The 1,002,500-nt window shown below is 39.6% G+C and overlaps 34 protein-coding genes across 66 annotated transcripts; 14 read left to right on the forward strand and 20 right to left on the reverse strand.

Annotated features, from left to right (window-relative positions):
- Positions 1–70,182: 70,182 nt before the first annotated feature.
- fbxl17 (F-box and leucine-rich repeat protein 17) lies at positions 70,183–329,403 on the reverse strand. Its single transcript, XM_059336420.1, has 11 exons — positions 329,245–329,403; positions 326,901–327,409; positions 324,985–325,365; positions 324,732–324,854; positions 324,213–324,470; positions 323,890–324,021; positions 242,437–242,544; positions 229,396–229,526; positions 146,897–146,973; positions 91,898–92,040; positions 70,183–72,694 (listed from the first exon to the last, which is right to left on the reverse strand). Exons 2-11 carry the CDS (start codon positions 327,387–327,389, stop codon positions 72,557–72,559), a joined length of 1,980 nt encoding a protein of 659 aa, XP_059192403.1. The 5' UTR covers positions 327,390–327,409; positions 329,245–329,403; the 3' UTR covers positions 70,183–72,556.
- Positions 329,404–330,692: 1,289 nt separating this feature from the next.
- Positions 330,693–332,744, forward strand: prxl2c (peroxiredoxin like 2C). The gene is made up of 6 exons (XM_059337361.1): positions 330,693–330,907; positions 331,234–331,302; positions 331,927–331,980; positions 332,064–332,169; positions 332,254–332,388; positions 332,539–332,744. Exons 1-6 carry the CDS (start codon positions 330,725–330,727, stop codon positions 332,667–332,669), a joined length of 678 nt encoding a protein of 225 aa, XP_059193344.1. The 5' UTR covers positions 330,693–330,724; the 3' UTR covers positions 332,670–332,744.
- A 1,408-nt stretch (positions 332,745–334,152) lies between these two features.
- On the forward strand, positions 334,153–348,217 carry cdc14b (cell division cycle 14B). Of its 7 annotated transcripts, none has more exons than XM_059336624.1 (15): positions 334,154–334,420; positions 335,569–335,659; positions 336,331–336,406; positions 336,935–337,027; positions 337,114–337,190; positions 337,755–337,821; positions 337,906–338,056; positions 338,148–338,378; positions 338,546–338,684; positions 339,375–339,540; positions 339,690–339,787; positions 344,713–344,760; positions 344,852–344,953; positions 345,688–345,856; positions 347,433–348,217. In XM_059336624.1, the coding sequence occupies exons 1-15, from the start codon at positions 334,312–334,314 to the stop codon at positions 347,445–347,447; spliced, it is 1,632 nt and encodes a 543-aa protein (XP_059192607.1). In that variant the 5' UTR covers positions 334,154–334,311; the 3' UTR covers positions 347,448–348,217. The 7 variants fall into 7 exon arrangements, 6 of the variants coding, with proteins under 6 accessions (XP_059192611.1, XP_059192607.1, XP_059192606.1 ...); XM_059336623.1 differs by having other exon boundaries at positions 334,156–334,420; positions 344,849–344,953; XM_059336627.1 differs by lacking the exon at positions 345,688–345,856 and adding an exon at positions 347,207–347,272 and having other exon boundaries at positions 334,161–334,420.
- Positions 348,218–348,679: 462 nt separating this feature from the next.
- Positions 348,680–352,138, reverse strand: LOC131974354 (intracellular hyaluronan-binding protein 4-like). The gene is made up of 9 exons (XM_059336629.1): positions 352,016–352,138; positions 351,698–351,926; positions 350,932–351,076; positions 350,670–350,816; positions 350,509–350,580; positions 350,342–350,422; positions 349,405–349,579; positions 349,019–349,210; positions 348,680–348,950 (listed from the first exon to the last, which is right to left on the reverse strand). The coding sequence occupies exons 1-9, from the start codon at positions 352,121–352,123 to the stop codon at positions 348,885–348,887; spliced, it is 1,215 nt and encodes a 404-aa protein (XP_059192612.1). The 5' UTR covers positions 352,124–352,138; the 3' UTR covers positions 348,680–348,884.
- Positions 352,139–354,050: 1,912 nt separating this feature from the next.
- znf367 (zinc finger protein 367) lies at positions 354,051–358,727 on the forward strand. Its single transcript, XM_059337701.1, has 5 exons — positions 354,051–355,256; positions 356,131–356,281; positions 356,951–357,070; positions 357,415–357,553; positions 357,669–358,727. Exons 1-5 carry the CDS (start codon positions 354,978–354,980, stop codon positions 357,925–357,927), a joined length of 948 nt encoding a protein of 315 aa, XP_059193684.1. The 5' UTR covers positions 354,051–354,977; the 3' UTR covers positions 357,928–358,727.
- A 592-nt stretch (positions 358,728–359,319) lies between these two features.
- On the reverse strand, positions 359,320–366,546 carry slc35d2 (solute carrier family 35 member D2). The gene is made up of 12 exons (XM_059337700.1): positions 366,332–366,546; positions 364,529–364,562; positions 364,057–364,143; positions 363,895–363,962; positions 363,731–363,802; positions 363,570–363,638; positions 363,367–363,469; positions 362,175–362,267; positions 362,008–362,075; positions 361,799–361,877; positions 361,393–361,475; positions 359,320–360,283 (listed from the first exon to the last, which is right to left on the reverse strand). Exons 1-12 carry the CDS (start codon positions 366,457–366,459, stop codon positions 360,157–360,159), a joined length of 1,011 nt encoding a protein of 336 aa, XP_059193683.1. The 5' UTR covers positions 366,460–366,546; the 3' UTR covers positions 359,320–360,156.
- Positions 366,547–371,897: 5,351 nt separating this feature from the next.
- On the reverse strand, positions 371,898–373,453 carry ccl27b (chemokine (C-C motif) ligand 27b). The gene is made up of 3 exons (XM_059336732.1): positions 373,017–373,453; positions 372,131–372,248; positions 371,898–372,006 (listed from the first exon to the last, which is right to left on the reverse strand). The coding sequence occupies exons 1-3, from the start codon at positions 373,078–373,080 to the stop codon at positions 371,898–371,900; spliced, it is 291 nt and encodes a 96-aa protein (XP_059192715.1). The 5' UTR covers positions 373,081–373,453.
- Positions 373,454–377,624: 4,171 nt separating this feature from the next.
- Positions 377,625–379,054, reverse strand: avp (arginine vasopressin). Its single transcript, XM_059337124.1, has 3 exons — positions 378,895–379,054; positions 377,988–378,192; positions 377,625–377,883 (listed from the first exon to the last, which is right to left on the reverse strand). The coding sequence occupies exons 1-3, from the start codon at positions 379,012–379,014 to the stop codon at positions 377,747–377,749; spliced, it is 462 nt and encodes a 153-aa protein (XP_059193107.1). The 5' UTR covers positions 379,015–379,054; the 3' UTR covers positions 377,625–377,746.
- A 3,213-nt stretch (positions 379,055–382,267) lies between these two features.
- Positions 382,268–391,475, reverse strand: ubox5 (U-box domain containing 5). 2 transcript variants are annotated; one of them, XM_059338029.1, is made up of 7 exons: positions 391,390–391,475; positions 389,497–389,560; positions 387,874–387,975; positions 386,820–387,562; positions 386,078–386,685; positions 385,800–385,985; positions 382,268–384,823 (listed from the first exon to the last, which is right to left on the reverse strand). In XM_059338029.1, exons 2-7 carry the CDS (start codon positions 389,548–389,550, stop codon positions 384,609–384,611), a joined length of 1,908 nt encoding a protein of 635 aa, XP_059194012.1. In that variant the 5' UTR covers positions 389,551–389,560; positions 391,390–391,475; the 3' UTR covers positions 382,268–384,608. The 2 variants fall into 2 exon arrangements, with proteins under 2 accessions (XP_059194012.1, XP_059194013.1); XM_059338030.1 differs by having other exon boundaries at positions 391,336–391,475.
- A 3,484-nt stretch (positions 391,476–394,959) lies between these two features.
- On the reverse strand, positions 394,960–408,771 carry lzts3b (leucine zipper, putative tumor suppressor family member 3b). Of its 5 annotated transcripts, none has more exons than XM_059337778.1 (8): positions 408,607–408,771; positions 403,889–404,738; positions 402,730–403,200; positions 401,602–401,769; positions 401,248–401,376; positions 399,761–399,952; positions 399,296–399,526; positions 394,960–398,143 (listed from the first exon to the last, which is right to left on the reverse strand). In XM_059337778.1, exons 2-8 carry the CDS (start codon positions 404,699–404,701, stop codon positions 397,058–397,060), a joined length of 3,090 nt encoding a protein of 1,029 aa, XP_059193761.1. In that variant the 5' UTR covers positions 404,702–404,738; positions 408,607–408,771; the 3' UTR covers positions 394,960–397,057. The 5 variants fall into 5 exon arrangements, with proteins under 5 accessions (XP_059193761.1, XP_059193759.1, XP_059193760.1 ...); XM_059337776.1 differs by having other exon boundaries at positions 403,889–404,863; XM_059337777.1 differs by having other exon boundaries at positions 408,565–408,771.
- A 9,715-nt stretch (positions 408,772–418,486) lies between these two features.
- sprb (sepiapterin reductase b) lies at positions 418,487–423,920 on the forward strand. Of its 2 annotated transcripts, XM_059337553.1 has the most exons (4): positions 418,487–418,585; positions 418,664–418,892; positions 421,778–422,065; positions 422,488–423,920. In XM_059337553.1, the coding sequence occupies exons 1-4, from the start codon at positions 418,487–418,489 to the stop codon at positions 422,640–422,642; spliced, it is 771 nt and encodes a 256-aa protein (XP_059193536.1). In that variant the 3' UTR covers positions 422,643–423,920. The 2 variants fall into 2 exon arrangements, 1 of the variants encoding a protein (XP_059193536.1); XR_009394687.1 differs by lacking the exons at positions 418,487–418,585; positions 418,664–418,892; positions 422,488–423,920 and adding an exon at positions 420,191–420,519 and having other exon boundaries at positions 421,778–421,909.
- Positions 423,921–424,739: 819 nt separating this feature from the next.
- On the forward strand, positions 424,740–431,103 carry smyd1b (SET and MYND domain containing 1b). Of its 2 annotated transcripts, XM_059337591.1 has the most exons (10): positions 424,740–424,861; positions 425,586–425,762; positions 426,434–426,647; positions 427,363–427,493; positions 427,622–427,660; positions 429,282–429,477; positions 430,169–430,261; positions 430,348–430,511; positions 430,592–430,760; positions 430,909–431,103. In XM_059337591.1, exons 1-10 carry the CDS (start codon positions 424,740–424,742, stop codon positions 431,071–431,073), a joined length of 1,470 nt encoding a protein of 489 aa, XP_059193574.1. In that variant the 3' UTR covers positions 431,074–431,103. The 2 variants fall into 2 exon arrangements, with proteins under 2 accessions (XP_059193574.1, XP_059193573.1); XM_059337590.1 differs by lacking the exon at positions 427,622–427,660.
- A 1,199-nt stretch (positions 431,104–432,302) lies between these two features.
- LOC131974871 (fatty acid-binding protein, liver-type-like) lies at positions 432,303–434,179 on the reverse strand. Of its 2 annotated transcripts, XM_059337365.1 has the most exons (5): positions 433,972–434,179; positions 433,121–433,252; positions 432,727–432,899; positions 432,485–432,577; positions 432,303–432,389 (listed from the first exon to the last, which is right to left on the reverse strand). In XM_059337365.1, the coding sequence occupies exons 2-5, from the start codon at positions 433,185–433,187 to the stop codon at positions 432,339–432,341; spliced, it is 384 nt and encodes a 127-aa protein (XP_059193348.1). In that variant the 5' UTR covers positions 433,188–433,252; positions 433,972–434,179; the 3' UTR covers positions 432,303–432,338. The 2 variants fall into 2 exon arrangements, with proteins under 2 accessions (XP_059193348.1, XP_059193347.1); XM_059337364.1 differs by lacking the exon at positions 433,972–434,179 and having other exon boundaries at positions 433,121–433,271.
- A 2,992-nt stretch (positions 434,180–437,171) lies between these two features.
- Positions 437,172–439,827, reverse strand: LOC131975193 (isotocin-neurophysin IT 1-like). Its single transcript, XM_059337784.1, has 4 exons — positions 439,272–439,827; positions 439,051–439,181; positions 438,322–438,526; positions 437,172–437,551 (listed from the first exon to the last, which is right to left on the reverse strand). The coding sequence occupies exons 2-4, from the start codon at positions 439,168–439,170 to the stop codon at positions 437,406–437,408; spliced, it is 471 nt and encodes a 156-aa protein (XP_059193767.1). The 5' UTR covers positions 439,171–439,181; positions 439,272–439,827; the 3' UTR covers positions 437,172–437,405.
- A 2,765-nt stretch (positions 439,828–442,592) lies between these two features.
- Positions 442,593–452,185, forward strand: znf366 (zinc finger protein 366). Of its 2 annotated transcripts, none has more exons than XM_059337781.1 (7): positions 442,593–442,709; positions 445,614–446,645; positions 446,730–446,897; positions 447,832–447,982; positions 448,576–448,767; positions 450,570–450,744; positions 450,830–452,185. In XM_059337781.1, exons 2-7 carry the CDS (start codon positions 445,624–445,626, stop codon positions 451,510–451,512), a joined length of 2,391 nt encoding a protein of 796 aa, XP_059193764.1. In that variant the 5' UTR covers positions 442,593–442,709; positions 445,614–445,623; the 3' UTR covers positions 451,513–452,185. The 2 variants fall into 2 exon arrangements, with proteins under 2 accessions (XP_059193764.1, XP_059193765.1); XM_059337782.1 differs by having other exon boundaries at positions 442,628–442,709; positions 445,617–446,645.
- Positions 452,186–456,490: 4,305 nt separating this feature from the next.
- mrps27 (mitochondrial ribosomal protein S27) lies at positions 456,491–465,984 on the forward strand. Its single transcript, XM_059337198.1, has 11 exons — positions 456,491–456,573; positions 457,548–457,625; positions 459,476–459,546; positions 459,686–459,744; positions 460,857–460,971; positions 461,526–461,604; positions 462,708–462,823; positions 463,062–463,164; positions 463,247–463,389; positions 465,124–465,285; positions 465,524–465,984. Exons 1-11 carry the CDS (start codon positions 456,501–456,503, stop codon positions 465,770–465,772), a joined length of 1,248 nt encoding a protein of 415 aa, XP_059193181.1. The 5' UTR covers positions 456,491–456,500; the 3' UTR covers positions 465,773–465,984.
- Positions 465,985–477,105: 11,121 nt separating this feature from the next.
- On the forward strand, positions 477,106–481,063 carry ptger4a (prostaglandin E receptor 4 (subtype EP4) a). The gene is made up of 2 exons (XM_059338214.1): positions 477,106–478,189; positions 478,683–481,063. The coding sequence occupies exons 1-2, from the start codon at positions 477,392–477,394 to the stop codon at positions 479,244–479,246; spliced, it is 1,362 nt and encodes a 453-aa protein (XP_059194197.1). The 5' UTR covers positions 477,106–477,391; the 3' UTR covers positions 479,247–481,063.
- An 18,670-nt stretch (positions 481,064–499,733) lies between these two features.
- Positions 499,734–522,214, forward strand: loxhd1b (lipoxygenase homology PLAT domains 1b). Its single transcript, XM_059337345.1, has 43 exons — positions 499,734–500,418; positions 500,912–501,026; positions 501,218–501,229; positions 501,507–501,587; positions 501,793–501,977; positions 502,236–502,334; positions 502,419–502,567; positions 504,075–504,198; positions 504,637–504,746; positions 505,410–505,550; positions 505,638–505,773; positions 506,550–506,710; positions 506,793–506,879; positions 507,308–507,443; positions 507,534–507,688; positions 508,561–508,721; positions 508,836–508,912; positions 509,019–509,215; positions 509,833–510,025; positions 510,400–510,560; positions 511,150–511,471; positions 511,953–512,104; positions 513,169–513,302; positions 513,413–513,555; positions 513,742–513,846; positions 513,953–514,081; positions 514,164–514,328; positions 515,098–515,279; positions 515,359–515,475; positions 515,641–515,803; positions 516,155–516,309; positions 516,390–516,599; positions 516,718–516,844; positions 517,513–517,721; positions 517,979–518,164; positions 518,276–518,403; positions 518,579–518,696; positions 519,434–519,611; positions 519,790–519,975; positions 520,313–520,483; positions 520,624–520,756; positions 521,037–521,192; positions 521,264–522,214. The coding sequence occupies exons 1-43, from the start codon at positions 499,734–499,736 to the stop codon at positions 521,742–521,744; spliced, it is 7,215 nt and encodes a 2,404-aa protein (XP_059193328.1). The 3' UTR covers positions 521,745–522,214.
- Positions 522,215–523,394: 1,180 nt separating this feature from the next.
- ark2cb (arkadia (RNF111) C-terminal like ring finger ubiquitin ligase 2Cb) lies at positions 523,395–536,300 on the reverse strand. 2 transcript variants are annotated; one of them, XM_059337350.1, is made up of 8 exons: positions 535,930–536,300; positions 531,925–532,258; positions 531,373–531,501; positions 529,971–530,100; positions 529,683–529,787; positions 529,196–529,291; positions 528,530–528,633; positions 523,395–526,050 (listed from the first exon to the last, which is right to left on the reverse strand). In XM_059337350.1, exons 1-8 carry the CDS (start codon positions 535,988–535,990, stop codon positions 525,933–525,935), a joined length of 1,077 nt encoding a protein of 358 aa, XP_059193333.1. In that variant the 5' UTR covers positions 535,991–536,300; the 3' UTR covers positions 523,395–525,932. The 2 variants fall into 2 exon arrangements, with proteins under 2 accessions (XP_059193333.1, XP_059193332.1); XM_059337349.1 differs by having other exon boundaries at positions 531,373–531,504.
- A 2,360-nt stretch (positions 536,301–538,660) lies between these two features.
- Positions 538,661–543,165, forward strand: LOC131974859 (ATP synthase subunit alpha, mitochondrial). The gene is made up of 11 exons (XM_059337347.1): positions 538,661–538,794; positions 539,258–539,333; positions 539,779–539,948; positions 540,233–540,406; positions 540,721–540,887; positions 541,027–541,327; positions 541,445–541,669; positions 541,772–541,879; positions 542,039–542,183; positions 542,290–542,440; positions 542,539–543,165. Exons 1-11 carry the CDS (start codon positions 538,735–538,737, stop codon positions 542,615–542,617), a joined length of 1,656 nt encoding a protein of 551 aa, XP_059193330.1. The 5' UTR covers positions 538,661–538,734; the 3' UTR covers positions 542,618–543,165.
- Positions 543,166–546,662: 3,497 nt separating this feature from the next.
- Positions 546,663–551,936, reverse strand: LOC131974863 (phospholipid phosphatase 1-like). The gene is made up of 6 exons (XM_059337353.1): positions 551,486–551,936; positions 549,331–549,482; positions 548,961–549,241; positions 548,326–548,383; positions 547,841–548,017; positions 546,663–547,603 (listed from the first exon to the last, which is right to left on the reverse strand). Exons 1-6 carry the CDS (start codon positions 551,541–551,543, stop codon positions 547,478–547,480), a joined length of 852 nt encoding a protein of 283 aa, XP_059193336.1. The 5' UTR covers positions 551,544–551,936; the 3' UTR covers positions 546,663–547,477.
- A 2,807-nt stretch (positions 551,937–554,743) lies between these two features.
- On the reverse strand, positions 554,744–565,677 carry LOC131974860 (chondroitin sulfate N-acetylgalactosaminyltransferase 1-like). Its single transcript, XM_059337348.1, has 11 exons — positions 565,611–565,677; positions 564,751–564,860; positions 563,036–563,644; positions 562,833–562,933; positions 562,529–562,707; positions 561,614–561,830; positions 561,253–561,354; positions 559,776–559,957; positions 557,512–557,606; positions 557,339–557,420; positions 554,744–555,318 (listed from the first exon to the last, which is right to left on the reverse strand). Exons 3-11 carry the CDS (start codon positions 563,396–563,398, stop codon positions 555,035–555,037), a joined length of 1,605 nt encoding a protein of 534 aa, XP_059193331.1. The 5' UTR covers positions 563,399–563,644; positions 564,751–564,860; positions 565,611–565,677; the 3' UTR covers positions 554,744–555,034.
- Positions 565,678–569,080: 3,403 nt separating this feature from the next.
- On the reverse strand, positions 569,081–590,725 carry rnf122 (ring finger protein 122). 2 transcript variants are annotated; one of them, XM_059337357.1, is made up of 6 exons: positions 590,362–590,725; positions 582,238–582,394; positions 574,983–575,028; positions 574,854–574,895; positions 574,664–574,743; positions 569,081–570,879 (listed from the first exon to the last, which is right to left on the reverse strand). In XM_059337357.1, exons 1-6 carry the CDS (start codon positions 590,384–590,386, stop codon positions 570,765–570,767), a joined length of 465 nt encoding a protein of 154 aa, XP_059193340.1. In that variant the 5' UTR covers positions 590,387–590,725; the 3' UTR covers positions 569,081–570,764. The 2 variants fall into 2 exon arrangements, with proteins under 2 accessions (XP_059193340.1, XP_059193339.1); XM_059337356.1 differs by having other exon boundaries at positions 574,664–574,746.
- A 1,675-nt stretch (positions 590,726–592,400) lies between these two features.
- LOC131974862 (gamma-glutamyl hydrolase) lies at positions 592,401–597,909 on the reverse strand. Of its 2 annotated transcripts, XM_059337352.1 has the most exons (10): positions 597,702–597,909; positions 596,574–596,629; positions 596,374–596,488; positions 595,792–595,842; positions 595,623–595,707; positions 594,566–594,704; positions 594,232–594,338; positions 593,621–593,714; positions 593,390–593,527; positions 592,401–592,634 (listed from the first exon to the last, which is right to left on the reverse strand). In XM_059337352.1, exons 2-10 carry the CDS (start codon positions 596,620–596,622, stop codon positions 592,516–592,518), a joined length of 897 nt encoding a protein of 298 aa, XP_059193335.1. In that variant the 5' UTR covers positions 596,623–596,629; positions 597,702–597,909; the 3' UTR covers positions 592,401–592,515. The 2 variants fall into 2 exon arrangements, with proteins under 2 accessions (XP_059193335.1, XP_059193334.1); XM_059337351.1 differs by lacking the exon at positions 597,702–597,909 and having other exon boundaries at positions 596,574–597,686.
- A 1,249-nt stretch (positions 597,910–599,158) lies between these two features.
- nmrk1 (nicotinamide riboside kinase 1) lies at positions 599,159–604,695 on the reverse strand. Its single transcript, XM_059337355.1, has 8 exons — positions 604,536–604,695; positions 602,915–603,005; positions 602,783–602,831; positions 601,974–602,142; positions 600,690–600,761; positions 600,401–600,507; positions 600,193–600,276; positions 599,159–599,706 (listed from the first exon to the last, which is right to left on the reverse strand). The coding sequence occupies exons 1-8, from the start codon at positions 604,562–604,564 to the stop codon at positions 599,696–599,698; spliced, it is 612 nt and encodes a 203-aa protein (XP_059193338.1). The 5' UTR covers positions 604,565–604,695; the 3' UTR covers positions 599,159–599,695.
- Positions 604,696–606,245: 1,550 nt separating this feature from the next.
- On the forward strand, positions 606,246–616,411 carry ostf1 (osteoclast stimulating factor 1). 2 transcript variants are annotated; one of them, XM_059337887.1, is made up of 10 exons: positions 606,246–606,388; positions 610,338–610,384; positions 610,962–611,012; positions 611,812–611,875; positions 612,006–612,059; positions 612,215–612,322; positions 612,634–612,683; positions 613,715–613,793; positions 614,077–614,175; positions 615,243–616,411. In XM_059337887.1, the coding sequence occupies exons 1-10, from the start codon at positions 606,355–606,357 to the stop codon at positions 615,299–615,301; spliced, it is 645 nt and encodes a 214-aa protein (XP_059193870.1). In that variant the 5' UTR covers positions 606,246–606,354; the 3' UTR covers positions 615,302–616,411. The 2 variants fall into 2 exon arrangements, with proteins under 2 accessions (XP_059193870.1, XP_059193869.1); XM_059337886.1 differs by lacking the exon at positions 606,246–606,388 and adding an exon at positions 606,473–606,817.
- A 511-nt stretch (positions 616,412–616,922) lies between these two features.
- On the reverse strand, positions 616,923–636,740 carry mapkapk5 (MAPK activated protein kinase 5). The gene is made up of 14 exons (XM_059336959.1): positions 635,758–636,740; positions 633,612–633,685; positions 629,333–629,408; positions 627,372–627,469; positions 627,180–627,288; positions 626,719–626,808; positions 624,670–624,765; positions 624,453–624,533; positions 624,163–624,350; positions 623,940–624,060; positions 623,706–623,836; positions 622,783–622,898; positions 622,275–622,379; positions 616,923–621,140 (listed from the first exon to the last, which is right to left on the reverse strand). Exons 1-14 carry the CDS (start codon positions 635,791–635,793, stop codon positions 621,046–621,048), a joined length of 1,416 nt encoding a protein of 471 aa, XP_059192942.1. The 5' UTR covers positions 635,794–636,740; the 3' UTR covers positions 616,923–621,045.
- A 1,542-nt stretch (positions 636,741–638,282) lies between these two features.
- On the forward strand, positions 638,283–663,055 carry atxn2 (ataxin 2). 12 transcript variants are annotated; one of them, XR_009394641.1, is made up of 27 exons: positions 638,284–639,098; positions 640,638–640,668; positions 641,062–641,121; positions 641,559–641,630; positions 642,946–643,096; positions 644,189–644,203; positions 646,497–646,621; positions 646,771–646,862; positions 647,549–647,737; positions 648,949–649,121; positions 649,435–649,683; positions 652,006–652,191; positions 652,424–652,600; positions 652,781–652,888; positions 652,985–653,055; positions 653,175–653,539; positions 654,097–654,160; positions 654,269–654,415; positions 655,113–655,130; positions 655,774–655,846; positions 656,326–656,519; positions 658,835–658,961; positions 659,046–659,252; positions 659,331–659,542; positions 660,822–660,999; positions 661,896–662,010; positions 662,383–663,055. XR_009394641.1 is itself a non-coding variant. In XM_059336385.1 (26 exons), exons 1-26 carry the CDS (start codon positions 638,989–638,991, stop codon positions 662,409–662,411), a joined length of 3,384 nt encoding a protein of 1,127 aa, XP_059192368.1. In that variant the 5' UTR covers positions 638,283–638,988; the 3' UTR covers positions 662,412–663,055. The 12 variants fall into 12 exon arrangements, 11 of the variants coding, with proteins under 11 accessions (XP_059192368.1, XP_059192360.1, XP_059192359.1 ...); XM_059336385.1 differs by lacking the exon at positions 661,896–662,010 and having other exon boundaries at positions 638,283–639,098; positions 653,214–653,539; XM_059336377.1 differs by lacking the exon at positions 661,896–662,010 and having other exon boundaries at positions 638,288–639,098; positions 655,774–655,840.
- Positions 663,056–663,394: 339 nt separating this feature from the next.
- On the reverse strand, positions 663,395–715,938 carry sh2b3 (SH2B adaptor protein 3). The gene is made up of 8 exons (XM_059336388.1): positions 715,614–715,938; positions 698,715–699,923; positions 674,629–674,730; positions 673,701–673,789; positions 670,230–670,321; positions 668,676–668,890; positions 668,187–668,364; positions 663,395–667,300 (listed from the first exon to the last, which is right to left on the reverse strand). The coding sequence occupies exons 2-8, from the start codon at positions 699,894–699,896 to the stop codon at positions 666,936–666,938; spliced, it is 2,223 nt and encodes a 740-aa protein (XP_059192371.1). The 5' UTR covers positions 699,897–699,923; positions 715,614–715,938; the 3' UTR covers positions 663,395–666,935.
- Positions 715,939–718,698: 2,760 nt separating this feature from the next.
- Positions 718,699–722,994, reverse strand: pheta1 (PH domain containing endocytic trafficking adaptor 1). 2 transcript variants are annotated; one of them, XM_059337879.1, is made up of 3 exons: positions 722,879–722,994; positions 722,289–722,399; positions 718,699–721,513 (listed from the first exon to the last, which is right to left on the reverse strand). In XM_059337879.1, exon 3 carries the CDS (start codon positions 721,471–721,473, stop codon positions 720,580–720,582), a length of 894 nt encoding a protein of 297 aa, XP_059193862.1. In that variant the 5' UTR covers positions 721,474–721,513; positions 722,289–722,399; positions 722,879–722,994; the 3' UTR covers positions 718,699–720,579. The 2 variants fall into 2 exon arrangements, with proteins under 2 accessions (XP_059193862.1, XP_059193863.1); XM_059337880.1 differs by lacking the exon at positions 722,879–722,994 and having other exon boundaries at positions 722,289–722,828.
- A 2,829-nt stretch (positions 722,995–725,823) lies between these two features.
- Positions 725,824–738,131, reverse strand: prr16 (proline rich 16). The gene is made up of 3 exons (XM_059338166.1): positions 737,350–738,131; positions 732,508–733,587; positions 725,824–727,580 (listed from the first exon to the last, which is right to left on the reverse strand). The coding sequence occupies exons 1-2, from the start codon at positions 737,482–737,484 to the stop codon at positions 732,718–732,720; spliced, it is 1,005 nt and encodes a 334-aa protein (XP_059194149.1). The 5' UTR covers positions 737,485–738,131; the 3' UTR covers positions 725,824–727,580; positions 732,508–732,717.
- Positions 738,132–739,615: 1,484 nt separating this feature from the next.
- On the forward strand, positions 739,616–779,806 carry hsd17b4 (hydroxysteroid (17-beta) dehydrogenase 4). The gene is made up of 25 exons (XM_059337613.1): positions 739,616–739,751; positions 740,272–740,325; positions 741,384–741,491; positions 743,146–743,205; positions 743,322–743,343; positions 743,542–743,588; positions 744,363–744,447; positions 747,527–747,714; positions 750,057–750,148; positions 750,341–750,365; positions 750,505–750,633; positions 761,736–761,839; positions 769,106–769,218; positions 769,422–769,545; positions 769,748–769,799; positions 770,920–770,991; positions 772,351–772,454; positions 772,550–772,615; positions 772,999–773,068; positions 773,208–773,314; positions 774,384–774,470; positions 774,607–774,693; positions 774,878–775,016; positions 776,411–776,538; positions 779,145–779,806. The coding sequence occupies exons 1-25, from the start codon at positions 739,700–739,702 to the stop codon at positions 779,232–779,234; spliced, it is 2,205 nt and encodes a 734-aa protein (XP_059193596.1). The 5' UTR covers positions 739,616–739,699; the 3' UTR covers positions 779,235–779,806.
- Positions 779,807–779,973: 167 nt separating this feature from the next.
- Positions 779,974–843,454, reverse strand: LOC131975077 (dmX-like protein 1). The gene is made up of 51 exons (XM_059337612.1): positions 843,091–843,454; positions 840,957–841,189; positions 839,106–839,231; positions 835,383–835,460; positions 833,996–834,074; positions 833,735–833,879; positions 833,365–833,431; positions 832,560–832,744; positions 831,800–832,004; positions 825,112–825,292; positions 823,893–824,069; positions 823,476–823,717; positions 821,840–822,557; positions 821,184–821,305; positions 820,763–820,852; positions 819,916–820,018; positions 819,656–819,775; positions 819,132–819,350; positions 817,064–818,298; positions 816,633–816,891; positions 815,663–815,796; positions 815,115–815,301; positions 814,873–814,983; positions 813,394–813,563; positions 812,711–812,808; positions 812,410–812,575; positions 811,088–811,216; positions 810,800–810,938; positions 808,941–809,737; positions 808,460–808,558; positions 807,205–807,372; positions 804,835–805,026; positions 804,360–804,436; positions 802,065–802,186; positions 801,146–801,403; positions 800,481–800,686; positions 799,186–799,334; positions 798,864–798,949; positions 798,540–798,741; positions 797,381–797,498; positions 796,915–796,977; positions 794,555–794,641; positions 793,186–793,304; positions 792,562–792,712; positions 789,708–789,768; positions 789,099–789,226; positions 788,465–788,542; positions 787,014–787,105; positions 786,760–786,812; positions 785,923–786,140; positions 779,974–783,749 (listed from the first exon to the last, which is right to left on the reverse strand). The coding sequence occupies exons 2-51, from the start codon at positions 841,041–841,043 to the stop codon at positions 783,513–783,515; spliced, it is 9,333 nt and encodes a 3,110-aa protein (XP_059193595.1). The 5' UTR covers positions 841,044–841,189; positions 843,091–843,454; the 3' UTR covers positions 779,974–783,512.
- A 19,839-nt stretch (positions 843,455–863,293) lies between these two features.
- Positions 863,294–985,370, forward strand: sema6a (sema domain, transmembrane domain (TM), and cytoplasmic domain, (semaphorin) 6A). Of its 2 annotated transcripts, XM_059336338.1 has the most exons (19): positions 863,294–863,633; positions 912,928–913,090; positions 913,898–914,015; positions 926,977–927,037; positions 928,381–928,443; positions 929,071–929,172; positions 937,703–937,793; positions 939,850–939,969; positions 940,476–940,564; positions 943,163–943,380; positions 945,694–945,825; positions 948,684–948,839; positions 951,886–952,059; positions 953,786–953,926; positions 954,041–954,118; positions 959,497–959,555; positions 960,394–960,414; positions 965,227–965,406; positions 980,016–985,370. In XM_059336338.1, the coding sequence occupies exons 2-19, from the start codon at positions 912,991–912,993 to the stop codon at positions 981,176–981,178; spliced, it is 3,066 nt and encodes a 1,021-aa protein (XP_059192321.1). In that variant the 5' UTR covers positions 863,294–863,633; positions 912,928–912,990; the 3' UTR covers positions 981,179–985,370. The 2 variants fall into 2 exon arrangements, with proteins under 2 accessions (XP_059192321.1, XP_059192322.1); XM_059336339.1 differs by lacking the exon at positions 965,227–965,406.
- The last annotated feature ends 17,130 nt before the right edge of the window (positions 985,371–1,002,500 follow it).

Genomic DNA, 1,002,500 nt, shown 5'->3' on the forward strand with positions numbered 1-1,002,500 from the left:
TGCTCTCAGTGAACCTACCCCGAATAAATAAAAGTGAAAGAAGGACTCTCAAAAGGCTCGACTGTTCCTTTTTGCAGCTTCCTTCACTCCACACTCTTGTCGAAATATGGTCACTTCTTTTTTTTTTAAAGATTTTTTTTTTGGCATTTTTGCTTTTTTTTATTGAAAGTGATAGATAGAAAGGAGGAGACAGAGGGGAGGACATGCGGCAAAGGGACTTCAGGCCGGAATCAGCCTTAATGGTACGCGCTCTACCAGTGTGAGCCACCGGGACGCCCCAGAAATATGGTCACTTCTGACTCCAAAAATACAAGATGGTGATGGCCAAAATGCTAAAGTTTAAAGCTGTTACCATCCTCTAGGAGAAAATACGTTGCCCACAACACAATTGAGGATGCAGCTTTGCTGTAACGGAACTTTTGACGAGACAGGGTTGAGCAGATCGAGCAGTGTACCAGAGATCTTTGTAATGATCTATTCAGACAGTGTAGCACCACATCTTATTGATATACAGCTCACACATCCATAAATATGATGCTCTCTCACAAGCCCAGGCAACGGGATAGTTGTCAGTTAGAATTACTGAGAGCGTTGTGCCCTGTAACCCCATTCACACTATCATATGCTTCAAACTGTGAACACAGATTACGATGGGTTACGTATGAGGAGAAAATAGGATTTCAACTCCTCAGAGGAAAGATAGGAAATTTTCATGGCCACTTGAGAGGATAATAATCATATTTCTCCTTCATGTAAGGGGAGACGGTCTCCACAAGGAGTTAAAAAGTTTGACAACCCATATAATGCCACATCCTACACCTGAAACCCCACATTCATCAGCCAGTCAAAATGCAAGTGTAGCATTCCAAACGTCAGTGTCTGCATCCTGTATATTCATAAACTTGACACAAACCTTTCTCATTACATCTGAGCTCATCGAGAACATTACCTCCCTTCTCCGTCTCGCTCCCTCACTCGCTCTTAATTCTCCACCGCCTCCCTCTTTAGGATGCATATTAGATTAAAGATTTTATTGTCACACTCAATGCACTTAGAGCGTTGGCAAACTAAATCACAGGGAGACAGCATGTCATAGAAGAGACACCTTGGGTTGACTAAGTCATGACGAGCCAGCACAAATCGATGAGAGGGACTAATCGGATGTATCTGCTGGGACGGGCCCTGCCCTGAATCCAAATGATGGACACCAGATGGGGACTGATGTTGCCATTAGTACACCATCAGTGCAGTAGACAGAGCGATGTAAGGACAAGGGCTTCCTATTCAATGAGGAATCAGGTTTTCAATACGGACAGCCAAGGTCCTTCTATTCAGAGAGGGAAGGCAGGAGCCTACAGTGGTGAAAGCTTGCCTGAGAGAACAACAGGAAGAGATGAAGAGATAGTTTGTGTGTGTATTTGATCTTGTTTGGTTATACTTATGAGGACCAAGTGTCCTTACCAGGACAGGAAGATGAGAAGATTTTGCCAATCCTCAAATGACTTAAATGCTTTTTATCTAAAGAACAAAATAAATCCAATCCCATGTGACTGTGAAGACAATGATTCATATGAGCGTTTTTCGATCCACCCTCTCTTAGATTAAGGTTTGGTTACATTAAAGCAACTGAAACTACTTGGATAAAGTTTGGGGAAAAACACGGTCATAGTTCCAAGAAACAAACAGTGACTGCTTGTAGGAGACAGCAGGCAAATTGCGGTCACAAGTGTCGAAGTTAGACAAACAACAAACAATCAATGCTGCAACTATTCTGGTCAGTATGGACAACATTAAAATTCAGTTAAATCTGTTCATCTGTTAAAGTTGGGTATGCAGGGGTGAGGAGTACAATTATGGTTTAAAGCAGGGGTGGTCAACCTGTGGCTCCAGAGCCTCATGTGGCTCTTTAGGACGCCTGCAGGGGCTCCCCATGGCTGAGACAAAAAAAATTATATATATATTTTTCCATTACATTTTTCATTTATCAATGGTGTAGACCAAAAACTATTTGTATTCTTCAATTGTAAAATTGTATAGACTTTTTACAGCATATAAAAAAAGTTTTGACATTTAAGTCAACTAAAATGTGCTTCACAGCTTACGAAAGTCTCCGGCCCGGCACCTTAACCTTTAAGTTTTGCCAACTTTGAGTTTAGTTTTGAGTTCCCCTAGATAGACTAGTTTTCAAAATCATATTAATATATGCTAAATATGACTATTAACAATGTCGGTAGGCTAATTTAGACTTAATAGGCTGTTTAATTTTTTTTTGGCCAACAGTGGCTCTTTAGTTAGTAAAGGTTACCCACCCCTGGTTTAAAGGTTAAAGGAATAATTAGAACATTTGAGAAATATGCTCATTTGAGATCTTGCCAAGAATTCAGTGAGAGAGTTTATCAATAGATATGGTACCATTGTCATTGTTCTGATGGCCCAACAGTTGGAAAAATGTCCTATTGGACCAACATCCCATTAATCTGATAGCTGGTATCCTGAAAACAAAAACTCACTGAAGAGCCATTGCTCCAAAACCACAGACTCTCCCTCAAGGTTTCCCCTTAATATATCAGTGTATTTTCATGTTAAGTGATTTAAACCCAAACCATGATAGAAGAATATTGGACCTTTTGGAGTGTTTTTTGTTTTCAGAATAACCTTCAGTTGGACAAATCTGAAAAAAGCTCACCTGGCTCTGTGCAAAGGTAACAAATTATATAATATTTACTGTACCGACATTAGAGTGGTATCTATCATCTAACTCTCTGCAAGATGGTGATTAAATGTATTTTCAAAAATGTCTATTTTTTAGGAGTTTCCTCCCTCAATCCCCAAAGCCTTCATTAAAGGAATATTTATTAGATGTCCTCACAGGTAAAGTACAGAACAAGACTGCATGTGTGCAATGTATGTGGGAGACCTCTATGTACATGCATACCACACATCTGTGTATTTAAGATCAATCATATATGCCTCAGAGAGAGTTTTGCTTTTAAAGTCTTGAGCCTTATCTTGCATCACAAAGTAAATATTCCAAAAAGCAGTTTTGCTTTCTTGGATGAATGAAAATGTCCACACAGGCATGTTTCTCCAGGGCTTTAGGACATACCAACAGCTGATAAAGAATTAATAAGAAACATTCTTCATTCTTCAGCTGGACGTTATCGGCCGACGCTGGTGTGAAAACAGTTGTTTTATGTCCTGACCTACACCCAGTTTTTCAGCAGCCCTACAGTAATGCTGTCTGCTTTTTCTCTCCCATTCCGTCCACAGTTAAATGAAAGAAGGCTCACACACACACACACAGGCAAAAACCACAAACAGCCCTCTGCCCCAGTAGTATAAATGTTTATTTGCCCTGCAACAAAGCGGTTTGTTTCTTAATGTCTATGTGTGATGCATTATGTTGTGCGATATTTTATCACGCCGCTCTCTAACGACATCAGCTCCAGCTGTGTGCTGTGTGTGTTCCCAAGTTCACAGAGAAACAAGTATATCACTCTGTGCGTGTGCACATGCAGCAGCACACACACACACACCCATGTTTGTGTACTTGTGTGCACTCCTCTGTGCGTGTGTGGCTTACAATTTAAAGGTTATATTACCTACAACTGTATTGAGTTACTTTTTCTTGTTGTTGTTTTAAACCAAACTCTTTCCATTTATTACCCTTAAGTGTATTACTTCCAGCGGGCAAATGCAGGGTTAATGATAAAGAGAGCATTGCATGGTGACATTTTATCCTTAGATCTAATTCAGAGAAGTCTAACTTATCCTCATTACAGGGACCTGTAGAGGAGCAAATGACAAATCACAGTATGCGATAATAAAGGTGACACTGTGAAAATCCCTTGGCTGGGATCCATCTCATCATTATGAGAGCATTATGAATGGATGTAATAAAAGTGAATTAAGACAGGACACCTCTGATATAGATATTATGAGCACATTGTCCCTTCCCTAATGTGAACGGTGCTTCAGCAGGTTCCTGCAATAAGAGCCTCAATTTTGGAGAGGCGATCCTCAACTCTGAGTAATACTTACATACAATCACAACCAAAAAGCTGGGAGGAGAGAGGGTGGGCAACTATCGAGTCCTCTTTTGTACTCTAGCTGCTCTTTCATTATAGCAATGAATGTAAAAAAGCCTTTGATATCCCTGGCTTCAGTGTGCAACGCCACAGCCATTCAGCTGCACGGGGCCTCACGTCTCTCTTTGAAGTCCCAGGAAGAAATTGATGTTTCACTGTCCCTTTATGACTCTTCTGTCGAAAAGGAAATATAGATTCATAGGCCCAGGACAAAGCTAATAGCCAGATTTGTTCAAAGCAAAGGCACAGAATAATAGTGCCGTGTGTCAGTTCAAGCCAAAGAACATTAATCTCTTATTAATACCAGTTGATTCTCTTTTCAAACTGTACTTTCTCCGCTTCTGTCTTCCCTTCGCTCTCATCCTCTGGTGGGTGTTGCTCTGTGGAAAAGGCCACCATTGAAGAGCTCAGCTATACATCATTGATGAGCGTACAATAGCATTAGTGTATGCTTAGCCTGCTAATTCTCACTGCCATTATGGAAAGTTTTCTAATCGGGTCATTTGTAATTCCGCACATAAAAGGATAAGCTGAGATCTGAGCTTGCAAGAGGGCTTATGACGCTGATCAAATTAAGATCATTTTCTCCCAATAGGAATACCTGATAATGAGAAATACAATTGCCACAGAGAGTATCACTGACAGGGTATTGACAAAGAGATTTACCCTGTGGTATTTATGAGTGTGTATTTGTTATGCACATTGCATATGCAGGAGTGCTTCCAGCTTCAGGGCCATACATTTTCATATACAGTGCCATTTCTTTCCAGAAGTGTTATTACATACATCAAACTTCATCAAAAATAATGTAATCTGATGGGTATTTAGTGAATCTTGGCCCCATTGTGTCAGTCATACATTCCTGACTGTGTGTATGAATGTGAGAATGTTTCATATCTCACTGACGCCACAGTAATCCTCCCTCTTCAGATATCACTCAGTCCCTGAGATAGACCATTTCCCTCTCGTGTTCTTAATTTGCCTTTTTTAGTGGAAGGAATGAAGGACGCATAAGAGCTCAGGGTAAACTTGCATCTGATTTTCCACACATGCTCGCGCAAAGTCATTACACGGAGCTCAGATTGTTGTTAGGATGTTTGTGTGCGTCTCAACACATGTAGAAGAAGACACATTCTCACATGCATAATCATAGACACAGAGATGTGAAAATACAGCCTCTGGAAATTACGGGGTGGAAACCTTCAGTTTATCGTCAGAGAAAATTGTTTAGTGTAATCACATGAAGGGAAAGCTAGAAACCACATAATTTGGTGCAGAATAATGAAGACACAACATTATGAGAAAATGTGACTCAATTCAGCTCACATACTTTATCTGACATATACAAACACATTGCTGTGACTTATGACTTTGGGAGCAATGCCCATCACACCTGTGTTGTGATGTCATCAATTTTCTCCTCAGTTCTTTGTGAAATATGATGTCATCATTCAGCGCCCTGTCCGATGATACGATCCAGGGAAATGTGAGGTCACTCCAGTTTTCCCCAAATGTAACATCAATCACAATGACTTCCAGAGAACCAAAGTGCAATCCAAGGCAGGGCTCTGTTCAGAGTGGATCAACACATGGATCAGGAAAATAATGTCACTGCCATTTTGATTTAATCATAGCTTTGGCCTTATATTACAGCAGTGTGACACTTTAATTACAATGATTAGTACCAGTGGAACATACGTACAGTATTTGTTGTGCTCAAACACAGCATCTCACACATTTGCTGGAAACATCTGTTCAAAATGTGAAGAATTTAAGTGTCAGTCTACCAGACTGCAAAAAAAACATCCCTTTGATTCTGTGTGCCCAGTAATGAGCATCAAGGACAAAGTCTCTAAAAAAACATTTTGCTGGTGAATTCTTTAAGTTTCATTTTTTGAAGTAGTTGTCAACACAAACACATTTGTATTCACCTCCACCGGATTCAGGCGGCAGCAGAAATCCCAGTGGCATATACACAGGCTGTTCTCGTCCACTGCTCGTTATTTGACCTATGAAAGGTAATGCACTATAATTCTGAATATAACTAACATAATCATGAGCCAGGGGGCACATCTTTTTATGACCCATATTGATGTCTGTTTTTAGGTGTCAACCTCTGACATATGGTAGTATAAAGAGGGACAAAGTCCGCAAAGGGTGAATGGAAAGGTAAAAAGAGGGCTTAGGACTTACACTCTAGAGACTGCTGGTCATGTCTCCTGTAAATCCAAAGGTCAACATTATTATTTTATGTTATGTATGCAAGTTAACTTGTAAGTTAACCTCACAATTGATGTCTCGCTCTCTATCACCTACTACATATAACTATCTGTCATGTATGGAAGTAGTTATTTCAACCCAACCATTATCCCTTTTTCTAAACTTAACCAATTATTTTTGGTGCCTAAATTTAACCAACTAGTCCTGTTTAACAAAGTTGAACATGTGTAAAACTGTGAATGGTTACATTTGAAACTGCGACCATGCAGATGTTAAATAAAACACAACTACTCTCCTAAGATTAAGAAAAAAGAACAGGGTTAGGGCTTAAAAAACACTACTTCCACACATAACTTCAAAAACAGAACACAAACCTGCTCACCTGACAACCGACCTATCTGACCTACAAAATTTCATGTGATACCTATACATTTGAATGAATCATTTTTGGTAGAAAATAATACCAAGTATTCATGAGGACAGCCTGGTACAGTATATATCTTAGAACTAATAAAATCAAAGGTATCGTGCATGGTTAGATACTTCTAGAGGCAAGTGAGATCATATGTTTTTGGTGAACCAAGCCTCTAAGGCATACATTTGATTTGGGATAGCTGACAGTTACAGAATTTTGCACAAGATTCACTCCCAAAAGGGAGTAAAGCACATAAAACAGCAATCGCATTACAAAACCCAACCATCCCTGTGTGATAAGTATCACTATTACACATCCACCCACCCGACTCTCACACCTGCTGGCCAGCGGGCCAGTAGAACACAGAGCCGCCCTCTGAACCGACATGTTTGACTAATACCAACTTGTCAGCACTATGTATCCCTGCAGCTCAGGATATTGGAGCAATTACCTTCATACAGCACCCCCTAGGAGCGCAGGGGTCGTTGGAGCCCAATTCATCTGCAGGACCCAGTCAAACAGACCTAACAGCGCCAACGCTGACTTGTTAGGGAACAAGGAGCCTGTCATAATTAGCAGTGACATTTGCTGACAGAGAGGCCAAGCAGGCCTGGCCTCCACTGAGATGTTTTAGCATAGAGAAAGAGGGAGAGAGAGATCTATCAGATAGAGAGAGGTCTTTCACCCGCCTCTCAAATGGATGCTGTTGCCTAAGGGGCCATTGTGCCAATCAGCAACTTTCCAACCAAATCATTTGCATCATAAACAGTCTCTCATGATGTGCTGTGAATTAATTTGTTGTTCAGTTAAACACTGGTGTGAGGGAAAAGTTTGAAGCGTTTTTTAATAAAAAATAATTCACATTCATGTTATAATTACAAGGTTTTAGACAGTTTTGTAAAAGCCTAGTGAGGGAGCCAAATATACAGCCCGCATCCTACTTCCCAAAGTCTTAGTTTAAAAATAACTGTTGATTGTCTATTTCATTTAAATCCCACACCACCAAAAAAAAGAGTAGGTTGTCTTTTTTTTTTTTTTAACCTTAAAGCGTAGTTAAAAAAAGACACCCTTGAAATGGCCATTTGTATATCAAGAGTTACAATACTGCAAGAGTTTTGTGAGAGTTGGAAAAGGATGTTCTTGACATATTTTCACCATTATCAGAACCTGGCCTCCATTTAGCCTCCTTCTATTCAATAAGGGTACATAACATTTAGAGTAAGCCAATAGGAATGTACCCGAATCTAAATATGTTATTGTGGAAAGCAAAGATAATTTGATCGAAATAGATATTGTTTTGGCATGTCTGTGCATCAACCATTTTATTTCTTGAAATTATAAAAGTATGAGGATGTTGAAAATTTTGTCTTTGTTTTTCATGCAATGCATAATGAATATTAGATTTCAGTATAAACCACCACGCCCACTTCCAGTCTGTACAGAAATTTATATGTAGGCCGATAATTCTGTTGGTTGAACGAATACAGATAAGGAGAGATCGAATGAGGTCTCTGTACACCTCTAATATCAGCTGTCATTGTCATTCCCAACTGGTCACTCTGAAGGAGCAGTCCCGTCACTGATGCGGCCAGCGGCACACACACACACACACACACACACACATATTCCACATCGTTCCCCGTTCCCCTCTGCTCTTCACCAAACGGACATTATAAAGCTCAAATCCCCTTTCCCTTCACTGTACAATAGCGCTGCCAAGGGTGCACACTTGGCAGTTCTAAAAAAAAGACATAGACAAACATGTTAAACTTACCGGGTGTGCGCCCGCTCCTACTTACCTGTCCGTTTCCGGCAGAGAAACAGGGCGTCAGAAACGGCGTCATTATATAGTAAAATGACGCCAATTTATTATTCCTAGGGAGAGGAGCTACCTCTATATAATAGGCAGCCAGAGCCCTGATCTGTATAGAGTGGTTTTGTTAGAGAGGAGGTAACTGATTTGTGATTTGAGAAAAACTTTGATTATTGTGCAAAGAGTTATTGAAGAACTCATCTTTGTTCTATTTTTGTTTTGTTTTGGTACTTGTATATATATAGCATTTTTTGCGTCATTTATTTTGTTTTATTTGTTTATTATTTTTTGGGGGTTGTACATATTGGCACTGTTTGCACCTGGAGAGGAGGAGAATAAAAATTCAGAACATTCATTTCCCGACTAAGCCTGGATTTTTGTATTTTGATGAGGTTGATAGTAGAACCCCGCGACAGTCACATAAGGACGCTGACGGACGATTCTTGCTGTCCCTCGTCAACAACAAAGAACAGAGAAGCTCAGATTACAGCACACATGGATGGAGCTTGACTTCATTCTCTGGTCACAGAGTAAATTCTGTATTCATTTACCACTTTATAAATCCCTGAAAGCAACTGTACAGCAACTTTAAGGATTTACTACGTCTTCAGCCATTTTCAGAGTTTCCATTCACCGTGTGGGATTGCAAGAAAAATACTCTTTTCAAAAATTCAAGGTAACACACAGCAAGTACTTTTTTAAGGCCAAACTATTCCTTCCTAAAAGCCATTATTCAAGTGTTCCTGCAGCTGGCAACTCAAGCGACTGTTATCAACACTTGAGGTGCCTGTTAATTGTCAACCCCCAGGGGAAGAGGCATGATGATACCCCTCTCTGTTTTAAATCTTTACCTTTCTCCCCTGCCTCATCAAACATCACCATCTCCATGGGTGGACCAGTATGAGAGCAGTGTGTAAGTGGAAGCTCAGTGGTGTCTGACTGATAATGCACTGTTGAGTGTGTTGGTATTGTTAGCCTTGTGTTTCTCTGCAAGGGACCCATTCATACCACCAGAAACACCAGGGAGAGACAGATGAGAGTAGAAGAAAAGCACAGGAGATTGCTAAAGCAAGCAGGAGCAGGAGGAGAGATTTGGTTTGCATCACCATTTTCCCTGCAAAATACAGCATGCATATGAAGGATAACATGGCGTCCATAAAAACACATCTGGTGTCCATCAGAACGTTTTTTCCTTAGGTCAGGAGGCCACAGGATATTTAAAATTTCCATCAAAGAATCCAGATGACAAGGTAATGTCTTGGACAGGGACATGTGCTCATTAAATTACTTGTATTACTCTTGTCTCTTGTGATCCAGAAGAAAAATGACAGTAATCATTTTTAAAACCATGAAACATAACATTGTCACAGTCCAGATGATACATTTCCTGTTTCATGTAGTCTACAAGTTCATGCAGGAGAAAATAGTGAACATTTTTGTATCCCACCGTGTTTGCCTCAAGGCAGAACTGTAACATGCATTACACTAAATATATGTTGAGTAAAGGAGCTTACCATCACCTGCATCTCTGGCATGTGTCATGTCTGAGCAGCACTGAAACAAAAAAGATCACCCTTCATGTCAATCACTCTCACATCTTAAGGAAATTCAGGTGATGAAAGGAGACGGATGAAGCTTCTTCAAAGATAAATGAACATAAGCGTGTCATGATTCGCTCCCCGTCTGCCACCCATGAAGTATGCTCACTTTCTCACCTGTAGCAATATCTCAACGGCCTCTCTCTCTTTCTTACTGCCTCTCTCTCTCACTTCCTTGCCCCAGGCGGGACATGGGACCACCTGCCACTGGTGAGGCAGGAACACAGGCAGCAATGACAGCTCTCCTATGGATTTGTACACTACTGCAGGCCTTGAGGCCCTGCGGTGAAAGGGAGAGGGAGAGAGAGTGGAAGAGCAAGAGAAACGAGGTTGGAGTGAAAGAGAGAGAGACCGTTTAACTGCCTAACCCAGCGAATGAGCCAATTAATTATGCAAATCACACAATGACTTTTTAACATTTGGGACAGAGATACAAGCGGCGTAGTAATTGGTAATTTACTGCAACATATATGATGCAGTAATGGGGCCACTATTCACTTCAGTTCTGCCACATATCCATGTGCATCAATTGCTGCTGTTACAATAAACCCTGAAGAACTTTTTGCAGCATTTCTTTCATTGGCAGTGTTGCTGACATGACATTAAAGACAGCATCCTCACCAGACAGAAGAATGACAGCATAAATCATTTAGTCCATCAATGGCTTCAATCATTTAAAATGCCTTCACTTAACATTTCTCTGAGATGTGACATGTTGTAGCTCAGAGACTGTTGTCTCTGAGAAGAGAAAGAAGGGGAGAGGTCAACTAAGACTGTTTGCATCAGCGTTGTTCCACAGTACATGAGTTCCACTCATAGACTGAAGTAGAAGTGGACAAATGTCACTGTGACGTCTTGTGGACTACTGTTTTAAAGCCTCAAGTTTGGCATTATGGCCATCTTGGTTTTCTGGTACCAGAAGTAAGACACACAGTGTGCTATGGTAGCAACTTGTCAATTACGAGGTAGCACGTCTAAAAGCATACCATTCCTTATACTCTATTTTACTCTAAATAGGACCATAATTACAATTCTGCAATGTAATTTAGCAGACGCTTTTATCTAAAGCAACGTACAAATGAACTTACAAAATGAACATCATGCTGTATTGAAGAAGACTAGAAACTAATTATTGAGTCCATAAACTCGATAGTAAAATGTTTACTGAGATAATAAATCAAGTGAGAAGTGGGGTCATTTTCTTATGGACATCTATGCAATCAGACTTCTTTTTGCAACCAGTGGAGATGCCCCCGGCTGGTTGCTAGAAAGAACGCAGGTTTAAGGCACTTCTGGATAGGCTTCACTTTTCAGGCCCTGATGTTGCTGCTTGGTTACACTTCGGCCTCACAGCAGATTGGTGATTGAGAAATGTTTGTAAAAATCACATTGTTCAGCTTCCGGTTGATCTGAAATTCATGAACCAAACCTTGTGGTTTTTAGGTTCAGTTTATGCTTTTCTTCGTTGTTATCAGCTTTAGCTATCCTAGCCTTTCTATTGTTTATCAATGGCTTTACAGCAGTGTTGGAGCAGTTTCTGCAGCTGCTTCACATTAAAAGGCTTCCAGTTTGCAGCATTTATTGTGAATAATTTGCAGAACTTATTCCTCAATAAAATTGGACTTGCAAAACAAGAAGTGAACATATTTGGAGTGATAAAAGAACATATTTTACCGCCCTGCCCTGTTGAAAACCCTGCACAATGTGCCAGCATGGCCTGAATGGTTGCAGTTCCACTTGGCTTAGCTCTGCAGTAGTATCCCCATCCCAATCAAAAAACAGCATTTGTCACTGAACCTAAGCCAAACACAGAGATCAGAAAACACTCATATGAATCATCACTTGTAGCATACACATTTTGTAAGACATAAACAAACAATTTTTAGATTCTGTTGATAGAAAACGCTCACATGGGTCATTTAGGAAGCAACGAGAAGCGACCTGTGTTATCATTTAATTTAAATGACTTGTTTTACATATAAATACAGTCACAATATTGCTGTCATGACACATTTTATTAAAACACATACATTTTCATTATTGCTTAGCTCTAAACCCCAGCTTCGATATTACCACTATCCGTTACAATTGGTTATTGGTTGTTTTACACATTGTCAGCCCTTCTCTTGCTATTCCCTGGCCCATTTAGACAGATTGCAGACTGACAAACCTGAAAGAGATTTATCGCCTGTTCCATTACAGACTTGACACAGGATATATTTCAGATAGGCTCTCTGTGCCTGTGAAACAATAGCACATCAGACACGCCACGTCTAATGTTGTTTTTTCTGGTATTAACTGGAATCAGCTGGGGATTTTCCTCCTGGTGCTCTGAGGGTCCTGCAATCCTTGTGCGGCGACTGTTCAGTTCACAAGTGCTTGCTGCACAGGAATGTGTGTGTGTGTGTGTGTGTGTGTGTGTGTTAGCGTGCATGTGGGTATACTCTCTTTGAGGGTCTACCATGTAGGCATGACAGCACTAGCAAGATAAAGGGGATAAGAAAATGGAGAGAGACAGAGAATGAGGCAATATATATGGAAGATATGGACAAAGCTTGATTCTGAGACAAGATATCCCCTTTGAAAGTCTCCGATCATAAATTAAACATATGCATCTTAATAACACTGCATGGGAAAAAGAACACCACCCTGAATGGGATCTCTGGTACTTTCTGCAGTCATGGTGAATCAGGCACCTGCTTCCTACAAGTACAGAATGCATGAACACCTCAACAAGAGCTGCATCCGCATCTCCAGCTGATGGATGAATAGGAGAGGACAGATTGAGGAGAGTTTGACGTCCAGGGGGGCGTGAAGGGGTAGAGCAGTCATTGTTTTGGCAGGCCAACAAACAATGGTGAAATGTTAGACAATGAAGGGTCATTAAAGTGGAAAAACAAGAAGCCTTGGATGTGATCTAAGTCCTTAAAATGCCTTGAAATACAGTTTTTTTCCCCTAAAACCACAGGGAACAAACAAACAATTACATTTCCACAACCTGCTAAATTCCCTAACACCCATAAATTGCATAACATGCAAAAATGCAAGTGTCCTTATTTTTGAAGATTTTTTCGGGTTGCAAGCACAGATGGATTATTGAATGGGCATACCAGGAACAGGCCCAAGGGCCCAAAGTTTGAGGGCCCCCTGCCCTTTACCTGCAAAATGTGACTTGAGAAGACACATACTGACCACAAAGAGACACAAAAAGCCGAAAAAAGATTACAAAGAGGCATAAAACAATTGCAAGGTGAAACAAAATAACACTGAACAGCAAAACGACACAAAATGACCAAAAAGAGACAGAAACTACCACAAAATAACACAAAATGATTGCAGAGACGCCAAAACACACAAAGATGCAATCAACTTCAACAAAAAAAAAGAGGAAAAACACATCACAAAGTCTGTGTATTTAGCTCTTTAGGAAAGATTTTGGGGTATTTTGAATGTCTTTGTCAAGGGGTCCATTGTCTCATAATGTGTCCATGCTTATGAGCATAATCATCCTACACTTAAGAGATGGATTGCTGCGTTGTATTTTTCTCTTCTTTTCTTCCTACACAAGTATCTGTGCACCTGTTGTGGTATGTATGCACGTCAGAGGAATACATTGTTTGTGTGTACACAGAGCAGCTAGTGCACAAGCTGCAGGAGCAGACAGATCGGAGCTCTCTGCACAGTGGTGCCAGAGGCAAACCATTAATTAAGCAAAGAGATAGAAATTGACCCAGCTGGTGGTACAACTTATACACATGAAATACTCAGAGCGCACACCCACATACAATCTGCACACACACACAACCACAGAGAGAGAGAGAGACACATGTATTTACATATGCTCATCCCCCTCTAAAAAAATGCACAAATGTTAACATGAGTAAACAGCAAATGCATGCACATAGACAGAGAAAATCTACATTGATGAGTCTGTAGGCGAGCAATTAGTTAGTGAGCAACGGAACACTTTGACGAGTTTTCGAGTTTTTCTGAGTGTGAATGTTTAGCTGACATTATAACAGCTCCTCCCCCCCTCCGTTCCAGAATCGAACGTGCTGTTAAAATATATGTGCATGGTTGCATAGACAGGCCCACATGTATGGAGCTAACGATTGGTTGTGAAAAGAGAGGAGACTTTTATGGCTTGGCTGTGGGGCTCCCAGGGAGCCACTGGGGCTTTGGTTTATCTCTGACTTTACATCTTTGTCCCATTCATCAAGTCAAAGACTGATAGTGAAAAGCTTTACTCACATACACATAGGCTGCTCTGCCACATTTCCTACATTCACCTACCTACATCACACACACACACACACACACACACACACACACACACACACACACACACACACACAGTCATACCGAGGAAAAGAAGTTAAATCAGGTTGTTTAGATTGGCTGTCTCAGAGTAAATCCTCCGTTCTGGACCCTATGGAGTGAGGTCATGGAAGACCAGTCAATATGGATTAAGGCAAATTGCTGGGTTGTCTATGGGAGGAGAGAGAGGAGAGGAGAGGAGAGGAGAGCTTCAGTGGGAGAGTCCTGCAGCATAAATACTCCTCTCAGAGCAACATATCTATGCAGTATTTAGAGTTTTGATTATGCATTTGATGCCTTAAAGTGGACCTGGGGCCAAACACACACCATACTTATAACAACAGATGAGCAAAAAAACAACAACACTTTGTCAGTTCACACTTCACAAGAGCTAGCTCAAAGTTCAGTTCACACAGATGAAAATGAACCAACTCAACTCACACATAGTTCACAATTTCCAATGTTTAGCTAAATTTGTTATGTTTTGTTTATGGTAATGTCAAAGCAAAAAAGCTTTAACTCGATAAGTAGTTTAAAATTCATTGGCAATGTGGCTGACATTCTGACTTGTTTATCAGACCCAGCGGGCACAATTTGCATAAAAATGTGAGAATTCTTCAGATGGAATCTGTACTGATTTGTTTATAAAACTCCTTCAAATAGTCATATGAAGTGGCTCCAGCTGTACTGGTGTTTTGGTTTAAAGAGTAACCGTGTTAACTGGTGACTCAGCGTTGTGGTTGCTCCTAGTGCCTACAGCACGCACACATAACAGTAAGTGTCCTTGTAAAAGCCTTCTTTTTTACTTTAATCATTTATAAATGCATACTATGTGTGACATACATAATCTGTGTTTATTATCAACAACAAACATTTATGACAGTTACTACAAACAATGACGGATGCTTTTGAGAGTCACCAGTGAAAACGGTCACTCTTGTTGAACACTGTTTCCCTGGCATGCCAGGTACTTTAAATCCTGCCATAAAACAGAGTATGAGCATTGTAACACGTTCATAAGGAGCAAACTACGGTGGCCCTGAAGTGCAAAACACACCAGCAATTCACACAACACACCAGCAATTCACACAACGTGCCAGCATTTCACCAAAACGCGCCAGCATTTCACCAAAAACACACCAGCAATTCATCAAACCGGAAAGGGTAGGTACATATTGGACACTGATCCTCCTCCTGATTGGTTCCTGCCGTCATTCATTTCTCCATAGTGAAACCAGTCGCCCATGTAGTGCGCCCGTATTGTGATATTTATGGTAAATTCATTGAGCCGGTCCAGAGCGAGCTGACATGAAGGATAAACACTTTACTGTCATTCTTTTTCACTTTGCAGTATAAAACTTTTACCTGCAGAGAGGAGATGAAGTGTTAACTTTACATGGACACTCCACGTGATATAATCAAATTGCGCCGCGCCGAAAATGTATTTGTTGTGTGTTGTGGTGAAATGCTGGCGCGTTTTGGTGAAATGCTGGCACGTTGTGGCGAATTGCTGGCGTGTTGTGTGAATTGCTGGCGTGTTGTGTGAATTGCTGCCGTGTTGTGGCGAATTGCTGCCGTGTTGTGTGAATTGCTGGTGTGTTTTGCACTTCAGGGCCACCGTAGCAAACTGATCAGAATGTTCAGTTCACCATTCACAAACAACCCTTAATAACACCTGCGCCCACACAGACACTACCAACAAGTCCACATATACATGCACAATTACACTGCCATTATAAACAAAATCCACATAGTCACTAGTGCTCACACACAAAGACAGACAGACAGACACACACACACACACACATTCCTTCTGTTTCTTATTATCTGGGCATCATGAGATGTTTTACGGGTGACATTTCCAAAGATCTGTCACTCTCAACTCTTTCAACTGCCCTTCTGGAATGTGGAGCATTAAATATATAAAAAAAACTGTGCCCCTGCTGTCTTTGCTTCACACGTTCACAAAGCTCCATAATGGTAATTACTCTTCACATCATGATTAGAACATATGCAGCCAGTGAATGGCCAACAGATGTGGCCTGATAATCCTGTGATTTTGGGATGAAGATAATTCAAACCTAGCCTTGAATACACAATCACCCTCCTTTTGAGAATTTCTGTGTTTTCACTGTCCCGTTGTGGCATTTGCAGACGTGATGTATGGGTTCGGTTCGGTTTTTTTATCGAGAAAAGATGCACCCAAGTGTTTATTTGCACGTTTGATTAAAGGATTCAAGTAGCCCTGATGCCGCTTAGATTTCAAAATAACATACTTATACAATTTTCTCACACAAACATCCTTGGAGTTTCAAGAGGCAGTGAGAATGTAATCTGCCTGACCTTATCTTGTCCACATCTGTCTGCTCATTTTGCCCATTTATCCAAGTATCTACGAGTGCTGATCTAGCCTGTTTGTCTTGGCCAGTGCTGCCATGTACAGTTATTTCCTTATGTTTCCTGTTATTGCTGTAGTTTTCCCATCTCCCTTATCCAGATTTAACCCGCAGAACATTCAGATTGCATTTATACAGGGCTGGAAAATGAAAAGTTTACCCAGTGTGACCCACATGTTTTCCACATTTAGTCAATGACAAGAAATAAATGAGACAGTGCCAGACATGATGCAAGATAGAGAGATACACAGTCAAATGAATGAAGAGATCAGCAATTAATTAAATACATGAAAAGATGAAATGCATGTTTTTGTCACAGGTTGTCAGTGCAGGTGGGCAGGTTGCCTCCCTCATTGACAGAAGATGGATCAAATTTCTCTCTCTGAATCCTAACCTGGACAATTAAAGGATCAAATGCTAAACCGGTCCTCTATCAGCATGTGACGTGCCACAATCCTCAGGAAGGGCCTTGGGCTCCATGGAGTAATATCCATTACCCATCAAGCACCATGGCAGCCCTGGGCTGCCCATCACAAATGAAACCATCTGCCTCCTCCATCTGCACTCATTTTGTTCATTATTCTTGGTCCAAAAACAATCCTTCCCTCCATCTTCTACCTCATGCTCCACAACTCTTTACACACTACCTTTTGCAATTACTCTCAGTGCTTATTTAAAGACATGTTTGCATATTTATTAAGGGTGTGTTTTGGTAAGAATGTGCCATACGTACTATGATACAGTTGTGATTCAGTATATTGTAATATCACATGCATAAAATCTGAAGAGAAAAGTTCACTTTAATATTCAAACCAAACAGGATATGAATTAACAATTATCACAGCCCCTGTAACATCTGACTTCATAGCACTCCTTTTTGTGCAGTCTTTCTTCTACAAATCTTTGCAGGTAAATTATTAAAGTTTTTACATATAAATGTATGTGATTACATTCAAGCCCTTGCCAAACAGGTTCACACAAAGCTGATTTAGCCTTTAGCTGCGAGGAGAAGCTTTCTGTATTCCTCAGTAAACTACAGTTGTGCTGTCTGGTGTCTGTGGAGACATTCCCAGAAAAAACAAAAACATTCCAAATGTGTCCACGATTATTTATTTTGCACTGAATGTGAATGTAATGACATCAGCTGACAGGAGTGAAAGTGGGCACAAGCTGTGTTGCATTTTTCAATGTGAAACCAGGACTGCAATGTATGTAAAAGTTGCCCACTCTAGCTTTAATTAAAAATGATTGTCTTTTTTGGCATCCCGGTGGCTCACACTGGTAGAGCGCGTACCATTAAGGCTGGGTCCTTCCTGCGGCGGACCAGGGTTCGAATCCGGGTGCAATCCTGAGGTCGCATGTCCTCCCCTCTGTCTCCCCCTTTCTATCTATCACTTTCAATAAAGCAAAAATGCACAAAAAAAAATAAAAATTATTGTCTTTCACTAAGTGTACTCTGGGGTATAAGCCTCGCCCAAGATGATGGTGATTGGCTTAAAGAAATTCAAATGAAGCATTTCTTCCCCTATAGAATGATAATGTTGGCAGCAAGACCATGAAGATAGATCTGGCTATGCAAGACAATTTAAAAAACAATGCAACATTTTTAACAATTAATACAGTCACAAAACACAATATCACAATACACAAGTGTGTTGATATTTTCTCGCATCCCTAATATCTATACACAATCATTTTGTCCTTGTGTCTTTTGATGTTGTCCCCCTTAAATCCTATCACCTTTCCTCATTCTGGTATTTATGTGTGGTCATTCATAAAGTGAATTCCCTGTGTCAGGCCCAACTGTACGTGTGACTAAGAGTGTGTGTTTGTGTGTGTGTGTGGCTTAAAGTCTTGTGTCTTTCAACATCTTAATAAAGATGGAGATTGCATCGCATCGCAACTTATTAATCAGCCATCCCTGCTGCATCACTCAGCACGTCTGCATGTGAACTTGTGTGTCTCCATATATTAAACTTCATAAAGCTCAGCCTCTTATCTGATTAAGTGATTAACATCTGTTTAAGCAGTAAGTAGCCTTAGGTGGTTCACATTCATTAATACGGGCATGTTGAGAATACTATACAGCGTGTTTTCTTGCCTCCGATCAGCCTTCAATTTTTTTTATTAGTTCATTATTTATTTATTCAGCATTATTTTATCAAAATTAAACAAAGGATTATAAAGCCACCTATGAGTGAGAGCCTACTTCAAACACCAGCCTTGACACCTCACCAGTGTTTTGGTTTTATATCTGCTGAACTCATCAGTAGTTAGGATGTGATGAGTGTAGTACTGGGTAACCACCAATGTCTTCATTCTTGATTAGCTGGATGTTTCAGATGTCCACACTGGTAGTGTTTGTGGTGGCAGCGTGATTTAGATTTACGAGCATGGCGCCCTCCTGACACACTCAAGATTAATCTCTTAAGTCTCATTAGATTAACCTGAAAGAAAATATATTTATTCACTTTCAATTAAGCTGAGTCGGAGGAGGAGGAGGCGCGTGGACACGTTGATGATATACTTCAACATCTGGGAAAGGGGTGGAGCTGTCATATGTCCTAATTAACCAGTTGGTCAGTAAAATGATTGAAGATATTGGCTCATAGGAATTTAATGGGAGTGTTTGAGGAATTTCAGGCCGGGAATGTTCATGTACAGATCGTCAAGATATTAAATGATTAATTCTGGGGAAGCTGGATGAATATTGACCCTTTTGAGATCTATGACAGGACTCGCCTTCAGAGAAAACAAACTCAGGTCATATCCACTTCCTTCCTTCCCTACCTCCTCCCCTCCCTCTCTACACCCTCATTTATTTTTATACCTCTTTAATTCCTTCGTTACCCCCTCCTTTCCTTTCTCTTATCCTTCTCTTCCCCTCTTAAAGGTGCAATGTGTGAGATATGGCCAGTTTATTTTAATTTATAACATTCATAAAATGAACTAATAACATCTACAGAATGTCAAGAAGTAACAGTTTTGGCGTGATATCACTTATATACTGAAATTAGCATGTCAACCAGCTAGCCCCAACCAGTCCTGTCTTGTAATACCACTAGTACCTCAGGAGGTGATAGTGAGTCACTGTAGCACCAAGACAGCCGTTAGTCAAACATGAGAAAATTAAGAAGTCGAGCTGCCCTGAGCGCTTGTCAATCATGATGATGTTAAAGCCTCTAGTTAGTGTCACAGTAAACACAAAGATGGCTGAAGCTCTTAGAGACAGTTTCACCATCCCAACCATCAGCTTTCGGCAAGAAATCATGTTTGGCAGCAAAGAAAAGATGTGATATAAAAGTAAAGAGATGAGGTTTGATGCTGAACTCACAACTTTTCTTTTCATCTGGTCAGTAACATCTCTGGCAATTTAGTGAAACGTATCTTTATTCAACTAATGACAACAAAACTGTATTGAAAAATGTCCCAAATGACGTTGATATATGGTTTTCATTTGGCTGCTACTGGTCTTATTTTTAAAAATAAACTCCTTTACACAGACTGATCTGTGTTGATGATAACACAGGCCTTGTTTATTTTCCAACAAATTCATTCTTCATACATCATTCCAGATGAAAGCTGTTATCATGGCACAGCATGGTACAATAAAACACTTATTTGAAATGGGCTAAACCTGCAAAATGCTCATGCTTGGACCAAACGTTGGAAATGACTGAGTATGAGTATAAATTACCAGGGTGTGTTGTTCTGTGTGAACGTGTGAGTTTGGAGGAAAACTTTGGAGATATACAGCTGGAGTGGAGCTGGAAGAGTGTGAGATGCAGGAGTTTTACAGCCCGGGGCATTGACTGGGGGAGTGTTTTATTAAACTTAACGAGAGAAGGCCGCGCCCCTTCCACTGCCCATGCCCGAGCTTAAGTGCTTGTTACCCCGTTACTCTGCAGATGTGTAAATCTCCCTCCCTCTCTTTCTCACTCTCTGGCTCTCTCTTGGACACACTCTGATGAAAACAGGACAGAGGAGTGTCCAATAAAATCTCTTGTCTGTGTTGAGAAGAGTGTTCTGGGATTCACAGGACATTTGTGTCTTCTGTTAGGTTTATGACAGCAGCATGTCCAGCTTTAAACACCTCAGACGTCACACACACACACACACACACACACACACACACTCACACACACACACACACACACACGCACACCAAATTGCTGCGATTGACTCCCCTGACCTCTTTATGTCAAACTTGACATGTAAAAGTTGCCATCCAATTTGCGAGCGTGCGAGGAGACGAAATAAAGAAAAGGAGTAAAAGGGCAAAGATTGTATAAACTGGTTGTAAAAATGACCCTATATATGTCAGAGTGAGATGTGCTTTCAGCCTCCTTATCTGGGTTTACAAGTTGTCTAAGTTGTCTGTGCCTCCGTGTGGTATTAGGAGGAGGAGGAAGACGACGTGAGAGACTGTAAGAGAGGGAGCGAGATGAGAAATCAATAAGGCAGAAAATGAGATCATAAAAAATGATAAAGGACAAAGAGTAATGTGTCTCTTGCCATTGGTGCATATTGCTCTTTCGCACTAATACCGGCATATTAACTTGTTGATGAATAATGACAGTCAGCTGTGGGACTTGAGGAGATTTTTGATGTAAGACAATTGACGCTGTTCAACTGCCAGGTTATCTAAATTTTAGATTTTAGAAACCGTGCCAGTGGACCACAGCTAAGAGTGGTTTTATGGAAAATATTAATGTGCACTCGTACCTGAAGTATTATAGCTGAAGCCAAAAAAGATTGAGCAGCGATACTGTACCACAAAGTAGTTCTCTTGCTGTGGTGGCTGAGCCAGCACATCAGTTTATCATTGTGGTAATATTCTCAGCCTTGTATCAACAGCACTGCTCCTGCAGCACTTGTTGTTCAGCCACCTTAAAAGCAGACAATTAAGCACATAACAGAAGGAATAAGTTAAACTAGTTAAACATGGTTTCTTTTGTTATTAACAGAGTACAGTTTAGGCTATAAAAGCAAATTATGTTGCATTCTACATTGTATATAATGTTCATAAGTTTTTAATTTATCTTTGTCTTAATTGTTAATATTTTTTATATGTCTACTTGTTTATACTGTTAATTGTTAATACTTTATATTTTTTACTTGTGTATTTGCTAATACCTCTTATATTTCTAGTTTATACTGCTGTTTGCTATTTATTGTTTTTATTTTGCTATCAACTTTGCTGCTGTAAATTGAAATTTCCCCATTGGGGGACTAATAAAAGAATTCTTAATTCTTAATTCAGTGCAATCATGAAAGTACCTGAGGCTATCTTAAATTCCAGGTGCAGCATGTGGGGCATAAAGCACAGCTCACACTCTGTCCAGATTCATAAAGTGAAAATATGTGTAATAATAAAACTGTGGTCTATGAGAAACACAATGACTGATATATAAAACCAAAAGAAGGAAAAGAAGAAAAAGGAGGGAAATAACCAGAAGTAGCTGAAGGAGAAGACCAGACAGACTAGCCTGAGTTATTGCTGTTGATTCAGGGTGAAAAGCTGTCTGGATAGTCAATCTTACGGTGTTAAGGTCCTCTATGATGAGAAGTTCACAAACCACCATGGGTTTTTTTGGAAAGCCTTAGAGGGGCCTACACAGCCTGACAGGGCAACTTTGGGGAAAATAAAGTCCCATAGGCAGTAGCATTTCTGAAAACAAACTTGGATTTTCAAGTTTGGGAGCCTTGACCAAGAAAACTATATATTTTTTAATTATCGTTTGACATTAACTGAAGAAGAAAGGGTACAGGAAATAAGGGGAGAGAGGAAAGATGACATGCAACAAATGTCCCTAGACACGCTGTGGGCCATGGCTGGAGCCTTAACCCCAGGAGCACTGAGGCGCCACAAAAAATGATATATCTTGCACCGTGAGTTGGCAATACTTTTTGTAAAATAACCTTTTAATACCTGTGCTGGTGACAGTCGGCCAGCCATTGACAACATTTAACATTAATGTCTAATAGGATACAATTATGAAGTAATTAAACTTTAAACCCTAAAGGTCAAAGGTCAATATCACAGTGACATCATAATATTCTGCAAAAGACCCTTTTGCCATTATTCAAGGGCATAACTAAAGAACAGAAGAGGAGACATTTGGTCGAATACTGAACCAACATCCATATTTAAAACATTGCATACTGTCATGGCTACATATAGGTCTGGACAGACATGGGTCCAAACTGAAACTTGACTGGTTGGCGGAGGCAAGCAACCATGATGCACTAATTCTAGTTTTGTGAAAACGTGGATGGACATTTGGCAAGCTTAAGGTGTCAATCAAATATTTCAGGGATTTTTTGAATTACTGTAACATAATTTCCTGACTGATAAATGCCAAAACGCCTTATGTCATTTATTTATAAAGAGTAAAAAAATAGGACATTAAAACAGTATATATATTATACTGTGAAAAGGTAACAATGTGTCCGCCAACATGTTTCTTTTCATTGATTTTTAAGGTACACCTGAGCAAGGACTGGGGAACACTGTGTGCCCCTGTCCCTCAGTTCAGGAGCATTGATTTACACTCTCAGCTTGTCTGCTGGGATTGGTCCAGAGTGGAGCAACACCAAGCATGGTGTGAACTGAAAAACACTAAAGAGGGCAGAGTACCGTGACATGTTGATGGTGACGCCAGCATGCCTGCAGAGGAAAGAAACTTTTTATTTTTTAAAGGAGACACAAAGCAGTTTATTGTGTGGGTATGTTTTGAACCGTTATGGTGTCTTTTATATTTTTATTTTCTATTCCAATCTCTCATCCTTACATGTTTGGGGATCCTCTGCAGTTGAGGAATTGGCACAGGCTAGTGTGAAGAAGAGACCTCTCTTCACCTTCCCAGTCAGCATCCACACACTCCAGCTGGGACTGCTTGCATGCTCTATAGGAGCTCTCTTTCACACTTGTTCTCTCTCCCTATCATTCTATTATATTTGTGTGAATGTTTGTGCATTAATTACTGCTTTTTTGTGTTGCATGCACTCATATGTATGTGTGGATGTCTTGCCAGGTTTTGGTAAGCAGATATATATGATATGTATGAGGAAAAAACATGAAACATAGGAAAATAAAAGAAAAATAGAGACAGTGGGAGGCAGAACGGGGTCAGATGGAAAAGAAGTCCTGTCTTTAGTGAGAAACCTACCAGACAGAAGAAAGGAAAGAGGTCAGGCATTTTACCTCCCTGCTCTTTGCTTCCACTATAACTTTGAGAAAGGGCAAAAAAAAGAAGAACAAGGAGGAGATGGAATGAAAAACAAGAACGAGAGCCCCTGGAAAAATGTGATGGAAAAAGAGGAGATGGGGAAAGTCGAAAGCACCCTGATGGAATAATAAAAAAAACAGATTGTGAAATACAATATAAGAAAGAGGGTTCGTTTTTTGAAGCCCGATAAGATCAGATATGTGTATATGGGAGATGGGTGAAGAGAAATTATGAAGAAATGGAAAGAAAAAAAGGAATGAAGAAGGGTGGGAAGTGCAGAAGTCAGCAGGGTGGAGTATAAATACAGCAAGGATTATAAAGTCACCCTGTTCTGCTTTCTGCTCACCATCTCTTGTGACAGAACACAGAAAGAGGCTTACTACTGAGTTATGCATTGCAAACAGGGTGTGTGTGTGTGTGTGTGTGTGTGTGTGTGTGTGTGTCTGTGTGTGTGTGTGTGTGTGTCTGTGTGTGTGTGTGTGCCCGTGGCCATTAATAACATCTTTAAAGGATCCAGTCAGGCACCGCCTTGTCCTCTGTGCCCTGTCCCAGGCTGCATACCACTGACTTCATAGGCTCCCAGTCTATTTATCCAGCCAAGCAGAAAGATAACAAATGGACATTAATGCCATCTTTTTTCTCTCTGTTTCACACTCATATCCACAGACATACCCACACATACACTCACACTGTCCCGCTCCACTATAGCTCAGTCGGTAATGGCAGCCTGGCCAGCATCCAAAATTTGATTTCACTTATCAAAATAAATGATAAAACACCATAACAGTCGATAACAAGCTATTGAGACGCTATTTCACATCAGCAAGTTGGTGGCTGTCTAAAATGTCTGGATGAATGACTCTCCATCAGACCTTTTAAACACTCACCGGCCCAACTGAACGACGTCGTAACAAATAGCCGCCTGAGCTGAGACGCCACTCAGGTTTATTTAGAAGATATTGATTTTATGCCACAGCAGAAGAAATATCACTGCCTTACAGTAAATATCATAAGCATGTATTCAGATGTGAACTAAACAACAATAAATATTTTTAAAATTCAACTAAGCTGATGTAGCAATCAGGCTGCTGAGTGCAATGAACATAGCCAAGCTGTATTCAGATATTCTATTGGTTTAAAAGCACGTTGTTACATGCCAGTAATATTTACAAAGCAGTCACATGCTCCTGTCAGTTATAACGGAAGTGGTTTATATCTGTAAGGGGCACAAAGAGGGAGAAAGACAGAAATTGGTTTGTTAAAGGGGTTTCTTTTTAACCTGAGAGGTACAGTATGACAAGATGAGAGTTTCAGATAGATGCCACTTAAATTAGTAGCCTACGGGAAGTACTTTTTTCAGCCAAACTTGATTAGGGAGCAGGTTTAAGTCTAAGCCAGACTTCATTTCCTAATTTCCCTTAGCATTAAAGCATCCATTAAACCAAATACAATGAAACTTTATGACTGTAACTTCCACCCTGATGTGGTTTGAAGTGGACTGCCAGGCTGCAGTTCTGGCTTTTTAGATTAACATTCTTGTTGGAGGGGTTTTTGGGGTCATAATATGCTCACCAAATATCAAAAACTAGTCAGTGTGTATTTCTGCATTTGTCATATGACTACACAGACCGCAAAAATTGCAAGTTATTTCAGTGAAACTAATCTAATCTGGAACATGAAGTCATACATGATGAAATAAGACTTTGGTTGATAAGTACCACATTTTATCATCCTTCTTCATTAAATACTTTGGAATAATGAAAAAAATAGAGATAAACTCTTGTTCACAAAGGAATGGATTGAAACCTTAAACTTGGACGTTTTTGTTAGTTTTTTTTTAGGGATGTAAAGAATTTTAATTTGGGAATTCCCAATTACCTAACTCTTCTGGAGGAATTTTTTTGGAATACTTGAGCATCTGGTCCGGAAAAATATTACTGTCATCTCCAAACAAAAATGCACAACATATCAAGTAGTGAATTTTCAATAATTATGGTATGCATTGAAGTAGCTGCTGGGAAAAAAGCATGGAAAACACCAGAATATCCAGAATTACAAGCAAACACCACAATAAAAATGGCTTTGAACTTTTTCTTAACATAATGAATACAGAAACAAGTATAAGGAATCAGTTTGGGATCCTTTTTGAAATGATATCACGCTGACTGATAACCCTGTCATATGAACATCGTCCACTGAGAGTGATTGATATAATCATATCTAGCATGGATATTCTTGCTTTTATCAGTATGTCCCTTATACTTTTGTTTTGTATTTCTAAGTGTTATAATGTGAAACAAAGTACTTGCACATATACTGTTGAGTGCTATGAAATTTGAAGAAGAAATGATGTCAAGAATTGTTCACTAGTATTATTGCACAAAATTAGATGTCTGTTGTACAAAACCTTGCAGGATGAATGCATAATAGAGGAGTTCTTCTGTCCATTAGCTAAAAGCAACAACTTTGTGCTCTCTGCATTGAGGAAAACCACAGGGTGAAACTGTTGGACACCATAATTTGTTCTTTGAGATAAAAGAATAACAGCTTTAAATGGTTTGAGTCGCTTGGATTCCTACAAATTCTTTAACTGCACAAAACCTGCTTGTCAAAAAGCAGCAGGTACTAAATGTTTTAAAAAATCACAAGCTGACAAGGTGATCAGCAGTAGAGTGACATCAGTGCACCTTGCAGAGGAAAACCTCCACCCTACGCAATGAATACACATCTTAGTGATTATTACAGTTCCTGAATTATAAGTCAAGGTCAAAAGGGTTTTTCATATGATACTAAGAGTTTAAAGCAGCTTTATGTTCAGTATTGTGGAGAATTGTATTCTCCTTTTGTTAACAGCACCCCAGAGCCCAAGAGACAGGGATCAATGCTACAGAGACACCTCTCTGCATTTATGGCCCTTATGACTGATGCTCTCAGTCAATAGCCCATACTATCAATGATGAGGATAGCTAATCAGAGAGAGTGCATTGACAAGGCTATTTTCTCTAGTCAATAAAAATATCATTGATTGGCATAAGTAGCATTACTTCCTGTCCTGTCCTGTTAGCCGTGGACGCATGCTGTGTGTGTGTCTGAGAGACGGATCCATACTGCAGTTAGACCTGTGAGAAGGCCGCACACATCTGCTGCTTTCCTCACCATGTTGATTTGTATCAAAATCTCAATGGCCTCCACTCTTGTGAGAACAATACAATGAATGGATGAATGTCTGTGAGCTGAAGCAAAAAAATAACGATTGTAACCTACTGACCCCTTAAAGTTAACCTCAGCCGTGACCTCTGACCCTGATTTAAGATCAAACAGATAGTGTATTTAGTTATTAGCACTCGTGACACTGACATACCCTATCTGTCATAACCTTTAGTTACTGACCTCCAGAGGCCTCAGGGGTCCTAAAAGTGTGACTAGGGGACCAAAAGTGGTATAAAGGAACAGTTCAGCCCAATAGCTGCGTTTGAAATAGAAAGTAGTTTTAAAAATAAGTTGCATTTTACTTTCACGCCTTTAAAACTAGCCAGATCAAGATCTTTACGTAATAAGACGGTGCTGCTCATGGAAACACTTCCACATTTGGATACAGGGGCCGCCAAAATAAAAGTTTCTTGTAGTTTCTTGAACATTTTAGGATGCAAACTCTGACTGACTGAACTACAGGAGATGTTTGCTCTGTGTTTGGTTTTTGGGTCACCCTATTGGGATTTTAGAGCGACTTTGGGAGTGATAATCAACAATCAAGTTGTCCTTTAGGGGTCAAACATTTTATTAAAGAAGTTGGAGACTGAAATCGATGGGATGTGTCCACGGAAGGCCCCATAAAAAGTTAGCCAACCATTTGGGACCTGATTTCATCTCTGTCGGCGTCAACCTCTCACGGACTCAGACAGGTTAAAAAAGTATGACACGTCAGTAATAGAACTGTCTCAGAATCAACTGCAGGAAACCCACTTAGGTATCTTGACGGTTGTTCCACCCTCACAATTCCAAACTAACCCTGAGGGATAACACTTGCCAATCAGAAACAATAGATTGGTCACAGTCCTTCAGAAATGTTTCTTTACCTCTTTCCCTCCTCTTCCTCTCCTCCCTGTGGGTGGACGACAATACATTATAAGTGTAAGATTTTACTTTACACGAGTCTTTTCAAGTGATAGCTGTTAGCTCTCCTCTTCAATGATGGTCTCCTTTAGAAAAGAGTGTCACATTGAAATATTGTCATTTTGACGCCCTAGAATGAACTGTTTCATCTCCTTGTCAATCACATCTATTTTCTATTCCCAATGTGCTGTCTTTTATTTAGTAAAATACATATCCTAAAGCATTCTTTCTTTCAAAGAAAAATGTTAAATATAAAGTATAAATATATCTCCCTTCATTTTCTCTTGGTAATTATCATCCACAGAAATTTATTCATCACTTTCTCTGTTTGTGAGGCGTGATGTTTATTCATCCGTCTGTGCTTCCATCATGCACACAGAATCATCACAGGACATGTATTAAATATGTCAATCACACCATGACTCAGACAGTAAAAAAAAAAAAATCATGTGCAAACACACACACACACACACACACACACACACACACACACAGAACACACCACGTCAAATCTTCTACTCACAGTGCACATCTTAGGGGTTTGCAGGAAGCACCAGGCATCATGTGCATATCCAATATCCCTGCCTCAACACTGATGTTTGTTCCTCTCTTTTTTTCTTCTGCTGCATCAATGAAGAAAGAGAACGTGCGTGAGGGGAATTTGCCAGTGATATTGTCTCGAGGTGGGGGCAGGACAACACTCACCTCCAGTCACCTCATATGCACTGTTTATTCTGGTCAGGATTCAATGCTGATGGGAAGTGGAAGTCGATTTTACATTTCAAGGTGTAAGAGAAAATTCAGCCAACTGAGATGCAAAAATACCATCACTCTTCCGATACTCTATCTGTGGCTGTCTGTGTGCGTCCCAAGTGTGCACACTCATGTATTTATGTGTTAGTGCAGAATATATGCATGCGTGTGTGTGTGTCTGATCATTTGTTTTTGGTTTGTAGTGGTTGCTAGCAGGACTACAAGTGCAGGCTTGCTGTGTATGTCCATGTGTGTTCAGGTGTCCAGCATCCCTGGGCTGCCTCCATAGGGAAATCTCCTCTACCCCTCACTGTCTGCTTGGACACGGTGTATCTGTGTTCGGACTGTCGCTCCCGGTCGGGGCTCTGTGCCCCGATGTACTCGTCATGCAGCTTTAGTTTACCTCTCTTCTCCTCCCCTACCGCTCTCTCTCTTTCACTGTTCCTCTCTGAGTCCCACAGCAGCCAAACACACACACACACACACACACACACACACTCACACAGCTCACAGAGGTATACAAGCACCAGAGCATTCATGCGCATATTCACATTGAAGTACATGCACATGCATTACTCATTCAGTTGCACTCAGGGATATATGATTGACAATATCTCAGACAAGCAGTACCTGCCAGAGGTGGGGCAAAGTTATGAGTCAGTCTCTACTCAAGTCCCAAGTCAGGCTCATATTAATAAAGAGTAGGTTTAAGTGCTAAAGAAGTCATAATGTATTCACTAGGGATGTGCGGGATTAGTCGACTGGTTGTTTAAACACAGCTACCCTCACAAATAGGCACAAGACAGTAAAATGTATTATTAAAATTATTATTATTTCATTCTATGTGCATGTTTAAATGATTCAGGCTGTCTCAGCTGTTGCTGCAGAGAGCAGCCGCTCCTCCTGCAGAAGCATCTAACTAAAATCGGAGACTCAAATGTTAAGTCACTACTGAAAAGCCAATCATAAGTCGTAAAAGAAACCTAAAACCTCCAGCACAATGTGGATTTGTCAGTACAGAGAGATTTGCACGAGGCAAGCTTGATGGAAACACACACAAAAAAAATAATTAAACACTCTCTTGGTGGTCGAGGTGGTTTTTGTCTTTTTCGAAAAATAGTTAATGTGCTAAACAAGAGATGGAAACACTTTTTGCAAATAAGGAGTTCTGACGGAGCGAACATTTAACTCACATGACTGATCAGCTGTTTCCGCTCTCCCAGCCAAGACGAGCTGATATGAAAGAACAATTATAAGTTGCCCAATTAAATCTAATTCCTGAAGACATATTTTCTCTCATGGGTGGCCAAAGTTGTCTGATCAGCAACCCCCTTTTAATTATATTTTCTGTCTTGCTCAATCTCTTCTTCTCCTACTGTTTACTGCGGATTAGCCTACAGCAATACATTACACCGCCATCTTCTGACGAAAGTACGTTTATGCAGCTTTGTTTATTCACTCTAAACCAGTTGATGGAACGACCATAATTCGCATTTTCTTTAAGGAGACATTTCAAAATTCTGCTTCAAAATTCGATTCGACTTTAATGGAAACACAGCTAGTGAGGGAAGAATAGTAGATGTGTTTCCAGCCCCTTTGGATAGTTTTTTCTTTATGTTTTATGTAGGAAAACCATGTTAAAGATAATATTAGTCATAGCAGAGTATTTTTACTTAACACCACATATCAGATTTGTGAAGCACATTACTAACTGAGCAACTGGAGCCAATGTGGCAGAGCTAACAGTGGGTACATTGATTTTTTTTTTATTGAAAATGTGATGAATGATTTGAAATGGCTTATGATAAAAAATTTCGGATAATGTTTAACATCACAGTTTAAATTGTGCTCAATGTTGACTGTTTTCTGAGTGACTAGTCACCTAGTCTAAGTTCAAGCATCAGGGAAATTAGTCGTCCAGAACATCCCCGTCTTCACCATAGTTTTGAAAATGACATGGTAAATGAAACCTCTGCCATACTAGATTTAACTGCAGCACCTTTAATGAAGAGGATAATTGAAATCTTGAAAGGTATTACCTTCTTTTCTGACATCTACACGTGTAAATGCCTGTCTTCGGAGATGCCATTACCTCAGGCTCAATAACACAACTGTCAAATACACTAGAACGGATCACCAGTTCCTGCAATTGTATAGATCTGTTTTCATAAATACCACAGGGATTAAACCAAACAGAAAAATGTGAGTAAAGACAAATATAATAAAACACGATTTTGATGAGGTTTCTAGAGACTGCATGCACTGAAGTTTCCTGACAGTTGCTTTTATAGTGCTGGCGCTGGCGTAGGTAATATTGTGATCAAATTAAGACATCGGGATTTTCCCTTTGGATGATGGCAAGCTTGGCGAACTATACTCAAGTGTATTTGACAATTGTGTTATTTAGCCTGGGACTGGGGTGTTTTTCTAGGCAGATGTTTCTCAGAGATACCTATCAACGCGGTAATATCCTCTGAGGCATAAATGCATGAACAGATGTCTAGTATAGTGTATCAAGTAGGCACACTGTGCTCGAGCATAATGTTGAAAAACTCTAAGTCACACACACAGCTTGTCACATGCATAAAACTCCCCTCTTTTCCTTCCCTACATGATTTGAGAGTATATGTGGTGCCATGGGAGGTCAATGTACTTTTATTGTGTATAGCCTGCTCTTTCTCACTCTCAAAATACCACATATTTGCGATTCTTTTCACCACATGATGTCTGAAAATGTGAACATAGCCCTTTAAACATCCAGCTTTCTTGCATCGCATTTTTGCAGTTTGAGCTTCTCGAGGAAGTAAGTTATTGTTGTCGTGCTACAGTATGATGTGTCAGTTTAAGATAATGAAAAGGGAAATGATTAATGTTACGTATTCGCTGTCCATATGCTCACCATTTGGATTTATTTAGACATTAAGCTCATTTCAAAATGCCTTAGAGGCTCTCTGGAAATGTCATTTGGATGTAATATCTTCCACATCAGCAATAAAGATTTATAAGCAACACCAGTGATGTGGATTTAAACCTACACAAACTTCAGAAACTAGTTTATCATGAGATCTGTCTAGACATTAGACACCAGGTGTGTCCTTGTGATCCATTTTCCCAATCCATCCTGCCACAACCTTGTTCCCCGACAAAGAGTTAGAAACACGAGCGGGACAGATTGAGAAGTTGCACTCCAGCTCTCTCTTTCCTCATTTGCAGCCTTGAAAAACAGCGGTTAACACGGAAATGGAACCAAAGCAGCGTTTCATTCCGCCCGTTCCTATCCTTTAGGCAGTGATTGAATTTTCCTGTTGCCTGCACAAAGCCAGTCCCCACAGGAGCATTGGCATAAATGCTGTTGGAAGCCTGCCTGTTAATCCGCTAAGGGGAAGCATGTGATGAGATGTATCATGTTCGTCATGCCCGTCGCATCAGACACACACAGACACTTGCACGTCTGTCCGTTCAGTGGAGGAGGGCCGGGTATGGATAATGCCCATGATAGTGGAGAGAACGCATCAGCTGACCTGTGGGAAATAAACAGCACTCTGTAGTTAGTCAGACCTGCATCTGACACCAATCTCTCTCTGTTTGGAGGAGTAGCTTGAATGGCTTCTTTCTCAGTATGTTTTCTATCTACTGTATGTGGGTAGGCATGATACATGAGAGATGGAGGATGCTAAGATAGAAAAAGGGCGGAGAGGCAGAGAGGCTGTGTGGCGCTGCAGGGAGAAAGGCAGCATGACTTTGACCCCCAGATAGAGACAGCTGGTGGCAGTTAAATACTATAAAGTCATATTCCTGCCTGCTTTCTCAGTGAATACACTGTCTGCATTTAGTGTAGTAGCAGAGAACGCTTATAGAGCCTGGAGATACTGCTGACAAGCGCACTGTCTCCGTTAGATATTTCACATTCCTCTGAAAGGGGCTAGATAAGTTTCTCTGGAGATCAGGACGCTGATCAAACTATAAAGGTTTAACAGACTGTGTGCCGGTGCACCTATGTGTGTATGTATGTGTGCATCATGTGTGCCATTCCTCACGTTACACAGCAGCTCTTTGATGTGATTGATGCGACTGGATTTGATCCACTCTTTCATCAACATCAAATAAATAGGCAAAGAAAAATTCAGCGGAGCAATGGCACAAAGGGACTTAGATAGGTGTTGTTTACTGAGTGTGTACAAGTGTGCTCACGGTCGGTGTTAGTCACTATACTGTGTAAGCACACAGCCTAGTGCTCTGCTATGTTAATGCTGTCTAAGATATACAGTAAGAGGCTGTGAAAATGCAGCGTTATGCAACACTGTTCGCTTACATACATTTGCATCATGGCTTTGTAGGAAATCTAAAGTTTTTAACAACATTAGGAAATGTTTATTGAATTGATCTGTTAACTGCTGTTAAATCAGTGTGCTTCATTGTTTTTCTGCAACATCTGCTTCTGACAAATAAGTTAAATTAAAAAAGAATTCTGGTTTGTTTAGGCAAATTTTAAAGAGGCCGTTCCACCCCCAATTCAAAAACATATTTTCCCTCTTACCTGTAGTGCTATTTATCAGTCTAGATTGTTTTGAAGAGAGTTGACAAGTGCTGAAGATATCAGCCATAGATATGTCTGCCTTCTCTCAAATATAATGGAGCTAGATGGCACTTTGCTTTGGTTGCTCAAAGCACCAAAAAATACATTTGAAAAACTCAATAGCAATGTTTCTTTCCAAAAAATCATGACCTGGTTACTCAAGATAATCCACACACCTTGTTGTCAGCAGGTTTATTTTTTTAACAGTGCTAGAAAGAAAATAGTTCCAACATGAAACAACAGAGTCTGTGGATTATCTTGAGTAACCAGGTCATGATTTTTGGAAAGAAACATCGCTGTTGAGTTTTTCAAATGTAATTTGTTGGCACTTTGAGCACCACAACTGCAATATGCTTCCATTATATTGGAGAGAAGGCAGACATCTCTAAGGCCACTGTTTCCGTCACTCTGTTACTCACACCAAACTATCCAGATTGATAAACAGCACTGCTGGTAAGAGATAAAATATGTATTTATTATTCAACCAAAACCAACAATCTAAACAAGCCTAAACCCATAACAAAGTCCTGCGCTTTGTATGCCAAAACCTCTTCCCCATACAGTATAAGGATGGGTATAAGGTCACACACCTCTGACTGTCCAAAAAAAATATTGCCAAATGTGATCCAAGAAGCAATCACATATCTCTTATATATATTTGGCAAATCAAATTATTAGTACATACTGTGTAGGAGATATGGTTACATTAAAGCCACAGATACACACCGAGAGAATATTAAAGAAAACATAGCAGCTTGAATTCTACACAGACCATAAAAAAAACATTGGGTCTTACACATTTCCTCAATTTACAATGTGTTTTCCATGCTCTCACTTGATCCCTGGATCATCAAGTATGCCTCAGCTCCGGGCAGTCCTGGTGTAGTGACTGTCTCATTGTTCTGCACAAATAAGTCTTTTAAACATGCTGACCCCTGAGAGGATTAACATTTCTGCATTGCATGACACAGTCACACCCCACTGTTTACCAAATGTCTCGAGTCTGACATAGTCCCTCATTCCAGCAGTTTAACACTAAAACTGCCATCTGAACAAGCCGATATGTACATGTGAAGTGTTTTCATGCCATTTGAATCATTATTTCCATACAAGGTCTCATATCTTGTGCAATGCAAGATGCACTCACCTCTGTGTGAACATAAGCCTGTTGACATAAATTTCACTGAGGGCCATACAGTAGCTTTCAGGTCCTCTTGTATATGTGTTGGAGGAAATAACCTCTGCCAGTGTTATTAGGCAGCCTGTGTGTTTGCTCCTACTAGAATAAACACTATGGCTCCTTTGATAAACCATGAAGCCTTCATTTCACTTTGTATATCTGGGCTCCAGCCGAAACTCATCCGCAAGAAATTTGCTGTGCCGTTCTCAGGGAGATTGGTTTGGCTGTGTTGCTTTTTGAAAGGACTGGGGCTAAACACTGGGTCTGCATGTTAAATGCCAGCGCTGTTTCCTCCAGGGAGGTCTCTTAGCTCTTAATCGGCATTTTGTTTCGAATTTCAATTTACTGGAAAAAAGCGTTATTCTTTTGAAAAATATGAACAGAGACAGAGTCAGGTCCCTGCTGGCCCCCAGCCACTCTCGCAGTGCAACCACTGGCCCCGGGGTCACAAACACGTGGTGTGTTTGTGATACACGTGGCTGTACGTGGGTGCATGTACGTGCCCGAGAGCTCTCCGCGGGTTGGAGTATACGTTCCCAGCATTAAAACAAAAAGGAGAAGCACTTAACTTGGACCTCTGTTCAGCTGAGCTCAGACATATCCTCATGGTTTAATGACTCACAGTAAGTGTTGCACTTAGAACTATTCAATGCTTATATTAATTAATTTAAATAAAAAACTAAAGTGAAATAATGGCGTATGAATGCATATGTCTGGTGTCTGGTGAGTGTTTGAACTTTCTGTAAGTATATGAATGTGTAAACGTGCGTATGTGTGTGTTTATTAACCTTTTGCCCCTGTCTCTGCCTTATGTCTCTTATGTCCCAGGAGCCCGACATTGGCCCACTTCACACACATATGCACTGACATCATAGGACAAGTCGCCCAATACACACACACCCACAAGCAACAGCGAAGCAGAAGTGAAGCCTGCAAAGAGAGAAAGTGACAGATTAAAGCAGTAAATTGAAAATGTTAAATGTTGCTTGAAGATTAAGCAATAATTTAGTTGTAATAAACAAAAAATAATTAAGCTGTGTTGTGAAATATTTGGCCTCTGGGCAACCTGTGTAATTATGGAGTTAAGAAAATGTTCCATCATCTGCACATTTTCAGCTGTTTGGAGAAGAGACAAAGACTCTTTTGAACAATAACAATCACTGGCCTTTCAGAAGTTTTCAATTTGTACTTTCCAAATACACATCTGTACGCATACTATACTCACTTGGTCACTCTGCTCTCATAGTGTAGCTGCATGTGTGTGTGTGTGTGTGTGTGTGTGTCTGTACGCATGCTTCCTCACAGGTATACATGAGTGGGTGTGTGCTCCAAAATAAAACAGTCCCAGAATACAAGTTTGCTGGAAGCGGAGCAATCAAGGAGAGAAACAATACAAACAGATGGAGCCATCTCACCCAACAACAACACACACACACACACACACACACCAACCACACACAGATGTCCGTAGTTTCAAAGGTTGCTATCAAAGCATCTACTGGCACCACGCTCCCCCATTAACAAGGCAGATGGTCTTAAACGGTTTTGTTTGTTAGACTGACAAACACCCACAGACAAACTGTAACACATCTGAACACCCACACACATTTGCACCAGGTATTGTAGCTTAGTATCCATATGCTGCACTTCCTCTCCAGTGAAAGGGAGCAGTGTCACCTCTCTGGAAGAGACTGTTTTTCTAATTAAAGGGAGAGCCTGTTTCCATCTAACTGCAACAGAAAACCTGATGAAAACTATCTGCTACGCCCGGCCAACTTCTAGGAACAACTAAAGAGCAAGTATGGGATGTACGCCTGCAACATTTATCTTTTGTGCAAATCAAAGTGATGCACACTTCTACTTCTTTTCCATAAATTAAAGTGTAAAGGGACAAAGAGTATGTGGAAACTATTCTATAACAAAGGCAACAAAGACCAGCTTGAGCAGTTTTTAGTGAGAATGTTATGTAGCCAGTTTTTCTCTTTTACAACATAAAGGATGCTCACTGTGGTCTATATTATCTAGCACTCTACTAGATACTATATACGACAAGATCAATGCCCGACAAGTCCAAATAATGTATCATGTTTCAGGTCTGGTTCTAGGATGGTTTTTCGATTTTGGGTGACTTCAAGATTAATAAAATACATTTTTAGGAGGAGGAACTGCTCTCTGTGTCTCTGCGACTGGGCAAAGTGACACATATGGGTAATACTGGGGTAAAATCATCAGTGTACATCAGAACAATGTGTCCTCTTGCATGTGTCGAGTTGCTCCGTGAGGAAGAGTCAGCAAGCCGGAGAGACGGGCACCTCAGGCATTAGGCATGTCTATTGTAACTGTAAAATATAATGTCAGGTTGAGTTTGTTTCAGTTCCGCTGTACAGCTGGACTCTGTTAAAAATATAGATTTCAATCTCATGAGATCTCATCCTGGTTAAGTAGAGGTCAAAAACAACAACAAAAAAAAGAAAGAAATGTGGCAGTACCGGTTGAGCTCATTGTGGTAGGATGTGAAAGCTGCAGTGGCTCTGGCTTCCCCCTAATGCCCAATCCCCATGCGCATATTGGACACTTCTGCAGTAGGCAATTTAAGTCCAATACCAGTATTCAGTGTCGAATGAGTGTGCCCTTTATTGAGCTAGGCAGAAAGTATAGCTGTGGAGGTGGTGGCTGACTTTATAGACTAAAGTTTGTAGGCCAAGTCCCAGATTGTATATTCCTGATTCCTCTTCCAGACATACATGACATGTAGCAAGATGAGACATCCTTCCTTCAGAGCTGTCATTCCAAAGAAACAATTAAACGGGTGCATCTATATGAGCTGTTGATTGCCACGTTTCTTTTATACTGTTTGTAGTTGTAACTGATTCATTTGCACATTATTTTGACAAAATCTTCTATTCATAAATCCACATTCTTCTTCTGCCACATTCTGTTGCTTTCCCCTATGAATGTACAAACAACAAAGCTGTTAATACATATAAGCATTAGCTTTACAAGATCTTTATTTAACTTTTTTTTTTCCTTTGTTGTGGCAATCTCAATACACAAGGGGTTTAAACTTGATGTTGAAGAAAATATAAAGGATAAGCCAGTGTATCCATGCTTTAGCTCCTCCAGAAAGCCTCCCTGCTCCTCAAGATGCGTTTTAAAAATTTGAACGATGTTCAAAATGGAGCGCTGAAACTGATTTATGGGTCACAAGTCAGTCAGAATCAAGGATCGATGACAGACTTCTGGATTCCAAAATGAAATTGGAATGATGAATTGGACAAATTGGGATATTGTGTAATCTGAAATCCTTTCCAATAGTTGTTGATTCTGCATTGGAATCAACTATGCCCAACTGGTTTTGAAAAGGAATCCACTGTTGGAACAATTTATACTGGAGGCTATTAAAATAGCTTAGAATACATCTGAGTTCTCTGAGAAAGCAGCATTCAAAGAGAAAAATAGAGTGAAACCTCAGGGTGTATTAGACCAGTCAAAAAGCAGGATTCAAGGTCCTCCTCCGCTTGTAAATATGCTGCACTGATACAGGCCAGATAAAAAGGATGCGAGCCCAGTGCGTGTTATAAAATGGCCTTCAAGTGGATTTCAATAACAATATCATTATTATAGAAGTGACAACAGCACAGCACAATGACAGTATGAAGAGTATGCATAATTTCCCCCATAATGACCCTTCTGTCGTTATAGGTGTTATTAGAAAAACTCTCTGTGGGATTCTGATGGCACGCCACTCTTGATCCTTATTGATATTCTGTGCCATGTGCTTAAGAGGTGAAGGAAAACTTTGGAGCTGCAGTTTGTCAAAGAGCACATGAACCTTGGACCATAAGGTCAGGTCAATGTGTGCCAAACTCTCCAGCAGACAGGTTTGTTTGTGTGCTTGGGAGAGTCAAGCACCGCTCGCATTCTGATCGAGAGCTCGCCTACTCTATTTCTCTCTCACGCTCAGTTGCTCTCTATAGCTCTCTATGTGTCCCTGTAGCAGTCAGGTGGAGTGGAGTAAAGGGGGGAGGCAGGCTGGGAGGGGAGAGAGTGGCGTAAGGCGAAGAAAGGGGGGGGGGGGGGGTGTTGGCTGAAGTTGGGGAGGTTTCAATCAGTGAGCTTGGCAGTGGCTCCTCAGCAATGGAATGCCAGGTCACTGCTCTACTCTTTGTTCTGGGAAGTTTCTGTCCTAGCTGGAGCTCTGCTGAACTCACTGGACTACTATCAGATGGCAGAGTCAACCCTGTTGGTATGGTAGAGGAGAATAAAGGGAGCGAGAGACAGAGAAGGAGGGAAACAGGCAACTATTCAACTGAAGGGCCAAGCAGGTCTTGCCAGGCTCGGGACTCAGTTCGGATATTTATAACAAGTGACTGAAAACACCACTGATTTACTGAAATCCCCTGCCCAGTCTGACAAGTCAATTCTGTTGGAAACAGAGTGTAAACAAACAGAGTCATAGAAATGCTATAAAAAAAAAAATGCTCACAGCATCTGCAAAACATCCACTTCAATGTATTGCTTTTGACTCCCAATGCGCGATTAACAGTGTTATAGTTATTTTTATGTACTTGAAAGCGGTATGAAGGATGTTGTACTTCCTGGAATGGAAAAAAAATGCTGTCAGTGTAAGTGATGTGGAGGTCAAGTTCTGTATCTGGCAAAGCAAATCAGTTGTATATAAATGCATTTTGTAGGAGATAAGAGCTCCCGAGACATAGTCTATGTTCCTCATCAATTAATACATTTCGGGAAATCATTTTTTTATTTGTCACATGAAATCGAACAGGGTACAATCTCAGTATAATGCAGTCGCTTCAGTTCCTTCAATTTGTGCATTACTTGGGCAGAGATGTTCTCCTTCAGGACACCTCTAACTTTTTTCTTGTTAATGTCCTCTGCTCTGTCAGACTGACACCAAGTGGCAACCTCTGGGCCTGAAAAGTGTACAAATATGGAAGTGCCTTAAACCTGCATTCTTTATAATGTCCAACAGGGGGAGACTCTACTGGTTGCAAAAATAGGTACGATTGTATGAAAGTCTATGAGAAAATAACCTTACTTCTCACTTGATTTATTACCTCAGTATACATTTTCCTGATTAGTTTATTGTCTCTTACAAAACAGCATGATGTTCATTTTGTGAATGATGAGCCCATTTAGAGTTAAATAGACATAGCATGGTTTCGGGCTACCTTGTGATTCCCTATCATGGTGCACTTTGTGTTTTCATCTCGGAACCCTGATCCCTTCAGTGTATTTTCAGTTCATGAAAGTAAATTGTAACATCCCATAAATAACTTAAACATTTGGCATCTACTGAACACAGCAGTTACTCAGGTTAGAGAATCCAACAGCAACATATTGATGACAAAGATGACATAATTCAAAGGCTTCATCAGTAAGTCATGTGTGAGAATTACATTAGGGACATGAAACTTGCAAAGTGATACAGTGGCAAAAGTATAAGCAGAAAGTCACAATGCAACACAGCTTTCACAGCATTTTTGAGAAGTCGAAGGGTTCAGATGTGATCTTTAAAGAAGACAGAAGTCAGTAAAGACTGGCAACTAACTAGCCTATTAGTTCACTTTTGCAAGCCTGCTGACCACACAGCTAAAATTTCTCTTACAAGTTAAAGGAGACACGACTTCCAGCAGAATAAGCTATTTCATCGCACCTGTGGCTGATCTAGTGATGGATTCACAGTCGGAGTCGGAGATTTTAATGAGTCAGTCATGTCATCGTCAAGCTAAATAACTTCATCTTGTGTGTGCCTGTGTGTGTATGTGTGTGTGTGTGTGTGTGTGTGTGTGTGTGTGTGTGGGAAGGCCACCACTGGCGGTGTGGCAAATAATGAGCTCGTCCTGAGCAGGCTGCTCTCAGCCTTGTGTGTGGAAACCAGACGAGACAGCCTCTACAGCGAGGACCTGGCTCTGTTAAAGCAAAGTGAACTCCATAACCCCTCAACCTAACGGCTGGCTAAGATTGTCAAGTAAAACCATGAGTCAAGAGACAGAAGGAGGAGATGACATGAGAGACAAAGAGAGGGAGGGAAAGTGATGAAGAGGGGAGAGGAGGTAGAGAGTTTTAGAAGACAAAAGAAACAGAGATGAGTGAAACCACAGATGGAAGAGAAGCAGAAAATAAATGGCAGAAGACAGACAAATGGCTGGAGAAGCTTAGAGGAAATAGGGAGAGTAAGACAGAAAAGGAGTGAATAAGAGAGCGATAAGGGAGACAGAAGAGACTAGAGACACAGTACACACACACACACCAGCCTGGGCGCCAAACCATCTAAATTGAGTGCAAATAAAGAACTGCAGCAGTGTTTGGCAACCTTCCAATTGCCATGCAGGAAGTGTAAAGACGGGATGATTGAGTAGTTTTTGGACTAACAACATTCTGCCTTCAGATGAGCCGAACCCTCATCCTTCATCCCCCCAAGACAGTCAGTTATTGGAGCTGTTATGAGCGATGATGTTAATTATGTATCTGACTATTTTTACACCAAGAAACAAGGGCAGATCGGATCATTACTGGGGCTCTGGTTGCAGACAGGTTGGCAGGTAGATGGTGTGATTTGAAAGTAGAGCAGACAGATGGGCCAGTGAGGCTGTGATTACCAGAGGATGAGAGATGATTGCAGCAGAGAGAGCCACCGTCATTAATCAAACAATGGTCGATACGTTGCACCGTGGCAGTGGCCTTGATGCATAGGCAATATTTTGAGACTAAACACTGCAGATACAAGAGTTAGAAACAATCACCAACATTTTTCACAAACCATGAACTGAAAGCAGAGGTATGTCTCATAGTAAACTTTAAGAAGGCTGTGATTATTTTAATGTTTTCTATAATTAAAAGTCAACCACTGCCACCTTAGAATTAGATTTCAGCTAAAGGGGAATTCCTCCATCTTCTATTTAAGTAGAGACAAAAAAAGGAGAAGAGGTAGTCCCCTTTTATCTTTAAAGTCCCTGTGAAACTGAAGATAGAGCGTCTTTAGCGTCTCTACTGTGATGTATTTCTCAGTGAAACAGAATATTTGAGCAGTGTGCAGTTACAAAAGGGATTTAAATGAAATCCTTCACATTTGATTGAAAGTAGGCGGGCTCAGAGTTTAGCACTATACGGAGCTTCAGAGGACTGTTGGTTCCGTCACCTGTTGTTGGAGCAGGACGAGGATAAGAGAGAGACGAAGGGAAATCTTTGTGGACTTTCACCAAGCTCCACATCACTGCAGTGTGGGCAACCCACTTACGTTAACCCTCCGTGTCAACAGTGGACCAGAGCATTATGCTGAACTCTCACTTGTGAACTTTCACTCCCACTATGTACACCATGAGAGTTCAGTATGAATACACAAACTGTGACAGCCCTAGTATTTAGTGTGTTTCATAATTCTTAATGCTTCACGGATCCATAGTAGGGACAAGCTTTGTGTTGCCAGGTTGAGAAAACTCTATTTGGATGATGTATAACCTCCTCTCGTGTAAGTTGCTTGTCCTTCCAGCTATCCCTTTAACTTTACAGTAAGTCCTCTCCAATCAATGTTTTAAACAACTTACCTAAAACAACTTTCTAAGATGTTTGCATTGACGACGATTAACTTTGGAAAAACATAGCACATCAATACAACATCTACACATCGATATCCACTGGTTTTCTGAGTCGGGTAAAAGCAATTATGTCAATAATTACATTTTTCCACTCTCCTCTCTTTTAGTTTTGTGAACTGTAAACATATTTCAAAAGATTTCATCTGTCTTGATTTTGCTCTTTAAGCTTGCTCATTTATCTTTGCAGATCCTGTGTTTATATAAGGTTAGGATGTGTAATCAAACATTTATTTAAGCTTGTTTGTGTTAAATGCTCATCTTTGGATGGTGAACTATTGGTTGACAAACCATGAATAATGAACTAAACAACAAAGAGAGACCTACCTGAAACCCAAAAGTAAAAAAACCTACAAATTGAGAAAAGCCTATACAGAAGCTGCAAAGAAAATATAACAAAAATAAGATTAGTCCCACCAGAGAGAGACAGATTTATTTCCAGTACTAGTGTACTTCAGAAAATAAGCCCAGAGCTGCTAAATGTCCTTCCTTTTTTTAGAAACAATCAAAAAAAGATGAGTTGCATTTCAAGTTAACATCCACAATGTGGATTTAATTTGCACACACACCAATCAACATACTAAACACTGAATATCAGAAGTCAGACCAGCTTTTTACAGCCAACAAAAGAAAGTGGTAGTTTTACAATAGAAACATAGTTCAACTCTTCCACAGACACTTTGACCAATCATCCAAGCATAATGTTTTGGTCATTGATTTGTTGATTGTAGTTGAGATTAGAGAGATGGGAGATTTGTGGTGTAACGGATGGACTTGTTTGTGTGTGTTCGTGCAGCCCTGACCCTGCCTGGCAAATAAAGCCCAGCGTGCTCATGCTGGAAACAAAAACTCTCTCTCTTTCTCTCTCTCTCTCTCTCTCTCTCTCTCTCTGTCTCTCTCTCTCTCTCTCTCTCTCTCTCTCTCTCACACACACACACACACACACACACAAAAAAAAGCATGTGTGCACTCTCACATGTACACACACACGAGACCGCAGACTGTCTGCAAGGTCAAACCGGTGGATCAGCAGCATCCCTACTCCCCTCATCCTTTTCTCCATCGTTCCCCTTCCCTCTCTCTGCTTCTGTCTGAGCGTGTCACCTTTCTGCCCTCATCCTCTCCTCCCTCCCGTCACTTTCTCTCCTCCATCTCCATGTGTCAGTGCTCCAGGTCCCTTCCTCCCATATCACTTTTCTCTTCCCCTCCCTTCCTCTTCCCTTCATCCTCTCCTGGTGGGTCAACTCCTGACCTCTCGGCTTGACCTTTTGCTCCTACTCTCCTGTTCTTCCCAGTTACACCAGCTGCCAATCTAGTTCACCCATAGCAGTTCTGCTGGAAAAGACCTTTGCCGAAATCCAAATATAACAAAAGTTGAGCCCCCCAAATTCCAAACATTTCTATTTTTTTGAATACAAAACATCTGTTATATTAAGGGTTCAAAATGGGCTACTACTCCTTTTTTCTTTTCTTTTTAATTTTTTAACTTTTAATAAGCTGTCAGATCTCTTTAAAGTACGACTCAAGTAATCTCAGAAGTTTTAAATGTCTCCTTTTTTCTATTAAACAATTTTTAAAGAATATTTGCAGAATTCAAGGTTAATATCTGGTGTTTCTTCAGGTTGCACAGTGACAGAACAGTGTTAAATTGGAAAAGCAGACCAAAGATTTAGATCTAATTTAGGTTGTGAAAATGAAGACCTAAAACTTGTTTACAGGGACATTGGAACATCACTGTCTGCAGCCTTGACTTAAGTTGAAAACAAGTTGCATGTCACACAATTCATGCCGGGGATAGAAGTAAAAACATTCACATTGACCCAGTAAAATACTGGGGCAATAAAAGCAGTCAGACCTTGAACAGGCCTGTTAACGACAATTAGGCTTAGAAAGTCAATGAAGAGGATAAAATGAGCATTTTAATAATTTTATAGACTTGGGAAGATCCCAAGACATTCCTGAGGCCGACTGGATGTAATCAGATCCCACTTTCTTTTCAGATCAAATGCATCTGATCAGGATGAGCCTCTGATGAGGCTTGTGATCCGTCTGAAAGCAAACATCGCCATTAAAGAATAATAAAAACTGATTAGTAGACTTGCTCTGAAATGCTGTTTTTGCCACTTCTGCTTAAGTCTAATTTTTCCAAGAATGCCATCTGTGGGTGTATAGTACTATATGACACGCCCCCTAAACAGTTACATTTTGGTTAGGTTTGGGCATCAAAACTACTTATTTCGATCAAGGCACACACTAGTTGGTTAAAGTTAGGAATAAAAACAACTTGGTTAGGAAAAGATTGTAGTAGTGGATTGTAGTAGTGGATTTTAAAAAAGTACATTATATTGGAAGTTATCCCAGTGGGTGTGCTGTGTAGGAAAGTGGCTGTCTTTTAGCTCCCGAAGCTGCCACTTGGTTATACCTTTTACCTGCAAAAATGACAGGCCAGCGAGTCCAAAATGGGGAAGATATTCTTATTAGCTGTGGTGCAGCATCCACTTTTATTTAACCTCCTCTGTCGGAGTATAAACTGCTCCAGGAAGAAATGGTATTGTCCCATTAGCAGTCAACGTAACAAGCTTGCTAAGTGACAGTTAGCAGGCTATTAACAGTATCAAGCTTGTTGGCACAGATAGCTTTCCTCCCCCTCCTCAATTAAACTATTTAATTAATAATTAAAATGATGTACAATCAGACCAAAAAGCCAGCAGGAGTTAATGGCACAGTACAGAGAAAATAGGAAGAAGCTGGGGGAGCCATTGTGCCTGACTAGCTGTAGCATGATCTTGGCTTGCTAGCATATTTTAACTTTGAGCTAGCTCTAACCAATCTATCTAACCAACTTGCAGTAAGGAAAGTTACAATATACCAACTCATAACTACTACACCACTATGTATGTGAACTTCTAGAATACTTTGCAAAGGCGAGCATATGACTTTTACTGTGCTACTTTCTTTATGATGATGTCTCAAAAGACAGTTGGTATCACCTGACTCTGACTCTTCCCTGCCCGAAAGGTGAGATTCCTCATCCCAAAGGTATCTCTGTAGCCAGGGTCAGCCTGCAGTCTGCTTCCTTTACATATGCCTATCTTTGTGGATTCTTTGTGGTTTCTTTGTGGATGGTGGACCCACATGGCAGCTGCATTCGGTTTTTGTGAGCTGTTTCTGGACCTGTATCTCATGTGACTTCACTTGGGACTACAAGGCTTGTATTGAATTCTTTGAGATTCGACTTGAACTTACTTCCAAAGACTTAACTCTGTAAATAAGCCGTCTGCTTTATATTGCTGAAATATCACATCTACGCCTTTTTGTTCCTGTTAGCTTCACCTTTCTTTCCCAGCTGCAGCACATATTTGTCTATCTGAATGTTTTCCACATAGACCTCAGAACCCCTCTTATCCTCCCAGTCCAGCCTGGCCCAGACCTGGCCAACTTATCACCCAGGCCAACCCATCTTCTCTCCATTACACCACAAACAAATTGGTCTGTTACACCTCTGTCTGGGCCCAGATTGCATTTCTCTTCTCATCCCTCACTGCCTAAACAGCCTTTCTTCTTCACTGTGACATTTTCAGCTCCCTTCGTCCACGCTTTCACTGGCCTCCTCGGTCAGACACCTACTCTCTCTTCATGTGTGCCCTCGCTGCTTAACTGCCTTTACTTGTCAAGATTGAATCACATTTCTCTTTAGCTCCCTTACATACACTAACACATACACACATCACATCTCCAGAGTGCATGTAAAATATCTACCCACACAAAACTAAGAATAAGATTGGTATTCATGCATGGGCAGCTAGAGACACACCACACCCAGGGATTAAACTATCAATTTTCAGCTTTTTGTAACACACATCCACCATTTCAGGCACTTTTTTATCCAAACCATCCTCAGCAAAAACAAAAAACAACCACATGGTTCCTCTGTGCACGCAGCTCATTACGACACATACTAACAAATGAGGAAATAAAGTGACATGGTGTAAAAATGGGGGAGGTCAGACAGGACTTTGACCCAGGAGATTCCTATATGTATCCCGTGTTAAACCAAAAATAAACATACAAAACATTAGCCTATAATGCTACATTTTTGTATTCTGTAGGTAACGTTACAGAAACCATGGTCTTTTCCTAAACCTAAGCAATTAGTTCCATTTCACAACATTAACCACATGTTTAAAACTGCAACCGTTTGACGCTAAATAAAATGGTCATATATGTCATTGCACACAATCTTTTCTGCCGTTTAGCTATAAAGCATGTTGGAAAGTGCCTTTTTATGCATTTCTGTTTGTGTTTCAATTAAAACCGAAAATTAACACGTTCAAAAACGTGATTTTCACTCAGATCAATAAGTTTAATAATGCTGTAATGCCAAATTCCTACCTTGCCGATGTTATGTAACTCAAAAATAGCAATAGCTCCTCTTTTTAGGTAGGAGGAGTGAAAAAAATAGGACACCAGATGCCAACACCTATCTACAAAGTAGCTACAAAAATCATAGTGTAAACATGAACATTTGTGGTATTACTGGGAATTATGTGCTTAACTTATTCTTGGCAGAAGTCCTGTCTTCTCATCACCGTGAGCTTGCCAAGCAACTAGCAGAGACTCAAGGAAGTGACTGCACCTGGCGAAGAAATTGTCCAGCACATGACCCAATGTAAAACCACACCACCACACCAAACCACACCGCCATTGAAAAGTACCACACCTGAAGCACAGACTTTCTTTGCCCTAGGCTCAAATTTAAAACCTAATTCCTGTGATGAAAACAAAAGTGATGTTCCTGAGTTTCTAAAAAGGTCCTGATTTTCTGCAAAAGTTCCTCCAGTGAAAAGCACTTTTAATACACAGTAGCCTATACTGTATATTTGTACATATATATATAACTGCTGTCCTTGCATTTGTGTAGGCTACTGGACACTTGGGCCTTTAGTTTACACTGCCTGAAATGACCTGAAAGCTTTTTCCACTTGTATTCCCTCTGAGATTCCAACCAGGCTCAGGTCACATGTGAGGTCTTGTCAGTGAGTTAAAGTCTTAACTGTAGCTTTGGTGTTTCTTCCAATACTCTCCACTGAGTAAAATGATTTAACCACAGGACACTATCGGTTTTCACTGCAGGCAGAGACGCAGTATGACAGAAACTCTCCACCACTTACCAACATATATCAAACCACACACCCACAGAAACACTCATGATGTACTCATATACCCACAAACACATGCTTTACTCCCTCCCCTGAGTTTGATGACCATCATATTGAGCAATGCAATGGAGATTTTTTCTTGTTGACTCAAATCTGTCAATACAGCCTTTTAATCAAACAGTCTTTCTCACCCTTTTACTCTCCCTGCCTCCCACACATTCTCCCAAAACAAACATATCGACTGGGATTTCAGGGAAGGAAAAGAGCGGAAGAACAAGTACAAATTTTCAGTGTGGTGCCAGGTGATGAAAGACTGACAGACATGTACAGTCAATCCAAGGTGTGCTGAGCATTGGATCCGGCCTGGTGCTGTGAGGCTGCATTAATGATCCAGCCCGAGCAAGGTCTACGCTTCATGTCTCCATATTTCTGTGTGCACCCGCATCTATGTACATCGATGATGACTGTTCAATCACAGAGGTGAGCACAAAATTGTGCTCACCTCTCATCTCAGAGGAGAGACAGAGAGCCACTGTGAGCACACATGTAACGGGCAGACTGATAGAGGGTTACAAGGGTTAATACAATATGGGACTGAGAGTTGTAGCTTGGTATGGGATGAATGCAAATGTTTCATCTCAAAAAGTCCTTGAGGTATATCTGATCAAAAAACAGCAAACAGATATGTATAAGTACTGAGCTCCTTACCTCTATGAAGTCATAAGACTGCCTGAATAAAATAGTACCTGGAATGAACACGTTGCTTTGTATCATGAAAGAATATGGATACATTTTCCCAGATTAGCATAGAAATTGGCACAAAAATCAGTCTGGGTCACAAGACATAAAAAGACCTTTTTTTAATAAATGTGGTTCCCAAGAGCAAAATCTGAGAAGAACAGTGGGGCCTGAAGTGATCTCCATTTTTCATCAGTGCACCATTCAAGCTGACCATAAAAAGCTCACAGTGGAAATCTGCAGGCCTTGCCAGGATCCTGCCCGCCTCGCAACACCACACAAAGAAGAGACACAGTGATGTTTCCGTATGGAGCGTGGCCATGGAGCTGCAAGATAATCAACCCCATGGCTGCCTGTGCAAGCTTGTGACTCCTTTTCCACAGCCAATGAAAGCAGGAAGTCACCACTTATCTTTGAATGCCATCGTCATGAGATACTTGTCGAGTCAGGTTTATTTAAATAGTCAAAAATCACAACTTTGTCCCAGAGGGTTGTGCAATCAGGAACAATCTTCTTTTCATACTCCCTACATTAAAAATAAGTTTATAAAACAAACCTTTCTCACAGACGAGATTGACCTGCAATAGGTCTCAAATGAACAGACAAGAATTTTAAATATAGAGAAGCAGAAATATATAAAGTATAAGAGCTACAAGTACTGGAAAAATATATATAATAAGAGCATCTATATGCTGCTCACATGCTTTTTTTCCACTGAAATAAGTAATTTCATCTGTCTTGTCTGATATAGTACATGGCTAATATACATTTATTAGAGTGACAATAAGAAATTATTCACCAAGCACACACCAGGTACCAGGACTGTGACTTGGTATTTATAAAGATAATCTAGTGGGAAACCCAGGTTAAGTAAAGGTCCTCGTTCTTTATTCATCATTTCCATTTCCTTTTGTGTTCAGGAAAAGGTTTTGAGGAGAAGTGGAGAAGCTCACACACTCTTTATCTCTGAGATGAAGGTACACTCCTCCACAGGAGCCGGCATACATCTGCGCAGTGATGCACGCCACACATTTCACTGATAAAGTTCCCAAGAAAAGCAACTGACACTGTGAAATTTAACAGTCACACTCTTTTTGGAATGATCCGTGTGATACTCAGCTATGACTACAACTTAATGTGTAGAAATCAACAGATTTTTAGGTGTTACATTTGTATGAAAAGCATGCAGTGTCAAGATATTTAATGTAATTAATCCTTCAGAACTCGGGTCAGAGGTCAGGATAGGGTTGTTGGAAACAAAAACTTTGAGCGACATCAACTTTTTGTCACCTGATAACAGCTGAGTGTCAGCAAATCACTATGCAAGGATAGTGCAGTGGTAGATGCTTTAAATCAATTATTCATTGTTTTGTATTGGGAATTTAATTTGACATTTTGAGAAATTGATACCACTTTCATTTCTTTGTGGCAAATATGGAGCTTCACCTTCTCTGTAACAAATTGCTGTAAGAAAACAGCCAAATTGTGACAGGAACATTCTGTTTTCCATTAAAAACGTATTATACTGTAGAAAACAATGCATTCTGGGCAATATTTGTAGGTAGTTTGCCGTTTCCCGTAAAATACTGTAATATACCATAAAAAGCATTGCATTCTGGGAGTTATGGTAGAATCAACAGCGGTGAGGCTGAGAAAATACGGAAAGCTACTGTATTTCTAGAGGAGACATTCAGCCAACTCTGGTCTTTCCTTTCTTGGAGCATCCATTTTAATTGTGCATTTCTTGAGCAAATCACAGGGTAAGTTGAACTATGTTTTATTAGTTAGATGATGTTTGCAGTATCAATATTTTACTATCAAATCAAGGATATACAGGATTGTACTGTAATTCAGTATGTGGTTTTATCAAAGTAGCATACTGTAAAGTAAAGGTAACAGTAAAGGAACTGTAAAATTAACAGTAAAATACTGGCAACCCTGCTGCCAGTATTTTACTGTTAATTTACAAGACAATTGTTGATAGTGTTGATTCTGGTTAGCTGGCCAAGAAATAGTCAGGCAAATAACCCTATGTAAAACCACAATTTTTACAACTGCTCTTTTGTACAGATTAAACAAACGAGTAATAGCTTGTCGATTAGTGAGCTGTAGAGGTGCTGGTAGGCAGATTTACTTCTTTTGGACAAAGCCAGGCTAGCCCTTTATGCTAAGCTAAACCAGCCGTCTGCTGGCTGGAGCTTTATATTTACTGTATAGACATAATACTGGTGAAATAAGTTCATGCTGTTTACCCACCATTAGCAAACTTTGCTATGTTCTGGAGTTGCAGTAGAACTTAAGTTAAAGCTTGCATTTATAGTCTCTTTTAGTGTCTTCACGGCTCTGTGTGGGTTTGTACTTGTTCTGGCTCAGTGGGTGTGTTTTGTGCTACTTTGTTAGTCTGTCACTGAGCAGTGGCTCTGCAGCTCAGTGGGTGTGTACTCATGAATGACTCGTTCCTCGGCTGAGGGATTGCACGCCGAACTAGAGTCTGAACAAGAGTTGCGCTGAAGAAGAAGAGTCTGGAGCAGCAGAAGTTAACCTGGCTGTCCTGAACAACTGCACATGTACTGGACAGAAGCAGGATTTTGGATTCACTCCTGCTTTTGAATCAAATGAACTCATTGCTCTTTAACAGATGTTCAAAAAGAACTACACCTCACCACGGTGATGCTGGCATAAAATCTATTAGTTCAAATCTTTAGTTCCCTTAAAGCCAAACTGTATACTTTAAATGTAATATGTAATGAGATTGAATATGTTTGTTTAAATCATGGGATAAACGAGTACACAACCTCACCTGCTATTGAGATGAAAGATCATTGTTGTGTAATATGTCCTTTTTTAAATCTGTGTGTGAGCCACATACCATACAGCCCCTATACACTAGCATATCCACAGCACGTAACCACATTCTTCCACTCTGACCACAAAAACTGTCTCTCCTCAAGAAGGGCAAAATACTGCACATGAAAAGAGAAAAGAAAGGCCGAGGGCACTGCTTCAGTTTAGCTTCATCGTGACTTTTCTGACCACTTGTAGAGCCACTACAGCTGTAAAAGATTTTTCTATTACCTTGCCATAATTCAAATTCGACTAAACTGGTTTATATGTTTAAACATTCTGGTATTTGAAACAGGGTATCTATGGCGACTATGTGGTTGGTGCATTGGGAACATATTTTTATTACTGGCAAGCAATTACATGTGGATTGTTTGTACCACTATAACGCTATTTGACATTATTGGCGTTTCTTTTGAACTGAAATAAACACCCACAAGCTTTCAGGGATTAAAGGGCACCAGCTGTTGGCACCAGCTGATAATTTGTGCCGAGTATTGAATTACTAAGGGAGTTGGTACTCCATCTATCATAAATCACTGGGGAGAAGATGAATAAACACAACGGGAGATATATGTTGTTTATGTATTAGTGCGGCACATTAGAATAGAAATCTATGAAACAACCTGCAATCATATCAAAAATAATTAGCACAGCAGGAGGAAAGTATTGGAGATACAATACTCACTTCACCTACCTCCCCACCTGTCTGGATAGATGCCATAACCAAATCACATCTCAGTTATAAGTGAAATGGGAACAGTTAAACTTCTACACCTAAATCTCAGAGGAGCTCCGATGCAAACAAAACTTTAATAATTAGATCAGTCTGTGCACTGTTAATTGCTTCATTATGTTGTCCCACTAGATTCAAGCAGTAATGTGTCATCTTTATGAATGACAAGGAAAAACACAGACATGATGTATGTGCCTTCAGATCATCACACTACATATACAGTATTCCCAGGTCTTCTGAGAATTTATTTCCCTCATGCTGGTGTGAAGCAGCACTTAAGCATTGTCTGAGTGCTACTCAACATGTCTTCACTCCTAATATTTAACTGCTGATTAGTGTCTCTAAGTTGTGTGTTTGTGCAAGTGTTCATATTTGAGTATATGCATATGCAATGCAAGCTTTCCACAGTGTACTTTTTTTTGCATACAGCGTGACTATAGTTGATGGGAAAAGCTATTGGATTGGAAACAGAGGGAGAATGTGTTTGCTAAAATGAGTGGAGACTGTAAAAACATGATCCGCACCATTTAGTGTACTGTAAACGTAAAGTGGTTTTGCTCAACAAGATGCCAATTACTTCTCCTCTATTAAAGAAAAACAAGACTGAGTAAAAACAACTTCAGACACTTGAACTGTAACAATGATTATGGGTTTAGTTGTTTGTTTGGGAGTGATCCACTTCCAATTTCTGATGACCTCTAGCGGGTTCCTTTGAGTTTGAGTTTGAATGCACTAGCTTCTGCCAAATGCAATGTAATCTAAAGGCTTCACTGGCTTGTTAGAACCAACTTTTGGTGAATACAACTATAAGAATGTTTCAGTCAATCAAACTTTATTCATATTGCACCTTTCATACAGGTTTGTGCTTCACGGATGATTGACAAGCCGAATATTAAGATGAAACAAATGCAGCCTGTAGAGTAAAAACAACAGAAGAGACAAAAACAATTTAACAATTTAACAGTTTGAGACCAATGCACGCCAGACAATAAAAATTATAAAGATGTAATAAAATAGATTTAAATGCTATAATAACAGTGATAGCAGTAAAACAGAGTGAGATGAAAAATAGATTAAAGAACTTAATAAAAAAGATTAAAAGACAAAACAACAAAATTGACTATAAAATAGATTTAAAAGCGAAGATAGTAATAATAATAAAATAGTTAAATAGGAGCGAGACTATAACTAGATAAAACAGTTAAAGAGAAGAAAACAGACATAAAATTGACGAGGAAAAGATATGGAATAATATTAAGGGACAGTTCAGCCCAAGATCAATAATACATATTTTTTTCTCTTACCTCTAGTGCTATTAATGAATCTAGATGGCTTTGGTGTGAGTTGCAGAGTGTTGGAGATAATGTAGAGAAGTCTGCCTTCTCTTAATATGTTGTATAATGGAACTAGATGGCATTTAGCTCATATCACAGCACAAAAACCATAAAACAAATACATTTGAAAAGCTGTGCAGCAATGTCTCATTCCAGAATTCATGACCTGGTTATTCAAGATAATCCACAGACTGCATACGTCTCTACAGACGATATCCGCAACACTCAGGAACTCATAGCGAAACAATCTAGACAGGCAATAGAAAAAAAATTATTTTTGATTTTGGAATGAACCGTCTCTTTAGTTTAGTTTAGTTTAGTTTAGTTTAGTTTTACTCATAGATCTACCCCTACTGCTGATATTGTTTATGCCTGAGACTATTTTCTTTTGGCAATATCCATCTAATGTGTTTTTACTATCTTATTTTCCATACAGGAAAATTTTCACAACAGGAAATGATGAATGCATAGATACAGATAGAGAGGACAAAATGTTTGATGATAAAGATATTTGATTAGAATGAAGAGCATTTCATTTTCCCAGCTCATGGTTTGTTTGGTAATGCTGTAAACTGTTCTTCATCTGTTGCATTCCTGTTCAGGCTTGTTTGCTGCCCCTTGACAGCAAAATGTGTAATTTCGAACTGAACTCTGGAGCCAAATCATGTAGAAATCTTACGTATTATAACTTCAACATCCTACGATGATGACGGAGACTCGATTTACATAATTCTTGCATCACAAAACCTGGTTATACCGCTCAGTGTTTGCTATACTTGGAGCTTAAGTGTCCGCAAAAATGTCAAACATTTTCCATGCATGCTTTCCTGTACCACAGTAGTTTGCCTATTCCGAAAATATATAAATTCCATGTGCGTTTCTATGTGGGGTCAGAAACCAGACCTTGCAGGTTGTAGCCGCCCGGAGAGTGAAACCTCCACTTTCACATTTCAAACCCTCATTCTGACAGCGCTACCTACTGCTCGCTCTATAAGATGATGGTGATAGTAAAGATGAACATGATGATAGCGAGAGCGATGGAGGCACTGGTGGTGGTGATGAACGTGATGATGATCATGATGTGCTATTTCTGCCAATGACAGCGTTGAGTCTCTCACAGGTAAGAAGAGGCGCAGCAGACATACCGGCTGTATCAGGCTGACGGTAGGGGTCCAGGGCCGGCAGCAGCAGGATAGGTGAAATCACATTAAGTGGAATGAATGTGATTGGGCCCCAGGCTTGTCATCAACACACAGGCCTCCAACTGTTTCTGGATTACATCGTGAAGGGCAGCGAAGAAGGATCCAAAAATTGCAAGCAATTTACTGGAGGGTGTTTGGAGGTAAGTGTGTATACCGACTTGTGTATATTCGAATTTAACACTGAGAGTTTCTCTAGTGTGAAGTTTGAACAATGAAATAGACATATGTCAGGCCTCTTAAAGAAGAAGCAGGGCAGAAAAGCATCACTTGTAAACTGTAGGAGCGCTTGTTTTTTGCCACCACCAAAGAACACTTTGAGCCCCGGCTCAACTACTTACACTGTCAAACAGCCTCTTAAGTGTCACCCTGTCACGTAACAACACATGCACTCTGGTGGATGTCTCTATCTCTCCGTGTCACTTTGGTTCTGACAGCTTCTCTTTAGACTCTTATTCTGTGGATGGAACCACTTTTCTGATCCATCAATCCTCCAAGAAGACGCAAGAAGAGGAGAAGGAGAGGAGAGACGACGACGAAGAGAAGTAAGAGTGTAGTGGATGGAGACGAGAGCAGACTTGTGTCTCTCTGATTAAAATAGCACGTTTTGGAACGACACGCCATGCTGGTTGTGAAGCGGCGTGGGCATGTGAAGGCCCTGGTCGATAGCACTCCACCGCAGCGGAATATGAAAAGTATTGATCTGCTTTTTACCTCGGACAGCTTTGAGCACAACGCCTGTGATGTTTCTGTAGCCAACCTTCAAAGTCAATACACTTTTCTCTACATCACTCTGACTTGTAAAGAGAAGGAAAAGAGAGAAAAAGAGATTCCTGTCATATCAGACATAGAGCTGTGTTTTCCTTTGAGCTTTTTGGTGGAGAGGTCAGGCTGGGTGTTGTGTTTATTACCTCATGGATATGATGCACTGCGAGGGGAGGGATAAGGGTGATGAGGGTTTAGGTCAGATGGAGAAAGGTTAGAACCAGAGAGAGGCAGTTTGTGGCAGGGAGGGACAAAAGCCGGAGTTGGAAAGATGAGGGCCGGCCAAGGTTGCGACCTCATGTCTTTCACACATGTACACATGAGGGTCACTTTCCATGTTTATGAATTAGCCAGACAAACAAAATGTTTTTCCCCTCTCTCTTTGAAACTCAGACAGAGGCAAAAAAAAAAAGAGAGACACTTTCAAATAAGCAGCTGTAAGCCTTCAGACTGTGGAAAATCAATGGAATCAAGAAGAACTGACAGACACATTTAAGGGCACAGATCTCGTGTAAGAGAATCCTCCTCCACAGAGAGCCCTCAACACACTCGGGACAATCCTCTCTGTTAAAGCTTGCTGATCCCTGATCAGAGTAGGGGGAGGTCTGCAGGGAGTAATACAGAGAGACAGACAACCAGAAAGCACCGGAATACCAGATCGTGGCGCAGCCCCTGAGATCACACAGAGCTGCTCCGCTCAGGAAAAAACACAGACAGACACAGAAGGAAATCGAAGTAAAGGGGCTTTTCCTGGTTGAGCCTTTTTTGTGGAAATTTGCATTGTTCTCATGCACTGCACATTCCCAAACATCATCCACCAATATCTACCAGTGTTTTTCTTAAATTTGTTCTTAAGAAAAGTCTATGTTGCACTGTGGTCATGCTCAAATGTACAGACCTTCTGGATAAGAATCCATGAGTATATCACAGAGATCGCAGGGGTGGATTATGAGCTTTCTCCTGTTGTATATACTCGGAAATCCTAAACCTACTGACCTTTTGAAACCTCTCACAACTTGGACTCAGACAATTCAGTATTATGGTTGGTAAACAGAGAATAATACGAAAAAGGAAAGCTGTAGAAGGCCCATCATCCCAGCAATGGACCTCACAGTTGGGTAAGGTTGGGCTGGGTAAAAGCTTTTGAGAGAATATCCTACAGTCTAATTGAGGCGATAGATAAGTATAATAATAAAGGGTTTCACTCAGTACAAGGGAACCAGTGAGCATACTTACTGTAGTTACGGGGGAGTGAGTTCATAAGTAATGGGGCTCATAAAATAAAAGGGCATGTTTACACTAATTTGTTGTTATATTATGTTATGTGAATTTGTAAGCAAATAGAGACACGTTGTCATATGAAGCCCCCGAAAGACTGGATTGCAGTAGGGTTCAGCTGAAGTATCTATGTGGACACTGTTTAGGCTCTGCTTCTAAAGGACACCGAGTAGATATTTAGAAGTGGTACAGCGTAATGAATCCCATTGTCCTATGAAGGTAAAAGCACAGACTTGTTGATCATAATCCTAAAACAAAGTCTGAAGAGGGTAGAGCATCCAACTCTAAAGGTAAAAAAAAAAAAAACTTCAATTGTTCTGAAGTGAAGGCATTTCTGCAGAAAGAACACCAAACTAGCAGTCATATTTAGTAGCGGGTTGCACGTCAGTAGTGGGGCTTGATCAGTCACTAATTACTGCATGGCATGGTTCCAAATGAACACAACTGATGTGAACTCAAGAGTCTGCATAGTGGTTGTTTCATTTAAAAGACCATATTGCTCTGTAAAATAACTAAAGAAATTATTTTAAAATATTAGAAATGATAAAAATGTGTATTTTAAATCCTATAATATAAAACTTTATAATTGACAAAACATGTCAGCACTCAAATATGCATGGACATTATCTTTAGTGTGTGTAGATTCTGTTAAATCCTAAACAAAAAACAATGGTGAACAAGGAAATATTTTCTTAAGAACTATTGGTGAAGATGTGTGGGGAAGATTGAAGTCTATGTGGGGATATGGGTATGAAGCTGCAGACACTACCTTTAATACAAAGTCTCTCAGCACGATTATCTCTCCTGGTCAGCGCCATCAGGTCTATTCAAGCGTCTGGGTGAGATGGTGGGAAAACAGAAAGAGACCATGATTAGAATCGAGTGAGTAAACGCGCCGAGGTGGCTGAGAATTGGACACATCTGCTGTGATCAGACGAGAGGTGTGGCTCTGCGGACCTCTAAGTAGCTGGATTAACCACTGGCCACGGGGCTATTGATGTTATTGAGCTGACAGGCTGATGAATGGAGTCCTTCCGCAAGGTGTATGAGTCTGCTGCTGTTGCTGGTTAGCGTGTTCACAGGCCAGACGTGTTAGAGAATATAGAACTGCCAGCAATTAATTTTGAAAGCAAAGATTTTTGTTAGGCAGCCTTTGATTATGTATGGGAGAGTCAAAATTTGCATGATTAACAGGAAACGTGCCCCGAGGCCACATACCTCAGCTACCCTTGGTTAGCAGCAAACAATCCATGTTAAAAAGGTTAACCTGGCGTCTGCTGCCAGATGTATGTTTGTCAATGTGGACATTTTTGTTATCACCATCAATTATGAGCAGGGTTGGGAAATTATGGAATGCAAGTAACAAGCTTCTGTGTTTGAAGTAAAACATTTTTGAATAACTACTGTTTAAATTGGCGGTATTGGTGGTATTCTGAATACAGGTACGGTCTTGAAAATGTATTTTTCATAAAAAGTGTGTAACCTTTTTGTTTGTTTGCTTGTTGTTAATATGTTTTTGGCATGAAAATAGACCCAGACTAATGAGCTCAGCAAGACAGTTTTGAGGTATTCCAAAAGTAATCCAAAGTATTAGAATATGATACTAAATTTGATTAATCAAATGGAATATATCATAAATGACATTTCATACCATGTATGCATTGATATGCATTGATATAAAGGAATACATTCTCAAACCAGTCCTCTATGAGTAAATGATTGATGTGGACAATCAAAATACATTGCCTTGTTACATTTGAAGTGCTCAGTATCAACTAATGGAACAATACAGTTGTTTCAAAGTCATCTCTTCATGCTGAGAGGCTGCTTGGCTTTGTGCAGCATCACTAATCTGTGCAAGTAAAAGCTCAACAAAGTGAGAGAAAATATGTTCTGCCTTTATTTAAATGTCCCATTCTGCAGACCTGACTCTCCGTTTTGACTGAGAGACAATTAGACAGTCAAAGATTCACTCCAATTACTTCCTTCATCTAATGTGCCGAGTTAATTTTCTTCTGTTAGTACAATACGTAGTCATTTGGGGAAGCCTATAGTGAATTAAGTATCCAGCAGGCATTTTTTTTTTTTTTTAAGAGTAGCTTAAATGGTACAACTAGCCTAGGAAGTCATTTCACAGTCGCTTAGAGTAATTATTATAGCATAATGTTTATATCAGTCATCAGCGTTTTGCTGTGTAATACATAAATTGGAATATTTTGAGTGACTGTGTTTAATTGCCCTACTTTCGGTTTCTGATTACAGGACGCTGCTGCTACACCTGGAGAGGGAAAAAAAACAAAGATAATTTTCCTCAGCTTACACTTTCTGGCTGTCTTTCACTTCCTTGTACTTGTCTGCTGTACAATGGGTACCCACACTCCCATTCCCATGTTGACACACATGCATGTATGTAAACATGCTCTCCCGCTGATTAAGCACACAAAGTCAACGAGCAACAGGTGTCATTTTTTTAATTTCTAATATTTGCATGGTTGCAGATGTTCCTCAGGGTGTTGTTCAGCTAATAAAAGGTCAGGAGGATTACTCATATTGGCCTCCCCATTCCTCCTCTGACAGGGAAAGACTGAGCTCTTCCAATGAACTGCAAATCACTTCCCATTCAGACAAGCTGTCATCCCGACCACAGCTGACCCGGATCCTCCCGTTTACAGAAAGCAAATCTCGATCATCTGCATGACACAGTCTTAACAGACCACACCTGTCTCCACTTTGATATACAGGCTTGAAGAGAAATGAAAGCCCAACACCAGCTCTGGAAACACAGACACTTGAGGATGAGCCAGAGAGATGAAAGATGGAGACAAGATCCAGAGGGGGAAAAAAAGACCTAGTGAACAACAGTGGGGTGAGTTCATCCTATTTTATGGAAATAATCTGTTATTGTTCATCAAGAAAGCACAGAGCAAACATTCCAGGGAAACATTAACTTGGCTCCTAAACAAAGCCATCAGGCCAATCAGATACAGGTGATATTTCAATGACTGTAGCCTCAGCTCTTATTTCTTCCTTACCTTGACTTGACCTGATGTGGCGAAGCTCATCCGTGTTGGCTGAGGCAGATTTGGAAGAAGCTGCTTTCTGTTGATTTATGTTTTATAACTCTTTTACACATTAAGGGGAAATTCAAACATGTTTCACTGTGACTAAAAAGTGACATGTCTACATACAATCATAAATTTGATTATTTAAGTGTCAATCAACAAGTTTTTTTCTTGCTTGATTATTTAATGAAGTGGCAATAGAGTAATGACACATTCAGCATTTAGATTGTTTCCATATAAGGCACGCTTTTACTATGCAATTCTGACTGCCACTGGGTAAAGCAAGTGCTTATTGGCTCAGTTGGTAGAGCGGGTAGCCCCCCCAACCGAAGGGTTATATATATTCACAATAAAAGCCTTAATTAAACAAAATACATCAGGACTAAAAGAAATTGCTTAAAGTCAGCTATCATTGGAGAGCTGAAGTGGCAAACAATGGAATCATAGCACTGGGTGTCAAATTGGGATTCTTATGGTTGTTTCTTGTTTTGGACCAATGCAATCCATCCCAAGTATTCAGATACAGACGCACACAGCGGTCCATTGCTTCCAGTTTGGACATGTCGGGGACGGTGTGTCACTTTCTGCTAGCCACATGCATAGTGGCTTTCAAAATAAAGTTCAATGCTCAGGAGACAGTGAACTATAGGCAACTGTGACTAAGTTTAGGGTAAAAGAACAAGACCCATCCACCACCTGTTCTGGGCCGACCTTCACACTTTCTTATATTTTATCATCAATCATTTACTCTAGGTGCCTAATATTGCCACAGATGGTCTTACATTACAGTCAAAGGAAGGCCAGGGGCTGCTAGCAACAGCAATGATGTTAAAGCTAAACCAGGAGCTACAAGAAAGCCAGGACCAGCTAATATTACTTACTAGTCCAGGGGTGCTAAACTGATCCATGGAAGGGACATGTGGCTGTAGGTTTTTGTTCCAATTAAGCAAAAGCACACCTGACACAACAAGTCAACTGAGTGAGGACAGTTCAGGTGATTGAATGAGTTGAGTCCAGGTGGCAACCTCCAGGTCTGAGCAGTGAGGCAAACCAGGAAGTGCCTTAATCTGCAGACAACTTTTCACTTGATTTATTACCTCAGAATTTTTGGGGGACAACACTATGGTCTCTAGTTGGCTAACAAGGCAAGCCGTCATCGGGAGAGAAGCAGAGCAATGTGTATCCACGGCACTGTGTCAATAAAGTTTATAAAATATATAAAAGGACATTTAGTGGTTTGGTTTCATAACTTTGACCCCTTCACACTGTATTTTAAATTAATGACAGTTTATTTGACCATTTTGTCCATTAAAAAAGTTATTTTTCAGCGTTTGGTTGGACTAATAGACACTCCAAGGAGTCGCTGTTCATTTTTCTGAGGTAAGTAACATAGATTTTGTTTATATTTTTTGCTAGCCAAAACTAACATCCCATTTAATGCTACAGTTAATGCTAACATGAATTAGCAGTGACTTTGCTCAGTCAGGTTGAGGTGAGGTGTAGAGAGGCATGTTGTCAGAGTTGTCATATCCCTCTCGCTCCTCCACAGTCCAAATACGGTCTGCTCCCAGTTTTTGGAAACAAGATGGCGACACAAGATGGCAATGAGTGTAACGATGAACTCGATGCCACAAACGAGCAGTCCACAAACCAATGGGTGACGTCACAGTCACTACGTCTATTATTTATACAGTCTAGGGTTGAATCAGGTGTGCTGCTGCTTGCGTGGAGGAAGACATGCAGCCACATGGTCCTTTTATAGATCAGTTTAACACCCCTGCACTGGTCCAACAGCAAGAAGACTGGTGCTGCTCCTCGCCAGCACCCTCCCCTGCCCCAGTCCTCACAACCTCTTCCTTCTCATGGTCCAAAAGAAACAAACATCTATGTTTCTTCACGGAAATTTGGAAACCAATGCAGTGTGTCCTGTGTTGTTGGTAGTTGCAAATGGAAAGCATCCCCTTGTCTCTGCGACAGCAGTTCCAACAATAATACCTCTTGGAAACACTAGGCGGGGCTGGGGGAAGATGAAAAGTTGTCTGTTTCCACTTTAAAATGATTTGTTGAAAAAGTTGTATTATTGCAAAAAAAAAAAAAAAAAACATTTTGGAAAAGTTTGGCTTATTAATGTTACAATCTCTTACTAAAGTTTGTCACTTTACACTATAAAAAAGCAGAAGATAAATTTTATGGAAGTTTTATGTTGCAGCCAGGGATTATGGTTTCCCACATTTCCCCAAATAAAACATAATTAACTAGATTTACGCATTCCTTGCTGTAATTGTTCATCAAGTAAGGTGTCACTTTAGAAATTGGAATCAAAGTCTCTGCAGGCTCTGCATTAGCCTTTTTTTTTTGTTTTCTTTTAATCTAGGCAACAGCACCGACTTGGCACGATGCTGACCTCTCGTCTAAAATAGATTGCTCACAAAAAAATGGAATTTTACAAAAATAAGAATGACAGACAACAAAGGAGAAAAGGCATTCACAGAGCACAGGAAAACTGTTCCCAAAGTATGTCCCTTCCTTTTGTGTCCTTTTATCTTCCCTTTCATTACAAACAGCAGGATCTTTAAAAAAAACTCTGAGAATAGCTGTGAGGAGACAAGTTGTCAGTGTGTTAACCGCAGATATTAATTTCCTGAATAGGGGCTTTACATGTTGTTTGTAGGGTTACAATGGTGGGAGTTGGACAGGCAGACAAGACTTCTGGTCACGTACTCCTATAGGCATGGACACTGGTGCACACACACATTATACACTTGCAGCTTGGCATTGGGGCTGGTGCCAGCGTATTGTTCAACATGTTTAGTTTTTGAGATATGAATCCTGTCTCCTTTTGATGAAGTCATTTCTGTCTGTAACTGAACAACATCACTCAAGAGCAACAAAAGAAAGTTGGCGAGGTGTGCATGGTGGTCACGTAGCTGAATGTAGCCACAGTGTTGACATGTAGACATTTAGCTAATTACTCTGAGGACAAGGAGCCAAATACAATGAGTCTGCAGTTATGACATTGGTATTGAGCACGGTGCATTCAGGGAGTGCAACAGAAAACTTGGAAGCTTACTTAAAATAAGCTTTCCTCTGTCAAACTATTGCTGCTGCAACCGTGAGGGTAGCTCAGAGAATTGGGCTTTTCACTGGAAGGCTGTTTCCTCAAATCCCTGAGCTGGGAACATGAGGGCAGAGGAAAAGAAAAAGCCAGCACATTCCCAAGTAACTTTTGTGGAAGTGACCCTGAGCAAGGCAATTAACACCCGGCTGGTCAAGTAGAAACACTCAGTGAACAACAGTGGGGAAACCTTGGCTCCCAGAGGTGCAAATGTGTGTAACTGAATGTGGGTGAAGCAGGGCGTTTCTGTAAAGCAGCCTAGTGCGCTCGGTCAAACTAGCCTGAGTAAATAGAGGTAAATAAATAAATAAAGCATGTTTTTTCACAGCCCAGCCACAGCAGAGGAAGCACTGTCATGCTGGTTTGAAAAAGATCCCCGAACACTGTCTAAAGAGCACAGCGGGGAACGTTGCCTTGGCCCACATCCTGTGCAAATTCACCCCATTTCGGTTTATTCAAAACACAATATTCTCATTACGCTCAGTTGGCTCACTGCACTGTCATTTCATCTGGCTTTCCGCACACCAGCACATTAGCCCCTTTGGTCTAGTAATGTTCAGAACATAACCCATAAAGAACCATTGTAATGTGTCTCTGCCTCATTATTGCCAGGTCAGTGTATGGAGCAACACGGGAGAATAGGGTGCCTCGTATGGCTTGTTAATTCAACACCTCTCTCATTCAGAACAGCATTTGTACAGCTGGCCTTTTGAAGGGAGTTCAAACTATATACTCCTACACATGCAGACACATAGATATGCAGTGACACTACACACACACACGCATAGACACACACAGACACACACACACACACACACACACACACACACACACACACACACACACACACACACACACACACAGACACACAAGTCCTAGTCCCTGCTCTGACATCACTCCACACCACCGGTTCCTGCCCAACCTTCAGCCCCCACCTTGGGAAATCACCCAGAGCCTGTCCAGCCACCAGGGCGTGAAATACACACCCCTGGAAAGCAACCGAGGTGGGTGGAGGGACCGGGCGGTTGGGGTGGTGAGGGGCCAAGAGGTGGCGAGTAGCAAGTGTGAGATTTGGAGATGGAAAATGAGGGGAGAATTCAGTGAGGGAAATGCAAAGAAGAATGTGTGTGTGTGTGACTGTTCTGGAGGGAGAGGAGGGAGGTGTTGATTGGAAGGTTTGGGCGGCAAGAGATGGAATTGAAGAAGGATTAAATGGACACTAGGTTTCAGGAGGAGGAGGGGGAGGAAGGAGGGGCTGCTTTGAACAGAGGTCTGGAGCTGCACTCTTGGCCTTGAGACTGGGGCTCCGTCACGCCTCAGGTCTCTGCGAGCCACTTGGGCCTGGTGCTCCAGAGGGGAGTCGGCCCAACCTTTGTTACAGTGGAGGAGTGGGGAGTGACAAGGCATACCGGCATGTCTGACATGTCAGAGCAGTTGGCTGGGAGACCCTGAATCTGGTCGGGTCTGACGCTGGCCATCTGTAGCTTTAGAACAGGGCTGAACTGTTTTAATTGATGAGAAACGCCCCGGGGAGGATGTGAGATCGTGCTTCAAGTGGAAAACAAAGAACGGTCGGTGAATCAGGCGTTGATTAAATGTGCACCGAGTTATTTCAGCGAGCAAACAAGACCAGCGTATCCTTGGAGGAACCCTAATGGTAGCTAAATCAAAGAGAGAGGGTATTTTTTTCAGCTGAAAGACAAATAGAAATATGCATGATCAGATTTGAGCATTGCTCAAGTCCCCAGTTGGATGTATTCATCCTTATTCCGTTCTCTCAAAGAGCTCCCTTTAATGTCACCCAGCGAAGGGAAGTGATGAAATGGAGCAATTATGTATCCATTTGTGCTATTCAGGTGAAACCAGGTGTAAAATTTCCAATCTGTGCACCTGCTGTATCTTTAATTCATTGTGCTTTCTCACCAGTGTTGCCTGTTAGATAGTAATATCCAAAATATGGACAAAATATTACAGGCAATAAATCTATTTAGCATTATCATATTGCTTCGAGAGGAAAGGATTGTTTTCCCTGTGTAGGTTTATCACAAAAATTGCAATAGAGAAGTTATGATAGCCAAACAATAACAAATCTTATAGTAGAAGCATTACAGGATTCCTGAGTTGTGCTGTAATAAGAGGAAGAACGCATTGCAATAAAACAAAATTGTCCTTCATCAAGAAGCAACATGCTTAATTTGATATCCAGACATTTAGGAATATGAGAAAGAAGACAATTGAGCATTCTCGTCCTGAATGTGGAGAATTACGCTCTTTGGTGAAAACAGATAGCCAAGTCATCTCCCGTCGGGCTGCAGATTAATTTTCATTTTCCAAACAGTTTGTGCATATAAATATTCATGAACCACCTTGAAAAGCGATGGGCGACTTTATAAGGCGGTCAGCAGAGAAACCAACAAACCCCCCCCCCACCCCCTCCCTTCTCTGCAGCTGTGCTGATGATGGGGGGGTTAGTTCATGATGAAAGACTCTCACTATCCACGACCTTTCCAGTCTAAAACAAAGATTTGCACAATTAACTACTTTTAAATGTCATCCAACTGCCAAATCTGCATATCAACGCCAAGCCTTGCATAGAAATTAGGATGTTTGTAGAGGAATCATTTTTCTCCCTTTTCCCATCCCAATGCCACCAAATGGGGTTCTTTCTCATTTTAGCCAGGAAGAAAATGTAAATGTCAACATATCTTGTGTGGAGATCCTTCTGTTGCTAATTAACCTTTGGCGTTTAGAAGCTAGACTGAGCTCTGCCTAAACACCGCAATTAACTCCAGCTTGAAAGACAGAGAGACAACATCTACATGGAGCTAAGGAATGGGGGGAATCACAGTGACTTCATTATCCTTGCCGACACACATACTCCACACACCTCACTTTTCTGAGGGTACTCATTGGTTGATATTTTCCCCAGGCGGCAGGAATGAGACTATTGGGAGGATGTCAGAATTTTGGTGGATTAACAAATCTCATTTCTTTTTATCTTCATGAGGTTGGACAGGGAAGCTGGTTTAGTTGTAGCCCCTGGTGAGAGGCAAACCATTATAGAGGAATTCATACCCATAAATCTTCATACATCAAGCTGAGGACTGCCAGGGTCTATCATGTTCAAGTTCAATTTTCAGATGCAGTGACTGGGAGAAAAATTTGTCCTCCTCTAACCGACTTGGACTGTCTAAAACAAGCAAGCAAGCCAGTGTAATTCAAATACTCTCTTCTGGGTCTCGTCGGGGCCTAAACTGCACAGGCTCCTCTGGAGTCATGAATAGCAACACTGAGCTCGCTCCTGCTGCTCAAAGGCAGTGTCAGTTACAAAGTCAACCCATTAACATCTTCACTACTCAACGCTACGCTCTCTCAAAACTGCAGAATCAACACGAGTCAATACGCAGGCAGAATACCACAGGTAGCAGGGCAAAATACCTCTCTACTCCCCTGGGAGCGGGGTGAGAACAGTATATGATGATGGACAGGAAATATTTTTCTTTTATATGTTGATAAATATTGAAGTTCTTGGAGCACTCAGGCCAGATGCAGACAAATGATTGACACAATTTCCAAGGGACAGGAAGAATCTGGGCTTGAAGAGGGCAGGGGTGAAGCTGAGGGAATGCTGGGATGTGCCAGAGTAAAGTTGATTCAGTGTAGGATGAATAGGATGAAGGGAAGCCTTAGAAGAGTAGACCCTCCGCAGTCAGTCAGTGGGAGCAAGTCAGAAAAAGAAGTAGACTCTGGAGGTATCCGAGGCACAGATGATCAACCAAGGTTACGCAAAAGACTTTAAGTGACATGTTTTTTCATGAATGGGTTTGTATGATTTCTTATAAAACATTTGCAGCGCGATTGGCTACAACATATGACAAGGACAAGTGCTGTAAGTATGTCTATGGTTTGGAAAAAAGAAACGGGATGGACTTAAAACACTGCTTCCGGACATAAGTTGCAACAAACGAACAAACTCTGGTCTCCTGGTCTAAAGTGTTAGGTTTGATTGAGCTGTTTGGTCGAGTAGATCTCGTCAGACCTACTTGGCTTTTAACTTTACATTACTGTCAGTGGAACTCTTACCTTGCATCACAGCTGGAGTCTTGGATTATAAGATCCGAAATCCATCTTGCCAGGCTCCAAGTAATGTCTTTGAGGCGCACAGCCTGAAGTTTGGCCAATCAGTGTCCTTTGTGACGACACGGAGAGATGACTGTTCATTCTCAACAACGATGGCCGCTCCTAAAGAGGTTAGAGTAAATGCTGCAACAGCATCAGATATATCAGGACTGGAGAGCATTTCATTATCAAAAGAAAAGCAGGGAATAGCACTGGAGGCTTTTATTCCTCTACCAAGTGGTTTAATCTCGGACGGTGTGTGGCGGTGATAGACAGATCGTTCATCCAATCACCTGCCAGGTATTTTTATGAAAGAATTTTTACTTTTTCAAACAGTTTACAATGACGGCTTCTCTAACAAACCATCTAGCAGCATCAGGTGATATGAATCACTTCAAACTGATGATGAGGACAGCCTGGGACAAGACATGACTTGGTATGAAATGAAATGATGCTCCTGAACTAGTAATAGGGGCTGCAGTGTATCAGATGGCCACCACAACAGATATGATCAAACCTCATCATTGGAGCCACCATTGGCTAGATCAGCAAGTTACTGCATGCAGTTTTTACTGACAAGCATCCACATCTTGTTCTGAAGCATTACGAGCACAAAGGCTCCGACATACTCAGTTCTTGAAAGCACAAAGAATGGTGGACTGCCATGTTTATAAAACACAGCCTTTCTTGTGGGGCAGTTCAAAGGAGCCCCTACCTTTTCAGTCGAGGACATCCGTCAATGTCAGCTATGATTAGGTCTTGAAAAATACTAATTTCTTGGGAAGACTAGACTAACGTCCTTGCAGGTCCGACATGACAAATGTCCTGTATGGTCAGCGTCAATTCTTATCAGCACCTCATTAAAAATGTAATGACCACATGAATATTTACCAAGTTTAATTACTGCTCTCTATTGCTATTCTGGGTTGCCCTGCACACTCTCTTCCTTTCCAGGGGGCAGTCTCTCTTCCAAGTGCTGGACGAACGCCTCCTTCCACCTTGATGAATATTGCAGGAGTCTGAGGAGTGCGAGCCATCGATGGAATCCACCTCAATCAGCAGGAGAATCGATGGCATACACTCACATTTGCAAAGGCGCTAATTGGCGGCAGTAAAATTCAGCAAGCTGCATAATTTACCCGAGAGAGAAATGGGAGCGGAGTGCAGGGGAGATCAGCTCATTTGTAGCAGAGATATTAAAAAACCCTGTCATTCTGAAATCAGAAGGCCTTCAACAAATGCAGAGGAGACCAAGCCAAAGGCCAAATTATTAATGTTTCTGCTTGTCAGGGCCAATGAAGTACAAGCTATTGAAGTAGGTTTTTCTTGCTGGAGAAAAACTCTCCACCGAAGGTCTTTTGACCCTCACTGTATATAAATACCTGACCCTTCTCTCTCTACTGATGATATGCTGACATACAGTCATAAACAAACACTAAGCACATGAGAAAAATCGATGCAACTGCACTTCCACATGAGAAACATTAGTAAATGTTTGCTTCCATTACAGTGAAAAGACTGAAAAGAGTGGTGAAAGAGGGGATGGTGAGCAAGGCCGCAACTGCCCTCACAACAATAATTGCACCTTTCTCACCCAGTTTATCTGATAAGAGGGTGCAGAGGAAATGAGATCAGAAGTGAGCGCAGAGAGGAAGGGGGAGTTAGAAAGTGTGGCAGGGGACATTTGTTTCATGTCTTACCTCCTCCTTTTTATAACCCAATGTGTCCCGCCTGCATCTACACTGTCACTATCTCATAAAGGCAACATGCCAATAATATTTTTAAGAAAGAGAATCTTCAAAGAATTGTTGCAATTTTCATATTTTTTCCTGTGCAAATATGGTATTTTAGTCACACAAACAGCAGCTCTTTCAGAAAATATTGAAAATCTTAAGTGATACCCAACTTTACCACAGTTGTTTTGTATGCAGCTTTAATGTTTTTATCCATCTGTTGTGTTTTTTCACAGTTAAAGGCGGCTGACACAATATAATGCACACCTGTGAAATCCATTGCAATCACACAATAGCCCATTCCTGCAGAAAAAAAGAATGGTTTGTGATGATTATAGTTAAAGAAGGTTTCAAAGACGTATTGGGGAAAAAATAGATCAGAAAAAAAAAGTTAAATTACAGCCTTAAAACAATACATTTCTGACAATGCATGAACATTTTTAAATTAGAAGGTCACAAATGAAGAAATTGTTACTAGGCGACTATAACTGGTTATAGGAGATTGCACAGGTTGTTGTGTTCATTTCCAGCACAATGTATGACAATTTTATTAACTATAAGATCTTCTCACTTATTCTTTGCAAGTCATACATACTGTATATAAAGGTTTTTACAGACTGTCCTCACCCAAAAAATGTCGGTATGCAAGCAACACATTACAACTATACACTGTTTAAGACTGTAATTTGATTATGGTTTTTTTTATTTTTTAGTTTGGTCCATATCCCATCTGCTAACATAGAGGGGGAAGTATCCATAAATGAACTACAAATTAACTTACTCTAAATATTTTATAACAAAAGCACATTAACAAATATATACATATGTGGAAATTATTACAAAATGAGGAGTAGATACACCTCTTCATGGGCACCATTAGTTGGTCAGGGTTAGGGTCGTCCACTCCTCCCTTTATCCAACACTGTCCCTGTCTCCATAAATTTCTTGTGCCATGCACGAATTAAAAGATGTGACGGTGATCTCTTCCATACTTAATTCTGTAGTTTTGCTGAGTCTGCGTATTTGATTTTGTTTCAACAAACCATGATACACATTGTGTGCCTGCTCTTGAGGAGTAGCCATTTCTTTTAGGGGTTCATTTACCACTAACTATTCCATCAATAGGGTACCTGAAATACAGAAATGCAATGTGATTAAAAACGTTCATAACCACTGAGTACATACAACAAATATGATTAAGATATCTCATCAATTGCCTTTGTAATCATTTTTTAAAATTGTAAAGAGACTTTATGGACACCCTGTTTATATGTTTCCCTGATGTATTCATGCCTATGTCTGGATAGAAAATAAAGCTGAAACTTTTTGATATAAACAGAGCCATCATGCTTTTATTAAGATTACAGAAAACTACTTTAGCTGTGACTCAAGTGAATTACGCCTCTTGTTGACACAAATTGTGTTGACAACTCAAAGAATGTATTTGGGAGGAACCAACCTTTGCATCCTGTTTGATGCTATCTCCCGTGTTTGATCGCCAGACATGAAAATAGGCACTTGAAAGGGACAATATTGTCAAAGAGTGGGGACATATTGAGTGACAGCTTTTTAGCTCTTTGAGGCCTTTGCCGTCTTGCTGGGCAGCAAACAGATGTCTCCCTACTTTGTTTCAGATGTGAAGCTCCTGTGATTGTGACAATAGTTCTGACCTTGACATCACAAGTGTACCTTAATGGAAACGCAGGTTTTTGTCGTGTCACGGTGCTCAACAGAAAAGACATTATAAATGCATGGGAATCTGTGGAAAACATCTTTATTTCTACCAATACAGAGACTTGGGTATGTCATACTTGCGCATTCCAAGGCCTTTGGTTGTGATGGAAAACATGCTGGTATCCTCATTTGCATTTTACCTGAGCAAACAGATGCAATCTGTGTTGAATTTAGATTTCACCAAGTCGACTATTATAGCCACTGTGGTCTTTGTGCTGAAATTCAATTGATTTAATAAAAAGTCTGGAAAACATGCAAGAAAAAAAAATGTTCGAACAGTCCAGAGATTATGTAAAATGAGCGGAAAAGTATTCCTCTGTCATTTTGAATATTCTTCTCCTGCTTCAATTCCACCCATACAAAAGGAAAAGAGAAAAAAAGCTTGAAGTAGTGTTTTATTCATCTTTATGTAAATCCAGTCATTTACGGTTGCCTTAACAAATCAGGAATCAAGTGTGTCAACATCTAGCAGAGAAGAAAGTGCATATGGGGATTACAAAAGAACAGAAACAGAACAAAAACAGGCAGAGGGAGAAACTCTCCGTCGGTTAAAGTCTACAAATCCTGACAAGGGTAAAATGAAGGTGTTTTTAATTGTCTGAAATCTCTATATGCTGTAGAAAGTTTACAGTTCTGCTCAAACCCTAAGCTCAGTAAGCTATTGTTCATGTCTGAGTGACAGTGTGTGGAGGCTGAGCCCAGAGCTGGTTCACACCATAGAAAAATACCCTGGTTATTTGCATTTTCAACTGTACACTACTGAGTTTCTATAGAATAGATGAAAAACGATCAACTCTCTCCTAACAACTTCCACTGGCCCTGGTTATAGGCGCAGGCCAGTTTCTTCTTTACATCCTACACCACTAAGAAAGATAAATCCCTCATTTCATTGCTACATAGCTAATGTTACAAGTATATGCTCAAAACCAATATTAGGCTAAGTAAATCCCACACAGTATTTATTTATATGTATATATCAGATCAATAAATGGGAATATGGTATCATATAAACTCAGATAAACATTTGTTCAGTAAATTCTGGGTCGATTCTAGGTCGCTAATTGGATGGCAATTACCTACTAACCACTTAAGGCAACGTTTCCTCTTACCTGTCATCACGGTGGTTGTGGTTAATATTCTGATAACATGACCCAGGGTTTTTAAGTAAAGGCAACTTCTATTTCAAGCACTGTTTGATTTCATCCTGTTCTCAAGGTGAAGCTCAGTCCACCCTAAATCTATAGCATGGCATCAAAAACAGCATTGTTCCCAAGTCATACAGATGCTCCTTTCAGCATCAGATCATCTGTAGATACTATCTCTGCCGCTGAAAAAAATAAGATGAGGATCTCAATGTAAACATGCAGGTGTTGAGAAATAATCAATGCTGTTTTCGTTTCCATGAATTTGCCAGGGGTTTCAATCTTTCTTCTGTACCATGACAATGTGCATATTAAGTCACAGCAAAGAGCTCTGTCCTTCAAATGGAGCCTCATCAAACATCTCAGCAAGTATGAGTCCACAAATGCCTTTAACACTGTACTGGACATCCACAAAAAGAAAAAAAAAACTTCTAATTGGACAAAATAAACATCACAGTTTTCTCAAAATGCCTCAAGTGAGGTTGAAGCCCTGGCAGCTCAGTTGTCCTCCGGTCTGAAGTTGTGGGATGGCGTCTCCGGACCTCCAAGTCTTTGCTGTGTCTTGTGCAATCTCGCTGCAGCAGTTGAGTTCAGTTTGAATGATGTAAACACAGCCAAGGTCAGACATGGGCGCAGTTCTCTGGAACGCCGGGGCGACAAACCTTTTTTGTCCGACCATCCCTGAAAGTTACTTTGAATCTTTTTCAAGTCTTCAAGACCAGACCGCCCTGCCTCCTTCTCCTCGTGCGTCTTTACCTCTGCTCCATCCAAGGTGATACAGATGGCTTTAAGGTACGAGGCTTAATACTCTATCAGCTGAGTAACTGTCACTTAAATAATACTTGTTGGTGCACTGTTCTGCACCAAAACAAACCAGTCACCCAAGGTTCTGGTCAAAGAAAGTACGCTATATTGTTGGATGTGATTTGTCTTATTGACACTGATGATGAAGACGATTCAGTCAAGCTGTTAATTATAACCTATTATTGGTAGAAATATGACATCTTACTTAACTTTAAAATACCAGGAGGTCAATATTTCACTTAAATGATTAAAATGGGAGATTTGCTTCAAATGAAACTCTTGATGGACTGGACCTTTGTGAGTGTGTAGCTACATGTTTACATGCATGTTTGAACTGTGGATGAGAGCCAAACATGACTCAGCTGCAGATATTGTGTATGTGTGTCTGTACACAAAAAGGGCCTCTCTGTAGCTATGTGTGTCTGTATGTGTAGGTGTATGTGTGTATGTGTGTGTGTGTGTGACCCAACGGTACAGTAGCTACGAAGTGTTCGATGTATTGGGGCTCCAGCCCATTTGATAAGCTCTCTCCAGGGTTCTCTTGCAATCTTGCATCACCGTGCTGAAAACAATGTGAGGGTACTGGACCACCAGCCTCTCCACCGTCTCCTCGTTCACCTGCAAAACACACATATTTGATCAGATTCACCCACTGACCTGTATATATAAAGATGGATGACATGACCCAAAAGTGAAGCCAAAACATCGCAATCGCCCCCTGGTGGCTGGCTGCAGTATAGGTCATAAGTCCATCCCCCTCCATGGAAGTGGATGAGACATCTGCCAAGCTAAAAACTCAAAGGAGATCTCAAATATATTTTTCAATTATTTGATTTCCTGAGATTTTGTCCACAACAAATGGCCATCATCAAGGTGTTTAAACTCTCCATTAACTTAAGCCCTTTTAGGACACAAAGCGGAAAGTTTAAATATATTTACACTTCCAGGATGACTGAGGAAACTATACCTGCTAAACAAGACGCTGATATATAGTGGAATAAACTTTAGGTTATTTTTGCAAGGTTCAGAATTAACAGTCAAGCACAAATTAGTGTATGTGTTTTTTTTGTCATGTTAACTCACTTCTGATATGTTTTTCTTGTTTGATTACAGTATGAGCCGCTTAAAGTCTGTTTTAAAACAATAGTCTGTTGCCTATTTATATACTGAAAGAGGTTTCCTTGCTGTAATTACTCTTCTTTTTTGAATGCAGGACAAAATGTGTGAAAAAAATTCAAAAAAGTTAATCAAATCAAAGTGGAAGTTACTGTGTGAAGTTACTGTTGCTTTACTACATAGTTTGATCAATTACATCCATTATCCAGCCCTACAGTAATCCACTTGTGCCTACAACTGAAATTTGAAATTTCCTCTGATGTAAATGTTTTCTTGGTTTGCAGAAGCACAAATCTGAACTAATCTTCAAATCAGCCTAACTGTTTGGCTGCTCATATAATTGTTAAGTCTTTAGGTACTTAGGAAAACAATCATTTCTCTACATTTTGTTTGATTTTTGGATAAAGCAGTAGTTCTATGCACCAAAAGACGTATTATGGTATTATAGGAAAACAGTTTCTCAGGAACTACATCACAACTATTTGGTATCTATGGACTAACAACCAGCTGAATATGAAATATAAGCAAACATATGCAGAGTAAACATTTCAAATGGGAGACATTCAACAAAGACAATGAGTTTTTGTCCTGATTTAATTGACTTTGAATAATTCTTCCTGTGATCTAGTTGTACTGTAAGAAACTTGCTTAAAGTATGTCTGTCGAAGAGGCTTCAGACCAATCAGAACCAATGTTTTTTCTCACATCATACTAAATATAGTTGTTGAACATATTATGATTCAACCAATCGAGCACTTTATTTCAAAAGTATTCAAGAGTCGTTCCATCAGTATCATAGCAGATTTCCAGGGAGTCCTGAGTAGATGTATTAAAAAGAGGCAATCAGCTTAAAAACCAAATAAATGTTACAGAAACATTGCTTTGAGTCTAATAAATACAGATTTTTAAATGACTTCATTTAAAAAATCTGTCGAGCGTCTCTGCATCGCCCCATGATGCCTTATCAAGATAATCAGAAACACAGATTGAACTGTTAGTGCCCGGTCAAAATGCCAGTGGACTAATATGAGGGAAAGCTAATTTCTTACACACACACACACACACACACACACACACACACACACACAAACACACGCACACACACGCACACACACACACACACACACACAAAGTGGACTACGACGATGGGTTTAGCACCGGAGGACAGCTGAGCTCACGAGGCTAATGAGGCCTTCATGTTCTCAGAGGACTAGAAAGACAAGCAGTTAATAGCCACTCCCGCACTTCTTTGCCAGTCTTACACTCTGTCAGACCGTCACCCAGAGCCAAGAGTGAGAAAGCCTGAGAATCTGACAAAGAGCAGAGGCAGAGCAACCCTGGAGACCTTGAGGGGTTAACCGCAACCCACCCAGAACCAACCCCCGCCCACCCGTGAGCATGACACTTTCCAGGGGAAATGATGTATAAACACTCACACACATGTTGAGCACACAGTCATCCGTTGTTGCCAAAGCAGTGACAAAGTGTTTCACAGTTTCCCCCGAGCTCATTGCCCGAGAGCTCTTTGGATTTTGTGTTTTCTGGAAGAAAAGCCTCGCTTGGTAAGAGTTCCCTGGCTCTTGCTAAGGTTATGATGTGCTTTGGTTGTCTTTTTCCATCTAATTCCTTCTTTCTCTTCATTTAGCCCACTAACTTAAGTGCCGGGTATCAGCAGTTACCTGTCATGTTAAGAAATAGAGAAAACAAATGGACAGACAGAGTCAGGATAAAACCAGCAGAATCAGTGAGAAATAAGTGTGCTTGAGTGAACAGACCAGCGATATTTCTGGGGTCACAGAAAAAAGATGGAAACAGCACGGCACAAATGTATTCAAGAAGACTAAAAAGCAACAACAACCTCTCCTGTGATTGCCAAGTAAGAAAAAGCGAGCTGGAGTTCGGGTGCTTGAAGCCAACACACAGAGGCTTAACAGACTCTTTCAGGATACCGTCGATACAGGAAAAATAAAATAAATCCAAGACCACAGGGTCAAAAAGTCTCCTATTTTCATCTCTTTTTCTGATCAGACGCTGCGAGAAAAAATCTTGAGAATGTGTGCCAAAAACAGACCTTCCTTAGTTCTTGTTCCAGTCAGTGTTCAAGAGAAAGACAACAGAGACTGGCAGAAGCTGTTAGATTCAAACAGTACTCTGACATCTCAGCTGCTGAAGGTGCTTTAAATCTGTGGGTATAGTGGAAATGACCCGTTAGCAAAGCTGATGCATTTAATGCATTGAAACAGTGTAGCAGGATATTACGAGATAATGTGAGTATTTCAACTGCCAACATTTCCCCGTTGTACTGCAAATATCCAAATCAACAAGTGAACTGACCATATTGCCAAAAAACAGGAGCCTTTTCTGGTATTTGATGCTGAAAGTTTATTCACACAGGGCATGAAAGGGAATCTAACAATCAAAGAACTCCTGCAGAGTTCTGAATCCCTGAGCCTTTTCATGAAATCTACATGATTTCATGAGATTCACTGGCTGGGGCAAAAGTAACCCGTTGGGTGTATTTTACGAATACAATAACTGCATTTCCATCCACCTGTTTTTGTTCAAATCAGTGGAAAATTGTGGAAATTCAGAAAAAAGTCTGTGCAATGGAAAACTATGGCAAATGTACCATATGACTTATGCTTCTATTGAAAAGATGAAACATCAGAACAGTTTGAAGTGATGAGAAGTTTAAAACTTTCCTGATTACATGCAACAAACCTAAAGTCATTAGGTTCAACCCTAATTCATATTTTCCTTGTTTGAGATTCATCTCTTTGTGTCTCTTTCTTTTGCAGTGGTTTAATGGCAAATGACTAAAGAACTGCCAGCAACACCAAATTATCATATCATAGTTTCCTATTAAGCTTCCATCTCCGATAGTCGATGGAAACGCGTAGTAATTGGCTTTTGTTTTTTGCAGATTTTATTAGAATTCTCCTTAAATTTGCATGGAATTTGGATGGAAACCTGACTGATAACAAGAGCCTCTAACTTGTAGGTAACATCATTTTGTTGTTCGTGGCTACATTTGCTGCTTCTCAATGGAGGCTGAGACTGAGATGGGATCTTTTGGGCCGTAAATTCTGTTATTTTAACGGTTCATGCACATTGTTTTTTATACTCATATTTGGCAAAAGCAACACATCAGGTCACTTTTCATAATAGACAGTGGTTCTGAGAAGCAAGGATCAATGAAGTCACTGCTTTCCCTATTTTGGTATTTGACCCAGGTGTTTTGCAAAACACTGTCTAGAATCATGAATGCCGAGCTTGTCATTGACTGGTCTGTCGACTCTTGGAACCTTTTCAACACATTTAGCAACTGGCTCCAAATAGTGATCATTAGCTATTATGTGACTTTGAATCACCCTGACACCTGGGATTTCTTTGATTTTTGTGACATTTAATGCCTTTTTATTAGTTTGCCGTAGTGGAGGGATGACAGGAAATGTAGGAGGCCTGGACAGGTTTCAATCTGGGACATTCAACCACAGGGGCCCCACATCTGTTTTGTTTTGTATTTTTATTTGCCCCAGACTAACACCTGTAGTTTGCCTCCAAAAATGGCTACAGGTTGCCATCACAACGGAACACAGCAGGAGCTGAAGAGCTGCTTAACTGAGGCCTCCACTGCTGCCACCAGAGAGACAAGTTAAGTTTGTTATGACATATGGCTGAGCCTCATTAGCAGATACAATGACAAACCCCTGATTGCCTTCATAACATATTATGCTATATTCTTGAAAAGAGAATGAAACATCCCCCAGCTCGTTAATCAGGGCTTAATTACAATTAAAACAGATCTAAAGAATAGACCTGTCAAACTGATGGGAGGCCATAACATTCATTAATGCTAATTTACTGCAGCTTCACTTGCTGAGCAAACACGGCACAAACAGAATGGCTCCCAATCAAAACGCTGAATCATTTCCTAATTGCTGGTTGCAGCGACGCTAAATGTTTGAGTTTCAACAAGATCAGTTTGATGGAAAATATGAAAAGAATAACTGTTGTGCTGACCTTGTTGATAATACTGTATGTGCAGAAAAACACTTGCACTTGGTGTTTTTTAAGTTTGAAATGTAATTACTGATACATGCAACAGGCATCAAATGATTGGAATTCAAACATCTTATTAGTTTAGATGTAAAAGCCAATCAAGATTGAAAAAAAAAAAAAGATTTTTTACTATCAATCAAATCCAAGCTTGTACACATTTCCAAACAACACAGAAACTCCCTATACCTGGTTTGATTAATTGGCATCTTTGAATGACATATTCAGATGTTCATTTTAAAAAGATTTTATTGCCGTTGGGCAGAAAATCTTGTTGACAGAAAATCAGTTGACAGAGGCATTTATACATCACAGCGTCCATTAACTCGCCTCCACTGAGTTACTGTAAATCTTTTCAGGCCTAAAAAACTCCAGCCTTCCGTGAAAAAGAAACCCTCTCTGAGCAAGTTCCCAGAGTTCACAGCTACAATCCTTCCTCCAGAACAAGGCTTTGTGGCCTTTGCATGGCTCTGTGGTATGTTGAATGAGACCTGATGACATCACCACACCTGCTTGGTATTTGCGGCTCCGAGCTGATGTTAGACATGAAGGTCAGAGCGAAAGCTGCGGGTAACTGGCTGGCAGAGAGGGGAGTCCTCTGGTTACAGCAGTTGTGCCACTGACTTCTTGAAAAACGGTGACTCAGCTGGTTTTTCCTCGAGTGAAATTTTGTGTTGCCGGGCAAAATCATGCTTAATGATATTTTGTTGCTAGGCAGCATACACTTAAAAATGTTTGCCGGGACCTCTGGTGTCAGGAATGTTTTTTTTTTTTTTTTTGTCTTTTACCCCATGCAGTCTTCATCCAGTGTACTGTATTGTGCAACCCCTCCTTCCAACCTGCTGCCAAGTCTGTAGGAGAGCCATATGATAGAGCAGATCGCTATTCACTGATGATTCTAATCTTTGAGAAGCATCTGGGAGCGCAGCCACAGCTATCTGGAGCGAGGCCTATACTTATGATATTTTCCCCCATTTTAACTTCAAAGATGCTGCCCTGTAGATCTAAGTGCGGTGTAATGCATGCTGACGGGTAATGTGCCGTTGTCAGGGTTTACAAGGGTGCGAGAGAGGGATGAGAGGAAAACAAAAAGATGCATGTCTGATATGCTGCTCAGAAAAAAAAAAGCGCCTTTTATTTGAACATGCTGTATAGTAAACGCGAAGACTTTAGAGGGCCGTGCGTGTGAGTGAGTGGCTGCTGACAACCGCTCCTCTGCTTTCACATGTGACGGCTGACGGTAAGCGACCTCTGCTCCCTCTTGGAGTGCTCTCTTTCTTTACAGTGAGCTCTTTTTTCGTTAAGTCTGATCCTCTGATGCAAATGCACTCTATCACCACGTAAAATATACATTTACCGCAGGCGCAGGGGCCTTCCCCTAGTAAGCAGCGCAGTAAAACACGTCGTAAAGATGACTAATGCTGCAGCAGTTCACATCTCAGTGGGAAAAAGAAGAACAGGGTCGTAAATCGATAATCAGATACACAAACACGAAGATGCATATCATATTAGACCGGCGTGGTGAGAACACCCTCTGAGTGCTCCTCGCAATCAAGGGAGGGAAATGGAATAAAGAGAGAGGGAGAGTTTGGGAAATACAAGGCAAAAAAAAAAGAAAAAAAATATGGCCTCCGCTTCTTCTGAATATATCAAACCCACTAAGCGCTGTATTGTATGAAGCCAAAATGACCCTGAAAAAAGAAAGAAACTTCAGAACTGAATCTAAATGCATGAAAATAATTGAAAACAAAGATATGTTCAGAGGGCCTATTTGTGTGATTTTTTTCTTTTATTTCCTCTGTGTTTTCATTAAATTCAGCACAGGTCTGCAGGGTTCTTTTTTCCTTCTTTCCCCACATTTTCTTTAGCCATGTGGCAGCCATTGCGAGTCCCAGGCCCATAAAGAGAGACAAATACCCCCTGTTCCCTGTCTGCTCCTATATAGAGAGTGTATCAGTCAACCAGTAAATACATTTGGGGTAAATGTTTAAAAAGCCCGTTTAGGCAGCCGAAGAATGCAGTGCATCAGGTCTTAGTAAAAGGCAGCTTAAACAAGTCTGGATTTAAACAAGCCAGATTTATAGCCTTCTTTAAACTGCTCAGAGGAAAAGCCCCAGTTGTAAAGTTTCTAAACGAGTGACTGGACAACTGAAAGATAGTTCTCCGTCTTCAATAGGAGTCAGAGGAAGGAGGGCGAGAGGAATGAATGGGAAAGAAAGAAAAGAAAGCAGAGGATTTCAGAAGTGTAGGGAAAGAAAAGAGGTCGCCTCAAACTTATTCTGAAGGATTCAATACTTCTAAATGAACTATCGATGCATTGGCTTGGAAGCTTAAGGAATAGACTGCTCTTTACTGAGGAAAGCCTGAGCTCAAACATTTTGATTTTGTCTCAGAAAGCCAAGCGACCCTCACAGAAATCTGCGGTGCATGGCTCTGAATGTGCTTTTAAAAACCAGGTCAGGCACCGCTTGCGACAACTGAGGTCTGGTCCCGCTCACACACCCTCATCTCTGCACAATATCAGACAGCAGCAAAACTGAAAAGCAGGGTGTCAGTGCATATACACACATACACACATACACACACACACACACACACACACAAGGAGGAATGGGGGCTCAACTGAACAGGGTCAGAGAAAGAGGTTCTGGAGGCCAGGTTTGTAAACCCTACACTCCATCACGCGTGACAAAGGTAACTAAAGGAATGTGTACACGGCTCAGCCCAATCCCTCTTTCTACGCTGGCCTTCTTATCTCTGCAGACTGGAGGAAAACATTCCATAACTCAAGAGGCTTTCTACAATTTATTTGTCCATCTCAGTAAAACACTATCACAGCTACATCTATTAGGTAGAACTGAAAAAAAAACTAATTAAAATGGGAGATGCAGTGGTGACCTGGTGAACCAACAACTCAAAACAGTCCATTTCTTTTGCATTTAACACTTCAAATTAAGTGTTATAAAAGAAAAACATGCCAAACAAGAGCATGAAATGATGCTTTAATTATCTGGAGTGAAGAAAAACAAAGAATATGGCTGCAACCATAATAAACTTTTTTCTCACAAAAAAGATACAGTATAAATTAAATATATATATGTATATATATATATATATATATATATATATATATATGTACATATATATATATATATATATATATATATAGAGAGAGAGAGAGAGAGAGAGAGAGAATGAAAGGTGGAGACAGAGGGAAGACATGCAGCAAAGGGACAAGGACTCAGCCTTAGTGGTATGTGCTCTACCAGTGAGCCACCAGTATGTTTTATGATTATCATATCATAGATTCATCTTTTTACTATTTATGTCCATCCAATACAAAAAACGACAAGGTGCTTTAAGATAGAGGTCCTCACATGTTTGCTAGTTTTTGGTTCACAAGTGAAAGACTCAGATCAATCTGGATCAAGATCAAACAGGTGGTCAGCCCTGAGAGACACAAGTTACATTAGAAGACACATGGTACAGCACACATATTTTTAACATCTCAAATCTTTTTTTCAGTGTTTAATACATCTAGTTTGCATGTGAATATATACAGGTGCCACAGTGCATTAAAAAAGCATAAAAACAGAGCTTGTTCATAAATAAACTTCCTGGAGGAGGATCCTGCCTGACAAGTCTATGCAGATCCAGGCTTAGCCCTAATGTTTATGTTTACTTGCACCGCTCTGTTGGTCCAAAATTGCGTCCACAGCTTGGCAGCGCCCCAGAAAATAGTGCAATTCCACTGCTAAATATATTGACTGTAGATGAATTCACCAATGTATGTAAAACATCTAATTGGACTTCTCTTTAGCTCTGATCATGTGGTACATCATTATCACGGGAGGACAATTATGTGGATCTGTAAAGTGGTCGATTTAAATTTTTAGGCTGGGTCCAATTATGTCTGGGTCTATTCGGGGCATGCTCTAACTGTCCTGAAGTCCATTTCAGATGGTTTTCTTCATGATTTATGTGTTAATTATCATTCATATAATATACATTTGATTTAATCAATTTGGGTCTGTTTCGGATTAGGTCCAGACTTTCAGTCCAGTGAGGACCTCTACTCTCAGGTCTTTCACCATACGCAATGAATCTGCCAAACAGATAACACATTTGTAGTAAAAAAGAAACAGCTTAAGATTTTTTCAAAGATATAAACTTTTGATCATTAAAAACACACAAAGAAACCAGGAGAAAGAAAGAGACAGAGGTGCCGAGACAAACCCAGAGAGACAGACAGAGATAGGGACAGAGATGCTGAGGTCATGTTCCTACAACAGGGACTAAATGAGGTCATATATTGTTGTCAGTGAGGGGAGCACAATAAGATAATAACAGACCTGTTGAATGCCCTGTAAACTAAGGCCACTTCTTCACAATGCAGTGCGCACACACACAGACACACATGCACATGCACACGCACACGCACACGCACACGCACACGCACACGCACACGCACACACACAAACACACACACACACACACACACACACACACACACACACACACACACACACACACACACACACACACACACACACACACACACACACACACACACACACCTCGAGAAACTATAAGAACAAATTCCAGAGCGGCTTACTGGAGGTCAGACACAAGCAGAATTCCTTAAAGATAATCACAACAGAGCTACTGTGTTTAATTTTTTTTTTTTACCCTGCACGACTCCCTTGTTCTTCAGAATAAATAAGGAATGAGGACAGCTTGACCCCGTCCTTTTCAAAGAACACCATGATACAAAATTCATAGTGACTCTTCAGAGCGAAGAGAGCGAGGATTAGATTTGTGGAGTGGTCAGAGTTCCACACGAGGCAGCACCCTCATCTGTAAGCCCAACGTGTGGACACCACCTACTGCAGAGTGATTGTTATGAATCGTGGGTTAATTCTGAGTAATCATATGAGATCACTGCAATTAAAGCCAAGATCTTTTGTATTTAAAAGCTCAAAGAAAGACACAGTGTTCACAGATTTCAGCCTTTTGTTCTATTTCGCTGTCAGTACAAGCACAAATCTTGACAGCATGATAAATCTGTATGTCTTTGTTTTTGGATTTTTTTGCTCTCGGGTGAAAATTGTTCTGTTTCTCAAATGTTCACTGAGCAGCCACAGGTCAGAGGAACACTATTTCTGGCAAAACACTTCCTCTGTTAAACTCATTCAAAGCTTCCATTAGCGTCTCTGTTTCCAATAGATTATTAAGCTGCACATCAATCAGAGGCTTGATCGATCCCCCCAAAAAAATTCCCAAACTGGTCCTGGATGTATAAAGATTGTACAGACACAACATTGAGTGAGAGCAGGGCTACATTGTCATTAGCATTAAATAGTTAATTCATCATCAGCACAGTCAGACACTGAGCCTGCAGGCTAAAATTGGGATGTGACCTCCTGCTGTCTCTCTGAATGTCTGCGAGAAGGAAAAAAATGTATCGAGCCAGACGTAGTTATTGCCCAAAAACATATCAGGACCGGCAAGTCTGAGTATCCAGGCCACACTGAGTCGTGTCTACTGTCTGTCCATGACTCCATGAGATTATGTTGACCTCCGTTGTGATGAATAAACAGCAATGGATGAGGGAGGAAGAAGAGGAGGAGGGGGAGAAAAAGGTAGACAAGACAGGGGGGGAAACTTGAATGAACTAATTGAATGAACAAAAGATGTGAGCCGCATCCAAAACTCAAACAACCTTGGCTGTCTTTGCTTAGAGGAGGGTGAGGGAGGGAGAGACAAAAAGAGGGAATTGGGGTAAAAATACAGCGAGGACAAGGTGAGAAAGAAACAGGTGGGGTCAGGTTTTTGTGTGTGATTTCTTTCTTGAAGGACAATTGTGAGATTCCCTTCAGATACTCAGTGAACTCTGTCGATGTCTCACTTTATTTCACCCCCTCTCCTTCACTGTCCCTTGCTCCTGCCCTTTAGAAACGAGATGAAGGGATGATCAGGAGGCGGCTTCAGTTAAGACCGCCAATCAATACAGCTCTTCTGTGTGGGATGAGGCTCCAAGATTACACTGAAAATCACAAATAGCAAATGACTCTTTCAAACTACTTTCTCGACTTTGAACATTCAAGTCGGACCAAAGCCGGGAAAATAGGAAACAAGAGAACCTGCCCGTCTTACACTTGATGTCGGTGCACGGAGCATCTTTCAGCTAATTCCCCTTCGCTTTACGACCCTTTAAACTATGAATCCCCGCTGTTCACAATAACAACACTCATCAAAGAAAGTTTCACCCAACTCCCAAACTCTCATTTCCTAAACGAGAGTTAAAATGCCTCCTAACTCTTCGCCATACTTCATCTTTGTTTTCCACACTCCAAACCTCCAGGCCCTGAACAATTAGGCCCTTGTTTATGTCTGCAAATTGCTGTGCCGTGCCTATCTGTGTATAGTCCCCGGCAGCTGGATGCACCAGTGGAACGACTATATTGATTGGGATGTCTGATCTTTTAACAAGGTCTGTCTGGTTGCTCTATCTGGGGGTGCAGCGGCGCTCATACCTGTTCCCCAATCGCCGCTCCACCTCAGTTCAGGTAATGGGTGCACACTTCAAAACTGCTTACACAAAACACTTTTTTTGAGGGGCCATTTGTAAAAGGAGTACCTAGCACTCATTCTATTAGTTTGTAATTCTACTTTTATTTCCTCCCGGTTTCTGCCATTCGTTAAATCCTCCACCACTCATTTGACTTTCCTTCTCCTCCTTCATCTGCTCCATTACTATGATAACTCTCCAGCAGCTGTCCCTAAAGGGGCAAGTAGCAGTCAGTGTCATTATTTTCCTAGTTCGGCTTCGTGCTGACTGGGTGAGTTTGCTTCCCTCTCTGTTTCACAAACCTGGACTGCCCATTTGTTTTCACTCTAATGAAGTAGTGGAAACGAACCAAGGTGGGGGGGAGGAGAGGAGAGGAGAGGAGAGGAGAGGAGAGGAGAGGAGAGGAGAGGAGAGGAGAGGAGAGGAGAGGAGAGGAGAGGAGAGAGGAAAAGGAGATGGGAGTCAATGAGATATAAGTGTAGTCAAGGGAGGAGATATAAAAGGAGGGGGGAGGAGAGGTAAAGGTAAGAGGGAGGGGTTCAAAAGATGTAAGAGGAGTCAAGGGGAGAGGAGAGGAGAGGAGAGGAGAGGAGAGGAGAGGAGAGGAGAGGACAGGAGAGGAGAGGAGAGGGACAAGAGAAGACAGAAGGAGAGGGATTGGACAGGAGAAGAAAGAGGATGAGAGAGAAAAAGAGGTACATTTGAACAAGCTGTGAAAATGCTCCCAAAGAAAACATTCCACTGAGGCTGAAAAAGATCAAAATCCCTCAAAGTGATACATCAACAGAGAATGACAGCTCTGAACGTTCACAGTGGCCAGGAGGGCCCATTATAGAAAACAGCAACTTAACACATATAGGAGACGTATGAAAACAGTGTCAAGATAAGGAATGAGTTACACTGTACCCTGCTTTTCTGCACAAATCAATAAAGCTTACAGCTGGATTCCTGTCCCTGCGTCTGGACACTTGTTTTAACTCTGTGGTTAGCCAAAAAAAGCTATAAATGTTACAACATTAGCATTTGTGCAAGTTTGGCATGTTTATGTGCGTTTGTGTTTCAGCGTCTCCGTGTCTGCCCAGTCCAACAAGCAGAATGTTGTTACTACATCGCTATAATTTTGGTTGAAAATTACCTCAGACGCAGTGAATTTCACCACTCGAATGCACAGCATGTATTAATGCATAATATTTCATTGTGTTTGTGGAAGTGTAGAAAGATGAATCCCTCTCACGGAGAGGACCAAACATTTAACAGTAGACTCGCCAGGGAGCCGGGTTTCTCAGTGACACACGCACTGACATACGAGGCGCTGCAGAGCAAAAAAAGGATCTGTTTTTCTGAGAGCTGAGGCACTTTTTCCTCAAGTCTTTTAGCGGAATACTTCAAAAGAATGGCGCAGAGTCATAGCAGAAAAAGGATGAAATGAATTGATTTGATTATTTTAGGGTGAGCGTGGATCAATCGCATTCTTTCCCCTCGTCAGAGCCGGGTCGTTCGGCCCTGAGGGCAGAGGGGTGTAATCAATGGAGGCAGGCGGAGCATGCCATTTGCTCAGGCCTGGAGGGGTTCTGATTTCAATGCTCCATTATGAGCCGCATTAACAGCAAATAACATAAATTCTTGTCGGAGAACACACACTGTTACACACAGTATTTGGGCACGTATAAACACAGAGAGACACAAAGGAAATCCTTCAGACAGAAAAGAAAAAAAGTCAGTGGGACAGACGCACACATTCCATCCTGTTATATACGTATATCTCCAGCAGCTACTGAAAGGACAGTCTAAATAAGAAAAATATTCTGACAATCAAAAAAACTTCACTCAGATCTGTGTTTGTGCTAAGTCTGTGTTTGTACAGAGTTTTAAAAAATTCTTCATATCAGTCCAAATGGCAGTGGACACAGGATTGAGGCAGGCTGGCAGCAGAATGTATACAGTACGGAAGCACGTTTGTATAAACTGTGACGGAGGAAATCGATCCTTCACACTGCTCCACATGAGGAGAGCCAGATGGATCCTGTTAACAGTTCTTAAATGAATTCTACACTTTCTAAGTCCTGTGACATTCAGGGAAGCTGTTACATTAAAATTCCCAGCGTTTTGACAATTCCAAACAAATTTACACAGGGAGAGCTGCGCTGCTGAGAGCGAGAGCTGACTGGGTTGTCCGCACTGTGTGTCAAGGTTATCACAAGACTGTATTTGTCTAAGACTGACGGGACCCAGTCTGAAACCTAATCCCACATCAGTTAGTGTGGGAGGAAGCTTTCGGGGGGGGAGAAGGAAAAAAGTGAGGGAGGGGGAAAGGAAGAAATGGAGAGAAACTTAAACCATGATTTATTTTAAATAGCCAAATGTAGGCTGCAGGAGTTACCTGAACATCTGTAAGGCAGACGGGCTCAGGCTGGCCCTAATGCTGATGAGGCTACGACTGGCTGAAGAGGACGTCTGGTTCTTATGCTGCATTTCCACTGCGTGGTACAACATGGTTCTACTCAACTCCACTCGCTTTTTAGGCTTTCCATTAGCACAAGATGTGGATAGTAGCTGGTATTATTGTTGGAAGCAGCTCGATTGAGGTTCAAAAAGAGCTGAGCCGAGACGAGAAGGTGAACTTAAAACACTTTGTCAAAGAGATCCTTTACTACTGAGACACTGGACATCATGAACAAACACGACATTTTGAACCAGCCAACACTATATAATAACCAGTAATAATTAAAGGCAAACTAATAGTTAATCAAAAGTTTAGTTAATAATTAGTTAACCATGAAAAAACAATAATAATAATAATAATAATTATTATTATTATTATTATTATTATTATAATCAAATAATAAAAATAATTATACATAGTCTCCCATAAAGTTGGAATACATTTTTTTTTTACCTCTTTCCATGAAATTACTGTGATTTATTCTTGACACAGAAAGTGTATATCTTCTCAAAACTTTATTAATCTTATCAATCAATTTCTTCCAAACATATCACAATGAAAATTAAACAACAATTAACAGAGGATTGTGTCTGAAAACAACTTTATGGGCCACTGTGTATTTGCAATTTGATATTTCAACAGATTATTGATGCACACATTAAAATATTTAAAATTCTAAAATGTTATAAAGCAATAACTGATGATTATATTACCTTGTTAAATGGCTAATAAATACTTTGTTAAGCATCTAAAAATATTAACATTGATATTGGTGCAAAATTAAAAATCATTATTTTATAGCAGCAATAAAATATTTAACAGGGGCAAATTATTGTAACTTGTTACTTTTAAAAACACTTTATAATCTCAAACTAATTACCATAAACATTTGTTCAAATCAAGTTTTTAGATGACTTACAAAAAAGTATTAGTCACTGACTGTATTAATTATTTAGATAATGTTTGCAGTGGAAAATAAAAAGAGAAAGAACTGGTACCAAAAAAAAGCGTTGAGTTGAGTTGAGTTGAGGCATACCATGCAGTGGAAACACGACATTACTGTGATATTGTCACTAGCCAGTATTTTCCTCCTCTGTGTATGTGTGTGTGTGTGTGTGTGTACTAAATTAAACATAACAACATAAACAACAAATTAAACATACACAACCTTAACTGAAACCGAGCAAAGACCTTGTAGGGGAAACATTATCTTTGGAATATTTGCAATATGTCCAGAACACTGTCAACGTGGCTCTCCAGAGGACTGACTACTTGCCGAAGCAGACCACTGTGTGAAAGTGTATATAACAATTTATTTTCGCAATGCAAACATTCACAGTTGGTACGCAAAGCGAAAATATTTCATGTTGGGGCCACCGTCAGTCCCTTAGTCACAGTGTAAAGGCTTGGACAGTTGTTGGTTGATGGGTAAATATTGACATGATTCCTCAAGTGTGTACATCCTGGGGCTGAGCTACACAAATAGAGGTTATTAAGGGTCAAGCTAAGAGCGTGAGACCAATTAATGAAAATGCCATCAAAATATAGAAAAACTATTCTACAGTCAAGTATTGCTTCTCCTTGTCCTAAGTTTTTATTACAGAATGTAATCTTTATTAGCTACTGAACAACTGCAGAGCAGTGAAGAAACACTTCACTGAGGAAGTGCCGCTGACCTTATATGTACTGGTCATTCATTCTGTCAACACGAGGCTGAAGAAAGAAAGAGACAAACGGACGCATGGAGAAAGCTACGCCTTATCTTATTTGAAACAATGGAGAATTTAATAAAATGAGGCATGAAGAAAAAAAATTCAAATGGATTTGTCAACATAGAGAAGAGGCGCTGTGGCTGAGAGAAATCTAAAGTTAAGTAATTTGCACAAGACTTTCATTATGTGGGAACCTTGTGGAATTGAGAGTTATCCCGCAGCTTCTGGGTTTTCCCAGAACTGCATTAAGTGCAGAGATGAGATTAGTTTGCCCTGAGATTGAATTGGACATGCCTCCGGATTTTACTGCTGTGATACACAAATAAAGCATGATACAACATTGCTACAGGCTGAAATGTCAAGTCAAAGCAGAAAAAAAAATCCAGACCAATTGAATGTGCTGCCCGCACTAAAAACAATTCTGCAAAGTACTTTAAAATATTGATTTGATTCATTTAAGAGACACGGCATGTAACGCAGATTACAACCACCGTGAAACCTTTCAAATTTGTCACCGAGAAAAAAGCACTTATAATTGGTGCAGAAATGACTGTGAAGCCATTTAAAAAAAAAAAACGCAATGTAGTGTGTAATTTGATCAGAATCCTGAAGTCACTTGATTTCCACAAGCAACGTGAAGCAGCAGCGTGGCCAAGGAGTTCAAACGCAGGTCAGTAACAGAAAAGTCACACTCTCAAATGGAAATGCCAATAATGACCCTGTCAAAGTGACCTTGATAAAGATGAAGCAGCGAGATGTTTTGGAGAAGAGCGTCAAATGCCTAATTGTGACATCGGTAGAATTCTAATTAGAGAATAAAGCCAGAGAGAAAACAGCAGCACCGATCTTCAGTCGAGGCGGCTGAAGAATCTCAGGAGGAGAGGGGCTGTGAAGGATTGAGGGAGGAGGCAGAGCGTGGTCACTGATGCCCCTGGGCTGACTTGTAGATAACCACAAATCTCTGCCTTTCACCTTTTTACCTCTTTAACTTGCTCTGTAGCGCTCATTTTTCGCCGTGACCTCAGTAATAACAACCTATTTCTGTTTATTTGTTTCCCTCTGAGCGAACTTCGTATTACCCCCATTCCTCTCTCCTGAAACCTGACTTCATCTACTGTAACTCCCCTTCACACTGAACATAATGAACAACAACAACATCAACAAAGAAAGTAGATGCCGTGGGCCGGTCTTTTTCCCACATGGCCCTGACCACCAGTACTCACCAGTAGTCCAGGCTCATTTGCAATGCTAAACACAGTGTTATGACTGGAAAGACTAAAAAACAGAGGAATATGTGATGGGGGCGGGGGCAAGCATGCCATAAATTAATTATGTGATTCAGAACTGGTACCTGACCTTGGAAACTGTCAAACTCTTCTCTCTGTTCGATTCACACTCCATTACAACTCTAATAGCACCAATTACAGCTTTATTTAGCTGTGTCACCCCCAAATTCCCCCTTCAGAGCACAGGGAGAATAATTATTTATCTTTCCATCCTCCGGGCTAAATTATGAGTATGAATATCACATCTGAAGAGAGAGATGGAAAGATAAATAAGGGCAGAGGGATGGCTGAATTTGTTCATTGCGAAGGCCAGAGCGTGGAAGCATACGGTGGAGAAGAGGAATTGTTATTCCAGTAAAGATGTGGGTCATTCCAGAACAGACTTTTATTAGCATGGCTGTAGATATCGATTGTTGGGTCATTGAGTCGGTGAGGCAGGAGGAAACTAAATGAAAATGGAATCTAAGTGATCACCTGCTATGTAATGCAGTTACTCTTTATTACTCCTAGATAAATATGATAGATACACATTCATGTCTGTAATAATGTGAATTGAGTACGCTGCTTCATCACTGAGACCTTACACATGGGGTCACTGTCAGACCCTCATATGTTTTAATTTCATTACAGCATAAATAGATAAATATGATACACCGATGTTCTTGTCGTGCTTAACGATCTCCAGGCAGGGATTTTTATCAGAAAAATCCATAAGGTCAACCTTGAGGCCGCGACACGCAGATATCACTGATTTTATAATGTAGAAATAAAAATGATGAGTTCCCAACCTGGTGAAAGGCCTCGACTATAAGTCAAAATCCCTCCTCCCTCCGCTTCCTCCCTGCCAACTTCCACTTGCACTTTTTACTGCACAGCAGGGGCTTTTAAATTTGTTCAGCCCAAAACCCAAATGTAAAATTCACCCTCAATCTGAAAATGAAAGGCTCATTAAAACACACTGTTACACTCGCCATATGGAGAGCTACCAGCAGTGGGATTATGGCCTGTGCTGTACAGTACAAGACACCAGGCTGTAATACCAATGCAGAATGAAGTTTCAGGGTTAATGCAGCTCTTCACTTTCTCTTCCTTGTCTGCCCTCATCCCACTCATGTCAGACTGAATGATCCCACACTAAGTGGATGCATCTGTGTGGTAGGATCTCCACTGAACCAATTGGAGAGGTGGGTGGAGTTGTTTCCATGGCATTACAACTAAATGTGCTCCCATCAGGTTGGTGATTGGACGGGTAAGAGGGCCAGATGAGAGTTTAAGGGTGAGTTTGGAAAGATCATCCCTTAGACCAAGAGGCAAGTAGGCTTGAGAGGGGTCATTATGTCACTTTACTTCTGTTAACACCCAACCAGCTGATCACATGGACACACTGGGTGCAGCAGGCTTTGCTACACCACACGCTCTCCTCTGGATACTTTTTATTGGCCAGTTGCCCAAGCCTGGGTCTGTTGAGGGTTCAGGTGTATGTGTTTGATTATGTCTCTGTGTTTGTGAGTTTAGTAGAGCTCAACAATAGATTTATACCATAATATGACAGAATCATCATTTCTATCATACATTTTTATGTATCATTTATATCAAATTAACTACCTCTTTAAAGCTACTGAAACGGGGGCTAAATAATACACCAAAGCCCTGAGAGGCAAGGTGAAAAAAAGTTTTGGAGGGTTATGTTGGCCCAAACCTACATGTATCTCTATGCACAAGATATTATCTACTATGAATGTGATTTTATCTCCTATCTAGGATATAACTTAATTGTGCCTTTCCTCTCATGAGATATTAGGATAGGCTTAATTAGGTTATTTTGAGAGTGAGAAAGTCGTGCAGAACGATTAAGTGCAGTGATGAGACTACCGATGAGATAAATTTTGGGTTTTAGCCAGCATTTCTACCGGATGGTTGGCTGTCTTAGGTATATTGACAATATGGGGGTTTCTCAGCAGTCTCCAGAGCAGAAGTGCTCGCCATTCAGTTCCCAAAAAATGCAATTCTTGCAGAAATATCCAAAATGTCAAAAGTTTTTGGTATCAAATAACAAGGTTTTTCTATGGTGTCCCTCAAGGTCTTGGTGTTTTAATGTGGTATTCATAAATAATAACATTCAGATGATGTAAACAACTTCTAAATGGCATCTTGACCTTCTATCTACCCCTGATCACCCCCTGCCCCCCACCCTTTCACATAAAGGAGGCAGAATATCAGGGACTTCTGTATCTGGGTGTATCCGTCAATGTCAGAATGACTGAGCAATACTAGATTTAAAATAATTTTTCAACATGACTAATAACAGATTAATAACAGATGTTGTTATTTGAATATCATAAAAAATTGCATCATTGCCCAGTTCTACAGCAACAGGTGTGCAATCAAAAATGTGCACAGGCATGCATACACACACCCACATACACGTTAAGCACATTCAGAGCATGAGAAGAGGGTTGCTTCGATGATGATTATCAGTTATTCTTCTTATGCAAATTTCCTCAAATATCTTGCAGTATACATTACAAAAATTAGATTTTTTTGGATCCAGAAGCATCTTGTGAAAGCACACCACCCATGAAGTGGAGAATACTCTACAGGAACAGACAGACATTATGGGCTGGGTCTTGTTACCTTGTCACATCTCATGAGGCCCAGGTAGCGGAGGGACTTGCTGCTCTGAGCGATCTGAGTGGCTCCCTGGTCTGTGATGTCCTTACACCAGCCGGCATCCACTGTCTCTATGGTGCTGCTGTACTGGCCAATGGCTATCAGAGCTGTGGACACAGGAGGAAGACAGAGAGGAGGAAGAGGAAGGAGGGAGAGAAACAAGGAAAAGGTGTTAGTCTGACAACCTTTCTCATGCAAATGTGGCAGCGCCGGCCTCCCAAGGAGACGCGCTGAAATTCAAGATGAAACCGGGGCAAGGCATCTGGCCAGCTGTGACACATAATTCCAATGTTTGCACAACACCTTGAAAATACACACACACGCATGCTGAGACACACATATATTCACACACAAATCTTGCACACACCCATGTTTGTTCAGACTGCTGCAGGATTCATCCATTAGAGCGCTGGCATGAGTCACAGCACTGAAAGGCAATGACACCGTGCCAGGGTAAAGTGTGACTCTGTGCCAGTGTATGATTTCATTCTGCTTGTGTGTGTATGTGTGTGTTTCGTGTGTGTGTGTCTGTGTGTCTACTGCTGCCAGGGCAAAAACATGGTGCCAGGGTAAAGAGTATCCACCGAAACAAATATCTGTCAGTGTCTGGGGGCTTTGTTACACCTCGGAGCATGTGTGCATACATACCTTCACACACAAAAACACACACCATATCTCACCCGTATTGCTCTTGTGAAACTGTCTTCATTTATTTTTCAGCAGAGCACAAATTAAAATGTGCAGCTGACAAACAAGATGAGGTTAAATCTCCTGTAATCTGTCTTAAATAAAGACATACTCTTACTCGTTGCATTAACACACAAACACACACAGACACAACAATCTTCCTCATCAATCTTTGACCCGTCAATCGTTGGGCAGATGGAGGAGACCTGTGCTCCACCGGTCAATTGATAGTGCTGCTCAGTGATCGATAGGCAGGGCCTGGGCTTTGTTCTCCCCTCTCTCACAACCATTGCTAATGAGAGTGGGAAGGGAGGAGGTTGAGCGAGGGATGAGAGAAAGATGAAAGGAGGAGGGGAAAGGCAGAGAAAGCCTTTGACAGCACCTTCAAATAGTTACTTAGCCCTGATGTTGTTTTTTCATTTGCAGAAATCCATTTCACTTCAAACTTTTTCACAAACAAGCTAAGGACTCAAACGTCTCCGCTTCAACAAGGAGGAGAAAAATGTGTCTTTACAATCTATCTTTCATGTTGAATCTCTTTTCTCTCTCGTTTCACTTAATATGAATTTAATGTAATTTTACTATTATTCTATTAATAAGCTTACTGTGGTTACCTAGGTCACTAATTTTTGATATGGATAAGTGGACATTTCCATTTGAAAAAACCTAGAAAAGAACATAGCTGGAGTCAGGCTCTAAATAACATGCTGTCAGCAGATTGCTGATGTCACTGCACAGTGGGTAAGCTTCGTTGTCCAACAGTGTCTATGTGTGTGTGTGTGTGTGTGTGTGTGTGTGTGTGTGTGTACACATGTATATGAGGGTGAACTTACACTGTGAAGCGGGAGCTTGCTCCCACAGGAGAAGGGAAATGAATAATCTTATGCTTTTTGAATCAACTGCATGTACTTAACCCTCTTTCCTTCTGACCAGCTGGAGCCATGTAATGGAGTCCCTTCCACACACACACACACACACACACACACACACACACACACACACACACACACACACACACACACACACACACACACACACACACACACACACACACACACACACACACACACACACACACACACACACACACACACACACACACACACACACGTATATAAGAACCATCTTGTGTACAGTATGCAACATATGTAATATATAGCTTTGGGCACTTTGAGTACTCCACATGTGGTTCCCTTTGTGCTCCAGCATGCTCTTGAATGCCATGCATAATGGCACATTATGACTGAACAGGCAGTTACATGGCTTTGAAGCTACACAGTGTTTCATGTGAAACGGCACCATGGGGAAGAAGCTCCAATGGGCCAGATGGGTGAACGGCACACGGAGTATCCATGTTCTTTTGGTGACCTGGAGAAGTATTTTAAAAATGGCGACACTTGTGTTTCTGTGTGTGTGTGTGTGAGTCAGGAAAAACATCAAGTAGGTGAACGGCTCCCCATCCTGTTCCCCTTGTCACGTCCAATCACATGATCCTAAACTCGATTACCTGGGCTCAGACCTTTCGTCTGATGTTTAAGACACACATATTGCTGCTGTTAAAACCTCCTCGCAAAGGAGTTTTCTAAAGCAACAGGGAGATCAAATAAAAGAAGAGAGCTTCACAGTTAACCAAACCCAACAACAGAACTCCCTCTACTTCCTCTTCACCAACTCCAAGTCCCTGTTTCTTCCACTTCAGCGTTGCTTCTTTCAACCTGACAAAGTGAGAGGATCGAAGCAGACAGGTGCCTACCACGGTGAATGTATAAGAAGTGGGAGTGAATACATTGTCCATGCATTTCCCTGATTACTGTGCTGCACTCAACTAAGCACACACCGACTCACTCTAAATGACTAAATAACAGGCTCCAGACTTTATAAAGAAAACATGTGGCAGTTTGAGATAGCTGCAGGGAGAAGGAGAAGAGCAAATAACCCTAAACATCATTTTGTCATGCTCTCAAGTTGGTCAACTGGAGAGTCCGATAATGCCTTTGTCAGAACGAGCCAAGTGTTAGGCTATTTAGACTTGTTTAGTACTCTATCAACAAGTTCATCTGGATGCCATTACTGCCTAATATCCCTGTGTGCTCTGCTTTACTCCCTCTTCCTTTGATCCTCTATCAGGAGACTGTAAACTCAAACTACTCCTGGTGGCAAATGGAAATCGTTGGCTACTTTTGCAAAGGAGAAGAGCTTTCAGGGAAACCTTTTAACTACAGTCAGACAGTTTTGTTTGCCTTGTCAAAGACAGAGAGTGCAGCTGGAGCTCAGTGCCTTTGTTTTGGAAGAGCGAGAATATAAATGCACATAGAAAAATGTGTGAAGAGGTGTTTTATTTATGATAAAAAAGTCTATAATTGTGCTTTAATTTGCATTTTGGGAAAGCAAAATGGTGCTGTACTCTTCTCATTATGAAATACTGAAACTTTAAGTAAAAATGACTGGTACAACAGTGCATTTTTACATAATAATAATAATATAATTTTTTTTATAAAGCCCTTTTCAGTGTACTCAAATATGCTTTACAGTTAAAATAAATGTCATTATGAAGAAATTACATGCACTTCTCCTCAATTTTCTTTTTAGAAATTTAAAGTAGTCTATTTGAGACTATAAAAAAGCAAGATATCACAGGACAAAAAAAAACTTTAATTTTGTGGAAAACATATAGATAGAGATCTCTTCCATATTTTCTCGATGCCTTTGGAAGGTGAATATCTAGTCCATGATATTTTGTCATACAGACAACCCTGGTTGGGGCATTGTTAAAAACATAAAAAACAGAATGCATGATTTGCAAATCCTTTGTAAACTGCATTCATTTGACAACAGTTCAAAGAGAAGATATCTAATGCTCAAACTGAGAAACTTTTGTTTTAGGCTCTGAAATGAATGAATCAGTTTTTATACAGCGTCCCAATTATTCTAAAATCTGAGTTGTACATAATGTGCAAATTCCCTGGAAGACAATCTCTAATTTGCTTTAACTAGTGCAGTGCCCGTAGGAAGTATGTATTCGTATAGTGGGAGATGCAACATAAGAAGTGAATAAAGCTAAATCTTCGCTTAGCATGCTAATCGCGAATGACAGAATTTGCATATTACAACTACAACGTCTGCAACTCCATAAAACACTTACTTTTCATAAGGTACGCACACCATCCAGCACATACACAATAAACTTTGATATTTGCTGGAAACTATTAGAATATTATTGGAAAATCGAACCTTGTAGCGCACTTTAAAACTCTGAAAGAGAGGTAGGCTAAATAGACTTAGAGATGAGATGAGTCAGAAATCCAGAGTGAATTGTGTTACTGACCAGGTGTAAGCCTATCACACAATGAGGCGGAGCTCCCTTAAAAGGCGCCTGATCAGAAACAGTGCAATTATATCAATAATGATGATATTTTGAAAAATGAATTAAAAAATCTTCAAAATCGAGGATGCACACCTTCAGGCCATGCGCAAGCCACATACGAAATCTTAGGTCAGTCTGACTAGCGGTCAGCGAGATATGCCCTAGACACACACACACACACACAAACACACACACACACTTTTAATATTAATAAATAAAAGGACATTTCTCAATTTGCTTCTAACATAGCTATTAATTGACAATTACATTGTGTGACATTTAAAAAAAATAATAAATATAGAGTTTTCAAAAACTTTTGAATGGCAGTGTATAAAGGACCATAGGAGCAGGAAATTGTCTTTCCTGACTGATAATGATTTTCTGTCTAAGAAATAGATGAAGCGATATGCAAGAGAAGTTAAGGTGAAAAAGAGGTGGAAGAGTCAGGAGAAGAGAGGGGAAAATCCCATTCTGGCAGCAGGAGCTGTGACTGAGTGGTGACTACACACTCACAGACGGTAATGAGGACACACTCTGCTGCCCTGCCTGAAAATGGCTTTAGGATCTGGCTCTCCCTCTCTCTCTGTGTGTGTGTGTGTGTGTGTGTGTGTGTGTGTGTGTCTATACACTCCCTCTTTAGTGTGAAAAGAAGCAGGGAGAGACAGAGATTGACCTTAAATCCTGGATATCATTCATTTTCACCATGGCACATTTCACCTGTCTTTTGCCAAATCTGTCATTTGGGGATAAGACCATGTCATCATATGAGAAACACATTTAAAACCAACTGCTAGAGTTTATTTAAGCACCTCCTGGGACTTGGACCATCTATGTTCTTGTCAATCAATCACCAAACCATAAATCAATTAAATGATCAATACAAACTGTGTCATGGATCATTTAGGGCCTTTAGGAATGGACTATGTGTGTCAAAGCCAGAGCCTGCAACCGCTCATAGCAGCATGCCTTGCGATTCTTTCATTAGGACCAAAAATATTAGAGTTTAATTGCAACGGGCTGCTCATAGCTTTCAGTTGAGTACCAAGGTGACAAATGCCAGAAAAGATGTATAACTGAGTAAAACCCTAAATCTTTGGTGTTCCATTAACTTCCACATTATCTTCAGGCAGAGATTCATAACCTATTACCTTCCCATATCAGGCAAAAGCTGTTATCAAACACCATAAATAGCGGATTTATCCAAACATAGGAGCGGCTCTAGGCTAAGGTAACCGCACTCCTAACAGTGGGGTCAGGAGTTGGTCAATCCTGTGATGACCGCAACGTGAGAAGAAACCTTCCTTAATCAGCTTATTCTCCTATCTCTGTATCTGACCTCAGAGCTTCAGGGGTTAAGCATCTTTTACAGGCTTATTAGATATTCACTTATTACATTCTCCTAAATGATGGTGTGCCATTACTGCTATCTTATTGCTCTGAAGCCATCCCCATGCCTGTCTGCTGTAACCCTATACACCATATTTTAGCCGCTGATGAAGACAGAATGCGTACAAAAGAAGTGATGGTATATGGTTAAGATTTACTGTGGTGAATGTGTGCACAGTGTGTGTGTATGAATATGGCAGCAGGGACAACACAAAAAAAGGCTTATTATGGCTGATGTATTCCAGAGAGCACAACTGTCATATCTAATGTGAAAGACATTCACTCGGTTCTTTGTGTTGCGTTTAAAAACTTGGCCTCAGCTTTGCCCTCTCCACTGTGCTGCTGTTTGCCCAAAACCAAAAGAAACCCCCTTTTCAATTCTCATCCTATTAAGTTGTGGTAGTAACAAAGGATGCAAAAGCAATTTTTTGAGCTTATATTACAATCCATATTTTTTCCTTCTACTTTAGCAAAGACACTCTTGCCAGTACTGACATGCATTTTTTTGCAAGAAGGAGGTCAAGTTGGTTTCAATTCTGCTGTATCTTGTAAGATTCCTGAAAAGTAAAGTTACATAAATGCCAACAGAGGTGCTGGGCTTGAAAATACACCTTTGATAAACAGGTGTTTATACATATATTGATATATACATGTATATATTATATATATATTAGGGCCGGGACTTTAATGTGTTAATTAAGATGAATTAATTACACAAAAATTGACGCATTTTAATCACACTTATTTTTGCACTGCGGAACGTTTCTCACTGGATGAGTTTCAGGCGAACCGATTATACTGGAGCACCAACTAGCGTTCATGAGTTCAGACAACAACAAACCACAGTGAACATGAACGAAGAAGCTGATGAGAGCGCTTTGGTTGGCCCCGTGGATGGGAAATTTAGTTACAAAAATCAAACAGATGGAAACGTCGATAAGAGCATGGTTGTGTGCAAGCTATGCAACAAGGAATTCACTGCAGCACATCGAGCCTCAAGTGTCACCTCAATGCAAAACATATAGCAGCTATCGGCTAGTGTGGTAGCTTGCGTGGATTGTGTTTTACTTAAAAAAAACAAAGTATTCTAGTTTACAGAAGGTCTACCTACCTATAGACTACCTGAATTTCTGAAATGTACTATATTTATATGCTATTGCTACACTTAATGACAAAAATTGCACTGGTCTGTTGGACTTGAACAAAAATAAACAATATTTTTGTCGCTTAAGCTTATGTATTCAGTCATTATTCAATGGTATGCTAAAAATCCATGTGAAAAAAATTACTTGTCACTGTTCTCAGGTCAAATATTTATATGTGATTAAAATGCATTGAATATATATATATATATATATATATTTATATATATATATATATATATATATTTTGATATATCTTGATGGGCCTTGAGGACACCATATAGGACACCCAAAAGGTCAGAGGTCTAAGGGAGCCAAAGTTTAACCTCATTTTGCTTTATTTATCATCCTTCTCGACAGGCTAGAATGACAATGGATGAGTTAGGTCTTATAGTTTCATTTGATAGCAGTATCCTCAATAGATTTAAAATGGAGCCCACTACAGCCTCTTACTGACAGTAATGTCGCCCCATGGGTCTCAGGAGATTAGAATTTTCTATCCTTTTATTTTGTCCATAAAATTTCTCCCAACTGACTTTCACTCATAAAAAGTACATGCAGAGTCTAGGATTTTTTCCATATCACCCACTCCTAACTTCCTAAATTTAATTTCTGGGGATAAAACTTAACGATTTTGTTTGTGTTTCCTTTTGTTTTGTGTGTAACATGACTATTATTTGTGTACTGGTTGTCAGCATGAACAGAAATGGAAACTGCTCCATGTAAACATACATGAATGGGCACACATACACACACACCAAACAAGTGTGTAAAACCTGTGTCAGGAGACCTCAATGAGCAACATGTGGACGTCACTTAACTCCTTTGATGCCTGTCTGACCTGGCCAAGTGTCTGCCTCACCGTATGATTGATTAACACACCACGCTCACCTTCAAAGTACTCCACCAAACTGACTGGGGTCAAATAGAGTACCAGAACTAATGCTGTAAACAACATACCAAATAAAGCATTTTAAACACACACACACACACAGAAGAAAGAGGGACTGTTGAGAGCTTAGAATCGACAAATTAAAAACTGTGAGAACTAGAGGGAACTGGAGAAGGCACGCAGACAGTCCCTCAATTTAGAGGACAAACAATCTGCTGGGCTGTGGACATGAACATGAACTTGATGTGACAAAAGCTGAGCTGTATCTTCCAAGCCAGATGAAAATATTCAGATATAAAGAAAGAAAAAGGGAAAAGGGAATTGGAAAGAGAAAATGAGAGAGGCAGAGGTTTTGCGAGGTGACGTTCTTTGCCCTGACATTTTGGGCAAACGCAATCAAAGGCCAGGGGAACTGAAATGAGCCAGGCTCCGCAGAGACACAGGAGAGAGGAGGAACAGATTGAGTGCGACACAAGAAGGAGGGAGAGCACTTTATGGTGGGACATGCTCGATCTGGGAAATTAATTAGCCAGAGGGCAGGGAGAAGGCAATGTGCCTTGTGTGTGTGTGTGTGTGTGTGTGTGTGTGAACGCTGAGGGCATGGGCATTTTCCCAATCAGCCTCTGATCTGATGTAAACCAGCTGACACATACCATTTTGTGGCAGTGTGTGCTTGTATGGTTTTATGTTCTTTTTTGGTACGTGTGTGTGTGTGTGTCAGAAAGACAGAGAGAGAAAGAAACAGAAGCAATCAGCAGACCCTGAAATGTTTAAGTGGTGAGGTAGAGACAGTACAACAAAAAAGTGGCTCTGATGTTTTATGGTGGTCTAGCATCTGAAAATAATACACTTGCACACACACAGACACACACACACAGGGACTGTTTTTGTGGTTGATGTGCGATAACCTTGTGGAGGGGATGTGAAGTTTGGAGAGGAAGATTGGAAAGGTGAGTGAGTGGCAGCAAGAGGGAGAGATAGAGAGGAAGAGTGATGGGCAAGGACAGATAGACAGAGTGAAGGGGTGATAAGGAGAGATGGAGCTATCACAGAGGTGACCTACAACAGGCTTTCCTTCACCACGGAGAACAAGCACTCGTCACCCATTCACGCACACATGCACAGGTCAACGGGACACTTAACAGGTCGGCATTATTCATCAGGACTCAATTAGGTTGAACACACGTTGGGCGAAGCTAAAAGCAGTACATTTTGTTCATTTAAAATGGAATTTAATGAGCACTTTTCAAGAACAGGAAACACTCACAATTCAAATACTCGGATTATGTGAAGTAGGTTTGTATTAAGTACAGTCAGTGTATTATCGACAGCAGAAAATGCAATGAGCACACCCCCAGATTGGAGAAGCAGGCAGGAAGTCAGGTAGGAAGCTATGCAATGTGCTGCTTAAAAATTGTCCACCTTAAAAAAACTACCTCACTTTAAGCGTAGGCTATATTTAGAATATTTTCAGCTTTACATTGCTGTCAGACAGCTCCGTTTAAGTTAATGCAGGGGAAGTGAAGCCGTTTCTACGCTCTTTTCAACATCACCAGACTCCATTGACAAGAACAGTAGTTTTACCTTGCAGAAGACAGATGTTACTGGTCTACTGCTGCTTGTTTGTGTGATCTTTTGACTTGAATCTGAACTAACAAATTAAACAATTCAGGTAAATCACTGACTATAGGTTAGTACCTCATACAAGCCAACTTAAAAAAAATCTGAACTATTATCTAAAATCTATATTATTATTATCACATATAATAAGAAACCTTGTATCTGTCCATATTGAACGATTCTACGCATCTCGTTTTGCATCCAGTGCCATGTGACGACCCCTCCTGTGTCTCCACTCTGCCTGGCTCGCTTGTGTTTCCTCCTCCGCTTGCAGGAAGTGGGCTGGCAGAGTGCAGGTTATTAGTGAGCAGGCTCACCTAGGCAGATGAGCTGTCCAGCCTATAAAGCTGGCCAAGTTAGTCAGCACTGCTCATTATTTCGCAGTTTCCCCAATATCCCCTGCTTTGACTGCTTTATTTTGTCTTTTCCTTTAGAAGCATCTTCTCCCACATCATTGATATCGCTGGTGGTTGTCACATCTCATTTATTTGGTTTGCAGATGACTAAGCAATGAACTTTCTCTTTCTTTGGCCTCTAGCTTTTTGTACACTCTTCCTGTAAGACAGTGAGCCAGTTCATGACAGCCACCGTCCAGTGCCAATGCAGGAAGCATCATGCTCCATGTGTAGAGGAGAGGAAGAAAAGGGTGTGTATGCAGACAAACAATAATGGTTTGTGTGTTTATTGACTGTTGTCGCTGAACATAATCTGGGGTTTTGTGGCCCTGATATTTTTACCACAATGTATTGTGTGGTGATGTTTCAGGATGTTTTGTAACTTTGTGCTGTTATACCCTCTGTCATTAATTCTCTGAATCTCAAAATGTAACACACAACAAAAGGGAGCCTTTTCAGTACAGGAACAACATTTTTGGAACTAAGATTGGATAATTATATTTCTTCCCCACTGTCAACAGCTGGGTTTTTGAGATTTTTTTTACTCCTGTTTGATTTTGAAGGTTTTCTTCCTCCGTTCCAACACTTCCTCTCACACACTTGAAGTATTTTTGTGCATAGTTCAGTTTGTGATGTGGATTAATTTTTGCAGTCTTGTCATTTGCTGATAGAGTTTTGGGAGGAATTGGAAGTGACTTTGATTGATCTAAAATATCTCCCTGCTAATGAAAATGCAGCAGAATTGTGGTCATGTAAGAAGGAAATTGCATGGAGTAAAAATCTTGATTTTTATATAATTAACCAGGCAGCCCTGGTTTATGGGTCTATAAATACAGATATGTTCTTATAATAGGGTCTGTTGTAAATATACTCACAGGTCTGTTGTATTTCTGTGTTTGTGTGTATTGTTATGTGCTTAATCTATGTGGAAATAGTGTGTTTTATATCTTCACCCTTCTTCTTCAAAGACAACATCAACAAGGAGGAAATAGACGCACACACACACACACACACACACACACACACTGAGGTTCCCATTGCCATCAGCAGTAAAAGCAGGATATTAAGCTCTATTTCAAACCAACAGCACCTCTGCTCCTATGCACCTCTCCTTTGAGGATATTAATCCTCCCCACCTTTTCTCCCTCTCTCCGTCTCTTTCTCCATCACTCTCACTCTCTCTCTTTCTCCACTTTGGTTTGTGTACAACAGGGAAACCGCTCTCCAATTCTGACATCACAGACAGAGGGGCATAAAGCTTAACAACTTTCAATTTGAAATGAGAAGGTGAGAGAGGAGCGGAAAGGAAGTGAAGAAGACGAAAATGAAGACTGACAGCATCCTGGTCGCTGAGCTGCATGTTGCATGCGTCTGACTGGAATTAACGTAGCGTAGCAATAGTTATGGCTTTGGTTATGGATTACTGCTAATCCTTTAGCATAGGGAGCAGGTCTTAAAGGTAATTACACGCTACTATTGGATCCAGAGCCCAGAAATGGGCCTCTCTTACATCACGCTTATTAAGATCCAGAAGAAAACTGGCTGCTCTTACATACTGCTTAGACAGAGTACAGGTTAACACACCGTGGCGTTCTCTGCCAATCTTAATACTATTTAAACCTGTCTGGAAGGTAAAAGAGCATTGTTGCAGAGATCTCATCTGTTCTTTTAGTTTGTTGATGGAAAGAGGAAAGGAATGGCTTAAGGTTACAAAAAACTCTTTGTTTGTTTCTGTAATCACTGGGACTAGGAATTAATTTAGTCATCATCAAAAAGCTAAAGAGTGAGATGTTCAGCCGCACAGGGTAATTAGCTAATTAGCAGCACCACTTAGTTCTCTTAGTTCGATTACCAACATTGAAAGGAAGATGGACAGGATGATGAACACACTGGAGGGTTTTCTTAAGGCCATGCCCTCACTTTTTTTATTCACCCCTTCCTTCTCAAACTACCCCTCTGACTCTTGTCTGCCGACAAGTCTGTTCCTATGCCTTATCTCCAGTCTTTAACAGTCCACTCTGTCCGCTTTAACCCACCGGGAATCATTAACCAGACACACACTTCCCCTTCCCCTACCCCTAACAAAACCCTCCAAATTGTCATGACCATAAGCCAGTGTGTGCTAGTGTGTGTGGTTTGATCTGTGTGTGTGAATTAGCGGCTACGTAGCCCCTGAAACAACCCTAAAACAAATGACCCATTACCAGTTAGTTGCACAACAATTAGGTTAGTAGACCGTTAATAGCAGGCAGGCCCGCCCAAGGAAGGCCTTGAGTTATGGCCCTTTCTCCCCTGAACCCTAAAACCAATAAGACTAGCAACGGACAATCTAACCTCGACACTGCAGTTAAAGTGTTGTAATGTCACTGTCAAAGGAAATTAACAAAACAGAACCAACATGCCATTTACATTTATATACTCTTCTATAAGTGTACAGTAAGTTCTGGGATCAACTCTATTCTCAACTTAAAAATCTTAAAGTGCATATAATATGTGTATAAAACTCACTTTTTCAGTGCTGGTGCACATACATTTGGCCTTCCAACCCGCAAAACGATGAAATAATACATCCAGTTATTTGTTTGTGAGCTGCCTAGATGAGCCCGCTCCTAAACCTAAAATACAAGTATGAAACTGAAATTGAATCTCCCCTTTGGGAGTAACTTTAACTTTTGGGAGTAAATTTGACCACCCAAAGCCAAATATAAAGCTGTTAAAAAAGTCAAGAAGTTTACAAACCCTCATTTTTTAGCCTGAAACAGTACATCATTAATAATAATACTAACATAATTACTGTATTTACTGTAATTACCTACTTGCATCCCATCAGCGTTAATTGATTGTTTTGTAATTTAAAGTGTGCAGTGCCTTTGGTTTGGCATAAGGGGAGCCATAGTGTTTCCTGAGTGGGCAAAATGACATGTGACCAGCAGGAAAAAAATGAGGTCAGCTGCATACAGGTAAAAATAGATGATCTGCATTGAAAAAATTAAAGATGATTTAAAAAGAGTTTAGTTACCTTGATATATGAACCGGTATACCACAGAAAGAGAAAAGTCAAAAATCTCACCTCAGAAAAGTATATAAGAGAAGGAAACAACAACAGAGTTGCATAATGCTTAAAAAGATTTTTAAGAAGGCAAAATTCAATTTGTGTCTGAAAAACTCCAGCATGCTGTTTCCTTCTCTGTTTGTCCCAGTTTGGTCTCTTTTATATGAACTTCTAATGGCTCATGAGTCTGTAACAGCACTCCGTCAGGTCTCACCAAAAGCTCTTTAGCAAAGTTTAAAGCTCTCGTGATGTTTTCTGATCGATACCTGGCCATAACTCAAATCACACGTCAAGTGCCATTACTGTATGCACCGCACACTATCAGACAAAGTGCACCGGCGCACACGCACAAACACACACACACATGTACATTTTCATGAGCTTAGACAGTGTTTTTGATCAATACCTGGCTATAGATCAAACACCTTTTTTCAGTTTATGGCTAACCTTTCCCAAGGCTCATTTCAGACGCACACAGAGTAACTCATGTCTTACTTCAGACTGCTGCTTTGACTGCGTCTATGAAATTGATAAGTGCTCTTAAATGCAAAATGACAGTTTAAGAACCTTGTTTTTGTGCCGCGGCGTAGTCAGAATGTCTCATAAAAACACAAAGCACTTTTCTCCAGGAGGTAACTTCATAGTCAGTGCCAGACAGAGAAATATAAAATGTGCAGCTGAAGACTTGAAACTGCGTGAGTTCATCTTTAAAGGATAATTTGTCCAAATGTAACAAGGGGAGCAGTGTGCTGGGAAAATATATCCCCCCTGATATTTTTCATTATGTAGAATTCAAGAAATAGATGAGTTTGTTTGGCCACTAATATTTCATCTACCTAAATATTACTGTTGTTGATTTTTGTCCTGAATGTTTTAGGACCCCACTGACAACTGCAACATGAGTACTTTAATTTAGCCTAAATACAATCAGCCGGGAATCTTATTGAGGAAAACTTTTTTTACAAAGAAATCATCATGCGGTGAAAAATAACATTTTGTTTTTCATATATCATCTTAAAGCCTGCTTTAGCAAACAGTCAAGGCTTTCTCAAATATAATATTGGATACGGTATTGCGTGCCTGAATTGTAGACCTGAATACAAAGTTTCCTTAAAGTTGTGATTTTCTCATCACCTATTCCTTTCCTTTTTCTCTCTCTTTGCTCATCAGCTCTTCTCACTGCCCCTTTCTCTCATCCTGTCACCCCCGCCTCCTCTTTTCCTTCCTGCTTCTTTCTAATGTTTGCTTGACCCTCATCATCTTCCCCATCCCCCCCTTTCCGTCTTTATCCTCCTCTCTAAAGGATGTTCCTGCGTTCAGGGTCACTGTCACCCCCTCAGTAGCCCTGTTGACCTTTAACCTCTTTACAACTGAGGTCAACGCCTGTCGCCATGGTGCTGTGGGAGGCCATCCATATATGTGGGTATAGTGTACAATTCAAACAAGCACATACACATAATTTATAATGTCAGAGGCATGCCACGTTGACCTTTTATATTCACTTTAATCTTCCGCTCAGGTTACGAGCCAGGACAGACAACAGTCAGAGTGTCACACAAACCTCCCCCACTGTTCCTTCAACATCTTTTACTCATTCTTTTATCCTACCTCCCTCCATGAACGATTCATTCTTGTCCTTCCTCCTCCCTTACTCTGCGTCTCACTGTGGTCTAAACAGGTCTCTTTCTCTTTCAATGTTTGTGCCTCTTTGACTTTCATCTGCAGGCTATTGGGTTACACAGCCACAATACAAAGACATCCCACAATGACAATTATCCTGTGTAGCAATGACTGTAAACTGTGCCTGGAACCAAAGAAGAACATTTATGAAAACATCCCTTCCTGCTGATATGAAGAGCTCAGTTGCAGCATTAAGCAAAGAGGCCCATTTCTGTTTTTTTTTTTTTTCAGTTTTCCTCATAGTTAACAACCTTAATTTCAAATAACCTGAACATGTGTTGTTTTTCTCTTACTCCTAAGGGTAATGTTTGGATGCAATTTTCTAATATATACACGTGGAACCTCAGAAAGGAATTAGCACAAATTGTGGAGCTGTGCAAGTCAGTCCCCATCACAAACACACATGAACCTCCACTTTTAACTTTTGTTGGTGTTTGTCTGTTTGTTTGTCTGTTTGTCCGCAGGGTTACAGAAAAACTACCGACCCAATTTTCATGAAACTTGGTTGAAAAGGTGTAGTATGGGCCAAGTAGGAACCTGTTCAACTTAGGAGCAGATGTGGATCACCAACCTGACCCTATCAGAGGGTTTGTTACACAGGACCATCTGAGAAGACATCATTGGAAACTGTTTGGTAATAATACTGGTGTCATTATACTGGTGTGATTGTTTGCATCCAAATGGTTCAATTGAGCATTTATAAAGTGCTTTAGAGGAGAATATTGAGATATATATTATATCAAAATTGTATATCATGATATAGGCTAAAAATGTCAAAATAAAATGCATAGGCCATATCAACCACATACAGCTTAAAGGTCTTGAACACATTGAAGTAGGGAGAAGGACTATCCAACTGGAGAAATGGGACCATCTGAGGAGCACACGAATGCACCATTAGGCCTTGGTGGAATTATTCGCTCTCCAAGTGCCATTCTGGCTGAACAAGCAATTTGTAAGCAAAATGCTTTTCGGGTTATAAAGTATAATGACAGTTTAATAAAATCATCCCCCAGGTGGGTCATCTGTTTTGGTTTTAAACTCATTTTTGCGTAGTCTGTGTGACGCCATCTGACAGCAGAAATATGCTTCGATTTTAATCACCGCAGCTGGCTACAGATGCTATTTAACGCCCTAACTTTCCCACTCAAAATATTTTTTATATCAGACATTTTTTGGTTGTTGTGCAGTATATGATTGTGTGCTGGGAGAGCACATTAGTGCTGTGGTTTAACAGGTCCAGTGTGTATACTGACAGAGAGCTCACAGCTGTTGCGCTGCTTTCGCTACATGGCTTGGTTGGACAAGGTGTTCCTCTTGAGTGTGTCATTATGTGCACTTCTTACAGTGTGTGTGCAAAGTGTATTTGTGTGTGTTTGTCCCTACTTACTTTTGAGGGGTGTCTGTCTGTGTTTGCACTTGGCTCTGAGTGTATGCATGTGTTTCCAGAGGGAGTGGGTGAACCTGGGGAGGCCAAACACTCAATGGGCAAATGATACAAGTCCTGCACTCCTCCTCCATAAATTACCAGCTCATTACAGTAATGCAGCCCATTTAGCATAGGAAGAGGGGGAGGAAAAGAGGGAGATGTAAGAAAAGATAGCAAAAAAGTGTTTGGGTTTAGCAGGATTCATATGGGGGGCAGCAGATAAAGAATAAATGTAAAAAAAAGGAAAATGAGGTGAGGACGGGGAAAGATAGAGGGTGAGGCAAGGCAGGGAAATAAGGAGGGAGGAAGTAGGAGGTGAAGGAGGCAAGAGAGAAAAACAGGAGGGGAGGAGGAAGACAAGAGGGTTTGCTGTGATGTGTTTAAGGAGCTTTTCAATCTCAACAGAAGTGCTTTTCATTAGGTTAAAATCTATCATCTATGCTGCTGCAGGAAAAAAACAACAATGGGGAAATATTAATATAGATAGTGGCTACAGTAGGAGACAGAGATATAGACCCAGACGGAGTGAGAGAGCGGAGGAGAGAGAGGGTTGAGGGGAGAGAGAGACAGAGAGAGAGAGAGAGAGAGAGAGAGAGAGAGAGAGAGAGAGAGAGAGAATGGGATGAGATGTAACAGTTGTAATTGAATAGTGAACTAGAGAGGGCCTGAGTGCAAGCACTGATTAATACAATTCAAATTGATTGTCTCCTAGTAGCTGTGAGAACATCTCATTCTGACTTTCATATTTGAATGTTCAGCATGTTCTCTGTGTGCATGAGTGCGTGTAAGTGTGTGTGTGTGTGTGTGTGAGTGTGTAAAATAGAGCAGTTTTGAGGGGTAGGGAGATAGAGAGTGCCCTCTAGTGCTTGCTGCCTCTTTTACCCCACCTTTATATGGTGATATTGGCTTGTTTTGTGTTCTTTGTCATGGTTGAGGCAAGTCTCTCCTGTCCTTTATATTATCCTCAGTGCCTATGTACACATCCCCTGTAACATTGCCGGTTACATCCTCCTTTTAGGCAAAGCCATGTGCTGCTTTTTATTTTTGTCCAGTGTAAAAAAGAAATCTTCCACTGACTTGGAAATTACCAACACTACATATCGTATCACAGGAACCATGAAATCTTAGGTTTATTATAATCCTTATTGTCAGATAACTATTTTATATTTGTTTTGTTTTTATAGAGCAGCTGTTAATTTCTTGTTCTTTTTCTTCTCTTTTCTAATTTTTAGGGGTAGATAAAAGGTCAAAGGTTGTCGCTGTAGAGTTTCAAGAAACTTATTATCTAAGGGCTCCAATTGTGAGGTCAAGTTTTAAAAAATGGTCTCACTACAATGAGTTGCTTCATTGGGGACAGAACATCATACCGGATGATTAAAATTGGGCTTATTGAATCCACAGGAGTCTCAGATTTCCAGTCATACTCAATTGATGCAACTCAAAGACAATTTAGGGACTACAGTATGCAAAAATACTCAAATACAGTAAGTGAGAATAACACATTTGAACTGCAGAAAAAGGACTGCATGCTTTTTGCTTCAAACTGCATGGAGTTAACATAAAGTGGGCATGTCTGCAAAGGGGAGACTCCTGGGTGCCCATTAGCCCATTTTCATTCAGATATCTTGAGGTCAGAGGTCAAAAGACCTCATTGAAAATACCCATGCCAGTTTACTCCATTGACAAAATGTAGCTTAATTTCAGAATGTTTTTATATCACGTCATGTTCGGCACCAATGGATTCCTTTGGTCTTATATATTAATATGATACCAGGATCTACTTTAAAACTGAGCCAGCTACTGTCTCTGAAAGAGTGGGCCTGCCACTGGACTGTCGGATTGTTAAGGGGTTAATTTCAGACTGCAATCAACAAAAATTTGGAGTTCTTAAGAATCAGAGACTTAAAACGGCGGGGTAAAATCCTACAGTAAATGTAGACAGTAAATGGGTCTTGCATTTACACCATTTTCCTTGGAACTTTATCTCTCTGTCTATTTCTCCATATAAATTAGAAAGATAGCGCCGGAGAAGCAGTACACAATCATATAGATGAGAGTGAAGATGGCTGAGGGGGGAGAGTCGAATTCCATTTGCACCTCAGGAGTAACAGAGAAGGATTTATAGTCAGGGTGTGAAACAATCATTCACGTTAGCGAGTCAGGCCCTGCGTTCAATTAGCAATAGCTTGTGTCTCACACTAATTCCCTCCGCCTGTGAGCCAGAAAATCCAGTCAGTATTGTGAACACAGAGAGCTCAAGCTTTTCAACTAGGACCCCCCACAATTCATTGCTGTTCTACCTGCTTGCCAACAGCGGGCAGCCACTTAGATGTCTACACTTTTAAGAAACTATATTAATTCTGCCAAGTGAGATATACCCTGTCAAAATACTTACGGAAAAAAAAAAAAATTCGTGGAAAGGGTGAAAAGAATCGCAGAAATATAGTAAAATAAGCTGTTTAAAGAATGAGAAAGACAGAAAAAGAGAAAGAAATGAACCTCTAAAATCTCTGACAATGGCTTTTCTGTGGAAAGAAAAGTTTCTGCCTCCTCTGCACCTCTGTCTCCCTCTGTCTGTCAGTCTGTCTTCTTATCAATCACCGGTCCCAAATCTCTTTCTCCGTTACGTTTAAAAGGGTTGTTATGGATTTTTTAAAACTATGTACTTTAATGTCTTATTGTTCTCATCATATTAAAAATCTATGCATTGATGATGGACTGTAAATTATAAAAATGACTCACCCTTGTCTTCCTTGTTTTATTACCTTTAAAAACAGGCAGGCGATTCAGGCTGACGTGACCAGGTAAGTGCACTTCATCACGATGTTTGGGCTATTTAATTAATTGGTTTAGCCTAAAGAACCCTGGGGATCTTGGCCATCAGGTGACCAGTTAAGTGCCCTCTAATTTCATTCAATTTCATACAAGTTTTTTCTTTCTTTCTTCATTTGAGAAAATTATTTTACTTTTAATTGTCTAAAAAAAAAATCAGGTTGCCTCTGGGACTTTGCAAACTAGGTTAGTCCTGAGATATCCATATCTTAATTATCAGATGCATTATAAAAAGAGATGAAATGATCCTCACTTTACCTGAGAGATTTAGGCCCATTAGTTCCCTCTTACATAAAATCTGCTTACATGTTCTGTGTACATCTACTCCTCTCCTTTGTTTACCGATTTTCAATCAATGTCTTTGAATGTGGGAGTGAAGCTCAAATTAACCGAGAAGAGACTCACATTTACTCCTTTTTCCTCTCCTGCTTTAGTCCCTTTCTTTCTCTCTCTCTCTCACACACACACACACAAACTACTTACTCTTTCTCATCACAGAAAAGATGCAATTATGCTCTCATTTATAAACCGAGGGAAGGGCCAGGTGGAGAAAAAAGGACCAAGAGGCCGGGGTGCAATTACTGTATTTTATATCCACTTCAGACAAGAGGTGTGGACAAAGCAGTCTGTCGTGCCGGACAACAGGAACATATTTCTCTAATGGGCGTGCTACACTTCAGAATGTAGTACGCACTTTATTGCCATCCTGATGGAAAGCACTTCCTGCTTCTCGTTTGAAAATAGCAATTATCATTATAGTCGTGTACTGAATCAGAAAAAAAACTCAACCTTTGCAAAATGCTAAAATATATAATAATCCAAAAAAATCCACACATTACCTCTTTTTACCTCCAAAAAAGAACCCCATAGACATCAGCTACATGTCAAATATATGACAACATTTGGAGGTTAGGTGTCAAGTATGTACAAACTGTGAGAGTGTGCAAAGGTATTGATCCAGGCAGCTGATCAAACCCTTCATTTATTATGGAGAAACAGCGGAGAGGCAAAGGTTCCATACACATGAATGATTTAGAGACCGCCCTAGAGTATATGTGTAAAATGTGTGTGTGTGTGTGTGTGTGTGTGTGTGTGTGTGTGTGTGCCTGTAGAACAAAGAAACAAAGGAAGAAGGAAACAGCTACCTACGCAACTCAGTCCAGGAACTAACTGAGAAACTTGAACAACCTGCAAAAAACAAGACAAACTGTATGCACCCACACATGTACACACCAACCTTTAAAACCAAATGCAAAAAGGGTCTTTGAGCTCATTGCCACTGCTCCATTCAGTCTTTCATACTGAACTCTCTCAGCTTTTGTATAAAGCTTAACTGGTAATAGAACAAGCTAAATGTGGTCAAACAGCACACCATTGGATTTGATGGTCTAACCCCCAAACATTTTGTAAATTATAAAAAAGATAAATATTATACTTAATGAATACAACCTTGCTCTCTGTGTGTAAGCCCCTAAACCCGAACAACTCTTACCCTCCAATTAACTACCCTTAACTCTAGTGAGTCCTGAAGCTCAGAAAAGAAAAAAAAAAAAGCCCAGCTAATGTAATGTGTACTCTGGACCAGTCGACAATGTTGGATGGACTGCTGTTCAATAGAACATAATGGCCAATTATCCTGCATGGACGCTAATGGCCCACATTAACTGGCTGGAATATGGGGGTGGGAATTGGGTTATTTAGTAAAACAATGTTTTCTACCCATCCGGAGTTGCGTTGCACAGAGGCAGTTTGGGGGGAATTGGTACACTGCAGCCTGCTCAGGTGAGGTTGAATCATTCATCAAACTGTAGTTGCAGACATTTAAAAGACCAAGGTCTGCTCACATTTTGCAGCATCATGCCTCAGAGCCCCAACATGCAGCAGAGAAAACCTGGTGCAGTTCCGCAACATGCTGAAATCTTGTACAACCACTTTGCTGTACTTTCGAGAGGTATGTCTATACTTATACCCAAGTTACTGTTTAAGGTTTTTCTTCCATGCTACAGACTAAGGGAGGGAATATGTAAGAATATAACGAGACTTTTGACATATTGGTGTTGTTACTGGGGGGATGATTTTATTTGAAATCAACTGAAAATTCAAAATAAATTCTCAAGTGAAGTATTATTGCAAAAAAGACTGCCAGTAAATTTTATGTGACTGCGTCAACCTTATCCCTTTTCAAACTAAACAAATGCATATTCACTCACATTTTTTGCTTCACCGATCAGTCAGTAACCTTGATCAAGACCAGATAGCTTGACTAGAGCTTACCTTGACTGTGTTAGCCCCTTTTATGTTTCATATGCAATAGACTGACACGTGTAAAAACCATCCTGCATTAGCACAAAGCAAACACTGCATTAGGAGCCTGAAAATAAGTCTAAAAGCTTGCATATTGTATGAGTCGTGTCAAGCTTATTTTTCCACAGGTGACTATTAAACCCAAAATGCCTTTTCTCATTTGAATTTATGTTTTGCTCCTTCAGGATATCACAGTGTGCAGGTAGGGAGCATTGAGTTCTTCCAAATGAATATGATGTAAGGTACTGTAATGTTGAGACATTAAAGGCATAGTTTATATTTCTTGATGTGGGGTTGTATGAGGTACTTCTTCATAGTCACTGTATTATGATTATGAGAAAAAGCACCTCATACAACCCCACTTAAAAAAATCTGAACTATCCCTTTAACTTCCTGCAATATCTTAACAAAAGTGCCTGAAGTGCTGCTTTGCCAATGAAAAGATAATAAAAGCAGACTTTCTTTTTTCAGAAAAAAACCCCAATATATATAAAAAAGAATGTTAATAGCATGCAACTGGGCTTCTCTTTTAATTACTGAATTGATTAAGAATTGTGAATAAAGCACAAGTCATTTCTATCTCAATCATGTTTTTCACCCTGTGCTTGAAACATTTTGATAGAAGCAGCATAAATGTCAAAACAAAGCTGTTATATATTCTTTCGTTTACGCCTCCTCCCACATATTGTATCTACATACACACTCTCACAGATGATACCTGCTCACGTGTAAACACAAACAAGCTGATACCACCTACACACACACACCTACTGTAGAACCTATTCACCCTCGGCATCTCCCTTCACAATCACCTCCAGTGCAATTAATCAAACCTTGTTCTTTTTCCTTCTCGAGTTAAACCTGTCACACTTACCTTTCACTCTTTCATCATCCCTTGCTTCTTAAAGAGCCACGTGGCGGACAATATGAGCCCTGCGGGGGCGGCGATATGACACAACGTCGACAGAAAGTAGCGGCCGTGGTTTAAATCATACTGACGCGTAGATTTATCACTGTTTAACTTGTCCAAAGTGTCTCCTCTAGTTGGTGCAGATCTGACTGTGTGAGCTGGTTGGCTTTCCTCAGGGAGGACCCAAAGTCCCAGCAAGGCTCAGTTCTGTTCTGTTCTGTTCAGTGCAGTCACTGCCACAACATATACCTACAGAGAGCTAGTTCACTTCCCAAAGGGTCATTTCCACTGTCAACACTTTTCTACATCCACAATCCATAACATCATTAAAATATTCAGAGAATCTGGAGAAATCTCTGCATGAAATGGGCCCAAGCTCATCTGAGATGGACTGATTAAAAAACAATGTGCTGTGATCTGACCAGGCCACATTTACAATTATTATTGGAAACCATGAACGTGGTGTTCTCAGGGCTGAAGAAGAAAACAACCATCCAGAGTTTTAGCAGCACAAAGTTCAAAAGCCAGCACGTGATGGTATGGGGGTGTGTTAGTGCCCATACCATGGGTAACCTGCACTTCTATGAAGGCACCATTCATGCTGAAATGTGCACGCAGGTGCAATATATGCTACCATCCGGACAACATCTTTTCCAGGGATATCCCTGCTGATTCCACCTAGACAATGCCAAGCAACGCGTTGCATGTGTTACAACAGACTAGCATGCCCGCAGTCCAGACCTCTACCTCTACCACTGAAAATGTGAGGCACATTATCAAACACAAAATACAACAACAGAGACCCTGGACTGCTGAGCAGCTAAAGTTCTGTATTAACCCAGTTTAAGTTTTTCTGGAAATTCAACAGAAGTGTCAACGCTTCTACTAAATAATATATTTTTCAGCCTCTGTAGCAGATAGAAATGAAATTCTAAAAGTATTTGAGAGCTTATACAAGTTCTACAAAACGACGTATCCGCTTTCCAGGCTTTAATGTGTTAAAGCAAGAATGGGAAAGAATTTTGCTTTCATAATTTCCTAAACACTTATTGTGGTGTTGTAAAAAAGAAAAGGTGATGTAACACAGTGGTAAACATGCCTATGTCTCACATTTTTTCGGAACATGTTGGAGGTATCCAATTTAGAGTGAGTGTATATTTATAATAAAGAATAAAGTATGTCAGTTTAAACACTACATATATTATCTTTGTGAATTGAATATTTGATCATGATCACAGTCCAGCTTCTTTGGAATCTGGTTGTATTTGTAAAAACTTGATATATAATATTTGGTGGAAAATACTTTGTACCCACTTTAACTAAGACTAAATGTGATAAATTTGAGTAAATAGGGCGTTTACAAGTTATTAATGGTGGGGAAGTGAGCAGGCAGAGAAAAACGTACACTCGTCCTTTGGGGGACTGTCCAGAAGCAATCTGGGAAATGTAAAGAATCAATGACGTAAACACAGGTAGACAAGTAAGTTTTAAATAAGTGGATACGACAAAATGGAAAATTCCAACACTTTATCATTAAATAACTGCTGGAATGCACCTATCATCTCAGACTCGTGACACAGAACAGTGTAACAGAACCCAAAACATTCCTTTACGTTATTCTTGTCAATTGTAATTTCGAAAATATGTCATCTTTATCAGGTCAAGAGTAAAAAAAAAGCTACATTTTGGTTGTGACATCAATGTCATTTTTAACATGTTTATACAGTCCCAAATACAATAAAAAGTTGGCCAGAAAATTCACTATAACTCAGTTACAAACTGTTCATAGTTTAGCTCTCCTGTTTTATCTTAATACTGTCGAATATATTGCGTCTATAACGACCTGCTGCACTTCTGTCTTTTATGCTTCAGTTTGTCACCTCAAAGAGATCCAGATACCATAGCTGTTGGTCCCTTGATAATCATGCATAATTCATCAAGAATGCAGAGCACCTCCTGCAAACACACACAGCACATTTACTGTACATGTGAGTTCACATACACACATGTATAAGTGCCCCCACGCTGCAGTCTGATTGTGCATGATGGATGTGATGGTAAACAGAATCTGTAGACCACTGTGGAATAAATGGTGGCAGGAAAGAAAGCAGGAAAAGAATAATAAAACAAAAGTATGTATATCTGGCTGTGATGAGGGACAAAACACAGGACTGACACCAAGTGATGATGGATACAGTTTATGTAAGAATATGTGGTATACATATTTAAGTTAGGCAGCACTTGATTGAGAAGATTGATCAATGGGATGTGAATTGAGAAACATTTATTGATACTAGTGCTATTATTAATTCTGCTATGTGTCCGATTCTTTATCTAGTCTCTTATTGACTTCTTATCAGTTTTCTGTTGGGCAAAATATATACCTACACAAGTTTTTGGCAACAATGCATTTGTTTTATTATCCAGTCTGAACACAGTGTAGCTAAAATAAAAGAATATTTGTTTACCATTCATTTCCTTTAGGTTTTTATAGTCAAGTAAGAAAATCTAGAAACCAATCCAAGGGAGCAGTGGCACTCAAGCTAAGAGTGTCAAATGCAATACATTCCTGGTATGTAAGCACATGTTGCATAGAAATATTTTTTAGTTTATTGTTGGTTTTTCATGTTGAAAACATGTCATAATTTCTAAAAGGAATCAAAAAGCTTGGAGGCTTTTGATTCCCATTGGATTGGACAATTTTTAACCAGTTCTGTATTCCCATCCCTATTGATAAAGTGCAAAATAATACATTTAGAATTGTAGATCCTGAAATGTTCCTCACTGGTTAACTGGTTCTTAATCTTCCACTTTCCCCGGGGCTCGCTCAATCAATGTAAATTTCAAAATGTGGGAACCCTGAAAAGCATTTATTCTCACAATTTTAAAGTTTTTTTTAAGATACTGCTTGTAACCCAGGGAGAAAATGATTTGTGGTGCCCTCCCTGCCTTTCAGCAATCAATGCAATTGTGAAACTACCAGATCAAAGTGGAGACATGCATCATTCTATCATGTTTAATCAAAATCCAGTAAGTGGTGTCTGAGATATTGCAAGTGACAGATGAATACACAAACAACCAGATGGAGACCAATTCTCAATTCAAGACAGAAAGGACCATTTGCCCACAGATACAGAGAGAAATGTGCAAAGGCACAGTGAACCTTACAGCAGCGAGTGAACAATTCAGAGATGGAAGGCTGCACTGAAGGGAGGGGGGAGAAAGTAAGCAGCCTTGTTGCACGAGGCGACAGGGGGTCTGTCTTTAGATGGATGGGTCCCAGCTATTGATAAGGTCAGACCTCATTTGCGCCAGACCTTTTACATTTTGCGAAATGTTGGCCTAGCCATTGGACTGTCAGGAGCAATTCGTCCCCGTGAAAAATGGACTGGCTCATTGAAAACTGTGACTCCATCGTAAAAGCATGAGGCCCTGGCGCTGTGCTGCTACTGTAACTCGTCATATAAAAACTCTCCCAGCCCGGACTCTGCCTATTTCCAGTCTCCACTCTGCTGCTGTCGACAATCTGCCTAACTCCCCCTCCCCATCATAGCAATATTGTCTTGATGTCAGCATTTTCTAGCCCCTATTTTCCCCAACATCACAGGCTGTCATTCTGGTTTTTATTTTTTTTTTAAATCTATTCTCTGGTGCATCCCACCAGTTTTTTCTTTCAACTTATCCCCCCTATCTATTCCTGTCTTTCTGTTCTCTGATCACAACACAGAAAAGGTGTGAAAATCCCAAATAACAGTAAAAACACAAGTATACAAAATGGGCCTCTCAAGAAAAAAATCCACAGGGCTAATTTAATTAACCTGACAATCAGGCTTTCACAGCAAGTATGACTCAAGCTGACCGTTGACTATGTCATGGTCAAGGTCAAGCAAGGCACCTGATGTGTAGCTGTGGGTATTTATGTGTGACAGAGTGGCAAACCTGCCTCTTGTGAAATCTGTCTCATAATGTAAGTAGGGGTAGCATATTAACCTAGCAGGAGCAAAAGAACAAGGGGAAGAAAAAAAAATGGCGTGCAATCAGAGAAGTGGCGTGTATGGTCAAAGAGATGGCATCAGCTCACTCGTCATTTAACCCTTATTGACCCAAAGACGCCCATCATTCCTGTGTTAAACTAAGGTCAGCTACCACCATCAATGAAGTAATGCACTTGCAAAACGCCCCACGCCTCAGGTAGACATGTACCACAGTGTTGTTACAGTGTGTATTTTACAGTATGCGCACCTGTATTTCACACGTTTTAATAAGATTAACATCACCTCATTATTCTTGCAGGTTTTCCAATTTTACAACTTAAGGCAACTATGAAAAGGGGGCTTTACTTTTAAGCAATTTTCCAATCTATTTCTTCCACAGAGCTTGTGTGGCCTGTATGACAAAGCTATGCCAAAGTGGTAATTCATTTACTTGTGGAGGGAAACATTCAAGGCCCATTAATTTATGCAGTAGATGCTTATACCAGCGTAAAGCACATTTCCGAGACTGTCCAGCACACATTTCAGATGAGCACTGCATCTAATTTGTTTAAAAACCAGCCGATCCATGTCAGCTTTTAATGTAAAATACAACCACTTTTGATTAAATTGGACTTTGTGCATCACAAACAACCCCATATATCAAAGAGTAAAGGAATTCACTTTATTTCACTTTTTTTCATCCGTTTATCATTAAAGTACATAAAAAGCTGACCCCTCCTACTCCTTTGAACAAGGACATATAACTCGAGTCCAGAGGACTGTAACTCCCTACACTAAGACACCAATCTGGCAAAGCTCCAAGGCACAGTAAAAACAGCATCCATAAAATAATGCTACCATCAGTGTTTCAGATATGCAATCCAATTGCATCTCATCAGCCCACTGGTCACTTCCATAAAAGAGTGCTGTCTGCACAATTTCCTGAGTTCGGGGGTTTATTCAGCGGCATTTCTGAAGGGTTTAAGACACAACAGATCAACTGGCTTCACAGAAGAAAATCCACCAGAGACGCTGTGCACAGAGCATCCACTCCCTAACAAGGTGAGTAAGGGGCTGGTCTGGCTTTTGAGTAGAGGGCATTTCAACCATATCCACCTTAATCACATATGTACTTTCAGCTCCAATATGCCCATTTAAAAAAATATGCTGCAGCAGCACAGAGCGGTAACAGTACATTGTCACAGATCAAAGCAGCAGTGGCCAACTGAAGGTAATGAGAGGGCTGTATGTTAAAAAACACAAGGCGATGTAATGAGTTCTACAAACAGATGAAAACGCTAAGGGCACCAGTGTTGTCTTTGATGCTGTATAGAAGAAGGTGTCTTGCCAGGTAGAAGAAAGTAAGTCCTGTAATCCCATCCACCATAGGCTGCAGACAGCTAGCATGACTGAGGCTGATACAGACCTCGGGCTAATAGACATAACAGGCCAGATTGGTGTGTCTGCACAGTCTGGCCTCCCCATGTTTACATTGGACCTCAGTCACCATTAGTCATTAGGGGCGCGAGGAAGAACCAAATGGAGCGAGACGGCACTGTCATGGATCTGTGCAAACATCACATATACACGTAAAAATATATTTCTTTGTCACAATCTCATTCTTGACAAGAGCCACAACACAAAAATAAAGCCTCAGTGTTGACACTCAGGGTTGTGCTGTGAGGTATAAATCACCAGCACAGCAGTATGAGGCACAGGATTACACCCAGTTAAACAAACCACTGTGTGTTTGTTGTAGCTAACTGAGGCAAAGTTTTATCGCCATGCTATGGTAGTAACTGCAAGCCAAATAAAGTACCTGGTTGGGCAAGAAAAAAGAAAGAGGCCTTATCATACAGAGGGCCAGCTAACCCCTCTGGTTTAACACTCTGCCTCAACTCTACACATTGGCACTTAGCTCACATATTTTTATGAAAACTGTAAATGAACACAAGAGTGATGGAAAGAAAAAAAATCTATTAAATCCCTAAAAAACTGCTGCCATCTACGCAACCGCATACAGTTGTTCTTCCTGGCACCGTGTGAAGTTAATCGAGCATGAAAATGGGGGAGACAGCCATGGAGCAAATTCCAGCAATGTAAGCTTTCCATGTCAAATCATATTATTGCAAACTGCATTCTGCCAATTTTAATGTCAAATTATACATTTTCTATCATGATGATCCTTAAGCAACTCGAGCTGAATTCAAGCAGTACAATCAAGTTTTAATTCAAGTTCGAGTTCAAAATGGTCTGAGAGAAGTTCAATAACTATAAAAAGGTTGCCTGAAGACTCAAATTAGCAGGCAGCAAGATTGTGGGTACGACACAGTGAGATTCCTCTGTGCTTTCTGCACTGTTTCCTGTGGGCATGATCTGTTCCCGGCATCATAAACTTGCAGTGCACGTATCCTATCCTTGATTCTGACTGGCCATGATGATAATATTGTCTTCTGCCGCATCTCCCTTTCCAGGCTAATAGCCTGCTAGCTCTAGCTTAGGTGACTGGTCGACCCTGACTGCTGCCATATCAGGCAGAGACCTCTGAGCTGAAATCAATAGCGGGTGCTGAGGATAGAGCTTGTTTGTCACCCTGTCCCTGGTCTGTCAATCACCATACTTCATGTCCTCCATCTACTGCAGCCACATTACCTGTTGGCTGTTGGGATGTCCATGACAGAGCCCTTGGAAAGACAAAACATCAGATAATTTTCGATTAGGATGTTGCTGATTGCAGAGATCCATTAGCTCAAATGTTTGTCAGGAAATGCAGGTATATGGAACGTTGGTAGAGTAGGGTAGTCATTTGCAATATCCATTTATGCTTACACTGTGACATTTATTCATTAAAAAATAGTATTTTGGACTACCAAAATTGAACATAGTGTACATAGAAAAAACACAAATTAATGAGCTGTTGTTAAATGGGAACGTTATCCAGCTGTTAATGAATTTAGGTCAGTTATACATTTCTAAACCAGTAGACTATTGTGAGTGAAAACAAAGGCTGATCCCTTTGACCTTACTCATAATCTGAGGTATCACTTTACTTAATCTCTATCATAAAATATCTGCATATGAATGCAGAGTCTGTAGGCAATGAGACAAGATTTTGGTATCAGAAGCTTTCTCATTTAAATACATACATAGTATTGACCATATGGTTATTTACTGTAACTAGAGTTCTATGAGTACAGACTTAGCCACTAAACAGGGTTCTATAGGATTAGCAAAATAATAATAATTTAATATTCCGATATAGATGTATTGGCCATATATATATATATATATATATATATATATATATATGCTTTCAATGTGTCTCTTAAGAACATGGTTAATTAATATTCATATCGGAAACATATATGCCAATACCGATACATCACTGATATATCTCTAAATAGCCTAAAATCGGCTGATCAATTTATCAGTCTGGCTTTACCGGCAATCACAGTGATCCTAGTTAACCGTAAAGGGGCTGCCTTTATTAAAGGGCAAGGATCATTCCACTTTTCATCGACAATGCATGAATCATTATAGGGTTCTCTGTGTGATCATTATGTAACACACACATGTAACAAAGGACAGAGCTGGTCTCTATCACAACACACAACACCCACAGATGGTGCTTACAGGAGCTGGGTGAAACTCACCAACCTTTCCCAGCATGCATAACCAGCATTCTTACCAGAGAGAAATATTTGATTGTAAAAATGCAAAAGCAAAAAATATAGATTCAATGCCTTTATAGTGTGCTTTCACAAAGTAGTGCCCTTTTTTCTTCTATCTAAAACTCCCCTCTTTGTACTGAAATTGGTCAGTTGTTCATGAGAAGTGGGTTAAGTTAATATATTTCATGTAAAGGGAACAACAAGTGTAGCATCTCTCTGTAAAATTGATGTTAATTTGAAGCGTTATCAGGTGGTTGCACAAAAAAAGTCAGCAGGCTCTTCAAAAAAGTTGCTGGTACTAAGAGGTATTTGGAAGTGGCTGCAGGCACTTTGAAAGAATTGATAAAAGCTAAATAAAAAAATAAAAAAATAAATAAAAAAAGACACTGCCCAACAGCTTTAACAGCTTATTTGAAAGGGTGTCAAGAACCACCAGCAACTCTACTTATCACTGGATGCTGGCACCTCACTCCCTGTAGGAAATGCTTCAGCAGAGTGGTTGAAAACCAATCTCTCCTTGAACCCAACATTAGAACAGATTTCTGGCACATGGCAATTGATAGTAGAATGTGACAGACTCCTCTTTCATAGAGGCTGAACAAAAGAGAGCACAGATCCAATGGAATCAACTCTTCTCTCCTTCTGGAACCACTGAAACCCCTCTGTAGGCCGTACTGCATTCACTTGACTGGTATTAACTCCATGGGAGACTTTTCTTGATGCACCTGCCAGTCCCTCTAAGGGTCCAAGCCTTAAGGAGCTGCCCCGGGTACAGCACTGCACCTATGACACAGTTCACTTGGGAAAAATCTCCTTGATATTTGGAGATTGATCGAGGAAGCCAGTAGGAGCTGAGTCCACTGTGAGTTTCACACTGGAGGGCAAAATGTGGAGTGAAAAAGAGAATATTCTCTTTTGTGAGTTGTGGAGGTCAACCCAGCCTTAAAAACACACTCTGTGAATCTTAGGTTGTATTCAGAAAAGTAAGAAAATTCTCAAATTCTTAAACACAAAAATATTGCAATGTACAAACTGTGACAAACAACAAAATGGACATTATATGGACACAATATGTAATGTACAAGAGGCAACCTCTGGATGCGGAAATGCCTCAAACCTGCATTCTTTGTAATGGGCAACAGGGGGCGACTGCACTGGTTGCAAAAAGAAGTCAGATTGTGTGAAAGTCAATAAGAAAATTACCCTACTGATCACTTGGTTTATTACCTCAATAAACTGAATTGAAGTCTTTTTCAATATGGCATGAAATGCAGCAGAAATATGGTCCCATTTTCTAATGAAAAAGGGATAAAGCAGGGTATGCTTAGGGGTGGGAATACCCTGTGACTGGCGGGTCCCTTTCACAGTGCAATGCGTCTTCAAATTTTGAAACTGTCATGTGTGTTTCCAACCAATAAAAGTAAATTGTAACATTTCGGATGGCTGAAAATGTCTTTTTCATTGTTCTGTTGTACTTGAAGACACTTCAAGGAGTCAGATGTTCATCTTGAATAACAGCCAGGACTAGCATTAGCTCATAACACGGTGTCCTTCTAGCTCCCGATGCATTCTGTTCATGCACTGGTTCCAAAAAACCAAGATGGCGACCACCAAAATGCCAAAAATAAAGTAATCTACAAACACATGGGTGACGTCACAGTTGCTACATCCACTTCCTTTATACAGTCTATAGTAAGATAGATGGAAATTAAAGCACTGACCATGTGTATGAGAGTGTTCAATCACTAGAAATTCTTCTCCTTTTCTGTTTTGTATGTTTATGAAACAAATTAACTGTTGGAATAAGTCAACTTTTTCCTCTTGTATCAAATCACACCCACTCATGTATGTCCATTGACTTTTCTATGCTGCCTCCTTTAGGAGCAGCCGGGGACCAAAAGGCCTAACATGATTTGTTGAGATGAGTGGGATGAGTAGTAAAACATACAGCGTCTCATTAGAGGGCAAAACATTTGTGAACTCAAGCTGGGATGTCAGGTCAGTTGATAATTTTACAAGTGAGTGCCTGGCTCTGACAGAATATTTGTGACCTTAAAATATCTGGTGTTTTAGCGGATTTAATTTTATATATATCTCACACACACAGCTGCTTTTAACCATCTTAATCATAACCCTTAACCCCTGCCGTTACATAACGGGGGCGTTAGGCTGTCATAAACATTTTATGAATTTGTACAAAAGTTTTATGGATCAGCGCCTTGAAGACGGAAAACTGTGAGAACTGTGGCAAGTATTCGTTAAAATGTGACCGTGGATACTCCCAACACTGAATCATCCGAGTCATTTCAGTGTTTGTGTTTCTATCGCAGAGCACATGTGCAAACACTCAAACGACATGCACGCTCATGCATACACACACAAACACACACAACTTGCCATGCTGCCTTTACTCAGAGCATATGGTGGATATTTAATATATTTTCCAAATGTCAGCGAAGCCTGTTCACAAGTGTCACCACCAAATCCCTGTTGGGATTTAAAAAATAAAAAAAGCAGAGTGAGCCAAATGAAACCAAATGCAGAGCTCACTTTCGACCCCACCATTTGGAGGAGAATATTAAGGGAAACAAGTCTGCAAGAGAAAAGAAAAACGTATGAGGAAATATTGATGAATCAAGGAGAGCCTTTAAGGGTTTTTCCTTATTGCTTGGTACTTCACCCCCCATACACACACACACACACACACACACGCATATGCATGCATATAACATGAACATTCCATTCATTAAAGCTGCAATTTCTCCAGTCACAAGAAACATTTCAATAAAGTCTCTTAATTAACATGCACACCGATTAGAATGTCATGTTTCAGAATGTGCAGCAATCTGTCTTCCTGTCACTCTCTCCCTGACACACTCAAACACAGGCACACACACAAGCCTCCCAGCCAGTGACTTAATGGCTTTTTTCACCTGCACTTAGCAATGGACTATGGTCTGTGAATAATAAGTGGGAAGAAAGAGTAAAAACAGGAGAAGGGGGAGATAGAGTGGGTGTGAGAGCCAGAAAGAGATGTATTTCATGGTTTGACTGTCAATGTAAATGCCATATTCTATTGAGCACTTCATATTTCTGCCCTTATTTCCCTTAATTCTACTTTATTGATGCATGTACTAGGGGTATTATTCTGGAAACAGCAAGGACTATATTAATGGATGTTGTCTGCATAGGCCTACTTTATAATTGACTGAATAGGGGGGAAAAATGGAGGCAGACTCTGAAAAGTACATTAGAACCTTTTTGACTTAACAATAGAGACACAAACTCAATCAACTTTCAATGCATTCTCTAGATACAAGATGCAGCCGGCTTCACTCCCCTCCAATACAACATAATGGCTTTTTCTCTGGCTACATTTAAGGGTGTTGAGAAAAGAAACGCTGTGTGCATTTGTATTTTGTGCATATGTATGTATACAATCATTGTATTAGCCAGAAGCCAAGGCCACTCAGATACATCTGATTGTACTCAGAGGAGTGGAGAAATAGGTGTCGATAAAATGCGTCTCATGCCACAATGGAGGCGCGTTTGCTGCATTCCAATGGGGCTGCTTTGTTGAGCACCTGCGGCACGGCGCAGTCATACAGAGTGGAGAGGCACTCAAAATAATCAGCGGGCTCCTGGGTCTCACATACACAATCATTAGAGACAAAGGAGGAAAATACACATGCACAATTACAGCTAAGGAATTAGCTTCATTCTCATAAGTGCTAGAAATACACTGCATCTTTTGTGTGGGTTGAGTGAATGTACAGGCAGCCATGGTCATGTATGTCTCTTAAATGCTCCACATGACAGTGGTTTCAGACTAGAGCTACAATTTCCATCCCATAAACCGTGTTGAGACTGCTGTTGGGGAAAGAAATCGACAATGTCATAGCCTATAACCAAACAATAAACAGAAAAACACAGAGCCAATGTTTACCTGAGATCCCCAGGGCAGGTCTATTGGCATTCGGCAGGATCCCAACTGCCATTTCGGTGAGCTTATAGCTCTGTAAGTCTGTGAATCTGTGTGGGTGTGTGTTTATGTAAAATCTCCCATGAGGTATAATGCAGACTAATAAGAAGTAATAAAGCTAATGTTGACCTTGTAATAGCTGGTTTCCTGCCAACCGGTGGGCCTGAAAGGCTGTCTTTGTGTGATACAAGGTGCTATTTAGGCAGATCACTTGAAGGGTTAACTAAACCAAAACCAAAGAAGACCTTTGTGTATCAAAGCAGTCAGGCATGGCTTTGAAATTAAACACACAAACACAAAATTATTAAAATGACATGTTTAACTGACTGAATCTGGTATGTGGAGTTTTTGTACGAAAGTTTTTTTAAACCTGTTCCTATGAGTGTCTATGTTATCATATCATCATCTGATTTTATTTTATTGTAAATATTACATCATCTGACTTAATACTGAAAAATATAAAGCCATGCACTTATTATAAATTATGGGTGGTATAGACAAATTTGATTCGAGTCGATTCTGTTGTTTAGGTTGGAAAACTTGTTGGTATATTCATACACACAGTATGAGAAAAATTATGTTCTTTTGGTGTATTAAAGCATGTAAGCATGTTCGTAGAAAACCACTATACAAGTATGCCACTAAACCAACACAGAGTACAGTCATGCAAGGTATGAATGCATTTGCAGACATATTTTGGATGAAGCTTGTTGGCTGACCAACTTGTTATGCACGTTAATATATTGTGTTTTAGGTCAAGCAAGGATTTCACTAGTTAGTCTTGCAACAAAACAGGGAAATGGAAATGAGGAAAATGAGCAGTTAATGTCTATAATGTCAGGGGGCAGTTGGTGTGTCACCTGTTTTAACAGCTGAAAGTGGGCATATTGGTCATATTGTTGTGTTACAAAAACACCATCTGCACATATTGAGGACACTTGTATCATTGGCTTACCATACTTAATCACTTTATTTAGCCACTTATGGCCAAGTATGGACAAAAGCAGGCACATAATGATCCATTCTTAGGTGTGAATGGCAACATCTCCTTGGAGCTTGGAGACTTGCACAGCAGAACCAGTGGGTTCAGACAAAATCAACTCTCTAACAAGACAAAAAGTCAGTAAATCATTCAGTGTTGAATACTAGCACGTACTATCAGTAAAGGCATTCGAAGAATGGTCAGATGCTACGCAAAACAATAAGATTATTAGCATCAAATAAAGCTTTGCTGTTTCTACTGGAGGCTGCAGGATAATGAAGCAGAAAAGCAAGGTCGAGCAGTGCTGTGATTTTTCGCTAAAGGTTACACGCCTCTACGGGACAATACAGCAGATGAATATTCTATCTGCAGAGGTAGGCAGCCTTGAAGCAGTGAACTCCAGCAGCAGAGATGTTCAAACACTCTTCATTGTTTGCTCTCTCGAGCTCACCTTTTCATGCTTCATCTGATTCCAGCCTGGTGTCTCTGTGGGCCCAACGCCACAGAGCCTAACCATGAGCTTTGAATGGCCTTGAAAGCCAAATGGAAAAGGGTTGGATTTACATAGCCCCTTCGCACCCCCCACACCGCACTCCTCGTTGAAAAAAACTTGTGGCTGAAGGTTTTGCAAAACAAATCCACTTTTGGATACTTAGTCTTATATAATACATAGTGTGCATGTGCTTTAATTAGTTCTATGTCACTTTTTAAAGACTTTAGACACCAGCCTTTAGAGAATGAACCTGCATGTTTTTTTTAATTCACCTGTGGATAGTATAGTGATAAGTGGAAGCAGCAAAATATACACTACTCACAATAAGTTTGGGATATTGTGAGGTCCTCAGTGGATTTCATACTTAAGGTGTTTGTGTCACTTCAGTGATTTTAGGGATAGGGAGGCAATTGTATTAGGGTGATAGACACAGCTCATTTTGTGTTTTCCACGTAATGGTCTCACTGTGTACAGTGCGCCTTACATATTGGGCTAATACCAAAAAATAGAAAAAGACAACCCTTTTCAATATGGCATCAATTTCAACATTCTGGGGGTATAAAAAGCTGGCATTGTCAGTAAATCATTCCCAGTTCATCATTCAAGCAGCCATGAACACACGACGTCACTTAACGGATGAGCAGCGCCACCTGGCCATAGCGCGCCTTCAGGTTGGTAGCAGGCAGTCAGATGTTGCTCGTGAACTCGGTGTGTCTCAAAGTGTCATCAGCAGACTTGCAGCAAGACACCGAACTACTGGCAGTGTTCGTGACAGAGCCAGGAGTGGAGCCCCACGAGTGATGGACCGCAATGATGACCAGTACCTCAGGACCTATGCACTCAGACACCGTTTTGCAACTGCCACACACCTGCAGGCCCGTTTACAAGAAGTGAGGGGTACTAGGGTTTCCAGACAAACCATTCGCAACCGACTTCACCGCTTTGGCTTGAATGCCAGACGACCGTTGCAGGTGACTCCACTGACACCAGGACACCGCCGTGCCCGTTTGCAGTGGGCACGAGACCATGTGACCTGGACAATGCAGCAGTGGTCTACCGTCCTGTTCACTGATGAGTGTCGAGTCACCTTGCACAGAAACGATGGTCGTCGGCGTTGCTAGAGAAGGCAAGGTGAGCGATACGCCGAGGTCAACATGGTCCCCAGGGTTCGCTTTGGTGGAGGAGGTGCAACAGTCTGGGCAGGCATCACCAGTCAGCGCAAAACCGATTTGGTGATTGTAGATGGCTCAGTCACTGCACGTTCTTACCTCAGAGACATCATAGAACCCATCATCATCCCCCAATTCCACCAGCACACCCCCAACTTTCTGTTCATGGATGACAATGCTCCACCACATCGTGCCAGAATCGTCACAGCTCGACTTCAGGAAGTCGGAGCGCCTCATATGGTTTGGCCAGCAATGTCCCCTGACCTGAACCCCATAGAGCACGTCTGGGACCAGCTGAAGCAGCGACTGGATGCTCGTACCCCACAACCACGTGACCTGGCAGAACTGCGTGTAGCACTTGTGGAGGAGTGGAAAGCATTGCCTCAGAACACCATCATGAGGCTAGTTAGGAGCATGAGACATCGCTGTCAGGCTGTCATTGCGGCAAATGGTGGAAACACCCGCTACTGACTTTGTCAATTTTGGCTATTTGGGGCTACCTTTGTTATTGTTTAAATTGTTTGGGTAATAAATATTGCAGTAATGAAAATTGTGCTTCTTCTCATTCATTAATAGTAATATCAAAGGGAACTATAAGTTATTTCATTAAAATTCAGACCAAATAGGAAATGCACTCATGTATCCCTAACTTATTGTGAGTAGTGTATGTACTATAAATGGCAGTTTTATGTCATGTTTTCAGTTAAATGTATTTTTTTGTCTGTTGGTCAGCAGGATTAAAGAAAAACTTGATTTTCATGAAACTTGTTTGAAGGGTGTAGCATTGGACAAGTAAAAACCCATTACATTTTGAAGCTGATCTGAATCCTGGTGTACTGAATCCCTTTTGTTAACATTCCTTATATGGCATGGCCTTGGTGGAGGCCGACACTCTCCGAATGCCCTTCTAGTTTACCATTTACTGTATTACTTCAGTAAATCTTATTAATGTCAAAATCCCTGTCGGAAGTACAAGATAACACTCACACATTCACACACCAGCACATACACAGAAAACAGCATCAGAAATCTTCACAAGCGTCTCTGTTATGGTCTACAGTTCTAAAGTTTATATCACCCAATGAGATGAGACATTCCAGCTAAAAAATGTGTTGTGATTTATTCCATTCACGCTAATCAAAAGTCCTTTTAGTGGTTTTATTCTACGGGGTTGGTGATGTGTTTGAGAGAGAACACGTTTATTAATCCCACTATAGTAGCCTAGAGTCATCTAAGACTTGTAGTGTAGGCCTACAGGTGGCCTGTGCAATATAAAATATCGTAATATAGTAATATCATAATATGGCATAAGTGTGGTAATTTCCTGGTTCTAAAGGCTGTATTGCATTAAAGTGATGACATGTTCTGAACTTTACAGACTTTTTTTTTTTGGCTTTATTGACTTAAGTCAATATCTTCGCAATATCGATTTTGAGGCATTTGATCAAAAATATTGTGATAATTCATTTTCTGCATATCGCCCAGCCCAGCCTAAAGAGTATTTGTCCCAGTTTCACATGCTAGAGGAAGACATCAACAACAAAAATGGATCCAGAAATGCAAAGTAGTGTTTTGAATACACCAACACAAGGACAAGAATGTGCAAGCACCTGTTTATCCCAACATAAGGCTGCTGCTCTCAGCAACTGTTCACTGGACTGAGGCAGAGAGATCTAAAGGCATACATGTGTCCTATACAAAAGAATGAGATCGTCCTACAGCTGTATAACTGACCTTAAGCGTGTCAGTACCACTAGTTATTGAACTTGACCTAGCACTGTAAAATCTGTTTCTCTCTGTGCCCTCCTTTCTTTCCACATACTCTTGTGTTGCAAACATTAACAATAAGCATATAAAACCACAAACACACACAAGCAAACACACTCGAGGATGACACTCAGACACATGAACAAAAACACAAACAGGCCTTCCAAGTGTCTCTTTCCTGCGTCTGGGTGTCGGGCATATAATTGAGGGCTTACAAAGTGCTCCCCTTCTGCTAAGCCTCGCTATCTATCAGGCCACACACTGCTCTCACAAACTGTCCTCCACTGGTACATATCTGATTAGGGCTCCTCTGTAAATGAAGCTTTACAGGACATACTGATAGCAGAAGGAGAGAGGAGAGAAGGAGGAGAGGGAAAAGACAGATTACAATATGTAAAGAGGATACAGGGCATGGACTGACTTGAGTAAGAAACAAGAACACAGAAGTGTGGGACGAGTGGAGAAACATTTGTGGGAATGTGATACTGCGATGAGGCAGAGTGAACATTAAAAAAAAGTCACATAAAAAAGGGACATTTCTCCTTTGACATCGATTGAGCATCAATCTCTTGAAAATGTGGTCACTTGACATTTTTTATGATTGACGAGTTGGCATCATTGACTTTAAAAATGACTCCCACCATTCATAATTGAACAAATAATGTTTCACAGTCATTTCAAAATGGCCTTGGCTAATCACAACATCTAGACAGCTCCTTAATACGGATTCTTGCAAGTACAGTCAGCATATTGAAGGGGACATATGCAGCAATATTTCATTCTTATAGAGCATTTTAAAATTTCAATTAACTTTGAATAAATCCACATAGTTAATCATCTATTTGATATCACCCCCCGGGAGTTTAATTAATCACTTTTGACCCGTTTTTTCATTCATTAACCTGAAGCTCGTGAGCCAGGGCTACTCAACTCGTAGCCTTAAGTCATTTCACATAGTCCCTTTGATTTGTTTTGGGCAAGTAATTGAAAGCAATATTAATTTATTCTATAAAATTGTAATTGCCTCAAGGTACAAGTTGTTGTTTTCAAAGTTAATAAGAAGTAGATTTTATAACATGCAGTAACACTTTAAGTTGTTAATTAAGGTAAAGGTTAAGTTAATGTTAAGGTCCTCTTATTACACATTAGCTAGTTGCTTATTAGGACGCACATTAGTAGCACATTTATCAGTCATTATAAAGAAGTTATTAATGCCTTATTGTGCAAGACTATAGTCTATAACTATTAGGCCATCAACCAGAGTTTTCCCTCATCACCTCCTAATTACTGGTTGTCGACAGTAAGTAAGAAGGTTGTTGTACATGAATTAAGATTTTAATATGCTTGACTATATTAAAGTGTTACTAAGGGAGTATGCCTATTCTTGCAGTACCATAACCTTATAAGGCACATTCAGAGCATATTTTCGTAATTCGTGTACAACTTGTCTTCCTTTCTTACTAATAATAAGCAATATTAGGAGGTTATTGAGGTAAAGTCTATAGTCTTAATGGACAATACTTGAAGGACATGGTCCTGCAGACAGGCATTAATATCTGTTTTATAGTGCCTAATAAAGAGCCAATATGCTAGTAAAAGGCATGCTAATAAGCAAGTAGTTAAATTTTAATACGTGTACCTTAATATAAAGTGTTACTGCAGGTTCTAAAATATATCGCCATGTAGCTATGAGAACAACAACTTGTTCTTTTTTGGGGGGGAAAGGTCTCAAGGCACTGACATTTTTCCAGAATAAATTAAAATTGCTTTTGATTACTTGCCAGACGAAATCAAACGGACTATTTGAAATGACTTAAGACTAGCAGTTGAGTAGCCCTGGCTCATGAGTTCAGGTTAATGAATCAATGCAGAATAAGGTAATAACGAGTGCTTAATAACAACTTATAAAGAGCTAATATGCTCTTAATATGCATGCTAACAAACAACTAGTTATGGTGAATATGTGTACCTTAATATAAAGTGATACTGAACTTGTGATAAAAGGTAGCTAGCTTTCCAACAAAAACAAAGTCCTGTTTGGCAGTTAAAGACTATATAGACTACATAAAGACCAATTATGACGCTGCATTTAGGAGCCAAACTTCAAACAATTATTGTTAATCTCACTATATGTTTGTATAATGAGCTTCAATCATAAATAACTCTCCTTACTTCTCTTACTAAAGAGAGGTACGGGTTGGAGGTGGGGGAGACAATCTCACTGCCAATCACACAATCCCATGCAGATCCTCTACATTATACAAAACAGACACATGCTGAATGAAGCACATGTGCTATGTTGCACTAAATCACGGCTGTGCCAAGACAGCAACCCCCCGCTGCCTTTTATGTCTAAAGAGCAGTGATTTACACATGCCTTTTATCATATAATTACACTGTACATACACACAAACACACACACTGAGTATAATGGCAGGAGTTTGCTCTGTGTTGTATCAGTGCTATTGATCAAATGATGAGGGGGAATAGCCAGCACCCTGTGTGACATTGTGGCTATCTGCCAGAGCTGCTGCTGAAACATATTTAAGAGTCATAAGCTGAGCCATTTAAACATGGCCGATGCGTTATGTATTATAGCCATTCCCTGTCATCTGGATGATGTACAGTACTTTTGTCAAACAGCAGGGAAAGACATCATACGGACAAAGGGAGGGGAAAGAAAATGAGAGTGAAGGAGTCAAAGAAAGTGACTTGAGGAGCCAATAAAAAGTGAGGAGTGAGAAAAGAAGATGAAAGAGAATATTAAGAAACCAAATGAAAAGTGACCTTAAAGTACAAATAGATTTTGCATTTAGATACTCCAGTAGCCGTCCTGTAAGCAGAGGAATCCTACAGAGATAAAGACGGGGATGTTCTCTTGGACAGCAGCCACCGAGGTGGACTAAACCATGGCAACGATAGGAGGTAAATGACAGGTCAGAGGTCACAGCCAGCAGGAGGAAATGACATCAGCAGGAAGTATGAATAAACAGTGGGGTACAATCATCCAATACAAGCACTGACCTTGCAAGGGATTAGCAGCAGCATTATCTCGCAAATATACAGATGTAGAAAAATGGGTGAGGGGGTGACCTTCCAAAGAGAAAGTTTGTTTTTTCAAGTTTTATCTTTAACTGAAATGTGGACACATGATCTAATATGATATTGCTATTCACCAAGCAGATTAATATTTAGTTATAAATTTTAAATTCATTTGTTCAAGCTGGGGAAAAAAGTTTAATTTGATCTCTCTTTTGCAAGTGATGGCAAGTCCTTGATTAAAAAGAGTTTATTTTAAGCTACATATATAATTTATCTTTTTAATGAAAACACTAGATATCTCTGCAGCACCGAAAATAAAGTCCAAACTGATAATTCTTCACATGCTGTTTACAGTGGTTGTAAATTAAAATTCTGTGCATATCTTACATATTGTACCTTTATGTTCAAGTAGTAACATGCACAGTGCTTCGGAGATTACAAGTAAAAGGCAAGGCCAAGCTTTAAAAAATAAAGCATTTCTTAAGCCTCATCAGTAACAACAGAAATTTCAATTGAAGAGCATGCCCTACAGCAAGCCAGCCCCTGGCATTATAGCACTATTACAGGCTGCATCTGCTTTGTGTCTTTTTTAAAAATCTATAACAACAGTATTTTACTAAAATAGCTGCAGCTGATATTTAGTTTGTTGGTGGGCAGCTTCTTTTGTAATACTAACCACCGGTGTGGAATTACTCAAGTTAAAGTCCTGTATTAAAACCTTGCTTTAGTAAAATACTCATTATGCAGGGTGGCCCCACTCAGATTGTTATATATATATTCCAAATATATTGTTGTATTATTATTATTACTGATGCATTCATGTAAGCAGCATTTTAATTTTCTTTAGGTAGGGCTCATTTTAACTACTTATTATATTGTGAAGAGGTTTAATTTAAAAACATGTCTAATCACTTTATATTGATCATGTTTTTATGTTAAATATCGGCCTGAAAAGTCTCTAAAGCTGTGGAGTAAGATGTATAAAGTTATATATAAAATGGAAATCAAGTAGAGTACAAGTACCTCAAAAAGGGACATGAGTAAATGTACTTAGTTACATTCCACCACTGCTAACCACCAAGGCAGAAAAAACAAAAATACCAGATATCAGTATAATACTAAAGTACTATCATCACTTCGACTAGGCTATTATCAGCCTTTGTGGCTTAATTGATTATTTTGTTACAGTGTGCTTAACTGTTCTTCTGTTGGTAAGTCTGTAGTCACAAACACATAAAAAAAATATTTTTCCAGCCATTTTCTCCTTTTTATGCAGTGGAGATAATTTAGTCTTGTTTATTGCAGTAGTAGTACATTATTAATTTGTTGCATCCAGGTAATATGGTGTAGTTGTCTAACAATGTTTATGTAAAATAGGATATTTACCTTGAGATCTTGTAGAAAAGCCTCACAAGGCTTATATATATATTATCTTTGTTGGAATAAACTTTCCCAGACTTTGCAAAAATGCAGAAAAAAATCACAAAAATATTAAATCAAAGCAATAATGTTAAGCAGACAAAAGTAGAAGAAACTAATAAAAGGAGACTAGCAGCAGCAGCGGTGGCAATAAAGGAGCAAAAGGATGGAAAAGAAATAAAGAGCTCTTATGTACAGTAAGTGGGCATCTCCCTAAAGGGCCGCGCTAAACATTATCAGAGTGAGCTAACTATAGAACCCACAGCAGGGTGCTTCAACTATTAAACACTCCCAAATCTGGTCCCCAACACACATCAACACCCACGTAACCTGCAGGACAGCTCCATTCACACCTGAGAGAGATGAGCAGGAGGAGGAAGATGAGGAGAGAGGGACAGAGTAAGAGAGCAAGAGAGAGGAAGGGAAATAAAAATGAGATAACCGTGGAAAGAAAGAGGAGCCTCCGAGTCATTACAGCAGTACTGAGCATTTTACACCTGTCCACGGGCTGTATCAGTGCTACTCCGAGGCAGCGGCACTTGCCTCTAGAGAAATACTTGTCATATCTAGACACACACAGACATGCACACAATGGAACTAATAAGAAAAATAAGAAAATGCAATGTCTCACTTCTATAAACAAAAAACCTTACAGCAAGCAATAACAGGGCCATCTTCTACAACTTACACAGCTTGGTGTTATTGAGTCCCACAGGCACACTTAAAGCACGCTGTTATTAGGAACTACATGGGTGAGATGACGGTGAGAGAGGGAGAGAAAGAGGAGGAGACAGAGGGAAGAGAGAGGGAACAAATGGAGCATTTATATCAAAGCCTCATAAACACACATGGGGCCTCTTGTTGCTAAAGCTACCTCTATCTAGAACAGAAACATTATTGTCATCCGGCAGCTCATAGATACATGATTACAGCCTTTGTGCACACACACACACAAACACATACATCTGTGTACACAGAGACAGACATTTACATATAAATCTGTATATAAACACATACACCCTAGTCATTTCAATCCGTCTTCCCCATAGACTTAAGCCTGAAATAGCAGCAGCTTAAGCATTTTTTTTCCCTAAAAGTTACGGCAAAATGTTGAAATTTGATAGAGTGAGTGAAGGAAGATATTAGCATGAGCTCAAGTGCATCTATAATATGTGCCTGTGTGCGATTGTGTTTGCGTCTGTGTGTGTAAATGCAAACGGGGGCTTGCCTGGTTGTAATCCCTGAAGCAAGAGTTTGTGTGTGTTTGTGTGTGTTTGTGTGTGTGTGTGTGTGTGTGTGGGTAAGAAAGAGAGAGAGTTAGTGTATGAGTGTGTTTGTGTGCGACCAGTAAGACGGTAGACAGCGTAAGCCCCAGCCTTCACAGCTTAAGCCCCCCTCACTTTTCTCCCCCATAAGGCAAACAGTGGATAGACCACAGGGCTTAGCCGGAGAAAGAGGAGGAGAGGACAATATATGGAAACTAATTCAATTTCAGCCTCTTTGCGCTGTTCCCCCCAATCTGCAAATACCACCACATGGCTGATGTAAGGAAATGGAAATCTCGCCTTATAACGGCACACTATGAGGAATCTGTAGATTGGAACCCTATGGAAGAGTACTTATACACTTGAGCAGCAGTCATCCAGTTAAACGCCTTCCCCCTGCGGAGGTTCAAGTCCAGCCGTTCGAGCTGTTTCTGCTCCCTCCTTACCTGTCACCCTCTCAATTTTCCTGTATATCATCTAATGAACTTTCCAAACTCGCAAATGGTGGGAAAACGGTCATTCCTTTTATTCTCTACAGAAAGGCTGCTTTACACTTTCCATGACTAGAGCCAAAGGCAAACTTTTTTTTTTTTTTTTACATTCTTTACTTACTTTATGGTTTCACTTGTTGCATTAGATAAAGTAGTTTAAATAGAAATTTCATTTTAACACAAATTTGCAACAAAAAAAAAAGAAAGAGTTTTATGTTTGTGTGGTGGTTACTTGCATTTACTTAAATTTGGCTGATGAGATTCGAGCATTATGCAATTATTTTGATGAAAAGTGAGAAATTTGACACTTTTCTCTGTTTTATATCATTGCATTTAAATGTCTTTTTGTTTTGGACTGTTGGTTTGACAAAACAAATTTTTTTGAGTTTGATCATTATCATATTTTTGATACAAATAATGAATTTAGAGGAGAAAAATTCACTATTTACTGATACAGTGATTTTTTTTGAGCTAGGATGAAATAAGACCTTTTCTATGTTGATTGTGCACAGATTTCGCAACAATTTGACTATGCAAAGGTAATTAGAAGGCTGCTAATAAATAAATAAATAAATACAAATATTAAACAATATAAATGTATCATACGTGATACAATTACATAAATACAATGTATTACATTATCAACTACAAAAGAACAGAAGAAAGAAAATATAAAAATAAAGAACAAAAAGGTACTCAAAACTATGTTCAGTATAAGTTATTTACTTACCATTTAAATACAAAAAAATAAAAACAAAAATAGAATAAGTAGCTCAATAAATGTAAGTGTATGTTCAGTATCAGTAAATTGCTGACCATTCAAATAAACTGGAAATAAAAAAAAAATAGCTATATGACACCATTTTTAAAATCACCACAATCATCTTAAAGTTCTTTAAAATAAAGGCTTTGATATCAGCGCATATTGGAAAACATATACACTGATACCAATAGATAGCAATATGTCTGTGATATTGATCATCTCTACAAGACATCTCAAGACATTATTCATTCACTAGATAACAATTTGATCAATCAAAAAAACAATAAATAAACAAATTAATAGTTGTTTCCCTTGATGACATACAGATGAAATTCCAGCCCCCTCAGCTTCCAGCATCCAGGTGGTCTTTCAGGAGTACTGTAGTCCAGCTCTGAGCTTGGTGAAATGCTGCTTGTTTTCCCCGTGGCTCAGGTACTCTCATTGATTTGCAGAGATAATAACCCACTTTATGAGTCTCTGCCCTCGCCATGTCCAGTAGCACTCGGCAACATATGTTACTCTCTCCCACTGTCTCTCCTTCCCCTCAAGGAGAAAACACACAGCTTATGAATTTTCCTAGTAGATGTCATTTCTGTGTACTGCTGCTCCATTGGTTTTTAGGGTCTTGCCGTGATATGGGAAAGGGTCATGGGGGTTGGCCTCTGGGCTTGGCTTCCTCCGGTTTCATTGTTTTACGCATAATGGGATAGATGTCAGGAGGATTGCACCTGGGCAGTTCTCCTGTCAACTTGTGTTGTGATGGTTACACTCTTTAAGTTAAGTTACCAGGCGAATAAAAAAGATTTACGAGATGCTGGTAATATCTCTTTCCAGGGTACATGTCTTTTTTTAAACGTTTCTCAATGAATTTGTAAAGAAATGTAATACAAATAGTTATATGAATTGCTTTAAACATACTTACAGATACAGTCATGGAAAAAATATTAGAACACCCTTGTTGTCTTACTTTATTGTTCATTTTAACGCCTGGTACAACTAAAGGTACATTTGTTTGGACAAATATAATAACAACAAAAATAGCTCAGACGAGTTTAATTTAAGAGCTGATATCTAGCCATTTTCCATGGTTTTCTTGATCATAACCAAACTCATTATCAAGAAAACCATGGAAAATGGCTAGATATCAGCTCTTAAATTAAACTTGTACTGTAGGATAAAGCTACAAGCTATTTTTGTTGTTATCTTTATATTTGTCCAAACAAATGTACCTTTAGTTGTACCAGGCATTAAAAGTGTACAAGAAATTAAAGAAAAAAAGGGTGGTCTTATAATTTTTTCCACAACTGTATATATTATAGTTGTTAAATTATATTTCCTGAATATTCCCACATAATAAGAGCAGCAGCAGGATTTTTTAGCAAGTCCCTAAGCTGGATTCAAACAAACATAATAGGCTTAAGTAAACTGTCTCTGCCACTTGCTAACACCAAGTTAAAAAGAAAACCGGTCTGTCAGACCCTCGGGTTTAAAGACACTATTGTACACTATGAGCATTAACAAACCCATACTAAACCAAGAAACTCACTCAACACAAACATATACACACACACACACACACACACACACACACACATCTGCACTCAGTGGCGATACAGACAGACAAAGATTGTCTATTGACTTGCTCCCCTTTTGCAGCCCACATAAATCTGCTCTACCGCTCTGCGCATTTTAATCGACTGCTTTAAGAGTTACATTATTTACCTACTGAATGCCAGACAGAGAGGAGCAAACAAGCTATTACACTATCTAAGTTTACATCACATTATGTTTCACAGCACTTAGACTGTAGGTGGTGAATAACTGCTTAGTAAACAAACAAGATGGAGGGAAAGCACACAAACGCTCAAAGAGAAATAGAGACTTGAAAAAGAGAGAAGATAGAAGATGAGGTACGAGAACAGCCGGCAGCCTTTTACATCGTTACCATATCGCCATGAGGTTTGATCATGCCACATGTAAATACAATTTCTAATCCTCTCATTCTTTACTGCCGCGACTCCAATATTGTGTGACATTTTAAAAATGGCATCATGCGACGCAGCAATGGTTTGCAAGATGCTGATATCATGCTGAATGGTTTGAAATGAACATCAATCCCACATATAGTGCAGAATAATAAAAAGTGAATACTGGCTTAAGGTTAAAAGCTATCACAGTAACTCTTGAGCCTTGAGTATACCCTAACGGCCATCATATGAGAGCATAACAACCAGAAGTCACTTTCATAGTTCGTAAGATAGTTACCGTGCTGTTTTAGTTGCTTTTATGCTAAGTAACCTCCACTTGTAAAAAAGCATGATGATACTCTGGAGAGTGAGCGTGTATCAAAATTTCCCCGGTGGCAAGAGAGCGCCGTTAAAGTACACAAAAGCTCACACAAAGGCGTGTAAACAAGCACAGAGTCACACAAATACACATCAGTACAGACGCACACATGCAGCCATACTTCATTCTTGAGGTTCCGCTCAAGGCGGCAGGGAAACCCCATCTATCAACGTTCTGTACATTTAGAGTAAAGCGCCTCAGATGAAAGCAAGAGCTGAAAGATGAATGAAAAGAGGGATGAGAGGGGAAAAGAGAGGAGGAAGGGGTTTTGGTGTTGAAACAGGGTTTATAGCAGGGAAAAAAGAGGAAAATGTAGATGCATGTTAATTATGTGAGAGCTATGGGGGGGTAACCAAATAAGAGAATAAGACACTAAAAATTGAATGACAACAATAATCTCACAAGCTGACAGATCTGTAAATACAGATGGACATAACAATGAAATGCACAATCTGAGTAGCTCAGTCCTTCTTATACAACGATGCAACACAATCACAACAGTCTGGAAGATGGGCTGTCGTTGTCAACATTTCTTATTAGGTGCAATAGTAGGAGAAGGAAGTATTTTTCCCACTTTTAATTCTCATGAATTAATGTTCCACAACATAGAACCACAAGAGGAACATAGATGATTTAACGCCGCTATAGGAGTACGTTACGGCTATTTGTTCTAATTATTTTAGCTTTGTGCCTATTTTTTCAGTTTGTTTGGTATGGTGGATGGCTCCAATTATTAAATGTAGCAAATTCAAAATATTTTAAAGTTGCACAGAATCTGAAAGTAAACTTATTTAAACTGCTGAATCAAGCGCAACCTCCGGGAATGAAAAGTTAAGTCAATGAGAAAGTGCCTTAGACCTGTATTCTTTTTGATGGACAACAGGGGGCAAAAAAGTCAGATTGTAGTCTATGAGAAAATGACCCTACTTTTCACTTGATTCATTACCTCAGTATACATTTTCTTAAAGAGTTTATGGTCTCAATTGCTAGTTTCAAGTCTTTTCCAATACAACATGATGTTCATTTACTAAATGATGGTCCCATTTACAGTAACAAAGGTAATAAAGCAGAGTGTGCTTTTTAAGTGGGTTATCATGTGATTGACAGGGCACTACTATGATGCAATATGTGTTTTTGTTTTCAGAGTTAATTGTAATTGTTCGTCTAAAAACCTTGTTTAGCGTCCGGTCTACCAAAAACACACTCTGAGAAGTCAGCCATTTTTTTAACCTAGCTAATCAAGCTAGCTAGCATTAGTGCTACCTGAAAACTTAGCTCCATCCTTTCATCCAAATAGGGTCACCTCTGGCTGGCTGGTGACAGCAAAAATGCTGTACTCAACACTTTAAAACTGTATTTCACAAACCACTTGCTGATATTACAGTGATTATGTCCACTTCTTTTATACAGTCTATTTTCCCCATATATTATTACACTTACACTCACAGTTAGCAGCACACACAACAGCATTTTGTTTGTAGCACTCATATTCTGTTTTGATGACTGAGCCGAGGGATTTAATGCCCATCTAAGACTTGAAAGTGCTCAAAATGCCAGTCACCCAGCACAGCATATGCAATAAATGAATAGGACTTTGACTTCCATCAGTCTGGAAGCCTGAAATAATTCCTCCCACTCCGCAACTCTATAGCAGATCTGCTTGAAGTCCTCTAAAAGCAGACCAAAGCTGCTTCTTTTCTTCCCTCTCACTCATACACAGTCTCCCACAGGTGTCTCACTCGATCTTGTATTCACACTGATGTACACAGGAGGCCATGACTGACAAGGTAAGGGATCGTAGGGAGGCGTGCGGGTGAAAGAGAAGAATTACCATATGTAAAGAACGGAGGTGCTAAGGTCTCCCTTTCTGTCTCTGGATAAAGCAGGTGGGCTACAAGGGACAGGATAAGCACAGGTAGATGTACACACTAACAGTGCAGACCATAGACTGGATATAAATACCGACGCACATATGGACAAAAGTGAATTCTAAACACTTAAGAACAAAAAAGGTGAGAGGAGTCATGAAGGTATCACTGTCTATCCAGGTGTGTTGAAGATACAGCACGGACCTTCGCCTGTGTTTGGGTCGCTCAGTGAGGATGACAGCGGTGTTGTATAGATCTGATTAGCACTGGGAGCGAGGCTGAGTAGGGTTTCTCATCAGGATCAGCTTTCAAACCAATGTTATACTGGTACTTTTTATTCTGAAGAGGAGATAGGCAAACCGAGAGCTGTATCCCAATGGGAATAAGGAACTTTCAGGTAACTGTCACATTCTGGTGAGTCACTGCATGGCATCCTCTCACGTAGTGAAACAGGAAACAATATATATTGTTTTTAACTGCTATTTTCCCCATCAATACTTCTATAATATTATCTCAAACTATTTCAACCTCATGAGATTTGGCAAGTTGTTTTTCTTTACTTTGACTTTTTAAAGAGAGATAAGCAAACCACTCGAGAGTTTTACAAAAATAAACAACACGATGTTTCTATATCCGAAATGTCTCCAACTCAGACTTTCACCACTTTTACTGCTGTAAAAGGATATTTAAATATATAATTAGTGAATGTGTTGGGAAGTGTCTGGAAGTGGCAGTGATAAGTGGGCACTCTGTAGATTAGGGGTTCTTACACAAAGGGTCAGGACTTGAAATTGTTCAAAGGCCTGCAGCTGGATGGTCCCAATTTGGAAAGATGAGCTGTATTATCTAAATAACCTTGGGTTCCAGGGTAATGCTAAATGTATTCCATATGGATTCTTTGTTTTTGGAGAACTACAGAGTACTCCAGGTGTCTGATTGGATTAGGGAGGATACTTCATACGCTGTTTCTGGGTACACTTTGCCGCACTTATGAGGAGTCAATTGCTTTAAAAATAATTATAACTCTATAATTAATCATATATCAATACAATTAAATGTTATTGTGTTAATAACAACAACAATAACTATAGTAATAAGAATAATAAACTTTTATTTGATATAACACCTTTCACAAAATAAAATGCAGCTCATTTTTTGCAGCTCAAAATAAAATCAATAACTCGGGTATTAAAAACAGGAGAAATCGGAGCAATAACAATAAGAAAATCCTAAATAAATAAATTCAAGTAAACACTTAAAAATATATTAAAACCATAAAACAAGTTTGTGAGATCTAAAATATAAAATATAAACAAAATAAAATAAAATAAATTAAATATAACATAAAATAATTGCAATGATGTTTGAAAAAGATGAAAATATTAACATTTTATAATAGCAATAATAATAATAATAACAATAATACTAATACTAATAATTATTATTACTAAAAAATTACTGTTTGCTCACTTTAATAGAAATATTTTTTTAATAATAGCAACTTGCTTGTACCTTCAGCCCTTCAATAATCCGCCTTTATAGTTGGTCTTGATTTATGGGTAAATATTACAGTGTTGATACACATGTGTGCAAATGAACCTGTGTGTGTAGGTGTTAAAAGCTTTTGAAAATGTCAGAGACAACAACAACAAAAGTGCCTGAAAAGTTATAAAACAAAATGTGTACAAACAGATGAGTAAGCACCATTTAAAAGGAGTGTGGAATGAAGGACAGAAGAAATGTAGCAAGGATGCTTTTAACAACATCTTTTAGCAGTGTGACCATTATTCATCAACAGTCATTACTTAGGTGTGTCAAAATTAAATGCATGTCTCATGAAACATGTGACTCAAAGAATCCAGGTGTCTGATAAGTATCCGTGCTGCCTTGAACACAACAGAGATGTTATTCAAGCTAATTAGTTTTCATGTTCTGTAATGAAAGGGAGGAAGTTTTTTTTTCCTCACAGCACTAATAGGGCTTTCAGTAAGATCATTACGCCAAAAAAGCTCCATCCTCGCTTTTTCCATTTGTTTCCTCCTCTTCACAAAATAATCTCCACAACCATCTGCGCTGGGAGTAAAATTACATGTTGCCCAGCTCTCTCTTTCTGTCATCTAAACCTTTCTTAATGTCTCTCTGTCTGTCTGTCCGTCCTTAAAGCTCCTATACAATCACACAGGAAACGAAAGCCGGGAGGAAAAAACAGAACACTCAAACGTAAGAGGCTTGTGGACATCTCAAATGCACTCAGAGAGGCCATTAATAAAAATAATTAGCGCAGGAGATGGGCGGAAAAAAACGGAGGCCGACTTGGCTGATGTAAAATCTCATTTCTGTTATTTAATTTATCTGAAGACCGAAGCAGGAAATCCACCAATCATTTTGTTAGTGCACAGAGCTTCTACAACAGGCATCTCTATCCTGGACATACACACACACACACACATACACATAAATACGCACAGATCCCATCATCAGCCAAAAGGGGGCCGGAGGGGTCATTAGTGAAGGAAGAAGATCAGATATCACCAATTCATCTTGGTCAAAATGATTAGAGAGACACACACAGGGAGAGGGATATATACAGGGGTGGTTGTGTGCATTCCTGGTTTAATGTACTATTGTGATCTTGGAGTCATTAATCAAACACCACTGGACACACGCCCACGTAACGTTTCACACACACTCACACGCAGTTGAGGTTCAGGTTCAGAGAGGTCAAGGTGATTATTGTCACTGTAACTCACAGAAGTCGGCAGCAAATTGCAGCTCGTCATTTGACCCTACACTTTGTGGCAACACATGTGGCATAACCGGACAATTAGTGCCAGACATTAAAAACCTTTTTTTCCAGAGTGGTTGTCACTTCTTAGTAAAACTACGACAGGATGGGCAAAAAAATGGCAGCATACAGAGGAATAAAAAGATGAGGGGTAATCGAGCGCCATCAGAAAAGTAGCCACAAGTTGGAGCTGTAAATTGCTAACTGTCTAATGATGTCACTTAAAGGGACAGTTCATCCCAGATTTAAAAATGCATTTTTATTTTGTCTTTCTTGTAGTTGAATTCGTCAATCTAGATTGTTCTGGTGTGAGTAACCAAGTGTTGGAGATCTCGGGAGTAGAGATTTCTGCCTTCTCTCTCCGAAACTAAATGGCACTCAGTTTATGGTGCTCAAAGTGTGAACAAAAGCACTTTAAAAACTCAAAAGCAATGTCTTTTTCCTTTTCTTTATCCTTCATTTAGAAACTATTTTCTTTCTACCAAACAAAACTGCCCAACTGCATCACCACACAGACAGATGTGTGCCTTTACCATTTACTTGAGAACCACAAGCAAAGTGCCATCTAGTTCCATTATATTCAATATAAGGCAGACTCCAATACTAATGTGAATATCTAAGCTGTTAAATAAACTACAGGTCAAAGGAAAAATTTGTATTTTTGACTTAGGGGTGACCTGTCTCTTGAAGTAGGCAGCATTGACATGACATCTGACCGAGGTGACATTACACCTTAATGACTTTTAAATTTGGCTAAACTTATGATAAAGACTCGTAAAATCAAAAAACATTGGTTTGCCACATATAAATAAAGTAGTTTTAATGTACAATCAGGGTACCTTGGATGCTTCTGAAATTGCCAAGCAACACAGTGTAATTCCATCAAGAATAAGACAGTCTTTTTTTCTTTCTGACTCAGCTACTTGCCCTTACCTTGAAGAGCACCTAATTTTCTAATTCATCATCACCAATTTTTATTCTTCACTTCTTTAACAGTTGCTTACTGCATACGTGGGTATGCCACAACAGATTGTTTCAGGCATCCACCAGAGTACTTCTAGCTAATTAAGAGCATGCACATTAGAGACTTCCTCTGGCCCAGCCAGCTAACTTCCTGTTGGCTCCCAGTTTGAAGACATTTAAACCATTACCTCACTGAAAAAAGCAATTGAGACAACTGCAACAGTTCTCTATGGATATGAATGCACATGTGTTCAAGTCTGCATCACACATTGGCTCCTGTATGGAAATGGTATAATGCAGCATCACACGGGTCGAGTTCATCTGTACATCCCAACATCACATAAAACGTCTCAATGAGCTTTACGGCCCCAGACAAAAACAGCTCCCGACACAGCCTAAGCTCTCAAGAAAACACCAAGAGACTAATAAGCAGAAGGCTTGTTTGTCTCTTATCTCAGGAATCCCTTTGTGCAGCTTTCAATAGGCTTATCATTCAGACAACAGCAAGTTAAAAAACAAACAACTGAAGCAATATTATCCTACACAAAAAGTAGGTTTAAAGCCTCACTATCAAAAACACATACTTTCTTCAGTTCAAAAGAAAAATAAACTCATCTGAAGTTGCCATATTAGGAGGAGTCTACAGTTTATTTGAAACAAATTAAGCATACCTTAAAAATCAAACTCAGCAAACATCTTCGTACTGAGCACAGTTGGCATTTTTATTTGCAAAGATAATAAGAAATAAAATAATGCCAAAAATAAACTTCGGATTGTGTTATATTGAGCATCTCTTAAAAAGCCCAAAGCAGTCGTTGGCTACACAGCTGGTAGCTTTCATTTGCGGAACTCCCAGGGTACACACATACACAAACAAACACACAGAATGGCTTTGCAACAGCTAGAGAAAAACACTGCCACACAAGGAATCAAATAATTCATGCAAGCAGTGTTAGTCAGCATTGCAACTCCTGATGCTTCAGTACTGAAGTACTCCAACTGTGCATTGTAGTGTAGCTGATAAAAGACTCAAATATTCTGCAAAACATATGGCAGAGTGGAATCAAGCAGAGGAGGGAGGTAAGTGTAAACAAAATAAAAAGGGGAGATGAAGCTGGAGGGATATAAAGGCTGCCTGTCTGTATGCTGGGTAGGAAAACAGCATGTATGTCGCCTGTCAGACAATACAAATACATCTAATCCACAAACACAAGCAAACGCATAGAAGTCCTGCCAGGAGCAGTCATCACATACGTCACATACTGTGCTCTGAAACAATGCTTCTTTTGAAGCCACAATATTTAACTTCTCACATATGAATTCACAAAGGCAGCTGTCACCAACTTGTCTGTTTTAACAAGATAATATGTAACAGTTTTGCATTTAAATGACAACTAGGCGTATTTTATAGCCTATATACATTTGCTGAGTTGTGTACTCAAAAGTTTCCACATTTTTAGAATATATCTCAGTTGTTTCTAAGTATGTTTTAACAAATGGAAGGATTTTAGTCATCGGACATCTTGATCTTATGTTATCAGTGAAACAAGCTGAGCAAACATTAGCAGTAGCTCAGCTCGTAGCCCCTCTGCCAACATGCCAAACTGCAATGGAGAAATACTGTTTTTTTTTAAGGTGAAGCTGTTTTCTTATTGGTTTTAATCATCTGGTTCATTTGTTTTGGAGAGGAGGATACCTCTACAGATAAAGTCAGCCCTAAGTAAAAACCTTCTGAACTTTTGGATCTTACGTTATCAGAGAAACCAACTGAGGAAACTTTAGCAGCAGCCTCACTGCCAATATGCCAAACTGCGTTGGAGAAATACTGATTTTTAAAGTCAAATTGTTTAATTCAGTGTTTTTACTGGTTTGAATCATCTGATCCATTTGTTTTGAAGAGGAGGCGATCTCTTTGAACAATTTGGCTGCTGGTGAAAACCTCCTGAACAATGAACACTGACTAACTGGGAAAAGAGACCCCTAGTGGCACAAAATGATGTATTGCATGTTTAAGCCGCCTGAGAGTTGCTGCTGTCTTGGTTGAGTTTAAAAAATGTCTTCTTGAAGTTAGACTATCATCAATGAACTGCACTAAAGAGATCTGGCGAACATTACTTTATTCTGTGTGAAACTTTTCAATAATATTTTTACTGTTTGTAGGTCTCATAAGGGGGCGAGTCGTAAAATCAAATGAGTCCTGAATCATGGTAGTGACTGTGGGTAATAATGGTTATGATAATAAAGTTGGAGGTTGACTGCAACAAAGGGACAGTGATTGAAAGTATCCTACCGTGGTCTGTGATTTTACAAGACACAAGATAGAGCTCCTTCAGACTTCTCCCCTCCTTGGCGATGATTTCCACACACCTACAGAGAGACACAGAGAAAGAACAAATGTTTAAAGTGTCACCCGAGGCATCTTTGTTCCGTATATTGCGTTTTGCTTTTTGCTTGAAGGCAATTTTGACCCGCCTCACAAAACAATGAAATGCATGCACAAATACACAGCGGCTTTATTTCTCTGAAACTCCCTCTGCTGCACACACACACACAGGATTACTCCACAGTAAAGGTTAAACAGTACAGCTGCAGGGTCAGAACTGTTCACATATTCTGCTTCTTTTAACACATACATTAATAATTAAACACCTGATCTGATTAGAGAAGCGTGCACCAACACTGTGTGATGCGTGTGTGTTTTTGTGCGCACACACACATATATAGGGAGCTTGCTTACTTCAAAGAGGGATATCTGCATTCAGCCCGGTGCTTGCGCCCAAAGGACCTACAGAGTGTGTGTGTGTGTGTGTGTGTGTGTGTGTGTGTGTATGGGAGAGTGAGAGAGTATACACCAGGGAGGGCCAAGGGGAAGATCAGAGTATCTGTATCAAATAATTCTCTTTAAATGCCTCTAATGAGAGGAGTGTGTGCAACAACTAGATTTTGATCAACGCATTTGACCTATTAACCTTCAGGAGAAAATGTTTTGATCTTTATGCTGGTGTTCTATCATGAATATTTATGAGACAAAAAAGACACACACACACACACACACACACACACACACACACACACACACTGTACAGCTCTTGCTTTAATGTGAAAGCAGAGGCGGGGAAAAAAGTGATGTCGAGCTGTCTTCTATCATTGAGCTTCATGTCAAAGTGAAACAGAACAATATTGTGTACTTTGCTTATACTCACGTAACTGACAACTGAGGTTATTCTGAAATGCATTGCCCATATTCACTTGCAATTCACTGGTTTATCTCACTGTAGGCCAAGAGTGATGCAGGAGGAAATGTTGAGAGCATTTGAGCTTTTCCTGTTTGTTTGTTTTTTTATGCCACATCCTCACTATCTAGCAAACAGGAGTAGAAATATGATGCAAATCAACAGAGTTCAATACAGTGAAATTTCCTCTCAAACATAGCATGCTTTGTAAGCTTGCATGTTTTTTGCTCTAGGATTCATTTGACATGACACAATCTGTGCATGTCTCTTGATGTGTGACATATCACACCGCAGGATCAAAAAGGAAAAGATGCCAGTGAGAGAAAAGTTAAAATGTGTGTCTTATTTGTGAAATCCTTATTTGTGAGTGAAGCCAAAGCTGTTAAAATGTGCACTGGCCTGTCTGCTTTAGTTCACTGGGCTGCATCTTCATATTTCACCTTTTCTATTAAATTTCTGTTGTGGCAGACCTGAGAGCCTCTCCATGTTATCAGGCTGTTCTTTTCCTACCTTTTCATTGTCCTCCCACCTCTCCCTGTTTATTTCTCTCTCTCTTTCTCTCTCTCCATCAGGCCCTTCTTCCTTCTTTTTCTATCTCCCACTCTTTCTCTCTCTCTGTGATGTGAATAAGAAAAACTCTGTTGAAAAATAGAAAAAAAAAACCTGTAGCAACTGGTCATCCCTGACCGAACGTCGTGCTGTGGCCCAGCCTTGGATTAAATTCAGTTAAGCCAGCAGGATCACAATATCATGCCGTGTGTCTCGGGGCGATGGCATTACAGCTGCTAATGAATGAATGCACTGGGAAGAGTTGGTGAGGAAACAGATAAAAAGAGAGCAGCGATTCAGGGATGCGGCCACGGAGGCCGAGGCGGAGTGCATCCTCTGGGAGCTTGTTACACCGTGCCCCGGTCCCCAGTGTCACAGCAAAAGCAATTAGATCAGACATCAATGAATGAGGGAGGGAGTGAGGAGAGATGGAAAGCGAGGAAACAGAGTGAGTGGAAATCTCTATACAGTAGCTGGAAGTTGAATGGAGACAAAGAGGGAACATCTTGGGAGACTAAGAGCTAAGGAAACAAGGGGCAAAGAGAAGAAGAAGGAGTTAGAGGCCATTAATAAGGGGGAATGAGAGGAGCGAGGAGACAGCAGAGAAGACGAGGCAGGCCAGAGCAGAGGTGTGGGTTGTGACGGCTAAGGCATGGATCACGCTACATGAAAGGCCTTCAAGAAGCAACAAGCTCCCACCCACCTCCACTCAAACCCCCATAGGGTTCAGCTGACATGAATTAGTGATCCGCTCGCTTTCAATAATGTACAGAGCCTGTGACAAAAGCCACAGCTGGACACGGTGTGCATACTGAACGTTTAGATAGAGGCGATGCTACAGGAGATAATGTCGAGAGGAGGTCATTAGGATGCAGAGTGGAGAGCAAGTCAACAGTGTGGCAGGGTGATTGAGCTGGAGAAGCTGCTGGTGGTGCTGAGGAAGGAGGAATGAGCAGTGAAAGGTAGGATGAAGGGAAGAATGAGGGAATGCATTACAGATTTAACCCTCTGTACCTCGAGCAGTTTCAATTTTACACTTTTGATATATTCTACTCACTGTGGCCTCATTTTTCACTGCAATATACAAGTCCTGCACCTCTATGGAAACGGCACATCATGGCTCAAAAAAGGGAGAACTCATTTATGTATGTTTTTGTAGTATTAAAAAAGCAATAAATCATAAAATAAAAATGTTTAAGGTACCTTTCTTTGCTAATTTGTTTTACAAAAAGTAGAATAAAATGGATGCAATATATAAATTGTTTTTTCAAGTGTTTAAAAGTATTACCAATATTTGAAAATAAATGGGAGCTCTATATGATATAATTCCATATATTGAATTATTTACATTTTACAATCTCTACGCTTGTACTCTCCCCTCTGCTCCTCAGTCTGAGTTTTGCCAAATCTTTGTCACATGATTGTTAGTGTCAATTCATTGCTTCCAAGCTGCATTAAAGAGTGCAGAATTTGTTGGTTTTTAAAGGGTCTGGTTAGTGCAAATGGTTTATTTTTGGCAACATTTTTATTTTTATGAAATATTACAATTTCAAGCTTCAATTTGGTTACTTGTGCTGGAAGCGTTTGTCGCACATGATTCTTTCCAGGACTGTTAAATGTGAAAATTCTGTGATCCTTTCTGTTTTGACATTTTCTGGCTATGATAATTGGCATAATTTTGGCAACTTTTAAAAAGAAAAAGTGTCATTAAAAACCCACCAGTGGGTTGTGGGGTTCAGAGGTTTAAGAGAATGTGTAAAAGAAGAAAACTTTTATTCAAGAGGAAGGAGGAAAGGGAAAAAGTAGGGATGATGCAGCTGATGTAGGCATGAGGGATGAGGATTAGGAAAAGACGGCAGGAGGAGGAAGTAATGAAGTGACAAAGAGAATGTGGAGGATCATGATGATGGTCGGGCTGCAGTGTGAGAAAGAAAAACAAAGAGGAGAATTGATAGACTGGAAGATGTGTCAGCAGAGATTCAGGAAACAGCGAGAAAAAGAAGTGTAGTGAGGAGAGGATAAGTGGAGGAGGAGATGAGGAGGCAGACACTACAAGATGACAAAAATGAAGGGTACATTGAGGGGAAGGTTAATTAGGATGATTTTTAACTATAACAGAAAAATGAGCAATACAAAGGAGTGCAGGAAGATGAGGAGGAAATGATGATGACAAGTGAATAAGGCAAGCAAGTTGTCTGCACTGCCACAGAGGGCAGAATATGCTCCTATAAATATTATAGATGCATTAAAAAGTCCAGAAAAAAAGCATTTTGTTATAGTTATGTTACTATCTAATATGCAGCTCAAGGCCACTTTTTCCAATAAAATTACAATAAAACAGTCTCCATGACAACTAAGAGACTGCATGTTTAAGCGATTAGTGTAACCAGCAGGCAGGAGGGGAGGAGGGGGAGCATCAGGGGTCAGAGTGTGTTTGGGTCACTGTCAGCGCGCTGTCGGCACAAACAGCTAGAGGTAAATAATCAAACTGTCACTCCTCTCTATCTCATTCTTACAGTCTCATACAAACAAATCAAACTTTGGTTTGATGCTTGGCATTCCCAGGCTTTGGGGGAATTTCTCTTCCTTAAACACAAAGTCATACACATATTTTCTATCTAAATTGAATTACTGGAGCCACACAACCGGACCTTGAGGACTTTGCCTAACCCTAAAACATCTTTTATATTTAATTTTGTTTTCTTGCCAGCCTAATGCTGCCTGCCAAAGAATTTAGCCTTTGTTCGACTCCACTCTGAAGAGGCTGAATTGTAGTAAAAAAATAAGAGTTTTTCCTAAATGATATAGCGCTTCTTCGACCCGAAGGAGAGAAAAGTTTTTTTACTTTATAACCGATGTAACATTTTGTACTTGCAGATGAAGCTATATATATATATATATATATATATATTTATACATTTAATTTTTTGTCTTTTAATTCCATGAAGAGAAAAAAAAACAGTCATGCTGATACGTAATTGCTCTTCCCTTGGAGTTTTTAGGAAGAAAACTCAATTACTTTGTGTGGAAACCATGGTAACTATATCAGCACTAATTAATCTTGTGATTAACAAAAAGCATTTTCCAGGGTCATTTCATGTAAATGAGGCCAGAAGGTATGACAAGCTAAGTAGTGGAGATCATGGTCGAAATGCCACTGAAAGAGGAGCCTAGGTGTTTTTTAAACATCCATTTTTATTTCCCAGAATTAATTATAATCCCAGAATTTGCTCTTGGAACATATTTGCCTCAACCTCTGCTCCATACAATGTATTAGTTTACTAAAAGTGATTTTGTTTTTTAGAAACTACCGTGGTCCCATTGCTACTCATTCCTTAAAAGCTGAACAGAGGTCATCTAATTAAAATGCTATTTATGTGCACTGAATAGCATCATTGTACAGAGTTCTTCTTTTCTTTTTTTTCCGAGAAGCTTTTGAATAATATAAGAGAGAGTGTAGACTTGCATTATCAGAGGGATTGAATCACATCAGTGCTATACTGAAGGTTAGGAAAATAGACTTTCCAGCCAAGGCCATGGCAGTGATAGTTTTCTCTTCACCTTTGTCCCTATAGAAAGCAGTTAGTGAGACATGAACACCAACTAGCAAAGCCATTTCTGTATTTTGTACTTTTACAGTCTTGACCAGTGTTTGAAAGAAGAAAAAAAAAACAGGATTAGCTCTTAGAAAATCAAATCATCGACCAACCAGCAGAATACTCTCTGAGCTCTATATACTGGACCTAAAGCTCCCCTATAGGACAACTGGCCTTTGACTGTATTCTGTGTGTGTGTGTGTGTGTGTGTGTGTTTTGTTGTACAACAAGAGGTTAAAGCTTGACAAAGCCTAGTGATCATCCCTTAATCCAAGCTCACCGTTTGATCAACCGTGATCTCTATATGAGCTTGTCATCAATGTTGTACAAGTTCACTCTACACAAGAGCTAGCAAAGTTTAGTTCACACGGACTGAAATTAAATACTTTGTATTTGTCGTCCATTAAAAAAAGATCAGTCGAATCCTTAAATTCGATTTCAGATTTGTTGCCAATGTGCTTGACATTCGGCTTGGAACGGAGTCGTTTTTCCAGAACAGATGTTGTGTCAAAGTCTGTCCCACGGGTCAAATAGTATCTCCCTCCTGTTTAATGATGTATGGATAGGGATAAGGTTTGGTTCAGATTTAGGAAGAGGACAATACATATCAACGGGGAAACAGTTCAGTATGCAGGGTGCTGTGAATTCTGTTGTGCGCAAATGTATGAAAAAAAAAAAAAAAAGTATGTTTCTGTTTCAAACGGATTAATTTTTTATCAAAATCATGAGCATGTTCATTCACAACTGATGGTCATACTTTAAATTTACTTTAAAATTTTGTACATTTTCACTTGAAAATGTTATTTAAGATTAATATTGTGCACTCTATACTCATTTTAGCTCTTTTCTTTTTTTATTTTTTTACTGACATAATTTTATTCAAATTAAAACATTAAATTAACACAGTCAAGTCATGCAGTAATAATGTCTTAAGTAAAGTCAGGGCATGAGTCTGAGTCAAAGTCAGTCATGTTCTGTCTGGTCAAGTTGCAAGTTATACAAACAGTGACTAGAGTCTACTCAAGTCCACGTCACAATGACTCAAGTCCACGTCTCTGCTTCCGACTGCCTTCCCGATCACTGTTCACACACAGCAAACTGGAACGAGTCTAAAGCGAGACAAAGACATGTGGGACAGGAAAGGAGGGACAAAGGCAGTGAGAGACAGCCTTGTGTTTGTGTGTGTCAATATGCAGAGTGTGTTGTTTGTGCTTGTGTGAATGCGTGCATGTGTTTCTCAGAGGTGAGGCTAATCTTCTTTTATGCAGCACAGCCAGAGGTATCCAAGCAGACAGACAGCACCAGGAAGAATAGTAACAATACTTGAGAGAAACAGAGGTCCATATTTATCACAAAGACTGCAGACAGTCTTCCAGCCAAACAACATGTGTAGCGCTTCTCTTTAGCTCGCCGATCACAATGGAGCAGGAACAAAGAGGCTGCTGGGAGAATGGCTGAAGGTAGGTACACTAGCACGGTGCTGACCAACACAAGGCCTCGTCTCATCCCGCTCCTCACACGGACCACAATTACACGGCTGTCGAGCCACACAAAGGGAGCAGGGAAATAGAAATGGATGATTTTCGAGTGAAGAGGGCGAAAAAGAAAGAAAGTAAGCATGAAATGTATAAAGAAAAGCAGTTGAAGGTCTAGGGAGAGGTTGAAAACATAAAAGGAGGAGGAGGAGGAGGCAGCAGCGGTGACAGACGAGGCTTCAGACTTCCATGGCTGTCTTTAGACTTAATGAAATGGAAGGGCGGAGCAGCAAAGAGGAGGAGAGCAAGGCAAGACGGGGGTTTATACTTCTGAGGAGAACGCTCTTGCAAAATGATTCTTGCTGTAAATTTTCTTTATATCACCCATAAATCCATACGCAAGTGTAAGGAAGCATGGTTCTGCTTCCTCAGGCGATGTGCAACATTGAGTTTCTGGAATCCTCTGGACAAAAAAACTTTAAGACTTTTTTCATTGGGCTAATATAAATAGATATAAAAATATCCAATACCTCAAAAGAGCCCTTCAGTAAGCAAATACTTCAACAACAATCTTAAAATGGAGCAATACGAGTTTTATTGAATGAGAGGGAACATGTTCATTGCTTTTGAAATCGCTGACCCTCGGATAATACGTGTTGACTTGGACTATTGTTCTATTGCTGGTTTTGGGTACAATTAAAATTGCGTTCTCAATTAAATACCAGCAAAGTACAGAAGCCCTGAGTGGCAAAGTGAGAAAAACAAATACAACTGGTTGAAATTGTTTTCTATTCTGGTGTTTATGACTTACGAACAGGTGGAGAAAAAAAGGTTTTGCCAGGAAAATCTTTCTGAGTACGTAATTTGAAAAATCCATTTTAATTAGCATTTAACTGCATATTGAAAGTTCTAGCCAAAAGAAAAAATGACAGTAATGATACATTACTTTCTAACACACAATATAATCTCTATTTAGAACACGGTGTAGTGGTGCACTTCGGAGTCTTGTGGCCAAAAAAATGATTACTATACTTGTTGTCCTTACAAAAAAATTAACCAAATCAATTTTTTTTCCATCCTGTTTTATCCTGGCAAAACATTTCCCCAACCTGTTTCAGAAATTTAATAACTTAAAAGATAACTTTGTCAAAACTTATGCTGCCTGTTCTTAAGTCATAAAAAGGAGACAAAACAATTTAAAAAGGTTTTCTCTCCTTTTAATGACTTAGAAAGTATCTTTTTTATTACTTAAGAAGTCATAAAAAAGGAGAGAACTCAGAAATGAATCACCATTTATTTTATTTATTTTACTTGGCTCTCGGGCTTTCGTAGTGAAACAATCTTTCAGAAGGAGGAAAAACTTCAACAAAAGAGAAAATTGACGCTTAGATCTATCACAATATTTTTAATAACTTTTAACTTTTTAAATTTTGTCATTGCTTCAGGAAACAAGTTACTTAAACTTAAACTTGTTGCCTTGCATATGCAACACCAACAGCTTTCATTGTCTTTATATGACATACATCTTAAGATGGGTTGACTGTAAAATGAGGAATAAAATGATGAAACAACCTACTAACAATAGACCCCTGGGAACACTTACACGTTAGAAAAAGCTCCCACTCAGTACTGTAGCTTGTTAAAGTTAACTGTGACCCTGTGAGTTCATCCCATATTTGGTTATTGTCATGACAAAACAAAAGACTTATAAATCCAGAAGCCAGAAGGCTTTCAGATAAACTTTTTATCCCTATCTGTATGAGTGTGTGTGTGTGTGTGTGTGTGTGTGTAGGTTCCAGTCGTCTGAATCAGGGTCTGCTTCAGCAATTAGGGCCTGGATGATTTCCCAGGCTAGCCTGCTGTACCCACCGCTCAAATGAGAATCACATTCCTATTGTGTTCCACCACCGTTAATCATGTTTTCAAACGACTCTGCAAAACGGCGGGGCATTCCAGCAGCTTGTCATCAGCCTGCTCAAAAATGTGCCGATGGGGTCATAACTGGAGCCATAAATGCCCATCATCCTTGGCTTTCCTGTCCAACCTGTGCTTCATTTTTTTCTTTTTTTGTTTGTCTGGGGAAGGAGAGGCGAGCACAGAATGAGCACACTTTTCAGGTCAACACAGCCAACGGAAAGCAGAAACACTAAAGTCCTTATATGAGCTGCTGTCTCCTCTCGTCCTCAGTGACGGCTGAGTTCTTTAAATGCTTGAAGCTTTTGCTCCAGCTGTAGGTATACAGTAATAGCAGAGTGAAGCACTTGTAGTGCTCCACAAATGGCAAAAGTTTCAATATAGAGTTCTACTCTGAGCAAATGGCCATAAAGCAGTTTTACAGGTATACATTAAATCATGCAGAGTTCAAAAGCGCATAACATTTCTGGAGATATTTAGATCTATATTCACCTGTAAAGTCCTGGCTGTTAATACCTGCAGCTCCAGCCAACAATCTCACCATCTCCAAAAACAAGCTTTCCTCACAAACTAGCTGATTTGTCCATCAAAAAAACAGGGGGAAAAGCCAACTAAGCACTTTGTGAGGTTAAGTGGCAGTTATTCACTTTAAGCTCATCCAAATGGACAGCCTGTTGCCTTGCCAACGCTCACGGGCCTCCGTGATGCACATGCACAAACAGCATTTTCAAGCGGCTCCTCGGTTGCCAGAGGAAAACAAACTGGCCTGACATCGCTCACACGTGGATCTCTGATAGCTCTTCACTCTGCATCTGCGTCTCCATCCCCAGTTGCACCTTAGCGGTTTCCCCGGAGGACATGCAAGTGAGATCCCGACCTGTAAATGAACAACTGGGTTGTGTAAAGCAATGCCATGGCCTCTATCTGCCTCCACACTCAGCCATATAACACAATAAATAACTCAGGAGAGGATGAGCACTGCCCCGTGGCAGATGGCGATAACACTTACAGGCTCAGGTCTGGGTTGACACAGTGGTGTTTGTGCCTGTGTGACTCTGTGTGTGTGTGTGTGTGTGTGTGTGTGTGTGTGTGTGTGTGTTTGTGTGTGTGTGTCTGTCTGTGCAGAGAAAGTTGGTGGAGCTCTGCCCATGTGAGACAAACAGTTAGGGCAGAGATGGTTGCCCATGATAGATGTCACTGCAGGGAATAAAAAAGTGGACGCATCTGCTTTTTTGTGTCTCTCTTATTTCAGAAGCATGCAGTGAGGCAGAGCATTGAAAATACTCAGCACACTGTATATGTGTTTCATTATGGCAGCCACAGCCTAAAATAGGCTTGTGTGTTTTGATTTAGCAGAAAATTCACACTTTATTTTTGATTCTCAAGAATCATGGGGTAAAAAAACTAATTAATAGTTTATGCAACTATCATCTCATCCCTGTTCCAAGTTCAGCTCAGCTATTTTCGCACAAGGGCAGTATATCATTTTCCAAAAGCGCTGGGAGAAGGCCAGGATGCTACTAAGATTTTTGCCATTGGCCTGATAGCCAAACTTACTAGTCCAAGCTGCCTCACAGTCAGGAACACAGCCTCTGATTTGGTGGAAAGACACAAGCTAACCCAAGGCATCATGGACAGCTAGGGGACAGCTAACAACATTCGTGGGACAGTGACACAATGATCAAATTCTGTGTCAGTGTCATTTATTATTGTGGCTTATTTTAAAATGTCTCCAGATGACAGTTCAAGTCTGGATTACAAAGCTTCTGAACGGGAAATGATTGTTGGAACAGCACAACGGTTAGCTTCAGGTCCAAAAAAAAAAGTCTCTTACATGCAACATACAGAGATTTTAATGTTTTTATATTATTTGTATACAAAATCATTACCTTCTTTACCGTTTACCGTTCTGTTCAACACTTGCACATATCAGCTAGAAAAGTTCTAATTCAGCGATACAATACACACTGTACAGATAACTTTACATTAAAATGTTTAATCTTCAAAAAATCTTAAATAGTTAAATAAATATGCAAAAGTATTACATCATTTACAGCATTTTCAGTACAGCATTTTGATCCCAAAATATATTTGTCAAACAGGTGAAAACACGTGCCAGTGCAGAACAAACATCTCAACCTTTTTTCTGATGAAAATCAACTTAATCAAGGATTTTCTTTTGTTTTAAGATTCATTGTTTGCATTTACCTTTCATAGAAAGTGACAGTAATAATTCAGACTGGAACAATGAGTTTTCTGATTGAGACATTGCTTTGGCAAACAGATTTGAACCTGAAACTGTTTAAAATATTCCCATTTACTGGTAGTCTTTTTGAACTTTTTTAAAGAATAAAAGTTTTCTTTTTCATGACTCAATTATTAACAGAAAGAATTTCATAAGATGTATTTTGTTGTTTGTTTTAGAAACAGGCCTCTATTTCTCTGAAAATCCTGTCAAAAACACACTACAGCATTTCATTATGAATGGGACTTTGCAGAGCAGATAATACAACCAATAACCAGCAGCTAATAACAGAACCTTGTTTCAGGCACTAAAGAAAACAGCCAGTCTGACTGCGATAAATTGAGGTGAGCGTGGCCCTCAGGGCTGCATATCGTAACTCTTCTGCTCCATGTCCACACGCAGTGAGAGGTGAACTATCACGATGTTTACCAATAGGCCTGACACAGTGGCACACGGTAACACACAGTGTACACCCTCCGCCCACTCAGCCATGGCTAATTGCTCTGCACTTTGATTACCGCCATCTATTTTAATGAGAGCTTACCGACGCATTCGCTCCTGCTTGCTTTCTCTGTCAAACACACATGCACAAACAACGGCACACACATGCAGGAGTGAGTTCATGCCAATTGCATATGCATAAACACACACACACACAGAAAAAAGAGGAGAACAATACTGTGTGCCATGTTTGTCCCGGTGGCAGGAAATTGCAGGGTGTTCATTAGGCTAATGGATATGAAGAGGAAGGGAGAAGGGGGATGAAGATAGAACGGGGGAGGACAAGATGAGAGGGTGGGAGGCCACTGAATTATACCACAACAAATCCCGTACAATGGCCCAACAAGTCATATTGCAGAGTGTAATTTTCTTGCTGCTATGATAGAGAGAGGATTGCTTCAATTACACAGACTGGCTTTAATTACGTTGAATTTGCCTCATAAGTCGGCTCCTGTTGAGAGCGAATGAGCTGTGGCGTTTTTGGTGCTGCTGCTCGCTGCTCCTACAGCTCGGCTGGGTGGACTCAGCTTCATTAGGATCACTGGTGTACCAGCACACACACCAGGATGACAAAGACTAATCAATGGACTCACACTGTTCTAAAGACTCGGGGAGAGTAGAGACAGCAGATACCCAACTGGACAGTGTTGCTGATCGATGGGGGAAATGTGTGCTTTCCACTGTGGCTTCTGTCATCCTTTTATTTTCCTTTTGTAGCTTCTGTCACTTTGTACAGTCTTTTCCTCAAAAGTTGCAATACTTTATTTTTTTCTCCTGAGAGTCAAACGACATGAGTAGACTGCACTACGACAGCCCCTTTGCTAAAAGTGCGCTTCAAAAGAAACCACATGAGCAGCACGTACATGAAGAGAAAGCAAAAGAGACCAGAAGAGGAGGAAAAAAACACACAGGAAAAAGAGGAGGAGTGTGAAAGGAAAGAGAGCATTAAAGGGATGGAGCGCGACAACCGCACTACAACCACAGCTATGCTGGATCACATCGTCACACTCTGTCTCATCACTTTACGAGACGTTAGGTCGTCCATGAAACTAGTTCAACATGTCCAGTATAACAATCATCAGTACCACACACACATGAATGCACATACAAAGTTGGAAAATGTTGTTCCGGGAAAACAGAACTCCAAATATTGCCAAGATGAGGTCACAGCGCCGAGCGGTAAGTCAAAAGGTGAAAATATGAGCTCATAGTCAGATTGGCCATCAGGAGCACCAGGAGTTTTCCCAGCTTGACAAATGGGGCCGATGCAACGCAAAATATATTTAAATAAATAAGCCCAGCCCCCAGTTAAATAAAAATAACCAAGTGCTGTGTGGCTGACTGGCCCAGGCGAGTGCGGTTAGGTATTACATCTGTCAGCCTCTCCTTCCCAGCCCATTACTTTTGGTCCAGTCCATTCTAACTTTACCTGGGCCAGCCTCTTTGTGGTGACATCTAGAAAAATAGTGGAGTGGAGCGACATGGACAAACAAAAAGAGGAAAAAAGCTGAGACAGAAGAGGTTGAAGTCCCTTGATGCAATCAAAATGTTTAAAAACTAGAATGACTCTCTGAGAGCGCCAAACTCTGCCAAGGCCAATGGTGCATTCACATGCTCCTCGTATGAGCCCATTTTCTGAGCTGGGAAGTCGTTCTGACGTTGGTGTGTTTCATGAGCTTTATGTGGATATATGGAAACAACATGTACACTACAAAGAAGATGTATCACATTTTTTGTGTTAAAAGGTGGTTTCCAGCATTTGTATGACAACTTAGAGGAAGAGAAACAGATTAGGTGAGCCATTAAATAGTATCTTTAAATTCTATCTATTAAATAATTAAATATGCCCCATCTCACAATGTTAGCAAAAGTGAAAATGATTTTGTGCAACTGTTTTGGATCCACTCCAAAATATATTGTATTGTCCTTGGTCAATTCTACACCATCCCATTTAGTTTCATGAAAATCAGGCCAGTAGTTTTTTCTGTATTCCATCAGACAGAAAGCAAAAAATAATAAAAAATATATATTGATATTTCACTGGTCTCATGGTTCCAGGGATTCTTGCAACTGCTACTCATACCATAGTGCCACAAAGTGCTCCTTCTTGCCTCCTCCTAAAAACATCTTGTTCCTCTTTTCCCTCTATTTTATGAAAGCTATTGTTAGACATATTGTCCAGTAATCTTGTTTACATAAAGTGTGGCATGGGTTGTGTGGGTGGTGTTGTATTGCTGGGGGGGTTCTGGTGGGCCGGTCTGAGGCAAAAAGTCCAGGGCCATTTTTCATTCCCAGCCCGTCCCTGTATGTGTGTGTATCCGAGGTTTCAAATTTCACTTCACATGTAATAAAAATGTAAAACTTTACAGCTTGAATGAACCTGGCAGCAATCACCCCCGACTCTTGACCTCTGACCAGATGTCTGGATATGCCAGACCATGACCCCTGTTAGCCACTGTCTCCATAGCAACATGAGCAAGGGGAGCATTTGAACATTTGAATAACCTTAAATAGTGGCATACTCTAACAAAGTACTACTCCACAAAATTCTAGGGTACAAATGTATTTCCTATACCTAATACCTTCTCCCAGTGGATATTATCACTGATTGCTGCTTGATTCACAGCACATAATGCCTTCCTGTTCCCTTGGTGGTGATTTTATATTATTAAGTATCACACCTTACCAATACAACACACGTGGCGCACTACAAATAAAACCCCCACATGAAAAATAAATAATCTGCAGTATGGGCAGAGGGTTTCAACATATACTGTAGAACTAGCTGCTAATCCAATTGTTCCCTCCGTGGGGACAGGAAAGAGAAAAGATCCTAATGAAAAACTGGTGGCTAAATAACCATGATGGTAATAACAGTGGGATCGTCTCTCGGTGCAGGCGTTTGACTCTGGTGACACACAGCCATTAGGTATTCATGAAAACAGATGTTGCTTGGCTCGCCAGCTCATTGGCCCAAACACATCGCGAAAAAGCCAGAATCCTAAATGAATTCCCCGACAGAACGCGCTGTTTGATCCCGTGCCAAGAAAAGTGACGAGATTTTCATGCTATAGGAGAGGGGGGGACAAGATGAGATGTGGGGTAAGAAAGAAAGGGGGAGAAGAAGAAGAAGAAGAAGAAGAAGAAGAAGAAGAAGAAGAAGAAGAAGAAGAAGAAGAGTGGTTTATCCCCCTTGAAGTTGCTGTCTTCTCTCATAATGCCTCTTCATCACCAAACCTCATCTCTTTCTCCTCATGTCCAAAGATGCCATCTATAGCATGGGCTGAAGAAACAAAATCCTATTAGCTTGACAGCAAAGTGAATTTGTTGAAGCAGTCTCATCCAGGCGACGCTCCAGTGGCTTATCACTGGCTAAGCAGACAGAGCTTAGGCAAGAGGAGGACAGAGGAGAATGGGTGAGGAGACAGAGAGAGGAGGGGTCCAGGGGAGTTTAGGTGCTTTATATACAGAAGTGTATAAGTAGTGCTGTATAAATAGGGCTCATTATCATCTCCTTTATCCCCTCATGTCCCCCCAGAATATCTGCAAATGTAGCATATTTCTCCTTTAAAAAAAAAAAAATTTGTGTCACAAAAACTAAATTCACACTTTTCTATGCTGTTTATAATTATTATTTATGTTTAATGCATTCCCCTTTACTTAGATTTTGGTGCATAATCAGCAGAACTTTTGTACTTTTCCACCATTTTTCTCTTCGCTCTGAAGACAGAAAAACTTTCTAATGGGGGCATACAAACTGGGTAATAATAGTGGGAAACTAATCGCAACAAACATTTTCCGCTTTTGTAAGCTATTTTCTAAAATTTTGTGTATTCTATATAACCCCATACGGTATTTGTATTGCTGTTACCCAATAAGCTTTATTGTTATTGTTTGTGCTCTGTGCGTTTGTGTGATTCAATAAGCTGCCAGATGGGACAAATACTATTTTGCACAGTGACAATAAAGTTATATTCTCATGTACTGTTTAGTCGTGGTTCCAAATCTTTTATTTCAGATGTTTCAACAGAATCTAGACATTTAGCCATTTTTGCCATTTAGCCATAAGTTTTAGTTAGAAAATTCAAAAGCATATTCATTTTTTTTACTTGATAACATATTATGTTCACATTGCAGCTAACTTAATATATGGATATACAGGATATAGAGTATACCTAGGTGTACTTTAGGGTGCCCCTGGTGGGGAATCACTGCTGTAAAGGAACTGTACAAATCATAAATAATTATATAACTCCTCACTTTTACTTTAAAGATTACATTTAAACACTACTGTTGGGTTTAAAAACTTTTGTCTCTGGTTTTGTGTGTGTCCATCTTTGTCTTTCTAAAAATACTGAATGTCGATGAGCTGTTCATTCACCTGAAAACATGAGGAAGAGGATGTAGTTCAAGAGGATAGGGAAGCCATTGTTCTCTTTCTTTTCTAAAACTATTGATATAACAGTCATCATCTTTACAAAGATCTTCTATTTAGTGTGCTGGAGAATTGACCACGACTGGCGGTTTGGAGAGGCAGAGGCAGGAAGACAGAGCAGAAGAACAGGCTTTAATAGACAGTGTTGTTGATGGATGTGATTATAGCCTCTTCATGCCGCCCATCCATTCGCTATAGATTCCAGATGATAACAGTCCTTGGGACCCTCTCTTTCTTCCTCTCCTCTGCCTCGCAATGTTTTGTGCTTTTCAGCCTGTCTTCCTCTCCTGTCTTTCAGCCCTTTCTGTTTCTGTTTATCCTGTTTTTCTCTCTCTCTGGCCTTGTTCTTTCTCTCTTCTCTTTAAACTATGTGCACTTTCTTTGATTCCCTCCCTCCCTCCCCGCAACACCACCTTCTTCTCACAATCACTTCCCCTCTACCCTCCTAATGTGCTTCACAGGGAGCCAACAAACCACATCACATATCTGAGACCCCCCCTCTTCTCCTCCCCAAACAACCCTTCTTCTATCACTACTATCTTTTTCTCTTTACCACTGCCTCTCATCCTTTCATGGTCATCATCCCAGCGCGCTCCCTTACAGTTTACGACAGTGTTCACATTTCCAAAGAAAAATACCCCCCGATGGGTGGTACGTGTTTGCCTCGAAACACATTAGCAGTGTCGAGCAAAACGCTATGACAAATGACAGGAGACTAACAGTGGGGATCCTGCTGGCCATTCAGCCAGCCAGCAGAAGCACTGGAGTGCGCTCTGCCACAACACTGAGGCTCAAAGTGAAACCAATCCTCCAACGCCATACAATATCTGCCTTAATCTTACTCAAGCTCCGCTCATTACACACTCAGCATGGGCCGGAGACAGGCAACACGGGGTGCTATGCGGCTGGGATTTGTACACCAACTGTGTGTGTGTGTGTGTAGACGCAACGATGTGGTATCGCTGCAAGACGAAGCCGCAGTTAAAGGGTGTGTAATACGCCATGACACTGTACGCAGATCAAGTAGATTTATAGTGCGAATCAGCCCCTCCTGTAAGAGACAAAACCGTAGAGAATGTTAATTTCCACCGCCATAAACAACCATAATAAGCATCACACTGACATGCGAGCATGTTTGCATGCCTGCGTAACAATCAGCATGCTGGGAGTCTGCGTACATGACACGCCGAGGCCTGCGTGGATGTGTAAGTATGTGCTTCACCATATGTCTGTGAACATATATGTGCACAAGAAAGCGCTTGTGCACATGGTTCCTCATTACCACAGTACAAAAGAACTCGCCTCCATACTGCACGGTGAGGTCATCCAGAGTGAATTCAGACAATCCTAATTGTGCAGGGTGATAATGCAGCCACATAAAGACGAACATATTTCAAGCAGTAATAATGCTCTCTGTAATCCAACAACTTTTCAGCACCCTCCAGTATCCAGCTAACATTCAAGGACGAGGGGGGAGAGAAAGGGCAGTAACAAAGGCTGGAGGGCTGATCTGAAAAACAGAAGCAAAAAATCTGAATAAAAAAGAAGTTTTGAACACATACTAATGGGCAAGCGAAAATCACTTCCTTGCATACATTATGCTTAAATATCCATGTGCACACACATTCACATACAGAAAGTCGACCCACAGCAGCAGACTGCAGGGTTGGAGTGGTACGGCTCCCAGTCTGCCAGTTTAGTTTTATGTCTCGGCTTTGACACAAATCCACACAGCATGGGAGCTCAATCCACCACCTGAGGTGTGTGTTTTTGTATATGTGTGTGTCTGTATATGTGAGGGTATGAATGTCCAATCCACCACCTGTTTGTTAGCAGAGAAAGCCAAACTCCATTCGCTTCCAAAGAGTGCACTTGGATGACTGTGCAAAGTATTTTCATGTGTGTGTGTGTGTGTGTGTGTGTGTGTGTGTGTGTGTGTGTGTGTGTTGTGAGTGTGTACCTTACAGTGTGCGATCCATTCTGTTTTCCACATGAAGCTGTTCCTCATTAATCAATTTATGGAGGGACAGCTATATGAGCCGGGGCTCTCTTCCACTCCCTCACAATAAAACCTCACTGGGCTTCTTTTCTTCTCCAGCTCACATAACCCACCTTCTGGCCAGATCAGGTCATACACAGTAACAAGAAAACCACAATGAGGATCACTGGCCTGGGCCAAACACATGCTATGATTATTCAATTTTTCAGCTGAACTCCTGTGGGTTTATATATTGTATACACTTTCAAGATATTGTTTTTATTGAAATGTTATGATCATAATTCCCTTGCCAAAATCTCTTTTAAAGCAAAGTTTGTGTAAGTGACCTCATGTCTGCATTGTTATAATCATATTTTGAAGCCAAAATTGTATAATTTATGGTCTTTTTTTTCCCACAATTCTCAAATATTAAGTTTTCATGACACTGTTGAATCCCAGCAGGAGTGAGGTATAATGGCTGCGAAGTAAAACAGGTGGTCAAAAATAAAAGCGAAAAAGAAAATGTATTTTAAAAAATTATGCAGTGACACCTCTCTGACAGCCGTGGGCCAATCTGTTGGACCACATGTCCTATAACCTAAACTTTTCTCATTTCTCACGAGCCCCACAGAGAGGACACGACAAATGCAGCAGAACAATGTTTTATCTCATCTGACATCCCGACAGCAAGGAAATAAACAGAAGCTGACAGCCAATCAGATCGCCCATCTGCTGGTCTGCCTCACAGTGGTTGGATAGCCCGACAAGTAGTGAAGGAATAATTTCTGTGAGGGACACACCCCAGAGATGGTAAGTGGGGGAGAAGAAGAGGGGGGTGAGGTAAAGAGAGAAGAGAAAGGGCATATGGGAGAGAGTGGAGTGGGCAGCCACATGGCAACTCCAGGCTATTTGATTGGTGGAGGCATGCAGGCAGCCAGGCAGGAAGACCAGGAAATGTAATTCAGGGAGGCTGTCTGAATATGACATCTCTGGGAGCTATTCAATCTGCAGCCAAACCCTCAAGTGGCGCCTCGCCTGGCATGGTGGCAGGGAGGTTACAACTGTGAGCTCACTGCCTGTCAACCTCACTACACCCTCTGCGGAGAAAAAGATATGATGGCAAGAGAGGAGAGGAGAGGAGAGGAGAGGAGAGGAGAGGAGAGGAGAGGAGAGGAGAGGAGAAGAGAAGAGAGGAGAGGAGAGGAGAGGAGAGGAGAGGAGAGGAGAGGAGAGGAGAGGAGAGGAGAGGAAGGGCAGCAGAAATACTAGAATGAAGAGGAATAATATATTTATATACTGACAATGTAAAGAAAAAAGGTGCAGCCAAGAATAAACAAGATTTAAATGGAGTGGGTGAACGTCTGAAAGGAAAGAAAGAGTGAATGCCAAGAGACGGAGGCACAATGGGACTCTGAAGCTCAGGAGAATGAATGGGAGAAAGACTGAGGAAGGAAAGGCGGAGTGAGTGAGAAAGTGATCCAGGCGCCGGCTGTGATTCTTCTCTGTCAAGCATGGCTCATAGAGAGTAGTGATAATTGACAACAGTGGCTGACGTTCTACCCCGGACCACTCTATTCATTACAAAACCAAACAATCTACCTCCCCCCAACCCCTCAACACTATGCCTTAAGAAGTACATTAAGCACTGCACAGCTATGAAGTGGATCTAATACAGGGAGCCTCAGAGCCGTGTGGAGCGACAAGATTAGGCAATGTGCTTTCGGTCAAAGGTATAGCAATGTCCATGCAAACTATTTATCATATTTACTTCCATTTGTAAAAATGCATATGGAATTAAGTAGTTTTAAACTGCATTCAGCACAAACTTTGAGGGAAAAGTGCTACATTTTTAGATTCAAGACACCAAGTCTAAGATGATTTAACAGCCAAATAAATGGATATATGAATTCATTAATAAATGGAAATGAATGAGAAAAATAAAAAGGAATGAAGGGAAAGCGGGATGGAGTCCCATGTGAAAATAAAAGTAAACAATGTGTTTTAAACATAATGGAAAGTCAGTACCTCACGTTTTTACCCAGCTATGTCACGGCCTTTAGTCACGCCACCCTCGGAACAACATCCGGTATTAACGTACATGTATTTACTGTTTAAACTCTTTTATAACGCCTTAGCAGGAAATCTTTGCCCTAAACCTAGATGAGTGGTTTTGTAGCCTAAATTCAATGGTACTGCAGCCTTTTTTTACAACCGCGAACCGTACGTGCAAGTATAATGATGTGTGTGCTATTTTTAGATTTTAGATTTTAGATTTTTAGATCTATTTTTCCAAACCACGAAACATTCATATGGGTCATTTTGACAAACACTCACAGGGGTCATTATGGGTGGATTGGAGATCTTGTTACACATAACAGGGTGAGCCACAACAGCTAGTGCTGCCATTGAATCTGAGGATTAATATTTTTTTTTTTTTAAATGAATTCAATTAAAATTCAAATCAACTGTGTTTGCTTAATTGACATATCTGTCAGCCTATCACTCTTATGCTTTTGACATCACCCTCAGTTCAACCCAGGCTCAACCCTGTTCCCCAAATATGGAGTTTCCTGCTCCAAACAAAGACGGTGAAAGCAAACAACCCAAGTCAAGTCTTCAAATTGTCTCTTGATAAAAATTGGGGTGACCTCAGAGACACAAACACCCTTCAACATAGAAATCAAGAACATTTCTGAACACACGTACATCTTCTGAACATGGGATGACGTTCTCTCGTGTTTCAACGGAGCGCACCTGGACCATAGAAGAATGACATCATGGGAGGAAATGAGTGAGCGTCTGTGGGAGCTAATAGTTCAGATGCTGCCATTCAGCTCAACTCCCTGTCATTTACATCCATTCAGTTTCTCTGCTGTCTTTCCTGCTGGTTTTCTGGGTTTAATAGCAGTTCCTGAAGAATCTTATCAGTCAAGTTATGACTTCACTGTCTAGTCCTTGCCAGTCAGCTGCATTCAACGCCCTGAGATAGTCGATGACAGCTCACTATTGGATACAGCTCCAAAAATCTTTTATCCAGGCTATTCATTCATACTTGCATACAGATAGAGAAATTCAGAGAAACACAAAGACACACAAACAGAATCACTCACCCCTCCCTCCTTCCTACATAGACAGACTCATCTAGCATTTCATCCCAAAGAGACTGTACACATTCAAACAAACAGAGGGGACGGTTATTGTCCGAATGCAATTATCTTGTACTGTCCATCTCCTTGACTGCTGTGGGACAAAGGGCCCTCTGTTGATGAGGCTAGCAGCGTGTGAATAGGAGGTTAGACATCCTTGGCCTTTTCCATGGCTGTGGACATTCAATCTGCCATCCACACATCCCAGTGGATCTGATAACACACAACAAACCCCAGAGAGAGCGGGAGAGAAAAAGCCAGACGCTAATGGCTTGAGTATTGTGTGTAAATCCTCTCTTATCTGCCTGCTCTTTGTGTTAAGAGACTGGTCAAGGGCAGTGGAGAAGAATAAACTCTATTACCGCAATGTTGTCTGCCAGCGTTCACCTCAACGTAAACAGTTTGGAGTAGGCCATGACCATGCGAAGGAAAGCACACGTTACACACCATGAAATTTCATAAACTAAACACGCAAACACTCCTACACACACACACATGCACAATGATTGCTATCCAGACTGATGCCAGAAAAGGCTGACCTGGCATTAGACTGGAGCTAATTATTCTCAGCCTCTCAGATTCTCCCACTGGAGTTGTCTCTCACATAAGCACACACAGGCTCTCACACACACACACACACACACACACATGCACACTAATTGTTGCGCTGACTCTCTCTTTAGCACTGTCTTGTCTGCGTCTCGTGGCGACAGAACAGTGAGAGGGAGAAAATTAGTGGAAAGGTAAAAAGAGCAAGGATGGGAGAAAAAGAAAAGACATGGTGGATTATCCCCCTAATCCCCCCGTCCCATTATAGGGGGGATAATACAGAAAGTACAGTAGAAACCTGCTTTCTTTTTCTTCCTCTATGTCTCTCTCTCTCCCCTTCCTCTGGTTCCCTTTTTTTCACATCCCTAGCTCTGTTGGAGACATTTCTTTCTGGCATGATTTTTACTCCTGCTTTTTATTCTGTTTTGTTTTGACTAATTAATCTACCTCATGAATATCACAAGCTGTACTAATTTTCTATACTTTTTGGAGGATCATTTCATACATTAAGGGTAGTAGACAATAGAGAGAAGGCATGAAAAGAGGGAGCATGCAACAAATGTCCTCAGCTGGATGCCAATTTACTCTTATATTCCTGTTATTGTTTGTGTCAAATATTCCATTATCACTGCTCTCTGTATGTAGTTTATCTCACTTTTATAAGTGCTTTGTAATTTTGGGATATGATGAACTTTGACTTGAATTTTTACTCAGGCTTTTTAATCGTGTTTTGTTTTTAATATTTTAATGTACCCAGTGGATATCACAAGCGACACTAATGTTATTACAAGACTTTTGTGCATTTTCCAATACATTTTGGGGTCATTTCAGACCTTTTAGATAGTCGATAGTAGAGCGAAGGCATGAAAAGAGAAGTTAGTCAACCGATGTCTCTGGCTGGACACTTTGAATTATTTTTAATTAAAATGTTACTTCGATTTAGTTTTCAAATGCTTTTATTTCACTATTTTCCACAATGAAATAATTGACTTTTTGACCACACAGAGAACAGCACTTTGCCTACAATACATGGCTTTGAAGCGTCATTCCTGTCAGAAAGACTAACGTTCAGCCTTTTGCCTTTTTTGGGATAACTCGCTGCGGGCTCTTCAACACAAACACGTCAGGATGTTGAGACTGTTGTGGCACCGGTGTCTTTCTTTGAAAAACAAAAATGAATATTTAATCATTACTTATGAATCAGGAAAATGAGGAGGTGAGCACTGATGGAGGTAATAACAACCAACATAATAAACACTTTGCTATTCTAATGAGATCTCCACTCTTCTCTCTTTAATGCACAGTCACATGCACAATCTCTCCAGTTCTGCCTCTGTACACAACCCTGTACAAAGCATAAACAGGGTACATATTAATGTTAAGTGTTTATTTGTAAGCAATGTAAGAATTGTGTGTATATTGATGCTCTGTCGTTGTGAATGTTCTCTGTACTGGCCCACAGATGTAGATAATCCAGTAGTAACAGGATAAATGGTAAATATGCTAAACTAATTACGATAGTAATTTGTTCTGCAGTCTCCTGCATCAGAGCTCAGAGCAGGGCAACCATACATTCATCCATCACAGCAATCACTGCCATATTGTATGTATGAATCAATTCTAAATGTCAGGCAGCAGATTATACAGGCCAGAAAGCAGTTACCACTAATTTGTGAATAACCTCCAACTCTGGCTGTGCAGAACTTAAAGAGAGCACTGTTTACATGAAATGAATGCAAATGAAGAGAAGTCTGAGAGGTCTCCCTAAAGCCGGGCTCTACTACTAGAGCTTTAAAATTTTTACATATTTGAAATCTGGTTGCATCACACACATAAGGAGAAACCTTATATATGATCTTCCCTCTAATCTCAAAAAGATTTAAAAGCAATAGTGCGTCACAAATGGCAGGATATTATTAAAGAGCCAGTGAAACAGAACAGAACCTCATCTGTTGTCTGATCAGAGGACAGCAGAGAGCCAGCGGCCTGGAGCTCCCCGCTCACCCATCGGAGTCAGCCAAAAGCCTCCCTGAAATAGACCTCAGCCACACTGTTTTGGAAGTGAAAATGTTGGTTCCATACTGTAACGCCAGATTCTATCAACACAAACATCTCCTCTGAACTCTCTCTGTATTTCTCTGTCAGCTACTACGATCCACAAATGGTAAAGTTTAGTTTTATATGACCAGTGTGGCTAGCTAGTCACCCAAAGTCCCTTTAGATTGGACTCATTTTTATTTTAAGTGTCATCAGAGAGTCGTCAAAAATGTTCTAACCATTTCACTTGGTTTTACAGGAAGAGGAACGACTGATACTGATACTGACTTTTTAAACATATATTTAGCATTTATTAAGATAAATAAACAATCAACAGTAATAAAAAAACTTGTATTGTTCCTTTCACAGGGACTTACGATTATCATGAGTGAGCTATGCATCACCTCATGCAATTTCGGTGAAAAGCAGATGTAAACAAAACAGAGACAGACATGGTGCAACAAGAAAAAACAAAAGCAGAGGAATAAATGGGTTTATGAGAAAATGGTCAGGGAGACACGATCAACAGGGGTTTGTCTATTCTTTAGTGAAGGTGAGATTATAACTCTCAACATCGAATGCTAGCTAAGGTTAGCCTCAAGGGCTAGAATGTTTACTATTGCTTGGCAACAGTGTCACTTGCTCTGGCTTCTACCTCTCATTAACTACTTTGGTCCCAGTTGGAAAGTATTGATGTATTTATCCAGATTTTAACTCCTCAATATATCACACTTTTTTCTCCTCTGATTGTCAGGAGAGGTGAATCTGGGATAAATCAGCCCAAAATCTCCTGTAGCCTGAGCCGGGCTTAAATGAGGACATCTGTACTATAGTGTCTAAAACACAAAGGGAGGAAAGAGGTCTGCAGCAGCAGCAACAATGGCCTGAGAGCTGAGACTTGGTGGAGTTGAGTGTCACCTTTGAGAAAGGTTCCAAAGATGTGAGCTGTCACAGGCTGGCAGTCTGGCTGTCTTCTTATTAAGCTGACAACACAACGCTGGAGCCTGGGCCCTCTTAGGTGCCTTCTCCTGGGAAAAGGACTTTCAGTGATGGAGTCACTGCTCCTCACTTGTGCACAGTGAAAATATAAAAAGAAAGGATGCTCCTCAGTCATTTAGAAAAGCCTGGTGGTCCAGATGTCAACAATAGACAACTGTAGGGAAAATACAAAAAATGTATATACGCTTGTGCAGCATGTGGGAGGAGGTGTGGGATGTAACGAGTTTGTATACAAGCTGTTATAAAAAATGACAGCTGGGAGTTTGGATCCCGTCATTGGTGGATACACCCCCTTTTTTTGCACGTTGAATACACACAAACACACACTGCAGCCTCTGCAAGTGTACTTCCCTGACTGCATACTTCTGTCAATACCACTTGTCTTTCAAGGAGTGAGTGAACTGTCTGAGTAGAGGAGAGGAGTGTGATGGAGGTCGTTCACACCTCTGTGTGTGTATATGTGTGTCTGTGCATGTGTTTGCATACACCTTACACTCAGCTAGGGTGGACAGATGTCCTCCCATGTGAGATGCGTGTGACAGGTATGGTAATGTGTGAATTAATGTCACTCGACCACACCTCGCAGTGTGTAGCACGTAGTCTCGTCTCGAGGACATGATCCCACTTCCAACTAGCACTGCTGTAATTCACTCCATCTCCTCCTTTCAATCACTCATTCCACTATCTGCCCATCAGTAAGTCATCTTCAGGTTCTCTCCCTGTTCTTATCGGAATCTTATCATCAGACTCTGGGACACTTTAATTGACAAGCACAAGGAAGGAGAAGGGAACTTTCCTTGTGAACAACTGATGCAGAAATGTTGGTCAATTAAGGATAACTAAAAAAAAAGGTGCACTAAAAGCAATAAAACGAATAGTATTCTTTATTTGGATCCCAATTAACTTCCACAAAGTGGTTCTTAGTCCTCCTGTGGTCCACATAAGTAGTAACAACACATATTGCCATAATAAATTCATTCGATATGCTCCGTATTTGAGATACACTAAATAATTTCCTTTCCATCCTGCAGTCTCTCCATCTTCAGGTGCCCACTTCTCTCTGAATGATAATCAGATACAAATGTAGGGCAGGAAAAATGAATGCTCGGCCACTATAAGCTCTTTGATATTCACCTGTGAGCGCCGTGTGAGGGAGAGGTTTATTAGATGGAGAGAAAAAAAGAGAGAGGAGAATCCAATAAGCACTCGCTGAGGTCCAAACAGGGAGCTCCTGCTCTCTACATACCTCTTTCTGTCTTTCAATCTCTCCACCTCTAACAAAGTCTTTCCTCACCCCGCCGCTGAGCGCAGTCTACCTCAAAAAGCTCCCGGAAGCACATTAATTTGCATTCTTTCACCCTCTCTTTCGCCGTCCATCCATCCATCCATCCATCCATCTGTCTGTCTGTCTATCCATTTTTTAAAAAAAAGCAGCTCAGCCTCTCCCTCCATCTGTCAATCACTGCTCATTACTCGCCCCGATTTCCATTCCTTCGGATTCATATTTGTGACCATCCATCCATCTTCTTCAATAAACACAACAGAAAGTGCAGCATGTAAGAATATATGAATTCTGTAGTGTTGAAAGTGGCAGAACTTTTTTTTTACATACATTAACTAACTGTGAATGACTGTTTGACTGTGCAGCCAAAGGCAAAAACATTACATTTTATACTCGAGAATGTTGCTGCAGTTTCTGCAGTAACTAAAGTGGATTTTTCTTTGATTGACTTGGCATTAAGTAAGTGATTGATACAGATAAATGAATCGGGAGGGAGAATCTCACCTCAGCACTTTTATAGCTTGTATGTATGCAATCTATATACATTTCTGCAAAAGACTGCCAGTTTAACCTTGTATAGTAAATGCACACACTCACACAGATACGTAATCTCAAGTTTCTATAGCGAGGGGAATTAGTCTAAACAGACAAATAGCTGTTTATTCTCAGCTTTATCTGCAAACTAATCCAGACAAACAAAAAAGCGTCTAACATCCCGCTACCTGTGGCGACTTGATCTGATAAAAGTCCCCGCCAAAAAGATTCCCCTTTGTGCAAAACCAACTCATCATCTCCAAATGTGAACAATGTATCTTTCCCTGAAAACTAATTTCCCTGTGAAAATGGGGTTTTAAGTCTTTTGAGGCTCCTTTTAGATTCTAATAAACTAATTCCAAGGCCGATGCCGAGAGAGGCTTATTTCAATTTCACAAGGCTTTGTTCGAATTTGTTTTACATTATGCTGCTGGTGGGCAGGGAGGGAGGAAGTGGGCTGGCGGTGCAGGGATGTTGGGCAATGTTTTGTTTTAATGCATTCAGGTATCTTGTTTTGTTGTTTGCACTCCTCACACCATAAAAGAAAAAAGGAAAATGATATGTACAAACTCAGTCTAGTTTATCCTTTCCCCATCTTTCGGTCTCTGCTGATCTGTTATACAGACAAACACTGGGATACTTCCTCCAGACAAAAATAAATAGTGTATATTAAAATAATAAAAGCTGTGCTTTAAGAAATGCCTATAAACACTAGTGGAAAGAAGCCTGGGAGCACATGTACCACTGACTTTCTATAAAATCACACTTTTTGCCGCACATTACAGCAAAGTAAATCTCCATAAACCCCAGTGATTATTCTCACTATTTTCCAGTCGGCCTGAATAAGCCAGGCAGCCTCATACCAACTGTTGTGAGTCCCTAACAAACAAACACACACTTGTGCACACAGGGAGTGAAAGTCTGAAAAGTTGATCCTTCTCTGTTTGTTGTGAGTCGACAATAACAGCTATCGAGATGGATTTCGTCACATGAAAACAACAAATAAACAATGTGAATGAGTAAAGTTGCAGGCACAACAACAACAAGCTCCCGAGGGGGAACGCAGCGCATGCAAAACTGTGGTTAAGATACAGGGTGCAGAGCAGTATAATAGTAATTGCAGTCACTAATGACTATAATAACATACCTTAACACTGGGCTGCTCAACTCTGGGCTGCCTCTGTTGATTGCAATCATTGTTAATTGCACGTGTTTGAGCAAATTAAGAACAGTAGCAATTTCAACTGTTGCTGCTCTGACTACGGCCGTTTTTTACTGCAGAAAGTTTATCTACGCCTAAATATTTTTCATCATAAAACTTTTGTGCAAAATATAATTATGACAACACACAAAAGGCAGCATTTAGAATACTCAGGAATAATCAATAACTTTAAAAAGAAATCAGCATCATTGCAGCAGCTCGTCCTTCACAGGCCTTCCTCAAACATACAGATTGTGTGTGTGTCTGTGTGTTCACATTAACAGCACTGCCTCGGGCTAACTTAGGCTGCAGCAGCCATTAGTTTCAGATTATCTCTCCCGGGGCAGAATATTGTGTCCACATGGAGCGTATGTACAGCAAAACCAATAAAATTTCCAAAGAGGACTTTTACCTTATGTGAATAATCATGCATGCTCACACACAGATAGAGTGCATACCTGTGGGAGACATGCAGATACTTCCCCAACAACATAATTACATGCATGCAGGGGTGAGTTGGGTCAGCCAATATGTGCAGATATGCACAGAGGAAAAGCAATAAAACCAATACAGTGATGTATTATACATTCAAAGACATACACACATGTTGTACTGGATAATGGGAAGCAATGGGGATGCTTGATTATTTCGTCATGCATTCTGACTTTAATACATAAACAAGCATGCTTTATACACGAGGCAACACTGGACCACTGTGTCCTCTCAGGAGGAATAACTTGAACAAACTTTCAAGTTAAGTTGCAGTGATTTGGAGTTCGACTCCTATTCTCCTGTTAATACTTTATCCATTATATAGCTGCCCTTCTGTGTTCTGATCTGCCCCCTTCTCTGCCCTGCACGGGCCAATCATAACTGTTTATTTAATACTGGATCAGTTTGATATGATGACTGATGTCCAGCGCAATTCATGAAATTCAGATTTTACTAGCTTATCAAATATGAATCAAGATTCTGTTTCTGCATTGCCTATTGCCTGAGTGATTTTTTTTCAAAAACACATTTTAATGTATTGTTTAACTGTAATTAGGGTCGCCGGTTCGAATCCCAGGGCTGACATGTCAAGGACCGAAGTGCCCTTTAGCAAGGCACTTAACCCCCACCCACGCAGCTCCCCGGAGCGCAGTAATATGCAGCCCACTGCTCCTTGCATGGTGTGTTCACTTGTGTGTAAAAAAAGACAGGTTAAATGCAGAGGTTGGATTTCCCCATTGTGGGATTAATAAAGTAATTATTAAAATAAATAAATAATAAATATTTAATTTGAGAAAGTTTGTGACCAGGCTGATTTATTTTTTTCTGCTTGAAAATGAGCCAATCACTACCCCAACTGACAAGTACCGATTGTTGCATCACATGTTTCATTCCTCTGATTGGTTGTTAGTCTCTTCAGGGGCATTTTGGTGTCTTTGGTCATTTTGGTCTCCGCCTTGTTAGAAAACTAAACTGAACTGGTAGGTTCCAGACTAATGCGCATTTGCAAATTATTCCTGCGATGGGTATAGCAACTACAGTCCTATCAATCTATCATTTCATGGCTAAGATCCTGCCGATGCACATTGACCATTTCTTACTGCTTCACATTAAAAACATTCCATCACAAACCATTTAAAGGGTTTTATTGTGAAAGTGTTGCAGTAAGTGCTGTGTTTGTCATCAAGGGTTGTCACCTTGGTCTACCGGGTAAGAGACTGATGATTGACTTCTTTCAAGGCTTTTTTGGCAGCAGCAGAAGGGTTAAGAAAAAAAAATACTTCTTATCCTGTGAAAAAAACACTTCGGCATGGCAATGTTGTCCTAACCATAACTGCAATCTTGTAACATTTCTTAAGCTTTTTCACTGAGCAATCATCCATTATTTTTAGCAGGTGCTAGGTGGGAATGACGTACACAAATAGATTTTTTTTTTAATACCCTCACACTGCTATCTTGTTCCCAGTCTTCCTCACTTTTCCTTTAAGCCACAACAGCAGCAATGGGCAGTGTGCACTCTGACAGGCCTTGTCAGCAGACAGAGTTGGGCGGGTTGAACAGATGCATGCATATAAAACATCACCCCTTGCCAACCCCTGGCACGATGGAACCCACTGAGCTAGCTAGACGCTGAGGTAACATGTCATTGCGCGTAAACTGAAGCTGTTGACATGCCTCCAGTTGGCTTGTACTTCTGTGAAATACAACCCCTAAAGTTACACAGGCATATTTGAGTCATGATATAACAGCTTTCCTTCACTTTTACTACATGCTTTTTCTGTAACATTTAGGATCTTAATGCCCCATTAAGTTTCCCCATAACCAGTTTTTAAGGCAATAGAAACTATTTTGCATGTGCTATAGGACAAGGCTGCTACTGTAACAGAAAAGTGTTATTCTAAACCGCTAAATACTGTATACTGTGTGAACATACGGTAGCAACAACTAGAATGGCACTTGGAGAATGTAGACATCTGCTGAGGCCAACAGTGCATTCACAGACTCCTTGGTCCCATTTCCAGAGTTGGGAAGTCATATTTTAGTTGTTATTTTCTGTCTAATTGTATTGCTTAAAGCTTTAAAAGAAACACAGTGATAACTATTTCCATTATTTGGGGGACGATGATAAGCAAAGGAAACGGATCAGCCAATAATTATGAATGGAGAACTAATTTTTCCAATTATTCTGGTTCAACATTAAAAAAAGCACAATGCTCTATCTCAAAGTTAACAAAGGTGAAAAGCAATTTGTGTATTGATTCAGATCTTCTCCGACGTATAATATGTTCTTAGTTGGCCCATTTAACACCCTTCAACCAAGTTTCATAATAATAGGGCCAGTAATCCTGCTGACAGACAGACAAACAACAAAACCTCCTTCATAAAGCATCTCCAAACATCATTTAAATGTATTTTTTAAATTCTCTACAATTTGTCCTCGGCTTTTTTATCGACTACAGACTGAAGTCTGAAGACTGTTCTCATGTAATTCTGACACTTCTTACAAAAATATGAGTGTCAGTATTTGTATTTTAGTTTATTGTCTAGTTGTATTTTTTATTGCTTAAAGCTTTTTAAAAACACAGTGATAACCGTTTCCATTATTTGTGTGACAATGAAAAGCAGAAGAAACAGATCAGCCAAGAAGTAATTTTTCCAATTATTCTGATACAACATGAAGAAAAAAAGTTTGTGTATGTGCCTCTTGATTCGGATCTGCTCTAAAATTTCATGTGTACTTACTTGGCCCATTTAACACCCTTGGACCAAGTTCCATAATAATCAGGCCAGTAGTTTTTCTATCATCCTGCTGACAGACAGACAAACAACACGACCTCCCTGGCGAGGGTAATAATGCATCTCAACACATCATTTAAATTTAACTTTTTTTACCAACCACACACTGAAGTTGCGTCCTGTCTTTCAACAAGAACTCATTTAATTCTGACACTTCTTACATAAACACGAGTGTCACTTCATTCAAAAGAAAGTCATTACCTACTGAAATAACAATTTCCAATTAAGCAAACATCTCACTTACTACGGCAAGTCTTCAGTGATTGTCACTTTGCTAAAGAAGCACCTTAAAACCAAAACTAGGGATGTGGATTCCTCATTTATTATCTCAAATTTGCAATTGTTTTTATAGCAATATAACAGCTTTTACTTAGAATGAATTGTATAAAAATGATGCATTATCTGAAAGAATCTGCAAGCTTAGCCTTATCCAATTTGTATGACGATGCAGCAGTTATAAATGAAGCACAAATTAGCAGGACTCAGGTGGTAATTAAGACTCTTTGAAGGTCTCTTTGTGTTTAAAACCAAACTTACTTATTATTCCTTTTGAGGGAAAAGGGTTTGGTCAATCCCTGACCACCATCATCTAAATGTGTGTGCGTGGATGTGTACGCACGCTGACTGAAATTCTCAAGGGATTGAATCCTGAACCCCACCTGCTGCACACATGTAGTTTGCACGCACAGACACACACTGCCAGCAGCCATTTCACCATGCTGCTGAATGTCATTAATTCTCATGCCACATCTCCTTAGGTGAGAAGCTGGTGACAGAAGCAACCTGAAACGTTCTTTTTCTCTCTCTTTTTGCATCGGCGTCTGCCTCTCTCTCTCTCCCTCTCTCTTCCTCCGTTCCCTCTACCTCAATCCATATTCAGCAGAGCCAGGCATGTGGAATAGGGAGAGAAGGAGGATTGGGAGTGGAAGGTTGTGACGGGGAGGAGGGCAGGTTTGGTGTGGGTTGATTGTAAATTCAGCACCAGCTCTTCTTGTTGCGCGGGAATGACCCATCATTTCACACTGGGCCAAATGGCATGAATTCATAAATATAAATAACAGCAGCAAATTCATCTTTTCAGAATGCTGTACAGAGGCACAGACAGGGCCATATTAGAATAAAGATGCCTTCTCTCTCACTATCTCTCCATCCTCTTATTATTACCCACCACACACACCTTTTTGCCTTCTTTATCAACTTCCGCATTCTCTGTGCTCCTTCTCGCTCACTTCCCTTTAACTCTATCACCATCTGCTTTTCTTTTGTTCTTTTGCAACCTTCACCTATTTACTATGACTCAGAGTCGTACAGTTTGTGGGAAGGGTAGGAAGGCAGACGTTACTTTACTGCCTTCTCTGGTCAGTCTGAAACATTATGGGTAATATTTTATTAATTCCATACATTTTTTCTATACTTGAGCTGCTGCTTGTATGATTTTTTGCCAATTCTGTGTAGGTTTGAGGGTGAAAAGCGAGTCCACTCGAGTGACTTGCCAGGTCGAGCTGTGAGAAGAAGCAAAAGAGTGGGTTGAGATTGGCCCTGGAACGCTGACAGTTGGATTGATAAGCAGCTTGGCTTTCCCTCTGCAAAACCAACGCATGCATTTGCCTTTTGCACGGTTCTTCAGTCCTTTTTTGCTGTAAATTTCCATCTTTTCTACTCTCTTGATTGCTAAATTCTGTGCCTTTTTTTTCCTCTTGGCAGCAGTCACACAAAGACACGCGCACAATCAAAAGTGTCGTTACGTGGTTGTATTCACACACATAAAGGCACACAAAGCATTAGAGCAAGGGGAGATACAACTGATTAGTCAAACTGCCACCTCTCCACACCACCAACGCTAATGGTTGCCACGGTAGTCAGAGATAAATATGGCCAATCAGAGACAATCACCGGGCGGGCTGAAGAGGCAGGTGAACTAATGACAAGGACGGAACGGAACGATGAGATTCTCTCACAGAGCCTGACAGTCATTTGGCAGGAGTGAAAACAAGTGTTTTTCACACGCATCAGGTGGGAGCAAATGACACCCACAGCCTCTCTCTCTTATTCGCTCCTCTATCTGGCTCACCGTCTCTTGCCGTCTCTCCAACTCCATTTACCACTTTTCTCCAATAGAAACTCAAACTGATGGAGATGAGATCAAATAAATGTAAATACAGGTAAAGTAGAGACAAGAATAGCGCAGCAGCACTCGCTCAACTGACGTTTAATGGTTGGGTGAACCTGCAGAGATTACAGCAGAATATAGTTTGCTACTGAGAAAGACTGTCTATTGATTTAGCAGAGCTATTTCACAGAAAATAATAAACTGAATTGGTACCAAATTTTTAGGCACTAAAAATGCCTGATGAAAGTTTAAAAGCCTGTTTGGATATTTGAGATTAATTAATGTATATTATCCATTATTCATTTTTAACATTTATTGTGAAAAAAATGTCTTTAAAAATAGATAGATAGATAGATAGATAGATAGATAGATAGATAGATAGATAGATAGATAGATAGATAGATAGATAGATAGATAGATAGATAGATAGATAGATAGATAGATAGATAGATAGATAGATAGATAGATAGATAGATAGATAGATAGATAGATAGATAGATAGATAGATAGAGTATGTACAGATACATACAGACAGACATACAGATATGTCTTTTTGAAATACATAAAATTGATTTTAGAAATCCGACGATTAAGTGATAATCAAAGTTTAGGATTTGATTTCAAAAAGTCCTTAATGTAATATTTAGAAAGAGTTTAACACTCAAAACGCAGCTCCTCTGCTTCATCACGACTGTGTGGGTGTGGTCTGATCAGATTTGAATGCACTGGCCCGGCAATGTGATCAAACAACCCAACAACTGTCATCACATTTGCTTCAAATATTGCTAAATCCATTCACGGATGTATGAGACATCCTCTTTTTTCCAACTGTCCACTTCAAACCAATCAGGAGAGAAAAGAAATTTAAATTCAGAAATCTCTCAAGTGAAATCACCACAATTGTAACTTGGCAGAAAAGTGCATGTTTCTCACCAGTCAGAAAGTAACTGATTGTGTGTGTGTGTGTGTGTGTGTGTGTGTGTGTGTGTGTGTGTGTGTGTGTTTCCTTTCCTTTAAAAGTAAATGTATTCACTTTGCTGCTCTACAACTGCTTTTTTTATCTGCCAGTGGGCAACACCATGTATCTGTGACATGGCTTTATTGTATCATTTAGGGTCTAATGGGCAATGTCCACTGTGAAAGGGGCCCTTTCAACACTGCATATGATCCATCAGCACATCACTAAGGCCAACGCATGCCCCATAAACCCTCTGTTGAGTGAATTCACAATGGGGAAAAAAAAGAGCACAAGCGAAGAAGAAAATGCACTTAAGGGCACTTAATCACAGATGTGGCTTGTTGGTCTAAATCAGAAATGAATGTGGACACGCTGGAACTGCATGGGACCGCGGAAGTACCAGCACTTTGTGGAGAGCAAAGAGGCATGTAGCCATTAATGATGAACACCAGACAGTTACTGTTCTTCCTTTTCTTCTAGATTTAGAGCTTCAAGCATTTCTTCAAATAATAATGGTTCAGAAAAAGGTCTTACCTGGGAGAACAGGGTTCACCCACCATAGAAGACTTCAGCCGAGGGCAGTGGCTGAGATCTTAACTCTCTCAGCCGCATGTGACCTTTCTCTTTTATGTTTTCTTTTTTTTTCTTTTTCGCTCTCCCCCTCTCTTACCCTCTATTTTCCCTGAATTCATGTTTTTTCTTCCTCCAGACTCTTGCTGCTATAGGCTTTTATGGAAAATGAGCACACTGCTGCATATCAAACAAAGGTCAGTATGTGTTAGTGGAGTCCACGTGTGTGTGTATGGACAATGAAGTCATGTCAAACCACAGAGAAAGGTCAGAATGACATGTGTTATAGTAATCAGGTATGTCTTCCTGTGTGCTTTCACTATAAACTAATGACTGCATCAGCTATCAGAGCTCATTCACAGGATCAATACTGCCAGTCATCGAGGCACGAGCAGAAACATACTCTCACACATCACAAAACTAGCCAAACAAGACTCTGTTGGATAGTAGTGTGTTCTACAAGCCACTGGTAACATTTTACATGATAGTCTCTTGTGATTATTTATGTCTTTTGGCTGTCATTTGGCTAAAAAGTAAACAAATATATTCATATTCTCCATCTTCACATATTACTTCCTGTTGTTTGGTTTCATGGGTCGTCATTTTGTAGGTGTAACTACCTCTGATGACTTTGCAAAATCACATTACAGCCGAGGAATATGAGGACATTTTGCAGAATTAAGCACACTCAGTGGTGTTAACTCCATTTCCTCATGATGCTTCCCTGATAGTTACACTCCCATCCTGCATACACTGCTAAACTAATTTAGGTGTTGTCATTAACACAAATCACTTGATTTTAACCTCAGTGAGACTTTATGGGAATCTCTGAAGCGTCAAATGCAACTCAGATTCATACCCTCCCCTCCATCCCTCAAAGAGATGGAAGAAATGTATCAATGTATACAAATAATGCTACAATGTAATTTAAGATTATAAAGATTATCAGTGATATGAGTGACATTGATTCTTTGACTGCCAGTAGGATAACGGAAAAATTACTTACTAAAATTACTGGCTTTTCAAGGTTCATGGTTTAATGAAAAACCTATTAAATGTTGGAGTGGAAGCCATATCATGGCACAGATGTGGTCCTTGAATAATCAGAAAAATTAGTTTCCAACTGGGAAAATTCACATGAACGCCCCCTCAAGTCGGAACAAAGGTCTGTGCTCTCTGAATGACTGTCCTGAGTTTCTGTTCATTGAATCACTCACACACACACACACACACACACACACACACACACGCACGCACGCACGCACACACGCACACACGCACTTGGAAAATAATAAAGACACACACACACACGCACACACACTTGGAAAATAATAACGATTCACTCATTTTGCACTGCTACACAGTGTTTTATTCCAACTTCAATAAAGGACCTCATACAAGAAACAGTCCCTCACTTTAAAGCTGAAGGCAACCTGCTGGCACCAAAGCCATAAGGTTACCTTGAAGGAAAGAAAAGCTTTATTTTTAAAGCCAAGGGTCCACTGCTGACACCTGCGTTCCTTTTGATGGAGCCAAGAAAAAATGCTTTTATTGAAACATTAAAAAAAGTTGAAAAGGACGTGTGAGCTGAACTAGCATTCAAGACCAATGTCAGCGTATCCATGTGTTTATTTTGTGAAAAGAAATAGAAAAAAAGAATTCAACCTGCATCTCTACCTGGACCGGCGGCAACCTCCTGGTCTGAATTCCAACTACGGTTGCAAAAGAAGTCTGGTCCTATCTATCTCTATTGAGACTACTTCTTATTGATTTATTACCTCAGAAAAAAATCTCTCTTTACATTACGGTCTTAATTGCTAGTTTCAAGTCTGACAATGTGATGGTAATTGTGTAAATAATGGTCCCATTTAGAAGAAAATAGATGATAAAGAAGCTTGTGATTTGGGGCATGGCTGCCTTTGATTGACATGTCAGATAACAAGCAAAACAAAAGAATGCATATCTGCAATGCGTAAATCTAAATAACTGTGACCCCAATTGCTGTATTGTTCATTTAAAAATGTCTTGTTCAGTGTTCGGTTGTACTAAAAGACTCTCCAAGGAGACAGCTGTTTTTTCAAGTACGTAAGGTACATTTTGTTTTAGCATTAACAGTTTATTTTAAGTCACACCCGTCCTTGCGCCTCCCCAGTCCAAAAGATCTCTCTCAGTTTCAAAAAACACAGACGGCGACAGACGTAAAGTAAGAACTCCATGCTTCATACGGGCAGTCCACAAACCAATGGGTGACGCCACGACGACTAGGTCCTTTATTCATATACAGTCTATGGGAAGGAAAAAGCAGAAATGTACAAACAGACACAAACTGAGGAAACCAGACACACATCCCAGAGACCTATACTTGCTCCTCCTGTTATAACTAAAAACCATGAAACTAGATTCATATTTTACCATAAAGTAAATGACAGAAACTAAATTAAACCAGCCTGATGCGCTGTGGCCTGTGCTCATCTACTACCTATTTGATTGCTGCTGTTCCTCTCCGGCTTCGGTCGAAGTGTCACTTGGTTCTTCAGAGTTATTCAATATCGTATATTTCTACACCTGTAGGCTCTTATTAGCCTTTATCACATTATACCCTGCCTCTACCTGCCCCATGTGAGGGGAGTGAAAAAAGAACTGTGAGAATGATAATTGATAACCCCCCAGGGCTGATAGAGCAGGTGGCTGATGAAGCTGTGCAAGTGTGTGAATGTGGTTTCATCATCCTGCAGATCGAAACAAATGCAGGTGCCGAGCAGTGTGAGGATGGTGTGTTTGATTGTAAGGAGTTGTGATGTAGTTCATAAGATTTTGGTGAAGTAGGTTATTGCACACATTATGACAACAGTCCCATCTGAATGACTGAATTACGGGTGGGCGATATGGCCGAAATGTATCATGGTATCACGGTAATAGTATGTATTAGATAGAGTAATTGTTCTTTAAATTAAATTAAGAAGTGGTCTAACCCTCTGGAGTCGCCGATTACACCAGTGTGATCAAATCACATGACTTCTTTATGAAGTCGCAGCATGAAAACAAAGCAATGTCGTCAACTTCCTACAACGCTTGAAACTCCCCTGTGTGGAGTTTGCATGTTCTCCCCGTGTAAGCATGGGTTTTCACCGAGTGCTCCAGCTTCCTCCCACAGTCCAAAAGCACGCACTTAGGTTTAATTGGTGACTCTAAAATTGCTCGTGTCTACATGTCAGCCCTGCGATAGTCTGGCCTTCTCAGTAGCAGCCCCCAGACTCTGGAACTGCCTCCCCCTCCACATCCATGCAGCGCAGTCCCTAAATGTCTTTAAATCTCACTTAAAAACCCACCTCTTTTCTCTTGCCTACAATAAAAAAAAATTGTTTTTTTTTTGTTTTTGTTTTGTTTATTTTAGTTTCTTTTTTACCTTTGTCAATTCTGTATTTTATTGCACTTTTTGCACTTTTATGTGAAGCACTTTGGTGCGGCTCAGCCGTCTGTAAATGCGCTATATAAATAAATTTGCCTTTGACTTTGGCGACCTGTCCAGGGACCCTGCCTCTCGCCCAATGTCAGCTGGGATCAGCTTCAGCCCCCGGCAACCCGAGTGGGGATAATCGGTTAAGTATAATGTATGAATGAATGAACTAGAACCTAATTTTTCCTCTGATATGTTATATTTGCAACCTGTGTTCACATATGCAATTCAAATCTGATTTCATGGTTTATTGATTTATTGCTTATTTTTTGGGTTCAAAATGTTGATCCAGTAAGAAAAAGTGAAAATGTAATAAACAAGCCATATAGATGAGGTTGAGCTTAAAAAAACACGTGCTACCAACACGGCAAAAGTATTAAAAAAACTACCAAACAAACCCAAGGCTTCAAAGGGTTAAAACAACCATACGGTTCTTTTTTCTTGTTGCTTTACAAAACTAGTTTCAATATTCTATGCAATTGTTCATCCATTATTTCTATATTCTATATGATTTCAGTCCCTATTAACATTGTGATATTGATTTAAACTGCCCAGCCTTCCATTAAAGTTAAATAAACTCTCTCTCATCCTGCCCAGCCTACTTTTAACTTCCGACGCCTCCACTCTCCTGTCCTCTCCATCACTTTATCCACCCTCTCCGTTCTCTTTTACCACTTCCCTCTGTGGCAGCATGATGGAGTGGGGATGTCTATGGAGAGGTATGACAGTTGGATCGTTGGCTGTCACACAGACTGATGTCCATCTCCACCCGCTCAGACAATTCTGACAGCTTAACAATGAACGTCTCAATGTCCAAACACCGGGCGTGCCAACATGCATACATGCACACATACACAATTGCAACACGGTGATGGAGAGCGATAAGATAGGAAAACAGGCAGTCATGCATGAGCAAACACAAACATAAATACTCTGCTACACAGACAGATTAGTCTTGTGAATTTATTCTGGTGGTAAACATGATGTGTGCAGGTTTTTTGAGGTAAACAAAGATTTCTTTCAACACTTAGATATATTGTTTCTTAAGAACACACCAACTGGCAAAACACTTAAAACAAATCTCCTAAAGTTGAGTAAAAAATTTAGAGAAATGCCCCCACTACCTCAGTTTGACTTATAATAAAGTTTGATATAAAATAAAACTGGGCTTCACAACTGACAATCTACTGTCTCAAAAAGCTCTCGGTGTTTTCACACAGAGAACACGGTTTTCACTCCAACATGCCACAGACTCAATAAGCGTACTGTGAGGCCATCAGCCATTTTATTGTAGTCTTTCAGTTTTTCAGTACGCAGTTGTGAAAAAAGTAGCTCAAAAAACAATCTCTTAAGGTCCACATAGTACAGAGTGGACAATTCATTTTTTCAAGGGGCCACATGAGATACTGCCAAGGTTGCGGAGGGCCGGACTAATAATCTGAACTTAATTCTGCTCAATATTAATTTCATCGCTTTATAAAATAAGGTAAATTAAATGGTTTTGAGCTGCTACTGCATGTTATGATAAGACTATGTGGAGTAAGTCAAATATAGCAGTTAAAAATAGAAAAAACTCCAATCGTTATCTCACTTTCCATGTATTTTAAACACAACATACATTCAAACCACAGAAACAAAATAGAGCATGTATGTTATGCAGTAAACCTGCAATTTATTAACTCTATGCAAAAAGCAATGAGTGTTTTTAACAAGGTAACTCAGTGTTTTTGTGGAAAGCAATTCTGTGTGTATGCATGCACGCACATACGTAAATTGCCTTCAAAATAAAAGCACTGCAGTTATATTGATTTCTAATTTCCGAGTAACCTCATGCGGGATGAACAGGGACAGCCAACGGGCCGGATGTGGCCCACAGGACGCCCAATGCCCAGATCTGACATAGTAGCTGCTCTGGAGCTTTCTCTTGTACCTTCCTCAACAGATAGAATTTGTCATTGTATAATTTTAGTTTATACAGGTTTCACATTTCCATTTCCTAGCACTTTATGTAAAAGTGACCCCCAAAAATCAAAACACTAGATGGAAACAGCATAATGCAAGCAGTTTATGTAGGAATTATCTTTGTTTTAGTATAGCTCCTACATGAAACTGCTCACAGCAAGGACTGTGGAGTTACCAGAGTGTGATTTCTGTAAAGAGACATTGCTGTTGTGCTTTAAGCACCAGCAGCAAAGAGCTCACTTGTTACATTATTTTCAAGAGAAGGCAGACATCTCTACAGACATCTCTCTATAATCTTGATGGATAAATAGCACTGCAGGCAACAGAGAAGATCTGTATTTTTTATTTGGGGGTAAACTACATCTTTAAGCAAACTCCATCGGCAGAGGAAGATCAAGTGATTCATCAAAAGCTCCAGAATAGCACTTAAATGGACTTTGTAGTGAGATTAGCTCATCTCAGCTGTGTTATTTGTGAGATATTAAGTTCACCTTTTGGAAACCAAGCTTCAGAAATTAGTAGAAACATGTTGTTAACAAACCAAAACACTCATTATAATAATATACAGGCAGAACAATGCAGATAAAAGGTAAGGACACAAATTCACACGTTCTGTAAATGTACGGTGTTGTTTCAGTCCTGAAATGGTGTATTCTTTAACAGGACAGGTATCTGCCGGGGTGTTTTTTTCTCATTCACAGTGTTTACAGTTGGACAGGGGTTTGGTAGCCTTCCTACCAGCTCAGCTTCTTCAATAATAGATGCCTATAAGACGTTACTGCTCTATCTCCGGCAAGGGGGCTGTGAGCCAGTGGTGGAGATGGCTTGTGGAGGGTTATTCATAGATTGCGCGCACACGTGCACACACACACACACACACATATGCATGCATGCACGCACTCCCCATTTCACCCATGCAATCCTGCTCTCTTCTCCCAGCTGCCCTATTAAACTGAAGAATCTCGGGAAGTGAAATGAAACTAGTAAATCTCGACTGCTTTTATGATTGACTCGATATGATTTGTATTATAATTTGGACACAGTGCTCCTTCTCCCTCTCTCCTGCTGCCTCCCACCAACGCACTCCCTATCCCCTCCTCACTCCTTTCATTACTTAGATTGGCTGTTGTGAAATAGGCCATAGGGTCTTCACAACACGCATATATGTCCAAATCTATACACACATATGCACACAAAGTCCCACGCATGCAAAGATACGCACAATACACAGCATCTATTACCTCCCCATCCCTTGTTGGGCAAGCAAACTGCAGGCGATAGAAGGTGGACAGCTCTTAACTGTTTAGAGGACCAGGGGAGAAAGAATAAGTGAAATGTGGAGATGAGATGAACAGTTATAGAGGAAAACTGAGATCTGACAATCCAATCAGACCCCTCCTCAGACCGAATGGGCTGAGCCGATAAATAAATGTATGAGAAAGCCAAGAGAGATAACCAATGGGCATAAGGACCTCAGAGAGACGAGGAGAATCATTATATCGACTAAGTGATGGACTAACTGACAGACTGACTGACAGACTGAGGGAGTGAATGTCTGAATGGACCCTTTGAAATGCAGGCGGTTTGAAGTAAGAAGTCTCGGGGTCTTTGGCCGTCTGAGTCTGAACAGACAAAAGGCAGGAGAGGGCAGCTTATTCGACTACAGGCCCTTTAGCCTTCTGTGGCTTCATCAAAAGAAATGATAACTGCATCTCTGACTTCCTCGCTGCTTGGCTGATGTGTCCTTGGGCGACACTTTTTCTTACTGCTCTCCCTCTGTTTGTGAGTGCATCTGTTGAAAAAAATGAAGGCCAAGTCGTAAGTGGCGGCCGGGCCTTTCTACTTCACACTCAGATCAGGGGCCTAAACACCTGCAGTATCCTCTCTCTGAAATTACATTTTTTTTCCCTTTTACACTTTGCCAATGAGAACTCAAAACTGGCCTTATCTTCAGAACAGCAGAGAGCAGGCTTTACCCTCAGTAGCCTTCTGAACCATACTTTGAAGATCGTATTTAATGTACAGACAGTTTACACAATCCGTGCTGTGAGTGACTCTATATGCTCTGAGACTTGAGTATTGTGATTCGTTGAAAAAGGAGTCCGTCCTTGTCACGGTCATCACAAGTTACAATCTAGCTCCCTCACCCATCCTCGTCCTGCCGTCTTTTCAGGTTCTAACAGCTCTATCTTTACCAGTACAGCAAAAAATAATCTTAAAAAAGTAAAATCCCATCTCTCAGGCCCCTCTCTGCAGCGAGAACCGGCTCTGGCCAGGCTTCTGACACAGCCACAGAAGGGCCTGCAGCCACACATCTGTCTACAAAGCCAAATGAGTCACAGAAGCCTGGGCCCAGTTACCTGCTGGGGCCCCATGTCCGTCCCAGTCGCTGACCATGGGAACACACATGTACATACTTCCACACAAGGACACAGGCAGAGTGACAAATACACACCTGCTACCCTGAACACTGACACACACTTTGGTTCTTTCTGCTTTTTCAGTCTCCTGTGGATGGCAAGCGTTCTTTCAACATCCTTTCCTGCCAATATCAGCTCTTTTTAACAGAGTAGGAGCAAATCATTCAGTCTATATTCTGTGGTGAGAGGCCAAAGCAAACTGGGCCTGTGGAGGCAATGGAATAGGAGCTGCTGGCTTGAGGAGAGGAGAGGAGAGGAGAGGAGAGGAGAGGAGAGGAGAGGAGAGGAGAGGAGAGGAGAGGAGAGGAGAGGGAGTGGCACAGGAAGCACATTAACTCTATCTGTATGGTAATGCTATTACCTCCCATCTGATCAGCATGGTCCCCTCCACACTCACTGGCTACCTCCTAGCTTTCATTAGCAACATGAATTATGGATCTGCCCTGGCATCAAAATGCTAAGCATTATGCCATTTGTGATGCAGTTTTCTACATTCTTCCCTGTCTTTCTTCGCCGTCTCTCTCCTATCTTCCTCCACTTCACTCTCCCGGTCTTCTCCAGAGCTGCCACAGACTGCGATTACTGCAGAACTATTAGGGGCTGTGCTGAACAAATTTCCATACCATCATATGCCCCTTGAGATACTGATGAGTGAAGAATTTGCTGATTTTGTATGTGCACACAAACACACACACACACACAGACACAGACACACAGACACACAGACACACACACACACACACACACACACACACACACACACACACACATCATGGAAAACAAAGATTCTCAGCTGCAAGATGTGACAAGTGCCAAAACCTGTCAGGATGAAGCTGGAGTAGAGGGATGAATGAACAAAATAAGGGAATTCTATAGACAGAAATCGTGAAAAAAGAGCGAGTAAATGCGTGGAGACAAGAAAAGAGATATGGATTAAAGGAAAGAAAAGAGGGAGGAAAGATTGAGCTTGCCTGTTATGCTACTAGAAGTGAAACCACATCAATATGGCCGGTGCGGAGCAGGTTTTTAGAGGATACATCAGTGGACTGAAACTGGACACTGTGTAATAACAGCTCACTAAAAACATTACAGCCCCTCATAAAGAGCCCAAACTCGCTTTAATAGCTGCTGAGATGTTTCCTTTGGCCTAACTCGGGGGAAAGGGGACCCATCAGAACAGACAGGAAAAGAGCGGGTTTGTGTGTGTGCACTAATACAGGTCAACGGATCTGTCTTCAGCCAGATGATCCGTAGGACTTTTCTTTAAAAACCCCAAACCAAGTTCATGTGTCCATCCAGCCGTTCTTTCGTTAACGGAGTCACAAATAGCCCAGCTGCGGTCGGGTGAATGACATCAACCTCTCATTGGCTGTTTTACGAGCTCCTCTGACCAGCGTGAGAAACCATGGTACTGTAACCTCACCGAGGTACAGCCCAAAGACCCGGCTGAAAGTGCACAAACACACACACACAACAGGGAGGAGATACACTGAATGTAAATGTGCACACACAAATGCAAACACTATGGAACAGCACCGGCCCAGACCGCACATACTTTCCCATGCTGATGGTGGAGTTACTGGAGTTTTACAAGCTGAGCTTCTCCTCCTCGCCGCATTTCTGGGTAAAACACAAGATCTTTTTTGGAAACACACACCAAAGCAGTCTTTTAACTGATGATTCAGATTGTTATGGTTGGAATGTGAACACACAGAGCAAACACACATCACAGAGAACTTTAGCTCTCGCCCAATGTGTCTTTTCTCCCCCTTGCAAACTCATAAAACATCAGATTACAAGGTCAATCAGAAGGCAAAAGAATACCCAGACACAGGAGCAAACTGTATGAAAGACGGACAAAAGGTGTGCCCAGAGTGAATGTGAAGCAAATTTTTGAGGCAGTGACTCACCCAAATTCAAGAAAAGATACATCCATGTAAATTGAATGAGTTTCAAGAATTTCTGCTCATGTTGTCTGACTCATGAACAACAGAAACAAGAGGAAAATAACAGAAAGATGTGGAGTTTCTGGTAAGTTTTGAAATCAGACTGACTCTGAGCTGTAGAGCACATGCATAAAGGCCAGATTATGACGTAAGGCCAACAGAAATGTTAAGCTCACGTGATAGGATGGTCCAGGCTAGACTAAGAGAGGCACAGAAGTGAAAAAGAAAGATTGAAGACGAGGATGGTCCTGAACTAAATTTGTGCATATAATCACAATGTATAATTTCATCATTCAGATTTTTTTAACTGGGGTTTGGAGTCCTTTTCTGTGCCAGCAATCTTGTCTGCCTCTCCAAACTGGGGGTGTGCTGACCACCATCTACTGTAGGTAATACACTGACACTGTATATATGTATTTTGCATGAGTAACAATACCTGAATCAAAATTAGTCCGCAGCATCTCGAAAACAGGGAATGTAGAGATGCTTTTCTATGTTGTGATGGCAGCTTGAAAGGCTGCATCAACTGCAGAGCAGCTTTTCATACCATATATTTCATTTTTTAATATTAAACAAGGACTGAACTTTAATATACTGACGCCTCACAGCAAGAGGGTCCAATTCGGCCTGTGGCTCTTCTGTGTGGAGTTTGCATGTCCCCCTCGTGTCAGGATGGGTTTTCTCCAGATCCTTACAGTCCAAAGACATGCAGATAAGGTTTAATTGGTGACTCTAAATTACCCATAGGAGTGAATGAAAGCCTATCTGTCTATGTGTCAGCCTTGTGATAGTCTGGTGACCTGTCCAGGGTGTTCCCCACCTCTCGCTCAATGTCAGCTGGGATGGGCTCAAACCCCTGCGACCCAAGTTCAGATAAGCAGTTAAGGACTTAAGGAATGAATAAATTAATGAATTATTATTATAATTAACTATTTATTTTTTTATTTACTTTCTATCAATATATCACAAAATCACACTGAAACATCAGTAAATACCAGCAGTTCTAATGTGTAATGCAAGAGGTTGCTCTGAGAATTAACTGCTGAAATCCTTACAATTATCCAGACAGCCGCACTGGAAGACTGTTATCGACACCACTAATCTAAAACTACAGAGTGGCAGAGAGGAGAGGGCAAACAGATAGAAGAAGATTTTGAAAGTTCAGGCGGACAATCCTCTATCTTACCTTTAAAATCCACTTTGCGAACCGCTCCACACTGCACAACCCTCATCTCTTTAGATTCCGTTGCAACCATCAGTGCTCAGCCCTTAGATCACTCCTGATGCCATTTTAACCATCACTTTTTACAAGGGTCACTTTGTGTGAAGGAGAAGGGAGTCGAGACAATTGAGTGAATTGAGGTAACCTGAGGTGAGGCTGAGCGTCACAAACATCAACACTAAAAAAGGAGTGGGGCTGTAACATTTTTTGCTGTTTCAAATGACACAAAACAGTCTGGTTGCCTCAAAGTTACTTAATTTACACGACTTTATGTTTATATGACGACTCTGCACATATAACATAAAGCTGTGTTCACACAGCAAGTGACAAAGCACATTTTTTTTCAGTGTTTATAGTATCTATAGTATCTAACGTATATTTTTAAACAACTGATGTATAATAGTACCATATTTTAAATACACAATGGCTAGCTTTTGTACTGCATTATTTAGCTATGTTAGCTGATGCAAGCTAGCTTTCTTTGTAATGCGTTGCAGACAGGGATGCAAAGGGACAATGAAATGTGATGCTGTCATCTGATGATCAATGTTGGCAGACATACACAAGGCCAACACTAGGTCAATGAGCGATTCTTCAACGACAACTCTGCACTGATATAACTGGCTGCACTTGGTTGTTTTGTCACATTGTGACTAGAAGTGTGACACAGCATGAGAGGGTAAAAGACTTTATAAAAATTAAACCAACACGGAAGGGCCAAAAGCTGCAGTTCTTTGAATGCTCCAGCTCCAAAAGCCAGTCCCCATAGACGCCCATGTGAAAATGATCAACATTACAGCAGTTATATCTTGTTAATCTGGTACCAGGCTCCATAGCCAATTTCCCCATTCATGACTGTACAGGGTTTTTTTTATATATATATGACTCATCAATTTAAGTTATATGTAGATCTACAGTTATGCATAAATAAGGGTGTGGCCACTTTGCATGCCATCTACACTGAGCTTCACAAATTCTGAGTCAGCGTCCATGTTTTGTAAGGGGTTGCATTGCAGTTTGGGTGATATCTGGGTTTCCCTTCACTTTCTCTGAGGGTGTGCTGCAGTGAACTTGACCTGCATAATTTATAGACTGTACCAACGCATCATGATGTGGCTCCGTTTTGATGGGGATTCCCTGAGGGCTGACAGGACAGAAACTGCCTGAATGGAATCCTGTCTCAAAGGAGAAGTTAGAGAGAGCATAAGGGAAATCATGAGTGAGAGAAGGACAGGAAGAGACCTTACGCCTACCCTCTGCGTCATCATCCCTCCTCTTCTTTACTCCCAGTGGAGTTGGCTAAAATACAGACAGGGATATGGGCTCTTTTTTCCCCTTCATCTTTTGATAATCCTATCTTTTTTTGTGTTTGATGTTCCTCGCTATGCTCACTGAACAAATCCCCTGTCCCTGCCCCCCTAATCGCATTACCTCCCAAGGTGGAGTGCACTCTGGGTAACTGGACCTCACCAGTGCCAGCACACTACCCCACTACGACCCAGTACTGACTGCCAGCAAAACATACATGCACATAGTCACACACTTAACACCCCCTAAGACACATACAAACAAATATTGGCACAAACGCTAAAAAAAACAAAAAACAGTAAAAAAGACGCCAACTTGCCTCTTGCCAGAGCAACTGACTAATACTGTGATGGCACAGGGAGGGCAGCCACAGTGGGTTTAGGCTACACACTGGCAACAGTAGCAGCATCACACCTGACTATAGCTGCATATGACCTAACTATCTTGAGTGAGCCAAAACAGTCCAGATCTAGGAACAGAAACATTGATTGCACTGTGTCTTACAGTTACTACACACTACACATTAAAAAAGCAAAACCAGAGGATGAAAGAAAAGAAAAAAAAGAGAAAAGAAGAGGCAGAGTGAGAGGAAAAAGGAAAGGATATTAAGCCAAAGCTGGAAAAGCTGTTCATGTGGAGCCAATAAACATAAGCGAGGTATTAAATATGAACCCTATCAGATCAAAGAGAAAGAAGCATGTAAAACAAAAAAAAAGAGAAAGTGTTCCTCTTTCTGTAGCAACACCAAAATGTTTCTTAAATATATTTTAGAGCAAAACTTCCCTGTTTGCTATGCATTGTGGCAGACATATTTAAATATCTTGTTGTGCAAAACGCCAGAAAACACCTAAATGATCAAAGCGGATGTGAGCGCAGTTTTGAGGGAAATAAATGGTAATGGACCTGCACTTATACAGTGCTTTTCTAGTCGCTTTTGCGACCACTCAAAGCGCTTTACACTACAGAATGCGCTCATTCATCCTTTCACACACACATTCATACTGGTGGCAGAGGCTACCCTAAACGGTGCCACCTGCCACCATTGGGAATTCATTCACACACCGATGAACACAGCATCGGGAGCAATTTGGGGTTCAGTATCTTGCTCAAGGATACTTCGACATTTAGGCTGCGACGGTCAGGGATCGAACCACCAACCCTTCGGTTGGGGGGCAACCCACTCTACCAACTGAACCTGCCTAACGTAAATAAAGCAGGGGAAATAATGTGTGGAACAGGAATGACTGGTTTTCTTACCTGGATTTGATGAAGCAACATCAGCAGAAACATGAAAAAGAAAGAGAGAGAAAGAGGTTGGTTAATGTTCATACACACTGGGTAATATAAATATTCATAGGTGCACATGCTGGGTGGATGTGTGTTTCCAGCCTCCCTGCCTGACTGCCTGTCCATTGGGAATCTTTGTTCCATGTTGCCTTGTGTAAAGATGACCAAGATTTGAAGTCTATATCAAAGTTGGGGATTCACAATCAGACTCCTAAGTAAAGTAAAACAAAGCAATAGCCACATGAGAGTAATATTCTCAGAAGATTGTGTGCAGTGCACACACTCTTTCTTACAAGTGAGTGTTTATTTCCAGTAGGCACCGCTTTGTGTGTTGATGCATTTAGGTACAGTCCCTCACAAGAGAAAATGTAGTTTGGAGCTTAATATTGATAACAGAGAAGGCTGATTAAAGGCAAACCGAATAATCCAATAATGTGCATAATAATGAGACAATACAAAAAAAGAAAAAAAAGATTAAGCCTGTTTTCAATCAAACAGCGTTTAAGGTAAGCTGTGCAGGATTATGTCAAAATACATCTCAATCATTAAAGAAGCTGTTACTTTAGAAAAAAGTGAATTTTACATCTAAGTTTTCCGTCTGTTTTTACTTGCCTGGAATCATATGTTTGTTGACTGACTAAACAAACGAAGAAAACTGGGTCATTGTAGCAGCAAAAATTAAAGAGACAGTTAACCTAAAAATACATATTTTTCCTCTTACCTGTAGTTCGATTTATAAGTCTAGATTGTTTTGGTGCGAGTTGCAAAGTGTTTGCCTTCTCTCAAATATAATGGAACTGGAGCAGTCTAGATTGATAAATAGCACTACAGTTAAGAGCAAAATCATTTATTTTTGTTATTGAGGTGAACTGTCTTTAATGTTGAGAAAAGTCCCAAAAGTACACTCGACTGTTGACGCTGTGTAATGTTATTCTTCTTTCTAAAGTAATTTGAATGTGTTATCCTGACTAATTTCACAAGAACATATTAATGAGAAACTCTTACAGGTACAGTGAACTGAAAGGTTGGGAGATAAACAACTAATTAGAAGAGGTTCGGAGTGTCACCCTAATTGATGTTTGGTGAAGACGAAGCCACCACCTCTCTACTCTTCAAAACATTTTGAAACCAAAACATGTTGACGGCCGATGTGACCTGCGAGACCAGTTAAAATCAAAAACTTCTCACCAGCACAGAGGTTGATGAACAACGGGGACAAGGTGCAAGATGTCAAAACTATAAACAACAATCATGCCGGTGACAGCTACTGGAGGGTACGAGGCGTGGAAACTACTGATGCTCACAAGCAGGCGAGGAACACATTCGCACAGCCAGATGGAGGCGAGCACATGCTCACTGACACACTCACACACACACATGCAAACACACAACAACTCTCTGTTGGCTTTCAAAACAAAGGTATTAATCATCATTACACACATACACACAAACGCAGAACATGGGTGGGCCGGCGGTTGGTGCGCCTGCGGGACTCGTCAAAGAGACACACTGACACCTCGGTGCAGCCTTTACTGCTGCTGTCATAGCAACCAAGGTCAAGTGGTCCAAAGCTGTGCGTGCTCATGTGTGCGCGTGCACAAGAAGGAATTGTAACATGCTCCCAGAAGAACTGGTAGGAAATAATGAGCTAGTCGCTGTCAGGATGGGAGCAGGAAGACAACACACAATCCCTGAGCTGTGCTGCACCGCACTACCTGTCCACACCTACAAGCAGCCACGCCGAAAATATTTCACCAGACAAGACTGTGTTGGGCAACAATTAAGCCTCCGAATAATGTTCGACAACCGGAGTCCTCAACTTGAGGGTTACTGCTGCTGCCATAGATTTCAAAAACACAACATTTGGAATAAATTCAGGGCCTATGACACCTGTGGAGCAAAGAAATAATAAATATACGGCAGAGAATTTCTGAGGCAGTCCCCAGTCAAAGAAGGCCACCAGGGTACTGAATCATCTTGTCTCATGATCAATTTAGTTAGTAGATGAAAGCCTCACAACAACACCCACACTCATTAAATATATAGATCATATGCTGTGTGCGATAGCATCACAGCATTTTGTCCCCTGGAGATTAAGGTTTTATTTCATTTTATTTCATAAGTGTAATAATTTTTATGTTAGCGGGGGCGGCTATGTTTCAGGCGAGCTGGCCGGGCTACCTTAGCTATTAAACACTGTGGGAAACTCTGTGTACAGTCATAATACAGTTTACACAGTAGTGCATTGATACAGCAGGGGGTGCTTGGTTTTATTGATGTTTTTTGGTGGGGGTGATTTTTTAATCAGCAGGCCTATCAATCTAAATGCATCTGCAACCATCTCATAATGATTAAATGTTTGCAAATTAAAAGCCTTTATCAGGGATTTGGCAGTAAAGAGATTAAAGGAAATTAGTGCTGGGCCAAAATCCTCTATCCCAATATAGGTCATTTAATATCTAGATCATGATATAGCGTTTTTTTTTATTAAATTACCAAATAGTTTTTATGAAATAACTGCATCGCAAAGTCTATTTTTGCATACTCCTGTGTAAACTAAATATAATAAATATTTTCTTATTTGCTTTTAGTGCAAAAAGAATACAGCTGTTCCATGTTAGCAAAATAGCAACTCTATGTTTTACTCCAGATTTAGAATTATATAAATATTGCTATAACAGTTTGGCAGCCTGTTTTTCAACACTACAATAGGTACATTATAGAAAAATATTCACAACAGGCATTTTTATTTTGTTTTCACAATATATATCTTTATATCTTACCTTACCCAGCAGCTAGACTCGCGCTATATGGTATGCTTTTCGAAAAACATACCATTGTTAATAATTTTATCAAAGTTACCACGAACAGCTGGTAAAATACACAAAATGTTCATACATGTAAAAATGGGTTATTCAAAATGTAAACTGAAACTCCATCTCTAGTATAAACATTTTTATGGGTCAAAAAACAATCTTATTCCCAAACTTACATCGATTGAGCAAAACAGGAGGCAAAACTCAAAGGCTCCTGGATACTTGTTTATCTTTTCTGTCAACATACACACACTCACTCCTGATTTGCATTTGTATAGATCACAGCATGGGCATTTAAAGGTGAAATCCTCACCTGGCCTTAGGAGCTAGGGGTGACTTTCTAACTTTAGACTGCAAGACTACGGCAATTCCTGGCAGTTATCAGTGCTGACTGAAACTTCCAGTTGACTGGGTGTTCCACAGCAATTTACAGGGACGATAACTGCAGCAAATCCAACTTTTCATGCAGTGTTCTAGTCTTTGCGACCACTCAAAGCTCTTTAACACTACAGAGAGCGCTGATTCACCCATTCAGACACACACACATTCATACTAGTGGCCGAGGCTACCCTACACGGTGCCACCTGCCACCATTTAACCAGCGACCTTCTGATCAGTGGGGTACCGCTCTACCATCTGAGCTACAGCCACCCCTATATCACAAGATCATATAAGAATTGCAGGAACACATATCACACAAATCTATTTTATCAGACTTTGAGTAATGCATTTGTGTCTGCACCACCAGCAGTTCAAACAATCGTATGTGACGTCACAAAGAGGCGACTGTTCGTCCAAAACAAAAATGGCGGCTCTCAAAGAGGTTAGCATAGATACTGCAATAGCATCGGTTATATAAGAAGAGGAGAGCATTTTATCCACTGGGAGAAGAGCAAAGAACAACATTGAAAGTATTTCTCAATGGAAAATATGTTTTTGCTCTTCCCAGACTCGTCTCGGCAGCCTGTGATAGACGTGAGTGACAGATAGTTCAATGACCCGCCAGGTATTTTCCAAACAGTTTCCAGTTTCCTTCTCAAATGGGCCTGTGTAACAAACCATCTGTTGCATCAGGTTACGTCATATCGCCCAGCCCTAAAGGAAATGACAGGAAATAGGAAAGAGAAATGTGGAATGGCGTGCAACAGAAGATCAGCAGGGCAACCCCATTCTATCACACATTGGAATCTTAAACGACCTATGCCTGTCAGAAACCAGTTGACCTTCACATCCTTTAGTCTTCTCCATACTTAAATTGTACTACAAGGCAGGAGAAGCACAAACCAAGTGAAATTCACATTGAACACCACGCTAACCTTCCACTTAAGAACACCCCTTGACAAAGAGAAACCGATGCAGACACCCTTCATGCACAGACTAAACACAATGTCAATGATGACTTTGTGTAGAGGATTTGAAGAGGGAGCTTTTGAAGTGCAACTCAGTTGTTTGAAGTTCAACACTCTCTTCCATCTAGTCCAATTTATTCTTGTTTCAGTCACTGAAGCATCAATATCCTGACTCCAAACACAGTGGCTGTCAGATCTGTTATAATCTTCAGTGGAGTGGTGTCACTCCTAACACAATCTGTCACAATCCACTGAAGAGGCGCAAAAGTACTAAACAATATTTCTTTATTCTCATTCATGATTAAAACCGTGAGCAAAAGACCGACATTACAAGCACAGTCTGTATACAGGCTGGGATCTAGGGTACAAATATGTTCTGTTAGAATGAATAATGACTTTAAAAAACTTTGAAAAGCTCACAAAACATGTGCACACAAGTCACATACTTGCACATTCTCACATACAGATACCCAGCACTCACACGCACAAAACCACAATAATGCCTAACCAGATACACTGCACTGACACAAATTCATAACAGCACATATACACAGAAGTACACACTTAGTGTCTGTTCCTGAGAGCTGAGTCACTGATCTGCAGCCAGTGGCTTTGATCCCGCTGGCTGCACATTGGCTCAGCATCCTTTTGTAGTTCAACAAATCTCCAATGTCTGGCAAAATAATATGAAATGACTCAACAAATTTTTCCCCAAAAACATAACAAGCAACATAAGCTATCTACATATAGTACTGTGCAAAAGTTTACGGCAGGTGTGCATAAATGCGTAGAAGAAATGATGCTGGTTTGAAGGCAAAGGATGGTCACACCAAATATTGATTTGGAATTTAGATTTTTCTTCTGTTCACTCACTTTGAATTTCTTTTTTCTTTTTTTGAAAGCATTCTTAATTTATAGCATTTTTCCACACAGGTTTATCCAGTTGCACCCCTGGTTTCAATTTCAGACCCACTCTTCCTCTAAATGTATTTTCTTCCACTACGTCACATCTCCTTTTCACTTCTTTGCTGATGACACCCAGTTTTATCTTTAGTGTTCACTTTTGATTAAAATTGGTTAAATATGTTATCTGATCTTGGCTTTTTAAAACTGTCAACCAGACATTTAACACAACAAATTACCTTTAAAAGAAAACCACTCGGTGACCTTACCTTTGGAATCACGGCAAGAAACATTTGGACTGCCTGTGTCTTATATCTTTTTATATTTGCGTTGTGTTTATCATGATTAGCATATTTTTAAAGATATCATAATTTAATATGAGTGTATTACTCCTTGTAAGATGCTTTTTATCCACTTTTAAAGGTGCTACAAAAATAATGTATATTTATTTTATTAGTTTAAAATGGTATTATACATGCAATTAACATGCACTTACTATATATAGTCAAATTAAAACTGTATTCTGTAATTTTTCATGCTGGGCAGGTGTAATAATAACATTAATATACATGAAAAGTTATTACAGATACATGTTTTGTGTTTGGTAACACAGGACACCATTGTGCTTACATTGTACACTAGTATAAGGGCCTGAATATAAAGGCTCAAAGCTGAAGGAAGTGTTGCAGAAAACTGCTTTTATCGCGACAGTGATCATCTCTTAATACTGGTGTTAATACCTGACAAAAACGAGCACCTCCTGTTGACCTCTCTCTCTGATCTCCTCCCATCTTTGTTATACTTGTTAATGTTAATTCCCTCCACCTCTCCATCTCTCTCTTGCTTTACCTCTCCATCTTCCTCTTCTCTGTCTGCATTACTCATCCAATGCCCCTGTCTCTCTTTCCCTGGTGTGTTAATTGCAGGAACTGGAGACAAATCTGACCTTTTCAGTGTAATCATCCCTTTGGCTCCATTAGATCTACACCCCGGGCCCAATCACCTGCACACACACACTCTCAAGCACACCTCAATAAAACAGCGCACACACCACCAGAGGTTAATCACAGAGTGAAAGCAGCTATATCCAGGGACGTGATAATCATCCATTCCCTCTGGATACGCTAGCTGTCTCCTCAGTGCCCTGCAAAGGCCTTCAGAGCTACCCAAGCAGACTGGAGAAATATCCCGTCAGTGGTCACACTGTAGATACTTCTTTTACCACTTCACAGTGGTTTGGCATTGCACATGGGTCATAAAGAAAATTCAACACATGGAAAGCACTGCTTACTGTGAATTACAATGACCAGCAGTGTTTATTTTTAGATGATAAAATCTGTTACATTTGCACTCTTATTGTGCCTGTTGGCAGATATTGGTATGTACTTAGCTGCTAAGCTGCACTTTTAAGCAAAGATGGAAAATGCTGATACACTGCCACTGTGCAACAAACCCTAGAAGGGCTTCCTTAGGACAGCAATGAAGGAGTGTCAATGAAATATCAGCTAGAAGACAGTAAGAATCCTATTTCTTTTTCTATTTGAACTCTGTATTCCTGCACAATAGTAGATAAACTAATATTATTAGTAGTACAACATTTGCAGAATTAGATTTCAGTGGTAGCTGCATAGGATTGTTTCTGAGTCATGTGGTCTGTCACACTCTCCGCCCCTAGGAGACTCCGCCAGGACGAAAGTGGACCACAGCTCCAGAGGCGGACCTTAGGGTTGCAGCTGTAGCATTTGAATCTGGATTCAGCCAGAGCAAACCCCAGTTCGGGGATCTGATCCTGGACTGCCTCCTTCCCACTGCAGATCAGCAAACTCTAACTTAAGGTCCATCTCCTGAGCTGCCATCTGCTCTCCTGCCAGCGTAGTCTCCTAGCAGCAGCGAGTGAAGCAGAGGGACCACAGGGGCCGCTAGGTAGCTAATTCGGTCTGATAAACACAGATAGTGAGATCGGACATGGTGGGGCTAAACAATTCAGTTTTCAGCACATAGCTATATACTGAAATAAAATTTTAGCCTTTTTAATCTGTAAATGACTGTAAATGTAAATGTAAATGATGGAAAATCACTATGTGGTGGTTCATCTTGATGTGGACAGGCTGCAACAAATACATCTGAAAAATTACTTCATTCAAATTGAGGATTATGTTCATTATGTTTTATCTTTTTAGGGTCATGATGTCATAAAATATAATGACAGACAATCATAGCTTCGTTAAAAAAAACCTGAATAGAAAAATTTTCTTTCACTGAAAAAAAAGACATTTAGTACAGCCCTTGCTGCCTTGATTTCTAAATCTGTCAGAAGTTGCTTCCTTGAAGAAGAAAAGCTACCTGGCCTGGAGAGAGAGCAAGAACAGAGGGACAGATTGAGCTAAGAGGAGAAAAGGACGAGCTTGTCTCCTGACATGCCAGAGGACGACTGGTGACATGGACAATATTAGTCTTCCACTCACATTACCTCACACTAACAGTGATTAGATTTACAGCAGACACTGATAAACACATGCACCTTCTCACCAGAAAGCAAACAGGCATTCACATTCCTGCACCAACACACACCATCTGAAAACAGGCAAGGAACGCACAATGACCGACACACTCTCACACACATATCCCATCAATTAGGAAAGAGCCATCCAGTGATCAGTAAAAGCTGACTTCCAGCTATTAGTTGAGACAGCGTGTTACAGATTGTAGCTGCTCCTCTGCCTTAACCTCAACCTTTCTTTTTTCATTCTGTCTTTTTTAAGAGGGGGCAGAATAATTAATTACTGGTATCATTCCAATAAAGCCATTAGCAGTCACTACATTTGTTCATTTTCTCCCTCTCTCTCTCCCTCTCTCTCTCTCTCTCTCTCTCCCTCCGTCCCTCCCTGTCTGTGATAGATGAACGTGCTTGAAAGCAGCTGTAATGCTGGATAGCTTTTAGGCAAAAAAGAAAGAAAGAGAAAAACATTCGAGCACTCCAAATTGAAAATAAAAACAGGCCTTCCACAATAAAGTAGAACAGGGATATGAAAAACATCAACAGCACGTCACCCACTGGAGTCCTTCTATGCCCTCAATCTCTGAATGTGGCTGTAATCAACGATACCTATTTTGAATTTCCTGTTTCCTATTTGAAGCAATGTTAGGCCATAACATAAGCAGGCATACTCGAAAACATGTTTAAATAAGAATGAATGAATAGGTGCATCACGGTTACACACCAAAATAACCATTCATAATATTAAGAAAAGATTGTCTCACCGTAAACTAAATATATGTAATGAGCACAGTTTTAATGATTTAATGAGGAAAAAAGGTACTATAACAAATAATGGTTGGCAAGCTGCTGCATCTTAATCAGCCACTTTCATGAAAAACTATAAGAAGAAAATACAGTTCTGGCTTTTCTTGGTAGAAGAGTGGTTAAATTTCATACCACATAACCACAACACCCCTAATTCAATGCTGGCCAGGGACCCTTATTGCATGTCGACCCCTCTCTCTTTCTCTCTCTCTGTCTAATTCTCAGTTGTTGGTATCTAATACAAATGCCACAAACACAATTTAAAATGAATACACAGTTCTTGTTTTCCCTAAGTTTATCTTTTTGTTCAGTTCTTCCCAAAGCAGAAGATGGACAAACAACTGTTTTGATCCACTTAAGCACAAAAACGGTTTAAATTTTCCTTTAGTCAGAAGATTAAAAAGTCTGCTTAATACAGTGAAACACAGTCTCTCTTTCTGTTGGTTTCTCATAGTTGAACATATTGATTTTGTTGACTCAAAGTATTAATATCAAGGGTGCAGCTATACAATCTGTTCAGGGCAGAAGCCTGATCAATTAAGTCCTCATTTATTATTCACGTCCTGTTAATTTCCCCATGCTATGGAGGGCAGCCCTATTATGAAGTTACATTATGAAATGTATATAAAGAGAATGGCAGAGAAGAAAATGGCAGGAATCCTATGTAAAGTATAGACAGAGCTCCCATCCTTAAGAGTTTAAAAACATAATATTCTGATATATTCTAAATCCCTTGTGCTGCAAATAATGACAAAACCACTGCACCTGTGTGCTGTAAAATGTGGGAGAAAACAAAGCTACATCTATATGCTGATTCTTCATTTTCTCCCTGTTCTCACTTTCCCTGAGGACGTTGTGTGATAGCGTACGCTCCATAATGGCCCAGTGCGGTGCAGCTTTTAGGGGTAAATTGATGTCAGTGACATCGTTGTAAGTTTGCATAAAACCGTGGGAAGAAGAGCAGAAGAAAAAGTTTTGCTGCCGGGTTTGAGAGCAAATTGACAGCAGCCTGCGCTATCTAGCGCTTTTCAGATCCTCAAACCCATGCTAACCTTTCTGTAATCACAGTCCAGCATGCTGGATATAGCTTTGAAGCAGCCCACACGACCAGCTCCAGGCTGGGAACAAACCACGCCGTGAGCTCATGCCTCTACAAAGTAGCAGAACTTTTTTAAACACGATGGGGGAAAAAAACATCTATCAATTTCTGACATAAATTGATATGTACAATATCTTCCTGAAACAATTTAAATTAATTTAAAATATTTTTTTTCCTATGTTACTGATTATTGGTTAAACACATACAATTATGCAAATTAACAGCAACTCAGCGTGAATGAAATGAGTTTGGATTAGAGCTTTGCCCATTCTTTTTATGTTGCAGGATGAAAAGCGACAGATGAAAAGTGCCACACAGCCAACAAAATTAATGAAGCACCTTGACTCGTTGCAGAAATGCATGGTTTCCTAAGTTTAGGGTCAGCCAAACCACTTACAGCGCAGCAGGGTGCAACGTCAAACTGTGATGCAACATCTGTCAAATTCCAGATTCTGGTGCAGATGGGTGGTTGACTATAATCATGGGAGCCGTTCTGCTGCTTAGCGACGATGCACGTTTTAAAAAACATCTGAAGTAAAGATTTATTATGGATCATGTGAAAGGACGTCACTGTAGTTCATGCTGAATCTCTTGGGGTTCTTTCTCATCTGACTGAAGTTGACTTAATGATGGATTCAGTGATTTCATTCTGGATTAACTGAACAAGTTTTGCTCCCATGTTTTCTTGGGTCTAAGGTTAATCGTCAGCCAACATTTAACCAGTGACCACGCTAGGGAGTGGGACAGCAATGACGACAGATGATACGGCAGGATTTAATCTGAAACCGATCAACTTGGGACTTGCACAGGAGGAGGCAACAGCTTGAGTTTGTTAACACTCATCCAAACTGGGAGACGACTCCCCAGTTTTCAGCTCAAACCAGATACATTTGTCAACGTTTGGACGCGGGTGATCTTTTCATTAAGAGAAGATCTGTGCCCTGACATTTACAACACCCGTTAAAATGAAGATGTATTACATATTTCACAAGGTGGCCAAAAAGGCATCCATCTCTCTGCCTTACAATCTCTCTCCCTCGCTCATGAAATGTTGTGCAGTTAGTGGCTTATTAATTTAAAGTCGACTGCATCAGCCTATCCTAGGTGAATATGCTAATCAACAATTTTGAGGCCTGATGAAGTATTTTATGAGATGCTGTAAAAGTATTTTTGGGAAATTCACTGTCAGGTTCAATTGCTCAAAGTGACTATCCAAGGAGAACCATATCTCACCCAGTATATTAAAGAGGAAGTGGCTGATTAAAGAGGCAGATTTCAGGCACCATACTGTTGTTACAACTGAGTTATCAGTAACAGGGTTTTTATCAAATGTACAACCTGGGTATTACATAGCAGGACTGCAACAACTAATTGGTTATAAAAATAGTTGGCAACACATTTGATAATCGACAGGTGGGTCTATGTTATGATTCAGGGCATCATACTAGAGTGTCTCTCTGACCTAATTTGTGCTAATTAGCGTTAGCTAAATATATCGTATCCGACAGATTTGTGTTGCCACTTACGGACAAACACACAATAACAGTTCAATTTAAAAAAAGAGAGAATGGAGAGAAATACCTTCTGTCTGTTTTCTCTCCAATTTGTGATGCAGCATTGTAGCCAAGTCCCTTATAAAACTGTTTTAAAGCTAACGCTCCTGTTGAAGCCATTTTAAAGCAATAATATACAATAAATAAATACAAACAGAAAGTCCCTTACATTTGTATTTAAATTAACCTGTAATTGTGCACTTGTTTGTAAAAACAGACACGCTGGTGCTCATTAGCTAAAATCACATCAGAGAGACACTAGATTGAAATTTAATGTTTTAATTATAGAGGCCTTGTGGATACTGCCCTTTGACATCAGTTATTATAACCAAAAAAACAATGTATTGACTTACAAGCAGCTGTGAATATTTATAAAAGCATCATACAAGAGGATGAGGATTTTTTTTTTAAATAAAATGCTAGAAATAATATAATTTTTCTTTTTTTCTTTTTTCTTTTGATGGTTAACATTCACTCAATTTTAAATCTGCACTCAATATTTTGTCCAGCTGTTGTGTCAGATTCTAAACAGCTGTTGTTGTCAGAACATTGCCAAGAGGGCACACCCCTCCCCGCCTGTTATGGTCATTTCTTTTTCACTGTTTAAGTGTTTTAGACAAATAACAGAGCTGATGGACCACACTGGTATGTACCCTGACATTAGTTAGAGCGCAGAGTCAAACAGGATGAAACCACTTTTATTTTGCCCAACTCTAAAAAGTTTGATTTTACATGCAAACCATAACTAACCTCTGACCTCCCTCAATGACTTAACATGACAAGTCTAAATAAATGGCTCTGATATAGAATATGCACTGTTCCTTTACTATGCTAAATATCAAAACTACCTTATGGTAATGTAGCTGGAAGAGCAGAGAGAGACCAAGCATCTAACAAGCCTCACTGTCATGCCTCTCTCCTGAGGACTCAACATGTCATCCAAAACCCATGAATCTTTAAATCTAACAGACAAGTTGGTGATAAACGAGTGAGGACTGAGACGGATATGAGACTGGAAAGAAGAAAAAAGTGTACCTCACTCTGTCTGTCTCTTTGTAAGACTTATCCTCCAGCCCAAGCCATTCTTAATACTCCTTACCTCCACGCCGTCAGCATTTATTCCTCTATGAAAGGCTCTGATCGAAGAGTGATTTGCATGATTGCATTTTCCATACCTTGCATTAATAGTGCAGTACGGATGAATAGCTAATGGCCTATCACGTTTAAGTAGCGATCTCAACCAGCCATCACATTACAGCTCCTTCAATCTGCTAATGAAACAGGTCTCTCTCTCATTCACTTTCTGACTCTCTAAATCCCTCTTTCTAAATAGATGCCTGGTCCAAGCAAGTCAGGAAGATACCTTAAAACCTAAAATAAAACATAACACGTGAGTGAGAAAGTGTGTCTGTGTATGCAAATAAGTCTATTAATGATGAAAGCACTGGGTGAGTAGCCTCAAGCAGTCTCCAATATGGAATATGAATAAAAGCATAGTGCAGGTAAACTATGTATAATGTAAGCAACAGCTTTTTGTAATTTGGAAAAACATCCCAGCTCCACCAAAGTTCACTATTCAAAATAAGTCACATACAATCAAAATGTAGTTTTTAGCAGGTTTATCAATTAATCGATCAATAAAAAATGAAATATGCAACAATTTTGATAATTGTTTCATTGTTAAAAACATTTTTTAATCAAGTTTTTCAAGTGAGAATGTGCTGCTTTTTCTGATCTTAAATTAATGTTAATTGCTCAATTTACTGTAATTTAGTAATCTTTGGGTTTTTGACTATTGATTGGACAAAACTAGACATTAAAAGGGAACTACTTCTAGCCACTTTTTTTTTACTATGTCTGACATTTCAAAGACCAACGGGTTAATTAAGAAAATATTCAGCAGATTAATGAAAATAATAATTACTTGAGATACTTTAAATGAGCTCATTTACTCTAAAAAGGCTCTTAATGACACACCAGGTGTTTCGTACCATGATTACGAATTTGTTTCTCTCACAGAAAAGTTGAGCAGGTTGTTTGACGGTGTGCGTATTTACAAGTGTGTGTGTGTGTGTGTGTGTGTGTGTGTGTGTGTGTGTGTTTGTGTGTGTGTGTGTGTGTGTGTGTGTGTGTGTGTGTGTGTGTGTGTGTGTGTGTGTGTGTGTGTGTGTGTGTGTGTGTGTGTGTGTGTGTTCAGTAAATGCTTGAACTGTTTTCCCATTTGGCTAAGCAGAGTCCAAACCCTCATACCACAAGGTCATCGACGCCACACTCTATTCATATTTTTACTCTCTCTGGGTTATGGCAAGCTCTTCCGCCCCCTCCTCCCCCCCACCCACTCCACCACAACCACCTTTTTACTGCCTCCCGCCAGGCCGAATTTCCGTAATCTTCTGAATCTGCTGCCAATAGATTTCCCACCAGAGTGCACGCTCTTCTTGAAGATCCAGAGGATCAAAAAGGGAGATACCCTCAGCACCAATGTGGATACATACACATATTACCACACGGTTGTGCCTTCAAACTAAAATACGCCTGCAAAATTCACACTTACTGTACATATAATTGTGCACACACCCTGCATACACACACTGGCTAAGCTCTAGAGACCTCTTTTAATAGTGTTTGGCTTCTAGGGGATCTGACAGGACCTTGGAGCAGAGGAGAGTTTAAATAGTGATTGCTTTGACGAAAGGAAAGATGACGCCAGAGACGGAGGGAAGGATGGAGAGAGGGAAGAAGAAAGGGGGAGAGAGGGAGGGAAGAAAATAAAATATGGATCCAGTAAACGGAGGAGGCTGAATGGAGCGAGGGACGAAAAACTGAAAAAAAAAGTAAGTCAGGGGGTGAGAATGTATAAGCCTGAGCAAATAGTTATTACCAGTCTCTGAAGGGCGGCGGCGTGAGCTGAATAGACTGGGACTTGGAAACCACTGTTACCGGTGGTGATAGGGGACCGCTTCACAGCCCTGCAATCTGACAAAGGCTTAGTAGGTAATGGAAGGAGACCTCCGACAGCAAGAAACATAGGAGTTTTAGCACGCTATAAGAGCCGAGCATCAGATAAGTCCAAACCCTCTTCAGGGCCAACAAAGCAAACATTTAAACGTCACAGATGTTTATCACTCATGATTTGTCAAATGTCGACTAAAGTGAGACTAATGTGAACACCTGAAACTACAGCCGCAAGCAGTGAGTGTGGAATATTCATGTAAAAACTGATTTGTGAGTGTTTAAAGAGTAGAAAGGTTCAGGCTCTTTAGAAAAGCAAGCAAAGGTGCTGCTCCATCCTTTGCTAAAACACTAAATATCTCCCAGCTGCAGGATGCTGTCTTGTCACTGACCTTGTGATTTGCCCTCTCCATGACAAGGCACAATTAAAAAGACAGATTTATCCTGAAGTCAGTGGGTCAGCTAATGTTAACCTAAACAGGGACCATGCTGGATCCTAAAACTAACTGCAGAGGATACATGTAAAGTTTACCCACAGCAGAGAAGTTGGCCTGGAGCTGATCTGTGCAAAAAAAAACCTCAAATATGACAGGCATGTAAGAAAACAAGAAAATAAATGCATACATACGTCCACCAAAGAATAAATGCAGGCATACATATTACATTCACGGTACACAGTTTTTCTTTTGGTTTTGTTCATGTGCTCAGAGGAGGAGGGGATTTCCAAGTTGCAATGGAGTTGTGACTGAAATAAAATTAGAAAGTTAAAGTTTCCAGGAGGAAGGCAGATTTTCCAGAGTTCCTGGGGGTGTCTGGAGAGTGTTTATGCATCGTTCTGCTCCAGCTGAACATTAAATTTTAGGTTCATATTTTGACGGCCTGATCAAAAGAGACAGGCCATATGTCAAGGCTTGGGCAGGTTAGCGTTGACTGAGAGGAGGGAGATGAGTGTGTGTGGGTGTGTGTCTGCATTTGTGTCCTTAGCTGGTGAGGTCATGTGCTGAGTGTTAACTTTACATGCACATTTGCAAAAATTCTACACAGAGATCAGTTGTACTGACATGTATTTATCAGATCATATTCTGATCCAGCAAACAGCAGCACAGTGTCGGGAAGGGTACTTTTGAAATATAACAGGCTAAAGATTATTACAATCCTGATTCCAAAAAACTTGGGAAGCTGTCAAATGCAGAATGTATATATAAATAAATAAAAGTTAATCGGTTTTTGTTCAGTTTTCAACTGAATATATGTCACAAAGGATTAGCAAATGATAACATTATGTTATATTTAAGTTTTAGACAATGTCCTAACTACGTCGGTATCAGGACTGTAGAAGGGATGCAACTATTTTATATTTATATTTTAAATTATACTATTTTATTACTGATTTTTGCATTTTCAGCTTTATGAGAAAGTGACAGAGAGAATGGGAGGGGGAGACAGAGTAGTGCTGCAAATGGACCTCGGGCCGGATTCTAACCCAGGTCTGCCGCAGCAATGACTCAGTTTTAAACTGTGCAATGAAAATATAATATATAATATAAACATTTACTCAACTTTTATTCAGTATATAGTGGAGTTTTTCTTTAAGATTTCAGAGGGAAAAATATTGCTGAATTTCCAGCACTGACAGCCGATCTAAATGCCCACTGCAAGTGACCAGACTAGTGAAGAGATTCGCTTCCATTCCCTGTGTATTGAATGTGACTAGTTTGTTGTACAGTGCATGCTACGAAACCTGGCAACCGAGCTAAACAAATTGGCAGATGCAACTTCAAGCAAACTGGTCACGCACATTGGGCATGCACCATCATGTTGCATGTTTGCAGCAGTGCAAATTCAAAGAACACAACCAATCAAAAACAAAGCTTACAATTTGAAATGAATGGAGCTTGGACATAGGGACTGCTCGAATGTGTCCCATCGGCTCTGCTGACCCACGTTGCCAAAAGAAAGCATTCTTTATTGACGCAACACCATTACAGGCAACTAGTCACTACCCAACAGTGGTTGTAGTGACAAATATACTGGCAAAGACATTCTTAAGTTTAAATAGTACAACCTGAATAAGAAAATCACTGTTTGAAACTAGCTCGAAGCGTCGAAGAAGTTATCGTAGCTGGGACATAACTTATTAAGGGATTTGGAAATAGCTGCAGTAACACAACTCCTTAGTGGAGAAGTTGCAAGCAAGCAGCTGGCATGTGCAGGTTTTCCAGAGGCTATACACACACACACACACACACACACACACACAAGTACATGCATACCAAAACAAAGACAAGGAATAACAATCAGCACAGTATTTGTCCCCAGGAGCTTCTAATGCAAACCAGGTGAGCAACAATAGCAGTTAATAACTCCAATTTACTTTGTTATTCAAGTCCCATCACAGAGCACTGTTTAAAATACCAATTTGAAATAGCGAATCAGCCACGCAGCAAAAACGTTTATCCCTTGAGACTAATACACACACAAATAACCCACCAAACAAATTCAAGCAGACACACGGTCCCCTCTATCCATTTAGCATGCTGCGATACCCACAATTTCTTTTCTTCTTCTTTGGTAGAAAATGGCCTTCCTCTATTTCTCGCGCACTCAAAACCCTGGGTAATTTTCTTAATCTAGGCGTGATTCTGAACATTTGCATAAAAATGTTCACTTTTGAGGCTCCCCTAACAGAACACAGCTCTAATACGCAATTACTCTCCTCAATAGTGGCGGCTAATTACAGAGGTGTCAGACAAACAGGTAGCAGAACAGAGAGGGGGCCTTCGACACAATGGCTGAGGTGCTAGTCCGCCACATGGGACGGAGTGGCTCAATGGAAAGCAGTAAATTCATTTAGGCTGGCTTCATTAAACTCTGTTCCTTGGGCCCTGCATCATGCTCTCCCCTTTGCTCTCCCTGCTCTCATTTGTGGGGCAGCGGATGTGCTGTGGGTACGAAGAAGGGGATCACACAAATGAGTGCAACGCAGAGGGAATGGGGGAACGCTATAGGGAGGACAGGAGGGAAGAACAGGAGAGCTGGAGGGAGCGCAGCAATGAGAATCGGGGAAGTGAGGGAAGGAAGTAAGGAAGGACGGAAGGAAGGGAAAGGATGGTATCAATAAAGCAGCACAGCAATACAAAAAAAGAACAGAGCAATATAACAGAAAGTGCTGCTGGGATGCAACAAGGGCATGAGGACATGTGCTCATTTGATGATAAAGAAATAAGGCATAAAAGGATGAGCATATAAAAGAATCATTTTGAATATGGCTTTTGTTTTATTCATCTGACCCAGTCTTCCAAAAGCCACAGAGAGCAGAGGAAGAGAAAATTACAGCTTTGGTCCTCAAACGCAGGCCAAATGCCAGGTCTCCAGCATGGTGAAACAAGGGCAGCCGAGCCCCGTGGTCTCTTTACCATTTAGATTATACCGGCAACTTTCTGACCCCACAGTATGGATAACGGTAATAAGCCACACACCCCGCCGCGTACCACCTGTAAGCCAAACATATTCACAAACAACAAGCTCAAATCCTGACCACAAAAAGTGTCCGCAAGCACAACTCGCTCGAAAAGAGAAACTCCTCGCATGAACTTTCCACTTCTGCATAGCTTTGTCAGACTCCATCCAACACCACTGGCTTTCATATGCACCATTTCATTCCCAATTTAATAGAGCGCTTGCTGGGAGGACAATTAATGTCTGTTGTAAAACGGACATTGAGAAGAGGTATGCCATCCCATGAAAGGAAAGAATTCACAATTCTGAATGTAATTTGCAGGCTTGGAGGTGAAAGACTTGTGCTCCCTCAGTGAGGGAACATGGAGCCCTAAAGGCCACGCATTTCCACAGTGGAAGTGTCACCATCCTCAGTCCACCGCTTTGGTTCCTGGCCAACGGAGCACTTCATGAGAACATTTCTGTGCGATTACATTACCTGCTCGCTCGGTCGACATTCTGATTCTGAGTGACTCAATTCACTTTTTATATGGGAGCCATACATCCGGCTGCAGGGTGAACACACGGAGCACGCTGTTCAGGCCTCTCTCTGGGGAGGAGAGCCAGCGGGGCTGCATGGGTGAGTGTCACACACATATGCGCTTAAGCAAACAATGCATAGTGGTCGCACACATCAAAGGCAAGTGAATACAAGTATGCAGACATAGATATCCACTAAGGTTTGGCCACAGACCAAAGTATCCTTGCAGAACGACATGCACTGATGCTTTTTTGGACAGTGGAGTGAAACTGTGCAGGACTGACAGAGGCTGTATTAAATTTTCAATAAAAAAATAAATATATCTTGATTCTGTTCGAGCAAACAAGAAAGGTCTTGTCAAAAAAGTCAGAAAATCGGAAGAAACATGACCTTTTCCTCTCCTAACAAACAGAAAGTCAGAAAACCATGTTGGAATTTCTCCCTTTTGTCTCATGAAACAGATAAATCAAACATAAAAATGACGCTAAGCACAGATCTCTGCTCAATATTCCACTCAGCAGAAATTTAACCTTCAGAGTGGAATTAATATGAAAAAAACATCAACCCACCAGAACTAGGGAATTGGATAAAAGCTTAAAAATGAGATCAACTCTCAAAACAAAGACATAAAATAAGATCAGAGGGAAAATCAGATGAGAGAAGATCACTCTAACAGAGACCTTTTGGAAGATGCACAGTCTCCTGTACATACATTTTGCATCACTGCACAAAATCAAATGCCATGTTTTTAAATCATGTTCTCTACTGGCTTTCTCTCCTATCTCCCTGTCTGGTAATAGGCTAAAGTAATAATCATTTCCCAGCTTGACAGAACAGAGGGTAAGCCTACACGCAGAAAGAAGATATATTATAGGAAAAACGTATTTGGTCAAAATTGGAGCAATAATTTTTCTGTCAAGGGTCAACAATTTGGTTAACATGGATTTCAGCTAAATTTCAGTGTCAGTGCTCATGACTCATTTTGGGAGATAATAGTGCTTCAAGGTCTGTGTCTAATGTGGTTCCACAGCTGTGTAACGCAGGGTCTCCCATATAATGATTACATTTGGATGTTCCACAAGGTAATTTAAACATTGCTGAGATCCATTTCAGTTCAGGGTTTAGTGCAATACTGTAATCTGCCACTCAAAAGAGGTGCTTCACATCAATCCAGTTTACAATGCACAAATAATTCACCTAGAAGGGTGTTTAATAGCCTTAACGAATATCGTCATTCATAACGTTTAAGTGAAAATTCTTATGTTGCATAGCTTTTTTTATTGCATGTCTATTTAATCTGTTTAATCTAGAGTCCGACAGATATATATCGGTTGACAGATATTATCAGACGATTTTTGACCCATCAAAGGCATTTCAGTATTGGTGTATATGCTGTCCGATATGTGCCGTTATGAAAACTTTTTTTACACACTATATAATACAGAAAACATTGCTTGACTTGTTTCAGAAATGGTGTTAGCTATTAAGTTATTAATTCTTTTTTGTATAGTCAGCAATTAACACTGAACAGTAATGATGTTTCTTTATCTATTTCATTCCTATTTATTCTTTATTTTCTCAGTTATCATTCATAGAATTGACTGACAATGTAATACATGTTTGTATAACAAGGTTTAATACTATTTCATAAAGTTTTATGTTTCAGTAGCTCTCTGGGTACATTTGCATAGTGGTGAAAAATCAGTGCACAATCCACATAAAAAGATCTATTTTGATTCCAGCTCAAACAATTACTTTATCAGCCCCCATATCAGTTATTGATTATTTTTCTCCCTCTACAATCAGTATCTGCATCTGTCTCAAAAATCCTATATCAGTCAGGCTCGAGTTTAATCCTGCTATTTCTGCACAGTTGCAGATAAAACTTTGTCTACAGTTATATTAATAATAAGGACAAACACAATTATAATATTATACTATTAGTAAAATTAGAGTACAGTGGTGGCTGATTGTTTCTGACATGTATGATCCAAACATTTCCACTAACTCCGTAGATTCCAAAAATGTATCAAAGTTATTGAAAAAAGAAAAATGGAATCACATATTTAAAACATTTACACATTTGTTGGCTTTCAGCATTTTGAAACAGATATCTGACTGCAGTGACAGTCAGAAACCTGTTTGCTCTCCTGATTGTGGCACAAAAAAGGAAGCACGCACCATCCGTCAGCAATCTAACAGCACCATAAATTACATTTACCAATTTAATTCAGATGAATCACTTTGCTCAGATAGACCTTTTTCAGAGCAGACATTCTGACATGTCGCAGTAATAAAAGTTATGTTATTCAATAACATAAATGACGGTTGTGTTCCACTTAGTGGAGGCCCTGGTATCGTGCATGCTGGCTCATTGGACTAGCTTACTGGGACACTTAATGGAATTGAGCCATTGTTAATTTGATCAATGTCACCTGTTGTTTACCTACCAAAAAGCACTGTAAACCCGAATGTTCAAAATAATTAATTGGAATAAGTAATGTAAACTTAAAATGTTCTAAAAAGTTGTACTTACTTAAAAACATTGAGTGCCAGTAACTATTTCCTTCTTTCTGAGTTTATCAAACTTGTAATTTTTGATTAATATTAACTTCTTTGCATTTTATGTAACTGAGACTTGAAGTAATTAACCCAAGGTTACTTAAAACTATGTGGATTAAACATGAATTTATATCTTATTTTGAAAGAACAAATAAATAAAATTAAGAATAAGTCAATAGATTTGTATTGTTATTATACAGCTAATATACTGTGAGTGTGTATGTATGAATTATCACCCCCACACACACGCACATATGTACAGGTTTATTTAAAAAATATATATTTTTTATGTTACAAGGTTGGCTAGTTAATATAAATTACACTTATTTATACAGTCTATGAAATTACAGCTACAAAAAAAACCCGGAAGTGCCCACATATTTTATTTTGTAGTATTTGCGTGCACTTCCTGTTCAGCCAGCAGACCGGAGCCGAGGAGAAGAGCGGGAGACTAATGACCGGAGTACGTTAACGGGGAGTTCTTCACCTTTCAGTTGTGAATGTAAGTAGTCAACATAAAACTTGCTTGAATGTTTGTTTCAGGAGGTTCAATGTGTTTTTAAAACGGAAAAAGTAAATCACCTCGACATTTAAAAACGGTCGACCGTTAGGTTAGCAAGCTAACATGCAAAGTCATCCCACCAGTTAGCTGTATAAGCTACATGGCTAGGCAAATGTATTCGTAAAAAAAATGTGATGCCCAACGTGCAGTAGTGGAAAGTAAGACTGCTCATAATGAAATCTCGAAGTCTGTGTTGGAGCTGTGTGAGTGTTGTGAGTGAAAGCAGAAGCTAAGTCTAGCACCACTTGTGCTAAATGCTAGGGCTGCGTAGCATGCTAAGCGGCGCAACACGATGTTAATTTACCAGCTACACGAGTCGCTGCGTGCCAGCTGTGGAGATTTTGAGGAGATTTCAAGAAGGAAATTTCGAAAATGGGCAAGTTAAAACATGTCACTTAAACTATTAGCAGAATATGCCCCCTTTTACAAGTGTATTGTGCATTTAAATCGTTTTAACTGCACATTTATTTGATTTATTTTAACATTCAAACACTAACATGATTGCAATCCTGCGTCACATGTCAGCTCTGCTTCAGTAAGAGACTTGAGACTTGATGAGACTAATTTTAAAACATATTGGACTCGTTTTCAACACAGTTTAATGTAGGTTGTGCATGTTGAAGGGCAGCTCCACTGCCCGCGTGAGCCACGTGGCTCCTCAAGTTTTTGTGTGCTGGAGTGTTTTTGTGGCACTTGGCGCTGTTACATGGCCCTCCAATATGTAAAAACTACATGAAACTATGTTGAAAATGACTCCTATATGTTTTAAAATGATTAAAACAAGTCCCTCACTGTAGCAGAGCTGATACGTGACGCAGGGTTGTGATTGTTGAAATAAATCAGATAAATGTGTACATTCAAAAATATGTACATCACACATGTAGATGGGGACTTATTTTGTTAATAGTTTAAGTGACACATGCTTTAACTTGCCCGTTTTTTAAATATCCTACTTGAAATCTCTAAATCGGACTTACCTAACGCCCTAGCGTAAGGCTAGCTGATAGTTTTTTTCTGAGAGTTATATTAGCTGGTTAAAGAAACTGTATTTATTTTTTTGTAATTGCTAGGATGAGAATTTATGAATGTTACCACCCCAACTTTACCTAACTTTGACTTATTTGTGTAATGCTATATAAAATGTTGCAAATTTGATAGTCTAACAGGCATCTTACATGTCTACTTTGTTTTAACCAATGTTGGTGTATTTTGTTGTTCTCTTTTAGTATGAGGAATATGAGTGCAGTTTTCGATAGTTCTGATGGAGGTTTAAATTTCATGACAGGTGTCCTGTAAAATAATATTTTTTCTGTTTGTTCGCAGGTTGTTGCAGCAAACATGGCTTGGCACTGTAAGTTGTTCAGCTTCTTTTACCACTCGATCATATTTATTTAAACACTGCAGACTGCAACACAGCCACTTTTCAAAAATTAGCCCACTCCCATGCCTCCATGATGATTGCATGTGCACATTTCAGACACTATTGTGATGTCCTGCCCACCGGAGAAGGAGCTACTGGACCTCTGGCCTGCTCTTCATATGCAATCTGAGGTAATGTGGATCACCTCTTACATCTGTTTTTATCTTGTATGTCACATTGTGTGTAGTGTTGCCTAATTTCATTCATCAGCAAATTAATAATTGCTGTTACTGTACTGTCCTTTCCTCGATGCAGGTGTATGCAGAGTTCCAACACATAATGAACCAGAACCTTCCTGACACTTTCTACGTCCAGCTTGATCGCCACACTCCTCGTTTGATGGCTTCATTGACACAGAAAGCTTCCAAAACTGGAAAGACTGCAGATGCGTTGGCTGCCATTTTCAAAGTCCATGATACACAGGTGATTATACATTTCACAGTTAAAGTCTTTGTGTAATGTTGGGAGTTTAATGCTTGAATTCCACAATTGTAACTAGTAGTTAGTCAAGATTGTTTGGCATTGGGTTTGATTAGTAAACTTGTCACTGCATTTACACTGTTTTAATCTTCTTAGGAATTGCATGATGTCCACACTCTGTCACTTTCTCAGCAAACGAGAGCACAAAGCAGAAGAATAAACAGGAGTTTTTCCGACTTTTGTATTTATTGTGACTTATATGACAATTAACTAATCAAAATTGCCGCAGCCATAGGTTCAGTAAATGTGAATAATATATGATCTCCCTTTCATTTTTTAAAGGATGAACTGGATGAGCCAGACCTGAGGGATGCACCAGTCGTCGTCCTTACAACCGTCAGTGATGATGTCACTAGTCCTGTTCACTACCAGCCACTGCAAATCTCTGTCATCTTAGAGGGTGAGGTGATCGTCGATCTCCCCAGGCTTGCTGATGCCTTCCTGGTAGTGTTCGGCCTAATCTACGCACTACATCTCAGCTATCCCAAGGGACTGACCAACACGTTTGAGTTCACACAGAAAATCTTACTTGGTCTTGATGACTCTAAATTGTCACCCAAGCTGCAGACTCTCAAAAATGAACTGTTGTTATAAGTGTAAGTCAAGATCCAAAAAGGACTGGTGGACTCCTGGTAATGTTGTATTAACAGTTTATAAGCTATTTGTGACAAAGATATTTTCTTAATGTATTTTTAGCTGGAGTTTTAATATTTTCTATTACATGGTTCATCTTAAAGCAGTGTTTCCCAACCCTGGTCCTGGGAACATCTTGCCCTGCATGTTTTAGATATTTCCCTCTTCCAACACACCTGATTTCAAATGAATGGTTTGTTCTCAGGCTGCAGAGCATGTTAACAAACGGATCATTTGAATCAGGTGTGCTGGAAGAGGAAAATAAAACATGCAGGGCATAGGGTCCCCATCACTGTCTGAAGTAGACTTGTTAATTGTTATTTTATTTATTTATTTATTTGTTTTTTTTATTTCATATTTTGTATATTTTCTAAATAGAACAAATATTGACTTATAATTTGATGATTTTGTTTTGTCTGAATTTTAAGTCAAGAATACTTATTATTATTAAGGCAATCAGTTGCCACAAATATTTTAAGTTTGGGATAAATTATTTTGAGTCTTAACAAGTCTATGTTTTTGAGTTATGGGTAATTAAAAGATGGAAAGAAGCAACTAATAAATATTAAGTTTATTGAACATAAAATCCTGAGTTTTCATACTTGAAATGATTAAGTTCTCTTTAGTTATTGCAATGAGAAAGATGACTGAATATTATGAGTAGCAGAAACTGAAAATGTTTGAGTTGGTTTAATTGATAAATTTAATTGAATTATAATTAAAAAGTATATTTAACATAAACTCCAAATATTTGAGCTCTGATTTACTCAAATGTTTGAGTTAATGAACTCAAAAAAATTGTGGCAACTGATTGCCTCACTTTTTTTGAGTTCTGCTTACTTATTCGGGTTTACAGTGAGGGTCAAAATGTCTGCTGTGAAAAAGGTAATTTCAAGGATTAAAAAAATGTTTTCGGGTGATGAAGTCCTAAAATAAGATGACAGAAAGGTGAGCCTTCATTCAAAAACCTGAATAGAAGCTTGAAATAAAGAACTAAAAAAAGACATTCAGTACAAAACCCTCAGTCTTAAGTAAAAAATAAAATATAAATAAGGACTGATATTTGACATCCTCCGCATTTAATTTCTGCTCTTATTAGAGGTATTATGTGGAAATCAGTCTTTTTTGTAACACATTACAAGCCACAATGACCCTCACCAAAGAACGGTTAGTGCTGCAAGTCTTTAGTCACTAAAAGAGGGTGATTAGAGTCAAAGATTCCTTAAAGCCACTTTAAATTCTGCAGCTGTTTAGCTGTCGCACAGCGTAACACAAATCAAAGCTTATGACTTCCAGAAATGAGAGCAATCCAATCAAACTTAAACCCCTGGAGCAGCAGGCTGGTCTGGCGAGCAGGGGGACTCGAGCCCTTCTGAACTATACAGCAACAGCAAATAAATAAGCTTATTAATGACAAATTTTGGTTATTCTATGCCACATATTTCCATTAGTTAATGGTTTGACATACACATGGAGTCGCAGGATGCTGCTGGCCTTGGATCTGTGCCCAAATACAACAGCAGCTCTCACGCTGCTGTAGCCTATAAGCTCCAGCTGCTTGCCTTCATTGTGTCTCTGCGCCGCGCCACAAATGTTCCTCCATCTCCGATACTTATCAAGGCACTGGAGTTTGACGCTGCCATTACTCAAAATTAATAACCACGGCAGCATGTTTATCATAGCACACTTTCACACCCAACCTGCCAGAAATAATCACCTCTGTGGCTGTGTGCGTGACAGAGAGCGGGAGAGAAAGAAAGTACGAGAGAGACAGAGGAAGAAACGCAGAAAGACGACTGGAGGTGAGATGAAGTGTGAAAAAGAGACAGAACCAAAGAGAATAAGTGCCTGAGATGAACGACATAACTGAGAGAGAAATGAAGAGAAAATCTGCTACATGCATACGTGCGCATCTGCCGTACCTAATCACTCTGCCTCCATTACACCTCGTTGGTTTTCCCCGCACCTTTTCCTACCATCATGTCTGACAACAGGGCAACACTGGCTCTCCTTGTGTATTCACTCTGCTAAGCAGGACTCTAATCTCAGTTGACAGCCAATCTGCTCCAACAACACAGGCCTGAGTAAATAAAAAAGGCATAGGATTCTAATTTATAAAATCATGGGAGTGCAGTGCAGGGGCCAGTGCTCCCCACTGGACAAAGAGGAAAAAAGGAAGTATAAAATTACTAAAGTTGCATATCCTTGTGCTGTAAGTGTGAAGAGCAGAGAAAGAGAAGTGACAAGGACAGGGGAAGGCCTCTCAGCACCTCTCCTCAAATCTAGAGAGACAGGTGGTAGAGAAACACGACAAGGACAAATGTCTGTCGGTCGCTGGTTCGGCTCCGCTGACATTTTCCATGGCATTTAGAAAACATCCAACAAAACCAAAAGAAAAAGAAGAGGGGGGACCTAAAAATAGCTGGCTGGAGGAAACCCATGTGCAGTGAAGTTATACAATAGATGTAGACACTTCAAATGACCTCTTATCTGAGGGATTTTCTCACTTTCCCACAGTCTCAGGCTTTCTTTCACACAGACGAACTTTTATGGCTGAACTCGGCAGCTACTGAGGTCAGCGAGAGAATACGTAGCCAGCAGAAACCACAACTTTGTCCTTTTTACTTATTTCCAGTCGAAACAGTCAGCTGACGGCGGGCCCTATTCACGCCAGAGGTTTAAGTAGGTTAAAAGCAGAGAAAGAAACAAAGTTCCTTTTGAACCACAGGCTCTTTTCCAAGGACTATATTTATCAAACTGTGACAATGACGGATCGATGGTAAAAAATTCTCGTTAAGAATGAAAGTTTTTTTATTATATGCCATTGCACATAAGTCTCAGTGCATGGAGGTAACTGGCAACCAGCAATTTCGGTGTATTTTTGTATACTAAAGAACTAATATCTTGTCTCATCACAAATTTACTATAATTTCATCCCTTTCACATAAATAAAACTAAACCATTTAAATAGTATAGGCAGAATAATGAGACTGTCCTCCGGCCCGAAAAAAACGGCCCTGAATGTCGTAAATACAAGCAGCTTACTCGACTCATTTTTTCAGCCTGTTCTCTCGTCAAAAACGCTAATAGGTCGTGTGTACAGGCATCAAAAAACGAGCTATGTCTCCGTATTTTACCATCCGCTGTAATGTTTGTGCCATCTTGCTGATGTAGTAGTGATTGACAGCCAAGCAAAGTTTAAAAACGGCGGATTCCCACATTTGGTTGGAGGTAGGGGTGGTGGGTGGGTCAAACAAGCAGAGGACTTTCATCTAGGAGAGCAGGGTTTGCGTCCTGTGTGAAAACAAAAGTAAACCATTTTTAACTTAAGTTATGTTGTTAATGTCGTTAGTTACGTGAATCACCTTTTTGAACGTAACTTGTGTTTTTTTACGGAACTGTTACGTTAGCAGCAGTCACCGTGAGTTACAGTGACCCTTGTAACTACTTCACTTCCGGCATTTACAACATTTATTTACTGTCTTTACTGTACTGTCTTTTATAAAGTTTACCAGGAAGTTTTGTCCTAAACCGAAGGTCAGAGCTTTCACAACATAAATACACAGAAACTGCAGCCTTTTTTTACAACCGCGGACCGAACATGTGTGCATTCATGTTGGAGAACTCTAGTGGCCATGGGAGTCAGGTGAAAAAGTATACAGACCACATAAGGAGGCGATCAGAGTGGATCATGGGTCAGGGGTGTTTGTGTGAAACCAAAAGTCAATGCTGAGTTGCTGTAACTTAATATAACTACGTAACTATGTACATCACATTCTACGTTACGTGCATAACTATGCCACATACTTAAACAGTAACAAATGTATATGCCTTAACCCAAACCATGATTTTTTGGTAAGCCTTCAAAACTGTGACCATTTTGTAACGCGTAATTTAGATTTCAAAACCACCAAACAGGTTTAGGGCAAAGAACTTCCTGGGAAGACGTTGTTAAAGTTTATAACAATAAATACATTTTAATTGTGTTTTAACTGAGTTTTAATTGTCTTATGTTCCCCTATCTTATTTCTTTCTTTTTATCTTCTGTAAAGCACTTTGTGATTTTATCCGTGACTTACTTACTGACTGACTGACTTACTGACTTACTTACTTAAATAAAAGTTTGTAAATGCTGGAAGTGAAGTTATTATGAGGGTGACATGAGCAACGGGAGTTACATGAAACATAAGCTAAGATACAACACAAACTAACACAAACCCTGTTCTCCTGGATGAAAGTCTGCCGTTTGTTGGCATTTGTTAGCATTTAAGCATGATGACGTGTTGATCTCCTGCCACCAGTAGGGAGCACTAATTTAGGAGACGCTCCTGTGGGTCATTTTCAAGAGTTGGAACTAACAATCTATGTATATTCTTGTAGAGAAACATATTTCAGTGTGAAGATGTAAGGCATTTTCAAAAGAATGAACAATGGGGCTGGGTAAAATCCCCCTGCCTGATTGGCGATACATTTCTGAGCATACACATAATAGTTTCATTTTGAAGGGCAACCCCTTGACTTTGCTGTAAGAAGGAGCAAATCACTTGGTAAATGTTCCAAAGTCTTTACTTTTATCAAAGTCTTTTCTTTCTTTTACTCCTAAGTTGTCTCTTTAAACTATTCTTTAGCGTAACACCCAGAACTTTGATAAATAGAAGCCGTGGTCACCTTCACTGTGGCCAAACAAAGTATAGAGCGACTACCTGTCATTTGACACGCCGTTGATCATACTGATGTATCATGCACTCATTCGATTTCGGGGTTTAACACTTCTCCAGGCACTGCAGGATCTGCCAGCTGGCTGCAACAGAGGCTATTTGGAATGAGCTTCTATTGCAAACGCCTCCAAATCCACAAGCCTTACAGATTTAGAGAAGGTGTGTTTCTGAGAGAATGCTTCTCCAATTATTTCCTGCTTTATAAGCTCCTGAAAGTCAGCGAGGGCCCCTGGTCATCCCTCATCTAGTCCGATTTCTGCGGGCGAGGGGACAAAAATGTAGAACAGCCAATTTGGGCTGTGATTTGTGACACTCACAAGTGATGGAGATATGCAGAGAATGTTGGCCCGAAGAAAAAAGCAAAGAAGAAAAAAGGGAGGAATATTGATTCCCCTGTTTAAATTAAGCTGTCGGAAAGACTGAGAGATGAAGAAAGAAAGGGAGAGAAAGAAAGAGAGGGAAAGAACAGCAGGGCTTTTTGGGAAATGCCCAACTTCCAACAATACAGAGCTCATAAAAGAAATGACTCACTTACTCCATGCAACTGCTTTCAGCAAAGACGACAGGCCAACTGACCAGAGGTTGCACACAAACACACACATGCATAGAGACGGGGGACACTCATAAATCTGCTTGTCAACACAGGCCGTTTGTCCAACAGCACGGTTAATGTTAGCAGAATAGATGCTGATTCTTTGCTTTGACAAAAACCACTGAGGAGGCTTCACCGCAAACTTTATTGCAACACACTCACATTTGCACAAACAGAAGCATGAAAATTCAAGTTTAATCTCCCCTTTTTTTGGCAGAAGAAGTACAATATGATTTTTTTTTTTTAAAAGCTAATTACACAAATATCAAATTATATCATAAAGTCTCCACTGGAGAAAACAAGTCTCGATAGAAAATAATCTGCACACAGACACAACAAAAAACATACACACAATGTTACACAAATAATCACAAATACACTTTGCATGCAACACAAAAGCTCCCTGGAGTTTTTGCAAGATAAAAAAACAGACACCAAGCATGAAAAAAATGAAAGAAAACCATTTAACTTTGACACTGTGTTCTCAACTTGGTTCTAAAAAAGTGAGCGCCACCATTTGCTCAGCCGTTCCACTTTGATCATGACTCGCTCCCCATTTTCAAACGCTGTGACATTTGAAAAACACAATCCCACATTGGTCTCCAATCACCGCTGGAAGAGGATACAGAGAAATAACAGGGCCAAAACTGGCCACCTGCAGCACATCACATCCCGTCTCCACAAGAAATGATGGTGAACAAAAAATAGGCGTCCTACTGTCACAATCTGCCTGTCGGACTGTGACGATGGGAAGTCCATATTTGGCCGTCATTTCTCTCATTTTTTTCTTACACTGAGATGCTGTTTCAGCCATTACTGGGGAAGATAAGGAGAGCCAGAGGACACGTTGTTTATTTTTTTATTTTCCTTAAAGATGAGAGACAAGAAGGAAGAAAAAGAGTAGAAGGGAAGGAAAAATGACTGAAGTGCTTTACCTCCCACGGAGCTCTATCTCTCCAATTGCCCCTTGTAGGGGAACAAATTGATCCTGGAAATAAGGGGTCATTTCCTCTGCCTGTTTACCTGTTCACAGCACACTGTCATCAGTTTGAAACACGCACACGAAAGCTGACCCAGCTGTGCCCTCGCAGAGTTAATGTGAGGGAGGGTTGAGTCATTCTGGTCTTCACTGTGACAACGTGTGTGTGTGTGTGTGTGTGTGTGTGTGTGTGTGTGTGTGTGTGTGTGTGTGTGTGTGACCCCAGCGACCTCTGACTCTTTGAACTTTGAGCCAAATAAACCATTTCAACCTCACAGAGATACACCGAGAGTCTCTCTGCAGCCAAAAACCATAATCAATAAAATCTTGCTTTCAAACAGCCCATCAGACTCTTCAGAAGACTTGCTGGAGTGTTTATACTGGTGTGTGTGTTTATGTCAGTTGAAAACTAATATTTAGATTTTATCAATTCTGATTCGGAATTGTTCATTGATTCGGGTTCTTATAGAATCATGGTCCGAATAATAGTGATATTACTGGAGTACGAAAATAATGTGCAAAAAAAGGCTTAAAAACAACACTGAAATTCCAAGGGACACACAAACACCTCATGCTTGAAACATCCCCTTCATCTGTAGCCTGAACCTGTCTTTAAATCTTACCTCTTCAACCCAGACTCTCCCTTTCACTCTATCACAAGCAAATAAGGTTTTTCCAATATGGGAGTATGGTCACGTCGAGCCATGTCGTGAAAAGCAACGAGCAGGCAGGCCCGGGATTTACACTTTTATCTTTTTTTGACAGCCGATATGGTCATTAATACTCCAGAATGCATGCCATATAGACTAATATATAAAACCATATAATACATTTTAACAGCAATAAAACTCCAAAAACACAAACGCTACAATCCAATTTCTAGCTTTCAACAGATATCTTATTATAAGAAGTCAGCAGATTTAACTCTTCATAGACTTGTGATATGAGCAGATAGGCTACTGTACAACAATAAAATAAAACAAACATAGCCTTGCTATTGTTAATTAAAAAAAGACATCAGCCTACATTAAATGTATGTCTCTTCTCTTTGCAAGCCTGTCATATTAAATCACTTGAAAAAAAGTGCAATGAATGCGTTCTAGAACATCAGATAATATGCAGGTCTGTCTAAATTTGTCAAATTCAAGTTTATTTGCACCCAGAGGTTTCTGCTTGGTGCAAAATTGAAGCCATCCGAGCACTTTGCACAATTTGAATTCTCTCTAACCATGTCACCTTCTCCTCAGTGAGGCAGCTTCTCAGTGCTGTTTTTATCCTGGTCTGGGGCGAGAATCCATGCTCTGCTGGCACACTAGACACAGGAAATGTGCTGGCAATCTTTCCCAAAGGACGTTTTGGCCATGGATAATTTAATCTGCCGGACAACTACATGTGACACCAGCAAAAAGCTGACACATGCCAGCATTAACATTGGCACAGTGAGGTACGTTGGCACATCTTGACTGGCTTCTCTCGCAGTAAGAGGTGTTGCTCACCTTGATCACATCCCATGAGGGGGAAAGCTGATCCAATCAAAGTGATGCATTTACTTTCTGTGTTGGTGTAAATTATGGATATAATAAGACAGCTGTATTATTCCAACATTCATCCACGGTGTAAACAACAGCAATCAGCACGGAGCTCTTGCTACTTGTTGTTCTTTTAATCATTTTTTCATATTGACAAACTGAAGCTTCTGTCTCTCATCTCTTGTATATCACATATCACATTTTTAAGCCAATCTGTGACAACATGGCTCTGCACAGGAAGGGGGGGTTGTGCTAGCATGACCACAGACACATGCTGCAGCGACCCCCTGCTGCGAGGCTGGAGCTTGTATAAAAACACATCATCGCAGCTCAGCTTGGCACAGTGCGGCTAAAGCGGCGCGGCCTTGAGCGCATGGAAACCTCTAAAACGCACACACACCTCCCTGACGTTGTGACGACCACCCAGCCAGTCTCTGCCTTTAAAGAAACTCCTCTCCTCCTCTCTGCCCCGAGCTGTGTGACTGTAAAGTGTAACAATAAAGCAGCTTATGACTGGAGGCTTTTATTTGCTCTGAGTCCTTGAGCAGCAGTCAGCTTGTACACAATACACACACACACACACACACACACACACACACACACAAACACATAAAAACACACACACACACACACACACACACACACACACACACACACAAACACAAACACAGGTCTGCAGGTCCAGGAGGTAGGGCAGAGAAAATGGCCCTGCATTACTCCTGCTGGATTTTTTAAAACTCCTCCTCTAGGGGGGTGGAACAGTGCAGCATCAGAGCAGCAAGCATGTTTATGGCTGCCCACCTCAACCTTTCACTCCCCGACAGCCTCTGCTTCATGCATCAGCCAACAACACACCAACTGCATGCCGCCACACACACAACATCCGAAGCTTTATCTCCAAACTCACTCACACAAACACACGCACACACCATTTTAAATTCCAATATTCCCACAGGTGATCCAGACAAATCCAGTCAGTCAGACACACATACACCTCCAGCCCCTGAACCAATGCAGTAAATATCATTATGGAATCAATGCAGCCTTGAATCAATCCAGGCTGTGCGTGTGTGTGTGTGTGTGTGTGTGACTGTGATAAAGGGAAGAAGTTGATAACACCATGTGCTCCTGTGAGGATTTCACCAAACTCCATGTTTTTTGATTGAAAGGAGGCGGGCAAGGTATTACCATAACCTTCCTACCACATGTCTGCTCTTAACTCTATAATGCAAGAATAATTTCACACATGCACACACACACATTCACACATTCACACACACACACACACACACACACATACATTCATTGTTGCTATGCACCTTGGTAAATTCAATATTGTGTTCACACTCCTAAGCCAGAGTGGGAGTACAGTCGGTACAGAAGCCACAGCCTTAGCTGTAAATCAATAGATTAAATAGAAACGTATGAATAAAACACAAGATAATAAATAAAAGAGGAGATGCTTTACTCTTGCCATCATATTCTGTACTGGTTCTCTCCCATTTGAGAGAGAAATGGGGGAAATATATAAAGTAGTGAGCAGCAAGAAAGATGACCAGGGAGACAGAAACCAAGAAAAAATAAGTTATTGTTGTCCTTTCTGCTTCTGTTTTTAATTCTGTTCATCCTTCCCCGGGCAAGAGCTTACATTAGGAGTGTATCTGTTTAAGTGTAAACATGTGTCTTTCTGTAAATGTCAGTACAAAAACATCTGATGACCTTGAATTAAGAGGCAGTTGTGTCGAACAAGAATAGAGTTTGATCATTCGGGAAGCTTATTTAATTATCTTGAATGTGGCTGTGCGACAAATGTTGTTGTGTCAGTGTGCATGGTTTGTGTGTAAAGCTGTTGAAATCCTTAATCGACTAATAGATTAGATGATGTAATTGAAAAATCATTCAAACTGGTTCTCTATATCCCCCAACAGACAAAAGGCACCCTGTGGAGTTTTCCTGTGAGCAAACAAAAGTTCTGTTTATATTCTCTGTTTCTCTCCAAAATAAAGTCTGAACATCCTTGAAGCCTAAATATGCTGCATTTCCTTTCTTCTAAAGCTTTTGCAAAGCCAATATTTCTAATATTTTGCAACCTCCATTGTTTACATCGATGTTTACATTAGCTAGCAGTGTTCTTCTTCCCTGCCTTTGATGGTGTATTTCTTCGGGTGTTGCTGCTACCACTTGTCATCTATGCAAATTTGCAGAACATACAAGACAAGGACCCCCTAAAAAAAGCATGAGTAAACCCCATGCGGAAGTGCCTAAAACCTGCATTCTTTCAAATGTCCAGCAGGGGACAACACCAATGATTGCAAAAAGAAGTCAAACATTATCTAAGTTCTGACTTGACAGTAAGCATTCACATAATGAGATTATGTTCACAATCCATAGTTTCAAGTCTTATTAAGTGCTTATTGCATTAAGTGCTTATTTTGTAAATGTTGACCACATTCAGAGTAAAGCAGGGTGTGCTTTAGGGCGGGGCTACTACAGATGAATTTGACCCTTTTCACAGTGTGTTTTCGCTTTAAATTTAACTGGAACATTTTGGTCTCTTAAAAATGTCTTGTTTAGCGTTCAGTTGGTCTTGAAGACACAAAGGAGTCAGCTCTTCATTTTGAATAACTATTGTCCTTTGATAAATAAACTGGCTAGCTAGCACTAGTGTTGGCTGATGACATATCGTAATCCTCAATTCCAATCTGTTTTTTGCGCATGCACTGGTGGCAAATGGAAACCAATATGATGACAGCCACTCAAATACTTCAAAGAAGTTACGCAGAAGGATCTCAAAATCTAGTGCTTACTAAAGACAAAGGCATATTTCTGAATATTATTGTGATGCCAGAGGAGCAACTATTACTTTTCATTAATCAATAGCTGCTCCCCATGAAAACATCACAAAAAATGAGTAATCAATGAAAGATTTCATTGCCAACTTAGACCCTAAAGAGCCATTAGTCAAATGATTAACTGAGATGTGGCCCCACGAGCCACTGGATCTATTTAAAATACTGGCAAAAACATTAGTATTGGATTTATTATAATACCACTGTTGAATGATAAAACTAGGAACTTCTACCACCTGTCCCAAGATTTCCTAAATGTTTTCCATATACAATGACTTTTTTGTGTCTCGTTACTTGACTTGACATACCTGTCGTTGATGCTCCAGTTGAGACAGAGGTTGAGGGAACTGAGGTTGCGACATTTCCTCACGACCTCCATTACCGTCTCATTGTTAAGCTCCGAGATGTGCCGCAGGTCCAGGACACTCAGGTTTCGTAGCTACACAAGAGGCAACACACAAAAACATTTGAATTTAACAATTTATAATTCACACAAATAGCTAGCTAAATAGCTAAAACAATGTATGAACTAATATAAAATAAACCCTCTCAAATATCCCACATGCAAAGACCCCGCCCTCTGCCTGTATTTTGTCTTTACTTCTTATCGCTGTTGTGTGGATATGTGCAGAGGTGTGGTTCTGTTTATTTGTGCTTTAGAACGTAACAGCCCTCAAATAAACAGAAAATAACGTTCTATTTCAGCTTTGTTCTCACTTAAGCCACTCCCTCTCTTCATTCACTGTCTATAGCTTGCTCGACGTCTTCTATTTCAATCTTTAGTTGAGCCACGAAGCAGGGGACAACTTTGAATGCCGTGTGTTTACAGACACAATCAACAAAGTAAGATATTATACCTTTAATAGTCAAATTAGTGCAAAGCAGTACATTCTCCATTTTGGTTTCTGATTTTTTTTGTCTCCAGGGGGAACACAGGACAAGTGATTTACAGAGCAGATCTGTTATAGCAGAGAAAGAAATGCAATTTAATTTCAGTTGGACTTTACAACAAAGTAAAATCCAGCACTCACACGTTATCTCTTTCACACAAACAGATAGGAAACACAATTTCCTGTCTGTTCATGAAGGAACCAGCAGTTGATTTGTTACTATGAGCAGTGCAAAAAAGGGAAGCAACAGGAAGAGAAATTTTGGTGTATGGTATACAAGTCTGCTGAGTTACATAGATGCTTTTGATGTATTGCCAAGAAATGACAAAAACACCTCTCTCTGCACATAGTAAACATGTAAACTGCCACATGTAGTGAAAAAAAGCATAAATGCAGAATAAACCTAACAAGGCAGATAAATGATACAAAATTGCTTGCTGTTACTGTTTATCATTCTGTGCCTGCATGCCTGGTGTGAGGGGTTATGAGCCAATACGAGCATTCACTTTCCCTCTTCCTTTCATGTCTCCGACTTTCAATAATCCCTCTTTCCGATCTGAATACTTTATAAGAGGGGGGTTTTAGATTAATCCTCCAGTCAGAATCTGTACTTCCTGACACACTCTTAGAAACCCACACTGACACACTGTTCAACAAGCGTTACTGCTCGTTGACATTACCAAAGGCTTTTCAAGCCACAGCACAGGTGTATTTTCTCTGATACATACTCAGAACTATTTAAGGCACAGGTGCATGCACACAAATATGCACTCACACTCACACACCAGGGATGCAAGATAATAGAGGTATGATATTCGGCCAGCCGCAAGGGAGGCAGGGAGGTAAATGTCAGGGCCGAGGCTAAAGAGAAAACAAGCTTACAGTTGGTGTTAAGATCACTGAGCACTATTGTCGGCTCCATAGGCATGACATATACCTACCAGCATGAAGACACATGGGGGGAATGGATAAGGACCAGGGCTCGCAGGGTGAAGTGAGCACACATGTAAACACTCTTCCCTGTCCCCACATACTGAGATTCAAAACAGAGTCGCTCACCGACTGCAAACAAACAGCGGTGAGTGTGTGATGCTGCACTGCGCTGAAGGTAATAAAAAAGGCTTTCAAAACCTTTACCACCGTCTAGCTGCTCCATTTGTCTCCCTGTTCTTATGTAGCCTGTGGCTTTTTTTGTCACTCCTCAGGAGAAAATTGGATCCACACTTCTAGTGATAAAAGGTCTGCTTAGGCATGAAATAAACATGAAACAGATTTTGTTTGTGGCATATCCGCACCTATACTGTGGAGACACGCTTAGATATACTAATGAAATAAACATTAAACAGCCTGTTTGTGAAAAGACGGGTCAAGAATGCAACAGTGATTGTCAGGGACAGCTAAACTGGCACGATAAACAATGGCATTTAATGAATGGGAAAAACCCTTAACTGTGTGCATTAAAATAGACACACGCGCACACAAGCAGATGCTCACACACATGCAAGAAAACACACGCACACCCACACAAACTGTCATTTGCCCCTTTGGCCAGTGTTGGATCGAAGTGCTAAATTATTCATGCAGAATTCGGCTGTGCAGGTCTGTGTGTGTGTGTGTGTGTGTGTGTGTGTGTGTGTGTGTGTGTGGCATTGTTTGCACAACAAAGGTGCTGCAAAAATGCAAACCTGGATGTAGGCTAAGTGACCGCTACCGCTAATATTCATAGGAAAAGACTTCCACTCGCTCTGTCAAAAAAAAAAACCTCAGCATTAGCAAATCAAAATCACACACACACACACACACACATACACAGACGCACGCACGCACATACACACACAGACGCATGCACACGCGCACACACACACACACACACACGGGGGAGAGAGAGAGTTATTTGCATTCAGTATTTATGGTTATTGAGCCTGGAGTAAATTTTAAAAGCCCCGACATCAAAAGTAGCATTTGTTCTCCAAATCTTCAAAACTGCTTATGTCTGCTGTAGTAGAATTTCTACTACAACCAATAGCAACTGTTTCATTGATGTGGAGAACCAATGAGAAATCAGGCCAACCACTGTGAGTTTTCATTGGCTGGGAGTGTAGCTAGGTTGAAGAAAATTTGAAAATTTAGCAGATGTCTGCATGAAAGGGAAGAGGCAGAGTCACGGCTGAGACTGTAACTTTGCTAGTCCATCTGCAGAGAAACCGCCGCAGAGAAAATAAATTCCACAGTTTAGCAGACATCTGCCTAAAGAAAAAATATCCTCCAAATCCCTGGAATGAAAAGTCACACAAAAAACAACTCCTCAGTAATTAGTCACACCTCCAGAATGTGACAGGCCACAGTGCCAGTGTTTGTTTTCTTATAGTTGACAGATTATCATGATTTGACTCAAAGGTGAAAGGTTTTAATGCTTCCAATCTTATTTAATCATTTCCACTCATAATACAGCTCGTGTATTTCAGCGATCCAAGAATAAACTGGCACTAAAAGAAAAATAAATGGAGAGAAACAGAGAGGAGGGAGCACGACAGAAAGTGAGAGGAAGACAAAGCGAGTGATTCACACAGCACAGAGAGGAAAAAGAGAGACGGAAAGTGAAGGAAAAAATCTGAGAGCAACTGAGAGAGAAAAGGAGCAAGAGAATAGAGAGCAGGGGATTTGGTGAGGGGTTCGGCAGGTTTTTCTCCTCGTTGGCTGCGGTCTGTAACCAGGCAGAGTTTGTCTCGTCTCCTCTGAGTTGGCAGCTACACCTGGATAATTATTCATGCTGTTCATAAAAACAGTAAAACCTGCAGATTCCAGCTGCTCTGAGGCCAGCGTGTCGTCTCCGCCCCATGAACACACGCATGGCACAGAAATTAAGCCTTATTATATAAATATTCCAACAACTATGCACACATGTTCACATGCACAGTGGTGGAAAGTGTCTAAGTACATTAACTAAATACTATTCTTCAGTATTTCCACTTTATGCTAATTTATAACGAGACTTCACTACATGTCAGAGAAATATTTTACTTTTTACTCTACACTGAATTTATTAGTTATATATGATCGGTTTATGAAATATGATGCTTTGCTTTAATTCAAACAAATTTCACAGAATATGAAGAAGTACCTCAACCAGATAATAATAATCCAATATTTGAATATTGGATCACACTCTTTCTACTTTTGATATTTAAAGTACATTTAAATCCAAATATACTTTAAATATCTAACGCAAAATAAATTAAATTAAATTAAATTATCAAGACTAATACCATAAATTACTATTTACAACTATTATCAATGTGGTGCTACTTCCACTTAAGCAAATTATTTCAATGCTTCTTCCATCTCTAACTAAAACATGCTTAACAAAAGTAAAAGTTGGAATAATGGTAAAAAATAATAATAATAATAATAATAGTCATAATAATAAAAAATGTTGCTATTTTAGGTCGTGGAATTTATCATGAAAATAGAATTTGTAAAATTTTAAAAACCTCTTAAAATACCTTTCTTTCTAATAGGTATGATTGACAGCAAACAGAAATAATTTTGTAACTTTTTCGTTAATGGAAAATGGAACTGTATGTTCATAATAACTTTACATAGTTCTAGGTAGACTCAGAGATTCAGAGAGAACGAGTGAGAGAGATGATCAAACAACAGTTGCAACAATTATTCCCCCCCCCCAAAAAAAAAAATTGATAAAGTCTTAAATGTATTTTTTATTTCATGTAATTTTTGCCTTAAACCTAAAACATACAGCAAAAAATTAAAGATTCATATCCACAGAATCAAGAAAGTGAATTTAATTCTCACTTTGTAGACCTCCAAATCATTTCAAATATGGAACACATCATGCCTTATTCAAAGATAAGAGAAAAGCAATCACTTCACATCTGACAAGAGCTGGATGGGCAAATAGTCCTCGTCTGAGAAGTGGGTGTAGCACCACATTTCTGTATTAAAGGGGTTGTTTAATTCAGTCCACATGACCAGAGGAGATCTGTGAGCTCCAAGCAGCTTGGCTCCCACCTGCTTCAATTAGAAGCCTCTCTCAAACAGGAAAAACGAGCGCCAGAGTCAGAGGTCAAACACAAAACGCCACTTTAAATGAAAGAAAAATAACTGGCTGTTTAAAAGGCACGTTATCCTTCAGCCAAGCATAGGCAGGAGTTCAATATTTGGAGAGGCTGATTTGACACTTAATTGCATTAGTGTATGTCACAGTCTGGCACAGTGGGTGAGTGTGTGTGTGTGTGTGTGTGTGTGTGTGTGTGTACCTGTGTATGCTCTGCCAGACTACTGAGCTATAACTACCTGCGCTATTACTTAATTTATTTACACAACGTCAAGTATCATGATGCCAGGCAGGAAGTTGAGGCCTGGTGGACCCCATGCAGAGGATGTGATGTCATGGTTTGAGCGCTGGCACAAAGCAGCATGAGTTCATGGCTGTTGCTGTCCGTCAACCTCAGTGTCTCAGCTGACAAGCAGCTAGATGACATTTAAAAAGCACAGACAGAGCGGGCATTGTTTTAGGCACAAATAGTGAACATGTTGGGTTTGGAAAATATGAGCTGTCATTTCATTGCTGTAGTAAATTTATAACCACTCCGAGATTTAGTATGTGAGTTTAGTCAATGAAAAATATATGTCCTTCTGCAGGAAATGCATGCAGATTTACAAAAGAACCACATGCACGCAAGCACCGTCTATGAAAAAAGTGACTTTTCAGTAAAACTAAGAGCCGTAACGGTGGAAAATGTCTGTTCTCCGCCCTGCAAAGATGAGTGGAATCAAGTTTAAACCCTCAGGTAGAAGTTTAGACAGTCACTTTGAAGTAATATTCAAAGTCCTGAGCAAGAAGTCAAAGTCACAGGGTGTAGTGGAGGTGGCATTGTGGCCCTGACACATTTTGCTCGGCTGTCCGCATGTGTTGGAGTCTGTGTGAGACGGGATGAGGCGGGGGCTGAAAAGGTGAGACGAATGGCAGCAGTGTCACTAGGTGAATGCGAGTGCGCACTCATGCATACACGCTTTGTTTGTTTGGCTTTTTTTTTTCCCATATCGGAGCATCCCAGACAGTTGAGTCAGACAGGGGAAAGCTGTGTCGAGACAATCCCTCTGCGGTAAGCCTAAATCACACGCTACACCCCCCCACTCCAGGCCCCCGCCAGACAGACACTCAGAAAAACATACACAAAAATACATACAGGCCTGTGCAGACAGAGCGATATGAATATTTGAAAAAGGGACTGAGGCAAAAACTGGAAAGGCCGTGGGTCGGCTATCATAAATACATTGTCTGCATCAGTCACGGACCAGTGAGCTGATCCCTGTGTGTGTGTGTGTGTGTGTGTGTGTGTGCGTGTGTGGTTAACTTCTCTTTATCTGTCTTGTGCCCATCTACTGTCTATCACTTCTTTTCCCTCTCCTACCCCCTTTTTTTTCTCTCTCTCTCTTTTTCTCCCTTACAGTGGCTAATCCTGCATGTGTTGGTGTTGATAACAAACTCAGTGGCGAGGAAAGGCTCGAGGAGATAGAGAGCGCTGGTTTCTCTTCGCCGCTCTAAGCCAAATGACCACATAGGCACGCACATACACACTCCCACACACAGGCACGAGCCAGTGTGACTGCACTGGATGACAGTCACAGTACAGTGACACTAGTTGGGCCAATAATGAGACATGATACCCCCACCCCCCTCCAGAGGTCAAAAACCTCTCTATCTCTGTCTGTCTCTGGGTTAAAAGTCTTAGAGCCAAATGAATTATTCTTCAATTACTCTTGCAAGAGACACACATCATCCTTAGGCTCTTCTCTGCTCATTATATTCATAAATCCCCCAATCTCCTCCATACAGCAGTGAAGAAAATTATTATTACAATTTCGACTCATTTTGCGACCCCCACAACCCCATTACCTTTCTTCCTCCAAATCCCCTCTGCTCCGTCGTTTCCCCTTTATCCTCTCCACCACCCCTGAGACACAATACACATGTACGAGTACACAGAGACACACACACACATTTGTACATAGGGAAAGGTACACACACACACTCTCTTCCACACACTTCTCTGGTTTGTGTTGGGGGTTATCAGTTTGACACAGGGCACTGTGATTATGTATTTTCTGTGCTCCAGTCGGAGGGAGGAGATAAGGGGCCAGCAGACTACAGCAAAGCCAGACACCACTCATGCTACATGGGGAGGGAGCGGTGGAGTGGGATGTGTGAAGGTGACAGTGGGTGAAGACCTGTATCTTAACCTTTTGTGTGTCACCACTTTAAAACCTCTTCTCCCATCCTGTGCTCGTGGCAATTTGGACAAAAAAAAGGTAAAATAAACAAAACTAATTTTCTTTTTTTTCTCCATTTAAAAAAACTCTTTAGTGATCTGACAGCCCAACCACTGCTCCAACCAACTTCCTTCTCTGTTTTCAGGCTACAGTAAAAATAAAGAATTATATGAAATATTTCTGCATACCGGGGTCCCTGAATAGACTTTCATAAATCTGATATCGCTGGAAATCTGAGTGTATTGTGGATATAATGACTCCAATTTTATTCATGTGCGATTATTTTTGACCATTTTTGAAACTTAAATGACCTGTTGTGACCTCTAGGATAATCATAGTCTTATTAAATTTTACAACCACAAACAAGAGTCCTCGGGCATTCAAGTATATTGACAACAAGGGGTTTCTGGGAAGTTTCTAGGACAAAGGTGCTAACCATCCAATCACAGAAAAATGCAATTCTTGCAGAAAATTAAAAAATGTAAAATGTTTTGGAAGCAAAATCACAGCATGCATTTTTCTACAGTGTTCCTCAAGGTTGCGGTGTCTTAGTGTGATATATGGCAACCCAAAAATTGCTGCAACAACTGGACATATTTGAGGATGAGAATGACCATTATATGCTTCAATCATAATTTTCTAAGCCTTATACATGTTCACAATTTCTTCTATTTCATTATTTTCAAAATCTCAAATTAATCTTCAGGTTCCCAGCTTTCAGATGATGTACATCACTTCTATGTGGTATATACTGTTGACCTGCTATCTCACCCTGAACATCCCTTGTCCCACACCCCTCTATAAAAAGGAGGCTGAATGATAAAGGGTTAAAGGTTGTGAGCCAAACCTGAACTCATAATGTTGCGATTACATGCTGCTCCACTAAGCCACCAGTATGGATAGAACATATGATTCTGGTTATGAAATTAAATAGCTTCCCTGTCACAAACCAGACTGTTTTATTTGCTCATAAACACACACAGAGAATGAGGTATTGCCCACGGTCCAATTCTGTCAAATGTAGAGAGCATTTATCAAAGGTCCTAACTTTTTTATGCAGAAGAACAACAAAAGCACTGGAGCGGCACGGCTGAATTAATCTACAAGACCCGAAATTAAAACCAGAAACATCCGCGTTCTGCACATCAGAGAGACAACACATAGCTATTACAGTTTCCAAATATACCTCTTTTCATCTCGGACACATTCTTCAACAGTCTCTACATTTGTTATGTCTCTGGCCTCCTCTCTCTCTCTCTCTCCCGAGGGTGGGAACTTTCACACTCACACATACACAAAAAAAAAAAAAAAAAGGCATTTTGAGGCCCAAAGTGTCTAAGGGCAGTGATAGGCTGATGTATGAGGAGGGGCATTGTGGGAAGGCATGACAAGCAAAGGGAAGCCATCAGTGGGACATCTAAGGCTCGGGGAATGAAAGCTCTCTGGCACCCAGAACACTGGCTCTCTGATAGAGCCGACCTTGGACTTAATCACTACCAGAAGAAAAGAGCACCGCTTGACAGGAAGATGGAGAGACGGTGGGAGAGTGTGTAGGAGAGAGAGAGAGAGCGAGAGAGAGAGAGAGAGAGAGAGAGAGAGACACAAAAACACTCAAAAAAGAAGAGTTAAAAAGAGAAAGAGTTTACAGAGGGTTACAGGTAACACCACTGTTCAAAGAGATGGATAATGACTCTGATGGTGTTTTTTCTTTTTTAAAGTGTGACCAAGGCTGTGTGAAAAGCAGAGGGAGAGCACAGAAAATACAGCATATTTTCTGAAATACACACACATCTTACACTGGCAGACTGAAGCCTTCCACCCTTTTAATAACAGCTAACGCCTACACACATCCATTGCACTTCCACCTCTGTGGCTTGTCACAGGCTTGACTAAAGGGTGAACCTCCTGCAAGTGAATAAGGAGGCGTGATTTATCTCATACAGGTCCACAAGAAAACACATATAAGGTCTGCAAATTAGCTGCTGAGGGAGAGCACCAAATCACTGAAAGCTCTGGGACACCCACAAAGCCTCCACCCGACATGTTTTGTATCCATTACACAGCCTCGGGATGTGACAAGCCTCATCAATAAAACTATTATTAACGTCAAGAGCTTAGAGCTAGCTTTGAGCTTCAATCTCAACACCAACCATAAATAAAAATTTACAGTGTATCCCTGGCACGGCAACACACAAAATGAACCACATCAGACACGTGTTTGCGCTTAAAATCATCTCAGTTTTTGTTTTGACATTTACAGCCGCGTGTAATGTTTGATTTCCAACCAGTAAGGAAAGTGTTGGAGAGCTTGTTTTCGATTAGCAGGCTTTATTCTCTCAGCCAGCCAGCAGAAATCTTGATTTTGCCTTTTAGTCGTTAACAAGATGATGATTTATCAAACGGCGCCTGACTACAAATATTGAGTTGTGTTGCACATCATGGAGGAACCGCAAAGCTCCTGTAGGACTGAAACACTGAGAAACCATTAGGGGAGCACAAATGGCACAGCTCTACAGTTACTCTACAGACCATCTGCATCGAGCTCGACACCATGGGTGGCCTATTTCAACCATCAGCTCACTTGATTAAGAAAATACAATTTAAATTGATTTCCTCACACCCTAATTTGTGAGAAGTCAGTATTAAAAAATATCAATCTGAAATGAGTGTGTCGTATGAGAGAAGTTAATAAAAGTAATGGATTTTCTTCCCTTTTTTTCTGGTGATAGCTGAACAGCTATAGCGGGGAGGTCGGAAAGATTATCAGAGAGAGAGAGAGAGAGAGCAATGGAGGAAGAAAAGAAGTGGGAGTGAGTGTATGATAATCGAACAAGAGAGGAGCGCTACAGTCCTGGAATCGCATGCAGGTCCACGGAGTCATCAGAAATGCAACGATTCTAAACGCGAGAATATGATTTTCAATCGACACTGGATGGGACCAAGTGGGAATGAATGAGAGGAGGAATCAACTGCTAAACGAGATAATTACTGTCACAGATTATAGGGGGACGGAGAGAGGAAGTAGAGAGGCAGAGAGGGAGAGGGGGAATCACAGAAATGATGGCTGAAATGACAGAAACAAAGAGAGGTATGATTTGACTCGAAATCTGAACAGACAAAATGAATGTGGTCAAATTATTATCCTTGAAAAATTTCTTCCTCACCATGACTCATAAATTATGTTTAATTTAGGTTATGACCCTGTCAGCGTAATAACAGCTAGGCTGGTTGAATAGTGAAGAGTCTGTGAGTTCTTAAGCTTTCCTGTGCTGTAAAAATAAGTATTTCATAATGTTAAATGTCGAATATTATGTTATTGTTGCTGGGGTAACTTCTGTAAAGTTTGTTCACCCTTTGTGAGCTATTTTCCATTACATTACGTGTCCAGTGCCCTCACTTTGCATTATATATAGAGAAATATTTAGCTTACATTTGCATTTTAGCGGTCACATTCATCGAATAAAAAAAGAAAAAAATGAAGATTTGGCGTCAAAGGAAAGGCACCTATCTGGCAATATTCCAGATTTAAACCCAACCAACGAAAATCTATTCACAAGTTTATTAACAGGTGGAAACATTTCCTCACCATAGCACACTCCGTCAGTGACGGATCGGTATAATGAGAGATAGCCAGACTGAGTCAGGATTTTGTGACTGATTTGAGAGTCTAGAAAATCCAACATACTGTAGATATTCAGTACTGTGTAAAAGTCTTAGGCAGGTGTGAAAAATGCAGAGAACAATCTATGGTGGTTTCAAGGCAAAGGGTGGTCACACCAAATATTGATTTGATTTAGATTTTTTTTTCTGTTCACTCACTTTGCATTTTGTTAATTGATAAAAAATAATCTATTAACATTTCTATTTTGAAAGCATTCTTATTTTACAGCAATTTTTCACACCTGCCTAAGACTTTAGCACAGTAATGTATATAGAAAAATCGGCTTTTTTACTGAAAGATTGAAAAAAACAGACTTATCAGTGCTCTCTAGTAGACAGACTTCGTAATGGTTTCTAAATTTACTCACACATATCTTTGGCATTTCTGTACTGCAGTCTCATTAGCGGCCTACAGCTAAAAAATACAACAACAACAAAAAAATACACTCAGTGGCCACTTTTTTAGGCACACCTTTACAATTGATTGCAATCCAAGTTAAGATAGTTTTATAATGTTTAGGTTTCATTTACATCACATTTGTAAATTTCAATTAAATGTTTATTATGGAGGTTATAGTTAAAGGTAGCGTTGTACTGCACTACTTACCGCAATGCTAAACAAAATAGTTAACGACGTTACTGCAGAACAGTTGTATTTTACAGCACTAGAGGTTATATAAGTGGATCGGTATGTATGTGTGTGTAGTAAAAAGTGTAATTTCTGTGTGTATGCTTGTGCATTATTTATTTATTTATTTATTTATTTGTGTGTGTCAAGTTGGAAAAAATGGCCCTGTCTGCATCCCTGGTATCTGTCTTCTTAAAACTCAAAATATTTTTATTTTTTTGTATTTTTTTAGTTGAAACAAGACTTCGGCTTTAAAAAATATCTAAAAATATTATCTGAATTATTAACTTGCTCATCTGAACTCCTAAAACTTCACCTTGGTTAATACTGTAATAAATAATAATGAGGTGTGCTAGACTGCGCGTGTGGGTGGATGTGTATGCGTCCACCTCCAGGTATGCTAATGCTGTTATGACTGGCTGGCTTCATTACTGTCTGTCTACAACACACTGGCCAAGGTCAGTGGAGGCTGCAGAGATGATAGGGGGCCAAAACTATGAGCACAAATTAATCTGCTGTTTAATCTAATAATGCAGCGTGGCATCGGGTGTCTCAGTCCTATTAACACAACTGTAATTGCATTTGAGGAGGAATGGACGCACGCAGCCCACAAGGGTACGTTCACACTTGCGAGTACACCCAAGTACATCAAACACAAATCGAATTGTATTACACAAGCACACATGGGTGCGGACATGCCAAACACACTCACTCATTGGCGCGCACACACATTCTAAATGGATGTTGTGTTCAGAGAAGGAAATAAATGAGAAGAAAACCAAGGTGCAGTGTTTCCTGGTGAATTCAATCCAAGCAAATCACCGTGTGAGTGCATGTGTGTCCATGTTTATATGGCACGGAACATCTTAAAACCACGGAGCCCTGCTCATTAGCATGGTAATATCCAAACAGCAGGGTGTAGTCAGAACAGCAGCGTATTATTAGGATTCATCTCATTAGGCTTTCATGAGATTTAAAAGTTAACACGAAATAACTTCAGAACTAAGTCTGAGATAAAACACACAGCGAGGTCCTGAGTTTACTCTCCAAAAGTTCATTTCCCCCCCTGGAGACAATGCATGGCCGGCAGCAACGTTGAGAGCTGGCCCACGGTAACAGGATTAGACAAAAATCTTAGTCACGCTAAAACTTCTGTTGACATTTACTCAAACAAGTAATTACTTCAAAGCAGAGAAACTGTTTACTGAAATTAACCTTCTGTTAACTGTGCCGGAAGAAATACAGTATCTAAAGTACTCAAGGTCATATAAAAGGCCACAACTGAGGGTCAATTCACCAAATATTAAGGAGAAATGTCTCATTAAAACCCAATTTTTGAATAATTATTCATATTTATTTAGTTTAAAAGGCAAAATGGCCTTTTAAATTAAATGAACACTACACTAACACTTTAATTCACTACCGTTTTGTTAATTAGAACTATGCCATCCAATAATCAGTAATTGATCTAGCTAATTATAGAGTCAAAGCACCACCGGGTGAGTTACAATGATGTCCTGTTGGCCTGTTTGTTGTGCGTGTTATTCTATATCCACTACTGATACAACTTAATATGGAGTCCATTGCTCCATTGTCTTTTGATTTTCATTTGGGCATTCTTGACTTAATTATCTCAACTTTTCTATTTTAATGTCTGTGTGCACACGGCAGTCTCATGCCCTTTTATGGGGATCGGCTGAGCGTTTACCTTTGCTAATTGAGATCAACTGGCTTTTAACTTACAAGGAGAATGAGATCAAGCATTATAAGAACAAAGATACGAACAATTCAGCAGTTTAAAATAAACCTTTTAGACTTTTTCAAGAGAGCAAATTTAAGAGAAAACCTCAACCCCAATATGAGTGTGTGATGCTTACCGCAGTCAGGTGGATGACTCCCTGAGAGGTCACTGGGCATCCCATGAAGCCAACAAACTGCAGCTCAGGACAATGCTCTGCAACGGCTCGCACAGATCGATCAGTGACCTGGAGGACAGGATAACAGGGAGAAGAGAGGAAGAGAATTAGGTAAGTATTGCACATAAAAAGCCTCTTTATCCCTATAGTTATAATAGGTTCATGTTTGTCTTTTAAATACCAATTTGATTTAATTCTTCCCTCAGTACAGGCTGATGTTTTATTCATTCAAATTTCCAATATCAAGATAAAGTATGATATGCCTGCGGAAAAGACATCTGAAATACTTTGTTGGACAGTTCACAGTGTGGAAAGCAGTAATTTGTGTGTTTTGTGTGTGACAAGCAGCAGAAAAAAGGAGAATCACAGAAGGAGAGGAGCAGGAGGACGATAACGGACAAAACAGCTAAAAGAGCACGTCTGCCAAGCAGCGTAGGCGTCCACCTATGATGGATGGAGCGTTCCCCATCCTTCACCCAGCCGTCTACTAACAGCTCATAATGGATCAGAGATCAATAAGGAAGCAGAACATTTCCACCAGCTTCCACTGTAGTCATCAATAGGGGTATTGATAGCTACCTCGCCTCCCTCATCACACTCAACACGGCAACAATATGTGGGAGATTGTTTGTTCTCTCTGAAGGTTTCCTCTGTGCTTCCTCAAACTCTTCATCAATCACAGAGACAAAATAAGTTGAGAAGAAGAGAGACAGAACAGAGAGAGTTGACTCTACGCTGTGATTAACTGGGAAAACAAAGAAAACAAACATCAAAGAACATTAGAGAACAAAAAATCACTTTTTTCCTGCCACCCCTGTCAAAATGTTTAATGCTTCTTTATGAAATTCCCCCCAAAAAGTAAGTCAGGCAATGAAAAACATTTGAATACATGCAAAAAGCACATCAACTAGCTGCATAGAAACACAGTTAAAATGCACTGCAATCTAACTGACATGTTTTGAAATGTAGATGAATAGAATCCCTGAACTTTAATGTTTAGTAAGAAGTAGGAGAGAAAATTTGAAAGACGCTTAAATACTAGACGAGCACTCAGAGAAGGCAGACCTTCGCCAAGGCCGTATCTTGCCATGATTACAAAAGTGAAAAACTATTTGTGTATCCATCCTGTGATTCGGATCCACTGCAAAATATAATGATTGTTCCCTGACTTATGCTACACCCTTCCACTAACTTTATGAAAATCTGGTTTTGCTGTAATTCTGCTGGATAAGAAAAAAAAATAAGAAAACATAACATGATGAGCTAACAAGACAGCTCACACAGACAAGAGAAGGACAAAAAAGAGACTCACTATAGACTACAATGGCCATGTACCGTTAACATTACAATTGCTCAAATACTATTTTGATATAATAAGTTTTCAGACACAATTTCTGTACAAATGACAACTAAAATACAAATCAGTATTAGTCCTGCTGGTGTCCTTGGAATCAACTCCTAGAAATGTCATCAACTCTTCAGATTAATACAAATGAAGCCAAAGAACCAGCAGGGGAAAGCTCTGCCATTTCTTTACTCACTCATTTGTTTCCAATGCGAAATAATGATTCTGAGCAGTCTGACTGAATTATTAGTCATAATGCAGGAAGGTTTCCAAACAGTTACAGATAGGAGGCAACCACAGTGAGACAGATCGCAAAAATGTTATTGTTTTATAGAATATTAGAGCATAAAAAAAGTGTGCCTGAAACTTTTTACAGTTGTGAACCTAATATCTATAATTTTCTCTACTTATGCATTTAGGTTTGTACCTGAAAAGTATGTGTATATGATGGCAGGATTTTAAACACAGAACTTTGAAAGAAAAATACTAATTCACAAGAGAGAGGCTAGGAGATTCTAGCTCTCTATTTCCTTTACAGAACCTAGTAAACTTAAGCTTAATTTTCACTCAAAGGGGGGCTGGGGAGGTGAATGGGTAAAACAAGCAACAGACTTTCACCCAGGAGCGCGGGGTTCGCATCCCGTGTGAAAACAAAAGTAAACCATTTTTAACTTAAGTTACCTGAACCGTGTTCTTGAATGTAACTTATGTTTTTTACGTAACGTGCGGCAGTCACGTGACCCTTGTAACTACTTTATTTCCGGCATTTACGTACATTTATTTACTATTTAATAGTTACTTTTATAATGCCTTACCAGAAGTTTTTTTACCCTAAACCTAAGGTCAGTGGTTTAACAGCATAAATCCACAGAAATTGCAGCCTTTTTAAACAACCGTGGACCGTACGTGTCTGCGATTTTTAGAACGCGATGTTGTACCACGAGCCAGCGAGCCGTGCCGCGATACGTGCCGTGATTTGTGGTACTCACACACAACCGCTTCTGTGTTTATGTTGGAGAACTTGTTGAAAAAAATCCACAAATTAACTTTTGACAAGGCGCAAAGTAGTTGTTAATTAAAACCATTCCAGGTGATCACCTCATGAAGCTGACTGAGAGAATAACAGAAGCGAGCAAAGCTGTCATCAACACAAAAGGTGGCTACTTTGAATAATCTAAAATAAACAACATATTGTGGTTTCTTCAACCCTTTTTTGTTTACTACATAATTCCATATGTGTTCTTTCATAGTTCTTATGTCTTCAGTATTAATCTACAATGTTGGAAATAATAAATAAAAAAAAATAAAAACCATTGAATGACAAGGCATGTCCAAATGTTTGACTTTTGGTACTGTATGTTTATTTAAATATATAACATAGATTATACAAGTTTAGAAAATTAAGATTACAGGAAGAAAACTGTATCTTTACGATATGATATAATATTCTATCGAGTTTTTGGTCACATGTGCATATCTGCCATGCTTCAGCCTAGTCCTTTTTGAGTTGAAATCTGTATGTTTTGATGCAAGGGACAGAGTCATACTGCTGGTGGATGTCACACTGTGACCAGACAGCCGGGAACACAAAGTCATTCTCTCTGCCTGACTTGTGTTCAGCCACAGCCTGGTGGGCTCATAGATCCATCTGATGCGTTCCCTACTAACACTGATTACGCCTTGCTCTTTACTGATCACTATACTTGTCTATATACTTCACTCTAATGTTGCCTCTCCCTCTCACTCTCACTCTCTCTCCATCTCGCTTCCTCCCCCCTTTAGCTCTACCTTAAAGGTTACTGAGTCGAGGCAGAGGAAGATGGAAAACCCAGAGACAGCGAGGGGAAAGAGAAGTCACAAAAAGAAAAGAACAAGGTGTCCATTTATCTTTCACCGAGTCACATACAGTATGACTTATCTGGATAAAACCCCTCCTATAACTCTGCTGAAGATATGTTTCTCATCTCATCAGAAGGCAGCCAAAGTGCTGGTAAAGTGCAAAATGGTTCATAAAGGATCGTGACCACTTTGGTCCAGACTGAAATATCTGAACAACTACTGGATTGATTGCCCTGACCTTTTGTACAAACTTTCATGGTCCCAAGGGGATGAATCTTACTGATTTTGGCAATGTCCTTACTTTTTCTATAGTGCCAACAGCTGCTCAAAGTTCACTGAAATATTTCAACATTGACTAAATGGATTGTGACAAAATTTCAGTCACATAATGAAGACATGATTTCTATTAAATCTGGTACTCTTACGGTACGCTGGTATGCTTCCCTAAGGATAAATTTTAATCACTTTGGTAATTCAACTTTTTTTCTCACCCCTCCATCATGTCAAAGTTTAAACACTTTGACCAAATACCTGCAAAACTAATGACTTACCCATCAGCCTCTGCTGTACTTTGTGTTTTAATTGTGTGCTAATTAACAAATGTTAAGGTGAGGTTAACAAGGGGCCGCTATTGGTCGGAAATATAATCGATTATTTTCTTTAGAAGATCACCAAAGATAATTTCTCATAAAAAGTAAAAACAGGCATTATTGTTGAAATTTCGATTTTCGGAGTCATTGAACATAAGAAAAAAAGTAACAATGAAGCTTAAAATTGCGATATTTCTGTCCATATGTCTCATTGAAACGTTGTTAAAAAAATAAATTTAAAAAAATGTTTGGAATAACCAGATCCTGTTTAAAACATTCAATTCTTAAGTACTCCAAAGCCATGATTGATTTCACTGAGATGAACAATCACGCAACAAATATTTACTGAAAATCAGACAGAACAGCAGGCTGCTTACACAGAGCAGAGAGGAGAGGACAGGAGAGGTAGCAAACAGAGGTAAAAATGCAAATAGTTCAATATGTATAGCATGTGGGGACCCATTTTTTTGATACTTGCAGGTAGGCCTGGGCCGATAATCAATAAATCAATTAATCACACGATAAATTAAATGAACTCAATAATTTTGCCAGCCTCGATATATCGCCATGCGCATGCGTGTTTGTTTTCCTCGTCTGTTGCCTCCAAGCAGGCTGAGGGTTCACTCTGTGCTCGATCTCAGCACCTGGGCGCTTTTGTTCCATAGCAGAATGAGCGGATTGAACCCTCCTGTCAGTCATCCAGTCTCTTTGTCTCTGTGGGGAAGGCTGGGCCGCTAGCATTGGCTACACACAGAGTGCAGCAGGTGAGCCTCGTGCGGAGCAACGCGAGGAAAAAAGATGATTGCAAAGCCAAATGCCACAGCCCCGGTGTGGGAATATGTAGGTTTCAAACCAAATGAAAAAGGTGAGCCCATCAACACACGGACGAGCCTGTATGCCGAATTTGTTCAAAAGTGGTGGCAACAAAAAAAGCCACCACAACAAACTTGCATGCCCATCTAAAGCAGAACCACCCGACCCAGTTTTCCCAGCTGGGGAAAAAAACTGCACCTGGAGATGCAGAGCCTTCGTCCCGACAGTCAACACTGGTCGACAAAGTAAATATAAACGCTGTGCGCTCACAGAAAGTGGAGTTTGCTACATCGGAAAATAAATGCTGCCCTTTAAAAAAAAAAAAAAAAAAAAGTTTGTTTTATTTATTTAGGATATTTAAACGTTCTTAAAATTACAATTACAATGGTAAAAAACACTGAGAAATAAAAGTGTATTGTATTTGAAAGGGTGTGCATGGCAATAATTTGTGGGACAATATATCGTCCAGCAAAATTTGTTATCGTCCCAGGCCTACTTGCAGGCACTTGGAAAAGTGTTGGATATATAAATTCAATTTTATTTTATTCCAAAATAGCGCACAAAAGACATTTTTGAGTTGTTCACACCTCTAGCCATGATTGTGCTTCCATAGAGGTGCAGAACGTATGTATTGCATGAAATACAAGTTCACAGTGAGTAAAATGTAAAAAAAAAATGTAAAAAGAGCGAAAAACCAAGTAGGAGGGAGTTGTGTATAGTTGGACAGTACTTTTGCTCCTTCCATCTGTATTTTAAGCCTTTTTAAAAAAGGAATAAAACTTATCACCCAAAACAGAACAGTTCATCCTAGACACAGCTGTGCAAGTTGTAGCAGCTCAGTGTTCCTGCTAGCTTTGTACAGAACAGTTTTTCAGAGCAATCAATAACTGGATGCACCTTAAAATTCTACGCCTCAGGTTTGGACCCACCACACAACTCCCTGCAGTCAGAAAAGATTAACTGAGGGTGAGTCAGCGCTCACACTCTGAGACACTGATGCATATGGAATCTGATCTGCTGGGCCAGGTGGAGATAGGCGGGAGACTATAGACCAGAGTTTTCTTTTTGAGTATGAAACTTGGGGAGGAAAAAAAAGCCTCCAGAAGGACAAGTCTGAGCTGAGCAGCTGGCAGGTGAAGTAAGCTGGCCGGAGCTCCACCCAACATGGCCTCTGCCAAAAAACCATCAAGGAAAACATTTTCAGGTTGACTACCAGCAGAATCAGAAAAGCTACGCACCGTTGTGATCCTTAAATCAGAACCGTCTGCGAGAGAGGCAAGCGAATCACAGCAGAGGCCACCTCCAGACTGTCTTTCATATTGGTGTTGCAAGAGTGTGTTGGTGCAGCTGTGTGTGTGTGTGGGTGTATACACTTGTGTGTGAAAGCAGAAGGGACAAAAAGAAACAGAGCAGGTTACACATCTACAGTAACTCTCAGCAGGTGAGAGGGGAGACAGAGGAGAAAAAATAAAATTCCACCAGAGCAGAACAGGCCAGGAGGCCGTGTACCGTATCAGATTAAGTTTGTGTGTGAGCGTGTGTGTGTGAGCGTGTGTGTGTGTGTGTGTGTGTGTGAGTAAGACCATATGGGTTTGTAACTAAGGTTTGTCTCCAACCCACAAACACAAAAACCCGTCCCAAATTTCTCTTTGCCCCCCCTCCCTCTTCCCCTTCTCCTCCTATCCCTCAACCTTTCATGGACTTTGATTTAAAAACATGAAAAGAGCCATGGCAGGGCTTTGGAGAAGAAGTGGCTCGCCAAGAGAGGCCTTAAAGCCTTTTAGGAGGGATCTGGTTTAATGGTCTCTGGGTGAAGGAGGTAAGGAAAGCAGGAGAAAAAAAGTGGGCTGGAATGGTGGAAATGCTGCAGTCATAAAGATAGCCTTTGTGTGTGTGTGTGTGTGTGTGTGTGTGTGTGTGTGTGTGTGTGTGTGTGTGTGTGTGTGTGTGTGTGTGTGTGTGTGTGTGTGTGTGTCTTAAAGAGCTGGAAGGTAATTGTTGAGAGTGCTGTGGTAGCAAAAAGGGGTAATGCTGTATGTGAGTGTGTGGTTTTTGTCTGGCGGTCTGTTCTTACAAAACGCTGGGGCAGCACCCAGGGGCCACTTCTCATCCAATAAGGGCATTTAAGCTTGTCAATATCGTCTATCATACGACTCGTTTGACTCCATCAAACATACAGGAAAAAGAGATGTAGAAGAAGAAAGACCACAGCAGATTGCAGCTCATCCCTTTCATCCTTTGTTCAATAGTTTTCTCTCCCTCCCACCTACTAAAGTTTAACATCCCAACTCACCAACAAAAACAACCCAGTGAGAAAACACCCTCCTCTCACATCATTAATTGTGTTCTTTCCTTTGTGTGTATTCTACCCTCATACACACACACATTCAGGTGAAGCAGGTTTCATCAGTGAGAGCGGTGGCAGGGAGTGTGTGGAGGGCAGGCACACTGTCATTTGTCTATGTTTGAAAGTCTGATACACAATCACACACACACTCACACAGCGGCATGACAAAAATACAGCTGCATGAAAAAAAAGTAAAGCACAGCAGAACTTTTAAACTTTTTGCTTCTGTTGCCAACTGGAGCTAGTCGATCCTCGTTAGACCTCCCATCCAGCTGCGGCTGATGGGTGACCAGCCAAAAACCTGAGCGAGCGAGAGTTGAGAAAAGTACCTCATTCCGAATGCGCTACATTTTACTGGTTGCCAGAAACCATTTGTCACTCAAACAAGAGTAGGCAGCATCATTAAGTTGCTAAGTTTCAAGGATTTACCAAATGTTCAACAACAGGGAGAATTTTGTCATCTTGACCAAAGAAAAGGATGCAGCCAAAAGCAACTCAAACGCTGACTGCAAACATCTAGTTTTTTATATTCAAAGTTGTTGGGTTGTTATTTTTTTAACTTAATGCAATGTGCCATTTATTTGGATGCTGACACACACCGTAGATCTTTCTCAGTGTCATGGACCGAAACCAACAGAACACAGCTAATGACAGAGGTGCCCAAGTCTTACACGTGCATTGTGTTTTTTAGCAATGTTAAAGAGTTCATCCCAAAATCAAAAATCCATATTTTCTTCTCCTACATGTAGTGCTTTTCATCATTCTACATAGTTCTGGTGAGTTGCAAAGTGTTGAATATATCGGCCCTAGAGATGTCTGCCTTCTCACGAATACAGTGGAACTTACCTTGTGATGCTCAAAGCAGCAAAAAATTGATTTGAAGAATTCAACAGCAATGTCACTTCCAGAAATGATGACCCGGTTACTCAAGGTAATCCACAAACCTTGTTGTTAACAGAACTATATTCTTTCTAGTATTGTTCCTACATGAAACTGCTCACAACAACAATATTTGTTGGGGCTGTGATCTGAACACAGCCTTACACTCAGCTTTACACTTACTGGCCACTTTATTATGTACACCTGTTCAACTGCTCATTCATGCAACTATCTAATCAGCCAATCATATGTCAGCAACTCAGTGCATTTGGACATGTAGACATGATGGAAAAATCCATATTTTCTTCTCCTACATGTAGTGCTTTTCATCATTCTACATAGTTCTGGTGAGTTGCAAAGTGTTGAATATATCGGCCCTAGAGATGTCTGCCTTCTCACGAATACAGTGGAACTTACCTTGTGATGCTCAAAGCAGCAAAAAATTGATTTGAAGAATTCAACAGCAATGTCACTTCCAGAAATGATGACCCGGTTACTCAAGGTAATCCACAAACCTTGTTGTTAACAGAACTATATTCTTTCTAGTATTGTTCCTACATGAAACTGCTCACAACAACAATATTTGTTGGGGCTGTGATCTGAACACAGCCTTACACTCAGCTTTACACTTACTGGCCACTTTATTATGTACACCTGTTCAACTGCTCATTCATGCAACTATCTAATCAGCCAATCATATGTCAGCAACTCAGTGCATTTGGACATGTAGACATGATGGAGACGTCCTGCTGAAGTTCAGAGCGAACATCAGAATGGAGAAGAAAGGTGGCATGGTTTTTGTAGTGTTCTGAGTATTTCACAAACTGCTGACCTACTGGGATTTTTACACACAAACATCTCTAGCCTTTACAGAGAATGGTCCAAAAAAAGAGAAAATATCCGGTGAGCCAAAATACCTTGTTAATGCCAGAGGTCAGAGGAGAGACTGGATCGAGATGATAAAACAGTAACTCAAATAACCACTCGTAACAACCAAGGTATGCAGAAGAGCATCTCTGAATGCACAACAAGTCGAACATCAAAGCAGATGGGCAACAGCAGCAGAGGACCACGCCAGCCACTTTATAAGGTACACTACGCTAGCTAATACAGTGGCCAGTAACCATATATTGAATCTCTTTTTATTTATATAAACAGGTCAACAGACATGCTTTAGGTGTGTAAATGTTTCTAATAGCAGAGGGGTTGCTATAATGGCTATTTGGATACATGAGTAGGCCATAGCATTCAAGAAAAAACACATATCATATCGTATCATATCATGCAGTTTAGCCTATAAACACTATCAGGTAAATGATATGTCAAATGAATGTTCCCCCATCATTTGTTTCATTTTACAATCTGTATTGATATGAATAAATATAAATTATGAAAAACTTAAACACATTACACAAAGTGTAGCTTTCACATCTGCCGCATTGAGGAATCCTCAGAAGCAAAGTAGATGAAAAACTCGTCTCAACAACACCCAAGTCCTTGGACCAGTTTGAAACAAAGTACCATATACTACTTTTTCATAGTGACAAAGATGGTAAAACTCAAGGCACTGAATATCACAATGTCTTTATGAAAGCTCCCGGTTACTGAATTACTCTGTGCAATTTTACAGATTTCCAATATTACCCATAAACAAGGACACCAACTGCAGGCCTGCGAGGTGCAAATTGAAGTGGGACGATTTTCATCAAAGTTCTGTTCTTTCCAAGGTAATCATTTTCTCCATAAATACTCTCTTAGGGGTGATACTGCAGTGGGTTCATCACAGCCTTGGAACACACACACGCACACACACACACACACACACACACAAACACACAGGTGCACACTCATAAAAGCCGTGCACACACCTCAAACTTTGTCTCTTTTTAAAGAGCTCAGATGGGCTGTATTGACGCTGAGGACTGGTGATCTGGCAAAAATCTAAATGAATACTTATCATCCTCTGTAATATCCGATGCCTGGAGACAAAAGCAACACGGAAAGTCGTAAAGTTTTACTACAGCGAGGGAGAGTCTCTTTACTGTGCTGTCTCTGTGCTGATGAGCAGGCACTGTGCACTAAGTGCAGGGCGGTTTGCTTGGAGCTACGCATGTGTATTGATCAGAAGAGGAGCAACAAAAGCTTTAGCAAAGATGATTCAAATTAAAATCTGCTGAAAAACAAGGAGTTGCGATGTGTCGGGCTTTCTCAGACACAGACGTGAAAACATTCACGCAGATACACCAAGTACAGAGTAGCGTCTAGACATATTCCTGTTCTCCAGTTATCCAGTGTGATGTTTTCTTTGGCTAAACAGAGGGGACGAGTCATATTTATGAGACGTGATGAGACAGGGACACAGGATGGATCACAGCGAGAGACAAAAGGAGGAGAAGAAGAAGGGAAAGAGGAAGAAGAGGTAGGAGAGGGGGAGGGATGAGAGATTTGCAATCTTCTCATGTTAACATAATGTAACTTCTAGTCTTCAGTGTATTGCTTTGGCAAGCTTGGCTGCCTCTTTCATGCCTGTAAATCCTGTCTGAATATGGATGTGACAGACACGCGGTGAGAAAGATGGAGAGGTGCTATGACAGGCCAAACAAGCTGTGGGTGTGTTTGTGTGTGTGTGTGTGTGTGTGTGTGTGTGTGTGTGTGTGTGTGTGTGTGTGTGTGTGTGTGAATATGAATATGAGAGCAATCTGATCTTATTAGAGGCCTGACGGGATGAGGAGCCGTGATGAGAGCGCTGAATCACCACCATCTAATCAATCAGTCTAATTAACCGAGCTTTATGAACACTGGGCCGAGCTGAGAAAGAATCCGCCGACACACAGATTAATAATGATTACTGAATACACTGCAACACATTCTATTAACAATCCATCTTCATGCCTATCCATCGGCTTTGCATAAGAAGTCACTTCATTGCCAGTTGCAGGAAATCCTCTGAAACGTATTAGAGGTTCTTCTGTCTCCATCAAGTCTTCAAAAGTAAATGAAATACTATTCCCAAGAATTCATTTTGATTTAATGAAGCGTAAAGTTCTGAAAGTGACTCGGTGCATTGCTATCATAATATAATTGTGCTACATTCATGTCTAAAGGTTTTTTTAGCAAGATAATTTAATATACGGACGCGGCAGACTTGATAAACCCCTCTGTGGAAGGCAGTTTAAACTTTAGAAAACAGTCAGAATGTTTTTTTGCCAGTCGTCACTCTATTGTAAGACAGGATGGGCTGCTCTTTAACGCCCACCCATGCCCTCGCAGAAGAGTCCTAGCGTGGAAGTCAAAACAGGTCACAACTGAAAGATAGCAGTAGTGATGCTTGTTTGTATTGGTGTGTGCATTTGTGTGTGTGTGGGCTGTCAAGTCCTCACACCAAGCAGACCTTTAACCACCAGCGGGGGTCTGGATGTGTGTGTGGTGTTACCGTGACCTGCTGCTGGGCAACACGGAGCACCAACTGTCAGCGATGACATAACCACTCCCTTACCACTTGACTACCCGTGACGCCACACTGTGGGCAGTCTGCATTTTGCTTTATAAACGGAAAAAAGAGTTGGTGACTCTCTCTCTTTCTTTGTCTCTCTGAGGTTTTAGTGTAAACAACCAACACATCCGTCACTCCCTCTGTTGCTCTCTCACCATCTTTTTTTTTGCTTCTCTTAACCTTTATCCGGCTCGTTATTTTCTGCTGGAAATTGCAGGAGAACACACAGCGCAGTCAGAGGGTCAATGTGTAAAACAAAGCAAGCAAAAGGCCATGCTCTTACATTATTTACACAGGAAAACAGCTAGCGGAGGGAAAGCCAGAGGAGAACCAAATAAGTGGTATTTAGTGACAACAATGATTTAAGTGGGGTCTTTGTTATTTTCTCAAGCAAGTCAGTCTTAACCCTTGTGCCGCACATGGGGACATTTTTGGGCTTTTTCATTTTGAATTCCCCAGTCATTTTGCCTGTGTTAATGCATATATTTTTAGTTTTTTTTTTAAGAATCCTGGAAGTTCAGCCTTAGCTCCTATAATAAGTCTGTAATAAACAGTGTAGTCAAAATGCAGACTCAGAGACCCCTGAGGACAAAAATGTCCCCATTGAAACCGAATAAACCTACAATTTGTGATCCCAAGGCGACTTGTTGCCTATCACACAAAACTAAAATCATGCATTCTATCATATCAGCCTTTCAATTTAAAAGCACTGGCTTCAAAATTGAAGGTTTTATTACTTTCCATCAGATTGAGCCATTTTCCCATGTTTGCCCTTTGGGGCAAATACCTGCTATTTTCCTGGTTTCCACTGGAGTTACTGCAGCTGCATTATAGAGCACTGCAGTGTTTGATGCAATGCATTAAAGTCAGCGTTGGTGCTAATCAGTGGCATAACCTAGTGACATTATGGAAAGGGTTTAACAAAAGTTAACTCAATCAAAGTGGAAATATTGTTATATAAGCAAGAGAGTTTTTTAAAGGGATGCTCACAGGTTAAAAGAGGGTATCGAACTTTAGTATGGCTGCAACTAATTATTATTACCTTGATTGATTAATCTGCTGATTATTTTCTTGATGGATTGACAGATTTATTTGTCTATTAAAAGCTGCAAAAATAATAACAAATTGCTTGTTTTATTCGACCAAAGGCCAAAAACCCAGATATCTACTTAACCATGTTTACCAAGAAAAGCCTTTCAATCTTTACATTTGAGAAACTGGAACCAGCAAATGTGAAAAGAAAAAGTCTTAAATCTTTAAACATGTACTCAGTACATGAGCTGGGCTGAGGGGGAGCGTGGTCATCCATTTTCACCACCCACCAGCTACCCAGGGATTCTTCACATCTCTCCACTGTATACTGTGACAAAAAGGCCATAAAATTATCTAGAAAGCACACTGTATATTTTTCAAAAATCGAAGTTGGCTCTGAAAGATGACTATGTTTGAAAAATGAAACTCCCAGGATCAATAGATCCACTTTTCTCCAGCTGTGGCCATCTCAGACACATTTGGAAAAGAAAAAATCCATGAAGAACTTGCCCTATCCTTTTCTCATATCTCAAAAAAAGTAACTGCTACCTACTTAGCACGAATGACTCCTTAGCCTGAACAAAGACAGCATTTGATGCGCTTTTAACGGAAATCAATTAATGTGCTATCTCCACATATGCACAGCACACTTGTCTCTCTCGCACACACTTGTCAAGCAATCTTGTCTCGTTGTCATCAGCCTTGATGATGCCAGGGAGGACTGAAGTCTGCATGGGTGATCGCCAAAGTGATTGATCGCCTCACTCGTCTGCACGCTCCACTCTCAACTGAAAATTACCTGTCATTTATTCAGTGGCTTAAGCCCTCGGTTCCCTCGAGAGTTTCACACACTGTCTCATCGCGATGTGGATGCGTTCATGTGTAATTGCACATACAAGTGTCTGGGCTTCGGGTAAGTGTTGGCTTCTGGAGACCCCTGCATAGCAGTTTCCATGGGATGAAGAAGAGGTTTTGTTCTCGGCCTGTTTCCCAAAGGATCGATAATGCTTTGTTCCGTGTCAGACAGAAATCAGAAGCTGCTGCAGAGGAATCCAAAAGACATACTTTGCTCCTTTAAATGCAAAGTCATTACGCTACATTGTAAAAAAAAATAATAAAATGAAAACCTCCAACAGTTCTCCCGGGGCTTGAAATCCCAGGGTGTTCTGTTCCCAAGCAACATATCAATAGTTCTTTGTTGCGTGTCAGACGGAAATCACAAGCTAGAGAAGAGGAAGCCGAAAAAGTCACATTTTACTCCTTTAAATGCAAAGCGCTACCTGTTATTACGCCACACTGTTGAAGCCCTCGAAAACCTCTGTTGAGTTTTCAAATCCCAGTATATTCTTTTTCCCAAACACACATTCACTGAAGGGCTCATCCTCAATGTCAACTTACCATATTATTAGTTCTATGGCTCTGTGCTTTACGGCATGAGAGGCCTCGGGCTGATGTGTGTGCTATGGAGCTATGAAAGTGCAGGCTAGTTTTGTTGCTTTGATGGTCCCTGTTGTAACAAAGCATCTCTGAAAGCAAAAAGTCCAGCAGCGTGCGCAGTACAGTAAGAGTTCAGCATTTAAAAGAAGTACAAACAGCTTGAAGTCAATAACCATTTTGCAAAAACGACCACAAGAGACACCGTTTCATAAGAGAAACAAACAACTCCCTATTCTTTTTACCTTCTTTCAGGGAAGCCAGGGAAAATGCATTATTGGAAATACTGCTTCTAAACCCATTCACGCTGCCAATAGCAAGTCATCAATTTTCTAGCTCGCCTTTCAGTTTGTGTTTCTAAACAGCACAACACACACACACACACACACACCAACTGTTAAAAGCTTGCATTGACATTTAAAAAAAAGTTGAATTTATGTTTTTAGCACACCACAATGGAAACTGCAACTACATAATTATGTTTGTTTGGAGATTTTATTAAGAAAGAAATGTAGTAAAACATCATGATTAAAGCCCCATGTGGTGAAACATTAGTTTTTAAAAAAAATGCAGTCTTGAAAAGTCAGTCAGTTTGTTATTTTTCACATTTAATATAAAAACCAAAGTTGCCTCTGCAGTTTTATCTTATGCTTGATATGTGTTTCTGTTCAGCATCTGACTGTTCAGAAATCCGATTTGAAACAAACATTCACAATGATTTACTGTAGTTTCTAACGAAAATCACATTCATAGCCTTGAGGGGGTATGACTCTCCCAATCCCCAATCAATTAAATGTTCGATTTTTAATGTAATGATTTGATTGAATTTTAACCTTTTTTTCCCTGAAGGCTATGCCACTGTTAGAAAATCAAGTCTTGATTTAGATCAACAGAATGTTGGTGTCATGCCCTGCCACCTAACTGTCATTTACATTTTCAAACTCTTCTTTAAAAGACAGGCTACATGGTATCAAGTGTGATATAACTGCCATGTATTTCTGGAATGTATCACACTGAGGTCAAAAAGGTAATTTGGTCAAATTTTCTAATTTAAATCATGACACCCATAGTATTCGTTTTGATTATATGTAGGATATGATATTAGCAAGCACCATTGTAAAACCTGTTTCTTTGACTTTTTATCCAGCAAATCTGTTAACTTGACAGTTACAGATTAAACAGACAGTTACAGACTAAATCTGCTGGATTTTCACCACCCAGTTTTCCGTAACAGAAATCTTACAACTGCCACTTTTTATCTTTAATCCATTGTTAATTATCAGAATATTTTCTTCACTTACAAATTACTACATAACTAGATAAGGTATTACATGCCATTGTATCACTGTTTCTATTTAAGCTCTTCAGTTAACATCCAAGTTTCTCAAAGCAGGATATGAACACAGAATATTTCAAAGACCAGGAGCCGATTAGACAAAGCATAATAAATAAAGATTTTCCTTTAAATCCGAGTTAAGGTATTCTTTAAGTTTTCCTCCTTATCTTGGTCTTATACTTAAGAAATTGCTTAAGTTGTGTTTAACTGTTGCACAGAGGACCTTAACAAACAAAGGAAGGAAAAAATGTAAGGTACCTTTCTGACTTAAACTTAACCGCAACATGAATATGTTTATGGCAAACAAATAAATGGTGACGTAAGGATATCATGTTTATTATGAATGACGTATATAGCCTACATAGATTTCTTTCACCTTGAGCCATACAGTTAGTCTAATCTAATGATTAAGTTAATTAAAAAAAATATATATTCTTACCTTTTTGTTGTCATTCTTCCTTCCTTATTTAGTTCTTACTTAAAACCCACTTTTATAGACTTGCTTTTATGTAATGCTTTCTATCTCACCACTCCCTTTTACTTCCTCGCTTTTTACTTTTTTTTTTATTTATTTTTTTTACTCCTGTTACCTTTTATTTTCTGTGTATCTGAGAATGTCTTGTGATTGTCCCTGCTCTGTCTCTTATTCTTTTTCTTTTTGTTTTTCTTTTAATTGTTTTTAGCCTTATGGCATCATTCTAGTTGTGATTAACTGCTCTCTGTCAAAGCACTTTGTAAACTGCTGTTTTAAAAGGTGCTATATAAATAAAGTTACTATTAAGTTATGTTCTTTCTTTTACTGAATTCTTCTAGAAGTATGATTTTTTTCCTCCTCCAACCAATTTGGTTTCCTGTTCTTATTTTCTGCCATTATAGCAACTCTGAGAAATGAACATAAACTAGTGCTCTCTGTGAACTCCTTCCTTGACTAAAGAAACCTGTTCAGATATTCTGAGTAACACCCATAAGTTCCTCAGCTAAGGAAAACTAAACTCTAAGTGTCATACTTAAGGAGAAAACTTAAGATGCTTTGTACAACCAGCCCCTGACCATAACAGGGATATTGTAGATGTACAATCTATGATTTTTTTAAAAAGCCTGTTGATACTGTAATGTGTTTAAACGGTGAGAGTATGCCTTTCTCAAAGCCTCAGAGGTATTCATGACTGGTGGCTTGCAGGTTTTTTGTCAATTTCACAAACGACTGTAAACCATGAGAGACTTTGGTCTGCACAACTCTGAACCTCTTAACCCTTTACTGTTCCCATGGTAACTACGCAGAACAATCTATCAGGGTGGGCCTGAAATTGACTTTTAACACTTTGAGCTTTACTTAGAGATCAGTTTTACGTCTCATGCTAATGATGAAAAATGGGACTTAAAGAGGCCAATCTGACCACCGTCCTGGAACAGAATGACAGGCTGCCGTGCAACGTACCCATCGATGGCTGGCGTTACAGCTATGGCCCATATTGGATTGTTCTGTTCAGCAGTCTATGGAGGGAACCGCTGCCTCTTCTTCTTATCGACACAGTACTAAAAGTATGGAGTGGGAGCTGGCAACAGCTGAGAGAATCACAGGACTGGTAAACAACAGCTTTAATGCTCGCTCTCAGGGAAAACATTGGTTTTCACAACCTTTGAGTTTCTCTGAGATGACATTGATCTTGTTGGTGGATCTTTGATGTTAATCCTCACTAAATAAGCTACTCAGCAAATATGACAAAGCCCCAAGTGGTGTGTGTGTGTGTGTGTGTGTGTGTGTGTGTGTGTGTGTGTGTGTGTGTGTGTGTGTGTGTGAGAAAGAATTTGTGAAGAGAAAATATTCAAAGAATAGGAAGAGCAAGCCCCTAGCCCTGGTGTATTACATTTTTAATCTCAATCTTAATCTTTAATCTCAACATGGCCTTGCTGAGGGGTTCTCTTGCACAACTGTTTAATCAAGACATAATTTGTACAGATAACACTGGGTGCTTCTTGTTTCACTCATTTCAAGGATAATAAATGCAGGTGCTCTGTAGAATTAACAATCAATTCGTGGCGAGGTGTCAGTAAATGCAGACCATATCATCTACATTAAAAAAAAAAAAGCAGAATTACGGATTTACAGTTCTGTTTGTCTCTGCCAAACAGTCAAGTTGCAGTTTACACCCATGTCTGTCCAGACTCATATAATATGTACTGAAGACTTTGAAGGAATTTAATAAGTCATTCAGGGAATGTTTTGGAGAAACTGATGATCCACACAGATCTACACCCGGTCAGCTCAGAAGATCTATACTATCGACACAGTCTGAAGGTGGGGACCCAAGATTAGTGTCATCAATTCAGTGTCTGACAAAATATCTCCCCTTCTGCTCCTGAGTTATGGCGTTGAACAAAGGCCAGAAAAGTGTTTTTGTAGAACATTATGATACCACAATGAAACTGACCTTTGACATTTTGACTTTTTTGATTTTGATCACAGAATTCTAATCAGTTCATCCTTGATCCTTTAGGCAGAATTTGAAGAAATTCACTACAATCGGACGGTTGGATGGATAGATGGATAATCCGAAAACATAATGCCTCTAGCCACTGGGAAGGCACACACATTCCTCATTTCAAGTGACAATAAAGTGGATGACCACAAACCATCAGCTTTGTTCGAGACCACTGAGAGTTTTGCTCAGTATCACTGCTTGTTATACAGTGGTTTTGTAAAGTACTGCTAAACAATTCACAGACATGTTTGAGGGAACTGAACACTCTTCATTAAAATAAATGACATATTCCCTAACAACTAGGGAGGGAAATTGTCTTTTTAAAATGAAAGGATATACTAACTATTGATAGATAGATTTTCAAAATTACCAGCTATTCAATAGCAAATCATTATTTTGTATCTGAAATTAGATTTCAATTTCCCACACCCTGCTAACAACCTGCTGTAATTTTATCTCCTTCCATTTATAAAGTCCCACCTCTGCTCTCCTGACGATCCACCTCATTTTCACTTCTCAATGGCTAATTACTGGAAATCTAGTTACCCATATGCATGACCAAGAAATCAGGTTACTCAAGCAGAAACAAGTTACTCGTCTTAATTTACCAGATTAAAGAACCCCTGCTTCTCGCTTACAAAATATTTAAGGAATCTTGTTACAGCAATAAAGCAGAGTATATGTTACTTAAATGTCTGATCCTGTTAACTCCCTAAAGAAAATAACTTCATCAAGCAGAACCACTGTAAACACTTATTGTTAATGGAAGCTAATTTCCATTATTTGTCTTCTGACTAAATGTGAACAAACGTTGCGCTGACAATATGTGCAGGAGTGGGCTTTTATTGATTCCAAGAATCAGCCTCTTAGCACTTGTTTCAAATGACAGAATTCATGGAAACACTATCCAGCAGATTGAATCTCCTGCATCACTTTCCACAACTCTAGTGAGCTATCAGCTTGTCATCTTTCTCTAAATGTTACCATGTATAATAGTGGCCTTTCTGCAATTTGCACATCTCACTTCACTAAAGAGAAAAAGGCATAAACCTCGGGCACAGGCGCAACTGGGTCTGTTGTCGTTCACAAAGGAAAGCTTCCAGATTAACAGGATGACAGAGAGAGATCAGGAACAGTGAGACAGCTGGAGACGAGACAGGAGAGGAAGCTAAAGAGACCAAAAGGAAACATGTTTCCTGAACACAGTGGACTTAATAAATAGACAGCAAACAAGTATATCTGATGTGTAGAGAAAAGGTCAGTCCTTCAAGTTTAAAGTTCTGCATCATTAGTCAATAGTCCCATTCATTAGATTTGCGGAGATCATTTAAATAGTGAGTCATTTTCATTAATCAAAATGTAAAACTTTCTTCCCTCCCGGTTCAATCCATTCGTCTATAAATGTACTTTCTTAGATTAAAAAGAATAATAATTACAGTTGATGTTTTGTTCTTCAGTGGGAGCATGATGTATTTCAGTGATTTAAATATCAGGTATATTGTTTCTGAGACTATCTATAGTACAATAGGTTCTCACTAAAGGCTTCTTCATCCACAGTCCTTACACAGCAGAACTCCATACATCATTCCCTCCACCTTGTCAGTGTCATGGTAGGCCAGAAAAGCCGGGGGCTGGCCTGAGGGTAGCGGCCTCCTCTGCCCTCATGGCCTCTGGGCATGCAGCCTCCACCTGCCGGGGCCTTATGATTAGAGCTGGTGGAGTTTTGTGGAGACGGCTGACATCCTAAATACTCTGGAGGTGAATGCACACCCACATACACAAGAGTATCCGGGGTGTTCTGTTATGCAGATGATGGCCAGGAAGGTGACAGTGCCCAGGGCGGGGAAATTAGAAGGCTGTTACATGTTACCGGTCTGTGCAGAGCTCATTCACAGAGCATTATTCATGCTGATGGAATGAGTAGTGACAGGGACAGATATCTGCTGTCAGAGAGACGGAGGTATGATTCAAATAAAGAGCGAGGGGAGAGCGGAGAGGCCTTTTTCCATACATTTTATAAGTGAGGCAGCCTCTGACAAAGTGTCCAACACAGAAGCTGAATGTAAAGAAACCCCAGTGTCCTGTGGCAATTTATTCTTGTCGAGTTCTGATCGAAAAATGACATATTTTATGTGTGGTTAGGGAGCACTCAGAAAACCTCAACTATCTGACACACAATAAGTGCTCCAATTGCATTTTTTGTGTGAAAAACAAATACTTTATCATTTTTATGTCAAATTCTGGAGTCCAGTGGCAGCCATTGATTGACGTCCAGGCAGCTGCTCAATACACAGTTTAAACTAACCTTAACTCCATGCTGATTATTGGGAAAAACAAGAGGTCAATTGATTGTCAAACTTCAGCCTGGTGTCTGACATGCAGTGTGTCACACATACGATCCGGATGTGTCTGACTATGTGTCTCAACTTTTCTCAACTTGTAAAAGAGTTTTCTTTTTCCCCTGACGTGCTGCTCTGATAAATTACTGCGAAGAGAAAGATTGGTGTAATCGATCAATCAGTCACCCGCTGTGCTGAACCAGACAGATCCTGACGCAGCTCATCTTGTTGTCTATGTATATTTACGAAATGACAGTTCACTCATTAAATATGTGGCCTTTACTGTGTGATGAAGCACCACTGCTTGTTTTTCCTGAATGTGTAAGAAATGGCAAAAAAGAATTATCAACACAATGTAACGAAATAACAGTTTTAACATGTCAAAAACATCAATGTATTGTGTTTCAGAGATAGCTACTAAAGTGAGCATTCTTACTAGATATATTATTATCCATAGAGGTGATAATAAGTTACTGACTGGTAAGTAACATTTAATGTTAGCAATTTAGTGAAAGTGCAACTAACGGCAAGGGAACCAGACTAAAAAAATAACTCTAAAACGCTGTTTTCTTGCTGCTCTGGTCTTAGACTGAGCTAAGCAGGCTGACAGCTCACATGAACATGAAAATTATAAAATATTAGCTTCATTTTGACCGGCTCTCAGAGTTTCAGCAGTTTGGAACTAATTTTTCTAGTGTATTTTTGTCAGAGTTTTTTTTAAAGAACTGATGACTGTAAATTTAGATTGTATGGACCCAGAAATAGACTGAATAAATGTCACCATAATAAAACCACTTAGCATTACTGTTACGTGATTAGGCAGAAGTTTGAAGTTTGAAAAGTTCTCTATACAGATTTGAGGACTTATTACGGGGTTGTAATGCTGGCTCAACTTGTGTGGTCAAGAACTACACATTGCACCTTTAATAAGCCAAATATTCTACAGAAAAGTGTCAAATTTTCTAGATAGGTAGGTGATCTTTATTTCATGTGTGTTTGGTTGCCTTCACTATATGAAGGCTGAAGGAAACCCTGAATCTATAGACTACATTAAGATGGCTTTCGAGTTAGTTGATTACAAACGGGTGCAATAAGCACTTTCAAAACTGAGCTAATCAGATAGGAGAAAAAAAGAGGTAGATTGGCAAAAAGAAGAAGCAAGGAAAAAAGAAGTCGAGCTGAGGAGGTGTGCTATATGCTAATAACTATTCCTAACATAAAAAAAGGTCGAGACAAGGCAGCAGTGACTCTAAATGTGTTCCTACTGGAAGCTGCATGGCCTAGCACTCCCTTTATTTTCCACATAATAAGCTGTAGACAAGTAGACCATTATCTTTCCCATTACTGTTCAACTTGACAATTAATGTCCAGGAGTTTAACGGGGACTCGAGCCATTAACATGGCTAATAGCTATAGAAGTCCACTGTGTGTTTGTGCATGAACGTGTGAGACTGACTGATAGTGACTGACAGTGAGAGAGAGGGACGGAGAAAGAAAAGAGAAACGGGAGACATCAGTGGTAAGCTAATTAGTTCAACACTATCACAGATGGCTAAGGGGTCACTGTTAAACCTTTATTCACTGCCATATTACCCACGTCAATGCTAATTCTACAGGAGCTAGGTCACACACAGCATGGCTTGCATAATAAATGTGCCTTATAACGAGGCCCGGGGTATCGGCAAACCTGAGCCTTACCGGTGGAAAAATGGAAAACTGACCTTTTGTGCTGTTTTCCGACTTACATTGCCCAATCATCAGGTCCACAGGCTTTCTGCAAAGGTTGTTAAAGAACCATCGTTCCCCTGGGTGCCATGGGGTGCAAGAGGAGAGAAGGATAGCGTGAAAGCACAAGAGAGCGTGAAGGAAGAAGATTAAAATAGAAGAAGAAAAAACCGAGAAAGAAAAGCAACAAGAGAAAAAATTGCTGGAGTGGAGCCACGAATGGGCCTGGGCAGCAACACATTACATAAAAAATAGACCTTATTGGTGCATTGGCACACAAAGTCAAGTGTTTCAATATAGGCTAGACACTTGTGTAGATATTTCATTATGACAAGAGAGCATAGCTTTCTCCATGTATGAGAGATGAGAGCGTTCAGCTGTTAGGTTTATATGCTAATTTTTGTCTAAGAGCCTTCGTTTCAAGACACAACACATGGAGTATAGGTTAGTCCAGCTCACCCAGACGTATGAGCAACTACCCACACACGCTCAAACGCACATATCCACTGAGTCACTGTACCAAATGTATTGGCATGTGAGCTGAGAAAACCGAAGCTGGCCTCCTGAAACTAAACATCGCTCGTAACTTGTTCAGAGTCCAGCGTGGAAATACCAGTGTGGCTCCCCGGGGTTTTGTTGTAAATCTAAGAAATAAAAGTCAAGACATCTCCACTGGGGGAAGCACTCTGTTTCAACACACTCGCTGGCTTTCAGCTTGTGGGGGCTGAAGTAAGGAAGCAACAAATAAAAATGAAAATGTTGTGAAAAGTGCAGAAATTAAAAAAAGCATTAGAGCAGCGTTGTCAAGGTTGTTTTCTGAGGTGATGGCAGTCATTTCAAGAATGTTTTGATTTCTGGTTAAATGGGAAGATCAATAACACTTTCATGTCTGGAAATATGCGCTCCTGCCAGCAGCCGGTTGGATTAGCTTAACCTCTTACTGATGGGTAGAACGAAAAACTTTTTGTTTGTTTGAACTGGAATAGGAAGATTTTACCTTTCAAATAAACCCTTACACATGTATTATGACCTTACAGTTCTTCTCTTATAAGCTTTACCTTAAAAAAGTTTTGGTCTGACCCTAACTCTAACCCTGACAGCAGGCAGACGTTTTATGTTGAACGGCTTGTCCGGTAAAAATAAACGCCTACCAGCACCTCTTAAGCTCACAAAACTAACACATATCTTTATCAAATATCATATTTAATGCAAAAAGACTTCCGTGCAGTGACTTGACTTGCTAGCTTAATATTTACAAGTGATATTACGCCTCTCATCTGACACAAATAAGCATGTTTCCCAAAATGACAGATTTATCAATATAAGATTTCCCTGCTGTTACTGCAGATGCATTTCATAAAATAAACATCTGATCTCACAAAAAGTCCTCCAATCCAAAGCAACGCCACTTCAAGCAATAAAAAGAGACAGTCATACTTAATTTCACCACACAATAAAAATGGCAGTTGCCTTCAAAGACATCTGTCTCCTCTGAAGGAATTTGTTTGTGATCCCGATGCAGTTGGTAAGGATCTGCACAGATGTTGGGAGGCTAATTTCAAACATATTTGATATTTAAGAAATGCTAAGATCAGTCTCCAGCTAAATATGTGCGGTTAGGACTGGATCTGAAGACTTCTCCCAGAGACAGATCATATGAGCAGTGTACTCATGATTTCCTGTTAAAATGCTGAGATGCACAAAATCTGGTTTAAAATCTTTCTGTGGTTCCTCAGTCTCATAGTCGGCCCCACCAGAGAGTGTAGCTGCAAAGACTGTCTGTGACTAATGGTGTCTAAATGAATTCTATTTAACAAATCAATTAATCAATCACCCAGCAGTGGGAGAAACAAAGTTTAAACAACACATACTTTGCAAACTGTCTGCCATGAACTTTCCCTCGAGGTTTCAGAAAGAATCATTGATACTAGCAACTGCTGCTGAATGAAATGAAATATGTTTTATTTGTTAAGAAACTGAAAAATAAAACAGTGGTACCAAAAAATGCATAAAACAACAAAAAACCAACAATAAACTACAGTTTTAAGAGACGTTTTCCATTTCTACTGTGACCACAACGATTATTCACATCATGCTGAAAGAACAACAGTATACTTCCAGAGCTTGACATCAGCATTTATGTGTCTGTGTGAGAAAAAGAGTATCACATGTACACAAGGGCAAACACACAAAGTATCACCTATTTGAGCCTTTACATCCCAGGCTTCCCCCTGTTCGGGACGGCTCATGATGAAAGAAAGCAGAGGGAAGGATAAAAGAGTGGCACATTTACAGGCGGCATTAGAGGGATGCATAAAAATGTGATATTATGGGACGGCCTGCTGCAGAGTCAGCTCAGCGGGGGTTGACATAGAGATGTGCTATCTTAGGCAATCTCAGTGATATGGTAGGAGGAAAGGAGGCGCAGAGAGTCCTTGGTGCATTAGTAGCACACTCAAAGACATAGAGTATCACACACACACACACACACACACACACACACACACACACACACACACACACACACACACATACATCCTTGTACTTCTATCTTTGTGAGGGCCCTCATTGGAATAGTGAATTTCCTAGCCCCTTACCCTAACCTCCACCATCACAACTAAATGCACCCTAACTAGGGATGGGTATCTTTCACATTTGAACCGATACGGTACCGATACCCGGTACCAGGGAATCGGTACCGGTACTCAACGGTACCAATTTTTTGGTACTTTTGCGTTTGTTTATGGGGTAATAAATGTTAATTTGTTTAATAATAAAATCTATTTTTTCAATTCAACATATTTATTTCTCAAAATATAAACTTTAAAAAATATAACAAAACAATATAAAATCCAGGATGAGCAGTGCTTTATTGTTGAGCAAACGTGCATTTTGTAACATGAAGGTTGCAGTGTTATCAAAGAATGCAGAGGAGCGCTCTCAGGTGGCAAGTGCACGGAGGAGAAAAAAAAAAAAGGTTGCAAGTGCACGTGAGATTTGTTGTGATGACGTCGTAGCTGTGCGGCGCAGCACCGGTCAGACAGTATTGTGGCCGTAGCATGGTTGGAATAAACAAAGTTGAGTCGGGCTGCTCTGTGCACATATCGAGGATGACGCAGGAGTCTGAGGGATTTAATTTCAGCGAGGCAGTTTGGAGTAAATTGGCAGGTAATATTCCTGAGTTGAAGAGCGGAGTATTAGCGGAGGACCAGAGATGTAGCAGGTAGCTGTTAGCTGTTAATGACTGGTCTACAGAAGAATGGAGAGAGCAAACGTAGTAAGGCCAAGCCCGGGTAGAGACATTGGAGAGATAGCAGCTGGCGGCTAGCAGGCCTCGAGCCGGGCTGTTCGGTTGGAAGAGGGCAGCTAGTGGCTAGTGGCCACGGTGAGCAGACAGGACCGGATGAGGAGGTAAATAAAAAAAGGAAAAATAGTGCGATCGTCAGCACCCTTGTTAATCAAAGACGTTAAATGAAAACGGGTTGAAATCAATGATCAGTTTAAAGTTAACGCCATTTAGGTACCGAAACATGGTACCGTTTGATTTTACATGAATCGGTACTCGGTAGTACCGACGGAATTCGGTCGGTACCTATAAAAGTACCGAATTCAGTACCCATCCCTAACCCTAACATAAACCTAATTGTAACCTTAACCTTAAAACAAAGTCTGGTTTCTCAAACAAGCCTTTAAAGAAGTGAGGAGCTGCCAAAATGCCCTCACTCAGTTGGTTTAAAAACGTGTTCCGGTCCTCACTATGTAGGAAGTACAAGAACACACACGCACACTATCACAAAACAAATACAGTCAGTCACTCTTTGCCATCAGCAGTAAATTGTAAGGGTTGCAGTATTTTAAATTAAAAGCACCTCTGGTATTTCTTTTGAAAATATCAATCATTGGTGCCATTAGTGCTGAAATTATTAGTTGTTTAATTAATTACATGATATATGATGATAATGAAAACCATATAAGTGCTTCTTTCTTTAATGTGTAGATTTTTCTGTCCTTTCATATCACTGTTAATGTAATATCTTGAGGTTTTGGACAATTGAGTCCAATTAGCTATTGGACGTCATCGCCTGGGACGCTGGAAAACGGTGGGCAATGGGCATTTCCCAACATTTTCTAGCGATTAAGTGATTTTACAAATGATTAATGTGTGTGATAATCAGTTTCATCATAATTTTAAGGATAAATTGCAACAACAAAAAAAGCTGTTGCAGTCTCTCAAATGTGAATATTTGTTGCTTTTTTTCCTGTCTTATGTGAATGAAAAGTGATTCTTGTCTGTTTTTTGCCAGACAAAAAAAAAAACTGACATGCAACAAACCAAACAATTAATAGAGAAAATAATCTGCAGACTCACTGATAAAAAAATGTTTTAAAAATCGTTAATTTTAAACAGGCGCAGTACTGCAGACTTGTGAAAATTCAAGCTGTGCTGAGGCATTGACCATCAACAATTACAACCACTTCCAAGCAAAACAGAAGAGAGCAGGGGAGCAGGGAGGGGGGGAAGGGGGAGGAGGCGAGAGACCGAATGAGGGGGGGCAAGAGAGATACAAAAAAGAGAGTGAAGCGTTCGAGGCCAGAAAGAAGAGAATAGCAAGAGACCAGAGAAAGAAAGCTGCAAATGTATTATTAACAAGCATTCCCTGCTGATTGTGGTATCATCATGTGTGTGCATACACACACACACACACACACACACACCAACGAGGCAGTGTTCAGGGCTCAGCAGGCTTGGATTAGAAGCAGGTTATGATTAATGCAGTGGGGTTAAGACTTTGATACCCCCCACCACTCTCCTGTCCGTTTTGCTGTGAACATCCTCAAACAGTCCACCCCAGCAGAAGCACACAAAAACATACGCAGTACAAATGTCAACACATACACACATATGCACAGAAGATAAAGCCCGAGCTTGTCTTTTGCATGGGCAGAAAGCCTAAAGTAGTTCAGACTGAAAACGAGTTCTGGAACATCAAACGGTCACACGCATGTGGTCTGCTTCTCCCGTCTCTCTCATCAACTGTTATTTCTGAGGCAATCCCTTTGAGAGCCAAAGAGCATGGGCATGCTGGGTATTGCCCTCGGGGAAAGACAGGCATCCAGGAACTGAACAAATGAATCAGAACACCCAGTGATGAGCTAGCAGACAGCCGGGGTCAGCCTCCTCCAGTGGCCACTGATTTACAATCCCATACCTGTCCAACACCATTAAAGCCATCACAGACGAGCAACATGGCGAGGCAGGGGGCTGGAGATGGGGATTCTGACAGCAGCTACAGCTCAGTGGCAGTTTTAACTTAGATAAGCATTTCCTCTGAATAAACCTATTAACCATAGTGATTTGTTGTATGTAAAACTACTGCTATGAAATGAATTCAAAACATCACAGGCATTATCTGACAGTAAAAAATTGTCATGAAAACTGCTGTTTGCTATCTCTGCTGTGTTGTATGCATTACATCTAAAAATCATATTTTTGACAAGGGCCCTTATGTATTTATAATTCAATAATTGTGACCAAAACATGAACAAAGCAGGACATTTTACAGTTGAAAAAAATAAACTTGCATGCCAGCACAACTATATTGGCCTGGCTTCTTTATCTTCTGGATCTGGTATATTATAGGAAAAAAATGCTGTTGTTTTTTGTTTTTATTGCAAGCCAATGATTTATTGCATCATTGGGATCAATAAAGAGTGTCCTTTATTGTTCCTTTTCCATTGTATTTTCCTGTAAAATTAGTATCTTAAAATCACATTAAGGCTAGTTGATGGCACTGGGTTGCAATTTGACAAATAGACTCTTAATTTGTTATGTGTGCCCGGACTGAAACCTTCATGAGGAAGTCAAAATAAAATAATAGGGTTTACACTTGGGGTTTGAATGTCTTTATATCTTTATTAAAGTATACAAGTATAAGCCTTTTGTTGAGTGTGATCCCAATGCTTCAAATCTTTGGAAGTTGTATAGTATTATTTACTCAATCTCTGGGGCAACATTAGTTTTGTCCCACTTAACTTTAACAATGTTGAGAAGAACCGCAGAGACATCCTATACTGTCAGTGATGTCTTGTTTAAAAGAAAGTTTTCTATCCTGAGGCTGTATCTTGATTTTAAAGCACATACTATTATATATTTGTCTGCTAAGATCCAGAATAAGCCATTTGTTTTTGACAATGTCTCAACAACTCATCACTGCCCTGCTCTCGGTGCAAAATTTAAGAAAATATACTAAAACATATTAGTTTTATTTATATATTTTGGGTAAATTAAAATGACATTATTGCACTATATGTGGTTTGACTTAGTTATTTACCTCCAAATCACCATGTATAATGTCACAATAAACAGAATGGCACTCAGAGGGCGTGGACCTTTGTCAAAGCCAATGGTGCATTTACATGCTCTGATGGTTTCACTTCCCGGATTAGCCATTCTTAATGTCGAAAGAACATGGAAAGAAGAAGATGTGTCGCATTTTACTGCTCATAACGTTTAAACATGTTGATAGCTGTTTCCTAGCCTGGGTATACCCAGACTGCCTTGCGCGCTCAAATTTAATTTCGAACCTCCAGACGGTCTGGCAACCAAGCCAGTTTCTTAGCCCTGTTTTAGGGATCCAATCACAGAGCGGGGAGGGACGGTGAGGCGATGATGCGTAATACTCGGCACTTGGAAGCTTTCCGGATCCAACATGGCTGCTGCAGACGTGAAACTCTCTATAGCTGTACATGGTATTTTAAATAGTTTAGAGCAAAAGTTAAAAGGCGAAAGGTCTCTCGGCGGCTCCGCTGAGATCACCGGCGTTATGGTAGCGTGGCTATTAGCGTCGCTAGCGGCTAATAGCCCCGCTACCGCGGACAGCGGAGCCGCCGAGAGACCCGCAGCAGCTTGTTTATTTCCCATAAAATCAGTGGATGTGTGTGGCAGAATGACATGAGGGGGAATAAAGCGTGAAAATAAATAATCTTGCAGAAAGCGAGAACTGGAGAAGCAAAGCAGCAAACAACACTCTCTCACAGACACACACACAACAAACATCCATCTCTGTTGCTCTACTACGTCATCTGGTATAACTGATCTGATTGGCTAAGAGCTACCTACAGACGCTTTTGATAGACATTCTAAGCGCCCAATAAATGGCTCTGGAGGATCGTAAACCACACCTCCTCTACGGAGAAATGAACGGCTGGATTCCAGACCTAATCTCCAATGAGATTTGGTCTGGTGTTAGCCAGGCTAGCTGTTTCCAGTATTAACATCACAACAAAGAGCAAGGGAAACAGATCAGGTGAGCCATAAAATATGACTAGGAAACAAATTTAGACAGAATATTCCAACACTATGTAAATGCAACACAAATGCCTTATCTCTCAAAGTTAAAAAAAAGTGAACATTTATATGTGTATTAACCTCTTGATTCATATCAGCTCCTAAATTTAATTAAGTTTCATGAAAATCAGGCCAGTAGTTTTTCTGTAATCCTGCTGACAAACAAACAAACAAACTAAAAACCTCCTTTGCGGATGGCTGTGTTAAGAGAACAGGCATGACCCTCAGGAGTCGCCAACAACAAGGCGAGTCAAAGAAGCATTGAATAAGAAAATGAAGAAAAAGGAATGCAGCGATGAGGCAACAGGCTTTTGAAGTGGTGTATTAAAGGTCCCATTAGGGGAAAAAAGGTTTCTCTGCTGTTTTTTTACCTTGAGGGGAACATGTGGAGCAGAATCAAGCATGACACTGATACACATGTTTACATTCAGTCGGCCGCTAAAGCGCACAGTGAGACACAAAAGTATGGCAGTGTCCTGAGGAGTGTTGCTACAACATGGGATAAAACATTTGACCCGAAACATCAAACACTTCAGACTATAATTCTGTCCCATCACTAATGAGAATTATGAAGAGGAGTCATTACGGCTCATCTGAACTTCATTCTCTCTTATAGTTGCCTTGGGGGGAAAGCCAACTTAATGTAAGACATGTAAACTCGCTGAGAGAATCTAAGTTAGGAAAAATCATTTAAACTCAAATTTTATCGACCTGAACGAAACTAACTGTACAAACCACCTGCTATTTGTTTAGTTTTTTTTCCCTCAATTTACATTAAACCGCCATCCTCGCAGCCTTGCTTAAAAAACAGATGCTATATTTGTCCTACAACCTTAATTTCACACCCTGTTTCCTCCTTATTAGGGGCCCTTCTGGGGCTCCTAACCTCCTAATCACCATGGTAACAGGACAGACAGTGACACTGCCTCGGTCCCTCACCAGGTGTTGAGCTGATCAGAGGAATAAAAAAAGAGGAAAAAGAGGGAAATGGGAGGAGAGTGAGGCTGGAAGTGTGGAGAAAATATGAATTATCAATGTGTCGTGAGCAAATGGAAAATTATTATTTCATGGTGATTGTCTGATGTCTGATTCTGAATTGTAATAATGAATTATTAATTGTCTCAATGGGATGAATATTTGATGAACGAAACAGAAACCATGGTTGAGCTGATCTGAGGGAATAGGTCACAGGTCACTCAAAGTCGGATACAACGAAGCAAGAAATGTTTGAGGAAAGCCATTTGAATAAAAGATTAATAAAATATTTTTTCTTAAATTAATATAAAACTATCAAATGTACAGATGCTTGGAATTCAACTTAAGAAAATTAAAGGGGGCTTTTTATGCTCATTTTCAGGTTCATACCTATATTTTTTGGGTTTCTACTAGAACATGTTTACATGCTTTAATGTAAAAAAAAAAAAACACTTTATTTTTCTCTGCCCATGACTGCTGCACCTCTGTCTGAGACACTCCGCTGTAGCGCCTATATCTTTAACACCCTCCTGAGCCCAGTCCGCTAAGATTGGTCAGCGATTCTGTCTCTTCAGAATCTGTGCTGCAGAAAACCAAAAACTATACAACTGAACATATTCGGGCTGGAAATATATCTGCAATTGTGGCGAAATTAAAAACACTGAATGTAATCACTGAAGTAACATGCCTGAACAGATGACCATATATAGAAATCTGCGACGAACTGACATCAGCTAGAGCTGAGAGTAGAAAAAACTGTTGGAAACTGTCCAGAACTGTTGGACACCTGAGTTTTTTGCTCAAAGGGATTACTTTTACATACATTTACCGCATTATTTGAAACTTTGTCCCTGTGTAATATAAACATCGGACATTGTAACATTATCTATAGATGTATGACAAAACTAAAAAAGGAAAAGCATAATAGGTCCCCTTTAAGCTAAAACAACTTTATTCAGACTGCTGAACACAAGAACTATTGGAGCGGAAAAAGTCTTTGAGTTTAGTAGACCGAATGAATAACCTTGAAAAGAAGCCCAGGCCATATCACTGGGGTTTTAATGCTAATTACAGACATCGCTGAGAGCAAAGCATAACTCAAAATGCCTCCCTGACACACACACACGCATGCAAAAATGCATGTGGGAACACAATGCACACCTCACACAGTACCCTCATGTGCTCTCTACCAAAAAAAGGAAAACATTCTGGAAACACAGCTCTCTGATAATGGATGTTCAATTTTCTTGTACAAAAAAAAGAAAAAGTTCAAATGAGAACAGGAGGGTTTTATACAGATTAAAAGCCTTTTAGTGTTACTTTTGCTCGAGTTGCTTCAACAATCACTTCTCTGCTGAGCAGATTGCCAGGTAACAGTCTGTGATACAGGGAAAAGAAAAAAGTGTCAGGGGAGGGTGGAGGGCTGTGTGGCAGACAACGCACCAACAAGCCAATTCCTCACTCGTGTTTTCATCTGTCTTTATTGCCAGTCGAGCAAATTGGAGTGCGCTATATTGTTATTGAGAACAGAGAGAGAAACACAGACAGGTTTGAGAAGATAAAGAGAGACAGATGAGAGGGAGAGAAAGAGGCAACAACAACAAAAAAATCACAAAACTGTTTGTAAAAGGCTGAAAGATAAAGGATGGGAGGAGAAGAGAGAGAAGAACAAAAAGACAAACACAAAAGGAGAAAAGAAGATCACCAGGCGAGTGACCTGGGAAACATTTAGGCCAATTCAGAGTCGACCCCAGGATCACTAACTCTGGACACAGTAAACACAGTATGGAGCAGGAAGAGTGAGGGCACTTTAAAGATCATTCAGGCCACAGTGAATATTAACATTTTACGAGTGCCTTTGATTTTATCAAAAATTATTGTTAGGTTTTACATTCCTAATATAAAAGCAATGTCTTCAAAAGCAGACACATTCATTAATTCCACTCCAACTGATATTAACAGAAGAATATTTATAAAATCTCATTACATCATTATTAATACTTTTAAAGGTTAAGGATGCCAACAATTTGGGTGTAAACACATAAACTCTGTAACAAACAGAAGGTACAACAATGTTTAGTATTTATTTTGAGCAATACTAAACTGAAACTGTAAACATTTAATCATACTTGTTCAAAATACTAATCTACTAATTATCCTTTACGTTTGTTACAAGTTCCAAGTCATACAACACATTTATTGTTAAAGCTGGGGTAGCCCTTTGGGTTTCTTTGGGGGGAGGGGGCTTGGCAAAATTCCATAATAACCTTTTAGCATATTGTACTTCAGTGGTCTGAGAGAAAGCTAGACTTCTGTACCTCCTCTTGTTTTTTAGGCTTTAGACCATCTAACCTGTGATGGAAGACTGGCCAATCAAAGGTCGTTTCAGTTTCTACAACACAAGACTCCAAAAAAGTTGGGCAATATCTAAAACATAAATAAGAGAGGGAGAGAGAAGAGATATTCACTTCTTTTTTGGATTTGTTTTTCTTGGTTTTTGCGTTTCCCAGAATACTGCCCACGGCAGCTTTAACATTCTTCACCCTTGAGAGAATCGAAACTTGACAATAAAGTCCAAAATCCAACAGTGCCTCAGTGCATTAGTTGACAGACACGTCGGACATGCACTCCATTCATTTGTCTTCTGTGTGTTAATCTCTCCAGCTATGGTTCGCCAAGAAATACATTCTTTAATATTATCTTTATCAAGCCGGGACTGTGGGTCGTACCGGTCCGCTATTTTAATACCACAGCAATAAGTTTCTCCTCTTCCACTGTGAGAGCTGCTAAACCACAGAGGAAGACGTGCTATTACTTGACGAGAGAAGAAGTCAACCTACAGTAGTCGGGATGTGCTAATCAAGGAAACGAGTCGGGAAAAAAAACTTTTTTTGGAGCAATGACCACCGGTCAGCACCAGAAAAGAGGACAGTGGTGTTTTGGTTGAATTTATATAGACAATATCAGGTGATGCTTTCAGGATACTGCTGGTGGCTTTTTTGTTTTGTTTTTTGGACTTGAGATGGTACGCAAAATAATTGAAATCAAATCATAAAAATAAACCTTTTTTGTCCTGCTGAGATACATTACACTTTGTAGAAAATATAGGTAAAATGTAGGACATCACTGATGTCCCTCCAGCTACAGGTTACCCAAAAAATATTTTTAAAAAACATATATAGGGATTTCATAAGGGAGCCTTGCCGCTCTGGGAAATGGACCCTGGCTAAAATTATCCTTTTTCCCATGATGCTCTATGGCTGCAGCCACAAGTTGTCCACCATATTAACACAGAATGTTACACATTTTACTGACCCCACATTTATTGGGTACGATGCATCATGAGTGATCAGCACATTGTAATAGGTCCTGGAGTTTTGTGTTATTTAAATGGATGAAAGAGAGTGAAGACAACAAGACAGAAAGACCAACCAAGGACACAACGAGAGAGAAACAGTGAAGGAATAGAGAGCAGAAGTAAAAAGGACGAAGGAAAGACAGAAAGAAAGACTTGCAAAAGAAACAGAAAGCAAAACAAGGAGAAATTACCGTGTAGGAGTAATCAGTGGCTAAAAGCATCCCCCCGCTGACTCAAAGTGCTTTTGGGAAAAGGCCGAATAGAAGGAATAAAGGGATGTGAAAAATTAGTGGAGCAACACCGGGACCGTGTGACAGCCAAGGCTGAGAAAGCAGAGCGATGCTGATGAGGAGAAGAGCGGAAAGAGGAGGGGGGTTGGGGGGGTAAAGAGTGAGTGAGTGATTGAAACAGAGTGAGAGGGTAAAAGTGAGGGAGAGAGAAAATGAGCTTTAAGAACTCCAAGGGGGCTTTCTGTCCATTTCTGCATCATTCTGTCCTATTAGTACTACTCTTCCGGCTGTCCAAACACCACTGAAGCCTAATAAAGCCTGAACTCACACACGAGCAAACACACACACAGTGATGGCCTGAGATGGCTGAAAGGAGGGTATTTCCACAGGGCTTTTAAAAATGACCTCCAAACACTGTGGCCTCACGCTGCCAAGAGCCCGGAAACTTTAATGGAGACCATTTAGGGTTTTTCGGTGATTTGGCAAACGGCCTATTTGGCGCCAGCTCCTCCATTTTCCACCCATTTTCAGGGGAATGGGCAAATAGAACTTGAAACAGCTTGGAAAGGACTTTTTAGGTTGTGTGTGCGTGTGTGTGTGTGCGTGTGTGTGTGTGTGTGCGTTTGTTGTGGGAGGTGGGCTGCTGTGTAGGTGCAGTCTAGTGTCCGGGCTATTTTAGCATAAAGATGGAAATGCAGTTGAGTGTGTACTTCGGCTGGGGATGCAGGTCGCTAAAACACCACTTTATAAAACATGTGACAAAAGAGGCTGTTTTAAAGTGTTGAATCTCGCTGAAGCATGAGAAACAATCGTGCATTATCTCTGAAAATATCACAAAGCAACACAGAGTCAACTGGTGGAAAGAGAGATGGAAAACGTAAAAGATGGAGGTATAAAAAAATTAATAAATAAAATCAATGACGATGCACAGGTATTAAATAGCACCTCATAACCTTTGTAATTACTGTATTAATATTGAGACTGCTGTATATGTGGCCATGGGCGACAGTAAACTTTAAATGGGCAACAGAGTGCAGCCTTAGAAAACTTTTTTCATATCATTTGCAATTTTAATGCTGAAGCTAGAGTTTCTCAACCAGGAGTAGGGGGACCAACAGGGGTCCTTGAAGGAATTACAGGAGAAAAATTGGGGGTTCGTATTATTTTTATTTGTTAATTCATTATAGCTGGCTCAGTGCGAGTAAGGACCATAAGTGTGACCATCCTCATCCACAGTTACCTCCTCAACTGTAGTTGACTCTTCTGGTCTTCATCATAATCATCATCATCATATTTTAAACAAAAATCTTGATGATCTAGATGGTCTCAGCTCGTATCTCTACTTGCCTTGCTGATATTTCTACATGGATGACAGAACAACACCTTCAGCTCAACCTCTCCAAGACTGAGCTTCTTGGATTCCCGGCCTGTCCCGCTTTGTATCAGCCAATTAATATCAGCTCAGATCAACATAACTTGTGCCCACCAGTTCTGCACAAGACTTGGGTGTCTTGATTGATGACCAACTGACCTTTAAAGGTTCATATACCCAAAATTGCCCGACCATGTTTATCATCCTTATACAACATTGGTATATCAGACCCTACCTGACCGAACATACAACACAACTCCTGGTGCAGGACGACTGCAACTCTCTACTGGCAGGTCTTCCTGCATGCACCGCCAAGCCTCTGCAGATGATCGAGAACAGTCTTCAACCAGCCCAGGAGAGCACATGTCACTCTGTTACTCATCTCTCTGCACTGGCTCCCAGTGCAGTGCAGCATGCATCAAATTCATAACCCTGTCTCTGGCCTACAACAAAGCAACTGGCACAGCACCTGCCTACCTGAACTCCTTTATTCAGGTCCACAAACCCCCCTGCTCACTATGCTTTTCCAGTGAAAGGCTCCTCCGCTGCTATAGGGCCCTATGTCTGAAACTAGACTCATCTTCTCTGTAGTTCCCCCAAACTTAATCTAAATAGATTGGGGAAAAAATACTATTTGCACTGTTTGTATGCACTGTCTGATAGAACCTACGTCCTATTATACTCAAATTAAACCCAGGGCACTATCTCATGACTTGTCTTTTGACTTGTGTTGTGTTGTATGAACTCTCAAATATACATCGCATTGGATAAAAGTGTCTACTAAATTACACTGTATAATTGTAGATGGAGGTCATAAAGCTAAATCTTATCAAACAGGGGTCCATGACTCAATATGTATTAGCTTAGGGGTTCTTGACATGAAAAAGTTGAGAAGCACTGAGCAAGGGGATGAAAGCTGCTGATTGAGGAAAGGATGGTGAAAGTTGGAGGGAGAAAAAAAGGTAGATGGCAGATGGTCTTCAACCTATTGTCCCCCATAGTTTTCACACTACACTCAATTTAGATTTTCTAAGAAGAAACAGAAAACCAAGGGAGGAGTGAGGGAAGTTGTGATGGCGAAAGAAACATGAGTAAAAAAAGAGCAAATCCAAAGGTGAGCTGGGATGCTGTGCTGCCTTCCTGAAACCATGCACCTGCTGCTTTACACCAAAACAAACCAGAACAAAGACAAGTATGCAAACAGATAGACACCATTTAAGTCCCCACTTCTGCAAAGAGCAAAGGAGGGTGCCTCGATGGATTTAGAGATTTCTTTTTCTTCTTTTCAACATCAACCAAATTATAGACATGAAAAGGAAGTGAAATGGAGCCGAGATTAAAAGCGTGAGACCAGACGATGTGTTATTCCCTTTATTCCCCATGCAAAACTCCATCCCCAAATCAATTACTCTGAGGGGGATGGAGAAGAGCTTGAAAGGCGAGGAAAGAGGAGGAGGAGAGGAACGCATATGGCCACAGCTTTACAGATGATATTCGAAGAGCTGTTAAGGTCTTACTGTGTCTATGTGTTTGTGAAACATATTTTCCCCAAACAAAAGCCAAAAGTTGAAATTAAAATGAAGACTGTGACGGTTTTAATCTAATAATGGCACTGGCAAGTTATTTTCCGTGGTTTGTAACCTTGACTTGATTTATCACACAATGAGCAAGGACTGAAAGCATTACCTCCTTTATAAAGGTGAGGTTGGTGTTTGTGTTTTGTTTGCTAGAATAATTGTGATGTGATTTCTGAGGGCAAGTGAACCTGAGCTGTAGGTTAAGGCTGAATCTGAGAGCAGCTGTGTACCAAATAATAGCTTACTGACACTACAACAAATCTGAAGTCTAATCATTGTAAGAGATACATGTAATGAGAAAAAGGGCAAGGGGAATGTCAGCTTGTCTTACTAATGTATCATCCCCATTATTGTTTGGCTATTAAAATAGTCAAATGCAAGTATATTAAAATGTCAGCAAAAATATGTTTACATTTTTTGCTAATACTGACATGGTACAAGAGTGCAGGAGTGCAGAGTGCTTTCTGAGCCCTCTGTTGCCATGCCATCAATCTCAGCCTCTCAAGCTTTAAACCTGAAATTGAATTAAAATGTTCTGAACATAATGACTTCTTCCTTATATTTTTGCCAGTTGTCCAACCAGGTTATTGGTGCATTACTGCTGCTGCTGCTGCTGCTGCTGCTGCTGCTGCTGCATTACTGATAATGTACGGGATACACTTAGTAGTGACCAGTACAGTGAAGCTGGAATAAGGTGAAGCTTACGTAATGCTTACAGCAGCAACACAGAGTCCATGGTGTGGCAAGTCCGGGGGTCTGCTTTGAGAAAGAGAGTGGGGTTTCTGGCAAAGCTTCATCTAATTTTAAGGTGCATGGTGAAGGGGGGAAAAGTCTGATGCAACACTTGTAGAATATAGAACAACTTTAGTGGAAGACCAACACATTTTGTCTCAGGATGGCACTGCACAAGCTCACAAGTCACAGACTGAAACATGCTGCTCTCACAACAAAGTGTTGTTCTATATACTACAAGTGTTGTTCTTTATTCTTCTTTATACTACAGATGTTGTTCTTTATACTACACATTTTATTCTGTACACTTCAAGTGTTGCTGTTGTTGAAGCTTCACAGGAGCTCCAAGATGTATCTGCTTCATCTCCAAATGGAAAAGCTGCAGAGGAAACCGTGGAGACCACACAAATCCCACGCTCCTAAAACGTCATCACAAAAGGTCAGGAAGGTGACCCCGGAAATGATGTGAAACTATAAATACACAAACCCTGCAGTTGCAGCACGGACACCGAAAATACCAAGGAAGCCACTGAGACCGTAAGAAGTATAATTGAGCCTTAAGGGTGCATAACGTCTGTGTTAAGTGAACTGCATAAAGGCATTTTTTCAGATGTGGGACACACATACTGGGTGTGTGAACATGCATGGAAGTGAACACAGCGTGTTTCATAAGATAAGTGGCAGCCACCTAAAATGTTATAATGGTCACACCCTTTATGTCTCACTTATTCGCATCATGCAGGCCTTTTCAGTCACTGCATTGCTTCTCTTTGTCAAAGCCCGAAGGAAGCAAACTTGGCTGAAATGTAGTATTGTTTGTTTACCTTGGTCAAATAAAATCTGGTGGAATTGAGGTATTTTTCTTTCTTTTCTTCTGAAGTTAAGTAAGTGCCACTTTGTACCTTCTGGTATTTTTTAAGCTTGAACTGTTAGATTGAATATATCACCTCCTCCTACAGGATTTATCTTGTGATACCACAGCCGACAGCACTACAACAAATATTTGGATCAGTTCATCAATGTAGAAACCAACTTCTCTTATGCTAGACGATGGGGGTGTAAGAAAATATTCATATGCTTTTAGATGACCATGAACTATAATCAACAACAAAATACTGTGTGCACAACTGAACAAACAAAGTGTAAAGACACATTTGAGTAAGTATGAAAAAGGTCAGATTTAGAGAAATAAACACTGAAAAGAAGCTGTCGGCCAACAAACAGAAAACTACTACAGTCACAATGTGAAAGGAGCCAACAGCATGCAGGAAATGTGGGAAAAGAGAAAGTATAGATGTTGAAAATTTGGCAGAAGAAATCCTGTTGGGAGATGAATAGTGCAGTGTTTTCCGGCCTCTCTGCTTTGATAAAACCATTCTGAACTAAGCTCCATTAAAATGTACTCAGTGTACTGACACCAGGCTCTGACCACCCTGCAAATGTAGCTCTCTGTGTGGAGGAAGACACTGTATATTCTTGTAGAATCACAGATAAGTTTAAAAACAGACAGATAATACAAGCCTTTACTGAGAACATACCCGACACAGGACAAGTAGGCTCCCAAAAAGCCTAGACTTTTTTTAGCCAGCCTGTACTGAGATTGTTATTATCCACTATGTAAGATTGTACTGGCTGATTGTACTTCTTTTAACCACTTTCTACAATACCTTTGTTGTTTAAGAACCTCTCATCTAACCAATTAACACACTTTGCACAGCTAAAAACAACCAAAAATGACATTGAAGCAAATATTTTGGTCCTTCAGCTCAGCGCAGCTGTTCTTAGAGAAGCTGTTTCTGTTTCTGTTTCTTTTTCATTTTTTGCCAATTAAATGCCTAATGAAGTGGTGGCTGTGGTGGGAGACACGAACACTAAGTGACCATGCAGATGTTACAAGTAACCACTGGATTGTGCAGAGAAATGTGGCTGTAATTGAAAAGCCTAATGAAGGGCAGATCAACAAAATACTTGAGCTGCATCAAAATTGATGGTGAAATTTTTTTATGTAGTTAGAAATATTCCAACAAACAAAAAGCTAATCAAAATCATAACATTTTGAGTAATTTCTTTACTTTTTTGAAGCATTCAGTTGAGGCTAATTCAGGTCAGTATTGTGCAGAAAGACACTGTAGTTTCTTGACAAATAAAATAAAGAATGAAAGGGGAAAGTCTGAATTTAATCCCAAACAAATACATAAAAAAGGTGCTCGGATGCATGCATGCATGTATACGTGTGCAAGCAGTAGGGGAGTACCGTCAAGAAAAGTCAATCACTCAATCAATGACTAAAGCATGGAAACAATTAAATAGACCAAAATTAAGAGCATGGGTATTAACAGCAGAACAAAGTTTAGAGATGGAAAGACTAACTTTTGGAAATAGGGAACAAATACAAATTTGGAATAAGTTATACTGTAAATAAAGGCTGGTAAAAACAGTGGAAATATTTAATCAAATTAAGAAGATGAACTAAATGGTCCCCTCCCCAACACTAACACGCATACATGTACCACCGCTTATTTTCTCATTTTATTATCAGCTTCTATTTTTTGTGTGTCGTTAGTTTGTTTATTCCTTTTCTTGGAGATCCTCATTTGGGGAATACCAGTTTGCCTTGTATATATGTTTGTCTGTTTACCCTATGTTTTTGTTATTTACTTGAATACCTGAATATATACCTTGAAAAAAGGGGGGGAAAATGCAAGGTACAATATTGTAAAGAAAACGAAATGACTGATTATGTTTGTGAAAGTAAGAAGCCTTGCAATAAAGTATGAAAAGAAAAGAAAAAGTCAATCACTGACGAGAGAGAAAAGCTAATGAGACTAACCTAGAGCTGGGTCAGAGATGAAAAAACTTCATTTAGCTCCTTGTCAAGGTCTCCTGCAGGAAACATGATATTTCCCTCTCTTGAAAATAAAAGCAAATTGATGTTTTCCTTCCTCTCTGCTTCTGTCAATTAACTTGTCCAAATGGCTATTTATTTGAGACAGCCCTCCATGCAAAGATCCCTGGGAGTCAAACAACCCGCGATCAATTAAAGCCATGTAGGCAAAAGGTCCGGACAATAATTGCTGGTGTAAGACCAGGACATGGAAATTCAACAATGTGAAAGCAAAACATTCAACAAAATGAATATAGCTGCAAGCACTGTCACAAAGAGAGGCAATAAAGAGAAACATAAAGAGATGAAGGCATTACTGCAATGCATGTTTCATTCTTAGGGAAATATTTCCATTAATGGGCTTGATAAGACATTTTCTGAGCTTAGGGCTGTGTTACAACACTATATAAACATTAAGCCTACAAGCTGATAATACATTTTCTTCTCAAGGATTCTGGTACAAATCTCACACTATTCAGAATCTATTATTTTCCATGATGCCAGAACTTCAGGGGCTAAATTGGAGACCAACTATTATATAAAAACCAAGCTAGCACTGACAGCCATTCAGCCACACAATCCTCTCAGCTCTGTTCTGTGTTTGGCATTTTGAAAGAAAGGATTTTCCCGTCATTATTACAGCAGCACTTGATTTATTTTGTGCCAAGTGTGTCTGCTTGAGTTTTCACCACTTTCTCATATTTAACCATACATACGTACAGTACAGTAAATCTCTATGTAGACCAGCTGTAAACCACTTTGTTAAAGGAACACTCCACCGTTTTTTCATATTAAAACATGTTATTCGGGTAAGTAAGACGAGTTGATACAGACCTCTTGCGTCTCAATACGTGCACTCAATCGCCCTGGCGCGCGGAGCTACTTGGCTAGCACTTAGCTTAGCCCAGTTCATTCATTAGGACCCAAACAGATGGACAGTTAGAAGCGACCAAACTCCTCCACGTTTTCCCTATTTAAATACAGCTACACAAGTAGTTAAACGACCAAGTATGGCGACACAAAATAAAACGTGGCGCTTTTCGAAGTGGATAAAAGGGATAACTATAATGTATGGCGGAATAGCACTTGGGAGCACTTCGACTCGGCGCAGTAATATCATCACTTCCGCTCCCTCTCACTTCCGTCAGGAGTGATGATATTACTGCGCCGAGTCGAAGTGCTCCCAAGTGCTATTCCGCCATACATTATAGTTATCCTTTTTATCCGCTTCGAAAAGCGCCACGTTTTATTTTGTGTCGCCATACTTGGTCGTTTAACTACTTGTGTAGCTGTATTTAATTAGGGAAAACGTGGAGGAGTTTGGTCGCTTCTAACTGTCCATCTGTTTGGGTCCTAATGAATGAACTGGGCTAAGCTAAGTGCTAGCCAAGTAGCTCCGCGCGCCAGGGCGATTGAGAGCACGCATTGAGACGCAAGAGGTCTGTATCAACTCGTCTTACTTACCCGAATAACATGTTTTAATATGAAAAAACGGTGGAGTGTTCCTTAAAGGTTCCTCCTGAACAGAACTTAATAAAAACAAACCGGGACAGTCATGGCATTGGTATGCTTAAAGGGACAGCTCACCCCAATATCAAAAACACATATTTTCCTCTTACCGTAGCCCTATTTATCAATCTAGATTGTTTTGGTGTGAGTTGCAGAGTGTTAGAGGTATCAGCTACAGTGATGCCTGCTTTCTCTCGATCATAATGGGACTCTGGTACAAAGAAAGCCATTCTTAAATGAAATAGCTCACAACAACGTCTGTGGATTATCTTGGGTAACTGGGTTATGGTTTCTGGAAAGAGACATGCTGTGGAGTTTTTCAAATGTCTTTTTTAGTGCTTTGAACACCACAAGTAAAGTGCCATCTAGTTCCATTATATTTGAGAGAAGGCAGACATCTCAATGGCTGACATGGCCAACACTCTGCAACTTGCACCAAAACAATCTCAACTGACAAATAGCACCTTCAGGTAAGAGCAAAATTTGATTTGGGGGTGAACTGTCCCTTTTTGTAACTTTCTGAAGCCAACAACTGGAAAACCAACTTCACAAATGGATTGGCCAGGCGAGAAAGTTAGGTTTGAATCTCTCTCTCTCTCTCTCTCTCTCTCTCTCTCTCTCTCCTTTTCATTTCCTCTCACAATTAATTTAGTCACTTTTTGTGCATACAACTGAATGCAACACTATGGATGCCTCAGAGGAGACACTTTCCAAAGGTGTGAGACTAAATGCTGCGTTCAGGCTCATGGAACTGTGCACAATTGCTTATCTAGATAAAGACACTGTTAAAAAGTAAGAACATGAGCAAAATACAAAATGTTTCTTTGTCCATAACTTATAGAACAAGGATAAATTGGTTATGGCATGCACCATGTGCTAATCTAACAAACATTATAAAACATCTGCTGACGAATGCAATAGAAGTATGGATTTTATATGTAGTTTAAACATTAAAACACAAGGCATACTAAGAAAGCCTCAGCCTCAAGAAATAACATCAATAGCACAGCATTTGACTTAAATGACCTCATCCACCACAAAACATAATTTCACAATGATTTCTCTGAGCTTGGCACAATGTAAACCTAATCAACAATATTAGAACAATCAGGCTGATCTTTGAAATGACATTTTCCCTCTCTGCACTGATGTGCCCCTAGCGATGGAAGCGTGAAATAAATGTGTTTTTGATGTAATACTTTAAAGAGCTAAGAAGACTAGAGTTCAAGAGGGCGGCTTTTTCCCTGCACACAGCATGAAACGTACATTAGAAGTAGACCGCGGCTTCATCAATACGTTCTGTCCCTTCTGGGAGAGAGAGCGAGAGCCAAAGCGATCTGGCATCACACGACAGTTGGCAGCCAAACAGATGAAGAGAGCTTTCTGAAAATTTTCAAAGAATTATTCAATGCGACAATTTATTTGTTTATGCTTGCTCTATAATCATCTGGTGGGGCCAGAAAAGCCCTTGTTATTAAAAAGATTTTCCGCAGCCATCACAGGTTTGGCATGCAAAAGAAGATACAAAGCACTCTTTGCGTTGCACTTCAATACAATTTAGCAGGTCGTTGCCTGGTAAAAAGCCATTTTTTAAGAAAACAAAATGTTGACAGGAGTAACACAAAGTGAACTGATGAATGTGTTGGACAAAAAAACAAATATAATTGATGAAAAGGTTTTTCTATTGTGCCTCAGACCCTCGGAGAGTAACGTAAGATACAAGACTGACGCACCACTTTTCAGTCGGGCAAATCAGATTAGCCAAAATATAATCAAGTTCAATTTTGCAATTTGCACTGAAAAAAGCACAAGATTTCTATTAGACGTAGGGCTAAACTGCTTAATGACAAGGTATATTTTAGGTTCAACCAAATGTAATACTAATTACAGGCTTTTAATGCATTCCTTAATGAATAGGTTTAAAATTTCAGCACCAAATGTGTCCATTATTCCACTCAGGTGTCTGGTGTGACCGAACTCGCCAATTAATCTATTTCTTAAAGGCTCCATTTAGGAGTGGAAGTGAACAAAGCCTTTTTACTTTCACAAGGTTTTCTGAGTGCTTAAGTGCACAGTAACGGTAAGACTGGACCACCTGGGCTTCCATACACTGAGCGAGGTCATGCTGCCAGAGGAAGAGAGGCAATGACAGGCGAAAGAGAGAGCACCAGATGCAGGTGTTTTTGTAACACCTTTAAAGAATGCAAGACTAGATTATAAAGGGAATTGTCTTGACATCTGGGTCTCTTCTTGGACTTTTAGACCGGACTCGGAGTGTAACCCTCAAGAGAGAGCAGCCATCTTTGTAATAACACGCTGCAGCAAAAAGCAATGATGAAAGACAAAAAGAAAGAAAGTGACAGATAGAGGAAAATCAAAGGAGAAAGGAACGGAAAGTAAGAAGAGGAGAACGGCTTAAAGCTGAAGAGGCAGCGCTCTGTATTATGTTTTTTTTTTTTTTTTACATCCGTCTGTCTTCTGCTTGTCAATGCAGTCTTTCTATTACCTCTCAAACTCATAATAAACTACTTTTCACAAACCCTAAAGGCTCCGCCACATCACTCCAATATAAGTTAAACCATATGTTGGCAGCGCTCTTCAGTAAATGTTAACACATAATCTGTTTAAGACTCTAGATGAACTCTAGTGAATTCTAAAAGCAACAATTTCAACCTGTATTAAAAAGTTAAACACTGAATGTGACACGTGAAGCAGCGACAGCCTCCGATCTGTCATTGGAGTCACACGTCCTTACGCTCTGCTGATGCTGTTCCAGCCCAGCCACAGCCCCATGTTGAGGGTTTAATTTCATTTTTACTGCGTAGCTGGCCACAGACCTGGGTCCCACAGTATTAATGAACTTAGCCAATATAAACGCAATCATGCCTGAGGAGCAATTACAAATCTAATTGAGCATCTAAACAGAATATTAAATCGGCGTTAAACCAGGCCTCTAATTTAGAAGACACTTAAAAAGTCAAATCCTAGCCCATAAAATAAACACTATATTACCAGAGGGGCTCTTTGGAAAAAATGGTCGTGATGAGCTCCATAGTTTTTTTTTGTATGTTTTTTTTTTTTTTCTCAGAAGAGCACAAATAATAAACTCCAATGGGCTGTAAAGATACAGTGACAACTTTTTTTCAGTGTGACTATCTTGCTCTCCCCAGCAGAAATGTTGAATAGAGCTGCATGTTGATGCTGAGGTGAATACTAGCAGGGATATGACCAGCAACAACATATACAGGTCACTTGCAAATGTGATGAAAAACATGGAGAGGGGGGGGGGGGGGGGGGGGGGGGGGGGGGGGGGGGCGCGTCCCCATGGGTCTGGCTGTACTTAAAGAATTAGAATTGTGAAAAAGGACTTTTATACTAAATATTCTTCTCTTTGCCACTGATAAAAAAATATAATATAGGCCCCAATTTGATCATTTGGGTTAGGGAAACATATTGTTCTCAGTTAAAATCCCAATTAAATAAAAAATATTTCCTAGTTTTAATCTTGTGTCCCTGTGTGAATTGTGTATTTCATCTCTTGACATACGGCAAATGAGTGTCTATGTCATAATAATATAATATTGAGTATTTTACATGACATTCGGTATTTTCTCCGCCTGTAAATCCAAGTAAAATGGTTTTAAATGTCGACTCATGCTGCACACAGGCCAAAAATGAATGCAATCGAATTAAAACATTTTGGGTGACTAGCCAACTACAATCCAGCCAGAGATGTATGTTTGGATATCTGCCGGAAAAACCTTAGTTTTGATTGCCAAAATGTGGATGAGGTCGATTTCGAAAATCTGATCTAACAACAGGTGAGCGAGTTGTGTGTGGCGCCAGCAGTCCAATGTAGCACCGTCCACTCAGATGTGAAGGATTTGATTTAAATCGTTCTTATAACAGTACACAGCTCACTGGGAAATATCTTACAGTACAGAAGCTAAAAAATGTTTTCAGGACTTCAGAATTAGTTATTTCATCCATATATGGAGATCTTCCTCATCATGGTTAAAATAAGTACTTTGGGAACAATTTTGTTCAAGAGAAACCACAAGATTGTCGATGGGAAACAGGAAGTGAACAGAAGGTCCAAAATTCTGTTGACCCATCCATCCATCCATCCCAACCACCTCCCTCTGAGGACTTTGTGGCCCTATTGTATGGAGCTAAATCAAACCAATATTTGAAGCTGAAAGGCTTCAGAAGTTATTTCATGTTAAATATAATTTTAACCCAGCAGATTGACCGGGTGAAGCAGATACTATGCTGCATTCCCAGTGTGGGAAACGTCCATCCTTCAAATATTGCTATTGAATTGCACAATGTGGTACAATATATTACTTTTATACTGTGATTGGTGTCAAAAACGGTCTGAAATAACTTGCTAAACAGAACTTTGGCATTAAAAAACTGATTCTGTATTCACAAATATGTGTTTAGACTTCTCGGGTACCTATGTTTTTCCTGAAAGCAACATGAATGAGGAGGGTCGTCAGCCTTTACTGTAAAGCATTAGCTCATAATGCCACGCCCCTCTCAGTTGATACCCGCCCACCACGCCGATCACAGCAAAAATTGTGAAACTGAAAAAATACTGAAAGTGAAAAAAAAGATCTGAAACCAAATAAAGAATGATTGAAACCATAAAAAAACAGAAAAGCTGTCCATGAAATAAGACATCAAATATCAGAATATGTATGAAATTGAAAAATTAAAACAAATAATTAATTCAAAAGAATTTCAGAATTGATTGAAGTTATATTTAACCTGAAAAAATACTTTGTTCACTTTTTTTTTTTATACTATTTGAAAACTTGAACTTTCAGGCTTCAAATTTTATTTTTTCAATAATGTTTTTTTTTTTTTCAAATTATCAAAATTTTTTACCCTGATTTAGCTCCATACTAGTCTAACATCACACGACTGTCACATAAACATATGTCATTATTGTACATTAGCTAAATCGACTGTTTCCTCTGTTAAAGATCTAGCAAACATTAATATTACAGTAAAGGTTTACACAGACTGGATTAAAAAGATGTGATGTGTTTTGAATGGGAGCTCTCTTCACATAGCAGGTCAAGCTTGTCGATGCCTCCTCGCTAAGTCACACCCCTGATGAGCAATGTGGACACCAGCTGCCACTGTGTGTACACACAGTCGCTTCAAGTTCAAGCCAATGATGCTTGAGCCAAAGACAATTAGCTTGCCCGCTAGCAGTTGGCAACCTCAACGTTATTAAAAGCTACACAAAGTTATACAAACTAACTTCCAGTCCTGAATCACCTTCGTTTGAACACAATCTGTAAAAACTCTGTAAAAAAAAAAGGTGAGGTAAATACTAATTAAAAGTTTGCAACAATAGAAAGATTCTATTTGAAGTATGAAATGGCGAAACAAACAAGTTTGTCCTCTAACGCAGAGCCCCGAGTTATGTGTCTTATTGTTGATAAACAAAGAAAAGGTGAGAGATGAAATGAAGGAAAGAAAAGCTCAAAGAGTTTTTTGTAGTCGTGGCTTCTGTCTCAACGGTGAGAGCGGCGGATTTGCGAGGACAGCTTGGCTTCCTGTCTTAGGGCAATAGCAGGAGAAGAAGAAGGGCAGAGGAGAGCAAAGCGAGCAGAGGAGCTGAGGAAGAGCGACACACGGCGTCAACCCCTAAAAGAGCCCTGGGGGAAGGTTAGCCCTCCTCTCAGCCCCCTTCTTTCCTCTCCATCTTCCTTTTCCCCTCCACCTTTCTACATCTTTGAGCAGCAATTAGCCAGCAGACAGGCTCTACACCTTCCCCTCTGTGAATATTAACACACAGCATTGTTAATGCATCCCACACATGCTGCACCTTCATGTATCTCGCTCTCATACATTGCCTGGAATGGCCTTTAACTTGAAGTGCAGAGGCAATATTTCAAAGCGTGGAAAAAGTGAATTTTGATAACATCATATTTGTTCCAAACACAAAAAAATGCACAAACATAAACATGAAGAGCATGGGCAGAGGTCTGAACCAGCAGGGCTGAGGAGTGACACTAAGTAGGTTGCCTGACTGTGTAGAGCCAAGCTGGCCTGAGGGTAAGCGCTGATTTACCGCCTCTTGCAAAGAACAAATAAATCAACCATCACACTGAGCCAGACACAGACCTCAAGAGATGCCTCAATACCGCTGTTTATCGATCTCCCCGTGTGTGTTTGTGCGTGTACGTCTGTGTGTGTGTGTGTGAGGGAGAGAGAGAGCGTTATTTATGTCGCCGCTTATTCATTTGTTGGCAAGAGGTACTTTATCTAGCCTGTGTTTGAAAAAGTTAATGCGCTTACTTTTAAATTAAAGACCCACTTAGGTAAGGTTGGAGGGCAAACAAGTGTGGTAGGAGAGGAAGAGAGGAGGAGGAAGAGGAGGAGGAGGAGGGCAGCTCAGTTGAGAAGGCCAGCAACCCTTGCTGACGAGAAGGATATTGAATTTCAATTAGCGCACACCTGCATTTACATACAGCCTACATGGCGATGCTTGGGTAAGCAATTTAACACTCCGATTCAAACAGCTGCTTGGCTCATTTACATAAATTAATAAAGCAAATTAAAATTCCATTGAAGTTTTTTTTTTTCTTTCCGGCACGGATTTTTCCTCTCCCTTTCCTTTAAAAAGTTAGTAGAAATATCAGCGAGGGGTCAGGGCAACAAGTTGGCCGATCCAATTTGTGATTCCCTGGAGAAATTAGGTCTCCGCCTGTTTTGACTAAATATAAACAGCAGGTAGCTGACAGTTCCACTCACCGTGCTACCGCACTACCTCTACCTCTGTCAGTGGCACATTTGATTCATGCGAGCAGCAGCAAGCAATCAAGATCTGCCAGAGTCTAAAAACCAAACACCAAACTCACTAAAAACACTAAATCATGGCCAATCTCCTGCGGCGTCAATGCACTCACTGTGAGCCTGCGAGGAGTCTCAAATAAACCAAACCACCATCCAGCGAGCACATACTGAAACATTCAATCTGCATCAGGATCAGAGCAGCTCATATATTGGATCTGAACTTCAACGTGTCTAATTACTGATACTTTAATAATATGCATTTGAGATGCAGTAATGAGTTTAAATTATTTCTCCAGAAAATGAGTCCGGCATTTTTGAGGTCAGTAACACAAACTGTTGCTCTTGCCAAGCCAACATGTCTTTAGCAACACACAGATGCATCGAGCCAGCTGGAGAAAGTCAAAACTGAAAAACAAACAATTCTCCCTCAGAAATAACTCAAGTTGTCAGGAAAACTGTTTTGAAAAGCTAATACTGTGAGCATCCATTTAGTCTTTTTCTCAGCAGACAATCTTTCATTTGCTTGTGAATTTCCACTTATTTATAACCAAAAGTGAGGCTGTGGCAGCTCTGCTGGAGTCAGTATACCCTGTAAGGCATAAGACTCACATGACATGAAAAGAAAGACAAAATATATACTTCCTGTTGGTTAGGCCAGACAAGAGGTTTAGGCAAAACAAATTAATACACATGTCTCTATGTGACAAAAAATATCATAAAATACTTTTTATATAGCACTTTTAAAACCAGGTTATCAATATAATAATCTAAAATGTATACACCAGATTCAAATGAAATAAAATAAGTAAAGGCCATTAAGGCAAAGCACTGCTAAACAACAACAGCTGCAGCACCAATATCAAAATTTTTCAAAATCTCTTTTTTTCTCTTTTTTGTAACATTTACTGAGACATTTTGTGATTTTTACACTTAACATAATTTTACTAAAATAAAAAAAACAGAAAGGACAAAAAATATAAATTCATTTAAATAAAAAGTTGTACTTGATGGCCTCAACATCCAAAATACATGTTTTTGCAATGTTTAAATAAAAATACATGTAAATAGTGACTATTGCCACCCTTTACACTGCTGTTAAATTTGTTCTGTTTAAACTCTATAGTGTTACTTTTGTACTTTCAACTGTATTTATATTATGGCGTCTGCATTATTTTGTTTATCCCTCAAAAGTGCATAATAAATAAAGTTTTTATGATGATTATTATCCATTTATCTGTCTCTAGTTGAAAGTGCCTCAGCAACAAATGAGATGCATAATATCTTGCATTTCACTCCTGCCTCTGCCTTTGTAGGACCTGCATGCTAATCATTTGCCATATATAGGAAAGTGCGACTGGCTCACAAGAGCCTGCGGCTTATCAGGTGTCGTTTTAATGTCTCCTGATGAAAGAGAGCTGAGTTCAGGATATTTAGAGAAATCCACAGCAGAGAGGAGTGAAAACAAAGGTATGCAACACCAACCGACTGGTGGTATGAGGTTAGACACACTGCACATGGACATATATAACAAAAATGTATGCAAATGTACACACGTGAGGCCCTGCCAGCAAAGCAAAATCCTACAAAATCAAAGTGTGGCCTACAGTTTTCTCACCTCGTGGCAGAGAGCTTATCCTCAGATCTGATTCAATGAAAAACAGCACAATGTTCTGTCTCTAAACTGCAGTCAGACATGTTTCACTCTGTGGTCAGCGCTGGAGAAGAGTCTGGTTTTCATTGAACCTTAAATAGCTTTGACAAATAGCAGTGCAACTGTTATAGATTTTAACTGTTTACAAAAAAGGAGAAAACATTAACATATGTTAGTGACATGTGCCAAACTGTCCCAGAAATGAGGAGGAGGGAGAAGAAATGAGAAGAAATGTTCAGTTTGACTGTCAATGGTGGAGACATCGCCCCCTGGTGGTGTCTCAAGCTACATAAACTGATGGTACCTGCAGCTGCAGAGCGACTTCCAGGCCTGACCAGCATGTCTGCCTGAGCGCCTCCTCAGCTCTGTCTGTGTAAGAAGAATACAGTGGGGAGCTTGTTACACACAACTGTTTCAGCTCTGTCTAATTTGTCCCTTCGCCGTTCCCCCGTCCCCACATCTCTCTCTGGTTCCCTCCTGCATCGTCCCTCCTGAGCTCCCTTTCTTCCTCCGTCTATTAGAAGCATTACTGAACTGTGACTGAGTCATTTCAATATCGCCTTAGGATGCAACACACAGTGCTTAATTAGCTTGTTAAAAGGGAGGGAATCATAGAAATTCATTTTCTCTCTCTACAACACCTCCACAGTGTAACCAGGTGTGGGCCTGCAAGGTGGCGCAGAGGTGTTGTGCTGTAATCTCGGGAGGAGGAGAGGCCAAGCTATGGGTGGACGCGCCCACTCCTGGCATCTGCTTGTCATCATTTAGACCCCGGCTCAGATTAACAAACACACGCAGGCACAAGCAAGCAAATACACAACCTACTCAATCACATAACGAGGCAGTCCAATGGGGACAGCTCCATTCTTCAGGGGCCAAGTTAACCACAGTCATTAGTCTTGCTTTGCTGCCTAATTGGTCTGGCGGAGGCACAGGGCCCGTTGTCCATTCTGACTGAGCACTCAGCCCCTCAACACGGCACACTGCAGAGTATCCTCCACCGCTACACAAGAGTGCATTTAAGATTGATCTAAATGCAGAAGTACACAATAGAGTACACCAGTATGTGCTCCCACCTCCACCCACAATTACTAACAACCGAAGGTACAACTTGCACGCAGCTAAATGTATTCTCATGAAGATGAGCATGACATAAAATGCACAAGAGTGCAATCAAATTTCTCATAACATACCTATTAAGAGAAACAACAGTACAGAGACATATGTAAGCTACAGCACCAGAGACTATACAGCATCATGATCGGCCAGTAAGAAAGTGGCTTTACACACCTTACACTGAGCCGCTTCAACTTATAGCCAATTTAGTGACACCATCACCAGCAATCTCACTGTGATGTATGATAAATTTGAAACAAAGTTCCAACGTGGGAAAATAAGTGTTTGATCTGGAATTGTGTTACTATGGTCTATACATAAGAAGTGAACCTAGCCACAGTATCACCTATAGCTTAAAAACCTCAAGGTTGGCACTTTGGCTGTCGCCACCCTGTTTTTTTGGAATCAGAAGTCACTATATATGAATCGTATGCTAAACATGTCATTTTAAGTCAACCACAATGATGCAATTATCTTTGATGAACTAAAAACATACTGTGAAAAGGTTAAGTTCTGAGACAAAAGCACACACTGTGCTGTGGTAGCGACCTTTCAATCACGAGATAGCCGTAACCTAGATGTATTCCCTGCTGTGTTGAAGAAGACTTAAAACTAGTGTTTGGAACCATAAGCCGTTGCTTACTGAGGTAATGAATTAGGTTAGAAGGGGGCTCGATTTCTCATAGACTTCAATACAATCTTGTGTTCTCTTTCCAACCAGTGGAGTCGCCCCGTGATGCCATGAGAAAAAAACACAGGTTTAACACACATTGGATTCATATTTCAGGCCTGGTGGCTGTAGAAGTAGAAATAATGTGTAGAAGCATTTTGAATTTAAAACTATTGATGGGGAAAAACATTGATAAGTTTGTTTTGCCCTTTAAACATTAGCACAACAAGTGCAAATCTGATGTCACCTGCTAACTTGAAACTCAGTGAACCAACGGAGGCGCCGACAATGAATGGAAGATCAATTCAGAATTTTAGGATGAGGCTTTGTGGGGTTTTTTATGAATTGATTTGGATAATTCATATTAGTTTTCATGTGTTCGACCTAGATTCTTTGAAAATGTGACAGCCCTATTGTAATTCTCTGAGTAATTACATTTTTTAATATTTGATTTTATGGCCATTAAGATACAACCTTTACAGAGTCAATCCTAGCAGGAAATAAACTTCAGATCCTGCTACCGAAGATGTCCCAAATTAGCTTTAAATCCAACATGTTAACCAGTCATTACTTCCTGGCACAGGTTTCAATTTCTTCTAGTGGGTGTCAGGTGATTGACAATAAGCATGGCATTATATAATACCCACACTGACAAGAAAACACTCATCCTGGGCAACAACTTGGGGAAACCAAAACAAATTAAGGCTTCGCATTTACTGTGATGGATTACCTGGATAAAGCAATTTTCCAGTCTGTGTAAATTGTTTTTGTACTGTACAAGACTGAATGGCAGTAAATGAGTTCTTGTGGTGGTAGAAAAAAAGTGCTTGATGAATACACCAGCAGTCTCCAGGGAACCACAAGAGTACACTTCTGTACACTAGAACGTTGGTATAAGTAGATGGTGAGAGGAGAAAGGAAAGGCGACATTTCCAGTGTGCTTCAGTCATTTGAAGAAGCCCAAATTACAAAGAAGAGGAAAAAAAACTAATTTGTGCTGAATTTCTTGCTGAATGCTCTGTTCCTTGTGTATTTTAATGGCACTTTAATGGCAGGAGCATCATAGCGGAAAACAACCAACCTGACAAGGAAATTACTGCTCCTGCAAGCAGGCAAAGATAGTTCGATTCTGCTCAGTGAAAGGCCAGAAATTGAATAACAGGAAAAATGCATGATGTGAGTCACAATCCCTCTGTATGTAACATGACTGGTAATGCCATTACCTTGCCAATACTTTGTAGTTAAAATCTGATGTTTGACTTGTTTTAGTTAATCCATACCATAGAATAAATGTGCTTTTAATAACAGCCCCAGGGAGCAGCACAGTAACATACAGCACATCAGTGCTACGCAATCACAAAGCACGTAGTGGGCACGAGCTCACACAACAGCAGCCTTTGTCTCTAAACCGCCACATTGCATTGTTGTCGGCTCCCTCAGCATGTAAGCCAAGTCTCCGAGAATCTCAGCTCATCACTTATATTGCACTACATATTAGGAGCAACAGTAAAGACCCTTAGAGACAGAGCTATCAGCTGTAAGTGGAGTCAAGCCTCCATTCTAAGCACCACATTGATATTGCACAGGTAATTGGAACTCCAATGTCACAACTTTGTCTGAGAGACTTACATAAACAAGTACAGAGGAGATATTCCATTTATCTTACCTTGTGCCGAAGCAGGACACATCATTATACAGAGAACAGTAAGTGTAGTGGTCTAACTAGGCTTGTATATTTGTGAAATGGATGGAGCTGTAGCATGTCCATGCTTTCTTTCCCAAAAAAGAACCGCAGCTCTTGCAGGAGCTGGGAGGCAAAGGAAAGAGAAAAACTGACTGTCTCACTGTTTCTCCAGTATTTAACTTTAAAATGAGTCTTTTAAAGCCGAACAAGAGTGTTTGGGGCATTTCTTGAGGGATTCAGGATTTCCAATTCTTCTGGCAAACCATTTTACATTTTCTCACATATCTAACAGCCCTTCGTATCGGATTCTTCTTTTAACTCCTAATTCAGTGGAGCAAAATGGCTACAGTCAGGAGAAAGCCACTTGAGTGTCAGTGTCATTGTGCCCCTGAATTTCAAGCTTTCACTACAGCGCAGCTTCCACAGAAAGCGCTGGCTGACAATGAGTTTCAGACAAAGGTGAAAAGGCAACAATAGCGTCTGAGTTAGGTTAGGGCGCAACAATGGTGCCAACAAGAATGTATATGCTGCATGATAATTGCATTGTTATGGCCAGTCTGCACACTAGAGGGTGAGTTTTCTCTGGACGTCTGAAGGTTGTCACAGTCCAGTAAATGTTCCCCGGAGGGCCGCAGCAGGGGGTCCAAAAGTGTCCAGCTGCAGCCAGTTTCGGGTCAATGCAGAAAATCCAATCCAAGTCTTGCCTGAGGATGAGGAGAGGTCAGCCCTTTCATGAGTGTGTCAACATTTTTCCAACATTTCAGGGGCAAAAAAATCCATACACAAAACGATGGATACGGTAATTGCGGCACTGTAATCGTATACAAATTTCTATATGCTGTGATTTATGTGTCATTTGAATGACAATTCCAAGCATAATTTATAAAGATTGTCCCACGCTTTACTTTCAGATGGAGGCAGGTGCACCCGTTACTGTATACTTATGCATGTGGCTTATCCTATATTCCTTTGTATTCCCTTTTCTAATTTCAGTTTGTGTTTGAACATGAGCCAAAATGTGTGCCAGTGTTCACCTCTCCAGATGGGTCTCAGTGTGAATTTGAGCCATATCCAGAATTTCAAATAATACATTTATATTTGCCAAAACGAATGCTTTGGGGTTTCGGCATAGCTGAAGCATGAAAAACCCATTCGCTTAATGCAAATGTAATGTTTATAAACCCTTGACACTTACTGCAAGCACAACAGTACTTGTAGAGGATTCATTTTTGAATAGTATCGCCTATATTTCATTTGTTTTTGCTTCATCCAAGGAGGTTATGTTTTTAGTTAGGTTTGTTGGTTTCTCAGCAGAATTATGGAAAAAGTACTGGCCCGAATTTTAATGACACTTGGAGGAATGTAGCATGGACCGAGGAAGAACACATTGCAGTTTGGAACAGATTCGGACCACGGAATGGATACAATAATTATTTATCACTTTTGTTCAAATTGGAAGACATGACATAGTCTTGGTGGAGGTCTGCCCTCACAGAGTGCCCTTATGAGACTTTCCAAGCTTTTCGGCACTCAGTTGTACAACCTACACTTTCACTTATTGTTTTCATGATATAGTGACAAAAAAACAGATTATACTGTAGGTCGTTTGCTTAGTGAAGCAAGTTTAGACCTCTTTTAATTCACACAAATTTTAAGTCTGAGGGATTTTTTCTTAAAACACAGAGCTTCAGTTGTTGTTATTTTTGCTCCAGATATACTTTTCCTATTATCTGCACATTCATAGAGTGGAGTCATACACAGATTACAGTAAATATTTATGTGCAATGTCATAACTTGCAGACACATCACTGTCTCAACCTGAATCTGCTTTTCATTGACTTTGACTCAATTGCCGTGACTCTAAAATTAGCTTTGCATTCATTTAGACAGAAACTGCAACAGCACTGTACAAATAAGTGGAATTTGAAGCATACATGGACACGCAAGTAAATCTTTCCAGTGTCATACATTCTTTTTGTCATGGGTATTTAGAATTGGAGTTTGAAGGGTCTTTCTTTCACATTCAGCACAGTTTTCCTTTAGCCCTCGACCCCAACGGCAGCAGCAGCAGGCAGAACTATGAGCTATTCACCACAATTCCTGAGCCAGCATTTTTCAGGCAATTTCATCAAAAACTTTTCTTCTTCTGTATAAACAGCAAAGCTTTGCTGATCTGTACCTTTTGGAGACGAAAGTCCCTCCTCAGAGACCCCAGCCCCAGTTCATCTGCCCTCTTTTCACACACACACTTGCACAACACAAACAAAAAGGCAGCCCATGTGTATCCCACTGGTCTGGGAAAGGGTCACAGAGGTCAGACTTCCTGGGCCAGACTGCTCCCAGACACTCGGGTTGAGCTCAGTGTCACTCCACCTCACACCGTGTCAGCATGAAGTGACAGAGCAGACAGGACAGCCCCCCTCCTCCTCCTCCTCCTCCTCCGACCTGCTCTCGCTCTTGTTCCTGCAGTAATTCCCTATTGGTCCAGCAGGCGTGGGATGCTGAGTTTGAGCTGGGATGAAAGGGGGAGCAGGGGCCAGCAGGATGACAATAGATGGGGCAGGAGGCCAAGGAAGTGGGGAGACTCACCCGCTGGCCTGAGTTCCTGTCTTGTGTGATCAGAGACATTTTAGATCTGTTCCTGCTGCCCGCGACCGACCTTAAATGCCAAAGATCCCTGTCGGGGTTAAAGGTCACTCCCTCTGCATGTGCATCTGAATTGACCGACATATGAATATAAAAGTAACAAAAAGGTTCACCAGGTTCACCAGAACAGCAGGAGAAAATACCAAAAAACTGCATGCTTTCATGCATATTAAAACATAATTGTATGTTTGCAAATTCCCCTACAAGCATGCAGAATGAAAGCCAGACCATAAATAAAAGAGCTAATCCTTTCCTGTCCTTTGCCTTTGTCTGCGCTGACCCAGCGAGCTGTCAGAAGACCAGAAAGGCCGTCAAATACGCCCACTGGGAAAGCTGACATGGACCAGTGACCATGACCCGGGTCTCAGGACAATGAACTGGTCAGAGGGAGGCCGAGGGGGACGGAGATGCCTTGGAAGCCAAGGTGAATCGCATACAAGGGGGGAAAAAATAAGAAAAGTGACCTAGTTTTTGTGTGGATGAAGAAGACAGAGGTTGGAGAAATGCAAATGTAAGATATACAAGTATCCAACTAACAGGGATTGGTTGAGATTACCTGGCTGTGGTGTATTGCTGATGTAAACGTGAAGACATTTAGAGATAAAATACCATGAATGAACAATACATACGTTTCTCTAATCATTACCCCTCCCTGTAAAAATGAATGGAGGAAGCCATCTCCTTCAAGGAAGAAGAGATGGAGATTATGGCAAATTGAAGGCCAGGTGAAAGGAAGAAAGAAAGAGGGGCGACAGGGAGGTAATGCTGGATGGAGACAGCAGGAAGACAGAAAGGGCAAAAGACAGAACAGAGACCGGATTAGAGGAGTGTCACGGCCCTGAGAGTTCACCATGCATCTCGACCCAATATCCTCTGCTCTCACCAAAGATAATAGAACGAAAGCAAGGGAAACCACGGGAGGGTAGGGAAAGACACGAACACAACAAGCAGATGTGTCGTCTGGCCTGCGCTTAAATTAATCCTCCTCCCTCACCCTGCTTTCTTCCTTTTATCAGTCAGAACAAAGGGACCTGCTTGTGTTTCAGGTCCAGACAACAGAGGTGGCTGGATGGTGGATACGAGTCCTTGCTGAGAGAGGAGACTAGGAGGGGTAGAGGGGGAAACAGGGGATTTGGGGGAGATGGGTGGGAGATGTGGGTGAGTATGTGCCTACGTGCCAGGTCAGCCTGGGTCTTATGGCAGAGGGAAGATGGGAGATGAGAGAGATGGTGAAGGTTGGGGGTTTTGGGAAGCTGGCTGGGCTCAGAGAGAAGGGAATCAAACACTGGCTCTCACAGAGCTCAGACACACTCATGGGCTTAGCAGTGTGTCTGAGCTCGAAGAAGAGGGAGGGAGGGAGGAAGACAGGGGGAGGCAAAGAGAGAGGGGGAGAGATAGAAACAAACAAGCATCTCGAGAAGGTAACAAACATTTTGTCAACTTTTTCAAATAGGGGTGCATGATATGGATTGTTTTAAACCAATGATCACCTGCTTCTCATGGCCTATACCTATTAGATAAACACTCATTTTACATTTTTGTTTTTTGAAAAAGTAAAAGTTAATAACCTCTAGTTTATGCACACCTGAGGGAAAGAAACGCTAAGCTGCAGTGAGCAAAGATGGATAATAGTCCACAGCTCTGAACTAAGTTTGAACCTATAGAGCACTTTGCCTACGAATTCATATTAAATTATTTGACGTAATTTGTAAATCAGACATATTCATGTTTTAAAGACTCGATGCTGCAGACAAGCCGCCACCACCGACTGTATTGTAGTGTGTCGATGCTGCGCTTGTTAAGTCAATGGAAGCAGTTTGACTTTGTATTATTGGACAATAATTTATATATTATACTGTCATTATCCGAATACTACAAAATAATACAAATTTAACAGCCAATAACTGATAGATATCATGTATCCCTAGTTCCAAACTTTCATTTTGTGATCTTTGACACAATATTTTACTCTTTCATATTGAAGCAACACACAAATATTTTGGGTCTTAAGTTCACTCAGTATTATGCATGGCCAATTCGAAACAGGATGTGCAGTAGCTGAATTGACTATTAAATTAGTTCAATTGTGAAAATGTATTGACAGAGATTAGATGGCGGTCTAAAGCTGGCTTTAAATGGGGTCATGTTCCATATCAACGACCTTCTCTTGTGATATTCATGACCTCTGAAGTGGAAATCTTCTGAAAGCTCCAAGTTACCCAGTAGTAGTAACACCAGTAGTGACATGTTGCTGAGTATTCAGAATTGCCAATAAAGTTTATTTTTCAGTGGATGGCTAGTAAATGTATTGTAATGTAAGTTGCATCAGCTAAATAGGCGCGCCCATGTTGCTGTTGAGCTCTGGTATTTGACAGTATTTGATAGTATTTGCTTTTGGTATTTGACAGTTCAATGCTCAAGACAGATTTAGGTCAGTACTCAAAAAAGTTTTGAGGTTTTTATAGCCAGCCCGAGTAAAGAGTTACACTTTGGTGAAAATTAATTCCCCAAATACAGAATCAAGGTGAGCAACGCCTTACTGCGGTAATGAAAGAAGGATGGGTGACTGACGTCATACAGACACTGGAAAGTACCAAATGTGGAAAACAATGGCGGGCAGGCTAACAAACAGCTCGTCAGACAAACTGGTCTTTGATATCAGATATTACAGAGGACTAGCCAGAACCGGGCTGGAAACAATGACGTATTTCAAGCAGACTCTCGTCCGGCTGCAAAAACTGTGTCTGTGCGTGTGTGGGTGTGTGTGCGTGTGCATTTCTTTCATCCATGTTGGATGTCTTCTTCTCAATCTGCCTTTAATGGACATCAGAAAGCCTCCCAACACGGCAAGATTTTTTTGCCTCCCACTGTTGTCTGAACAATCGCAACATAGGAACCCTGTAACAGATAGTTGGTCCTGATTGGTCCCTGCGAGACGAGCACAGTAAACCCCTTCCTGGGGGCAACTGGCCCCAAACCCCTTCGCAGGATTAGGGTTTGACCTGTAGAAAGGCAGCAGATGAGCAGGGATGGACACACACTGTGCTGGAAAGCCACAGGAGCCTTGGCAACAGAACATCTAAGCCCTGAAAGAGGCCACAACACAAGCCAACATGTCTGTGTCTGTGCATGTGTCCAATTATCAAGTTCTGTTTTTCTCCTGTTTGTAAGGAGGTGGCCTCTTATTCCACCTGTTTTATTTCAGCCTTTTATGGCACTTTAGGTCTTTATTACAGAGCTGACAGATGAGAAATGACTGGAAAGAGAGGACTGGGAGAATGGGAAAGACACAGGTCTTTCATCAGGGATGTTGTAGGGCACATTGAACTGTTTGGTTAAAAAATGCTCCTTTATTTGATGTTTTAGTTGTCATTTTATGTCCTTTTAAGTCAAAGCTTGAATACAATTTGTGATAATTAATACTATTCCTGGAAGAAGAATCACCATGATGAATATGTCTAATGTAAAGGAGCAGTGTGTCATAAATCAACATCCACTCACCGCTCCTTTTCCAAACATGTCGGACAACCTACGGTGGCTTTCGGGTAACATAAAAACACAAAAGGCCCTCTCTAGAGCCATTGTTTGGTTTGTCCACTCTGGGCTTCGGTCGAAACATGACAGTGCGGGCTCCATGGAAGAGGACCTGCTCATTATGAGTGGCACATTCTAACAAACAAAAATGTTTATTTTCAAGTGGTCATACATTCATGAAAACATCATTATAAATATTATATTCCATTTCTGCCAATAGACCCCCTAAATTATTTACAGTGCTCCTTTAAAAGCTGTAGTTATGCCAAGTTTTTTTTCATTCTAAATGTTTTATTGCATGTTGTGTCAATAGTTCATAAGCAGTTAAACAAAACAAGCATATATTAATATATAAATAGTGAAAATAATTACCCAGCTCCCGAAGTGAGATAATGTAAGCTGGAGGAGAGAGATATTACTTGTTATGGATCATTTGTTTTCAGTATCTGGAGTTACTGCACTTTATATTTGAGCATAAATATCCACCTGTCATTGAGGTAGCTTATGATGCGTTTATTTATCTATGTATTCATCTAAGACTGTGCATACAAATTAACCTTCAGTGACTAAAAAGGCCAGTTTTCATCCGTAGTCTCAGCCTACATGGGATAAAAAGTAAAGAAAATTGGCTACAGGAAATGGCAGCAGAGAAAAACCATTGACAGAACTGATTCTCAATGACATTTCTTTATTTCAGAGCTAAATTGAAGGTTCAGTGTGAGCTATAATCTCCGATACGGTATGTGCTAAGGCAGCCTTAACAAAAACACTGCATACACTTTCTCAGTGAGTCTGTTGTATTTATTATAACCTGGTTAGGCATGCTGACAGAGTTTGTTGGCTCAACATTATAATACTGAATACGGAACCTCTTACAAGATACAAAATTGTGACAAAATATTCTCAATCTTCATACATGATCATGTGTACTCCTGTTTTCTGCATGTAACCTATTTGCACTTTGTCTACCGAACAAGCGTCCACCTATAAAGCAAGGAGACAGACTCTGGATAATAAAGTCAGGCCACTGCCACATATCAACAGGGACTAAGAAGGAGCTTTCTTGTGTTGTTAGAGGAAAACTTTGATCAAAGTTATTTCTCCTCATCCATCTCTGACTCTCCTGGCCAGTCATAAATCATCTTCATTGTGCCAACTGTCAGGCTCGGTCCCACAGCCGTGAAGAGCTAATTCACCAGCTCTGAGCCCATCTCTGCTCTGCTGCCTCACTGCACGGAAGAGAGAGCACACTGCTCTCTTCTGGACTCACGTAAGTGGTCCCAACTAACATTCGTAAACAATTTAACATGACCTTGATTATTATTATTATCCTAATTAGTTTGCACAAAGAATTTAGAGGAAACATGTGATGTCTGCCGAATAGTCCAACAACACACAGCTGTGTTTTACGTGTTCATAACTGTGGGAACCCTAAGTCAGGATGATTGATTCCAAAGTATTTGCAATTAAAGGGGTCTTGCACACATTTACACACAAGAAAAAGAAACATTTTCATGTCTTTGTAAACTGGCATGCGAGCACCCAAAGAGTGCCAAGTTGAAGTCTAGTTGACATGAATGAGACAAACCTTTTTAGCCTTTAACTCCCTCGTGGACAAGAGTCATAAAATTATTTGCTTGGCTGCACTGAGTTCTGCCAGAGCATATCTGCAATGCTAATAAACTCCATCGACACTGGCAGGTAATAGCATGCTACTGTAACTTTTCTACCTCAGCTCAGCACAGCTCAATCAGCCCCCGCCAGAGGCCTCTCCTCTACGAGTCCCTGCGGCTCAGAATCAGCAACTTTCAATCTCGGTGTGTTAGCACGCAAGAAGACGCAACTGTACGTTTGGGATGGGTGATGAGACAAGCAGACAGCACAGCGTGAGAGTGAGAGAACAGCACACACACAGGCCACACACACACACACACACCCACATATACACACTGTCGCACGTACAAACTCACACATACAGTCTAATATCAGCTCGGTCCCCGATTCCCTTTAAGAGACCGGAGAGGCGAAGAGGGGGAAATAAATACTCTGCTTTATTACTGGGAAAAAGACAGAGAGGAGAGACGAGGGGAGGAGGAAAAAGTAAAACAGAGAGGCAGGATGAGACTGCACACACTCACACACAGACATGACTGGCTCTACCTGATCTTGCTGAATCCCATATAGCAGCGGAGAACTCTTTAATTCCCCCAGTCAGCAAACCTCCCTCACCCCTGTCCTCTCATATACTGTCAGCTGACAAAGTAGAAAGAGAGCCTCCGCACACTATATAATACAACAGCATAATAATATACAAAGCATGGTCACACATTAGCATCTCTCACACTATTATCTAATCAAGTGTTTGTTTACAATAAAAAAAACTCCACAGGGTGCCTTTAATTAACATTCAAAGATTAACATGCTCATTTAAAATTGCACAGTGGCGAGGTACTGTACAAGATGAGTTACACCAAGCATTCTTTTCCTGCAAGCATGAAGACATCTGTGCTGTAGCTTTTTTCACCTGAGTACCTGATACAATGCTGCATCACACATATCTCTAAAATATAGGGTTGTCACGATACTAAAATTTTCAACTCGATACCGATAGTCAGGAAAATATTCGATACTCGATACCTTTTTCGATACCACAAGGATAAAAACAAAGACCCCAAAATTTAACAGAAATATTTTTATTCACAAGAAAAATGCAACATGTAAAAATTAACAGAACCACAGGTTAAATATTTATAATAAAAAACAGCTTCAGGTCTGAGGTAGTGCAAAAAATAAATAAATACAATAAACAATAACAATTAGAACAATATTTTGAGGTTGTATGCTGTGCACAATATTAGGCAAGCTTGATAAAAAAATAACTTAACTTAAGTGTTCCTTCCTTGGCTATGCTTTACACACATAACAATAAACTAAATGACACTAGCCGTCGCTGCTGTTTGGTTGCAGGTCGACTTTTCTCTGCTTCATTCTGGGACTTCAAGAGAGAAAATAACACTTTTCAGTCACCAACATTTATGTAAACTTATTAACTCTATGCTATATGGGCATACTATGTATGATTTATTTATTTATGTTGTTTATAATAATTAACGTGGCGTCAGCCTTTAATTGCTAGCTGCGGCTAATGGCTAATAATAACACGGCAAACATTAATGCGGGCCACCGGCCACGATAACATCAGTAATAGGTAAGTTTGGTATCGATACTTTTGAAAATGAGTAACGTATCGTAATGAGTATTGTATCTGGATACAACGTTTTAGTATCGATACTTTTTTGAGTATCTTTACTTTTGACAACCCTACTAAAATAAATGCTCTACTTTTGATCAAATGTGTTTCCAATGACAACTTAAAATATACATTGTTCCTTCTCTCTTTCAAATAAAACTGGATTCCTCTGTTGTCACCAGTCCTGCAGGTCCATTTTTTCTTTTACACACCTTATCCCATTTAAGTGCTATAAGAATGACTAACTTTTGACTTGTAAATAGCAAGTATCTAGCTTGGCGCTTGATGCATTAAAACCAAAGAAACATACAGTTTGGAACATTTTATTGTCTCTGGTCTTTCTCTCCAGTGGAAAACCAAGCTGTTTCACTCCCTCTAGTGAACTAGAGAACAGTGTTTTTCTGTTGCATTTGTTGTCTGGGTTAGGGGTGGTATGGACTTTTCATTAATTAATGTATTTGAAACTTTATTGCAGTTAATGTATTTGATTTGGCTTTCTGCAGTGGCTCATTTGTTGTGTGTGGGGCTGAGTCCTTAATGTGGTTTAGTAATATGGTCCCTCTGTCTCTCTTCCCTCTTTCCAGTCATTCTTTATCTGTTCCATCAAATAAAATGTATCAGCATTTCACAGTATTTCTAACCATCATACAGACAGTTTTCCTTTGAAATAAACATTCCAGAGACCGTCATTCCCATTTCTACCATCCATCCCATATGACATGAACGCAGCCTTAAAGACTCGGCAAATGAAGTAAAGGATCTGGAATCTGGAAGGATCAAGAGAGGACTGCATGATCCTGCTGCACATGTTGTTATTTGCCAATAAAGCTCCTCTCTGGCATGTGGAAAAAGAATCGTCAGGCAACACCATGTGCAACATTGGCGGAATGTGGCTTCATGCTGCCTAAACACACCAGCACAATGTAATTATGCAGAGCAAACTTGCTTTTAAAAATATATAATTTTAAATAGCTATGTCTGTCTGGTGGGGTGGAGATTGGGCACTTATGATCGATGAGGCAGTGAAAATTTGATCCATACTGTATATACAGCATATGTAAAGACCATTGAGCAGGTCAACTGCAATGAATAATAACTGATTCTGATAAATGCAAAATCATTCAAACAATCCCTCATTCCCACAGGATTAAAATTTCAACTTTTTAGATAGAAAAAGAGACCTAAATATCATCCTCTCTTCTCTCTGCTGTTTTCTGTTCTTTTCAGCTGATTCACCTGACTTAACAATCTCCTTGTTTCTTCTACACAAGCTGCCAGACTCTCAAATAGGAGTGTGAGAAAGTGACTAAATCGTCCTCCCTTGATACAACCCTGGTAGAGGAGGAGGAGGGAAGGTTTCCCTGACCTAGTGCCACACAGAAGATTCCCTTGAGTCCAGACAGGCCCTCTGCAGTCAACATGGACATCCCCTGGCACATTCCTGTGGTACCCCACATAGTGAAGGGAAAAATCCAAAAGTGTGTATATAGGTTGTGTGTGTGCGTGTGTGTGTGTGTGTGTCTCCAGCCGTAGTAATCCCACGCTACTCTGGCACGGATCCAGCAGACATGGGAACACCACAATGGATTACTCGTGGAAGAGAGGGATTTACAGAGGAAGAGAAAGAGATCAATGGAGGAAGGTACAGTAAAGGGGGGGTAGAGCAAAGAGTTTCCTGAATACCATTAGTGTGTATCTGCACAGACACAGTCAAAGAGGGGCAATCAGTTTAAGATTACCACTTCTATCAATACAGTTCAGATGAGGAGCAGAAAGGGACAGGAGCAGTATAGAGAGCTACATTTACAGAGAAACTGTAGAGCTGTTGGAATAAGTTTCTCTTCACAATATAAGGGAATAAAACATACTGAAAAGCACACTTCTAGCTGATGAGTAAAAATAAATCTTAAAAAATATGAAGCTCATAACATAACATTTTTAGAGGAAGAAAACCAGATTAGTATAGTTTTGTTATAATAATCGGATAGTTTTGTTGAGTTCCAGAGTGCACCAGATCTCATGGGTTTTTCCACCAGCTCCTCTTGTGCACACCTGATCACATTAGGGACCAGTGAAATATCTCTTGTTGCAGAGTCACACCAGGTAATAGCAATGATAAATGCAGTAAAAGTGTTAAATGCTGCCAATATGCAGTCATACTCAGCCATGAAGACAAGACGTTTGTGAGTTGTGCTTAGGGTTGCATGGGGATGAAAAATTTCCAGTAAATTTTCAATACATTTCCAGTAACTTTCCATGGGTAAGGTAAGCTGGGGAATTGTGAAAATATTCCAAATTGGAAACTGTCCATGGGAATTAAGGGAATTAACTGGGATATGAACATTTTGTTTTGTCATAAACTGACATCCATGCAAAAATATATAATTAAAAAACATGACATTTCAACAGATTTAGAGATATAGTTTTTTATAGATATATATACTTAACAGATTAAGTTATAATTTTTTTATTGAACAACAAAAACATGAATTTTGAGTTACATTTTACTCATTTCCCGTCCTAAACTTTGCAACCTACAATGCTGGTTCAACAAAGTTGAAGCTAAATGCTTTTGGGGCCTTTTTACACCTGCCCTGTTTAGTCTGGTTAAATGGGACTCTGGTTTGTTTCCCTCCTTCATTAGAGCTGAACACACTTATCACTAGGGTGCGATCCAAAACAACAGCACAGGGACCTTTTGAGGACGTTGTCTCAGTCAGTTTCAAAGCAAACTCACGAGTGGTTTCGAGTGGAAACGTGATGCAATCTCAATCCAACCCAACTACCAGATGTATAACACAATATCGAGGTAAACAGCTAAAAATTATTAAATTACACATTTCCTGAATATTAAACCTGTTCAGTGCATATGTTTTTTCTAAATAACATAAAGAACATATTAACCTGTGATCCTGAAACTGCAGTACACACGTACAAGTCCAACTTTTCAATGTGCTCACACCTCTAATGTACACTGTGAAGGTTTGGGCAGATATGGCTCTATAAACCAGTCACAGATTGAGACTTTAAACTGGATCAAGTGTGCCAGAACAGGGCTGCAGAAAAGACTTTATGTCTTCGGGTTTTTGTAACAAGCGAAGTGTGCTGAGATGTAATACCTCTCTGTGTCTCTCTGTCTCTCACTCTGTCTCTCTCTCTCTCTCTCTATCACACACACACACACACACACACTCACACACAGCACCCTCCCACCAGGCTCAGCTGCTCCTCTACCTCCCACCACACTGACCTTCACCTGTCACACAGTCTTCATATTTACAGCCACCACAGCCCATCTGCCCACACTCAGCACTGACTGTCAATCAGCAGCAAGCCGCCTCCCCCTCTGCCAATCCATCAGCAGGCCTAAAGCAGTGAACCACACCAGCCGGCACAAACACTGGCACCAACAACAAGTGATTCAGTGCTGGATGGCTTCATGCTGCTTTTTTGCCATATTTATACTTACTCAAACTTTAGGTATTGATCGGTAAACTTTATCCTGACCTGCACAATGTTTTGCTGCAGATGTAACTTGAAACCCTTGCATTTTTTTAGTCTTTTATTTATCTTTTGTGTATACCTTGATCGATCTTCATGCACCACTGTACAGAAGGAGAGGAAATGCAGGTAATATGAACTCCCACCAGAGAACACACATTACAGGTGACAATCTGAGCTGGCCAGTAGATATACATAATCAAACAGAACGAAGGAAACTGGACACAGGGTGACACCCGATTGCTAATTTGTCACATGCAGCTAACAGCATCTTTTTTAATTGGAAGTGAAGGACAGCCACACCTTCACAGCTTCCTAACATACTGTATCAACAGCAGTTGCTGGCAGTTGTGTACAGACACTTCTTATTAGTCATATGTTTAGTCCTGTACAGGTATAGAAAGGTTAGCTACAAATTAATTTTGTGCAGACACACACATGTGAACACACCTATGGTTCCAGAAAAGCCTCATATTTCCATCCCTTCACCGCTGTCTGGAAAAGTGGGGCAAATGCTCCAGGTAGTACAGCATACTAAGGGCTCTTATACATACACACACACACACACACACACACACACACACACACCCCTGCAGGTAGTGCGTGCCTGGGTAGGTGGCCGCTGGATTCAGCCCCCTGCATCTCAATGACAACCCCACATCCAGAGGGATTTATCTAAATGCAAATCAGCTGCCTTCACTCAACAACACACATAATTTACTTTGCATGCTCCAAAATACACGATGCAGGGGGTACAGCCAGCCAAGCCAAGCAGGCAGACAGGCAGCCGGGCCACCCTTCGGCTCTGCCTTCCCTTTTATCTGTGCCCTCTAGAGCGCACTCATTTTCACCAAATTCACTTTTAATTGAGAGCTAATTTAGCAAAGCCAAATTCACACTGGAGGTAGATGGGATAGGTCCTGAGGAAGGGAGCAAAGGGAGAAGACGAGAGAGGGGAGAGAGGAAAGGAAGAGCGTTTCGAGGGGAGAAGAGGGAGAGCGGGATTTGGAGTGGCAGGTGACAATAAAATCTGCTGTTTGTGTCATTCTCACTCTCAAAGGAGGGAAGCCGTTTGAATGACAAGAGGAAAGAGGGAGTGGTGAGAAAAATACGAGAAAAACAAGGTAGAAATGTTTTATTTTCTACCAAGTTAACACTTGAAAGACATACATTCTGTGTACTGGGAAGGGTGCTCTGACTAATTTGCCACTAACATAACGGGCCAACATTCCTTCTAAATAGTTCAGTGGCGTCTATGAAGGTCGATCAGAAGAGCCGATCAAATGATCTATGTGGTGCTAAAATGGCTCCACCAGCCTGGCAGTTCTACCAGGTGTCTGAAAATAAATAAATGGATAAATCTGCAAATTGGTGTGTTCCAAAGGAAGAATTGTTAGATTAAATACGCAACCACACATCTGGGAAGGTCTGATGACCTCATTCTGCATAATAATTAGCCGTTTGCTCCTGTTTGTATGAGAAACGATAGAAGATTCAGTGAGCAGTGGACAGATAAGAAAAGATAAATACGCCTCAGAGTGGATTAACTTCCTTATAATTATGATTTGGAATGTTTGTTCAAATTACAGTTTACCTATTTTGTTAACTTGTTATACATAATAATGATCTGAGGACAAAGGATGTTATTTATCATTTTATTTGTTTCATTTGGCCAATAATATAGCCAAAATGGCAATATGGACTAGTACAATATCCAGATTGTAGTAGGCCTAAATTTCGCTAAAGGCAAAATATGTGTCAAAATACCATTCAGAATTAAGCATTGTGGTGCTGTTCTATGGACTTAGGAAAAAATACTTGTTGAGGTTGATAGATATCTTCTCAAAACATCACATCATGATCATTTTAATGTTTTTTCAATGAAAATTAGAACAATGACGCAAACATGAGCATTCCACCATGATTCAAATCATAATCGCAATATCAGTAAATAATCTCAATTATATAGTTTTTTTCCCCTAATTTTGGGGAATTTCCCCTTTTTTTTGCCCTAATAAATACAAGGCTTCAAACAGAACCTTGATTAGTGATTGGTATCGGCGGATACAGTTTCCAGTGATTGATGAACACCCTTAATCCAAGTTTTCCTGAACACCCACAGACAAAATGTGTTTTCATTGCAGCAGCAACAACGTCAGTCGAACTTGTGTTCACCTCAGTGACCTGCGCTATCCTTCTCATTTATAAAGTTCAACCGGAGCAATGTGCAAGGTGTCTATGAAGCTGCTAGAACCTGCAACCCGTGATGTAAACCATGCTGTAAAGTGATCTACACTCTAAAGGTTATCCAGGGTCTCTGCGATGGGGAAACAAGCTCCTTGACGCTGCCTGATGCTTTCTGCACTTCTACATAGCTGTTAATTAGCCCAGCTAAGTGCACCATTAATCGATTGCTTGTCTCTATGCTATATCTCATAACGGTGTTGCACTCTGGCAACGCCAGGCGAAGAAATGTGAGGTTCAGGAAGTCACACTTTTCCACTGGTGAAATACTGGTGCTGGAGAGGGAGGAAGTAGAGAGTAATGGCTGCCTCTCAAAGACAGGAGTGGGTGGTGTACTGATGGAAGAGTTTAACATTATTGAAATCGATTATATTACCACTCAAGTGGACATGTGGAAGAAGACTTGGAAGAGCAACTCAAATTTTGAACCAATAAGTTAAAGGTCACAACTATATCGGTCAAAGAAACTGAATTTTAATCTGAATTTAAAAGTATGATGTAAACTGTGTGCATCAGAAATGTTCACATTGCAGATGTGATCTACCGAAATGGTCTGAAACACATTAACATAAGCTCTCGTGAACCCTTCAACACTAAAGAGATATAAATTTGAAGTGAAAGAAAAAGAAAAGTGAAGGTGGATGAAGCAGAAAGTGGAAGAAAAGGAATTTGTTTGGAACAGAAGCTCCCATTGGTGCAACAAAACATGACAAGTGATTAAGACACAATATACTGCTTGTTGTTCAGGCATTTTTGTCAGATGGCAGACACATAAACACATAAACAAAGAGTTTCCTGCAGATAACAGATTACTATGTACAAATGAGGTAGTGCCTCAACAGGTGGCGGGCATGCTGCTCACCTGAGGGCTATAAAAAGAATCAGCTTGGCTGTTTTGCTGACTGCTGAACTTTAAACTGAGCTCATGATGCTGTGTAGACAAGGTTCCAACTGGAGGTGCGACAATGACATGCAACTTTGAATATTTGTATATTTCCATCAAGAAAAGTTTTGTATTTGTATTTGGACAAATTCAGCAGAACACAGGGCTTCAAACAGATTAGTGTTTGAGAGTTTAATGGAAATATTAAATGCAATTAAATCCCACAAATTCTAATGTTAATATTTTTATCTTTTATGTTTTTCAATCATTTTATCTTGTTTGTTTTTGCTGATGATACATTATTCATAAATCATGGCATTACAACTTTCTTTCAAAAGTCTAAAAGCGGTGTCGCTCTTTGAAGTTGCAAAGATAAAATAGAGCAAAATCCAATTCATTTTTATTAAACAATTATGACTTTTTTCCATTCAGTAAAAATAGACTGCCAGACTGTTTTTGCATTTTTTATTTTACTCCATTTTTAAAAAATATAAATTGAATATATTGCTTTTGTTTTAGCTGCTGGTCATACTACGCAAGAAAGAAAATGTAGGGGAAAAAATAGAAATGTGATTGGCATCTTTTCATTTTGCAATTTATTATTATATATTTCATATTTATTTAAGTAAATCATTCACTGATCAATTGTTATATCAAGTATTGTTCTATGGGTATTAACTATAGTACTAACGGTATTTACTTGATTTTTTTAACTTTATAAATACTTTATATTACTTATTTTTGTACCTTGATTTTTTTTTTTTTTTTGCACAAAGTGTGAATCTTATATATGCATATTTGTGTGAATGCAATCTCCTTTTGAGGATGACAGGATGAAACTGCAATTTGGTTTAGCCTGCAAAATGAAAATTAAGTTCTTGGAACTTGAATTGAAAAAAAGAAATAACATTTTTTTTTTTTTTTAATGAATGGCACCCCTAACTGATATTCTGACCTGACAAATCAATGGAAAAGCACCAGAATGTTTCCAATCTGACAAATAAGTAGAACCCTGAAACTTATGAAACCCACCACCACCTCTGATACCCTTCAGTAGAATGGAGTGGGGAAAAACATTGTGCTGTGCTGAACAGTTTCAGAGAACAGAAATCCTTTGTACACTCACAGTCCAACCAACTCCCCTCGCAAGTCCATCAGCAGAGCAAAGCAGAGAACCCACCAGGAAAAAAGAAAGCAAATAGTAGTCTCAGCAATGTAAAATGTGTTCTCAAAATAAAGCTATTCCCAGAGCAAACCAGAACTGTAGCAAGAAGCAACACCCTCTCTCTGCTGTAGGCAGCAACAACTGTAGCAGCCTGAGAAGGAAACACAAACAAATCACATCCCTTCTCTTGTGAGTTCTCTGAGAAAGCAAGTCGAGTTATTTCTAGTTTTGAAGATATACGCCACATTTATGGCCGTACTATTAAAGCATCTGAAAAATACCAATACAAGCCAAATCCTGTGTGACACACTATGATCGAATTTTAACCACGCTGTGTGCTAATTTCACAAATAAAAATAAAAACTGCAGCATTCACAAAATGGACAGCAGTGTCCCACAAAAACTTTGTTGATGGCTCCTGCAACCTGCAATGACTGCAAGTTGTTTTTCTTGCTTACTAATTGTAAGCTACTACTAGTGCTGTAACTGTGTGTAAAATTGTAAAAGTTATTTTTAAAAGTTAGGGACCTCTGCATTGGCTTCACTTTTCAGACTCAGAGGTTGTTGCTTGTAAACAGTAAATTAAATCTGCATTAGTACAAAATTTGTCTGCAACCAAATGAGCTTCAGTGTAAAAAAACAATTGCTAAAAGAAATATCCAAATTTGTATGAAAGACAGCAACAGAAGTGGAGTAGTGTGATTTACAGCTGTCAGTCTCTGGAAACAGAGTGAGTCAGGACCTGCTGCTACAATAAAAGGCTCAAAGCTTCCAGAAATAGCCTGGCAGGCCTCTTAGAAACCCGCTTCTAAGAAGGAAAAAAAGGGATCGCGCTACTCCAGAGCATTTCAGCCAGCATTCCTCGGCTAGGTCGTCCTTGAGAAGACTGACAAGCTGCAGCGAGAGAGAGGCTAACAGGCAGCCGTAAGCAGGAGACGGTCAGAAATAAAAACTATATTTAATGAGTGGACAGAGGGAAGCGTTGCAGGGAAGGCAAATAGAGACAAAACAGGAGACGGAGGGGAATAAAAACATCACAAAGACAAGTGACAAACAAATGTAGTAAACAAGAGCGGAGGGAAGGCAGGGGCCGGGTGCAAGAGCAGGAGCAGGAGGGGGGGGGGCAGAAAGAGACAAAGCATACAGGTGAGGGAATCCCGATTACAGCGTGACCTCGTTAACCCCAGAGTCTCGTTAGAGTCTCGTTACAGCAGCATTTTCCAGGCCCATCCTCTGTCATGCCTTCATTAAGCCCATCGACCCACTGTGCTTATTAAACACATTCATTACCCCGAGTATTGAACCGCTGCTGCTATCGTGAGCCCCGAATGCATCACGGGGCAAGCAGAGGGGTGACGTCTGCTGGAGGGGGGCGTTAGAAGACAGAGGGGGGCGTTGAAGAGGGAACGGGTCATGCACACAAACGGACACACAGCACCTATGGACAGACACGACTTTCTGTCGCTTATCAATCATCACTAATGAAGTCAGTGATCAGAGCTGCTTCGGCCTCTCAATCACAAAGAGACAGAGACAACGGGAGGAGAGGGTGACAGATGGGGGAGACAGAAATCGAGAGGGAGGATATGGCTTGTTGAGGAGAGTGATGGGATGTGTAGCGGGGCCGCGAGCATGAAAAGAGGATAAAAAAATTGTTTGAATAAGCTAAAAAATATAAAAAAACAGGTTTCTTTCAAAGTCATCTTCTGTTTTACACTTCTCTCCACTGCAGCACAGGACAGAAGTGAATCCCCCAAAGTGGTGCTATTCATCATGATACATACAAACCAGTCCAGCGGAGCTAAAAGGCAAGGGCCTCCATCCTGGCTCCGGGCTCCTGCTTTAAATGATGACATCATTTCTGCCCTTCTCAAACAAAAGGAAAACTCATCATCAGAGAGAGGGAGAGGGAGAGGAAGGGAAAGAGCGCAAAGAGATTAAGAAGAGTAAAGGCGTGAGCGAGGTGTCGGAAAGGGCCATGAATCATCGTGACATCCCTGGCTGGGTGTCAGAAGCTACTGCTGTCTGGAGCTGGATAAACAGAGGGCCTCTAAAGCAATGCTCTTTAAACACTGGCCAGGTCAGAGCCTGCACTGGCCCTCAGGAGGATTAAAATGGGTGCCAATTTTTTATTTTTTTTTCACCTAAGTTAATTGTCAAAAAGTTACTGGCTGTTTTGTTGCCAAAACCTTTCCAACTTGCTGCTGGCTAGCAGGGGTGGACCAACTGCCAAAATATCAAATTGCTGTAATCGTACTTTAAGTAAAAGAACCACTGGCTGAAAAATGTACACAAAGTCACAAAAAGTGAGAAGGACTAATACAATAAGCTTTAGGACTGCAATTATTGGTTTTCATTGTTTATTAAACTAACGATTATTCTCCTGATTTGTCTAGAACAGTGATTCTAAAAGTGAAGTACAGGGACCTCTGCCATGGGGTCCCTTCAAAGCTTTCAGATGACATGTATGACTGGAATTTATAGCCTGCATTAATTTTTTTAAATCAATCCTTTCAATCATGTTTATTTAAATCTTAATTACACAATCTGTGTTATAGAGCTATTATATTCAGGCTTGGCTTATTATTGTTCTTGTTCATGTTCTTTATAATTTCATTTTATTTTTATTTTTCATATTATAAAATAACAACTGAGACTCTTGTCCAACCAACAGTCCAAAATAGAAAACAAAATGTAAATTTAAAAAGTTTAATTTTCTATAACATAACACCAAGAAGAACTTTGAACGTTCAATAATTTGGCTTTCATGCTTAAAAAAGACTCAAACACTTATCAGTTATACATAATTCTGTCTGTCAACTATCCATCATGTCATATTTTCTAAAAGCCTGAGGTGACATTAAAACTGTTTGTTTTATCTGACAAACAGTCCAAAACCCAAGGATATTATGTTTATTACCATAAATGCCAAAGAAAAGCATGAAATCATCATATTACAGAGGCTGCAACCCACAAATGATAAACAGTTATGCTTTAAAAAAAAATATTGAAACTATACATTGATAATAAAAATTGATGCAAATTAACATTTTACATCAACTAATGGATTTATTGGCCAATCAATCTGCTTATGTAATAGAGTATTTAACTTCATTCGACATGTGTCATCTTATAAAATGGAACAACAGTAAGTTATTAGCTATTATTAGAAAGGTAGGATACATTTTCCACACCAACCACACAGTAAAAAAACACATTTGAATGTCAAATTTAAATGTGGGTTTTATCTCAGCTTTACTGCCTGTCCATGTGCTCAACCAGAGTAAGCAATGAACAGAAATGGAAGTCACATTCACATTAACATTCTTGGGTGCTGTTCCTGGGACTCTGGTAGCTGCAGGCGAATGCTTGATAACGTCACGGAGATGAGTGCTGCTACAACATCTACAGTACTAAGAGATTATGTATTACCACTGCAAAGGCCATTCACACACTCTGACTACAGGTGAGAATTTGCTTATTTTCATTTCAATAGTATTCAAATTCTCACATAAATGACATGGCTGTCGAAGGACATGAAAGGTGTAAACAGCAATAACCAACACTTCTATTGGAGCAGGAAAATACTGGAGCCTTAGTATCAACAGGTTATGAAGCTTTTGTCATATCCAAATTTACTTTAGAGGACTTCTTGTGAATATTTTTTTCTGTTGCAGGCACATACACTGCAAAGAAAATACATAGTTGATGAAAAAATGTGTTACTCAAATATTTATTAATATTCTTTAGTTTTTAAAGTGGGATCTTTTATGTGCAGTCGAAGAAAAATAGGGACATTAAGCTGCCTGTTCACCCATTCTTTATTGTATTACTGCTCTTATCCAGTCCTGCTACTCCCTCTGCAGGTGAAACCCAAACACACCAGCTGGTATGTCTTCAGCAGTGTATAGTTCAGCTGTTGTGTACATTTAGTGTAAGAGGAAAAGAGAGCTGATATGAGTGATTTGACTTCAAGTTATTATTTTTCCCTTTAGTGGCACTTTGGGGTGAGCGGGTTTGCAAAAACTTGTAAAACAATTAATTCAAAGTGAAAAATCAAAAAAACAAAATATGAAAGTGTAAAGATAAAAATAAAATAAAATAAGTCTTAAGAGTTAATGACAGTGGTCAATTACACCACAAAGGCACATTATGTAAAAAAATAGAAAAATATACACAAAGCAAACTGTGTGTGTTACTGATGGTATTTGCTGGAAGTAATTGTAATTTGTGCCTTTTTCAGGATCTCTTTTTTTCCCCCAATAATTTTAGAGCTGAAGTAACGACACAGACTTTGGTTCTTGATGTTCTTAAAAAAAGAAAACATACAACATACAACATGATTCCAAAAAATAGTTGGGACAGCTGTGTAAAATGTAAAAAAAAAATATATATATATATATTTTATTTTATTTTTTTTAATGACAAAAGTGTTTTGGGAATCTGAACATCTGAAAATATTAAAAAAGTTAAACAATTTTAAAAACACTACTGAATAAAAAGGCAGTAACTTAATAATTAAGTCAATATTCTCTGATCCACCCTGAAGGAGTTTACCTTTGACAAGAGAATGTAAAGGTGCCTTTAAAATACCACGACATCAGGATCTACCATAAACATACCATAATATACTACTGCTGCTATTGATTCAACAATCTTTATGCTTTCCCACTACTAACTTCTTGCCCCAGGCTAAAGAGCTGTTGAACAGCTTCTCTCCAAACCCCTGACCTCCCTGATCCTCTAACTGTATATTTTACTTCTAACAGATTTCTTCTATGAATGTCGATCTAAGAGGACAGCAAACTAATAATTTCATTGTGTAGTGCAACTCGTTTTCTGTGTATCTAACTTCTGCTGATAAAAGCTACTAGAACGTTCTCGTGCTCGTTCTTGAAAGGAAACGCAGGCATTACCAGCAAACATTTCCTTCACCACTCTAGCTGCTCTCCATTTCTGCCCTGCCAAACAAAGATATTTGACTCTGACTGGCATAAGTGCTGTAATTTTTGGCATTCTGTCGCTGTTCAACAATACAGAGAGACAGTTATACTGGCTGTCCCACCTCTCAATCATAATGCCTGTCATTCACTTGACTTTTCTTCTTTTCACAAGTCTCACACTGTTAGCATTTCTACAAGCCACTCAAGTGAATGTCATGCCAGTCCAAGGTCTTTTTCTTGTTTTCCGAAAACTAATTTCACCTGTGTTATTGATAGAGTCAGGGAAAAAATGCCTAATGTTGATGCTGAATCTTTTCCCGGAGTAACTAATGTTGAAAAGAAAATATTGTAGCAAGGTGAAATATCGCTTTGGAGGCGCACTTCACACAGCTCACATTTCCAAAAGTGCTTTCACTTTCTTCCCTTTAAAACTTGTTTTGTTCTTGGGCAGACGGCAGAGGGAACATATCGACGATGTCTGTGTCTGAGTGCAGCCGGCTGTCCAACTTAAAGTCAGAGCTCATTAATGCATCTGATTACTCTTCAGGCAAAGGCCGATCAGCAGCCGCCCCAGACACACACACGCACAGCAGCTTTTTGGGGACACAGATCGATACGGAGGCACTTCTAAAGAGCAATGAAGAGGAGGATATCGGAGAGAGGAATGTGCTGTTAGCTCAGACTGCATACTGAGAACGTAAGCAGAGGACACAGTGTAAATAAAAGTTTTTTAAAAGAGTGTAATTCACATAGTTTATTACTTAACAAACTAACCTTGTGTTGTTATCGTAATGAGTCAGACACAGATAGGGCTGCAGCAAACAATCACTTAATTGTTTGGTCTATAAAATGTCAGAAAATATTGAAAATTAAATGCCCAAAACCCACAGATAAATATTCAAATAGCTTCTCTGTGTGGCCAAAAGTCAAAAGGTCCACTTACAAGCTTTGATAGTATTACATTACATTTACATCAGCAGATAATATTTGCTCAGTTGATAAAGACAATTCAAAGCATGGCTCCCATGTGTCCTTGAAGTTCCTTGAAGGCATAAATAGACAAGTGTTATTGAAAGTGCTTAGATATTTATATTTTGTGCAAGAACAAAAATTATGTTTTGTTTATTTTTTTTAGCAGCCTTTTGCAGGCTCTCTCGTTTTAATAGACTGTGCGCTTCTGAAAAGCCTGCCAATTCTCATTACCAAAATGTTCAGTGTTGTTACACTAATTAACCTTGATACAGTTTGCTGTTGTTGAACGCAGCCGCCATTTACTTCAATTCCTAAAGAATTCTTTCTTCTTTTTGGATTCTTCGTTCACGGTGGAGGGGGAGTAACTGAAATATAAATCATCAGTCTGGAGATGAAGTATTACTGAAAAAAAGTTTGGTGCAGTAAATTCCAGCTTGACGTTACCTATATATGGCTACCTCCCAAATCCAGACAAAGACAGACAAAATAATAAAGAGAGAAAACTTCTTGAGGACATGAAAGCATGGAAAACCTTTTCCACACTCTGACAGACATAATCCAGTGCCATTAGCAGTTTCACTGACTAAATACATCATACAACATCTGACATTGAACTTCCTGAAAAGTCTAAACTCCTGTCCATGAAGGCTGCAGGGGATTGGGGAGATATTAAAGAGGAGATGGACAATACACAGTTGTGTTTATGCATGTGTGTGTGTGTGTGTGTGTGTGTGTGTGTGTGTGTGTGTAGTGTTTGTTTGGCTGGTCAGAGTGGTTCTATTTATCTGTAATTACAGTCAAATACGTAAAAGAGAGTTTCCAAAGGAGATTTCAAAGCAGCTGGCAGCTATTCAATTCATCTGCTTCAATGTGTGTTGCTTGCAGTGTTTTCACTGGGCCTCTGTGTGTGTGTTGCTTTATGTCAGAAGGTCTATCCCATTATATCTGACAGCTATCATTATCACTTCCTTTGTCTTTGCTCTCGCTCTAATCCAGCTAATTAAATCTGCTAATGTCAATATACGATTTAATCTGCGATTACGTTTGATTGGGCCGGTGCAGCCTCGCTGTCAGTCCTCCTGCCAGCACAAACCCGACTACTGACAAGCCAGACACACAGACAGACAGCCATGAGATGAGGCCTCTTCCACTGACCGATCGCCAAGAAACACCATTCGCTCTGACAGTTCGTCTTTTCCAGCGTTTCATGCTGTTCCACAGACAAACACATCGCCGACGCCAATGTGAGAGAGCTGGAAAACGTGGTGATAGCACAGGAGTGAAGCTCTGATTGTACATGCAGAGTGGTAATTACACCTAAATTGAGGGCACATGGTAATCTATGTTAGGTCATCTCCAATTCCACTTACATTTCCACATTTTGGACTAATTAAAACTGTAAATAATCAGAGTCTGTGTGTGTGTGAGAGAGAGGGGGAGAGAAAGTGTGTGTGTAGGCAGACACAATGTCTTTGAGATGAGCCAGTGGGAGAATCTCGCCATCACATTGCAGGAAAATTAAGTGCACACTCTTTGATTTTAACAAGACAGGAGAGCAGATAAAGTTTTTTTTTAAGGGAGAGGAAAAGAGTAGAAAAGTGCTTCCCCAGCAGAAATGCTTACAGATTGCGATGTGCGTTTAATTGAAAGGAACACTGGAGCAAAGTTACCGACATGGAAAGATGGGTGACGAGAGGTTTTTGCAGCGTGCAGTTGGTCCACCAGTTGGTCTATGAAACTGACAGAACTCAGAGTTGAACTTTCAATGCTGCCTCTCCCCCCTACGGCAAATTGAAGTTAGATGAGGAAAAGGGGAATTTGCTATTCTCAGAGCCTTTGCCCTTCGAGGTGGTGGAAGAGAACAGAATATGAATTTGGGGGGGCGGGGGGGACTTCAGAAGATGAAAACAAGCCTTGAAAGGCAACTGGTGCAATATAACCAACTCTGGCATAAATACTGGATGACTGCCAATAAAGAATGCAGGGTAGAAGTCAAAAGGATTGGGGCACAGAGACACCAGAGTCACCTGCTTTTCACAAGACACACTTTTAGCCCAGGGTTATCCTTAGCCCCAGGCTGATTTGGCCCCGGGCTAAGAAGCAATGAAAGACCTGGCATCAAATTGTCAACTGTAAACAACATTTGGAGACACTAGTCACTGTTGGAGACATCCCCAGCATTGCATTAGCAACTTTCAACTGTCATTTGTTAAAAAAAAATAACTGTGTGCCCTTCAGTATGATAATCATTGTCCTCTGTCTTTTGCACCTAAAGGAACAGCGAGAAAACCCACAATTGCACATCTTGCATCATGGCAGAACACCAAATATGTCTGCCCTCCACTCCAAAATAGTTAACTAAAAAATAAGAACAAAGGAGCATTAGCTGAGTTACTAGAAATAATGTTAGTGCTACTTTTCCTTAAGGCTACACAGGATTATTTAGCGACGTTGCCCTCACTCCCCCCAAAAAAGGCAATTTAACCATCTACAGAGCTGGATATGGTCTTAACGCAGAGAAAAGACCCTCCAGCATGGAACTGAAACCACAACCACGACAACATGGAGGGAAGGAAAGGAAGAGAAAAAGTATGTGGGTGTGCACATGACAGAGAAAAAAAGGCAGAGGGCGAGCAAAAGACCACACAGAAACATCCTGCAGCAATTCAATTATTCAATTTTGGAGGAGGAGGAGAAAGAGAGGGCAGATCACAGTGAGTGAAAGGCTCATCCTCATCTGTCATTGATTAGGAGAGACAGAGACAGGATTCCTCATACCACAAACGCAAGCAGAGAGGAGAGGAGAGGAGAAGTGAAGAGAAGAGAAGAGAAGAGAGGAGAGGAGAGGAGAGGAGAGGAGAGGAGAGGAAATGCAGCCTTAAAGAGCCTTTCACTGTAGCGTCCCATGACTGTGTGATTTATAGTGCACTAAAACTGAAGAGCCCATCTCAATCTTGGATCAATTCATGTCGAGAACAAAGGTTCAACACTCAGAATGGCCCCAGAAGTGATTTTTTTGCAGAAAAAGCCTTTTCAAACCCTTTTAGTTGGTCTATAAACAACTGACCCAGGGTGAAATATGATCCTCAAAGTACAAATGGTTGACTCACCTTTTAAATTCTTTATATGCAATACAATATTTATAATTATTGCATTAAAGCTCAACAGCGAGTATAGTCTGACAGTCTAAACGAGTACAATACCAAGATATGAACAAACGTTTAGCGTTCCTGCATATTTTTTAGATCTTACGGTGCCAACTTAATCAGCCAAGCTCATTTTGAGACTGTAATTACCCACAAAGCAACAAAATCAGTTTCTTTTTCCCGAGGAGTAGGAGGAGGGAATCTTAGGTATTCTTTCAAGCTGTCACAGAAAATAAATGGCCTCTGTGGATAAATGAAAGGTAAGTGTTTCTGGGTCGTCTAAATTCCTTTCAAACTTAATGACAATTTTAGGCCAAGCAACCAGGGAGACTGGACATAACAATTCCTATATAAGCTCAGCCCATTTCTCTCCGCCCTAATGACAGGAAGCTAAAATAACTGCAACGATCCCACGCCTGAAAAATGACTGTCTGAAATTGATACTGCTGCGCTGAAATGTTATCAGCAGCAATATTAATCTCTCACCTAGTGGTAATCGCTAATTTCATATACTATTAAGTTGATGAATGGGGTTTTAACAAACTGAGCTATTGTTAACAACTTAAAGCAGACTAATTAATCAAGGTCATAATTATTCATGGACTGCAAAGAAATATTAGCAGGGAAAAGTGCAAGAGCGTCAGAGAGAAAATGAAGATCTAAATAAAGAGGGTGAGAAACAGACATGCCAAATGAATATTTATGTTCCGTTTCTGTACTATAATTAAATACTAAATGACCAATAAAGTAAAAGATGATATTAGAGCATGATTTGGAGGAGATGTGCATAACTTGGCATTAATATCAACAAGCTGTGGTCTACAGAAAGAAAGCAGCTTTTCACAACTTGGAAAACAGTGACATCTAGTGGTGGTTTAAAGCAGCTTCTCACTCACTTACACTATCCTGCTTTATTTATTAAAAGAAAAATGATGGGAGGGAAAGAGAAAAAGGCCGTTCAGCTGTCCAAAGTAATAATGTATAAAACAAAACCAGCTGTGATAATGTGATCAGTCATTGAACTGATTAAGGCATTAGTCAGAAATCGTGCATCCACACAAACATGTGGGTGGTGCTCAATGTGTGAACCATATATATCCAAGCATGAATGAGTTACAGTAGTGCCAAGGATATATCATCCCCTGATTAAACTGCAAATGTATACACCTACAAGGTTTGATTAGATCATCATCAGACAGCTGATTCTGAGAGTCTAAACTGAAATGAATAAATCTGAATTGTAATGTAGATGTTGCCTGGAAAACCTTCAAGCTGGCAGCGCACTTACTGAGTATAGTTTTGAATTCTTAGACTCAAGCATCAAGGTAACCAACATTAAGACATGCAAGAGTCGTCTGGCCTCTGCTCTGACAGCATTCTTATAACCCAGGAGTATCTGTAGTAGCTACATAGCCGAGACAAGTGTCTATGGAGAGCCTACGTAAGGTGATTGCACACTTCACATTGCCAGACAGAGACACAGAGATCTGCAGGAACCGTGAGGTGGGCAGCGAGAAAGAACACATATAAGAGCAGGTGTGTGTGGGACTGACCAGTTTGTTCTCTTGCAAGTAGAGTCTCTGCAGTTTAGGACATCCTCTAGCCAAGGCCACCATGCCTTCATCTGTGATACTGTAGCACTGACCCAAGTGGATGTCCTTCAGCTCACTGCAGTGCTCTCCCAGCTGAAGGCAGAAAGGACACAATACTGAGCACATCACTGGAAATCATCAACTTAATTATTTTAATAAAGGATTGCTTCACTTTTCATTTGGGAATTAAAACAACAAATTCAGTGGTTGTATCACCGTCAAGCAAGACACTGAAAAAGGAAGTTCAGGATTTCTTGTGTCTCTATTCTGGTTTTAACTTATACCTTTTTTAGTGCTTCATCCGTCAATTTGTCCTGGTTGCCCACATGCACCTTCACCAGCAGAGGGCAGTGTGTGGCCAAGGCCGACAAGGACATGTCACCCAGCTGCTTGCAGCGGTACGCTGTGTACTTCTGCAGGCCTGGACAATGTGAGGCCAGGGAGGACACACCATGGTCATGGACCCCTCTGCAATCCGAGATGTTAATCTCTGTCACATTCTGCCTCCGAGAGGCTATTTTCACCAGGAGATCATCGTTTACCTAGGAAGGAGAGATGAAAGTCAGGAGAAAGAACAAAACTTAGTGTTCGTTTTAAAAGGTTATGGAAACTGTGATTCATTATGTTGGCAAGACACCCTCCTGCTCAGTCACTCCAAGCCAGTGTATTGACTAAATGTCTGAAATATATAATGTTGAAGTGAAAAGACAAAGGCTGCATTGTTCCTCAGAAATTAAAGAATATTTTCTGAAGACAAATGAGTCTCATGTGAAGTCATCAAATAAACCACTCTACGTGCTTACTTGTTGTAGGCCACTGAGGTCAATTTGTTTCCAGAACTGGAAGTCCAAGCAGAGGTCCCTCCAGTACTTACACACCAGAGAGGCACACAGACAGCGCTCCTTCACTGTCAGGTGGGAGAGCACCTGCAAGGAGGCAAAAGAAGATATAAATCCACTCAGCGTGTATGTTTCAACCCAGCTGTCAAACCATTTATTGTCCGACACATCAGTAAATATTTCAAAAAGTACATTTAACTCTTTGATGAACCCTGACCTTAAGAAGGATGGAGGAAGGCAGGTGGTTGATACTTGAGTGATCAGCAGCGTCAGAACTTCTCGCCTGGCAGTCATCATATTGATGCAGGCAGCAGGGGGACGAGTCTGAACTGTGTGGCAAATCGGCATGAAGACCCAACCCACAGCAGCCATCGGCAGGTGAGGAGGAAGAGGAGGAGGCAGAGGAAGAAGAAGCGGAGGAGGAGGGAAGTGGACAAAGGGGAAGGTGGCAGTGGCCGGTTTCAGAATTCGAGGCAGCCTCTCCCCCGCCTCCTCCCACTCCCCCGTTCTCCAGCCCTCCTTCAGGGGCAGCGAAGGCGCAGCGCGGCTGCTTGCAGGGGGTGCACCTCTGCACCTCTGAGCACTTCCTCTTACACACCTGCACCCAGAGACACACACAGATCAGCCAGGTGGAAACTGATTTTTTCAAGGCAAGTCCAGACAGATTGGAGTGTAAAGCCTTTTAGTAATGTTGCAGTGTTGAAGAACTTTACAGCACCCACATTATGAAACATGAAATCAGGACAGCACCATTTACCAATAATACACAAGGATTAAAATAAGGCTGTTGTTGAGTGTGAAGTCTGACTTGTGACTCCTGCAATTATGATATTACATCCTGAGAACACAAAATGCCCACTGTGTAATGTTTCACTTTAAAACACTTGGCTTTTTGTTTCAGTGTTGAGCTGATTCAAGTCCATTCTTTTTATATAAACAGTTGGGCTGCCCTATTACCTCCTCCAAGGAGGTTTTATTTTTGTTTGTTTGTTTGCCTGTTTGTCAACAGGATTATGGAAAAACTACTGGCTGATTTTCATTTCATTTCTTAAACAGGACAAATATACCAATCATTTTTAACATAACATAACATTGCAAGCTAGGGCATTGTTTGGCAGAGGACTCTGTGCTCTAACTGCCCTTCTACTTCATTTAACCCTCATATTGCACTGCAATATATAAGTCCTGTACCTCTATGGAAACAGTACAATCATTGCTGGAAGTACAGAGAACTTAAAAATGTCTTTTGTGCAGTATAGCAGTATGAAGTTATTATTTTACATAAATTGGAATAAAATGGAAACTCCATAACATTTTATGAAGTGCCCACATGTGTGACCAAAGTTGGAAAAACAGGGGGGCTGTATCTTGAAATATATATTGGGAAATATATGCATATTTAATTATTTGTATTTTTACAGCCAGTTTTTTGTCATATGACTACTGGTCTCAGCAGAGTCATCATGACTTCACAGTTGAGGAGCGCAGAACTTAATGTTTTTCACAGGGGCTGAATTTTGCAAACAGTTTATTTTAGGGGAAATGTTCAATGATGTCATATATGTCTCACTGTAGAATAAAGTTATTCTAATGACATATCACTATTTTAAGTTTAGATTTGGTTACTTTTGTTGACATGATACACATGATTTGTTCAAGGACAGTCGGCAAGCTGAAAATCGAACAGTAATGCCTATTTTATAGTTTCTCTCTGTCATGCAATTTTGGTAATTTTGACAACTTTACAGCATATTTTGGGGTATAAGGTTATGGTATTGGTCAGCAAACATATTTTATTTTCAATTGATCATTTCTAATGGTCACTACTGACTGCTTAAAATGTGTGTCAGTGGTGTAAAGAATCATTTTTCACAGATATTCTTTGGTGTATAAAGTGATTTTAGAAGACTCTTCCACGTGACTGCATTCATCTGGTTTGAGACAGATTTTTTTAGTAATCAGTCTAATTCCTATGGCTAGTTATTAGTAAACATTCTTATTGTTAAGACAGCCCTGTGGACCATTTGCAGCAGCTCTGGTAAATCATGCCCGTTAAGGCCATCTGCACAGATTTGGGTCAATGCTATATATTCACCAACTACAACGTTTGGTAGTGTTGGTGCAGCTCCCTACCATCTCAGTGTAGTCGCTGGTGCAGCCAGGCACAGGAACAGGTATGGGCACGGTCACAGAGACCCCAGCGGTTCGGAACAGTGCCGGAGGTGGAATCAGTTTGGCAGGAACGGCTGAAAGAAGGCTCCTTCCTTGACCTTCCCAGATAGCCAGCTCCCGTGGTGATAACAGGAACTTGGAGCAGTCCTCAGGAGATGCGAGGGTTGCGTATCGCTCGGCAAGCTTTGAGGCAGCTGCTGCTCCAATGCCAACTCCACCCACACCAGGCACGCTGATTCCCGTGATGCTGTTGTGACGGCACACACTGCCGTTGACGCCGGCCTCCAAATGGTCGCTGTCGTCGTCAAGACCGCTGCTGTTGCTGTGGACAATGAAGCAGAGCATGCAAGGCAGCTGCAGGAAACAGTTCCTCTTCTTCTTCTTCCTGTGATGTAACTTGCGTGTCCTCTTCTTCAGGCGGTAACCATTTTTCGAGAGAAGATGGCCCATATAGATGATTCAAGGAAACTCTGCAACAAACAGGAGTCAGTTCATTAGTAAGTATATAATTCAAAAATATTCAAAGCACCTAGAATATTACATTAGTGCAGGACTAGTTATAATTACTAGATATCATTGTTGGTATTGTATTGGTGTCAAATACAATACAAATACAATCATCAACGAATACAGGAGAACAATATTAGCTTCTGTGGAATAAAAATTACTAATATAATGTATAATGCAATTGTCATTCCTGAAACAATCAAGCCTGTGATAAAAATAACATCTTCAATTTTGATTACTAATTATTTTACCCATATGTATGACTGATGATCAAAATGATTCATAGTCAGTGACATCAATCTCATACGTCTACACTGCTGCAAAACTGCAACATGAAGGACTCATGGTGTGGAGGAAGAAACGGTCCAAAGTGTGGCTTCAATTCATGAAGAAAGAGGACCACAGTGCTGCTTGTCTTTAAAAAATATAATTTCAAGTAAGGGCAGGAACTTAATATGCAATATGGGAACGTCTTTCTACACATAACGATAATTCGACTCTCCACAGAAGGGCCACCAATTCCCAACCAAGCAGCATGTCCGTTATCAAGGGCAAATATCGTGTTATGATATTGGCGTCACACAGGCGGACTGAGCAGATTTTCCTTTGACTAAGAAAAACTAAGTGACAGCAAATGCTGTACAAATGTTCTCATGTTTGATCTGCACTGTGTTCAGACTGAAAGATAATAAGTTGTTACCAATAAAGAATCAGACCAATAAGCAGAATCAATAATAGCATTGGTGTCAACAAAATCTTATGAGTTCCTAATCCTCATTATCTCACACTGATGGACATTCTTGTGCTGTTTTATGTGATGTATTTACTTTTTATTAGCTGCTATCTAACTCTAGTGCAATTACTTTTAATTGTGCGCTGTCCCTGCAAAATAAACAATACATAAAATAAATAAGGGGGATTTCCATGCAAAACATTGTATGGAAATAATTTCTGAAGGCACCCACTTGATTTGCTTGACTCGGACAGCTGTTTACTTATATTATCTCCTGACAAATTTACCCAGAAAACAGGCACAGAACAAAGATTTTTTTTACTGCCCCCTATCTTACATTGGAATCATATTGGCAATTCACAACCATGTGCAGGAGGAACAATTACAGTGACCAATACCTCTTAATGTACATAATGAGATGAGGCTCTCCTTTAAGTGTCAAGGACAATCAAGGTAGATCTATAAATACTGAACCAGCTGGGACCATACTATAGGATGCTGAAAATAGACAGTCTAAACTTCCCACATTGTAGTACACATTACTAGACTGCACAGCGACAGCCTAGCTTGTTATCATAATAAAATAATATATCATTCTGAGTTTAAAGCCCCAAGCTACACATAAAATAGCAGCAAGCTTTATAGCCGTGCTGTCGAAATCATTTCACTTTTATTCTTTTGTATTTTGAATACATTACTTGTCACATATTGCCCAAGTTAGAGTACAAAATATCATATTTGTTATTGCCATACTATAGTTTAGCAAGAAAACAAAGATGCATCGTCTGGTTGCTGTCGAATGAAAAGATGTAAACATTGAACAGGTGGCCATTTGTTTAGCACACACACCAACACACACAGTAGTCGTAGGGTGTCTGATGTGTTTTGACTGAAGTCGCGACAGGTTTATGTCCAATATTAGCTCCAATTTACCACATATTAACACTCTATTTTAGATCAAAAGACACGGATCTACTGCTAACCCAGTTCAGCTCTCTGACAGGCTAGCTTGCTCCATCACTAGATGCTAACTTAGCTGTAGCCCCAACATGAAACATCTCTCACCACTTCACACGGCGCTCCCACACTCCGGACGGTGCTTGCATAATACTGCTATGCTGCACGGTCAAGATGAGTGCTGACAAGTCCCGGCAGGAGAGACACGGAGGCGAGAAAAGCTGCTACTGAACTAGCGTAGTGTTTATCCAAACAGTGGCAGCTCTGGCTCTGCTGCTGCTGTGGAGGACAACACTTCCGCACCGAGAGGGCTGCGGGAAGGAAGCCGACGAGGGCGATTCGTAATTCGTCATGGGGGCTGGATGAACCTGTCTGCTGCAAGGTCTTGTGGGTGAAGTAAAGCTGAATGTGTCCTAAGTATCTCTAGTATCCCTAGCCACAGTTTGTGCATGATGATATTTTACACATTTGAGATGTTTTGCATGGACTATTGCATTCACTTCCCAGATCCAAATGTCTGTTTGGTTCAGAGATATACACAAGCCACAGTTGAAACACAGAGGTCATTTGACAGCCAAAACTGGATTATCAGCAAGGAACAGTGGGCAACTACCCTAGACCCCCACACCCCAACGGCTGCCAGGTTCACAGGTTCACCAGTTTGTGACACAGTATAAAACCAATTTTTACCAATCTTGTTTAGGGTTAGGTTCAATTATTGTACTGTGCATACATGGTGCATATTTCTAAATAAAGTTGATGATAGCACCACAATAATCCTGTTTTGGGCTTCAATATTTTTAACAGAAAGAGTGGCTAAACAATTAATTGAATATTTTTCAAATTTGTTACAAGGACTAGTGCAATATCCAAATTGTGGGAAGAACAATATTATGCTAAAGAAAAATATATATTTCAAAATCCATCCATCCATCCATTCTCGTTGTATCTCCTATTCTGTATTCTACAGACTTAAGAAAAAATAAATTCATAATAATTTTCATATACTTTTCAACAAAAATGAAACTAATGCATGGAACGATCATTTCCTCTAATATTGTGAATCACATCTCAATTGCAATATCACAAAAAATTATCACAATAACCGATTTTTTTCCCAAATCGTTCAGTCATAACATAAAGCCTGCACTACAGGCAGTGGATCTAATCTATTGTTTTTGGACCTTGACTACACAGGAATAAAAATCTTTATTTTTTCAGTTTATCTATTTTGAGTTGCTCGATTTTATGGAAGCACAATTCAAATTCACTAGAGAATCCCTTTAATGCTTCAATATCTTACACTCATGCACAGCTCAGACAGTGGCTTTTCTCAGTATGCCATGCACAAATCTCAGGAAGTAATCTACAAATCAATTTTATTTTTATAGTCAAATATCATAAATCCCACATTACTACAACTAATGTCTGTCACTATATTGCCAAAGTAGCAGCAAAGTAGTAGGCTACACACACACACACACACACACACAACGTTTATGGGCGTGAATTTCCAGCCACCAGCTCTTCAAGCCTGAACGGCAACTCCCAAAATAGCAATGAGAATTCGGGAAGCCTCAGGGAAAAAATGGCTGAAGCACTTTCACCAATAACTCGACAAGTAACTAAAGAATATCAGGAAAACTGGACCGCCTCTGTGGATTTTCGCCTTGAAGACGTCGAAGATTGTTTAATTTACGACCGGCATGGAGTGTCTGCTCCGTTCAAGAAATTATATCAAGACAGCAAATCGGTCATAATTTTCGTGCGGGTAGGAGGAACACTTTGTTTGGCTTATCTTTGCTCATGACTCAAATAAGCTACACTGCCTGAGGTAAAATCACGGGAGGCTCAAATAAATTAGATTGAGCCTCAAAAAGGCATCATATGGTGGAGAGCAGGTGAGAAGCCTTGCTGGATAGATGGCCCAACAGTTTCCCATGCTGTGATGGCAATGGAGGAATGGAGAGATCATGTCCATAGGTGAACACAGAGGGATAAACTTTATAGAGGTGCAAGATGAGAGATTTAAAAGGAATTGTACTCTCTTGTATTTATATAGCCTGTTAAGTTGTGATGTACTGTATGTCCCTGCAGAATTTCTTGTGCTACAGCTGTAAAGAATATGTGGAGGATTTGAGCAAAATACCTAAAGAAGCACTGGAGGTAAGTCCTGATCCATGACTATAAATGCACTGGAAGTTGCAAATTTGACATGTAAATAAGTGATTATACCCTAGTCATCAATGGTGGATTGTGACTAAGTACAATTACTCAAATACTGTACTTAATTACAATTTTGAGGTCCTTGACTATTTCAATTTTATATAATTTATACTTCTACTTCATTACATTTTAGAGGCAAATATTGTACTTTTTACTCCACTACATTTAGCTGACGGCCTTAGTTGCTTTTCAGGTTGAGATTTAACAAAAAAAACATGATACATTGAAAGTGATTAGACTTTTTTTAAATTAAATCTTATAGTAGTATATAAAGTACTTATAAAATTAGCCCTACCTAAAAGAGAATTTAAGTAAAGTCACATACAGTACAGAAAATGTAAATGCTGCTTTCATAAATTAATCAATAATTATAAGCCCACAATATATTTGGACTAAATATATAAAAATCTAAGTGAGGCCATTCTGCATAATGAGTACTTTTATTTTGATACCTTAAATACATTTTGATGCTGATCTGAATACTTATTCCACTACTGCTAGTCATAGCTTAGATGTTTTTGAATCTAAGTTATTGACTCCAAAATTGCATGTGTTTTGTTGCAGGATGCTGACATTAGACTGGTTGTGATTGGTCAGTCTGCTCATCAACATATAGAGGTAAATATTTAGTGATTCCCGTGCATAATCTCAGTCTGCACACCTCGTCCTATCATTCTGATGTAGTTTTTCATCTCGTGTAGCCATTCTGCTCATTGACTGGGTATCATCATGAAATATATGTGGACCCGGAGAGGTGCATTTATCAAAAGCTTGGGATGAAGAGAGAGGAGAGATTTACAGACTCAGGTAATGGAATAACAGGTAAAGGTCACAAACCCTGTGTATTCTGATGGTGAAGAACTGACTGTGTGTGTTTGTTTGTGTGCATAGCCCACCCAAGTCCCCATGTGAAGTCTGGCCTCTTCATGGGACAAATGAAGAGTATATGGAGGGCCATGACTAGCCCTGTATTTGACTTCCAGGGTGACCTACATCAACAAGGTGGAGCCATTATTGCAGGACCAGGTAATCTTTCCTCTCTCTCTCTCTCTCTCTCTATCTCTCTCTATCTATCTGTCCATCTCCTTGTATCTCTACTGAATCTCGATTTCTCTCTCTGCCTTTATTGTGTTATATATTTCTTTTTTCTTCACTCACTCTTTCTTCTCTCTGCAGGCTCTCAAGTTCATTTTTCCCATTTTGACATGAACCGCCTGGACCACATGCCCATTAACTGGCTCCTGCAGCACGCCGGAGTTCAACAGACTCTGGACTTCAGCGATAAGCCGAAGATCATTCATGTGTAGCCAGTTGAAGTCATACTTCTCCCCACATCACTGTTTGGGCACCATCATTCTCTGTAACAAATATTTGTGTCCCAGTATTCCAGAGTCTATTGTTTATCATGTCTGAACTGCTTAGCTGCCCCGCCAAAATCTTGGATAAGTCTGACAGTCTATGTTAAGTATGAAAGTTCATTCTTGACCTTGCAAAGAGTAGTTTGACAAAAAAGGAATCTTAAATCAAGTTTTTTTTTCTTAAACCCTTTCTTTACTCATGGAGCACATTTCTTAATGAATTGAGCCAACTTGTTCTCCTAATGAATACCATAATATGTGGTTAAAAAAAAAATTTAAGCAGTCAGGTAAGATTGTTTTTGTCCAAATACAGCCTGAGGTCAGGGATGTTGAGTGTGCAGGATGGATATTAATGCATTGCTTTTTCATTTTCTACTTTTTCTACTTTTTCTATCAGTGTTACAGTATATTACTTTGTCTTATCCCTAGACTGTATAAAATAGGGCTTATTGTGTAATTCTGTTCTTATAGTTGTAATATGGTGGTTATGAAGTTAAAGGTGCCATTTGGAGTATTCTTGAAAACATAGGAAAAAGTTGTTGGGTTGTGATTGTGTCTATCCATCAGGCCAAATGTGTTGAATGCATTTTCTTCATCATAGAACACCAAAGCTTATTTTTGGAATTTGAAAAAAAAAAAAAATAGGTCACTATTAATAGTATGTCTCTTTCTCGATGCAATTTATATTGTAAAAGGTATTTCTGGGCCCAATGGTATCACCTAAAGGACCTGGAAGTTGTAATTCCGCCATTTAGCCATTATGTCAAATTGGCTTTAAAGTCATGTGTTACTCCTGGGGCTTGAGGTTCCTCAGACTTTCTTTCTGGAAATTCTGACTTCCCAGTTCAAAAGGAATGCACCCATAGCACCTTGCTATACTCCTGTGCTCATTATCGCTACCAACTGTCAATGACTGGCATGAAACCAACAACAAGATGTCACCTGTGTCAGCTTGTGCACGATACAAATAAAACAGGAATCACAAGTCATAATATTGCTCCGTGATCAAAAACTCCACAGGGTACCTTTTAATATTTATAAACACTTAAAAACAACTGTTGCACTGATGTTAGAGATTGAGCATCTTATTTTTATACACACTTATTGTGGATTAAGTGTTTATTATACCATAAGTAAAGTTTATTTTCTATTTCTTGGCCGGATTTGTCTTGTCTCATGCTTCCCACATACAGTCTGAAATACATGGTCATTGCACAGTCATATTCAAACGGGCTCTCTTCAGCACCTATAGGAATACAGTCCCTACGTTATCTATACAGCTGCTGCAGATGAACAGGGGAGGGTGGGCGCTGGACATCTAATCCTGATACGTCACATGCAGGGGATTCAGAAAGCAAAAACCTGCCCCTGCTCATAGACGTCACCACCACCGGAGAAGCTGGAGCAGACAGCAAGACCTCGGTTGACACATACACAACACACACGCAGTTCCAGGTCATCAGCAGCACAGGAGCAAGACCATGCCATAATATAACGCAGCAGCAAAACGGGGACAAGCCGCCGCACTGCGAAGCAAGAGAGGTCTGCTGCAGCTGCTCGGGAATGTCCACCGTGAAGCACTGAAGACAAAATGAAGCGCAAAAGCGAGAGGAGACGAGCTGAGTCGAGGAAAAAGCGCTGTGCAGCTCCCAACAGCGCACAGGCGGAGCCAAACTCTGATATTTACACGAAGATAACAGGTAAGTGGATCTGCAGGATGAACCCTGTCAACTTTAACCCTACTTGGCAAATATGAGGAGACGCACACAGCAGGCTGCGCATGCACAATATTGCGTTTTAAATGACCAGGATGTGCAAAAGTCAGTTTTTTCCCCAGCTTTTGACCTAACATGGCGACACCGTCTACCTCTTTTATCGTCAATGCACTGGATTTGCATCGTTTTAGCAGTAATTATGTGCACAAAAATACACAATATCAGCAGATTAGTTTTGCTCTGGTATTCATTTTAGAGCAAGAAATGACACCATAGTGTATCTTTGTCTGCACCATTTTGTTTTTAAGAGTGTGTTTAGTGGTGTAACAATGTCAGAAATATCAAAGTCAGCCCACTGTCACGCAAGTCCGGGGTAAATTTTCATATTTTTATGGCGTTTTCTTGCTACTTGTGCATCCCTGCGCAGCTCAAATCTGAGGGAGAGGGCGGGTCATCCAAGTGTAAAAAACAAATTTGATTGGCTGAGGGATCGCCCTAGCAACCGCTTGGGCAACGTTCCAGGGACCTATCAAGTGTCTTATGTGGAGAACTTTAAACTGAAACAGGCGGGGCAGAGTGTGGTTGACAGACCTTTCCGCCAATCATGTATCGTCCTGTAGCTCTCGCAGCCAATAGCGTGCCGCGGAAGAACGTAAGGGAGGAGTCGGGTGGAGATCATTTTTTAGCAGAGTGCGCACTTGCACTCGAAACTCTCCTTCCCTTTTTGAATGCCAACTTTCTTGTCCCGGAGAGTTGAATCCAGGCTCAGAAACATTTTTCTTAAAACGCTACATTTTAACGTATCGCCTTTTATTTTATTTTTCTAAATCTTCGCGCACAACATCATTGTAAGTTTTACTCAGTATGTGCAAGTCCTCGTGAAGAAAATCAACTTCGTACGTTTCTCTGCAAAACAGTCATGTTTAAAACTGTGAGCAAGATGACCGCAGACGATGTTTCGTCCAGATGCATTGAGTTTATCAAGGGTAAGTTGCAAGAAACTATATTTAAGAAGTAGTTGCAGACAAAGAGGAGCTGTTTTGTGGGAAATGTGAAACAGAAGTTTGTATGCATGACAAAAACAAGTAACTGCCTGTGTAATGTGTCGCCCTACCCCCCACTCCCTCCTCCAGATCAACTGTATTTCGCCATACTGAAGCAAAAGATCAAGAGCACAGCTGAACGACACTGTTTCTGCATAGATGAAGAGCTGTCATATGAGAAGTAAGTTTTCAGTCTGAACACATGTTTGCATTTCGTTGCTGCATAATTTCTGTGCTTTGTCCATGACCTTTGCACTTTTTCATGGTGCAGTAAAAGTCAGTTGAAACGGCCCCGACCATGCCTACACCTTTATATCATCACTGAAGTCCTCTGGCCAGTCGGTCTGCTGATGTGAGCAGGCTTGCTCATAACTAATTGAAAATAAGGATGCAGTTACTTAACATATTTAGTTTTTTCCTCTAAAGTCACATCACTGTTAATATAAGATGTGGGTATTTTTGGTGCACTGCTTTAAACAAAAAAGAAATGACCCTTTTTACAGCTGGAAGCAATCCAAATAACACAACAGCATTAAAAATTAAAGCCAAATAAAACAAACAAAAGCAAGTTTTTCCAGGACATGGCTGTTTAAATGGGCTGTTGTTAGATCAGCATCAGAAGGGGACACCACTGACCTTTTAGAGCCATTTTGTGCCAGTTTGCAGCTTTTTGTCCTGCACTGAATGATCTGTTCTAGCATCAAAAGCTTCCAAATATAGTCTTTACTCTGTCAGTGTTTTACCGCTTCAGTCCGAGGTACTGATTCTATCTTGTGAAACTTCCCGAGAGACCGTAGCTGCCTGCATAAATAGCCACTCTGACACTCTTCTTCTTCTCCCTTTCTCTCTCAGCTTCTATGCGGACTTTGGTCCCCTTAACCTGGCCATGTTTTATCGCTTCTGTTGCAAGCTGACAAAGAAGCTCAAGGTAAAGTAAACCACTGCTCTTAATTATACTTCCTGGAAGAGAAAATGGGAGGCAAAATCCAGGTCAATCAATATTGATTTATACCTGCAGGCGAGCTAAATATAATGGGGTAATATTCTTTTGCACATCAGTCAGTAATGCATGTCAACTTTTTACAAGTTATAGCCCATAAAGTAGCCCTGGTTTGTGTAAACCTGTGTCACCACTGTTCCTGTTTGTCAAGGCAGTTTATCTATATTTGGCACACAGTGTGATTCTAGAGGCTGTCGGCACAGATTTAGCTGAAGTTTGGACACACATAAATTCAACCTTCCTGCAGCTCATACATCATTGTCTTGTGTGATGATGCCCAAACTATTTTAAGCTTGTAATTGATTTTTTTGCCGTTCACCCAACCACCTATGTTGAAATTAATTTTTTCCAGCCACTGTAGGTTACTGTAATGTCTACATTTAATATAATAATTTTGTATGTCAAATAAGTAATCACATATCAGTTTATACTGTTGCTATGATTTTCTTTGTACAGTCCATTACACTCTCAAGGAAGAAGATCATATTTTACACATGTGGAGATCAGAAGAAACAAGCTAATGCTGCCTACCTAATCGGCTCATATGCAGTAAGTACAAGTTACATAAAGGTCTTTTAATTATATCGGCATATAATGCAAGAAACACTTGCTGATTAGACCTTTTGTATTTAAAGGTAATGCATCTTAACATGATGCCAGAGGAGGCCTACAGTCTGCTGGTGTCGAGGAATTCAACATATATTCCATTCAGGTAACAATTCGCTATTACTGTATGTATTTTTATTTAACCAACTAGAGATATTAGCTAAGAATGACTGCAGCATGGTTTCACTATCCATATTGTCATTTGCAATTGTCTCATGCAATATTTTTCTTTTTGAAGACCAATTTTTATCTGTTGAAAAACATTTTTGGCTTTGGATGCCGACTGCCCAGTGAATGACCAGTTGCGATCATTCTCAGAACAGAATTATCTGGGTAGCAAACTTAACCTGTTTTTAAAACAAGTGTTGTTAAAAATAGTTTGACAATAAAAATTGTCTCCATATCTTGGCAAATTACATGTTTAAAATGGTGCAGAGAACTATATTCAAATCAAAATCGTTTTTTTTTTTTGTAATTTTTAACTGCATCAAAAAAAAGTTACAAGGCTCATATATTATAATGCCTTAAGAGAGGAAGAAAGCAGGATATGTGAAATAACAATTTATATCCTTTTGTACGAGAAGTATTTTAAAGGGAAATGGAGACCCTCGGTGTGTTTGCTGATGAAGACTTAGTATATAAGGTTATTAGAGTATATTTTCTGTTTCAGAGATGCTTCGTTTGGAACCTGCATGTACAATCTGAACATCCTAGACTGTCTTCGTGGTGTTCACAAGGTATGTCACTTAAGATTTATTTATTTTTCTTTCTTGCTGTGTCACGCTCTTAATGGAATTAACTCCCTTTCAACCATCTAACAGGCTCTGCAGTACGGCTGGCTTGACTTCTCCAACTTTGATGTGGAGGAATATGAGCACTATGAGAGGGCAGAAAATGGAGACTTAAACTGGATCATTCCAGGAAAGTTCCTTGCATTCAGCGGGCCTCATCCAAAAAGCAAAATAGAGAATGGTGAGTAGAAGTTAAGTTTTTGATGTAAAAATATGCCTGAACCCATTTCACACCTCCTTTACTCACACAAGATTTTTTTCTCTTACTCCAGGATACCCTTTGCACGCTCCTGAGGCTTACATCCCATACTTCAGGAATCATAACATCACCACCATCATCAGGCTCAACAAGAAGATGTATGATGCCAGGCGTTTCACAGAGTCTGGCTTTGAGCACCACGACCTGTTCTTCGTGGACGGGAGTACACCAAACGACGCCATCGTCAGGAAGTTTCTGAACATCTGCGAGAACGCAGAAGGAGCCATAGCTGTCCACTGCAAAGGTCTGATTTCTAACCTACGTTTTACACGGCAGGGAACATTGTTGATGGGTTCAATTATTGTGGCTGATCACAGGAAGCACGAGAAACTATGCTTGGAGCTGTATAGACTGTGTTTAGTATCTTGTTAATCGCACGATTTAATGCTCTATCACATTTTTTCCTTTTAGCTGGCCTGGGGAGGACTGGCACTCTGATTGGGTGTTATATGATGAAACATTACTGCCTGAGTGCTGCGGAGGCCATCGCCTGGATACGGATCTGCCGACCGGGGTCCATCATTGGGCCTCAGCAGAACTTTGTTGAAGAGTAGGTGTTCACTCAAGCAGCATTTTCAAAATGTCACTGATTTTAAATACTATTTCTTCTTTAATATTAAACATCCATGATTAAACAACAAAAAAAGCAAGTTATACTTCAGAATATAACTTCCATAGGTGTTATTCATCAAGAGTTTGGTAGTCACAAACTCAGCTGATTTGCTTTGGCAGGACTGTGTCGCTACTGTCATCACATTACAATTCAAATGTTGGTCAACTCTGATTGGTGCATCCACATATAGGTTACACATACATTATATAGATCCATTACACACAGAATAAAACATTTCATGTCTTAATTTATTTAATTACTTCTAATGATAATGATTATTGCTTACCTTTAATGAAGACCTAAAATTCAGTGTCTCAAAAAAATGTTAATATTAGAAAAAAATATATTTTAATTATGTTTAATCTGGAAATGCTGGTTTCTGAAAAGTATGTCTATCTATATGCACTCAATACTTGGTTGGGCCTATTGTACTTGAACTACTGGAAATTGGCTCTTCCATGATATTCTAATGTATTGAGCTGTACCTGTATGTCACATCATATTTTCCCAACATAGCCACGCCAGCATGAAGGCAGTGAGAATCTGCTGAGAAGTCTTCATAATAATGGTGGTGGCTTGGCAAGAAAAGTGAGTTTACTTTGTTTTTGTTGACCTTTTGTACATCAGAAAGCAGAACAGTCTGTGGGCAGAAGGAGACGTATTTCGGGAGAAGGTGCAAAATGAACGAGAGAATGGCAAGATGGCTGTCACCAGGATCCTGTCTGGTGTGGATGACATAACCATCAACGGGAGCAACAAGAACAGGCCGTCCAAGAAAGAAGAAATGGACATGGTGAGTTTTGAAATGACACTCTTGGCAAGTTTTTCAGGAACAGATTTTGCAACTTTCTCTACTTCCGAAAGTACTTTCAAAAATCATGCAGTAGTGAAGCACAAGGACGCACCACTTTGTCTGTTCATAGTGTTTTCTCTGTTTTACAGTATAATGATGACGAGGAGAGAAATGGCCTCACACAGGGTGATAAACTGCGAGCCCTGAAGAGCAAGAGGCAGGCCAGATCGTCCTCAGGTTCACTATCGTAAGTACCCAGGCGGCCTGCAAGTCCCATCATGCATCACGCCGATGTGTTGTAGTATTGTAAAATGAGTGTACAGTTGTGTTGTTTTTAAAAAAAAATCTTACATAACTTTTGATTTGAAAAAATCAAATTTCGTAAAGACCAGAAAGTGATCTTGTAGGATTTTTGTGTTGTTACATTCATCATTTCATTTGATGAGCTTTCTCCTTTCCTCAGTGATAATTCAGGGTTGTCCGCTCTCCCTTTGAAAAAGGTTTCAGGCATGGCTCACCTGTTAGGGTACTCTTTCTTACCCCTACTACGGCAGTTTCATCCTAATATTGTAATTAATCTATCCGGATTATCCAAGTTGTGGAACCAGGCAATATCCCTGTCATATTTCCAAATGTTTTTGTGTTCTCTTTTGGTTCCTTAAATAAATGTCATCATATGCAGATCAAGTGCAATTAAAGTCATCCCATTTCCTCTCTGATCTGTGAGTGATGGAAAGAAGTAGTTTGTCAAATACTAGAGTGACAAAGTTGGGGTTGGACTGGATTGGAGTTATGATACACAATCTTCCAGGAAAAAATTTTTTGTTGAGGGCTGGATTTAGAAAGGCACAAAAGATGTGGGATTTAACGATAAAATCTTTGAATTTGTTTTTCTGTAGGATTGCCAATCAATCAAAGCTTCAAACTAGTTCAGAGATGAGGTAAAAGAAATTTAAAGGCCAAATCAATACAGAGCTTGCTAGTTACTAACAATCATATATCGTCCTTGAGGCAAATTTTGATGTGCTTTTTTTTTTTCATTAGAATCACACAAGACTGTGCAGGTGTGTTAGAATTGCTCAGGATCACAGTGCCCATAATACTCCATACCAAAGCTCTGCACGTGAAAATTATCTGGTCGCTATTGTACAGGCAGATTGACAGAAAGTCATGATTAAGTGGTGCATTAGACTTAAGTGTTTGAGGGATAATTCCAGACTTAATTGACAGAAATCACAACTGCACAAATAAGCTAAACTCTCAAGGCAGCATTAACCTGTAACTCTTCTTCTTTCTGCGAGGCAGAATTACTGTTTTTGTAAATGGAGTCTGGTGGCTTAAAGAGAGCATATATGGATAAGAACAGGCTCTCTGAGATCAAGGAAACATATTCTTAATATAAGGCCCTTTCATAGTGTGGTCTCGCAAATGTCCCACTACATTGCAGGAAAGATCTGTGCTGGCTTTTCACCTTAGGGCGTTTATATTGGTCCCACTTCCAACAGTCCCAATAATTTTCCGCCTCTGTGACTACCTCTAGAGGCAGAAAATTGGTGGGATCATTTGATCCCAGCATCCCGTTCGGGCGCGATCACAGTGCAGGCGAGACGTTACAGAGCCGTAAATGTCCCGGCATGAAACGGCACTATGAAAGGGGCTATTGATTTCTGTATAGGTGGCTTAATGCGTCCTGCTGCTGTCCCTGTCCACAGCAGTAAATTGCATATCCTCCGTGTCCTTATTTTTGCCTGCTTCAGTGTGCAGTGTTTTATATTCCAGGAGGCGCTAAAGTGCTAATGCTAACCGCCTAAAGTTATCTGAACAGACGGAACCCTCGTTCATTTTTTCTTTTTTTGCGTCCCTGTCGTTCCATGTCTCAATAACGTCCACATTGTTTGTGCCCGTGTAAATCAAGCCGTGGAAGGTTGGGTGTCAGCAAGGCCGAGGATGGTTGACTGGCCTCTGCCAGTGTACCCATATGGCTTTGGCTTTTGTTGTCCCATGTCAGGCAGGTGGTAGTGTTCTGCTGCAGCCTCATGGGCACGGTGTGGCCGATGTGTTGCCTGCCGTTCAAAAGATAGCTGAGAGAGGCAGAGACAGAGTGGGGGAGAGGAAAAACAGAGAGAGGATGTGAGGTTTTGTATGATGGAGGTAAGTGCACGTCACTTCCTTTTTAGCTGACATCCTCTTCCTGTAGAAATGGTTGCTATGCCAGTGAATGGTATGGCTGATTTTGAAGTTGTTCTTTTTTCCTTTTCTTTTTTTTTTTCTGTCTGTCTTTGGATGACTATGGTGTGAAGTGGATATGCACTTAATGGATGCATTACATTTACACGCCTTTCATTATCTGCCTCTCATGGACACACTGAGCTGATCTGCTTTGATATTGAGGCTTATCCAAGATATCCTCTGAGTTACAGTAAAGCTGAGCCTGTTGTACCTGTTAACAACAGCACCAATTATTCAACTAATCACGGTTTTACATAAAATCTGGATTAGCTGAATCAAACGTTTCAGTGCTTGGCTTGCACTACTGACTTGGCACGACTCGAGAACAACTGTTAGTTAGGAAAACATTCTCGTTCTGATCTGCAGTAGAAATTTCATTGCTGTTTGGTAAAGTAGCCAACTTGCCCGCTCAACCATTAAAGCTGGAGTTGTTTTCGGAAATTGACAGTTATTTATTTGGTGTTGGAATCATCTTTGCCTCAGATGTTTTCACAAGTTTAATTAGCGGATTTAAATGGCATTGTTGGGAGCCTGATCCTCATTCTAATGCACAGGATTCTAAAACCTCGTACGGAGGTATTGGGATGAAAATGGGGTTTTATCTGTTCTCAGAAGGGAGATTCGTTTGCCATATGCCTTATCAGTGTATGCATTATTACACAAACCTCTAACTTCCAGCTGAACTTCACCATCTGGCTCCACTGTTTGTTCTATTATGTAACACTGAAGTGCATGCTGAGTTGCGGCGGCGATTAGAACGACGATTATATGAAAACGTTCTCTTCTGCCTTTTCATGCATGGCGACAGGCATGAAACCCTGGACATGCACGCATGGACATGCCTCTGTGTTTGATCTCTGTTTGTGTCTAACATGTAATTAATGTTGGGCCGGGTTCATTGTCAATTGCCTGTTGTTTTTCCATTGCTTTGGTGACTGGATCAGTGTACACATACCATCTGAACTCTGTGTACTCCTTCAGGTTTCTGTCTCTGCCAGCTTCTTTTTAAATGGTCCGTTTTTGTGCAACAAAATTTGCCAACAGATACTTAAATTATTTTCTCACGTATAAAGTCTTAGAGCTCGACCGATATTTTGAAAGGCTGATCTCAAACACTATTATGCTCATCACAGATATAGCTATTGGAGTATATTTTGCCTGAAATTGCCGTCCAATGCAAGTTTTATAGACTGCAACTTACTTTTTAATGTATAAAGCTAAATATTTTTTGACTCTGTTTAAAAGATAGTTAGTGAAGTTTCAGTTTATTTTTCAACTGTATTCATTTATTTATTTATTTTTAACAGAGCGAAACACATTTATATATGGCATACATTGTGTCAAAAATATTACAACAGTTTCCAGATAACAGTTAAGTTTAATTTTAACAAATAATCATTACTTTTTATATTGTTAGTTTCATAAATAACCTATATTTAATTTAAAGTCCCCCTCCAGACACATGTGTTTAAAAGTATTTTCACACTTATCAAATGCAATGTGATTAATATTTTGTTTGTTTCCTCTAACACTACTTTACTCCATTCATGTCTGAGCCTCCAGACTCTATGCTACTATGTTAGTGTGTTTTCACTCTCAGTATTGAAAAGTTGGCTCTGCACTCAAGGTTTCAGGTTTCTTTTCCTGTTTTTGCAAGCAAAAGCAGAATAGTATTAGCTTTTGAAGTAGTGATGTACCTAACACTGACATCTCCCCCTTCAGTAAAGGAATGTAAAAACAGCTCTCTAGTGACAACCTTTTCACAGATGCAAGTCAGGCTAGACAAGGTATAAACATTTTAGAAGACATAAGCAAGAAAAACACATTTTTGAGTGAAAGGGGATCTGTAAATAACTAAATTGACCATCACAGTATATTATTAGCTTTTTTGAAACTCTCAAATATCAACATCTATGTTAAATTCCCCCATCGGTCGAGTTCTAAGTATAAAGCAAACTGTTAACACATCAGAGCAAGTGAAGAACAAAAACTTGCTGACTGGCACGGTCTTTGAAAGGTATTTCATCTAATCCAGTCCCAGTGGAAAAGCAGAACATCAGAGGCTTTGTGTCCTGCCCGGACGTCTCTTGTCTCTCCTTCCTTTTTTTCCCCTTTTTTTCCGTTTGCTCTTGTTGTTGGATTTGTCCTCCTTTCAGATGGCTGGTAGCCATGCTGCTCTCCTCCCTGTGTAGCCTTGCCCTGTGGTGGATTGTGTTTGGCTTCCCTTCTTCCATCCTGCATTTCTGTATAGACGGGTTAGGATTTCAATGAGTTCTACCGCCCGTCAGCCCCCAAAAAACCTGTCCTGCCCCCCTTCTGGAGCTCTAACTGAGAATGCTGTAAGTGAGCCCCCAATCTTTTTTTTTTTAATCCCCAACCCAAATCAGAAATTTGTTAAAAATCATCCTCTTGTTATTCTTTCTGCAAGCACAGTAAACATAAAGCTGATTAGCGGAGCCAGTTTTTAAAAGTTTAAGACATCAGAGGCTCCTGTCTTGTCATTGTCACCATTTTCTGTACATTGATTTTTGTCCTACTGTTTCCATCATCCTGTCATTTTTAAGCATCATGCTTTGCTGGTTATTGTGTTGACCGGAGAGCCAACTGTTAAAATTAAACCCTGCCAGACAGATAAGCCTTCTTGATGCAAATGATAACTTTGTGAAAAGGCAAATGAAGTCCCTCTTTAGGTTTTCTACTGCCACCCTCTGGCTTTTTTCTGGTATTACTTGGCTTTACTAATCCTACCTGGCTGCGTAAGCTGCAATAACAATCTGTGCAAAAGTCTAACACTATCAGGACTATTACAAACCTCCCTGCCCATCTTCATACACTTTTTTACTCCTCTGCCTTCACTCTGTCCTGTCACTTTGCCTCTCAGATAACAACAAATAAAACTAAATCACATTTTTTTTTACTTCTATGTAACTTGTGTTTTCACAGACAAGAAGAGAACAAGATTCACACCAGGTCTTCATCACAGTCCCTAAGGTAAAGTCTGCTGTGTTGTTGCACAGCATGTGTACCGATGATACACAACATGGCTCCGGCTGATTAATGACATTTGTCTCCTCTGCAGCAGGGTCGTATTGCAGGCCAGCGTCAACCCCTTGGCTCTGTCTGACCAATCAGACAGCAGGAAGAGGACCAGAACCTCACTGCCAGCCAACGGAGTGAGAGGAAGGTCAGTGGCTGCATTTGACACCCGGCGCTCTTTTACATAATGACAGACCAGGGGTATTATCTGGGAGAGCAACACAAGAAATAAACAAAAAATGTTAGTTTGTTTGAATTCAGAATTGAAATGATTCCACTTGCTGGTATTTGTGCACACACCAAAAACAGATTAGTTTATGAGATTTATCCTGGAAATTTCAGCTGTGAGTAAAAGTACTAATACCAAACTGTGAAATGACACTGCAAGTAAAAGTCCTGCCTTCAAGTAAAAGTACAAAAGTATCACATCAAAATGTAATGTATTATTAGATTATTTGTATTGATGCATTTATGTAAGCATTGTTTTAATTTTGGATGAGAAGATAGAGTTCATTTTAACTACTTAATATATTAGGCTTAATTAAAAAATAAAAAAAAGTCTCATCACTTAAATCGATCATGTTTTTTTTTTTTAAATGTTAAATCTCAATTCCGGTACTTGAGTAAATGTACTTAGTTACATATCACCACTGCTCACAGTCATGAAAAGTGTAGCTGTAAACCCAAGAAAAAGTGTCCTCAAAGTTGCATGTTTTCATCGATTTCTTCATCCAGGACTGTGCTGTGTTGGTGCAATATCTAACACATCAAATATTGTTTTGACATGTTTTATGTGACACACAGTTGAGAAGCAAACCAAGAAGCTATAGCCACTCGTTGGTCCTTGTGGAGTAAATTAACAGCTTCCCTTCTCTCTGCCAGCTCTCTGTGCCACACCAGACTGGTCAGGTCCCTAGGCAACTTGCATGTAGTGGCTGGCGACAGGGACCCAATGTGTTGGGAGCCATGTGGCAGCCATAGAGACACAGCCAGTGCCACAGACAACACAGGCACTCTCATCAACTTAAACATGGCACAGGTCCACCAGCAGGCAAGCTCCCTCAAACCCACTCTGAGCCACAAACACAAATTTTGATGTCAAAATGTTCTCTGTGCTGTCCAAAGAGGGGAAGTCAGATTTAAATGTTTCCTACCCAGTTTGGCAGCTATAGCATGATCAGATCTCTGTTCATTTCACTGGTGCCTGAGTAGATCGAGCCGTACTCTCCCTCTTTCTCCTCTTAATGCTCCTAATCACTTAATGTACTTAGGCTGGGACGCATCAACAGTGATTTAATATTTCAAACAAAATCAAATTGTGGTTTCTCCACAAATTCTTTTTTGTCAGATGTTTTCTGTGGTTAGAAACTGGCAAGATTCAATTTAGATCTGATGGCTGAGGACTGTCGTTGACAGTTCCTTAAGGAAAGATAAGAATCAGACTTAATCAGCTAAGCATTTAAATTAATGAGACCAGTTAAGTATTTTTATCTTGTTGCTAAATCATGGAAACTTGATGTAAATCGAAGTTTGGCAGATTAAATCCAAAGATAACAGTCTGTAGTATGTGAATACATGAAATGTTACAAAATCAAAACAGAAGTCTGAGGGGTTTTTTTTTAAATAATATTGCCAATTTCCAGCTTAATACTTAATACTTTTTTTGCTTAAGTAGTTAAAGCTTTATTCTTGCTAGAGTTACACCCATACACATCTAATAATTATAATAAGAAGAATTTATTGTATTTCTGCGGTCACATCTTAATTATCCAACGTTAATTTAAGTAATTAACTTATCTTAACTTAATTGATCTCTTTATTTGAATATGTTAAAAACAAACAGAATATTAATAGTAATAACAAACGATTAAAAAACAGAATAGAAACAAAACAAACAGAAATAACATTACAACCATTTTTGGCAGAAATTAAGCAAAATCACAAACAATAAATAATATTCCAATAACATTTAACCATACATAGTCTGGCCTACCACGTCTTTTCAAAAAAATCTTTAACTATTCAAAACTAAATTAAAACATGATGGTGCAACCCAGCCACAGTTCTCTTTACTCCGCTGTACTAACATGATATGTAGCCTGACATTGTGCAGGACTAATGTTGAGTAAATTTGACCGTGTCTCTGTTCCACTGTCGGGCTGCCAAATGAAATCCGCCTCGGTCTCCCTGCTGCTTCTTCCAACAGCTTTCCTTTAATGTTCTGTAAGGACAGCAGGTTTCCTGTTCTGACTGGCTATAGCTTCTCTGGACTCTGCTGCTCACTGTGTCTTCTGCCTCTGGCCTGTTGTCCCCACGACTCCATCTTTTACTGGTGCTAATCTATAATTTTTATTTCTCCTTTCTTTTTCCCCTCTATTTTATATTTCTTAACACGCAACAGACGCACTGTCTCCAGAGGACGTAAAGCTCGTAGATCTTTGCAATCAATACGATTTTCCAGGCTATGGTATCTATCTTTTCACTTTCTGTGTGACATTACTGTATTTTAATTTATGATCAAATACACTGATTGGATGAATGAAATAAATGTCCAGATTGATTTAAATAGTGTAAATCCATGAAATCCGTCCCTATAGTAATACTGACTTTGTCTGTTTTCTTTTTAGTCACTCCATACCTAAAGCTAGAGCTCCTCTTCTTCGGTGAGCCTGCAGATCTGGAAATCCTGAGGAACTTTACATGAAATCCAACTTCTATACAGCTGTATTACTCATCAATAGATTTTTAAGTCTGAGAAAAAGGTTGGAACAAACTTTAACCAACTCGATGTGACATGTAAATCATTTATAGATTGTTTAATTACAAGTTATTTTACCCGTAAGGCACTTTTGTTTTTTATATTTTTAACAAAGCATCATGACATACTGATAGTTTTAACCGTTGCCTGGTTGTTCCTATGTATTAAAGCATGCAGTAGCAAACATCAGACTGGCATGTGAAACCCAGAGACAGCCTCCTAAATGAGCACTGTGCAGTAGATATTCTGGTTTATAAGACGGGAGATTCACATTCAGTTAGAAATATGTAGTTGAATTTGGCATACAAGCTGCTCTCGGCCCTCCATGGAACAAAGCCGTTTGCCTTGGATGTCATTAAAACACCAAGTCCATCACAAGATCCAGTACTGTGCTTATTTGGATCTCCATTCTCATTATCTGGCTTGCCATTTCCTTGTGAAGCTTTTCAGCTACTGTATTTCAAGATTGTAAATATGTCAACATTTGATATACTCAGTTTGTATTTTTTAAATATTTTGTACTATGTTTGAATCATGCTATGGAATACACCCCGGTCCTAATGGGGCCTTGTCTAACTCATGTTCATAATCCACTGAAGACATTTGCTTGAAGCACATAGAATCAATCTTTTTAAATAAAACAATGTACTCCAAGTAAGTCTATGGCTGTCTTTTTTCTTAACCCATTTGTCCTGTGCATACCTTTTGATATTCAACTTCTTAGATATGGAAGAGAAATTAAAGAAAATCTTGCTAGTCTTTGGGCACATGGGACGACTTCTTACAATACGATCACTACCAAAGTCTAACAACTGCACATTTGTGCTACAGCAAGCCCAGAGAACACTCCAAAGCAAAACGTTTTTTTTAAGTGGGCATAATGGATACACCAAGATGCATTTAACAGTTTCAAGTTGACCGTTTCCTGTTGTGACATCACACATGCACATTATTTAAGCCACTGCCTTTCATGCCAAGTTCAGCCAAGCTGAGCGCAGTTGCATTATTGCTTAAAAATGCAAAAGGCTACACATGTCCACATACTCAAACTTTACATTCCCTACTATTTAGTTCAAATGGTCCCAGTGTTGAGTTAAATAACATACAGCTCTGAGGTAAACTTGCAAAAGCATTTATTCTCCACAGGTCAACTTCTGAACAGTGCCTTCTGTGCAATTGAACAAAATCAAGTACAATAAAACCCCAAACCTTAAGAACAGCAGAAACATTAAGTGTTTTTTTTTCTTTTTCTTTTTTTTTTAAAGCAAGTGTCAAGTGCAACCAGTATTCCCCACAGGAGGTAAATGAGAAGTGTTATCAGTTATTTTCCTGCCGATAGTGCTGGGAAGTCTTCTGGGTCATCCGGGTTGGGAGCCAGATCATCCTCCTGGTGGAAGAACACAAATATTAGAAACAAATTAAATGATATCTTACACAACATTCAAAAGAACATACCCTCTCCAGTATAGGTTTGGCTCTCTCTGGACGACTAGTCGGGCCACCTCGTGCACCCCTTCCCCGACCCCCACGACTGGGGCGCCCGAGACTCCCGAAATTGATGTCCAGAAGGGAGGTGATGTCATTCACAGACCTACGAAGGAAGTTGCCTTCACAGTCCATGTCCTCCAGGATCCCTTCCTTCGAGCTCTGAAGATGAGAGGCAAATGCTAAAATCAAGTCTGAGACAATTGAATGTGACATTTACAGGAAAACGAGCATCTTTGGGGCCCTTTACAGTAGACATCACCTCAGCACCTTCACCTGGTTTACACATATCTGAAGGCCTCCAGGTCACCATGTTACAGTGGAACAAGGCTTACAGTAAATCACAGCTTTCTCACCTCCACGCGCTTTGACTGGTGGATGACCTTGGCTTTGGAGGGAATCTTGTCCTCGGCTTTGCGGATATTAAACTCTGCCTTGGGACGACTCGTCTCCTGCAGGGCCTTCCACTCGTCCAGGGTCATCTCCACTGCAACCTGGACCACCATCTCTCCATCCTCTTCTTCCATTGCTCTATCATAATCAGGGACAAACTAAATATATCAGTCCACTTCACTTTTTTTTACATTTTTACATCTAAAATTTAAGTCTAGTGGGACAATCCCAAATTGAGATTCTTAGGTTGTTTCTCATTTAAAAAGGTGGGAAAACACCAACTTGTGACCAAAGGGAATTTCATTTCAGTGTTGTATTGTTGAGTGCTGGGGATACATTAGATGCATCAGTGGGGGAAATCCATTTTTTTTAACATTCTTCCAGCCTGATCATAATAAACAATATATCCACAAAACAGAATGCTAGCAGATGTCTTAATCTGCTTTACCTTATTTAAAAAAAACATTTGATTTTGGTTAATTGTAGAAACCGAAGCACATTTTTCGCAGGAAAGTCAAGAAATAAATGATCAATGTTGCATGTTATTCAAAAAAAAAAATGGCAATGCAAAACCCATAAAGTTGCCATCAAACGCCAAGTGGAGTGCTATTTGATTGTGCATAATTTGCATTTCCTGCTAACAACAGTAAGCTAGGGAGGGATGTGTCATGGAGACTGATGGTGTTTACAGTATTCAGTAGGGTTGACTGTCCGTTATTGATTTAGGTGATAAACAGCCCAAGATATTCAAGTAAAAAAAAAATCAAGTTTCCATGATATCAAAATACATGTTTAACCATTTAGTCTAACCAACAAATTCTTGCATTTTCAGAGCAAGAGGTGTGGTTGATCTGGCACTAGTGTCACTTTTTAAGAAAGGTGCTTATGAATGTCACTCACCGGTTCTGATTCTCTTCGTCAGCAGGTATTTGGGGCTCCTCAGATTTGACTGGAGCGTCAGAGGTCACCTCCATGCCTTCACTTCAAAAAGGGGACATGGACAAACAAAAACATCTTTCTATTGTGCCCAAGACTGAAAGTTATGGCATTGACAAAATGTCACTTACCTTGCAGCTTCTTCAACACTGCCCCAGTTCCAGGGTCCTCTGCCTCCTCTCTTTTCCTCAGGAGAGATGCCTCTGCAATGCACGGGAGAAAAATTGTCAGTATACCATCTAGCAATAAAGCATCAAGAACTGGACAGCCACATGAATAAAAAAATGCTCACGTTCCGTTGTGTCGATCATACTCTCTCTTTCCCCTCAGGTTGTAGTTGTCAGAGCTCCTTGTGTATCCTCCTCCACCTCTCGCTCCTCTCCTAGCTCCTCTGTTCCCCCCTCTGCCCCGGAGGTCAGAGTCGGCATAATAGGAAGGCCTGAGGACCGAGCAGATTAAACCCCAGTTTATTCCTGGTATGGCTCCTAGAATTAACATTGGTACAGTACTGTACACAATTGACAACATGACATCAAAACAATGTTGACACATACTTAGAGATGGAAAACTCCTGTGGGCTCTCGTCCTGGTTGAACCTACGCTCCCCATAAGCAACCCTCTTCATGCCCCTCTGGGCCTCCTCTCTGCCATCTCCACTCTCAGTCACTGGTCCAGGACGTGCTGGCTGCTGCTTACGGACTACCGACAGAAAGTGAGATGATGAGATATTAAATCATGTTGTGCTTTCTCACTTTTCTTCGGTTTGCAAAATTATATGGAAATCTTCAAGCAAAACTGACCTTGATGGAATCTATAAAGCCCACATATAACAGTCTATAATATCACAAAAAGTGCTAAATCTTCCAGTTATCATTTAGTTCTTAACCTGGTTATAAAAAAAACATCTCAGTCTACTCCTCACCTCTCAATACTTATCCTACAAAAAAGAATGGGTCTGATGCCAAACAAATGCAAAAATAAGGAAAATAAATATAAAAAGGAATAACTGCCTAGCTGTTTTTTTTTTTACTGAAATAACATGGCTGGTCCTGATATCAGGAATAAAACAATGCACTTAAAAGCAGTTGTGCTCTAAAGTTAGGAGAATGTAATTTGGCTTCAGATAAATGGGTGGACACCCACCCTGACAGCATGAACATGTGCTCAGCAGCCTTGCTGACTGTGCACCATCAGCAGCTGACAAAGCCTAAGCAAACTGGACACTCTTGGCTGGACTATCCAATCTAGAAATACTAGCAGCTGCCAGAACCGTTTGGATTCGGCCTGTGTAACGATAACTCAGCCGAGCGGTTGGCTGACCTGGAGCGGGGTCCTGGCCATCCGACGCAAAGGGGACGCGTCTGTTCTTCTGGGACTCCTTCTGACCAGCCTTTTTCTGCTTGGATTTCTTCTCCTCGTCTTCCTTTTTCTTTTTCTCCTTCTTCTTTTCAGCTTGGCTTATTAAGTCGAACGGGTCAGCATCGTCATCTAGCAGATCACCATACCTGTTCGCCACAACGCACCCGTATGCGTCCGGGAGCATTTTAGCCTGTTTGTGATGAGAGAAAGAGTTCAAAAGCTGGTTCCCTCCTCAATATCCGTTTTCGTGCCCAGCTACAACAGAAGAGAGCTACAGACCGTGCTTTGCTGCCTCAGTGAACATCCAACAAATGGCCGCAACTGTTTGTCGACACTTTTAAATGTTTGCACGTGTGGAGACAAGCGACGCCACGCCCCCGCGCTCATCAATAGGCCGTTCACTGATCAATATTCATTACAGAGACTTGGCTCCTGCACGGCTGGTGGATTATTCTCTGCTTAGTCAGGTCCTGCTACTCAAACTGGCACAGGAACTGAAGTCAAAGGGAATTTTATTTCGTAAATGGACAAATAAATACATTCTTCAAAAATAAAGATAAACATGTAAATTTTAAAGTTGCAGTTAAAACAATAACGCAAGCATAATTTTTATGATATTGGAAAAATTATAATTATATTAAAAACATTTTACAATATCAGTGTCTTTTTTTACACATTTAAGGCAAAATTGCTGTTCAGCTTCAGCTTTAAAAACAAACAAAACTATTTCATTTTTTTTTTTACATTATTGGTATCAACTTTTCAATTACATTAATACGAACAAAACCCATTCCCACTTTTTCAACTATTCCTATTTCAGCTTCTTCCTACCCATTCAAGCATTGCAGTGTAGCGTCAGCCCTTAAAAAAGATGAAAATATTTTTATAGTTTTATATTATTGGTAATATAAAGTCTTTCAGTGACATCCATACTAATTCCCCCTATTCCCACTTTAACTATTTGTACTAATTCACTTTCTTCTTACAAATTCAAGCCAGCATTGCAGTGTAGCATCGGCTATTCAGCATCCAGCATTCACACTGCAGAAATTGCAGTCTCTATAGTTATAGAGATAAGTATCAAACTCAGCTGTGTTTAGGAAAGCAATGATTGCAATGTGGTCTTTACTTCCACATCTTGCCCTTTGACAGTACAGCTCGCATTAAACTGTGTAGATCTGTGCAAACTCCCAAATTATTCATAAACTGCATTTTTATCTAAATAATGTCCTTTGCTTAAGACATAAAATTTCTCCCCTTTTGGATCATTTGACAAATGACTATATAACTTATAAAAAGAAATCATGAATTTACATTTCTTGTGATTTTTAAATTCATGTATTGGAACACTGTGATCATCAACATCATCAAACTGTGTCACTGTCATTAGAGGCATGATTCAGGATATATTTTACATAGTGAAAATTAGCCACCTCTAGTGGTCAGAGTAGAAAACACAAGTATAATGTGTCACCAACAGTCACTCTAATAGGGAGTTGGGGTACTGCATTTATAAAAGGCCTACTGTGTCAGAATTATTACATGTCAGGAAATAATACAAAGAGTGTATGGAGTCAGAGAGAGTATAGGCAGTTTCAACTATATTTAGAAGACTGAATGATTGTTTTTCCAAGACACATTGCACAGTGCAGTGGGATATATTTGGATTGCCTCTTCAGGACTACAGTGAATGTGTATGAGACAGAGATAGACAGGCTGACAGCTATAGTACAGGCACACAAATCCAAACAGAAAGGGCTTCTGTTGCACCACCATGAATAAGTGAAACAGCATAGGACACTGTGACTGTACACTTCACTTCAGTTATTTATATGGGCACTTTTTGACTAATTGATGGCATCATAAATTCAAGTCTTCATGTTCAGATTTCCAGCATTTAGGCCTAGTGTGTAGATATACTATTTTTATAACTGAATCAGAATCAGCTTTATTGGTACCTTGTGATGTATGTATGTAACACATGGTACTTGACTTGGCTTTTACAATGCTCAGTTAAACACATAATAAAGCAATAAGTTATATATAATATTATACATAACTATATAGCTTATTGCTTTATTTTGTGTTTAACTGATCATTGTAAAAGCCAAGTCAAGTACCTTGTGTTACATACATATACATACATCACAAGGTTGGTACCTTGTGATGATGATTCTGATTCAGTTATAAAAAAAATAGTATATCTACACATTAGGCCTAAATGCTGGAAAGCAGAACATGAAGACTTGAATTTATGATGCCATCAATTAGGCAAAAAGTGCCCATATAAATAATTGAAGTGAAGTGTACAGTCACAGTGTCCTATAGGCTGTTCATATATATGTTATATATGATACTATAGGCTACAAACCATTTTGAAAAACACCACATTGACTATATATAAGCTATATTGATTTTGCATGGAAGAGAGAAAGGTTGGGGTTAAATTTTGTTTTTTCCCTAACTTTAACACAAACATTTTTCAAATAACCTTAAGTTTCTATTTCTTTTTCTCTCACACAGTACACCCTTTGTTCAAGTATTTCCGCCCTCAATGATTACGTAAGTTTGGCGCCTCTGAGCCACCGTTTCCTTTCCCTTTAAATTGACCAAAAAATGTAATAACATAAACAGACACTTCAGCGCGGGAAAGAGCCATCTGCTGCTACGCAATGTAAAATTAACCGCCCTTCACTTTTATTGGCTCCGTCGCAGCCGAACATGAGCTCTGCGCGTCCTCATTGGCCAATGTTGATGTCAGCGTACAAGAGCGCGCGTCAAGTGTTTAAATCTCATTGGATAAAAGCGTCTCCGCCAATCCTTGCACACGGAGCGCTCTCCTGCTTATTGGCCCACGGGCTTCCTATGTGGAGCTCTCTGGCTGATGCTATTGGCTACTTGTGACACGTGGGACCAAATCCCTGCAGCTGATTGGTCAGTCCACTTCTCGGGCGCGATTTTGCAACGCGGGACAACGCTCCTGTGGGCGCACACAGGTCAGTTCAGACGACCCGCTGCGACAAGAAGGAAACTAACCATCATCTTCATATCCAACTGTAGCCTATCTTTTGCGGATACTTTGTAGCGAACAACGGATCCGAGATTCTTCTCTTGCTCTTTGGAAATGAAGGACATATTCACTCCAGATTGAAAAGGCGAACTGTTTATGACTTTTACTCATTCATTTTTTTTAATCATTTAAAACTTTTACAGTTTTTGCCGGAGTTTTGACACCGATAGGATGGCCGACAACAAGCACCCGCACGTTATCTTCTGCAACGACTCGCCCAAAAGAGTTTTGGTGTCCGTTATCAAGACCACGCCGATCAAACCCAGGAAAGCGGAGGCCCTGACACCAACAAGTCCCGGTTTCAGCGACTTCATGGTCTACCCGTGGAAATGGGGGGAGAACGCCCACAATGTGACTCTGAGCCCGGGCTCAGTGAGCGGGGCTTCCTCCCCTACCGGGACCCAGACGGCCAGGGAGGCGGACACGGATGCCTCAGCGGACCAGATGAGGGTAGGTTCAGGTTTTAAACTGTAATGTTACTTAGTAGCCTACAACGTGTAGAGTGACATATGATGTTGCACAGATGAAAGCATTGAACTAGTAAACCTATAGATACAGTTCTTGTATAGTTACAGCCTGTTGACAACACTGTAATACAGCAATAATAAGTTAGCCTATAACAACACTTTAAATATGTTAACTATGTGTAATAACAGCAGCTTTGGGAAGAAAAGGGCGCATGAATTGTGATAATGACATCTTTTAAAGACACAAACTGTCCAAAACTGAGTCGTTGTACAAGATTATCACAGTAAAGATGTAAGTTATTGTTTTTTTGTTTTTTTTAATTAAAATGGTGAAGTTATGTTGGAGTCAGCCTTAAATATGGCTGGGGGTTGAGAGTCATTTAAAAATTCGCCCGCGCATTAGGGTGTGACATGGTGGATTTTAAACCCCAGTTACTTCCTGGTTTTGGAGCAGCTGCTCATACATGACGTCTAGCTGCGCGCCAAAAATATAACCGGATGTGAATGAATTATAATGGACAAACGTGCTACACTGTAACACGTGAACGCAGCTCAGGACATTTTGAATGAGATGTTGCATTGGTGATCCCTGGTGATCTGTGAATATTTCTTTATAACAACAAATACATTTCATAGATGTAATAAGAGATTTAGAACATGTTTGTATAATTTATGCAAATGTATTATATCACAAATGTATGAATATATATATATATATATATATATATATATATATATATATATATATATATATATATATATATTGCATCTGTTCATTGCTGCTATTCAATAGGAAAATAAGCAGTTAAGATGTTGCTTTGTGTAACAATGTAAGAACTCTGTATTATTGCTGTCAGGATGGTATCCGCAGAGGACGTCCACGAGCTGACACTGTCCGGGAGCTCATAAGTGAGGGGGAGACTTCATCCAGCCGTATTCGCTGTAACATCTGCAACAGAGTATTTCCCAGAGAGAAGTCTCTTCAGGCCCATAAGAGGACACACACAGGTGAGATGTAATAATAATGATTTTTTTGTCATGAAGACAGGTTAATGTCTTGTGATTCCATAATGCCCATTTCCTAGGTCATGTAGACACCTGTCTAACCAGATCCAACACTAACATGCTGGAACAGGAATGAGCACAGTGATGCTTTGTCTGTGAAAGCAGAAAACAATTGACTTCCCAGAACCTATCCTCAATTTTCAAGCTTTAGTGTTCATATTTAAAAGTAGTGAACTTATGGCTGGGCAATGTGGAGAAAATAAAAAATCACACTATTTTTTAACAAATACCTCAATATTGATATTGCAAGGATGTTGTAGTGTTACAAGATAATTACAAAATGAGATTTGATGAATAATAATAATAAAATAATGTGGATATAATGACATGAAAATAATAGTACAGCTAGGACAGTCTGATAAATTCAGAAAAGTACATCACTTTCTGTAATACATACTTTTAATCCAGGAAAAGACCCCACTTATGCCATATCATGATGTAACGATATCTAAAATCAAAGACAGTATCTACTCTAATATCACAATTGCGATACAATGTCGATATATTTGCCAGCTCTAAGTGTACTTTATGTATTATGAGCAGCACTGTGTAATAATGACTGAACTATAAAACAATACTGTTGCCTGAACAATATCCCCATTTCTCCACCAGGAGAGAGGCCCTACCTGTGTGACTACCCAAACTGTGGGAAGGCGTTTGTCCAGAGTGGTCAGCTGAAGACGCACCAGCGGTTGCACACTGGGGAAAAACCCTTTGTCTGCTCAGAGAAAGGTGGGTTTTGAAATGTGGATTTTTAGAAAGTACCATGCGAGTAAGGTGAAAGGATTGTTATTAAAGTAAAGTTCCAAAAAAGAAAGTTAAAAGTTTTATGGTACTTTCCAACAGTATGAAATGTGGTTCAAAGCTTACTGAAGCATTTAACTGGCTGAGTTTTATTTAAAGCATTTGGAAAGTACCTGAAAAACACAAAACTGACATTGTGTAGTCTTAGTAAAGCAGTAGCAAATCACAAAAGGTCAGTATTAGCTTATCATAGCTTAGCTTAGCATCCAAGCAGATAAACATGCCCTTTAATGGCTTACTGCATTTGTTCTTACCTGTTGCTCTCTCCGCAGGATGTGGCAACCGGTTCACACATGCCAACCGTCACTGTCCCAAGCATCCTTTCTCCCGTCTGAAGAGAGAGGAACCGAAGGAGGGCCAGGGGAAGGCTCAGTCTGTGGACAACAAGGCTGTGGCAGAGTGGCTCGTCAAGTAAGTGAACACACCTATTTTGTATCAGAAGCAACAGTTTTATAAAGCATGCATAGTAAACAATGACAATTTCTGAATGCATTGAATGTTAATATGGTCTTCTCTTTCCTTGCAGGTACTGGCGAACTCGTGAGCAGCGTGCCCCCACAACCACCAAGGTCAAGCCCCAGAGCAAGGCCAGAGCAGAGGACCAGGAGCAGCAGGATCCCATGGAGTTTCTTCAGTCCGATGAAGAGAACGGGGAAGAGGAAGAGATGGCAGAGGAAGAGAAGGGTACCCAGGGAGGAGCCGCCAAGCGCCGCCTCCAGGAGCAACGGGAGCGTCTCCACGGTGCTCTGGCACTCATTGAGCTGGCCAACAACCTGTCTGCCTGAACACCTACCCAACACCTCCTGATCCTGGACTCCCATTCCCAGTCCCTCATCTCTCCCAACCCCAACCCGCCTTCCTGCCGTACGTGCTGTAGCTAGAAAGCGCTCATACATGCAGATCAATGACTAGTTTAGTTTTATTCTACCAAGTTGTGAGATCAGACTTTGAGAAGGAGCTGAATTGGCCTGAGATCAGCACAGCATCATCTATTCCCCCTCACAGCACCAGGAAGGCACAAGCTAAAGCACCTTATTCAGCTTCCATTTTATCCTTTTAGGCTGCTATAATTGTAGATTTGACTATATGAAGAATGTCTTTCTTTCTCCTGTCTTCTAAAGGCAAAGAAAGAGTACCTGTTTTGTTCTATTTTGTTTTGTTTGCACTTTGATGGTAACGAGTTTGTTTTTTTGAGTGTATTGTGAGTGAAACAGAGTGTGTATGACTGATGTATATATGGATTAAGCTCAGATGGACAGAATGATACAGGGTGTGGTAAAACGTAGGAAATGTTAAGTTGCATTCCAGCTGTCAGATGGCCTCTCATCATGTTCCCAGCTTTCATCTCCAGCATTGCAAGCACAATTTCACTGCCACTGATGACAGCAGTGGTGCTAGAAATGAACTGAGAGACGTTCAGATAGTTTAAGTCTCACTTTTACAGCACGCTCCGAGGAGTGTGCATAGGTGGACTAAAGGAGACAGAAAAAGTTTGGGGAGCTGGATCAGTCTGGCATGGAACAAGACCGTTTTTATATGAGAGGTGATCATTGCAAGCCTAATCCAGAGGTCTGGTTAGGCATAAGCTTTTCAGAAAAATCCAAACTTTAACAGCTTCACCACTTTATCATAATATACACATAATTGTATCTGCATGACATTACCAGAGGCGCACAGGAAAAGTTTACCTCGGGCCTACTACTGTTTTACAGATTTAGTTAAATAATCTACAATCATTAAAGGGCCAGAGTACCTTTTATGACACGCCATATTTACATTTCAACAGCCTTTTTCCTCATAAATACAAAAAACCTGCAGACCTAAAGTTGTTTTCCAACCAGACGGGAGATATTTTACAATGGATGAAGTCGGGTTATCTTTTATATTAAAGGATGGCAGACCAGTTACGATATGGGCATAGCATCATAGTAGTGTGTGGTGCATTTATGTCATCTCATTTCAAAAGGGTAATTTATGAGATATTTATTTTTTACCGTATTCTTTTTTCTGGCTCACATTTTGTTCAATTTTGATTGGAATCTTTTCACATGTGAAGGGAAATATTCTGGCACCAGCAGTTTTAAAAACAAAACTGATTTATTATGTAACAAATTAGGACACCCTGTCGATTTATATTTAGCACTTAAACCCTTTATTAAATCTTGGATTAAGCTTGCAATGCATTTAAGATTAGCTTTGTTGTATGTGTCCAGAAAAATGGCACCTGTTTTTGATAAACTGATTTTTGTAGTGCTGGGTGTTTTTATGTTTTGTTTTTTTAAGTTTTTAAGCAACACTACATCCCTCAACACTGTATGATGCCTCTCATAGCTGCCCTGGTCTGGTTGTTTTGGGAAATTCGCACCAACAACCTGTCACTCTGTCACTCTAGCTGTGATGTTTGAATATGTTTGATTTACAAATGACCCTTATGGAGTTACGGTGAAACTGGAAGGCAAGTGAATTGTTGATAATCAAAACACCAAATGATTTATTTGTACCCAATTATAGTATATTTTGAAGCATTTCTAACCCTTAGTCCTTTTTGTGGTTTGAGAAGATTATGGCATTTAATATATACACATTGTGTTTTTTAGAAAATTGAGTGTGCACAATTTACGGAGAGCTTTGAAGTTGAATTTTAGTTTCAGTTTTCCCCTCCGCTAACATCCTCCAGCAGTTTTCATGTTCGTGACATGTTTAGAGTGATCCTGCTTGCTTGGTAGACATTTTATTACACATGTTAAAAGGTAAGATTTCTCTGACAGGCTGTCCACACTGTTATATAATTCAATAAACATTCACTGAACCTGACCCAGAATTATGTGAACTTGTCAATTCATTCAGTCTTGGTTGAGATGTTGAGTGAAACAGATAGCACCAGTGACATCCATGGAAATCAATTAATTAATTTTAAATAAACAAAAATAGAATAAAAAGTGTAGACGCAATACTATGCTCCAATATGGAGCTAAACAACGCCACCAAGTGGTGAATGCTAAAATATTGTCCCTTTAGATTACAGAGTACTTCCTTGTAGAATCTTCAGTGGTGTGAATCTTTAGCTCTTGAGCTGCTTCTGCGTTACTTCCAGATTTGTGGTTAAAGGTGAGATATGAGTACATGAGTCCACCTGACATACTGAGACAAGACAAGACAAAAGCAACGAAACATTAGGCCATGGAAACAATTGTTGCTACTGCTTAGCTTAATTTACAGATGTCTGTTATAATAAAAAAAAACAGGTATATTTGACTTTTAGTTTTTGATGACACATTAACTAATCTTATCTTTCTGGACATTTCTGAGCTTTTACATCCTTGGAATTTGGTTTGGAAATTTAATTTAATGTCACAATACTGCTCTTATAAACCAGGAAATGTAAACATATTAAGAAATGTGGCCTTATGTTTGATTGTTTGGTCACATCAAACTGCTGACAATTTATTGCTTGCAGTCAGTCACATTTATAGTCTGGAAACTTGAAAATGGACCAAGCACCAGACACAGTTCATAAAAACATTTACAGGGAAAGTAAACTCCAAAATCAAAAATACCGTTTTTTTCTTTTATTTGTAGTGCTTTTTATCAATCTAGATTATTTTGGTATGAGTTGCTGTGTGTTGGGAGTGTTTGGCCTTCTCTCAAATTTAATGGGACTAGATGGCACTTTGCTTGTGGTGCTCAAAGTGCACAAAAAGACATTTGAAAAACTCAACAGCAAGTCCCTTTCCAGAAATTATGACAGAGCTTGTTGTGAGCACATTTATGTAGGAACTACTTTCTTTCTACCAAACACCTGTCAATCACATCACGGTGCAGAAGGAAGCTTACATCTAATCAACAAGATTCTTGTGCTTGTGACAGTGTGAGATGTAAACATAAATGGCTTTCTCCTTCGCGGAGCATAACGTTAGTCTGCTCAGGTAAGCTAGCAGTATGGAACTATTAGCATGCTTCCTATTGCACACTGACATGTGCCAACTGTATCACCGTGTAGAAGGAATGATGCTAATAGTTGCTGTTGAATTTTTCAACATGTATTTATTTTCTTTGTTCCATTATATTTGAGAGAAGGCAGACATCCCTATGGCTGATATCTCCAACACTTGGCAATTCCAAAAACAACCTAGATTGATAAATATCACTACAGGTAAGATAAAGATAAAAATATGTATTTAGTATGTTTTATACTGATGTTAACAACAACACAAAAAATGTAAACTAGGATAGAAAATAAAAGTTCTTACCAAATGCTGAGACCTAGGAAGTTTGTCCAAGAGAACAGGTAGTCTCCACCCACAAAGATGCCAATATAGGCTACTGCAACATTCTTAAGAGGATTTGAGCATTTATGCAAGTTAGTGATGATCTTGTTACCAAAAATTTTACAGAAAAATTAGATGTGACAGCACTTAATTACCTCCACCAAGGAGGTTATCCAATGCACTCAAAATATATAAATATACAAGATATACCATTTTTAAAACATGTTCACATGCTATTATGATTGTTTACTATGGTGTAGACTTGTGATCCAGATCCATAATTCTATTAATAAAATAATTAATTTAATGGATTGGGCAACCTTGGTGGATTTATGCAATGTCTACGCTACCCAGTCTAAAAATAGTGTTATTATCAGTTTGTTCTTACCTTTATTGCCCCCACTACTGTGGTAGTAAGTGCTGAGTTATAATAGCTGCACAGGACTATGGAATACATCAGCACAAACCTGGAAACAAAAACAGCAGCAAGCCTTACAAAACTTGGTATTCTGAGGCAGTGGATTTATGATTTTTAAAATCAGTTTGATTTTGGAGTTATCACAAAGGTTAGACAGTAATTGCGCTTTGTAAACATACCCCATGAAGCAGGACATGAGGAAACAAAAAACAAAAGGGAATTCAACCCAGTCCTCAAATGTGACTGCCTGTGGATCAAAACAAAGAAGGCAGTCAAACAGGAAAGGTCATTGTTTCAGGTACAAACGCCCAGAGAGAATATACTGGATCACAGTTACTGTATGTACCTTGTGAAAATCTCCAGTTAATGCACTTGCCAACACAGTGGGGATGACAATGATCAGTGCATTGTAAAAAAGGACACCATATGTCCCAAGGCCCTTAAAAAAAGGAGGCAAGTATAAGACACTTGTGTAGTAAACGGCAGACTTAAAAAGAGTTACTTTTTTTTGCTTTTTGACATTGGAAATATTAGCAATCCATTACATATTACTTATATAGGTCAAAGAAGTCACCAGCAGTCAGCATGATGATGTAATCCTGGCGTGTTCAAGGTCCTGTTTACTTAAAGGGTGGTTGAAAGAAAAACCAAAGAATTCGCCTCTGTTAAAGCTTTACAGTCTGGGCTCCTACGGGTGCTGGAAACACTTCGCGTGATGTTTTCAAGGTTTAAAAAGTGCTTGGATTTTTTGGGGGCGTCCCGGTGGCTCACACTGGTAGAGCGCTTACCACACATGGCCGTGTGCTTGCTGCAGCGGACCCGGGTTCGAATCCGGCCTGAGGTCCCTTTGCTGCATGTCTTCCCCTCTGTCTCCCCCTTTCAATCTGTCTCTATCAAATAAAGCAGTAAAAATGCCAAAAAAAAAAAAGTGCTTGGATTTTTAATGAAGTTCTTGAAACTCTTTGACATTTAGGTTATATAGGATGCCAAGTCTACAGAAACAGGAAATCTTGTGATATTTTCCTTTAATGTGTTCTGTAGAATGATGTTACAGTTTAATAAGATGAAGAAGTAAATTATTCCGTTATAAATATGAAATTTGATTTTTATTGAAATTTGAAATTTGAATTTGATTTTGGACAAGTTGTAGGAACCCCGACTTTAAAATCTATTTGATTTCAGACTTTACCATGTATAGCATATTATCTTTATTTTTATAAAGATAATATTATTATTACTATATTACTATATTATTTGTCTGTTTATGACATATCAGCAGTCCAAACCAATTGTTCCCAGCAAAGGTCTCAGACATGCAAGCAATCATTAGGACTGAGAAAAAAAGTTTAACCCCCCTCGTTCTTTAGCAGGACAACAATGCATTAACTATGCATTTATAAGCATATCATTTGTCCCTTTTTTAACATCAAATGAAGTAGCTAACCACACCTACACAGACATTCAGCTGTTGTAAAACTACCAGTAAAAGTAACAGTACAAATGTTTTTGATTTTTATACAATGTGAGGGGAATGTTACCTCGGTACTAAGTTTCTTCTTGGTGTACACGCTGCTGGCAGCAGTGAAGGCATCGTTGAGCAGGATGAAAGTGTAGCCCTCTACATCGAAGGCCAGGTCAGAACTAGAGGAGAGGAAAGAATTGAGGAAAACCACAGGGGTTCAGCTCTTAAATGATCTATAAACAATTTCAATTCAATTCATTTAACTTAAAAAAGCAATACCTTGCAGCAATCATGGCGCCAAAAACTATAGCCATAACACTGTACACAAGGCGTTTAGGGAATGTTTTTCTGAAAAAGGGTACACAGATTTCTCCATGTTAGACTCTCTTGACATACATAGTGAAATGTACAGTGCAAGAAAAATCTGAGATATGTGTTACCTTAGAATATATACTTCCAAGATCATTGTCATCAATATGGTGAATTTCCGCAATACTGTAAACATTGGTAAACTGTAAAAGACAAAATGTTTTGTAATGAATAAGAACCGTGAAACTTAAGGACTAAAATCTTCTGATTTAGGAGACAGCTAAACTGGTTAAACCTGAGTTTTTTTGTGCTTGCCAGTCCTGTTATATGGTTCCCAAAATACAGCAAAGGAAGAGGGAAAATCTGGCAAGGAAATTAAGGTGTAAAGGTGTATAATATTAGGGAAAATAGGATATAATAAAAGTGAAGAAGAATGACATAAATGACAAATGCTTACTTTTAAGAGAATACTTCTGTCAAAATCTTGAAACTGGACTCTTTTACTCATTTTGGCAGCATAAAGGACAACAAGGGTGGTGATCATCTGAAAACACCAAAGTAACCATGACCCCACACACACACACACACACACACACACAGAATTAGGGCTTGACAATATGGCCAAAATCGTCTATGCCAATATAGATAATTTCTTATCTTTATATCAATATATATCCTGAAATAGCATGTTTTCAGGTTATTCAATAAATAAATCTATAAGAAATAACTACATAGTCATTTTGTGTACTTTATGTAAGCTAAAACAGTGCCTCTATGGTTTAGTATGGATCAGCTGTATGGATCCCTGTATTGTCCCCAATAGAAATTATATAGAGAAATGCACACAATAGACATTTTCATTTTGTTTTGACGACATATCATCATAATGCCGCACTCTTCTCAGAAACATCCACACTTGTAAAACTCACCTGGCCAATTCCCAGACACATGTAGGAGGGAAACCTGCAAAACCAACACATAAACAGATGAATGCTAAGTTTGATGTTTGATTCCATAATGACAAATTTAATGTTATCAAAAGTGTTCTCTGTGTTTGAGCTTTTTTTTTTTTTACCCTATATTAGTGAGAGTTGAGGTAAAATTATACATACACACACACACACACACACATATATACATTCTGCTCTCTGCTACTAGCTTTCAGTGGCAATATTATAGCTGTACTATCCACATTTATCTGATAGTTAATTTCGTCATCCTTAAAATAATCGCCAAACTCATTTTTTCAAGTTTTGCAGGAAACACAAAAAACTTCACCAAAAGTGCAACATATGATATTTATTGATCATTTCAATCAAAAAGGGTGTAACAAAGGATGGCTATTGACATAGTAATAACACTGTGTGTGAATTATGTAACTTTAGAGAAATAAATGACTTAGGCAATTTTTTGAACATGCCTTTGTGACTAATGCTGGGCTTACACCAAACGATTTTCACAGTCCCAGACTAAAAACTGAAAGTCTTTGGTAAATCTAGGAGTTTTACTGGATTTCATATCAGTCTTTTACTAGTCTTGGGTTTGCGATCATATCAAACGTGTTTGATATTATCGCAACTCGCAGTCACGTAACACAATCAACAAACAATAGATGAGCGGGGGTAAGGTTCCCGGTTTCAGACCAGGCAGTAAAACCACTTGGAAAGGAAAAAGTAACATCACAATAATGCCAGTGAGCTCAGTCCTAGATAAAAAAATACAGAGGTGTCATATATTTACGGCCACAAGCGGGATTTTGGGGGCGCTGTTTCTTAGTAAAGAGAACAGTAAGGAGACCCAGTTAAAATGTATAAATAAATGAAAGCAATAGAGAAATAAAGAAAATAAAGAAATACATAAGTAATAAATAATCGATAACTAATGTATGATTAACTAAATTAAAGTTGATATAGCTGATAAATATAACTATTCAACTACTATGTAATTTTTTTACTAAGAGCATGATGGTGGAAAAATGCATGGTAGGAAAAAATGCTAAAAGAATCTTGTAGTCTTGTTGAAGTCTTTCTAAATAGTGACCCTGCAAGATTCACAGTAAAATCTCAGTCTGAGACTAGGCTGGGACTAAAAACTCTAAACACTTGTCTTTAGATGTGAGCTGGTGTGATCTGATAGTTTTCCAGGAGTCTTTTCCTAATCTTTTCAAAGTCTTCTGATGTATAGGTAGCATAAGTCACACACTTGACATAGGCCATTATCTTAAAGGGGTAAAATCACATGATCTGATCAACTGAGGATGTAGGCGATTTTACCATAGGTGGCAGGCGTCATGAGGAGATGATTTAGGCAAAAAAACAACCAATTTTGACAAAAAATGACAGGCGATTATTTTAACAGTGTGACGATTTACAAGTTAGCCTACTTTGCATAGACAATTCGCATTCAAATTATACTTTTTACAAGCTACCAGGCAATGTATTTAGTTCCATCTTAACCCTCTTCAACATTATAGTGATGTACACATTGATGCATGAATACATATAATTCAGTAACAGTATCCTCCATAAAGAGTATTTAGTCTACTTTAGGTACATAAACTATGTTTTGATACCAATACTTAGTAGACCTACTTTCATTTGACTTTTACTTGTAACAGAGCAATTCCACACTGTGATACAAGTACTTTTGCTAGGTTTTACTAAATCATTTTAGTAGTTTCTTCCAACCTTATGAGTGTTAATGACAGCAGGACAAAGCGCCACACAGCTTACCTGAAGCTCGTCAGCACAGTTTTATTCACCACCGTGATAAGAAACGAACTGCCGGCGTAAAACAGGGCAGAGAGCAGCCTGAGCAGAGCGGAGTGTTCAGCGGTTTCTTGGCAGCCGTTGGCAGACATCGTCAGATACTATTAAGACACCTGTGAGACACCTGTTAAATCACGGAAATACTTTCAGTTTTGTAGCGGTCGCGCGGACGCGCACGGTCCCATTCGGCTGGTCTGGTGTTGCGCGCATGCGCATTTCCAGATCCATGCAACATTAGTCTGTCCCGTTCCCAAGCGGTCCACTAATGCAGCAAACAAGAGCTTGCTCGACTTCTAGCTGCTCTCCAGGAACAACAGAGTGACCTTATCTCAACTTGTCAATAACCAGTTTGATTTAGAGTCATTTACACATAGACCAGACCAGATGTTTTACAAGAGATACATAACACTATATAGCAAAGAAAGGACTGAACAATATATTATATTCTAAATATCATAGCCTATGCTTGAAAAAGCACTTTGAAAATGCTTGAAAGAACCCTATTGATGAGAGAATATAGCTTTATTTTATTACTATATTATTACTACTAAATGTATTGTCTTACATTCTACTGAATACACACCTGTAGTTTGTGCCAATATTGATTTTGTAGTATTCTGTGCGACACATAACTCTTTAATTGTATTTCTTAGCCAAAAACTATGTGCAAGAGATATTTGTGATGTATTTTTCCATCCAATTTTGCTTTCAAGTTATGAGACAAACAACCACCACAAACATCACAATGGAGTAGCCAAAACATGCACAACACAGCATTGTGGCCAACATTGTTGCATTACATTCTTTTATTTTACAAAGATACATAGAAAAACAACATCTAACTGACACACTGACATTGACACACTGCATATGTTTCTGTTTAACAAATAGTGTTTAAGTAGACATTTTATTCTTGCACAACACTGCACATTGCTGCTCAGTCTTAGACTGAAGCACTGTCTTATATTTCTGCCAAGTTAAACATTGTTCGACTGCAAGTCATCATCACGCTCCAGCAGACAAGTAGGCAAAAGCACTATAGTGAATCCATCTGCTGTGCATGTAAAGCTGCTGTTTGGAAGACAAACTGCATTATTTCAGTGTAGTTTGCTGACGTCAGCAGTCTGATCAGAGTTTTCTATATGATGCTGTCAACAGATCTAGAAAAAAGTCAAACTGATATGTTAGATTTGTTTTGTCAAATGGTGAAAGTACTATTTATAATGATATTAGCTGATTATACTCAACCTTTTATTCAAATTCATAGTCAAAAGTCACAACAAGTCATCGAACAGTGAGGATAAGATTTACGAGATGATGTTTTTGGAACCAGTTTGTGCAGTGACACTGTGTAAATAGAAAGTCGTGTGAGCTGCCAAGCACAGTACCAGATACACATTTGCCACTGTTAATCAACACTTTCACTCTTGCCAAACCTGAGTAATCGGCAGAGGAGGAACTCAGAATAAATTTAGAGACAATATGTGCTTTTTGAGACCATTTTGGATTTTAGCAGGGAAAAATTAACAGATTACCAATATGACAGCCAATATAGTGATTTTTAAAAAATCTGGAATTAAGACAGATATACTCTATTTAGATTGTACACCAATTTTTTGCACAGACATGATTGTGCAAAGGTACTCAGAAGGCTGAGTTATTGAACAAAAAACTTTATTAAAAAATATTTGACAGTATTATACAACAAACATAAAGTGTTTACAACATCGTCAATCAATTCTAAAAAAAATAAACTGAGAAAATACAGATGAATAAAAAGTCAATTGTTGACCATTTACCTAAAGAATGAATAAAAATGTAATAAATAAAAACACCATTTCTATTTCACCCCAATTATTGTTTTCTGCATTAGGTTATAATGTTCTGTAAAAAAGTTTTCATATTGGTTCATATGGCACAACAATGACACAGATAGATACTGATACTGTGATAGGCCGATAAATTGCTTAAGCTCTAAGTAAAATGTCAATATCACTGGTTGTTGCTGTCCAGGGGCTGGATTCACAAAAGTGTTCCTAAGATAACACTTGAAAAAAAAAATGATGTTCCTAAGAATTTTCTTAAATGCTATTCAGCCTTTTTTCTAAAGAAGTGTTGTATGTCTAAGGAACTTCTTAGTTTTCTCACTTAGGACATTCTTAGATTTTTAACTTAAGATCCCTGGCCAGAAAAACAATTGTGGGCCTAGTAGTAGTATCAAATACAACAACTGCCTCTGTGATTTACTAAGAGTACATTGTAGTGTAATCTAGGAGTAGGCCTACATGTCACACAGACTGAAAGGACATTTCAATTATATGTCAACTGCCAAAAAAAGCTTTATGTGATACATTCACAAAAAAATACTATGACCAATTTCAATGAACAAAACTTGTTGACACATTGTCTAGGGCTAAACTAAATATTAAATAAATAAAATGTAATACAAATGTGTTCAAGTAAATACAAATCAAGACTTTTCACTGTAGCTGTTTTAAGACTGGTGAGGGATTCTCTTAGAGTTGAGAAGAAATATGAGAAGAAATCTAAGAACTTTGTTTTCAAGATTCTCATTTGTTCTCAAGTTCTATCTTAGAAAAAAATAAGAAGAAAGTTAAGAAAAGATAAGAATTTCTTCATGAATACCAAATCTTCTTTCTTTTCTTAAGAGCAAAGTTAAGAAAAAAGTGGCACTTAAGAAGTATTTTCTCCTTAAGAATGCTTTGTGAATTTGGCCCCAGGACTTTACTTTACCAGAGTCTCCACTAGAGGGTGATATTGTATCAGACTTATGAAGTTTTCACAGTGTAAAAGAAAATATGTTTTGTGTATTCGACAGCTGTGGGTAACCACAAGAATACTTTTATCCCTCAGCTTTACTTTGAGCAGTTTGATTGTTTACACAAGTCCTCTTTATTATATTGTACTCTTCTTTTTATTACCCATTCAAAACATAAATCATATCTATATTTTTTATCAACAAAAAGGATCTTTGATCAGCTTTTGAAGAATGTTCCCTTCGAGGTGAGTTGAGCCACAGGCAAAAGTTCCTGACAGTTAGAATGGTGATGGATCAGTGCCTGGAAATTTAGTGATTACACATTAAGCTGTCGGCAGGAGTTCAACACTGCACAGCTGTGACATGTTTCTGTGTGTTACGGTAACTGTGGCCCCATCTGAAAACATCATGTTTATTTTCTTACACTGCTGCTGATGTCACAGAGTTGGATATGCTTTTCAAACAGTTTGGATTTGACCTCAGGCTTTTAGAGGTTTGTTAAAGATAGACACTCTTTGGTAGGAAGTGTAAGATGTTGAAATCTCTTCCCATTCAAGCTTTTTGACCAGCTGCACAGGAGGAACCTGCTCTGACTCGAATAGAAACAGGAGAATGTTTGAGATGTTTGTTTGAGAGTTACGGAAAAGGCATATGACTGTAATTAGCTGGGGGTACTTTTTTGCTGTTAAGAAAGGATGAGTTATTCACAATCATAACAGCCCGAGGACATGGGTCTCTGATTAATAGCTCCAAGTTGGTGGCTGTGAGGGGGGCCCAGTAGAGCACTTTTTAGTTCATTTTGTCATGTCAATAACATATATTTCACCTGACTTTCACATGGCGAACTTCAGACTTTGATGTCCATAATGACTAAATGTAGGCCTACTGTATTGGGCAGTCTGTGGCCTAGATGTTTGGAACTGGGCTTGTAACCAGAGGGTTGCTGTTATTGATCTCAGGACTGACAGGTCATTAAATCCTTACTTTTCTGCATTGAATAGCTGCAGAATTCTAAAAAGCAGTGCCAGCAGTACAAGTTCAAATGTTGGGTCTCACTGCTCAGGCACGATCAAGGGAAGTTATGAGAAAATGGGTTCATTAACACTATTATTTAGTTTAATAAAAGTCAAACACGTAAATTGTTAATAGTATTAGAGTTTTAGATTCTATCCCCACGACAGTGAGTATTTAGCAGTCAACCATCAGTATCCCAAAATATTATCTGTTGGTTAAAGTAACGAGAGAAAATAGACATTTTATTTAAAAAAAATTGTGATTAATTGTAATTTTCATTATATTGCTTTCTTGTTTATTCATTCAGAATATTATACATACCACACATACTTATCATACATTTACATATAATATTCTATCTGCAAATTTTCTGTTATTTCATGTGTACATGCACATGTTATTTATAATCTCTTAGTTATTTCTTTGGACATCATCACAGATGATGGAGGAAATTAGCATAATCATCTCACTTTTCAAAAACTTTTTTTGTATTTGATGCTGGGTTTTTTATGTTACTTCCTCTCCCTTATACAATAGACAAAAATAAAATTGATCACAAAAACATCCAATATCACTTTATGATATTTTATTCAAGCAAAAGTAATTTAATATAATCTAATAAATCTGAGTAAGAGTTAAATGTCGCCTCTTTAAAGAAACAAGTTGGATGTGATCTTTACAGCTTTGGAAGGCCACAGATTAAAGTAAATTAAAGCACTGACAAAATTTTCGTGCTCAGTGAAATATGTCTTCCTTAAAACAGATTTAAGTACAGTACTTTACCCAGAAAATTACCCAACTTAAAAAGCTGGACAAAAAAAGTGCATACAAAGCTACTCAGTAACAGAGGTTAAGTGTAATTAGATGCTTTCAGCTCTTCGTCTCTCTGTTTTTAAGAGGATCACTCACTTTGGAATGCAACCAAATAAATCAAATAAATGAGCTCAGTCAGGCTTTCCAAATTTACAGGCCTGTGTCTGTGTTGCAGCTTGTCTCTGTATGATTAGTCATGACAGAGGAGAGAATGGGTCAGGGTTTAATCATCAGAGGACAAGACCCAACAAGAACTCCATTTCACTTTCATTTCTATAAGATCGCAAAGTTACATTTTCCATGGTAAGTTTCACTATTTATCTTCAGATATGTAAAGTTTCCATTTGAGGCTGAGTGCTCTGGAGTCTCTTGCCCTCATTTGTCTACTAGTACATGTAGAAATAGGTTAAATTCAGTGTTAACATAATATTATTAGATGTCTTCTGATGCTGAGGCAGAGCAGATGATTGATCCTAATTACTTTTTCAGTAGTAGTTTATCAGTATCATCATAGTTTGACTATTACTGGCGGTCATTACCACTGCAACATCTGGAGACACAAATACAAACAGCGTAAAAGAAAAATAAACACATTTATTAAATCACAGTTTACATAATGATTGTAAAAATGCAGTGTGGGAAGCAATATTTACATTTTTTTACCACAATATAAAAAAAAAATTCTCCATTATAAATGTAAAAGTAAATTTACTGTGTTCACACCTTTACACAAGTACAGAAGTATTATCTATAAAAAAGTATTAAAAGTAAAAGTATGTGACGTATAAAATGAAAGAACCTCTGAATTATCATAATTAATGGAAAGAAACAACCACAAGAGCTTTCTGTCTGATGCAAGCTCTTAAAAACAACTGTAGAAAAACACAATGGAGATATTTTGTGAAATGTTTAATTCACATCTCCTTAAGAGGCTTTCTGCTTGCTCTGGTTTATCTTCTGTTGCAGCTGGATCAGTTTACGCTTCAATTTGGGATTAGCACAAACAGACTTCTTCATGCCCCTTACATACAGTCTGTGGACACACAAGGACAAAATAAATTCAGTTTTCGATAATAGCAACAAAAAAAAGAGAGAAAATCATGCATTTGGAAATTATAAAATCACTGTAATCATTTGGTTCACTGTTGGACACTCACATGATTGCAGCAGTGTCACAGGCGCCGGTGTTTTTCTGATAGGTCCATCTATAAACCCTCATCAGCACCTTCACAGGGATGTCCATTTTTGTGTTGATGCAGCATTTTGGGATGCCAGCTGTAGTGTGGGATTAAGATGCATTAAAATCATGTTGGGAAGAAAAAAAACATAGAAAAATAGAATATGGCAATTAGCAAACCAAAAGTATTCTATTGTCTTTAAAAAAAAAAAAAGAAAAAAAGAAACAGCTTCGAGCACCAGTGGGGCCTGTCCAGTTAGTACCAGGTCATAGTTCTGACAAGGGATGAGCCCCTATATCATGTAGCTTTCTGTCTCCTGAATTCAGACACAATGAATCTCTACATTTATAAAAATATATTTGTCTTCAAAAATGTCCTTAAGAAAACCTTTGTAATGTTTAGAATATTTTTATTTATTTTATTACTGTGTATCTGATTTTGTCCATTTATTGTGCTCATGGCCTCAGCACATATTTTTATTTTATTTGCCTTGTCTTTGTCTGATTGTATTCCGAAAAGCAACAAAGTTAAGAAAAAAGTAAAGTAATAAAAGTTTTTCAATTACTATATAAAAAAAAAAATACTTTTTTTCCAAAGAGTAGTATTTGGGACTTTGGTTTGGCTTTAGCTTTGGTGGGGGGCTTGAGAGATAATAATGAATAAAATAGAAATAAATCTATACAATATTTAAATCCTCTGCTTTTCCTACAACACATGCTGATAGAAACTTTCTGGGTTATATGAACATAAATATGAAACTCAATTGTAAACTATATAAAACACAACTGGCTCAGATAAAACTAATTCAATACAAGTATTTTCTTAGTTTTAACATGAAAACTTGTCATGAAAGCGGAGTCCTTACCTTCAGTAGAGATGATGGCAAACGCGCACAGAAAGACAATCACAAATGCAACTTTCACATCCATGATGGCAGAGCAAGTGAGGGGAGGAAGTCTGTCCTCGCTCTTTACATAGTGCCACTGAACACATACCCACCCCTCCACCCACCCACAAACAGAAGCAAGCGTGTGAACATGTGCTCCAACCGTGCAGCATTTTTTTTTTATGCAACATTATGCTGAACACAATGGTAACAACATAACATGGTGTGGGTTAAGCCGTTAACAAGCAGTCATTATAAAGTCTTTATGAAGTCAAATGTTACTTTCATTTTGAAGCTGATTATTTGTTCAAACTGCTTGTGCTGGATGAGTCTGTGGTAAAGGTATGCTCATAGACAGGCTCCAACAGGTTTCATAACCGATTTTTTAACGGGATGTTTTTGATTGATAGAAGCTCAAAGCCTGCCACACCCAGTGTCATGAGAATGAAGATGTCGTTGAAACCATTCAGATCAAACGGAAACTTGAATGAGGTCAAAGGTCTTAAAAAAGAGTAAACATGAGTCGAAAAAGGAAGGGGAGGGGAGAGATATCATACTTTATATTTAAAGTCTTGAGACAGTGTGGTTAGTGCAAGTTTCTGTTATCATATTTATCATTAATATGTTATCATATTTTGATGTTGACAAAATGACTACGTTAATAAAAATTCTGGCAGCAGTTTGGAATAATGATCATGGGAACAAGCAAAACAGAAGGCCAGAAGGAGTTGTGGGCAGTCCGTGTCCTAGAGGTTAGGAATCGGGCTTGTAACTGGAGAGTCACTGGTTCGAATCCCGGTACTGACAGGTCTAGGACTGAAGTGCCCTTGAGCAAGGCACCTAACCCCCCTGCACAGCTCCCTGGGCGCAGTAATGTAAGTAATCCTACTGCTTCCTTGCATGGTGTGTTCACTTGTGTGTAAAAAAAAAAGGATGGGTTAAATGCAGAAGTTGAATTTCCCCCTATTATTTTTAATAAAGTAAGTAAGTAAAGTTCATTCATCATGCTGAAGTGTTCATGAGACGGCCAAGAGTTCTCTGAAGACGGCCTTGACCTTTGACCTCGATGGAAGAACAGAGAAAGTAATTTACCAATAAGGACAAATAAAGTCTGATATTTGTCTAAATAAAATAAAAGGTAAAAAATAAATAAAGGTGTAAGTGATCAGTGGTGGAAAAAGTATTTCGATCACTTACTGAAGTAAAAGCACTCATACCACACTGCAGAATTACTCCACCACAAGTAAAAGTTCTGCATTCAAAACTTATTGAAGTAAAAGTACAAAAGTATCAGCATCAAAATATACTTAAAGTATCAAAAGTAAAAGTACACATTGTGCATAAGATTGTTTTATATATTCTAAATATATTATTTGATTATTATTATTGATGCATTTTTGTAAGCACATTTAATTGTCTCAAGGTAGGGCTCATTTTAACTACTTAATATACTGTTATGAGATTTAATTTTAAAATAATAAGTCTAATCAATTTAAACTGATCAGGTTTTTCATGTTAAATCTCAACCTGAAAAGTAACTAAAGCTGTCAGCTAAATGCAGTGGAGTAAAAAGTACAATATTTGCCTCAAAATGTAATGAAATAGAAGTATAAAGTTGCATAAAATGAAAATACTTAAGTCAAAAGTACAGTGATTAGTAAATGTACTTAGTTACATTCCACCACTGTTAGTGACATTAATGAACCCATGTTGACAAGAACACAGGTCTGACAAGAAATTACGTTGACCTAATACTGCAGAAGCTGCAGTTTTCACATTAATTGTGTGCTCAGGTGTGGCTTACAAACCTGTCACATGTTGTGCAATTTAACTTAGCGTGCAAACCAGACAATATAATTATTGGGGAGGAAAAAAATTCCAGCTGTTCCTCATGGGGATTTTTCTGGTAGCAACAATGACAGACTGACTCCGTGTGTGACTGGTAAAGTTTGTAATGTCAGAGCAGTTAAAATCAACAAAAGAGGGCAGTGTCTCTATAATGTTTGGTTTGCATTTCAATTCTAGCATACACCAATAAATACCTGATCCCGTAAAACAACAAAAAAAAAAAACTCCATCAAACCAGTTTGACAGAGATGTGCTCTCTGATGTGTTATTTTTTTTCTCCTGGAAATGTAATCTACAGGATATGTTTTGGTCTCTAATAGAAGCCACTGTAGTCTGGTTTGACTTATGTGGGCGCATTATCTGACAGGTTGAAAACAGAAAGACAGAGGGAATGGCCCCCCTTAAAATATGATTGCCCCCCTTGATGACTAGTAACTAACCCTGAACCCTTATCCTAACCACTGCGGTGTTAAATGGAGTAGTCAGGAAAAACTATAGGCAACTACAAATGTGGTGCCAGCACTGCAGTTGCGTTTATGTAACCACAACATCTGGTACTGCAGGAATCAATTAACATCTCATACAATGGGGAAAGGGTGCCAAAAAACATTTCAGAGTAATGCACATGTGGTTTGCAGACTACAATGGCAACATTTTTTCAGGCTACAGGGCTGGGAGGTCATGTTTCCTCATAACCCATCCAAAAGATATTAAACTCAAAACCACAATAATTTGCATTAAGGTAGCACAACAGGACAAGTCAAGATACATCATTTAGGAACCATGACCAAAACCACAAAATTTGACTGCATCCAATAGTTCTTGCTTGAGATATGTCAGTCAGGACAAAAGTAGTGAACCGTCTGATTGGCTGCTGCTTTGCTGTATTTTGTTTCAATGTAAAATGTCTAAATTACTCTGCATTTTGTAGAAAATTACTGAAAGCGATTTCAACTAAACTCCTGTAAAAGGTTTGGAAACGTTATTTTGGTCAATTTTTTTCTCCCTTTAATAATACTAATTAGTGCTGTATTATATATCCTTGGATAGCCTGATTAGTCACCTTTACAACGAGGTACATCTTGTAAGGTAAAACGTGTGCATTCGTGGAATGAGCAACACAGCTAAATGCTTGGGTAGTGCCCAAGAAATGTGTCAAAATCACCTGCAGTATTCCTCTGTTGGTATTCACTCATGTTCTGAGTTGCTTGGTGGATTGGTTGTTTGCAATCTGCCACAGTCATAAGGAAAAAACAACACGTATTAATGATTTTTTACACTGTTATAATGCTGCCACTTGTGTACCGGAACACCAGCTTCCAGTTGCCCTATTGCACGGGCCTTATCCTGAAGGGACAAACGTGGCATGTTGATGCTTGAAGCACGCACAAACTCAACATATTTCAAGGACCCATACACACAAGTGCTGTCAATTAGGTGTCAATCAGTTGCACACACCTGGCAGCATTTGAAGCTCAAAACAAGAGTGTACACCGACAGGAGGATATTGTAGGGAATTTTACACATCCATTTGAACAGATCATGTGTGTTTATAATATGCATCAATGATGCAACATTGACCAGGGGCAATGTGTGTAATGAAGGTGTTTCTTTTGATAGAAGGGAGCACCTGATGCAATAATCAGATATACAACAAATTTACAGGTTTTGAATCAGTTAAAACAGATAAATGTTAATATGCTGGTGGTGCATCCTGTGCCAGATGGAACACATTGTAGACAAACTGCCATCTAGTACAGTTTCTGGCACAAACATCAGCTTTCAATCATCACTCACAAAGGGATATGGCAATTAGAATCCACTTAGTTTCATTTACGTACACTAGACATGTTGATACACAACAGGGAGTTGTGCTTGTGGGAGATTAAAGAACACTATGGCACTGATTCCACATCAACACTGTTGATTTATGTAGTCAGTGCAACAAGTGATGCTTGTGCGTGCCTATTAATAAATGATTTATAACAATCTGCGTTTTATCACCAGAAATGCTTTAAAAAGTACAGCCTTCTTTGTCCTCTCTTAACCTTCATATTCCTATAAACATTATGTTAGTTTGCTGTAAATGGTCACACCCAAAAAAACGGTCTCCTCTGGGAAATTAGATGACAAGTTCAAATACAAGGCAGTTTCAAGTGATTAAACAATTATTATGGCGGTTTTCCTCAGCGAGTAAAAGGATTTAATAATTACCCATCTTAGAGAACTATTTCTTTCTTTCATGCATACACTCCCACACAGCAGCAGATGGATCACAAACAATTTCAGTCAATCATCTTTTAAAGGTTGATCATTTTGTGAGTGTGAATAAGGAAAACAGACAGCAGAAGGGTTTTTTTGTGATACATTCTGTATTGTTTCTCCTATTTTCAATATACAATTATACTTCTACTACACAGGAAGAAACTGCTTAAGTTTTTTAATTCAGCTGTTTTACATGGATGTCTGTATCTCAGACTTATTTACAGTGCTTTCTGCTAGAATTCACTTATTTGAAATGGAGCTCTTGGGTTTTAGAATACAATTTTGTTTACAGTATGTGCATGAGTATATACATTTCTCAGGTTGGAACAAACATGGAATTTACTTTTCAGAACCAATACCATAATTCCTCTTCACCCAGGATTTGGATGAAAATAGCCAATTAGGAAAGTTAAAGATAGCTCTCTTTCTGTGACTGTCTTTACAGATAGCAGTAGGGGTTAAGAGAGAACAAAGTTTGACTTGGCATTTTATTGGTTTGTGGTTTACATGTCAAGGCTTACAGTGGTTCAGGGATGATCTTTGTTCTGTTGCACCTCCAGGCAATGAAAGCAGAGGAACCTCCACAGACAACAGTATCAGTACTCAGTCTGTCCTCTCGTGGCCACATGCAGCAGACGCAGCAGCAGCTCCGCAGGCGATCTTCCTGCAGAGCCGTGGGCCAGATCTGAGGGCTCGGCCTCCCCCAGACAGTCAGGGTCCACCGCACAGCTCTCTGAGGAGAAAGAGAGTACTTTAATCAAACTGTGCCCGTAATCCAGTTCACACCATATAAGACTTAACTTGTCTGAACATGACACACATTAAACCAGACCGTACCTGAGTTACAGCAGAGTCCTGAAGCAGCACAGCGTCCGCCCTCAGATCCACAGGGTCTCCCTCCTGCCTGACAGGGGGTGAGCAGGTAGTTCTCCTCCACACAGTGAGCTGTTTCCGGGGAGCCCAGCAGGCAGCCGAGACCCTCCCCGCAGCAGATGCTGGGGCCGAAGCAGTGGCCCCTGTCTCCGGGGCCACAAGACATGCACTGGAGGAGAATTGGATAGATTAAGCCATTAATAAGGCACTATAAATCCAGTGGATTATAATTGGAACATTGGTACTTTGTGATCTCTTTTGTTCTCTAATGTATAGATCAGGAATATTCACTCTGACTTTCAGTCTTCGCTCTCAAAGTAGTGGTTAGTTACTATACTTCTATACACCAGAAAGCAAGATAATAAAAATTATATAAAACCATCCCCTAGAATAAAGGCTTTTATGATTTTTCCTTTCTTCTTTTTTTTTTTTTTACACTGAAGTGCCTGGATTGCCTTAAAAAAACACTTAAATGCATCATACCATGCATTTTTCGTTTCCCTGATAAGCTACAATACACACGTTTATCATATACATTTTATGGTTAATATGTTTATTATTATTGTTTAACAATTTAACATTTTTCCTATTCTGTTATTGCTGTCTTAACTAATAATCGTTTTTTTCAGTTGTTAGTCAGTTTTTAATTGTAAAATGGCTAGAACCCAGACCAATAAACCAATTATATTAGATTTGTACAAAAAAATGTACATTCAATCTTATACATTGAATTCTTCTTATTATACATAGATAACTAACATGCTGAAAGGTGGCTTGGGAAATCCAAGACTTCCACAGGAATTATAAAACGTTTTTTTAAGAAAGTGAAAGATGTCACCCTAAAAGAAGGCAGAAACGTTAAGTTCCTCACCTGTCTGAGCCCAGTCTCCGGCAGCGCTCTTTTCCCTCCTCGGGGGCAGTTCTGGATGTAACAGGCAGATGAGAGGGTGATCAGTCCCAGGACCCACAGGGGGAACAATGAGTGAGGCATCGCTGCTGGTTTGTGATGGGCACCGCGCACCGGTATGTCCTGCTGCCTGGGTGGATGGATGTGTGACTGATGTCCCGGTAGATCCCTCATTTATAAGCAGATGGTCATGACCTGACAAAGCGATTGACACCCGTATCTGACGTCAGTGTCGTGCTGATTTCTCCACGTGCATGCGCGCCCGAAGGCCACCTGCGTGCGTGTGCGCGAGAGGTCGCAGCAGATATGGCTCTGCATCAGATGTGTGCCATCTAACAAATCTAATAGGAGAAAACAGCGCTGACAGCAGAAGATGCCTTTTCTGTATTCAAGGATGCGCCACACTTACTGGGAATAAGTTTTCTGAATAATTTCAGCCTCCGCAGCGGATGGCAGGAGGGCACACACTGAAAATGGCAGAACATTGACAACTAATTAGACATGTGGACAACTAATTAGATTTACAGCAATAAGCATGCTGATTAAGGACATTTCATGATGATCATGCACATGTCAGTTGTCAATGTTCATAGCTGAGACAGACCGATGTATTCCTCAGCTGATATTACTGGGCAATATTGGTCTCATCACAGTAGATATTTGTATCTGAGCACATTTTTGACTGACTAATATTCCATTATGTCCAATATATCCCAGTGCCTTTCACTCAGTATCAAAAGTGACATGGATCCAACATGGGAGGAATATAATAAATAGAATGAAAGCACACATCTCCAATTTTCAGCACTGACCGTTTAATGTTTCAAACAAAGATGAAAAGGTATGTCAGCAGAATAGTTTAAAAGGTGCTATAATCACATCTGGCAGTATATTATACTGTATATAATCTGTATTGTACCGTTAGCCAAGGATGTCAGTTTATCCGACACCGACACACCAAAATGTCAATTCATGTCTGATAATTATGTTTTTGTAGTTTATGGTGATGTCATTAAGTTTTAAAGATTATATTTAATTTTACATTCCATGTTTTTTCCATTACCAAGGCTTATTTCCTTTATGTTCTTAAAGAACTGTAAATGAGAACTTTGTTTTAAAATGACATTTAATCAGACAACAATGTTTGGGGTGATTTGGAAATTGTTTTAGCCATTGTTTTTTAAATTTAAATGGACAGTGATTGACCTCTCCTGAACATACAGTAGTGATTTTTATTTCGCTCCTTTTATTTTTTATTTATGCTTTGTTTTCTGTTTTCATTTCTAGAATTGGTTGATAATGTATGTATACTGTTTGATGTTAAATATACCTCAATTCAAGTTGAGGAAAAGTTATTTATTTCAGAAAGCATCCTTCTTAAAACATTGACAAATTGTCATATTGCTGCAAAATGAATGCACAAACCACATAGAAAAGGTTAATTTTCATAGATATTGGCCATATATACAATATATCTATAATATATGAATTTCCCCCCTCTAAAATTTGTATCAGTTTCTGTCTCAAAAACCCCATATCAGTAAAGGAGGCTCAAGTTCAGACATTTTTTACTTTTGTCACATTAAGGAAACTGCTCGCATCATGGAGTGCACTTATAGCGCTTTTATCCAAATTGCTTTACACTACACACTACGCTCATTCACCCATTCACACACACATTCATACTGGTGGCCGAGGCTACCAGGGCACACTGGTTCCACCTGCCACCATCGGGAATTAATTCACACACTGATGAACGCAGCATCGGGAGCAATTTGGGGTTCAGTATCTTGCTCAAGGATACTTCGACATGTAGGCTGCCATGGTCAGGAATCGAACCACCAACCTTCAGATCAGAAGACGGCCGCTCTACCAACTGAGCCGCATCATGACAACCTTAAGGTCAAACAAATTATCCTCCTGATGCAATTTACAACAATTAATCACAACAAGATCAGCAATTCAGATAAACTTAAATATCTGATGTTAATTATTCTGTTCAGTGTCTTGTTGCATGCTTTGGGTTGCATCTCAACTATTAGCTGTTGTGATGTGATTAACTAGTAAATGTTAAATGGCAAAACTGAGCATCAGAGACAGCAGGTGTGAAGGAGGCCTTTAATTAGCATCACAGCATTCAAGCGTGAAGCCATTCAATAAATACAAAATGTGGTCTTTGCATGACTGTGAACTAAACATACAGTCATAAACATTATGAAATAAAAAGTTTAACAAAAGTAACATCAAATCATTCACAAATAGAAACAAGTCCTGGTACCTCATTTAGTATCATTTAAGTGCTTTATTTAGCACTGTGAAGCTGATGCCTCCTTTTAACATGCAGAACAACTGATTCCAGCCTTCGCTCTGACTGAGCGGATACAGGATCATGACCTTGGTTAAGCTTAATGTTGTCAGGGAAACCAACACAAAAATTATGCTGTTTGTGATTGCAAAGCACAACAAATGCTGTTTTTCCTGACTTTGGTCTGTTTAACCCTTTTGTGCACACAATAACAAATTCATAAGAGGTAATTAGGGTGAAGTGTTAAGAGGCAGAAAATAATGACGTGTGCAAGAACACTCTGGAGGACTGTCTGCTCGGAGATATTGTACTGTCATTTATTTCCTATCGCTGCACCTTAAAGTGAATAACAGTAATAGGAAATAAAACTAGACGGAGAATAGAGGCGGGGGATAGAGGCAGTCAGTAGAAGACAAAAACTTGGATTTTATCAACTTCAGCTCTTTAGTACTACCTGGTAAATCATTACCAATATGAATTCATGCCAGATTAAACAGTTTTATATTAACGCATTAAAAAAAGTAACACAGAATCAGTCCGAAGAAGTCATTATCATTTACATTTTCTGCCTTAATTTACTGTCTTAGGGACATTTTTTAATGTGGGGTTGTATAAGGTACAGTAGTGTTCATCAAAATAGCAGTCCAATGTGACTAACCAGATTAATCCAGGTTTTTTGTATATTTTTTATTGCTACATGGCAAACAAGGTACCAGTAGGTGCAGTAGATTCACAGAAAACCAACAAGACCCTGCATTCATGATATGCACGCTCTTAAGGCTGTGCAATTGGGCAATTAGTTGAAAGGGGTGTGTTCAAAAATATAGCAGTGTGGCATTCAATTAGTGAGGTCATCAATTTTGTGAAAAAACACTTGTGAATCAGGTGGCCCCTATTTAAGGATGAAGCCAGCACTTGTTGAACATGTATTTCTCTTTTGAAAGCCTGAGGAAAATGGGTTGTTCAAGACATTGTTCAGAAGAACAGCGTACTTTGATTAAAAAGTTGATTGGAGAGGAGAAAACTCCAATGCTTTAAAATGGAGAGCAAAACCAGAGACATGTGGAAGAAAACGGAAGACAACCTTCAAAATGGATGGAAGAATAAGCAGAATGGCAAAGGCTCAGCCAATGATCAGCTCCAGGATGATCAAAGACAGTCTGGAGTTACCTGTAAGTGCTGTGACAGTTAGAAGACGTCTGTGTGAAGCTAATCTATTTACAAGAATCCCCCGCAAAGTCCCTCTGTTAAAAAAAGGCATGTGCAGAAGAGGTTACAATTTGCCGAAGAACACATCAACTGGCCTAAAGAGAAATGGAGGAACATTTTGTGGACTGATGAGAGTAAAATTGTTATTTTTGGGTCCAAGGGCCACAGACAGTTTGTCAGACGAGCCCCAAACTCTGAATTCAAGCCACAGTACACAGTGAAGACAGTGAAGCATGGTGGTGCAGCATCATGATATGGGCATGTTTCTCCTACTATGGTGTTGGGCCTATTTATCACATACCAGGGATCATGGATCAGTTTGCATGTCAAAATACATGAAAGTCATGTTGCCTTATGCTGAAGAGAGAGGACATGCCCTTGAAATGGGTCTTTCAACAAGACAATGACCTCAAACACACTAGTAAACCAGCAAAATCTTGGTTCCAAACCAACAACATTGATGTTATGGAGTAGCCTGCCCAATCCCCGGACCTTAATCCAATTGAGAACTTGTGGGGTGACATCAAAAATGCTGTTTCTGAAGCAAAACCAAGAAATTTAAATTAATTGTGGAATGTTGTTAGAGAATCTTGGAGAGGAATAACAGCTGAAAGGTTCCACAAGTTGGTTGACTCCATGCCACACAGATGTGAAGCAGTTATAAAAACTGTGGTCATACAACTAAATATTAGTTTAGTGATTCACAGGATTGCTAAATCCTAGAAACAAAAAAGTTTGTACAAAATAGTTTTGAGTTTGTAAAGTAAACGGCAGACACTGCTATATTTTTGAACACACCCCTTTCAACTAATTGCCCAATTGCACAGCCTTAAGAGCGTGCATATCACGAATGCTGGGTCTTGTTGGTTTTCTGAGAATCTACTGCACCTACTGGTACCTTGTTTGTCATGTAGCAATAAAAAATATACTAAAAACCTGAATTAATCTGGTTAGTCACATTGGCCTGCTATTATATTGAACACTAATGTACGTAGTCCTACTCTGTGTATAACCTGCAGTAGATAGCAGTCAGCATGCCCACAGTTTGGAGAAGTAGACAGGAGTGCCACAGGAGAAACTATGCAATGCACTGCTGTTGACGGGGGCAGCAGCAAAACATATTTATACGTGTTTCCAAGGTGGTTCAGCAAAGTAAAATTACTGTTTTTTTCAAGAGCATCAAACGGCTTCATTTCCCCCTGTGCAAACTTAAACAGGGCTGTTTGAGAGCAAGATAAAGCAGTGGAAATATTCTAAATATAGTACTTCTTTAAACTGATATTGATTTAGTAGGTGGGACTTTTTTGGGGGGGCTAAAGTACACCTGCGGCCCATCTTCAGCAGTACATTACTTTGCTTCTCTGCCAATACTCTCGCTTCCTTAACCAAACTCGGAGTGTGCCAACCACCATCTAATGTGGGTGATACAATAACTATGGATAGGTACTTGGTACAACCCCACTTTAAAAAATTCTGAACTCTACCTTAAGGACAACAAAGCCTATAAAAGTGTATGGATATATAAAGTGGTTATGGATGGTTACCGTTATGGAGTGAAGAGGAAAAGAGGGGAAGGCCAAGCATGACCCACTGTATTTTTTTTTTTACAATGACACAGCCTTGGACCCACTCGAAATCCACTTTCATTCCTCTGGCCTCTTGCTTCCATTGCATCTGTTGCCCAACCTTTTCTTTGTCCATCCTCAATACATCTACGCATCTGGGCTCTATACAAATGCTGCAGAACCAAGGCTGCAACTACACTTGAAAAGGCTAAGATGGGCAGAGGGGGTGGAAGAGAGCAAGACTCATCCTTAAACACAAGATTTTTGTAAAGGTCTCTGCATTCAGTGATGTTCTTTTTACAGCTTGGACATTGGGAACGTCAAAGAGCATTGGAAAAATAATTCAGTGCTGGACTTAAAAAAACTTAAATGGCACACTAATAACAAATAATATTACAAAACAACACAGAAGATGGGGTGGTGTCATGGAGATGTGGCAATTGTTTAGAATGTTAATCAACAATTCAAAACTTTAAGCTGAATTTTTATTTTCCCACGTTCAACAACTGTGGAGTACAACCCTGTCTTTACCTTCAGAACAATCTTCCTCATTCCTTCCCAGGCTTTCAGAAGCACAGACTTGCCTTTTACGGCATCTGTCAGTGATGCACACGTACAATGTCACTGCGTGGGGTCCGTCTTTGGCAATCTGAACACAAGATATGATTGGATGCTGATATAGTGACGGAGTTTGATGGTTGTGATTCCCTCTGGAGGCAGGAGCGGCAGAGCAAGTGACCGCAGGTTAGACGGTAGATGGATGACGTGGAGTAAATCGAGACCGAACAGGAACATGCAGAGCACGTCTTCTCACCTGGCAAGCAAATGTGAGGAAAAACATAGTCATATGGACAACAGATTTACATTAACATTGGACATCAGGGAATCTGAACAACACCTACACAGTTATAAAGTCATAAATTTGTGTTTCTCAGGGCATTTTAGGAGTTCTTTTGTTACATTCACACCTGTCTCTTAACTCATGCGATCCTCAGTTTTAGATTTCCTTCACACCAGAATGTCACTTGTACAAGTGTTTTGAAAACAAAAACAAAAAAAAACCCAGCAGTGGCGTAGGTTCCCACAGTAAACTGATCAATAAGGTCATGAATAATGTCAATGCTGGCACTAACTGAGTCAGCTGTGCTAAGTTTGGAAATCACAGCACAGGCCATAAGCAAAGTACGGCTGTGGACGCAACATTAGTTCTGATCTGAAAAACACAGAACAATGCAAACAAACTGTGCGGAAAAATTACAGGTTTGTGTCAAAGGAGTATGGTGGCTTTGAAGAAAGCAATATAACAGCTTCACTTCCCCATTAGAGAGGGCTGTCTGACAGCCAATTAAAGCAATGAAAATGTTAAATTTACACTTACAGTGATATTGATTTTTTCCAGCAGGCTAAAATATATTTTGCTAGGTTTTTCATTCAGAAACCTTCATCAGGTCATATGGGGGAAAAGTTTTTCAAAGGGCTTGGGAAAATAGTATTTTGAAGCTAAAACACACAAAAATTCAAATGTTTGTATTTGAACACATAAGAGGCCCTACTGGGAATCTACAAAATTATATAAATATTGCAGCATTATCATATTCTATGCTGTTATTCATATGCTCAGTATGTTCTAGACACATATTTCTACAAAAATATGACAGTTAGTACATCATACGAAGGAGCAAGGTACAACTATTTGTAAAACCACCTTTCACATTTACAGAGGGTGGTAGCCTTTGACATAAAAGATCTTTGGTGGATTATTTCTTTAAAAGGACATTTCTAAATCCTACCTGTTGGCATACTGGCAGTGCCTGCAGTCTGACTGTGCTGTGACGTATTCAGTGCTTCAGAGTCGGGACAATCCCGTCTCTGCTGAGACAAGTTTGAGGTGAAGGAGGGTCGGCCCTGCAGGGCGGAGAAGAGAGCCTCGTCTAGACTGGCTGACAAACGCTGCTCATGAGAGCTGCAGCTGGGGTCTGAAGGAGTAAACGTCAACAAGACAGACAAATCAGCAGTGGAAAAAAAAAAGTGGAGACATGTTTTTAATCTTACAGATCATTAGACTCACCTGAGACTGCATCGTGTCTTGGTATTTTTGTTTGAGGTAGATGTTGCGTCTCAAACACAATTTCACTGAGATCTCTTTTCTTTCTTCTCTCCAACTCTGATTTACTCTCTTGAGTAAAAGGCTTGGAGTAAATTGTGCAATTCCCATTATCAGATGAATGTCCCAATTCAGTGTCCTCTTTTTGTGTAGTCCTGTTTGTGGTTCTGGTGCCAGCATTGTACTGAACAGCAGTGCTGTTTATCAAACTTTCACTCAGACTCGGAGAATACTGGGGCTGTCCAACTGCCTTGGAGGGTACGAGTCTTGAAGCCTGTGGAATTTCTCCCTCTCCTTGTCTGCCCAACATCCCGTCCCTACCCATCATCCCTTTCTCCAGGAGGAATCGGTCGATGCGGCTTTTCAGTTGGGGGTTGGGAAGAGGCTGGGAGGTTGAAGTAAACGGGACCCCAGTAAAGGGGTCGTTTGGGGGTCGACCCCATGTGGCTTCCCTTTTCTGGTGCTCCTCCAGAGTGGTGTTGTCCACAGACACACCGCTAGGCAGCAGCATTGGCAGCATCATTACCTCCTGGGTTATTGGGTCAAGAAACTCTTCTGGGATGGAAAGATTGCTGGAGTCAAAAAACAGGTAATTATCTACAGTGTAAAAGACATGTATACTTTATTATCATGTGCTCTACTTTCTTGACAGCAAGAAGACTAAACATAAATTAAGATTTTTAAAGGCAGCCTCCAAAACACATACCTTGGGGGTGTTGCTGCGCCCTGTGGTGGTTGTGTCTGACTGACAGAAGAGGTAAAAAATGCAGGTTTCTGCAGCCGTCTGTAACTGGCCTGATGGACTCTTTTAATCCTTTCCACTTCTTCTGCACGGCAGCAGCGAGCAGGTTGTCCCCAAACCGCCAAAGCCTTGAGCCCCAGAGCAGATGCTGAACCGCCGAAAGGCAACGTCACACGAAGTTGTGTCACGGCTCCTAACGATAGCAGACCCCGACTCCATAGCTCCTCCTGCCGACAGTTTGTAGGTTGTTGAGGTGGTGTAGAGAGGAACGGAGGCCGGGGACTGAAATTTAAACGTGTGAAACAGACTTGGGTTTCCTCCCTAAGTTCACAACGACCGACTAATTTAAACTCTGGTTCAGGATTACTGGATTCAGTGTTTGATTTGAAAGCATGGCCTCTTTGCTGAGGCTCACCTAGGGCTTCCTCACCCCACTGTTGGGCCTGAAGTCCCCACTGGTGGCCATTATTCTGGCAGGATTTACTGTCCTCTACTTGTTGTTTTTCTTTGCTCTGTTTCTGGTCCTTTACCTGCATTTGTTTCTTTTGAACCAGTTTGTGGCCTTGGTCAATATTCTGGGAAGGTAGTGGATCAGAGCTGGTGCTGATCTCCAGTCTCTTACAGGCCTGTCCTCGGTCCATACCCCAGGGCCACAGCTCCACGTCCACCCTGCACAGCTCCACCTGGAAGCCAAACTTCAATGTAACCTGAGAGAAATTCAAGAAAAAATAGATATCACTAACAGTAGAGATTAATGTAGGACAGTAGTTGTGACAGATCACACGCACTTTCAAAAGTTTTTACAATATCAATAATCTAAAAATATAGTATGGATGTTGTTAGAATTACATTAAGCTTCTCCCTTCTGCCTGATGAATGCTCATGCCAGAAGAAGACTAGACAATTTGAGAGTTCAGCCACCACTGTGAAAAACAATAATCAGGATCTTTGCTAGGCAATCTTATGAATGAATCCCCTGAAAGAAAGCTAACCTCCTCCTCTAACAGTGTCATCTTACCTGTACAGGTGGACGTAGAAAGTACTCCAGCTTGAAGCCGCGCCTCCGGAGAGCAGGGTCAGCTGACACAAGGTTTGTGACATCATAGCCATCTGCACAAAGCTGCAGTTGAAAAATAAATGTGTTTATTTAATCATATAATACATGGCAAACCTCATGTTTCCCATCTCTACTTAAGCAGCCAGAGTCGGGGACGAGCCAGGATTACAAATCAAACACCTCCAGACACTGCCACCACTGAGAAGTCTGTTATTCATTACTGGTCAATCAAAAGCGCAGTTGGCAGTTCAGCAAATATGTAGAAACAACATGGATTGTGACACATATGAGGTGTGTCCCTGCAGTAGAAACATCAGATCAAATTCACGTTTTTTAAATTAATTAACATTAGGCCTGTGCCTTGAAGATGTCTGATTGATGACAATGAGTTTGCTACTTCAGCAATTAACAAAAAACAGGGGCATAAATAATAACAATTCGGAATAATTTCGACATTTTCTACACATTCAACATTTAACATACATTTAAATTTGGCCAGTGTTGAAACCTACATATAATATAATATAATGTAAAATATAATATAATATAGCCTATATATTGAGTTTGTTTGTCTTTTTATTTTTTTTAATTTTCAGGTGAGTTTGGTAGACTTGTTGGTAAAGAGAGGCTGATGATGGTCATCATGAAGCTGAGCTTAGTTGTATTAAATCAAGAAAGATAGTCGGATATTTAGTCTCCTGTATCTTACAATTTTTTTTTAATTCTTTGCAGGAGTTATGTGTTTCATTCTTATAGGCTGAAAGTATGGAAAGAGACAGGATACGATAAAGGAGAGACAAGAAGTTCATGACGCATTTTATTAAATGTTTTTCAACATCTACAACTGTGTGCAAATGTGTCTAAAACGTGTCGGCAGCAAGCTAAAAAAAATCTGGCAGTGTAAAATTCAACTCAGCACTTTAGCACTGCTGCTGAAAAAAGTAGGAAGGGAAACACTGTCTTTCCAATTAAATTGGTTTATTACAAAGTTTTAATTTTAGGCATGTTGTTAATACTTCACTCAAGTGAGTTTAACTGATTTGGAACAGAAAACTGTAAAACATCACATGGAAGGAGAGGTGACAATCCAAAAGACGATGGTGAAAAGTTGAGGTACAAGAGGAGAATAAAAATATAAACCAAGAAGAACATTTTTCAACCCGAGTGTGATTACAAAATACCAATAAAAAGAACATAACAAGGTCAGCTGTGATTCAATCTCCCACACAGCACTCTGTCCCTCTGCGTCTTTATTTTCACATCTATGTCCTCCATCTCTGTCCTTTGAGTGTCTATCTACGTAGATTCTTCCCATCTGTCTCAACACATATTAAATCCATTCTTTAACTTTGTAAAAGGGAGATAAGGAGCATGGAGCCTTCATATGGCCCAATTCATGTGTAGAAAATAGGGCTTTACTGTAGCTTGTTTTTGTGTCCTAACTAATTGTTTTATGTGTCACCTGGAAGAACCTGCAGTTTTGTATTAAAAAGGGAAAAAATCAGGACAGCAGCTTACATGTTAATTTAAAAAAAAAAAATTGCTTGAGAAAGTTACATGAGAGGTCCATCAAATGTATCTCACCTTGTTACAATGAGCTGTTGCACAAAAGTGTGGAAGACAGAGATTCACAACCATATTCTCTGACCTGCAAAGACACAAATTGACTTTATGTTGTATACAGGTCAAGGCAAAATGAGGCACTCAGTGAAAAAAACTCTTCAACACTGACTCACAATGGTACACCACAATGAACTGCATTATTAGAAGTTAATAATTTTTTTAGCGCATGTGTTTGCACCTATCAGTTCACAAGACCTTTAACCTCATGAAAAAAGGACCTTCGCAGATTGAATAACTGAGTCACCACTCATTCACATTTATAACGACTTATACGCCCATACATATATAGCCCATACAGTTTATTGTGTCAAGTTCTGTTATTTTTAAAGAGAAAAAAAAAGATGGTGACTCCCACCTATATTTGTCATCATGTTAGTTAGATACAATTCAGTAACATGGATAAATAATGGCAATTCAACAAAGAAAATACATTCAGTCTATGGCTGCCACTGTGGTTGGTACTGAAATGATTAGATGATTATTTATTTAGTCAATAAAATGAATCTGGTGATTTAAAAAAAAAAAAAAAAAAGCAAAACAGCTTCTCAAATGTGACAATTTGCTGTGTTTCAGTTTTAAATCAATGTCAATTAAACATATTAGCATTTTTAAAAAACTATAACGTACCATTTTCTGGACTCAAACATAAAAAAATAAATCATAAAAATAAAGGAAAGGATTGCTAGTTAATATTATTTTCAGTCAGTTTTAAGCTGTAATGCAGTCAATACTTCCAGCTTTTCAAACATGAAGATATTATGCTGTTCTTAACCCTTTGATGCACAACATATAAACACCTTCTAATGCACAACATGGGTCAAAAATGACCTGCATTAATTTCCCATGTTATTTCATGCTGGCTGTGTGTATGAATATCTCCCCTTTTTTATTACAACAGATCATTATATCCATTTTTTCTTTCATACTTTATGAAGAAAAATAGTTTTTGTATTATTACATCAAGTTTACACACATGGGTCAAAAATGATCTTGTGCATTAGAAGCGTAGTGATACAAAAAGTGATACACTAAATTAACAATTTGTGTGTATGTGTAACTATGTTTGTCTTATTTTTAAGGTTTAACTTTAAAAGAGTTGTTAGAACCACCAGATTACATTTGAAAATCACATATTTTAACATTTGAGACTTAATAGAGCCACCAAATAATAATTTCCACTGGAAAAAACACCAATTTAACAAAATAGGATAGTTAATATTTGTGTCTTCTTTGTCAGGTTTTAAATTGGTGACCCTTTGATGCACAACATATAAACATCTTCTAATGCACAACATGGGTCAAAAATGACCTTGTGCATTAGAAGCGTAGTGATAAAAAAAAGGGGTTTTAATCAAAAGTAAGAAATGAAGACAAAATATTAGGATGTATGATGATCAAAAGTTATTTGAGGAAAACCTGCAATACTGAATGATGAAATTAATTTATTGCAAAGATACAGAATATAAAAACTTAGTCGGGTCACTTTGTGCATCAAAAGGTTAATATATATGGGGTTTTAAAATATTGGTCAGACAAAAAGACCCAACTTACACACACACACACACACGGACCAAACGAGTAAGGTTAATATATTAATGGAGCTCTGGAAACTACAGAGCTACATTTGACCATAGACTGTATAAATAATGTCACCAAAGCAGCTGAAACTGATGTAGAGTTAGTTGTTTACAGTTTGTCATGGAGTACCTGTAACGTTATTCAAATATGCTAAACATAGCTAGCAATATTAGGTTGACTGAAGTGCCCAATGGCATGCCAGACTGACAATGTTTGCATTACCTTCGTTGTCTGAAGTATACCAAGTATACGATGCTTGGTCGTGGACAAACTTGCCTGTTTTGAGTCTTTATTTGGCTCCTCTGACCAACGTTAGAAGGCAGCTAACAGCTACTAGCCATTAGCTAGCTTACCCGGTACAACTAGGGAAGCCGAAAAGGGACATGCGTCAAATTGGTATTTGAGAAATTCGTCCAAGGGATGCAACAAGTGCTGAGTAAGAATAGGCTCGATATATTGCTTTCCCGCAGACATGTATGGGTTCCTTACCTCAGCGCAGCACTTTTACCCTCTAATAATTTTAACTTGATCATATCTAACTACTTTATTACATAAGCATTTTCTATGTATGCATCTTTGTTTCCTCTGAGGTCTGCAGGGTTGCACGTCTTTACAGGATGTAACCATAGACTCTATAAGGATGTAACATAGCAATTTGTAACATTTCAAGGACACCTCAATGGGATGAATGCTGTTCCCAAGGAAACTCCAGACCTTATTTGGTTTAAAGACTGTTTACTCAACACTGCGTCACCTTTCCTTTGGTAATTTCAGAACTCAGTATCTCTAGTCTACTTTGATTTTATGCTCTACTTTTACTTTATTACATTTCAGAGGAAAATATTGTTACTTTTTACTCATTTATGTAACAGCTATACTGCCCTACAAAGCCTAACTGCAGCAACTACACAAAGGATACGACTGAGAAAAACTGGTTTAAAGTTACTTAATGTTTTTAACTGGCCAGCCAAATGGGTTATAGATAGGACACTTATTTCTACATGTATTGATGATGTAATTCTTATGCTAAAAAATCATGATGATTTAATTGACCTTTGACCCCAAAAATGTAGTTACTGCACTCTAGTTTTGCTGTTAAATGTTCTAATAGTAATGCACAACACGGTACAGTCACTACAATGTTGTTGTCTTCTTTCAGCTTTTACATTTAGTTTTCAGTGAATAAATATTTTCAAATTGATTTTGTTATAAGTGTATTTAAAAGTATTTAACAGCTCTATTCAAAGTTTTGTGTATTTTAGACTTAATATTATGAAGTAATGTTATATTTTAGTCTTAATATAATTTTATCTCACTTTTTTACTTAATCACTATCTAGATAATAATTTCCCTATCAAATAAACTTATGATTTCTATTATTCTTGTCTTCACTAATTAACACAATGAAGAAATACAAGACTACAATGTCTCAGTTAAAGCAAACCGTAGTTACTGCAATTTTTATGATTATTTATCTTAAATAAAGCAAAGTTGAAATCTAAAACTTGGTTTCAAGATAAAACAGACATCAAGGAATTTATTTTTAGTTTTAACTGAATTTCGACCAAAAATGTAATAACTGCAGTTAGGCTTTGTAAGGCAGTATACTTCCTTGTTATGTTGCATTTTAAACTTTTACATACAAAACATACCCAGTCAGTAAAATAAGGGATTGTAGGGATTGTAAACCTACGCCCAGAGGGGAGGAGCTGAAACTCTGTGTGCAATGGATGGGAACTGTCATTTAAAATTGAACCAGTAATGCGCTGTAATTGTTTTGTGTACAAGGTCTCCACGTTGAGCTGTGGCTCACCAATCAGTCTGCTAGACCACTTTACTATTTGGTTGACTGAGTTTTTATTTTTCAATGAGAGGTTGCCGTCGGGGTGTGTGCGTTACAGGGGCCAGTCTATACCACCCCTATGAATTTCATTGCCTTAAGTGTTATAGTGTGGCCACGGTACCAAATATGAAATTAGACTGCCACCACAGTGCCACCTAGGGGCCGATCAATAAAACCTTAAAGGGTTATCCTCAGGAGGGCATTGACAATAATTGTACCAAGTTTTGTATAATAATGCACAAACTATCCCTTTAATCCTCATACAGTTTCTGAAGGAGGACTCTTAACTGATAAGTTAGAAGAGGCAGGTAGCAATGGTGGAAAGTAACTATGTACATTTACTCAAGTACTGGACTTAAAGTAAAATTTTGAGGTACTTTTATGTACATTTTATGTAACATTATACTTCTAGTCCACTATATTTTGAGACATATATTGTACTTTTTATTCCTCTACATTTAGCTGACAGCTTTAGTTACTTTTCAGGTCAAGATTTAAAATGAAAAACATGATACATTTAAAATGATTACCCATTTTTATAAATTAAACCACTTAAAAGTTTATTAGGTAGTTAAAATGAGTGGAGTGGAGTCATTTCACAGTGTGGTATTAGTACTTTTACTGAAGTAAAGGATCTGAACACTTCTTCCACCACTGTCTTTTTTACTTCTTTACTTTTTTTTTGTTTACTTTTTTTAACATTTATTTTTCTTTCTTTATACTCATTTTATTTTTTTATTTTTTTAACTTTTTAATTTAAAAATTAAAAAATTATTTTTTATTTTTTATTTTTAATGTTTTAATGTTTTAATTTTTTTCTTCTGCGTTTCTGCACATGTGCGGCTTTTCTGCGCTTCTGCGCATGCCCGGCTTTTTTCGCAGCCTTTCTACCGTGCATGCGTGGAAGCGAAAACAGCCGCGCATGCGCAGAAACGCAGAAAAAATAATAATTAAAAAAAATTAAAAAATTAAAAAATTAAAAAAAACAAACAAAAAAATAAAATAAAGAAAACAAAATAAATGTAAAAAAAAGTTTAAAAAAAAGTAAAGAAGTAAAAAAGACAGTGGCGGAAGAAGTGTTCAGATCCTTAACTTCAGTAAAAGTACTAATACCACACTGTGAAATGACTCCACTCCGCTCATTTAAACTACCTAATAAACTAGTGGAATAAAAAGTACAAAATATGTCTCAAAATGTAGTTGAGTAGAAGTATAATGTTACATAAAATGTACATAAAAGTACCTCAAAATTTTACTTTAAGTCCAGTACTTGAGTAAATGTACATAGTTACTTTCCACCATTGCTACCTGCCTCTTCTAATTTATACATATCAGTTAAGTGTCCTCCTTCAGAAACTGTATGAGGATTAAAGGGATAGTTTGTGCATTATTATACAAAACTTGGTACAATTATTGTCAATGCCCTCCTGAGGATAACCATTTAAGGTTTTATTGATCGGCCCCTAGGTGGCACTGTGGTGGCAGTCTAATTTCATATTTGGTACCGTGGCCACACTATAACACTTAAGTCAATGAAATTCATAGGGGTGGTATAGACTGGCCCCTGTAACGCACACACCCCGACGGCAGCATGCCCTGACATGCGTGTACTGCGAGGGCCCATTCAGTACTGCTTGTTTTGCTTATGGACTTATGAGATTTTCTACACAAGAATTTACAGAGGTCTTGTGGAGCAAAATTGCAGTAATCAACAAGAAAAAATGGTAAGACAAGCGTCTGAAAATATTAACCTAACTTTGCGTGGCAGAAATATGTTTATTCATTCTTTAATCAGCTCATAAAGCCCAAGAATTATTCCTTCTGGGAGTCCTGAGGCTCAGGTGGGCAATTTCTATGATAAAAGACAACCTATAAAAATTCTTTATCCCAATGTTTGGAGGACTCCAGTTATTTGATCAATATTTTCAAGGCTGATTGCCAGAACCAAACTTTCAGTTGTCTCAACCACAGGACAAATGATTCGCTCAATGACAAAAAAGTGCTGAATTATTCACATATCTTTATTAGTTCTGCTGAGTTTTAACAAAGGGGTGGTTTTAATCAAGCCAGAACAGTACTAGTAACATAAACGCAAACAATAGATTTGAAACATGTATAAAATTGGTAGCATTTTGTTCTCTAAACAATGCAATATTGTAACTACATTTATCACCTACATCAAAAGGAACATCATTTTTGGACAGGGTTGCTATGATTGCACCATTATGGTAGGCCAATAGGCTATCTACACAGTTAAAAAAACACATAAAGGAAAGCTCAAATGGCACATATTTTCTCTGTCAGTTCACCATAATATAATAACAGTAATAAAGATGATAATACTATGTAATACCTTAGAGATAAGTTAATATTCTTGAGCAACATCTTTGTATGCTGGCATAAACAACACATATAAAAGCCATGATATTCACATCTGAGTCTACTGTACATCATAACTTGTGTGTCGGACACTACATAGTGCAGTTAGCCTGAATGCTCCCTTCAAAGAGGCAAACTTTCATTTTTCTGTATTGTTTTTTTTCACTTCCTTCTCCCCTGCTTTGTCTAAATGAAATGTACAGAAGAAAGTAGAGTTTTCCAGGCTATACAGACTCCCTCGGTTTGAATTTTTAGTCTCACTGCCCTTGTATCAAGCTTTGATGCATCCCCCCCCCATCCCTTTGCTCTAAATGTATCTTCACTTGCTGTATTGCCACGAGTCCCTCTATCCTCAATCTCATAAGCTGAAGCTCTTCATATGTATACACACATGCACACACACCCGCTCTCTCTCTCTTTCTCTCTCTCACACACACACACACACACACTCACACACACACACACACACACACATACACACACACACACACACACACCCACACACACACACACACACACATACATTTACAATCTATAACTATAATAAGTATTTCTTTCTAGTATATCATACATTCTATAAATTTTATTTTTTAACTTTGGGGATACTGACTGATTTCTCAGGTTTCTTGGCTGTAAATGCACAACACAATTATCATAATAACCAAATTCAAATTGTGTGCTCCCATTCATATTCTCCTTGTAGTAGGATATGAAGAAATTAGAGTTGGAAGCGTTGTGAAAGCTATCTAACGTCCTCTAGTGTTTGCTTTTAGTCACTGCAGTGAAGACGAACCAGGTTCTCCCAAGTCTTAAATCATATTCTATATTCAGTCGGGGTACATTATCTACTAAACATATCTATTTCATTCAATTTGTAGAAAATATAAACTCTGTTGGTCTCCATGATGTGTTTAAATGGGTTGTTCATGTTGGACCCTGTGCATGAAATGACTTGAAAACTGAATCAAGAATCCGTCTGTAACTGCTGGGATTTAAATGAAATAGTCCAGCCATGTACAACACTGTTGTGTAAACTGTTTGCTGATATTATAATTAAAGCACTGAAAATGATAATCATACTCCTATTTTTTTTTTTAATTGATTCCCAGCATAAATAACCCTTGTATACATGCTGGAAAGAATGGAGTAAGGCGCTCTCTGGCCAAAAATGCAAGTTAACATCACACATTCTGACCACTATTTCTACTTTTACATTACCAGTGACACAGACGTACAATGAATAAATACCGCATAATATTCTCGTTGATCATTTCTGACAATATCCCTGATTGTCTTGGTCCTTTTCTAGCATGGGCATTAAATGACCCCCCTATTAGTGCTGTCATCTAAACATTGTCATTTAACTTTTTTTTTTTTACTTTCCTGCCATCCATCAGTGTGGCACACTTCTCATGAACACTGATTAGGTAGGATGTAGTAGTGTGCAACTAGAGAGAGAAATAAGCTGCTCAGGAGGTTGAACTAATAGATACTGATAGATTGAATGAAGTTCAAATTCCAATCAGATGATGTGTTTGTTACTGATAATGTTGGATTCTGCAGTCGGTCTTTGTTGCTGTTTAGTGTCTTCAGTTGCTTTGAAAAGTATGTCAGACTGTAGTGATTTATTCTATTGTAGACTGAAATGTTTATGCTGAAGTGGTTTTGTGTGAGAGGCCTGTGTGTGAGTGTTGAACTGGACAGTTTGTCATGGAGCTGTCTCTATATCTCAGTGGACTCTATCCTCTCCAGACGTGAGGGTCCTGCCCAGGGATTGGCAAGCTGGTGGAGAGAAGGAGGGCCTTTCTGATCTTCACAAGGTGGAGAGATGGTGAGGGCAATAGGGCCAGGGAGCGAGGGTGGGGACTGAGGAGACAGGGGTGAGAGGGCTGGTGCTGGAGGTGGAGAATTGGAAGAGGTGGGGGAGGTGGTGGTGGTAGTGGTGATAGTGGTGGTGGTGGACGTTGTGTTTGGTTTGGCTCCCAACTGGCTCATACGTTTTTCCAAAGCTTGGTTCTTCTGCAGCGTTTCCACATAGCTGAGCTGCAGCTGAGCCTGGTATTTCAAAACCCGTTCCTTCTCGTCCTGCCAGGTGTGTCGCTCCTGGTCGAAGTTGAGGGCCTGACGTTCCCGTTGTTGCCGCTCCAGACGCAAAGCGGCCTGCAGCTGCTCTAGTTGCCTGCGCAGCTCCCCTGCCTCGTCCCAGTGACCCTCCTGGCCTCGCTGTGCCTGGTGGCCATCCTGACGCAGTTGTGCCTCCTGGCAGAGTTGGGCTTCGTGACGTAGCTGGGCCTCTTGGCGCATTTGGGCCTCATGGCAAAGCTGGGCCTCCTGACGGAGCTGCACCTCTTGCCGCAGCTGTGCTTCTTGGCGTAGTTGGGCTTCATGGCGGAGATGAGCCTCCTGACGAAGCTGGGCCTCCTGGCGGAGTTGGGCTTCTGGTCTGATTGTGGCATCCTGACGCATTCGGATGTCCTGCTGCATGTGGGCTTCTTGCCGCTGCTGCACGTCACGCCATTGAGCTTCTTCACGTTGCTGCCTCTCCTGTCTCTGAGCCTCCTGCCTTTGGGCTTTGGCTTCGTCACTCTGGAGACTCAACAGGGTGTCAGCTGTGGGGGTGAGAGAGTTGGTTGAGGGCTCAGTGGGGTTACGTGTGCAGTGGACAATTCCCCAGGGGGGCAACAGTCCTGCAGCTGCTAAGTTCGGGCTCACAACAACTTCTGCTCCTCTGCTCACTTCACTCAGAGCCCGCTTTAAGCTGAGCACCTCTGCCTCAAATACGCCCAGCTTCTCTCTGAGGATCGACACCTGTAGAAAATATATCACAAGAAAATCTTCAGTTTTTTAGACAATTTAGATTGTCAATATGTCAAGTCAAATCAAGTTGTCATCTGTTATCTCCAAAACTAAAATAGAATTAAAGAACAAAATAAGATTTGAAAACATTATAAGCATAAATAGTGTACATTTAATTTTAACTACCAACTGTTCACATACAGATGCTTGGTCAGGAGCTTTTGCACTGTTATTTGTTGGATCAGCCAGCCGAATCGGGTGAGACTAGTAGTGGGCCTTCATGGATTGTGGGAGACCTATCCTCTTTATCCAGGTAGTTAGAATATTAAAGCTGTTGTCTGACGAAATGTTATATTGAAATATAATTTAAAAACTTTCTTATGAACCTAAGTCCATAACGTTCATAAAAAAAAAATGAACATTGTTTTGATAAATGTTTTCATGGCACTCTAATCCATGTGGATGGTTGAACACGATCTTAAGATAAAAGGTCAACTCATACTTAAAAGAGATTATTATTGCTTTTACCCTTACTGCCTCTTTAGTTATGGATTGCACATCATTTATACGTATTAAATGTGTGTGAGCTTCTTATGAGCTCATAAAACACAAAGGCTGCCGCAAATATATAAAGTTGCCCAATCCTCAATTTGTCTCCTCAGGAAGTTTTTGGAATCCTTCCTAAGGATTTCAAGGATTTAAATGCTCAACAATCTAGATTTAGTGGTAAGCATCCCAATGCAATCTCACTTGTCATTAACTATATTTTGACTGCTATGGACAGTAATCAACATTGCATTGCTCTTTTCATTGACCTCTCAAAAGGCTTTGATAAAGCTGACCATTCACTGCAACTACACAACATTTTCATCACAGACCTAGAGTAATGTGCACATTAAATCCCACAGCTTGTGTTAAGTTAGAAGCAGTTATTGGGTGATACATAACCATCGTTTTTAACATAGCTGAGGGAGATTATGGTCACCATATAGTAATACATGTTTTGGTTGCAATTCCAACTGAGAAATCTGATGAATAACCTGACTAGTAGTAAATTAATTTCAGATTAGATTCTAAATTAGATTTGGAGGCCGTCTTGGATTATCTGTTGTTGCTGTTGTTATTCATAATCATCAGTGTTAAAGCCTGTAACGGTAAACCCACCTCTGACAGAGTTCTCCTCAGCTCTCCCTCACACTTCTCAAGCTCCAGACTCTTGGTGCTATAGGAGTCCTTCAGGCCCAGCATGGTCTCCTCCCGCTCCCTCAGCTGGGCGTTGAGCTCCTTCAGCTGGCCTCTCAGTGCCACCATCTCTCCAGCCCGCTGGGTAACTTCAGCCTGACTCTCCCTCAGCTGCTGCTTCAGCAGGGAGATCTCTCCTGCCTTCTGACACACCTGCCACATAAAGAAAGAGTGCATCTGTGAGATTTATCTTTTAGATTTCATAGTATTTAGCATTTGTGGTAAATATACTCCCTATCCCATTGCATATAAGTGGGTTTCTTGTACACACATACTTATACAGCTTCCCACACCCTCAGTACTCCACTGTTCAGTCTACCATGATGTAATCCTGATAACATTTTACTGAACTAGTCAAGTGCACCAAGTCATATACTCATATCTCACCTCCCACTTGGTCTCCTCCAGACGAGGCAAGATGTCAGCCTGCTCCTTCCTGTAATCCAGACACTTTCTCTCTAGCTCCTCTCTCTGGGCCAACAGAGCCGCCATCTCCTCTTGGAGCCTCCTCTTGTCCTGGGACAGACGGCCTATCTGGGCCTGCAGGGCAGTCTGGGAGCGCTGAGCACGACGGGTAACCTGCAGACAAAATGTACAGATACAGTGTAAGTTTTGACGGCATTTATCTTTATGTTGAACACACTGGATATGTACAGATTCTGCAATAACATCTTCTATTACATAAAGGCATGGCCCACTAATTGCTGTATATCAGGGATAGAGTTGGGGTAAATGTCTTCACTGCATTTTAACAGCATTTAATCTTATCCTGATTCCAAAATCCACCATTAAATACCTTGAAGGGTTTCCACCTACTTTGCAGCTTGATGCAGCTTCAAGTGACAAAACTAAAAATGTCTTTTGAACCAGTTTTCTACATATTTATCTGTCGTGTGTGGAAAACAAGATTTTTGGTTGACGGTAGTAACGACAGACATGCATTTCTCATGATCAGGCTCCCTAATCACATCTGTGGCACACTTGGACACAGCATGGAATCAGAATTAGAGTCGGGTGCACTCATAGCTGTGACAATCGTGGCATATCACATTTATCACAATTCTCTGTAAGAAATCCCCAACATGACACACAGACAGTTTGGGAATCCTGTAGACAGTTTCCCCTCGGAAACCTATTGTTGTCTGGGACAGATATTGGTTTTAAACTTAGTCAGTTACTTGAAAACATTTTTTGATCCCCAAATAACGACCACATACCACACCATTCTGCTCATCAAAGCCACACATTTACCTGTATAAGGCTACATTTAAGAATGTGGAGCTCTAAGGAACATTGTGGCTCAACCTGTTTACAAAAAGATGACATGCACAACGGTTACCTCGGTTTTTTATGGAGCTTTGTGAACTGTTTTTATTGTTTCAGTCTCCAATACAGCTGTGTACGTGCAGAAAAGATTGTGTAAAATAATTAATCAAAAAACGTTTGATGTGCACGTAAGCTTGGGAGGTTCTGTGTTTATTTAGCAACAGTCTGATGCCGGTTGCACAACATGTAACCAGTGGATCTACCATGTGGAATTGTGGTTTATCAGTGAGCAACATCAATCCAGTTATAGACTGTGGTATATACGTGAGGCACACCAGAGAACACTAGAATTGACATTTACATGTTAAAAGTATCCTTCCCAATGCCTGCAGGTTATTAAAGCAGATCTCCAGACCATCGTACATCATATGAGCCCAACCCAGTGTACCCCCCTCAGAAGTCGTATCATTGTATCAGTCTTTGACCGCATGATTTGTCATGCACTTCTTTCTAGACTTTACACAGGTTACATTTAGACGCAAGATGTGAGTAAAAAAAAAAGTAAAGTGCAGGGACATTGTGAGGATTTGAATACGTCGTGAGTTCACCTGCTGTAGGCGCGAGGCGTAGTTCTGTCTCAGCTCGTCCATCTGTCGCTCCCAGATACGTTGCTTCTCCTCAAACACCTGAACGATTGCTGCCTCACTTTGGTCCAGGTTTCTGCGCATGTGCTGAACCTGGTAGAAAAGAGAAATCAGCAATCATGCAACAAAATAGCCCGTTAGATAGATAGATAGTGAATGTAAAATAAATCTTATTTGGATAAAAAAAAATGTGGGGCAAACAAATTAAATGCTCAAGATCAGATCTGATCCTTTAAATGTCAAATATCCTCCTCTTTGATGGCAAGCCTGCTAAGTGCGAAACAACTGCGCATCAGACATTTCAGAGTGGTCTCTGACCTCTTGCTCTTTCTCCCACAAGCGGTCCTCGAGGTCCTGGATGATGTCATCGGAGGAGGGGGAGGGGCGTAGAGGTGCTGGGGCATCACTCAGGTGGCTCAGTCTCTGATAGGACGAGGAGCTCTTTCCTGAGGAAGACCGACCGCTGTCTGAGGCGCTGAGCCCGTTCTGAAAGAAAGAACCACATCAGGATACATGAAAGACAATAACAGCAGGGTGCATTACACAGCAGGCTAAAGGTGCTGTCCACACAAATGATAACTATAACATAGATATACTGTTTATTAAATCATTCTGACTCAAGGGGATGGCAGAGTCCAAACCACAACTATAAAACAGTGGTGAACAACATCGTTTGGATCACTTTCATAACAATAGGAACACTGACAGCCAATCTAAAACCTTTGAAATGTACAGGGCATTGCGTTCAGTGTGTTACAACACAGCTGAAACTGGCAGCATGAAGTGTGTGTCACCGTTTACAGAAAATTAGTGTGGATGCTAACAAGGTTCTCTCATCGAGCTCAACAGTGAGGTTTCAGAAGTGAAAATTCCATTCATATTTTGAACTGAGGATTTTAATTATTTGCCATAATGTCACAGCCATCCAAACGAGATTTACCACAAGCTATAAGATTGTAAAAAAAATAGCAAATGCTGCTTTAAAAGCTACTATTCTGTATGATATTAACCTTGTTTTCAGAAAACCTGTTTTATTCGCAGTGTAGTGGAGAAGTACTACACTACCCACAATCCTAAAGGTTGTCTCTGATTGGTGAATCTGGCTGTTACTATGGAAATATTTACCATACCTGCAAACCCACGAACGACAAGTGAATTGCCACCACTGAACTATACAAATAGACAGTCTGGTATCTCTGCCTGTTTTCCTGCTTTTCTTTTCTTTTCTTTTTTACTTTTTAATGTTTAATGTTGACAATTCAACCTACAGTTGGCTAGTTTGTTTGGCTTAGTTTCAGGCTTAAAACTCTTCATAAAGAGTATTTTAAAATGGCAATTAAGTGAATGAATTGGAACCTGAAATGTTCCAAATAGACCACATTGTTGAGCTCTATAGTTATCACACAGTGTGGACGGCCCCTAAGTGAGTATGGGTGACAGCCTTACCTGATAGCCAGGCTTTTCCAGCTTGTCCAGGCCTGCAGTTGCCCCAGCCATGCCCAACCTGTTGATGTGGCTGGTGGAAGCACTGAGCGGCCCCAGGACTGCTGGGGGCCCACAACCGGACCCCGAGCCTGTATAGGTGGGCAGGCTGGTCAAGGAGTTCCTCCCTGAATCAGACATCCCTCCCTGAACCACTTCATTACCATTTACCCCGCCCTCAGTTCTGCTGACCCTCACTGGGCTGTCCTGGTCCAGGAGCAGGGCCTCTGGGACCTCTCCTGATTCTCCTCCTGCTCCGTCCCTGCCTCTCCTGCCTCCTCTGCTCTCACCGTACCCTTCACTCCTTGCCTCAGTCTTGCCCTCGCTCCCAGCCCCTCCTGCCTGGCCCACCAGGTTCTGCATGGAGTGGAAGCTCTTGGGAACCACCGGTTTGAAGGCAGAGGGACGGACAAGGCCTGAGTTGTTCTGCATCGCCTGCGAGAGAGATGGAGGGAAGGAGGGAAGATGGAGAAATAAGGGAAAAGTACACTAAAGTGAAAACTTTCAATGAAAAAATGTAGCATTGATAAATCTTGCATGCATTTTTGCACAGAACGAAGACTGTGAGTTTTTGTCTCCCCTCGCTTACATGTGAGTCGCATGGCCTCACTTCACAGCCAGTGTGGAGAGTGACTAATGTACATATTTACATTTACAAAAACAAATGATGAATTTGTGCAGGGAATATCAACCAAACTTCTGTTGGGTTGTTTTGATAACATATCTGAAACTCTTTCAGTTTTCCTACATCATTTTTTTAATTGTACACTTACGAGACGATCAATCAAATTTGTTTTTGTTTATTAAAAAATGTCTCTTATCTGTTGTTGCAAATAAATTATTCTAAATCTGTGGTGTTTGTTACAGCTGTGAGCAGTTCCACTGAAGAGTGATTCTCTCTTGTCAGACTGTTTCATTTTGATACTTTTCCAAGGCCTCAAGAGGTAAAGCTACACATTTTAACAACAAAAAAACAATATTAGATAAAAGTCATCATTTTCTGGGGCGAAATTTAGTTTTTCACTATTTCCTTCCATGTTGTGGCCCCTCAGATTCATTTCACAACCCCCTTTGGTGCTGTTGACCCCCAGGTTGGGTACCACTGTCCAAAATCTCGAAGTACCTGCTCCAGTTTTCCCGACACTGGCAGGATCTTGGGTGGGTTGTGGCTTGGAGGGTTATGGCTGCCTGGGTTGTTGTCACTGTCAGCTCTGGCGGCTGCCATCTCTCTGTGCTGGTGTTGGTGTTGGTTCATGCCAACGTTGTTCTTCTCATTTCCTCCTCGTCCCACAATGTTCCCACAGACATCTAACCCTGCAGCCTGCATTTCCCTCTCTCTCTCTCTTTCCAACCTCTCGTTCTCCAGTCTCTCTCGTTCCCTCTCTCTCTCCCTTTCCCTCTCTCGCTCCCTCTCTCTTTCTATCTTCTCCCTCTCAATTCTCTCTCTTTCCCTCTCCCTGGCTCTCTCCCTCTCCCGCTCCCTCTCTCGCTCCAGCCTCTCCCTCTCCACTCGTTCCCGCTCTCTTTCCCGGTTCCTCTCCCTCTCTCGCTCCCTCTCTAACCTCTCTCTGTCCCAGTCTCGGTCCCGGTCCCTGTCTCTCCCCCTCTCACGCTGCCTCTCTCTTTCCCTCTCCCTTTCCCACTCCCTCTCCCGCCTGCCTGCTCCATTGCCACACTCCAACTGGTTGTTGTTGGACGGGGCCGTCATGGTACATTCAGTGTTGGTGGAGGAGGCTGTTTCGGTGGGCCGGTCAGTTCCGGTACAGGTCCCAGTCCCAATACTAACACTCCCGCGTTCATCGCTAGAAGCCGTCCCGTCAGATATAGTCGCCGGAGGGCGGGGCAGTCGCTCTGCGCTGCAGCTGCGGTCAGCAGGGCAACGGCGAGAGAGAGGAGGGGCTCTGGGCAGGGTGGTCCTCGTACCCACAGACTTCATGGCAAACTCCTGCTCTCCTGCCACCCCACTGCCAACACTGCCCATAGTGGGGGTCAAAGGTCAGGGATTAGAGATTAGGAGTCAGGATTGGGGAGGGTCACAGAAACATTTGGAAGTAGTGTGGGTCATCACAACCTAATGCAGGTAGTGGGGGCACACACACTAGAGGAACACAGAAAAACGAAAGGAGTTATACAAGATTATAATTGCATAATGACTAGTTATACAATAATAGCTAATGCAGAATAGAATCCAACCCACATACAGGGGCAGCGTGGTCCTCCCACCATGATAAAAATGAAACAGGTCTGACAGTTAAATCTGGACAGTTACAGTATAGTGAGGGTATAAATAACGTGTAGTAATAAAAACATGTCCACCAGTTTAATGATGAAATCACAGTGTTACTATCTGTTTACAGCATCTGTTTATTATGTTTACACTCTGTAGGTGAGAGTGACTTATTTGTTTGTGTGCATAAGAAAAGGGATTTGGGGTGAAGAGGTTACCCACACCAATCCAGCACAAAACAGAAATGATGTACACTGGATTTTGTGTCCATCGCATCATTCAACTGGAGGAGGGGTTTTTTTAAAAATCATTTTTTTAATGGACGCAAATACAGAAACACCTGCATAAAACCATTTGATACAACAGACAAAAACAGCCCTGCAATAAATCACATTTTTATGAATCTTATACTTCAATCTCTATCACATAGATGTTGCTTTAACCTTTATTTGTATTTGCTGAAATTGGTCTTTATTGTGTCTCAATAGACCCTGCCGCTCTATGTATTTGAATAATAATAATACTAATAACTTCAATATTTTTTCACTTTAAATCTCTTTCTACCTTATTAAAACCAATATTTGGAAAATTATTGAAGAGGTAGCTCACATTACCACAAACTGGGCAACAATATGGACATAATCAACAAATTATGTATTTTATGTGTGTAGATATACACTAAATATTGGGGTGTGCGAACACATGTTTGTGTTCTGAATTTGAACATACAAGCCATGCAAGACAAGCCCTATAGCACCATAAACTGTGGTAAGATATACCCATGTGTTTACATTAATCCGGACACAGAGCATATGAAACTCAAAATCGATCTGCTAAAACAATGTTAAGTTTGTTTTGAGGGCGGTTTAAGATGTTTGTTCAAGTGTATGATAACTTTTTATGCTGTAGTCATTGGTGGCAAATTAAATTGCTTTACAAAATGCCTGGAACAGCATACAATGAAGTGAAGAACAAACAAACTATGGCCCTGACAATCTTTGTCACAACTTTTTTGTCCCAGTCCCAATACCAACATCTGAACATAGCAAACTACTCAAAAGAGTGTTTTGTTGAAGTGCTTCTTCGCTTTAGCTCACTTCTTGAATGAGAATAGTAAATCATAAATAGTAAGTTCTACTCTCCAAACAATTAGTTTGTTTTAAATTTCTCATCCATTCAATCAAACTGAATGTTTTGGCACATGTGGGCTAAAGTGTAAGTACAAATGTCTACAATATGTACATTAAGGACTTGCACATGGCTTATTGATCAAAGCTTTGAAATTGTGAAAATCTTCACTACTTTGAAGTATCACATTCAAAATGATCCATTCATTTATCATATTTTCTGTCACACATATATGTATGTTTCATAAATATTTATATATATATAAATATATAAATATAAAATATATATATATTTCATAAGTATTTTTAATTTCCTCTGAACTGGCAAATTACCTGCCAGTGATAATAATGAACTAGGAATCACAATCAAGATGAGAACGTGTAGTGTTACTGTGAGGCACTACAGTTGGTTGAATTACTGCAATTGTTGAGTGTTGGGTTTTTTTTTGGCATGGGTGTCATTTTGTGGCAAATTTTCTGTTCACTGTATATGATTTTACATCAAATATCAATAGTGAATTTTCTATTTTGATTACACAACTTTTCATTTTGGTGGCCTCGGCTAATTAACTGACACAATAACTAGGTTTTACAGCATGAATGACATGTTTTGTATGAGTTACAGACAAGCAATAGAGCTGTGATGCTCCATTAAACAGTTGTGACAGTTGCACTTACAGCTGAAAAATGAGCCTAAGCCATTGAAGAAAACTGTATTGTGTGCACCCTCTGAGTATACAGCTAAAATAGTTAAAATTATAGTTATCTGTTGCAACAACTCTGCAATAAATCCTACCTTCATGAAAGTTTAACCTCTTTAAACCCACCTGCCCGCTCAAAAAATGTTTTTTAACTGATGTAGGTTAAGTTGAGTTGAGTTTTAGCTTATTTCAGGGACTCTTCCATTTTAAAGGGACCTAATTTTAAAAGTAACAGTGGTTATACAGAGAGGTGTTTCTAGGTGTTTCTAATATATATCTACCCTTACCGATATAAATGGGTTGGACAAAATATTAGAAACAGGATAATGGAATACAGTTAAAAACTACAGCTTTCAAAATGACCATTACGTTCAATCAAAACTTCTTTATAACAATAAAGGATTTATTGCAAAGTTGTTGTATTGGACTGGATTATTTTTAGCTTGATGTTCGTAATATGTGGGGTATGCACCAATCTGGTACATACTATATCGAATATCAGGTCAATACTGACTGAAAAAGCTGAATTGGGGAATGGATGACAATCTTTTCAATCCACTTCTATATTTACATCTGATTACACATATAATATGTGTCAAGTTCATTTGCACTAGTTTGTGACTTTATTGTGACATGTTTAATTCCTGGAATTAAATTAAAATACCTGCTTAATTTTTTCAACAATTTGTTGCTCCATTTTTTACTTTAATAATAGATTTTTAAAAAATCTGTAAAATTATATCCATGTATTTATCTGTTACATTTGGTTTTGCAAAGTTAGGAAAACAATGAAAAGTCAAGCTTGATGTTGCCCTACACATAAACAAAATGATCAGTCACTTCCACACAGTGAGGCATACAGCTAATTAATGAAACACTGCTACTGAATCTGTATTGGCCGATACCCAGTATAGTTGCACTATACTGAGAGATGTTTCTAGTATTCTGCCAAGTGTCCCTAATTTATATCAACTAGAGTAGACTAAATATTAGAAACACCTCTCAGGATGTTGACCACATAACAGCAACATCCTTTCGCTCAGTGTAACGCAACACAACATCACCACAAACTCCAGCAGCTAAAACAGAATATATAAACTTCACAAAGGTAGGATTTATTGCAGGTCTGTTGTATTGGATCACATTAGTTTCAGATAGGTGAACCTATGAGTGCAGTAAATACACATATGTTTGTGTGGGAAGCTTGTAAAAATAAATACACAGGCTATTATGTTTATATGCCATCAACAAGGTCTAGTGTTAAAGAGCTAGCTCACATATGAACGTTCACAACACCAAATCCTACAGTAGCATATCAGCTAGATAGATAGATAGATAGATAGATAGATAGATAGATAGATAGATAGATAGATAGATAGATAGATAGATAGATAGAGACGCAGTCATGTCAGTGCACCTCCCCTTCTCAGCCCATTTACTAGAGGTTTACTTCCACTTGGGTGAATAGTAGTAGTAGTAAAATACACTGCCTATCTATGTGCTGCTCTGCCTCAATCCCCTCCCCTCACGACTCCCCCTCTCTCTCCCTTTTTCTCTGCATCCCTGGGCGGCAAGGGCGGCTTTAGCAGCATCCGCATCAAGCCCTGAATCGACTGCGCTCTCAAACAATTACTCGCTAGGCCCCGTGACAAGAAACAAACGCACGACCCTCGCTGAATCAAAAAATACACCCAGATTAAAATGCACAGCGTCATTGACATTGACGACAGTAGCTTTGATTTACCGATTGTAGCATCCTGGCGGTCCATCATCAAAGGCTACTCACTATTTTGCAGCTCGGCGGTTTGTAAGATGGCAGCCTCAATAAATAATATTGTCACAAGACAGCAACGTCAGTCCTGGTCGGGCCGGGCTGTGAATTATTCTGCGATGTTACCGTGGCTCGGTAATATTAGGGATGCTGTCTTCGACCGCTGTCAGCGTCGGATGCTGATGATGGAGTCGGTCGGTTGATACGCGCATCAGCTGAGAGACACACACCCACCTCTGGCCCCGCCCCTCCGGCTGCATGATACAAACGCCCCCTTTTGGCATCCATCCAGTGCTCTCCCTCCGGAAAAGCCTAAAGCGTCACATACAGTCCCCTGATGGATGCATGGATGGATGAGACGTTCACTGGAAACAGTAGTGATGTTGGATGCATCACCAGACAAATGCTTGTTTTTATTAATATTTTTTACCCTGCAGCATAGCACAGTGGTTCCCAAAGTTTCGAGTAGAGTCATGATCTGATTTAGCTTTTACCACACTGTAAAAAAATGTTTGTAGAAAATAACAGTAAAACTGTGTCAAATAGGCCTACATCAGAAATATGGCGTAAAATTAACCGTATTAGACTATTTTAAATACCGTAAATCAAAGAATAGCACAAAACTTTTACTTTTTTCTGTCATAAACTGGAAGAAAAATATAACATTTTCATGCAACATTTATGGAGAATTACCATGATGTGTGAATGAATGACACAATGACCCTAAAAATAACAGGAATATCCTGTCTAAATTACAGTTTTTGCTGATATTAACATTTAAATTTAGAATAGAAAATCCACTCACTGTAATTTTTACGCTGAAGTTCTGGCAAACACAGCTGCCGGTATTTTTCCGTAAATTAAATGGAATAATTTTTTACAGTGCAGCATTGGAGAACAATGAAGTTATTTATTTACAGTCTTATTTATTTACAGTCCCCCCCCCCCCCCCCCCCCCCTTTTGTAACCCTGGGCCTCCCCTGGGGGTCACTCCCCCCAGTTTGGGAACCACTGGCATAGTCACTAAAAGGATTCATGGATTCAAAGTTTTTATTTCTTCAGAATTATCATGATAAGAAGTTGATTTGATTGGTTTTTTCTCGAGAGTAATTTGCCCTGTTTTCATTCAAATCAAAGCAAATTTTGAAGCAAAATTTTTAAATGTTGCATTCAAGGAAATACAAAAAAGGGACTTTTCCATCAACGAATTAACAAAGCTGCTTGAATGCCCTTTTGCCAGAAGATGGCGGTGTAATGTATTGCTGTAGGTTAATCCGTCAGTAAACAGTAGGAGAAGTAGAGATCGTGCAAGAGAGAAAAAAAACAACAACAAAAATGTTGCTAATCGGACACCTTTCGCCACCCACGGGAGAAAATGGAGAAAAGTCTTCAGGAATTAGATTCAATTGGGCAAATGATATTTGTAGGCTCGTCTTGACCAGCAGAGCGGGAACAGCTGATCAGTTATGTGAGTTAAATGTTCGCTATATCGGAACTTATTTATAAAAATAATAATAATAAAAATAATGCAAATTTTTAAAAAGTTTTATCGAATTTTGGTGTTTCCATCAAGTTTTTCTCTTGCGAAAGTTGTATTTATTTATGAACAGTGGTACAAAGCTAATCTGGTTCAGTACACAGAAAGAGGAAGGTCAGACAATAAAATAACATATTGGTAAGTGTTCCTGGATAATAGAAAAAAACAAGAGAAAAATAAAAACGCACAAAATTATCAATCAGATAGTACAGCACTCAAAAATAAAATAATATAATTGATGATAATAAGCATACAAAAGTTAAAAGTCAGGTACTCCATAAAGTAATCCCAGTTTCCCAGAACCACAGGCCCTTTGCCCCTCATTCTTGCCAACATTACCTCATATGATACTGTTTCAGTCATCAGAGCTTTTCATTCTTTAAATGTTAGATTTGTGGATGCTTTCTAGTGTTTCAGTATAATTCTGGTGGCTGAGGTTATCCCAATAATCTGAACTGAATGAGCACTTTTCGACAGTGTTGGAATTACTGTTTCATCACCCAAAAGGCATAAACGTGAGGATAATAGCAAGGTTATTCCTACATATGCCTCTACGAATTCTATCACTGTAAGCCAAAATTTGTCGACCAAAGAACATTCTCATATGAGATATAAAAGTGTGCCCATCTCTTTTTTGCATTTCCAGTCCTATTCTAAAAAGCCTACATGGTGTCCAATATTGGTGCAGAATTTTATACTGATTTTATTATACAAATGTTGTTTTTCCAAGAAAATGGGACATCTTGAGATAACACAATTTGTTTTCTCCAAATCAGATTTTAAGATTATTTTGCGTTCAATATGTTGATCAAGTAAGTCAAAGTAGAAAAAAAAGATACCAACATGTGGTAGTATGCAAAGTATTTTATCTTGTATTTCTTGTTATCTTGGGAAAACAAAGTTTGTTCTTCTAAGAAACTTAAAGCATATGCAATTAATTCAGGAAAACATTTTTATATCAGCTAATGAGATAAATAACTTGTGATCTTGAGAAAACAAATATTAACTGGTTATCACAGGAAAATGGACATAAAAAGAAAAGAAACTGTAACTGAAGCATCAATGGCTATGAAATTTTATTGAGTCTTTCTTGGCATATCAGTTTAGTGTCATCTATAAATCATGAGGGTTTTATCAGAGGTGTAAGAAGTATTGAATTCGGAATCATGTTTGTATTGTATCCTGTGTTTTGTATTGTTATGTTGTGTATGCTGTATGTTGTGTATTGTATTTCCATACAGTGAGGGGACATGTGAGCAGACTGGTGCAAAAACCTAGTTATGAGAAACTTTTGTTAAACCGGAATCTCAATGACCTATCTTAACCTTAACCAATCATTCATTCATTCATCCATTGTCCATGACCGATTATCTGAACTTGGGTTGCGGGGGGCTGGAGCCGATCGCAGCTGACATTGGGTGACAGGCGGGGTCACCCTGGACAGGTCGCCAGACTATCACAGGGTTGACACATGGACAACCATTCACTCTCATTCACTCCCACAGGCAATTTAGAGTCACCAATAAACCTAAGCTGCAGGTTTTTGGACTGTGGTAGGAAGCTGGAGGACCCGGAGGGAACCCACTGACACAGGGAGAACATGCAAACTCCACACAGAAGAGCCGCAGTCCAGATTCAAACCCGCAAATTAATTTATGTTACCTTGTGATACACAATGAAGTTGATCTTATCTTTACTCAACTTTTTCATTCAGCCCTTTATTCACCTCTCAGTTGGTGGTGATTGTCTGAGCTTCAATTCTGTCTTCCTGTTATCCTTTCTACTGTTTTGTTGTATTTGAGCATGATTTATAGTTGTTACAACCTCTTCTGCTATCTGTTATGCATCTTGTGTTTTATCTTCTGCTCTTCCTTTTCCTTTCCTGCTGAAGTGGTGAGCACCAGTGTGCCTCCTGCAGGATGGGAGAAGAACATTCAAGGCCCAAAACACACATGCAGAGTGAATCACTTGAAAGCATTTCCTTTTGGGGAAAGAAATCCTACATACGTACATGTCAAGGTTGTGGGATTATGTGTGTAATAGAGAAAAAGTCTGGTTAATTTTCTAGACCTCTCAGAAGTCTGTTAAAGTACAAGATGTGTGATCTGATGGTGCATTTACTTACTGTGTGTTGTTCTACAGTACAATTGCCTTTTCATATTGAGTCTGATGTAATCTGTATATACTTATGAATTAGAAACTCTCTTAAGAGTAGGGCCTTTTTCTCTTACACTTGCTCAACTGTCCATGAGGGGGCAGCAGTGTTGTGTATTTGCTGACAGCCTGTACTGAGACTCTCACCGCTGCAATACAGCTGTAAGAATGATGGGAAAGACACTGGCTTCATCTCTCAGGTCTCCCTTTGGCCACTAAGGGGTGCTAAAATTTCTACCACTGAGCTCTGTTGGACCTCAGATCTTTGTATATCGCTGCGCCCTCCCTTTTTCTGCCTGTGTGCTGGCTTATGTGTGGAAGAAGTGGCTGGCTGTAATTACTTTGCTTCTTTAAAAAAAAAAGTTATACTCCCCTTTTCAACCAGGAATGCAGGTTTGCTTCAAGAGAGCTCAACGTACAAATATTAAATATTAAACAAATACAATTTGGCCAAATGTTTATGATTAGATGGGTGTCCAGTAACTAGCACTTGCACTTTGTTTTGAAACATCCAGTGAGGACACATCACACACAGATGTTGAGAGACAAAAATACAAACGGCTTCACACCTGCCTAACAAACTCAGGATTTGTGGAGGATTTTGCTGTCATTAAGACATCCTGCGTGAACTTCAGAGTTTGTCTCTCAAGTTCCAGAAAAGTGAAATGACGCTTTCATTCAAATTTCCACATCCAACAAACTATCGATGTTTTAACAGCCATGAAGACATCTAGTAGGAAATCAACAAAAAGCTGAACAGTTTTTCTCATCAGGCTGCATCAGCAATGGGAAAATAAACAAGCCTTACTACTATAAATATGTGGTTACCAGCTAACCAAGTGCTGACCAGAGTTAAACCTGGTCCAGAAGCTCAAGGCTCTTGAAAAGTCCTTTTTGCCAGCAGAGTGGGCTGCCTTGACTTGGTATGGTGAACAAGAAGTACACAGCCTAGCTAAATCATGTGGAACAGTTTAGAGACTGTAAACTGCAGGGCACATCAAATGGCAAAACTCTGGAAAGACCATGCATTTTGCTCCCCACATCTGTGAGTGCGAGAAAGGGATTTTCCACTGTAAATTACATAGCCAACCAGAACCCTAACAGGTTGTACGAAGACAGCCAGTCTTTACAGACTTAACACAGTTGTTGCAGGTTGTGACAGTGGCCTTATTGTTAATGATGTTAGTCTTGACGTTGTGTGTGCAAATCGTATAGGTTATAGACTGTAACTCATTACTCTGCTTGCATCCATGAAGTCTGGCTGGCGACACGGATTATGTCATGTTCCGATAATCCTATTTATCTATTCATTGTATCCAGTTCATATACATTGTTCACTGGTCCTGTTGAGCTTTGATCAGTGCAACCTGTTTTAATTGATTATGTCTGTGTGACCTGTTTCAAACAGGGAGAAGAAACACAAACACACACACACACACACACACACACACACACACACATACACACATAAATTAATTTATCATTCAATATACTTTTTTCTGTTTCCAACCAAGTGTTTTAAAAAAATGTATTTAAATTAAAACTACCATTGAAACTACAAACAAACAAAGGACTAAACTAGCTAATAAACTCGCTAGTTATGATTAACTTACTTTAGCATACAGCCACCTACTGCAGTGACTGTTCATAGCTTAACAGGGCTGAGTGAATGACAGAGCGCCAACCAGATATTCATCCAAATTGTATACTGTAACCCAATGGACTCATATTTCATAATTTATGTACAATATATACTTATAACCTTAGCTAGTGTCATTCCAAAAGTAATTACATTTTACAAGTAAAATGCATCAATCTCATAGCCTGGGTATACCCAGACTGCCTTGCGCGCTCGAATTTAATTTCGAACCTCCAGGCGGTCTGGCAACCAGGAAGGTTTCTTAGCCCTGTTTTAGGGATCCAATCACAGAGCGGGGAGGGACGGCAAGACGATGACGCGTACTACTCGGCACTTGGAAGCTTGTAGTTTTCCGGATCCAACATGGCTGCTGCAGACGGTGTTTTAAATAGTTTAGAGCGAAAGTTGAAAGGCGAAAGGTCTCTCGGCGGCTCCGCTGTCCCCCGGCTCATAGCGAGATCACCGGTAGCGGGGCTATTAGTGCCGCTAGCGCTGGCTCCGAGCCGGGGGACAGCGGAGCCGCCGAGAGACCTGCAGCAGCTTGTTTATTGCCCATAAAATCAGTGGATGTGTGTGGCTGAATGACATGAGGGGGAATAAAGCGTGAAAATAAATAATCTTGCAGAAAGCGAGAACTGGAGAAGCAAAACAGCAGCGACACTCTCACACAGACACACACACAACAAACATCAATTTCTGTTGCTCTACTACGTCATCTGGTATAACTGATCTGATTGGCTAAGAGCTACCTACAGACGCTTTTGATAGACATTCTAAGCGCCCAATAAACGGCTCTGGAGGATCGTAAACCACACCTCCTCTACGGAGAAATGAACGGCAGGTGTCCAGACCTAATCTCCAATGAGATTTGGTCTGGTGTTAGCCAGGCTATCAATCTCATGCACTTTGAGAGCAAAGGACATGAAGTAGCCAGCCAGTTCGGAAAAATCGCTGGCTGGGTAATTTGTTTTTCCATAAAAACCCAAATTTTGTGGCCTCTCACACATTCTAATGCCACTATTCCATCATATACACTGATCTTCTTGCAATTAATTGCATATTTTGAGAATTATTTTAATGAAGAATAAGGGCTCTTTTATGTTTTATTTAAGGCATCTTATTTTGAAAGCTGAATGTGTTTAGCGACAGGAAGTAATTCGTCACAGATTAACTTTTTATGATTAAAACAACTTTAATTGTAATCTAATGTTAGCTTGCGGCTAACGAACGGCGTAATGCAACAGTGTGTTTGGATCTGACCGGCCCGGACAGGTTTCTAGTATTTAGTTCAGCTTGCATGCACACACAGGCACACAGGTGTTGGTACTTTATAGATAGACACAGGCTCCCCACAGCAGCTTTAGCAGCATTTCACAATGAACATACATCCCATGAGCTTCCAATCAGGACTGCATACACATCCCCAGCAGAGAAGGTTGAGCCCTCAAGTAAGGGCTATTAAACATGGCAGAGAAATCAATGTGGATAGCTCATTTATCATTATTCAAACAAAAAAAGTATAAAACAAAATGACAGACGACGCTGGTATAGACTGGTTGATCGTATAGTTTTTAACATGACCAATTCTTAACTCTTGTAATATTCACAAATCAAAGTTCTTAAATATTTTAATGCATGCATTCACAATGAACATACATTCCATGAGCTTCCAATCACAGCTGCATACACATCTAAAATAATGTAAAAACAAATTCAGGACAATGTTCCCCATAACAATGGTTCCCACCAAAACTTATATCTTGGTTAAAGCTCTTAGAAATCATTATATAGCATTACATCTTGGGAAGATAGTTAGTTAGCACAACTTATATACACACTTATTGAATCAGTAGTTTTACGAAGAAATTATGCTGTTATTCACGGAGCGCTCCCAAAGTGTCCTTACCCCCAGCAGAGAAGGCCTAGCTCTGAAGTAAGGGTAGCGCAAAAGCCAAAACATGTTAATGCAAAAGTAAATATACTTTCAGTCGCACAGCCTCATGCTTAACTACAGTGGATGCCGTATAATCTCTGAAACCTCTTAGAAACCAAAAAAATCTAAATACATTAAATGCCATTTTAGTGACATTTTAGTGAGAATTCACTTTACCTGAGTAAAGACATTTTCAACTCTGTTATACCCACCCCCACTGAATTCTGGACAAAATTATACAAGTTTGCAACACATCTGGTGTTATGGGACCACATACAACAAGGCTGACTCCAAAAGTATCCTGTAAGGATGCAGTGGACAGAGATCGACATCAAACTCTCCAACCAACCACCGGACATGGAATACCTTACACATTCCACACGTGCCCCCCAAAAAACCTGTCAATACACATATCAGTAGGTAAAAGTGTTCATCACATACTACACTATCTCTATGGACAGTAGAAAAAAGCATGGAGACAAAAACAAAACAGAATTGCTGAAGACTTATTCCCCACGAGCTGAGACTACAGGACTGCATGTTATCTGAACATTTAGCTGCAGTCATCAAGTGACATCTTGCCTCGCTTATAGCGTAAAGAAATCTGTTAACTGGCCGAACAACGCGACCCAGATGTGAAGTGCTGTGTGGCGCAGACTCAGGCAGTTCAGTGGGTGCAGAATACAGTCAGAAGTAGCTTCTGTCAAACTACTGTGACAGTCACTAACAGCCGAGGCGTCACCCCTAACAACAGTATGAGCGTGTGACTGCATACAAATTTTAAAAAATACAATGTTTTCCATAACAACGGTTCCTGCCAAAACGTATTTCTTGTTTATTTCTGATTTCTTCTGCTCCTTTTTCTTTTTGTGTATTTGACGATACAGTAATGAATGACAGCTAAATGCTGTTTTTTTTCCTCTTTACTGTAAGTCATTTTCATTTGCAATACAATACAATATTGTTTACAGCAAATCCTGTAATTTACTGTCTTCTTCTTTCATAAACATTCTGTAAAGCTCGTTCACTTTCTGTACTGAGTGTTGTACAAAAAAAAGGAACAAAATTCATGCCCAACAAATTAAAAATGAAGAACATCATCACAAACATTAATTTACATATGATCAATACAATAATTTGTTGATTGTAAAGGAAAAAGGGAAAAAAGTAGATTTGACACATGCAAAGTGATTCAGTTTGTGTTCTTCCATCAGTTGTCAGTGTTTTTTATGACACTGTGCTGTGACTGACTAAATGTTTCTGTTGGAAGACAACGTGTGTCAGTGCTTTGGTAGATTTGGTGAACTGTGTTAGTGTATTATTGTATTTTGGAAGTGTATGTGTTACACTGCGTGATTTTGAACATGAAATTAAATGTTTTGGGAATTGTGTGTTTCAGGTGTGATGTCCGTTAACAGTTTTGAAAAACTTTTCAAGGTTCTGACAAATGGGTCATAGCGGTTGCAAAAAACTGTAATACTATTCTCGCTCCCAAAGTGTCCTTACCCCCAGCAGAGAAGGTCTAGCTCTGAAGTAAGGGTAGCGCAAATGCCCAAAACGTGTAAATGCGAAAGCAAATATACATACAGTCGTGCAGCCTCATGCTTTATTGCGGTATAATCTCTGAAACCTCTTAGAAACCATCAAAATACATTAAATGCCATTGTAGTGACATGTTATTATAATAATTTTGTGAGAATTCACTTTACCTGAGTAAGGACATTTTCAACTCTGTTACATGTGACTGATACAGACAGGTACTAGGCACATTTCTCTATTGCTTCTATATGCTTGAATTGGTTAGAAGCGGAGAAGTGGGGAAAGCAGCTTGGGAAATTCAGTGCACATGTACGTGTGTGAATACAATTACATTTATGACTGAAACAACTTGTGATGCATTTCAAATTAAGCTTCAGGTTCCTGGCTTTCAGATGGGGAAAACCCCTCATGTGACATCTATAGTTGAGCTGCCCCCACCCATAACTCTGTGCACAATTGGGCCCATAGCTGGATGGCTAAATGTCTTGCCTGCAGCATTCCAGATATGCTCTAAAAATAGTAATAACAGGCGCCTTAGTTGACCGTTAGCCTCAACCTCATTATGCCTACTGTAGCGTGTAGACGCATAAGCAGATGCAGACGTATAATACAGTTGTTTTCAAAATGTACACTTTCATCATCACATCTGCAAAAGTTTGAATTTTTTCAGATGACGATATTTAAATTTGAAAGCCTTTATCTGTTGATACCGATAACATACTCATATCATTGTCGACTTTACTATTAATTATTAAAAGTACATAAAAATGTATAACTTCTTTTATTAGATGATGCAAGTCAAAAGCTTTTTGTTAAAAAAAGTTAGAAAATAAGAATCTTATGAATTTCCTGATTCTGAATAAAATATTATTCCCTTTATCATGTGGCACACTACACTTCATTGTTAAATGTATCACATGCAATTGATTATCTCTGCCTGCTCATGTTGGGTTATAAAAGCAGCTCAGTGTTTCTCACAAGCTCACAAAATCACTGGGCTCTTGTCCTCTCACATTCCCTCTTTCACATCCACGATTTTAACATTTTTTCCACTGACCATCAATATTCTCATCTCAAGAGAATTTCTGTCAGGATGCCAGACATTGAGTCTACAAACCCCAGGACTCTGGGCCGGGCTATCTGTATCATCACTGGCGCCTCCAAGGGATTTGGACGGGCGCTGGCACACAAAGTAAGTAATCAACTTTTTAGAAAAAAGGATTAAAAATTAAAAAAAAGACAAGCAAACAAACAAATGTCTTGTGTCCAGGTTTCCTGCTTGCTGGAGCCAGGCTCTGTCCTCGTGCTGGTGGCTCGCTCTGGGACTCTGCTGCAGGGGCTGAAGGAGGAGCTGCAGAGCTTCACTGAGGAGCTGCAGCTGGTGGTTCACTGCATGGCTGTCGATCTGAGCACCACGGAGGGGGTGAATGAAACGGTCATGTTGGTGAGGCAGGAGGCTGAAAATGATATAGATCATGTGCTTCTGATCAACAATGCTGGTGAGTCTCTTTTAAAAAAAATTGTCCCCAAATAGCCTACTCCACAGGGCTGACACAATATGTATTTCTTTGATACTGGCACGATGCATTGTGATTTTTAAGATTAAATATTATGGTTTATTACGATTTTTGTCTACTTTTTCAACACTAGACCATGGGAAAAAGTAGAATCATACAATTCTAGAGGCTGTATATGAGGCATATTTCCAAAAACAATGCACATCACATGTCAGTCTTCAGCTGCATCATACATATCCTGCACAGGAAAGTGGGAAATAAAATGCACATGTACAGTACTGTGCAAAAGACAAGTATGAAAATCTGCCTAGAAGAATTGAAGGCAAAGGATGACCACACCAAATATTGATTAGATTTTGATTTTTCTTCTGTTCACTCACTTTACATTTTGTTAATTGATAAAAAATGAACTATTAGCATTCTTATTTTACAGCATATTTTCACACCTGCCTAAAACATTTGCACAGTACTGTATAATACTAAACACTGACTTTGTATGCTGATATGTCTTGATACAGTTGAAACCAGAAGTTTACATACACTATATAAAAAGACACATATGATTTTTTCCCCACTGTCTAACATGAAATCAGACAATCATTTTTCCTGTTTTAGGTCCGTTAGGATTACCAAAATTATTTCTATTTGCTAAATGCCAGAATAATGAGAGAAGGATTTTTTTTTAGACATTTTTTTATTACTTTCTTCAAAGTCAGAAGTTTACATACACTAACATGATTATGCCTTGAAACAATTTGGGAAAGCCCAGATGATGCTGTCATGTCTTTGGAAGCTTCTGATAGGTTTATTGACAACATTTGAGATGGAGACTGGAGACACACCTGTGGATGTATTTTAAGGCACACCTGAAACACACTGCTTCTTTGTGTAACATCATGGGAAAGTCAAAATAAATCAGCCAAGATATCAGGGAGAGAATTGTGGACTTGCACAAGTCTGGTTCATCCTTGGGTGCAATTTCCAGATCAGAAGCTTCCAAAGACATGTTGGGATTCTACCACAGGTGAATTTTGGGTTCATTTGTGGACTTTAACATTTGTGGACTAAATGAGACATTTTCCTGAGCCCACTCACAAAATGGTGAGTCACCTCCATTTTGTCTGATCTCAAGAACTTCAGTTCCCAGAATGCACTGCATTTATGACACCTTCCAGGTGTCATGTCATTGGTCAAGGCACCTTTGACCCCACAGGAGGTCCACTGGCCTGCTATAAAGCAGACAGCTCTCTCTGTCCCGCTCTCTCCATCGCTGTTCTCTCTCCACCGTTCCTGCTTGGAAGGATCTCCAGGAGGGGATCCAGAGGCCTGGATCCACCAGCCCCCCTCCTCCCTCACTCCCTGCTGAGATCCTCTGCAGCTGAGGTGAGGCTCCAACAACCAGAATCTCCTTGTCCACAAGGATCCTGAACAACTGCAACTCTGACCTTCTCTGCACACCAAAGTTGCATTTAATGAACACAAAGTTCATTGCATCTGTCAGAGAAAGCTCTAATTCAACAAAAAGGACAACCAGCAACCAGCAACTTGACTCAACTTCCTTCTTCCACTCTTCTGCTGAAAAGGCTTCCCCCCCTTTTTCACCGGACTCGTGAGTAATGTAACTGGGCTTAGATAAGAAATCAGCAAGGACTTTAGCAACTAGGATTTGACCTGTGATTAATGATTTGGTTTATATATGTGTTTTAAGTATATTTATGTGACATTCGTGTTACGATCAAAGTTGTATGTTAATCTTGCTTTATACAGACAGTCAGTCTTACTGCAACTAACTATACTAACCTTTGACCTGCTCACACACTGATTAAATTAACTGGAGCTGAACACAGCTCATTGTGTGAGGAGTGGTAAACCCCCTCACACACACACACACACACACACACACACACACACACACATGTTTCCTTCTCTTTTGTAATGTATTCTCTATTTTATAGATGTGTGCTTTTATTTGCTTTACTTGTTTAGAATAAATACCTTTTGATTACGAATGCTGTCTATTTAATGTCGTACATTATGAACGATATTCTAACCTCTGCTGTGTCAAGAATTCACGATTCCTTCAACCACTATTAAATATTAATATGGTAATTTGATTATAATTATATTCATAATTAATAATCAGTGTTCCAAATTGATAATTTAATAACTTTATGAGACTGATTTAGGTGAATTGGCTATATTTTCTCTGTTTACAGAGTGGTGCCCCATTTTACGAGCTGACTTAGAGTAAATCAAGTCATATCATTTCTTATAATTAATAATTGTTTATGATAATTATTAATAATTGTTATAGCCATCTAACCACACTTTTGAACCGTGAGATCCACACAAGTGTGCTCAGGTTCACCCCTGCATATTTGGTATCCTTATGGAAGGGATAGCATTTATGATAACGCCCTTTTATTAATATATTCGACGCCCCGTGCAAGGTCATCATTTATTCATAAAAGAGCCATCCTTAATTCCCAACATTTTTGGTGATCCTTGATGAAGGCAACTGGTATCTGTAACCAGATACCCCAACATAGTTGACGCCCCGGTGCGTAATTACAACAGACATGACAGCATAATCTGGGCTTTCCCAAATTGTTTCAAGGCATAATAATGTTAGTGTATGTAAACTTCTGAGTTTGAAGTGATACATGTTTTTACCATTTAGCAAATAGAAATAATTTTGGTAATCCTAACGGACCTAAAACAGGAAAAGTGATTGTCTGATTTCATGTGAGACAGTGAGAAAAAAAGCACATGTGTCTTTTTATATAGTGTATGTAAACTTCTGGTTTCAACTGTATGTCTTCATCGCATGTTAATACACTACAATCTCTTTTTGTCTTTGTCCCCAGCCTCTTTGGGCAACATTACCCAGTTTGCGAGTTTCACCAACCCTGATGAAGTGAACGACTATCTGTCTTTTAACGTTAGCTCTGCTCTGGTGCTGACTGCGGGGATCCTTCAGGTGTTTCAGTGCAGACCGGAGCTGCAACGGAGCGTGGTGAACATCTCATCACTGTTTGCACAGCAGGCCTTACAGTCCTGGGTGCTGTACTGCACCGCCAAAGCAGCCAGGAAGATGATGTTCAAGGTGCTGGCTGAGGAGGAGCCAAATGTCAAAGTCCTCAGCTACTCTCCAGGTATATTCAACTTTATGTACTGACCAGGGATGTATTAACCCTTTATTCAGATTCAGATCACTTAATAGTTCATTTAATTAGCATAAAATGGAAATTTGTCTTTGACATTGGCGTCCAAAACAACATTATACACAGTACACTGTGTTGCCCCATGGTAAAATGTTATTCGCCATAAAGAAAACATACAGTTTACATTATTTTGAATTAAATCTGGAACTCTCATTGTACTCACATGCATGCAATATTGTCATTTTAAATCACATAAAATTACCTCATCACTAGCATGCAGAAGATTGTGAAAGTTTTGAGAAAAGTAAGGAAAGAAAAGAGAACAAACTAGAATGATGTACTGTATCTCCACATTTAACCATCTCATATCTAATAAGAGGCAATTATGGTATTGTTCTTCTGGTGTCCTTCAGGTCCGATGGACACGGAGATGCAGCAGGATATTTGGAGGTTAACAGGCGTCTGTCATAATCTGATGCCCTGCCAGGAGTCTGCGGCCAAACTGATGACGCTGCTTCTGGACAACAACTTCTCCTCAGGAGCACACATTGACTTCTTCGATGACTGATATTGATATGAGACAGAGTGAAGAATAATGGTGTCCATCTAGTGTAAAGGATTGTATGTCAAATGGAAAGACTTATGCTCTAAAGCAGTGATTCCCAACCTTTTTATTGAAGGACCCACAATTTTACCATTGTAAACTTTTTATTTGCTTCAAACCTTTTGTATTCCTATTTATACTGTTATACATTAAGTTACTGAACTGCAAACATATTTAAAATTGCAGTTTCATCATATCAGGTTAAGTCCACGGTCCTATATGTGGCCCTGTGGAGGTGTCCATGAAAAATTGTGGCCCCTCTAGCATTTAAGTTGCCCATCCCTGACTTATATGCTAAATTACTTACTTTTGAAAAACGCAGATATTCAAACTTGCATGAAGCCTTGCCAAGTGTTGTGAGTTTGTAGATTGGCTTTTTTTTCTCCAAATTTATAGGTATAGATAACCCATTAGATTTATTACACCCCTTAAAATCAAGAGGGCTTCGCGACCCCCCGTGGATCTTTTGCGCCCCCCTGGGGGGGTTGGGAGTCACTGCTCTAAAGGACTGTGCATAGTACAATACATAGAACACTTTTCCATAGAAAATATTGGAAAATGCTTTTGTTCTGCCTGAAGTCCTTAAATTCAACGTGAATGTCCCTTCATTTTGTAGTTTTGTGAAGAAAAATGCTTTTTATTCATCAGAAATGCCCCTTTTAGCTTGCTCAGCTGCTGTGGTATTTAGTATGGGTTTAATCAGTGATATTGTCCTGTAAATTAATGTCCATCCTATCCTGTTTTGATTTTTTCTAAATGTGATCATCTTTATTTCTGATTTCTTATTAATCTGCCTTTCATCCAATTGTTGAGTGAAATGGTTTGTTTATTTTACATATGGAAATATAATTATATATCTTAATGTTACTTATGTATTTGGACCAGTTATTGAATGGGTTAACAACCTACTGCACCTACTGGAAGGTGGAGCAGGCCCCGACTCACCCACTTCTCTTGCTAACTGTAACAGATGACAATAAAATGTATTTTGTAATTCAATTTTGGAGCAGTATTGCAATTAACTACACAGTTGCCCGTTAAGTTGCAATAATTTTGTTTTCAGATACAATCCTCTATTAATTGTGGCTTGACTTTCATTGTGATATGTTTGAAAGAGATTGATTAATAAAGTTTTAAGAAGATATACACGTTATCTCCCAAGAATAAATCACATTGTCACAATCATTTCATGGAAAGAGGTTAAAATATTTAATTCCAACTCATTGAGCGACTTTATGTAGTTACTCTCCAATACTGTGTGTGTGTGTGTGTGTGTGTGTGTGTGTGTGTGTGTTTGTGAGGTTGTATCTGGTGTAAAACTGCTTCCTGTTTGTCTTTGTGTCTTGTGTGTGTCCTTCTTTGTAGGACACTGTGGGGACCCAAGGCTTGTAATCATTCACATTGTGGGGTCTGCATACATTTTGGGGACCCAAAAGCTGGTCCCCCTTCAGTGTTATGATATGTTGCAAGTGCATAGAAAAAAAGAGAGGAAGAGAGAGTAGTTTATAGAAAGCACTAGAACAGGGTAGAGGCAGGGAGATGGATCAAACTCCTCGCAGCTGTCCAACGTCACCATACACTCTTGATAGACAGCCCCAACTGAGGGCCAAAAATAACCTTCGGGGACTGGGCAGCTACCAATTTACGGTCGGGGGTGGGTGATTTTTCTGGCAGTTAACAGGACAAAAACCTGACAGTGTGTCTACATATTCAAATAAATAAAAGAATCTGAGAGAAGGAGAGCAAGTTTTGAGTCATGTTACTTTCAGATAAGATTGTTGGTTTTATTGACAGGTACTTTTTGTCTCAGTGGACTAATGAGACAAATCACCACCAACCTATTATCTGTGTCTGTTGGTACAGTTCAAGAGGTGGATGGCTATTTTAGTACCTTGGGTGTGGAATGTGCAGTTGTCATTGAAGAACATAGAGGGCACAGATTGGTCTACGACTTCCTCAAATACCCTGTCACTGCATTTCGCCTCTCTCTGCCACCGAGACACTCATCCATTCACCACCGACTCACTGTCTGTCAACATCTCAGGAACCACTGCAGCTACCATGGAGAACGTGACAATATTTGACTCACCTGGAAAGGGGAGGGGACTGAAGGCTGCCAAGGAGTTTTGGGCTGGAGACGTGATTTTTGCCGAGCCCAGTATTGCAGCTGTTGTGTTTGACAGGTACAGTCATGATGCAAATAGTGGATATGGAGGCTCAATGGTGACTTTGTGTTCAGATTTGCCCACTACAGGGATATTATGTAATGTTTTTCGTGATTTGGAAGGACTGATTGATAATGATTGATAATGCAGAGGACAGCTGATACTCAGCTGTCATTCCTTGACATCCCTGTGACTAAAAACTGTTGCTAAAGTGATACAAAATGACAACAGTCTGAAGCAATCACAAACAAAAGTCGCCCTGTTTGTTCTATCAAGTGTGGAAGAAAAAGATGTTACAAAGGAAAAAATTATCTTTCGCACTTTAATTGCACTATCAGTTAGTGTCAGAATTACAACGGGTTTTTAAATAGTGATTTTTAAGGCATGTTTTTAAACTATCTTTAATCAGAAGTGCAGAAGAAGAGAAGAATTAAGGAGTTTAAACACATTTTTAAAATTGTTTTCTTTATATAACATGACAGGTCAGACTGATCAGTAGTACATGTGACCCTGGTAGCAATTTCACTGGGAATACTTTTGATGACATGATGTGATCTAAAATATAATTGAGGAAGAATAAACTTTCATGCTTACCTGAAAGATTGTCGTAAAACTTGGAGAAATTCATATAAAAACAGAACATTTAACTCCTCCTTTTTATGACTGGTTCTTATTGTATCTACAGTATCCATGTGCTGTACCATATAAATCATACAATCTTTCTTTGTTTCTTCTTCCGCAGTCTAGCAGAGCGTATTTGCCACAGCTGTTTTCGCAGACAGGAGAAGCTACAGAGGTGCGGCCAGTGCAAATTTGCTCATTATTGTGACCGAACTTGCCAGCGCGCCGGCTGGGCCGAACACAAGCAGGAATGTAGTGCCATCAAAACTTATGGCAAAGCACCAAACGAGAACATACGGTAAGGGGAAAGAAAATAAAGAGTAGAAAGCTGTTGTACGAGACAGAAGTGAAATGCATTCACTTGAGAAACAAGTGACAACAATACTATCTCAGAATTCTGAGAAAAGTTTTCATGAAAGGAAAATTCTGATCTAGTTTTTTCTAAAGAAATTAGATAATTATCTAATTAAAAGGGCATACTTTTCAAGCAAAAACATTCTGCCCTTTTTTAAAACAGGGAAAATATTTTTTCTGAAGTGGACGCTTTATGCTTCCATTACAAAATGATTGATATTATCTGTCACGGGGGTTTGTACAGTGTTCCTATCTAAAGATACTTAATCAAAAAAGGAGAAGCTCATTAGTGGCATTGTTGATGAATGCAAGAAACATGAAGGCATGTTTGTGAAGACATTTTTTAAGTTTGGTGGTAGGGCTCTCAAGGCTTACCTAAGCACAGATGTGGCTGAAAATGTATATTTCCAATTGTTAACCTTATGTTTAGCCTTTGGCCACATGGGACTATTGTTTTGCAATATACACCAATGTAATTTAAGAAAAATCAGTCATCCCATGTAAACTCTGACTTCAATTGTAAATAGAAATTAGTCTTGGTCAAGTGTCTCTGATTTCATGATAACCCTGTAAGTTATATGTCCTCTTCTTCTATTGTTCTTTGGTCATGGTCAGCTTGGTGGCACGCGTGATGTGGCGCAGTGATAAAGAGGGGAGTGTGATGTCTGACATGCAGCTGACCACACTGGAGGAGCTGGAGGACCATGTTGCTGACATGCAAGAGGACGAGCTGAAGGACCTCAAAGTGGACATCCACAACTTCCTGGACTATTGGCCCCGTACCAGCAAGCAGCACACGATTGACGACATCTCACATATTTTTGGAGTGGTGCGTTTATATGTGTCATATGGCCATCTCTCATTTTCCTATTAAGTGGTCAGCTCTAAAACAAAACGTTGTGTCTCAAATCAGTAGCTTTTTTACTTCAAAGGACAGGAAGATGGTGAGCTGAACTCCAGTCTAGTGTCCCAGAGACCAAAACTAGTAGTTCTTTTAAAATTTACAGCACAAGTTTCACCCTGTAATTGTAATACTTGATGGACAACTGGAACATAATGTACCAGGCTAACAGAAAATGTTAATAACTCACATATGTTTTCACACCCTGCAGCTTGTTGGCAAAAACTGCCCAAATGAACTGTTAATCAGTCCCAACAGAGGGAGGCAGAATTTTGATCCACTGGCATCAAATTCAGGCAAAAAAGGCCCTGATTCTGGGTTACAATCGTACAAACTGTGTTTCCCAACCCATATTTTCTTGCTGCAGTAGCAGTTCAACCAAAGAGCCATTTTAATATGGTTCAATTCGAATAGATTTGAGAATTCCAAACTATTCCAAAAATTAAAAAGCATCACTGGATTAGAGAAAATTGTTTTTATTTAGTTTATCATCCTGTTCATCATCTTGTGACCCCTCCGATTCATCATGTGGTTTTATCTTTTTTCTTTTGACATTTTAGAAAGACATGCTGAAGCAAACTATGAAAAAATAATCACAAGAGTATTTTTAAAATGCAATGATTTATCACCCTCTTCTTCTCAGATTAACTGTAACGGTTTCACTGTGAGTGACCAGAGGGGCCTTCAGGCAGTGGGAGTTGGTCTTTTCCCCAATTTATGTTTAGTAAATCATGACTGCTGGCCAAACTGCACTGTGATCCTTAACCATGGCAAGTAAGTACAAACAAATATTTCTACTTTAGCTTCAAAGTTCAGTATTTCACCTTGTGTGTGTGTGTGTGTGTGTGTGTGTGTGTGTGAGGTTGTATCTGGTGTAAAACTGCTTCCTGTTTGTCTTTCAGTCAATCGGCTGTGAATACTATGTTTCATTCTCAACGGAGGTGCGTTACCTCAACCTAAGCCTTTTATCACAGACTATGACAATAAATACTTAACCAACACATCAATATGCATAACCACCATCCTCCCTCCCACCTCATTCACCTTAGAAATAAAAGGCAGTAGTGCCCTGTGGTGTGCACTGTAGGTTTGATGTGACACCGTTTTCACATCAGTATGTCAATATGCTACATGGATGCTCTAACCTTTATTTAAAGGCTGGTATGAGTGTTTCTCTTGACCTGCTGAAAGCATTTTTTAAATAGATAGATATTTAACTGTTTGTTATGTCCACTGAAAGTTTCACTCGCGTGCTGCTGGTTTGTCACTTAGTTTGTCCATCATGTGTGATCACTGTCACTGTCCATCGTCAACAGTGTGCTGCTGTGTAAGAGTGTTTTAGAAGCTTATCTCATTTTAACAACTTTCATTAGTTCACATCTAACACAATGTAACACCAGGCTTAAACAATATTTCCATGTAAATATTATTTTTTAAGCTCAGTACCCTTAATTATTTCATATTTAAGCCTTTGATTACGTTTTTTCCTGTAACAACATTTTTCTTTTTTAAAGAAATCTAACAAATCAAACAGAGAAAACTTAAATTAACTGAACAATAAATGAAAGAAAATATTCTGCTACTTTACAGTTAAAGGAATACTGGGAATACACCCAGGAATACACCCCATATTAGCTTGAATTCTTGAAGTAAACTTCACACACCTTCATGGTATACAGAGGAAACGGAGTAAATTCTTGGTGGATATAAGTAAATGGAGGCCAGGTTTAAGAACAGCTAAACTATATCAAAACATCCATTTATAGTCTCCTATACAACTCGTGCAGTATAAACCAAGTCTCATATTTCCAATCGTGCTCAGTTCTGCATGTTTTGCTAAATGTATTATGTCAATTGAATACAACTCAGCACACTACTTTTAAACAGTAATGTTTTAGTGAAACGCCATGTGTTTGGGAAGTTGTGTGAGAGTTTGGAAATTGATTTTTGGATAAACACGGTTGTGCATAAAGTTAGAATTAAATATTTTTCACCTCTTTCTATGAAATGATTGTGACAATGTGATATATTATTGACAGATAGTGTATATCTTCTCAAAACTTTATTAATCAATCTTTTCAAACATATCACAATGAAAATTAAACCACAATTAACAGAGGATTTTGTCAAACAAAATTATTCCAACTTTATGGGCGACCGTGTAGTTTTCCCCATTTACTTTAGTTTATCAATCCATTCTCGTATTCTCCATTCACTAGGGTGGTATGCGAGAAAAAGTTTACTTACTTACTTCAAGAATTCAAGGTAACATAGGATGAGAAATTGATTTACAAATGATCATTTTGCTGCGAAGTATTCCTTTAATACATTTAAATTAAGAAAAGTGACATGATCAGAGAATCGATTAACTGAATTTTGGCTTAAGTATGAAATAATCTTCATTAATATTCCATATAATATTCCATTACTTCAATCCTTTAACTGGATTGACTGAACTGAAAGCCACAGTATGGAACAGGTTTTCACCATCTGAAAAAACTGTGGATAAAAGACTAAATTAATTAATTTCTGCTAGTATGTAACTCTGTTTCTCTCCATTAGGATTGAGCTGCGTTCCCTCGGTAAGATTGAAGAGGGAGAGGAGCTGACGGTCTCATACGTGGACTTCATGAATTTGTCAGAGGAGAGACGAAGGCTGCTGAAAACACAATACTTCTTTGACTGCACATGTGAGCACTGCAAGAACCACACCAAAGACGACTTGAAGTTGGGGGGAAGGGAAGTGGACGGAGTCAAGGTTTGTGTCTTGAGTTTAGTGTTGCTGTTATACTGCACTGGGCACAAAAGGACAAAACCCTCCGACTACTTTTAGTACTGACTCAGGTGATAAGGACAGACGGAAACATGAGAAGCAGAGCCACAGTGACTATTTTAAGCAAAGATAACTCCCAATGGATTCGGCTTACAGGCCGTGTGTAAGGGCATGCATTCACACATATGAGGTAGAGAGAAAGTACTGAGGAAAAAAACTTTTAATTAGTCAATAACTGTATTTCAACAAATGACCTATTTTGTTTGTTAATAATTTACATTTAAGTATAATTTAATAATCCCATATAAATGCATAACACACCATAAAAAGTGTAGAAATTCCAAGGCCTTGAATGAATGAATCTGTACCACACACACACAATTACACTTGTGTCTTATCTGTAGGTCAGAAGGTATTAATAGCAGGTGTCGGGAGCTATCAGCAGTTTATTACTTAATTTTACACCATATAACTTATTGACCAATTGTGTGGTGAATGGCTGTTAAACCATAATAAGTACATATTGTAACAAAGGACTTAAGATAAAAAATAATCACATTTTGCCTTAATGGGCCTAGAAAAGGCCAACCTGTGTTGTCTTATAAGTAAATAAAAAGTGTGTCCCATTTAATGGCATATTTCACTTTGACCAATGTCCCACTGGTTCACCTCTTAGCCGACAGAGGAGCAGGTGAAAGAAGCAACAGATTTTTGCTATGAGATGCTGGAGAAGATGGACAAGGCTCGACTAAAGGGCGACTACCATGAGGTATCAATCACTAAACAACCCTCAATTCTACTTCCTTTAAAAAATAAAAAAGATTTATCCATTTATGGTATTTTTTCTCTCTCCAGGTAGTAAAAATCTGCAAAGACTGCATTGAGAGGACAGAGCCAGTTCTGGCTGAAACTCACATCTACCAGCTGAGGATGATGAGCACGTTGAGTGAGGTGCAAGCCTACCTGCAGTTCTTCAACGATGCTGCAGACTACTCACGCAAAATGGTTGAAGGATACATGTGAGTACACAGATAAAAAATATGATAGACACTGACTCACCACTGTATGTTAAAATTAATAAAAAATATCTTCCCGACAGGAAATTGTACCATCCGAACAATGCTGCTCTCGGTATGGCTGCCATGCGAGCAGGAGTGACTCACTGGCAGGCTGGGGAGATAGAAGTCGCCCACGGGATGATCTGCAAGGCCTACGCCATTCTCATGGTCACCCACGGTGCAACACATCCCATCACCAAGGACCTGGAGGTAAACACCTTAAATCTCAAAACCTGCATTTGGATGTGGTAAAGCTTTTCTCCGGCTCTGATAAAGTGCTCTTTTTAGGTCAGATGTAAGTTGTAGCTGGAGAAATCAGTCACAAGTCTAATTCTCTTGACTTGTGATATTTCCACAGGCGATGCGTATGCAGACAGAGATGGAGCTGAGGATGTTCAAGCAGAACGAGTACGTTTACCACAGTATGAGAGAGGCAGCTCTGAAGAACAAACCAATGCAGATGCTGCAGGAACCCACATCTGTGGAGGAGGGATTCAAGAACCTCTTCCGCCGGAGGAAGTAAATGCACAGATCAGGGAAAACCCAAGTTTGTTTGTTTTGAGTGTTGGTTTGAGTCTACACATTGCCACATGATCATTTTCTGTTTCACTCATTTTTGTAGCTTTGCTTTTCATTAAAAAAAAAAAAAAAAAATTCCACACTGAACTTGTCCTGTTTTTATTACTGCAAACCCAGTGGAGCTACAGAAATTCATGTTAAAGGACAACCCATTTCTCATTATGCCATCAATACTTAATTAGCCTTGATGTCTACATTTTAACCAGGTAACTTCATCCTATGACAATACATTTTGAGTCTCAATGTGCCAGCTCAGAATAACTAACAAGCTCTGAATAAGGGGAAGTTTGCTTGCATCCAGCTTAGTTGCAAAAGTCAGCAGTAATGGCTTTGAGATGCAATACACAAAGTATTTATTTTCATACTTGATATAAGGCCCACATATGATAGCCTATTGTCACTTTCTTAGTAGTAAACCCTTGGAGTGTTGCCATTATTTACATCTGGCAAATCTAGTAGTTCTATATAGATTTCTCCAGTGGGCCCTCTAGTGGAATCTTCAGCACACAGAGTTTTGTTAAACCAATGGTTAAATGCAAGTATATATCCCAGCCTTATAGCTCCATTTTAAAATATGAGCTGTCATGAAGTTGGTAGGGTTATAAGGATAATTTCAGTTTAAAAATTACAGTCTGACAGTGCCGTCTATTGTGTTCCTCATTTCAGGTCAATGCTCTAGCATTGAGCTAGAATTGGCATCCCAAGTTTCTCATATTCAGTGACGTCATAATTTTTTTTTTTTGGCTCGCGGCTGTCAATTTTTATGGCCACATTACCAAACTTTTGCCCAGATAGTGAAAGGAGTCACATAAACCAAGTGCAGACTGGAGAGCAGTCTGTCAGCATGTGTTGCTTGTTATGCAACTTCAGTCAAACTAAGGAATCACTAAAAGTGACCTTTAGCCAGTTCACCAACCTGAGTCTGAACATTTTGTTGCACGCTTAATTCAGGTGAAATATAGAGCCAAAAAGTTAACTATATAAACAGAATGAAGCCAACTCAGAATAAATGGTCAAACACTTTGTGAATCATTGCATCTAAACTTTTATAGTCAGGGTTGTAGAAGTTTCAAAAAGAGTCCACACACTGCTGCTGTAACTGCCAGGGACCAGTTCATGCAAGCATCCAATTTGTCAGTCAGTGCAATGTTAGTCTAAAGAAAACCAAAACAGTGCCTTTTAAGTTTTTATTATCCCAAATGTAGATAGTTACATGCGTTTGCTTGTCCTCTTGTATACAATGCCGCCAAGAGTCATAGTCTAGGGAAGGAAAAAAAAAAAAAAAAAAAAGTCACATTCAAAAGAGCCAAAGCAATAAAACACCACAGAAATTAATGACGGTTTTGTCTACTCACATTGACAATTGTGTTCCCATCCACCAGTTCTGTGACGGACTCGATTCCCTTTAGGGAGACCTTCAGCTTGTTGCCTTCACGCTTAACCACAGCCTTAAAGCAGCATGGAATAAATTTCAGTTTGGGACAGTTCAGCAATTGTTAACCAACTTGCAAGAGGATTCAGTAACCTTAATGCATCAAATATAGATTACAGTTAAAGTTCCTAGTCAGTCGAGCATGTTTTGAATCCCTTGGCTTACCTTGACCTTCTCCCCAGTGAGGGTCTCCAGATCTGCCTCCTGTCCAACGACGAAGGAGTTGACGAGGACCTTTGAGCCGGTGGTGACCGTCACTTTGAAGCTGTCGCCAGTCTCCTCAATCTCGGAGATGCTCTTAATGTCTTTACCTTTCTGGATGAGATCATCAGGGAGACCTAAAGACAGAAGCAAATTGTTAAGGAATCACCAGTTACAAGTAGTATCATATGTCACTGGCTGAGTTTATAGTCAGTCATAATTTAGCACCATTAGGTTTTCAGGTCATATTTCAAAAACATCACCAACTCTGTCAATGGATAGCCCAGCTATACAAACACTTCAAAAGCTACAAGCCTAAAAAAAAAAAAAAAAAAGGAAAGTTAAGTTGAGCTCTTACCAATGGCCTTCATGAAAGGCTCAAAGTTCTCCTGAGACTCCAGCTGGTACTTTCCAGAGAAAGACATAGTGGCAGACAGTGAAGGTAGTGTGATGTGGTGAGCTGCCTGCTTTATACTCTCAAACACCAGAGCTGCAATCATTAACCACAGGTGTCTCAAATTAAGGCAACTCCAGCCCACTTCAAGATCCAGCAGCACAGATAAGGATAGGCAGAGATAAAAGAGGTACACAGTGACTAGACTAAAGTTAAATAACTCTTAATTCACAGGATAGAAGAGTGTGTGCAGTGTTTTGAAGTCAAATGCCGAATGAACACAATGTAATGATCACAATTTCAAGTCTCACTAATATCTGATGACACTGCATGAATCAAACCCCCCAAAAACTGCTGACTGGACATATTGTTGAGTTTGCCTTCATCCTCCTTCCTTCCTACACTTTCTGTTCCTTCTTTTCATCCCTTTCTTCTCTGCATCCGTCACTTTTGTCTGTACTTTAGTCAGTCCTTGCACATCTTCCTTCTTGTCCTTTGTTCTGCATGACCTTTTACACATTTCTTTGTGTTCAGTGCATCTTTCAGAGAATTAAAGAAGCTCAGAAAAAAAATCTCCTTGAAAACTAAATGTCATTGGTAAAATCTAAGTAATCTTAGTTTGCCTACAAGCAATGGGGGCATATCAAGGAAACATTTTTCCTAATTTTGTATAAAAATTGGAGAAAACACAGATGACATTTCTTAGAGAAAAAAAAAAAGATTTCACAGGCTCATTCCATAAAAAAAATAAATGATACATTTAAAAAAAAGTTCACTTCAGTTTAGTTTAACAGGAAATGTAAGTAGTTACTCACCACAATTTCCCCATTATATTCACACTGTTCCTGTCCTGATATACAACAGGGCTAAAAAGTCTGTAGTCACTTGAAAATGTCTGTGTTGTTTTACATGAAAACAAACTGTTTTACTCATGAAGTGAGTTACATAATAAATTGAAAATATAGTAAAGACATTGGCAAGGGTAGAAATTATAATTTCAACCTGTACAAATATCCAACTTTACCTCTAGATACTTAGCTAGCCTGAGGAAGGATCATTTTATTGCTATCAAATCAGCACAAAACAGTTTTCAGCTGTGCTAACATCATGCAGGTGTTGTGTGCCACTGGATATGAGTGATGGTTGCTGACAATATATAATATATATCTCATAACAAAATCAGCTGTTTCCAGCTTCAATAGTCATTTATCACATTAACACTGTCTGGACTGTATGTCTTTTTTTGTTTTGTTTTTTAAATTGTGCTTTTCTTTAAAAAATAAGGACATTTCTAAGTGAGCCCAAACTTTTGAGCGGTAGTGTACATATTTAAAAATGCATAAATATTATTGAATTATATAATTATATATTTTCTAGTTGTATTATTATAAAGTGTATTATTATATGACATACTTATTTACCATATTTTTGCAGCAGCTGGCAAAAACCCTGCTGCATAGGCGGACTATGAGAGAATAAGCCCCTGGGCACAAACATGCAAGAGGCCCCTCCACGTTTCCTACATAGGATCAACACACACAGGCCAGGAGCTTAGAAACGAGAGCAGATCTGATCATATATTTCGTCTTACGACAGGGTTCACGTGTGATTTGTCAAACGATTGTGTCTCTCCAATCACAGCGTAAGAATGATCGGCTGTTGATAAATGTGGGGGCTGGAAACAAGCATCATTTAAATGTCACGCCCTAATATATATATATATTTACATATATATATAATATGTATATAATATATACCCGATTCAGATGGCTCACCTCGAGGGTTAATGACACTGAAGGACACAATAAGACCAAAAAGAGGACACCCCCCCCCCCAAAGTCACCTTTATTAGCAACGTGCATCATCAAATAACAACAGTAGCGATATAGACATATTACAGAAATACGCAGCGGCGGACTTTTATGAAATAAAAGTACTTAAAGTTATAAACTCAAACAGGTCCAGTGAATATTTTACATTTGGAGCACAGACTTAAAAGTTTTCACAGCTTTTTGGTTGAAGGAGGTAAACAATGTTTTAAAGTAAGTTTTAATTCCAAAAGAAGAGGAATTTCTCAGAGGCAGAAAGTGAAACGCTGACGTCCAACAGCTGCAACAGCATAAAAAGGGAAGGAAGGAAATCCATGGTGCTGTCAGCAGAGTAGCAGTGGATCATTCAACTAGAGTAATTACTTTATACATCGTGATATATAAAGCCTGATAATATATTATTCACCTCTTTACATTTACTAAGAAGTATGTCCCAGGCAGAGGAGCGTGTGGCAGTGCTAATTGGAAAGACAACAACATTTAGTAGCCTCGGCTAGTATTCTAATTAAAGAATTTCACAGTTGCAGGGTGTATTTATTTTAAATTATGTTTTAATGATAAATGATGTAGCTTAAACATTCTTTGGTTTGTCACCAATAAAAAACAAAATACCACAGAGTTTTATCAGCTCCAGGCATCGATACAATAGTCTAAGATTAATTCTCCGACTCAGACGTGTGGACTTCACGCTGACTCAAATTTGCGTACACGAGCTGAGAGCAGACTGAGATCTGATCGTACCCTCCGCTCATGTCCAAGTGATAAATGCCGAGCCTTGCTTAGAAATGATCTTACGCCCACTTTACACTCGTTTAATGAATGAGGGCCACAGACTTTAGAGTTGTCTTGTAGTTGCTCTGTGTCTCTTGTTTTGCCCCTTTTCATAGCCGTTGCGGTAGGTACGTGTCACTGTCAGTGACATTTTGTAGGTGAAATCCAGTGGGGACCCTGACCCATTCAGTAATCTGTCCATGCCCTGCTTCAGTTAATAGTTAATCGTCACTTCTCAAAGTGTGAACTATTCCCTACATCTAATTACAAAGGTACTTTACACGGGTGACCAGGTCAATATTCAAGATAATAGCCTTCTCAAAAAATAGTGATCACGGAGCAGACCTGATATGACTAAATGATTAAGAACATGTCAAAACTCTGGCAACAGTGTTTCAGAATGAATTCCTCAATCGGCCTCGTTTATAAGTCATTTTTGAAAGTTTTTTTTCAATTGCAGGTGGAGAAATCGGTCTGTAAATCTCTCAACTCCTTTTCTTCCCACAAGCGTTGCATTGTTGCAACAGACAGAGATGGAGCTGAGGATGTTCAAGCAGAACAAGAGTGTTTACCACATAAACAAACCAATGCAGATGATGCACACCCACATCTGTGGAGGAGGGATTCAAGAACCTCTTCCACCAGAGGAAGTAAATGCACAGAGTAGGGAAACCTTTGTATGATTACAGTGAAGAGTTTTTGTTTGCTTCATTATCCTTGATGTCAGATACAGTTTAACCAGGTTTCAGCAGGTAACTTCATCCTTTGACACTAAATAAGTCTGATTCTTGGATATGGTTCTCATTATCTGCCAGAATAAGTAACACTAACTCTGAAAACGGAGAAAGATTTTAACCACACTACCCATCTTTACTCAGGTGATCAGGATATCTAGGATAACAGCACAAAGTCAATAATTTGTCAAAAGTCTTTCAGAGTGAATTCTTCCAGTTGTTTTTTTCCCTTTACCTCCAGCACTGAACAACAAGAGCTTTTGGTTAAAGCACAAAGTTAACAAAAGCTGGATCAAAGATCACTACCGTGCAAGATAACCGTCAAAACTGTTGCAACAGTGATATTGTGTCACTGAAGTTGCTATGATAACACACACACACAGACACACACACACACACACACACACACACACACACACACACACACAAACATTCACACGCTCATCGTCATGTGAGGATCATTTGGATTCACAAAGGAGACAGTTGCAGGATTAAGCAAAGCTGAACATCTGAAAAGATAAGGGCCGCTTAAAGCTTTGTACATATGGTGATAGTGGAATATAGTGTAACTGATAAGCTTTCTGCTGACTTGTTCTTTACTGTACAGAGACATTTATCTTGAGGGTTTGACTGCTTACACTGCAGACGAGTTTTAGTCAGTCAAATAATAAAGAGACAACATTTTATACTCTCTCAAAACTTTATTTCAACATGCAGATATCTGGATGACCACTGTCAGTATTCATCCCTATTTTCATACATAAAAATATATTGATGAAGGCACTCTACAGAAGTACTGTAGGGAAAGAGCAAAATGACAAACGTGGACATACAACTTAATGACCTACAACTACAAGTCCCATGTCGTCTCTACAGCTCAGCAGTTTCCCATGAGACCTCGGTGTCGGGAGCAGCTCATTGGTGCACTCGATGAGGAGAAGTGTGGCTAGCCAGATGCAGGAGCCTGAGGATGATGTCACTGGGGTCGCTACCTTCGTATTGGCTGGCTTGGTCATCTCCTTCCTCCTCGATGAGGCAGGATTGGTCAGTGGTGCAGCTCTCTGTAAAAGGATTTGGACAAAGACAAATAAAGGAGGAGTTACAATAAGAACTTTGTGGTAAGCTATTGCAACCCTGCACTTTACAATATGTTGTTATCAGGTTTTGTGACCCAGGACCATGAACCTTTTCAGAACAAGAGGGCAAGTGATCAAAGCACACAGTGTGTTGCTTATTTAATCGCACATTACACTGGCAGGACATCTTGTATTTTAAAATATGTGTATCTTAAATGTCAATCAAACTTCTAATTCTTGCAGCAATATCAAAATACATGTACGTTGTAAAATGTTGGATCAATAAATCATCCTTTTTTTTGGCACAGAATCAGTGAATTGCTTTTAATTTTAGTAAACAGGATCATTTGTCTCAGCTCAGCAATAACAGCTGGCTCTATCATCCAGCCCTTCATTTGGTACCACTTTTAGATTTTACAATCCAGACCAATTCAGCAATGCCAAGTGCCTCATGGCAAGGCAAGCACAACTTGGGCCCAGTATAAAGTGACTGTTATTTTCTTATTTGTTGAAAGTAATGTATTATGCAAGAATCTCTGAACTAATTAGTCATATTGATGGTTAAAAAGTGATCAAGGATGTCAAGAACAAGTGTTCTAGTTGTATAACAAATAAAACGCATACTGATTAAATAGTATGGTGAATAAATAATTACTCCGAATGCAGGACTGCTACTTTTACTAAATTAAAGAATCTGAATATTTTCCCCCACTATCTATTATTTCTTCCAGTGTACTTTATGGGGCGTTACTGACCAGCATCACAGCAGATCCCTGAAGCAGCACAGCGTCCGCCCTCAGATCCACAGGGTCTCCCTCCTGCCTGACAGGGGGTGAGCAGGTAGTTCTCCTCCACACAGTGAGCTGTTTCCGGGGAGCCCAGCAGGCAGCCGAGACCCTCCCCGCAGCAGATGCTGGGGCCGAAGCAGCGGCCCCTGTCTCCGGGGCCACAAGACATGCACTGGAGGGGGAAACAATTTATTTTTATTGCCTGTCATGTGTTTTTGCAGTGTAGAACCTATTTATCACATGTCTGTTGAAGGCACAATGAGTAGGAATTGTTCTTTTAGCTTTGCATTTATGGACTATATCTAATTAGCCAACAAGTTTAGTTTAGTTTAGTTAACACGATTATCTAGGAGATACTTTGGCATGAAACCATGTGTACTGATTTCTTAGAAGACAGATCCCAACAACATTTAAAGAGTATGTTGTTCGGATCCGTCTTCTAAGAAATCAGTACACATGGTTTCATGCCAAAGCATCCCCTAGATCATCTAGGACTCTTTTTGTTCCCTTTTTTGTCCTGGGTGTAAGGATGGAGGGTGTACGGATTATAAAACCCTTTGTAAAGTTTGAGTGTGGGCTTAATATTTAAAAAGAATGGAATTGACTTGACAAAACTTTCTTTAAATCTATAAAACATTTGCTGTGTCTATCATTTTAGAAACTCATCAAGTTCAAATGGTGGTAAAAGCAGCTCACCTTTCGCAGCGGTGCATCCATGATGGACCTCTTCCCACCGATAGGACAGTTAGAGATGTAACACGCCGAACATACGGACAGGACAAAAAGTAGGCACACGGACACAGCGGCTCCAGTCATATCTGCTGAGACTGAAAGACAATGGAAAAAGAAACCAATTGACACGCAAACATACTTAACAAAACGTCCTCTAATCACATAATCTGCCGAAACAAACTCACTTGTTTAATTTCTTTATGAGCAGTAGATAAGTGTTGGCTCCAGATGCTCCTTGGTGCTTCTTCTGCTCTCAGGTGCCTCTGGATTGTCTTATATACTTTAAGAGCTTCTTGTGAGAGTGACACAGAAACCCAAAAGCCACTTAGAGATCATTAATGAGCCCGTTTTAGTTACTATCACCTCCGGAAATTAAGCTGACCACCGAGCAGGTCAGGTCAAAAAGGCCAGGCAGTTCTGTGGCCTGGTTTGCTTCTCGCTATTGAGGATCATTACAAATGGGCTCGAGGTGCGTGACCGTGCATTTTAGAGATGATGAGGAAGTCAGAAAGGTCAGGAAGTGAATGGGGCCGATGGAATTATTCAAAGCGTGAGTGGACAGGAGTGTAGTACAACTGTGATGTGCTTTATTATAATAAAAAAAGGAGATACATTATAAGGATTCTTCTCTAGTGTGTTTTCCAAGACTGATGTGGGGAAGTGAAAAAAGCTGTTTTCAAATGTCATAAGAAGTTTGTTTAAACCACGACCCGCTGAGCCGCCATGTTGGTTCGGAAGTGCTTCGTTTTTTGCAGACAGAAAGTTTGTAAACAAACACAATGACAAAAATGTCGCACACACCCACAAATATTCCTTTCTATTAATAAAGTCTTTAATTCGTCACAGGAATTGATGCACACATTGTCCAGGTCTGAGGTTAATTGGTCTTATGAGCTAATTAACACTGCTAATGATCGGCCACAACCCGTAAAAGACTGTTTCACCGTTTCAATGAAATGAGCTCAATTACTGAAGGTCCCTTCTGATCTACTCACTGCCACCTCATCTCAATTAAAAATAAGTTGATAACATCTTCGTTGTTCGCCAACTTCTCAGCCAAAGAGGAGAGCAGGACATTGAGACGTGGACTGACATTAGTTTATTTAGTACCATAGACGGATCATAAACCATAGCATGGAGTAAAAAGAAAGTGTGACTACCCTTCACCACTCCTTTCAGCTACTCCCATCAGACTTCAGAGCCAGAAAGAGAACTCTTTTGTTTCCACTTCAATGCATTTTAACCCTCCTGTCGTCCTTCCGAGTCAAATTGACCCAATCTGTTTTGACTATTCCTTCTTTCCTCCCCCCTCCTGTCTTCCTCTCTTCTTTCCTCCTTCCTTCCTTCTTTCCTTCCCTCGCCCCTCCTTTCTTTCTTTCCTTCCTTTCCTCCCTCCTTCCCTTCTTTTCTTTCCTCCTTCCGCTATCTCCTTTCCTTTCTCTCTTCTTTCCTTCCTCCTGATTTCCTCTCGTTTCCTCCTTTGTTCCTTCCTTCTTTCATCCCTCCCGCCTCCATTCCTTCCTCTATCCTCCTTCCTTCTTCCCTTCCCTCGCCCCCCTTTCCTTCCCTCCTTTCTTTCTTTCTCTCTTTCTCTTTCTTTCCTTCCTCCTTCCTTTCTGCCCTCTTTCCTTCCTGCCTCCCTCCTTTTCTCCCTCCTTACTTCTTTATTTTTTCCTTCCTTTCTTCTCCTCCTCCCCTTTCTTTCCTCCATCCTCCTTCTTTTCTCTCTCCTGTCCATTCTTTCTCCTTTTCCTCCTCTCTGCTTTCCTTCCTCCATCCTTCTTTCTTTCCTTCCTTCTTTCCTCCATCCTTTTTTACTTCCCTTTGCGTCCTTCCCTCTTCTTCCTTCCTTGACCCGAGGACAACAGGAGGGTTAAACAAGCCCAAATATGGTTTTATATATGCTTTTAATGCCTCTCTGCTCTTATTAATGCACAGCACTATTTGTGTTTTAATGTAATTTTATGTGTGTGTGATTTTTTTCATGTTGTTGTGAGACCCTGACTCCTTTTTTAAACATTTCATGATTGACAACAAAGCTTGAATCTTGAGCTGTATATTCACCATGTGAACGCCAATAACATGAAGTGTCACTCACACAATGGGCCGCTCTTGCCTCCTAGTGGCTGAACTGACACATTTAATCTATTTAATGATAAACCTTCCTTGTGTTTGCCTCTGTTATGATTTTGCAGGAGGTGCAGGAACACCACACGAATGACTCCAAAAATTATCATGTACAATCCTGATTCCAAAAAAGTTGGGACGCTGTGTAAAACATGAATAAAAACACATTGCATCATATTCAGGATTCAGAGTGTATATTTACAGAAACAAAAGTGTATCACTTTGAATATGAATTATACTGTCTTTGTACAGTATTAATTAAATATATGTCACAAGATCAAATGATAAGCAAGTTGTTACATTCTGTTTTATATTTGCTTTAGTCCAAACTGTTTTTGAAATGGGGTTATAGAAAGAAGAAGGAAAGTGAACTAAGCAATAGGTTAAGCATAAGGTTTCTTATAGGCAGTGCTGCAGGCTTTTATGCTGCATTGTATTATATTTTATAGACCCAGTATGGCAAACAATAAAGGGACAGGTGACCCCAAGATCAAAAACATATTACATAAACATATTTTTTTATTCCTACCTGAAGTGCTATATATTTTTTAACCTAGATAGTTTTGGTGTTATGGGCAGTAGAGATGTCTGCCTTCTCTCTGGAACTAGATGGCACTTTGCTTGTGCTTTATTGTGAGCCATTTCATGTATGAACTACACTAACACGAAATGGTCGAAACATGAAACTGCTCACAACTGTGGATTATCTTTAGTAACCAGGTCATGCTTTATGGAAAGAAACATTGTGGTTGAGTTTTTCAAATGCATTTTTGCTGATTTGAGCAACACAAGCTGATTATATTGAAGAGAAGGCATGGCTGGTATCTCCAAAACACTCTGCAACTGACACAAAACAATCTAGACTGATAAAAAGCACTACAGGTATGAGGAAAAAACATGTATTTTAAATCTGGGGTGAACTGTTACTTTAACAGATTTTCACTATAGAAAAAATATTTTCATGTTCCATCTAGAAAAATACAAGATTTTATTCCCTTTTAAATGTAAAGTCAGTCATTTCTAGCATGCTTTTCTTTGAGCTGCATAAAGAGAAAGAGCTGAGATCCTCTTCCATCTCTGCACGTCACTTCACTTCACAGTTCTTAAACATTCAAACTGCATTGTTTTCTTGTGCAACATCAGATCGTGCCATTCCTCCAAAAACTGTGCAAATCCCTATTTCATAGAGAAATGGAGATGTCTATCTAGTGTTTCCTTATTTTTCTGCAGGAAGGCACTCGGCTTGTTGACTTCCTCTCCCCTCCCTTCCTTCCTTCTCTCCGAAGGTACTCATCTGAAAAATGAGAACAAAGTGATTGTTCCTGTTCTCTTTCTTAAGTCACTTCAAATGCTATCCGTGGACGGGCGGCTCATTGTCAGGAGAGTTGCAGTGCGAGCAGGAGGGAGAGAAACGCAGGTACAGGTACAAGAGCAGCAGCTGCAGCAGCACTTGAGCCAACAGCATCACAGAAAACACACTCTGCTACACTCAACTGGTAAGTTACACACACACAGACTTCGCTGCAGCCTCACACAAACACACACTTACATGGCACTGGCTGGCACATGAGGAGGGGCTTCGGTTGTTAATGGATTGTTTGGAATGCACGGTGTGGCAAAGTATAGGCTGGGGTCTCTGCACACTGTACCTAAGGTGGGAGAGGTGAAGAGGATAAAAGAACAGGATTATATCCAGGAGAGCATTTCAAACTGATTGAAAGGGAAATGCTGAAAATATCAGTGTGCATGTGTAATATTTGCAAAATCTCTGAAAGAGGCAGAGTAACATTCTAATTGCATTTTGCATGTGGTTTATGTTTTCTATATATCATAATCACCATTTTACATTGTGTCCTTGTACCATTTTTTCTTTATTTAATAATATTTAGCTATATTCCCTGCTGCTTTTAGAGAGTTTCTTGCACAAGTTTTTGAAGTTTGTTTTTGCATAAATTAAATGGCTATGTGTTGTATAGATAAAACTGTATCTGTAATCCCTGCACTGATCTTCATTTCATGATCTTCCTCACCTCATACATCCCTTCATGATCTTTTTAACATGACTACTTGATGATTTAATTATATTGTGCTACCTGTATGTATGTTAATCTGGGTGTGTATGTTAGGAGCTGACAAAGTAAATTTATTTATCAGTCAGTCGACTGAAAATGAACTATTCTAGAAACTATTTAAGAGATTTTTCAGGGAAAAAAAACATAAATATCGCCTAGTATTAGCTTCTAAATTATTATGATCTGCCGCTTTCTTTTAACTTATGTGACTGTAAATTGAATGTCTTTAGGTTTTTGTCAAACAAAACAAGAAAAGCTGTCTTTGGTTTGTGGGAAATTACAATTACATTGATTTTTAAGTATCAATTATTTGATAAAAAGGACAATAAAATAATCTTTAGCTGCAGCCCTTCTGTATGGTAATATGCAGTGGTGAATCTCCTGGGACCTCCGATTCGATTCAGAAGGCCACGATGTGAATATAAAACGATTATCGATGCACGCGATGGATCCAATTTTTTTATTTGTATACGTCGTCTATTTTTTCTCACTATATCTCACTGTATCTGCAATGATCCATAATTAAAATAAATATTTTCATTGAATTATTTGATTGTGTACAGCAGGATCCTTGTTGTAAATTAATACAGACTTCAAAATATATTATAGATATTATAAAAAGCTGCCCTTATTCACAAATAAATAATAAAGACATCTAATCAACCAAATCATCCTGTTATAGCCAATAAGCTGATTGCGTTAAAATTTCAAATTATTGATTTTTCTGTATCGAGACAGAATCTTTCAAGGGAGAATTACACTACATATAAAAAGTATGAGTCTCCCACCTCTACTAATATGTGTAGTTGAGTGCATCTGTAACAGCCAACAGGAGTGTGAAGCAGACAATAAAGTAGAAGTCGTGGTCAGTCTATAGTGTATTGATATGTATCTCAGCAGTTTGTCATTGATAAGCACTGAGCTATTTACAGGAATAGAATAGATATGTTCAACATTGCTATGCACATTTTAGATGTCATGCAGAAGTAAGACAGTTCCCCTCTGTGTATCATCATCTCTTCACCAGTGACCACCATCTACACTAAATGCATACATACAGATCACAGTGGGAATTTTTTTTAAAGCTATATGACTACTAAACATATCACAGGTTTAAGCTCTTAGTTATTTAATCGACCTCAGAGTTAAGGCTGCTCATAGAGATATAGATTAAAACACCATATATAGCATTATCAGTTGAGGAGAAAAGGGGAAGCTCTTCCTGGCTATCAGTGCAAAACAAAAAAAGATGAACAGAGCAGAGAAAAAAGACATGGAGAAGCGAAAAGTGTGCGGGAGGTAGAGGTGAACATTTCACAGATAACTTCCTACTTTCAGGAGAGGAGGAGATCTGTGAGAAAGAAAGAAGTGAAAGGTTTCAGGTTGAACACTGAAAGGTGTGGGTGTCGACACAAGACTCTACTGTTTTTGTGCCTGCTTACATTCCTTCCACAGAAACCTTCAGAAAAACAGTTTCATGTCATAAATAGAAACAAGATACAAAGTCATTGGAGGTAGGTTTGTCCGAATTTTCTCCAAATGATCTGTCTTTTTTTTAGGCTGCAAGGATAATTCAGTGTAAGCAGATGTGGACAGTAACTGGTGGCACTTTACTTGAGTATTTTCATTGTATGGTTTTCTTCACTTTGTACTCCACAGCATTTATTTGACTACTTTTTTACTGATTCCTATTTCACATTATAAGGCTTATGATGATCTTAAAATGTGCTTACAATGTATTATTAATGATCAATGATTCCTGACATAGGCTTTCACCAACAAGGGGCAGTTGTCAAAGAGACATTTGTTTAAGATCCTTAAAGGTAAAAAAAAAAAAAAAAAATTGTGTAGCAGAACTTTAAAATTGATTTTATTTATTTTTTTAACTCACTGTTATTATCTAGCCTAGATAATAAGATCTTGTGACTCTTTGAAGGGGCCAGACCCCTCGATTAGGAACCACAGGATCATATTACCAGACTGTATATGAAACAATAAGAAACAAGCTCCATTGTCACCACCTTTAACAATAAAATTCAGCTTGTGTAATGATGCAACAGTATAAACAATGTAACATATTATAATACACCATGCAGGCATGGGGCTATTTTTCTTTTCCTATTAATGTTTTTACTTTTGAGACTTTAAGTACATTTTGCTGCTAGTGTGCTGTTATTGTGTCACTTTGGTAAATCTGAAGCATTATATGTAATACACTGACTATGGATACCGTATACAACCCGACTTCAAATAATCCCAATTGTCCCTTTAAAGTGAAGGAAGATGCTTCATCCACCACTGTAACCACTTTGTGTACTTTTTCTACAGAAGAAAGGAGATGGAAACAGACAGAGTGAATTTCTCACCAGCAAGAAGTCCTGCTCTCAGAGATGAGCTAAGACAAGCATCTCAGCGCAGTTTCTACCTAAGCCCACCTCCGCTTTACATAAAGCCTGCGAAGTTTTCCCCTGCCAGGTACCCCAGTATCTCACCCAGCAGAGACACCTACAGTGCGTTCGGCCCCCCTGCTTTCTTTCCCATGCTTGGCCCCGGTTATACCCAAAAGGAAGGATCCCAAAAGCGCAAAAGAACTCCTTTCAAAATGGACCACCAAGGAGGTGAATCTCCTGACAGAGGAGCGGAGGAAGAAGACGAAAACATCAGTAAGAAGACGGTGCACCTCTCCCACATCCCCTTCTCCTTCCCCCCTCGCCCCATTCCTTCCCCATCTCCTAAACCAATCCCCGGTATGATCGAGCTCAACAGGCTGCAGCTTCACCCCAGATCACCAGGTATGAATCCACCTGTGCAGGTGAAGCAGGAGCCTCTCAGTCCTTCCCCAGTTTGGCCTCCCTCTCCTCTCCTCCTCCACCCTCCATACTTCCCATCTCTCCACCACAGCCTCCTCCCATACCCTTTCTTCATGCCCGGCCCTGTCATGCAACTCTCCCCTGGTTCTTTCTACCAAAGAGAGGACCTGCGCCCCAGGCATCACAGCCATGACGGACCTCCTCGCAGTGGGACGACCAGTGCTGAAAAGCTCGGTCTCAACGTCCACGTGGATGACAGCTATTATGTGGACGTGGGTGGAGACCAGAAGAGATGGAAGTGTCGTATGTGTGAGAAGTCCTACACCTCCAAGTACAACCTGGTCACGCACATCCTGGGGCACAACGGCATCAAGCCACACGGCTGCCACCTGTGTGGGAAACTGTTTAAGCAGCTGAGCCACCTGCATACACACCTGCTCACCCACCAGGGCATGAGACCCCACAAGTGCCAGGTGTGCCACAAGGCCTTCACTCAGACCAGCCACCTGAAGAGACACATGATGCAGCACAGTGACGTGAAGCCATACAGGTAGATGTCTAGTAGCAGATGCTTCATACTTTCAGCTCTCCTCTTCTTATCCTAACCTTTCACACACATTATCTCCCCCCTTAGCTGCAGTGTATGCAGCAGAGGTTTTGCTTACCCCAGTGAGCTTCGTGCTCATGAGCTGAAGCACGAGAAAGGGCAGGAGAACGTTTGTGTAGAGTGTGGTCTGGATTTCCCCACGCTGGCCCAGCTGAAGAGGCACCTGACTGCCCATCGTGGCCCCACCCTGTACAGGTGAGCACAAAATCAGTTAGCATGCATCTAGATGATAGATACTAGGTGCTGGACAGAAGAACATGTGAAGACAGAGAAGATAGAGTCACTACATTATGCTCCCATGACCATGTGGTAATTATATTATATTCATGGGAATATAACTCTTTTTAATCCAAAATTGGTTCTTCCCTTTGCTGGTGTATCAGCTGTTTCAGGACACAGTTTACCACTTTGTGAAGCAACCTAATATAAATATATAAATATGGAAATGGGGGGAACAAGAAGTCTGGCTATGTCCATTCTCCAAATCTAAAAAGTGTAGCTAACACGGAAGTGCCCTAAACCTCCATTCTTTGTAATGGCCAGCAGGGGGCGACTCCATTCGCTTCAAACGGAACGATCGTGTAGAGGGCAATAATATACTGACCATACTTCTCACATGATGTATTACCTCAGTAAACATTATTCTAAAGTGATTTTGGTCTTAATTCATTAGTTTCAAGTCCTCTTCAATACAACATTGTTCATTTGGTAAATTACAGTCCAATTTAGAAAATGTGTATGCTTTAGGGCGTGGCGGGTTTCCAGTTCAAAACATTTATTTGTAAAATTTGGGGAAATGGGTTGTACTAAAAGACAATCTAAGGAGTTGACTGTACATTTTTAATTATGGTTTCACCTATTATCTGAGTTTGGTCACTTTTGGCCTTAAAAAAAACAAGATGGCAATGGTCAAATTTTGAGACATGGGTGATGTTATGGTGAATTTGTCCACCTCTTTTACACAGTCGATGTATTTACCGTACAAACATGAGAGTGGTATGGATCTTCTCATCTCATTCTCTTAAAGAAAGTGGTCAAATTTCCGGAGATGTTGAACCACTGCTTTTAACATTTCAGTTCCCTATTTGGCTCTGTAGCAAAGTAAACTGCATACATGTTGTTGCTGCAGGTGTGCAGAGTGCCAGAAGACTTTCCAGTATCCGAGCCAGCTTCAGAACCACATGATGAAACACAAAGACATCAGACCGTACATCTGCAGCGAGTGTGGGATGGAGTTCATCCAGTCACACCACTTGAAACAGCACACTCTCACTCACAAAGTACGTTTAATTAGGAAGTCAAAGACAAAATACAGCATTTTGGCAATGTTTTGACAGGGGTTGAAGGAAAAAGCATGGAATTTTGGCAAAACCAAGTTATTAATTTTGCTGTCACATAAAGACATTTCCATTATTCTTTGTGATTATCTATTATTTTGTATAGTGCCGATGGCTGAGAGAGTTTGGACACTAGCCCAACAGGTTGTTTTGGCAGCTGTCTCAAAGCAATTTCCACTTAAATTCCGGCTCCTGAAGCTATTTTTAACCCCTTAACATCCCCTTTTATTCCCCATATATCAGCTTTAGGATAACAAAAATACACCTTATTTCAAAGTGTTTGACAGCATTTATATACATTTACTAAGGTTGCATTGAGGTAGTATAATGTACAGTGAGTTACCCAGGGCCTTTGACTGAAAAGATTGGATCGGTTTTCTTTGGAAAATTTGGAATCTCCACAAATTAGGACAGTAAATACAGATATATTTAGGTATTTTAGAGGTTAAACTAACCCCAAATTTCTAAACAGCTGACTGATTTGTCTATTGACCACATTTCTCACACCGCTACTTCCACATTCTCTCGTTCTTCAGGGGGTGAAGGAGCACAAGTGTCGGATCTGTGGTCGTGAGTTCACCCTGTTGGCCAACATGAAGCGACACGTCCTCATCCACACCAACATACGGGCCTACCAGTGCCATATGTGCTTCAAGAGTTTTGTCCAAAAACAGACTCTCAAGGCTCACATGATCGTCCACTCCGACATCAAGCCCTATAAATGCAAGGTTGGTCAAATCGAACATGTCTGATGGGGCTTTTTGCTTTTTTGTCTTCAATTCCTCTTTCACTTACTGAGGAAACGAGTAGTTAGCAAGCAAATTACCTGAGTACAATAGACTGGAAACTGGGGAAACAAATCTGTCAATCTGAGGCAGAAAAAAACCAAAAACGTATACCAGCACCTTCTTGGTTACCTCTGAAGTGAGCCAGGCTAGCTGTTCCCACCTGGTTTCAGTCTTTGTACTAAGCTAAACTAAAAAGCTGCAGGCTATGGTGTCATATTTAGCATCAGACACAAGACAGGTATTAATCTCCTCATCTCACTCACTTTGGCAACAAGGCAGATAAGCGTATTTAGCAAAATGTTGATAAAACTATTCCTTAAACCATCAAGCCTCCAGGTGTAACCTTCATCATAAACTAAATAAACTGATGTGCATTTATTTATAACCACAGCCAAAATCCAAAACTTTAATATTTAGTCGAAGCTGCTATTTAAGGATTTCCCCACTTCTGTCGAGTGTCTGTTTTGACCTTGGTGTTGGGTGCGAGGACTGAGATGATGACCAGATAGCAGAGAGGCTTTTGGCAGTAGGAGCCTCCTTGTCCATAGGAAGGATATCGCCGCACAAACTGCCTCTCTAACAATGGCCCCCCAGCCTCCCCGGAGAACAGGGCCCTCAAATAGATTTCATCTCGCTTTCTCTGCTGCTGGAGGGAGCTTCCTGTTTTCTCACGGTCCTCTTGGACAGTTTACAGTCCCTCTCTCCTCCTGAAGGAAAGGACCACCCTAATAAAAAAGAATGCAGAGGAAGGACAGCGCAGGAGTTGCCCTTCCCTGTTCTCCTCCTGGCCCTGTCTCGATGTTGCTTCCTCTCTCTTTCTGTTTTTCTTGGTGTGTGTTCGTGTGTGTGTGTGTGTGTGTGTGTGTGTGTCAGGGAGTGAGAGAGAGAGCGAGGGGGGGAAGACAAAGAGGAAAAGAGGAAAACAAAGATAGGAGGAGAGGGAGAGAGGGTGTGTGTCTATGTATATCTGAATGCCTGCACATTCATTCATGATTACGTGTAGCTCTACAACTCTGCGAAAATTAATCATCCAACAAAGGATATTTGGCAGAGAAAGAAAAATAAGAGGTGGATGGTGTTGGCCTATTGTTTTTGTATCCTCAAATAGTGTTTTCAACAGCCAATTGTTGAAAGTAATCAAGTAATGTGTTTGCATGCTGTTGTAGCTGCTTGTACATTTACTCCACATGCATCTGCCAACCAGAGTTACTAGGCACCTTGCAGATAATCTGTTAGTTAATCTGTCCATCATTTCCTTGATTAATCTATTAAAGGTAAATAGGAAAATAAGCAACAACAAAAAAAGGAAATTCCAGTTTCTCAAAGTCCAAGGAGATGTCTTTAAATGTCTTGTTTTGTCAGTCCAATACCTAAATATATTATGTTTATTATGATATAAGGTGAGAGGTTAAAAACAGCATTTTCTTGTCTCTGCAGACACAGACACCACCACTCTTCTAGCATAATATACCTTTAAAGAAATAGTGTTACATTCTGATTATGTTTATTCACTTTCTGGTCAGGAGTTTGATGAAAAGATACCACTCTCATGACTGTATGGTAAATAAGATGCTTGAGCCAGCAGCTGATTAGCTTAGCACAAAGACTGGGAACATGATGAAACAGCTAGCATAGTTCATGTGTCCCCAGTGGAGACTCCAGGAGGTTTTTGTGCCCAGCTGAGTTGCAAGGAATTTTATATCAACCATGTAAAAATATGCTTCTCTCTCTTTGTGCTTCAGCTTTGTGGGAAGGAGTTCAATAGGATGCACAACCTAATGGGCCACATGCATCTTCACTCAGACAGCAAACCCTTCAAATGTCTTTACTGCCCGAGCAAGTTCACGCTGAAGGGAAACCTCACCAGACACATGAAGGTCAAACACGGCGTCATGGACAGAGGCTTGGATGAAAGATGTAAGCATGTGCACACTGTATATGCTCTATTCATATATATATTGCTGCAAAACTTGCTTGTAATACATTATTCCTGTTCCTTTAGTGTTTCGGCAGAGAGGGCGATTCTGCCTGTCCTCTCCCATGGGCCTCCTCACCCGATTGAGCCAAGAGGAGCCGTTTGACCTTTCCCAGAAGCCCCCGGGCCTGCCCAGCCTCCGCCTCTCCCAGTCTGATGGAGAGAGTGTTCCTGGTAGCTCGTGTCAGGAAGAGGATGAGGAGAGTTTGTACAGAAGGAGCCAGTACAGCCCTGAGGTGGACCAACATGAGCCTGCAGGCGAGGATCAGTACAGCCCTGAGCTGGAGGAGAGAGGGCGGGGGTCTCCAGCTGATCTCAGGTCTGGGGAGAAGCAGGAGGAGCAGAATAGTTTAGATGAACAGACATATGAGAAAGAGTCTGCAGCAGATGGGGGTGAGCAGGTCTTACAGTCAGAAGAGACGTCTGAGATGGCCTACGAGTCTGATTTAGAGCTTGGTGATCAGGTGTACCACCGTGAGACAGGCCGTGGAGAATTGTATGATTATGACTCTGATTCAGAACTAGAAGATTATCACCGAGAGCTAGAAGAGCAAAGCAAGCAGCAGATTGATGGTTTTAGTGACGCAGCCATCGTTGTAGCAGAGAGGAACCGAAGCAGATCAGAGACAGGAGAAAAAGTGCAGCACTTGTGCACAAGTGAATTCATGGGAGTTATGGGTCCACAGGAGGAAGAGGAAGACTTGGAGTGATAGAAACTAGACAAAAATGAGAAGAAGATGCAGGTTTTTAGAGAAGGCTGGTGTTCTTTTAACAGGAAAGTGGAAGGAAAGTGTGTAGGTCTCTAAATTAAACTGATTATGGAGAATGGGGTGTAGTAGTTTAGCACAAAAAAGAAAAAGATGAACATATCATGTTTATTAACAGAGCAAAAAATAACAATGAAATACAAAGCTGTGAAGCATAAAGCATGAACAGAACATATCATACGCTGACAGAAGGTTGATGTGTGTTTATGAGTGGCGTTTTTGTGAATAAAATGCTTAAATCTTATTTTTTACAAATTATTTTGCAATATTGACTCAAATATGCAACTTTGCTTTAACTTTGACTCTTTAAAATGTGTAAATCTATAGAAAAAAAATAAAACATGTGTTATTGATCCAATCATTGTGCACGTTTTGGGGTTATTTTTGTTCGTTTGAGGGACATTGTGTTTTTGACAGATATAGGTGTGACGAAGCTTGACTTTCTAAAATCTTTGAGTGTCTTTATGAAATAAACTGTGATTCTCTATGTCTAATGTTTAGATATTTTTTTTAAATCTATAATCTTTTGTTAGTTGAGTGTTTTAGAGAACGGCTGTGTTTTTATTGTATGGCAGTGTAATGGTGATTCTGCTAAATAAATGAAAAAATAAAAGCTTGGACACATTTGCAACGAACCTGTGGTTTGTGTCTTTTGACGATTTATAAGCACTCCTAACACTATCTAAAAAAAATATAAGACCCAGATATAAAATCTCAATCCTCTCCGTCTGACACGTACGTTTACCAAGCCAGAGATGATTGCTGTGAGTTTCAAAAAGCTTGCCTTTCTTTCTCCTCTTGCTTCTCTTTCAAAGCAGAGGAAGAGGAAGAGAAAACACCTCTCCCCTTCTCTCTTTTAGGTTGTGATCAAACAGCAGTGACGGACACAGTGGGTGTCCCAGACAAAGGCTTCATATGTCTGTATGACTCAGAATAAAGCATTGTTTCTGCTCATTGCAGAAGCCTCACTGAAAATAGAAATACTAGTGGAGTATTTTTTTTTATCACAAGATAGAAGAAGATATATTATCACGCAGGGGTAGCTCACATGTATCTCATTTTATAAAGTAATGTAGAAAAAGTCAGTATGCGTTTCATTCCATAGGTCACATTTAACCTCACTCTGTCATGCCAGTTCAGGTAAACACAGAGCCATTTCTTGTTAGATAAAATGCAGAACAGCAGCTTCTCTATTTCTACCAGTGACGACCACCGTGTCCTAAAGGGTGAAACTGCAAACAGTTTGAGGAAGTTCTCACATCCTCCTCTCCTTTCCTTTCCTCACCTACACGTTTCAATCCCAGCCACTGGCTGTTTATCATCACTGTCTCCTGTCTATAGAAGCAGCTCCTGCAGCAGCATCGTACCGTGCAATCTCTGAGGAACAAGATGTATAACTGACACCACACCTCAGAGACTTCATGAAAGATAACTCTACCACTCCCGTGTGTTTTTAATGAACTGAAACTTTAGAGATCATGAGAATGGAAAGATCACCCAGACACACAGGAGAACAGGTAGATACTGTTGTCATGGGAAAATGACTCCTGTGGTAAGAAACGGTTGATTGTTCATCTTTGCACATTGATCCTAACCACGACAGGATGGTAAATGGACGAATAACAATTTATAATTTTAGGCATTACATCACAGGGATGATTAAAATCACTTGAACTCATCTAAAGCTGTAAAATACAGTAGATGTTTTATGTTTACTGTTACACATGCTGCAGTTAGCCTTAAACATAAATATTTACACCATTTACTACTTTTCAACAGAAGATAACTCTGATGTTCAGACTGATTGGACTATTGTCTACTTGAGTAAATGTGCCAACACAACAGTGAAAAATACTCTATACAAGTAAAAGCCTTGCAACCAAAGTCATACAACGTACAAAAGTTTATCAGTTCCAAATGTTTAAGCTATCCATCAAATGATAATTCGCTGATTAATCAGTGATTAAGATCATTTGAAGCCCTTTCCTTACTTATCTGCTAACTTGAACCTCATCACTCCGTGTGGACCTTCAATATTAGAGAATTGTCCCTGAGTAAGTGTCTTGATACACAGGTGTTGACGGCTGCAGTAATATTTTTGAAAATGTAACGTATTATTGTTTATAATACACACATAATAAAGTCATGTAAATAATCAAACACCTCATATATATTTATTTGGATTTATTTGAATTTCTCTCTGTTCATTGTTCAAAGGAGACGAAACATGCAATAAACAAAGTTAAAGATTAATTTGACTGATAAATACAACCCCCCCCCCCCCCCCAACCCCAAAGCCACCCACCCACCCCTTAATTTTCTATAGCGTAAATTATTTTGCCCATGATAATTGTGCAGTAAAAAATCTCATATCATGACACCTCTATTTCTATTTGCACTATGCTGTTTAGTTATAATGTGTGCAAATAAATTAAACTCAAAATCAATATGATGACCAGCATATACTGCTGAAGCTCTTATTTAATTGGTTATGTCACATTAAGTGAGGCAAAACATATTCAGTAGGCACTATGCATAATACTGTTATTTATGAAAAACTCCAAAATCACATCATATATGAGCAAATATCTTACAATGCTGTTTTTGCACCAAATGCTTTTCTGTCCCACCTACCTATTCACACTGTGTTATATTACATGAAGCTATGGCTGTGAAATAAAAAAGGAAGCAGACAGAGGTTGCAAGTAAATGAGATACTGAAAACAAATACATGTGATTTATTTGCATCACTGAACCACTTCCACAAACAAACACCTTTTCAGAAGAGAAGAATAATGTGAGAAGAAGTTTTAGATTGAACTTTTGATTTTTTTAAAAATGATTGCACTTGAAGTACTGTCTCCAACAATACCAACAACAGTGCACCAACAAATCATAACAATAGCACAGGACAGAATAGAATATATTCCTGAAAAGATAGCTGTATCCCCACTTGTGCATGTAGAAATGTTTACTTCCTGTCAGTTCTCTTTAGTGTTGCTCGGGTAAGGGCTTCCTGTTTTGCTGGCGAATGAGAAAATGAGATGGTGCTAAAATTCTTCCACGTTTTGTTTAACAAAACTGTCCCACCCCAGTCTCAACCTGTTACCTCCTTTGACTCACAGCCAAGAAAACTTACTGTAATTATAGCTGAGGGTTGTCCTTTGCAAAAACAACAATACTGAATGAGAGGTGAGAGGACAACAGGTCAATGCTGTGAACAAGCAAATAAATATACGTTTTAAAGTGCATTCTGCTAAAGTAAGATAAGTCCGCTCCCAACTGAGGGTGCCATCAGCCCTCTGATTTATTCTGAGGGTGTGTAACTACTTTAAGGATTGTCTGCAATCTTTTAAACATGACTGGACAAATCTAATGTCCTTACAAGCTTCTGGAAGCAGTCATCCATGATGCTGAGTAACTTACATTGGGACTTTTCATGGCTTTGTGTGCAGTCAGAGCCACAGGGCAAAGCTGCTGCTCTTCTACCTCACTGGATGTAACTGGTCTGTCTCCTCTTTATGTAAACAGCGCCCTCTACTGTCTCAGCATCTGCAAAACATGTATATATTTAAGCAACTTCTACTATACTTCACTCCTGCAACAGAGTTAATTTTATTGATTCCAGTCAACCAATTTATGTGTGATTTAACTGAGGCCAATCAATCTGGCAAGATGTTTGAGTTTATGTTTGCATTCTAGATGTCACAACAGATTAAAATGTAAATTGCTTTAAAATGGTATAGCCTATCATAGAAAAAAATAGAAAAAAACATGAAATATTATAATAATATATACTATAATTGCATAAAAAGGTATAATTTCAAGCATTTAAGGATTCAAGATTCAGGCCTAATATACTCCCTCTCCCCTCAAGCATCTTTGAAGCTATATATATGTGGAGTCAATGTAAATCCTAATCCACTAATTGCAATCTTTGCAATGACACCCTTAGGTGAAAATGTTAGCCTACTATTCTGCACTGGGTTAAAGAGGTGCTCTCTATGATTCCACTGGAGAAGCTTAAGTATAGTCGCAGCAGACGCGAGTATAGATTTATCCAAACCTGGACTCCCTTCGTAGAGTTTGTTGAGAACTTATCTTTCATTTGATACCTCTCTACCATATTAAACTTTACACATATGAATGACCAGCTGGATCTGTGTGCATAGTCATGTATTTGGTTTATAATACAAGATTGCACTTTATGAGAATCTGTATGAGCTTTGTATTCACTTGATAGTATATGTGGATTGTGTAGTTTATATGTGTGAGTGTACGGAGGTACAGGTGCTTCCATATAGTTTTGAGTGTGCATATATAGCAATATACAATTTTTTGTTTGTTTCTCATTCATGGTATAAGTGCTTCTATATTTGTGAGTATGCATCTACATATACATTATTTTATTTTTTTAAATTGTTATTAATTATTTATTTTATTTTTATTTGACACTTTTCTTTGCCCTTGTGAGGGTTGATTTGTTGTCATTTGTTCACTGTTCTGTAACCTGGAAAATGAATATAAATAAAGTTATCCAAAAAAAAGGTTGTTATATTATTGTAGGCATGATTGTAGGCACCCGAAAAACATAGAACAAAAGGCTGGGAAGAACGATATTTAATTAGATTTTAGCTTAATTTAAACTATAAAGTAAACTTTAATTATTAGATTTGTAATAGACTTATTGGACTCTGTATTGTGTAATATTATTTGTTGGTATTTGTTAAATAAAGTTGTTTTTTAACAGTAGACTCGGCCTCTTTTTGTGATTGTACGACGTTATTCAAAATCATTTTACGTGCAAATGGACAAAGACAGAGTATTTACCAGATCTGACTTTTGGTATGATCCTCTCAAGTCAGTTTGACGGATACCGGTACGTCAAATAAACCCCCCTATCCCCGGCTAACAAATGGTATCGTCCAAAGATGGCAGCGTCCGTGTGGAAGCGTTGTGTGACTGCAGCTGTCAAAGTTAAATGTTTATCTCCTTCTTTTTCAGGTAGACACATCCTACTTGCAACTATGGTCAAATTATATTTTTATATTATTGTATTTCTTTGTTCAGCTTCTATTTCTTTGTCCTTCAATTGTCGTTATTGGGGTGTTTCGGAGCTAAATGTCCCCAGATCGTGTTGTTAGCTAACTCTATGGAGCTACATTAACCGGCTACGTGCAGATCTCAAGGTTTCAACTCGCAGTTTGTTGTCGTTAATATCTCATAAAATAAAAGTTTAGCAGCTTATAAACATCTCGCCACCCTGTTAAAATAATCGCCTAACTAATTTTTCCAAGTTTTGCAGGAAACACAAACAACTTCACCAAAAGTGTAGCATATGCCATTCATTGATCATTTCACTCAAAAAGGATGTAACAAAGGATGGCTATTGGCATAGTGATAACAATGTGTGTAAATTATGTAACTTAAGAGAAATAAATGACTTAGGCAATTTTTTGAACATACCTTTGTGACTTAAGCAAGATATGGTAACACTTTATTCTGAAGGTGTCTACATAAGAGTCACAAAAGCCTGTCAGAAACATGACATGACAAGTATCATGAGCATTAATGTTACTTCAAAGTGTCATTAATGGTCATGACACATCCCATATCATGTTTATAACACGATCATGTCACTCTTATGTAGACACCTTCAAAATAAAGTGTTACAATATCTTGCTTAAGTCACAAAGGCATGTTCTAAAAATTGCCTAAGTCACATTTTATTTTGACGTAGGCATAATAAATCTGCTTAAGTCACACACTTGACATAGGCCATTATCTTAAAGGGGTAAAATTACATGATCTGATCAACTGAGGATGTAGGCGATTTTTACCATAGGTGGCCGGCGTCATGAGGAGATGATTTAGGCAAAAAAAAAAAAAAAAACAATTTTGAAAAAAATGACTGAGGCGATTATTTTAACAGTGTGACGATGTAGTATTTCTATGGACATGTCCTGTTTGTGTTACAGGCAGGAGATGGCTGCTCTCAGCAGCTTACACAGATACCAAAGTGTGGGAGGCGAGAGAGAAAGATCCTCAGAACCTGGGTAAGGTATAAAACAGTGTGTGTACAGTGATTGTGTATGCGTATCAGTAAATTTGAAGTCACAAGTCTCTATAAGTTGTGTACTTGTAGATTTTTTTTCTCCACAAATACAACGTAACACTTACACATTCACAAATTCTTAATTACAGGTGCAAAAATGCTATTTTATAAGTCACAGATTAAAAAACTGACACGCTCACATTTTTGCTCCTATTGTTGTAGTATATTTTGTGCAAAACATATTTGTGTACCTGTATCAAACAATGTGAAGTTGTGGACAAAATTTTAATATGTGCAAATCTGAATGTGAACTTGTGCAATAGATGCTCAATGTATGTGAAATAATTTCTCAAAAAAATATTTGTGTTCTTTTAAGACATAAACACAAATCGATAAGTACAACTGCTCGAATCTTCCCCACGAGTCACAGATTCTGTTTCCTTCAAAACTACAACTGTTAGAGGTGCTCAAATCTTTTGCACCAATAATACCTTCATAAAAACTGCTCATCATAATGTCCACATGTGACATTTAATGAGACATAAATGATAAGGGTGTCCAACATGGATGGGGGTCAGGATCTGTGGGCATTATGTTGTCACCTTGTCCATATACAGAATAACATTAATCTACAACTTAATCCAGCAGGGAGCTCAGTGGTCAGCACTGTTCAATATTGATGTGAATATCTATACACTGTATGTTTATAATTGGATTGTGAGGTACTGAGAGCCGCAGATCCATTTATGTCTTCCAAATTCATCCTAAAGGAGGAGAACACGTTTCTGTCCTGCATGTGATGCTTTGAGTCTTAAAGTGTAAATTGTAAGATATGCAATACAGGGGGAAAAGATCCCATTATGATAATTTTTAATATATTTTTTTGAAAGAAAATGATTCCCTCCGATATCATAAAACATACTTCAATTGCTATATCAGTCAAAATAATCTCAATTTAAACATTATTTTCAAATTAGCGTTATTGGACAATATAAATAAGAACAAATACTACATAAATAAGGCTTGACTTTGATAAGAAATGTTCCTGATTCAAATCATTATTTTGCCAGTTTTATGTTGTATTTTTAGGTGAATGTCTAATATAGTGCAGCTTAATATTTTGTGTGAAGGCAATTTTATTCCCAAAAAATTATAAATTCAATCGCAGAAGTTAAACTTGTTAAAAGGGGTTTATATAAAGTGTATAAAGGGGTTTTATATCAAGTGTTTTGTCTGTGCTATTTGTTCTTCATTATGTTTTCTCTGTACTCTCGACATCATTTTAAATGAGGGGTTGCCCTCAGTGATTCCCCGGGAAATAAATAAAGGATAAATGAAATATCCCTTAAAATAAGACTTAAAGATAGAACCAATGCCTTCACTATAATTGCCATTTACACTTGAGATCATGTGACTGACACATATCCACATCCAGAAGTACTGACTGAAGGTTATTTCATGTCAAAAGAATGAAGATCTACTCTGTTGCAGGATTAGTTTAGCACCAAATGTTACTGTGTGTGCAGTGGATCGACACAGGGTGGCAGTGTAACTCTGCAGCCTTATTGTTCAGAGTGGTAACTGTTCACTAGTGGGGATAAAATCACACAGTCTGCAATGGCCTGAATAAAATTAAAATCACAAATACTGAAGTTTTGATTAATTTTTGAAAATGGATCACAACAGGTGATGAATCCTGTGACGACATAAATAAATACATTTTATTTAGCATTTCTTTGTCCCAGGCAGGTGTATCATACTGGCATGTCATACTGTAAATTCTGAATAGTTTATTTATCATATGATAAACTGTATTATTGTCTTTTTTTCTTGTTTCCCTGCCAAAAATAGCTATACTGGCCCAAAATATGGACCGGACATACGAGAGAAATCTCCCAGTTAGCTCTCTGACTGTGTCTCGGGTAAGCTAAAAACATATTTATACATATAAATATTTAAACTGAATTTCAAATTTTGTTTGTTTTTGCTAAACCGTTCACTGACAAATCAATAAATACGTTTGAATTTGATGGCAGTAACTATTTATATTTTCTCTTTCAGTTTGTTGACAACATTTCATCTCAACAGGAAGTTGATCAAGCAGAGTACTACCTTTACAAGTAAGAGCGATCATTTTGACTCTTCCTTCATCTTCATTTCTCTCTCAGACTGCTGCTGCGTCCTTGGTTTTGTGTGGTACCAATGTTGTGTGTGTGCTGTTCTTGGAATGAATTGTCTGTTTGGTTAGTCTGTTTTGGTTTATGTTCAGTCACATGCTTTTCTTTGTTCGGGGCAACTCCAGACCTTTCCTGTTTACTCCTTGCTCTGGAATCTGCACCCATTCTTGTGATTATAAGATTTACTCAATTTCCCAAATCTCATCCATGTTCACAGCACATGCATTTTCTTAATCGAGTGAGAGTAAAATAACAACCTTTCCTCTTTGGAAAGCTTGTAGGTAGCTATTTTTACTATGAATAGATTAAAATGATTCAGATTTGCTTTTTGTTCTTCTGTTGGTTCAGCAATGGAAATAGTTTATTGTGACATTCAAATGTGGCTGCATGTCATCATATGTCATCACATGTCATCACTGCATCTTACTTTATTAGCACATCAGTTAGCTGAAGTGTGATGAATATATTTACACAATAGAAAAACAGGTTTCACATGGATCCTTAAAGTCCATTGTTGAATCCAAAAATATTTACTTACATCTGATATTTAAACCATTAAGGTCATGCAGATTAGTATAAAGCAACCACAACACTCAAAGTGTTTCTGACCAGGATGCTTAGCTGTCTGCTTGCTAGCTGTCACTGTATCCTGGACAACATGGAGAAGTGCAAACTTGACAAAAATTGGCTATTTTACCAAGATTTTGCGCCATGGCTGAAACTGCTACAAGGCAATACATATGGGGCTCATATCATATTGTATATTATACAAGAAGTTTTTCAAACTTGGCACGATGGAAATGAAGGCAGTTAAATCCCACATGCAGCGTGGGAAACCACCAACAAACGCCCAGACAAATCAGACATGTTTTATATTACCATAAACATTTTTCAATTTCAAACTCTTAAGTAATTGATGTAGTTTCACGTTTGTTTTTCTTTTTTGGTTATTGTAAAATTGGTCTTCATACTGAATGACATTTAAAAGTCTTAAATCTAACTCACCTTAAGCTTTAGGAACCCTGGAAAACCCTTTTTTTCTTTAATCCCTCCAGGTTTCGCCACAGTCCAAACTGTTGGTACCTGAGAGACTGGACCATCCACAGTTGGATCAGGCAGTGTCTAAAATACGGAGCCAGAGAGAAGGCTCTGCACACACTCAAAAACAAGGTACTCAACACATTATAATCTATAATCCCTCCACTTATTCTTAAAATAGTAAAGTGAACATAAAAAGACTCTTTGGTGAATGGAAAGGAGGCCCATCTTTATAATCAGAAAGAAAATCTGATCTAAGGCCGACTGCTGCAGTTGTCTGGCAGTGTGAGCGACTACAGATCTAATCTTCACCACCCAGATGCACTTTCAAACTGATCTGAGCAGCACAAATAACATCAAACATGTTTGACATCTTCAGTCAAGCATATGTACTGTTCTTGAATGAGTTGTTGTATCTGAGAATCACTGAATTATTATTATTATTATTATATGACGTATATGAGCCAATGACGTGTTTACGGTGAGATCAAACGGAGCGTGCTCGGTCAATATGATGTTGTTGTGATTGGTGTCATGTTACAGGAAGAGAAGGAGCCTGACGTCGGTAATGCATTAGGAACCAGCAGTTGTTACTGTGTGATATACACCATCTTTACCAAATCAAGAAGGATAAAGAGTTCATGTTTATAGATACATTTTGTGTGTGTGTTTGTGTGTGTGTGCAGGTCCAGTATGGAATATTCCCTGATGACTTCACCTTCAACCTGCTTATAGATTCTTACATCAAGGATGGAGACTTTAAAAGTAAGGAAACTAAACACATGTTTGTTTTTATTTTATTTTAGTCAGTTTTGTTAGTACTGTACACAATGACACCTCAGTTTGGTTGTTCAAAAGCTGGCTATATAATAGTATAATAGTTATATAGTAGCCACCAGAACAAGATGCGCTTATGATTCTTCTGAATGGAAAACTGTTTCTTAAAAAGTCTACACTGAAAAACATCTGGCATGCATTTATTACATTTAATAGGGGTTTTGACAGTGGTTTAGATCCAATGGTGGAATGTAACTAAGTGCATTTACTTAAGTACAATTTTAAGGGAACTTGTAACTTTACTTGTGTATTTCCATTTTATGTAACTTTATACTTCTACTCCGCTATATTTTGAGGCAAATATTGTACTTTTTACTCCACTGCATTTAGCTGCCATCTTTAGTTACTTTAGGTGGAGATTTACCATAAAAAAACATGATTTTAAGTGATTAGACTTTTTTTTTTACATTAAACCTCATAACTGTATATTAAGTTTTTTAAATTGGCCATACCTTGACAACAATAAAAATGCTGCTTACATAAATGCATCAGTAATAATAATACATACTTGGACTATATATATATATGGTTGCCCATAAAGTTGGAATACTTTTGTATTCAGACACAATCCTCTGTTAATTGTGGTTTCATTTCCATTGTGATATGTTTGGAAGAGATTGATTAATAAAGTTTTGAGAAGATATACACTTTTATCTCACATTGTCACGATCATTTCATGGAGTAAAAAAATATTTTATTCCAACTTTATGATCAACCGTGTACATAAACAATCTTAGTGGGTCTTTTCTGCATAACGAGTACTGTTTTACTTTTGATACTTGGATACTTGATAAATGCAGGACTTTTACTTCTAGTGGAGTAATTTTCACAGTGTGTTTTTTTTTAGTATTTTTATTAAGTTAGGGATCTGAATACTTCTTCCACCACTGTTTAGATTATTGTTTTTCAGGAGTTAATCACATGCCCACAGATATTTGTCTGTCAATCGATCAGATGTAACCCATTGCTAGATTGCACTTACAGCAGTAGAAGTAACAGGATTAACAATGTTTTTTGTTGTTGTTGCACAGGTGCATGCTCTGTGGTTGAAGAGGTGATGCTCCAGGAGGCCTTCGACCTTCCCTCGACACAGATCCTGTCTCTTTACGCCCTGGGCAGTTACCTAGCAACCAGACCACAACTCACTGTGAGTGTTATGAAAACAAATGATCCCATATTATTCTTACATTTCGAACTAAAGAACATTACCCTGGGCAGTACTCTGAAGTCATCGATTTTCTGAAACTCCAAGTGAAATAGGACAAGTTTCTGTCAAACATTCAGTTGGGAGAAATAGATGCCTGAAATTAATGAGCATGTAAATGTTTAAGCAGGACTTACAAATTCCACATAAGATGCTCACACTAGTTCCTTGCTGTGTTCAGGTGTCAGAAGAGCGGGCACTGGGAGCATCACTGCTCATCTGCGGACTGACTCAAGACAACACTGTCGGCCTCAGTGCTCAGCTACTCGGCAATGCTCTGCTTGGTGTGTATTTGACTTTCTTCCCCCACAGTGTGTTCTTTCTTTATGCTGTTTGTTTCATTCATTTTCTTCCTTCCCCATCCAGGCAAGGTGGAGATGTTACAGGGCATACATGCCGTGTTCAAAGGGATGCCTCTCAGCTGGGAGCGTGGATATCTGGGCCGAGCGCTGGCAGTCATGGAGAGAGTGGCTGCTGCTTCTGGTGGAGTCAAGCTGCACAAAGACACAGTAAGGACAGAGAAAAATCCTAGCCAAGGACTATTTCTGTGTGTGTGTGTGTGTGTGTGTGTGTGTGTGTGTGTGTGTCTCTGTGTGTGTCTCTGTGTGTGTCTCTGTGTGTGTGTCTCTGTGTGTCTGTGTGTGCGTGTGTCATATGAAGCTATTTATTATTTACATGTTTTATTGTGTTTAGTACTGAAACAGTAATGATGAAAGATGTGATGTATTATTTACTCAAAGTTACTATATGTGAATAATGTAAGGGATAATGTACAGCCAGTGGGTTATTTTAGCGAAAGGTCTTGAATCACTTGATCACTGAAGGTGCTCTTTTAGCAACAATGTCCCATCTCACTTATCACACAGCTACTTACAAAATAAATTATTTATTTGACACAAAATATTGATTTCAATGTATTACTATTTTTGATTTATTGCTTCAGCTTAAAGAAAAAATCTCTGTAGCCTTCTAATTTTGAACGGATGCACTGAATGACAGCAGATTTATATTTTCTGCCCAGTAACACTGTCTCTTGACAATTTCTTTTCAAATAACACTGCAATAGCCCGTACAGTGTTATGTTCAGTTTTTACCTCAGTCTTCTGTTTTGTAGATTTCTCTGTCATCCAGCTCTTTGTGTTTTTCTCCCTCTCTCAAAGTTATGAGCTCTCCAAATACATTCAATTATTAGAAAAATCTTCCATGATGTTTTTTCTGATAGAGACAAAAAGCTAATGTTTTTGCCACAACTGACATGGTCCTCCAGAGTCCCTGATCACAACTTTGTCCATAGCTGTTCTACATGGCAACGGTCTGCTCTTCAGAATAACAGACTGCTGTAATTGACCAATCAGTATTCAGCAAAGGCAAGTCAGTATCAGTATACTGGACACCCTGTGTCCTACTGTGGAGTGCGTGAAAGGCATATTTTTCTCTTTTTTTGATGGAAATAAACCAACAGTTCCCTCCTGTTCTAGTCATTATTATTGATCTTCTCCACTGACTGTGTCTTTGATGTCACAAAGCTGTGGTGTAAGATGTTCTGGATGAAACTTTCTTTCAGATGGGATTTTGTGTTGTTATACAGCACAGCATGACACATAACACAGTAGAGACTGTTACTGTCCAGGTAGGGTGTATGACACAAACAGCCGTCTTCTGCTGAGATTAAACACATGCTGCTGTCAATTGTTGTTATTTTTACATACTTGTATGAACGCACAGACGGGTGTAGCCCCTCTGATCCGGCATGTGCTGTCTGGTTCAATAGTCCAGCTTTGTCCACGTCTAATGAGATTTTAAAGAGCCTGGAGTAAAGAGGACGTCGGTGAGAATCACCGCAACAGGAACTAAATCAAGTGTGTCAGACAGAGGCGCAGCAATAATGTAGACAGAGCAGATAAGGCCGTAGGACAGAGAGGAAATATTACATCTCAGACGAAGGTGCTGGTCTCAGTCGCCTCAGGTGACGGTTAATTTTACTCCTGCCTAACATTAAGAGGGGAGGTGTTCAGCCTGTTTCCTCAACACATGAAACGTCTGTTCTGGTAATCTTTATTTAAGCAAGTGCATCTTCTTAAAAAAGGAAAAAATGTGAAACTTTTTTTCAATGAATTTCATATTTAGACTCTCCAGGCAGTTTGAGCTGTTTCAGAACTGCACTTTGTAAACATAATGAATAAAAAAATAATACTTGTTCAGCATATTTAATGTTAATTTAATGTAATTTCATTTCTCTCCAGCTGGACAACATGATTGACTTGCTGCAGGAACTGTCTGCTACCTCAGACAGCGACTCCTCCGGAGAGGAGTCAGCAGGTGAAGAGGAAAAGAAAGACAGCGCTGTGGATGAAGATGATCAGGCAGAGCAGGCCAAGCTTCCTCAGTATGTCAGCAGATTCAAGGTGGGTGTTTGTTGTGTGTGGCAGCTGTGCTTTTGTTTGTAGCAAGTGAATTTACATCAGTTTTCCTTGTCAGGGCGATCACGTGAATATGATAAACAGTGTTTCCTGGCATAACTGAGTGGGATGCTTACTAATGTTTTTAACATATTGAATAGAGTTTGCTAGTTTGGAGTCATTTAAATCAAGTGATGAGGTCAGTGTTTGGTGCTTCAACATTTCTGTTTCTCCGCCTCTACAGGAAATGAGCAGCCAGCTGGAGTCTCAGGGTAAAGTGGACTCTGCCTCCTTCCAGGCTTCAGTGACCGCTCTGGCCCAGCAGAACCTGGCCACTGTGGAGAAACTAGACTTGGACCAGTACGAGAGCAGGGTGCAGGCCTGGGAGGCGGAGAAAAGGCAGCTTGTCCAGAGAGAGAACGAGTTGAAGGAGAAGGCCGAGCAGGAGAGGCAGGAGCGTTTAGCTGCCAGGGCTGCAGCCCAGCAGGCTTAACTTTCCACTGAAATAGTGTTATCGAGTTTTATGTCTGTAAAATTGTGAAGTATAGACATTAATATCAATACATCTGCTTGTGTCACTAGTTACTTTTGTATATAACAATTATTGTGTGCTTATGTGATAAGTATTGCTCTGTTTTTATACAATGAAATAGGGCAATATAAATATATTGCCAAAATAAAATTAATTTTCAGTTGTATCAGAAATGTGTTGCACCTAATTGTTTTCCTGGCATGATATCATTGTTGGAACATATGCACAAATCAGTTGTGAAACCTGATGGTCGGGTGACCTCATGTAAGCAAAAAACAGCTTCTTGCCATCACATCCTCCCACTCCTTTTCCTCTCTGCTTGCAGTCGTGTGTGTGTGTGTGTGTGTGTGTTTTCTGTCTGTGTCTGTCAAAAGCATCTTTGTACGTTGTTTCACGGGATTGAAAGGGGTATTGCACAGAAGAATTTGCTGTTAACCAATCTAGAGAAAACCAAATTATTTGCATGGAAAGGAATGCATTTATGACCTGAAACGTTTTTGTTCACAAAGGAAATCATAAATCGTGCAGTAAAGATTCTGATAACTGGAAGAATAGACACAGAAGAGTGCAGAGCTAATATACAAAAAGGAAAAAGGAAAAACTCTGGCAAATAGAGTAAAGCCTGAGTTTATTTAGACTCCATGGAAAGATAAGATAATAGATCTTTGGAGAAGAAAATGCTGTTGTGGTTGTGCACATAATACATTCATTCCACATTATGTGGCAGCTATTCAGTATTCACTACATGGTCTTGGGAAACAGCCTGGTATGCAGTCTGAAATGAATGAGCAGCACAAAATGCTGAAACAAGGAGGCTCCATACTGACTGCTTTCCACAGAGCATCTTTTCACTCACTGTCAGTGCTGTTTTTTTGAGAAATTGGAGTGTAATTTAGCTGTCAGAATATTCAAATCATTCAAATGTACTCAAGATGGTGTTTTACTTCTTGATGATTTGATGATTTGAACATGATTTTTTTTTGTCCTATGTAGTAATGCTGACATCACCACACCAACTAAAGTGGAAACTACAGAGGAAGCAGGTTAAGTTATCCCCTGCCTTAATAACTATTTACAAATCAACAGTTTCGGCACTGCATTAGCAATCAATGTTATTTTTAGAAATATGTCTCATACAGATTCCTTTGTACTGATGGACAATATTTTGCGCAATGTTCTATATCTAAATATGACCACAATACACCACTATATTCTGGTGAGAGGGAAAAATCCTCTGAAGCATTTCATTTCATTTATACTTTTACATGCTTGGCAGTGCTGTCACTATTATGCAGCATATAGGGCCTGCTACCCTTATTGGGACAGTGCTGCCCCTAGTGGACTGGTGTGAAAAACTAGAATTACTTATAAAGTATCTGCACAGTCATCCAGAGACTGGGATCAGCTTCACTCAACAGACATGATGCTTATCTCCCCCTGATAAAACTATGACCGTGCCAAATCTGTAGACAATGAATTTGCTCTAATCTGCAGCAAAAATGGGTCTTCTTCCTCTTTTTTGTCAGCTTCTCGTCAGGCCAGCCTAAAATCACAGGTTTAAAAGTAAAATGTGTTTACATTCTTTGTTTGAGGGTTTTTCTGACGTCATTTTGTATGTTTGAGCAAGTGTCAGACAGGTGTGCTAACACTGCTGATGAAGGTGAGACGCGATGAGAGGATAAAAGTCAGGAAGTCTGATGTTCGCTTCACTGGCTATCTGCTGCCCAGAGCCTTTTAAGTGTTTTAAAAGACCTCTGTGTTTTCTTTGTAAGGAAACTGCTTCATGGGTTATTTGACATATGTAAATATTACAGAAAAGTGGATGCATCAGACAGTATCAGTGTTGAGTCTGGAAACAGAACACCTGCTTCTGTAAAAATCGTTATTTGCAGACACTTCAGCTGTTAAGAGAATTTATAATAAAGGCAGCATTTCCCCATCTAATCTTTTAGGTTTAGTACATACTGTCCACTTGGAACAATGCTTTCCACAAAATGCTTAATTTGCACATTTTCACCACCTGGAGCTGAAGGTTTTATCTTTCCACAGCTCCACTTCATCCTTGTCATGCAAATGCACACTATGTTATGGTTTTTCCTCTATTTTAACTTAAGTCAACAGGATTTGGGTCCAATTTTTGATTAGTAAGTGTGATTTATATCTGAGACCATTGTGTCTGTCCTGTTCTGTTAGTCACTATTTCAGGATGAGATGCAGCAGTTTGTGTTGCTCTTGGCTCCAGAGAAACGTGATTATCTGATTTTTCATTGCGGCCAGCTGCTTCATATTTAACATTTTAAAGAGATAAGTGAAAACAAATAATGCTTAATTTGTCTGTCTGTTTGTTTTGAGGGTGTGCATGGCTTTTATGTGTCCTGACATTGGTGTATTGCTTGCATATTAAACAGTCATAAATTGGACAGTCACGCAGTGGTAATTACAAATTACATTCATTTTCTGTCGGATTAATTTGCCTATTATTATGTCATCAATTGATATATGTAACCTTTTCAAGCTGTTGAAATGTCACTGTTAATGCAGCAGAAACCTCCCATGATTTTCAATTGGAAACATTTGCTACAAAATAAATTATACAATTTAAATGTTAATATTTTAGAAGACTCTTTACACCTTATTTCATTAAAATTGTTTTGTATTTTAGTGTTAAGCAAACAATGTGGAAAACCCTTCTCAGTCAATAATAGGATTAAGTTTGTGGGTACCTTTTGGCGTGTTTTATGTTTTAAAATATGACCATTAATTTGGAAGGTTTTCCCCTCAAACATCTTTGTAGCTACCTCTGTAAGTGCTCTCATGTTGCCTGCAAAACTGTTCTCGTGTGTATTTGTGATTTACATTATCTGCGGCATGATTGCTGGCGCATCAGTTAAAAATAGTCACTAAACATGTGATGTGGCATGCCGAAAAATTCTCACAAATCCTGGCCGCATAGGCCAAATGTTTTAGTATGCTCAGAATGTTCTACTTTGTTCTACTATGTACTGGACTACTTCCATCATAGAAAAGGTCTAATGTTGCACTTGGTTCAAACCCTTTACACACCTTAACATTTTGCTAGAAGTGGGCCTGAATGTCAGATTGTCCATTTCAGAAAGTTAGAGAAATTGTAGGATGCAGACATACTGTATAAATAAACTGGATGCAATCCCCACAGTTTCCATGTTGGTGTTTTGCAACCAGCATGTGAAGGACGCCACATTATCAGCTAGCTTGGTTAGTGAGGGTTATATGTTATTCATTCAAGACATGCTCTAAAACATACCCTGCTTCAGACTCTATTTTTCCCTAAATCTGACCATCATTTAAAATTATTATATTTTATATCACTTCAAAAAATATTTTTTACACAGTGTACATCTACTTTCTTCTTGATGTGCTCGTAAAATTTGCAATTTCCAATTATTTGGGTTTTTTCAGATATCCAACTAGCCACATTATAGCAGATGGTTCTTGTACAAACATGACCCTGCTGTGGATATTTCATGTTCTGATACTGATAGCCATTTCCAGTATCTCCCTCAGCCTCTGAACAGTCAATACCTCAACATTTTATCTACATAGTTTTGTGAAAGAGTATTGACCCAACACTGAGGTGATGTGGATAAAACACATGGCTGAGTGTTTAGGGATGACGTAACTGTCAGACTTGACATATCACAGCTGTCCCACTGCAAGCAGCACAATAAATCAGGTTCTTACACTGACACTATCGGCATAAAAATATTTTCGTTAAAGTCAAACCTGTAATAAAATACATGCATCCAAAACAAATAGTCCTCACTTTTCAGTAACTGCAGCATGTAGTTATTGATGATGAGAAATTGCCAGCAGGATATGCATTGATGAAAGCCAGAACAACCAGATAAAAGATAAGACTAATTGCATCAAGAGAGCAAGAGAACAATGTATCACATGTGATTGTTTAGATATGTCATTGAGGAGAATGTGTCTTGTAAGACACATAATTTGCAGTAAAGCAGGCAACAAGATTTGAAATTAATCAATTTAATCAGTTCTGCACAATTTCTTCTCCCATGATCACCACATGAATCGTTATCCAACAACATGCTGACCTGGTTTTTAAAGTGTGTGTGTTCTATCATAGACAAAAGGATTTTAACAAAACATAATTTAAAGGGGTTTCCATACATTTCCATTCTCTCCTCATTATGCATATAGATGAGCTTTAAAAATGCTGCTAACCCTGAGTCCAAAAAGATGGGATGCTGGGATAAAACTGAATGTATCAAATTCAAAATTAGTGAATATTTACAATCTGTGCTGTGTACGAGTATAGCTGTGTTATCAGTCTTTTTGTCAAGCTAAGCTAACAGGCTGCTGGCTCTAGCTATATTTTTTACCATCATGTCAAACTACTGCTTTAAGTTCTTATATGTAGTAAAACACAATAATTAATCTGGACAATATAAACATAGTCTATGTTAAAATGATAAAATGCACAACATTAACAGTTAGCCCAAGGGTAAATTAGCTCACAATTTGCGACATGTTAGCCTGAGACAATAAACTGACTGCAGAAAAAAAATTAATTAGCAAGTCAACAATCACAATTAACACCAATAACAAAAGTTTACCAACAGATAGTGCTTTAAAAGGATATTTGGGCAGTAGATTAAAAAAAATGGTGGCGGAACATTGCCAGCAGTGGTTGCAATAGAGAGCAAATGAAATGACGTAGCATCACCATGGGGTCTATTGAGAATTTGCCTATGGGATTTTTTGGATTTCGGATTATGGCAGAAAATAAGCTCAGTGGCAAACCCATGTTTCTGATGCTTACACATTTTGTTCAGCAGGATCTTCACATATGAACACCACTTTTATTATATTTGAAATGTAAATGCAGCCAACAGAAGTAAAAAGCTAACGTTATGCTATCGTGAACTACTCCACTGTTGCATGATTTGAACGTCACTAGCAATACCCTTCCAACACGGCCAGCTCTCCAGCGGTTTTGACAAACAAGCAAATCAGTATAGCCTAATAAATTGTTTATTAACCTAGTCAACAATCTACAAGAGTTTGCGAGAGCACGAAAAAACACGGCAAGAGGCTATAAGGCGGACTACAAAGAGGGTTCCCATCCGTGTCTTAATGTCCCCAACAACAACTGTAGTCTCATTTAGCAACTTGTTAGCAATCGCCTTTTAAAAGACACGTAAAAACTTAAAAATTCACAAGTTGGGGTATTTTATACTGTACAAAAAAATGCGAACATCTCTTTAAACTGTGTTAACCACAGACCTTTTCAGGTATCTAACCAAAAACCCACTAAAACTCCTCATTGAGTTTGAGAGGTTAGACCCCAGGGCCCTAAAATGCTAACTTACTTCCTGGTTTAAGAACACATTCCTGTGGTGCCCTGTAGCAGCAGAGTGTTAAACTGGTAGCTGAACAGACATTTAGAGATTCCTTCTTATGGACATACGTCAGTAATCTGCATAGAACTGTAGGTTCCCTTGAATATCAATGACCAAACGCTGCTGGAGTTCACAAACAGCATCCACTGTGTCCAAAACTAATTTACCAACTCAGTAGTTAGAATATAAATGAGCTGATTAAATGAGATGCAGTGCTGGTCAGGTTCTGCTCATGTGTTTTTGTTTAGCCCTTCGGCAGTGCATTTGCACCATTTTCCTTAATTTATGCATCATCAACAATACAACATCCCACATGCTTTTTTCCATTGTGCTCTAATGGGCAGCGAGGGTTGTCTGGTCATGTAAAGATTAGCAGTAAATGTCCTTAATTTGACTTTGAGCTTCTCTTCCTGTTAATGATTGCCAAGATACAACCAATAGTACACTTGTACAGCAGTGATGTAGGACTCACAGTTTTTCCAAGAAATCTGAACTGTTTGGATGGATTAACACATTTAAAGCAACTTCCCATTATGTTGCTGTTTGACTGTTGCTATGATGTGAGTCATACCCTCTTTAGGAATAAACCGTGTTGCTGGAAGGTCAGGAATATTATTGTGTAAAGTTGAACGTTAAATGCAAAGTGCATAAAAGTGGTCTTTGTCCTTTTGACTTGATTGAGCTTGAACCAGTATTGTGGTAGGCTTTGCTGTACAGCCTCAAGGGTAAACTGTCCGCTCTGGGTCTAATGACTGTCAATAACTGAATGAACAGAGATGTTGACATTAGATAGATGTTTTACGCTCGGGTCTTTCAAGGTCATATTTACAATGGGTGTATACAGTGAAACTATAAAGTTAGAGATGAGATATGATTACATTTGATGACTTTGACTCAACAGTCCAACTAAATTAATGGCATTTTAGTCAGATGTCTGCTGTAAATCAAAAAGCAGACAAAGTGTTCATTTTTTCATGTTGGCATCACATGACAAACTCTGTGCCAGTTCAAACAGTTTACATCTGATTCTCTTTGTTTTGCTGAGTGAGATCGCATACGGATGTTATCTACAAATCTACCACAACCCAGAATAAACATGTCCAAACTCTCTCTAAACTTTACATTGAAAAACAGGCTGCAGGCAGAGTGTCAAGGACAACAACCCGTCCACCTGGCCTTACTCTCAAAGATGTTGGGAATCCCAGACTAATGTCAACAGAGGACACAGTTAGGCTGATGTAAAATAAGTGTAAACTTGTCTTTTGGATATTGGACAGTTTAATGCTTAAAACAGCAATGTAGACATAAATGTTATCTGTATTGATGATAAATTGCTTGTCATGCATTTGAATTGATGATATTGAATTATTTTTACCCATTCTCTACTATCAGATATACTTTATACATTTTGTAAAAAGGTATACAGATTAATACTTAGTAAACAACACTGTGTATCAACCGAGATACTTCTGTTAATCCACTATGCATTTACTTGTGTAGTGTGTAATTTTTGATAGGGTAGTGTTGTATCAAAATCGCAGACAGCCGTTATGCAATTATAGGAAGCTCGGTAGATTAGCTGGTGATTACCAGTTATTCAATTCAGACTGATAAATCAACCCAATAATGGCTTCAGTCTCACTAAAGCAAAACTTCATTTTGGCTTTGGAAACAACTCTACTTTTTAAATGACTTATTTGACATTTTGGTAAATATGCTTATTTCCATTAGGACCAGACTTAGCTGAATATGGAAACCACTCTATGTAAATCAGCTTAGCTTAGCATAAAGGCTGCAGCAGGGACTTCCTGAAGTCTTAACTGATCATCTGGCAATGATTTCCTGGCAACAAGTTTTTTTTTGTACAGATAAGATCAAGATTGTACATAATAAAATAAAATAAGGTAACCAATTACATACTTACTGTACACATTTGTGATATTAATCTACTCTCCTAAATGCTATACTAGTAACATTGTGATCAAGCGAATCTGTTTAATACATGTCTTTAATCATTCTTATACATTTGTATTTTGTTGTTAAGACTACAAGGTTAGACCTAATCAATCACTGTGATTATGATGTCTGTTTTCATTATTGTCAAAGTTTAAATCATCAGAATGTATACAAGTCAGTTTACTTACAAAAATGTAAAGTCAGAGCCAGTTTTGTCAGTTATTAAACGTGTGGGTGTGTTCAGTGAACAGTACGTCCCAACACGCTTTGTTCAGAATTAAACCTGGAATGAAGATAGTTTTCTTTGACCCATCCCACAAGCTACTGAATGTGTCTGTACATGTCCACAGAAGCTACAGGTAACTGTTGTTTTTTATAAACAAAAAGGCCTGTGGCAAACCCTAATCTAAGGCGATAAATCATAGGCTCAGCCCAGGTATTAAACCAAAACACAGACGCATTGTTGCAAGAGAAATCCCCCAGAACTACACATAAATACTGCAGAATCACTGCCACATACCTGAAATTGTATTTCTAGTGTTCTTTCCTTGCTGTAATTTTCCCTTTTGTTGAATGAAACAAAGTCAGATCCCTAACAGCTATCACAGGAGAAAAATGTGGAGTGTTTTGCAAGAATTGGTACTACTTTGAGGATATAAAAGTCTATAGAGCCAACAAAACCTTTCCAAGACACAATGCAGTAATTGTTTGGCACAGGAATTAAAGCCCTGGCAGAAATACTGTGTTTGGGATGTTGTTTTTTCTTTGCTTTCTTTAAACTACAAAGTCAACAAAACAAACGTACAAATAGAAAAATCCACTCGGCCGTGCAATTGTCTGTCGACAGAGGAAAATTGATTCTTTCAACAGAGCTGGTGGTCATTGCTCCGACTCTGCAGTGCCACCAGGTTATCTGACTTCAACAAACAAATCCAGGAAAAGCACATTCATGAGAAGCCTAATCTTTCAAATCTTCTTACAGAACATTCTGTGAGGCTTGAAAGCTGACATACACGTATAGAGAAACACAACAAGAGGCTAAAATCATTATTTATAAATACGCACAGGGCGCCTTACACATTATATAATGGCTATTTTTCAATGGGTTGACATGTTTAACAAATTAGTTATATAGAGTCGAGGTATGAATGGCATGCTTTAGAAAATGTTGTTTTTTCAAGGATATACTACGCCCATAATCACAGCGGGTTTCCTCCTTTTCTATGTCTAAAAAAATGTCAGAAAGTGGCAATGATGAAAACAACATGTGTGTTTTCCAAGAGCCCAGGGTCAGCCTAGAGCGATGACGTCAGGCGGCAGGGCTCAGGGTCTTGGTTCCTCAGAGTTCAACATGTTCTGCCAAAGCAGTAGCCGTCTAGCTATTTGGAGAAAACAGCATTAAGTAGTGTGTGTAGGTTTTTTTACTCATGCAGATCTGAAAGTAATTCAAAAGCTTTATTTGCATCTTGATGTAAGCATTTTTTTATTTTTTATTTTATATTTTGCACTCTTCCAGCTTTGTATTGTTTGATCTTATTTTATGCTTCGACAACAAACCCCTACTGCTTTTTCACAGATGATGCAGGTGACAGTTAGCTCAGGGTTAATTACATCACACACAGATGACAGACAAGCTCCAGCCACAAGTGTTCCTCTCCCACTGCTGACATCATCATCATCACAGCTAAACCACAACAACCTGAACCAGTGATGTTGGTGTTTTGTTTATCAGACATGGAAATTATTTCCATTACTGTGAAAGAAATACAAACATTTTACTCAACAACAGCAAAAAACACAAGTTGGGGAACACACCTAGCTCTCAACAGAAAACTAAAACCTGAAAGTCAAGGATCAAGTCAATTACTGCCTGCTAACAATTATTGACTGTGCAATATACACGGTTGCCCATAAAGTTGGAATAATTTTGTCTTTAGACATAATCCTCTGTTAATTGTGGTTCTATTTTCATTGTGATATGTTTGGAAGAGATTGATTTATAAAGTTTTGAGAAGATATACACTTTATTTGTCAATAATAAATCACATTGTCACAATAATTTCATGGAAAGAGGTAAGATTATATTTTATTCCAACTTTATGGGCAACTGTGCTTTATTATAATGGTATTTTTTGTTACAAATATGTTTAAAAGAATGATCAGTATTAAATGGCACTTCTCTATTGACAACAAATATAATAAGACTTCCTTTCTGGTCCACCTGTGTTTTTTTTAAATGATCTCACAGCGGATGGTGGCTTTAAAAACATCTGGTAGCTCTAAGCTTTCATCTTTTTGTTCATATATATGAGTGAATAAATATCCATGCCACACAGAGTGAATAACATGTTTTGTTTTTTTCAATTTAAGTCACAAGACCTGCCATCATGTTGGGGACAATGGTGTCCTCGCTGTCTCTCTGCAGGTTTATTTGCTCTAGAAATCAATGATGGGCACAAACTACATCATGCTGTAGTCATTTGTGTTTTATTGAAAATACATCTGTTAGAACTGAGTTTTAATAGCCTGTCAAAAGGTTTTATGACAACATGATCATAGAAACAGTCTTTTCAGTCTCTGGTGAATCAATCATTTGGTAAACCAGTCCGCATTAAAACTGAGAGAAAATTGATTCACTGTTCAATAAAAAGAATAAAAGCAATAGAGGCATTAAAAGATGATAAAAAAAGACAATATTACTTAAAAGCAAATCTAAAAGAAATAGGTCTTAAGAAGCAATTTTAAAAGAAGTTGCTGATTATGAAAGCCTTATCTCCTCCAGCAGGTGGTTCCTATACTTCTACAGTTATAGCATGTCCTATTAGATTTTTTACGTTTTGTTCAAACTTGTTTTACCTCCCTTCGGCAAAGATTATTCTTTGTACTTTATTTTAACTTTACTCGTTTTTTTGTTTTTGATCATTGATTATTCTGGATACAAGCCAATGTATTGCCTAAAATATAGTTTAAAAACAACATTATATTGTTTTTTGAAACTTTGAAAGCACGCATTTACATTTTGTAAAACCTTTAAGGGTCTCACTTTGTAACTTTTTATTCAACTTCATATGTTAAACAGTGATGTTTTGATCTGATTAGGTAACCTGTGTGTGAGTGACGGTGTTACAAAATGTGTCCAAGGCCTTTCCGGCAGCAGACTGAACAGCTGATAAGGGCTGATGAAGTGAAATGAAAGGGAGTATGGGAAGCTGCTTGAGCATTTATTCCATCCTTGATATCAGACATCAGTTTCCTCCACTACGGAACCAGTGAAAGCCAATACGCTCACTAGTTAACTAGTAAGTGTCTTTTGACTTTACTAGTTAACTAGTAAAACACACTTTATCTAACTAGTCAACATTTTAGCCTTGACTAGTTAACATGTAAGCTGTAAGCCACTAGTTAACTAGTTGCAGTTCCTCAAGCCAACATGTTCACTAGTGTGCAACATGCAGTTGAAGCAGTTGGAATAATGACAAATTCCTGAGTCCTGATTGGTTGGTATTTTTTATTTTGAACTGGAGAGTCAATAGGAAGAGCCAATGCATCTCTTAATTGGCATTTTGGCTTTCACTAGTTCAACTAGTAAACCTTTTGAGGCTCACTAGTTAACTAGTAAGGTCAAAACAGGCTTTACCTAGTTAGTTAGTTAGTTAGTTAGTTAGTTAGTTAGTTAGTTAGTTAGTTAGTTAGTTAGTTAACTAATTAACATTTTCACAATCACTAGTTAACTACTTGAAGTAAATGTGTGTAACTAGTAAACTAGTACATTCAAAAGACACTCACTAGTTAACTAGTGAGCATTTGGCTTACTCTTAATCACTAGTGCAGGAAACTGATGTCTGATATCAAGGATATGGAATAAATGCTCAAACGGCTTCCCATAGGGGAGGGACTGAGCCCTGCAGGAAGCTTGAAGGCCGAGCCTCATTTCAATGCAGTCACTGAAGAGACTGTTGCCTGCCTATCTCTCTGTCCTGGTGAGTGAAATGTGCTTCTGTCTTGCACAGCGAGCTGAGGATCTGATAGTTTCCGTCGGTAGCCACAGCAGCAGCCACATGATGCTCTGCATGAGGAAGAACTTTTTTGTTTTGTTTTGTTTTGCTTTGTTTGACAATGATGCACAGGCTTCTGTCATGTGCACATAAGAGTTCTCTGGACTGGAAATACTGGCGTTGAGAAAACTTATTTTCCTCGACTTGAACTGCGTTTGAATTACATAATGAATAATCAATCGATGACAGGGAGAACCATGGTCCCGACCATTCCCTCTATTATGTTCATTTTCGGGGTGGTTGGGAATGTCATCGCCATCGTGGTTCTTTGTAAATCTCGCAAAGAGCAGAAAGAAACAACGTTTTACACGCTGGTGTGTGGGCTGGCGGTCACGGACCTGCTGGGCACACTGCTGGCCAGCCCGGTCACAATCGCCACTTATGTGAAAGGGTCGTGGCCCGGTGGGTCGTGGCCTGGAGAAGACCCGCTGTGTCAGTACTTTGGATTCACTTTGCTCTTCTTCTCTCTGGCGGGGCTCAGTATCATCTGTGCCATGTCGGTGGAGAGGTACATCGCTATAAACCATGCATACTTCTATAATGATTATGTGGACCAAAAACTAGCTGGGTTGACGCTCCTGGCGATCTACATCTCCAACGCGCTTTTCTGCGCCCTGCCGATCGCCGGATTTGGACAGGTGAAGAAACAATACCCGCAAACTTGGTGTTTTTTAGAGTGGAGGAGCAACAAAACCAGCGATGCAGCCTACTCCTACATGTATGCGGGTTTCAGCTCGCTTCTTATTCTCGCCACTGTCATCTGCAACGTGCTGGTGTGCGGGGCTTTGATCCGGATGCACCGGCGCTTCGTGCGCAGGATGTCGCTGGGAACCGACCTTGGACGCAACGAGGACCCGCCGAGAAGAGGACGCAGCTTTGGACGTCTGGCCGGTGCAGAGATTCAGATGGTCATTCTGCTTATAGGCACTTCGGCAGTGGTGTTGATCTGCTCCATCCCACTTGTTGTAAGTTCACTGTTTTACTGCGCCATGTGGGCTATTTCTATCCACTGCTCTTTTAGGCACACTGCTGTTTTTGTAGAACAATTTGAATTTGCATTTTGAACCAAAAGCAATGTTAAAATATATACATTTTTGTACTTAATGCCTCCATCCTTGCCCTTTTTAAGCCTCTATTCTCGTAGTCTTGTCTTTGTTCATTCTGTCAATTACGCACGTTTTACGCATGGCTGTATTTACGCAGGAATCTACTTATTTGGCTCATAGAATTTGATCCAAACCCCAAACTGAAGATAAGAGAGAAAGCTCAAACATATTTCTATTTAGAATTAATTACATTTGCTTCCCTGGTTTTTCTTTTTTAGTGCTACAGTGATACATGTTTTTATTACTATCTTTCCTCCCAGAAACACACATATACACGCCCACAGCTGCCCACTCACACACATTTTGAAACATGAATCCATCTACTCAGCCTGTATTCCCTCTTCCCTTCCAGGCTCAGGTGTTTTTGAACCAGCTGTACAAGACTCCAGTGGAGCTGCGGTTGGACAAAAACCCTGATCTACGAGCTATACGCTTCGCCTCTTTCAACCCCATTCTTGACCCCTGGATCTACATCCTGCTCCGCAAGGCTGTCCTCCTCAAAGTCATTCAGAAACTCAAGTGCTTATTTTGCAAGATGGGAGAACGGAGGCAACAGAGGCAGGGGAACTTCCACTGTATAGACGCTCATCAACTCTCCTCAGCCATCTCTAACAGGGACTCACACTCCCTGGTTTCCCACGACCTGCGCGACTTCACCAGCAGCTCTCAGACCTTCCTCTACCTGCCAGAGGGAGGTGAAGTGTACAAAGGGAGCTGCCATAAAGCAGACAAACTCTCTGGTTCACAACATTCATCAGTCAGAAACTCGCAAGCATCTTATACGTCTGAGCTGTGCAGCACTGAGGCTAAAGAAGGGACAAATGATATTAGGGACATTTCAGCTCTGCCATGCCCGAAAGACCCAGCACTGCATGTGTCGTTGAGCACTGAAACAGTGGAGGAGAAATGTATTTGACTGAACTCTGAATTATGAGAAAGTTCACAGTTCGCTTATATCTGCTGGAGGACTTCTCCAAAAACTTTAAAACCTCTGAATAAATGAGGGAAGGCACATAAAAATGACTAATTGTGAAGTCGGGCACATGAAGCAAGAAAAAAAGAGAAACTGTTGTTCTCTGTTCCAGTACACAGCTACCTCAACTGTGACTATCTCTGACTGTTTGAGCATTAAAAAAACATTTTTCCCTCATCAGAGATGACCCACTTCTTCATGACTCAAGTGTCAGTGATGGAAAAGCTATTTTTCTAATTTCAGCTACTTTATTCAATCATTGTGGAAACCTTTACTGTAGGTAGATGAGGCACATCTTGTGGTTAATGTGGTAATTGAAAACAGTATTGAATGTGAGTAATCACTCGCATGAGTGCTGCCATTGTAAGAATTGATTTGTTTAACAAACTAAATATTGTACAGTGCTTCTTGAAGGACATGTGTTAGTTCCATGACTAATGCACAGTGCAGTATTATTATGTGGCAAACGTGTATGTTCCTCAGCCCTTAAATACACACACACGTCATCTCAAATTATAAAAATGGTGCCATACTTATCAAGCCTTTTTTCCAAAGATGTGGTGAAATGTGGGGAAATGTGGTGTAAATCTGTGGACAGATGTTGCTTAATGAGGAGTATTAACATGAAGATATTTCAACACATCTGTCAGCTTGTGTAAAATGCTGTTCTGGATGATTAATGATGTGCAAAATATTGTTTGAAATAAAATTGTTCTTCTCTAGGAGAAGGGTTTAGTTGATAAATCACAACTCTTAAAGGGATTAATCTACCCTAAAAAGTATTAGTGTGATCATGATCATGAATCAATAGATTCCAGCAGTAAAATCAGGACTTTACAAGATGTTTTGTATCAGTTCAAAATATTTTAATGTACTGGTTCTTATGATTTCCAACGAAAAGTATGCACAAGATTTTGTATCACACCAGTCACTGTTTTAAACGTGATGATCGCTGTATTAACCACATTGTTAATGTTGTGGAACAGAGTTATTTTGTAAGGTTTAGGCACCAAAACAACTTCTTTAAGGTTCAGGGGAAAGATGCATAACTCATCTTTTCACAGCCAGACACAAGTATTTGTCTCCCAGTCTCATGGTTGAGAGCTGGAGTTCCTTTGGTCCATCCTCCACCCCTCTCAGCCACTCTGACCTCCATGGCTTTTTATACTATGTCACCTGACAACATTTTGTTGGAAATGATACACTATCAATGAAAACAGCCTGTAATGTTAGGGCTGCGACTAACAGTTATCTTATCAACATGTCAGAAAATTGTGATCCTCTACTTCGCCACATTTTTTCCAATGGCAGGATTCCCCTTATTTCATGTCTGATAATGTTACTCAATTGACACCTTCAGCACTACATATAATAGACTGAACTTTTGAACTCCTGTTTGCTTGAGCTTTCCCACCCAAATGAGCTTTATGTCTCAGTTTCAGCAGCTTTGACGCACACAGTCTGCCTCCTTTTCCCTTTTATTAAGTCGGCTCCAGACTGTTGCTTCATGTCACGGATTACATTCTTGCCTTTCTTGTTTCTCTTGTTCCTGTTAATTTTAGACAAGCTTGTTCGTGTGGATAAATGCTGGGAATCACGCCCCTCAAGACTGTACAGTATAATGACAATTTGAGTTTTACATACAAGCGGCCTATTAAACAAGGTCTTTTAATTTATTTTTTTAATCTGATCTTTTAATTATGCACTTTATTTTGTATTTTGTTTATATTGTAATGTAAAATTAAATATGTGGACATATAGTTGCTGTTGTATCACTTTTCATATCTGTGATAACTGTTTCTGCCAAAGTTAAGCGTTGATAAATGTGTACATTTTATGATGCAGCTACATTAACAACCACACTATCATTTCACAGCAAACATGACCTTTGACATGTCGTCATATGTTGTCAACATAAAGCGGAAGTTAATACCAGAACCAAGATTCTCACACTCTTTCTTTTCCTGCTGGGGTTTGGTGAGTTCATCTCATGACCCCCATTAGCACAGACACATGGCCCTGAGAAAGTTTATAGACCAAAAACACAAGTTGGGTAAGGTTGCCCAAAAAAATGGGAATAAGGTTGTATAAAAAAAATGTGCAAAAAGCTTCTGGATTCGGGCAATGTGTCAAAAGGTAATGATAGACTTGGGATAAACCAGTAACAATACTGATATTGGATATCAGGCCGATACCAACTCAAGTAGTTGGATCAAGTATCTGAAAATGTGGCTGTTGTATTAAATTCAACTCAATGTTTATATATTATATATTATATACTGCAATTCTAATTGCTGTTTAAGTTTCTGGTGCACGACTTATTATTTTAATAAGTAACAATTCAGTACATTTATATCTATGTATTCATGTGTTAGATTTTGTTTTACAAAGTTTAAAAAAAGCAATAACCAAGTCAAGCCTGATGTTGCCTTACACATAAAAGAATGATCACAGTCATTTCCATAGGCGGCAAAATACGATTCATATTTACATTTTAGACTGTCCTCCTCCGCCCTCTAGCGGCCGTAATAATAATGAATGACGGCGATGCAGAGTTTAAATGGCGAGAATCGCGTTCGGGGTGGATGGGTCGAAAAAACATCAGTCAGGAGAACAGGGTTTGTGTCCCATATGAAAATAAAAGTAAACGATGTGATTTAAACATAACGTAACTACTTCACTTCCGGCATGTACGTACATTTATTTACATTTTAAACTATCTTTTATAATATCTAACCAGGACGTTTTTTGCCCTAGACCTAAAACTAGATCAGTGGTTTGTAGCCTAAATTCAACGAAACTGTAGGCTTTTTTACAACCACAAACTGTACATATATGTATAATGTGAAAAGGTTGTAAAATGTCATATGGGTTGTTATGGGGGGGATTATAATACGACCAATTCTGTCATTTAGGTTGGAGATCTTGCAAAAGGATGCAAAGCCAAGTATCAGTATTGGTATCAGGACTGAAAAAGTCAAATCAGTGCATCCCCATGATAGACACACAGAGAAACAGAGAGTCTTAGTCTGAGGGGAAAAATCTGTGTCTCAGGAAGTAGACCTGGCTGAGAGAGAGCTTCTCTACTAAAACAATAAACACAATCCAATGCTCCAATTCATTGCAGTTAAGCTTAAACAAGCAACGCAGTGGCTTAGGCAAACACGTTGCAGAGACGCCTGTAAGACAGCGTGTCAGAGTGTCCTCCAGACTCTGGGAATAACACACATTAGTTGAATTAAACTGTGAAAAATGGGATTGTACAGTAGCAGGACACTGATATTTAGAACAAGCCCTCTACTTGATCCTTTTTGCTCTCTGCAGAGTCTGCCTGACCTAATTAAATGTATTAATGGACAACCAACAAGGCTAATATTTACCGTCTGTGTGAACAGGTGTACATTCACATCCAGTACAATGAGAAAAGCCTCGCTGACCTCTGAGCTCTTAGAAACAAGACTAACACAAGTGTTTCATAACTACCAGCAGTAAATGAGGATTATTTGGTTGGATATCTTAGATTATGTGGTGCTGCTAAGGTAAGAGGATCTTGATTCGTATGCAAGTTGACATGAACGTTGAAGGAAACCTGTGAAGCTGCTTTACATCAGCAGGGTCCTTCAGTGACGCACTGCCCCCTGCCCCCTCATGTGCTCATTGATAAACAGCAGAAAAACACCTGCTGCTCCTTCACGTCTGCTGTCACCCTCAGTTGAGAAGACATTAAACAATCCCAGTGTGGAAATACGCAGAAACCAAAGCAGAACTGATGCAGGAGCTGATAAATGTCATAAGGTGGTATAAAAGCTCATAACGGTCGCCCATAAAATTGGAATAAAATATCTGGTAACACTTTATATTAAGGTACACATATTTAACATTAATTAGTAGCTTATTAGCAAGCAAATAAGTAACATATTGGCTCTTTATTAGTCATTATTAAGTACGTATTAATGCCTTATCCTGCATGGCGTTATTATACAACCAGTAAGCCATTGACTAAGAGTTTACCCTCAATAACCTCAGAATTATTGCTTATTAGTAGTAAGTAAGGAAGTTGTTGTATACGAGTTACGATATTAATATGCTTTGCTTTGTTTGGACTTTATAAGGTTGTAGCACCACAAGACTAGTTATTCTCCCTTAATAACACTCAATGAATATGGTCTGTTCTTACATAAGAAAGCACAAAACTATAAGTGTTAATAGAGTCCAAATAACTCTAAATTAAGTCTTTGTTACTTAGAATATGTTCCCCATACTAAAGTGACATTTTGATCATAACTAATTCACTAATAGTTGGACATTTATTAACCAACACATGTTCCCTTATCTAAAGTTGCCTCCTTTTCACACTTAGTTAATATATTATAGCACATAACAACTGCAATGAACAAGTGACGGGTTACACCTTTGAATAAATGGATCTCTTTGGTGGTAGAATAACAAAAACAGCACAAATAATACCTGAATAAAACAAAAACAAAAACAGCACAATAAAAAAAATACTGTACAATATTTAGTAAAAAAACCAATGCACAATCAAAAAAATATAAAAGCTGCACAGCTCAATATAAACTTTATAGCTCTTTACCAGCTAAACTACATTTGTTAAAGCTTAAAACAAATGCACTGAACTGTACAAACATTGCACCCTCACAGCCTTTTCACAGCCTGAACTTGCTCTATAACATAACAGAATTTTAACTGAACAATGAAGCTCACTTGCATTTTAATATTTCATCAACAAGGGGAGGAGTTTGTCTTTGGCCTTCATGTCCTCTATGATGCTCTTCTTCTCAGGGGTAATGTGGGTTGCACACCTCTTAGCAAAGGACTGCAGGGTCTCAGTTGCAGGATCATACTCCAGGGTCTTGAAGGTTTCAGGATCTGCAATGTTGAGCTCCGCAATTGCAGCAGTCATCTTGGTGGTTCCCCGGTCCACGTCATTGATTTTGAAGGCTTCAGTCATGGTGTAGACTTTGCTAAAGCTTTTCAAGACTTTTTTTTATATCTGCTCATAACCTCAGCTGGCTCTTTCACTGAAAAAATACATAAAACAAAAACAAAAGAACACCAGAAATTAGATCAAACAACGACTTAAGGTCAGCTGAAATTGCTCAAACTGGTCACTTCTCTTTTGATAAAAGTATGCAGCATATTTTAGGAATGGAACAACCTGATCATCTCCTGATATGATTCCACACATTGTGTGGTTCAGAATTCAATATAAAAAGGATACTCTATAAGATCTGTTTAGATGGTAAGTCTTACAGTTCAGAATTATGTTTACTTCTGAGAAACAGATATTTCTAGCAATACATTTTTAATGTTGAATAATAATGTGAATGCTGCAAAACAAAATGGAGCTCCATTCTTGATGAAAGTAACATTTTTTCTTTAGACATTCAATTTTTATTCCAATTACAAATTTCTAGTATATTCAGAATCTAGAACTGTATTTTCAGATTTATTTTCATAATTACTTCAGAAGATATATTTAACAGCTCTTCCAACACTGTTATTACTTCAACTTATTTTTTCAATTACTTTTCATGACCACTTGTTGCTAACAGGGCAGGTGTTCTTTTTTGTATCCTGATCTCATTTTTGTTTGTAAGGATCAATCTCCAAAGTGGAGTTCCTGGAAGCCAGGATCCAATGGCAAGAAAAAATAATAAAGGATTATTTATCATACAGTATGACCTGCTAATACGTTTGATACCATATTGTATGACATGTTTATACACACTGAACTTGCCAGTGGTTTATTAAATTAGATATTTGTACTTGTGCTGTCTTTGTTATTCTACCACTGAATGAGAGGGAACCAAAGATAGATCAATTTTGTTCAAAGGTGTAACCCGCCACTTGTTCATTGCAGTTGTTATGTGCTATAATATATTAACTAAGTGTGAAAAGGAGGCAACTTCAGATAAGGGAACATGTGTTGGCTGACAAGTGTCCAACTATTAGTGAATTAGTAATGATCAAAATGTCACTTTAGTATGGGGAACATATTCTAAGTAACAAAGACTTAATTTAGAGTTATTTGGACTCTATTAACACTTGTGGTTTTGTGTTTTGTAATGTAAGAACTGACCATATTCATTGAATGTTATTAAGGGAGAATAACTATTCTTGTGGTACTACCACTTTATAAAGTCCAAACAAAGCAAAGCATATTAATATCTTAACTCTTATACAACAACTTCCTTACTTACTACTAATCAGCAATAATTCTGAGGTTATTGAGGGAAAACTCTTAGTTAATGGCTTACTGGTTGTATAATGAGGCCATGCAGAATAAGGCATTAATAAGTACTTAATAATGAATAATTAAGAGCTAATATGTTACTAATTTGCATGCTAATAAACAACTAATTAATGTTGAATATGTGTAGCTTAATATAAAGTGTTACCAAATATTTTTTTTATCTCTTTCCGTAAAACTATTGTGACAATGTGATTTATGCTTGACAGATCGAGTGTAGAGCTCCTCGAAACTTTATTAATCAATCTCTTCCAAACATATCACAATGAAACTGAAACCACAATTAACAGAGGATTGTGTCTGAAAACAAAATTATTCCAACTTTATGGGCCACCGTGTATCTCAATATCTGCACAGATATAGGTATATTTAGCATAGATACCACTCAGGGAAAATGAGAAATATTTATTTCTTTTTTTTTTTGTAACTTGGGTGAACTAACTCTTTAATTCGAAGTGGATTCATTTTTGTCTGTCCTGTTAGTAGAAGAGTAAAATGTACCTGAGGGAGTACAGGCAAAGTATACAACAAAATATAACATATATATACTATGGTGAAACAGAGGAAACAACATTATCTGATCTATCTAATAATCTCTTGTTCCATCTTCGCTCAGTGCAGGCCGGCAGCATGTTTAGTCTGATAAAGGGACGGCAGTGTGAATAGCTCCGGGCAAGGAATTAGTCACCCTGCTGACTCTCTTTAATCCCCAACAAATATACAGTATGTAGAGCGACTTTTTCAAAGGTTTTACAGCAGAATTATGTACACCAGCAAGTTCCCATGAAATCAGCAGCTAACGGGTAACTTTGATCTCCACTGTTATATAATACTCAAGCAAGTTGGAAAAACTTCACCACATTAGATGACCTGTCAGACAACAAGCCAATCAGCCTCCGATATATGGATTTTAAATAAACTAATTGTACAGTCCTATTTCTAATGTGTTTTTGTTTGTTTTTTGCTTTTCGAAATAAATTTCTTATCAGCTTTAAAACAAATTGCTCTCCAGGAGAGTTTGCTCAATTCCAGTGAAAGCTTCATAGCATCTGGTGAAGATGCTGATATGTGTGTGTCATTAAATATGTGTGTGGGTGTATACACGAGGGCCATTTCTATTGAAGTGGTTTCCACATTACAGAAGGTCAAGTAGTTTCAGGGGTGTAGCGTTCACTGAGTAAGTAGATTCATATCAGTCACAAAACTCTCGAAAGATTTTGCATTACCGATATGAACTCCATATAACTGAGGAAGCAGGCTGCAGGGGGTCCAACTGAAACATTAACCACTCAAGTCAGTTTCTTTTTAATCCTTTATATTTTAAAAAAGACAAACAGCAAAAAAAAAGTAAATATTTACTGATGTTTTTATATGTGACAAAATCCAACTACCAGCACATCTGAAGCTCACTTATGGACACATTTTATCTTGTTTTTTAGGCGCAGTTTCAGGAAATGGTTGATTGGGGTTTTCAGATTCGGTTCTAGAAAAATTAAAACAAGATATAATGAGTTAATTAATGCCCTTGAAATGTCAATTTGAATGCCAACTACTTTCACTGTGTTACCTGAAATCTTGAAGAAAACTTTTTTGAAGTAAATTCAAGTCTTATGTATCCATTTCTATGATCAGTACTTCCCAAACACATGCATTTTAGCTATTTAAAACACTTACACTACTTCTATTTCAGTTTGTAAACAGACACTTATAAAAGTTTTGCTGTTATTAAAAGCTGCCTCCATTTACAATCTTTTATTTTCAGATTCTCCATTCACAGTAGAAGCATACAAGACAAAGTTTTGTTCACGGTAACACAGTGAAATTGATTTTAAGGTTGAAGTAATTCTTTAATGAGCCTTAGAGTGGCTGGCAGGCAGATTTGTTACCTTTGGACAGAGCCAGGCCAGTTGTTTTTGCTAAGCCAACCAGCTGCTGGAGCTTGATATTTAGCATAAAGACATGAGGATCTATTGATCTTCTCAACTCACAAAGAAGTGAAAGAAAGTGAATAGGCATACTTCCCAAAAAATGACAAACTATTCCTTTAACTGAATTTATGCTTGATGCATCACAAAATGGTGTAAAAACAAAAACAGTCATTTGATGAATCAATAAGGTCATAAAAGCCACCACATCAGAAGAACTGGAGCAGTTTAAAATCAGTTTGTGTCAGATTTGAGCACTACATGAGATGACAAATAGTTTAACCACACAGTTTAAGGTCCAGAGGGAGATGTTCGAACAGAAAGTCACATGCTCACACATACTGGAAGCGAGCAGCGTTTCCCAGCTTGCACCCCGTCTCTGCCAACTCTGCTCCTCAGTCAGCGATTCTTGGAGCACTCTGCGTTTTTTTAAACAGCTGCCTTATCTAAATATGTTTCTCCTTCACGTCTCAAATAATCATTATCCCCTGCGATCACCTATTACACGCTGAGTCGAATTCCCCCTCATTGTTTCTCCGCACCAATAATCAGTCATTTTCAAAACAGGTTAATTTGACCACAGAGCTTGTCCAGATACAGCAGTTAGAGCTGCTGCTCTGTCTGGGAATCAGATTACTGCATTTTACTCTGAGGTTTTCTAATAAATGGTGCTCTGAAACAATGTTGATGGCGTTAATGCTGCTTATATCATGATTTGTTCTCAGAATTCTGCACCTCATAACTCAAAGTCAGTTGTTCCATGTGCCAGCGATAGTAGTGACTAATGAATGAAACAAATTCATTAATCACTTGCTGTGTGAGCAGGAAAGTAAATATGGTGAATAATACGGTCTTTAAAAGCATATGGCGCACTAAAAATATATTACATATCACTGTGTGAAAAACAGATGCAATATTGGATTTACTTTAATTAGTTGTTTTTACCAGTGGTGGACGAAGTATTCCCTTACTTAAGTAAAAGTGCTAATACCACACTGCAGAATTACTCCACTACAAGTAAACGTTTTCAACACTTACCTCAGTAAAAGTAAAAAAAAAGTATCAATATCAAAATTTATTTAAAGTATCAAGAGTAAAAGTTCTCAATATGCTGAATGACCCCACTCAGATTGTTTTAATTACATATTCCAAATATATTATTGTAATAATAATACTGATGCATTTATGTAAGCAGCATTTTTACTGTTGTCCAGGTAGGGCAAATTTGAACTATTGAATAGACTTTCATGTGATTAAATTTCTTGTTAAATCTTGACCTGCAAAGTAACTAAAGCTGGCAGCTAAATGTAGTGGAGTAAAAAGTACAATATTTGTCCCTAAAATGTCGTGAGATAGAAGTTTAAAGCTAAATATGTGGAAATACTCAAGTAAAGTACCAGTACCTCAATATTGTACTTAAGTACAGTACTTTAGTGTATGTACTTAGTTACATTCCACCACTGGTTGGTCCTCAGTGTTGCTGTCACTTTATATGACTGTCAGGTTATTAAAGCAAACTAAATTATGGTTATTTTGACCAAACCAGCTCAGGTTTTACCTGAAAAACCGCCCCAAGTGTATTGTAAGTTTTACAAAATTACATTAAAAACTGCAACAATAAGTGACCAATAGAAAAACAGTTTTAAAAAACTTAGTAAATAACCCAACAGTAATACAAGAAACAACACTAACAGGGTCAGTAAACCATTTGGGACGAAACAACAACTTTACTGGGTAAAGTTATGTTGCTGCAATTTCGACTTTTACTGCATATGCTTTTTAGTATAATGTGATTCATACACAGAATTTGCCTGGACTTTGGTAATGAGTCCCTGCGGGTACCACTCTTTCGAAACTGCTGCTGCTGCAAAGATAATTTTCGTGTGTGCTATTTGAGAACAGCCTGTATCTTGTCAGTTGAGCCTCTGCGTCGATAGCGTGCATGGGAACCTCTGGTGAAAAGTATGGAATACCGGAGAAACTTGATTTAGTGCTGGGGTCATTTAGGCTACCAAGATAAAAACAACCGATACAGGCTGTAAGTCAGCTCCTTTATGTCAACCTGAAATGTTTTATGAAGTCATTGACTTGAAAAGGGCAAACAGTGCGATTCTAGGTATTAAATGAGCAGATTTTCCAGAATATTAATCATAATAAATGTGAATTGCATGTGTGTTTGTGCTTGTTTCAGTGTGTGTTTAAAGAGGAATTGCCTGTGCAGCTCAGGTTTCTTCCACTTGTGTTCCTTGAGTTCAGTTCTTTGCCCCTCATAAAGGCAACGAGACGCTGTCCTCATTTCCAGTACCAGGACCGGGGCCACTAATTGTCGGTGGCATGGATCAACATGAATGTAAGTGTTTTACCAGTGCTTTACTGGGAACAGAGAACAAGTGCACATACTTGCACTATATCAGATGTCGCCTGTAAGTGCACTTTCAGCAAGCAGAAAAGACGTCACGGCGTGAAGGAGTGCAGATGTGGAGTAAGGGCATTGTGATCTGTGTCTTTTGATCCCAGCACCCCGACACATACACATATTTGTGTCCAAAATAGACTGCACCTTTTTTGTCACATGCCTAAGTTATTACCCTTTACCCTGGCACCAGCTTCACATAATGTTCTCCTTACACAGGCTTAAACACGCTTTGCAAGCTAAACAGACTGATTCACATGCCCTGGGCTTCAGCCATGTCATCTGAAGGAGTTCTTATTATCTGCCAGTTTTTAAATCACAGCAAACAAGTTCACAAATAAATAAATCTTACTTTCTGTCAGATCAAAGTGCTTCTTCTTAACAGTTTATGTTTTGCTCTATGAAGAACAGGAATGTTATGGACGGGACATCATGCCAACTCAGATTAACTAAAGCATGCTGACACAAGTGTCATATTAAGTAATGGTGAGATTTTAGTTTTTTGTTGCTCTAACAGTTGGCGCAAATGTACTTGTCCTACTGTTTTATTAGTTGTTTAATTACTTGAGCATCACTTATGGGAAGTAATTATTATTTTATTTCACTTGCTTTATAACCAAAACTTCCAAGGTGAGCACTGGCGTGTTTTATTAGCTTATTTGGTTGAAATAGACCATGCAATCTGACTTTACTGATGGAAAGGTGTACAATATATGATTACAAGACAAAAGACAAAATCTGTTTTGTGGTTCATAAGTGAAAAAAATAATCAGGCAGAGTGAGAGAAAACATTACATTGTCTCCACTTGGCGTACACTGGCACTGCAGGCATCTTGCTTTGAGAACGTTATCCCCTTGAAGTGCCTATATCTTTCCCAGTTTAATAAGAAACAAAAAAAAAACAGGAAGTTCATAGTGAAGGCTGAAAGATGGCGATGAAACAGAAGTTTGAAATAGATACAAAGCTTATATAACTCCGCTCTGCTTCAAAGGCTGATATCATAACTCGGGTTGAGCATTGATAGCGATAAGTTCAGTCTATTTATTTTTGCCAGTCAAACCATGAATATTACAACCTGCACTATGTATCAGATTGTGATAGAAATACTTCAAAAGTGATGTGCACAACATTCAGTTTGGACCAGGATTGCCTGCACACAGTTCTCACCTCTGACATCATAAGTGGTGATACATCTGATTCTGAAAAAAAAATAAGACTTAAAATTTTTTTTTATAGTTCCTTTTTATTATTTGCAGTGAGACATTACGTGATTGACGTGTCTGTGTGCAGCTAATGTGTTTCTTGAAATAGAAAGTGCAGTATGAAGATGGAGATTTAATGTATTTCATGTATAATTACAAGTATTGCTCAGTTTGATGTTTTGAAGGCACGAACATTGCCAATGAAAAACCTTTTATGTTTCGGACCTGTTTTCACAACAGTTTGCACTGCTAATTTTCATTGAAAGTAGGCGTTAAAGTGCTAATTATGGGAACCAAAATTGGAAGAGAAGATTAAAGTCACAATCTCTGCTGTAAATGTTAACAACATTTTGAACCCCACAGTTATATTTAAAGCACAGGATTGAAGGCAGCAATTAGTCCCCACTTGATAAACACCAGACTTGGTTCAAGCTATTGTTTTCTAATGTCCTACTTTCCTAATAATCCTTTTAAGAAAAATACAAAACATTCAAAGGCCACACAAGTGTATTCAGTTACTTTGGCTGACTAGATATTTTGTCTGGCCATTCACAGAATACACTTTTTTTAATCCATGTTGGAAGGAACAAGATTTCTTTTAAGAAAAACAGACTGTTGCTGTATAGAAACCAAAATACTAATTGGGGTCTTGCTGCATGCCTTTGTAATTTTCTGCTTTACTGCTGTACAAAGAGAGGTTTCTCTTTATACAATGGTGGTCACAAGTAGACAGGTTGAAAAACTGATACTTTCTGCACAAGCTTTGTATTTGAAAATAGTTAAATTTAGAGGCATGATTTGAGAAAGGTATATTTTTGTGCCCTTGGGTGACTAGGGGACTCCATTCTTACCAACATAGCAGCTCTAACTTGAGTTCTCACTGAGCATCATGGTCACTTCTAGCTGTATCACCTGTTGACCACAGTAATAGTTAGCTGTGGTCTCTTCGTGTTGCATAAAGACCACACAGAAAAGTTACTGTGAGAAGGGACAAACTACCTTGTGAAATAAATCAGTGTTTAGATTTCACCATGATCTGAAGCCCCTGTAATAACATCGTTTGACCACAGTCGTGGACTCTGAGGCTCTTGGACGAGTTACATGACAGCGACTGTGTTCCTCACGTATCCTGCTGTGACAGTCTATTTCCTCTTCATTTCCTTCTGTGCATCCTGCGTGAACCATAAGACCCTCCAGTGTGTTTGTTTTAAGAGTCGTTGCAGAGTGTCTTCTGTGTCACGGAGCCACAGCTATGTTATCACAAAGTTCCTTCTGGATGGGATAGAAAATAAACATTTGTAGCTTTGGGAAACCAATTAAGCTTATAATCTAAAGGCTGTGGAATGATCTGAAGTCAGCATCACATAGAGAGGAGACATTTCAGATTCCCTTTGGAGTTTGCATTGCTACTTGATGTTTATATCTCTAAAATAAATTAGTGTCAGTCGATTCATTTCTCAGCGATGATAATGAGTCAGGGGCCAGGACTTTGCATGGAGCATGTGTGTGCGTATGATGTCGATGTGCATCAGAGACTGAATGTTAATAAGGTGTGATTTTAGCATCACCCCAGAAGTCTAAATTGTTTTACAGACTGAGTTAGAATTAACACGACTTGGATGAATGCCAGCAACTTGAAATCAAGTGAGGGAAAGTATTATAAAAATTGATGCAGATTCAGAATTTTAAGTGGTTTCAAAAATGTTAAATGGGCTATCCATATTCATCCAACACAACTTCTGAAAATTGCTTTCAGGACCATTCATATTAAGTGAAACTGAAATATGATGATGTGAAGTCATAAAGCAGCTCTAATTCTAGTATTTTATGATTTTATGTTGTTTTTTTATTTGTAAACATGCATATTTTATTTTTTATTATTCTTTTTGAATTTATCTCATCTTATCTTATTGTATTTTACTGTTCTATTTTTTACTTCATCTCTTTGTATTGTATTATCTATTTATTCTTGTGCAGCACTTTGGAAACCTTGTGTTTGCTAAAATTGCGCTATATAAATAAAGTGGATTGGATTGGATAATCTAGTTCACCTATGAAAAATAAGCAATACATTTTTAAAAAGCATCTTTGTAATGTTTTTTTTAATGAGAATGTTTGTTCTGCTCTAATTATATTTATAAGGCTTTAACAGTCTGATTATAACCTTTATAGCCATTATCGCCTCACTCGTTGTGTTTTTGGTTATAACAAAAACCTTTTGGGTTGTTTATTACTTGAAATGTATCAATGCAAGGTATGATGCAAATAAAGTTTATTATGGTAGCACCCTTTAATGCAATAATTTCCTGATAATGTAATAATGCCTGAAAATGTGTGATAAAATTTGCACTTAACTCGATCAAAAATTTAATAAAACCCAATAATGTAATAACTTCACCAATGATATAATAAAATAAATCAACATATCAAAAGCATCATTTTTATAACGAAACTAGTGACTGTATCATGGAAAATATGATACTGACATTACCAGTAGATAGCATTGCGGAAATTGTCACGTCAATAAAACAGGATCTAACTCTTATAAATTAACATATGAAAAGCAAAATTTTTATAACGAAACTAGTGACTGCATAATGGAAAATCCGATTTAAACATGCCACTGACATTACCAGAAGATAGCTTGCAGAAATTGTCACATCAATAAAACGGGATTTAAGTCTTTAATCTTAGAAACAACATACAACTTGTATAAACCACAGAAAGGAGTTTGAAAAATAACCATGTCAGTTGTCACCAAGTTTTGTCATTTTGATACTGACATTTTTATTTAATCTTTATTTAAACAAGTAAATCTCATAATATACTATAAGTATGACAGTATGTCAGCTGACCACTATGTCAATTGACATAGAGTAAGATGTCAGTGATATAATAACAAAATATCAGTCAGGATATTACATTATTGGTGAAGTTATTACATTATTGGGTTTAATTACATTTTCAATGGAGTTAAGTGCAAATTTTATTACATTTTCAGGCGTTATTACATTATCAGGAAATTATTACATTATAGGGTGCTACAGTGAGCCAGATAACTGGCTTTCTGCTCAGTGATGTCCCAGAATTCAGTCCAATCAATGCTACACTGACACACAGACACATCCACTATAATTTTCACGGAACATTTTGGTATTTTTCCAGTTGTAACTTACAGATGAACCTCATGAACCAAAGAGGGCAGTGAGTGGTTATCATGGTCCTTTGTTTGCTCTTATAATCTAAAAAAGAAAAAGATAATGGGCTAGCCGATGACATGAACTTTGAGATTTAGACCCTCTGAATCTATGTTCAAAGACACTACAGATAAATGAAGCGTCTGAAGTCCAGAATCTGGCCCCTGTGGACGTGTCCACCCATGACAGCCTATCTGCTCCTCTGTAGTCTAAAATGCTTCCTTCACTCCCAACGAATCTGAAAGAAGATGGAACTGATCTACTGCAGTAAGATTGTAGGATAAACTTCTTGAAAGACTTTGGATGGAACTTCTTTTTCCTGCTGATTTGCATCTTAAAAACATACCAATCGTCTCATAGAACCGAAAGGTCACCGACGAAGATAGAGGGTGTCAGCTGTCATTGCTTTTTTAGAAAAAATGCTCTTAACCCTATAAAGCCTGAACCGTGAAATAATTGCCAGAAAATTCTAAATTTTCAAAACTGGAGTGTTTGTTGAAACGGCTAACCTTTTTTTTAAATTCAATATCAATTTTCATGTATGAATTTAATTTGGATCATATTTGATACATCAGGTCTTTTTGTGCAATTTGTTGCTCACAATTTGCTTTTCTTGAACTTAACATAATCACATAAAACCTAATATTTTTAACCAAATAAAACTTTCACTTTCTTTTTAACATTTTCCTCAAACATACAAAATCTTTTTTTTCCATATAAAACAACATCATACATCTGCTGATATGAAGTTTTCACGCAGCAATGACAGATCCACCAGTGGAACCAGCAAATCATTTTTGTTACATCTGGTATTTTTGTGAAATTTGTTGCTCAGTTTTTTTAATCGTCAATTCATGTATTCATCAGGTTTTTCAGAAAAAAAAAAATATCACACTGATGATGCAGAGGTCTCAAAAACGTATGTATCAAATATGATACACTTGGCTTTATAGGGTTAACTGATTTGGGACTCATTACTTGCCATGGTGATCCATTTTAACTCTGGAATTCAAACACGTCTGCAAAAACAGTTAAAGGATCGCTTTCTTGTGTACCTTGTGATTGAATAACTCAATAGCAACAACTAAAGGAGATTTTAAGTGAAAAAGTACACTGGAATCTGACACATGCAATGACCCAAAACTGAGGCAACACACTCGTAACCACATTCTGTAAAAATACTTAAGACGAGACAGTACAGGCAAAACACTAGCAGAAAGAAAAACATCTAAAATACACATTTAGGTGTTTCTGTTACTACTCTATTTGTGTCTGAAGTTAGCATTTAATAATGCCCCCTAATAGCAATTATGAAAATTTGTCCTACTACTATTAATGTAGTAATAAACTTGTGATGTTAATAGTAAAAAACCTTTGCCCTATTTACCTGTGGTGTCTCGCAAATAAGTTTACAATACATATCTTTACAGGCAGATTTCTTATACTGAGTTTCTCTCACATTCTTGAACCTGAAATATCATGTTCAGTAGCACTTGCAAACACCAATGTTTATCTAATGTAAATGTTAGTAAACACTACATTTCAGAAAACTTTTAATACAAGTGATATATAATATTTAAAAATGTTACTGATTCACTTACAGCTACAAATCAAGCCAGAAATCTTGGTGTAATTATTGACTCAGACCTGAACTTCAACAGCCATCTAAAGCTTATCACTAAATCTGCCTATTACCACCTGAAAAACATAGCTAGAATTAAGGGGCTTCTGTCCAAACAAGACATGGAAAAACTTATCCATGCATTTATCTTTAGTAGGTTGGATTATTGCAATGGCATCTTCACAGATCTTAACAAAAAATCAATCAGGCAGCTGCAGCTGATCCAGAACGCTGCCGCCAGAGTCCTCACAAACACGAGGAAACTGGACCATATTACACCGGTCCTTAAATCACTACACTGGCTTCCTGTGAGTCAGAGGATAGATTTTAAAATCTTACTGCTGGTCTACAAAGCACTGAATGGTCTCGGACCAAATTACATGCTTGTTGCGTGTCCCAAGAACAAGAATTAAGCGGGGTGAGGCATATTTTAAAAAAAAGAGTATAGGATTTAATGTTATAAATACAAATACCTGTAGAGCTGAGGTCTGCCCAAACGGTCAGCTCCTTTAAATCAGGACTAAAAACACTATTGTTTACCGAAGCGTACTCTTAACTTTAACACTTATCTGCTGTACTCTACTGCGCTTACTTTTTAACGACGCAATGTTTGACTTGTGCTTTTTATTACTTTATCTATTTTCTTATCCTGCTGTATCTTATTTTATCTCATTTGTACTTTTATTTCTATTTCCCTGTTTTAATTGACTGTTTTTACTGTTTTCAATTGTGTCTTGCTGTTTTAATGTGTATGTAAAGCACTTTGAATTACCTTGTGTTGAATTGTGCTACACAAATAAACTTGCCTTGCCTTGCCTTGTAGTGTCCTCACTAAACATTTAAAATCAGGTCTACTGTTCAAGTACTGCAGAGAGAGTGAAAGAAAGAGACAGACAAACAGACAGAGAGGCAGAGGAAGAGGAAGGGTGAGGGAAACAGAAGGAATAAGATGAGGACAAGGAAGAGGAAGATGAATCCAGGGATTCATTGTTGCTGAATACATCATGTCGGGCAAAGTGTCTACTGTACAGCCAAAGGAAACATTGCCAAAAGTGGAGACAAACGTGTTTGGCCAGACAGAAAATGAATGTAGAATGAAGCCTCTCTTTTTTTTAGTCGAAACAATTTGCCTGTTTTCTAGCATTCTAGTTGTTATGTAAAAAGCTTTACATATCATAAAGAGTTGATAAATACATTCTTGCATTGACACTTTATTATATATATATATATATATATATATATATATATATATATATATATATATATATATATATTTATATTTATATTTATATTTATATTTATATTATATATTGGTATTGTTACCTACTTTGTTCATTGTTTTCCCTATATTATCCTATATTGTGATTGTTTTTGTAATTGTTTTTGTAACTTGGAGCAATCTGGAACCCAAATTTCCTTCTGGATTAATAAAGTTCTATCTTCTCTTCTCTTCTCTTCTCTTCTCTTCTCTTCTCTTCTCTTCTCTTCTCTTATCTTATCTTATCTTATCTTCTCTTCTCTTCTCTTCTCTTCTCTTCTCTTCTCTTCTCTTCTCTTCTCTTCTCTTCTCTTATCTTATCTTATCTTATCTTATCTTATCTTAACTTATCTTGTTATTTCAGGTATGGGCTTGTATATATAGTTAATGTTCACTTTTCATGTATGTAAAAAGCTTAACATAACTGCATGCTTGTTAATACAAAAAACAGTTTTTGTTTGTTTTAGCTGTTTTTCTTGCTTGTTGTGTTGACTTGTGTTTAGAGTATTGAAAATATATTGAAGGTTTCCATTAAAGGTTAACAACTGAGGAGTAACAGGCTTTTGAAGCCATGAAAAATGGAAAACCAGCTGCGGGTCTTTTGATAAGACATTCACAATCCAAATGATGCAACCAGAACTCATCATCTGTCGAATGAATGTAATGGTGCAGAGTATAATGCACTTTTAATCTAAATGCAAATGAATGTGTCTCCCTCTGCTGGCTACACGTTTACACACACACACAAACAGCAGCCATGCAGTGCACCCTTTTTCATTTACCTTAAAATGCTATATGACCAGTCTAGAAGCAGTTTAAACCCCTGTGGTCTGACACGTATGATCATGATTTTGTCTGCCTTTGTGTTGATTTCAACAGTAAATCCTCTTTGCATCTTACATGCATTTAATTAACTCATTTTGTAAGGGAGGGAATGAGTTGCCTTGGAATGTATCTGTTTTCATACTTACTGTTAACTACACCTTACCTCACAGAGAGCAAAAAAACAAACAGATATTAATCTAATAGAAACTCACAGTTTGTAACCTTCCTCTGACATAAGAATAAGAAGATCTATCTACTAATAGAGAAGCTGCCTATGAACAAATAAATGTCAAATAAATGTTTGGCAATGAAATTACCTGGTATAATCTGAACACAAACAAACAAAAAATTTTCTATCATTCAAACACAAATGACTGTGTGAAAAGTGTTACTAGTTTAAAAAATGTTTTAAGTAAAACTGCAGAAAAAACACACCAAAGTAACAGCAAGAGCATGTTACACTCAAATCCTGGAGCTACAACTTTTACAGAAAGAAATGCTGATGACAAGTACAACTATAAGGTGAATTTCCATCTTAAGAAAAATACAAGAATGGAGGGAAAGATTTTAGCATATCTTACTCCACTACGAGTTCCTTTGCAGATTAAGAATAATAGACTTCAAAATATAAATCAACAAATACATTTTGGTGGAACTGTATTGATACCTGGAGGGAAATTCACAAGCTTTTTATAAAGTGCTGAAAATTATCCTCAACTTTACTGGCAGCAATATTAAAGTGGTAACCCACACATTAATGCATTGATAACTGTGATGAAATACACACTCAAATGGGCCATGTATGCTTTAAGTAGTCCAATGCAGCAATGTGAGAAAATTAAGCAGCAGCAGCAGAGTTTACGTGGTTCTTCAATGGTTCAATGTTAGAATGACCGCAAGGAGCCAGTGTAATACATCATATCGTCCCACTGTTAAAATAATCGCCTAAGTCATTTTTTGCAAAAATTGTTTTTTTTTTGCCTAAATCATCTCCTCATGACGGCCACCTATGGTAAAATCGCCTACATCCTCAGTTGATCAGATCATGTGATTTTACCCCTTTAAGATAATGGCCTATGTCAAGTGTGTGACTTAAGCGGATTTATTATGCCTAAGTCAAAATAAAATGTGACTTAGGCAATTTTTGAACATGCCTTTGTGACTTAAGCAAGATATGGTAACACTTTATTTTGAAGGTTTATATTGTTTTGAGGTTAGGATCGTTAGTTGCACATAATAAATATTGTCAAAAATGCTTGAATTATGAAGAAAGAAAATTGGACGGAATACACATGCACATACATTTTTACAATTAAAATAGGCTTGTTTGGAGGTCATCATTGCCCACATGGGCTGTGTGTAGCTCTCGGCCCAGGCCAGCTGTATTTACATATTCTCTTTTTATTTATATTATCAAATAAAGTCCCGGAAATTTCTGGCCGCCCTAAATTCCCAGGAGAGTTTTCCCATCTTGTCAGGTGACAACAAGCAGATTAACATTTTTAATGAGGTCAGAGCATCTGCTGCTATTGTAGGTCAGGATAACCAGCAGAGAGGGGCTTCCCCAGCCTCCTGCCAAACAGCAGTCTGTGAACTCTAACTCGGACCTGTCCTGCCAGCGGCTCTTTCCTGCACAGTCTTGGGTCAGTTTAATCAAGTTTCTCCGTAACACACAGGAATCGGTTACGGTTACAAGGTTGTAAATAAATTAAAGATGCCCACAAAAAAGAAAAAAACAAGACAGAGCGCAGAGGAGGAAACCAAAGATGTAGATGACGAGGACTCAGAGGATCAGGAACCAAAACCTGAGAAGAAAAGTAAGAAGGTGAGTACGTCACAGGATGCTGGAAGATTGAAGAAGAAGAAGTTTAAAAACAGTGATGAAGAAGGATATAATTCGGACACATCAGGACCAGATGTGAGGAGCACCAAGAAAAAGGGGAGAGATAAAGAAAAGGTCAAGAAAAAGAAGAAGAAAAGAGCCAAAGAGGAGAGCGGGGATGAGCTGAGCAATGACTCACAGAATACTGATAATGAGGATAACAACAATGACTCCAAGAGTAAAAAGAGAGGAGAAAATCTTCCAGATGTGATTGAGACTACTAAGAAAGGATCAAAGAATTCCTCGGCCAAAGATAAGATGGGGAAGGATAAAAAGTCTAAGAAGGACTCTGAGAAAGAGGAAGAACATGCAGATGGAGATGAAGAGGAAGGGAAAAAGAAAAAGAAAGAAAAGAAGAAGAAAGGTTCGGTGAAAGGAGATAGTGATGAAGACACCAAGAAGACAAAAGGAAAGAAGAAGAAGGTCGAAAATTATGTCGAAATCTATGAGAATGAGCTTCGCAACTACCAGCCGGAAAAAGTGGAGAACTACGAGGATGAGTATCACAAAAAGAAAGGTAATCGCAAAGTTTGTATCTCAACCTGTGAAACTAATTCAAGAACAATTTGATAAGATTCTGTTTGAGGAAAGACAACTGACACAGGAGAAGTAAATCCTTAATTGCAATCACAGGTTTAAGAGAGACCCCAGCAGTAATGGGTATATGCTCTGGTTTAATGTTCATAGTAACATTATACCGGGTGAAGTATCGTTGTTCATGTATTGTCAGTATGTTATCTGCAACCTACAGCAATATGACACCTGGCACTCACTGACAGGTGTCATAGGGTGGGAATAAAATGAGGGGCTTCACAGGCCTCTAAAGTTCCTTTGTGGCTCTCACTGTTAGATGTTAAATTGCAGGATTTGGAAAAAAGATCTATTTGCGTTCATTTTAACTGTGACAGTCTATCTAACCATCCTTACTGCACGCCCCTTGTAACACACTTTTTATTGTATTTATACTCTGCATTTTCATTCTAAAACAACTTTTCACTGAACCCTCCCAGTGTATGAGGTGGTGACCATCACTGGAGATGAGAGAGGAGCAGGCACGGACGCCAACGTGTTTGTCACTCTGTTCGGAGAATATGGCATCACTCCCAAAGCCCATCTGGCCAGCAAGTAAGGCCTTTCAAAGATTATTAGAATTGAGATATAAAGGCATCTGTACCTGTTGAAATGAAAATATAAGATGTTAGCCAAATAAAAAACGACATTTAACTTTTATTCAAATATAACATAAGCCCCATGTTTGAATGAGTTGGTTCTTTTGTTTGAACTAAAACTGTTTTTTACCCCCTCCACTTTATCAGCACAGAAAAGAGGTATTTATTCCTTAATCCAGTGTTGGTGGTGGTTGTGAACGAATGACTGCTTGACTATGTGCTGTGATTTGGTGTCCAATCAGTTTGCATGATTTTCTGCATGATCTTCTCCAAACTTTTATGTTTCATTATGAATCATGCATGTGGAATATCTTCATAGATTTATTTAACACCTTCCTGTATTTCATTTTTGTTGCATTTATGTTGTATTTTGATAAGTGAAAAGATGATGAAATTCAGTGTGGCTCTCAAAATTTTTACCATTTTGTGATTTCAGGAGTCGCACGGCATTCGAAAGAGCCAAAACTGATGTGTTCAGGATAAGAACTCACAATGTTGGATCTTTGAAAAAGATCCGGTATGTTAGACTCAAAACATTTTATCCCTGATCCAGACTGCTGAATATTTTTCAGAATAGCACAGGTTAAGTGTGAACAGCTTTTAGTTCGACCAAGGCCTAACACTGCTGGTCCTGGATCAGATTAGGGGAAGTTTTGCTTCTTACCCTGCATTTGTTTGCAATAAGAATGAGACTGATTTATGAAGATCTTCTGTTGCTCCAGGATTGAGCATGACAACACGGGCCTGAGCGCCAGCTGGTTCCTGGACAGAGTGGTGGTGACGGATGTGATCAGGCCTCACCTGAGGTTCTACTTTGCTTGTAACAACTGGTTGAGTAAGGACGAGGGAGACAACCTTTATATCAGAGACCTGCTGGGTAGTATGGACCCAATGGACATTCCCAAATGTATGTGTATACAAATATGAGCCTATCGGCATATATTTAAAACTACTTTACATTAATTTAACAGTATTCTGCATTTTTTTTAGTTTTTTATCTTTGTAGTATCCCTTAAGGGAATCGGCCCAAACGGGGCAAATAAAGAACAACATAATAATTAAAAAAAAATATTATTCACACAATTGCTTGTTGCTGACATGCTGTTTTGGGGTTTATGTATATGTTTTGTTTTTAACATGTTCCTTTTTGGTTCTAATTTTCCAGATAATAAGTATGCAGTGAGTGTTTTCACCGCAGATATAAAAGGCAGTGGAACAGATGCAGATGTCTTCATCAATATCTTCGGCGAGTTTGGAGACACAGGTAAATTACAACACAGCGGGTAACGTGTGTTTTTGTCCACTTGGGTTTAAATCTCAATTTAATTTAATTGTTTTGTTGTCTAAGGTGAAAGGCGACTTGATAATGACAAAAATAACTTTGAAAAGGGCAGCGAGGACAAGTTCACCATTGAAGCACCAAACTTGGGCAAAGTGAGGAAGATCACCATTGGCCATAATAACAGAGGCTCTTCAGCAGGATGGTTTGCGGATAAGGTAAGAAACAGTTAGCTAGAAATGTATTTCATCAATTTGAAATCAATTAAATGAGGACTTTATCAGTTATTAACCCTTTGATGCACAACATGGGTCTAAAGTGACCCAACAGAGTTTTTATGTTCTATATCTTTGCATAAATTACTTTCATCATTCAGTATTCCAGGTTTTTTCTCAATTAGTTTGTTTTTGATCATCATACATCCTAATTTTATGTTTTTCTTTATTCATTTTTGAATAAAATCCCTTTTTGTGTCACTACTCTTCTAATGCACAACATGGGTCAAAGTAGTTAGCTTAGCAAGCTACTTAGCCAAGTAGTTAGCTACGTAATAATACAAAAACTGTTTTTCTTCATAAAGTATGAGAAGCAAAATGGAAATAATGATCTGTTGTTATCAAAAACAAGATATTTAAAGAATACTTGGAATATTCAATCATAAAATAAGTTGATATCAAAAGATAGAGCACAGAAACACACAGCAAACATTAAATAACATGAAGGAAATGAATGTGGATCATTTTAGACCCATGTTGTGCATTAGAAGTGGGGTCAATATGTTGTGCATCAAAGGGTTAAGACAGATAACTAAATAATAACGTGTTACTTTCATTTATGTCATAACTTAAGGGATTTACAGAACCTTACGTTGAAACAAAATTCTGTCGTAGAGTCGCACTGTGCCTCATTCTGCTCAGTTCTGCCTCTGCAGAGGTACTTAAGACATGAGATCCTCGTATTTCCTCTCAGTTTTCTCATCTGACTCTGGTGTCTCTGCTCCTCCAACACATACAGAATACGCAACTGAGAGATGATTCATTCGAACAGACGCATGCAAACACACACCTACGGGACACACATGTCGTCATTCTACCCTCTGTGTAAAGGGAAACCATGACCCATTAAGGGATTGCCTTACAGCAAACAGACAGACGAGTCAGTAGATTTGTTGGTGACTGCAGCACAGACACACCGAAGATCAGCAGTGACAGCAACAATGAATCATATCATCATATCCATATTTGCATTGTACATGTGCTCAGTCAGAGTTCACATGGTTCAAAACGTGTTTTATTCTTATGCACTATATGGGCTGCTAGTGAATTATTTAAATGTCAAGTCAAGTCACTTTATTCAGCACTTTTTAAAACAAAAGGTATTGAAAAATGTAGCAAAAAGGCAATAATACAAAATGTAATCACTGCAACAATAGAAGAGATGTATAGCTGGGAATTCATACTGGGTCAATAACATGACCTGTTTTTAGCACAGTAGTGTAAACGTAATGGAAAATTAAAAGGTTATGATAGAGACCACTGATCTAAACTTTGTGTCCAATATTTGTAATGCCTCTTTCTGTCCTCTCTGTGATCATCTGCATTTTGATCTCAGAGAACACTGTCCTGCTTTACTGGAAGTTTTAATAACATTTTGTCCAACAGACCTCCATTGCATGTTGGCTATGCTTATGTCTTTATTTTTTTCACATTTTTCCTTTTCATACAGGTGATTTTGGATGACATGGGAAACAAAGTAGTGTATGAATTTCCAATCAGTCGTTGGTTTGCCATGGATGAGGATGATGGGAAGATCCAGAGAGATATTTTGGTGGGGGGGACCCAGCCCACAGGTAAGGTTGAAAATTGCAAGGTTTGAGTTTGTTTGTGACCCTTGATCTTTATTTTCTGAAAAGGAAATCTTGAATGTCAGTTGTCAGTGAATGCAATCATGGCAAGGATGAAAATTAACTTGGCAGTTTATTTGCCTCATTTTGGAACAATTATCCGCTTGACTGGTCTGAAAAATATTGTAGACAGAATTGTAAGACAATCATCTTTCTACTGCCAAGGAACAGATCATTTACTGTTTTTCTTATTCAGTCCAAAAAGAAAAATGTGTTTTCTGTCCAGCTTGCCAGAGGCCCACTGTGTGATCATTAATTCTTGGGTCAGACTATCAATGTTTAGATCTGGTTGATCTTGTTCCTGCTCTGCTTCTATGGTGTCGTGAACCATAGTGACCCGCTGGCAGATCCTCTGATTGCCTGACATGTAACTGTACCCACCAGGTATTGTGTACAGCGTCCAGATTGTGACAGGAAACATTCGAGGTGCTGGGACCAACTCCAAAATCCACATTGTGATGCACGGCTCGAAAGGCCTGAAGAACAGTGGGAAGGTGATGAGAAGATAACGTAGACATAGAGTAGACAACTTGTTCTTCATTTAAAACACAATGGCTGCAGCAGTAGTCGTTAGTTTTCATTTAGATTACATAGGACATTAAACTTAATGTTGTAATGTTTATTGTAGAAACCTTTGCTTTGGTGGTATTTTTGGTGCTTTATGGTCGTAATTTTAGTGTTTTTGCACTGCACTGCACTGTAATAAATTATTCTGTAGTCATTTAATTTTACTTAATATATTTGATAAAATGTATTAAATATAAATGCGTCCTTCATTTTGAGGCAGTTGCTTAAGTAACTTTAACATAAAAATGTTTGAGATTGAATCTACTTATTTTGATCACATTAAATATAATCTTTATGTGTATGTAATTCTAAATCAAGAGAATTTTGAATGAATCCAACACAATAGAATTAGTCCGTTTTTAAATGACAGGCACTTCCTGTTAAGTTGTTATTAACTCAACTTGTAACATAGTTAGATTTAATTAATAAAATTGTGTGCAATCTGTTGCCTAAATTTTATTGAGTAGCTATTGTTTATCTTTTTTTACAGTGTGCCCAAAACCATTGAATGTGATTGAATTTCAGTAAATATGTTTTGCAGTGTATGAACTACTGTTTTCTTTCCTTTCCTTCAATGTTTTTGTGTCCAGGTGTTTTTGGAGGGAGGAAAGTTTGAGCGGGACCTGACAGACATCTTCAGTGTTGAGATTGCTGCTCTCCTCAGTCCCCTCAGCAGAGTCACCATCGGACATGACAATGACGGAGTCAGTGCCGGCTGGTACTGCGAGAAGGTACATTTAAAATGCGCACACATGCAAACAACAATACAATCTGGCAATTTACTGCAAGTTAATTGAGCTGAATCAATGTATTCCCAGGTGGTGGTGTTCTGTCCATTCACAGGGATAGAGCAGACCTTCCCATGCACTAAATGGCTGGATGAAAAGGAGGGAGACGGGCTGATAGAAAGAGAGCTCTATGAGATGGTTTCCCTCAGGCAGAAAAGACAGAAGAGTAAGTTTAAAGTCAATAATTATGGCGTGTCTGCAGCAGCTGCAGTAAATGCTGTCATTTTCACTTTTATTTCCAGACACACTGAACAAATATATTCAAAACTCTATTCAAAGTCTATTCATATGTGTCAGACATTTGCATAATGACTCAGCAGGCGGTCTACCTTCGTTCTAATTTGTAATTTTAATAAGTTGTTTTAGCAATTGCTTGCTAAATGAACTCCAGTATCTCTTTTTAAATAAAGGTAAATGGTGAGTGCAGTTTTTATGAACTAGTTTTGTTTTTCCCTTCTACAAATGTACAGCAGAAACTGTGCATTTAATTGATTCTTTTCTGTCCACACACATTTGCAAAGTGAGTATTCCTTTCCTGCCAAATAACTAAAATGGATGGAGTCTCTTTCTGTCTGTTCTTTGATTTTCTTGATAACTGTTCATTCAATTGACTTCACACTTTGTTTGCCTGTTCCTGATTGAGAAGTAGAACGAGACTTCACACTTTGTGGGTGTATTGCTGAGGACCAGAGGAAGTGCAGTGTCGAGTGTGAGCTCTTGAGAGCTACAGAACACATATTCATTAGAAGCGTGTTATGTAAACACGGTGTAGTGTAATGAGAGAAGACCCTTAACTGTTACACTGCCAATTAGTAGGTTGATTGAGGAGTATAACTATTTAAAAATTTTCATCACAAACCACTTCTCTAAACTCTGGAACTACTGTTGGCCCCAAATGTGGGGGAGAAAAAGAAAATGCTGATTTGATTTGGTTCTCCTCAGAGCACCCCTGGTCCTTGTGGATTTGGACATCAGACCTTTCAGGTGCAGGAACCGATGCAGATATCTCCTTCCAGGTGTACGGAGAGAAGGGCAAGAGCGATGAGATCAGACTGGACAACAAAACTGACAATTTTGAACAGGGACAGATTGACAGGTTCATGGTAAGTTAATACCACAAATATTAATATCAGCAATCAGATAATGAGCCTTCATAGGAAAATGTGTTGTGATGTGATCTTACAGGTTGAGCTGCCTGATTTGGGGAAATTGACCAAACTCCGTATCTGGCACGAGAAGAGAAATCCTTTTGCAGGATGGCATCTCAGTAAAGTGAGGAAATCTGATATCGCAAAGTTGTGCAATCATATATATCATATCATATATATCATCAATTAAATTAGTTTGTAATTTATTCACATGCATTCTGTCAGTATTAATATATAAACTGACATTTTTGTTATTCCATATGAATCGTAATATACTTGTGAACATGCAAACAATGATAATGAAACAGTTTAGTATCCTCAGTTTATAAAAGGCATGGAAAGAAAAGTTTACATATTTAATTAAAACAAATGGCAGATAAAGAATATGTGCATTAAATTGGTCTGTAGAAATGCTTTTGACGTACCTTAGAAATGAAGAAGAGAGTTCAGAGGATTGTTCTGAAGTGAAAAGTGTTCAGTGTTGAAACACTTGAATGAAATGATAATCCAGACACCCCCTCACATATCAAAGCATTGCATTTTTCCAATTAGGCAACTTTGATGAAGACGTTAACAAAGGAGAAGTATAAGTTTCCTTGTGAGCGCTGGCTGGACACAAACGAAGACGATAACGAGGTTGTGAGGGAGCTCTCCGCCACAGGAGACCACGTCGCTGAGCCGCTGCCAGGTATAGAAATGAACCTGTTTTCACCATGAGCAACAGAAATCTGCTTTGCCAGATATAGAGAAGAACCTGATTGATTTTTTTTTTCTGCAGTGATCAAATACAGAGTGACAGTTTGCACAGGGACCGTCGGCGGCAGCGGCACAGATGCGTCTGTTTATTTAAACCTGATTGGAGACCAGGGGGACACCGGAAATCGGGAGCTGGTCAACTGCAAAAACAACGTCAACAAGTTTGAAAAAGGAAACGTGGGTGCATTAAGGACGTGAGCGTAGTGAAATATCAGGGAGGAAATGTCTGTGTTTTTCATCTCAGTCATCTCTGTCCAATCAAAAACTTTTCTCTTACAAACCAGGGTGCCTGGGTTTCCATCATCCGGTTATCACTGTTCTCTGTTGAAGGCTGAAGGAAATCTTTAAATCTCTCGTATCATAATGTCCAGTGGAAATGATTCTGTTATGTCTTCATTTGTTTAAAAAAAAAATATATATATATATGTATATATAAATATATATATATATTCATTTTTTTATCTAAGAAAAAGCTGATTGCAAATGGACACATAAGTCAACATGTATTTCTTTGCAAATAGTTTTTATTCTGTTTTATTTTATGTTATATGTTGGCCTAAAGCTGAAGGCCTCTATAAACCTAGGCTAGCGTAATCCCAGTATTTCATAACAGTATCATAATATTTTGACACATGTCAATGGGTGGGATCCATGCAGACTGCCTGGGGGATTCAACTCATTTGTCTGGAATAATGAAATCTTCAAGAACGCAAGGACCATCAACAATTTTGTCACCTACAGAAACCCAGAGTGTCACTTATAAGTGTACTGATTAACCCAATTAGCTGCATCTGTAGCATGCTGTTACTGTTTCTGGTGTGGATGCCAGTTACAATAAATTCAGGGATAGGTTTCTGACTGATGGATTTCACACAAATAACAAGGCCTTAACATCTGATGGAGTCTGCCCAACCTCTCATCCAGTCTAATTTAAATCAAAAATATTTTATATGCATAAATGACACTCTCCTGATGGGAGAACTGTGATGCATTTGTCATGCTGTATCTGTTACAAGAATGTATCAAATTCTTTTTTCTTGTCTTTTCAGTTGGATGAGTTTATAGTGGAAGCAGTAGCCATCGGGCAGGTCCGCAGGGTGAGGATTGGACATGATGGAAAAGGTGGAGGCTGTGGCTGGTTCCTGGATAAAGTGATTGTAAGAGAGGAGGGACAGGCTGAGGCCAACGCTGTGGAGTTCCCCTGCAACAGGTGCATTAGTCTCTCTGTGAATACAGGAAACGTGCTAAACAATTGTTACAACCACAGGTATGTGTGTGTGTGTGTGTAGTAGATGAGAGTTTGCTCATTGAATGTGTTGTGCAGGTGGCTGGACCGCAACGAGGATGACGGACAGATTGTCAGAGAGTTAGTGCCATTCTCAGATGGACAGCGTCTTTACAGTAAGCCAAAGAAATCCTGAATTTTATTCTGACATTTAATTCAAAACTCCTCCAGATGCTCATGTTTTTATCTGTGTGTGTGTGTGTGTGTGTGTGTGTGTGTCAGATGTTAATTATCACATTGCAGTGAAGACAGGCAACATCCCTGGGAGCAGCTCAGACTCCAACGTGTTCGTCAAGCTCTATGGAGAGAAAGGCGACACAAGTACCACGATGCTGTTGGTCTCTGACAATAACCTGGGGAACTATTTTGAGACGGGTCGCATTGATGTCTTCACAGTGGAAACCTATGATATTGGACAGGTGACATGGTGGAAAATTTGTTGATTTTTCCCATTTGTAACATGCATGGTACAATAAGAAGATTAAGAAATAATTTGTCAACGGGCAGTATTTCTATGCATTTTAACTTTTTTGTCGGTAAAAGTGTGGAGAAAAAGAAAAGACAGTATCAAAAAATATTTGTTTCCAAATTATTACATTTATTCTGTTTTCTGAAATTCTGAATTTCAAAAAAATAGATTGATCATAAACGCATTTTAGTATTTTAATCTTTATCTCAGTGTGATAGAGCACAGGCAAAATGGACCTTTATTACGCTGAAAGAAAAAGTTAAAGTTAAAAGTGTATTATATAATATAGTATAATATAATATATCATATAAAAATATAATGCCTGGTTTGCTAAGGTTTCAAAATGGGAAACCAAAATTAGATGGAAACTTTGTAATGACTCATTTCACAGCTCCCACATGAGGGAGGTGGCAATTGGGTGCTACTGGGTCCATTTGTGAAATTAAAATCTAAAAAAGAAATTGGAAACGTGTATTAATATATATATGATTTGTATGCTCCTCATTAAATGTATGTACAGTATAATTTAGTCATCAAATTACTGTTGTCTGTTTAATCGTCTTCAAGATCAACCGTCTGATGATTGGCCACACCAACGAAGGCATGCGTGCCGGCTGGTTTTTGGACAGCGTTCAGCTTATGGTTCCAGTCCACGGAAAGCAGTACATGTTCCCCAGTCACCGATGGCTGTGCAAGGATGAGGCCGACGGCAAGACAGAGGTGGAGATTTACCCGAGCGAGATCCTGGACATGGAACAATGTAAGCAACATACACACTCATTACCATCAGAAGAAAGTTCATATGCCCATACAAACACATACATCAGATTAATGTTGACATGGTGACTAGTTTTGTACCTCAAGATTACTTCTTTAGTTTTCCTGTTCCTTGACCAAATAACATCATGTCTGCATTTTAAATCCATTATTTTCTTTTATTTCCAACCGTTGAGCCCCTCGAAACTACTTTTTTAAAAGGTTTTGTTGGGTTCTTTATTCTTAATTTTTTAATCTATGCCCTTACACACCCAGAGTACACGCACACACATGCTAGTGTATAAGTGTATGTCATGTATTACCTCTCACCAAAAAATCATGAGTGTCCTGCAACCTTTGTCAATCTCTATTTTACAGTGATTAACTATGAGGTAACAGTTGTGACTGGAGATGTGACATTTGCTGGCACCAACGCCAGAGTGTTCATCCAGATCTACGGGGACAAGGGGAAGACAGAGGTCATCACGCTTGAAAGCAGATCCAACAACTATGAGCGAAACACAACAGAAATATTCAAGGTATCAGAGTTTGGATTTCATGCTTTCGGTGGCTTTTGTTTAATCCAGTTTCAAATAAACAATTTGCCCTCATTTTTACCTTGTGCATCCCTTTAAAAATGTTTACATTTCTGGGACAAAAAAAATAAAATGTTATATTCATATTAATTTTCCACTTTCAATGAGTTAAATATTTCAATGAACTTTCGTCCTGCTCACAACAACCAAATATTTCTATATTTATATTTGTTTACATATTGCTACTGTTGTTTTTCATTAGAAAAAGGGGTGCTAGGGGATATTTTTTCACAGTTTTGGATAAGTCACTGATTAGAAACTACATTGATTTTGATGCATTGCATCAAACACTGCAGTCCTCCTTAATACAGCCGCAATAACTCTTTTTGTTGTGTGTATTGTTTTGTTGAATAGTAACATAACATGAAAATGGTTCAATTTGGTGGAAAAAGAGTAAAAACTACAACTTAAGATAGTGGAGCTAGCAGAATGGGAGGGAGAATGTGCCTGGACCAAAGGCAGACTTACACCAACAGTCTACATTCTGTTATTCAGACTACTTCTCGGTTGAAACATTGCCTCTGTTCCACAGATAGAGGCCAAAGATGTGGGAAAGGTCTTCAAGATCCGCATCGGTCACGATGGCTCAGGGATCGGATCTGGCTGGTTCCTGGAAACAGTGGACGTCAAACATCTAATCATGGCCTTGGTGCCCAAGGAGAAGAAAAAGGAGGACAAGAAAAAAAAGAAGAAGAAAAAGAAAGATGAGGATGATGAGGACGAGGAGGGAGGAGAGGAAATGCGGGAAGTGGTGCTGACCTACCATTTCCCCTGTTCACGCTGGCTGGCTGGGGGAGAGGAGGATGGCGAGCTGGTGGTGGAGCTGCTGCCGGAGGACACAGAGGATTTAGAAGGTGCGAAATAAATGTAACTAAGTGTAATGTTGGACTTTAGTTAATTTGTAACATCTGAGTGCCAAGTAGAGGGACTAAAACACATTCATATTCACCTTCCCTGGCAGTTGAGCAGCCTCAGAACTGGCAACACAGAACAAAAAGATATTCCAACCTGTCACTCCCTGTACTCACTTTGTTTTTTCTAATATTTGAGACATACAATAACAACAATCTAATTACTATCCCCAGAATAGACTCAGTACCACCCACAGGTCTGTGGAGCTGTTACTTATACTCAGATGAATTCAGGAGGGATGAATAGCTCATATCTAACTTAATTATCTGTTGTATGACTTCTATATACTTTCCCATGTGTTTGCATCTTGTACTCGGTGTTGATGTTGTAGACATGCATGGTTTGATTTGACACAGTTTCCTGGCCCACATATGTATTGGGTTAAAGAGGTGTTAGTAATTCATCCCTTGTATTGTCTGACAGTCAACACCTATGAAGTGTGCGTCTTCACTGGTGACATGCTGGGTGCTGGGACCGACGCCAACGTCTTCATTAATATTTATGGAGAAAACGGAGACACGGGAGAGCGCTATCTGAGGAACTCTGACAACCTCAACAAATTTGAGCGGGGGCAGGTATGGTGGGATAAATAAAGAGATGCTTTTTTTAAATCAGCTGAACATAATAGGAATACAATGAATTCATTTTTAAATTCATAATTACAGACAGCAAAGTTGAAAATGCTGGGGAAAATGTTCCACTTTGATTCATTAAACAGGCAAAACACATTATAAGACACATTTTTACAATTATTTTTTATATTACCATGGATCTATGAATCAGGAGCATAAAAAACATTTCGCAATCTCTCCTCTGACACAAGAAGAAATGTTTGTTTAAGCCTGGATCTCAAATACAAAAAATATTTTAAAAGGTCTGTACAATTTAACCATGTTTCCTGGAGGGTATCCTGCTAAAAATTAACCAGCAGCCAGTCAAAGACTCGAACACTTCCACGCAACATGAGCCATGCACCGAGGTGTGGGTGGGAGTGTATTCTGGTAGGATTACAAACTCTCCTGCAGACAAGCCAGCTGTGACTGAGAGGAACTATGAGGACTCCTCTGTGTCATTGAACCTGTCCTACTTTTACTCATTACTTAATCCCAACCTGTGAATTATTCATCTCTACATTACACCTGGCTCCGTAGGAACACACACCTTGTGTCCACCGACCAAAAGTAACAATAGCCTTTTGTTATTGGATGGAGGGCATGTTTGTTTACAAAAACAGCCTCAGATACTGAATTTATTCCATGAATAATTAAGCAAGAAAATTCTGATTTAATGGATAAATCTTTGAATGAACAATACTGTTAATGCAGTTCTGGAAATGTGTTTGTTGCTTTCACTTTTGGAAAGCAGCTAAGTACTTTTACTAAGTGTCCTTCGTATTAAGATTTGCTGACACTGTCATTAAGGCGGTAATTTATTTATGTTTTAACATTGAGGTCAAAATTTGTTGTACAGGACTGCATGATACGGAAATGTGAACACTATTAATGAAGAAGGACTGCATTATATTATTTATTAGGGTGTACCCAATACACACTGTGTGTATGATTTTTTTTTTTCTTTATAATGCCAGAAAAAGTATTGTCTGTGACAGAACTGTATTTGTGGTTGCTGTATTTTGCAGGAAGATGTTTTCACTGTGACAGCTGTTGATCTGGGTCCTCTGAAGAAGCTACGGATCCGCCATGACAATTCTGAGTCTTATTCATCTTGGTACCTGGATCGTGTTGAGATAGTGGACACAAAGGATGATACAACGTTGGTGAACCGACATTTTACATGAGTTTGCATCGGTTCTCTTCAATTACTTAATTTAGTGATTTGATAACATGCCAGGTGCTGATCAGATGTGTTTCTTGGATCTACAGTTACTATTTCCCTTGTACCCGTTGGCTGGCAGTGGACGAGGACGATGGACAGATTGCAAGAGAGCTGGTTCCTGTGGATGAGGCCTTCATGAAAAAGGACGAGGATGAGGACACAGGCGGCACTCTGGGGCTCGAGCAGAAATGTAACACAATGTAACACAGTGCAAAGCAGGCTCATGTCTTAGTAGAGGGACAAGATAAAAGAGAGGCCTGAAGTATTTGTCTTAATGCTGATGAAAAATGCAGGTGGAGACAAGAGTAAAAGGCTTGTGTGTTTGTGTGGAGCTGAAAAGGATGGAAGTCCTGACATGTTGCATTTTATCTCACAGCTATGTCTACTACATATACTCTCAAAATAAAAACTGGAGAGAAGAAGTATGCAGGAACTGATGCCAACGTATTTGCCATCCTGTTTGGTGAAAATGACGATACAGGTATGATAACTCGCCAGTATCCTAGCGTTGTTGTGGTGACTTTGTGCTGTATGTTGTTGACAAAATTCTGCCAATCTGAATTTTAAAATGTTCATTTCACAAACAGGGATCATCAACCTAAAGGCTTGTAAGAACTATAAAAATAAGTTTGAACAGGGGATGATCAATGAGTTCACTGTGGAGGCCGTGGATTTGGGTGAACTGGAAAAGCTTCGAATAGGGCACGACAACTCAGGTGGGGAAAGAAAATCTACATACCAAGAATAAGTAGTACAGTATATGAAAGTGATAACGCTTGATTGTTTTCCCACAACCAGGGGGTTCACCTGGTTGGTTCTTGGACTGGGTGGAGGTTGACGCCGTCTCACAGGGTCAGAGATTACGCTTCCCATGTGGCCGCTGGTTGGACAAAGGAGAGGATGATGGGGTGATGGTGAGAGATCTCTATCCCGCCGACTTACAGACTGAACTCTACATGCCATGTGAGTGAACAGCCATGGAAGAAGTACTCAGATCCATTAGTGAAAGTAGCAATGCACTGTTTGACAAATATTCATGTAAAAGTGCTTTATGCAAAATATTACTCAGATAAAAAGTGTGGAAGCATTAGCATTGTAATGTATTTAAATCAGAAGTGTGCTTGACAGAGCGTTGACTCTTTGATGCAGCCTTTAACAAGTGGTATTATCTTGCTGTGAACCTGCCTTTTAAGCCTCAGCTTCTTCACTAAGTTACATGTAAAACAGTCCAAATCACAACACTGCAGTCGTAGATACTGGTTTTATTTTCATTTTTAACAAAATAAAATAACATTGCGGATTATGTGAGGACAAAGCTTCTTTGCATGGATTTCACATTGGTTACTTGTAACGTCAGCTGATGAAGTAATCTGCAAACGGCAAGGTAGTTAGCATCATGGATCTACTTGATGATAAATTAACAAGCTATCAACATGATGCTGGTCAATCACATTCAGTCTCGTGTATGTCAGGTCACTGATTTGGCTGATAGACAGAAATCTCACTTGCTCTTACGGAGCATGAGCAACAGGATGCTGACGGCAGTTCACTTAACAGCCACTGGTGTCATTATAAGGAGTAAAAAAGATTACACATAGCACCTTTAAGTGCTCAAATAACTGCAGTTTGTGACTTCTCACCTCTCAATCTAGGCATGTGAAACATTTTGTTAAGTTATGCATTTATTTATATTTTCCAGCTAACTTGTGTGAACCTTCTCTTATTTTTACAGTTGTGCCTTATGAGATAAAGATATATACAAGCGATGTGTTTGGTGCGGGAACAGACGCTGATGTCTTCATAGTCTTGTACGGACGCAAGGGAGTGTGCACACAGCAGAAACACCTGTGTGTCAACAAGAGAGAGAGACGCCTGTACTTTGAGAGAGGAGCCGAGGACATGTTTATTGTGGAGGTGCGTTTCTGAATTTGGACGAAACATTATTTTAAGACTGCAGATTCAGCTCTGTAAACACTATGTTGTGTTTTCCCAGCTGGAGGACGTCGGTGACGTTATAGAGAAAATCAGAATAGGACACGACAACAAGGGCACTAACCCAGGATGGCACCTCGACAGAGTGGAGATCAGACGACAGCTCAGGAAAGGAAAGGTAGTAAAAATCCACTTGAGATAACACTTGCATAGATAAGTGCATTAAGAGTTTCCCTGTCGCTGCCCTCATTAAATTATTAACAGATTAATAATGTAACACTTTTTGGCTCACACAGACCTAGCCGGGCTCAGTTTGGGAATTTCTTTTTTGTTTTTAATTCAGGGTTCAGAGACAACCATTTTCCCATGTGAGTGCTGGCTGGCCAAGTCTGAAGATGATGGGGAGACGGTGAGGGAGCTGGTCCCCTCGGACATCATCACAGAGAAACTCCTCAGGGATGGGAAGCTTAAAAGGACTGAAGTTGAGGTGGAGGATGCTTTAGAAAGTAGGTTAACACTGATTTCAGTGGTGGAATGTAACTATGTACATTTACTGCTTAAATTGGAGGTACTGGTACTTTACTTAAGTATTTTAGTTTCATGACACTTATACATTAACTTCACTTAAACTCAGAGGAAAATAACAACTAATCTCACTAGTTGTTTTACTGATTAAGACAATACAACTGCATAAGATTGCACCCACAAGTAAGAGCCTAACTCCCCTCACTGAAAATTTTTGAAAAAGACTAGAAGTGGACAAGGGGCTCAGAGGAAGGCTGGTAGGGGCTGAGAAGGAGGTTGTGTCGGTGAAGCATGTCTGTTTATTTCATATTTCTGTTTTTCTCCTGTCACAGCTCACACATACAACGTGTCTGTGCGGACAGGTGATATGTACGGAGCAGGAACTGATGCAAACGTTTTTCTCACCATCTACGGAGACCTGGGAGACACAGGAGAGCGCAAACTTGCCAAATCTGAAAACAACAAGAACAAGTTTGAGAGAGGAGAGGTATGTGAGGAAAGGTGTTTTACTCACATTACTGCTTATGTCTAAAGGTATCAAAATGTGTCATTCTCTTTGTCTCTTAGGTGGACAAGTTCACTATTGAGGCTGTGGACTTGGGCCAGGTGTTCAAGATTCGTATTCGTCATGACAACTCCATGATAGGGCCCGATTGGTACCTGGACCAGGTGGAGGTGCTGGATATTGAAACAGAAGAGGTGTACATGTTCCTATGTGAACGCTGGCTGTCGACAAAGAAAGAGGACAAACGCATAGAGAGAACGTTCTTTGTCAAGGTTTGTTAATCTTTAGTTTTAATTCTTTATGTTCTTTGTATCTGATTTCATAGTAGCTGCTGCTGCAGAAAAATAAGTTATGAATAGGAAAAGAGTTAATTATTTGTGTCTTGTTTAGGGTTATGAAGGTGAAAGAAACATTGATCCAAATTCCAAGAAGATGCTTCAGGCCAAACTGGGGCTGGACAGAAACGCCAACAAGAAGAAAAAGAAAAAAAAGGTTGCAGTGTCAGAAGAAGGTCCAAGTAAGGTCACAAATATAGTTTTGTTTCTCAAGATGAGGTTGGAGTATGATGAAAACAATGTGCACTTATTTGAAGCAAAGACAGTACCAGCAGGGAAGCATATTATATTAAAAGGAAAAAAAGATCTGCATGCAAAACTTTCAAAACTTAAATTCACAATTTTACAAATAATTAATCAAAATGCTAGGCAATATTTATCAGTTCACAGCTTTGTGTTTAACTATAAGCTTTGGACGAATTAGCCGAAATGAAAGGAATAGTTTAACATTGTGGGAAATAAAGTATGCTTTTCTGTTTTCTTCAAGATTTATATGAGAAGATCAATGCTACTCTCATTTAAATACAATATATGATGATATTGCAAGCAGCAGGTTGGTTTAGCTGAGTATAAAGACTGAAAACAACAATTTGTGGTTTTCCAAGGATCTCTGTTATATATATCTAGGACTACTTCTTAGCTTCAGGCAGTAACCTTCTAAAGTCTCTGCTTCTTGCCTGTTAATCTCCTGCTTACAACTTCTTTGTTTGTAGCTGGTTGCAATAGCATTGTGTTTACTGTACACACATAAGAGTGGTATCAATTCCCTCATCTAAAGAAACCAAATAAGTGCATTTCTCAAAATGTCAGACTATTCATTAAACTATTCATATTCTTCTCCTCCACCTAGTCATCCCCTATCACTTCACCTTGTCCACTGGGATGGAGCGTGATGCCAGCACTACAGCTAGGGTCTATGTCATCATCATTGGCCCCGGCGAGGTGGAGACAGACAGGCTGTGGCTGGATCTGCCAGAGGGAAAAAAATCCTACATAGCCGGCACCATGGAGCACTTTGTGTGCTATGGAACTGACGTAGGAGAGATCAAGAGGGTGGAAGTGAGAATCTAGGGCTGTTTCTGTTGCTAAATCTGTGAAACTGTCTCCTCTCTGTTTGCCTCCTCAGATGCGCCGATGTTAAAAATTTAAATAAAGCCATTCTAGCTCAGCAATAATTAATTCTAGCTGTGCCTTCTGGTACCTAGATCAAACAAAATCAAATGATATATCAATTCCCAGTTCTACCTTCCCCCTCTTTCTCTCTCTCTCTCTCTCTCTCCTCTCCCTCCTCTTTCCTCCTTCCGTCTCTTCCTCAGCTTGGCCATAACGGTGTCACACCAGAGAGCTGCTGGTTGGTGGATGAGCTGTCGGTTGCCGTGCCAACCAAAGGTATCAAGTACATCTTTCCATGTAAGTGCTGGCTGGCTAAAGACAGGGGAGATGGTCTGACTGCCAGACTGTTCAATGTGCTGGACTCCAGCACGATCAACATTAACCGCAAAGTGAGTCACAACACCTAAAATGTGAAACTTGGGAAACCTTCAGTTATTATGTTGTGTAAAAACAGAATGAGTGTCTTCTTTATCTTTTGTATCTATTGCTGTACATTGTAGGTTATTTATTCGGCAACAGTTGTCACAGGTGATACTCAGTCTGCAGGGACTGATACTAATATTTTCCTGACGGTGTACGGAGCCAATGGGAGCACAGAGGAAATGCTGCTGCCCAAGAATGAAGACAGGTTGGTCTTTCAGTGACCAAACACTCAGATATTGCAGGTTTAAACTAACATGTGTAGCATCCATCTCCTCAACTAATTCTGATCAATAAACAATAACATAAAAGCACATTTTTCACGTTTCTTGAAGATAAACCTCTCCAGTTTTAAAATGCAAAATGATATTGTTTCCATTTAGATTTGAAAGGGACCAAGAAGACACATTCAGTCTGGAGATAGATGACATTGCTCCTCTGAAGAAGATCAGAGTTCGGATTGATGGCTCTGGAAGTCGCCCCGACTGGTTTCTTGACAGGGTAACGTAAAAAAAACAACTAATAGGGCTACCATCTATAGGAGCAACATGTTTGTTAACACCTATAAAAACAGCATTAAAATAAATTATTTTAACTTTGTATCGGTCCTGAGAAGTACCACTGCATATTTTTAAAAAGATATACTGAGAAATGTGCTCCAGTTGACTCAAGTTTACTCTTATAAGTCAACCTTAATTTGGTCTGAAGACTGGAGATGAGCAGGAGGGAGTAACAGACCTCTGCAGCTCCACATCTCTGCTTGAGACTAACATCTCTCAGCTACATTAGCAACTGCAAGCACAACACACCTGAATGTCTGACTGAACTGTCTACAGACTTCAAAAGAAAAGAAAGAATTCAAAAAAATATATCTCTGGTTCAGATGTATTGATAGAAAAAATGTTGCTGTCCATTATTAAGTCTGACAGTGTTATAGAGTGTAATGCAGAATGGGTGTAGTCTTAACTTGGTGCCAAACATAAAAATCGGACACTTTCAAATCAAGATTTTGACCTAAAAACAAATAATTGCTCAGCCCAGGCAAAATGCAGAAAGCAGTTGTATCATTAGATATGGTTCTATTCATAAAACAAGATAAATTACTGATAACGGTATAATCATATCTTGTTTTAACACTATGTAGACCACAAATACAGGCTTGTGTGTAATTTAAAAAGACTACTACTTGGCCAGTTTTTGTCACAGTGGTCAATGATTGTCTAAATAAATGCTTTTAGATCCTGATGCGGAACCTGAACACAGAGGAGACGTATCTGTTTACCTATGAGAACTGGCTGTCAAAGACAAAAGGGCCGAAGAGGATTAAGGTGTGTGAGCTGGCAGCTGTGGTGGATGAGGAGGAGATGGTGGAGAAAACAACCTACTTTATCCAAGTCCAGACCAGTGATGTCGGAGGTGGGTCACACGTTTAATTTCTAAAACATTTTGTGGCCTTTTTTGAGCATTAAGTACAAAAATACTGCTAAATGAGGCACTATATATAATTATTCTTATTAATATATAGTAGTACAAAAAGGAAAGATTACTTACACAACAATATATCTGTCATCAGTAAATACCTTTTTTTTTTCAGGTGCTGGCACTGATGCCAATGTGTTTGTGATGTTGTTTGGGGAGTATGGGGACACCGGGACGCTGCCTCTGAAGGAGAGCACCAACAGGAACAAGTTTGAGCGTAAAATGAAAGATGTGTTCCGGTTCTCTGACATGCTCAGTCTGGGCGAACTGTCAAAGGTCAGAGTGTGGCATGACAACAAAGGTGAGGACCAAAAGAGTGCAGGCACAACAAGCAACAACTAGCAGATCTTTGTTCTTTCAGGCCTAGTCCACATATACAGGGGGATTTTTCTTTATCCACACACATGCTGTGCTTTAGGTCACTGAAAACAGCTTTCGTTAAACTTGGGTTAAGACTTTTAGAAAGTCTTTTTTTTATTTTTTTTCTTAACCATCTGCTGGCTGTGGCTTCATATTCACCATAAAAGACATGAGAGTGGGATCACACTCGAGACAAAAGAGTGTATTTCAAGGTCATCATCAAAAACATTTTAAAAGGATTCAACTTTAACGGACTGTGTTGCTTTTGCTGTAAACAGGCCCAGCTCCTGGTTGGCACCTGGAGTACATCGACGTGAAAGATGAGGCCATGGACCAGACCTTTCGGTTCCCCTGCGACCGCTGGTTGGCTAAAAATGAAGATGACAGGCAGATAATGAGGGAGCTGGCCTGTGCCAACAACGACTCTATAGACCTCAGTGACAAAACCAGTTAGTAAAAATGGAAGTTTGTGGGCATAATTACAAGCTCTCTAATTATCTGAGATGAACGACTTGCAGCTAATTACAACCATTTGCCAGATGTGAAATGATCATAGTGCGACAATCTCTGTCTTTCTGCATTGTCACAGAATATGAAATTGCCACAACAACTGCTAACACTGACGACGCCTCCACTACGGAAAACGCCTGGATTGCATTGGAAGGAAGGAAAGCTCGTTCCAAGGAGTTTGTTCTGGAGAATAAGAAAAAGAAGTTCTTATGGTAGGTCTTCAAAGGGAGTCTAGGTGCCTCGGCTCATGGTAAAACCCTATTATGTGGCCTTACATAATCCCTCTTTTTTTACATGTTTTGTTTCTCTACCCTCTTTTATCTTGTAGCTTCAGTTTCTGTTCTCCAAGTCTCTGCTCTCAGGAGAGCTAATCCCATGAGAAGCACAAAAGAAAAACTCTCTGGCAGACCACTGAATTTAACTATTCACTGTTCAGAATCAACCCTGCACCAACTCTGCTAGTAGTTGTAACTTTTGTTTGCCCTTTCACAGCGGTGCCACCGACACGTTTGAGTTCTCGTCCAAGCACGTGGGAGAGATTGCCGGCATCTGTATCGGCCACATAACGAAAGATGGGAAGAAGGTGAAGAGTGAAGCCTTCTGGCATGTTATGGAGGTGGTGGTGACAGAGATGGAGCTGGGAAACAAGTGAGTGGAATCTTTGCATCCTACATTGTTATTTAAAATGTCACATTGATTTAAAACTTCGCTCTGTTTAGGTATTTCTTCCACTGTGATGCACAAATCCCCCTGGCAGCCAAAAAGGACCAATTCTTGACATTTGAGTGCTTTAAGTCCATCGAGAGCTTCGCCAGCAAAGTCCGCAACCTGGTCCCCGTCAAGTATGAGATCATCGTCATCACCGGGGATGTGAAAGGAGCTGGCACGGACGCCAACGTTTTCGTCACCATCTACGGCGTCAACGGTGACTCAGGCAAGCGTCATTTGCGGCAGAAGTTCCGCAACCTTTTTGAGCGAGGGCGAACGGACCGCTTTGTTCTGGAGATGCTGGACCTCGGGGAGCTGCTGAGGGTCAAAGTGGAGCACGACAACAGCGGCTCAAGCTGCGGGTGGTATTTAGAGTGTGTGGAGGTGACGAACACGGCCAACTCAGTGACAACCATCTTCCAGTGTGCAAAGTGGCTGGACACTTGTAAGGCCGACGGGCAGATTCAGCGAGTGCTCTACCCCAGATATTAGGAGGAGGACCAACAAACAAAGAGGGGAGCATTTTTTAAGAGACTTTTTTTCATTTTACGCCACAGTGCTGGTGACAGCCGTGGCCAGACATCTTTTTTTCAAGCTGTATAGACGTCTGATTCTCATGAATACAGCATATCAGGAACACCTCGAGGGAATTTCATTACATTTGGCTCAAAGGTTAAACTGATTCTATGTTAGAGGTCAAAGGTCACTGTGACCTCCAACAGAGACATGTATGTAAACTCCAACTTGACTGGTTGGTGAAGACATGAAACAGTAAGGCATTCATTCTTTTTACTGTGTTAGACAAGCTTTTTGAAGAAAAGGACTGAAATTGAAAAAGATCTGAATGTACCATTTATCTTGGCTTTTGAAGAAAACACCAATGTTCTTTTTGAAGTTTGTGCCAACTGTTTGAGTTGCCCCTCTTCTCATAATCCAACACAATAAATGTCTTCATTTGTTCATTCTTTGTTAAACCTTTCTGGTTATGCTTTGGTAAAGCGCTTTCACACCAGTGCACAGGTCATGTTATGTTATTTGTCATTTCTGCACTAATAAATAAATGAACAGGAAACTAAATGAAGGTGTGAACTAGATTAGTTCTCAGCATTTTAGGCAGTTTATTTGAAAAACACATACAAAAAGATCATATACAAGACAATAAATAAAAAAGAGACAGAACAGTTTGGGTTAAGCTATGCAACTTTTTGCATCATCATTAGTAATAAATACAGTACAAAATCCACCCAGAGTGAATCTAAAGATTTTCCACAATATTCACTGATCATGTTATTCTTCATTATGATTTAGCTATTGCTTTCATATTATTGATACATACTTCTACTTTTCTATAAAATACTCAAGATCATAAAACATTGCGCGGTTACAGCAAAACAGCAGTGTGTTGTACAAAGATGGCCACTTCCCTTTTTCACTGGCAGGTTAATAATCAACATTTTTTCAGCAGCAAAGAAACATCTGAAATATTCAAGAAGGTACAGCATCATATTAAACACATCTACAGAGCTACTCCCACATACACATAGGAAAACCTGAGAAGGACATGCATTAAAAAGCTTGTGCTTTAAGTTCTACTGTTCATTCCGGTTCATCAGCTTGAGTTAATACTATGGCTACTGTCCAGTTCGCTCTGGAGTAATGGGGTACACTGTGGAGGACATGGGGTAAGGCCAGTGAGAGCACGAAATGAAATAATAATAATAGTAAGACCAGCCAGCTTCATTCCAATCCAATACAATATGTTATAATAATTTGCAGGATTAGTAGAGTATTAATAAGAAATGCACACCGAAAACGCAGTTAGCTTATTATACCCAGGTGTAAAACACGCTATCTATATTGTATAACCACAGTACACCAGAAATTTGCTCAATAAGACCAATGGCTCAAGTTAGCATGTTAGATACTTCCCCAAACCCCACACAAAGCAATTGCCAGCAATACATAAGGACAAACAATACCGCTCATTATGTGGGTCCTAAAGTAATAATAATAAGCTCTAAATTGAGATCCAGATATGATGGAATATCATGAACATGGTCAAAATAAAACAAAAGTTAAATCAAATATGACTGATTATGGGAAACAAAGCAGTATTGTATAACAAAAGCAAGCAAATTGTGGAGTCATACTAAGACAAAAAGGGGCCATACCCCGTCACCTGCTTCAGATCAAAGCAGGGGTGATGTTTAAAAAAAAATGGTAAGATTGAATATTAAAATCAAGAGAGGTGACATGAATGGAATGTAATCCAGATCAACAGCACCATGCTGGCTAGAAAATGTGTTGGGAAACACCCCCTCCAAGTCAGTTTTTCAACAGGTTTCTTTTTTTCTCCTTTGAAAAAGAAAACACAGACGGCATGCAAAAGCATCCCCACCGACCAATGCATAATGAGGTATTCTTTTTTTTAATATTTTGTGTTATTTTAAATAAATATATTGATTAAATTGCAAAGTTATGAGATAGAGACATTAAATATTCCACCACGATAGCTAGCTAGCTACAGTTAGTAATAAATAATGATTGTTAAATACTTAAGGCATCTTTAATCACAGCATTCTATGTGAACTAGCAAAACCTCCATTTTCATCCATCTGTAGTTTTTTGGATGGAGGTTTCATACAAAAAGAAAAAAAAAACGCAACACAAACAGTCAAGTTACCCTCCAATAATACACAAGGAAGCATGAAAATACTTGTAACTGAATTGAAACACAAAATCTAGGACAAGAAGAACCCACACCACCAAACCAAAAAAACAGGCAACTCCATATTATAGTGCATTTACAAAACACAAGCTACATTATAACAACAATAAATATGTTTTTGCAGCATTGCAGCTTTTTCTTCACTATGGTTAAAATGGACACGGACTGGGCATATTAGTACCATGTCCAAATTGGCATGTGAGCAAAAAAACAAACAAAAAAAACAAGTAAGAATAAAAAGAAAATGGCAGAAAAAGACAATTAAAAATAAAATTAATGTTAAGAACAATTGTTTGGTATTTTTCAAATGGATGGCTTTTTCTCCCTTTCACCCTCCTTCAAGTGAACTACGCCGACATGGTTCATGCATGATATAGAGAAAACGGCTTTTATCACTGAACGTATCACAGTTGTTCTAGCAATACCATACACTACTACCATGAGGGAGAGGGGGTGGGGACAATCATACACATTCTAGCACATATCACAGGCAAACTAGTTTGTATTTTCCCTGTAACACCAGACACAGTCTTTTTACCATAACAGTGGGAGCAACTCAGATTGAAATGAATAGGAGCCGATACACAACAGAGGCGATTCACTGTATATAGAAATCACATGTGCTTGTTTGATAGGCAATAAGGTTCTGGTAATAGGTAATACAAATGTCAGATTTTATTCACTCTGATGGCAAGACCTCAGGCACTGCATCCTCAAGCCCATGCCAGCCTCTCATGTCATGTGATCATGCCATGAGCGAGGCAACAACAGAGAGGAGTTGCAGTTAGACACAGATCTACTAGCAGCTCTTTGAATCCTTAGCATCAGGAGAGAAATGCTACATTGGTCTGAGATCAGTGTCTAAGGGCAACTTTGGTCTACTCGGGATGAGTGAGGGGAGGGTGTAGGGGGGTGGGGGATTAGGTGCATTCTTGTCCTCCTCTATGAATGAGTGGGATCATCAGAGTCATAGTATACGGTTCACATGCACAGACACACAGTCCCTGTTTCTACTGCTCCACAATATTAACGACACAGCCCAAGCCTGCCATACAGCATGCACATCTGAGGCCTCTGCTCTAGATAATAGAGGCCCCACTACGACACTACACAGATCACTGGAAGCCATGCCTGCAGTTAGCGGGTTTTGCATCAACTCTGATGGCATCTACTAACTGTAAATCCAAAACCACGTTAGACAGGAAAGAGGGATTTTTGGCCTTTTTACACAACTAGCTCTTTCCTCATCTATGATTAATTAACGTGCTCTCTTATTTGAGCCGCTTTCACCCTCTCTGTAGGTTTTATTTTTCACAAACATATTTCTCAAAAGGCTTTTGCTTGCTACACAACACTGTTACTCTGTAAATACTTATTCTGTACTATACTCCATTACACCACAAGCGTTCAGCTACGAGAGTTCACACCAAACAACCTCATGCTAATCATTTTGATAATGTTCTGTACAGATGTGCTGAGGGCTTGGGCAGAGTGCAGCTTAAAGGATTTTTTCACAGGCCTGGGGGGAAAGGGTTTAGATGTAGTGGCAGAGAAATGGCCTTAATACGCCACACTGAGCTGGGGAGGTTGGTGGTGTCCTCTCTTCATGGCTGTATGGAGAAATGTACACAGGGTACACAATCTGACAGAATCTGTGTGTGAAGCCTCAGCACATCTGTCCACACGTGTCCGCTCCTTCCTTTTACATCCAGCAAGTCCATTCAAACCAACCTTCAGTCCAGCCACCTGTCTATGCATCAACCCCCGTCCCTCGTTGTGTTGTAGGTGAGTGTGCTTTGTTGATCCCTCTGTCACAGCTGTCTCAGAAGGCAGGCTCGTTGAGTGATGCAGAGGGGGAAGAGAGGGGTGTTTGGCAGAGCTTCCCCCTCAGAGGGGAGGCAATGGAGAATTAACAAGACCAGATCCAAAGCTGCAGGAGTCGACAGGAGCTATCAACTGTCGGGGGTCAGTTGGGTCTCAATGTCCACTCTGCAGATGGGGCACTTTCTGCTGGTGGCCAGCCACTGGTCCACACACGCCTGGTGGAAGAGGTGCATGCAGGGTAATCTCCTATGGACAAAGAAGAGACACGGCCAGGAATTTAACTAAGAATTAAAAAAGGAGCGTGTAGGATTTCGGGGGATTGATAGGCAGAAATGGAACATATTTTTTTAATTTGTGTATAATAACCTACAACTTTAACGTTATGTTTTTGTTAGTCTAGAATGAGCCCTTCATATCTTCCATAGTGCACCTCTGTGTTCCTACAGTAACCCAGAAAGGACAAACCAAACACGAGGGATGACCCTCAGCATTTTTCCAGAAGGCCATCGTAGATTCTCTACACGCATGGAAATGGAGTGTGAGTGTACGGATATTCAGTTGGTTGCAATTTGTACCATCGCCGCTAAATGCTACTAAATCCTACATACTGGACCTTTAATCACTGCCGTTTGAAAACCAGGTAATCTGTCAAATGTCAATTTTGCTCATTTGCAAAGATAATTCCAATACATCTGAAGAAGTAGGAGAATGTTCTTAATTCTTAAGATCTGTAAAAAGTTATCACATTTGGAAACGGTTTTCAATGGAAAGCCACAACTTGTCTTTCGGTTACAAAGCCATTTCTAAGATTATGATACAGTCTCCAAGATTTGATTCTTGTTTTTTGTGTCTTTGAAACTTTTTTTTCCTTTTCTTGTTAGATCTTGAAAAGAACAGTTGTCAAGTTGTCAATAAACCAAACCAAAAAGGTGAAGTCCGAACAGCTGGATGAAACAGCTGTTACTCACTGAGTTGCACCAAAGTTAAAGTCCTTAATCTTGGATGTGCATGTGATTCATGGGTCCTGTCGGGCTCAGTATTCAGATTGTGTGTTGAGTAGATCCAGTTGTCTGACTGCAGTTCACATTTGACATAAGAATGCGTCTCAAGAGACTTCTTGTGATCAAATTTCGCTTCACATTTGATTTAATCTGTGGGGGAAACTGCAAGTACTCAAAAAAAATCCACAGAACCAAAGACATTTGCTTCACTAACAGTTGTCTTCTTTCACTTTAACCTCATGACTCTGAAGTAAACAAAGCCTGACACATCATGAATGATGAATGCTTGGAAGAACAGAGAATTTATGTACTCCCACCACAACATGTTGCATATACAACAACATGTTCAACCTCAATCACCATATTACTTCTCCATCTTCTTTTTTTGGAATAAACACACAGCTGACCCTAGAAAACCTGAAGCTTTCACTAACTTTGTTCTTCTTTCCTCTTTTTCCTTTCTCACAGAGTGAAGTAACTTCTTTTGTCTCTTTGCCAGTTAGACAGATCACAACACTGGACACACATCATAAGATTGTGTGAAATGCTAATGTTGCCTTCAGGCGGTATTTTCAAGATGAGGTGCTGGAGGAAATCCTGTGATAGGATTTTAAAACCTGATGCTTTGAACTCACGTGGCAGAACCAATTAAAGGTTAAAAACTGCTGAGACTGTATGACAGTGTTTACATTCTGAAGCAAAGCGTTGTGCATATATGCATATAAATTAGCAAATGTTGTCCGGGGAGACAAGGCCTCAAGCAGCTTTACTCAAACAACCTTAAGAGAACATTCTGGTCACAACACTGTCTGAGTCCACTGCACTGTCGAGGTTGGATGTAAAAACAAATATTATGGACAACTGAGACATTCCATAATGTCTGTCTCCAGGATTTCTAAGCAAATGTAAAACTGAACCAGGCAAGAAACAACAAGCAAGTAGAGATGGGAATTGATAAGATTTTTTATAATACCCACGCCATTATTGATTCTGCTTATCAGTTTAACTCTATCAATTTCCTTATTGATTCCAGATCAGTTTTCTGTGTGAAAAAAGTAGGCCTGCACAGGTTTTCAGTGTCAACCCGACTGTTTTGAGTCAGAACAGAACAGTGTAGCCTTAGTGTTATTTTAACATAGAATATATTTACCCTAACAGCTGTGCTGCCCGATTGGAAAATTGTGGCAAATAGAATACCTGACATTCCCAAAATCTAACTAACTAAGTAACTCTTAAACTAAAGGAAAAATATTATGTTAACCTAATGATGACACTAAATAAAAGTTGGGATGGACAAAGTTATAACAATTCATCCTAAGGGGGAGATAAATGTCTGTACCAAATTTCATACCAATCCATCCATTAGTAGTTCAGACATTTCACTCAAAAACCACAAAGGCCAACCAGCTGATGGCGCTAGAGTAAAAGTCAGGGATCATCAAAGACATTAGGATCTATCTCCATCTCTGGGGACCATGAATGTCTGTAGAAAAGTTCAAGGCAATCTACTGAAGCATTGTTGAGATATTTCAGTCTGGACTAAAGTGGACTGACCGACAGACATCGGCAAACTTTAGAAAAGCTGCATGTAATTTAGGACAAGAAAAGGTCAAATAAAAGCATCCCTCAGGAGGCAACACATTGTAAGCACAACTTATGTTCAATTCCACATTAACAGCATTTCCCTGGTTTAAAAAAGCAAAAAAATGATCATATTGTTGTACCTGACATCCTCTCCATCCTCCAGCATCGACAGACAGATGGTGCACTTCTCATCGGTGTCCAGCTCCTCATCATCCAGACACATCTTCAGGTCCTGGGGTATTCTCTGCACAAAGAGAGAGAAAGGCAAACAGACTTTAATTATTAAAGTGTGTCGTGCAGCTGTGCGTTAGGAGCTGTTGTGTTTATACCACGGGTGTCTCTGAGTCAGCCCAGGCAAAAAGAAAAGAGTCACCTAATCATGCTTCCGAAAAAGAAAAAAAAAACATCAGATGGAAAAGACTCAATTACTTCTTCTCGCTCACAATGTACCAAATGATCTGACACTCTTTCCAGCGTATTTGGGTCATACTCAGTGTAGAAGGTTCTTTAAATTCATTCCACGCACATATCTGCAGACAGCTGGATGACTCATCCCTCGCCTCGAATTGTGCACACTGCAGACCTGTCTCACTAATCTGCTAACGGAAATTAGTTTGACCTTTGAACTACTGCAAGAGTCGTGACCCTCGTTCCACTCTCGTCTTCACTCTTTGATCCTTGCGCCCCGGTGCCCTTTTCCATCCCCTTCTTTCACACCAAGCTCAACTTATTTCTTGCCCAAAGCTTTCGTCTGTACCCAACCACATCAAAAAGATCTGTCACTCAGGTTTTTTGTTTTTTTTTACCTTTTTGTACTTATGGGGGAAGGTGAATCTCTCTATGGTGGTTTGGACCGCTCCACGGTTTACACTGCCCAGCCTGTCCTCCAGCTGCAGGAGCTCCTACAAAGGAAATTAATTCTTTTAGGTAAAAGTTGAAAGTCTGAAAAAAAAAGCATCCCACATTTGCCAGCAAAGATCAAAATTGGAATTTGTATAATAACATATTCAAATGCAAAAGACATATAAGTGTGGAATGCTAAAATTAAATCGGTGCTTCGAGGAACAGGAAAGAGCCACTCAGAAAACATTTGCATCTTGTTAAAATGAAAACAAATGTCATGAGATTAAAGGCATTTGGACCATTTGAGGCATCTGGAAGCCAGGATAATTGGATATAAGAAAATCAGTTACACACTCAAGCCTGTCCAGAGCATTGGTCACAGAGAAACAATGATAAATGAGTGTAGACTGGTGTGTCTGCTGAGGAGAGAGAGGAAGCAGCGGCACGAACCTCGTAGCTCTCTCTAACAGCAGACGCGTGGCGGGAGGGGTTGAGACTCTGCAGAGCCAGCAAGTGCAGCTGGGGATATGGGTAGTTTCTGATCTCATGGACAACCTGGAAGATGACAGATAAAAGGAGCTAGCTTCAGCTCTGCAGCAGAAATCATGAAAAAAAAACTGGAACACAGGTCATCCCCAGTTGCTGGGTATCTAGATTATTCTGAGAAACCCAGAGGAGAGTCACTGGGAGTTCATTGAGACGAGCATGATTGATTGTACGGAGGCAGAGGGGGCTCACCACTTGTGTTGAGGCATTGTTTCTAGGGAAGTGGTGCATCCTAGGAGAGGTCAAGTAGTGCTGATAGTGCTGCGGCAGCGGATGGATGTGATACTGGTGGGGGGGCAGCCCAGCATCTACGCTTAGATCCCTGGACAGAAACCCAAAACAAGTGAGCCACACAAGTCATGTCATAGTGTGTCTGGCAAACTGCCTTCTGATAACAGTGGAATACCAGAGTTTTTTAGGACAGTGACAGGGTCGGTACAGTTTTTAGGAATACATTCAAGCACTTTTAAGGCCAACCACAAACTTTCAAACTCTCAAAACCTTTATTAGCTGTTCACATTTACTTTGATTGTATGATTTGATTATGATTATTCAGTACTTGCAAATTTCTTATTTAGCTTTGAATAATGAGTTAACACAAGAAATCGTGAAAGAAACGACAATGTCTCTATCTGTTCAAACAACACAAAAGATCAAATGAACAAAATGATCAGATTATCCCAAAGGAATATTTACATTAGAAAAGCGTAGCAGTCATAGCATCTTATTACGTTCAAACAAATACACCAAAGGGATTGCTTTGTTTCAAATACTAAAAGATTATTGTTTTACATGAGTGATTGTGTAGATGAAAGTTGAAATCCAGACATTTTTAAGGAGCATTTTCAAGCATATTCCTAACCTTGAAAACAAAGGAACCCTGCAGTGATTCCTGACCAGGTTACTCAGAGAGGAGTAAGCTCAACTTATTTCCTTTACCTTTTCTGCCTTTTTTCTCTCCAGCATAACACAATATAACTTCACTTTTGATCTTCAATCTTCTAGAGCTGCTGTGGGGAGCTCTGTTTCCCTTTAACACCTCATAAAACTCTTTATGCATTAATGTTACATTAAGCAAGACATGTACAATCTTTATTGCCAATTTTACAGTCTAATAAGAGGTTGGTTTGCTTTGGGCTCTTTTTCAACTTGGTCTTAAACCCCTTTCATCTGGTCTTGACCCAGATTTGATGGCAGTCTGGTGCAGACAAACTAAGCTGACAAAAAAAAGGATGTTATCATCCTCTTTGGTGCAGAATTTATATGGTATTGTATAATTTAGTATACTTTCTGTTGGTATGAAGTTAAATCATCATTCCAACCATTGTTTGTAACAAAAGAAAAGTAGCTGCCATTGATTGCCTCCATAGCAACTCTTTATGTATTATTGTTACACTTGAGATGTGTAGTCTTTATTGTGTGTAGTATTTATTATTATTTTAAGTATTATTTTGTCTAATTCAATAAGACTTTGTTGGTATAAAATAAAAAAACCTCAATCATGACAATGTACTTTTACAACAAATAAACAGACTGTTTGCCTCTGTGGTGCTGCATCTATATTATGTATAAATACAAGAGGTATATTGCTCACCAGTCTGTGCCCTCAGCCAGGTAGCGGGGCTGCTGCACCACAGGCTGAGGAGGGACATGAAGAGGGGGGGCAAACTCATAGCCGGGCCGCAGTCTGTGGGGCTGGTGTGGAACTCTCTCTGGGGTGCGTCTACTGAGACAAATAACCAACCATTTGAAAACATCCTGGGAAAGTGAAATTTTGAAAAGTTAAATTCAAGCACTTTGCAAGTATTTGCATTGTTCAAGCTTTTCCAGCACCTTACAGATGGGGTAAATTACATATTCATATACAGAAGAACGATTTTTGGACTTTAAATTAGATGTTATTGTGACAGCACTCTGCAGAGGAGTGACAACAAAGTTTTATGTTTTAATATGACTCCTGTTTGTAAGTAGGCTTGCCATCCTATTTACTCTAAATTTCAAGCACGTTATACAAAATGCATTTGAGAGGATTTTCAGCACCTGTTGGAAGCCTGTGAAAATAATGTCACAGGTTAACTGGAAACAAAGACAGACAGAGAGACATTTTGTCTTTTATGTGTCTTGTACTGCAAACCTGTGTAGATACCTGGAGGGTGGCAGGATGTGTCGGTGCTGTGCCTCGAGGATCTGCTGCTGGAGGAGGTATTGCTGGTGTAATGCCTGAGGTAGGAAGGGAGGGGCAGGGATGTCCTGGAACTGGGGAGCGGGCAGGGGGTTGAGGGGCGGGTGGAGCGGAGGGCCATGCTGGTGGCCGGGAGGGGCCAGGTGGGGGTTAATGCCTGACTGTGGCTGCCCTGGGTGGGGCATGGGGAAGTCCATGGGCAGCGGGGCCTGAGGACCTAACTGGAAGTGCCGGCAAGAGGTAGCATGGCTGTGCTGCTGCTGCTGCTGCTGTTGCTGTTGCCGGTTGAAATGGGATCCTGTGGAGGATAAGGAGAAGTTGTCAGGCACCTGAGGGGAGAGATTAGCTGGAATTAATTGTGGGTGAAAATGTGGTGTCACTGTGTGTGTGATATAGCATGTTAATGAAGCCCTACCTCTTACCTAGGGTGAAAAATACTTCTGTGGGGGTGGGAAAATGATGGTTACCACAAGTACCATGAACATGACAACCATTTTTGGTCCTGCACACAAAACGCAAGCTCTCATTTCTTTTATTGCATTTCCGACCTCTGGACCGACTCCTGGTCTTCTGATTCACAGACAAGCGAACTGGATCAGAACAGATGAAATCTACCAGCATATGGTCTTCAACGCAGCTTGGTTCTCGTAAATTCTGCAGCCGACAGCGGGTCAGTGCACTTCGAGTAAAACCTTTAGTACCTGGCTGCCTATAAAGATATACATTTAACTGTTCAGATGCCAAGTCTCTTCCTATATAACCATAAAGAACAATCCTTTACTTCTTAAAAAAGAAACCAGAGTATAAATTCCCATTATTATACATCTGTGCTTCACTGAAACATACTGTATCATTGTGTCTTACACTTACAGTGCAGCTCTGCTTGTCATTCTCCCATATAACCATTCAGGAGTTTAGAGGAAATAGCTTGAATGCTTTTTTTACTCTCTCCAACCACAGCTATTTGGCAACTGCAGAAAACAGACTGCTGTGGAGACTCAGGGAGGAAAAGACAGACTAACTTGTGCTGTGGTGCAATATGGTTTTAATACTGTGCTTATGCTTAAAAAGACCTTTTTGATTTTAAAAGAGCTGCAAAACTAATAACTTTAGCTTTCATTAGAAACTTTTGAGGAAATCCCAGTTTAAAGAAGGCATGATAGGTCTGCAGTGGAGCAGGATTCAATATACTGTGCTTGTTATGTCCATCTGGCAGAAACTGAAGCAGTGGAATTAGAAAAAAATCTACCAGTTTAGACATTAAAATTGTGCCGTTCTAACAGAAGATGCAAAATTCCCATATGGTTTGAGTTGAATCTGTTTTGACAGTGTAGAAAACATGACGAATACTAATATAAACAGTGAAAAGATTTTTTTTTTTTTTTTAAATCATGAGGAAATAGGCAAAGTCTACATTGCATTTACTTAGAGTACACTTGAAACACGCAGTATGATTTTTAAACGCACCCAGCAAAGATAAGCAACATGACCTTCCAGCAGTATTTTCAGGTCGTCAGTGTTGCCGGGCAGACAAGATATGACCTTGCTGCCTTGGGTCAAAGGCTCAAGTCTAGACTGTAAGTAGCACACTGCGTTTTCAAGCGTCTCAGTGAAAACGATCACCATGAATGACAGCAGATAGACTCATTCAGGCCCTGTGATGGAGGAAGCGTGGAAATTGTCTATCTTTGTCACAGCGGGAGAGGAGGTGGGTGGGAGGGGGAGGGGGTGGAGGGGGGCAGGTAGGGACAAGGGAGAGGGAGGACAATAAATGGAAATCAGCAAGAAGCACACTGAAGGTTAGGAAAAACACTATATTCTTTATTGAAAAATATTAGTATATGTGGATTTTGTGTTTTTTTTGTAATAATAGTATAAATCCATGCAACAAAAATAAACAACATAGACTGAAGGCAAGGCCCACCATGCTCCATATAGGGTTAAAAAGAACAAAAGCGGCATCCAATGAGCAGACGTGTTGGCTACAGCACATGATTTCAGTACAGCAGGGTACATCTTTACTACAGAAAGATTACATTGGATTTTCACTAGTCAATGTAGGAAAACAAAAACAAAAAATTATGAATCATAAATGTGACCATGCATTAAAAGTACTATTACCAGAACAAAAGGTAAAGAGAGACCACAACCAAACAATAAAGACGTTATTACTAATAGAGGATCTCTTTAGCAGTGCAGGAAAATAGGCATCCCTGTGAAATGGATAGCATTTTGGCCTCATGTTAGTGGGGAAAATTGGGAAGTGATGAACCACCAGTGAGCATGTTTTGCGTACATCAATGTTTAGAGTTTCATTTGCCTGTAAGGGGCAAACAGCCCTGACAATTCAGTGTGATTCAAAGCTTGAAATTTGCAAAGGGAACAAAAGGATTACACAAAAATGGAGACAGTTATGGCAGGTTGTTGTGTGCAGGTGCAGTGTACCTTCAATTATTTCAAGTGATCACATGACAGCATTTGCTGGAATGCTGAGTTTTAACAATAAAAACTGCATGCATGTGGTTCCAATTTGCATGCCTTTAACTTTAAAATTATAGGTCACTTTAATCATGTACATTGCACCTTGTGTGAAGAGAAGGAAGATGAGCCGAATTCTGGTGTTCAACAATGCAGTGTGGTATTTAAGATCATGCAAAATGTATCCACTTTACAGGAATTTACAGCATGTTGTCTATAAAGACTGGATGGGAGGTACACAATGACATTCAACTGATATCTAAAAAGGAGCTAAAATGTTTACTCAGTGCTACAGCAATTTGACAGAAAAAAAGACAAAAAAGGTGCTCTGTTCTAGGTGTTAGCTATTGTTTTAGTCTGCTTAACATGGAAAGTCTATGACTGAATACATCTTGGGAGGGGGTGCTTTTTAATACCAATGTCGTCTTCTGATGGAAAGAGGAAATGAAGAAGGGATTCACAATACAGCTAAATGCAGAGAACAGGCAGAGGCCACGCCACACCACACAGCAGCAGATGATCATTAGCTACACAATGGGGGGGACGACAAAGATCTGATAAATGCAGAATGTAGAGCCAGCCTCCATACTATGAAACAGGGAAATAAGAACAGAAATAAAAGCACAATGAAATCATTGATGCCACTGTTATGAAATTAATGTTACACTGTAGCTTTACCATTGTTTAACTGTGACCGCATACGGGTCTTTTTGCAATTCGGCAGCTTCAAACAAACAGCTGCTAAATTGCCAATTAGCAAATGATAATAAAAAAAAGGCGACTGATAGTTTAATTGTTCGGAAGTCCACGCTCCCCGGGCAATTGGCCATGTATCGATTAGTTCACTGGCCAATTGACAGGGATAATAATTACTGAAATCACGGTAGAAAAACGGCGAGCGCTAGCAGAAGCAGATGATCTTCAAATGACATCATCCAGGCACAGATAAGCTGACTGGCTGGAAAGGCTACGTCTATTTTGCGGTATTTTTACAGTGCAAATACACGGTAGCGCCTTGGGGGAAATAACAATACAACGTAATGTTACTAAAATAAAAAAAACAAATTGAATGTATCTCAGATTAACAATTTCTGACACGATTGTCTATGCGCGAATGTCTTTCTGATATTTAGATATTTTGGACAGCACGCCCCGTGCATGTGAAATCCTTTGTGAGAAATGTTTCGCTTCCAAGACATAGCCTGTGCCAACGAGCCACTTAGCTTAGCTTTAGCGGCGGTATTTTTCTTAATTTAGGCAGAATTTCACCTAGCAAATAATATTATTCGGTGGCTTACGCTACTCTGGAGTGAATGCAGATTAAAGTAGTATCACGGTGCAGGTAGATTCGCAAATAATTTGACCGTTAATTTTAAGATATCTAACGCAAGCTAACCCTAAACTCGAGCGAGCCGACTAGCCAACAGCTGCAGTGAATATTAAAATAAACAGGGCACATGTTTTGGAGCGATATGAATATTAATACCGTACCTCTGTTTCTTACTGAGCCGAATACAGGAAGAACCAGATATCCGACATGCACTAAGACCATCCTGGGATCCTTATCTTATGATTCCGCTGGGTTATTTGGAGAGAAAGAGTAGTAGTAGCCCATGCGGATCTACATTCAGGCGGCTAGCACCACAGACAAACCCGACGGAACGACTGTGTGACTGGCTGGCTGTCGCTGACAAAAGGAGACATGTCGTTCCATCTCCGGGGCAACAGAGGGCGATGTTGCGGCGCTACGTACCGACACGAGACGTATCTCTAGGTTAATTAATCCAGCCTTGTCAATTAATCTTGTTAAAAATATTTTTAAACAGCTTCTATTGATGAATGGGTGAAAACCATACACAGTATATACGGTAAATAAATAAATAAACAAATGTCATATTTTATTTTATGTTTATCTCCACTCATGTTGCACTAAATAAAGTCGGACTACTCGTTTAACTCTATGGAGTCTTGGGCTATTTTGTCCATATTTTAATCCAAAATGTCTTTTTTTGGTCATTTTGTGTCTGTTGTTATGCTTTTTTTTAGCCATTTTGTTTCTTTTTTAGTCATTTTATGTCTTCCGTGGGGGGGTTTGGTGATTCTTTCTTCTCATTTTGTCTTTTTTAGTCATGTTGTGTCTTTTTTTAGTCCTTTAGTCCAACATAAAATGTGATTTTGAATCTTTTTTTGACTTTCAAAACACTATCATGCTCAACAAAGAATTTTAAAAGTTGCAAATGTGAACAAAGGTTGCAAATATAACATATAAGAGGGTTACATCCAGTTCTATCATTTTATACTAAATATATTTGACCTTGTCTCCAGTCTTACTTGGTATATCATCATCAAACTAAAACTGGCCTCATGGAGTTTACAGCCAGAGCTTTAGAGGTAAATTTACAATAGGGCTCCACGCTGCTTTGTTTGTACGTCTGGATGTCATGAAGAAGTCATGCTTTGGTGCTTTTGCAGACTCCATAGAGTTAAAAAAAAAAAAAAAAAACAGAATGGTGAAAATCAAAGCAGCAGAGAACAAGGCATCCTGACTTTTATTCAGGTCAAGGTTTTAAAAAAAAAAACGCAGGCTCCTACATTTCCCATCGTGCAACGCAGTCACATGCCATTCTCTCTCTCATGTCCCTTTCTCACCTCCTAATTGACATCGTTTTTCAAACTCCACACCTTCAGTTTGTAACACTTTTCTTTTAAATTTAAAAGAAACTAAAGATTAGATTTAATATCAATTAATTTGATTGATTATTTTCTTGACTAATCATTTAGTCTATTCATAAAATGGTGAAAAAATCATAATGTCAGAAAGCTCAAGTTAACAACTTTCAACTACATTTTCTGTCCAAACCTCCAAAGACAGGCCTATTAGATTTACAATTTAGTAAACTCACATTTAATAAGTTTGGAATTTTGCCTTTAAAATGTCTTAAACAATTCATTTTTCAAAATCGTTGCCAAATTATTTTCTGTTGGATCAACTAATGTAGGCTATCTATCGACTTATTGTTTCAGTTTTAGTCTTAAACCCCCAAAAGACCTTAATTATTTAATCTGGGTTTTTTTTTCCAAAGCTTTGGAAAAATGTTTGTTGTAGTCTTTAAAAAAATGCACAGTTCAATTTGGAACATTGCATGTTTTCTAATGATGTGTAAATTCCACACATTCCTCACATGACCATCAAATATGATAAAGCACATTCAAAAATGAAACGTTTTTCACAACTTCACATTCACATCCACTCTATAAAACCGACAATAAAGAATTATAGTAATGCTATTATGTCTCTGTTGCTGCAAATGTTTCTTTGTTTTTCTTGACCAAATGCAACTGTGTATATGTTTGTAGAATATATAGATATTATTCCATAATTGATCACTAATAAAATATGTTATATAATACGTTTACAAATGAATAAATAAATTAGACTAAGCATTACACAAAATTCTAACCTGAGGTTGATATAATATGCCCTGTTGCAAATTTAAAACAATACTACATATATTTTGGGTGTGTTCTTGCACTAGATTGGTTCTTAATACATGTAAGAAATTCTGATAACCTGCTGTTTTGTTTCCATCTTTTTTCTGCTATCGTTTGTACTCAGAAAGATAATAATTGCACATGTTTATGACTGAAGTCAATGTTGGTGGAGTGGCAGCATTAAATTAAAAACTGCTGCTATTTTTTTTCTATCCATTTACACACCCGACGTAAGATAATATCGTCACACTGTTAAAATAATCGCCTCAGTAATTTTTGTCAAAATTGTTGTTTGTTTTTGCCTAAATCATCTCCTCGTGCCCCCGGCCACCTATGGTAAAATCGCCTACATTCTCAGTTGATCAGATCATGTGATTTTACCCCTTTAAGATAATGGCCTATGTCAAGTGTGTGACTTAAGTGGATTTATTATGCCTAAGTCAAAATAAAATGTGACTTGGGCAATTTTTTGAACATGCCTTTGGGACTTAAGCAAGATATGGTAACACTTTATTTTGAAGGTTTCCTGCAAAACTTGAAATTACTTGAAAATGAGTTAGGCGATTATATTAACAGGGTGACGATATACAATTTGATTTCAGGTTTGCACAAAATAAAGTTTGGGGGAAAATACTGCTGTAGTATGATCTCCGTGACTGCAGGGGGCAGAGTTGAGCAGCAAAGCAGGAAATGTAACGCCAGTGTCTCATAAATAGAAGAAGAGTTCATTCAGCCATTACATTTACACTCGCAGCCAGGTCGAAGCCGCTAGTGGTGGACTACAGGTCATAGCAACCCGAAAAAATGTTATCCGTGAGAGTTGCAGCAGCTTTGGCCAGGACCCTACCCAAAAGGGCTGGATTTGTAAGTATTTAAATTAAACAATATATATCTGACGAGGATGTTGCAGCAAGATGATCTAATATCAGTGTGAACCTTCTGGGTGTGAAGGGTAATGTTAAGGCCGCTAGCTAACTTGTCATCGACTTATTAATGCAGCTCTTAACTCTACTAAACATTTCTGAATAATAATTGGTGTTAATGACTTCAAATCTGCCGTATTAATGTGTTTGTTGAAGTTGCCCTTGTGAAATGACAGTCTCGTCCTGCAGCGCTAAAGTTAGCACCCAAGCTAATGCTAGCTACCAGCTAACGGCTCATTCAGCCACGCTTTGAAGGTCAGGAAGCCTGACAGCGCATGTCGTCTCCGCTGCACAGCGTTACTCTAGCTCAGATTGTAAAGTGCATTGTTTAACTATTGCTGCAGTAGTTTGGTTAGATTTAATTTGCAATTTACGTTTCATAAATTCCGTTCGTTATCTATCAGGTGTCCAAGGCTCTACCGGCCGTCTGCGTTGGGGTCAACCACCTCCACACAAACAGACCATGGCTGCAGAAGACAGGTGAGAAAGCCAAAAACAACATGACAGACACTTTATCCTCCACACTATAGGTCAGCTACCGAAGGTGACTAATGAAGGACATTGATTATTTATGTTTACAGAGCTTGTCTTTTGTAATTCCCATGCCAAATTAACAATAACATTCTATAGGCTAGCATATTTATCAGAAGGCATTGGGCAAACAAGCTCAGTAGTATCAGTGTTGACCTGTGCAATATTTTTCGATTAAATAATGGGAAAAAACAAATCTTTAAATCAATGTCACTTGCACACAATGCATTGAGAAACTTGTATGCATTTATTTGTGTTTAAGTACAGCAAAATGCAAGAATTGAGACATTTTGTTGCATAATTTCAAAACAACATGAATGTCATCAAAGTTAAATTACTTATCTTTATTGACATTTAACAAGATTTTATAACATGCATGTCTCATCTTTCACAGGCACAGCCGAGGTGTCCTCAATCCTGGAGGAGAAGATCTTGGGCGCTGACACCTCTGCAGACCTGGAGGAGACAGGGCGTGTGCTGTCCATTGGTGACGGTATTGCCAGAGTGTACGGGCTGAGGAATGTCCAGGCAGAAGAGATGGTGGAGTTCTCCTCTGGACTCAAGGTTTGTGTAATAGGACACTTAGAAACACAGGTGTTTTGTTTTAAGGCTAGACTCTAAATATACTGACCCAAACCTACAATACAGACAAACCCAATTTAATTATAGTAGAGGTATATTCACACACAGTGTAGTCTTGATTTGACAAAACTGAAAGGACATTGTGTACCTTTTTTCTCAACTAAAAGCTGACATGTTCCTACATCTTTCATGCCGCTCTACATGTACACTTTATATGAGAAACAACCATTTCTTATAATTTTGCTAATTGTTTGTTTTTCCTCCAGGGTATGTCTCTGAATTTGGAGCCTGACAACGTTGGTGTTGTGGTGTTCGGTAACGACAAGCTGATCAAGGAGGGTGACATCGTTAAGAGAACTGGTGCCATTGTGGATGTCCCTGTTGGTGAGGAGCTGCTCGGCCGTGTGGTGGACGCTCTGGGAAATGCCATCGATGGAAAGGTTATTTGAGCCACTAAAACTTGTATATAAATAGATACATTTATATTCAATTTAAAAACGGAAGAATTTAGCAAACACATTGGAAAACAGAGGTTTCCATAAGGAAAAATGGACATCTGGTTGACATCTTGCATATCTACACAAAGCTATGTGGAAATGGGGCGCTAATGCTAAAAATGCATGAAAATCCATTTACTGATTTGATCAAAATGTAGTTAATGTATTAGAATCGTTGCTTGTTTACTCTAAATAATAACTGGCACTTATCTTGTTAGCTTGGTAAGCCTTTAAAATTGATGATTATTTTTTCTCAGGGTCCCCTGGGTTCCAGCATCCGTAGGCGTGTGGGTCTGAAGGCCCCTGGTATCATCCCTCGTATCTCTGTGAGGGAGCCCATGCAGACTGGAATCAAGGCTGTGGACAGCCTGGTGCCCATTGGCAGAGGCCAGCGTGAGCTGATCATTGGAGACAGACAGACTGGGTAAATATTTTGATATTTTCTCAACTATTTGAACATGCTACCATTACCACAATTAATTTAAGCTAAAGTGCAATTTTAAAAGTGAAGTAAGATATTTTTTTTTTTTTTTTTTTTTTTTTAATTTATTCCCACTCTCCAGCAAAACCGCCATTGCCATCGACACCATCATCAACCAGAAGCGCTTCAACGAAGGAACTGACGAGAAGAAGAAGCTGTACTGCATCTACATCGCCATCGGACAGAAGAGGTCCACTGTGGCTCAGCTGGTGAAGAGGCTGACTGATGCCGATGCCATGAAGTACACCATTGTGGTCTCTGCCACTGCTTCTGATGCTGCTCCTCTGCAGTACCTGGCCCCATACTCTGGTTGCTCCATGGGAGAATACTTCAGAGACAACGGCAAGCACGCCCTGATCATCTATGACGATCTGTCCAAGCAGGTGAGGACTCAGATTTGTCATACAGTTAATAAAAGTTTGGTTGGAGAAAATGTATATGAAAGCTATTATTCCAGAGTGCAGCCATGCCAAATTTCAACTCTTTCTTTTCCTCCTCAGGCTGTTGCCTACCGTCAGATGTCCCTGCTCCTGCGTCGTCCTCCCGGTCGTGAGGCTTACCCTGGTGATGTGTTCTACCTGCACTCCCGTCTGCTGGAGAGAGCTGCCAAGATGAACGAAAAATTCGGTGGCGGCTCCCTCACTGCCCTGCCCGTCATCGAGACCCAGGCCGGTGATGTGTCTGCCTACATCCCCACCAATGTCATCTCCATCACTGACGGACAGGTTTGTCCAAAATTATCATTAATATTGTCTGTGTTTTGACCCAAATATGAAAAACTATACATTAAATGCTGTTATGATCGAACATTAATCTGTTTTCTGTAGATCTTCTTGGAGACTGAGCTGTTCTACAAGGGTATCCGTCCCGCTATCAACGTGGGTCTGTCTGTGTCCAGAGTAGGCTCTGCTGCCCAGACCAAAGCCATGAAGCAGGTGCGTTTTATTTTGAAATTTAGACCTCAACCGTACGTTTTAGCTACATTTTAAGTTTGTCTTCATAGTTAATACTTCAATTTTTTATAATAACAAATCTTGCATTTAATGAAGTAGAATCTGCAGTTTATACATTATCTTTTTATTGCTACCCTGCAGGTGGCCGGTACCATGAAGCTGGAGCTTGCTCAGTACCGTGAGGTCGCTGCTTTCGCCCAGTTCGGCTCTGACCTGGACGCTGCCACCCAGCAGCTCCTTAACAGAGGTGTCAGGCTCACTGAATTGCTCAAGCAGGGACAATACTGTGAGTATCAAGTTCATTTACAGCATTTCAAGAAGTATCATAGAAATGATTAGCTGGTAATTTATGTGTTTAAAATACAAAACTAAACCCTGTCATCCTCCTCCAGGTCCCATGGCCATTGAGGAGCAAGTTACAGTCATCTACGCTGGTGTCAGAGGCCACTTGGACAAAATGGAGCCCAGCAAGATCACAAGGTTCGAGAAGGCTTTCCTGCAGCACATCCTCAGCCAGCACCAGGATCTGCTCACTGCAATCAGGTGAGATATGATTCTCAGCCACAACATGTTTGGAAGAGTAATGTGGGTATAACCGTTTATAAAGAGGTTAATTTGACTCGACCCGTCTTCTGTTTCAGGGCTGACGGCCAAATCTCAGAGGCATCAGACGCTAAGCTGAAGCAGACCGTAATCTCCTTCCTGTCCAGTTTTGAGTAATGGATAGCACTTCTCTTGATCTTCAGTGAGCTACCCGTCTGTGTCCCCATTACGCTTATATATGTGAACACACTGAAGGCCAAAACCTCCATGTACAGATTTCTCCAAATAAAATTTTACAAACCTACTGTGCTGTGAAATTCTTCTGATTGTTCGCTTGGCTACAGTAAGTTTAGTGTTCAGGTTGGTGCCCAGCGAGCAGATTTCACCAGTGGCAGAAGAGTAAAGAACATACTTTTTTTCAAACGCATCAAATGTGTTTTTGAATTTATGTCTGAGTATTTTAGTGTACCAAATCTTAAAGGTAACATGCATAACAGTCCACATACCACAGTCATGAATTCTGTTTACTGTGATGAGCTGTTCATAAGAGCATTATATTTAAGAGGGCAAATGAGTGTTTAGGGTTGACAAGTATCTGTTTTGCTCCTCACTGTTTTCAGAGGATGAAAGGACTGAACTGTAAGTCCAGTGTCAACTGTGGTTGAAGTGATGGGGTGAAATGTTTGCTACTATGGTAATAAATTCAGCGACACTGTCACATCACATCTATCTTGTCCTGTGTGAAATCTTTGGAGACTGCACTCCCAACCGCTGACTGAAGATACTACAGTGAGTTTGCAAACTTGTTGGTTAAATCTGACTTATTACATCTTAACTCACAACGCATATGTATTTTACTGTGAGAGCTTTTGTATCTCAGATGGAAAATTTCAAGGGGTGCAATCAGAATATTGTTTTGAGAAAGTGAAAATGGCCATTGTCTAGGGTATTAAATTTAGCCTGACATTAAAAAAAAACAATAGTGAAGCTGCAACCTGAAAAAAATATTTTGGCTGATTTTCTATACATTAATTATTCAAGTAATTGCTCAGTTTCTAAGAATGTAAATTGACACTCTTACAGCAAATACTGTACACAATGTAACATTGTATGCAGCCTTTGTACTGTTCATGTCCAGTAGGTGGCCATAGATTACAAAAGTAGACTGAGCTGCTCCGGTTTAACAACTCATCTGTTTCTCCTATGAGAGGTTATTTTAGTGGGTCGGTTAGTTGACGACATATGGCCCTACTTTCTAGAAAGGTCCACAACCATGTAACGTAACTTTTTTTTTTTCCTTTTTACATTACATTTACATTAAAAAAGGTCAAATAAATAAGATTGGAAAATTTAATCCAAATTAACAATTAAGTGTTTTTGTTATATTAAAAACTAACTTGCTCTTGAGTCATGCTGTAGATTGTTCTGCTTGACTTCTAGTGCAATTTTGACTCCTGATTTAAAACTGTTGTCACGTATGAAATGGGAAAGTTAAAGTTTCTCATCAAAACAAACTGACTGCCAATGTTGAGAGTAACAATATTTTCACTAACACCATGAAAATTTCTCATCAAGTGCAGTACACTTGTGTAAAAGCCTGTTCATACCTGCTCTTCAGTCCTAATTTCTCAATATTCTACTTTTCCCCCCCTCTCAAACAGGAACAAGATGATACAGCAGATGTGTTGTTCCATTTAGGTACTTTGATCTCTCTGGGTTACTCCATCTGAAACATTAAGCTCCATCTCAAACATAGAGTTCAGGACCATTTGCAGTTCCATTTGCATCCATTTTTTTCCCTTTTTTTTTACTACTGGTAATAGGATCCTCTTGCCATTTGTTTTGCCTTCCTTCCTTTGTCTTGTTCTCTCATTGTCTCACAGGAGCCAGAAACATCCTAGCTTGGGGTTATTTGAGTTGTCAATAGCTCAAGAAAAGTGGGCTGGCATTGTGTGTGTAAGGAGCAAAATAAAGTGTAGTGTGAGGGAAATTCAATTCTTTCAGTATTATTTCTGTAAAAGCTGACATAGCACGCTGCAGTCTGAGTTGCTTGTTTCTCCAGTGGCATCACTCCCTGGCAAGATGAAGTGAGACATGTGACATGTGAGAGTGAATGGAGCTGCTTTCAATAAAGACTATTGTCGAGGTCAGCGTGACAACAAGAAAGCTCTGTGGAGCAACAGACAACATGATAGGTCAGATTTCAGACGTGGGGGAGGTTGAAGTAATGCTAGATGCATCGTCTTTAAATTCCGTGTTACTGATGTGTTGCAGAAAATTACCTAAAGCATATAAACAGGCCTATTTCAGTCTTTTACAATCAGGAAACTCTGCATTTTCGTATTTCTACATCCCTGCTCAGTTCTCCTTATGCATTATATCCATCCTATTCGTATTAGTGTTAGCACTAGTGCTGGTTGGCCTCTTAATTAAATTTGTTCACCAGGGTCAGCAGATATTATTGAATAAAGAGACTGGTTCAGTTTCTATGAGTGAATTCTTTCCTACAACAACACATTCCTACAAATTACATGCTGGATATAATAATATTTATGAATTGGCAGTTGAGAAAAACTGAAGGAAATGAAATTGGGGAAGTTACACATGAGACACGGGATGAAATGGAGTTCCAGTGCAGTTTAACTGACATTTAGCTGTAATGTCAGCTTAATATTGACACACATTTTTTATCTACTCCACAAATGCCCTTGTAGCATTACTTGTTGCTCCTGTTTCTGTTATAGCAAAGCATCTGAGGCTAATGTGATGCTAATACATAATTCTAAGTTACTGTTAATTACTGTTGAGCTCATTGCTGTGAATTGTACTGTTTTTAGCTAGTCTAAGAAGGAAAAAAGAGTTTGTTGTAGGGGTGTCACAACATACTGGTACTGATGATAAACGTGTTTTAGTTTTTTTTTAAATATTGATATGCTAATAATACACATATTAGTATTGTGTAAATAATCCAGTGACTCTTAAATTATTTGTTTCATTTTGTATGCTTTTGTACTGTTATGGATAGACTCTCCACCTTCCTTTAATCATATTTTATGTGTAATTAATTTCACAAAAAAATTGACAAAATGCAAAAATAAATAGTTTAAGATTAATTTAACAATTTTTTTTCAAAATGTCTATTGATATTGCAATATCATTATCGTGAATACTTTTGCACACGATAATCATTGAAAAAAATTACATTGTGAAGGTCCTAGTATGAATATTTTAAAAACTGTGCATTGGCAATTGATGTAATATCCATTAAATTCTGGTTGGATTGATATGAACAGCTTTTGGCTGATTTGAGACGTTGAAGTTTGTTTGGTTTCCACTTCCGTATTTGTAGGTCCCAAAACAGATAACTTGGAGCTCTTATAAGAAATGCTGGACTGGCCATCTGGGAAAGCTGCTTGTAACTATGACTTGGAAGTTAAAATATATTTCTGTGTTACAATAAATGAATTTGTTGTCCAATACTGTTTTCAGTTTGACATTGCTTCCAGTAAAGACTTCAAAGGCCTGTCTTCAACCTGCATTGGAAATGTGTCTGTCTCACTACATAGCTACACCTACACACAGAGTGAGTGCATAGGAATCACAGCTGCCCTGCTGATACATACATAAGTGGTTTTGCATGGTGTCTGTAGACTTGGGTTGGCATTGATGAGTGTGGTTTAGTGCTGTCACTGTGTGTTAAACTAAAACTGCTTCTCTCAGTCACTGTAATAGGATTTAAGCTCTAAAGCAGATTCGCAACTCGGACATTAGCGGGCAAGGATCACCACCCGAGTGCTCACAGTTCCCTGTGGTGAAAACAGAAGACTTCTCGTGAGACAGTCATTGTCTGCCTTTTAATGTATTGCTTAACCTCTATATCCACGATACCACCTGGGTAACAAACAAACATGTTTTTCCACTGACATCAGCAGAGGTACATTTGCATGCTTGTGGTTTCTATGGCCTTTCTACACAGACAGGGAGTAACCCACCCACAGCAGTGTTTTCTTTTGTCTGTGTTTCTGCATTTGGTTACTGAATGGTTTCTATTCCTTAATGAGATACCTTGTGCTGCAGTCTCACTATTAAAAAAAAGACAAATCAGCTTTTCTGCTGCAGGCAATGACTCTGCTGTACATTTAACATGAGCAGCTCCACCCACTTACATCATGCCTGCTTCGTTTTTGCTACAGGCGAGAACACACAAGAATACTTTACCTCCTTTGTAATAAAATAGCAAAACAGACTTCTCTTTATTTGTCGCACATTTTTTTGCTCTAAATAGTACTCACTGTTTAAAGATTCTGCATGAACCAAACATAAAGAGCTTCATACAAACTGTAAAAAAAAAAAAAAAAAATCAATGCATTGTATTTTCCAGGGAAGGGACAAAACAGCAGGTAGCAGCAGTCTGACCAAGGCAAAAAAAATCGACATAAATACATATTATTTCTGAGTTCAGTCTCCATTTGAGTTCCTGAAGTTGACAGTCCAGGTTTTCTTATTCACAGGTGCCAGGCTCTCTACAAGCCTGCTTGCAGTGCGCACACAGACGCTCATTATATTCTGGCCAAAAGGAATTTCATTCATTCATGATGGCAACATCAGACCAATATATACTAGAAACCACATTTCCAACAAGCTCACACTGTAAAAAAAGCAACTTTTTTTCTAAGGCAAACACAACATGCTGAATTTTGTTTTGTCATTCCATAGTGAACTGTTTTATGTTGGATTTACCCGGATCCACGGCTGAAAGGTCTGCTTCTTTATATCTCAGTAGAGTGCAAGAACTGTCTTCTGTAGTGGACTTTTTCTTTCTTTTAATCAAAGTTTACCGGCCACGCCACAGGTAGCAGCTAAATCCTGCAGCGACTGCTCCGCGGGGTAAACTGTGTCGAAGAAATGCTCAGAAACAGCCAGCAGTTTATAACAAACACTTGCAGTTCATTGATGTGTTTCGGTTCCTCTTGAACCATCTTAAGAGATAAAGGCTCTATACAGTCTCTATAGAGTATTGTCTTTGTGGCCTCAGTTTCAGTCAGTGCTGCCATAGTGGTTCCCATTGGATGGATTTTCCTGTAAACTGGTGTGTGAGGCTCCTTCCTCCTGTGACACCACGGGGTCCACTGGCTGTTCAAAGAAATTAGACACACAGAACACCTGCAGAAAAACAAGCACAAACATAATTAAAACACATTCTGTTGTATTACTGTTGATGGATTACATCATGCTTTTTCACCTTAAAGCTCAAAAAACAAAAGTTGAAAACTGCATGTTCAAGTGTTTAACCCTTTTTTTTTTTTAAGTAAACATCGTCGACACACTCTTGCATTTTGTAATAATACTGCTTGAAAATATGTTATGCCTTGCTTTACCATTATCCAAATGAAAACTTACTGTGAGAGTAGCCACTAAACCTCCCTGCAGGAGGCCAGAGAGCACATCACTCCAGTGATGCTTGTAGTCAGACACGCGGGACAGAGCCACATACACAGCAGTGGCGATCAGGAAGAATTGGATGGTGGGACGCAGAAGCCTTGACCATTCTGACTTCAGTCTGGCTTGAATGTACAGCTACAGGAGGAAGAGGAAATTATGAAATGTTAGAAACAATAAAGCTGTGGGGTCACACCTATCATAGGCAAGCACAGGCATTGGCAGCTAATGCAAATTATTATGCAGTTCATAATAATTACACTTTTTTGACAATAATGTAAACATGTTTAGGTAATTTTGGTGCAAATCTGAATTATGATACAGACAGTAAAACATAGCAAGCAAAGCTATTTTTAGAATCAACATTGTGTTTTGCATTTCTAGCACTGAAATGTAAGCACAATTTAGGCTTTAAATAGTTTTTGAAGTAGAAAATATGTACTTACTACAAGGAACAGCATGCAGTACATAGAGAAGGATGAATGGCCAGAGTAAAAGGACAGTCTGCAAAAGATAAACCAGAGAGATATTGTATCTTCAGCTTAATTAGCTAATTTTTCATTCATTCATAAATACAGTATATCCTCATCAAGCTCCAGTACTGTAACATGTTCATTTAAATTTGGAAAGACATTAAAAAGGAACTCCACACATCAAAAAATTACATCAGCGTGACCTAGACTGATAAAACAGTTATATAATATCTGCTGTCATAAATGAAGTATATCTTATCCCTTATCCCTATCTTATCCTTATTTAATTGCATTGTGGAAAGTGTATAGTTCAGCATTTTTTAAGCTTGATCCACTAAAAGTCAGGATATCTCAGCCTACTCCATCAATTTTGACTATACCTAACAGAACTCCAACGTGAAATCAATAAAGATTTCCAATTAGAAAATAAAAGATCCACTTTCTATATTGAATGACACGTGCTTGTTGCACACACAAGGGTGCTCAGCAGCACTGGGAGACAGCAGAGGCAGAAGCATTTTGTTTTTATTGTACATTTTACACAGCAGCCTAAATACTTTGGAAACAGCTTGTAGGTTTCTTATTTAATCTATGTTCAGGACCATTACCTGGCCTCATCTACTAGAAACTTGTCCCCAGTGCAGGTGAAATTCTCAATGTATCCGCCAGCTTTGCAGTCGATGCTCTTCCAGACTGGTTTGCATACAGCCAGGAAGTTTGGCCGCAGACGGCCGATGGAGTACTTGGCTATGTCCGTCAGAGACTGGCTAGCAGCAGCTCCAAAGACATAGCTCCCCACAGCTTTGTAGACACATGCCACATACTTGGTCCCAGAAGACTGGTTGTTGATGCGAGACAAGTAAACAGAAAGGCACTCGCCACAGATGATCTGCAACAACAAAATGAACAATAAGTACCAGTTAACAATTGACATCCAAAGGTCAGAGAGAATATGGAAGAAAACGACTGCTGACTTACCACAATCAGTGTGAAAGGGATCATGACTCCACCCAGCAGCTGGTAGGATATGGTGTCATCTTTGAGGGGGTATCTGATAGACTCATCATTACAGAAGAAACCCCGTTTGAAAGGGTTGTGTTGAGGGGTGAGGATAAAAAATGGAAGTCCAACTGATGAAATAAAGAAAGACGCAGATGATGAGTATAAATTATTCTCAAATCATTAAAACGTACATCCTGTGATTCAGAGTTATGAGCCACTGCTGCTATTACACAAAGCTAATCATTTTTTCAGTTTTAGTCAAAGGAAACATGATTATGTTCGCATCACACAGGCGTTTCCACTTTTTCAAAATTACGCTGGTGACTCTTGAGCGTTTCATTTAGCTGCAGGGGAGAAAATCGCTCAGATTGCATAATAACTGAATCAATCTCAGGCCTTGAAGTACTACACTATTGCAAAAGTCGTGTGTTTACTTTAGACAATGGAACAATGACGGTATGATCGATTGAACAGACACATTATGGTGTTAATCGTTAACCAAAATGCATTAAACATGCTCTGACTTGCCTTGGTGATATAAAACTGAACAAGAGGAGAAGAAAACGAAGTCAGTAACGCAATACCAAGCATTCTTCGAAGTACGATCATTGGCAGTGAGACTTTTTGGCTAAATGAGTCACCACACAGTCTCAGACCTTTGTTTAGGCCTGTTCATTTAAACCTCCTGCAGGGAAACTACACCACTGAAATTCTGAATAAACTAAAGCTGTCTGTGAATCAGTGGACTTATTCTGATCTGATCATGCAAATCTATGTTAACTATAATTCATCTAAAAGGCAGTGTTTTTTATTAAACTATATATATAGGTATTAAATCATTGAGTCCGAGTGCTTTTAAATCCCTTTTTTTCTGTTGCAGTTGTTGCAAAGAGTTACTTAGATTAATCTTGCATTCAGGTAAGGTAATAATACAAGGAATATGCTTATGAAAAAATGCAGGTGAACACAGCTAGAAAAGCACATATGTAGCAAATAAGTAGCATATACTATATCTAATGCTACTTAATAGTTTTTACTTTGCCATTCAGAAAGAAATATTGTAGTTTTACTCCACCACATTTATTTTAGAGCTGTAGTTACCAATTACTTTGTATATTAACTTAAAATATACAATAAGATTTAAACAAAAATGTTGATGCACTTTTGTAGTTAAAATCAGCTTCACCTCGACCAACTACTCCAGTAAATGCAGCTTACATATTTATACATCAGTAATAATGATCCAATAGTATAATATAAAGTAATATAGCATTCACAGGACTGCATTTTTCTTACTTTAAGTACAGTTTATTTAGAATGCTTTTACTAAAGCACACTTTTTAATTCAAGATGTTTACTTAAGTGTTTTACCCTTGACTACTTTTATGAATGGGTGGTAAAGAATACTTATCTTTATTATCATTATAATAATTTTACAACTTGTTTTGCAACATAGAGTCTAGAAAACATAAAAGAAGGGCTGATAATGAACTTCAGATGTGGAGTTTGGACACAATATGGAACTGAAAATAAGGGTTTACATTTTCCAGTTCCATTGTTGCCAGCTCCAAAACAAAATGGGAGGACTGGTGCACAGTCAGCAGCAGTGCCGACCGCAAGACACTGACTAAGCAAAGTGACTGAATGCAGAATAATCACACATAAACATTCCTTTAGTTTGTCCTTACCCTTTATATCTTATCAAGTATGACAGCTATCAAACTGAACTGCATGAGACAGAAGATAAGTCCCTTTAGTGTCTTTTTATTGCTTTATTGTCAGTAACATTTAGCAGCCCTGCAGCTTGTCTCTGTGCTGTGATTACATTACAAACACTGAGCTATAAATACAGCTTTACTTGGAAAAAAAACACACAGGGTGGGACTTTGTTGCCCTTTTTTCCATCTTCCTGCCTGGTTCCCTAAAACCTCAAGCCTCCCAGTCTGTGTATACATGACGTGTATGCAAATAATTTGCCTAAACAGCTACTGTAGATAATATGTCTCTACCGGGACTGTGCTGTTGGAGTTTAATGACAAAGAAAGTCCACTTTAACAAGTTGCAATTATTGATAATTACACAAAACGGATTAAACGGTCTGCTGGAGACACAGGGGTGGGCCAGTACATACCGAGGATGAGGCAGATAATGTCCAGCACGATGAGAGGGATCCCTGCAGCTTCAAACATGTTGCGTCTCCTTCTTCTGCTGTCTGTCTTTGTAAAAAATGTCCTGCCCCGGTTGTCCCAGCTGGTTTTAGGCGACACGAGACGCAGCCTATCTGCCGCACGTTTGTCGCTATTCCAGCACAAAATTAAAACAGTGTCAAAGTGCGACCAGCAAACTGTCCGAGACTGTCCGACAAGCTAAAACTACCGGGGGATTAAAAAAATTATATCTAACCAAGTCTAAAAAAAGAATACACGGAACTAAAGTCTAAATCTAATCTAACACCAGCACACAGAAGAGCCGCTCACCCTCTTAACTGCTCACAAACCATCATATCACAGTAGCAGCAGGACTTCTTCAGTTCATAATACCGTCCTGTCCTGTCCTGTCCTGCCCCGTCCTCAGATGAGACACATTACCGGTGACTCCACCAGCGGTCCGCTAACGTTGTGATTAGTGCTGCCTTCGCGTACAGCTGGGAAAAGTGATAAATATGGCAAATTCAGCTGACAGCGTTTGTGTAATGTGTGACGCGCAGTGGGCGGGTAGACTGGTGCTGAAAGTGCAATTCATCACAATAATTATGAACATAAGCTTGCTTATAAAGTCAAAGGCGTGACCAAGTAATATTTCTGTAAGTCTCAAGTCGAGTGTTCAGTTATAAACTTTGAGTTTTGAGTCCTAAACAAGTCATAATGTCCTCTAAAAGTTACAAAGAAAAACTTTTGTATTGTTAAAAAAAATTGGAAAGATTTTTATTTTAATGTCTAAAGTCAACAAATTAGTTGCTCGAGTCCAAACCTCTGATATAAAGCACATTTATAGGCTACTAAAAGATGTCATAACCAACATTGTACTGTCAAAAAGTATACATAAAATGACACATGCAATAATGAAACATTTCAAACAAAGTGCAAGGAGATGTTTAAACAAATGAAATTATCAATAACTAGAAACTATTAATAAAAACGTGAGGCTCATTGGTTGCCCAGTAGCTCAGCCATGCTATTGCCAATTAGTTTTCAATCAATGTGTTTTAATCAGTTGATTTAAATTTTTATTTAGGGAAGAGGAAAGTACAAGTCACAGTTTTGTCCTGTGTGTCTGTGAAGTATTTTTCGAACAGGAGACAAGCTCTGTTTTGAATTTCTGAGGTGTACGTGAATGCAGCACAGGACAGGGAAGTGGTAATCGGAGTTCGAGCCTATCGCTTGCCTGTGTTGACGCTACGACAGCTGTCAGCCGATGCACAGTTGCTCCTCCCTCTGCGTCTGCAGAGATAATAAAGTGGCATCAGTATCTCTATTTATAGGAGAGAGTTTACTGTCTGCTCATCAATGCACCATATTGATGACATATGTCCGTGTAGGAATTCCCTCCATGTTTCTTTATGGTGTTTAGGTGGTATCTTCATCATACACACAACAATACTGTCACACTGTTAATATAATCGCCTAAGTAATTGTTTTTTTATGTGCCTAAATCATCTCCTCATGACGCCGGCCACCTATGGTAAAATCGCCTACATCCTCAGTTGATCAGATCATGTGATTTTACCCCTTTAAGATCATCACTTCTTTGACAATTTGCCACATTCATAGGCATCGGGTAAGAATCCAGCAAAGAAGAGCTAGAGGGAGATTGTTTAGTTATCAGTTTAGTTTATCAGTGTTTCATTGTTGACACTAATATTGGTAATACTTTACTCTAAGGTGTCTACATAAGAGTGACATGGGCGTGTCATAGACATGACATGGGATATGTCATGACATGAACATTAATGACACTTTGAAGTAACATTAATGCTCATGATACTTGTCATGTCATGTTTCTGACACGTGTGACTCTTATGTAGACACCTTCAAGTGTTACCATATCTTGCTTAAGTCACAAAGGCATGTTCAAAAATTGCCTAAGTCATTTATTTTGTTACATAGTTACATAATTTACACACAGTGTTATTACTATGCCAATAGCCATCCCTTGTTACATAATTTTTGAGTGAAATCAATAAATATAATATGTTACACTTTTGGTGAAGTTTTCTGTTTCCTGCAAAACTTGAATTAGGCGATTATTTTAACAGGGTGATGATATGTACTATATGTGAAATGTCAGTGTAACAGTGTGTCATGGATTCCTTTTGCTCACTATTGCTAAATTATGAAGCCACTATGAATTGTTGTGATTAATTAATAATTAATATAGATCACTAGATATGGAATAATAATAGAAAAAGCCTTAAAATACCATATGAAGAGGGATGTCATGTCCTGTGTGTCCTATGCAGAAAAGTTGACAAGGAATCTCGAGGCAGAAGCAAGTAATAGTAGGAAAAGATCAAATAAAACAGGAGTACTCATGCTCATCATTTCAATGATAGATCATCGAATTAAAACAATAGATCTATTGTTTTATTTATGGTAGTAGGAGACCCAGCAACTGTCTGTTTAAATGACACAGAGCAGTGGTATGAATAAAACTGATGCATCACATTACTCATGTTCATATTTCTGAGCTTAGGTACTGTTCTGCTTTTAGAACACATGCATGGTCCTGGAATATACTTTAAACAGCAGGACTCAATGATACATCCATGATACAAGGGACTGGACCCGTTATTAAGTGTTGTAAAAAAAAAAAAAAAAAAAGTGTATCTTGCTCTCAAGTTTAATATCAGTATAGAAAGAGAATATTTGTCCTTTTTGTGTGAACATTTGGGAAAGATTATTAACTTTAGAAATTAATGAGAGGACGATGATAGGAAACCCACATGCAATTCAAGTTATTGATATTGTTATACCTCCTAATACCACTGGTGGGACAAAGTCATTGGTTTGCAAGTCACAAGTTGAGTCTCATGTCTTTGCACTCAAGTCCTGTGTCAAGTTGAGTTTCAAGTCCTAAACAAGTCAGAATGCACTTTTTACTGAATGCAATGCCATTTTAACAACAGAGTTATATTATATTTTATTTCCAAAAATCATTATCATAAAAACGTAGTGCTGACATTGCACTTACATAGCATATAGCATGCCTTAGGGAAGGTATGAAGTATTTTTAGGTCAAAGTTAAGTCACGAGTCATAGGTGTACCAAGTATTTTTTTGATATTGACAAATTGAGTCTAAAGTAATCAGATTTGTGACTAAAGTCTACAGCTCTTATATAAACTGTGCAGGGCATTTCTTGCTTCTTCCATAGTGGGGCATGATGGAAAAGGGTTTGGGAAAACCTGCATTAAGGACACCACATTAAACCACACAAATTATTAAGAGTAGTTTTTTATGTCACATTCCCTCAGTTGCTTTCCTATCTAAAGAAACATGCAGCACACAAGTAGATTACATTCTGGTAGTTCATTCTTTTATTCACACAAAATATATCAGTCATTAATTGCACAAGTGGAAAACAATAGCAGTTAAAAGGTAACGTTAGTAAATATAAATTATTGTGAAAACCAGAGCAATAACTAATAATAACATCACCAAATCCCCATCACATTGTCCTTATCATGTTGTTGTGTTTGTCTGCTTCTGGGAGCTCAAATGAATCTCAATCTCTCGTCTGAAGAACAGCTCCCCCAGCTGGCCATGTGAAGCTTCACTCATGGCTTTGGTCTGCATGCACATCTTGAATTTGTCTGGAGGGAGCTGGTCTGCACAGCTCTTTTCGTGCCACAAGTGGAAAAGGCCTCTGGACGGAGAGCGAATCACCATCAGCTTACTGTGAAGGTACTTCCTGTACAGGTGCACGTCCTCCAAACCCCAGCCTTTGATGTTACGGTCAAAACCACCTGCAGGAAAAAGGGAAGTTCAGAGAGTACAGTGAGACAGTGAGAATCAGGAGGTGCATATGACGAAACTTTAGGTATGCTTGTTTAATGGCTGCTTTAAAAGTTAAGCCATAACAGTTTTTAATTTTGCGTATTTTGATGTATTTAAACAAGAAAAGGGCAAAAAGCAGAGAGAAATTATACAAAGGTGTGAAATAACAACATATCAATAAGAGAACAAGCTTTTCTGAAGTCAGAGAAAGGGTCAGGGTGGTTAAAAAACACAATATATTTCACTTTAACTGTTTATGTGCAATTACTGTTGCATTAGTAATCACTAAAAATACAATTGCTACTTTCCTAATCGCATACTTCACTTTACTTTTAGTACTTTTAGTACTTTTAGTACTTTTAGTATTTTTAGTACGTACTGCAGTTCTTTGACCTTTGACCCTATTCCTTATATGTCTGTTGCTGTCTGTAGCACAACAATTGAAGAGTTTAATTAGGGTCCGAGCAGGCAACAACCTGCGAGGTCCCTATTGTATTTCAAATGATTTTTTTTTTCTTCTTCCCAAATGATCGCATTTTTCACTGCCTGAACATACCCCAAAACTCATGAAACTTTAAATATGAGTCACACCTGGCGTAACTTTTCAGGTCAAGATTTAAAATTAAAAACATGATACATTTAAAATGATTACCCATTTTTATAAATTAAACCACTTAAAAGTTTATTAGGTAGTTAAAATGAGCGGAGTGGAGTCATTTCACAGTGTGGTATTAGTACTTTTACTGAAGTAAAGGATCTGAACACTTCTTCCACCACTGTCTTTTTTACTTCTTTACTTTTTTCTTTTTACATTTATTTTTCTTTCTTTATTCTTATTTTATTTTTTTATTTTTTTTATTTATTTGTTTTTCCGCGCGAAAAAAAAAAAATTAATTAAAAATTAAAAAATAAATAAATAAATAAAATTAAAAATTAAAAATTAAAAAATTAAATTAAATTAAAAAAATAAATAAAAGAGTACAATATATGTCTCAAAATGTAGTGGAGTAGAAGTATAAAGTTACATAAAATGTACATAAAAGTACCTCAAAATTTTACTTTAAGTCCAGTACTTGAGTAAATGTACATAGTTACTTTCCACCATTGCTACCTGCCTCTTCTAACTTATACATATCAGTTAAGAGTCCTCCTTCAGAAACTGTATGAGGATTAAAGGCATAGCATTATTATACAAAACTTGGTACAATTATTGTCAATGCCCTCCTGAGGATAACCCTTTAAGGTTTTATTGATCGGCCCCTAGGTGGCACTTTGGTGGCAGTCTAATTTCATATTTGGTACCGTGGCCACACTATAACACTTAAGTTAATGAAATTCATAGGGGTGGTATAGAATGGCCCCTGTAACGCACACACCCCGACGGCAGCATGCCCCGACACGTGTGTACTGCGAGGGCCCGTTCAGTACTGCTTGTTTTTTGCTTGTTTTTTGCTAAATCTAATCCAACTTCTAGATTAATAATGCAATTAAAAAAAGATATAATTTACAAAATGGACATCATCCTTCATTGAAGAAGACTTGAAACTACTAAGTGAGACCATAAACTCACGAGGAAATGCTTACTGAGGTAATAAAATAAAAGGGTAGGGTCATTTTCTCATAGACTTATAATATCTAACTTATTTTAACAACAAGTGCATTTCCCCCTCGCTGGCCATTAGAAAGAACACAGGTTTAAGGCACATCTGCATTTGCTCCACTTTTCAGGCCCAGAGGTTACAGCTTTCACATACCTTCTGCCATGTAAAGGATTGTGGATCAGAATAACCAGTAGAGCATGCTGGCTTGCATATTAACCAGAGCAAGGGCGAGCAGATGCAAAAAGACATTCTGGTATCTACACTGTATTGGAATAAACTAAATATTTGATACTAAATAGTGTGGTGGTATAGGTACTGGAACGCAATATTAAATTGTATTCTGTCTTACAAAACATGAAATTGGTGATGATGCAAGCGTTTCCATTACCTATGTTGAGGAAATCAGACCTGTACTGACACGTCATGCCAAACCCAAAGTCTCTCCAGAATCCAGTTTCCTTCCTTATCACCTGAGACACAAGTAGCAAATCAGTTCATCAGTTTATTCTAATACATTCAAGTAAATGCATCTGTTTGTATATATAATTATTTTTCACCTACCAGTTGTTGTTGAACAGGCGGTAGAGCTGTCTGATTACTGTAAATAACAGATGGGTTGTATTGGCTGAAGAGCACTGGATAGTACACTTTCTTACCTAAAGACACAAACAGTTCAAACAGACAAACTGTCACATAAACTTGATAATGTATCATGTGTTGTACAAGTAAAGCCAATAAAAAAACATGGAGATAAACTTCTGTCAGATTTTAAAACCCCAGCAATCTGCAGGTTACACATTTTCTGTGGAAGTCTGGAAGTGATGCATTTTTCATTACTAGCAGCAACAGCAGAGGTCTGACTGCAGTGAAAAGAATAAGACCTGGGTAGTTAGTATGAGCAGCAGGGACCACCAGACCTGAACAAAGAAATAACAGACTGATCTCTGGTGAGGAGGGCAGTGCAGAAACACCACAACCACGATGACTTATTGATACAGATAGGGGCAAAATCAAAAGGGTGTTATACAGGAGGAGGTGCCAGAGATTCTGTGGTGAACCTTATTTTAATTTTTCACACCTGTTGGTAGAGACAGCGCAGTAACTTTAATATTTAGATGTTGCGACAAGAAGTCATGAGATATGTGCTCATTGTGCCTGTTTATTGAGAAAGAAGCTGTTCAAGCATGTTGTATTTTGTACCTGTTGCACAGAGCCGTAGATTCAGAGTCAGAACAAGCAGCAGCGTGTGTAATTTTGTGTGCCAATTTGAAATAGAGGGAAACCACTCCATCTTCCACACATATTGGAATGGTTTAATAAGACATGGACTTTGGTGACCTCACATTACTCCCATCAAAGCTCTGCCCAACTTCAACCTGAGTGGAGGTCTAATCAGCCAGAATAATTGAATGCACATGTATGAGTGTGTAGGGCCTTTAATTAATGCAATAAAACACATGGAAGAGGCCATATGAGTTAAAAGGATAGTTCAGATTTTTTAAAAGTGGGGTTGTATGAGATACTTAACCCTATAAAGCCTGAACCGTGAAATAATTGCCAGAAAATTCTAAATTTTCAAAACTGGAGTGTTTGTTGAACCGGCTAACCTTTTTTTTAATTCAATATCAATTTTCATATATGCATTTAATTTGGATCATATTTGATGCATCAGGTCTTTTTGTGCAATTTGTTGCTCACAATTTGCTTTTCTTGAACTAACATAATCACATAAAACCTAATATTTTTAACCAAATAAAACTTTGACTTTCCTTTTAACATTTTCCTCAAACATACAAAATCTTTTTTTCCATATAAAACAACATCATACATCTGCTGATATGAAGTTTTCACGCAGCAATGACAGATCCACCAGTGGAACCAGCAAATCATTTTTGTTACATCTGGTATTTTTGTGAAATTTGTTGCTCAGTTTTTTTAATTGTCAATTCATGTATTCATCAGGTTTTTCAGGAAAAAAATATCACACTGATGATGTAGAGGTCTCAAAAACGTATGTATCAAATATGATACACTTGGCTTTATAGGGTTAATCATAGTCAGCGTATTACCTACAGTAGATGGCGGTGTTGGTACTCCAAACTGTGGGCGTGCTTACCTCATATAACACCATTAAAAAACAACAACAACTAACCCTTTAACTAATGCATTGAAACAGATGTCCAAGTATCGATATTTAGCATTCCAAGGGCCTGCTGTTTTTGCCAGGCTCACTTGCGGAATATACTGGAGATACTGGTATCATATGAAACTAGAAGATCTAAGGAACATATAGGCACCATGTCAGGATATCGTGTCGGGAAGTGATCGAAATTACACTGCAAACTGCTATTTTTTTTTATTTTTCATGGTGATTTTCAAAGTGGTCATGTGACCTCTGACGTCATGCCATCTCAATGAAAATAGGCTTTCTGGGTTCCCACAAGTCTCCTCTTTACACACTTGGCTGCCTCCCAATTCAGAACTGAGAATCATCTCTTCGTTGACAAAAAAATTCTTTATCAAATTTTATTTTGTGGACACAAAATGCAGTCAAACAGTTAAGTCGCAATATATTGTATCGTGACTCAAGTATCGGGATATGATTGTATCGTGGGACCTCTGGTGATTCACACCTCTAATATTTTGTATTTTATGGTTAATGTTATCATTATCCGCTCAGACCCAAGTAGTTTTTTCCTTGTAGATACAGATTTTAGCATGAATCAAGGCTCAATCATATCCCTGGAAGATGTGGTGATTCTAAATGCTGCATGAAGATGTTGAAAAAGCTCATGTGTAAATGTTTCATTCATCCTGTGTCTCACCAGGCTCGGCGTTGAGACGACAGGAAGTTAAGAAGTCAGCCGTGAAGTGGATGTCAACATCGCAGAAGAAGAGCAGGACATTCTGGCTGCGCCTCCACGCCCTGGCACCCACGTCTAAGCCCCGGCCACGAGAGAACTCCTCATTCAGCTGGATCAGAGTGAAGCTTCTGAACCGAGTCTCTCTGAGGGAGAGAAGAAGGAGAGAATCTGTCAGCACGACTAGATGACACATGAAAAAAAAAAATGATTGCCTTAATCTGACTATAACAGGACAACTGAAGTGCATGGAAACGCACTGACTGAGTGTTTGCTCAGACAGGTACTCTTATGCATCTGAGTGCTTCAATTTGAAGTGTCTAGTGACTAATCAATCTGCAGACATAAACTCTCATCATAATGTTACAGAATTGCATATTAAGAGTAGCTCATAGAGGATCTACAGTGTTTTTCTCCCATACTCTCTTACCGGCAATGTTTTACATCAGTGTTTAGACACATCCGTGAAAGTAAATTCCAAAAGAGTAAAAGAAGAAACAGATTTCAAAATATTTTTGTTGTAATCAATCAACTCTCCTAATATTGATTCATTAAGTAATCAGTGTCATTGCATGTTATCATCTTGCCAGAAGTGTGGACTCATGTCACATTTGACTACAACACAGGTCATAAATCGGATTACTTTATATTTGACGAACTATAAAAGACTTTGACTTCACTTTTTAATTTTAGCTCTTTTGACTTGATAGCTTCTTGAAGACAAAAAAAATGAAAAATTATGTTATAAAATAAATATCCACCAATCAACTATTAATTTTCATGACAAAAATAGACAATGAAACACTCTAACAGCAGTCAATTAGTGCAGACACACAACAAAAGACACCTCAGATTATGATATTCAAACATAACCTAACACTGGTCGATCAAAAATGGACAGAAACATTTGGCTCAGAAGTTTAAAATTACTGTAACTGTATCAAAGGACTAACATACAAAGGCAAACCTGATTTTTTTTTTTTAGCTTTTAAATGTTTATTTGACAGTAGTGATTACAAAATTAAACAGTTATTCAATATTTATTTAGATTTTCTGAATTACTGTACTGTGACAAAATTAAAATAACATGGTGTAGAGTGTATAGTGGCTTGTTATGACTTGAAACACATCCTAACCTAAAATTAGTTTGAACAAAAACAAATAAGAAGAAAGCCAAGTCACCCAGGACCACGAACAGCTCTCTACAAAGTGTAGAAACTGGAAATGAAACCCTCTAATCAGTTGTGTCATCAAGACACAAAACCTGGAGATAATTTACTTAAATTATATGAACAAAAGAGATGCCCAGAATACATTTGTAGACTAAATATTTGTTGGAGCAATTTGTTTAAGGAATAGAGAGGAAAACAAGTTTTTCAACACAACAAAGCCACTGTGACATTAGCTGATGATTAAACTGCATTAAAAAAGACTTCATTACCTGGTGGTCTGGTCCAGCATGGCTTTCACCTGGTCTATCTGATCTCGGCCAAAGTAGACCACAGTCAGATGAACTCTGGCGTCCTGCTTTATGCACACTTCTCTGAACCAAAACATAATACACAAAAAACACGTGTTAGGATAATTTCTATACTGCTCTTTTAATTGATTACCCCTTAAATCACCCCTTTTTCACACAAGGACAACACTTCTTCTTCTTCAAATCTATACATTTACATTTATCTGAAGTGGAAAGGAGGCCTGTTGGCTTTCAACCAACCATCTCACCAAGTGTGAGATCAATAGTATCCTGATACAATTACTGTTGGTGCCAGCCTGATCACTTCACTTCAAAATGATACCTGAAGTTGTTGATGAATTGCCTGAAAGCGTCCGGCCTTTTGGAGAGAGGTACGATGATGTTGATGAGCATGTTGCCTGTGTCAACGTTCTCGCTCTTCACCTTCATCACAGGGCCAAACGGCCTGAAGAGCACGAGCTGTGTGAAGTCTCGCGGGCCATCGCCTTTAAACATCAGTTCATAGACAGTTCCCCTGTCCCGCTCTGTACGAGTCAACCCTGTGACAGAGACAGACAGTGCTTGATTTTATTGGTCCCATTTTTTTTCTATAATATTGACAATAATCACATGGAAACTGGACAAAGTGTTTAAGTGCAAGGCCTATTTTAGTCAGTTCCCTGCAGGTTAGTTGAATATGCAAAGATGAGATTTTTTTGTCAAATAACACATGTCAAAGTTTTTTTACATTAATAAGTAATGAATAAATGCTTAAAGTTCTCCCCGCTTGTAAACTCAGCAAACTTACTCTCTCATAACTTTGTCTGAAACTTTCCTATAATTAGAACCAAACACAGTCCTTCATGGAGAATGTCCCAGGAAATTTAAAGGAACTTATGTCAGAAAATACAGTGTTGCCAATTATACATTAAAAAAATTAAAGAAATAAAAAAGCACCTGTTCAGGATAAAGGCTGAGGAGCTGCTGTGAGTTTTATGGCAGTAGCACAGATGTAATGACCAGCTATTGAATACAAAATGACTCCACATTTCACTTTAAGATAAAATATCATTTTTTTTAAAGCCTTGAGGAATCTGTAATTTGATTCAAGATAATCAGGGCTGTGCATCTCATTTGGTCATAAATATACTTTTTATGTAGTTTTAGGCCACATTTTACAATAAACTTTTTAGATCTTGGTCTGTATATAAACTATGTATTTGTATATTATGGATGAATGAACCGAGATCTTTCTCACCCTCTATGAAGTCTGAAGGGGAGTATGTGTGCTTCCGTCTGGTGTTGTCTGTGTGTTGCAGAGGTCCGTTCAGGACATGCAGAGCTGTTTCCACTGTGCTTATCAGCTCGTCTCTGCGGTCTCTCCTCACAGGCCTCTCCTCTGGGTGCCTCGTCAGCCCCGTCTCCAGCTGGTACACCCTGAGTGACACAACAACAACTAAAAACACACACTCTATAAAGAAGCATGAGATAAGACTTGTCATCAGAAGTACTCCTGGATGCCTTGACTGTTGTCCTTACTGGTGAATGACTGTCCCACTCACCTCCGCAGGGTGAAAGTGTCAAAAGGAATCACTGCATATTCGCTGGGCAGCTTTACACCTGAGTACACCTCGGCATGGTTCAGCTGGGAGCGAAGGAACTCCTGGAGGACATGATGTAACATTTACTACTACATCTATAATGTCACACTTCATTTATCTCATCAGCACACATTACTCCTTCACCATCCACTATCATGTTCTACCTTCAGGTCCGTTTGTGTCGGGGTCTTGTGCAGACTCTCCAGACCCTGTGGCAAGATCCCTCTGGTTTTTGCTTTTTCCAGGGACTCCTGAAGCTGCTGCGTCCTCTCCTGGAGAGCCTCCTTCAGCTGGGCTATCTGCTTTGTCAGGCTGTTAATGTAATGTCTGTGAGAGTCCTCCCGCTCCTGCAGCAAGGCCAGGTATCCCTCCTTACTGGTGGCCCCTCCAGACCACAGCAGAGACTGCTGGCTGCTGTGAGACGCTGGTTTACAGGCGAGGAGGTAGAACAGAGACAGACAGCAGCAGAGGCCCAGCACAATGAGGCCGAACCGGGCCAACAGGCCTAAAAGCCATCGTTTAAACATGCTGGATTGTCTTCTTAAAAAATACCCTTAAACACTTGAGGCCTTTAAAATCATGATGTTCATTTTGCGATGTGGAGTTGCACCCAGAAAAAACAAACCATAGTTTATAAACCATAAATTAATGAATATGACTTTTTAAGATGTCCTCTTGTTTTCTTGCATCGTCCGTATCTGTCATATCCTCAGGTAGCATCTTCACAAGTGATGTGTCACATGTAGAGATCATCACCAGAGTGCCGAAACTCCCTATAATGACAATAATATACATTTTAAAGCAGTGGTTCCCAACATTTTGCACTTCTAACCCCTTGAAAAATAATTTACAGGTTATGGAATCAAACTGAGCAGATCAACCAATGAGGAATTTTCCTCTCTCAGATTGTTTCATTATTAGAATTTTTAGAGGCCTGGCATGTCACAAACATTCAGCATTTCAAAGGAAATGAAGACAGATCAGTTCACATGTAAGGCTGCACTTAGGCACAGCTGTGCTGTGTGCCTTTGCCTGCATGCTGGTGTAATGTTTATCACATTCACTATTGTAGTTAGCGCTCAACACAAAGAACAGCTGCAGCTCAGGATTTGTCATTCATTATAAAGATATATTTACTGAACCAAATAATCTTGTGATGGGATCACACCAGCTGCAGTGCCTAATCAGGCCAGGGGCATGAAGTGAGAGGGCCAATGGCACCTTCAGTACTTCCTATCCCACTACTTCAGGCACCCTTGCTCATATTTGATCCCAGCTACACACCTGTTAAGTTCTGTACCTGTTAAGTATCTGCATCTTGAACAGTTGACAAAATCAACTGTCCACAGACAAAAATATAAACAGCTGGCAAAGTACGCAAAACCACATTGTCACTTTAGTTGTGATGTGATAGTGAAGCTCGGGGACAAGTCAGAGGATAACTAAAGTTATGGGGATTCATCCTCTGGAAACCATGAATATTTGTAGAAAATTTCATGACAATCCATCCAAGAGTTTTTTAAATATTTCAGTCTGGACCAAAGTTAGCACTCAAAGGCCACTAGCCGGACAACAGGGCAAAAAAATCATTATACTTTTAAAAATATATATTTTTTGAATCATCAGAGGCCTCCTCAAATGTATCTACAGTTTACCAAGGATGGTTAATGTTGAATCATTCACACTAAGACAGATCTAATGTTGCTAATTCTGCACCGTAAAAAAAAACACAGCAATAGCAAGGATCATATTGATCTTTAAAAAAATGTATCATGAGAAAGTCTCAAAGGACTTAACATTAAGAAAAAAACAGAGGAAACTTTGACATAAAGAATTTCTAACAAATCAAATAACAACCAGAGAGAGTAAACTAACCAACCTGCTCAGTCTTGTCCTGATGTGCCTCAGTGTTTTGTGAGCAGCTTATTTCATTACAAGTCCGTGAACTGTGTCGTGCTGTTGGACTGCTGCTGGGGTTTATGTTGGCTGCTATAAAATGCACAGAAAGAGAAATAACCTGACCTTACATTCACTCTGCAGTGCCACGACGCTGAAGGTGGGAAGTGACAGAAACAAGCATTTCTCTGTGTGTCTCTCCACCCTGTGTGTGTGTGTGTGTGTGTGTGTGTGTGTGTGTTTGTGCGTGTGTGTGTGTGTGTGTGTGTGTGTATGTGTTGCCATCATCAGTTTATTCACAGCACAGATGGCTCTTTATTACTCAGGTAGAGGCTGATCTCATGAAAGACTTGCTTATGTTTCCAGGTCCACCCAAGCAGTGTGTGTTTGTGTGTGTGCGTGTGTGTGTGTGTGTGTGTGTGTGTGTGTGTGTGTTGATGCATGTGCCCATGTGTTCATACCATACAGACCCTTTTAAAGCATTCTACCATTAAGTAAAGTTATTTTAATAAAAACGTAGACCCTGCACGCTAATAAAATCCTTTCACTGCATCAGTAGTTTTTCAGCTTAAATATCAAAGTTATGATCGTAATCTTTCATCTCTTGTAGCTCATGAAAACATTTCATGTATTTAAAATGACTGCACAGCTTTTATCATGCTGTCATCTCTTTTGAACACCTTACAGGCAGTAAATCACAGTGGGTCATCAGATTTATGATGAAATTGATTGCAAAAAAACTGAGATCAAAGGCTAAAACATATATTATCCTGCAACACATAAACTCAGAAAAGCTGTAATTAAAGACAGGCAGCTTTAAAAGGAATATTTTGATATAATCACCAACTGCTGTGAATCTCAAAGGGAAGTTGCCATCAGACGTCCATCATCCTGAACTGCTCATCTCTTCCTTTCTTCGTCTCTTTCTTTTTTTGCAGGCTTTTTTTGTAGTCTTGCAGGAAATCGGTGTCAGCACAGGGAGGCTCACTCATCCATGCAATTATTAAACAACTCTCTTTCTTCTCAGAGCTGAAGTGGCCAAACTGAGTACCTCCTCTCTCCCATCCTCTCTCCTCTCAGTCTCCACCTTTTCCCTGCACCTCCCTTTCCTCTCCTCTCCTCTCTTTTTCCATCTCTCACTTTCTATCAGACTCAGTGTTGTTCACTTTCCATCCATATGAGAACTCACACCATCTGCCTCCATCCTGAATCCCCTTTCAGGTCCTCCGAGGCTCCTCCTTGCCCTTAAGTCTAATTAGAAGGCAACAGGAGTAAGGAATGCCCTTCAGACTTTCGATGCTCTGCCACCTGCAATCTGCTGCGGGGGAAATAGCTAGGTACCGGTCGGACCCACCAATAGGACGGGGTCTTGCACATTTAATGAGGCAGCGTACAGATGGTCCTTGTTTTCATTCGGATGTCGACTCCTGAGCTCTGACTCCTCTAAATTTTTTACTTTGCTACTTTGTTTCACCCCATTAATCCATTTGTGATTTGTATAATGTCACATTTGATATTATTGTAGTTATTATTAATATTTAAAAAGTGTTTAATTAGTGAAATGTGAAAGTTTCTACGCAGTGACGTGGCTTAAAGTTGAAGCCAATTAGATTTAAAAGGAAAGACATAAGGCTGCAGGAAGAGTGGAACTTGTTTTATGACTTTATTTTCATATTATGTTAATATTATTTTGATTCATTATTGTTTTGTTTTCCCAGCAGATGCATATTAGCTAATGTAGCACAACTGTGTCTCAAGCTACAATGGAGATAAGTATTCACACTTTCAATGCACCCCGCTCGAAAGCAACATTATGCAACTTTTAACCTTAAAATTACAGATTCATAATTATTTCTTATGGTTCTTGTTCTTGCACAATATCATTTTGGTGAGTGGGATATGAACTCTGGGAGAAGTGTTGATGCTTTGCAGCACTAATTCAAACACCACCAGCTATCTATAAGAAGCTAGCTCCGTACTCTCAGCATGGTGGCAGAGGAGAAGAGACTGTTGATGTAAAAATCCAAACCTCATATACTGTTAGCAATGCATGAATTCTATTTGTAATTGAAAACTAATGCAGGGTTGCAAATTGTAAACTCTCCTGACATAAACAGTAATGATCTGTCTCACAGTTAATGGGAAAACTCAGATGATCCAACTGTAGAGTGTACATCCCTGCCCAGTGTTTCCTATACAATTATTTATTTATGGCTGCCTGATACAATATGAACACTGACCACCACATATATTTGATATTTAAATATTTAGAATTAGTAAAATTCTGTTTCATCATAGAGATGCATACAGTGCATTCATTTTCTGGGCATTGCACTGGCTGAATTTGAGTTGTTACTGTCGCCTGCAACAACAACTACAACAATACACAGTCGCCCATAAAATTGGAATAAAATATTTCTTACCTCTTTCCATGAAATTATTGTGACAATATGATTTATTCTTAATATATCACAATGAAAATTAAACCCGGGTCCTCAATCGTCCGCCTGCTCTATGACATTAAACCTCTGAAGTCCAGGAGATTTTGGTTCAAATTTGTCAACTTCCTATGCATTAATTACTGTCTCTGTTTAGCATCTTTCAGTCTGTCCTTACTTCACATGCATGGCTCCTTTTTCTTGACACAAACTTGGTTCACAGATTTTTCATTTTATTTTAATAAGTATAAGTATAAAGCTGCCCAAAATACAAACAAAAGACACAGGTGTCTATGGAAATGTACCTTTTTTTTTAAACCATTTATACACACAAAAACAGCAGAAAAAAAATAAATAATAAAACTACAAAACAGTCTATTTGCATGTCAATTAAAAATGATAGTAGTTTTCATTGTAGAAAAAAAATTCACATTCTAAAAAAGGTCTAGAAACATAAATGGCACACTGTGAAAGCTCCTATGATTGCACTTTCAACTTGCTTTCTCAGCTTGTCTACATATCATATATAAATACAGTTATTACTGTAAACAAAACATGTGTATTTTCAATAAATAGATGGACTCCAGAGGGTTAAAGAACTGGCAGAGGGCAGCTTCTGGCTGTGGCTATGGAGGAAGCATAGTAGTTGGGGGGTAGATAACACCTAGGGCATCAGTAGGGGATGGCAGGAAAAGATCCCTGCCATCGCTCCGCCACCAGGAGATGTACTGGGGTTAAAGGAGCGAAACATCCATGACTGGTGGTCCCCAGCTGATAACCTGTCCATGCCCAGAGAGATGTTCAGGTGTTCACTGTTCACACATGCACAAACGGCACCGGCGCAGGTGCGTCAGGCAGCAATGCTCTGCAGGTAGACCATCAACCTTTATTCATAAGTCACAATGAAAATGAAACCACAATTAACAGAGGATTGTGTCTTAAAACAAAAGTATTCCAACTTTATACACTGTAATAAATTATTCTGTAGTCATTTCATTTTACTTAATATATTTGATAAAATGTATTAAATATAAATGCGTACTTGATTTTGAGGCAGTTGTATAAGTAACTTTAATGTAAAATGTTTGAGATAGAATCTGCTTATTTTGATCACATTAAATATAATCTTTATGCGTATGTAATTCTAAATCAGGAGAATTTTGAATGAATCCAACACAATATTCTGTTTTTAATTGACAGGCACTTACTGTTAAGTTGTTATTAACTCAAATTGTAATGTAGTTAGATTTCATTAATAATATTGCGTGCAATCTGTTGCCTCAATTTTATTGAGTAGCTATTGTTTATCTTTTTTTACAGTGTAGGCAACCGTAAAAATACTATTTCTTGCATCATGTTACTTTAAAAAGCAGCTCCAGAACATAGACTGTATTTCCTCTAAATTATTTACTGCTTTAATTTATTAATTACTATCTTGCTTTTGTCTTTTATAGTCCAGGAGACATACCAGTATCTACGAAGCCAGTATCAAAAAATACTTGATCCAAACCAATATTGACTTTTTAATTACTTTTTTAACTTTCCCAAAATAAAAATATAATACAAACTTGATTCTCTTTATACTGTCAATTTTGACTTTTTTTCACATTTTCTGAAATTTTTTCGTATAATAAAAATATCCAATCATATATTATAATAACTGATAATAAAAAGAAACAATAATTGACCAGTCTTTACTGTTTTATATTAAAAAAGTTCCTTTCTTTATTCTTATGAAATAAAAGATTTTACCAATTCAGAACTCTAAAACCTATAACCCTATAAAACCTATGGACCTGTGGACCCATGGAATAATGTAAAACATTTTATAGTATTTCACCTGATGATGGCGCCACATACATAAACAAGAGAAGCTGAACAAAACAGACAACTGTATTTATTATTGGTTCAAGTTATTTACATCTGTTTGGATTACAAAATGTGGAATGTGGCCAGAATTAGAGTGAACAAATCTCTTAGACATTTTCTTTTCTTTATTTCTTGGCACACGGACTCATGTGACTTGAACAGCCTCACGTGTGTGTGTTTAGCTTTTAATTACAGTGTAGGTGCCTTCTGTATCTGGACAATGTGCTTTGTGAGTTTTGTGCTCAATTTTAGGCAGTGTTTCGCTTTCTGAATCTGTAAATCACAAACAAAACTACGACGGAGGAATGTAAAAACAGAATCACCAGCAATAATGCCACAGAAAAATGTATCAAAGTGAGACTTAGTTGCTTCCCAGATGAATTCACAGAACAACACCGAGAATCTGCACTGCTGCTTCCCTTCTCTTCACATGAAGCAGTTTTTAGACATTTCACAGACTTTTATAAAAGATTCACCACACCTGAAAACAAGGGACCCGCTGTGATGCATCCAAACATTTTAGAAGAACAAAGGCTGTTTCTTTTTTGTGAATTTAAAGTGCAATATCTAAAAGAAAAAAAAATCAACATATTTCAACCAAACTGTTACAGTGAAAGGCAGGGAGTCTCAGTTCCTTCCATCTATATTAACACAACAAAAACATGTCTCAACTATTAAAAAACAACACGTAGAACATACATGATATCACTGTAGAAGTGGGCACCTTTATGGATTTTACACATCAGTATCGGTGTCACATATCTGCAAAAAATCAAGTGGTTTGACTTGATGGAAATACTGATTAATTTGCTACATGTGGACTTCAGCTTGAGTTGCTTCTTCTAAATAATATGAATAATTTAAGTCCTACTGATGACGTCCGGATCCGCATTTTCTATCATTTTTTTAGCTTTAATTTATAATCTTAGGCACAATTCTTTTTTTAAAAGTTTTCATTTCCTTGAAAGAAGTTTTAATCAGCCCTGTCTACGTCTTAACGTCAGTATTATTTTTTCTTTTCTGGACTTCTCGACGGTTCCAGATATTCTTGTTAAACCCTTGTCCTGTCCGTTTTTTATAAACTCTAGCAGTGTAACTTCTATGAACATGTTCTTATGCTAAGGAATGTTGAAACATAATTTCCTTTGTCGTTTCGAGTCTCTTCTGAAAGAATTTAGCAACAGCTTTAATAACCTCAGCCCATATTGATATTATTTCATATCTGTGACCACCGTGACATACAACACTCACACATGCTCAGAGGGGATCAGTGCCTCCTACCCAGAGCTGTCATCCCTTCAACGCACACTTGTCCACATCACTGTGAAAAATGAAACTCTTCTTCAGTGGTGCCATTAACCTGACACGAGGCAACAAGAGAAGATGTGTCAGAGCGGGTGGAGAGGGGGATGTTGAAAGAAGAGTGGTGGAGTGATGTGTGGGCGGCTGGAGATAATCTCTCAGACACCACAAGGTGTCGTGTTGCCATCTTGGAGAAGGTTGCTAGGCAACAGCATCCTTCAGAGTCTTTCTCCGGGTGGTAACTAGGTTACCCCAACTTTCTATCATCATGTTGGTGTTTCTGCTATGTTTTTAAACAGCAAAAAACTGTGTCCCCCTCCTGTTGGTCGCTAACTTATATCTGGCCCGGGTGCCGGCGTCCCACCCAGGCTGGTGGGGGGTCGAGAGGTTACACCAGTTCATCCAGTAGAGTCCCTATGCTGTGGTGCTGCTCAGGGGGGCCAGCAATGGGTTTGTTGCACATGGGACAGACGCAGCGCACCTCCAGCCACTTTACCAGACACCTGTGCAGGAGATCACACACATGAGAGGAATAAAAAGAGAACATGCAACATGATATCATCACTCAGAGACGTTTCACTGAACTAAAGCCAGTGTGCAGTGGTGGAAGAAGTACTGGGATATTTTGCTCCAGTAAAAGAAAATACTGTAAAATATCCTGTTTTCAGGATTTAAATTATAGTATTAGCAGCAAAAAGTATATAAATAAAACCCTAAAAGTATATTTAGGTTTTGAACTATTATACATCAATGTGTAAGCAGCATTTTGGTGTTTTAGCTGGTTGACACTGTTGGGTAGTTTAATCCATAAAAATGCATTATATTTCATAAGCTGATCACATGTTTTGTATGTAAGTATTTGACATTCGAAGTAGCTATAACTGTAAAAAATAAATGTAGTTAAGTGTACAACATTTGTCTCTGGTATGAAGTGAAGCAGAAGCACATTTTCTCCCACCATGATTTTTCTGCCCACGTTCTTCCAGCCAGTGTTTAAAAATAATAATATTATTTCAGACCTGTTATGGCACAACAAACCACCTTCACGTAGTTCTGGGAGATTAAACTGAGAATTTCAGTCAACCACCTGCCAGCTTTACTCCACCACCACCATCCCATCCTGTCTCCAATCTTTATACAGGCAAACACTTACTGAGGATGCTTGACATTATTTATGGTAAATGTAATTGATTGAAGCAATAAATTCATCAGTGTGTGATATATTGACCAAGATAGCTGAGCTCTCATGATGTCTCATGTTTTCCTGCATCCAGCAGCATCATTTGACATGACAGTGAAGTAGTTGGAAGAATGGAAGAAGGATGAAGTAGGGCTGGGCGATATATCGATATAAAAAATATATTGCTATATTTTTAAATGTGATATGGAATTAGACCATATTGCATACATCGATATAGTTTAAAAAAATATTTCTTTATATATAAATGCTGCACTTACTGGGGTTTGTCATATTTAGTTATTTTGAAATGCTTGTTATTCTTTTCTCATAAAAATATATAAATATATATATATATAAATATAACATAATATATATATAATTTATTTCAGAAAAAGATTGGCCTATTTTATTTCATAGGCTGTTTTTATTGAAGATATTTTTTTTATTTAAATATGCACCTTATGGAGCTTTGGTTTTTTTAAAAAGGTACTCCTGTTGTTATACAGTATTTATGTTCACTTAAATTAACGGTTTCAGTAAAACTACTTGTCACATGTCATATTTGCTTTGACTGAACATTTGCTCTCACTTTGCAATAAAAATATCAGGATATATATTGTATATCGATATTCAGCCTAAATATATCGGGATATGACGTTTGGTCCATATCGCCCAGCTCTAGCATGAAGTACTGGCTACTTCAGCTTTTGTGGCTGCAGGGTGTGCTTTAGATGCCAACATCCTAATTGTCATCACTTGAATTTCAAACTAGCTACGTTTCCAATAGCAAAGTAATTTAGCCGTATTTACACAGTTGCCCATAAAGTTGGAATAAAAATATTTTTTACCTCTTTCCATAAAATTATTATGAATATGTGATTTATTCTTGAAAGTGTATATCTTCTCAAAACTTTATTAATCAATCTCTTCCAAACAAATCACAATGAAAATGAAACCACAATTAACAGAGGATTGTGTCTGAAAACAAAATTATTCCAACTATATGGGCGACCATGTGTTTGAGCCAGAGCACACGGCAAAAAATTGCAGTGGGGAGAAACTGCGGCTGCAGCAGGGAGGATATGGCCAGTGGGGACCCTCAAGAACCTCAGCTATCAAGTGCAAACACCGACTGTTGGTTCCTTTCCTCAGATGGCTCTCCATTGCCAAAAGAATCTGAATATTCTACTGCAACGTATGTCTGCGTGGGCAGTTTTTGTTGGATGCTATCGCAGACGACAATCCTCAGAGAGCCCGTGTGTGTGTGCATGAAACTTTTACTGCTGACCTTATTCAGGATTCAGACGGCAAATTTGAAAAGACCACCAAGACAATCAGAGCGCTTTTTTGTGATTTTAATTTTCCTCTGTGAGTGAGAGTAGAGAGACAGCACGGAAAAACATCTCAAGAGTTTCATTCTCTGTGAATTAGGGAATTATTTCAATCAAACCAGAGTTGGTGGCTACTAGAACAGTAGAAATACTATCCAAGATGGTTTTATAAGTTTTGTTTGTGTCTGTCCTGTTTGAATAAAGTGTGTTAACAAGTTAATTACGCTAGTCCTAGGCTGAATCCCATTACCACCCCTTCACCCTCCACCTTGCTTTTGCGCGTTCATGTGATGGGTAGTTCTGTCTCAATTCTCATTTGAGTTAAGGGCTAGGGCCAAGGCATGGGGCTACGTAGCCCTTGAAATGAAGCTTCTGAAGGACCACACTTGAAAGGGAGGGCTTTGAGGAATTTCCCAGCATCCGCCGCATAACCTGTCACCGAAGTTTTAAGGCGACCCGCAAACTTTTAGGCAGTCGTGTAATGATGCTATGTTAAAGCGTTTTTTAATTTTCAAGTTTGTTTTGAATCACTAGTTAGTCGTAGTCGATGCTAATATTCCAGTGCTCTTTTCGTGTAGATGGCTAGCTAGCTGCTATCGCTATTTGTTGCGGTGTCTTCTGTTAGTAGCAGACAGACGTAAATATAGAAAAATGGCCCAGTCAACGGACATCACAACTTGTGTGGACGGCATTTTGAATTGTGTTGATGCGACTAAAATTGCCACATCTGTTGATGTAACAGTCCATAGAGTCAATCAATGATGATGGAGGGGTGTCTCATTTCTTAGGGGAACGTTCTTACCCCTACCACCATCAACTCTGTATTGAGGGGCAAGGGGAAGACTCAGACAGAGGGGTAGGGGAAGGGGTGGTAATGGGATTCAGCCTTAGTTTGGTGAAAGAGAGAAACTTCTATTCAGAGGGTGTATGGTTGTATTTTTTCTGTTAAGGTCTAGGAATATTTCCTTTATTGACCTTCTATGAATGTATTTTGTTGCTTTATTTTAGTTGTGTGCAATGCTTCCTGGTGCCAGCACGGCTCCACAAGAAGTAGAATTCAGCTTTCTCTGTCTTTATAGCCCACAGGAATTTATAAGGAATGTATGCTTCACATTTACCATCAGAACTGATTGGACATACACATAAAAATGTCCCTTGTACTCTTTCTTTCTTTATAAATACATTCCAACTGATGTCTTATGAATAACCCACACTTTTACAACAGATTTACACTAGCCTCCGGTTTATGCTTACTCTATCTACTTAGACTGTCTCTCTTTATTCATGCTTGACTGACCGAGGGCATTCTTCTTCATTTCAACCAATCAGTTTCCAATTATCTCTGTAAGCCGCATATCACTTACATTTTTCTTATTGTGCAAACTATATCAAATTATCTTTATGCACCTCCTATATTTAGTTGCTTCTGATTGATACTGACGTTAAAAAAATGCTCCTCATATTAAATATCACCGTATCACATTTTAGACACATAATAAAGAACAGGAAAGCTTCCCCTATGAGATATTAACAATAACTCTAACTGCTGTCTACCTGGTGCATGCTGGGTATTCGCTATTTCCCTGACCACTCCTCCCTGAATGTCAGCGCCGTTGATCAAGAGCTCTTGAAGTGCTGTGCTGCAGTCAGGAATAAATCAACCAAAGGTATCGCTGTAACTCCTGAACGTCAGATCAAACACGATCATTTTCACTGCAATAAACCCATGTGGGTGCAAAGTGGCAACAAGAGAAAATTGTGCTCTCCTGTACTCACTTCCTGTGGAAAGCATGTTGGCATGGCAACACTCCCAGCTCGTCTTTCACTTTGAAGTCCTCCAGACACACGGCACACGTCTGCTGTGAGAGTGACAGACAGCACAGAGTGAGGACAGTCATCTGATGAAATTATCATCCATAGAAACATTTAAGATATCTGTTAATGTGCAGTAACATCACATCCTTACCCCATGAAGACTTAACTTCTTGGGATCTCCTTTTAAAACCACCTGCAGGAACAAAGAAAAATGTTTCAGAGAGATGTTTTTCTTTATTTACACCTTAAAGAGTGTTTAAGTGTCAACGTCAGATTTTACCTCTCTGTATCCAAACCGCTCACTCTGGGCTTGGTGTCGTAGTTTGCTGTTCATTAAAAGAGAAACACATGAATAAATAACTTTGTTTACAATCTGTATCTGTATCTGTGTACACTCACTTAAGTACTGTACTTAAGTTCAGTTTTAGGTATTTTACTTGAGTATTTCAACTTTTTCAGGGGTAAATGTTGAACTTTGTACTCCACTACATTTATCTGACAGCTGTAATTACTGGTAAGATTGCAGATATTTAGATACAAAACACGTGATCATCATGTAAAATAGTAAACCTACGCAAGAAAGCATTTTTTGGGCATTTTTTGCTTTATTGAAAGTGATAGATAGAAAGGGGGTGATAGAGGGGAAGACATGCGGCAAAGGGAGCTCAGGCCGGATTCGAACCCAGCTCCGCCGCAGCAAGGACTCAGCCTTAATGGTAAGCGCTCTACCAGTGTGAGCCACCGGGACGCCCCCGCAAGAAAGCATTATTATAAATAATGGACATTTAGATAACACTCACAGGGGACCACTTTCTGCATGATGAGTACTTCACTTTGGATATTTTCAAAGAGATAGTCTGGATGTATTGAGGTGGGGTCGTATTAAATACTTTAGGTAGTCCACTCCAGCTGTTCACTATATTTAGAATACTTTCATCGATTTACATTGTTCTCGGCTGCTCTGTTTCAGTTTATGCATGGAGAACTAAAGTTGTTTTATCCATCTGCACTCCATTCAAAAGCACCAGACTCCTTGGACAAATCCAGTCATTTGACTTTGCTGAACACGAACAAACTAAATGATCGAGACAACAGACAAGCAAGTCCTATGTTCTGCAATGTAAAATTACTGTTTTTGTCAATGGAGTCTGGTGGCTTTGACAAAAGCATATCACTGCTTCAGCTCCCCCTAGTAAACGTATAAAGAGCTGTCTGACAGCAAAGTAAACGCCATTTAGGCCACAATGGTTCATACACCGACTAATGGTGAAGTACCTCATGCAACCCCACTTAAAAAAATCCAAACTATACATTGAGTTCATTTTCCTACTCATACTTTTCGACTGAAATTACAAAACTGTACCGTCATTAACTGTGGGTGACCCTTTTAACATTATACATAGTCACACATCTTTTGTGCACGGGAAAATAGTGATTAGTGAAGCTTTACATAAAAGAAGTATTATCAGCAAACACCATTTAGTTTTTGAACTTAAGTTTTGTCTTGCAGAATAAAAGCAGCTTTTTATTGTTGCTGCTGGTTGCAGTAGAGTTCACTGTAACAATTTTATATACTTTTGAGTAGTTAAGCAGCTAGATCATATGCAAAACCATAATGTGCAAAGCAGTTCATAAGTATAGCTGACAGATAACTATAGTGGATTAAAAACTACAATATTTTGAAATCTGAAACGCAGTGGAATAAGTATAAACTACAACGTGTATAAGTAAACTGTAGTTAAGTGTAGTACAAGAGTAAATGTACTTAGTTCCACCACCTTCCACTTGTTTATTAAGAGATAAAGATGTCTGTATTTATTCCAAGCTGGGTTTAACAGCAGCTCATTGGGTTCAGAGTGAGATTTTCAGTTTGTGTGGTTAAATTATGGGACTGCGTGTAACAGAAGCTGTGTAATTGCAGGGTAAGCTTTGATAATTAACTCTTTTCAAACAGCTACACATCCACAGACAAATACATGCTCCCCCTGCAAGCACACACACACATTGTTCACACACTGAACACACACACACGCTTCCATGCACATATACACAAACATGGTTAATGAGAATGTTGCGTCTTACAATCCCCGCACCGCCCTCATAACCAACAATAGAGGAGAGGAGATCTTTATCACTTGGCGTGCTGCTTCTGTTCAGCGGGTTATTTTTGGCCTCCTGTTTTTACGCAACTAAACATAGACTCAAATGTCTATCACTGTCTGTGATTTGAGCCTGAAACTAAATGCAGTGAGAGCATCTGAGATGAAAGATGAATGTTTATTTGTGATCTGATCCTCCCTCGAAAAGCAAAACAACAAAATAATCATACATCTTGCTGCTTAAAGTAAGGAAATGACAGTTATTCGCTGTGTTTGTCACTTGGTTTATTGTTTACACTGATTGACGCTAACAATCTCCCATGGAGAACAATGTGAGGATACACATTTTACATGTGTCGAGGTTTCCCATGCCTGGGGAATGATGTGAAGTGGGTGAAAGGGGGTATGATGGAGATTTCAGTGTTTCAGCTCAGCTATTGTGCCCGATCTGCAAGAATAGAAAACTCTTTCAAATAGCTACTATTGACCAGTTCTTATTGTATGAAATAACAATGACTTTGACAGGTGTGAATGATATAATGAAGGTGCAGAAAAACCACCTGCCTTTCCTTTCATGAATACATTTTAACAGACTTTATTCCAGCACATCAAACATTACATCGTTTCCTTGGGTAATGACATTCAGGCTTTTCTCATTCACTGTGTGTACTCATACCTGCGAAAATATACAACCATGTACAACCCCAATTCTAAAACAAATTGGGACGTTCTCTAAAACATTAATAAAACAAATTGCAATAATTTGCAAATAATATATTCAGCTGTACAAACTCTACAAATAAGGTATATTTTATGTTCAAAACAAACTTTTTTGTTTTGTTTTTTGTAAATATTCACTCTGAATTCTGAATTTGAGGAATTTTGTTTTTATTTACATTTTCCACAGTGTCCCAGCTTTTTTCAAACAGGGGTTGTAATCATGAGCCAAAATGCACAGTTTATTACAATCCATTTGGACATTTGTTCTCAGGCATCATCGTCTAGTAACGACGGGGGCAAAGGAGGAAGTCTGATGACGTAGTATAAAGAGCAACAAAGTCCGTGTCGGGAGTCAGTTGGGATGGATGGATGGGTCAAAAAATGTCAAAACCCAAAGTCAATGTTGTTGACTTTTAAGTTAACTTCCATACATAACTATGTCACGTTCTATGTCACGTTCTATGTCGTGTATGTTTAGCTAATGTTCACTAACGTGACTGCCTATAATACACCATCTTGCAATTTATTTTCTGCTTTGAAATGTGCAGTTTCCATTTCATGATCTCTTTGATTTCAAAATGTAGAAATCCACAGATCCATAGCTGGACCTCAGATTGGTGGGACTGAACACCAGATATATTCATTGATTACGAATAAATACAATAAAAGTGTATAATTATTCCAGTGCTGCAGACTTGGAACAATGATCTCTGCAGACACATTTATTGTTCCTGGTCATTCTATGTTACAGGGAAAAACTTTTATAAGCCAAATGTCTCTTCTTAAAAATAAACTTTTTCCACAGATTTAACCAACTTAATAGACGTCTCTCTCTCTCTCTCTCTCTCTCTCTCTCTCCCTCTCTCACACACACACACACACACACACACACACACACACACACACACACACACACACACACACACACGCACACACACACTCTGTCTGTCTCTCTCTCCTGATAAGCAGTCGACTCTCTTAAGAAGATGACCTCAGTTCCGCCCTTTCTGCCGCTGAAACTTTTTGGAATTAACTGTCACTTTATTTTCCCAAATCTCTTCCTGTCTTCTATTCCTCTGCAGGTAAGATAACATCTGCATTAACATTTATAGCTTCATTTTACGATTTCAGAAGCATTACTGATTACTAAATGTTTTTTGACTGAACACATTAAGCAGTCATGTTTCCTGTTGTTGGCTAATGAATAACAATGTTAGTAAGCTCTAGACACTCTCCTCTGGGATTTAGACCCTCGGGGTATTTCACAGGCCAGTTTCAAGGATCACTGACAGTAAATGAAATGAGTCAGTGAATTTATTTGGGTATCTGGTGGCTTAATATCTCTGCACTCAGTCACTGGGCTGCAGTGGTGAAAGAATCTGGTGATAAGGACTCAGACTTAGTGGTATGCGCACTCTGTGCCACCCAAAGCCACCAGAAAATGTTATTTTTGACATTATATATTTTGTGGTAATCAGCGAAGATCAGGCTACGTCAAAAATGGTGACGCCATGGCATCTGACCAATCAGGATAATGATGATAATAATAATAATAATAACGACAACAACAATAATAATAATAACTCAATTTACCTTGATTTGCAACATAAAAATGAAACATTTTGAAAAAAAGTCACTAAAATAAAAGTCTTGTAATGTCCTCCAATAACACACAATAAGTATGGTCGAAATTTTAAATTTCCAAGTATTTTAATGAGTGCCCTATAAAGGCTAAATAAAAGTAGCAGTTACAGGCTGCTATGTAAAATGATCCCTTTCAAGGAGTATATATGTAATCATTGGAAAATATTAACACATGAGCAGCAATTTAATGTTACTGCTGGTGGAAGTAAAACACTTTTTAACTAGTTTCTATACTGGTTCATAGTTTCAAATCAAACATGTTTGAAATAAAAGCTTAATATACAGAGTAATTAAAGGTATCACATAAATGTAGTTCAGTAAAAAGTAGAATATTTCCCTCTGTAATGTAGTGGAGTATAAGTATAAAGTAGCATAAAATTGAAATACTCAAGTAAAGTAAAGTTTATCAAAATCATATTTATGCACAGAACTTTCCACTACTGCTGTATTGTCCTTGGTTGTCCGTGGTTTTCATAGCATCCCTTTGACTGCTGTAGCTGCTGTGCAACTCCATACAGTGAACACAGACCTGCTGCTGCTAGAGTACACAGGGGTACAATTAAAGATGTGATATTTTTGGTGTGTGCTTTTGGCATCCTCGCCATGTTGCACTGCAGGTACTGCTGTGTACACCCCCAGTTTGTGCCACTAATAGAACCGTTTAAATATGAAGGCTGGAATTGAGTATTTGTGTGTATGTTTGTGTTCTGCAAATTTACCCAGATCTCAGGGCTTTTTGGAAAACTTGATAGAAATGTCACAAAGAGTAAAAGAGCAAGATTTTTAAGTGATCCCAATCCTAAAATCGAACATCACAAACTCCCTGACACACGATTTAGAGAGAGCCCGTCTGAGTGGATAATACGAAGTCTGCCCCCAACAGAGAATGGCATTCATCACTCAGTATTCATCTGATGAATCACCCAGTCTATAAATGAATTCACAATCACACTCCTACTCAAGACTACCTTCAGCTTGTTAATGGAGCCGAAAGGATGTGACTCATTGGTTATGATTCATAGGCGAGTGCTTCAAGAAAAACAGGACGGATCGAGCTTTCCTGACAGAGTTGATGGTCAATTTAGTGTCAAGCCTGGAGCAAACAAAACACTCACGATTACAGAAATGTTATCGCAAGGGTTATTGTTCTCTGCTTAATATCTACAAAGTAAAATTATCCCTGAAATTAAAAAAATGTTCTAAATTGGTGCATGTTGTTCTGCCTTTTAAACAAGCTTGCACAGAAATTCGCAATATGAAAAAAAAAAACTTTTACCACTTAATAGTGTGCAAAATTCATCCTTAGTTTCATTAGAAAAAAAGGTCAATTTCAATTTTCTTAATTTATCCTACATTTTGGTTTAAAAGATGAGGCTCAAAGTTTGCTCTTGTCATTGAAAAAAGCTGTTGACAAAGATGTAAGGTAATTGTCTCCTTGACTTCTATACAATTGGACTTCTTTTGCAGCCAGTGGAGTCGCCCCCTGCTGGCCATTAGAAGGAATGCAGATTTCAAACACTTCCACACTGGCTTCACTTTTCAGACTCGGAGGCTGCAGCTGGGTTAAAACACGCAAAAACCTCTGTGATGCCGAGGGGAACTACAGAGTCAGGTCCACAACTAAAAGCTACTATTTTCTATTCTTTTAATAAAATAACCAACATGTTTAATTGTAGAATGAGACAAAAGCTCCTGAACAGCTGCTGAATAGAGCTTGTTTGGAGATTCTTCTGTCAACTGGTGCAGAGTTCAAGAATAAACTATGTTTTAAAGGCATTTAGAAGTTGATTAAATTGTCATACTCCTGCTGCACGATTTCATTTATATCTAATTATAGAAAAAGAATGATCTGCACAGGAGGCAAATGCACAAGATTGAGCTAAAAGCGCCACATACCTACTGGAGACCAGCTACCCACTGTTAGCGACGTGCAATTTGTGTTCTGATTGCTCTGTGTGTCTCCAGCCGACAGACACAAGTTTATTTTAATTGTTTGACATTTTGATAACAGAAGCAATTCTGACTGCAATTCAAAATCATATAAAACACTGAAAATAGCACATTATTGGATGTAATTTTCCAAATACAGACATTCTGTCATCCGAAGAGCACTCCAGATGAAAGGCAAACCTACTGCAGGTGTTAACATTTCCTGATGATATTTTGCCCACTGCAGACGTTCATGTGTGATGTTTTTGTGTACTCCCACTGTGTGCTATTCAGGTCTTGTTTATTCTAGTCTCGCTGCAGTTTTCCTCGCTGCTGTCCTCACACATTGTAATGGGCTGCTTCCTGTTGCCTCACATCCCGTCCTTCAGACACAAACGTCCCCTCAGCTCATCAGGGAGTTCACAGTCAACAGCGGGAGAGGTCACCCTGTTCCTCTTTTTTTATTTTTTAGCTACCTCCCTCACTGTGTGTCTAGCCCACACACACACACACACACACACACACACACACACACACTCCATTTTGTGGATTTTTTTTTTATAGATGGCAATGTCGGTCGGTAGACCACTTTGGTCCAGACTAAAAATATCTCAACAATTATTGGATGGATTGCCATGAAATTTGGTTCATGATCACATAAAAGTGACATTTTCATCAGCCTTGGTTTTGCTTTGTGTTACATAGTTGGCAAACATTAGCATACGCAGATCTGTATTTCTATAAGCACACACTGACTGATTCTAACGGCCCCTCTGCCACACTCCCGCCACTGGCAGACTATTTTGCTGGAAAGAGAGTGGACAGCAGCTCCAGAGACAGATGGCGAGCAGACAGGAGCTCCAGATACTGTCTCCAGAGATCTAGAGACTTCATTTTTGGAGCACATGTACTCATTGGGGGAAAAAGGTAGCTGGAGCCTTGATATTTAAGCACTACATTAAATGGTGACATTATACCTTCTTATCAGCATTTTAGCATTGTCCTTGTGAGTATGTTAGCATGTGATTTTAGCATTCAATGCAGCTGCAGTACAGCCTCACACAGTACAAAGCGTTCTGTTTGGTATCAATCAAGGGAAGTATAGATTTGACACCACATTTCTTGTTTTCAATCATCACTCACCTAATGAAGTAACAGCAGAAGATGAGGCTCAGGATGAAGACAAAGATGCCTGTCCCAAAGATGACCATGTAAATGTTGAGAGGCAGGTCGTGGAAGGTGATGGGCGGCATGGTGCACGACTTGTTTGAGTAAACCAGTCCCAGACCACAGAAGCACCCTAAACAAACACAGAGGGAAGATTTAAAAATACATTTACAAGAAAATGAAGGCCTGATACATACGAGAATATGACTCAAAAGAACTTTTGGAACTGTACACACATTTAAAGTAGTCTACTATTCACGGGCAGCTGAGGGTCAGACCTGCAGCTGTAATCGCCTCTAATGGAAGTCAGAAATTGAAGCTTTACACACACACACACACATGCACAGACACAAAGGCTGAAAAGGTAGAGAAAGACGGCAAGTGCACTTTCCTCTGAGGAAAATGAGTCCTCTTCAATGTTGTACTTAAACATGTAAAGCACTTTTTAATGTGGTATCCAAGCAACATGGTTGTGTCTCTTATAACACGGCAAATCCACACTTCTTTGTCTGATAAACAGGTCAAAGACAGACAAGAACACTAAGCCATAGACAAAAAGATTAAATTAGCTCAGCCCACTTAAATCATTATTTAATGTTGCAAACTACTTAATCAGTTTGGACTTAAAGCACTCGTACTTCTGAGAATCAGTGAGAGCATTTTGATCAAAATAGCGGCATTAAATCTCTTTTTTTAGATTAAGATTCTCATACACTAACAATGACTGTTTTCATGTCTTGAACTGAGTGCTTTTAGGGAGAACTCTGCCGTGTGTTCCAACCGAAACAGATGGTATTTCCATTAAAGGCCCCCCCCCTCCCCACCACCTTTGTCTTCACTGTAGTCCTGTGTGTGTTTGTTTTACCATGAAATAGATTATCACTGTAGCACCGCTGTCTGCAGTCAAGGTCAGAGGTAGAGAGTTGGGGGAGGGGGAGGATTGAAGAACAAATGTGGAAATGTTGCTTAATGTACGCAGTGTACAGAAGTTCATGGAAGTACTTGACAAACACTCATTTTTCTTCTCTAATCAGTGAGTTGACTTAAGATTTTAATGACTAATCACCGAAATAAATCTCTAGTAGTCTAAGACTGAAATGACCAATTTGTTGGCAAATCCACTAAATCCTACCATATTTAATGCAGTGTTTCTTATGGTATTTATCATGTTTGACAAAATGAGAAAACAATGAATTCTCAGATCCCTAGTTAGAAACTTGTGCACATAAACAGTTGTAGCTTAGACAGAGACGACAGGAGACAGAGAGCATGCTTGTGTTTTGTGCGTCTGCATGGGTAATGAGAAGTCAGTATCTGCATGTGAGAGGGGGCTTTGTGAGATCAGGGTCACACTAACCCAGTGAGTGATAGTGAATTGAAAGACGACGAGACAATTTAAGGTTTTCATTTTGAGCAAAGACTACAGCAGCAGATTGAGTGAATTCTGCCTGTGTGAGGTTTAATCAGAGAGAAATCCACACTCTTCCTAGCCACACGGCAGCAACTTATCATATAGTAGAAACAACTGTACTGTACTGTATGAAAATACAGTTAAGAGCTTTGCGAGAAATAAATTCACCAGCTGCTTCTTCTGTGTAAAGTTTGCATGATATTCTTGTTTTCGCTGGTCCAGTTTCCCCACAACATGCAGGACATGCAGGTCATTTGGACCGGAAAGTCTAAATTATTTGTAGGTGTGAATGTCTGTCTATGTTTACTGGTCCTAAGATGGACTGGTAGCCTGTCTACGGTGGGCTGGTGGGCACACCATGATGATTAATGGGGAATGAGAATTTCAGAAAATGGATGGATTGACAGACAGATAGATGGGCGGATTAATTGACTGATGGATGTACAGATGACTAGATACATACATACAGACAGACGGAGAGAGTGACAAATAGGTGATTTAATGGGTGGTGAGAATTTTGAAAATGGATAGATGGACAGACAGATAGAAGAATGGATGAGGGATAAGAAAATAGGCCAGTAATACAGGAAGATGGAGAAATGGATGTATGAATGGACAGACAGATGGATGGGGGGGATGGAAAAACAAATGGATGTATGGATTAATGAACGGGTGAATGCACTGATGGATGGATGAATGGAGACCTTTACCAGCTTCATATCCCTGTGATGAGGATTTTCTTGTGGCACATTTCTTTATAGATCCTGATATTTCTATTCACTCATGCAGCCAAAGTGACACGCTGACATTTCTATCTGACATTTTTCCCGCCTCACACTGGAAAATGCAGTATGAGAGGATCAATACTTCCCGCCTCGTAGATCCACTCTCTCTGAATGAACAGTGATGCTCCATTTATTGAGACCCGTCGATGGCTTCGGATTCAAGTTTCACCGCTAAATGACTTCACTCAGCGAGACGGGATCTCTATCAGACACCTCCATGTTTGTAAATTAAACACAAAGTGCTGTTCTTTAGTGCAATTTTGGGATACTTGTACTTCACTTGAGTATTTCTATTTCATGCAACTTTATACTTCTACTACTACATTTCAGAGGCAGTTCTATTTTTTATTTGTAGTGCTTATTTACTTTGCAGATTCATATTTTACATAAAAAAACATAGGATAATCTTCCCAAAAAAAATTCAACATGTTTTTACAGATTAAACCGGTGGTTCCCAATATTTTTGGCTTGTGATCCCTTACAATAAATCAGAGTCAAGTCTTGGTCCCCTGTCAGGTTTCTGATGTGGTGATAACAGTACCACAAAAAGTGGTTTTCCCCTTTAAATATCTCAGGTAGTTTAACTTAATATAATAACTGTTTAAGGCCAAAGAAGTTCAATTATCCAATTTGTCACAAACATGTCCAGATCTAACCTTACCTCTGGGTTGGAAACTATAACCTGAAACATTGGATATTTGAGGCCACTGCCCATATTGACTGGCAACACAAGACTAATTTGCAAATGCCTGTTAGACTGGAACCACTCACTTAAGTTTTGATTTCCAATGGCCATTATCAATGAAAACACACAAAAATGCCTCGGTATAAACCTACAACTAATCAAAGCAATGAACTGTGTGACATAGTAGGCTACTGACCAATCCCACGCAAGTTGGGGCGGTGCTTGGTCCATTTGTAAGCAGGAAAAATGGTGGCCTGGTCACAAAATTTCTCAAATGACAGCTAAACAGTCACCAAAATGTGTTCCTGAAAACATTTGATGCGAGAAATAGGCAACACAAACCAGAATCTTAGTGCATATTTGATCAGTGCTGCCCAGTTTGACAGTTAAGTCTCATAAGTTTGTATGTGACGTGGCCCATATTCGCTAAATGTTGTGATATCTGTGCTGTCTGTTTGAATGGGAGAGGGATTGGACATATCTGCCAAAGCAAATAAAACATGATTTTGGCAAGTTTGTCTTGTTTGCCTGGCTACCCAAATAGATTTTGAGTTTGGAAAATCTGATAATGATAAAATGGTAGATATTACTGTTCTTTACACGACCCAGAACACAAAATTATTTTTTTAATTATTGCGACCAAGAAACAGGGCCAGTGCATGTCAATTAAAAAAAATAAACTTGTTGCTGGTCTCTGTAAGCATATGATATATACAGGGAGTGCAGAATTATTAGGCAAGTTGTATTTTTGAGGATTAATTTAATTGTTGAACAACAACCATGTTCTTAATGAACCCAAAAGACTCATTAATATCAAAGCTGAATATTTTTGGAAGTTGGAGTGGGGCTTTTTTAGTTTTAGCTATTTTAGGAGGATATATGTGTGTGCAGGTGACTATTACTGTGCATAATTATTAGGCAACTTAACAAAAAACAAATATATTCCCATTTCAATTATTTATTTTCACCAGGGAAACCAATATAACAGCTCAACATTCACAAATATACATTTCTGACATTCAAAAACAAAACAAAAACAAATCAGTGACCAATATAGCCACCTTTCTTTGCAAGGACACTCAAAAGGCTGCCAAACACCAAGGCGTAAAATAACTGCCCATGAACTGAGAAAAGTCAAGCGTGCAGCTGCCAAGATGCCACTTGCCACCAGTTTTGCCATATTTCAGAGCTGCAACATCACTGGAGTGCCCAAAAGCACAAGGTGTGCAATACTCAGAGACATGGCCAAGGTAAGAAAGGCTGAAAAACGCCCACCACTGAACAAGACACACAAGCTGAAACGTCAAGACTGGGCCAAGAAATATCTCAAGATTGATTTTTCTAAGGTTTTATGGACTGATGAAATGCGAGTGAGTCTTGATGGGCCAGATGGATGGGCCCGTGGCTGGATCGGTAAAGGGCAGAGAGCTCCAGTCCGACTCAGACGCCAGCAAGGTGGAGGTGGGGTACTGGTATGGGCTGGTATCATCAAAGATGAGCTTGTGGGGCCTTTTCGGGTTGAGGATGGACTCAAGCTCAACTCCCAGTCCTACTGCCAGTTTCTGGAAGACACCTTCTTCAAGCAGTGGTACAGGAAGAAGTCTGCATCCTTCAAGAAAAACATGATTTTCATGCAGGACAATGCTCCATCACGCATCCAAGTACTCCACAGCATGGCTGGCAAGAAAGGGTCTAAAAGAAGAAAAACTAATGACATGGCCTCCTTGTTCACCTGATCTGAACCCCATAGAGAACCTGTGGTCCCTCATCAAATGTGAGATTTACAAGGAGGGAAAACAGTACACCTCTCTGAACAGTGTCTGGGAGGCTGTGGTTGCTGCTGCACGCAATGTTGATTGTGAACAGATCAAAACACTGACAGAATCCATGGATGGCAGGCTTTTGAGTGTCCTTGCAAAGAAAGGTGGCTATATTGATCACTGATTTGTTTTTGAATGTCAGAAATGTATATTTGTGAATGTTGAGCTGTTATATTGGTTTCCCTGGTGAAAATAAATAATTGAAATGGGAATATATTTGTTTTTTGTTAAGTTGCCTAATAATTATGCACAGTAATAGTCACCTGCACACACATATATCCTCCTAAAATAGCTAAAACTAAAAAAGCCCCACTATAACTTCCAAAAATATTCAGCTTTGATATTAATGAGTCTTTTGGGTTCATTAAGAACATGGTTGTTGTTCAATAATGAAATTAATCCTCAAAAATACAACTTGCCTAATAATTCTGCACTCCCTGTAGTGTGATACTGATAGCACTGTTTGATGATAACACTTCTGTACTTTTATTGAAGTAGACTTTTGATTGAGGGACTTTCCTCCTCGCCCTACCTTGGAGGTAGGGGAAGTCGTGCCAGAAAGTCCCTAGTCTTGCTTGAAAACCGTCCAGATATTTAATCATAATAAGCTTTAAAAAACAACCTCTGTAGCATGTGCTCATTATTTTAAAATGTAAAACTCCTTTTCATGATGTAAGCTCCTCCATGTTAATATACAGGGCTTGACCTCAGTGTCCACAATGACAGCAGGACACACGTGGATGAGAACACACAAACAAACAGCCGGCCATATAGATGTAGACCTAATTTCCTCCATCGCCTTTAAATCATGTTGAACAATCTGCTTCACAGAGATCCTCGGCAGACAAAGAGAAACATACAGCGAGGGGGGGCGGGGAATATATGTATTCATGTCACTGCACAGCTGATGGCACAAATCACCTGTGAAGCTGCTGCAGAGTCACAAACCAAATCTGGGTCATTTGTATTCAAGTCTTTGTGCGTGTGTGTGCCATGTCACGACTGTCTATGGATGGGCGCTCACATCTTCCTCCTCCACCTTTGTATGCATGGAGAGCAGACAGCTATATGTGGTATTTTGCTATGGGTGGAGCCCTGCATGACCACTGACCTATATATTGGCCCACTCAGGAGGTGCCCCGTTGCCATGGCTCCGAGAGTAGCAGATGCTGCGAACAAGGATGAAAGCTAGCCATAGCCAAAGTTCTCATTTTCAAAGAATCTGAGTCGTCTGTGTCGCGTTTCAGCTGTCAGACAAATTCTCGTGTTGTTGTTCAAAACGGCAAGAAAGTCCCTCCGTGATTTGATAGAGCTGTAAAATGCCTCGACTATGGCAGCTTCCCTGACAGCTCCTATGAGATGCCTGGTAGGGTTTTGTCCTATATACGCCGTGTTCACACAAAGCTGCTTCTGCCGCTGCTGCCGCTTGCATTAAAGACAGAACTTCCCATCAAATATTCAACAGTTCACATGGGGGGAAACACTCAAGCCTGCCTGCATGACTGCTGAAGAAGAAGAAAGTAGGTTGGGCTCAAAAGTCCCCATCACATGCATGAAAGTGCTACATGTGTCACACATAAACACTGTAGGCATGATCACAGATACACTGACACACCGAGCTGTGTGCTGTGACTGCCTGATACTGCCTCATTTTTCCAGCAGAATGTCACTCTTTGATACTGTGTGTGTGTGTGTGTGTGTGTGTACTATTTCCCCTACGAATAGCAGGGGAGTTGAGCAGCACAAAGGGAGTAATTGTTCTTGTCTGAACACCACCAACAGTCCACCGAGGAGGCTGCTGTGGCTGCTGCACTCAAATAGGCGAAGCCAGAGGAGAAAAAAAAGACGACTAATCCATCATCTTCACCAGGTCTCAACGTGACAATGAAGCACTGACACACCATTTCACTGCCATGAAGGGATTGTTTTTGTTTGAGCCTGAAAGATGCGCCTCCGGTCACAAACAGTGGTTTTCCAAACAAGACAGAGAAAGTTGTTCAGACTTTGTGGCTTCTGCAGATAATTGGTGAAGGCCGTGAGGAGTGTAAGTGAGATAGAGTCAGTCAGTGTAAACAAGATTACACACAGAGGCAAAACGTTACATGGAGAGCACAAAGACTGGCCTTGTGTGGCTCTCAATTAGAAGTAATTTAGATGCAAATAAAGGTTTCCATTGACTAAACAGTATCTTATTCTACCAGCCAATTCACAAATTGATTAAGCAATCAGATAATTGCTGTTTCAACATGTTCTTCACCAGAAAACATCTGCCATTATAAAGAATATTATTAGAATATTAAAGGAATACTGTAGGTAACTTAAAAATTCAACCAATATGTGGGTGACACTTTACTTTAAGTCCTTTCATTTAGCACTTTGTACTATACAACACATGTATAAATGGTTTCTAGCATACTATAATTTAACAATAATTTAATTATCAATTAATCCACCAAATATCTTCTCTATTAATCTTTTTGTTGATAATTGTGAAAACATTTTGGAAAATGCTCATTATATTTTCCCACAACCAATGGTGATGTATTTAAAAAAATGTTAGGACACTTGACCATGACTTGTCTTGTCTTTGTACTGTTTTGAATTGAATGTAGGTCGCAAAGGATTTGTGAATCATTGCATTCTGTTGTTATTAAGTTTTATACAGTGTCCCAACTTTTTTTGTAATATTGGTTGTATTTGATCAATACAAAAACATTAGCTTTACTGTCATAGATGACAAAGAAAAGATTCAAATCAGCGCATCTCAGAACCCATTTTCCTTGAAAAATGACTACACTTAGAATAGCAGCAGATTCATTTTCTATCAATCGACTAATCATTGCAGCTTAAATAATGTACTTAAAGGCAGAAATAAGGACATTTTAAAGTATTTATTATTTTTCCATATTTGTCCGCAATTATAACTTCTCATATGAAGACATATTTTATATATTTACAATTGTTGTTTCATCCAATATATCATTTGGGCCTCCACCTATGGGTTGTTGACAATTACATTAATAAACACATATATAAATACCTGAATACTTCATAATATTATATTATAGTGTTATAAATAATTTGGCATTTGGGTTTTATAGTTCTTCTAAATTCTAAATAGGGTTGTCAAAATAAAGTGTAGGACACTTTAGTCTTTGTTAAGCAGCACACAATAGGAGTTTGTGAATAGGAGTGATTTTGTTTTTTCTTTAGTATGCAGTGCGACACATCGTCTTTCCTCACAATAGAAATGTCTAAAATTAGAAAAGACTGGAGTGGTGAAGAGACCACAATCTTGCTCTGCAATACTACTGCAATGACAAATTGACTCGACTTTAAATACCAGGCTGTGTTGCACATTATATCTCAGAGGCCTAACAGTATAAAATGACTGCTCACCGTTACACCACTGAAACGGGTGCATCAATGCACCAGAGGGAGTCCTTGCCGGCGGGATCCGATTCGTGTTTACCAACAAGCTGCAGCCGCCCGTGCAGATAGATGACCGCAATAAAGTGCCCCGGGCAGAGCCAGTGACTGTGTGCCAGCAGTGTGAAAGGTGAACGAGACAATGGCACCTGTAAAAAAGACGAATAAAAAGGAGGATAAAAAGCGTTTTTGTCGAAAGTTGAAGCGGCGTTAAGTCACATTATTCGGTTCATCCCTGCTGAGTGAAAAAAGGAGAAATGGTGATGTGGCTTTTCCCCTTCTTCTTCTCCTCCTCGCTGTGGCTGTTTCGACTCTGTTATTATTAATAGACGGCATAACACTGACCCAGCAGCAGCATCTGTGTGAGAAACTAGAGCACTGGCTGGATTTGCCTACTCCCGCCCCCGCAGACGAGATTGACGTGCGGGAAGACCAATCATCAAGCCGCCTGGGTCAGCGTGTGTTGTGACGGCCTGGCTGGAAGGACTGCGTGTGTTTTCTGCCATCATATGTCCCATCTCCTTATGCATGTGTGTTTTACAGGCTAATTAATTGCCAAGGCAAAAAAAATAAAAAATACTGAGGTTATGAGTCCCAAGTCCATTCTCTTTCAGAGCGGGATTGCCCTTCTAAGAGAGCTCTCGGGCAAAACTTAGTTGTGGGTCCCAATGCCCCCCCCCCCCCCCCCTTTTCTCCCACACTTTCTACGTATATTATTTATGGCTGTCAAAGTTGATGTGATATATAATGCATTCACATAGATTTGTTTATACACAACATTAACGCAGGTCGTGTTATGATAATCAATTGATGGCAAGCAGTATAAGCTCTGCAGATGGGTCTGTCTGCAGTAATTCACTGTAGATGTGAACTGAGTTACAGAGTAATGTAGCATAAAAAATTATTTGCAAGAGCACACAGCTAATTCAGACATCCCTGTTAGCCCTGAACCATCTAGCTTTTGGCAGGTCAGTTACTGTAACACTGAGGAGGACGAAGGTCAGTGTGAAACAACCACCACCCTATCAAAGAAAACAAGTAGTGGAGGAGTTGGGACAGACTACGATGGTTGCAGACTATAAACTACTACATAGCTCCCTAAATACTATGTTGTTAGTTGATTTCCAATAATAAATCTTGGCATGAATACATTTTCTGTCTTCTTATTATGAACAGATAAAAAACGCATGATTTTTTTATTGTAATTAACTATGGACAACCTTGCCATCAATTGCTCTAAAAATTTAAATCGATTGACAACCATAATATTTTTATGTGGCAGTAAACAGAATATTTTTCGGAGTTTAAGACTGTGGGGAGTAAGAAGAGTCAACTTTTTCCAGTTTTTTTCTGGAGCTTTTAACCTCATTGACTTCCTCAATTGATGGATTGTCTTTATTCATTTATGACACATAAAAATATATATATTTTTTTATTCTAAGGTGTTAACATTAAAACAAAAGCTAAGCTTAACATTAAAACTTAATTTAACATTTTCACCGAGGCCACTCTGCAAACTGCCACAATCGAATTGCCTCAAAATAAACCTAAAGGCATCTTCTTATTATTATTATTATTTTTTTATTTATTTATTATTTATTATTATTATCCTTTCTTTTAATTCAGTTGACTTTTCATTTACATTCTCTGTAAAGTTGATTTTCTTGCCTGAAGGTCTAAATGCTGTTTCAAAGCCAGAAATGAAATTCTTTTGGAGAAATAATGAATGAATGAAGCCTTTATTTGAGACTGAAGGTTCATTCCTGACCTTGGAAATACTGAAGGGACATTGTGGTGTGAGATTGTTTTGCCAGCTGCTGTTTCCCAGGTCAATAATGGACTTTTAATCTCAAGTTTGACAAGGAAGAGAAGTCAATGTAAAAGTCTCTAAGGCTTTCACTTACAGATCTATCTGGATGTTTTACTATAAAGGTGTTTATCTTCAAAATTACAAAAAGTTACAAAGATATTACAAAGAGTTTATTTATGGAAAAAAGCACTTTATTGGAAATGACAGCACATTATTTGTTTATAGCTAGCTGTGATTACAAAATAAAGTGTTTTGTTGTTTTATGTCTGGACATGTAAGTGTGTATACACAGCAGGACACACAGACGGAGCCGCTCAGTAGAAATAGATCTGCTCATATGCTGTGAAGTTTCCAGCGTAGACAGGCGTGTCGTTGTAAATCAGCAACGAGTCCTCTTCCTCTGGATTGTCAAACTGATGTAAACTTCTCCTTCCTTAACAAAGCAGAAGTGAGATACATGTGATTACAATAGATTATAAGTGAGCTGAATACAATAGATGAATCATCTCTGTGGGGAAATTGGATAGAGCAGGATACAGAAGGGCTCAGTGTAATACTTATTTGGTATTGAATTTTTGCTATTGTTCATGATTCATTTTACTTTCTCCTCTTTTTCTATTGTGGCTAAATTAAGACCTTACTTTGTCTCTCGATGCTGTATCTCAGATCAAGGTATATATGATTTTATACTGCAATATTAATTTATATAGACAGCGCATAAAAAAATATCCATATTGTCCATTGTTTGGACAAGCAGCTTATTATTACAGATATTTAAGTTTGTTGTTAAGCAGCCATAGTAATTATGACAAAAGAAAATTAGGAGGTCCGGTGACAGAGTATGAAGAGCGACAAAGTCCACTTATGGCAGGTGGTCGGACAAACTATTTGCTGGAGCCATATATGTGTGTGTGATATAATAATAATAATAATAATAATAATAATAATAATAATAATAATAACAATATCATAAAATGATGTTGTTTTTAGGTTAATAAAAATATGAATAGATCTTTAGTTGTGTCACTATTATTTCAATATCAATATAGATTGTGATATTTCTGGAAATTCAATAGAGAAAATATTATCTATCTTGTCTCGCAGTATGTTTCAGAATAACCCTCAACCAAATGTAATATCTAATATTGTAATAATTGTTGTTGATATATTGTGTGTTTGTTATCTTACCTTCATTTACAAAAAACTCAGCCAGCAGAGAAGATAACTGAACAGCATGAGCGGAGTGAGGAATGTTCCCCTTTCTATTCCACTGAAAACGATTCACCTCTGGGTGCCACTGTACTCCATAGAAGGGATATCTTTTACCTGGCAGGAAGGAAAAAAAACAAACATATTACAACTCTTTAACAGAGGGATGATTCTAAGTTTATTAAATGAATATATAAATAATCTAGTAACCTTCTATGGTGGAGACAAAGTGGACTTCATTCTCAGCAACGTTTGTAGACAGCACAGAGAAGAAAGTCTGCAGCTTCTCATTTTCCTGAAAAGTCTGAAAAACATTGAACATAATAATAATGTTTTATATTTATTATTTCAATGCTCTGTAATGTAGCCTATATAATATTTACTTCTCTGCATCAGTGAAGTTATTTGATATTGGTTGTTATAACTTTTTTACTGTGTTGTTTTTAGTCTGTTTCTGTTCTTTTTTATGTGAACCTCTTCCTGTGCTTTCTGCAAATTGAATTAAACACAAATACATTTAGAAATATGCACCATATAAGCTTAATACCAGCTGAAACTTAAAGGACATAATGAATCAAACTACCACAAACCAATTGCCAAGCTGAGCACCAATGTTTTTGAAGTTATACTTGATGAAGATTGTTCATTTATACATCAATGTCTCTACAGTATGTCCCGTTCAAAGTTTCAGTCTCATGGGACTGAAATCACAATGCACACAAGGCTTCTAAATTTTATTTCTCAGCACAATAACTTAAAAAATCCCAACAGGAAGTGAAACATGCTACACAGTGACTGATCACCAGAGGTGTTTACTGTACCTTAACTGCAACTCCATAGTGGTGAAAATTGCCAGTCAGAGGTTCTTCGGTCAAAGCTCTCATGAGCTCGTTGGGGAAACCCTCAAACATCCGACTAGAAGTGGCTTCTGCAGGGATATATATACTGCATGTTAGAACACAACCATACTTAACAGATAGGTATCATCAAACAATGACACTTTTACATTCACATGCTTCTACTGACACCAAGTGGTATGATTCAGTACATGCAGCTCTCCAGAAAATGCAGAACACCATGTCTTTAGAACATATTCCCTGAATGCAATAAATAAAAAAACATTAAGATATCAACAATTCTGCAGTAAAGTATGACCTGATGTCAGGTTAAGGGGCAGGGGGGTGTTCTCAGCTGTGGCTTTTTCCAGCAGATTTTCCCCGGCCACCAGCACAGTCAGCAGCTGCATGCCCATGCATGTGCCCCAGATGGGGAAGAAGTCTCCTTGATCATTGGCCTGCAACACACACAGAGTAAAAACATGTTGTTGGTTTTATTTTGTTAGAAACAATAAAGCAACACTGAAACTCTTTTTCACAATATCAGGACAAAACCCTGTTCAGTCTGTGGCAAAAAAAGAAGATAATTTCCATTAATAATTAAATGTTCTATATTCAAACATTTATGTTTTTATGTAGGTAAAAGTACAATGATGTTAACAATCAACTGCACTTTAATATAAAATATATTAATCCTCAGTGCAAAGCTGAGTCCATTCAGAGTATTAAATTACTGATGGATGAATGTTAGTACAAGTAATTAAAAGTTGGAGCTGGTTAATTAATTATACTTAACTATAATTATAATAATACAGTTTTATTGAATAGTACCTTTCATATGAGAAATGCAGCACAAAGTGCTTTACAATAAGGAAATTACATGGCACAGACATATAATGAACGTCAATAATGTCAATAATGAGAAACAAAATGGAAAATATAACTTGATAATAAAAGTCATAATAAGCTACTCAGTTCTTTTCTTTTCTACAGTTTCAGTGGTGGAGATTTGATTGTACTTCACCACATGTTCACCCTCCATCAAAGAGCTTATTGTATTTTTTTGCCAGAAAAATGTAAGGATGCAAAATAAGTATAATAGCTGCAATTATTTTAATGTAATGGATAAAATGTTTAATTATTCACTTAATCTTAAACTTTCATCTTGAAATTGATGGTAAAAAAATGTCTTAAAAATGAAAATAAGTGCATAAACAGTCCTATTTAGATGCAGATTTTGAATTGAAATTGTACTTCAACTCAATACATGAGTAAATTTACTGTTTCTTTTCTGCCAATTTAAAAAGATAAAAAATCACATACTGTAATCATTTTTAAAAAGATACAAAGAAAAAAAAAGGTTCTGCTGGACAAACCTTCAGAGCAAGTTGGTAAAAAATCTTTGCCACTTTGGCAAAGTCTGACGTCTGCAAATCTGCTGCTCCTCCAATTAACAGCAAGCTAAACAGACAGTTGGAGTGTGTTTAGTGCATTTATTTTACATATAAATGTAATTGTATTTTCATGTATAGTGATGCAGCTCACCCGTTTATCTGCCTGAAGATTTGTTCATATTCAGCAGTCGTAAGAGTCAATCTGTGAAGGACAAACAAAACAAAACAAAACATGGCTCCTTACATTATTATTGTATAAAGTTTAGACAGCACAAAAGTCAGAAGGTAACAGATCCACTTCCTCTTTCTCCACAAAAGCAGCAGTAAACATAACAGTAGTTAGTAGTAGTCATAGATAGTAGTTCCAAACATGCTGCATCTTTTAGTCTGATGCTTATTAAAGAATCTCAAAAGACATTTTTATTCTGTAGATTAAGAAAGTGAGTGTTACTAGATATAATTATATTCTATATCATCCATAATTTCCAGTTTGTTTCCTAGCTGCTGTTATTGACAAATCATATAGCGAAAGACTGAAGTCAAATAAAATATGTTTTATATAGCACTTTTCATACAAGCTCAAAGTGCTTTATAATAAGAAAAAAGTGGCAAATAGACCATAAAAATAGACAATAAAAAGACAGTAGATGATAAAATGTATAACTAAGAGTTAAAAAAAAAAGCATGATATGACATTTTACCCTTGTAAGCAACATAAGAGGAGTTAACCCACCTGATCGGCATCACTCTGCTGCCCCCAGACTCAGTGAATTTCACATAGGAGGAAGGTATGTAGGTCTTCCCGAACGGTTTCATGAGCTCATCTGAAACTATCTGAGTCAAAATGCCTGTGGGAGAAAAACACAGCTACAATGAAGCAGGTGTTTGTTCTATTTTTACAATGTTTGTATCAACTAAACTTGGTTCACTCACCAATCACAGGCCTGTCGTTCACAGCCTCCTGGCTGACTTTAGTTGGCATAGCTTTGCTGCAACAGAAGCAGCAGGCAAAAAACAACCACACACCAGTTGAAAATCCTGTCTTGGACATGTTTTCACCTCAAGTTCCAGTCAATTTAGCGATTAAAAAGGCATGAGGCTGTCAGAGAGTGTTGTTTCCTGAGAGAGGCTGCAGCAGGCTTATATACGTCGAGTTAAAGAGGATATAGTTTGCACAAGGAAGTAAGGAATGTCCAAATTTTCATGTGATTACTCCGCCACTGCACATGCCGGTTAGACCAGTTGATTGCTGACATAAACATAAATATTCTGCTGACAGCACGGAGTTTTTGCGAAAAGTTTTATCATTTAGTGTGTGGGAAGCAATGTCAACTTTATTAATCACAGGATAGTTTTGCAATAAAGTTCCTAGAAATTGCATGAGAGCATTTAAGAAAGCAGCTCTTGGTTCACACTCACACTCGAATTCAAAGGGCTGTCAAACAGGTTTGAGTCTTAAAATGAAAGCAGGTTTCTATATATAGGCTTTTAAAGGTGGAAAGCTCATTGCAGAGGTGTGCACAGACTCTAAGGCCAAACTACTGACAAAGACATCAGGGGTTTCTGTCTTTTTTTAAATGAATGACTGAACATCAGTTGTATTTCGGTTTTCATCGTGTGCATATATAGCACACATCAGTTATGAAACACTTGCAATGCAGTTATGATAATAGACGAGGTTTCTACACAGATAAGGTAACAGAAGGAGACGAAAGAAAGAAAATGTATTTTTTGGGGGTAAAAGGAAGTTCACAGCTGTCTTATTTCAAGATTATGTTGATGGCAAATGAATTAAACATAAATTAACCTATAAACCAAATAAGACCATAGAGCTGCATGGACAATTATTCAGAGGTCTTTTTGATGCAATAATTAGCCACTTGCTTTAAGTTATCCTGCACATACTATTGTATACACATACTATAGAAATAATTTGATTGCTTCAGCTTAAATCAAAAAAGTTTGATTCAGCTGTCTGTTATTGTTAGCAGCTGCAGTCTGCTCTTCAGAAATAGCAGGCTGACCAATCACAAACGAGTTCAATCAGCTATAGGAAGTTACCAGCCTTGTCTGTCCCAGGTTGAGGTTGTGTGAAGTAGATTTGGCAGTTCAATGCTGCTGTGTGTTTCAGTCTCTATTTCCAAGTTAAATCAAGATGCAACACCAGAATAACTTAAATCAGCAAAAAGTTTAAGCTTAAGTGACAATATGTGGGGGTGCTGGTAGAACACCAACACGAAACAATCCTGTATGCTGTAGTCATTCAGTCTTTTTTAGAATTAAATATACAAAATAACTTCAAGCTGTGCACAAAGGCTGGATTACCAAAAGGGGAAAGTTGGGTTCAACCTCAATGACAGGCCTCCACAAGCCCAGAGAGTCCCAGATTGGCTGCATGTCAGTTGAGTGTGGCAATTTGATTAATATGTTGCACCATTGAAGTACAATATAAATTGGTCCTGCATTATTAGCTAATGTTTAGGCCCTGGATTGTAAAAGAGATTATTTAGTTTCAACACCTTTTCTTAAATTTAGTTAATATTCTGTTCACATGGTGCACATTACTGAATAAAGTTTTGTTTGATCCAATGACAGTGAGGCCGACATACACAAAATCTGATGCCATGAAATGTTGTTCCAGTATAGTAGGTGGTTTTTTTGTGGGTCTCTGCATATAATAAAGCTGCCATGTGTTGTTTGCTGTGTGAACAATACACAGAGATGGCGTCTGCTTGGGGTGGAGGGTGAATAGGGGCCTTGGGGCATGAAGAGTTTACACTAATTGCAGACACATTTTAAGTTGATTTCATGAGGATAATAATAACATATTTAAAAAATAAAATAAAAATGTGTCAGTTGTGTAAAAATTGTGATCAAGTGGCAGACTCCTGAGCTTTAAAGTGAAGCCAATGTGGAATTGTGAAAACTGCAGTTCCTTGACTGGCCACTTGAGGCGGGCTCCAAAAGGGAGTCCATCAACCATAGACTCCCATGCTAAAACGGCAATTTTAAGTGCAGAAATTAACATGTTTACAGCAAGGCTACAGTTTTGGTCTCTATTAATTACTTTTCACCGTCATGACAACTGTAAGGGGACTGCATTTTTTTATAATTCACCAATTGCATTTATATTAAGGTTTAAAGGTATGCATGAACAAGGGCTTGGCCACTTTGAGTTGAAGACAGGTGCTGTTGTAGGAGTCAGGAGTTTGGAGAAGTCAGACACTGTCAAGATGGCGAGGGCCGGAGCCACCACTGAGCTTCAGTTTGACTCATCAGAATCATATGGGCAACTTCATAGAGACTAGGTCCAGAAAAAAGAGACTAGGTGACTTGTCTTTCCTCATTATTAGCTGTTGATGAGAGTTGAATAAAGCCTGTGCAGTGAATAATATAAAGTTGGTCAATCTGCCTTCTCCAATTTATCAGATTGAACCACCAGGTGGAGACAAATTGCACCCAGTTGTATAGATAACTATATTTTCTCACAAAAAAAAGATGCTCACCAAATCACAGTATGCAATGATTATTGTTTAATATTTGTACTATCCAGAAATGACTGAGAACATCTTTTAAACTGATACTTAGCTATGATGCACATCTTGAGTTACATCACGAGTTGTATGGTTAGATTAAAAAATAAAAGTCAAACATCCTATGTACATTATTAATAAAATAAAAACCCAGTAAAAGATTAAACATTGTATAATCATCAGCTATATTTAGCTGCAGCTTTAAAAAACAGCAAAAACGTCTCATATTGAGGTTTCTGAGAGTGCATCCGAACTTTAAAGTACTGTCCATCACTGTAAAATCATTAGCTTCACTGTGAATGTCTGTCCAGCCTCCAGCTGAACTAGTTTATGTGCTACAGCATCAGTTAATACTCATCCACAGCTCTTTCTGGCAAAATTAACTATTATAGATATTACATAGACATTAATACTTGGTTTGGTCCTTTCAGTCACACGTTGGTTCAAAAATTAACCTTCATGACATCCATGGAAGCAGCTGTCCCCCTCTTCAAAAGCTAAACAAATAAAACTCCAACCATGTCAGTGTTTCTCTGCAAACAAAATACACAACATAAAATGAGAAGCCTTTTTTTAGCCTCTTAGTCTCTCTAATATCACTTTAATAATCATACTTTGAAATTCACAACTGACAAAGAAAACACAGATTTGATATAAAGTTGTTAGATACTTTGCTGTTTTGGTGTTTTTGTTAAATATTGTTTGCAACTGGCTGGCTTCAATTTATGATGTTATTCTTTAAAGCATAATAATCTATTCAAGCTACAAGACAAACATATCCCAAGTCAATACTAGCAATAATTCTAGCAGGTTTCAAGTTTCTACTATTTGCAAACTACAAAAGTTAAACAATAAAATGTAATTATGCAGTATGAGTGTGCTGTGGATACACTTTGTCCCACATTGCAATGTGCAAGGGAAACTTGACTCACAGCTGCAAAACAAATTATGATTGATTGTAAGACAGCTCCAGAAATATCCTGGATAACATTAAACATAGTAAATCCTTAGAAACTCACCCCTGAGCCTTTCTATTTCCTGACAAACATCTTCACACACAGCAGACAGCAGCTCCTCCTTTGGCTTCAGTCCATCCAGAAATACTGAGGAAAAAATCATCATCATTTGTTTTTTATTTTTTTATTTTAGGTCTTAGTCATATAAATACCTTAACTGCTTGAAATAAATAACATGCCCTACTTGTGGCATCTTTGACAGAACACTCACCGATTCCAGACACCATGCTCTCCATCTCCTGCCGGTTTTTCAGGTACATCGGCCACACATGTCCGTCAAAGTATCCAGGAGGATCAGGAGGCATGTACATCCTCGAACTGTCAAAGAAAGCAACATAGGCAAACACATGAAGATGTAAACCTTCTCTTTCTCTTGCTCTCTCTCTGCTTTCTGTTTTAACACTTGCCACTTTAACACAAAACGTATGAATTCAATGGAGACCAAATTCATTAAAAAGGTAAAACAGAAGAGATAGACTATTTATTATAAAACCTGGTACCTTCGTCTCCTCTTGCAGGCATCGTAAGGTATTTCCAGGAAGTATTTTTTGTAAAACAGCTCATTCAGAGGCCTGGAAAGGTAAAACACACACACAAAAAATCTATCACTTACAGTAATTTGAACCACAAAATTATACTGTAGTGATAATAAAGTGATCTGTTTCATTCTGAAGAGTCAGTTTTTTCAAAACCAACATGACTCAGTTCAAAATTTTGATTCAAAACAAAGCGTCTCATCTCTTCTCTGACGTGATTTTGACATCAGATGATTTGCTACCACTACACTTCATAGTGATGTTTGTTCAAACAGAGAGACTGTTGTCTCATCTGTCACTGGATTTAAATTATTGCCTCTGACTGCAGTAAATGCAGAACAATTTAACATCTGTCATTAAAGGAATGTATTAAAATAATGTTTTCTGATTAGTCTGAAAATCAGACTTTAACAGAGAGATTTTTAGCTTTGTGGAGTTCATCTCACCTTTTGGGGGGGATTCTCCTCCTTTCTTGCCTGCTAAACATGGCCAATTTCAAATAACTTCACATAAAAGCTAAAACAGTGCTGCTTTATGATACCTAAAAAAATACTACAATATATTTTATAATATAAAAATGTAAAACGTATATTAGCCCCTTAAAAGGTCTTAAAATAATGCTTAAATATCAAATGAATAGTAAACAGGATTGCATGCACCATACATACATAATTGAATAAAACCCAAGGAACAATTAGCCCTTATGGTAAGACATAAATCATAACTGAAGAGTTACTTTCTAAAAAAAAAAAGGAACAATTTAAGTGGTAATCTCTACCTGAAGAACATAATTGCAAATACACTTAATAACTACATATTTTTATGATTTTGTCTATTTATTCCTGGTAACATAGTTAACATATGTCACATACGTAACACATGTCGTAATAACTTACGACATTTATCTTTGTCCAGTGCATATATCATTTTCACTGAGAAGCAATTAGAATTGTTTAATTGTAAGACCAATTTCGCTTTGCTTTTATAATTTAGTAGCAAGTAAAATAGTTCTAAGGAACTTTCTCGAAAATTATAGGTGTGTAAAATAAAAGTTAAATAATGACTGAAATAAACATGGTAACTTCACTAAAGCCTCCCTGGTGTAGGGTTGTCACGATACTAAAATTTTCAACTCGATACCATTTTCGATACCACAAGGATAAAAACAAAGACCCCAAAATTTAACAGAAATATTTTTTACAGCCAGACACTAAAATTTACACCCTTTTACACCCTACCCTGGTGTACCTGTGGTTGAAAATGAGGAAGCCCTCCACGATGAGCACATACACCTCCTCATCAGCTGAGGGTGTCTCGTGCTCTGAGTTCAGGCCTCGCTGCCTCATGAACGACTCAGGATCTCTTTGCCATGAGAGGACGTCGCTCATCATCGTGTCCATGTGGAGCGCATCGAGCACTTCAACAGAATGCAGAGAGAAGGATTTTCTTTGCCCAGTCAGAAAAGTGCATGTTTTATTAATATACTAAATAAAATGAAACATGTGAGTGATTTATCAGCAAAGTGCCAATCATTCTCTGGTTCAAGCTTCTCAAATTTGAAGATATTATTTTCATTTAAATGGAAATTGTAGTTGATATTTTTTAACAATTATATAACATTTTATAAGGACACTTATTGAAAAAACAATGAATAATCAGTTGCAGTCCTGTTCTCTTTTTAATTATTAGGATATTTTTGTTTTATTTGTTCAATTAACTATTATTTGTATACATACATTATTATTTCTCAACATGGAGGAGAAATCTTCCACTGAAAAATCTTTAAAAAAAATATTTCTTGGTCTAAAAGTATTAAATTATAAAAAAATATTTGAAAAAGCCATTTTCATACCGACCATTTGCACATTTTCACCACCTCCCCAGATCCCCAAAACTCCAAAATCCCCCCCAAAAATACTAAGGCATGACCTCAGTGTCCTTAATGGTAGCTGTTCCCCTGCTTCCATCCATTCATCTAGAAATCTACCCACAATATTCAGATAAATTAATTGAATTGATAGATGAACGTTATGACGAAATAAACAAAGTGTCCTTACAGTCATACTGCTTGAACCCATGGCTGTCCACTGGTACCACAGAGTCATTCTGAAAAAAAGAGCATCCACTGTGGTTATTCAAGCTCCCAAATTTCCAGCAGAGCGGGCAAAATTACATTTAAAGCATTCTACCTTAAAATATGAATCCTGTGCAATGATACAGCTGTTGGGCATCAGCTCGTGCAAACTTCTAGAGAGAGTAGATTTTCCTCCGTTGGTCATCCTGAGAGAAAAACAGTTTTTCTGCACAGATTACATTGGAATTGTGACTTATTTTATTCACCTGCTTCAAATTTGTAGACTAACTGAAATCTACAACTTTCTTGATGGAGATTATTATGCACTTCAAGTCAAAATATATATCAGCTGACATTAATTTACTGCAGATATTTCAGTGTTGGCATGTATCAGGCCGTAGTAAGATATTGCAGTACCGAAATGTTTGTGTTTTTTACATGCTCGATACAGATCTTGATAACAACTTTTCTTTAAACAAAAAATACATTTAAGAATCTCATTGGAAAAAACAGGAACCTTTTATTCATTTTACGGAAAATGAAGATCTGTCTGCAGCATCACAAAGCTGAGGAGAGCGGCATTGTTTTAGTGATTAATTCCTGGTTAAAAACAGAGAAGAGTAACCTTTCACTTTATTCTTTATCTATTTATCTTAAAAACACTAGATAAGAATATATTCTAATCAACTATATGTTCATTGTGTAGTAGAGAAATAAAAATCAGCCAATCTGTTCGCATAATTTTTTAAATTCTCAAATGTCAATATCATATCAGCCTCAAAAATCTGTCAGCCTGTCGTCAGCACACTGTGACATCACAGCTGCATGTTGTAAGCATAGGTTGTAAGACGTGCAACCACACCACACTCAGAAGTGCAATACACTCTAAACCAGAGAGAGCCAAGAAACCTGGTATCTGATTGTTTGAACATGACAAGTCACGTAAGTAAATATTGCAAACCAAAGTACAGAAATCCTACAAACTGTTTGCACTAAATCTATTGAAAATGCAACATGTCGGTGACATATTTTCATCAAGCATCCTGATTTCATTTTCTACACCTCTGTCTGCTGGACATGGGCCACTTAATTTGTCATTAGGAACATTAAGATATATCCGTGTGCCACTTCTACTGAATGTTTGCATTTACAAACTATGAATGCAAAGAAAACAATTACAATTTCAGGCATTTAGAAGCCTGTTATTATTCAAACCCTTCATTTTCATAACTCTTACATGCACACCTGTACAGTGATTTAATGTGGTCAGAACAAACAAAAAGCTGGACACATTCATTATATCTCAGACTCAGGACTCTGATAAACATGTGACTTTTCTCTGCAAAGTAACCAATTCTTATCAGTCTTATCTGCCACATGGTGGTCACATGTTGTGTTGATCTGAAGGCCCCTGCCCCCAATGCATGTATGTCTGCCAATATTAAAATGTAATTTAATTACAATTAGGCTAATGCATTTCTTGTGCCTTTCTGTGACCTGTTGTCTTGTCCTGTATTTACCACAACACACCACCAAAGTATCTCAGAATCAATCACAGTATGAGTGTTATTGTACATAAAGGTTAAAGATCCTGTGTTCACTTTATGTCTCTTGTGGTGTGAAACACTGAAGCATGCAAAATATAACCTACAGTCCAACAGGCTATGTGCAGGCAAAACCAACCAACAAAAACAATAAAAGGCATCTTTCGCACGACTTAAATCCATGTTACTTACCCGCCAACTCCGACAACTAGTGTTTTCATTTGAGCTAAATGTGGCTGCTCCCTGCAAAGTTATGAATACATAAAACTGATAAAATCTAAATAAAAGCATACATGCAGATGTCATTAGTACACAGGCATGTTAGCGGTTACAACTCTGCTGCAAAAAGTCTGCACTCACTCACGCTTTTCCGCTATTGGACGCTCGTGATTCGCTGACGGACCCGCTACGTCACTCACGACCTGCCCATTGAAAAAAACATTAAGTAACAGTATGCTGAATGCCTGTATTTCTTTCATTGTTAACCCTATAAAGCCTGAACAGTGAAATAATTGCCAGAAAATTCTAAATTTTCAAAACTGGAGTGTTTGTTGAACCGGCTAACATTTTTTTTTAATTCAATATCAATTTTCATATATGAATTTAATTTGGATCATATTTGATACATCAGGTCTTTTTGTGCAATTTGTTGCTCACAATTTGCTTTTCTTGAACTCACATAATCATATAAAACCTAATCTTTTTAACCAAATAAAACTTTGACTTTCCTTTTAACATTTTCCTCAAACATACAAAATATTTTGATATGAAGTTTTCACGCAGCAATGACAGATCCACCAGTAGAACCAGCAAATCATTTTTGTTACATCTGGTATTTTTGTTGCTCGGTTTTTTTAATCATCAATTCATGTATTCATCAGGTTTTTCAGGGAAAAAAATCACACTGATGATGTAGAGGTCTCAAAAACTTATGTATCAAATATGATACACTTGGCTTTATAGGGTTAATAAAGATATGAAAAAAAACCCATTAAGTAACAGTTAAATAAAATTCTGTTGAAAGAACACTAAAAGTATAATACAATTTAAATAAAATTATACAATAAATAAATAACAATAAAACACTGTACAGAAAGCTCAGGGTTTACATACAAGAACATTAAAACAAAGTCACACCTATGTGTAGTTATGTTTAAAACTATAGTAGTAAAAAAAGAAGACTTTCTAACAGTGTAAAATGAGGTACAACTTAAAAAAATAATAAAATAATTTCAACCACAAAAATCTTAAACATAATCAAAAATACAATTTTGTAATATAAATTAAGGCGTTAAGTACGTCATGATGAATGATAAGAGAAAGTAATATAATATAACATTATAATAAAACGCTGTGCAGAGTTTACATAAAACACATAAAAATTATGGAAAAAATGTCATTACAATATATAAATAAGTCTTAATAAATGATAAGATAAAGTAATACAAACATAAAATACATAATGTACATAAAAACATATAGTAAAATCAAATTATATTATCAAAATATGAATAAATCTATGTAAATGATAAGATAAAGATAAAGTCACATAGAGAATAAAAATAAATACATTATGTAGTGTTTGTAAAATAAAAAAATAAAAAAACATTTTAATTGTAAAACGTTAGACTAGCGAAATATAAAGAAATAGGAATAAATTAATAAATATTGATAAACAATAAGAAAATCGCTGTAGTAGTAGTGGTAATAATAATAATAATAATAATAATAATAATAATAATATAACATAAAATAAAATCCCCCGTTTTCTTTTTTAATGATTGGTGTAGCGTAATGTAATACAATAAAATAAAATGAGAATAAATCATAGGAGTAGATGAGCATTACGAGTTTAATTTTGCGCATGCGCAGCTGGACTTTTCCGCCTAGCCTGTACTGCTATTTGCACTTCCTCATTGGCAGTGATAGCAAAGAGTTCACACTCCTGCGACGTTTGTCACTGAAATACCACACAGCGGTTTTCATTTTATTTTATCTCCGAGCCTTGCAAATGTCGAAGCCTCCTCCCAAGCCGGCCAAGCCAGGTAAGACTCACACGACGAGGCTTTGTTGTTTAAACTGAGCCAAAACTTCAGCTCTGTCTCTATCGATGGGCGGACGGTGAGCACCTCAGGAGCGTGTGAGTGATTTCTGTCGTTCTTTCTGTGAAAATGTCATCACTCAGTGGAAAGAAAGCTCACAAACTCTGATTAATATCAATACACATTATATTCATTATTACTGAGTGGTGCAGGACTACATCGGTGTTGTAAAAGTGCCTTCACTGCTGACTGACAGGGGATCCTCCTCTCAGCAGCAGGCCTCTGTGACTTCCCTATTTCCATCACTCATGCAGGGAGAGTGCCATCACCATTCAGTGGCTTTAGGTCGTAGGTTAGGAGGTAATGGTGAGTCTGCAGGATCAGTGACATCAGCCTTTACTTCCGGCAAGCTCAGTCTGTGCTGCTATTCTAGTAACTCCATCTCAGAGATTATGAAATGTGTCTATTAATCACCAAAAAGGTCAAGTGGATTTATAGAAAATGTCATTTTATATATCATTTACCTTGTGGAAACCTGTAGATTGTTTCTGATGGTGTCACAAGTCATGGCAGGTGTAAAAAGAAAAAGTTCACACGTGGGAAGCACCAAAAAATCTTGACATTTGCAGTAAAATGTATGCTTAGTTGCCAGTTTAATTAGGTACTCAGTTTGCAAAACACACACACACACACACACACACACACACATGCACACGTTGTTCTTGTTGGGTGCCGAGTCCAAACTTCCAGACGACTTGCGACACTGAAACGCTTCCATTGAAATTTGTATTATAAGATCAAAATACCAAAGTAAAAGTACTCAGAAGGCTGCTTCTCAGACAAATATCTTTAGGAAAGAATATTTAATATTATTATGTAATGACTTGTCTTTAATCGGGACCCAGAGTCTGTAATAGACGTTTAATTGATTAGATTATTTATATCGTCAAACAATTCTAAAAATGAAAACTGAGAAAGTAAAGGATAAATAAAAAATAAAGTGAGCTAAATAAACACAGGTACTGTATGTTCAGTTTCAGTCGATCACTGACCATTTTGATTAAGAAAAAATAAAAAATAAAAAAAAATATCTAGCACCAATTCTAAATCACTCCAAACATTGGTTTCTGCACCATGTGGTACCAATATGTCTGTGTCATTATCAGCCAATAAAATAGTTCAGGCTCTAATTAGGTTCTCCTTTTTTAAACCTAATGCAGTCTAATACAACAGCCCTGCAATAAATCCTAAATAAATGAAGCTTGTCATGATTACTTTTGTTGAAACTGTTTTTAAAGACCTGTTAAATAAACTTTATGGTCATTTTGGAGATTGCTGTTTATGCTGCTTACTTTATTACCTTTATAGTGAGAGGTGCTTCTAATATTTAGTATAACAATATTGATATACATTACAATAAGATGGTCAAAATATTAGAAACAGGCCAAAATAGCATTTTAGTTCAATCAGCACCTCTCTTAAAAAGTTTGAGCAAAAACTTAACAGCATAAAGTTTATGAAGGTAGAATTTATTGCAGGGATTATATATTAGACCACATTAGTCTTAGCTTGCTGTACGTTACTAAACCATGTTTCTCTCTGGTCACATCGTGTGCATCAACATGTGTAAAAGGCAAAAAAGAAAAGTGAAAACATCTGATGCGAAAGCTGTCAGCGCCGGATGTCAGAGAGTAACCTAAATGATCTAAATATCTGTAAAAGTCACAGATGATGACTGACATCAGCAGACATCTGTACAGGTTGTCATGTTTTGCCTGCTAGCTGTGGCCCTGTGAAAACACAACAGTGCACACGTCACTATCATTCATACTTTTCATGTTTATTAATGAGTCAGCACCACGACACCTCACCCGGCTGTGAAGGCAGGTGAGATCGTCTGTCCTGACAGATGGCTGGTTGGCGTGCTGCGGGAAAGTAATATGAAATATTCAGCAATATCAGGCAAAGCGAGTCCCTCACAAAGCATAATCTAATTGGTTACGTTTCAGCTGAGAATTCACTGCTTACATGAGCTTTACTGGGTCATGATCAGCTTTCAGTTGATATGTCAGTGCTGTTATGTTTCTTTAACAGAAGGCAAAACCTTTTTTCAGTGGGTACATAAAGAAGTCTTGAGCTTTTTCACATGTGCTATGATACTTTTATTTTGAGGTGCACTGCGTCATACATCCTGATCATTGTACTCTAACGAACAGGACCAGGCTTTTGAGGTTTCTTTTTTTGTGCTTCCTTCTTTTTCTTTCAAATCCGTACTTTTATAAGAAGACTAGGTCTCAGTTTTTGTGTCAGCCAGCAATCTAGAGGTCAAAAACAGATATCTGTGTGTGTTCTCTGGTGTAAATTACTCTAGTTGTCTGTACTGATGCCTCTTGGTGTCATATTTGTAGAGGCTTTGATGGTTAGGTTTTTGGGTTGGGCTTTGAGCAGGAATGGGGAATCACCACCAAGATCAGACATGACTCGTGCTGTTGGAGTTGCTTTTGCAATGAAACAACACAGCTGGGAATCATCAAAACAATACGCAAATAAGATATCCTGACAATGTTTTGCTCACTCTGAGGACATTTTTCTTCTTCTTTCTCTTTTTTTTAAAGCTAGAATGAATCCTAGTATGTGCCTGAGGCTTTAAAATGCAGAGAGAACGTGGACCAGTCTGCACAGGCTTTTGTGTGTTTAGAGCGACATGACCGGGCCTGCAGGGTCGACGTGCTCGCTGTGCTGAACAGAGCTGGGTCTGTGCAGCTCCTCTCCTTCTCAGACACTAAGACAGTGTGTTAGCTGAACAGAAACCCTGAGTATAACGGCAGAGGGGAGTTAAAAGCCCAACATTTAGCCCTGTTGGCTAAAGCAATCAGCATTTAACAGCATTATGTGCCCTGAATAAAATGCATTTCACATGTATGTCAGCATCAGTTCTGAAAAATGCTGTTAATGAATCTCCAAATCTTTATTACACATGAAGATCCTTCATTTTTTAACCTATTGTTCTGTGTATATTTATTTAACAGGTTAACATTGTTTCAAAGGTAGAAGCAATGCAAGTAGTTTCAATATTAATAATAATCTTCATTTGTATAGTTCCTTTCTTAAGGAGGAACGTTTCAACAGTCAAACCAATAGTAATCTAAAGCAAGAGTTAAACAACAGAACAGATAAAATGCTGTTTATCACCATAATTGCATCACCTTAACCTGAAATTGATTTTAATTGGAAAAAAAGCTGGTCCTTTGGCTTTCAGTGTAGCCAAGTCATTGGTCTGTTTACTAAACTCTGTGTGTATGTAGTAAATATACAGCACAACATACTGCATATGACTTCAGGTGTCGTTAACTCCCAGAAATCAGTAGTTTATAGAAATATTTATATGTGTGTCTCCATGAACTAGTTCAGCTGACGGCCACAATTGTGCTGGTAGCATTCCAGCAGCGGAGCTAACGGCAGGCTTGACAGCGAGCCATCCCCAGCCCAGAGGGCAGCCACCTCAGGGCTGCACACACAAGAACCAGCTCTGTGTTTCTGTCCCTGCACTACATGTAAAATGTGTATTGTTGTTGGATACAGCAGAGCTGTTTTAGTGAACACAGGCAGTCAGGAGCTGTGTGTGTCTAAGTGCACGTTGCATTGCTCAGACATATTATTGGCTGCAGAGTGAGCTGATGGATGATGTTCACATTTTGATTTATTGCACTTGTATGAGAGTAATCCACCACATTAAAGCTACACTATGTGCTCTCCTGCAGGCTGTTTGTAGTGAAACTGAGCTGGTTACTCTGCAGGGCTGTGTAGTGGCAGCGCGTGTGGTTACACCTCACTGTTTCTATTTGTATTTTCAACGACAATGTGCTCTGTTCATCACTCTTATTCATTCATTACTCTGCACAAACAGTCAACAAATATTTAACAAGGAATCTGTGTGTTTTCTCTTCACTAGGCCAAGTCAAGGTGTACCGAGCACTGTTCACCTTCGAGCCCAGAACGGTATGAGCTCTTTCTCTGTTAGGACTATTTATCTTATATTTGATGATTAAACCATTTGTTGAGTCCTTTTTCAAAAATATTTTCATTATTGAATATTTTGACATATCTTTTCCATGGATTTTGATTTATGAATCTGTACATTTAAATGGTTACACAGATTTCTGGACATGTAGACTGTATTTTATGAGTGACTTAAAGTTTTAGAAAGTAATTTCAGCACAAACCAACAAACCTGTTAACTTTACAGTGGAAATATTGATTAGTATAAGTCATATGCTAACACATAGGACGAAATCTAAATGAATGAATTCAGATGAAATAATAGCCATACTACAATGTAATTTGGTTGTGACATTGATAAATAAATTCAGATAAAATTACTGAAATGTAACTGAAAATACGAATTCCATACCCACCAAACTTTGTCTCTAATCTGTCTTTTATTACCAACAGTTTAAAGGTTAAACCACATTAAACTGGAGTGGTCAGGATTGTTTCAGTTGGTGGTTCAGTGGGGAGAAAAGGGAAGGCATGAAGTGACCCTGAAGAAACATTGCCTTGTTTTTTTATTTTTCAGCCAGACGAGCTGTACTTTGAAGAAGGAGACTGCGTGTACATCTCTGACACAGTAAATAAAACCTCTGAACTGTAGCTGCTGCCGTCCTCTTCAAGTCCTCATTTCACATTCCGAATTCATCGGAATTTGCACTCTTTCTTCCTCTTTTTGGAATGTTTTTTGTTGCACTCTTGTGTTTCCATTTCCCAAAATTTTCCCCTTTCATCTGCATTTTTCTCTCCGTCTTTATTTTACTATTTACCTTGCATTTATATTTTCTTCACTTTGTCCTGTTTCTTTCTACTTACTTGCTTTTGTGTTTTTTTATTTAAATAAACAATATTTTATATAAATATATGAATTCTATAATTTATATAAAATAAATAGATAATAAATACATTTTGGTAACACTTTATATCAGGGTACACATATTCAATATTAATTAGTTGCTTATTAGCATGCAAATAAGTAACATTGGCTCTTGATTAGTCATTATTAAGTAGTTATTAATGCCTTATTCTGCATGGCCTTATTATACAACCAGTAAGCCATTAAGTTTTTCCTCAATAACCTCATACAACAACTTCCTTACTTACTGCTAATAAGCAATAATTCTGAGGTTATTGGGGGAACCAGTAAACAACCAGTAAGTTAATGGCTTACTGGTTGTATAATAAGGCCATGCAGAACGGCAATAATAACTACTTAATAATGACTAATTAAGAGCCAATATGTTACTTATTTGCATGCTAATAAGCAACTAAATAATGTTGAATATGTGTACCCTAATATAAAATGTTACCACATTTTTTATATACAATATTTTATTTAACTTTCTTAATAAAGATCTCTGCATTACTGTTATCCTCAGAGTGACAGTAATTGGTGGAAGGGGACATGCCGAGGAAGGACAGGACTAATCCCAAGTAACTATGGTCAGTAGATGATATAGGTGGACCAACTTTGAATTTCATTACATGGATGCAGTGACTAAATTTTAATTAATTCCCGCTTATTAATGCATCTTAGATAATGCACTAATGGTCTTGTTTTGTTTTGTTTTAGTGGCTGAGCGTGCAGAGACTATTGACAATCCAATGCATGAAGCAGCCAAGCGAGGTGCAACAACTATTTACACGTCTGAATTTTTTTCATCTGAGACAATTCTCTCTGTTATACATTTTGTTACACTCTGTGCAACAAGAGTAGCCTTCTCCATTCACTTATGTGTGTGCTTTGTGTGTGTATATGTGCATATTTGTGTATTTAAACAGGCAACCTGAGCTGGCTGAGGGAATGTCTGGAAAACAAGGTTGGAATCAACGGACTGGATAAGGCTGGAAACACTGCCATCTATTGGGCATGCCATGGAGGACATAAAGGTAATAGTGTTTGTGGTGTTAAAAACATGATTTACTCTTTGATTTGGACATTGTGTGGATTAAAGCCAGAAAGTGGCAGTTTCTTTTAACACTCTCAATTGTTCTGACCTTTTGAGGCAGTGACTGTATTGAGTGAATTACGACTCCCTGGCAGATTTATTTAACACGAAAAGCAAAGTACAGAAAAACAGGAACTTGGTCTACATTAGTGCTCCAGTTCTTCATTGTTCCTGCATGATTGTTACGTGGTACGTGTCAATAACTGGTCACTCAATCTGTCGCTCCAAGTTATTTTTTTCTTTTTGTATCAGATGTGGTGGAGGTGTTGCTAAGCCAGCCCAATGTGGAGCTCAACCAGCAGGTGAGAAAACATATCCAGGCATGAAAATATATTCACTAACATGTCAAAAACATTAAGATGCTGTTGGCTGATTTTAACACTGTTATTGTCTGCATTGTCTTGGCTTGCTTGAGTAGATCTGCACTCTCTGCAGTGCAGTTATTTTAAATGCATAAAAATCATCAACTAAATACATGTTTACAGGTAATTCTAAATACAAAACTTACTATATTATTTAGTAAATAATAAATGAACACAAGTGTGGTAGTTTCCCTGGCGTTGGCTCAGTGAAATATTATGATAAATAAATAATCTGTCTTGTGAGGGCGGACATCGGCCGATGCCTATTATGTCAAAATTACATCAATCAGCCCGATTAATTGGCCTACTACGAGTGATCTACAGTCCAAACTGTGGAGAAAAGCAAATAAAAAGAGATTGTTTTAGATATCTTGTTACTTCAAACAACACTGAACAGGAAAATCCTAACTCAGTACGAGAAATGCTTGATTTATTCATGATATTCTAAGATGGGTGACAGTAGAAGAAACACCTGAATAAATGAGCTGCTTCCATACAGGAAGTATATGTATATACATACATATATATACATCCAGCCGACTGAAAGGATGTGAGACAAATGGAGGTGGAAGTTTTTGGCATTTTTAATTTGATGTAGAGTGAGGACCGGGTATTGTGTGTGACAGACAAAGGGTGCAATAGGTGATGCAGATAGGGGGGTGTAAGACCAAGAAGGGTTTTGTAAATGAAAGTAAACCACCTACTGGTTTGATGACTGACGTCTCCACCACCGTCTTTAGACACTTAATTAAATTATTTTTTTAGAAAAGTTGTGTTCATCTAAGACACATTAAAGCTGTTCTGGATTCTGATGATGGCCCAACACGTCACTTAGGCACTGTATGTTTGTTTGTCCTTTATAGCTGTGGTTTGGGTCACACCTTCCGGGTGTGGTCACACATCCTAATTTGAAGATGTCAGTTGATGTTTTTCAGGGCGTTGGTTGCTGATGTTGATGCTTTGTGTTTCAGAATAAACTTGGGGACACCGCTCTGCACGCTGCTGCCTGGAAGGGTTATTCTGACATTGTGGAAATGTTGCTGACCAAGAGTGAGTATCCAGCCATGTCTTTAATTTAGCTTTAAGAAATAGAAATTAGCCAGCAGATCATCTTCTTTATTTACATGGACATCAAAGCTAAGAAAGCTCCATTAAAGTTTTTATCAAACCCTAATATGAGAATATGTGGTTCCAGATTAAGGAAACGATAACCAGCTCCCTGTCCACATTTTGTGTTAACCTCATATACGCAGTTTCATCTTTGTGTAAATTCTTTGTGTCTTTCTGTATGAAGCTTCTAGTCTTTAGGTGTGAGTATGTTTGTTTGTTTCAGATCCGAGGACAGACATCAGGAACAATGAGAATAAGCTGGCTTTTGAGATGGCCACGAACGCAACATGTGCCTCACTTCTCAAAAGGAAGCAGGGAACCAGTAAGTACAGCTACCACTAGGGGTCAGCTTCGCAATACTCACACTTGAGGCCTCACCAGGAACCTATGATATTCAGTAGTGTGAAGTATTTATCCATATTCAGTGTATTACCCGCAGTAGATGGCAGTCGGAATGCCCCCAGTTTGGAGAAGCAGACAGGAGTAAGAAGCTAAGCAATGTACTGTTGTGGATGTGGGCATGCCTGAAAAAAATCTATATATGGATGAGCCTACCCTAAATCAAGAATATTTTCAACACTTTACCTTGCCGTCAGACAGCTATTTCTGACAGGGAACTGAAGCCCTTTTATCCATCTATATTTTTTTTTCAAAGCCACCAAACTCCATTCACAAATACATTAATTTTACCTCTCAGAACACAGTAGATCATTGTTTATTGCTGCCTCAATTGGTTAATTTATTTGTGTTATTGTGTGACTTTAGTGAATCCGAACTAACTCTTTAAAACACCCAAATCACACTAGATCAGAGCCATCTACTGAACCTCATACCTAACATACTTTATATAACCGCCCTTCAAAAAATCCAAACTGTCCCTTTAACAGAAACCTTTATCAACAGGCTGTGTAATCCAGTGAGCTTAAAACATGACTGAGCCTTTGCAGGCAGAAATGATATGCTTTAAATGTTATGTTTGCTTATTGCTAGTAAATGTAGTGTTTGTGCCTGAGAAATGATTCAGTAAATATTATAAAATTTCTGTCCTACGAATGACACATGATATATAATTATGAACTGTCATTTTAGGTGGTTTATTGTAGACAACTCATTTTTGTGATATGATGCCTTATCCATTTCCTTTTCCTATGTCATGTGTAAACGACATTAAACAGAAGTATTGCATGTTGCATTCATGAATGAGATTCTTATACAGGGCATTTATTGCAAGGGTTATTATGTAAAACTCTCATCCATAGGAAATTAATTTTTCAAAAGATGCAACAGACATTTAGCCAATAATATTTTAAGTTGCAGAGGTTTTGCAAATGAATATCGGCAATGAAATTTTGCAATATTTCTCATTAACTGTCATTTCCTTTGTTTCAGACATCACCCGCACACACAGCAACGCTGAAGAGTATTTGGACGATGAGGACTCGGACTGAGCTGGCGCTGTTGAAACATCACTGTCTTCCATTGTGGTTTTGGGCGGCCATGAAGCTCAGAGAGTTTTATTACAGACCTAAAATGGATTTGCTGCTCTGTTTCCAACTGTAACTCCATTTTAGTTCCGTTATTTTGTGCAAGCACCTCAGTCCTCGGCCCTCTGCGTCGCATCAGTGTGAATTTCAAAGCATTGAATTGATGTTTTACCGTCTGCCAAGTGCATTTCCACCTGTAGGGGATTTGTCTTGGCTGTTGCACCTTGTGAACTGAGAGTCAGGATATATGTTATAGTGGAGAAAGGACCAACGCTCTAAGAAACACATTCCAAACATACAGGTTGTGTTTAACTCCTGGGGAATTAAAATGCCAGTGCAGATTAAAATATTGATCTGGTCTGTGCCTAGTTATGTTTAAGTGCTCCATTTAATATACTGAACTACAAAAGGAATTGGAAACATGTTATCTCTCACAACAAGGCACAATTTAGATCTGTTGATGTACATCTGGGAAGCAATGCAACATTTGTATATAACCTTAATATTTCCACTGTAAATTGGATGTGCTGAGGGACCCAGTGAGACTTTTTCTTGTTATCTGCTTGGTCAAATTAAGGGTGTCAGTAATGCGCATAAAATGGGATTAATATGGGAATATGTTTGTAAACTGTCTTTTTGGGCAGCAAATCCTAAGGAAATATCACAAAACTCACTTGTTACTCTCTATACTGCATGTATTTTGGTCCGTGTCAAAACACCTCCACTGCTATTAAAGATCAGTTCAGTGTAATAATAGTTTGACAAAAAATACCCTGTGTAAAACAGACTTTAAATTACTTTCATTTTCAAGCTTTTGATGGTGTGATATCCATCCTGGGAGCAAATTTCTGGGTTTATTGCTGCTTTCTGACAAATTTTTAAATATATATAGATATATATATATATATATATTAAAGATGTGCCTTAAATCTGTGTAACATAGAAAGCGTTTCTTTGATTGTCTATCATTGTGAACATGCTTTTGTCTTTTGAGGTTTTGAAATTCTTAAAGATTTTGTTCTAGATTCCTATCTGCTCTCTCTTCAATCTGCAATAAAATATTTTTAACTTAAAGTATCACATTAAGTCAACTTTTTTTTAAAGTCCACAATAAATACAGGGTTCGTCTTAAAGATTTCAAGTGTTTGAAATGCTTAATTTTAACAATTAAGGATGCTTTCAAGGATGCTGTAAACATTATTTTTAGCAATTGCATTAATAGTAAAGAAGATGTGATGATAAAGGCTCATTTTATTTGGCTTAGGTACCTTGAAAGTGCTTGAACTTGGCTTATTTGCTTCATAAAAGCTGTTGGAACCCTGTAAATAGCATAATAAAAAATTGTCAAGGGAACCTTTGGATGCAAGTGTAAAATGAAATGCTGTGTCAGGATTCAGATTTTTCCTGCATTACAGCAGCCATACTCAAGAGATTATGATGAATGACTCAAAGCTTCTCACACCTAATTCCTCTCATTACTAACTCCCAGTGTGCAAACAAACCTGTGATTTACATGTGAAGTAATAGGATTAGGGGCTGTATGCAGCAATGCACGTCAATAATTAGTCAAAAACACTTCAAAAGGTACGTTCAAAAGTCAAAGAATTCCTTTATTACAAAGTCAGCATGTTGATGTTCCAAAGAAGACAGAAAGAGCAAAAAATAGATGTGCAGACAGAAATACAGCAAGTCTTTCATGAGGGGTTCAGGTACATGCTACATAACTGCCAGACCAGAGGGGGAAAAAGGGAAACAGACTGTTAAAGCAGAGAAAAGGGTCTGAACTTTGATTTCCTTTCCTCAACATTTCTTCTGGACTTATCAGCATAAACAGGCTGGAAAATGGCTCAAAATAAAGTAAAATCCACTTCTCCGTACTTTATGTGTACGCATACAGCAGAGGGAACGGAAGCAACTGGTATTTATCAAGAGTGGTAAGTGCTGACTAAACCATTTCTGCCTTTCAGGTCATTTATGAGCTGGTGTTTTTAAAAAAGGACAAAGTTATTTATCCTCTCAGTCATGTACAGTAGGAATGAGAAATCTTGTCTCTTCACTGAGGAGTTAAGAGAGAGGAAGTGGAAGCTGTCAAGTATTTGTGAAATATGTCTAAAGGTAAATGTCAGTCTGAGGGCATCCTGCAGCAGCAACTACTCCGTACGAGGATGCAGGGCAGGGAGGTAGCATCTTCAAATCCGACTGCCCCTCTGGGATTTTTAGTAACACTGAGCCAGACTGGGCAGCAAACAGCAGGTAAATGGTGTCTGAGCATGACTGGATTTTTCCCTTGGGTGTTTCATTGTTAAGAGTTTCAATATCAACATACATGCCTCAACTTTACAGTACAAAATGCTTATAAATACACAACCCTTCAACGATAATAATGCTCACTCAAGTAAGCAGGGGATATAAATTCTGTTATTCGTGGATGGGGGAGGAGGAGGTTTAAAGGAAGCCGCTCTGATTCATTCATAGGCCTCCAGTAATACAAAGTTCAGCATACTGAATCACACACACACGAAAATTAATTAGCCTACATACTGTCACACATCCACACAGAAATGATCAAAGTAAAACAAAACGGCAGCATTGGGTTCCATTTTTAGTGAAAAAGCTCTTCTGATTCTGCAACACTGTATGATTGATGTGTGATCCAACATTAAACCATAAGAACAAACAGGACTGCTGCACATTAAAGTAAAAGTCAGACATTTTAGGAGAATATGCTTAATTCGCTTTGTGGAGGAGATGAGAAGATTGATGAATTTTCATCATGAGTTAATCTTGTTTTGTTTATCATGTACAAAAGCAAAGTATAAAAAGAAACAAAACTTTAAAGAGGGTTATGTGCAACTAGTGGAGAAACTGTGCCTGGTTAAATTACTAATATTGAAGGTTTTTTTCCATTTAAATAAATGGTATGAATAGTGGATTTCTGTATGGATTTAAAAAAAAAAAAAAAGATGTGTTGATTGCTGTGCTGTAAAGGTGCTGGTGGGCAGCCTATGTCACCAGGCCAGTCCTTTTGCAGTCTTTTATGTTAAGCTAAGCTAACTGTTACTGCTACTAACTGTTGCCATATAGGCAAGCTAATGTTAATGCTAACTCATGGCAAGAAAGCAAATAAGCATAGTTCCCAAAATGCTGAGCTGAACTACTCTTTTAATGTGTCCGTGACAATGAAATAAGGGGTTATCATGAAACACCGGTCCAAAACAAAAAAAGGACACAATTCCCCGAATATAAAATCAACCAAACAAAATGTTGCCAAACCAATACATTTGTGGAATGAAAGCCTTCATTTCATTACATGAAAACAAGCAAATCACAGCCAAAAGGACAAATATCAATCACTAATTAAAACGATTCTGAGTTTCATCCTGTAATTCATTTTTACTGATAAGAGCAGTATAGGATGAATATGCTACCCCTTCAACAAGGCACACTGAATGTAAAACTTAGCCATGAAATAGTAAGGCCTTTTAAAACACAGGCTCGTATTATTAAGCGTTTAAGGGAGACTGTATAATGAACAATGATCAGTCAAAACGATCTCTCAGAATCATGCTAGTTATGATTGCCTTTGCTCAAATTATATATTTTTTAAGCCAAATCTGATATTTTTTTCCTTCATTTCAGTTGCAAATGGCATTTAAAAGAAACCATCAGCCTAAATATAATCACTGTCACTGTGACTCCAAAACAAAAAACAACCTTTTTAACTGGTTTCTTACGTGTAAGACATAGGTGAGTTGTATCCACCTATAAAGGAACACACTGATCCTTTAGTGATAAAAGTTTATCACTGGACAACAACAACATATTGGACCAGTGTTTTCTAATAACTCAGAATAGACACAAATTGTTTCATTAAGGTCAACATGTGGTTAATGCTGTAATCTTGACATGAAAATATGTTCCGTATAGAAGACCTGACCAAAGGGGAATTTCAGAAATTTAAACAAACTAAAACAATATTGACGAAATAATCAGGCAAAACAACAAAAGAACTGAACAAAAGAATGTGCACTTTCCTCCGTCAGCCCCTTTCTGTTCACTCAACATGGAAATTTCACTCTGGCTAATCAGTGACGTATTATTTACAACTAAAGGAGGAGCAAGAGCAAAGAGAGGGAGCACTTGCTGGTATTCAGACCATTGAAATGAAGACAGTAATACTAACAGATTGATACATCATATCTCACTACCCTGTACGTGCATGCACTATGAATAAATGGTTAAATTATTACTGTATTGCACATTCAGTAGCACTGCAGGTTTTTATGGATGCTGAAAATCTTCTTCTGTACTAATCTTTTCTGGCATAAAGGAGTCAACAGCATTGCACCAAAATGCCCAGTGTTTCTGTGTTTCTGTTGGCTCAAGTAGTAAGCCCACTCGCTTTAAAAAGGACTGAAATATTAACTGACTATGGTCTGAATTCCAGTAGATACAACTTTTCGTCAAAGCAGCTCAGGTGGCGCCAGAGACTGAACTTAAGACCTCTTAAATCACATCAGAAATGGGAAGACATTAAAAAACCTCTCGAGAAAAAACAACAACTTCATTTAACTTGCCAGACACATACTTTAGGGGCTGACAAACAGTATAATCACTTCATGTGTGTGAGTTGAACTCCTACGTGGATTTTGTTGAGCCTGAAAGTTCGTTCTTGACCTTGGAAATTGTTTGAAGTCTTAACCTCGTGAAAAAACGTCATATTCTAAAGAAAGCCATAAGAGGAGTATTTGTCCACCCAAAATTACCATTTGCATATCAATTACTCCGCCTGTGTTACTTTGTAACTCTGTTTTACTTCAACAAGTATAACAATGTCTTCTTTAAGAATTCAAAGTAAGACGCAATGAATAACTGATATAATAAAGGCCATTTTGAGTCATAAGTGTTCCTTTAAAAGCTTAAAAAAAAGCATGTGGACCTTAGGATATTTTTTTTCTTTGTCAGAAAACATTGATATAAACAAGCAATAGTGTTCTTTCCTACCGAGTCTGTTTTGATCTACTTTCTTCAACCAGTCTAAAAAAAATGGGTTGTGAAAAAAATAATTTGGGGCTGCATTTGTCCATTTCACGACACTTTCTTACCTCCATTTCCACTCGGCTTGACCTCAACACAACAAAGGTCAAGGGAAAGTTACACAAAAACAAAGATTCGTATAATTTAAACACAGTCTGAGAATCAGAGTGCGTGTGGAAGAACAAAGTCACATCGTAGACAGCTTCTCTCGACTTTAGAGCCCACTGCCAGGCTACAAGTAAGGTATAAAATAATGGAATTCTTTGTTTAAATAAATAAAATTCTTAGGATGGTTAAAAGAAAAATAAAACTGAATAAAATGATATAACTGGGATAAAACACGTGACGCCTTGGACAAACAGCGAATAAAAATTCTCTCCCAGAAAATAATTTCTTTAACTGATTTTTTTTCTCTTCTTTTCTCTTTTTGCAAAAATGAAAATATAGTTGTTTTTTTCAATGTTCTTTGCAAGTGTCCATTTAAAAAAAATTATAGTACCAATGAGTCCTCTTTGAAATATATCTACAGCTGTACATTAGGTCTTGCAAGTGGATTCATGAAAAAAAAAAAAAAAATAGCACATCATTTTACATAAAAAAGCCTCTTTACAGATATGGGTTAAAAAGGGTCATAATAAACAATATAAAAGAAGATAGAAAGACAGCGCTTGCTAATGAGATTCTTCAAGATTCGTCTTCTCTTCGATGGCCTGTTTCACTATTTCAGCCAACTTCAAGCGGTCGACTTTATCAGAGAAAGATCGTCCTGCAATGAAAAGGCAGGTTAAGGACATGGTAACCAACACAAACCTACACATAAATAACTAAATGATTATTGCTTTTAATTGGAAAAGAGATCAAGACTATATTGCTTAAAACAAGTAAAATGTATTTTAACTGGTTATGAAACAAAGTTTAACGCTGATGTCTTCTTATGACCTATCTATCTATAAAAGCAAGAAGCGTCTGTGTGTGTGTGTGTGTGTGTGTGTGTCTAGGGCATATCTCGCTGACCGTTAGTCAGACTGACCTAAGATTTCGTATGTGGCTTGCGCATGGCACCAAGGTGTGCATCCTCGATTTTAAAGATTTTTTGTGTGATAGGCCTGCGCCTGGTCAGTTACCCAATTCGCTCTGGATTTCCACGCCTGAATCATCTCATCTGTAAGTCTATTTAGCCTACCTATCAATCAGAGTTTTAAAGTGCGCTACAAAGTTTAATTTTCCAATAATATTCGAAGAGTTTCCAGCAAATATGAATGTTCAATATCTATGTTCTGGATGGTGTGCATACCTTATGAAAAGTATGTGTTTTATGGAGTTGCAGACTTTGTAGTGGTCTGCATGTAATGTGCAAATTCTGTTATTCGCGATTAGCATGCTAAGCGGAGATTTAGCTTTATCCACTTCTTATGTTGCATTATTATGTTATTCATGTTGCTTAGCGTAATGCCCATAATCATTTGATATGAGATACTTACATGCAATATAGTAAATCAGCTAATTGTAAAATCTACTTAATCTCCCACTTTACGAATACATACTTCCTATGGGCACTGCACTAGTATAAGCTAATTCGACTATCAGCAAGAAGATTTCTATATAGTTCCACCACAAAATCAGAAGATACGATGTACAGCACGCAGACTAGAAGAGCCTTTGTCTACATTTTGACATTTTTGGGCAGGCAGATGAACTTAAAAGAACAGATCATGTGGTGCACAGAAATATATTCAATAGATATGTTGCTAATGTTAGATAGTTAACAATGTACATCAACTACTGGTCATTTCTAACCGCTTTTTTCCTGGCACACAAAAGGTAAAACAGCTGCTTTGCTTTTATTGTTAAGTACACAAGAGAATTAAGGCATATATATACGAGATGAAATGGCACTGACCGTCCCAGCTGAGCCCCTGCAGGCCATCTCTCAGCTGCTTACAGTCTCTGTTGAACCTCCAGGCTTCATACATCACTTCGTTCAGCTTTTCGTCCTCGTTCTCTCCTGGACGAACAAAAATATTCACATCAGAAGCTACTCTGTTCCTCTCAGACATTGGAAAGAGAGCATGCCTTTTATAATCTATAATATATATATATAAAACTTATATAGCTTGATTGGAAGCCCGTCAATGTAATACGCTTGTTAAAACAGAGAGACATTATCAGTATTTTGGGTGTTTTACACAGCCAAAGTAAACTTTGAGCAAATGTTTTGTTTTCATCTTCAGTCGGCAAAATGTTTCTTAGTTGAAAAGAAATCAGTGACATATCATCTTTGGTGTACTGTATTGTAGCAAATAATTCCAGTATATACTGATATACAATATATACAGAGCACTAAGAATGTCTTTAGTAAAATGTTGGTTGTATTTTAAATTTTTCAAAGTGATTGTGGGTTAACTGACCAGCTTGTGGTAGAATACACTGTGCAATGACGTCTCGTAATTTTTCCAGCGCAACGTTGGAGTCTTCCCCTCCGTTCTCTGGGTCATGAATGAAGAAACCGTCACTGGGCTTGGGGCTGCAACATGGACATAAAAAACAGTTCAGACCATAATTCGACCCAGTTAGATGAATACTAACTGAAGAAACAACACCGAGTCACACACTGAAGACAGATGGAAACATCAGAAAAACATTCTCACCCTCACTGAGCTTCTGTATGTAACTAGTGCATCATAATTTAAAGAGGACCTATTATGCTTTTCCTTATTTTCTGTCATATATATATATATATATATATATAATATTACAATGTCAGATGTTCAGCTTAAACATAGCCAAATGTTGCAATAAAAGTATGCAAAGTAATCTCTGTGAGCAAAATCTTTTTTTTTTCCTACTCTCGGATACAGCTGATGCCAGCTCATGCCGGGTTTTTTTATATATGGTCATCTGTTCCAGGCAGGTTACTGCAGTGTTTTTCTTCCCAGTTTTGGTTTTGGTTTAGTTTTTCCAGAGCATAAAGTGTAGCTATACTGAGTTATAGTCATTCTCTGGCTGCTCTGGTTGTATTGACGATGGTAGAGAGACAGCAAGAGGAAAGATGAAGGAAGACTCTGAAATGCTGTCCAGTCAGAGCAGACTGGGCTTTTTGAGGAGGGGGGCTATAATGGAGCATCTCAGACAGAGGAAGAACAGTGGTGCAGCAACAATGGGCAGTATGAGAAAAAAAATGTGTTTATGAACATTAAAGGATGTAAGCCAGTTCTAGAACCCAAAAGTAGAAATTTGTACCTGAAAATTAGCATGATTTTTAAGTGCAATGTATCTATACTTCAAATGCAGAAATAACATTTTAAAGCACGATCAAAACAAAATATAATACCCTAGTAGTTTCCGCTTCCTGAGGATTGGGTTGTTGACAGAGTTTAGAGGCTTCAGGCTGACGTTCAGATCCTGAATTCTCATGTTGGCCAGCTGCTCTGCATGAGCCTGCTGGATACCTGCGACTACCGCCTGGAAGGTAAGAACACAGACCGTGAGAGGAAAAGGAAGAAGACCCCACAGGAACATACAGTATAATTTCAGTGCAATGAAAGACCTTTAACTTCCCACTCACCTTGTCCATCATCATCTGGGCGGAGGGCAGCACGTTGTCGAGGGCTTCAGTGCAGTTGAGCCAAGGGTGAGCCAGGACTCCCTCGATAGTCAGTCTCTCCTCTGGCTTCACCTTCAACAGCCTGCAGGGGGCAGACAAGGGGGAGAGGGAGCATAAATTATTGGAAAGAAAAGGAATGAATGTGGGATTGGTATGAATGAAAGTGACAAAGAAAATGACTCACTTGCGTACGATGTCCTTGGCCATCTCAGAGATCTGGCTCCACTCATCTTCAGGGAAGTCAAAGCTGCCCGTCATGATCTTCTTCCTCATGTCCTTTGGGATGGTGCGACTGTGGTGCTTTGAGTAGAACGGGGGATAGCCACACAGCATCACGTAGATGATCACACCGAGAGACCACAAATCACAGCTCTGAAAAATGAGAAAAAAGATAAAAGTGTAGATATTCGGGTGTGATATTTGAGGAAAGAAAAAGTAGCCACAGTAGGCTAAAATTCTTTGTTTGGGTCTCACCTTGTTATATGTATAAGGAGTGGGTGAGGTAGGTATAATTCCAGACTTTTCCTTCTGGTGTCTTCTTTGAGCCTCAAGTACCTGAACAGAAATAACAGCAGACTGTTAACATCGTGGAAATGTGCATTCATTTTTTTCCTGCTGCATTTAAGACGTCTCCATCTGTGTGGGTACATCTAACAAGTGTTTTTGGATGACTTCTACATTTGCTTTTTACCTGAGGTGCTACGTAGTAGGGAGTGAACTGAGGGGTCATCAAGTCTCCTTGATCAATTTTGGCAAAGCCAAAGTCACACAGCTTCACAGGTGCATCCTGTAGTAAAGGGAATCACAGAGTGAGAAACATGAAGGTGGCGCAAGCACACAACCATCTTTCTGGCTTGAGTTTCACTTGACACCATTTTTAAAAAGTTAATACATTCGAGTTCCAGGGAGATCATTGAAGGTACAGCCAGAGTAAGGCCCTGGTCAGACAGAGTGCAGGTTGCTGGGCAACCATTGAATCGTCTGTCCTTAGTCCGAACCTAAAGTTCTGCTATGAAGTGAACTTACAGATCTGTACCTTTAATATTTTAGAAAGCATTAAAAATGCACAGAGGGCACTTGCTCCGGATCTGACCTAGGTGAGAGGCTGTTCCTTAAGAGCTACTTTGCAGGTTTGTAACAGCTTTGTGTTACCTCAGCGTGGCCAGGGTGACACAAGGAGATACGCATCATTGATGAAGCAGAACGAGTCACCTCACAAATTTCTGCTACCGGAGGGTCAGGGGGCTCTGGGCTAATGCAGCATGGAGGGAAGCTAAACACCATTCATCTGCACACACTGAGTGAACACAAAGCTGGTTCAAATTACAGAAGGAACCATTTAAATAGTACGACACGATAGTGTGACTTCCTGACACGATATCCTAAAAGTGAGCCCGCAACGGCCTCCATAAAAACAAAAATGGCGAAAATACTTATGGTCCGCTGGAGGACCGTCGGAATAATAAATATTGATACTTGGCAGACATGAATCAATATAATATTGCAACGCAAAATATCGCAATCCTATGCTGCGATGCAACAGCTGGTCTGGATAAAAAATCCATGAAGTCTGTTGCTTTTAAACTCAGATCTGCAGTTTTTTCAACAAGCAAAAAGCAAAATGTTTCACTCTCACTGAAAACAATTACAACTAGGACTGCAAGCAGTACTGAACGGGCCCTAGCAGTACACACATGTCGGGGCATGATGCCGTCGGGGTGTGTGCATTGCAGGGGCCAGTCTATACCACCCCTATGAATTTCATTGCCTTAAGTGTTATAGTGTGGCCACGGTACCAAATATGAAATTAGACTGCCACCAGAGTGCCACCTAGGGGCCGATTAATAAAACCTTAAAGGGTTATCCTCAGGACGGCATTGAGAATAAGTACACCAAGTTTGGCGTTAATCCGACCAACCGATTTGGAGATATAAAATACTTAAATTTAAAGAGCGCCACCTAGTGGTCATCGGCCAAAATTTTGCACAGAGCCTCAGGGGCTCATGGGGAAGTAGTAACCTGAGTTTCATGTCATTCAGACACACCAATGTGGAGATATGCAACACTTCGTGTTTTGTGTTGAAAATAGCGCCACCTGCAGGAAGTTGTTATTTAATAACTTGAGTATTCTTTGGGTTATCAAACTTCTTTTAATAACTTTTTGTTATGAGGGTCCATAGATGCTGTGTGCAAAGTAAAAAAGAAAAAGTAGGTTTACGACATTTACGACGAAAAAAACCCCACTTCAATGTGTGATAAAGTATGTGGGAGTTATTAGCCAAAACGCACGTTCCTTTATCATAGCGCCACCTAGTGGTGGAAATTCAGGATGACAATAGATTCTAAAATTTTTCGCCAAGAAGAAAAAAAGAAGAAGAAAAAAAAAATCATTCGAAATACAACAGGGACCTCGCAGGTCGTTGCCTGCTCGGGCCCTAAAAAGCTGCTCCGGGCTACTTAAATGTGTGATGTCTCATCGGGCACAAAAGGTGGATTCTGAAGTCTAGGTCTAAAAATGCAGGTTGGATATTTCCAAATCCTGCAGATTGTCTTGACCAATTTCTGCCAAATACAGCTAGTATTTAGTTAGTCAGTTAATGTTTCATGTTAAAAAAAGTAAAGCTGCAGTCTTACAGTCCAGGTAAATTTCTTTCCCTTTACAGCAAAGCATCAGTAGTGGCATCAGTTGTGGTAGATTTTTAAAAGTGCAGTATTTATTTATGCATCTTCAGCTACTTACCAGAGAGTTATCCTTAAAGAGCAGGTTCTCTGGCTTCAGGTCGCGATGTGCAATATTTAGGGAGTGACAATGTTCCAAGGCTTGACTGATCTACAGCAGGAGGAGACATCAGACTGAGACATCACTGCATGTGTGTGTGTGTGTGTGTGTGTGTGTGTGTGTGTGTGTGTCAAAGCAACCCTCAAAACACATTTTATTTAAGCTAGTGTGTGTTGCTTCTTTTGACCAGAAGTCTTTTTATTCTACCGCCTCATGTGCTGCTTTATCCGAGCAGGAGGCCTGCTAATGACATGGGAGGCTGTTACACACGGAAAAAGAGTCTCACACAAAGAAACCAGAGCCAAGGCAAGAGTGGACAAAGACCGACTGAATGGCATTAAATATCTAGGAAATGACATACAGAGGACTTAAAAATGTGTGATGTCTTTATATCTGGTATGCTGCAGTGTGTCTTTACTTACCTGTTTAGTGACCTGGCTGGCCATTTTTTCAGTAAAGTGCCTATGCTGACTGATTCTGTGGAACAGCTCGCCACCCTCCATCATCTCCATAACAATTAGGAGCCTCGCTCTGGAAGAAACGAGAGAGGACATGTGAACGTGTGAGAGGAAACGAGATTCCACAGAGACAAGTTCACACAGAGAGCTCGTTACCTCGGGCTGGACTCATGCGGGAACTGGACACTATTGGCGTAAACCTCCAGGATTTGCACTATGTTTGGGTGGTTGGCACACATCATATGGAGACGCACCTGAATGGAAAAGGCTCAAACTATTTGAATGCAGAAATTTACTTAAATATGTTACATTTTTAGGTAAAAACCATGTGAAGTAACTACAACACAAATCATCATCCCACCCTCGGTACAATCCCTTTGTTTGATTAAAGTGTGGTGTCGTGTGTGGGCACCTCTCTGCCCACAGGAAGTGATGAATGTGTTTAAACTACAGCAAAATGAGAGAGCATCTATTGTTTGTGAAAATGCATAATTTCATTGCTTCATAATCTAGTTGTATGAAGATCACAAGTCAAATAATACATATAATTTATTAGACAACAAATTGGGGGATGGACTTTTCCTGCTGTGACAAGTCAAAAAAAAAAGGCCTATTCTGCCAAGACATTTGTACTTCTATATCCTAATGTGAAAATATCTGTTGGCATCATAAATTATGATCCTGGATTGCCTTAAAAACGTATTTGTGAATTTACCAATAATGAAAGTGTCCCCAAAGCATCCGTTTGGCTAAAAGACCTCATGATGTTTCTATCTCTGGAAAAATAAATAAATGCAGCTTGGGGGAGTCAACGGGAAAATTCAAGTCCGTTTGGGGGTCCATGGTTGATTACATAACTAAATTGAGGACATGACAACAACATTGATGCCTATTCAGTATATTTTATACCATTCTAAAAGGTGATATTTGATTTATAGTGCAGTTGTTTGGCATTCTCTATTGGTTTACTATGTGCCTAACCACTGGGCAAAAACCAGAAATCCAGGAGGACTGTAGTTACCTACATAAATATGAAGAAGAGGTTTGGAGCCTAAAATAATATGCTGAAAATTGTACACAAGCTGTAATTAAAGTTTCAGCTTCAGCCTATCTGAGCTGTGTACATTACTGCTTGTAACATTTTATTGGATCCAGTAGACATGAGAGTCTGGTTTACTTTTTGCTTCATCATATTTACAGAAAAGGTCAGGGAAGTGTGTATGTGTATCCCTGTGTGTGTGTGTGTGTGTGTGTGTGTGTGTGTGTGTGTGTGTGTGTGTGTGTGTGTGTGAGACACAGAGAGAACACCAGAAATTCAAGGTGGTTTTGTACTTTAGTGGAGGAGCGACACAAAAATTACAACAGGAATATAGGTTTTACCTTGAATTATGTCTGTCATTGCAAGAATAGCCTTATAAACTGTTAAATAACAGATTCCACAAAAGAAACTGCAAATGATGCAGCTGAGATTACGAAAAAAAAACTATTTGTAAGATAGTGTTTGTGAAAATGTTTGAAAATATTTCATATCTCCAAGTCACTAAGTCTTACTTATATAATCCAGTTTTACCAAACTCTAATTAACTAATACATATTATTTATTAGACAACAAATTGGGGATGAGCTTTTCCTGCTGTAAAAAGTCAAAATGCCTTTATGAATCAAACACGTAAACTGAACTCATCAATATTGTGCACACACAAAACATAGCATGTATTCAAAGTACACCCTTGTTAAAAAATGATAAAGGGTGCCTGAAGAATACATTGTTTCGTGATAATAATCTGAGTGCATTTGCTTGTCAGTGACAGCTTTCACTGTGTTGCTTGTTTTGACTGTAGTCTCGCTGATGAACTGCTGTATAAGCTGCTTGATCAAAACAGAAGTCTGCTAATGACATGGAGAGGCTGTGTTCACCACAGGAAGAAATTGTTACGGACAAAGACGCTCGTACAAACAGACAGAGGAGGCACAGGAGACAGATTGAGGAGGAAACAAAAACAAGAATTAATAGAGACTGATAACAGGCAGGCAGACAGAACAGAGCAGCATAGTGATACAGCCGCAGACAACAAACAACAGGCATTAATCAAAACCGCGATAGTGTTGCCTCTAACCTCATTCCTGGCCTTTGGGCGATCAATGAGGATCTTCAGGGCCAGGCGTTCCTGAGAGGACTTCTTCACACAAACTCTGAACAGGAAGAAAACAGGAGTCAAAAAACAACTCAGTCAATATGAAAACTCCATCTGTATCACAGCTGAGGAGGTACTTTCTGTAGTCTGGCAGGGTTTTCTCATCACCTCCGCCATGGAGGTCATGTTTTCTGCTTGGTTTGTTTTCTGTTTGTCAGCAGGAAAAACTACCTGCCCTGATTTTCATGAAACTTGAATGACTGCATGTCTCACTGAAAGTAGAGCCTGACAGATATACCGGTGGACAGATATTGGTATTGGTGTATATGCTGTCTGATGTGTGCTGTTATAAAAAATATTTTTACGCATTACACATAATGCAGAAAATATTACTTGGCATGATTTAGAAATGGTGTTACGTTGGTGTAATGTTTTTATTCTCTCTCTTTTAAAAAAAAAAAGTTAGCAGTTGACCGAAACTGAAAAGTAATGATGTTTATTTATCTATTTATTTAATTCCTATTTATTCTTTATTTTCTCAGTGTTCATTTATAGAATTGGCTTGTATAATGTATAACAATGTTAAATATTACTTCATGAAGTTTTATGTTTAAGAAAGAAGCTCTCTGGGTACATTTGCAGAGTGGTGAAAAGTCAGGGCACAATCCTCATAAAAGTTTTATTTTCATTCAAGTTTAAAATATTAATCGGTCACCATATCGGGTATCGATGGATTTTATCCTGTGAGATCAGTATCGGCATTGGTCTCAGAGATCCCACATCGGTCAGGCTGATAGAGCCAATGAAAACTGGAGTGGATTAAGGGCAGATATATTAATTAGTGTTCACTTTTGTTAATATTGCGAGATGCAGCATTTGCGCTGCATTTATTTGGTGATGAAATAATCAGAAGAATAAGTTCCTTCGAACAAGTTTGTGGTGCCTCTTTAGGGTTTATTTATATCCTAATTTTTTGATTTAGCTTTTAGTTTCATCATTCATGACTATGTGTTTGAATCTGGTTCTGTATTTGCACCCTTCTAGTCAAGACGTGCTATTCAGTTAAATTTGGTCTTTTATAAACACAGAGACAAGAAAGCAGCTAACTGGATCGAATAAGGAACAGTGTTTTGTCAACACCGCAGTTTGTTGTGGGACATATTAATCTTGTGTGCATCTTTGTAATGAGAGTAAAACCAAATAAAACCATCTGAGTCTGTCGGATATTTTTCATGTAGTCATATTCAAGGTTACAAAGACCACAGATTAAATATGGACCATACAGATAAACATTTACGTTTCTGAGAAGCCCATGAACTCATTCCCCCCTTTTCTAAGCAGCAAATATTCCCTTTAAACAGCAACCTCTGGCCCTTAAACTCAGATTACACTATTAAAGCATTACAGCGAGAAACATTCTGCTTCGGCCAAAGTTCACTTCACTGGAAAGCTGCACCTACCTAATGAATCACAGAGTGACACACTGTTACAGTAAAAGACCTGAATGTGTTGTGAGATAGAAAGAGGTGAGTGAGGGGTGAGTAAGAGAATCAGCTGAAGATTTGTGTGAGCCTTAAGTCATCATGAATCACAGTGAAATACAGAGTCAGAAAAACACGAGAGTGAGTAAGAGTTGCTCAAAAAGAAACGGAGAACATCATGAATCACTGAGTTTAAGAGTGTGTTTACATGGAGGGCCGATGAGTCAATTTCTCAGTATTCTTGTCACTTGAGGCCAAAACTACACACGTCAGGAAATAACAGGCTGAACCAGAGCCATGATAGCTTCAAAGTGCAGAATGGGCAGGAGGAATCAGTGGCACACATTGATATATTACAGCCTACATCTGGCTTGAATCAGCAGGGCAGCAAAGAAGAAACTGCAAATAGCATAAACAGAAAGCAGTCTGAGCAGCCACTGCCTCTCTGGAACATTTACAGTGACTGAATAAATCTAAAGCCAAAAACAAGTTATTCCCATCAAGAGATAATAATCAAGATATTAAGCAAATTAACCAAAAAAAGATCTGCAAACCCATGATGTATAAAGAGGTGACAAACACAGCTGGAATGTAACAAAAAACACTGTTTGACCACGACTTACATGCATGTGTTTCCATTGGATATGTTTTATTAGCTATTTAAGATGATAAAATGTGCGATCAAACTTTCCGCTCTTCACCGCTTGTGTAGTGCCTGTTTAGACACTGTTCTAACTGCATTCCTTAATGGCATTCACCTTAATATTACTTCTAGACTCAACTTTCTCTGCATTCAGCACAAATTTGCTGTCTGCCTATTTCATGTTGTCATATAGTAGTCCAGGGAGAATAAATGCCCATAGCCTATTTTGTGAAAACAGATAAAGTGACTCTTTATTAGTAAAATACTTTTGCAAATAAATATTTTTAGTGCTTCACGCAATACACATTAGGCCTACACATAAAGCCACATTGAGACCCACTAACATGCACCTGTGGCCAGACCGACTACAACAATGTCTTGTCAACAAACAACAGAGAAGCTAAGATTAAAACTCACACGGAGAGATTCAGGAGTTAAGGGGTAAAAAGGCTCTAAAGTCATTGCAGCTTACTGTAAGTATTTCAGAAATGTGTGTTAGAGTGGAAAGGGTTAGAGAGAGGAATGCAGAGAGGAGTGCAAAGATAAAAAAAAGAAACTGCTGAGTTTTATCATAGATCCCTTGTGCGTACTCAAGAATCCACTATTCCGTCTCAGCGCAGCTTTTCAAAACAACGTTAGTTGCTTTGCACAAAGTTTGATGAATAGAATGAGCAGGGTTCCTACACCTTTTCCAAAGATCAAATTCAAGCACTTTTCAAGCTTCACTTTTCAGCACCTAAAACCATTGTGAATTACAACCCAAAAAAGTGCAATTTTGTTTTTAATTTTGCTTTTATTTGTTTTAACAAAGTTTACCCAACTTTTGTTTGGAATTGATGTTGTACATATTTACTTAAATTACATAAAAAATACTGATTATGTTACTTCTTCATCACATTAAATCAGATGTTATGGTGACAAACCGCTTTGTGACAGCATTCTAGAGGAGTTACACACAAATTAAAACACAACAAAGTTTCATTTTCAAAATTAAACTTGAAACTTGTGTCACCTGTTTGTACAAAATGTCCAGCACCCTGTAAAGGAACTCTCTATGTAGACTAAAATCTAACAAAGCCAAGGAAACAGACATAAATGCACTTGATTGTATTCATTTGCACAATAAAACAGCCTAACATACTTCCAGTCAAGGGTGTGAGGGACAAAAGTTTGAGGTTGGATTCAAGCCCAGGATGCAGCAGTAACATGGATTGTGTGTGAGCCAAATGAGCCCCCACCAACTACAACAAAATGGTGCCAAAGATCGCCATATTAAGCCTTGAGTTGCAATGGTGTTACATGCTTGTTGTTGGTCCAGTCTGTCAAAGCCCCGTCAAGTGACAAGCATCTGGCCTTTTCATATTCTCAATATGTATATATATATATATATATATATATATATATATATATTAATGTGTCATGGATAAAGTCAAACTGTGCTGGTGAGATTGTGCCAAAGTGAACATGATGCATAAAAACCACAGGAGAAGTAATATGCAGGAAGAGGTTTTTTTGGCTGCAGTCAAAAAGTTTGTCCATTTGACAGCTTAGTTAACAAATAATCGACATCTGCTCTGTCCTTATACATTAATCCAACAGATGGAGTGCCAAAAGTGTGACTGCAACCACATCTCATAGACTTTAAAGCAGCACTCACAACCATGGTTTCCTAATGCACACAAATATGTATCTACTGTTTAATCTTATAATGGGATTTTAACATATTCTCAGAGTCAGGATACACTATTTTCAGATCTAAACCAAACTAAGAAGCAAACTCAGCTTTCATTAGCTTTGCTCTCACAGCTGGCCTCAACCCAGCATGCCAGATTTCTCCCAGAAGGATTTCTGAAATCCCAAACAACGCCAGTCAAACCCACGTCCATCGACACCAACAAGACAATCTAACAACTTCCCAGTCACAAACAGATTACAGGGTGATGTTTCCTGGTTACACATTACTGTCTGTCCTGGTCTTAGTTTAATAAAAAAATATATTTGTTCCAAATTCTGTCAATGCAGCACTGGCCCAGTATCAGTTTGCAATAATCTGTTGCAGCACAAACACAGTAAAAAAAGATAATATTTGGGGACTGGAGAAAGACCGTGGAGAAAAACAACACTTCCTAACACTCACCTGACAGGTCCACTGATGCCGGCTCCCAATTTCTGGGTCCAGTTTATGTTGTACTCGTCTAGAATGGACGTCTCCTGTTGGGAAGAGAAAGCAAACCAAACAGTATGTCAGATGTTTGACAGGAAATAAGAAACAAACTCTTGTGCAGAACTAGTGTGTTTTGCTTTTCACAATTATCAGCATATTTTCTGCCATGCAGTACAATCAACAGTCCACTGCCACCCACCCCTGTGAGGGAGAAAAATGTAAACAAAAATTGTACTAGAAAGACCATTCCCATCATGTCATTACCTAGAACTCCAACTGAAAGTGCTGTCTAGCATAAAGAAGACTTTCCACATTATTTTTAAACTAAATTAATGAGAAACACTTACAAAGGAGCTTGGCTGATTCTACGGAGTAAGAGAGTAAGTGCATTTTTTTTCCACTGTGGTGGCTCTGGGATGTGTAATAGCTATCTTATCTATTATCACCTGACTAGTTTCACAATAGTGCTCATCCTCATAGCAGATTTATTTTTCGAAAAACAAAAATCTAAAATGCATGTATCTGGGTCATTTTTGCCAATCCTGCCTATAAAGGGTTTTAAAAAGGATGGGACGTACCCTAAAGGGAAGAAAGCACTGGGAGTTCTTAGTATCATACTTGTGCTGCATTTGAATAAATTTCAACTTTCAACTTTGTGCTGAATTTATGTTAAATTAACCATACTTTTCTTCTACTTTAAATTACAAAACCCCAAATGTAGATTCAAAATGTATTAAATGAATCATTTTCTTCTTTTCCTGAGAATAGAGTGGTCTTGGCCAGCACAATGCAGTTATTGAGTGCCACTGCCAACAGGCACCATAATTTCTCCTCCCTATCACACCCCTGGCCAGTCCAATCAGGTCTGTGTAAACACAAAGAGACCGATGTTAATCAAGATTCATGATGATTACGCAACATAGGACATGGGGCACCTAAGCTGCAACAACTACCCAGGGGTCTGTACTTAATTTCAAACCTGTTATACTGCAGGAAAAACATAATTTGGTCATTTAAAAGTGGTGTCATAACAACTTTTGCAGCAGAGCAAGCTCCATTGTTACCGTGGCAGTTCTCAATGATGTCAAACCTATAGTGTCCTTCAGCACAAGGGACAAGGACTGTCACTGTGGTAAATACAGCTAGCGTCAAGAAATGCAACAGCCACTTCACTAATGGTTTAAGTATAAATCAGCACAGAAACATTAGGTACATTAAGGAACTTTTGCATTTTAAAACCCTTTATAGCAAACACTACATGGAAAACAAAAAGCAAAGTAAATACATATGAATATGAATATCAGATGATATATCCCAGTTAAAATGTTTTAACTCCACAATATTGGTACTCCAGTATGAGTCAGGCTACAGTCTATACAATAAACTTAATATTTTTGAACGATCTGACTTCAATACACCCAATATTGGTGGACCTGGATAATGTCTTTAACAAAATTTGTTAGCAATTAAATAATCTGTATGTGTCTGGGACTTGATAGCAGAGAATCTGATTAAGCCCAAAGTTAGCTAAATAACTGACTGTGTGTTCCAGTTCTCAGTGCTGCCCCCAAGTTAACCCAGCATTAGGTACATTCTGACCCCACTGTGAAAGCGGGGGGCCAGGGCCACTTGAGATCACATTTTATTGCTATCTTAACTCGCACGGGCAGTGACACACTGAGAGGTACAGGCCAGGAACAAATCCCAGAGCTCCCAGAAATGTAATGACCATGACCATTCTTGTCAGATCCAAGCTCCACAGTCATGAATAAAACTTTTTTATAACACATTGTTCACTATTCACCCTTCAACTATTTGTAAACTACACAAAAAACCCTGTCCTGTCAAGGGATACCATGTGTTATACCAATCACTCATTTAAGTGTGCTTTTCAATGCAGTCTTCATTGGAACCATTAATAATAACAGACATTAACAATCCTACTGTAGACACCAACTCAAATATAAAACAAACGAGGCAAGAAAAATATCAGCAAAAATCTCCAATCCCACTGATTACAGTACCATGTTGCAGCTCAATTTGTTTACTTCAATCCAAAAGTGATTACTACTACAGAAGTAAAAACTACTGCATGCACATTTAATCCTGTTAAAATTACCTTGATGAACTTGTCTGCGTTGTTATCCTCTGACATGGTGCTGTGTTCCTGACAGATGAAGTCTGCCTCGCCAGTCTCAGACAGTTAACAGCAGACACAAAGCGGTTTTCTCTGACCTTCACAAAGTTTCAGTCTTGCAACCCTGGGCTGGACCAAGGCTCGTTATAGTACCACTAATTACAGAACAGGGCCATTGGGCTCAAATGATATTGGGCCACCGATCATCGAAAGCCGAGTTTGGTTCACTTGGAGACCCGAAGGCCACCAGCCGATACAATGTGACGTTAGATCAGGCCAACAGAGCTCACAACCTCGGAGTCTGACTCGCTCTTCCAGGCGTCTTAAATTCACTGTAGCGACCATGTAGAGTGCCAAACTTCGAGCAAGGTGACCAGAAAACCCGAAGACAACTCCAATTTGGTCTAGCCCACCACTTTTGGAGGCGCACTGAGCATGGGACAAGCGGTGTGTATTTTTAGCCAACGCAATGAGAGCAGTGCTCTGCTAACACTGCAAACACACCGGGGACTGGCTATGTTGCTCGCTTGCTAGCAAGTAAGCTAGTATCACTCCATCCTGCGGTCAGGTCAGATGATTACACCACAACGGCAGTGGTATAAAACAGAGCACACCTAAGATACGACCTGAAATCAGCGACACTATCCTCGATTAGCGCTGGTTTGATCCGACACGACGAGCACACCGTGTTCCCAGAAGCACAGCAGCCTATTATGTCGTCGAGCCGAGCCTGCTAACGTACTAGCGAGTTAGCTCAAGTTGGTTTTCCAGCTCTACTCAACGCCACATTTGTCAACATTCTCCTGTAAGAAGGTGTCATACAAATCCCACAACACCATCTCAGTGATAGAAGGGGTCAATGGAGAGAGTTTTCACAGGTGACCAAGGAGATAGACACATCTCTGAACTATTTTGCTAATCCCATAGCTGCTTGTCAGAGGGAATACACAACCCGAGTCGGCACTACGCTATAGCTGGCCGCGCTGAATGCCTGATGAAAACAATCAACGCATATTATAAATTCAGACAATATGAGAATTAGCGTTGTTTTTCCATCAATAAATGTGTAATTTTTATACCTATTAATCGTGTGTTTGTTTTCATATATTCGAATTGAAATATTCTATTTTGATAAAATAAAGGCCGTACATGGCCATACTCTAACGGGTCCTTATAAGGTCCAGGTTTGTTTTTTAAAAACAAACTTTATTAACACTTTCTTGTTGCACAAGCGATAAGGCAAACTTGAAATACATTGAAATATTGGTGCACGGCACACGCACAGGTTAAATGAGGATGAATAAAATGCACTTCACTTTTGTAGCAATGAGGTATCAAATATAGTTTAAATGCACCTTTTTTATGGAGGATTTTGTGAATTTCAAAATAACATTTTTATATGAAAGGCGTGGAACCAGACAAAGGAATATGCCTGCAGAAATACTTATCGAGAACATTCTGATTGCATTAAAAATAGAGTCCAATTGTTTTGTTCTTAATCCTACTGAAAATGTTATTTAGAAGAAAATCGCCCGTTTAATCTAAACATGCGCATAAAACGCCATATTCTTCTTCATCCATTCATAATAATACAGGGATATGTTCCTCTGTACAATTCGTGTTGTTCCAGATCGGTATTTGGGGTAAAGTTGTCGTTAAAAAGTGATTCCCAGTACAGATAAACCTAATGATGAAATTATGACAGTCTTACTGGGATTTTTTTTTTTTTAAATAAAAGAGTAACAACGTAAGACAAACACAATACCAGCCAAATTCTTGAAGATCTCTGACTGAACTAAAACTGTTATGAGATTCATCTTTACAATATCACTTAAATATTCAAGCCCATGCTACCATCTTCACATTTTGACCAGGATGCATTTTTTTGAATAATCAGTTCTGTGAAAAGGCAATTGAGTAAGTGGGGGAGATACATCTGGATTCAACATCCAATTTAGCCTAGTTAAAAAGACGTGACTGAATAGGTCAAACCTCTTTGTAACCATATTAATCTTGTTTAAATGTTTTAAGTTTTCAGCCTCTCTTTCGTACATCGCTAAAGGAAACTCATGGATTGACATTTAATCACATTTACTTATTATTAAATGTTAGTAATTATTATTACTTTCATTTATAAACACATAAATTAGTCATCAGTGTTTGAATGACATGGACAGACTTTTAAAAAATCTTGTATCGAATAATTATCTTTTATTATTATTATTATTATTATTATTATTATTATTATTGTTATTATTATTAATGGGCTTAGATGCTCTCAAGGCAATTTAACTGCGCAACAAACTTCTCGTAGTTCAGTGTCCATTTATCAGAACAGTTATTTGTAGTATAGGTGACATCTCTATCAGGTAGTCCTTTGATATTGTGTAGGTTGAGTTGACAGCGATTACACGCGCGCGCGCGCGCGCGCGCACGCACACACACACACACACACACACACACACACACACACACACACACACACACACAATTGCGTGTAAATAGTTTGTTTCTATGTCTGAGCGCCTGCGTGTGTAGTGTGTTCGCCGGCTCACGTGGATGCCACAAAACAGCCGTAGAGGATTCATGGACTTCCTGAAAGTAGTGCCATGTTGCATGTGTAAATTTTGCAAGACAAAGGAGGATCTATGTCTTTCCTTTCATGGGCTAGATTGAATGGGACCACGTTGGTGTTTTTAGTTGATTCCTGGGTTTTAAAGGGTATAGTGTAGGTATATTTGGGTGTATGTTATGAGCCGTTACGCCTTTCATATATCCCTCCGCTGTTTTTTGTCCCCTTTCAGACTGTTTTGGTCTTTTCGCTGTTAGCAACGGAAAGAAGCCGAGATAGCTGTAAACCCTATTTTGAGATAATTGAATTTTTTTGTTAGGCTTACACAGCAAATTGACAAGAGGTGTAACATCTATGTTTATTTTGGAAGAGTGATTGGCGCGTGTTGTCTTTTTTAAATATTTTTTTTTCCCGTTTTAATAGGAATTGTACAGATTGCTAATTTAGATAGCAACTGTTAGCGAGCTAGCCTCTTAGCATAGCATCTTCCTCAAGAGGCACGTTGACGTTACCCTGCTAGCTAGCCAGCTCTTAGCACTGCTAACGTTAGCGAGCTGTCACACAATCACACACCGTCTCATCGGCAAGACATTGCGGTGTGAAGCTGGTCGTTTTAAGACGCTGTCTTTTATGGGATCACCATGTCAATGAAGGCCGGTGGAAATCGCAGCAAGCCCGGCGGTGGCAACAGCGCTGGTGCCGCCGCCTCCGGTGCCGGAGGAAGCGGCGGGGGGAGACAGAATCTGGGCAGGTCTGTGAAATTAAAACGTTAATTTGGCGAAATAAAAACAAGGTAGCGGGGATTAATGTAGCCAGTTTTCAGTACTTGGATACAGTCACTTCCAATAGTGGCAGTTTTGAGAGATGACATTCCCGTTAAGTGGTCCAAAACTGATCCGCGTTTCTGGACGTTTTGTGGGCCTTGCGACGTGTTGGTCACCCAGCGTCACGTTATGCAGTTCAGCTAGCGAGGCCTGTCTGCTGGCCCCAATAATGTTGCAACTTCGACTCCTGCACGGTAAATAAAACGTGTCATCTGTTTTCTGATTATGTATTTAGATATGTTTGAGTGGATGAACATATTTCCCCACATGGGTGTCACAGTGATGCTGCTTGCCAAGTTGCTGATATCAGTTTACTATCAGCTTGGAGTCAATTTAGCTAGCGTTAATTAGCCGTTTGACAGCCCATGCTTGTAATTCAGTGCACTTGCCTCATTCGGTATTATAGCGCCTAGCTAACGGGACAGCCTGGCCACTTTTCAACCCAAGAGACTGCGATGAAAACAGCTGTGTTTGTTTCAGTTTGACTGTCATCTAGGTTGGTATGTTACCGCAACATTGCTGCAACGGGTTTGCCAAGAAATTGATATAAACGTGTGGGCGCACGAAAAAAAGGGGCGGGTGTGGAGACGGGGGTGAGGAGGAGGAGAAGGGGGAATTATAGACCGACGGGCTTTCAACCTTGACGTTGCTGCTCGTGTGAAATAATGTCCTTGAAGCATGACATTTCTGTGCATGTCGTCCAAATATACAGCTAGCATTTACTGTCAGTGCAGAAGCTGCATGCGTATCGTGAATTTTTGGTGGTGTTCATTTGCCAAGGCTTCTATTCACCGGTCACTAGGACACTACGTCCCATTCATTGCGTAGGTTTCTTCCATTAAGGCCGTGCGAAGATATTTTAAAATACGATATGACCAGTTGGACTGATGTACAGATAGCCAGCCTATTGCAGTTCGACATTAGTTGGATTTGTTTCATTTGTTTTAATACTGAGGGAACTGGCTGTGTTGAAGTGAGCATATTACTCATATACTACCACGGATGTAATGTAGGGAGAGTGGCCATTCTTTGCATCGAATCAAGTGTGAATGCCTGGCCATGTGCCAGCTGCTGAACAAGGTGCATTTTAGGACATGCTTGGGAAAAATGTAGGCTACCAAGTGTTTGGCTGGAAGCCCTTTGAACATCATTCCAACCAGCAGAATAGCCTGTGTTTGTGTGGGAAATTTCAGAATCGACATTGCATTCAAATGTATTGTAATAAACATGCAATTTTAAGACATTTCAATATGGTTTTAATTGGACATTTTCTCTTTGACGATTCTTGGGATTCCCCTGTAACATGTGCATCAGCAGCTTTGTTAGATGGACACCACAACCTCTTGAGGTTTCTTTTCATTCTACAGTTTCACCCATTAGAGAGTGCTTTGTTGTAGTATGCAAGCAAAAATGTATGTGCTAATGGGGATGGCAGGTTTGACATCAATGCCATTTTTTTCTTTCAGGGGAAGACACAGTGGTAAAGGTCCTGCAGCAGTAAGTAACTGGTTAATTCTCATTTTCAGTGGAAAATACCTTCAATGCTACATAGTTATCTATAATCAGATGTTTGATACCTGATTGTAATTTCTGAAGAAGGGAAGGTGGTTTATGAAAAGCCACACACTGAATTAATGCTTCTTTTTGTTCATTCTATGCAGTCATTTGAATAGAGTGTCGTGTTTTGGTAAGCCGTGCAGTTTAGTTTAAAAATTGCACAGAATGGACCTCAGAGATAGCATATATCCAGTGATCAGATATCTATCAATTTATTTGCATTATGAATGGATCTAATGTCCAGTAGGTGTCATGTGACTGTGACAACCTATTAAGCACATTTTTTCCATGCAATTGGGGAACATCAGAAGTTAACTGTCTTTTTTTCTTTAGGTCATTTTCAATGGTGTATATGCAAATATGAGGATGGTCCATGTCTTGACTTCAGTGGTGGTATGTTTACTGAGTGCTGTCTCATTAAGTTTCTTTAAATAATGTTCCTGATATGTCTAGTTAAGTGTGTCCTTCTGAAGTTTGTCTTCAATTAAATACCAATCATGGATAGAAAAGTAAGCACTGTTACAAATAAGCTTGTTTAAAACAACCATGTAAATCTTGCTTACTGTAAATGAATGTGTAACAGCAGTGTGTACTGCAGTCTGTCTCTCACCACATGCTGTTTTTTTCAAAATGTCTACGCTGCTATAAACAAAGCCTGTGTGATCTGTAGAGACAGCTGGTCGCATAAACAAAGCAGAGATTGATCAATCATTTGTATTTTTTACAGCAGATGGCTTTCTGAACTTGCTTTTTGAATGTGTAAATTGACATTGGCACTTAATAGAATGAGTGTTGCATACAGTGAATAATGAGAGGCCTTTCATTTATAGGGGACCAAGTGTGAACTGAAAGTGAAAAATGGAGCCGTGTATGAAGGAGTATTTAAGACATACGGTCCAGAGGTAAGGATCACACATAGTGGGATGTTCTTTATAGGTGCTAATATACAGCTCAATCTGCGATTTTCTCAGTAGCAGTACGGATGTTTAAGGTTAACTATGCTGGGAAGATATTGCCTATCCAGCACTCAATAGCAGCTTCACCTCTGAGGTGGTTTGGGCAAAGATTGCCCTTTTTGTCTTTCCTTTTATGGAGGAAAGGTATGTGGCCCTTCATCTTCCCTTTTAGGTTGAAGTATTCTCCAATCTTTGCCCTGTGGGGAAAATTTCATTATGCACAAATGAAAAGCTTAGCCTGAGCAATGGTAGAATCTTCTGTCCAGTTCACTCGACAGAGGCTGGGCTTTAATTTAGTTCTCAATGGGATGTCCATAACAGACATTATCCCCTGTTTTCACACTGAACATTATATCTTGTATCTCCTACCTCTTTTTATAAGGTTGTGTTACTGAAATGTGAATAAGGCTGGTGGAATTCTCCAAAAGAAATTGCATTTGGTGTGCTAGCACAGGCACTTTGTTTTGAGACCAAAACAAAGCATCACATTTGGCTTTTATTACCACAGTGTGTGTAAACTGAACAGTCAAACATGCTGAAATATTCACCACCCCTCAGCACACCCTCTCTTTGTAAACAATATAGTGTTTGGTGACAAAGCTTGTGTTTTCATTTTTTGGATAATATTATGCAAGTTATTTTGTTACTTCTTGTTTCAAGGAAATTGGAGGTCACAGGCTCCTCAATACGTAATGGATGCCATTAAATGAGCAGAACTCAATTAATTGTTGCCAATCAAACTTTGGTTTATATATACGCTGTCAGCCTAAGAACCTAAAAAGGATTTCCTGTAGTTCAGCCTGAGGCAAGCATGTTGATGCGCCATGCTGGGCCAAGATTGCATGTTTTCATTCCAATTAAACACACCAAGTGATTTAATTAACTTGGTACTCTGTTCTCTGGTTTTGCTCATCAGGATTTAGGACCACTTTTTATTGTATTAATTGGTTCATGGTAGAGCGTATAAAATGTCAAAGTAGTGAAAGAAGTCTGCCACAAACCCAAGGTGACCCTTTTAATTTTTAAAATTGCTTGTTTTATCTGATCAGCAATCCAAAAATTAAAAGATATGTAAAGCCATACCATGCAGGAATTGTTGCTTCCTATTTGTCCGGCTACCCTGGCACATGATTGTGAGGAAACAATGCTCGGTTTCGTCCCTACATGTCCCATGATTCCTCATCTCTTCTGCAGACAGTTTAGGCTCTTGCTGTATTTCAGATTCTCCTTTAATTCAATTTAACACAACTATCTCCCTCAGTGTGACCTGGTGTTGGATGCAGCCCATAGAAAGAGCCCAGAGCCGAGCATAGCTCCCAGGAAAGAGGATATTGTGGAGAGCATCATTTTCAAGGCCTCAGATGTCGTAGTGGTGACCTTCAAAGATGTGGATCTGAATTTCGCCAAGAAAGGTACTGAGGGCATTTGTGTTGACAAATATTATCAAGGCACATGAACAGCAGGCTTTATATACATCTGGTCTTGTACAGACTAAAATCCTATGATGTGTATACAATGTTAATAGGTGAGTCTGTCACTTTGTATTTATTGCACATTCAGAAAAATAAACACATGCCAGAGTTAATGCCCATCAGTGCATACACACAACATATTGATCTGTTTCAGTCTGTATTCACTACCTTGATGTCACAGAGGCTTTGCTATGAGTTAAATCTTGTGTGTCTGCTCTGAGTGGCCAGTCATTGAAGACTAATGTGATCTATTGATTGGTCCGAAGGTTGCCCTGGCGCAGCAAGGACACTCAATAAAGGCTGAATGAGTGTTCTTCATCTAATTAATCTTGACCCATACAATTCCTCTTTGAACGATAATGGACTGTGTGGGAGGTTTTTGTTATCTGAAAATGAACAGGTGAAAAAGTGTGAGGGTCTCATCACACTTAGATACCACTAAACTCAGGCTGGGTATCAACACTTGATACCTTTTTAGGGTATAGAGTAGTACCAAAATATCTACAGTCAAAGGATATGTGCATTTGGTCCTTTGTGCACCTAGATCTAGAAAAAAGACAATTTGTACAGTTTTGCTGGCAGCCTATCACTGCAAGCATTCTTCACTTATATGTGATGTGAGACATGAGGATGGCCCTCTACTGTGCAACAACTCCTTCAGTCTGTTGTGTGGAGCATGGGCTATTTGAGGAAGTTAGCAATTCAGCATATAATGCATTAGTGTAAAAGTCATTTGGATGGGGAGGAGTGATTCTGGTATCATACTTATTTTAACGACCCAGCCCTACACTGCACTGGTGCTACTTATAATATACAATGGTTTAATTTCATTAATTGTGGACTTAAATTTCACACGTTTTTCTGAAAAGTAGAACATCTAAAGCACCACTGCTAGTTTCTGCCTTCATAACATGAATGAAAACCACATTGAAGTTGTAAAAAACCCCAACTGTTTGTGTGCCAGTCATTCTGTCTGTCAATCCATCTTTTGACTCTCTGTCATCTGTCTGTCTCTCCTCTCCGATGGTCTAGTCTCCTCTGACACAGGTAATATATGGCTGTTTTCTCCTCTCGCACATCTCTGTATGCACTCAAATCGAATCTCTTAGGCTTGGGTCTGAACTGTTGCCACCTATTGCTGCTTTATAAATCCAGTTTGATGATAGAATTTGGGGATTTTTTAAAAATCTTTTGCTTAACCAAAAATATGAATCAAATGTCTGATCCAAGTCAATTTTGCTCCATCTTTTTGTAAGATCTTTTATCTTTTTACTGGATGTTGCTTTCGGTGGAAGCATTGCCTCTTGCTCTGTCATACACTGTTTAGTTAAGCTTTTCCTTTAGAGATCATCAGATGCTGAAGCCTTTCCTGGTTATGGCTTTGGACATTATACATATGGCTTTATGCTTACGCGGAATCAAAGCATGTGTGAGAGATTGTACTAATATAGTAGTAAACTAACCCTAATAATTGTTTCATTTGTTTTAAACTAATACTTCTAGTTAGTTAATTTAAAGCATCTAGTATATAATTATTTTATGATTTAGGCAGAAGCACAGCAATTTATCTGAACTTATCAGATAAAATTTATCCTGAATTTATCTTTCAGGGATTTGTGTCATTTTCCTAAACATGTGATTCTTTTATTTCAAACATTACTGGATCAGAGCTTACTCAGTTTGGGTCAGAGCTAGAGGGAAGTGAGGGGGTATTATGAGTACTATGATTCCATTGAAAGCAACAGATTGAAAACTCATGCTGAGCACTAGCACCTTAATTTCCTTTCTGAGCATTATATTAAGAATTTAATTATGTCTGTTCAATTTGGTTTGGTTCTGAAGTGCTTTAAGGTCATAGAATTGACTGCAATCTAAATGCATGTTTGCTTACCCCCTACGATGGCCACATTTAATTTGTAAATGTTCCTTATTTTATGTACGATTCCCTTGATGGACAGAATGCATAGAGCATACCAACCACCTCCACTAATGTAATTCAGGCCTGTTAGCCCGACTGTTTGCATGGTGCCAATCAAGTATCTTTGAACTGCTTAAATGCACTCTGTATTGTGGGATGAGTTGGGATGGCTGAGTTATGTAGCTCCAGGTGGCTGATAAGCTTGATGCACGCAGTCCATTGGTGCCTGGGAAATGTGAGAGCAGACTTAGGCTGACATGAGATCAGATTTCCTTTCAAATTTATTTGCGGGTTTTCTTTGAGCGTGCCTGGCCCTTGTTTTAGTGGAGCCAACCAAAGTATTCTGTAAATTTATGTCAAATTATAGTGGATGGTCCTGAAAGTATGGACTATCATCAGCCCCAGGTAAACTTTTATACATGAACACGTGAATGTTGTCCTTCAAGGTGTTGCTACAGTGATGCGTAATTAAGTAGGGCTGTACTGAAGAGTCTGAAGTTTAGAAGCCATATTCGTAATGTTGACATATTTAAATTCTTAACCAACATCTGAATGCTGTGCAGCTTCTTTTTTTGCATTTCTATTTAAACACAGTATTTCTGTACAGCTGAAGATTATGAATATGTTACACTTATCATATTAGTATTATTTGGGTTAGGGCAATATGACTAAAATCTTCCAAACTGATACAGGTCTTTTTATATTTCTTAGTGATATCTATAATGATAGATCATGTTCTCTTGCAATGAAATAAATAGTTAATATGAATTAACCACATGATAAAGTCTAAGAAAGCTGATTTAATAAAAAGTCTAACTCATTAATAAAATTAAGGATTTGTTTGTGGATCTTAAGTTTTATTTTAAAAATATTTCAAAAACTTCATCAAAAGCTTAGAATGTATTTCGGTACAGCCCTAAAACAAAGTTTTAGGCAATAGATGGACCTTGTAGACATTTAATTTCTAGCTATAAATATTGTAGCACTTTACTGTTTGATTTAATTAGGTCATTTTCTTAAAGGCTAAGACATTTATTAGGGGCTAGCCTTTTGCCTTTCTTTACAAGCCTGTTTTCAAAGTTTTGCTCCCACTGTCTGAACATTTTATCAATGTTCATTTTACCAAGGCCAGCTCAAGCAATAGCTCAAATTTTTTTGAAAGGATTTTTTCCCCCAAACCACTTGGACCCATCTCTGGTTGTGAGTGGGTGTGCCTGGTGAACCACCACTACCTCCATAAAAACCTTTTGCTGTGGAAGCTTGTGGCAGAAGCTCTTGAGGCATGAGCGCTTCCCTGCATAAACAGTGAGAGTGCAGCCATGTGACCGTATACCATCGTGTGTGTGTGTGTGTGTGTGTGTCTGTGTGTCTGTGTGTCTGTGTGTGCTGTACATAAATATGTATCATTTGTGTGTGCTGTAGACAACTTCACAGATGCAGCAGTGAGCGGTAAGATCAATGGCGAGCATAAAGAGAAAGATCTAGAGCCCTGGGATGGAGGAGAGACCCACAACTCTGACAGCCTCGAGTCTTTGGATACAGATGTGGTAAGAAAACAAACGCAAACACGCTGGCGCTGCACTTGTGAGTGCATAGAATCCACATGATGAAGTAAACAGAGGTTGTTATCTGATCCACAGCATTGATAATTTGTTCATAGGCATTTTGTGAAATTCTCTCTTTTTCTTCGTGTCAGTCAAATGGGTGGGACCCCAATGACATGTTCAAGTACAACGAGGAGAAATATGGAGTCTTGTCTACATATGACAGCAGCCTGTCCACATATACGTAAGCTTCTCTGTTTGTGTGTACCCGCATCTCTTTCTATATTCTTCACTTTTTGTTCATTCTGTTCGTTAGAATATGTAAACTTTTAAAAAAATGTTACTCCATAAGAGTAATCAAAATGTCATACCCTTAATATAGTATATATGTTTAAAATATTTTTTTTTCTGCAGAGATTTTTAAAATCTTTGGTTGTTTACTAAGCATGTCGTGATATACCAGTTTTGACAATATCCATGATATTTAAAAAGTAAAATATTGATGTCATGTTAATAGTACACAAGATAGTATTGTGTAAATAATCCAGCACCTTTTTCCAGTAATTTTGATTATTTCTGTTCATGCTTTGTCGCCTTTCTTCCCTTTTGTTCATGACTTTAAGATTTTCTCCACCTCCCCACATTTGTATATTAAGTGTTATTAATTAATTTACCAAGTTAAAGATGCATTTGACTGAGCATTTTTACATATTTTTATTTTCTGTAGATATCACAATAAAGATGAATTATTTTGGCCATGATAATTGTGTAGTGAATTCCTAATATGGAAACAGTCCTATTGTTTTTTCTGTTTTTTTTCAATCTTGTTTTCATGTGACCTCGCATGATAAAAGTAAAAACTTGATATCAGGCCTTCCCTAGTCACTCCATCACCCTGCTGCCCTTGTCTGACCTGAGCTTGTTTCCCAGGGTCCCCCTGGAGCGGGACAACTCGGAAGAGTTCCTCAAGAGGGAGGCGCGTGCCGCCCAGCTGGCAGAGGAGATAGAGGCCAGTGCCACATACAAGGCCCGTGTGGCCCTGGAGAATGATGAACGCTCTGAGGAGGAGAAATACACTGCTGTTGTGCGAGGGGAAAGGGAGACTCACACACTGACCAGGTGAGACCAGGATACACATGACATCGTTAGGCCAATACAGTATTCTTGTGCTGGTGAATATGTGGCCCTTTTAATTTTGTCATTGTCAATTGTGTCGACAACCAGTACGTGGCTCTCAAGTTTCATTCATTTTTTTTTGTTGGTAATTGGCTCTTAATGTGTGCTGCAATGCCAGCTCATTTACAAAATGCTGCAGCACAGCACTGCAATATTCATAGTCCCTTAATCGGACTGAGTTTATTCTTATTATTATTAAACACGCATAATGTAATATCATAGAGCTGGCCTGTTTACAAACTTTGTCTCTTTGAACATACATCATCCATGCTTTGTTATAAATGATATAATGAAAGGTTCTTTCTTTTAACATGCTGGGTTTGTACGGGTGCTTGAAATCCTTGAAAATGCTTGAATTTAAATGTATATTCAAGGTTTAAAATTCTTACTGTATTTCTCTTGCAATCCGACTATATCCATCTATAGACTATAGATAATCACATGTTCAATGTAAAAAATAATGAGTAGCCTATCTGAAATGAAGACCGTTCCTCCTAAAAGTGTATTACCATCGCTGTTGGTATGGTTAAGTGAAATATCCACCTTTTTAGTATGTAAGTACTCATCTAAAACATGCAATTTACAACAGGTGTAAGATACTGGAAAAACTTGAAAATTGACATTGAAAGTCCTGTGTTTACTAAGAAAGGAGAGCCTGTTTATTAAAATCTAACTGGAAAGAAATCTTAACAAAGACACGGACATGTGTAGCAGCATGGCATATTCTACATCTGTTTAACAATTTCTTTCTCTACTAGCATATTAGAACTGATGGTCTTTGTGGTCTCACCATTAAAGTGCAAGGATGAGAGCACAATCCCATCCTATATGTAGGACATGAAGCTTGCAGACGGTGTGAGTCTGCAGTAGAAACGCACAGGCTTGAGAAGCATATTTCAGTCTTCAGGGAGACAAAGTAGTTCCAACAATCTCACTAAATAGACAGCAGCTGTTCCCAGAACAAATGCTTCCTTTGTAATTAAAAAAAACGTGCTCATTCTGGCTGATGAAAAGTACTTAGTTGAATGTAATAGAGTGTAGGATTAATTCCTGTCCTTTGTTATCTTGACTATTGTCTTGGATATATTTAACTAAAGCATCTGCTTGTATTGTGTGTGTGTGTGTCTGTGTGTGTGTCTGTGTTACACACGCAGAGAGAACAAGTACATTCCTCCAGGTCAGAGGAACAGAGAGGCCATGTCCTGGGGACCGGGACGTCAGAATTCACCTCGTCTGGCTCAGAGCTCAGCTGGACCCTCAACTCCTCGACCAGGACCTCACGACTACAGTCCCAGCTCCGGAGGCGACCAGAGAGTAGTTAACGGAGGTATGTTAAATACATTATACACAAATCCATGGTGCTATATACAAAACGCATACAGAGGTGTAGAGGTCCTCTATTATCCTCTGCTTTGTAACTGATATAAAAATGTTGGTGACTTGGTGTTTATTGTCTCTGGGATGTTCATATTTGTTGCTGCTGAATTGAGTTGAATACTTTTATTTCTACCTTGCCATTCTTTCTCATATTCATTAATCTCCCCGTTCTTTATATTCCTGCTGTACCTTTGTTTTCCCCACTTTAACTGGTTGTTATCTGCCATTTGTCATCCTTGATCATTTGTCCTTCCCTCTTTTAGGTTCATCCCATTGGCCCTCACCCTGTCCATCTCCTTCCTCCCGTCCCCCCTCTCGTTACCAGTCTGGCTCCTCCTCTCTGCCTCCTCGGGCGACCACGCCCACCAGGCCACCCTCCAGACCCCCCTCTCGACCTTCCAGGCCTCCCTCTCATTCATCCCACCCCTCCTATCCCTCCTCCTCATCCTCCTTTTCTCACCATGGGCCCACGTCGCAAGCCTCCACTCTGCCTAAACGCATGTCTTCAGAAGGTACCCACATCAGTGTGGAGTAGACCTGGGCAAAGGCATAAATTGAAGGCAGATAGATTGAGCTCAATATGGAAATAATATAACATAATAATCAGATTAAAAAGGTGTTAGAAGCGAGCAAAACACTTCAAGAAATACATTTGCCCAGGTCTAGTGTGGAACAACACAAAAAGGTGAAGTTGCTGCTTCAGACTGATTTGGGATCAGATTTGCAATTTCCATACAAATGAAAATTGTACAACTAAGCTGATCTTTTATCAGTGTGTCAAGCAGTTTCACCTTGGCATGTGGGTGCACCACGATGTGTGCTGTGCTTCCCGTAGCACAGAGTTGAAACACCGAAGCACCGGTTCCTCCAAATGTTTTGTGATGGCGCAGTCAAGAGAAGGAAGAACAAACAGCATCATATTCTGCTAATATAGAATATTATGTTGTCTGCATGTTTCCCATGCTATAAATGCATTGCAACTGAATCCCCCCTTTTTAAAAGGATACATTACTTAAAACAACTTAAACCAGCTGATTAACAGTGACAGTCTCTGTTGTGTTGGCTCTGTACTCCAGTTCATTGGATTTGAAATTATATCAAACTGGAGTTTAAATACCAGCTTTGAGCTTTAGTTTGATGGTATACACATCCATATTGGACAGATGGTAGGAACTCCTGTCCTCTATGCATTGCTCCCCAATCAGCTATTCTACCTCTTGACAACTTTTGTATAAAACGGTCTGCTACACCTTTGATGACACTTAACAAGTGTGATTAGTTGTACTTAAATGACAACAACACATCATACAGCAAATGACATGAACAATGAAGAACAGCAAAAATAAGAGTTACTCTTTAACCCCCCTGAGACCCACTCCTGCAGACCCCTGGACGTCTTTTTGTCTTTCAGAGGCAGTACTGGGCTCAGTCTTGATGCAAAGTTTGTTGACGGAAAAACTATCGTGGCTATTTTCAAAAGGATCCCCTGACTTTTGACCTCAAGATATTTGAATATGAATGGGTTCTTACTGTATAAAATTACCTGTTGTGACCTCTATAGCTTCATGAAACTTTAAAGCCACAAACTAGAGATGACTACAGACCTAGGGCATTCAGAGGATGTAAAGCTTACCTAGTTATACTGACAATGAGGTTTCTCAGCAGTTTACAGAACATAAGTGATCTCCCTCCACTCGCTGAACAATGCGATTCTTGCAGAAATCTCAAAAATATCAAGTTTTTTATACCAAGTTACAGCATGGATTTTTCTGTTCTGTTCCCCAAAGCTATGTCGACTTCATATGGTATTTTGGAGGGATTTTTGACCAATATTTTTTGTGCACATTTATGACTGTATGCTCAATGACCTCTTGTGGTTGCTGTGATACTCAATTTTTGTAAAATGTTTTTTTTTATCAACAAAATCCTTTATCAACCAATCAAGTCAGACCACATTTTGACCTTTGTTTTGGCCCAGAAGTTGACATCTATAGAAAAGTTTGGTCTTACTTTGAATGGGAGAATCTTCATATTGATTTTGTACCTGATATGTTATGATCCATGAAAGTTGAGCACAATATGGGATGAATAAATCCCCAATGTTATTGCATTTCTCCTGTAAAAGAGCTGTGAGGGACAGTTGAGTGAGAATCAACTCCTCTTTGTTTGGGAGGGGAGAGAGGGCTCTCCACTTTTCTAGTTTAATACTGTGTTTAACCTCAAACACAGTTACAACTGTAAGCGAGCCCTTTTACCTCTTCGTCCTTGTTTTATGTTAAATCCAATGAGCTGGAGTACTGAGCTAAAGTAATTATTTACCACTGTCGAATACTTATGGACTGTGTTTATTCTATTCAGATTTATTCACAGTAAAATGGCAAAATATTAGCTGAATTAAAGATCAGTTTTGCACTGGGGTTTCACCTGTACGAAACACAGTATGTGTTACTGCACAAACTCTGCGAAACAGTGAATTCTTTAAATTCGGGTTTCCATGTCACCGTCTTTCTACTGTTTCCCCATTTCTCGTCTCTCACTTCACTTGGTTGTGGTTTGAAGAGTGTGGTGTGTTGTTTGATCACTTTACAGGATCATCTGCAGTTTCTCCACTAACATGCATGGCACCAAATAATATTATGTCTGGTGTGATATTTAAAGCTTTGATTCAGTTGCAGTTGGTGCAGAGGGTTGGGGTTTTTTGTGAGACAGTTGAGTTTCAGAGAGAAACCGTCACAGCAGGATTTCAGGAAACGCAGGCTGTTCAGTGTGTTTACTTCACATCCACGGTGTGTGTAGAGTTCGGTCTCTCTTTATCTGTCTTTCTTCATCTACAGGCCCACCCAGGATGTCTCCTAAATCACAGCGGACGCCCCGTGCCCACAGAGTGCCACCCTGCCGGACCACTGGAGTCCCTCCAGGAGTGGATTTAATTTCCCACAATGCCCCTGGAGAGGTCCCAGTGACTCCGCCAACCAGGAGCAGCTCCTCTGGAGGGACATGGTCCTCGGTGGTTAGTGGAGGTAGAAAAGTTATTCATTTCCTTTTATTACTTCACTCTGTTTTGTTTTTTTAAAACATTTCTCTTAATTTAAATATCTCACAATGGAATATCTATCCTGTAGTAGATTTTCAAAAGTGCTGTTTATAGTATGATAAGTGCAAACAAAGGGTGAAACTCTTTCACAGCTTCTGATTAAAAGTAATGTTGCATTATGTGTCACCAAAATCTCGTTTCTGCTCCTCCCTCTTTAGCACACCGACCTCGCTCCCCCAGACAGAATAGTATGGGTGGAGCATCTTCTGGCTCCTCCTCCCTCCCAGCACCACAGACAGGAGCCGCTCCTGTAGAAACTGTTGCTACAGCAACATCGGCTTCCTCCCCTACTGCTGCTAGCCCCGCCCCCAACATGGTCTCCTCTTCAGGAGATGGTAAGGTTAACCCACACTTACTTACTGAGATTAATTGTGCAAATGAGGAACCTCACGCCTGTTTTTTTTTGCACAAGGATTTGAAGTTTTGGATCAGATTAGGTTACTTTCAGAAGCATTTCTCATAAATCCCTGCTCTGCCTTTTTTGTTGGGCAATAACAGACTTTTTTCTGTTATAGCAAAAGAGTGTCGTGTCCAGGAGACAAGACAGACTTCCCCCACGGCGAATAAGGAAAACATCAAGCCCTTGGAAAGCTCACCTAGTATCACCAGACCAGTCTGTAAAGGTACATTATACACCTACACTGGTTGTAGTATTCAGTGAATCTATTTGGTAGTGAGTGAAACTCCCTCATATATCTCTCTGTCTACTCACCTTACAGGACCCCCTTCTATTGCACCAGATCACAGAAAACAAATAGATAATTTAAAGAAATTTAGTGTCGATTTTAGGGTAAGTATCTCTTTCATTTTTACAGTATAAAAGCTGAGAATTGGACATAACTAATTTGAGGCTACACTAGAGCTTGTATGTGCCTCCTGCAATTTTTCTTTTCATCTTCCGTCTTCTAGTTGCAATCTAGTTCAAACCCAGATCCTGCCTTTGACCAGATGATGACCAAGCCCCCCAGAGATCCAGCAGACAAGCCGAAAGACCTTCCACTGGACAAAGCCGCCACAGTAGGGCGGGAGGGCGCTGACGATGACGTTGTAGTGATTGCTGCTGGCACCCCTGGTGGTGCCCCTGCTCCATCCACCACCACCACAAACAGCAGTAAGCCCGGCAGCCCTGCTGCACTGTCCCCGTCTCCCTCAGCCCCCGACCAGAAGAGGGCGGGGCTGGATGTGACATCACAGGGAGTTCAGACGACAGCCACGTCCACGTTCAGTGGACCCAAGCATGAAGAGAAGGAGGAGAAAAAGGAGGCAGTACAAGAGTGAGTGAAGGGGCAATTGTACATATGATTAAATGATGGTGGTATTGTTTTTATCAACAAATCACATAAAAAGACCAATAGCTGTTTACAATATTTGTATGACAACAAAGTGAGGAAGCAGATCAGGTGACCCATCAAAAGTGTGCCAACATTTTTGTCAACGTTCCACATTTTTGTCTGATTTGAGGGGGAGTTCATGTGAATTTTCCCAGTCGGGAATTCATTTTTCCAATTATTCTGACACCGCATGAAGGCAGCACAAATGCCCTATCAAAACAAAACTGAAAATTAATTTGTACATCCTCCCTGTAGTACTGATCAGCTCCATATGTATTAGGTTATTCTTTGGCCCATGTTAATCCTTCCACCAAGTTTCATAAAAGTTGGGCCAGTAGTTTTTACCATAATCCTGCTGACAACAAAAACGAACACACAAACAAACGGAGCCGAGACATAACCACCTTGGTGAACTTCTTTCTCCTTGAATAATGCATTGTTTACCCAGCAAATAACATATCCTTAAATTGTTAACTACTTCTCTCTTTGTTCTCCTGCAGTCAAGTGAGGAAATCAACTCTGAACCCAAATGCCAATGAGTTCAAACCCAGGTTCAATACACAGGTCAGTATGCTCGCCTTCTGCCAGACTACACAATTTGAATACCAAAAACTGAAATCATTAGTAAAGTGATTTTCTGTATCTGACTCTATTTCATTGCTCCTTCATCAGCCCAAACCAGCCAACACCCCGACGCCTCCCCGGCCTCAGGGCCAGCCCAGCCCCTCCATCGTGGTCCAGCAGCCCCAGACTGTCTACGGCCAGACAGTCTGCTTCCCCCAGATGTATCCCCTCACACCAGTCAGCCCTGGAGTGCAGGTGAGACATAGGCCTGCATGCTGAAATGTGCAATACAAAGACAGATGTGTTGTTTTTTTTCAGAGTGTTACGTTGAAACGGTATGAAATGCAAAGTTTATTATAACAAATCCCTAACAACCATCACGTGATGTCTCCCAAAATGTCAGCTTATGCTTGTCCTCATTTGGTATTTGCTTCTCCTTTTTCTGGCTTTGATTAATTTATACATGCTAACATATCTCTCTTCCCTTATTTTCTTTTTTATAGGCTATATTTTCTTTTTTTTTGTAATTTTATTTCCTTTTTAGTCCATGAAACACAGAACATGCACAACCTTCTCCATCTCTTTTCTTTCGTCTGTCATCTTCCAGACATCATTTGTCTGACTTTTTCATGTAAATGTTTGGGTAAATATTTGGGATAACAAGCTTCAAAATGTTTCAAGAAATTAGGAAATATGTGAAATTTTTGTATAATATGATGTCAAAAGAATACTTTTAAGCACAAAAAGGTTTTTAGCATATATATTTTTTTGTGAAAGCTATTACATTTGCAGTCATAAATATATCTATTTTCTGTGTTGCTTCAAGAAAAACTTGGTGATCCAACATCAGACACGTGTTAACGATAAAATACCTTGGTGGACAACTAAAGCGTGGTTCTTTTTCCTTTTCTCCCCCCCCCCCCTCCCCCTCCTCTCTCTCTCGCTCCATTAGAAAAGCATAATATGGAAGGTTTGTGAATTTTTTAAATCCTTATGTTTTTTTTAAAGCCCAATCAGTACTGAGATGTTTTTCTTGCTTGTTGAATTACTGCCATCAGATTTTGGTTTGCCAACTTCTTATTGCAATTCTTTTAAAACTGTCACAGATGGATTCATAACTTCATCTTATTTCTATTGGCTTCATCTGTTTACAGAACAAATGGCTGTAAGCTAATAGGAGTCTCTTTGGTTTAGTCACTGTAATAGAAATGCATGGTGTATAATGTTAAAGAGTTAAGGAATGGAAGATCACAAGCATTGTTTGGGTCATAGTTGTAGTTATAAAACAGCTTTGCTGCCCAATGATAGACAGGCATAGAAAATGCATGTGGCCCCAGGTAAGAGAGAATTCCCACAATCTCACATTCACATATGTGTTCTTAATATGTCTTTGTATGTATTAAATGAGGGGTTAGCCACTAAAACTAATAGCTGAATAGTTTTGAGCCACACAAATGGGCAGTAAAATTAGTTTGATGTAAATATGCTAAATTGCACCTGTTTTTAGTCGAGGGCAGGTTTTCATTCTTGTAGAAATGATGCTAAATTTTCCTGAGAGTTGAGTATAAACTTGTTTTCTTCATCTGCCATCCTCATTCCCCTCCTCACTCTAGTCTCCAGCTATGTACCAGGTTCAGATGCCTCATATGACAGTCAGCCAGTCTAAACCCTACAGACCAGGTAAAGGTGAGAATAACCATTGCTTTCTCTCATCCCCCTTTGCGCTTCTGTCTTTTTCTCTTTCTTCTGTCTCCTTTACTCTTTTTCTATTGCTGTTCATTTTGTTGAGTAAGAAAACTTTGAAATGTGGCAAAAATCAAATGCAAATTCAGCCACATTTTCATCAACTGCTTTGGGATAATGAAGTTTATCAATTAATCAAGCAGAGGGAAATACAGCTTTATCCCAGCCAACATTTATTTATTTACATCAATTAAAGTTAATTTCTACAAGAGAGAGGGCTTTATGAATGAATAAAATATGACTTGTTGAAAATAAGGGTAATCTTATAACCAGCTGTCTGATATTGAGACCCATTCGGTAAAATAAGTTGCCTCAAAGCTAGCAGAACCTTTTCTCATCCCTCCATTACTCTGTTTGGTCCAGATTTAAGAGATGTTAAACAGAACTTCTTCCCCATGAAATCTCTTTGCATGACTCTTCAGTACCCAACATGCCCCAGCAGAGGTCAGACCAGCACCACCCGCAAGGCACGCCCACCATGATGCACCCAGCCACGGCAGCAGGACCCCCTATTGTAGCACAGAGCCCCGCCTACTCTGCCCAGTACTTCACCTGCAGCCCGCAGCAGTTCACCAGTCAGCCACTGGTCCAGCAGATGACGCATTACCAATCACAGGTAAGATTTAATTGGAACAATACAGCCTTTAGCAGCTTAGTCAGCCATGCTCTGCCCAGGGTGCTCCTACCTTGAGAACCACATGTAACCGTTAATGTTAGGCTGGTACCATCAGGTAGTGCCTTGCTCTTTATCGCTGCTAGCTGTTCAGCAGTCAGCCATTTGTCTGAAAGATTCCTGCGGTTCAGCAGCTTGACAGGATGCCAGCACGATGCCAGTTTTTCATCACATCTCATTTGTGGAGCTGTGGCCTCTTACGCCTGAAGTGTTGTTACCCGTTTGCAAGCAGGCTGTGATAGAACACGTGCAGAGACACAGAGGTGGTTAGGAGATTGGTTTCAGGGTGTTGAAGAGAAACATAATGACCACATCTTAATGAAGGATGGGAATTTCATTCAGTTTTATAGCCGTAAACATTAATGAAACTGACTATACAACTAAGTCCAAATAATGAGGGAGGAAGGGAGAAAGAGATTAAAACTAAACTCAAAACAAGTTAATTAGCTACTCATATCACTGCGGTCACTCAAAGCACAAAAAATTAATCACAATCATCCTTTAAAGCCTACTCAATGCTCCAATTAAATACGGGGGTTTTATGTGTTGAGTTATGTTAGAATTGTACATTGTTATTAACAAGACAATACCTTAAGTACCAATATGAAAATGATCATTCTCTACAAAACCTTTTTTTATGCAACAAAAGAAGCTAAACTTCTTACATGTTGCATGTTGACTTCAAGGAACAGTTCATCCCTAAATAAATAAATGTATATTATTCCTCCTACCTGTAGTCTAGATTGTTTTTAGTGTGAGTGCTGGATATATCGTCTGTAGAGATGTCAGCCATCAGCCTCAAATATAATGGAACTAGAATGCACTTTGCTTGCTATGCTCAAAACGTCAAAAAAATACATTTGAAAAAGTCATCAATGATGTTTCTTTCAAGAAATCATGAGCTGTTTACTCAAGATAATCCACAGATAATCCCTGTAGTGAGCAGCCTCGTGTCGAAGCTAGGAACTTTGAATAGAACAAAAATAGCCTGGGAATGCCCATACTACTTTGCACGCTCGATTTCATTTCGAACCTGCAGACAGTCTGGTGTTTATAGCCGTTTCTTAGCCCTGTTTTAGGGATCCAATCACAGAACAGGGAGGGACGGCAAGACGATGATGCGTACTACTCGACAGACGGAAACTTGTAGTTTTGTAGTTTTCTTACAGATCCAACATGGCTGCAGCAGACGTGAAGCTCTCTTTGGATCTAGCTGTAGACAGTGTTCTAGATAGTTTAGAGCCCAAGTTTTTTTAAAAAGAACAACAACGTTTGACTTTACACTCCTGTTTCACCACGAAAAAGGATGTTTCAGCCTTGCTTCCGACAGGATTTGGCAAAAGCCAAATCTACCAACTAGCCCCGCTACCGCTCGCTGCTGTAACGCCGGTAATCTCACAGCGAGCCGAGGGACCCACAGCAGCTCTTCTATTGCCCATAAAATCAGTGGATGGGTGTGGCTGAATGACATGAGGGGGAATAAGGCATAAAAATAAATAATCTTGCAGAAGGCGAGAACTGGAGAAGCAAAGCAGCAAGCAACCCCCCTCCCTCCAACACTCTCTCACAGACAGACACACAGAGACACACACACACACACACACACACACACACACACACACACACACACACACCAACATTACCGGTAGACTGTGAGCTGAAATTATAGTGCAGCCAGAGCCAGAAAACATGCTGCAGAATTGAGCATTTTAGTCTCAAAGTAGAGATGGGCTAGTCTGGCTCTCCCTCGAATTTCTGTCGCTCTACATACTTCATCTGGTATAACTGATACGATTGGCTAAGAGCTACCTACAGACGCTTATGATAGACCTCGTAGCGCCCAATAAACGGCTCTGGAGGATCGTTAACTACGTCTCCTCTACGGAGAAATAAATAGCTCGTTGCCAGAATAGATCTCATTTGTGATATAGTCTGGCGTTAGCCAGGCTACCTCTTCAATACAATTCAGTCTGAAATTGGCTTTTTTATTTTTTATTTTAGATAAGGAAATATCTGATCAAACTAGGTGTTGGATGTCAGTTTTTTGGTACTTGACTGTTGATATTAAATGCTTGATGCTACATTGTACCACAAAGGATAGTTACTGAGCCGTAGGCAAAGACAAAACTGTTTAAATTACTCGGGTTACACACACACACACACACACACACACACACACACACGCACACACACACACACACACACTCACACTGACGCTGATGTTGTCAGTCTTCTGTCTGTCCTTGTGTGTCCTCCAGGCGCAACATGTCTTCAGTCCAGTGATGCAGGGGAGTGCCAGGATGATGGCGCCTCCCACACATGGCCAACCCACCCTCGTCTCTTCCTCAACTACACAGTACCCAGAGCAGACACACACCATGTATGGTACGTAAGCACATTCACTTGTGTATGTTCATATGGAACAGGCCAAAATGTTGCGTGTTCTGTTTTAATACTTTCCATCATCAGCCTCCTGTCTCACAGTGTCTCCAGGGCCAATGCCTCAGCAGTACCCCCACCCCAATGCCACCTTGCACCCTCACCCACAGCACCCACAGCCCTCAGCAACGCCTACAGGCCAAGGCCAGCAGGGTGGCCCCCCGCAACATGGAGGTCCTCCTAACCACCCAGCTGCCAGCCCAGTCCAGCACTCACAGCACCAGCAGGCAGCAGCAGGTGAGGCTGGTTTCAAATGGAGCACTATAGTATTGTGTGTAGTGTGTGTTTCTATTAGTGCGTTTTTGTGTTTCGTAGCGGCAGCAGCAGCGCAGGCCCTCCACCTGGCCAACCAGCCCCCGCAGCAGCAGATGTATTCTGCCCTGGCCCCCACTCCCCCCTCCATGACCCCAGGGCCCAACCCTCAGTCTCCCCAGGCATCGTTCCCCTCCGCCCAGCAGACGGTCTATATCCACCCACAGCAGGTGCAGCACGGCTACAACCACAACCACATGGCACACGTGCAGCAGGTAGGTCACAACCTGCGATCAGCTAACTGGACAACAACAATAGCGCCAGCCAAGTAATCAGATTGGAAGCATTTACTGTTCAGGGTTTTTCATGTGGTAGTGAGGAAATCTGGGATCAGGTCCAGCAGGTGTTTAAGTTTATGAATGGGTCATATTTGGGAGTAGATAATACTGTAAGCACAGTGGATATGTTTTTGGCAGTCTGACCAGGTTTAGATTAGAATGTGTATCTCACTTTCTCTAGCTGTTTGTTTTTTTTAGCGATAAGAGCAACACAGCGCACTACAGGATACAGAGGAAAAACAAGCCTTTGTCATTGATAGTTCTATCTATGTTAATTCCATATTGAAAAATAGAAATGCTGCAATGTTTGGCCCTTTTTTGTTTAAAGTTTGATGTATGTGGACCTGCTCAAAATACAGAGAAACTTCTTCAAAATATGAGTTAGTATCTTTGAGAAAGTTTCTCATTATTCTGAGAAGGAAAAATATTTTGAGGACATTTCTCATTTTCAGATACTAAGTAATTATTTCAGAAGTTTCTCATTGTGACGACTTGCATAATTTTTTTCCCCAATTTATTTGGCAAAATAGTAATTCATCTTAACGCCTTCTAAATGTATATTTAACATTTGTTTTTATGTATGGATTAAACAAATGGAATGAAATGTGAGCTGGGGTGTTTTTAGCTGCATTCCTAATGCACCAACATTAGCATAATATTAATATGATTTCACTCTCAAAAAGAAAGCAAGGAAGTGTATTTCGTCAAAATGTGGAAGAATGGAAGAAACATTTTAGATAATCTATGAGATTACCAGTTTATGTTATAGTGACTGTAACTATCTGGGGTTACAGATGAAAATAATTCCTGCAGACTGGCTTTTCTGTGTTTAATGGGAAGACAGAGTTTGAGCGAAATTCTACAGTCCGTTAGTTAAAACAGAGATGATTAATGTCTTTGCGTTTGCCAGGGGGATGGTTTACTTTATGCTTTATTTCGTCCTCCACACCCAGAAAGTGTCCCGCGGACATCACCAATAGAGTGTCCATTCATGCTGCTGCTGTCAGTAACACACAGGCAGGAGCTGTGAATGTTGTCACATCGATGCCCGTCTGCTTCATCTTTTTAACTAACTTGCCCCTTTGCCTTCTGTTTGTCTCTCACTGTCATTCTCACTTTCTGTCACACGTCTGCTCTCGCTGTCACACACGCACACACACACGCACACACGCACACACACACACACGCACACACACACATTTTCTGTTGTCTATAGGCCCATATGCAGTCTGGTATCGTGCAGTCTCACCACCCGGCGCAGACCCACCCCACAATGATGCTGATGGCTACCCAGGGTCCTCCTGGGGGACCGCAGCCACCCATGCCCCAGACTGCCCTCAACCCCATACCCGTTTCCTCCACCACACATTTCTCCTACCTGGCACATCCACAAGGTACGTTTATTTTATTAACTAGCGCACGAAGCGGGTTGGAGTCAGAAATGTATACATTGCTCATGTTTTTCCATCTGCAGTACAGAGATAGGCATGATAAGCATGTCGCTGTATCTTACTAGCTGTTGTTTATACTATACTGTTTATGCATTTGCACATTTAGGCATCAGTATCTTGATATATGATTTCAGCATGATATAATCCTATTGAAAAACGATAAATTATAATATTGAAATATTGCCCAGCTCTAGTCTGTCTTGACTCCAAATGGCTAACTGATGTTAAAATCACATGTGCCAGAGGAACAGACTGATAAAGACCAATTAGTGCTGGCAGTATTCTTGACAAGATATTGTCAAGAGGTGAAGCTGTGGCAGAGGACCAAACAGTGGGAGGACTCTCCTTTTTACAGTCTTTCCTCGCACAAGCCCAAAGTTTGTATTTTTAGTGTTTATCAAGACCATGATGGGTCAGCAACATTTCTTCCAGAGGGCCACACTGAATTAGATAAAATGTGTTAAGGGCTGCACATTGGACAGCTGAATTGGAACATTGAAATGCTGAATTGTCTTAAACTACATTAATATGGAAGACATGGCAGATCATTTTCAGTGTGAGATGGTTTTTAATTTTTTACTAAAACTCAAACTTTAATACCATTGCAGTAGAGACATGCATCACTGAGTGAAGATCATTTTAATATATATTTTTGAACAAACAAATTGTCTTATGAATGAAATCATTAATTTGTGCAACTGTGTACCGAACCTCTGAGAATTACTTATCACGGTCAGATATTTATCAATGACACTATGTGTCGCCAATGTAATTTAGCCTCATTCTAGTCATTTGCCTCAAGATTTCAAAACATAATTCTGTGTTTTTATTGATGGTAGGAGGTTTTTTTTTTCCCCCCCGTTGAGGCCGCTGCTGGCCAGATTGAGATGGTTCAAGGGCCGGTCCTGGCCCTGGGGCCACATGTTACCCATGTGTGCTATAGCCGGTGCTAAAGTAAGAAAAAGAGAATTTTGTTCTAAATAGTCACTTTCCAAGATATTCACTTGATTTGTATAACTCTGAAGCCTTATCTTATCTTCAGATAAAGTTTTGTTTTGTTGTTTTGTACTTTAAGAATGGATTTCTTAACATTATACATTTACATACGGTCAGGATGAATGATTCAAGCAAGCAAAACCTGTTTTCTTATGGGTCTAACTATTGCTTTTAGACACATTAACAAACAAGAACTTATCCTTTGAAAGTGAATGCCCCCAAATATTATCTTTGGCCACATCACCCAGACTTAATTCTTTACTGTGTTACCGTGGACAATCTGTAAATCCATTAAATTTACTTTTCCCCCATTTTGTCTCGTCTCTGCAGTGCAAGCTCATCATCAGCAGCAGCTGTAGATAGAGGGCGCCAGCGAGCTGAGGGACCCGCTCTGTGTCGCGCTTCTCAAACAGAGCCTTCATAACCAGGCGATGAAGAGATTGAGAGCCCTCCCTCTCCTCTCTTTCCTCATCCTCACCAGACATGCTTCACATCAGCTTTTCTCTTCCCTCCCCCTCCCTCCCTCCCTCCCAGACTAGGCAATAAGAGAATGTTAACAGGTTGATGCAGTGACATGTTTTAACGAGCTAGAGAGTTTTTAACGGGCAAGACTGCTCCTATTCAGCCCCTGTTTACACACGGCATACACACACAGATACACACACGAACAAAACACCCACACACACATTCAGGGGGTCCCAAATTGAAACTTGAGTCAGCTTGCCAAGTAAAGACGTGAAAGAGAGAATGAGAGAAACTAATCAGTGAGAGTGAAGAAGAAAATTAAACTGGAACTTGTATTTTGTCTGCACCTTGTTCTGAGAAAAAAAAAAACTTCCAACTTTTAGACAGTATTAATCTTACTGTTTATTGCTGCTGCTATGTGCTGCGTTTGTTTCCAGACTACATGACAGGTTTCTAACCAAACTAAAAACGAAACATGACGAGAAGCTTCCTGTGAAATAAACACGTTTTGGCAGCCAAGAGGACAGGAGAAACGTTATTTATGAAATTATAATGGCTGAGGTGATCAGATCCCACTTCTCACCTGACCCTTATGTAACTTTTAAGTTAAAACTTTTACTTTGTAGATAATATAAATAATTTAAAAAATGAGCAAAAAAATTTAAAAACAATAAAAAAGTTTTAAAAACTGAATGGCTTACTGTGGTTGCATTGCATTGTGGGTATATTATCTGTCCTTCATTACCATGAACATGGAGTTTGTCAATATATTTCAGAGAACAAAAGGCGGCACAAAAACCACAAACTGATCCTTTGAATCACTTTTTTTGGTTAGGTTTATTTTACAAAAAGTCAAATATACAGTTGATATATATATATATATATATAATATAATTTAAATGCTAATAACTGAAAGGGATGCAAACACAATGACAGATTTTAGAGCTGTTGTGGGGGTTTTTCATTGGCTGATGGGACGTGGGGTTGAACTGGAATGTTTACAGTGCTAATTTAACAAACAGGATGAACAGTATTGAGAACACATTGGAACACAGCTGGACATTTTAACAAACATACGGGGCGAGACTAAAGGTGTAGCTGGAGCGGATATTGAGGATCAAAGACACCTGAGGTACACAGGGATTTTCCGAAGTGTTAACTCGATCCTTGCAGACAAATTGAATTGAACCATGATACAAAATGAAAAGCCATAAACAGTAGGAAAATGTGGCAGCACTGATTTGAAACCTAGCATTTTTTTCTTATTTATCAAATATTTTTCTTCAGTCTAAGAGCAGGTGCAAACATTGAATTCTCACCTAATTCATCCATCTAGAAGCCTCCAATGGCTTCTTTCATACGTAAGAAGATGTGAGGCACTGGGCATCTCTGATATTGCACTACACAAGTTCTGCACCACATCACACCCTGAGCTTTCGAAAAGGGAAAAGCAACAGCAGCTTTCTGGCAAAGGCACAGTCATTCTCCCTAAAAAATAAAAACAAATCAGCAAAGATAGGGGACTGATAGTCAAAATAGTTATTGTTACCGTTGCTTTCCTTCAGCAGAAATAAAACAGAAGTGATGAGGGATTTGTTAAGACTCGGGCACATAAAGGCAGGAAGACCAACCGTACTTTTGCCAAAAACATCCTTGTTTTTGTTCCCCTTCTAAACACTTTAAAGATGTCAGTCTTGATCATGATGATACATTAAAGAGAACGGCAACCATTGTAAAAAAAAAAAAAATTGACAAAGCTGACTTATTGCAGAATTACTCTGGTCAATGTTAATGAGGAAAGTAAGTTGCATTTCTCTTATAAAAAAACAGGAAACTATAATGAGAAAAAGGGCAGAGAGACAGAATCAGTTCTAAACCAAACATTAAGCAAAGGTTTACTAAATCTTAATCAACTGCTAAAGTTAGTGTTAAAGCAAGGTTAGAAGACAGACAAGTCCTAGCAAACTATTTCCCGAAGACATTTGGCGCTAACAGAAGTGAAGCTTCAGTTATTGAAACTAAATTACAGAAAATGTCATCTTTTCTGCAGACGACCGCTCACTGTTTATGGGATATCCTGTTTTTTCTGTGAGGAGAGATGAGGTGTGTGCTTTTTGAGGACATAAACACACAGAACAAACTGTTCACTAGATAAAAAAACTACCTTTGGTAAAGGCTTCAGTTTTGGATGTATATAACTTCCAAATGTTTTGTTTCAGCTCTTGACGACAAAATCTAGACCTGAGCCGACTGAAACCAAACCTTCCTCACTAAAACGAATGTATAGTGTAAAAATATATTATTTTCATCCTCTGTTTTTTTTCTATTGGCTGCTGTTTTGAAATTGCACAGAAAATACTAAGAAAAATATTTAATGCTGAGTGTAAAAAATATGGAGACTTAACGGAACACCAAGAATCCAAGTTTGCCTGAAGAAGTAAGAAAATAAATGTTAATATCTACAGAGGCACTTCAGTGTCACTCTGTCTCACAGGAATTGCTTTTTTAGAGCCCTTTAGGAGTTTAACATTAGATTATTAAACATTTTAAACGAGGATTGAAGTTTCCATCGCTTTGACTCATTTTGGCTGTTGAAGATTCAATTCGTCCTTTGATGTATAAACAGGAAGGCGATCCAGGCACTGTAGGTCTTTGCCAGAGCTTTAAAAAAATGTGGTATAAACCCTGTAATAAAGCCTTTTTAATATTTTTCTTCCTGGTTTGATAATTTCTCATACATTTCTGTGTGCCTGGATTGCCTTTCTGTTTATTCTGCTTTTCTTCCCTGTTCTCTAAAAGGCACTGACACATTTTTGATCCACGGTCTGATATACAGAGCAAGCAGTTCTTTGTTTTGGTGTGTAAATGGTGTGCTTCCTCCTCTCACGCTCTTTGGAGTGAAGCCATTAAAGTATTCTTTGGAGCTCCTTTTTTTGCTTGATGCGTACAAAATTTACTCTGGGAGTGCCAAGGCTCATTTAGGTGACAAAGAGTACTTTTTAGCCCTAAAAATCAATAAAATTCAATAAAAAGGACAATACAATTAATGTTTCATCACTAATTTGTAACACTTTGAATCAAATTAGTTTTAAGTACTTGTGGGAAGTGTATTGTGCCACAAAATACATTGGTGGATGGTGGCTCTTCTGCCTAGGCTGTAAATAATAATAAAAAAATGTGATACAAAGTGTTACAAAGAAATATGGTAATAACACCTATCCATTGTTCAGGATCGATGGGTATTATTACAGAAAAGCAAAAAATTATAATAATTGTACTTATATCATTCCATTTTCTCTAACTTTTGTGGCAGGACTTGTTTCTGTGAGACCATGTGACACTCAGAAGTTAATTTTGTTCACATAAAGCCTTTGGTGCTTGAAGTGCAACATGTGACACTACAAATATGCTTGGTGCTGATTTAGGAAAACTTTGCAGTGTGTACTGGGACACAAACTGTGAGAATTGTAGCAGACTGAGATCAGCACATATGATGCTTATTTTCTCCAGTCATCTCATACACACACCGTAACAGACACGTTCAGACACAAACAAGTTCTCATTGCTTTAGATAAGAACAGAGCTGATTAAAGCTGATCCAGAATAATTCCTGTGGTTCTCTGTCTTTGTTTCAGTGAAGGTTTGAGTGGAGGAAGCAGATCACTTTATAGTTATAAAGTCAGCTTCCCAAACTGACTTTAACCAAGTTTTTTCTTTTTTTACTTTATTTTAAATATTTTCTACAAAAGAATCTGTGTACAGAAAAATACACATTGTTTCCAAAGTGCACTGAAAGCGTTGTGCACTTAAATATATAATAATGCGCAAGAGGAGGAATATCTAATAAAATAAGAGTGTTTGTATAAAAAGGTAGGATTTTACTCCACACAAAGGTCTGTGTGAAGTCTTTTAAATATTTTAGCGCTTGATTTTTGCTGGCAGTTCCTTCTCATCAGTTCAGGTTAAGTGCCACAGAAGTTTAATCAAGCGAACCTCTTTAAATTCACAAAGAATAGAACATTTCTAAAAAATATTTTTTTCACGAGGACAGCTACACACGTGGCTCTCCCCCTCTCACACAGAACCTCAACATCAATAAAACGCGAATAATCATCATACTCAACACTGTTAGAAAACTCCCAAAAATACATTCACTGTGGACACTCGGGGTGGAGGTTGTGAGGGTCTGATGCTGGTAAACACACTCCCAGCTCAGACATAGTGAGTGTGTGTGTATGTTTTGACATCAGATGAAGACTTCGCTCAAGTTCATGAGTCTGTTAAATCACGTTAGCATTGTGCACGCTCTTACACACATACACACACAAGGGAAGCTGGGTGGGGGTAGCAAAATGTGTGTGTGATGTGTGAATGAACATGTCTGCTTCACAGGTGATGGAGGTGTTGGACTTGGCCTGTCAGAGCAACATGTACTGGTTATCTATCGCCCGCTTGCGACCTCGGTCAGGCTCCAGCTCATAGTCTGAGTCCCGCTGAGGGATGTGGGGGCTGGGGTGGCGCAGCAGTGGTCTCCTCCCCACTGACTCACTCCGACGAAGAGGGAGGGGGGCTGACGGAGGAGGGTCAGGGACGGGGTTGGTGCGAGGGGATGCGCGTCTTCCTGGCTGGGAACCGGAGCTGGGGCTGGAAGTGGTGCTGGTGCTGGAGGAGCAGGAGGTACGGGGCTGACTGGAGCTGCGAGCCAGGCTGCAGTGAGCCAAGCTGGGCTCAGAGCTCCACCGATGGAGGGAGAAGGGGACGAGAAGAGCGCCTGAGAGCTGACCTGAGATTTAAAAAGAAAAAGGAAGAAATTAGTTGGTAATGACAGGTTAAATCTTTTGTAATGTTTTGTAGTTTTAGTCATTATTACTAATGGAAATATTAAGACTGCATTCACAAAGTTAGTTACTGAAATCTGAAAACATGGCACCATGTCCTGGCTAAGACAGAACAGCCGCACAAACAACGAACAAGTCAAAACAAAACAGACACAAGACACACAGATAATATTACAACATATAGTGCTCTAAAAATGCTAAAGGTACAATACAAATCATGAAATCATCAACGACAACAACGTCAGCTAAAACAACAACACCTGGGTGAATCAATCTTGTGCTTTTTCAATGTGGATTTAAAAGCATTCAGAGAGATCAGATCTTTGAGTTTTAAAACATTCTGAAGGACATTCCAATCAGTTGGTGCTGAGTACCCGAATGCCCTCTTCTCTAGCTCAGAACGAACCTTTGGTACTGATAAGGTGTATAACTCCCTGGAACGCAACAAATTTTGATATAGTGTTTTAGAAAACTTGCTTATTTCACAAGGAAAAATTGAGTTTCTATTCTATTCTATAAATTTATAGATTTCCTTGTAACAATTCGATGTTTTTAGCTCCGTCCTCTTTAAGTATTGTCAGCTTCACCTGTGTCATCCTGTGACCCAGTAGAGGGTCTTGACCCTCAGTTTAGGTACCGGTGGTTCGGATAATCTGACTAAACTGTCCATTTTATATATAACTTGCTGAACGCCGACTGTTAGTGTTTCTTGCTTAATTAGACTTTATTGTACCACAGTTGCCATGTTATTACATCTGTACGGGCAATGTTATTATAAAAAGTAAACTTGACAACATTGTTGTAAAAGTCACGTATGACTGAGAGTCTCACCTTGTGATGGAGGACTAGAGCCCGCCACTACGAAGCTGGACAGAGTGACGGCACCGGCGGCTCCGCACTCCAGAGGGATGGGGAAGAGGCGGAAGTGACTGAGCATGTCCATAACAGAGGGAAAGCGCAGGTGCTGCACCCTGCACTGACCCCATTCTGTTAGTGAGAGGCGCAGGTGCTGCAGAGACAGACGTGAGGAAGAAAAAACATAAAAAAAATATATATTTTTCACAATATTTGAGCCCCAGTAAAAGCTGTATTGTGCCCATTTAGTTTTCATTGAGCCACTAGCCACACTTGCTTCACTTCGGTTTGCAAAATGCTTCCTCATTTAAGTATTTGCCTCCGTTGTCAGGGAACAAGGTTTGACACACACGGGCAAAAATAAGAACAATGTGGGTTCAGGTTCATATTACTACATTTTTCGGTGAACCACCAAAATGTGCCAGTGTGAACAAGGTCTCAGTTAGACACTGTGAGAAGACGTACCTTTGCTTTTCCCTGGTAGTTAAACGTGAGGACATAGTCTCCTTTTCGTGTCTCGCTCTGTCGAACCAGAAACACTCCATGTCCCTCCGGTCCAGAGCTCTGGACCAGGTGAGCGGCCTTGACGCGGGAGATGGGCCCGTGGAACCAGGGGTAGGAGAACAGGAAGTGATCGGCCTTCTGGACAACCGGCTCGGGCAGGGCAAAGGTGACAGGGCCTGGAGGGATGAACAAAATGCTTTAATTCTAAAAAAACATAAAGCTGGACATCAAAAATGTATCTCATTATCATGTGCGGTGTGAAATGTGTCCTATCACCCAGGTATTTCAGTTGTTTTTTTTTAATCAAAACATGGGCCGTATATTACATTTCAAAGGCTTGGCCATTGTTTCTGTTGTGTTGATCAATGTTTATTTGGAAAATCAAAGTAATTTGGAAAAGCTTAATGGGAAACTACCACAGACTGTACAAAGACGTGGAAGTAGCCATCATGATGTCACTCTGGTTTTGAAGCCTCTGGCATGGCATTTTGGCCGTTGCCATCTTGAGGCAGATGTGACCATGTTTGGAAGAAAGGGTGGAGGTGAGTATCAGCTAGCACTGGCACTAGATTACTAGCTAACTAGCTGAGTTAGAAGGGTGCAAACATAAACAGCAAACTCCTTAGAGTTTCTTACAGTCTCACTGGACACTGAAAAAGTTAGTTGTAAGTTTGTTACAATTCACTTTCATTAACTGAAAATACATTGTGAAAGGGTCAAAGTTGTAAGACAAAAACACAAAGTGCACCATGGTAGCTACTTGTCAATCACAAGGTAGCCACGCCCTAAGCATACCCTGCTTCAGCATCTATTTCACTCTAAATGGTACCAAAATTTACAAAATGAACATCTGCTGTAATGAAGAAGATTTGAAACCAGCTTACTTGATTGAGACCATGAACTCAATAATAAAATGTCTACTGAGTTAATAGATCACATGAGAAGTAAGGCACTTTCTCATTGTCTCTCACTGACATTATCATTGAATGCAGGTTTTAGGCACTATACCATTGGCTTCACTTTCCAGGCAGGTTATGAAGAAACAGTTTATCTAGACTGTCGAAATCACTTTATTTGGAGCACTAAAGTGATCAGTAATAATCTCTCCTTGCACAGGGAATCTGAACACAACTGTGGAAAAGCCTAAAGTTGCACCAGGAACTGAGTCTGCAAACTGTGATGAATTGCAAGAAATGTTTGGTTAATGAATTACAATTCACCTTTGTTTTCTTTTGGAAAAGCAATTGAACTAACCTGGGAGTTTGTTTGAAAACCTGTCTGATCATGTGAATGCTTGGGTTTCTTGCCCCATCGGCTGTTTGACAAGACTTTGTCCCAGACCAGAAGGGACACCTGACGCCTATGTTTTCTCTGAACATCAGGAAGTCAACATTTAGCCCCAGAACTGTTAACCTGGGAGTTTTAGAATATTTTATTTTTATCAAATGAACATATAACTACACCCTCACGGATATGTCTGATAAGTTTTCAACCCCTCCTCATGTCATCACTCACTATGACTTCCCAACTCTGAGCTCCCTCTGTGATTGGCCGGAGCGGAGCTGTCAGCTGGGGAGGGGAGAGGCTCCAGATCCACACTGCCTGACCTGAAGGAGCAGAACAGATTCAGATTACACACACTGTATCATCAGCAACACATGTATGTTATTCTCATCGTGGACCACCTGGGGTGGAAAGTAGGTCAATTTCATGATTATTTCATTTTAAGTCATTTTCCCCCATCTGGCTTTCACCATCTGTCTTAACAGAAAGCTTCAGTTCTGTTTGTGCAGGAAGATCAGGGTTGTTTTCTTCTGTTTGGTGCTGAAAAGATATTCAAGTTGCTGTAAAATGCAGTGTAGAGGCTGCATTTAGTCACTGTAATTACACCAGTGTCTCCAAAATATATGATTATATATTGATTTAGCGATGTTAACATGCTACATATCACTTTTCTTCTTCATACAGTAAGCAGGAGGGAAAGTAACGGATATGGGTAGAAAAATGAAAGAGAGGTAGGTGTGTGTGTATGTGTGTGTGTGTGTGTGTGTGTGTGTGTGTGTGTGTGTGTGTGTGTGTTGGTGGGGTGAGTCTAGTGAACATGGAGGAAACAGCAGGCTGAAGGAACACAACTGCACCAAGCACAGACAGGAAGTGAGTCCAGTTCACATCTGAACTAAGACTTACTGTTCTTCTGTTTCTCCACACACACACACACACACACACACACACACACACACACAATGTATGTATACATACGCAGATGAGAACGGGAAGGTTAAAGAGGGAAGCCCGAGCAGATCCTGCTAAAATGCTGACTTGAGTTTGCAGCGCTCTGAATAACAGGAAGACAAGTCTCCTTTCTCCTCACTTGTGTGTGTGTGTGTGTGTGTGTGTGTGTGTGTGTTTTTGTTCTTCTATATTTGCGAGAATTCACATTTTACACGACCAAAGTGAGGACCTTCTGCAAAGTGTGGACATTTCTACCAGTCAGCAATGCTACACCTCCCACATTCGACCACATCTAAAAGGAAAAGTGTTTATGCTGGTTCCAAACGGCCCCCCACTCCAAAAGCATCACAGCGTCACTCTGCCTCCCTCATCTCTCTTTTGAAGGTTTTTGTAGTCTCAACTTGATGAATCATACAAATTGGTGCGATGACGCACACTTTTGGACAATAGGCCCTTTTCAAAGCACACGTTTAAAACAGGAAAAGCACAGGTGTTATTAATAGTGATCTCTCTGTCCTATTCACGTGTCTCAGTGAATGACCATGCACGATATCAGGACCCTGACACTGAAACACCTGTGCTTTACCTGCTGTGACATGTAGCAATGGCTTCAGTGAGAATTTTTTCTTAAGGGGCATTCATGGTGTCGCACCTCCTGAAGAATGAAAAAGAGGCTTTAGAGAGAAGTTTAAATCTCGCCTACTTTCATCACTCTGCAAACACAGACAATCCCTGTGTAAACTGGTTGTGATTGTCAGAAAGTATCAACAGACTGGCTCTATTCAAATGACTGAGAGGGTTGCGCTTTTGTTTTTTTCCATGCAAGGGCTAAAGTCGGTCTGAACCTCAAGCAATAACATAATCCATTCATGCACTGGTCAATTTTTAGATTTTGGGCTCTTTTGCTTTCATAACTTTTCTTCTTCCAGACAAGTGAAAGTAAAAAACATCCAAAATACACATTCAGGTGTTCATGAATCATCGTGATGTTAATAGTTCAAATATGGAGATAAAGAATGCATTATGCTTATGGTTGGAATCCTTACTCTGACTTCAGTACAAACTTGTTTTTTGTGTTAAAAAAGAAAAGAGAGTTAAAGAGTAACACAGAGTAACCTCTTCGGCCGAGAAGAAGAAAATCAACATATGCATGCACGAGGCTGATATCTGGGCCAGCTTTTGCAGATAAATTGCTATCGGTGGACATGTCGACCAGGTCATTTGGAAACGTTACAGTTTCTTTGCCACAAAGCACTGACACGTTGATATTAACATTAATATGAATTTTGGTCACACAAGAATAGTCTTTTTCAAGTAATGAATGCCTGCACATGTTTTGATTTTAAAAAAAATTAAGGGAAGAGAAATATGAGACTTTGTGAGATCATTCAATAAACACTGAATTTAAGAGGTGAACTCTGACCTCACTTCCACACTGTGTGAGTGTTCACTGTATTGCAGACTACTGACTGTGTGTGTGTGTGTGTGTGTGTGTGTATTAATGCATTACAGACATCTGCAGAAATGAGAAAGGTCCTGAGATTCTCCCGAGTCTCAGACCTCCCCCACACTTCCTTTCACAGAGCAACACACACTTGCACAAATACACAAACACACACACACACACACACACAGATATGTATGCCATGAAACATAAGGTCAAACTTATAAAAGCTTTTTTGGGTGGAAACACCAAAACTAAAAACAGAAAACTGTGGTATTTATTTGAATCTGTATCACAGTATTGAGTATTACTGTAAATATTAATATTTACAGTTGTGTGTGTGATTCTTCAATTACATTTTTTCTCAGTAATAACCTTTTGGAGTCAATTTCATCGTGGACCACCAAGCCTATACTAGTGATATTTAACTAATATATCATATATTTATTACAACATAACATTTTTTCCCGTTTCACAGCTCTCAAATATTTTAAAACTATTTCTGTGAATTTTTTTTGCCTTGATTTAAAGGTGAGTAGAGAGGTGACCGGAAATAAGGGAAGAATGAGACGAGGAAGGACATTTTACAAAGTGTAGAGAAAGCATCGTAACGTTTAAGAAGAGTCAAAACTACTTATTGCCTTAAGCGAATACACTCCACACCAGATGTGTTACCTCTCAAAGGCTTTGTATAAATATTAAGATTATTTCCAGGAATATTCCAAAATATTCTCAAACCTGCTCCAGTGTGTAGAGCCTTAAAGCAAACGAATGCATGGACAAACTCACAAACACACAAATGTCTGCCTCCATAAACACACACACTAAAAAAATATTCTCACTTGCATTTGCAAACACATACCTCAGCACAAGTAAACATCCAACACGCCCTCAAACACTAAAAACAGCCAAAGTCCAAGTGTTAAATATTTCCACTCAGAATGTCAAGGAAAAGAAGCTGCGTTAGGAGACACGCATAAGGATGCAGGCTCCTGTTACATACTGTTACATGTTACATACTGTGTGTGTGTGTGTGCGTGCGTGCGTGTGTGCGTGCGTGTGCGTGTGCCTGTCTTGGTCAAGTTAAGCTGAAGTATTGATTTTGTGACAATTCAAACTGAACTGAACTCATTAAAATATATGATGAAAAACCTCCCAAAATATCTTTTTTGAAAATGAGTAGTAACTTCAGTTTTCAGTTTGGCACATGCTCACAAGAAGAGTTGGATCAAATTTGAAAAAGAGCATACTTTTGAAACAGGTTATTGAGTTTTCAGGTAATATAAAGTCTTCCTCTTTCTGTTTCTCACCTGTTGCTGATACATTCCTTTAGCTCTGTGGTCCAGGAGCTGACCTGCTGGTCATTGTCAGTCTCAAATATCAGACTACCTCGATTAACCTGCAGAGACAAAGATGCTTTTATAAGTTCCACCCACATTGTAAAAGACACTTGTTGCACTTTTTTTGCTCTTGCACAATGTAGTGCAAGTGCAAAAAATGGCCTTGACACATAAAAGTGCAATTTTTCTACAGCTATTTGACCTATGTTATATTTATAGTTTCCTTGAGTTATATACTTCAAATTATCACAAATGTTTCCTACAATTTACAAACCAGAGAAATCTGTCATTTTAGTCAAGGTTACAGTGACTGTTCCATTTGGCTGCCTGTCTATGATGACATATCCCCTTTGCAAAGTTGTCATAATTGGACTTCTTGTCCCCGAAACTGTACAAGAGAGCATTCGCACACTTTTTCCCAACTGATGTGTAAAACTGTTATCACATACTCACTGCTGTGGCTGCAAAATTATGATTGTTTGCTTCCTTACTTTACAAAGGTTGTGATCAATTTGGATTCATGGCTGTTACATCGGATGTTCAGCCCAAAAAAAAATGCGGTAGTGCAACAAAGAAACTGTGTTTTAGTAAAACATTTTGTGATGGTCGATGGAGATTAGTGATGAGAGAAGTTTCTGTGGATGTTTAAATACACTTTTATCCTCATGAAACCTTGGAAACATTGTGTGAAGATCAAGAGACAAAGGTTTGGGTGGAGTTTAAAACAAAGAATTCTAAATGCAGGCTGTTTGGTGAGTTTTGTTTTGAAGTGATATGACACAATAATTGCCCTGTTTGCTCTTCATGTTGGATTGAGGGTTAAAGATCTAAGCAGATGTGGATTTAAACAAGAGTGGGCATAGTCTGCATTTCCATTTGGTTCAAATCTTGTACATACCTTTAAAACAAATGTGTTTAAGTTGTCAGGCATCTCCAGCCTGTTGCAACGACGGACTTCTTGGATATCTGAGCAGTGCGTCGTCAGCTTGGGACTGGAGGCCTGAAAAACATGATAAAGACATGATGACGGTCAAACAGATCTGAGGTTACTCTCATGAAAAAGTGACACAAAAATGCACAGAAACAAAAAGAAGAACTGAAACTAAGAAAGGAATGTGAGTGAATGAGTGAGTGAGGGGTGTTTACCTTATGATTACACACTCTTTAACAGTTAAAGATAATTTTCTAAATGTGTTTGTGCAAAGAGGAAATGAGACTTTAACCAGCTACTGAAGTCTCTAGTGGCTGACCATTTGCTATTGTTAAATTTCCTCAACAGTTCAACTAGAGATTGGGACGTTGTGTTTGGAAAGAAATAAAAAATTCCATTCACTTCATCGTTTTGGGGTGGCAAGGGATGTCTCTGTGACAGATCAACCTTTTACACCCGCAGATAGTTTGTTTACAAACCAAGCTTTCTTACTCAATGGCACATTAATGCAGCAAAGTCTGTACATTTGTAGCCCAATACTCAATACTCTTTTTCATATTGATGACACATTAAAAACATTTAAAGTACCTGTGAGGGCATGGCAGAAACCTGTAATGGCTTGCATAAAATAAACCAACAGGAACTACATAATAGTTAACATGATATGGGTAAAATTCCTACAAAAAAGGATAACATTGTATTTAAGAATACTTTCAATAAAAAAAAAAAAATCGTTGCTGCAGTTAGAATGTGCTTTAAATAGTGGGAGAGTAGGTAGCCACTGCAGTACGTCTTATTTTAAGGTTGATACGTTGAACTGCAGATACCACGCTACAAGACAGGATGTTCATGTGTGCAGTTTGTGCATGTGTTCAGTCTCTATATGTGTATGCATGTGTGAGTGTGAAGTTTCTGCGCTGCTAAAACTGAAGCCTCCCTTAGTGAGAGAAAATGCAGTGAATCATAGAAAGAGGAGCATGACAGGGGCTCTTGTGGCGCAGCTCCTAGGTCGACCGCACCAGGACAAACTGTGTAATTGAAGAATGAGATGTGAGGGGCTTCCTGGTGGCTGTTTGAGCTTCTGACTTTGAGTCAGGCTTGTGACCTTTTTTGCAAAACAATCAGTGACCCCGCTACAGGTAGAGGACCTCTCTTTAAAGTCCTTTAAAGGTAAATCTGTGTGTGTGTGTGTGTGTGTGTGTGTGTGTGCACATCCATGGATGCACAACAGCACAACAGCAGACACTCAAGAAAATCCTTCATCACTATTAAAGCGATGCCTTTGAGTCCCCAGATAGAAACGAGCGCTAACATAGCCAGTGGCGCACACACACACACACACACACACACACACACGGATGGATGACTGGGTCAGCCATGTGTACAGGCCTGTGGCATGCTGGGTCAAAGGTCACCTCTGAATTGAACTCTCATTTAAAATTTAGTACAAACTAGTGTGTGTGTGTGAGAGAGAGAGAGAGAGAGAGAGAGAGAGAGAGAGAGAGAGAGAGAGAGAGAGAGAGAGAGAGAGAGAGAGAGAGAGAGAGAGAGAGAGAGAGAGAGAGAGAGAGAGAGAGAGAGAGAGAGAGAGAGAGAGAGAGAGAGAGAGAGAGAGAGAGAGAGAGACACTGTTAGGTGAAGCCTTACTTAGGTATTCAAAATCACACTGTATGAAGTGTTATACCATAATATTAACATACCAAAAGAAAAGCCTTTAATACAGCAATTTAATACTCTTAAGAATAGAAGATCTTTCATTGATTTTGAAGATGAACCACAAGATATTTGCGTTATCATGACATAAGTATGTGATGAGACAATCAATTATAATATAGGGCTGCATGATTTGGACAAAAATATAAATCATTTTGACTGATTGAAATTGTGATATGTGTGAAGACATCATTGCATCATTATTCTCATTTTCATTGGAAGATACATTAAAGTGATCATGGTGTGATTGTTGTGAGGATCCAAACCAAACAAAGATTTTTTTTTCTCAAGTCTGTAGAGTACGATCTGTAGGTCGGGACATTCAGAATAATATTTTGACACACTTTTTTGCCAAAACAAAAATCTTGTCTTCCGATTCTCCCGACTTCCATACAATTTCCATTAATTGTAGAGCCCTAATTATCACCAAAGGGTAGGGCTGTGTATTGGCAGGAATTCGGCGAAAATATCTGTATCATGACACAGGGGTTACGATTTACTATACTGCGATATATATCGAGATACTGTAAGCAAGGTGATATATTGCAATAAAAAAAATAAAAAAAATAAAAGATACATTTTATAGTATAATGAACATAGTGCCATAGACATCAAAGCTGAGTAAAAAAATATTTTATCAGAGCAGTGAGTTCTCCATTTGCATTTCACATTTTCCCTGTCAAGAGTCCACTAAAATTAATAAAATTGATCTTCCAATAAATAAGGTGAAGAGCACTAAACTTTCTCCGGCTCCCAGCGGAAGCCAAGCAGCTACAGTTGGATCAACATGAAACCCCTAAGGGGACAAACACATGCAAGAGAGCGTAACAAAAAAAAAGTTGAGGGGTGAGTGGCGTGAGAGAGCAGAAGCAGCTAAAGGAAACAGACGAGACAGTGAAAGACACGGCGTTGGGTGGGAGAAGAGGGAGGGATGAAGAGCAGAAGAAAGAGCAGGGAGGACGGATTCCAGGGCTTTGTGCACCGGATGAGTTTGAGTCTATGTGACAGTGTGTGAGCCGGAGGAATGTCTATGATAATCCTACACACACACACACACACACACACATAAAAACAGAGACACACACGCACTTCAAAAGAATAGATTAACCCCCCACTCGCCCAATTTCCTCAGCTTGCTGGTGACGTGAACGAACCCCGTAACTCCAAACGCTCTTTGTTTCAACCACAATTTCTAATAGTATCAATAAGAAGCACTGTGACGCAGAGATGAGAGGGATGTGACTCATTTAGAGAGGTCTGAGTCAGTCAACGAGGAACTGAATACAAGTTGTGCTTCTAACAAAATTGCTGCCACAGCTGAATCTTAGTCCAGGATGTTGAGAAAAATTCTGCATCTTCAGATTCTGGTTAAAAAAACGTTCAGGTTCTCTTATAACTAAAGTGAGGAAGATACAATCAATATATTGTCGAAGGAAACGTGTGCATGCTTGCAGGAAAGAGCAGACACAAAAAAGATACTATGCAAATTGGTAATGGATAATATTCACTCACACTACAGAGCTGGTGAGAGATTTAAAATAAATCAGAAATTTTTTTTAAAAGAAAGAAAAAAAAAAAAGAAAGACAAAATTATTGCAATTAAGGTTCAACCACCAACTATTTAATAATAGAAATTTTATAATCCTTTTAATTTCTTGTTGAAATGTTTTTATTTAAGATGATTAATAGCATATTTAGCTGACAATATTTAACCATTTGGACCAATCACGACATTTGAAGACATGACCTTGTGCTTTAAGATCTTTTAACGGGTGTTTTTTTTGTGCGTTTTCTGACATTTTATAGCAGATTAATTGAGAAAAGTATCTGCAGATTAGTCTATAATGAAAATAACTATCAGCTGCAGCCCTACACAGTTGTTAATTTTTTTTCTTTGAAATTCTATCAGGACATTCGTGGTTAATGAGCATGTATCTATTTAATTCCAAGAAAACCTAGAACAAAGAGATGACGATAAAGGATATGAGTTAAAGTTTCACCAACAACATCATAACTACACAGGATGTGCCACAGCTAATGAGATGTGTTAGCGTGTATGTGTGTGTCGATGAGAGTGACTCATTGAGTAGACTTTATTGTGAGATTGTGAATGAGTTTCTGACTAAGAGCATCTTTGAGGAACCATATGCGTCTGAGAAGGGAGAAAAAAGAAAAACAGGCAACAGATGTCTCACTGGTTGAGCAACAACATAACAGGCCTGATTTCTGTGAATCAGCTTTATCAGGGGACCAAGATCAAGCTCACAGCACATTTCCTATTACCAAACTGTAGTTCTGTAATAGTCCTGAGAGAGGACACACACAAACTGTTGCACGCACACGCTGACCAGGCCTTTGCCCTTTTTCTTCCTTTGTTTCTGATCTGCATATAAGGCCTTTAAGATTATTTCCTTCAAGGACACGACCAAGCAAAGTGGGGACACTGTGTCAGCATTTATGAACTGTGTGAGTGTGTTCATTGTTAAAAGTGTGATGCAAAACAACCAAAAAGACATACAACACAATAAAAAAGAAACGCAACAAGACCACAGAGATGCAAAGAGGCCACAAAGAAGCACAAAACGAGATGCCAAATTACGAAAAAAAGAGACAAATAACAACCAGAGACATGCAAACGAGAACAAAAACGTCCACATAAAGGCACAAAATGAGCAAAATAGAAGCAAAAGTACCACAAAAGGATGGAAAAACTTGATGCAAAGTAACCTACAAGGGATGAAAAATGACAAAGAGCTCGAGATAACCACAAATCTTAACACAAAAAGTTTCCAAATGACTATAAAAGCTGCAAAACATCCAATGCTGGAATTAAGACTGCCATTGGCTGCACCTCTGATGCAGTACTCTTCCTCCCCTCCGATATCTTCGCTATGTATTTCTAGGCACTGTACCTACATCCTGGGCTTCGGATGCCCAAGATTATTATGATTAATTAAAGAAATACAAACAAGCCTGAGCATTTTTCCCCCTTATAGTGGAATGATAACGACCTTTCTCCTATGGTCAGCTTAACTCAGATTAAAGCTTTTGTAAACCTGTGCTGTTGGTGACAAAGCCATACATCATGAGCATAATGAGTGTAAGAATACATTAAACACTTTTGAATGCCTTTTTCTTTTTTGCATGTCCAATCCAGTTTTTCTACACAGCTGCATGTAAAGACTAGGCTAATTTGTAAAATTAGATTCAAGTGGTGGCTGTGTAGGACTGTTTCCAAGTCATGTGATCCGAAAAATTCCCATAACTCACTGAAAACGTATTGAAGAAAAGATACATGTAATAATTTGATTCATATTTGTTGGAATTTAGCCTTTCAAAACCAATATTTTTACTTCCCTCAAAAAACAGTTTGATCTCCCGGGAGCCAATCAACATGACGGCATATAGTATATAGTCTGCTGTTCTACTGTTTATTTGACTATTTTATCTTGTGTTAAATCTGATAATTTTTGTTTTTTTCTTTCCAACTATAATATCAATATGTAACACATGAAGCTGATGGGGATCTGTCCCAGTAATATTATGACCGCACAACGACTTCTCAGTTTTCAGTCCTGGTTCTTCTCTGATTGAGTCAACTTTCACTACTATGTTTCAACTTCTCACACACACACGCAGAGGACTGATATGGTGAATACGAGACGCAGATATACAACAGTGACAATATGGCTTTCATGTTGACTTTTCAGATCATATTTACATCATGTCTGTTTTTATCAATGCTCTGTAATTCCTGTCCTTGAACGTCTTTTTTCCCCCCTTACTTCCTTAATTATTTAGCATGGAGTCTAGTTAACCAACTGCATTTTAGGCTCAGCAAAATTCATGCAGCCATGTTTGAAACTACAATTTAAAGACTAGTTTTGTTGGTTTTAATAATGTTTGGCTTCACAACATCTGTTGCATTAAAATTTTCTGTATTTCTGCATTTTATATCACTGAGTTGAAGATTTTTGGGATTTTTTATGGACTGTGATGGATATTTAGCAAAATGTTTGAATGTTTGAATCGTTTAATCTAATATGTTCATAATGATAAAAACAATGTAATTAGGTTGGTTTTTTTTTGCCACAACCTTTATATTATAGTTTGAAAAAGCACAGAAGAGCTAGAAATAATAAGAATACTGAATCTACGAACTTTGGATGAATAAGCATTATTTCAGTCAGATAAATTCATAAAATAAAAACATTTAGAAACATAAAAAATGCAACGAGACCACAGATATGCAAAGAGACGCGCAAACCAAGATGCCAAATTACTAAAAAACAGACACAAAAAAACAAGAGACGTGCAAACGAGAGCAAAAAGTCATGAAAACGAGCAAAAGAGAAGCAAAATAACTGCAAATAGATGCAAAACTTGATGCAAAATAAGTTACAATTTAGGAACTAACACTAATTGATCGCCGTTCCAACTGCTTCACACAGGTTAACACACACACACACGCGGCGCAGCAGGCATAAACAGTTGATGAAAGCAGCTCGCACACAAACAGAGATGCAGCCATGAAACCTCTCACCCACACAGTCACAAACACGTCTACAGTTTGAGTGCACACACCCACACACACGGGTGACACACAGGATGTTTGGAGTCCAAAACGATCTTCCCAGGGTCCCTTTCTCAAGGCCGTTGCCGTGGCAACTGACTGACACTCCACATTCCTCTATCCCTCTGAGGGTCAGCGTGGCCAACGCCGACCAGGGCGCATGCGTGTGTGTGTGCTGGACTGACCTTAAACTCTGCAGGGTTACCAAACTGATCTCAGGAGAGAATTTAGAAAGTGTGTGTGCACAATTGCATTGTGTCACACACACACACACACTAAGCACCACCCATCAGGGCTTCATCAGGCGGAGAAGACCTTGACCAGCACATCTGTCTGTGCTTCCCCACGTTTCCGGTTGGGATCATTGATACGCTTCTTTTCTTTGCCACATACTCAAAGGACAAGTCTTGTCTAAATTTTTCTTACTGTCAACAAAACCCGCTAAAGGCACAAGTCAACAGTAAATGATCCTACGAAAAAGAAGTTTATAGTACCAGAACCATAAAGGCTCCATTGTTGTCCAAAACTATTAAAAGAGGTCAATGAATCACACTTGTCAAGTTTCAGTTCAAATTTAGCAGCGAGATAAGAACATAAAAATCAGCAAAAGAAAGTGTGACTTCAATCACTAGTGTTATGAAAACATTAGGAGTTGGTTCAGCGAAATAAAAATGAAGTGCCAGTAATTCTCCAGTTAAACCACTTATTAAAGAAAATGATGCAGAAAATTTGTTGGAAATATGACATTTATGTTTGTATAATTCATTCATTTTAGGTTTTCTTTAGGATGATTTTTAATATGAACTTCTTATCACTCTGCCTGGATCGTGGCTACCGTACACAAAATCTTGTAAAGAAAACTGTGTTTAATGCGTTCAAACAATAACTATGGCTGCAGCCAACGCAATGGTGATCTGCAGCAGCTGGCATTGTTTTCAGCCCTCCCCTCTGCTGCCAGACTCTACCACCTGCTGTTTGTGTCGCACAGATAAACACTCCTGAGGGCTTCTTCCATAGTTGATGGGACAGAAATAGGTTCTCCGATTCCAGCTCACTCCTGGTTTCTTCAATGACACAAAGGAGAGCTACGGGACACATGTCACTATATCTATGAGGACTGGGGGGTTGAATCTGCTGACATAGAGTGTATCAGGCGGACACACAGCTGAGAACCTTGCAGATAAACTAGCGGTGGAGACTTGGGGATGTGGCTGCATGTGTTCATGACGATGCATGCAACATCGTGGCTGCGCAACAGGTCCACAGACGCAGAATGAGGAAAAAAGTCCCTACTTCCTGTGATGCAGCAATTCATTTAATTTTTAAAGCCTAGTTAGTGACAATAGACAGTAAACATATATGTAAAAAACAAACAAAACAAAAAAACATGCATGTCTTTCTAGTAAGCTTTTAGTGAGTAAATATATCAGCAGTAGTAATGCAGTAAAATCTTGTGTTGTATCAGTGGTTTGCGTTGGGTCTCTTTCGATTTAGAAAGTAGTTTGAATTTGACTCACAAAGCAGATCTAAAACATGATAACATGAAAAAGAAACTTAAAGGCCCCCGCTGAGGAATATTTTACAGAATCTCTCTGGCTTTCAAATTATTTAAATTATTGGCGGCTCAGGACTACATCCACAGAGAGCAGCTGTGATCACATAAAAGCGGAATATAAATGCATCAAAATGATGATTGTGCATATTAGAAGTTAGTATACAGAGTAAGTAAATGTGCCTTCATTGTAACTTTGTATGAAATGGGGGTTTTTTGTATGCATAATACTGTTCATGTATTGTTTTTTCCTTCAGATCAGCTCTTTCACAGTCCAAGGAAATATTGAAACAAAGTCTGACAGCCACCTTTGCACACACTGGTTTCTGGTTCATGCTTATAGGTGTAGTATACAGGCAGCCAGGAGATCAGATCACATTCACAATCAGCTCTATCTGTGGCATCATGAAGGATGTGGGAAACACACACTGAGCACGAGTTGTGGGGTTACCAACACTGATAGAGATGAGTGTGTTCTAGGAAACCTGTCAGAAGCAGTCAGCCTTCAGTGATGAATAAATGTGTCAGTTCATTGTGCTGCCCTCCTTGCATACTTCTCAGAAACACTGATATATGAGCCAAATATGCAGAAGTTAAGAGTTCACAGAACTGAGCGCAGTTCCTTGTAAATGAATTAGCTGTGGTTTTGCACAGAAGAAAAGACCAATTAGCAAGCCTGACAGAGCAGAAAAAAGAAGATGAGGAAGTAGTAACATTTTTTAATTGCACAAACTTTATTCCAGTAAGCAATGCTGGAGCTTTAAGTCGTAGAAATATATTCTAATATTTACAGACAGCAGTAAAATTATCTCACTAAGTCCGGACGGTGTATGAGGCCAAACAGAAGAGGTTGTTTAGAGAACTGCATACTTTATTTATATCAATGAAGGTCGGCTGCAAATAGCTCCTGTATGATGCAACACAACTCTCAAACACACAAGACTTGACAGCCTCCAAAATGATCATTAACACCTTTTTAAAATGGTTTGACCAACATTAATAAAGGATTTGCTGCAGGACTGTACATTAGGGGACAATTCAGGCATTAAGACTCTAGCGATAAATGAAAAACTTCTTATTACATTTTTTCGTATCCACACTATGTTTCTTATATTTATGAGGCCCAGTGTCTGTTATAAATAGTTGCATTACAATATTCATTCTGTGTGTGTATGTACTGATACTGCTTAAAGAATCAGCTCATGTAGGATAAATATTTTCCTACCTAACCCACTTGACATGTTGTTTTGGATATTTTCTCCTCAGATTTGAAATATTCACAGCACAGACTTCTGTCACTGCTCCAATATGTCATTTTTCATTGCTCACAGTGCTGAAAAATGACATCTGAAAAGCCCAAGAGTAATATCTCCTTCCAAAAAAATTTGTATCAGTTACCCAAGATAATTCACAGACTTGATTGAACAGTTTTCATTGGAACTTCTTTTTAAAATGTGAACTGTTTTTATTGGGACTGCTTTCTAGCAAAGAAATAGTCCCAATGGAAACTACTGACAGCAGTTCATGAAAGATGTGTTTCTTGTGCAATTGAATGTCTTCTTTAAGCTTTAAAAGCAACAAACAACACTGCATTCAACCACTTTGTACTGGAGTGGAAACATGAGTGAAGGTTGTTTTGTGAGCCTAAATCTCACTACACAACAGTGTAGCTGTAGCATGGGATAGCATTTCCAGGGCATCCTGGTAACGGTTAGGGATGTTGACCGTGTGGTCACATCTTTAGACTTTGTATCCAGCTAGGGCAGGGATGGGCAACTTAAATGCTGCAGGGGGCCACAATTTTTCATGGACACTACCACAGGGCAACATGGACCGTGCACTTAACCAGATATGATGAAACTGCAATTTTAAATATTTTTACAGTGCAGTAACTTAACATATTTATGTATAACAGTATAAATAGGAATACAAAAGGTTTGAAGCAAATAAAAAATAACCACTTACTGTGATTTCTTTTTTTTTCAGTGCAAGAACAGCAGACCAACATTAATTGCAAGAAGTAATTTTGTGCATTTTTACACTGCACTTTTAAGATTTCATGCTCAAATGCATGTAGTTGTACTGAGGGGCCACTTCAAGTGAGGGCGCGGGCCGTATGTGGGCTTCTAGTTGCCCATCCCTGAGCTAGGGGCTTTCTCTCTCCTCTCATTTCCTGTCACCTCTCTAAAAACCCTCAAATAAAAAGACAAAATTAACCTCAAGAATACTTTAAAATACATTTTCTAACTCTCTTAGACATATATAGAGTACATATCTGAGGAGACCAGACATTATAAGAGTGATAAGTTATTACATGTATGACTCTGACGACTCATACACAAGATAAATCTGTGATGACCCAATTAAGAAAACGTTTCGTGAAAATTGTTACATTTTACTCAATCCAAACAAAAGCTAATCAATTTGCACCTGAAATATCGAGGAAAACAGCCAGATCAGCTTACTGAGAAAAAGAAAAAGAAAACCATGGGATTGCATGTAATGGTGAGAAAAGATGTGCACACTCACGCGGACACCATTTGCACAAAAGCAGCTGAGCTTCTAAGAATTTAAAGTGACTCACCATGAGTCAGAATTTCAAAGTAATCTTGCCAGAAAGTTTTTACACTCCGATAAACAATTTTTATGTAAGAAAATTTGAAGTGCGCGTATCACCATTAGATTGATTAGAGTGCATGGTGCGTGTTCCTTCATTAAGCATGAACATCCGTTTGAGAAGAACAAAACTGCACAAGTTTGCACAAAATTCCCTCAGCAGTGGACGGGAAATTGCTTGCATGTGTGTGTATCTGTTTGTGTATCTAACAGATTTCACGCGCGTGCTGCTCTTCCACATGTGCAAGACTTGGCATGTGGCACGTGTGTGTGTGTGTGTGTGTGTGTGTGTGTGTGTGTGTGTGTGTGATTGTCAGTTAAGGGTGTGTTGTGTGTTACAGTTACATGTGCATGTGTAAAAGACAAGTAAATGTTTTCTACACTTTTATTTTCCCGACAATCGAGTCTTCACCGCCTCTTTGCTTTTGTTGTGAATTTCTTTGTACAATTAATTTCGTACTCACTTTAATTGTGTTAATCACTTTGAACGTATGATGAAATCCTGATCAGTATGATTGTTTTCAGGCATACACTAAAACTTTTTTTTTTTTCTTTTAAAAGATACTGGCAAATATTATTTTTTTCTCTCTTATACAAACACTTTAAATAAACATTTTGATAGCATACTTTTTAAGAATAAACTAAAGTAATAATAATAACAGTAACAGACATTTTGAACAGCAAACTTATCCGGAAATCAAATCATTTTAAATAGGGCGTCCCGGTGGCTCACACTGGTCGAGCGCGTACCATTAAGGCTGAGTCCTCCCTGCGGCGAACCCGGGTTCGAATCCAGCATGAGGTCCCTTTGCTGCATTTCCTCCCCTCTGTCTCCCCCTTCCTATCTATCACTTTCAATAAAAGCAAAAATGCCAAAAAAATAATCTTTGAAAAAAAAAAAAGTCATAATAAATAAAATATATTTTTTTAAATCAACAAAAAGAAATAAAAATAATTACCAGAAAGCATGTTATATCAAGATATATATCATTATGAAGATATGAAATGTCTTATGTCAGGACAGAGTATTTTGGCAATATCAACCAGCCCTACTTAAATATATATTTTGCTGATCTATTGGTTTGCCTCCCTCTACACTACAAAGGCATGAAAATCTAAATCTGCTGTAACTGATTTTTTAAAATTACAAAAGCAACTTCTGACAGAGCGACCTGTCCAGTTGGGAAAGAAAAACGTTCTCTTGTCCTTCCTCTGCCTCCTGCCCTGGTGCCACACCATTGTCTCTGAATAAACCTTACTGTGCAGTTTTGCCCCTTACAACTACAGATCCTGGTACCACTGAGCCAGAACCAGGTTTATACAGGGAAGGAGATCTCGCCATGATAACATTTTCCACACAAGAGCCAGAGCCAAGTGGGACAGGGCCAGAGAAAACTCTGAATGTTTATAACGCAGTATCAAAAGCCACAGTTTGCTTAGTGAGAAGCTACGGCCCCAATTGACAAATCATCTCCACTGGCAACAGGATAAAAAAATGAGTCACTTTTTTAGGGGAAACTGAGAGGCACAGATAATGATTAAATGCTAGCTGTGTTTGGCCCTGTAATGGAAACCAGGCTAAAGACTTGCCCGGAGAGAATCAGGGGAGGGGGCTTAGCAGGATTGGAGATGTGACTCACAATAAAGCCAAGTAGAACTGAGTGGAGAATCATGGAGTGAAGAGGAGAGAGCAAAGTAGAGCGCAGTTCTTACACAGATATGTTCACACAGGGTTTCTCACTAATTCACATTTTACAGCCTTGAAATACCACTCATAACAACACGTAATATCTTTTTCACAACCATACTCAAAGTGCAAAACCAGCCGTCACAATGAAGCTTCTGATTATTTATTGAGTACATTACGATTATTTTAAATGTCTTTTATTTGTATCATTGTTAACTCTTCAAAATGTCTAAAAATAGTGGAAAGTCAACATTCACAGTTTCTCAGAGGCCATGGTGATGTCTTCAGTTTGCTTGTTTTGTCCGACTGATGGACAAAAACCTTAATATATAATAACTGTCCGTCAATATGACAAAGAACTTAACTCAGAACATCAATTATTAATATTGTTAGTGATAAATTGGCCTTTAATTGACTGATTTTATCTAATCACTGACGCTCTAAAACATACACATATATCAATATCTTTGCCAGTATTTTACAGGTGGATAAAAAATAATTACTTCTATATTTGTCTTGACCTGGGCGTGGATAAGCAGCAGAAAATTTATTAAAAGATTAAAAACAATGAAAACTAAAAAATTCTATTTTGGTGAAAAATGTTATCAGTTGATGAGCTCCCTAGCAACTGTAGATACTTGTGCTACAGGCCCGCTGACACGGACAAAAATGCCACAAAAAGAGGATTTTATTGACTCCATCGACGTACAGTAATGCTTGTAAGTTTATATGAACATAATCATTTGTTGACAATAATATAAATGTAATTATCCAGTAATGACATCCAATGTTTATCATCATCATAACAATAATACTCCTGTTTCTGAGTAATGGCTCAGGTCCACATTACATGACATCAGAGATTTTCTCAAACCTGATCTTCATGTCATGATGCTGCTGTGGTTTACTCTTGTGGTCATAATTATGCAAAAACTGCAATTTAAGTGGACTAAAGCGGTTCTTTTTACGGTAAAACTGACAGAAGAGCATTTGAACAGATGGCTTTGCACAGAAAAAGAACTCCCAATCAAAAAAAATCCTATTCAGTAGCCAAGTTTAGAAGACAGGAAGTTTGTCTGTAGCCTTTAGACTTTTCGGAAATGAGAAACAATTTTAGAGTAAAGCCGACGTGAAGCATATGCAAACAAAGACCCCACAACCACCAGTGGGCACCCAGACAAGCAGATCATAAAAAAACTTGTATTTGTAAAATTTTACTTCAAAGCTTCTGCTAAGAGCTTGAGAAAGTCTGGTTCTGTGAGTCAAGCATGGATATAAAATACTGGAGATACCATGTGTTTGATCTATGGAGAGTCTTACAGTGGAAAGCCTTACTGTTAAGCACTGAAAAATATGATCATTAATAATGGTCACAAGTGGAACTATGTGTGCTACAAGTGTTTACACAAATACCCTTTGATACTCAAAGTACAAAAGAAGGACTTAACATACTTTATCTTACTGCAATTGCACTTAACTGAACCATGACAAAATGATGCTTGGTAACTGTTTGCAGGTCGTAGGTGCATGCATGGATAATGATGAATAAGAAGAAGAGGCCAAGACAAAACTGTTGGGTGGGGGCTTTCCACATGCAACTCAGCAAGGTCATGTGCACTGGCACTGTGGTTGTCGGCCACACACACACACATGCACGACACAGTCCAACAAAGAGGTTATAGCAGGGGGGGAAGCGAACATTTCAGATGCATGGATGCATGGAGGAATAAACATTTTATGACCAGATAAAACTATGTATTGAAATATTCACTGAAGCAGGCAGGGATGCACAGAAAAACAGCATGTCGACCTCAGAAGAAAACACAACTAGAAAGAAACAGAGCGAGAGATCTGACAAACATCTTGACCACATGACTCTAACCACTCTACTTCCTTTAGATGTTTCTATAGATTTTTGTCACGCTGAAACACACGCACGCACACACACACACACACACACACACACACACAACACTCCTCCCACATTCAAGCATTTTCCAAACTGTGAGATGTTTTTTACTCTGTGTGAAAAGTTTTTATGCCTCCTTTAAAAAGAATCCAAATAAATATGAATAACAGCGACACATGATGTGAAAAGCTGCTTGCTGCACTAAAACGTGTCCCCTGTGAGCTTTGCTGTGCACCACATCTCTTTTTTTTTTTTTTAAGATTTTGTAGCTTTTATTGATAGGAGAGATACTGAGAGTGAAAGGGGGAGACAGAGGGGAAGACATGCGGGAAAGGGCTCCGAGCCGGATTCGAACCCGGGCCGCCCGCTTACAAGGACTGGGCCTCTGTGGGCCACATCTCTTTTTTAATAGTATTTGGCCCCAACTGATACCCCAGTTTTGCAGAAATGTGTATAAATGTTGATCTAATTGTCCAGTAATGAAAAAGCATGGTATCTTTCTTTCTATCTTCCATCCCATCTAGTTGCACAGGCAGTAAGCTATGCAAATTAGCCCTGATTGTTTTCCACCAGCATGTTCTGGATCTTCTACAAGTTAGACTTGCATGACATATTCCCATAGGGACGCATCCAGTGTAAGCAAAGGGGCAGAAATTTCACTTTGAGCTCTTTCCCTACACCCTGCAAAGGAAGCCAATTACTGCCAGATAAACTCGCCGCTGTACGAATCTGCTTGTCAGTTTCCTGCTCCACCTGACCCTCGTTTCACTTCACTAGCTCATCTAACCGGACCACTACAGAGCTTTATGACTAACACATTGACCTCCGAGTTAGGAAATGCTTCGCCACAGAGTCTTCTGGTGGCCACATCCACAAAGGGCATGTCAATCAGGTTCAGTTCCTCAAAATGTTCCAATATCCCCAGTCACGGTCAGCAGCTCTCTCCTGCTGAGAACAGCGTGGGCAAGCTTCAAGGTTCATGTAAACATAGTCACTGAAATGGATGTGGTCTATAAACGGAGGGATTCTGCCCACAACATGAAAAATATTGTATTATGTCAAAAGGAAATTACACCAACATTCAAGATCATAAACCTGAAAAGGGTGAAAAAAGTCTTTGTTTCGTCTACCCTTCATAGTTAAGGGTTAAGATTCCCTTATTAGTCCCACAAAGGAGAAATTCAACCTCTGCATTTAACCCATCCTTTTTAAGGATAAGAGAGAGCTAAGAGAAGTCGAAGAAAAAGAATATCATCTAATGATCTACTGTATGTAGTTTACAACATGTGAAAGGGCTGCAGTACTTTGAAGCCGCTGGTTATATTTACATCAAGTGCTTTCCTTGGAAATTTGTGGGTTTGAACTTGGTAGGATGTATCTATGAGTCACTGTGTTCCTGACAAGAGTCATTACTGCTGACTTTGGCTAAACACAGTACTCAGTCTTAATCCCTAAAGCCGACTTTCACTCAAGTGTGGTGTGTGAGGACTTTTAATTAAGTAGCAAAATGCTAAATTATATACCAAATAAGACTGAATGTAGCCTGAAACTCTATGGCCAGTGTCCAATGCAGCACCAACAAATAGCTAAATCATCTACAAAGAGCACTCATATTTTCCACCACTGTGAGTTTGCCACAAAGTAAAACAACACATTTTGGTGAAAAATCATCCATTTTGTTGTGGTTACAGAAACTAGAATAAACATTTCTCCTGTTTTTTAAGAAATCTGACCACAATTACTCTGAAAATACTGAGATGCTGTGGCAATGATCCACATTTCTGGCCACCAAGAGTACATATCTTTTAGGTTTTATTAAGCCAGAGTGTGCTCATTGACTTTCAGAACTATAACTGTAGCTGCCAAATGACCATAAAATTGAATCAACACCTTTTTACAACAGCTTTAATAAAAACTGAAAATATACACTTAAGGAAGGCAGGGATTTATTGCAGTAGGGTTGCATTAGACTGCATTTGTTTTAGATGAACTGGCAACTTAGTGTAATCCTGCTAGCTAGGTAGCTCCCCAACATGAAAAAACAGCCTACTTTCTACTGAAAATATTGATAAATCAACTTCACCATAAACTCTTGATCAGGGATCTGTTTTACGTCATACCATTCATCATATTGCAATCTTTGTAATAAATATTTCATCATGTCAACTTGGGTTCTAATAGTGATTTTCGCTATTTTCTGAACATATAATTGAAAAAAAGCAAAGAAGATAATCAAAGTTAATGCCAGCTGCTGCCCAAATCTGTTCTTAAACAATCCCCCCCCCCCCCCCCCATGGTGGTGACAAACAAGACTGTTAGGAAATCAAGAGTTTCATGCAAACCTGCAGACCTCACAGGGACAAATGTATGCTAATGGCTGGGTCAAAGTGGGCTTTTTTTTTTCATTTTAAAACCAACATTATGCCAACCAAGGACAGATATTGTTTCTAGTGGGATTTCAAAACTCAAGAGCCAAATGGATGTCTGCCTGAGGATTTCCCGAGGCTTTGTTCTCCCAATTTTTTCCACAGAAATTCCCTCAGATCTCAGTGGGCTGTACAAGATAAAGATCTGGTGAGGAAAATGAGAAGAAGACAAGTTCAGGCAAGTCTGCAGAGAGAAACTAAAAAGCAGAACCTTCAAGTAATTTAGTTTAATGAAGACAAACAGGAGAACATCTATTCTCACGCTTTACCATTTCTGTCTGGTTAGAACAAATTGATTCGTTACATGATACTCACACCCGATATACATGTGGTGAACACACTACGCAAGCATGCATGTGCACCCACGCACATACCTAAATCCATTACATGACTCAGTCGAGTCACTTCGAGGCATAATTTCTAGGTTTCATGAAACTCGATCCCTGGAAAGAGGAAAAGATTTGACTTTGTGGGTGAGATACAAAGGCTGGTATGATGTAAAATGAAACTCAAGTCTTGTCTCTCTCTGAAGAGATAATCTCTGCCTCTGAATATGTGTAGCAGCAGAGGCGGACTGGCCATCTGGAAGTTCTGTACGATTCCACAAGAGTTTGCTATCTTGAGTAGCTAAAAAGATGATTTTCCATTTCCTAAAGCCCAACACTTGTCTTAAAATGTTTTATTTTGATAGAGAAAATCTGCACAATTCTCATATTTAAAGCTGTAATCAGAAAATGTTTGCCAAAAAAATGACCTAAAATGATTAATCTTAATAAACTTTATTCCCAAGGATGGTTTGCAGTAAAAAGTTTCTACAAATCGCTCAAACTGATGCCCTTTAAACTGATTCACATGGCAAAAGTACTTAGGCCCTAGGGTTGCCACAAAAATCTCAAATAAACATGCACTTAACTAGTGAAACTGTCCCAATGAAAACTCTGTATTATCCAGTACTGGAATTTTAAAATGTTATTTTTAAATGCTTTAAACAGATGAAACTTGATTCACCTCGATCGCACTTGGTTAGCAGCAGAAACCACAGAGGCAGATTTCTAAATGCATGGTTTTATGTGAGAAAATGTGTATTTTCATTGATTTGATTTGGGTAAACTGAGCATAAAACAACAACCTAAAGGGCTAAGACTGTAAAATATGTAAGTGTAGAGCCTTATGTGGAGAACTACCATTAGCTGTAGAAACACATTTCCTGGTCTCCCAGGACAAAAGATTTTGTTACCACCACCAAAGAGGCCATGTTTTCGGCTTGGTTGTCTGTCTGCTTGTCCATTCTAAGACTAGAGACAAAGTTCTTTGTTTGCAATGTAACACAAGATGTGTATGCATCTTCATGTCAGACATTCACCACTGACTGTACACCCCGATTCCAAAAAATGTTGGGATTCTCTGAATCTTTTAGTGATGTCATGGGCTGTAGATGTTGAAATCCCCCAAGTCTTTGTAATGGTGCGTTGAGAAACGTTCTTGCATTATTATTTACCTCGCTTGTAAACAGCTGAACCTTTTGAGCCTTTAAAACCCGATGAGACTATCACTTGTTACCATTTAACCTGTTTACCTGTGGAATGTTCCAAACAGATGTTTTTGAGCATTACACAACTTTCCTAGTCTTTTGTAACCCTTGTCCAGACAAATTTAAAATAAGCATATATTTACAAAAATCCATAAAGTTGACGACATAAATCTTTAAATGTATTGTCTTTGTACAGTTTTTCACTTGAATATATATCAAAAAGGATTAGCACATTATCATATTTTGTGTTTTTTAATGTTAATTTAAGTGTCCCAACTTTTTTCAGGGTTGCACTCTTCTATGGCGTCTTATCAGTCTGTGTGGGCTTGGCACTTGTATGTGCATGAAAAATAGTTAATTAACACTGTATGCAACCAAGGATGCTTCTACTTTTAAGACTTTTCACATGCCTTAGAAGAGTCATAACAGACCTTGAGTTACAAAAATAATAAAAACATGAAAACTTGCCTCAGGCCTATAGTCACCTTGATCTCACTCTGTCTGTCCTCATCCTCACTGGCTTGTCTACCTAAGTTTCAGTCTGTCTTTCTCATATCTCCTGCTGTTGTGTTTCCTGCGTCTCTCTTGGTTGGTTCCATTCTGTTTCTGGTTCAGCTGACTGGGGCCCATATGTTCAGAGCTTCAGTTGTGGTATGCAACGAGAGCCAAATTAACGCTGCATGTTGCCATATGAGAGACTGAAGTACAACAAGTAACACAGAACAGATGGACACCAGAGTCTGGTTGTGGAGAAATATTTTCCACTGATGTTGCAAACTCCTCTCTTGCTGTCAGTGAGAGAGAGAAAAGAAAAAAAAGACAGCAGATGCAGAGAGAAGAACGTGTAAAAATAAATGTAAATGTGAGAATGCATAAGAACATAAACATGTTTTATCGCATTTTGTCTTTAACTAACTCAAATTCTGTCGGTTTCATGAAACAAACCGCCACATTTGGCTGTCAAAGAAGGCTGATTACTGGCTCAAGGCTCAAGATAAAGTGTCACATGACCCCGATGAGCCGGAAAGGCGAAGACAAAGGTTTTATTATGTATGTCAACATACATTAAAAAAAAAAGTAAGAGAGAGCACAAACATATACAGACAGAGAAGGACAAACTCCAAGAGCAACATGATACATAGGCACATTTACACACAAGCATGAAAAGAAACCATGTGGGAAAGATTAAGAGCTGGAACAAACACATGAACACACACACACACACACGAACACACACACACACACACACACACACACACGAACACACACACACACACACACACACACAAACACACACACACACACACACACACACACACAGCTAAGTTGAGTTGAGATGAGAGGGGTGTGATTAAGACGAAGTCTACAGGAGGTCTGAGGAAACATATCCGCCATCAGACTGCAGCAGTCTGTGGGAACTGACTCTGGAAGACAGAATACCACGATTTTCCTGGCAAGACGCTAACCTTGTCTGTAACCTTGACTACCGCACGTCAGATGAAAGGAAAAGTAGGGCTCGGTGTTGTAGAAACAACCACCTCGGTGAAGAGAAAGTCAAAAGCTTAGGAAGGTTACGAGATAACTCTAAGACTCTTTCTGTCCTCAAAGGGTGCCTTTATGTCATTCCGTATTTTCTCTCATGTATATAATGCTACGATGTCAGATGTTCATATTAAACGTGGTCAAAGTTTCAGATGATGCAGTTCATTAATGTAAAAGTAAAACCATTCCAACCATTCTGAACGCTCGGTTTCCAGCAGCTTTTTCTGCTCTCAGCTCGAGCTGACATAAGCTCATGAAGGATTTCTATATATGGTCATCTGCCCCAAGTTACTGCAGTGTTTACGTTACATTCAATGCTAGCATCAGGAAGACCCTGTAGTCTTGGCTGCTAATGTTGTTAATTTCTCCCTATTTTTGGATCACATGCCAGCCAGAACATGATCGATTTTATAGTTTTGAAGCTTTAACTGGTGATTTTTTTAATGGCAGAAAGTGCTTCTACAGTGCTGCAGTGATGCAGTGATGGAAGGTACAAAGACAAAGGCGAGAGAACAGATGCAGAAGACACGGAAACACTGATGATCAGAATGGGTCCCTTAAAAAGGTTCAAGTCTCAGACAACAACACTGAGGACATTATGGAGACTTCTGCTCGTTTCAGCTGACATGACAAGATTCACTTCTGCAATAAAAGTGTTAAAAAGTGTCCTCGGATATTTTGTCAGTCCATCTGCAAAACAAAACAAAAACAAAAAAATACAGACCTAAAACCTGCTTATATAACTGGCAGAGGTTGATAAATCCAATCCATCCAGCTTGTGGAAAAGTTTTACATTTTCCTTGAATTTCCCCTCTGGGAATCATTAAGACTTCTAATCTTGTATTATCAATTTCCCAAGCAAATCAAATATAAAATATGCATGAGTGGAACAAGTAAATTGTCATGTGGAAGAACTGTAGCATAACTTTTCATCAAATTAGTAACAAATTTGTTTAGGATGACTTTATTATATTCAATTAACTATTTTGGCGTAAAATACAAGAATGTTGTGATTATCCAATCTTACTGTTTGGATAAGTTTACCTTTTCCTTAACTTGAATCATGGACCAACTTTTCAACAACAGTGCATAGAAATTATATTTTCACAGCCATTAGAAATAGTGTAAAATAAAGCTCCTGCCTCTCACAAAGTTTGATTTTATTTTACAGTTAAGTGGTTTCTGTTATGACATCTTCTAAGCTGTTTCAGTAGTTTAGTTATTTCTCCTGCCTTTTTATTATTCACACATGGGAGCAGTTTGACAGCCAGATTTGCTATTCATTTGCTTGAGTTTTCCCTTAATGTATTTTCATCTCTGACATTAGCACTGCATCAAAAACCTGGCTCAACTTTTGCCCTGACATAGCGCTACGCCTTGACTGGAGCTTTCTCACGCGAATACATTATCAGTTTCCATGCAGCTTCCTCTTTTGCGCGAAATGAACTCACTGATATTACTGCTGTTTCTCACACAGAAAAATGCAAATAAAAATACATATGAACACTGCCTGTGGATTATTATCTTCTGTGCTGCAAAGATATGTGTGCAGCGTGCAGGCATGCATGCTCAGTCACAGTAAAGAGCAGAGAGATGTGTGAAACCCCAACTTACATCCACAATAAAAGAAACTGTACCAACACAATATATTACTCAGCAACCCCAACATAGTACAACTTAGTATGTTTGTTTCAATGACTTCTTTTAGGGTGTGAACACACTGCATTTCTTTTGAGTGTGTATGTTAAAATGTGTGCATGCAAGACCAGAGCTCCTTCCTTTTAAGGCCATTCTCAGGGCCTAAACTCTCTGCCTTGCCAAGACCACACACACACACACACACACACACACACACACACACACACACACACACACACACACACACACACACACACACACACACACACACACACACACACACACACACACACACACACACACACACACACACACACACAGTGAGAGGGGGGATTACTCAGACCAGCAATGCAGTTGGTTAACTAAAGCAGCATTTCAATCGGCCAAGAAAATTCTGCCAATGCCTTCCCATTCTGATTAAATATGCATGCATGCACGCACACACACACTCAGCTCTGGGTCTATCATCAACTGAATTACCTCACGCGCATGGTCAGGGCTGCAGCTGGCTGAAGAGTTGAGGGCTGCTAAATATAAAGACACACACACACGCACACGCACACACACACACACACACACACACACTTTTTCATTGACCTCTGTTTGTGCCAGAATACACACTCGCACACACCCTGCAGAGAGACTGAACTCTGCTGCCTTACACTGTAGATGGTAGCGGTGAGGACAACTTAGCCACTGATTACTGGTTTGGGGGATCTTGGGGGACTGGGTGTGCAAGCAAATGCAGCTTTGCAGCTGGCCCCATCTGGAATTATTGCAGGGTTTTATGCCATGAGGTCTCATGTGGGGAGTCAAGCATGCATATTAGAAAAAAAAAAAAAAGACATCCTGCTGTGTAGTCATGAGCTGTCGAGCGAGGACAGGGGAGGGATAAGTCTTTTTTGTTGCAACACATAAAAAAGCAAGTTACTCTAACCATCCGTATTTTAAAATGTGATCATTTTAAATTTTCTGATTGCTAAGGTGATGTTTTGTAACAAGAAGAAAAGCTGTGACTGGCTGAAGCAAACCCCAAACAAACAGGAAATAGTGTAGGAGGTATATCTATTCACCAAAGAGTAAATGAAGACATGAATGCTGCAGATCCTTTAGGTAATTAGTGCAAAAATGCCACACTGGACAAATGCTTTGCTACATTAATGTATGAAAATGACCGTATTATAAAGAAATTTGTGACAGTAATGAGCAAGGCACAGGCTGATTAAATCTGAACGAACAGTAACTTAATTTCCTCAAGCTTCTTTAACTAGGTTAAAGGGCAAACTATCTCTTATCCAATCTTTAAAGGTTATCAGTGTGAAACAAATGATGGCATTTTAACAGCGACACTGCACGCAAGGCAAGAACAGACGTGTCAATTTGATTAGTTTTCATTAGTCTGAGTTGTGGACAAACTAGTAATATCACTCTTTGGCTTCTTAAGCTTGTTTAACACGAACGTCTGCTCAACATCACAGCACACTCTCTAGCTGTAGCTAAAAAACAAATAAATCAGTGGAGGCAAAGATGTGCTGAAAACCACCAATAAAACAGAGTTTTCTCAGACAAAGCTAAATATCATCACAGCTGCTGTGTTGTTTGTCATGTGGCAAAGTGTGCACCAAGAGGAGCTTCTTAGATGCGGCAAAATATCATTTATGAAAACAAAACAAACACAAAGAAAAGAGATGATTTGAAAAGGAGGGGGGAAACCCCTGCGACTAAAACAGCTGGAAACAGGAAATGACTTTGTGCCTGTGTGTGTGTGTGTGTGTGTGTGTGTGTGTGTGTGTGTGTGTGTGTGTTAATTTAGAGTATGTACATCGTTTGTGACTCTGCCTGGCAAACTGACATTAGCCAGCTCTTTAAAACGGCTTCTGTGGGTTTCCATCTTATTGATGAACACAAACAGATCTACAGAATTATCCATCTTGCACGGATATGAAACACAAGCTGAGGAACCCGGCAGCTGTTCAATGTTCAGTGGTGTGCAGATTTCTGAGAAAGAAGCTCAACAAACATTTGCAGGAACTGCAGAAAACACAATCTTGTGAAACGCAGTCCAATGAAAGCAGACATCTGCTGTACCAAGAATAGTAACCAAGGGATTGTCAGCTATTGATTATACACTACATAACATCAGTAGCATACATATAGATTCGTGCAATATTAGTTAAATATGTGTCGAGATAGTATTATGGTGCTGCAGAGATGTCCTGGCCTACAAATTGTATTCTACAGACTTAAGAAAAAAACACATCAATCATTTCAATGCAAGAAATATAAAAAAAAGTTGTACCATTTCTTGGAAAAAATAGTCCCAGCATGGAAATGATATGGGTATCAATTTTCTCAGAAAGTTAAAAGCATATTTCCTGTGCTGTTTGTTCCTTTTTAGTTTGTGGTGTCAAAATGTTTGATGTAATTTACTTTACATCACAATGTCGGTTACATTTAATGCATTAGTTCCCCGAATGCTACAACAAATTAAGCATGGACAATTTTATGCTATAAAAACGTATATTATCCTCCAAAAACTAAGAATAAGTATGTGATAGCATGTGCAGCCAACTGCTAATGAAGACAGACAGAAAATATGGTTATAACTCGCTAAAATATTTACATGTATGCAACTTCCTGTCTCCTTCCTGGGTAAACAATGTGCTGTTGAGCCTTTAAGACACCATTAATAAGTTGCCGCATTTTGTTCGGAGTAACTATTGTTCAATGCAACTATTGAAATCCTGTACAATGAATGTGTTGATTGTATAGTGTGTATTTTAGAGTGTGGTGAATCATATATATAACGGACATATAATGCATGATCCAAGTGTGTATAAATGTAAGCATGAGCACATGTATCTACCTTTGGAGGATCATAGAGCTCCAACTGGTACCTCTCCCCTCCTCCTCTTCCTCGTCCTCCTCCTCCAACTTGAGTGTCCCTGATCCTCCTGACCAGCAGGTGGCAACGTTGCCAGCGAGGTTGAGTGTCTAAGATAGTGTCATCCACCAGCAAGTACCTCAGTTGGCCCTCTTTACAGCAGCCGCTCACCTCTGACCTCCTCTGCCTCATGCTTCCGCCGCGTAACCAACGGAAGCGATCCAGGAAGTGACAGGCTACTCCAGACATGGACGTGTGTGAAGAGGCTGGGGGCGTGGCTTCAGAGTTCAGACAAGAAGAAGAGTGGGAGGAAGAGGAGGAGGATGACACTTCCTCACCCACTCTGTCACCATTATTTGGGGGACTGTTGTTAATGGCGATGGGGTTGGGGCTGCTAGGGTTCAGGTCCGGGGATGAGGGGGGGCTGGGCTGTTTTTTGAGAAGCCGTCTAACGGTCTGCCGGATCTGACTGACAGAGAAATGTGTGACGTCAGCATGTGCAGGGTTGGAGGTTGAGGAGTCAGAGGAGTACCGTTCAGATACCTGACGACGATCAGTGCCAGAGATGTCCTCGTTGCTTCGGCTGCGAATCAGCAAGGACCCGCTGCCCACGCTACGAGTCGACCCTCTGAGCGCCACGGGGTTTCCTGATAAGGAACTTCCTGCGGCGCATCGCAGCGGCTGCTCCTGTTCCCGACTCACCACCACCGGCTCCACTTTGGGCGACACCACAGTAAACAGAGCAGCTCCTCCACTTGGCCGGCCCGCCTCCCGATAGTCCTGCACCCCGGACAGCGACGTGATCCGCAATCGACCAATCACAGCCTGCGATGGAAGGGGAGGGGCCACTGAAGTGGTGGAGGAGGCATTACCGGTGGCGGTGGAGGACGTGTTCTGGCCGAGCGGAGTGCCATCTTTGTTAACCTCGCAGCAGAAGTGCTGCTGGAAGAGGTCACTGAACTGCTTGGAGAAGCTCTCCGGTGGGAGCACGTCATGTTGTGGCCGCTCTCTGGCGAAGCTCCGGTAGTGTCCGGCCAGCTGCCGGGCTGTGGCGATGGCGTGCAGCTCACAGAATTCCCTCCAGCCTCTTGGGGGCGCTGCCACGCCTGGGCCTCCTCCTGCTGTTGCGGTGGTGTTGGCTGGATGGATAGTGTTACCATTCATTGCAGTAACCACACCGGCTGAGAATCACTGCTGGAAAACAAGGTTGAAAAGAGACAGAAAAGGAAAAAATAAATGGATTGTTGGAGAGGAGGTAGGGGTCAAGAGGTTGATTTGGAGACAAGAATGGAGGGATGAATGGTTTAGAAAAGAAGGGGGGGAAAAGATGATTGAGGGACAAACAAAAGAGAGATATGGAAACGTAATTAGAGGCAAATCAAGATAATGTAAAATGTTGTGCAAGAACTGGAGCACTAAAGATGGAACTGGCCAAACAGTGAGAGCATTTCTTTGAACTACTTGAAAGTTTGACAGTGAGAAAGGACAGCCAAAAGTCTGATTTTATCTGTGCTCCATCTTAAACAGTCCAAATTGGATTACATGGGCCTGCAAATAATCTCTGGCAATCTACCAGTCATGGAGTATCTTAATAGATAAGGACAGCCACAGTTCATTCAAAGGACAATTGGTAACCATTAAATTTAAGGAAAAGTAGCCAATTGAATCAGGAGCAAAAACACCATAACTGCATCTATTAAAACAAAATCATTCAGGAAAAGTGAAAAAAAAAAAGTGGAGTAAATAGAAAAGAATATAAATCACTTCCAAGCTGCACTGATACAGATGACATAGACTGAAGTATTTGAAATGAATGAAAACAGAAATAAGTCATTGGGACAGACACTGAATGAGGCCATGACTTGAGGAAGTATGGTTAGAAGATTTCTCAATCAACCACACTGCCTGCTCGGCCATCTGTGTGTTTGTGTGTTTACATGTGACCTGTTTCAATGTTCCTTCTGCTTTTTTTTTAACCCTTCATTACAAGGACTATGATCGCCTGGCTCTACAGCACATTTTCTAGCTCAATTTGTCTCTTTCTTTGTCCCCAGAAATGAGCCGAACGGCTTGTAGTCAGCGGCAGTCTTTCCTCCCTGCAAGATTGTTCCAGGGTCAGATACAAGCATATTTTTAAGAATTTGAAATATTAAGATCATTGTCACAACGACCCTGATTTGTAAAAAATTATTTATAGTGATGAGCTCTATTTTCTCTGAATTCTGTTTCGTTCGAAATATGAAAATTTAGCTGGTGCCACTGCTAGCTTTGTCCATTAAATGTTGGAGTCTGATCATGTTCTAGCAGAAGAAGAAGACGAAGCCATATGTTTGTTTACCCCTAAAAAACAAACTCTGCTGCTCCTCTAAACCTCTGACTTGTGAAGGAAATAACTACTCACAAATGGTTTTTGATGAGTTTGTCGCTATCCAATTGGCAGTTCGGTCTTACTGCTGCTTAACTTCCAAAATGCCATTAATTTTCTGGCTAATAAATTTGTTTTTTCAACATTTCTTTCAGAGACTGTAAAAATGTGACAGGAAATAAAGGGAAAGAGAGCAGGGCATGCAAAAAGTTTCCTGCCCCCTGGACTCAAAATGTGGACACTGCGATTATATAGCGAGCGTCTATTTTTCTAGGGTTTTTGGGGGAGATTTTTCATGCATACATTGAGGTGGTGGTGCTTGGGTGGCCTTGGGCAGCTGCTACTTGTAATTCTCTATCCTATGTTTCACTTCTCTGCTTCTGTTGCTAAATACCAATACACGGTATGCTGATTACTTGAATCTCAGAACTCTTTCCTTTATCTGGAAAAGCATGTAGGTTATGTACCTCAACATGATAAGGAAACAATTCCCCTACTGGCCACATAAACGCATCATCAGTAGTATCAAAGAACCACTCTGTGCAGACAAAAGTCGACAACATTCACAAGTCCTGTTCATCTACGGTGCATACGCTCTTACCTATCCACCACAGTTAACTGCTACTTTTGTAATTAGAACGAAATGAGGCATTGGTTTAGGAGTTAACCACAGAGTCCCACAGAAAAGAGGAAACAGGATGCATTCCTAAGTATTCAATGAGAGCCCTACAACCCCTGTCCTTCATTCTGTGAGTATACACTGCTGACCCAGAGTACCCTTAACACATAGTTACAGATGATAAGTAGGAGGAAGGACACATTTTCAAAACACCACAGAACAGGCCTTAGCTGACGCAACGGTGGAGCTCTTGGTTTATGCAGACAGCCCATGGATGATACAATGTTGTATAATCAGCCACAGGGTTGCGAGATGTTCACACGGCTGTCATGCAGCAGAACAGTGACCTTTATATGTACTTAAATTAGGTTTTTTACTGAAAGGTTTGGGCAAATAACTTGACTTTAAATCATGGCGTGATATGTAGCAGAATAGCAGAATGTTACAGATCAGCTCAGTTACAATCAGTCACTGAACACTACCAACACACAGTTACTTTTCTGTTGTTTCCTCTGTGCAGCCTTCGGTTTAAATCTAATTGCAGATCTGCTTCATTTATAGCTTTGGTACTTTTGTTTACATCAAATGTGGAAATCATATTGTTTTTAACATGGGGTATTGAAAAGGGATCAAAGTTTTGCTACTTTTGACACTCTTAGCTGACCATTTCAACAAAGGCTGATGGTAGAATATCATTATGAAATGCCTATTGGCAGGAAAACCGTTATGTCTACAGATTCCAACATGCATTACATACAGCTGCTTCTCCCCATGCTTCCTTTAAATGAGCAACAGTTGAATAAACTCACAGTAAGACATCAGCTAAAGTAGCATTAACGAGGGTTTATCGTTCTGAAACTACACCAATATGTACGTGTACATACCATCTTCCTTAAGTGCAGCAAAGAAGGGTCTATTCTTAATACAGGAAGTATGAACGTGTGTGTGTGTATGGATGGGGGCGGGGGGTGTGGGGGTAGTCAATGACTGTGGTCCAACAGAGAAACAAACCGGGTGGAGGGGGGGGGGGTCTGTTGTGGTCGGGCCAAACATGGAGCAACATGTCTCGTTATCTCTCGGCTGACATCTCTCTTCCTCTACGTGTCCTAAACGACGACGTTCACAGTTGTGGATTTTTTAGATTGTGTCACGCGACAAGCCTTCAAAATTTTTCATTAGTATCATCAAACATACCAGGGGGACACATGCGTCAGTGAGGGAGTGAAAACTTGGCACTGTGAAATATTGCGTCACTAAAGTTCCTGGATGTGGCCTGTCACAACAACTAATTCTCTTCCTGTACTTTTCAGAGCATGCTCAGTGCATGCCCCCTCGTGCCCCTCCAGCTGGCCCCCCCAGAAGCCTGTTTCTATCTGCCTGACCAGCCCAGCGATGACTCAGCACTGACTGACTACAGAACACGCACGTACACACACACACACACACACACACACACACACACACACACACACACACACACACACACACACACACACACACACACACACACACACACACACACACACACACACACACACACACACACACACTTCCTCTCGCCTGTATCCCTCTGGGGGCTTGGCCGTCTCCGTTCCCATGGTTTTCCCTTTCTTTTCATCCCCTCTGTCCTCTGCTGTGAGGATCTCCAGATGTGTTTGGATTCATGCTTCCTTTACTTTTACCTTGACTGAGGGCCTAACAGGGCCATGTTCAAGTTGTGAGGGAAAACAAAAAGGCTAATACAGTTGTGTGTCTCATTTCTCTGTTCTTATCCAGAACCTCAGACCTCATCTTCATGCTCTGTTATTGTATTATTATTTGCTAGACAGCGTTCAGCAGGGGATGACAGAAGAAAATAGGCCAATTCAAACACACTGAGTTGCAAATGGAAAACATTCCTGCACAATAGAGTCCTGCATTCCCTCCTTCCTTTCGAACCTTACTCATCACTCTCCTCCTCTTCCTCAATGCCTACATTCTTCACAATGACAAACACACACAGAGAAGCACACTGACTGCTTTCTTCGTCTCTCTCGTGCTTCTCAGAAATCTGGCACAGCTTTTCCTGCAGCATCGACACCACTAGGAGCCTGAGAAACGAACCGAACAAATGCTACTGTTTGTTACTGTGAAAGTATGGAGGCTGCAGCTAAACCGATGTTGTGAAAAAACAGCATACAGACAGTGACATATCCAACTCTTCGCCGTCATTTATTGGACAGATGCACACGTCAAACAGGTGCAAGGAAAAAAATAGTCTGTCTGGAGAGCTGCTTGTGACTGACTGACATTAAGAGAGATAACATACAGCCTCTTATCTGAACAATTAGTTGATTCAGTTAATTACCCTGCAATTAGTTTTTCAAGCATAAAATACAAACATTCTCTAAATGTGGCTTTTCAAATGTGAGGATTTGTAGGTTTTCAATATTTACTGAATTAATGAAATATATTTGTGCTGGTCAGACAAAACAAGCAATTTGAAGTTGCAAGTTTGGACTGTGGGAATCTGTTATGGCCAATTTTCAAATCAATTCAGAGATGAATCAATAATGAAAACATATGCACTTTGGATGTTAGGGAGGTTGTTTCTTTGCAGCTTCCAAATTTAAGTTTATACTACATTTCACATCGTTTAATGAGTCAATTTTAAGAGCAAGTTGGGTTAAAACGACAAAAATGTTTAACCCAGCTCTTATCGTTGCTCATAAATTTGTTGCTCTGACCCCAGATGTCCTTTTTTTTGTTTTATTCGGGACAGCCTGAAGCTGATTTTTATCAAGCAGGAAGGAAACAGGATGCGTGAAAGACACCCGTGAATCGATCTTGTCAGCGTGAGTAACCTCATGACTTGTGTCAGCTCGCTGAGTTGATTTTTAATACAAACGTGAATCAACTTTTGGACACACTGTGGGGAGAGGGGGTAAACGTGTGATGCATTGGTATGTCATTCCAGCTAAATTCCAAAAATGGAAGAGTTAGCAGCATGCTTGTGGTCGCCAGTAAACTATATCCTGGATATGGCCTATTGGGAGCAGAGCCAAACTGAAATTTCCTTGAAACCTGCCTTGTGTTTGATATACACACATGCTGCCAAGTTTAAGCTCTGGACCACCATATTACCACCACAACACAAGGCTCAACACTAACTTTTGAAAATAGTTGCCAGTTGTCAGCTCAAGCCAGGATACTAAGCCTCCCAAGACTTCACACATTTCCTTTTTGTTTTGTCTCATCTAGCAGTTTTGTAAGTTGAATCATGTTGGGTCAGATGAATGCCAATTTCTTAAAATGATTGCAAGAGAAGGCTTTCATTTCCCTGCAGAACCAAGAAATTAAAACCTACAAAGAGTTACACAACACGTAGAGATTATCAGTGCTGCTGGTGGAAGCCTTGTTCCAGGGAGGTCCTATTTATATCTCAAGAGCTTGGTATCAGCTCTCACACACCACTGTGGGCTCCCTGTTGTCCCCAGTTGGGAGCAGCTCTTGTTTGATTCAGTGGACACACACACACACACACACACACACACACACACACACAGCAAAAGTAGGTTTTACAAAGGAAAAAGAAAGTTCTTGATCCATTAAGTTGAAGTTGAGGTTCAAGGGTGATGTGTATATGTAAGGTAATCTAGAGGTAAATTGATTAGTCAACTAACTGAAAGGTCAACTGATCTGATCCGGTGATTATTAAAATAGTTTGCTGATTAGTTTTGTTTTGTCTTATCTTTGGGGTTTTTGCTGGTAAACAAAAAAAAACAGCAATTTAAAGATTATATCTTGGGTTCTGTGAATCTGTAACAGCCATTTTTCAAAATCTTTTTGACAATTATTAGAGATAATCAGCAGATCAATCGATAACAGGAAATAATTATTATTGTCAGCCCTAATGCACGCTCAGTGATGTCATGGTGGTTGTCTCTTCTGAGATTAAATCAGTTAAAAATCCATGTTACACTGTAATCGTAAATGGTTAAAGAATGGATTTTATAATGTGTGAATATTTTGCTGAACTTAATTCTTAAATTAACTTAAAATGAAACTCAAATGCTACATGAAAGACGTCACACTGACCTCCCCTGAACTATTTTGCTATTTTTTTTATGTTTTATAGCTTCAAAGATGAAATGATTATCCAAGAATAATAACTTTAATCAACATTGGAAATGCTCCAATGTGGATTTTCTGACTATAGTAATTTAGCCAGCTAGCAGTTAACCCAAAGTCAAGTCTAAAAAGCTTTCCTTTTTTCTTACGCACACAAAGAGATGTGTGTGACTTACTCGTCTGAGAATGTGTGCACATGTACACCTCCATGCAGCGCTTTTCAAAAATAGGATGTGCTCCTAATTGTCATACTCATTATATGAAATGCAATTTACAGCAAGCCACATCCTTCTGACCTTTATATAGCCCTGGCTTTATTACCAAGATCAGCCGGATCCAATCTATTTCTTACAACTCAATTAGTCTGCATGGCATCAAGGCTCTCTGAGACATCAAACACTCTGTTTTTATGGGAAAACTGGAGTGGAAAAAATAAATAAATTGGAAATTAAAATAAAAAAGCAAAAAAAAAACAACGCTGCAACATGTGCATCACAAGGTTCCGGATGAAAAACAGATTTTGTTACCACCTTTGAATTTTATTCTCTGAATCACTGAATGAATCACAGAGCTAGGATCAGAAAACAGGAAGAGAGTGAGTGAGTGTGTGTGAGGGCAGGAGTAAGGGGCTTATTGAAAAGAGAGAGAGAGAGAGGAGGGAGGAGGAGGAAGGAGGCTACAATGAGTGAGGGAGTCAAAGATGAAAAGAAAGAGGAGGAGACAGAAACAAGGGTCACATGTATAGACAGAAAGAGAGATGAGGGGATAATGAGAAGGCAGGCAGGAAGTGAGAAAAACAGAGAAAGGCGAGAGGAGAGGAGGAGGCGCCAGGTTAGTGGGTGAAGGTCCAGGTGGCAAAGCCAAAGAGGAACAGAGACCAAAGGATCTCTGCTCTGCTCTGCCTGGGCAGCAATCACAGCAACAGGAAGCCCTGCCCTGCCCTGGCAAGCAGCGACCAGTGCACACATGCAAAGACACTGTATACACACACATAGGATACCAAAATACACTCCTATGGCAGGGGTGGGAAGAGCACATCAAAGTTTAAGGGCTGCTACTCAAAGTCATTTGTGTTGAAAGCTACATATTAAGAAAATGCACTTTGGAAGACTATGACGGAAACAGGAGGTGCCGAAGGATGATAATTAAAAAAAATATTCTGGGATGCTCACATACAACAGTATATTTTCCATGATAATATGAGACAATTTCAAAAAAGAAATGCGTTTGCAGAACAAAAGGACAAAAGAGTTGCTGAAAAGCTAAAAACACTTGTTTAAATAGCAGATAGCAACTGTGCCAACCAAAGAGATAGTTAGGTTTACTTTATAGGAACAACAATAGATTTGAAAGGAATCGTTTGTCATGTTGGGAGTTAAATGATTAGCTATGATCAATAAGATCATAATTTTAATCATCAAGACTGCCATCACTTAGGGTGAATATCTTGGATGTCTTGCCTTTCCAAAACTATTTAAGTGAAATATTTAATCCAAATTTACAGATTTTTGCATGAAAAAATATCCACTTAATTAAGGTTACTATAAGATTTGTTATTTACTAAAATACAGCCAAAATGATAATGAATGAGTGAGTGAGCTGGGTTGTAACAGGTCTGAAGCGGCAACACAACATCTACTGATCTTGTCACGTCCTCTGTGTCAGGAGGTTGTGAATGCAGCATTTTGTGTGTTTTGAGTGTTTCTTCACTGTTCTTGTAGTTGATTTAATGAAACCCAGAATTCTTTCCCTCCCATTTTTTTTCACCCAAAACACGCCCAAAAAATGTATGCAGCTCTATTCCATCGTGCCTTACAGGAACAAAAGCAACATTATAGCAAATACCAAGAAGGACAACCATGAGTACAAGCAACCATTATGCAAGTCTGTTGTTATCAAAAGGAAAAGCTTTGGGATTCCCGCCAACACCATTCAATATTGTTATGACAGGCAAAACACCCCGTTCCACTGTTAGCCAACACACCAGTTCATGTGAACTGACACCATGTGACCTTTTTCTTTCAATCCCTTTCACTTCATGTTTTATACCCTACAACATAAAGCTGCTATGAGCTAAAAGTGCTTATATTTATTTATTTGTTTCCGGATTAATCAGCGATATAAAAGCAGAAGGTCTATGTGAAAAAGATCTGCAGTTGCAGGGATGTGTTTGGCTAACTCTCAGTGTTCCTGTTTGTGTGAAGTGAGATGTGAAAGAGCTTTGATAATGAGCCGAGTAGAAAGCGAGACGCGCAAAGTTTACATAATTGAAGAACATATTGTAAAGGAGGAAGTTGTACTGCAACATGAGATAACCCTCGGCCTTAACTTCCCATAGCCTGAGGTAAGCATCAGCTGACTGAGGGTAAAACGAGAGCGGGGGAGCCTGCAGCTGCATGGCAATTTAAACCATCAGTAAAGGATAACATGTTTATTCTAAATGCTTAAAGAAGGTATCACAAAGACAAGGACATGTTGATTTGTGTAAAGCCTGTTCCAAAAGTTAAAGCACTTTACATTCTTACATTACAGCAGAAATAAATATTTTGCACATCTACTTAAAGGGATAGTTCAGACTTTTTGATGTGGGGTTGATGACTGAGCCATAGTTTGTGTATCACCTACAGTAGGATGTGGTCTGCTAGCCCACGGTTTGGACAAGCAGGCAGGAGTCCTGGCACAAAAGCTAACCAATGTTCTGCTGTGAATGAGGACAGCAGCAAAAAGAAGCTTTAGGAAACAATCACATTTTTTAAATTCCAATCACATCAAATTATGTATCAATGTTTTGTTTTCAACGGTTTGTGTACAGCTGTGAACCAGTGAAGACTTATCTTGTGCATATGTGTAGGCTACATTCTATTGGGTACATAGGGTTTTTGTTTTGGTTAGAGTATTCTCTAGCTCTCTCCCACAACAATGCAGGCTTCGACACAACACAATGCTGCTATTCTTGAGACGCACAGAAATAAAGCCTGGCTGCTTTCTGGTCATTTCCTGTGGTCTGGGAACGGAGAGAGGGAGGCAGGTCGGGAAAGGAACAAACTAAAAGGCTGGATCTGCGATAAGAAAGGGAATCACACGGATCAAAAGTAGAAAACTAACTGTAGGCTGGAGTATCAAGACCAACGCCCCCATCACTACTGCAACGGAAAACTAACCCGAGGTTTACCATAAAAGAAAGCAGGATATATAATGATTATGTGTCCTGTAGTACAATTTTCACTAACAAGCATCCTTCCAGCTGTCCGGCTTCCTACCAATGACTAATACAAACGTCTCTGCACAGTCTGCAGTCTATCATTAGCCGGCAAAAGAGTCTGGCATGTCAAGGAAATACTAAAATATAGGGCTCCCAGAGACATAATGACAGAGAGAAAAAATGAACAGAGTAGTGAAGTTTTGGCTGCATTGATAGATGTGATGTGTGAGGAGGGAGGACTCAGGGAATGATGTCAGCAGTGAACATCAGGCATCACAAACAAGCTGTCATTCAATGCTGAGTGACGTGGTTCACATGGACAACATTCATATTGTCACAATGATAATGCGATATTCAGAATTACTCATTAAAAAGTTAAACTAATGTTTATCTTATTTTGTGAGGTGTGAGGGCTGCTCAATTATAGCAAAAATCACAATTATGATTATGATCAGTTTATCAATTGTATAACTAATTATTCAATGACTTTTGAAACATCAGGCAGTTATTGAACTTTAACAATAAACTTGTCTTAACAGTGGACTTTATACTACTATTTTATAGACTATATACTATAAATAGTATAAATAAATAATATGCATCATCATTTTTGAGTTTAAATTTAAATATGTCCTTTCTTTTTACCAAATCCAAAACCCATATATTCCATTTACAACAATGAAGAAACGAGCAGCAAATCCTCACATTAGAGAAGCTGAGAACAAAAGATTAGTTAATGTTGATTAACAAATTGACTAGTTGTGTCAGCTCTATAATGCTGAACAGTTCAAAATTGTTGTTTATTTGACTTTCAAAACAACCATTATAGGGGAGAATAAGATGAAACTATGTCACATATACCCTTCTTATTTTCCCTAAAGTTATAAAGTTTATGCAAATTTAAAAAAGAAAGATGCTCCGATCTGACCTTTTCAGTCCAAATACCAGGGCTAATTAGCCAAATCTGAGTACTGGATCTGCCAGATTTGCAACGATACCCTTCCGGCTATTTGAGTATTGGCCTGATATCCAATAATGGAATGCCTCCCTAAAAAATTCTGATTTCCAAAAGAAATCAATCTGAATATTGTTGAAATATGCACACACGCATATGCATGATCCATCCTGCAGGGGAGTGCACGGCACAGATGTTACTAGTCAATAGACTGTGCACACTGTAAAAATGAAGAAAAACTGGATTCATGCACAGACGCATGCACACACACACACACACACACACACACACACACTTTGAGCCCTGGCAAAATAAACAGTGACTGACTGTGCATGTTGCAGAACATTAAATAGGCATACACTGAATAACTAAACAGTTTAAGTGTGTCTCTCGGCTACAAAGCCACCAAAGGCTGACCTCAACTTCTTACTGGAACCCTTAAACACAGGCTTAGTTTCTGAAAAGCTGAAAACAACAATCCATCATTCACAACTTGGCTGAGGAGAATCAATACAATCCAGCCAATTCAAGCATTCAAGACTCAAATGTTCCAGCCGGGGAGAGTACGACAGAAATCTCTGGCTGAAATCCAGGAGCACTTTATGAATGAGTCATCTGCACTCAAGATGTGTTTCTGATTCATTGTGAATTGTCAAGACGCATGATAGTATTTAAGATGTGAGATATTATGTAGGGTGCATGTTGTGACTGATTTCTTCAGTCACTCTGATTGGCTATGAATCATCTGCAGGCATCTGACTTCCTGGAAAGCTAATTCAGAAGTTATAAACTTTTCCACATTAGGACTCATGAGCAGCCAATTGAGTTCACTTTCTAACACAGAAAATGTCACACACGAATCTGTACCTCTGCAGCGATAGCAAACCATGTTTGTGTTGGGAATAAACTTGTGTGACGTGATGCTAATTGTGTATTTTGCATGATAATGTGTTCCTACTTTCACTTCAACTTAGACACACACAGAGGAACAAACACACAAAGGGGCCTTTTCAAGTCTGTATGGGAGAAAATATAGAAAAATATCTAATTGTGCTTATTGTGACAGGTATCACAATGGTGATATGATTTGGGATATGAGAGGAAACAATTATTATTATTATTATTTTGACATACAGTCATGAAAAAAAATTATTAGACCACCCTTGTTTTCTTCAGTTTATTGCTAATTTTAATGTCTGAAGTAAAGGTACATTTGTTTAGACAAATATAATGACAACAAAAAAATAACTCATAATAGTTGAATTCACGAGTTGTTATCTAGCCATTTTCCATTGCAATAGGCCACAATGCAAATTTGATACATTTTAAATAAATGGTTCAGCACTACTAACAATTAGATTTGATCAACTTGCTGATAGATTTCTTAGTTAACATACAAATATTTAAGTGGTTTCTCAGAGGCCATAGTGCTGTCTTCAGTTTGCTTATGTCCAAGAGCAAAATAATTTTAATTTATAGTCACAGTGAAAAAAGAAAAGCAACAAATCCTCATACTTGAGAAGCTGAAATCAGAGAATATTTGGCAATTCTGCTTGAAAGATGACTGAAATGATGAATCCCTTTTTCATATAACTGCCGATCAGCTCATTCATTAATCAACTAATCAGATCTATATGTATGCACTCACAAAACCCCAAAACTACTCATGACTAAAAAGCAAACAAAGATCCAGGGTGTGTTTGTTTTCTAAAGTTTGCATAAAGGAAAACGCATTACTATTTATGTACACACACATATCTACTCAAGTATTGCATCTCCAGAGCCTTAAAGCCAAAACACGTTTTGAGCGGCATGCTCATTCTACTGCTGCTGCTAAATCGGGCCTATAATCAACATTCTTCCAACAACAAGAACAGGGGCGCATTGGGGTAAAGACACGCAAATACACACACAGTCTCTAATTATTGCTGCTTTGGAAAAAGCACACAGACACGCATGTGTGTCCCCAAAAGCTTGCACAAACGCATGCACAGACACAGACTTAACCCTACAACTGTATGCATTGTTTGTGGTGAGAATCCACAGTTGAGTCTGAGATTTTTAGGCCTTGCTGTTTGGGTGGCCAAGTGTTGTGTGAGTCAAATCACACGTACATTACACACACAAAATATGTGTGATACATTGTTCCTTTGTGTCACCAGAAAAGTGCTTACTTTTTCTTCCATTTTTGTCCTAATTTGTGTTTTCCGTCATTCTTCTTTTGCACATTCCTGCTCCTGTCGGTCTGCCAACTTATCTCCCACAGTTCCCCTCTTCCTCCTTCTCATTTCCTCTCTTTCTCCTCTCCCTCTTCTCCCCTCCCCACAGGGCCGCTGTGGGTCAAACCTCTCTCGTGGTCTCATCAGTGGATTTCTTAGAACCCCCGAGGGGAAGAGAAAAGCAGGCGTCCAATATAATCTCAGTTAAAAACACTGAACCATGACATTGCCCGGTCCATGGCTGATAGCCGGCTACATAGCCCACTACTTGACACTACTTCTTCAGTCTTTTCTTTCAGGAAAAAATGTCTCAGACAGCAACCAAGACAATATTGTGTTGTGGTGCATGAAATCCCCATCCACGTAATCATGTCATGTCGCAGAAAATCTTATTATAATGATGCATAACGGGCAACATCCCCCTTTTAGGGAGAGTCCAGGATTTTTCAGAATTTTTTTATCATATCTCATGATATTCACGTGGTCAGACCAGACCTGAAGATCCTGTCAATATTGTGTGGTCGTAGTCATTACATTTTTAGGTTTTGCTGTATTCGTGTTAGTCTGCGCATGACGCCAGAACAGAACTTCTCTTGTCCATACCGCACTGAGCAAAAGAGAAGTGGAGACAGCACCAAAATATCCAACTGTAAGAAACCAAGGAAGTCTGTAGGGAAGTAAACACTTCTGAAAATCACCAAAAGCATTTGTGACGCCAATTAGAGATGTGGAACTGCGATGAACCTTTAAATTATAGTCAACCTTTTGTCTGTGGTCGACTTAAGAGTTAAACCTGGCTGCCATGGAAAATGTTATGTATAGTCTAGCTGGTTTTACTTCCCCACCCTAGAGGCATGTTTTTCTGTCTTTTGTGCTTCAATGATTCAAGGTGTGATAACTGTCTCATCTAAATGACTGAATCGACAAAGAATGCAGAACTCAGCAGGTTGCTGGATTACTGCAGAGAGTAAATATGTACCCTGAAAATGTGTTTTCATTCATCTTAGATGATGTACATTTTTAAAGGTCTGGTAATATGACACAGCTGGTAATAACCTGATAATAATTTGTTAGGTTGGTGATATAAAGACATATATGATGCCATGTAATGAGACAATATAAAGTTAAACATACTGTTATACTGTGGTAGCTTTCCTTTAATATTTCCCTATGTTTTTGTTTTCTTAGTTTTTTTAGGAAGAGCTGCTTTATGGTAATTAATTAGCTGAATTAGCCATTCCCAACTGTCAATTGGCTTTTCAAAATGATGTACTGTATCACAATATGTGCAACCCACAAAAGTCTACCGACTGCCCATATACTGTTTATTTTGACATACTTAAGCAATAGCAGTGGTTAATGAATTCAATATGGCGTCATTCAGTTTGCTCCACATCAGCATCACACGTATACAGTACATTAACATGCGTTCTTGCTCTTTCAAAGAAAGGGCAGCCAGGTGTGACAGTTAGATAAATAATAAAACGTTGTTTTGTTTTTTACACCAACCCAAACAACCGAGCTGAGCTTATCCAGCGGTTAGCCATGTAAGTCAGTCAGCTAACATTTGATTGATTCTATGTGACAAGGTTCTCTCTCTCTCTCTCTCTCTCTCTCTGTGAGTTCAACTGAGGCCTGTTGTATTGTTGTGATGGAAACAGGCTGGCAGATGGAGGAAGCCCTCCCAAGTTTATTTTTAGCTTTTGGGAGACACTGTGTATGGATACTGTATTGTAAAGGCAGTGGTGGAGGAAGTATGCAAACCCTTAACTAAAATTAAAAAAAAGGGATACGAAAGTATTACTGCTCTATTACTTCTTTTTACGAATCAAAGTCCTGCAATCAAAAATGTAATTGAAAGATGCAGTACGCAATTACTGAGAAAGATATTTGATTGTTGAGGCTCATTCCCAGATAATCAAATACTGATGCGTTGGTAGTCGGACCCAACCATGAGAACCAAGGGAATGAACCTTAACAATCAACAAACTTTCTCCAGAATTGCATATTGCATGTTCAACTAACAAAAAACTATTATCAGCAAAATACACAATAAGTAATAAAACATTTTCTGTTGTTATATTGTTATTATTGACGCATAAATGTGGAAGCAGCACTTTAATATTGTAGCTGGTTGAGGTGTGGCGCCAATTTAAACTACGTTATATAACGTTGGACTGTTTAACCTTTAACAATGCATCAGATTTATTTACTGACCATGTGGTTTTATGTAAAATCTTAATCAGAAAAATAACTAGCAAACAAGCTCCTGTCAGATAAATGTAGTGCAATAAAAAGTACAATGTTGTGGAGTAGATGTATAATGTGGCAGGAGCTGGATATACTATAAATAAAGTACCTAAAAACTGCATTTAAGTACAATACTTAAAGGAGTTTATTCATATGATCTGCTTCAACTAACTGTTTGACTACTATTTTGGTCAGAATTTTTTAGGAACCACCACAACTTTACACCTGTTGCCTCAGAATGTGAGCAAACACACACACACCCACAGGGAGAGGCCACCTTTTACTTTGAAGGAACATCCTCCTGCACACAAACCTATATTTACACACACACACACACACACACACACACACACACACACACACAGACACACACACAAATTACTGTTTTGATTTACTGCTACACAACACTGGATTGTGAAACCCATTGGCTGCTCCCCACTTTGTTCCTGTTCTCCATCCTGCAGTCATGAGGGACACTGACCTGAGCACACGCACACGCACGCCCAAGCAACACACAATAGCGTCTGCCGCACACAACAATAAGGTTCACATTTCAAGTATACACTATTAATGTATTGGTTATTTGTGGATGGAACAGGTGGACATTAAAGTGACTTTTTGTGTGGCCTGTTAACCTGTAAGCTATCCCAAAGAAGCCACAATAGGTTGCATATTGCGACATCACCATGGAGACCACCGCTGATAGATTTGCGCCAAATAATATTGAAAATATCACAGAAATGCACACACACTTGAGCTACTACAAACTAACAAAAAGCACGTGTTGTGTACATCTTTTGTGCCAAATATCCCTCTGGAAGTGATGCCAAGCTGCTCAAAGACAGAAACCCCTGCCTGGTGGTAAGACAGGACTCTATTTTTAATGCAAAAACTTTACTTTTTTTGGCTAACAAGTCTGCGCCAGCACCACCGGCCCCGAGCCGAAGAGAAGCAGATCCCTTTAAATTTCACACGAGCACATTTTTTTCGACGATTATTAGTGAAGAAAAGGGGTAATTTTGGACGTAAGTTATATGTGTCCACTGGTCGGGTTCGTAATTTGGGGGGGATTATCCCCCATGTGGTTAGGAGTTCAGTGATGTTAAAAGCACTTTAAGAGGAGAAGGTAATACAAGCTTACAGTCTTCACACCATACTCACGTTCTCCGTTATCTCGGATGGGCACCCACCGCAGCACGACGACTAACCAACAAGTTGGACTTCGCATAACGGAAATGTGTTGAGAAGCATCTAAGTAACTTAAAACGACGTCGGTGAGGAGCAACAGGAAACTGGACATCAGATGAAAAGCTGCACGTTAAAAAGTCCGTCGCTTTCTCTCTCATTGTGAGTGCACGCGACGGCTCCTCTGCAAAAAAAAACAAAAAAGAGGAAAGAAAACTTTCAGCCACGAACTTGACGCGGAAAAAAGTGGCGACTCCTCATTTCCGCTGTCAAAAAAATGTGCCGCGGTCCAGCTGTGTCAAGCCGTAGGAAACACACGGAAAGGCTTCCCACTCTGTCCTGTCAAAATAAGAGCTCGCATTGAGCGGCACTAGTCACTGTCTGAATTCATCCACTAGGGGGCACCCTGTGCACAAACGACCTCAGGGCCTTAGTTAGAAACTGAAAAGAATATCTCTTAACCCTTTGGAGTTTAGGGCTATTCTGTTGGTTTCTGACTGTTCACCATGCCATGTTGGTATAATTGTTTTCAGCACAGCCTCACCTATATGACCTGATTATTATTTTTTCATTTTGACTCACTGGATCAACATTTTGAACACAAAATCACATAAAAACACACACAAAAATACAAAACACACACACAAAAATACAAAACACACACACAAAAAACATATAAAAAAAACACAATAAAATTACAAAAACACATAAAAACACTCAAAAACACAGAAATCACACTTTTAAAAAAAATGTTTTTACGAGAAACATAAAAAAGACAAAAAACACACACACAAAAATGACAATTATATCTCTTAGTTCTACTTTACTTTAGTTCTCTTTTTTATTTGCATTTTTACCTCCCTTTTTGTTGTTATCACTCAGTCCCTTTCTGTCATCTGCTTTCTTGACTCTTGACCTGCTGCAACAAGTGAATTTGTGTTAACTGTTCATTGTGTGATGTGTATCCAGAAACACAATAACTAATTTTGGACAACTATCCTGGTATATTGATGATAACACTGACAATTTACTGAGAAAATGTACTGTTTGGTATTGACAATAATTACAATAAATAAATACTAGTATAAATGCAGTACATAGCTACTGTAGGCAGCTTAATCCACAACAATACATCATAATTTATTAGTTGATTTTAATTTTGTATTCATTATCTGAACCTTCAAAGTTACTAGTATAATGTTGCCAGAGACATGTAGTAGAGCAAAAAGTACAAGATTGGCAAAATGTAGTGGGGTGAAATTATAACTGCAACTCATTGCAGCTAATGCAATTGCACTGTGTCAACATTTGGTGTTCACTGAGCATTGAAACGTCAACTATCTGCAGTGTTTAAGAGCGGTTAATTGATATTGACAGACCATTATGACATTTTACTTGAAAAATGCAAATATTAAATGCCGCTGGCTCTTTTTGTTAATAGCCTGTGGCTATAATAGTTGAAGTATGGAATATTTCTCATATTTAGGTTTCATTTCAGAGAAAGGCACATATTTATTTTGGTAACCTGTTACTCTTATTGTCACACTCAGTTGCAAGTTTTATTAGGTACACATATCTAAAACTAAACTAGTGCAGTCTATTGCAACAGTCTTAAAATAATACTTTTATGCTCAGTTTTTGTTTCAACTAGTTAGATAGTTGTATTGCATTGTAGTGAGAGGTGTTTATATTTTTCCCACTCTATTGATGTTAATGAGCAGCATTATTAATGCAAACTTCATCCTCCAAAATGTGACAGATTTCATGTATCTCTTTTTCAGTGTTAAACCATGGGCTTTTATGTTGAAATGTCCAGACAGGAAGTAGATTTCCTATTCTGTGAAGTTTGGTGCTGTCTGCAGTCAGCAGCTCTCTGCAGCTCTCTGGTCAAGTACAGAACAATATGTGCAAGACGCACAAACTGTCCGGACTCTATAAAGACGTACTGTAACGTCACATTTGGTATGTTAGCTGAAATATGCGGATGTATGTCGCTGCGTTAATGGTTATATCCCACGCCATTCTGATGTAGTTTAACCTTATTAAGAACAATTCATCAAACTGATGGAGCATAACAGAAAAAAAACATATTCAATAAAGCATTTGTATCGATATAAACTCAGGTAATGCGACGCTGTTTGCTGCCAGTGCAACTCTCACTCTCCCGAGCCTGTGGTGGAAGGAAACGACCTATAGCGTCACAATCATCTGTATTTCTGCTCTTTAAATGACTTACCACATTTAAAAAAAAAAAGGAAAATTAAAACACATCGATTAGACAGTTTTTTCTTCACTTGACACAGAAAGTGCGTTTATACCAGACGGTAATTATTATATATTTACTTGTTCCGTAAAGCAGTCATTGATTTCCCTAAAAGTCACTAATCTAAAACTGTTGCACAGCGCCACCTATAGAGAATTAAGATGAATAACAATAAGAATGTGTGTGGTTTTATGTGGCCAGCCCAGGCCTTGCGTGAATTCGGGGGACCCATAACCAGTGGTGTAAGTACATTTACAATTTCATTTGTACTTTACTTGAGTACTTTCTATTTTATGCTGCTTTTGATAACTTCAGTTTCTTTGCAGATTACAAATCCAAAATATAAATCAACTGATAAATTATAATCTATCATTAAGGATTAGGCTAGCAAGCAGTATACAAAGTAGTTTATATTAGCTCCACTTTTACCAGCTGCAACATTTAAGACACTTACACACTAATGCATGAATAATTATAATCCAATAATAAAACACGTTATTTTGAAATGGGCCATTCTGCCTAATGAGTAGCATTTTGATGTCAATACCTTTTGTACTTTTTGTTTGATTTTGAAGACTTTTACTTTCAACAGTATTTCTACATTGTAGTATTGCTACCTTTACTAGTACTTCTTCCACTCATACTGTACTTGTCTCTAACAAGAACTGAAAAATGTAAGGGAAAAAAAACATCTAATGTATAAACTGGCCACACTAATGACTAAAAATGACTTGTTGGGACTTTATTATAAAGAAAACTAAACAAAGAAATTGTGATCACAAAAAAACTGTTCAAACATAACATATTAACACTGTTTATTGAGCGGTTTGAAAACAAAAGTTTCATGAACAAACATCTTTTCAGGGTACCATATCCAGACATGTTAAATATATTGGTTATTTAAAATAATACTAACATTGTGTACTATGGCATAACAAATGTACTACAATCATGGAAGTCAATTGAGAAAAACAAAACAAAAACAATTTGATAATTGTGCATTTAATTGCATTTCTCATTTGGCACTCTTGAATAAAGATTATGACATATACGGTTAATTTGACACATTCACAAATTCCTTGAAATATTATTGTTAGAAACTGACTATTGTCATCTGTAATTACCGCAATGCTCTTCTGGAGTTAATAAAATAGGCATGACAACAATAATTTTAGTTCATATGTTTCAAACTCTTACCGCCTCAATGCTGCTGTTTAACACAGCCGTCTCTGAACAAGCCAAGTGTATAACAGTAATGACAGTGCTGTGCAACGATGCAGACCAAAGAAACAGAGCCATTGTCAAGAAGTAATTGCAACGAGATGAGCCTTTGCAAAGAAAGAAAGAAAGAAAGAATAACAGCAGTACAGTAACCCTCTCATCACTGTAGTCATATGGTAATGGTCACAAGTGCAATAACAGAGATAGAAAGATAACATAAGGCACATAAAAACAAAAATGCAAATGGCTATGTGTTTGGATATAAAAATACAGATGAAGTACAGTAGCATGGTACAAGCACTCATTTTAAAAAGGCCCATTTTAAAGACTGCTGGTGTTAATTTCCAACATGGAATAGTAAAATATCATATACAAACCAAGAGGTTATATGCTCACAAGCAGTTATAGGCCTCTAACTCATTCAGTAACATTCACGTTAATCAACTGTAAAACACACAGTATGATGAAATTAAAATGGTTTATATGATATTAAATTATTAACAAGGACATGTGTTTAAGCTCTTCAAGGATAAAAACAATTTCCTTTCATGAAATACAAGAGTTAAAGAGTTAAAAAAAACAACTAAGTGACAAGTACTCTTATGACACAGCATCATCTGGCCGCTGGCTAACAAGGGCTAAAAATATCAGTGTGTTGCTCTGAGCGAGACATCCAGCTCTCGCCACGGTCCCCAGTGACTGTCGAGAGGAGGCTCTGACCTTAGCGACCACAAGGTCTCTCGGGTGAGATGTACCCCGCTGGGAGTATGTAGGAGAATCTGGGTTGGTTTTCCCCAACACTGATTCTTATCCTAAGTTCACAGGAAGCTTAAAATTCTCACTTGTGTTTTGAAAGTTGTTAATTCTCCTGGTCCCTTTGCCATTAGACGGTATAAATGTCATGTACAAACGGCTTCCCTGCTGTTTCATTTTTTCACCATTTTATCATCAAACAGCTTCATGGATAACATGTCAGTATAGCAACATAATCCATGTGGATTTGTTTTGTGCAATATTTTGAGATTGTTATTTATGTGGCCTTCTCTATTTCATTTGCATATAACAAAAACACCCATAGCATCCTGGGCATGGATCAGAAAAAAGACTAGGGTTTAGATCAAGGTTGCTACAGCTCTAAAGCAGCATATTATTCTGATTTGTATCTACTGTTTGTAATTGTCCTTGGCAAATGACACTCAAAAATGTAGAAAAAAAGCATATTTTGTATTGGATTGTAAATTGATAGTGTTTAAGACAGATTGATTCCCCTGTGCCAGACAAGATCTGGAATCAATCTCAAATTTTTATTTGTCTTTTCTTTTGATTTGTGATATAACCACAATTTGCAAACAAGTCTCAGTCTTATGGCTCCTCTGTTTGGTTCAGAGGAGTGTAACATTGCAGAATCAAAAAGGAATGATAAAACTGCAGGAAAAGAGATGATCCCTCTTCTTTAGTTTACTGGCTCTGCAGCCACTGCACTCTGAGTTCCTCCACCTCTCTGCCGTACCAGTCATGTAGTTTGGAGAAGCAGCCAGTGCCAGGGGAGACGGGGCTTTCCAGAGAAGCTCCTCTTCTCCTGGGTGGCACTGGTGGAGCCCTCACCCCATCAGCCCCGTAACCAATAACATTGTTATTCCCAGAGTCTGCACAACCTTCCCACGCCACACAGGAAGAAGCTCCCTCAACAAAACCGTTAGCTAAGGCAACAGATGGTTTACTCCATGCCACTCCATTCTCCTTAGAACAATCAGTAATGAGCTGCACCTCATCCTGGATGCTCTTCTGGGCCGAGAAGGAGACAGCCACGGGAGGGGCATTTGATGATGATGATGATAAGGAAGATGACGATGATGAAGAAGAGGATGCTCCAGACCTGGACCTTGCCATCTGGTTTCGCCTAGAGAACTTCGGCCTGCCCTGCAGGCTTCCAACTCCAGCCCCGCCTCCTGCTGCCTCCTGGATCTCCTCCAGCTGCCTCTCCAGCTCCTTCACCACCAGCCTCATGTAGTCAAAGCTCGCCCTTGACAGCGCTTTCACCCATGACTCCATGGCGGCTTGGCTCTCAGCAGCCATCTTGTACACCCGCGCTTTGGCACAGTCAAACTTGATGGCAAAAGCAAACTCCTCAGCCGACTCGCACAGCTCCACAGTGCATCCTTCGAGGACGATGACACCGATTGGCTCTCGGCTGTCACGCTCCTCAAAGTAGAAGAGCATGTTACCCTTTAGCACAAACCAGCGGCGGTGATACGCTGTGTTGCGCTCGCCTTTTTTGAATAGGAAGCCTGTCTTGTCTGGCGGTGAGTCACAGGTGGCATAGTGCGCCACGCTGCGTTCGTTCAGCTTCATCTTCTTCCCTCCTTCTTTTCCTAAATAGATTCTTTTTTATCTGAGGAACAGTTAAAAAACAGGTCATCCCCAAGGTTAAAAGGACAAATCCATATTCAAAGATGTCACAACAGTCTGCAGCTCTGTTTGCAGCAAAGAACAACCTGCAGCCTCTTTGCTTTCAGTGCTGCCTGACTGTATTCTTTAACTTTATTGACATGGTAATATAATAATAAGGATGTGGGTTGTTTTATGTCCGGTAGGCAAACAGTCTATTTGCTCTTCTCTTGTTAAAAAGGAGGGACAGAGCACAGGGTCAGGTGCTAAACAAAAAGAGAACAGTTCAGTGTTTTACTCCTGGGAACTTTAGAGGGACGGATGTTTGCCAAGCAGACATCAACCTACATTCTCTGGTCTCCTGCCAAGAGTAATCCTGCCAGCCCTCATACCAGTGTGCACACTGTGTTTAACTTTTATTTTACCTGTCACACTCTAGTCACACAGAACCGAGGACATAGTCCTGCCACAGTAAAACTATAAAAGGAATCCTGCTTAGGCTTGACCCAATGCAAATGCAAGCTGTCAACTTATACAACAGGGAGATGTCGTTGTGGTATACAGTAGCTGTGTGGTCACATGTCCAACAGTAAACTAGAGCTTAGACAGTCCCTCTGAGTAAACAACAACTAATCCAATTTAAATCTGTTTAGAAGTTAAAGTAAGGCTGGGCACTGGTGTAACTTCATCTATCAACCTATTTGTTTGTTTGTAGCATTTGCATTTGGTGCAATGATACGTGAAATTGCTGTAAATAAACTACACAAGTTTTTACTTACGTGTTTATCTCATATCCAGCTGACATCCACCACTGTCCACCCATCACATCTGGAGCTAATAACTTAACACGGCTCCATCATCGCTTGTGTTTCTCTCTTCCAAAACGAAGGCTGGAAAAACAAAGGCACTTATTTTCTATCATAAAAGTGACATCGACGAGTTGACCAGAAAGGAATGGTCAACACTGAGGTCGTAGTTCAGTTTGTCTCAGACATGAGAGGCTAACATGTTACACATTAGCAGTTTTTTTCCACTTCTGCTAGCATAATCATGTTCGGACGCATGATTCAGCTGCGAGTGGTGCTGGTTGATGAGTTGGGTTGGTCACAAGCTTTTGACACATCAGCACTTTGCGGGAATTCATGTCGGCACACATTTATCATTTTCAGTAACACAGGGAGGCGGCTATAAATGAACACTACCTGAAATAAAAAACTATCTATGCGTCGACTAGCTTAATGCATTTAGCATGTTTACTGAATACAAATGAGCATCTAGCGTCAGCGTTTTCAGCTGAGCATTAGCTAGCCTTTACAGTTGGTCAAACTCACAATTTATTCATATCATTATTATGTAAACTGTTTATTACCAGCAGATAACGACACCTCCTACTGTCAGGCAGTTAATCTCCTCGTTGTTTATTTTTCCCCTTTATCTCTCTTCCTTCTTTCTTTCCTTTTTCTTCCCGGTCACGTGACTGACGAGGAGGGTACATGTTGTGTGTTATGCGGCCAGTTTAACTGGGCGGGGTCATCATTGCAGATTGCAGCCTTTATGCCGTCCAGTTGGTGTTGTTTTCCGGATGAGCGGTGACCTAAAACAAGCGCACCCTGTCTGTGCCCTTGGGAAGCTAAGGCATTTGGACAGCTGCTACCGGCTGTAGATACACCTGCATGTATGGATGCTTCATCTGGTGAAGCCTATGCAGACTAACTATAGTATATGTTTTTGTTTCGTTTTTATTAACAAGTTAACTAACATGTTAAAAATATTGAGAAGATTTTTCTGTCTCTATTGAATTTCTGATTATGACAATGTTGACATCTATTTAACATTAATTGTTTAAACTTTGTTGTTAAAGGAAGCTTTCTTTTGTGGTTTGTAAATTTGTAGCCCACATAGTATTGACCATATGGTTTTTTACTGTAACCATAGTTCTATGAGTACAGACTCAGCCACTAAACAGGGTTCTATAGGATCAGCAACTAAACTTGGGACATGCTCTGGCAAGTAGAGCACGACCAATACTGGAGCTTTGGGGCCATTCCAATGCCAATTTTAGGGGGTAAAAATATTACGATATCGATATATTGGCCATATATATATATATATATATATATATATATATATATATATATATATATATATATATCCACAATTCACGTGACTTGAGTAAAATCCCGATAAATAAATATTGATTGATACTAAAATTAATAAAGAACTGGAACATAACAACAAGAAACACTGATATGTTTCACTAGTAATAGCTGAAAAGATAAAGCAACCTACGGAAAATTAACTGGCAACTATTTTGATACATAGGTCTTTATAAATAAATATGCTTCTTTTGAGAAAATGGAATAAAACAGTTGTCTTCATTGTCATCATACCAGGAGTGGCTGCATTAATGTTAATCACTTTAATGTTGCAGATGGTAAAGGTTAGGCTTATTTTCCACTATATATACTGCTGGGTAGCTTATGAATATCATAAAGGGATTAATAAAGTCTTAACTCTATCCATGTCAAGTATTATTGTATTTTTGACAGGTACCTCAAAATTGTACTTGAGTACTTTACACGACTGCATTACATTATAACATACTGTTATGACAGTCTTATGTGATTCTTCATTGAATGTATGAGGAATATTTATAATTTAATTAAATCAATTATCGATCATGAAAATTGCTGTTAGCTGCAGACCTGGAAAAAAAACTAGCAACACAGAAGTCCTGCATTCATGATTTTACTTACTGAAAATATAGCAGCTAAATATACTTTAGGTACTTCAGGTTCAAGTACTTTTAGACAGTAGAACTGCCCCTTCAAACGTTATTTTACTGCAACTTTTAACTTCAATTTCATTGTCCTCAAGGGGACATTTGTTCTCCAGCCAGTTGAACACATGCAAACAGATAAAACATAATTAAAGACATAAAACAAGTGCACCTATATAGTAGACCACCAGAGTTTTTTTGCATGTAAGCAGTATGAAAATACTGGAACTGATTGAGGAAAAGATAATTAAAAATATGTATTTTAAGCATTTTAATCTCTTACAGTGCATGATACGTTTTGTTTGAAAAGTGTTAATCTTCAAATTAACGAGCAACTATAGCTGTTAAAGAATAGTCATATAAAGTAAAATTGCCTCAAAACTATAGCTACATTTTACCACTGACATGAAATATCAAATAACTAATACAACAGATATAGAATGACACAAATGTATTATTTGGAGTCTTTTTGATATCACATCATGGACAGATTATCGATTAGGCCTACTTGGAACAGACTTGGGGGCCCAAAGTCTGTTGTGATATTGATTTTGATTCTACTTTTGGTATTAGTTTCCCTCCAATACAGCTGCGAAGTGCATGCTTAGGCTGCAGTGAAATAAATGTGCTTACTAAAGCAATTTGGACTTGTTTGATAGAAGAAGAAAAAAGAAGATCTTGCACACAGGTATCCCATATATGGTAGACTTTATGGATTTGCTGTAGCAGGAAGCTTTGTAGAGGATTTAGACAGCCTCTCTTCAAAATATTTCACACAACAGAACTTTAGGGTTAAGGTTAGACCTGCAAAATACCAAAGAAAAAAACAGCAAAATGCACAGAATGTGTGTATGTCTGTGCTCAGTGGTCAATTGACTAATATTTTTTCAATGTAGTACATTTAGAATATACTGATACTATTCATTATATTATGACTATAAGGTTTAGTAAGTATGTTAATACTGTTTACATTGTCAATAGTAATACCTACACCTAACCACAGTCCTACCATTTTATTTTGAGTTTGTGCCTTGCTCAAGGGTGCCAAGTTAGTGAGTTAAGCATGTACTTTTCCCATGCACATTTTCATAATGCTCCAGTCTCAACACTGCCTCTCTGTCCTTTTGGCCACCACTGGCCTGTTCCTGTGACCCTGTCCTACATTCTAAAGGACCATGACAAGCCACTATGAATTCATTAGAATATCTTCTGGAGACAGCCGATGGCCTTTAGCACCGCCAGCCTGCTATCTCATCACACTAATCTTCAATTAACTGATGCAGCTGCTGGTGCCGTTTAATGTATTTCTCTTTCTGCAGCGTTCGCTCACACTGCTTTTTGGTAACTTTGATTAAGGGTGATTCTCTTGCAGCCGAGTTTAATTTCCTCATTTTGACTCAGACACTGAGTCTTAACACTCTAAAAGATTCATTTGCAAGACCACAGCTTAAAATAAAGAAAACAGACATAAAATCAAGCCTTTCTGCATTTGAAGATATTGTTCAGTCCATAAAATACACACAGACACACTGATGTTAAGTGTAAAGTGTTTACTTTTTCCAACAGTTTGTGGACACACACAACAAAATATCACCAACAGCTTTTTTTTTCAGACATTCCAATCATCTTTAAAACTGATTCTTGATTGATCCAGAGTTTGGTCATGACCTCAGTCTCTGTGTCCAGTGAGAACAAAGAGGTGGAGTTTACAAGTGTGGTGCCTCCAGTTTGAATATGGAGAGAGGCTTTCCTCATACTTTTTTAATGATCCAAAAAGGCCTATGAAAATGTTCATTCACCTATTCTCCCTTTTTTTCTCTGTTTCTTTATTTTTCTGTTTCCTTTTTTAATAATCTCTGGTTTTAATAAGTGCTATATGGATAAACTTTATTATTTTCTTTATTTAGTTACCAATAAATCATTGGCCTAAGCAATGTGATCATATGTCAGGTTTGTAGTGGCTGCACAAATAACCTGATGACTTCATTTGAGAAAATGAGAGGGAATTCTTGTTAACTCTGTGATATGGAGAGCAGAGCACCCTGCATGTTGGACCCACCAACAGACAGCCTCTCCACAGAAATGCATAGAAAAACACAGTGATGGCAGGACAAAGTGAAGAGTCAGTCATGCATTCATTCAGCCCCATGCCTCCCGTCTGATAAAGCACAACAAGGTATTTGGTTTACGCCATTAATCTCCACCGTACATGTTCTTTCTCACAATACACCCCGCTCTGTAAAGTTTGTTGAAGTGATACGACTGAAGCACTTGTTTTTTATCCATACAAACACCATCCTGTTGCTATATATAAATAAACTATCCTGCTATTCCCTGCTGGAAAACAGGTCCCTCGAGGGAATGTCAGCTTTCGTCAAAATACCTCTCAGTCTTCCAACACAATATCAAAAATATCATCTTTTTAAATGTTAAAGTCTCTGTAGAAAAATGCCTGAAATATATATATATCAAACATGTACATGTATATTTGTATACAAAGAAAATTTGATGCAAATTATTACTTCTTCAAGGATCCTTTAAAGCTGTAACTATGGCACTATACTGAATCTCTGCATTTTATTGTGAAAAAAACATAGCTTGCATGACACTGGTTGAGCACACAATGAACATAATGTCTGGACACAGATCAGTGACCACATCTTCATTAATTTCAAACCGTTTTAAAAATACACTATGATTGAGCATATGGCGCATTCTGACATAATATTCTCTCCTTATCTGCAGTCCAGCAGTGTTTTGTTCACAGGCAGACGTGTCAGGCTCTCCAGACACAAACAATTACAATTCTTAAAAGGCAAATTCCATCGTTGAGTGGAGCTATTGATTTCCATCTGAGTATGCACAGAGCAAAAGTCTGTGTAGACATCAATCAAATACTGGCTGACATCATTTCACCCCATGTTGTACCTCTTCATCGAAAATTGCCTCTTTACTTTTGATGATAGGGTTTCAGCAGCATTCAAATCTTTAATTCAGCTATTTCTATGCAACAAAAATATCACAGCCACAACTATAGTTAATCTATCCCCTCCTATTTCCCCAGTTTCACAGTAACATTGCCTTGGCACAACTGTGCCCATACTGCTCAAAAGTATTATTTTGTCTGGATGATCTCCTGCTCTGTGGAGAGCCATTAGTGATATATTTAACAAAAAAAAGGTTGATGCTTGGCCTCAGCTCCGGCTCCTCCTGCCCGCCCTGAACAACCAGGGTTGATAAGTGTACGAAACAAGCATCCCTTCCACTTGTACCTCAAGTATCTCAGTGGGCCCTGCAGAGAAAGAAGAGGAAACACATTAGTGTGAATATCTGACTTCACAGAGGAGAGACACTTGACAGAGCAGTCACAGCACCAACAGTGGCTTTTAAGTGTCTGGCACATCTTTCCTCTATGGATTAAAAAGGCCTTCTCTCTTGTGAAAAGACAATCACCCAGCCTTATGTGTCTCCTTAAATAGCTGCCTCTTTTTTTTCAAGAGTTTCTTAGTCAAGTCTGGAGTGGTTCACTGAGCAGAGGACCCCATCTGGATTATTGTGGCTCTTCCAAATCTGATCCCGTTGTTGAGATATTGTGTACCTTCCCTGAGTAAGGTGCAGCTGATGCCTCTAACTTTTAACAATCTCCAAAGCAGCGTGAAATCCTCACATTAAGTTTGCTTCAACCCCAAAGCTCTCTAAGTTGTACTGAACCATCTCAGGCCCTTTGACTCTCTCACACACATGCATTCCTTTTCACACTCTCATAAACATTTAAATGCATGCACAAGTATCTCTTTAACATTAAAATGTATGCATATGAGTGTGCACACACATTTTGACAAGGATACACACACACACATGCCCACTCACTTTCCCACATCATGACTTTGTCTGAGTCACAGATAAAGAAGCACCAAGACGAGCCAGTATCCATGCCCGTTGCGCACCAGATTTACTTTTTAATGCTCTGATGTTTGGCAATGTAGGTCATGTCTATTTTGTATTCTAATGAACTTTGCATATTATATCTCTATTACATATGTAATGCCTCTGGCACTCACCATCATAATTATTTAGCTTTCATTTTGTTAATGTTTTCCTCATAACATTTCATTTTCAATGATCATCATGAAATGCTGTCTATTGAGGGAAATAAAAATCTAAGTAAATGATGCATGCACAATGGGGATGAGCAAAAAGACAACTGTGTCTGTTGGCAGACTATCACCACTAACAATCAAACAACAGCTAATTAATATTCACTGGCAAAATGTGTGTCTCACTCTGACACATTTATTGAGTTTTATTGCACACTGTGCACTTGCCAGGTTGGAAAATGGAATGAAGACAATGCAGTTAGAGGAAAAACTATAAGCACACATGTGACTATTGTGTTATCGGCAACAAATCAGAGTAACAGGTTTGCATTTACAAATATAATTGAAAAAATCTAATCATTCAGCTCGATAAGATTTTGTATTAATTATTCAAACCGTTGGTCACTGGCAGGTGATGTCAGCAGGACTTGGGGTTGGAAAACACAATCATTTATTAGCAGATGCATAACAATGAGGACAAGATTTTTTCATCCCTAAAAGGCCATTTGAAATTCAGAGGTAAGAAGTGGAGGATGCAGAGGCTGCTGGTACTGCAGCTGTGCAAAGAAAAACCCAGTGAACTTTTTGATTAAAAATGGAAATTCTACCAAAGGTGCTTGCTGTACAAAGTGTCAGATATGTTTCCATAATAGATACCCCACCCACATGTATATAGAGATACATGTGCACAGAGAGATTATGCATACAGCTGCTGCCGAGTGGGAGTGAAGCATCATCCAAGGGGAGAGGAAGAAAGCAATGAAGAAAGAGTAAGAGAGAACAAGTCAAGGAGAGGTGGGCTATGAACTAGAGCTGTAGGGAGTAGGTCAGTGCAGTTGAATCAGTCCTGACTCATGATGGAGGCGGTGAAGATCCACCTCCTCCCCGCCCATTACAACTTCATCCTCAAGCCTGGAGCACTGGAGCTCAGATAGCCATTACAAAAACAGTAAAATAACTCCTACATCCACTGATTTATGTGTTACAGGATCAATCAGATAACAGCCCATGGATATATTAAACAATGGACAATGAATGGGAGCATGATGGGCCCATTTTTGCAACAAGAGATGGTCAGCCAGCGCTAATGTAAAATTGTTTCTCCCACTTCCTGCACATTAGTGTCTTTCTACTCCCTCCACTAATATGAGCCTGGTAAATAGGGATGGAAATCAAGAATTAGTTTTGTTTGAAAAATGGTTCCAAATTGTCAGATCCATCTGAATAACAGCCTCCATCCTTATTAGTTCCTTTTATCGATCCTGGCCTGTTATTATGACAGTTGCGCACAATGATATCAAACTTGTGTGTCTACGCTGCTAGGAGCACAAAGGAGCCATATTGAAGAGAAAGAAACGGTTGAATGTATGGCCTTGGTCTATTCTTCCACACACAAAAGTGATTAGGATTCAATAGGAGAATTCGTCACAAAATGATTACACAGCATACCACATAACTACAGTAAAATGTCACTGGTTTGATTCCAGCTGGGAACCACTGTTGCTATTGTATCTCATATCAAAAAACTTTAAAATGACACCCAACACCAGTGAACACAGCATCAAATGCCCACCAATGTCAATAACTAAAGGGAACAAATAATCCATATTTTCAGCTGGTACAAGGACAATAATAGCAATAATAATAAGAAAGTGCACAAACATTTGTTGTCAAAGCTTTTCAAACAACTTAGCGTCTCATCCCTCAGTTGGAGCCTGTGCACATCAGCAAGGTCTTTTTATTTTAGCATTGTGGTGACTACTCAAAAAATTCAATACATTTAATCTCAGAACATATTTAATTTAGTGGAAGAACAAAGTCTGGAGCACATACATTTGATTCAAAACTTAAATAAAAACTAAGAAATACGTTGGTTGGAAGGAGAACAGTGATGGGCTTTTATGTTCAACTCTATTTTCCAAACACTGTAGAAGGCCTTTAAACTAACTGTCAAAAGAAGAAAAGGACAAGGAAAGAAAAAAAAAGCAAACGCCTTTACTTTCTTTCTTCAGTGTATTCTCTTGATCATACAAACAAAGGCCACTCTGTCAATTGAATAGTGCATTAGCTAGCAAGGCAGTTCTACGGAAGCAAAAGCCATTATAAGCTGCATCTACTGATGATACTGGCTGCACTGACTGCATGGTGCTCTGTTCAACCTGAATGTGTGTGTCTGTCTGTGTGTACATGCTGCTCCTAGACTCATTTAGACCCATTATTACAAGGCTGATACAGTAAAAGTTCTACACTTCATCTTCATCAATCATCTTGAAGACCATCATCCCTCCACATACACTCTTACATAGTAGCAGCAAATACAATACAGTCAAAACAGTATCAGCCTTCACCGCATTACTGTTTCTTTCACCATCTCTCTCTCTCTCTCTCTCTCTCTCTCTTCATCACGCATGCTCTCTCTTCTCTCTCTCTTTCTCTCTCCCTCTACATCCTCACCACTCACTCTCTCACTCTTTCTCATTTTTCTAATAATATCCACTGATCCCTAATCCAGACGCTGATTTTAGATTTGTAAGGCTATCAAGGTCGTGCATTGGATTTACTCATCAGTGTGCACTATTTCATACCATGATGTCCTCAGCCTTAACCTACAGGCTCCCCACCTCCACAGCCCTAAACATACACATGATAGACTAAACGCTCTGTTTATATAACATCCTGTCCCCCTAAGCACACACAACTGCCCCCACACCTCTTCACCTTTCTGTCCCTTTCCTTACTTGTGTTAGCTCTCTCTCTCTCTTTCTCTCTCTCTCTGTTTATCATGAAAAAATATGTGCAGCAGCAGTTCAGAGCTTTGTTGAGGCTAATGTTGGTACAAAGGCTGTCTGAGGCAGTACTGTTATCTCCTGTAGTCTAATCCGGCTAATTAAGGGCATCGCTGGGAGGAAGGTGCTACTATTCTCATCCAACTGCAGGGTATGCTGTCTTTACAAGTCTGCCAAACTGACATGTGCTTTTACATACACCTATGCACACACAAGGGCATGGGTGTAGACTTAGTTCAAGATTTATTGACACTTGATTTGGAAATGATTTCGTACTTGAGATTTCATTCACATGCACACTTAGTTTGCACACACACAGGGAACGTAGGCTTTATTAAATATGCTGCTTAAGAAAAACTAATAAAGTGGAGAATACCAACTGCTCATATAAACGGTGATGGCAATATTACTGCTGATTTATATTCCCTTTAGGAGATAATACCCTGCATTTTTCTGCCTGGTTCTCTCAAGATTGATTAGCTTGCTGTCCACGTAGTCTCACAGATATCACAGTGAGTGATAGAGGGGTCTAAACCGATGGGAGTTGCTAAACATTAATTTATATTTGACAATGATATACAAGAGTTTTCAATTAACTTGCTGTAAAGCTGTCAGTAGGCACAAATCGCAATGGCAGTTTTGTCATCTAACATCTCTCTCTCTTCACCAGCCTACCATGCCACTCTCTTGTCATTCACTCCTACAGTCTGACACATCAGCAATATGAGACTTTCAGAGGCAAGAGGTGACGAAGGGTGTATAAACTCACTTGTCTCAGCACTAACTGTTCATCTTGGCAGGCTTGTGTGGAGGTAGCCTACAGATGCCACTAACTGTCTGCAATGATTTTAATATAACAGTGCATTCTATAAGAGCCTTTATTCATGTTTATGTGCGTGTTGTGGAGAGTTACTTGTGTATATGTAGGTGTCAGTGTATGGGACGATCTTTGGGGCTTTGGATGAAATGTGAGGGAAGCGGGTTTTCTTGTTTCATCCAGAAGGACATGAATTAATTAGAGCCCCCTCTCTGAAAGAACTTCCTGAGTTTGAGGCTCGTTAGTAGTAAGAGCTTCCAGATAGACAGAATTTAGTTTTAGTGATGTCAGCAGTCTGTTGTTTTCAGTCAAAGCTCTCTGCCTACAAACATCACGCTCTGCACACATATGCCTCTGCATGCCCCCACAAATATATACACACATGAATATACAGGATGAAAACAAAAGAACTGGTATGCAGACAGACTCACAGATGCGTCAGTGCTCACATGTGATTTATCTTTGTCTTCCTCCCTTTCTCTCCCTGACAAACACACTAATACATGCACAAACACTCACCGCTTCTTCCTGATCTCTCTGTGTACGTCTCAGCGCCCATGGCGATGCCTTTCTCTCCGTTCCACTCACTTCATCCATCCTTTTCCCAACTCTTCCTCTTTCTTTTTGGATAATCCAAAGTTCAGCTCGAGTAGAAAGCGCTCATAAAGTAGAAAACACTATGAATGATTCAAGAATGTTTAAGTTAGACAGAACAAGGGGGGTTCTGCGTCAAACCGTGGTAGTGGTTGATTTGCGTAGGATTGTTTTCTGGGGCTTGAGGGAAGGCGGGTGAGGAGGCACACAAGGTGGAGGTGTGTTTGCTGTCGGTGGGAAACTGTGGCTGGCCGAGAGGCCGCCGTTTTCCAACATAAGTTCATGAGGAAGAGCATGAGGAGGAGGAGGGGAGGAGGAAGAGCAGCAATGCACTGGGCTGAGCCTCAGGTCGTTCAGCTCAGCCTGCAAGTGTAGTTCTGTGTCGTCTACATCATATTGGAGGTCGCAGTCCGGGCAGTAGCCGTGGTACTGGACCTTTTCACTGAACCGGACACGCTCCCTCTCACGAGACTCTCTGCCAGGGGCCTTGGGGCATTTGTTCTTTTCATGGCGGAGAAGAGGCATAGGCCTGGGTAATGTAGGAACAAGACCCGACTCCGGGATTCCACTGTCATTAGAAATGAAACATGGGGTAGAAGAGAATAAATCCCTGTTTGGTTTCAATGGAAAAACCCCACCATTCCTCATTAGAGACCCGGTAGCCTTGGATATATTCCCTGATAACACTAATGTCGGATGAGGCAGATTCTTAATGTTGTGATCCTCGGCTCTCAGCGGGGTAAGTCTAGGTGGCGGTAGGGGAGGGTGGGGTTTCTTAAGTACAGTCAGGACTGCAAGAGGGTTGACAGGGACCGGGTCGATAAACGCTGGTTGTCTGAAGATGCAGTCATCAGGGAAGAGCTTCATCTTCTCCAGGCTGGAAGCGGTAGTAGTAGTGGTGGTGGAACTTGAGCTGGAGTTCAGCGTGTCTGTCTTAGAGCTGTCTGTCAGGCCGTCCTCCTCCAGTTGTAGATCACCAGTCAGTGTGTCAATGTCATGAACAACCTGGTGACAAGAACAGGAAGTGTCACTGAGACAGCTGAGGTCAGGAATAATAAAAGAGCTGATGCCTTTAAATCACCAAGTTATTAATGAACTGAAAACCCCATTGTATGAAATTTAAAGATGATACTCTTTGATTCAAGAGATTGAATAATGCCATTTAAGATTGATTTTGTTATCTCTATGACACCACGCCAGGGAAAAAAGAAATATCACTACAATTTATGGGAATGGCCATGAGCCTGCCAGATTCAGACTTGAGTGATATACTATCACAATCCCATGCACAATCAGAACTGAGACAAGTAACAATACCAACCATATCCTGAAGACAAGACAATAAAACAATTTATATTACAAAATTAACATTAGGAATTAATTAAATCTTTACATATAGCAAAAGAGTGAAGAGGAACCAGACAAAGGAGATATAACAAATAGAAAAGGAGACAGACATGTAAAATCAATAGACTGCCAGGTTCCTATTGGAAAAAACAGAACACTGCTGTAAGTGAGCAAGTCAGAGAATGATAAAAATCATTATATTATTGCAAAGAAGAAGATCCATTTCTACTAAGTGTCAAAATTCCTAACAACAGCCCAATAAACAAGTCATCACTGCACAAATATATTCCAAGAAAGCAACCTTGGTGACAGAAAGAAGAAGAAATAAATTGATATTTTACTGTGAAAAAAAGCACATTGCAAGCAATGCTATATGAAACAGCAATCATAATGTAATAATGTACACAGTGTGACAGGGTGGGAAGGAGAAATAAGAAATGCACTGTGGCATAGCTCAGTGAATATTTTCAGAAAAAATGGCCAAACAGATAACTATTTAAATACTTGAATGCATTTTTAGCCTTGTGTAGTGTACGCTACAGAGCATGGTTGTAAAGGATGGACAATAAACAAACTGTAATAATGAGAAAATGGCAGAAATGCTCTGCACAGAGCAGTAGAAATGAAAACAAGATTCTGTCTTGGGACCCTGTGTAAACAGTAGATATTTAGATCCAAAGATGCTTTCTTTGTCTTCCAAGAGGAAATTTGTTTTCACAGCCTGCATACGGACATATTAAAGAACTGTTGGAGCAAAACAATGTGGTTTGTTGGCATGCTAAAAGTAACAAGCATTACTGGAAATAGTTGTAAGGATGCAGAAGCACCATTTTAGATAAAACATAAAAGATTCACAAATGACATAGTGTACTGTGCAGACATGCATCCGTTCTAACTGTTTACAGAACAACATGAGCAGTTTTTTTCAGGGCACGATGAACTGAATTTGATGCAATACCCATTAATCAATATGCTCCAATCTAAGTGTAACCTAGGACTGACCACACAATTTAAGAGTGACATACAGTGCTATTCTCAGATGCCTCTGGTAATTATTTCTTGTCCGACAATTAATCATCCTTTTTCTACTTACAGCAAACATCTGCAGTTTGAGCTCATACACGGGAATAGTTATTAACCTATACATTTATGTCTGTAATAATTAGGCCATATCTGGAAGGACTGAAATTGCATGTACACATATTGCCTAAGGAGGCTTTAGTACGCGGCCTGTGTTTTAAAAAGGCAGTTTAACAAACAGAATAGGCATGGTGCTAAACTCTGCTGGGAACTAATAAATTATATTCAATAATAAAATGTCCATATTCTTCAGAGAGGTCTATCTAAAAATATTCCCTTTGGAGAAGAGTTTCTTCCTGCTTCTCCTCCCTTGATGGTGTTATTTTTGCTCTAATGCTCAGAACCGAAGTGTGGCTTTGGACATCTTTATTACTGGCTGCTTCACTATTGAGGATCCAGCACTCTGTGAGTCCACAGAAAGTATAATATAAGTTGAGCTGAGCACATCTAAGATCATTGTCTCACAGTTGAAACACTGTTGGAATAACCCATGAGAAAAAAACTTTCCAAAAAGGAAAGTGATTGTATTTTACGTTACAGCGTTCAAAAAATAATTATGACAAAGACAAAGTGCTTATGCTCATTTTCTGAATTAGTAATGCCTATCTCTGAGTACCCTGGGCATTAACCCACTGTAAAACACCAGTGTTATCATATAATATATATGCATGTCCAAACAGTGGCTTGAGAAGGGCGGGAAGTGGAGAGAGAGCGGTGAGGGGAGAAACAAAGGACAAAACAGAGTGACTGAGAGGGAGAGATAAAGAGAAAGATAGAAGGCTAGGACTGAGAGGGTAGTGGAGCTCAACTCTCCATGCAGTCTTTAAATGGATAATTTGTTGGGACACGCACAAGAGGTAACACCAGTATCCCAGTGTGCAGCCCCTGCTGTAGGCCAGGCAGCTTCTGTGGCTGTGTCAAGCATCTGGGCAGGGTCCCTCCTCAGAGCCAGGCTTGGCTCCAGCCCTGAATGTGAGTTATAACAGATAACTGCATTTCAAATGGATTATAAACCAAACACTGGCTTTGATAGTAACACCCCCTGGAGGTATGTGTTTAGTGTGTGCTGTGTCAGAATAACTGATCCTCTGCACAATTTCCTGCAAGCAAAAATAAAAAGAAAGAAAAGAAAGAGGGCACATCACACACACACAAAAAGCACAATAGAAAGATTACAATGCTTCCTTGTTCTCATTTATCTCTGGCGCCTGCTGTGAGACACTGTAAACTGCTGAAAAAACACAAAAGAAGTCTAATTCAGCGCAAGTTGCGAAATCAGAGAAAGGGGAGCAGAGAGGCAGAAGGAGACAGATGCTGTGTCGACTAGCCATCCATAATGTAGGAACCACAGGCTGTAGGCAATAGGATTTTATTAGAATGACAGCCTGTCATGTTAGGGCGAGAGGTTCAGCACAGCAGACCGGATGCTTGGTGTGTGCCCGGTATAGAGGAATGTAAACATGAAAGCAGGTAAGACAGCAGGTTATTACAAATGAGGTGGCAGCATGGGATTGGCAGTAGAGGAAACACTGATTTGAAGCAAGCACTGTAAGACATGAATGAGATGACAGAAAATAATGTCTCTACTCTATGTGAACAACTTGATTTAAATAAAACATTTAATATATTCACACAACCCCCCTTGTATCTCTGCATTGCTGATAGTTGAATGGCCAATAAGACAGTTCTGAGAGTTTCGATCTTTAACAAGGATTATGTAGAGAGGAGAGAGCGAGACAGAGAGAGAGAGCGAGAGAGAGCAGACAACAAGAGATAAAGACAGGATGGAGATGAGTGGCTGCGATAAATACAGACATGTGATGAAAGATAACTAAAGACAAGGAAGATGATGATGAAGAAATAGAGAGCCGCCACGAGAGATTGAGGCAGATGAAAAGTGAAAAGATAAGACAACTGCTCTATGGGAGGAGATAATTCACAGCAAACAACAGTCAGCATTAAGATGATGAAATGCAATGCAAAAGCTCCTTCCTGGTTGAACCAACTTGTACATTAAATATTAATTGTGATTACAATTTTCACACTTTCATGAAAGCCTGTGCGTCAGGGCTAAGAAGCTGTCCTGTCACATCCCACACCACATGTGCCAAATGTCTCTCACCTTGGAGATAATTATCACATACATTAGTGGGCAGGGGGAGGAGCATGTCTGTATGTTTGTGAGAGTGTGTGTGGTCATAGCTTTTTCCCAGGCCCAAGTGAGGTGGTCATCCTCCCATGTCCCCTCAGACAGTGATGCTTAGAAAGAGCATGCCTGTAAAAATAACAACACATGGTGGGCTGCTGAGGAGAAAGGTATGGTGTTTCCAGTTTATTTACCTCTTTGAGCTCTTTGGCTACATCCTTGAGGTCTCCCAGGATGGTTTCCAAATTCTCCACGATTGTCTTGATCTCCTTTTTCACTTTCACTTTGGAGACTACTCCTTCAGCCTCTGCATTAGGTGACCCTGACATTCTTCAGTTTATGGCACAATCTATTTCGTGTAGGATCTCAAGTCAAATCCTTTGGTCGCCACGCTGCCACTTTGCCAACGCATTTTTATTTAGTCCTCCGCTCCCTTCACTTTTGCTCCTACATCACGGCCAGGACGGAGCGAAGTGGCGTCGGGCAGCTTTCTGTATCTTCCACTAGGCATGCGCAATAGAGCGTAACACAAAAAATAACGGTTATGTCAAAATATTGTATCATACTGTCTGTGAAACGGCGCCTGTCCACAGGTTTCTGCTCCTCACACATTCATGTCCAATAACACAAAACGATGCGCCATGAATATCCTTCACGTCGACAGAGCGCTAAATTCAACATTTTTGCGAGAGAAAAAAAATCGTCCAGCACGACTGCGTTAAAAATGTGTGGGCTGTTGTAAATAAAGAGAAGGACACGAAGAAGAATAAAGAGTACACAGGCAGTTATCCAAACCCGTTACACCGCCGGTCGTTATTGTAATGGTCCATAATCCTCAGGCATCGACAAAATGGTAATACACTCCTCATTTGTCCTCAAATATACGCTTCTGGTAATGAGACACCCCGGAAAGCCGCCAGGTAACGACACCCCAGAGGCACTTTCCTCCGAAAAACACGCCGTCAGTTTCATCCTGTCTCCATTGCAGCCTCCTAGGAGAGTCTCAGCAACCAGCGTCTGGGCACAGAGCATTCTCTCTCTCTCTCTCTCTCTCTCTCTCTCTCTCTCTCTCTTTCTCCCCCCCCCCCCTCAACAAAATGAATGATTTGTTAGATTGTGATGTTAGTGTTATTTTTCCTAGTATGTTGAAGGCAAGAGTGAAAACTGATTTCAGTTTTTACAGTTTGTCTAAGAATGTGGGTAAATGTGAGTAAAAATGTATGGTGCCTTGAACATGTGTTGTGCTCTGTGGAGAACGATGAGCAAATGTTTGGAACTATTTTCAACGGAATCTAACTTTATATATTTTGTTTTTATGTATGTGTTTTGTCTGTTGTGATTTGGTTATTCTGTGGCGAGCAAATAAAGGTGGTTTGAAAATCAAAATCTCTCTCTCTCTCTCTCTCTCTCTCTCTCTCTCTCTCTCTCTTTATGACCAGAACGGTTGTGTTTGTTGTCTTGTCATGAATTAGCCTACTTGCACCCCCACCAGCTTGTAATAATGTCTATAATATTTAAACTATTGTACCAGATGAATGAGAACTCACACAGCCTAAACCCACAGACAAAAACGGCAATGAAAAAGAACCTGGGGAACATGTCAGTACAAGCACCACAGTAGTTTAATAGACCATGCATTAATTCATACATCATGGAAAAAAATATTAGACCACCCTTGTTTTCTCTAATTTATTTTTCATTTTAATGCCTGGTACAACTAAAGGAACATTTGTTTGGACTAATATAATGATGATAACAAAAATATCTCACAATAGTTTAATTTAAGAGCTGACATCAAGCCATTTTTCTTGTTTTTTTGTTGTTGTTGTTATTATTATCAAGAAAACCATGGAAAATGGCTACATATCAGCTCTTAAATTAAACTCCTGTGAGCTATTTTTGTTGTTAACATTATATTTGTCCAAACAAATGTACCTTTAGTTGTACAAGGCATCATATCTAATTTGGTCTAATTTGAGCGTGCTGTGTTTACACAGCACGCTCAATGATATTAAAGCAATCAAAAGCAATTTTATGTTGACAGCGGACATTAAATTGTTTATTTTGTCAGTGGCAGACTGGTAACTAAACCTGCCATCATCATAATTATCATTATCATCATCCTCCCCACTAACATCATCATCATCATCATCATCATCATATATTTCCCAATTATTTTGCTGATATGAAAAAAAGGTGCTTTAATTAAAAATTATTTAAAAATCAGTGGATTACATTATTAGAATGCAAATAATTTGTTAACGGAGAGAGCACATAAAATATAATGGAATTTATAAAGTTAACGGAAATTAACGGCAGATTTATAAATTATTAAACCATAATATCAGAGCACCTTGCATGCGTAAACTCAACTGTGACGAAAAACAACGCTTCTAGAATCTGGTTTCTGATTGGTCACTGCCGAGACTGCCCCCTCCTAAAAGCGGAAGTGGAAGTTGTCAAAGTTCACCCTGCTGTCAAGTGGTTTTTGGCAATCGGACAGTGCAGTTCGTGTTCAGAAACAGAGAATAATAACTCACAGGGATGTCTTTGTCTTTCGAGGGAAGAGTCGTGCTTGTCACCGGGGCTGGAGGAGGTAAGACCACTCTTGAAACAAACATTAGCAAGGATGTCTTTGTTGCTAAATGTTCGTAAACGCTGGGTCCGAATGCTAACCTGCTAGCTGTGGCTATTTACTAAGTATATGAGCCAAATTATTAAGAAAGCAAATGCACGAGTCTTTATTTATGTATGCTGCATTAGCTTCACAGCAGTTAAACTCCGTGTAACCACGACATTGCTACCTTTAACACATAGGGCTTAACAAATTAATAAGACCATGGTTTTATGTCACAGCTGTCCTAAATTGACAGCATTAGAAATTACCAAAATCATTTTTTTTATGTTTCTGTAATGGGGAGTACAGTAGTATGTAGAAGCTCTTTAACCGAAATTATTTTTTATGTCTACAAAGCACACGTATTTTCTTATGAGACTGTTGGTGAAAGTGTGTGAAAGGGCACATGCAACAACACTGCTGCAGAGATTGTAAATGGAAGTGTTTTATTATGTAAAAGTGAACTTGGGATTTTACTCATCTGTTTTTCTTTCCACAGGCCTTGGCAGAGACTATGCACTGGCTTTTGCTGAAAGAGGCGCCTCAGTTGTAGGTAAATAAAGGGTCTTCATTTTAAGCCTCTTATACCTCACTTTAGAACAGGTTTTGTGGATATACTGTGGTTCGTGCATCCAGGCAAAGATCCTAAACGCTAGGTGAAAAGCTTGCTGAAAGTGAACCCCAACAACCTCAACTGACAGTCTTGCAGTGTGCTTGTTGACATTTTGCCCAGGATGATTCCAAATGATTTCCCTGAGTTATTAGGGATTTCACATCAGTTTCATCAATAAAATATCCTGATTTAGTAATCTCAATTAAGTGTTAGTTTTTCCATAAGCACCTATAGCACTTGCTGCTGAGAATATTCAGTATACAGAAAGCCGCAACAGGGATCTTAATGTATGTGAAATTATAGCATATGTAAAAATCTACAGATTCTTCGAGGTTGACCTGGTTTCGATTCCAGTTGGGATACGTAAACCCAATACACTGGACTGGTAGAAGCACAGATACAGATCTCAAGTGCGCTGGCAGCAATCCACGATTAATAAAATGTCTAAAAGTAAATACAATGTCACTATGACAAGACATTGTTTCTGCTGGCAATGCTATGGAAATGGGTCTGTCTATGCAAGACTAATTTTATTCAGTGATAGTTATCGGCAAACTTGGTTTAGTGCCAATCTATGATCTTATTTTCACTTACTTAGAACTATTCCAGTGAATTTCAAATTGGAAGTCTGTATCAGCAGAGGTACCCTGAGTCAAAAACGTTATCAATAGAGAAAAAGTTGAATTGATGTGTCCCAAGTTTGACCCGATTCAGGAGATAAACTATGCCTCAAAATGAGACCTGTCATAAAGAAATGTTCATTGCATTGACTGTCACAGAAATTATGTTACTTTTTTGACTACGTAGTTACAGATGTTTGCATAAACATTTGCCCTCCCCAAAATAATAGATTTCCCTGCTGCCTGGATTGAGCTCGCCTTTAAACTCTGACAAGGAATCAGCTTAGCTAACTACACTCTAATGCAGCTAATCAGTCTTGGAGAATTGCAGAACTCACCCCATTATGGCTAATCTTTTTTCTTCTTGTTGCAATAAAGTGAATGACCTTGGGGGACACATGAAAGGGGGTGGAAAGAGTTCTGCAGCTGCTGATAAGGTGGTGGAGGAGATAAGAGCGAAGGGAGGCAAGGCCGTGGCAAACTATGGTAAGAAGTTTGGACTCTTGTCTTAAGTCTTCCTTTCTCTTTTTTTGCACATTGTTATCTCCATGCTTATATTGACTCTTGCCAACCTTGTAATATTTAACTTATGTTATGGTGCATTCAACAAAAAGTGAGTACACCCCCAGTGAAATTGTCCAAAGTGTTTGACCACCAGTATTTTCCAGTACTGTCTTGCCCACTTGGGCATGGAGTTCACCAGAGCTTCACAGGTTGCCACTGGAATCCTCTTCCACTCCTCCATGACGACATCACAGAGCTGGTGGATGTTAAAGACCTTTTAAGGATGTCCCACAGATGCTCAATAGGGTTTAGGTCTGGAGACAGCCTTGGCCAGTCCATCACCTTTACTCTCAGGTTCTTTAGCAAGGTCTTGGAGGTGTGTCTTTTGGAATACTGCCCTGCGGCCCAGTTTCAGAAGGGAGGGCATCATGCTCTGCTTTAAAATATCACAGTACATGTTGGCATTTATTGTTCTCTCAATGAACTGTAGCTCCCCAGTGCTGGCAGCACTCATGCAACCCCAGACCATGACACTCCCACCATCATGCTTGACTGTAGGCAAGACACACTTGTCTTTGAAATCCTCACCTGGTTGCCACCACATATGCTTGAAATCATTTGAACCAAATACGTTTATCTTGCTCTCATCAGACCACAGGGCTTGGTTCCAGTATTTCATGTCCTTAGTCTGCTTGTCTTCAGCAAACTGTTTGCGGGCTTTCCTGTGCATCATCTTTGAAAGAGGCTTGACAGCCACACAGACCAATTTGATGCAGTGTGCGGCGTATATGGTTTGAGCACTGACAGGCTAAACCCCTTCCCTTCAACCTCTGCACCAATGCTGGCAGCACTCAGCACGGGAACTCAACTTCTTAGGTCGACCATGGCGAGGCCTGTTCCGTGTGGAACCTGGCCTGGTAAACCGCTGTATGGTCTTGGCCACCATGCTGCAGCTCTATTTCAGGGTGTTGGCAATTTTTCTTATAGCCTTGGCCATCTATATATAAGGCAACATTTCTTTTTCTCAGATCTTTAGAGTTCGTTGCCATGAGTTGCCATGTTGAACATCCAGTGACCAGTATGAGAGAGTGTGAGAGAGATAACAACAAATTTAACACACCTGCTCCCCATTCACACCTAAGAACTTGTAACACTAAAGAGTAACATGGCACAGGGGAGGGAAAATGGCTAATCGGACACAATTTGGACATTTTCACCATACTTAGTGTACTCACTTCTGTGAAGCTCTGGTGAACTCCATGCCCAAGTGGGTTAAGGCAGTGCTGGAAAATACTGGTGGGCAAATACAATATTGATACTTTGGACATTTTCACTGAGGGTGTACTGACTTTTGTTGCCAGCGGTTTAGACATTAATGACTGTGTGTTGAGTTATTCTGAGGGGACAGTGAATGTACACTGTTATACAAGTTGTACACTGACTACTTTAAAGTGTAATTTCTTCAGTGTTGTCCCATGAAAAGATATAATAAAATATTTGTAGAAATGTGAAGGGTGTACTCACTTTTGTGAGATACTGTATGTATGATCCTGTAAAATTCTAGATATGCAAAATAATTCAGGATTCATAACTCATTAAATGCAAAAAATATATGTTTTCTGTTGCGCACATAAAGATTCTGTAGAGGATGGAGAAAAACTGATCCAGTCAGCACTGGATGCATTTGGAAGAATAGGTGAGTATTGTCTTTGTATGCATAATATCTCAAGACTGCATTATCAAATTATCTAAATGAAATGATTGTTTGTAATGTTATTACTGCTATGTGAACCAAAATATCTTTTCCTGCAGATATTGTTGTGAACAATGCTGGGTAAGTAATTTCACTGTAGTAATCCCACTTCATGTGATGATGTCTAATGTAATCATCATCTGCTTTAACAATGGCTATTTAATCGTAGTTACAACACTAATGTGAGTTTGGGCCACTATAATTTTGCTAACGAGATCCTTAAATTTTTTCACAATGACAGAAAAGACTAAAATCCCTTTCCTGCTTTTCTTTGCCAAGGATCCTCCGTGACCGATCGTTTGCCAGGACGAGCGATTTGGACTGGGGTAATTACATTATTTCTGGTCTTAACATTCACTTTACTCTTATTGACTCATACTGTATGTAGTCATCTTATATCATCACATTATTAGCTTTCATTTGGCTCACCTGATAATTGAATCCTGCCACCATGCTCTAAGTAGAAGAATATGTTATACTTTTTTTAAACAATATTTTTCTTTTTTTATGAATGCTGTGAAAAGACGAGAGTCTGTGATGCATTGTGTTTTTATTTGTGTGTACTATCAAAACCACATAACAATGTAAAAAAATAAGTTAATCATAATCGAATACAAAATCAAAGAGTCACAATTGTACAAAACAAACAAAGTGCCCTTATTCAGAGTCTGATCCAATAGGATAAAACATATTTGGGAAATATTTTTAGATGACAGACACATGATTGCCACAAGCCAATTGCATATCTTGCACCACCACTTCGCATGCATACAGAGCATAGTAAATTACCCAGAGTTCCCCTTATTAACTGGTATTTCACCCACAAATGCCCCTGAAACCTTATTGAAAGTGTCTTGTTTACCCATAACCATGTATGTTATGATTTCCATAGTCAGGCAAACTGACATTTCCTTAAGCAGAACACATTTGTTTTAACTTGAGTTTGTTGTCAATGTACCTCATGTCTATAAAAACAGATTGTCTGTGTGGGAGTTTAAAAATCGACTGTAAGCTGGATCTGATCCACAATGTTCTAATGTGAAATAACAGAAGTGCATAATGTTATGTGTTGTGTATTATACTTCCACTCTCCATTTCAGACCTGATACAAAGAGTTCACTTGAGAGGCTCCTTCCTGGTGACTCGAGCTGCCTGGAACCATATGAAAACCCAAAAGTTTGGCAGGTAAGGAGCCCGGCTTATAACAGTTATTGAGCATAAAGGTGCCATGCTTCTATGTAGGTAGGATTTTTTTTTCATAGATCCAACAAAGTTACAGTATCCTCAGCAATTAGAACATTACTGGACTTTAATCAAGATGATGTCAGCATGACACAAAGGGCTGTTTGGTAAGACCTGATTCAAACTTCAGCTAAAGTACCAAAGATACACAAAGCGGTTTTAATGTGCCCCACTTTAAGAGAACTCTTGAGGATATGCACTTGCAGTAATGAGTAACATAAAGCATGTCTGCCATCACATTATTACATATTGTGACTCTAGTCTCTTGATACCCCTTAATATGTCTAGCTCCATTGGTTTCATGGTGTGCAATGAAAAAATCTGCATACTAATAAAAGCCCAAGACAGCAAGTTTGATATGAATATGTAAATCACCAAAGAATGAAAGAAATTACTTAATTTAGGTATGCAGCACTGCAGGTTAATCTCTTAACAGTTTGAATACTATGTAAATCGATGACTCCACAAGAAGTTGCAAAGATGTCTGTGCAGGCTCATCTTATTCTTCCAATACAGCATAAACATTTTTAGATATCCACTAGTCTGAAGTTGTAGAATTGAAGATGTTTTGCCACTCATCCGAGATTCTGCAGCTCTTGAGAAGCCTCTTGATAAGAAGTGAAACATTTAGTGGATAAAACTGACTTGAAGCATTGACAATGTATGCAAAATCATGTTTTTTTTATGTATCCCTTTAAAAAAAAGATGCTCTTACGTTCTTAGAAGACAGAAATGTCTGCCTCAAAAACAACCATAACATTATATATTAATATTACTTTGAACTTTGTCTCAATTATAATGTTTAGCCAACATTATTCCTGATCATCACTACCAAATATGATTTAATTTTCTGAATATTAACGTTAAAAACATATCGTTAACATAATGCTGCAGTTGTCATGAAGAAAAAAATCCCAAATCAAATTTTATTTGCATACTAAATTCAGGGGGATTTTTTTTATTTCAGTCTGTGATGAGCAACAACATTGATTTTGATGTATTGCAGCAAAGATTGCCGTGTTCCATACTACAGCAGTTATAAGTGAAAACCAGGAAAGAAACCTTATATCTGCCCCATAGGACAACATAAGTAAACATAACATAATCTGATCGATAATAATAAAAACCACATTCAGTTTTAATAGGGACAATTCTTATGGATCTAAGCGTCTGTATTAACGCTTCATAGTTTATTATAGACTTATTATAGAGGTTGCGGTCGAAGTTCTAAAATTCCTTCACCCTAAAAAAAAATCACACACTCAAAATTTCATGAATGGGCCAAAATAGTTGAAAAATGTAAAGTTGAGCTGCAGGTGCAACTAAAAACACTAACATTGGCTGCATTTTGGTCTGAACTTAACACTTGTGCTTTTCATGCTATGAAAAGTAAAAATGTGTGTTCTGAAAGTGGCCCATTGAGCTTTGCATGTTTTGAATCATAATTTGCAGAAAAAGGTCACACAACCAGCATTACTCTCATGTTACTCCTGGCAACAGATACCCTTCACATTGTGCCTATGTGTTCTGTATAAACAGGAAAAGACAGTAGTTCATAGATGCTGAAGTGACATTGAAAAAAGTGTCCTTGAATTATGCAGTTGGTTTTATAGTAGGGTAGTTTTCAGAGTAAAAGTATTCTGTAATAATCACGATAATTTCAGAATTATAGTATTTTTTACTAATGTCCTATGGGTTTAAAATTCAATCTTTGTGTTCAGTCAACCTCAGCAAAAGTTAATTGTGTATTTAAAGGTGAAACCAAAACAGAAAGAAGTGAGAGGTAGAAAGATTGATGACAGACTGGGTAGAGAAGCTTAGAGTGTGAATAAGCATGGTGCAACACACAGACATATTAATATCCCTCCCCACCTTAAAATTCTTTAGTTATTTGTTCAACATACATTGATATTGATTCCAGAGAAATAAAAAAACAAAACAGAGACAACAAAGAGAGATAGAAGCACCATTGGGAAAAGAGAGAGAAAGGGAAAATGATATACATGTAATAATATGCACACGTTGATTGAAAAAAAGAATCATATTAAGAAAATAAGAGTATAAAATGGTAGGTAAATTAGAATAAAAGAAAGTATTTCCTCCCTAAATATTGTCAAGTGAGTCTGTACACCCTAGTCCCTTTCTATGCAAGGGGGAGTGTTTGAAGGCTATTCAAGTAATCAATCAGGCGTTGCCATTTCTTGTAAAAACGGTCTACAGAGCCCCTGAGAGTGAATTTTATTTTCTCAAATTTTAGGAAAAATATCAGGTCTTGAAGCCAGATGGCAGACGATTGGGGCTTAGGAAATTTCCAATCAAGCAAGATTCTGCCACGAGCTAAAAGAGATGCTACTATATCAGCCTGCCCAGACGTTAGAGAGGTGTGATCCTCTGGGACCCCAAATAGTTTGATATGGGTGCAGGGTTGCAAGTCCCATCCTGTAACTTAAGACAAAGTTACAAACACAGAAGTCCAAAAGTTTTGTAGTTTAGGACAGGAGTAAAACATGAGATAAGTCTGCATTAGAGTTGTTACAGCGGTCACAATTATTGTCAACATTCGGCTAGTTCTCAGCTAACTTCGCCTTGCAAGAATGGACACAGTGTACGACCTTAAACTGTATTAGTCTGAGAAGTGCGCAGGTCAAAAGTTGATCATATGTCTGAGATATTATGCCCCTCTGATTGGGCAAGATCCAAAGATAATTGTTCCAAGGTAGTTTGCAGGGTGCAGTAGGAAATTATGGAAATTGGCTTGAACAAAATGTCCCACTTGAAAATACCGAAAATGGTAGTTTCCAGAAAGGGCATATCTGTCTTTCAAGTTTTGAAAGCTGGAAGAAACGGCAGACTCATAGAGACACAGACACAGAATGGGGGCTCACATATGCATACGCCTTTGTGTTTATGCATACATGAAAAGTGTGTACCACTGTGGGAGATTATGTGTGCGTGGGCCGTCTGCCAGTACTCCATAGCTATGCCTGTTACTGACATGTTGCCTCGGGTGGTCTGTTGCCAGAATCATCATGACGACTTCAGCCGCGGGAATCTATGGAAACTTCGGCCAGGCCAACTACAGCGCTGCCAAGCTGGGCATGCTGGGGCTGTCAAACACCTTGGCCATCGAGGGACGCAAGTACAACATCCACTGCAACACTATTGCTCCTGTTGCCGGGTCACGCCTCACAGAAACTATCATGCCCCCAGGTAAGCCCAGAGATTACAACATACATAGATACTTGCATGTTGTTTATCTGTAGAATGCATACTGTGGTGTTACGCTAGGATCATGCTCCGACACATGAACGTTACAATTGTGGCTGAAACGACTCTTCAAAAAATATAAAGACTACTTTTACGTTTCATTAATCTGCTGATTATTTTCCTAAATAATACCGGTGCATCTCAATAAATTAGCATATCATAGAAAAGTATATTTATGTCAGTAATTCAATTCAAAAAGTCGAAATAGCACACTAAATAGATCCATTACACACAGAATGAAACATTTCATGTCTTAATTTATTTAATTTCTTCTAATTATAATGATTATGGCTTACATTTAATAAAGACCTAAAATGCACTTTTCCATGATATTCTAATTTATTGAGATGCACCTGTTGATTGATCACTTGGTCTATTAATGTCAGGAATGGTGAAAGAATTCCAAAGTTCAAGGTGATGTTTTTAAATGTTTTTTCTCAGTCCAAATCCCAAAAATATTCAGTTTAAAATTATAAAATTTCTGTGTGATAGAAAATCAATTTCTGTGTGATAGAAAAGCAGGAAATCTCCATTTTGAAAGACTGAAAACATTTCTGCTCTTCTGATGCATGAAAAATGACTAACAATAACAATATATCAATTATCTAAATCATTTTTCTGCCACTTGACTCATCGATTAGATGTCTAATCATTGCCACTCTAAATGCAACCCTTGTTTTGGGCAGGCCAAAATAGCCAAATGGATTTTAATCACTGCTTTTTTTCTTCTGTTGAGCAGCTGCATAAAGTAATGCCTATGTAATGTTGATTTAGAAAAATTGAGGCAACAGCACTCCCGTTTGACATGCAAATTTGTCATCTAATATTCAAGAACTGTGGTTTTTCACTGTTCCAACAGTCATGATGAAATCATGCACCCTGTAAGTGCTTTAAAAGTTTTAATGTGTCAGCCGTTGATTTAAAAGGCAGCTCCGGCCTCATTATTGTACTGTAGGTGCAAGGGTGCTCATAATTTTCATGCTAAAATTGTGTCTTAAGACAGAAAGTAATGCAGCATCGGATGCACACAGTGACCACACAGACATAAAGCTTAGAACAGCTTGTAAACGTGGGATACTTTATGTTGTCTAAGAACATTATATCAAACAAATAACTCAACTAAAATCTCCAAAATGACAACTTGTCATTGGTTTAAAAAGGCGTGTTTTTCAGCACTGTCTGCTGGGAAATGTTTTCTGGCCCATCAAACTCACTATCTGTGAATGTCTACACATCACGAGCATATTGTGCACGCTCTGTGACTGCAGCTCTGTTGACAGGGGTATTAAGTGACAAATTACAGGAATGGCTTTGCTTCCCTGCCGTGCTGGTCTACAGTAGCATCTGTCACACTGCGCTGTGCCAACTGTCACAGGATGGCCTCACCTTAGTAAATGACTTGGTTCCATATGTTGGCATTCACTGACTCAGGCTTTTCTAAAACACAAACAACAAAACTAATCTTGCTAAACATGCAGAGTGCAGTGAAACAGAATGCCTGCACTTTTACCACCATTTTTGTTGATTGAAGGGTGCAGATATTTCCAGCACACATATGGTGTTTGGTATTACGTCTTTTAATGGTTCATATAGGGAATAAAAGCCTGAGCCGTGTTTGCTCAACTTCATGCCAACATGTTTAGGAATCTGTTCATAACTTATTAAAAAACCCAGACCCTTTTAGATATCACTTTAAACTGATGTTGACCTGAACCTACAGCATGTTCTCATGCATTCAAAAGTTATATTCCCTGCTCCAGTGTCGGTGCATATTTTGTGCTATTTGTCCAGCAGATGATTATATTATTAATGTGCACAGCTTAGTGTAGAGTAAACAAGTCCTTCTGTTTAATGATAAAACTGTGTCATAACAAGTATATTACCTGACTTTTGATAAATTAGAAGCATGATTTCAAATGATGTTGATGTGTTATTTAATACGTCAATGCTAGTGAGACATCTTTTTAAAAAAAAGGGGTATTTACTACTTTTTCCTATAATTCCATTTGAAAATTGACTCATCAGCTTGTAATTCATGTTAGCTCTGTAGAAAGAGGTCAAGTGCTTGAGGCTTGTCTAATAATTCAAGCCATTCACTTTTAGTATTTTCAAACTGGGCTCGTTAAGCAAACACAGAATATTTTTTAGAATACACAAACTACTAAAAAAAGACATTGGAGAAGAAGCACCCTTTTGCTGTTTAGGACAATTGTATAACATATGTGCAATAAAAAGAAGAAAGAAGCTCTGCTGTACTGTATTTGTACATGTTTTGTTTTATTCAGAACTTGTGGCGTCTCTGAAGTCTGAGTATGTTGCTCCCTTGGTCCTCTGGCTCTGTCATGAACAGTGCCAAGAAAATGGATCGCTGTTTGAGGTACACAGAGAAAAGCTCTTATTTTCTCTCCAATAAGATAAGTGAGATCTCTCTCCCACTGCACTGCCTGTAGCTTTTTTCTTTCGTCATTAAGAACAGTAGTGCACCATTGACATATTCATTTTTTCCATAAATAGACGGTATACATCTCTATGTTTGCTCATCTGCTCATGTTTCATGTCCTTTGTGCAGGTTGGTGGAGGCTGGGTTGGTAAATGTGAGTACTGTGTGTATTTTCCCTGAGGAAATGTCTGTATGCATCTATGATATTCATTAGCCTCTGGTTCACTAGTACTGTATGCGTGTGATTTTCACTATGCAGCGACCTCTTTATTTGTGTGTGTCCATGTGTGCAGTGCGCTGGGAGCGTTCTCTGGGTCGCACTGTGAGACAGAAGAACCAAGCCATGACTCCTGAGGCTGTCAGGGACCAGTGGGACAAAATCTGTGATTTCACAGATGCCACCAAGCCAACCAGTGTAGGAGGTCAGTAATGCATGTGGCTGACGTTCTAAGCTCTTTTTTTTTCTGCTAAGTTTCTGATTGTCATGACCTGCTGCCAGACGGCACTCACAACCGCTAGCTACATCACACATGCGACTATATTAGTGAAAGGTCAGATAGGATCAGTCGTCCTATTGAGCATATTGGTGCGTAATAGTACTATATCTTATTCAAAGTCAGACAATTTTCATTTGACATCCTGACAATTTAGAGACATGTGGAAACCTGCTCATTTTTCATCATCGATCCTGCATTCACAGTATGCCAAATATCCTTTGTGATCTACGATTTCTTCACAGAACTTCTACATTTTCAATATCATGAAAAACAAACTTGAATGGCTCCAAGATCTTTTCCCTTTAATGACCATCGAAGCCTTCACTTATTCCTTCACTTGCTTTATCCACCTATAGCTTTCCAAACAGCTCTACAGCCTCAGCAAACTCCTCTTACCACATCCTCAGCACATCTGGCATCTCCACTATGGCTGCAAACGCATGCCGGTTTGCTTGGGCCCATTCTGCTGCCTTTTTGTAGTCGAGTCGATCCAGTCTGGTCTATGAAAGAGAAGTAAAAAAAGTTATAGTACAAACTAGTACAAACTATAGCAAAATTAGACTTTGCATTTTGTCTGAATACACCATAGAAAGGGGATCCCTGTTGGGTAAGCAGTACAGAACTGGGGAACAATCGTACCACTCCCACCGTTGTCTCTGCATCATCTGAGACGTCAGCTTGCTGAGGCTGTAGTTGCTTCTCTTCCTTAAAAACAAAGTCAACTTTATATTTCAAATACAAACAAAACATTCAATTATTGGACTGATCCAGATTACAGCAATCTCAACATTGGTTTTTTTTTTTACCTTTTTGTACCATTGCCTTTCTCAGCAACTTTAATATGTACTCTATTGTCAAGTTTTGCTTATTATTCCATCATCATTTAGTCTATTTTGTAATTAAAGATCACATAAGGTGAGACCATAAATCATAAAGTCAAGTCAAGTCAATTTTATTTATATAGCCCAAAATCACAAATCACAGATTTGCCTCAAAGGGCTTTACAGACTATACATGGTACGACACCCTCTGTCCTTAGATTATTCTGTCCTTATCAAAAGCTTTATTGACCGTCACACTATGTGGGCGTGGCATGGCGGCAAAATATGGCATCTCGCCATAACACACCAGACCGTATAACTTCACCATACATTGTCCAATCTGTCCCAAATTCCTAACACGTGATGAGGGTCCAGCCCTGAAAACACCCATATGTCAATATTGACACACAGTCATAGCGCCTTCCGCTGGCAACAGGAAGTCACATGTTTTACGCCTAGCCCGAGCAGTAGGTTTCACGTAGAGTCATGCCATTTGGGACACATATGAAACATGTGGAGACGCACCAAAAACTCCCAAGAACCCATACCCTAAAACGTACAGGAAGTCGGCCAGTTTCAATCAAGATGGCGTTTCCCGCAGTTTTTGCCCATTTCCACATCACATACTTTAACGAACTCCTCCTACAGATTTCACCCGATTTACTTCAAACTTGGTCAGTACCATCACAAGGCCTTTGGGATCCAAAGTTGGATACATCTTTACCGACGGTCACACTATGTGGGCGTGGCATGGCGGCAATATATGGCATCTCGCCATAAAACACGAGATCGTTATAACTTTTCCATTCCTTGTCCGATCTGGTCCAAACTTCTCATGCTTCATCAGAGTCCAGCCCTTAGCACTTCTAAATAACAATATTTCATAAAGCCCCGCCCCTTATGCTTTATCTACGCCCCCTTTCATAAAATGACCATGTTGCATACTTTACATAACTCCTCCAACAGATTTAATCACATTGACTTCAAACTTGGTCAGTACCATCACAAGGCCTTGGGGATCAAAAGTTGTATACATTTTTACCGGCGGTCACACTATGTGGGTGTGGCATGGCAGCAAAATATGGCGTCTTGCCATAACACACGAGACAGTATAACTTGACCATACATTGTCCAATCTGTCCCAAATTTCACACACGTGATGAGGGTCCAGCCCAGAACACACCCACGTGTAAATATTGACACACAGTCATAGCGCCCCCTGCTGGCTACAGAAAGTATTATGTTTTACACCTACCCCGAGCACAGTGGTAGGAGACACGCCATTTGGGACGCATAGGGACTGAGCCCACATCGCCGCGCCCTCCCCCGATGGCTCCACTCTGCTCGGTCCCGTTCAGTCCTGCTTGCAGGCCTAGTTTATTATTATTATGATATTTTTTATTTTTTTTATTACAGTAGGCTAATGAGAACTATGTCTATTTCTTCCAATGGTCATATTGTGTTTGCATCTTGCTAATGGGCATGTATTAGTATTATGCATAGGTTTTTTATTCAGTCAAATGTAACATTTGCTGAGATTGTTGATAGACAGAGGAACTGTTACAAATACTGTGGTAATTTTACACAAACTAACGAGACTACTAACTAACAATAGAAAAACTTTTAACCTCTATTAAATGTTTTCGTCTTTTTGACAACAACTGCCTAACCCCACTCTCAAAGTCACACTGTAAAAAAATGTCAGACCTACATATATGTCCTTGCAAAAACTCTTTACAAAACACTTAATTAGACGACTACACAGTACACTTACAGAAAAAAGCTCATCCCAACATGAGTAGTTAATGCTACCCACCTTTGGTGTAATCTTAACTACGTCTCCAAGCATAATGGTGAAAACAAGTTACCTTTATTGTGAATCGTAAAAAAAACCTGTTAAAAACAACATAAAAAAATAAATAAAACTAGGCCTGCAAGCAGGACTGAACGGGACCGAGCAGAGTGGAGCCGTCGGGGGAGGGCACGTCGAGGGAGGCCACGTCGGGCACGGCGATGTGGGCTCAGTCCCTATGCGTCCCAAATGGCGTGTCTCCTACCACTGTGCTCGGGGTAGGTGTAAAACATAATACTTGCTGTAGTCAGCAGGGGGCGCTATGACTGTGTGTCACTATTGACACGTGGGTGTGTCCCGGGCTGGACCCTTATCCATGTGTGAAATTTGGGACGGATTGGACAATCTATGGTCAAGTTATCCAGTCCGGTGTTAGATGGCGAGACGCCATATTTTGCGGGCATGCCACGCCCACATAGTGTAACCTTCAGTAAAGATTTGGATAACTTTTGATCCCAAAGGCCTTGTGATGGTACTGACCAAGTTTGAAGTTGATCGGGTAAAATCTGTAGGAGGAGTTCGTTAAAGTATGCAGCGTGGAAATGGGTAAAAACGATGAATTGTGCGATATTCAAACCAAGATGGCCGACTTCCTGTTGGGTTTGAGGTATGGGTCCAAGAGGCTTTTTGGTGCATGTCCACATGGTTAATATGTGTAGCAAATTTCGTGTCTCCATGTGTAACCTGCTGCTTGGGCTAGGTGTAAAACATGTTACTTCCTGTAGCCAGCGGGGGGCGCTATGACTGTGTCAATATTGACACGTGGGTGTGTTCAGGGGTGGACCCTCATCACATGTGAGAAATTTGGGACAGATTGGACAATGTATGGTCAAGTTATCCAGTCTGGTGTTAGATGGCGAGACGCCATATTTTGCCGCCATGCCACGCCCACATATTGTGAAGGTCAGTAAAGGTCTTGATAAGTTGTGTTCCCCAAAGCCTTGTGATGGTACTGACCAAGTTTGAAGTCAATGTGATTAAATCTGTTGGAGGAGTTATGTAAAGTATGAAACGTGGTAATTTTATGAAAGGGGGCGTGGAAAAAGCATAAGGGGCGTGGCTTTATGAAAAATTGTTATGTAGAAGTGTTAAGGGCTGGACTCTGATGAAGCATGAGAAATTTGGAGCAGATGGGATAAAGTATGGGAAAAGTTATAACGATCTCGTGTTTTATGGCGAGACGCCATATTTTGCCGCCATGCCACACCCACATAGTGTGACTGTTGGTAAAGATTTGGATAACTTTTGATCCCAAAGGCCTTGTGATGGTACTGACCAAGTTTGAAGTGGATCGGGTAAAATCTGTAGGAGGAGTTTGTTAAAGTATGCGACCTGGAAATGGGACAAAACAGCAGGAAATGCCATTTTCGAATAAAAATGGCCGACTTCCTGTATGTTTGAGGGTATGGGTTCTCATATGAGACTTTTTGGTGCGTCTTCCCATGATACATGTATGTACCAAATGTCGTGTCTCTACGACATTCCTGTGCGAGGGGCTTAATTTTCTTGACTTTCCACGGGGCGCTGTTGAGTCATTTTGCCACGCCCATTCCCGGGACCACCAGAATACGTAAATTTCAGCGGAGATTTATGTATATTCCAAATATGGTGAGTTTTTGAATATGATAAAGCCCCCAAAAAGGCGATTCATTTTGGAGCACAAAGAATAAGAATAAGAAACGGACCAATTACAATAGGGTACTCGCACCGTTAGTGCTCGGTCCCTAAAAAACGTCACTTCCGGGCCTGACAGTAGAGGTCGCATCATAAATTGGTCTCCATTTCATTGTAAACTTGATAATTTCTCTTAAAAATTGAAAAAAACAATTTCTGCTGGGAGTTGAGATATTACTCAGGCCATTGTCACATAAACTTTTAATAGAGCGCTTTCTCATAACCCTGCTGGTCTGCTGGCACACTTGTTTGACTCATTCTGTTGAATCAGAGATCCAGATTGCAGATCGCTGCATACAGTAGCTACACTGAATCTAATCAAAGTCATGTTAGAGCTTCGGGCTCTTAAAGCCTCCAACACTCACCCGGGTTCTTTTTCCTAAACTTGGTCTTACAAAACACTCAGAACAAATGAATAAAGTCAACCATTTATTGAAAGAATATAGCCAAATGTAATGCTTAGCGCTGGACTCTGCAATGTGACCTCGATGGCACCACAAGACAGAGTGATTACAAACTCCCTTAACTTTACATATATTCTTCTTGGGTTGGGCAAAACCAAGCGGCAAGCTCCGGTCCGGAGCTGAGAAGCCTATGCGGAAGTACCAAAAACTGCAATTCCTCGACTCGCCGCTTGAGGCAGGCTGCAGAAGGGAGCAAGTTAGATTGACTCTCATGTTAAAATGTCCGATTTCACACTAGAAATAAACATGTTTACAGCCTGGCTCAAACGATGCCTCTACTCTCAAAAGCAGATTTCCGCTTTCATGACAACTCTGAGGGGGGTGAATTATTTTATATCTCACTAGTTTAAGTTTAGAAAATTCTGCATAATGAAGCAGTCCCCGCTCTGAGTGACAGGTGACGTAGCTGACGGCACTAGCCGCTAGCTGTCTGTAGCTACTAGCGCCGTGGCTAATTCACTGGAAACTTTCCCTGTCGGCTGTCGGAGAGTTTTACAGGCAAACATCGGACTATTAACACCACCTGCTGTGTGGTGAGCTGTACCACTGCTCCACAAGATGCCCAGGCTCCAGTTGTTGGTGAGTGTTATTCTCGTTTTATTTTATTGATAAATGATCATTTATAAGCGTTTACAGTAGTTTGTTAGCCAGCTAATACTGCCTTCGATGCTAACGGGAGTGAAGTAAAGAAGATATTATTAAACCGGTATGGTGACTGAAGTCATAAGTAATACAGAAGTGTTATAATTTATTTTTGTAATACTTGGAATCAAGCACAGCCTCTGTGTGTTTGGAAAATAAAACTTCACCATGTTAGTATGGTAACATGATGCAATGTCATGAAATGATGACTAAATTTACCATTACATCAAGTTAACGCCACACTCGGCCCAATTTAACATGTTCATCTGTGTGTAATTACAATAATATCGGTGTAATTAAAAAGCATCACATTTAAGCATGGTTCAGAAATAACGGAGTTTGTTATAAAGACTCAGACTGTGAAATATTCGTTAACGTAAAATTTGATGGCGCAGGACCCCAGACTTTATCTTTTTTATTTAATATCAGTATCAAAGCAGGCATTTTAATATGAAAACACTCCAGACACCGACTGATTGTGATCGACTTTAGTTAACACATAACGTTAAGTCGGAATTTCAGGAGGAACTGTGCAAAGCATGATAACGTTTACTAACAGGCTATATTGAGAGTAGTTAATACTGTTGAATGTGTTTCGTTATCCTAAACAATAATCATAATTGAAAGAATACAGCCTGTCCGTTGTAACACATATTTTACTTACATCTCTATTTGTCTGTGTAAAGTTTTCCTCTGCAGGTGATGCAGACAAGGTGGACCTCGATGCTCCACCTGAGACAACTGGACTCAAACACGTCAACAACTTATCAATATCTGAGGTTACCTATTGATGTTTTTATGTATGTGTAGTTTGACTTAAATATTTTGCTGCTGTAGTGTTTTTACGTTATTGCATTAAATCATGTTATTAAAAGAAACCCATTTATCAGCTTCCTGATTGTATTCTCAGATTTTTAAAATTAGACATATATCACCTGGAATAAAAGTTGAACATAAATGCTTAATGTTTTATCTGTGTTGTATTATATCAGATATTTTAAATCTAACAAGGGGAGAAGGTCTCTCCACCACAGTCCACCAGCAGACACTGATGTCCAGCAGCTCGCTGGACACAGAGCTGTCACCAATGCTTCACACTGACTATGGGAGGAAAATAAATGAGAGTATTAGATGCTTCAGGTAAAAAAAAAAATATAACAAAAAGCTATGAAGAGTGCCTAAATAATGTTGAAAACACTAGGATTTGAAGGATAAAATGGAAGAAGGGATCCACACCTCAAAAATATAAAACATTATTCAAATTAATTTATTTTGTAGTCCTGTATCCTGTAGACAGATAATGTGATCATAATGTCAGCTGTCTAAAGTCAAGTTACCAAGACTGGAAGTTAAATTTATTGACAAATGTACTGAAATAAGTAAATATAAAATGGCCTTTCTGTTTTAACTGATATTCCAGATGATAATCCCAGACAGTCTGTCAGTGTCACATCATAACGGTAAATGCATACTGTTTAATAGCGCTGTGGAGGATTATCATTTTACACGTTAACCGATACGCCCTGACACATCTACACTGAGAAACAACCCGCAGATTTACTAATGTAATACGTTTGTTTTGTTCATACCAGAGTAGAAGTTATTAATAAGCAAAAAATATATAATTATGTGCCAGTATCAATCCAACATCTACGGTGAGAATACTAACCTAATTACATATTACTCAGCTCATAAAGTTTAATCAAGGGTCATCCAAAATAAACAACTTCTAGCTAAAGTAAAATTTAATTAAAATTCAGGTTAACATGTTTGCCTCATGTAAGTATCCGTAAACGTTATGTTTATTCAAGGTAACGAACGCGACATTACTGCAAGTCTCGACAAAACCGGTATTTCAAATTACCCTAAATATCTAAAACAAGTTGAAGTTGCTGTGGCAGTTTTAGAGTAACTTACCGTGAGTTAAGCAGTGTAAGCTGGGACATCAACAGATGGGAACATCACGGCAATGTTCGTCAGCGAGCCGGCCGGCTGCTGTCCGTCCCGCTGTAGCATGTAGCCCAGATCTTTATTGTTTTTTAATTACATACAGTTTGTAGCAAGCAGTTGCCCTTTTCTTTTCTTCTCTTTACTTCATCTTGGCAACACATACTAATACCTTCTTTTTTGTCTCCCTTGCCCTACGTACTCATTTCCATCTGTCAACTTGTCCCTTTATCCTTTTAAACATCCGCTTCCCTTTCCAGTATCACCTCGGCTTCACTCTTTCTTCTTCGACTTCCTGTGTCTTTGTATGCTACTTCCTCTTATCCCTCTTCTCACACTTTCTCTACCTCCTTTTTCTCAGACATTTTTCTTCAGTCCTCAGTTACAATATGCACAGTGAAAACTCACACACACACACTTATTGTCTGAAGTGGTCACCCGAGGGAGCCTAGGGCCAAAACCTCGTCGCCGGGGAAACAAGAGGAACTAGTGATTTTGGAAGTTTTCGTCAGGCTTCTACCCTTTCAGTCAGACGAAACTTAGCTAGTCTTTCTCCCAAAATCTCCTCTGTTATCCCTTTTACAACAGACTCAGGTGCAGTGTCACCACCCACAAATCCCCACAGAACTGTGTGTTGTAGAGCCCCGTGCAATGGACCCATGAGTCCTGGAGCTTTCACTTTAGAGCACAGGAACCTCCCCACAGTCAATATGAAAAACAAAGAATCCGTCCCTGCGTCCTGTTAACTTCTTTTATCTTCTCTTATCTTCTTCCTTTATTTTACTGGGTCACTGGCCCTCTGACAGTACCAGCTGTCCTCACTTATCCTTAACAGTGCGGAACCGACCTGTTCCAAACAGGATTTTCACAGACCCTGACTGTCTTCGCTTGTTTTTTAGCATTATTAAAGAATAACTACTGGCCCAAATTTCAGAAAACTTGGAGGAAGGGTCTAGCATGGTCAAAGGAAGAATCCATTTCACTTTGGTGTGCAACCGAGTCACCGGGCGGATACACAAATTATTTTTCACTTTCATAAACATTGCAAGGTAGGGCACGGCTTTGGTGGATGTCTGCGCGGTCCGAGTGCCCTTCTAGCTTTTTGAAAAAGGATTTCAGTGGAACAGACCTCCAGCTTCTTGAAAGCACTTGTTCAGTCCTTTTTTGTGTGGAGTTAGTACCATAAAAATTGGTAATTGTTGGTCTTTATATCCAAAGGCATACATACAATTATAGGTGTAATTAGCTTGTGTGAAGTGTAGCAGAAGGCTTAATCAAAACACCTTTTGAGAGCTCAAACACATTGTTTCAGCAAAAAAAGAGTGTATAGCTGAGATTTTGTGTGTGTGTGTGTTAACCTTGTGAAACAACATGAACTCAGTTTCCAGACCAGTGAGCCCTTTTTACTATCAGCTCATCTGTATTTTTAGAGTTTGGTAACACAGATCGAGTACAAGATGGTGTTAGAGATCAAGCGAATGAGGCGGAGGAATGAAGTGAAGGTGAACATGAGCAAGCTTAGTGGTGTTCCCGAAAGGTCTCATGAAAACAAGAGGGTGGCAAATGTTGATTATTATTTCTTTCCGCCTCCGCCATCCCTCTCCACCATCTCAGATGTACATTCGAGGAAAGGGCAGCGGTGTTAACATTAACTGAACGAGGGTGGCAGTCCCACAGGGTGCTTGCTGGCCTCATTAGCATGACTTTGTAGTGCCTCCTCATCTGTAGCTTATTACAGAGACTTGTTGCTGCCTCTGTTCTGTAACTGCCTGCTACTGAATGATGGTAATTAGTGGCTGTGGTCTTCCCAGTCTCACTCCTTTCCTCGGTTTCCTCAGCTGTCTTCTTTCGTTTGTGTTGACTGAGTCTGCATAGGTATTCATAGCTTGTATTACCTGGGTTGATATGTTGATATTCTATTTTTAGACAAACTGAGTGCACATCATGTAGAAGTCTTAAGTATATCAATGCCTAATGTTAGAATAGATAACATGTATATTCTAAAGCTGCTTCTGGATCAGTATGTGCTAAATTGAAATTCTTATCATGTGCATTTTCAGAGCACAAAAAAATTAGGGTTTCCCATTAATTACCTAGACTCTAGCGGCCCGCCAGACTCTAATCTGTCCCGCCAGAGTCTCGTATGCTGCGCTAACGTCACATTTCAAGCTACTGAAAGTATATTTACACGATTCATAATATAAAGTTATTTTGCGTTGTGTTACCATTGTGTCCGTCACCCGTCAGACAGTCAAACCCCCAACCCACCTCTCCGTCCTCCTCTGAGTCATGCGCGCGCATTCACACACGTGCACTGAATTTACCGAGCTGCCCTCCCCATTTCTAAACCAGCATGATAGAGTAATGTGCCTATCTGTCTGTATCAGTCCCGTGCGAGCCGAGGTAAATACTATCCACATGTACGAGTGGTCAGAGGTCCAAACACACTAGAGCTAATATTAGCTAACAGTTAAAGTTGTTTAAAACACAAAAAGCTAATCTGTGACGAAAAACTTCCTGTCGCTAAACACATGCAGCGTTCAAAATGAAAGCACAGTGTGTAAACAGAAGATAACTTAAGATTTATTTAAGATGTGGAGAAGTACTGGAAGACAGGAGAAGTAAAATAAGGCCTAGATAAGAATGTTAAGTTTGTGCCAGAAAAAACACCTGTGATCTTTCGCCAGAGATGCTTATTAGAGTGCTTGTCCCGGAGAGCTGATAAGAGCAAGGTTACCCAGCTGGGCAAGAAGCAGCATTAACAGTGCTAAAAACAAGTAGCAGATAATGAGTGAGAAATAAAAAAATAAAAAAAGGCTCTGTGCATGGCTAACAGTGCTAAAAACAAGTAGCAGAGGATGAGTGAGAAATAAAAACATAGAAAGGCTCTGTGGGAACCTACGAATGACTCAAAATCATAGTGAATAAAGCATAGAAAGGCTCTATGGGAACCTACGAATGACTCAAAATCATAGTGAAGGTAATGCCACTTATGTTGAGTATTTTCAACCCCTAAACATATTGGTGTCTCACTGCCAGGAGATGAGGTAATGCCACCTGCACCTAGGGGGGTGGATATTAACTGAATAAAATGACGTTTGGAGCAGCCCCTAGGAGGAGAAATCTAAAGAATCAACAAATTTTATTGGAGGAAAGATCATAATGAATATGTATGATAGGATGGACATATGTGTGTGAATTCTCTATAAAACCTCATGTAAGTTTCATTTCGAGTTAGAGAGCTTATGGACTGCACCTTGTGTGTATTATATTTGTTCTCTCCACTTTTTATCGATAATAAAGTGTTGTCACAACATCTTGGACTCCTGCTTGAAGATTTTTGAGACCTGTTAGAGAGTTTTTTTGAGCTGTTTTCCAACTGGGCTTTTGAATAACTGTTAAAGATAGAGAAGTAATTTTTTCCAATTGGACTCCTTTAAAGACTGATTTATGAGCTATTTGACCTACAACTTGGACCAGCAAATTACACGACAAAAGATTATATACTAATACGGTATCTCCCGACTGAAAAATATTATGTTAGGTGTTTGCTCTCATTTAGCTGCACGAGATTGATGCATTTTACCCTATTCTTCCACTCACCTGTCATCTCTCACCTTTGTGTAGAGTCTCTGCAGTCAGTCGTGGCCGTGCTGTCTCAAGTGGAGTCGGGGGGAGAAGTCGGTATGAATCCAACAGCTGCTGCAGCCTCGGCCTCTGGGATCAATCCTGTGAGTAGACCTGGCTACTGCTGCCTTTTTTTTCTTCCTGAATGTAATGTACACTATATATCTGCAGTTTTTTCCAATTCAATCATATTTTTAAAAGCTTTAAAGTTTACAAAAGTCTTGAATATATTCTCTTGCCTGCTTGTGCTGTAGTTAAGAAAATGATGGGATGTTGGACGACATTCTACACTTAATATTGATTGTGTGCACAGAAGGATTGTCTTTTTTTGTGGACTTTGTTTGCATCATCAAACCCCTAGCAAACATAATCACTGTTGCATGGTACAGGAAGCAAGCTTAGTGACTAAATTTTCTTTTTAGGAAAAAACTTAAATGAACTCAAATAAATTACTCCTTTTAATTAGGTTTAATCCATCCACCTATTTTCTGCTGCTTATGTGGGTCCAGGTCGCATTAATGTGATTAATTCTATCATTAGTGATTCATTCTTTCATTAGTGATTATTGTTATGTACTGCTGGAAAGTACTGGAAAAATGTGAATGAATAATTCTCAACCACATCATCCCTACTGGTTTTCCATCATGCTTTCATTCTTCTGCCAGTATGATTATGAAACAGGTATTAGATTGTGTGAAAATGTATTGTGGTGAACATTGCACAACTTCTTCCTCTCTCGCTGTCCTATTCTCCCTTTGCCTTTATTCCTTCATTATATTCTGACCTCCTCATTTCCGTATACACCATCATTCCTTTGACTGAGTCCGTAGTAACGACCGTACTGGTTAGTTGATGGTTAAGTTTGAAAAGTGTAGAGCTGTTCCAGACACGGCAACTCATGACTCTTTAATACAACCACGCTGTACTTAGTCAGGGACAATAATAACCTTCTCAGCAAAGCTCCTACAACATACATAAGTACTTTGATGTCTGGTGCATCACCGTTTCATATTTACAGGAGACAGGCAACAACGCAGATTAGCTTTAAAAAAGCGATGAATAAAAGACGTCGGAGCACAATAGAGCAGCGACAGCTCCCTGGATGGGTGCTCCTTCACTTCACTGTTCCCTATCATTGAATCGCAGAAAGTGAACTGGTTACAGCTCACACATGGCTGAGCTGCTTGAATAAAACATGGAGCCATGAGTATAATTGTATCGCATGAAATAATTATCCACAGAAACAGCCGCCATTTTCTGTTAAACTGGTTGTAGCATGTGAACATAAAACTGTCAACAGATTAATGTCCATTTGTAATATTAGTCTAACACATGACTGAACCCTTTCCATTCTGTGTCTAAATGCCACAAATATTTACATCTAACTGCTAATGTGAATCATTTTGTAACCACATTATAAAATAAACATTAAGCATCAGAATGATCACAATTTAATGAATGAAAGTTTAATCAGGATGAATGCCTCGTTTAGTGCAATGTGCAGGCTGGTGCAACAACTATCTGTCAGCTTATCAGGCAACTATTGCATAAAAATACTCAGAGTTGGACTGGTATCACAATTATATTCCAGTTAAGCAGGTAGAGGTTATGATACACAACATATAATAAATATATGAATAAATGTTCACCATAAAAAATAGGAAAAACAAAACAAACTCAAATCAAACATGGAAACATTCAGAAACGAAAAGTATAAAATAGAATTAAATAAACTCTGAAACTGTTGAAAGGTGAACAGTAAAAAAATATCGACTATCTGCATACAAAATGTAACATTGTGCATGGTGCTTGTTGTCTTCTGCTGTTTATTCAGTTTTAAATGCATAAAGACTTCAGTAATACTTTATGGTCAATATCATGTATTTATCTATGTAAATATTACCACACCATTTGTTAAAAGCTACTACAAGTAAGACATTTAGACTAAAAAGAAATTCCTCTCTGTTATGACTTATGTCCCAATAGAAGTGTGCTGCAGTGTCTGTATCTGCAGTGACCTCTGGCACAAGTTGGCCCTTGTCTTATTGATTTGCTGTTCAGCCTAGAAACTAGATTTAAGTCCAGGAAAAGCAAAAAATGTATGTGATTAGAGTTTTCCACACCACAGAAAAATATGTTATTAAACACACAGCCAAATTTGAATCAGAAAAATACATACAAAAAAGAAAAGTATCAAAAAGAAATAAAATGAAACAAACTATCTCCAATCTGCATACTTAATTCAACATTGTGCAGTGAGTAGTCTGCTGGTGTATTCTTTTTTAAATGCATTTAAACTTCAATGATACTCCATGGTAAACTCTCTTCTTTCACTTCATATTTAATATCACCACATCTTTTGTTTAAAGCCACAATGAGTAAAATATTTGGACTAAAAAATAATCTCTCTCTGTCATCACTTATGACCCAGAACAAGTGTGTGGCAGTGTGTGTATCTGCACAGCCCTCTGACACACCAGGATGATGGTCAACCACTGGCCAATATCCAGCATGTGTCCCTCATAGTTGGCACTAGTTGTTAGTAGTGGTTATTCATCCTTGGCCCTAATACGTGGTCATAGTCAAATTCTCCTCGTACAGGTCATTGAAGAATAACTCTGTTTGGTCAACTGTTTCTTGTCTATTTTTTTTTCTAAATTTTTCATTTTTACATAGGAGGTCAAGGTCAAAGTTAATATTATTATATTATTATCATACTGATTGGTCAAATGTCATGGTGTCACCGTCTGTGACGTAGTCTGATCTTTGCTGATTAGCTGGAAGAAATCCATGTGGTTCTACGACCTCACAGAGAAACATGGGGACCCCATTTTGATATCCACTCAAGTTACCAAATATAGTTCTTGGCCCGATAAAGGGTTAAGTAAAGAGGGCACACAGAGAAAGCTCCTCTTATTTTTCACCTTCATCTCATCTGATCGTTCCATCAGACAGGATGATAAGATGTGGTGTGAAAACGGTCAGCGAGCGCTGTTTTGTTTCTTGTTGGTTGTAGTCTTTGCGGTGTGTTCAAGTGCAGCTTGTTGGCTCAGACACAGATAATGTGAGGCAATGCAACAGTACACACTTGTTGCCACTGGTTCTTTGTCAACAGTTTGCTGTCTGGGCCGTTGGTCCATGTATCTTAGTAACTAGACAGTACATTTTTAAAACCTTACGTGTCTCTCTCTCTCTCTCTCTCTCTCTCTCTCTCTCTCTCTCTCTCTCTCTCTCTCTCTCTCTCTCTCTCTCTCTCTCTGTCTCTGTCTCTGTCTCTCTCTTCTTTAACATCCTGTGGTGCATTAATATTACTCACTTGCCTGCTTTAATGATATCATGATTCAGTACCTAAAATGTGAAATGATGTACACTCTGGGGTATCAGTGTCCTCTCCGCTGTGTCCCTGGCAGAGTGTGTGTGTGTGTCTCTGTGTGTGTCTGTGTCTGTGTGTGTGTGTGTCTGTGTGTCTGGACTGGAGATTTGGAACAGAGTCACAATGTAGCCTCAAGACAAACATCACTAGTGTCCTCAGCTGACTTTGCTATTTATGTGTATTTTGTATTATTTTATGCAGTGCTACACACACATGGTGTGCTAGTTGCATGTGTGTTTTTTGTCCATGTCATGCCATGGTGCACACTGTGCTCATGTTTATTTCATTTCGAGCAAAGTATCACATTACCTCTGCCAAGGTTAACACTCCTTTGTGCATTTATGTGGGTTTTTTTTTCTTGGTGTGGGGTGTTTATGTAAGTTAAATATAAATTTGAGTTTAAGGTTTAAATGTGGCAACGGGTTTTATATTTAAAAAATATTATTAAATTATTGATTATAATTAACTTAAAGATCATTTATGTCAAATTTAATTTCCATATCATGCTGTTGAATAAATAAATTCAGATATTACAGATACAGATATTTGGGTACCAAAACCAAAAGGAAAATATCATTGTCACCTTCAGTTTTAGGAAATTATGATCACCGTTTTTATCATTTCATCGACCAAGCAATGTATAAACAAATCAAGAAAACAATTAGAAGATAATGTATTATTAAAATTATTGCAGTCTTCTAAATATTTAATAAGAAGATTAATCTATTATTACGAAATTTGCAGTTGCTGCCCTAGTTTCAAGTAAAGTGAAACATTTCAAATAAATTGTACATTAAAACAGAAAAGAAGACCGAAAGGAAATGCATTTTCCACCTTTGCACCTTTGTCCCTATCCAGACTCGATCTGTACCCAACAAATACATAAAAACGTATGAAAATTACTAAAACATTTGCTTCAAGTTTATTTTCATCTTAAAAAATGGATTTTCTTTTTCATTTCACTTGACTTTACACTTACATGTATTTGATCTAGCACCTCAATTGTAGCTTTAATCTATGTGGTATGTGTGAGAGTGTATAATGTATAATAATGTATAATATCCCATGTCTGCAAATTAAAAAGAGGCTTTTTAGTGATTTTTGGAGGTGGTGTTATGTTCTTGCAATCATTATTGTTTGGAACAATAACCTTCACAGCAGTTGTTAATATGACAAATGAGTAACTGCAGAACACTGTGAATGTAATGTTGTCACACATGAATGTATATTGTGTGCTTCACAGGATATTTGAATGTGAATCAAAAGTCCTTGAAAACTTGTTTTGAAAAGTTATTTTCCTTTTCAGCCTCTTTCTGCTCCATATGACCCAGACACAAGGGCTGAACAGTACGGGGAAAAAAATATAATTGTGATCTTTTTATACCAGTTTTACAATTATTAGTTGGTATGCAATATAAGTTCCTTATCTTTACTATCTGCATTAATATTGAAAAATAAAAATGGATCTCACTGATCTCCTGTCAGTAACAGTATTTTAAGTGCACACTGGGAAGCAGGACGCAGGGACTTTACATGGTCTTGAGAAACTGCAGTGTTGAAACCGTGACCACAAACGTACTACACACACATTACAGTACTCTTACAATGATGTAATATTTAAACACATAGACACATTTTCACATGGTAGTACTCAGAGAATTGAAGCTTGTGTTTGCCGTTTTACTAGTTATTCTCTTCATCTATTTGCACACGTCTTGTGGATCCTCGAGCGGTGTGTGAATGCATGTGAAACCCACACGTCCTGGTGTTTTCAACCCTCCGATTGGTTCGATTTTTTGGCATTAAAATAATTACTGCTTCTTCGATTTGACAATTGTGTTAATATTGATTTTAAATCTGGTTAATTGTTCAGCCACTTAAATTATTTGCACTCCTCTAATTTATGTGTAACTTTTTTGTTGTGTCACATCAAGTTTTTAATACTCTCTCTAATACGACCATTGCTATTTATCAGTAAGATGTCAGTGTTGTTCATTACCTGAAGAAACTTGCGAAATATAATGGTACATCTAAGTTAATTAATAAAATAATAATAATAAATAATGCTAATAAATAATAACAATCTATAAAAAACAAGATGTAATATAAAAAAACCCTTAAAAGAAATATAGAAGATATGAAAGACAGATTAACATTAATATTAAAGCTGAGTGTCAAGAATGAAAAAGGATTTGATTGTAATGAGTTTGTTTGCTGCAGGTTTCTCCAACTCCAACAGGAGCCATGATGGGAAATTCATGATCAGTTTGAGTGTTGAGGTATCAGAAAGCTCTGCCAGATGATGTCAGGCTGGGATTAATAAAGGTTTTAAAACATTTACAGTACAGCGAGGAGCTCCACCTTCCCGAGCTTTAAAAGGCATTTGTGACATTGTGTCATTAACCGTTGATTACAGCAACGCTTCTTCAGCCTGTTTCCAGGCTGCTCGTTTACAGAAGTGCAAACACAGATCGAACATCGGTCCATTTCTGGCCTCCCTGCTCTGGACAACAGTCAAGTTCAGGATCTGTTTAAAAATTGTGCTGATGTCTTACAAAGCTCTGCCTGGTCCGACTCAGGAGTACATTTCTGAACCGCTGATTCTTCTTAACTCTGTGAGATCCCAAAGGTCTTCAGACTATTTACTGCAGATGATCACAGATTCAATCAAACAGGCGAGCAGGCCATCGCCTCTTTCTTCTTTTTATATTCCTGCTTTGAACGGCGGTCTGTTCATTCTTATCGCCTTCCTATCGTCATAAACTATATCGTCTTCCAACCCTCATATATTCAGTTCGATCACTTCAAAATGCTGTTTTTAAAATATATCCACTATGCATCACAGTGTTCCTTTTTTGCCTTTGCTCTTTTATCATCTCCTAACAATTCTAAGAATCTACAGCTATGCTAGCAGCTCTTACTTCATCTTAATATACACGTGGTGATTAGGCACGGCTATGAGCTAACGCTAATGTTGGTGTGTTGACATGTTAACAATGACAATGTTAAGCAGGTTTACTGTTCATCATTATGAAAATAAAATAAGGAGTAAAATAGACATTTGGACATTCTCATTCAAACCAACATGTCCAGAGTGGCGGCCATTTCTGTCTGTACTGTTTCCATTACAACCGTTGTAGCGGACTAACTTCTGTATAAACTGACTTGTCTCTTGAGCTGCCAGCGCACCTTATGGCCCCACTGATGTGTGTTGTCACAATTACCACTCATGTTTTCCCACCGTTAAGGGACCGCACTATGCATAAATACTCAAATACAATTGGCGAAAATAACACATTTGTACTGCACGAGAAAAACTGCATTGTTTTTGCCCCAAACAGTATGGGATATAGTCCTATAATCCTTTGAAAATGGATATGGTAGTTTTTCCTTGCAAAAATGTTGCCTAACTTTGGAGTGCGCCTTCACTGTGGCATTATATCTGAGCCTGCTGCAGACTCTGAAAGATGAAAGGTTGGCTAAGGTGCCTCATAAACATTCATTCGTTTTCCTTAACCGCTTATCCGCACTTGGGTTGCTGGAGCCGATCCCAGCTGACATTGGGCAAGAGGCGGGGTACACCCAGGACAGGTCGCCAGACTATCACAGGGTTGACACATAGAGAAAGACAATCACGCTCCGCAGGCCGGAGTCAAACTGGCGACCCTCTTGCTGTGAGGCAAGAGTGCTAACCACTACACCACCGTGTAGCCTGCCTCATAAACAAAAATTGATTCTCTTAGTGCCTATGTTCCACCTATAGTGTGGTAAGATTGATTTATTTGCTCTGACTGTATGTTCAGTGTTTTTAGAGTATTTGCATTCAGTGGTCAAATGTGGAGCTCATCTACCATGGTGTGAACCTTATTACTTTTCTACAAAACCCCTTACATGGCATATTCATTTTCTCCGCCTAAATTACAGGATACCTTCTTCAATTTTTGCCCTCAAAATATTGTTATGATGAAAGTCACCTCTCCTCTCTTTCTCCTCTCAGGCTGAGGCAGTCGGACAAAAATTACCACCGACCACGTTCACCTTCACCCACACCCAGTGTATCCTCTATGCGCTGGGGGTGGGCATGTCCACCAAGGACCCGGACCACCTGAGGTGTGTATCTGTGTACGTTTATGCAAATGGCTGTAACTGCCCTGAGGGGTCTGTGTGAAATTGAACTGAAATAAATGATAATAGGTTTTACATTGACCTGAATGGAGAAAAAAACATTAAAATATCTCCAGGGTTATACACACAGGCCTGTGCAGACATCTGTGATTTTACACAGTTCAGTAACTCTTATCATTTTCATGTAGGTTCCTGTATGAGGGCCATGAAGACTTCAGCTGCCTCCCTTCCTTCGGGGTCATTCCCTCCCAGGCAGCCATGATGGAAGGCGGGCTGAGCTCGCTCCCTGGACTCAACATAGACCTCACACAGGTTGGGACTTGTATATGTAACGTCTAAGGGGCCTGTTTTTATGTACTTGTTAATATGTTTGACATTGCCGAGTGCTTATATGCATCTTCTTATCCATACTGTATTTTTCACACAGCCCTGCACACATTACTCATGCTAATGAGTGCTAATGAGGCTTTTAGTTATGATTATATATCACAGCTGTTCTGATGTTTTTTGTCAGGTATTGCATGGAGAGCAGTATCTGGAGCTCTTCAAACCTTTACCAACCTCAGGTATTTCCTTTTTTGCTATTAAATGACATGTAATTTTTTTGTATGAAAACATTTAATATAATCCCTATAGATTCAACCTTATAATAAATATAATATATGCTATTTTAGAGCCTCATAAAGTTTTTTTTTAATTTTACCTGGATTCATGTTGCATGTCATATAACTGGGAGCAGCTGGAGTTTAATAAATAATTTAGATAAACTGAGTCTCTTAGTCTTTGCAAGACTCTTTTTATGATGTCTATAGTATAGGAACATTTCAGCCAGTTTACCCCTTAAGCCATAATGGATTTTTATTATATATCCTATTATAGCATATCAATACTAGGGAAAAGACTGCATACTGAAGATAGCAGTGTGGCCCCAGTCGGTGTATCTCATGTATTATCATTACAGTCAAGTGACAGAACTAAGCTTTTGTTTTTTTCTTTAAAAAACCCATAAATGTATGTGACGCATCTCCTTGCTTGATTTTTACAAAGTAAACCAAATTAAAAAATGATTACTTATATCGGGTTAATAATAATGTTACTTTACATTGTTTTATATTTTCACATACAATGATGACTTTATATTATTCTTGTTTTATAAAAGGGAGGCAACTTACAATTATTTGTATTATCAAATTCATCCGCAGATTAGCTATTCAATTAGATTACTTATTGTTTGGTCTTTAAAACATCAGAAAATAGCTAAAAATAAACATCTTGCTGTGAAATTAATTTTCTGTTTGACGATCTGTGCAAAACAAAATGATATAATCGTGCTGACAAACAGACAAACAAACAAACAAACCAAACTCAAAACATAACCACCTTGGCCGAGGTTAATATAATCTACGATGGAAAACAGGCAAATCCTTATGTCGGAGATGGGGAAAGCATCAATTGGTCGCCATTTTTGCTTGAAAACTGACTTAAGTGGTAAATGAATTATCAAAATGGTATCATAATTCTAGTTTTCATTTATCAAGAGTCTTTGAGGATTGTATTAAATGGCCTCTTGGACAGTCGAGGACACTTAGCTAAGTACAGAGCTGGTTTAGTAATATAAAGTAGTGACAGGACTAAAGTAAGATACTTTATTAATGAAAAATGTAAATGGATAAAATACTTTTTCAGGTACACTTAGATCTGAGAGCAGCATCGCAGACGTGCTGGACAAAGGATCTGGAGCCGTCATCCTCTTGGATGGTGAGTGTCTTTTCCCTCCAGAGCGCACAACTTCTATCATACAGTGTGTTTATTGCACATTCATTTGTTTTCATCACTTTAATGTGTCTTTTCCTGAAAGTTGCCTCTCTTGCTGAATTAATGAAAGTTAATTTTCAGTCTGTGTCTGCAGGGATCGAAATAATGGACTGAGAACGGCTCATATTTTTGTTTGACAATTCCATAGAGATGGATGATATTAGAACCACTCTGATCTATAATTAATCCGACTTAAAACAAATAACACGGGACCTGAGGTTCCCCGAGGATTCATATGGGGATGTAATTTCTTTATACACACTAAACCAGTCAGCTTCTGTTATCCTCCTCCAGTGAAAGCAAAGTTCAGGGTGAGACGACACGTCACAGTAACGTCCTGCAGAAGCAGCTTTATTTGTATTTATGTCTACTTGTGTTAGGAATTCACTTAATGATATTAACCTGCAAGTACGTCGACAGGAGTCCGGATTTGATTCTTCCTGACAGCTACTAATTTTCACCTCACAGTTGTCTACATGAAGCTGTTCCCTCATGCTGTGATTTTATTATAAGTATTCTGGAATGAGGAAACATGGCTGAAGGAGACCTTGTCTTCACTGTTTAGTGTTATATATTTAATATCATGATATGTGGATTGCGAGGCAATTACTTTTGCCCCTTCTAAGTCAACATCAACTGCATATCAGAGAGAGATCGGCCCAAAACTTATCGATAGCAAAATAATAAAGAACATTGCATTCATTTCAATCTCTCTATTGCTAAGGATCTCAGAAAGCGCAGTGTCCAGTGTGAAGTTTCATGCATGAGCAGTTCTCTAGAAAGCTGCAAACAGCAAAACTGGAGGCCAAACAACCGCCCTGTTCTGCTCAGAAATGTTCTGAACACGCGCTGCACTCATGCAAACAAATCAGGGACTTGCTCACAAAAGCATTGGGTGTCCACTTTCGCTTAGGGGTTAAGACGCTGACCATGAAGTGCAGCAAGAGGAACTTCTGTTGCATCACTTACTAATTTACAATCATCACACTCGTAAAAAAGCAATACAGAGGATTTTTATAGATCAAGCTCCCCTTAAGATTATTAGCACATTTTTATCTACTCCAGTAATATGCTGCTTACAGACACAAAATATAATACATAATATACCACTGCCTATTGTGCTGCAGTACTTTGACTTTTTAGGTGTTTGCTGATAATTCTTTTGTTCTTATGTAAAGTTTGTATGCACAACTTTAACCTGTACTTTTATTTCCCTGTGTCATCATTACTTTTACATAAATAAAGAACACACATGAACTCACATGAATATAGTTTGATTGCCACATCGTTGCTGCTTTCCAGTGAACACCTACTGCGGCGGCGAGCTGATCTGCTACAATCAGTTTTCGGTGTTTGTGGTCGGAGCTGGAGGCTTCGGAGGGAAGAGAACCTCCAATAAAGCTGTGGTACGTATGCCATGTCTCTGTTACAAAATAAGAAACTGGGAGTTATTTGGCTGCCTCATATTTGATTTGTTTTATTTGTGTTTTATTTCCTACAGGCTCCTCTGCCTCCACCTAAACGGGCACCAGATGCTGTGATGATTGATTCCACCACAAGAGACCAAGTGAGTGCGTCTGTGTGGGTTTAGCTGCAGAATAAATCAGCCGCATCGATGAGATGTGGGTGAAAATAGGACAATATCGTTTCGTTCCTCCAAAATAACCTTTTTCGACAAAGTGTTGAACAAGATTTTCATACAGTTTTATAAAAAGAACGCAGAGTGTATGATGCAGCAGAAAATAAAAAAGAAAGGGGGATTAAAAAACGAAATCCCCTGAGCAATTTAAATGACTGCAACTGTATCACTTCAAAGACATTCTTATTTTAGGTATCTCTTCTATTGCCTTCATGATAATTTAATTTCATCCCACATCTGTGTATGAAAAGTTCAGGGGTTTATGAATTAGATATGGATCTAAACAATATCTGTTTCCCCTGCGGTTCCAGGCAGCCTTGTACCGGTTGAGTGGAGACTGGAACCCTCTTCATATAGACCCCAGCTTTGCTGCCATGGGAGGTGAGTCTGGACATCTGTCATCTGTGGCTTGATGGTTGTAGTTCTCCATTAGAACCAACGCTTAACAGATGGCCAAGTCATGGTTATTGATCTCATTTATACTTAAACATGCTATACTCAAAAATGCTCTTTATACCAGGCTTCAAGGCTCCCATCCTGCATGGCTTGTGCTCCTTCGGCTTCGCAGCGAGACATGTCCTCAAGCAGTTTGCCGGCAACGACCCGTCCAGATTCAAGGCTATCAAGGTGAGCACTACCTGTGATTTGAACACTGTCATACTATTTAGGAGTCAGTGGGCCTTGCATCTACATATGAAGGAGAAATTGATGAATCCCACTTCTTATATTAGCAAAGTTCACAAAAAAAGCTAAGTACTGTGCTTGGGTACAATTATGAGGTATTTGTATTTTACTCAAGTATTTCTATTTTATGATACTTTCAATTTAAAGGCATGTTCTGTGAGATATAGGCAAAAAAAAAAGGATTGTAAATGTAAATTTGTACATACAAGGTTCTAGAATAAAATAATTTGATGTCATATTTATGTGATATTTATTTAGATGGGAGCTTAATAAGACTGAATTTCTATGACTGAGTCAGCCAGAGAATACTGAGTGTGATTGTTCTGTAAAGGATGCTTTACATCCTTCTCCACTACATTCAGCTGCCGACTTTTGTTACTTTTTAAGTTGAGATTGAACATGAAAAACATGATCAATTTAAAGTGATTAGAATTTTTTTCTGCACAGTTTATTTCGTAGTTAAAATGAGTTCTACCTACAAAATTAAAATGCTCCTGTCATAAATGCATCAATACAAATAATCATTAATTATTTGTTAATGTATTTAGATTATATATAACAATGTTAATGGTACTTTTAAGTACATTTTGATGCTGAGTAGTTTTACAGAAGTAAGTTTTGAATGCAGGATTTTTACTTGTAGTGGAGTACTTTCACAGTGTGGTATTAGCAGTTTTACTTCATCTGGATGCTTCTTTCCCCTCCAGGATCAATAAGTAATTTTGATTTGATTTGATTTGATTTGTAGGATACAAATACAAAAATGTGCATGCACAAGGCCTGTTGGCAGTTACAGTTGTAAGCTTTTACATTTACAATCTTAAAAAAATCTTGCAGATTGTTCTCATACAGTGGATACATGGGATTTTTCACTGACATCTATCAGGCTTTTTATGCTTTGATAAATTATTTAGCATTTATCAAATCTGGTTGAATGTTATAAAATCATTTCACTACAGATCTCTGGACTCCCTCACCCTCTCTTATGCCTGTCTCTCTCTCTCTGTTTCAGGTTCGCTTTGCAAAGCCAGTGATGCCGGGTCAGTCACTGCAGACTGAGATGTGGAAGGAAGGCAACAGAATTCACATCCAGTGCAGAGTCAGTGTTTTCTGTGATTAAAATCATTATAACAGATTTGTGGATAAATGAGTCTGATTTCATAATTAGTGCTGTTCTGTTGTGTGTGAATGTTCTGCATGTGTCGCTCTGATCGGCGCTCTCCTCTTGTGTCCAGGTGAAGGAGACTGGTGATGTTGTGCTGACTGGGGCCTATGTGGATTTACACGGTGCACCGGAGGCTTCTCCAGAAAGTCTCACTCAAGTATGTCAGTCTGAAAATGTTCTGTTCAACAATCTTTCTTTTCGTTTATCAGATTCCTTCATGGAGCCCTAAAGCTCCTTTCCTTGTAGTGCTGTAGATAATTTAGACAAAATTAATTTGCGCTTTTGTCAAATCTGTGACGTAAAAACAGTCCTCCAACTATCTGTTTCGGTCATTCCTGCAGGGAGAGGGCCTTCAGAGTGAGCTGGTGTTCGCAGAGATCGGCCGTCGTATTAAAGACTCGGGCTCAGAGCTGGTCAACAAAGTGAACGCTGTGTTCGGCTGGGAGATTACCAAAGATGGGAAGAACGCTGCACAGTGGAGTGAGTGTACTGAGTGATATACAAACACATTGTATCATGAGAAAATGATCAGTTCAGATCAGATCTTTCTTGTTAAAAAATCAATTTTGCAGTAAGGAAGTATAAGAACGCATACAATATAATCAAAGGTTCATGTGATAAAAGCAAGAAACACTGCACAAGATTAGACCAGAGACAGTGGCGAGAAAAAATATGTGAAACCTCTGAAATGACCTGGTTTTCTGCATTAATTTGTCATAAAATGCGATCTGATCTGCCCATGATAAGTCCCAACTATAGACAAACACAATGTGCTGAACTTAATACCACACAAACAATTATAATATTACATGTCTTTATTGAACACATCCACGAAACATTCATTGTGCTGGTGGAAAAAGTAAGTGAACCCTTAAAGCGAATACAATACTCCACAAGAACAGAGGAATTTGTTCTCTCTCCGAGGGCTGCCAGAACATCAAATGTCTCTGTTCTCGACACATCATCTGGGAAGAACTTTTTTCATGTGTGGTGTCAATTATTGTGTGATTGGTCAGAGATTAGAATTTGACGTGAGCTGCGGTGGGACGGCCCTTTGAGGACCTCCCAGGAGCGTCTTGTGAAGTATGAAACGACCTGGCCAGAACTCACTTTGTTCTTGTTCTTTCCACCTCGAGAAAACAAACAAATTTCTCTGTTCTTGCAGAGTATGTATTAGCCTTTGGGAGTGAAGAGTTAGCAAACCTTGAGTCCAACCAATGAAACGAGATGTGGGTGATGCGTAGAGCTACTTCAACTTATAAAATACATTTATTTTTTAAAGTTTCATCTGCTGAAGAGAACCTGGCCTTGAGATCTCTGAAGACCTATGATCAAGAATTGTTGATTTGCACAAAACTGGAAGGGGTTACAAAGTAATCTCATTAGTAATTTCAAAGGGTTCACATGCTTTTCTCGCAACTGTAGATGAATCTGCTTTTGTCCTGGTGTTTTATTTTGTAATAAAAATAATTTCAAACATCTTACAGAGAAGGCACACTTTTAAATGTCCATGAACCCAGTGTGAGGGTCAGGGCTCATTCTATGGTGATTTGTTGCACCATGAACCTCCTGTCAACATAAAATGATGCAGTTGCTGCTCAGTGCTTCACTAACCCTCAGAAAACAGAATTTGCTCAAATGTAACAAAAGTTGATATCAGTCTGAGCTGAAAGGTTGACAAGTTAATTTGACCCAAGCTGCTAACAAGCTGTCAAATAAACAATTATAACTTTTACATTGGCGTAAAGGACAATATAATAACTCCACGCATGAATAGGTTGTGAAAGTGAAGTAAAGCAGCCGAGTGGAGCATTTGTCGAGTGTTTATGATTTATTCTGTCTTCTTCCACTGCCTTCACTTTATTTTCCTCCAGCCATTGATCTGAAGAACGGCAGCGGCTCTCTGCACAAAGGCCCTTACACCGGGAAGGCAGATGTGACCTTCACCGTGTCAGATGAAGACTTCATGACGGTGGTGCAGGGGAAACTTGACCCTCAGAAGGTAACAAACAAGGACTCTGAATGACTCTCTGTTGACGTAGGTGGCATGCTTTCACAGATGCGAGAATGGCCTTGCTTCTATTTTTTTTTTAATGTCAATTAAGTCTTTATCTTGAGATAACAAAAATAATTTTCTTTTTATAACTTAAAAGTTTGGGTCAACTCAAACAGCCCAGATGAAGCTGACAGTGTGATTGACTCAGTTAGTAAAAAGGATACATGTGAGTATTTTTCATTTTATGGTGTAAAAAAATCAGCTGTTGACAAGGATATATAGAAAATACATATGGAAACTAGGACTGCAAGCAGTACTGAACGGGACCTCGCAGTACACGCGTGTCGGGGCATGCTGCCGTCGGGATGTGTACGTTACAGGGGCCAGTCTATACCACCCCTATGAATTTCATTTTTTTTTTTTTATTTAAATTTATCAAATTGTTTTATTTATTTATTTTTATTATTATTATTTTCTCTGCGTTTCTCTGCATGCGCTGTCTTTTTCGCTTCTGCGCATGCGCGGCTTATCTGCACTTCTGCACATGCGCAATGTCCAGAAAGACCGTGCATGCGCAGAAGCGCAGAAAAAATAATAATTAATTAAAAAAAATTTTTTTAAAATAAAATAAAAGAAGAATAAAAATATAAAAAATAAATAAATTAAAAAAATCAAGAAAATAAAGAAAAAAAATATAAATGTAAAAAGAAGTAAAAAGGACAGTGGTGGAAGAAGTGTTCAGATCCTTTACTTCAGTAAAAGTACTAATACCACATTGTGAAATGACTCCACTCCGCTCATTTTAACTACCTAATAAACTTTTAAGTATCATTTTAAATGTATCATGTTTTTCATTTTAAATCTTGACCTGAAAAGTAACTAAAGCTGTCAGCTAAATGTAGAGGAATAAAAAGTACAATATATGTCTCAAAATGTAGTGGAGTAGAAGTATAAAGTTACATAAAATGTACATAAAAGTACCTCAAAATTTTACTTTAAGTCCAGTACTTGAGTAAATGTACATAGTTACTTTCCACCATTGCTACCTGCCTCTTCTAACTTATACATATCAGTTAAGAGTCCTCCTTCAGACACTGTATGAGGATTAAAGGGATAGTTTTTGCATTATAATACAAAACTTGGTACAATTATTGTCAATGCCCTCCTGAGGATAACCCTTTAAGGTTTTATTGACCGGCCCCTAGGTGGCACTGTGGTGGCAGTCTAATTTCATATTTGGTACCGTGGCCACACTTTAACACTTAAGGCAATGAAATTCATAGGGGTGGTATAGACTGGCCCCTGTAACGCACACACCCCGACGGCAGCATGCCCCGACACGCGTGTACTGCGAGGGCCCGTTCAGTACTGCTTGCAGTCCTAATTGTACCTTAAAGCTGGTGTAAAAATGCTTCATTTTCAGTATGGTGTAGTCTGAGTTGTCTTGAACTCAAATATACGAGTCTTCTCAGGAATTATGGACGAATGTGTTTTTATAGCACCTCAAGTACTCAGACGTAGGTGTTTCAAGGTACAACCGCAATTCCCCAAAGGTTGTGAAGTTATTTAAAACATAAATAATAGATTGTGAGATTTTGTGTCCATTGTGTCCATCAATTATTTTGCCTCAAACATTATAAATAACTGAAACAAAATAGTTTCTTTTCACTATTTTTTTTTATTTATTTATTTTTTTTACAAAAGTGCTGTGGATGCCGTTTACTTTTTTCCGCATGGGGCTGTAACAAACATGGATGTTTTTTTAAACACTTACGTGCTCACAAGCCGAGCACATTATTAAAGGTTTAGCAGAACAGATGCTAATGTGTCTCCATTTGGTGAAAATGCAGCAGTCATATTTTAAATACTGCTTTTTCCAATGTTAAATCCCATCTTGTGCATTTTTAATTAAAGTGAAAGTGCCTTTGAAGAGCCCTTCAATCTGTAATGACTTCTCTCTTCATCTCATCACGTCAGAAAAGAAGGAAATAAAATGATCTATCAAACAAAGTTCAGAAAGCCCTCAGCACGGGTAATCAATCGACACTACTTGTTATGTCTGTAGCATCTCATCTGTCAGAGGGAGTGGCCGTCACTGTACACAATTTATATGCTTCCTGGGGCGCTTGGTATTGATCTGAGGCCAGTGTGTGTATGTGTGTGTGTGTGCTCTTTAGAGCGTCAACAGGCTGCGGCGCTGAAGCTCCCTCAGGCAGGGAGTTTTCCGCGATGAAAGGAACAGCTGGAGAAAGATGAGTCGGTCGAGTTGAAGGGACGCTACTAACTGTCACCTAGGGTCTCCATAACCGCCGTCCACTGATTGATTCTAGCCGGGGGACGCACCGCACATCATCAGCTCACACAATAAAGAGACTTCTCTGCTGCACCTCTGAACCTTATGAATGTTATTTCACTGTTCTGCTACCAGAGGAACACCGGTCACATATTCCCTTGTTGCCTTTTCATTTGTATGAGGTGTTAGCTGCAGGCTTCTTGGCCGCATCTTACCGACTGTGTGCTTGAAAACAGCCAAACCAGCTGAAAAAAAAAATCAGGAGACTGTGTGCTTTCTTGAAAAAAAACCTTCAAGTGTGTCTTTGTTGTTTTTCTAGGCATTCTTCTCTGGCAAGCTGAAGGTTAGAGGGAACATCATGCTGAGTCAGAAGCTGGAGGTCATCCTGAAGGACTACGCCAAGCTGTGAGCTGCTCAGCCAGCCATTCAGATGATAACCAACCTACCAGCTCTCTCCGTCTGCCTGCTGCTCTTCTCCTGATTCATGCGTGTGTGCAGACATGCTTTCACCCAGTGAGATTAATACTGCTTCAGAATGAAATCTGTCATGTAAATTAACTTTCACTGAAGTCATCAAATGTACAAACACTCAACAAGGTTTTGATGGCCGGAGAGAGGAAGCTTTGGTCCGTCCCGCTTTAATGTGCACTTAACACATCTGCCTTTAAAAACCAAACTGATAATTGAGACATTTCATTCAATTTTACTTCTTTTCAATAATATATTAGGAGAAATAAGAGCATCAATGTCCTGGATGAAATTGTTAGGGGTTTCATTACATTATGACTAATTCCCAGTCTGATCATTCAGAAACCGTTGTATGAAAATGATCTCAACATAACCTTTTATCACATGTATAATACTGTAGAGTTTACAAGTTATGAGAAATATTGATTTTCACTTCATTTTTAATGTCAGTTGTGCTATTGTAAAGAAATCGTTACTCTTCTATGAAAATAAATAAATCAGACTAAAAGCTTGTGTCTGTATGTTTAATAAAATATATAACATGGGTATAGTCATTTGAATGTGGAAAGTTACATTTTATTCCTTTATTGTGTGGCTTTTTGTTTTGAGATGTTTATCGCCAAAATTCACTGATAACTTCAACGGTCTTCTCAGTTTCCAAAATTACAAAAAACATCCGCTCAAGTTACATAATATTTTTTATTACATCAGTACATTTTCTGTTTATAATACATTGATTTACACGACATTATAAAATTAGAACTATCTGATCAAATTCACATTTGTAAGATTGAGGAGGGGAAAGAAAAAAGGAAGAAGTTAGTTTAACGTGATATTTGATTTAGCTGAGTGAGTTTGTTTAATGCACCCTGACACACTTGTGTGGTCTAACTGGTTGTGATGCGTGTCTATAAAGGAAAAAGGCAGTATTTGGGGGGAAAAAAGCACTTGCTTTGATAAAATTGATTTTATTCTCCAGTTTCTGTCAGAGTACATATAGTTTGGCTTTGATAAAAATGATTTAACCTCCAGTTGCTGCAGGAGTACACATCAGTTTCCAGCCACTTTGATTTGTGGGGGAAACAGAGCAATATAACAACATGTTCGTTCAAGCCCACATCAGGAAATAATGAGAAAAACGAAAGAAATGGTGACCCAATAAGAGAAAAAAAAGCAGGAAATAATATTACATCTGCCTTTTGATCACTCAGCCTATAATCCTAAATATGAACATATTTCATAAATATACCTGTAATTATACAGAATGATATTCTTCATAGTGGCTTTTGTCAAATCTACAACTAGTCGTGATTATGAGAAGCCTAGTTTATGAATCTATGTATGTACATAACTGCAATAAATCTGCTTCATCTAAAAGGTTTTTCCTCAGTTTATCCTCCCTGAAATCAAAGCTAATATACATATGTTTCCCTACAGCAGCACAACAAGGTTCTATGGGCAGGTAGCTTCATGGATTAGATTATATCAGGACTGTCTGCATCAATCTCTTCCTTATTTATGTGGAAGACAAAATATTACACACCAATCTAGATTACATTTTTTCAAGCATGTAGTGAAGGCAATGTGCTGCGTTTGGATGATATACAAAGCAACTGAATGATTAAAATAAAATAAAAAGTTCAGGTAATTTGTATAATTGTGACAAAGGAAGTAAACAGCAAGCCAGATGAAGCAAGACTGCTAAAACAACGAAGATCACTACAAGGCAAACAATATTGTTTCCAAGGCAGTTTTCAATCATGGTCCGTATGGCAAATCAAAGCTTTGAGTCGATGAAAGGGAAGTGCATTGTTATTGGAATAAAACATTTCCACAACAAAATAGTATATTCATTAAAACGTATTTAACTGCCCCACCCCAACCCCCCGTTTCCATTGTCAACAGCAAAGTTTCCTGCTACATGTTCTTAAGCTTAATATTATAAACAAAACACAGCCGAAAAGGTATTATTCACGGAGTCCCATAGCAACGAGGGCTTTGTTAAATTAAAGCTACTTTTTGCAACTTAATATCAATAAACCATATTATCAGGACCAACAGTATTACAGTACTGTGCCAGCATGATATAATTAGTTTTCAGAGATTTAAGGACACTTAATAATAATAATAATAATAATAATACCATTGGTTTAATCTACTACCATCGTACTATTAATATTTACCTCATTAACAAAGGCTTGGACTGCTTTACTGATATCCTGCCTCATATAGTTATATGCATTACACTACATATAATTTAGCTTCATGTTTATGTGCAAATAGAGTGAGAGAAATGGCGCATTCAGGTAGTCCATGAAAATTAAGAAAACATCAGGTAGCGACTCACATGATTAATTAATGGAATATTTCTCCTTTTTTAAATTGAAATATGCTTATTCGCTTTCTGCCGAAGAGTTAACACTGGATGAGAAGATCAACAGCACTCACATGTTAAATATGAAGCTTTTGCAAGCAGCTGGTTAGCTTAGCTGAGACTGGGAACAAGAAAAGTTGCCCAGAGGTAGCAAAATCTTTAAAACTTGTTATATCTTGTTTTTTTAAAACTGTATAAATACTAGGGGTATCACGTTCTCAACTCTGTATAAAAATTGATCAAAATGAGCTTTCAATTCATGCTATCAACAATATCGCGTTCCTCACATTTGGAATTAGGTATTCAAATGTGAAGGATATGGCCTTAATACAGAGCCCCTAAAGTCCCGAAAACATTTGAAAGTTGTTTTTTATCTTGTACGCACGAGTTAAATAATTATTTTCTGTTTAGCTTGTTACCACAAGATAATAACTTGTGTGCACAAGATAAATAACCTCACCTTTTTAAAGAAGAGTTTAAAAATGTGATTGACAGTTCTGAAACCATTTGTTGATCTTGACAAATCAAGACTTGATAGTCCAACAATGGCAAAGCCTTCAGTGCTGAAAAAGAAAAAAAATTGACTGCGACCCTAAATCAAAAGTCTAATCAAACTCTAGATTTGGAAAATCGTGACACCCCGAACAAAAACACAAGTTTTATGTGCGGCATTGTCTTTAAGCTAAGTTGGTTAGCTTAAAGACTGCTAAGCTAATATTTGCTGGCTGCAGCCACACATTTAGGAGACTATGAGTGGTATCAATCTTCCTATTTAATGTTTCTGCCAGAAAGTTAATTTGCATAGTGAGTTGCTTAAGAGATACACGTTTATTCTTTCTACCTTTATAAAATCAGTTTCCTGTGTTCATTTCAAGTCAGGCTGGAAAGCAGTGTGAGCCAAACGTCTGAAAAGATAATAACATCCTGTTAAGTGTGGTTTGATCATGCTCGTCCTCTGCTTCTACAGCTGAGATGCTTCATGTTGTGTTCAAATATTTATATGGAGCACCAGAATGCGACAGGAATCTTTGTGACTGGGTATAATAATGTGCTTTGTACGATGTCCACTGGCCTTACTGCATTGTGCTGAGTGGGTTCAACAGTGTTGTAAAAAGTCTTGTGATGACATTGGAAACCCCTAAAGGGTCAGATCACTTACCGTCCCTGTACGACACACTGCACACACAGTCTACTGTATTTTATCACCTGAACACTCCAGCAGTGAATCCAGCTTCCACTATCACAACTGCTTCACTAATATAAACTAATAGATATGGTGATACTTGATAAGAAGAACAATGCTGCAGCTTCAGACTCTTCACAGTCTGGTATCACTCCTGCTCCTTCTACAGCTTCACTTCCTGTGCAAAAAAAAAAGCTCTCCACATGCTGTTCAGTTGTCACTGACATGGCAGTTTTTTTGGGAGACTCTGCAGCTGAGATTCTTTCTCTCAATGTTTATTCTAAATGACTGTGCCCTCTGTCGTTACCCTGTGCCCACTTTAACTTCCACTACGGTTTAAAACACTTGTAGAGGCTCCTGCGATTGGTCGGCTTGGGTTCACGTCCCAAACAAAGAGCAGCAGATGTGATCATTTCACCATTTGGGCCCCCCTGGATCAGACAACTCACTGGATCTCACTCTGTCAGAGTCTGTAATATTCCACCTTGTTTTGTTATGACAGCCATTCTTCATTTACTCTGGTTGATAACACTTGTCATTATTGTTCAGTCACGGCATGACGGTCACTTTTCCAGGTATTACGGTATTTCCACAGCAGCAGTGCTGCCAACTTCACATTATTCCATTAAACTGCTTAAACCATCTTGTTTTTCTTTTTTAGTCTATATGATGAACTTGACATCGTTCTTGAGGTTGCCGTGGTTGTTGTTATTAGCGACACTGAAGCGGTTGGGGAGGATCCTCATCTTCATGGTTCCATCGGCGCCGCAGGAGAAGATGTGATTGGCCGGTCCCACCTCGATCTGCATGACGCCTGTGCCCAGGTTCCTGAACAGCGACTGGCGAGCGTGTTCGTTGGGAAAGGTGAAGAGTGGACACTGTGTGGCCAGGCTCCAGATCTGCAGAGAGGAGGGAAGAAGGGAAGCAGCGTGACTGACAGCAGAAATGTACTGAAATTACAGATTTACTTAATAGTTTTTCCGTTGGCTCCATGGGAAGAAATCAACAATGTTTGTACATATTGATTGATTTAATTTCCCCGCCCACGTAAGCAAGTTGGGGGAATCTGCGTGTGGGGAAACAGGAACACAGGCAGACTGGCATCATTGATCAATGAATGCAGATACAGTTAATGAGTTCAAAACCTATACACAGCGGGATATTTGTGTGATTTAAACAGCTGTCTATGCAAAAAAACCCAATTCACTAAACGCGACAAAAACGTAAAAAATTGCGGGGGGTGTCCTCAGTGAGATGCGGGTCTCACACACTTCGTGGGGATCTTTATTTGATTTGTGAGATGTGCGAGTGACGGACAAAAAAAGCGCTTCTAAAAATGCGTCCTGTGGGGATTGTGTTTGTGTGCACTTCTGTTATTGTGCATTGTGGGTTTGAGGGTTTGTGTAACCAGTACAACAAGAAACATAGGAGGAGGAAGAAGAGACATCAGAAAATAATGCTGTGGTGAAGCCTGTAGCCTGCGGGGTGTAAGGGACAGCTGCAGTGGCAAGGAGAAGCCCAGCGAGAGAAATGTCAACAAAACTGAACAGGAAGTGGAAAGAGGAGGAAAAAGTCTTGGGTGAGCGAGGGAAAGAAAGCCAGTGATAGAGCACTATCACTGTCAGTGACAGAGCGAGGTGGAGAGAGAGCAGCGCTGCGTAACGTTATCTCTGCTGGAAAGACAGCTTGAATAATATATGTGGATGTAGCAGTCATCTCTATTCTTGTAGACGGAGTATGTTTAAGACTTATATCATAAAACTTCTCTCCCAATTTCAAACTTCAAGATTTTATTCTGAAAAATTAGCAATATGAACCTCCTATTGTTAAGAATTTCATGATGTTTAAAACAGAAGATTTTAATGAAAAAAATAATTACATTATTAAATGCAAAGGGTTGAATGTGGCTTTTGTTTGCACGCGGCTAATGTAGCAGGAAAATTCCTTCATGTTCGATGATTGTTGTGGATTTTACAAACTGGTGAAGCGGTGGGGGTGGGGCCAGGAATAACACACCACACCTTTAAATAAAATAAAAAATGAAACTATACATTTGTGGCCTGTTTTCAAAGATCTTCAGTAGGAACCACTGAGAACCATGATAAGCTCTGAGCAACTTTAATTGTTTGATTCATATTCCCAGCCTGGGAGCTTTGTTATTTGATAACTGAAGTCTGTACATATTAGTTAATCTTCCACTTCCATGGACACCCATCAAACCCTTTAATAGCTTATAAATTTGCAGCTCACCCATGTTAAATTTTCAACCAGCCAATGTACAATTAATGGCTTCAGAAGGAGACATCACACACAGCTTTGGAGGTTTTTGTGAGCAATCATCCAGAATGAACGTCATTTGAATTTCAAGCAGATGTGCACTGCACCATTTCTTGTACATCTGCGTGACGCAGTGGTTTCATCCTTGGAGTGACAGCTGTGTGATCCTCGCCAACATATTTAAGTCAAAAAGATGAAAGACCTGCTGTCTCTGGAAATATATTAAAGGCGGTCGCATCTCCTGCCTGTTAACTCAAAATGCTTTCCTTTGCCTTTTTTCCATGTCACCCCGCTTTCACCTTACAATTTAGTCTCCATCATTCACACTGTTTTCCTGAGCAGGTGGTTAATCATAAGTGTGACATTGGTGTCGAATGACTTTGATAGGGCTCACTGTCTCTGTGGATAAATGCAACAGTCATCTGATTGTTGATGTGGAGGATACGAAGAGACATTCAAACGCCCTGCAGGACTATTCTGTCAGGTACAGGCTAACTTTGTGCCAAGAAAATGATCAAAACTGTTTTTATAATGAAGGTTTTTAGAATCACTGTTCCCAATGAGGCTCTCATGCAAAATTAATGATTTTCTAAAAGGAAAAAAAAAACTCTGTCTTAAAATTACCATTCTTTCTGGGGGAATCTTTAACAGAGCAAACTGTCTTGTTCCACTTGACCTTAAGAGCCATCAAAAGATGCTAGTAACTTTTCACATATTCAACTCCTTGATCCTTCGCCTCCCTGAAATATACCCCGGAAATTGTATTTAATTGCATGAATTAACTGGACGGAATACCTTAATGTTCCCCTCAGCTGATCCACTGATAAAGCAGTCCTCAGTCGGATCGACAGCCAGTGCTTTGACTGGCGATTCGTGAGCCTGGAAGCTCTGACGCTGGTGCCTGTGGGCGAGCTCCAGGACGCTGATCCAGCCCTTCCTCCCACCTGTGATAAGCAGCTGCTGCCTGGAAGCCATCGAGAGCACGGTGGCTCCGGACTCGTGGCAGTAGAAAGCTGAGGACAGAAAGAGAGAGGAGGGGAAGGATGGACATCGTGCAGAATAAGATGGATGAATCAGAGGGAATGGGAAAGTATTATGACAAGTATTCAGAAAGGAAATATAACATTTAGGGAGTCTGGCTGAAATTATTTGACTATTAATTTGTTTATTTTCTCAAATTATTGTCCTGTCTGTTCTCAAGTACAGGCAATTTAATGACAGTAGAAATACCCCAAAAATGTGTATTAAAAGTTGTTTGATTTACAACTTATTTGAATTTTTTTCTAAAAAACATTTATATGTTGACATTAGTGCCGCAAGTAAGATTTGAGAAAAAAAAAATAAAACCAATGGATCTGCCAAATATTTACTTGATTAAGTGTTTGGTTAATAACATGTCAGAAATTCTAAAAACATAAATAAATAAAAAAATCAGAATTCTCCAAAGTCCAAGCAGATGTCCTCAAACATTCAATACTATACTTTAATGGAAAATAATGAAAAAACAAATATTAATGTAAATATAGTACATAAATAAAGGAAATATTCATATTTGAGAGACTCGAAACTGTGATTTTTGGAATTTTTGCTTGGTAAAGAAAAATTAAATGATATTCTTGTGCTGTATCTTACCATGTACAAGGCTGTTCGCAGGAGTCACCAGAGTGTCCCACAGACACACGTTCCTGTGGGGTGAAAAAATGAGCAGATTAATATCGATTCACACATTTTAATGAAAGGGCAGGTCATTATCCCTGTTGGCCACAGTAGAATGGAGTTGAAAAAGATTCAGCATTTAATTATAAACTCATGAATCACAATTTAAGTTGGGAGAAAACTTTCTGAAGATGGCTTTTGAAGACAAAATTCTCCCTCAACTCTCTTACCTGTTGTCTGTTGAAAGACCTGCAGTGGCAATGAGGGAGGAGGAGCCCACGAAGACGAAGTCGTGAGCTGTCTTGTTGTGGCACTGCAACGTCTGGCAGAGAGAAACAAAGAAGACGGTTATTAACAATGACAGTAATAGAAAAGCAGGAGAATAGTAAACAAAAATGGGAATGACAGGAAGAAAGCATGAGGACACTAAGAATGTCTAGACGGACAAAACTAAAAACAAATGTCCAACTGAAATGGAAGAGTTTCTGTCTATATGCATGTTTGTCCTTCGGACACATTTATTAGCAGTGCGTTACGTACACACTGTGTAGTGTATAGACCCCTCATCAGAGCATGTCACTCTAGCACCACACACAATTGCGCACGCATGTTGGTTGCAGAAAAATCTGAAGTAGGCTCAAATACACAAGAGAGTTGTAATCCCTCTTGAGCATGTCATGTGATGGGCTGCCATAACCAAAAAGTTACTAATAAAAGTCTTATTTTTAATACATATACATGACATTACAATTTTACACATTTACATATACATTTTTTATACTCTTCTATCCCGAGTGACAAGTTGATATAATATCGAGCATCTCAGTAGAAGAATAAAGAAAAAGTCCCATAAAAAAGTAGTCTTCTTTGCCAGTTATTTTTCTTTGCAATCACAATGTTCTGATAGAGAGCAAACAAGATGACGTATTTTTTTCGGCCAACCCGGAAGAAGCATCGCCATATGGTTTATGAGGAGAATTCGCCTGTTGGGATTTTTGCATTGGATTTAAGCTCTGTGGCAAACACGTTTCTGATGCTTACGCATTTTGTTCAGAAGGATAATCTTCACAAATAAACACTATGATGTTTGAATCGTTAATATAGCCGACAGAAGTAAAAAGCTATGATAAGCTATAGCTAACCACTCCACGGTCGCATGACTTCTATGATCTCAAACAGGCTAACCAGTGGTTTTGACAAGCTAGCGAATCCGTAGCCTAATAAATAGTTTATTAACATAATTTACAATCTACAAAGGTTTCCAAAAGCACTGAAAAAAAATACTAGAGGCTGTAAAGCGGACTAGTGAGAGAGTTCCCTTCAGTGTCCGGCGTGATGATGTTTAATGTCCCCAACAACCACTGAGAAGTTAGACCCCATGTCGCTAAAATGCTAACTTACTTCTGGTTATAAGAACTCATTCCTATGGAGCCCTATTGGCGTACATTCTCAATGTTTGTATACAAAAAATTGGCCAACTAAGAGTCACTCTCTACAGTACATTCAAGAACTGATTAAGAAAAAGGTGATTTAAAAAATTGTTTTCAAAAATTTCAAGTTTTAGCAATGTAACTTTCAGAAGGAATGCTTTTGTCCAAGGAAATAGCCTGGTCCCAAATAGTGAGCATTTGTCAAAAATAAATAAAAAGTAGCAGATTGATCAGCTCAGTGAGTTTCTTACCAGGTATGGTTTAGGTGCATTCCCACTCGTGTTTGTCTGCCAGAGACTCAAACCTCCATCAGCATCGACGATACCAAACTGCAAAAAAGATTAAGAGAGCAGATATCAGACTGTGAGTTATTATATCTTACATCACACAGACAAAAACATATTGACGTGTGCTTTCCCTGTGTTCGCGCTCCCATTGAGAACCTTCTCTCCCTTCTGGTGATTTGGAGTGTTCTCAAATTATCTGCCAAAACACGTCAACAGCGTCATAAGTTCAAGCACCGCTTACATAACTAAAATCAGGCTTGTCCTCTCTTTCCAATTTTTTTTCTTTAAAGCATATTTCACTCTTTTGGCCAGAACAGTCAGATAAGATGGCACTGGCACAGGAGAGGCACCATCTGAGAAAGTTATTAGCTTGAGGCGAGTGCCTGAGTTCAGAGCGGTTGAATCACTCAACTGAAGAACAAAATGTACTGGAGCCAAACTCCCTACTGTGGTTCGTGCTTGAATGACAAAGTGTGAAAATGCTGCTGAATCTGACAGGCTCACATCACAATGCAGTTTGTGCAAAGCTAAGAATAGTTTGACATCTGAATGGTGGAAGTTAACTGTTCAGTATACGCTACATAAATGTGTGTGTGACCTTGTTTCCCTGATGGTTGAATCGTATCCTGGTGACTCTGGAGTTGCCTGGACTTCTGAAGCAGATGATCTGCTGGGAGTGACCCCACTCGAACATCCTGACGCTGCCATCCTGAGCTCCTGTCAGGTCTGAAAAACAGGAAAAACAAAATGTGCCATGGGCTTTTTTTTTCCTAGTGCATCTCAACGAGCATACTGGTCCCAACATTAGGTTTTGGCATCTCTTTGTTCCCAAAAGCATCTTTTTTATAATTGATAAAGTAAACGGTTTATTTCACACACACACTTCAGCAGCCGTTCTTCCGACCAGCTGGGAATTATTCCATCCAAACACCTCACAACTGAATCCCCACTCTGCACTGTGACTGAAAAATAAATGGTGGTAGCAAGTATGGCTAACTCAGCCTTTTCTAAACCAACAGCAGCACTGGGACCAGGAATAAAAAAAGTTTGCCACTTGCTAAAAATTCACATATGAGAAACTTTTTGGGTGATGTAATCATCCCTTCGAGGCTGCTTTTTAAACAGGAGAAATATAATGTCTGGAGAGCACCTTTAAGAGGCGGACACTCTTCTAATGTACTGACAGACACATCAGAGTCGTACTTACAGTAAGGCAGTGTGGGATGGGAGGTCATTCTTCTTACATTGTTGATATTTCTCTTGATCATCTGGGAGAAGAAAAGTGAAGAGGAGGAGGAGAAGAAGATGTTAAGTAAGCCAACAATAGTAGAAAACAAACTTGATGATGGTAAATTCCTTACAACAGGGACAAGTACAGTACATTGTAATGAAGCAGTCAACTGTTAAAGCAACTATGAGAATAATTTAACTGATAAAAAAAAGTTACACTTTCACACTGATGCCTAAATGTGACCTACAGTCATGTAAAAAAAATGAAAGAGGAAAAATGAAAAGAATATTAGACCACCTTAGTTTTCTTCAATTTCTTGTTCATTTCAATGCCTGGCTTAAGGTACATTTATTTGGACGAATATAATGATAACAACAAAAATAGCTCATAAGAGTTTAATTTAATTTTCCTTGGTTTTATTGATAAGGATTTTGGTTATTTGGTTATTATCAAGAGAACCATGGAAAATGACAAGATATCAGCTCTTAAATTAAACTCTTATGAGCTATTTTTTTTTATGACAAATGTACCTTTATTTGTAACAGGCATTAAAATGAACAAGAAATTGAAAAAAACAATGGTCTTTTTTCCATGACTGGATATGTGACAGTAAGCAAGAATATGAGTTTAGTAAACTAAAAATAAGTTGTGTCTCTCTTTCACCCAATTTTAAAATAAATGCACACACTTTCCAGGTTAGGATTTTTGCGACACGAGGCTGTGGTGCTCATGGAAACACTACTGCGTTTGTCTGCAAGGGCCGCAAAAGTCGACACAAAATGAAACTTCCTTGTAGATGCTTTAAACAATATAAAACTGTTCTAAAGGCATTTTCACACACTGAATACATACATTGCCATCTTCCCCTACCTGTTAAACTAATGGCTTGTTTCTAATAGATTGCCATTAACTTTTATGTAAATTTAAAAAGTGCCACAACATTTACATAACGAGGTGCACGTCTGAAAGGGGCTCATCTGTAGTTAAAATCCACTTAAAAGGTCAGAAAAATGTGATCTTAATTAATCTTTATGCCAAAGTACATATATATTTAATGCTTCATTTAAGCTACAGCTTAATGGATGGTTGTTCGATCAGCATATAGCATAAATTGTCTTAATATACTGTGGCTGAGTTGCTACTTCCTGTCCTGTATAATGACTGGTGGCCCAGAGAGGCAGACATTAACAGTAATGTCTGCCAAGGATTTTATTTATTATTGTCTCTAAATGTATTCTGCTCCAACCTTGAGCACACAGCCTGACTGGTTGATAATTACGATGCAGAGTTGCTCTTACTGTCCAGTCTGCATATCAGGAGCATCGAGCGAGCTGGTTAATATCAACAAAACATGACTCACAACTGACTCAATTCAAAGACACTGTTACCACCAGAATAAAATCAATCTCCCTCCTCATTGCATACGCCAAGTTTCTCTGCTCAGTAGAACAGCTTGTACTGACTTCACCATTAAAAAAAAGCATAAAAATGATAGAGGTTTGGCCTGGTGTCTCACAAGCTGTTGCAGTAAGCAACAGCTTTGTTCCTTTGTGAGTCAATGAGAGAAGCTAATGTTAGCAGCCATGATGCTTTTGGCAAACTGAGACCTGAGAAAGATGAATTATTAATTAAAGTCATTTAAACAGCTTCGAGGATTTTGCTTTCAGTACATAGAAGGAAGATGCGAAGCAACAGACATCGATTAATTCCAGAGAATCAGTGAGGAGTATAATAAACTATCGTCACAGTATAGACGGCTGGATTTTCAAAGTTTTGTTTAACTACTAACTGTTTTTACATGATACTGCAGCTGATTTAAATGTTTTGTCACTGTCACACCCACAAAAAACCTTAGTAAAAAATATAGTATATATACGTAAAGTAAAAATCAAAACAGCAATAAAGGTAACAAAATGGTCACTGTGATGGATCAACTAACCCAAGCAAGTTTCACTTTTTTAAGTGTATTGTCATCATGTACCAAGATTTGCAAGTATCTGATCGATAAAATGTGAGACCATAGTAAAACATGAGAAGATTACATTTTTTTTCGTTAGAAAAACAGGCAGCACAACTGGGAAGTTGAAATAAGGAAATATTTGTCTTTTTTCTTAATTTAAAAATAACTTTTTAATTATAAAAGTAGTTTTAGATTATTTTACTGTTGACTAACTACATTCAGTGAATCATACATGTATGGAGGGTTTTTTCCTGCCATTATAAAGTTAAGGTTAATTTGTATTAACATAAAAACGTGGAGAGCATCTGGAAGAGCCGACAGCCGCAACAGTCAGCTTCTGCTTACAGCGTGCGGTCTCTAATGTCCTCTTGCGCCGTGCACGGGCAGTTCGTAGTTGTGAGGCAAGTACAAAGACAGTACTCACCGTGGGAGTGGGAGCTCAGCTGTATTGAGCTTCTATAGTTACATGGACACTCTCGCTCTCAAACTTTCTCTGGATTTAAACTTTTCGAAGCACAAGAAACTGGTGCTTTATAGTGGGCTTGTATAATCCCCATAGCTCTCATGCTTGTTTTCGGGGACTGTGTAATAATGTTACCAATATGTAAATTTGCAGATTAAATCATTTGCACCTAAGCCCTCTATAAACATAGAGAAGCCCTGTGTATGTGTGCTTTGGAACGCAGTGTCAGCTGTGTAAAGTATAAGCAATTTGCAGTTAATGGCCAAAAACATGTAAAACAACTCACATGGCCCTATAAAATAGGACAGAGATCAATAAAGCAGTAGAAGGGGCAACACAAGGGACACAAGGGGCAAATTAATTGCTCAGGTATTATCATTGCATACAACTTCAGGTCTAGAGCTCACCACAGATGCACCCCGGCCGGTCTGCACTCCTCCCAGCCACGGCATGTTGATGGGTGTGCCGGGGCTGCTGTGGGTGTACGGTGTGGTGCCGTGGAGGGCAGCAAAGTCATCACGTGCATGGACCACCAGGAAATCATCACCACCACCAACACTACAGAGACAGAATAATAATTTGGTATATGATGTTTTTTCATGACAGTAACATAGTTGAAAAGGGCATAAAGGGAATATACTGAAAGTTTGGGAAAATAACACAAAAAAAGATGTATATCCTTGTCATCTACGTATTTTCAGTTCAGAAATACATCAGCAATATGTGCATTTATAGATAACAGGTAACGTATGATATGATAACAACAAATACTTAAAGAAGGTGACCCTGTTCTGAAATGTGATAATATCTCATGAATGTCCATACACAAATACATACAGCTTATGCTGCACATCCTAAACATTAACACACAATGCAGATGCATGAACACTGCCCACACAATCATTACTGAACCAATCACATTGTCCCACACCCACATTCTACTGGCATGAGGCAGAAAAGCCAGCTGATGTTACTCTGGATGAACTCTCGCAGCCGCTGGCCTAAACAACACACAAAGATTTCTCTCTTACCCTTTGGCTTCGGCGTCATCGTCATCGATCCATGTCAAGATCTGTGTGGCCAAGATGGATGACACATCCAGCTCCTGAATGTCATGGGTTGAGGCCATGACTAAACAATTACGATTGGCCTGTGAACAGACGGACAAAAAGTGGAAAAGCTAGGTAACAGGCGAGGATAAGGGTGAGGCTTCAGCTAAATGGTGAGACAAAGACTTTTTTCAACTCTGTTCTGCCTGTGGTCACAAAACCATCCAACGTGCTTTTGATGATGACTGGAGGTGCCCCTTCCTTTGATCATGAGCCCCACTGCTTTACATTAAATAAATAGCTATATTCAAACAAGTGTGAGCCTCTTCCTTTATCAAACAAAGAAAACAAAGACTCAACAACATCAAAGGGGCAAATTGAATTTAAATTGTGTGCTCTGAAATCTCCAGGTCAAAGTGAAACTAAAGGCATTAAATTCAGGTTTATAAAATTCTGTTTGTACCCACCAAAGCATAAAACTTCAAATACAGACTGCAAAACTTTTTGTTTTCCTATACTCGAAGGCACTGGTACCATGCACTGCTGGGCTAAAACTAATTAAAGCAGTATTAACTGATTTTGTTTTGCCACTTGGGGACAAACACCAATGACAAATATCTTCAAATACCTTATGAAAATGAAACATTGCTTATTCACACATCAAGCACACAAAGATCAACATTAACATTTATTTTGTGTCCCTGGCTTTTTCTTTAGTCCATTATTCAGCTCTCTTTTTTGTCTTTACAGATTCCTGAACTAAATATCTGGCTCTTTAACTGCTAAATGCTCCACTATGTTCAAAAGCTAGTCGCAAACTTTGTTGGTCAGCTGTTTGGTGCAGAGCAGGTAGTGTACAATGGGTTGTGGACGAAAAAAACAAATAGCTGAAAGATTCTAAAAAGCTCCTTACACCTTTTCCTAACTCGACGCGATGTGTACAAGCAAATGACTCCTAACCTGTTACGTGTGTCAGCGAGCAGGCTAAGCAACGTGTCGTGTTGTTTGAAGGGGAGGGTTAAAGGGGAGACCCGTGGCTACCCATAGGACCCAGTTTGTGGGTTAAATAGCATGACATTGATTCCTTATATGATACCATTATCTTCTCTGTCGCTTTAAAACTGAGCCCACTACAGACTCTGAAAGAGAAAAGTCTGCAAAAAGTTCAATACTAAGGTTAATGCTGCTTGGAAACATTAGGACGGGAAAAGTTGTCCGTTTCCACTTTCAATAAAAACAGACTGCAGCCAGATAGATTGACAAACTAATGAAATCCTTGGCTGAAAGCACAGTGATTTGTTTCTCAGCGTTTTTTGCGTGGTTAAGTGACATCTGTGTAAAGGAGTTGTACCTTGTTGATGGCAAAGGCTGTGATGATGTCAGATTCCTTGTGGATGATGCGTGCCTTTCCTCCGAGGGCGGCCACATCTGACTCAGTCTGCACAGAGGAACGAACACACACACAAATCACCACCATGGAGATTCAATCATTATAGATGAAACATTGGAAAACATTTCCTGCAGACAAATAACAACCATAATTTCAGACACAGTACATTTCCCTTCATGCTTCAGAACCAATGACCTGACAAGATCCATGAGAGGGGTTGATAAATCAAGTGTCAAATTATTTGCTGCGGAAGACAACAGAGCTAATGTTATAACAGAGCCAAAGCATACTCTTTGTTTTCTACACTATGCACTCTTTGTTTGTGTGTTTGTTTGTCTTGCCTTTAGAGGTTAGGAGAGGACAAGAGAGGTGCATCAGGCCGTCCTGTTAACCACTTAACCGGGTTAGTGCCATTAGATAGCATGAGCAGAACAACCCTTGAGCGATGAGTACAAGCACACACTGTACCATAGATGTCCTATGTACTAGGTTACACTGTATCTATGCATATTGTATACAGATGTAACATTTTGATGTGACTCAAAATGAGACAGCCATCCTTTGAGCATAAGATTGAATTAAAGTCTTTACTGCATTTATTCAAGGGGAAAAGACCATGTTTTCTCCTGTCAGATGGAATAAAGCAAAACTTGACTTGCAGAAATCTAAATATGGTGGTTTGCCATTTTCGCCGAGCACATAATCCCTGTGGGGCGCAGATTCACTGCGACAGTGTTGGCCCATTAATCAGAAGCTATTCAGCTTCATAGCTTGTCCTCTGAGAGACTGGGTTAATTAATACTGAGCCAAATGGAGTAGCTACAACATGGCAGCTTGCACAGCGAGAGCCAGAAGATTAGAAACCTCTATGAAGGATCAATGTACAGTGCAATTTAGGATTTATGGCTCTCATTCAAATGAATACTTAGATAAATGTAAGATTAATATCAAACACTGGCAAACAAAACATTCAGTGTTCGTAGCCAAGAAAATATATATACTGTAATTCGGTCAAGATCACAGTTGTAATGGTTCTTATATTATATGTGACGGGCCACATTTACTATTCTACTGTAGGAGGCACATGATGTGCATGTACTCATATTTAATAAGCGGTGCAGAGTGTACCACCCACACCACAGTATGGTGATGTAAAATATGTTTCATAAGGTTTCAGAACATCTGCACAGCACACTACTGCATACTTATGGGTCTTGTCAAATCAGAAGCACTGTAATTAATTAAACATTATATATTTTCGTCCCCAGAGACCAGGGATGCATGATAAATCACACATAAATCTCAATAAAAGTTTTAGCTTCCACAATTAACCAAACTTGAAATTGGTGTGATATTGAGAGCACCTTTAGAGCGATGTTCTAGTCCGTCACATGCTGTAAAGCACGCTGGTTAACTGTGTGATCAATCATACAGTTTATAATTTTTCTTGTTTGAGCAAATTATTCTGAAAGTATTTTCTGCAGTATGTTGTCACAATCATGCAGCCTTACATAAGAGATTAAAAGTATGTTTGGTTTAATGATATACTGCAAAGACAAGTAAATGTCAATTTTAAGGATTATAATTCTGAGGTCTCATTAAAAAAAAAATTCTAATTGCATTTTATATTTTCTTTTCTTATTTTTCAAAGATAGGAAAAAATCATATCTGTTACAGAAACAAATTATAAATTCATCCATATCCATCTCAGATCTCTTTTCTTATAGAACTGTAAATTTGACTCTTCAATCAGCACTCGTCCTACCATGCCTGTATCTTTGATCAGAATCTAACGTTAGGCTATCCAAGATGGACAAGCCATCATATTAACGGCTCTCACTGCCACTAGCTAGCTAAGGACGACCTAACAACAGTGTTGCTGCCATTTTAGGTTGGTCATCTTGAATCTATGTCAGGGTCTTTGCTATCCTAACTTGGAAAATCCCTTGCTTCTGTAATAGCTGAATTTGTAGGATAAGATGAGATATTTTCCTAAATGCAGTTAGGAAACATGTTTCTCTAATAGCAAAAATCCTAAATGTCATGCTTAACTGTACTGAGGCCCCAGGACTTTACCACAAAAATGTCTGTCCCACCTCTGGGGCTGGGTATTGTTTGAGTTTTTCAAATGTCACTACCAGTTCTGTACCTTCCTTTACTGAATATAAACATGTATTGTGAAAAGAAAGAGATCTGATATGCATAGTACCTAATCAAATCACAGTTTTGATTCTTGCCAGTTTTCAGTACTTGGTGTTACAGACACAGTCGCCCATCCCACCCAAATACCAAAAGTAACAGTTTATCTGAAGCAGCAGTACCTGATTGTTTCCCGTTTCCTCCATCCCTGAACATTTCATATTGTCAGTCTGGTCCTCACCCGACTTTAATGATTGGGGAAGCAGCACGGGGCAGTCACACACACGCACAAAAACATACAAGACATACAACAACCAGTGATGAACCATGCAATCAAACACACACAGAAACTGAATTATTGTGCTGTTAATCAAACAGGGTGTAATTATTGTAATAAAACATCAACATGCAACTGGAAGCGGTAATAATACATGTGGTTACATGCAGAACAAAAAAAGCACAAATGCGCGAAAAGCAATGTTAAAGCAATAATGATACAGTTTGCCTGGGAGTAAATACACAGACGTGTTGGATTTTATCATAGAAAAACAGTTAATGTGTTATTCAGTGACATTTATGGAAATGTGCCAGCTGTGCAACATGGAGGCACTTCATGCAGCGGGTTGGCATGGTGTAAACATGGTGTACCTCATTTGAGTCCCGTTTCTTGGTGAAGATGTTTCGAATGAACGTTTCCTGAACTTCTTCCTGTTTGACCAGAAACTGCCACAGTCGCTTCACTGGCAGCGCTGAATGGTGGCTAGTCCTGAAAATAAGACAACACCTCCTGCATATTAACACTAATATTTATTAAATCAGTTCACTGAAGCACAACAACAAAATGTTGTAGGAGATATCTTCTGATTCGTGCCTTTGGTGCTAATCTGAAAACTCCACATGTCTGGTGCTTCAGGCAAAACACATCAATTGCACATACAGTAACTGCTGTTCCTCAGAGAAACCCCACAGTGCGTACTGTACAGGCCATGTGGAAATCAATAGGGTCAAATCAGCTGAAGGCTAAAACACTGAATCTATGGAGATCCTGAGTAACAATTTCTAAATACATTTTAAAGGCATGGATGTGGTGTACAGATATATCTGATGCTGAAGGCTAAACTGTAATCAATTTAACGACATCACATATTCATGGTGTTTAGAAACCGAAGAGTATCTCTGTATGTCTTCAAGCGATTTCATAAAGGAATTGTTATAAAAGTCAATTGCTTTATCAACACAAAAAAACATTGAGGTTGACTCACTTCAATAAAAATAACAAAACTGGAATAACCAGAGCATGTCCCTGTAAAATGTAGTGAAAGGAATTTAATAAAAAAATAATTATATATATATATATATATATATATATATATATATATATATATATATATATATATATATATATATATATATATATGTATTGATATATATTTATTGATATATATTGATATATATATATATTGATTACAGTGAGAAACATGCGGTCTTCACTTCAAGACTATTTTTTACAGAGGAGTGAAAGAGAGCTTTGTTAAATGGTGCAAGAAAAATCACCTGAAGCTCAATATCAGCAAAACCAATGAGCATGTGGTGGACTACCAGAGAATGAACAGAAAGTTGTAGCTTTGACCTTTAAAATTTGAATAAATTCCCTGAGATATTGCTTTTATGAGAACTGGATGGATGGACAGACAACCGGTAAATATAATTCCTCTGGCCATGGATGATAATATTAAAGAAAACGGACTAAAATCTTCTAATTTCTCTCTCATCACTTATGTTACTGATCCCCAGCTTATGGTAGTACCTGAACGGGGTGTTGGATGGTTCAAACAGGGCCTTGTGTCTGAGCAGGGCGGGGCCGGGTGTGGCCGTTTCATCCTGGAGGGCTGTGGAGATGTACTTAGAAGGGGGGCCCCCGAAGATCTCCAACCTTTTCTGCAGCACCTGCTCCCATCGCTGCAGCGTCTTCAACACGGCGTGACACAAAGGAGAGCCCACAGGCAGATCTGCGTTAAGTAGAAGCAAGAAGACAAGATAAGCTAAGACAGGCAGTGAGAAATGGAGCGGAATTGATTTACATCCTGGATGTTAGTACAGAACAGTGTGTCTGATGCATTTTAGTGTTTACCTAATAGATCATATCCTGCCATTGGGTAAAAGGACTTGAGGTTGACCAACACCAGCTGAACCATTGCCAGACGCATCAAACACCAGCTGAGAGGAACAACAGAGCCATTACAAATCAGATTATAATTTTCATCATACCCATCCTATACTAGTCCAATAACAAAACAAAACTGGGAACATAGAAGTGTGTTCAAGCTGGATACGGAGCAAAATTTAGAGGCAGAATACAACATTATTGAAAGACACAAACATCTGTCAACATATGCAGGTTTACTCTAGGCAGCTTGAATTGAACAGAAGATGAGTGAATGCCACATCGTCACCTGTATGAATTGTGGTTTGAATGCTCCCTTTGCGGAGAGCTGGGGTCAAAAACATCGTCATATTGATCATCATCTTCCTCTTCATCTTGACTGCCCTGGCTCTCCTCCGAGTCATATTCAATTCTGTTTTCTGATGGTGGCAGCAACGGCTAAAAAACACAAAAACAAAACACACTGTCTTAGCTAGTCAAAGATAACTTTTTGTTGTTTTCATACACTGCCAGTCATTTTTCAGTACATTATGTAAGGGATAATGCATCGTGATTAGCTCGCTGCACATTTTCCTGCATATTTAATGGCTATTTACCAAAGAAATCCATACATCAACTAGAATCGCTGCCTCGTGGTTGTATGCCTCCACAAACCAGTCAAGTAGTAATTTACATCCATGTCCGTCGAGACTAGTTGCATCACACACATTTTCAGCCTGGTAGCATAGACGATCTGTACAATCAGCAGAGTTTCATGGAGGACGAGCAACATTAGTGTCACTAATTCAGTATCTGAACAAATGACTCTCCTTCTGTTCCTGAGTTGTTGATATTTTGCGGAATATGAGGTAATCACAACAACATTTATCCTATTACAATTTGTGTAATTTTGTCTTAATTAGTGTATGAATACCTGAGTTATGGCTAAAAAAATATACTTTGTGAGGTCACAGTGACGTTGACCTTTGACCTCCAAAATTTAATCAGACATAAAAACATTGGTACATCAAGTCGGTCTTTTTCAGTCTTGTATATTTCACTGTTGCCAGGCTCTTTGTGCCTTTTTAACCTCACTTGCTTCATCTGTTCTCTTCTTTTCTTACCTGGGAAAAGTTAATTTACCATGAATCCAAAGATTCTTCCCCTCCAAATATGTTAATATTGTAAGAAAAATTTAAGAAGCAGTTACAGAAAAATATTGTTTTTTGGCAAAGCTGATGTTAAATTTATTAGACTTCTTTCTGCAAATTTATTTGATTGACTGTGGTCCTCCAGGGTACGAAATCCTTTCATTGCAACTGGTTGCTATTTGCAAATAAAAGGCTGTAGAATGCTGCAATTGACCAACCAGAAACAAGTATTCAACAAAGCCATGTAATAAAACCAATAGTTAAAAAAAGTTAATAATATATTAAATTTAACCATAATATTGTCAAAATTTTGTTATACTTTTATACACGAACCTTCATATGAACATTCTCTGAATGAAAAGTCTATACAGATCAGAACAGAAAGAAAACTGGAAATGAAAGGGTCACGTCAGACCAGATTTGTGTTGGGGTTGTTAGTGATATCCTGTATTACCTTAGTGATAAAGTAATCCCAAATGCTGAGCTCTGGAGGGACAAATCGTTCTTTAAAGATGGAGGTGGCTTCTTGTTCCACTACAGGACCGGGCTGCTTGGGACTGGATGGGACCTCCCGCTCTATCCCTGACTCTTCCTTCGATCCACTTCGTGATGACAGAAGCCTGAAACGTCTGGACTTCTTGTCTGAGCCGCTTGGTGAGACTGGGATGTCAAGAAAAAAAAAGTCTGTTAATTTGCTGCATCTAGGATTTCATCTGCCATCACAACTTTACCCACTCATGCATTTTCACGTCATACACAAGACATACGAATCTGACACGCTCATACTTTGCTGAAAACAATAACATTCTGAAATCCTGCATCCTAAAAGTAGAAGAAAAAGTAGTTTAAAATGCCCATATTTAGCCAAATAAACAGATGTTACAGTTGCATTACATCAGGTTTTCTCTGCCAAGCATGAGAGAGCAGCACAGACAGAGTGTGAGGGAAACAGCTTCCACTGTAATAGGTTGATGGATTTCACTATGACCTACAGACGGGAATCCAATTAATTTAGCAGCACTGATGTGATTTAGCTACTGGGTCACCTCCAAGAGAAAAACCCCATGGAGAGAAAGCCACTCAGGTGGACCTTCAGAAAGAAAACTAATTCCTACAAACCTGGTGGGGGTGTTCTTGTTGGACTGATGGGTTTCTCGAGGACAGGAGCCCTGGCGCCTCCTCCGAACACAGTCACCCAGAGCTTGCTGTTGAGGGGGTGGGCCATGATGCGAAACAGCTCGTTGCTGGAGTGAGTGGCCATGCCGTGAACAAATAGACTGAGGAAGACAGCAGTCAGGATCTCGCAGAGCAGCACAGCTAAGCCTGGCTGGCTCTCCTCGCCTGCTGAGCTCAACAGGCGAATCAGAGAGGCTATACCTGGAGAGAGGCCACGAGGAAGGACAGCGGGGAGACGCAAAGGAGAGGCACACAACAGCATTTTCAGAACCGATCACAATGTGTAAACTGTAAAAGAACTGCAATTTGAAATAGCTGAGCAAAATAAAATATCCAATGTGAAAAAATGAACACAAATCACAGCAAAAACACATTTGTGTTTGAAAAAGAAAGAAAAAACAAACAAACTGAAAGCAGAATATACACATCATTAATTCATCAAAAGGTTTAACTAAAGGAAAAGGTTGACAGGATGGATATTGTGCACGCCCAACCACAATTAGTTACTGGTGCAGGACCACAAACAGCAAACAAAGATAAAGGAGATTAAATTATTTATCACTTTTCTATTTAAGTTTAATGATTTTTCTAAACTAATCATACTTTTCTACATTTAGTGGGTTTGTTATTATTTTGCTTCCTGTGAATTCATGTTTATTCACAAGAATTGCCTTCTGATTAAAAACTTATCTTGGATAAAAATACATGACCTGTTTTTAACAATTTAAATTGAAATTGAGTTGAAACGTATGTGCTTGAATGGGCACTGTTGGTTTGGGTTTTTTGCTTGTTGACAATAGAAAAAATATTCTTTGTTTCTTTTAATTCAGGTGAAAAAAGATGTTTGGTTTGGCAGATTTACCTGGCCACTGTGCAGGGGAAGTGTTGGGCTGAACAGACTCATCCATGCTGACAGTCCTGACGGGCTGCTTCTGAGACAGCAAAACACTCTGATACACGATTCCTGTGAATTGGTTCACATGGCTGCGGGAGACATAGAAAGCAACCGCACACAGTCAGTACAAGTGAACAACATATCAAACGTGAAATGCTGGAAGTTAGGTTAGGTGGTGCAATTACATTCTGTCTAAATTTTACTCTGGATGATATTTCTACAGTAAGCTCCTTCTGTCAAAACATGAAATACTAATGGGCTGCATCTCAGGTTAGGGGTCCATCCATGCTGTTTGGTAATAGAGAAGAAAAGCTTTATGATGAATAAAGCGTCAGTACTCAAGTTCTCACGTCAAGAAGATTTTCAACACATGCACACAAAAAATCTTGGATTGTTGCAGAGGATTTGATTTTTTACAGAGAATATGAGATGACTCTACATCAAAAAGAATCTCAAAGTCAAAGAGAACATCATTCAGATGGAGGAGTGGCAGTGTGGAATTCTCACTACAAATTTAATACATTATGTCACGCACAACATTGCAAATGTACAGCTAAAGTCACCTCTAGTGCTTTCAGCCTTCATATGGATGCACCTGTGAGTACGTTTCTAAATGATTAACTAAATTAAACTCAAGTTAACATGATGACAGAGACTGAAAAGAGCAGAACATATATCAAAACACTGTCAACGTGTCAGCTACACTCAACCCCGCAACCTACATCCTGAAGTACCTTTTAAAAGATTCACACTCTTACACTCGCTCTCTGGATCACACACTCGAGAGGAAGAAACAGCAGCACAATTACATCAAACCTCTGCAGAGACACACCAGGAGAGTTTATATCATAATTACCATAACAAAGACGGTGTTAAATTAGAAAAAGCCCTGCTAATTTAGTTAGACTGTTCAACTCCCAATAGTGTGTGATAGGAGGCTGGTTGTGTGAATGAGAAAAGTATACGGTGGATAAGTAAGATACAAAACCAAGTGCTCATTTAATCACAAAGCTCAGAGTAGTGCGAGGTTTGAAATACCAAGGTCAGAGATCTTGCTCTGAAAGAATAATGAATTTTCCCTCTAAGCTTAAAGAAAACTCTTTTTGACACATTATTTAATTGATACAAGCAAATCTATGCCTTGGGTCACAGCACTGTGACTTTAAAGGTCCCAGGCTGGTCAAGCAGAAGTAAAAATGACTCCGTACAACATCAAGCAATCTGGCAGAATCGTGACAGGAACTCACACAGCAGCAGCACAGCTGTAAGCCAAACACACATGCAACCATCCATCTGAAGTTTGAATCCTACTGGGTTGCTGTCAAAGTGATCGGGAGTTATGGTACGTACGTGTCTTAAATAAACAATGTTCCTCCCATCTGTCAAAACCAAAAACCTAATTAAGTATTTACAATAAGAATGACAAACAGCAGCCTTGCAGCTTTAATAAATCAATCTCAACACGATCAGAACAGACAAGTGACTGTCATATTTTTGTTTAGCAAACTTCCAGCATGTTTGTGTCTTTCCATGTCTTAAAACACACCACTATTGTGCTTTTAAAGCAGCCTTAAGCATGTGCTGAGATGATTTTACAAAAACAAGACCATTTGGAAAAACTTTTTTTTTTGGTATTACATTTGTAGTGTTTGACTTGCGATGTATGTGTGAATTAGCCTCTTGCTTGGTTACCAGTAGTCATGTCCCTTCCCCCTTATCTCTTATTATTCTGCTCCAATAAGTCTAAAAACCTTCTCTCTCTCACACACACACACACACACACACACGCATGCACACAAAACCAAATGAACATCATCTTAGCCAGCATTTTGTCTCTTTATGCTAATGCTTAGAACAGGAAAACAAAGTCAGATCACACTTGACAGATAAATAATCCAGTGGCGGCGAGTGCTGTTAATGGAGTCGTGTCAAGGTGAATGTGGTGGAAAATTGAAGAAGCTGTATCAAAGTTAAGCATCACTTGAAATCATATAAAGAATTCAAGAAGCTTGCTCGGAGAGATGCTGCAGTGTAGATACCCACTATGAACTCAAAGCCTTTTTAGTCAGGCTGAATAAAAGCACTTTTTCAAACATTGGGTATATGAGCTGTGCAAAGATCTGTTCCAAAGATTTTGGTAGAAATGGAAGGCTCGAAAAAGCTTGAGGTTTGTGATATATTTAAGGTCACTACGAAGCTGTTAATTACTTTATGAGGGGGTCGTTCCACAACACAGAGAGCAAACAGCTTAAAATCTCTTACCTATGGGTGTGAGCATCACACAGACACTGATATATACAGGCTGACAGGGAGGCAGCCAATGTGTGCATCACATAAATCTGAAATGAGGCAAGAGATAAAAAACAAATTACTTAGTCTTTAGAGGTACATGAATAACACAAATTAACAAAAACTAAAAGAACACAATGAAACTTTTTGTCCAAGAATTTGTTAAAAATCAAAACCGAAAACAAACTGTAAATTTGGTTTCAATAAATATATGTTTAAACAATTCTTTTGATATGGTTCCCTTGATTTTCTTTTTTCTTTTTAAGAATTGTTCGGACTGATTGAGAAATTTTAAAGTTGAAAAAAGCAGGCAGGAGTAGAGTTAAAACATTGTTAAAACATTGCACACCTATTTTAATTTTGGAACATTTATATCTCTTCTAACAAGAAAAAATGTTCATTCATGCAATCGACAGTAGCAGATGCAGAAGAACAGAGACTGCCTTACCTCATTGTTAACAACATCAGGATGTGGAGGGGAGTCCAGTGAATTGATGGTCTGCAAGATGTCATGAGCCAGGTTGGTCAGGTAGACGATGGGATTGGCCACCACTGTCTTTACATTTGCCGTGCAAGCCATCAGAAGAGGGATAGCGGTTGGCTGACAACATGGCATCACCGCTGACTGGATGGAGTCATCCTGTTTTACACATTGAGATGTTGGTTCAGTCATTAGAGGAACAAATGAATCAATGAATGCATACACTGTTTTAAAAAAACACCTTACACAGGGACATGTGCATAACTTACCCATAAACTTACACCACAGTAGACTTAAAATAAGAGCAGACATAGTCAACTTTCTGATTTATTTTTTTAGAGAGTAAAAGAGACAGCTCACAAAGGAACCCTGGGAATTGAGAGTTGATGCTTTGATCTGTAAAACAAAGCCTTTCTCTGAGCAAAAAATAATTCATACATGATCCCGTACTTTCTAGTGTATGCGTGAATGACATTTTAAGAGCTAAAAAGAAGAGATGGGCAACGAAGGGGTATCCGTTTTTTTGTCTGTTTACTAGATCCCTGAACATAACTCTCTGTGCAAGAATACCACAGGCTTATGTTCGTCACACTTGATGAATCACATTCAGTTGTCACTAACCTCCTTCACAGAAGCTCTCTAGGCCGACAGAAGTTAAGACAAAGGAAAAATACAGAAATTTCCTCAACAACAATAAAGAAATTTAACAACCATGGGAGCAGAGCTGGGACAAAAGAAACAGCTCTTATTTCAAAATCAAAGTGAGAAAGTCAACAGAACTCCCAGTGCACGTCGACTGTGCTAACATTCAAGAACGCCGTTTCTGTGCTGTTCATTGAGATATTTACCTCCTAAAATTTGACTCAACCTTTGAATTGTCAGCCTAAGGCAAGACCTCCTTTGCGGGCTGGGAGAATCAGCACAGCCAGCCGGCCCATTGTCTCAGGTGAGCAGACAGTCGACAGTGCACAACAAGTGGGTCTGTGAGTGACTCTGTGAGGGTATGTGTGTGTGTGTGTGTGTGTGTTTATGTATATGTCTTGGGAATCTGATGGCATTAAGACAACTTTTCAGACTGCTTTATGTTGGTCCTTCTCCATGATCAATTGATCAATTAAATAATGTCATAGGTCTTCTTGCCACTGTGAATATTTTTACATACAGCTGATGGTTTTATTTTTCTGTATTTTGTGCTCCATTTCTGTATATATTGTGTCCACTTAATACTTGTTGCTCTTTGTTATGGCTGGAGTGGTTTAGTGGTCATTTCCCTGTGGCTGTTCTTTCTAGTTTTCCTATGAAAAGTACAAGAATTTGTAATGGAGAATGACATTGCTGGTGGGAAGGTGCATCCCACACCAAAAGTTGTCTTGGCCTTTGATTGTGCAAGTGATGAGCTAGTGTGTCACCCAGATGTTTATTTGTCTGACTATGTCAATAACTCTGTTTTCTCTGAAGGCAGGTTGACTCCTGTCAGTGTTCAGCAGGATGTGTTGGGTGTGTTGGATGTCAAGTGTAAAGTGTGTCTGCATCATGCAGCTTCTCTGGAGGGAGAGGCCCACTGTTCCTCTCAGAAGATTAACAAGAACTACAGCAGTACAAAGAAAAGAAAAAAAAGAAAAAGAACTTGAGTGTTGAAAACTAGTTGTAGCAAAACTACTAGTTTACTAGTCGGAGAATTACTGTGTTACAGCCTGAGTGGATTTGTGTTTGTTTGTCATTTTCTCCTTTTAGGGACCGCCTTTTGCACGTCCTCCCAGGTTACCGTGAGAGGTCGAGTTAACTAGTTAAGGAAGTGATGGTTAAATAGAGTGGAGGCCCAAGCAGACAAGGCCAGTGGGCCACCCAACAGTAGAAAGCTGCATGTGTTGGTTGCAAAGTCTGCATACAGTGGTTGTGAAAGCTATATGTGCTAGTTGTGTTTTGGAGTCTGCAGTTGTGTTAGTGTTTTCTATTTAGTTTTTATTAAGTTAAAATGGGTTAATTTAGTATACTTTGTTTGTCGCTTCCTGTTTTGGAAAGTAGTGTTGAATTAAATTTGTGTAGTTTGGTAATTACTTAATTGTATTAATAAATCATTATTTTGCTTATACTCTGTTTACTTGGTTTTTCCTTTTTACCCATGGGTTATTTTAACAACAAAGCTTACCCCCTAGCCTGAGACAACTGTGGACGTAACACTCTTTTCTAAGTAATTAGTAATAAGTAGGACAAATAACAGGTTTAATTTGTGTTGTCAGGTATGGTCAGAGCAAACTCACACCAACTACAGAGCCAGACTAACTGGGATGCAACTGTCAGTGGCTTTTAGTTTGCATTTGTGTATATTTTAATTACCTGGTGAGACTCTTGAAGCAAAAGTATGAGCTCCATGCGCACAGAAGCCAGTCCTCCCCCGTGGGAGCCATGCAAACTGCAGTAGCTCAGAAACATCCTCAGTAAAGGCTGGTTACTCTGCAGCCAGTGTCTCCTGCTCCTCTGGCTGTCACCTCGAGGGCTCCCGGGCTGGAAAATCATTTTTATTTTATTAGTTTCACAGACAAATCAAATAACATCCCACTTAACATGCCAACGCTTGCAGTTGGCTAGTGTTTAAATAAAAGCCCCCCGTGATCTTTAAAAACAAGAATGTTCTTCAACGATGCACCTTAACCCTAGGAACCCCAAAACCTGCAGGCAGGTTTTAAAAGCATATTTTCTTTATCGCAGAGAGACACTATACAAACAGGAATTATCGCTAGATTTTCAACTTTCTGGAGGCCCCTGACCAGATCATATCTGATGAATGCTTCCGTCATTAAAAGTGACATAATCAAAGCTTAAAATAGTGATATTCCATCAAAGTCACTTTAATCTACATGTCTCATTTACATTCTGCCCCAAAACAAATCATTTTCACTAATCAAAAACTCTGCACTCCTCAACACAACTGGGAAGCCTTGAATGACTTGGCTGAGACCACCAGTCTTGTGAGAAAAAAATCAGTAAAACATTGACTGAACCGCAGGTTGTTTACACAGAGCAGAGGGGAGAGGACAGAAGAGGTGCTTAACTGTAAATGAAAAACTAAATAGTTCAATATGTATAGCATGTAAATTTTGGTAACACTTGTGGGCACTTGGAAACATGTTGTAGGTTCCACTATGATTGTGATGATTGATGTTTTTGTAAAATAAATTATCAAAAATTCAACTCTTTGGATTAGAATTATGCTATACTGCTTAAAAGACATTTTTGAGTTCTCCCTACTTCTAGCCATGATTTTGCCATTTCCATTGAGGTGTGGGACTGATATATTGCAGTGCAAAACGAGGCCACAGTGAGTAAAATGTGACAGGAGCAAAACATCGGCTGAAACTGCTTGGGGTTCAGAGGGTTCATTTTTTCTGTCAACAAATATAAATAAACAAATAAAATAATAATATAAAATATAATATACAAATAAATAAACTTGTGGATCTTTGAAATGTCATTTTAATCTGTAAAAACACAGTGAGTGTACTGTGTGGAGACACTGTGTGCTTTTGTGCTGCATCGATTTTTCCTCATGGACACATGACACATTTGGAAGCTGCCAGCTATCTACACCCACCTGTTCCTCCTCCACCAAACCAGAAACTGGGCCATCACCCTGGACAGACAGCTCTGGCAAGCAGGGCTTGTAGCTGCAGCAACGCTGGAGAGCCACCACCTGGGTTAAACAGTAAAAGAAAAATCTATTCTTAAAATCAATTTATCGAGAAGGTTTTTATCCTGCATGCGTGGGAGTGAAAGCAAAACATTTCACCAAATTGTGGAATAGAAAAAGGCCAACAATATCATGAGGGAGGCAATGGAATCATTACCAATATGATGTTTATATGCACTGGCACAATGCGCACAGAGAGATAAAGTCCTGAAACAGTGAACATGAAGACAGCAGAGATGTGTGGAAGTTATGTAAGCTATGAAAGTTTTATTGAATGAGCTTAAGGGTGCAGCCAGATTAAGCTTCACCAGACACATATTATAACCATATCTAAAATAAAACATTTTTTGTTTAGAAAAGTGTGTGAATATGTTTGTGCTATTACCTCTCTCTCCAGCCACTGGTAGAGCTGGTAACGTAACTTCCCTCCATCCAGTTCATACCCCGTCGATAGTGTCCGGAGCTCATTGGTCATTATCTTTAAGCAGGCAGTAAACTTCAGCTGGGCCGCCAAGATGTCATCAGATGGAGCCAAGTAGTCGGTTCGGTCCTCACTGTCCTCTTCCGTCACTGTCTCCATTAGCGGCGACATGGCATCCTGCGTGTCCTGGAACACACTGCTATTGTCTGCAGTTCCCACACTCTTCCCATTTTTAGTTTCTTCTTCACCCTCATCATCTTCTTCATCGTCTTTGTCACTGTCCCACTTCAGCTCCAGGGGCTCATCTGTTTGTGGCAGAGATGGCTGGCTCCAGTCAAAACTTAGCACTGAATCTGACTGGCTGTTGGATAAACTGTTTGCGTCTGACTCGTAGCCGTTCAGAGCCGGCTGAGACCAATCAGGGTCAGATGTTTGTCCGTTCTTGCTCCCAACACTGAGCTCCCCAGCGATGCCGGTATCCTCTTGGTTTGGGGGTTTGGAATGCTTGCGGACTTTGGGCATCTTTGAGAGGACTTCAAGTGCTAACATGGGGCAGCCAGCTTGCAGGTGTGCGTATGCAGCTGTGAAAAACAGTCTCCTCTCCTCCAGGCTAATGGAGTCAGCCCTGCGACCCTCGGCGGTCAGTCCAACTTTAGCTTTGTCCGAGGAACCAAAATGGCGGCGGAGGAGGAGTGGATGGGTGCGAAGGTAGGTGTAAAAGTTGAAAACCTCAGGGTTGCATGAAGACACAGAAGAGGATCCTATAACAGATACATGAGACAGAAAACTGGATTTTAAAACAAGCTACCTTTACCGTTTTAAAGGAAGAATTGGCAAGGACACCGCATCAGACACAAAAATGGAGCCTGACTTGAACTTTGTTCAACTTCTAAAAGATTTGAGGCACGCAGCAATGTGAGCACTTACACACCAACAAACTGCACTCTGTGGTCACTAAAAGGCGAGTAGAGAGAGGAGCTGTGAGTTCAAAAACTAACAGCTTACTAAGAGCGGCTGATGGTCAAAAAGGTGATGTATGAATTTCACACTTTTGCATTCAGGAATAAATTATGTCAAATGACAGGAACAAAAAAACACAACGCCCTGCAACTGCACAGGCTTGAAAGGGTTAAAGTTTTTATAAGCCAGTGTTTTTTTTCGTCTCTGTAAGCATAATAAATGTACTTTGAGAACATCATTTATGAAACACGTGTAGCACAGGCATGCTAATCTGGGACTGGTTTGGCCCTTAAGTCAAAGTGAGGTTCATATTTAGGTCAGTTCTTCATTTATTTGTAAGGCAAGCCAGTTCTTAAATAAATGGTATTGTGTGTCCAGTGGGAAGCAATTATTTGTACAGTTCCACACACAAAGTACCAAAAATGGTTACAAAGTAGCAGATTCAACCTCACAGTGTCAAAGTGCAGTCCGCAGCACTTACAGTACCATCCACCCGTTTTTACCAGCAGTGCTGCATTTGACAGGCAGTAAGATATTTTAAAGGCCTTTGACAGTACAGACTAGAGCTACTCAACTACTTCTATCAAGTTTCACAATGTCAGATTGTGTCTAAATGTAAGTCATTCACGAATTCCATATATTAGAAAACAAAAATGATCAGGATGTTACTAAAAGTGAAGATCTACAATAAATATTGAAAAAAATGGGGGAAAAATGACCAAAGTTATCCAAACTACTAATTCATAATGACTTATAATTTACAAATAACTTGACAACTGTATCATCTCAATTTCACTTCAGCATAGAGAGTTAGAGATAGTAAAAAAAGGAAAAGACAAGCATAAATAGCACTGCAGACCTACCAGTGTCACATTTGGTCTCAGTGGATCCAGAGCTGGTGCTGTTAGCAGGCTGCTCGAGTAGAGTGTCCAAGGCTCTGCTGTAGTCCTCCAGGACCCAGTGAGCCATGCTCCGCAGGAATGGGTCCTGGTGAGCTGGAATCTGATGCATACGGACAATTACAATGGCTCACTCTGGTTTGTGCAGTTAATAAGATTCAAGAGTCAGAGGACACTGGCTAGTTTAATTAAATGGTGCATTTTCCACGATAAAAACAGCAGCTTGTGGAGGCTTGTACACAAACTCTGTACCTGCTTGTCTTGTCCCAGAACATGTCTCTGGAGGATCTTTTTGTAGGTTGATGCCTTCTCAAACTCAGACTCGTACAATCTGGAGATAACCAGGGCCAGCTGTAGGTCCTGCATTTTCTCAATACACACCTGGAGGAGGGAAAGAAAGCAAGATAGCAGCCAGTTATAATTTTAAAATGGATTCTGAGCTATTGGCACAGGACTGAATGGGGAGACTTAAGATGAGACATAATCACCAGACACGCATAATGGTTTTCAGAAGTTACAGCTTTTTTTGTTTGTTTTTCTGCTTAGAAAAGGAAAGAAAAGATAAATTTTAAAAAAGCAAAAAAAAATAGAAGTCCATGCACACAGCAAATAGTGAGTGGAGAGTTGTTGTAGTTATTGTAGTTGCTCCAAACTGTTAAGGTGTGAGGTGCATTTCAATGAGCTGACCTTGCAGCTAGAGAGACTAAACAAAGTCAATGATAGCCCTTCGCCTCGGTGATGCTCATTTCCATAAAATACTGAAAGAAGCTCCAGTTACTCACACAGATGAAATAATGTGACACATTGCTTCAGGGACTTTCTAAACAAGAATAACCTTGATGAATAAAAGGTTAAGCAAACTAGATAGCAGAAGCAGCCCCTTTGATATGTGGGCAAAAAGACAAAGAGTTGTGTGTGTTTTTATGGGTTAACTTACCCCAATAGACTGCAGAAATACTAGTGCTACTGTATACATCTTTTCAAACAGCCATTCCAACAATCATGCAAAAACAGGCAGGTTTACACATAAACACAGAAAAAAATATGCAAATATATTTCCATGAAATGAAGGCAGTAGGTAGTGTCCCCATTTACGAAAGAAGCTTCAACTGAGTTTGTTGCTACTGGTTTATAAATATAACAACATGCTGTTGAAAATTCGCACAAAAAGGAGGGAAGACAGCAAAACCCAGGAGTCAACTGCCAACATCAATAATTCTTCAGTGCATTGTGCTAAAAGCTCTCGACAAAGACACCACTGTGGGAATCTAGTGAGCCATTTCAATAATAAAAGGGATGCCTCACGCTACAAAAATACTGGTGGTGAAATCTGTTGTTGTGAATGCGGTTCCACTGCATTTTACTACATCATCAAACACTGCCCTTGACAATGAAATGTTGGGGAAAAAATGCACGTGTGCAATGCTCGAGACATTTTCAATGAGCAGCACTTGACATTACTCATACTGAAAGTAAGGTTTCTAACTTAGGTTTAGCAGGCTGACAAATGGCACTTGCTGTTGAAGGAACAAGTGCTTTTTGCAAACAGTGTGTCATGTATATTTTCCACTTGCCTCCACAGCATCCTTAAGGGAGCCAGCGAGAAGGAAGAAGGCTGCAGAATGCTGGAACCGCTGCTTTCCCAACAGAGAAAATGCATTTTTCAATGCCGCTTTCCTCCACCGGTCCTCACTGAAGTTGTTGCGGAAAAACTCTGTCATTTTTACATTCTTCTGAGACCTGGACAGAAAGACATGATGGATTCAAAACAACAATACTGGTGTCAAAGATCTTCAGTAATCTTACAGAACTTATCTTGGGGGGCAAATATTGTGATGACTGCATTTCTTATGCAAAATAATCAGTTCTGCTTACCTGTACAATCCCCAGACAACCGCCTTCTTTTTCAGTGCGAGGTAAAATATAGCTGCATCCAGAGGATCATTGTTTCTCTGTAAAGATGTCTTGGCAACCTGACAAGACAGAGTAAAAAATACATTGAGCTCCTCCTCAGCCTTCACACATCTACAGAACAAGTCGTAGCTTTACGGGTCATTTCGGAGAGTAGCTCACACAAGTAGTGCTGCTTTAAATAGCACTATCAGCACACTTTCACTCTGACCTACCTGACAGCACTTCATTTATAAATGAAGCAATCAATATGAAGCATAGAGGGCTAACACACTAATGGCCAACCTTCAAAGGCTTTACTGTCTGTGTAGACCTTTTATGTCATTAAAGCATCTTCAAAATTATTCTGTGTACGAATTGTCTGAAGAAAAAAGGAGACAGTCTTTATGTGCTACATAGTGCCAGAGCAACAGTCCAAAGATATTAAGTATACTACTTAATACGACAAAGAAAGGTGGCAAATCCTCGCAATAGAAAGGCTAGAAATAGTTTGTTTGACTAAATTCCATCAATCACTTCTACAAATCTGTACGTCAAATCTGAAAATGCATTTGAAAAAACTGTTTAAATCTTTAATAATGGCCGAGTGCCAAAGACACCTACACCGATAACCATAATTGTGATAATAATGTCATGAGCCGGCTGACCTTCTCGATACACCTGCGTAGCTTGTTGGTGCTGCGCAGCCACCAGCCCACGCCCATGGAGCGCAGCTCAGGCCAGGTGGGCTCTCCCTTCTGTAGGGCAGGCAGCATGTTCAGCAGCTCCTCCTCAGCCTCAGAGTGGAAGGCCCAGGCATAATGACATGTTGACAGGCCTGAAGAGAGGAGAAAAGCACACATGGGAGATGGGGGTTTTTTGTATTTCATTGTGAAAACATCAGTACTGTGAAGTGAGTAAATGCAGGAGCAGTCAGTTTCTTTTATTTAAAGCAGTGTCCTCGTCCTGGAACAGTCTCGTACTGCTGGCCACTGAGCAGCTCTAGATTACTAGAGCAGTCATATATTAAGTGCCTTGCTCTTTACTGCAATAGTTAAGAATGATGAATAGACCATGGCTTGCTTACTTCTCTTACTGAGGCTTTTACTGTTGTAGAATTTACACTTGAGACCATCGGTAACTTTCTACCTATAAAGGTCTTTATAGAGTGACCACTGTGAAACATAGGCGGGCACTAGGAGAGTTATATCCAAAGGCATGTAGGGAGACAGCTCTTTAGGCAGCAAGCTGGAATCTTACATTATGTTGTGTAAGGGTTTTATCCAAATTCAGTGTATCATCTACAGTTGATGACGGTTGACATGCCCCATCGGAGAAGCAAACAGGAGTTCTGACAGAGAAGCTAAGCAATGTATCGCTGTGGACGGCAGGTGCAGCAAAATGCATTTTAGACACCTTAAGAAAACAAAAAAACAATAGCAGTTTAAGTGTTCACTATATTTCAGCGATTTACCTAGATAGGCAGCCCTTTCTGGCGGGAACCTTAAGCCTTTACATCCATCTACACCTTCTTTAAAGCCTCCAGACTCCTTTTGTTTGTGTTACTCAGTGCCTTTTGTAGCAGTTGGTAGCAAGTGCCATGTTCTCGGAGGAAAAATTTCTGTTTTTGTCCAATGAGTCTGGTGGCTTTGAAGAGAGCAGAGATAACCACTTCACTTCCCCCTGTGTAAATTTAAACAGAGCTGTCTGATGGCAAGGTAAAGCTATGGAAATATTCTACATTATATACATAGTTAACACGTAAACAGATATATATACATTTTTCTAGGTGGCTCAAATATGATTTGCTGCTCCTCTCGTCACCAGCAGTACCTTCCTTAACTTCTGTGCCAGTACTTCTGCCTGCTTCTCTAAACTGGGGGGCATCCCAACCAGCATCTACTGTCAGTAATACACTGATTATCCAAACTATCCTATAAGGTCTTGAAAGACCATAGAGGTGAAGATATAATAAAAAGCCTTTTGGACAAGCTGTGCTAATTTTAAGGAACATAAATTTAAATCTTGTTAGATAAGGAACCTTTTTTCCCAATGTGGCCCAGTACAGTGAATTAACTGCTACATCCTTTACCTGCTATGAACTGCCCTGAATGAAATCAGTTTGAAAAACCAATTTCCCACTGTACCTTGCCGTAGCAGCTGTGCTCTGTGTGCTGGAGGAAGAGAGGTAGAGAGGAAGGTGTGGAGTCTGACAGCCAGCAGGAACTTCAGACCGCACTCATCCAGCGTCTCTCCACCTGGTAAATCAATGACAGACAGCTCTTAATGCCAAACATAATTCCATGATGTTGAGGAATTGGGAGCTTATCTACTGCATTTCTAACCATCAAAAGAGCTCTTATTTTATGCTTTTATTTCCCTGCAGTACCTTTGCTCTTGCCCTGGCTGTCCTTCAGGTCTGTGCTTGTGGTAGCGATGGTGTCGGCCAGTGCCATGAGAGACATCTGCTCCATACTGGTTAAACCTGGCAAACTGGAATGAAGGAGATGACTGGACAGAACCTGAGCATGCTCCGGACCGAAGTATGTGGGACTGTACTGGGACAGATCAATAACCTGCAGACAGGGAACAAGACAGTGTAAAATGAATTGCATGATATTTCTAATTCATTCAGTGCATCAAAGAGAGAGGCCATGGCTGGATTCAAAATCACAACACAACACAGCACAGCACTTTAAGATGCCTCAACTTTTTAACAATATTTAGAAACTCAGCCAACACAAGGCTAGATTTATGATGCAATAGTAAGGGACATTATGGGGTTTTAAAATATCAGTATAACTAAAATTAACCTTTACATGCACAATTATGCACATCAAAGCTTCACACTGAAAAACTAAAAGAGACTAAATGGTGCTGCCCACTTTCATTTTTATAAATTCTCTTTTGACTAAGCACAAGCTGACAGAAACAGACCTTGTTCCCAGTTTCCTCTTGATCCTCGTCCAGAGGGTCCAGGTCCACAATGCTGGGTGTATGAAACAGCTCATCATAAACATCAGTGTGGCTGGAACCATGCCCACTATCTCCGCTCACAACGCCCACTTTATCTGTAGGAAAACACAAGACAGAGTTAAATTAGACAAGAGGTGTATTTTATAAGAGACAAGCAGAAAATTCCCCTCCTGCTGAAGAGATAGCAGATTCAATTTAAATACAAAAGAGCAGACATTTTACTACAAGGCCAAAGAATAAGAGATTATTCTCAGTGTCTTGCACTTTGTGGCAGGGTGGCACAAGATTGTGTTTTTTTCCACTGTAAAGTCAGTTTACCTGTTGTTTGTGTTGCTGCATAAAAGCAGGAGAACATTTTTGATGTTTCTCAGAAACATACCCTAACAGACACTGGCAAAGTTACAATCTTCAATTCAACCCTACAGTCTACCGTAGTTTATTAAACTGTTATCCACCAGTATTTTAGGCTTAGTATAGAACAATATATTGAAGCAGCTCTACCTCTCAAGTTCTTACTTTTCTTCAAGTAATTTAAATGTTTTTTAAAGCAAGTGGTTCAGCTCAAGCTTCATGTTCAGGATTGTTATTACTTGCAGAGACCTAGATCAAACAAACAAACCAAAAATACCTAAGGTGATGCCTTTGTAGCCATGAGTACATTCATGTTTTTCAAGTTGAATACATTTTTCTATCCCTGTGTCAAAGGTAAACTAACTTTAATTGACTTGCATTCGGTAAATTGCTCTTTTTTGATTTTTGCTTTACTGGTTTCTCATTTTTCAACTTCATATTTTCTGAATATTGTCATATTTTCAGTACTTTGCTTTACTTGTTCCATGTTAAGTACTGCTGAATTAAAGTTTACTATTATTTTATTACTTTTATTACTGACTAAATATTATTATTCTAAAACCACATGTTGTATACCCACCAGGTTTTGGTGATGTATCTTCATCTGCTGCCAGAAGGGCGTACAGAGGCAGTGGAGGGATGGAGCTTATCTCTGTGTAGTCAGGACTGGAGTTTTCTCCTTTGCTAAACATCTTCCGGTCCCTGGCTGTGCTGCCTCCGGCGCTGATGGTTCGAGAGCGCACACGTTTCTCAGGATTGGTGGCATTGTCTTTAAGTGCCACAATTTCTCCAGCGATGCATTTCACCAGATGGGAGAGGATGGCTTTGGCACGGTGAACCTTTAGACAGACAAATTTCAAAATATATAGTCAAAACAAATGTCAAATTTCTGTAAAAAGTCCTTTTAAAATGTACATTAACTGACAAAACTGATCAGTTATATCACCTAGAAGAAGATGCATAGATGGATAAAATAGCATAGATAGTAATCAAGTCATTTCTGTAACTTACCTTGCCTAGATCCATGAGCTCCCGTAACTGTACTGGATGGTACTGGGGCAGAGTGGGAAAGAGTTGATGAGCTGCTTCAAAAAGCCCAGAATCTTCCATCTCTATCGGCAGGTCATAAGCTGTTCTCTTCCCGCTGAGTTTCTGAGCCAGGCTCATCATTGATCTCGTCAGGGCCTTTTTGGGAGGGGCCAGTGTAGACATGGGGGCCCCAAGACTCAGACCTTCCTCCTGGCTCTGTCTGATGGCTGAGATTATTGAGGAGACGCTGCTGCTGATGTCTGTGTCTTGGGCAATCAGGACACTGGGTTTGCACGGTGCTGGGGGCTGCCACTGGGAGTAGACGTGCATCTCACAGTCCATGCCCACGACCAAAATACCATCTCGTACCCAGGATAGTGAGACTGGGATGGGTAATGAGCCTTCTACAGAGGAGACCAGATCGACTGACCGAAGCATAACCAGGCGAGACAAGCTCTGGTCTTTACCAGCATCTGATGACAAGCCCAGTTCTGGAGGCTTCCCAGAGAGACGACCGTACATATAAATCTTTGTACCAATACCAACAGTCAGAACATGTGACCCATCTTCTTGTGAAACCCAGTCCAAATGAACCAGGCTCTTGCTAGAAGAGCCAGGACAGTCCTCGTTAGGCAAAGGGAGGTCGATGCTACCTGGAATATTGGTAGTTCCAGTTGTGGGATCTGTGCTGTCTAGGACTATTGTCTGCTCTAGAATCCACTGCGAACCACCAGTCGACTCACACTGGAAGATGCTAATGTGGACTAATGGCTCTCTAGTGTTTCCTAAGCTGAGGCATGGAGTGTGATTTGGACTACGCTGTACAGTCAGGGTTGGGGTCAGGTGGGTGTTATTGTAGTTCACATAAGGGGAAGAAGCCAAATTGGGAGGAGAAGTCAACAGTCCGTGAGTGTTCAGACAAGGTGTTGAGATCAGAGGTGTGTTTGGCAGCTGCCTGTAGGCGACTGCAATCCGTCCAGAGTGACAGCAGCTGACCTCGATGGGCTGACCCAGCACGCTTACTGCGCTGCTGTTGGGAAGCCTCTCTTCCACCAGCAGAGGCCACTCCTCCCACTGGTACACCAAGCTGTCCATACTGGAAGGCTCCGTCTCCATGACACTACACCTCCAGAATCGCACCTTCCCATCAGAACAGGAAGTAGCAAGGAGGTAAGGCACACGGTCAGCTGGCAGAGAACATGACGCGCTCAGGTGACCTAGGAAAAGAGTTTACAAAACACTTTTAGCAGGGCTGTAACATTTCATGTATTCATACCGAACTCTCACAGTATGGGGGTCACACAGTTCGGTACACATAGCAACACGTAGAATGCATGGAATTTCAATTGATGCATGTAATGTGGAACGACAATCACAAGTGCGAGTTCTGCCAGGAAACCTCTAGTTTCCAGTACATTTTTATTTTTCATTATCTTTCATAGCGAGTTTCAAAGCATAAGACAAGCTTGTCAGTTTTAAATATATTGTTACCTGTTGCTTTTTGAAAAAAATGTCACTCAGTGTTTATACAATGTGATACAAAAGTAATTGAAAAGTTCCTTATTTTTATAATGAAAATACTTAACCAAAGTAAGCAGTGGGGAAATTGCTATCTCAGTCCCCTACAAGGGGATTTTGTCTGTCGTTGACACTTGCACTACCGTCTGTTAAAAATGAAGGAAAACAATGGTACCCTTGTTTTTTGTGTTTTTCCTGCTTTCGCATGAAACTGTGACTCCTAAATTAGGGTATAAACAGAACAATGACTGCTGTGTACTGTTACAGCCCTAACAATTAGACAAGGAAGTGTTTCTCTTGATTCTAAATGTAAATATCTTAATTTCTTTGAATTGATTTTTGTCCGTATTTAAAAGGTTTTATTGGAAATATTCTGTGCAGATGGAAACAGAAAAGTACAATTTATAAACAGGCTAAAGTAGTCAAGGACTGAGGCAAAACAGCATAGTCAATAAAGCCTGTGTACATGCTCCCCAAATATCATGTTGAAAACTGCTTCACTTTGGGTCATTTGTATGAGATTGTCCCTCACCTGCTGAGGGTGTAATGCTGATGGCTTCAACCCCTTCTGGCAGAGCCATCTCCTGGCTGTACAGCCTGTGTGTTGTGAGGCTGAGGCGACAGGCACTCTGCAGATTGGAAGTGCAGGGTTTACTCCTCGGAGTTACTGGAGAACCATACGTGTCAAAGCTAAACGTAGAGCTGTTCATAGGAGAAGCTGTGGTGGCATCTTTCTCCTTTGTGGTCTCTTCTGTGGTGACAGGAAGAGGGTAAAATTATTTAGAAAAGTTATGGTCAAACCCCTCCATAATGATATCTCTTTATAAATTACTTTACATTACAAAAACAATTCCAATTTCTACAGGGTCAACAAAAAATACATTTCAGAACTTGACAACTTTATAGAAGAGTTAATGCTCACTAATGAACTTCAGTTTTTTCAGGCTTCCAGTTGTTGGGTAAAACCGTCCTTTCAACTGTCATTTACTAATTTGACAGTGAACCCATTTTCCCCCAGACCCTGTGAACTTTAAGTCGTTTGTTCAAAGTACCCACCCATGGTGATGGGTTGAGCAGCAAGATGGAGATGCCACATGTGGAGGAGCGAACGACCTGTCGGGGTCAATTCGACCACCACAAGGAAAAATCGTGCTGAAAAGGCCGCCTCGCTTGAGGCTACAGGAAAAAACACAGACACACAGAGAACATTACTGAATAGTGCCGCTATTAATGTGTTTGAAGGTGGTGCAAATGTTTAGTTTCAAACATTAAAAATGTGAACATTTTAAAAGTAGTTAGAAAAATGTTGTCTTTACCAGTGTGTGGAGAATCAGGAGTTTCCTGTGTGCTCTCTGTTCTCTCACTGCCGAGGATCAGATCCTCTTCAAAAACATGTAGGAGTTGGGTCTGCTTCCCCTGCTGGAGAGAACAACAGCAACTCTTATCAAACTTCATCAGATTCAGACACGAAACAACACGCTCAGTCCATCGTGGAGTTGATTCGCAGATACACTGACACAAGTTGTGCTACTGTTACACAAACATGCGCACGTGCCCACACACAAAATTTCCTTGAGTTGATGAAAGTCGTTTTGCTCTGCACAGGTTTTTCTTTTACCATGGCTGAACTTTCACAGAGATTTAGAAGTCTAATGCAGAGTGTTTTATGGTATATAAACAATGTCTAAATGCATTACAATGCAAGGTGGAGTCTGTGTTTCTATTATAACACACTTTTTGGTGAAATTGAGGAAATATCTCCTCATGGTCTGCTAGCTGTCCGTTCTCTGCGTGCACTGAAAAAATATCTGGCATTCATACAGAGCCCTGGCTCTGTCAATGGAAAACAAAGTGGCTCCGGCTGAGCCACAAAACACTATTTCAGTCGATGTGTTTGTGCACGTTTGTGACGGGAAAGGCCATGGATGTATAAAGAGAGAGAGGGACAGGAGCGAGAGGCATGGTAAATCTGGCTTCTGAAGGGGCAGTCACAGGACGAGAGTATTTGTTTGTGTGTTGAGTTCAAATATCATCAGTCTTTCTCCAGAAACGCAGACTCCATCTTCAATATCCTTATCATTCAAGATGTTTTTAGTGACTCTACAGAGAGTATGGTAAAATAAATTTCTTGAAAACAGTCCATGTTTCTTTATATATACTTACAAAGTCAGTAATGGCATCCAGCTCTATTATACACCCTGGCTTTGCTGTGGATTGCTGACTGATGATGCTGAACACCTCCCCAACATATTTCTAAAAGAGAAACAAACATTAACATTTTCACATTATTTGGCCGCTATCAAATCAAACATACAATTACATTACCAATTGTTCCTGGGAAAATAAGGAAAATATAACTGTTATATGTGTTGACTAACACAAACAGCTGTTTTATGACCTATTTAAATTAAGACATTATAAAAAACAAATATTAACTGTTACTTCTTTCTAAATTCAACTCCTTTGTAAAGTCATCCACAGCTGACACTAATGAAATGGAAACTTCACTGATTCTTTAACGGTACAACCTAAAGTTTGGTTATTGGTATGCATACAAAAAAAGGAATCCTGACCGATGACTTACAGATATCTCAGGATTGGAGAGCTCACTCAGGAGTTTCTTAGCTTCAATTACAGCCTGATACAGCCTGAGAGAGTGGCCGTCACTTGCCACAAAGCAGGCGCTGGGAGAATTACAGTACACACCTGAAGAGAGAAAGACAAAAACAATTTCAAAGATGTCTGCTATTATTGGTCATACAGACTATGTACACTCAATAATGTAGCCTTCATAGATTTTATGGAGCCCAATGCTCATGTTTTGGCAGTAGTTATTTGTATAAAGATAACTTCCTTCATATAACTGAACCAAAAAACTATACATAATGCAATTCTGAAAATTAAACTTAAATGGATAATTTATGAGTATTTCATTCTCTGCTGCTTTATAGCAAGACACTACAGGCCAAAACAAGGCAATGCATTGGTCCATTTTTGGGATTTTGGGCTATTTTGCTTCTATTTTTTTTTGGTTTGTCTGATGGAATCTGTCACCAAGAGTAGCCATTAGATCATTCCTAATTTACATATTGAAATATAAAGTTTCAGAAGACTTGTAATACAAAAAAAAAATTTTCTTAATACAAGTCAAGTTTCATGGTGATTTAAGTTATTTATTTACTCTGGAGATTGTTAAGGAAATATTCAACAGGTCAGCAAACAATAAAAACATTTTCTTACCTAAACAGCTGCTGGGAATGAACGTGGGCAGCCAGGCTATGTTAGCAAATGCTGAGGCATGGAGAGAATTGATCCGAGCTAGCTCAGAGACACCGCCTGACAAAGACAGTGGCCCAACAGGGTCCACTCTCCATAAAATCAGCTCACTGTAGATCGCATTGGGATCCTGGGAAACTGCACCCAGGGACGCTCGGCTGGGCTGTGACCTTCGGGGCAGAGATGTTGGATGAGGGAAACCGGTGGAGTAGGCGTCCGGAGGAGCCAGGATGCTGTCTGCCTCTGGTGTCCTCAGGGCGTTGTGGTGGGAGGTGGTGAGAAGGAGAGGCAACAATGAGTGACAGGCCAGCTCATTGAGGTGGAAGCGGTGGCCACAGTACCGTGACTTATGAGAGACGCTGAGCACAGTGGAGAAAGCAGAGTCCTCTGCGAAGCTGACAGCCCACTGGTTCAAGGAGCCATCGGCGTGTTTGGAGATCATAAGGACGTTGGGGGTGAAAATGCTTAGTCGAAGACTACTGCTGGGTGCAGCTTTTCCTTGACCTCCGTAGCTTATTAGAGCAGATTTGGTTTGAGGCAATGTGCTCCCAGGCGGTCGCTGTCTGCCATGTTGGATAGCCAAATCTACGTTCTTGTTGCAGGCATACATAACCACACTGTGGCTGAGGGAGATTGCATCACCTGTAGGGAACGCGACAGGGATACGGGACACAAACGACACCTTAAAGAGAAAGAGAGAGACATCAAAGCAATGATATCTAGAGCTACAGAAACCTACAGCTCTAAGTTAGTGATAATAAGGACTCCACCAAGTCATTCTATTTCAGCTTGAACTTAAATTATGAAACAGCTAAAGTTCCCATGTGAATGTGGTAATGACACAGATGACACTGGAGATCAAGAACTCGTTATACAAAGGTTTAGCTTAAAACAAAGGGCTGAATTTCTTCCATTTAGAAGTTGAGTGACAACTGACTTTCTGACATTAAATGGGTCTCTAAAGCGGTGATGCAGACCTGAGGGATACAGCTTTCCTCATTTGCCCCTTCATATACATAAAAAAGAATATTCAACAATACGTGTGTTAATAATAATACCAGGATATTGTCTGTTTGATCTAATTAAAGCAGCCAGCTGTAATCAACCTGACTGTCAATGAGATCTGGGTTTCATTGGACTGAATAACTGCCATCTCACAAGGCTCCCATTTATTCACCACTTATTAAAATGCATCAAGGGACTTCTGAATTTGATGTGAAGTCGCACATAATTAGAATATAATTGTCTGAACGGCTGGATGAGAAGCCATTGAAATATGAGTTTGACCATCACAGCTGTCAAAATGATTCACAGCCTTATTGGAAAGGTAAATTAATTCTTCCACTAGAAGTGCTTCTTTAAAATCTGAAAAAAAGTTACTTGAAAGCGTGACTAAAGGAAGGTCTGTTCGGTTAACAACATGCATTGAATTATAAAGCAAAAATATTATTATTCGTTTTACTGTGGTTTCCCATAATAACACGTTTGTGTCTTTGTATTTCTTAATTGAAATGTTACATTATTAATATTTGCAGAAGTTTGTTCATAAAACACAAATTCGACTTTCATTGTTTAACATAAACAATAACAGTGGACATACCTGAGCTTGTCTGAACATGCCTGGCTGGTATTCATCTAACCAGTCGACATGCCAGACTAACAGAGAGCCGTCCGTGGGATGGATACTGAACAACATGTCTGCTCCTTTATTCCACTCTTCTAACAGCACGTCCACCTGGTGCTTCACTGCTGCCAGAGGGAGCTCAACAGCCTCAGGTCCCTGGGAGTCACTTGGCCTGCTACTATTATCTTCCTCATCAAAGTTATCTTCATCTTCAGGCTCTGGAAAAGAAGGCAAATCATAGTGCCCAAATGTAAATCTTAAAATCATTATAGCAGACAAATGCAGAAGTCTGACTTTTAGATTGGAAAGTCAGAGCTTGTTTTGATATGTTAATCCAGCTTCACATGCACACTCCTTTTAAATAAAGTGTGTGATCCAAAAACTTTTCTGTACCTTCCTGGGAACATTCATTCTGTTGCTCCAGGCTGCCTCGGAGCTGCTGCAGGAAGACTTCCATGGCCAAAGTGAAATGAAGCTCTTTGTTGTTGAGCCAGTGGACAGTAAAAGGACCTCCGGGTTCCTCGTCATCCACGGCACTCAGAGAGGAGATGGAAGGCAGCAAAGGAATGTCTGTGATAAAGACCATGAGTGATAAAGAGGTTACTACATTTGGGAAAGGAAGGTAAATAATAAAAGAAATGTACATACATTAGATTAAATGCATACAGGAGAAAAAGACATCTGCTGGAGCAAATTCACTTTCATGAATATGAGTAGGGATTTAAGTATGCATAAAAATAGCATTCTACAGGACTTCTCAGCCTCAGGGCTGAAGAAACATACAAGATTTTGCCCCGATTCAAGTCAAATTAAACTGCCCCACAAAAACGCATAGAAAATTAAAAATGCCTTCCCTGTACTCCAGGCATCTCTCACTGAGCAGGAAGACGCACTAAGATGTTAAATAAACAACCTCAGGCAATCTACAAAGTTTACAACTTTTTTGCCATAAGAAATACAGCACTGAAGCCGTCTGACCTCCAGCTGATTTTATCCAAGCAGAGCTAAGTATCTTTGTAGTTTCTCCAGTTTAGGAATAACTAATATAGTGTGGTACTCAAGGTGTCCTACATAATTTTTGCTTCTCTTTAAGAAGTACTTTGTATTATCTTGTAGCATCAAATTCTTCACTAAAACTTGCATATTCGGAACAACAGTTTGCTTGGCCTCCAGAATTGCTGCTTGCAGCTTTCTCAAGAACCACACATACAAACAACTCTACACTCAGCACTTCCTTGGGTCCTGAACAAAACACCTGCCATGACATAGTTATAGCACTGCTAGAGTATACTGATTACTTGCTATCAGCTATCTATTTGGGACCAGGCTATTTCCAAGAAGAAAAACATTTTGAAAGTTACATCACTGATCCTTGAAATGTTCCAGTCACACTACGAAAAAATGTCTCAAGAGCTCGCACTTGACACTGCACTTCGTTGGGAACTCAGCAGTACACCTGCCAGGTATGGAGTTGATCAGACGAACAGTTGTTAAGAAAATCAAAGGCCGAACAGACAGACGGACTAACAGACACTGCTTCCATTTTAGTTCATTATGTTTGGTGTTCAACAAGATGATCAACTAAATACAGAAACTTGTGTCTGAGTCAAACCTGTGGCAGGGTTGATGCTGGCAGCGATATGGAAGTGGCAGAGCGCGTTGGCATGAGGCGTGATACTGCTGCTCCTCTTGTGGTTGTAGTGTCGGCTCTGATGGTGAGGCAGGCAGCCAGTCAGAGAGGGCTGAGGGACATCCCGGCAAAAGGAGGCGTGCAATGATTCTTGAAAATTTGACTGTGAGGAAAACATTCATTATGTATGTTAGATAATTCATGAACAAAAAGTGATGTATTGTGACTTCTTAGAGTTCTTATGTGCTGAAATTCTGGTAACAAAAAACAAAAATGGTTGCTATTTGTAGTTACACAATCTATACTTAATGGATAAAGATTGCCTTGTGTTTATCAGTGTGCTTTTTCCATAGCATAGCAATTATCAACCAATTACCAACCAAATTATCTACCAATCAAAGACCCAATTAGATCACACATGAATCAGCACAGAGATTTCAACCTTCTTAAGGGGAAACACTACAGGTGAATAAAGTAAAAAATAAAATAAAAAAATGAATGCCCTAGATATCACCAAGAAACTTCCCTGCTCTTGTATACATTTCTAAAACAGAAATATGAACACTGGACAGTTGAGATTTCTGGGTCAGTATGAGAGAAGAAAACAAACTCATTTTGAGAAAATGGTTTATGCATAAGTTCCACATTTATAAATTTCACACATCTTGCAATACATTACTACGGAGCCCCTAAAGGGACATGGTGAAAATAAAAAAAAAACTTTGGTATCTCGTGAGCACGAGATACTTTTCTCGTGAGCACGAGATACTTTTCTCGTGAGCACGAGATACTTTTCTCGTGAGCACGAGATGCATATTGCATGCGCGTATGGTGTCTGTAAGAACACCCTCTGCATTTCAGCTTGTTTCTGTATGAAAATGACATTAAAGGAGTTAGTTCGGCTATATTTTGACCTGGGGCTTCATTACAAGGACATTGCTGCTTTACTTGAAAAAAAATGACAGTTGTTTTCCCGAGATAACGATATAGGCCGCGTTTCCCAGATTCGCTCTTAGCGCTTAAGAAGCTCTTACGCGCTAAGAGCGTCTTAGGGACGCTCTTAAGAGCGCTGTGAAAGAAGGAAGTGTTTCCCAGAGTCGTTCTTAGCTTAAGGAGATCTTTCACTAAGAAGGAAGTGTAAGATCGCCCTGACCCACTCTTAACAGCCTTCTTAGCGACCAAACGCTCAGTGCAGCCGCATCAGGGAAAGTTATATCGGACACAAGGAATACTAAAACCCTGCGTAATGATGAATGTGTGCTCATAGCTGCAGAACACTGACGCAAGAAAAATAATAGCTTAAGAAGAAAAATAACGATATAAAAATAAAGAATTGCCCATGTGTTCCTGTAGCTACATAAATAAAATAAATCATCATTACTATCACTCTTTACGTTTTCACACACATTCGGCATCTGCATATGAGTTTACAGTAGCTATAAAAACATCAACAACCCTGTGGTATTTCACAGATATGAGGGAAACTGACAGGTGTAATTGAACTCAGCTGGAACCTCATCAAGAGGGTCTCCACCTGCAAGTCTATATAAAGGCGTTGCCGAAGTCCACGCGTGTGAGACACCATGGCTGCAATACAGCAGATTCTTGCTGCGAACCAACAGCGTCGCCGTGCGCGAAGCCAGCCGGTTTATATAAACCTTATGTGCGTCAGCACTTCTCCCCACTCGACGTGCTGTCGGACCGGGCTGTCCAGTAGTTGGAGGAGATCCACCGCCTCGTCACGCTCGTGTCACCACACAGCCAGAGGCAATTTTGCCCTCAGCCCGGAGGTGCAACTCCTGGCCGCGCTGCGTTTTGACGCAGTGGGGAGCTTCCTGGAGGTGGTGGGGGATGGCACCGGCCTCAGCAAGGCACCGGTTTCACGGAGTGTGGCAGCCGTGACACCGATCCTCCTGCACCATGCCCGGAGACACATCAGGATGCCCACCACGCGGGACGAGGTCCGCCAGTGGGGTATATATGCGTTAATGGCTTGATTACTACTCGGATACACCTGTTAGCTGTGATAACACACACACACACACACACACACACACACACACACACACACACACACACACACACACACACACACACACACACACACACACACACACACACACACACACACACACACACACACACACACACACACACACACACACACACACACACACACACACACACACACACACACACACACACACACACACACACACACACACACACACACACACACACACACACACACACACACACACACACACACACACACACACACACACACACACACACACACACACACACACACACACACACACACACACACACACACGGGGTGACTTAAGCGCTGATAAAGTGGTGGGTGATCGATTTGCCTGGCATCGATTGATTTATATTTCAGCACCACGGCGGTGGACAGCTCCCACTAAGAGCTTCTTAAGAAGCTTCTTTGGCGGGATCTTAAGAAGGCAGTTAAGAACGCATCTGGGAAACACCCCTATCTTAGCGCTCCTTCTAAGCCGAACCCTTCTTAAGAGCCTTTTTAAGTCCTTAAGAACGAGCGAATCTGGGAAACGCGGCCATAATTAATTCGAGATCTTGAGAAAACAAAACAATAGTGTAGTCCAGACGCATAGCCAGTAATGTAATGTATTTGTAACCCGGCCCGTGTGGGATGAGCCTCTCCACACCCTGGGACTCTGCGTTGTGTTGTTTATGATGATGAAGGGCGGAGGAGGGACCAGTCGGACACGGTGGTCGTTATATTGCGGCTCGGACCGCGTCGTGCTTTATTTCTCACAACGGCTGGCAGCTCAACCTTAAACAGTACCAGTAAACACTGGCGTGAGGCAACAGAAAGATTAAAGGCTTGTGTTGTGTCCTTACTGATTTCTACAGTAACTGGTTGCTGTAGATCTGCGCAGTTTCTGTTACGCGTGAGCTGTCCGTGGTACTGAAACAGCAATCGCCGTTAATGTGATAATTTTCTGTCTGATGCAGGTCTATGTTATGCTGTACGTTAACACTTTATCAAGCCTACTGATTGGGTTCATCTGTAGTCGGCACTTTGTGCAATAAAATGATTTATTGTGCCGTGCGATAGAGCCGATACGCATGTTTTGTCTTTACTGTTGTATTGTGTACAGCCTTTATAAAGCTCTGTTGGGAGAGCTTGTGTTATAGGCAGTGTTTTGCTGTCATATCCTTTGTAATGCATAATGTTGCAAAGTAAAATAGTCACTATTTTTCCAGTTTGTCTATATTTGTCATTTTTATAGTTCTACATTTTTACGAGTCCTTTTTCTGGGAAAAGATGGCCCATCCACTTTTGTACTGGCCCACCCGAAATATTATTTCTGCCTTCGCCACCGGGTGTCTCCATGGATACCAGATGATGACTGAGAGATGCAGATCAGCAGGATTGTGGGTCACTAGAAACTTTGTGTATGTAGTGCAATCCGTTTTGGACCCAGAGGGTATACTACCAGTGGCGAAGGCAGAAATAATATTTCACACAAGCTCTCCCAACAGAGCTTTATAAAGGCTGTACACAATACAACAGTAAAGACAAAACATGCGTATCGGCTCTATCGCACGGCACAATAAATCATTTTATTGCACAAAGTGCCGACTACAGATGAACCTAATCAGTAGGCTCGATACAGCATAACATAGACCTGCATCAGACAGAAAATTATCACATTAACGGCGATTGCTGTTTCAGTACCACGGACAGCTCACGCGTAACAGAAACTGCGCAGATCTACGGCAACCACTTAGTGTGGAAACCAGTAAGGACACAACACAAGCCTTTAATCTTTCTGTTATCTCACGCCAGTGTTTCCTTGTACTGTTAAAGGTTGAGCTGCCAGCCGTTGTGAGAAATAAAGCACGACGCGGTCCGAGCCGCAATATAACGACCACCATGTCCGACTGGTCCCTCCTCCGCCCTCCATCATCATCAACAACACCACGCAGAGTCCCAGGGTGTGGAGAGACTCATCCCACACGGGCCGGGTTACAAATACATTACATTACTGGCAACGCGTCTGGACTACACTATTGTTTTGTTTTCTCAAGATCTCGAATTAATTATATCGTTATCTCGGGAAAACAACTGTCGTTTTTTTTTTCAAGTAAAGCAGCAATGTCCTTATAATGAAGCCCCACGTCAAAATATTGCCGAACTAACTCCTGTAATGTCATTTTCATACAGAAACAAGCTGAAATGCAGAGGGTGTTCTTACAGACACCATGCGCTCAAGCAATATGCATCTTGTGCTCACGAGAAAAGTATCTCGTGCTCACGAGAAACTATCTCGTGCTCACGAGATACCAAAGTTTTTTTTTATTTTCACCATGTCCCTTTAGGGGCTCCGTACATTACAGGTGAAAGGGGTATAAATCTTTTTACATTGGGACAATTATTTTTGAATTATATGATTCTTGAAATATGCAAATTATATTGGCAGTAATGTGAACCTCCACACTGTAGTTCCCAGTTCCCCCTTTCAGGCTGACACAGCGCCGCAGGTTAAACACACTTTTGAGGGTTAATATAAAAGAATCAACAGGGCTTCACTCCTCTTGTGCTGGGCTGCTTCCCTCTGGTGTTTCTCTTTGAGATGGGAACTTAATTTAATGTTATAGGCGCTTAAACGACATTTAAGTTAACGGCCCAATTTGTCTAAAGAAGAGCCAGAGCGAATCAGGCAGCATGGAAGAGTGGCTGAGTGAGAGAGAAAGAAAGAGGCGTGTAAAGGGAACTGAAATTAACCTTAACTGAATTTGGGTTATGTAATTTGTTGTTTTTCTTGTTTCACAGTAATTGTTAGATGTATAGCTCTAGACTTGAGCATCTGAGAATGTGACAAGATATTAACCTGTAACAGCAGTGAAGACAGAGCATCTTAAAGTTTATAGAGATTATTTAACATAATAATGGGTTTGAATTACACAGATTTTCTGCATCTTCTATGGTGCAGAATGAGTAATATAATAGAGCTGTAAAGCTGCAGTTTCTCCAAGTATTATTGAGATTTATGTGCCCATCACATCCACAAAGAAGTCCTTTGTCAAATAATGATAGAAAATGTGTGCAAATTCACCACTGAGTATGCATGTTCCATACTACATGTACAAATTAGACACAAAACATTTTGACTGGTTTAATATCTATGCAGAATTATGAAATTGTGGTGGAAATCCCATATCCCGGTCTCCTCTGGAGGTTCTCAAACAACATCCTTATCAATAAATGATGCAAGAATTCTTGTAACATTCCTCTCACCCTGAGGCATCAGTTTAAAATGGGGCTCTCTCAGTATTGTCCATCCATTCAGTTTTAGAGGGAGAGAGTTACCTCAGACTGGAACATTCAGCACAGTCTGCGATTTTTAATGAATAATTCCACACATGTACTCTTACAGACTCTCCTCAAGGCACAGTGGAAAAATTTGCATACTTATTTTTCCTGTAATCTAATGTGCCCTGAGCTCTGTAAGTGCCAGTGAGACCCATAACCATTTAAATGTCCATATTAAAATTAAAGTAAGTATTGTGTTTGAGGCCTAGTTAGACTGTCAGCAACAACGCAAGTCACTTAAAGCAGAAGATGGCACTATTACAGATGTGGGCTAGCAGCAGCTAAATGAAACAGAAGAACAGCCTTAAAAAGTCAGAGTTATAAATTTGAGGTGTGGCGCAGATTACAGAAAAGGAGGCCAATATATTCTTCACTGATACTCATTAAGCCCTACAAAGCTTCAAAAACCACCTTCATGTCTGATAGCCAATTAATTTTCCCTTTTAACTCCAGTAAGCCTTTGTTTTTTTCTATCTTCTTTCTCAGTCTCCCTTTGCTCTTGTTCCCTCCTCTCTGCAGCACCCAGATGTCCTATATTAGCAGTGGTGAAAATACAGCAGCCTGGCTTTTCTGTCAGGCCAAAATGGGGCAAACCACAGATCACAGGATTTGTGTGATTTATTTTCCCACTATGGTGATTCTTTTTGCAATTTGTAACCAAACAAATGTTATTCTCACTGTGATACATATTTAAAATGCCTTTGATTCTTACAAATAAAAAAGGTGTTGGCTGTGGAAAGTACTTGCAATTGTTGACCGAAGTCGTTTACCTTATGTCAACATTTGGCAATTATTAACCGAGCCATGCGCATATGTCCATATGTAAACTGATAATACCATTTAGAATTATTACACATATTATAGTGTATGATTTTAAAGTTAAGCATTATGATATGATTGGGGTTATAATCATTGAGTTTCTCTCTTTTTGCTCTTTAGTCATTATCTTATTATATCGATACGCCCACACTTTGTTAGGCACACACTAATGTGTTCTAAAATTTGAGGTTTTGATTTCATTTAATGGTGATTTTGGCAGCTACAGCTTTCTAATAGTTTATAATTATACCGATATGATTGGACTAAATATTATAAATACCCTTCAGTATAATGCAATACAGTTCGATTGCACTGCAAACTATTGCCTTCAAATGAAAATCAGGATATATCAAGACTACTCTGAACAAAAAAATGTAATGACTCAATATTAGATGCATTTGTTTTGGCTAGTTGTACCAAAAAAAAGTAGCAACTAAGTGTATTTACTGTATTTCAAGCAAAAACTACATTACAGTAACTTACTTCCTGTGCTGTTCTGCCTTGCGACTTGCCATTGCAGCCATTTTTCCAAGAAGGGCCAGCACATTTGGGTGTGTCACCATGTTGGCCAGAAGTGTGGTTGTTATGGTAACCAGACAGGAGGCTGTCACCCGGCAACAGTGTCTCTGCCCAGAGCCGACACACGCTGTCCTTACAGCAGGTGAGCAGAACATTGCACACCGCACCTCTGTTAGGAGAGAGGACAGAAAGGTGAGAGGGGTAAAAGAAGGATAAACACAAAGGGTTTAGGAGGGTTTAAGTCTGGAGGGAACTTAACTTCTCAGTAATTATTTTTTTATATATTTATTTACATCAGCTTAGTGAGAATTCTCCCTGAACAATACACTGTCATTCAAAATAAAACCTGTGTATGCTAAAACTGCTCTGAACCGCGTCACATTATATGTTCAGTCACAGAACAATTACAGGTCACATTAAGATTAGCAATGCTGTAACAAAGCAAGGCAGAACTGGGAGCAGTAGTACACTGAGAGGTTGTAACGCAACACAGTGGCTCCTTTATTTTCAGCCCACAAAATACTACGTAATGTGCAACTAAATAAATAGAAAGTGGTAAAACAGGTTAAACAAAACAGGTTATGCCATTATTGTGCAATTATTAACATGCACTTTTCTTGTGCTCAGTTTTGTCAGTTTCAGACAAAATGAACCAACTGTGAAAATAAATGAATCATGACTGCAGGGAGGGGGCTGTGAAATGTTGCTTTAACAGTGTCCATACCGTGGCATGTACTTGCTGGTCTTCCTCCAAGAAAAGCCAGTAACAGAGCGGGGATGGGCCAGGTAGACAAAGGAAAAGGCCAGCTCTCCCTGGAAACTGACACTGGGTTCTGGAGGTGTGAAGAGTCTGGAAACACCTGACTTCCACTTACTGGTGCTGTACCAGACCTTTACTAGGCAGTCATCCTGAAGAGGAGAGACAAACAGGGATATAATTGATACCACAATGTTGAACGTGCCATCACAAGTTCAAGCTATTAGGTTGTAGATCTTAACTAAAAATAAACAAATAAAGCTAAAAAGTTGGTAACTTTTCGATCTCACTTGAGTTTTCTGTATTCATCAAGCCCCCAGAAAGAATGGCAGGCTTTGACACCAATTTGACATAGTTGGCCAAACTGTGAAATCACAACTACCGTATCTGTCATGTGATGCCATGAGGGCCCCAAAAGACTTTTTCCCCATAGACTTTCATTGTGAAAGAGATGTCTGTAAATCAGTGGGTATAGTTTTATGAATGTCACAATGCCCTGCAAAATGACTTTCAGGATATGATTAATTCAGTTTGATAACATGTGGAAAGTCTAGAAGAGGAAGTTAGCCGGGTTGGTGGTCAGATTTTTACACAGAAGTTGAATTTTTGCTTCATGCCCCTCCTGAGCAACTCTCTCAGAAACAAATGGGCCCCGCCTCAAACGCTGTATCCAGTTGTCTTTATACACTGATGGTGTCAACATGAAAACACAATGCAAACATGACTTGTACACACTAATCTGCATTTGAATCCTTGAAAATACTGGACTTACCTGCCCAGCAGTAGCAAAGAATTCCCCATCAGGAGAGAACTTCATTAAACTGACTGGAGAGGCCGTCCTTAAGACAAAGAAAGTTTTTTCAATGCTCAATATTACAAGTCTGTATTTTCAGATACATAGATATATAGTAAGTAATGACAACTGTTTATGACAGAATAGAATAAGTTTAAATTGATTTATTATAAGTAATTCAGAGTTAGATGTACTTTAGTACTAAAATGTCAATAAATATTACAAAATAAATCTATATGAGCTTGTTTTAGTACATGTAGTAGTAGTTCTATATGGGAAAAGTGATAAAATCCCATTCTGAAAGACATAGGTAGTGGTGTGCGCTGAGTTTGTACTTCTAAGTTCTTACTTGCTTTGCCAGATGCAGCTCCAAGCAGAATGAGGGTCTCCTATGGTCATTTCTGTCTGCTTTGGCACTTCTTCAGCTTCATCTTTCACCCCATCAATATTAGACCACAACTGGAGGCTACTAGAGCCTGTTAAGAGAGTGCTTCCTGGATACACAAAACACATTCACTCTGTCAGAAGAGACATATCTTTTATCATATAACTGTCTGATATAACTGTATTTAATACATGTTACATAAGAGAGCACTGTGTATAAAAGTACCTGTGGGGTGCCAGGCCAGGTTTCGTACCATTGACTTTAATACAAATTGACCAGTCTTCTGCCATTGGCAATTCGACTTCTGTACAAAAAAAATACATTAAAGCACATTAAAAAATACATTATTAATAGGGCCGGGACTTTAGCACGTTAATTAAGATTAATTAATTACACAAAAATGAATGCGTTAAAAAAATGTATGCATTTTAATCGCACTTATTTTTGCATCGCGGAACTCATTTCTCATTGGATGAGTTTCAGGCGGACCGACTATACTGGAGCACCAACTAGTGTTCATGAGTTCAGACAACAACAAACCACAGTGAACATGAACAAAGAAGCTGATGAGACCGCTTTGGTTGGCCCCATGGATGATGGGACATTTTGTTACAAAAAACAAACGGATGGAAGTGTCGATAAGAGCATGGTTGTGTGCAAGCTATGCAACAAGTAATTCACATATCACCACAGCACATCGACCCTCAAGTATCACCTCAATGCAAAACATATAGCAGCCAGCGTGGACGCTAGTGTGTTTACAGAAGGTCTACCTACCAATAGGCTACCTGAATTTCTGAAATGTACTATATTTCTAAATATGCTATTGCTACACTTAATGGCAAAAATTGCACTGGTCTGTTGGACTTGAACAAAAATAAATAATATTTTTGTTGTTTAAGCTTATGTATTCAGTCATTATTCAATGATATACTAAACATCCATGTGAAAAAAATTAGTTCTCAGGTCAAATATTTATATGCGATTAAAATGCGATTAATTTCGATTAATTAATTACAAAGCCTCTGATTAATTAGATAATTTTTTTTAATCGAGTCCCGGCCCTAATTACTAATAAAAATTGGACCGATTATGAAACAAATAATTTATTATGTACTTTATATCAGTAGTTACAACTGCATAAGGAGAATCAACAGTGAAGCTGCTTTCATGTGAGCCACATGTGATCAGGCCACACGGACAGCAGCTGTAATACCAGAGAAATTCAGCAATGAAAGAGGTACTAGGCTGTGGATGCAGATAAGATGCGTACAAATCTTTCCATTCCTTATGAATATTCATTGACTTCTCTAACAACAGAAGGCGCACATAAAAACCCAGGGCGTCTGCATCAACTACAGAACAGGAATAACAGTAAGCATGACAATAACTGCAAAAAATTTCATAGAATATTTCATTAAGAATGTGCACAATGTGTTCGAAGTTCTTCCCTGATGACATTCTGATGGGTTTGGAGGAACAATATTCTGCTCTATTTCAAATATCAAGAGAGCATCGCTCTCTTTCTCTGAAATAGAGAAAAGGTCTCATTTTTTCCAGAGGATCTGAATACATGCATGACTCTGACTGGAAGATAATGTAGGCTACTCACAGTCAGCGATGTGTCTTTTTGATCCGGGGGCTGAACAGGCTCAAAGACACACACAATGCTTCCATAGGAAGCTGCAATCTGTCAGCAGAAGAAAAGAAAAGGCAACATGTTAATATTAATGTTTTTGATACAGAATGAAAATATTTCATTGAAAACACATATTTGCAAGAATCAGGGCCCCATTTACACCTGGCATTAAAATACTTCGCATATCCAGATTGTGTCTGGAAAAGGATTTCACCTAATTATATTTAAACCTGGTATTAACATGCTTTCCAGTGTCCACATTGCTCTCCTATTGCAGCTGTCCGTTTTTTTTAGAGGCAAGGTGGCTGCATAGCTGCTGCACAGAGGAGACACACTGCTGCACACAAGCTATAGCACACCACAGGACAGATAGACATATTGCTGAAGTCTGATGTTTGAAATGCAGTTTCAGGATCTTTTAGAGGTACACCATGGACAGGCAGGTGCATTGTTGTGGACTCCCCCACTTCCGGACCTCTCTACAATTGTGTTCAATATGGTCAGAATGTGTCTCTGGCCACCTTCGGGTTGGCCTTGCGATCGCATCACAATCCATCATCAATGCGTTTTGGTTGCATTTATGGCTCTACTTTCATGTGGTCAAGCACTAAGCGATTGCAGTCCTATCACCCAAAATACACTTTAATGCAAGGTATAAGTGGCCTCATATATTAATACACGTTTTATATTCCATTTCATTTATATCAAATAACGATACAAATAGTGTTGGAAATTACAATTGAATATTTGAAAGACACACTTTATTGTAAAATTAACAACTGTGAGACGATTTTTTTAAATACTACTAACTCATATTTTTGATGACTCAGAGTAAAACCTGCCCCCAGTTAGGACCAAATTAGGATCCTTGAAATAAGAATCAACACTCAAACAACAATGACAAAAGTAAATGAGTGTCTTTGGATAACAAACCAAATACCTTAAGGATATAACAACCCAGCATTAGACTAACAATGTCTTGTCTACCATATGCACTGCCCCCATTCATGCATTGCTCAAGGCTACATGCTCAAGTGCTTTCCCTGGGAGCCACATTCACAATGTAAGCAGACTGAATGGATGAAATTTCTGTGGCAGTAAACACAAATAACAAGCTTAATAAGGTTGGGGTCTTGGATAATACAAGCTGTGTCTCTATTGGGGTAAATAATATGCCAACTGTCACAGAATGAATACTGTGGAGGAGTGAGTCACACACTCACACGTGCAAATGTGCATTCAGTAACTGACACAAGCACACACATACAAGCCATCACAAGCTCAGTCTCAAAATATTTCAAGACAGACAATGGCTCATGGCATGATGATACATGAGGAAAATGTATCTGTTTTTTTAGGACACAGTTCATGTTTATACAAATTCCAGTCAAGAGTAAAAATGGAAAAAAGAACAAAATACTGGCCCTCTAGTGCAAGAAATAAAGTAGTAAGTCATTGTAATTGTTTTTGCGAGCAACATGATGAAAAAAATGTTATAAAACAAAGTCTACTTTCTTTTTGCGTTTATAATGATGACTTTTCTTTCGTCTAATTTGCATAAAAAACCCAACTGAGATTCATGGTTCAATTATGTGACAACAGAAGACACTTTAAAGCTCCAGTAAACCTGTTTCAACTTAACTGCCTACTGTTCTATCCAGAACAATAGTGGGTGCAGTTTTTTAAGTTGACTAATTGCCACTGTTTTCTGGTGTTAGTGGAGGTAGCTCCCTGTCTGTTTCCATAGCTTTGCTCTGCATGCATTTGTTTTGATCCTTTGTGCAAAGCATGCGGTTGATAAAATCAAATGGGCATTCAAATTATGAGGCAGTTGAACGCAAATTTCAAACAAAGTATGTATTTTGGTTTGCAGTGCGTTTCAGGTCAATTTCGCTTAATGACATTCAGCAATGCAAATTTCAACCAAGGTGGCTGTAATAACGTTCTTTCCTATAACTATATTAACGTCAATGGCTCATGACATTAATATGGTATTCTTAATTTGTTATAAGTTATTACAGCTCCAATATAATGATTTTTTGGAAAATGAATGGAAATCCCTTGATGTCATTGAAAGTGAGGTTGAGCCCTCACTTCTTCTTCAGTTTATATAAGGGTTAAATGAGTTGAAAATTAAAACATGTTTCATTGTAGGTCATGAATGCTTCCAAAATGCATCTGACGTGCTACCACACAGTGTGAGTGCAGGGGATGTGTGCTCAACAATGCTGTGTAAACTAATGGCATTGCAAATATCACAGCGTGGAGAGGGCAGTGAAGTGGAACTGGCAAACGTACCAACTTAGCATGCTTCAACAGATGCTAGACCATGCTGGAGGCATGTGAGGTTACTTCTGGCCCAACTGAATTGGATTAAACATCACGAGGAGAGTAGTGAAGAGTAGTTGGGAGAGCAATTTCTTCTCTCATTTGAAATTAAATCAGGCCTGTCGGCTGTTTTAACAAGGCTACCACCATCCCCAATTAAAAAATAAACCAAAATTACAGTGATGGGCTTGCAAGAATGACTTCTGCCTTTAATATCTTAATGGAGTAATTGGTCACGTGTATGTGGTTGTAGTAATCCTCCATTTTTATTTGAATGCAGCATAGTTACTCAGTAACTAAGAGGAATTGTGAATAATGTAACTGTCAGTTTCTTTGTAATCACTACCACAGTTATTAAAACAATACAAGCAAAATGGTATTATTATTATTATTATTATTATTATTATTAAAAAATAAGTCGTGCAGAGTTTCTAGATTAATCATTTGGTCTATAACATGACACAAAATAGTGAAAAATGACATCCCCAATTTCTCAAAGTCTAAAGTTATGTCTTTAAACATCTTCTTTTGCCAGTCAAAAACCCAAAGATACTTAGTTCAATTTCATAAAAAATTGTCCAAAGTAGGAAATCTCCACATTTGAGAGGCATTTTGTGCCGTTTTTGCATGAAACATTTCTTTGACAATTAATCAATTTTGAAAGTAGACCGCGATTATTGTCTGTCAAAGGACTAATCAATTAGTTGAATAATTGTTGTAGCCCTAAATCTGTTACCGTTCCACATTTACTGTGACAAAACATAGTAAAAAACAAGCAATTCTCTTGCCACAGATGAGAAACATGCAAAAGTTTCCATACAATTAATACATTTTTGCAGGTTCATCCCAGACATAAATTTAAACCAAAACATCACAACAGATCTTTTGTTTGTATCAAAACCTAAACCTACTTTGGGGTCATTAAGGGGATTACCAGGGGCATTACATCAGAGAATGTGCCTGTTGTACCACCACTTGCTTCACTGGATGATATTTTTCCCACTTGGAGTTGATGACAGGAAGTTTGAGTTCATTAAAAGACTCTTTCATGTTGCCTACAAATCACTTCCCAGAAAACATAAACTGCCGGCACTAAAGAGAAACATAAGAGAGCTTGCCACTAATGCGCCTCATAAAATAGCTACAATTAATCTATAACACAATCTAAGAAGAACTGAGTCCTGGACATTTGGGCAGATGTATATGATTCTGCTGACACTGCCAGCATGCTATAATCAAATACAATTAACATTTAAAAAATGAAATTTAAACATGTAAACTGAAATGTTTGTGCTCATCAAAAATGGTGCAGTATTTCAGAACATCCAGTTTCTACCTGAAGATTCAACATGACCCCATTACTCTTACCTGTCCACCCCGCAGAGAGCAGTCGACACAGCCGACCTGGATGTTGCCATGTTTTGCCCCTGGGATGATCTGCAGCCGCTCAAAGTCACTGCCCAAAATCACCACGTCACAACCTGACGCGTAGGCCTATCAAGAGACAAGGGGAGAGAGATGACATACACCCAGAGAGAATTGCATGAAGGGTCACTTAAACTTTACTTGTCCTGAAGCCAGTGTCACAGCATCAAACATGTCACCATATGACAGTTCTGGAGTACAAGCAGATAAGATTAGAATTCAAAGCTCTATTTCTGTGGCTCTCAGAAGGAGATCTTCACATGAGCTGTGATTCACTGTGACTCTGCCTCCTTCACAAGAGGACAGACGAACAGAAATAGTTCTCCTATTGATCCACTCTCTGAATAGCAGCGCAGTAGTATCTCATAGAGTTTGCTTTAAGATCAGTGAGTACAAACGCAGTCAAAGGTATAGCCTTTGTATTTCAGACTAAAAACCTTCAGTAAACAACGACTTTCTGCAGTAGAGGGAAGTGCTTTTGCACTTTTAAGCATAAGCATAATTACATAACAGTTAACATATCAGAATTACATTCTAGTGTAATTTTAAACTAGTATTGGTCAGCATTTCATTAAGCTAAGACATTCCTTTCTGTTAGATGTATAATATGATGCAAGAAGCTAATTGTGTCCTCATGTCCCTTGGGGGACAAAAAGAAAGGAAGTAAGAAAAGTATAACATCACAATCATCTGTTGCAACTTGGCAAATTCCTTGGTCTAAAGTTCCTTTTTTATATCTTGGGTGTAAACATTTTTAGGACAGGTATATCTTGTTAGTACCTTCTCTACACAGTGAGTTATTTCTAGCGATTCCTGAGAGACAATGACAAAACAAATATGTTTTCTGCAGGGCTTAATAGTAATAGGAGTGCTGCCTCGCCAACATCATGAAAATGAAAACACTTGTGAAAATAAAAGTAGAGGCACTATTCACACAGCCATGCCTAATGAGTGTGGCTATTGTTTGGGATGTCGTTTACTTAGCCAAGGCTTATCACCTCGGCAAGACAACTTCCTGGGAGAAAACATGGACCTTAATATCAATAATGTGGCATTTTGCATTCAACTGCTGGTGCTTTCATACAAAACTGAGACTGAACTAATCTAAACTTCTCAGAGAAAAAAAAGTGTGTGTATGATAACCAAGCAGAATAAGGCATTGATGCTTTCATTTAAACTGTCGAATGACCTAACTGTATTTTATTTTATCATTTTTTACTAAGCTGTAATGGGGTTTTTAAGACAACAAAAAGTGACATTTTGTGCCAATGAGGGAATTAAAGTTTTTTTCCCAGACAGTAGCAGGTTGCAAAACATTTATTTACTATGTAGAACACTTCAGAATGTAAACACTGAGTTAATGGTACCAAACAGTAGAAATATAAAATATATAATGTACCTTAATCTCTGACTATTTAGGAATTGCTTTTTAAAAATAAAACTTCTTAATATAATATTAGCCATAGCTAATAATTACTCTGCATTTGACAGGTGGCAGGTGCTCCTTAGGGAGAAAATCCACACATAAAAAAAGTTGAAACAGAGTCAACTGTAAAGCAGCGTAGCAGCATGAATGACCAAAACACTGCACAATCCTGCGCTTATTGGTGTGAATGTAGCCTTAGTCCATGGGGTACCACTACCCTTAGGGAAGGCTTCTTTTTTACATATTGTACTCTTGGTATGCTTACAACATTTATATTCAAAACAACTCAGTCAGTTTATCCAACCCCTAAGAATCAGAGCTCCTAAATGGCTGGGAGGGAAATATTTCTAGAGCTTGAAATATCTTACTGTGAATGGCACATTGTTGATGCTCCCTACAGAGAAACAATTGTCTCCAGGGTTCACAGCCCCTGTGAGGACCTGATGGAGATTCATGACTCTTGTTTATAGTCCCCTTGTGTTGCTTCCTCCGTTCTCACAACACCCTCCCACGCCAGGTGAGATTCATGGGAAACCATGGGAAGGATGTGTTCATCTTCATCTGTAGCCTGTAATTTCACTTCAGTTTCTCTACAGGCTTGCTGTTAGGAAGAGAGAGAGGGGAGAGATAAAAACACAGAATGTTTTGGTTTAGTAGGCGTCAAACTTAGAGCGTATTACTAACTACTGAAGATTGACTGCAAATTGATTTTACACTCAGCATTTGTGATGATATCAAAGAGGGAACAGATGGTCTGTGAATTGTTTCTGTGCATACAGAGCAACAAATGTTTTTAAATCTTTTCTGTACCAGTCCAAAACTGCATGAAATTTGTCTCACAATGGGACCTTTGCACAAAAACCTACTGGTAGCACTGTCAGAAGACCCACTACAAATGAGTGTTAAACCTATTTAGCATACAGACATCTATAAAAGGCTTTTTGGCGTCACTGCTCATTTCATCCTGGTAGCCAATCATAAAATCCATGCCGTTTAGTAGGTCAGCTGGTTATCACCAAGAATTCTTTCACTGCAAAACAAATCTAGTCACCTTGATCACATGCTAAGTAATTAGCATGTGGGGAGTGACTGGAATGACCATAAGGTAGAAAACAGCAGGTTAATTATGGGAGAGGGCTTTCAGAGAGGCTAGAAAAACAGGACCTTGTACAAGCCAGGTAATGCTGGAGTAGCTGACATAAAAGTCCAGCAACACATAGCCTCTGCGGGGCAAGACATTCTATGTGTGTGCTTCAGTGTCATGTGTATTAGGGCTGCATTATATTATGGAAAAGATGCAATACCGTTGTTGAATATCATTGCAACGATATAACTTGCAATAAATAAACAGATATTAAAGTGTAAGTCTTTCTGCTGCTCTCAGTATATGGATAAAATATAAAAAAACACTTATTAAATAGATTTTTAAAAATGAAAAGAAAATATTTCCAATGTTCCTTTATTGAATGACTGAACTGGCTGCAATTGTCATAGCAAGATAAATAAGGTAAGTCATTATATAGGGTTTATGCTTATTCTGTAGTTGTTTAAAAATACAAGGCATATTATACAGGGATGCACAATAAAAATCAGGATGATAAATATTGACTGATAAGGGAAAATGTATTTTCTTATGTTTTATATAGGTGATGAGGTAATAGCTGATAAATTTATATGAAGCCAAATTGCTTTTATTCACTCAGCTCTCCCCTGAACCTTTTCCATTTCTTTATAAAGCACACCAGTCAATTATATGCTTAGTGTCATGTATGTACTGTAATTCATTTTTGTATGCTGGCAGCAATGCACATCCAATTGACATAAAAGCCATTATTAACAGGGTGCAGAGCAGGTGTCAGGGAGCCAAGTGGGCCACAGTGCAGGCTTACACCTTACTACTGCAAGCCAGGTTGATCCCCTTTGTTTTACAACTTGCTTTGCACAGTTTGCCCACTAAACTTTGCTGCAGGCATAGGAAGGGACAGTTAAGGAAAACTAACACACACAGAAAAAACTGATCCATATCGCATCTCTAAAAACTTTACTGATATTCAGCTCACTTTGTGGGCGAAAGGTACACAACTTGTGATTTTAATGTTACACCATAAAATAATATTTTTTCAATGAGTTGAATACAAGTCCTCAGCTGTCAAATTATTGTCTGCAACATTAAATGCAACACTATCGTTTGGCTGTTTTATGACTGTAGAAAATGTAAGTTATTTTCTCTGTGCTGTTGGCAACTCACGTGATAACGTTTCACACGCCAGCACATTAAAAGACAGCACATCTGACTAACACTGTGTCAACTGACAAAAAATAGATTTGGTTGAGTGTCTGATGATTTGAAAGATTTTAAGCCAACACTTCATACATAAGCTACCAGTTTTCAAGTCATCGAATCATGACGCTAACTTAGCTGTCAAGTTTAGCTTCCATCTGCAGTTTCTAACACAAACACCGTGACGCGGCCAGTGTTGGGGACAGTAATTCGCTACTTACCTTGTGCTGCTACTTTGTAACACGTCCTGTAGCTACAGCAATAACAGATATCCCCTTCAGCTGCTGTCTTTGATGAATGTAGCTCTCCAACGTTAAATGTTACGGACTCGGTCTCCTCAGTTAGCTAGTTAGCGTTAGCGCTGACTAGCTTAAGAAGCTCTGTTCTCGCGAGCTGCTGAGCTAGAAAGCTAACTGTGGGTCACTTATGGCACATTTAACGCCTGACAGTCTCTGCTTGCCAACGCGACTAGCTCTTTAATAACCTCAGAAAATGCTAACCATAAGAAGGAGCCAACCTCTCCCCAAGGTTAGCAAATAAAACGCTTCCAAGGAGGAAGCTTTCCCTTATGTTGAAGATGTGTCATGATTATGACTGTTTCGCTGCAATGCATCGTGGTCTTTGTAGTCGCGTTTTGATAGACAGAGGCGCGAGATCATCATAGCGCACGCCATTCTACGGTAAAAAAAAATAAAATAAAAATAAAAATATCATATCGTCACCCTGTTAAAATAATCATAACAAATAACTATTTTTTTCAAGTTTTGCAGGAAACACCAACAACTTCACCAAAAGTGTAACATATGACATTCATTGATCATTTCACTCAAAAAGGATGTAACAAAGGATGGCTATTGGCATAGTAATAACACTGTGTGTAAATGATGTAACTTAAGAGAAAATGACTAAGGCAATTTTTTGAACATGACTTTGTTACTTAAGCAAGATATGGTAACACTTTATTTTGAGGGTGTCTACATAAGAGTCACACAAGCCTGTCAGAAACATGACATGACAAGTAGTCATGAGCATTAATGTTTCTTCAAAGTGTCATTAATGTTCATGACACATCCCATGTCATGTTTATGACACGCTCATGTCACTCTTATGTAGACACCTACCAATATTACCAATATTAGTGTCAACAATAAAACACTGATAAACCAAACTGATAACTAAATAACTCCCTCTAGCTCTTCTTTGCTGGGTTCTTATCTGATGCCTATGAAAGTTGTAAAAGAAGTGATGATCTTAAAGGGGTAAAATCGAGGCTGGCTCTACGCTGGGGCAACAGGGAGCAGAGCCCCCTTCAATAAATGTCTTGCCCCCTCAAATCAAAATTGTAGAAGTTGAGAAAGCACATTTTAATATACTCACAAAATGAATATACATTACAATTTCACAAAATTATTTGCAATATCGGAAAAATCCGCCGAATAAGAGACACACGATACACGATTGTTGGTTGAAATCTGGATGAAGGATGTTTTATTTTATTGATTTATTTTATTTAAATTTTTTTAATAAACCAGCAGGAGCTTAGTCTTCAGGTGGGACACCCAAGTTGGACAGGTCTGAAGGTAGAGGCCTGACAAAGTGTAATCCACTTCTCCAGGTTGGGGTTGGACACATAGAAGAAAGCATTGTTACTATAAGCACAGAAAAAAAAAGTGCTGGAGCATGATGTGTACACATCCCACTTCACATTTCTGACTGCCCCCTCATATACGCCTGCCTAGAACCTTCCCTATGGTAAAATCACATGATCTGATCAACTGAGGATGTAGGCGATTTTACAATAGGTGGCCGGCATCATGGGGAAATGATTTAGGCAAAAAAAACAATTTTGACAAAAAATGACTTGGGCGATTATTTTAACAGTGTGACGATAAGCTTCCCCTTTTTTTGATGTTATTATGTTCACCTTTTTTATTGTCACCAGGAGATAATGGTTGTAGTTGAAACTTCTCCAGGTGTGGCTATATTCAACTTTATTATCGTAGGGCTGTGCTCCACTAAATAAATTATTAGTTGAATCACATTTTTATCCTATATTATTATTGACCAGCTGATTAGTTGATTTATTCCACAAATCTGTCAAACTTAGTTTTGCTACAAAGAATCATGAAAAAAACTTTTTTTTTTAAATGACTAAAGGACTAAAAAAATCTCAACCACAACTAAGAGGGAGCAGCCCTAGTTTATAGCCTATAGGCTAAGTACATAAAGACATTGCTCAACCGAATTTTCTCAAATACATAAAATGTTGAGAAATAGAAATGATAACCTACTTTTATTTTAGAAATTTAAAAAATAAATTTGTCACCATTATTCATCCCATCCACTGGTGTCAAGACGAGCCACCATTTACGGAATGTTAACTTCTATACAAGTGTCTGAATAATGCTTGAAATCTTTCGTCACAGAAAGAAAAAAAAGTCCTATGTACACATACAAAAAAAATATTTTTTCTTCAGTGCTGGTACAGGAAAACTCACTGTATATGTACCAACACACAACTGGTTTTCTTCCCTATTGTTTTATCCGTGCAGCCTTTGATCTTTTTTCTTTTTTTTTTTTTAAAATAGCTTTTTCACGATATATATTATCAGTGTGGATATAATTTGGCCAATTTCATGGTTACACCTGTCCAATTTATTAATTACACCTGCCGTTCCTAATAATTTGGCCATTTAGGCTAATTTATACAAAGTAATTATATCATATCCCCACAAAGTTTTGTTGGTTTTCCATGAAACTGTGGTAGAATGCCATGCCACACTGAGGCCCTGGACTAAATTTATTGCATGTTAGCTACTAGATGTCATTTTTAAAAGAAGTTAAAAAAATTTCCAGACCTTACTTTAGCAACTCATTTTAGTAAGTCAGCCCAATCTGCATTCACTGTTGCACATATACATTCAAAGTCCCAAATGATTAAAAACCCAAGTGGCTATTCAACATATGTCTTGCATCTCTCACATGGGCCTGAAGCCCAACTTGCATTGCCTCTGCTTGGTCCGACTTGTGTGGGGGGCTTGGGGCATTAATACCTACTTGCTTGTCTAGTTATCAATTGAGATTGTTTAGATCTGAGTTGCAGAGGTATCAGATATCTCCAACACTCACTGACTCACAACAGAACAATCTTAATTGATAAATAGTAAATGGGTCCACAGGTAAAAGGAAAAGAATATAGTTTTCTGATTTTGGGATGAGGTGTCTCTTTTATTTGTTTGGCCCTGAACAAATATTAAAGAGACATTTCATCCCAAAATCAGAAAAGGTCACTGCATCTATAATTTTCATCTTCCAACTTTCTGATATTGTTAAATTATATTCCACAATGTTTGATCATATGATGTAAGTTAAACTTAAATGTATATTTTATTTCCTATTCTGGTCTGAGATGATAGACAGATAAGTGGTGGGAGCTGTATGAAGTCCTTGCATGGTTTCTAAATAACCACAGGATGTCACTCTTGCTCAACACACTGGACTCCCGCTCACCTTGACCATTCCATATGAACTGGACCTGCACTTTTGTGTGCATGAGCTATTTATTTTTTTTTTTACACAATTCCTAAATGTAGGTCTCCTTATTCCTTCATATATGCCTGTACATTTTATTTTATTTTTACAAATTAATACTATTTTGGTCAAAAATAGCATGGTGAATGGTTATTACTTAGTTGACTCTTGCAAATAGGGTATTTGATTGTAAAATTACATTTAATGAACACAGAATAAATAGGATGTATAGACACTCAACATATTATTTAGCCTGCAGCTCACTTCTTAATTTCTACTTGTACATATTTCCACACAATCTGCCTAAGCTCCACTTTAATGTGCAAAACATTGTTAAATGGGGAAAAGAGAATGAGGATGGGGGGTTGGAGACTTCAAACTCAATTAAAGTATGTGGAGATAAATGGGACAGACAGCCTCCATGAATAATTAAAATGGCTGACATGTCAGTGACATTAGGGAAGGTTGGCGACATTTATCGTCATGGCAGTTGGATGGTGGTGATGATGAAACTGTTGACTTCCCAGTCAGGAAGTAGGTCACAGCATTATTAAAGATGTAGCTCTATAGCATAACTGCACTAAATATTACATTGCCTTTCAGTTTTGACATACACACACGACCACTGTATCACTAGAGGTTAAATTTGTGTGGACTAGATGTAAAAAAAACTGACATAAAATCCTTGCACTACACCTACACACATCTCCACACAAACACACACCATCCATCCTGGTGAAATAACATCACCCTATCTCGTTTTACCATCTCAGTTTTCTTGCAGTGGGTTTGACTTTGAACAACATCCACAGAGAAAATAAAAGAGAATTCTTTCATAGACAAACTCTAGTCCGCAGTGTATAAAGGATATTGCTGTTCAGCGTTTGTGTAAGAGTGTCTGGTTCTTTGCCTGCAACAGTTTCTTTTTAGTACAGACATCAAAAAAGAAAGAAGAAGAAACACTTTGTTCTACACTGTGAAACTGAACTATGGTAAAGTTGGGTTTGGGTTAGGTATATATTACCTTTGTGTAATGTAATGTAACATCTTTGTTATGTATATCCTCCTGTGCAACAACATGGTGTAACTCACTGTTTTTTTCACTATTTAGCTTAATAATTGCACAGTTTTTCTGTACTGTTATTGTCATGCATTGAATATAATATGACATATCTAGATAATGAAGAAATGTGTCACTTAGTCAGAGTTGGTAGTCTACCCAATGATAGAAAAGAGGTCCCTTAAGGAAACGGTTGTGAACCACTGTTCTAAACGACAACAGACACTGATACCAGCTAAAACCATTATGTTGTATAAAGTGTTATTTATTTATAGAGAACATGTATTCGCAGCCTCTGCTGTTATTTCTGTGGTAGGGTCAGTGAGCTAAAAGTTAGAAGGGGTCTTATAAATATCACCTATGTGCATGCTCCATGATGTTTGGCAGCAAAACCTCAAAACCAACAACACTGTTAATCTGGAGGAAATGGGCATCAGGACACATTTTCTAAATAAATAGTAAAAAATAGACTTATATAATCTACATAGTTCATGTACTGGTTGTTGATGCACTTGATCTTAATTTGTACCTCTAATATATTTTACATTTAAAATGAATACATATCTATAATATCTGCTGTCTATCATTAGTAGTAAAAACAAGGAATTTACCTCATACACTTTGTGCTATACATGTCCAATAACTGATGTTAGCACTGAAGACAAAATACACGTACATACACTTAATTCAATTCCCTAAAGTGCAGATTTAGTTTTAATTTCTAATTGCTACCTCCTTATCTCCTCAATACATATGTCTATGCTCATACTGTATATCATTTTATAGTTTTCTTTTTTAAGATTTGGATGACCCTAATGAAGGCCACAAGCTGAAACATGTTGGTCTTTAAATAAAGTTGTTCTATATACCACAACTGTTGCTGGAGTTTCACCGCTTCAGATTTTTTAATCTGCTTCTCCGTGCTACTTGGAAGTATGTGAAGTGGAGCCAGAAAGCTCCACTTCACCTCTATCTTTTAAAAAAAAAAAAAAGATAATCAGAATATGCATCTGTTCTTGTGCAGTATCTGTTGTCTTCTTTTATCGCTTAAAAAGGTAGATCTAAGGGGGAAAAAACAGTAATTAACTTGCTCTTCATGTTCATGAACTTCTTGATTTGGGCAAATTGGTTTTGTTTTGATCCAATTAGGCATAAAATAATATACCAGAAAAATAGGAAGGAGGATGGAGAGTTTTTGTAACATTGTAAACATAAGACACAAGAGGGCAGTGTTGAAACATATAAAAAAGTCTTTGGTGGTGAAGCTGTCCTACCTGCCAAAGCGCTGCGATTTAACCACACAACCACACACACACTTGGCTGCTGCATAATCCTATTGTTACATGTGAAATAGGCACATTTCAAATGCAAAAACACAGGCTGTTAAAAATATCCCAAACCACAGACCTGCTCAGTTTTTAACAATCATGTTTAAATTTATTTCCAAATTACACCAGCATAAATCTTGATTATCAAGTTCGGGTCTCGCTCCAGATAACATGAACTGAGCCCCAGCTGCTTTGGAAGGTTGATCCAGTCCTTCCTAATGCATAATCCATGAGTTTTTATTTTTCCCTTGAAATGTGAGTTGTGTCTTTGAAGTGTTTTGTGGTATTATTATACTGTGGTTTGACGAGTAATAATGTTGATGTCTTGTATGAGCTGTAATTACTGGATCTGGAGGTAGGAGGGCAATGCCAAAATGGGCTTGAAGTTTCAGTGTGGCCGTGCTTTGATGTTTCATGGGTGGGGGGGCGGCGAAGCGAGTCGGCTTTTCCACGGGAGAAAATACCCACAAGTTGCTGAACTTTGCCTGACAGACAGGGACATGAGTAGCTAACCATAATTAAGCATAATGGCAAATAAAACAACTGCTCTTTTGAAAAGACTAGCTATTTAACATTTGGCTTTGGTAATCATAAAATGATAAATACTCTCATCTCAGGCTAATTATCAGTATCCTTTAAACTCTCATCAGATGATAAGCTTTCATTTTGGTATATACGTGTAAAACCGCACCGAAAGGGATAATGGGCTTTGTTTGCACTCAGTAAATCAAACCAGCTGCACTGCACTGCATGATAATATTGTTTTTGTTCGTGCCATCTCTGGCAGACTTTCTGTGTTTGTAATCCACCAGCTCTTCCTCCTCTGCACTATAATTTCAACACTGTCCTACATTTCTGCGTAATGCAGTGACCTGAGCGAAAGTGTCCTTGGCTGTGAATGTTGTTGAGTCAACTGGAGGTGTGTGTTTATGTGTGTGTTTTTGGCTGTCAGCATGTGTGAAGGTCTGTGTACATCAGTATCCATCTGTGCGAGCGTGCACATGAACATGTGTGCGTCACCGCATGAGGTGTCTATGAGTGTACTTCCAGTGTGTTTGTGTTGCGCTTGAGCCTCATCCAGCAGAGGTGACTGTGAAACGATGGGAACAGACATTACGGTCGGAGGAAGAGGGGTTAGCAGGCAGGAGGCAGGATATCCCATCACATTAGGCCTGCTGCTGCGCCCACTTCCTTCAACTCTTCCCAGGAAGAGGTCAACAGAGGTCAAGCAGGCTCCTCCCTCTGTCATTATCCTCCCATCACCTGCCCTCCACTCTGTGCTGACAACAGAACTTTCTCTTCAACCTTTACTCTCAGAAGCAGCTTTAGCTCTTTATGAGCGCCCACCCCTTTCTTTTTGACTCTGCCTTTATGATTTTCACATCTCTTTTCCCTCTCCATCTGTTCCCCAGACCTTGTTCCTTTCATAGCCTTTTATTTGTCTCTTTTTTGCACTTTTGATAGCCCTACACCACTCTCAATTTCCCTCTGTCATCTTCTCAAACAGAACTCAGGGGTCCCTCTCTCTGAGATCTTTTGTCGAGTCTGCAGCTGATCTCTAGATTGCAACAGAGATACTATACACCCACTGCTGCTTTTACTCACACACTGGAGATTGAACTAAATTCTGTCAGAGGAGGATCTCTGGTGAGGTTTTAGCAAGGGAGAAGAGGAGCTGTGTATAGTGAGCCTGAGAGTGCAGCCAAATGTGTGTCAAAAATACAGCTAAAATCTGGGGCAAGTGGTAATGCAATATAGATGTTATGTCATCATGAATATTTCATGATACACAACAATGTACTGTAACAGAATAATATATGGGTATTGACTAACTGAGCAACAGAGGTGATAATTTGACGTCTTTATTTTCAATGTCGTGCAAATAAAGAGTGAAACCATTTAGCCATCTTAGCTTAGCTGCCTGGAAACAGAGCAGCTCACGTTTTAAACAGTAGTTCAATATTCAATCAAGATGGTTTAATATTTAACTCTATCTGTAAGTATCCCACTCAAAATAGGAAATTGATGATTTGCTTCTTACTTATCAGATTTGAAATTCACAAAGTTGTGCATGTCTTTATACTGCAGATCTCTGTTCACTCATATTTAGGCTGAATTTGCCTAGATGTTTTGACTTTGTTTGAGCTCAGGTCTCTTTATCCTCAGATGCTTTGGCATCATTCTTTGTCTGGCTGCCTCCTCCTGTCTGAGGAAATGTGGAGTGAACTTGCTTAATGAGGAGACAAGAATATTTTTCCATGATTTAAACAGAGATCACAGAGCAGACGTCCAGAACACATCTCTCTCAAACAACACGCATCTCATAACAAATCAGATACAGTGTAGAGATGCAAGATGAAAAACACTTTCCACAGGAATTGTTTTTTTCTCCTGTCATAAGGAAAATGTGATGTCCAAATTTAGTACATGTGAGAAAAGTTTAAAGTGTTTTAGTTTTTATCAACTTCACGTATAGGAGCAATGTAACATTTTCGTTAAAATGTCTAAAAATCACTAGACTTGAGTTATATGTTTTGTTGAGTTGTCTACTAACATTTTCCCAAATGCTTTCAAGAATTTTAGAACCCAGAAAAAAAACAAGAACATGCATCAACAACATGCTCCTCAGCTCCCATTTACGAATATGCAGCGTATGGAATATAATTATAACCAGATGAAGGATTTCAGTCAAGCACGTCTGGATGTTAAGTTATCTGAGAAAGAAGCTGAGCAAAGGTTAGCAACAAATCAGCTCTAGCACACTGCTGGTGTGCCAAATAGCACCAGAGAAACACAGATTTTAAATGTGAAAGTGCTTCATTAGGTGTTTTTACTGGTTTATATCACTAAGTCTGTTTGTTTTGGAGATAAGGAGACCTCTGCAGATAATTTGGCTTGTGGGAAAAACTTTTCTGAATCTTAAGTTATCAGGGAAACAAGCTGAGCAAAGGTCAGCAGTTCCACTCCAGCTTCTCTGTCGGTGTGCCAAACAGCATCGGAGAAACACTGATTTTTAACATGACTTTATTTAATGTTTTTACTGGCATTAACCACCTGGTCCCTTAATAATTCCACAATTCAGAGGAATCTTGACCAGAAGAAACTGACTCCTATAATGACATTTTTTTTTGTTATTATTTTTTGATTGAGAGACCCAGAGCAGCAGAAAATTAGATATTGCACGCTTAAATTATCCACATTTTAGGTGAATATCATATTGCAAAATCCAATTCACTCCAGTTGACCTCAAATCAAGAATCACATCATGTTCAAACACTCAACTGTCCATATTTTCTACAACATCAAATTATCTGTTCGTATGAAATGTGCAATCCAGCGTTTAGTGTCTATGACAGATTGTTGAGTTACGGCTGTTGAATATACCTGTAATGGCTTTGGTTGGGCCATTATCCTCCATGATATCTGGTTATTATGCCTGTCTGATTTATAGTGCTTCTGCCGACCCTCACCCAGGGTGACCTATATTCACTTTCATCTCACCCATCAATCATTTAGCAGTTCAAAGCAAAAGGTCTGTCTGCGGAGGAACGGAGAGAGCTTGATCATAATGGCATTAATTCTCCAATGACACTGTACAAAAAGTGCTCAATATTATGTATCTAAAGGTGCTGTGATTGTTCTGCTGTAGATGAAACTGAAGACAAATACATCTGGAGACACTAAACAGGAAGCAGATTGTTTTGACGATTATCTTCAAGTGGAGTTAACAAGCTGTTATTAAGGCTGGCAGTATATGTAAATACTGTGGTTCTTCAAGGTCAAAGTCTGATTCAACAACCCTTGCAGACTTTAAAGATGATTCGGTAAATAATACTGAAGACAGAATATGTAGCTGGCTGCAGTTTTCTGGCATAAAACATACTATTATACAATAAGAGTCAGAGACAGAAGAGACAGAGACAGAGATAGATAGACAGAATGGGAGTGAGAAGGAAAGACAGAGAAATGCCCCAGACTAAAAAATAGATGAGCACTATGGGTGTGTAAGCAGAGGCTGGATGACTTATTCAGTAGGGACTGTGTGTACATGTCATTAAATCAGGTACTATACTCACATCCTGCCGCGCAAGTGAATTTAAAGCTGCAGAATTAAAAAACCAGGGTCGAATCTGGATCTGGATCTGGACCTGGATCAACGGGCCGGGATGAAGATAGGAATAATAATATGCAATGTCAGGGGAACATCTGCTTCCACTTTGTATGCCATTGTAGTTCTCCTGAGCTATACTGTGCTCTGCGGCATCATTTCCTCATAAAATCAATTCCACTCAACACCTGATATGCATTCGTAGGTGCAACAAGGTAAGGAAAGGAAAGCTGTACTTCCATGGTGTGTACACAAATATCTTGTTTGCTCATGTAGCCAGAGCAAGGAGACAAAGGTCAGCTCTGTTTCCTGCAAAACAGAATATAGAAGAACGGGCAAGCATTTCAAATATTCCTCTGTAAAAAAAATCAACACTTAAAGGAGCTGTGTGTAGGATTTATGCAGATCTACTGGCAGAAATAGAGTAGGGCCTTCAGGAGCAAGGTCAAGAAATGTGTGACAGCTGGTTTAAAAAAAAGCTATTTAACACATGAATTATAAGCAATAGGACACATTCTGATGGCATGCAATTTTTAATTATGACATTGGAGTGTTACATGGGGCTTATGCAGAAAAAAACAACCCTGCTAATCCAGGCTCGTTTTTTTTCTACTTTATTTTACAGGATTGGGATAACAAGCTTGTTTGCTAAAAAATAATGCAATGCAATGTATACCTCTCATTTTGTCCCTTTTGGTGCACCAGCTCCCCCACACAGTATCTAATAAGGGGGAAAAGAACACAAAGGCCCAGACTCTTAAAAAACCTCCAACTGGGAAGCAAATTACAAAATGGACCCCATCAGGATTGTGAGCAGTGAGGCACAAAGAGTCACAGGTGGATTTTCAGAAAGTGGGTTTTATAAAACCCCAAAGTGAAACATACAATTTGCAAAATAAGACATTTTTCAGGGCCCATAACACGACAACTAAACATAAAATAAACTTGGACAGTAAGTACAAAACAGGACACTTAGTATCAGTATCAACATTATAGTAATTCATCAAAACAAAAGCACCAGCAACTAATATAGACTAAAGAAATAAACACAGTCTCTGAAGTGGAAATTCAAAACCACCCCCGTAGTGTGACGGGCACGTGTTAGAAATAAGAATGACTTAAAACAAACTGAAGAAAAGAAATGTGAAGTGACTGCACCTTACAAAAAAAAAAAAAACACGTTCACCCATTATAAAACTAGGAGTGTGATGTATAAAACAAAAAGTATGTGTCATCATTTTTCTTTGCTGATGTTATGTATGTGCAATGTGCATAAGGTCAAAAGGTCAAATTCAATAAGGGGTAAATTAACTATTGCAGTATGAAGTATGCAGTATTTACTGAGAAAATGAAAGTGTTTACTGAAGGGTTATTGCCATTTAATATTGGGGGCGGGGTCTGTCTGCTGAACATGTCAATAATCTTTGGGAAAAAGGCAAACCTTGAGTTTAGAATAGTCACAGAAAAAATAACAAGAAACCCTTCAATATTGCCATTCGTTTATGTGATGACCTCATTTGTTTACCTGGACTCTCTATCTCTCTCTCCATCTCTCTGTCTCTCTCTCAGACTTCATCAGCAGCATGACGTCCATTTGTGAGGTAGATGAGGGAAGGGGGAGGACACAGGCTCACATGCATAAGCACTCAGACACCCACCCACCCATACACACACACACACACACACACACACACACACACTGAGTCCCATCTTAGATTCTAAAGACTATGCTCTCTAACTGTCACTCCTAGTTACAGACCTATCATGCAGAAATGCTGACTTATTCATGGCTTTCATGCAAACCTGGATGCACAGAGGAAACTGAAGCTGGCTGGGGCGAGGCCCAGCAGGCATGTTTTTCTGTGTGTATGTGTGTGTGTCTTACATTACTATGCTTACTGTACCTTACTCGGCCATGCTGTACATCATTTTGCCATTACAGGTCAGACATACACACTCTCCAGGATATAGTGTAAGTGCTGACGTAGGTGCATCAGGCTTACACTCAGAGGCAATTTCTAATAACACTAACAATATTTTTGGCAACTGTTGCCTCTACATTGATGACAGGATACATTTTATCCCTGGATTATTTTATCATGTTTTCATATGTAAGCATATTCATTGGCCCTCAGATAATACCACCTCTGTTGGTGTTAGAAATGCCTAGATAGTTAAATAAACCAGGACACTGATGGCCAATATCAGCATACAATTGGTGCCAGCAGGTTAACTATAAGATTAATTAATTACTTTATTAATACTACAATGGGGAAATTCAACCTCTGCATTTAACCCATCCTTTTTTTACACACAAGTGAACACACCAAGGGTTAGGTGCCTTGCTCAAGGGCACTTTAGTCCTTGACCTGTCAATCCTGGGATTCGAACTGACGACTCTCCAGTTACAAGTCTGATTCCTAACCTCTAGGCCATGTCAATGTTTAGAGGTGAAAAAAGTGATAAGTAGCTGGTGTTTATGTGACTGTTTGAAAGTTTAGCAGAAATCAATCAACTCTGAATGCTAATCGGTTATCCTAAACCTTTTTACTGCCAGCTGCACTGCTGCTTGAACTTGTAGAGCTGATGGAGTGAAAAAAAAGAAAGAAAAAAAAAATAGAAAGTCAGTCAACTAGAATTTTCTCAGAGACCAATTAAAATAGTGTGAAAGTGTTTGCTTGCCAGTTGGATGGTGCTAAAAATGTGAATGCTTCCTGTGACATTGGGTGATTCTTATTTCCTGTAATTCTTACTATTGTCTAGCAATTACCATAATCTACAACAACCAAAACTGTATGTGTATTTGTACTACATATATGTATCTGTGTGTGTGGGTGAGGGATCTTTACAGTACTGAATTCATAACTAGGGCATCTGACACTTTCTGTCTGTCACTGTCACTCTCTACACTGCTTTCTTATGATATATTCTGAGCTCCACTTACAACTGTAAATACTGAATGCATGTGTGTTTTAATCTGTGTCAATGTGCACACACATACAAGCATATGAGTGCATGTGTGAGTGACATTTCCCTGCTTGAGATAACTAATGATCATTATTTAGCAGCTCAGGGGCAACCGTATCTTGGTTTCTTCTGTTGTTTTTAATGTAGATTTATGTCGAAACTGACAATCCATCATGCAGGATATGTTGAATAATTGCTCTCTAGTTACCTACTCAAAATACACACATGAATACACAGAATATCTCCCAATAAATTCTTAGTTTAATGCAGTTTGTATCAATTTTTTAATGGGTAGCAGGACTTGTAACACCTGTATGGATTATGCAGACATCTGTGGATGGTGTCCACTACTTTGCATGCATCTGCTGTATCTTTAACCTGATATTATGATAGTTTCTGATTTGGCTTTGGCTGCTGCGATTTAATGGTCTTTTTCAAATTGAGGCCCATTTGTTAATTGCTTAAAACACCTGTTAAAACACTCATAATTACTGTAATTATTGCTGTTTAAACACCCATGAATTCATAATGCATATTTCTAGAGTTCAGTTTGTACATTAGTTCAGTTTTAATGTTGTTTGATGAACCTCTGCTGCATACAGACTCAAAAGGGTTTTGGAGTGAAAAATGTACAGTGACAACAGCTAAATAATTTCTCTCTATCAAGCCAAAGTGCCTAAAATGCAGCTGGGACACCTGTAGACCTGGAACACAGTAGTGTGCTCTTCATTATTCTAAGCTCTGTGCAGTTTGTACAATTACTTATTTAAAAAAAGTCTTTTTAAATATTGACTGTCACTGAATTATTTTTCCCTACTTTTTTAGCCTACTTTATGACAACACATATCGCAGCAGATGAATTCTGTCAACTCTCCAGCTGCCTAATACCATCACAGACCACTCTGTTGATTAATTGGCCTGCTGTCATTCACAGTTAACATTCCAGTTTTTATTTTAGAAATGCAGATGCAGATTTTGTCAGAGGAAGATTTCTCTTCTGTAAAAAAAGAAGAAGCAGTAACTTAAAATGTAGGTGCACTTCGGGCATGACCTACTTTCTGTCTTTCAGATGTTGTAGCAGGCTAAGTTTTACATTTCAGCAAGGGAAATACTGATATCGCCATTTTCAAAGGAGTCTCGTGACCTCTGACCTCAAAATATCTGGATAAAAATGGCCTCTTTTGGTACCAACGAATCTCCTCTTTACAGACATTCCAACGTTATGCTGATCCCATGCATGTTTGGGTAAAAAATAAAAGAAGTAGTAGAATGTCATTTAAGTGAGACAAGTTTTGACCTTTTGTGACCTCTAGAATAATCACAGCCTCATGAAACCACAAACTAGAGACCTAGAGCATTCAGATGATGTATTCAGGGTGGTACAGTCATGTTTAAAATAATAGCAGTCCAATGTGACTAACCAGATTAATCTATGTTTTTAGTATATTTTTTATTGCTACATTGCAAACAAGGTACCAGTAGGTGCAGTAGATTCTCAGAAAACCAACAAGACCCAGCATTCGTGATATGCACGCTCTTAAGGCTGTGCAATTGGGCAATTAGTTGAAAGGGGTGTGTTCAAAAAATTAGAAACGTGGCATTCAATCAGTGAGGTCATCAATTTTGTGAAAAAACAGGTGTGAATCAGGTGGCTTCTATTTAACGATGAAGCCAGCACTTGTTGAACATGTATTTGTCTTTGAAAGCCTGAGGAAAATGGGTCGTTCAAGACATTGTTCAGAAGAACAGCGTACTTTGATTAAAAAGTTGATTGGAGAGGGGAAAACTTATAAAGAGGTGCAAACAATTATAGGCTGTTCAGCTAAAATGATCTCCAATGCTTTAAAATGGAGAGCAAAACCAGAGACACGTGGCAGAAAACGGAAGACAACCATCAAAATGGATGGAAGAATAACCAGAATGGCAAAGGCTCAGCCAATGATCAGCTCCAGGATGATCAAACACAGTCTGGAGTTACCTGTAAGTGCTGTGACAGTTAGAAGACGTCTGTGTGAAGCTAATCCTAAAGAGCCTAAAGAGAAATGGAGGAACATGTTGTGGACTGATGAGAGTAAAATTGTTCTTTTTGGGTCCAAGGGCAGCAGACAGTTTGTGAGACGAGCCCCAAACTCTGAATTCAAGCCACAGTAGACAGTGAAGACAGTGAAGCATCATGATATGGGCATGTTTCTCCTACTATGGTGTTGGGCCTATTTATCACATACCAGGGATCATGGATCAGTTTTCATATGTCAAGATACTTGAAAATACTTGAAGAGGTCATGTTGCCTTATGCTGAAGAGAGAGGACATGCCCTTGAAATGGATGTTTCAACAAGACAATGACCCCAAACACACTAGTCAACGAGCAAAATCTTGGTTCCAAACCAACAACATTGATGTTATGGAGTGGCCAGCCCAATCCCCGGACCTTAATCCAATTGAGAACTCGTGGGGTGACATCAAAAATGCTGTTTCTGAAGCAAAACCAAGAAATGTAAATTAATTGTGGAATGTTGTTAAAGAATCTTGGAGTGGAATAACAGCTGAAAGGTGCCACAAGTTGTTTGACTCCATACCACACAGATGTGAAGCAGTTATAAAAAACTGTGGTCATACAATTAAATATTAGTTCAGTGATTCACAGGATTGATAAATCCCAGAAACAAAAAAGTTTGTACAAAATAGTTTTGAGTTTGTAAAGTAAACGGCAGAGACTGCTATTGTTATAAGAATTTTTCAGAGTGACCCTTCAATAAAGACAGTTGGATTCAGAGTATCAAAGTTTAAGTTGAATTTAATTAAAGTCTTGTACAAGAGGAGTGTTTAAATCATGCAACACAGCGAGTACGGCTACAGAGAAAAAGGCTCACATGATAGTCAAAACTGTTGGCTTATATGCCTCCTATAGTGGGAGGTTTCCAACGTCTAGTTCACATAGATACATTAATATACTAAAAACCTGGATTAATCTGGTTAGTCACATTGGACTGCTATTATTTTGAACACTACTCTATATTGACATTACAGCAGTTTACAGAACAAAAGTGCTTGCCATCTAATTGTCGAAAATGCTATTCTTGCAAAAATCCCCAAAATGTCGAAGGATTTTGACACAAAATCAAAGCATAGTTTTTTCTGTGGTGTTCCTCAAAGTCTTGGTGTCTTAATGTGGCATTTTTTAAAGAATATTGACCATTTCTATCAATTCTCGAGTGGTCAAAAATGGTTGATTTAGCACCAATTTGCCACTTAACATACTGCACTTGTATTAAAATAACCACCTAGCAAGATAACAGTGCTTTAACTTTAACATTTTGTTCCTCTTATAGTCCTGGACTCATACTACAGTGTACTGAACCTGGACAATGTTTCCAAAAACTCACAGTATCACTTTCAAGCCTGCGGCTGTTTACCAGTGTTTGTCTAGATCCTTATAATCCCCACTTTCCTGTCTGTTTTCAGCACGATCCACAAGTGGGTATCAATTATGAGATGACAGAAACAGCAGAGTACAGTATGCGCTATGAATGCAGTCACAGCTGTCGTGCTCCCAGAAGTCACATATGGAAAAGTTTAGCAATCAGCAGTATGTTAGCCACAATTTCTAGATGTAACTACATGTTTACTCTTTTCCACTTTACACCCTTTGGGGAAAATAAACAGGCTGCAGTGCCCATTAGAGTACTAAGAGGAGAGGTAGCAGACAGATTCAGTGATTGGCCTGAAACAGTACAACAGCAGTTACCACTGTAAATGCGCTGTGTTCGGTTCTCAGCTGTCTGTATGATCCACAGGTGAGCAGCAGCCATTAGGACTGTGGCTGCAGCGGCAGTGGCAGTTTTAACAAATGATGCTCCTCCAGTGGTTCAGCTGCAAAACACACAGCTCAGCAGGCTTCAAATAGACATCCCATCACCTATATCATATTGTGATATAAAAGCACGACAAAACACCTGTGATTCCTGCAGGCTGAGGCCCAAACCAACCAAGTCCCATAGACACAATGCAGGCTGTGGGTGTGTTATTTCTTAAATGGCATCTATATGTTCAAATTATGTCTCATTACATATAGAAAACACATACATATTCAATGTTCAGATGTCGACAGTGGTTGAAGAAACTTAATAAAAAAAACAACATCTAAATAGACTACATGCTTGAATGTATGTTATGTTATGTTATGTTATGTTGAATGTATGTAATGTTGTCAGTTTTGTATTTTTTTTGTTCTTTTTTTTTGTTAAACCAACTGTTTCTGTAGTTAAAAAAAAATCAGTGTTAAGATTGGGCCCTTTGTGATGTTTATGAATGGTTAGCAGTGACATTTTCACTGTAAAACTCCTCAAATTTTCTTTTCTATGTCATCTTCTCAATATGTGTCCCAAACTCAAATAAGTCCAGAGAAAAGTAATAAAACTGATGTTAAATAGTCCAAATAATATATCTTTCAATGGGTGTCATTTGTCTGCAGAATGAGAACTTTTATTTGTTTTACTTTTGGTACATTTTTTGGATTTTACTTGAAGAATTAAAACATTTTATGTGAATATATTGGTACTTTCACTTCGGTAAAAGATCTGACTACTTCTTCCACCACTGGTGTGGTGTGACAGCTTTTCATCGCGGGGAGAAAAGAGGAGAAGAAAGGTGAAGTGTCAGACACAGGAAATTGCTGCATGCAAAAATTTGAATACTTCCCGAGAAAGGTGGGTGCAGTTTCTTTTAGCAGCTTTTCAGGCCGACACAAGAGTGTGAATTAGTTGTGGGGAATTACTGGAGGCCAGTAAAAAGAGCAGAGGATGTCTGTGACACTGGGAAGGTAATCTTTAGATCAAGTGTCAGGGGTTGGAGAGGAGCTGCTGTAGTCTAGCAAGAAGACAAAAAAAATAAGAAGCCTGGCAATGGAGCTGAACTGAGTTCCTGCAGAACCGCTGGTGTGTGCCTTCTTCCTGTCCCAGTCTGGGATGTGATGGTTGCTCAATTTCAACTGCCTCTCCTCAGCACACAGAGTCCTAATGCGCCTGGGACAACTTTAGCAAGATAAGCGAGATAAGCTCTGACACGAGCATATTTCCAGAGTTCAAACTAACTGGTGTGTATCTTGACATTATTGAGCTCGAATTATACCCTGCCCGCCTCCCACACTTAGCAACACTTCCACTTCAAAGTGTGTGTGTGTGAGAGAGAGAGAAAGAGAGAGAGGGAGGGAGAAAGAGAGGGAGGGAGATTAAAGACGAGTGAGATACAAAAGGTCTGTATGTAGTTTGTTTTGGGTGCAGGCTTGCAGAGTTAGCATTGATGTTAGCAGATCAAAATGTTTTTTCACATCTGCTTTTGTGTTTTGTATCTGTAATGATTCACCTGCTTGTGTCTAAATTGTGTGCATGCATCTAAATTTGCACTGAAACACATTGCTCACAAAGAATTTTAATGAAATTAAACAAGCCTGCTGTACATTATACTGTAAAATGAAATGTATGATATATGATCACACTGCAGGCACTTAATTGCCAAAGAATTGCTTGTATTTGAATATGCTTCAACCACATTTTAACTCATCTGTTTATCATAGGATATTTTAATAAATAAACCACAAAAAGATAATTTGAATCTGCCTGAGAGAAACAACGGAGTGATTTTGTTTCCTCCATCACGTGCATGGCCCTGCCTGATGCTTCAGTTGCATGACGGTAAATGAGTTTTGCCTTCAAATTAAATGATATCAGATGAGGGAAGGATTGGCAGGCATGAGAGCATTGGTTTACATTAAAGCACAACAGGATAGTGTTTGGCATTGGGCCTGTGGAGGCAGCACTGTACGGAGCAGTTACAGTAACAAGACAGCAATAGTGCCTGACAGGCCACTACTCAGGAGCACAATAACACTGACACACACACACACACACACACACACACACACACACACACACAAGTAATGCTTTCACAGGTGGCCTGTTATTATAAAATGATAAGTTCAAAGCCTTACACACGTTATTTCTGTCCCTGTGGAGCTTATACATCTATAGACTGTAGCTAGATGTCTACACAGGTGTGTGCACGCTGGAATGTAATGTGTGTTTGCATGGGTGGATCGTGAGACAATGATCCCCTGGGCACAGACACACAAAAGGCCCCACCACCTCTCCTACTACTGTAGGAAAAAGACACATAGACTTTGTGGTGGTTTTGCATCTCTCTTTTTGTGTGTGTTTATTTTTGTCTCTTTGTTGTTATAGCCATTTTGTGTCCTTTCTGGTCATTTTGTGTTATTTTTATTCATTTTGTTTCTTTTTTTATTGTGTTGTGTTACTTTGAAGTCTTTTTGTGTCTCTCTGCTGTCTTTATGTGTATCTTTTGGTTGTTTTATGTATGTTTGTGGCCTTTTTGTGTGTCTTTGAGGTCACTTTTGTTGTTTTTTTGATCGATCAGTGTCTCTTTGTAGTCGATTTGTTTCTCTTTGAATTCATTTTATGTCTTTTGGGGGCATTTTGTGTTTCTTTGAGATCATTTTGCATCTCTTCATGTTCAGTTTGTGTCCCTTTGAGTGACAATCTGCAGGTGAATCTACAGGCCCTGAAGGTCCCTTTAGTAATCCATCCATGTGTGCCTGCGTGTGTGAGTGCATGATCAAATAGTTATGTTTGTATTTTATGGCTGGCTTGCAATTTTCAGTTTCACAACTTGGTGTTGTTTTGGCTTTGTTTAAGGCTATGGTAGGTGTGTGCGAGAAAGAGAGAAAAAGAAAGAAAGTATGTGGAGCATGTACCCCTGACATCAGATTGTAGTCTAAATGTACCAGATATTTAAACAACAACTTTTTGAACTTTGCAGTTGTTTTCAGACGTCACCTGATGGCCCCTCCGATGAGATCGGGCCAAGAAAAGTAAGGGCCCATTTGTGACTGCAAAGCATGTGTTTCTGTGCACGTGCGCGCGTGCCAGCCTGGGACCATAAGGGACCACCAGGGAAGACCGTACAGTCCAGAGACCAAAGAGAAAAGACAAGAGAGTCTTTGAACCTGCTCACATTCCGATTCGCACCGACTCCGCACAAAAACTGACCTGCATCTTTATTGTGTCTTTAAAATCACCCCTGACAGTTTGCATGACAGAGAGCCAGCAGACCAGCCCGCATGACTACAAAACGCCAGTTAATCTTATTTGAAATTCAAACTAAGCTCTTTTTTCCCCTTTCATTCCGTGTCGAAACTATTAATAGTGCTCAGGCTTTCTCCTTCTCCAAAGGCGCATTCTTATGAAATGCCTCTGCGTAAAAATAGAAATACAGTTGTCCATAACTGGCACCCATTGACACAATACCTCCCGTTCCAGGGACGTAGCTCCTCCCTATGTATGTGTGAGAGAGAGTGTGTGTGTAGCGGGTGGGTGACAGCTGGGATCGCTGCGCTCCGCTCCAGTCTGGTAAGAAGCTTCATCTCCAAATAGGATGACCGTCGGCTTTTGTGGAAGGGACTGCATTCAGCGCCGTAGCTAGTTCTGGGACACCCGGTTCGTTCAGTTTACCTGAGGGGAGTTTAAAAGCCAAATACATCGTTTTCTCTAGTGTGGATTTCCGATGGATATTCCGATTTGAAGAGGTGTGATTTGAGCGCGGTATGTAACAAAAAGAAGCGCATGAGAAAAGTAGCGCTCGTATTGTTATTCTGAAGCGAGCACCGTCTGAACTGCTTTTGAGAGCCATACCTCATGGATTACTAACATACAGAGCTGTGAAACCACTCCGAGGCATATCCATTCATGAGCTGAAGGTAAGATTTCTTTGTTTATTTCAAACTTTAGGTGCGCTTATATAGCATGTACCAGTGTTTCTCTCCAGCCCCGGAGGCTTGTTTTCTGTACAGCCAGGCTGTCGGGCGACAAGTGCACACGCTTCGCAGGGTTACTCTGTTAACTTGAGGCTGATTTCGCGTATTTATATCGCCTCCTTAAAGTTATAAAATTCAGAAAGTGTCTTTTTTCAATTTAAACGAGAGCTGCGATGCTTTCTTACAAGAAAAAACACATTCTGCCGATACAAACAGACCACAATTTCGTGCGTAATCCCTCTTATGCTGTTTAGCCATATGGAATAAAGAAGTGTCAGCCTCAGAGCACCTATTGCGGATCACATTGAGTCCAAACGCATAACAGTGTCAGTATCATTCCGGGTAGCGGGTTCATGTAAGGAAAATAATTAATAAATGTGCTTGTGGGAACTTGCAGGATTCGAACCCACTGTTGTCCACTTGGTCCTCCGTCTAACTGTTTTTTTCCCCTCTTCGTTGACTCCCTAAAGATGTAATAAAACTACAGCCACCAGTTTTTAGATTGAAAATAAAAATGAGAAATTGCAGTATTTATATGAGCCTAATAACAAATTCATGCCTGATTGTTATGAAAACGCTTAAAGGCTGAAGTGCTTGCTCCATTATTACAATGCATGACGGGATTTTCACATGATTGCAAATTCAGAATTACAGCAGTAATTTACATGTAGACTAATGATGCAGCCGGAGTTTGCAATCTTTCTTTCTGTTTTCCTCCTTTTTATAAAACTCATATGAATCACAGAGATTTGATGGGAAGTAATCAGTTATTTCACGTGCAGATTTTTTTTATTGTTCTTTAGTGAGTTACCCTGCAGGCTGAGACTTTTTCTCTCTGTGTTTCACTCACATACATGCTGGTTTAGGGTGTGTTCAGGGATTTCAAGTCATCAGAAGGCGGAGTGGTCCCTATTACTCTGGTCCAAAAAGATCAATCAAATGTTTGTAATTCTGACCAGGAGACAAAATTGCACCGGTCTCAGAAGTGGATTTGCCATTAAATGAAGTGCTGCTGCACATTATTCCTTTAACAAGCTGGGAGAGGAGATAGAGGCCTCTCAAACCACATCCAGCAGCAGACTGACTGCCAACACCCAGTCACTCCCAGTGGTTTCCCTCTCCTCTCCTCTCCTCTCCTCTCCTCTCCTCTCCTCTCCTCTCCTCTCCTCTACCAGTATGAGAGCCCCCCCCCCCAGAGGCACTGGGAAAAAGGATTCAGCAACTCTAAATGTAGGTTATAGATTATCAAGTGTGCAAGAGTGATGGTAGAAATGTGTGAATTTAAGGAATACTGAATGCCCACAGCAAAATGCACTTCTTCTCAGCTGATTTTTTTTTTTTTTTTTTTTTTTAGCTCATAGTGTTTTGGAAACATGATTCTGGTATCAGGCTTTACAAAAAAAGGTGGGGGGAAGATAGAAGGATTTCATGCCAGCTCTGAGTGGAAAGGGTGTTGTTTCTCATCTGTTTTTCCTGAAATCACTGGAAATATTTTGTGCTCCTGTGTGTAGCGTGTTTTTTAATTTGTGACCTTATATTTTGCAGCCAGTATGTAGATACATTGCTAGTTAATACACATAGCTCTTGAATGTGAACTAGCAGGGTGTTTTAGCTTTTACTCGTCCTACAACATCAGCCTCAAGGCATTCACATGTCCTGGAGGCATTTTCTGAGATGTTGCACGGGCTGTAAAATCCCACTACACTGTTTCATAAAGGCTACAGCACCACAAACCAAGAGTGCTAATCCTGCTGTTAACACATTATGCATTGACATGTTGTGGTGCATGATTACCTTTGTCACAGCAGCCTGCCTGCATCTCCTCCTGGAGAGAGCAGAGCGACCAGAGTTGTTGCTTGTATTTGGAGCAATGCTCCGTGGAGCATTTGATCCGCCGATCCCCTAACAATGGCAATGGGGATGGCATTGTGTGTGACTGATGTGGATTTGTCACACTGTATGTGTGTGAGGGAAGGAGAGAAAGAGAGGGAGAGTTAGTATTTACCTTTGCCAGTTAAGGACAGACAGATGCAGCCTGAATATAGTAGATTTAAATAATTGATATGTGGCTTTGCTGCTGTTCAAATGAATTGGCCTTCTATTATAAACAATGAGAGCAGTCAGCTGCTGTTAACCATTGGTCCTCATTCAGACAGTGTCAATACCCAGCATTCAATAGTGTGTGTATTTATGCATATTTTATAAAAGCCATGTTTTATTGATGCACGACCTTGGTGTGTGGGCTGGTGGGGTTTTTTTTTTAAACAATTAATGTGAAAACGTTTCAAAATCGCAGCTGCTACAATTACACTGCTTTAAATGATGAATCTGCTCCAGTCGTTGAACATAACAAAAAAAACACAAAAACAAGAGATAATCATGAGTGCGTATGTGTTTTAGCACATTTTGTTTTAGGTCAGCATAATCAAAGAAGCTTGTATTTTAATGGAGCTGTCCATCACAGATGTTACATGGTCCATTTTGCTGATATTAGCTGCGCTCAAGTTGGCTCTCTTTTTAGGTGCAGTGGGAGTCTGTTGTGATTCAGAAGGTGAAAAAAGAAACAGGAAGACATTCTGACATGCTATAACAAATTACACAACTATCTCTCTCTATAGAAATGTTTTTAACCGTCTGCTGCCTCATATCTTTCTTTTTTTGGTCATGATTTCCCTGACCTCCCCAAACTGAAGTCATTACTTAATAAAAACCTTTCATTTTATCTAAGAAAATAAGTAATTATATCATACAGGATCAGAGGAGATGGCAAAAAATAAATTAAGTTAAAGTGTCCATGTATCTGCTTTGTTTGTGTAATTCAGCCAGCAGCACTTGCCATCCTTTCGAGTTAAGTTGGAACACACTGCCCCCTGTTTATAGCAGATGATAAATGGTATTCAGTGTCCTATAGAGACCTATTATATATCTCACCATGCAGCATGGTCCAGTGTGCTCTAACCACAGCATGGCTCATTGAAAAAGTAATCATTTGCTGATCACTTGCTTCAGCGTGTTGTTTCATGTTCTCTCTGTCTTTCACACACATGCATGGATGCATGGTGTTCCACTTCCTAAGTTTCATTGTGTTGTTCTAACTGGCTGCTTTCCTCCTCACTTAACCCTTCCAGCTCACTATAAATAACTCTACAGTGCATCCATTGAATTAACCGTCCATGTGTTAAACACTCTTCATACTCGTTACATTAGCATAATTGATTGAGTGTGTTGTCGATGCCAAGAAAGCCAGAGGCATGAAGGACCGGGCGAAAGGCTTATTTGGGCCGGGCGCCGCAAGTCAATGGTAGAATTGGCGGAGTGTCTGTTGGTGTTTTGGCTGTTGGGTCCTTGGCAAAGCTTTGTTGTTAGAAATTAAGTGAATTAGAAAGTGATAGCCAGCCCATCTCAGAGAAGATTGTTGAGCAGCCAAACTTGACCAAGTGCGTGCCAAATGAAAGCAACATTTAAAATCAGCTTTTAACATCCTCTTCATGGAAAATGTTATGTTTTAAGTACACATTAACAAGCGGTAATACCTTTGTCACAGCTGAGGGTTGTTCGCCTGTCTGTCATTACTCAAATGGAATGGAGAGGAAATGCATTTGCAGGGATAATCCAAAAGCAGCGGGGCTTTGTGTGATTGCCTGGGAGATGGATGAATTACTGGCCTTGAAAAGAGCCAAGTCTTGTACTACGGATCAGATGATGTACATCGTGGTACACAGCATTAAAATATGATGTCCTAGTTCCCATCCTGCTGTTGTGCTTTTACAGGTGAGAGCAGCCAGCTGTGAGTCACGGAGAGAGCCACAGTCTGTTAAGACTCATTAGGGCCGCATCCGCTGCTGAGGCTGTGGTTATTTCTGTGGTTAGTTTGCTTGTTGGAAGCCAATAAGGAAATGTGTGTCATGGGGATGTTAAACATCAGGTAAACTCTGCCTCTTCTTCTTTTGCTCTTTTAACTCTGCTGATAACTCATGTGTCAGACCCTTTTCCTGTTTCTGTGTGTGTATTATACAAAGCGCTGAGGGTGGCTAATGGTGGGGGGGTTTCAGTGTGTGTACTCGTTTCGTGTACTCACCGTGACTATATGTGCATGTTTGCGCGCCGTTGTTCGAGTGCATCTGTCCCTCCTCCCCAGGCCCCAGCGATTGGCACTGCATCTCTCATCTATTAATCATAGAGAGCGCTTGCTCTCTCATTCCGTTGCCATAGTTTCAGGACCTGAGACAGTGTTGGGGTGCCTGGCTGCCTGGAGAGAGGAGAAGTGAGAGGAAGAGGAGGAGGAAAGGAAAGGAGAGAGGTACGGAGGAAAGGAGGAAATGATAAAAAGCGTGTAGTGAAGGCAGAACAATTGAAATAGAGCAGAGGAGGAAAGAGGGGAAGTGATTGAAAGCACAATGGCAGGCTAACGCACCGAGCAGGTCCTCACACCGTGGATGAGTGTGCTTCAAGAACCAAAATGGATTCCATTTTTATCTCAGCGGTGAACCCTCTATCTCCTTCTGTGCGTGCATCTTTTCAGTGTCTCTCTCTCTCTCACACACACACACACACACACATAAATATATATAAACTCTCTCTGTGCGCTCTCCTTCCTAAAGAGAGCAGAAGAATATTTTCACAGTAGGCATCATCTTGTGAATAGCACGCTCGTGGGGCTGGTGCATCTCCAGTGTGTTACAGTACATTGAACGGCTGTTATTTCACCTTGCTTTACAATGGAAAGCCATCCACTGAGCTGAGATGGAAGATGGGCCAAGGCTTCCTGTTTCATGCTCAGTTGGATGTGTTGATGGCAAATCATGCTGAATTCATGTGTTATTCAATGATGGATTGCTACGGAAATAAACCAGTATGGAAATTTCCAAGGCCGGGAACACCTCTTGCTATCAAGCCTTGTCTCTCAATCTCTGTCTCTCTGTATTTATCTGCCTGTCTGTCTCTCTTTTCCTGTCCTGTTTTCTTTCTCTCGCCTCTCCGTGCAGAAGGAATACTGAACCCGCGCTGTTACTTTCAGAGAAAGGCTTCTTGTTTTGGCTGTAGGCTTTGTACCTCCCATATGACCTCATAATCTCATTTGGGTCTCTTAATGGCTAACCATGCACTAATGTGGTGGTTGTATTATCGCCTTGTCTCATCACATCATACCCTGCTTGTGAGCATTTCCAATGGGAGCTTTCGGAGAGCAAGCAACCGGCAGCACTGTAATCATGGGATTCTCAGGACACACAACCTCCTTTCTCTCAAATGCATGCACACAATTACACGTAAACTCACCAGTACACACATAAAAGAGAGACACATGTAAGTGCACAAAGATTCACGCACTGGGGCAGTTTCTTTCATGTCAGAGGAATAAAGAAAGCTTGTCATTGTTGCAGTGGTGCACAGTGAGTGCCAATGGGCAGAAACCCAAGAGTACCTGATTGTAGAGTACACTGTGTAATTCTCCCTTCACCGTGTATGGACTTTCTGCAGGGGAATTACCATTATGGGACAGAAGGACAAAGGAGGAAGTGATAGGGTGCGTTTGCTTTCTGTGCTGATGGCACCGGGGTGCTTTTGTGCCTTTGAAGTGATGGGATTGCAGGTGACATCATAGTGGTCGCATTCTCAGGTGCAGCAGGTGAATTAATCCAAGTGGGGGGATCAGGTAAAGGTGTGTGTGTGTGTGTGTGTGTGTGTGTGTGTGTGTGCAAATCTGCAGTGCTAATGCTCCTGAGTATCTGTGGAAGCAGGCATGCATGGCAGTGTGTGTGGACATGCTTTTGTGTGTGTGTGTGTATGCATCAGTCATCAAAGCAGAGGAAAGCCAGTGTGTAAGGTGATCTGTATGCTCATGGCAGAGCAGCAGTCATACTCTCCCAGAGGCTATAAGCCTCGCTGAATGTGGAACAAGCAGCTTCTTCTTCCACAGACCCACTGCTGGTTTCCATGCGCGGGCCAAACAAGGCTAGACAGCTTTAGTTTATTATCCATGTTTCTGGATTTCCTCCACTGCAACATTTCTGTTCAAATTATCTGTCAGCTGGGATAAACTTTCACATAATCTAATATTGCTTTCTATTTTGTGATGCAGACATTTATCAGCCGGCCCTAAAACCTGGCAGGATGAGCTCAGCTCAAACAAACATCGACTGATATCCTAGACAGCAGGTAATTTGTAACAACCATCCCTAGCTCATCTGACACAATGATGATGATGATAGATTGCTTGTAATTGGCCCCGGGTGAATATTAATTATTTCCAGGTGACTGGTAAGTCTTTACAATGACCTGTAGTTATTCCAACACATAAACATAGAAACGTAATAAGGAGAGACTCTAGCATTCAGCCATATGAGAGCAATCACAACAATTTAGACCAAGTTGTGGATATTAGTCACTAATATCTTAAACTTTACACAACCCAATGTTATCTCAGTTTATATTTGCAGTGTTCCTTACAGCAAATAGGAAAATACAGACTATGTGGGTTTCTACAGAGTTTGCCTCAAACCTTGTTAAGAAATCTCCTGGTCACAGTGGCTGGCAGACTACAAGTGATTCCCCCGAGGGTCCTCTATTTCAGAATCCAATCAGGCAGAACTCGGAACAATATTACCTCTGTGTGTGTGTGTACATTTATTACATAGCTAATGAACAAATTGCAGCCATGTGGCATGGCCTGGTGGCTCGGCTGGTAAAAAAAAAAGAAACACCACACACACACACACACACACACACACACACACTCCAGTCCAGCCACCATACCCCTTTCACCACAATACATGCACACGCACACACGCGCCCCAACCACAAGGCCCCCAGTGTTCTTGGCCTGTCTGTCCATCAGCTCATGCGGAGCGCTGGGCTGGGAGTACTTATCATCACTCTGCTGAGTGGAGGCCTCACAAAGGCCCACTCACATCACACACACACACACACACACATACAGTCAGCACAGGGAGACGGCTTGGTATAGCCAGGGCCGCGCAACTGATTAAATGCATGGTGTGACAGCAGTGTGAGCCGACATTGGGAGGAAAGGAGCCTGATAGGCAAATGGAGACTTGCAGGCAGGCAGACAGGTAGGCGGGCAACCCTATCTCCAATGAACAACATTTAAATATTTTTAATTTGCTTTGCCGAATCCCTTGTAAAGGAAATGCAATTGCTGCCCGGATTGTAATTACTGGCTGTTACATCCTGATACAACATAGAAGACACAGAAGATGTCAAGGTGAATGATTGGACATGCAAAAACCAGGAAATTGTGGTTTTGGTTTTATGAAGATGTGAAAGCTCTCTCAACGCCTCGCACCTTCTTACATAGAGCAGGCGAGCCAAAAAAACTGTGTGTATGTGGTGGGGGTCTTGTGAGTTTTTTAAACATAAACATAAAAATATTAAAGGACCAACATCAACCAACCAAGATCTATATTTTGGGAAGTAACACATATTTGCTTTAGATAAGAGTTAGATAAAACGATTGCGACCACAATCATGTCTCTTCAGTATATGAAGTCATAGCATGTGGTAGGCTAGCTAGCTTAGCTTCACAATAAACCTGGAAATAGAGAAAAACAGCTTGCCTCGTTCTGCCTAAAGGTAGGGAATAAAAAACCCATGTGTAACCCATACAATCCTGATGTATAAAAACAACATGTAGTGGTTTTACAGGGGGTAAGTGCCAAAGGGTTTTTTGACTGGCAGGAGCAACTTCCTGGAGACTTCAGGAAGTTACTGTGTTCTTTACAACACACCTCATAAAAGACCAAGGTGTCATTTAAACACCACTTTTTATACAGGTTAAACAAACACAGTATAAAGTGAGTCTCTGGAGTGCTGTTAGGCAGATTTTGTTACATTTGCACAAAACCAGACTTCCACCAGTCTTTTTGCTAAGTTAACCGTCCGCTAGCTGTAGTTTCAAATCTACCATACAGACAAGAGAGTGGTATCAATCCTCTCATTAACCCTTTAGGGAAGAAATAAAATAAGGGGATTTATCCAAAAATGTCAAACTATTCCTTTAATCATGCTTTAGTTACCAAGGTGTGATATAGATGCATTCAGTATGGGATATTCAACAAGTTTTCTCTTTATACCAGTAGGCCTATGATTCTTAAAAATGCCTCAATCCTAATTACTTTACTTTACTTTACTTTACTTTACTTTACTTTACTTTACTTTACTTTACTTTACTTTAATTAAGGAGACATTTTGGGAAAGAGACAGTCTGAAAAGCCAGACAGACAGTGATGGAGTCAGGAGAAGCAGATACTCCGGGGTCAGTGTGAGTGGCTCAGACTCAAAGAGGTAACTGGGATATTAAAGTAGACAGGTAGAGAGGAAGGCAGCCTGTCGGAGAGAGTAATAGAAAGAGGCTGGACGGTTAGCGAGGGAGGCAGGCGGTGAGGTTTTTAGGCACACAGAGCAAAGCAACTCAACACATCTCTTTTTCAAAATGAATTCTTGTGAAAAGAAATAATATTTCACCTCGCCCCCATCCATGCCCCTTTAATCTGGACAAAAGGCGCTCTGTATGTGGGCAGGTAATCAGGCAAGCAGGTTGATAGGCAGGAAGACAGACAAGCTGTGAAGCAGGAAAAGAGAAGTTGTGCCTTGCATGATAATGTATTCATTCATCCCCCACTCTGATAATGTTCACAGCATGCTTGGCTTGATTCATTCATCACAGTCTATTGGGGGCCTTTTTGCGTTATTTGTTAAAAAGCCTCTTTGCTTTTCTGAACCTGTTAAGGTTTTGATTTGTGTGCTGACTGGATTATTCAGGAGGTGATTGCTTCTAGGTTTGTGAAGGTTTGTGAGGCTATGTGCACGTTTTTTAGCTAGTGTCTTATTTGTGTATGTATGCACTCTTGGTGCATAAATTGGTGTGTGTGGAGACTGAGAATTCAGCAATGAGGCCTATTTTGGTCTTTGAGTAGTTTGGTTTGATTGGGCAGTGCGGCAGCTGCATACTGAAACGCTGTGTCTTTTGATCTACTTCCATCCTCAACTAATCTGGGACCGTCTCATCTGTTCCACTGATAAGTTCTCTGTGTTTGTTTCTTGTGGGATCTGTTTAATTTCATCCAAATAACCAACAAATCCTCCGTTTATTGATTGTGGTATTATACAGCAATTGAACCCTTGATTATTTAATTGGGTTTGCAGTCTGAGTAAGCAGGCATGGCGATGCGCCCAGCTCCTCTGAAGAGAGTTTGATGAGTCAAAACTGGTCAGACGTCATCAAAGAGAATTATTCCTGTTTTTGGAAGTGATTATTAGTCGGCGTGTGTTCGAATCCTGTTTGTATAAAGGCTTTGAAAGGCTGCTCTCAGCTGTTCGGCAGGTAGGAAAAACCCAAGACGGCCAATTCATTAGTCATCTACTCCTCAGTTTCTCTCCTCCTCCCAATCTTTCTTATCCCTCTGCGTGCTTGTGTCACAGTACATTTGAGGAAACACTGAGTGCATGAGATCTAGTAATGCTAGCTAGTCTAGTAATGCTAGCCTGGTAACTAGATAGCAACACAGGACTGCAGGTGAGGCTATCTAGACCCACTATCTGTTAATCATTTACATGGCGTGGCAGGGTTTTACTAATGAGGAATGGCTCTTTTTACAACTTTGCATAACAAATTTCATATTTTTTTCAACACATCAAGTGTTTTTAAAAAAAGTATTTTTAATAATGTATATCCTTATAAGACTGTCAGCTGTTTAAAGGGGACCTAGTGTGGTCATTTAAGCTCCAAACTAGTATTTTGGGTTTCTACTCGAACATGTTTACATGCTTTAATGTTAAAAACCCCCAAAACTTGTTAGTTTTTCTCATACTACCCATGACTGCTGCACCTCAATTCGCCCTCTGTCTGAGACTCTCCGTTTATTTTGTCCTAATAAAGCCCAGTCTGCTTTTATTGTTCGGCATGTGTTCTTGCCAGCCGGAGCATCTAGCTTGAGGAATGACTGCAATGGAGCATTTTGGCAATTTTTACCTTAGAAAAAAATCACCAATAACGTATTTAAGGGTTAATTACATTGGGAGTTACAAAACCACAATCTGTCAGTTTTGTATTTTTTTTGTTCCTCCTCAGTGACTCGGTTATTAGAGAGAGTCATATTGCTTTTGTCTTGTTTTCATCACATGGCTCCACTATCTGGTCTCCATGTTGAGTTTACACTGCAAAATTACAGTATGTTACATCACCTCACATGACAACAAAGAAATCAGACAGCACAGAAAGGAGGTGGTATGAGTCTTTGGAGGTGCAGCTCTGACCTAGATAAGATTGGGAGTTTGGAGCGCTGAGTTGATCCTGCGGTGTAGGCCTATTGTTGTCATTCAGTCTGTACCTGACTTTCATCTTCATCCTTCCCCCTGTGTGGCGGATTTGTGTCTCTGTTCGGTCCTGTGAGGTGCAGTCATCCAGGGCCAGCTGAATTCCCTCAAGCTGACTGGTTGATTGTTGCAGACTCTATCTAGAACAAACAGGTTTTCATGCAGCCAGCTGATAAGATGGGACATAGTGGTGTGTTCACACTGGCGCCACTGCAGCAGTCATTTGTATCACACATTAACAGGTGAAGGACTTAGTGTGGGTTTGCAAGTGTCTTTGTCTGTATGTGTGTGTGCTCTTGTGTTACTCAGGCTGTCTAACTCTGGCTGACCCAGACGTTGGTAAATTAACAGTCGCAGATAGCACAGGCTACTCAGACAAAGATATTTGCTGTCATTACAACACTGAAGAATGAGAATGCGGTTACAAATCATTAGCTAACTTCCATACACAAGTAATGACATATAACTCAAGTCTGCACAGTTCCTTCATCCACTTGCCTGCCCCCACATGCACACACAGGCATGCACAAGCAAACATAAACATATGAACTCAATAAAGCAAGACCTACCGCCAATAAACCTGTGACAGCTGAGCAATTAAATGACAAGTTTGAAATACATCCCATGATAGAATTTAGTACTAGCTGGGATTCCACCTTTTTACAGCTACCATGGTTTTATGTGCTTCTAGCAGCACATATTGACTATTGTACAATATATGTGGTGTTTGTAGGTTCAAAAAAGAAGCTTATTTGCTAGTAATGTGAGAGCCATTTCAGCACCACGTACAAGCATGTTATTCAAATTTCATAGAAACAATTCACTCACCCATAGTGTAACCCGCTCATTATTCCCCACTTTTTAATATTTGAATAGTTGATATTTCATTCTGAGCCGTGAGATATGCTGATTATGAGAGACAGGAAACTGCGGGGTTTCAGCGATATTCATTTCCACTTTACTGTTCAGGGTGATTGTCTGTATGAGGCAGCCTACATGGCCTCAATTACCTTGGGAGGCTGTATTCCTTACCTCCACCACTTGCATAATAAGGCGTGACTTTCTATTTGAGTGCGCTCATTGCCTGTCCCACCCTGGAGGCAGTCAGATAGTTATTCCTTCATCACGGTGATTTCCATGCTTGTAACACTGGGCTAATTACTATAGTAAATACTGCCTGGGTTGTGACTACAGCAACAACTGAATGGAAAGGGTGAGCACGGGGGAGATGCATTTAATTAATTGATTGTTATTTGGAATCCCCTGCGAATGATTGCAGTCAGTCTGACACAGCTGAGGAAAAGTTGCGCTATTTTTATCTAAAGCACCTTACTGGATAGCAACAGAGTGGATTTTTTAGCATGGATGAATCAGTCTGAGGCAGTTTACATGCTGTTGTAGCGTGAACTTCAGCGCTTTTTACACAAATGCAGTCTATCCCTGAAATGTCCAGGAATATTTACTGCATGGGGTCATGTGTGAATGGGAGGAGGGATCGGTATTCAGGAAAATCTGCACCTGCAATCTTTCCCACCTCAAATAAAATTTCAGGGTGAGTGCCTATACAGCTGTGTTGTGAATGGAAGTCATAACATTGTAGGGACAAGCACATAATGGGTTACTTCCATCTGATTAACGACAAGACTGTCTTCCCCCCATAAAGACTGCATGTGTTGTTTGTATAGCAGCTTAAAACTTCCCATATGTTTGTAGTAAGCAGCACCACCAGGGCAAAAGTGCTGTTAAAGAGAGTAAAAGCATAGCTAGAAGTGAGAGTATGGAGAATAAAGAACAACAAAGTCCACTTTGGGTGGGAGGGCAGGGTACTGGAAAGGTCAAACAAACACATCACCTAGATAACTACCTTACTTCCAGAAGTTATGTCCATTTATTTAACGTTTTTAATTATTAAAACGTACCATGTACTCTCTTCCCCCCCAATTCATGAAAATTGTCTTGCAAACTTGCATGGAAAAGGGTGCAAGACAGAAATGTTGCTGAATATCACTAGCGGTGCCTGAAAGGTTATTCCAGTAATTTACTGAGAACTATGTATGAAAGAGGTTTTTGAATAGGTACTAGGATGTAATGGCAGTGCTTCAGTCAATTTAGTATAATACAAAAGGAGCAAAGTCTCCTATTCTGTTCTGACTGAGCAATTTCTCATCTGCTTTTCATCCTTAATTCTTTGTGCCACTATATTGAGATTAAATAAAGATTGTGGTTGGGGGAGGTATCGATTTTAGTGGCTAGAACGGTAGCTGATTCTCAGGAGCTTTTTATAGCCATTAGCAATAGTTATTCATTCTCTGGGATGCATTGTGTTACATCTAAGGCAGTGTAGGAGCTGATGGCGAGATTGTAATCAATAGAAGCATTAATACTGTTTTTGCACGGCACTTGTTTCCTTTCTCCTTCTCACGAATGACCACTGCCTTCCTGTTTTAGAGCAAACCGCTCTTATCATGAGTTCAGCTCATGGCTCAAATGTGCTCCAATGTCATCATCATGTGGTGGTGGTCATAAGAGTGCGATAAATCCATTGCAGGAAGGTTAGTCATAGGAACAGCTTGCTGACTACAGTAGGCCTGCCATATGCCTCAAGTAAACAAAGCTAAAAGGAGATATTATTCACAGTGGGATGTAATGGGGCGCAGAGAAGAGGGGGAGACCTGACAAAGTGAAGAGGCTTTGGTTACCCTTTTAACTGATAGCTATCTCTCAAATGGACACAGAAAGGAGCACACCTGTATTGCAGCCATTTGTATAAGAGGACAAATAGTGTATTTTATTACCTGGCGGATGATGGAACTCTATCTACCTCTGAGAGGGTTTTATGGTGGAGTTTGATGAACAAATATGTGCGAGAGATAACACGCTTTAGACAAGCTTTTATGACAGTAAGCTGGAAATTCTAGATGCCCTGCACACACACACACACACACACACACACACACACACATGCATATACACACACACACACACACACACACACACACACACTCGGGCATGCAGGCATGTGCACGCAAGCAATTGTATATCATAGATATAGCCTCTCAATGTCACACATACATTCAGCCCCGCACACTGCCTCGGGGTGAAGACATGCTCTGCTATGGGCTGGGTTGAGTATGTGTGTCCCTCTCTGGTGTCCACTATCAGGGTTTTGGGCTGGGTTCTGTGTATCAGGTGTCAATGGGTCGGACATGTGCTGGGAGTCAGATGACTTCATGGTCAGATGAAGATCTGATCCATGAGAAGCCTGATTCTCTGACTCAGGTTTTCTTTGTTTTGTTGGCGTCAGATGCGTGCAGGAGAACACAATTAAATGTTGACAGGAGGTCAGCCAGGATGCCTGGAGCAAACTAAAACTTTTAGTAGATGAATCAATTAGATAATCAACAGAAAGTTGAGAAGTATTTTTATAATTGATAAATAAAAATGCAAAACTGGTTCTAACTTTTCAGTTATTTTGTATTTCTTTGTCATTTATGATAGTAAACTGAATATTAGTGTAGGTCAATCATTTACATTTTTATATTGTCCAATCCTGGTTACTCAAGATCACAGATAGGCGATCAGAAGAGACCCATAGACAGTTAAAATCACCTTAATATCAGCATCGATCAAACCCTTAATCATTGAAATCTGATTGCCATTTGGCACAAGCCTACTGAATATATTTTTAGACTGGTGGTCAAATAAACCAAGCAGTTTAGATAAGTCACCTTGGAGTATGTGATATTATAGTGGCCACTTTTCAAGAGACAAAATGATACCTTGATCGATAGAGAAAATAATTGGCAATTTGATTAAATACCATTTTTTGCATTCATAGTATGGAATGCACATTTTTTTAATCATCATACCATGAAGTAGAATTCGAAGCATATTGCTCAGGCCTAGTGCAGTGGTGGTATCCAAAATATGATTAATCCAATGGCTCAGTTAATAGAAAATAGTAAACCTCACACACTCAACATAAACATAAGACTGTTTTGGCTGAAGGTTTTGGCTACACTGCTCCCTACAACTCAGCTGGGAACACTAAAACAAGGTATGACACAATACGGCTGTATAATATAACACTTTGTCACACCATCTGTTGTTTCCAATTTCTTTCAATTACAATATGTTCGGGAATTTGAACATCAAAGCGCGGCCAAACTAAGAACACTGAGTCATGGTTTCTAACAGCATGACAATTTCCTCAATTACAGATTTTGGCAGCGCGGTGAATATAACATTTCAACTTTTTGTAACGTGATGAAAAGACATGTCACAGTGAGTGCAGGTGGATCTGATTGCACTTTGTTTGCTGTATTGAAACATACTATGAATGTGATTTTTTCATGTTCAAAAAGAGAAGAACATGATTCCTTTGAGTGCTGAGTTGAGCGCTCAATCGAACCTACGTATCTGATTGTGTTTCTGCCCACCCACCCTGCAGGCTGAGGATGTGAGCTATCGTGGTGGATCACAAAGAGCCATTGAACGAAACTTCCTCCCCCTAAACAGATTATATGTATAGATAAGACAAACAAACTCACATGATATTTCCCCCCTTCTCTCTTTCAGTCGATACTTTTGAATGACTCTTTTTCTCCGCCTTTAAGGTATAGAGAAGAAGAGGAAAGTATCAGGTCGCGAGAAAAGCTGATCTACCTGCCTACGGGGTGTGAATATCAGATTTGTCACCACCGGAAATATTACTCACATTTACAGTTTGCCCTTGTGCACACGCAGATATTTTGACATTTAGTGACAGTGTTGGGAAAAGTAGTTATTGCTGTGCTTTGAATGAAAATGTAAATCAGTCTTGTCTCTTCTTGCACAAGCTAATTACCCAGCTCTTTTTTTCCCTATTTTCTATTGCTATTGTCAGAACCACATCAACTCCTGTGCATAAGAGGACGTTTCTGAGAAAAAGTCCGACTTCCAGTGAGTCTTTAGAAAAGCAAACGGAGAAGCTTTCATGACCAGAGCGCATGCAGCTTAATCAGAATTCTGTTGTGCTGATCAGCAACCGGAGCAAAACAAACATCTATTTACATGAAAATGTCTGCAACAACTTTGAAATAGAAAAAAAGGAGCGAAAGCAACTGTTCCCCTCCTTCTTAAAGATTTCAGTTGTTGACATACTGTAAGATTTGAAGTGTTTCTGTGGAGGAGGAGGCGGATGAGGAGAAAAAAGAAATAGATCTGCCTTTGGTGGAGGTTGGCCTCTCAAGTGCACAGTATGGTGCCCTTGTAGTTGAAAGTGTGTGCATGTTTTTGTGTGAACATGTGTGCGAGTGTGTGTACATCAAAAGTTTTTGTTTCATGTATTTTCTCTGTGCTTATGCCCACCCCGCTGTGAGCTTGTGTGTACTTAGGTGTGCGTGAGCGAGCGTCTTTGCTGCTCTGTCGACCCCCTATGAAGTAAATATTGCAACACTGGGAGAGCAGAGCCAGGCGGACCGGGCCAGAGCAGCAGAGGCGAAACGGGGCAGACAACCTGCACACAGACCCTTCTTTATACCCCATTAATAACAGAGTTCCACGAAGGACAGCCTGAGGCCAGAGAAGGTCTGTCAAGGTAGTTCATTGTGCGGTAGGAAGTGAGTTGTTCATATGGTAATAGCTGCTGAAGCGGGTTCCTTCAAAGCCCGTTTGTTTTAGTGAAAGTTGTAGTCACTCATTGAGGGGGACTGGATGGAATGTGACAGGCTGCACTGCTGTTTAGTTACTGTAGCTTAATTGACCCTGAGAAAGGCGAGCGAAGGCGGGGGGAAGGAGGAGGAGGAGGGTTAGTACAGAAAGAGGCAGAGGAAGAGGGAGGGAGCTGGAGAAACGGATAGAGCAATGGGGGGCAAAAACCGAAAGGAGAAATTGAGATAGACAGAACGAAAGAAAGAAAGAGAGGATGCTTCATTATGGCAGAAGCAACTCTCCGCTGGAATCTGTTTATCTGTTCAGTCGACAGGAAAAATTCTTATTGGTGAGCGCGCAGCACAATGAGATGGATTCCTCTGAAGTCTCTTCTGCTAATGAGCCAACTTGTCCAGAATCATCATCTTTCTAATTATTTACTTCATTTTTATTTATGCTTCCATTTATGGTTTTTCTATTTATTGCATGCTGATCCGCTGTTTTATTTTCTGGGTCAGGGAAAAGCTGAGTCTTGTCTTTTCTCATTAGGCTACATTAAGATAGCAGTCACAAAGGCGTTGTGGCTCAGCAGGGAAACAGTTTTTAAAAGGTTTCTGCAAAACAGAGATATCTCCACCTACACAGGATCATGGACCCATACTTAGAGAATTTGTCTGTCTCCTTATGAGAAGCCTCTCTTCATGCAAACAGATATTTGCTGTATTTAGGCACAGAGGCGCTTTGAGCTAAATGCTAATGTCAGCATTCTAAAATCATTGCATTGACAATGCTAGCATGTTGATGTTCAGCAGGGTCCCTGTTTTAGTTTAGTCTATTAGCATGTTAACATTTGCTAAAATTGTCTTTGCATTTGACCTCATAAATCAGCACACTTTCCAGATGGAAGGCGGGAAACTGCAGCAAGCAGCAACACAAATGTCTATGATTTATACAATTTACGGCTGTTCCAATCAATCAGATGGGGAAAAAGCAAGGGCTACTTTTGTAGCTAATGTCAAACTTAAACATAAACATTAAAGTGCTGTGTTAAAATGCCATGGCCATTTAGATCATTTCAGTCTGGAACCAGTGGTGGACCAACCAACAGATTGACATGGCCATCTCTTATCTCTCATAATCATTCAACCTGGTGACTCAGCTGAATTTAGCTGAACAACGGCTCACAGTTTTGTGATGGAAGAGTGGTTACTGAGACTGTTGTACCCACTGAGATCATTAAAGTTTAATCTTATCTTAATGTGTACTCAGTCTCGGCTGCACCAGTCCCTTCGGAAGAGGAGGCTTTGATAATACTTTATTTGCCTAAGCTTTCATTTCAATGTCAAGCTGTTTCTTTTCCTAAAGAAAAGAAGAACAAAAAAACGCTAAGTGGACAGAGATATTGTGCGTGTGTGTGTGTGTGTGTGTGTGTAGGTGGGTGGGTTTTTGACTGTCTGACATTCCCCTGAAGCCATTACGTAGGTCTAATCTCACAGATGTGATGGATGATGACACAGAAGCTCACACACACACACACACACACACACACACACACACACACACACACACACACACACTTACTTACCTTACAGCCTGATATTTTACTCAAATGTTCAGCAAAGCACAACTTTAAAAAAACAAAAAAAAAAACAATTGCAAGGTTGCAGACAGAGACAGAACAAGTCAGATAGTCAGTCTTGTCCCATTTTCCTCATCTCCTCTGTATGAAATCTCTCTTCTGTCTCCACTTTACCCCGAGGTCACAAGCTAATCAAAAATGTAGAGACCTCCACAGACCTTGGTCGGCCTCCCCATTATTTGGGTTAAAGCTGAGCTGCAATCGGTGGAGCTATTTTAAGGCGCCGGCTGCTGCTCGCCCTGTACTTCCTATATCTCTCAGTGGGAACACGGAGTCATTGATCTATTGCCTCACAGCCCTCCTGCACCCCGCACCCCTCCTCCTTTTCAGTGAGAACCCACAAAGCATCTCTACCCTGCAGCTTTCACCTTCAGATGGCATACCAGCTATACTGTGAGGAAACAAAATATCAGTGTGAAAGAAAAATCAGTTGAAGATGCTTTAAGTGACACCACCAGCCTCACACCACAACACCCCGAACCTCTTGAAAGACGTTTCTGCTTAGCGTGTGCTACACTTGGTACACCTTGCATTTTTAGTTCATAAATTATAAACCGTGAGATCTTTGGCCTGTGCAGTGTTTGGGAATAGAAACTATTCCTCAGGTATGTGAAGTGAAACAAAGATAAAATGCTGCCTGACTCTCCAGCCGAGCATTAAATAGCCTGGCCGAGCACTACTGCTGATGATGATGATGAACAAAGAGCACATGTGCCTCTCTTTGAGAGCAGGTATTTTTCTGTTTCACTTTTACTGTATTGCTGCTGTTCAGAGGGGAGTGCGTGGCTGTTTTTTAATATAACAACTTTTTGGAGTGGATCATTTAACTGAAGAGTGACTGTGCACATTTTCTGTATTGGATAACCCTTTACTCAGGATCTGAAGCTGTTTCTATGGAAAATAGACTGTGAAATTGCTGATGACTTCATATGTTTTGGGAGAGATCTGGCACTATAGTCAGGTATCCATCCATTTAGTTGCAATTTTAACCGAATCTCTAGGAAATCTGTGCTACATTTATGTGGATATTAGGCGATAAGTGGATTGAGATAAAAAGTGGGTGGTGCACATTGTCCAGTCGGGTGCCATTAAACCACTGCAGAAGAAGATGATATAATTAAAAGAGCACCAGTCAAACCTCAAATGATGAAGCAAATATGGAATTTATGTTTGTTTCATCTATTCATTTGAGGAATGAAGTCTCCTCATTTAAAAAGAAAATAATAAAACTTATTATTTATTGTATAGATGTATTGAGTTGAAGTGTAAAGTTGGATAAAAAAGGAAATACTAAATCGGAAATACAAAATCGTACTGGAGTACAGTACTTGGATACATGCCCTTATTGAAAATGTCACAATAATACCCCACAGTGGGTTATTTCCTTTAACTTTCATGTTTGTTTTACCAGGAATGAGGTCATTTTAAAAGCCTCACCTGTTCTGGCTTGTCTGGCCTCAGCTCAGTGACACTTGGGGGGAGGAGAAAAGATTGCTGCAGAAAACTGTTCCACAAATATCCCACATTCAACTCCTCTCTTCTCTCGTGTTCTTGGTCAGCCTAGAAGAGGTGAGAGAAGAAAATGGCACGTTAGATCCTGGAGAATATGTGTTAGAGTGTGTGCATGCAGCGTTGCACCGTTCATCTCTTATATAAAAAGGTCAATGGAATCTAACTGATTTTCAAAGCGATAAGGAGATTTAAGGGATGTTTGTATGTTAGTAAAGTTGAAAGTCATTTGGATAAAATCCTCTTGAGTCTGAGTCAAGATGTAATGGATCATTTTGACTCATTAAATCGTTTACCCTAACAGGGAGAAATGTGCCTTTTTAAAAAAAAAAAATTCTGATATTAAGATTAATATCATCAGATGGCTTTCAAAAACCCTTTCTTTCCCCTAAAAAGAGAATCTAGCACCAATAAGCAGTGGGGGAGGGGTCCGCTGAAGTGATAATACAACTATTGAGACATCTCCTCACTGTGACATGTGTTTTGGTTCACCAGCGATCAGGGTTGTTCATTGAAAAAAATCCCCCCTGCGCCTACTCAATCACCACTTTAGTTTACATAGCCTGTCCCTCCGTCTGAGGTCCTGGCTGCAGACTCTCCTGCTATGTCTTTGTTTGTTTTTGTAATGGATTCCAAGTTGCTATTGTTGTTTATGTCACTTGGTGATTGATGGGAAAAATTCACCTTCTCTTAACCCACCCCACTTCCCCTCCCGAAGCCGTGCTTGTGTGCCTTGCAGGATGAACACACAGCGAGAAGAACAAGTTCCATCCTATTCTCCTGACAAAGTGACTCACTGGCATCCGGATGCTCGCTTTTTTGGACCAGCGGGCCGTGGCTTTAAATCAAGAGGGAGACCTTTCTGAAAACAAGGTTGAATCTGTGTGGCTATGACAGTGCAGCCTCCAAAGAGGAGGTTGAGATTATATGCGTGGACGGTTTGGGGGTCCTTCTATTCAGCGGCCTTGTCACCCCATGGGGGAGGACTAATTGGTGGCCCCTAAGAGCCCCCTGTTTTGTCCCCGGGGCTCACAAAGGCGTCGGGGTGCGGCTGCGTAGAGGATGGGGGTGGAGGGATGCAGCAGCGGGGACGGAGAGAGAGGAGCAGGTTTCCCATAGAATACTTGGCTGGGATGAACCAGAGGGGGGCCTCGCCACTGGGTTGCAAGGGGACACGACACACTCATTCACTCACTCACTCATTCACACACACACATACACACACTCTCAGTGGGGGATTCTGGTGCCAGTTGCTGGCCTCCTCGTCTACAAATGATCCAAGGCTGACCCACATAGTCAGCCATGTGTGAGGCTTCCCTTTATCCCGCAGCCCAGTTGAAACATTGAGTTATGGGTGTTCTCTGGTGCTCCCTGCCTTCTCGGCTGGGACTGCACTGGGGCCCCATGTGGGCTGACATTGTTCACCCCGACCCAAGGACAATGAAGCTGTTGGCTGGGCAGAGAGAGGGAGAGAGACAGGGAAGGGGGGAGATGGGTGGAAAAGAGAGAAAGAGATTGAGATGGACAGAGTGAATAATTGAGAGAGGATGGGAACGGTTGAGAGGTACAGATGGAGAGATAGGAGGTAAAGAAAGTGTTTGGGGTAAAAGAGGCAGAGAGAAATTGCATCTCTGGTAACGGAGGTGGAAGAGATAAGAAACTTAGATGACAGAGGTGAAGGGAGAGCGAAAGACAGGCATGAGAGATAGAAAGAGCGAGGTCATAAGACAGGCAGCGAGCAAAACGACTGAGCCACTATGAGAAGGTATTGATTGTAGCGTGTGCTGGGTGTCTTCAGCTGTCGTAGCTGGATCCAGAGCGAGGTCGTTAGTGTCTGCGAAGCATGGAGCCACGGACATTAGTGGCTCTTTAACAAACTCTATATTGATTGCGACTTAGAGGAAGACTTACATGTATACCATGGGATAATGTCCTGTATGTAATTAGCACCACTGCTCTGATAGTGACACTGCACAGGATATATAAGCGCTGGAGTAAAAAGGGGGAAACCATCAGCTCCAATCAGAGAGATGTAAGATGTAAAAGCTTAATTTTATAATTTCTCTCCCAGCAGTTTTTATGAGCCTTTTAGCCTATCCGCCCTTAACGATATTCAGCCTAGTTTAAGGCTTTTTATGTGGTTAAAAGCAGCTGATGAAGCTGATACTGATAGTTTATCTTAAAGGCATAAAGAGGATAAATCAGGGAATGGGAGCAAACGACTGTATCATGGATCATTTAACGCGTTCTCATTCTCTCCTCGCTTCTACCGTTTCTTCCTCTCTATTTGACCATGATTAGTGACTGGCCCGGCTCTCAAAGAGAGCAATATAATTGACAAATGACTTTAGCTAATCAAGTGATTGTGGGGATGATTACTAGGAGAAAACGCTGCCTCATATGCAGCGTAGCAGCTCACACAATCATGACGTGCATATTTTCCCATTTGGATGTTGCAGGAATTGCTGTTTTTACACAGCTGCTGATTTCATATTACACACTATTGTAAAAGTGTGTGCGGAGGCCAGATCTAGAATTTCTCAGTAAGGGAAGACCATGTTAAACAAAATATTAATCATAGCAGAGTACTTGAACATACTTTAACCACATAAAAATGCTGCTGTAAAATGTAGTTGAACTAGTGGTTCGATTACATATAGTTCACTTGAGAGTCGTCTATTGCATGGATAGGGTTCTTGCACACATATTCACAGTTTTCCTGAATAAGATGTTTACATTATCCAAGGCAAGCAAACTCATCTGTCAGATCTCTATTTCTCGAAAGTAGTCCCTCCGAGCTATTTGTTTTGACATGCTGCAGCATTGGTGTCCACAGTTATAGATGAAAGATGGTGCTGAATGAAATGATAAAAGCCGCCTGGCTACAACAACAATCTCACAGGCAGCTGATGCATGTCAGCTGTCGTGTTTTTAGGTATATCTGAGGTGATCAAACACTTGTTCATGTTGGACAGTAAAGACTTTGTGGAAGTGTTAGGTGGCATCTTTAAAAAGAGTTTGGTATCAAAGGCTTTGTCGCAGTTAATTGTTTCTAGCGTTAGAGAATGTATGGCTAAGTATTGATTTACAAACGTTTGTGTTTGTAACACTTTTATGCTGTTTCATTAAAGTTCTTATTCTATTCTTGGCTCAGATTCTGACTTTTTACAAACTTGAGTTTTTTGAAACAAAGGATTACACGGCTCTGACTCACTGTGTGTGTGTGTGTGGCTTGTCATTGATGAACAATTCTTATATGCGTCTTCCAGCACACACACACACACACACACACACACACCCACACACACACACACACACACACACACACACACACACACACACACACCAAACCAGTAGCATATCATCAAAAGATTAGAGTTAAGCGCTGTGTGTACGCAGCACGCTTGCTTCTGGAACCCATTTTAGAGTGGGGTAAAACCACATGAAAGGTCTACCCCTATCCTTCCGCCCATACCCCATCCCCTCCATTTCTTTTTTCATCCTTGGCGGCTGTTAGAAGATTAGACAACTTTACTGGATCTTATAATCAGAGATGTCAACCACAGATGAAAATGCCCAGGCAAATGCATTTTGATAGCTCCCAAGAAGAAGGAGACATATGCAGGCCATTACACTTTTTCCTCAAAGACAGCTGCTGCCTCTGGATCTCAGGACTCCCTGAAAGTCTCTGGCATAAATGGAAGGTAATTACCATATCAGAGATCAAGACTCTGGGCTCTGACACCACTTTTTCAATTACTCAGAAAGGTTGTTAAGATGCAAATTCAACAAAATGGCTGAAACCCCCAGAGAGGGATACAGTTTCACACCCAAAGCTGCTTCTTGAGTTTCTTAGCTCATCACATTTTGACAGACAAAGAGTGAGATAGGGAGAGAGATAGAGGCAGGGGTGGGGTGATGCGGGCTATCTATAATTCATTCTCTTCGTTAGCGTGACAACCTAACATCTCATCTGAGCACAAACTTCTCTCAATTGAGTATTCTTGGCTGTGTGTCTTTTCTAAGCATGCAAAATCTGCTCACACAACCTTGATTCAGGTCTAAATTTGTGTTGATATCGTGCATAGAGTTTGTAATTGTTAATCTGCCGCATGTTTCTTTTTTGGAAACTTAAACTTCTGTCCTCAAGACAAAGTGGCTCATTCATCAAATATACACAAGAAAGTTTGTTCATCCTTAAACAAACATGTATTTTCCCCTTAGCACTGGTATTCAGCCAGTGAGTGTTTCCTCACCACTGCATGTAAAAGTACCTCATTCAAATTTAATCAGGACGTTTGTTTTAAGAGTTCTAATATTTAGTTTCCTTGGATGGTACACTGTACTTTTGCAGCAGAAACATACAGAACGGTACAGCGTCTCTGGCCATAGTTATGCAAATCTTGGATTCCGCCTCCAGCAAAAGCTCAGAGGAAATGATTCATAGAAAATGCAAAGGAAGATGCTGGAGAGATGATGCACAGAGGGCATGCATTCATGGCAAACTGCACACAGATGAGAGAAAAATGTTTGCATTGGAAGGACGGAAGATAACAAGACAGCTACTCATGCTTCCTAGAAGAAAACTGTCTTGAGCTGACCGCCCGACTGAAGGAAAAAAACAAAACATCGCTAGCAAGATAGGAATGGTATGAACAATAAAACTGCCACAACTTGTGTTTCTTCCCTTGAATCATTTCACAGTTTTTGGAAAAGTAGAAGATATTTTGTGATGTGTCAAACATGTTTTCAGTAGATATGACTGGACGTGTATTGTGTTTCTTAAGGCTCCCAGTGGAGTAAATATGGATACAAGTAATGGCAGTGAAAGATACGAGGGCAGACCCAGAGGGAACCAGCAGAAACAGTAACTGAAAGATGTGCAAGAGCAGTCTGGTTCGACTGGCGCTGCCAGGAACGCTGGGAACACTCTGTGTGTGTGTGTGTGTGTGTGTGCCCATGTTTTTGTGTGAGTGAGTGTGCCAGGGCCTGGAGGAGGGAAGTCTCTCGCTGAGGTCATGCCATGTAGGCCTCTACACTGGGGCCCACCCTGCCTGCCAGCCACACACACACACACACACACACACAGATAGATAGAGACTTTAGGAGACTCTATGGTTCTGTGGTATGAATGGCTTTCTTTTAAATCTGTGTTGCCCTCATCATGATGGCCTCATTATGACGGAGCTGAATTGTGTGGGCAGAGAGCAGTGTGTGTGTATGTGTGTGTGTGTGTGTGTGTGTGTGTGTGTGTGTGTTTGTGTTTGTATAGTTGAAGAGAGAGAAGAAAACCAAGAGAAAGAGAGTGACAGATACAATGACAAAAAGGCCTTCATGTGCGTTCATGTGCAGCATGTTCATTTAGTGTGTGTGTGTGTGTGTGTGTGTGTGTGTGGCCATGCTCTCGGGGTATTCCTATGTGTCGGAATGCTGGAGTGTATTAACAGGATGTTTCTTCTGAGTGAACACTTAAGGTGGGATGTCTTCATATTGCGAAGAAAGAGGACTCCTACAGTTTCTAGGAAAGCACTGAAGGGCTTATGTAATAATTCATCATGTCTACATATTATGCACATATACATAAAGCTTGCTTGCTCTCCATTGTTAATGCTGGGGCCCAAATTTTCCCTTGACAATCTATACACAGAACTCATGTATTATGCAGATCGCACAAGAAGACTAGCTTGTTGTGTGCGGAGAGCGAAAGTATGACTCCGTTGCGAATTATTACAGCACACAATGTTGTTTACGCATTCGTACATATTCAGAAAGAAAAAGGAAGAGAAATGCGATGATTGGAGTGCTGTTTTTTTTTCAATTTACTTCTCCCTTGCGTCCTTCCATCTTTCATGCTGCTTCTTTGAGTTAATAAAAACACTTTGGTTGCAAGGGGGAATTTATTTGCATTTCCATGCCATGCTTTGCCGTGCCAGTCTTTGTTTTCCTTTAAGTAAACATGAGTGTATCCTGTGTGTAGCGCCCTTCTCTTTCCTCCCCCCTACCTTCACCAGCCTCCCTCCTCCTCCCTCTCTAGTCTAGCACTTATCTCATTACTCCCTTGTGTAGATTATTTGTGGCGCCTCCTCACCTCCTCTCATCCCCCACACATTCACAAGAAACCCTCATATTTACACCCCATTCTGTGCTCCCTCATGCCCTACTTTCTCCTCCCCTCTTCTCTCAAGTAGTGTCATCCCCCTCGCTCCTCTGTGTCCCATGTGCACACTCCCTTCTTTCTCGGCACCCATTTGTGATGTTCCCGTCGGACAGAGCCCCCACGGCTCCACGTCTCGCATTCACCCATTGGTGCCGTCGCGGCAGCACTTTTAATTGTCTGTCCTCCCTGTGCTCCCAGTGTTTCATTATGGCCTTGGCTCAGTTCCCTGCACAGGCGATTCCGATTGTTGCCGGAGCTGCTCTCAGTGAGCTTATGTCGGCCTCCTACTTGATTAGAAGAAAAGAAAGAAGGAGCACATGAGGAAAGGGAGTGATTTGAGGATGATAAAGACTGAGAAAAAGATATGTTTGCTCAGGGATGAGCACACCGTAGGGAAAGAGAAAGAGAGACAAACAATTAGAAAAGAAAAACGGCATCTCACACAGAGTTTGAGAGCGTTGGCCGGCCTGCACAGCAAACCGGCAATCAACGTCACCTTTGCTTTTAAAATAGTTAATCTGCTCCTGCGGGGACAATGACTGCTTTAAGTCCCTCTCCTCTCTCCCTCTCTCTTCTAAGTCCCTCCCATGAGCTAAACCCCTCTGAGGCACATTGCTGGGATTAGCTTGTGTTGTTGTTGCATCTCCTTAGCTCTACAGCACCAGCTCTTGATGCATATGCAGCAGTTATATATACTGGGAGAGCAGTGCATATAAGGGTAAAATGATTATCTGTGAATGGAGGGGGTGATAATCTGATGTTGTTTGCAGTGGTCATACACAAGGCCAAAAAGAAGAAAAACATAAATCTAGTGATTTTAAAACTATTGGCAACTTTGTAATGATGCTTTCAAAGGAGCACACACAGCTTCAGACTAGGCTTCATGAGTCTTTGTTACTCTTGAGTTGAAATCAAAGCTTTATTGTAATCTGTGGATCTATGTCATGTAAAACTGAGCCACCAGGGCTTTCTCAAAAATAGTATTCAGTGTTGCAAATAAAAGTGGGGGGTTTTCGCCCAGTGATGCTCTCTGGCTGTACTTTCTGTCATTTCCCACAGGCTGTATACAGACGCTGGCTGGGAGGGTAATGTTACCCGGACCCGTCTGAAAAATGAAAGGCATTTTGTAAGACAGATGTGGTCGGTTGGTACAGTAGATCCACAGCACTGTGCAGGGTACTGCTTGTGCTGTCATTTGAGTGACTGTAATATCATTGGAGATAATGAAATGAACTGCGCTGACATATCCTGTGTTTTTTCAAAGAGATTATATCTTTTACAGCGTCTAGATTATCCTGTCCATTTGGATTAATATGATGCACTGTTTGCATTTTAATGATGTGGTCACACACTTACCCAGTTACATGTACATACACTGTGGGAATTGTTAATATCAACAAGTCATGTCCTCAAGTGGCCCTCATTCAACCCCGTCTCCTAGAAATTACATTTATATCATTTATTTTTCCAATTATGTTTTGTACTGCAAGGTAATTGCTGCTTGGATTATGTTCCCTGGCAACCGGAGCTACCTTTACATACTGCAAACAAGTGATAGGGAGGTGGGCAGGGTAAGTTGCTATAAGTAGATATTGTATGCAAGAGCAGTTTTACACAAGAGGCAAACAAATGAAAGTCGTTGTCAGTGAACATTGTGCTGATACGCTCGGTATCAACATTAAGTTAATTGTCAAATACATTAATTAACAAGTTTCCTCATTATGTTAATTGAAAATTATGTTATGTTAGTTTCAAAATATATTTGCTGTTGCAAATTAATAATTTATAAACATTATTTATAGGAGACAGGGTTGACTGATCACACCATAACATGGTTCAATGAGAATAAGAGGTTTGAATACAATGTAATTTAAGTGCTGGAAGAAATGCTCTTTTACTTGAATAAATAAAAAGTACACGGTCACCCATAAAGTTGGAACAAATTTCAGACAAAATACTACAGTTTTGAGAAGATATACACTTTATCTGGCAAGAGTAAATTGATTGTCACAATAATTTCATGGAAAGAGGTAAAAAATATTTCATTCAAACTTTATGGGCGAACATGTAGAAAATACCACATGATAAAAATGCTCAGGTCACAAGTCCTGAGACAAGGCTTACATGTCCGAGGCCAAGTCCTACTTTTTAAATCTGATTTATTTGCAGATTATATTTTGTGTTAATAATCTGAATTATCATTAACAGTAGTGGAGTAAAAACTAAAATGTTTGCTTAACACTTATATCTGAGTGCATGTTTAAAGTAACAGAAAATGGAAATGTAGTATTGTACTGTGGTTCTTGGTATGATTTTTGAACTGTAGAAGAACTGAAAAGTTTACAAAATAAACTTTAGAAGAAGATTTTTTTAAATTTAATACAAAGGTCTTGAAACCTTTGACCTTTGACCTCTCTCCGCATGGACCCTGGGTCAGCTGCGTGTCCTCGTGGCAGGATCGGCTGCTTTGGCACGAGGGGATAAGCTGCGGCTGCATGTTGGTGTTGTCTTGTTCAACCAACCAATCGCATCAGCCAGGACTCGGCAACAGCACTCTTGTAGTCGATCAGTCCTGAAGGGCCATTTTACTTCACACAGACAGTTCTGACAGCGCTTCACTTGTCAGCTTCAGCCTGTTGACAGAAGTAGAAATGGTGTCAAAGGGCAAAGCAGATGTCTGCGTGCTTCTGGAAAACATGTCAGATGCAGGCATACCTGTGTGCCCTGGACTGTTTCTATAGAAATAGTTTAGATTCAGCATGACAGGAAAATGCAGATGGTGTCTTTTTACACGCCTGTCTCTCTACCTCCCCTCATATCCTCACTGATCTTTCCAGTAGATAACATTTGACATTCAACCAGCTCTCAAATACTGCAATATTCCTTTATGATTAAAAATATTTAGTACTCCTCGCTATATCTACCAAAATATCTTGACTAAATCACCTCATAACCATCCATAGTAATCGGCTCCTAACCTGTCAGTGCGTGGTTTTAATTCATCACATTAATATGCCACAAGAGAATGAATCTCTACAGCATCATTTCACAGATGGCTTATCTTTTCAGAAGAAAAATGAAAATGAAAATGAAGTCTTCTGGAAAGCTGCACTGGATTCGTTCTTTCAGGAACTGCCGAACCGAAGTGACTTCCGATTAACAACCCGGGTTTAAAAGAAACAAAGATAGTTAATGATTAGACACAGAGTTTATTAAATGTCTTTTACACAAGCTAGTGAATTCTGTCTGTTATGGTCGAAATTATTGTCCTCTGAATTGGTACAGGTGTATTTCAGGCTACTTATAAGAACAGGGTTAGAGCTGAATAAAATTAAATACTGGGTAAGGGGTTTGTGGGTTGTATTGTCACCATTAAGGACAACAAATGTTCTCAGCATGGTATCTGGAAATGATGACAAGTCAGTGTACTGAAGTTTATATTCTACAATTCTACATACACGATGTGTTTGGCATGGTTTTAGTTTATTTCCGATGATTTTAGACTAATGATCTTAAAATCGGCATGTTTAGCCCCCCCCCCCCCCCCTATTCAAATATGTGTGTTTGCTATGTAAGATCAAGTAAAAAAAACAACCTATTAGTTGTATTGCTAATGATCCCATTGTGATATATACTTCTTTTACAGATTTACTTACCACAGAGGTAAAGATAGTAATCCGCAGATCCTTCTTAAAACAATGAGACTAGACGCTGTGGATAATCCATACAGTGCTGTTTCACTTTGAGTTTATAAGTTAATTACACAAGGAAAAAGTTTGCATTTACAGTCACTTGAGTTTTGATTTCAAGGACAAGAAGCAGCTTTGGAAGTCCTTAAAGAAACTTGACATATGGGAAAAAATCCAACTTTATGATTGCTTGGTTTGTTAAAGTCCCCTTCACATAAGTAGTCTTAAAAATTCTGCAGGAGTATTTTCGTTAAGCCAGCCTGATCAGGGTATTAAGCCTTAGCATTGTCTGACAAGATAGCTCCTTTGCATTGTTTTCCGTTTAAAAATTGCATGTCGGTGGAATTAAATGCACAAACAGTTAAATGGTTTAGGTTACCGGATGAGCAATCTGATCCTCTTATGTCTTTAGGGACCCTAACTCTGTCAGTAAAGCACCGATTTCATTGTTGCAGACTGCAAATTGCCTTCTTGCAGGCTTTCTCTCTGATTGCGTGCATGTGGAAGTGCACGTGTGCGATGCTGCAGGCTCTGTCTTTGGATTAGAGATGGTGCTGGTGCTGGTGGTGGTAATGGTTTGGATTGGATCATATCTGGATGGATGAAAGGAGGACTGGAGGGATGGATGGATGGAAGGGAGGAGCAGGTTACCCCAGGGACGCATCAAAAGGAGACAGAATGAGGGAAACAAGAAGAAAGGAGAAAAAAAGGAGGACATTGCCTATCCTCCCTTATTTTTTGTCTCCAAGGCCAGTGTGACTGCAGCTGGGGCCTGCTTACTGTTGCTGCCTTTTAGCTGAGTGGATATTTGAACCCTGAACAACCCTCTCCTCCTCTCTTCCTCCCTCCTGTGCCTTCATTTTGTGTCTTCAATTCCATTAAGTTGATTTACATTATTTGGACAAACTCATTAATCACATTTCCCCCTGGATATAATCTGCCTGTCAATCTGAACCCCGGTGAGGGTGAGAGGGGAGGGAAGTGAAAAAAAAGATTGAGGTAAGAAAAAAATGAGGTAGGCAGATGGATTATGTTCTGCTGGAGGGTCGCTAGGACTAAACAGCCAAACCAGCGCAGTTCGCCGTGATTACCCTCATCTTTATAGATATTTTGTCTGCGTGAGGAGAGCCAGACTTGTGTTTATCTCAAGAGCCAGATGGACATGAGAGAGATAGAGAGGAAGCGAGAGGTAAAGACAGAGAGGGAAAGCCAGAGACGGGGGCAGCAATGGGAATAGTGAAAGAAACTAAAAGAGGGAGAGAGAGAGAGAGAGAGATGTGGAGTCGGGGGAGGCTCCAGCCACAGTCTTTCAGTCGATGATGATGAATTACTTTGACAGAGACAATCAGGATGAAATGTTAATGCGAGTGTGCCAGAGGATGCAGTCACAGCCAGACTAAGTCCTCCTATGGGGAAATGAGATGGTTAGTTAGAGCGCACAAACACACACGCACACAAAGGAAGATGCACACATGCATGCTCGCCCAGATATACAGTCATGCAACAAATCACCAAGTAAATGGTTATATGCTGGCTGTTCATGTATACATCGCCGCAGTGAGGGGTGAAATGTATGAAATGCCACTGCGCTTCTGACCTTTGTACACAAAGTAGTTGTGTGTGTGTGTGTGTGTGTGTGTGTGTGTCTGGACAGTGTTGACTTGTACAGCTAAGAGCAGATATTCACACAGCGTACCAGAGGCTGCGTGGGCTGCTGGACTTGCCTACAAATCTTTAAATCTCAGGATGCGAGTTGTTCTTCCAAAAAACAACTGAAAACTTTTGGGTACTAACATCTTTTGTGCCTTTCATTCTGTCTCTATATAATGATGGTGGTTTTGCAGTAGCCCAGTGTCAGAAATAATAGCAGCTACATGTTCTCACATGGCTGCTAGATGATCTTAACCAATGGATACTGCAGATTGGTGAATTTTCCTATTCATAATTTTTAGCCATGCTATTGGAATGGCTCTGTGGTATATTAAAAGTATCTCAACAACTATTGGATGGATTTCCATGAATTTTTGTACAAATATTCATGGTCCCCAGAGGAATTATCCAAATGAGTTTTGAACTATTGACACTGTAAAATGGAAGTACTCGGTTAGGTTTAGGCACCAAAACTACGTAGTCAGGGTTAGGAAAAAAGAAGGGCTAAGATAATGACATGTGTGTAACTTCCATCGGTCTCCTGGGGGAAAACCTTGGTTTGTTCCTTCCTTTGGACCTACATGGCTTTCATAATATGTTGATTTGTACCCTGACACAATTTCGTGGGATAGCTACGAATTCCAGCGCTCTATTTTGTGTAGGAATACCTACAAAACTTTCATGTGATGGATTGCCATGAAATTTGGTAGAGACATTCAATAAAACGAGGAATCATCAGTCATGTATAAAAGAATGTGCTGTAAAATAAAGGTGTGCAGCGGTCATGTATCAATGTCTTCTGGCTCTCAATCGTTTAGGTTTTTGGAAAGAGTAGCTTTTCTTTTGTCCCTTTCAAAAACCAAAGTGTTTGAGACAAAAAAGGGGCCTTCCTCCATGTGATTCATCAAACTCTCCTGAAAAGTGAGCTGACATGATGACTCTTCATCCACTGAATAAACAGTTATGATAGATGTGTCTACTTAACCAAAAAATGCCACTTTTTTTGGTTTCTCTCTCTCTCTCTCTCTCTCTCTCTCTCGCTCTCTCTCTTTTTAAAATCCACCCCTTCTCTCAGACAGTTCATCATCCATTCTCCAACTTGTCTTTAAACTCCCTCTTCAGATCTTCCCATGAACTGTGAGAGCGTATAATTAAGAGAAGCCGCTTTAAACCGTTTTTATACCTGATGTACTGTAGTTTTGTTGTCTGGCAGCCAGTCAGGCAGACAGAGCAGGAGACTGTCAAAGAGAAAGACAAAGAGGCAGGCAGACTAGATTTTTTTTACCTGGTTTTGATTGAAAGGAAGCAGTAGTCTTGGCATCAACTTAACATCACGGTGAGTGGGCTTGACAGGCTCTAGTTTCCCCTCTGTGTTTCCACTGTGTAAAGCCTGGGAGCTGCAGGTAGGCACCCGCCCACCATCTGACCGACTGACTGTAACACAACACCTGCAAGGGCAAGCACATCGCCACATGCTGGATCACACAACAACACAGCACTGCAGTTTCTCTACTCACTCTCTTCACACTCCATCCTTCATTATCACTCAGACTGAGAACAATAGGTCAGGGCCGAGGCTCTCGCCACCTTACGTCTGGCTCCCTTCACGTTTTTATCCCCCCCCTCCTCCTCTGTCCTTATGTTTGACAGGAAGTCGTAAATGCAGATCTTTAGATGTTGCCCGAGTTGGGTAAAGGAATAGATTAGAGGGTTATAAGGTTAAACATGAAAGCTAGAGGAATTTAGTTTTTTCACAGGAGCCTCGTGTGTGGTGTAAACTCTCTGTCTGCTGGCGAGTGGCTGAAATATAAAAGAAGTTTTTCCAAAAAAAAGAGAAAAAAGTAATGAGGATTTGTAAGCGTGAAACGGGAGGCTGTTAAAGTCTTTATCACTTGAGAGGAACAACACTTGGTGAGCTATGGTGTGAAAAAGAGAAAATAGATAAGAAAGAATAATTGTATCCTCCACCTTCCAGATTGCAAGTTTTCAGCAATTATGCAGAGTTATCGTAAACTGTAAACAGGTTTTTCTTCCAGTTGACTGCTCATTTGCAATCTGGAAATTATATTAATTCTACGTATTCAATTTTATTTTTGTTTAACTATTTTAAAAATGATAATAGTGTATCTGTTCGACCACGCATATTTCTGAGTATTGTTGGGAGAAATTCGGGTGGGGGCGGGGTGGCTAACACAATAAAACACTTATTCTACCGCCTACTACCACACCTAATTCAGTAATGAAATTTCACACTTTAGGTTTCATTAAATATTTATCAGTTACTTTTCTAAATATATACCAGTTACTATTTAAAATCAACATCACTCCACATCCACATCCACTCATCACATCAGCATAAACCAGATCCACTGCACAGAAAATGTGTCACCTTTAAAGCTACTTCACCTGTTACTCCTGTTATTTCTTCTTCCAAAACAGTGGTAAAGAACACCAGGAACAAATGCCAGCAGTTCAGTTTTCATCAAAACAAAATTATGACTGTTGTGTTACTGCATGCCAAATTAATCAGAGAACAAAAGGCCAGACTGCCTCCTTAGTTAACAAATGAGCAGTTGCTGACAAGCATTTTAAAGGCTATTTTTTTTAAATGGGGTCTTTTTAGGTCAGCTAAGAACACAAAGACACTGAATACATGAAAACATTTAGAACCAAGCCTTTTTTGTAACCAGAAGGCTACGGACAGCCTGATCTGCACTTCACCTGCTGAAATAAATTTAGCTGTTTAGATAACAGACACTTGACTTTACTGTTATTACAGACATGTGAACTAACCACAGACTCACAGACTATTTCATAGACTCATGGCTGTGCACTGATGAAGAATGAATATAGCAGAAACACAACTGCCAATCAAAGATATTCACTTAATCAACCAAAGGTGCCAGAACACTGTTCTGGATCCTTCCAACCAACTTTAACCCCTGTGTGTCTCCTAACCCAACCTGGTTTTAACATGGTGAGGTTGATTTGACTTTTTGGTTATCCATTGACTGTACAATTCCCAAAACCTTTTAAATCGAGCAGGTAATACTTTGATTTAAGTATGAAATTTCAAAAAGATCGCAGCAGACATTAATCTTTTTGTTTTCCTGGACTCAGAGCAGCAACAATGTGTGTCGTTTTTGCTTTCTACCTCACATAAAGATAGCAGTTAGCATTAAACACTCCAAACAGAGCCTTTCATTTGTTGCCTTTTTCTTGAAAGTTAACCTACTGTGGCCTGGCCTGGTGCAGCTCAGCTCGGCTCAGCTCTAAGACCCCCACAAGGGAAATTTACAGCCATGATGTATAGCCCTAGCCACTGAATTAATGCAACATTTCCATTAGAAAAATTGCATGACACAGCTGATATAAGAAGTTAGCGATCACAAAGACGCTGTGACACAGCATGGAAAATTACTTATCGGAGAACCGTCATCTGCGCTTTGCTGAAATTTGTGACGGGAGGCAGAGACAGAGACTGCAATATACACGTTCCTGAAGGGCAGCTGAGCCAGTGAGATGCTGAAAAGGATCTTGTAGCTTGTAAAAGTCTTGTGTGACGCTTGAAATAAATTTTAACACAAATGTCAATTAGGTTCTACATATTCGAACACTTATGAAATCCAGAAGAGGTGATTTGGATGTAATTTCATACTGTTCTCCAGCAGTTAGTGCGTGATTTCGGAGTCTCTGAAGAACAACCAGTGTTCACTGAAACCGTACACTGTAATTACGGCATAATTACTGTGCATATGAGAAACACGTGAGTCTCAAACAGCTGTTATACAAGGTCAGATTCTCTTTCTATTCACATCATATTGTACTGTATGTCTCTTCTCCGTCTTTCTTGATTTTATTTTCTCTCTTTGTGTCAAAGAGAGGTCAAAGCTAGAGTTCCTCTGTTTTGAAATGACCTCCCTGAAGAAAACAGCATGTATTTTTAGTTGTCACACACTGTTAGATTTACAATTAGCATGTGTACTTTTCGCTCATGCTACCCAACCAGCCAAGCGTTCAAAGTGCTATGGGCACTTGCATTACCATTACATCACTTACAGTAGGCAACAACAGGGCGAACATCAGGAGAATTGTATTCCTTTTCCCTATGCTGATCACATAACATTTTTTACTTGATTCACTTTTATCCTGGGGCAGTCTTTTACACTTGCTGCATAAATGAACTGGTGGTGCTGCTGAGCTGCTTCTCTGTATTGATTCTGTGGTCTCATTATAAAAGAACACACCTCTCTTGTGGCACCAGTATTCATGCAGCTCATTACATCAACCTGGCATCCAGTGTTTATTTACTTATGCTTCAGTGCCAGTCATGCAAGATACTTCTTTGACATTAAAAAACATCACATTCTATTTATAACTTGTTGTTGCTGTTAGTTGTTGTCCAATGAGCTCATACGGGACCCATAAACACATCTTGAGTTAACTGAGGTTAACTAATAATCCAGTCACATGCACGTACGTACAAAGCTAAAGAGATTTTGTTTGTAGCCTCAGAGTTAATTGTTAATGGATAATTAGCCTACACTACTAAGTAGGCTTTGTTGTTAATGCTTTCAGCATCTTGCATATAGATTTTTTAATATTTATGGCTGCTGTTTGTGCATGGTGTTATTGTAAAACACATCATAAGGTCATAAATTGCTTTATTTTGAGTAGCTGGAGAGCTTTTTCGATTATAAAATAGAATTTGTTGCAACATAAATTTATGTTTTGCCTCTTTCGAGACTGGTTAACTTCCTAATCTAATGCAAGGTGCAAGAGGGATTTAAATTAGTCAATTTTTCATTAAAAAAAGACCTCAGGCTGTTACAGAGCGAGACTTTCCTGTAGCTAGTCCTGTTGCCATGAGAAGTGTCTTACAGCTAGCGAGCAACAGTCATGCTAGTCTGCAGCATCGTGGGTGTAGTGACACAACTGGTCTAATTGCACTGATTGGCTTGGTTCTAAGCAGGTTTAGAGACAGAGACATTGGTTTCCTGAGGGATTACATGCTTACTGTCTTTCAAGGAAATATTTTCTTCTTACGTCTGTTTCTCACTTCCCCACATCTTTCCTCCTGCAGTGTAATTTATCGGCAGTTAAACCAGCCTTCAAAACTATTTCCCACGTGGATCACTGTGCCTCTCGTTTTGTGTTGCCTCATCTTGTGACATAACGGTAATGGTAATGACAATCACCACTCTGCTGCAGACTGACAACATTTATTTGCAATATCGGCTATACAACACTGTGTTCTTTTCACACATTTTGTTTTGCACATTGGCGGGGTGTCTCAATGATCTGCCTGCCTGAGCATTGTCATCTCGTTCATTAGTTTACAGCTGGATGCGAGCTGCATCACTCCTACAATATGGTCCGTGGAGATAACAACATTCAGACAGATTCATTCTGTACATTGGCAATACAACAGCAACTGTGGTACAATGTGTTGTCAGTCAGTGACTGAGGCCTCATGCAGCAGTAGCAGCAGCAGCAGCAGGATTGAATGTCCTGGTTTATCGGAGATGATTCATAATGCTATTGGATATGATGCACTAACAGAAAACAAGATACTCTGTTATCAGTATCACAATATCAAGAGCCAACACAGAACATAATTGTGTTTAGTTTATTCCGTCCTCCATTATAAATATATATATTTCCTGTCATGGAGGGAAACGGAGTCTGTGGGATGAGGTTTTATTCCATTCTGAAGATGTATGTGGTTTTTAGTTGCGGGGAGGGCGGGGGAGCTGACAGAAGGAGGTAAGGGACGAGAAAGAGAATGTAGAATGTACAGAGAAGTGAATAAGGGACAGAGACAGACAATAAGAGAGACACTACGACAGTGTGCTGCTAGTGGTGTGTTCTGCTCTCCCCTGACCCGTGGCCAACACATTACCTTAATAGAGATTAGCATCATGCTCAGTCAGATCTGATAGGCCTGTTGCTGTGGAACGGAAGGCCAGCTAGCCAGTTATCAGCGAGGACACAGACTCAGTCACTTAGCATAATGGAACCTGCATCAAATGAACTGGGAGCTCAACAAGAAAAAAATGCCATTAACAGAGCTGAAATGGTTTTGTGTGATGGCGAAACAGCAAATGAAATCATGCTGCATTTGCAGACTTTATGACTGAAACAGATGCACATGGTATCTTGTGATATGGAGCAGAGTTATTTACGAGCTAACATGGCATTTTAATGGCTTTTACCTCTCTCTTCAGTCACAAGGACATTTAAGTAATGATATCATGGAAGGATTACTGAACAGGTCTGCTGGGTACAGGCCCAGGGGCCCAAGGGGTCATGAGGCTCCTGTACTAGAGCTTTGGTTTGAAGTTACTGGTAACATTTATTAGTGCAAAGCCAATTAAACAACCACAAAGAGACTCAAAATGACAACAAAGTACTCAAACATAATCACAAAGAGAAACAAAATGGCTACAAATAGACAGAAAATGACTGCAAACAGATGCAAAATGACTACAAAGAGGAGCTAAATAATGACAGACACAAGATTAAGAACTAATAAGAGACACAAAATGAAAAAAGAGTACTCCATAGCTTGCATCATAAAATGCTGACTTGGTGTTGAAGAAGTTGAATTTAGATCAATGTGGGTGTCTTGTTGGAGAGGTTGGGCCTTTTACATGTTAGTGCCCAGGGGCCTATTGTTTCATAGCCCACCCATTAATGATATGTGTATGCTGATGTCTCCTGTATGTTCCTGCAGCATTACATTGCTAATCATGCAGTTACTAAAATTGTATGCTTGACGGATTGCTGAAAGGCATCACAGTTCAACACACTGCAAAGCTTGCTGAACAGCAACACAGAGACATTGCATTAGGTACACAATGAGTCACAGGTAGAAATTGTATCCCACCTTGTAAATTCTGAAGTACACCTATTATGAAGGAGCAAGAGGCTGTGAGATGTGAAAACTGCACCAGATGGATACAAAGACAAAAAACCATCACACCTCTCATTCGGTCCCTGCAGGCCACCCGCTCATATCCTGTGTCTGCTTTTCATGTTAAACTGCAAGACAAGGGAAAGAACACAACAAAACAGCTGCATAAGTTAAGTGTTAAAGCACATGCAAAAACATACAGTGTGTGTTTATATATAGGAAAGTGAATACTTGGAGGCATTTAGATTCTTTTGCCAGATGCCTTGACATTTCGGCCACAGACTTGTACCGCAGTTCAAGGTTAAACACAGCTGCTATTTTATCATCAAAGTCTCGCTGTCTCCGTTCAAGTACAGAGGTCATGTTGGTTACAGATACTGATGCATACGATTTCCATGGCTTCATACATACATGCTGTATTGATTACAACTTTATAGCTACTTAGTCAAGGTCCAGCAAGGATAAAAAATTCCATTTCTTTCCTCCAAATCTCCTTGAGCCTGTTATATCCATAGTAAAAACCACTTAGTGAGCCGCCGTTGAATATTGACTTTGAGACTTTTCTCATTTACAGTCTGGGTCTGTCGAGGAAAAGGGTTTGTAACTATTAGTAACTCTTGAGCCAGACAGCTATTGTTTTATTGATTGCGCATCCTCTTTTATTTGTGGGAAAACTACCCCGGGAACACAGTGTCCCCCAGCTACTTCTCCCATACTCCTCTAAATACCCAATCTAATTTCTGCTACAACTCAAAGTATTTATGCATGAATTGCTGCAAGTCTATCAAGCCTCCCCCTCTTCCTGTTAGCGAGACAGTATTTTTTTTCCATTCTAGAAATTACATAAAAAATCATTTTAGGGCTCATGCATTTTGGATATGGAAATACTTAACCAGAAACCCACAGAAATGGATTTCTCTGTTATGCTTCTCCCAGCTGATGGCTTAGCTGATGTTTACTGAGGACAAGAGCCTGAGGAGGATGTGCTTAACCCCATGAAGCCTCATTTTAGTTCCTCCTGAATTGGACACACATTTATAACCATATTGTCTTATGTTTTCAACCCCAGGCAGCCTAATTTAAAGCATTATTTTACTTTTACCAACCTCACAGGCTGGGAGTCCCAGGTCTGTATCATGACTAAGCGTAGCATGGCATTGCACAGCATCGCCTGAAGGCGCCCCGCAGTCGGCCCTCATAAAGTGAGTTTCCAAGTTAAATGTGCATTATGCCATGTGACAGTTTCAACACCCCCATCACTGCTCCACAGGGCGCTGAGCTTCTGTCATTCCACCATCTCCCTCTCTGTGGAGTTAATGTGGCATTTAGCTCAGTGACATTCTGCCTTTTTTTTAAAACTGCTATTTCTTCTCTGCTGCACCTCAGGAGAAACACTGAGTCTCAGTTTGTATCCTCCAGCTCCCTCTGCTCTATTGACCACTAGACTACTGATCTTTTTGCAAAATGACCAGCTCCTCTATGGATTTACAAAAGTGTGGCCTTATGTTATGAGGTATATAAAAATAAAAGGGATACACAGGGTGATGTCAAACAATAAGAGAGGCAGGCTGAGTTAGGTAGCATCAAACCACAGAGATAATTGGATCAAAAGAGAGACAGAGAAGGCCATGTGCTACCAAGCATGTCCTTATCAGCAGCAGTTTCTCTGCTTTGCCCACACGGCTCTGTATCAGCTGCACCCAGATTGATTAAGTTGCCCCGCTTGTATCATCACAACCGATGATTGACAGGCCTGGAAAAGGTTCTGATATTTAAATGTGTAACCTGGTTCCTTTTTTGGGGTCAATCTCTTAAGCACCAGCAGTGTGTGTGTGTGTGTGTGTGTGTGTGTGTGTGTGTGTGTGGTTGAATGTGTGTCACAGAGTGGGGGTTTGTTTTGATTCATAAATGTTTTTTCCAGACAAAGCAAAGGAGCAGCCTGCACTTTTTCTTCTTTGCTGCAGTCCTCTAGGAGATGAAGAGAAGTGAAAAGAGAATTAGGAGCGAGAAGAGAGTAAGAGAACGGGAGTAATGGCGGTGATACCATAACAAATGTTTTCATTAAGTCTTCAAGAGGTAGTGAGGGAACAAAGTGCACAAATGGCTATGTGGGCCTTCTAGACAAAAAGTAAACTGGGCTGAGAGTGTACAGGCATGCTAGCAGTCCTGTGACGCTGTACTGATGCAATGCAGTGCTTTGAGCCGAATGTTAGTATGCTAACATGCTCACAGTGGCAAAGTGTAAATGCTAATGCTTGACCTGATCATGACACTTGATAGAAAGTTATGGGATCACAAGAGTGATTAAAAGTGAGCCTGAGGGTCGTTTGAATATCTGTTCCAAATTTCATGGTAATCCATTTGTCGGTTGTTGAAACATTTCACAACAAAAAGTAATTTTGGTGCTATTAGAAGGTCAGGGTGAAACAAAGCCAGTAGGGTTCATCCTGTGGGGACCAAAGTTCCATGGCAGTTTATCTGGAAGTTGTTAAGATGTTTCTGTTTTGTTCAAAATGGCTTGACTGACTGACCAACGATGGCTTTCCTCGAGCCATAGCATGGCTTAAACAAGACAAAAATGAGGGTGAGACGCCCACAGAGTCCAGCAAACAAGCTTTAAGAGTACATACCAGGTCATATTCAGTACCTTTTGACAGGTATAAATCAAGCAACAACCTCCCTGTCTGAAAACTGAAGCCAATGTTGAAGTGCCTTGAACCATTCTTTCTAATGGCCAGTAGGGGGCGACTCAACTGGTTGCAAAAAGAAGTCAGATTGTATAGAAGACTTTAAGAAAATGACCCTACTTCTCACTTTATTTATTATCTTAGTAAACATTTTCTTAATGGGTTTATGGACTCAATCGTTAGTTTTAAGTCTTCTCCAATATGGCATTTTGTAAATTATGGTCCCAATTACAGTTAAATAGACGATAAATCCAGTTCAAACCAATAGGGGACATCATGGTGGCTACGGTATAAATGCATTAAATTTAAATCAGCAATGTGTTGGGTACTTCTTGGTCATGTTTTAAACTAATGTAACTCCGTGTAACATATTTTTTGTCTACTGCTAAACCTTTTAGCTTTTAAAGGTTTTCCAGAGTCATTTTGAGAGCTCATCACTGCTCCAGCAGCCTTACAAGTTCTTGACCTACTTTTAAAAACAATGTAGTAAGTTGTAGGTAGTTATCTCATCTCATCTTTCTCCTCGGTTGATATCTGCTGGTGGCGGGGTTGGTGTGATGTCAGTTTACTTTGGATCATTCTCAGACAGAGAACACCCATTAACCTCCCTTCCTCTTCCCTTCTCTGCTTTGCTATCTTTTTCTTCCATTTCCTTCCCTTTTCCTCTCCTCTCCTCTTTCATGTCCTTTATTTTCCTCCATTTCCCTTCCTTTCCCCTCCTCGTACACTTACATTTTACTTTTTATTCTCCTTATTTCTAAATCTATGGTAATTTGCCACAAAGAGCGTCCTCAATACATCCTGAAAAAGGATATCCATTGCTTTGCGACAGATAATTGTTTTTAATGATTAAGAAGCACAGAGGCATGTCCAGGCCTAATGGCTTTTAGATCACAGAGGCAGAGTTATAAAGATAGCAGCTTATCTCCAGTCACTGAATCTCTTTGTTAGGTTGCTGTTCTTCCAAGTTGGCGCTTTGCCTCTGTTCTCTCGCTGTTCTTCTGTCCCTCGTTCCCTCTCGTCTTTTTGAGTCGTCTTTGGCCCGCTTCCAGAATCAATCCGTCACCTCTTTAAAGGGAGACGTTCTTGCATTTGGGGCTTCTGTTTCGATAAAGGGCCTACAGCGACAGGGTGCCGTATTCATGTCCACTTCATTGTCTTTTAATAATCAAACCATGATGGATTACCCCCATACAGATATTCATTTGAAAGCAACATCTAAGGGACGAAAGATGGGGGAGGAAAGGGAAAACACCAGTATGCTTTCTTGATAGCTCAAGGACTACTTGTGGGAGTGTGCATGTGAGTGTACTTATATTGGATGCTAGTTTGGCTCTTGTTCTCAAAAAGACAGGCAGGTTCCTCCCTCTCGCTCCCTCTCCATTCCCTCCTCTTATCATGGCCTCCTGGGTTCAGGCAGACAGCTCCTCCTGTCTTTTCTCTCTGATTTATCAGGCCAGGGCTGACAAGTGTAAACACCTGCCAGAGTATCCTCCCCATTTGGGAGCCCGAGGTGGTTGGATGTGTTCCATTTTTTTTATCCCATATGGTGGACCAGTGCATTATTCTCACCTGACTGTCTTTCTAACCTTCTCTGCACGGTTCTTCTTCTCTTCACTCTAACACCTCCAAAGCACCATTTCCTCCAGTCTGCCTGCAAACATGTGTTACTATGGACGGTGGTCTGAAGCGCCGTTAGGTTTGGCAATATGGTCGGCTATTTATGTGCATGTGTTGTAAAAGACTACACTTTTAGTTTGGTGAGGTGTTGCGGGTGTTGTGTTCACACCCGTGTGTAAGGTCTGTTTCTGCTCTGCATGACTGTGAGATTGTCACACAGCAGAAACTTCTGAAGTTGCTGGAATTCCCCCGCTGTCATTCATCCACCTGTAAAATCACTTCGGCTTTCATTCGGTTCCAGCAATCATGAAAAGCAACAGGGAAAGCAACATACAGGCAAACTTCCCTTCTATCTGAGCCATGCTTTTTACTTCTTTTATTCATCTTTAAAAGGGTGGTTTATCTCTAGCAGTACAGAGGTGTGCAGTTATTTTGCATTTTATTTGTCTGGGGACTGTTCCATGAAGCTAAAGGTTAATCTGGCTTATTTTCAGTTGATTTGGTTCCATTGGGAACTCAACAAGTTTCCCAGCACAAGTTGCATAGTAACCCAGCTTGAACTATGTTGAATTTGCTTTAAGGACCCAAATCAACAAAAATGAGTCAGACTAACTGAAATATTTGTGTCTTATTTGGTAAACTCTCTTTATGGAACAAGCCCCCAGGTTTTCTGTGTCCACCCAAACACAGTGCAGATGACCTGGATTGCTCACAGGATTAAAAAAAAACTTTCCCAGAAACAATGTGTCATGTTGTGAACAGCTTTCTTTGTAACTACTCTCTACCAAATGAATAGTTGGGTGATGTCTGTGGATCATGGGACAAATATGTTTCCTCATAATTTTGTTTCGACCACCCTTTTTATTACGGCACAAAATTCCTCAACGGATGTGAAAACACAAACAGTCTCTATGATCTTTATGGTCACTCTTTAACACTCTGCTTGCGCCACCTGTTACAAAATTCTGATTGAAGATACAAATAGCTGCATCTCCTCCACATGTGGTGACTGGCCACAATTACAGACATGTAACAGCGCTTTGCCAGTAAGCAACCCCTTCTCTATGGCATTCCTGTCATCTGTAAACCCTTCAGGACCAATCTGTGGACATTACCCAGACTGCCAAATATAAACACCAGCCGGCTGCCCTCGCATCAAAGCTGTCACACAGTATTTATAAGAAGGTGGCACTACTGTACCTTCATGTTGAACACTTCATCCAGACTCATTATAAAAAAAGAAATCTCTTTATTCTCAATAATGACAATAAAATGCTCCGAAAGTATCATGTTCACTGACACACAATTTGATCATGTGAGACGCAATACAGCCAGACAGACCATACGACCTAATGTGTGTCCTCAACCAACAGGTCAACTATTCCATATAGCTGTGCTATGTAAAGCCAATTATATACATAGCAGCTATTCAGAAAATGTGACAAGGACTCAAGTGCAGACTGATGGATATGAAGCAAGCAGTGAGGGACACACAAACAAATAAACACAAAAGAAGTCCTCCAAGTTGTTTGTAACCCTCCCACGCAGAATGACACACATATTGTGACTTGACAACACAATCGACAGGATCATTCATTCACATTGCCTCCCAAGGCCGTTTCATTAAAATAAAATAAAAATTTGATCTTACAACACAAGTGTTCACGTGCCTTGCCTCAACACACATCTTAAGAAATGTTCAAAATCAGTCAAACTGTTTGGCTGAAAAGTTATGGGCACATAGACTTCTAGACTTCTATTCTTTCTATAAAATCCTATATTCCTAGTGCTAGTGCAAATCTTTGACCAATCATAACATATTTTTGCTTATCATTCTGAAGAAAGTCCTTCGGTGTACATGAGTTTGGGTATGTTTAGGCTCAAAAACGACTTGGCTATGGAAAAGGAAAGAACATCTGTCTCCCACGTTAAGTCATCCACCCCGACCACCTCCTTCTGCGGACCGACTTCCTCCTATACTTCTGATGGACAAGGCCACTAGAGGGCTTTGTCACTTGAGTGTAAACACATGTTGTTTTGGGGTATTTGCTGTCGCTTTTTCTGTGAGAACAGCTTCTAAAACACATTCAGAAGCATCCGTCCATCAACAGGTCTGCTCTGATGTAATTAAATGGCAGCCTCTCTCACTTCATTGCGCACTCTGATGGCTTGCACAGTGGGGGCCTTCAGGAAATGAATGGCTGGGCCATTCTCAAGATTTACTAGTTGTGTGAGTGTGTGTATGCTGGGAAAATCTACCCAACCAAGCTTGATTATGTGTGTCTCAAATTGTGTTTTCTGTTTGTTTGCGCACTTAATTAGACAGTCAAACTTAATGTCGTAACATTTCCTTCCTTTTCCTCACCTGAAGCCCACCGTGGTTGACCTCGTCACTCTAATAAATGTGTGTTATTGTGTGTATAAGCTCCCAGTATCCATAGCTAACATGTTGCTGCTACAGCAGTAATAACATCATTAGGCCTGATAATGTGTTTATTGTTAAAGCAAAAGCAGTTTAGGGCGATTGCCCCCATGGGGCTGCTCCGTCTGGGGAGAGAAAGTGGCTAAATGTCTGTCTGTCTGTATGGTTTGTGATTGTTTGTCTGCTTCCAGTTGTAAAACTTTTTTTCATTGCTGAAATACTTTTTTTTTAGGGCTGGGCGACATAGCCAAAATCTTCTATATAGCTAATTTCATATCTTAGTAATGATAAATATCACAAAAGAGCATGTTTCTGTTGATTCAATTAATATTTATGAAATAATCACATTATTAAGCATATTCTTTATATTCATTAGTGCAAAATGATCATGGTGTCAAGTGAAATCATAGAGAAAAAATAAATAAATATTTTAAGTTATTCACTGACTATGAGTACACACATGCAAATTTACTAAGAAATTTAAATTACCTAATTGTGTATCATGATATGATCCATTAAAGATTATAATTAATCATATTAAATTATCGCCCAGCCCTAGCTTTTTCATGTTTTCTGGTCTTGACTTTTCTTCTTGCATGGATACAAGGTGACTGAGGAGTAGGAGTGTGTGTGTGTGTGTGTGTGTGTGTATGTGTGTGTGTGTGTGCGTGTGCGTGCGTGCGTTCACATGCGTGTGTAGTTATTCATAAGATGGCCTGGGTATGTTAAGGAATTCTGGGGGGTCCTTGTGTTTTTATTACCTGCTGGTGGCCTCCTGCCAGCATCCAACTTGATTAACTCTCCCCTTTCGGCTTCACACACACACACACACACACACACACACACACACACACACACACACACACACACGCACTCACACTCACACTCACACACACACACACACACACACACACACACACACACACACACACACACACACACACACACTTATTTTTACACTCACCATCTCTCTCACACACACACACACACACACATGCACATAACCATCTACTTTATCACTGAGAGTGTGCGGGAGGTGTAAGCAGCTAAGGTTTTCAAAATGTTATCTATTAAAAGCCTGAGGAGGAGGCACAGGGCTCCACTGTTACTCTTTATGTCTTCTCTTTGGTTGCTTTTCAAGGCGAGCTTTTACAAGAAAGGAAATCCACACACTGCCACCTGCGCCAGTGTGCTTTTTGGTAGTAGGTAATTTTTTATTGAAGTTGGAGCACATGTTTAAAGCCTTGATTCCTGATGTTCTCAGATTGTGTGTGTTTAAATACACGGTGCTGCACAAAAAGTAGCATCAGGATTCAACACACACACACACACGGTCACACTCCTACACACAAGGAAGCAATTTGCTCTTCCACAAAAAGAGCATAATTCGGTAAAGACAGACTGCGTCTCGCTCCCCCCTGTTACCCATGTGTGGCAGCTGCTAACGAAAGGGCCACTGAAAGCCTTTCGGAGCTTCACTTAAGTCATTTTGTGCTCAATTTATTTTGTGTATCAAAGGAGGCAGTGTGAGATTGTTAGGCTAACAGTTTTAGCGTGCTATTACAGCCCATTGATAAGGATGGAGGACATGCCTCGCCTTCAGAAGCCACCGATTCACAGCACATGCAAGATAAATGTCTGGATTAATCCCATGAGATTATTTTCAATTACACTGCAGCATCTACATTCACACTTTCTATGATGCCCATATCTATTATGCATTATATACACACTTAAAATGCATCACAATTTGCTTATAGCACTGTATCATAATAGTGTTAGTGCTCATCCATACTCTTAATGAATTGAACAATCATGGTAAAACATTATAAAGCATTTATAATGAATTATAAAGTCAAGTATCATAATTACTGGTCACAGACATTTTGTTTGCAAAGATCATAATGTATTATAATCCCCATAGTTGTAAGACATTATAATATGTGATTGTAAGGTTATGGTAAGGCAGTTAGGCTAATCTTAACTGTAAAATGCATTATGGACATGATGACATACTTGACCTTAAAAAATAATTATAAAATGCTTTACAATGTGTAATACTATTATTATTAATATGCTATAAAGGATTCATAATTATAAGTATACAGTGCAGATGTAAAATGCATGATAAGTATGTTTTGTGATGCATTATAGACATGGGGTTTATAGAAAGTGAAAGAAAAATTCCCATTTATTAGATTCCACTGCAGATCACATCTTGTTTTCTTGCTCAGCGCAACCTCCATCCGTCATTCACTGTGTAAGCTCCCTCAGGGCTTACCTCTCTGCCTCATGCCACTTCCTGCTCATCAATCAGTCAATTACTAGAGGACTTCCGGGTCAAGGTTCAGAAGAAAAACAAATTTCAGTCCCCCCGCAGATGTTTACTGTACTTTATATGTCAAAATGAAGAAGCCAATTTTTATTTACAATTTGTGGGAAGTTGGAATGCAGAACGCAAGTGTAGCTCGGTCAGCCTTCACTGTATGATAAAGGTGAGGGTGAGAAAAAATCCATTTTAGTATTTTTCTCTTCATAAAATATAGAGTGCAGTACAAAAAATGAAACAGTGCAAGGATAAGAGGAGGAGGCCAAGGAGTAAGAAAGGAGGGAGAAGAACGGAGCGGCTTGTGAGATCAAGGTCGTATCCAGGCTTTAGTATTGGTATTCTCCTCAGTGTTAAAGTGATTCTCCCAGTGAATAGTGTTTTCATTCCTCTCCTGAATGAGATTCACAGGAGCATGGAAAGAGAGAGAGAGAGAAAGAGAGAGGGAGGGAGAGAGAGGGAGACATGACAAAGAAAAGAGAAAGTAATTCTCTCCCTCCCTCTCTTTTTCTCTCTCTCTCTCCCCTCCCTCTCTCTCTCTCTCTCTCTTCCTCCCCCCTGTTAGTTCCCCCCCCTCAGACATACAATAGCGAATGAAAATACAGCGTGGGATAAACAACTTTTATCAGACTGAAGCAAATGAAATCGACTATTTTATTCAATTCTTCATCCCTGAAGCATCCCTTACTCTATCTACCCGGCAACATCTCACCCCTGCAGCTTCGACTGAGAGAAAAAAAGAAGAACGTGCTTTATGCAAATTAAATGCTTTATTCTTGATTAGATTACAGACGCAATAATTGTCTTGGATGATTTATGGGCGTAATTTGTTGCCACAGACTGCAGGAGAAAAAACTCAGTTGCTATGGTTTGTGCAATGAAGACATTACATCAACACAATTTAAGGCATCTGCTATAAAATCCACTTCAGTTGACTCATATACATTACATTAAAAGATTAGCTTGTTGAGAACATTCTGTTTTCTAGAATTTAAAGGTAAACAATCATGAGATCTCTTCCAGGAAACGGACAGTCATCAGGCTTATTGAATGAGATTAGAGATCAACAGTTGGCATTTATGGTAAAGCCAAGTTTTGCACACTGTATAAAAAAGGTGCTCCCAGTCATTTTAATGTAGTGCAATGTTTCTATCTAACAAAGATCTTTGTCAGGTATTGTCAACTTAAGGATAATTTCCAGAAAGTCCTCCAAACCATACAACCACATTTGTCATGTGTTCCTACCCACAACTACGACCCACAGGAGAGCTTTCTAAATTGGTGCAGCTACTGGTGGCATATCAGCACATCCTCATACCTAAATGTAACAGTCGCTATTATAAAACCGTCGTTAATGCAGTTTTCATAGTGAAGGCATCAACTATCAAACTTATGGAACAACTTCCCTAAAAGTTATGGCAAAAAAACCCGACATGGTTAGGTGTTAAACTAACCGCACACTTAAGTTGTACTTAAGTTTTAATGTAGTTAAAAAAGTGTAATAAATTAATGTCACTGTCTGAAGTAAGGAAGTTACATTTGTGCAGAAAAATTTGACTTACAGAAGTCAAGGGATATGAAAGTCCTGAATTTGTTTGACCCATTCACCATCACTATAAGTGGACCATTTCGTTCTTTATACTGTTTCTATTACTTTGGCCACTAGATGGCGCTGCAAACAACAAAGGTACATATAGTCGTAATAAGCTGCTGTACAAACAAAACATTGGATTGTTTGTTTGGGGGGGAAGGGCAGTCTCATCGTTTTAGTCATTTGTCAATGCTTGACAAAGATCTCCTTAGATTGAAATGTTGCAGCACCATTCTTTCTTAGTTTGTTTTTTTTATCCAGCCCGTTAAAATTTTTGGATATGTGTGCTATACCCTGTTAAACTTTTGTAGAGACTCAATGCAAGATAAATGAGATAATGGAAAAGTTTTTTTTTTTTAGTTTTACAACCAAAGCTGTGGTAAATTGGAGAGTTTAATAGCTGTACTGATGCATGGATCCATCCTGCGGTAGTCATCGGCCTGTAGGAGTCAGGCTGTGGGATCACTACTCTTGTAGGAGACTGACAAGTGGGAAATTAGGTACTTGCCATGCCATCCAGCCTCATCTCCAGGTACTGCTGATACTTTACAGCAGGCTAATCTCAACAAGAGCTCTCCCACTTCACTAAGACCCTGTCACAGAGAGAGAGAGAGGGAGAGAGAGGAAGAGAGAGGCATAGATATCTTCTCTGCCTGACATCGATCTATGACGCATATTACCCCCCTAATCCAATTAATTTTGTTTCGCTTGCAACGCGGCTCACTTGAGTCATCGAAAATGCATATATAAATATTTCTCTGACAGATTGCAACGGGCCGTGTAAAATGCACAAACAGCTAAATCAGGTGGACTTAAATTTGTTTGGCTAACTCTTTTCTTTTTCTGCCTCTCTTCGCTTTATCCCCCCGGCTTCTACGTTTCTTTGTTTCACACAAAGAATGCAGAAACCGCAGAGGGAAAGTAATTGAGGAGTCAGTCAGGTGAAAACAGATTTGTTTGACAAACTTTGTTTTTCTTCTCTCCCGCCTTCCCCCCATCTCTTTCCCTCCATCCCTCTCCATCTCCTTCTCCTCCTTGTTTGCCACTTCTGTGTCTCTCTTTGTGCAGGCTGAGGTAAATCTGTAGCAGAGGACCAGCAGCAGCAGCAACAGCAGCAGTGTTGGTGCGACCATGAGGTCAGAGGCCTTGTTACTCTACTTCACGCTACTGCAAATAGCCGGGGCGGGCTTCCCCGAAGACAGCGAGCCTATTAGCATCTCACACGGCAACTGTAAGTATATCCTTCTATTTCTTTCTTTCTTTCTTTCTTTCTTTCTTTCTTTCCTTCCTCCTCTCATTACAAGTCCTCTCTCATTTTCTCCCTGCACTCTTTTCCCTCTCCTCTTTGTCTTCCACCTCTCAAATCCCGCTCTTGGTATCTCTCTCACTTGTTCTATCCTTTTGCTCCTCCACATCCCTCTCAACCCTTGCTTCCTCTGCGACCCCCACCTCCCCCTCCGCTGAATACATTTAGGAAGCATGGAGTGTAATTTGGCGCCGGAGGATAGGCCCTCTACACACACTAAAATGAAGGACTTAAAGCAGCATTTGAAACTGAGCCCACCCAACATCAAAGGATAATCCGCTATTTTCTGTTGGGCTCCTAATGCTGTGTGTGATAGTGTAAACGCTGTTGCAGGCTACAAAGATACGGTCATTGTTTCCTCTGTTTCTCTCTGTGTCTCTCCCTCTGTCCTGCCCCGTCCGACTCTCTCTGGGCCTGATGCGGTACCTCACACTGCTGGCCAGGAGAGCCAGCCAGCCTCTCATAGACCTGCTCCTCTATCAGAGTGTTTGTTCAAACCACGCGCTTTCATCCAAAGCCACCAACAATAGAACGATTGCACGGTACTGTGCAGCACAGTTTTAGCCTATGATTTGTGGTCACAGGAGGAACTCAGCCAACAACTGTGCAGGCGTTTTCGAATCCAGCTGAGACACATGGGTTGACATTTGACCTCAAAGCCTAAAGGGTTGTTATTACTGCAGTTATAAATGTAACACACATAGGGATTAATTTTTTGTCCTCTCCTTGCAGATACAAAACAGTACCCAGCGTTTGTAGGCCACAAACCTGGCAGGAACAACACACAGCGGCACAGACTGGACATCCAGCTCATCATGATCATGAACAGGACGATATACATCGCTGCCAGGTGGGTGATCATATTTGGCCAGATTTTTTAACATGTGTTTTCACCACTTCAGGGAGATCCTCTAATAATGTTGCTATTTCAGCAATGGCAGACAGTTTGATGGGGGTGGTAGAGACATGTTTCAAACATTATCCAGTGACTTCTGAATTGTCCCAAGCATTCTGATCACAACACCTCCAATGAGGAACAGTACACTTTCACCACTTCCAGAGATTCTTAAATGTGGTTCCACATCAGCAGAGCAATAACATAATGCACAGCTGACTATAGGGCAGGTAGATTATTCTTGAATTACAGTGACCTATTCTTATAAAATTACAACTTCATTCTCTAAATCTCAGAGAACACAAATATGTGGGATATGTTTTGAATGTGCAGAAAGCTTTGAACATAAGCAGAAATCTTGTTGAAACACATATTAGCTACTAAAATCCAGGGGTTATAAATTAATAAAAATGAATGAATGTATCATTGACTTAAACAGGTGCTACATGCACAATTAGAGAGGTAACTTCCACAAACAACAGACACAATGGAAGATGGAAGAGTAAATCAAGCCTACATGTGCGTTGGCTCAGCAGAGATAACAGTAAATGAGAAACGTTGATCTAAAGCAGAGTAAATATTTGATAATAATACAGAATGACTCAGAGCCTTATTGCATTATATTTCATTCACCTGGCATCTGAATTTTGTGTTTCCTTCACACAAACAAAGACATTTCCACCATAAATTGAAGCAGAAAGACACAAATGAATGCATAGAAAGGAAAGAGACTGCAGGAAATTAAGTGTTTGAGGACCCCCTGGTTATTATGTTTCCCCGTTCAATGTTGAGACAAAACCTCCACCTGTATATTTCAGACAGAGAGACTGACAGACAGATGTAAATTGAAGAAGACACTCCAAATTATTGCAAGTTTTACTGCTTTTCTTAATGGAATAAAAAGTGCAGGCCACTGTAGATTAGGATTAATTAAACTGAGTGAGTGAGGTTCCACCAGGATTATTGAATCCTTCATCATCCCCTCTCATATAACAGTCACTGAATGATTCTCATCTATTGTTGCCAGTTGAGGATTGTGAACATGTGATCTTGGTTTAACCTGATAAGGGCTGCAGGCTGTGAGAGCAACAGGAGTCGGGTTATCGAACTGAACTCCGGAGCCCTGCTGTGCTGTTTACTTTTAAAGTTTTGTGGGTTCAGGAGGGACTAATTCAGAGCAAAATGCTGAGACTTTAAAACACTTTGCAATCTGGACTTTTTCTTTCATTACCTTTTTGTTGTTTTCTATTTTGGGCTTGCCGTCTGCCAGAACCCCTTTTAACTTGTACCATGTCCCTGCAGACCTGTGGCCTGTTTTTCGATAAACATCCAGGCAGACGTACAAACTCACACAAACACACACACCTACACATGCAGGTATACAGAAACTACAGATGAATTGAACACTTAAACACTGTAACTCAACTCATGGAACATGTGCCTCATGTACTAAGGCTTAGTTCTTAGCAGTGGCCCCCTGCAGCCCTCTGCTGCATGTTGTCCCCTCTCCCTCTCTTCTCCTCCTTTCTTATCTATCTCCAACGGTGCTATATAATAGAGACAAGAAAATCATATGAAAAAAGAAAAGACAACATGATATGATCCACATTTAAGGTTTAAATGCACCATCTAGACAGCCTTAATGCACATATCACTGTGCTGTCGATAAAGAGTAATACAGGACTAATACTGAAGTTTTGACTCTATTTGTTGGCAGCTTAGTTGCTCTCACATATCGATTAAAAAAAAAGACTCTGTTTCTCTGTCTGGCAGTTTTTTCCCTTGTCTGTCACCTGCCTTTATTGCTTTCTGTCTTTCTGTCAATGTGTTTTTCACCTGCGCTTCTTTAATTTTGTGTGACTCATCTTTCAGAGATAATATAGCTCAATTACACCATCTGGAGACATGGAGAAAACCGATATTGATTTTGTCTTCTCTCTTGTCCTTGTTATTTTAGAACTGTTCATGTTGCTTCACCTTATCAAGTGAGCAGTCTATAAGAAAGTGAGTTTCATGACCAAAGCATCAACAGGCAGGTTTACCTTCAGTGAATGTGCAGTATAATGTTACAGCAGCATTGCAGCTGTGTTAATAAAATGGATCCTTATCTGTTTGTTCTGTGCCGTCCATAGCTAATTGAGTAGCAGGCTTGATTGGATACCTTTAAAAGGCACAATAGGGGTCTTTCTTTGTTTTCCTCCCAAGCATGTCAAATTAAGTGGCAGAGTGAGGCTGCTGCTTTAAGTGGCAGAGCTTTTTAACATATCTGTGGTCATTAAAAGGAGGTGTGTGGAGAGTGGAAAAGGGAAGCAGAGCGAAAGAGAGAGCCTGTGTCTGTGTGTGTGTGTGTGTGTGTGTGTGTTGGGGTGCCAGAGTCTGCTTGTGGCCCACCTGCTCCACATGGGGTGTCAGGGGCCTGAGGGACAGGGAGGGAAATGAGACAGAGGGTTTATTGCAGGGGTGTGTTTGTGCAATTGTGTGTGTGAGAGAAAGAGGGTGTGTGTTGCGCAGTTGTCGCATGGATTTAAAAGTGATTTCTTGAGTGTGATATGTGGCCGTATGTGCGCATATGGAGGCACTTTTTGATGGTGAACATGTGTTGGTGCGCCTGTTGGCATACAGCCTGTAATCGTGCCTGCAGTGTTTGTGCGTGCATGTGTGAGGTCACCTGGTGCGCCGGTCCCACACTTGCATACTTGCTTAAAGCAGACGGGAATCCTGACACATGGCCTGAGGTATGCGACCCCTGAATAACTAGAATGGCTGCCCTAGATTAGACCGAGCCGGATGACCGCCATTGATCCTGACACAGAGAAGTATGTTGAAGTCAATAACACGTACGGGACAAATGACGGCCAGTGCACAAAGATCCATCGCCACTAACAGGATATCGATAACGGCATGTAAAAGTTGAATGACAAACAGTTTAAGAAACAAACAGCGGAGACAATCACCACTTCAGAAATCAATGTGAAAGCGAGCCAACAGTCAAGCCAGCAAGTCTCGAGCTACAAAACAACAAACAATGCTGCAGGAAAAAAAACCCGAGCAACATCAATAGCTGCTTTTATGATGGTTGTCCAGTCAAATGACTTGTTTATTCTGGGGCCAGCATCACACAGCTTTGCCATCATGCCTCTAGACCAGTGAGCCTCAGTTCTTGGTGCGCAGCAGCTTGCAGATGGCCGCTGTGAACGCGGTCCAAAGCTCAACACTGTTTCAGGCTGTTTTTTGAATGGCTGCTCAGTTTATTAAATCCCTTTGGCTCCTGTTTTGGCGCTGGCAATAAAATCACAAGATTTTTAAGCTGTGAGATGCATACAAACATAGCAACTGATGAAATTGTAAATAGACAAAAGTGGCTTAATCCATAGAGGGAAAGAGGCAAGTCTTTGGCAAGGGAGGAACTCAGCAACAGATGCAGTGATTGATAATTCATCCGCTGGTTTGAGCCTTGAATGGAATGTATTGATTTGGTGGAATCAGACGCTCTTTTTGCAGTCCTGTGTTCAGCTGTTCAGCTGTTATATTTGGGAAAATGGCCTCTGTTGATGAGGTCACTGCTTTTCCAATATGTGTAAAATATCATTATCCCTCATAGCTTCATATATATTGAGCGTTGATTATGAATTCAGTGCATGACTAGTTTAGTCCCCTAATATTCTCAATCTTATTCCGTGACTCAGTTTTCATCAGATGCATTATCCACAGGGACAGTACAGCCTGATAAGATCTCCGACAGCTGTCTTTTCATATGCAGGCTATCAAAGAGCTTCTTGTTTGTTCAGTCTTAACATGACAGGCATTGGACTTCTGAGTCCTGTGTTGATTTCTTTCACTTTTCACAAAATATCTGCGTTTAAAAAGCGGGATTCATAACAAATCCCTCTTTACATCAATCTCTGCACAGATGTACACAGAGAAAATAATCATAGCAAGACGGGTTTGTTTGTGAAGCCACTGATGAACGTGAGATCCAACGTCGTATCAAGTCGGCTTGTATGCAGCTGCTGTTTCATGCATTTTATGGCAGCAATCAGCTGTGCATTATCCATGATAAACTGAGACATGATGTATATTAAAGTACGAGTAATGAACATAAAAATGTAAAAACTGTACAAGCTCAGTGCTTTATGTGTGTCTGCTGTCATGTGTGTTTTAGGTGTTTAGCAGCAGAGTCACGCTCAGAAAAAGCAATAAACTGTTTTTGATGCAGTGAGAGATGGACGCAGGAGGATTCCTATCCCAGCAGTCCATATTTCATGGTCAGGATGCACTATGTACAGCATTCAGGGGGAATTCATCACAGTGCAATGGAAGATTTATCATTCTGATCTCTGAAAATATCTGTGTGTGTGCGTGTGCCAGTGTGTGTGTGTGTGTGAATATGGGTGTGTAGCTGTGTGTACAGCTGTAGCCATAGCAAGAAATGTAACGTCACGCAACGCGTGTGTGTGTGTGTGTGTCTGTGTCTGTGTGTGTTCAATCAAAAGACTTGATTGAAGCCACTTGCAATGTATCAGTGAGACAGACAAGTCCAAACTCTAATCTTCATTCTCAAGCTTTTTTTTCCTGCAGCCTTGGGGAATATGAGCTCATTGCTGTCAGTTATGAGGATGACAGTAGAAACTGTGTGTGTGTGTGTGTGTGTGTGTGTTCCTGGCTTTCTACCTTTATGAGAACTCCTTTGACTTTTTTGAGTTTTAGTATGTGACTTTTTCTTGCAAGAATTCCACCAACTGAAGCAGCACCTGTGGAATAAAGAACAACTATATTGTGAGACCATGTTTCAGTTTTTGGTCTTCAGCAGAGTCATGAACACATCACAAAGAACGGTTAAATATGATTTAGCCACCTGAAAAAAAAAATCAATATCAGTTTAAGTGTGCACTTTAATTTAAGTATTCTTACCTCTTTACCTTTTGGTCCGGTAGCTGTGTTTACGTTTACAAGGTGGAACTGAAGTTGTTTTATGCTCTTTTCGAATCTACCAGACTCCATTTACAAAAACAGCAATTTTACCTCACAGAACACATGAGCTGCTGGTCTACTGCTGCCTCAATCATTTCGTTGTTGTGTTATTGTGTGACTTCAGAAAATACCAAAGTTACACAATAACACACAGTGTCCTTTTGTCTGCTTCTCCGAAGTGGCGACGTGCTGACTGCTGTCTACTGTAGGTAATTAACTGAATATGTGTAGGTTCATACAACCCTAGTTCAAGATATTTGAACATAACTTTAAGGGCAAACTGGCAGAGATGCAAAGTCAGAGTCACCGTGAATCACATCTCACTGGAAGTAGCTAAACTTGAGAGAATAGAAGAGAAGAGAATTTTCAAATTTTTTTTGATTAAGATTACAATCATGATTTGGTGTTGGTCTATCACTTCAAAAAATCAGTAACAACCCACTGAACCCAAGGAAACTATGGCAAGTATGGACGTTCAGAGATAAATAAAAATAAATAAGAAAGTCTGTAAATTGTGATGGTAATCATCTTTTGGCTTTTTCCATACCTAAGTTTGCGAAATATGTTTCTCATTAGTTTTAGGAACTCAGCAGCCTGTTGTTATACAATGTTATCGTTAGAGATACACGTGATGATAACTCAGGCTCAATTAAACTAGAATTTCATTTTTAGATAAGGTTAGAGGACATGAGGAGAAAAGATGTGCAGAGAATGAGATGGACACTTCATACACAATTGTGTGTGTGAAGATGTTATTACTGTATAGCCTGCCTAGCAAGCATGCCCCAGGTCTCTCCACATGCAGGGCATAGTCGCCATTCTCGACCCTCATTCGGGTTTCACCATGGTAACATCAACCACACTCTGTTTACACCCCTCTATGAGGCTGGGAAGCATGGGAACCAGAGAGAGAATGTGTGTGTGTGTGTGTGTGTGTGTGTGTGTGTGGGAGAGAGACGGAGACGGAGGGTAAGATCTGTGTGAGAGTGGAGGAACCTAAATTTGTGGCTGCCGTTGGACAAAAACATCACACAAAGACACACACACATACACAGTGAAAAATCCAGATTACCTTCTCTCAGTTGAGTCCTCTGGAACAGTCGTGGCTCTGTGGCTACGCTTCTTCCCTGTCGGGTCTCTTTGGGTCTCGCAGTGGAGGCCACTAGAGTCTCCATTATTGTAGCTGCACCAAATCCTGTTAAAACCCACTAATGACTGGGATTACACGGTTGCCTCCTCTCCCTCTCCTCGCAGCACCAGCGACATCCAGCCACGTCCACACTCTGAAACAAAGCTTGCTGCTCCAGTAGTCGTAATCACCTGAATTAAAAGTTGGAACAAGTTTCTATTCAAAATGCAACTTTAAAAAATATGTAAAATCCTTTCTTTCTACTGAGGTTTAACAGTTTTAGCAATTCATCCAGCAAAAATATACAAAGTCTGGCAATAGTAATACATGCTCTTGAACTAGGATCAAATTATGATGTTTTTATGTTATAGTATTATCACATTGTTGAAGTTCCAGTCAGTAATTTGTGGCACACTAGACTGTTTTGATATTAACATTGTCAGGTTATTGCATTGATTACATTTGTTGTTATACCCTTGAGACTTGTTTTTATACGAAACATAGTATTAAATTGAAGCAATATATGAACAAATTACTTCTTATTTGTGTCTGTATGTAAAATGTGTTCTTAATTTGTTAGCACATTAGTTTAAGAGAAAATTTCACGAGTGTTTAAGAGTTTTTTTGGTGGAATCTCTCCATTTCTTGTGCCAGACTTTTTTCACACAGCACACCATCAAGTGGGATATATCTGTGTAAGAGCAGATTTGGATGGTTAAAAATGCTTGGTGCATCTGGAGTGGACTTCTCTTACTTTTTCTCTTAATAGAAAAATTAATAGAAAAGAGAAGATAAAATGTTACTGCATGAGCCCTATTATTGCTTAAGGGCATTTTCTGTTCATTTGGTGTGCATAATAATCACAAATGAAGTTATTTATAAATATATATTCCTAATTTGAGAGCATGACATACTTATTCCCTTACTAACTGGGCTCTCTAGTGAAAACATAGTATATTCTGAGATTACTGGATACATTTCAATCAATAAATGTAAAATAAACCACATCTTTTATGCAGTTAGTATGCATTCCTAACTAACTGTGCTAAGTGTGCAAGCTCGAAACATGCCCCTCACCCCACTGACCCAGCCACACAAAAACACACAAACACTCAAATCACACACTCACAAAAGGAGATGTGGAGGGAATGTAGAAAACCGTAATGAGAACTTCAACCTTCGAAAAGAACAACCTGCCACAGCGTGGGGGTTAGTGAACTCTGGCTTGTTGTATTTCATGCCACCACATCACCGAGGGCCTCTCTGTGCCCTCAGCCCATTCACAACCTCCACAACTCCCTTCACAGCCCAAAGGTGCCTGCTGGCTTCCCCGGTTCCCTCCCATCCACTTTGTGAAGAGATTTGAACCAGGGAAAGCCATAACAATGTACAATAGACCCGCCTCTACCACCCATGATCCAGTTATGAAGAGAGAGGAATATGGGTGAAGAGGGTGATGAGAGAGAAAAGGGGTTGGAGGTGGAGAGGAGGGTGGACGTGCAGGCATTTAGTTTGCGGAAAGAGGGGTGGTGGCTAAAGGTGCGGGGTGCATGCTAATCGCGTTCCTCTCTTTTCTGCTAAAAGAGGGCAAGATAGTATGACAAAGGCCCAGCAGATGGACCAAACTGGCCCGCCGTCACCCCAGAAGAAATGAGCTGTTATGAAAACGACATTCTTCCACACAAAGCCCCTGTGTTCTCATGGCTACGCATGGCTACATGTCCGATGGAGACCCTCTATGCCACTCAATCTCACACTCTTGCCCGCGCTCACTTGGTCCACTGTCTGTCCTCGATCATTCAGCTCTCTCTGTCTGTACCCATCCATTTACAGCGACTCCATATTTGTGTCTAAGAGGATATTTGCATACCTTCCGCCCTACTCACACATTTTTGTCTCCGAATTTCGGGAAAAGCAGAGCCCACGCCAAGTGATTCAAATTGACAACCAATGCTCTGCACTCATCGGTTGTCAAAGGCTTCTCTTATTTAGTTTTCCTCACAATCTCACGGTGTTTCGAAATTTCATAGCACAGCCACAAACAGTACACTCTTATGTTTTGTGCATAAGCACTGTGCCAGAGCATGTTTGAATGATAGTTTACAGTTGAAAGTGAGAAACTTATAGGAAAGAACTGGAAACATTTTTTTGTCACGTATTTCGTTCTGCACTTCATGTTATTACGAAACTCCAGAATTTACCTGATCTAAAATACCTGTCATAATCCACACAGTATCCAAATTAAATGGAGGAACATTCATGCAACATTTTTCATTCACATGAATAATTTTACAAATAAAATGAAAGTTTGTACATCTGTACTGTAAATTGATCCTACTCTAGGAAACAATAAACAATAGAACGACTATTTTCATATCCACACTGAACTCTTCAGTGGAAACAGGCTGTTGTACCATAGAATTAGATCGTATCATCACTCTTTGCCACAGATTTGTTCAAACAAGACAGCAGCTTTTACTCAGGCCACTTGTTTAGTCTGAACTGTTCTCAGCGGGCAAGAACTGTCTTGAAATCTGACCTCGGCTTTAGGCTGCAGGGTCAGTAGGGTGCCTGTCTTTTCATAGGTTTTGAGCAGTCATAACAAGAAAATATTTGAGAAGGCTGAAAAATATGGAAAGCTGATATCTCTAACCTCAATGCCGAAGCCTGCTAAAATTACTTTGTTGGTTTCTGTTGTATACAAAGACCCCATTGGTGCTCCAGCCTTCAAGATTTCAGAGTTCAAGCAACTGTTTAAAAAAAAAAAAAATCTCATTCAACTCTTTGCATTATGTAAAGTTAGTTTGGTTGTTCTTTGTCATATTCTTTTGTTTGAGCTGCATTAGTAAATTGATAAGTTAATAAGTAATGTCTATAAACAGACATCTGCATTTGAATACACTCTTTGGGCAACTGGTGAAGATTTTGGTATCTGAAGCATTCTGGTTTCTATTTGTAGTCAGTTTTTAGTCCAAGCAGTATTGACCATTGACCAAGTAGTATTAACCAGTCACGTTTGGTACATGGGGGCAGACAGTTTGTGTGGAGAGCAGAAGAGGCAGAATGCGACCTTGGAACCCTTGGACATCGTCTGACAATGACTTAACTTTTTATGAGCTTTTAAAAAATGTATCTATCTTTATACCGGCCTGTGCTCCAAGAAGCCGATGGGTTTCGTGATTGGCCATAAATTGTTAGTTGTAGCCATAGATTAAGTATGCAATAGCAATAGTTTCTGAATGCAAAGTGTTCTATTAAAGGATGTCATATGTTATATATAATAAAGGCAATGAAATGTTTGGTCTGATGGATCATGTATTTCAAGCAGGTTCTCTCCACAAGAAGAATTTCATGTTATTAATAAACGGAAACCACAGACCACTTGGAAGGCAGCAAATCAATTTTAAAACTTGATGTTTGCTTCGGAAAATGGTCCGTAATAATAAGTTAACTATATTTGATCTGTAGTTATTGGTCGACAACATACAATGCCACCAGTGTAGTCCCTTGAAGACCCTTTATTCGCTGTCTGTCCTCTCCTTTTTCACAGTGAAGTTATATAAATGTGACTCATACACCAGAGAGCAGTGAATATGTCGTAATATGAGTTCAGGTGCGGTGGTGAAGAGGGGAAAGGGTACGTGTGTGTGTGTGTTCGTGTGAGCATGTTGGGGTAAAAGGAGGGGAGTCTCCTTGCACATGTGTGTGTGTTTAGAGAGCTGGTGTTGACACAGACACAGCCGCTCCATTGTCCTTCTCCATATCTAGTCAGGATGTTTGAGGGACGCCTCATCGCTTGGCTCCCTCTAATCTCAGCTGGAACTGAAAACCCTGCGGCTGGAAGGCCTCGGCCCTCGAGGACGCTGTCAGCAACAGGACAAGGGAGGCACAATACGGGGAGCAGAGCTGGGAAGGTTACTGTGGAAAATTATGGAGCAGTCAATTACAGATTACTCATGAGCTGTTTTAAAATTGCAGGCAGTAAAATAACCCATGGGATTACACTAAATCCGCCAAGTAATCCTCTGATTTGAAAGCTTTTGATTTAGTTTTGTCTTTTTAATATAAAGTTTGAATTTTAATATAAAGATATAAATGAAGTTCAATTAACAAGTCAGGGAACTTCAGGAGTCGAAGCGGGACATTTATAGTGATATCATCCATCAACATTATCACTCATCATCTCCTATTTTCCATTTAAATGTTTCTTATTCTCTGTCTTTCCTCTTTCTTAAATGTGTTTTTTATATATTTTTTCTTCTATCTTTAACATATTACAGTTGCCATTTTAAAAATAAAAAAACGACTGTAGCAAAATTATGTGTATCCTGTTACCCCGGCAGCAAAGTGAAAGAAACACTAAAACACAGAAGGGCCGTTCAGAAACCTTGGAAATTTAATCCAGATCAATTAGCCAGAGTAGTGAATTGGTAGTGCTACCAGTGAGCCTTAATGAAAAACATTTTGCAGCACAGTTTGTGGTTTAAGCCTGAAACGCTCGATTTTTAGTCACGGCAGGCTGCACAGTGACAGTCAGCATCTGGCATTTGCTCGAGCAAGTGAACTTGAATCTACGAAGGGCATGGCGTGCATCTCAGTGACCTGAAGCTGACCTCCTTCTCTCCGTTTTGTCAGTTCATGGCTGAATATTACATGAAAAACTTATTTTTTAATGTCAATCAACTTCAAAGAACAGGCTCTTAATAGAACTGTTGTGTGAAAAATGATGTTGAAAACATTTGGAAGCCAATGCTTTCTATTCATAAATGGATACTCAACCTTTCAGCCATTTATGGATGAATACTCACAAAAGCTGATATTGCACTTATGGTCATCTATGTATCTTCTGTAGTTTTCTGTATCATCTAAAAGTAGTTATGGTGTTTTGTTAAATATTTTTTTGTTTTTTAAATATGATAATGTATTGTATATTTAGTAGTATAGTGGTGTATAAATCACATGACCTCCAGGGATGAAAGGTGAAGCCAATGTGGAAGTGCCTTAAACTGCATTCTTTCTAATGACCAGCAGGGGGGCGACTCCGCTGGTTGCAAAAAGAAGTCTAACTGTAGAGAAATCTCTCAAAAAATGATCAAAATATGGTAACTTTTGGTTCCAATAAACCAAGATGGTGATGGCCATAATGCCAAACTGGGAGATTCAAATCCATGTTCACAAACCATTGGAAGATGTCATGTCACCTACATCTCTTTTATAGTCTTTCGCTGTAACAATTTAGCAAGATAGCATGCAATGAATGTAATGAATGACGAGGAAAAAGACGAGGCCGCTGGAAATATCAACATTTTCCGAAGAAACAAAGGAATCTCCATACCACTAATATGACGATTTATTAACCTACCACTGATCTCTGCCATTTCTAAAAAAATGTCAGCACAAACACCACAACTCATAAACTTTCACATATTTTCCACTCACAAGGTTGTAAATCCCTCAACAGGGGAGCCTTCATATAGAGTCTTCTTGTGAGCATGATACACACAACCCCATTTGAAGGCAGCATATGACTGTACACCACTCTGATGAATAAGGCATGATGTGCTGTGGAAGAGTTGTGTGATGTGTTATAATTTTGACAGACTTAAGTGTAGACATGGAAAGATGGAGTAGTGACAGAACAAAAAGCAAAAATTTCACTGACAGAGATCCCGCCTCTGGCCTCACCAGAAACATGTCGTCTCCCACCGAGAAAGCAATGCTGTTTTCTTAATTTCAACTGCTCTCAAAGATTAATTATTCAATTTAAGCAGCATGGCTGATAATGTACAGTAGACTGTGTTTTATCCTCGAGGAGATGGTGGTGGCCCCCAGGAAAGCGATATAAGTGGATTCATTTCAAGATGCCTGTTCCTCCAAAGACTTTATTAGATTTAGTTAATGAGAGAGCAAGGCAGGCTGACTGGCTGAGCGCAGGTTGGGGAGCTGGAACGTAATTAAGCTGAGTCTGACGATGCCACTGTTACACACTTTGATTAAAAACACGTTCAACAGCTAATCTCCAACAAATTAAAGCAGTTACATCGTTTGGCACGGTCACCTTTGGTTCTCTCCTCAAACGAGGTAAATCCCCTTTTCTTTCCGTCTCTTCCGCTCACACCTTCCACCCCCTCCTCCAACTGCACCCTCCCTCTGCCTGTCTGCACCCTAATTCTCCACGGTAAGTAGGTGCAGCTACACGCCTGATCCACCAGCCGGACCGTCTGTCTGAGTTGTAGTTAACCCTTGTGGGTTTTATGTCTTCCATATGCCCTGCTGGGGCCTTTATGGCAGGACTGTGTAATACAGGAGAAGTCTGTATATTTCCAGGCCAGCACACACAAGTCTTCTTGTCTGAGCTATAATGAGTGTTAGTATAGATTTCCTGTGGCTCAAACACTAGGCTTAATTGACCTGAACAGCTCTGAGTGACTTGGCACCTCCCGTCTCAACCTTCCCGTCCTCCCTCACCCCCCCTCAAGACCTTTCTCTGGGACAAAGAGGCTTTTGTCCCCGGGCCTGCGCCACAGCGCTCTAAACCTTTGTTGACTGTTTCTGTCTGACAGAGCAAATAGCTCTGGCCTCCTTTTGTTTATTGTCATTTTTTGAAGTTTGAACAAAGTTTATACAAAGCCCCATTTTCTGACGTTGTTTGCTGCCTGCAGGGGGAAAACAGGGGGAAGAAAAGAAATGGGTTTATTGTTTGTTGAATTTTTGACTGTCTGCTGCTGTCTGATTCTTATCTTCTCATCTCTCTCTCTCTCCTTTCCCCCAATCTGTCTCTCCCTCTGTCTTTTGCCCTCCCTCACTCGCTCGCAGGGATCACATATACACGGTGGACACAGACACTGCCAACGGTGACGAGATCTTTTTCAGTAAGGTGAGTGAGACGTCTGTCTCTTTGAGGACGTGTTGTTCTCGGCGTGCTGTGATTGACAACGTAACCCTAATAACCTGGCTCCGAGTGCCACTGTGAGTTTTGTGTGTGCACGTGGGTGTATACGTGTGCCTGCCAGCAGTCTTACTCACCCACTCACCGGTGTGAGCCTGCCGTGCTGGCCATGCTTAACCCGTTAAGAAGATTATCCAATCAATCAGCTAGCAAACCGGTTGCGTCATCCACGCTCATCAGTGGGGCAGTGGAAGGGCTGATGGGTGTGTAACGGAAGCTGAGAGGACAGTACAGGAAGTGAGGGAGGAGGGGTTGAATTACAGAACGGTGAGAAAGACAAGATGGATGCAGAACAGAAGAGGATCCCACTCTATATTTTCTGATTATTCAAAAAGTGCCTCATATTTACATAGGCCCTTGGCTGTAATAACCCACTCTCCATTCTATTTCAACCACTCCTCGCTGGCATCATTTGCCCTTAACATAATGCATGCAAACAGAATTCAAACAAGGCCATTCTCGTGTATACAACAACCCGCCATCCCTCCACCTCATCCACTTCAATGTCAAAGCCCGACGAGTGGTTCTTAATGAGAGCAGGCTGCAGATGAAAGGCCGGTGGGAAATGTGCAGATTGATTGATGACTGAGGGTCTTTAATCAGTGGCCGAGCTCCAAACATGTTGTACAACAGCGGCGGGTAAGCGGCGGTCTGAACCAGTGGCTCAGCGCTGACCCTCAGGCCACACAGAGGGGGGTGAAAAGTGGTGAATGTGTGTGTTTATGGGTGTGTGCATGGCTGGATAGCAGATATAACTTAGCATTGAGTGATAAGTGTGTGTGACAATGAAAGAGGCCCTATACGTTTGTGTGTTTGTAGTTGACAGGCAGGTATTGGCTAGCGCTGACCTGCGGGCCAAGGCAATGTGTGTGTGTTTGCGTGAGTGTGTGTGCACAAGGATGGCCAGCCTATCAATCCACAGAAATGAGCTCTCAGCTCTGAGGCGGGATCTGTCCTTGGACAGACTCAGACTGTTCTGGTCCGGGGTCAGTATTGTATTTCCTCCTCCCTGGCAGAGAATTGGAAGTTCAAGGAGGTAAACTGATCTCCAATCAGTGCTTAGAATAAAGTTCACCTCGGAGCAGGTGCCTCATTAGGGGAATCAATAATGGAGAATCTCAGATGATGATTATCGATCACAGTATAGATTGGTTATTGAGCTCCATAGCACCTTCTGTTTTTTTCTTGTTTGCTCTCTAAATCTACCCCTCCCCTTCTCTAATTGACTCCTTTAGTTTCATAATTTCTTTTTTTCTTTTCTTTTTTTCCAGAAAATGACATGGAAGTCCAGACAGGCGGATGTGGACACTTGCAGAATGAAAGGGAAACACAAGGTAGAGAAAAGACACACAAACTCTGCAACCTCTGTGCTTTCACCCTAATATCATTTATAGAACAAATGTCACCTGATTCTTCACTTCTTCGAGTGAATCACACATTGAGAAATTCTGTTACAGCTTGTCTGCATTTTATAAAGCCTCTCACTCACACAAACATATGCACACATATTAGCAGACATGGAAACCCTGCAGGTGCAATAACACACTCCCTGCTATTCAAATAACATTCTGCTATCACAATTTATGTCAGTAGGAATCTTCAAAATAGCATTATAATTGTGTTTTCTCTTGAGGTACCATACATGAAAAAACAAACTGTGCAAAATGAATAATGATTTCATTATGGTTCTTTAAAGGTGCATTAAAATATAAATATGTCTTAATGTGCCATGGGAAAATGTTACATTTCAGGATTAGACGCTTGATGTTTGTTACACATGCCTCTCACTTGTCCATAGAGTGCTACACGCTGTACTTCAAAAGAAAGAAAGAAAAGAAAGAGCTACTTGTTTTTTTAGGAAACCACATGTGGCTTTCAGTGTAAAAGTGGCAATGATAAAAGACACTAATTTAACCGTGAACTTCCTTTCTTCTTTCTCTCTTTCTTTCTCTCCCCTGAAGGACGAGTGTCACAATTTCATTAAAGTTCTCCTGCAGCAAAATGATGACAGCTTGTTTGTTTGTGGAACAAATGCTTTCAACCCATCCTGTCGAACCTACAAGGTAGGGATCCACACACTTCCGCTCCTCACACACACACACACACACACACACACACACACACACACACACACACACACACACACACAGACAGACATAAAAATACCCCATTGCCCCATGACAGTTACACAATTTGTCAAAGTGAGCCAGGAAGTTTGAGTTGGAGCCTTCCTCATTGCTCTTTCAAAATGAATCGGCGTGAGCAGAGAATTAGAATAGAGTAGAAGAGACCTTGCATTGCTAGCTGTGGTGATAAGGTACTCTCCACTGCTTGTTTGATCGTCACTGCTGCAAGACAAACTCATCTCAGTGTGTTTGCAATTTGTGAATTTCTCCACTTAGGTGCAACAACAGGCACAGTTCTTTTTAAAGGCATTGGTACAAATAAAAAAGGCTGTCGCTCTGACCATTCAGCTGCATTGTTATGAATGGAGATATCTCTTCCTGTGGGCATGTTCATAACTGTCATAGGGTGTAAGCTAGGTCCGGTCTGTTTAACAAAGTTATTGTTAATCACATAGTAACTCTTCAGATGAGTAACCCAGAAAAAGAAATGGTTTAAAACAGTATAATTGGATTATTTCCATCATTAAATCAAAGCAGTCCTCAATTATTCGTCTCAAACCAAGCTTAACCCGTCATGTGATCAGCTACTTCAGTTCACTTTAGTATCAAATATTACTAGGACCACTACAGATGAGCATTTAATACTCTGGAACTCACATTATAGACACCACCACTGGCTATCCCTGCAACAATCTGGCCACAATTAAGCACACTGACAGGCTCCGGCCTTATTCAAGGTTTTGACCTCGTCTTGTTGACCTCAATGACAGACATTTCCATACATAATTTGTGCATTTAGTCTCATATATCTCCTATTCTCTCTGTCTTCTGCCTCTCTTTCTATTTTTTCCTCCTTCACACATTCAAACACAAACACAGGGATAGTTTTAACATGCAACCCCAACCATGCGGGAGTTTAGGTGGGGGTTGAGCTATGAAGCGATGGACATAGATGGATGACTTTCACAACTCAGCAGGCCCTCCTCCTATGTCTTTATCTCCAGGTGTACTTTGACACGCTCGATTTAGAAGCAGAGAAACCCAACTACCGGCCTTCTTGCATGCAAACTCACACAAACACACAGACACGCACACTGAAGGCACAGGCCTGAAATGTGATTCAACCTTCCCCTGTAAACTGATGCCTGTCTCATCGTATTCATGCGGGCATGTCTGGAATAGTTTCAAGATTCCTTTAGGAAAAGCAAAAAACACCTTGTGAAGATGCATGTAAATGACCTGGGGTCAAGACATAAAACCCACAGACATCAAGATTGACTTGATGGACAAAAATAGAGATGTCAAACAAATATAGACATAAAGAAAAAAGTAAGATTGGCATACAGGGAAGCAGATGGATAAATAAAAAGAAAAAAATAATACAAAAAACATTTTTTAAAGCTTACAGGCAGATGGAAAGACAAACATAGAAAGCAGATGGGCTGTCTTCAAACTAATGCTAAAACTGTCCTAATTTTATCCTTTCCTGGTGACATAAATCTGATGTCTTCAGATACCTTAGTGTGAAAAGTGAGCAGCATTGCATTACATTGAGTAAATCTTAGCTCATTCATGGCAATTTCATAATACTTCTGTAAGCTTCAGCAGCTGGTGCAGCATTAGGATAGCAAAACATGCAACCAGAAAAGAATAGCTTTGGCAATTCCCATAATTGTATTAACCAATAAAACCACATTATGTAACTATTTAACCTAAAAAAACAACAGTTTGAAATTAGTTTTGATTCTAAACTGACTTTTAATTGAGAGAATGGTGTCTCTGTCATTCTCACACTGCTCCCTGATTCTTGCCATGTGAGAGAAGTGGCTTTACAGGACTGACTCACCCACCAGCAGCTATGTCACTGATTTTGGTGAAAATATTTCCTTTTTTTATCCTCTGATGTCCTCCAGTTTGCCTGAAGTCTTGGTGCTTTATGGCATTTTCTTTGGCATTATGGCATAATCGGTAATTGCTGATAGCTATGTCTGCTGTCAGCTAGCTCAGCAAGCCGTGCTGGCAGGACTGATCGGAGCACCCGGGGAGTGTTCGTGTTTACCCCACTAGCTCATGAGCCTTGGACCACCAGGACTAGAGCCAGTTGATCAGCCTCCATGGACATACTAAAGAGTACATTGACAGGGGAAGCTAAGAAGAAATAAAGGCAAGTGAATGAGCAAGAGGCTGCCAGACAAGAGTAAATCTGCAATTGTTTTTTAGTTGTTGACGAGAGTCTTGTGGAATTAAAGGCTGCATAGTAGATGCTGAGATGGCCTTCTAGCTTTTGGGCTAGTTAGTATTATTAGTTTTTCTTGCTATGACTTGTGTTGTTGCACTTGCTTAGTGTTTCATTGTGTTAGCAAAGGTGTTGACTAGCTTTTGATCATAAGTAATGCAGTCAGAACAAATGCAAGTGTAGAGAAAGATAAGTGTGGTTGCATCATTGTCATGTCATGCCAGTATGGAGAGGGGTGACATTGTAGATGAGCTGTCATCCAGAGAAATAAGATATGAAAACATCGTACAGGCAACAAAGAAAGATCAGACAGACAGGCAGACTGTAAGAAAGACAGGAGGACAAACAGAAAGACTCAGCTGAGGTTCTGTCCTGAAGGATGTTATTGTTTGGTTTGTGAGGATGTGATTTGATGGTCAAAGCACACGGAGATGTTATCTAGGTGGCCTGTGGGGAAAACTTTCCTGCTTTGCTTCACTAGATCTGTTTACCAGAGAAACAAGACACCTCCGCTCCGTTGCTTTTGTGGTTCGGCATGCCAAGCACACAGAGTGGACATCTTTCAATTCACTGACTTCTCCTGCAGGGAAAGTGGAATTTATGTCTCTGCATTTATCAGGCGTGGTTAGCTTTTATAGCCCCTCCGGTTATGGTTTCAAGGTTTGTGTTTTAGCTGTTACTGCACTGGTATTGCTGCTAGTCTGGTGGAGTTAAAGGGAAGTGTTGTAAAACACAGTGAGGCTTGGTAAAATGGCCATAAATACACACACGCACGCTTGTCTGTGCAAACATAAAAATCAATGCACACTGTATATAAATCACAGCACATGACGGACGATGTTAATGTAAACTGAAAATAAACGAGGAATGAAAGAAAGGAAAAAGATTTAGTCCTCCACTTTAATTTATTTATTTTTAGTTTGTATTTTCTAGTTTGTTATGTTTGTCTTTGTCAGCTTGTTTGTTTATATACAGTATGTATTATGAAGTTCTCTAGGTCACCTTCTTTTTTTGTCAGTCCTTAGCTATTTTTCTCCACCGTTCCTATCCTTCGTTAAATAAATAAATATAAAGAAAAATAAAAAGACTTCATATTTTTCTGACATCTGTCACATCTGTCCATAACACTATGATAAAAGAGAAGTTTTTTTCATCAATGCATCTGCAGCTGCTCTTTCCCTAAAAAAATCCACTGACTCCACTGTAATTATTTTTATTTGAATAAAATAACCGTTTTATTCTGGAAATAGTTGAATCAATATGCCATGACTAAATTCAGATAATTTATCGTCTGTTAAACGAGAAACTGACGGCATTTTAAACATTATACTGTCAAAATGACCTGATCACTTCACACAAGCTCACAAATGCACATACAAATGCCTGGGCACAAGTGTACGGGAAAAAAACACAAGCGTGCTTGCACCCGTACAAACACTGACAACTGTGCAAACAGGCAAACATACAACACGCACATTTTACAAAATCACCAGACACACACACACAGGCACATTGTACTGTGGGCAGGCTGGCAGACTCTCTGGGCAGATACCAGGCCTTTGATGGCGTGCTGGGCTCATCCACTCTGCTTGGTCGAAAGTGTGTGTATGTGTCTATGTGTGTGTGTGTTTGTGGTTAAATCCACCTTGGCCACAGTTTGCCTCTCCATCTCCCCAGTGTGACAGCGCTGAAAAGAGCTTCTGTTTCGGGGCCAGCCTCATCCCACATTAATCAACAACGCTGCAAGGGCGAGCGGGAGGGATGGAGGGTGAGCAGAGGTGGAGGGAGACAGTGAGGGGGGGCAGAGGGGGCAGGGAGGGCTCCCGCCCAAACCAGCAACACCTCATGCTGTCTTCTGTTCTAACACCTTTCCTGCCTGGTTACCTTTTTATTTTTGTACCTCTGTCTGATTCTCCTTTTTTCCCCTTCAAACCTATTCATTTTCTCTCTTCATTAGCTTCATTTTGTTATCCGCCCCTTACCTTGTGTTGGTACTGTCAACACACACTTACACACGCATGCATGCATACAGAAAAAACAGAGACAGACACCTTGGCAGCCATGGCACAGTCCTCTCCCTGGGCACAACACAGCACCCAACTCCCACTCTTCTCCTATTCATCCTCCTACCCTCCCCCCCTCTCTCCTCCTCTCCTGCCAGCCTTAATTCCTCTCCCCATCCATTGCTCCCACCACTCCGCCATCTTTCCCTCTGTTGCTTTCTCCCTCTGTCACTCCCTTGCTGTGTTGCAATAATAAACACCCCATCCAGCTGGGCTGATATATGACTGGAGTCAGTTTCATCGCCTGTTGCCGGGCGAATCGGGGAGAATCAGTGGGGAGGCTTTGAGGCAGTGGGTCCCAGGTGATGCGTCCTCAACTTGATGCTGGTGGACTGAGGTGTACTGGGAAATTTCATCGATGCCAAGTCTTTGCATTTGAAATGTGATTAATGCACATGGAGGGATTTATTGTAATCAACAGGGTGAAGATACACCCACACATGCCTCTTCTATAGCTCAGCTTTTCAAGGGAACTGACATAATGTTCATCACAAAGAAAGATAATAGCATACAGTGTGAAAGGTAATAGATTAACAATTATTCATCAGTCAGGAGGACACATAATTAACTGTCATATTTGTGCAATGTTTGGTTACCACTAGAAAAGATTAATCATTTTCAGGAGTTGAAGGGTCAGATAAATTAGCTTCTTCCTCTGTCGGCTAAAATAACATATTTCTTTCACCAGCTGCAGAGACTCCAGTTTCATGCTCTTGTGTAAAAGGTGGTCAGGGAATGGGTTCATCCTTCCAGAGCTCAGAAACAGGTTGCAGAGAAATGGGCCATGACTATTAATCTCCCAGGGAGATGTGTCCTTGTTTGGTTCACACAAGCGCTCCTGGCCCAGGTGTGAACTTGTGCACTTGACCTTTAGAGATGGAGAAGGTTGTGCAGTTGGAAATATGGATTGCATACAAAGAAATGTTTGGGGATTCAACTCAGCGGCAAAACTGTGGGACACTGTAGGGTGTATTTTAAAAAAGTGATTTTAATTGTTTCCTTTATGATAATCTATGAAACTGTCTGAGGCTGCCTTTTCTGAAACCAAGAATTAAAACACCATGAACCAGGCAAACTGCCAAGATGTTGTCACATAAATTAGCTTTGCATAAGTATATGCTGCAGAAAAGCAAATATTTTGATAACCAATAATTGTATTTCTAATTTTTAATGCAAAAATGCTATTTTTAGCTTTTAAAGATGGAGATTTCCTGCCAATCTCATATAAAATTAAGTATATCTCTAGGTGTTGGACTGACTAAACGAGAACATCTTGGATTTTGAGAAACTGGGATGGACATTTTTAACTATTTTCTGACATTTTATATGAAGAGCTGGAAAATAATGCCGGAAACATAGCATGCTGGCCCCGCAAGCTGGCTCAGATAAGTGGAAGAAAATGGGTAGATGAATGAATGGAAACTGATTCAAGCAAACAGTTAATAATAAGTGGGACACTGGCTCAGTTTACCCTAAGTTTGTCCTCTATAAGATTTCACAAATCCCTCAGCCATGATAAATAAAGCTCATAAAAGAATCTTCATAAAAACAACAGGGACACAGAAGCAGAAAGTGTCCCTCACCCTGCAAGCTGAAGCCGATGCTGAACCAATTATAACACTCCTGATGGGCATGTTTTGGATCTACATTGTGTTTGTCTAATTAATTAGCATATAGCCTATGGAAAACACCAATGAGCTGTAGTAGTAATTAATTCATCTAGATACACTGCACCCCGAGCCAAGGTTACTGTACATTTGTCTGCTAAGCTACAGTATCCCAACAGAACAGTGTGTTGTCAAGGCGGTGCTGACGAAGTGAGACAGCGCTAGGGTTTCCTTCCCATTACTTTGAATTGTGCTTCTATAAAGCAGAAGCACTTCTTTTTATTTTTTTCTCAGCCAGTGGAGTTGACAGCATAATAAGGTTTGCTTGCTAAACAAGGGGAAAAAAACTCCATCTGGCTGTTTGAACATCAAATTTCATTTTGGTAATGTTTAAAAATCTTGTAGCTCACTGTGGCAGTTTTATGGATTGCTATTGCCAATTTTTTAAACATTAGATATTGCATTGGACAGGACTAACAGCATGCAAGTGAGCAGTCGACTGTTGTTTCTCCACTCATGCCAACTTGACAGGAGACGGGAGTTGTACGTGTATCTGCGGCTGGGCTGGGAGTGTCTTCCTCTGTTCAAACGGCAGGAATAGATCAGTGACAGCCAGCCAAGCCCAGTAGACAGAGGTCACTGACTCGGTGAAATCAACTGAGGAGACGAAGGGGTGGGGGTAGCCGTGGTGGCGTGAGAGATATGTGAGTGTGTGTTTGTGATGTGTCAGAGGAGGAGGGACTGTTTGTGTTAGGTAGCTGACACAGAAGTTGCTGACGTTTCAAGCTTAGCCGAGTTGCCCCGCTGCTCTGTACACCCAGACGCTCTGATTCAGTGGACGCACCTGACCTTCAGCTACCAATGTCCCTTATGATTAAGTCAACCTAATCTATAATTACAGTCTCCCCTGTCTAATAACAATATATATCTTCAAACCAGCGCGGCTCCATATTATCCTCCTATAATTTCTGAAGAAACAGAAGGAATGAGAAATCGAGAAATGTGCTGCTGCTGGTGGTTCTGTGTTTGTTGTAAAAGGTCACTTGTAATTTTCTCTGCCAAATCAGCCTCAACAATTTCTCTGGCAGGATTTTCCAGCATTGCGCCGGAGTGTGTGTGACCTTTTTAGTGGGCAGATGATAACCGTTTCCTCCGAGACAGGAATAGAAAACAAAATGACCTGTTTAGAGACCAGAAAGGGCGGCGTAAGCAGTTTGCAGCCTTGGCAAGCTACGTCTCTCTTTGTCGAGAGAGAGGGAGAAAGTGAGGAAGTGGAGAACGAGAGAGATAGAAACAGAGATAGAGAGGAAAAATGACTATGTATTGTGAACTCTGAAGGCAAACAGTGTGTTCAGTAATGTTCGCTGACCTCAGCCTTTGGCCAGTGCAGTATGGCTTTTCTTCTCTCCTCTCGAGTGTGTTTGTGTTCATCTCTGGTCTTTAGCCGGGGCAAGAGAGTGTCTTCAGTCGCGCTGCAGTAGACAAGACAACCCATAGCGGGAAGATAATGACCTTTCACCCACATATGATCCTCCACCATGCCCTGCCAATCACACTGTAACCAAACTAGGCACAAAACAAGAAAATCTTGTCTAAATTCCAATTCACAAAGATCATCCCACTAAGCTCTAAACTACAATGGACGAGGCGTCAAAATAGCTCATGGAAATGGGACTAATGAATGACTAAAAGACGAGCTGTATGTTTGAATAAACTACACTCTCAGTGCTTAGAAAAGGCATCTTTTACACCGACAGAATTAAAACCAGGATCTCTCCTGAACTATTCCAAATCAAATACACAAAGTCTTGCCGAAGGTAAAGCTCTCAGCACATGACAAAGTTGAGGCTGCAAAATCTAAAATAATGACTACTGTATGATAAACTATTTAAAAACTACTGTGGTTTAGTAAAAAATTCTCACGTTCACCGCTTAGGGCCATGTGCTCACCCATTTTTCCTCTGCCCATTTATTTCTTCTTCACAGCAAAAGCACAGACTTTAGAAATCAGGGCAGGGGGAAGCACAGCAGTATATGGGCTAAAGATCTGTCTGGAGAGTTGTTAAAACTCTTCTTTAACACCAGTAGAGCTGAAGGATAAATGATAGCAGGAGGAAGCAAACCACATCCACCCATGGTGTGGAACATGTCGCTGTGGAAAATGTCAGTTTTTGTTAATCTGCCTCCATGACAGTTTCCCAGATACTCCCAGATGGGCTGCTTTGACAGCTCTCAGACCAACACCAAAGTGGTATCCATGGGATATTGGTTAAGGTCAGAGTTAGATGGGCACACTGATGGGCTGGCGACCACAGCTTTTTGGGGCTATTCTATTATAACTCACACCACATTTCTCTCTCATTTCTTTAACTTTTTTATTTTTCCCTAGAATTGTCTTCAGATTGCTGTTGTTTTGACATTAATTTACCTCTCCCAGATCTTTTCCTTCAACTGGGAACCAACATTTCCTGTCCTAGCTGTATTTTAAACCCATTGTTTTGCTTGACAGCACCGTATTGTCTTGACCCGCTGTTGACCTTTCACCTCTTTTGTGACCCTAGACGGACACCCTTGAGGCTCTGGGGGAGGAGATCAGTGGGATGGCACGCTGCCCGTATGATGCCAAGCACGCCAATGTTGCTCTCTTTGCTGGTAAGAATAAATGCATCTATACATGTCAAAAGAACAATTTACTTATATTAAGTAGTTTGAAGCATAAACCCATTCTCACTCCCAACTTGTCATATACCATTGCCCCGTCAGTTGGCACCAGATCCGGAGGCATAAGGTCCTTTTTAACATCTGTATGAGACGCAATGGTTTGATGAGATACACCCATTGTCGTCATTATTAGATTATTTCATTATTAGACTTGCAAGCTGCAACCTCCAGATCTGAAAAGTGAAGTTGAGTGCCTTAAACCTGCATTCTTTCTAACGGCCAGCAGGGGGCGACTCCACTAATTGCAAAAAGAAGTTCAATTGTGAGAAAGATCCTACTTCTCACTTGATTTATTACCTCATTAAGCATTTTCCTAATGAGTTCATGGTCTCAACGGCTAGCTTCAAGTCTTCTTCATTACAGCATGAATTGGTGTTTTTTTCCTGTGTGAAACCAAAAGTCACAATTGTTTAATATAACTTGTAAATGAACTTTAGTATGTGTACGTCACATTCTACAACATGTTCTATACTATGTCCTACAAACGTGTGTCTAGAAGTTACATATGGAAGTAGTCATTTTAATCCAAACTGTACATTTATTGTGAACATGGAAGTTTATTTTATAAAGCCAATGGAAAATGACACATCTTCCCTAGCCAATAACATGTCAAAAAACTGATGCTAGGTGGATCCCTAAAGCATCATATTTTGTAATATCAGGCCACTGACCGAGCATCCGTATTTGATGAGCTGGAAGTGAGAATGTGTTGGAAGTTCTTGATAACATTTATCATCGCTCTGATGTTCAAGTCCTTTCCTGCGGCTGCACATGAGAGAAACTCACACAAGTTTCCATGAGGTGAAAATAGATTAAGTATGTGTGATAGTACCACTACTCACCGACTGCCATGAGGCAAAAACATTAATCCTAATTTTCTTCTATCTGCACTTATTAAACATTGGAGCATGTTTGAGCTAGATGGGAAAGTTGAGTCTATTTGAGCGAGGGGATTAGTTGTGGTCGTATTTAATATTGTTCTTAATACCCTGTGGTTTATTCTAATGGCAATTCTCTGACAACATGTCAAGAATGAGAGCCAATCTGTGTTACATGCACTGGAGCAAATCACAGAAATTGAAGCTTTTTAGAACTCTTTGGAAACACATCAATAGTACTGTGGTAACTGAAAAAAACTAGTCTTTCTCCTGTTTTTATTGCACATTTCTGTCATCCTCTTTGTCTCTCATACACTTTCTTTCAAAATGCACAAGATTAAAAATAAGTCACAAACTGATGGGACCAGAATGAGTCAGCTTTCCGTTGGCGGGGTGAGATTCTTCTGATGCAACTGACCCACAGGCTGCTAAAGACATTCAGTCCCCATTCCTATTTGCTGTGAACCGATTTATGGCCGTATTGATGAGCTGTCCCAGCCTGTTTAAAGCTGAGGAGGAGAGTCAACGCCTAGCTTGACCAGTTAATGTGTAGCAGAGCCGCTTGGAAGGAGCTGGAAGCACTGAGTAATCAAGAGGGTTCCTCTGCCTGCTATCCTTTCAATTATGTAGTTTGAGTTTCCACTGTGGTTATAGCCAAGGCAGGCTGAGGTCATGCTGGTGGTGGATTGTGTTTGTGGAGCATGTGTGTGTACGTACGTGCATAAGTGTGTGTTTCGGCGTGTGTGAATCCAAGGCTTCAGTGTTTGTTTGTGCTTTTGAAGTGTGTTTGCAAAGAGCGAGCAATTACAAATGTGCAACATGTTTAAGTGTGTGTACAGCCTTGTTTGTTGTCCATCAGAGAGTCTCTTCGGTTTGTGTGATTCATTCATTTTCCAGGTCTGAGCCATCTGAAATGTGTTTGTGTATCCAGCCACAGAGAGCAGGAATCTCTGAGTGGCTTTATGTGTTTTTCTTTTGACTGAACTTCACTCTCTTCACCTTTTCTCTTCCTTTATGGCTCTCTCTTTCATTCTCTCTTCATTCTCCTGCCCTCTCCATCTCCTTCTTTCCCTCTTATTGCTCCTTCCATCTCTGTGTTCCTTCTCCAGATGGCAAGCTGTACTCGGCCACCGTAACAGACTTTCTAGCGATCGATGCGGTCATCTATCGTAGCCTAGGAGACAGCCCGACTCTGCGCACTGTCAAACACGACTCCAAATGGCTGAAAGGTGAGTGGGGGACACACAAACAAAGTCTCTATGGTTGAAAGCACCAAGCTGACTGTTAGAAAACAAACTTGTGTTTTGACATGCATGCTTGGTCATGTGTTTGTGATTTATGATTTGTGTATATGTGCCTCTGTGTATGAGTCTAGGTATGAAGAGCAGGAGCACTTATGCTAATGCTGCACGCTCTGTTTGAGGCAGTCATTTTGCCAACATGCCCTGGTAGAGTTGATGTAGCCAGGAAATTGCTCTGCCCTGGGGAGAAACAAGCACAAGTCCGGCCTGTCAAAACTCAATAGAGAGATCCTGCTTTCCTTGCATGCAAAGTGTTTCGCTGATATGATGGATGATAGATTGAGGCACTCAAGGCTCACAGTCGGTACTTTTCTGCATAATATGACAGATATTCCGGCTGTTTACTGTGAAATATGGTGTCAGAACTGTTTTGTCACGGTAAAAACGTCACTTTAGCTCACATTTTATGTCGCTTTTTTTGTTTCCTCCTACAGAGCCCTACTTTGTCCAGGCAGTCGATTACGGGGACTTCATCTACTTCTTCTTTCGGGAAATTGCCATGGAGTACAACACAATGGGGAAGGTAAGCACAGGCCCTATTGTTCGGCTATTGTTTGAAGCATAATCACAGGTGACTTCCTATTTACTGGGTGAATCAGGAAGTGCCTGAGGAAACTAACAGGATATGGGTGTATCACATAACTGGAAGGGGGCTGTAAAGTGGCCAAACATTTTTCAGCAACAGATAAACACTGGGCAGGATGCAGGACCTAAAATAGATCCAAAACAAAAAATCTGTGCATGTCTGGAGATCCCATTTTGAAGTCTAAATATACCGCTTGAATAGCACGTCCGCGTCCGTCCTGCAGTGCTCCAACTTGACCTATCGTCTCAATGTTTCCCAAGAGGAATTCCACCCAATCGTCTCTGAGAAATGAGACGAAGCCGAAACAGGCTCTCCTCAGGTGTTACAGTAACAGACTATTTTCTATTAATCTTCTCAATTCAGACCCTGCCCTGAGAGAGTTTAATTGGATACCAGGTAGGAGAAAATCCGTTATGGAAATGATTCACTCAATATGTATTTTTCAGAATAAATTAAGGGAAACACACAAGAGGGATTTGGAAAGAGAGGGGACGAGAACAGAGCGGAGGTAACGAGAAACACAGAAATAATGGATTCGCTGCCAGAAGTGACAGGCATGTGTTATACAGTGCATGAATACAGATCAGGCCTCTCAATCTGCTGGGTGTTTTGAAAGCAATGTCAGTATAATTATGCGCGTGGTGGTAGAACTGATGGTGCAGAGAGCAATTTAACATTTAGTGAATGATATCTCTTCATTATTATAAAGTAGATTGGCCTTCGCTGACAATGTAAACAGTCGTTTGTGCTCTGTGGCAAATTGATCAATCTGCTGTGGCAGGTTTGTGTTTGCTTTAGTTTTAATGTTGGATTGTTACATTGTTATCTGGAAAAGGCAGAGGGATAAATATTTCATTACACAAGTGATTTAACAAGCCTTGAATGAGGTATTTGTTCGGTGTGAGTGGTCTGTGTGTTTGTGCTGGTTTACGTCTGTGTGCAGGTAACACACAGATAAGCCAGTGTTCGGATATCTTCAGAGAGTAGAAATGTGAGAAACTGAACGTGTATATGTTAAGCTGACATAATTCCAAATTCAACTTGACAGTCTCACCTGTTCTACGTAATATATTTTCTATAATCTCAATGCTTTTATAATCTCACAGTGAACAGGCCCATATAGGTGTGTGTGTTTGACAGTGGGAGTGACTGTGTGTGATTTCTGCATGCGTTTTTGAACTGGTCGTAATGTACGCATGGATGAGGGTGTGTTTATGTGTGGTTGTCTGCAGTCGCGTGTGTGTAGAGATCTGGTTTAAATGCATGTTCGCTCCCATTCACACTGTTTACTCCCGGGCACAATTTCAGGTCAGGGTTAGATTTATTGCTGTTAAGTATAGTGTGACAACAGCTAATTACAATACTGACTGTGCGATGTTACGCCAGAGATGTAATTACAGCGCCGGCTCCTATTTGAAGCTGTATACTTTAAATTTTCTGTTGCCAGGTGCTGACTCTTTAACAGCATATCAAACACACCAATTTACTCTCCTGTGTCTTTAATTTGCTATAAAGTGATGAAATGTTGGATTAAGACACTGTGGTGTCTCCCGAGGTTTTTGTCATTCAAACGAGCAAAGAGGGCCTTTAGTGTGGTGTGTTTTGCTGGGAATGAAATGAAAAACTTTCTTATCCTCCAAGGTTTAAGTGAATTCTTGACTTTGGAAACAGCAGTTGAGCAAACAATCTCACCAGCATGTCTATTTTGTAGCTGTTATGGAGCTTTCTATCACATCAAATTATCTTTATTTTATATAGGAGTATGAGCACTGTGAGGACTTCCCTCCCACGCTGACATAAAACCTTAGTTCTTAAGCAGCATGGACAACTGGGCAATCTGCTATGTGATACAATATGATTAACAGGTCCAGTACAGGTATTAAAAATGTGGTGAAATTGTTTTCTCGGTGTAATATCCTCATAAAAATGCCAAGTGAAAAACAAAAGACTCCTAAGTTAAGTATGTGTGAAAATATGGGAAATGATGGTTCCATTATGCTCACAGCCCATAACAACAAGAAGAGGCTCTTCAGATGCAATAAAGCAATTATTTGATTTTCAAAAGATGACAAATTAAATGCTTTATTTGTAGTTTTGTTAAACCGAATTCTGACTTTAAATGCATTTTCACAGTTCTTGGGCAGTACTACTGCATATTATGGATGTAATGGTTTTCACTGTGAAACCCATTTGCTAAAGGAATTATGTATAAAAAGGTCTCCATATTTAAAATAAAATATTTTTTATTATTATTTTTTTATTATTATTATTATTTTTATTTGTTTATTTATTTTTAGATATAAATTAGTTAGATGTACATGATAACTAATTTTATACTGTGGGTAATGTAGGCACCAGGCTGTAACAAGGAAAAGCATGCATGGAATATATTTGGTTCTGCTGCATCAATTTTGATCTTTACATTTTTACTGTCATGACTCTTACATAGTTATAGGAAAGCAATGCTAAATTGGTGGAATATGCTTTTGTTGGACTGCAGATGTGACATAACTGACCGCTGTGTGTCTTCGTCAGGTGGTGTTTCCTCGGGTGGCCAGGGTTTGTAAGAACGACCGGGGCGGCTCGCCTCGCGTCCTGGAGAAGCAGTGGACGTCGTTTCTAAAGTCTCGTCTGAACTGCTCCATCCCTGGAGATTCCCACTTCTACTTCAACATCCTGCAGGCTGTGACAGATGTCATCCGCATCAACGGGAGGGACGTAGTGATGGCGACCTTCTCTACACCTTACAACAGGTACCCTGAGGAACAGAGAACTAAATTAGGCATTTCGAAATCAACACACGTGTAAAGCTCTGAAGGTAGCAACAGATGGGAGTGATTTATTAAGGTTGCTTTATCTAGTTGTCTTCTTTTCCCCTGTCTCAAATGAGTTCATGTATGTCAACAACTCTTTTGCACTTTCCATTTATTAACCCAATCATGTTTCTCGCTTTGAGATGCTTTAAAAAAAATGCCCTCAATTCATCAGCATGATGACAGTCTGACCTTTGTTAATGTTAGCAGCGTGTGCCCCTGCTGTGCCTCTTGGCAACATGTAATTCCTGAGACTACTGGGTCAACATTTACATCTTCTGTCAAAACAGTTGTGCTGCCCTTTTGACATGCAGGTGTTTAATCTTATTTTCCCTTTTTTCCCGATTCATATTAAGAACTGCTTTCATATTCATACGCAGGGGGAGGGGTTATCTAAATTGAAAATTACCACAAAGCCACAGAGCTTGGCTGATAGCTCGCACATATTGTAATTTTCCATTTTATGGCTGCTTTTTAGCAGATAAGACAATTGCTTGTGACAATGCAATTGAGCATGGTTAATGGACATTAAAACCCAATGAAGCAGTGCCTCTGAAAATTTCTATAAGCGCCGGGATTTGATCCTGGCATTAATTTTCCATTTCATAGTCAGGGGATGAAATTAGAGGGAGCACATTCAGACTGTATGCAGCACTCAGGGTTTGTGTCTGTCTGTCTGCTCGGCCCAGTCACTTGCCAACTGACTGTCTCACCCACCATCTATCTGTTTTGTTAGCAGCTCGATATCAACGGACATATGACTGTCTAACTTACTGTAAATATCAAATACACTGGAGTAATTACTGCAATTTAGAAGCTAAGCCAAGAATTAACAACTCTTTGACCTTGCTCTCTATAATACAGCCCTTGTGAATTCTGTCTCCCCGATGTCTACATGAGTTTAACCCATGATGCAACAGCCAGAAAATCCAGCCAGCTGAGAGAAATTTCTCTTTAAAAAGAAAAAAGAATAAACAATTCATAGTTTCAGTCTTAATTTATGAGCGCAGATGCATGAAAAATAGAGAAGTGACTCAGCAATCTGTTATGCATTCATTACACACAGACGGAAAGAAGCCAGTGGCTCCGCTGCTATCACAAGATGGGTGTTTTCCCCCTTAAATTCAAGGCAATAATAATCTGTTGTCCATATTTTTTGCCCAACAGTGGACTTGTGATGAACTCTGATGCCTCAAGGCATTTGGGGAAACCCAGTCTTTGAGAGAGGAGGTTGGGGAATGTGTGTCCTCATCAGGCTTGGCAGACGCAGACACTCGCTCATAGACTATTAAATGCAATAACACTATAATAAAATAATAACACTGTTGCAGGGTTCCTATTCATCCTGGAAAACCAGGAAATTTAGAGACTAGCTTTCCAGTCATGGAAACACCTGAATGAAAGTTAATTAAAATGACCAGATGTCCTGGAAATAACCTATGATGTGATGGAAAAATGTAAACATAATTCAGCCCCTCGCTCACCTATGTAATCTTAGTTTTTTGTTTGAAACAAAATACAACAAAATGATAGGCTTAAGAGCTTGCCAACTCAACTCCAACTCCAGATGCAATCAAATCCTACATGCGATATAACATTGCTGCCTTGAGATTCTTTATGAACTGAAAGACAATAGAAAAATAACACTTAAATATTACTATCTTTTTTTCCCTCAATAAATTGCTATGTTCTTTAATGTATGGCTGGACATAAGTGTGATTTGGGACACTTCATCATGAACCCTGCATCATAAAGAAGGAGGAATAAAACTGGAAATGTGCCATAAAATGACAATTTATGAGCAAGTGGTGGAAAATGTCTCTAAAATGTCCTAAAAAAATTATTCCTTAAGAAGATGGGAACCCTGATAATAGCATGGGCACACAATTAAGAATAATTACTTTCAGAATTAGAACAATATAATCAATGCTTTTGAAAGGAAATGGAGAAAACTGCAAAGTCTTTTTTGAAAAAGTGAGGGAAGCGAGGATGAAGAACTTGACACCTCTTATTTTTCTTATCAGGCAAAACCTCGACCACAACATAGCAAACTTGACTGTATCACCCAGTGTAAACATGCAAGAGCTAAAACGAGCCATTCTCGAGGGATTTAACCCCTCTAAAAGGGGACTGTAAATCCATGTTTCTGTCTCTTGGTGATAGTCCAAACTTGGCAAGGTGTTTCTTTGATATGTTCAGTTGAGAAGATTGTTTATGTGAGGCTTTTTCTTGTGTGTGTGTGTGTCGTGGCAGTATTCCAGGCTCAGCAGTGTGCGCCTATGACATGGCGGAGGTGGCCAACACGTTCACAGGGCGTTTCAAAGAGCAGAAATCCCCAGACTCCACCTGGACGCCTTTTCCTGAAGAGAAGGTTCCCAAGCCAAGGTACAACAGCAGTTAATTAACCACAGCACAAACACACACACACAGGATTTAACACAGTCGCACATACAGTACATTCAGTCACACGGTCTCCCTCTTCCTCTCTTTCCTCTCGCTCCTGTCTCTCTCTCTCTCTCTCTCTCTCTCTCTCTCTCTCTCTCTCACACACACACACACACTCACACACACACAAGCTACAAGGCCAACTAATCAATGCATACAACTTGTTGAATTACGATGTGTTAATATCGCCACATTTTTAACTCATGTTGCGTCATTTTTCAATACATCCCTCCCTTTTTCATGAGGATATTATCACATCCTCACACATCCTATATCACATTGCGTCACACCCATATATTGCATGTAGAGATTGCACCTCTTTTCACAGTTGCACCCCCCAACCCATTACCTCAGCTCTCCCCCACACGCAGCTGCATCAAAGAAGGGCTCAGTATCAACAAATGAAGCATGAGATCATTTTACAGATGGCTGGCTAATTCCACAAATGCACCAGCCTGATCAATCTCCCATCTATGCTTGCTAATTAGCGCTCTTAGAGCTGTTTTTCTATCCTCTAGAAAAAACCCAGATTTACTACAAAGATCTGGGCCACGATAATTGTCGCTACCCCGTATATGTGTGTATGTGTGTGTGATCCCATATGGCTGAGGAGGCGGTTCTTCACCAAAGAGAGACCATACTGTACTCTCTTTGCATTCATGAGTGTATATGTGCGAGCTTTTCTCAATTAGTGTGTAATTACCTGTTTATGTTCAACAAGGTCAGACAATGCAAAGATGGGCTGTACCCGACGTTGTTCCTGCAGAGATTGATGTGATTGATTTCATTATTCATCCAATGGTGCGTTCAGACCTTTTATCTGCAGGCAAACAGACGGAGAGTTGTAACAATGCCACCTAGGTCTGGCCCCGCAGCAGACTGTTCTCCCATGTGTTAGACTCTCATACTGAATCATTTACAGATTTTCGTATTTAAGAGATGTCTGTTTCCGTTCTGCTCTCCATATGTCAGCTGACATAAATGTAGCTACAGCAAAAAAAATGTTATAGCACTGGTTATGTTACTGCCTTTTTTTTTAACATGACACATGGTTCTGCAAATGCTAAATGTTGTTAATTTAACAGACATTATTTTGGGGATTAATTTAAGGAACAGAATCCATTTTTTTTAACCTGTAGTATGGAAGTCACAAGACCAGAAAATGAATAGTTGATACCAATACCAGAGAAATTCCATTGGTAACCAATATGATGCCACAGTAAAACACAAAACAATAAATCTTATTTCATTATGCCTGACCGCCAGACACAGTATAAAATACCTGACTGACAATGAACTCTGGCAGTGATCCAGAAGTCATAGAACGGACATCCATAACTCTCGTTTTGCTGTCAGCTTCTCTCCTCTGTCCCTTGATCTCCGTGTGTCACCTAGAGCAGGGCTTTGCACATAGAAGAGTAAGGAAGAAATTATTCAGCAGTCCGCTAACTTGTTTTGTACCACTACCAATATTAGCTGCTCTGTTTCAATAATCTTAGGCTGGAAAAACGTGCATGCAAGGCTGAAATTCAACCGTGATGTTTTTGTTGGGATTAAAGGGAAACTCAGATTGGTCTCACTCCATGCTGCAACGCACCAAGCTCGCGTCATCGGGCTGACTTTTAGCGGAAATAATGAAACTAGATGGCACTCAGCTTGTGGTTCACAAAGTGCCAAAAAATCAATTTGAAAAAAAACCCCAGCAATGTCTCTTTCCAGAAATCACGACTCGGATATTCAAAATAAGTTTCATGTCGGAACTTTTTTCTTTCTAGTATAGTTTCTGTAAAACTGTTCACAACAAGTGCCATCTATTTCCATTATATTTGGGAGAAAGGAGACTCTCTACAGCCGATATCTCCAAAACTCTGCCGCTCACATCAAAACAGTCTAGATTGAGTTTACAGCATAGACTGTATAAAATAGGTTTACAGTCAAGGAAAGATATGCATTTATAATTTCTTGGGGTTACTGTCCTTTTATCATTAGCAGCAGCTCACTTGAACTCACCGTCAAGGTTAAATGTTTACATGCTTTGTTTGAGGAACAGTTGAATACTTCAAGTATTTCACTTTTCGTTTTTTTTTTAAATAAAAAACTAAACCAAACTACTCTTTTCTCTGACTTAGTATACTTTCCCTGTTTATACATGGTTGAGGTAGACATAGAAATGTACAGAATGGACAGAAAGGATTTCCTTTATACTCATGCCTACAAACCACTACTCAAAAATGAGGTTTTCACTAGAAGATGAATATATATTTCTCTCGAGTACATGCATATATATATATTTTAGTGTTTGGTCCTTACATGTCGACAGTGTCAGTGTCAGTGGCCAGCTGGCTAATATTTCTAGGACCCGGTGTGGATTATGTGGCGTGGCTCGCTATCAAAGACCATGTAGTAAAGGGGTTTTACAAGCTCTCAGAGGTGAGATGCCTGCAAAGGGGATATGCTATCAAAAGCAGCTTCTCTTTTACAAGCAGCTCACCAACTCCCTGTAAAAGGATCAGATAGATAGAATGTCTCAAGGCTTTACCCCGAGTCCAGAGAAAAGAAGAAGACATCTTGTGTCCTCCGCTCGGACCAAAGGCTCCTGGCGGGAGAGTATAGTAATTTAAGGCTGCACTCTCATTGATTTTAGGGAAGTAGAACTTTCTGTCTTCTATTGGAGCTCTGCCTGTGAAAAATTGCTCATTCCCCTCAGAGTCAGTGTAGAGGTTTTTCTTTTGTGCTCTTTCCTCCTATTTCTCATTCCTCCTCCTCATCGCCTTCCTCTTCCTCCTCTACATTTGCAGGCCTGGAAACTGCGCTGGCACTCCATCCATGGAGAGGTACAAGGTATCCAATGAATTCCCCGACGACACACTCAACTTCATCAAGATGCATCCCCTGATGGACGAGGCCGTGCCCTCCATCGCCAACAGGCCGTGGTTTCTCAAGACCATGGTCCGGTAAGTAATACACACTCGCGATCAGAGGTCTATGAGCCTCTTCAGCCCAGGACAATAATTACGTGAAGTGCTGCTCTGAGAGTCAGGCTCATTAAAACCCAGTGGTACTCCACCACAAGCCAGCCACTGACCTATTTTCCATGTAGTAGAGAAAGCACTGATCTACTATCTCTCTCCCAGAGTGGCCGTGTGCAAGTAAACAATTTGAATTCTCATTGATGTTTCTCTTTATGTTAGTTATTGCATACATTCACCTACAAGCTCCAATTAAGAAGATGATTTTCTGCTGTGTTCAGTCTTTGTCACAAATTGCCTCTTTGAATCCTCTGCGGATATTTCAAAAAAAGGATACAGGACCAAAAAGTTATTTTTTTTCCCCTGTTGGCTTGTCTCCTGAGTTTCTGGAGTTGAGCCCATTTCCCAAAAAGCCAGTGCACTGTGGCTGATGCCGTTTGATCATAAAGGTCTGTCTGGCTTCTAGCTACACTACGCAGAGACTTTTCAGCCAGCCTCTGGGGGAATACGACAGCACATACCATGAACGAGTCAAAACCAGCTGACAGAGCATTTGGTAAAAAGTAAAAAATCTAGCTTTTAATTTGGAATCACAGCTGCTCAAGATTTAAGGTTAAGACTGCTTGCCAGACCCTTGACAGGCCTCAGTGGTGGTAACATCCCTTTAAAGATGAGCTACATAAAGAATACTTCATAGATTTTTACAAATGATTTGCATCGTATCTCATCTTGCTACTTTGCTGAGGTCTGACCTACATAGTCAGAATACGAACAGCTTTCATCAAGGTTATCCCTACAACTCCCTCTGTTCATTAGTGCACTATATCATACAACCATATTATGAATAACACATTGTTTCCATCTTTGCATAATCAGCAATCAGACTATTTCATTTGATTTGAAATGACACCACAGTGAGCAGAGACTTGCATGTAAGTCAGAAGCAGTAGTTAAAAGCATTATGTAAGCTCAAAAAGCTTCACGGAGGCATACGGGGTGGAAGAGGAGTGAGGCCTTTTATGATATCTGTCACGCTCTCGATGTACTGTAATACCATTCTTGAGCTGAAGTCAACTGGAAACAAAATCAGTAATAGGGTTTGATCCTTGTTACACCCTGGAGAGGACACCCCAATATCCAGCAAGAGCTTTTGCTGTAAATTTGAAAAAGCTTTTCTGTCCTGAGACTCTCTGCTGTGGCAGGGACCTCAGCTGGCGGGGCACAATGAATCAAATGAAGGGGGGAGACACTCTGAAGAAACCCCTCTTGAGATTTTTATTATCCGGAATAGGAAAGACAGTGAATGTCTTAGTCCTTGAGATTGTATTATTTCGGCAAGATCAAATCTCATTGACACAGTCCTTGGAGCTGCAGTTATGCTTGAATAGATCAAAACCACAATAGACCTTCAGATTGCTGTTATTTTTGATTGGATAAAGCCAGTGACACAGAACATTTTAAGAGATATTTAAAGAAAACAGAAGGGGAGATGGGATAAGAGGATGTGTCCTTGTTGTTTTAATAGGCTCATGGTGTAAACTGTACGCTCGGGTAAGGTTACATTTACATTTGTCATATTCAAAATAACCTTCTCCCCGTTTTAACAAAGAGAAAATTCAGCAAAACATTAATGAGGGTAAAAGTGGGCTTCCTAGATTCCCTGATAAGCTCTCATCTATAATCTTTAAATCCCATCTCCTTCAATTAAAAAATCATGGATACAAGCATTTGCATAGAAAACACTGATGTGCAGATATGTACCTTTTGATTACTTAAGAGTTTCTTGGCCTTCAAACTAATTGAGTGAAAGATACCGGGGTCTGTGATGCAATGAAATCAGATGGAGAAAGTAAAAAGCCTCAAGAGGTATTTCATAAAGCCTGTTCTTGTTATCTGATGAAAAATAACACCCACAAGCACATCGGGGCACCGATCCAAACACACTGACTGGCAGGTGTCTAATTTGCTAACTTGAATGTGCTTCTTTTTCTCTTTTTTTTTTTTTTTTTTTTTTTTTTTTTTTTACAAATAATGAAATCCACCTGGTGCTGAGCCTGATCAGCAGCTGTCAATTAAACAAGAAAGAAGAGCTTGCAGCTATTGTCTTTTTTAAAGTTTTCTTTTAGCAATGACCTGACATGCCCCATGGCAATGTGATTGAGTATCTAATGAAATAACAATCAATTAATGAGATTATTAAGACTGTGTAATCTCCTGCTGTTCCTTATTCTCTTTTAGACATCTGACGTGAATGATGGAATTGATTGATTGATAGTATAGGCTAATTATAATTTGGGAAATGATGTTCACATTTAATTCTCTATTATTGTAGTTGCCTGTATCTTTTTATGGATGTACTTTACATTTCTAAATGTGGACCAGTAGAAAGAGCAATACGGAGTTCATAGGTGTTCTTCATAACTATCCGTTGCTCTTGTGATGGGCAGACGTCTTTCAGTTGGTTGGAAAACTGACTAATCAACTGACTGACTGATTGATTGGTTGATCTTTTGTAGCAGCGACAAGCAGCTCTTTAGGTTGCTCTGTCAGTCGGACTGTCAGTCAGTCAACAAAAATTTCCCACCTGGCCACACAAAGTAAGCACATGTTTCATCCAATGGCGCTGAAATTCTGCCTGGAGGTCAAGTATGTGTGTGTTAAAGTGTGTTAAAAGGGGCAAAGGCTGTTGGAGTGGCATATAACAAAAGGCGCAAAACTTCTAACAGATTCATGTACCATGAGTTCATGAACAATTTTTCTAGTCTTGTGGGAAGCATCATTGCCCTTGGCAGAGAGTTCCTCTTTCATTGGTGTGGGTTAGGCCCACCACCCTCTTTCATTACTCATTAACCCTTTGTCGAGTAGGTCGCTCTCTTGGTTAGTCGGTCCGCAGAAATGTCCCCAAATTTTCCCCTTAAGTTAAGTTCCAGTGAAGGCTGGTCAAGTGTTTGTGAATGCATGGATGCATGTGTGTACATGCTTACAGCTATAGGAAATTCATGCTTGATTCACTTGGTTTTCCTTCTTTCAGGTATCGCCTGACGCGTATTGTGGTGGACAATGAAGCGGGTCCCCATAAGAACCACACTGTGGTCTTCCTGGGATCTGAGAAAGGCATCATTGTCAAGTTCCTGGCCAACATGAAGAGTGGCTTCCTCAATGATAGCCTGTTTCTGGAGGAGCTCAACGTCTACAACCCCGACAAGTATGTAGCATGAGGAGTGCATGTGTATGAAATGGATAGAAATAGAGAAACACATGGATACAGTTGCTACTAACAGAGGAAGGTCAGTTATTGCATATGAGTGTGTTATAGAGAGAGAGAGAGAGAGAGTGTGTGTGTGTGTGTGTGTGTGTGTGTGTGTGTGTGATTTTGTTTCCAACCATCTCTAGACTCAGCCAACCCACCAACCCACCAGCTCCATCAGTACCAGTCAGTTCCCCCGACCCAAGCTATTTACTGAAGCCAGCCAGCCAGATGGCTACTCTATCATTTAAAAGAGTTTTATCAGGTTACACTCTGCCCAACCACAGCTACTAAATTAAAGACATGGACCCTAAGGCTCTGGATAACGTAGCGCTGTGGTTCCGAACCTCAGCGGAGCCCAGCTCCTCCAAAAACGTTGGCTGATTAAAGGAAACACACACACACACACACACACACACACACACCGAGGTCTGTGTTTGTCTTCAGAGCCAGCCTGGGATCTCTCTCTAATACATTACACGGCTGTTGGTGCATGTATGGATGTGAGTGTGCTCACTAGCGTGTGTGAGCTGGGTACGGCGGGGTGAGCGAGTTAACTATTGTTGTGTATTTGGAGTAGAAGTGAATAAGGAAAAATCAGCCACAGTATGACCCTGCCAAAGCAAATATTTAGTTGAGGGGTAATGGATGAGGGGGAACGAATGGCAGCACAAACAGAGGAGGGAGAAAGAACAGAGGAGAGAGGCCTGGAGAGGAGAGATGGAGAGAAGCACAGAGGAGAATACGTTATTGTGTTAGACAGCCGAGAAGAAGAAGGGAAGGGGAGCGAGGACTTGACAGGAGGGCTTTCAAGGTTACCACTGTTTGATACCCAACATGCTGTGACCATGTGACGAGCCGTATGGAGGGATGAAGGGCAGGCCCTGCCTTCTCTCCTCTCCCATCGCTGTGTCTCCTTCTCGCCTCCTACCCGTACTGTATCTCCTCTCCCCCGTCTCTACGGCTGTGGCTGAGCATTCATCGGCTGCTGGCCATCTGCCTTTAGTCGTGTACTGTAAGTGACTTTGCCCGCCTGTTTCCCTGCCTGCCTGCCTGGCCCGATTGTCGTGCATTACCCAGTGTAGATGGACTCTAAGCCCTAATTGAGAGCGTTAATGCGGGACCAGAGCACTGCGAAGGGGGAGATTAAATCCCAGGAGCTGGATGGCGGGATGGAGAGAGGAATGGATGGAGAGAAGGGATAGAAAGCTTGACACGCCCAGAGGGATTAGAGTGTGTGCTCCTAGGGGGTGAGCAGACAAAGAAGACTAGCAGGGATGGAGGAATGGAAGAAGTAGGGGGGTTACGTTGGTGGGTTTTACAGTTAAGTGCAGTGTTATTGCTGACTGCTCACACTGCCCATCTGTCTGTTTATCTGTTGTATCTGTATCACCCCTTTCTTTATCTCTCTTTATCTCCCACTCTGTTTCTGACCCGTGTTCTCGAGTCCGGCATTATCTCTGTTCTCCCTGACCTCGCAGTTTGTCTCTCTGCCACATCTTAATCTTCCTCTTTTTATCTCTTTAAATGAACTGCTCAATCTCATTTTACGGGCTCTTACATCTACCCCCTCTCTTTTTTTTCAGACATTCAGACATTGTCCTGAAATAACCAGATAGTTGGAGGAAAGTCAGAATGATCCATGTTTTATCCTCTTCTCTATCTTCTGTTCTCTCTCTTGTAGATGCAGTATAGATGGCGTGGAGGACAAGCGAATCATCGGCATGCAGATAGACAGCAAGAGTCACGCTTTGTGGGTGGCTTTCACCTCCTGTGTGGTTAAAGTTCCTCTGTCTCGCTGTGAAAGACACGGAAGATGCAAGAAGTAAGTTAGAAGTTTGCAGATGAACTCATTCTTTCACAAACAGCAGTTTTAATTATGTTATTCCAGTCTACCATATGATGAGGTGCTGATTCTGTGTGAATGTGTCACACCCAGGTCTTGCATAGCCTCCAGAGATCCGTACTGTGGTTGGGTGTCAGATGGAGCCTGCAAAGAGGTGGTTGGCAACATCAAGTAAGTCACATGTTCATTAACATTCATTTTAAAGGGTTCTCAATGTTTTGACTTCTTGACATGATTCTATGTTTCGGAAAACAGGATTTATCAAGAGGAAAGTTATGGAGCTAGCAGCTTCTCCCATTTCTCAACTCTGTAGAACCAATCACAAAGTTTGTTTACCATAACTTCTGGGCAGAAAACCGCTGTTGGGAACAGACTAAAGATGACAACAGCTTGAGTTTACCCAAAATTTTGCAGTAGCCCAAACGGCTATAAGATGAGGCAGTTGGGTAGATTTGGTTAATCAAAGATGCTAATAACACAAAATATGTAAAGCAGAAACGTCAGATAGGTCAGACCACTGTGTTTGACTATATACCTTTATATGTAAGTACAGTTACAGCTGAAAATAACAACAGAAATAAACAAGTGTGTCGATTTCACATATCTTTGCAGTTCAAATTAATAGCTAGTTGTCTACCTGGAAGTGATTGTTGTTTTTTGGCGGGCGTTGCCATGATTCAGCCTGTACTACCTTCTATTGCCTTCTATCACTTTGAAATCTGTGGAATTAAGCACATTTTAGATTATGTTATTTGTTTGTTGAAGGGTGCATTAATGCAGAATGATTTTCCATTACAGTTACAGCAGTAAAACATTGTGCTGGTTCATACTGTAGTTAAGAAAAGTAATTATTGATGCTGTTGTTTTTCTCACATCCTGACACCTGTGTTTTCCCAACAACTTTTATGAAACAGTATCGCACCTTCTCTGTCATGCCTGGTGGCATTCATCTCTCGATTTGTCGTGTCTGTGATCTTTCTAATTTTATGGTGTGTAAGTGCAATTTCCTCCAGCTGAAAAGGCTATTGGAAGGATGAATGGAAGGAAAGTGTTTGCCCCAGGCTTGGGGTTGGGTACGCAGGGCTGGGGAAAGCTCCACGGCCGCGGTAACTATAATTTGTGGCTGTAGTTATGACACAGAACCAGATTATGCTTTCTGAACAAACAGCATATGGAGTTTTGTGGTGGGAAAAAACATTTCACAGATGAAGTCATAACAAAAGGACCAGTGCTCTGGTGGCTATTTGACGTTGAATGAATTTGATCCCCCCTGCTGCAAAATGATTGGTCTGGCACGCCAATACACCAAAGGCACACATACCCACAAGTACACACAAAACTTGCCCTCAAAGAAACACACAGGGAGAACTATCCTATTATTATTCCATAAAGCTGCAGTGGACTGTTCTGATTGAGTTTCCACTTTGGAGCTGAGGCCGACACAGAGGCATTAAAAGGGCAGATGACCTCCCTCCTTTACTGTACAATATTTCTAAGTGAGAGAGGAGGAGGGGGGGATTAGGCCCGGTAGGATCTGTTGGTCCGTGGTGAGCTATTCAAAGCATTTGCCAGGCTGGACAGAATGAGGGATGAAACGAGGGAAGGGAGAGTCAGAGGCATTTTGGTGTTAAATAACAAGGTTTGCTCATACGAACAGGTCCCTGCAGAGACAGGACTTCTCTTTCTTAACATCAATCTTCCTTTCTTGCTTTTCCTGTTCCTCATTAAGATAAAAAAAAAACTCTTCCTGTTTCCTTGTCTGTCTATTTCTCGACCTAACCATCAACCTATCTATCGTCTTACCTGCCCCTCCCTGTCTGCGTCTATTTTTATCCATCTTTCTTTTTCTATCTTTCCTCTGGCATATTATTTCTCGCTTGCATGCCTCCCCTCCTTTCTTCTTCCATCTGGCCTCAGTGTGAGCGTGCCAGCTTTCCAATGTGGAGATATGCCTCTCATACCTACTGCCCATATACAGCTTGCACTCTGGTCTCCTGCAATATGGTCCCCAGTCACCCCCTGTTCATGCATAACATCGCATATGATTCTGTATGCTGGTCATTATGTAAAGCAGGCACATGAGTTTGTTTTTACTGACAACAGATCAGCATATTTATAATTATTAGTTAATTATTTGACCCTCTGAGACCTGCCGATTTGCTGGTGATCCTGGCCGACACTATGTCTTTCAAAGGCTGTAGCAGGTTTCTGGGTTCCATGAAAAGGCTAGTATCATATGACACTAAGGATTGCATTGGTACAAACCATGTCACGATATGGTTATGACATGAAATTTTGGTGATGGAAAAACTGAGGCTATTTTCAAAGGGGTCCTTTAACCTTTGACTTTGAGATATCTGAATGAAAATGGGTAATATAGGTACCTACAAGTCTCCCTCTGCAGAAATGCTTTATGCTAATCCAATGCAGTCTGGGGCAAAAAACATGCATTTTTTTTGCATGCATTAAAATGTGTTATTTTCACCTATTATATTTGAATACTTCTGCATACCGGAGTCCCTAAACAGTCTTGGACTTGCATAAATTGGGTATCACTGGAAGGCTGAGACACTTGAGGATTCAATGTGGATTCATGTGTGACTGTATTAAATGACCTGTTGTGACCTCTAGGATACTCACAGCCTCATGAAACTTTATGACCACAAACTAGAGACCTAGGACATTAGGACTATGTACTCTTGACCTGCTATCTCCCCCTAAAGACCCCCTGTCCAACCCCTAAAAAAGACAAAAATGGGTCTATGTGGGTCTCTTAAGGTTAAGCCTTTATCACAGCCTCTGGCCCTACTCCTTTTTGGATCCTGGGTGGATTCTTACTTTGAATAAATCTGCACACATATACTGATTCATTACCTGGTGAAATGCTGTGTAATGAATGTCTGAGTTACTGCAGGTATTCCTTTAATTCAAAAGGAATGGGTGACTTTGAGAAAGGATTATGTATACTTACTTTACACTGTACATACAGTATATTAGGTCCCTGGTTGCCCATTCACTTGTGATATGAATAATTAATGCTATTATGCCTGACCTGCATTTCAGCAACCAAGTCCCCTCAGTGCAACAACACATCTCACATAATAATCACATCTGATGCAAGATAATATAAAAAAGAGTGGCCCTACGTTGCCTCCAGTGATGTACAGCTCAGTTTGAGTCTGATTTAAATATGCATCATGCGGTTGCAGTGGGATCTTAACCCTGAGCTGAACCGAGTGTAGTGTCACATTCGAACGATTTGCACTTCTGTTGCTGAAATGCAGCCGCTACGGGACCTGAACCCTTTAACCGAGGGTTCATACTATACTTATTCACGATCACATGTGCCAAGTACGGCCCAGACAGTGCATTTGTAGTGTGACTACTCATTGTTAATTCATCTCAAGACCAATGGGATTTAAACCTTGTAATCTTCATCTCAACACAGCCTGTAATGTTATTATCAGCCATGGAAACCATGACCGAAAGGTTGCCAGTGTTTTGGTGTTGTCAAAGAGGCCAAACAACATTTCGTGGCAGGGTGATACGGCGTCTGTTAGGAAAATCCGGCAGATACCCGGAGTGCTTGGATGGCATTTGCGCTCAGACAGGTTTAATTGTGCAACTCTGCGTCTGCTTTGTGATTATGACTGTGTATGATAAGTAAATCAGATAAGCAGATTAAACGTACCCCCAGATATGAGAACAGGATGCACTGTTGTTGTTTATGTGACTGTTATTGTTGTTGCTTTGGAAGGGAAATTAGTTATCAAGAGGGCAAAATTTGGCATCTCCATCCCAATTAAGGTTCTGTGAAACTGCAGGAAAATACGAATAGTAAATGAATGCATTACATTTTTCAATCATCTCAGACATATAAATATAAATGAAGGAGTTACTTTGATTATATTTCTTATTTGAGAACAGAACAGCAGAAATTCAATTGTATTTCCCTCCTAAAATCCTCCTGTCCTCAGGTTCACGCTTTCAACTCAGATCAGGGGATACGGGGTGGGTGATGCTGTTTTGGAAAATCATTCTTCTTTATGCTATAATTGTGACCAGTCGAGGGTGAGGAAGATGAGAGGCGGGTGGACAGGCAGGAGGAGGAGGACTGGGGAGGGGGGAGCCGAGGAGGACTGTGAAAAGCTGTCATGCGTGACTGTGATCCTGGTTGACAGTTGGTCCGCTCTGTTTCACAGATCTCCTTACTGCCTGCTTGGTGGTCTTTCAGGAAGAAAACAGGTCTCTGTGCAGATTGCATCAGAAAATAACATCTCCGAAACTCTCTCTGCCCCCTCTCTCTCCCCCTGTGTCATATGATGGCCCTCAAGCCTGGCTACCCCTCACTGCCCTGGTCTTCGCCCATGTGATTGGGACTACAGCCTCATATCTCTACTGAACCTAGATTATGTCAGATACTGAGGAGTAGCAGAAAGAATTGAACAAAGTGAAGTTCTTATAAAAAGGGTTTCACTTTGTTGTACAATTCTTCCACATTTTTTAAAGTAAGAGTTTTTTATCCCGCATAAACACTCGGTCATTTTATATCTCAATAAGAATATATATCACAATATGATACAGTTTTCTGCTAATTCAATGAAGAAATAGTCTACATGAAATAACTACATGGTATTTAGTATACTCCTGCATATTTTCTCGGTTATTTAAGAACTTAGTGCAAAATTAACATAACAGTTTCAAGTGAAGTTTAAGAGAATAAATTATTAAATATAGTAAATATGAAGCTGGAGCCAGCAGCAGCAGATTAGCTTAGCTTGGCAAAAAGAAACAAGGGGAAAATTCTAGCCTGGCTCTGTCGAATGGTAACAGCCACTAACTAATACATTTTATTTCATTTGTTTCATTTTATGGGGCCTGACTATTTCTTGGCCAGGACAAGTAACTTTCTGGAGCCTTTCTTAGTTGCCTGGCAACTGCTCAGGGCCACATAACCCCAATAAACCAATAAATTGTTTTTACACTGGTTTTTATACAGGTAAAACAAACAAAATATAATGTGTTGATTAGCGATCAAGAGGTGCTGATAGTTGGATTTTGTTACCTTTGGACAGAGCCAGGCTAGCTGTTTCCCTCTGTTTCCAGTCTTTGTGCTAAGCTAAGCTAACAGGTGAAAAAAAAAAACACAATTAAATTAAACACAAATAAACACATTTCCTACACATTGAACCTTTCCTTTAAAGCTATACAAGTTAGGGTGACAGTTTGTATTACAGTCAAAGGAAACATAAATCTATTTTTATCAACACTTCTGGCGATGAGTTTTGTGCCAGCTATGGATTTACTAGCCTGCCAGCAATCATAAACACTGATTTTAGGCCTCCAGGGCACCTGCTAGGTGTTCTTTGATTTTGTTCCAGTATAGGGCTTTCTGCAGCCTACACTGTGTGCAAGCATAGGGTACGCTGTGTTTGGGGTTGTTTTTTGTAGTAAGCTTTCCTATAGCTTTGTTACTTTGTTAGGTGTGTCGAGCCTGCATGGCCTGGCCTGTTTTCCACTGCTGACCATGATGTCTCTGTTCCCCGCAGATCAGCCTTTGAGCAGGACGTGGAGCATGGTAACACAGATGGCCTGGGAGACTGCCAAAGTAAGCAGGCCCTCTTCACTCTTATCTTTCCTCCTCTATTCTGTACCCCCCCGCTACCATTCCTCTCTTCCCTGTTAACTCCGTCTCCCTTTTCTCTCGGCCCTCCGTTTCCTTCTTCGCTGCTGTCACCTTTTTCTCCCCCGTCTGTTCCGCCCTCACAATCCTCTCTTTCAGTCTCTTCCATCCATCTGTCCCTTTCGGCTCTCATCCTCTTCTGTCCTTCCCCCGCTGTTTCTCTGGTCCCCTGGTCAATAGAGTGTTGTGTCCACTTGGGCAAAGACTGGGTTCCTTCTTGCGATTTGCTACAAAAACACAACATAAACATGCAGGCAAGGAATGGACTTTGGAGCGGTCACAAGGCTCATATTGAAACCTAGAACAAGTCAGCCCCAAAAGCCTTGAAAGACTTATTTTTTCTCTACAGTGTATATTTGATCTTTTCATGTCCAGCATTCATGTTTGGATTCATCAAATGTGATACTGTTGATATTGCACTGAGCCGCTCAGTTTGCAAAAGAAACTTCAAAACAATTTGACCTCAAATCATTCATCTTAGTCCATTTCATCTCAATTTCGACTGTTTACTCAGAGTAAATGAAGGCGCCGCATTTTCCCTTCAATTTCATCAGTATGTTTAGTCAAGGGAAGCCATAGCGTTGAACTTTCATTAGCTGCAGACGCTATAGATCACCTCTGATTTAAAGTTAGGAAAATATCGAGCAGCCAGTCGATTCTGAATTACTTTAAAAGTCATGACTTTTGATCATGTTAAAGCATAAGCTCTCTTTACTGCAAGCAATAACATGTTTCCCCCTCATTTCTTTTCTTCTTCTTCCAGACACCTTTGTGGCGCTGAATGGTAAGTATTTCACATATACTGTACAGGCAATCAAATAAAAGACAGGAGCTGCATTTCATCTCCCCTGACTCTTTAACTTCAGACACACCTCTTCATCTAGTCAATCAATCATCCCCTCTCAAGGAAATGAAAACTCCTCCCACATGTGTAAAGAAGGGTTATTAATGACTCATGGTTTAACTGAATTCATTTCGTTCCTTCTTTTTGATAGACGTTCCCTCCAGTTACGAAGGTAATGAAACATTAAAGCATGGTCGGTCAATTCACTTATAGTGTTTCCCCTCATCCAGTCCCTTCTCTGTTAAGAATCAAGCATGTAGAATTAGAAATCAGAAATGTAGAATTAAAAGTCTTTAATGCTGATTCTGATTGTATTAATTCTATTAGATCTCCTCTCCCTCCTTGTTCCAAGTGCCCATTCCTCTTTATCCCCTGTGCAATATCATCGATTAGCCCTGACCTTTGCTTAGCTAATTGGATGGATCTGGTTGTTGGTGGTTTAAGGCCTTGATGGTGAGGAAATGCCTCAGTGTGCACATTAAGTAGGATGTGTGAACAGAGGGACAGAGAGAGATTAAACTGGCCTGTTTAGAGTTAGGAAAGATCGGATTTGCCAACTGCCACCAAGCATGCTGGCACAGATGAACCATTATGAATCCCACTCCTTTTATTGGCACACATACCTGTGTAGCATTCAAGTGCTGGGATTGGCCAGGGCTCCATACACAAGGTGCTGGTAACTGATTTGTTTAGGTCCTATCCCCTGACAAAATCAGGCTATCCTAACCTTAACCACTCGAGGTTAACACCTAACCTCAACCAAACAGGTCTCGCCAAGAAAAGAGAGTGGGATTCTGAAGGGGAGCTCTCCCGTCTCTGTATCACCATTACTGCAGTCAGGACATGACTATGACGGCATTGTGGTGGCTCTTTGCTGTTACAAGTAACAGCTTCTACGCCCAAAAAATACATAATCGTACATATCCTAGCAGGAATGTGATTGAAATTTGGGGAGACATTAACACCTGCAGCCAGGATTATAGTTTTCCCAATGTTAGCATGTAGCTACATGTAGCAGTAGCATATGAAATAACTACATGGTATTTCGTATACTCCTGCATGTTTTCTCAGTTATTTAAGAACTTAGTGCAAAATTAACATAACAGTTTCAAGTGAAGTTGAAGAGAATAAATGATTAAATATAGTAAATATGAAGCTGGAGTCAGCAGCAGCAGATTAGCTTAGCTTGGCAAAAAGAAACAAGGGGAAAATTCTAGCCTGGCTCTGTCGAATGGTAACAGCCACTAATTAATACATTTTATTTCATTTGTTTCATTTTATGGGGCCTGACTATTTCTTGGCCAGGACAAGTAACTTTCTGGAGCCTTTCTTAGTTGCCTGGCACATGCTCAGGGCCACATAACCCCAATAAACCAATAAATTGTTTATACACTGTTTTTTGTACAGGTAAAACAAATAAAATATAATGTGTCGATTAGCGATCAAGAGGTGCTGATAGCTGGATTTTGTTACCTTTGGACAGAGCAAGCTAGCTGTTTCCCTCTGTTCCCAGTCTTTGTGCTAAGCTACATGCTTAGATAAGTGTATGTAATGTAAACACTGCAGTAACAGGCCTGAAGCAGATGACCATCAGGAACTGACTGAGCCGAGAGAAGTTCTGAGTTCTGAGAACGGTCTGAAATGTATTAGGGATTACTTTTACATACATTATTTGCTCATGTTTAATGTAAACATTTAACATTGTGACATTATAAAACAGAAAATTGGCTTTATAGGCCCTCTTCAGTGTAAACATGCACAGATATACACGCACACACATTTTCAGTGCTGGCCTCTTTCAGCAAATACTCTCTTAACCACACACCACAATTTCGCAATCACATTGATAACATTTTCATCACTCATGTCTTTTTAAAGAATGATAAACAGATGTGATTAGCCCGCAGCAAAGTCACTGTTATCCAGAGCACCCACACATCCACCTTATTTTTATCTACCACGCTTTTGGTTTTCTCTCTCTCTCTTACACACACACACACACACACACACACACCTATACCTCGCAGCTGCCAGATCAAAACAGTCAGATCCATACAGAATGACAAGAATAGATATTTTGAAGTCATTCCAGAAAGCCCAGCTCTCTCTCTCCCTCACCCCCCTGTGGCCGTACCCCCACTGTGATTCTCCCTCCTTTTGGAGATCCAGGGTCAGAAAAAAGGCATCTGTGTTAGTGTGCACCCCTATAGTGCTGAATATGCTCCCAAAGGCTCGGCTGTGTGTTTCCAGGCACACACAAACACACACACAGACAACACCCAGTTTACAACCCCCCAAACAACGTCTCAGCCGTTGCCCTGGCCCCTCCGTCTATCTGTCGGTGGTTGATATGGATTTGAAGATAAATAAATGCCCCCTCTTCATTCTCCTCTCCTCTACTCCAGACTAGACATCCTCGCCTCTCTTTTAATCTGTAGAAAGAGAGGGATGTGCATCCGTCGGCAGTTTAGGGCTTTTTTTTTTTTCCTGATCCGTGGAGTAGCTCTGAGGCTCTGAGCTCTCTCTCTATGTGTGTCATCTGCCTGAATTGCACTTCCCCTGGCGGTGGGGGAATGAATTATAAAATAGGCCTGTCACACTAATCTCTCAGCCTTGGGCCAATAGTTAAATAAATCATTTTAATGATTGCCACGCCACACGGAGGAGGAGGAGGCTCTGGGTGGTGGTTGTGTGTGGGTGTCTGTTGTGCGTAGTCTACCAGCAGCATCAACGTAAGCCCACTGAAATGCCTTCTCCTCTTCAGACACAAGCATAAACACATATTGAAAAGGCACTTGCACATCTGCAAACATACACACCCACACACACACACACACACATGCGGCTGTCACCTCCTCCATGAAAAGAGCGTGTCAAAATGGGAATTGGGGGTTGAGCTCCACTGAGGCTGTTGATAAAAGTGTTGTCACTCTTCATCTAGGGCAGATTTTTTTTCCTTAAACGTGTGGCTTAATACATTATGTTAAATACAGTATGTAGCTTCTGCAAAATTGTGTAGGGTGGCTTAAGTGTTAGCATGTGGGATGGTAATGTGATTAGCATGGTTCAAAAATAAACGGACAAAGCTGATGCACAAACTCTGCTTTTGAAAGAAAATGAGAAAAAAGCAGGCGACAGGCGGATGCAGGAAAACACATTGTTTGAGAGACGTGCAGTGATAGACGGGGAGGGGATAGGTATGATCCATCATCCACAGATGAAAGAGTACTTTGTTGCAATTGTCACTTTACGGTGTTAGAGCACTTACGTTTCCACAGAGAGACATCCTGCGTGTGCTATCCTTTTTATAGTCTCATCATCAGTGTAACTTTCTGGCTGTGTTATGATTCCCTCTTCAACTGTTGGCGAGTAGTTCATTTAGCCATTAAGGAATTTAATTACAGGGAGGAGTCAAGTCAGAGAAAATTCATTAACTGTTAATGACATATTTCTCATGATTGATCTAGCCATGTTGCTGAGGGCCTTGCTAAATAAAGATAAGTGGCTGTGCAAATATGAAATGTTTGGGTTTAAAGCGAAGAAAAGTGGGAGTAAATGGCAAAGAGACGGAAGTGGAGATGAAGGCAGAGAGGAGGAAAGAGAAGAAGATAACAAATAACAGACACCGGGGATGCTGGGGACATGTCCCCACCACTTCTTGAAATGGCTTCGTCACTTTTTACAAGCATAATTTGTTTAAATGTTTTTTAAGAATAGCTTGCACCAGGAAATGTTAACTAACAACCCAAATTCCAAAAACTTTGGGATGCTGTGTAAAATGTCATCTGAGCACTTATGTCCCTTACATCTTTTCAACATGAAGTGACGCCCCTGTCTGCCTCCCACAGTTATTTTCGTTGCTGATAAATCTGCCAATTATTTTCTCGATTATTCTTTTAGTCTATAAAATGTCAAAAAAAAAAAAATCAAGATTTCTCACAAGCACATTTTCCCAGAGCCCAAGGTGTAGTCCAAAACACAAAGATATTCAGTTAAATGTCACAAGAGATGAAGAAAGCAGCAAATCTAGACAGCTGAGAAGCTCATATCAGAGAATATTTCACATTCAAAATTATTGATCAATTGATTAAAATAGTTGCAGTTTAAGTTTCTTTCAATCAACAATTTGTTTCAGCTTTTCAGTAAACTTCATGAATTAAAGTTAACGGTGTACATGAAAACGACTTCAACTTTGATTGAAAAGTTGGATTTAAAGGAACAGAAAGCTTGCGAAAGGGAGCGAGGAAGAGCATGAACAGAGGCGCTTTACAGTTAAAGAAAAGTTACAGGCAGAGTCGCAACAGGAGCGATGGAAAGAAAGTTTGTCTCTTGTCCTTCATATCAAAGGTAGGCACCCTATGGTGACTGTGGAGCAATGCAATTGTACTCTGAACGCTCTGACAGGCCCGACGGAGCTTTGACATGTCAGTCAGAACAGGAGGGGAGACGGCAAGGGAGGGAGAGAGTGACAGAAAAAAAAGAAAGGACACGTCTATCCTGAGAAACACACACACCACACACATTTGCTAATGAGTTGCCCTGGGTCACCAGGGAGAAACACTTTGTTGCCTCACACAGCCCAGCAGCTGTCCCTGTGTGTGTGTGAGTGTATCTGTGCCTGTGTGTGAGCTTCAAAGGAGGAATAGACGTGTGTGTGTGTGTCTGTGCGTCTGTGTGTGTGCCCCTGCTGGCCTGTGCTCAGCCTGTCCCTGTCTGCCTCGAGCGTCGGTTAACCTGTGTTGTGTCCGGCAGGCCACCATCACCGCCACCATCACCACACCCTCTCACTCCCCACCTCGGCCCTACCCGAGGCCGCGGAGGGCCCCCTGGGGCGGGGCCGCATGGTGGAGCGGAAGGACCCCCCCATGAGCTCAGACAAAGGGGAGGACCCCTACGTAGCCGTGCCCTCTCAGACTCAGCCCGAAGCCAATGGTAAGCCTTGGAACACAACATCGAGCAGTCAATTTGGTCCATTGTCACCTGTGGCAAGGGAGGGGGGGAGGGGAGGGAGGCGAAGGGAGGGGTTTGTGTAATTGAGATTTACGGCTGCCTCGCTGCTTCCAGCTGACGATGTGTAGAGATAGTGGATCACTTTCTCTCTAGGGGACAAATTGCCTCACAGTGCGCACGTAAACCCCCCACAGAAACGTACGCAAACACACCTACGCGGTACATACACATGCAGACACACACACTCTCATTAAGACATGTGCGCACATGCAAACACTCGTACTCACGCTCTGTAGGATGGATTTATTATCCATAGACCGTAATGTCCCACAGGAGATGTAATATCCAGACCATTACACTCTGAAAAGGAAAATGGCGATGTATTTATTTCCCGGAGAAGACGGCCCGGGCCCCGGCTCTGTCATGCTTTGCGACACGGTGACATGACATTGAACGCCCTTTTCTCCTGTGTTAACAACCTGCCTAATGCTGTACCGCCTCAAGGACGGTTTTCACTGGATAAATGAGACAGAGAAAAAAGGACAGAAGGGAAGGAGACGAGTAGGACGACACACATCAGAGACGGGAAGTAAAAAAAAAAAAAAGGTCACTGCAGGGCTGCTGATACATGTTTTGTCCATTAATAAAACAGATAGACCCATTACAGATCCCAATAAAATAACATGCAACATGTCCCTGCCTCATTACATGCTGTTAGAGGAAGCATCACCATGGCCTTGAGGAGATATTGATTATTAATAATGGTGATTCATTTATAGAAGGGGCCTGCTATAGACATTCTGTATACATAGACAGAGAAAACAGAACAGCTGATGCACTAAGACTTATAGATTGTTGTCAAGGAAGTAGCTATAAAAAGAACGGGCTTCAGCGTCTTTTCATGTATCAGCATTACACCAGACATACAATTTTCTAAAGATTATATACCCAGTGATCTTTGGCAAAGCCTGAGGGTCATTCGGCATCACTTACTATAGAAGATCTGAACATCTAACTATCAGAGTTTTAAAAAGTGTTCTTTCTGTTGCACCATAAAAGAAAGATTTTGCAACAGACGAAACACGTTTTCATCCAAATGGTTAAGAGGAAAAATCTGTCCCCCTGTCCATAATTCCTAATCATTGTTCTGGATGAGATCCACAAGTATATAGTATATAGTGATGTGACTCAAATGTAATGTGAACATTCAGTCACAATCAGTCACAATCTGTTTGAAAATGGTGTGCACCATTTTTATAAAAAGGGGTTTGAAGTACATTTTCTCTCATTTGGTGGCCTTAAGAGGTGTTACCCAATTCACAGCTCCGTGTCTATAAAGTATTAAAAAGGCAGCGGACACAACAGAGGGTGTTCAACACACTACTGTTCCATTAAAATTAACGTTTTGTTACATGTTGTAGGGGGCTGAACGCCTCTGAGAAGTTGATATTTTAAACCTGAAATTAATATGGGCTGATCAGAAGTTGCTATATTTATTATTTATTAAAATACCATTCACAGAGCAGACTCAGAACTGGGTGATTAATGTTTTTGATCACAAGAGGAAGAGAACTATATTTACACAACAAAGCTACCCAATGAGCATTTCCCTTCATCACGAGTACAGATATTGGCACATTTTACTCTGATCACATGCCTTTTAAGAATAACATTATGTACCAGATACTTGTTTTATCCACTCTAAAATACTAAAAACACACTGTCTATCATGATTACAAACACTAAAATAAGATGGATCAGTCTGTCACAGTACATACTCCATTACCACGTCAGTGGAATGAACAGAGGCAGCGACTGCAGTGAATGTCAGCTGGAAGCAGAGCGGCACCAGTGGGTAGATCCAAGCACAATGGTGGCAGAGACTTCAGACAGCATGCCTAAAGCCAGCATCACAACATGCTGTCGCTCCCCTTGTTGCCTTTACCTGAGCAGGTGTAATATTACTCGAGGAATGATGGGGAATGATATACTTTGAGAACCATACATAAGAAGAGGTAAAAGCTTTTATGGAGTCATAAAAGTTTTTGGGTTTTTTGTTTTTTTTTTGGGGGGGGGGGGGGGGAGGGGGCATTCCAAGCTCAGGTAACGGCAACAGGGCTTCACATTTCAAATCAATGCTTCCTGCTGTTTTTTCTGTATGATCATTATTATTATTATTATGATTTTTTTTATAAGACACCTTTGCAGCTTGTTTCAGTATTTATCAGTTTCAATTTCAGCTCAACAGTCTTTTCTTTTTCCTTTTCTATAAACGAGTCAGCTCTGATGAGATTTGTTTGATTTTCTTGTGTTGGTTTCTTGTGAGCAGTTCTTGATATTTTGCATGGCTTGGTCTGAGACTGTTTTTTTTTCTTTTGCTATTTATATATTTGCCTTTTCCTGCCTTTGATTGCTTTGATGGTATTAAGCACAGTTTTGCCTCCATGCAGCTTAATGCTTTTCAGCATGGCAAATTGAGCACCACAGTCAACAGTATTCATTTCCCGCTCCACCCATCCTGCCTCCTCTTCCTTCCTGTCGCTCCCTCAGTATTATTGGCTTCAGGTGTCAACTGTACTGTGAAAACTTAGCAAACTGCATATGTGAAAGTGAAAATGGAATCAATATGAGAAATGATTATGGCGTCAGAAACTAAGTAATTGACTCAATTTTTTTTATCCTGGAATTTAATGCCACAGCGATAAATCCATGCAGCCCATTTTACAGAAGAAAAGCAGGATAAACATAAAACCATACCATCAATCCCTCAAATTAAGCAAAAAAAAAGTTTATGCTTGAGTGAAAACGCATTAGCTCATAGCCAAAGTCGTTTGCAAGCTTGTTTGTGGTTTAAAAGAAATTACAATTACTCCCCAACTTTTTCATTTGCAGTTGAGACATTGTGGAATCTTATCTGCTAATGAATATTACAGTGCTGCCAATATGTATTAGCCCGACACCACCAGAGTAATTAGAAATGCTGCAAAGTGATGAGTATTCACACACTGATGATATTTAGCACCCAACAGCATCATTATCCAACATTCCAGTGGGACCATCGCAGTTGCCAGGTGGCCGCTTGTGTTTCACAGTACATTTGAGCTTGGTGTTTGTGTGTCTGTATGTCTGTCCGGGCCTCATCTATCTCCGTTATATTTTCCTCCACCCCTGTCACCCCACCATACACCTCTCCCCTTGCCTCCCATCGCTTACCCTGGCCCCCTGAAACCCCTGGCCCCACTTTCCACCATCTGCTGCCATTGTGATCAGTCTCCCTTCCACAGGACCTCTCATCTGACTGGGATGGCATGTTCCAAGGCTATACCTTACCTTAGTGCAAATTAATTCCTGAAACCAATTTATGGAGCCTCCTCCCCCAACGCCCCTCCCCCCCTGCCTCTCTCTGTCTCTCTACCTCCTCCATCTCTGCACCTCCTCCTCCTCCGTCTCTCCCCTTGTAGTCTGTCTCTTCTCCAACTGGAGTCATATCTCTTCCCCTGTCTGCAGGAATGAATCCTTGCCCTGCATCGCCCCCCTATCCTCTCTCTCTCTATCCTCTTTCTACCTCTCTCTCTCTTTCTCTGTCAGGCTCAACGCCCCCTCGTCCCCCCCTTATATCCACCCTCCCCCCCAGCCCGACCTGTAGCCACCGCTGTGTTGCTCCAATTTATGGGTTCATTACAGCAGCTATCCAGGGTAGAAGGGAAGGGGAGAGGTGGAAGAAAAGAGGGATGGAGAGAGACAACAGGGGAAGAGACATGGGAAATGAGGGTGGGGGAGAAGGCGAGAGAGAGAAAAGGAACACACATGATAAAGATTTATTAAACATAACAGGACAATAATGTAGCAGTGAAGGTTATAAGGGAGAGAGTACAGAGATAGGAGGTAGACAAAGTGGCTGAAAGGCAGAATTGAAGGAACCAGACGGAAGAATAAGAGAAGATATAAGATGTAGTGAGATATTGTAGCTGAACAATGGTGTTTCTCTCTATCCCTCTCAGTCATTGGTTTTCATGTCCGGCCACAATTTTAACCCTGAACAGTCTACGTTCTGTATTTTATGTTTACCCAGCTAACTCAACACTGAAACGGTGCAGCTGGTGCAACCCTGTCTCCTAAAAATGAAGAGATTTAATTAAGAAAATTATACATTATTACTTGCAACAGCAAATGCATTTAGAAGGAAATGCCTTTTTTTAATCAACAAAATGGCAATGTCAATTGGCATAAAATGTGAAATATAGATACTGAACTTATCAGGAAAACATCTCCTGACAACGTATTTAATTAGTTTCCTACAATTTCTGCACATAAACAGTGTTCTGAGGGTGACTTATGAAACACATTCCACTACAGATTACTGAATACTTGCCCTAAAATGAAATTTGTAAAGTATTCCATTAGATTAGATTAGATTAGATAATGTATTAATACTTTGGATTAGTGGCCTGCCTTAGCATCTCCTCTGTTATTGTCATGTTGCAGGTACACTGTATGTGCACAAATTGTTGCACATTTAAAAAAAATCTTTTTCTGGAAACTGCCTGCTGTATATTATTTTTAGCGCATATAAAATAAAACAAATAGTAAGGGCACTCAGAGAGCCCAGACCTCATCCGCCCTGTGAGTTGGATCTGCTCCAAAATTTAATGGACCTATGCTAAACCCTTTCACTAAGTTTCATGAAAATCGGGTCAGTAGTTTTTCTGTAATCCTGCTGACAAACATACAAACAAACAAACCGAACCAAAAGCATAACTCCTTGGTATGCTTTTGGAATCACTTCAAGTAATCTAATTTTAAAAGACAGTATTCAGAATATCAGCAATTACAACTGTAACTGTCACAGAACATAGCTTCTGATAATTTGTATTCTGAAAACATAACCCTGTTACTTGCTCATACCTTCAAAAAAATTATTACACTTGTTTAGGTTTATTTTAAGGCTTAGTTAGGGTTAGGGGAATATTAGATTGTTCATTAAATATTTTAAAGGTTATCAGTGACTTAAAGCACCACACAGGAAGATTTTACTTTATTAACAGCCAAATCATGATCTTTTTTTCAACCAAAGTACTTTAGCTGCTCAGGACTGAGGATGTGTACCCTGCTCTCCGGTGTCAGGGCCCTTTACGCCTCCACCTCGACAACCTCCGATAACTCGCATGTCTTATATATACTGTATGTAGCATTCCTACACTAGAAAAAATATCTCTGCGAACATAATCCAGGTAGCAATTATGTTTCTCACCACAATGTAATTGAGAATGCAAATTAGTATTACATAAACATAATTTCTAGGAGACATGGTTGTCTGGTGAGATGGTTTTGTTGTCTCATACTCATTATGATTCACAGGAGGAGTATTCACAAGTGTCAAGTGACTGAAGATGCTGCAATGTTTACATGTTGATAAACAGAAATGTCATTTGTTTTTTCCAACATCAAGTTTCAAAAACATGGGATTTTGATGATATTTCTTTTCCATTAGATGAGAGATTCTGTAGTTTATTGGCAGGAATGATTCCTCTTAATGGATTTCATGGTAATACCAACTGCCTGACAGCTGCTCTGCGAGGGTTATTTTCAGCTGCAGGCAGCTCTCTGACACCTGTGTGCCAAGGTGAGGCTGCCATGATAGAGGGAGAGTATGACCCCGCTCACACAGGGATGCAACGCAATTTTTTTTAATGCCAAAAAGCCTTGATAGCCTGAGCATTTTACTTCACCTCACTTTCTGGAAGGCAGAACATTTCACCATCGTTATTGGGGATGCCACGTCAATCCTGCACGTTTGCTGTAGCTATGGGGGAAAAAGCTGTCAAATGCGTCCAATACTTGCAGAGAAAATAGAATTTTTCTGTACAGTCAAATTATAATGCACAGTATGAACATGATGCACACAATGAATACAACCTCCATCACCTCGTCTTCATGCTTCAAGAAAACAGCATTGCAGCCATGATTTTAGCTTTTCCGGCTGGTTTGCAAACAAAGTTACATCTGTACTGTTGAAAAAAACAAAAAATTCAACTAGTCAGTGATTTATCCCCAAATTAGCTCTGCAAAAAAACAAGTCAAAGAGTGTGTTAAGTAGCTATTTCTCTTAAAGGTATAATATGTAACTTTTCCACATTCATTTGTATAAAAACAACTTGACCTGTATTATATAGCTTGTCAATTTGTGTTTTTACATGATCCTTAGTGTTTCTAAAAATGTTCAAATGCAGGCCAATTTTAATTTCTATTCTAATCAGTGATCCGTTTCATTTGATTGCATCTCAGTGGTGTCATATCTCCGTTGAGCTTGCCTTAGCGTTGTGGTTGTCCACCAGAAGTTGCCATAAATGTACTTTTTTATCCAGTTTTGTCCACATTTTTACAATACACGTTTGTAAAATGTTGGTTGTTTTGACTATATATTTGAACCAGATAAAGGATTACAGATCTTAAGTTTTCAGAGGAACAAGCTGAGCAAACGTTAGCAGCAGATCGGCTTAAACCCCCTTTGGGACGTCCTGTGTCCACTGAAGAAACACTGTTGTTTAATGTGAAACTGTTTGTTTTAATCAGTTGGTCCGTTTGTTTTGAGTGGAGACCTAAAAAAAACCTTTCCTGAAGCACTAAAGGGATTGTAATTAGAAGAAGCTGACTTCAATGACGGCAGTGGTGGTGAAGACAACTCCCATGCTTCTTTTAAGACGTCACCAGTCTTTTATTGCTGTTTTAAGACCACCAGCGTCAGAAAATTACACATGGTGCATTTAAATGCGGTCAGTACAACTATCACACATTACCTCTTAGCTTTATTCCTCCACCACTTGTGAGCAAAAGCAGCCAGAAGAAGGATTTCTTGCTTGTCTGATTATGGAGACTTCTCTGCTTTTAAATTACCCATGCTTGGAAGTGAGCCGACACGATTAGACGCTTTAGTTTAACAGGAACTCTGCTCGCTGTCAGATGCTGCATTTGGCTGGTGACGTCTTTTAGCAGCATACGAGGGCGAGCGCATTGGGTAATTTAATGTTTGTAGTTTCATATGTCCTTGCAGTAGAATGATAGGATTTAGGTTAATCCTGTAAAAAAGGATGATAGGATTTAGGTTAAAAGTTGGTGAGGTGGTCCTTTAAGGCACGGTGAGTGCACCACAGCAAAGAAAAAAGAAAAGCAAAGTAATTTTTTAGTCATATAATCCTACTACTCATGTTCCTGTCATTATAACACCTTGATTAGTACATTAACTGCAGGATTTACCGGCCAAAGATTGTGATAGGCCTTTGTGAATCAGATGAATTATTCGCAGCTCTTTGTGAATCATAATAGAAACAGTGGACTGGATGTTTTCCCGGTGTTACGCACTTCCCTTACTGACGTCAAGCTATAAGCCATAATTTCCTCTACTGATTAGCTTATTGTTCTCTCAGGCCTCTTTGTTTTCTGCTCACATTTGCTGCTCTCTTTTCCATTTTGATGTTTTGGTTATGCTTTTCAGTAAGACCTCTTGCCACTACTGGTCCATACAAAAGCTTTGCTTTGTCTTTTTTGGCCATGTGAGACTGAATCTCATATCACAGCAGCTCATCCCTTTGTGCTTTTGAAGCTTGTCTAACCCACATTCAGCTGTCATTATTCTGCTTTGAACTGAATTTAAATGGTCACGTTCACGATGTCCACGAGTGAATCTCTCATCTAGTAGATACAAGCTGAGTCTTTGTTCTCTGCAGGGACTACGCAGGCCCTGTTTTGTACTAAAACATTTATGAATGATTATCTATGCTTGATTTATAGTAGCATGAATTACAAAACACATCACTTGAGTCGTCCAAAGAAGTCAGAAGCTTGCCACACATTCACATCAGACATAGCATGATGAAATACACTCACCATTACAGGGTATACCCACCTCATTTTCTGATGTTTTACAGTGTACCCACCCATCATCCAAAAAGCCATTGATATATATGGGAGGAAAACCACTTCCTCCTTGATAAACCACCAATCTACCTCCTAGTGCACCCACCTCATCAACCAGCACTGCACCACTGGGAACACTGAAGTAAATTTTGAATCTTCTGTCCCATCCCAATCTCAGAACAATAAGCCCAACCCCCTTTTCAGACACCACCACTTTGACATGGCCCTTTGCGTCAGACAGCGATGCGATTCGATGCAAACATTCACCAGGCTTTCCATCAGCTCCAGTGTCAACCCATCTGCATCATTATTAGACATTCAGAGCAACAAACATGCAACGCTGTTTCTAAAAAAGTTGGGATGCTGTTTGTAATAAAAACAGAATGCAACAAGCTACACGATAAAGTTGGATTAAAATATTTTTTTTTACCTCTTTCCATGAAATGATTGTGACAATGTGATTTATTGTCATTATTATTATTATTGTCAGATAGAGTGTATATCTTCTCAAAACGTTAGAAATCAAGCTCTTCCAAATACATCACAATGAAAATGAAACCACAATTAACAGAGGATTGTGTCTGAAAACAAAATGATTCCAACTTTATGGGCAGCCGTGTATATTCTGTTGTTTTCATGTACACGCACTCATCTTGAATGTCATGCATTCTTTCTTATTTACATTTTAAAAAGCGACCCAACTTTTTTGAAAATAAGTAAAGTGAAAGTCCATTTAGGTCGCATGGGAGGGGAGGTGGATGCAGGAGAGCGGTGTTCAAGTCCCATGTGAAACAAAAAGTGTTGATTGTTATTTGGAGTGAATCTGCATAACTGCGTCCACTTGTTAATTGCGGAAGAAGTTGGTTTTAAACCATTTTCTCCAACAAGATCTCCAACCTAAACGTCGTTTGTCAATACAACCCCTTAACGACCCATATGACCGATTGTCAAAACGACCCATATGATTGTTTCACGGCAGTGGTACTTTGGAGAATTCTAAAAATAGCAAACGTCATGATACATACATGTACGGTTTGCAGTTGTAGAAAAGGCTGCAGTTTCATTGAATTTAGGCTACAAAACCACTGATCTAGATTTAGGGCAAAAACTTCCTGGTAAGGCGTTATAAAAGACAGTAATAAAAAATGTACCTAATTACTGGAAGTGAAGTAGTTATAAGGACGACGTAATTACCTTAAGTAACATAGTAATGTAAAAATGTGATGCACAAAGCGGCCGCTAGAGGGCAGCGGAGACCGTTCTCGTTTTCTCCTGTCGGAAGTAGTAGCGTTGCCTCTTTTATTTTGAAAGGCCACAATGCATGAAACTGACATGTTGTTCCTTGTGGGCCCGTTTCTAATGATGAGCAGTAACCAACTAGCCACCAAAGCAGACAGGAGAGAATAATAAACAATTTAAAGAAATGTAATTCAAATAACAGAATGATTAGCATTATGCTCAAAAGAAAGGGAATAGCTTATATTTATAGTATGCATATTTATATATAAAAACAGACCAAGTGTCACCATGTCCTGCCCGCTACAGTTACCTTTTATTCCTGTCCCGTCCCAGTCACATGATGATTAAATACTCCCATCCTACAGAATTCCAACAGGATTTGTATTCCTTAAAATATGTCACCATCTACTCACCATAAGCATAACAGCGATTAGGAGTTAACATTATAGAAAAAAAACTCACAGGAGGTCAGAATACAGATTTTCTTCATAAAAAACAATGCACATTCTTTTATAAATTGTGATTTATGGTTCAAGACCTTGTGTTGTCAGGGAGCTGCCGTTTTCAATACGTCAACATGTGATCGCAACAGAAATAATTGGAATAATTGTGTTTGCTGTGCTGGGCAGCACCTTTTATCAAGTCTATCACGTATAATACAAACAGTGCTGGTGTCAATTTAAAGCATCAAAGAGCTGATGATAAATGTTCCCAGGGACGTGTAATTCAGGCTCATTTCCTCTGAGTATTAAATACTACAGTTTGTATGCACGGAGGTGGATAGGTTAGTACATTGGTGTTAATACCTGAGGTGCAGAATAATATAATTAAGGCTTTAATTATATCTTAACCGGCTCATCAGTATGCCACGCACTGACTCTCGATTGTCTGATGAATGCTTTAATATTGAATAACACCATTAATGCGAGTGCCTCTTGAACGTAAACATACACAAGACTTAATGGGATAATATCCTAACTGGGGATTAAATAGAACCTAATGAATTGCTGTCATCATCTAAACAGCAAAGTCCTTTTTTAAAAGATGACAACAAGCAAATAAGAAGTTTCTAATTCTCTCGCTGCAGTGGAGGCAGAGAAGTAAACATTTTCAGCTCCTCTCCTGCATCTTTTCTTCTTCTCCATTAGTTGTCAAGGTCTGCCTTTCAACAAGTGACACGTCAGTTGAGAGCAGTTAAGTCTGATTAAGATTTTTATCATCCTGCAGACAGTGTCTTTCTGTAACGGCCTGCAGTCAGAGGTTAGAGCCCTCTCTGTAACCTCTCTGTGATGTTTAACTACCTTTGAAGTTTTCCCAACACCAACACAAAGACGAGCTCTGTGGGCTTAAGTCAGTTGGTGCTTCTGAAGAGATTAAAAGAACGTAAGGGGTGTCAGATAGGCTGAGAGAGAGCATTCACAAGTTCCAGTCACAGCACATTACAATGTTTCTGATTTACAAGTAAGAGTTGCCGACCCAGGCTGTTTTGACAGCGAAAAATATCTGAGTATCTGAGATATGTGTTTAATATCTGAATGTTGAGGCCCGAGGCGGTGTGAAATTCAAATCAATTCAACCGCTGAGAGAAGTGTCGAACTGCAGGATGCCTTGCGATGCATTCTGGGGGCGAGGCAAGAGTTGAAACCAGACGATTACGAGTCACTGTACAGTCAGAACCTCAACAAGATGAGACTAAAGCAGAAAATCTGCAGGTTTTAGCCACACTTTGATACTCTTGAAGGTCACGCTGCAAAAGTTTTGAAAAGTTTTTGCCTCGATCACAAACAGGCCTTGAAAAATGAGCCACCTTGATTCAAAACCCTAAAGTCCTGTGATTCGACAGAGACAGCGCGCGTGTCCTCCGTGGCTACTTACATTCTCTTTGATGTAAGGATGAGAAACAATTCCTCACATGAAAGATGGAAGTCTTCAAAGTTTCCTCTTTCTATTTCTTTTTTGTTATACCCAAAGCCTTGGGCTAAGCACCCTCCGGAAGTCTGCGTGAGTACGACAGACGTGAGTGATGGAAGGAGAAGAGAAAAAGTAGAGGAAAAAAGAATGAAAGGATTTTTTCTTTTTAAAGATGTAGACAGGAAGAACCATGCCGAGCAGGTTAAATAGGGCTTTAACCTCGACTCACACACCCAGAATAGAAGACAAAGATCTCGCTCCACAGTTCGCCCCCTTCACCAGAGTGGACGCCCGTTTGGCTCTGCTCCCCTCTGTCTTTGTTATTCAATGTGAAATTCAAATCCCCGGTCGAAGGAGGTTAACCTTTAACAGCAATAAATTCACTGTCATGAAAATTCATAACAGTTTTGATTCGCTCTTTCAGCATGTAAGCAGCGTAGACGGAGATGGATGGATGTATTTACATTTGACGAGGATTATGGAAAAAAGAGAGATTTGCCAAAGTATTTGTTTATGCTTGCACTTTCATTTTCTAAATGGTTTTTGGAGATTGTCAGGGCTCCTCACCTTAAGTGAAGCCGTATTATTCCTTCCTTCTCTTCTTTGTTCCCAGAAGCGTTTAACCCAGCTGCTCTCAAACACCACCCGACACTTTTTGTCGTTCCTGCTGAAGGATGATAACTCACAAGGACCACGAGGTTATAATTACAGCCTTCCCAGTTTCCACTGAATAGAGTACTTACCATATGCACGCTGAAGAGTGTGAAAGAAACAAGTAAAAAAAAATCTGAAAAGTGATTCATTGTTTCTGTTAAGGAGAGAAGTAGCAGAAAGTGGGAAAAAAGGATCTAAGTGAGGACAAAATGAAAGATAGCAGCGAGGAAAAGTATCTCTCTCGTTCTTAGAAGTTACCGAAGGAGACGGGAAGCAGATGTTTCGTCAGACAGGCCGGCCATTTGGTCACACGAGTCCACAGCACAACACATGTCAGCCGTTAATGCTTCGCTGCAGATAACACTCATCACTTCCCACACTATCTACAAGGCAGGGCACGTCCTTGATGAGACACGATTTTGGCCCGTTTTTGTTTAACACTAGATGAGTTACGATGGATCTGCGTGTTGTCAGCACTCTGTTAAAGAGAAAAGTGAAGTTTTGTTTTTACAATTAATGAGAAATGGTCTGAGCAAAAGTAACTGCTCTTTTTTTTTTCTTTTACACAGGCTGAGCTTTAAAGTCAAAGCAGGGACTCAGGAGTTTCTCAGTGTTTCATTTCAGCTCAAAAAACGTGATTTAAGTCTTGTCTTTGGACTAATGAAGTATGACTGCGGCAAGCAAGGATTATGGATGTTAGTTTAAGAGAGTCTGGATTTGGGTTCCATGAGAACAGATTACCATGTTGTCTCTGTGTCTGTGTTATGTCTCGCTGAGGAGACACAGAAAGAAGATATTCTCTGAGTGCGTCCTCAGTGACACAGACGAGATGAAAAGCCTAAACACGATTACCCAGCCCCTTCAGGATTTTACTGAATTATTGCAACTAACACTTCATTTTGTGGCATCTGCTTTTGGAAAATGACAGAGCAAATTGAAACACTTTCATGTTTTTAAGCATGAAAAGTGAAGTGACAAAAGACAGTATAGCAGTGATCGGGTGATGACAATTGTTTTGATTATAGTGGTGGTGAAAAGTTTAACATTTCCAGCCCATACTAGGGTATTTTTTACGTATTCGTTTTTGTCGATTTACTGTGGGCAATCACAACAAACATATTGAATGTTCATGTAATTGTTGTGTACTTACACATCAGTTATATTTTTCTATTATTGTTCAAAATGCACGTCACTTTGAAAGGGACAGTCCCCCCCCCAAATCAAATTACATATTTTCATTCTTACCTGTAGTGCTATTTATCAATATGTTGGAGTGTTGAAGAAACAATAATAGTTCAATAACATTTAAGAGCAGGGACATCTGCTCTATAGAGACATCTCTATCATATCTTGATACACCAAAACAATGCAGATTAATAAAAAGCAAATTTGGGGTGAAGTATTCCTTAAAAAATGACTTCAGACTAGACATAGAGTCATAAAAACAAAATGTAAGTAACAAGAAGTGAAACAAAAAAAATTATACAGTCAGAGCTGTTTCATCCATCCTTGCCATCTAAATGAAAATCCCTATTAAATGAAAGTGATTGCTGAATTCTGTTATACAAATCATAACACCCACATAGTGCTTATTTTAGAACATAGATTGAGATGTAAACACACCTCTGCTGCACACACACACACACACACACACACAATAGCAGAATGGATTATGTGAAGTTGGATTCCATTCATACACATGAATATCAGCTAATTGTCCTTCATTATATCATCCAGAACGATTGAAAGCTTCTCTGCATTTTTTGCATTTTACAGCTTTGCAGGTTTTTATGACTCCAGGACATAACTTTCAAAAATATTCCACATGTGCGTGCTGTACGGTGAATAATATATACCATGATATGAGTACACATGTGCAACCGAGTCACGGTATCAAGCCCAGCGGTGCACTGTGGGAGCTTTTTACATGATAGAGCCCACCTGCCTAATACTCTGTCTGTGGTAACTGATCTGTGTTGGCCACAGGTCATGTGTGAATGCATTATAAATCTCTCTGCTGTGGACTGGTGTGCTTAACCCAGGCAACAGAGTGCTGCATGAGATGTCTACATTCATCAACAGGCTGGAGGTTATCCTCAGTGTATGTGTGTGTGGGAGTTGTATGTGTCCCCACTTGTGTGTACGTGTGCGCAGATTGTTGTTGACCCCGTTTTATTACACACAACCTGCTGCTCCCCTTCTCCCGCCGCTGGAATACTTCATAGCTGGTCTTATTGAATTATCTTTTATTTGGCCGTATCGCAGTGCTTCTTTGCCAGTCTTTGAAAGTGGCGCTTTCATAAGACACTGATGACACAGCTCATTGGATTTAACGCCTAATCAGAGGCTTTTTAATGTATTCTCTGTGATTCATGAGATTGGATCCAAGATTTATGAAAAGTCTCCCATTTGCATCTATGAGAAGAAAGGGTCTGGGTATTTCAGGCTCCTTTATCTGCGCTCATATCTTTTTTCATTTCAGCAGAGGGGTTTTATCTAGGATTTAAAATGTGAATCATAATCACCCCTCCAAAACACATTTTCTGTCTGAGATTGGATTTTCGGGAAATATTGAATGTTGCTACTTCAAGCTACCATTTGTGCCTGTTTTGAAAAGGTGTTCCTTATGATGGAATAAACCCAGCTTCATTTGCATGTTTTCATGAAATGATTTAAACCTCTAATCTTTTTACCCAGAAAATATCTTTTGATTATTGTAATTCAATATCGTTTTCTATTTTTTGGTGAGTCTAATAATAAGCATCCTTCCCAACAGCTATATTTTTTCTTAGAAACGAGTTCCCACAACACACAGCAGCAGCAGCAGGAAATCTCTCTGCCTGTCTGAATGTCATCTCCACGTCTCTCCGCAGGTGTGATCCGAGAGAGCTATCAGAAGGGTCGTGACCAGCTCGTTCCTGTGACCTTGTTGGCCATTGCTGTCATCCTAGCCTTTGCCATGGGCGCCATCTTCTCTGGCATCATTGTCTACTGTGTCTGTGACCACCGTCGGCGAGACATAGACCTGACAGGCCGCAAGGAAAAGGACAGCCACCACCTCCACTCCCGCCGGGGATCCATGAACAGCGTGACCAAGCTGACGGGCCTGTTTGAGACACAGGCCAAAGATGGCCGCCCCGAGGCGATCCTCACCCCTTTGATGCACAACGGGAGGCTGACACAGAACGGGAAGATGCTGATAAAAGCAGACCAGCACCACCTTGACCTCGCTGCTCTGCCAACGCCTGAATCCACCCCCATGCAGCCGCGGCGTAAGCCCAGCCGGGGCAGCAGGGAGTGGGAGAGGAACCAGAACCTCATCAATGCTTGCACCAAGGACATGCCACCAATGGGCTCCCCTGTCATCTCCACAGACCTGCCACTGAGGGCCTCACCGGGCCACATCCCCAGCGTTGTGGTCCTGCCTCTGCCGCAGCATCAGCACCAGCTACAGCCTCACCTGCAGCAGCACCAGCAGTCCTACCAGCATGAGTACGTGGAGCAGCCCCACCACAGTGAGCTCAGTATGGGCCACGGTGTAATGGACGACCAGGGGGCTACCCTGGAGTACAAGACAGTCAAGAGCCCCTGTCACAACCTCACCATGGTGGATCCAGACGGGGTGCTGCCGCCACGTGTGCCCCAACGAGAGGCCTCTCTCACCGTCCCCCCGGCCGTCCCACAGATGGGCAAACGCCTGGAGGTCCACTCGTCAGTGTACGGGCTCCGGAAAGGATCAGCATCCGGTGCTTCCGGATCCTCCGTCCTCAAGAAGCACAACACCAACTCATCTAACTCCTCCCATTTGGCGAGACATCACAGCTTCAACCGCGTGGAGACACCGCCCCCTGCACCTCAAAGGGTGGACTCCATACAAATGACAGCACAGGGCATATCTCTGTCACGGCAGCCTGGAATGAGCTCCTACGGTTCACTGCCTCGAACGGGCATCAAATATCTCAAGCCTGATGTCCCCCCCAAACCCTCCGTAGTCTCACTCTCGACAAAAGTCAAGTCCAGTGACTCCTGCACATAGTCAGCTAGTTATCAGTCAGTCCAATGTGAACGGACAGTAGTGAAAGGTTTTTTTCTGAAAGAGAGAAAAAACAGGGAATACTGTACAACTTGCATCTCCTTTTAGTGTTTTTTTTGTTTGTTTGTTTGTTTTTTGGTGTACAGTACAGTGAAAAATGCAACACAGTTTTTTTAAGAAAACACTTTCTTTTTATATAAATATGTAAATATTATACAAATGGTTGTCGTCATTTGTTGCCGTCATGGAGCTCACGCTCTGGCTGCCTCCCAGCTCCTTGATAAACACACATGGGGACATGTGCTACTGAAACACAAGAAGATGATGCTTGTCCTGAATATTTCATCCAACTGCGCCCTGTAGCATCCAAGACTCTGGCTCTCTTGTTTGTGTTGTCTTTGGCCACCGGGACTGGACTTGATACTTTATCACGATGGTAAAAAAAGAAAGCACACACAACAAGACAGCACGAGGGGAGAATAATCGTTGTACAGTACCTTGAGGACTGGGAAATCTGAGCGAGTGAGCACTCAGAGAGACTGAGCTCGGACTGAAGGGACAGACGGCTGTTCTGTCAGAAACTGTGAAAAAGCCTCTCAGTGTTACAGCAATCAAGTCCTGCCTGGGTTTGACTGAAAGCCTGGGCCAGAGGAATCTTCTACTGTACTGGTTACTGAATAACACATGACTGTTAATACTAATAGCTTGTTGTATTTATTTTTATTAAGTGCTTTTGAAAAAAAAAAAGACTGACTTTCTAGGCTCGGAGAGAGAGAGGGAGGACAGAGAAGAGAATCTTTTAATATTAATTAATCAAGTGTGAGAAAAAAAAACGTATTTAAAGTCATTAAACTGGAGCCCGTAGAACTTTTCTTGATGACTTAAGGTCCACTCGGTCTCACTGTGTGCTCAGTGGGACCTGCAGCTTGAGATATATGTGACCTCTGTGAAGAGGAGGAGATATTTATTTAAACTGTGCCAGACAGGGACTTTTACCTTCATGGACCAGAATTTCCATTGTTTTAGACCAATCATAAAAAAGACTTCCTGAATCTCACCCTTTCACTCCTCCAATGAGCATCCCCCCTCCCCTCCTCCCCTCCTCCCCCTATCAGCACTGTGGTTTTGTGTGAGTCAGTAACATTTGTCCTGATTGGTTGCTGGCTTTACCGGTGCCATCAAAGCTCACTGTTGCATGTTGCAAATATAAGAGAAGCAGCTGCAGCAACAGAACGGGAATCTGCATACACACATACAAAAAGAAGCTGTAAGTGACGCTGCGAGCAAACGGAGCGGTGCCTCCATCTGGGATCGTCTTTTCTAGCAGCGCCACGCAGACAAGCAGGTGAAAAAGAAAAAGTACGAAAAACATCTGTATTGCCTGCTTCTTTTTTCCACATGTAAATTTGTGCCTTACACCCTAAAGTAGTGACAATGTTTTCTTTAATAGCTGTTAACTTTGTCTCCTTGTAGTATTTTTTTATTTTTCTTACGTCATGATATTTCCCTGGTTTGATAAAAATGCAATTAAAGAATGTAGGTGTTATTGTTGTAATTCTGGTCCCTAGACATAACACACTTACAGTCCAGAGGAAAGAGCGAAAAGGAGGATTTCTTCTTTCACTCTTTCACTCTCACACACACCCACATACACACACACATGCACACATACACACTCATCTTTGTGGTTCATTTCTGATTGTGCCATTAATGCGCTTAAAGCAACCCTTTATGTTGTGCTGGCAGTGTCGATGAAGACGTTGTGAGTGTTTTTGATTTTATATTTTATACAATTTTAAAGTCCTGGTATTTGTTTTTACTTTTTTTTCCACTGTCTGTTGGTTTGGAGTGACGGTTGATTGACTGATTAACTGAACAATTAACATTTGTTACTTGAGAAGGCCAGTGTATGAGTATCTTTCTGGTGCACTGCAATAATAATGCAACACTAGCAAACGCACAGCGTGAGATACACATAAGCACCCAGTGTACTAACACAGCTCTAGGCTTCTTGTGTGCATCCTTACACTCAGTTGTTAGGAAGTTGCATAAACAGGCTGGTTCCTGTGAAGAAAGTTGACATTTTAAAAACAACAATATTAAAAAAAAAGTACCTTATTTAACCCCCCTTTTTTTAAGAGAAAACAGTCTGAGGAAGTTTAGTTTTTATTTTTGCATCACTAACTCTTCTTATCGAAGCCTTATGAATGGCTTTACTAATCTGACCCTTTTTCTGCTTCACACTTTTACTTGAGGATTTTTATTGATCACCCCCCCAACACTTAAATCAACGGAGCACTCCCTTAGTGTTGTATGTGTAGATAGGTAAAAGTTTTCTTGATATCAAGCAATTTTTATGTTTCTCTATGGAGGAAAGCCAACTATGTCTCAATCCACAGCTAATGTACGAAGGAACGTGTAAGATCAGTGACCTTACTGATGTGTACATAGATGCTTGCAGGGTTCGGTTGCAAATGACCGGGTCATGGGCAACAGATTAGGTCAAAGTGGGAACTAGGAGGAGGGTGACATTTTAACACATTCTCACTACCGATTCGTCACAATCAGATTAGTTAGGAGTCCTTGACGTCATTTTAAACTCACAGGGTACCCCGTTAGCATCATTTTTAGACGTGCACGGCTGCTGGAGGAATTTAGGTGACATGTTATGAAGAGTGTAAGTCCATAGAGGTTAAAGGTCAGGGGGATGGATGGAAAAAAGCAAAAAAAAGTCTTCTTGTGAAGGGATTCCTTTTCTTTAAAGAATCCTTTGCTGCGTGATTTGTAGTATATTCTATGAAATGTCACATGTTACTATTGCTGCTTTCAACAACACACACAACACACCAATGTTATGCATCACTATCATTGTTTTCAACATCGTAATTGCTGCTTAAGCATCATGGTCACTGTTTAAACATCAGGATCCTTGTTAAACACCCTTTTAATGCTGGAAAAACGGTTAGGTTTAGATACCAAATCACTTGCTTAAGGTTAGAAAGAAAAGACCAGGGTTAGGCTTAAACAACAGGACACGGACACTGATCTCCTGGTTTAAAGTCCAGGGTTCATTTGGGCCGTCCAACTCGCCAATAGGCAACCTATTTGGCTTTTAACATCACATAACTTCGTCAGAGGACAAATTTCCAGTGCATTACTCTCCGTAGGAAATCATACAAACTGATCATAAGAAGCCTGAACAAAGAGGAGACTGTTGTCAGAGTCCCATGTGAAACCTTCAAAAACTTGCTTTTTTTAAACCCAAACCACAATCTTTCATTAACCTTAAGCAAATAGTTTTGTGTGAATTCACCAAGTAAACCACGTGTTGAAGTTAACTCTAAAGGGGTACCCTCTGCGTTAAAAAGTGCCACCAAGGACTCCTTACTAAGCGTCCATGTGTGACGAGTCAGGACTGTGTTTGCCCCTTCAGAAAATTGGCCTGGGGTCAGTTGAGACACTTATCCCAGTGATTATTCAGAGCTATGATCTTCAAAGTGCAAATGGCCCAAGATTAGTATAAAGGGAAGTGTTTACTCCAGAAAACCACATCATTGTAGACTGATTGCTGGAAACTACAAGGCCCTATTTACACCCTCCAGTGTACCGAGGAGTGTATGACCCAGCAACTTTCCCTGGCCTGGAATAATGCTGATCTATGACCAAATATTTCTAAAAGAGTTCAGCTGTGGCGCCTCTCACCTTGAGTACTGCCGTGTCCACACAGAATGTAAACAAGAAAATCTCGGTCTGTCGAGGTCAGAAGGTCAAATGTCCACTTCCTGTGTAGACGAGTAAATTTAGCTGTGGGTGCATTTAAGATTCTGTAACATCAAGTGTTTGATGTCAGTGGGGTTTGAACATTTTGAAGAATGGACTGGGTTTGACTGTGAAGGCTGCTGTGGACAGTGAGGTTCTTTGGTGTGTGCCTTTTTTGTCTTTCACCCTTGTTATAATACACTGCTATTAGATGCAAATTGACTCTCTTCTCAACTTCTCAACCTTTTGAACTTTGTAAGCTTGTAAGATATTGTGACGTCACAAAGTTTTTTGCCCTACTCTCTCCACTTCCTTAACATCTGATTCACAGCTTAATGTATGTTGTAAAGAAAAAAAAACTCTTTAATTTAATGCAAAATGTAATAAAAAATTAAAAAAAGAAAATAAATTCTTGTCATGAAGACTGTGATATGTCCTTGACTTTTTCCACTTGTTTCTCTGCCTGGGGTGGTTGTCTTTATACTAGGAATGCTTTAATTGTTGAATTTTGTGCAACACTGTTTGGGGAAAACCAAGCCAGAGTTTCACACTGGATTGGAACATTCATTCAATTGAAAAGAAAAATATTGTACTTCTTTGACCTAAACTACACTGTTCTTCTTTGCTTATAAAACCTTCCTGAACCCCCTGAGATCTGAAGAACTTTTCTTCAGAATAAGATTCTATTTCTGATACAAAGCACGTCCAAATGAATGCAACTACTTTAAACTGAAGTGAAAATTATTTCTTTAACTCCCTGTATAATAAGTGAAAATAAGACTGGGTTATCAGCAGAGGGACCTATATTGTACTATTGATCCTGTCAGTTAAATGAAGCAAACAATTTGATGGAGATTGGGGGCAGCTTTCTGTTGCCAGACTGGTACAGGAACCAGCTTTTCAACCACAACGCATAATTGTTTGCAGAGGCAGTGTAGTTTCAGTGTAATCCATTTAATCCCATATAGGAAATCAATAAACTATTCTGAAGGCAATTGCAAGACAAAGGAGGAATTCCAAAAGTGGGTTATTTCCTTTAAGTTCAATTTTAAAGTTAACGAGAAACTGTTCGCTAACAAGTTTGCCACTTTATAAAACGATAATATGTCAATGTTGTGTTTGCAATTGGTTTCCACTGCCCCCAGTTAATGTCAGTTAAAAGTTTAGTACTTTGCTTTTGTAGTTAACAGCACTCAGACATATTCAAAATGCTTTATAAAAAGAAATATAACACATTGTAAGTGTCAAGTAAGTGTAAGTGTCAAGTCTCATAATAATTCATAACTGCTGATCACTCACTGACCTTTTTTGCAAGGATCACAGTGTATTATAATTTTCATAGGTGTAATACAGTATCACTGTTGTAATGCATTATAATCATTGTTATAATGCATTATAACCACTGTTATAATGCATTCATTATAATGTAATTATAAGATACTCTAGCTGTTCACTGGGGGCTTTAAGTGAATTAATGAAATCCCTGAGGGATAGGCAGATGTAATATATTACTAGCTGTTTGGTTTTTGCTTTAAATGGAGTTTTAAAAAAGATTATTAAATTTAAGCAACAGTGTGTGTTTAATGGCTCACAACAGAAATTGAGTACTTGATAATAAGAGCCACCATGCTTCTGGTAGGGATTGTAATAGGTTGTCATAACGCCAGCAGTCACCTTAATTTCAAGTTCTCATTGAGTTGGAGAAGGTCTTGACAAAAAACAACAAACAAATTAGTATAATGTGTAAACTGTCCAAAGAACACATGTTGAATTTGGCAGAAGGGAAAATGAACTACATAATGGAAAAGTCTAATCAGAATAACTTTTTAAAAATGTATGTAAATGTATGTCAGGGAATACTTTTACCATTAAATAAACCCAAGGTGAGATGTCATTATAAATTTGGAAATTTTGTAATAATAAATTAAAAATATATGGAAAAAATGTATAAAGTCCAGAGAAGAGAAAAGAAAGAGTTTTAATGAGTTTAAGGAAATTCCAATTACCAACTCTGGCACACAGGAAACAAAGAGAATTTATGATTGAAGTCTATAAGCTTGTTCCCATTTAATATATGATATTACTGCCAAGCCTGTCATCCACTTTTGGAATAATATGTATGATTTAAGAGGGAACTACTACGAAGTTATTCCTATTAATGTGTTTCTCTGAAAAGAGAAAATTCACCAGCAGAGCATCAGTGCTGACTAACACTGACCAGAACAGCTCCGATATCAAATTAAGGTCTCCACTTTCAAACGTTAGCACATCCTCAGTATCTCTTTGTTAGGAAATAAAGCTCTGGCAGATAGTTTGACAACTCGTGCCTTTGATCCACGAGGTGAGTCAGAAGTTTACAGACGTTGGTACAAGTCACACTGTGCATGGAGATCAGATAACCAGGATGTGGTGCAGCTAATGAGGCCTGTCGCTGCCTTCACAATGCCGCATTGTGCAGTCTGCATTCATGCACCCGTGTGTTGTTGTACAGCTCAGAGATCAAGATTCAGATATTCACCACTTAATCTTAGCCAACATGACAAGAGCACAATCATATCTTGTGAGGACTAGTGTGAGCTGTTTTTATCACAGAGTTAGTCAGAGTGCGGCTTTGTGACCCTTAAGGTTGGTATTGAAGGGTTGAATCCTGTGTCTTTCTGTGTGCCCGGGATTTAAAGACATCAGACTATGACTTTGAAACACAGTTATCTGGTGCGTGAAACTTAATCTGTATCAATACTAATGTCATATGAACCACAATCCTAATGTAATGGAGTGGTTTCATTTGAGCACACTCTAGTTAGAGAATAGACATTAGATTTCTCACTTGTCTTTAAGCTGGTATTAATGTAATATTATAGTGTTCATATTGTTCTGATAATTGTACTTTGGCTATAACATTTAATCTAGTACAAAAGGCTGGTGTACATTATCAGAGGGGAAAAAATTGAAGCCTGTTAACTTTACCTTAATATATTTATTTTGTCTCATTTATTTAGAATTTAACATGTATATGTTTCAATAAAGTGTGCATAAAACAATCAAACTTCAGTCTCTTCAAAATGTTTGGTTTACCCATTATCTCAAGATATTAGAGATATAAAATGATAGTAGAAAACTGTGTTAATATAACTTATGCATTTAAAAGCATGTAGACAATGTGGTATGAGATGGCCTTGGAGTGTACTTTGATGTGTAAATATGTCACGATGCTGTCAATATGTCTGCCACTTTAATTAGTTTATGATTCTTTTCATGGCATCATGCAAAATGTAGTTTATATTCATATAATTGAGGACAAATTAAAATGGACAGTGTCTGTTAACAATCTGTGTTGCTTTAACCTTCACTTTTTAGGTGGTGAGTGAGACAAGAAGTATATATCATACTATCTATTCCATGTCTCTCCCTTGTTTACCTCCAATGTCCAGAGTTTGTGCATGTATGTTAATAATTCCATTACACAACCTCTCTGTTCAGTGTGGTCGAGTTGATTACAATTATATTGTTTTGCATGATTTTTGGGTATCATTGAAATGCACCCTCATTAGCCAGATTATTAGGTGTATTTACCAGTCTATGATATTTACAAGTGGTGTTTTTATTTTGTCCTCTCTGTTTAAATTCCATTAATGAGGTAAACTACATATTAGAAGTACCTCTCAGTATAATGCAACACAATTTAACAGCACAAACTTCAGCGTCAGGAATGAGCATGAAGGGCAATCAACACCTTTTATCAAAAACTGGACATCATGCAATTTGGATTTATTGCAGGACTGTTGGATGCCAGTAGTTGTAGCAGTACACCTACTAATTTGACAACTGAGTGGACATAATTTGTGCAGTGTCTCAGCCAGAGGTGCAACTGAGAGTGTCAGACGGGAAGAGAGAGAAACCTGTCGATAAAGGATTACTTGATGTGCACTCTACGTTCCCAGAAGAGAATCTAAAAGAGACCACTGTAGTGTTGTTGTGCTTTTGTGGCTTCATACACTAATACCTTAATGCATCTAGTAATCTAGAAGTAAATATGAGTTGCTCTTTGATTAGCAGTTGCTGTAGAAACACCGTATGCTGCAAATGTTTCCAGTGTAAATCATTAGCAGTCACTCTGGCTCGTGACCCGACATTATGACCTGTCGATCCAAGAGCTCGATGGCTGTTTTCCCTGCCAGCGACAGCTACAGAGGGCAGCCTGCCAGACTTTCAACAATCCCAGCAGCCGCCCAGCCAGCAGAGCAGTTAACCAGCTAACCAGTCAGCCGAGCATTAAACCCTACAGTCATCCTTTAAGTAAACCATGTAGTGATTCATGCAGTCCCTGCCCCCACCGGTCCTACACAGCTCTAATCCACCTTGGCCGTGGCCTGGCACTGCTCATTTCGAGTGCCCCGCAATCTGTGGTCACAACAAGCTTAGCCGTTCGCTAATCCTCGCCGTCCCATCCAGCAATCATTATCCCCGCACTGATACTGATACTGCCGCTGCTCTTAATGGCACACACCCTCCGTTTTTTTATGTATTTTTCAGCCCCAAAAAAATTGTTTGCTGCAGCTACAACGGCACAGAAGAAAGAGACACAAAGGCACAGATAAACAAACGGAAGAGATAATTATCTGCCTTGTCAAAAAGATGGCATAGACTCAAATAAAGTCAAAATACAGGGAGACACACATGAGAGTACACACACATTAACACACTGTTGAGTAATGTGTCCCCTGTGAATTAATATGGCTCTCTATGAGTCATTAATGGAGGTCAACAGGCCCCTTAATGGCCATTCTCCATGTTGGTTGGTTTGTCGTTAATGTGTCATCCTATAAGTACATGTGGGCTTCATAGTGGAGTCTGTGTGTCTGTTTTACAATCGTGTGTGTTAGTGTGTCTGTTGTTCAGTCTGTACAGTGGACACTGTCCTAGCTCAATGAGCTCAGTGAATTCATTTTTCTGGGAGTTAAGGGGTTTAAGTAACTTGGCAGGAAGTAACATACGGTTAAATATCTACACATAGTGGATATTTTATGAGACGATTCCTGTACTTTTGAACAGTAAAAATTTGATGCTTTAGGCCCTAAGACCTAAGTTTTTCACCTTTAGGCCGATAAATAAATAAGGGATTCAATATTTCTTTTTCAGTTTACTCCTGGCAATGTGGGAAAGGGCTTCCATTTATTGAGGGAAATAAACTATAAATAAAAAGTTGCGTCAATTAACTTTATATAATATTTGGCTTTAGATGATTTTGTTACAGAGAAAATACAACTCAACTGTTAATTTAATATTTTTACATGAAAAATCTCTATACATCTATAACTATACAGATAGTAATGAATAATCTGATCTAATGTAGGCTAAACTGCGATCAATGTCTGACTAACTGGCTTACCAACTAGAAGTGGCACTCCCAACTATAGAGCGTATAAAGATTGACGGCCTGACAGCTTCCCAGAAGTGAAGCAGAAACATTCAGATCGCCCCCTGGTGGCTGGCTGCAGTACAGGTCATTAAGCCCGTCCACGAGGCATCCCCTAGACATTGGCTCTGTATTAAACCCAAAATTAACTTCTCTTGTAACATTAAAAGTGAAAACATGATAGCAATGCAAACAAACATGTAAGCAAAGCAGCTAATCTAACAAGCTCTACACTGCCATTTTCAACCAATTCATGGCGCAAACAAAAACGTTAGCTTAATTAGCTAGCTAGCTACAAATGCCAGTGACCGATGTACTACAGCTCCCAAAATCGACTGTTCCTGGCTAGAATTGAGATTCATGCTATTTTCTTCCTCTGTCTGATATCAGGGACTAACTGCTTCAAAAAATGACTAAGAATTATTATTGGCTGGCATAGTGGCAGGAACAAAGGGGGGCTGGGATTTGGTAAAGGTCAACTGGGGAACAGGATCAGTATTGCAATATGTTCAAAATCCTGACTATAACCCCAGACAGTGTGTCTGTCTGTATGTCTGTGAGGTTTTCCCCAGCAGTGTGTTATGCTGTGTGTGTCTGTAGATGTGTATACCCTCCATGAATGCCTCTAATCCCTGACTCTGAGGAAAAACAATCTTCCAGGGGAGATGCATAGCTTATTGTTGCTCTAAACCCACCCCGACAGACTGCTCTTCACAATGAACCAGAAAATAATAATAAAAAATACTGGATTAAATGTGGCCAGTGGTATTGTATCTGCACTTTTGTTAAGTATTGTAATAGTATACAATGCCAAAGCTTTGTTGTATCTTTCTGTTAAACACTGAATATAATGATTAAAAATAAAAAAGTCAGCAGTCATAAAGCTTCCCAGTGGTAATCTTTGCTTTGCTGCGGATCTTTGTGGTTTAACGACTAGAATCAATCATTTACACTACACCTCATGTCTTGTGCACTCAACAATATCTGCTCCACTTCATATTAAGCTGATTAGGTCTTGCAGTAATCTGGATGTTGGCCAAAATTCAGTGCAGAGCAGACATTATTGCCTTGTCGAATATATAAAAGCACACAGGAGACATTTAGTAGGAAGCACATTAACACATCCCGAGTACTTAAGCTCTACTAAATGTACCTTTAAGGCATTTAGGTGGCCTTGTTGTGAAGTGGAGAGACCTGTTAAGGTGTAAACACTGAAATAGGCCTCCATGCTGCTGTTGCTGCTGCTGCTGCTGCTATTGAGTCATGACGTCTGACAGCAGCAGAGTGCAAAGACAAATGAAATTTAAAAAGATTAAAATGGAGAGGCTCACATTTTGACATTATCCACACATACTGGTAAAACTGAGCGGATTATACCAACTACAATGTAGTTGCGTGTATGTGATTATGTAAGAAATATAAAGCCCTATTTCATACAAAAACTCAAAATCTGCGTCATTTCAAGTAAATCTGCATTTGTTCCCTGAACTTAAACCAGAAGCCCATTAAAATTTCCTTGAATGGTTATGATATCATGGGTCACGGAAGAGATGCGTAGCACACTGAACACTGTTGTGGTGATAACAGCCTATTCTTGTATGATTTCCAGCACACCGAAGCATGCATCATTCAGCTCAAACTTCTCAGAACCCCAAGAAGAATCCAGCAGAAGATTCTCAGCGAGAATTCACAGGAACGAGGGCGAGAGCAGCTAGCTCTCATGCTTTGAAAAAAAGCCTTGGGCTGTGAAGAAGCAGCAAGAGGAGTATACCTCTGAGACTTCTGATGGCAGAGTGAGCAGGAAAAAGAGCCAAGTCTTGTTCTGGCGTTATAAGCCCTGCGCTGCATACATAGACGAACGAGCAGGGGAGAAATTGGCAGTGGGAATAAGGGCAAGACGGTGTAAATTTGGAGCACAAAAGGCTTAAGGGGGCACTGTGCATGCATCCCTGTGGCCCCGCGCACACACATACAGTACAGTATGCACAGGGCTTAAGAGGTGGCTGAGGAGAATGACTGGCGAGGGGATCAAAACAAAGCCCATGGGCGATGTTGGAGGGGAGCTCCGGGACTTGGGATGGAAGTTTGCTCCTCATATGCCGGTCACATGCACTTTCGGACGTGCACACACTCACACATATAGTCAAGAAGTCTAAGAGCATAATGACCATGAGAGAAGGAGAGATAACCAAAAAAGAAGAAAAAAAGACACACTACCAAGAGAGAAAAGTCAAACTCACATGCATTCATGCACACAAACACACACACATACACACACAGCAGCTCTAACTGGCTGATATTGCCAGGAGTGCAAGGATAATCCTATGAGTAGTGTGTTTGTGTGGAGAAACTTAGTTTCAGTGGCCAGGAGAAAACACCCTCCTAAAGTTGAGAGAAGATGCCAATCAACTTTACACCACAATATTCTGTGACCTGGTTTCTCAATGCTGTCAGCCTCTTTGAGGGGTGAAAATCACAACAACACAGCTACATCCAATTACCTCAGTTTCAGGGCATTTCAGCATTTTCTGTAAACATGCCTGCTATTTTCATAGTCGCAGTTCAGAGCTACTATTGGCCCAATCAGAACGCCATATGGGTATATATATAGTGTGGAATAAATAGTGTGAGTTGTATTTGCAAAAAGCTTTTGTGCGATGCAGCCTTCTTCCAACAGATTGGGTACAGTGAGTAGCAGGGAAATGTGGTGATCATTTACGGAGAAACAAAAAGTCAGAATTTATGGGAGTGCTGCTCCCATTAATGGTGTCATCCTGTGAGCAGCCCAGAGTCACAACTGGGGTGACAAAGATATAAATGGTAAATGTCATCTGATTTATTATAACGCATATGTTGTTAATTCTGCACAGGACAGACTAATCAGTGTGTTTCAATATAAACAACTCCCTGCCAAAGCTATAAACCTGAACAACTAGACTGTTTTCTGTTGCTGTGAGCTTCTTGAATAAAAGTGAATGCAGAACTTATTTTGAGAAAACTATTTGTGGTCAGAAAGCTATTTCAGGAGTTTTACCCTGACTGAATAAAATGTAGAACAAAAGAAGATTTGTGTGCAAAGATACATTCCCTGAAGATCTCTGCTATTGGTACTTATGATAGTTATGTGTTTTACATAGAATTGGACAAAGAGTGTGATGTTAGATATATGAGCTAAAATAACGTTGACTTTAGTTTAACTGGGGACATGGACTCAAAAGTCCTGTGTTTATTTGATCCATACATCGATCCATCCACCCTTCCAAGCCTTCATACATTGTCGACCTTATCATTCTTTATACTCCATATCCTCCCCTGGCATTGGTCCTACTAAGGCCACTAGAGGTTGCTGTCTAACATTAAAGTCTGGATGAAGCAAAAATATATATGGGATCTAAGAAAAACGTGTTATTAAACACAAATTTAAATCAGAAAATAATTCGCCAAATTTAAAAACATTGGTTTTAAAGAAAAAAAAAAAGAGCAGAATTCTCTGCTGGGGGTGTGTCTGCTGAAGGCGCTGAAACCTGATATCTGACATCTAACTTCTCCGGTGACTTTCTGCTGCTGTCACTGGCACTCTTTCTGTCTTTCTCAAAATGTTCCTGCCAAACAAACTACAGAGAATAAATGTTTTCAGTTTGGGTGTTCTGCAGTGCAGAGATCTGATACTTGTACACTGGCCAGCCCGCTATCATGTCAGGTCAAGTCGGTACCTGTTGTCTTCGACACGGAGGTCCTCACAACCACCCAGACCCGGCCCGTGGCATAGGCCTTATAGGCAAATGCTAAGGGCGCCACGCCAGCGCCACAAATGGGAAAGAAACATAAGTGTAACTTTCACTATTTTTTATAACAAGTTGGTACTATTATTTCTTAATACAAAAATGATCCCACATTAATTAAAATGCAAAGCAAAGACTATTTAATAGAAATAATATAATATGTTTGTAATGTTACATTACTTCGCGAACATTACACATTTTTTAAAATTCATTTATTTATTTATTTATATAATTTTTTATCTTGTTAACTATTCTGATTGTTTCTTGTGAGTATATACACTACACTGGCGATGCAAGGGGGGCGCCACCTAAAATCTTGCCTAGGGCGCCAGATTGGTTAGGGCCGGGCCTGCAACCACCCACTGACAAAGCTTTATTTTTAGGTTCATAAAGTGCTCCAGAATTAGCCCGTATGTAGGATATTACTTCAGACATTGTAATCTTCTGTCACTATGACTGCTGACACGATAGTGTCAAGGGTGGAGTTATGATAAGGATGCTCCAGTGCGTCATCGAGCTATGATTTTAGCCATGCACAAAAAATCCTGAACACAGTTTAATGGTCTAACTCCATAATTCAGCCATATATAGTTTAAAATCTTCGTTTGTTTCCATACAAATCTCTGATTACTTTACCCTGACGGCTGGGCTGTAATAAGCTGCTGTACAAAGGACATATGGGGTTATTTTATTTGCTGAAAAACATCCTTGAATCCTCTGGGTCCCATTGGGGCGGCCGCATCCAACAATTTCTTTGCTGAAAACGACAATCACACCCACTCCATGCAGCAGAACACTTTCGCCTCAGCAAAAGGTGGTTTTATGGCATAACCTTCTCTCTCCAGTTCTCTCTTTCCAGTTTGCCTCTACACTTTCATCTGTCCAATAAAGGCAAAAAATGCCCCCCAAAAATAATAAAAATAAACAGCTAAAGAGGTGGTTTTGAGCAAACTGTGAGCCAAGAGTAATCAGAATACATTATTAAGTCTGGGTATTCACTGAAACCCAAAATGTTAAATTTTAAATAAGTAAATAAAACATTATAATCCAATAAATATTTAATACTTAGCTTTATTTCATCCTGGGTTTTTTTTTTTTTAAATAAGAGGTTACTTCAGGTCAGTCTTATTTTTTAATACAGCACCCCCCAATTTGTTTTTTTTGTTATGTTAAGTCTGTTTTTATTTCACAGCAAGATTTTTTTAACCACTGTTTGTTAAACTTCCAGCCCAATAAGGCGTATTTGCTCAATCAACCTGAAGAAGCAGACATTTTTTCAATATAAGAAAAGGATTCTGATGATGCGGCTTAAATTTAATTTGATATATAGTTGGGTGGTATGTACACAGACAAAGATGTCTTTATTAGTTCTTCCACTATTACTGCTTCATAGTATGTGGTCCTTGACCCAGAACTTGTCTCAGTGTCCCTGCAGTCATTAAAAAGTGAGAGGAGAAGGAGGTCAAAAAGTCATGTGTTGAAAGTCTCACCTCCCTCCCACCCTCTCAGGCCACAGTGACAGGGGACAGGAGTGAAACATGCACGTGTGAAAGATGCCACATAGTTGTTAATTTGCTGACAGGGTTTCATCCATCTACTCTGAACGATGGAATAGAGTTTGTCATGTTGTTTTTGCCTTTCCACCCTTTGAAAATGTACTGTAACATCCAACTTCACTTAAGAACAGAACTGCTTTTTTATGCATCGGCTGGGTTTATTTTAGTCCCATCATTTCTCTTTATTTTATATAATCTTTCATTGTATATTTATTTCGTACAGCACTTGTCCTGATGTTGCTTTCACGGTTGCATCAAAGAGGGGTTTTTTTTGTTCAGCCTTCAGATTAACACAAGCATGGAAAATTAATGAACATGTCATCAGCAATAGAGATTCATGGAGATTCATGAGTGTTTACTTTCCAGTCCCCTCCCTGAGTGCCGGCAATTCAGGAGAGAGGATAAAGAGCTGTTAAAATGGAAATGGTAGTAAAATATAGAAAAAAGGGGCCTGTGCCAGTCTGTGAACAATTTGCTGAATGTTTCTGCAAAAAGTATCTTTACTTGAGACAATTTAAGGACAGAAAATAGAATATTTATGTAGGCATGCTAACATGCTACTGCTAATATTTCAACATGCTAATGCTAGCATATTTGTGTTTAACAAGCTCAGATCTTAGTTTTTTTGCGGGTTTTTAATGAAAAAAAAAGAAAGTATTGGATAAATGAAAACTTGACCTGATAATTGCTGTGGATGAAAAGTCAGAAGCTCATCAGAGTTAACACAATTCTTCCTGTTGGGAACATGTTTAATGACGTGTCATAGTATTACATGGTAGTACATTAAGCAAGAAACCACAAACAACAAGTGCCTTCAGTGGAACAAAAGACAGGTTGGATCACCAATCCCATTGTCCTCTCTGGCCAAGGAATATATCTACATCAATTTGTGCCACTAGAAAGAGTTGAGATATTTCTGGGCAATAATGTTGGACAGCCATTCAAACATTGCCATCCCTAGAGCCACGCTGGCGTTTCTAAAACAATTTTTCCATTCTGTTTCCTGCTGCAGAATGACCACTGAATTTCAAAAAGTGCCAGTTATAAAACGTTTTAGAGGCACATGTGAAAAATGAAAAATGGACCCATATCTGAGAATGAAAACATTTCAACTTCCCATTTAAGATAACCATGTATCATCCACCCATCTCACATGGTGGTCATTCAACCAGGACTGTGAAGACCTGGCGCCTGATGGCTGCTGATAACTGTTGTTGTTGAGCATTGTTTGGGCTTGTCAGAGAAAAAAAAAATATTGTTGCCCAGTGAGTGTTATCATAACCTGATAACAAGAACATCTTAGTGAGATCGCAGAGAGATTTGTGAGCATATTTACCATGCACCCATACCCCTGACACTAGCTGAGTGGGTCAAATCACCAAGACGCTAGCTTCAACTATTTCATCACATTGGTTTAATGAAGAACACAAGTATCTTTGTCTCATTTTTGCAGCTTATGAGCTTGATGAGAAACCTGTCTGACCTCACAACAACTGGCAAATGCTGTCTGAAGAGATTGTCTGGTCTGGCTTTTTGTGATAATAATTTCTCTCTGTCCCTATATCTCACCAAACCTTTCACTTTCCTGTCTGATACGCAACTCGAAAAGGACAACCTTGACTCAGAGACGGATACATGAAGGTTTATCTGAATCTGTACAGCAGTGGCAGGTGAAGGTGGATTTAAAACATTCATTTGGTTTGCTTGTAATGTAGCCAGAGAAACGGTGTCAGACTGGATACAAATAAAACATCCTTACAATAGTATTATCTGTGGAAGAATGGACCCAGAAGGTTGGAATCTTTTTTAGTGCAAATGTGTCCTCGACTGCTCACATTTGAATGGAATTAGAGCTAATGGAAGAGACAAGCAGTTCACCAGCTTTGTGCATTAAAACAGCAACAGGAGCAGCGGGGGGAAAAAAACAGTACGTGGGAAGAAAGGATGCTTGTGTAACATCTTTGGCTCTGACACAGTCAAGCAGAGTCAGCCTCGGACGGAGGACAAGGGTTGCTCTGAAACACACCCACAAGACTGCAGTTACTTTAATGTACGGAGAGGTCGCCGGATGCTATTTTACTCGAAACATCTTGGGGTGAGCACCTGCAAGATACAGGTGAACTCAAGTAGATGGATGTGATACTGTAGCAGGTAATGCACACAGATATAGTAGAGGGATTGCTATAAGTGCACCAATATTGTGATATAGATGCATATTACTTAGACTCTGTTTGCTGCCATTACCAGCAAGCACTGTATGCACATAAAAAGAGAATTTCATTGCTCAGATTTATTGTGCACATGAAAAAATGATGTGTTAGAATACAAGATAATTGTCTGCACATTCGGAGTTATGGATGCCTAAAGATGACATGCTCATAATTTTATCATTTTATGCCCCTTTTAAGTGCATACTGGATGTTTTCGTGTCAGTCAACATTTTTTTCTAACCACAGGGCTGTGTAAGCACTTCCCCTCTGCCAGATGAGCCACCTCCCATATCTTCACACATTACAGCTTCTCTGTGGTATCAGCCCAGCATTGGGTGTGTGTGTGTGTGTGTGTGTGTGTGTGTGTGTGTGTAGGCGTAGCTGTGTGTAGTGGTGGCTGTCGTCCTAAACTGCACTTCTGATATGAAAAAAAGGGGATATCTTACTGAGCCACAGATGTGGCCACTGAAAGCAGTCTGTCTGCTCCCTAGAGGAATAGTTTTTAGAAGATCCTGCAGAAGTACTGCAGCACTAAGAAATGTGAGAAGAAGCTGGCTAAGCATATGATAGCAGGTGTAGAGAGGGTATAGAGAGGTTATAGAGAGACCCATTTGACAACAAATTACCACGCTTCCCATTATATGATAAACAATATTAATGACTTTATTTTTATCACACCTTTTCTGAAAAGATGCAGCCCTAAGTGTTTCAGATAAAAGGATTAGATGGTGACTAAAAGGGACACCCAAACCACAATTATCAACCCATTTACAATGAGCTGAAGAATGGGTTTTATAGTGTGTGAGAACGGAGTTACTCCACAAAAGGACAAGCTTTTGGTTTTATAACTATCAGCAGCAGCAGATTGGTACAGCTAAGCTGCCATCTAATTTCTAGGTTGCACTGATTTAAAACTGCAGGTTTATGGTTATTTTATTGTATTATTATTTGTGTCTGATGTTGTTATGTGTGTATTTAATCATGGGATTTTTTCCAGGTGCAATAAAGCGTGGCATTGCAAACTAAAGGCTATAAATGCTAAGGTATGGTTCATGCTTTCTAAAGTGCTTGGCCCTATACAAATAAACGTAAATAAATAAATAGGCTGCTGGTGCCACAGGCCTAAACTGTGTGTATAAACAACTACAGTACCGAAGCAGCTTTTAGATCACTGTTCAGCATTTGTATGTGCTATATGTAGGATATCAAAAACCCAATGTTGCTTGTTTGTTATCATAACTAATTTTTCATTTTCAATATAACAAAGATTTGTGCAAAAAGTAATTTTAACTTAAAATATTAAGTCAAATAGCAAGATCAATTTGAGTTAACTCCATCGCCTTTGTTGTCTTGACATAAAATTATTTCGCAGCAGGGACATATTTAAGTTGAAACAACAAGTTGGGTTTTATAGGGCGCAGGCCCAGGGGCCCAAAGTGTCACTAGCTGCCTTTACCAATCAAAATGTCAATGAGAGACACATAACAGCCACAAAGAGATGCAAAATGACCACAAAGAAACATAAGAAGACTACAAAGAGATGCAAATAAGCTGCAAAGAGACACAAAATAACTAACTTGACACCACAAGATGGTTTGTTTCACAGAACTATCTGAGAAGCCGTCATTGGAAACTGTTTGGGATGGGCAGCGGTCATTAAAAAAATACTTGGCAGGTGAATGGATAAACCTGCGATTGCTCCTCGCAGCATGATGATTGGTCGAACAACTGGTTGCTTGGACACAAACATATTACTTGAAGGATTTGTGATCTTGTGAGAATCCATCGGCTGTGCAAGGCAACAAAACAACAAAAAAGAGACACAAAACAACCACAAAGAGACACAAAACAGCAGCAAAAAAGCTTAGACACTAAAAAGTCTGTGTGTTTTGCTCTTATGTTGTGGAGGTGGTGGGGCCTTTTCCATGTCTGTTTTCCATTGTCTCATAATCTGCCCATGAGGATGTCCAAGTGTTTATTGTGATTTATCATTTGGGTTTTTTGTATATTGTCCATAAAGAACTGTCTTTTTCTAAGTTAGTCTCCAACTTTGTTCCAGATGTGAAGGTCGAGTCAACAGGAAGCTTCATGTTGAGAGTTACATGTTTGAATTTGTAATTCGCATCACAGACAGGACATGTGAAGTGATATCAACAAAACTTTTGAATACGTAACGTTCAGGGTCTTCTTCAGTGGATGTAAAGAGTCTTCTTTCATCTTCTATTATATTGTACTTGTTTTTTGACAGGAAGCTTTTATCTATATTTTATATAAATAGCACATTTCAATACATTATTTGTTATCATAGTCAGGATATTACTACAGCTCCAGCAGCATTAAAACGCTGACTGTTGCGCAATTTCGGCAATGCTTAACGGGTGTGTGTGTGTCTGGTCTGGTGTGTGTGTGTCTGGTGTCACCGTGTCTGAGCTGGCTCAGTGTCCTCTGCTCTCATATCAGCTGGGATGAAGAGCTGTGTACAATCCATCAGCTCACAGCTGTGACTTACAGCCTGGTGGTTGGTCAAGGTCGCCTGACTGACACTGACACACACACACACACACACACACACACACAGTCCTTTCATATACATTGTCATGACACATGCAGCATGTCTGTGTTATACTGTAACAGCACATCACTGAATCCTGACATGGCAAAACAAAAGGCACGTGTCAAAACATATTCTCTTTATTAAGTTACAGGGAAACTAAATCATGCAAACTTGAGTTGAAGGAAAACACCACTGGGATGTTGTGTTGATATATGCACCAGTAACATTAAAGGTCAGGGGTTCAAATGTACGATTTTGAATGATTCATTTCTTTCCTTGATTCCCATGTGTGCTCTCATTCTCCAGCATATGTTGTCTAACAAAGCATAAAAATAGCTGTGGAAAAGTAGATGAATGTGTCCTACTTTAAAGCAAACAGCTGCAGACTTCATCTGGAGTTGTGCAGTACACTAAAGATCCAGCAATCTAAAATGAAATTAGCCAATATTCATTTTGAACCCATATTCCCATTTCATAAAACAGCATAGAAATGGCTGAATCTTGTTCGGAAATGCCACCGGTCTGAACAAATCGATTGCTTGTCATAATGTCCGTCCAATTAATTTACCTTTCGCAGCTGAGGCTTTGTGGAGAGGTGGACTAATTGCAGCTGCCTCGGTCGGAGCCATCACAGCCCTCTGCAGAGAGGGAAGCCAAACACTGAGCCAGAGGAGGACCGGCCATCTGGAGAGACTTTTTTGACAGGTTGGTCAAATAGTGGGGCATTGGTGTATTCACAAACACTGATGTGAAATAAATCCTAAAAAGTTTATATTTTACAGTACAAGTGTGTAATTTTCTTTTCTGAGATTCATGTGTGAAAATTTCAACTCAACAGCTTCAAAAACTAAAGAAAAAAGAAAAAAGAATGAAGTTGCACTAAATGGATTGCAGGTGAGCTGTTGTAAACAACTGATTTAGCTGATACTTCTAAGCTGTTATAATTGTGTTTCACTGGAAAAACAGATGGCAAGTTTGATTCTAGCACTGATTCAAATGCTTCTCACCTACTTGTATGTTATCCATTTGCCTGTGTGAACACCTGGATTGTGAGAGCAGTTAGTCCATTCTGTTAGTCCATTTTAACACGCATGTTCTAAAAATAAAAGTATCGCTATTTTCCATCACATACACAGGTTCACCTTTATCCCTGCCCTCGCTGACGTTGTGTGGTCCTTGGTGGGGCGCACACACACCCTGCTGTTGTTGCCATGATGCTGCGTTTCTATATTTAATTCAGACCACATAACTCTGTGTTGGTAATAATTGCACGGATTACCTGGAGCCATAATCACATGATGTGTGACGAGGAGAAGGTAAAGCACGGGCCATCTGGTCTGCCTGGGTGCAGCTGAGCCAACATACACACACACACACACACACACACACACACACACACACATATATTGTATGTATAAGGGTCAGCAGGAAACATGCACACACATTGTATAAAAGGGCCAGCAGGCAACTCGCATATCTACACTCTCAAAAGAGAATGCATAGACAACAAGCAGACACAGCAAGATTTAAGAATTTTATAGTTCAATAACTTAAACGTAAATTAACCTGTAAATGCCATAAACATCGACAGTCTGACAATACAGGAGCATCTCAATAAATTAGAATATCATAGAAAAGTTTATTTATATCAGTAATCAATTCAAAAAGTGGAAATAACACATTATATAGATCCATTACACACAGAATGAAACATTTCGTGTGTTAATGTATTTCTTTTTATTATAATGATTATGGATTACATTTAATGAAGACCTAAAATTCAGTGTCTCAAAAAAAAGGAGACAAAATACCAATTGTAAAAAAGTATGTTTAACATGAAAATGTTGGCCTCTGAAAAGTATGTCCATCTATATGCACTCAAAACTTGGTTGGGGCTATTTAACTTGAATAAATGGAAATGGACTTTTCCATGATATTCTAATGATGTTGCCATTTTTATAACTTATTCTATTAAATATTGGCTGCTGTTCATTCAATGTCATGCAGTAAATCTCAAATCTCAAATCCAGTGCCCAATTTTGTGCCGA

This window comes from Centropristis striata, chromosome 7 (assembly GCF_030273125.1).
Source record: "Centropristis striata isolate RG_2023a ecotype Rhode Island chromosome 7, C.striata_1.0, whole genome shotgun sequence".
Taxonomy (NCBI): domain Eukaryota; kingdom Metazoa; phylum Chordata; class Actinopteri; order Perciformes; family Serranidae; genus Centropristis; species Centropristis striata.

Bases quoted from the DNA above. Each gene is read 5' to 3' on its own strand.
- fbxl17 (XM_059336420.1), bottom strand. From the start codon at position 327,389: ATGGGCCATCTTCTCTCGAAAAATGGTTACCGCCTGAAGAAGAGGACA. The intron at 324,022-324,212 runs GTATAAGTTAAA...TTCTGCCTTCAG, and splicing joins CGGATGAAGCACTAAAAAAG to CTGGGAGAGCACTGCAGTGA. The intron at 229,527-242,436 runs GTAAGCATCACA...CCTCTTGTGTAG, and splicing joins GAGTCATCCACCTGACTGCG to CTACGAAACCTGAGTGTCCT.
- prxl2c (XM_059337361.1), top strand. From the start codon at position 330,725: ATGGCTGAAGCACTTTCACCAATAACTCGACAAGTAACTAAAGAATAT. The intron at 331,303-331,926 runs GTAAGTCCTGAT...GTTTTGTTGCAG, and splicing joins TACCTAAAGAAGCACTGGAG to GATGCTGACATTAGACTGGT. The intron at 332,389-332,538 runs GTAATCTTTCCT...TTCTCTCTGCAG, and splicing joins AGCCATTATTGCAGGACCAG to GCTCTCAAGTTCATTTTTCC.
- cdc14b (XM_059336623.1), top strand. From the start codon at position 334,312: ATGAAGCGCAAAAGCGAGAGGAGACGAGCTGAGTCGAGGAAAAAGCGC. The intron at 338,379-338,545 runs GTCTGATTTCTA...TTTTCCTTTTAG, and splicing joins CATAGCTGTCCACTGCAAAG to CTGGCCTGGGGAGGACTGGC. The intron at 339,788-344,712 runs GTAAGTACCCAG...GTGTTTTCACAG, and splicing joins TCGTCCTCAGGTTCACTATC to ACAAGAAGAGAACAAGATTC.
- LOC131974354 (XM_059336629.1), bottom strand. From the start codon at position 352,123: ATGAGCGCGGGGGCGTGGCGTCGCTTGTCTCCACACGTGCAAACATTT. The intron at 351,077-351,697 runs GTCAGCCAACCG...TTCTGTCGGTAG, and splicing joins TGGCCAGGACCCCGCTCCAG to TCCGTAAGCAGCAGCCAGCA. The intron at 348,951-349,018 runs GTATGTTCTTTT...TTCTTCCACCAG, and splicing joins CCAAACCTATACTGGAGAGG to GAGGATGATCTGGCTCCCAA.
- znf367 (XM_059337701.1), top strand. From the start codon at position 354,978: ATGGCCGACAACAAGCACCCGCACGTTATCTTCTGCAACGACTCGCCC. The intron at 356,282-356,950 runs GTGAGATGTAAT...TTTCTCCACCAG, and splicing joins CCATAAGAGGACACACACAG to GAGAGAGGCCCTACCTGTGT. The intron at 357,071-357,414 runs GTGGGTTTTGAA...CTCTCTCCGCAG, and splicing joins CTTTGTCTGCTCAGAGAAAG to GATGTGGCAACCGGTTCACA.
- slc35d2 (XM_059337700.1), bottom strand. From the start codon at position 366,459: ATGTCTGCCAACGGCTGCCAAGAAACCGCTGAACACTCCGCTCTGCTC. The intron at 361,878-362,007 runs GTATGTTTACAA...TTTTGTTTCCAG, and splicing joins CTCATGTCCTGCTTCATGGG to GTTTGTGCTGATGTATTCCA. The intron at 360,284-361,392 runs GTAAGAACTTTT...GTCTTGTCTCAG, and splicing joins TTCCTAGGTCTCAGCATTTG to TATGTCAGGTGGACTCATGT.
- ccl27b (XM_059336732.1), bottom strand. From the start codon at position 373,080: ATGGATGTGAAAGTTGCATTTGTGATTGTCTTTCTGTGCGCGTTTGCC. The intron at 372,249-373,016 runs GTAAGGACTCCG...CCCACACTACAG, and splicing joins TGCCATCATCTCTACTGAAG to CTGGCATCCCAAAATGCTGC. The intron at 372,007-372,130 runs GTGAGTGTCCAA...GTGTGTCCACAG, and splicing joins TGTGACACTGCTGCAATCAT to ACTGTATGTAAGGGGCATGA.
- avp (XM_059337124.1), bottom strand. From the start codon at position 379,014: ATGCCTCACTCATTGTTCCCCCTGTGGGTCCTGGGACTGATCACCCTC. The intron at 378,193-378,894 runs GTGAGGAACTTA...ATTCTCCTCCAG, and splicing joins CGGAGACTGGGCTCAGACAG to TGCATGTCTTGTGGCCCCGG. The intron at 377,884-377,987 runs GTACGGTCTGGT...CTTTCTCCTCAG, and splicing joins AGGACTCTGCTGTAACTCAG to AGAGCTGTGCGGTGGACCCT.
- ubox5 (XM_059338029.1), bottom strand. From the start codon at position 389,550: ATGGTTGTGAATCTCTGTCTTCCACACTTTTGTGCAACAGCTCATTGT. The intron at 387,976-389,496 runs GTGAGATACATT...TTTCAACTGCAG, and splicing joins CAACAGCTCATTGTAACAAG to CTTTGTGCAGATGGCTATGA. The intron at 384,824-385,799 runs GTAGGATTTAGA...TTTGCTTGCCAG, and splicing joins CACTGCCAGTATGCCAACAG to GTGAGAAGACGTGCTCTGCA.
- lzts3b (XM_059337776.1), bottom strand. From the start codon at position 404,746: ATGGGCAGTGTTGGCAGTGGGGTGGCAGGAGAGCAGGAGTTTGCCATG. The intron at 401,377-401,601 runs GTCAGAGACCAC...CTTTTCTACCAG, and splicing joins TGTGGGAGAAAGAGCAAGAG to GTTCAGCACATGCGCAGAAA. The intron at 398,144-399,295 runs GTGGGTTTACCG...TATTTTCTACAG, and splicing joins TGAGGAGAACTCTGTCAGAG to GTGTCGATCCTCAGAGAGAA.
- sprb (XM_059337553.1), top strand. From the start codon at position 418,487: ATGCCAGACATTGAGTCTACAAACCCCAGGACTCTGGGCCGGGCTATC. The intron at 418,586-418,663 runs GTAAGTAATCAA...TCTTGTGTCCAG, and splicing joins GACGGGCGCTGGCACACAAA to GTTTCCTGCTTGCTGGAGCC. The intron at 422,066-422,487 runs GTATATTCAACT...GGTGTCCTTCAG, and splicing joins AGTCCTCAGCTACTCTCCAG to GTCCGATGGACACGGAGATG.
- smyd1b (XM_059337591.1), top strand. From the start codon at position 424,740: ATGGAGAACGTGACAATATTTGACTCACCTGGAAAGGGGAGGGGACTG. The intron at 424,862-425,585 runs GTACAGTCATGA...CTTCTTCCGCAG, and splicing joins GCAGCTGTTGTGTTTGACAG to TCTAGCAGAGCGTATTTGCC. The intron at 430,512-430,591 runs GTGAGTACACAG...TCTTCCCGACAG, and splicing joins AAAATGGTTGAAGGATACAT to GAAATTGTACCATCCGAACA.
- LOC131974871 (XM_059337364.1), bottom strand. From the start codon at position 433,262: ATGATTGCAGCTCTGGTGTTTGAGAGTATAAAGCAGGCAGCTCACCAC. The intron at 432,900-433,120 runs GTAAGAGCTCAA...TTCTGTCTTTAG, and splicing joins GCCTTTCATGAAGGCCATTG to GTCTCCCTGATGATCTCATC. The intron at 432,578-432,726 runs GTAAGCCAAGGG...TGCTGCTTTAAG, and splicing joins TCACTGGGGAGAAGGTCAAG to GCTGTGGTTAAGCGTGAAGG.
- LOC131975193 (XM_059337784.1), bottom strand. From the start codon at position 439,170: ATGACTGGAGCCGCTGTGTCCGTGTGCCTACTTTTTGTCCTGTCCGTA. The intron at 438,527-439,050 runs GTGAGCTGCTTT...TTCCCCCTCCAG, and splicing joins TGGATGCACCGCTGCGAAAG to TGCATGTCTTGTGGCCCCGG. The intron at 437,552-438,321 runs GTCAGTAACGCC...ATCCTTTTACAG, and splicing joins AGGGATCTGCTGTGATGCTG to AGAGCTGCACCACTGACCAA.
- znf366 (XM_059337781.1), top strand. From the start codon at position 445,624: ATGGAAACAGACAGAGTGAATTTCTCACCAGCAAGAAGTCCTGCTCTC. The intron at 446,646-446,729 runs GTAGATGTCTAG...CTCCCCCCTTAG, and splicing joins AGTGACGTGAAGCCATACAG to CTGCAGTGTATGCAGCAGAG. The intron at 446,898-447,831 runs GTGAGCACAAAA...TTGTTGCTGCAG, and splicing joins CGTGGCCCCACCCTGTACAG to GTGTGCAGAGTGCCAGAAGA.
- mrps27 (XM_059337198.1), top strand. From the start codon at position 456,501: ATGGCAGCGTCCGTGTGGAAGCGTTGTGTGACTGCAGCTGTCAAAGTT. The intron at 459,745-460,856 runs GTAAGAGCGATC...TAATCCCTCCAG, and splicing joins GCAGAGTACTACCTTTACAA to GTTTCGCCACAGTCCAAACT. The intron at 463,165-463,246 runs GTGTGTATTTGA...TTCCCCATCCAG, and splicing joins ACTCGGCAATGCTCTGCTTG to GCAAGGTGGAGATGTTACAG.
- ptger4a (XM_059338214.1), top strand. From the start codon at position 477,392: ATGAATAATCAATCGATGACAGGGAGAACCATGGTCCCGACCATTCCC. The intron at 478,190-478,682 runs GTAAGTTCACTG...CTTCCCTTCCAG, and splicing joins TCTGCTCCATCCCACTTGTT to GCTCAGGTGTTTTTGAACCA.
- loxhd1b (XM_059337345.1), top strand. From the start codon at position 499,734: ATGCCCACAAAAAAGAAAAAAACAAGACAGAGCGCAGAGGAGGAAACC. The intron at 506,711-506,792 runs GTAAGTTAATAC...GTGATCTTACAG, and splicing joins GACAGATTGACAGGTTCATG to GTTGAGCTGCCTGATTTGGG. The intron at 518,165-518,275 runs GTGAGTCACAAC...TGTACATTGTAG, and splicing joins CGATCAACATTAACCGCAAA to GTTATTTATTCGGCAACAGT.
- ark2cb (XM_059337349.1), bottom strand. From the start codon at position 535,990: ATGGTCTTAGTGCATGTCGGATATCTGGTTCTTCCTGTATTCGGCTCA. The intron at 532,259-535,929 runs GTACGGTATTAA...TATCCTCCACAG, and splicing joins CGGCTCAGTAAGAAACAGAG to GATCCCATTTCAACCGGCAA. The intron at 531,505-531,924 runs GTATCTACACAG...TATTTGTCTCAG, and splicing joins CACATCCTGCCACCCTCCAG to TAGACGCACCCCAGAGAGAG.
- LOC131974859 (XM_059337347.1), top strand. From the start codon at position 538,735: ATGTTATCCGTGAGAGTTGCAGCAGCTTTGGCCAGGACCCTACCCAAA. The intron at 539,334-539,778 runs GTGAGAAAGCCA...CATCTTTCACAG, and splicing joins ACCATGGCTGCAGAAGACAG to GCACAGCCGAGGTGTCCTCA. The intron at 542,184-542,289 runs GTGAGTATCAAG...ATCCTCCTCCAG, and splicing joins GCTCAAGCAGGGACAATACT to GTCCCATGGCCATTGAGGAG.
- LOC131974863 (XM_059337353.1), bottom strand. From the start codon at position 551,543: ATGTTTGAAGCTGCAGGGATCCCTCTCATCGTGCTGGACATTATCTGC. The intron at 548,018-548,325 runs GTAAGTACATAT...TTCCTCCTGTAG, and splicing joins ACTGCATGCTGTTCCTTGTA to CTGTACATTCAAGCCAGACT. The intron at 547,604-547,840 runs GTAAGTTTTCAT...GTTTTTCTGCAG, and splicing joins GTTTAGTGGCTACTCTCACA to GTGTTCTGTGTGTCTAATTT.
- LOC131974860 (XM_059337348.1), bottom strand. From the start codon at position 563,398: ATGTTTAAACGATGGCTTTTAGGCCTGTTGGCCCGGTTCGGCCTCATT. The intron at 561,355-561,613 runs GTATCATTTTGA...GTTTTGGTTCAG, and splicing joins CAATTCATCAACAACTTCAG to AGAAGTGTGCATAAAGCAGG. The intron at 557,421-557,511 runs GTAGGTGAAAAA...CTTGTGTCTCAG, and splicing joins CGCCTGTTCAACAACAACTG to GTGATAAGGAAGGAAACTGG.
- rnf122 (XM_059337356.1), bottom strand. From the start codon at position 590,386: ATGCACCCGTTTCAGTGGTGTAACG. The intron at 582,395-590,361 runs GTGAGCAGTCAT...GTGTTTGTTTAG, and splicing joins CCCGTTTCAGTGGTGTAACG to GGTGCTTCTGTGGTCTGGGA. The intron at 570,880-574,663 runs GTGAGTACAGGA...TCTCCTGCACAG, and splicing joins CAACATGCTTTCCACAGGAA to GTGTCTGGTAAAGTGGCTGG.
- LOC131974862 (XM_059337351.1), bottom strand. From the start codon at position 596,691: ATGTCCAAGACAGGATTTTCAACTGGTGTGTGGTTGTTTTTTGCCTGC. The intron at 594,339-594,565 runs GTCATACTTTAC...ATATCCCTGCAG, and splicing joins GCCCCTTAACCTGACATCAG to AAGCCACTTCTAGTCGGATG. The intron at 592,635-593,389 runs GTAAGATAACAA...TGCTTTGTTAAG, and splicing joins TGAGTTTTTTGTAAATGAAG to GAAGGAGAAGTTTACATCAG.
- nmrk1 (XM_059337355.1), bottom strand. From the start codon at position 604,564: ATGAAAACACTAGTTGTCGGAGTTGGCGG. The intron at 603,006-604,535 runs GTAAGTAACATG...TTTTTCTCTCAG, and splicing joins CTAGTTGTCGGAGTTGGCGG to GATGACCAACGGAGGAAAAT. The intron at 600,762-601,973 runs GTACACCAGGGT...TTACCTTTCCAG, and splicing joins TTCCTCATTTTCAACCACAG to GCCTCTGAATGAGCTGTTTT.
- ostf1 (XM_059337886.1), top strand. From the start codon at position 606,694: ATGCAGGGAGAGTGCCATCACCATTCAGTGGCTTTAGGTCGTAGGTTA. The intron at 610,385-610,961 runs GTATGAGCTCTT...TTTATTTTTCAG, and splicing joins TCACCTTCGAGCCCAGAACG to CCAGACGAGCTGTACTTTGA. The intron at 611,876-612,005 runs GTCAGTAGATGA...GTTTTGTTTTAG, and splicing joins ACTAATCCCAAGTAACTATG to TGGCTGAGCGTGCAGAGACT.
- mapkapk5 (XM_059336959.1), bottom strand. From the start codon at position 635,793: ATGTCAGAGGATAACAACGCAGACAAGTTCATCAAG. The intron at 629,409-633,611 runs GTGAGTGTTAGG...CTTCCTGTTCAG, and splicing joins GGCATCAGTGGACCTGTCAG to AGTTTGTGTGAAGAAGTCCT. The intron at 622,380-622,782 runs GTCAGTTAACCC...TTGTTCGTCCAG, and splicing joins GTGTATTCTACCACAAGCTG to GAGAGAACGAGGACGAAAAG.
- atxn2 (XM_059336376.1), top strand. From the start codon at position 638,989: ATGTCAATGAAGGCCGGTGGAAATCGCAGCAAGCCCGGCGGTGGCAAC. The intron at 646,863-647,548 runs GTAAGCTTCTCT...CTTGTTTCCCAG, and splicing joins AGCAGCCTGTCCACATATAC to GGTCCCCCTGGAGCGGGACA. The intron at 652,192-652,423 runs GTAGAAAAGTTA...CTCCCTCTTTAG, and splicing joins GTCCTCGGTGGTTAGTGGAG to CACACCGACCTCGCTCCCCC.
- sh2b3 (XM_059336388.1), bottom strand. From the start codon at position 699,896: ATGAATGGTAACACTATCCATCCAGCCAACACCACCGCAACAGCAGGA. The intron at 673,790-674,628 runs GTATGTACAAGA...TTGTCTCTGCAG, and splicing joins TAAACACATTTGTTTTAAAG to GTTAATCGAGGTAGTCTGAT. The intron at 668,891-670,229 runs GTGAGTGATGAC...TCATCCCTCCAG, and splicing joins CTCAGAGTTGGGAAGTCATA to GCCCTGTCACCTTTGCCCTG.
- pheta1 (XM_059337879.1), bottom strand. From the start codon at position 721,473: ATGAAGCTGAACGAACGCAGCGTGGCGCACTATGCCACCTGTGACTCA.
- prr16 (XM_059338166.1), bottom strand. From the start codon at position 737,484: ATGTCAGGGTCACCTAATGCAGAGGCTGAAGGAGTAGTCTCCAAAGTG. The intron at 733,588-737,349 runs GTAAATAAACTG...TCTTGTCACCAG, and splicing joins TAGCCAAAGAGCTCAAAGAG to GTTGTTCATGACATTGACAC.
- hsd17b4 (XM_059337613.1), top strand. From the start codon at position 739,700: ATGTCTTTGTCTTTCGAGGGAAGAGTCGTGCTTGTCACCGGGGCTGGA. The intron at 750,366-750,504 runs GTGAGTACTGTG...CCATGTGTGCAG, and splicing joins TGGAGGCTGGGTTGGTAAAT to TGCGCTGGGAGCGTTCTCTG. The intron at 769,546-769,747 runs GTTGGGACTTGT...GTTTTTTGTCAG, and splicing joins TCAACATAGACCTCACACAG to GTATTGCATGGAGAGCAGTA.
- LOC131975077 (XM_059337612.1), bottom strand. From the start codon at position 841,043: ATGAATCTCCATCAGGTCCTCACAGGGGCTGTGAACCCTGGAGACAAT. The intron at 824,070-825,111 runs GTTTGACTCAGA...TCTTTATCACAG, and splicing joins CAGCATCAACCCTGCCACAG to ACATTCCTTTGCTGCCTTCC. The intron at 823,718-823,892 runs GTACAGAAAAGT...CTTCTTTTCCAG, and splicing joins GAATGAATGTTCCCAGGAAG to AGCCTGAAGATGAAGATAAC.
- sema6a (XM_059336338.1), top strand. From the start codon at position 912,991: ATGAGGTCAGAGGCCTTGTTACTCTACTTCACGCTACTGCAAATAGCC. The intron at 927,038-928,380 runs GTGAGTGAGACG...CTTTTTTTCCAG, and splicing joins ACGAGATCTTTTTCAGTAAG to AAAATGACATGGAAGTCCAG. The intron at 928,444-929,070 runs GTAGAGAAAAGA...TCTCCCCTGAAG, and splicing joins GAATGAAAGGGAAACACAAG to GACGAGTGTCACAATTTCAT.